This window comes from Pristiophorus japonicus, chromosome 2 (assembly GCF_044704955.1).
Source record: "Pristiophorus japonicus isolate sPriJap1 chromosome 2, sPriJap1.hap1, whole genome shotgun sequence".
NCBI lineage: Eukaryota > Metazoa > Chordata > Chondrichthyes > Pristiophoridae > Pristiophorus > Pristiophorus japonicus.
The window spans coordinates 70,821,917-71,958,955 of record NC_091978.1 but is presented as its reverse complement, the minus strand read 5'-3'; the positions used below and the strand labels follow the sequence as shown (position 1 = coordinate 71,958,955).

The 1,137,039-nt window shown below is 45.3% G+C and overlaps 3 protein-coding genes and 1 pseudogene across 3 annotated transcripts; 3 read left to right on the top strand and 1 right to left on the bottom strand.

Annotated features, from left to right (window-relative positions):
* The first annotated feature begins 34,764 nt into the window (after positions 1–34,764).
* slc45a2 (solute carrier family 45 member 2) lies at positions 34,765–123,478 on the top strand. The gene is made up of 7 exons (XM_070860117.1): positions 34,765–35,176; positions 35,585–35,761; positions 55,945–56,279; positions 56,886–57,029; positions 84,782–84,905; positions 111,164–111,369; positions 123,254–123,478. The coding sequence occupies exons 1-7, from the start codon at positions 34,765–34,767 to the stop codon at positions 123,476–123,478; spliced, it is 1,623 nt and encodes a 540-aa protein (XP_070716218.1).
* LOC139252195 (U2 spliceosomal RNA) lies at positions 87,274–87,512 on the top strand (annotated as a pseudogene).
* Positions 123,479–273,147: 149,669 nt separating the features above from the next.
* Positions 273,148–275,016, bottom strand: rxfp3 (relaxin family peptide receptor 3). The gene has a single exon (XM_070862341.1). The coding sequence runs from the start codon at positions 274,939–274,941 to the stop codon at positions 273,718–273,720; it is 1,224 nt and encodes a 407-aa protein (XP_070718442.1). The 5' UTR covers positions 274,942–275,016; the 3' UTR covers positions 273,148–273,717.
* Positions 275,017–299,092: 24,076 nt separating this feature from the next.
* Positions 299,093–1,100,811, top strand: LOC139228763 (A disintegrin and metalloproteinase with thrombospondin motifs 12-like). Its single transcript, XM_070860105.1, has 24 exons — positions 299,093–299,440; positions 299,613–299,971; positions 473,512–473,686; positions 620,640–620,836; positions 627,859–627,942; positions 633,751–633,879; positions 637,230–637,375; positions 639,219–639,362; positions 654,886–655,030; positions 720,960–721,052; positions 752,917–753,062; positions 770,834–771,003; positions 790,183–790,316; positions 871,443–871,563; positions 916,494–916,738; positions 926,121–926,262; positions 978,909–979,035; positions 983,470–983,680; positions 1,003,954–1,005,183; positions 1,012,854–1,013,006; positions 1,016,841–1,017,014; positions 1,017,150–1,017,296; positions 1,028,083–1,028,239; positions 1,100,675–1,100,811. The coding sequence occupies exons 1-24, from the start codon at positions 299,317–299,319 to the stop codon at positions 1,100,809–1,100,811; spliced, it is 4,890 nt and encodes a 1,629-aa protein (XP_070716206.1). The 5' UTR covers positions 299,093–299,316.
* Positions 1,100,812–1,137,039: the final 36,228 nt, after the last annotated feature.

Genomic DNA, 1,137,039 nt, shown 5'->3' with positions numbered 1-1,137,039 from the left:
AGTCCCGCCATCTCGGGAATTAGTCTGGTGAACCTTCGGTGCACTCACTCAATAGCAAGAATGTCCTTCCTCAGATTAGGAGACCAAAACTGAACACAATATTCCAGGTGAGGTCTCACCAAGGCCCTGTACAACTGCAGTAAGACCTCTCTGCTCCTATACTCAAATCCCCTTGCGAGAAAGGCCAACATACCATTTGCCGCCTTCACCGCCTGCAGTACCTGCATGCTAACTTTCAATGACTGATGAACCATGACACCCAGGTCTAATTGCACCTCCCCTTTTCCTAATTTGCCGCCACTCAGATAATATTCTGCCTTTGTGTTTTTGTCCCCAAAGTGGATAACCTCACATTTATCCACATTATACTGCATCTGCCATGCATTTGCCCACTCACCAAACCTGTCCAAGTCACCCTGCAGCCTCTTAGCGTCCTCTTCACAGCTCACACCGCCAGCCAGCTTAGTGTCATCTGCAAACTTGGAGATATTACACTCAATTCCTTCATCTAAATCATTAATGTATATTGTAAATTGCTGGGGTCCCAGCACTGAGCCCTGTGGTACTCCACTAGTCACTGCCTGCAATTCTGAAATTCCCCTACACTCTGCTTCCTGTCTGCCAACCAGTTCTCCACATCAGTATATTACCCCCAATACCATGTGCTTTGAATTTGCACACTAATCTCTTGTGTGGGACCTTGTCAAAAGCCTTTTGAAAGTCTAAATACACCACATCCACTGGTTCTCCCTTGTCCACTCTACTGGTTACATCCTCAAAAAATTCCAGAAGATTTGTCAAGCATGATTTCCCTTTCATAAATCCATGCTGACTTGGACCGATCCTGTCACTGCTTTGCAAATGCGCTGCTATTTCATCTTTAATGATTGATTCCAACATTTTCCCCTCTACTGATGTCAGGCTAACCGGTCTATAATTACCCATTTTCTCTCTTCCCCAGTGTTACATTAGCTACCCTCCAGTCCATAGGAACTGATCCAGATTCGATAGACTGTTGGAAAATGATCACCAATGCATCCACTATTTCTAGAGCCACTTCCTTAAGTACTCTGGATTGCAGACTATCAGGCCCTGGGGATTTATCGGCCTTCAATCCCATCAATTTCCCCAACACAATTTCCTGCTTTATAAGGATATCTTTCAGTTCCTCCTCCTCACTAGACCCTTGATCCCCTAGTATTTCCAGAAGGTTATTTGTGTCTTCCTTCATGAGAACAGAACCAAAGTATTTGTTCAACTGGTCCGCCATTTCTTTGTTCCCCATTATAAATTCACCTGAATCTGACTGCAAGAGACCGACGTTTGTTTTCATTGATCTTTTTCTCTTCACATATCTAATAGAAGCTTTTGCAGTCAGTTTTTATGCTCCCAGCAAGCTTCCTTTCATATTCTATTTCCCCCCTCCTAATTAAACCCTTTGTCCTCCTCTGCTGTATTACAAAATTCTCCCAGTCCTCAGGTTTACTGCTTTTTCTTGTCAATTTATATGCCTCTTTCTTGGATTTAACACTATTTCCCTTGTTAGCCACGGTTGAGCCACCTTCCCCGTTTTATTTTTATGTTAGACAGGGATGTACGATTGTTGAAGTTCATCCATGTGATCTTTAAATGTTTGCCATTGCCTATCCACCGTCAACCCTTTAAGTATCACTCGCCAGTCTATTCTAGCCAAGTCACCTCTCATACCATCGAAGTTACCTTTCCCCAAGTTCAGGACCCTAGTCTCTGAATTAACTGTGTCACTCTCTATCTTAATAAAGAATTCTACCATACTATGGTCACACTTCCCCAAGGGGCCTTGCACAACAAGATTGTTAATTAGTCCTTTCTCATTACACATCACCCAGTCTAAGATGGCCAGCCCTCTAGTTGGTTCCTCGACATACTGGTCTAGAAAACCATCCCTAATACACTCCAGGAAATCCTCCTCCACTGCATTGCAACCAGTTTGGTTAGCCCAGTCAATATGTAGATTAAAGTCGCCCATGATAACTGCTGTATCTTTATTGCACGCATCCCTAATTTCTTGTTTGATGCTGTCCTCATCCTCATTACTACTGTTTGGTGGTCTGTTCACAACTCCCTAGCGTTTTCTGCCCTTTGGTATTCCCTAGCTCCACCCATACAGATTGCACATCATCCAAGCTAATGTCCTTCCTTACTATTGCATTAATTTCCTCTTTAACCAGCAACGCCATCCCACCTCCTTTTCCTTTTTGTCTATCCTTCCTAAATGTTGAATACCCCTGGATGTTGAGTTCCCAGCCTTGGTCACCCTGGGGCCATGCCTCCATGATGTCAATTACATCATAGTTAACTGCTATTTGCGCAATTAATTTGTCCACCTTATTCCGAATACTCCTCGCGTTGAGGCACAGCGTCTTCAGGCTTGTCTTTTTAACACCCTTTGCCCCTTTAGGATTTTGCTGTAACGTGGCCCTTTTTGCTTTTTGCCTTGGGTTTTTCTGCCCTCCACTTTTACTTTTCTTCTTTCTATCTTTTGCTTCTGCCACCATTCTACTTCCCTCTGTCTCCCTGCATAGGTTCCCATTCCCCCTGCCATATTAGTTTAACCCCTCCCCAACATCACTAGCAAACACTCCCCCTCGGACATTGGTTCCGGTCCTGCCCAGGTGCAGACCGTCTGGTTTGTACTGGTCCCACCTCCCCCAGAACCGGTTCCAATGTCCCAGGAATTTGAATCCCTCCCTTCTGCACCACTCCTCAAGCCACATATTCATCTGAGCTAACCTGCGATCCCTACTCTGACTAGCACGTGGCACTGGTAGCAATCCTGAGATTACTACTTTTGAGGTCCTACTTTTTAATTTAACTCCTAGCTCCCTAAATTTGTCTTGTAGGACCTCATCCCGTTTTTTACTTCTATCGTTGGTACCTATATGCACCATGATAACTGGCTGTTTACCTTCCCCCTTCAAAATGTCCTGCACCCGCTCCGAGACATCCTTGACCCTTGCACCAGTGAGGCAACATGCCATTCTGGCGTCTCTGTTGCGGCCGCAGAAACGTCTTATCTATTCCCCTTACAATAGAATCCCCTATCACTATAGCTCTCCCACTCTTTTTCCTTCCTTCCTGTGCAGCAGAACCACCCATGTGCCATGGACTTGGCTGCTGCTGCCCTCCCCTGATGAGTCATCCCCCTCAATAACCAGCTGCTAAAATTGTACTCAACAAAACTGTAAAACCAAATAACACGATTAGTCTATAAAAATCCATCTGTTTGCATCTGGTAGGAATTTGTGGAAATAAATCATGTTGAACTGGCTTCCCAGATAACTCTTGCCACTAATTCCATTCTTCATCAGGAACTTGCAGTACAAAGGGTGCTATTTGTCCCATTGTGTCTGTGCTGCTTCTTGCAAGAACAATCCAAAATCAATCCCTCTACCCTGTTTGCTCTCTATCTGTTTCAGATGTTTTTAAAATCTATTTTTGGGATATGGGAGTCGCTGTCAAGGCCCATCCTTAGTTACCCTGTAAAGCTGGTGATGGCTAGCTTGTGCCACTGCATTCTGTATGGTGAAGATGTTCCCACAACGCTGTGAAGTAGGGAATTTCAGAATTTTGGCTCAGCGATGACGACGGAATAGCAATTATGTACCCAGTCATGTCTCTTGCCATTGGAGAGTTTCCCTCAATCCCTGTTGTTTTCAGTTCAGGCTCCTTGATGCCACACTCGGTAAAATGGTACCTTAATGTCAAGAGCGGTCAATCTCAACTCGCGTCTGGAATTTAACTATTATGCCATGTTTGGACCAAAGGCTGTAATGCGGTCTGAAGCCAGGTCGTCTTGGGGAATTGAATATCAGTGAGAAAGTTGTTGGTAAATGTTGCTTGATAGCATTGTCCATTACTCCTTTGCTGATGAATTGGAGTAGATTATATAATTCCGCCTACAGTTCTCCAACTCTCTCTTACTCTTTGTGATCATTATAAACTGACAAACCCTTGTCATGTATACCAGTGAGCTTTGATTTTGAGTCACGGGAAAATTGGGATTTCCCAAAGCTATGGTACATGTGCGTCCAGAGAAAGCGCAGGCATGTCTGGCCTTGCTGGATTTACCGACACCTACTCCTGTCTTGCTAGAATAAGTCCCTTGTACATGGAAAATGTGTGCAGGGAGTGTAGCCTCAGTCTGTTTGGCTGCTGGCAGAAAAATTGAGCAGCCAGCAGCTCTTACTGACAGCTCCTGGGCCTTAACGGTAAGACACTTCTTGGCTGCAGTTTAGAACTGTGTGAGAAACACTCCAGATGCATTAGAGGTGCTGATGAGGGATTTGTGCCAAAGAAGGCTATTCTCCTACAACAAGAGACACCCAGTCTTGTAAAAGATCACTTGGGAACAAATAAGTGAAAAGGTTCTATCACATTAGATGTGCCAAAGTATGAGTATTCACTTTAGCATGCATGCATACTATTGCTCTGTGCAAGTCACTCCCAAAATGTAACTGACCTTTTCCTGTGTTCCTGTCTAAGAAAGGTGCCTTATTAACATTCAATATGCAATCAGGCATTTGACAGACCTGCATTCCATGTTTTTTTACATGGAAAATGACAACGGGGATATTTTGGTATGGAATAGGAGGCCTGGTTTTCCAATCTGTGCTTTATGGTATATACTTCAATGCAAGGAGTCTAGTGAATAAGGCAGATAAGCTGAGGGCACAGATAGACAGGTGGAAGTATGATGGCATACTGAAACGTGGCTTAAATTAGTGCAGGAATGGCAGCTCAACATTCCTGGTTGCAGGGTTTTCAGACAAGATATACAGAGAGATATAAAAGGAAGAGGTTGCACAATATTGCTTAATGAAACAATTACAGTTGTGAGGAAGGAGGATATATTAGAAGGATCATCAAATGAAACCACATGGGTTGAACTGAAGAATAAAAAAGGGGCAATTGCATTGCTGGGAGTGTACTGTAGACCCCAAATAGTCAGAGAAAGATAGAAGAGCAATTATGTAAGCACATTTCTGAGAAATGCAAAAACAATAAGGCAGTAATAGTAAGGATTTCAACAACCTTATATTGACTAGGATAGAATTGGTTTGAAAGGCATCAAGGGCTAGAAGTTCAGTTTTTGTCGTTATTTGGTTTTTAATGGTATTTTTGGAAAAAAATTTAAATAAAAATATCGGCATTTTTTAAGAGGGTAAAATTAGTACAAAAATACTTCTGTCAATAAAAATCGGCGTTACACGATGATTCGCAGTGAAACTGCGATCTCGCCAACTTTAGCCTGAGGCCTATCAATACCAAAAACACAGGCTCTGGGAAGTGTGAGAACATTTTAAAAATTGTAAGAATCAAAAAATGAAAAACATTCATAATACACTTAAGTAATGAATTGCTGAGAAAAAAATTTCAACTTGTCCTTTTTGCAGGTCTTCCTACTTACCGACGTTTCTGAAGCTGTTAGGCCTGCTTTTCTCATGCGTTGTTTTTTCACCCGAGGACAGGTTCGCCGAATGGCCAAATTTAAGTGGGGCTGATTTAATGGGAGTTGCACCTTGGCAATCTGCTTTTCGGCGATATTTTGAAACCGCCATTCTTAACCTTTGGGGAACTTAACGGCAAAAAAAGCACTTTTAATGCAAAAAAAATCACCCCAGACAAGCCAAGAAGCGCTACAATGAAAGCCATATCGAAAAGACAATTGGAGTTCTGAAGCAGCGCTTCAGATGCCTGGACCACTCAGGATGCAACCTACAATACCACCCTGAGCAGGTCGCTGAGTTCATTGTGGTGTGCTGCATGTTGCATAACTTAGCTATCAGGAGAGGACAACAATTGCCAGATGGGACCGCTGGTCCACCTCAGGAGGGGAGGAGGATGAGGATCTCGGGGAGGACAATCAGCCTGGTGACTAACCCATGTCCCCACCACACCACTGGAAAAGCCCTGTGGTCGTTATGCAACTGCAAAACTCTTGGGTCAGCAGCTCATAAATGAACGCTTTGTGTGAAGTTATGTTGGTGATAGTTACAGTTGCGTTACGTTTCATCCTTGCCTGGCCTGGCCATTGTTTGCAACCTTTGTATTAATGTTTTATCTTACGTTATTAGAAGACACTTCACAACAATTGTAAAGTTAAATAAAATATTTTAATAAATTAACAGGTACTTTTACAAAACACCCCCACCCCCCCTTCCCATCCGTCAACAACATTTTTAACACAACAATATAACAAGAACACTCTCCCACCATCCCCAACAGTCAACATTCAACATTTTTTTTTAATAACAAAACAATAATGTATGCCCCTACCCCCCTCTGTCACCTCCGGCCATGCTTCCCTCCTGTAACTTGTCCCCCCTTTGTTGTAAACCCCCATTTCCCATGTAATCCCTGAGTAACTGGACTAAGACATCTTGCAGCAGAGCACCTCAAGGGCTGCCGCTATGGGGGATGGGGGCGGGTGGGGGGGGTGACATCAGCAGAATGACCTCAGTGGATGGAGGAGAAGATCTTTGCGAAGAAATGTCTTCCGAGTCAGAAGGAAGTTATTCTTCCTGCCTCGCATCTGTCGTGGTGGTTGGTGATAGGGCACCTTGGTGTGCAGTGCCATATCCCCAAACTATCGCGTGCCACAAGGCATCAACAGAGTCGGTCGTTCACCCTATTGCCGCAATTATCTGCTCCATGCCCTCCATTATTCTTACAGGCAATGTGGCAATGTTGCCGGTCAACCCACCGAGCGCCTGGAGGAGCTCTCGACCTATGTCGACGTTCGCCCATGTCAGTGATACCATGTCCTCATTGACATCTGCCCATCGCAGCATGTGGTTACCTCGCCAATTCAACTACCGCGGGGTCGGCGTAGGCACTGGACGCCTTGGAGTGGCCTGCTGCAAGCCACTTGGCCCCGCTACATCATCCGTTGAGGATGACGTGGCCGCAGGTACCACAGATGAGACATTAGGCTCTGATTCGTCCTCCTCCTCCTCACTTTGCTGTTTGTCACCCATGGTGATGAAGACCTGCAGCGGTACAGGTGTTGGTGGAGGGGCCTCGCTTTGCGCCTGGGGAGCTGCAATAAATGCAAACGAGAGACGTTACATATGATTAACATGGGAGTACAGAAGCTACATGCATAACATTACATCATTCATATATTATAATCAAATGTCATTAAATTACTTTAAATTACCATTACTGGTTTACCACTATGAAGGCCCATCAGTCTTCGGAGAGGCAGGAGTTCGGAGCAGCACGAGTTTGGGGATTTTGGAAGGCCTATAAAGGCCAGCTGGTGCTGCTGCAGGGAAAGAAGGCAAAAAGAAGTAGAAAGAAATCGAAAGGTGATGTCACAGCCAAGGGGGTAATTAATTGGCTGGTGATTGGTGAGTAGTTTTTCTTTTTCTTTTCCCTATCAGTAAGTAACCTTTAGCACTACTGTTGCCAAATTAAGTTAATTTGGGGTTAAGTCATGGCAGGAGAGGTCGGACACATGTTATGCTCATCCTGTACTATGTGGGAAGTCAGGGACGCTTCCAGTGTCCCTGACGACTACGTGTGCGGGAAGTGCATCCGCCTGCAACACCTGACAGACCACATTGTGGCACTGGAGCTGCGGGTGGATTTACTCTGGAGCATCCACGATGCTGAGAATGACGTGAACAGCACGTTTAGTGAGTTGGTCTTATCGTAGGTAAAGGGTACATAGCCAGATAGGGAATGGGTGACCAACAGGAAGAGCAGTGCAAGGAAGGTAGTGCAGGAGTCCCCTACGGTCATCCCTCTGCAAAAGAGCTACACCGCTTTGGGTACTGTTGGGTGGGATGACTCATCAGGGGGGAGCAGCAGCAGCCAAGTTCATGGCACTGTGGATGGCTCTGCTGCACAGGAGGGCAAGAAAAAGAGTGGGATGGCTATCGTGGTCAGGGATTCTATTGTAAAGGGAATAGATAGACGTTTCTGCGGCCGCAACCGAGACTCCAGGATGGTATGTTGCCTCCCTGTTGCAAGGGTCAAGGATGTCTCAGAGCGGGTGCAGAACATTTTGAAAAGGGAGGGTGAACAGCCAGTTGTCGTGATGAATATAGGTACCAACGATATCGGTAAAAAATGGGATGAGGTCCTTCGAGACGAATTTGGGGAGCTAGGAGCTAAATTAAAAAGTAGAAACTCAAAAGTAGTAATCTCAGGATTGTTACCAGTGCCACATGCTATTTAGAGTAGGAATCACAGGATAGCTGAGATGAATATGCGGCTTGAAGAGTGGTGCAGAAGGAAGGGATTCAAATTCCTGGGACATTGGAACTGGTTCTGGGGAAGGTGGGACCAGTACAAACCGGACGGTCTGCACCTGGGCAGGACCGGAACCAATGTCCGAGGGGGAGTGTTTGCTAGTGCTGTTGGGGAGGAGTTAAACTAATATGGCAGGGGGATGGGAACCTATGCAGGGAGACAGAGGGAAGTAGAATGGGGGCAGAAGCAAAAGATAGAAAGAAGAAAAGTAAAAGTGGAGAGCAGAGAAACTCAAGGCAACAAGCAAAAAGGGCCACATTACAGCAAAGTTCTAAAGGGGCAAAGTGTGTTAAAAAGACAAGCCTGAAGGCTCTGTGCCTCAATGCAAGGAGTATTTGGAATAAGGTGGATGAATTAACTGTGCAGATAGCAGTTAATGGTTATGATGTAATTGGCTTCACGGAGACATGGTTCCAGGGTGACCAAGGCTGGGAACTCAACATCCAGGGGTATTCAACATTTAGGAAGGATAGACAGAAAGGAAAAGGAGGCAGGGTGGCATTGCTGGTTAAAGAGGAAATTAATGTAATAGTAAAGAAGGACATTAGCTTGGATGATGTGGAATTGGTATGGGTAGAGCTACGGAATACCAAGGGGCAGAAAACGCTAGTGGGAGTTGTGTACAGACCACCAAACAGTAGTAGTGAGGTTGGGGACAGCATCAAACAAGAAATAAGGGATGTGTGCAATAAAGGTACAGTAGATTTCATGAGCGACTTTAATCTACATATTGATTGGGCTAACCAAACTGGTTGCAATACGGTGGAGGAGGATTTCCAGGAGTGTATTAGGGATGATTTTCTAGACCAATATGTTGAGGAACCAACTAGAGAGCTGGCCATTCTAGACTGGGTGATGTGTAATGAGAAAGGACTAATTAGCAATCTTGTTGTGTGAGGCCCCTTGGGAAAGAGTGACCATAATATGGTAGAATTCTTTATTAAGGTGGAGAGTGACACAGTTAATTCAGAAACTAGGGTCCTGAACTTAAGGAAGGGTAAGGAAAGGAAAGGTACTGAGCCCTGCAGAACCAAAGTGGAACCAGCCTTCCAGTCACAAAAACACCGATCAACCATTATCCTTTGTTTCCTGCCTCTGAGCCAATTTTGGATCCACTTTGCCCTGGATTCTGGTTATTGCCCAAAAATGGCCGATATTTCTGACGTGGGCGGTAAAAAAGGGTTTTCAGATCGGCAGATCCTCGCCCATTCTCAAATCACTTAGTCTCCATTTTTGAAAATGGGCGTAACCGCAAGCGATATAAAATGGGTGGTAGCGTTAAATTTTTCTGACCTTCTGCCGTAAACTGTGGCCGTCCTTAGCAACGACATGGCAATGCTCGACTCCTGCGATTCTGGAGGCCAAGGGTCACCATGACATGCGTAGAAGAGGTGACAGGGAGAGAGGGAGCTCAGAGGGACTGAAGGCATGGCTGGGTGTGGTGTGGCTGCTTTGGGAGGCAGGGGGGAGATTTTAGAGCTTCACAGCAAGTAGGCAAACAAAAAGTAGGTGTTACCTGTTACGTATGCAACACCTTGTAACTAGTATACTACCGCCATCAGAGGGCGCATCTGTTGGAGTCCTAATGTATCCCAGCATCCCTTGGGAGCATTGCATATAAGCAGGCCTCCCATGCTGTGCCTGCACTCTGGAGTCAGAATAAAGAGACTAAGGTCACACTTACTCAAGTCTACAGTACTCAGTCACATTGCTTTATTTGAGACATAACAACTGGCAACGAGTAACAGATAACGAACCATCACGTGAAAATTCAGTGAACTGTTGGTATCCTGGAGAAATTCTCAGAAGGTGACGATTGGGAAGCCTTCGTGGAGCCAACGAGCTGGAAGGGAACGAGAACACTGCCAAATGAAGGGCGATCCTCCTCACCATCTGCTGGGCAACAACCTACGGCCTCATGAAGTATCTCCTTGCTCCAGTGAAACCAACAACCAAGTCGTATGAAGAACTGTGTATGCTGATCTGGGAGCACCTAAATCTGAAGGAGAGCGTTCTGATGGCAAGGTATCGATTTCATATATGTCAACGGTCTGAAGGCCAGGAAGTGACCAGCTACGTCGCCGAAATAAGGCACCTTGCAGGACATTGCGAATTTGGTGCATTCCTGGAGCAAATGCTAAGAGACATTTTTGTGCTTGGCATTGCCAATGAGATTATCCTTCGCAAACTATTGACTGTTGAAACACCAAACCTGAGCAAAGCCATAATGATAGCCCAGGCATTTATGTCCACCAGCGATAACACCAAACAAATTTCGCAGCATAAAGATGCATCGGCAAGTACTGTACACAAAGTAATGTCGTTTTCAGGCAGAACATACACGACTGCAGCTGCATGACCTCAGATGACTCAGAGTCCGCCATCAATCGTTAATGCGAGGCAATTAACACCTTGTTAGCGCTGCGGAGGTGATCATCGAGCCCATCAATGCCGCTTCAAACACTAAGCATGCAAAGGCTGTGAAACAATGGGACACCTCCAGCGAATGTGCAGACGAGCTGCAAACCCTGCAAACCACCACTTTGCAGAGGAAGACCGAGCCATGGTGGACCAAACTGAACTAGAGACTCGAACCAAGGAGGCAGAAGTGTATGGGGTACACACCTTCACCATGAAATGTCCACCGATCATGTTACAAGTTCAACTGAATGGAATTCCAGTATCTATGGGCATTCGAGGAGGCAGAGCAGCAGTGTTGGTGAGGCCGACAAAAGGCCCATTGTCATCAGGGAGCAGCGGGAGTTCGAGCAGGCGGAATGGCAGCATTGGTGAGGCCTACAAAATGTTCAACATCGTCGGGGAGCAGTGGGAGTTCGAGGAGGCAGAGCGGCAGCGTTGTTGAGGCCTACAAAAGGCCAGCTGGTGCAGCTGCAGCAAGGAGAGAAGGCAAAAAAGAAGTAGCAAGAAAAAGAAGGGTGACGTCACAGCCAAGGAGGTAAGTGATTGGTGAGTAGATTTTCTTTTTCTTTTTCTTTTCTTTATCAGTAAGTAACCTTTTAGCATTGTTGTTGCCAAATTAAGTTAATCTAAGGTTTAAGTCATGGTACGTGCGCTCGGACACATGTTATGCTCCTCCTGTGCTATGTGGGAAGTCAGGGACGCTTCCAGTGTCCCTGACGACTACATTTGCAGGAAGTGCATCTGCCTGCAGCACCTGACAGACCGCATTGCGGCACTGGAGCTGCAGGTGGATTTACTCTTGAGCATCCGTGATGCTGAGGATATCGTGAATAGCACGTTTAGTTAGTTGGCCACACCGCAGGTAAAGGGTACTCAGCCAGATAGGGGATGGGTGACCAACAGGAAGAGCAGTGGAAGGAAGGTAGTGCAGGGGTCCCCTGTAGTCATCCCCCTGAAAACCAGATACACCGCTTTGGGTACTGTTGAGGGGGATGACTCATCAGGGGAGAGCAGCAGCAGCCATGTTCATGGCACCATGGGTGGCTCTGCTGCAAAGAAGGGCAGGAGAAAGAGCGGGAGAGCTATAGCGGTAGGGGATTCTATTGCAAGGGGAATAGATAGACGTTTCTGCAGCCGCAACCGAGACTCCAGGATGGTATGTTGCCTCCCTGGTGCAAGGATCAAGGATGAACAGGACCCCAAGATAGAATGCAAAAGGCAGGAGGCAACAGAGCACAGTAGCACTGGGGTAAGTGTAAACCACAAGGTGATAGGAAGGGACAATATGTATGAATATAAAGGGGCTGCAGGAGAGATCAAAACTAAAAATCATGGTTTAAAAACTAGTATTAAAACACTCTACCTAAACGCACGCAGCATTCGAAATAAAGTAAATGAGTTGACGGCACAAATCATTACAAATGGGTATGATTTGGTGGCCATTACAGAATCATGGTTGCAGCGTGGCCAAGACTGGGAATTAAACATACAGGGGTATCTGACAATTCGGAAAGATAGACAAGAAGGGAAAGGAGGTGGGGTAGCTCTGTTAATAAAGGATGATATCAGGCAGTTGTGAGAGACGATATTGGCTCTGATGAACAAAATGTTGAATCATTGTGGGTGGAGATTAGAGATAGTAAGGGGAAAAAGTTACTGGTGGGTGTAGTTTATAGGCCCCCAAATAATAACTTCACGGTGGGGCAGACAATAATCAAGGGAATAATGGAGGCATATCAAAAAGGAACGGCTGTAATCATGGGGGATTTTAACCTACATAGCGATTGGTCAAATCAAATCGCACAGGGTAGCCTTGAGGAGAAATTCATAGAATGCATAAGGGATTGTTTCTTAGAACAGTATGTTACAGAACCTACAAGGGAGCAAGCTATCTTAGATCTGGTCCTGTGTAATGAGACAGGAATAATAAACAATCTCCTAGTAAAAGATCATCTCAGAATGAGTGATCACAGTATGGTTGAATTTGTAATACAGATTGAGGGTGAGGAAGTAATGTCTCAAACGAGCGTACTGTGCTTAAACAAAGGGGACTACAGTGGTATGAGGGCAGAGTTGGCTAAAGTAGACTGGGAACACAGACTAAACGGTGGCACAATTGAGGAACAGTGGAGGACTTTTAAGGAGCTCTTTCCTAGTGCTCAACAAAAATATATTCCAGTGAAAAAGAAGGGCGATAAGAGAAGGGATAACCAGCCGTGGATAACCAAGGAAATAAAGGAGAGTATCAAATTAAAAACCAATGTGTATAAGGTGGCCAAGGTTACTGGGAAACTAGAAGATTGGGAAAATTTTAAACGACTGCAAAGAATGAAGAAGAAAGCAATAAAGAAAGGAAAGATAGATTACGCAAGTAAATTTGCGCAAAACATAAAAACAGATAGTAAAAGCTTTTACCGATATATAAAATGGAAAAGAGTGACTAAAGTAAATGTTGGTACCTTAGAAGAAGAGAAGGGGGATTTAATAATAGGAAACGTGGAAATGGCTGAGACCTTAAAACAATTATTTTGCTTCCGTCTTCACAGTGGAAGACACAAATACCATGCCAAAATTGCTGGTCACGGGAATGTAGGAAGGGAGGACCTTGAGATAATCACGATCACTAGGGGGGTAGTGCTGGACAGGCTAATGGGACTCAAGGTAGCCCTGGTCCTGATGAAATGCATCCCAGAGTATTAAAAGAGATGGTGGAAGTTATAGCAGATGCATTCGTTATAATCTACCAAAATTCTCTGGACTCTGGGGAGGTACCAGCGGATTGGAAAGCAGCTAATGTAACACCTCTGATTAAAAAAGGGGGCAGACAAAAGGCAGGTAACTATAGGTCGGTTAGTTTAACATCTGTAGTGGGGAAAATGCTTGAAGCTATCATTAAGGAAGAAATAGCGCGACATCTAGATAGGAATAGTGCAATCAAGCAGACGCAACATGGATTCATGAAGGGGAAATCATGTTTAACTAATTTACTGGAATCCTTTGAGGATATAACGAGCATGGTGGATAGAGGTGTACCGATGGATGTGGTGTATTCAGATTTCCAAAGGGCATTCGATAAGGTGCCACACAAAAGGTTACTGCAGAAGATAAAGGTACGCGGAGTCAGAGGAAATGTATTAGCATGGATCGAGAATTGGCTGGCTAACAGAAAGCAGAGAGTCGGGATAAATGGGTCCTTTTCGGGTTGGAAATCGGTGGTTAGTGGTGTGCCACAGGGATCGGTGCTGGGACCACAACTGTTTACAATATACATAGATGACCTAGAAGCGGGGACAGAGTGTAGTGTAACAAAATTTGCAGATGACATAAGGATTAGTGGGAAAGCGGGTTGTGCAGAGGACACAGAGAGGCTGCAAAGAGATTTGGATAGGTTAAGCGAATGGGCTAAGGTTTGGCAGATGGAATACAATGTCGGAAAATGTGAGGTCATCTACCTTGGAAAAAAAACACAGTGAAAGGGAATATTATTTGAATGGGGAGAAATTACAACATGCAGAGGGACCTGGGGGTCCTTGTGCATGAACCCCAAAAAGTTAGTTTGCAGGTGCAGCAGGTAATCAGGAAGGCGAATGGAATGTTGGCCTTCATTGCGAGAGGGATGGAGTACAAAAGCAGGGAGGTCCTGCTGCAACTGTATAGGGTATTGGTGAGGCCGCACCTGGAGTACTGCGTGCAGTTTTGGTCACCTTACTTAAGGAAGGATATACTAGCTTTGGAGGGGGTACAGAGACGATTCACGAGGCTGATTCCGGAGATGAGGGGATGACCTTATGATGATAGGTTGAGTAGACTGGGTCTTTACTCGTTGGAGTTCAGAAGGATGAGGGGTGATCTTATAGAAACATTTAAAATAATGAAAGGGATAGACAAGATAGAGGCAGAGAGGTTGTTTCCACTGGTCGGGGAGACTAGAACTAGGGGGCACAGCCTCAAAATACGGGGGAGCCAATTTAAAACTGAGTTGAGAAGGAATTTATTTTCCCAGAGGGTTGTAAGTCTGTGGAATTCTCTGCCCAACGAAGCAGTTGAGGCTAGCTCATTGAATGTATTCAAATCACAGATAGATAGATTTTTAACCAATAAGGGAATTAAGGGTTATGGGGAGCGGGCAGGTAAGTGGAGCTGAGTCCATGGCCAGATCAGCCATGATCTTGTTGAATGGCGGAGCAGGCTCGAGGGGCCTGATGGCCTACTCCTGTTCCTAATTCTTATGTTCTTATGTTCTTGTGTTCTTATGATCTTATGTCTCAGAGCGGGTGCAGGACATTTTGAAGAGGGAGGGTGAACAGCCAGTTGTCGTGGTGCATATAGGTACCGACGATATTGGTAAAAAATGGGATGAGGTCCTTCGAGACGAATTTAGGGAGCTAGGAGCTAAATTAAAAAGTAGGACCTGAAACGTAGTAATCTCGGGATTGCTACCAGTGCCACGTGCTCGTCAGAGTAGGAATCGCAGGATAGCTCAGCTGAATACGTGGCTTGAGGAGTGGTGCAGAAGGGAGGGATTCAAATTCCTGGGACATTGGAACCGTTTCTGGGGGAGGTGGGACCAGTACAAACTGGACGGTCTGCACCTGTGCAGGACTGGAACCAATGTTCTAGGGGGAGTGTTTGCTAGTGCTGTTGGGAAGGAGTTAAATTAATATGGCAGGGCGATGGGAACCTATGCAGGGAGACAGAGGTAAGTAGAATGGGGGCAGAAGCAAAAGATAGAAAGAAGAAAAGTAAAAGTTGAGGGCAGAGAAACCCAAGACAAAAAGCAAAAATGGCCATATTACAGCAAAATTCTAAAGGGGCAAAGTGTGTTAAAAAGACAAGCCTGAAGGCTCTGTGCCTCAAAGCGAGGAGTATTCGGAATAAGTTGGACGAATTAACTGCGCAGATAGCAGTTAACGGATATGATGTAATTGGCATCACTGAAACATGGCTCCAGGGTGACCAAGGCTGGGAACTCAACATCCAGGGGTATTCAACATTTAGGAAGGATGGACAGAAAGGAAAAGGAGGTGGGGTGGCATTGCTGGTCAAAGAGGAAAATAATGCAATAGTAAGGATGGACATTAGCTTAGATGATGTGGAATCTGTATGGGTGGAGCTACGGAATACCAAAGGGCAGTATAATGTGGATAAATGTGAGGTTATCCACTTTGGTGGTAAAAACAGAGAGACAGACTATTATCCGAATGGTGACAGATTCGGAAAAGGGGAGGTGCAACGAGACCTGGGTGTCATGGTACATCAGTCATTGAAGGTTGGCATGCAGGTACAGCACGCGGTTAAGAAAGCAAATGGCATGTTGGCCTTCATCGCGAGGGGATTTGAGTACAGGGGCAGGGAGGTGTTGCTACAGTTGTACAGGGCCTTGGTGAGGCCACACCTGGAGTATTGTGTACAGTTTTGGTCTCCTAACTTGAGGAAGGACATTCTTGCTATTGAGGGAGTGCAGGGAAGGTTCACCAGACTGATTCCCGTGGCGAGACTGACCTATCAAGAAAGACTAGATCAACTGGGCTTGTATTCACTGGAGTTCAGAAGAATGAGAGGGGACCTCATAGAAATGTTTAAAATTTTGATGGGTTCAGACAGGTTAGATGCAGGAAGAATGTTCCCAATGTTGGGGAAGTCCAGAACCAGGGGTCACAGTCTAAGGATAAGGGGTAAGCCACTCAGGACCGAGATGAGGAGCAACTTCTTCACCCAGAGAGTGGTGAACCTGTGGAATTCTCTACCACAGAAAGTTGTTGAGGCCAATTCACTAAATATATTCAAAAAGGAGTTGGATGAAGTCCTTACTACTAGGAGGATCAAGGGGTATGGTGAGAAAGCAGGAATGGGGTACTGAAGTTGCATGTTCAGCCATGAACTCATTGAATGGCAGTGCAGGCTAGAATGGCCAAATGGCCTACTCCTGCACCTATTTTCTATGTTTCTATGTTTAAAACACTAGTGGGCGTTGTGTACAGACCACCAAACAGTAGTAGTGAGGTTGGGGACAGCAGCAAACAAGAAATTAGGGATGTGTGCAACAAAGGTACAGCAGTTATCATGGGCGACTTTAATCTACATATTGATTGGGCGAACCAAACTGGTAACAATGCGGTGGAGGAGGATTTCCTGGAGTGTATTGGGGATGGTTTTCGAGACCAATATGTCGAGGAACCAACTAGAGGGCTGGCCATCCTTGACTGGGTGATGTGTAATGAGAAAGGACTAATTAACAATCTTGTTGTGCGAGGCCCCTTGGGGAAAATGACCATAATATGATAGAATTCTTTATTAAGATGTAGAGTGACACAGGTAATTCAGAGACTAGATAGCTGAACTTAAGGAAAGGTAACTTCGATGGTATGAGACGTGAATTGGCTAGAATAGACTGGCAAGTGATACTTAAAGGGTTGACAGTGGATAGGCAATGGCAAACATTTAAAAATCACAGAGATGAACTTCAACAATTGTACATCCCAGTTTGGAATAAAAATGATATGAGGAAGGTGGCTCAACCATGGCTAACAAGAGAAATTAAGGATAGTGTTAAATCCAAGGAAGAGGCTTATAAATTGGCCAGAAAAAGCAGCAAACCTGAGGACTGGGAGAATTTTGTAACACAACAGAGAAGGAAAAAGGGTTTAATTAGGAGGATAAAAATAGAGTATGAGAGGAAGCTTGCTGGGAACATAAAAACTGACTGCAAAAGCTTCTATAGATATGTGAAGAGAAAAAGATTAGTGAAAACAAACGTAGGTCTCTTGCAGTCAGATTCAGGTGAATTTATAATGGAGAACAAAGAAATGGCGGACCAGTTAAACAAATACTTTGGTTCTTTCTTCACGAAGGAAGACACAAATAACTTTCTGGAAATACTAGGGGACCGAGGGTCTAGTGAGAAGGAGAAACTGAAGGAAATCCTTATTAGGCAGGAAATTGTGTTTGGGAAATTGATGGAATTGAAGGACGATAAATCCCTGGGGCCTGACAGTCTGCATCCCAGAGTACTTAAAGAAGTAGCCCTAGAAATAGTGGATGCATTGGTGATCATTTTCCAACAGTCTATCAACTCTGGATCAGTTTCTATTGACTGGAGGGTAGCTAATGTAACACCAATTTTTAGAAAAGGAGGGAGAGTGGAAACTGGTAATTATAGACTAGTTAGCCTAACATCAGTAGTGGGGAAAATGTTGGAATCAATTATTAAAGATGCAATCGCAGCACATTTGGAAAGCAGTGACGAGATTGGTCCAAGTCAGCATGGATTTATGAAAAGGAAATCCTGCTTGACAAATCTTCTAGAATTTTTTGAGTATGTAACTGGTAGAGTGGGCAAGGGAGAACCAGTGGATGTAGTGTATTTGGACTTTCAAAAGGCTTTTGACAAGGTCCTACACAAGAGATTGGTGTGCAAAATGAAAGCATATGGTATTGGGGGTAATGTACTGACGTGCAGAGAGGATTGGTTGGCAGACAGGAAGCAGAGAGTTGGGATAAGCAGGTCCTTTTCAGAATGGCAGGCACTAACTATTAAGGTGCCACAGGGCTCAGTGCTGGGACCCCAGCTATTTACAATATACATTAATGATTTGGATGAGGGAATTGAGTACAATATCTCCAAGTTTGCTGATGACACTAAGCTGGGTGGCGGTGTGAGCTGTGAGGCGGACGCTAAAAGGCTGCAGGGTGACTTGGATAGGTTAGGTGAGTGGGCAAATACATGGCAGATGCGGTATAATGTAGATAAATGTGAGGTTATCCACTTTGGTGCTAAAAACAGGAAGGCAGATTATTATCTGGATTGTGACAGATTAGTAAAAGGGGAGGTGCAACGAGACCTGGGTGTCATGGTACATCAGTCAGTGAAGGTTGGCATGCAGGTACAGCAGTTGATGAAGAAGACAAGTGGCATGTTGGCCCTCATAGCGAAAGGATTTGAGTATCGTAGCAGGGAGGTCTTACTACAGTTGTACACAGCCTTGGTGAGGCCACACCTTGAATAGTGTGTGCAGTTTTGGTCTCTGAATCTGAGGAAGGACATTCTTGCTATTGAGGGAGTGCAGGGAAGGTTCACCAGACTGATTCCCGGGATGACAGGACTGACATATGAAGAAAGACTGCATCGACTCGGCTTATATTCAATGGAATTTAGAAGAATGAGAGGGGATCTCATAGCAACATATAAAGTTCTGACGGGATTGGACAGGTTAGATGCAGGAAGAATGTTCCCGATGTTGGGGAAGTCCAGAACTAGGGGTCACAGTCTAAGGATAAGGGACAAGCCATTTAGGACCGAGATGAGGAGAAACTTCTTCACTCAGAGTTGTGAGCATGTGGAATTCTCTACCACAGAAAGTTGTTGAGGCCAATTCGTTAGCTATATTAAAAAGGGAGTTAGATATGGCCCTTATGGCTAAAGGGATCAAGGGGTATGAAGAGAAAGTAGGAATGGAGTACTGAAGTGCATGATCAGCCATGATCTTATTGAATGGTGGTGCAGGCTCGAAGGGCCGAATGGCCTACTCCTGCACCTATTTTCTATGTTTCTATGTTTCTACCTCTGTCATCATCTCTCGCCGCTCCTCCGCCACAATCTCTCGCCGTTGATCTCTCACCACTCCTCCACCACGATCTCTCGCCGCTCCTCTGCTACAAGCATTTGCCGCACTTCCGTCACGATTTCTCACCGCACCTCCACACCAAACATTCGCCGCACCTCCGCCATGATCTCTCGCCACGCAACTCTTGTCACATCTCAGCTACGATCTCTCGCTGCTCATCCGCCCCGACCTTCTCTCTCCTCCGCTGTGCCTGGGCCCCGCCAATGTTCCTGCAAACACTCCAAATGGCGAACTGGGCCTTGATAACGTCACCCTGTCGCCAACCTTGAAATTGTTGCATACTTGGAACGGTTCACGCTGGAAGTTGTAGTAATGTAGTGTGCTTCTTAGTGATGTTGTAAGTATATTTTACACTGACAGGCTTTCTATATATATAGCTTGATTCTCAGATGTATTTGCATCTCGCGCTCCAACCACTATTCGGTTCTGAACACTGGTGAGGATGATGGTTCCTCTGGGGAGTACATCCAGGGCCAAGCTCGCAGCATCACAGGTGGCCCAGCTGTACAATGGGGAGGAAGAGAGGAAAAGCAATAGTGGTAGGGAATTCAATAGTTAGGGGAGCAGACAGGTGTTTCTGCGGTCACAGAATAACCTGAGGAGGGAGGGTGACCAGCTGGAGGTCATGATTCATATCGGTACCAAAGATATAGGTAGAAAGAGGGATTATGGTACTGCTTAATTGAACAATGATTGTTTTGATTACAGGTTGAGCGTCCGAAATCCGGAGTTCCGAAATTCAGAATGTTCCGGATTCCGGACACCGGGCTCAAAGGGCCGAATGGCCCACTACTGCAACCATTTTCTATGTTTCTATGTTTCTATGGTGAGACAGAGGGGAAATCTCAACCGTGGAGGCCTGAAAGGAATTGGACGCATAGAAAGACAGTGCTGCGGTGAACTTGACCTCAACCGACAGTGATGTCCTGATGGCAGGCTGCATATTGGCCTGATGAGCTCACATATTTCAGGCCTTATTATCATCACATTGTGGAAGCGCAGTCTCCGAAGGCAGGTGTGCTCGGAAGGCCTCTTCTCCCTGTAAGTGCGGGTTGTGTATGGTCTGGACCCCCTCCTCAGTCTGGCACATTTTAGATTGGGCACATGATGATGTGCATTAGATGTTGTGCCATTTGCACTCTGCAGCATCTGTGTATTAATCGATGCAGGCTGAGAAATGGCTGGCCCCATTCCAATGAAAGTATAATAACGATGGATCAGAAGCAATAATTTCCACACTAAAAGACACCTACAGTAAAACCCAATCGTCCAGAGTCTGAAAAGATGTGTTGAAATGGTCACTTCACCTGAGAAGAACTCCAGAGTCAATCCAAATACCCCTGAAGTTGAAGCAGCCTTTTGAATGAAGCGACCGGCGATTTGAAAAATGGCGCCCATACCGCTGTGATTAGTTCAGAACAGTTCCCCCTTTTTCAGAGCAGTGTTTTGGGCAAGCAATATTGTGGGCGAGATGTGTGCGAGATGGGCGATCTCCTGGGCGATCTCCTGGGCGTTAGTTTCACCAAATGTGATCTTCACGACAAAAAAAAGTAGGCGGCCGGTATTATTGAATCTCAGCGTTAATTACGTGCGGAAAGTAACGATGGCCGATATTATGGGCCGTTGGTTTCGCCCATTCTGATGATTCCGCCCAAAAACAGTGGGCTGGCGGTATTATTTTTTCTCGGTGTTATTTACATGGCGAAAGTAACGCTTGGCGATAAGTGTCCGAAAAATGACATCAGTTTCCATTTTGTGGCTAAATGAGCGATATCTGGGCGTTATACCTCATTTCAGCAGTAAAATGGATGTTAAGTGGGCGTTATGCATGCAAAAAAAATGGAAAATCTAGCCCCATGTTTATAGTGTGAAACAACCTTTAATGCATGCACTCATAATAGCCCCTGCTGTGACAAAAGCATCAACAACTCTCTGCGGTAGGGAATTCCACAGGTTAACAACTCTTTGAGTGAAGAAGTTTCTCCTCATCTCAGTCCTAAATGGTTTACCCCTTATCCTTAGACTGTGTCCCCTGGTTCTGGACTTCCCCAACATCGGGAACATTCTTCCTGCATCTAACCTGTCCAATCCCATCAAAATGTTATGTTTCTATGAAATCCCCTCTCATCCTTTTAAACTCCAGTGAATAAAGACCCAGTCGATCCAGTCTCTCCTCATATGTCAGTCCAGCCATCCCGGGAATCAGTCTGGTGAACCTTCGCTGCACTCCCTCAATAGCAAGAACGCCTTCCTCAGATTAGGAGACCAAAACTGAACACAATATTTCAGGTGAGGCCTCATCATCATCATAGGCAGTCCCTCGTAATCGAGGGAGACTTGCTTCCACTCTTAACATGTTCTTAGGTGGCTGCACAGTCCAATATGAGAACCACAGTTTCTGTCACAGGTGGGACAGATAGTCATTGAGGGAAGTGGTCGGTGGGACTGGTTTGCCGCACGCTCTTTCCCAGCCTACGCTTGATTTCTACAGGCTCTCGTAAAGAAGACTCGAGGTTCTCAGCGCCCTCCCGGATGCACTTCCTCCATTTAGGGCGGTCTTTGGCCAGGGTCTCCCAGGTGTCAGTGGGGATGTTGCACTTTATCAGGGAGACTTTGAGGGTGTCCTTGTAACGTTTCCGCTGCCCACCTTAGGCTCATTTGCTGTGAAGGAGTTTCGAGTAGAGCGCTTGCTTTGGGAGTCTCGTGTCTGGCATGCTAACTATGTGGCTTGCCCAGCGGAGCTGATCAAGGGTGGTCAGTGCTTCAATGCTGCGGATGTTGGCCTGTTCAAGGATGCTAACGTTGGTGCGTCTGTCCTCCCAGGGGATTTGTAGGATCTTGCGGAGACTTCGTTGGTGGTATTTCTCCAGCGACTTGAGGTGTCTACTGTACATGGTCCATGTTTCTGAGCCATACAGCAGGGTGGGTAGTAGCCACATATCGCTACATTAGACAGGTCACGGAGGCCCTGTACACGCGTAGGATGGACTTTATCAGCTTCCCCATGACCACGGAGGCTCAGATTGACAGAGCTGGAGCATTCTACCGCATTGCTAATTTCCCCAGGGTGCAGTAGACAATACAGTGCACTCACATCGCCATGCGGGCATCTTCTCAGGACCCAGAGCTTTTTCATAACAGAAAAGGATTTCACTCCCTGAAGGTCCAACTCGTTGTCGACTATAACCAGATAATAATGGCAGTGAATGCAAAATGTCTGGGCAGCTTCAATGAGGCTCACATCCTGCGTGAGCGCACTGTCTCTGATATGTTTGTCAGCCACAAGGACAATGCTGGATGCTTAATGACAACCGATATAGCCTAGCCCCCTGGCTGATGACCCCCCTGCATGACACCCACACCGAGGCCGAGAAGCGATACAACCAGAACCACAGAGACACACGCAATGTGGTCCAGAAAACAGTAACTGTGCTTAAGAGGTGTTTTTTTATGCCTGGAGCACTCAGGAGGGGAGCTACAATACAACCCTGAGCAAGTACCTAAATTTGTGGTCATGTGCTCCATGCTGCACAACCTGGCTATCAGGAGGAGACAAGAATTGCCAGAAGGGACTGATGGTCCACCTCAGGAGAGAGACGAAGATGTGGTCGAGGGGCTGGATGCTGAGCTAGGGCCAGATAATCAGGCTGGCTATGCAACCATGCCCACGACCCCCTCAAGACTGCAGGAAAGGGCCGTGGTGGCTACATAGCTGCAAGACATAAATTAATGATTTGCCGGAAAGAATGTTGCTGTGATTTACAACGCTGAAACACTGCTGCGTATGTGTAGCTCAGACATTAATGGTGGGCATCACCTTGGTGCCAGTTAAAGCTTGCATTGATTGAAGTTAAGTTTTATTTAACCCTTTCATGTTAATGAATCACCAATATGTAACAGTCAGCTATCTGAGACAATGCGCAACAGGTTATGTTGAATAAGAAACATTTTATATGACCATTGGTCTGAAATCATAAGTATCACAGGCAGAAACACCCCACCCCCACCCCACTTTTTCGACCACTGACATCAGTCAAATGGTTAACATGTCCAACAACACAGAATACAAATACAAAGCAGGAGGGTGGCCTCCTCCACCCATACATTACAACAAATTGCAAATACCGAGATGGAGGTATAACACAGCCATCACCTGCGGACATGCACCTCACTTTCCTTCCCCCCTCCTCTTTTTCTCCCCACCTCTACCCCTTCCCTTCCTCACTCCATGCCGCCTGGCTGAGGAGCTCCTTAGGTGGTGTCTCATTGGGGCGGATGAAGGCAGAGGCAGTGGTTGGACGGTATGGGGGCGGGGGGTGCCGAGGTGGGAACATTCTCGGATCCAGAAGCAGGATCTTGGTCCTGCCTCTCATGTGGCATTGGCACTAGTGGTGCGGAACCTAGGGATGGAGTGCCACGCTCCGGGACCACTGGGAGGCTTGTGCCAGCAGTGTTCCTGACTATCGCCTCCAGGGCCTCCGCCATCCGCGGAACATACTCAGTCATGGTGGCCAGCTGTCGGGATATGCCCCCCAATGCATTGAGGATCTGGTCACCAATGTCTACAGTCCTCCTGGACAACTGTACCATCTCTCCGCTCTCATGTGGCGCTTGTGGACCAGACCTGCCGCGTCCACAAAACCTCCGCGAGGTCGGCGCCGTCCTGGGGACAAATGGGGTGCCCTGTGGCGAGGTGCTTTGGCCCAGTACCTCCAGTGTGGAGGCGGGAATGGCAGGAGGAGAACTAGATGGCCTTGGGGTGGAATGGCTTCTGGAGCCTGGCAATGAAGGTTCCTCGAAGTCTGTGCTCTCATCCGTAGAGAACAGACCCAGCGGATTGATGGGTAAGAATCGGACCTCCTCTGCACCAGATGTAGGATTGTCCGGCGAGTCCGGCCCCGCGCCCCCAACTTCTGACCTCTGTGGTCTTGCCTTGGGCCGTGCTGCTGGCTGAACTGCAAAACACAAATGAGGTTATTAGAGGAGAAGGGGGTGCTAGAGTCACAAGGTGAGTCCAGCGCTAAACACAGCATATGCACGACAAAAACACCACCGCTATCAAAATCATCACAGACATCACATTTCATGACCATCAACACATTCTGCATTACAATGATTTTCATTCGGCCAGCGTTATTTATACGACAATTTTAGAAATCATCTATCATATATTATTGTTTGGATATGAGTGGGTGTGGCATCTATTGATTTTACATCACGCAATGGTGTACACTTTATGTTATGTCTTTAATACTCTTATGAATGACTCCACGAGGTCTAGTATTGTACTTGAGCTGTTATGACCTTAGTCCCATTTATTGTAACTCTTGCGGATCCGACAAGGTCATTCCATCGTTTGCGGCATTGGTTGCCCTCACGCTCCTCATTGGCCGCCCATGAGACCACCTTTGCTATCTCGGCCCATATCTTCTGATCGGCCTTTGGTCATGCTCTCCCTGGGTCAAATCACCTCAGCGTAACGCAACCTCCTGCAGGAGGGAGGCATTTGTCTCATCCGAGAACCTCCTCGCTCTTTTGTGCCCTCCAATGTACTCCTCTCCCAGCTCACTGCTCTCACCAGCGTCAGTCTCCACAGCGTGCCGTGTCGCCTCCTCCTCTCCCTCCATCATAGGCTCCAAATTCAGGCAAATATCTGGCTGGTAACAGCTAATTCTTTTTTTTCCAATTTGCTCTAAATCTCAAAACTTTCCCTCCTTCCTCCCAAAGCAGCCACACCACACCCACACACGCCTTCACTCCCTCTCAGCTCCCTCTCTCTCTGTCTCCTCTTATGTGCATGTCACGATGGACCTTGACCTCCTGAATCGTGGGAATCGAGCGTTACCAAGCCGTTGCTAACGAAGGCGACACTTTACGGCAGAAGGTCAGAGAGATTTAACGCTACCGCCCATTTCATATCGTTCGCGGTAACGCCCAATTTCAAAAATGGAGACTAGGGGTTTTGAGAATGGGCGAGAAGCCGACGATCTGAAAACCCATTTTTATCGCTCACACCAGAAATAATGCCCATTTTTGGGTGATCTGCAGAAAAGTGTAAAATCTAGCCCATGGTTTAGCAAAGGAATACCAGAAATAACAGTCTGGTGTGAAATGTCTCTCATCTCTGTTAGGATATGGACATAAGAGTTTTGAATGAACTCAAATTTGTGGAGAGTGGAAGATGGGAGGCTGGCCAGGAGGGCATTGGAATAGACGAGTCTGGAGATAGCAAAATCACAGATGAGGGTTTCAGCAGCACATAAACAGAGGCAGAGGTCATAGCTGGCAATGTTACAGAGGTGCACGTAGATGGTGTTTGTGATGGAATGAATATAGAGTCAGAAATTCAGCTCAGAATCCCAGAGGAAGCTACGGTTCAACCTGAGGTAATGGCCAGGGAGAGGGATGGAATTTGTGGCTAGGGAACAAAGATTGTGGTAGGTGCCATAGGCAATGGATTCCACCTTCCCAATATTTAATTAGAGTGAATTGCAGCTCATCCAAGATTGGATGTCGGACAAGCAGTTTGACAACAAAGAGACTGTGGAGGAATAATGATCAAGTACACCACTGGGTTTCATCAAGATGGATGAGAAACAGGAAGGGGCCAAGACTAGATCCTTGGGGAACTCCAGAATTAAGGGTGCAGAGGTAGGAAGAGAAGTGATTGCAGGAGCCATTGCAGGAGATTCACTGGCTAGGACTGGATAGGTAAGAGTGAAACCTGGTGAGATCAGTTCCACTCAGTTGGACAACGGAGGGGAGGGATTGAAGGAGGATGGTGTAGTGGATATGTCAAAGGCCACAGACAGGTTGAGAAGAATGTGAAGGGATAGTGCACCATGGTCACAGTCACAGATGTTGTCATTTGTGACTTTGATTTGAGCCGTTTCAGTGCACTGGCAGGGGTGGAAACCTGATTGGAGAGGTTCAGCATGGAGTTGCGGGAAAGATGAGCACAGATCAGTTCCAATGTAAAGAAAAACTTTTCCGTTAACAAAAGACAATGAAATCTAGTTTGACTTCCGAGGTGATCAGAGAATCTGCCAAAGAACAATTAGACCGAAAGAACCGTGAATTTGTATGCCTTTTTTCAATCTGCAATCTTAAATATCTCTTCCTTTTCTTCTTCAGGAATTTTATTTCCATGAATTGTATCACCAAAAGTATGAAGGGAGAGAAAGGCTATGAGATTTTTATTTTAATGAACAAGGTTGTTAGGACATGGAATGGCCTATCTTAAACAGCGGTGGTAGCAGAATCCATAATAGCTTTTAAAAGGGAAGTGAGCAAAATATTTAAAATAAAAATAGGGTGCAGGGAAAGGTCAGGGAGCTGGCACACGGCCCATCTGTAAAGTAAAATTTTATGGGCCCGAACTTGGTGGAAGCTAAGTTCTGCCCAAGTGCCGCCCAAAGAACCGCCGAGATGCGTGACAGTACTTTGGGCGGGAGTTTCGTAAAAAAAGTCCAATATTTATTGCCCATAGCTAATTTTCCTTCAGAAGGTTACAAAGGATATACAGCACAGAAACAGGCCATTAGCCCCAAACAGTCCATGCCGACATATATGTTCCACTCAAGCCTCCTCCCGTCTTTCCTCATCTAACCGGTTAGCCTGACATCTGTGGTGGGGAAAATGTTGGAATCAATTATTAAAGATGAAATTGCAGTGCATTTGGAAAGCAGTGATGGGATTGGTCCAAGTCAGCATGGATTTATGAAAGGGAAATCATGTTTGACAAATCTTTTAGAATTTTTTGAGGATGTAACTAGTGGAGTGGACAAGGGAGAACCAGTGGATGTGGTGTATTTGGATTTTCAAAAGGCTTTTGACAAGGTCCCACACAAGAGATTAGTGTGCAAAATTAAAGCACATGGTATTGGGGGTAATGTATTGACGTGGATAGAAAACTGGTTGGCAGACAGGAAGCAGAGAGTCGAAATAAACGGGTCCTTTTCAGAATGGCAGGCAGTGACCAGTGGGATGCCGCAGGGTTCAGTGCTGGGACCCCAGCTATTTACAATATACATTAATGATTTAGATGAAGGAATTGAATGTAATATCTCCAAGTTTGCAGATGACACTAAGCTGGGTGGCAGTGTGAGCTGTGAGGAGGATGCTAGGAGGCTTCAGGGTGACTTGGACAGGTTAGGTGAGTGGGCAAATGCATGGCAGATGCAGTATAATGTGGATAAATGTGAGGTTATCCACTTTGGTGGCAAAAACAGGAATGGTGACAGATTAGGAAAAGGGGAGATGCAACAAGACCTGGTTGTCATGGTACATCAGTCATTGAAGGTTGGCATGCAGGTGCAGCAGGTGGTGAAGAAGGCAAATGGCATGTTGGCCTTCATAGCAAGAGGATTTGAGTATAGGAGCAGGGAAGTCTTACTGCAGTTGTACAGAGCATTGGTGAAGCCACACCTAGAATATTATGTTCAGTTTTGGTCTCCTAATCTGAGGAAGGATGTTCTTGCTGTTGAGGGAGTACAGCAAAGGTTCACCAGACTGGTTCCCAGGATGGCAGGACTGACATATGAGGAGAGACTGGATCAACTGGGCTTGTATCCACTGGAGTTTAGAAGAATGAGAGGGGATCTCATAGAAACATATAAAATTCTGACAGGATTGGACAGGTTAGAGGCAGGAAGAATGTTCCCATTGCTGGGGAGTTCCAGAACCAGGGGTCACAGTCTAAGAATAAGGGGTAAGCCATTTGGGACCGAGATGAGGAGAAACTTCTTCACTCGGAGAGTGGTTAACCTGTGAAATTCTCTACCGCAGAAAGTTGTTGAGGCCAATTCTTTAGATACATTCAAAAGGGAGTTAGATATGGCCCTTACGGCCAAAGGGATCAAGGGGTATAGAGAGAAAGCAGGAAAGGGGTACTGAGGTTGAATGATCAGCCATGATCTTATTGAATAGCGGTGCAGGCTCGAAGGTCCGAATGGTCTACTCCTGCACCTAATTTCTATGTTTTTATGTTTCTATGTAACTCTATCTGCGTAACCATCTATCCCCTTCACCCTCAGATGCTAATCTAGCCACCCCTTAAATGCATCCATATTATTTTCCTCAACTACTTCCTGTGATAGCGAGTTCCACATTTTCACCATTCCCTGGGTAAAGAAGTTTCTTCTGAATTCCCTATTTGATTTCTTGGTGGCTACCTTATATTGACAGTCTCTAGTTATGTTCTTCCCCACAAAAACACTCTCTGTATCTACTCTATCAAAAGCTTTCATAATTTTAAAGACCTCTATTAGGTCACCCTTTACAAGAAAAAAGAGGCCCTCCCTTTCGTCATATGTATAACTTCGCATTTCTAGTATTATCCTTGTAAATCTTCCCTGCACCCTCTCCAGTGCCTCTATATCCTTTTTATAATATGGCAACCAGAATTGTACACAGTACTCCAAGTGTTGTCTAACCAAGTTTCGATACAAATTTAGCATTACTTCAATTCTATCCCTCCAGAAATAAACCCTGGTGTTTGGTTTGCTTTTTTATTGGCGTTGTTAACTTGTATCCTTACTTTTAGTGATTTGTGTATTTATACTCTGAGATCCCTTTGCTCCTCTACCCAACCGAGACTCGCACCTTCCAAGTAATATGACGACCCTACTCTTCCTACCAAAATGCAATACCTCACATTTATCCATGCTGAAATTCATTTGTCAATTATATGCCATTGTGCAAGTTTATTAATGTCCTCCTATAAGTTGTTTCAGTCCTCCTCAGCATTGACTGCCCCCCCCCTCCCCCACCAAATTTGGTGTCATCCGCAAATTTAGAATTTCTGTTTTTGATTCCAAAGTCCAAATCTTTAATATAAATTGTGAACAATGGTGGTCCCAGCACTGATCCTTGTGGAACACTACTACCCACCTTCTGCCACCTCTACTCTCTACTTTCTGGCTTGAAGCCAGCTAGCTATCCCTTCTACTATTTGTCCCCTGATTCTGCATTCTCTGACCTTATTCATTAGTCTGGTGGTGATGAGCCACCATCTTGAACTTTGCAGTCCGTGTGGTGAAGATATTCCCACAGTGTTTTTAGGGATGGAGTTCCAGGATTTTGACCCAGCAAATAAGAAGGAAAAGCGATATATTTCCAAGTCAGGATAGTGTGTAACTTGAAGGGGAACATGGAGGTGATGGTGTTCTCATGCGCCTTCTGCCCTTATCCTTCTTGGTGGTAGAGGTCACGGGTTTGGGAGATGTTTCCGAAGAAGCCTTAAGTGAGTTCCTGCAGTGCATCTTGTGGATAGTACACACTGTGTACATGTTGCACCGGTGGTCGAGGGAGTGAATGTTTGAGATGGTGGATGGGGTGCCAATCAAACAGACTGCTTTGTCCTGGATGGTGTCGAGCTTCGTGAGTATTGTTGCAGCTGCACTCATCCAGGCAATTTGAGAGTATTCCATCACACTCCTGATTTGTGCCGTGTAGATGGTGGAAAGGCTTTGAGGAGTCAGAAAGTGAGTCACTCACCAGAGAATACCCAGTCTCTGACCCGCTCTTATTGCCACAATATTTATGTGGCTGGTCCAGTTAAGTTTCTAGTCAATGGTGACACCAAGGCTGTTGGGGATTTGATGATGGTACTGCCATTGAATGCCAAATGCAGGTTTCTTCAGCTATCATTCGGCACAGAAAGATATCATTCAACCTATCGTGCCTATATCAGCTTTTAAGAACTATCCAATTAATCCCACTCTTCTGCTCTTTCCCCACAGCTCTGTAATCCCCCACCACCATTCAAGTATACATACAATTCCCTTTTGAAAGTGACTATTGAATCTGTTATGTTCAGAATAACTCCATAAGACTGTATATTGTAAGCTCAAACTGTTGTGACCTTGGTCTCTTTAATGTAACTCCAGAGTGAAGAAGCAGCATGGTAGACCGCCTTTTATACCTGCTTGCCCAGGGTTTGCAGGTGACCCTTGGGTCTCCCACAGGTGTGCCCCCTTGTGGCACACAGGTGTGGCAAGTCTTACACATTGGTAATGTTTACATACATAACATCATTCCCCCCTAAAGTCTTAGGTACAAGTTATTTACAAGTTGAGGCGATCCGGGGCTCTGCGTTCCCGGGTTGGTCGCCTGAGTTGAAGTCCTGGCATGGGGGAGTCATTCGGATCATTGCTGCACTGTGCTGTGGCTGGCCTGATCAGACTGTCGGGCATGGTTGGGTGTGTGTGGGTGGATCATTGATGGTAATGTCCTCTTCAAACTGTTCTCGGTTGTCAGTGAACCGCAGTTTGGTCTGATCCAAGTGCTTTCTGCACGTTTGTCCATTCAAAAGTTTGACAACAAACACTTTATTCCCCTCCTTGGCTAACACAGTGCCAGCAACCCATTTGGGACCATGACCATAATTAAGAACAAACACAGGGTCATTAACCTCAATGTCACGTGATACAGCCGCGCGATCATGGTACATGTTATGCCGGTGACGCTGGGTTTCTACATGATCATTGAGATCTGGGTGGACTAAGAAGAGCCTGGTTTTGAGTGCTCTCTTCATTAGCAATTCTACAGGGGGAACCCCAGTAAGCGAGTGGGGTCGCATGCGGTAGCCGAGCAGAATCCGAGATAACCGGGTCTGCAGGAAACCGTCCGTCACGCGTCTCAAGCTCTTGATGGTTTGGACTGCCCATTCCGCTTGAACATTGGATGCCTGACTCCAATTCCGCGTCAATGCCGGGCCAGCAAACGTGCGACCTGGTGATAGCATGACTATGCTTGGGTGGGTACTGTGAAGGTCGCGTATAAGCGTTTCCCTGCCTTTTATTGGCAAAATTACACAATTCCCCATAGGAGACAGTCCGAATGGATGGACATTTCATCCTTGCGTTGGTGGAACGGCTTAATTTCGTCTTGCATTTCCCCTGGGACCGTCGACCAGCTCCCATTGAGGACGCAGCTTTTTACTAGTGATGGCTAGTCCAGGTCCTGATCTGGCAAGGCATGACGGGTGACCCCTCACTCTCAAAAACATCCATTACAAGAAGCAAGTCTGCGGGTTGTGCCATTTCCACCCCGGTGGCGGGCAATGGTACCCGACTGAGGGCATCCGCACAGTTCTCAGTGCCTGGTCTGTGGCGGATTACATAATCATATGCAGATAACGTTAGTGCCCATCTTTGGATGTGGGATGAAGCATTGGTGTTAATACCTTTGCTTTCTGAGAACATCAAAAGGAGCGGCTTATGGTCGGATTCGAGCTAGAACCAGAGTCCAAATAGCTATTGGTGCATCTTCTTAACTCCGTGTATGCATGCTAATGCTTCTTTTTCAACCATACTTTAGGTTCTTACAGCCTTAGATAAGCTTCTGGATGCATATTCAACTGGTTGCAGTTTGCCTGACCCATTGGCTTGCTGTAACACACAACCAACCCCGTACGAAGATGCATCACAAGCTAGTATTAAACGTTTACACGGGTCATACAATACAAGTAACTTGTTAGAACATAGCAGGTTTCTGGACTTGTTAAAGGCTGTCTCTTGAGATTTACCCCAAACCCAGCCATCACCCTTGCGTAGCAATAAATGCAATGGTTCCAGCAAAGTGCTCAACCCCGGTAGAAAGTTACGAAAATAGTTGAGGATTCCCAGGAACGAACGCAGCTCTGTCACATTCTGTGGTCTAGGTGCATTCTTGATGGCCTCCGTCTTGGAGTCCATGGCTCTGATGCCATCCTCCGCAATCTTTCTCCCCAGAAATTCGACCTCTGGCGCCAGGAAAACACACTTGGAGTGTTTCAGCCTGAGTCCCACTATGTCCAGTCGTTTGAGAACCTTTGCAAGGTTGTGCAAGTGTTTGGTGGTGTTGCGGCCAGTGATCAAGATGTCGTCTTGAAACACCATGGTGCGCGGAACCGACGTCAACAGATTCTCCATGTTCCCCTGGAAGATGGTTGCAGCCGAGTGAATCCCAAAGGGGCATCTGTGGTATATGAACAGTCCTCTGTGCGTGTTGATGCACATCAATTTTTTCGAAGTTTCAGCCAGCTCCTGTGTCATGTAAGCAGAGGTTAGATCCAGCTTGGTGAACGGCTTCCCCCCCTGCTAGCATTGCAAACAGGTCATCCACTTTGGGTAGTGGGTACTGGTCCTGTAACGAGACTCGATTGATCGTTACCTTGTAGTCCCCGCAGATTCTGACTGTCCCATTGCTTTTCAACACTGGAACAATTGGACTAGCCCACTCGTTGAACTCGACTGCCGATATGATCCCCTTGTTGAAGTCGGTCCAGCTCGATCTCGACTTTCTCTCAGATCATGTATGGAACCGCTCGAGCCTTGTGATGAACTGATCGTGCATCAGGGACGAGATGGATCTGCACTTTGGCGCCTGTGATGTTGCCGATGCCTGGCTCGAATAACGACGGGAATTTGTTTAGCACTTGTGCACACGAGGCGTCATCCACCGAAGACAGTGCTTTGATGTCGACACAGTTCCTTTGGATCTTTCCTAGCCAGCTTCTGCTGAACAGCATTGGGCCATCCATAGTGATAAATCATGCACAGCTCCATCGTACGATACATTCACTGCCGCGCTGCCAATGACTGGTATGAGCTCTTTGGTGTAAGTGCACAGCTTGGTGTGGATCGGGCTTAGTTTTGGCCTTTGTGCCTTGTTGCCCCACAGTTTCTTAAAAGCCTTCTGGCTCATGATTGACTGACTCGCCCCCGTGTCCAATTCCATGGGAACTGGAATGCCGTTTAATTTGACTTTTAACATTATCGGAGGGCTTTTGGTGTGAAGGTGTGTACCCCATACACTTCCTCTTCAGCCTCGGGTTGAGTTGCCTCTCTTACTCGTTCAGCGTGATCCGTGATGGATCGGTCAACTTCTGCCAACTGCCACGTGGTGAGTTGCAGCACGTCTGCACATTCGATGGAAGTGCCCCATTGTTCCACAGCCTTTGCACATGTAGTGCTTGAATCGACATTGATGGACTCGATGATTACCCCCACAGTACTAACATGGTGCTAATGGATTTGCATTCACGCTCCACGGCGGACTCTGAGTCATTCTAGGTCTGGCCTCTACGAACGTGTAGACCCTGCCATGTACAGTTCTGCCTGCTGAAGGCGTTATTTTATGCACAGTACTTGCCGGTGTGTTTTAATGCTGCAATGATATCTGTTTACTGTGATCGTTCGTAGACATAAAAGCCTGGGCTATCATGATGGCCTTGCTCAGATCTAGGGATTCGGCAGACAGCAGTTTGCAAAGAATTACCTTGTGGCCGATTCCAAGCACGAAAATGTCCTGCAACACTTCCCCCAAAAATCTAGCAAATATGCACGGTCCCGCAAGGCGTCTTAGGTCGGCGACATAGCTCGCCACGTCCTGGCCCTCGGAGCGGTGGTTCGTAAACAATCGATACCTGGCCATCAAGATGCTCTTCTTCGGCTTGAGGTGTTCCCGAACCAGCGTGCACAACTCTTCAAATGTCTTCTCCGTTGGTTTCGTCGGTGCTAGCAAATTTTTGATGAGGCCATATATCGTGGACCCGCAAATGTTGAGGAGAATCGCCCTGCGCTTGACTGCGATTTCTTCCTTTTCCAGCTCGTTGGCCACGAAGTATTGGTCAAGACGCTCAACGAAGGCTTCCCAATCATCACTCTCTCAAAAATACCAATGGCAGCCATAACTGCGTGAAAGTTCGTGATCTGTTACTCATCGCCAATTGTTATGTTCAGAATAACTCCACAAGACTATATATTATAAGCTCAAACTGTTGTGACCTTGTTCTCTTTAATGTAATTCCAGAGTGAGGAAGCAGCATGGTAGACTGCCTTTTATACCTGCTTGCCCAGGGTGTGCAGGTGACCCTTGGGTCTCCCACAGGTGCACCACCTGGTGGCAAGTCTTACACATTGGTAATGTTTACATACATAACAGAATCTCTTTCCACCACACTATCAGGCTGTGAGCTCCAGATCATAACTTGGGTAAAAATTAGGATTTTATATTGAAAGCTGGGAATAAATGCAGTTTGTCAAAAAGACATAATGGCCAGAATAACTGCAACATCAGCTATGTTACACATGAAAAGGGGAGAGGAATAGGCGAGGGGGGGGGGAAACAAAAAAAAGAACATTTACAGTTATAATTTTAGTAGGAAGTATGGTAAGTACCACACAGTGATTGCTTACATAAGAGCTTACATAAGGCGAGCTAAGTGAGACTTCTACAAGTTACTATTAAATGTAAGTTGTGTGCTACAAATGTAAGCGCTCATTCAAGTTTCACAAACCTATGACTGCTGAGATTGTAATATTTTTTCTGGGAAGACCTGCGTCATAAGAGAGTAGGAAATCCATAAATATTTCTGCTGCTATCGTCGCCGAGTTAAACGCGTGCAGGACTCAGTGAAATGGAAAAAAAAGCCATGACCCGTCTAACAGCGGTGTTCAGTGACAACTTCAGCAAACTACCTGAATCTCAGGTGTGCAGCGACAGCAAGTCGGATGGGGAGAAAATCGACCTGCTGGAGCCACCCAGGAGGTCCTCGCTTCGGCTGATCATGCATAGCATGGTGATGTTTGGAAGGGAGTTCTGCTACGCCGCAGAAGGGGCTTTCGTGACCCCGGTGCTGCTGAGTGTCGGGCTCCCAAGTAGTCTGTACAGCGTGGTGTGGCTCATGAGCCCCATCCTGGGCTTCGTCCTCCAACCCATCGTCGGCTCCGCCAGCGACTACTGCCGCTCCAAGTGGGGCAGGAGGAGACCCTACATCTTGGCCATCGGGGTCCTGATCGTGCTGGGAATTACCCTGTTTCTGAACGGAGACGCCTTGGTAACAGGCAAGTAACATTCTTTGAAACTTTTAAATCGGAAATTGGCAGCACTGTGCTCGGGTCAGAGTTATGATGCCGCAGCCTTGTCTCAAACCAATATCTGGGCGTTTAAACATCAACATTTCACATTATTCTCATGAGCTCAAAAGTTTCGATTTTAGTAATCTAAAACAACATTAATTTCTAACTTAATGAACTAACGATATTTGCCAGCCTCGGTTGAATAGTAAATAGTTTAAAAAAATACGGAAATGATAACCGCAAGTATTGCAAGTTGCACTCGTTAATCTCCCTTCAAAATAGATCAGGAATACATGAAAATGTACTCTGTAGATCTACACATTGAATTAACTTCAAACTCAAATGTTGAAGAACTTCCATACGACTAATGATATGATTGAAACTTTATTTCAGCTACCACACACGACAAGAAGAAAAGGCAAATTTGGGGTATCGTTGTTACTGTTTTTGGCGTGGTCGTCTTTGACTTTGCAGCTGACTTCATCGAGAGCCCCATCAAGGCTTATTTGTTTGATGTCTGCTCCCATCAGGATAAAGAGAGGGGTTTACACTTCCATGCACTGTTAACTGGTGAGTACATTCCTTTTAATCCTGTAAGTTGGCCGTGTGTAATTATCACGAGTTACTCCTTGACTGCAGCAGAACTCAACTCGTGATCTTGTCAACCAGAGGCAGAAAAACAGGCACAAAAGAGTGAGCAGCTAACGTTCAGGTGTAAAAGAATCCTTTCGATATATTATTTCTCAAACTACTTTCAAATAATTGACTAAATGTGGTCTACAGGTGGAGTGAGATTCAGGAATAGTTGGGCCCACACACATAATTTAGACCCATTTTTAAAGTCACACATTCTGTCCTTATTCCCATGGTAAATTTCACTGTCCATATTTGTAATGAAAACTTGTGGAGATGTAATGCCAGTGGTGAGGCAGCTCCTTCACTGGGTTAGGGTTGGCAACTCGAGATGGATGTATTCCTGGAACTTTCATCACATGATTTTGAGCCTCCCACTGCCCCGCCTCCACACTCCCGCCATTGGACACCTAACATGTCCATCCTCATGGCACACTGCCTTCCCACACCAATTGGTAAGCACGAAGACTCTTCATTACCCAATTGGATGATTCTTGACTGTCAGTCAAGCAGCCTTTTCCCCCGTCTTCAAACTTGCGATCAAAGAAAGTTATAAACACACACAATTTTTGATTTTCTAAATTAAGTCATTTTTCTCCCTGGTTGCTCGCAGCAGTGTCCTGGAAATTTATCTGCAATTCCTGGAGATTTCAGGATTGGCAACCCTAACTGGGGAAAGGGTATAATTAAAACATGAAAAATATACAAAGACAATTTTCATTATATATAGGAATTTATAACAGGAGAAAATGACAATAAGTACAAGCAGAGGTAACGTTGCTTTTCACAAAAGAGAGGGGTGATGTAGACATTGCAATCATGGAGGAGGAGTGTGAAATTGTCAATGAAATAAACATAGTGAGAGAGGAAGTATTAAGGGGCTTAACAGCTTTGAAAGTGGATAAATCACCAGGCCTGAATGAAATGTATCGCAGGCTGTTAAGAGAAGCAAAAGAGGAAATAGCAGAGGCTCTGACCATCATTTTCTAATCCTCTCTAGCTACAAGTGTGGTGCTGGAGGACTGCTAACGTTGTATCTTTGTTTAAAATGGGAGAAAGGGCTGACTGAGTAATTATAGGCCAGTCAGCCTAAACTCGGTGGTGGGAAAATTATTGGAAACAATTCTGATGGACAGGATAAATCTTCATTTAGAATGACATGGATTAAATAAGGACAGTCAGCATTGATTTGTTCAGGAAAGGTCATGTCTGACTAACTTGATTTAATTTTTTGAGGAGCTAACAAGGAGGGTCAATGAGGGTAGTGTGTTTGATGTAGTCTATATGAATTTTAGCAAGGCTTTTGATAAGGTCCCACATGGCAGACTGGACATGAAAGTAAAAGCCCATGGGATCCAGGGCAAAGTGGCAAGTTGGATCCAAAATTGTCTCAGAGGCAGGAAGCAAAGGGTAATGGTTGGTGTTTTTGTGACTGGAAGGCTGTTTCCAGTGGCGAGAGGCCAGAGGCTCCCTCAACCTCAACCAGTTTCCTTCCTCCCCTCCTCCTTCTCTCCTCCTCTCCCGTATGTTTCCTTCAAAGTAGCTTTGCTTTCAAAGTTCAACTTTAAAAATAATACAAATCAAATTATAATCAGTAAAGAAACTGCATTTCCCTCCATTTTTGCCTTTCCCTTGTTCTGTCTCTGATTCATAGATACTACAAATTAGAATTTCTATCTCACAGCTATAAGCGATTATCATTGAACTGTTCTGTTAACTTAATTAATTTTCCCACTAAACTGCTGACCATCCAACTTCCTTTTTTGGCTCCCATGTTGGCCGACATTGTTAATGGTTCTCTCTCCTTAGATACTGTTTGTTATGTCTGTAATGCACTTATGAATGACTCCATAAGGCAATGTGTTGTACTCAAACTGTAGTGACCTTGGTCCTTTATTCGTAACTCCAGAGTGAGGCACAAGCATGGTGGGCAGCCTTTTGTACTGGGCCCTGCACACCTATGCAGGTGACCCTCAGGTCTCCCACCGCAGTGCCCTCTGGTGGATAGCCTCTGCCACAGAGGCAGGAAACCCCGGTTTCCACCAGTTGCACCCTCTAGTGGTGCTAGCATAGTATATATATAGTGCAAATCTTATTGATAGTACATCAGGTAACAAGTCTCCATCTTATGCAACTATACAGTGACTACACAGAGAGTGTATCTATAGTCTGCATATATAACATCACTCTCCCCCAAGTCCTTTATGCCGATTACCTTTGCACTATGTGCTCTGGCTTAGTGTTCCCTAGACTTAAGTGCCAATAGCCCTTGCATCTTGATTGGGCTTTGGCTTGGCTCTCTCCCTGTTTAGACCCCAAGTCCTTTTGCCACAACGTCGGGTAGTGGTTACCAATTCGGATGGTTCGATGATGCAGTGGAGGTTCCAGTGGGTTCTGGGTGTCATCCATGTGTGTGTCCATGGCTATAAACAACCATTTCCCCTCCCCCCTCCCCCCACAGTGAGATCGTGCAGCAGGCCCATTACATTAACATACAGGATCAGACACAATGCAAGTACAAAGAAAGGAAGTTACAGTTTGTATCATGACACCTTTATTCGGTGACTTACATTCGTTATGTTTTGCAGTCGTGTGCCAGGATTGGGTAGATTGCATTCATGGTTTAATCATGGTCAGTACTGAGGTAGAAGTACAGGTATGCGAGGAAGCAGGTTCCAGAGCAACCGGACGGGGTCCTAGTCATCTGATAGTGGTGCTGCACCCACTGCTAGCAGGGTGGACTTGGTTCACTCACCTAGCCAGGAATCAGGGCCTTTGCCATTGCCTAATGGTGGACAGAGCCACAGATGTGTGTGGCCTCCCTGTCCTCCTTTGAGGGCTGCAGAATCTTCTGCCTACTCTCTAATGGTGTTGGGAACCTGGCTGTTCCAGATCCCGTTTGAGGAACTCATTGATTCTGACCTTTTGCTCCCGGACATGGCCGAGGTAGTGACTGGGTCTGGGGGCTGCACCGTCTCCACCCGGGTGGTGGGCAACGGCCGCCGACTGCGCGTATTGGCACCGTTTTCGTTTCCAGGTCCGTGGCGAATAGTTTCATCGGGTGCCTGCAGCGTGCGATAGACCTAGGGCAGGGTATCAGGATCAGTGCCTTCACCCTTGTGAGGTCGCTGGTCCAAACTTGTGGGGACATTTGGGGCAGGGCATCAGGATCAGCACCTTTACCCTCCCGAATTCGCTCGCTTGCTACTTTTGGGGACACTCTATTCCTGACATCTCGCAACAACATTTTGTTCTTTACATTAGGAATAGTACCGACATCTCGCAACAACATTTTGTTCACAATCTTAATCGGTCCGTTACATTGATTGCCATGCATACAATGTCTCTTTAAGTTCAGTTGGTTGCAGGTCTCCTTTAAAAGAACCCTGCTGGCTTTACCCCAATCAAATCCTTTGTTAGACACCACGTGTTGGTCCCTCAGCGTTGCACCTCGTGATATAAGAACATAAGAATTAGGAACAGGAGTAGGCCATCTAGCCCCTCGTGCCTGCTCCGCCACTCAACAAGATCATGGCTGATCTGGCCGTGGACTCAGCTCCACTTACCCGCCTGCTCCCCATAACCCTTAATTCCCTTATTGGCTAAAAATCTATCTATCTGTGATTTGAGTACATTCAATGAGCTAGCCTCAACTGCTTCCCTGAGCAGAGAATTCCACAGATTCACAACCCTCTGGGAGAAGAAATTCCTTCTCAACTCGGTTTTAAATTGGCTCCCCCGTACTTTGAGGCTGTGCCTCCTAGTTCTAGTCTCCCTGACCAGTGGAAACAACCTCTCTGCCTCTATCTTGTCTATCCCTTTCATTATTTTAAATGTTTCAATAAGATCACCCCTCATCCTTCTGAACTCCAATGAGTAAAGACCCAGTCTATTCAATCTATCATCATAAGGTAACCCCCTCATCTCCGGAATCAGCCTAGTGAATCAGCTCTGTACCCCCTCCAAAGCTAGTATATCCTTCCTTAAGTAAGGTGACCAAAACTGCACGCAGTACTCCAGGTGCGGCCTCACCAATACCCTGTACAGTTGCAGCAACACCTCCCTGCTTTTGTACTCCATCCCTCTCACAATGAAGGCCAACATTCCATTCACCTTCCTGATTACCTGCTGCACCTGCAAAATAACTTTTTGGGATTCATGCACAAGGACCCCCAGGTCCGTCGGCACTGCAGCATGTTGTAATTTCTCCCCATTCAAATAATATTCCCTTTTACTGTTTTTTTCCAAGGTGGATGACCTCACATTTTCCAACATTGTATTCTATCTGCCAAACCTTAGCCCATTCGCTTAACCTATCTAAATCTCTTTGCAGCCTCTCTGTGTCTTCTACACAAACGCTTTCCCACTAATCTTTGTGTCATCTGCAAATTTTGTTACACTGCACTCTGTCCCCTCTTCCAGGTCATCTATGTATATTGTAAATAGTTGTGGTCTCAGCACCGATCCCTGTGGCACACCACTAACCACCGATTTCCAACCCGAAAAGGACCATTTATCCCGACTCTCTGCTTTCTGTTAGCCAGCCAATTCTCGATCCATGCTAATACATTTCCCCTGACTCTGCGTACCTTTATCTTCTGCAGTAACCTTTTGTGTGGCACCTTATCGAATGCCTTTTGGAAATCTAAATACACCACATCCATCGGTACACCTCTATCTACCATGCTCGTTATATCCTCAAAGAATTCCATAATTTCCCCTTCATGAATCCAAGTTGCGTCTGCTTGATTGCACTATTCCTATCTAGATGTCCCGCTATTTCTTCCTTAATGATAGCTTCAAGCATTTTCCCCACTACAGATGTTAAACTAACCGGCCTATAGTTTCTTGCCTTTTGGCTGCCCCCTTTTTTTAAACAGAGGCGTTCCATTAGCTGCTTTCCAATCCGATGGTACCTCCCCAGAGTCCAGAGAATTTTGGTAGATTATAACGAATGCATCTGCTATAACTTCCGCCATCTCTTTTAATACCCTGGGATGCATTTCATCAGGACCAGGGGATTTGTCTACCTTGAGATCCATTAGCCTGTCCAGCACTACCCCCCTAGTGATAGTGATTGTCTCAAGGTCCTCCCTTCCCACATTCCCGTTACCAGCAATTTTTGGCATGGTTTTTGTGTCTTCCACTGTGAAGACCGAAGCAAAATAATTGTTTAAGGTCTCAGCCATTTCCACATTTCCCAATATTAAATCCCCCTTCTCATCTTCTAAGGGACCAACATTTACTTTAGTCACTCTTTTCCATTTTATATATCGGTAAAAGCTTTTACTATCTGTTTTTATGTTTTACGCAAGTTTACTTTCGTAATCTATCTTTCCTTTGTTTATTGCTTTCTTAGTCATTCTTTGCTGTCGTTTAAAATTTTCCCAATCTTCTAGTTTCCCACTAACCTTGGCCACCTTATACGCATTGGTTTTTAATTTGATACTTTCCTTCATTTCCTTGGTTATCCACGGCTGGTTATCGCTTCTCTTACTGCCCTTTTTCACTGGAATATATTTTTGTTGAGCACTATGAAAGAGCTCCTTAGAAGTCCTCCACTGTTGCTCAATTGTGCCACCGTTTAGTCTGTGTTCCCAGTCTACTTTAGCTAACTCTGCCCTCATCCCACTGTAGTCCCCTTTGTTTAAGCATAGTACGCTCGTTTAAGACACTACTTCCTCAGCCTCAATCTGTATTACAAATTCAACATACTGTGATCACTCATTCCGAGAGGATCTTTTACTAGGAGATCGTTTATTATTCCTGTCTCATTACACAGGACCAGATCTAAGATAGCTTGCTCCCTTGTAGGTTCTGTAACATACTGTTCGAAGAAACAATCCCGCATGCATTCTATGAATTCCTCCTCAAGGCTACCCCGTGTGATTTGATTTGACTAATCGATATGTAGGTTAAAATCCCCCATGATTACTGCCGTTCCTTTTTCACATGCCTCCATTATTCCCTTGATTATTGTCTGCCCCACCGTGAAGTTATTATTTGGGGGCCTATAAACTATGCCCACCAGTGACTTTTTCCCCTTACTATCTCTAATCTCCACCCACAATGATTCAACATTTTGTTATTAGAGCCAATATCGTCTCTCACAACTGCCCTGATATCATCCTTTATTAACAGAGCTACCCCACCTCCTTTCCCTTCTTGTCTATCTTTCCGAATCGTCAGATACCCCTGTATGTTTAATTCGCAGTCTTGGCCACCCTGCAACCATGTTTCTGTAATGGCCACCAAATCATACCCATTTGTAATGATTTGTGCCGTCAACTCATTTACTTTATTTCGAATGCTGCGTGCGTTTAGATAGAGTGTTTTAATACTAGTTTTTAAACCATGATTTTTAGTTTTGACCCCTCCTGCAGCCCCATTATATTCATACATATTGTCCCTTCCTCTCACCTTGTGGTTTACACTTACCCCAGTGCTACTCTGCTCTGTTACCTCCTGCCTTTTGCATTCTTTCTTGGGTCCCTGTTCATCTGCGCTCTCACCTACTCTAACTAGCTCAGAGCCCTGTCCTGGGTTCCGAATACTCCTCGCATTGAGGCACCGAGCTTTCAGGCTTGCCTTTTTATTACACTTTGACCCTTTAGAATTTTGCTGTACAGTGGCCCTTTTTGTTTTTTGCCTTGGGTTTCTCTGCCCTCCACTTTTACTTTTCTCCTTTCTGTCTTTTGCTTCTGTCTCCATTTTGTTTCCCTCTGTCTCCCTGCATTGGTTCCCATCCCCCTGCCATATTAGTTTAACTCCTCCCCAACAGCACTGGCTAACACTCCCCCTAGGACATTGGTTCCGGTCCTGCCTAGGTGCAGACCGTCCGGTTTGTACTGGTCCCACCTCCCCCAGAACCGGTTCCAATGCCCAGGAATTTGAATCACTCCCTGCTGCACCACTGCTCAAGCCACGTATTCCATCTGTGCTATCCTGCGATTCCTACTCTGACTAGCACGTGGCACTGGTAGCAATCCAAGATTACTACTTTTGAGGTCCTACTTTTTAATTTAGCTCCTAGCTCCTTAAATTCATCCTGTAGGACCTCATCCCTTTTTTTTACCTATGTCATTGGTACCTATGTGCACCACGACAACTGGCTGTTCTCCCTCCCTTTTCAGAATGTCCTGCACCCGTTCCGAGACATCCTTGACCCTTGCACCAGGGAGGCAACATACCATCCTGGAGTCTCGGTTGCAGCCGCAGAAACGCCTATCTATTCCCCTTACAATTGAATCCCCTATCACTATCGCTCTCCCACTCTTTTTCCTGCCCTCCTGTGCAACAGAGCCAGACACGGTGCCATGAACTTGTCTGCTGCTGCCCTCCCCTGATGAGTCATCCCCCTCAACAGTACTCAAAGCAGTGTATCTGTTTTGCAGGGGGATGACCGCAGGGGACCCCTGCACTACCTTCCTTGCACTGCTCTTCCTGCTGGTCTTCCATTCCCTAGCTGGCTGTGGACCCTTCACCTGCGGTAAGACCAACTCGCTACACGTGCTACTCACGTCATTCTCAGCATCGTGGATGCTCCAGAGTGAATCCACCCTCACAGCTCTCCTGCCATGACTTAACCCTTCGATACACTTAATTTGGCGACATCAATGTTAACAGGTTACTTACTGATATAAAAAAGAAAAAGACAACAATGTTAACGGGTTACTTACTGATATAAAAAAGAAAAAGAAAAGCTACTCACCAATCACCAGCCAATCACTTACCCCTTTGGCTGTGACATCACCTTTTGATTTCTTTCTACTTTTTTGCTTTTTCTCCCGGCTGGAGCTGTACCAGCACGCCTTTTGTCGGCCTCTCCAATGCACGCTGCCCCCGCCTCTCGCCGACTGCCGCCGCCTCACTTTGTTATGGAGGTGGAAAAAGGCAATTTTAGTTATGCCACGGATATGTGGCTAGAAAATCATTTCAGGGTCAAATATGACACCTAGGTTGTGAACAATCTTGTTCACCCTCAGATTGATGCGAGGGAGAGGGATGAAGTCTGTGGTTAGGGAACGCAGTTTGTGGCGGGGACCAAAGATAATGGCTTCGGCCCCACTTTGCTTGCTATCACCCATCTCCAACCTCTCTTTCCTGTCCAAAGTACTTGTGTGTATTGTCGCTTCCCAAATCCATGACCATCTTTCCATGAATTCAATGTTTGAATCCCTTCAATCGGGTTTTCGCCCCTGCCATTGTACCGAAATGCCTCTCATGAAAGTCACAAATGACATCCTTTGTGAGTGTGACAAAGGTAAACTATCCCTCCTCGTCCTTCTGGACCTGCCTGCAGCCTTTGACACAGTTGACCACTCCATCCTCCTCCAACATCTCTCCACCAACGTCCAGCTAGGTGGGACTGCACTCGCATGGTTCCATTCTTATCTATCTAATCATAGCCAGAAAATCAACTGCAATGGCTTCTCTTCCCACTCCCACATCATTACCTCTGGTGTCCGCTAAGGATCTGTCATTGGCCCCCTCTTATTTCTCATCTATATGCTGCCCCTTGGAGATATCAGTTTCCACATGTACGCTGACGACACCCAGCTCTGCCTCTCTACCATTTCTCTCGAGGCCTGCTGGGAACCAAATTGTCAGCTGGCTTGTCCGAACTCCAGTACTGGATGAGCAGAAATTTTCTCCAATTAAATATTGGAAAGACCGAAGCCATTATCTTTGGTCCCCGCCACAAACTGCGGTCCCTAACCACAGACTTCATCCATCTCCCTCGCATCAATCTGAGGGTGAACAGATTGTTCACAACCTAGGTGTCATATTTGACCCTGAAATGATTTTCCAGCCACATATCCACGGCATAACTAAAACTGCCTTTTTCCACCTCCATAACATTGCCCATCTCCGTTCCTGCCTCAGCTGTTCTGCTGCTGAAACCCTCATTCATGCCTTTGTTACCTCTAGACTTGACTACTACAACTCACTCCTGGCCGGCCTCCCACATTCTACACTATGTAAACTTGAGGTCATCCAAAACTGAGCAGCCCGTGTACTAACTCGTACCAAGTCACAATCACTCATCACCCCTGTGCTTTCTGACCTACATTGGCTCCCGGTTAAACAACACCTCGATTTCAAAATTCTCATCCTTGTTTACAAATCACTCCATGGCCTTCCCCCTCCCTATCTCTAATCTTTTTCAGCCTCACACCCCACAAGATGTCTGCGCTCCTCAAATTCTGGGCTCTTGAACATCCCTCATTATAACTGCTCAACCATCAGTGCCTTCAGCTGTTTGGGCCCTAAGCTCTGGAACTCCCCCCCACCCCCAAACTTCTCCGCCTCTCTACCTCTCTTTCCTACTTTAAGATGCTCCTTAAAATCTACCTCTTTAAACAAGCTTTTGGTCATCTGCCTTAATTTCTTATTTTGTGGCTTGGTGTCACATTTATCTGTTTTGTCTTGTAACACTGTTGTGAAGCGCCTTGGGACATTAAGGCGCTATATAAATAAAAGTTATTATTATTATTACTATTAACAAAACACAGGTGAGATAATGTTTCTGGCTTCTAAATTCAAATGCTACTTTTTTTGAAATCTGAAGTAAAATCAAATAAAGGAAGATTGTTTCTCTCCGCTGTATCTCACTTGCTTTCACCCCAGCCTCTTTTTCTCTCCCATTGCTTAATACACTTGATAAAGTTAATAAAACAGAATAATAAAGCTAAAACAGGTGTGTGATTAGTAAACTGTCATTGTTTTCTCACTCTGTCACACACCCACATATATACACCCATACAGTTATTTAAAAAAAAACATTAAATGTATTTTTTACCTCAATAAAGCTTTTGAAATGTGTCATAGTTTTCAAAATTACTTGAGAAAAAGCTACTGAACAGAAAATGCTGGAAGCTAAGAAAATATTCCATCAGTACAACTGACTAAACAGTACTGATGCATCCTGGGAAATGAGGGACACTACACATGTTAAGACTGCACAATCCAAGTTTAGCTCCCAAAGTTGCAGCTGTGGGCAAAATTATCAAGTCCAAGACTGTGCTTTTGGAAGTAACTGAAGCCATCAGTTGAAAACTTTAATGAATGCATTGAAGACACAAAAGACAACTCAATGGAAAATGTATACATATTGTTAAGAGATATTTCAACCATTAATTTGGACATTAAACATTTCAGTTTTGGAGAAATAAAATGGCAAATTAAAAAAATTAAGAAAACATTTCAAATGATTTGTGAGAACCCAGTGGCCAGACTGTGAGATCACGGTGATAAGTGACCATTTACAAACCCTTTACAAGTGTGGACGTAGGACTGTAACGGCTTGTTTCCTGGTTGAGCAGATGAATAAACAAAGTTTCTTTTAAACCAAGCAGTAGGGGATGTGTACGAAGGGACTGTGGTGACTCAGTGAGACTTTTATCCCTCTCTCCTACCCTGGAGAGAAGCATCAGTGTAGCATCTTCACCTGACTTCATCACCAAGATTGGAAACTGGGCGGTAAAATTTGGTACCACCGTGGAAGTGGAGTGCAATGTTGCATGCTCGACTTCCTCTCGGGTGGGACTGGGGCGCTAACTGCGGGAATTTTCCAGCACTACGCAGAGAGCCGCATAGCGCTGCCGGGAACACAGGGCCCTCCCCTTCCGTTAAAGGAGAGGGCACGCTGCGGATTCTGCATCGGGGAGAAGGGGCCACTACTTCCCCGTTGGGGAACGGGGTGCCATGGCAGCAGCCCGGCACAGAAGCGGAGTGTCGGGCTGCAACATCGCAGCAAGGATCCCGCAATTTAAAGAGGGCAAGGCTGCGATGGTAAGATGGCCCTTTTTTAAATGTTGGTACCGCACCTCCTTTAATTTTCGCCCCACGAGCAGACTGAAGCCCGGTTCGTGATCCGCGTGGCTGGCGACGGCATTGGCCGTGGCAGCCTCACCGGGCGCTACCGAATTTTCGCTGCAGGGCAAAAACGGGTTTTTGCGCACAGTGATGACGTCGTCATCGCCGGCCCAGTGGCCCCGGGCGCTACTGATTAGCACCTCCGCTAATTTTGCGGGAGGTGGTAACGGCCCCGTGCCCTGGGCGAGAAGTCGTTATCGCCTCCCGGAAAGTGGAATGCTGGGCTGCAACATCATGGCGTGCTAAGGGGAGGCGCAAACGATGCAGCACAATTGCATATCCTGGCACTGTGGGCCACAGAATGTTAGAGCATCAACTTGCAAACACCCCTACATCAATCATGTAATGTAAGTTGACAATAGTTGGACAACATTATGAGACTGGAAGATGTTTGTTTTAATGTAATTTATTCACATTCCATTTTTGTTATAGAAGATAGACCTCAGGCATTGAAAGATAAGCCATTGAGTCGTACATGCTGTGGTGGCTGCAATAGGAATTTATAATTTTAATGAACCAACTGCTTCTCAGTATGTGTCCTTTGTTTATTTCTCATACAGTACACGATTTATATCGGATGGATGCTATTAAATAATGTACCACACAATATCGACACTGATAGCATGAGAAACTAATCACAAGATGAAGACTAAAAAAAATTGAGAACAAATAAAAGTAAATATGAAGGAGTAAAACTCACTCATACTTTTAAGGTTGGCACATCATTCAACTCTTACTTCAGTACAAAACAAAGATCTCAAAGGTGTTTCAATGCATGTTCAAAACAGCCATTTTAACTCTTCACAACTTGATATGGCCACATTTGTAATATAAACATAGAAACATAGAAAATAGGTGCCATTCGGCCCTTCGAGCCTGCACCACCATTCACTATGATCATGGCTGATCATGCAACTTCAGTACCCATTCCTGCTTTCTCTCCATACCCCTAGATCCCTTTAGCCATAAGGGCCACATCTAACTCCCTTTTGCATATAACGAACTGGCCTCAATAACTTTCTGTGGTAGAGAATTCCACAGGTTCACAATTCACTGAGTGAAGAAGTTTCTCCTCATCTCTTAAATGGCTTACCCCTTATTCTTAGACTGTGACCCCTGGTTCTGGACTTCCCCAACATCGGGAACACTCTTCCTACATCTAACCTGTCCAATCCCATCAGAATTTTATATGTTTCTATGAGATCCCCTCTCATTCTTCTAAATTCCAGTAAATATAAGCCTAGTCGATCCAGTCTTTCTTCATATGTCAGTCCTGCCATCCCGGGAATAAGTCTGGTGAACCTTCGCTGCACTCCCTCAATAGCAAGAATGTCCTTCCTCAGATTAGGAGACTAAAACTGTACACAATATTCAAGGTGTGGCCTCACCAAGGCCCTGTACAATTGCAGTAAGACCTCCCTGCTCCGATACCAAATCCTCCCGCTATGAAGGCCAACATGCCATTTGCCGCCTTCACTGCCTGCTGTACCTGCATGCGAACTTTCAATGACTGATGTACCATGACATCCAGGTCTCGTTGCACCTCCACTTTTCCTAATCTGTCACCATCCAGATAATATTGTCTTCCTATTTCTGCCACCAAGGTGGATAACCTCACATTTATCTAAATTATGCTGCAATTGCCATGCATTTGCCCACTCACCTAATCTGTCCAAATCACCCTGCAGCCTCTTAGCATCCTCCTGACAGCTCACACTGCCATCTAGCTTACTGGCATCTGCAAACGTGGAGATATTACATTCAATTCCTTCGTCTAAATCATTAATGTATATTGTAAATAGCTGGGGTCCCAGCACTGAACCTTGCGGTACCCCACTAGTCACCCACTCGTTTATTCCTACTCTTTGCTTCCTGTCTGCCAACCAGTTCTCTATCCATGTCAATATATTACCCCCAATACCATGTGCTTTAATTTTGCACACTAATCTCTTGTGTGGGACTTTGTCAAAAGCCTTTTGAAAGTCCAAATACACCACATCCACTGGTTCTTCCTTGTCCACTCTACTAGTTACATCCTCAAAAAATTCCAGAAGATTTGTCAAGCATGATTTCCCTTTCATAAATCCATGCTGACTTGGACTGATCCTGTCACTGCTTTCCAAATGCGCTGCTATTACAACTTTAATAATTGATTCCAGCATTTTCCCCACCACTGATGTCAGGCTAACTGGTCCATAATTCCCTGTTTTTTCTCTCCCTCCTTTTTTAAAAAGTGGGATTACAGCTATCCTCCAATCCATAGGAACTGAACCAGAGTCCATGGAATGTTGGAAAATGACCACCAATGCATCTACTATTTCTAGGGCCACTTCCTTAAGTACTCTGGGTTGAAGTTTCCCTGACTCATTGGCTTTTTGTAACACGCAACCAATTCCATATGACAATGCGTCACAGGCCAAAACTAAACGTTTACATGGGTAATAATGTACCAGCGGCTTGTTCGAGCAAAGCAGATTGGTTGCTTTCTCGAAAGCTCTGTCTTGCAATGTGCCCCACACCCAGTTGTTGCCTTTTCTCAATAGCATGTTCAAGTAAGGTGCTCAATTTAGGTAGGAAGTTACCAAAGTAGTTGAGTAGACCCAGTAACGAACGCAGCTCCATCACGTTCTGCAGCTTGGGTGCCTTCTTGATGGCTTTGGTTTTCACGTCAGTAGGACTGCTGCCATCAGCATCGATTTTCCTCCCAAAGAATTCATCCTCCGGTGCCATGAGGACGCACTTCGAGCGTTTAAGTCTGAGTCCCACTCTGTCCAAATGCAGGAGAACCTCTTCCAGGTTGTTCAGATGTTCCTTGGAGTCACAACCGGTGATCAGGATGTCATCTTGGAACACGACGGTTCTGGGAACGGACTTCAGCAGACTTTCCATATTCCTTCTGGAATATTGCTGCAGCCGAGCGAATTCCAAACAGAAATAAACAGTCCTTTGTGCGTGTTAATGCATGTAAGTCTTTTCGACATCTCGACCATCTCCTGCGTCATATAGGCCGACGTCAAGTCCAGTTTTGTGAACAACTTCCCTCCGGCTAGCGTCGCAAACAAGTCATCAGCCTTCGGTAACAGATACTGATCTTGTTTTGAAACCCTGCTGATCGTAGCCTTGCAGTCTCCACAGATTCTGATTGTGGCATCACTTTTCAGCACAGGAACAATGGGGGTGGCCCATTCATTAAATTCAATCGGTGATATGATCTCTTCACGCTGGAGTCTGTCCAGTTCAATTTCAACCTTCTGCCTCATCATATACGGCACTGCCCAAGCTTTATAATGGACGGGTCTTGCATCTGAGTCCACGTGGATCTGCACCTTACCTCCCGTGAAGTTGCCAATACACGGTTCGAACAGCGAGGGGAACTTGCTCAATACTTGGGCACATGTATCTTCCCCCGACAACAACGCCTTTATGTCATTCCAGTCGCACCTGATTTTCTCCAACGAGCTCCTGCCAAGCAGCGTTGGGCCATTGCCTGAAACAATCCGCAGCGGTAGCTCGTGAACCGCACTATTATACAACACATTAATTTGTGCACTGCCAATCACCTTTCTCAGTTCTGTGGTGTACGTGCACAACTTGGCATTAACAGGGCTCAGCCTGGTCCTCGCAGTTTTAGTGTCCCACAGCTTATTAACTGCCCTTTCGTTCATGATCGATTGACTCGCCCCTGTGTCCAGTTCCATCGATACCGGTATCCCATTAAACTTCACGTTAATCAAAATTGGTTTACTCTTGGTTATGAAAGAGTACAGTCCATACATTTCCTCCTCCGCCATCTTGGATTGCGTATCCGGATCCGCGCTAGTCTGACTCTCATCCTCCACATGGTGTGTTGCAGCTCGCTTGCTCATCTGCGGACACTTGCGCTGGAGATGCCCCACACTCAGACAGCCTTTACAACTATTTTAAATCGGCACTGCTGGTGGCGATGATTTCCCCCACAATGCCAACATGGAGAAGTCGGATACATTCCCGCTGGGGACTTTAGGCAGCCACAGGTTTCGCGAACGCAGCAGGATAGGCCCTGCCATGTTCCGTTCTGCGAAACGCCGAATCAATTGCACTTACAGTACTTGCCGAGGTTCGGTTCTTCACTGACATTTGCTTTAAACTCCAGTCCGTCGTCATACACGATTGAACAATCTGGGTGCCCCTTTTTAAATCCAACTCCTCCACAGCCAGAAGTTTGCGCAGAATCACCTTGTGGTTGATACCGATAACAAAGAAGTCCCGCAGCATGTCAGCCAACCCCGTCCCGAACTTGCACGGTCCCGCTAGACGTCTCAGGTCGGCAACGAATTCCGCCGCGCTCTGGCCCTCTGATCGAACGTGTGTATAAAACTTGTATCTGGAGATGATGATGCCATCGTCTGGCTTGAGGTGCTCCCATACCAATGTACACAACTACTTGCATGTTTTCTCTGTTGGATCATTGGCATGAGTAGATTCTTTATCAGACTGTAAATCTTTGAACCGCACACAGCGTGAAACACGGCCTGGTGCCGATCTGCATCGTCGACCCCCTTCATTTTGTTGGCCACGAAGTACTGGTTCAAATGGCTCACAAAATCTGCCCAATCTTCTCCCTCCACGAATAGCTTTAAAAATCCAATCGTGCTCATTTTGCAAACAAAGGTTCTTGTATTCTCGTCACCAAATGTTATGTATGCAATAAAGGTTCAAACTGAGTACTGTTTAACTAAGCAAGGTACGATCTTGCTTGTGCTTTATTTAGTCCCAAAGTGTCTGACTCACCAAATGGCTGGCCTTTTATGCTAGAGCAGCACCATGTGCATGCTGCTCAGTGGCCTCCAACAATGACACCATCTGGTGGCTACAAATAGCATGTACATACATGACAGTTATCTCTGTTCTTTTGCCTCCTGGAACTAGGGTTTGAATCCATCTCTGAAACAAAATGCTGTGAGGGTCCTACATGAAATAAAGTTAATTAGCTACAACCCAGTTCCTAGTGGATGTTGATTCACATTATAAAACTACCCTCAAATTTGCAATCTCACTCGTCCTCAAGAATGACCTTTGTGGGAAGTGGAAAATTCCCATTGCTGTAATTGAATTCCCACTGGTATAATCGGAATACAATCATAATATGGGGTCTTGTTAAAATCAACAAGGAAAGTGAGGGGAAAAAAGTTATTTAAAAATCTGACACTCCAGTGCTGCACTGTCAGAGCTGCCATCTTTTGGATTAGCCGTTAAACCAGGTGGACATAAAAGATCCCATGGCACTATTTCGAATAAGAACAGGTAAATATAAATTGATCACTAATAAATCCAATGGGGAATTCAGGAGAAACCTCTTTACCCACAGAGTAAAAGAGGGAACTCGCTACCACAAGGAGTAGTTGAGGCGATTAGCATAGATTCATTTAAGGGGAAGCTAGATAAACACTTGAGGGAGAAAGGAATAGAAAGACATGTTGATGAGGTTGGATGAAGAAGGATGGGAGGAGGCTCGGGTGGAACATAAACACCGGCATGGATCTGTTGGGCCTAGGCCTGTTTCTGTGCTATTAATATTATGTAATACTATGTAAAAAATCTGTTGGAATATGTGCATATAAAAGGGATTGCAGGTGCAGATAACCAAAGGCTGTATCTAATCTAGGGATGTTGTGACCATCTATATGCCAAAACCTGTCAGGGTTAGTGAGTTATTGGGAGGGATTTTCGACTTCTGCCAAAAATGTGTGAAAATGGTGGATTGGCCATGCCACCCACCTGCAGCTGGCATCGGGAGCCTGAATCATTTTCAGATTCATGCCTCATTTGAATGCAACCAATGACCTGCAGGTACCAAACGAATGCTCCACTACAGCTCGCCAGTTGTGAGAGGGTGGGAGTTCAGGCGGGACTTATACTGAGCCAGTCAGCAGGTTGGGCCAGGGAGAGGGGATATAATCTCAGACGGGTGAAGCACAGATTGGCACCAGTACAGTGGGCTCAAGTTTTGGCCTGAGTTGCTCCTATTTTTTTGGAGCAACTAGTTTAGAATGGAGCATCTTAGAAATTGCAATTCTCGGCATTTAGTTTGCTCCAGTTCTAGTGAGTTAAAATAGTTTCATTTTAGAACAGATTTTTTTTTCAAAAGGGGGCGTGTCCAGCCACTTACGCCTGTTTTACAAGTTTAGGCAGCGAAAACTTACTCCAAACTAACTTAGAATGGAGGAAGTGTAGATTTTTGTATGCTCAGAAAAACCTTGTCTACACATATAAATCAGGCGTAGGGAACGAGAGATGGTGGGGGTGGAGGGGAATTTACAGATATTAAACACTTCACTTTTACAAATAAAGAGCCATCATCAATAATAAATGATAAATAAATCAATAAATCAACCAATAAATCAATTTTAAAAAATTAAAAAATTAAAAATTAAAAATATAATAAAAAATCAATCAATAAATAAAAAATTACGTTTCTAATCACCAACTGCAGCACCGGGAGCCCTCCAACAGCATGCTGGGATGGGTCCCCCACCAGTGTCTCTCTGTTTCTGTCAGTGTCTCTCTCTCTCTCTCGGTCAGTGTCTCTCTGTGTTTCTAACAGCGAGGGGTGGGGGGCAGGAGGGGGGGAGGGAGGTAGGAGAGGGAGAAGAGAGGAGGAAGGGGGGAGAAGAGGGGGAGGGGCGGGAGGGGGAGAGGAGGGGGGAGGGGGAAAGAGGGAGGGAGAGGAGGAGGAGGGGGAGAGAGGGGAGGAGGGGGGAAAGAGGGAGGGAGAGGAGGGGGAGGGGGAGAGCGGGGAGGAGGGGGGAGAGGAAGGGGGAGGGAGGGAAACGGAGGGGGGAAGAGGAGGGAAGAGGAGAGGAGAGGGGGGTTAGAGAGGAGAGCGGGAGGAGAGGAGAGGGAGGCTGAATGGGCCCCACTGAGGATGTCAAAGCCGGGCTGCCGAACACTTCGGGGGGAGGGTCTGCCCCCAGCAAGATGCCAGGCGGGCGGGCCCCACCGAGGACGTGGAGGGGGAGAGAGGAGGGGGAACAGCTGAAATGGGAGGGAGGGAGGGGGGAAGCAGGAGCTGAACGGGAGGGAGGGGGTGGGGGGAAGCGCGACTTGAACGGGAGGGAGGGAGGGGGGTGATCAGGAGCTGAACGGGAGGGAGGGGGTGGGGGGAAGCGGGACTTGAACGGGAGCTGAATGGGTGGGAGGGAGGGAGGCCCGAGTCCGATCTTCACCCTGGGAGCCCATTCGACCAGGGCACGAGGCGGCATGCTTCGGGCCCCTCCCACGCAGCCTCGGGAGCCTGGAGCTACTGCACATGCGCGCACACTCTAGCACGCATGTGCAGAGGTCCCGGCACTGTTTTTAGCGCAGGGACCTGGCTCCTCCCCCGGCCCCTTGTGCTGCACCACGCTGAGCACGAAGACGTCCTGAGGAGACCGGAGAATCACAAGGTAAGTTTTCGGCGCCCTTTTTATTCCAGAAAATCGGCGCACTTTATGGAGGTGCGCCGCTCTTACAGAGGATGGAAACTTGGGCCCAGTGTGTCTGAGTAAAGCCAGGAGGACCACTCTGAAAGGAAATGAAAACAAGGTTTGGTGCCCTTTTGTGGCATAGGCACAAGTGGTCCCTTTAAAGGACGACTGGTCAGACCATTTACCACTTAGTAAATAAACGGAGTGTGCACAGTGCATGCTCTGCCCTTTTGTACTCACCAACAACAGCATCGGTCCTCAATTTGCATTTTCAATTTTAAAGGGGTTGCAAGAACTGAGAGACCTGAGAATGCACAAATCGTTGAAGTTGGCAGGACAGGTTAACAAAGCAGTTAATAAAGCATATGGGATCCTGAGCTTTATAAACTGAGGCATAGAGTACAAAAGCCAGGAGTTCATGCTAAACCTATATAAAAAATCTAGTTAGTCCCCAGCTGGAGTATTGTATCCAGTTCTGGGCACCACACTTTAGGAAGGGAGTGAAGACTTTGGTGAGTTTACTAAATGATTTCAGAGTTGAGGGATTACAGTTATGTTGACAGACTGCAGAAGCTGGGGTTGTTCTCCTTACAGCAAGAAGGCTAAGAGGAGATTTGATAGAGGTGTTTAAAATTATGAAGGGTTTAGATAGAGTAACTAAAGAGAGACTGTTTCCAATGGCTAAAGGGTCGATAACCAGAGGACACAGATTTAAGGTGATTGGCAAAGGAACCAGAGGGGTAACATGAGGAAAAACTGTTTTATGCAACGAGTGGTTAGGATATGGAATTCACTCCCCGATAGGGTGGTGGATACATATTCAATAGTAGCCTTCAAAAGGGAATTGGATAAATACTTAAATACGAAAAAATTGCAGGGTTATGGGGAAAGAACAGGGGAGTGGGATTAACGGAATTGCTCTTCGAAAGAGCTGGCGCAGACTCAATGGCCTCCTTCTGTGCTGTACTATTCTATGATTCTATGAATTACAGCCAGTGTTTAATCTCCACACAGGCCTCCTCCCATTCTTATTACTTCATCTCATTCTATCGACATAGAGACCAATCAGAACCAGGTGGGCATGCTGCTCACCTATTTTCAGAAAATTGCATCAGGTGGGCTTCGGGTGTTCAAGAAGAAGATTGTTTTTCCACTGCTGGTCATCTGTTTTTCAGGCATGAAATGGTCAGATAGCATTTGAAAATCGCTCATTTTATGTTAGATTCAGATCCTGGAGCTAATGTTCAATTATTTTTAGGGGACAGGGGGCAATTTCTGAGTTCTTTCTTATTTTGGAAACTTTTCCTGTGGTCATTCATCTTTTTGAGATATTGAGTAAGTTGGGTGGCGTGCATTCCAGTTCAAATACATGAGTTTGAATAAAATCTGTGAGCTGAATAAGGCTCTGCGTTTTGAAAATCAAACTTATAATTAACATTTTAATATTTTAATTATTTTTATTGAAACAACAATGTTGGTGGGGCTTTGGGGAGTTGCTGAGTACAACAGTGGGTGATGGCTGAGTTAATACATATAACTCAAATTCCATGTATTCTTGTTTTCTGTTAATTCAGGTCCCTTAGGCTGTCAGATTTAGCAATCTCCCCAAGCTAGTTTACTAATGCATCACCATCACCTACTGTTTAAAAAAAAATGAGTGAAGGAACTTATTATTGTTCTCTAACTTATTTGGAACCGGATACTGATGATGACACTGCTGGGCTAAACAGTGGCAATTACTTTGACACAAATTGCTCCCTTTCGATACATTTTAATGACTGCTTTCTCTTTCTGTAGGCCTTGGAGGTGCTGTAGGCTACCTAGCTGGTGCCATAGAATGGAAAAACACTTTTCTGGGACGTATTTTAGGATCTGAATATCAGGTTATTTACGTTTTCGCAACAACTATTTTCACTATATTTCTAATAATACACCTGTTTAGCATTCCGGAAATTCCATTTGATCAAGATGTAGATCTTCAGAAATCATGTTTGTTGGAAAATAATAATCCTGACTATGGAACCATTGAGAGTCCAGCAGATGGTCACCATGATCCAGGTTTTAAAAAGCCAAGATCTTTGTCAGTGGTGGGAGAATCGCAAATCGACTCCATTAAACCACCAGAGGAAAAGGTAATTATGATTTAGTGTGAGTTTTATTTTAAAATACAGGGAATATTTTTTTGAATAGTTTATTCAAGGATCATTGTATTCTAAATCAATTTAAAGGTTTCTTCATAATTGTTTGGTTTCCATGATGGGACCACTTGATGTATCTATAGAGAAGGCATTTTCAATAATATGTCACATACTGCATTTTCTTTAAAAAAAAACTTTTCATGTATTTAGAGAGTTAGCAAGGATACAAATAATTATTTTTAAATATCATGGAAAACTTCAAAGAAGAGAAAACTCTCTGAAAATGTATTTTTAATTCCAAAGACATTTTTATTTGACCTCACACAATTATATCAGCCCATTGAGACTATAAACTGAAGAAATAATTACTCAAACCATGGAACAGATAATCACATATGAAGATAGGAAAAGATGTGTTTTCTATTTATATCACACACATGGCTTCCATCTCCATAAAATATTTTTGTATTTCAGCAGAACTGCCCCCACAACTTGCGCAGTAGCGCTTTGTAGAGGATTTGGGAAAGTTTACACAGATTGGAGTGGTTATTGGTGAAAGTGAATTTAGCTGCACTAATATATTTTTATATTTGTTTTTAGGAACTGAAACGTATAACCCTAAAGTCCCTGGTTAAAGCTCTGTTCAATATGCCTTCTCATTATCGTTTTTTGTGTGTTAGTCACCTCATCGGATGGACAGCATTTCTCTCAACTATGCTATTTTTCACTGACTTCACAGGACAGGTAAAAATAAAATGTGTAATTGCCTAATCTTGAGTTTAAAATTACTGCTGATGTTTCTTGACAAATTTTAATAACAAGAAAATAAATTAATACAGCCAAATTGTATTTTCCATTCCCATGAATGTCTCATAACATATTTATAGGTGTGTATTATCTTTTCTGACCAATTGTTCTGCCGACATGCATTTATTTGGTGCCTTATCATGCCATTAGGATGTCCCAAAGTACTTTACAGCCAATGAATTACCAGCAGCCTATTTGTGCACAACAAGGACTCACAAACAAAATAATTCAATGATCAGATCATCTGGTTCTGATGGGGTTGGTTGAGGGTGAAATATTGACCAGGACTGAAGCACTCACTGCTCTTCTTCAAATTGTACCATGGGATTTTTGCATCAAGCTGAGTAGACAGATATGGCCGTGGTTTAATATTTCATCCAAAATACAGCATTTCTGACAATGCAGTACTCCCTGAGTATTGCACTGAAGTGGCTGCCTAGATTATGTGCTCAAGGCCTTAGTAAGGCTTTAATACATGATCTTCAACTCAGAGGAGAGCATTACCAACTCATCTAAGTTGACACGCTGGGTGAATATTATCTGTGTGTAGCAAAGTGGTAATCTGGTGTATAGTAAACATGTTTATGATTTTGCTACAAATAACGAATAGAGAAAACCTTCCCTTCAGCTGCTAAAAGGTTTTATAATTTCAGAAGATAAAATTTTAATAATTTTCACCATTTACTTCTTCCGAAATGCTGCCCTCTATACTTTGTGAATTGTTTGAAATTGACCTTTTCAGATCGTCACCCAAAACCTGCAGTCCTTTGCTCAATGCCTCCACGTTGAATTGACAGACTTGCCTGGATTTCTCATGAAGTAGGGAAAGGTTGGCAGATGCTCCTGCAGTTGCTATTTTCTTCAGCCGCAATGAGCTGAGCTCTTCTCGGATGTTTGCTCTGCCGTATTCACACGGCAGGTCTTGAGGTTTTTGTCATTGCGGTTGTGTTCTTCCCTCCCCTCAATCCTTTGCATCTTTTTTTGACATTTCCAATGTTCTTCAATTGAAATTTCTTTGTCAAACTGTTGTAAATGTACTGGAGACCTTTTTAAATGTCACCTTAATGTAATTCCATAATTGAATGCCAAATCAATGGATTTGACTCTAAGGATTTTTCAGGATCTAGTTCTGGCGAATGAAGTGGGGTAAGAAGAGCATGTTTTAGTGGGAGAGCATTTGGGAAACAGTGATCACAATATCATTAGGCTTATAGTAGTTATGGAAAGGGACAAGTAAAGATCGAAGGCGAAGATGCTCAACTGGAGGAAGGCTAATTTCAGTGTGCTGAAAAGGAATCTGGCCCAGGTGGATTGGAAGCAAAGATTGGCAGGTCAAACAGTAAATGAGCAATGGAAGGCCTTCAAAGAGGAGGTAGTTCGGGTATAGACTAGACATGTTCCCACGAGGGGGAAAGTAAGGACATTCAAAGCTAAAGCTCCTTGAATGACTAAAGATATGAGGCCGAAATTCAGTTGCTTAGCACCACCCATTAGTGCCCGAGAGGGATGCTCACAGGCCGCTAAGCTCCTATCGACCGAGCGTCGCGCTAGCAGCACCTCCCGGGATCCTTAGTAGAGGTTCACCGATGGTGCTAACAGTTAGCATTGTGCACTCTAGCGCCATCCACTTGGTGGCGTAGATGTGTGTGCAACGCCTCGTTAGCGCCGCGGTCGCAAACTTCATTGGGTTTGCCTGACGCTAATCGCGACTGGGAATGCAGGCATTCCCCAATCTCCCAGGGCGATAAGGAGATAGCTGAGCAGGTAGGTGTCCATAAGTTTCGATTTTTGAATTTCCATTTCGTTATTGTGCACTTATTTCACCTTGATTGTTATGCAACAGTCGTCAAAGGAGTTCCAGTCCATTTTTTTCCAGTCTTCAGGTAGTCCATCAGATCTCATCTTTAGGCACTGGGATGCCAGATTCCTACCGCCAAAATTTCAGTTGCGATACCGCACTACTGCCCCAGGAATCAGGGTTAGCGCCCTAAGAGGAGTGTGGAACGTTTCACTTCGCGGTCGACTCCTCTCTTGGGGTGCTAAAATTGAATTGGAGGCATTAAACATCACCCGGCACTAAAGTTAGCGACCAGGCGGTGTCACCGCCTTAAACGGGGCTATACTGAATTTCCAGCCATAAGGGTTTAAAATGAAACAGCAAAAGGAGGTTTATGATGAATGTCAGATTCATAGAGTAGAGAATCAAGCAAAATACAAAAAGTACAGAGGAGAACTGAAAGAGGACATAAGAGGGGTAAAGAGAGTTTATGAGTAACGATTAGTGTGTAACATAAAAGGAAATATTTAAGTCTTCTAAGCATAACAGGCTGGATTTTCGGTCTTTTGCTGCCCCTGTTAGTGCTCCGGAGGGGTGGCAATGGCGACGGTAAGTATTTCCGGACAGGTGGCTAGCATCCAGTGCCCCGCCGGGACTTTTGGTGCTGGTTTTGATGGGGCGTGGAGCATTACCACCCAGAAGAGGGGAGCCAGTGTACTACTTCCCTAGTTGCAGCAACGGCTTGATTTTTGCCTGTTGCCCGATCAGTAGCGCTTCGTAAAGTGCCCTGCTGGGAGCGCCTGTGAAAGCTGGTGATCCGAGCTGTAGCAGCTGCAGTGAGGTAAGTAATGTCAACCTCAGGTAAGTGTGATTGTTTTTTATTTTATATTTTTTGCGATTTATGTTGCGGTGGCATGAGTTATTTATAGCAAATGTTTTTGGTGGGGTTTTTTCAGGTTTCCCCCCCATCCTTTCAGAGGCTATCTGTTTAGCTTGGGATTTTCAGTTGCTCAGCCGGTCTTGCACCCTAAGAGAGGCGTGTAACACCTCCGTTAGCGCTCTGCCCCACAGGCACAGGGCATGGCTGAGGTACAAAGTGAATACTTTGCAACTGTCTTCACTAAAGAAGTGCATGCTGCCAATGTCATAGTAAAGGAGGAGGTACTGGAGAAATTGGATAGTATAAAAATAGATATGGGAGTAATGCTAGAGGGCTGGAGGGTTGCCAACATTACATCCATGTTCAAAAAAGAGGAGAGGGATAAACCCGGTAACTACAGGCCAGTCAGCCTAACATAGGTGGCGGGGAATCTTTTAGAGACAATTATCTTGGACAAAATTAATTATCACTTGAAAAAACATGGATTAATAAATGACAGCTAGCACAGATTTGTTAAAGGCAAACCATGTTTGACTAACTTGATTGAGCTCATTGATGAGGTAATGGAGAGGGTTGATGAGGGTAGTGTGGTTGATGTGTATATTGTCTTTCAAAAGGTGCTTGATAAAGTATAACAAAATAGACATTAACAAAGTTGAAGGCCATGGGGTTAAGAGGGCAGTGGCAACATGGGTACAAAATTGACTAAGGGACAGAAAGCAGAGAGTAGTGATGAGCGATTGTTTTTCAGATTGGAGGAAGTCTACAGTGGCGTGTGTCCTGCAAGGTTTGGTATTAGGACTACTGCTATTTTTGACATATATTAATAACCTCGACTTGCGTAAACAATTTCAAAGTTTTCAGATGAGACGAAACTTGGAAATGGTGTAAGCAGTGAGGCAAATAGCAGCAAACTTCAGGAGGACATAGACAGACTGGTGAAATAAGCAGACACGTGGCAAATGGAATTTAATGCAGAGAAATGTGAAGTGATGCTTTTTGGAGGACGAATAAAATAAATGGTACAATTTTCAATGGAGTGCAGGACCATAGAGACCTTGAGGTTTACATACACAAATCTATGAAGGGGGCAGGACAAGTTGATAAGGTTGTTAAAATGCATACGGGATACTTGGTTTTATAATACAGTACAAAAGAAAGTAAGTTATGCTAAACCTTTAGAAATCTCTGGTTAGGCCCCAGCTGGAGTATTGGCCCAGATTTTGTGTTCAGCAGCGAAGTAATCCCCAACATCCCCAGCATTGAAGCACTGACCACACTTGATCAGCTCCGCTGGGCAGGCTACATAGTTTGCATGCCAGACACGAGACTCCCAAAGCAAGCGCTCCACTCGGAACTCATCCACGGCAAACGAGCCAAAGGTGGACAGCGGAAACGTTACAAGGACAACGTTTCAAAACCTCCCTGATAAAGTGCGACATCCCCACTGACACCCGGGAGTCCCTGGCCAAAGACCGCCCTAAGTGGAGGAAGTGCATCCGGGAGGGCGCTGAGTTCCTCAAATCTCGTCGCCGAGAGCATGCAGAAATCAAGCGCAGGCAGCAGCAGGAGCGTGCGGCAAACCAGACTCCCCACCTACCCTTTCCTTCAACCACTGTCTGTCCCACCTGTGACAGAGACTGTGGTTCTTGTATTGGTCTGTACAACCACCTGAGAACTCATGCTAAGCATGGAAACAAGTCTTCCTCAATTCCAAGGGACTACCTATGATGATGAATAGTGCATGCCACTGACCTCGATGAAGGCTGCCCATAAAGATCTAGCGATCTCTGAGGCATGGATTTCACCTCTCCCGACGTGAATTTGAATCTGGTGCCAAATCTAGAGGATCTCCAATGTCCAGCAACAGTGATGTCGTCAAGCTGGCTAAACAGCCAATAATATTGAAGAGTTCTCACAGGCAGCAAACTAGGAAATAAAAATTACTGATTATCCTTAACTTTTTAAATCATTTTACAGAGACCGAAATAAATTTTGGGACGTACCCATGGGATTAAGGTAAAAGCTGAAATATCATAAACAAACTTAAAAAAAAAATCATTCTATTAAAAACCATGACATTTTTATCATTATGGAAGAAATTGATATTTGACAAATATCAAATTAGTTTTTCAGTGCCAGAACGATTGTTCAGCAGTAGTTATGATTTAGTAAGGCATTAAAAACACAGTTACACCTCTTTGGGGGCGGGGGGGGGGGCGGGAGTTTCGAGCGTAAATGCTGAAGTTCTCATCAGCTCATTGATTTCAATTGCTTGCCTGCTGCGGGGAGTTCAAAAGGGTGCCCTGTGGCAGAGCAGGGAATGACTAACTGCAGCTTCTGGATTTCTGCGTTTAACTGCGCATGTGCGGACGCCAGAGGTTGCTATCAGTTTCACAATGACGGCAAATGCTGACAGTTTCACCGTCATTACAACCTCAAATTTTGTGCCATTGTGCTCAGTTCTGGGTACCCTACTTTATGAAGGGTGTCAAGGCCTTGGAGAGGGTGAAGAGGAGGTTTACTAGAATGGTACCAGAGGTGAGGCGCTTCAGTTACGTGGAGAGATTAGAGAAACTGGGATTGTTCTCCTTAGAGCTGAGAAGGTTTAGGGGGCATTAAATAGAGGTTGTTGGGGTAAAAAGAAGACTTTTCTTCAAGGTGCAGTCCCTGAAATAAGGATTCGGCACCTGCCCATATAGCGACCATGGAATCACTCAGACAAAACCTTGGATTCACTTTTTCAATCTTTATTCAAGCATATGCAAGGGAAGCGTTCCAAATGAATCCTCTATGATTGATGGTTTTACACACAGTTATACAGTTTCCGAGGTGTGCGACCCTCCCACAAAACCTTCTATGACCACTTGTTGGTTTACAGCTGATTTACGAAGCTATATTGATTCGTTAACCCTTATCAGACTCGCTGCTGAGTGGTTTCGCAATCTCGCTATCACGTGGGCCGATCTCAGCCTTTTGGAATGTGTTGTTCCACAGTCTTAACCTTGCTCTGACGTTTCCAGCTTGGTCTGCAGTTTTTAAAGATAAACACACAAGCAAAGCTATTCCCCTTAACCTGATTCCATGCCATTCCCTTCTTTGGGTCTTGAATATATAAAGTTTTCATTTTATGTTATACGGCCATTTTCTATCATTAATTAGCGAGTTTTACATACAATCTGTCAATAGGTGATATCTTACAATCCCTACCTTGAGGTCAAGAACTTGCGACTCCTCACAACCCCTTAATACTGATAAGCCCTTTAATCTGGACCATTTTACGTATCAGATCAATTCACTACCTTCAGTACTCACTTTGGTGACAATCTGTCTGTACTTTTTACCCCCTTACAGAGGTGTTCAAAATTATGTGTGGTTTTGATTAAGTAAATAGGAAGAAACTGATGCCACTGGCAGGAGTGTCGGTATCCAGCGGACACAGATTTAAGATCATTGGCTACAGAACCAGAGGGGAGATGAGGAGAATTTTTTTAAGCAGCAAGTGATGATCTGGAATGCATTACCTGATAGGGAAGTGGAAGCAGATTAAATAATAACTTTCAAAAGGGATATACTTGAAGGTGATAAAAAAATTCTGGGCTTTGTGGAAAGAGCAGGTGAGTGGGACTAATTGGAGAGCTCTTTCAAAGAGCCAGTGCAGGTATGATGGGTCGAAGGGCTACCTTCTGTGATGTGATTCTATAATTCTGTGATCAGCCAGGGTTCGTGTTCATGCTCATGATCGCTGCCCAGTGATTCTTGTTGAAAGTTTCATGCATGTAATGAATTTTGAGCGAGAGCAGAATTGGGCTTGACTGTGATCCCATCCACGGCCTGGCAACACCCCATTTTTGCTCACAAATCCGATGCAGTCAATTGGGCAAGGTACGGGAGAGCTTCCAGCCCTTATGAAACTAGTCCAGTAAGAGCACGTTCCCTTCAGGAAACGGGAGAAGAAAAAGAAGAAAAAAAATTGTGAATAATTTACATAGAATTACATTAAATTACCACACGGAAGCATGCCTTTTGGATCAATCAGTCTGTGTTAGTATTTATCCTCCCCATGAACAGTAGACCTAATCCCATGTGCCCACCCTGTTTCCATATGCTTTTGAGAAATTAGGAATAAAATTTCCTTCGGCGGGTAGTGGAATGGCTACCTGTTATACACCCTGCCTGATTTCCCTTTCTATCAAGTCGATACGATATAGAGAAGACTTCTCTGTATAATCGGCAACCGATCCACTCCCGTCTGTCCCTTCCCCACTGCAGTTGAATTTCAACCCCCCCCCTCACCGCCATGTATAGAAATATTAATAGGATGGATTGCATTTCAGAATAGGAAAACTGTAATAGGTTCAACTAATGCCATAAATCAGCTGTGTAGCTGTGTTTACTTTTTGTATTATATACAGATATAGTTTGTGAGGGATGGTTTGATTTCACTTTTATTTTTCCTTGGCCATCAGCAGGTGTTATGCGAAATGGAAATGAGCTCCAGGCTTCCATGAACAAAACACGTAATCTGACCAGCAATGGATTATTCTGTATTTCAAAGGGATAAGTGATAGAAAAACAGCTGAGTGAGTAAAACCAAACAGATCAAAGATTCTTAGGTTGGCTTACGGCTGGCACAGTGCTGAATCAGCTGCTCTTAGACAGGGCAACAGGTGCCGCAAAGGCCTCCGCACTTTGGGCTTAGGGAATAGGAAAATTAACCAGGGCTTTGAAGCCTCATCTCTACCCAATGATTCCCATTGGAAACTTTGTGCAGACCTGGATGAGGACAGGTTTGGCTGTGGTGGTTTCCATGGAAAATAGCTTGTCGACATTCACTGCTTAGGCTCAGACAAGGAAAAATGATTACTTGAGAAGGTACTATAGGCATCTGTGGAACCATACTCAATGTAGTCATCATCTTCAGGAGTGGACAGTAAAAAATATCATGGACTTATACTTAAAATACAATTTCCAATAGAAAAAAGTCTTGGTTCATAAGAATTAGGAACAGGAGTAGGCCATTTAGCCCCTCGAGCCTGCTCCGCCATTCAACAAGATCATGGCTGATCTGGCCATGGACTCAGCTCCACTTACCTGCCCGCTCCCCGTAACCCTTAATTCCCTTATTGGTTAAAAATCTATCAATCTGTGACTTGAATACATTCAATGAGCTAGCCTCAACTGCTTCCTTAGTCACAGAATTCCACAGATTCACAACCCTCTGGGAGAAGAAATTCTTTCTCAACTCGGTTTTAAATTGGCTTCCCCGTATTTTGAGGTTGTGCCCCCTAGTTCTAGTCTCCCCGACCAGTGGAAACAACCTCTCTGCCTCTATCTTGTCTATCCCTTTCATTATTTTAAATGTTTCTATAAGATCACCCCTCATCCTTCTGAACTCCAACGAGTAAAGACCCAGCCTACTCAATCTATCATCATAAGGTAACCCCCTCATCTCCGGAATCAGCCTCGTGAATCGTCTCTGTACCCCCTCCAAAGCTAGTATATCCTTCCTTAAGTAAGGTGACCAAAACTGCACGCAGTACTCTAGGTGCGGCCTCACCAATACCCTGTACAGTTGCAGCAACACCTCCCTGCTTTTGTACTCCATCCCTCTCACAATGAAGGCCAACATTCCATTCGCCTTCCTGATTACCTGCTGCACCTGCAAACTAACTTTTTGGGATTCATGCACAAGGACCCCCAGGTCCCTTTGCATTGCAGCATGTTGTAATTTCTCCCCATTCAAATAATATTCCCTTTTACTGTTTTTTTTTCCCAAGGTGCATGACCTCACATTTTCCGACATTGTATTCCATCTGCCAAACCTTAGCCCATTCGCTTAACCTATCCAAATCTCTTTGCAGCCTCTCTGTGTCCTCTACACAACCCGCTTTCCCACTAATCTTTGTGTCATCTGCAAATTTTGTTACACTATATTCTGTCCCCTCTTCCAGGTCATCTATGCATATTGTAAATAGTTGTGGTCCCAGCACCGATCCCTGTGGCACACCACTAACCATCAATTTCCAACCTGAAAAGGACCCATTTATCCCGACTCTCTGCTTTCTGTTCGCCAGCCAATTCTCGAACCATGCTAATACATTTCCTCTGACTCCGCGTACCCTTATCTTCTGCAGTAACCTTTTGTGTGGCATCTTATCAAATGCCTTTTGGAAATCTAAATACACCACATCCATCAGTACACCTCTATCCAACATGCTCGTTATATCCTCAAAGGATTCCAGTAAATTAGTTAAACATGATTTCCCCTTCATGAATCCATGCTGCGTCTGCTTGATTGCACTATTCCTATCTAGATGTCCCACTATTTCTTCCTTAATGATAGTTTGAACCATTTTCCCCACTACAGATGTTAAACTAACCGGCCTATAGTTACCTGCCTTTTGTCTGCCCCCTTTTTTAAACAGAGGCGTTACATTAGCTGCTTTCCAATCCGCTGGTACCTCCCCAGAGTCCAGAGACTTTTGGTGGATTATAACGAATGCATCTGCTATAACTTCCGCCATCTCTTTTAATACCCTGGGATGCATTTCATCAGGACCAGGGGACTTGTCTACCTTGAGTCCCATTAGCCTGTCCAGCACTACCCCCCTAGTGATAGTGATTGTCTCAAGGTCCTCCCTTCCCACATTCCTGTGACCAGCAATTTCTGGCATGGTTTCTGTGTCTTCCACTGTGAAGACCGAAGCAAAATAATTGTTTAAGGTCTCAGCCATTTCCACATTTCCCATTATTAAATCCCCCTTCTCATCTTCTAAGGGACCAACATTTACTTTAGTCACTCTTTTCCATTTTATATATCTGTCAAAGCTTTTACTATCCGTTTTTATGTTTTGTGCAAGTTTACCTTCGTAATCCATCTTTCCTTTCTTTATTGCTTTCTTAGTCATTCTTTGCTGTCATTTAAAATTTTCCCAATCTTCTATTTTCCCACTAACCTTGGCCACCTTATACGCATTGGTTTTTAATTTGATACTCTCCTTTATTTCCTTGGTTATCCACGGCTGGTTATCCCTTCTCTTACCACCCTTCTTTTTCACTGGAATATATTTTTGTTGAGCACTATGAAAGAGCTCCTTAAAAGTCCTCCACTGTTCCTCAATTGTGCCACCGTTTAGTCTGTGTTTCCAGTCTACTTTAGCCAACTCTGCCCTCATCCCACTGTAGTCCCATTTGTTTAAGCATATTATGCTCGTTTGAGACACTACTTCCTCATCCTCAATCTGTATTACAAATTCAACCATACTGTGATCACTCATTCCGAGAGGATCTTTTACTAGGAGATCGTTTATTATTCCTGTCTCATTACACAGGACCAGATCTAAGATAGCTTGCTCCCTTGTAGGTTCTGTAACATACTGTTCTAAGAAATAATCCCGTATGCATTCTATGAATTCCTCCTCCAGGCTACCCCATGCGATTTGATTTGACCAATCGATATGTAGGTTAAAATCCCCCATGATTACTGCCATTCCTTTTTCACATGCCTCCATTATTCCCTTGATTATTGCCCTCCCCACTGTGAAGTTATTATTTGGGGGCCTATAAACTACACCCACCAGTGACTTTTTCCACTTACTATCTCTAATCTCCACCCACAATGATTCAACATTTTGTTCATTAGAGCCAATATCATCTCTCACAACTGCCCTGATATCATCCTTTATTAACAGAGCTACCCCACCTCCTTTCCCTTCTTGTCTATCTTTCCGAATCGTCAGATACCCTTGTATGTTTAATTCCCAGTCTTGGCCACCCTGCAACCACGTTTCTGTAATGGCCACCAAATCATACCCATTTGTAATGATTTGTGCCGTCAACTCATTTACTTTATTTCGAATGCTGCGTGCGTTTAGGTCGAGTGTTTTAATACTAGTTTTTAAACCATGATTTTTAGTTTTGACCCCTGCTGCAGCCCCTTTATATTCAGTGGCCCTTTTTGTTTTTTGCCTTGGGTTTCTCTGCCCTCCACTTTTACTCATCTCCTTTCTGATTTTTGCTTTTGTCTCCTTTTTGTTTCCCTCCCGTCTCCCTGCATTGGTTCCCATCCCCCTGCCATATTAGTTTAACTCCTCCCCAACAGCACTAGCAAACACTCCCCCTAGGACATTGGTTCCGGTCCTGCCCAGGTGCTGACCATCCGGTTTGTACTGGTCCCACCTCCCCCAGAACTGGTTCCAATGCCCCAGGAATTTGAATCCCTCCCTGCTGCACCACTGCTCAAGCAACGTATTCATCTGAGCTATCCTGCGATTCCTACTCTGACTAGCACGTGGCACTGGTAGCAATCCTGAGATTACTACTTTTGAGGTCCTACGTTTTAATTTAGCTCCGAGCTGCTTAAATTCGTCTTGTAGGACCTCATCCCTTTTTTTACCTATATCGTTGGTACCAATGTGCACCACGACAACTGGCTGTTCACCTTCCCTTTTCAGAATGTCCTGCACCCGCTCCAAGACATCCTTGACCCTTGCACCAGGGAGGCAACATACCATCCTGGAGTCTTGGTTGCTGCCGCAGAAATGCCTATCTATTCCCCTTACAATCGAATCCCCTCTCACTATCGCTCTCCCACTCTTTTTCCTGCCCTCCTGTGCAGCAGAGCCAGCCACGGTGCCATGAACTTGGCTGCTGCTGCCCTCCCCTGATGAGTGATCCCCCTCAACAGTACTCAAAGCAGTGTATCTGTTTTGCAGGGGGATGACCGCAGGGGACCCCTGCACTACCTTCCTTGCACTGCTCTTCCTGCTGGTCTTCCATTCCCTAGCTGGCTGTGGACCCTTGACCTGTGGTCAGACCAGTTCGCTACACGTGCTACTCACGTCATTCTCAGCATCGTGGATGCTCCAGAGTGAATCCACCCTCAGCTCCAATTCCGCAACGCGGACCGTCAGGAGCTGAAGGCGGACACACCTCCTGCACATGTAGTCGTCAGGGACACCGGAAGTGTTCCTGAGTTCCCACATGGTACAGGAGGAGCATATCACGTGACCGAGCTCACCTGCCATGACTTAACCCTTAGATACACTTAAATTGGCAACAACAATGCTAAAGTTTACTCACTGTTATAGAAGAGAAAAAAGAAAAACTACTCACCAATCACCAGCCAATCACTTACCCCCTTGGCTGTGACGTCACCTTTCTGTTTCTTTCTACTTTTTTGCCTTCTCCCTGTAGCTGCACAAGCACGCCTCTCCGACGCACCTCCTCGATGCTGGGCCCCGGACTCTCTGCTGTGCCTTTTATTGGCCTCTCCAATGAACTCCCGACTGCCTAATTGCAGCAAGTTTGTAGTTTAACTAAAACCTATTTTATTACATCTGCCATACTTCCTAACTCCATGAAGTAGAATTTCTGTTTGGTTTCTCCCAATTGTCCACCATAACTTCAGAAGTTACGGTGCTCAATCAGGAAAACCCACGTGGAAATTCCAGGCATGTATGTTAGGCTGTACACAAAAGGCAGCTCTCTCCTTGACATATTTGTTGTGAGTGACCCATACCCTATCCTAGTATATAAATAGCTGAACATCTGTAGCATGAGAACATAAGAAAAATACAAAGAAGGTAAGACTATTCGGGCTATTATGTCCACTTCATTGAGTGCCAATATATGATTGTCCTATTTTAGACTTCCCTCCCTCATGAAGGAATCAACAGGCATTACCAACTAACACTAAGAATTGTACTGTAAAATATCTGCATAATACCTAACCCTGCTGCTGAACAAATATTTATTCAACTCCTCTTTGAAGGTGTCATTGGTGTTGAATCAGTAGCTTTCCCATATGTTCATTGTCATGTGAGGGGAAAAAAGTAAACCTCTCGACTTGCTTGCGGCTTTTGAATTTTATGTTTGTCCAATGGTCCTATGCTTATCTTGCAAGATAAGTAGCTTTTTTACTGCAACCTCATCTATACATGGAATTATAGAATCATACAGCATGGAAGGATGCCATTCGGCCCATTGCGCCTGTTCTGGCTCACTAAAGGAGCCATCTAGTTAGTCCCACTCCTCTGCTCTTTCCCATAGCCCTGCAATTTTTCATTTTCTAGTATATATCCAATTTCCTTTTGAAAGTTACTATTGAATCTACTTCCATTGCCCTTTTAGGCAGTGCATTCCAAATCATAACAACTCACTGAGTAAAAATTATTTTCCTCTTCTCTGCCCTGGCATTTTTGCCAATTATCTTAAATCGTTGTCCTCTGGTTACTCACCTTCCTGCCACTGGAAACAATTTCTCTTTATTCTATCAAAACCCCATATAATTTTCTCTTAAATCTCCAACTTAAACTCTTTTGCTCTAAGGAGAACAATCCAGTTTCTCTCGTCTCTCCACATAACTGTATTCCCTCATCTCTGGTACCATTCTGGTAAATCTTTTTTGCACCCTCTCCAAGGCCTTGAAATGCTTTCTAAAGTGTGTTGTCCAGAAATGGACATAATACTCGAGCTGAGGTCTAACCAGTGACTTATAAAGGTTTACCATAGCGTCTTTGCTTTTGTACTTTATGCTTCTTATTTATAAAGCCAAGTATCCCGTATGCTTTTTTAACAGCTTTATCAAAGTTTTATGTACGTGAACCCCGATGTCTGTCTGCTCCTGCACACCTTTTTAAATTGTACCATTTAGTTTATACTGTCTCTCCTCATTTTTCCTTTCAATAGGCATCACTTCACATTTTTCTGCATTAGATTTAATCTGTCTTGTGTATGGCCATTTTAGCAGTCTGTCTATATGCTACTGAAGTTTGCTACTATTTACTAGTCTCATCACTAGTCTAGCTCCTCACTGTTTACTACATTTCCACGTTTTACTTCTTTTATTTACTATTTAATTACAAAGCGAGCATCACTCAGACTTTCCTCCAGTGAAAATAAGTTTGCTCACTTGAGACTTTCTTCATAATTTATTCTCTTAGGACTTTTAGGTATCCTGGTCATTTATCTCTGAATCTTTCCTAATGTATCTTTTGCATTTCTGAGGCAATGTGACTAAAATGGAACATAATGCTCCAGACCTAAGATATGTTGCATGGGTGTAATTAAACCAAGCAGAACATTTCAAATAGGCAAACTTGAGAGGTATAATAGCCAGATTGGCAACTTAGATGGAGGGATGTTGGGGAAGGGGGAGGGAGGGGGCTATAGAGGAGTGGGACGGTGTGGATGGGGATTATCTTGTTGATGGATAGATCTTCAAGGATTAATTGATATACTTCAAAATCATTATGTAATAAATACAGAATATGTATATGCCAAAGTAACTAAAAATGTTCCAAAAGTGGAGCAGCAGGGAAATTAAAGATAAAAAAAAAAGATTTACAAAGCTTGTATGGAGAAAGGTGATTACAAGAAGCAGGTTGAAAAGAGGTGACTGATGACAAGAGAGAACTTGAAATGCAAAACATAATGCTAAAACATTCTTCCAATAATATAACGAGAGGGTACTCAAGGAAAATCTCAAAACCGAAAGGACTCATGAGGATAAATGAGCATAAACGGGAGATTGTGAACATATTAAATAACTATTTAATCAGGATGTGCCGCAGCACGTCACGAGCAATGAATTACTGAAGTGCAGAATCTGTTGTAATGTAGCTAAACATAACAGCCAATTTGCACACAGCCAGGATCCACAAAGAGCAATGAGATAAGCAACCAATTAATCTGGTCTTAGCTAAGAGATAGATTTTGGCCAGACCACCAGAAGTGCTCCCCCGCTCTTTCTGTCAACGGAGGACTCTCAGTCCTGCACTGAAATGTCAGACTGGAGGATGTACGCAAGCTTCACAAGAATGAGGCTTGAACCCATCACCTTCTGACAAAGGTGAGAGTGCTATCACTAAGCCAAGCTGACAATTGAGACAAGCATACGAGAGATTCTTTTGAAAAAAATCAGTGGATATAAGGATAAAACATGGATATGCATTGTATTTGGCTAAAAGGGTAGAAGCAGAAGGGCATCCATTTTTGTCTGATCATGCCTCTGTGGAGAGCTTTGGGATGTTTTCCAATGTTGAATGTTTTATGTAAATGCAAGTTGTTGTAATTGTTGTAATAGCCATGAGGGGAGTTATTTTGAAATAAGGAAGATATTCAGTGGGGTGCCCCGAGGTCTGTGCTGGGAGTCCTGCTGTTCCTGGTACACATAGATGAGCTGGATTTGTCTGTAAATAACACGAAGCTTACCAAGGGAGCGTCTGTTATGCTGCAAAGATCATGTCCGTTGTGCCCTGTAGGGGACGAAATCCGCACTGTGACTACAGGAGGAGCTCCTCGGCCACAGGGAGAAGACGATTGAGGAGAACTCGAGCGACAACCTTCCCAGTGGCTGATAGCAGGGAGATACCCCTGTAGTTGCTGCAGTCGGACCTTTTTAAAAATGATCACAATCACTGCATCTCTGAGATCTCCTGGCATGCTGTCCTCCCTCCAGATGAGAGAGATGGGTCATGTATCCGTGCCAACAACGCCTTTCTGCTATACTTTAGCGCCTCAGCAGGGATTCCATCCGCACCCATAGCCTTGTTATTCTTGAGCTGTTTTATGGCTTTACCTACCTCATGCAATGTTGGAGTTTCACTGAGTTGGTGGCGGGTCGCATGCTGCCGGATGGAGTCGAGAGCACTCAAGTCAAAGGCAGAGTCTCGATTGAGGAGATCTTCAAAGTGTTCCTTCCATCGGGCCCTGACAGCCTCGGTGTCCTTGATGAGTGCTTCCCCGTTCTTGTGGGGTGAAATGCAGGGAGCAGCGCCAGCCCTTATATATGGCCTTCTTCGATCTTACAAAGGCCTTTGACACTGTCACCCGTGAGGGTCTATGGAGTGTCCTCCTCTGTTTCGGATGCCCCCAAAAGTTTGTCAACATTCTTCGCCTGCTTCATCATGACATGTCGACCTTGATCCTTACCAACGGATCCATTACAGACCCAATTCATGTCCAGACCGGTGTCTACCACCAAGCTCATGGTCTACATGGCTGTTGTAATACCCGCCCTCCTGTATGGATCTGAGGCAGGGACGATGTATAGAAGGCACCTCAAGTCGCTGGAGATATATCACCAACAATGTCTCCGCAAGATCCTGCAAATCCCCTGGGAGGACAGGCGCACCAACATCAGTGTCCTTGACCAGGCTAACATCCCCAGTATTGAAGCACTGACCACAATCAATCAGCTTCGCTGGGCAGGCCACATAGTGTGCATGCCAGACATGAGGCTCCCTAAGCAAATGCTTTATGCAGAGCTCCGTCATGGTAAATGAGCCAAAGCCGGGCAGTGGAAGCGTTACAAGGATACCCTCAAAGCCTCCCTGGTAAAGTGCGGCATCACCACTGACACCTGGGAGACCCTGGCCGAAGACCGCCCGAGGTGGAGAAAGTGCATCTGGGAGGGCATTGAGTTCGTCGAGTCTCAATGCAAAGAGGTCAAGCGCAGATAGCGGAAGGAGCACGCGGCAAATCAGCCCCACCCACCCTTTCCCTCGACGAATGTCTGACCCACCTGTGACAGGGTCTGTGGCTCTCGTATCGGACTGTTCAGCCACCAGAGAACTCACTTTGGGAGTGGAAGCAAGTCTTCCTCGATTCCGAGGGACTGCCTATGATGATGACCAAGGGAGCTTGATTTGATTTATACCTGCTTTGATCAGTGGTGGGCACGGCTGCCAACTGTCCATAATTATCCTGGATTCTCCAGGAATTAAAGATTACTCTCTTGAACACTGCCATGAGCACCCCAGAAGAAAAATTATAGGTCAATTTTTTAAATTTTCTTTGAATATTTTGGTTTATTAGTTGTAAAAATATTGGAGAAAGGAAAAACAGGCTGTTTGATTGGGTGGGACGATTGTAATGAAGCCTCCAGGAATACATTCAACCAGAGTTGGCAACCTTAATAGCAGCAGGGGGAGATAGTGAGGGGCGTGACAAGGAAGGGGTATTATAAGGAATGGGGTGACTGGGAAGGGGGTGATTGGGTTGGAAATGGGGGAAAACAGATCAGGAGGGGTGGTGGTGGCCGGAGGGGTAGTGGTACCGGCTAGATGGGTGGAGTAGCGGTAGCGATTGGGGAATGGGTCGAGTGGTAGCTAGCAGCGTTCTTTAAATGTGCAATCGGGAGGAACACTCCTGCTCCTGCTGACTCTTCATTCAGGTAAGTCTATTTTAAAATCTTATCTTTTTGGTTGCGGCAGGGCTACCTGTTAGGCCACATGTAGACCTGGCTTTCCTGAATGAAATCCCGCAAAGTGGCCTAATGCCTGCTACAGCTGCGGACACTCAATCCAATTTTTTTGCCGTTCACCAAAATTGTGGGTGGTGCACTCCAAAGTAAAATCCAAAGTAAAATTAAAGAATTGGTTTGAAAACCAACTGGGAAAAAAAATCAGATTCTGAAAAATGGGTGTTAAACAGGCACATTTCTCGACCATATACTCATATTAGCCCCGTTTTACGTCCCCAGCAGTCATGATGAAGCTATACTGGCTGTGGTTGGATGGCACCTGAGGGACTGCACACAGTTCTGACCAACATAAATAGGTGGATCATTCAGGCTCATAAAGTGCTGCAGAGGAGAGCAAGGAGGCTTAGCCCCTGTGTTAGATGGATGAGCTATGAGAAATGTTTAGATGTGCTGGGCTATTCAGCCTTAAAAAGACACATTTCAGCGGGAACATTTTCAATTTATTTGTGACACTTAATGGGATATTGAAAGTAAACGCTGGATAACTTTAGACACCAGTTAATAGAACAAGGGATTACAGGCTCAGCGTTGTGGACACCAAGTTTAGAACAGATGTTAAAATCTATTTATTTGCACAAAAGTTGATCAATAGCTGGGATAGGCTGCCAAGAATGGTGCTTGAGACCAGGGGGGCTAAATTCAGCTTTCTGATAAGGTCTGTTGCCACCGGAAAGCGGTGACCACGTGGCGGTGTCGAATGGGAGTCGATTTTTTGTCAAATGGCCATCGGTGGTTTTACCAGCGGTCCCCACTACTGCTGAACTACCCGAAGTGCGTCATCAAAGCGCACACCGCCGATCTCTCGCCTGCAAGCAAAATTCACCTGAGAAAATCTTGCGGCCGCTGGCCGGTGCCCCCGACAGTTTTTCCTGTCGGTGCCTGTGCTTGCACTGTGTGTAAAATGGCGGTGCGGCCGCCATTAAAGGGGAGGGTGCACTGCCGCAGCCGCCATCTTATTTTTTCTTGTTGGCCCACTATCAGCTCGGCCCAACAATTATGCCCCTGGGTTCGGCCGTGCCACCAACAGACAGCCTGGCACCCCCTCCCTAGTGGCCCTGTGGATCTAACCAAAATAATCGGATAGCTCACAGCGGCTCTCCCCTTTAAGTGAAGGGGAGCGACATGGTGACGCGCCAGTGTGATGATGTCATCAGTGCTACACTGGTGACTGATGGTGCTGGACGCTCCGCCCACCCCCATCTCCGACCCTCTTAAGATGAACACTCTGCTCCTGCCCCCATTTCCGCCCCCATTATGAATGACTTCCACCCCGCTCAAAAAAAAACAAAGAGCAGAATTTCATGCAAGAGGCCACCGCATCCACCGTGACAGTGAAAACACAGGAAAAACGGTAGGTGTGACCTGTTTCCAGCCGGATGAATTTCGGCCCCTGGGACACTGATTCATTTGTGAAACCGCTCAACTGCAATGGGAATTTTTCCGGTGAGCATTCTAGAAAATGATATTAACTGAGCCAACGGGTCTTCATCTAAACTGATCCTGTGATCATTTGTTGTGGAAGTTGTAGACACATTTTCCTTGCTTCTGGATTGTTTGATCGCTTGGAAAATTTATATTCTTTGTGCTCTGAATGTACAGGATACATTTTGAAACTCTGTATTAATCGGTTTTGATACCATATGACAGGAGGTGCGTCAACTGCCAGCAATAACAATGCAGCAGAATAATACATTTCTGATCTGACTGGCTACTGAACAAGTAAATGTTGATTAATGTCAGTAACGAACAGACACAGGGAGGATTGTTATCTCAACATAAGTGCCTTACAAGATACTTTACTGTGTTGAGCAAAGTGGTGGCCTTAACCGATCTATTAGCAGAAGACACTAAAAACATCACAAAAGTGGATAACCAAGAGGCTATCGGGAGGGAGAAACTTAATACAATCACTATCACGAAAGAAGTAGTATACGGTAAAATAATGGGACTAAAGGCGGACAAGTCCCCTGGACCGGATGGCTTGCATCCTGGGGTCTTAAAAGAAGTGGCTGCAGAGATAGTGGATGCATTGGTTGTAATCTACCAAAATTCCCTGGATTCTGGAGAGGTCCCAGCGGATTGGAAAACCGCAAATGTAATGCCCCTATTTAAAACAGGAGGCAGACAGAAAGCAGGAAACTATGGGGCTAGATTTTACACTTTTGTGCTTATCGCCCAAAATGGGCGTTATTTCCGGTGTGGGTGGTAAAAATGGGTTTTCAGATCGGCAGCTTCTCGCCCATTCTCAAAGCACCTAGCCTCCATTTTTGAAAGTGGGCGTTACCGCGAGCGATATGAAATGGGCGGTAGCGTTAAATCTCCCTGACCTTCTGCCGTAAAATGTCACCGTCCTTAGCAACGGCATGGCAACGCTCGATTCCTGCAATTCAGGAGGTCAAGGGTCATCATGACATGCGCAGAAGAGGAGACAGAGAGAGAGGGAGCTCAGAGGGAATGAAGGCGTGTCTGGGTGTGGTGTGGTTGGTTTTGGGAGGAAGGAGGGACACTTTAGAGCTTTATAGCAAGTAGGGAAACAAAAATTAGCTATTACCAGCCAGATATTTGCCCAAATTTATCCTATAATGGAAGGAGAGGAGGAGACATCACAGCTGGCTGTGGAGACTGATGCTGGAGAGAGCAGAGAGGTGGGAGAGGAGTACATTGGAGGGCGCAAAAGAGCGAGGAGGTTCTCAGGTGAGGCAAATGCCTCCCTCCTGCAGGAGGTCAAGTAATGCTGGGGTGATTTGACAGAGGGGGGGCATGGGAAGCCCACCCCAAAGGCTTACCAGAAGACATGGGCCAAGATAGCAGAGGTGGTCTCGTCAGCGACCAACGAGGTGCATGAGGGCAACCAATGCCGCAAACGATGGAACGACCTTGTGGGATCTGCAAGAGTAATTATTACATTTACTTACATATATTTATGTATTTATATAATTTGATTTGTAACAGTCATGAGATGTGAGGTCTTTCACTTTTACCAGGAATATTTTACTCAAAACCTGCGGTCACGGTGCACGACTTTAGGTAAAGAATGATAATTATCTTAATAATCATGATTACATCTGTTGGTTATGTGTTGTATCAGTCTCTGTGACAGTACCTAGCAATGATACCACGCGATGATCTCATGCCATGTCGTCCTGTCACCTTTTACAGAAGAAGCTATCGATGATGAGGTCCATGCAGCGGCGAACGGGTAGGGGGCCACCGGTCCCCAGCGACATCACTGAGATGGAGAAGCGGGAGCTCGCACTCGTGGGGAAGCAGACCCGGACAGCCATGGAAGCATCTGCAGACCCTGAAGCTTACACCATTACATGATGTAAAGTCAATAGATGCCACACCCACTCATATCCGAACAATCATATATGATAGATAATTTCTAAAATTGTCCTGGAAATAATGCTGGCCTAATGAAAATCATTGCAATACAAATGTGTTGATGGTCATGAAATGTGATGTCTGTGATGATTTTGAGAGTGGTGATGCTTTTGTCGTGCATATGCTGTGTGTAGCGCTGGAATGACCTTGTGACCCTAGCACCCCCTTCTCCTCTAATAACCGCATTTGTGTTTTGCAGCTCAGCCAGCAGCGCGGCCCCAGGCAAGACCACAGAGGCCAGAAGGTGGAGACGCTGAGCAGGAGTCGGCGGACGATCCTACTACATCTGGTGCTGAGGAACTCCGATTCTCGCCCGTCAATCCACTGGGTCTGTTCTCTACGGATGAGAGCGCGGACTCCGAGGAACCTGCATTGCCATGTTGCAGAAGCCATTCCACCCCAAGGCCATCTAGTGGTCCTCCGGTCATTCCTGCCTCCACTCTGGAGGTACCAGCCTCAAGCAACTCGCCACAGGGCATGCCATTTGTCCCCAGGTCGGCTCCAACCCCATGGAGGCCTCGTGGATATGGCAGGTCTGGTCCATGAGCACCACATGAGAGCGGAGAGATGGTACAGTTGTCCAGGGGGATTGTAGACATTGGTGACCAGCTCATCGAGGCACTGGGGGGCATATTCCGACAGCTGGCCACCTTGACCAAGTACATTCCGCAGATGGCTGAGGCCCTGGATGCGATAGCCAGGATCACTGCTGGCACAGGCCTCCCAGTGGTCCCAGAGCGTGGCACTCCAACCCGAGGTTTCGCACCAACACTGCGAATGACAGATGAGAGCAAGGACCAAGATCCTGCTTCTGTATCAGAGAATATTGCCCCCTCGGCACACCACGCTCCCGTACCCGTGCAACCACTGCCTCTGCCTTCATCCCCCCCAATGAAGCACCACCTGAGTAGCTCCTCGACCAGGCACCACGGAGTGAGGAGGGGAAGGGGTAGAAGTGTGGAGAAGAAGGGAAGGGAGGGAGGAAAGTGAGGTGCATGTCCGCAGGTGATGGCTGTGTTATATCTCCATCTGGGTGTATGCAATTTATTGTAATGTAATGCATTTGTATTCTGTGTTGCTGGACATGTTGAACATTTGATTGATGTCAATGGTGGAAAAAGTGGGGTGTGGGCGGAGTTTGGGTGTTTTTGCTTGTGATACTTATGATTTCAGACCAATGTTGGTATAAATTTTTTTTATTGAACATTACCTTGTTGCGCATAGTCTCAGTTAGCTGAACTGTTACACAGTGGTGATTCCCTAACATGAAAGGATTAAATAAAACTTAACTTCAATCAACGTAAACTTTAACTGGCACCAAGATGATGGGCGCCATTAATGTCTGAGCTGCACACACACAGCAGTGTGTCAGTGTTGTCACTCACAGCAACGTTCTTTCAGGCAAAGTGTTCAGATATCAGCTCCTCGAGTAAGAGTCTTGCAGCTATGTAGCCATCATGGGCCCTTTCCTGCAGTCTGGAGGGAATGTGGGCATGGTTACATAGCCTTAGGTCAGCATCCAGCCCCTCGTCATCCTCTTCCTCTCTCTCCTGAGGTGGAGCATCAGTCCCTTCTGGCAATTCTTGGCCCCTCCTTGCAGCCAGATTGTGCAGCATGGAGCACACGACCTCGAATTTACCTACTTGTTCAGGGTTGTATTATAGCTCCCCTCCTGAGTGGTCCAGATATCTGAAGTGCTGCTTCAGCACAGTTATTGTTTTCTGGACCACATTGCGTGTGTCTCTGTGGCTCTGGTTGTATCGCTTCTCGGCCTCAGTGTGGGTGTCACGAAGGGGGGTCATGAGCCAGGTGGCTAGGCCATATTGGTTATCATCAAGCATCCAGCATTGTCCTTGTGGCTGACTCTTAAACATGGCAGAGACAGCACTCTCATGCAGGATGTGAGCCTCATCGAAGGTGCCCGGACATTTGGCATTCACTACCATGATGATCTGGTTGTGGCCGCCAACTAGTTGGACCTTCAGGGAGTGAAATCCTTTTCTGTTACGAAAACGCTCCGGGTCCTGAGAAGATGGCCGCATGGTGATGTGAGTGCACTGTATAGCTCCCTGCACCATGGGGAACTTAGCAATACTGTAGAATGCTCCAGCCCTGTCAGTCTGAGCCACCATGGTCATGGGGAAGCTGATAAAATCCATCCTTCTCGCATACAGGGCCTCTATGACCTGTCTAATGCAGCGATGTGTGGCACGGTAAGACAGAGGGCAAATCTCGACTGCAGAGGCCCGAAAGGATCCGGACGCATAGAAAGTCAGTGCCACGGTGACCTTGACCTCGACCAGCACTGATATCCTGATGGCAGGCTGATTATGTGGCCTGTTGAGCTCACATATTTCATTGATTACCACCTTGTGGAAGCGCAGTCTCCGAAGGCAGGTGTGGTCGGACACGTCGAGGTAAGACCTCCTTTCCCTGTACGTGTGGGGTGTGTATGGTCTGGCCCTCCTCCTCATTCTCGCACATCTTAAACTGGGGACATAATGAAGTGCATCACACCTTGAGCCATCTGCGCTCTGCAGCATCTGCGTATTGATTCAGGCTGAGCCATTGCAATGAAAGTAAAATAGCTATTGATCAGAAGCAATAATTTCCTCTCTAAAATACACCTAGATTAAACCCCCAATAGTCCAGAGTTTGAAAATATGTCTGTTGAGATGGTCACTTCACCTGAGAAGAACTCCAGAGTCAATGCAAAGTCCCCCAAAGTTGAAGCAACCTTTTGAATGAAGCGAACTGCGATTTTAAAAATGGCAGTCACACCGCTGTGATTCGTTCAGAACAGTTCCACTTTTTCTGGGCGTTTTTTTGGGTGAGTGATATTGTGGGCGAGATGTGTGCGAGTTGGCAAAGTGACGGTGGCCGATCACCTGGGCGTTAGTTTCACCAAATGTGCTCTTTACGACAAAAAAAAAATAGGCGGTTGGCATTATTGAATCTCGGCATTAATTCCATGTGGAAAGTAACGCTGCCCGATATTATGGGCGTTGATTTCGCCCATTCTAATGATTCCGCCCAAAAAAAGTGGGTGAGCAGTATTATTTTTTCCCGGCATTACGTACATGTGGAAAGTAACGCTCAAATGTCCGTCAGTTTCCATTTTGTGGCTAAATGGGCGCTATCTGGACTTTATACATCATTTCAGCGGTAAAATCAACGTTAAGTGGGCGTTAAGCATGCAAAAAATGACGAAACTCTAGCCCTATAGACCAGTTAGCCGAACATCCGACATTGCAAAAATGCTGGTGTCCATTATTAAGGAAGCAGTAGCAGGACATTTGGAAAAGCATAATTCAATCAAGCAGAGTCAGCTTGGTTTTATGAAAGTGAAATCATGTTTGACAAATTTGCTGGAGTTCTTTGAGGATGTCACGGGCAGGGTGGATGAGGTGGAATCAGTGGATGTGGTGTATTTGGATTTCCAGAAGGCATTCGATAAGGTGCCACATAAGAGGTTACTGCACAAGATAAAAGTTGATGGTGTTGGGGGTAATATATTAGCATGGATAGAGAATTGGCTAACTAACAGAAAACAGAGAGTCGGGATGAATGGGTAATTTTCCGGTTGTAAACAGTAAATAGTGGGGTGCCGCAGCGATCGGTGCTGAGTCCTCAACTATTTACAATCTATATTATCATCATCATCATAGGCAGTCCCTCGCGATCGAGGAAGACTTGCTTCTACTCTTAGCATGAGTTCTTAGGTGGCTGTACAGTCCAATACGAGAACCACAGTCTCTGTCACAGGTCAGACAGATAGTCGTCGAGGGAAAGGGTGGGCAGGGAGCCTGATTTGCCTCACGCTCCTTCTGCTGCCTGCGCTTGATTTCTGCATGCTCTCGGCGATGAGACTCGAGGAGCTCAGCGCCCTCCTGAATGCACTTCCTCCACTTAGGGCGGTCTATGGCCAAGGACTCCCAGGTGTCAGTGGGGATATCGCACTTTATCAGGGAGGCTTTGAGGGTGTCCTTGTAACGTTTCCTCTGCACGCCTTTGGCTCGTTTGCCGTGGACAAGTTCCGAGTAGAGCGCTTGCTTTGGGAGTCTCGTGTCTGGCATGCGAACTATGTGGCCTGCCCAGCGGAGCTGATCAAGTGTGGTCAGTGCTTCAATGCTGGGGATGTTGGCCTGGATGAGGACGCTAATGTTTTTGCGTCTGTCCTCCCAGGGGATTTGCAGGATCTTGCGATGACATCGCTGGTGATATTTCTCCAGCGACTTGAGATGTCTACTGTACATGGTCCATGTCTCTGAGCCATACAGGAGGGCGGGTATTACTGTGACCCTGTCGACTATGAGCTTGGTGACAGTTTTGAGGGACTGATCTTCAAACACTCTTTTCCTCAGGCTTGGATGAAGGGACTGAGTGAAATGTAGCCAAGTTTGCTGATGATACAAAGATGGGTGGGAAAGCAAATTGTGAGGAGGACACAAACAATCTGCGAAGGGATATAGGGCCCAATTTTCCCAACCCCTTTTTTCGGCACACTTACCTTAAATGCACCGACTTTGCATGCTGGAAATGGCCCCGAAAACAAGTAGCCCTATCCTGCCCACTCTGCCGAGTCTCCAGTGTCCCAGCGTGGCGTACATAGTGCAGTGGGAGGCGGAGCAACAGCTCAGCGCAGAAAACACTGTCGGCAGCTGCACGCATGCGCAGTGAAGTCTGCGCACATGCTCCTTGCCCTCCCAGTGTGTCCTGCAGGCTGTGAGCAGGACCCAATGCTTGCAGCCCCTATCCCTGGCTGAGTGGCCTCCCGCACTGGCCAGCTGGCCCGCTAACTTCCCGGGCCGAGGTAAGACTTGTGTTTTATTTTGTATTTATTGACGATTGTGCTTTGTTTAGCGAGGAGAGTTTTGATTGGGGGGGGGGGGTGGGAGGAGAACAGTTTTGATGGTGGCGGGGGTGGTGTGGGGAGTGGGGGTAAGAGTGTTTTGATGGGGTGGGGGGGGACTTTAAAAAAAAAACTTGCTTCTGGCATAAAGGTAGGACTTCTATTTTTTATTTGTTATTGATTGATTGCTTATTACTTTTTGTGGTTTGTTTAGTGCTTTGTAAGTCTTGGTGTAAGTCCTCTCAGCTTCTTTGTATTTTTTATTTGTTATTGAATGTTTATTTTTGTGGTTTGTTTAGTGCTCTATAAGTCTCGGTGCTTTAAATGTACTAACCTGCGCCGAATTCTTAACTGCCCGCAATGTTTTTCAGCTGGTCACATACGTTGACTTAAGTCGATTTGGAATAAGTTTTAGCTGGCCAAAGTGGCGTAAATGGCCAAAACTAGCGTAAGTGGCTGGGAACGCCCCCTTTTGGAAAAAAAACTCAACTAAAAAAAAATCGTACCTAACTGAGTTACTCTGGAGCAAGTTTATTAGGGAAAATGGCGTTTTTTAACTTACGCCAGAAAAAACAACTTACTCCAAGAAAATTGGACCAAGTTATAGCCAAAATTAGGCCCATAGACAGGCTAGGTGAGTGGGCAAAATTTGGCAGATGGAGTATAATGTGGGAAAATGTGAGATGTGGCAGAAAAAATAGAAAAGCAAATTCTAATTTAAATGGTGAAAAATTGCAAAGTGCTGCAGTACATAGGGACCTGGGGGTCCTTGTGCATGAAACACAACAAGTTAGTATGCAAGTACAGCAAGTAATCAGGAAGGTAAATCGAATGTTCGCCTTTATTGCAAGAGGGATGGAGTATAAAAGCAGAGAAGTCTTGCTACAACTGTACAGGGTATTGATGAGGCCACACCTGGAGTACTGCGTGCAGTTTTGGCCTCCATGTTTAAGGAAGGATATACTTGCATTGGAGCCTGTTCAGAGAAGGTTCACTAGGTTGCTCCCAGAGATAAGGGGGTTGACTTATAGATAGGTTGAATAGTTTGGCCCTATACTCAGTGTAGTTCAGAAGAAGGCGAGGTAATCTTATTGAAACATAAGGTAATGAGGGGGCTCAACAAAGTGGATGCAGAGAGGATATTTCCACTTATAGGGGAAACTAAAACTAGGGGGCATAGACTCAGAATAAGGGGCTGCCCATTTAAAGCTGAAATGAGGAGGAATGTCTTCTCTCAGTGGGTTGTAAATCTGTGAAATTCTCTGCCCCACAGGGCTGTAGAGGCTGGGTCATGGAATATATTTAAGATGAAGATTAGGCAGATTTTTGAGCGATAAGGGAATAAATGGTTATGGAGAGTGGGCAGGGAAGTGGAGCTGAGTCCATGATCAGATCAGCCATGATCTTATTAAATGGCGGAGTGGGCTCGAGGGGCCAAATGGCCTACTCCTGCTCCTATTTCTTATGTTCTTATTGCAAAATTGGATACTCCAAAGTAAAATAGAAGAATTGGTTTGAAAACCAACAGGGAAAAAAAAAATCAGGAGAAAATCACGCTATACTAGATTTTCTAAATGGCAATTATCCCACTTGTCCCTCTTGGCATTTATTGTATTATGCAATATTCCAGCATTAAACCTGATGCGACCTAATAATCATGACTTTTCAGTGTTTAATAAAAAAAAATGCCCTCCACTTTCTTGATTTTCCATTTCGCAGATGAAGTGGATAGCATTTTTTTTCTCCAAAGGCACATTCGCCCAGAAATCACGGTCGGCTGCTTCCCGTGGATGATCGGGTAAAAAGCTCTTTAAAAATTCGCACTCATCTTATCCTGCTGCACCCGCGTGAGTTCCCGGTCCAGAGGCCTCCTCCGACTGGGCATTGCAGCGCGTGCACGTCAGGACATGCATGGGCCTGGAGCTGGAGTCACATGGCTCTGGGCAGCCAATCAGGTATAGTATGTTCTCATTTATAATAATGGCAATTCCGTAAGTTGAAGTTTCCATTATTATGAATGAGAAACAGCCCCCAAAACACACAAAACCAATGATAAAAAATAGAAAAAATACAGCACATGTTTTTATTAATTTAAATTAAAGATATTTATGTATTAAAAAAAATATATTTTTCCGATTTTTAAAAATGTTTTTTTAATTATGGTTTAAAATAAACTTACTGTAGTAAGAAAGGTTTTTAACAATAAAATGTGTTCTCATAATTTTATGCGCCTGCTTTTATCAGGTGCAAGAATTTTGAGGACATTTGCTGGGCAAGATATGGGTAAATACCACAATCTTGCCCTTGCAAATGTTCTTGCTCTCGAGATATGGAAGATCTGTCAAGCTTGACAGTTCGGAAAAGCTGGTTTTCAGCGCATGCGCATTATGCACTGAAAACCGGCTTTTGCAATGCCTTCCCGGGTCCGTACACACTCAGTACGGACCTGGGAGGCCGGTATTTCTGCCCCAATATGTTCATATTTTAATGTTATTCTTCACTTAATCTCTTTATTTAAACCTTTCAGGTAATATATAATGGTGATCCATATGCAGAACACAACTCTACCTCATACATTAGTTACGAGCAAGGTGTTGAACTAGGATGCTGGGGTTTGTGCATTAATGCCATTTTTTCAGCAATCTATTCATGTAAGTCATAGAGATTGAACCCTTCACTGTGTTTTCTGCATGCTAAGTGCCTCTTTGCTTTAATAATATTGAAATTTGACTATTGTGAGTGTATCCTGCTAAATGCAAACTCTTATTTAAATACGATGATATGTAAGTTAATAGCAATAACAGATAATCAAAGCATTATTGCGACCAAAAAATTTGATCAGCAATTTTATAAACATTTCTGTTTTCTGTCCTTTTGACTCAAGATGTTTGCACTCTTCTTTACATTAATGTTGATCAATAATTGACGATTTGCATTTTTAGTCGCTTAATTGGATTCCAACCCATTACCCTTCATTATTAATAATTTTCTGCCATTTACTAATATAAAATTAAAGCAAATCTAATGGAAATGTCTTTTATGTTTAAATGCTACTGTTTCATCGAGTGGAATTTGCAGCTACGGTGTCCTATTACATTGAATTATTTACAACATATTTTCTCTGTTTCTACAATTTCATGCCTCGGACACAATTTTTTTCATGGATGCTATCCATGCCACCCCTCCTCTGGCAGGACAAGTGCTCAAAGAGACAATGTACAGCGTTGAGTTCTTTTGCTCCATTTTCTGATGACATTTTCTGTAAGCAGACAACAGTTTACATTTCTATAGCACTCATTACATTCAAAGAGATATCTGGGAGTGATGAATAAGAAAGGGCCACCAGAAGATGGGCGGACGGACGAGTATCACCAGGAGCACAAATACAGTCAATAAAGTAGAGAGCCTTGAAGTTTTGAAGGCAAGTAGGGATGTGAAATGCAGAAGGAGGGATTCCCAGAAGATGAGGGTAAGATTGTTGGAGGTGGAGCAGAGGAAATGGTAAATGATCAGTAGGCCATTACTGATGGACTGGAGGGTGCCTGCAGGGATGTGTGGTTGGAGTAAATCACAAAGCTAGGGAGTGATAGGGCTGTGGAGCGATTTGAAGATGAGGACAAGAATCTTCTGGGGCATTTATTAGAAATGCAACAAAGAAATATTATGGAAGGTGGTCTAAGTAGTCCAAAGGTCTTCTGCTGTCCAAAACTGTCACTATCTTACTTTGGAAAGCCAGTTGAGCTAGGTGAGCACAGGGTGATATAGATGGAGGCCTTGGTGCTGGTATTTTGTCACATATTGCATGACTTATAGTTGATGACTGGCAGAAATGGGGAGAAGCTTTGGAAAAATGCAGCCACAAGGAGAATATGCTACAGTTTTTTTTTTAATTTTCTGCCTCTGTGAGGTGTATGGACTAACAATGATTCCAATTGTGGTAAGCAGCATACTGGAATTTACACATCATTCTCATTACATCTTCGGTCTTTCTGGATGAGGAAATACTGTACATAAATCAGACTTTCATCAGGCTAAAACAGCTGCTTAAATTCAGTTACGAAATTGGGTCAAGCTATAAATTACAGTGAATTGGACGAGTACTAGATTACAATTGATATTTATAACACACTGTTGATCAGAGCTCTCACCAGCTTCTCCAGCATTTAGAACAATTTCTTAGAATTAAAACAAAGATCTCAGTACTGCCACAATGATTAACAATTCAGTCTTTTCATAGTCCTTGGTAACAAAAATGTGGTCTCAAACTGTATCACCCTGTTAGAATATTTCATGTAAAATATGTGAGCCACACATTCAAAGAGCTGTTTTCCCAAGATCACAAGATAATTATGGAACAGGACAGCCATTCAGCCCAACTTAATTCATACACCCAGAGAGACCATGAACCCTGCCCATTTTACTATCCGATTGTTTCTTTAAAGATTTCTGGGTTGTTGTCTCTTCCTGAAAGTCTGTTACGCAAGTTAATCAGTCTTCATATGCAAAATTTCCTGACATCAGTCCTAAATTTACCTATTGCTAGTTTGAACCTATGTCTCCTTGTCCTCCTCTTGTAATGTAATTTATAGTAATATTCTAGATTTACCATTTCTATTTCCATAACCATATTATTAACCCCTATAAGATAATGTCTCAAACACTTCCTTTTCAGGCTGAGAAGTCTATGGTTGAGGCCCGAAAGCGGGTGCGGGTATCGCAATGTGTGACTACCCCGTGCCTTCCGATATAAGCAGCATGCAAGCTTTGTGCTGCCTGCTAATTTAAATGACAGCAGCATGCAGCCCAGTGCTAAACACACTGTTGAGTGGCTGCACGCTTGAGTAGGGAGACCATGTTTGTGCGAGGCTAGCACCAATTAAAGCTAGCCTGCACTTCTTAAAGCCAACCTGCTCCACTTAAACAGGAGGTGAATTCTGGCTGGAGCTGATGCAGGAAGTGGCTGGGGAGGAGAGTCTTACTAGGAAGCGAATGTAGTAATGGCGCAACATGGAAGAGAGCATCGCTTCTCGGCCTTTTGGCTAAGATCATGCGTAACTGACCTGACAGGGGAGTAGCCACCATGACCTCCGGGTGGTTCTCCCTGGATCAGGAAGGTATATGCTTGCTTTTTTGGAAACAGGAGGTGGGTGGGGTGGCTTGACCCATCCACCTCCACGGAGGTGTGTGGGGGACCTGACCCATCCACCTCCATGGCACGAACCTGGTATTGCAGTACTTCCAGAAACGGTGCAGTGGCTCTAGGCCTTTTGGCTAAGAGCATTGGCGCAGAGTGATCCTTGGCGTGTGCAAGGTGACCTCTGGCGTTTGTGATTTGACAAAGAATTGGAACGATTGGCTACGAATTTCAAAAAAAAAAAAACATGGAAGAGAGCATGCTACAAGATTTTCTGATGCAGCACTGGAGGCCTTGGTGCAAGAGGTGGACAGGAGGAGAGGAGTCCTCTATCCACAGGGGGCCAGGAGGCACCTCAGACATACGCTGAAAAGGGAATGGAAGCAGATAGCCATCGCTGTCAATACAAGCAGTGTAGCCCTGAGGACCTGGATGCAGTGCAGGAAGAAGTTCAATGACCTCACATGAGTGGTCAAGGTCAGTGAAGTTATCTTCAAATACCATAACCCACCACCAGCCTCACACATTGCTCAATGCACCACACTCCCATCACTCACCTGCCAACAATCTCTATCAAACACAACTCATATCTCACATTCATAGCTTCACCTCACCCTCTCACACTTACCAGTACTGCAAGACTCACACCCACATCTCACAGCTTGCAAACACTGTCAATTATTCAGCCATGACAGGCACATCACCAAACACATTGTGCCACAAGCACTGATAGACTTCCCTTTCTTTTGCAGGACAAAGTGGCTCATAACTGGAGGCATGCCTGAATGACCTAACCCCAATGGAGGAGACGGGACTGGAGATTGGAGTGGAGTGTAGAATGTTTCAGTACAGAAACATAGAAACATAGAAACATAGAAAGTAGGTGTAGGAGTAGGCCATTCGTCCCTTCGAGCCTGCACCACCATGCAATAAGATCATGGCTTTTCATTCACCTCAGTACCCCTTTCCTGCTTTCTCGCCATACCCCTTGATCCCTTTAGCCATAAGGACCATATCCAACTCCCTCTTGAATACATCCAATGAACTGGCATCAACAACTCTCTGCGGCAGGGAATTCCACAGGTTAACATCTCTCTGAGTGAAGAGGTTTCTCCTCATCTCAGTCCTAAATGGCCTACCCCTTATCCTAAGACTGTGTCCCCTGGTTCTGGACTTCCCCAATATCGGGAACATTCTTCCCGCATCTAACCTGTCCCGTCCCGTCAGAATCTTATACGTTTCTAGAAGATCCCCTCTCATCCTTCTAAACTCCAGTATATAAAGGCCCATTTGATCCAGTCTCTCTTCATATGTCAGTCCAGCCATCCCTGGAATCAGTCTGGTGAACTTTCGCTGCACTTCCTCAACAGCAAGAATTTCCTTTCTCAGACTAGGAAACCAAAACTGAACACAATATTCCAGGTGAGGCCTCACCAAGGCCCTGTACAACTGCATTAAGACCTCCCTGCTCTTATACTCAAATCCCCTAGCTATGAAGGCCAACATGCCATTTGCCTTCTTCACCGCCTGCTTTACCTGCATGCCAACTTTCAATGACTGATGAACCATGACACCCTCTCGTTGGTCTCGTTGCACCTCCCCTTTTCCTATTCTGCCGCCATTCAGATAATATTCTGCCTTCATGTTTTTGCCCCCAAAGTGGATAACCTCATATTTATCCACATTATACTGCATCTACCATGCATTTGCCCACTCACCAAACCTTTCCAATTCACCCTGCAGCCTCTTAGCATCCTCCTCACAGCTCACACCGCTACCCAGTTTAGTATCATCTGCAAACTTGGAGATGATACATCCTTACTATACAGTATAAATGCACACGAGGCCTATGCTTGAGAGAAGGTCAGTCTGTGACCTGTCCTTTATTTCACAGCACTCAAGTGCAGGAAGTGGGTGGAGCTTCCCCTTTTATATCTCAAGGTCTAGGTTAGGAGTGTCTCCCACAAGTTCACCACCTAGTGGTCATTGTTCTCACAGTGTACAACTTAGGTCAGATTATACATGACATCACCTACCCCCCCAAAGTCTTATTGGGATCACAGGTTGAGTCTCTCTGGTGGTTTACGCTCTCTTGTAGAGCGCCTGAGTTGGGGCTCCGGTTGTTGGGCGCTGGCCTGAGTGTCTGCTGTTTGCGGTGCCTCAGGCCTGTCTGGACTGCCCACAGTGACTGGGCTCTCCTCCCTTTGGTTCCTGTGTTCGGTCATCTGTGGTGGAGTGAAATCTACATCGTGTTCTTCCTCTGCTTCTTCTATGGGGTTGCTGAACCTCCTTTTTGTTTGATCCACATGTTTGCGGCAGATTTGTCCATTGGTAAGTTTAACTACCAGAATCCTATTTCCCTTTTTGGCAACCACAGTGCCTGCGAGCCATTTGAGCCCTGCAGCGTAGCTGAGGACAAAAACAGGGTCATTGACATCAATACATCGCGCCCTCGCATTCCTGTCATGGTAGTCATATTGTGACTGGCGCCTGCTCTCGACAATTTCTTTCATGGTGTGGTGTATAAGAGATAACCGGGTTTTAAACGTCCTTTTCATTAGCAGCTCTGCGGGTGGAACCCCTGTGAGCGAGTGTGGTCTGGATCTGTAGGCCAACAGGAGGCGTGATAAGCGGCATTATAGGGAACCCCCTTGGATTCTGAGCATCCCCTGTTTGATTATCTGCACTGCTCGTTCTGCCTGGCTGTTTGAGGCTGGCTTGAACGGTGTCGTTCTGACATGGTTAATTCCATTGCCTGCCATGAAGTCCTGGAATTCAGTGCTTGTGAAGCACGGGCCATTGTCGCTGACCAAGATGTCCGGTAGACCGTGGGCGGCGAACATTGCCCGTAGACTTTCTACCGTGGCAGAGGATGTGCTTGAATTTAAAATGTCACACTCGATCCATTACTACAACCATTTTCCCCATGAAAGGACCTGCGTAGTTCACATCGATGCGTGACCAAGGCTTGGCGGGCCATGGCCAGGGGCTAAGGGGGGGCTTCCCTGGGCGCATTGCCCAGCTGGGCACACGTGTTGCACCTGCGAACACAAAGTTCCAGATCTGCGTCTATCCCTGGCCACCAAACGTGTGACCTGGCAATTGCCTTCATCGTGACAATGCCTGGGTGCCCATTGTGGAGTTCTATGATGAACACCTCTCTGCCCATCTGGGGCATGACTACGCGGTTTCCCCACAGTAGGCAATCGGCCTAAATCGAGAGTTCATCCTTGCGCCTGTGAAATGGTTGAAATTTCTCAGGGCATGCCCTGTACGTGGCTGCCCAGTCCCCATTCAGGACACATTTCTTGACTAGAGACAATAGCGGGTCTCTATTTGTCCAGACTTTAATCTGACGGGCTGTCACAGGTGAGCCTTCACTTCCGAAAGCTTCAACAGCCATGACCATCTCAGCACCATGCTCGGTAGCCCCCTCAGTGGTGGTTAGTTGAAGCCAGCTGAGTGCATCGGCGCAGTTTTCGGTGCCCGGTCTGTGCCGAATTGTGTAGTCATAGGCGGCTAACGTGAGTGCCCACCTCTGTATGCGGGCCGATGCGTTTGCATTTATGGCCTTGTTGTCGGCCAAAAGGGACATTAGGGGTTTGTGATCTGTCTCCAGCTCAAATTTCCTGCCAAACAAGTACTGGTGCATTTTCTTTACTGCATATTCACATGCGAGCACCTCCTTTTCTACCATCCCGTAGCCCCTTTCTGCCTGGGACAGACTTCTGGAGGCATAAGCTACCGGCTATAACTGACCCTTGGCATTGACATGCTGCAACACACACCCGACACCATAGGACGACGCATTGCACGTTAACACAAGTTTCTTACATGGGTCATATAGCGGTAACAGATTGTTGGAACATAACAATTTGCGTGCTCTATTAAAAGCCCTTTCCTGGCTGTCCCCCCAGACCCATTCGCGACCTTTGCGTAGGAGCACGAGTAGCGGCTCTAGCAGCGTGCTCAATTTGGGAAGAAAGTTACCAAAATAGTTCAAGAGCTCCAGGAATGAACGCAGCTCCGTCGTGTTACAGGGTCTGGGTGCTCTCTGGATCGCTTCCGTCTTGGACGCAGTAGGGCTGATCCGTCTGCTGCTACCCTCATCCCCAGGAATTCTACCTCTGGAGCTAGGAAGACGCACTTCGCCTTTTTCAGTCGCAGTCCTACCCGGTCCTGTCTGCATAGCACCTCCTCCAGGTTGTGGAGATGTTCTTCAGTATCGTAACCCGTAATGAGGATGTCGTCCTGAAAAACCACCGACCCTGGAATCGACTTGAGGAGGCTTTCCATATTTCATTGGAAGATCGCGGCAGCCGAACGAATCCCGAACGGACACCTGTTGTACTCAAACAACCCCTTTTGTGTCGTGATGGTGGTCAGCTTCTTCGACTCACTCGCCAGCTCCTGGGTCATGTAAGCTGAGGTCAGGTCCAATTTTGAAAAAAGTTTGCCACCGGATAGCGTCGCAAAGAGGTCCTCCACTCTCGGTAGCGGGTACTGGTCTTGGAGTGACACCCAATTGATGGTGGCCTTGTAATCACCACATATCCTGACCGACCCATCCGCCTTGAGCACCGGCACGATCGGGCTCGCCCAGTCACTGAATTCAACTGGCGAGATGATGCCTTCCCTCAGCAGGCAGTCCAGTCCGCCTTCTATTTTTTCCCGCATCACGTACGGCACCGCTCTGGCCTTGTGGTGTACTGGACTGGCGTCCGGGTTTATGTGAATGACTACCTTGGCCCCCATGAAAGTGCCAATGCCGGGTTGAAATAATGAGTCAAATTTGTCCAGGATCTGTGAGCATGATACTCGCTCCACAGAGGAAATTGCATTGACATCGCCCCATTTCCAGTTCATGACAGCAAGCCAACTCCTCCCCAGTAGTGCGGGACCGTCCCCTGGGACAATCCAGAGTGGCAGTCTGTTCTCCGAATCTTTGTGGGTCACGACTACCGTGGCGCTGCCTAGCACCGGAATGATCTGCTTTGTGTAAGTCTGTAGCTGTGCGTCAATTGGCGATAATTTTGGCCTCCTGGCCTTGAACGCCCACAACTTCTCGAACTGTTTGATACCCATCAGGGACTGGCTGGCCCCCGTGTCTAGCTCCATTGATACTGGGATGCCATTGAGGAGCACTTTCATCATTATCGGTGGCGTCCTGCTATATGAACTGTATACGTGCTCCACATGAACTCGCTGAACTTCAGCTTCCAGTGATTTTCCCCAGCGTTCATTTCTGCAATTTCTACAGGTATTTTGCTCACCTCTGCAAACTCCGGCTGAGTGTGTGCCTCCATGCCTCCAGCATGAGCTGCTGTTTGAAACAAAAGGTCCCTTGCCAGTCGATCATCCCTGACTGCCCCTGTTATTGCGAGTGGCCATGCTCGCGTGGTTTAAATCCCAGTTTCTTGTTGCCATTGATACGTCCTTACTATACAGTATAAATGCACACGAGGCCTATGCTTGAGAGAAGGTCAGTCTGTGACCTGTCCTTTATTTCATAGCACTCAAGTGCAGGAAGTGGGTGGAGCTTCCCCTTTTATATCTCAAGGTCTAGGTTAGGAGTGTCTCCCACAAGTTCACCACCTAGTGGTCAGTGTTCTCACAGTGTATAACTTAGATCAGATTATACATGAGTTACAATGCTGGTTGAATACATGACAGGAGATATTACACTCAATTCCTTCATCCAAATCATTGATGTAAATTGTAAAGAGCTGTGGTCCCAGCACTGAGCCCTGCGGCACTCCACTAGTCACTGCCTCCCATTCCGAAAAGGACCCGTTTATCCCGACTCTCTGCTTCCTGTCTGCCAACCAATTCTCTATCCACGCCAGTACCTTACCCCCATACCATGTGCGTTGATTTTGCACACCAATCTCTTATGTGGGACATGGTCACAGGCCTTTTGAAAGTCCAAATACACCACATCCACTGGTTCTCCCTTGTCCACTCTACTAGTTTTATCCTCAAAAAATTCCAGAAGATTTGTCAAGCATGATTTCCCTTTCATAAATCCATGCTGACTTGGACCGATCCTGTCACTGCTTTCCAAATGCGCTGCTATTACATCCTTAATAATTGATTCCAATTTTCCCCACTACTGATGTCAGGCTAACCCGTATAATTACCCGTTTTCTCTCCCTCCTTTATTAAAAAGTGGTGTTACATTAGCTACCCTCCAGTCCATAGGAACTGATCCAGAGTCGATAGACTGTTGGAAAATGATCACCAATGCATCCACTATTTCTATGGCCACTTCCTGAAGTACTCTGGGATGCAGAAAATCAGGCCCCAGGGATTTATCGGCCTTCAATCCCATCAATTTCCCCAACACAGTTTCCCGCCTAATATGGATATCCTTCAGTTCCTCCTTCTCACTAGACCCTTGGTCCCCTAGTACTTCCAGAAGGTTATTTGTGTCTTCCGTAGTGAAGACAGAACCAAAGTATTTGTTCAACTGGTCTGCCATTTCTTTGTTCCCCATTATAAATTCACCTGAATCTGATTGCAGGGGACCTACGTTTGTCTTTACTAATCTTTTTCTCTTCACATATCTATAGAAGCTTTTGTCGTCAGTTTTTATGTTTCCTGCAAGCTTCCTCTCATACTCTATTTTCCCCCTCCTTATTAAACCCTTTGTCCTCCTCTGCTAAATTCTACATTTCTCCCAGTCCTCAGGTTTGCTGCTTTTTCTGGCCAATTTATATGCCTCTTCCTTGGAATTAACACTAACCTTAATTTCCCTTATTAGCCACGGTTGAGTCACCTTCCCCGTTTTAATTTTACTCCAGACAGGGGTGTACAATTGTTGAAGTTCATCCATGTGATCTTTAAATGTTTGCTATTGCCTATCCACCGTCAACCCTCTAAGTATCATTTGCTCGTCGATTCTAGCCAATTCACGTCTCATACTATCGAGGTTACCTTTATTTAAGTTCAGGACCCTAGTCTCTGACTTAACTGTGTCACTCTCCATCTTAATACGGAATTCGACCATATTATGGTCACTCTTTCCCAAGGGGCCTCGCACAACAAAATTGAGAATTAGTCCTTTCTCATTACACATCACCCAGTCTAGGATGGCCAGCCCTCTAGTTGGTTCCTCGACATATTGGTCCAGAAAACCATCCCTAATACACTCCAGGAAATCCTCCTCCATCGTATTGCTACCAGTTTGGTTAGCCCAATCTATATGTAGATTAAAGTCGCCCATGATAACTGCTGTACCTTTATTGCACGCATCCCTAATTTCTTTTTTGATGCTGTCCACAACCTCACTACTACTATTTGGTGGTCTGTACACAACTCCCACTCGCGTTTTCTGCCCTTTGGTATTCCGCTGCTCCACCCATACAGATTCCACATCATCCAAGCTAATGTCCTTCCTTACTATTGCGTTAGTTTCCTCTTTAACTAGCAACGCTACTCCAGCTTCTTTTCCTTTCTGTCTATCATTCCTGAATGTTGAATACCCCTGGATGTTGAGTTCCCAGCCTTGGTCACCCTGGAGCCATGTCTCAGGGGTATGTAACCTTTAGGGCTGCTGATCGAGGGCCGTGCGGCTCTTTGTTGGCCTGCTAGCACACGCTGGGCCGAAATGGCCTCCATCTGTGCTGTAAATTTCTATGTTTCTATTTTTCAATTATTAGAATGGCCATCGTTGAGCCCGTGGCCAGTGGCGGGGCTGAAATACAAGATGACGGTATCTTCATACCTAATCCTCTTTCTCAAATCCCACTTCCCCCTCATCCTACAATCTCTTCTGATTTATAAGCTTTATAAGATTTATAAACCCTTGCTTTACTCCCCTCCCCTCACTGCCACTCTACTATTGTGCCTTTCTCCTTTCGGATGGTCAAGAACTGCAACCTGGCAGTGCAGTGGTGGAGGAGCAGGAACTGCAAGAGGAAGAAGGATGTGATGCAGAAGGCGCACCATCATTCGATTTCACACTACCAGCTCAGATACCGACACTCGGCGTACTTTAGAGGTTAGGTTAGATGCAGCATCTGCAGGTGATGAGACACCGGGCATAAGTGGCCTTTAGCCAGGGCAGGGAGACAGATAGCACAGTTGCCAGCTCCCCACAGGGTGAGGTCGCACATGAGTTCTGCTGCACAGAACTCAGATGAGGGCTTTTGATGGGCCGGCCTACTGATGCGTATGTACAATGAAATGTTTGGTGCATTGGTGAGCTTGCCAGAAAGCCTGAGTGCAATGTCAAGAAGCATGGAGGAGTCCAGCACCAACCTCACACAGGACTTTGTGCAGAGCTAGGAGCTTGGAGCTTGGAGTCCATCCTTTCCAGCATGGAAGTGATGGGCAACTCCATTCGTGCACTTGTGGACCCATCCATGATGCAGCATCTGATGGCTGATGTCTCAGCTTCCTTGAAGCACAAGCAGAAGCCACTCAACATCTGAGTGCTGCAATCGAAGCTCAGACAGAAGTCATGCAAGCTCAGCTTGTTGTCACACAAGCTCAGACTGCTGCCCTGCAAGCTCGGTCTGCTGCCATCATGCCTGCAGTTACCAGTGCTGAGAGGGGCTTGCAGGGTGACACAGCAGTCCAGCAATCTGTCCTTCAACAGATTACTAGGATTGCTGAGGCACCGCCCCAGGGAGTGGCAGTGGCTCTGTGGAACATGAACCTGCTGTCCTCTCTCAGGATGACAGCATTCATCCTCCCACCGCTGACACTCTGCCAGTGCCCTTGCCGTTGCCTGTCAGACAGGCAGCTCAGCCTACTGCCACCCATGTCATGGTGGTGCAGTCTAAAGCTGGGACTTCTAGCCCAGAGCTGCTCGAGGTCATCCTGCAAGGCCATCTGCTGTCTCCCCCACTGAATGTCAGCAGCCTTCCACCAGCCATGCTGGCAGCACTGGGGTAACATTGCATAGGAGCACTAGGATTGGCAAAGACACTAAGAGAATGCACAAGTGTAATTAATTGAATTTGTTCTGTAATATTGGATGGATTGATGTTTAAAGTTGATATGGAATGTTTGTTTTGTGGTGGCTTTTATTTTAGCATTGTGGCTAAAAGGATGCTGTGGTGGTCCATAACAGAGAGAAGATAAGATGTGGGATGGTGGGGGAATTGGAGTTGCTTTCACTGGTTCCACAGTCGGATCAATTGATCACGGACAGCCTGGCCAGAAAGGGGCTGTGTAGATTGTCTCTTCCCTTCCTCCTCTTCCTCTTCCTCCTCCTCCTCCTCTTCCTCCTCCTTCTCTTCCTCCTCCTTCTCTTATTCCCCCTCAGTAAACTCTTCACCATATACCCGGTAGCCTGGATTGTGCCCTGCTGAGAGCACTTCTCCCCCTCCTCCCTCTTCGAACAGCTTGTCATCCTCTGCTCATTCTCCCTAACCTGCAGCAGACCAAGGGGGATACAAACTTCAGCACGTATGTCTGGGAGCAACAGGTCTGAGCAGAAGCTTTGATGTGACCTGTCACATTACTCCCTTGAGACTTCAGCAACTTCCAATAAGATATCAAACCAACAAACTCACCAAAAGCCAGTAGAAATCAATCAGCAACTAACGTGAAAGCAAATGATGATCCCTTTAAATAGAGCTGGTTGGGTGTACTTTCTGTTGTTGAACACATGTTCAGCTGTGCGTGTTTAAGCGAGGGTGTTGGCTGCAGTGTGAGGTCAAAAAAGACACCGCTGGTTTTGACTGACCTCACAATCTGCGTACTCTTCATAGTTCCAATGTATGCTTCCAGCACCCACGCTAGCGACCGCACCAAAATGGCATCCAGCGTGGCCCGAACCAGATATGCGCGGACACCATTTTAGGCACAAAATGGCACCCGTAATGCTGAAAAACCGGGCGCTATGGAGCCGAATTTCATGTCACACATCTCTAAAAATATCCTCATAACTTAGCACATTAACACTGGGGATCAGCCTTATGAATCCTTTCTGTACTACCTCTAGAGTTTGAATCTCACTCTTGCATCCTGGTAACCAGAACTCGGCACAGTAATCATAGTGTGGTCTCCCCAGAGCACTGTACAGTTTGGTGACAACTTCTCTGAATTTGATTCCACTGATTTGGCTATGTAGTTCAAAATTCTGTTGGCTTTGTTGCTGCACTGCATTGGCTGGGCATGTTCAGAATTGAGTCTAAAACTCCTAGGTCTCTCTCTGTTTTATGCTTGGCTACTTCAACAACATTCATGGATTATGTGCTACTTTACATTTGTCCGCAGTAAATTTAATCTGCCATTGCTCTTACCAATTCAATGTTTTTGACCTGCCTCTTCCAATTCCATTGCCATTCCTAGCTTGGTCTTAGCTGCAAATTTGGAATAGTCAAGTCTAGAGTCTAGAGCAGCGCCTCAATTTCAAAAATCTCATGCTTGTTTTCAAATCCCTCCATGGTCTCACCCTTCCCTGTCTCTGTAATCTCCTCCAGCCCCACAACCCCCCCGAGATGTCTGTGCTCCTCTAATTCAGCCCTCTTGAGCATCCCTGATTATAGTCGCTCAACCATTGGCGACCATGCCTTCTGTTGCCTAGATCCTAAGCACTGGAATTTCCAGCTAAACCTCTCCACCTCTCTAACTCTCTTTCCTCCTTTAAGATGCTCTTTAAAATCTACCACTTTGACCAAGTTTTTTTAGGCACTATAAAAATACAAGTTGTTGTTGTTGTTTGGTCTTAACTGCAAATTTGACACACTGCTTTGCCTTTTAAGTGGAACTTTGTCAAAAAAGTTTTGGAAGTCTAGCTACACTATATTGAAAGGCTAATAATGATTTCTTGGCTTGTCACTTAGAATAGAACATGCATTTATAAAGCACTTTCAAGTTTTCAAGATGTCCCAAAGCACTTCACAGACAGTGAACTGCTCATGAAGTGTAGTCACTGTTATGATGTATGCAAACACAGCAGGCAATTTGTGTACAGCAAAATTGCGTGGACAGCAATGAGCTAAATGAACAGGTAACCTATTTCAATGCTAGTGGTTGAAGGAGAATTGTTGACCAGAACACCAAAAGATCTCCCCTGCTCTTCTTCAAATAATGTTAATAGATCTTTTACTTCCGTCTGAGAAAGCAAATGGTTTAACATCTCATCTGAAAGACGGCACATCTGACAGCGTAGTACTCCTGTAGTACTGCATTGAAGTGTCAGCTTGGATTATTTGCTCAAGTCTCTGACTGGGACACATGACCTCTGAATCTGAAGTGAGAGGGCTACCACTGAGCCAAGACTGACCTCAAAGGATTCTAGCCAGGAAGGGTGTTCCCCTTCTGAAACCATGTTGATTGCTTTTCACTGTTATTATGTTGCAGATAAACTTCAAATTTATTTATGGTCATTGATCCCATTATTTCACATGGAGTGCAAGTAAGATTAATGTGTCTGTAGTTGCATGCATCTGTTTTGTCTCTCCTTTTGGAGAGGAAGAAAGTCAGGAAAGCAAGAGTGATAGGAGATTCAATAGTTAGGGGAACAGACTGGTTTTTCTGCGGCCACAGACATGACTCCAGGATGGTATGTTGCCTCCCTGGTGCCAGGGTCAAGGATGTCACTGAGTGGAAGGTGAACAGCCAGAGGTCATGGTCCATATCAGTACCAATGACATAGGTAGAAAGAAGAATGAGGTCCTACAGGAAGACTTTAGGGAGCTAGCAACGAGATTAATGAGCAGTACCTCAAAGGTAGTAATCTCCTCATTACTCCTGGTGCCACGCACTAGTGAGTACATCAATAGGAGGATAGAGCAAATGAATACATGGCTGGAGCAGTGGTGCACGAGGGAAGAGTTTAGATTCTTGAAGCATTGGGACCGGTTCTGGGTATGTGGGACCTGTACAAGCCGAACGGGATGCACCTCAAGAGGATCAGGACCAATATCCTCATGGGGAGGTTTGCTAGTGCTGTTGGGGAGGGTTTAAACGAACTTGGCAGGGGGATGGGTACCTGAGCTTACATTCAGAAGGGGGAGAAGCAAAGCTGGAAATCGAAGGCAGTAAATTAGTAAGTGAGTTTGGAAGGTGGAGGAAACAGTCTAGAAAATAGACAACAAAGGGGTTTTGCAGAGCTTAATGGTATATACTTCAATGCAAGGAGCTTAGTAAATAAGGCAGAGGAGCTGTGAGCACAGATAAACATGTGGAAGTATGATATCATAGCTATTACTGAAACATGACTGAAAGAAGGGCAGGAAGAATGGCAGCTCAACATTCCTGAGTACAGGGTTTTCAGACGAGCTAGAGACATCGGTGTCTGGCGTAAAAATAAAACGGGGAAGGTGCCTCAACCGTGGCTCACAAGGGAAATTAGGGATAGTGTTAAATCCAAGGAAGAGGCGTATAAATTAGCTAGAAAAAGCAGCAAATCTGAGGACTCAGAGAAATTTAGAATTCAGCAGAAGAGGACAAAGGGTTTAATTAGGAGGGGGAAAATAGAGTATGAGAGGACGCTTGCAGGGAACATAAAAACTGACTGCAAAAGCTTCTATTGATATGTGAAGAGAAAAAGATTAGTGAAGACAAATGTAGGTCCCTTGCAGTCAGAATCAGGTGAATTTATAATAGGGAACAAAGAAATGGCAGACCAATTGAACAAAAACTTTGGTTCTGTCTTCATTACGGAAGACACAAATACCCTTCCTGAAATACTAGGGGACCGAGGGTCGAGCGAGAAGGAGGAACTGAAGGAAATCCTTATTAGTCAGGAAATTCTGTTAGGGAAATTGATGGGATTGAAGGCTGATAACTCCCCAGGGCCTGATAGTCTGCATCCCAGAGTACTTAAGGAAATGGCCCTAGAAATAGTGGATGTATTGTTGGTCATTTTCCAACATTCTATAGACTTTGGATCAGTTCCTCTGTATTGGAGGGTAATGTAACACCACTTTTTAAAAAAGGAGGGAGAGAGAAAACAGGAAATTATAGACTGGTTAGCCTGACATCGGTAGTGGGGAAAATGTTGGAATCAATTATTAAAGATGTAATAGCAGCGCATTTGGAAAGCAGTGACAGGATCGGTCCAAATCAGCATGGATTTATGAAAGGGAAATCATGTTTGACAAATCTTCTAAAATTTTTTGAGGATGTAACTAGTAGAGTGGACAAAGAAGAACCAGTGGATGTGGTGTAATTAGACTTTCAAAAGGCTTTTGACACGGTCCCACACAAGAGATTAGTGTGCAAAATTAAAGCACATGGTATTGAGGGTAATGTATTGACGTGGATAGAGAATTGGTTGGCAGACATGATAGGAATAAACGGGTCCTTTTCAGAATGGCAGGCAGTGATTAGTGGGGTATTGCAAGGTTCAGTGCTGGGAGCCCAGCTATTTACACTAGGTTAATGATTTAGACGAAGGAATTGAATGTAATACCTCCAAGTTTGCAGATGACATTAAGCTGGGTGGCAGTGTGAGCTGTGAGGAGGATGCTAAGAGGCTGCAGGGTGACTTGGACAGGTTAAGTGAGTGGGCAGATGCAATATAATGTAGATAAATGTGAGGTTATCCACTTTGCTGGCAAAAACAGGAAGGCAGAATATTATCTGAATGGCGGCAGATTAGGAAAAGGGGAGGTACAATAAGACCTGGGTGTCATGGTACATCAGTCATTGAAAGTTGGCATGCAGATACAGCAGGCAGTGAAGAAGGCAAATGGCATGTTGGTCTTCATAAGCGAGATAATTTGAGTATAGGAGCAGGGGGGTTTTATTGCAGTTGTACAGGGCCTTGGTGAGGCCACACCTTGAATATTGTGTACAGTTTTGGTCTCTAATCTGAGGAAGGACATTCTTGCGATTGAGGGAGTGCAGCAAAGGTTCACCAGACTGATTGCCAGGATGGCAGGACTGACATATGAAGAAAGACTGGATTGACTAGGCTTATATTCACTGGAATTTGAAGAATGAGAGGGGATCTCATCGAAACATATAAAATTCTGACGGGATTGGACAGGTTCGATGCAGGAAGAATGTTCCCGATGTTGAGGAAGTCCATAACCAGGAGTCACAGTCTAACGATAAGGGGTAAGTCATTTCGGACCGAGATGAGGAGAAACTTCTTCACTCAGAGAATTGTGAGCCTGTGGAATTCTCTAACAGAGAAAGTTGTTGAGGCCAGTTCGTTAGATGTATTCAAAAGGGAGTTAGATGTGGCCCTTACGGCTAAAGGGATCAAGGGGTATGGAGAGAAAGCAGGAATGGGGTACTTAAGTTGCATGATCAACCATGATCATATAGAATAGTGGTGCAGGCTTGAAGCGCCGAATGGCCTACTCCTGCACCTATTTTCTATGTTTCTATGAAAAGGAGGGAGTCACAAATATGAGTAGGGATGATATGTTAGTAGCATGATCAAATGAGGCTGTATGGGCTAAACTGAAGAACAAAAAATGCCTAATTACACTGCTGGGAGTGTAGTATAGACCTCCAAATAGTCAGAGGGAGACAGAAGAGCAAATATGTAAGCAAATTTCTGAGAAGTGCAAAAACTATTTCACTACCCTAACATTAACTGGGATAGAATCAGTGTAAAACATATTGATGGCGCAGAATTTTAAAATGCATTCAGGAGAACTGTTTTAGCCAGTACATAGCAAGCCCAACAAGAGAGGGGGCAGCCTTGGATTTAATTTTAGGGAAAGAAGCTCATCAGATGGAAGAGATAACAGTTGGAAAGCATTTTGGTGGTAGTGATCATACTTCAGTTAGATTTAGCGTATTTATGGAAAAGGACAAAGATAGATCAGGAGTAAAAGTTTTTGATTGGGGAAAGGCCAATTTTAGTAAGCTGAGGTGTGATTTAGCAAATTGAACTGGAAACATTTACTTGAAGGTAGATCAGTGTCAGAGCAGTGGGAGGCATTCAAGGAGGAGATAATTTGGGTTCAGAGCAAATATGTTCCCACAAAAAAAGGGTGGGACTTTCAAATCTCGAGTCCCCTGGATGTCAAGAGGCATACAGGGTAGGATAAGGCAAAAAAGGGAAGCTTATGTCAGATACAGAGTGTTTAATACTGCAGAAAGCCTTGAGAAGTGTAGAAAGTGCAGAGCTGAAATTAAAAAGAAAAAGAAAATTAGGAAAGCAAAGAAAGGACATGAAAAAATATTGACAAATAAAATCAAGGAAAATCTAAAGGTATTTTATAAATATATAAAAAGCAAGAGGATAACGAAAGAAAGAGTAAGGCCTATTAGAGACCAAAAGGTGTGCGGAAGACATGGGTATGGTTCGTAATGAATACTTTGCGTCTATCTTCACAAAACAGAGAGGCAATGCAGATATTGTAGATATTAGATGAGATATACATAGTGAGAGAGGAAGTAATAATGAGTTTAGCATCTTTAAAAGTAGATAAATCACCAGGCCCAGATAAAATGTACCCCAGGCTGCTAAGAGAAGCAAGGGAGGAAATAGCGGAGGCTCTGACCATCATTTTTCAATCCTCTCTGGCTACAGGTGGGCTACCAGAGGACTGGAGGACAGCTAAAGTTGTATTGTTTAAAAAAGGAGAAGAAGATAGACTGTGTAATTACAGTCAGCCTAACCTCGGAAACAATTTTGAGGGACATTGTTAATCATCATTTAGAAAGCCACAGATTAATCAAGGACAGTCAGCATGGATTTCTTAAGGGAAATTTGTGTCTGACTAACTTGATTGAAGTTTTTGAGGAGGCAACAAGGAGGGTTGATGAGGGTAATGTGTTTGATGGAGTCTACATTGATTTTTTGCAAGGATTTTGACACGGTACAACATGGCAGACAGATCAGAAAAATAAAAGCCCATGGGTTCTAAGCAAAAGTGACATGTTGGATCCAAAATTGGCTCAGTTGCAGGAAGCAAAGGGTGGTCAACGGGTGTTTTTTTTACTGTTTCCAGTGTGATTCCGCAGGATACAGTGTTAGACCCCTTGTTTTTGTGGTATATATATCAATGGTTTAGACTTCAATGTAGGGGGCATGATTAAGAAGTTTTCAAATAGTACAAAAATTACCCATGTGGTTGATAATGAAGAAGAAAGCTGTAGAATGCAGGAAGATATCAATAGACTGTTCAGGTGGGCAGAAAAGTGGCAAATGGAAATCAATACGGAGAAGTGTGAGGTAATGCAATTAGAGAGGGCTAATAAGGCAAAGGAATACACAATAAATGGTACCTTGCAATGCATGTCCACAGATCCCCGAAGATAGCGGGTCAGGTAGATAAAGTGGGTAAGAAGGCATACAGGATACTTTCCTTTATTAGCTGAGGCATAGAATATAAGAGCAGGGAAGTTATGCTTGAACTGTATAAAGCACTAGGTAGGCCACAACTAGAGTACTGCCTGCAGTTCTGGTCACGACATTACAGGAATGATGCAATTGCACTAGAGAGGGTACAGAGAAGACTGACGAGGATGTTGCCAGGACTGGAGAATTTTAGCTATGAGGAATGATTGGATAGGCTGGGTTTGTTTTCTTTGGAACAGAGGAAGCTGAGGGAGACTTGATTGAGGTATATAAAATTATGAGGGGCCTAGATAGAGTGGATAGAAAGGACCTATTTCCCCAGCAGAGCGGTCAATAACCAGAGGGCATAGATTTAAAGTAATTGGTGGAAGGATTAGAGGGGAGTTGAGGAGAGTTTATTTCACTCAGAAGGTGGTGGGGGTCTGGAACTCACTGCCAAAATGGGTGGTAGAGGCAGAAACCCTCATCACATTTAAAAAGTACTTGGATATGCACTTGAAGTGCTGTAATCTACGAGGCTACGGACCAAGAGCTTGAAAGTGGGATTAGTCTGGAAAGCTCTTTTTCAGCCGGCACAGACACGATGGGTCGAATGGCCTCCTTCTGTCCCATAAATCTCCATAACACCATGAATAAGGGCATCACTTTATCCTGATTCTAGATTTTAACTCAATTATTGTCAGTGTCACACAAATCTCTCTCTTCTCTGTGCATTCTGAGATAGATAAGTACCATCTATCTCTGATGATTTATATGTTTTATGCAATTTAGCCTGCCTAGGACTTGCATCTCATTTACATTAAAGACCGTGATACTTGAAAACAACCTTCAGAATCCAGCCAATTGACAAGGTGCATGGACACAAAGCTACAGTTCCAGTAGGGTTACAACCACAGTGGAAAATCTGGACCAACCAGTTTAACATACAACCATGACAAAACCATATTTGAGTATGATGTTACACAGTAGTTGTAGTGTATGAATAAAGAGTCTGACCAGATACTGTGAGCTCAAAGTAAAGTTTATTGCAGGTCTCCAGAATGCCTCTCCAGTACAGGTGCTCCCAAGGGATTGTGGGATCCCTTGGGACACCAGGGGATGAGCCCTCTGGTGATTGAACAAGGTATTTACAGGTTTACATATATAACAGTAGTGAAATTCATCTCAGCAATTCCTGACATTGTATTCAGTGTCTGGAACTATGTGGCTAGAGTCAGTTTCTAACAAAGCTTGAAAAACATAATATAGGTTATTGTACTTACACTTGGCCCTTTAACCTAACTAAATAACTCAGGAACAAAGGCAACCAATCTTCTTTAAAGTAGTCAACTTTCCAATTCTTGCTGGGGAAGAATGGTGCTGGTGATTTATTAGACAGAAACTACACACAACTTATTGTCACTGAGGGCTTGGACAGAAACAGAAGACCCTATGGGCTGTATTTTACCAACCTTGGTGGGTCTGTGGCAGGCGAAGTCCGTGGCAGGTCCCAATCTCACTGCTGGCTCCAGCCCACTGTCCAAAATGTTTTTAACCTGATTGGGCTTGTTAAGCCCATCCAGCACGATTGCCGGTCAATTAAAGGAAGCAGGTATGATGACGTCAGGCGGTTTGCTTCAAGGGACCATGCACAAATTTATTTTGCCATTTGTGCTGTCACTGTTCTACAGCATTGAGGTGCTGCAAACACTGACGAGCACTGCACAAAGGAGCACGGCTGCACAAAGGTCTCCCATGACTCCCTCCATATGCTTATGGAGGGAGTCACAGCACGCATGGAAGTTCTATTCCTTTCCAATGGGCGGAAGAGATCTCCCCAGGCCACCAATGCAGCCTGGTTGCACATTGCACAGGAGGACACAAGCAGGGATGTCATCAGGAGGACCAGGCTGAAGTGATCTCAGTAGATCACGAAACGTTACTGCAAAGCCACACTTGACCTCGTCTTGCTGTACCACTCATCACATCCCCATCACTCTGCCTTCCCTACCCTACTCCTACACATCCTTACTCACACCAACTTACCGTGCACCTCCACCCATCCCTCTCTATCTACATTATCACATCCCCATCTCACTAGCCACCCCTCATACTCACCCTCATCATAATGCAATCATACCAACTAACAACACACAAGAGTAGGCACTTGGGTGTTTTATGCAATGTTCATATAAAGTTTCTGTTAATGTGCTGTCAAACATTCAAACCTTTATTTTGAACACTTTGCGTTCTTGGACAGATCTGTGTGCACCTTTGGAATGGGCTTATTGAGTTGCAGTGAATGGTGAGGCAAAGCGGTACACCCCACAATGGCGATGAGTGTGAAAGGAATAGCCTGGGCATGTAGGGATGCTTTATGTTGTTGGTGTGGGGTGGTGACAACCTGGTGCATCATGTGGCAGCCAGGGTGTACAGCGTCAAATTAAGTAAATCTGGCCATGGTGAGGCCATCACTGATATCCCGGGCAGTAATGTGATCGGTTGTTGATGTCTTGTGCAGCATTAGTTGATTGTGGAGAAGGTGCTGTTGTTGGTGTTGCTGGTTTGCCTGGTGCTACTGGTGTCAGAGCTGATCATGGTGGGATTCTGAGGTCCAAGATGAGATCGTCTCAAAGGTGTCGATGCTGATGTAATAGATGGCAGGTGAACTTGAGATGACAGAAGCAATCTGTCAATGGTTAGAGAAGATGTTCCAATGAAGTGACACTAGATAGCGAGTTTGCTCCACTTGAAACCTATATAAAGCTCAATCTGTCTTCCAAATGCAGTAAGCAACAGCTTCTGAGCTTGGAAAATGAACAGCCATGAGATGGGAGCTTTTATAGCACATTTTCAGCTGTCAAGTAATGAGATGATTCCATGGCCATTCACCTCCTGCCCTGCATACCTGGCGTGATCCACAGACAGTGTGGACTCCGTGGGTGACCTGGTAAACTCTGAAGGTTAGTTGAAAATAATTCTTAGTCCTCTGTGAACAAAGTCATAATGACCTGAATTGCCTCCCCCGCCGCTGCATGTTGGGTCTGCTCAGTGTTGACAGACTCGATATTTGGGAAAGGCATATGGCGGTGGGTTGACAGCGGGGTCCCAACCCACTGTCAAAAAAAAAAACATTTTCCCACCAATGGCATCCATTGACCCCCGTAAAATTCCCCCTTACAAGTCTGTACAAGACCAGTGTAGAGAAATCACTGTTCAGTGGGGAAGATGCGCTGAAGAGGATTCCTCTGTATGCATCAGCCCAGTGCACCTGTTCTGTACCTGATATCTGCAATGGATCTTTACAGAGGAGCCTACAGGTGATTTTTTTTTAAAATTACAATTTGAAAAGTTAAGCAAGGCCAAAGAGGAATTGAGCAAATGGCTGATAGTGGTGAGAAGAGAGTTTGGTTTGATTAAATGTTGATAGTGCTGCACTGTGTTGGAAAAGTGCTGGTAAAACTGAGCTGTGAGGATTGCGCCAAATAGGCTGTAGCTTAATGGTAAAATTAACTAGAATGTGTTGTGTGTGCAAATTTGATTTGAAAGAGTGGTTAAGAGAATTCCTGTGTCATTGACTGGATTCTTGTTGATATATATTAATGTTGTGCTAGCGAGAGGCTTCTTGACTTGTGAAAAGCTGTAACTGAAATTGGGGAGTCATTGCGGAGTCTTTAATACACCAGTGGTGCATACTTGATGAATGTTTGGTGTGCTACTTCAAACGGAACTTCTTCATTATGCCATGGAATGCCTATTGTGCATGAAAGCATTTAGTCATAATGCCACTAGATGGAGCCTATGCTAAATTCCTTTGCTTTGAAGGATTATTGTCATTTTGTGGCGGGAAGATGAATGTAATAGCTGTGAAATATATGTCCTGCAGTAAACCAATATATTAATAGGGTTATAGTCATACCACTTTCCGCTTGAAATTGGTGTGTCCCAACATAAGTAGGCCTATTTATAGGTGTATTTTAAGAAAGTACATTGGTCTGGATTTTTGCTGACCTCGAAGAAAACTACCTACAGATATTTAGCATGCTCTGTGGCATCGATTTCTCCTATTGCGACGTGACTTTCAATCTGGCGCCATCTATAGGGGATGTCTGGTCCCAGGAACAGTGAAGTCATCAAGCAGACTGAGCAGCCAGTTAGATTGAAGAATTCTCACAGACAGCAAATCAGGAAGTAAAAAGCACTGATTATCATTCACTTTTTAATCAGTTTACAGAAAGCAAAATAAAGATTGGAACATACACATGGGATTAAGGTAGAAGCTGAAATATTATAAACAAACTTAAAAAAAAATCATTATTTATGATTATTTTAAAAATCTATGCAGTTATTACCATGGAATGGAAGGAATGACACAACACACTTAGAAAATTAGTCCTTCAGGGTTAGCGAGATTGTTCAACAATAATTATGACTTAGTACCCCGTTAAAAACTTAATTACACCTCATTCAATAAGGCTTAACTTTTTCAATGATTTATACAGTGAGAATAGTGCATAAAAAGTTGAAGTTCATGTCAGATCACTGATTCTATGTTGATTGCATCTGCGAAAACTGTGACAACGCACCATGTGGAAGAGCAGAGTGTCACTAACAGCAACTTCCAGACTGTGCAGACGTCAGAAGTAGCTGTCAGTTTTACACAGTAATTATGGTGAGCGCTGACAGTTTCTGCGTCGTTACAACTGCAAATTTCGAGCCATTATGTGCATACAATCGAATAATTCTCTAGACTTGCAAAGTAGCCACAAGATTAAGTATCAAACAAAATTGAAAATTATAAAGGAGTGTCGGACAAAAATAGAAAAAATGTTATGGCCGAAAAAATGAGGAAGTTGCCCACTAAGTTTAAAGTATTTTCAGAAAGATGCTAATTTGAAACAAATTTTTAAAACTAGTGTCTGACTCTCTGGACCACTTCAGAGATCATTAAGAGTCAGCCACATAGTGTGGACTCAAGTCACATGTAGGTCAGACCGGTTAGGGTTGGCTAGTCCAGTAGCACAACCACCACCCAGCCATTCCCATTGATAATGAAAGATTATATGGGCAAAGAGAGAGGAGGTTACAAGAAGAGATCCTCTTAAGTAAAAATTGAAGAGAAAATGGTGCAAAAGAGCTACTAGAAATATGAGAAGGGAATAAGAAGCATAGATCTGGAGATAGAAAGGACATGCCCTCTCCAAATAAAGATTACCTAAGCAAAATCATTGACTGATATAAATGAGATAGAAGAGCTAGACAGGCTAAAAGGGCTAACAAAAAAAAGAAACCCCAAGGATAGGTGGTACTTATCCCAGAGTGCTCAGAGAGACTAGGAAGGAGATCATCTTGTAACAGGTTAATATTCAAAAAAGGACACAAACTAAGATAAGTAACTACTGGTCCATTAGTCTTACTTCCATCCCATGTAAGATAATGGAATTGATTATCAGGAGTGTACAATAATAACTTAGTAAACAGTAGTCAACATGTATTCAAAAGGGGAACATCCTGCCTGACTAACCTCTTCAATTTCCTTGAGGAAGTAACAATTCAAGTGGACTCGGGAAAGCCATTATGACACGTTGAGCACTAAATTTGATAGCGCTCGATAGCGGGTGTGACAGGGTCTTGCATGCTTAGACGATAGAGGCTTAAGGTTGAGGGCTGACCTAATCAAGGTATTTAAAAGGGAGATCCTTAGTGTCAAAGGACTGACGTAAGAGGAAAGGCTGGAGAAACCTGGGCTTTTAAGCCTGAAAAGAAGGCATCTGAGAATTGATCTTAAAGAGGTTTATATGATAGTTAAGGGTATAAGAATATAAGAAATAGGTACAGGAGTAGGTTATACGGCCCCTTGAGCCTGCTCCGCCATTCAATAAGATCATGGCTGATCTGATCATGGAGTCAGCTCCACTTCCCCGCCCGCTCCCCATAACCCCTTATCCCCTTATCGTTTAAGAAACTGTCTATTTCTGTCTTAAATTTATTCAATATCCCAGCTTTCTAAGGCAGCAAATTCCATAGATTTACAACCCTCTGAGAGAAGAAATTTCTCCTCATCTCAATTTTAAATGGAACAGGTAAATCCTTAACATTGTTTAAAGTTAAATTAGAATGAGGGGAAATAGATTCAAACTAGTAGAAGTAAATTTAGGACTGATTACACCAAGAATGATCAACACATGGAATAAACTTCCAGGAAGAGTATCGGAGGTGAAAATCCTGGAATATTTTTTAGAAACTATTGGATGTTGAAATGGATGAACTAACTTTGACCAAATGGCCTTCCTGGTATGTAACTATCTTGTGATCGGAGGAAAGAAACTTCAGCGAGACAGTCATTGATATCCTGTGCTGGCTTTGAAATGCTTCTTATGTGCCACTTTTTGCAATTCAATTCAGTGGAATAGCGCCCCTTGAGGGGCACGTAAGGGTTTGCAGCTGCCAGTGCCAGCATTTGCGCCACTCGGCAAATTCAGTGTGCCGATACCGGCGGTGCTGAGTAGAATTATCCGGGAGTGTCGCACCGGTGTGCAACGCTGCCGGTATCGACACGGCTGCAACATTTGTTTTGCGTTGCACCTGTAGCGGCCTGTAGTGACACCGCCAGAGAAAGCTAACATGCAGAGCTGTCCCGGGGCACTAAGGGAAGGAATGACTGCATGAGGTAAGTGTGATTGATTTTTTTTTTGCGATTTCACTTTATTTGGGGTGAGTAATATATAGGGAATGTTTTTTGTTCCGATTCTTTTGCAGGGTGGCCACTCTTAGGATGCTATGAAGCCGGCTCTTTAGCACGGGATATTCAGTTGCTCACCCGGCCTAGCACCCTAAGAGAGGTTTGGAACACTTCCCTTAGCATTCCACTCCACTGTCAGGGCGCATCCACTGAATTTTGCGCCTGCGGTCGCAAACCATCTGCCGCCGCTAAATTTATTGTCTGCCTGACATTACTGCCTTAAAAACCCTCCAACCAAATTTCCAGCCCAATTTGTTTTAGTAAAAATTATGCCTTGCCATTGTGTTGTCATATATATTTAAGAGAACACTTTGCCACCTAAGCTTTAGTGGCAATAGTCAACTTTTTCAATTGAATTCACATCTAGTTAAAAGTATATGTTTTCAATTGATTTGTGTGGAAAGTGCACAGATTAAGACGGACAACTTGTGACACTTAAGGTTATTGGATCCATTTTCAATTGATGGTGTATTTTCCATATAACATCATTACCCAGCATGTACAATATTATCGATATAACATTTCTGTGCAAGTTTACAAGCAGAAAGTGTGTAAATGCAAAGCATGTCAGTCGGTGTCTGAAAGAGAAAATGGGTATGATACATAATCAGATCTCAAATTTCTGATGAATTCTGATGCTGGATCATATTTAAAATATGAGCCCATGTTTCGTTTTCCAATGCTGACTGAGACTGTCAGCTGTGTATTTACAACGTATTTCTGTTTTTATTTCAGATTTCTAGCATTTGTAGTTTTACAATATTGGTTCCTGTGCTGTTCAGGAAATAATTTAAATAGTGTTTTGTTGCCACTTATTCTCTTTCAGATTTACAGAAGGTCCTTTTGCCCATAATAGGATTGAAAGGATTGTACTTTGTTGGGTATTTTCTTTTTGGCCTTGGAACAGGATTGATCGGCCTCTTTCCTAATGTCATCTCCACACTGGCCCTCTGTTCATCTTTTGGAGTGATGTCCAGTACTCTTTACACTGTGCCCTATAACTTGATAGCTGAGTATCACAGGAAAGAAAAGGTAAGTCTTTAAAACTGAAATACGAGAGGGAGTGGATGCTATATTGGATTAGAACCATCCCATTTTATTCTGGAAACTAGATTTGAAAAGAAAAAGAAAGACTTACATTCATAGAGCGCCTTTTACGACCAGTGCACGTCTCGAAGCACTTTACAGCCAAGGAAGTACTTTTTGAAGTGTAGTCACTGTTGTAATGTGGAAAATGCCACAGCCAATTTGCGCGCAGCAAGCTCTCATAAACAGCAATGTGCTAATGACCAGATAATCTGTTTTTGTTATGTTGATTGAAGGATAAATATTAGCCAGGACACCAGGAATAACTCCCTTGATCCTCTTCAAAATAATGCCATGGAATCGTTTACATCCACCTGAGAGAGCAGATGTTGCCTCGATATAATGTCTCAGCCAAAAGACGGCACCTCTGACAGTGCAACACTCTCTCAGCATTGCACTTGAATGTGAGCCTAGACTTATGTGCTCAAGTCCCTGGAGTGGGACTTGAGCACATAAATGTAGTTAGGATCCATGGGAGTAAAGTCGATTCTCTGATAGTCAAAGGTGCTAGGAATTTGATTCAGATGGTCTTAATCTAGCTTCAAGTGTGCAAGCTGTCATAAAGACAAAATATCTCATAATTTGCTGCTAATTAACCTTAACTTGCTATTACATTTAACTGAAGTGGTAAAGGAAATGTTGTTTTGGAGCATATATTCTTCTGAACTTGAGTCCAAATCAAAGTAGAAGGTCCCTTGTTCTACATCTAAAAGTACATCTGACTTAGAAATGATTGATGATGATACTGGGTGCTTAAAATGTAGAAGTGTTATACTTTCTGCAGTTAATTTACATTTTGAAAAATATATATATTTAAAATTGCTATTCAATGGGGCAATGATTTTTTTCAATTCTTCAGAGACACAGGGCTGAATTATATTCTGAATGTTGGGGTGGATTTAAGACAGTAAACAGAGTAAAATTCTGACAGTAACATCTACTGCCTCAAGTTTACCACTAAAAAATCTGCACCATAATTTTTCTGCCAAAATATCACCAGTCCCCTTTAAAACCCTTCAGGAACGTGTTGTTCCACAAATAAATGGGGTCAAAATGGGCGTGGCTAACCTCGCAAACTTTTTTTCCGACTTACGTCCCAAGTTATTACTGCCACTATATAAATATCGGTATGAGTGTCACTAACGTATTCTTGAGAGGCCAGTTGCTTGGAGCAGGCCATTTTGTTTGCTGCAACTGAAGATTGGTGTTATTTTGCATGCATATTGAACTGTTCAGTACTTTTTTAAAAATGTGTTCATGGGATGTGGGTGTCGCTGGCAAAGCCAGCATTTATTGCCCATCCCTAATTGCCCTTGAGAAGCTGGTGGTGAGCCACCTTCTTGAACTGCTGCAGCCCGTGTGGTGAAGGTTCTCCCACAATGCTGTGAGGGAGGGAGTTTCAGGATTTTGACCCAGCAATGATGAAGGAACGGTGATATATTTCCAAGTCAGGATGGTCTGTGACTTGGAGGGGAATGTGGAGGTGGTGGTGTTCCCATGCGCCTGCTGCCTTTGTCCTTCTAGGTGGTAAAGATCATGGGTTTGGGAGGTGTTGCCGAAGAAGCCTTAGATGGTACACACTGCAGCCACTGTACACCAATGGTGGAGGGAGTGAATGTTTAAGGTGGTGGTTGGGGTACCAATCAAGCGGGCTGCTTTGTCCTGGATGCTGGTGAGCTTCTTGAGTGTTGTTGGAGCTGTACTCATCCAGGCAAGTGGAGAGTATTGTGCCTTGTAGCTGGTAGAAAGGCTTTCAGGAGTCAGGAGGTGAGACACTCACCACAGTATAGCCAGCCTCTGACCTGCTCTTGTCACAGTATTTATATGACTGGTCCAGTTTGGTTTCTGTTCAATGGTGAACCCCAGGATGTTGATGGTGGGGGATTCTGTGATGGTAATGTCATTGAATATCAAGGGGCAATGGTTAGACTCTCACTTGGAGATAGTCATTGTGTGGTGCAAATGTTACTTGTCACTTATCAGCCCAAACTTGAATGTCGTCCAGTTCTTGTTGCAAGTGGGCATGGACTGCTTCATTTTGGATATAGGATTGGCTAACAGAAAACAGAGGTGTGATAAATGGTTCATTCTCTGGTTGGCAATCAGTAACTGCCGCAGGGATCAGTGCTGGGACCCCAACTATTTACAACCTATATTAATGACTTGGAAGAAGGGAATGAGTGTAACATAGCCAAATTTGCTGATGATACAAAGATGACAGGAAAAGCAATTTGTGAGGAGGACACAAAAAATCTGCAAAAGGACATAGACAGGCTAAGTGAGTGGGCAAATATTTGGCAGATGGAGTATAATGTTGGAAAGTGTGAGGTCATGCACTTTGGCAGAAAAAAAAATCACAGAGCAAGTTATTATTTAAATGGAGAAAGATTGCAAAGTGCTGCAGTACAGTGGGACCTGGGGGTACTTGTGTATGAAACACAAAAGGATAGTATGCAGGTACAGCAAGAAGTCAAGAAGGCCAATGGAATCTTGGCCTTTAATGCAAAGGGGATGGAGTATAAAAGCACGGAAGTCTTGCTACAGCTATATAGGGTATTGGTGAGGCCACACCTGGAAGACTGCATGCAGTTTTGGTTTCCATATTTACAAAAGAATATACTTGCTTTGGAGGCAGTTCAGAGAAGGTTCACTAGGTTGATTCAGGAGATGAGGGTGTTGACTTATGAAGAAAGGTTGAGTAGGTTGGGCCTCTACTCATTGGAATTCAGTAGAATGAGAGGTGATCTTATCGAAACGTACAAGATTATGAGGGGGCTTGACAAGGTGGATGCAGAGAGGATGTATCCACTGATGGGGGAGACTAGAACTAGAGGGTACAATCTTAGAAGAGGGGCCACCCATTTAAAACTGAGATTAGGAGAAATTTCTTCTCTCTGAGGGTTGTAAATCTGTGGAATTCGCTGCCTCAAAGAGCTGTGGAAGCTGGGTCATTGAATAAATTTAAGACAGAAATAGACAGTTTCTTAAACGATAAGGGGATAAGGGGTTATGGGGAGCAGGCAGGGAAATGGAGCTTAGTCCATGATCGGATCAGCCATGATCGTATTAAATGGCGGAGCAGGCTCGAGGGGCCGTATGGCCTACTCCTGCTCCTATTTCTTATATTCTTATATTCTTATTATCTGCGGAGTTGCGAATGGCACTGAACACTATGCATTCATCAGCGAACATCCCCACTTCTGACCTTATGATGGAGGGAAGATCATTGATGAAGCAGCTGAATATGGTTGGGCCTAGGATACTGCCCTGAGAACTCCTGCAGCGATGTCCTGGGGCTATGATGATTAACCTCCAATCATCACTTTGGAGATATTGTCAGGACTTTGCTATCATTTTTAGTCATCTCTGTAAACTGTATAGTTTTGGACAGGGGACATGGATTTTACAATTGGAATCCCTTTATTTCTGTGTTATGTAGAGGAGGAGGATGAGGAAATGGATGAGGCTAGATTGCTGGCACTTAGAGTGAGGCATTGACAATTGCAAAATCCCTATTGTTGTCCCAGCATCCTCATGAGGCCTGGGGAGCACCCCTCCTCCTGGCCCACAGTGAGTGCTGATCTTCAGCACTTCCCTTCGCCAGTCAACACCTCCTGCCTCAGATCTGCTGACGGAAATCCCACAGTGCAGATTTACTGTTAAATTTAAGTTGTGGCACCGATAATGTCATTGCGCTGCGACTTTAGAATGTTAATTAGCCCCCGCCTACCTTTTTCAGCAGCCTTGTCGATGATTTGATTAGTGTTTGTAAAAATTTTAAACAGGAGGGAGTGCGGTCAGGTTGCACAAACCCGATATTTTAATGCCTCCCAGACCCTCTCCTACCCATTGGTGACAGGGAGGGGGGAATTTTTAATCAAGACCATAATTTCAAAAAATTCAAGCTTTTCCTTTGAGGCGTTTGGGAAGATATAGCAATTGTTGGTTGAAGATCAGACAACCGGCTCCACCAAGAGAGCAGCATTGTCTGTACCAGTTAAGGACACACTGCTATGAATCACACTGGATCCTCCAGGCAGCACCTAGAGTTCTTTGCCACATTAGTCAGACACCAGTTCACCACTATACTGAGGGTCACTGATGCTCCCTTCAGGCACGGTGCCAAAGAAACAAAGTTAGAGAGAGCTATTCACTTCTACAGTCTGGCAGGGTTTCAAGGAGCAGCTGATAGAATGCATGTGGCCCTGAAAATTCCATATGACAACCCCCTCAGTTTCACGAATAGGAAAGTCTTTTATTCCATTAAATGTGCAGCTAACGGGTGATACCTGTCACCTTATCCTGCATGTGAACCTGCCACCCAGGAAGCTGCCACAGCTTCTCCTGCCTACCCATGATGTCTAACACTTCCTGTTCATGCAGACTCGGCTGGAATTTCGTGGGGCTTCTCCCGATCGTCCGTCATAACTTCAACGGAAGATTAGTGGAAACACCCGAGAAATTATGAAAATGGCCTTCTTCTCTGTTTCTGCTGGGTTTCTGCCAAAGTTACAGCGGGGGTTCGAGGAAATCCAGCAGAAATTTAACCCCTGGATTTTTTGTGATGGTGCCCCTCCCCGGTTGAACATCTTTGGCATTGGCTATGGGCTACTTTTTCCTTTTGTTGAAGGCATGTGAATGCCATGAACATTTCACCCATATGAGCTTCTGCTTTCCATTACAATGAGAGCTGATTGTGCATTACCCTTTAAATGAAGTAGCCTTGGAAACTCGTAGACAAAGTGAATTCATAGAGTGGTTTTGAGTAATGCTGGTGTTTGACAGCTTGCAGAGATTGCCCTTTGAATAAATGATTTTCCTCAACACTTAGACAAAGAGTATGATGGGTAAAGAAGTGAATGAAGGCTGTATCAGTGGTAAAGGATGTGGATTGGTAGCAGTTTCTTGCCTTACCCTGTCCATCCTTAAGATATCATTGAATCTCATCCTGCACTGTGTGATAATGCTAACTGCTTCTGGCATCTCTCGCCAGACACCTGGCACCACCATCAGTGGGGCTTTCTTCCCTCCGTGCCCAACAGTCTTTATCTCATGGCCCTGACTTCTGCCAAAAGGACAGCCATGGATGTATCCAAAAATCTGGGGGTTATTCCATTTTCTGACAGCCCTGTGGCAACTGCTCTTAGTGACGTGTTGGCTACTCCTGTTTCTTTCTCACCTAAAACACATGAGCTCCTATACTTGACTGCAGTATTTCAAACGTTGCAGCATTGAATTTCCTTTCCTCCTTGCTGTGGTAAACCTACGAGGAGCAATATTACTGCTCCAAACTCATCCTGCATAACTAATGAGTCTCCAGGAATAAAATGTGCTGGGTTAGCACGAAGTCATGCTCTACTGCTAACCTGCCAATCAGAGGAAAATCCAGCCACAGTTTCTCTGTCTCGAGCAAGTCAGCTATCTGGCCACATTCTTATTCCTTTTTCTTTTTCTTTTTATTGACATTTTTGGCCTCCTTGTCTCCTCTGGAATCACAGGATAGTGTAGATGAATACGTGGCTTGAGCAGTGGTACAGCAGGGAGGGATTCAAATTCCTGGGGCATTGGAACCGGTTCTGGGGGAGGTGGGACCAGTACAAACCGGACGGTCTGCACCTGGGCAGGATCGGAACCAATGTTTGCTAGTGCTGTTGAGGAGGAGTTAAACTAATATGGCAGGGGGATGGGAACCAATGCAGGGAGACAGAGGGAGACAAAAAGGAGGCAAAAGCAAAAGACAGAAAGGAGATGAGGAAAAGTGGAGGGCAGAGAAACCCAAGGCAAAGAACAAAAAGGGCCACTGTACAGCAAAATTCTAAAAGGACAAAGGGTGTTAAAAAAACAAGCCTGAAGGCTTTGTGTCTTAATGCAATGAGTATCCGCAATAAGGTGGATGATTTAACTGTGCAAATAGATGTTAACAAATATGATGTGATTGGGATTACAGAGACGTGGCTCCAGGATGATCACGGCTGGGAACTCAACATCCAGGGGTATTCAACATTCAGGAAGGATAGAATAAAAGGAAAAGGAGGTGGGGTAGCATTGTTGGTTAAATAGGAGATTAATGGCAATAGTTAGGAAAGACATTAGCTTGGATAATGTGGAATCTATATGGGTAGAGCTGCAGAACACCAAAGGGCAAAAAACGTTAGTAGTGATGTTGGGGAGGGCATCAAACAGGAAATTAGGGGTGCATGCAATAAATGTGCAGCAGTTATAATGGGTGACTTTAATATGCACATAGATTGGGCTAGCCAAACTGGAAGCAATACGGTGGAGGAGGATTTCCTGGAGTGCATAAGGGATGGTTTTCTAGACCAATATGTCGAGGAACCAACTAGGGGGGAGGTCATCTTAGACTTGGTGTTGTGTAATGAGAGAGGATTAATTAGCAATCTCATTGTGCAAGGCCCCTTGGGAAGAGTGACCATAATATGGTGGAATTCTGCATTAGGATGGAGAATGAAACAGTTAATTCAGAGACCATGGTCCAGAACTTAAAGAAGGGTAACTTTGAAGATATGAGGCGTGAATTGGCTAGGATAGATTGGCGAATGATACTTAAGGGGTTGACTGTGGATGGGCAATGGCAGACATTTAGAGACCGCATGGATGAATTACAACAATTGTACATTCCTGTCTGGCGTAAAAATAAAAAAGGGAAGGTGGCTCAACCGTGGCTATCTAGGGAAATCAGGGATAGTATTAAAGCCAAGGAAGTGGCATACAAATTGGCCAGAAATAGCAGCGAACCCGGGGACTGGGAGAAATTTAGAACTCAGCAGAGGAGGACAAAGGGTTTGATTAGGGCAGGGAAAATGGAGTACGAGAAGAAGCTTGCAGGGAACATTAAGACGGACTGCAAAAGCTTCTATAGATATGTAAAGAGAAAAAGGTTAGTAAAGACAAACGTAGGTCCCCTGCAGTCAGAATCAGGGGAAGTCATAATGGGGAACAAAGAAATGGCAGACCAATTGAACAAGTACTTTGGTTCAGTATTCACTAAGGAGGACACAAACAACCTTCCGGATATAAAAGGGGTCAGAGGGTCTAGTAAGGAGGAGGAACTGAGGGAAATCTTTATTAGTCGGGAAATTGTGTTGGGGAAATTGATGGGATTGAAGGCCGATAAATCCCCAGGGCCTGATGGACTGCATCCCAGAGTACTTAAGGAGGTGGCCTTGGAAATAGCGGATGCATTGACAGTCATTTTCCAACATTCCATTGACTCTGGATCAGTTCCTATTGAGTGGAGGGTAGCCAATGTAACCCCACTTTTTAAAAAAGGAGGGAGAGAGAAAACAGGGAATTATAGACTGGTCAGCCTGACCTCAGTAGTGGGTAAAATGATGGAATCAATTATTAAGGATGTCATAGCAGCGCATTTGGAAAATGGTGACATGATAGGTCCAAGTCAGCATGGATTTGTGAAAGGAAAATCATGCTTGACAAATCTTCTGGAATTTTTTGAGGATGTTTCCAGTAAAGTGGACAAAGGAGAACCAGTTGATGTGGTATATTTGGACTTTCAGAAGGCTTTCGACAAGGTCCCACACAAGAGATTAATGTGCAAAGTTAAAGCACATGGGATTGGGGGTAGTGTGCTGACGTGGATTGAGAACTGGTTGTCAGACAGGAAGCAAAGAGTAGGAGTAAATGGGGACTTTTCAGAATGGCAGGCAGTGACTAGTGGGATACCGCAAGGTTCTGTGCTGGGGCCCCAGCTGTTACATTGTACATTAATGATTTAGACGAGGGGATTAAATGTAGTATCTCCAAATTTGCGGATGACACTAAGTTGGGTGGCAGTGTGAGCTGCGAGGAGGATGCTATGAGGCTGCAGAGTGACTTGGATAGGTTAGGTGAGTGGGCAAATGAATGGCAGATGAAGTATAATGTGGATAAATGTGAGGTTATCCACTTTGGTGTTAAAAACAGAGAGACAGACTATTATCTGAATGGTGACAGATTAGGAAAAGGGAAGGTGCAACGAGACCTGGGTGTCATGGTACATCAGTCATTGAAGGTTGGCATGCAGGTACAGCAGGCGGTTAAGAAAGCAAATGGCATGTTGGCCTTCATAGCGAGGGGATTTGAGTACAGGGGCAGGGAGGTGTTGCTACAGTTGTACAGGGCCTTGGTGAGGCCACACCTGGAGTATTGTGTACAGTTTTGGTCTCCTAACTTGAGGAAGGACATTCTTGCTATTGAGGGAGTGCAGCGAAGATTCACCAGACTGATTCCCGGGATGGCGGGACTGACCTATCAAGAAAGACTGGATCAACTGGGCTTGTATTCACTGGAGTTCAGAAGAATGAGAGGGGACCTCATAGAAATGTTTAAAATTCTGACGGGTTTAGACAGGTTAGATGCAGGAAGAATGTTCCCAATGTTGGGTAAGTCCAGAACCAGGGGTCACAGTCTAAGGATAAGGGGTAAGCCATTTAGGACCGAGATGAGGAGAAACTTCTTCACCCAGAGAGTGGTGAACCTGTGGAATTCTCTACCACAGAAAGTAGTTGAGGCCAATTCACTAAATATATTCAAAAGGGAGTTCGATGAAGTCCTTACTACTCGGGGGATCAAGGGGTATGGCGAGAAAGCAGAAAGGGGGTACTGAAGTTTCATGTTCAGCCATGAACTCATTGAATGGCGGTGCAGGCTAGAAGGGCTGAATGGCCTGCTCCTGCACCTATTTTCTCTGTTTCTATGTTTCTATGTTTCTGCCCTCAATTGCTAAAGCTACATCCGGGAATTGTGGATAGAATTTCTATGGGGATTCTCCCAACTTCCCACCATAACTTTGGCGGAAGGTCAATAGAGCCTTGGAGAAACGACAATTATGTAGTTTCTCTGGGGTTTCTGCCGAAGTAATGGCAGGAGTTGGGGATAACCCTCTTATAGAATTATAGAATAGTTACAGCACGGAAGAAGGCCATTCGGCCCACCCGAGCCCGTGCCGACTCTCAGCTAGTCCCATTCCCCTGCCTGTTCCCCATAGCCCTGCAATTTATTTTCCTTCAGATACTTGTCCAACTCCCCTTTGAAAGATAAGATTGAGTCTGCCTCCACCATCCTTTCAGACAGTGCATTCCAGATCCCAAGCACTCGCAGCGTAAAAAAGTTTTTTCTTACATCGCCTTTAGTTCTTTTGCCAATCTGTGTCCTCTGGTTCTCGACCCTTCTGCCAATGGGAACAGTTTCTCTCTATCTACTCTGTCTGGACCTCTCATGATTTTGAACACCTCTATCAAATCTCCTCTCAATCTTCGCCGCTCCAAGGAGAACAACCCCAGCTTCTCCAATCTATCAACGTAACTGAAGTCCCTCATTCCTGGAATCATTCTCGTAAATCTTTTCTGCTCCTTCTTAACCTGGTTTGTTTCCCAGGACTTCAAAGCTGTGGGACTTCTTTCCTTCTTTAGTCTTTTACTTTTCCTATAAATTAGGCTTTTAAAACCAGATCAATTCCTGATTTACTGAATTACTTCAATGTTTACCTTATCTTCTTTCCTATTCATTTTAATTTTAGTTGTGTGCTGTACTGTGAGCATTAACTGTTCAGCTTAATTTCTATGCTTCTGTTACAGCCTTAAAATTATTCTGGCAACCTGATATTGAGGGTTTCATCTGTTTGTTTACCCCTTTCTTGGAGGTGGTGGATCATACTGGCTGACAGTTTCATGGTAGAGGTAGCTCTCTAGTGTCATGCCCAAGTGCCTATTCATCGTATGTGAACCTGGAGAGTGTGAGTGGGATGTTGTGTGTGTGGTGGTGATTAACCCCAATCCTACCTACCTTTGTGCACTTCTAGTAGGAGTCACGGAATACAGATCAGAAGCAGGAACCTGATTACTTTTACTCTCCCACCGCCCCCCCCCCCAGCCTCCCACTCAAGCTTTTAGAAACTGAGTGCAACAAGAGCATCCTGGCTACACCTATATAAATGTAGCATCCTTGGTCTCATTTTACATACCACCCAATTTACTTTTCCATTAACTCCAATGGAAAAGAAAATTAGCCGTGGTGTAAAACAGGATGCAGATTTGCTATCATCCATTTTTGCTATTGCCCAAGACGAATTTCATTCCCATAGTTTTCAAACTATGGGTTGAGTATTTGAATCCAGCCAAAGAATAGCATTCAAATTTACTCTTTCACAATGGCAGTCCTTTTTCAATTCTCAGCCTAGGTGCTTGATAAAGCACTAACCTGTCATGGACTACTGTTTCTAGAGGGAATAGGGCCATGAAGATTATTACTGGACTAGTCCTTATCCCTACATTTCTCAGAACATAACCGAGAACACAAGTGAATGTAATGACCCTAGATTGAACAGTATGCTGATTAAAGTTAGACAAAGCTCTAACCAACTGTAAGGTGCACAGAACTTAAAGGTATTGTTTTCTTACAACATTTTCTTAAAGGAGCAACATTTTCATGATAAAGTGTCAGGTAAGGGCCATAAAAAACGCAAACAAAGCACTGGGGTTCATTTCCAGAGGGATAGAATTGAAAAGCAGAGTTTATGTTAAACTTGTATAGAACCTTGGTTAGACCACACTAGGAATACCATGAGCAGTTCTGGTCTCCATATTATAAAAAGGATATAGAGGCACTGGAGAAGGTGCAAAAAAGATTTACTAGAACAAGCAGGAAAGATTGAACAGGTTGGAGCTCTTTTCTCTAGAAAAGAGAGGATTGAGGGATTACCCAATAAAAAAAGAAAAGAAAGACTTGCATTTATATAGTGCCTTTCACGACCTTAGGATGCCCCAAAGCACTTTATAGCCAATTAAGTATTTTTGAAGTGTAGTCATTGTTGTAATGTAGGAAACACGGCAGTCAATATGCACACAGCAAGCACCCACAATAAGCAATATGATAATGACAAGATAATCTGTTTTTTTTAGTGAAGTTGATTGAGAGATACATATTGGCCAGCACACTGGGTATAACTAACTCCTCTGCTCTTCGAAATAGTGCCATGGGATCTTTAACGCCCACCTGAGAGAGCAGATGGGGCCTCGGTTTAATGTCTCATCTGACAGTGCAGCACTCCCTCAGTACTGCACTGGGGTGTCAGCCCAGATTTTGGTGCTTTTTGTGTATCTGGAGTGGGACTTGAACCCGAAACCTTCTGACCCAAAGATTAAGAAAGGGTTTGAAAGGGTCCATGTAGAGAAGATATTTCCACTTGCAGGGAGACCAGAACTAGGGGCCATAAATTTAAAGTAGTCACTAATAAATCCAATAGGGACTTCAGAAGAAACTTCTTTACCCAGAGAGTGGTTAGAATGTGGAACTTGCTGCCACCAGCAGTAGTTGAGGCGAGTATCATTAATGCATTTAAGGGGAAGCCAGATAAACACATGCGGGAGAAAGGAATTAAAGGATATGTAGATGGGGTTAGATGAAGAAGGGTGGGAGCAGGCTCGTGTGGAGCATAAACACCAGCATGGACCTGCTGGGCCGAATGGCCTGTTTCTGTGCTGTAAATACTTTGTAATATTTTGTAATACTTTGTAATATGTAATATTTTGTAAACATTTATTTACTTACAAGCATCAGAAACAATTATATATGTTGCCGCAGTGTGCAACGTTGCTTCACTTGTTGTCGCTATCATGAATAAAGATTATTCATATATATTTTAGTTCTTTGTTCTCCTTGAATAAAAATTGGTTTGTCAATTCAAATATTTTTCATGAAGATCATATCCCTTTAAAATGAAATAAATGATAATAATTAGTGTTACGGTGCTCATAACGTTCCTGTAAAATTGAGCCCTTCAATTTGCACATGGTTATGGTATTTCTGTTTTTAGATTCAAAGAGGAATTGATGGAACAGCTTCGGATGAAACCAGGGGTAAAGGTATCGACTGTGCCACCCTTGCTGCTATGGTGCAGCTGGCACAAATCCTGGTCGGAGCAGGAGTTGGGACTTTGGTGAACTTGGCTGGCACAGTGAAGGTTGTTGTCATCACTTCATCTGCCATCTCCTTGTTTGGCTGTTGCTTTGTCGCGCTGTTTGTCCGATATGTTTACTGAGATCATTACAAAAAAGTGTATAGATCGAGATCATTTTCTTTTTCTAACTTCCTTAAATGTTCTGAATTGTTAACTGTGCCTTACATTCAGCTCCCCCAATGACTCCAACAGAGCCACAACTCTGATATAGGATGTAGGGGCAGAATTCCTGAGTAGCGAGTTTGAAACTGAGCTGTACAGACTAGGAATTACACCGTCCAGTGCGAAACTGGGCTGTACAGATCAGGAAGGCACCAGGTTTAATTCTCAGTCTGTGCTGAGTTAGCTTATCTCAGGTGGGACAACAGTAGGGATACTGCAATTATCAATGCTTTACTGCTTGGAGAGGGAAAAAAGTGCATGGATTCATGGTTCAGGTAGTTATCTGGGCACTTCTGTTGAAAAATGCTTGGTCAAATAGCCTGCAGTACTCACTAGGGTTTATTCCCTGATTGGGTGCTCTGGGCACTAGCAAGAAATATTGGTCAGGAAATTGTGGGCTTGGAGACCTTTATAATATATGTAATTAAAATAAGGGGCATAAAATGGGAGTCTCCGAACCCGTGACTGTCTGACTAGTCATGTGGCCCCCTGCCCACACTGCTCCAGACCAGGAATACCCGATTGGGGAATCAACGCTACGGTTTAGCTCACTCAGATAAGATACCAGAGAATGCCCGGTATAGCCCAATACCAATCAGGACCTTAGGGGGATTGGAGTGGGGAGGGGGAAAGAGTAAAAGACAATATCATATGGATATCTATAAATGCATTAAAAGCAAATGTGTGGGACTTTATTGTGGCTAAATATAATTGTGAATTTGACTTTCTTTTTAAAGAGCTTTCTTTTACTCCTATGTAACCTACAAAAAAGGCATGCATTTGTTGTTAACAGATAAGAATTAGTGAAGGATCTTGTCTCACGACAAAACTCTCATAGGGGTTGAAATTCGGTACCGCCATTCTCGAGGCGATGTCACCGCCTAAGTACTGATTTTAGCGCCGGGTGTTAGGCACATCCTCAAAGTCCTAAATTCAGTTTTTACACCCAAAGATGAGAGAGCAGCGCTAAAAGATGGCATTGCACACTCATCCCCGGGCGGGAGCTCAGAAGGCCTACTGAATTTCCCAACGGGAGGCTGCCACCATGCTAGAAAAAAAACGTGAAGAAAAGAAAACTAAAACTTCTCCAATCCACAGCACTCACTTCCCCACTCTTAAAACTAATGAAAATGTGCAGAAATAAATAAAGAGAATAACTTACCTTCCTTTCTGGACAGTTCCACCCGAAATCCACTCTTTAACGACAACCTTTTCCTGGCTGTATGGCCGCCTGTTTGTATGGCAGCCGTACGAAGCAAATGTCGCGACAGAGGCGTCAAAGAGGTGTTGTACGCTGGATGATAGCACCACATGTTAGCCGGCGCAACGTTGCCTCTTGGCACCTCTGCCAAAGAGCCGACTCTATTTAAGGCAAGACGTGATGCCTTTGCTGCCCATTTGCCGCCTAACACCGGCGGTAACAGGCGGCGTACAAAACCCAAATTTGGCCCCATAATATTTTATTTTATTTTTAAAGGGTTTATTACCTGGGAGTGAGACTGGGGGGATTCCCTTCCTGGAACGATGAAACCTTTTTTTAAAACACCATGGGGTAAATCTTGACTTCGTGCAATCGTATAAAATAGGTGATAGTGAGTCGGCAGTCCATTTTACTTCTCTCCCGATTTCTATTTCCGTTGACTTCAATGTGGGAGAGATGCAACATGTGCTGCTGACTCACTATGTCCTGCTTTGCAATCTCATTCAAAGTCAGGATCTACTCCCTGATTTTTAAAGTTGGCCTTAAAAAAAATTGTCAGTGGCATTATGCCAGTACATATTTTTCGGTTTATAAAACCCGGTAAACACTTTACAGGGTAACAGTGACTATCGCAATATCCTGAATCTAACAGCAAGACTTAAAAAGCACTAATTCCCAGTCAATCACCTAAAGTGGAACATGCTACTCTTTACTGTTTACATTTAAAACTGTGGTTAGGTCTCATCAGCAGGAACTTTTGACCAGCAAAACGACTTTTTGAGATTAGGGATTGATTTTTTTTGAGATTGTGCACTCTTTCCAACAATTGCCACTTTAAGTGAGCTTCATTCAGGAACAGAGTTAGATACAAAGCGATTTGTGATAACTCTTCACTGTAGTTTAGAAATAGGTTTTACTGTTGTAGAAATATTTTTTAAAGGGAACCAGTATCATCTAAATGTTTGACAAGCTTGTTTTCTACTGTTATTTATAAACATACAACATGATGCAAGAACTCAGTACATACATTAAATGCCGCACAGTTCTTTTCTTCTCTTCCTGCCCCCCACCCCAGAAAAAATGTATTTGCCATGCACTGTTTCATGAACAAGGTATCCCTCTCGCATTCAGGCTTTGCCTGAGCCTCTTAGCAATAGTGACCTCAGCCCTATCAAAGAACAATGCTGATAATGTGCAGAATTGTATACGACCCTCAATATATGTACCTGAAAGTATATAACTTTTATTGGACCTTGCACTCTATTGTATCATGATCTGAGAATGGGTTAAAATGTTAAGCAAGTTAATAAAGAAAGGACCTTTAAATGAAGAGGCAAGTATCTCATGAAACAGATTTCATTTCTCACTGATTTTTCTTGGGCCATTTTCTACCCTCTTCTGAAGACTGATTCCTTGCTGGAGTATGGTCCCATGACATTGGTATCTCCCTGGACTTTGCCAAAGTGGTCATTGTTTGAGTATGAGCCTTGACAGCGAGTGTCAGCAGGCTGTGCTACAATGTGGGATGTCACAGCTCAGTCCTATCCTGTTTACACCCATCCTCCACACATGAATAATTTTAACTAGAAGCTGCTACATAGAAATCAGGAGCATAGGCTCAAGTTGATCTTTCCTTCTCTAACCCAGGAAACTCAGGCCAATTGCAGTATCCCTACTGCACACTTGCCTGAGATCAGCTAACGATGAGACCAAGAATCAAATTTATATGGTTCAGTTACGTACCAGCTAAACTCACTGAGCACAGTTAAAAGATTGGTTTAAGAAGTCAACTGGAAAGATTTCTACCTACTCTGGTGTGATTTATTATACACAGAAGTTACATGTAATCAATCTTTGATTACCCTCCATGCAAGCAATAATCCTAATCAGATTTACTCCATTTTCTTTTACAGTGTAATTATTTTACTGCACTTTTTTTGACAGATGTGCATCTGTCACGCTCCACCCCTATCCCCTCTCCCAGCCCTGAATCATTCCCTCCACGTGGTGCCGAGAAGCAGGACCTGAGGCCCGAGACTCTGCTGAGACCCTGACTCTCTTCGCTCAGGACCTGGCCCGGGCTCTCTCCCTCCCTGCACCATCTCCAACTCTCTCGCACCCCCCCCCGACTCTCTTCTCTCTTCCCCCACCAACTCTTCCCCCCGCACCCCCACGACACTCCGCCCTTTCCCACCCCCTGACTCTCCCCCACTCTGACCCCGACCCATCTCAGGCATGCCGAGAGGGCCGCCATGCGGCCAACAGCGACGGCCGTGGGGCCGAGAGGGTCGGAGAGGAAGAGAGAGACTGGGGGGAAAGAAAGAGAGAGGCTGGGGGGGAGAGAGAGAGACTCGGGGGAAAGAAAGAGAGAGGCTGGGGGGGAGAGAGAGAGACTGGGGGAGAGAGAGGCTGGGAGAGTGAAAGGCTAGGGGAGAGAGAGAGACTGGGGAAGGGAGAGAGAGAGAGAGAGCGACTAGGGGAGAGAGAGAGGCTGGGAGAGAGAAAGGCTAGAGGAGAGAGAGAGAGACTGGGGAAGGGAGAGAGAGAGAGAGAGCGACTAGGGGAGAGAGAGAGGCTGGGAGAGAGAAAGGCTAGAGGAGAGAGAGAGACTCAGGAGTGAGGGGAGAGAGAGAGACGAGGGGAGAGAGAGAGGCTGGGAGAGAGAAAGGCTAGAGGAGAGAGAGAGACTGGGGAAGTGAGAGAGAGAGACTAGGGGGGAGAGAGTGGCTGGGAGAGAGAAAGGCTAGAGGAGAGAGAGAGACTGGGGAAGGGAGTGAGAGAGAGAGAGACAAGGGAAGAGAGAGAGGCTGGGAGAGAGAAAGGCTAGAGGAGAGAGAGAGACTCAGGAGTGAGGGGAGAGAGAGAGAGAGAGACTAGGGGAGGGAGAGAGAGAGGCTGGGAGCGAGAAAGGCTAGAGGAGAGAGAGAGACTGGGGAAGGGAGAGAGAGAGAGAGAGCGACTAGGGGAGAGAGAGAGGCTGGGAGAGAGAAAGGCTAGAGGAGAGAGAGAGACTCAGGAGTGAGGGGAGAGAGAGAGGCGAGGGGAGAGAGAGAGGCTGGCGGAGAGAAAGGCTAGAGGAGAGAGAGAGACTGGGGAAGGGAGAGAGAGAGAGAGACTAGGGGGAGAGAGTGGCTGGGAGAGTGAAAGGCTAGAGGAGAGAGAGAGACTGGGGAAGGGAGAGAGAGAGAGAGAGACTAGGAAAGAGAGAGAGGCTGGGAGAGAGAAAGGCTAGAGGAGAGAGAGAGACTCAGGAGTGAGGGGAGAGAGAGAGACTGGGAGAGAGAGAGACTAGGGGAGAGAGAGAGGCTGGGAGAGAGAAAGGCTAGAGGAGAGAGAGAGACTGGGGAAGGGAGAGAGAGAGAGAGACTAGGGGAGAGAGAGAGGCTGGGAGAGAGAAAGGCTAGAGGAGAGAGAGAGAGAGAGACTAGGGGAGAGAGAGAGGCTGGGAGAGAGAAAGGCTAGAGGAGAGAGAAAGACTCAGGAGTGAGGGGAGAGAGAGAGACTGGGAGAGAGAGAGACTAGGGGAGAGTGAGAGGCTGGGAGAGAGAAAGGCTAGAGGAGAGAGAGAGACTAGGGAAGAGAGAAAGGCTGGGAGAGAGAAAGGCTAGAGGAGAGAGAGAGACTGGGGAAGGGAGAGAGAGAGAGAGAGAGACTAGGGGTTAGAGAGATGCTGGGAGAGAGAAATGTTAGAGGAGAGAGAGAGACTCAGGAGTGAGGGGGGGGGGAGATAGAGGCTGGGAGAGAGAAAGGCTAGAGGAGAGAGAGAGACTGGGGAAGGGAGAGAGAGAGGCTGGGAGAGAGAAAGGCTAGAGGAGAGAGAGAGACTGGGGAAGAGAGAGAGAGAGAGAGAGAGACTAGGGGAGAGAGAGAGGCTGGGAGAGAGAAAGGCTAGAGGAGAGAGAGAGACTGGGGAAGGGAGAGAGAAAGAGAGAGACTAGGGAAGAGAGAGAGGCTGGGAGAGAGAAAGGCTAGAGAGAGAGAGACTCAAGAGTGAGGGGAGTGAGAGAGACTGGGAGAGAGAGAGACTAGGGGAGAGAGAGAGGCTGGGAGAGAGAAAGGCTAGAGGAGAGAGAGAGACTGGGGAAGGGAGAGAGAGAGAGAGACTAGGGGAGAGAGAGAGGCTGGGAGAGAGAAAGGCTAGAGGAGAGAGAGAGACTGGGAAAGGGAGAGAGAGAGAGAGAGAGAGACTAGGGGAGAGAGAAAGACTCAGGAGTGAGGGGAGAGAGAGAGACTGGGAGAGAGAGAGACTAGGGGAGAGTGAGAGGCTGGGAGAGAGAAAGGCTAGAGGAGAGAGAGAGACTAGGGAAGAGAGAAAGGCTGGGAGAGAGAAAGGCTAGAGGAGAGAGAGAGACTGGGGAAGGGAGAGAGAGAGAGAGAGAGACTAGGGGTTAGAGAGATGCTGGGAGAGAGAAATGTTAGAGGAGAGAGAGAGACTCAGGAGTGAGGGGGGGGGAGATAGAGGCTGGGAGAGAGAAAGGCTAGAGGAGAGAGAGAGACTGGGGAAGGGAGAGAGAGAGGCTGGGAGAGAGAAAGGCTAGAGGAGAGAGAGAGACTGGGGAAGAGAGAGAGAGAGAGAGAGAGACTAGGGGAGAGAGAGAGGCTGGGAGAGAGAAAGGCTAGAGGAGAGAGAGAGACTGGGGAAGGGAGAGAGAAAGAGAGAGACTAGGGAAGAGAGAGAGGCTGGGAGAGAGAAAGGCTAGAGAGAGAGAGACTCAAGAGTGAGGGGAGTGAGAGAGACTGGGAGAGAGAGAGACTAGGGGAGAGAGAGAGGCTGGGAGAGAGAAAGGCTAGAGGAGAGAGAGAGACTGGGGAAGGGAGAGAGAGAGAGAGACTAGGGGAGAGAGAGAGGCTGGGAGAGAGAAAGGCTAGAGGAGAGAGAGAGACTGGGAAAGGGAGAGAGAGAGAGAGAGAGAGACTAGGGGAGAGAGAAAGACTCAGGAGTGAGGGGAGAGAGAGAGACTGGGAGAGAGAGAGACTAGGGGAGAGTGAGAGGCTGGGAGAGAGAAAGGCTAGAGGAGAGAGAGAGACTGGGGAAGGGAGATAGAGAGACTAGGGGAGAGAGGCTGGGAGAGAGAAAGGCTAGAGGAGGGAGAAAGACTGGGGAAGGGAGAGAGAGAGAGAGAGAGACTAGGGGATAGAGAGAGGCTGGGAGAGAGAAATGCTAGAGGAGAGAGAGAGACTCAGGAGTGAGGGGGGGGAGAGAGAGGCTGGGAGAGAGAAAGGCGAGAGGAGAGAGAGAGACTGGGGAAGGGAGAGAGAGAGAGAGGCTGGGAGAGAGAAAGACTAGAGGAGAGAGAGAGACTGGGGAAGAGAGAGAGAGACTCGGGGAGAGAGAGAGGCTGGGAGAGAGAAAGGCTAGAGGAAAGAGAGAGACTCAGGAATGAGGGGAGAGAGAGAGTCTGGGAGAGAGAGAGACTAGGGGAGAGAGAGAGGCTAGGGGAGAGAGAGAGGCTGGGAGAGAGTGTCATGTATTTTACCAGCATTGTAACCCATGTATAAACTGACCTAAGTTGTACACCGTGAGAACACTGACCACTAGTTGGGAGACACTCCGAACCTAGACCTTCAGGTATAAAAGGGGAAGCTCCACCCACCTTCATCACTTGGGTGCTAAGGAATAAAGGACAGGTCACAGACTGACCTTCTCTCAAGCATGGGCCTCGTGTGCATTTATACTGTGTAGTAAGGACGTATCAATGGCGACAAGAAACTGGGATTTAAACCACGCGAGCATGGCCACTAGCAGAACAGACGAGAGGTACTGTGTTAAGGAATGGTTGGGACAGAGATTCAACATTGTTAAAGCAGCACACAGTTCTCCAGGCAGACAAGGGCAGTCAGGCATGCCCCAACATGTAGTCGAACCCAGAGGGGGAGTTCGACAGAGACAATGGCAAGCTGAACAGCGATTCACGCCATTGCAAGGGACAATGTGGCCAGTAATGGGGCCATCAACACCTGTTAATGGTGCACTCAAGGACAATAACAGGGGCAGTCAGGGACGATCGACTGGCAAGGGAACTTTTGTTTCAAACCGCAACTCATGCTGGAGGCGTGGAGACATACATTCAGCCGGAGGTTGCAGAGATGAGCAAAATACCTGCAGAAATTGCAGAAATGGACACTGGGGGAAATCGCTGGAAGCTGAAGTTCAGTGAGTTCATGTGGAGCACGTATACAGTTCATACACCAGGACGCCACCGATAATGATGGAAGTGCTCCTCAATGGCATCCCAGTATCAATGGAGTTGGACACGGGTGCCAGCCAGTCCCTGATGGGTATCAAACAGTTCGAAAAGTTGTGGGCATCCAAGGCCAGGAAGCCAAACTTATCGCCGATTGATGCACAGCTACGGACTTACACAAAGCAGATCATTCCGGTGCTAGGCAGCGCCACGGTAGTCGTGACCCACAAAGATTCGGAGAACAGACTGCCACTCTGGATTGTCCCAGGGGACAGTCCCGCACTACTGGGGAGGAGTTGGCTTGCTGTCATGAACTGGAAATGGGGCGATGTCAATGCAATTTCCTCTGTGGAGCGAGTATCATAGAAACATAGAAACATAGAAAATAGGTGCAGGAGTAGGCCATTCGGCCCTTCTAGCCTGCACCGCCATTCAATGAGTTCATGGCTGAACATGCAACTTCAGTACCCCATTCCTGCTTTCTCACCATACCCCTTGATTCCCCTAGTAGTAAGGACTTCATCATGCTCACAGGTCTTGGACAAATTTGATTCATTATTTCAACCCGGCATTGGCACTTTCATGGGGGCCAAGGTAGTGATTCACATAAACCCGGACGCCAGACCAGTACACCACATGGCCAGAGCGGTGCCGTACGTGATGCGGGAAAAGATAGAAGGCGAATTGGACCGCCTGTTGAGGGAAGGCATCATCTCGCCAGTCGAGTTCAGTGACTGGGCGAGCCCGGTTGTGCCGGTGCTCAAGGCGGATGGTCAGGATATGTGGCGATTACAAGGCCACCATCAATCGGGTGTCACTCCAAGACCAGTACCCACTACTGAGAGCGGAGGACCTCTTTGCGACGCTATCCGGTGGCAAACTTTTTTCAAAATTGGACCTGACCTCAGCTTACATGACCCAGGAGCTGGCGAGTGAGTCGAAGAAGCTGACCACCATCACGACACACAAAGGGTTGTTTGAGTACAACAGATGTCCGTTTGGGATTCGCTCGGCCGCCGCGATCTTCCAACGAAATATGGAAAGCCTCCTCAAGTCGATTCCAGGGTCGGTGGTTTTTCAGGACGACATCCTCATTACGGGTTACGATACTGAAGAACACCTCCACAACCTGGAGGAGGTGCTACGCAGACTGGACCGTGTAGGTCTGCGACTGAAAAAGGCGAAGTGCATCTTCCTAGCTCCAGAGGTAGAATTCCTTGGGATGAGGGTAGCAGCAGACAGGATCAGCCCTACTGCATCCAAGACGGAAGCGATCCAGAGAGCACCCAGACCCCGTAACACGACGGAGCTGTGTTCGTTCCTGGGGCTCCTGAAATATTTTGGTAAATTTCTTCTCAAATTGAGCACGCTGCTAGAGCCACTACACGTGCTCCTATGCAAAGGTCGTGAATGGGTCTGGGGGGACAGCCAGGAAAGGGCTTTTAATAGAGCACGCAATTTGTTATGTTCCAACAATCTGTTAACGCTGTATGACCCATGTAAGAAACTTGTGTTAACGTGCGATGCGTCGTCCTATGGTGTCGGGTGTGTGTTGCAGCATGTCAATGCCAAGGGTCAGTTACAGCCGGTAGCTTATGCCTCCAGGAGTCTGTCCCAGGCAGAAAGGGGCTACGGGATGGTAGAAAAGGAGGCGCTCGCATGTGTATATGCGGTAAAGAAAATGCACCAGTACCTGTTTGGCAGGAAATTTGAGCTGGTGACAGATCACAAACCCCTAACGTCCCTTTTGGCCGACAACAAGGCCATAAATGCAAACGCATCGGCCCGCATACAGAGGTGGGCACTCACGTTAGCTGCCTATGACTACACAATTCGGCACAGACTGGGCACCGAAAACTGCGCCGATGCACTCAGCAGGCTCCTACTAGCCACCACTGAGAGGGCTACCGAGCATGGTGCTGAGATGGTCATGGCTGTTGAAGCTTTCGGAAGCGAAGGCTCACCCGTGACAGCCCGTCAGATTAAAGTCTGGACAAATAGAGACCCGCTATTGTCTCTAGTCAAGAAATGTGTCCTGAATGGGGACTAGGCAGCCACGTACAGGGCATGCCCTGAGAAATTTAAACCATTTCACAGGCGCAAGGATGAACTCTCGATTCAGGCCGATTGCCTACTGTGGGGAAACCGTGTAGTCATGCCCCAGATGGGCAGAGAGGTGTTCATCAGAGAACTCCACAATGGGCACCCGGGCATTGTCACGATGAAGGCAATTGCCAGGTCACACGTTTGGTGGCCAGGGATAGACGCAGATCTGGAACTTTGTGTTCGCAGGTGCAACACGTGTGCCCAGCTGGGCCATGCGCCCAGAGAAGCTCCCCTTAGCCCCTGGCCATGGCCCGCCAAGCCTTGGTCACGCATCCATGTGGACTACGCTGGTCCTTTCATGGGGAAAATGTTTTTGGTTGTAGTAGACGCCTACTCCAAATGGATCGAGTGTGACATTTTAAATTCAAGCACATCCTCTGCCACGGTAGAAAGTCTACGGGCAATGTTCGCCGCCCACGGTCTACCGGACATCTTGGTCAGTGACAATGGCCCGTGCTTCACAAGCACTGAATTCCAGGACTTCATGGCAGGCAATGGAATTAACCATGTTAGAACGGCACCGTTCAAGCCAGCCTCAAACAGCCAGGCAGAACGAGCAGTGCAGATAATCAAACGGGATGCTCAGATTCCAAGAGGGTTCCCTACAAACCCGCTTATCATGCCTCCTGTTGGCCTATAGATCCCGACCACACTCGCTCACAGGGGTTCTACCCGCAGAGCTACTAATGAAAAGGACGCTCAAAACCCGATTATCCCTTATACACCCCACCATGAAAGAAATTGTCGAGAGCAGACGCCAGTCACAATATCACTACCATGACAGGAATGCGAGGGCGCATTGTATTGATGTAAATGATCCTGTTTTTGTCCTCAACTACGCTGCAGCGCCCAAACGGCTCGCAGGCACTGTGGTTGCCAAAGAGGGAAATAGGATTCTGGTAGTTAAACTTACCGCAAACTTCTGCCGCAAACATGTGGATCAAACAAAAAGGAGGTTCAGCAACCCCATAGAAGAAGCAGAGGAAGAACACGATATAGAGTTCACTCCACCACAGGTGACCGAACACCAGAACCAAAGGGAGGAGAGCCCAGTCACTGTAGGCAGTCCGGACAGGCCTGAGGCACTGCAAACAGCAGACACTCAGGCCAGCGACCAACAACCGGAGCCCCAACTCAGGCGCTCTACAAGGGAGCGTAAACCACCAGAGAGACTCAACCTGTGATCCCAATAAGACTTTGGGGGGGGGGATGATGTCATGTATTCAACCAGCATTGTAACCCATGTATAAACTGACCTAAGTTGTACACCGTGAGAACACTGACCACTAGGTGGGAGACACTCCTAACCTGGACCTTCAGGTATAAAAGGGGAAGTTCCACCCACCTTCATCACTTGACTGCTAAGGAATAAAGGACAGGTCACAGACTGACCTTCTCTCAAGCATGGGCTTCGTGTGCATTTATACTGTGTAGTAAGGACGTATCAGAGAGAAAGGCTAGAGGAGAGAGAGAGACTGGGGAAGGGAGAGAGAGAGAGAGAGAGACTAGGGGAGAGAGAGAGGCTGGGAGAGAGAAAGGCCAGGGGAGAGAGAGAGACTGGGGAAGGGAGAGAGAGAGAGAGAGAGACTAGGGGAGATAGAGAGGCTGGGAGAGAGAAAGGCTAGAGGAGAGAGAGAGACTCAGGAGAGACTGGGAGAGAGAGAGACTAGGAGAGAGAGAGAGAGGCTGGGAGAGAGAAAGGCTAGAGGAGAGAGAGAGACTGGGGGAGGGAGAGAGAGAGAGAGAGACTAGGGGAGAGAGAGAAAGGCTAGAGGATAGAGAGAGACTCAGGGGTGGGGGGAGAGAGAGAAAGGGAGAGAGAGAGAGACTAGAAGAGAGAGAGAGACTGGGGGTGGAGAGACACGGGTGGGAGGGATCGGAGGGAGAGGGAACTCAGTGAAGACGGATCACGTTTTTCCAACCCCCTAAAAGGAACATCATTGGAGTGGATGATATCCAGAAGTCACGACATTGTCACTATTCACTTCATACCCAATAAACCTGTTAACAATCCATACAGAATGCCTGCCCCATCTATGGTGGAGTGGGTGGAGGGGCTGGGAAGGGATGCACATGGACTGGGCTAAGGCACTTTGGCTGGGGGAGGCATGCATTTGTGCTGGGGTAAGGCACTTTTGCTGTCTTCTGGGGAACTCTGTCACTTCAGGAAGTCAAAGTGGATCGAGTTACAATTTGCAAAGTCAGTGAGACCTTGGGAAGGGCAGTTCATAGAAACATAGAAACAAAGAAAATAGGTGCAGGAGTAGGCCATTCGGCCCTTCAAGCCTGCACCACCATTCAATAAGATCATGGCTGATCATTCCCTCTGTACCCCTTTCCTGCTTTCTCCCCATATCCCTTGATCCCTTTAGCCGTAAGGGCCATATCTAACTCCCTTTTGAATATATCCAATGAACTGGCATCAACGACTCTCTGCTGCAGAGAATTCCACAGGTTAACAACTCTCTGAGTGAAGAAGTTTCTCCTCATCTCAGAACTAAATCGCATACCTCTTATTCTAAGACTGTGTCCCCTGGTTCTGGACTTCCCCAACATCGGGAACATTCTTCCCCCATCTAACCTGTCCAGTCCCATCAGAATCTTTTATGTTTCTATGAGATCCCCTCTCATCCTTCTAAACTCCAGTGCATAAAGGCCCAGTTGATCCAGTCTTTCCTCATATGTCAGTCCAGCCATCCCTGGAATCAGTCTGGTGAACCTTCGCTGCACTCCCTCAATAGCAAGTACGTCCTTCCTCAGATTAGGAGACCAAAACTGAACACATTATTCAAGGTGAGGTCTCACGAAGGCCCTGTACAACTGCAGTAAGACCTCCCTGCTCCTGTACTCAAATCCCCTAGCTAGGAAGGCCAACATACCATTTGCCTTCTTCACCACCTGCTGTATTTGCATGCCAACTTGCAATGACTGATGAACCATGACACCCAGGTCTCATTGCACCTCCCCTTTTCCTAATCTGTCGCCATTCAGATAATATTCTGCCTTTGTGTTTTTGTCCCCAAAGTGGATAACCTCACATTTATCCACATTATACTGCATCTGCAATGCATTTGCCCACTCACCTAACCTGTCCAAATCACCCTGCAGCCTCTTAGCGTCCTCCTCACAGCTCACACTGCCACCCAGTTTAGTGTCATCTGCAAACTTGGAGATATTAGACTCAATTCCTTCATCTAATCATTAATGTATATTGTAAAGAGCTGGGGTCCCAGCACTGAGCCCTGCGGCACCCCACTAATCACTGCCAGCCATTCTGAAAAGGACCCATTTATCCCAACTCTCTGCTTCCTGTCTGCCAACCAGTTCTCTATCCACTTCAGTACATTACCCCCAATACCATGTGCTTTTATTTTGCACACCAATCTCTTGTGTGGGACCTTGTCAAAAGCCTTTTGAAAGTCCAAATACATCACATCCACTGGTTCTCCCTTGTTCACTCAAAAAATTCTAGAAGATTTGTCAAGCTTGATTTCCCTTTCATAAAGCCATGCTGACTTGGACCGATCCTGTCATTGCTTTCCAAATGCGCTGCTATTTCATCCTTAATGATTGATTCCAACATTTTCCCCACTACTGATGTCAGGCTAATCGATCTATAATTACCCATTTTCTCTCTCCCTCTTTTTTAAAAAGTGGTTTTACATTAGCTACCCTCCAGGCCATAGGAACTGATCCAGAGTCGATAGACTGTTGGAAAATGATCACCAATGCATCCACTATTTCTAGGACCAACTCCTTAAGTATTCTGGGATGCAGACTATCAGGCCTCAAGGATTTATTGGCCTTCAATCCCATCAATTTTCCTAACACAGTTTCCTGCCTAATAAGGATAACCTTCAGTTCCAGTTACACATTCCTGTGAAACTTCAGGGTGTGGCTTATCCTCCAAGGAGACGAATCATAGACAAAGTATGGGGCATGGTGGCCATTTTTGTATTGCAAATAAGCGCATCTTTTTATCTACCTATCCAGTCTAGTCTTGAATATAGACATAAGCCCAAAATTTGTGGTCAGCAGCGAAGCGATTCCTGTGTCAAGAACTTTGTTTTTTCAGAGCTTTAATTGAAATCAACGAACTGTAGTGGGGATCCCCTTGTTCGAACTGTTGTGATGCCAACAGGCTGTCTAAGCAGCCAATCAAAACGCAGAATCCTTACAGACAGCGAACAAGCAAGTGAGTAAGCTCTTAAAATTCTAACTGCTTAAAAATGTTAGAGAGAGCTAATCAAACATTTCCCGGAGTGTATTAGGGATGGTTTTCTAGACCAATACGTCGAGGAACCAACTAGAGAGCTGGCCATCCTAGACTGGGTGATGTGGAATGAGAAGGGACTAATTGGCAATCTTGTTGTGCGAAGCCCCTTGGGGAAGAGTGACCATAATATGGTAGAATTCTTTATTAAGATGGAGAGTGACACAGTTAATTCACAAACTAGGGTCCTGAACTTAGGAAAGGTAACTTCAACGGTATGAGGCGTGAATTGGCTAGCATAGACTGGCAAATGATACTTAGAGGGTTGACGGTGGATAGGCAATGGCAAACATTTAAAGATCACATGGATGACTTCAACAATTGTACATCCCTGTCTGGAGTAAAATTAAAACGGGGAAGGTGGCTCAACCGTGGCTAACAAGGGAAATTAAGGATAGTGTTAAATCCAAGGAAGAGGCATATAAATTGGCCAGAAAAAGCAGCAAACCTGAGGACTGGAAGAAATTTAGAATTCAGCAGAGGAGGACCCAGGGTTTAATTAGGAGGGGGAAAATAGAGTACGAGAGGAAGCTTGCCAGGAACATTAAAAACTGACTGCAAAAGCTTCTATAGATATGTGAAGAGAAAAAGATTAGTGAAGACAAACATAGGTCCCTTGCAGTCGGATTCAGGTGAATTTATAATGGGGAACAAAGAAATGGCAGACCAATTGAACAAATACTTTGGTTCTGTCTTCACAAAGGAAGACACAAATAATCTTCCGGATGTACTAGGGGACCGAAGGGTCTAGTGAGAAGGAAGAACTGAAGGATATCCTTATTAGACGGTAAATTAGAAGAATGAGAGGGGATCTCATAGAAACATATAAAATTCTGACGGGATTGGATAGGTTAGATGCAGGAAGAATGTTCCCGATGTTGGGGAAGTCCAGAACCAGGGGTCACCGACTAAGGATAAGGGGTAAGCCATTTAGGACCGAGATGAGGAAAACTTCTTCACTCAGAGAATTGTGAACATGTGGAATTTTCTACCACAGAAAGTTGTTGAGGCCAGTTCGTTAGATATATTCAAAAGGGAGTTAGATGTTACCCTAACAGCTAAAGGGATCAAGAGGTATGGCGAGAAAGCAGGAATTGGGTACTGAAGTTGCATAATCAGCCATGATCATATTGAATGGCAGTGCCGGCTCAAAGGGCCTAATGGCCTACTCCTGCACCTATTTTCTCTGTTTCTATATTTTTTTAAAACATACATTTTTATTAAAAGGGACATTTTTCACACTGTGCAAAATTAAAATTAGTTTTCCATGGCCATAAAATTTGTTTAGCAGCAATAACGCTGTCAAAACCCCAGTTACACTTAATACCTTTGGCCCTAACTTTTAGTGGGAAATTTAACAGTGTACTTACTGCATGAGGCGGCCAAAGCGGAGAAATTCAGTACTTTGTGCTTTTTTTGGAGCGGGGCGGAAGTGGCCTCATCATCAGGACGGAAGTGGGGGTGAGGCGGAGTGATCGACGTTCGAAGGCATCAGCGCCTCGCTGATGAGGTCACCGCACTGACGCGTCACAACGCCTTTCCCCCTCAGTTAAAGGGGAGGGCCGCTGTGAACTCTGCAGTCAATTTAGTGGCAAACACTGAGCCACCAGGGAGGGTTTCAGCCAGGCATGAGGTCTGGCACCTAAAAGGGGGTGCCAGGTTGCCTGTTGGCAGCCAGGCCAAGCCTGCGGCCATAATTGTCGGCCCGACATGGCAGTCGACCGACAAAAGAAAATAACATGACGTCGCCAGCAGTGCCCTCTGCCCTTTAAGGGCAGCCATGCCACCAAGTCACAGAGAGCGTACCCACAGCAAAAGCTAACCAGTGGCGGGGCAATTCCGGGAAAGGAGCAATTTCTCGCGGGCAGTTTTGGGAAGGGATCACTATCGGTTGGCAAGGGGTTGGCGCGTGCACGCCACGACGGGAAAACAGGCGGAGCGGTCCCCTACACCGCTCCAAAACCGAGGAAGGGCAATTTAAAAAATGGCGGCCCCTCAGACTTAGCATCCATTCCGCACCAACCTGTGGCCGCCGCTTTCAGACGGCCAGAGGCCTTATAGAAAGGGGCAATTTCGGCCCCAAAGTTTTTGTCGATTTGGCTGATTACACAGATGTCTGGCTCTGTGGGGAGGATGGGGCACAGAACAGCCCACTGTCATTGACAGACCACAACTTCAGGATTTCTGCATGTGCCAAATCCAGAAGTAGTGGTCAGTTTCAAAGGCGAAATGACAGCGAAACCTGCCAGTTCGCCGTAATCCCGACCTCAACTTCTGGGCCATGGTTTCTGCTTCAACTATTAACCCTGGAAGTGAATTCCGCAATTCCCTGTGTTAAGAAGTGTTGGTTGTCCTCTGTTCTAAACCTCTTACACTTACGGGTGGAAATTCAGTCGTGCCTCTGTTGTGGCGCTAATCCAGGTGGAGCGATAAATGTTGCGCCGGCAAATGGTTTGCGCCTGCCGTTGCAAAATTCATCAGTTGGACCCTGAATTTGGAGCGGAGCGCTAAGGGAGGCGTTGCATATCCCTTTTAGGGTGCTGGGCTGGCTGAGCAATTGAAATCCCGAGCTAAACAGCCGGCCTCAGAATGACCTAAGAGAGGCCTTGGGGGGGGGGGGGGGGAAATCTGAAAAAAAAAAACATTCTCAATAATAATTCACACCACCACAACATAAATCACAAAAAAATAAATCAACCACACTTACCTCAGGCCAACTTTACTTATCTCAATGTGCCGCTAGAGCTTGGAACATCAGCTTCCACAGGCATTCCCACCAGGACGCTCCCAGGAGCGCTACGGTTCGGATGCGATCCAAATATCCAGCCTGTGTTGCAACGAGGGGCTTTGCACACCGGCTCGTCACTTCCAGGCAGTAATGCTCCGCGCCCCCTCGAAACAGGCACCGAATGTCCCAGTGGGGCGCCTACTCGGAAATGCTTCCGCTACGATTGCCGCCCCACCGGGGCGCTAACAGGGGTGGCTGAAGACTGAAAATCCAGCACAATATCTTTGAACTTTGGCCCGTTGTTCTGGACTCTTCCAATGCTTGAAACAATCTGCTTGTATCGACCCAGTCCCATCCTTTCATAATTTTAAACACTTCTATCAGATGTGTAACCTCTTTGCATTGAATGTCAAAGAATATTTTGTAAAATAAGCAGTTTTATGCTTATTTTGTTTTGTGCATAATACTTTTAGACCAGGAGCATTACTGGCTTCTTTGATTTAATAGCTTGAATTGCTGAATGTGCAGTTGTTCGAATAAAGTAAACTTAATTTCCTCGGGTGGAAATCAATAGTTCAGGAAAGTGTCTGAAATTGAGTTTTCTAAGCTTAGATGTCTGATTTAAAAATACATCTGTAGATGTAACAGTAGAAAAAGTCATATTAGCATTGAATCCTGCAAGCATATCATGAATAATGTGCTAATCACCAACAAGAAAATCTGCTGCTTTGGTATGCACTTTAATAATTATTAACAATTACTGGGCTGCCCATCAATGGTTACTAATGACGCCACATGTGCCAGATAGACTAATTTCTACTCGCCTACTCATTCATGGAGAGTAATTTTGACTTTGCGCAATAGTGTAGGCTGCCATCTCACTATCTCCATTTTACACTATTGCACAAAGTCAAAATGATCCCCATCATACCATGTAATATTCCTCTTTTTCAACTTTAACATAATTCTAATTTAAAATAATTTATGGACTCCTCTGCAACAATTGTTTGTGGCAGAGAATTCCACATTCTAAACACCTTTACCTCATATACTTAGCACAGTTGCAAACCTCACACCCACATCTCACAGCTTACACACACTACAAACTATTCTCCCATATAGCAACATCACCCGAACAGATTGCATGCCATTCACTGTCACAGTTCCGTCTTTCTTGCAGGAGAAACATAGAAACATAGAAAATAGGTGCAGGAGCAGGCCATTCAGCCCTTCTAGCCTGCACCGCCATTCAATGAGTTCATGGCTGAACATGAAACTTCAGTACCCCCTTCCTGCTTTCTCGCCATAACCCTTGAGCCCCCGAGTAGTAAGGACTTCATCTAACTCCCTTTTGAATATATTTAGTGAATTGGCCTCAACTACTTTCTGTGGTAGAGAATTCCACAGGTTCACCACTCTCTGGGTGAAGAAGTTTCTCCTCATCTCGGTCCTAAATGGCTTACCCTTATCCTCAGACTGTGACCCCTGGTTCTGGACTTCCCCAACATTGGGAACATTCTTTCTGCATCTAACCTGTCTAAACCCGTCAGAATTTTAAACGTTTCTATGAGGTCCCCTCTCATTCTTCTGAACTCCAGTGAATACAAGCCCAGTTGATCCAATCTTTCTTGATAGGTCAGTCCCGCCATCCCGGGAATCAGTCTGGTGAACCTTCGCTGCACTCCCTCAATAGCAAGAATGTCCTTCCTCAAGTTAGGAGACCAAAACTGTACACAATACTCCAGGTGTGGCCTCACCAAGGCCCTGTACAACTGTAGCAACACCTCCCTGCCCCTGTATTCAAATTCCCTCGCTATGAAGGCCAACATGCCATTTGCTTTCTTAACCGCCTGCTATTCCTGCATGCTAACCTTCAATGACTGATGTACCATGACACCCAGGTCTCGTTGCACTTTCCCTTTTCCTAATCTGTCACCATTCAGATAATAGTCTGTCTCTCTGTTTTTACCACCAAAGTGGATAACCTCACATTTATCCACATTATACTTCATCTGCCATGCATTTGCCCACTCACCTAACCTATCCAAGTCACTCCGCAGCCTAATAGCATCCTCCTCGCAGCTCACACTGCCACCCAACTTAGTATCATCCGCAAATTTGGAGATACTGCATTTAATCCCCTCGTCTAAATCATTAATGTACAATGTAAACAGCTGGGGCCCCAGCACAGAACCTTGCGGCACTCCACTAGTCACTGCCTGCCATTCTGAAAAGTACCCGTTTACTCCTACTCTTTGCTTCCTGTCTGACAACCAGTTCTCAATCCACGTCAGCACACTACCCCCAATCCCATGTGCTTTAACTTTGCACATTAATCTCTTGTGTGGGACCTTGTCGAAAGCCTTCTGAAAGTCCAAATATACCACATCAACTGGTTCTCCTTTGTCCACTTTACTGGAAACATCCTCACAAAATTCCAGAAGATTTGTCAAGCATGATTTCCCTTTCACAAATCCATGCTGACTTGGACCTATCATGTCACCATTTTCCAGATGCACTGCTATGACATCCTTAATAATTGATTCCATCATTTTACCCACTACTGAGGTCAGGCTGACCGGTCTATAATTCCCTGTTTTCTCTCTCCCTCCTTTTTTAAAAAGTGGGGTTACATTGGCTACCCTCCACTCCATAGGAACTGATCCAGAGTCAATGGAATGTTGGAAAATGACTGTCAATGCATCCGCTATTTCCAAGGCCACCTCCTTAAGTACTCTAGGATGCAGTCCATCAGGCCCTGGGGATTTATCGGCCTTCAATCCCATCAATTTCCCCAACACAATTTCCCGACTAATAAAGATTTTCCTCAGTTCCCCCTCCTTACTAGACCCTCTGACCCCTTTTATATCCGGAAGGTTGTTTGTATCCTCCTTAGTGAATACCGAACCAAAGTACTTGTTCAATTGGTCTGCCATTTCTTTGTTCCCTGTTATGACTTCCCCTGATTCTGACTGCAGGGGTCCTACGTTTGTCTTCACCAACCTTTTTCTCTTTACATACCTATAGAAACTTTTGCAATCCGCCTTAATCTTCCCTGCAAGCTTCTTCTCGTACTCCATTTTCCCTGCCCTAATCAAACCCTTTGTCCTCCTCTGCTGAGTTCTAAATTTCTCCCAGTCCCCGGGTTCGCTGCTATTTCTGGCCAATTTGTATGCCACTTCCTTGGCTTTAATACTATCCCTGATTTCCCTAGATAGCCACGGTTGAGCCACCTTCCCTTTTTTATTTTTACGCCAGACAGGAATGTACAATTGTTGTAATTCATCCATGCGGTCTCTAAATGTCTGCCATTGCCCATCCACAGTCAACCCCCTAAGTATCATTCGCCAATCTATCCTAGCCAATTCACGCCTCATACCTTCAAAGTTACCCTTCTTTAAGTTCTGGACCATGGTCTCTGAAATTACTGTTTCATTCTCCATCCTAATGCAGAATTCCACCATATTATGGTCACTCTTCCCCAAGGGGCCTCGCACAACGAGATTGCTAATTAATCCTCTCTCATTACACAACACCCAGTCTAAGATGGCCTCCCCCCTAGTTGGTTCCTCAACATATTGGTCTAGAAAACCATCCCTTATGCACTCCAGGAAATCCTCCTCCACCGTATTGCTTCCAGTTTGGCTAGCCCAATCTATGTGCATATTAAAGTCACCCATTATAACAGCTACACCTTTATTGCATGCACCCCTAATTTCCTGTTTGATGCCCTCCCCAACATCCCTATTACTGTTTGGAGGTCTGTACACAACTCCTACTAACGTTTTTTGCCCTTTGGTGTTCTGCAGCTCTACCCATATAGATTCCACATCATCCAAGCTAATGTCTTTCCTAACTATTGCATTAATCTCCTCTTTAACCAGCAATGCTACCCCACCTCCTTTTCCTTTTATTCTATCCTTCCTGAATGTTGAATACCCCTGAATGTTGAGTTCCCAGCCCTGATCATCCTGGAGCCACGTCTCCGTAATCCCAATCACATCATATTTGTTAACATCTATTTGCACAATTAATTCATCCACCTTATTGCGGATGGTGATGAACAGGAATTAACGGGAGGGGGAAAAATTAGACTCTGTTGCGCCCACTTTTTGGCGCCACAAGGCCTCTTAAACTACCAAAATGGTGTCCGCAGCGCACGGGCACACTTCCGATGGGAAGTGCGCCAGACGCCATATTTAGAAAGGGGTTTGCGCGTGCACACCTAACAACCACCGACAGCATGTAATACTGAGTTGATACCAGTGCTGCCATTTTGGAGCTGCAGCCTTAACCTCGTATGACTGACCATGTGTTTAACGGCATGAAGGACATACCACCAGCAATATTTAAAGGGATCAGCAACTACTTACAGGTTAGTTCCTATATTATTTTTTCTGGTTCTTGCCACAAATCTATGGGCCCGAAAATCATCGACATACCGCCCACTACCGCCCGCTTACCGCTGAAAAATACAAGTTTCGTCAAAAAACAGGTACATATTGCCGACATACCGCTCGCCGGAAGATTCATCATTGACATTCCACCGAGCGGTATGTATACCGTCCGCCATGTAGAACCACCCGCATACTGCCCAAAAAGTGAACATTTTATGACATACCACCAATACACCACTGGAGCTGCATACCGTCCTGGAGATGATTTTACTCCATCTTTAGTGGGCGGGAATGGGTGGTCGTGTTCGGTGCCACCATTTTGAAATCGGGAACAGTCAGCAAAAGCAGCACCTCAGTACTTCACAGGTGAACAGTTATTTTACAGTGCGATTTACAGTGGAAAAGGTACTTTTATTGGTACTGAGTACATTAGTAAGATAGAAGGCATTTGCGTTAATATTTATTTCATTGAAAAATCATTTGAGTTTATCTCAGGATATTTGAGGAGGTTTTGGAGATTTAAAAAGAATGAGGCCTGTACTATCTCAGCCTGTATTGCTGACTACTTGTCTAATGCAGGATCCAGATGGGAGAAGGTTTATTGAGCAGAATTATCAGGGTAATGGAGGAGGTCTGTGTCTGACCTGTTGAAGTAAGATAAATGCTGGATGCTGGGGGACAAAGGTTACGGCCTCGCCACCTGGCTCTTGACCCCCCACTGTTGAACCCTCAGACAGAAGCCGAGCAATAATATAATAAGAGCCATATAGCTACAGGTAATATTATCGAAAAGACAATTGGATTGCTGAAGCAGCACTTTCGATGCTTGGACCACTCGGGAGGCAGGCTGTAATACCACCCTGAGCAGGTTGCTCAGTTCACTGTGGTGTGCTGCCTGTTGCATAATTTAGCAATCATGCGGGGACAGGAATTGCTACAGGGGACTGCAGGATCACCTGAGGAGAGAGTGCAGGAGACGGAGGAGGAAGAAGAGGAAAATGAGGGGGAGGAGGATGAGGAGGAGCTTCCAGATGAACCCAGAACCGCTCCCCCCCCACCCCCCCTGCAACACCACAGCGGAGAGCACGTGGAGTGTATGCCATTGCAAAATTGTTGTGTCAGCAGCTCATAAATAAACGCTATGCTTGAATGTGGAGAGCTGCATTTCATCTTTTCCTGCACATAGTGTGTGGGACCCTGATGATTATTACCCCAAAAGTTTGACACTGTACAAGAGTGCTTAAGTTCATTTGAAACATTTATGTAACAATGTAAAACTTTGTAAAACTTATAACTATAACTTTGAACAACTGTAACAACTTTAATAACTTTAACAACATGAAATAAACTTTTAAAAATCAAACTTCAAACTATTTTAAATTAATAATGAACAATTGACTAAAACAAAGCACCCTTTACTGTCCTCGACTTCGACCTCGACCATGTACTCCCCATCCTTCGGACTCACCCCCCCCTCACTCCCACCCTTCCCTTTCCCACCGCCCCTGAGCCCGGACCACCCCGTGGTGGTACCAAGCCAACGTGCAGCACTGCACCCCGAGTGCTGTTGCTGTCATTGGGGGTCAGACATTGCAGGTGCAATGAATGAGACCTCAGGAGAAGCTCTTGACCCGGAAGGCACGGTTTCAGGGCTAGAAGCTGCTGTCAGCTCCCCACCCTCAGCCGCTGTCAACCCGACTGCTATGGGGGCATTCCGCGCTATATCCCGATTCCGTTGATTGCCATATAGCATCGATGGAGTCGGCGGTTCGCTCTATCGCGGTAAGCAGACGCGACATATCCTCCGACTGTCATTCTGATAGCGTCGCGATGTTTCCGGCTATCGTAGCCATGGCCTTGAGTAGCTCTCGACGTATGTTGACGCTGGTCTGCGAGAGATGCACCATGTCCTGGTACATGCCCATCTGTCGTGCAGCAACGGACCTTTTCTGCACCAACCTTGGTCGCTGCGGCAAAGGCGCTGCAACGCTGGGGGTGCATTGATGCACATCAATTGGCCCTGCAGAATCAGAGGAGCCATGGAGGAATCCCCTGAATATAGATTTGGTGGTGGGGTATGTTCCGGCTGGCCCAGATATAATTGTTATCTCCTCCACCATCTCCACCTCCACCTCCACTGGCTCCAGGATGAGCTGCTCTTCCTCTTCCTCTATCATCTCTGGCAGGGGTGAAGTCGGGAGAGGACTGGGTGATGCCAGAGGTGGAGGCAGTGGGTCTGTCATCTGGTCTCTCTGTGGTCTGGTTGAATCCTCCAAATCTGGAAGTACAACACAACATTTAAAAGTGCTTGGCACCAGGGGAGGGCTCAGGGTTATATGAGTACATAGTACAGTGACGTAGCGCAGTCTTACTTAAATGTCCACCACTGCTGCATAACTGCAAACATATCGCAGACAGACAATAAATATATACACACATATATGCATTGCGTTACATGCCCTCAACATTGCAGTACATCACATGAGCCCAACATTACAGTGCAATAAACTTACATTACATTAGGCCAACATTACAGTTACAGTTACATTACATGACATTACACGACCGCAACACAACCGGGGTTTGTATTGGACTGACCATCCTGTGTGAGTGGGTCAGCTCCAATGCCAGTGATGGCACGGCTGCTATCCCCAACCAGTGACAGGGCACGGATCTCAATCTCCGTCAAGGGTTCTTGCTTTGGGGGTCCTCCCCCTGTATGCCGCTAATCTCTGCTATTGCAAATGTCTTCTTCTGCAGAAAGTAAAGTAAATGAACGTAAAAATCTTCAATCCATTTAACATCTAGGGTTAGGTTTACGGTTAGGTTCACACACACACACACACACACACACACACACACACATCGAAACATTGGGTTGATCCTCTTGTCATTGCCTGAAAGTACAAATACATCGCTGTAACCTTGGGATAAATAACATTATCCATGTGACACTGAATCTACATTTACATGGTACATGGCACATGGGGGGTGCATAAATATAATCATTATTTACTCGTGCTACCCTCACCAGGTCCTTCCATCTCTTACGACACCTTCCTCCAATGCGTAACATTGTACTTGTGGAGGAGACAGCCTCCCTGATCTCGTCCCATATTCTGTTGTACTCCTTTGGGGGGGGCTTTCCACGATCACCCTTCTTTAAGTCGGAGTATCTCTCTGTGATGTTCTCCAGCAGGGCAGGTAGCTCCACCTCGTCAAAGGCGGACGCCCCCAACCTCCCGTCCTGCTCGATGTTCCTGTGCTTCAACTTCTTTTTCAGCATTTCCATTATATTTATAATTATTATATTTATTGTATGATTTTTTATTTATAAAATATATATGATTATTGACATTGTATTATTATTATTTGTTATTAATATTATTTGACTCTGGAATCTCTGATGAAAACAACTGACCCTCGAATACTTTGTTGCTCCTTCTCACTCTCTCTCCCTCGACTTCAACTCTCTGCGCATGCACAAGTGATACCTGACCCCCGGAATCGCGGGGGAAAAGCAACCGTGAAAAAACGGTTAAAAAAAAATCATGCATGCGAATTGCAGTGCCGCACTGTCCATTGACATAGAAACATAGAAACATAGAAAATAGGTGCAGGCGTAGGCCATTCGGCCCTTCGAGCCTGCATCGCCATTCAATAAGATCATGGCTGATCATTCCCTCAGTACCCCTTTCCTGCTTTCTCTCCATACCCCTTGATCCCTTTAGCCGTAAGGACCACATCAAACTCCCTCTTGAATATATCCAATGAACTGGCATCAACAGCTTTCTGCGGCAGGGAATTCCCATGTTAACAACTCTATGAGTGAAGAAGTTTCTCCTCATCTCAGTCCTAAATGGCCTACCCCTTATCCTAAGACTGTGTCCCCTGGTTCTGGACTTCCCCAACATCGGGAACATTCTTCCCGCATCCAACCTGTCCCGTCCCGTCAGAATCTTATATGTTTCTATGAGATCCCCTTTCATCCTTCTAAACTCCAATGTATAAAGGCCCAGTCAAGAAAGTCGACCTTGATCGACTATAATGTTGCATACCGCCTGCTGCATACTGCTCACATACCGCTGAAAACATTTTCACCAAACAAGCGGTCTTCGGTCTTGGCGGTATTCCAATGTTTTTAAACGACGCACCACCGGAATACCGCTGAAAAATGGGCAGACCTTACATCCTGATGAATTTCGGGCCCTATTTGTTTCGGGTGCTTTTTCATATTTGTCTAAATGTTCAATTGTCTACAGGGAGTGGTCTGGCTGGTGCTGAAGTAATTTTTTTGGTGACTTAAAGACTTGTGCACAACCCAGTTGTTTCCAGACATGGGTGGCCTAGTTGGGCTTCCTCTTAGCATGACTAGGAGAATGAGCAGAGGCCATGCAGAGCAGGACAAGCTGCTGAAGAGGGAGGAAGAGGAGGGAGAGAAGGGCTCTCAGCAATGACTCGTCCCATAATGGGCAGCACTTCTCCTCCATGGGGGTTAAATCATGCAGGTGTGCCTTGCCCCCTTCTGTTAATTCCTGCTGCCTCCTGTTGTGCACCGCCTTCTCCTGCAGGAAAGAGGGAAGCATGTCAGTGAATGGCGTGCAATATGTTTGGGTTTTTTGATTCAAATAATAATGTTTAGCCAAACACTTTTCATGAGGTCAATGCCTCTATAATTCTTTAATGTGTTTCTGTACCACTGAATCCTAAGAATCTGCTTCCCAGCTGGTCTTGGATTGGAGAGGGGGAGTGAGAGTGGTGGGGGTGTGGTGTATGGGGAGGAGGAGAACCATGTGTCTGATCCCAGTGAAATTCTAACAGACATACATCCAGTCTCTCAGATTTTTATGGTAGTAGAATCATCATGTAGAATCAGAGTCATTGGGCTCAAAATTGGCGACCCCTTTTTTCAGCACACTCACCAGAGTTGCGGCGACTTTGTGGGCTTAAAACGGTGCCTAAAAAATCTTCCCCAATTCTGGCCACTGTGTTGCCTCTCCTGGGGTTTGGCACGGCGTGGCCAGTCGATTGGGGGGGTGGAGCTAGGGTCTTGCGCCAGAAACAGTGCCGGCAGCTCTGCACATGCGCGTTGGAGTGTGCGTGCATACGCAGTAGCTCCTGCCCCCAGCCTCTGTGTGCGTGCTGCAGCGTAAGACCTGATGTGTCCCGCCCCTATCCCGGGCCGAGTGGCCTGCCGCACAGTAACGAGACTTTGATAGAGAAGCCGGCCTTCTTCCAAAGCACTTGGTTCTTTTGTTGGCTGCCTGCATTATTGCCACTTTATGTCAATATTCTACACACAACTTGAAGACTTGAGGACATTGCCATGCAAAGGTTCAGGTAGAATTGTCTATTTTGAAATCCATCTCAAAAGTTATATCCAGGTATTTTTGTAGAAAAACGATTATAAATGTCATTAGGTCGCCAGTTTAATTTTCCACACACTCAATTGCATTTTTCCTCGAGGTGGGGGGGGGGGGGTGGCGGCAGTGCGGGGGGGAAGAATTTTGATCCGGTGGGGGGGGGGGGGAGTTATAAAATATTTCTATGATGGTGGGTGAGCTTAGGCGGCTGGGAGAACATAAGAACATAAGAATTACGAGCAGGAGGTACTTTTTTTTTTATTTGGATATTTAGAAAAAATTATGTAAATATGTTTTGTCTCAATACTTCTTTTATTTTTGTAGTTTAAGCTTCCATGAATGCTTCTGTTGTATAGTAAATTAACTTTGCGAAGTTTGTCACATGATGTCCTGTATAGCTGTTTGATCCTATTTACATTCTTTAGTCAAGTCATTAAGTTTTGATGGCTTCCGATGTACCTACCGCCGCTGATTTCTTAACTCTCCGCAAGGGTTTTCACAAGCGGCCACAAGTGGTCACATACGTTGGCCTAAGTTAGTTTGGAGTAACTATTAACTGTCCAAAGTGGCCTAAATGGCCAAAACGGGCATAGGTGGCTGGTAATGCCCCCTTTTGAAAAAAACAAATCTAAACTAAAAAAATCCTAACTAACTCACTTAGACTGGTGCAAATTGAATATGCAAAATGGGGATTTTTGAGATACTCCAGAAAAATCAAGTTGCTCCAAAAAAAACAGAGCAATTCCTGGGCAATTTTGAATCCATTATGTGTAACAGAGCTGTCTCCAGTGGTCTTGGGTAACCCTTGCCACTGCACCAAGACCTAGATCTGTCAAGCCCGTGTGGTGGTGTGCAAGGGCCACCAAACGTTAAAAAAATCCACGCACAGGCAGCTTCCACCCTTCATGATGTAGTTTGGGATCTGGAATATTAGTTCCTTCATTGAAACACCTGTGAACTCATCTCTTTTTGGCGTGGAAGCAAGTCATCCTCGATTCGAGGGATGATGAATATGTTTGGGTGCTGTGACTACCATGGTAGAAGAGATACCAGTATGTAAGGTGTGGGTGTGAGGATTGCAATTGTATTAAATATTTAAGGTAAAGCATATAAATGTTGGGTTAAGTCCTGATTGATAGAGATTGTTGGTAGGTGAGTGATGGGGGTGTAGTGAGTTGAGCAGTGGATGAGGCTAGTGGTGCAGTTAGTAGGTTATGGCTTTTAAAGTTGCACTCACTGACCTTGCCAACTCGTGTGAGATCATTAAACTTCTTTCTGTAATATATCCAGGCTCTTGGGGGCTGCACAACTGGCATTGACCTTTGCTGCTATCTCTTGGCATTGCCTTCTGACCATGTGCTGAAGGGCCTCTGCACCGCTCCCCGCCCCCCCTCTCCCCCACCCCCACCCCACCCCTGAGGATACAGGATATCTCTTCTTCTTTCCACCTCTTTAACCAAGACCACCAGTGCAGCATCCGAAAATCTTGCTGCACGCGCTCTCCCATGGTCAGCCATTGTTGAATCTTCCACAGCACAATACTCAAAATGATCTCAGCTCTACAGTGTCAGCTATAGGTCAGTGGATAGGGCACTCGCCTCTGAATCAGAAGGTTGTGGGTTCAAGTGCTACACCAGAGACTTGAGCACATGAAGCTAGGCTGATATTGCAATGCAGGACTGAGGATGTTCTGTACTGTCAGAGGTATCATCTTTCAGATGAGATGTTAAACCGAGGCCCCATCTGCTCTCTCAGGTGGACGTAAATGATCCCATGACACTATTTCGAAGAAGATCAGGGAGCTATCCCTGGTCTCTTGGCCAATATTTATCCCTCAATCAACATAACAAAAACAGATTATCTGGTCATTATTGTTATGTATGCAACACCTTGTAACCAGCATTCTACTGCCACCAGAGGGCGCATCTGTTGGAATCCCAAGGTATCCCTGCATCCCTTGGGAGCATTGTATATAAGCAGGTCTCCCATGCTGTGCCAGCACTCTAGAGTCAGAATAAAGAGACTAAGGTCACACTTACTCAAGTCTACAGTACTCAGTCACATTGCTTTATTTGAGACATAACAACTGGCGACAAGTAATAGATAACGAACCATCATGCGAAAATGCAGAGAACTGTTGGTATCCTGGAGAAATTCTCAGAAGGTAATGATTGGGAAGCCTTCATGGAGCAAATCGACCAATACTTCGTGGCCAACGAGCTGGAAGGGAATGAGAACTCTGCCAAACGAAGGGCGATCCTCCTCACCGTCTGCGGGGCAACACCTATGGCCTCATGAAGAATCTTCTTGCTCCAGTGAAACCAACAACCAAATCGTATGAAGAACTGTGTACGCTGGTCTGGGAGCACCTAAATCTGAAGGAGAGCGTTCTGATGACAAGGTATCGAATTTATACATGTCAACAGCCTGAAGGCCAGGAAGTGGCGAGCTACTTCGCCGAACTAAGGCGCCTTGCAGGACATTGAGAATTCAGTGGATTCTTAGAGCAAATGCTAAGAGACATTTTTGTGCTTGGCATTGGCCATGAGGTTATCCTTCACAAACTACTGACTGTTGAAACACCAAACCTGAGCAAAACCATAACGATAGCCCAGGCATTTATGTCCACCAGCGATAACACCAAACAAATTTCACAGCATAAAGATGCATCGGCAAGTACCGTACACAAAATAACATCATTTTCAGGCAGGAATGCATATGGCAGAACGTACACACCTGCAGCTGCACGACCTCAGGTGACAGAGTCCACCATCAAGTGTGAATGCGAGGCAATTAACACTTTGTTGGAGATGATCATCGAGCCCATCAATGCCACTTCAAACACTATGCGTGCAAAGGCTGTGGAACAATGGGACATCTCCAGCGAATGTGCAGACAAGCTGCAAACCCTGCAAACCACCCCATTGCAGAGGAAGACCGATCCATGGCGGATCAAACTGAACTAGAGACTCGAATGGAGGAGGCAGAAGTGTATGGGGTACACACCTTCACCACGAAATGTCCACTGATCATGTTAAAAGTTGAACTGAATGGAATTCCAGTATCCATGGAATTGGACACGGGTGCGAGTCAGTCTATCATGAGCAAAAAGGCCTTCGACAAGGCACAAAGGCCCAAGTTGAGCCCTATTCATACGAAGCTGAAAACTTACACCAAAGAGCTGATCCCTGTGATTGGCAGTGCAGCTGTAAAAGTCTCCTATGATGGAGCGGTGCATGAACTACCATTATGGATTGTATCAGGAGATAGCCCCACACTGTTCAGCAGAAGCTGGCTGGGAAAAATCCGCTGGAACTGGGACGACATCCGAGCGCTTTCATCTGTCGACGACGCCTCATGTGCCCAGGTTTTGAGCAAGTTCCCATTGTTGTTTAAGCCAGGCATCGGAAATTTCTCTGGGGCGAAGGTGCAGATCCCAGTACATGACGCATCCACAACAAGGCACATGCGGTGCCATACATGATGCGAAAGAAAGTGGAGATCGAGCTGGACAGGCTGCAACGAGAGGGCATCATCACGCCTGTTGAGTTCAACAAATGGGCCAGTCTGATTGTTCCGGTTCTCAAGGGCGATGGGATGGTCAGAATTTGTGGGGACTATAAAGTAACAATTAACCATTTTTCGCTGCAGGACCAGTACTCGCTACACAAGGCAGACGACCTATTTGCGACGCTGGTACGAGGGAAGATGTTCACCAAGTTGGGACCTGACCTCGGCCTACATGATGCAGGCGCTGGCGGAATCTTCGAAAGGCCTCACCTGCATCAATACGCACAAAGGTCTATTCATCTACAATAGATGCCCGTTTGGGATTCGATCGGCCGCGGCTATTTTTCAAAGGAACATGGACAGTCTGCTAAAGTAAGTTCCGGGCACCGTGGTTTTCCAGGACGACATATTGATCACAGGTCGGGACACCATCGAACACTTGCAGAACCTGGAAAAGGTTCGAAGTCGGCTAGATCGTGTGGGACTCAGGTTGAAATGCTCGAAGTCTGTTTTCATGGCGTCAGAGATTGAATTCTTAGGAAGAAGAATTGTGGCAGATGGCATCAGACCCACCGACGCCAAGACGGAGGCCATCAAGAAGTCGCTGAGACCACAGAACATGACGGAGCTGCGGTCATTCCTGGGACTCCTCAATTATTTTGGTAATTTCCTACCCGGGTTAAGCACCTTGCTAGAACCTCTACATATGTTGCTACGCAAGGGAGATGACTGGGTATGGGGGAAATCACAAGAGACTGATTTTGAGAAAGCCAGAAATCTGTTGTGTTCCAACAAACTGCTTGTTCTGGATGACCCATGTAAACGTTTAGTGCTAGCTTGAGATGCATCTTTGTATGGGGTCGGGTGTGTGTTACAACAAGCAAACAAATCGGGAACATTGCAATCGGTCGCCTATGCATCCAGGAGTTTGTCCAAGGCCAAAAGGGCCTACAGCATGATTGAAAAAGAAGCTTTGGCATGCATTTACGGGGTGAAAAAAAATGCACCAATATCTGTTTGGGCTTAAGTTCGAGTTAGAAACTGACCATAAGCCGCTCATTTCGCTATTCTCAGAGAACAAAGGTATTAATACCAATGCCTCGCATCCAAAGATGGGTGCTCATGCTATCTGCATATAACTATGTAATTCGCCACAAGTCAGGCACAGAGAACTGCGTTGATGCTTTCAGTCAGCTACCACTGCCCACCACCGAATGGAAATGGCACAGCCTGCAGACTTGCTCTTGGTGATGGATGCATTTGAAAATGAAAAGTCACCCGTTACGGCCCGCCAGATCAGGACCTGGACCAGCCAGGATCCTTTACTGTCCCTTGTAAAAAAAAACTGTTTCCTCCATGGGAGCAGATCCAGCATCCCAGCGGAAATGCATGAAGAGATCAAGCCGCTCCAGTGGCGCAAAGGCAAAATATCCATACAGGCGGACTGTCTTTTGTGGGGTAATTGCGTGGTTTTGCCTAAGAAAGGCAGGGAAATGTTCATATGCAATGGGATCAAGCACGTCACATCTGCCCCGTTCAAGCCCGCATCTAACAGCCAGGCAGAACGGTCAGTCCAAACCATCAAGCAAAGCTTGAAATGCATGTCAGAAGCCTCCCTGCAGACTCGCCTGCATCAAGTCATGCTCAGCTACCGCACAAGACCCCACTCGCTCACCGGGGTTTCCGCTGCCAAACTGCTCATGAAAAGGGCACTCAAAACAAGGCTCTCTCTAGTCCACCCTGATCTCCATGATCATGTCAAGGGCAGGAGGCATCAACAAAGCATGTACCATGATCGCACAAATTTGTCACGTGATATTGAAGTCAATGACCCTGTATTTGTACTCAACGATGGACATGGTCCCAAATAATTTGCTGGCACTGTCGTAGCCAAAGAAGGGAGTAGGGTGTTTGAGGTCAAACTTGCAAATGGACTAACTTGCAGAAAGCATTTGGACCAAACCAAACTGCGATTCACAGACAGCCACGAGCAAACTGAAGAGAACACCACCAAATTCAACCCTCCGATACACACACAAGTGGCAACCGACATCACGGTTGACCACGAAGCTGAACTCATCATCCCCAGCAACCCAGCAAGGCCAGCTGCGCAGCAGCCCAGCGAAGGCCCAACCAACTCACCTGCCCCTGTGTTTGTACCGAGACGATCGACGAGGGAACAGAAAGCCCCAGATCGTCTCACCCCGTAAATAAGTGTACTATTGACTTTGGGGGGGAGTGATGTTATGTATGCAACATCTTGTAACCAGCATTCTACCACCACCAGAGGGCGCATCTGTTGGAGTCCCTAGGGATCCCAGCATCCCTTGGGAGCATGGCATATAAGCAGGCCTCCCATGCTGTACCGACACTCTGGAGTCAGAATAAAGAAACTAAGGTCATACTTACTCAAGTCTACAGTACTCAGTCACATTGCTTTATTTGAGACATAACAATTATCACATTGTTGTTTGTGGGAGCTTGCTGTGCGCAAATTGGCAGCCACATTACAACAGTGACTACACTCCAAAAGTACTTAATTGGCTGCAAAGCACTTTCAGATGTCATATGGTTGGGCAAGGCACTATATAAATGCAAATCTTTCTTTTCTTTCACTACAAGCAGCCACAATGCACCTCCCCTTTATAAGGTGCGGGCTAGCTTTCAGTAGTGTAGGCTAGCTTTAAATAATGTTAGGTACTCAGTCCTCATGATGTTGGGCCCCTTGCTGATGCGTGCAGCCAATAAGTAACCCAGAGAGTGCTGGCTGCATGCAACAATCCTGGAAATGAGCAGTCAGTACGATGTTGGTATCCTGCCTGCAGTGCAGTCAACTGGTGTGGGTAAACCACAGATCGCGGTCCCAGCACCCGTTTTTGGGGGTTATCCAATTTAACCAAACCCCTCTTGGTGTGATGAATTATTTTGTAACCTCACCTCAAATTATTTTTGTGGTTATTTTAAATCCATGCCCTTTTGTTACTGTCTCGCCAACCAATGGGAGCAACATATTACTATTTACCTTAACTCTTCATAAACTTGAAGACTTCTATCATGTTGCCCCTTAATTTTTAAGCTCTAGTAAAAAAAAAGCCCAAATTCTTAAAGTCCCTGTTCATAACTGTAACTCTTCAACCCTGGTTTACTTTTACAACTCCCTGCTGAATCAAATCATGGCGAAGGCATAACTTCTGGCTGGGAAATTCCTTGGAATTGTTCCTCCCCCGACAGAATTACTTACCGAAGGTATGGCCGAAACCCCGGTTGCACGGGTCGGTGCTGCCGGTAGTTAAAGATCTCCACTGGAAGTACAGACTCATCACCTCATCCCCTTTTAATCTCAGCACTAGCTAGGATATATATTCTATTTTATATTTAGACTGAAAAGAAAGCTTTTTCTAGCTGCGATATAGGTTGAATTAATTTGTAACACCCAACAGTTTCACAAAACCAGTAAATTGTTTTTTTTCAGATTTCCATCATTTTTTTAAATCTTTAATTTACAAGGCCTTACATTGTTTTATATATTTATCTCCTATGTTCTACTATTCCTACTCAGCAAAATATACCTGGTGGTCCTGAGTCCCAGAAGAGATGGTACCAAGTAAGAGATGATGACTATGAGGAACCAGGGGTATGGTCGCATCGTGGTTATATTATTGGACCAGTAATCCAGAACCAATGATCTAATAAGGACTAGGCAGCTGGGGAATTTAAATTCAGTTAATTTAATTAAATTTGGAATGAAACTACGGGAGTGTCATAACAAAAACCCATCTGGTTCACAAATATCATGAAGGAAACCTGCCATCCTTACCTGGTCTGGCCTATATGTGACTTCAGGCCCACAGCAATGTGGTTGACTCTTAACTGACCTCAGCGATTCAAGAAGGCGGCTCATCACTACCTTCTCAAGGGCAATTAATGATGGACAACAAATGCCGGTCTTGCCAGCAACGCCCACATCCCATGAACAAATATATATTTTTAAAACAATAGAAAACAGGCCATACTGATGTTGGGTGGTTTAAAACCAAGTACTGGGCTGGATTTTACTTTTATTGTTATCCACCAATTCAAATCAATGCAAAGAAACAATTGTAGATGCTATGAATATAAATTGGTTTATCTACTCGATGATTGCAGCTCTTATGATTTTCTTCTTAAATTGCTCCTGCTGGACTCCTGGAGGACTTCCATTGTCCATTAAATTGTACCACAGCAATAGTCAGTGCCATCTTGAAAGGAAGGCCAAAACATTGTTACATGAAATAATTATTATTCACCAACTGTTGTTGCTTATTGACTAATACTCAGCTTTGGACCAGCTTCGTGAGGTGTCATCATCATCATCATAGGCAGTCCCTCGGAGTTGAGAATGACTTGCTTCCACTCTAAAAGTGAGTACTCAGGTGACTGAGGAGTCCAATGTGGGACCTCCAGTCTCTGTCACAGGTGAGGCTGACAGTGGTTGAAGGAAAGGATGGTCGGAGAGCCTGGGTTGACGCACGCTCATTCCGCTGTCTACGTTTGGTTTGTTTGTTCCGGGCGATGGGACTCGAGGTGCTCAGCGCCCACTTGGATGCCCTTCCTCCACTTTGGGTGGTCGTGGGCCAGGGTTTTCCAGGAGTCAGTGAGGATGTTGCACTTAGTCAAAGAGGCTCTGAGGGTGTCATTAAAGCGTTTCCTCTGCCCACCTGGGGCTCGCTTGTCGTGTCGAAGCTCTGCGTAGAGCGCTTGCTTTGGGAGTCTCGTGTCGGGCATGCAGACAATGTGGCCCGCCCAATGGAGCTGATCAAGCGTGGTCAATGCTTCAATGCTGGGGATGTTGGCCTGAGCAAGAACACTGACATTAGTGCGTCTGTCCTGCCAATGGATTTGCTGGATCTTGCGGAGACAGCGCTGGCGGTACTTCTCCTTTGTTGTATATAGTCCACATCTCTGAGCCAAACAAGAGGGTGGGTATCGCTACTGCCCTGTAGATCATGAGTTTGGTGCCGGATTTGAGGTCCTGGTCTTCAAACACTCTCTTCCTCAGTCGATGACATGCAAGCCGTGATCCTGACCCAATCCACATCTGGACCAGGGTCAAGCAGGACTGCGCCATCGCACCAATGCTCTTTTCGATCTTCCTTGCTGCAATCTCATCCCCGCCGGAGTGGAGCTAAACTATAGAACATATGGGTTTCTGTTCAACCTCCACCTTCACCGAGTTGTACGAGAGCATGGGCCTTACACTAAACATCTGTAAGACAACGGTCTTCTAACGACCTGATCCCGCCATATAGCACTGCCCCCCCGATTATCAAAATCCACGACGAGACCTTGGACAACTTGCTTGGACCATTTTCCATACCTCGGGAGTCTGCTGTCAGCAAGAACAGACATTGACGACGAGGTTCAACACCGCCTTCAGTGTGCCGGCGCAGCCTTCGGTTGCGTGAGATATGGAGAAGTAATGACAAAGCATAACTGGTGTGTTTGAGAAGCTATTTCAAATTGATACAGTCCGCCTGTGCAAACAAAAAGCATGATTGTGCGTATGTTAAAAAAAGTACTTTAAATGTTATTTGACAGAATATTGACCTTGGTAAAGCTGGTAAACTGTAAACCATATTTGGAGTGGAACTAATGCACAAATAGAGGATACTTAATGGACAAATGTCCTTGTTACACGGTGGCAAAAAGAATAATGTTCACAGGTCTTTGGCCCCTATTTTCCACCTTCACGATTTTTGGCTCCCACGTACAATAACGTACGTTTTTTTCCCCCCGTTTGTGCCACCCCCCCCCCAAAAAATGGTAGTTTCCACAAAGCAAAAGTTATTTTTAGCGCCGCGCTACCTGAGGATAATTCTGAGGGCGGAGCTTGTAGTGTGCACCGAAAAATCTCTGCATATGCGCTGGAAAAAAAGGACACAAATACACTGGAATATAACACGCAGCGACCAGAACAATTCTCTCCCTCCAGGGAATGTGAGGAGGATTTTTTTTCAGAAGTGAATTCAGTAACTATTTGTAATCCTTCATTATGATATTGCAGCTAATAAAAAAAGCATGTAATGTGTAACAGTGTGGGAAAGAAGCGTGACCTTAGCCACACACTGACTCGCTGATAATGGCAATCAAAGCTCATAAGTGCTTTCACCGGAATAACTGTCCGTAAAATCACTAGGGAGTCAGGATTTCTTTTTCATTAACCAGGAGTGAGTGAATAAGAATGTTTTAGTTCATAGATCTAAGTCTGATGCCAGGATGTGAGGGAGCAACTTCGTAGAGTGGCCCTGCATAAACTGAACAAGGGTTCCGTGCCAAAGAATCACCCATCTCCCATTCTGCTAACACAAAATCAATGCAGCGACACATAATGGCGAGAATTATGGAAGAAACAGAGGTTTCTTCACACAGGCAGGGGAGATTTTTGTGGAACCTCCCCACACACACACGCACATGTTTTTACATCAATCCAGGTATTTGAATTGAAAGTAGAACAATTTCTCCAGGCACCATCGCCAAGCTTGTGCTGATAATATTTACCCGACCAATTTCCATTGCCCTGCGAGGAGTGAAGTTACATTTTGCAGCGGGCCGTAAGCTGGGAGCCCATTCGGCCCGGGATTGCAGTGGGACTGAACGTCAATTTCCTTAAGTTAAGGTTGGGTCTTTTAAAACGGTACCTAAGGTCACTCTGCGCCGTTTTGAAAAAAATCGTTCTTAGGGAAACTGGTATAAATGGCCAGAATCCGCGCGGAATCCCTGTTAAACGCTAAAATATCTGCCGCCCCAAAGTCTGGCGCTGACAGTTTGCGCCGGCATCAAAATTTTCTGTAAAATTTCGAAATACCGATTACTCAAAAGAAAATGCCTGCCGCCAAAAAAACAGCGCCCAATGGTGGCGAAAATTGCCCCCATAGTCCTTTGCCCTAAGGATGCCTGATATAAGTCCGATACCATATTGGCCGAGGAAAATATTCACACGTCCCTGGTGACCACCCTAAAATGGCCCCTTGAAACATAGAAACATAGAAAATAGCTGCAGGAGTCGGCCCTTCGAGCCTGCACCACCATTCAATATGATCATTGCTGATCAACTTTAGTGCCCCACTCCTGCTCTCTCTCCATACCCCATGATCCCTTTAGCCGTAAGGGCCACATCTAACTACCTTTTGAATATATCTAACGAACTGGCCTCAACAACTTTCTGTGGTAGAGAATTCCACAGCTTCGCAATTTTCTGAGTGAAGAAGTTTCTCCTCATCGCGGTCCGAAATGGCTAATCCCTTTATCCTTAGACTGTGACCCACGGTTCTGGACTTCCCCAACATCAGGAACATTCTTCCTGCAACTAACCTGTCCAATCCAGTCAGAATTTTATATGTTTCTATGAGATCCCCTCTCATTCTTCTAAATTTCAGTGAATATAAGCCTAGTCGATCCAGTCTTTCCTCATGTGTCAGTCCTGCCATCCCGGGAATCAGTCTGGTGAACCTTCGCTGTACTCCCTCAATAGAAAGAATGTCCTTCCTCAGATTAGGAGACCAAAACTGTACACAATATTCAAGGTGTGGCCTCACCAAGGCCCTGTATGAAGCCCTGCAGTAAGACCTCCCTGCTCCTATACTCAAATCCTCTCACTATGAAGGCCAACATACCATTTCCATTCTTCACCGCCTGCTGTATCTGTATGCCAACTTTCAATGACTGATTACCAAGACATCCAGGTCTCGTTGCACCTCCCCTTTTCCTAATCTGTCACCATTCAGATAATATTCTGTCTTTCTGTTTTTGCCCCCAAAGAGGATAACCTCACATTTATCTACATTATACTGCACCTGCCATGTATTTGCCCACTCACCTAACCTGTCCAAGTCAGTCTGCAGCCTCCTAACATCCTCCTCACAGCTCAAACTGCCACCCAGCTTAATGTCATCTGCAAACTTGGAGATACTACATTCAATTCCTTCATCTAAATCATTAATGTATGTTGTAAAGAGCTGGGGTCCCAGCACTGAACCTTGCTGTACCTCACGAGTCACTGCCTGCCATTCTGAAAAGGACCCGCTTATTTCTATTCTTTGCTTCCTGTCTGCCAACCAGTTCTCTATCCACGTCAATACATTACTCCCAATACCATGTGCTTTAATTTTGCACACTAATCTCTTGTGTGGGACGTTGTCAAAAGCCTTTTGAAAGTTCAAATACACCACATCCACTAGTTCTCTCTTGTCCACTCTACCAGTTACATCCTCAAAAAATTCGAGAAGGTTTGTCAAGCATGATTTCCCCTTTCATTAATCCATGCTGACTTGGGCCGATCCTGTCACTGCTTTCCAAATGTGCTGCTATTAATTCTTTAATAATTGATTCCAACATTTTCCCCACTGCCGATGTCAGGCTAACCGGTCTATAATTCCCTGTTCTCTCCCTCCTTTTTTAAAAAGTGGGGTTACTTTAGCTACCCTCCAATCCATATGAACTGAGCCAGAGTCTATAGAATGTTGGAAAATGACCAACAATGCATCCACTATTTCTAGGGCCACTTCCTTAACTACTCTGAGATGCAGACTATCAGGCCTGGGGATTTATCGGCCTTCAGTCGCATCGATTTCCCGAACACAATTTCCTGACTAATAAGGATTTCTTTCAGTTCCTCCTTCTCGCTCGACCCTCAGTCCCCTAGTATTTCCAGAAGATTATTTGTGTCTTCCGTAGTGAAGACAAAACCAAAGTATTTGTTCAATTGGTCTGCCATTTCCTTGTTCCCCATTATAAATTCGCCTGATTCTGACTGCAAGAGATCTACATTTGTCTTCGCTAATCTTTTTCTCTTCACATATCTATAGAAGCTTTTGCAGTCAGTTTTTATGTTCCCGGCAAGCTTACTCTCATACTCTATTTTCCCTCTCCTAATTAAACCCTTTGTCCTCCTCTGCTGAATTCTAAATTTCTCCCAGTCCTCAGGTTTGCTGCTTTTTCTGGCCAATTTATATGCCTCTTCCTTGGATTTAACACTATCCCTAATTTCCCTTGTTAGCCACGGTTGAGCCACCTTCCCCATTTTATTTTTACGCCAAACAGGGATGTACAATTATTGAAGTTCATTCATGTGATCTTTAAATGTCTGCCATTGCCTATCACCATCAACCCTTTAAGTATCATTCGCCAGTCTATCCTAGCCAATTCACGTCCCATATCATCGAAGTTATCTTTCTTTAAGTTCAGGACCCTAGTCTCTGAATTAACTGTGTCACTTTCCATCTTAATGAAGAATTCTACCATATTATAGTCACTCTTTCCCAAGGGGCCTCGCACAACAAGATTGCTAATTAATCCTTTCTCATTGCACAACACCCAGTCTCGGATGGCCAGCTCTCTAGTTGGTTCCTCGACGTATTGGTCTGGAAAACCATCCCTTATAACCTTCCAGGAAATCCTCCTCCACCGTATTACTACCAGTTTGGTTAACCCAATTTATATGCAGATTAAAGTCATCCATGATAACTGCTGTACCTTTATGGCATGCATCCCTAATTTCCTGTTTGATGCCATCCCCAATTTCCTGTTTGATGCCATCCCCAACCTCACTACTACTGTTTAATGGTCTGTGCACAACTCCCACTAGCGTTTTCTTCCTTTGGTGTTCTGCAGCTCTACCCATACAGATTCCACTTCATCCAAGCTAATGAGGGGCCTAGTGCCTCTTAGAGCAGCCCTTGAAGAAATTGGTCAGCACTGAATGGAGCTAGTGCCGGACCTACTTCACTCAGAATTTCAGGAGTTTGCTGTGGCATAGTTCGTGGCCATCAACAAAAAGGTTAGCTTTTCTTTGTAAACTTATCTTAAATTTGGAGGTGGGAGGAGTAATATTTCTCCTCCTGGCTCCACAGCACTAATGCAATCATCATCATAGGCAGTCCCTTGAAATCGAGGAAGACTTGCTTCTGTCTAGAAGTGAATTCTCAGGTGACTGCACAGTCCAATGTGGGAATTACAGTGTCTTTCATAGTGGGGCAAACAGTGGTTGAAGGAAAGGGTGGGTGGCGAGCCTGGTTGTGCTGCATGCTCCTTCCGCTGTCTGCACTTGATTTCCGCATGCTCTTGACGACAAGACTCGAGGTGTTCAGCGCCCTCCCGGATGTTCTTCCTCCACCTTGGGCGGTCTTGGACCAGGGATTCCCAGGTGCTGGAGGGATGTTGCACTATATCAAGGAGGCTTTGTGTCCTTGAAACATTTCCTCTTCTCACCTGGGGCTCGCTTGTCGTGTCGGATCTCTGACTTAGGGAGTCTCATGTTGGGCATGCGGACGATGTTTCCTGCCCAACAGAGCTGGTCTAACGTGGTCAATGCTTCAATGCTGGGGATGTTGGCCTGAGCGAAAACACTGATGTTGGTGCATCTATCTTCCAAGTGGATTTGCAGGATCTTGCAGAGGCAGCGCTGGTGGTACGTCTCCAGCACTTTGAGGTGCCTGCTCTATATAATCCAAGTCTCTGAGCCATGCAGGAGGGCGGGTATCACTACTGCCCTGTCGACCATAAGCATGGTGCCAGATTTGAGGTCCTGTAGGCAGTATTGGACCTCGTCATCGATGTCTGCCTTTGCTGATAGTACCCACTCCTGAGGTATGGAAAATGATCCACGTTGTCCAAGACCAAGCCGAGCTAAATGTTTGTAAGAGATCATTACCTTATAACGTGATCACAGGCTCCATGTTTGATGATTAGCCTGATAGGCCGGTTCATGTATCTTACATTATTATATATAACTGTATCCTAACATGCTATACATGACTGTAATAAGATATGACCTGTAACCACCAGCATACCTTACCACCAGGGGTGCACTTGCAAGAGACAGGTATATAAGGACAGGTCTCAGGCAAGTGCAGCATTCCAGAGCTGTGAAATAAAGGTGCAGGTCCAGAGTGACCTTAACTTCACTACATGCCTCGTGTGAATCTGTACTGAGGGGACAGGACTTTACAGCCGGATTGATTCCAGTTCCTTTTAAAATTAATCTGTTTGCTAGTTCCATCAAAAAGCTGCATATTACCACATTGATTTCATTGTTTCTTTCATGGTGACTTTGGATTTCAGTACCACAGCTATTCACACCATCTTAAACTTGCACCGTAGCGGCCACTTAGGGATTAGCCAAAGGAACTGTAAATGAGATCAGCCTAAATAGGACATCATCATCATAGGCAGTCCCTCGGAATCGAGGAAGACCTGCTTCCACTCTTAACATGAGTTCTTAGGTGGCTGAACAGTTCAATATGAGAGCCACAGACTCTGTCACAGGTGGGGCAGATAGTCATTGAGGGAAGGGTTGGGTTGGACTGGTTTGCCGCATGCTCTTTCCGCTGCCTGCACTTGTTTTCTGCATGATCTCGGCGATGAGACTCGAGGTGCTCAGCGCCCTCCCAGATGCACTTCCTCCACTTAGCGCGGTCTCTGGCCAGGGACTCCCAGGTGTCAGTGGGGATGTTGCACTTTATCAGGGAGGCTTTGAGGGTGTCCTTGTAACATTTCCTCTGCCCACCTTTAGCTCGTTTTCCGTGAAGGAGTTCGGCGTAGAGCGCTTGCTTTGGGAGTCTTGTGACAGGTATGCGAACAATGTGGCCTGCCCAGCGGAGCTCATCAAGTGTGGTCAGTGCTTCAATGCTGGGGATGTTAGCCTGGCCGAGGACACTGGTGTTGGTGCATCTATCCTCCCAGGGGATTTGTAGGATCTTGCGGAGACATCATTGGTGGTATCTCTCCAGTGACTTGAGGTGTCTGCTGTACATGGTCCATGTCTCTGAGCCATACAGGAGTGCGGGTATTACTACAATCCTGTAGTAATGAGCTTGGTGTCAGTTTTGAGGTTCTGGTCTTCAAACACTCTTTTCCTCAGGTGGCCGAAGGCTGCACTGGTGCATTGGAGGCGGTGTTGAATCTCGTCGTCAATGCCTGCTCTTGTTGATAAGAGGCTCCCGAGGTATGGGAAATGGTCCACATTGTCCAGGGCCGTGCCATGGATCTTGGTGACTGGGGGCGCAGTGCTGTGCGGCAGATTTTTAGCGTAAGGACCATGCTTTTGTATATCTCAGTAGAAATGTCGACTATGTCCTCTAGTGTGCGCAGATGCAGGCGTCGTCCGCGTACTGTAGCTCGACGACAGAGGTTGGGATGGTCTTGGACGTGGTCTGGAGACGACGAAGGTTGAACAGGTTCCCACTGGTTCTGTAGTTTTGTTCCACTCCTGTTATGTATGTTAACTGGATTTTACCTGCCACTGGAGGGTGCGACTGTTGGAGTCCTAATGGTCACTGGCAGACACGTGCAAGCCTTGTATATAATGTTGGCAGCCATGCTGAATCCTCACTTTGAGAATAAATAAACTGGAGTAAGGTCATGCCTGAACTAGCTCACCATACTTAGCCTCGTGGAGTTATTCGATACTTAACAATTGGCGACGAGTTAAAAATACAAACTTTCACACAACCATGTCTGTTGGAATTTTGGAGAGAATCATAGAAGGGGAAGACGAGGAGGATTTCACTGATCGCCTCGACCAGTACTTTGTAGCCAATGGATTGGAAGGAATCGATAACGCAATTAAGTGCAGGGCAGTTCTCCTCACCGTTTGTGGGTCAAAAATTTATGGCCTTATCAAGAATCTACTCTCACCGACTCGACTAATGGATAAGACTCACGATGAATTGTGTACGCTGGTTCAGAACTACCTTAAACCGAACAAAAGCATCATCATGGCGAGGTATCGTTTCTATACGCACAATCGCTCTGAGGGCCAGGTCGTGGCGAAATTTGTCGCCGACCTGAGATGTCTCGCTGGGCCATGCAATTTTGGAGCTGCATTGGAGGAAATGCTGCGGGACTTTTTCTTGCTTGCCATTGGCCACGAGGTCATCCTTCAAAAGCTGCTAGCTGCTGAATCTCTAGACCTGAGCTGGGCCATCACGATCGCCCAGGCATGCATGTCCACGGACAAAAACTCGAAATACATATCTTCCCAGCATCAAAACTCACCGACAAGTACTGTGCACAAAATAATATCGTCGGCAGGCAGAGCTGCACATGGCAGGGCCTACTCGTTCCAGTTTGTACGATCTGTAATTGCTCAAAGTCCGCCATCGGGGGTGAATCAAATCTCACCTTGTTAGCGTTGCAAGGGCTATCATCGGGCCCATCAATGCCGATTCAAGCAATACGCATGCGAAGGCTGTGCAACAATGGGGCACCTTCAGCGAATGCGTCCACAACCGAGCGTGGATCAAGCAGCACAAGCAACTCAACCCGAGGTACAGGATGAAGAAGTGTATGGGGTACATTTTTTACCAAAAGTCCTCCAGTAATGCTGGAAGTTAAATTAAATGGGGTTCCAGTATCCATGGAATTGGACAAGGATGCGAGTCAGTCAATAATGAGCTAGAGGGCTTTCGCAAAGTTATGGGACACTAAAGCAAAAAGACCCAAACTTAGCCGAATCAATGCGAAGCTGCGTACCTACACCAAAGAGCTCATACCAGTCATTGGCAGCGCAGCAGTAAAGTTATCGTACGATGGAGCTGTACATGATTTATCATTCCAGGCAATGGCCCGGCGCTGTTCGGCAGGAGGTGAGAAAATTAAATGGAACTGGAATGATATTAAAGTCTTATCATCAGTGGATGACACTTCGTGTGCTCAAGTTTCCCTCGTTGTTCGAACCAGGCATCGTCAACTTCATGGGAGCCAAGGTGCAGATCCACCTAGGCCCGGATGCAAGATCCGTCCATCACAAGGCTCGAGCGGTTCCGTACATGATGATGGAAAAAGTCGAGATTGAACTTGACAGATTTCAATGGGAAGGAATCATATCACCAGTCGAGTTCAGCGAATGGGCCAGTCCAATTGTCCCAGTGTTGAAAAGTGATGGCACAGTCAGGGTTTGTGACGACTACAAAGTAACGATCAACCAAGTCTCGATACAGGATCAGTGCCCGTTATGCAAGGCTGACGACCTGTTTGCAATGCTAGCGGGGGGGAAGACGTTCACCAAATTTGGCCTGACCTCCGCTTACATGACACAGGAGCTGGTCGAATCTTCGAAAAAACAGACTTGCATCAACTCGCACAAAGGACTGTTTATATACCACAGGTGCCCTTTCAGAATTCGCTCGGCGGCAGCCAAATTTCAGAGAAACATGGAGAGTTTACTGAAGTCCGTCCCGAGAACCGTCGTGTTCCAAGATGATATCCTGATCACCGATTGCGACACCACCGAATACCTGCACAACCTGGAATAGGTTCTATGTCGTCTGGACAGAGTGGGACTCAGGCTAAAATGCTCTGTGCATTTTCATGGCACCAGAAGTCGAATTCCTGGGGCAAAACATTGCAGCAGACGGCATCAGGCCTACGGACTCGAAGACAGATGCTATCAAGAATGCACCCAGACTCCAGAGTGTAACGGAGCTGCGTTCGTTCCTGGGTCTTCTCAACTATTTCGGTAACTTTCTATCTAGTTTGAGCACATTGCTAGAGCCCTTGCACATGTTGCTGAGAAAGGGTAATGACTAGGTTTGGGGCAATCTCAAGAGACGCCTTTGAGAAGGCCAGGAACTTGCTATGTTCCAATAAATTACTGGTACACTATGACCCATGTAAGCGGTTAGTGCTGGCCTGCGATGTCTCATTATATGGGGTCGGTTGTGTGCTCCAGCAAACCAATGTATCAGGCAAACTCCAACCAGTTGCATACATGTTCAGAAGTATGTCTAAGGCTGAAAGAGCTTATAGTATGGTAGAGAAAGAGACTTTAGCATGCGTATATGGGGTTAGGAAAATGCACCAATACCTGTTTGGGCTTCAGCTTGAGCTTGAAACAGACCACAAGCCGTTCATTTCATTTTTTTCAAGAGCAAAGGTACAAACACCAATGCCTCATCCCGCATCCAAAGATGGGCACTGACATTATCCACTTATGATTATGTCATCCGCCACAGACCAAGCGCTGAAAACTGTGCTGATGCGCTTAGCCGGCTAGCATTGCCCACAACCGGGGTGGAAGTGTCACAGTCCGCAGACTTACTGCTGGTCATGGATGCCTTCAAGAGTGAGGGGTCACCCATCATGGCTCGCCAAATTAGGACCTGGACCAGCCAGGATCCTGTACTGTCAAGCGTAAATGGAAATCAGTCTGCCATTCCCAGCGAAATGCAGGATGAAATTAAGCCTTACAGGCGCTGCAAAGATGAATTGTCTATTCAGTCTGACTGTCTGTTATGGGTTATGCCAAAAAAAGACAGGGAAACTTTTGTGCGAGTCTTACACAGTACCCACTTAGGCATTGTCATGATGAAGGCCATTGCCAGGTCTCATGTTTGGTGGCCCGGCATTGACTCAGACTTGGAGTCATGCGTGCATCAGTGCAACACTTGCATGCAACTGAGTAACGCACCTGTGGAGGCTCCGCTGAGTCTGTGGTCATGGCCATCCAAACCGTAGTCAAGGATCCACATAGACTTTGCCAGACCCTTTCTCGGCAAAATGTTTTTAGTGGTAGTGGACGCTTACTCCAAATAAATTGAATGCATAATTATGTCATCCAGCACATCCACAGCCAGTATTGAAAGCCTCCGGGCCATGTTTGCCACTCATGGCCTGCCTGACATCCTTGTCAGTAACAACAGACCGTGTTTCACCAGTTCAGAGTTCCACGAGCTTATGACCTGTAATGGCATCAAGCATGTCAAGTCTGCCCCTTTCAAACCCGCTTCTAATGGTCAAGCAGAGTGTGCTGTCCAAACCATAAGCAGAGCCTAAAACGCATGACTCATGGCTCCCTACAGACTCGCTTGTCTTGCATTCTGCTCAGTTACCGGACAAGACCCCCAACGTTCAAGGGGGTCCCTCCTGCCAAGCTGTTAATGAAGAGAGGTTCAAAACCAGGCTCTCCCTTGTACACCCGGATCTCAATGATCATATTGAAACCAGAAGGCAACGGCAGCAATGGTACCACAATCATGCGGCCATATCACATGACATTGCTGTTCATGACCTTGTGTTTGTCCTGAATTATGGTCATGGTCCGAAGTGGGTTGCTGGCATGGTTTTGGCCAAGAGGGGAACAGGGTGTTTGTAGTCAAACTGTTAAATGGCCAAACCTGCAAGAGGCACATCAACCAAACCAAACTGCGATTCACAAACAACCCAGAACAAATTGAAGGTGACATCATCATCGACCAACCAACACACATCCAACCATCAGTTGACCCTTGTGTCATTCACAAAGACAAACCTACCATCCCCGACAGTCCTGTCAGACCGACTGCTCCGCAATGAAGCAATGGTCCTACTAACTCACCCAAGCTTGGGTTCAAATTGAGAAGATCAACCAGGGAGCAGAAGGCCCCGGACCATCTCAACTTGAAAATACAAGTCCAAGTGGATCGGTCCAAGTCAGCATGGATTTATGAAAGGGAAATCATGCTTGACAAATCTTCTGGAATTTTTTGAGGATGTAACTAGTAGAGTGGACAAGGGAGAACCAGTGGATGTGGTGTATTTCGACTTTCAAAAGGCTTTTGCCAAGGTCCCACACAAGAGATTGGTGTGCAAAATAAAAGCACATGGTATTGGGGGTAATGTATTGACGTGAATAGAGAACTGGTTGGCAGACAGGAAGCAGAGAGTCGGGATAAACGGGTCCTTTTCAAAATGGCAGGCAGTGACTAGTGGAGTGCCGCAGGGCTCAGTGCTGGGACCCCAGCTATTTACAATATACATCAATAATTTGGATGAAGGAATTGAGTGTAATATCTCCAAGTTTGCGGATGACACTAAACTAGGTGATGGTGTGAGCTGTGAGGGGGATGCTAAGAGGCTGCAGGGTGACTTGGACAGGTTAGGTGAGCGGCCAAATGCATGGCAGATGCAGTATAATGTGGATAAATGTGAGGTTATCCACTTTGGGGGCAAAAACATGAAGACAGAATATTATCTGAATGGCGGCAGATTAGGAAAAGGGGAGGTGCAACAAGACCTGGGTGTCATGGTTCATCAGTCATTGAAAGTTGGCATACAGGTACAACAGACGGTGAAGAAGGCAAATGGTATGTTGGCCTTCATAGCTAGGGGATTTGAGTATAGGAGCAGGGAGGTCTTATTGCAGTTGTACAGGGCCTTGGTGAGGCCTCACCTGGAATATTATGTTCAGTTTTGGTCTCCTAATATGAGGAAGGATGTTCTTGCTATTGAGGGAGTGCAGCGAAGGTTCACCAGACTGATTCCAGGGATGGCTGGACTGACATATGAGGAGAGACTGGATCAATTGGGCCTTTATCTATTGGAGTTTAGAAGGATGAGAGGGGATCTCATAGAAACATATAAGATTCTGACGGGACAGGACAGATTAGATGCAGGTAGAATGTTCCCGATGTTGGGGAAGTCCAGAACCAGAGGACACAGTCTTAGGATAAGGGGTAGCCCATTTAGGACTGAGATGAGGAGAAACTTCTTCACTCAGAGAGTTGTTAACCTGTGGAATTCCCTGCCGCAGAGAGTTGTTGATGCCAGTTCATTGGATATATTCAAGAGGGAGTTAGATATAGCCCTTACGGCTAAGGGGATCAAGGGGTATGGCGAGAAAGCAGGAAAGGGGTACTGAGGAAATAATCAGCCATGATCTTATTGAATGGCAGTGCAGGCTCGAAGGGCTGAATGGCCTACTCCTGCACCTATTTTTTATGTTTCTATGTTTCTAACCTGTACCAAGGACTTTGGGGGAAAGATGTTATGTATTTTAACTGGGTTTTACTTGCCACCGGAGGGCGCGACTGTTGGAGTCCTAATGGTCACGTGCAAGCCGTGTATATAATGTTGGCAGCCATGTTGAATCCTCGCTTTGAGAATAAATAAACTGGAGTAAGGTCATGCCTGAAGTAACTCACCATACTTAGCCTCGTGGAGTTATTCGATACTTAACAACTCCAGCGGGGAGCTTGTTGACAGTGAGGTGGAGCATGGCAGCAAGAAAGATTGAGTAGAGGATTGGGCCAATGAGTCAGCCCTGTTTGACACCGGTCCGGACGTGGATTTGGAATGTAATGGACCCGTTGGTAAGGATCACGGCTGCATGTCGTCGTGGAGCAGGCAGAGGATGGTGATGAACTTTTGGGAGCATCCGAAACAAAGGAGAACGCTCCATCGACCCTCCCGGTTGACAATATCAAAGGCCTTTGTAAGGTCGAAGAAGACCATGTATAAGGGCTGGCGCTGTTTCTTGAATTTTTCCTGTAGCCGTCGCGCTGCAAAAATCATGTCCATTGTACCCCGTAGGGGACAAAATCTGCACTGCGACATCGGGTGGAACTCCTCGGTCACAGGGAGAAGACGGTTGAGGTGGACTCTAGCGACGACTTTCCCAATGACTGATAGCAGGAAGATTCCTCTGTAGTTGCCGCAGTCAGACTTGTTCCCTTTTTTAAAGATGATCACGACCACTGCTTCTCTGAGATCTCCCGGCATGCTCTCCTCCCTCCAGATATAGACAAAACAATAAGGGAATAAGGGATTATGGAGAGCGGGCAGGGAAGTAGACCTGAGTCCATGATCGGATCAACCATGATCATATTAAATGGTGGAGCTGGCTCGATGGGCCATATGTCCTATTCCTGCTCCTATTTCTTATGTTCTTATAAGAGAGATGAGGTCATGTATTCACGCCAACGGTGCCTCTCCGCCATACTTCAGTGCCCCAGCGGGGATTCCATCCGCTGCCATAGCCTTGTTATTTTTAAGCTGTCTTATGGCTTTTTCTACCTCATGCAGTGTTGGGGGTTTGCCGAGTTGGTGGTGGGTGGCATGCTGTGGGAAGGAGTCGAGAACAGTCGGGTCAAAGGCAGAGTCTCGATTGAGGAGGTCTTCGAAGTGCTCCTTCCAGCGGGTCCTGAGTGCAATAGGACAATTGAGAATCCAGCTGACCATCCTCTCTAACTATTGGTTCTGGAGGATAAATGCAAGGTTCATACAGTAATGCAAGGCAACATACAGTAAAAAACAACTCACATATCCAAAATCATTGAAAACTAATGCACCTTGCACAGGCATGTTCTGCCACGAGCTATTGCCATGGTTCAGGTGGTGAAGAGGGAAACTGCTTCAACTGGTGGCACAAGACAACCTCAGTCTGTGAGCATGCAATATAAAGGTATCTTGCTAGAAATTTGGTTGAAGGGTTATTAAGGCGCTAATGTCGGGCGGTCGCTAAATTTAGCGCCGAAAAATGGTTAGCGACGGGAACAGCAAAATTCAGTTGTTGCGCCCTGAAAGTGAGGTGGAGCTAGGCCAGGTGAACAACTGAATATTGCTAAAGAGCCAGCTTCGTAGCACCCTAAGAGAGGCCTCCCTACAAAAAAAAGAATTGGAACAAAGAACACAAAAAATATTCCTTATACATTACTACATTACACACCCCATATAAAGTTACATTGCATAAAATATATATACCAATCACACTTACCTCATGCAGTCATTCCTTCACTTAGCGCCCCGGCTCAGCCCTGCACGCCAGCTTTCTCTGGTGGTATCACTACGGGGCCCTACGGGTGCAGCGCAAACCAAATTTTGCATCCGTGTCGATACTGGGGACATTGTCCACTGGCTCTACGCTCCCGGGCTGTTAGTGTGAGTGTTTTCCCGGAAGAATCACTCGACACTCAGAATCGGTTCCAACACCAAAGCGGTCTTTATTTCACCGGTGGGGAGAGATCCTCTGGTTAACTCCAGGTATTCCACTCTCCACCGAACAAAGGGTTTCATGGATTTTTATATGTTTTACAACAATTTACTACAGTTACATCAGCCCATTTCGGCTGGATACTATCCAATCATACTGATTATAGATTCCATTAGACCAATAGATAGAGTTAGTCTCCAAATGTAAAGTGGCTCATGTGTTGCCAAGAGATGTGTTGCTAAGGGGTGTGTTGCTAGGAATTACTCATATATCTTGTAACATGGTCCAGGCCCCCTTTATCTTACTGTCCTTGGGTGCTGTCTTTGGGTAGCCTCCTTATTAGAGTTACATATTCGGTTCTTGTCAGCTCGGGCTGATTCATGCCCTCGTTATGTGATGTAGGCCCCCCTTATCTCTATTTCTCAGGCTCTGCTGTGTGGAGTTATAATGGTTTGTTATAGTTATCTTGTATCCAAGGCATTCCTGGCAGTGGGCCTCACAGGGTTATTGCTCGGTCAGCCTCAGTCAATAGTTCACAGCTTGACTACCTGATTTCCCATCATGCTTGGAGGAGCCCTCCTGGCAGCCATTTTATATTTGGCCACTTTAAACATATACGTGTATTCAGCAGGTGCCTAATGCTTAGTGTTTAGATATATTCAGCAGGTGCCTAATGCCTACAACACGGGCGATACTCCTCAGTGCCACCAGTACCGGCACACTGAATTTGCCGACCAGCGCTAATGCCGGTGCTTGTGGCTGCCAACCCTTTAGCGCCCCGTAACGTCCCTCGCGAAGTGCGCTATCCAACTGAATTTGCCTTCTCTGAATTTCTCCCATCTTGATATACAAGTAGTGGTTGCACACTATTCGGGGTAAAGATTCTTGGAGGCCTATGCGGTGGGTGCAGGTAAGGGCCTACCTTGTTCGTGTCAATGGGTGACCACCTGGGAGGGAGGTCAAATCGAGAGCTGAGCCTATAGCGGCAACTGGGATCACTTTCTCAAGTTGCACAGGGAGTTTAGGGCCGCTTCCTTGGCAGCTTCATCTGCTGCATTGTTTCCCAGGTGGGAGCAGACTGGTCTCTCTTATGGGCTCTAACCTTGTCAATGTAACTGGGCCCTTGTCATACTTTCAGGACCTGCCATAGCAGGCGTAGCCATGGCCCATGGGTCAAGGGTTTCCCAATTGATGAGCAATAGGAATTCTTCTGGTAATGGGGAAGGTGCAACACGGCAGTGATGGCGTAGGCACTGTCGGACCAAATGTTCACCGGGTTAACAGGAAGTTTCTTGAATGGCGATGAGTAGGGCCAAAATCTCCGCAAAATGACTTGAGTGTTTGTTACTTTTAAATTTGAGCATTTTTTGGGGGTAAGACTACAGCACATCCAGTACAGGGTGAGCCCTTTACATGGTAAGAGGAACCATCCATGTACACATCAGAGGCTCCCTCTATTAGCGATCGCAGAACAGGATGGGGCTCAAAGTCCATTAAGGGCAGTGTACACTGTGGGGGTGTCCATCGTACGCAAGCATCAGCGGTAGGAGAGTAGTTTGTTTCGGGGTTGTATCAATGTCACGTTGTAGCAGCTCAAGGGTCCATTTGCTGATATGTTGGGACGAGATCAGAGAATCATCCGGCTTGATAAGGAGATTCAGTGGAATGTGAGGGGAGTGCAGAATGATTCGTTGTAAGCCCGTAATGTTAGAAAAGTGTTGAGTGTCCTCGAACGTTGTCAGTAGGTTGCGCTCACATGCTGAGTATGTCAACTCCACCCGCTGTAAAACTCGAGAGGCATACAGGATCGATTGTTCTTTGTCCAGTTTTTCTTGATATATGACCACAGTCAGGCTGTGATCGGTGGAAGCAACCTCGAGATGAAAGGGTTGTGTTGGGTCTGGAGAGATCAGGCAGGTAGTTTGTGTCGTGTCCTTACACCTTACTGTAAAATCACACGAGGCATGTACTGCAGACAAGGTCACTACGTGACCTGAACCTTTATTCCCAGGACCAAGAAGTGCTGACCCTGCGTGGGACCTCCCTTTATATACCTGGATGGCCAGGTTAGGAGTGTCTCCCACAAGTTCACCCCCTGTGGTCAAGGTGTGCATTTCTCTGGTGTATACAGTGTACAGTGCTGTTACATAAAGGTTACAGTTATGTGAAGGTTACAACATGACATCTTGCATGATGGCCTTTTTTAATTTCTCAATCGCAGTAGTGTGATCTGGCCCCCACAAGGAGGAGATCCGGTCCTCCTTTCCTTTTAACAATTCATAAAGGGGTTTCACGAGCTCTGCAAATCCTGGAATGAAGGTTCGTTGACACCCCACTAGACCCAGAAATGATCTAAGTGTTGTCCTGGACACGGGATGCAAGAGCCATTGGATGACCTCTATCTTGTGTTGGTTGGGGCTGAGACCCTGTGGAGATCGTTACCCCCAAAAAGGTGACCTGTTCTTTCAATAACTGAGCTTTCCGAGGACTAATTTTCAAGCCTGCACTGCCTAACAGTGTTAAAAGTTTGTCTAGCAGCTGAAGGTGCTCTTCAATTGTGCTGGTGGCCAGTAACAGGTCGTCAACGTACTGAAGCAGGCACTGGGGTTTAGGGAAAGCCTTCAGGGTCCATGCCATTCTGGTATGAAAAATGGTCGGGGTACTGTGGAAGCCCTGAGGTAGGCATGTCCAAACGCAACTCTGGTCACCAAAAATAAAGGCAAATTTATATTGATCCTCTGTTCTAATGGGTATACTCCAGACCCGTTCGCAATAGACAGTGTGGTTTAGTATTTAGAGTCTTTCGGGAGCTTAGATAGTAAAGTTGGGGCATCCCTGACAATGGGGGCACGATAGTGAGTCTCCAGCTATCGTCCGGCTTCCGAACTGGCCAAACTGGAGAGCTGGTTGTGAAAGTACTGAGCCGCAGAACGCCTTGTTTAAAAGGGAGTCGACAACATCTCGGATATAGAGGTAACTTTCCTTGAGAATTGGACATTATTTAACAAAGGAGTGGGGTGGGCCATTAATCGTTTCCTCACCCTCCATTCGACTGCATTCGTGTTTGTTAGTGGCGAATATGGATGACTGGGTTTGAATCATTAAATTAACTCTCGTGTCGGTGATGTGGCGTCTTGTACAAGCAAGCCCTCTTAATCGCGAATACGGAATGAGCATCCGATATCTCGACCAATTCACTACCTCCCGTCCTGATCCAAATACACCTCTGATTGTAATCAATAATCATTCCGTAATCTCCCAAAATATCGCTGACCAATATGCCCCTCCCGTCAAGATTTGTCATCATGAAAGGGGTATCAACAATCAAATCAATCTCGTTCGCACACAAAGTTATCATAGAAACATAGAAACATAGAAAATAGGTGCAGGAGTAGGCCATTCGGCCCTTCGAGCCTGCACCATCATTCAATGAGTTCAAGGCTGAACATGCAACTTCGGTACCCCATTCCTGCTTTCTCGCCAGACCCCTTGATCCCCCTAGTAGTAAGGACTACATCTAACTCCTTTTTGAATATATTTAGTGAATTGGCCTCAACAACTTTCTGTGGTAGAGAATTCCACAGGTTCACCACTCTCTGGGTGAAGAAGTTTCTCCTCATCTCGGTCCTAAATGGCTTACCCCTCATCCTTAGACTGTGACCCCTGGTTCTGGACTTCCCCAACATTGGGAACATTCTTCCTGCATCTAACCTGTCTAAACCCATCAGAATTGTAAACATTTCTATGAGATCCCCTCTCATTCTTCTGAACTCCAGTGAATACAAGCCCAGTTGATCCAGTCTTTCTTGATATGTCAGTCCCGCCATCCCAGGAATCAGTCTGGTGAACCTTCCCTGAACTCCCTCAATAGCAAGAATGTCCTTCCTCAAGTTAGGAGACCAAAACTGTACACTATACTCTAGGTGTGGCCTCACCTAGGCCCTGTACAACTGTAGTAACACCTCCTTGCCCCTGCACTCAAATCCCCTCGCTATGAAGGCCAACATGCCATTTGCTTTCTTAACCGCCTGCTGTACCTGCATGCCAACCTTCAATGACTGATGTACCATGACACCCAGGTCTCGTTGCACCTCCCCTTTTCCTAATCTGTCACCATTCAGATAATAGTCTGTCTCTCTGTGTTTACCACCAAAGTGGATAACCTCACATTTATCCACATTATACTTCATCTGCCATGCATTTGCCCACTCACCTAACCTATCCAAGTCGCTCTGCAGCCTCACAGCATCCTCCTCGCAGCTCACACTGCCACCCAACTTAGTGTCATCCGCAAATTTGGAGATACTGCATTTAATCCCCTCATCGAAATCATTAATGTGCAGTGTAAACAGCTGGGGCCCCAGCACAGAACCTTGCGGTACCCCACTAGTCACTGCCTGCCATTCTGAAAAGGACCCGATTATTCGTACTCTTTGCTTCCTGTCTGCCAACCAGTTCTCAATCCATGTCAGCACACTACCCCCAATCCCATGTGCTTTAACTTTGCACATTAATCTCTTGTGTGGGACCTTGTCGAAAGCCTTCTGAAAGTCCAAATACACCACATCAACTGGTTCTCGCTTGTCCACTCTACTGGAAACATCCTCAAAAAATTCCAGAAGATTTGTCAAGCATGATTCCCTTTCACAAATCCATGCTGACTTGGACCTATCATGTCACCTATTTCCAAATGCGCTGCTATGACATCCTTAATAATTGATTCTATCATTTTACCCACTACTGAGGTCAGGCTGACCGGTCTATAATTCCCTGTTTTCTCTCTCCCTCCTTTTTTAAAAAGTGGGGTTACATTGGCTACCCTCCACTCCATAGGAACTGATCCAGAGTCTATGGAATGTTGGAAAATGACTGTCAATGCATTCCTTAAAGGCAGAGGTTGACTACCCATCAAAGCCTTGTAACTTCAAGCAACCCTTGCCTGCCGCAGCATGGCATTCAGGGTGTGGGTTATGGATGATGGTAGTGGATGCACCAGTGTCAATAAGCATAATTTGTTGTCGACCCCTCGGTAAAACAACCAATATTACTGGTCGTCCATTAGCATCACATTGGAACCCCATTTCCGTCCAAGAGGGGGCCTGTCCCCTTCATGGGGCCGTTGCTTGGGATCTCCGCGGCTGTTGTGCAGCCGGATCCGAAATGACGGCTACAGGATTAGCTCTCGTAGCAATATGGATGTTCATTATAGCGATCAATTTACTAATTTCTCCAGCCACTTGGTCTACCTTCGTCTCCAAGGGATGAAGGAGTTTTGCCATATACGGGGGGTGGGTTTCCCCAAAAGGGCCTGTTGCCGGGGCATCTTACAGTTTTTTGAGTAGTGTCCAAGCTTACCAGTTATAACAGTTCCCTTCAAATCTGGACAAAGGGGGCGCAGAGAACGTCATTTCTGGCCCTTCCACTGCACTAACAGGTTTTATTGGTCTACACTCGTCCCGAGCAAAGGTCCATGCTGATTAGTGGCTTGGAGTAAATTGGTCCAGTTAGTTATTGACAAGACAGTATGTCCCAGGGCACGCCTCAGCGAAACTTGTAAACCATTCAAGGGTTGGGCCATAAACTGTATAGAGTTGCTCATTATATACAGTAAGCGATTCTACTGATCCCTGTGGCGTTTGATGGAATTTCCTAGCCATATCCAAGCTGTTCTTCAATGGATTCCATTACTGTCATCGCGTTAGTATTATAAACCGAAAATTCTGTCGTATCTTGAGGTTGGTGGCCACGAGGAGGCGGCGTTTCAAATCAGCGTTTTCCAATTCATTGTGTCCCCGCCTCCAAGCATTCCATCAAACTATCACATCAATGGGACATTGGACAATGTTATGGGGTCCAACTCATTGTTGCAAGCTTGCAACTCGGCAGTGTTGAGGGAAACGGAGCACGTCTCTCTACAAGTTGTATCTCCCTGTGCATTATAGGATTGGATATTGACTATGACATTCACAGGGACTGAATCTTTAATGTTGTAATTGTCGAGGACCCCCTCCCACAGCGTCTCCCCAACCATCATGACTGCCGTGCTGATATGCTTTTTCTCCCAGTGCGCCCCAGTCTGTCATCTCTCCTCTGCCTGCCGCTCCTCTCGCCGAATCGTATGTCCTGGCAATAACTGCAGCTACAATAGCCTTCTGTTTCCCCAGCTGTTCTTCCAGCTCATGTATTTTCAATCTACAATGAGTGTGGTCAGTCTCTCTATGAGGGCACTGGAGGACTTCTCTCAAGGTGCCTCTGGCATCCTGTAGGTCACGTGTGAGGTTTTCCTTCTCTATCTTACAAGATTGTGGTGCCTGTTTGGTTCCCTCTAATTCACGCAAAGCGCTTCCACCCTGTAATGCACATAAACTTTGTGGTTGCAGAACTATCGCAGTTTGACAGGTCTGGCTCTCCAAATTGGCAGTTCGCCTTTTCAAGTCTTCCACTTCCTGACTTTAACTCTTCCACCTTCTAGCTATGCTTATTTGTCAACTCTTTGTGCTGTTCCTTTAATTTTTCTACCTACTTGCTTTGTTTTTTTGCAATACTCATCATCTCTCTGAGCACAATAGAAGCAATCTGATCGCCTTGTCTGTTTTAATTTTTTTCTGATTCAGGCATTCCTGAATAAATTTCTTCAAAGGGGACCCAGTCCCCTCTGGTTAAACATTCAGTCAATAGTACCTGTTCCTTTTCTGCACAAGTGGCTTTGTCTATTTTACTCTTGTACAAATTAACATTTTTGTTCGCCATTTTGTAATTTTTCTAGCAGCCCTCTAACATCAATAACTATCGGCGTGCAATCCGCGGGCACTCCCCACGAAAGGTTTATCCCTCCCCAAGTGCAGCTGCTGATCAGGCAGCTACTATGAAGATCCGATCTATTACACAATAATAGTCGCTTTGTCTTGTCCCATCTGTGGTGCCACTTGTAAGATTTTTCAGAGTTCTTGGTCAAGACATAAAAATAGGCAACAACTAAGATAGAAGTTCATGGGGTTGGAAGTAATATATTAGCATGGATAGAGGATTGGCTAACTAACAGAAAATAGAGAGTCGGGATAAATGGTTCATTCTCGGGTTGGCAATCAGTGGAGTGCCGCAGGGATCAGTGCTGGGGCCCCAACTATTTACAAACTATATTAATGATTTGGAAGAAGGGACCGAGTGTAACGTAGCCAAGTTTGCTGATGATACAAAGATGGGAGGAAAAGCAATGTGTGAGGAAGATGCAAAAAATCTGCAAAAGGACATATGCAGGCGAAGTGAGTGGGCAAAAATTTGGCAGATGGAGTACAGTGTTGGAAAGTGTGAGGTCATGCACTTTGGCAGAAAAAAATCAAAGAGCAAATTATTATTTAAATGGAGAAAAATTGCAAAGTGCTGCTGTACAGCAGGACCTGGGGGTATTTGTACATGAAACACAAAAGGTTAGTGTGCAGGTACAGCAAGTGATCAGGAAGGCCAATGGAATCTTGGCCTTTATTGCAAAGGGGATGGAGTATTAAAGCAAGGAAGTCTTGCTACAGTTGTACAGGGTATTGGTGAGGCCACACCTGGAATACTGCGTACAGTTTTGGTTTCCATATTTAAGAAAGGATGTACTTGCTTTAGAAGCAGTTCAGAGAAAGTTCACTAGGTTGATTCTGGAGATGAGGGGGTTGACTTATGAGGAAAGGTTGAGTAGGCTGGGCCTCTATTCATTGGAATTCGGAAGAATGAGAGGTGATCTTATCGAAACGTATAAGATTGTGAGGGGTCTTGACAAGGTGGATGTAGAGAGAGTGTTTCCACTGATAGGGGAGACTAGAACTAGGGGGCATAATCTTAGAATAAAGGGCCACCCATTTAAAACTGAGATGAGGAGGAATTTCTTCTCTCAGAGGGTTGTAAATCTGTGGAATTCGCTGCCTCAGAGAACTGTGGAAGCTGAGTCATTGAATAAATTTAAGACAGAGATAGACAGTTTCTTGACCGATAAAGGAATAAGGGGTAATGGGGAGCGGGCAGGGAAGTGGACCTGAGTCCATGATGGGATCAGCCATGATCGTATTGAATGGCGGAGCAGGCTCGATGGGCCGTTTGTTCTTACGTTCTTATAACTAGTGATGTTCAAATAATAGATCAGGAGTTTATTAAATTCACAGTGTGAAAAACTTAACAACAGACAATAGTTTGACAAGTTGAACGCAGCCCTTGGCTTCTGGAGCCTCTCGGACACAGATTATGTTGTCTCCAGTCTCTCCTCTCGCTCTTGAGTTTTTGCGGTAGATCTGTGTGAAGTTCTCCATGAAGTTTCAGGTTTTTATCCTTTTTCTTGCTTAACGTTTGATTAAATGAATGTCCACATTTATGGTTTTTAACAGGATCACAGCATGGGTTTTAATAAGATCTTGTCATGAGCTTTAACAAGATCACATCATTCTGGCTGTCTTTGCGATTTCATTTTAAGCGAACCTCAGCATTTCATGTACAGGTTACTACAGGTCATTCAGAATCTTAGAAGTTGGTTATAGATACTTGGTCAATGGGGAGTTTACTATTCTACGCTTGTAAAGTCCTGTCCCCTCAGTACAGATTCACACGAGGCATGTAGTGAAGTCAAGGTCACTCTGGACCTGCACCTTTATTTCACAGCTCTGGAATGCTGCACTTGCCTGCGACCCCTCCTTATATGCCTGTCTCTTGCAAGTGCACCCCTGGTGGTAAGGTATGCTGGTGGTTACAGGTCATATCTTATTACAGTCATGTATAGCCTGCTAGGATAGGTTATATATAATAATGTAAGATACATGACATCACCCTTCCCCAAGGTCTTATTGTCTTTATAGGTTCAGTCTCTCAGGTGGTCTACGCTCTCGCATGGAGCGTCTGAGTTGTGGTTCAGTTGTTTGCCTTGGTGTCTGTTTTTCTTTGGGTGTGGTTGTTGACTCGCCTGGGCTGTCTGTTGGGATTGCCCTTTCCTCAAGTTGTTCCCTCTGTCTGTCCACCAGGTGTGGTGCGAGTTCCACATTGCAGTCTGCCTCTGGTTCCGCAGTGTTGTTGGTAAATCTGCTTTTGACTTGGTCTACATGCCTCCGGCAGGTTTTGCCATTGTCCATTTATACTACCAGTAGCCTGTTTCCTTCCTTGCCCGTTACTGTCCCTGCAAGCCATTTGGGACCTCTGCCATAGTTTAGTACAAACACTTTTTCCCCTATCTCATTCTATCTCCCCCTCAAATTTCTGTCATGGTACTCAGTCAGCTTACGGCGCTTTGCCTCAACAATTTCGTGCATGTGTGGGAGGATTAATGAGAGCCTTGTTTTTAAAGTCCTTTTCATCAACAGTTGTGCGGGGAGGATCCCAGACGAGATCTGTATGCCAGCAGCAGTCGTGACAGGCGACCCTGCAGCGTGGGACCTTGGATTTTAAGCATGCCTTGTTTAATGATTTGCACTGCTCTCTCCGCCTGGCCGTTAGAGGCCAGCTTGAACGGTGCCGTCTTGACATGATTTATGCCGTGGTCAATTATAAAGTCTTGGAATTCTGTGCTGGCGAAGCATGGACCATTGTCACTGACCAATATGTCAGGGATTCCGTGCGTTGCAAACATGGATGCGAGGCTCTCCACAGTTGTGGAGGTTGTGCTCAAGTTTAAAATGTGCATTCGATCCACTTTGAAAATGCATCTACAACTACGAGGAACATTTTGCCCATGAATGGGCCCGCATAGTCTACTTGCACCCGCGACCACGGTTTGGTAGGCCAGGGCCAGGGGCTCAGTGGAGCCTTCCTGGGGGCATTGCTGAGTTGGGCACAAATGGTGCCCCTTTGGACGCAGAGCTCCAAGTTCACATCAATACCAGGCCACCAGACGTGGAATCTGGCTATGGCCTTCATGAGAACGATCCCCGGGTGCTTGCGGTGGAGCTCCCGGACAAATGCCTCTCTGCCTCGCAGAGGCATGACTACTCGGCTGCCCCACATCAGGCAGTCTGCTTGTAGTGATAGCTCATTCATGCGCTTGTAAAAGGGTTTTAATTCCTCGGGGCAGGCATCGCGAGCCTCTGCCCAGTCACCGGTTAGGACACATCTTTTTACTAAGGATAACGTGGGGTCGCTGGCCGTCCAGGCTCTGATTTGGCGAGCCGTCATGGGCGAACCTGTGGACTCAAAGGCATTGATTGCCATGACTATCTCACAGTCCTGTTCATCAGACCCTTCCGTGGTCTCTGGGGGTAGCCTGCTGAGCGCGTCGGCACAGTTGTCTGTGCCTGGTTTGTGCCTTATTGTGTAGTCGTAGGACACCAGCATGAGTGCCCACCGTTGAATTCGCGCCGAGGCGTTGGCGTTTATTGCCTTGCTCTCAGATAGGAGGGACGTGAGGGGCTTGTGGTCAGTTTCTAACGCGAACTTGGCCCTGAAAAGGTATTGGTGCATCTTTTTGACACTCACGCGAGCGCCTCCTTCTCTATCATTTTGTACCCACGCTCCGCCCGCGAAAGTGACCTGGAGGCATAAGCTATGGGTTGTAATTTGCCCACTCTGACGCATCGCATGTGAGAACTAGCTTTTTACCTGGGTCAAAGAAAGTCAAAACACTGTTGGAACACAGAAGGTTGCGTGCCTTATTGAAGGCGCGTTCTTGAGCGTCCCCCCAAAATCAATCACACCCCTTTCTGAGTAGCACGTGGAGAGGCTCCAGCAGCGTGCTTAAGTTCTGCATAAAGTTCCCAAAGTAATTGAGTAGCCCGAGAAAGGCACGCAGTTCTGAGACATTCCGCGGCCTGGGTGCCAGGCGAATTGCTTCTGTTTTGGAGTCTGTTGGGCGGATTCCATCAGCGGCAATTCTTCTGCCTAAAAATTCAACCTCGGGTGCGAGAAATAGGCACTTGGATTTCTTGACTCGTAGGCCTACCCGATCCAACCGCTTTAGTACTTCCTCCAAATTACGGAGATGGGAGTCGGTGTCCCTGCCCATGATAAGTATGTCGTCTTGAAATACAACCGTCCCCGGGATGGACTTGAGCAGACTCTCCATGTTGCGCTGGAATATGGCAGCTGCCGACCTGATGCCGAATGGTCATCTATTGTACATGAAAAGGCCTCGATGTGTGTTGATGGTGGTGAGTAGCTTGGATTCCTCGGTCAATTCTTGCGTCATATATGCAGATGTGAGGTCTAATTTTGAGAAAAGTTTACCTCCAGCCAATGTGGCAAATAAGTCCTCCACTCTGGGCAGCGGGTACTGGTCCTGTAGGGAGACTCTGTTTATGGTAGATTTGTAGGCCTCACAGATTCGTACGGATCCATCAGGCTTCATGACTGGGACGATGGGACTTGCCCAGTCGCTAAATTCCACAGGTGATATAATGCCTTCCCGCAGAAGCCTGTCTAGTTCGTGTTCAATCTTTTCGCTCATCACATAGGGTACAGCTCTGGCCTTGTGATGGACCGGTCTAGCATCCTGTGTGATGTAGATTTTGACTTTGGCCCCTTTGAAAGTGCCTACACCTGGCTGAAAGAGATGTTCAAATCACTTTATAACTGTTGAGCAGGAGGTCCGTTCCTCTAATGACATGGCATGGACATCATCCCATTTCCAGTTTAGTTTTGCCAGCCAGCTTCTCCCCAGCAGTGCTGGGGGGTCTCCGGGGACAATCCACAGGGGAAGTCGGTTCACTGTCCCTTTGTGTGTGACAGAGAGCATGGCGCTGCCGAGGACTGGTACGATTTCTTTGGTATAGGTCCTGAGTGTGGTGTTGACCCTTGTGAGTTTTGGTCCGTCTCTTTTATGCGGCCACAGTTGTTCAAATTATTGAGCGCGCATGAGAGATTGACTCGCTCCCGTATCCAGCTCCATGTTGACAGATATCCCGTTGAGTAGGACCCTCATCATTATAGGAGGCGTCCTGTTGTAGGAGCAGTGGCCATTGATCATGTTGACACGCTGTACACCGGTATCCCGGGTACTGTCCTCACCATCTTCTGGTCCGCTTTCCGACCCATCCGATTCATATACCAGCCGAGCTGTCGTTTTTTTGCACATGCGGGCCAAATGCCCTGTATATTCACAATTTCTGCAAACAGCCTGCTGAAATTGACATCCCCTTGACAAGTGCCCACCCCCACACCTCCAGCACAGACCTGTTCCATTGTTCAAAGAGTTCCCAAAGAATGAGCTGCGTCTGGCTGATCGCTCTTGAGCTTCCCTCAGTTTGTAGTTGATTGCTCGCATTGTGGGTTGATGAGGTGTGAATGGCCGTTCCTGTGGCTGCTGTCGAGAGCCTGTTCTCCCAGTTTTGTCTGTGTTTGGGGGTAGCAGCTTGTTTCGTGCTGTGAACTTCTTCTTCTGATATTTCGTTAGTTGTCGTACCTGCATTGTAAATCAACCTCGTTTCTTCTTCCCCTACCAAGAATGTCTGTGCAACCAGTGCTGCTGCCTCTAAGGTCAGGTTCTTGGTCTCTATGAGCTTTCAGAATATGCCTGCATGGCCTAATCCTTCAATGAAAAAGTCTCTCAGCATTTCTCTCCTCAGTTCATCGGAGAACTCACATAAACTAGCCAACCTCCGAAGTTCCGCCACGAAGTCGGGTATGCTCTGGCCCACACAGCGTCTGTAGTTGTAGAACCTGTGTCTGGCCATGTGTAGGCTGCTCGCTGGCTTCAGGTGGTCTCTTACCAGTGTGCTCAATTCTTCAAACGACTTGCTTGCTGGTTTCTCGGGTGCCAACAGATCCTTCATTAAAGCGTATGTTTTCGAGCCACAGCTGGTCAAGAGATGGACTCTTCTCTTGTCTGCCTTATCGTCACCTAACCAGTCTTTGGTTACAAAGTTTTGCTGGAGCCTTTCTATAAAGTCCTCCCAATTGTCTCCCGCATTGTACTTTTCATCTGATCCGTTGTTCGCCATTCTGTGGATTCTGTAATCCCGTAACTCGTCGCCACTGTAAAGTCCTGTCCCCTCAGTACAGATTCACATGAGGCATGTAGTGAAGTCAAGGTCACTCCGGACCTGCACCTTTATTTCACAGCTCTGGAATGCTGCACTTGCCTGAGACCTGTCCTTATATACCTGTCTCTTGCAAGTGCACCCCTGGTGGTAAGGTATGCTGGTGGTTACAGGTCATATCTTATTACAGTCATGTATAGCCTGTTAGGATACAGTTATATATAATAATGTAAGATACATGACAACACTCACATATTATTACAAAAACATCTAAGTACTAGCCTTTCGCACAATACTTTTGTTTCTTTCTCATTTGCTTTCAGGATCTGGTCACAAGTGAAACCGCATTCACTCTTTTTACTGCCTCCATAAAGACTGCTCTCACATTACTCTTCAGAGGAGGCACCCCCTTGACTTCAAAAATGATCATCTTTCTCTCCAACGCCTCATAACATAGGACCTGCAAAGTTGCATTCTGGAAGAGTTTAATTGGTCACACTGGTCTCCTGGCAATTATTTCTAATTCTCAGAAATACTACAGCTTTCCAAAGAAAGCAAGAAAGACTTGCATTTGAATAGCACCTTCCAAGACCTCAGGACATCCCAAAGCACTTTACAGCCAATGAAGTACTTTTGAAGTGCACTGTTCTAATGTAGGAAACCCGGCAGCCAATTTATGCACAGCAAGGTCCGACAAACAGAAATTTAAGTGATGGTGCTTGAGGAATAAATGTCTGGCAGGACATGCTCTTTTTCAGAACAGGGCCATTGAATTTTTTAAGTCCACCTGAGAGGACAAACTAGGCCTCTGTTTAACATCTCATCTGAAAGACAGCACTCCCGACAGTACAGCACTTCCTTCGGTCCTGCACTGAAGTATCAGTCTAGATTTTATGCTCAAGTCTCTGGAGAGGGATTTTGACTTAGAGGCGAGAGTGCTACCTAAAGATTATACAGAGCTAGGATAGCACTTTACAATCCACTTCAGCAATGCTTCCTTATCCACCCCTGTGCTGGTCACACCAGAATAGGAGTAGGTGAAGACATCTTAAAAAGAAGTCTTGTCTTCAAGAAAAGATGACGTGAATGATTTTTTTTGGCCATAATATGGATTTGTCAGTAAAGGCAGCTCTAATATGATATTTTCTTCCCTGTAGGTTCAGTTTAATTACTAATATTTATTATTTCACCAGTTTCTAATTTAAAAGGGACCAGCTTTCAGATGAGATGAACATTCATTATAAAACATGAGTTTGACGGTTACTTAACAAAAGGTGAGGTAACTTTACAGTCATCTAAGTTGCGGGCACAATTTTATTCATTTTTGTAGTAGGTTAAGGAATTATCGACAGATTGTATATAAAATATATGATCGGAAAATGAATCTTAGATTTTGACGGAATACATAAAACAGTTTATGTGTTTAACTCTTAAAGAATGTGGAGCAGGCTGAGAAAGCCCATAAAGTCAAACTTGTGTAGAAACTAACACATTTTGAGAGGCAGAGATAACACATTCAAAGAAGCCAAGAGGGGTGCCAAATGCTCGGGAAGATGAAGGGATCAGCTCACACAGCAGGCAGTCTGTTAAGGGTTAAACCAATGTTTAACTGAACTAAAATTCCCGTCTTTCATGTTAACAAATGTGTTAACAAATGTTTCTGTGCTTTTTGAACTAAATGTTTCCTATGTTGTAACAAATTTGTCTCTGTGCTTTTTGTGGCAGTTAAATCACTGTCACTTCAAAAGCTCCATTATAGACCGGCTTACTAGAAATCTGTGTAAAGGCCGGTGAGACCTTTGGATTTTTGAAGATTCTGTCTTGGGCGAGTAAGAACAGACCTTCCCCTGCATGCCGGAATAAAATCGTTTCGAACCTATCTCTTTGAGTCTGTCATACATCGAGAGTGTCGATCCATTATTTCAGTGGATCCGCTAGGGAGAAAGGGAGATTTCTCCTCAACATTTGGCGTAGTCGGCAAGATCCTCCGGCACCGGAGTGTGGCCAGCAAAGGCGAACCAAAAGGGGTGAATATTTTAATTTACCACCCAATAGTTAGGGTTCAAACCCAATGCTGCTCACCCGGTAAGACCGAGGTATCCGAACAAATTTGAGACAGACCCAGGAGAAGATCGGGGTCGGAACATACTTATAAAGCTGTGTAACTATAGAGTGAACCAGAGAGTCGGATCTATTAAAGAGCAGAAAAGCAAGTTGCGCAGAGCCACCCGAAAGCAGTGGTAGGGAGAAACCCACTGCGCTTACAATTTAAAATCAGGTCGGAACATACCTGTAAAGCTGCGTAACTATAGAGTGAACCAGAGAGCCGGATCTATTAAAGAGCAGAAAAGCAAGTCGCGCAAAACCACCCGAAAGCAGTGGTAGGGAGAGATATATCAAGCTTACAATTTCAAATGAATGGCCGAAACAACCATGGATTGGGGACCCGGTGGTGTCGATTACTAAGTTCTTAGCCGATGGACGAAATAACCATCGAGGATCTGGGGGTTCGATTACTAAGTTCTTAGCCGAGAGAGGTAAAAAGAGAAAGATGTGAAAGTGTGTGAGTGTTTGTTTGGAAGTTTTCCTGACTGTGGAATGTTTGGGGTGTGTTGTCAATTAATTTTTTATTTGTCTGAAAGCCTGTCTTTTAAAAAGAAAGCAGAATTGCAAGCAAATCAATTTTAAAATATTGGACATTATTAATTTAAGTTTCTTAATTGGAAGTGAATATTTTCCCATGTGCCGAAGGAAAATAAATGGTGGGAGTCGGAAAAGAAATAAAATGAGGAGAAAGCCCTCGTTTTAGTCACTCGCGCGTAGACGGACGAGACTATTGACTAGGGTAGCCATGGAGAAAAGAAGTCACAGGTCGTCTGTGCAGGGATCTCAGGGAGACCATAGTAATCTCACCGACAGTCAGGGCAGCCAGAGGAAAGACAGTCTGGGATAGGCTTGAGTAATCCCGGTTGATTGGGGTAGTTACGGAGAGAAGCCAAAAGGTAGTCGCGGGTCGTCTGCGAACGGGTCAAAAGGGTGATATATTAAGGGTGATATCAAGGGCGATCTCAAAGGCGACTAGGGGACCAAGAGAGAAACAGTCTCTGACAGACCGGAGTAGTCTCGGGTCAAATAGGGTAGCCAAAGGGAGATGCCTGAGTAACAGGAACTGCAAGTCACTGCGAGGTGGTCTCAGGGGAGACCAAGGTAGTCAGGGAGAATTTCTCAGCCAGAAGCACTGGAAATGGATTCACCACAGCAAAACATGGTAGAGCCCGCAGATAAGAGCAGTCATAGAAAGTGCATGGAGGCTAAGGTAGCTGCATATATAGGTAACAAATTGGACATTTCAAAGCTGTGGGCATGGGAAATGCTGCACTCTGGGGATCCACAAGAAAAAACGGCAGAGTGGACAGTCAGTAGCAACCACAAAGAGTCAAAAGAGAAGGTGATTTGGCTCAGGCACAACTGTTAAGAGAAAGAAAGTTGGAGGAGCAGAATAGAAGGTTAAAAGACAAGGTAGCCAGGTTACCGAGGCTAAGTTCAACGAGCAAGTCCTCCAAGGAGAAAATTCCCGACTAGCAGAGCGAGCCGGCAAGACTGAGGGTCAGTTAAAAGTTCGAGGGCTTGACTTTCCACTTCAGGTCGCCCATCTATCGCCCAAAACGGACCTCTATTGCCTATTTTGAGCAAAAACTGGAAACTAGGCCCAAAACATTACCGGAAAAACATGTGCCTATGTTTCCACTTTGATCGCCGAGAAGATCGCTCAAATGATAGCCCACACAAGGCCCATCCCAAGTTTCGGCACCGAGCATGCACTTTGCTGGGCCGATGCAAGGCCCAAAAGAGTGCTGAGAAATAATTGCTTTTAATGGGCCTAAGACAAGGAAATGGGCACTACGGACTCTATTTTGAACTTCAAAGGAAGGGTGGAGGATTAGTTGTGAGTTATTTAGAGAGTTAATTTAAAGATAATTATGCTCAGAATATTGGGACAGGGACTATAAATAGGTATTAGAAACATAGAAACATAGAAAATAGGTGCTGGAGTAGGCCATTCAGCCTTTCTAGCCTGCACCGCCATTCAATGAGTTCATGGCTGAACATGAAACTTCAGTACCCGTTTCCTGCTTTCTCGCCATACCCCTTGATCCCCCGAGTAGTAACGACTTCATCTAACTCCCTTTTGAATATATTTAGTGAATTGGCCCCAACCACTTTCTGTGGCAGAGAATTCCACAGGTTCACCACTCTCTGGGTGAAGAAGTCTCTCCTCATCTCGGTCCTAAATGGCTTACCCCTTATCCTTAGACTGTGACCCCTGGTTCTGGACTTCCCCAACATTGGGAACATTCTTCCTGCATCTAATCTGTCTAAACCCGTCAGAATTTTAAACGTTTCTATGAGGTCCCCTCTCATTCTTCTGAACTCCAGTGAATACAAGCCCAGTTGATCCAGTCTTTCTTGATAGGTCAGTCCCACCATCCCGGGAATCAGTCTGGTAAATCTTCGCTGCACTCCCTCAATAGCAAGAATGTCCTTCCTCAAGTTAGGAGACCAAAATTGTACACAATACTCCAGGTGTGGCCTCACCAAGGCCCTGTACAACTGCAGCAACACCTCCCTGCCCCTGTACTCAAATCCCCTCGCTATGAAGGCCAACATGCCATTTGCTTTCTTAACCGCCTGCTATACCTGCATGCCAACCTTCAATGACTGATGTACCATGACACCCAGGTCTCGTTGCACCTTCCCTTTTCCTAATCTGTCACCATTCAGATAATAGTCTGTCTCTCTGTTTTTACCACCAAAGTGGATAACCTCACATTTATCCACATTATACTTCATCTGCCATGCATTTGCCCACTCACCTAACCTATCCAAGTCACTCTGCAGCCTCATAGCATCCTCCTCGCAGCTCACACTGCCACCCAACTTAGTGTCATCTGCAAATTTGGAGATACTACATTTAATCCCCTCGTCTAAATCATTAATGTACAATGTAAACAGCTGGGGCCCCAGCACAGAACCTTGCGGTACCCCACTAGTCACTGCCTGCCATTCTGAAAAGTACCCATTTACTACTACTCTTTGCTTCCTGTCTGACAACCAGTTCTCAATCCACATCAGCACACTACCCCCAATCCCATGTGCTTTAACTTTGCACATTAATCTCTTGTGTGGGACCTTGTCGAAAGCCTTCTGAAAGTCCAAATACACCACATCAACTGGTTCTCCTTTGTCCACTTTACTGGAAACATCCACAAAAAATTCCAGAAGATTTGTCAAGCATGATTTCCCCTTCACAAATCCATGCTGACTTGGACCTATCATGTCACCATTTTCCAAATGCGCTACTATGACATCCCTAATAATCGATTCCATCATTTTACCCACTACTGAGGTCAGGCTGACCGGTCTATAATTCCCTGTTTTCTCTCTCCCTCCTTTTTTAAAAAGTGGGGTTACATTGGCTACCCTCCACTCGATAGGAACTGATCCAGAGTCAATGGAATGTTGGAAAATGACTGTCAATGCATCCGCTATTTCCAAGGCCACCTCCTTAAGTACTCTGGGATGCAGTCCATCAGGCCCTGGGGATTTATCGGCCTTCAATCCCATCAATTTCCCCAACACAATTTCCCGACTAATAAAGGTTTCCCTCAGTTCCTCCTCCCGACTAGACGCTCTGACCCCTTTTATATCCGGAAGGTTGTTTGTGTCCTCCTTAGTGAATACTGAACCAAAGTACTTGTTCAATTGGTCTGCCATTTCTTTGTTCCCCGTTATGACTTCCCCTGATTCTGACTGCAGGGGACCTACATTTGTCTTTACTAACCTTTTTCTCTTTACATACCTATAGAAACTTTTGCAATCCACCTTAATGTTCCCTGCAAACTTCTTCTCGTACTCCATTTTCCCTGCCCTAATCAAATCCTTTGTCCTCCTCTGCTGAGTTCTAAATTTCTCCCAGTCCCCTGGTTCGCTGCTATTTCTGGCCAATTTGTATGCCACTTCCTTGGCTTTAATACTATCCCTGATTTCTCTAGATAGCCACGGTTGAGCCACCTTCCCTTTTTTATTTTTACGCCAGACAGGAATGTACAATTGTTGTAATTCATCCATGCGGTCTCTAAATGTCTGCCATTGCCTATCCACAGTCAACCGCTTAAGTATCATTCGCCAATCTATCCTAGCCAATTCATGCCTCATACCTTCAAAGTTAGCCTTCTTTAAGTTCTGGACCATGGTCTCTGAATTAACTGTATCATTCTCCATCCTAATGCAGAATTCCACCATATTATGGTCACTCTTCCCCAAGGGGCCTCGCACAATGAGATTGCTAATTAGTCCTCTCTCATTACACAACACCCAGTCTAATATGGCCTCCCCTCTAGTTGGTTCCTCGACATATTGGTCTAAAAAACCATCCCTTATGCACTCCAGGAAATCCTCCTCCACCGTATTGCTTCCAGTTTGGCTAGCCCAATCTATGTGCATATTAAAGTCACCCATTATGACTGCTGCACCTTTATTGCATGCACCCCTAATTTCCTGTTTGATGCCCTCCCCAACATCACTACTACTGTTTGGACGTCTGTACACAACTCCCACTAACGTTTTTTGCCCTTTGGTGTTCTGCAGCTCTACCCATATAGATTCCACATCATCCAAGCTAATGTCTTTCCTAACTATTGCATTAATCTCCTCTTTAACCAGCAATGCTACCCCACCTCCTTTTCCTTTTATTCTATCCTTCCTGAATGTTGAATACCCCTGGATGTTGAGTTCCCAGCCCTGATTATCCTGGAGCCATGTCTCTGTAATCCCAATCACATCATATTTGTTAACATCTATTTGCACAGTTAATTCATCCACCTTATTGCGGATACTCCTTGCATTAAGACACAAAGCCTTCAGGCTTGTTTTTTTAACACCCTTTGTCCTTTTAGAATTCTGCCGCACAGTGGCCCTTCCTGTTCCCCGCCCCGGGCCTCTCCGGCCCCCACCCGCCCCCCCCATCTCCCCTCCGTCTCCTGCCTCTGCCTCCCTATTGTCTCCCTCTGTCTCCCTGCATTGGTTCCCATCCCCCTGCCATATTAGTTTAACTCCTCCCCAACAGCACTAGCAAACACTGCCCCTAGGACATTGGTTCCGGTCCTGCCCAGGTGCAGACCATCCGGTTTGTACTGGTCCCACCTCCCCCAGAACCGGTTCCAATGCCCCAGGAATTTGAATCCCTCCCTGCTGCACTACTGCTCAAGCCACGTATTCATCTGCACTATCCTGCGATTCCTACTCTGACTAGCACGTGGCACTGGTAGCAATCCCGAGATTACTACTTTTGAGGTCCTACTTTTTAATTTAGCTCCTAGCTCCTTAAATTCGTTTCGTAGGACCTTATCCCTTTTTTTACCTATGTCGTGGGTACCAATGTGCACCACGACAACTGACTGTTCTCCCTCCCATTTCAGAATGTCCTGCACCCGCTCCGAGACATCCTTGACCCTTGCACCAGGGAGGCAACATACCATCCTGGAGTCTCGGTTGCGGCCGCAGAAACGCCTATCTATTCCCCTCACCATTGAATCCCCTATCACTATCGCGCTCCCACTCTTTTTCCTGCCCTCTTGTGCAGCAGCGCCAGCCACGGTGCCATGAACTTGTCTGCTGCTGCCCTCCCCCGATGAGTCATCCCCCCCAACAGTACTCAAAACGGTGTAACTGTTTTGCAGGGGGATGACCACAGGGGACCCCTGCACTACCTTCCTTGCACTGCTCTTCCTGCTGGTCTTCCATTCCCTATCTGGCTGTGGACCCTTCTCCTGCAGTAAGACCAACTCACTGCACGTCATACTCACGTCATTCTCAGCATTGTGGATGCTCCAGAGTGAATCCACCCTCAGCTCCAATTTCGTAAAGCGGACCGTCAGGAGCTCGAGGCGGATACACTTCTCACACACGTAGTCGTCAGGGACACCGGAAGTGTCCCTGAGTTCCCACATGGTACAGGAGGAGCATATCACGTGACCGAGCTCTCCTGCCATGCCTTAACCCTTAGATACCCTTAACTTGGTAATAACAATGTTACAGTTCACTTACTCATATAAAAAATAAAAAGAAAAGCTACTCACCAATCACCAGCCAATCACTTACCCCATTGGCTGTGACGTCACCTTTTGATTTCTTTCTACTTCTATTTTGCTTTCTCTCCCGCTGTAGCTGCACCGATACGCCTTTTATAGGCCGCTCCCCTCTCACCAACTGCCACTGGTACTCGAGCTCCCGCTGGGCCTTTTATAGGCCGCTCCGACGCTGCTCCCACCTCTCCCCAACTGCCGCTGGTACTCGAGCTCCCGCTGGGCCTTTTATAGGCCGCTCTGACGCTGCTCCCGCCTCTCCCCAACTGCCGCTGGTACTCGAGCTCCCGCTGGGCCTTTTATAGGCCGCTCCGACGCTGCTCCCACCTCTCCCCAACTGCCGCTGGTACTCGAGCTCCCGCTGGGCCTTTTATAGGCCGCTCCGACGCTGCTCCCGCCTCTCCCCAACTGCCGCTGGTACTCGAGCTCCCGCTGGGCCTTTTATAGGCCGCTCTGACGCTGCTCCCGCCTCTCCCCAACTGTCGCTGGTACTCGAGCTCCCGCTGGGCCTTTTAAAGGCCGCTCCGACGCTGCTCCCGCCTCTCCCCAACTGCCGCTGGTACTCGAGCTCCCGCTGGGCCTTTTATAGGCCGCTCCGATGCTGCTCCCGCCTCTCCCCAACTGCCGCTGGTACTCGAGCTCCCGCTGGGCCTTTTATAGGCCGCTCCGACGCTGCTCCCGCCTCTCCCCAAGTGCCGCTCAAGTTATCAAGTTATTTTTGGTAAAATTTATATATTGATATTATTTTGTAAATAGCTTTTACATAGTGAAGTTATTTACTGATATTGTTGGTGTTGAGCCCTTAACTCTTAAACATAATCATACGAGGCACATACTGCAAACACAGTCACTCTGTGACCTTTACCTTTATTACCTGGACCAAGGAGTGCTGGCCCTGCGAGGGACCTCACCTTATATACCTGAATCTCCAGGTAAGGAGAGTCTCCCACAAGTACACCCCCTGTGGTCAAGGTGTGCATTTCTAGTAAGTATGTACAGTATGTAGTGGTTACATGAGGGTTACAATTGTATAAGGGTTACAGTAGTATGCTGGTTACATACATGACATCACCTCCCCCCTCATGTCTTTTTGTCTCAAAGGTTAAGTCTATCAGGTGGTCGATGCTCTCTTGTGGAGCGCCGCAGTTGAGGCTCTGGTGGCTGAGCCTTGGCATGCATTTCTGTCACCTGAGGTGATTCCGGCCTGTCCGGGCTGGCTGCAGGGACTGTGCATGCTGTGGACTGTCCTTGTTGCTCGTCCACTGGCAGTGGTGTGGTTGACATCTCATGCTCTTCTTCATGTTCATCGGTGTCTATGCTGAACCTTTACTTTACTTGGTCCAAGTGTTTGCGACAAAACTGCCCATTATTGAGTCTGACCACAATGACCCTGTTTCCCTCTTTACCAATTACGGTGCCATCCAGCCACTTGGGTCCCAATGCATGGTTAAGTACAAATACCAGATCATCCATTTCTATACACCTCTCCCTTGAGTTACGATCGTGGCACTCGGTTTGGGACTGGCGCTTTCCGTCAACAATGTCTGCCAGGGTTGGGTGGATGAGGGACAGCTGCGTTTTGAGCGTACGTTTCATGAGGGGTTCCGCGAACTCCCATGAGCGAGTGCGGCCGGGACCTCTCGGCCAGCAGGAGGTGCGATAGGCTGTACTGCAGAGAGGGTGCTTGGATGCAGAGCATGCCTTGCTTTATGACTTGGACCACACGTTCCACCTGGCCATTGGAAGCCGGCTTGATCGGCGCCGTCCGGACATGTTTGATGCCCTTACCTGACATAAGCTCCTGGAATTCATGGCTGGTGAAACACGGGCCATTGTCGCTGACCAGGAAGCCGTGGGTCGCGAAAACCGTGCGCAGGCTCTCCACGGTGATGGATGTCGTGCACGAGTTTAATATTGCACTTGATCCATTTCGAGTAAGCATCGACAATTATCTAGAACATTTTTCCCATGAACGGGCCCGCATAGTCCACGTGAATACATGACCAAGGCTTGGTGGACCAGAGCCACGAGCTGAGCGGGGCCTCCCTGGGGCCTCTCTGAGGGCGTTGCCCAGCTGGGCACACGTCGTGCACCTGCGAACCCAGTGTTCCAGGTCTGAGTCAATCCCCAGCCACCATACATGTGACCGGGCAATTGCCTTCATTAACACGATGCCAGGGTGCTCGTTGCGGAGTTCACTGATGAATGCTTCCCTCCCCTTCTGGGGCTTGACCACTCGGCTGCCCCATAGCAGGCAGTCGGCTTGGATGGAGAGCTCATCCATCCGTCTTTGAAACAGTCTGACCTCCTCGGGGCACGCCCCATGAGTGGGCGCCCAATCCCCCGTCAGGACACATTTCTTTATCATGGATAGGAGGGGGTCCCTGTTGATCCAGAGTTTGATCTGGCGGACTGTGATGGGGGAGCCTGCGGTGTCAAAAGCCTCAACAGCCATGACCATCTCAGCGCTTTGCTCCGCCAACCCCTCGGTGGTGGCAAGGGGAAGCCTGCTGAGCGCGTCAGCACAGTTTTCGGTGCCTGGCTGGTGCCATATGGTGGAGTCATACGCAGCCAGCGTGAGAGCCCATCGCTGTATGCGAGCTGACGCATTTGCATTGACCGCCTTGCTGCCGGACAACAGAGAAGTTAACGGCTTGTGGTCCGTTTCTAACTTGAACGGTCTGCCGAAAAGATATTGGTGCATTTTTTTCACACCATAAACGCAAGTGAGTGCTTCCTTTTTGACCATGCCGTACCCACGCTCTGCTTGAGAGAGCGACCTGGAGGCATAAGCCACCGGTTGGAGTTGTCTGTCTCCATTACCCTGCTGCAACACACACCCAACCCTGTATGATGATGCATCGCATGTTAAAACTAGTTTTTTACAGGGGTCATACAACGTTGACAGTTTGTTAGAACAAAGCAGGTTCCGTGCCCTGTTGAAAGCCCGTTCTTGACAGTACCCCCAAAACCATTCGCAACCCTTATGCAGGAGCACATGTAACGGCTCCAACAATGTGCTTAAGTTTGGCAGGAAGTTCCCGAAATAGTTCAAAAGTCCCAGGAACGATCACAACTCCGATGTGTTGCTGGGCCGGGGCGCACGGCGGATCACCTCCGTTTTGGATTCGGAGGGCCAGATCCCGTCTGCGGCAACCCTCCTGCCCAAAAACTCGACCTCTGGGGCCAAAAACACACACTTGGCCTTCTTCAGTCGCAAGCCTACCCGGTCCAGTCGGCATAGCACCTCCTCCAGGTTGTGGAGGTGTTCCTCGGTGTCTCGACCCGTTATTAGGATGTCGTGCTGGAATACGATTGTGCCGGGAATGGATTTCAGCAAGCTTTCCATGTTTCTCTGAAAGATGGCGGCCACCGAACGGATGCCAAAAAGACACCTGTTGTAGATGAATAAACTCTTGTGCGTCGTGATGGTGGTCAGAAGCTTGGATTCTTCAGCCAGTTCCTGAGTCATGTAGGCCGAAGTGAGGTCCAATTTAGTGAACAGCTTGCCACCTGCCAACGTGGCAAAAAGGTCCTCCGCCCTCGCGAGCAGGTATTGGTCCTGCAGGGACACCCGGTTGATGGTGGCTTTATAGTCACCGCAGATCCTAACCGAGCCTTTCCGCTTTAAGGACAGGAACAATGGGACTTGCCCAGTCACTGAATTCAACAGGCAAAATTATGCCCTCTCTGAGCAGCCTGTCCAGTTCACTTTCAATTTTCTCATGCATCACGTACGGCATCACTCTGGCTTTGTGACGCACTGGTCTGCCGTCCGGGGTGATGTGTATAACTACTTTTGTGCCCTTGAACGTTCTGACACCGGTTTGAAACAGTGACCTGAATTTTTGTAGTACCTGTGAGCATGAGCTTCGCTCCACAGATGAAATGGCGTGCACATCCCCCCATTTCCAGTTCATCTCAGCTAGCCAGCTCCTTCCCAAAAGCGCGGGGCCATTTCCCGGAACAATCCAGAGTGGCAGCAGGTTCTGTGGCCCATTGTGTGTTACCACCACGTTTGCACTGCCTAGCACTGGAATGATCTCTTGGGTGTATGTCCGTAGTTGCTTATTCATTCGTTCCTGTTTGAGCCTGCTAGCTCTGTGTGGCCATCGTTTCTCAAATTGTTGTGCACTCATGAGGGACTGGCTAGCTCCCATGTCCAGTTCCATGCGCACCGGGATGCCATTCAATAAAACTTTCATCATCATGGGTGGCGTTTTGGTGTATGAGCTGTGGACGTCAGCCACATGAACCCGCTGAACTTCAGCATCCATGGCTTTACCCCAGGCATTGTCCTGCACTGCAAGCCCCTCGCCTGATTCCTCTGTTTCATAGATTAGCCTCGCTACCGGCTGTTTGCAAACCCTAGCCAAATGTCCTCTGGCATTACAATTCCTACAAACGAACTGCTGAAATTTGCAGCTTTTCGCAGAATGTCTGCCCCCACATCTCCAGCATTGGCTGAGATCGTTGTTCACAAAAGGACTGTTAGCAGGCATTCCTCTCTGATTGTTCCCTTGGTTGTTTCTGAACACTCTGATGGTGGGTGTTAATGGTCCCCTTGATGGCGTGAATTGCCGCTCCCCTCTCCATTGTCCCTGTCGGGGGCCCACCTCAGAGTCGGTTTCAGCTTGGGCAGTTTCAAAATGCCTTTGTCTGACTGCTGCAGTTTCAAAATACCTTTGCCTGACTGCGAGATCTTGAGCCGCGTTTATCATGTTAATTCCTTGGTCTGTTGCCACTTTGGACCCAGGACTACTTGCATAAATTAGCTCGGTCTCTTCTTCCCCTGCTATGAAAGTTTGAGCTATCAATGCTGCCCCTTCTAGAGTTAAGTCCTTGGTCTCTATGAGCTTCCTGAAGATCCCGGCATGGCTAATGCCCTCAATGAAAAAAATCCCTTAACATCTCCCCCCTGCAGGCATCTGAGAACTTAGAGGCTGGCCAAGCGCCGCAAGTCTGCCACGAAGTCCGAGATGATTTGCCCTTCCCGACGTCAGTGTGTGCAGAACCGGTGCCGGGCCATGTGTATGCTGCTCGCCAGTTTTAAGTGTTCGCTGATCAGCTGGCTGAGCTCTTCAAAAGACTTGTCGGCCGGTTTGTGGGGTGCGAGCAGGTCCTTCATCGGCGCATATGTTTTTGTCCCGCAGCTTGTTGGTAGATGCACCCTCCGCTTGTCAGCCGCATCCTCTCCCAGCCAGTCCTTCGTGACAAAGGTCTGCTGGAGTTTCTCCACAAAATCGTACTAGTCTTCACCCACACAGTAACGTTCCTCTGAGCTACCGGTGGCCATCCTCTGGGTTCAGTAATTACCGTTTCCCGTCGCCAAGTGTTGAGTCCTTAACTCAAACATAATCACACGAGGCATGTACTGCAGTCACTCTGTGACCTTCACCTTTATTACCTGGACTAAGGAGTGCTGGCCCTGCGAGGGACCTCCCCTTATATACCTGAATCTCCAGGTAAGGAGTGTCTCCCTGCGGTCAAGGTGTGCATTTCTAGTAAGTATGTACAGTATGTAGTGGTTACATGAGGGTTACAATTGTATAAGGGTTACAGTAGTATGCTGGTTACATACATGACAGTTGGGGCCTATCAAACTGACTGGTATACAGCGTAGATAGTACAGAGAGTGCAGAGTACAGTAATTAGAGAGTAGAGAGTAGAGATTATTAAAATTAGTGAAAGCAATTATTGATAGTGATATGGTGCCTATGCTTCCCTGCCTTTAATTGCAACTGCTCACACATTGGTTACTGAAAGGATCAATCGAAGAGGTGGCACAGAAATGTAGACAGAGATGAAGAGAGAGGAGTAGACCGTATAGCCAACGAAGGTACTTGGAAAAGCAATCTTAACTGAACTTGTCTGAAAATGCTTGTCTTAGGAGGCTGCGATTCCGGAAGGAGGTCATCGATGAGATATGTCAACTCGTCAAGGATGATCTGCAGCCTTCCAGCACTATCAGAACCGCACTGTCCGTTGAGGTGAAGGTTACTGCTGCTCTAGCCTTTTACACATCTGGATCTTTTCAGCCTTCAGCTGGCGACATCTGCCATATCTCTCAGCACGCTCCACGCTGCTGCATTCGACAGGTGACTGAAGCTCTTTACACTCGCAGGATGGACTTCATAAGCTTCCCAATGACCAGGGAGGCACAGACCGAGAGGGTTTTGAGTTTCTATAGGATATCACAGTTCCCCAAGGCACAGGGAGCAATAGACTGCATGCACATTGCCCTGAAAGCACCCTTAAAGAACGCGGGGGTGTTTCGTAACAGAAAGCGGTTCCCGTCACTAAGGGCCCAAGTTTCGGGCCACGCCTAAAACGGTGCAGCCCGGATCTGGACGCCCGTTTTTCACGCCACAAAGTGCGCCTAAAAAAAACTTACCTATTCTCCGGCTCCCTGCAGGTCCTCTGGAGCTGGGCGTGGCGCAGCACGAGCTGTGGGGGGCGGAGCCAGGTCCCTGCGCTGAAAACAGTGCCGGGATCTCTGCCCATGCGCCCAAAACTGTGGGAGGGGCCCGAAGCACGCAGCCCCTAGCCCTGGCCAAATGGCCTCACTGGGGCTGCGTGGATAAGGCTGCCTCCCACCCGACTGGACCCGACCCCCGCGCATTTCCCCCCACCCGGCGACTCAACCTCTGCTTCCCCCCGCCCCCCCGGCGACCCGACCCCCACCCCCCCCGGCGACCCGACCTCTGCTCCCCCCCCCCCGGACCTCCGCGACTCTCTCTCTCCACCCTCCCCCGACCTCCGCGATTCTTCCACCCCCCCAACCTCCGCGACTCTTCCCCCCCCCAACCCCCCCGACCTCCGCGACTCCCCTCTCCCCCCCCGACCTCCGCGACTCCCCCCCTCCAACCTCCGTGACTCTTCCCCCCCGACCTCCGCGACTCCTCCCCCCACAAGCCCCCCCGACCTCCGCGACTCCCCTCTCCCCCTGCTCCCCCCCCCATACTTCCGCAACCCCCCGCTCCCGGACCTCCGCGACCCCCCCGAGACCCGACGCCACCTACCTGTAAATCCAGCCAGAAGTCTTGGGCCCAGCCGTTCAGCCTCCCTCCCTCCTCACTCCCTCCTCACTCCTTCCTCACTCCTCTCTCCTTCCCTCCTCTCTCCTTCCCTCCTCTCTCCTTCTCTCCTTCTCTCCTTCCCTCCCTCTCCCCCCTTCTCCTCCCCCCTCCTCCTCACCCCCCATGCCCCCTCCTCCTCACCCCCACCCCCTCCTCCTCCTCACCCCAACCCCCCCTCCTCTTCACCCCCAACCCCCTCCTCCTCCCCCCACCACCCCTCCTCCCCCCCACCCCCCTCCTCCTCCCCCACCACCCCTACTCCTCCTCCACCCCCCTCCTCCCCCTCCACCCCCTCCTCCTCCTCCACCCCCTCCTCCTCCTCCACCCCCTCCTCCTCCTCCTCCTCACCCCAACCCCCCCTCCTCCTCCCCCACCACCCCTACTCCTCCTCCACCCCCCTCCACCCCCTCCTCCTCCTCCACCCCCTCCTCCTCCTCCACCACACCCCCTCCACCCCCCTCCTCCTCCTCCTCCCCACCCCCTCCCCCCCACCTCCATCCTCCCCCCTCCTCCCCCTTCCCCCACCCCCCTCCCCCCATCTCCTCCTCCTCCCCCACCCCGCCCACCCCCCTCCTCCCCCTCCTCATCCCCCACCCACTCCTCCCCCCCACCCCCCTACCTTCCCCTCCTCCCTCATCCCCCTTCTCCCCCTCCCCCCCACCCCCCTTCTCTCCCTCCCCTCGCTGTCAGAAACACAGACACTGACAGATAGAGAGTGAGAGACACACACACCGACAGACAGAGAGATAGAGACACTGTCAGAGACACACTGGGGGGGCCGTCCCAGCATGTTGTTGGAGGACTCCCGGTGCTGCAGTCGGTAAGTAGAAAATGTTTTATTTGTTGATTTTTTAAATTTTTTAAATTTTTTATTAATTTTTTTTGATTGATTTATTGGTTGATTTATTGATGTATTTATCATTTATTATTGATGATGGCCCTTTATTTGTAAAACTGAAGTGTTTAATGTTTATAAACTTCCCTTTAAATGCCACCCCCCTCCCATTCCCTACGCCTGATTTTCTATGTGTAGACAAGTTTTTCTGAGCGTATAAAAATCTATACTTACTCCATTCTAAGTTAGTTTGGAGTATGTTTTCACTGCCTAAACTATTTAACAACATCCTCCCTCCAACCCCACCCCTCCCCCCGCCCCAACCCACCCTTCGCTCAAATCCCCAAAACGTTAACAATTAACAAAATAAGAAAAAACAGTTGAACATTGAAAAACACTCTCCCCTCCCTATCTATGGCCACGTTTCCCTTCAGGACCTGTCCCAGCCCGTGTTCGTACCCCACCCGCCCGTTTTGGTCCATGCAGACCGACACGAACACGTTGTGCAGTGTGGGATGGCAAGACTTCCTGCCGTGGTGGAGGTGACGGAGTGGAAGCGGAAGCCTGAGGCTCCACTTCCGAGACAGGAGGAACTGTGTCCTCCGTACTTGCTTGCGTGCTCGGGGTCTCGCTGCGAGCTGACAGAACACCTTGGGGTGCAGCGCCGTGTCCAGCCAGCAATGCATGCCATAGGTCTGCTGCCGAATGGCCTCCAATATCTCCCGTGCTGTCTGAGCTTGCACAGAAGACCAGTTGGAGAAGTTCATGCAGAACTGGCTCCAGGTTGCTAGAAACTGGCTCCAGTTCGCGGAGAACTGGCTCCAGTTTGCGGAGAAACCCGCGAAACCCTGGATAAGGTTGCGACCGATTGTGACCGTCTCCCTGCACAGGGATATCAAGCTCTCCGTTTGGCCCTCCATGGTAGACGATTGCTCAGCCCGCTGACCGGGCCTCCATGGGGTCGGTGTTTGAAACGTTACGCGCCTTGGCGTCACCACCTGCACACCGCTTGGTCCTGGGGCATCATCCATCTCAAGAGAGATGGCCGCAGATTGTTACCCCCACACCACCGCCCCCCCCCCCAGCCCCCCACCCACAAAAACAATTTTGCCGTCTTTCTCCTCCTCCTCCTCTTGCTCTTGCTCAACATGTGTCCGCAGTTCCTCCTCTTCCTCCTGCAAGGTATTGGAAGGCTCGGGAGTCGTGGATGTCTCCATTGACTCTACGGACACTTGACCTTCGAAAGACGAATGAAATTTCTAAACAACTTATAACAATACATATCATTACATATCAATATTTCAATAACCTAAAACATTAAAATACTTTTCATTATCCCATATCCACAAGGGTTCACCAGGGCTAACATGACCTCATTCGTAAATCAAGAGTACATCAAAATTATATATCACATTGCATTCTAATTGCATAACATTACATGCGTACCTAAGATATTTTTTAGTATGCATTTAGTAATGTTTGACACATTGCACAGTGCACAGTTCCCATTACTCACGAGAAGGGTGGGTTCGGCCACACCACGGGTCATGACCGAACAGCTTTCAGACCCCGCCAAGGCCACCGTAAGCTCCTTGTATTCATTCAGAATATGAACCGTAGCAGGGCCGCCGCCCGACCTCCTTTGCTCTGAATGATTGATAGATATCTTCTTCTGTAAATGATAAGATAACATTGCATGGCATAAGCTAATGGACTTGGTAATAAACATTTAAAACTGACAGATTTAAATGTTCGATTAAAAATTAGCATTGCATTGCCTATGAATAATATTTCATAATATAAGATTCAACTTAGTGTTAGGTTGCATAAATTAATTCATAATTTAATTAATTTATACTATAACAAAATGACATTGAAGATTCTAATTAAGATTTCCATACATCATTTAAATATTACATTAGGAAGATTTTAAACATAAAATGCAACTTACTCTGGCTGCATCCAACAGGCTGTTCCATCTTTTACGGCACTGGTCTGGTGTGCGCACTTCGTTGGATGCCAATGTGACCACATCGGCAATCTTACCCCATATTCTCCTATATGCATGGGTTGGAGGTTTCCCATGCTCACCCCGTGTGAAGTCCTCCCACCTTGCGCTGACAATGTTGACGAGGGCCTCATCGGCCTCATCGCTAAAAGGTTTAGCCCTTCTCCTGTCAGTTTCTCCCTCCATTTTGATTTTTGTTATATATTGCAATATTTCAAGATTAAAATATTGCTAAACAAATATAATTATACTTATAATTATTGGCAATTCAAAAAAAAAAGCCTAAGATCTTTCAGATAAGGTATTTTTAGATTCAAAATCACGATTCACATTCACCGAACACAAAAGTCTTCTTCCTCTCTCTCTCTCTCTCTGACCCTCCCTGTGCTTCTCAGCATGTGTGATGACCCCTGACCTCTCAAAACCGTGGCAAAGAAAATCAACCACAAAAAAAAAATATCCGACACATGTGCAGAATAGCGTTGCTAGGGAACCTTTTTTTTCTTCTTTGACTTTTGTTTTCGGTGGGCGATCGTGAGATCGGCGAAAAATCACATCGCCCATTTGACATCGCCAGAGTAAGGCCGAGTGGAAAATCGCAAAAAAAAAATGGGCGATTTGCCGGCGATCAGCAAGGCCGAGATGCCCCACATCGCTGGAACATGGCCCATTTTTTCGGGCCTTAGCCACCTAGTGGAAAGTCTAGCCCATAAAGGTGGCAGACAGGGTAGCTCAAAATCGGGTATGTGAAGAGACCGATCACAAGCCATGTAATGATAAAATCAGTAAGGTGACCCTAGCATTATCCGGGGCCGGGGTTATGGCTGGTCTTGTGACACCGGGGAAAGTTGGGATAGAGTGAGATGAGGAGAGAAAGGAACTTAATGATGGGACTCAGAATAGTGAGGGTCAGCCAGCTCCCGAAGCACCGCGACCACCGGGACAGATCAATAACTGTGATGAGGACGAATTGGCAACATTGAGCCGGGATATAGGCCCCATTAACTCCACTGATAGTCTGCTGGATGTTAATAGATGCTGGGCGGATTTTTGGAAGGGTAAGCTGGAATTGGGGATGTGAACTTGAAGCAGATCCTGCTCAGGAGCTGCAAAAGCAATTTTAGAAATTTGAAAGCTGACAGTAAGAATTTTCAGGAAAAGGTGAAACAAGGTAAGCAGAAGGACCCTGCGGGATCCAAAGAGAAGAACAAAGCATGACAGGGAAGCATTGTGTTTATGGTACTAAACCGTTTTGTTTAAGAGATGAAAAAAAAGAGAAAAGCATTTATATGAATCTAAGAAAATAAAAAATAGAATTTGCTACTATGGATGTTTGAAAAGTGGTGAAATGTAGTGTGAATGATAAGGTTAAAAACATGTGGATGTTTATTTGTCTGTGTGTCTGTAGTTTTTTTCCAAGTGGCATTGGTTATTTTAAGATTGGAGTTATTGAGGTTAATTAACCTATTAGAAACCAAACTTTTAAAATTCTGGTTGGTGTAATTGTGTAGAGAGCCTTTAGTTCCGGACATAAGGCAGTTCACATCAATAATTGCTATGGTTTTTAAAAAATTCTGACCAATGTGTAACTGAGGAGAAAAGCAGGAAGTGAGTGCTATTATGTGCAAAGTTACTTTTCTGAATGTTTATTTTGAGAATAAAAACACAGAGACTTAACAAAAATAAGATTTTTAACTGAAGGGTTTAAACTGAAAAAGGCTACAGGCTGAAGTCGACATTGATTGATGGTATCTGTGTTTGTCAGCTTTCGAAACAAAGGAAGTTAACTCTTTCACAGGCAGCTGTGAACTCTGTTTTAACTCAGTGGGTGATACCTTTTAAATATCGGAAATCTTCTTAATTTGAAGAGAATCACCAGAGATTCTCTGTTTCTTTTGTTTTAAGTAGGTGACTATCGGGAAGCCCATAAAGATACGAATGGGACACCAGTAAAAGCGCACAGGACCGTGGAAAAACCTATAGATAGATTTTACTGGATCCCTCCCGAAATCTAGGGGAAAAACATATTGTCTAGTGGTGAGTGATCAATTTACACGATGGGTGGAAGCGTTTGCCACAAGGAATTGCACCACTACCACCGTAGCAAGAATATTTGCAGAAGAAATAATCCCTCGCTGGGGTGTTCCCCTCCAGTTAGATTCAGATCAGGGGACACACTTCACCGGGAAGGTAATCCAACATACATGCACCTTGCTAAGCAACGATTCCACATCTCATACCACCCCCAAAGCTCAGGTATGGTGGAAAGAATGAACCAAACTCTTAAATTATCCTTAGCTAAAGCTATAGAGGAGACCAGGAAGGGATGGGTAGGTTTGCTCGCCAATATTCTAATGAGACTTAGGTCCACCCCAAATAGAACAACAGGTCTGACTCCCTTCGAATTGATGACAGATAGAGCTATGAGACTACCGGAGGGAATAATGACAGGAGGGGAGGATGTAGGACCGGCAAGAGATAGATTCAGGAGATTTATTAAACAATTATGCGAGCAATTGCATATCTTAAAGCAAGAAGCGTGGGATCAACAAATAATTAAGGATATTACATAGGATGCAGATAAGCAACAGGGAAACACCCCTGGGGTGGGTGAGAAGGTGATGGTTAAGTTAACCCCTGAAAACTAGGATTTGCATCAAAGTGGCAGGGCCCATATGAGGTGCTTATGACCAGTGACACCTGCGCATGCATAGACATGAGAGGAAAGGGTAGATGGAAGCATTGGACACAGCTAAAACTGTACAAATAATTAACCGGTGATGACCGGATTATCTTTTCTTACAGATGAATGGTAATCCTGCTAACATTCCATATGATGAAACTGAGGAGTACTATATAAGACACCAGGGCTGGGAAAATGAACTCATTGATAGAGCTATATGGTCAATAGTGGGGGCCATAACAGTAGCTGTAATAATTGTTCTGTTTTGAAAGGTCTGGATAGAAAGATGACAGTGGAGCGACATCAATCACCGGCAGGAGTTAGAGCTGGTGCGAGTATAAAATGCAGTTAATGATAACATTGGTGATCGGGATCCTCCGGGGGAGCATGGGTATCAATTTGGAGGTATACTATACCCCCGATGTTGGGAGCTGTATCAATGATACTACCATATCCGTGCCAGCTGATACAGGACTTCGGCTGACATGTAAAGGCCCAATAACCCTATATTCAAGGAAAGATCAGTCTCACGGCCTCTTCCTCCACACCAATGGGGAATCCATTGTGGTGAGGTGGAACAAGGATGGCAGCCAAGTGACCTACAGCACGATGAGTAGTAGTCACCCGCAGACAGCACAGACCAGTCAGGTCCGGGTGAAATGTGAACCTAGACCACACCAATGAGACGGCGTAAAAGGAATTTAGCTTCACGCTCCTTGTCCTGTGTTAACCCACAAGGGAAGTACACATTAATGCTGGCACAAGGGGCGAATGAGCCATGGGAAATTATATATTATGATAATACGCCCGTTAATACATATAATAGCCAAACAAAACGGCAAGAGACGACCGTAAGAAACTATACCAAGAGACATAGAGGTGTTGGGATAGAATGGTGGAGAAATAGTAAGAAAACAAAATGTGTAACATGCTCAGGGACATCTGTGCCAGTTATAATGGCATATGATACCAAACAGCAGCAAGGACCAAGCCAGGGAGAGTGTGACCCGGGAACGCCAAAGCGAGAAAGATCTGATTGCCCCGACCATGCAGATCCCCCGACTAAGACAATGACTAAGTGTAAAATTAGTGTTAGTAATATGTGAAGAGATATTATATGATAATGTACACCATGAGTTGGTACCCATTGTGTTGAATTTGACTAATCTGGAACTCCTTGAATGGTGTTCTAAAAGAATGCAGCAGTTGTACTGAAGATTGGTACAACAAATCCTCAGACAAAGTAAAAATGATGTCTGCAGTACAATCAGGACCTGTGTAGTAGAACAGACAAGGGAATATTTGGCACAAATCCATTGAGGGAAGGTTCCCCTGTGGATCAACAATGACCAATTGGTCAATTTGACCATGCATTCGAAGGAAATACAAGGATGCCAACTCAGGGGAATGATAAACATATATCCCACACAAGTGGAATGTAATATGATACAGGGCGATTAATAGGATTGGTACTGGCCATTCTAGTAATTATGGAAGGAGATAGCCCAAAGGAAGTGTATGATGTACAAAACATAAGGATTATTAGAGAAGGTGTGTATGTAGCTTATCACGAGATGTTACCATATGCTGTAACGTACGGAAACAGTTTGATAGGAACAAAATTGGAAGGATGTGTTACTCATCAGGGCATCACGATACGGCCTCACAAAATTAGGTGGCTTGCGGATTTAATATTACTAGTACGCAGGTAAATTGTACCATGGAAACTGTGGGCGCGCAATGGGGAATGACACACGTGGTGTATGTAAGTAACGGAGAATACTGTGTAACGACTAATCAGAAATCCTTTAAGTACAATCAGCAGAAATGCCAGATCCTAGATAGGGGATTTGAGTATAGGGGCAGGGAGGTCTTTTTGCAGTTGTATAGGGCTTTGGTGAGGCCTCACCTGGAATATTGTGTTCAGTTTTGATCTCCTAATCTGAGGACGGACATTCTTGCTATTGAGGGAGTGCAGCGAAGGTTCATCAGACTGATTCCCGGGATGGCAGGACTAACATATGAGGAGAGATTGGATCGACTGGGCCTGTGTTCACCGGAGTTTAGAAGAGTGAGAGGGGATCTCATAGAAACAAATAAAATTCTGATGGGACTGGACAGGTTAGATACAGAAAGAATGTTCCCGATGTTGGGGAAGTCCAGAACCAGGGGTCACAGTCTAAGCATAAGGGGGAAGCCATTTAGGAGATGAGGAGAAACTTCTTCACTCAGAGAATTGTGAACCTGTGGAATTCTCTACCGCAGAGAGCTGTTGATGCCAGTTCGTTAGATATATTCAAGAGGGAGTTAGATATGGCCCTTATGGCTAAAGGGATCAAGGAATATGAAGAGAAAGCAGAAAAGGGGTACTGAGGTGAATGATCAGCCATGATCTTATTGAATGTTGCTGCAGGCTCGAAGGATCGAATGGCCTTCTCCTGCATCTATTTTCTATGTTTCTATCCCCACTGCTACATTTTGCTTTGTTCAGGAAATACCTGCGAGAATCAGAAAGGAGGAAGTAGTGGACATACATCGATGAGAGCCAACATCGCTACAGGTGTCAGAAGACATAAAGGAGGAACTCGCCAAATACGTGAACATGTTTGGGTATGAGGTATCCCCATTACCAGAGCATCTCGTCAAACTGCGAGAAACAGTTGTCAAGAGTCAGAGAGTCTACTATACTCTCAGACAGAACAATCAGGACATTTGGAAGGATACGAGGACATTAAGGTCAACATATGGTGGGATGACCTATGGAACTGGGGACTGAACATTCAAATCCATCTTTGGATAAAGATAATGGGCTAGAACCTCCACTTTTGAGCTTATTGCTCAAAAATGGGCGTTATTTCTGGTGTGGGCGGTAAAAAAGGGTTTTCAAGTCTCCGGCTTCTCGCCCATTCTCAAAACACCAAATTTACATTTTTGAAAATGGGAGTTACCGTGAGCAATATCAAATGGGCAGTAGTGTCACATTTATTTGACCTTCTGCCATGATTCAGGAGGTCTAGGGTCATCATAACATGCGCAGAAGAGGAGACAGAGAGCGAGGGAGCTCAGAGGCACTGAAAGCATGTGTGGCTGTGGTGTGTGCTTGTCTGGCTGTTGTGGGAGGCACGACGAAGATTCACCAGTAGCAAAAGCCTATTAAGCACCAAGAACATAGTTGACACCGAGTTTTTGTCCAACAAATAAGATATAACATGGAAGGGATGGAGGAGGTCCTGGAGCTGGTAGCCAGGAACACTGGTGGCAGAGGGCTCCCAGTGGTCCCCGAGCATGGCACTCCACCCCTAGGTTCCACACCACCACTGCAAATGACAGATGAGAGCAAGGACCAAGATCCTGTATCTGCATCAGAGAATGTTGCCCCATGGCACCCCCCGCTCCCGTACCTGTGCACCCACCGCATCTGCCTTCATCCCCCTCAATAAAGGCACCGCCTGAGGAGCTCCTCAGCCAGGCACCTTGGAGCGAGGAGGGGAAGGGATAGAGGTGAGGAGAAGAAAGAGAATGGGGAAGGAAAGTGAGGTGCATGTGCACACGTGATGACTGTGTTATATCTCCATCTGGGTGTATGCAATTTGTTACAATGTATTGGGGCTGGGGACCACGCTCCTGCTTTGCCTTTGTATTCTGTGTTGCTGGACATGTTGACCATGTGATTTATGTCAATGGTGGAAAAAGTGGAATGTGGGCGTGGGTTGGATGTTATTGGCTGTGTCACTTATGATTTCAGATCAATGTTGGTATTAAACTTTTGTTATTGAACATAACCTTGTTGCGCATTGTCTCAGATAGCTGGACCATTACACACTGGTGCTTCCTTACCGTGACAGGGTTAAATACAACTTTACATCAATCAATGTAAACTTTAACTGGCACCAAGATGGTGGGCACCATTGATGTCTGAGCCGCACACACACAGCATTGTGTCAGCGTTGTCACTCACATCAGCGCTCTTTCAGGTAAATCTTTCCGATATGAGCTCCTCATGTAAGAGTGAGATTTAACAAATGCCAGCCACACCGCTGACATTCGGCCCAGTTATTTCCACTTTTATTGGGTGGTTTTTGAGCGGTTGATATTCTGGGCGATGTGTATACGAGGTGGTGAAATTGACGGTGGGCGATCTCCATGGCCGCTAGTTTGGGAATATGCTTTTACGACAAAAAACAGTCGCCGGGTGTTATTATTGAATCTCGGCGTTAAGTCCATGAGGAAAGTAACGCTGGGCAATAATATGGGCGTTGAAATCGCCCATTCTGATTATTCCGCCCCAAAAAAGTGGGCAGGCGGTAATATTTTTTGGCAGCGTTAAGCACATGGGGAAGATAACACTCGGCGATAAGCCTTCTAAACAAGCCCATCAATTTCCATTTTGTGCCAAAATGGGCGATATGTGGACATTATACGTCATTTCAGCGGTTAAATGGGCTTTAAGTGGGCATTAAGCAGACAAAAAAAGTGGAGGTTCTTGTCCCAGATCTCATGTACTTATCATGATTCAATTACTGATTGTGCTATATTTGTTGTGTTTGCAATGTGCTGCAGCAAGAAAACGGAAGGCCCGACGATTAGTAAGAGCAATTAAGGTTAGGTCAACTTCGGGGCAGGAAAATCTTTCTGAACAGTGGATGGACAAGGGGGTGTACTGTTTGAGGTTTGGAGAGACAGGTGATGGTACTTCAGGCTAAATGGCCACTAGTCAAGGAAAACCGGAAGGTGTTCTTTCACAAATATCAATGGTATGGCCTACTTGTATATAGCCAAGGGCCATAAGGGAGGATTGTAGTAGGTTAAGTAATTATCAACAGATTGTATGTAAAATATATGATAGGAAAATGAATCTTAGATTTTGAAGGAATACATAGAACAGTTTATGTGTTTAACTCTTAAAGAATGTGGAGCAGGCTGAGAAAGCCCATAAGGTCAAACCTGTAGAAACAAACACATTCCGAGAGGCAGAGATAACACATTCAAGGAAGCCAAGAGGGCTGCCAAATGCTCGGGAAGATGAAGAGATCAGCTCACACAGCAGGAAGTCTGATAAAGGTTAAACCAATGTTTAACTGAACTAAATTCCCGTCTTTCGTGTTAACAAATATGTTAACAAATGATGTTGTGCTGAGATCGAACTAAAATTCCTGTCTTTCATGTGAACAAATGTTTTTGTGCTTTGTGAACTAAATGTTACCTATGCTGTAACAAATTTGTCTCTGCCTTACATCTGTGTTATCTGTGGCAGTTAAATCACTGTCACTTCAAAAGATCAGTTATAGACTGATACAGTAGGAATCTGTACAAAGGCCGGTGAGACCTTTGGACTTTTGAAGATTCTATCTTGGGCGACTAAGAACAGACCTTCCCCTGCATGCCGGAATAAAATTGTTTTGAACCTATCTCTTTGAGTCTGTCATATATCGAAAGCGTCGATCCATTATTTCAGTGGATCTGCTATGGAGAAAGGGAGATTTCTCCTCAACAATTTTAATTACTAAAAAGGAATTAATTATTCATTGCTGTCTGATTCATTTTTAATTGAGCAATCTTGGAGGAGGGCAAATGAGTAGGAAGGAAGTACAGGCAAATCAAGAATTAATCAGGTAATGGCAAGTTTTTATTTGTAATTATAAATAAGAGAAGTAAGTTAAGACTGAAGGCGTTATGGTGAGATTCTGTTGGTTTTGCATTCATACAGAAAATAACTTTTTTACCTGGAATCGAGCTATTACCATTTACATGTATTAGCAGAAATATAAAGGGAAAACAGGCAAGAGAGTTGAAGAAATATAAGAGGGTGAGAAATTCAATTCTTATGATTTGTGATATTTAGTTGGTGTGGACAGTTATATTAATAAAACATTTTGTTACCATACATATAGATATTACTTTGCATTAATGCTCTGAAACAGGGATGTATTATAATAATTCACCTTAAATTCTATTGCAAAATGGCCATGGACAAAGGCATGGAATAGAGAAAATGAACCAATCTCTCTCATTGGAAATATTTGTCCTTTTATTTCAGCCAGATACTTAAAATAGGTTGCTTCAGAAACTTAAAAAAACCCTCACTTTTCAGGCTCCCGTGATTCATTATCACCACCAGTTTAAATTGTTATTGTACCACAAATCATCGGATTACTGAGCAGAATGTGCAAAACACTATATCACATCTGTGAGTCATGAAGAGCATTAAGATCATTGGAATCGATGTTATTTCAAAATGGAATGCAATTTTCATTAATTGAGCTTTTTTAACCCTTCTGACTGGAAGCTTGTTAAATAAGATTAATTTTAATATGCAATTAATTTTCCCACCTCGGATTCTTTACAAATGAATATCTGAATGACCTAATACCAAACCCATCAATATTTTCCTTTGATCCCATAAAGAAAAATTATAGTTTCACTGAAACTTTGACATTCCAATTAAGTATTTTAGCAAATTAAAAGGATTCTCTGTTCATATCGACAGTAATCTTGTATACTGGCTGGCTGACTGGAATAGCTAACACACTTTCAATGAGGATAATGATGGGTGTCAGATCATTTGTGCAATGAGACAGCAATGACGACTTCAGTTCATCATGTTCTCTTAAAATCAGTGAAGGAGTTACGAATGTACTCCATGTTTGAGCTAACTGGTTGTATCTGTTACTAGGCCAATCAATTTAAAACACTAAACTGCACTTATTGTTCAACCTAATTCAAAGCAATTCAGGAAATTATGGCAGTCTTCATAATCAGTTGATTACTCAAAAGGTATTGCTGCTGGAATACTGAAAGTAATGATAATCGAGGGAAAGTAATTTTCAAGATCACTGAACCTATGAAAAAAATGACATGTACTATCCTTGACTCATGATGTATTAAAGAGCGTCATTCTATGCTGCTGTCACTGCTGCAAAGAAAAGAGAGTTAGGGAGCACTATCTTCCACCTGCACTGAAGCTGGTCTGTGCCTTATTCTGAGATTAGTCATTGGGCTATCCCTGCCTCCTCGTACTGTTTCAATGCTCTTCCCTCTCGTATGAGAAATAGCAGGAAAAGAGAGCTCTTATTTTTTACTTCCTCATATTTTGTCCCTGTCACATTTCAGGATTAGTGATCATTTTTTTCAAGGAAAGTATTTAGGAATAAGTCATATTTAACTGTTGTCTTTTACACAGGTTTTAAAAGCCAAAAGCTGCCCACAGGGTTTATTTGGTAAGTGTGGGTAGAGAGCATGCTCCGCCTAATTGTACGAGAACTTGAGTAGCCTAACCAATGGTCCTTAAAGGGATTGCTAGAGGCCTCAATGAAGAGGCCCAAGAAATGTTCATTTTTTATTTTCAATCACTCTGCCAACTTCGCACTCGTTTTGGGTGTAAGACGAATTTCTTCCCCAATGAGTCAATTGTCCATCCCAGACCAAGATGATGCCTATTAATTTTGAGACTAGCAAACCTGCATCCAAAGAGGGGAGGAGTGGTAGCCGGTTTTGATAAACAGGCTTACTGATAAATCACAAAATGGCCAAAAATCCAGAAGGACAGCCCTGTCACTTGCTGGCAACATAGACAGAAGGAAAAGGACACAGGTGCAGTTAGTCAGCCAGCCAGATCTGGGGGTAAACCTAGCCTAGTAAGAAAGACTTGCAATAAGGGGGAAATTGCTCATCTTAAACCCAGACCCAGTTTGAATCAGAATCAATAAGCAACTTATTGAATTATATCTGACCTTGTTTCACTAAAGTGTTTTAGTCTGCCTTTGGAAAGAATGAAGAAAGGATTGTGAGGATATGTGTGAAAGATACAATATCCAGTTCAGATCACAGTTGCACAGTTACACCTGCAGGATAAGCTATTGTATAATTAGATACCTGTATACTCCAGAATGTAAGACGCTTGGACCACTTAAAGGATTGACCAGTACCAGTGTATGCCAGAGAATATCCAAAAAAGACCCTGATGCCTTCTTTCCTCAAGGCATCAACTCATGCTGGCATAGCATTCTTACTCATGTATGTTACTTAGCTAGAACATTGAGTGCCAGTAAGCTGATCACCATGGAACACATCACATGCTCACCTGATGTTCACATACACATGTTCGATTCCATCAAGGGTCATTGGATAATGATCAAGAGCAGTAATCCTGGATATATCTCACTTTCCAAGCCTGGGAATGTTGAGGCCAATTGTAGTAGCACTTCCACCATTGCCTTAGCTGAGACTGAGATTGATAAAATGATCAAAGCTGGACATTTTCTGGTCTGTATAAGTTAATTACCACACTATATGGTGCATTTCTTCACTGAGTGATTAGTACCTGCGAAGAGACTCTTGGTTACACTACCAGAAAACATCAAGACTGGTTCGATAAGAAAGACCTGAACATCCAGGAGCTAATAAACCGCAAACGCAAGGCATTTTTGAACTGGAAACAACACCACAACTCGAGCGAAAGAAAGCAACTCTACAGGAAACTGATGGTCGAGGTCCAACAAAAAACTCGGGACCTAAAGAACAAATGGTGGGTGGAAAAAATGTAGGAGATCCAGCAACTAGCCGACAGTCACGACGCGCGTGGATTTTTCAGCAGTCAAGACCACCTATGGCCCAAGCACTCAGGGTCCCATTCCAAAGAGAGCCAAGAGCGGAGACGTGTTCATCGAGGACAGAGAAGTAGTCAGTGCCCGCTGGAAGGAGCACTACGAGGATCTCCTCAACCAAGATTCTGGGCTAGAATTTGCAGTGGGTCATCGCCCGGTTTCTTTGCGGTATTGGCCATTCTGGGTGATAACCGGGTCAGCGAGAAATTGCCCAGCTGAGTTATGCCAGTGGTGTCGAAGTACCGCTGGGGAGCGGATCACTGGCAGGCACCATCCACAGATCGCCCTGGCGCGATATTTGGCTCAGCGGTGACCCATAGGTAAGTATAAAAAAATACGGCCATGAGAATCAGTGGAGTTGGATGGTAGTTGAGTAGCTCTGCAAGAAAAAGGTAAGTAATTGGATTTTTTACTAATTATTTTAACATTCTGTTGTGGTGATTTAAGTTAAAAGGGTCCTGAGAATGTTTTTATGATTTTTGATGTTATGTTTTTTGGAAAAAATAGTTTTAGTACTTTTCTCCTCCTAGGCCCAACCTGCAGCCTCGGGGTAAATTTTTAGTAAATTTATTAATTATTGCCCATTTTCTCTAAGAACCGCACGATCGAACCAAAATTCACCATTTTCGCCGAGAATTGCGGTGCAACCCCCAATTTTCTTCGCTGGACGGATTTTTTTCTTTTTTGGGAAAAAGTTTTTGCCGGCGATAATCTTGGGAACCTTAGCGGTCTTTTGGGTGGCAATCGGGCGCTGGCGGGTTGTGAGGAAATCCTAGCCCTCTGTCTTTGACATGAGTGTCCTTGACTTCATCCCACAGCAAGCTACCCACCACCACCTCGGCATAATCCCAGCTCAACATGGGGTTGAAAAGGCCATCTGACAATTAAAAAGCAACACGGCCTCAGAAGCTGATCGAATCCCCGCCGAAGTACTAAAGCATGGCGGAGAAGTACTCTTGGTGTGAATCCACGACTGCATCTCTCTTATCTGGAAGAGGAGAGATGGCCAGGGGATCTCAGAGACGCCATAATCGTGATCATCTTCAAGAAAGGTGACAAGTCCGATTGCAGAAATTACAGAGGAGCTTCGCTGCTGTCTGCCACAGGGAAAATTGTTATGTTCAGAATAACACCACAGGGCTGTATATTGTAAGCCCAAACTGTTGTGATCTTGGTCTCTTTAATGTAACTCGAGTGAGGAAGCAGCATGGTAGACTTCCTTTTATACATGCTTGCCCAGGGTGTGCAGGTGACCCTTGGGTCTCCCACAGGTGCGCCCCCTGGTGGCAAACCTTACACATTTGTATGTTTATATACATAACATCATTCCCCCCAAATACAAGATACAAGTTATTTACAAGTTGAGACGATCTGTGGCTCTGCGTTCCTGGGTTGATCACCTGAGTTGAAGACCTGGCATAGGTGAGTTGGTCAGATCATTGCTGCACTGCGGTGTGGCTGGTCTGATTGGACTGTCAGGCATGGTGGGTTTATCCTCGTGGTTGACCGTGAGGTTGATTGCTGGTTGGGTGTGTGTGGGTGGATCATTGATGGTAATGTCCTCTTCAAACTGTTCTTGGCTGTCAGTGAACCGCAGTTTGGTCTGATCCAAGTGCTTTCTGCACATTTATCCATTCAAAAATTTGACAACAAACACTCTATTCCTCTCCTTGGCTAACACAGTGCCAGCAACACATTTGGGACCATGACCGCAATTAGGAACAAACACCGGGTCATTAACCTCAATGTCACGCGATACAGCTGCGCGATCGTGGTACATGTTATGCCGGTGACGCCGGGTTTCTACATCATCATTGAGATCCGGATGGACCAAGGAGAGCCTAGTTTTGAGTACTCTTTTCATTAGCAATTCTACAGGGGGAACTCCGGTAAGCGAGTGGGGTCGCATGCGGTAGCTGAGCAGAATCCGAGATAACCGGGTCTGCAGGGAACCATCCGACACACATTTCAAGCTCTGCTTGATGGTTTGGACTGCCTGTTCCACTTGGCCATTGGATGCGGACTTAAACGACGCAGACCTGACATGCTTGAGGCCATTGCAGGTCATGAACTCGTTGAATTCCGAGCTGGTGAAGCATGGTCCATTGTCACGAACAAGGACGTCGGGCAAACCATGGGTTGCGAACATGGCCCGGAGGCTTTCAATGGCGGCAGTGGACGTACATAATGACATTATTATACATTCAATCCATTTAGAATAAGCGTCCACTGCTACTCGGAACATCTTTCCTAGAATGGGGCCAGCGAAATCTACATGGACCCTGGACCATGGTTTGGAGAGCCATGACCACAGACTCAGTGGGGCCTTCCTTGGTGCATTGCTCAACTGTGAGCAAGTGTTACATTGGTGTACGCATAACTCCAATTCCGAGTCAATGCCGGGCCACCAAAAGTACGACCTGGCGATAGCCTTTATCATGGCTATGCCTGGGTGGGTACTGTGAAGGTGCGTATAAACGTTTCCCTGCCTTTTTTTGGCAAAACTACACGATTCCCCCATAGGAGACAGTCCGAATGGATGGACATTTCATCCTTGCGTCGGTGGAACGGCTTAAATTCATCTTGCATTTCCCCGGGAACAGCCAACCAGCTCCCATTAAGGACGCAGCTTTTTACTAGTGATAGCACAGGGTCCTGGCTAGTCCAGGTCCTGATCTGGCAAGGCGTGACGGGTGACCCCTCGCTCTCAAAAGCATCCATTATAAGAAGCAAGTCTGCGGGTTGCACCATTTCCATCCCGGATGTGGGCAATGGTAGACAACCAAGGGCATCAGCACAGTTCTCAGTGCCTGGTCCGTGGCAGATTACATAGTTATACGCAGATAATGTTAGTGCCCATCTTTGGATGCAGGACGAACCTTTGCTTTCTGAAAACAGCAAAATGAGCGGCTTGTGGTCGGTTTCGAGCTCGAACCGGAGTCCAAATAGGTATTGGTGCATTTTCTTAAACCTGTATACGCATGCTAATGCTTCTTTCTCAACCATACAGTAGGCTCTTTCAGCCTTAGATAAGCTTCTGGACACATATGCAACCGGTTACAGTTTGCCTGACACATTGGCTTGCTGTAACACACAACTGACCCTGAACGAAGATGCATCACAAGCTAGTACTAAATGTTTACAGGGGTCATACAATACAAGTAACTTGATAGAACATGGCAGGATTCTGGCCTTGTTAAAGGCTGTCTCTTGAGATTTACCCCAAACCCAGTCGTCACCCTTGTGTAGCAATGAATGCAAAGGTTCCAGCAAAGTGCATAACCTGGGCAGAAAGTTATCAATATAGTTGAGGAGTCCCAGGAACGAACGCAGCTCCATCACATTCTGTGGTCTGGGTGCATTCTTGATGGCCTCCGTCTTGGAGTCTGTGGGTCTGATGCCGTCCGCCGCAATCTTTCTCCCCAGAAGTTTGACCTCTGGCACCAGGAAAACACACTTGGAGTGTTTCAGCCTGAGTCCCACTCTATCCAGTCACTTCAGAACCTCTTCCAGGTTGTGCTAGTGTTCTGTGGTGTTGCAGCCAGTGATCAATATGTCGTCTTGAAACACCACGGTGCACGGAACCGATTTCAGCAGACCCTCCATGTTCCTCTGGAAGATGGCTGCAGCCGAGCGAATCCCAAAGGGGCATCTGTGGTTTATGAACAGTCCTTTGTGCGTGTTGATGCACATCAATTTTTTCAAAGCTTCAGCCAGCTCCTGTGTCATGTAAATAGAGGTTAGATCCAGCTTGGTGAACGACTTCCCCCCTGCTAGTGTTGCAAACAGGTCATCTGCTTTGGGTAGTTGGTACTGGTCCTGTAATGAGACTCGATTGATTGTTACCTTGTAGTCCCCGCAGATTCTGACAGCCCCATCGCTTTTCAACACCGGAACAATTGGACTGGCCCACGCGTTGAACTTGACTGGCGATATGATCCCCTCTCATTGAAATCTGTCCAGCTCGATCTCGACTTTCTCTCGCATCATGTATGGAACCACTCGGGCCTTGTGATGAATGGTTGTGCATCAGGGACTAGATGGATCTGCACTTTGGCGCCTGTGAAGTTGCCAATGCTTGACTCGAATAACGATGGGAATTTGTTGAGCACTTGGGTGCATGAGGCATCATCCACCAAAGACAGTGCTTTGATGTCGTTCCAGAATCATCGGATCTTTTCTAGCCAGCTTCTGCCGAACGGCGTTCTGCCATCGCCTGGTACAATCCATAATGGTAAGTCATGCACAGCACCATTGTACGATACCCTCACTGCCACACTGCCAATGACTGGTATGAGATCTTTGGTGTAATTGCGCAGCTTGGTGTGAAACGGGCTTAGTTTTGGCCTTTGTCCCTTGTTGCCCCACAGTTTCTCAAAAGCCTTCTGGCTCATAATTGACTGACTCGCCCCTATGTCTAATTCCATGGAAACTGGAATTGCGCCTTATTGTGTTTCTAACACAGATGAGACTGCACACAGGGAGGTTAAAGTAACAGTGACCTCAATCGTTATTAAGACACTCCAGAGGGAGGCCTTAGGGGCCGGCTTATATATAGTGCTCCCAAGGGATGCTGGGATCCCTTGGGACTTCAGGGGATGCGCTCCCTGGTGGCGGAACATGGGAGTGCAATCTTTACAGATACACAACATCACTCGCCCCCGAAAGTCAAAGTGAAAACTATTTACAAGGTGAGGCGGTCGGGAGCCTTTCTTTCCCTGGTGGACCACCTTGGTACAAATGTCTGTTCTGGTGTGTTGGCTATGCCCTCGCTGGGCTGACGTGTTATTGGCCCTGCAGGGGTGTTGGGTGAGCCTGGCCTTGCTGGGCTGTTGGGCGTGATGGGTTTGTTGATCCTTTGGGTGTGTATTGTGGGCTCGAAAAAGTTGGTGTCTGCTGTGAGTTGTTCAGGGCAGTCTCTGAACCGCAGCCTCGTTTGGTCCAGGTGCTTTCTGAAAATTTGTCCATTGTCTAGTTTGACTACAAACACCCTACTCCCTTCTTTACCTATCACCGTGCCCATGATCCACTTGGGACCATGTCCATAGTTTAGCACATACACAGGGTCATTCAGATCAATTTTCCGTGACACAGTGGCGCGACCATCGTTTACATTTTGTTGCTGCCGCCTGCTCTCTATCTGATCATGCAGGTTGGGGTGAACCAGCGAGAGTCTGGTTTTAAGTGTCCTTTTCATGAGTAGCTCAGCCGGGGGCACCCCTGTGAGCGAGTGGGGTCTCGTGCGGTAGCTGAGCAGTACTCGGGACAGGCGGGTTTGGAGTGAGCCTTCTGTGACTCGTTTAAGGCTCTGTTTGATTGTTTGTACTGCCCGCTCTGCCTGCCCATTGGAGGCTGGCTTAACCGGAGCCGAGGTGACATGTTTGATCTCATTGCGGGTCATAAATCTTTAAATTCGGCACTGGTGAAACATGACCCGTTGTCACTGACCAGTATGTCAGGCAGGCCATGGGTGGCAAACATGGCCCTCAGGCTTTCAATGGTGGCGGTGGCGGTGCTTCCCGAAATTATTTCACATTCAATCCATTTTGAAAAAGCATCCACCACCACCAACAAATTGATGGGATTGAAGGCCGATAAATCCCCAGGGCCTGATGGACTGCATCCCAGAGTACTTAAGGAGGTGGCCTTGGAAATAGTGGATGCGTTGACAGTCATTTTCCAACATTCCATTGACTCTGGATCAGTTCCTATCGAGTGGAGGGTAGCCAATGTAACCCCACTTTTTAAAATAGGAGGGAGAGAGAAAACAGGGAATTATAGACCGGTCAGCCTGACATCGGTAGTGGGTAAAATGATGGAATCAATTATTAAGGATGTCATAGCAGTGCATTTGGAAAGAGGTGACATGATAGGTCCAAGTCAGCATGGATTTGTGAAAGGGAAATCATGCTTGACAAATCTTCTGGAATTTTTTGAGGATGTTTCCAGTAGAGTGGATAAGGGAGAACCAGTTGATGTGGTATATTTGGGCTTTCAGAAGGCGTTCGACAAGGTCCCACACAAGAGATTGATGTGCAAAGTTAGAGCACATGGGATTGGGGGTAGTGTACTGACATGGATTGAGAACTGGTTGTCAGACAGGAAGCAAAGAGTAGGAGTAAATGGGTACTTTTCAGAATGGCAGGCAGTGACTAGTGGGGTACCGCAAGGTTCTGTGCTGGGGCCCCAGCTGTTTACACTGTACATTAATGATTTAGATGAGGGGATTAAATGTAGTATCTCCAAATTTGCGGATGACACTAAGTTGGGTGGCAGTGTGAGCTGCGAGGAGGATGCTGTGAGGCTGCAGAGCGACTTGGATAGGTTAGGTGAGTGGGCAAATGCATGGCAGATGAAGTATAATGTGGATAAATGTGAGGTTATCCACTTTGGTGGTAAAAACAGAGAGACAGACTATTATCTGAATGGTGACAGATTAGGAAAAGGGGAGGTGCAAAGAGACCTGGGTGTCATGGTACATCAGTCATTGAAGGTTGGCATGCAGGTGCAGCAGGCGGTTAAGAAAGCAAATGGCATGTTGGCCTTCATAGCAAGGGGATTTGAGTACAGGGGCAGGGAGGTGTTGCTACAGTTGTACAGGGCCTTGGTGAGGCCACACCTGGAGTATTGTGTACAGTTTTGATCTCCTAACCTGAGGAAGGACATTCTTGCTATTGAGGGAGTGCAGCGAAGGTTCACCAGACTGATTCCCGGGATGGCGGGACTGACCTATCAAGAAAGACTGGATCAACTGGGCTTGTATTCACTGGAGTTCAGAAGAATGAGAGGGGACCTCATAGAAACATTTAAAATTCTGACGGGGTTAGACAGGTTAGATGCAGGAAGAATGTTCCCAATGTTGGGGAAGTCCAGAACCAGAGGTCACAGTCTAAGGATAAGGGGTAAGCCATTTAGGACCGAGATGCAGAGGAACTTCTTCACCCAGAGAGTGGTGAACCTGTGGAATTCTCTACCACAGAAAGTTGTTGAGGCCAATTCACTAAATATATCCAAAAAGGAGTTAGATGAGGTCCTCACTACTAGGGGGATCAAGGGGTATGGCGAGAAAGCAGGAATGGGGTACTGAAGTTGAATGTTCAGCCATGAACTCATTGAATGGCGGTGCAGGCTAGAAGGGCCGAATGGCCTACTCCTGCACCTATTTTCGATGTTTCTATGTTTCTATGTTTACCGAGAAACGGGCCCGCATAGTCGACATGGCTCCTCGACCATGGTCTGGAGGGCCAGGACCACAAACTTAGTGGTGCTTCTCTGGGCGCGTTGCTCAACTGAGCACACACGCTGCACTGCCATACACAGGACTCTAAGTCAGAGTCGATACCGGGCCACCACACATGGGATCTGACTATCGCTTTCATCATTACTATATGCCGGTGTGTGCTGTGGAGATCAGAGATGAACGTCTCCCTGCCCTTTTTGGGTAGCACTACGCGGTTATCCCACAACAGACAGTCTGCCTGAATGGACAGCTCGTCCTTTTGCCGCTGGAATGGCTTGATTAGCTCTTGCATGTCATCGGGGATGCTGGCCCAGCTCCCATGCAGTACACAGTTTTTTACTAGGGACAGCAGAGGATCTTGGCTGGTCCAAGTCCTAATCTGGCAGGCCGTGACAGGTGATTTATCATTTTCAAACGCTTCCATGACCATCAACAAGTCTGCGGGCTGTGCCACCATCAACAAGTTTGCAGGCTGCACAATTTCCACCCCCGTGGTGGGCAATGGTAGCCGACAGAGAGCATCCACACAGTTCTTGGTGCCTGGCCTGTGGCGGATGGTATAGTTATACGCTGATAGCGCGAGTGCCCACATTTGTAAGCAGGCTGAGGCATTAGTATTTATCCCCTTGTTTTCAACGGACAGGATTGTGAGGGGCTTGTGATCGGTTTCCAGCTCAAATTTGAAGCCAAACAGGTACTGATGCATTCTCTTTACCCCGAACACACACGCTAATGCCTCTTTCTCAATCATGCTGTAGGCCCTTTCAGCATTGGACAAGCTCCTGGAGGCATAGGCGACAGGTTGCAACTTCCCCGCAATGTTAGTTAGTTGTAATACACATCCGACTCTGTACGACGACGCATCACATGCTAGCACAAGTCATTTACACGGGTTATACAATACAAGCAGCTTGTTGGAGCATAAAATGTTTCTGGCTTTCTCAAAAGCAATTACTTGTTTTTTTCCCCATACCCTGTTCTCACCTTTACGCAATAACACATGTAGGGGCTCTAAGAGGGTGCTTAACCCCGGTAGGAAGTTACCAAAATAGTTGAGAAGTCCCAGGAACGACCGCAGCTCCGTGTCATTCTGTGGCCTGGGCGCGCTCCTGATAGCCTCTGTCTTGGCATCTGTGGGCCGAATGCTATCCGCCGTAATCTTTCTCCCCAAAAACTCCACTTCTGATGCCATGAAGACGCATTTCGACCTCTTCAGCCGCAGCCCTATGCGATCCAGTCGCTGGAGGACCTCCTCCAGGTTTTGTAGGTGCTCGACGGTGTCCCGACCCATGAACAATATGTCGTCCTGAAAGACCACCATGTGTGGTACCGTCTTGAGTAGCCTCTCCATGTTTCTCTGGAAGATCGCTGCAGCCGACCGAATTCCAAACGGGCATCTGCTGTAGATGAACAGTCCCTTGTGTGTGTTGATGCAGGTGAGGCCCTTCGAAGACTCCTCCAGCTCCTGCGTCATGTAGGCCGAATTCAGGTCGAGCTTGGTGAATGTCTTGCCTCCTGCCAGCGTCGCAAATAGGTCATCTGCCTTAGGTATTGGTTATTGGTCCTGAAGCGAGAAACGATTAATCGCTGCAAATCCTGACCGTGCCATCACTTTTGAGTACTGGAACAATCGGGCTGGCCCACTCGCTGGGGAGATGATGCTCTCACGTTGCAGTCTGTCCAGCTCGATTTCCACTCTCTCCCTCATCATGTGAGGTACCGCTCGCGTCTTGTGGTGAATGGGTCGTGCCTCTGGGACCAAGTGGATCCGCAACTTCGCCCCGGAAAAGTTTCCAATGCCTGGCTCAAAAAAGGAAGGAAATTTGTTAAGAACCTGGGTACATGAGGCCTCATCAACATGTGATAGCGCTCGGATGTTATCCCAGTTCCAGCGGATTTTGCCCAGCCAGTTCCTTCCAAGCAGTGTGGGGCCATCGCCCGGGACAATCCAGAGTGGTAGTTCATGCACTGTGCCCTTGTAGGTGACCTTGACCATGGCATTGCCCAGGACAGTGATAAGCTCTTTGGTGTATGTTCTCAGTTTCGTGTGGATGAGGCTCAGAGCTGGTCTGAGTGCCTTGTTGCACCATAGTCTCTCAAACATATTTTTACTCATGATGGATTGGCTAGCACCAGTGTCCAGTTCCATGGCTACGGGTAAGCCATTCAATTTTATATTTTGCATTATAGGTGGACATTGTCAAAAATGTGTGCACCCAGTGTACTTCAGCATCTGCCTCCTCTCTCTGAGGCTTGAAATTGCTTTGATCCACCATGGACCGATCTTCCTCTGCCACATGGTGGTTAGCAGGTTTTGCAGAGCTTGCAGCTCGTCTGCAAGCTCATTGGAGGTGCCCCATTATTCCACAGTTCTTGCAAACATGCCCTTTGAAGCAGCATGAATAGGCTGAATGGAAGCCTCCACAACGCCAACAAGGTGTGAATTGTCTTGCGTTCATCCTTTGTTGGGGACTCAGAGTCATCTGGGTCACCTGAGGCCTGCTGGCACTTGCAGACTCGTGGTTTCTGCCCTGTACATTTCTGCTCGCAAACACAGTTCCAGTTAATTTATGAACATTGCTAGCACTTGTGTGCTAAGAGATTTGTTCAGTGTTATCATTTGTGGACATAAACACCTGTGCTATCGCAATGGCCTTACTGAGGGTCGGTGTCTCTACAGTCAAAAGTTTTCGTACGATGGTCTCATGACCAATGCCCAGTAGAAAAAAGTCTCTGAGCATTTGCTCCAGGTAGCCATTAAACTCACATTGTCCTGCAAGTCACCTTAGCTCGGCGACGTAGCTCACCACTTCCTGACCTTCAGATCGCTGGCACGTGTAGAACCAATATCTCGCCATCAGCATGCTCTCCCTCAGGTTAAGATGCTCCCGAACCAGTGTACTCAGCTCCTCATACGACTTATCTGTGGGTTTCACCAGAGCCAGAAGATTCTGCATGAGGCTGTCAGTCGGTGCCCCGCAGAGCGTGAGGAGGACCGCTCTCCTTTTTGCAGCGCTTACTTCTCCGTCCAGCTCGTTGGCTACAAAGTACTGGTCTAGCCATTCGACATAGGCTTCCCAGTCCTCACCCTCCGAGAACTTCTCCAGGATGCCCAGAGTTTGCTGCATCTTTGCGTTGGATTCGTATACTCCTTGCCAGTTATTGTGTTCCTAACACAGATGAGACTGCACACAGGGAGGTTAAAGTAACAGTGACCTCAATCTTTATTAAGACACTCCAGAGTGAGGAACAGGCCTGAGGGGTTGGCTTATATACAGTGCTTCCAAGGGATGCTGGGATCCCTTGGGACTTCAGAGGATGCGCTCCCTGGTGGCGGAACATGGGAGTGCATGCTTTACAGATACACAACATGTTTAATTTGACTTTTAACATTGTCGGAGGGCTTTTGGTGGTGAAGGTGTATACCCCATACACTTCGTCTTCAGCCTCGGGTTGAGTTGCCTCGCTTACTCGTTCAGTGTGATCCGCGCTGGATCGGACATCTTCTGCTGACTCTGCCACGTGGTGAGTCACAGCACGTCTGCACATTTGCTGGAGGCGCCCCATTGTTCCACAGCCCTTGCACACATAGTGCTTGAATCGACATTGATGGGCTCGATGATTACCTCTGCAGCGCCAACATGGTGTTAATGGATTCACATTCATGCCCCACAGCGGACTCTGAGTCATCCTAGGTCTGGCCTCTGCAGGCATATAGGCCCTGCAATGTACAGTTCTGCCTGCTGAAGGCGTTATTTTATGCACTGTACTTGCCGGTGAGCTTCAATGCTGTTATGCTGCAATGATATCTGTTTAGTGTTATCGTTCGTGGACATGAAAGCCTGGGCTATCGTGATGGCCTTGCTCAGATCTAGGGATTCAGCAGACAGTAGTTTGCGAAGAATGACCTCGTGGCCAATTCCAAGCACGAAAAAGTCCCACAGCATTTCCCCCAAAAATCCAGCAAATGCTCATGGTCCCGCAAGGCGTCTTAGGTCGGCGACATAGCTCGCCATGTCCTGGTCCTTGAAGCGATGGTGCGTATAAAAGCAATACCTGACCATCAAGATGCTCTCCTTCGGCTTGAGGTGTTCCCGAACCAGCGTGCACAACTCTTCATATGTCTTCTCCATTGGTTTTGATGGTGCTAGCAGATTTTTGATGAGGCCATATATTGTGGAGCCACAAACGGTGAGGAGAATTGCTCTGCTCGTGACCACAGTTTCTTCCTTATCCAGCTCGTTGGCCATGAAATACTGGTCAAGACGCTCAACGAAGGTTTCCCCATCATCACCCTCAACAAATCTCTCAAGAATACCAATAGCAGCCATAGCTGCGTGAAAGTTCATGATCTGTTACTCGTCGCCAATTGTTATGTTCAGAATAACTCCACAAGACTGTATATTGTAAGCTCAAACTGTCATGACCTTGGTCTCTTTAATGTAGCTCCAGAGTGAGAAAGCAGCATGGTAGATTGCCTTTTATACTTGCTTGCCCAGGGTGTGTAGGTGACCATTGGGTTACCCACAGGTGCGTCCCCTGGTGGCAAGCTTTACATAGTGGTGAGGTTTACATACATAACAAAAATCATTGCAAGAATCCTCCTCAATCATCTCCTCCCAATGGCTGAAGAGCTCCTCCCAGATTCCCAATGCGGATTCCACCCACGAAGGGGCACAGCAGACATGATCGTCACTGGACGACAAATCCAAGAAAAATATAGGCAGCATCTGTGGAGAGAGAAACAGAGTTAAAGTTTCACATTGATGACCCTTCCTCAGAACTAGAAAAAGTTAAAGATGTCGAATGTTTTTAAGCAAGTGTAGGGCCAGGGAAAGGGGGAGGGGAAGAAAGAACAAAAGGGAAGATCTGTGATGGGATGGAAGGCAGAAGAGATTAAGAGACAAAAGGGATGACGGTGTAAGGCAAAAGGAGATGACAATGGGACAAGTTAGAAACAATCTAGATAGGGTGAAATGGCAGAATCATCAACAGCTGCCATGGGAAAGGGAACAAAAACAGAAAAAAAGTTAAAAATTGGGCAGAAGTTATGGTTTGAAATTGTTAGACTCGATATTGAGTCCAGAAGTCTGTAAAGTGCCTAAACGAAAGATGAGGTGCTATTCCTCGAGCTTGCATTGAGCTTTACTGGAACAGTGAAAGAGGCTGAGGACGGAGAGATCAGAGTGGGAGTGGAGCGGATAATTTAAGTGACAGGCAACCAGAAGTTCAGGGTCAAGCTTAAGAACTTCGGAAAGGCTGCGAGGGTGGGAGGAGCGGCAAAACTTTAAACAGCGTGAGAGAGCCGAGTAGCGGGACCACAAACAATTCAAGAGCGGGAGGAGTCGGAACAGGATCAACAGACCTGGGAGGGTAAGAAGTGAAAAGAAATCAAGGTGCGACATCACAGGAAAGCAGGGAAGTGATTGGTTGGTCAGTATTTCTCTTTCGTTTGGGCATTGGTTTAAATTAAGAGCCTGGATTAAAAACTAAACCTTCAAAACTTCAAAACTTAATTACATAAAATACATTAGAGATGGCAGCGGGGGCAATGTGTTACTGCTGTTGCATTTGGGAGCTGGTGGACACCATTGAGGTGCACGGCGAAAACATCTGCTGTAAGTGTTGGCTGCTCGTGGTAATGAGCTGGAGTCCAAGCATCAAACACTTCGACACATTAGGGAGGCGGAGAGTTACCTGGTCGCTGTGTTCCAGGAGGCAGTCACAACCTTTCGGTTAAATAATTCAAATTTGGTCTGTGGTCAGGGACAGGTATGGGGACCCAGGCGGTAGTGATGGAGGAGGCTCAGTGCTTGCTCTTGTCCAACAGATACAAGGTTCTTACTCCCTGTGTGTACGGGAGCAGGGACTGCAGGAAGGATGAACAAACTGACCACAGTACTGTGGTACAGCGGGCCATTCAAGTGGTGGGAGCAAAAAGAAATGTTGTAATGGTAAGGGACAGTATCATTAGGGGGATAGATACTGTTCTCTGCAGCCAAGAGCATGAACCCCAAAGGCTGTGTTGCCTGACCAGTGCCAGAGTTAAGGACATCTCCTCTGGGCTGGAGAGGAAGTTGGAGTGGGAGGGGGAAGATCCAGTCGTCGTGGTCCATGTAGGTACCAATGACATAGGTAGAACAAAGAAAGAGGTTCTGCTGAGGGAGTATGAGCAACTAGGGGCTAAATTAAAAAAACAGAACCATAAAGGTAATAATCTCTGGATTACTACCTGAGCCACGAGCAAATTGGCATGGGTAAATAATATCAGAGAGATGAATGCATGGCTCGAAGACTGGTGTGGGAGAAATGGGTTTCGATTCCTGGTGCACTGGGGTAAGAGGGAGCTGTTCCATTGGGCGGGCTTCACTTGAACCGTGCTGGTGACCTGGCGAATCAAATAACTGGGGCTGTAGAGAGGGCTTTAAACTAAATAGTGGGGTGGGGGGAGGGGGTTCAGGTGAGCAGAAATTTAAAAAGTGAAAGAGAAAGGTGTAGGCAATAGAGCAGGGTAACAATGGGGGAAATGATAACCAGAGTGTGACAAGAAGGGACAGAATGTATAAAAATAAGATTGTATGAGAAAGTGGGGTCAAAGCAGGGAAAAATGGTAAAAAGACAAAATGAAATGCTCTTTATCCAAATACACACAGCATTTGTAACAAGATAGATGAGTTGATGGCCCAAATAGATATAAATGGGAATGATCTGATAGCAGTAGTGAGAAATGATATTGGCTCAGAAGATCAAGATGTAGAATCAGTTTGGGTGGAGATAAGAAATAATAAGCGGACAAGGTCACTGGTGAGTATAGTCTATAGGCCCCCTAACAGTAACTACACTTTTGGACAGAGTATAAATCAAGAAATAATAGAGGCTTGGAAGAAAAGTACAGCTATAATCATGGGTGATTTTAATCTTCATATTGATTTAACAAATCAAATTGGCTAAGATAGCCTTGAGGAAGAGTTCATACAGTATATCTGGGATGGTTTCCTTGAATAGTACTGGAACTGTGTAATGAGACAGGATTAATAAATGTTCTCATAGTAAAGAATTCTCTAGGAAAGAGTAATCTTTGCATGGTTGAATTTCAAATTCAGTTGGAGGGTGAGGAAATTGGGTCTCAAACCAGTGGCCTGATCTTAAATAAAGGCGATTACAAAGGTATGAAGGCAGAGTTGGCTAAAGTGGACTTGGAAAATAGATTAGAGTGCAAGACGGTTGATGAGCAGTGGCAGACATTTAAGGAGATATTACATAACTCTCAACCAAGATATATTCCAGTGAGAAGGGAGAAGGAAAGATTTTCAGAGAAGAGAGAATCATCTGCGGATAACTAAGGAAGTAAAAGAATGGTATCAAATTGAAAACAATGGCATACAAAGTGGCCAAGATTAGTGGGAGGCCAGAGGCTAAAAACATAATAAAGAAACAGAAGATGGATTATGAGAGTAAACTAGCAAGAAATATAAAACAGATAGTAAGAGCTGTTACAGGTATATAAAAAGGAAGAGAGTAGCTAAGGTAAACATTGGTCCTTTGGAGGATGAGACTGTGAAATTAATAACTATCTGTACTAAGTCTCCCTTCTGCGCATGCATCTCTCGCAGAAGCAGGAGTTAGGACCAATATCACCGACTCCGCCCCTCCCCCCCTCCCCCCAGCGCAATTCCCACTAACCCTTTCTTGCACATGCGTCCAACACCATGTTGCCTCCACAGAACAGTCGAACGCATCTCCCGAGCCTCCCACAGCCCCGAGCCCCGAGTGGGCTACAGGTTCCGAGTCTCCCACAGCCCCAAGTGGGTCACAGGGCCCGAGCCTCCCATAACCCCAAGCGAGCCCCGAGCCTCTCACAGCGCCGGGGAGAGTGGGCAACATGTTAACAATCCGCACACAATGCCCCATCTATGGGGGAGAGGTAAGGTCTTGCGCTTGGGTAAGGATCTTCAGCTGGCAGAGGGATTGCTGGGGTAAGGGTCTTCAGCTGGAGGAGAGAGGCACTTACGCTGGGGTAAGGGACTTCGGGTGCAACTTGGTGGCTTTTGGGGAGATCTATCCTCTGGCTTCTGAAGTCAAAATGGATCAAATTACAAATTGGAAATTCACACAGAACTTGGGCTGGGCAATTCCAGTTACACATTCCAGAGGAACTTCAGGAAGTGGCTTATCCTCCAAAGGGACTAATCAGCAATAGGTCTGGAGAGCCAACCAGAGAAACTGTTGTATTTCAGTTAGTACAAATTAATAATGGGGAACAGGGAAATAGCAGAGACTTGGAACAAATATTTTGTAACGTTCTTCATGGTAGAATGCACTAAAAACATTCCAATAAAAGATAATCAAGGGGCTATAAGGAGGGAACAAAAGAACATATGAACATAAGAAATAGGAGCAGGAGTAGGCCCTTTGGTCCCTCGAGCCTGCTCCATCATTTAATACGATCATGGCTGATCTGATCATGGACTAAGGTCCACTTCCCTGCCCGCTCCCCATAACTCCTTATTCTCTTATCAGTTAAACGGTCCATCTCTGTCTTAAATTTATTCAATGACACAGCTTCCACAGCTCTCTGAGGCAGCGAATTCCACAGATTTACAACATTCTGAGAGAAGAAATTCCTCCTCATCTCAGTTTTAAATGGGCGGCCCCTTATTCTAAGATTATGCCCACTAGTTCTAGTGTCCCCTATAGTGGAAACATCCTCTCTGCATCCACCTTGTCAAGCCCCCTCATAATCTTATACGTTTCGGTAAGATCACCTCTCATTCTTCTGAATTCCAATGAGTAGAGGCCCAACCTACTCGAGTCATGTCAACCCCCTCATCTCTGGAATCAACCGAGTGAAGTTTCTCTGAACTGCCTGCAAAGCAAGTATATCCTTTCTTAAATATAGAAACCAGAAATGTACGCAATATTCCAGGTGTGGCCTGACCAATACCCTGTATAACTGTAGCAGCATGTCCCTGCTTTTATATTCCATCCCCTTTGCAATAAAGGCCAAAATTCCGTTGGCCTTCCTGATCACTTGCTGTACCTGCATACTAACCTTTTGTGTTTCATGCACCAGGACCCTCAGGTCTCACTGTAGTGCAGCACTTTGCAATTTTTCTCCATTTAAATAATAACTTGCTCTGATTTTTTTCTGCCAAAGTGCATGACCTCACACTTTCCAACATTATACTCCACCTGCCAAATTTTTGCCCACTCACTTAGCCTGTCTTTGTCCTTTTGCAGGTTTTTTGTGTCCTCCTCACACATTGCTTTTTCTCCCATCTTTGTATCATCAGCAAACTTGACTACGTTACACTCAGTCCCTTCATCCAAGTCGTTAACATAGATTGTAAATAGTTGGGGTCCCAGCACTGATCCCTGCGGCACCCCACTAGTTACTGTTTGCAAACCCGACAATGAACCATTTATCCCGACTCTCTGTTTTCTGTCAGTTATCCATGCTGATAGATTAACTCCAACCACGTGAACTTTTATCTTGTGCAGTAACCTTTTATGTGGCACCTTGTCAAATGCCTTCTGGAAGTCCAAGTACACCACATCCACTGGTTCCCCTGTATCCATCCAGTTTGTTACATCCTCAAAGAATTCCAGCAAATTTGCCAAACATGACATCCCCTTCATAAATCCAAGCTGACTCTGCCTGACTGAATTATGTTTTTCCAAATGTCCTGCTAATTCTTCTTTAATAATGGACTCCAACATGGCTAACTAACAGAGAACAGAGAGTCAGGATAAATGGTTCATTCTCTATATGGCAACCAGTAACTAGTGGGGTGCTGCAGGGATCATTGCTGGGACCCCAACTTTTTACAATCTATATTAACGACTTGGAAGAAGGGACTGAGTGTAACGTAGCCAAGTTTGTTGACGATACAAAGATGGGAGGAAAAGCAATGTGTGAGGAGGACACAAAAAATCTGCAAAAGGACATAGACAGGCTAAGTGAGTAGGCAAATATTTGGCAGATGGAGTACAATGTCGGAAAGTGTGAGGTCATGCACTTTGGCAGAAAAAATCAAAGAGCAAGTTATTATTTAAATGGAGAAAGATTGCAAAGTGCCGCAGTGCAGTGTGACCTAGGGATACTTGTGCATGAAACACAAAAGGATAGTATGCAGGTACAGCAAGTGATCAGGAAGACCAATGGTATTTATTGCAAAGGGGATGGAGTATAAAAGCAGGGAAGTCTTGCTACAGCTTTATAAGGTATTGGTGTGGCCACACCTGGAATACTGCATGCAGTTTTGGTTTCCTTATTTAAGAAAGATTATACTTGCTTTGGAGGCAGTTCAGAGAAGATTCACTAGGTTGATTCCGGGGACGAGGGGGTTGACTTATGAGGAAAGGTTGAGTGGGTTGGGCCTCTACTCATTGGAACTAATAAGAATGAGAGGTGATCTATTTAAAATGTATAAGATTATGAGGGGCTTGACAAGGTGGATGCAGAGAGGATGTTTCCACTGATGGGGGAGACTAGAACTAGAGGGTATGATCTTAGAATAAGGGGCCGCACATTTAAAACAGAGATGAGGAGAAATTTCTTCTCTCAGTGGGTTGTAAATCTGGAATTCGCTGCCTCAGAAAGCTGTGGAAGCTGGGACATTGAATACATTTAAGACAAAAATAGACAGTTTCTTAAACGATAAAGGAATAAGGGGTTATGGGGAGCGGGCGGGGAAGTGAAGCTGAGTCCATGATCGGATCAGCCATGATCTTATTGAATGGAGGAGCAGGCTCGAGGCCTACTCCTGTTCCTATTCCTTATGTTCTTATGTTCTTATTTCCCCAACCACAGATGTTAGGCTAACTGGTCTATAGTTTCCTGCTTTTTGTCTGCCTCCATTTTTAAATAGGGGTGCTACATTTGCAGTTTTGCAATCTGCTGGGACCTCCCCAGAATCCAGGGAATTTTGGTAAATTACAACCAATGCATCCACTATCCCTGCCATTACTTCTCTTAAGACCCTAGGATGTAAGCCATCAGGTCCAGGAGATTTATCCGCCTTTAGTCCCATTATCTTACTGAGTACTACCTCCTTCATGATTGTGATTGTGTTAAGTTCTTCCCTCCCTACAGCCCCTTGACTATCCACTGTTGGAATATTTTTAGTGTCCTCTACCGTAAAGACTGATACAAAATATTTGTTCAGAGTTTCTGCCATCTCCATGTTCCCCATTACTAATTCCCCGGTCTCGTCCTCTAAGGGACCAACATTTACTTTAGCCACTATTTTCCTTTTTATATATCTGTAGAAACGCTTGTTATCCCTTTTTATATTTTGTGCTAGTTTACTTTCATCAGCTATCTTCCCTTTCTTAATCATTTTTTTAGTCATTTTTTGCTGCCTTTTAAAAGCTTCCCAATCTTCTGTCCTCCCACTAGTTTTGGCTACTTTGTATGCCCTTGTTTTTAATTGGATACCATCCTTTATTTCTTCAGTTAGCCACGGATGGCTATCTTTACCTTTATACCCTTTCCTCCTCACTGGGAGGAACTTAAAACAATCACTATCACTAAAGAAAAAGTACTCGGTAAAATAATGGGACTAAAGGTGGACAATTCCCCTGGACCTGATGGCCTGCAGCCTGGGGTCTTAAAAGAAGTGGGTGCAGAAATGATGGATGCATAGGTTGTAATCTACCAAAATTCCCTGGAGTCTGGAGAGGACCCAGCAGATTGGAAAACCGCAAATGAAATGCCCCTATTTAAAAAAGGAGGGAAACAGAAAGCAGGAAACTATAGACCAGGTAACTTAACATCTGTCATTGAGAAAATGCTGGAGGTAATTATTAAGGAAGTAGTAGCAGGATATTTGGAAAATCACAATGCAGTTAAACAGAATCGGCATGGTTTTATGAAAGGGAAATTAAATTTGACAGATTTGCTGGAGTTCTTTGAGGATGTAATGATCAGGGTGGATAAGGAGAACCAGTGGATGTGTTGTATTTGGAATTCCAGAAGGCATTCGATAAGGTGGAGTATAAAAGCAGGAAAGTTCTGCTACAACTGTACAGGATATTTTCGAGATCAAACATAGAGTACTGCGTAGAGTTTGGGCCTCCTTATTTAGGGAGGGATATATTTGCATTGGAGGCAGTTCAAAGAAGGTTCACTAGGTTGATTCCTGATGTGAAGGGGTTGGCTTGTGAAGAAAATTGAGCAGCTTGGGCCTGTACTCTTTGGAGTTTGGAAGAATGAGAGGTGATCTTCTTGAAACGTGTAAGATGCATTTGTAACTATTTAATTCCAATATGTTTGCCCTTGAATAGCCCCTTCAGATAGTTATATGGTCTGGATTTTTGGCTTTGCTCATTTCGGGGGTGGTAAAGGCAGCATGGCAGTAAAGTTTGTGACCAGGAAGGGTTTGCACCTCAGTGAGCAAAACTCATCAGCTGGGCCCTGAGTGTGGGGCAGAGAGCTAAGGGAGCGTTGCTCACCTCTCTTAGGGCACTAGGCCAGCTGAGCATGCGAAAATCCCAAGCTAAACAGCCGACCTCGGAGCACTCGAAGAGAGGCCTGGGGAGAAAAAGAAACCTGGGAAAAAAACAGCAAAAACATTTCCAATAAATAACTAATGGCACCACAACATAAATCGCAAAAAAAAAAAATAATAAACAATCACATTTACTTGAGGTCGACATTACTTACCTCAATGCATCTGCTACAGCTCGGTCTGCCCGCTTTCACAGGCGGGCGCAGCATGGCGCTCTAAGCATCATGCCGGAGCCAAAAATCAAGCCAGTGTCACAACCAAGGGTGTTATGCTCCGGGCGGTAATGCTCCTTGTCCAGCCGAAATCGTCCCCGAAAATTTCGGCAGGTAGTTGGAAGCTGGCCGTCCGCCGGGAAGAGCTTACCGCTGCCATTGTCACCCCTCCTTGGTGAAAACAGAGGCAGCAACAAGCCGAAAATTCAGCCCATTCTCTTCTAATGTTAAGGATGATATCTCTTTATATTAACATATTTTTGGTGGCCATTAATTGATATCATGAGTTGACTGAACATCGAGTACATTTTAACCATCCTTTAAATGTAAATTTTTAAAAGTATGAAAATTTGAAAAAATAAAGATTTGCATTTATATAGTGCTTTTCATAAACTCATAACATGCCAAAGCGCTTTACAACCAATTAATATAATTAACAAGATTCTGTTAGTTGCAAACATCAATCTTTTTCTGCAACTTCCAGTACCTTGGAAAGCAACTTCTTACAACCACAGCTATAATTCAGATATTCCTCAGAGAACTGCATTTTAGTTTTTAGTTTTTCTTCTGTATCTCTTTCTCACACTTCATTAGCCATTCCATCTCTCCCCTTTTTCTCTTAATGTCATATTTATTAATTCTTCAGAACGTAGACATATCAATCTCATTGAATTTTTTTGAAGAGGTGACAGAGAGTGTAGACAATGGTAATGCAGTAAATGTAATTTATCTGCTAAGGGAAATAGATCCTCCTGTTCACTCTATCTAGGCCCCTCGTAATGTTATACAATTCAATTAAATCTCCCCTCAGCCTCCTCTGTTCCAAAGAAAACAACCCAGCCTATCGTTCTTCATAGCAAACATTTTCCAGTGCTGGCAACATCCTCTTAATTCTGCTCTACACCCTCTCTAGTGCAATCACATCTTTCCTGTAATTTGGTGACAAGGACTGTACTCAGTACTCAAGCTGTGGCCTAACTTGTGTTGTATACAGTTCTAGTATAACTTCCCTGCTCTTATATTCTATGCCTCAGCTAATAAAGGAAAGCATTCTGTATGCCTTTTTAACTCCCTTAGCGATCTGTCCTGCTAAATTTAAGGATCTGTGGACATACACTCCAAGGTCCCTTTGTTCCTTCACATCTCTTAGTATCTTCCCATTTATTGTGTATTCCCTTGCCTTGTTGTCCCTCCCCAAAAGCATTTTTCTGGATTGAATTCCATTTTCCACTTTTCTGCCCAACTGACCAGTTCATCGATATCTTCGTGCAGTCTAAAGCTTTCCTCCTCATTGTCAACTACATGGCCAATTTTTGTGTCATCTGAAAATTTATTGATCATGCCCTACTACATTTAAGTCTAAATCATTAATATATACTACTAAAAGCAAGGGACTGAGCCCTCTGGAACCACACTGGAAACAACCTTCCAGTCACATAAACACGAAGGCAGAATATTATCTGAATGGTGGCAGATTAGGAAAAGGGGAGGTGCAACGAGACCTGGGTGTCATGGTTCATCAGTCATTGAAAGTTGGCATGCAGGTACAGCAGGCGGTGAAGAAGGCAAATGGCATGTTGGCCTTCATAGCTAGGGGATTTGAGTATAGGAGCATGGAGGTCTTACTGCAGTTGTACAGGGCCTTGGTGAGGCCTCACCTCGAATATTGTGTTCAGTTTTAGTCTCCTAATCTGTGGAAGGACGTTCTTGCTATTGAGGGAGTGCAGCGAAGGTTCACCAGACTGATTCCAGGGATGGCTGGACTGACATATGAGGAGAGACTGGATCAACTGGGCTTTTATACACTGGAGTTTAGAAAGATGAGAGGGGATCTCATAGAAACGTATAAGATTCTGACGGGACGGGACAGGATAGATGCGGGAAGAATGTTCCCGATGTTGGGAAAGTCCAGAACCAGGGGACACAGTTTTAAGATAAGGGGTAAGCCATTTAGGACTGAGATGAGGAGAAACTTCTTCACTCAGAGAGTTGTTAACCTGTGGAATTCCCTGCCATAGAGAGTCGTTGATGCCAGTTCATTGGATATATTCAAGAGGGAGTTAGATATGGCCCTTATGGCTAAGGGGATCAAGGGGTATGGAGAGAAAGCGGGAAAGGGGTACTGAGGTGAATGATCAGCCATGATCATATTGAATGGTGGTGCAGGCTCGAAGGGCCGAATGGACTACTCCTGCACCTATTTTCTATGTTTCTATGTTTCCATAAACACCCGTTGACCATTGCCCCTTGCTTCCTGCCACTGAGCCACTTTTGGATCCAATTTGCTACTCTTCCTTGGATCCCATGGGCTTTTACTTTTTTGATCAGCCTGCCATGTGGGACCTTGTTAAAAGCCTTGCTAAAATCCATGTAGAATACTTCAAATGCACTGCCCTCATCGACCCTCCTTGTTACCTCCTCAAAAAATGAAATCAAATTAGTCTGACGCGATCTTTCCTTAACAAGTCCATGCTGACTGTCCTTGATTAATCTATGCCTTTCTAAATGAAGGATTATACTGTCCCTCAGAATTGATTCCAATAAATTTCACACCACCGAGGTTAAACTAATTGGTGTGTAATTACTCGGTTTATCCCTTCCTCCCTTTTTAAACAATGGTACAACGGTATTAGTTCTGGCTACAGGAGTGGTGCCAGAGAATTGTAAAATGATGGTCAGAGCCTCTGTAATTTCCTCCCTTGCATCTTTTAATAGCCTAGGATATATTTCATCGGGTCCAGGTGATTTATCTACTTTCAAAGATGCTAAACCGCTTAATACTTCCTCTCTTACTATGTTTATCCCATCCACTATTTCACTCTCTTCCTCCTTAACTTCAACGTCGGCATCATCACCCTCTATTGTGAAAACAGCTCCAAAGTATTCATTAAGTATCTTATCCATATCCTCCGCCTCCACACAGAGATCACCATTTTGGTCCCCAATACGCCCTAATCTTTCCTTAGTTATTCTCTTGCTCTTTATGTAATTGTAAAAGATCTTTGGGTTTTCTTTGATTCTGCTTGCCAGTATTTTTTCATCCCCTCTCTTTGCTTTCCTAATTTCCTTCTTAATTTCACCCTTACACTTTCTATACTCTTCTAGGATTTCTGCACTATGGAGCTCTCAATATCTGATAAAGGCTTCCTTGTTTTGCCTTATCTTACCTGTATGCACCTCGTCATCCAGGAGGCCCTAAATTTGGCAGTTCTACCCTTTTTCTTTGTGGGAACATGTTTACCCTGAACTCCATGTATCTCCCTCTTGAATGCCTCCCACTGCTCTAACACTGATTTACCTTCAAGTAGCCATTTCTAGTTCACTTTTGCTAAATCACGTCTCAAGCTAGTAAAATTGGCCTTCCCCCAATTTAGAACCTTTACTCCTGTTTTATCTTTGGCCTTATCTATAATTATGCTAAAACTAACTGAATTATGGGGCCCACGTTTTAGGCCGCGCCGGACCTGGACGCCCGTTTTTCGTGCCACAAAGTGCGCCTAAAAAAACCTCACCTATTCTCCGGCTCCCTGCAGATACTCTGGAGCTGAGCGCGGCGCAGCATGAGCTGTGGGGGGCGGAGCCAGGCCACTGCGCTGAAAACAGTGCCGGGACCTCTGCACAAGCGCGCTACAGTGGGCGCCAGGTGCAGTAGCTCCAGGCGCCCAAAACTGTGGGAGGGGCCTGAAGCACGCAGCCCCTAGCCCTGGCCAAATGGCCTCAATGGGGCTGCGTGGATAAGGCTCACCTCCCACGCCCAGCTCCCTCCCGACCGGACCCAACCCTACCCCTACTTGACTCCCGCTCCCCGGACCGGACCCGACCCCCGCTCCCCCGGACGCAACACCCCCCCCGACCCGACCTCCACTCCTCCACCCCCCGGTGACCTGACCTCCGCTTCCCCCCTCCCGGCGACCCGACCTCCGCACCCCCCCTACCTCCCGGCGACCCGACCTCCGCTACTCCCCCCCGACCCACGCTCTCCCCCCCCCCCCGACCTCCGCTCTCCCCCCGCCGGCCTCCGCTCCCCCCCGCCCCGGCAACCTGACCTCCGCTCCCCCCCCCCCCGCTCCCCCGGCGACCCGACCTCCGTGACTCTCCACACCCGCCCCGATCTCCGCGACTCCCCCACCCCCGGACCTCTGCTCCCCCCCCCAGCAACCCGATGACCCGACCTCCGCTCCCCCCCCCGACCCGACCCCTGCTCCCCCCCTGACCCGACCTCCGCTCTCCCCCCCGACCTCCGTACTCCCCCCGACCTCCGTGACTCTCCACCCCCACCCGACCTCCGCGACCCCCCCGATCTCCGCGACCCCCCCGACCTCTGCGACCCCCCCCAACCTCCGCGACTCCTCCCCCCCCCCCCCACCAACCTCCGCAACCACCCCACCTGACCCGGGATCCGACGCCACCTACCTGTAAATCCAGCCCGAAGTCTTGGGCCTGGCCCGTTCAGCCTCCTTCTCCCTTCCTGCTTCCTCACCTCTCCTTCCCTCCCTCTCCTTCCCATCCTCTCCCAGCCTCCCTCCCTCCCCTCTCCTTCCCTCCTCTCTCCTTCCCTTCCTCCCTCCTCTCTCCTTCCCTCTCTCCCGCCTCTCTCCCTCCCTCCCTCCTTCCCCTCTCCTTCCCTCCTCTCTCCTTCCCTCCCTCCCTCCTCTCTCCTTCCCTTCCTCCCTCCTCTCTCCTTCCCTCCTTCCCTCCCGCCTCTCTCCCTCCCTCCCTCCTTCCCCTCTCCTCTCCTCTCCCCCTTCTCCTCCTCCTCTCCCCCTCCTCCTCCTCCTCCCCTCTCCCCCTCCCCCTCCTCCCCCCTCTACCTCTCCCCCCCCACCCCCCTTCTCCCCCTCCCCCTCCCCACCCTCGCTGTCGGAAACACAGACACTGACAGATAGAGAGTGAGAGACACACACACAGACAGACAGAGAGATAGAGACACTGTCAGAGACACACTGGGGGGGGGGATCCCAGCACGCTGTTGGAGGACTCCCGGTGCTGCAGTCGGTAAGTACAAAATGTTTTTATTTATTGATTTTTAAATTTTTTTAAATTCATTTTTTTGATTGATTTATTGGTTGATTTATTGATGTATTTATCATTTATTATTGATGGCTCTTTATTTGTAAAACTGAAGTGTTTAATGTTTGTAAATTTCCCTTTAAACCACCACCCCCCCCCCATTCCCTACACCTGATTTGTAACTTACGCCTGATTTTCGAAGTGTAGACAAGGTTTTTCTGAGCGTACAAACATCTACACTTACTCCATTCTAAGTTAGTTTGGAATATGTTTTCACTGCCTAAACTTTCAAAACGGGCGTAAGTGGCTAGACACGCCCCCTTTTGAAAAAAAAATCTGTTCCAAACTGAAACTGTTCTAACTGACTAGAACTGGAGCAAACTAAATGCCGAGAATTGCAATTTCTAAGATACTACATTCTAAACCAGTTGCTCCAAAAAAACAGGAGCAACTCAGGCCGAAACTTGGCCCCATGATCACTACCACAAAAATACTCCTACTGATACTCCTTCCAGCTGCCCAGCTTCATTCCCTAAAACTAACTCCAGAACTATCACCACGCCACCCCCCCCTCCACTCCCTGCCCCCCACCATCTAGTTGGGCTTGCTACATGTTGGCTAAAAAAGTTCTCCAATTTAGGAATTCTGTGCACTCTATACCTTTTATTTGCTAATGCAGTTCGGGAGTGTTTAAACTAATATGGCAGGGGGATGGGAACCTATGCAGTGAGACAGGGCGAAGTAATATGGAGTCAGAAACAGATGGTAGAAAGGTAAAAAGCAATAGTGGAAGGCCGAGTAAACAAAGGCAAGAAACAAAAAGGGCCACACTACATCATAATTCTAAAAGGACAAAGGGTGTTAAAAAAACAAGCCTGAAGGCTTTGTGTCTTAATGCAAGGAGCATCTGTAATAAGGTGGATGAATTAACTGTGCAAATAGATGTTAACAAATATGATGTGATTGGGATTACAGAGACGTGGCTCCAGGATGATCAGGGCTGGCAACTCAACATCCAAGGGTATTCAATATTCAGGAAGGATAGATTAAAAGGAAAAGGTGGTGGGGTAGCATTGCTGGTTAAGGAGGAGATTAATGCAATAGTTAGGAAGGACATTAGCTTGGATGATGTGGAATCTATATGGGTAGAGCTGCAGATCACCAAAGGGCAAAAAACGTTAGTGGGAGTTGTGTACAGACCTCCAAACAGTAGTAGTGATGTTGGGGAGGGCATCAAACAGGAAATTAGGGGTGCATGCAATAAAGGTGCAGCAGTTATCATGGGTGACTTTAATATGCATATAGATTGGGTTAACCAAACTGGAAGCAATACGGTGGAGGAGGATTTCCTGGAGTGCATAAGGGATGGTTTTCTAGACCAATATGTCGAGGAACCAACTAGCGGGGAGGCCATCTTAGACTGGGTGTTGTGTAATGAGAGGATTAATTAGCAATCTCATTGTGCGAGGCTCCTTGGGGAAGTGTGACCATTATATGGTGGAATTCTATATTAGGATGGAGAATGAAACAGTTAATTCAGAGACCATGGTCCAGAACTTAAAGAAGGGTAACTTTGAAGGTATGAGGCGTGAATTGTCTAGGATAGATTGGCGAATGATACTTAAGGGGTTGATAGTGGATGGGCAATGGCAAATATTTAGAGACCGCATGGATGAACTACAACAATTGTACATCCCTGTCTGGCGTAAAAATAAAAAAGGGAAGGTGGCTCAACCGTGGCTATCAAGGGAAATCAGCGATAGTATTAAAGCCAAGGAAGTGGCATACAAATTGGCCAGAAATAGCATCGAACCCGGGGACTGGGAGAAATTTAGAACTTAGCAGAGGAGGACAAAGGGTTTGATTAGGGCAGGGAAAATGGAGTACGAGAAGAAGCTTGCAGCGAACATTAAGACGGACTGCAAAACCTTCCATAGATATGTAAAGAGAAAAAGGTTAGTAAAGACAAACATAGGTCCCCTGCAGTCAGAATCAGGGGAAGTCATAACGGGGAACAAAGAAATGGCAGACCAATTGAACAAGTACTTTGGTTCGGTATTCACTAAGGAGGACACAAACAATCTTCCGGAAATAAAAGGGATCAGAGGGTCTAGTAAGAAGGAGGAACTGAGGGAAATCCTTATTAGTCAGGAAATTGTGTTGGGGAAATTGATGGGATTGAAGGCCAATAAATCTCCAGGGCCTGATGGACTGCATCCCAGAGTACTTAAGGAGGTGGCCTTGGAAATAGCGGATGCATTGACAGTCATTTTCCAACATTCCATAGACTCTGGATCAGTTCCTATGGAGTGGAGGGTAGTCAATGTAACCCCACTTTTTAAAAAAGGAGGGAGAGAGAAAACAGGGAATTATAGACTGGTCAGCCTGACATCGGTAGTGGGTAAAATGATGGAATCAATTATTAAGGATGTCATAGCAGCGCATTTGGAAAGAGGTGACATGATAGGTCCAAGTCAGCATGGATTTGTGAAAGGGAAATCATGCTTAACAACTCTTCTGGAATTTTTTGAGGATGTTTCCAGTAGAGTGGACAAGGGAGAACCAGTTGATGTGGTATATTTGGACTTTCAGAAGGCTTTCGACAAGGTTCCACACAAGAGATTAATGTGCAAAGTTAAAGCACATGGGATTGGGGGTAGTGTGCTGACGTGGATTGAGAACTGGTTGTCAGACAGGAAGCAAAGAGTAGGAGTAAATGGGTACTTTTCAGAATGGCAGGCAGTGACTAGTGGGGTACCGCAAGGTTCTGTGCTGGGGCCCCAGCTGTTTACATTGTACATTAATGATTTAGACGAGGGGATTAAATGTATCTCCAAATTTGCAGATGACACTAAGTTGGGTGGCAGTGTGAGCTGCGAGGAGGATGCTATGAGGCTGCAGAGTGACTTGGATAGGTTAGGTGAGTGGGCAAATGCATGGCAGATGAAGTATAATGTGGATAAATGTGAGGTTATCCACTTTGGTGGTAAAAACAGAGAGACAGACTATTATCTGAATGGTGACAGATTAGGAAAATGGGAGGTGTAATGAGACCTGGGTGTCATGGTACATCAGTCATTGAAGGTTGGCATGCAGGTACAGCAGGCGGTTACGAAAGCAAATGGCATGTTGGCCTTCATAGCGAGAGGATTTGAATACAGGGGCGGGGAGGTGTTACTACAGTTGTACAGGGCCTTGGTGGCAACACCTGGAGTATAGTGTACAGTTTTGGTCTCCTAACTTAAGGAAGGACATTCTTGCTATTGAGGGAGTGCAACGAAGGTTCACCAGACTAATTCCTGGAATGGGGGGCTGACATATCAAGAAAGACTGGATCAACTGGGCTTGTATTCACTGGAGTTCAGAAGAATGAGAGGGGATCTCATAGAAATGTTTAAAATTCTGACGGGTTTCGACAGGTTAGATGCAGGAAGAATGTTTCCAATGTTGGGGAAGTCCAGAACCAGGGGTCACAGTCTAAGGATCAGGGGTAAGCCATTTAGGTCCCAGATAAGGAGAAACTTCTTCATCCAGAGAGTGGTGAACCTGTGGAATTCTCTACCACAGAAAGTTGTTGAGGCCAATTCACTAAATATATTGAAAAAGGAGTTAGATGTCGTCCTTACTACTAGGGGGATCAAGGGGTATGGTGAGAAAGCAGGAATGGGGTATTGAAGTTGCATGTTCAGCCATGAACTCATTGAATGGTGGTGCAGGCTCGAAGGGCCGAATGGCTTACTCCTGCACCTATTTTCTATGTTTCTATGTTTCTATGTTTACATTGATAACATCCCAGTTAATATTAGGGTAATTGAAATCTCCCACTATTACTGCCCTATTGTTTTTGCACTTGTCAGAAATTTGTGTACAAATTTGCTCTTCTACCTCCTCTCTATCTCGTCTGGAAACCTGTAAGCAGGAATGTTGAGCTGCCATTCCCACCCTTCTTTCAGCCATTTTTCAGTAATAGCTAGAATATCATACTCTCACGCATCTATCTGTGCCTTTAGTTCATCTGCCTTATTTTCTAGACTTCTTGCATTAAAGTATATACCATTTAACAGTGCCAAACTGCCTTGTTGTCTATTTTCTAGCTTTTGATTCCTCTGCCTTCCAAACTCACTTACTACTTTTCTGCCTTCCATTTCCAGCTTTGCTTTTCCCCCTTCTAAAACTACCTTCCGGTTTCCTCCCCCTGCCAAGTTAGTTTAAACCCTCCCTAATAGCACAGGCAAACCCCTCCGCGAGGATATTTGTCCCGGCAACCTGTTCGGCTTGTACAGGACCTACTTCTCCAGAAATGATCCCAATTCCTCAGGAATCTAAAGCCTTCCCTGCACCATCTCTCCAGCCACGCAGTTATCTGTTCTATCCTCCGATTTCTGTACTCACTAGCACGTGGCACTGCAAAAAATTACAGGAGGACATTAATAAACTTGCAGAATGGACATGTAATTGGCAAATGAAGTTCAACACAGATAAATGTGAGGTATTACATTTTGGTAGGAAGAATAGGGAGGTCACTTATTACTTGGATGGTGTGAGTCCAGGTGGGTTTGAGGAACAAAGGGATCTGCGAGTACAAATACACAAATTACTGAAAGTTGCAACACAGGTTAGCAAGGGCATAAAAAAGCAAACCACCCCTTTAAGAGCCGCCGTGCCGGGCCTGCAGTCACTCGGCAGAAGTGCACCGACAGGAAAACCTGCTAGGGGCACCGCACAGCGGGGGATCCAGGAGCGAGGTGAAAATTGCTAGGTAAGTATTGTTATTGTTGTTTTATTAATTTTACTAGCGGTAATACCACTTGGGCAGGATAGAGTCCAGGCCGAATAATCCCTGACCTGAATTTAGGTCGGGTCGGCCTGTTGACCCCAAACTAGCGGCCATTCGATTTTTCGGAATGGCCACTGCAAACGGCACCAACAGGTCTCTTTGATACCCGGAATTTCGGCCCCAAAGAATCTGCAAAGGTCGATAGATAGGTTAAGTGAGTGGGCAAAAATTTGGCAGATGGTGTAGAGGTTGGACCTCCCTTACCTGGGACTCCCTTATCCAGCACCACCCCTCGTCTGGTATGATTCCGGCGGCCGGAGGCGCATGCGCAGAATGCGGCTGACCGCCACCCCGACCTTGGGCCCACGCCAACACTCTGCCTGCTGGGGCAGCGGCAAAACTCAGCCCACCCAGGGCCTGCCGACAATTCCTTTGCAGCCCGCCAAGGGCCCGCTGACACTTTGGGCTCTGCCGGGACACAGACCTCCTCCCCCCCTCTCCGATCTTGGGCCGCCTCTACCCCCCCACTCCCCCCCGCCCCTTCCCCTCAGCTGACCACCCCTTCCCCCTCCCCCTCGGGCTGGCCTCTCCTCATCTGGCAATATTCCTTATTCGGCACAGGCCAGGTCCTGAGGATGCCAGATAAGGGAGGTTCAACCTGTATAATACAGAAAAATGTGAGGTTATGCACTTTGGTCAGAATTATAAAAAAGCAAATTATTATTTAAATGGAGAAGACTATAAAATGCTGCGGTTCAGAGAGATCTGGGGCTCCTCGTACATGAAACACAAAAGTTAGTATGCAGGTACAGCAAGTAATTAGGAAGGCAAATGGAATGTTGGCCTTTATTGCAAGGGGGATGGAATATAAAAGTAGGGTAGTCTTGCTGCAACTGTACAGGACGTTGGTGTGACCACACCTGGAGTACTGCATACAGTTTTGGTCTTGTTATTTAAGGAGGGATATACTTGCAATGGAGGCAGTTCAGAGAAGGTTCACTAGGTTGATTCCTGACATGAAGGGGTTGCCTTATGAAGAAAGGTTGAGCAGGTTGGGCCTATACTCATTGGAGTTTAGAAAAATGAGAGGTGATCTTATTGAAACATATAAGATTCTGAGGGGGCTTGACAGGGCAGATGCAAAGAAGATGTTTCCCCTTGTGGGGGAATCTAGAACTAGGGGGCATTGTTTCAGAATAAGGCGTCGCCCTTTTAAAACGATGACGAGTAGGAATTTCTTCTCTCAGAGGGTAATGAATCTTTGGAATTCTCTACCCCAGAGAGCTGTTTAGGCTGGGTCATTGAATATATTTAAGGTAGAGATAAACAGATTTCTGAACGATAAGGGAGTAAAGGGTTATGGGGAGTAGGCATGAAAGTGGAGTTGAGGTCAAGATCAGATCAGCCATGATCTTATTGAATGGCGGAGCAGGCTTGAGGGGCCAAATGGCCTATTCCTGCTCCTATTTCTTATGTTCTTACGCCAGGGTATACATATCAGGAAAGGATGAACATGCTCAGTCTCTTTCCTCTTGAAAACAGAAGGCTGAGAGGTGACCTAATAGAGGTCTTTAAAATTATGAAAGAGTTTGATAGAGTGGATACAGAATGTTTCCACTTGTGGCGAAGAGCATAACTAGAGGCCATCAATATAAGATAGTCACCAAGAAATCCAATAGGGAATTCAGAAAAAACTTCTTTATCCAAAGACAGTTGAGAATGTGGAACTCAATACCAGAGGGAGTGGTTGAAATGAACAGAACAGATGCATTTAAGGGGAGGCTAGAGAAGCATATGAGGGAGAAGGGAATAAAGGGTTACGCTGATAGATTTTGATGAGGAAAGACAGGAGGAGCCTCGAATGGAGCATAAACATCGGCATGGACTGGTTGGGCCGAATGGCCTGTTTCTGTGTCGTATATCCTATGTAATCCTATGTAATCAGAATGTTAGCACTATTCCATACAATTTAAATTATATTACACCAGGTTACATAATTAAGTTCCCATTGCAACACTATTGGAACCTTGAGCTACTAAGTTTAAATTTATATGGATCTTTGTTGTATTTGTAAGAACGATTGGGTCCTGCTCGACTCTGCCAAAACTGCTCACTGTTCCAGGATCATCTTGGAATGCAAAGATAACCTTCTGATTCTCTTCTCCACTACAAACTGTCTTATTAAAACCACTTCCCCTTCTATCCTCAACTCCAACAGCAAATACGAGGAACTCAGGGACTTCTGTGTCACTAAGATTGAGACCATCTTTCAGTTGGCTCTGCCGCTTCCCTCCATGCCCCTAATCTACCAAGCCAAACTTTTCTTACGGTTCCCCCCTGCCCTAGCCCTGAGCTCGTATCTTTCTCCAGTTTCTCTCCTATTTCCCCTAATGCCCTCTACAAGCTCATCTTGTCCATGATAAACACCTCCTGCTCCCTCAATCCTATTCTCACTAAACTGTTGACCACCCAACCTCCCTTCCTGGCCCCCATGTTAGCTGATATTGTTAACGGTTCCTTCTCATCAGGTGCTGTCTCCCTCCCGTTCAAATCTGTTGTCATCATGCCCTCCTCAAAAAACCCACACTTGACCCCTCAGTTCTTGAAATTATCACCCCATCTCCCAACACTTTTTCCTCCCCAAAGTCCTTGAGCATGTTGTTGCTTCCCAAATCCGTGCCCATCTTTCCTCCCTAACTCTATTTTGAAACCCTCCAATCAGGTTTCCATCCTTGCCACAGCACTGAAACAGCTCTTATCAATGTCAAAAATTACATCCTAACTGTGACAATGTTAAACCATCCCTCCTCATCCTTCTCAACCTGTATGCAGCTACTGACATGGTTGACTGCACCATATCCCTCCAATGTCTCTCTTCTGTTATCCAGCTGGATGGGACTGCCGTTGTCTGGTACTATTCTTCTTTATCCAATCGTAGCTAGAGAATTACCTGCAATGGCTTCTCTTCCAGCTCCCGCACCCTTACTCCTGGAGTGCCCCAAGGATCTATCTTTGGTTTCTTCCTATTTCTCATCCACATGCTGCCCCTTGGCAACATCATCCAGAAACAAAATGTCAGGTCCTACATGTACGGTGATGACACCCAGCTCTACCTCACCACCACCTCTCCTGACTTCTCTACTGCCTCTAATTTGACACACTGCTAGTCCGACATTCAGTACGGGAAGGACAGAAGCTTCCTCCAACTAAATATTGTGAAGACTGAAGCCATTGTCTTCAGTCCTCACCATAAACTTTGTTCCCTAGCCACTGACTCCATCCCTTTGCCTGGCCACTGTCTAAGGCTGAACCAGACCATTCGCAACCTTGGCATCTTATTTAACCCTGAGATGAGCTTCTGATCCCACATCTATTTCATTGCCAAGACTGCCTGTTTCCACCTGTGTAATATCACCCGTCTCTGCCCCTGCCTCAGTTCACTGCTGCTGAAACCCTCATCCATGCCTTTGTTATCTTTAGATTTGACTATTCCAATGCTCTCCTGGCTGGCCTCCCATCTTGCCCTCTCTGTAAACTTGAGCACATCCAAAACTCTACTGCCCATATCCTAACTTGCACCAAGTTCCATTCACCCATCACCCCTGTGCTTGCTGACCTACATTGGCTCCTGGTCCAGCAAGGCCACAATTTTAAAATTCTCATCCTTGTTTTCATCTCTCCATGGCCTCACCTCTCCCTATCTCTGAAACCTCCTTCAGCACTACAGCCCTACAAAATCTCTGTGCTCCTCCAATTCTGGCCTCTTGTGCATCCTCGACTTTTAGCGCTCCACCATTGGGAGCCATGCCTTTAGCTGCCTAGACCCTAAGCTCTGGAGTTCCCTCCCTAAACCTCTTTGTCTCTTTAGCTCTCTCTCCTCCTTCAAGATGCTCTTTAAAACCTACCTCTTTGACCAAGCTTTTGGTTTCCTGTCCTAATATTTCCTTATGTGGCTCGATGTCACATTTTGTTTGATAACACTCCTGCTAAGCATCTTTGAAATCTTACTATGTTAATGGCGCTATATAAATGCAAATTATTGAGACATCACTTATAATTGTACAACCGAACATTCCAATCTTACTCAGAATTTAAACATGCTGATCATACATTATGGAAATGTTGAAAATACCTATATTTACCTCTTCCTCCGTGATTGCTCGTCTCCTATGATCTCATTTGATTTTAGTCCAATTTTCTGTGATGTTTTATTGCACATATTCTCCATAAATATTAGAAGCACATTATTAGCCAATGGGACATATATTATACTGGCATTGATTCACTGAATGAGGATCAGACACCTATGGCTAATAAGGCTTTAATCATTCACTATTCGACAAGAACATCACACTGCAGATGATAAATCCATGTCCAGTATTTAAAAATACCATTTTCAAAAAAGAACCTGACATACATGTTTGAGAGTTAAATTACATCTACATTTTAGCCAAAGGTACCATTAACTTGCTATTCCACTGCGTTTTCATAAAGGATTTCCAGATTGCCACCAGCCTTAAGGTTAATCTCTTCTAGTGCCTTTAACTTACAGCAATGCTGCCAATGGTAACTTTGCCTTCAGAGAAAGTGCAGTAAAGTATGCAAGGCAATGCTGTTACTTACAAAGGCTTCACAACCAAACTAAGGGGGTGTTTTTCAGCATGCTTCTATAGCCAGCCATCTTTTCTGGTGTTTTCCTCCCACAACATTCATTAGCCAGAAAAACACCCTTCCTTGGTTTACCGCATCTGGGATGGAAGGAAATTCAGTTTTAATGTAACCTTTAAAAGGCTGAAGCCACTTCAAAGGAGATTTGCATTTACAGCTCCAGGCACTACATCTCTTCGGGAAGAGCAGGTTTGGGCATGGTAGCAGCAACAAGGGCACCTAGGTTTTCAAATGCATCTGTGGAGGTGCTGCAAGTAGAAGTCAGGGCAAGGGGGAGCTGGCTCACAGCAACTGCGGGTATGAAGCACTTTAAGATGATGGTGCATGCTGTCTAGCAGAGGCAGTCAGTGTAATCACCAGCATCTTAAGAACTACCACATAGTGCCCAAAAAGTTCAATGATTTCACAAGGATAGCCATGGTAAGTCAACACATATCCTCTACCACTAATAGAGCCTTCACTAAACTCCTGACCTCTCATACTCTTTCTACATCAGCGCCTGGTTGTCAGAGGAACTCACTGAACAACTACAACAACTTACACTTATATAGTCCCTTTAACATAATAAAACGGTTATAAAAAAAATGTTTTGACACCGAGCCATATAACGAAATGCTAGAACAGGTGACCAAAAGCTTGCTCGAAGAGATTGGTTCTAAAGAGCATCTTAAAGGAAGAAGAAAAGTGGAGAGACAGCGAGATTTAGCGAGGGAATTCCAGAGCTTAGGACCTAGGCAGCTGAAGGCACAACTCCCAATGGTGGAGCATTAAAAATCGAGGATGTTCAAAAGGCCAGAATAGGCGGAGCTCAGAGATTTAAGGGGATTATAGGGCTGGAGGAAATTACAGAAATAAGGAGGGGCAAGGTCATGGAGGGATTTGAAAACAAGGCTAAGAATTTTAAAATTGAGACATTACTTAACGGAGCCAATGTAGGTCAGCAAGCACAGGGGAGATGGATGAGCAGGACTTGGAACGAGGTAGCACACAGATAGCAGAGTTTTGGATGACCTCAAGTTTATGGAGGGTAGAACTAGGGAGCCCGGCCAGGAGTGTGTTTGAAAGGTCCAGTGATCTGGTGTCCATTGCTTGAAAGGGTGGTGGAAGCAGATTCAATAGTAACTTTCAACTAGGAATTAGATATATACTTAAAATAAAAAACTTGCAGGCCTATGCGGACTAATTGACTAGCTATTTCAAAGAGCTAGCATAGGCACGATGGGCCGTTTGACCTCCATCTGTGCTGTATCATTTTTATGATTCTATAATTATACGTAACTCTCATCATAATGAGATAATACCCAATGTGAGCTCATATGAGCAAAGTGGTCATTATTTGAGCAAATACTGCATTTACCAGACAACATTACTAACATTGCAGGACTGCAAGGTGAATAATGCAGTCCTCTTCTTCATAGTACCATGGGATCTTTTATGTCCACCTGAACGAACTTCAGTTTAATACCTCATCCAAATGTAATTACTCCTGATAATGCAGTACACCTTTAGTGCTTCACTAAAATGTCACCTGAGATAATATAATCTAGTCCTGGAGTGCAGCTTGAATGCATGATTTACTGACTCCGAGGTGAGAATGCTATCAACTGAGTTAAACTGACAAATAAAACACTACTTTCTTGTTCAAGTAGCTTAATAACAGTTTCTTCCAGTGGACTACATCTGTTTAGGTTTGAAATATGTGTCTTGTTTTTTGCCCTTTCTGCAGAGATAGTCACCCTCACCAAATGCACTGCATCCATCGAATGAACACGTGCCATTACAGTCACTCATAGACCTGTTCATTCCCCGTTGCAAGAGAACAGAGCACAGGACACGAGGGAGAGGGAAAGAACCAGATGTGGTTCTCCACAGATATCTCAGTTGACAGCTTTAGAGGAAGGAGCACTCGATGGCCCTCGGCGTCCCTGACCATTGGAGATGGGGAGATTGGGACCTCCCAGCTACCTGGTGACAGAATTATATATCAGCAACCCACATATCATGCAACACTCAGTCATGTTGACTTGATTTCAGTGGCGAGTGAAATATGGTCATCATCATAATGCTAAGTTGCAACATTCTTACTTTGCTAGTACCAATTCATACCTTTTTTCGTCACCAGGGCCTTCATGTGCACAGCAACAGTCCATGGACCTCCAGGACAATGAATCCTTAGAGGAGCTGATTCCTACTGAGGGTGCACTGTCACAGGACTTAAGTATACTATACACCAGCTCAGAAACTCGCACTTCGGTGGAGCCAGTTAGAAAGATAGTGGGGATTTCACCTGGTGACTTATAATGCACAAGTGAGCAAAAGCAAACAGTGGTGGCAGGGACAGCTATGGAGAGTGTGCGATGGAGGGCACAGCCCTCTCCAAGCTCTACTCAGCTGGATGCAGATGAGAAGGATAATCCCAGATCTTGATGCTCTCCTCTGCCTGTTAGGTATTGAATAAAGAGTCTGACCAGATACTGGGAGCTCAAAGTAAAGTGTGACCTTAGTCCTTTGTTACAGGTCTCCAGAATGGCTCTCCAGCCTGTGAGGCCTCCTTATGTAGAGGTGCTTCCAAGGGATTGTGGGATCCCTTGGGACTCCAGGGGATGAGCCCTCTGGTGGTTAAACAAGGTATTTACAGGTTTACATATATAACAACACTACCCCCCAAAGTCAACAGTGTAACTGTTTACAAGATGAGTTGATCTGGGGGCTTTCTTTCCCTGGTTGATTGTCTCGGTGCAAATTCTGGTTTTGGTGAGTCGTTTGTTGGGCCTTCGCTGGGCTGCTGTGCAGCTGGCTTTGCTGGGCTGCCTGGCATAGCTGAGTCATGTGGGCTGCTGCGGGTGATGGGTTCTGCTTTGTGGTCGGTTGCCACTGGTGTGTGTGTTGGGGAGTCAAAAAAGGTAGAGTCTATTATGGGTTGCTCTGGATAGTCCATGAATCTGAGTTTGGGTTGGTCCAAGTGTTTCCTGTAGGTGAGTCCATTTGAAAGTTTGACTAGAAACACCCTACTCCCCTCTTTGGCCACGACAGTGCCGGGAAGACACTTGGGACCTTGTCCGTAGTTCAACACAAATATAGGGTCATTAATCTCAATTTTGCGTGACACATTTGCGCGATCATGATATGTATTCTGTTGAAGCCGCATGCTCTCTACCAGTTTGTGTAGATCAGGGCGGACTAACGAGAGCCTTGTCTTAAGTGCCCTTTTCATGAGCAGTTCAGCGGGGGGAATCCCAGTGAGCGAGTGGGGTCTTGTGCGGTGACTAAGCAGGACTCGGGATAGGCGAGACTGCAGTGAGCCTTCAGTTACCCTCTTCAAGCTCTGCTTGATTGTTTGCACTGCTCTCTCTGCCTGACCATTGAATGCTGGTTCAAACGGGGCAGATGGGACATGTTTGATTCCATTACGGGTCATGAACTCTTTGAACTCGGCACTGGTGAAGCACAGCCCATTGTCATTCACAAGTACATCAAGTAGGCCATACATGGCAAACATGGCCTGCAGGCTTTCAATGGTGGCAGCAGATGTGCTTGCCGACATTATCTCACATTCAATCCATTTGGAGTACGCATCTACCACTACTAGGAACATTTTTCCCAAGAATGGGCCTGCATAGTCGACATGGACCCTAGACCACGGTTTGGAGGGCCAAGACCATAAAGTTAGTGGCGCCTCCCTGGGTGCATTGCTTAACTGTGAACATGTATTACATTTATGCATGCAGGATTCTAAGTCTGCATCGATACCGGGCCACCACACGTGGGATCTGGCTATCGCTTCCATCATTACAATGCCTGGATGGGTACTGTGGAGATCACTAATGAAAGTATCCCTGACCTTTTTTAGTACTACTATCCGATTACACCACAGAAGGCAGTCAGCCTGTATAGACATTTCATCTTTGCGCCGCTGGTACGGCTTTATTTCTTCCTGCATTTCTAATGGGACACTGGACCAACTCCCGTGGAGCACACAATTTTTTACTAAGGACAGTAAGGGGTCCTGGCTCATCCAGGTTCTAATCTGTTGGGCGGTAACAGGTGATTGCTCACTCTCGAATGCTTCCATTCCCATGACTAAATCTGCAGGCTGTGCCATCTCCACCCCTATGGTGGGCAATGGCAACCTACTGAGAGCATCGGCACAGTTTTCTATGCCTGGCCTGTGGCAGATGGCGTAGTTATTTGCAGACAACATGAGCGCCCATCTCTGGATGCGGGCCGATGCATTCGTATTTATCCCCTTACTTTCAGAAAAAAATGATATCAGTGGCTTATGGTTGGTTTCCAATTCAAATTTGATCCCAAACAGATATTGATGCATTTTCTTTACCCCATAGATACATGCTAATGCTTCTTTTTCAATCATGCTGTAGGCCCTCTCAGCCTTAGACAGACTTCTGGATGCATAAACAACCGATTGCAATTTCCCAGATTCATTAGCTTGTTGCAAAACACACCCGACACCATATGACGACACATCACATGCTAGTACCACGCGCTTACATGGATCATACAACACAAGCAATTTATTTGAGCATAACAGTTTTCTAGCTTTTACAAAGGCATTTTCTTGGCTTTTACCCCATACCCATTCGTCTCCCTTACGCAGTAAAGTGTGCAGTGGTTCTAACAGTGAGCTAAGACTCCCGTAAGAAGTTACCAAAGTAGTTCAGGAGTCCTAGAAACGACCGCAGCTCCGTCACGTTCTGTAGTCTCGGTGCATTCTCGATTGCCTCCGTCTTCGAATTGGTGTGCCTGATGCTGTCTGCCGCCATTCTTCTCCCCAGGAACTCCACTTCAGGCGCCAGAAAAATGCACTTCGAGCGTTTTAACCTGAGTCCCACACGATTAAGCCGACTAAAAACCTCCTCCAGGTTCTGCAGATGCTCGATGGTGTCCCGACCTGTGACCAAGATGTCGTCCTGGAAGACCACGGTACGTGGGACCGACTTCAGTAAGCTATCCATGTTTCTCTGGAATATCGCCGTGGCTGATTGAATCCCAAATGGGCATCTGTTGTAAATGAAGAGACCTTTGTGCATGTTGATGCAGGTGAGGCCCTTCGACGATTCCTCCTGCGTCATGTAGGCCAAGGTCAAGTCCAGCTTCGTGAATGTTTTTCCTCCCGCCAGCGTCGCAAATAAGTCATCAGCCTTTGGTAGTGGGTATTGATCCTGCAGGGAGAAACGATTGATGGTTACTTTGTAATCACCACAGATTCTGACGGTGCCGTCTCCCTTGAGGACTGGAACAATCGGACTGGCCCACTCGTTGAATTCAATTGGCAAAATGATGCCCTCTCGTTGCAGCCAGTCCAGCTCGATCTCCACCCTCTCTCTCATCATGTACGGTACCGCTCTCGCCCCCGGAATCAGGTGGATCTGCACTTTTGCTCCTTGGAACTTCTCGATGCCTGGTTCGAACATTGAAGGGAACTTGTTTTGGACCTGGGCACATGAAGTGCTGTCGGCGGACGAGAACGCTCGGACGTCATCCCAGTTCCAGCGTATCTTCCGCAGCCAGTTCCTGCCGAGCAGCGTGGTGCCATCGCCTGGTACCACCCAGAGTGGCAACGTGCATCGTTCCATTGTAGGAGACCTTTACGGTAGTAATGTCGATTACGGGAATCAGTTCCTTTGTGTACATTCTCAGTTTAGTGCCTTGAGGCCTTGCTGCACCACAATTTATCAAAGTCTTTTTGCTCATAATGGACTGGCTCGGGCCCGTGTCCAGCTCCATTGACACCGGGAATCCATTTAATTCAACCTTCAGCATTATCGGGGGACACTTTGTGGTAAATGTGTGCACCCCATATACCTCTGCCTTCTCGGTCTGAGGCTCTGGTTCGTCGTGATCCACCGTGGATCTGTCCTTCTCTGCAACATGGTGATTTGCAGGATTAGCAGGGTTTGCAGCTCGCCTACACATACGTTGGAGATGTCCCATTGTTCCACGGCCCTTGCAAATATATCCTTTGAAGCGGCATGAATGGAAACGATGATCACCTCTGCACCACCAACAAGGTGTTAATGGCCTTGCATTCACCACCCTTGATGGCGGACTCTGAGACATCTGCAGACGTGCAGCTGCAGGCATGTGAGGTCTGCCCTGTATGTTACGATTTGAAAAAAACATTACTTTGTTCACAGTACTTGCAGGAGCCCTCGTGTGCTGAGAGATTTGTTTGGTCTTGTCACTGGTGGCGATGAACGCCTGGGCTATCACTATGGCTTTACTCAAGGTTGGGGTCCCTACAGTTAAAAGTTTGCAAAGTATTACTTCATGGTCAATGCCAAGTAAAAAGAAGTCCCTGAGCATGTGCTACAAGTGTCCTTCAAATTCGCAATGTCCTGCAAGGCGTCTTAGCTCGGCGACATAGCTCGCCACTTCCTGGCCTTCAGACCTCTTGTACATCGAACCGGTACCTCGCCATCAGAATGCTTTCCTTCGGGTTTAGATGCTCCCAGACCAGTGTGCACAAATCATCGTACGACTTCTCTGCAGTTTTCGCTGGAGCAAGCAGATTTTTCATGAGGCCATGCGTTGATGCCCCACAAATGGTGAGGAGAATCACCCTTCATTTGGCAGTATTCGCTTCTCCTTCCAGCTCGTTCGCCACGAAGTATTGGTCGAGTCGCTCCTCGAAGGTTTCCCAATCATTTCCCTCCAAAAATTTCTAGGATGCCCACTGTTCTCTGCATCATTGCAGTGGGGTTTGGCATCTGTATCTCATCACCAGTTTTTAGGTATTGAATAAAGAGTCTGACCAGATACTGTAAGCTCAAAGTAAAGTGTGACCGTAGTCCTTTATTACAAGTATCCAGAGTGCCTCTCCAGCCTGTGAGGCCTCCTTATGAACAGGGATTGTGGGATCCCTTGGGACTCCAGGGGGTGAGCCCTCTGGTGGTTAAACAAGGTATTTACAGGTTTATATATGTAACACTGCCTATAAAATGACACGTGTTCTCTGCATGGGCCTGAACCATTGCACCAGTTATGTTTCCGTACCATTTCTCCAGGACATAGCATGGAGAAAGAAAGGGTCGATCGATGGTCAAGTGTAAAGCAGTTTTCGCCCGCGTGAACAATTTGGTAATCATTGAGGTGCAACAGAATATCTGCGACGTCCTAGCAGGCCTTCCACGCAAACTGTTCACGATTGCAGAGAGATTTGAGGAGTCCACCACAAGCATGAGTGGGTTGAGGTCATAGGGCATTGTGAGGATGTCTTCTTCCAAGGATAGAGCGGGCAACTCTGTGGTACATCAATCGCGGTATTCAAATGAGTCGATGCAGGCCTTAACCACAACATGTACATTCTAGACGCCAACATGTTAGACGCCTTAAATAGGATGACAGAAAACTTCAATAAAAACAGAAAATGCAGAAAATACTCAGCAGGTCAGGCAGCATCTGTGGAGAGAGAAACAGAGTTAATTTCCGGAATCTTACCAGCCCTGCGAGTGCGAGTTTGGAGGTGGGCCTGCTGTCAAAATGGCCGTGATTCACTGCTCCGACACGAGGTTTGCCAGGCACCGCCACCCGCGCCCCCACCCCACCTCTCCACCCCACAGAGCCGCAATCAGTGAAATTTCTCAAATCAGGGAAACTGATAAAAACTTCAGCTCTTCCGCAGTAATTATCTGCAGAGGAATCCCAGCGGCAGGTCGGGGCCATAAAAGGAGTGGCGAGCGGCGGCCCGGGAGCAGCGTGGAGACATGCCACTTCAGGGAGCAGTGCGAGCTAGTGCAGGTGGGCGACGGCAGCGAAGAGTGACATCATCAAGGTCCAGGTCGGTGATTGGAGCGTGGGCAGATACAACAGAAGTGGCAAGAGAGTGTAGAGGGGTGTGATCGGGGCCCAGGAGAGGAGTGAGTTCGGGGCCAGGGGCCCAGGGGCAGCACTGGCCAGCACACACTGCGATATGTGTGCGCACTAGGTCCGTGCAGCAGAGCTGGTTTCCAGTCGTCTTCGATAACCCTTGCCACTGGACCAAGACCTAGCTCTGTCTAGCCCGTGTGGTGGCCCGTGTCGTGGCACATTAAAAAAATCCACGCACAGGTATCTTCCACCCTTCAGGATGTAGTTCAGGACCTGAATATTAAGTCCCTCAGTGAAACACCTGTGAACTCATCCTTTTTTGACGCGGAAGCAAGTCATCCTCGTTTTGAGGGACTGCCTATGATGATGATGATGATTGACAGAGGAGCGGAAGTCCACTCTGAACCCACCTCCATGTGAATTTCCCAAGTGCCGGCTCTGCCTGCGGACTGCAGACCCAGCACTAAGCGGCACGTCAGGCAAATATGATAGTTAAGAAGCTGCTTAAAGCTATTGAAGCAGCATTTTACCAGGTCCAAAGGATTGTTCCAAGTTTTTACAAGGTTCATATCCCTCGGGGAACACGTCAGATAAATAGGTCAGCTTCTCAACAACTCTGTATTGGTTTGATTAGTTGACAGCTGCAGATGTGGTGCAAAAGCTACCATTTCACAGCTGTTCAATTTTCAATCAAAGAAGCTGGAGCCTTCTGGATTGCCAATACACTTTTCAGCTTTATCAAGGTTCGAAGTGCTTGCAGTGAATTCTCTATCCAGTGTCACTCCTTGGAGAAACCTCTCTCACCATTGACAGATCATTTCTGTCGTCTCAATTTCAGCTGCCATCTATTCCATCAGATCGGTGCCTTTTAAAAAATCTGAACATGGTCCTCAGAATCCCACTACGATCAGCTCCAACACCAACATCACTAAACACATCAGCATCACCAACAACAACAGCAACCTTCTCCGCAATCACCTGATGCTGAACAGGACACAGGGCATTTGCACCCAACCACATTGTCAGGCCGGGGACAACATCCTTGCTTGTGCCCTCCTGTACAATGTGCAACCAGGCTGCGTTGGTGTCCTGAAGAGTTCTCTTCCACCCATGGGAAGAGAAGAGAACCTCCCTGCGTGCTGTGACTCCCTCCATAAGCATGTGGAGGGAGTGATGGGAGAACCTGGGTGTAGCCGTGAACTTTTGTGCAGTGCTCGTCAGTGTTTGCAGCACCTCAATCACATTTTTTAAGGAAACCGGCTGATGGCGCATCATCAGACCCGCTTCCTTTTAATTGGCCGGGAACCTCGCAGGGTGGGCTTAAAAAGCCCAGTCTAGGGAAAATCACAGGAGGAGCCAACACAGAGCCAAGAGCGGGTTCACAGCCTGCCTCGGACACCACTTCTCTCCCATCTCAGTAGAAAAAAATCGAGCCCAACGTTTCAGGTCTGTGACACTTCATCAGAACTGCAAAACGTTAGAGGTAGCAAATTTTAACTAGGTGCAGAGGCAGGGAAGCTGGGGGGGGGGGGGATACGGCGAGGGTGCGGGGGAGGGAGGGAGCAAGGAAATAACAAAGTGGCGAACTGTGATAAGGTGGAATGCAGAAATGATTAAATGCTGAAAATGGGAATGGGAGGTGCTTTTCCTCGAGCTTACGTTGAGCTTCGTTGGAAGAGTGTAAGAGGCTGAAGACTGAGAGGTCAGAGTGGGAGTGGAGCGGAGAATTAAAGTGACAGGCGACCGGAAGCTCGGGGTTACCCTTACGGACTGAAAGGAGGAGTTCCGCAAAGCGATCACCCAATCTGCGTTTTGTCTCCCCAATGTAGAGGGGACTGCATCATGAGCAGCGAATACAACTTATACGAAGTTGCAAGCAGTACAAGTAAATCAAAATTTCACCTGGAAGGACTGCTTGGGGTTCTGGACAATGGGAAGGGAGGAGATAAAATGGCAAGTGTTGCATCTCCTGCTCTTGATCAGGAAGGTGAAGTGGTCTCCTCTTACACTGTTCCAACGAAGCTGAATGTAAGCTCGAGGAACAGCACCTCATCTTTCGATTAGGCACTTTAGAGCCTTCTGGACTCAACATCGAGTTCAACAATTGCAGACCATAACCTCTGCCCCTATTTTTTCAGACGGCAGCTGTTGATGATTCTGCCATTCCCATTTGCAACATTTAATCGCTCCTGCCTTCCACCCTATCACAGACCGTCCCTTTTGTTCCTTCCTCCCCGCTCCCTGCCTCTGCACCTGGTTAAAATCGGTTACATCTCAAACTTTTTCCAGTTCTGACAAAGGGTCACAGACCTGATGAGTTAACTGTGTTTCTCTCTCCACAGATGAATATTTCCAGCATTTTCAAACAGTCAATTTTAGTGTAATCTGCAAACTTCTTAATCATACTCCCTATATTCAAATCTAGATCATTTATGTATATCATTTAAATATATTCAATGACCCAGCCTCCACAGTTCTCCAAGGTAGAGAATTCCAAATATTCACAACCCTTTGAGAGAAGAAATTCCTCCTCATTTCTGTTTAAAATGGGAGATTGCCTATTCTGAAACTATGTCCCCTAGTTCTAGAGGGGAAACATCCTCTCTGCATCTACCCTGTCAAGCCCCCTCAGAATCATATACGTTTCAATAAGATCACCTCTCATTATTCTAAACTCCAATGTGTATAGGCCCAACCTTCTCAACCTTTCTTCAGAAGACAACCCCTTCATCTCAGAAATCAACTTCCTGAACTGTCTCCAATGCAAGTATATCCCTCTTTAAATAAGGAGACCAAAACTGTATGCAGTATTCCAAGTGTGGTCTCACCAACCTGTACAATTGTAGCAGGACTTCCCTACTTTTATACTCCATCCCCTTGCAATAAAGGCCAACATTCCATTTACCTTCCTAATTAGTTGCTGTACCTGCATACTAACAACATGTACAAGGACCCCCAGATCCCTCTGCACTCCTGCATTTTGTAATCTCTCCCCATTTAAATAATAATTTGCTTTTTTATTTTTCCTACCAAAGTGGATAACCTCACATTTTCCCATATTATACTCCATCTGCCAAATTTTTGCTCACTCAGGGAAAGGAAGAGTAAAGCTTTGTAGTTGCACAAGGAAATGCAGATGGGTGTGTAAGAAAATGTTATGTTGTTTATTTTCCGTTGTTTAGTAAAATCACATAAAATGTATTACTTTGTACCACTTTTCCATGTATACCATTTTTAGTTGCCGAATGGCAACTCGTCTTTTGAGATGCTTATTGATGAATGGGAAAACATGAGTTGACGGGGACCAATGGGGAAATGTGCATTGCACAATTGGTTGGTTATGGGACTGCTTTGTGTCAGTGGGATTCAAGAGGAGAGGGCGACAGTGGCCATTGGATGTGATTATTACATCGGTTTAGTGGTAGTGACTAACTGAACCTTACAGCTATAAGGGAATCCCTGGCAACCCGGGCAGCAAGTTGGGGTCGCCATCTTCCTCCTCCTGCTCGGAATTGTCCGCAGATGATGTATGCTGAGCACCTTGTTCCTCCTGCAGCTCCAGTCCATACCACTGTGCAATGTTGTGCAGAATGCAGTACACCACTATCATTCTGGAGACCCTGGTGGTGAAGGCCACTTCCAGATCTGTCCAGGCACCTGAAGCTTATCTTCAGCATACTGATCCCATGCTCAATGGCTTTTGTTGGACAGCTCTTGGGCTTCATTTAAAAAAAAAATCATTTATGGGATGTGGGTACTGCTGGCAAGGCCAGCATTTATTGGCCATCCCTAATTGCCCTTGAGAAGGTGGTGGTGAGCCGCCAACTTGAATCTCTGCAGTGTTTGTGGTGAAGGTACTCCCACAGTGCTGTTCAGGAGGACTTCCAGGATTGTGACCCAGCGACGATGAAGGAACAGTGATATATTTCCAAGTCAGAATGGTGTGTGACTTGGAGGTGAACTTGCAGGCGGTGGTGTTCCTACTGGTTGGGTTTCTCACATGTGTCATAAACCAAGTTTGATGGGGGGGTATCCTTTATCTCCTAGCAGCCACCCTTTAGTCTGCTTGCAAGTCCAAAGCGTTCAGGGAGCTTGGACTGCTGCAGGATGAAAGCTTCATGGCCGCTCCCGGGGAATCTTGAAAATACCTGCATGAACCTTTTCTTGTGGTTGTACACCAACTGAACATTGATTGAATGAAGCCCTTGTGGTTTACCAATACTCCCGGTTGATCTAGGGGTGTGTGGATTGCCATGTGTGTGCAGTTGATGACACCCTGCACCTGTGGAAAGCCAGAGATGCAAACCCGAGTGCCCGTTCATTCTGACTAGCATTATCACAGGCGGAGTTGACATAATTGCTTGGCAAACAACCCATCAGCCTTATGCATTTATGGGCAGATCATGGACATGTCTCCGGTAGTGCCCTGGAAGGACCTGGAGGCAAAAATGTTGAGGATGGTGGTCACTTTCACAGCCACTGGTAATGCATAATCATTAGGTCCAGCAGGGAGCAGGTCATCTTCTAGGAGGTTGCAGACATCTGCCACCACCTAATGTGACAATCTCAGCCTCCAGAAACACTGCTCTTCCGAGAGGTCAAGGAAGCTGAGCCTCTGCCTGTACACCCTGTTACATGGGTAGCACCTCCTGCGAACCCAACCCTTCTGCTGCTCTCCTCTGTGCTGCTCCCCTCCCTGCTGCTCCCCTCTGTGATGTCCACCTGCAGGTCTCTTCAGATCAAGCTGTTGCTTCTGCTGATGGTCACCTTGCTCCTCATCCATGGTCCAATCTAAGGCAGCCATGGTGTCACCCATCCTGACCTTGAGTCTCAATACCAGAAGTACTCTCAACAAACCCTTTCCCAGTGGCAGGTAAGAAAGCAGCTGTGAGGATTGATTACATATTGCTGTTGTATGCCTGACTTTTAATGAGCTCCAATTAATGCCATTCTCTTCTTGCATTGGTTTCAACTGCGACTTTCAGGAAGTCCAGGAAACTCATGCATATTCCATTCATTTTAAATGCCAGTTAAAATATCGCTGCAATTGAAATATACAAATCGTTAATGCACCTCTCCGGAGGGGGTTACACATACGCAGCCGAACACGCCAGAGTTAAACCAAGAGGTCGGCGTGTTGGAGCCACCTTCCTGATACACTGACATTTTTCATGACTTTAAACCTCCACCTGCACTTGCACCCACACGCTCCTCAATGTTAATTAGTGTGGCACCGCAGGGTTCAGTGCTAGGACCCCAGCTATTTACAATATACATTAATGATTTAGACGAAGGAATTGAATATAATATCTCCAAGTTTGCAGATGACACTAAGCTGGGTTGCAGTGCGAGCTACGAGGAGGATGCGAGGAGGCTGCAGGGTGACTGGACAGGTTAGGTGAATGGGCAAATGCATGGCAGATGCAGTATAATGTGGATAAGTGTGAGGTTATGCACTTTGGTGGCAAAAACAGGAAGGCAGAATATTATTTGAATGGTGACAGATTAGTAAAAGGCGAGGTGCAACGAGACCTGGGTGTCATGGTACATCATTCATTGAAGGTAGGCATGAAGGTACAGCAGGCAGTAAAGGCGGCAAATGGCAGGCTGGCCTTCATAGTGATGGGATTTGAGTATAGGAGCAGGGAGGTCTTGCTGCAGTTGTACAGGGCCTTGGTGAGACCACATCTTGAGTATTGTGTGCAGTTTTGTTCTCCTAATCTGTGGAAGGATATTCTTGCTATCGAGGGAGTGCAGCTAAGGTTCACCAGACTGATTCCCGGGGTGGCAGGACTGACATATGAAGAAAGACTGTAGCGACTAGGCTTATATTCATTGGAATTTAGAAGAATGAGTGGGGATCTCATAGAAACATAAAATTCTGACGGGATTGGACAGGTTAGATGCAGGAAGAATGTTCCCGATGTTGGGGAAGTCCAGAACCAGGAGTCACAGTCTAAGGATAAGGGGTAAGCCATTTAGGACTGAGATGAGGAGAAACTTCTTCACTCAGAGAATTGTGAACCTATGGAATTCTCTACCACAGAAAGTTGTTGAGGCCAGTTCGTTAGATATATTCAAAAGGGAGTTAGATGTGATCCTTATGGCTAAAGGGATAAAGGGGTATGGAGAGAAAACAGGAATGGGGTACTGAAGTTGCATGATCAGCCATGATCATATTGAATGGTGGTGCAGGCTTGAAGGGCCGAATGGCCTACTCCTACACCTATTTTCTATGTTTCTATGTTAAGAAATCCCCCCTTGCCCCGAGGCTGCTAATTGTCAGCAGTAGCTTAGTCAGTAGCACTCTCGCATCTGAGTCAGAAGGTTGTGAGTTCAAGTCCCACTCCAGAGACTTGAACACAAAATCTATGCTGACACTCCAGTGCATTACTGTGGGAGTGCTGTACTGTCAGAGGTGCCGTCTTTCGGATGAGACATTAAACCGGGGCCCCGTCTGCTCTCTCAGGTGGACGTAAAAGATCCCATGGCACTATTTCGAAGAAGAGCAGAGGAGTTATTCCCAGTGTCCTGGCCAGTATTTATCCCTCAATCAATATCACTAAAAAAACAGATTATCAGGCCATTGTCACATTGCTGTTTGTGAGAGCTTGCTGTGTGTAAATTGGCCTCTGCGTTTCCTACATTACAACAATGGCCACACTTCAAGAGTGCTCCAATGGCTGTAAAGTACTTTGGGATGTCCTGAGGTTGTAAAAGACGCTGTATAAATTTCAATGTCTAAAATTTCCTGGCTCCAACTGATCCAAAACTCTTGTCTCAAACCAAGCCCTAATTACAATCATCACATCCCGAAACATACTGAATTCAATATCCTCATCATTTACAAATCCCTTATGGCCTCATCTCATCTGATCTGCAACCTCCTCCATCTCTACATGCCACCCTATGCCCTTTCATCCTTTGATTGATGTCCTGTGATCTCACTCTCCACTTTACGATCACTGGCAGACTCTTCAGGTATATTGATCATATTCTCTCTCGCTCACTCTCTCTCAATTCTTTCACTTTGTTGTACCTCTCCCCAGCTTTAAAAGCCCCTCAAAATCTACCTTTTTGATCATCCTTTCAGTTATTTTTCTAACTCTACAATTGATTGATGTATGTTTTTCTTCTATGAAACATCCTGGGATATTTACAACATTAAAGACACTATAAAAATGAAAGTTGTTGTTGATAGTGGTGAGATTTACGTTGGAATTTTCATAAGGGTTCCTAATACATATTCATTCAGTATATTGGACAATGCAAATATCACACACTAAACCAAAATTGTATAGATTAAAACAACTAATCCAATTTATTTACACTTAAATAATATACAGAAGCAAACATTTTAGGCATATATTAGAAAGTCAAGCAGTATTTTAAAATATGTACACCATGAAGAATTCATTAGACATCACTGATCTCTTACTTCTTTCTTGCAGTCTTCTGGGCTGAACTAGTATCAGAATAAAAATTAAAGAATGTGAATACACAAATCAAACACTCGTGGAGCTCTTTGTCAACCCCCTGAGAAACCCAGTAAGAAGTAGTGTGCATTTATATGGTACGCTTCATGTCCTTAGAATGCCCTAAAGTGCTTCACAGCAAATGGGGCACTTTTGAAGCTAGTCACTGTTGTAAGCTAGCCATATATGCCAATTAATTTGTGTACAGCAAGGTCCCACAAACAGTAATAACATATATAACCAGTTAATCTGTTTTGGAGGTGTTGGTTAAGGAGTAAATATTGGCTAGGCCACTGGGAGCACTCACCTGCTCTTCAAGTTGTACCATGGAATCTTTTATGTCCACCTAAGATGGCAAACATGGGGGCAATGCTTATCTTCAAAGAGGGACCCATATGTAAATTAGGATGACATAGCTTAGCCCCTTTGAAGTATAAACTAGAGCTCAGATTTTGCTGAAAAAACAATGGCGTGTGAACAATGCACATCGTTATTAATGTGCAAATCAACCAGAAATTTGTGGTGAGGAAGAACGCCCCATGAACTGCAAGTCACCACAAGCTGCTGGCTGATTTGTGCCACTTTGCCATTAACTTTGCGAAAACAACCTTAACCTTCCCATGATTTTCATGAAGTTGCTGCATTTGCACATTGTCCATTAAATTCACCACCGATGTTCCCTCTAATTTTTTTTTTGAGTGCGTAGCCCCTTTAAGGAACTGCACGGCCCATTCAAACTTCCACGCATGATCAGTTTTTCCATTGAGAAACAGAGCCTACAAGGGAGCAAGCCATTTTGGATCTGGTCCTGTGTAACGAGACAGGAAAAATAAACGATCTCCTCATAAAAGATCCTCTCGGAATGAGTGATCACAATATGGTTGAATTTGTAATACAGATTGAGGATGAGGAATGTGTCAGAAACAAGAGTACTATGCTTAAACAAAAGGGACTACAGTGGGATGAGGGCAGAGTTGGCTAAAGTAGACTGGAAACAAGGACTAAACGGTGGCACAATTTAGGAACAGTGGAGGACTTTTAAGGAGCTCTTTCATAATGCGCAACAAAAATATATTCCAGTGAAAAAGAAGGGCGGCAAGAGAAGAGATAACCAGCTGTGGATAACCAAGGAAATAAAGGAAAGTATCAAAACAAAGACCAATGCGTATAAGGTGGCCAAGGTTAGTGGGAAACTAGAGGATTGGGAAGATTTTAAGCAACAGCAAAGAATGACTAAAAATGCAATAAAGAAAGGGAAGATAGATTACGAAGGTAAACTTGCACAAAACATAAAAACAGATAGTAAAAGCTTTTACAGATATATAAAACGGAAAAGAGTGACTAAAGTAAATGTTGGTCCCTTAGAAGATGAAAAGGGGGATTTAATAATGGGAAATGTGGAAATGGCTGAGACCTTAAACAATTATTTTGCTTCCGTCTTCACAGTGGAAGACACAAAAACCATGCCAAAAATTGCTGGTCATAGGAATGTGGGAAGAGAGGACCTTGAGATGATCACTATCACTAGGGAGGTAGTGCTGGACAGACTAATGGGATTGAAGGTAGACAAGTCCCCTGGTCCTGATGAAATGCATCCCAGGGTATTAAAAGAGATGGCGGAAGTTATAGCAGATGCATGTGTTATAATCGACCAAAATTCTCTGGACTCTGGGGAGGTACCAGCGGATTGGAGAGCAGCTAATGTAACGCCTCTGTTTAAAAAAGGGGGCAGGCAAAAGGCAGGTAACTATAAGCCGGTTAGTTTAACATCTGTAGTGGGGAAAATGCTTGAAACTATCATTAAGGAAGAAATAGCGGGACATCTGGATAGGAATAGTGCAATCAAGCAGATGCAGCATGGATTCATGAAAGGGAAATCATGTTTAACTAACTTACTGGAATTCTGAGGATATAACGAGCATGGTGGATAGAGGTGTACCGATGGATGTGGTGTATTTAGATTTCCAAAAGGCATTCGATAAGGTGCCACACAAAAGGTTACTGCAGAAGATAAAGGTACGCGGAGTCAGAGGAAATGTATTAGCATGGATAGAGAATTGGCTGGCGAACAGAAAGCAGAGAGTCGGGATAAATGGGTCCTTTTCCGGTTGGAAATCAGTGGTTAGTGGTGTGCCACAGGGATCAGTGCTGGGACCACAACTGTTTACAATATACATAGATGACCTAGAGGAGGGGACAGAGTGTAGCGCAACAAAATTTGCAGATGACACTAAGATTAGTGGGAAAGCGGGTTGTGTAGAGAACTCAGAGAGGCTACAAGGAGATTTGGATAGGTTAAGCGAATGGGCTAAGGTTTGGCAGATGGAATACAATGTTGGAAAGTGTGATGTCATCCACCTTGGGAAAAAAAACAGTAAAAGGGAATATTATTTGAATGGGGAGAAATTACAACATGCTGTGGTGCAGAGGGACCTGGGGGTCCTTGTGCATGAATCCCAAAAGGTTAGTTTGCAGGTGCAGCAGGTAATCAGGAAGGCAAATGGAATGTTGGCCTTCATTGCGAAAGGGATGGAGTACAAAAGCAGGGAGGTGTTGCTGCAACTGTATAAGGTACTGGTAAGGCCACACCTAGAGTACTGCGTGCAGTTTTGGTCACCTTACTTAAGGAAGGATATACTAGCTTTGGAAGGGGTACAGAGACGATTCACTAGGCTCATTCGAGAAATGAGGGGGGTAACTTATGATGATAGATTGAGTAGACTGGGTCTTTACTCCTTGGAATTCAGAAGGATGAGGGGTGATCTTATAGAAACATTTAAAATCATATAAGGGATAGACAAGATAGAGGCAGAGAGATTGTTTCCATTGGTGGGGGAGACTAGAACTAGGGGGCACAGCCTCAAAATACGGAGGAGCCAATTTAAAACCGAGTTGAGAAAGAATTTCTTCTCCCAGAAGATTGTGAATCTGTGGAACTCTTTGCCCAAGGAACTGTTGAGGCTGGCTCATTGAATGTTTTCAAGTCAAAGATAGATAGATTTTTAAGCAATAAGGGAATTAAGGGTTACGGGGAGAGGGCGGGTAAGTGGAGCTGAGTCCACGACCAGATCAGCCATGATCTTATTGAATGACGGAGCAGGCTCGAGGGGCTAGATGGCCTACTCCTGTTCCTAATTCTTATGTTCTTATGTTCGGTATTCACTAAGGAGGACACTAACAACCTTCTGGATATAAGAGGGGTCAGAGGGTCTAGTAAGGAGGAGGAACTGAGGGAAATCCTTATTAGTCGGGAAATTGTGTTGGGGAAATTAATGGGATTGAAGGCCGATAAATCCCCAGGGCCTGATAGACTGCATCCCAGAGTACTTAAGGAGGTGGCCTTGGAAATAGCGGATGCATTGACAGTCATTTTCCAACATTCCATTGACTCTGGATCAGTTCCTATCGAGTGGAGGGTAGCCAATGTAACCCCACTTTTTAAAAAAGGAGGGAGAGAGAAAACAGGGAATTATAGACTGGTCAGCCTGACATCGGTAGTGGGTAAGATGATGGAATCAATTATTAAGAATGTCATAGCAGCGCATTTGGAAAGAGGTGACATGATAGGTCCAAGTCAGCATGGATTTGTGAAAGGGAAATCATGCTTGACAAATCTTCTAGAATTTTTTGAGGATGTTTCCAGTAGAGTGGACAAGGGAGAACCAGTTGATGTGGTATATTTGGACTTTCAGAAGGCTTTCGACAAGGTCCCACACAAGAGATTAATGTGCAAAGTTAAAGCACATGGGATTGGGGGTAGTGTGCTGACATGGATTGAGAACTGGTTGTCAGACAGGGAGCAAAGAGTAGGAGTAAATGGGTACTTTTCAGAATGGCAGGCGGTGACTAGTGGGGTGCCTCAAGGTTCTGTGCTGGGGCCTCAGCTGTTTACACTGTACATTAATGATTTAGACGAGGGGATTAAATGTATTATTTCCAAATTTGCGGATGACACTAAGTTAGGTGGCAGTGTGAGCTGCGATAAGGATGCTATGAGGCTGCAGAGCGACTTGGATAGGTTAGGTGAGTGGGCAAATGCATGGCAGATGAAGTATAATGTGGATAAATGTGAGGTTATCCACTTTGGTGGTAAAAACAGAGAGACAGACTATTATCTGAATGGTGACATATTAGGAAAAGGGGAGATGCAACGAGACCTGGGTGTCATGGTACATCAGTCATTGAAGGTTGGCATGCAGGTACAGCAGGCGGTTAAGAAAGCAAATGGCATGTTGGCCTTCATAGCGAGGGGATTTGAGTACAGGGGCAGGGAGGTGTTGCTACAGTTGTACAGGGCATTGGTGAGGCCACACCTGGAGTATTGTGTACAGTTTTGGTCTCCTAACCTGAGGAAGGACATTCTTGCTATTGAGGGAGTGCAGCGAAGGTTCACCAGACTGATTCCCGGGATGGCGGGACTGACCTATCAAGAAAGACTGGATCAACTGGGTTTGTATTCACTGGAGTTCAGAAGAATGAGAGGGGACCTCATAGAAACGTTTAAAATTCTGATGGGTTCTGACAGGTTAGATGCAGGAAGAATATTCCCAATGTTGGGGAAGTCCAGAACCAGGGGTCACAGTCTAAGGATAAGGGGTAAGCCATTTAGGACCGAGATGAGGAGGAACTTTTTCACCCAGAGAGTGGTGAACCTGTGGAATTCTCTACCACAGAAAGTTGTTGAGGTCAATTCACTAAATCTATTCAAAGAAGAGTTAGATGTAGTCCTTACTACTGGGGATCAAGGGGTATGGTGAGAAAATAGAAATGGGGTACTGAAGTTGCATGTTCAGCCATGAACTCATTGAATGGTGGTGCAGGCAAGAAGGGCCAAATGGCCTACTCCTGCACCTATTTTCTATGTTTCTATATGCTTCAATTAGATCACTTATCATTCTTCTAAATTCTCGGGAATATAGGTCTAGTCTGCTCAATCTCTCCTCATCCCAGGGACCATTCTAGTGAACCTTTGTTGCACTCCCTCTAAGGCAAGTATGTTTTTCCTTAGTTAAGGAGACGAGAATTGTGCACAATACTCCAGGTATGGCCTCACCAATGCCCTGTATAATTGTATACTTTTATACTCTAATCCCTTGTAACAAAAGCTAACATACCATTTGCTTTCCTAAATGGATTATTGAAAACTGAGATCAAAGCAGCCTTCTTACGTAACCCAGACTAGCCAATACTGGTCGTTGTAAAAATACAACAGCACAAATATCATAATTGGTGTTTTTACTTTGTGGAAATACCATGAATGGTAAACGTAGAGTTCTCTTACCATCAATAATGCAACATCCCCACCGGCACCTGGGAATCCCTGGCCCAAGACCGCCCAAAGTGGAGGAGGAGCATCCAGGAGGGCGCTGAGCACCTAGAGTCTTGTCGCCGAGAGTATGCAGAAATCAAGCGCAGACAGCGGAAGAAGCATGCGGCCAACCAGACTCCCCACCCACCCTTCCCTTCAACCAATGTCTGCCGCACCTGTCAGAGACCGTAATTCCCGCATTGGACTGTACAGTCACCTGAGAACTCACTTCTTGAGTGGAAGCAAGTCTTCCACGATTTCGAGAGATTGCCTATGATGATGAGTACTCTCAAATGGAAAGAGCATGACCTCTAGTGTCTCAATGGCACCAGAGACCTATTTTTCCCTTGGGCCTCACAAACTGCTATCGGATTAGTTGCTTCTTGGGCAGTACCGCTAAATGCAGTCAATTCCATACATCAGAATGCCAGTAGCACCAGGTGGTAAATATAAATTAGGGAGAATCATGCATGGAGATCATTACAGTGCCACTCTCGAGATTGAATACCGCAAACATGCAAGGTAAAAAATGAGTTTTTATAAAACCCTCTTTTGCTGTCCTGTGACTACACATGGTTTATTCATATAAATGACAACCAATGCCACATGAAAAACAAAATGTCCTTGACTGATAATTTGACTTTCTGTCTCTTGGGATATTAATCTATTTATTATTACAAAAGGTAAAAAAGCAATGATAACCACAGCTCTCCACAAATTTTATAGGAGCATACTGAAATATATTTATATCGTAACCTAACTCGCCATCCAGGAAACCTATGGGATCAGATGCCACGCCAGTTTTACACCTGTCCTATATTATTCTCCAATGGAAAGTAAAATTGGACAGGATGTAAAACCAGCGTTGCACCCGATGCCTTGCCACCTCCATTAAAACGCTCCTTAAAACTTACCTCTTTGATCAAGCTTTTGGTCACCTATGCTAATGTCGCCTTATGTGGCTCAGTGTCAAATTTTGTCTGGTAACGCTCTTGTGAAGTGCCTTGGGAAATTTTACTCAAAGGCTCATATAAAGGCAAGTTATTGTTGTTTTAAGCACTGGTCTTGGGCCGCAGTTACACTGAACTACTGGCCTGGTTCACAGAGGGCAAGAATGGAAATACCTTGGGCTGCAAGTTAATCTCTGCACGCCAGGAGAGCTCTGTGTATTAATGTAAATATCCTCTACTTCACTAGAAAAATTTTTTTGTATGTTAGGAAAGTGCAGAAGGAATCGTCTATTTTTCTGTACCCTTAAAATGACTCAATTCTAAGTTTATAAAGTCGCTAGAAGTTTGAATGGATAGCAATATTTTTAAGTTTCACTTCACACTGGTCTGGAGTGATTATTCATCTGGTGCGAAACCTAGGTACTGTGAGACAGTTGCCTGGAGAAGGTTTCACCTTGCTTGACATACTGCATTCTGGATTCGGATTGGGTCCAGATTCTGGAGGTATACTGGCACTTTCACATCAACATGCACCCAAAAACTCTAGCTTCCAAAAAATCTCATTTTGATATATATATATATGTATAATACATAAAAGAAGTAAATTGCAGGACTATGGGGAAAGAGCAGGGGAATGGAAATTATTGGATAGGTCTTACAAAGAGCCAGCACAGACACAATGGAACGAATGGCCTCTTTCTGTGTTGTATGATTCCATGATTCTTAGTATAATGCTACTTTTGGACTGCAGTTCTACTCTAACCAGTGTGAAGCTCAAACTATGTAAGAGTATATTCTGCAGCAGCTGGTGCCTTCATAGTCAGATTGCCAACCTGACTGCTGAATTATACTGCCACTTATGTATCAATGCATATCTGAAACTGTTTTGCATCAATGTGAAATAGGTAGTATAACAATGCTAAATTAATAAAGTATTTTAGCACGATAATCCTCCACGTAGTTAATAACAGTATATTATACTCAATGTTTTCAATATGATTTTGTTTCGTAACTTTAATTTTTAAAATGTGTGCTAAAACTGGTGATATGAAAGCAATTGCATTTGTGGAATATCGCCCTGAATGTTTAGTTTTGGCACTGACACTATAAGTATGGTATTATTATGGACCGCAAAATGAATTCATATGTATGTACCAGAACCCTGAAAATAGCAAGAACTAAAACGTAAATGAGTGGAATACAGTATTATGAACAAGGGACATATATATATACACACACACAGATTCAGAGCACAAAAGTTAACTTCTACCAAATATGTTACCCACAAAAGAAAATAGCTTTCGTATATCTAAAATTCTGTGTTTTAAAATTAACGGAGTTATTGTATCTGTTCTGCAGAATATTAAGTTAAATTAAATTCCGAATTATAATCATATCACTGTGCCAGAAGTTCTACAGTTTGGGGAGGTTTAGGTAATATCTGTCATCTTATATGCGAAAGGCGAATTATTTTTTAAAGATTGAGAATATTGTAATAAATATTGTTTGATGGGTCTCGAACTGAAAAGGGAGGAAGAGCGGAATGGAAAGGCACGCCAAGGATAAACTGTAATTTGGAACACACATTGGTTGCAATTTGAATCACAGATTGAAAACGATCTGTGCATGGTTATATCAGGGCTGAGACAACCAATCACACTTGCTGTTGTTTCTCCCCATGCCCAATTAGTTGTGTAGAAAATGTACATGGTGCTGTAGAAAACAATTGAGTTATTTTCTGTTCAAGTTGTTACTCGGATAAAGTTAAATTAAACATATATAAGTTGAGTTTGTTAAATGACTTTTCCTAGTAGTGTTGCCTTTCATTGTCTGTGAATGTTAAAACCTATTTTTAAGAAAACGAAATCAATACCTCCGAGGTACAGTATTGTATAGTGAGTATTTTTTTAAACAAAAACTAGAATACCTTATTTCGTGGGTTTAGATACTAAGGGAGTTGTATTTGGCCTCACCCCATTTCTGGTAGTATTTCACAATAGTTTCACAAAATGGGATCTGTGTTTACTTTCAGTAAGTTCTGACTGGTAGTTTTGCTGTTAATTCGGTCCCAGTGCGCGGATATCTACTGCTCGGCTGAGTGCGTGTAGAATAATTGAACGGACAAGCAGATCTTTGGAAAAGGGAATCTTACCCCTAAAGTAAATTTTAGTTTTGGGAATTGGCAGTGGTGCGATTTGAACTGCGTAACGATTAACGAATACGGTAAACTCATCCCCATAAACAATTAGAGTGGCACAACGAGAACAATTGGCATTTGTGAGTTAACAGGTGTAAAATGAAACCGATGCAGACTTACACTAAATGATCCCTTTACAATGATTTTAGAAACAAAATAATATCGTCCCTCTGGAAAAAAAGAGCAATTTAAGCCGTCCCACTCAAAGACTTCTAATATCGGCGGTCCGCAGAGTTGGCGGGCAAGATGTCATATCGACCACTGTACATCACAACCCCTGGCGGGTAGTACAAGATCTCCGGCGGCACGGGGTTAATCTGAATGATGGCATGTCTCTGATCCTTTTGTTCTGGCTTGGTGGTGCCTGTGGAGGGACGCATGTTTAGAATGGTTGGGGAGGTCATCCTCCAAAACATGCCCTTCAATGCCTTCCTAAACTCCCTCCTCATCAAGCAGTACAGAACAGGGTTCAAGCAGCTGCTCGTGTGCGCCAGGCAGATGGTAATGGGGAAAATGTAGGACTGGGTGGTGTAGTACTCGTAGCTGAAGGGAACGACGTTGAGCTTGACCAGGACGCCCCAGAAGGTCAATGCCTGGTTGGGAAGCCAACAGAGAAAGAACGAAAGGACAACGATGGTGACGGATTTAGTCACCTGGGACCTCCTCTTGGTGCTGGAACTGCTGATATGTTTGGTGGTAACGTAACGCAAAAGCAGCAGGTAGCAGACCGTGATGATGACAAGGGGAATAACGAAACCCAACAAGAACTTCTGGATATGGTACAGGCCGAGCCAGAACTGGCCATAGCCGTTCTGATCTGGAAACTTCAGCAGGCACAACTCCTCGTTGGACAAGGTAGAGGTTGTGGAAAAAATGGCCTGGGGAATGCTAGCCAAGATCGCAGAGATCCAGATTACGATACTCATCCATTTGGCGGAGCAGCCGGAAAATCTCCTCCTGGGCTTTAGTGCCGACGCTACTGACCAGTACCTCGCAATGCTCATGGCAGTCAGGAAGAACACGCTGGCGTTCATGTTCATGACCGTCACCGAGGAGACAATCTTGCACATGATTTTCCCAAAGGGCCAGCTGAAGTCTAAGGCGGTTTCCACTGCCCAGAAGGGAAGGGTCAAGGCGAACTGAAAATCCGTCACTGCCAGGCTGGTCACGAACAGGTTAATCGAGGATTTCTTCCACCCTTGCCTGCTCTTCATGAGATAGAGCACCAGCACGTTGCCAACCAGCCCCAGAGCGCAGACCACCGAGTAAACGATGGAGATGGTGATGCGCACGGCGGCAGACCCGTCTCCAATGATGCCCTGCTCCTCCACCTCAAAATCCTTCAGCAACTCGTTCAGGGACTGGTTGGTTTTGTTGAGCACAAAAAGTTTCTCAGGGAAATTGGACAGCATCTCTTCGATGTCCCTGTCGACCATGGCTGCCTCTGAAGCGGCCGAGTGGTTTGCTTGGGGTTCTAATTCATTGGGCTTGGTGCGCCGGTCGCTTTCCCTTTCATCCTTTTCCTTGGCACGGCTTCCAAACGGAAAGTAGCCAGCAGAACACATCTTTATATCTCACCCTCGGCCTCCGTCAAATTACACCAGCAAGTAAGAAGCTAGTTTCGGCGCATGCGTGCACGGCGCTGGGCTTTCCAATAGGTGGGATGCCAGGATGTGTATTTACTCCCCGGTATTGTCTGAATGAAAAATCCAGCTTTATAACTTCAGTCTTCCTTTTGAAAGACACGGCGCCGCTAATTTTAAGCTGCGGCCAATGTACATCTCAATGAGCGCAGCACAGCGGCATCGAGCTAGCAATAGGGAAATTGATCAGTGTTGTTGCAGCCGCTTTGCCTTCATTCCTTTAAAACGGAACCACCACTTTGTCTTCACATTTCAGGCTAGGGTTATATATTCGATTGGCGGTATTATACTAGTTTGGAATCAATGGGTGGTCAATAACTATTTTGTGCGCTTATTTAATATATTTTAAAATCATTTAACTGCAAACATCAGAAGCAGACCTGTTCGATTTCGTAATTGAAATGTCAATTACATTTCTACAAACGACACAAAGCGTCAGTGGACTCGGTGCAGCCCCGTGTACTGTACCTGAAAGGTTTTGGAGCGTGTCCATGGAAACGGGCAGCGCTGACCACATTAAGATACGGGAAAAGATGTGTTTGGATACAGACACAGTTTAATCGTTTTCCTTGTACAATTCAACGTTGTTTCGTTTGAATGTGCATTGCTGTCCCAGAGAGTCTAAAATCTTTTAGGTTGCCCTATGTTGTTCCAACTTGTGATTGATGCTTTGCTGTATAAAAAAAAGTCTTGGATTTATATAGCACCTTTCACGACCATGGGACGTCTGAAGTACCTTTGGAGTGTAGTCAGTGTTGTAATGTAGGAATCGCGGTACCAATTTGCGCACGAGCTTACTTGTTGTTTTGATGTATGTTACGTGAATCCTGTACTGGATCGGTATAGCTTATCATCTGAACACTGATATCAGCGATTAATGTTTACATCACACTTATGTCCCTCTGTTCTTATTTTATTTGATTCCACTGAATGAAATGTTGCCCTCATTGTTATCGGAAAGGCACCAGGCAGAGGGAGAATGCACTGAGGGAACCCGGCTAACACAATCCGAACGCAAGCGAAGCAAACATTCAACAGGCCAGTCAGCACCTGGAGCGAGAACAGGCAGGTTGATGTTCAGAGCGTGTCACTGGGAACTGACAGCACTGAACCTGGGCTGACCATTTGTTACTACATTAACGGATCGCGGTAGAATGAGCGAAATATTTCGATACAATTTTAATCGCTATCCTCTTAAGTCTCTACAACCCAGAACTGCAGCAGCCGCTCTCTTTGATACGAGAATCATTGATTTACAGACTTGCTTTCGACAGGCTCTGTTATGGGTCTTTGTTTAAAACACTATCAATTTAACAGAAAATAAAAGCAAAATACTGTAGATGTTGGGACTTTTGAAATGAAAACAGAAAAAGCTGGAACCACTCAAGCAGATCAGGCAGTGTCTCTGGAGAGAAAGGGATACCCTTTCATAAGAACATAAGATATAGGAGCAGGAGTAGGTTATTTGGCCCCTCGAGCCTGCTCCGCCATTCAATAAGATCATGGCAGCTCTGATCATGGACTCAGCTCCACTTCCCTGTCCGCTCCCCATAACGCTTTACTCCCTTATCGCTCAAAAATCTGTCTATCTCCACCGCAAATATATTCAATGACCCAGCCTCCACGGCTCTCTAGGGCAGAGAATTCCATAGATTTACAATCCTCTGAGAGAAGGAATTTCTCCTCATCTCAGTTTTAAATGGGCGGCCCCTTATTCTGAGACTATGTCTCCTAGTATTAGATTCCCCTATGAGTGGAAATATCCTCTCTGCATCCAGCTTGTTGAGCCCCCTCATTATCTTATATGTTTCAATAAGATCACCTCTCATTCTTCTGAACTCCAATGTGTATAGGCCCAACCTATCTTCATAAGTCAACCCCTCATCTCCGGAATCAACCTAGTGAAACTTCTCTGAACAGCCTCCAATGCAAGTATATCCTTCCTTAAATATGGAGACCAAAACTGTATGCAATACTCCAGGTGTGGCCTCACCAATACCCTGTACACTTGTAGCAGGACTTCTCTGCTTTTATACTCTATACCCCTTGCAATAAAGGCTAACATTCCATTTGCCTTCCTGATTAATTGCTATACCTGCATACTAACTTTTTGTGTTTCATGCACAAGGACCCCTAGGTCCCTTTGTACTGCAGCACTTCGCAATTTTTCTCCATTTAATTTATAGTTTGCTTTTCTATTTTTTCTGCCAAAGTGGATAACCTCATATTTTCCCACATTATACTCCATCTGCCAAATTTTTGCCCATGCACTTAGCCTGTCTATATCCCTTTGCAGATTATTTGTGTCCTCCTCACATTATGCTTTCTCACCCATCTTTGTATCATCAGCAAACTTGGCAACATTACACTCCGTCTCTTCATCCAAGTCATTAATATAGATTCTAAATAGTTGAGGACCCAGCACCAATTCCTGTGGCACCCCACTAGTGACTGTTTGGCAACAGGAAAATGACCCATTTATCCCGACTCTCTGTTTTCTGTTCGTTAGCCAATCCTCTATCCTTTATTTAAGCTTAGGACCCCGGTTTGAGAACCAACTTTCTCACCCTCCATCTGAATTTGAAATTCAATCATGTTATGGTCCTCTTTCCTGGAGGATCCTTTACTACAAAATCATTTATTAATCCTGCCTCATTACACAGTACCAGATCTAAGATATCCCCAAACCCATGAGCTTTTATCTTGTGCAGTAACCTCTTATATTGCACCTTATTGAATTCCTTCTGGAAATCCAAATACAGCACATCCACTGGTTTCCCCTTATCCACCCTGCTCATTACATCCTCAAAGAACTCCAGCAAATTTATCAAACATGATTTTCCTTTCATAAAACCATGCTGACTCTGCTTGATTAAATCATGCTTTTCCAAATGTCCCGCTACTGCTTTCTTAATAATGGATTTCAGCATTTTTCCAACACCAGATGTTAGGCTAACTGGTCTATAGTTTCCTGATTTTTGTCTGCCTACTAAAGGCAGACATGTCCCCTGGACATGATGGCTTATATCCTAGTATCTTAAAGGAAGTGGATGCAGAGATAGCGGATGCATTGGTTGTAATCTACCAAAATTCCCTGGATTCTGGGGCGGTCCCAGCAGGTTTGAAAACCGCACGTGTAAGGCCCCTAGTTAAAAAAGGAGGCAGACAAAAATCAGGAAACTATAGACCAGTTAGCCTAACATCTGGTGTTGGAAAAATGCTGAAATCCATTATTAAGAAAGCAGTAGCGGGACATTTGGAAAAGCATGATTTAATCAAGCAGAGTCAGCATGGTTTTATGAAAGGAAAATCATGTTTGATAAATTTGCTGGAGTTCTTTGAGGATGTAATGAGCAGGGTGGATAAGGGGAAAGCAGTGGATGTGCTGCCATTTCCCTAGTCCCCATTATTAATTCCCCAGTCTCATCCTCTAGGGGACCAACATTTACTTTAGCCACTCTTTCCTTTTTTATGTACCTGTAGAAACTCTTACTCTCTGTTTTTATATTTCATGCTAGTTTACTTTCCTAACCTATCTTCCCTCTCTTTATCATTTATTTAGTCGTTCTTCACTGGCTTTTAAAAATTTCCCAATCCTCTGGCCTTCCACTAGTCTTGGCCACATTATATGCCCTTGCTTTCAATTTGATACCATCCCTTATTTCCGTAGTTAGCCACGGATGGTTACACCTTCTCTTACAGTCTTTCCTTCTCATTATGATATATTTTTGTTGCGAGTTATGAATTATCTCCTGAAATGCCTGCCATTGCTCATCAACTGTCCCATTCTTTAGTCTATTTTCTCAGTCCACTTTAGCCAACTCTGCCCTCATACTTTTGTAGTCTCCTTTATTTAAGATTAGGACCCTGGTTTGAGAACCAACTTTCTCACCTTCCAACTGAATTTGAAATTCAACCATGTTATGGTCCTCATTCCTAGAGGATCCTTTACTACAAGATCATTTATTAATCCTGCCTCATTACACAGTACCAGATCTAAGATAGCCTGCTCCCTGGTTGATTCCACAACATACTGTTCAAGGAAACTATACCGGATACACTCGATAAACTCTTCCTCAAGGCTACCCTAGCCAATTTGCTTTGTCCAATCAATATGGAGGTTAAAATCACCCATGATTATTGTTGTTCCTTTATTACAAACTTCCATTATTTCCTGATTTATACTCCGTCCAACAGTGTAGCTACTGTTAGGGGGCCTATAGACGACGCCCACCAGCGACATTTTCCCTTTATTATTCCTTAACTCCACCCAAACTCATTCAACACCCTGATCTTCTGAGCCAATATCGTTTCTCACTAATGCACTGATCTCATCCTTTATTAGCAGTGCTACCCCACCTCCTTTTCCTTTCTATCTGTCCTTCCGAATTGTTAAATACCTCCGAATATTTAGTTCCCAGTCCTGGTCACCTTGCAACCACGTCTCTGTAATGACTATCAGATCATACCCATTTGTATCAATTTGTGCCATCAACTCATCTATTTTGTTACGGATGCTACGTGCATTTAGACAGAGCTTTAAAAAAAAAATTTAACCATTTTTTCCTGCTCGTTTCCTCAGTCCTTCAAATTCATTTTCTATATTTTTGCTTTCCAATTCCAGCTTTATTTCCCTCCCTACTGACTCTATTCACAGGTTCCCATCCCCCTGCCAAACTAGTTTAAACCCTCCCTAACAGCACTAACGACCCCTCCCAGGAGGATATTGAGGTGCAACCCATCAGCTTGTACAGGTCCCAATGCCTCAGGAATCTAAAGCCCTCCCTCCTGCACCATCTCTCCAAACACGCATTTATCTGCTTTATCCTCCTATTTCATCCGAACTGTTTAAATTAATGCCCCTTAAACACGAATTCTTAATTCAGACTTCGTCTTACTGCGTTTATATTTTCTTTATTTTTGGGTCTACTTTTCATATTTTTCTGGAGGAATTTTGTTTCATATGTTCTTAACTACAGAGAGCCTGCTTTATGGAGACACGTTTCTTTAATCAAGATAAAAACAGAAAATGCGGGAAATCTCAGCAGCTGAAGAGAAACAGAGTTAACGTTTCAGGTCTGTGACCCCTGAGATTTCCAGCACTACTTGTTTTTATTTCAGATTCCAGCATCTGTAGTATTTTGCTTTTGTCTTTATTCAAGATGTTAGTTTTTTTCTATAAGTGTATTTCATTCTTTTATATGGGCATTTGCTTTCTATAGGACCAGTTTTATAAAACTTTCTGTATGGATTTCGATTTTGGAAAGTGCCTCTACTTTGTGACGGGGTTTTTCGTTTTATATAATCACGCGGGAAGGAAATGGTTTCATGTCAATTTAATAATGATGCAGTAGTTTAGCATATATCGAGTTCAATTTCCTGTACAATTCATTGCACGATTACAATTGAGCGCTGCGCTAAAATCTCGCGAATTTCAGAGGACACACTTTCACAGGAACAAAGAAAGAGAAGCAAACAAAACATGGGACAAGAAATAAAACACAAAGAGCCATCAATACAGAGAAAGGAAGCAAGGTGAGTGATTAAAAATCAAAGGAAAGAATGAAGTAAAAGGAAATTATAAAATGAAAAGAGATGGGAAGATGTGGAAGCGAGTAATTGTAGCTGTATGCCAGAGAGGGGGCAGTGTTGTCCTGCCGCATTACTGATCTCAGTCGGGATGACAGCAGCGCTGCAATTGGCCTTGGTGTCCCTGCGATCAGGTGGCGATCGTCCACACGATTGCTAACCAGGATAGTGCATGTGAACACGTCTCAGCTGTGGTGGCGTCTCATGGCGCAAGTGAAGCCCAGGCCCGAGTCATGACTTGGAGACCTAAATTTCACTTTCCTTTCAAAGAGGACTGCGGGAGCAGGTATATCCATTTCCGGGGAGGGGAAGGGTTCTCGACACCCTTACACGGGCACGTTTCCACTGCAGTTTTCAGCCTGTGGAGCAAGATGTACCCGTGGAAGATTAGGTGCAGGGGGCGGTGATGTTTAACCTTTGATGGAGGTCCTGGGCTAATGCATCCCAGCACATACATCAGGATGATGCTCCCCCCCCCCACCCCCCTGTTGTGTTTCAGTCACCAGAAATGGACATGATATTCAAGGTGTGTGACCAGAGCACTGTAGAGTTTGGATATGACTTGTTTGGACTTGCATTCTATGGTTCTGGCTATGGAGTTCAACATTTCACTCTATTGATTGCTGTTCTACATTGGTTAGTCATTTTGATTGCGAAGTCCACGAAGACTGCTTGGTCTTTTTCAGCTTTATTCTTTGCTATTTAAACATCACTCATGGAGTATTTTGTTCAGCTCACCCTATAATTTCCAAGCTCCCTCCTCTGATTGACTGACCAGTGGATCAAATCTTTTGCTGTTTACCCTCTGAAACACTTTTATAATTTTGTACAAAATGTGTTCTTGGGCTATAGATGACATGAAAAAAGTATCATTTATTGTCAATCTCTACTTGAGGGCATTAGGATAAAACCACATGGTGTGGAGCTAGTGTCACAGTTGGCAGGTTTACCTTCCCTGAAGGACCTTAGTGAACCAATTGCTTTGTTTACAATAATCCAGCAGCTCTACTGGGTATTTTCAGTGTTAGCCAGATTGCGCTGATGGATTTTGAACTCGTGATAATTAGGTTGCTAATCCAGTCCCATAACCACTAGGCTATTGTACCCTCTTTGGAGCAGGACTCTCCTCTTAGTGGCAATGTTCTACTGGGGTGGTACTTCTGCCCATTCTACCTCACCACCACAACATTGACCTTATTATTTGCACTGTAGGCTCCAAGAGGAAGTCACAGAATCTAGGCAGTGTTTCAGCACCACCAGAAGAGATGGCTTGGCATTTAAGGCAGCAGAAAAGTTCTGAAGATCAGTTGGGCATTTTGATTGCCAAGTCTACTAAGACTGCTAGGTCTTTTTCAGCTGCCTTGTCGGCTTCAACAGAGCTGAAGATCCTTATGTGTGCTACATTGGAATGAGGGGATGCCTCTATAAGGCTCTCTCCCTCCATTAAGGGACATTATGACCATTACCATTGTCCCCTGGAGCCTACTTCCATGTTCCATTTTGTGATCCTAAAAAGCAATATGGTTACCAATAAAATCTGTTGGGGACCTGGGCCCCATCTCACTCACCGCCACTTGCGTGTGGAGGGTGGAAAAGGAGCAACCAATGGCAAACCTTGCAAAAGTAGGTAACAGAATTTGAGATCATGTTGGTGAGGCCATGGTAGGCTTTAATGGATAATTAATGGATAATTAGGAAAAGGGGAGGTACAACGAGACCTGGGTGTCATGATACATCAGTCATTGAAGGTTGGCATGCAGGTACAGCAGGCGGTTAAGAAAGCAAATGGCATGTTGGTCTTCATAGCGAGGGGATTTGAGTACAGGGGCAGGGAGGTGTTACTACAGTTGTACAGGGCCTTGGTGAGGCCACACCTGGAGTATTGTGTACAGTTTTGGTCTCCTAACTTGAGGAAGGACATTCTTGCTATTGAGGGAGTGCAGCGATTCCTGGGATGGTGGGACTGACATATCAAGAAAGACTGGATCAACTGGGCTTGTATTCAATGGAGTTCAGAAGAATGAGAGGGGATCTCATAGAAACGTTTAAAATTCTGATGGGTTTGACAGGTTAGATGCAGGAAGAATGTTCCCAATGTTGGGGAAGTCCAGAGCCAGGGGTCACAGTCTAAGGATAAGGGGTAAGCCATTTAGGACCGAGATTAGGAGAAACTTCTTCACCCAGAGAGTGGTGAACCTGTGGAATTCTCTACCACAGAAAGTTGTTGAGGCCAATTCACTAAATATATTCAAAAAGGAGTTAGATGTAGTCCTTACTACTAGGGGGATCAAGGGGTATGGCGAGAAAGCAGGAATGGGGTACTGAAGTTGCATGTTCAGCCATGAACTCATTGAATGGCGGTGCAGGCTCGAAGGGCCGAATGGCCTACTCCTGCACCTATTTTCTATGTTTCTATGTTTCTATGTTTCTATGTTTTACTGTCACTTTCGCGGGCCAGATAGTGGAGGAAATTCAATCTTATGGATCTGAGTTGCATATTTTCCATAGCTCTGATATCTTTTCTGTAATCTGTAATGAGTGCATAATACATAAGTGTTGTCTCAGCGTTATGTTTAGAACGACAGCCTTATTTCAGAGTTAATGGAAAAAGCAATAGGCCATCAAATTTACCTGAGTGTTAACATGGGCTACTCTCATCTCCTAGGATTAGAACTGCAGCCTTGTGTTAGAGGTATTGGAAGGGCGGGCGCAGTACATTTTGAGGATTAAAATTACTGACTGCGTTAAATCTAACGGGGAAGAGGATCAGTATTGACTTTGAGTAAGGGCAAAAACTACATTGACGTATAATAACAGGAATGACTCTGGATGGAAGCATTGGGTTAGCTGGGAAGGAAGGGGTCAGCAGAAATGATGACTTCAGAACACAAAGTGGAGGATGGTTGCCTCAATGGCATTTACTTTTTAAAATCATCATTACTTCTATTAGTCAGGATGCTACTGGAACAATAAAACTATCTGCACTGACTGCACAACATCTATCTCTTTGAAAGAAAAACAACTACAAATGTTACAAATCTGAACTAAAATAGGAAATGCTAGAAATGCACAGCAGATCCATCAACATCTGAGAGTGAGACAAACAGGTCAACATTTCAGGGGGATACCCTTCATCAGAAACACAAGACGACAGGAGAGCTCCTTTATGGGACTGAACAAGCTAGAGAGAAAAGGGGCTGTAAAAGATCAAAGGCAAGAGCCTGATGCACTATCTCCCTGTCTGGTGTAAAAATAAAATGTGGAAGGTGGCTCAACTGTGGCTAAGGGAAATTAGGGATAGTGTTAAATCCAAGGAAGAGGCATATAAATTGGCCAGAAAAAGCAGCAAATCTGAGGACTGGGGGACATTTAGAATTCAGCAGAGGAGGACTAAGGGTTTAATTGGGAGGGGGAAAATAGAGTATGAGAGTAAGCTTGCAGGGAACATAAAAACTGATTGCAAAAGCTTCCATAGCTATGTGAAAAGAAAAAGATTAATGAAGACAAATGTAGTTCCCTTGCAGTCAGAATCAGGTGAATTTATAATGGGGAACAAAGAAATGGCAGACCAATTGAACAAATACTTTGGTTCTGTCTTCACTAAAGAAGACACAAATCACCTTCCAGAAATACTAGGGGACCGAAGGTATAGCGAGAATGAGGAACTGAAGGAAATCTTTATTAGTCAGGAAATTGTGTTAGGGAAATTGATGGGATTGAAGGCCGATAAATCCCCAGGGCCTGATAGTCTGCATCCCAGAATACTTAAGGAAGTGGCCCTAGAAATAGTGGATGCACTTGTGGTCATTTTCCAACATTCTATAGACTCTGGATCAGATCCAATGGACCTGAGGGTAGCTAATGTAACCCCTTTTTTAAAAAAAGGATGGAGAGAGAACAGGGAATTATAGACCGGTTAGCTTGACATCGGTAGTGGGGAAAATGTTGGAATCAATTATTAAGGATGTAATAGCAGTGCATTTGGAAAGCAGTGACAGGATCAGTCCAAGTCAGCATGGATTTATGAAAGGGAAATCATGCTTGACAAATCTTCTAGAATTTTTTGAGGATGTAACTAGTAGAGTGGACAAGGGAGAACCAGTGGATGTGGTATATTTGGACTTTCAAAGGGCTTTTGACAAGGTCTCACACAAGAGATTAGTGTGCAAAATTAAAGCACATGGTATTTGGCGTAATGTATTGATGTGGATAGAGAACTGGTTGGCTGACAGGAAGCAAAGAGTAGGAATAAATGGGTCCTTTTCAGAATGGCAGGCAGTGACTAGTGAGGTACCGTAAGGTTCAGTGCTGAGACCCCAGCTATTTACAATATATATTAATGATTTAGATGAAGGAATTGAATGTAATATCTCCAAGTTTGCAGATGACACTAAGCTGGGTGGCAGTGTGAGCTGTGAGGAGGATGTTAAGAGGCTGCAGGGTGACTTGGACAGGTTAGGTGAGTGGGCAAATGCATGGCAGATGCAGTATAATGTAGATAAATGTGAGGTTATCCACTTTGGTGGCAAAAACAGGAAGGCAGAATATTATCTGAAATATGACGGATCAGGAAAAGGGGTGGTTCAACGAGACCTGGGTGTCATGGTACATCAGTCATTGAAAGTTGGCATGCAGGTACAGCAGGCGGTGAAGAAGGCAAATGGTATGTTGGCCTTCATAGCTAGGGGATTTGAGTATAGGAGCAGGGAGGTCTTACTGCAGTTATACAGGGTCTTGGTGAGGCCACACCTTGAATATTGTGTATAATTTTGGTCTCCTAATCTGAGGAAGGGCATTCTTGCTATTGAGGGAATGCAGCGAAGGTTCACCAGATTGATTCCCGGGATGGCAGGACTCACATTTGAAGAAAGACTGGATCGACTAGGCTTATATTCACTGGAATTTAGAAAAATGAGAGTGGATCTCATAGAAACATATAAAATTCTGACGGGATTGGACAGGTTAGATGCAAGAAGAATGTTCTGATGTTGGGGAAGTCCAGAACCAGGGGTCACAGTCTAAGGATAAGGGGTAAGCCATTTAGGACAGAGATGAGGAGAAACTTCTTCACTCAGAGAATTGTGAATCTGTGGAATTCTCTACCACAGAAAGTTGTTGAGGCCAGTTCATTAGATATATTCAAAAGGGAGTTAGATGTGGCCCTTATGGCTAAAGGGGTCAAGGGATATGGAGAGAAAGCAGGAATGGGGTACTGAAGTTGCATGATCAGCCATGATCTTATTAAATGGTGGTGCAGGCTTGCAGGGCCGAATGGCCTATTGGCCTATTCCTGCACCTATTTTCTATGTTTCTGTGGCCCCAAGTTTTGTCCCGCGGTGAAAACGGCGCACCTCCGAGCTGGGCGCCTGTTTTTCGCACCGAAAACTGCGCCTAAAAAAAAAGTCCGATATTCTCGAGCTCCTTGGAGCCCGATGTCTGCTTGGCGCGGCATGCTCTTCGCTGCAGGGGGCGGAGCCTAACACTCGCGCCGATTTTCTAAGTAGCAGGGGGCGGGTACAATTTAAATTAGCCTTCGTGGTGCCGGCAACCCTGCGCGTTGGAGCGTGCGCGCATGCGCAGTCTCACACAAACATTGGCACTCGGCCATTTTTAAAAGGACTGCAGAAAAAGTGAAGATTTGTTTCTTGGAACCCTGCAAAGGCTTGTAATTTAATTTTTTTTTGATATTTCTGTGTGTGAGGGAGTGCTTTTAGCAGCACTGCTGAATAAATCACCTGCTGAAATCAGTGAGTTCAGCTTTTCACTGCTAAACTTGCAGAACCGGTGCTGCATTGGTGCATGCAAATTAAGGACTGTGTGTTTGGAGAAATAAGAGTGCCAATTCAACTTTGCAATGGATCAACGTCCACCAAGAACAAAGAATTTCTTGCATGAGGAAGTGGAGATATTAGTCAACGTAATTGAGCAGAGATGGCAGGAGCTAGATACCAGCAACAGAGGTCGCATAAAAGTGCCACCAAAAGAAATGAAGAAACGCTGGAACCAAGTTGCAGAAGATTACTGCGCAGTGGTGCATACCAGGAGATCTGGCAGTCAGTGTAAAAAGAAATGGCACGACCTTGGTCAAGTAGTTAGTGTAAGTAATATTTCCCATTTTTAATTTAATCGTAATTGTAACCTGGCTCTCTGTATGTCCCACCTTGCAGACTGACACACTCTGTAAAAAGTTATATTTTACTCTTTGCAGAAGAAATTGGCCCACAACAAAAGGGAGGCAACTCGGAAGGAGGAGGCACGCCCAATCTGCATCCACTGACACCCTTGGAACAAAGGGTAGCTGCTATGATGAGTCGTACATGGAGAAAAGCAATCGGTACAGCACAAGCTGGGCCCGCACGCGAGGAAGAGGGTAAGTCCTGAAAATACATCATGGCCCTTTAAATCAACCTGCTGCCTGGCCTGCTATGTGTGAGAGTACTCATGCCACCCATCCGGCCCCCTCCCTTGCTGTTAAGCATTTGACTGTTCTGATGTATTTTGCAGAACATGATGATGATGATGATGATGACGATGCTGCTGCTGCCAATCCTGAGGATCCTGCGGGTACAGAACAAGAACCAGTACAACCAGCTGCGGATGATCCAGACTGGATGATGGCAGCGATGACTGAAATGTCTGCAGGGGAGAGCTTCCAATTTAATGTTTATGAGCCCCCGTCAAGGGGCATCAGAGTTTCAACCCCTTTGGGAAGCCGGTAATCCTGAAGAAGCCCACAGCCCTCTCATGGATCACTTGTGTGGTCATTGGGAAATTGATGAAGTCATTTCTTCGCGCATAAAGTGCAGCCGTGACCTGGTAAACGCAGGCATGTATTGCACGTTGAGAGATGGCACACACATCTCCAGTTGTAGCCTGAAACGATCCCGAGGCATAGAAAGAAAGTGCAGCTGTTACCTTCACTTCAACAGACAAGGGCTGCAAATCTGCTCTCACCATATCACAGACCTCAGTGACAACTTCTCTGCGAAAACGCAGCCTTTTCATACAATCAGCCTCGCTCATGTCCAGGTACGAGCGCCTGATTCGATATTGTCGACGTGGGTAAGGTCTCCTGCCCCATCAACCTACGGGCTACGACGTTCCTGGTGCGGTGAGCTCTAATCAATTCTCTCCTATGCAGTGAATTGATGGAAAACCATTGCATAATACGTGGTGTTGACAATGCAGCACCCATTCTGCAAATTTAAACATAAAACTGTCGATGTGACTGCCTCTCCCTGTCCAAATGGCCTCAGTCCCCCTCACAGCTCGAAGACTGCTGCTGTATTTTCGGCTGCCGTCGAGCCACTAATGCCACCCCTAAAGCGTGGCCGAATGGCCTCAAGCACCATAAAGAGCTGCGTGTGTCAGGTGTTGATTCTTAGGCTGCCGGCCAGCCACTGACGCCGCTGATATCCTATGGCCGAATGGCCTCACGTCGGTCCGTTGCTGATTCTTCGGCTGCCGGCCAGCCACTGACGTCGCTGATATCTCATGGCCGAATGGCCTCGGGTCCGTCCGGTGTTGCTTCTTCGCGGCCAGCCACGAAGAGAATGAAGGCCTGCCTCAAGCACTGCAGCTCAGCTCGAAGCTTGCTGCCGCTGCCGTCGAGACACTGACGCCACACCCCTGCCTGTCTCCAACATGAAAGGCCTGCCTGAAGCACAGAAGCTCGAAGGCTGATGCTATTTCACCCAGGTAGGAACATGGTTTATTTAATCTTTTCTTTGCTTATAAATTTTTATTCAGGTTGGATTTATTTGTATAATATTTGTATAAGTATAACTAAGGATTGATTGTAGAATTTAATGACTTCCCTTCCCCCCCCCCCACCTCGTTCCCTATGCCTAATTTGTAACCTACGCCTGATTTTCTAAAGTGTAGACAAGGTTTTTTCGAGCGTACAAAAATCTTCACTTACTCCATTCTAAGTTAGTTTGGAGTAAGTTTTCACTGACGAAACTTTGAAAACAGGCGTAAGTGGCCGGACACGCCCCCTTTTGAAAACAAAATTCTGTTCCAAAGTGAAACTGTTCTAACTGACTAGAACTGGAGCAAACTAAATGTTGAGAATTCCGATTTCCAAGATACTCCGTTCTACACCAGTTGCTCCTAAAAATCAGGAGCAAATCATGTGGAAACTTGGGGCCCAAGGTTCTAATTATTATAACAAAGGGAAAACTGGCAGGATTAACAACCAGTGAAACAAAGAAAAATACACAGAACATGCTGGAAATACACAACAAGTTTGTCAATTTCGGCAAAGAAAAAACATAGGCTAATTTTTCAGGCATGTTCTTTTCTCCGATAAGAGGACAGATCTTAGTAAAGATGCTGTCCTGCCAACAAAAAGTGACTGCCATGTCAAGGAGGTTGATACATCTGAAATATGAGTGATCAGGCCAAGGTGTTCAGTTACAAGAAGAATATTGATGACCATAACGTCTGAAACTGTATCATGCCTGTATTTGCTGATAGGATGGACATGATGGCAGGTGATATAGCCAATGCTTTCTTTGAAGTAATAAATAAACTGAAGTTCAAGCAGACTTGTTGGTCCTGGTTAGCATAGCCTGTAAAATAACTGCTAAACGATAGGTATTTAAGGAAGTACTTTAAGCCACATCAGAGCAATGAAAAAGGCCTGCAAAAGTAAATGATGAGACACTGAGTTATTCGGTAGATGAAGGCCTTAGGTCTGGAATTCTGTCCATAAACCTCTCTACTTCTTTAAAATTCTCTTTATAACTTACCTCTTTGACCAAGCTTTTGGTCACCTATCCCAATATGTGGCTCAGTATCAAATTCTGTCTGATTACATTCGTGTGAAGTGTCTTGAAATGTTTTACTATGTTAAAGCTGCTATCAAAATGCAAGTTGTTGCTGGTGTTGAAGGTGTATTAGTCGGTTGGGTATTCAATTACACAAATTATCCTAAATTGTTTTCTATTGGCTCAATTGTGTCATCAATTATGGTCAATGGCTTCCTCTGGGTCAGTGCAAAAGATGAACAAGTCCAGTGCTCTGCAAACAAAGACTGTGAGGGGCTTCTTGCGGTTCAAGCAAAGCTCCCCGTACACTGAACAGTGCCTTCATAAAACTCTTTATCTCAGGTTCCTGAGTTCGAGCCCCAGCTTGCACGAATATTTGCCGGGTTTTAGTGTCCCCCTCCCCTTTTATAGGAGGCACTTGTAAATTATATGATTTTAATGCTCCCCAAAAAAAATCACAAAAGGAACAAAAAAAAGGAAAATAAAAAGAGGGCAGTTATAAGTGTCTGGAGTGTCCCCCAGATCGAGGGGCACTCGATCTAATGTTAATTTGTCTCCCCCAAAAGAGTTGTGAGGGGCTTCTTGGGAGCTGCAGCAAGCACCAAGTTTACTCTCTCTGTACTAGTACTACAGTATGGGGATGTTGACCTGATTGAGGACACTAACGTTGGTGCATCTGTCTTCCCAAGGGATTTGCAGAATCATGCGGAGGCATCGTTAGTCCTTAATCAGGCCAACAACCCCAGCATCGAAGCACTGACCACACTCGATCAGCTCCGTTGGGCGGGCCACACTGTTCGCATGCCTGACACAAGACTCCCAAAGCAAGCGCTCTACTCGGAACTCCTACACAGCAAGTGAGCCCCAGATGGGCAGAGGAAACATTATTCAAGAAGCAGTAACAGGACATTTGGAAAAGCAAAATTCAGTCAGGCAGAGTCAGCATGGATTTATGAAGGGGAAGTCATGTTTGACAAATTTGCTGGAATTATTTGAGGATGCAACGAGCAGGGTGGATATAGGGGGACCAGTGGATGTGGTGTATTTGGACTTCCAGAAGGCATTTGAAGTGAGTTCTTTGGTGGCTGAACAGACCAATACGAGAGCCACAGACTCTGACAGGTGGGACAGATATGCCGCTGTTGGGGTTGTCCATGAGGGTCCTGACGTTCCAGGTCTCAAACTTCATGTTAATGGAGTGGAAGATGCCTGTACGTGAGTTCTTTTAACATGAGGTGGTCGTTGCACACTGGCAAGGGGGTCCAAGACGACGGGAGACTAGGCACTGCTACATGAGGGCCTAGTTGCCTACGGTGAGATGTTGGCCGCAAGCTCGGCGCTGGGTAGCGCCTTTGGTGGTAGGTGGTCCGAGGCCTGGTTGGGGGCAGGTATTGGGAGGGTCAGTGGCCCACCGGGGTTCAGGGTGGGAGGGCAGGGGGGTCAGAGCCATGGAACTCACCACATGTTGGAGGTGGAGAAGAGGCCAGGTCGCCGGTGGGGAAGGAGAGCTCCGGTTGTCGATGAAGGAGGAGGGGAAGCCAGTCACCGACGTGGGAGAGGGGAACCCAGTCATCGTTGAGGAGGAGGTCGTCTGTCACCATGGGAGGTCCAGCCGGCGTCGATGAGGCCCAGACTTTGTCGTGGAGGAGAAGCCCATCTACCGCCACTGGAGGTGTTCTGATCGCCGCTGGAGGGGGAGTGGAGGCCCGATAGCCAGGTCCAGGTCGAGGGTGTCGCCTCCGGAGGTCACCGGGGGTCGTTGGAGGTCATCAGAGGTTGCCGGGGCACGTTGCTGATCGCTGGGGGATGCTGGAGGTTGCCGGGGGACGTCGCTGGTTGCCAGAGGTTATATAACAATTACTGGGATGGATTATTGCCTAACTAATGGCAAGGAGGGATGGGGGGGTGGGGTGTAAATCATCTTGGCAAAAATGGTCAGAAATTATTCCCTTGACTTGGAGCTCCCTTCTGAGGCTAGTGACTGAGACTGTGTTTGAGTTATACATACCATCAATGTTCCAGACTGCATTTAGATTTCTTTTCACATAAAGGAGGACTGTCAGTGTAATCAGAAAGAAACCGGTTGGATTTCACGCTCATTAGGAATGTATAGGGCAGGTGGTGGCTTTGAGTGAGCTTGTGGAACATTGTAAAACTGAAGGGAAGCCACTTACATTTACTTTAAGCAGTTTTCATAAGATTTTCAACCTATTGCCTCAGGCCCTCATGAAGAAGGTGGAAGCTATGGCAGTATGTGGGCAAATTTTTGATTTGTATTTTATTCAGTAGGTGCCCTTCACCCCTTAAGATTCACTTCAAAGAGGAGTGGGGCAATATTATCATTTATCATAAATAAAAACAGAAAATACTGGGAATACTCAGCAGGTCAGGCAACATCTGTGGAGAGAGAAACAGTGTTAACGTTTCAGGACGATGATTTTTCATCAAAACACTTATAATGTTTGATGTCTTTATTAATGATGTGTTGAACAGTATCTTAGGCATTTTCCATGGGACTGTGGTGCTGCTACTTGCAGATAATATTGGGGCGATTTTATCCCTATTGATTGGGTAAATTACCTGGCGATGTCCCACCTAGATCACGCCATCTTCCATTTTACCCTGCTCCTGTGAGCATCTGACCATGGCAACCGCCTGCACGTGACCATGGCAACCGCCTGCACGTGACCATGGCAACCGCCTGCAGCCGGCCTGCACCTGACCATGGCAACCGCCTGCAGCCAGCCTACACCTGACCATGGCAACCGCATGCAGCCGGCCTGCACCTGACCATGACAACAGCCGGCAGCCAGCCTGCACCTGACCATGGCAACCGCCTGCACCTGACCATGGCAACCGCCTGCAGCCGGCCTGCACCGACCATGGCAACCGCCTGCAGCCGGCCTGCACCTGACCATGGCAACCGCCTGCAGCCGGCCTGCACCTGACCATGGCAACCGCCTGCAGCCAGCCTGCACCTGACCATGGCAACCGCCTACACCTGACCATGGCAACCGCCTGCAGCCGGCCTGCACCGACCATGGCAACTGCCTGCAGCCGGCCAGCACCTGACCATGGCAACCGTCTGCAGCCAGCCTGCACCTGACCATGGCAACCGCCTGCAGCCAGCCTGCACTGACCATGGCAACTGCCTGCAGCCGGCCTGCACCTGACCATGGCAACCGCCTGCAGCCAGCCTGCACCTGACCATGGCAACCGCCTGCAGCCAGCCTGCACTGACCATGGCAACCGCCTGCAGCCAGCCTGCACCTGACCAGGACAACTGCCTGCACCGGCTGTAAAGATGCAGATGACGTCACTTTGACTGCAATTTGAACTCGGGCCTGAGCAGGGACACCACTGCGGCTTTCCCACCAATTGAAGTCAGCGAGAAGAGGAGGCGAGTCCAGTAGAGACCAATTTAAGATAAAGTTTTTTAAATAACCTTGTCGGGCCGGGGGAGCAGGAGTCCTCCTCTGGGCTCCACAAGGGATGTTTAGGCTTCTGCTGCTCGGGCTGCACCCTTCTTGGACCCCCTCTAAGCCTACCTTCTTCTGGTGAGCCTTCGCTTGGTGCCAGCTGGCGGCCATCTGCTGCCAGACTTTCCGCCCACAGGCCAGCTGTCGCTTTCCTCCCGTTTCGCATGGGGCCTGACCAGCTGCATGCAGATGAGGCTCATGAGTTAAGATGGCCTGGGTCTCATGCCGCCAACATCAACCACATTTGGCATTCACCCTGCCCCCTGTCCACCAGAATCTTGCTCCCAGTTAGAATTCCACCTATTATGTTGCTAGTGAACTCATCTGGAGTGTAGTGCATGCTCCTCACCATCTTGTACAGTAGACTAATCAGTGGGATTTGTTGGGAGATGTCCAAAGTATTGCATTAAAGCATTTGTCCCCACTATTGATTGCAGCCTTACTGAGTGCCCGAGGTGATGGCTCGCCCAACCTGTGTCTGAGCTCTCTGGACTTCAGTGGGTGTGGAGTGTCTATACGAGGAGTGGGTGGGCACTCTGTATCAGACAAATACAAACTTATCTTTGTGAAACTCTCAGTAGTTTACTTTGTTGACTCCTTAACATTATGATAGTTTTCTTTATGTGTCAGCTACCCAAATAACTAAAAGGAACTTTCATCTGAACTGAAATTAAGACATAAAGCAGTCAAGAGTCAGGTATAGAAGCAGGTAATATGCTTAATAGCACGTGAATAGTTTATTTTTAAAGCTGAAAAGAGATTTAAAAAAATGCTGGATTTATATAAATGTCAGCAAATGTGTAAATCAATTGAAAAACAAGAGTCGATGAAAACTAACTGTTGTGATATTAAGTGGGAGGTGAATTAGGAAAACAGTGAGGATGACAAAATTTGAAATTGCTACATTCATAGAACTTCCAACATAGAAACGGGCCATTCGGCCCACCTGTTGGTGTTTATGCTCCACACAAGCCTTCACCCACCCTAGTTCATCTAACCCTATCAGCATATCCTTCTATTCCTTGCTCTCTCATGTACTTATCAAATGCATCTATGCTATTTGCCTGAACCACTCCTTCAGCTAGCAAATTCCACATTCTAACCACTTTCTGGGTTTCTCCCTCTTGAATTCCTTATTGGTTTATTAGTGACTATCTTATATTTATGACCTTTGGTTTTGGACACCCCATAAATGGAAACATATTTTTGATGCCTACCCTATCAAACCAGAATTCCAAAGTGAAAGATGAAGTATTGCAGTAAGTTTGTGTTGATCATCTGTCCGAGTGGATCAGCTGCCCATTGTAAATCGGAACAGTGCACTCCAAAAAGTTGGTTTGGAAGCGAGAGAGCAAGTTGAAGTGGCAAGCTACAGGGAGCTCAAAGTCATATTTGCAGACACAAGGATGTTCAGTAGAGCAAATTTGAATACATTTTACCCTGTTTAAAAAGGACAGACCATGCCATAAAACAGCAAATGTAGTATATCAGATTGGAAAAAGTACACTTAAACTGCTATCTCACATTCTCACATAGAAGTGTTTGGAGTGCTTGACGGTAATGTGATAAGAAAAGAATGAACAGGTATATTTCAGAGCTAATTTTGCTCATCTTTTTCTCTTAATACCTTTTCACAATTTGATTCAGGTCCCCTTTCTGTATCATACAGCACTTTTTACATCTTTCTAAACTGCTAAAAATCTGTCCACAGACCACTTGCTTGCTGTTTGTAATAATATCTGCATGTTTGACCTTTACCTGTTCTTCTTTCCTAACCTCAACCTTCCAGTTAGTCCTATAGAAAGACTCTCCTGCTTTTCCTTTTCTAGTTCTGACCATCTGAAACAGGAATGGATTAACATGTGGACCTACGGCATGTGTCCGGGGCCCCAAACAAATATGGGGCCCTGAAAAAAAAAACATCATAATGCAGGAAAAGTATATACAACTGCTCGACCAGTTTTATTTCAGCAAAGTTTATTATGATATGATCTTTATTATTAATGTAGTGTGTAAACTTTCTGCGGGCCTACTTTTTTGTGTATTTTTCTAGACATTTGTGTTTTACTGGAGTGGGGGTGGGGTTCTTAGTGTACTTGGTGCCCAGAGCCCCAAGAATTCTTCAACCAGTTCTGATCCGAAATGCCTAACCTATTTGTAATAGGTGTTGACAGACCTCCTGTGTAATCACAAAGGTTGAACAGGTTCTCACTGGCTTGCGTCTGCGCACATTCAGAGGCTGAACTCCAAGTCATAGTCAACATCTTCATTGAGGCATGAAAGCATGGGCCTTACACTAAACATCCGTAAGACAAAGGTCCTCCACCAACCTGTCCCTACCGCACAGCACTACCCCCCCAGTCATCAAGATCCACGGCATGGCCCTGGACAATGTGGACCACTTCCCATACCTCAGGAGCCTTTTATCAACAAGGGCAGACATTGACGACGAGATTCAACACCGCCTCCAGTGCAGCTTTCGGCCGTCTGAGGAAAAGAGTGTTCGAAGATTAGGCCCTCAAATCCGCCACCAAGCTCACGGTCTACAGGGCTGTAGTGATACCCGCCCTCCTGTATGGCTCAGAGACATGGGCCATATACAGTAGACACTTCAAAGCGCTGGAGAAATACCATCAACGATGTCTCCGCAAGATCCTGCAAATCCACTGGGAGGAGAGTCGCACCAACATTAGCGTCCTCGACCAGGCCAACATCCTCAGCATTGAAGCACTGATCACACGCGACCAGCTCCGCTGGGCGGGCCGCATTGTTCGCATGCCTGACACAAGACTCCCAAAGCAAGCACTCTACTCGGAACTCCTTCATGGCAAACGAGCCCAAGGTGCGCAGAGGAAATATTTCAAGGAAACCCTCAAAGCCTCCCTGATAAAATACAACATTCCCATCAACATCTGGGAGTCCCTGGCCAAAGACCGCCCTAAGTGGAGGAAATGCGTCCAGGAGGGCACTGAACACCTCAAGTCTCATCACCGAGAGCATGCAGAAACCAAGCACAGGCAGCGGGAGGAGCGTGTGGCAAACCAGTCCCACCCACACGTTCCTTCAAAGACTGTCTGTCCCACCTGTGACAGAGACTGTAATTCCCGTATTGGACTGTTCAGTCCCTAAGAACTCATTTTTAGAGTGGCAGCAAGTCTTCCTCGATTCGGAGGGACTGCCTATGATGATTGGACTGCCTATGATGATGATGATGTGTAATTCAAATGTCCTGCTTTTGTTCCCTTTTTTGGCCGTGGGTTGGGAAGAACAGGGACATTGGCCTGCGTCTTTGTCACCTGTCACACGTCACTACACGGCAACCACTTCGAGACTGAAGAAATAGGAAGTCAAACACAGGAGAGGAAAGATGGGAGGGGAAATAATACGGAACAAGTCGAGATCTGATTTTTGTTTTACGGATTTCACCATATGTCCCACTTAAAACGAGTTATGTCAATTCTAGTCATTGCTGGTCTCTGCCACGAGGAACAATTACGGAAGTCACGAAGCACAATGTTTGCACTTTATGGAATATTCAGCAGAGCTGGCTCCAGTGGATAGATTGGGGTGGGGGAAGAACAAAAAACACACCATAAATCAGAAACTTTTCGACTCACGGCGCTTTGATTTAGAGGTTATCATTACTGATGGGTGGGAGATTCTCCACAACGGCTGGTAACCTCCTGGTCCTGTTTTGTTGCTCGGAAGATGCCCGCTTCCCGACTGCAATTTCTATCACGAATTCATCACATTAGCCGCTAGGTGACTCTAATGACCGATTTCTACTCTTGTATCAACTCTTGTAAGGGGAAAACTTCACAGCCAGATTATACGGTCCTCACTCACATCCGCGGACTGGACAAAAAATACACAATAAATGTTTGATTTTTGTGTTAACTGGCTTTTAAATAGGGGTTTATATTGATGCTACTTCCCTTAATGGACACTGGGCTTGTTCCAGTTACTTTAAAGACTGTTATTACATTGTGGCATCGTTCTATCCTTGATGCAGATTGTCAGAATTAATTATTTGGATAAATATCCAAATATGCGTTGTGTAAAGTCCTTCAATCACTAGTATAAATGCGCGTTGCAGCTTTATTATTTATCGTTAACCCAAAACATCCCCCTGCCCAGCGTGGTCTTATTTCCGACAAGCTGCTTTAACGTGGTGATGATTCCGGATATTGGTTACAAAAAGGATTCAAAAGGCTACAATCAACGCGGTTTGATTTTTGCCTTGAACGACTAGTAAATGGGACTTGCAGTGATTAGCTAAGAATATCTTAATGTTACTTCAGTTTTCATTTTGCAGAATTGACATTTTTTAAAAGCTGGTCATTAACCCTTTAAAGGTTTTCTGTGCGCAACGAGATATCAATAGAAAAAAAGACTTACATTCATATAGCGCCTTTCACGACCACCGGACGTCTCAAAGCGCTGTACAGCCAATGAGATATATTTGGAGTGCAGTCACTGTTGTAATATGGGATACGGGCAGCCAATTTGCGCACAGCAAGCTCCCACACATAGCAATGTGACAATGACCAGATAATCTGTTTTTGTTATGTTGATTGAAGGACAAACATTGGCCAGGACACCGGCTCTTCAAAACAGTGCCATCGGATCGTTTACATCCACCTAAGAGGGCAGACTATTTAAGATATCCTCCGAAAGACAACACCTCCAACGGTGCAGCACTGTGTGCCGAGATTTATGTGCTCAAGTCCTTGGAGTGGGTCTTGAGCCCACAACCTTCTGACCCAGAGGCCCATTGAGCCACAGCTGACACCTAACGTGTAAAAAAAAGGGCAATCATGTGTGTGTGTGTGTATTTAACTCGACTTCCCAGCAGTTTTATGGATGAGTAAGATCACCAGTTTGTCAGTTAAATACGTGTCAGGGCGATTAAAGGGTTAAAAGGGAGCATTGGTAACGCAGGTTACCCAATATTTGCCACAGTTAAGTTTCAGTGGAGTGGGTCGCGTGGATGTTGATGACATATAGGAATCAGAAAGCGCTGAAGAAGGCCATTCGGCCCATCGTGCCTGCTCACCGAAAGAGCGGCGTGACCGCGCAGAGAACAATGTTTCAAACGCCTCAAGTTACAATTCTTCGTAAAATACAAGGCGCGGGAGGATGCCGTGGAAACGGAGCCGAGTTGAAACGCCAATGTATGTTTTATAACTGCGTCCGAATGTTGCTTTCGTATTTCAGTCGTGGTTTCAGGCCGGGGAACGATAGCTGCAGTTATGTCTCCAGAGGTACCCAGCAATTACAAGTGCCGCCAGGCTGTTTTTCTCCCCTTCAAACATAAACAGGCTTTCCCGGAGGAAAAAACTGATGTGGCCATATAACTACAATTGATTTTATAATATAAACAGTATTTCTCTCCTGTCTGAGGTGGGTTTGGAGGTCCGACTCCGGTTTAATGAAACCTAAAGGGAGCGCTTATCCACGTCCGCACGCACACAAGGGAACCCTCTCCGGAGCTGTGTGAGTTGAAACTTGCACTGCTACTGATAGCGCAGGCAATCAACATCAATCACGTTTGATGGGAGGAGGTTGGAATCGACTTTTAGTCGTCGGAGAAAGAGAGAAAATGTTTAATTTAAAGACCTGTCGCTAATGTAATAGAAGCAGGACGTGCGACGATAAATATAGGTGTCTAAAGACTGAGCAGAAACTGTTAATTAAAGATGGTGCTTTTGCCCAACCTTATCGACACCACCAGGTCAAATTCGAACCCAGGAACCTGGGGGGTCATTTCAACTCCTTCAAACTTTCCCACGTGTCTCTCTTTCCCCCCCCCCCCAATATCTCTTCTACAGTTGCAACGGGTGAAAGTATCGAGTTCTAAGATACACTCCATTCACTGTCCAGCCTGTTTGTTTGTGAATGAATGAAATCAACACACACACACACGATCCAAAAATGTTTAAAAACAGAATTCCCATTAAGTGCTGTCAGCGGGGGGAGGGTCTGCAACCTATTTAGATCATCACTGCGTGCGTTAACACGCACATATCTGTATAGAATTGCACACGCGTTCATGTAAACAGGAGTTAACTCGCATTTTTTTTTAGTTGAAAACCGCCATGGGCAGTTATCGAACCCTCCCTCTTTCCTCAAGAAATAAGACGCTGAACTTTTCGATCACTCCTCCTCTAGCGATCGCCTACTTTCTTTTTTCTGTCCGATCTCAGACTCTCTCCTCTGTACTCATTTTTGTTGGTGCCGGCCCATGGACAGGGCCCGTGCATCGATCCCGCACTCTCACAGTCTGACTGCAGGACCTGCTTTAAATCGATGTAACTTTTAATTGAACCATGCTCCGTGTGGGAGTGCGCTTTATCATCGGCTTTCCTGTACTTTTTAAAGTCTTTAGTTTTCTGGCAACCAGCCACGGCGTTCGTCAGCCGGACAGTTTGCATTGTGCAGACGAAAAGCGAGGTTTGTGAATTTTCGAAAATCCATCTGCACCGTTCCCACTCATGCATTAGTGATCGTTCATTCAAATCGTTGCTTCCTGCAAAGTGCTACTAACTAAAACAATTCTTTAGTAACGTCACCGGCGCCTTTGTAAAGATCTGTGCGGTTAAGTTTTGTGTTGTTTCTCTTTCAGAGAAGTTTATTAGGAGTTTGCAAAGTTATGAAATAGTTCATCCCGTCAAAGTGGACGAAAGTGGAACGTTGCTCTCCCGGGACGTCATTCATTATGTCAATCACGTTGGAAGGCGGGACCTTGGAAAGAGAGAGGACCATGTTTATTACCAAATTGTTCACGGAGGGCGAAAACTGCTTTTCAACTTGACCATCAATGAATTCTTTCTTTCTCCGGGCTACGTCCTGGAGAAAAGGTACGGAAACGTAACTGGTGCCATGGTTCAGGCCTATGCAGAGAACACGTGTCATTTCATAGGCAGAGTAGAGCATCAAGATCTGGGGCGTGGCACTGCTGCCATCAGTACCTGCAAAGGACTGGTAAGTAGTAAAGAGAGATTTAACAGGGATAGTCTAACAATGCTGAAAATGTGCAAAGACTGAGTTGGTTTTAATTTCATTGGAGGTGAACTAATTACCTCTCCTCCCCCGCCAGAACAATCCAAAACAAAGCACACATGATTTATATGCTGTCTAGCACATGAAGTACCACATCACAACAGAAATGTCAAGGTTTTCCATTAGAGATTATAATTATTCATACCAAAAAATACTGTAAATGCTGGAGATCTGAAGCCAAACCAGAAAACGTTGCAAACGCTCAACAAGTCAGTACAGTTTGTGTGGGGAGAAATGAGCAGTTCACGTTTCAGGCACAACCTTTCATCGGGGTAACTGGCCACTTCTCTCCACAGATGCTGAGTGCTTCTAGCATTTTCTGGTTTTGTGATAATCATTCATGTTGATATATGTCACGTTTAAGCCTCAGCAGAGCTTTTTGTGCTTGCATGGGTTTCACTGCCCGTATTGCTTTCCTGCTGGTTTCCACATCACAGAAATACTAGACAAGGAAGTGAATTTTTTTTAAGAAAAGATAACTTTTTAACTTTTTTAAAAATTGGACCAGTTTATTGCTCTGTTGTCTCAAAAGAGCTACCAGTGTATCTGGTAAGTAAAGTCACACAGACCAGGAAGGCCCCAGGTTTGACTCTGGTCTGTACTGAGTTAGCTGATCTCAGCTTGGGTAGTGTTGGAACAGTACAGTTGGCATCACCAGCCCCATATAATGGAGGGAAACAGTAACCTTGGTTCCTGCTCCTGATTGGCATCTATCAACCCCTGTTGGACATTGTGCTAGATGTGACAACAAATGTGATTCAAGTGCAGTCAAATAGCCAAGCGGTACCACTTCTGAAGCTTACTGATGAATAATTGGGTGCCCTCAGAACTGTGATCTGGTAATGTGTCAACATCTTGAGGAAAGGGTGCTGATTTTTTTTTAAAGCCAACTATCTCATCAGGTCTTTTCTATATTAGAAATCTCACCAATAGTTGGAGGCCGTTGATCAGAACTCAGTGTGTGCATTTAAATACATTTGCACTTAGCTCTATTTTTTCTTAAGTGTGAGGATGACATAACTTGATGTTGCCCATTGCACTGCTCTAAAAAGGCATTTGTGTCAATCAGTGGATGCGGTATAACTATGATCATAAATCTCCCTCCTAATGTTACTTTGCCATTCATAGCTTTGACATTGCATACTGCACAAAATGCACATGTGTCTCTGCAGTTCACAGGACTGCTACATCTGTGACCAGCTTTTATTGTTTTTATTTGGGGGATAGGAGGAAATAAACATTATTTAGTCTTGTCTTTCTGCCACTTCAGCAGAATTCAGTGCAGCATTGCACTTTTGAGCCAAAATTTACTTAACTTCTGTGCTCTAATTACCCAATAACCAAATGTCGATTGGCTAATTTTCTAATAGGGTACTGGCTTAAGGATTGTTTTTAGCTTGCAAGGCAGAAATGCAAGGGCAACAGCCAATTCTGTGTATGAAAGATAGTTGTGAAAATACAAATCTTCTGCTAATCTTACAGTACATCTTGAGCAGTGTACCGAGTTTCCAGATACCACAAGAAAACTACCACTTAAAATTCTGCTGTGCAGAAGAAAATTCCTCCAACCACAAGTTTGACTCAGTCCTCTACTGGATAATGCAAGCACTCTAATTGTAATAGTATTTATGTTTTAAGCAAAATAAAATGTTTCAATACTATGTGGAGCTTTTAGTTTTTGATAGTACCTGTACACAGAAAAAGATTAAAAGCTACAATGTTTTGGCAAATGACCGATCAGGAGCTGGGAGCTCAAGATGTATGTCGTACTGTACAATCTTTGTATAAAAACTTTTCTATATTACATGATAGAAATGACCACATGTAGAATAACATAATTGCAGAATAACATGCTGTGGACTTACAAAACAGACCTTTCTATATCTTCGGTAAAATAATGGGACTAAAGGCAGAAAATGTTGGAGTCCATTATTAAGGAAGCAGTAGCGGGACATTTGGAAAAGCATAATTCAATTAAGCAGAGTCAGCATGGTTTTATGAAAGGGAAATCATGTTTGACAAATTTGCTGGAGTTCTTTGAGGATGTAACGAGCAGGGTGGATAAGGGGGGAACCAGTGGATGTGGTATATTTGGATTTCCAGAAGGCATTCGATAAGTTGCCACATAAAAGGTTACTGCACAAGATAAAAGTTGACAGGGTTGGGGGTAATATATTAGCATGGATAGAGGATTGGCTAACTAACAGTAAAGGGAGTCGGTATAAATGGGTCATTTTCCGGTTGGCAAATGGTGACTAGTGGGGTGCCGCAGGGATCGGTGCTAGGTCCTCAACTATTTACTATCTATATTAATGACTTGGGTGAAAGGACCGAGTGTAATGTAGCCAAGTTTGCTGATGATACAAAGGTGGGTGGGAAAGCAAATTGTGAAGAGGACACAAAAATTCTGCAAAGGGATATAGGCAGGCTAAGCGAGTGGGCAAAAATTTGGCAGATGAAGTATAATGTGGGAAAGTGTGAGGTTATTCACTTTGGCAGAAAAAATAGAAAAGCAAATTATAATTTAAATGGAGAAAAATTGCAAAGTGCTGCAGTACAGAGGGACCTGGGGGTCCTTGTGCATGAAACACAAAAAGTTAGTATTCAGGTATAGCAAGTAATCAGGAAGGCAAATGGAATATTGGTCTTTATTGCATGGGGGATAGAGTATAAAAGCAGAGAAGTCCTGCTACAACTGTACAGGATATTGGTGAGGCCACACCTGGAGTACTGCATACAGTTTCGGTCTCCGTATTTAAGGAAGAATATACTTGCATTGAAGGCTGTTCAGAGAAGGTTCATTAGGTTGATTCCGGAGATGAGGGCGTCGACTTATGAATAAAGTTTGAGTAGGTTGGGCCTATACACATTGGAGTTCAGAAGAATGAGAGGTGATCTTATCAAACCATGTAAGATAATGAAGGGGCTCGACAAGGTGGATGCAGAGAGGATATTTCCACTCATAGGGGAAACTAAAACTAGGGGACATAGTCTCAGAATAAGGGGCCGCCCATTTAAAACTGAGATGAGGAGGAATCTTTTCTCTCAGAGGGTTGTAAATCTATGGAATTCTCTGCTCCACAGAGCTGTGGAGGCTGGGTCATTGAATATATTTAAGGCAGAGATAGACAGATTTTTGAGCGATGGGAATAAAGGGTTATGGGGAGTGGGCAGGGAAGTGGAGCTGAGTCCATGATCAGATCAGCCATGATCTTATTAATGGCGGAGCAGGCTTGAGGGGCCAGATGGCTTACTCCTACTCCTATTTCTTATGTTCCTAATGCCACTTCTTGTTGGTGCTATTAGTGTTAAGAAAGCAGACAAGAAGAGCTGGAAACTCATCCATCTGCCATAGCTATGAGTGACGTTTTATATCACAATCAGTCGGAGACATATGTCTGCCTAAAAGGAAACACAAAAATCTCTCTGGTGAGCTAGGGGTTCACTTTGAATTTATAAGTTAGATACTTGCTCGGACTAGATATGCCATGAATTCCAGTTCAATTTTCCAATTAATGATGGCAGTGTTTTGTGATTTATTAAAATATAAATCGTTTATTTTGAAAAAATTGCTTCTAATTCGTGAATTTACAGTTGAAGAAGTTAACTGGCCATCTCAAAATACAAGCTGTCAATGAAGTGAGGTGTCGAGCTGCAATGGCATTTGGACATTTGAATGGGATAGTGAACCTAGAGGAGTGTTTTTTGTTCAAAGTGCTCCCCCCAATGTGTATCTGTAACTCTAAAAAGAAATCTATATTTTATCATCATTCTAATATGTTGGGTATCAGTCCCTCCGCAGTTGCTCCAGTAATTTTAACCATGTGGAGGAGATGTGGCTCTCTTCACTTCAGTGGAGTCAATTCGGAGTGGTTTGGGAAAATGTACTTGGATTTGGAAGCTTTGAAGCCCTTAGACGATTTCATGATATCTTAGTAGTTTTTTTGTGGTATTTCTCTTCCAGGAAGCAATTACAAAGTCTTATTCATCAATTTAAGAGTTAAATACGTGTTATGTGGATTGATAAATGTGTGTGTGTGTGGTATCTGCTCTTTAGGTTGGCGTTGATGAAGTGGTGTCGTTAGTGCTAGATACTTTATGACACTGTTACTACCAATTATTGATGCCCACAGTTGCAAGCACTGTCTTGTTTGATGATCACTCTCAGTACTGCTCCGACACACTGCACCACAGGGTGGTGCCCCATAGATCTGTCGTTTTAATATGTCCCTTTCACTTGCTTGGCAAATGCTGGGAAAGCCCTGCTTCCTAAAGCATTTCCCTGCTGGCGTGCAAGGAAAAGATGAATAGTACTACATCTCGGCTCTGACGAGACCCCTCAGCCCCACAGTTCATAAATGGAAGCAGATGGTGCAGCAAGTCTGCCAAAGGTCACAGATGGTGTTGGGGGGGGGGGGGGGGGGGGGAATGGAACCAGAAGTAGTTTATGAGCTGTACTAGGCACAGAAATTTCTTTATTGCATACTTTGTTTCACTTGTGTGAGGATTTAGTGTGCCTTAGGACTGAGTATGTGGAAAATCTATCAGTGGTGTTGATCAATGCTGCAGATGTTTAACTGTGAGCATTGTGAATTGGTGTATTTTTGCCTAGGATGTTTCATCTGTTGCTTTCTTTATTGCTTTAACAATATGTGCACAGGTTCACTCTTAGAAAATGGCCCAACTTATTGTGCTATACAAGAGACCCAGAATAGACATTGGGCCAAATCTGGCTGGAGCGGGGCATCTCACGGTAGGTGCCGTTAGTTAGACATTTCCCTGCATCATTCAGCTTGAATATAATTTGCGCTGTACCCTGCTGGAAGTGCAAACTGCTGATGGTGCAGTGAGGGCAGCAGGGCATCTGGGACTTTAGTAAATGATGGGGCCAACATTGTATCTCCTTAACCAATGAGATTTAAAACTGTACTCACTGACAACATACCTTTTTACTGTTTAAGACCACCCTTGGTGCCTGCTCTTGTCTTTCCATTGAAACTTAACCTCCTATAAATCCTACAGTGGTCGGAGGTTCTGAGGTGATTGATGATTTGGGAGATTGGGGTGGTACTTCCTTGTCTTCAGTTGTGGACCTTTTCCCCTTTTAAAAAGAGAATGTGAAGACACACAATGGAATGTAACCCAGGTTTCAGAAGGACTTCCTTTATAGGGGTGAGGTGGAACTCTGTGCCAAGGCCACCTCCTTCCACCTTTTGGGGGGCCTCCTTCCCTTAGGACCTAAAAGTTAGGTCCTCCATTTTCTGGATTATAGACAGTAGCACCTCGATTGAAGAGATTTTGGCCTAGAAATTCAGGGGTTTAGCGCCGGTTGTTAAGGCCTATTTTGAAGAAAAATGGCGGCCGACTCGCTTCCACCTGCTTCCGGTGAGTCTCGTGACAGCAACATTTTGGGCAGATCGGCAGCGCTGCTATTGCCTGCGCTCACTGCAGATATTTAGATTAGGCAGGCCGTGATGTCAAGGAGTGCGCAATGTTGATTTGAGCACGATCTGCCATTTTGGATGTCACCACTCCACTTAACGCCCTCCTCTAATCATGACCAGCTGAGCAAGCGTTCAGCACAGGAAGGTGCCCCAGCAGTGATATTTAAATGGATCATCATCAACAACTTGCAGCTGACATGGTTTTTCAGTTCTACTGGCCCTGTCTAAGTTTCTGCAACTCTTGGAGCTTTCTAAACTTATTTAAAGTTGCTGAGGTGACAGAGAGTGTTGGTGCAAGTGGAGAACGCTTTAAAGACTTCTGCTCACATCACTTGCTCTACATAGGGCCCCTCACGCTCGAGTATCAGAGGGAGATAAAGCAGATGCAGCACATAAGAGGACAAGATGCTCGCAGTGAGAGGAGGAGGGCCAGGAAGGCTCTCTCAGCAGGAGGCATTACCCACATGGGGTCTTACAAGAGTACTTCTCTTAACTCCACTTAAGCCTGGGGCAGTATATTAGGAGGTGGTCACAGAACTCTTCCACCTCCTGCAACCTGACCTGAGTCAAAGCAGGGCGATGATGACTCTGCCAGTGGCCCTCAAGGTCACCGCGGCCCTCATTTTTCTGCTAGTGGATTCTTCCAGTCTGCCACTGGAGACATAGCTAACATCTCCCAGTTCGCCATCCATTGCTGTATCCGGGAGGTCACCGAGGCACTCTACTCCAGGTGAAGCGACTTTATTGTCTTCTCTCTGAACAGAGAGAATTAGGGCAAGGGTGCATGTGGAGAACAGTCTGGAAATCATGGGCTCCAAGTTCTGCACAAAGCCTAATGCAATGTTGGCGCCGGACTCCTCCATGCTCCTTGACACTGACAAGTGGCTCTCGGGCAGGCTTGTCATTGCACCTAGCATTTCCGTGTGCATGCCCACCAGCCTTCAAAAGGTCATCATCTGAGCTCTGTGGAGCACACTGTCATCATCAGTAATGGTTTCAACTTCTCTGCTGGCCACGGACTCTGTGACTGCTCGTCCAATAATATGACAGACGGATTCCTCAAGGTAGATCAGGGTTTGAATCCTGGCATCTCGTCTGTTGCGCACTGCAGTTGTGCGCTAACTTGGCCTGCAAGAGAAAGGGAAGTGTGTCTGTGAGTGTGTTTAGGTGATGTGCCTGCCATGTTAAATAGCTTTCAGTGTGTGCAAGATGTGAGATGTGAATGTGTGTGTTGCAGCAGTGGTATGTATGTGAGTGTGAAGTGAAGCCATGTGAGATATCATGAAAGAAGGTGGAGAGAAATCAGTTAGTCTGACATCAATTGTCAGTAAAATGCTGGTATCCATTAATAAGGAAGTGGTAACAGGGCACTTAGAAAATCGTAGTATAATTAGGCCGAGTCAACATGGTTTTATGAAAGGGAAATCATGTTTGACAAATTTGTTTGAGTTTTTTGAAGCTGTAACAATCCGGGTAGATAAAGGGGAAACAGTGGATGTAGTATATTTGGATTCCCAAAAAGCATTTGACAAGATGCCAGCTAATGGCTGCGATTTTGCCGACCTAGGCGGGCTTAGTGCGGCCGAGGTAGGTAGCAGGTTGCTACCCCGGTTCCATCCCGATCAGTGAAGGAATTTTTCTGTTGATGGGGCTTGTTAAACCCACCCTGCGAGGTGCCCAGCCAATTAAAAGGAAGCGGGTCTGATGGTGTTACTTGATGACGCATCATCAGCTGGTATCCTTAAAGGGACCAGGTCCACATTAATTTTTACAGTGCTGCAAACACTAACAGGCACTGCACAGAGGTGCACGGCTGCACCCAGGCTCTTCATATGCTGCCAGGCTGTGCCGGGCTGTGGCCACGGCACCCCACTCCCACTGCAAAGCTCGGAGCATGCCGTTCCCTTTAATGGAAGGGAAGGACCCTGTGCTCGCGCCAGCACTGCACGGCGCTACATGTAGTGCTGGAAAATTCGTGCGCTGACAGCCCTGGTCCAAGTCCTGAGAGGAAGTGGAGCACCTGACATTGTGCTCCATTTCCTCTCTGAGGGTAACCCCAATTTCGCGACCGTGGCGAGACTTCTGCGCCGGGCACAGGAAGTCCCGCCTTCCCTCAGTTACCGCCCCCAAATGGGGCACTACCAAATTTTGTCCCCTTTATTTTCAGCACTTTGCGTTCTTGGACAAATTTGTGTGCACCTTTTGGAAGTGACTTAGTGAGTTGTAGTGAATGGTGAGACATAACTGTACCCCCCCCGCCCCACCCCCCACAATGATGATGATGATGAGTGTGAAAGGAATAGCTTGGACTTTGCTGGGATGCTTTATGGTGCTGATGTGGGGTGGTGCCAATCTGGTGTATAATGTGGCAGCTAGCGTGTTTGCCATCAAGTAAATTAACTTTGACCATGGTGAGGCCATCACTGACCTCCTAGGCAGCAATGTTGCCAAGTGCTGATGCCTTGTGTCCTGTGCAGCATCAGGTGATTGCGGAGCATGTTGTTGTCATTACTGGTGTGCCTGGTGCTGTTGGTGTTGGGGCTGATCATGGTGGGATTCTGCGGACTAAGTTGAGATTTTTTCAAGGGCACCGATGCTGCTGGAATAGATGGCAGCTGAAATTGAGATGACCGAAGCAATCTGTCAATGGTGAGAGAGGTTGATCCAAGGAGGTGACTGTGGAAAGAAAGTTTACTCCAAACATTTCTAACCTGCATAAAGCTGAAAAGTGTTTTCCAAATCCTGAAGGCTCCAGCTTCTAACATTGGAAAGTGAACAGCTGTGAAATGGTAGCTTTTATACTGCTTTTGCAGCTGTCACCCATTCAGAGCAATGGAGAGTTCTTAAAAACCCGACCTACTTAATTGAAGTGATCCCAGGGCACTGAAACTTATCAAAAAGCTGGTAAAATGTTAAGTAAATGGTAAAATGATGTTTAAGTACCTTTTACCAAGTTGTTAACTATGTCAATTGGCTCCCCTGCTGCTTGGTGTTGGGTCTGTAAGGTGCAGGACTGCCTGTCTCTCTTCCGCGGTTACATCCAAGCCAGGGTGTCCCTGGAGATGGAGCAAGAGGTGAGCGCCGGAGGGACTGGAGTGCATCATCACCCCCGGCAACTAAATTTTAATTTGAATTAAGTTGATGGCCAAAATTTTATTTGTTTATGTGTCGGTTTTAGTGCCCCCCCCCTTTAATAAGGGGGCACTTGTATTAAAGTTTGTCATCTAATTTACCCTTTTAGAAGGGACATTTGATTTACAGGTGTAACTAAAATAGTTGTAAGGCGCAGGCAGACCCGGCACTTGGGAAACTGACATGGAGGCGTGTTGACAGCAGGATCCTGACCCGCTGTCAAATTTTTACATTTTGACAGCGGACGCGGTTCTGAATCCACCCTCTGAGTGCCGGCAAAATTCTGGCCAAAAGGTGGCTACACAAGATAAGGGCTCATGGGGTTAGGGGTAATATATTAACATCGATAGAGGATTGGTTAACAACAGAAAACAGAGAATAGGGATAAATGGATCAGCGCTTGGGTCTCAGCTATTTACAGAAACTTAGAAAATAGGTGCAGGAGTAAGCCCTTCGAGCCTGCACCACCATTCGATAAGATCATGGCTGATCACTCCCTCAATACCCCTTTCCTGCTTTCTCTCCATACCCCTTGATCCCTTTAGCCGTAAGGGCCATAATCAATATTAATGACATAAATGAAGGGACTGAGTGCAATGTATCCAAGTTTGCTGATGATACAAAGCTAGGTGGGAAAGTAAGCTGTGAGGAGGGCACAAATAGCTTGCAAAGGGATATAGACAGGTTAAATGAGTAGCCAATAGAGTTACAGATTGAGTATAATGTGGGGAAATGTGAGGTTATTCACTTGGGTAGGAAGAATAGTAAAACACTATTTTTTAAATGGTGAGAAACTATTAAATGTTATTCAGAGAGACTTGGGTGTCCTTGTACAGGAAACACAAAGTTAGCATGCAGGTAAAGCAATCGATTAGGAAGGCCAATGGGTTACCTCAGCAGCAACTCCCCTGCTTTTTTTACTATTGAGCAGGACAAGAGCAATGATGTGGTGCGAACACTGTTATTTCCAAGTTCCTCTTTGGGTCACAAAACATCTTGAATTATATATTCCCGTTACTTCATTGTTGCTGGATCAATATCCCAAAATTGCTTGCCAACACCATCACTACAAGGACATCAGTGGTTCCAGGAGAAGGCCTACCAGCACCTTCTCAGGGCAACTAGAGATAGACAATAAACAGGATTTTGCCTGCGTGGTTCAGCAGTCAGAGCCCAGTGACATAATGGAAGCAAGATCTGCATATTCAAAGAAAGACCGGTTCTTCATCATCATCATGGGCAGTCCCTCAAAACTGAGGAAGCCTTGCTTCCACTCTAAAAATGAGTTCTTAGGTGACTGACGGGATACAGGAATTACAGTCTCTGTCACAGGTGGGACAGACTGTCATCGAACGAAAGGGTGGGTGGGACTGGTTTGCCGCATGCTCCTTCCACTGCCTGCGCTTGTTTTTTGCATGTTCTCGGCAACGGGGTGCTCAGCGCCCTCCCGGATGCACTTCCTCCACTTAGGGCGGTCTTTGGCCAGGGACTCCCAGGTGTCGGTGGGGATGTTGCATTTTATCAAGGAGACTTTGAGGGTGTCCTTGAAATGTTTCCTCTGCCCACCTGGTGCTTGCTTGCCGTGTAGTAGTTCCGAGTAGAGCGCTTGCTTTGGGATTCTTGTGTCAGGCACGCGAACAATGTGTCCCGCCCAATGGAGCTGGTCGAGTGTGGTCAGTGCTTCGATGCTGGGGATGTTGGCCTGATCGAGGACGCTAACGTTGGTGTGTCTGTCCTCCCAGGGGATTTGAAGGATCTTGTGGAAACATCGTTGGTGGTATCTCTCCAGTGATTTGCGATGTCTACTATATATGGTTCACGTCTCTGAGCCATACAGGAGAGCGGGTATCACTACAGCCCTGTCGACTATGAGCTTGGTGGCAGATTTGAGGGCCTGATCTTCAAACACTCTCTTCCTCAGGCGGCCGAAGGCTGCGCTGGCGCACTGGCCATGTCGCTGCGGCAGGATATGGGTGCTATTGTATCTCTGTCAAAAACCTTATTTTTATTTCCATTGATATCAATGGGATGAATATAGCTATAATCACAGGCTGCAGGAAGAGAGTGGTGCATTGCTGGGTGAGTACCTGGGACAATTTCAACTGCTGGCCATGCTTCCTGTGCGGGTTATCTGTCCACACCTATAGCCTATAACTTGTAATTTTATATTCTTGTCTTTCCGTTCAAACATGTTTAGTTTTCTTTACTCTGTGCCAAATACTTTGCCCTGTTTTTGTCTGACTTGCTGCTAAGTATTGAAAGCACTGTATTGCATTATCATCTGATTTGAGTTGAATGACCGCTTTCCTCCCACAGTAGATTGCTATATGGTCCAACACATTCTGAACCGCAATGTGCAATCAGTGGTATTAAATTTGTCGTGGATTGCAGTTTATGGGTGACCAATTGCCCATCATTGTTCATTTGTAACTACAGTATTTGATTTTTCAGTGACTTTTATTCCTTTTGTGACGTGTTTTCATCCCATTTTGCTGTTTTGATACCTTTGTTAAACTTATAGGATTTTATAAACTCTGGGGGGTGGAAATTCGGTCGCGCCTCTTTTGCGGCGTTAACCCAGGCGGAGCGGTAAATTTTGCGCCGGGAAATGGTATGCATCTACAGCTGCAAAATTCATCAACTGGGCCCTGAGTGTGGAGCTCAGGGAGGCGTTCCACACCTCTTTTAGGGCGCAAGGCCGGCTGAGCATCTCAAAAGCCAGAGCTAAACAGCCAACCTCGGAGCACCCTAAGAGAGGATTCCTTGTGGGGGGGAAAAAAATCGGCAAAAAAACCACCAAAAACATTCCCAATACCTTACTGACGCCACATCAACATAAATTGCAAAAATAAAAAAGAATCACACTTACCTCCGGTAGATATTCGTTCCCTCACTGCGGCTGGTACAGCTCAGACCGCCAGCTTTCCCAGGTGGTTCCACTAGGGCATGCTACGGGGCGCGCGCAAAACAAATTTCAAAATGGTGTCGCACCAGGGTCGTTACACACCGGCTAACCTCTCCTGGACGGTACTTCTTCGTGCCCCCGCAAACCCAGCACCGAATGTCCCGGTGGGGCACAGGAAGCTGGCCGCCTGCCTGGAAATGATTTCTGCTGCCATTACTGCCCCTCTGGGGCGCAAACTGAGGTGGCAACAGACTGAAAATCCAGCCCTGGGTCTATAAGCATCAATTTTAACCTCCCGTGTTAAAATAGAGGCAAGTACTTGCCACCCGTTTCGCGCTGCACCACTGCCAATTTAACTCCTTGGTTTCTGGAGGATTGTGAGGTGCTTGCTTGAGACAGGCAACGACCTCATAAATACTCAAATGTTGGTATCTGCGATTTTAACACGCAGTCGCATGAGTCTTGCTGAATGCCAGACCCGCCAAAGAAAGCTGGTGGCAAGCAGGCTGGGTTCCAGAAGAGACCCAGGTAAGTGTTAATTTTTAACAGAGAATAGAGGGACCTGAGGTGTGTTTGTGCACAAATCTTTGAAGGTGGCAGGACAGGTTAACAAAGCAGTTAATAAAACCTATGGGATCCTGGGCTTCATAGAGGCATAGAGTACCCAGCTGGAGCATTGTGTCCAATTCTGGGCACCACACTTTAGGAAGGACGTGAAGGCTTTGGAGAGGGTGCAGAAGAGATTTACTATGGTTCTCGGGATAAGGGATTACAGTTATGTGGACATACTGGAGAAGCTGGGGTTGTTCTCCTTACAGCAGAGAAGGCTAAGAGGAAATTTGATAGAAGTGTTTAAAATCAGGAAGGGTTTAGATAGAGTAAATAAGGAGAGCCTGTTTCCAATGGCTGAAGAATCGATAGCCAGAGGGCACAGATTTAAGGTGATTGGCTAAAGAACCAGAGGGGTGACGGGAGGAAAAATCTTTTTACGCAGCGAGTGGTTAGGATTTGGAATACACTGCCTGATAGGGTGGTGGATGCAAATTCAATAGTAGTCTTCAAAAAGGAATTGGATAAATACTTGAAAAGAAAAAATTGCAGGGATATGGGGAAAGAGCCGGCATGTGGGTTTAACTGGTTTCCTGGCGTAGACTCAATGGGCCAAATGGCATCCTTCTGTGCTGTACTATTCGATGATTCTATGAATCCTTCCAAAGCCTATCTTCACACAAGGTGGGAAGCAGATTCCATGCACATATTGTCACATCTCTATCCCTGCTTTTTCTTTTGGAGGAGAAGGCCACTCGCAACAGAAGAGAGTGGCTCACAACGGGAGAGATCAAGGTTCAATCATCAAACTCACCATTTGAGGAGTTCCAGAACATTAAGAGCACAAGAGCTGCCAGAGATAGTGAAATAAGAGACAATGCCACAGGGTAGGGATTGTATGCCAATGATGTTTCCTTAATTGTCCATCCTAGATCTTCCCACGAGTATGGATATGCAAGCTGACAAACATCTGGAGTACTATTGCAGCTGCTTGCTGAGGGCAGTTGCATCCCATCTTGCTTGGAGTTGCTTCTAACAGTTTGCTCTTTCTGTCTCAACAGGTATGGCACAGGAAGCTGCAGTGAAACCACCTAGGAACAGTCACCAAGCACCTCACATGACACCTAACCCTAAATTGCAGTTTGGCAAACAAGTGAACAGAGCAAGCTACCTGGGGGATTTAGACAGCTAGCTAGCGGGCATTAAAATGAATGATGCACAGAGCACAAGGCAGCAGGAGTAGTTGGAAGTGGAGGAAGAAGAAGTACTTGGTGAGGCTAGGAATCTGAACCTCTGGGGTTGAGCATTTAAAAGAAAGATGCTTTCTGAGCATGAGAGATTATTGGAGTCATGGGTGGATTTGCCTAACAGCTTCTGACACATGGTGCAATCCTCACGTGTTGGGTGCTCATGCAAGGCATTAGAAATATGCAGACAGCCTTGCCGCTTCAGGGCCATCTGTAGCACAGCTCCTCTGACCAGAAGCCACATTGCCTTCTCTTTCCTGAATGCTCAGAATGTTGCCATACAGGTTTTGGGCTATAATGGACAGATTATCAGACAAGTTTGTCTGAATTGAGAGTGTTATTGATAGGAACCTTAGCAATGTCATTGCTGCAATGCGGTCTGCTCACTCACAGATCAGCAGGCACAATGACCTGGAGACTTCAAGCAAGTTCCTGCAACTGCCAAGGGATGATGCTGTTCCCTTTCTCGATGCTTATGCTTCCGCAGGACTTCAAAGGAGCCAGAGAGCAGAAAGGGCCAGACTGACCCTATACCAGCAGAAACGTGTCAGCCTGAAGCAGGCCCGTCAGGGGTACCTGCTGACAGACATCGAGAGCCTCCTCATTCCAGCTTTCTCTCCTGAAACACACCTGATAGCAATCTGTGAGGCTTTTACTGAGAAGAAACACGAGGAGAGGCAATCACAGGATTCCCCCAATGTTAGAAAGGAGCACTAGGCACAGACACACATTCGAGATCGGGATAATAAATGATTTTCAAAGTGACAACGGTTGTTAAGTGTTGTCTACAATATTTGTTGATACAGTGGTGAAAAGGAATCTGAGAATGGAAAGGGTTTTGAGGAGAAAATGAAGGGGTTCATAGTGCTAGCTGGTATTTATTGCAGGGTTAGGGAAGTTATTATATGGGAATGGGGAGGCTAAGTTATGTTTTAACTTGAGTCAAAGTTTCTTGAATCAAACTTAACTGAATTCCATCGCAACCGTGCTTCTCCTATCTCCTGTTTGGCGTTCTCTTGTCAATCTTCCTCAGTCTTCGAGAACATAAGAACGTAAGAAATAGGAGCAGGAGTAGGCAATATGGCCCCTTGAACCTGCTCCGCTATTCAATAAGATCATGGCTGATCTGATCATGGACACAGGTCTGAATCTCCCTTGACTCCATGGAAACTTTTTATAGGTATTAGCTCAGGCATTCTGCTGCATGTGTCTAAGCCCTGCAGATTGATTAATGTCAAATATCTCCAGTACTACCCTAAAATGTTTCCAAGGCAAAGATTTTAATGCAGTGGTAGCCTGAATCGCTTCAGGGAGCACCATGCTTGCCATGGAGTTGAAGCTCTTCCTCTAGCTGCAGATGACCTTCACTCTTAACCTTACTTATTGCCATTCCCTGATGATGTTAGGATTTTATGACACTTGTATGTCTAAAAAGTATAATTGTTGGGCTGTGTGGATGTATTTCATGTGGGAAAAAAAAATCCATCATAAGAACATAAGAAATAGGAGCAGGATTAGGCCACCTGGCCTCTCAAACCTGCTCCGCCATTTAATAAGATCATGGCTGATCTGATCATGGACTCAGCTCCACTTCCCTGCCCGCTCCCCATAACCTTTTACTCCCTTATCACTCAAAAATCTGTCTATCTCTGCCTTAAATACATTCAATGACACAGCCTCTACAGCTCTCTGGGGCAGACAATTCCATAGATTTACAAGCCTCTGAGAGAAGAAATTCATCCTCATCTCAATTTTAAATGGGTGACCGCTTATTCTGAGTCTATATCCCGTAGCTTTAGTTTCCCCTATAAGTGGAAATATCCTCTCTGCATCCACCTTGTCTAGCCCCCTCATTATCTTATATGTTTCGATAAGATCGCCTCTCATTCTTCTGAACTCCAATGTGTAATGGCCCAACCTACTCAACCTATCTTCATAAGTCAACCCCCTCATCTCCGGAATCAACCTAGTGAACCTTCTCTGAACAGGTTCCAATGCAAATATATCCTTCCTTAAATATGGAACCAAAACTGTATGCAGTATTCCAGGTGTGGCCTCACCAATACCCTGTATAATTGTAGCAGGACTTGTCTGCTTTTATACTTTATGTATACTCTATCCCCTTTGCAATAAAGACCAACATTCCATTTGCCTTCCTGATTACTTGCTGTACCTGAATACTAACTTTTTGTGTATCATGCACAAGGACCACCAGGTCCCTCTGTACTCCAGCACTTTGCAATTTTTCTCCATTTAAATTATAGTTTGCTTTTCTGTTTTTTCTGCCAAAGTGGATAACCTCACATTTTCCCACATTATATTCCATCTGCCAAATGTTTGCCCATTCATTTAGTCTGTCTGTATCCCTTTGTAGATTTTTTGTGCCCTCACAATTTGCTTTCCCACTCATCTTTGCATCATTAGCAAACTTTGCAACATTACACTCGGTCCCTTCATCCAAATCATTAATATAGATTGTAAATAATTGAGGCCCCAGCACCGATCCCTGCGGCACCCAACTGGTTACTGTTTGCTAACCGGAAAATGACCCATTCATCCCGATTCTCTGTTTTTGGTTGGTTAGCCAATCCTCGATTTATGCTGATATATTACCCCCAACCCCATCAACTTTTATCTTGTGCAGTAACCTTTTATGTGGCACCTTTTCGAATGCCTTCTGGAAATCCAAATACACCACATCCACTGCTCCCCCCTTATCCACGCCGCTGGTTACATCCTCAAAGAACTCCAGCAAATTTGTCAAACATGATTTCCCTTTCATAAAACCATGCTGACTCTGCTTAATTGAATTTATGCTTTTCTAAATGTCCCGCTACTGCTTCCTTAATAATGGACTCCAGCATTTTCCCAACGACAGATGTTCGGTTAACTGGTCTATAGTTTCCTACTTTTTGTCTGCCTCCTTTTTTAAATAGGGGCATTACATTTGTGGCTTTCCAATCCGCTGGGACCTCCCCAGAATCCAGGGAATTTTAGTAGATCATGACCAATGCATCCACTATCTCCGCAGCACTTCTTTTAAGACCCTAGGATGTAAGCCATCAGGTCCAGGGGACTTGTCTGCCTTTAATCCCATTATTTTACCGAGTACTACTTCTTTAGTGATAGTGATTGTATTAAGTTCCTCCGTCCCTATAGCCTGTTGATTATCCACTATTGGGATGTTTTTAGTGTCTTATACCGTGAAGACCGATACAAAATATTTATTCAACATGTTACAGAACCTACAAGGGAGCAAGCTATCTTAGATCTGGTCCTGTGTAATGAGACAGGAATAATAAACAATCTCCCAGTAAACGATCCTCTCGGAATGAGTGATCACAGTATGGTTGAATTTGTAATACAGATTGAGGGTGAGGAAGTAGTGTCTCAAACGAGCGTGCTATGCTTAAGCAAAGGGGACTACAGTGAGATGAGGGCAGAGTTGGCTAAAATAGACTGGAAACACAGACTAAATGGTGGCACAATTGAGGAACAGTGGATAACTTTTAAGGAGCTCTTTCATAGTGCTCAACAAAAATATATTCCAGTGAAAAAGAAGGGCGGTAAGAGAAGGGATAACCAGCCGTGGATAACCAAGGAAATAAAGGAGAGTATCAAATTAAAAACCAATGCGTATAAGGTGGCCAAGGTTAGTGGGAAATTAGCAGATTGGGAAAATTTTAAACGACAGCAAAGAATGACTAGGAAAGCAATAAAGAAAGGAAAGATAGATTACGAAAGTAAACTTGCGCAAAACATAAAAACAGATAGTAAAAGCTTTTACCGACATATAAAACGGAAGAGAGTGACTAAAGTAAATGTTGGTCCCTTAGAAGATGAGAAGGGGGATTTAATAATGGGAAATGTGGAAATGGCTGAGACCTTAAACAATTATTTTGCTTCGGTCTTCACAGTGGAAGACACAAAAACCATGCCAAAAATTGCTGGTCACGGGAATGTGGGAAGGGAGGACCTTGAGATAATCACTAGGGGGGTAGTGCTGGACAAGATAATGGGACTCAAGGTAGACAAGTCCCCTGGTCCTGATGAAATGCATCCTAGGGTATTAAAAGAGATGGCGGAAGTTATAGCAGATGCATTCGTTATAATCTACCAAAATTCTCTGGACTCTGGGGAGGTACCAGCGGATTGGAAAGCAGCTAATGAAACACCTCTGTTTAAAAAAGGGGGCAGACAAAAGTCAGGTAACTGTAGGCTGGTTAGTTTAACATCTGTAGTGGGAAAAATGCTTGAAGCTATCATTAAGGAAGAAATAGCGGGACATCTAGCTAGGAATAGTGCAATCAAGCAGACGCAACATGGATTTATAAGGGGAAATCATGTTTAACTAATTTACTGGAATTCTTTGAGGATCTAACGAGCATGGTGGATAGAGGTGTACCGATGGATGTGGTGTATTTCGATTTCCAAAAGGCATTTGATAAGGTGCCACACAAAAGGTTACTGCAGAAGATAAAGGTACGCAGAGTCAGAGGAAATGTATTAGCATGGATAGAGAATTGGCTGGCTAACAGAAAGCAAAGAGTCAGGATAAATGGGTCCTTTTCGGGTTGGAAATCGGTGGTTAGTGGTGTGCCACAGGGATCGGTGCTGGGACCACAACTGTTTACAATATACATAGATGACCTGGAAGAGGGGACAGAGTGTATTGTAACAAAATTTGCAGATGACACAAAGATTAGTGGGAAAGCGGGTTGTGTAGAGGACACAGAAGAGGCTGCAAAGAGATTTGGATAGGTTAAGCGAATGGGCTAAGGTTTGGCAGATGGAATACAATGTCGGAAAATGTGAGGTCATCCACCTTGAAAAAAAAACAGTAAAAGGGAATATTATTTGAATGGGGAGAAATTACAACATGCTACGGTGCAGAGGGACCTGGGGGTCCTTGTGCATGAATCCCAAAAAGTTAGTTTGCAGATGCAGCAGGTAATCAGGAAGGCGAATGGAATGTTGGCCTTCATTGCGAGAGGGATGGAGTACAAAAGCAGGGAGGTCCTGCTGCAACTGTATAGGGTATTGGTGAGGCTGCACCTGGAGTACTGCATGCAGTTTTGGTCACCTTACTTAAGGAAGAATATACTAGCTTTGGAAGGGGTACAGAGACGATTCACTAGGCTAATTCCGGAGATGAGGGGGTCACCTTATGATGATAGATTGAGTAGACTGGGTCTTTACTCGTTGGAGTTCAGAAGGATGAGGGGTGATCTTATAGAAACATTTAAAATAATGAAAGAGATAGACAAGATAGAGGCAGAGACGTTGTTTCCACTGGTCGGGGAGACTAGAACTAGGGGGTACAGCCTCAAAATACGGGGGAGCCAATTTAAAACCGAGTTGAGAAGGAATTTCTTCTCCCAGAGGGTTGTGAATCTGTGGAATTATCTGCCCAAGGAAGCAGTTGAGGCTAGCTCATTGAATGTATTCAAATCACAGATAGATTGATTTTTAACCAATAAGGGAATTAAGGGTTATAGGGAGCGGGCGGGTAAGTGGAGCTGAGTCCACGGCCAGATCAGCCATGATCTTGTTGAATGACGGAGCAGGCTCGAGGGGCTGGATGGCCTACTCCTATTCCTAATTCTTATATTATCTCTGTCATTTCCCTGTTCTCCATTATTAATTCCCCAGTATTATCCTCTAGGGGAGCAAATATTTACTTTAGCCACTTTTTTCCTTTTTACGTACCAGTAGAAACTCATATTATCTGTTTTTTTTTATATTCCGTGCTAGTTTACTTTCATAATCTAACTTCCCTTTCCTTCTCATTTTTTTACTCGTTCTTTACTGGCTTTTAAAAGTTTCCCAATTCTCTGGCCTCCCACTAGTCTTGGCCACATTGTATGCCCTTGTTATCAATTTGACACCATTCCTTATTTCCTTAGTTAGTCACGGATGGTTATCTCTTCTCTTACAGTCTTTCCTTCTCAATGTGATATATTTTTGTTGCAAGTTATGAAATATCTCCTTAACTGTCAGCCACTGCTCATCAACCGTCCCATACTTTAATCTATTTTCCCAGTCCACTTTAGCCAACAATGCCTTCATACCTTTGTAGTCTCCTTTATTTAAGCTTAGGACACTGGTTTGAGATTCAATTTTGTCACCCTCCAACTGATTTTGAAATTCAACTATATTGTAGTCACTCATTCCTAGAGGATCCTTTACTAGGAGATCATTTATTAATCGTGTCTCATTACACAGTACCAGATCTAAGATAGCTTGCTCCCTGGTTGGTTCCGCAACGTACTGTTCAAAGAAACAATTGAAGGTTGGCATGCAGGTACAGCAGGTGGTGAAGAAGGCAAATGGCATGTTGGCCTTCATAGCGAGAGGATTTGAGTATAGGAGGAAGGAGGTCTTGCTGCAGTTGTACAGGGCCTTGGTGAGGCCACACCTTGAATATTGTGTATAGTTTTGGTCTCCTAATCTGAGGAAGGACATTCTTGCTATTGAGGGAGTGCAGCGAAGGTTCACCAGACTGATTCCCAGGATGACAGGACTGACATATGAAGAAAGACTGGATCGACTAGGCTTATATTCACTGGAATTTAGAAGAATGAGAAGGGATCTCATAGAAACATATAAAAGTCTGACGGGTTTAGACAGGTTAGATGCAAGAAGAATGTTCCCGATGTTGGGGAAGTCCAGAACCAGGGGTCACAGTCTAAGGATAAGGGGTAAGCCATTTAGGACTGAGATGAGGAGAAACTTCTTCACTCAGAGAATTGTGAACCTGTGGAATTCTCTACCTCAGAAAGTTGTTGATGCCAGTTCGTTAGATATATTCAAAAGGGAGTTAGACGTGGCCCTTACAGCTAAATGGATCAAGGGGTATGGAGAGAAATCAGAAATGGGGTACTAAAGTTGCATGATCAGCCATGATCATATTGAATGGTGGTGCAGGCTCGAAGGGCCAAATGGCCTCCTCCTGCACCTATTTTCTATGTTTCTATGCCTATCCCGGATACACTCTATGAACTCTTCCTCAAGGCTACCCTGGCCAATTTGCTTTGTCCAATCAATATGAAGGTTAAAATTGCCCATGATTATTGCCGTTCCTTTTTTACAAGCCTCTATTATTTCTTGATTTATGCTCTGTTCAACAGTGTAGCTACTGTTAGGGGGCCTATAGTCTACACCCACCAGCGACTTTTTCCCCAAATTATTCCTTAACTCCACCCAAACTGAGTCAACATCTTGCTCTTCTGAGTCAATATCGTTTCTCACTAATGCACTGATCTTATCCTTTATTAACAGTGCTACCCCGCCTCCTTTTCCTTTCTGTCTGTCCTTCTGAATTGTCAAATACCCCTGCATATTTAGTTCCCAGTCCAGGTCACCTTGCAACCACGCCTCTGTAATGGCTATCAGATCATACCCATTTGTATCTATTTATGCCGTCAACTCATCTATTTTGTTATGAATGCTATGTGCATTCAGATAAAGAGCTTTTAAATTTTTGTTACCATTTTTCCCTGCTTTGACCCCATTTTCTGATTCACCGTTATGTTTATACATTCTTTCCTTTCCTGGCACGCTCTGGTTTTCATTCCACCCTGCTCTATTGCCTTCTTATTATTCTTTGACTTTTAAAATTTTCGCTCACCTGAATCCTCCCCTTCTTGTACCTCCCCACTACCTGCTTGTACTTATACTGAAGACAGTGAAACATAATTCCAATTTTTCTAAAAGGAAGAAAAGATTACTGTGGCGTTAAGTTATTCTTTGCACAGTTCGACATTTTGAAATATTATATTTCAGTTTCAGCATTTATCTAGGTGATTAAGATCAGTTCGTCTAATCTAGTAGATTGATGTACCACCAAACTCTATGCAATGAGAAGAATGTAGGCTGATGTATGCATTTCCCTGAAGGATAAGTTCCTTACCTCCATTATCACCAGAGCTGGTGGGGGTGGGATTGGAGTGGCAGGGATTACATTTTCTGAGAATTAGGGTAAAATCATGGGGAGAATTACCCTGAGTCACCTGTCAACTCATTTCCTATTCGGCAGTTACAGAGTTTCATTGAACTTTTAACCAGAAATCAGTACATGGCCCAGAGGTTCTGTTATAACTTGGAATCTGATGTTGTGTAATCCGAGAGATTTCATCGCACTGGTTTTAACAAGCAAAACAACATTTTGCACCTTTGATGGAAAATTTACTTCATTTGCGACTTTTGGACTTTTCCTGACACCTGGGAAATTCCCATACAAGCCAGTATTGCTGAGTTCTATCAGCAGATTAAGGAGCCAGTCCATCCAAGGGCAGAATATCTGGCAGCCAGTGTAGCTGGATGTATCATTTCTATAGGGAGCAACATCATCTCAGTTACTTTGCAGCACTGTGTCAAAAGGCAGAATGAATATTAGCAGCAAACAGTGCATCACAAGAGTGATTAAATGGAAAGAGATTCGGGGAAAAAAAGGAAATACAACCTAAATAAATGACAACTTTATTGCACAGAATGTACAGCACAGAAACAGGCCATTTGGCCCAACTAATCTGTACCAACAATAAAAACAGAAAATGCTGGAAATTTCAGCGGGTCTGATGAAGGGTCATTGACCCGAAACGTTAACTCTGCTTTCTCTCCACAGATGCTGCCTGACCCGCTGAGATTTCCTGTTTTTATTACAGATTCCAGCATCCACAGTATTTTGCTTTTGTATTCGTCTGCACCAGTGTTTATGCTCCACATGAGCCTCCTTCCATCCCACTACTTTATTGGTTTTATTAGTGACTATCTTCTCTTTATGGCCCCTAGTTTTGGATTTACCCACAAGTGGAACCATCTTCTCTACGTCTACCCGATTAAACCCTTTTGTAATGTTAAAGGCCTCTATTAGGGCACCCCTCCACCTGTTCAGTCTTTTTTGATAGTTATAATCTCTCACTTCTGGTATACTCCTTAAAATCTTTTTTGCACTTTACCCAATACCTCTTTATCCTTTTTTGTAATATGGAGCTCAGAACTGTGCACAGTCCTCCTCTAAGTGCGGTCTAACCAAGGCTCTGTATAAGTTTTAACTTCTCTGTTTTTTAATTCTATTCCTCTAGATGTAAACCCATGCTTTCTTTGCCTTTTTTATGGTTTTAACTTGCGTTGCTACTTTAAATGATTTGTGAATGTCTGCCCTTAGATATCTGTGCTCCTCTGCCCCATTTGGACTCTTCTCAATTGGAGTATTTTCAATCATTTCAATTTAAGAAGTAGGAAAAAAAAGAAAGAAAATTGTTCTGGTGGTTTAAATTTATTCATTTTGAAGTTCAGCCAAGATTGGACTGAAGGATCCAGTCCCTTCTGCAGATTGATTACAAAAGTACTCATGGCTTCATCACATTGCCGAGTCTCTTGCAATGAGACTTGTACTGAGGAAATGTGTTTGGACTTGATCATTTACTTTTCATGGTTAATGTTTGGCAATGTTATCTTTAGACTTTAGACTTTAATTTAATTTAACCTCTACTTTTATGCCTTTATAAATAGTTATATTTAATTTTGTTTATCTCACACAGACACATATCCAAAATGACACCACGAGCTGGTATGATATTCTCGGGTACTTACTGTGCCTGGAACACAGATGGTTCTATGTCATAGGAGCATAGAATCCTAGAGATTTACCCCATAGAAGAAGGCCATTTCGGCCCATTGTGTTTGTGCCGGCCAACCAAGACCTATCCAGCCTAATCCCACTTTCCAGCTCTTGGTCCGTACCCCTGTAGGTTACGACATTTTTAGTGCACCTGCAGGTATTTTTTAAATGTGGTGAGGCTTTCTGCCTCTACCATCCTTTCAGGCAGTGAGTTCCAGACCCCCCACTGCCCTCTGGGTGAAGAAATGTGCCCTCATATCTCCTCTGAAACTCCCCTCAATTACTTTAAATCTATGCCCTCTGGTTGTTGACCCCTCCGCCAAGGGAAACAGGTCCTTCCTATCCACTGTATCCAGGCCCCACATAATTTTATATACCTCAATCAGGTCTCCCCTCAGTCGTCTCTGTTCCAAAGAAACCAGACCCAGCATCTCCAACCTCCCCTCATATCCAGAATTCTCCAGTCCAGGCAACATTCTTGTAAATCTTCTCTTCACCCTTTCCAGTGCAATCACATCTTTCCTGTCATGTGGTGACCAGAACTGACCAGTATGTAATATATAATCCATTAGCAGCAATTGTATACAGTTGCACTTCTGTAACTGCTGATTTTTATATCAGTGATGTAAATTTAACATTTAAAATTGACCCACCTTCAAATCTTTGGTCTGTCCTTTGGACCCCATGGACTATCTGTTCAGCAGAGGCATATTTTTGGCCCACACCTGAGTGGAAAATGGGGTGGGAGGCCCCCTCCAACCTCACTTTGCTTCGACCCCATTGGCACCTACTGCAGGCACAAGCCCTGGAAATCTTTTTTAGAGCTGTTCACATTAGAAGAGCTTTCCTATGGACTCCAGAACAGTGCATTTCAAGTAAGCAGATATGTAATCAACTGGTCGCTGACAAACTGAAAGCAACTTTAATTTTTCTGCTTTCCTTTTCTCGCCTCTCCTGCAGGTATTTGATTCTTGATAGAGTTAAAAGGTTCCAGGGAATTATCCCAATGCCCGGCCCAACATTTATTCTTTAGCCAACACGACTTAAAATATCTGGTCAATTATCTCTTGCTGTTTCTGGGATCTTGCTGTGCACAAATTGGTTGCTGTGTTTGCCTACCATATCCACTTCATCACTAAGACCGACTAGTTCCACTTCCGTAACATTGCCTGTCTCCATCCCTGCCTCAGCCCATCTGCTGCTGAAACACTCTTCCATGCTTTTGTTACCTCCATACTTGACTATTTCAATGCTCTGTGGCCGACCTCCTATCTTCCATTCTCTATAAACTGCAGCTCGTCCAAAGCTCTGCATGCCGTATCCTGACCTGCACCAAGTCCTGTTCACACATCTTGTTGACCTACATTGGCACCTGGTTCAGCAACACCTCAGATTTAAAATTTTCAGCCCTATGTTCAAATCCCTTCATGGCTTCGCCCCTCTCTATCACGGTAAATTCCTCCAGCCCTTCAACCCTCCGAGATCTCTGTGCTCCTCCCAATTCTGGCTCTTACGCATCCCCGATTTTCTTCATCCCTTCACTGGTGGCCGTGTCTTCAGCTGCTTAGGCCCTCAACTCTGGAATTCCCTCCCTAAATCTGTCTGACTCTCTACCTCTTTCTCCTCCTTTAAGACACTCTTAAAGCCTACCTCTTTGACCAAGCATTTGGCCCTGTCCTAAAATCTCTATGTGGCTCAGTGTCAAATTATGTCTGATTACACTCCTGTGAAGTGCCTTGGGAGGATTTATTACAATAAAGATGCTATATAACTGCAAGTTGTTGCTGTACATTCTGTAAAGTCCTGTCCCCTCAGTACAGACTCACACGAGGCATGTAGTGAAGTCAAGGTCACTCTGGACCTGCACCTTTATTTTACAGCTCTGGAATGCTGCACTTGCCTGAGACCTGACCTTATATACCTGTCTCTTGCAAGTGCACCCCTGGTGGTAAGATATGCTGGTGGTTACAGGTCATATCTTATTACAGTCATGTATAGCATGTTAGGATACAGTTATATATAATAATGTAAGATACATGACATCACTCTCCCCCAAGGTCTTATTGTCTTTATAGGTTCAGTCTCTCAGGTGGTCTACGCTTTGCGTGGAGCGTCTGAGTTGTGGTTCAGTTGTTTGCCTTGGTGTCTGTTTTTCTTTGGGTGTGGTTGCTGGTATCTTGCCTGGGCTGTCTGTTTCGATTGGTGTGATTGTTGTTGACTTGCCTGGGCTGTCTTTTGGGATTGCCTTTTCCTCAGGTTGTTCCCTCTGTCCACCAGGTGTGGTGCGAGTTCCACATTGTAGTCTGCCTCTGGTTCCGCAGTGTTGTTGGTAAATCTGCTTTTGACTTGGTCTACATGCCTCCGGCAGGTTTTGCCATTGTCCATTTGTACTACCAGTAGCCTGTTTCCTTCCTTGCCCGTTACTGTCCCTGCAAGCCCTTTGGGACCCCTGCCATAGTTTAGTACAAACACTTTGTCCCCTATCTCATTCCATCTCCCCCTCAAATTTCTGTCATGGTACTCAGTCAGCTTACGCCGCTTTGCCTCAACGATTTCGTGCATGACTGGGAGGATTAATGAGAGCCTTGTTTTTAAAGTCCTTTTCATCAACAGTTGCGCGGGGGTGATCCCAGTCAGTGAGTGTGGACGAGATCTGTATGCCAGCAGCAGTCGCGACAGGCAACCCTGCAGCATGGGACCTTGGATTTTAAGCATGCCTTGTTTAATGATTTGCACTGCTCTGTCCGCCTGGCTGTTGGAGGCCGACTTGAACGGTGCCGTCTTGACGTGATTTATGCCGTGGTCAATTATAAAGTCTTGGAATTCTGCGCTGGTGAAGCATGGACCATTGTCACTGACCAATATGTCAGGGATTCCTTGCATTGCAAACATGGTTGCAAGGCTCTGCACAGTGGTGGAGGTTGTGCTCGAGTTTAAAATGGTGCATTCGATCCACTTTGCAAATGCATCCATAACTACGAGGAACATTTTGCCCATGAATGGGCCCGCATAGCCTACGTGCAACCGCGACCATGTTTTGGTAGGCCAGGGCCAGGGGCTCAGTGGAGCCTCCCTGGGGGCATTGCTGAGTTGGGCACAAATGGTGCACTTTCGGACGCAGAGCTCCAAGTCCGCGTCAATACCAGGCCACCAGACGTGGCTATGGCCATCATGAGAACGATCCCTGGGTGCTCGCGGTGGAGCTCCTGGACAAATGCCTCTCTGCCTCGCAGAGGCATGACTACTCGGCTGCCCCACATCAGGCAGTCTGCTTGTAGTGATAGCTCATGTATGCGCCTGTGAAAGGGTTTTAATTCCTCGGGGCAGGCATCGTGAGCCTCTGCCCAGTCACACATCTTTTTACTAAGGATAACGTGGGGTCGCTGTCCGTCCAGGCTCTGATTTGGCGAGCCGTCATGGGCTAACCTGTGGACTCAAAGGCATTGATTGCCATGACTATCTCACAGTCCTGTTCATCACACCCTTCCATGGTCACCAGGGGTAGCCTGCTGAGCGCGTCGGCACAGTTGTCTGCCTGGTCTGTGCTTTATTGTGTAGCCGTAGGACGCCAGCACGAGTGCCCACCGTTGAATTTGCGCTGAGGCGTTGCCGTTTATTGACTTGCTCTCGGATAGGAGGGACGTGAGGGGCTTGTGGTCGGTTTTTAACGTGAACTTGGCCCCGAAAAGGTATTGGTGCATCTTTTTGACACCGTACACGCACGCGAGCGCCTCCTCTACCATTCCGTAACCGCGCTCGGCCCGCGAAAGTGACCTGGAGGCATAAACTATGGGTTGTAATTTGCCCGCACTATTGACATGTTGCAAAACACACCCGACCCCATATGCTGACGCATCGCATGTGAGAACTAGCTTTTTACCGAGGTCAAAGAAAGTCAAAACACTGTTGGAACACAGAAGTTTGCATGCCTTATTGAAGGTGCGTTCCTGGGCGTCCCCCCAAAACCAATCGCACCCCTTCCTGAGTAGCACATGGAGAGGCTCCAGCAGCGTGTTTAAGTTCTGCATAAAGTTCACAAAGTAATTGAGTAGCCCGAGAAAGGCGCGCAGTTCTGAAACTTTCCGGGGTCTGGGTGCCAGGCGAATTGCTTCTGTTTTGGACTCTGTTGGGCGGATTCCATCAGCGGCAATCCTTCAGCCCAAAAATTTAACCTCGGGTGCGAGAAACAGGCACTTGGATTTCTTGACTCGTAGGCCTACCCGATCCAACCGCTATAGTACTTCCTCCAAATTACGGAGATGGGAGTCGGTGTCCCTGCCCGTGATAAGTATGTCGTCTTGAAATACAACCGTCCCTGGGATGGACTTGAACAGACTCTCCATGTTGTGCTGGAATATGGCAGCTGCCGACCTGATGCCGAATGGGCATTGATTGTACATGAAAAGGCCTCGATGTGTGTTGATGGTGGTGAGTAGCTTGGATTCCTCGGTCAATTCTTGCGTCATATACACAGATGTGAGGTCGAATTTTGAGAAAAGTTTACCTCCAGCCAATGTGGTAAATAACTCCTCCGCTCTGGGCAGCGGGTACTGGTCCTGTAGAGAGACTCTGTTTATGGTCGATTTGTAGTCCCCACAGATTCGTACAGATCCATCAGGCTTCATGACTGGGACGATGGGACTTGCCCAGTCGCTAAATTCCACAGGTGATATAATGCCTTCCCGCAGAAACCTGTCTAGTTCGTGTTCAATCTTTTCCCTCTTCACATAGGGTACAGCTCTGGCCTTGTGATGGACCGGTCTAGCATCCTGTGTGATGTAGATTTTGACTTTGGCCCTTTTGAAAGTGCCCACACCTGGCTGAAAGAGATGTTCAAATTGCTTTATAACTGTTGAGCAGGAGGTCCGTTCCTCTAATGACATGGCATGGACATCATCCCATTTCCAGTTTAGTTTTGCCAGCCAGCTTCTCCCCAGCAGTGCTGGGGGGTCTCCGGGGACAATCCACAGGGGAAGTCGGTTCACTGTCCCTTTGTGACCGAGAGCATGGCGCTGCCGAGGACTGGTACGGTTTCTTTGGTATAGGTCCTTCGTGTGGTGTCGACCCTTGTGAGTTTTGGTCTGTCTTTTTTATGCGGCCACAGTTATTCAAATTGTTGAGCGCCCATGAGAGATTGACTCACTCCCGTATCCAGCTCCATGTTGAAAGATATCCAGTTGAGTAGGACTCTTATCATTATAGGAGGCGTCCTGTTGTAGGAGCAGCGGCCATTGATCGTGTTGACCCGCTGTACATCGGTGTCCCGGGTACTGTCCCCACCATCTTCTGGTCCGCTTTCCGACCCATCCGATTCGTATACCAGCCGAGCTGCCGTTTTTTTTGCACATGCGGGCCAAGTGCCCTGTATATTCACAATTTCTGCAAGCAGCCTGCTGAAATCGACATCCCCTTGACGAGTGCCCACCCCCACACCTCCTGCACAGACCTGTTCTATTGTTTAAAGTGTTCCCAAAGAATGAGCTGCGTCTGGCTGATCTCTCTTGAGCTTCTCTCAGTTTGTAGTTGATTGCTCGTATTGTGGGTTGATGAGGTGTGAACGGCCGTTCCTGTGGCCCTTGATGGCTTCTGCCTGCTGTCGAGAGCCTGTTCTCCCGGTTTTGTCTGTGTGTGGGGGTAGCAGCTTGTTTAGTGCTGTGAACTTCTTCTTCCGATATTTCGTTAGTTGTTGTACCTGCATTGTAAATCAACCTTGTTTCTTCTTCCCCTACCAAGAATGTCTGTGCAACCAGTGCTGCTGCCTCTAAGGTCAGGTTCTTGGTCTCTGTGAGCTTTCGGAATATGCCTGCGTGGCCCATTCCTTCAATGAAAATGTTTCTCAGCATTTCTCTCCTCAGTTCATAAACTCAGAGAACACTCATAAACTAGCTAACCTCCGAAGTTCTGCCACGAAGTCGGGTATGCTCTGGCCCACACAGCGTCTGTAGTTGTCGAACCTGTGTCTGGCCATGTGTAGGCTGCTCACTGGCTTCAGGTGGTCTCTTACCAGTGTGCTCAATTCTTCAAACGACTTGCTTGCTGGTTTCTCAGGTGCCAGCAAATCCTTCATTATAGCGTATGTTTTCAAACCACAGCTGGTCAAGAGATGGGCTCTTCTCTTGTCTGCCTTATCGTCGCCTAACCAGTCTTTGGTTACAAAGCTTTGCTGGAGCCTTTCTATAAAGTCCTCCCAATTGTCTCCCGCATTGTACTTTTCATCTGATCCGTTGTTCGCCATTCTGTGGATTCTGTAATCCCGTAACTCGTCGCCATTGTAAAGTCCTGTCCCCTCAGTACAGACTCACAGGAGGCATGTAGTGAAGTCAAGGTCACTCTGGATCTGCACCTTTATTTCACAGCTCTGGAATGCTGCACTTGCCTGAGACATGTCCTTATATACCTGTCTCTTGCAAGTGCACCCCTGGTGGTAAGGTATGCTGGTGGTTACAGGTCATATCTTATTACAGTCATGTATAGCATGTTAGGATACAGTTATATATAATAATGTAAGATACATGACACATTCCAACAGCGACTACACTTCAAAAGTATTTAATTGGCTTTGAAACGCTTTGGATGTTATGAAGACAAGAAAGGCATTGTAAAGGAAATGTTAATTATTCTTGATTAGAAAGAAAGGAGATGTGGAGAAATTAAAATTGAGCTGCCCCATTTTGCGCTCTCTACCTGCCATTCTGTAATTTTAATTCCAATGATTTTGGAGGAGGATGAGGCTCCACCTGGACTCCGGTGGTGGGTTTTTTTTTGAACCGCTGCAGTCACTGTAGTGAAGGTGTTGCAGATGAATCAGTTATCACCATGTTCATTCTGCCATTATGTAATAGGTTTTCACACTCCACAGCTGGATACTTAATTCATGTAACTGTTGAATATTTTAAGTGTTAATTTAGTTGGTTGAGAAATGTGAAATTAACTTTCTAACCGGTGGAGTTTGATTTTTGTTAGATCTAATGGATTCAGATTACGCGGTCTTCAGCAACAGAACAAAGGCTCATGTATTTATTAATTTCTTTATTGGTTATTATCTTCCCTACCCAAAGGAAATTGATCAAACGTAAGTTTGTTCTTCATTCCCAATAAATAACTCTTGAAATAAATGTTGAAATATCCTGTTTCGCTTGAGCTTTTGTCCATGAAAGAGAAGAGTATGGTGAATGTTTTTGATCAAAGCTTTCTGGTTTACAAGAAACGAGAATTTCTGATGTCAGTATTCCTTTAATCTTAATTGGTTTCTGACTATGCCTCTCACAGGTCATTAGTGCCATAGGTACAATTGCTCAGTAATGATTATGTTGTTCCGTGATGACCATTCTCCACTGACTCATCTTGTGTTAGAGTCATCCATGGCGACTTAACTATTTCATTGTCAGCTATTTTATTCTTTTGTCTCCTGAAGGTGTTTATTCAGTGTTGGAGAAGGCTTTCATGGGCACTATTCACTCTGCGGTACCTTCCCCAAGTCCCACTAAAACAGATTATCTAGGTATTATTTCATTGCTGTTTGTGAGACTTTGTTGTGCGCAAATTGTGACTACACTTCAAAAGACCTTAAAGCACTTTTAGGTCATCCCAAGGTCATGAAAGGTGCTGTATAAATATAAGTTTTTTCTTTCACTGCCCCAAATCCATGCTCTACCTCACAGTCAACAAGCTCCCCGCTGGAGTGGAACTAAACTACAGAACCAGTGGGAACCTGTTCAACCTTCGCTGTCTCCAAGACCACCCCAACCTCTGTCGTTGAGCTACAGTACTTGGATGACGCCTGTTTCTGCGCACCTACAGAGGCTGAGCTCCAGATCATAGTCGACGTATTTACTGAGGCGAACGAAAGCATAGGCCTTACGCTGAACATCCGTAAGACAAAGGTCCTCCACCAGCCTGTCATCGCCGCACAGCACTGCCCCCAGTCATCAAGATCCACGGCGCAGCCCTGGACAATGTGGACCATTTCCCATACCTCGGGAGCCTCTTATCAACAAGTGCAGACATTGTTGATGAGATTTAACACCGCCTCCAGTGCGCTAGTGCAGCCTTTGGCCGCCTGAGGAAAAGTGTGTTCGAAGATCAGGCCCTCAAATCTGCCACCAAGCTCATGGTCTACAGGGCTGTAGTGATACTCGCCCTCCTATTTAGCTCAGAGACATGGACCATGTACAGTAGACACCTCAAGTCGCTGGAGAAGTACCACCAACGATGTCTCTGCAAGATCCTACAAATCCTCTGGAAGGACAGATGCACCAACATTAGTGTCCTCGACCAGGCCAACATCCCCAGCATTGAAGCACTGACCACACTTGATCAGCTCTGCTGGGCAGGCCACATTGTCCGCATGCCAGACACGAGACTCCCAAAGCAAGCGCTCTGCTCAAAACTCCTTCATGGCAAACGAGCTAAAGATGGGCAGAGGAAATGTTACAAGGACACCCTCAAAGCCTCCCTGATAAAGTGCAACATCCCCACTGACACCTGGGAGCCCCTGGCAAAAGACCACCCTAAGCGGAGGAAGTGCATCCGGGAGGGTACTGAACACCTCGAGTCTCATCGCCGAGAGCATGCAGAAATCAAGCGCAGGCAGCGGAAAGAGCGTGCGGCAAACCAGTCCCACCCTCCCTTACCCTTGATGACTATCTGTCCACCTGTGACAGGGACTGTGGTTCTCATATTGGACTGTTCAGCCACCTAAGAACTCATTTTAAGATTGGAAGCAAGTCTTCCTTGATTCCGAGGGACTGCCTATGATGATGGTGATGTATAAATGTAAGTTCTTTTTTTGATATTAACACTGCCCCAAATCCCGCACCAGGATTCTAAAGTAAATGAAGCAGTATTCATGCCTGAGTTTGCATAGAATCTCACCTCAAATTCTCCCTTTGCAAATACCTAAAAACCATACCAGTGGTGAATGCCCTAACATTTTTTTGTCAGTGGAGTAAAAAGTAATGTGAAGATGTATCTGGTTTAACATTGTAGTGCATTACTGTTGTTTCTGCACTGATCCATTTGCAATCAGGTCCTCATGGTTTCTGAGGGGTTTCATCGAGATTTTCCTCATGTTTAATGCAGTATATTCAGGAAAGGTTCCCAAAAGTAGTATTGTGAGCAATTCCTTTGCAGCTAAATTTCCTTAAATAAGAGTATGAAGTCTAAATTTACCTACATAGCATATTTTATTTTTTATTCAGCAAATGGCCATCCAATATCATGATGTTTGCAACAATTTAAATATTTCCTGCATTCATTTTGGAATGTAAGGGATGCAGAATTTATGCAGATTGATATGGAGTGGATGTCACATTGAACATTCATGAACTTCAAGACTCAGCCAAGTGATTTCTGCAAATAATTCCTTTTTATATTGCGTGTAAATTCCTCTGCTAGTGGCCCGTCCCACTCGGATTTTTTCTTTTACAGTAGTAGGAAACAAGTCTCACAAATAACATTTGCTGAAATGTTTCTATACTGGGAACCTTGTGATTTGTTGCATGCCCTGAGTTTCTTTCCTTTATTTAAACTAAAGTTTAACTCCGGAGCAAAGTAATAATAGTAACATGCCTCAAGTCTGATGGTTGTCGGTCAAAAGTAGTTGCTAAAAGTAGTTTCTGATGGAAATTGGTATGTCTTTACTATACAGTACAAATGCACGCGAGGCCCATACTTGAGAGAAGGTCACTCTGTGATCAGTAACCTTTATTCCAGCACTGAAGTGATGAAGGTGGGTGGAGCTTCCCCTTTTATACCTGAAAGTCCAGGTTAGGAGTGTGTCCCACAAGTTCACCACCTAGTGGTCAATGTACTCACGGTGTACAACTTAGGTCAGTTTATACATGGGTTACAATGACAGTTGAATACATGACAGAAATGATGTGGGAGATGGCATTCATTGAGCCCTCCTTCCAGCTTCCTCCATGTGTACAGGTGGAGTGAAGCAGGGAATTAAAGTAAGTCCATGGGTTTCAAAAGCATCTTTACCTTTAATGTAAAAGTACCCCCTTGAAAGATTATCCTTGGAAGCACCCATCACAGAAACCATGGATCAGTAATCCAGAAAATGAGAATTATTCACTGTTTGCCCAAAATTTGCTGAAAGTTGAGACTAATTACATGATTCCAGGAATGACAGGCCTGAGGTTGCCATGTGTCCTGAAATAATAGTGCAAAGGGGAATGGGAAGCCAACTTCACTGAATTCAGTGAGGTCAGCTAAAGTAGAAAGAAAAAAAAAACTTGCATTTTTACAATGCCGTTCATGACCTCAAGCTGCCCCAAAGAGCTTCACAACCATTCAATAATAATCATGTGTTTCACATGCTATGGCTACGTAGATAGAGAATGAGGATAGCAACAGCTCCCAAAGAGCAGTAGCTCTTTCCAAGTATTTCTGTTAGCTGTATCTGACAGGTGCAGCAAAAATGGACTTTCACCATAGGGTAGAATTTCACTCTTGAATGAGGAGATTTTCTGTTGGAGGAGGTGAAACAGCTAGGTAGCTATATTTAGGGCAGAGGGAAATAGCTTGAAAGCAGGGTCATATTAAGAACATTTCTCCCCCCGCCCCACTCCCACACATCCATTAAATCACAAATGTGTAAGAAAATGCATGACTAATTAAGTCCACATACACTAATAAAAACGAATCATGTCGCAATATATGACTCTTAATTTTTTCACAAACTAAAAAAATAAATAACATGCTTTATGAAAAATGGTTACCAAATATGCCATATTCACAAACACACACACATGCAGGTTGTGTGTCTATGTGTCTGATAGAAATTGCTTCCATTTTTAATAAGTGTGTAACCAAATGTTGAAAAAATACAAATGTAAAATGCCACAAAAATTTAATTCTTACCTTTTTAAACAGTCAGTTTTTTCCGAGCTTAAAGGCAGGAAAGCTCAGGGATGAGGTAATTGAAAGTCCATCAGAGTCTGCAGTATAACTGGCTCAAGAGATGAAATAAAGTCAATAATTCACTCATTATGCTGTCAAGAATAGTCGCATGAAAGAATGAGCTGAAAATGGTATTAAACTGCGAAGCAGTTAACTTTCACAAAGGATTATTCCAATCCATTCAATAATCCCTGCTGTGCTACAGGTCATTTTGAAATTCTGATATGTACAGTATTAATATAATTGGCATCTTATCGTTTCAAATATTTTGTGGAAATAATAGCACAACAGTACAAAATACAACTGTAGGAAAAAAATAGAAACCATAAATGCAAGGGTTCCAGTATCAGTAGAAAGAAATGCTTTCACAGTACGTATTTGCAATGTTGATAGCTCGTAGGAGTGGAACTAAGCTATAGAATCAATGGGAACCTATTCAACCTTCATCGTCTCCAGGCGAGATCCAAGGTCGTCCCATCCTCTGTCATCGCACTACAGTACGCGGACGACACTTGCGTCTGCGCACATTCGGAGTCTGAACTCCAAGCCATTGTCAACATCTTCACCGAACCGTACGAAAGCATAGGCCTTACACTAAACATCCATAGACAAAGGTCCTCCACCAACCTGACCCTGCCACACAGCACTGCCCTCTGGTCATCAAAATCCATGGCGCAGCCTTGGACAATGTAGACCATTTTCCATACTTCGGGAGCCTACTATCAGCAAGGGCAGACATCGACAACAAGGTCCAACACCTCCTCCAGTGTGCTAGTGCAACCTTCGGTTGCCTGAGGAAGAGAGTGTTTGATGACCAGGAACTCAAATCTGGCACTAAGCTTATGGTCTACAGGACATTAGTGATACCCACCCTCCTATATGGCTCAGAGACGTGGCGCATCACCCGTGCCATGACAGGAGCTGATGACTGCTGGACGGACCACCGCCTAATCCAATCCATCATCAACATTAACATTGCCCCAAAGCAGAGGGGACAGCAGAAGCAGTTCCGCAAAAAAGTTAATGCCGGGGCACTTAGAGACCCAGCTAAGAGAGCCCGATACAGCCAGCGCCTCACAGCCAATCTGGCATGCCTTGATGATCTTGAAATGCTGAATGCCCATAGCACTTGGTCTGCCCTCCAGGCCTCTATAACCAATGCCTGTGAAGAGACACTTGGTCACTCAACCAGAAAACAACAGGACTGGTTTAATGAAAATGATCAGGAGATCGAAGAACTAATAGATCACAAGCGCAAAGCATTTCTGAGCCTCAAGCAACAACCCAACTTGGGAGCTGCAAAACAACATTACAGACGGCTCAAGGCTGAGGTCCAACAAAAAACTCGGGACCTAAAGAGCAGGTGGTGGATGGAGAAAGCACAGAAGATACAACAACTGGCCAACAGCCACGATATGCAAGGATTCTTCATCGCAGTCAAGGTCACCTACGGTCCAAACTCCCAAGGCCCCACCCCACTCCTAGCCAAGAACTAGGAAACACTCATCAAGGACAACGAGGCTGTCAGGGCCCGATGCAAGGAGAACTTTGAAGATCTCCTCAATCGAGACTCTGCCTTTGACTCGAGTGTTCTCAACTCCATCCCGCAGCATGCGACCCGCCACCAACTCAGTGAAACTCCAACATTGCACGAGGTAGGCAAAGCTATAAAACAGCTCAAGAATAACAAGGCTACGGGTGTGGATGGAATCCCTGCTGAGGCGCTAAAGTATGGCGGAGAGGCGCCATTGCCGCAGATACATGACCTCATCTCTCTCATCTGGAGGGAGGAGAGCATGCCAGGAGATCTCAGAGACGCAGTGATTGTGACCATTTTTAAAAAAGGGGACAAGTCCTGTGGAAGAACTTTAGTTCACGATATAGGAAGGGGTTAAATTTCTCTCTTCCTTTTAGTAAGTTTAATTCTGTGCTGAGACTGCAGAATCCTGCAAGGCCAGAAAATACTTGATGTCTCTTCTTTGTTAGAAAAGAACAGATAACATGAAAGCTGTACATCTGGTATTTGTATATGTTAAGATACCCCCATTGCCTGGACAAACTGATTTCTCTGATAAGAGGGGCTTTTAGTGATGATCTTGCTGACCCTCAAAGATTGAATAATGACGTGACAAGATACTGTTGGGCTGTGTAAACTGACCTTTGTGCCCTGTTTAGAATTGGTAATGTTCCTGAATAATGTAGGTGTCAATTGTAGAGATAAAATTCCTTTTTTTCTGTATAAAGATGGAACAAGTTTCTATAGAATTTCAGAGTATTGCCTTGGTAAGGACCAAGCAGCTCTCCGAGATATCTCGCCTGTACATATTAAAGAATCTCTTGAAGCAAGACTCTGAAATCTCCGCTTGAGTTACTTTAACTTAGAAATTTCCTCGACAAGTCCGACTGCGGCAAATACAGGGGAATCTCTCTGCGATCAGCCACTGGGAAAGTTGTCGCTAGCGTTCTCCTCAGTCGTCTTCTGCCTGTGGCCTAGGAGCTCGTCCCGGAATCGCAATGCGGATTTCATCCCCTACGGGGCACCACAGACATGATCTTTGCAGCGCGACAGTTGCAGGAAAAATGCAGGGAGCAGCGCCAGCCCTTATACATGGCATTTTTCGATCTTACAAAGGCCTTTGACACTGTCAACTGTGAGGGTCTATGGAGCGTCCTCCTCCGTTTCGGATGCACCCAAAAGTTTGTCAACATCCTTCGCCTGCTTCATGATGACATGCGGGCCGTGATCCTTACCAACGGATCCATTACAGACCCAATCCACGTCCGGACCGGGGTCAAACAGGGCTGCATCATCGCTCCAATCCTCTTCTCAATCTTCCTCACCATCATGCTCCACCTCACAATCAACAAGCTGGAGTGGAACTAAACTACAGAACAAGTGGGAAGCTGTTTAACCTACGTCACCTCCAGGCCAGGTCCAAGATCACCCTAACCTCTGTCGTTGAGCTGCAGTATGTGGACGACACCTGTGTCTGCGCACATTCAGAGGCTGAACTCCAGGATATAATCAATTTATTCACTGAGGCATATGAAAGCATAGGCCTTGCGCTTAACATCCGTAAGACAAAGGTCCTCCATCATCCTGTCACCACCGCTCAGCACTGCCCTCCAATCATCAAGATCCACGGCATGACCCTCGACAATGTGGACCATTTCCCATATCTCGGGAGCCTCTTATCAACAAAGGCAGACATTGATGCGGAGATTCAACATCACCTCCAGTGCGCCAGTGCAGCCTTCGGCCGTCTGAGGAAAAGAGTGTTTGAAGACCCGGCCCTCAAATCTATCACCAAGCTCATGGTCTACAGGGCTGTAGTAATACCCGCCCTCCAGTATGGATCTGATGCATGGACGATGTATAGAAGGCACCTCAAGTCGCTTGAGATATATCACCAACGATGTCTCCGCAATATCCTGCAAATCCCCTGAGAGGACAGGCGCACCAACATCAGTGTCCTCGACCAGGCTAACATCCAGTATTGAAGCACTAATCACACTCAATCAGCTTCGCTGGGCAGGCCACATAGTTCGCATGCCAGCTATGAAACTCCCTAAGAAAATGCTTTATGCGGAGCTCCTTCATGGTAAACGAGCCAAAGGAGGACAGCGGAAACATTATAAGGACACCCTCCAAGCCTCCCTGGTAAAGTGTGACATCACCACTGACACCTGGGAGACCCTAGCCGAAGACCGCCCGAGGTGGAGAAAGTACATCTGGGAGGGCGTTGAGCGCTTCGAGTCTCAACGCAAAGAGCATGAAGAGGCCAAGCACAGGCAGCGGAAGGAGCGTGCAACAAACCAGCCCCACCGACCCCTTCCCTCGACGAATGTCTGTCCCACCTGCAACGGTCTGTGACTCTCGTATCAGACTGTTCAGCCATCAAAGAACTGAACTTGGGAGTGGAAGCAAGTCCTCCTCCAATTCCGAGGGACTGCCTATGATGATGATGATGGACCATATAGAGTAGACCCCTCAAAGTGCTGGAGAAATACCACCTGCGCTGCCTCCGCAAATCCTGCAAATCCACTGGGAGGATAGACGCACTAATGTTAGTGTTCTCGATCAGGCCAACATCCTCAGCATCGAAGCACTGACCACACTCGACCAGCTCCATTGGGCGGGCCACATCATCCGCATGCCCGACACGAGACTCCCAAAGCAAGTGCTCTATTCAGAACTCCTACACGGCAAGCAAGCCCCAGGTAGGCAAAGGAAACGTTTCTACCACACCCTCACAGCCTCCTTGACTAAGTGCAACATCCCCACCGGCACTGGGGAATCCCTGGCACAAGACCGCCTAAAATGAAAGAAGAGCACTTCAAGTCTCGTCGCCGAGAGCATGCAGAAAACAAGCGCAGACAGCGGAAGGAGCGTGCGGCAAACCAGACTCCCCATCCACCGTCTCCTTCAACGACCGACTGCCCCAACTGTGATAGGCGGCTTTACTGTTGCAAGAGGACATCTTCAACAAATTTACAACAGAGCAATGTCACTACCAGTGTTTGGCAAGATCATAAGAACATAAGAAACATAAGAAATAGGAGCAGAAGTAGGCAATTTGGCCCTTTGAGCCTGCTCCAGCCATCAATAAGATCATGGCTCAGTGGCAGGAAACAAAGAGTAATGGTCGATGAGTGTTTTGTGACTGGAAGGCTGTTTCCACTGGGGTTCTGCAGGACTCAGTACTCGGTCCCTTGCTTTTTGAGGTATATCTCAATGATTTTGATTTCAATGTAGGGGGCATGATTAAGAAGTTTGCAGATGATACAAAAATTGACCATGTGGTTGATAGTGAGGAAGAAAATTGTTGACTTCAGGACTGGTCAGATGGGCAGAAAAGTTGCAATGGAATTCAATCCAGAGAAGTGTGAGATAATGCATTTGGGGAGGGCTAACAATGCTACCAATAAACTCTCTACCCCTACCTGTCACACTGTTTATTTTTACCCAAATCGCTACACTGCTCTATTGCATTGACCTTTCTCTTTCGATATCTAAATTTCCCCTCACCCGATCCTTCCCCTCCCCATTTTTCAGTTTCAAGCCCCATCTCCAGCCCTAGTTATTCGATTCGCCAGGAGGCTGGTCCCAGCGCGGTTTAAGTGGAGCCCATCCCGATGGAACAGCTCTCTCTTTTCCTGGTGCCAGTGCCCTAGGAATTGAAACCCCTTCCTCCCACACCACTCTTTGAGCCACGCATTTAATTCTCTGATCTGCTTCACCCTGTGGCTCAGGTAGTAATCCAGAGATTATTACCCTTGAGGTTCTGCTCATTAATTTAGACCCTAGCTCCTCAAACTCCCTCAGCAGAACCTTATTTTTAGTTCTCTAGAGGTTATCCACTTTAGTAGTGTTAAGTCCTGACTCTAATGTACTGACTTACACGAGACACATGCCGAAGTCAAGGTCACTCAGGACCTGCACCTTTAATTCCAGCTCTCCAGTGCTGCACTTGCCTGAGACCTCCCTTTATATACCACAGTGGGACAGGTATGGAGTGTCTCCTGCAAGTGCACCCCTGGTGATAAGGTATGCTTATTGTTACAGGTCATATCCAGTTACAGTCATGTATAGCATGGTAAGATACAGTTATATACAGTAATGTGAGATACATGATAAGTAGGAAAAATAAAAAAGCAAATTATTATTTAAATGGAGAGAGATTACAAAATGTTGCAGTACAGAGGGACCTGGGAGTCTTTGTGCATGACACACAAAAAGTTAGTATGCAGGTACAGTAAGTAATCAGGAAGGTAAATGGAATGTTGGCATTTATTGCAAGGGGGATAGAGTATAAAAGCAGGGAAGTCCTGCTACAACTGTACAGGGCATTGGTGAGGCCACACCTGGAGTACTGCGTACTGTTATGGTCTCCTTATTTAAGGAGGGATATACTTGCATTGGAGGCAGTTCAGAGAACGTTCATTAGGTTGATTCCGGAGATGAGGGCATTGACTTATGAAGAATGTTTGAGTAGGTTGGGCCTATACACATTGGAGTTCAGAAGAATGAGAGGTGATCTTATTGAAACAATTAAGATACTGAGGGGGCTCAACAAGGTAGATGCAGAGAGGATGTTTCCACTCATGGGGGAATCTGGAACTAGGGGGCATAGTTTAAGCATAAAGGGTCGCCTATTTAGAACTGAACTGAGGAGAAATTTGTAAATTTGTGGAATTCTCTGCTCCAGAAAGCTGTGGAGACTGGGTCATTGAATATATTTAAGGTGGAGATAGACAGATTTTGGAACGATAAGGGAATGAAGGGTTATGGAGAGTGGGCAGGGAAGTGGAGCTGAGCCCAAGATCAGATCAGCCATGATCTTATTGAATGGCGGAGCAGGCTCGAGGGGCCAATGGCCTACTCCTCCTATTTCTTAATATGCTTCCTATATATGATATAGCGCCTTTCACAACCACTGGACGTCTTAAAGTGCTTTCCATAAATGGAGTACTTTTGGAGTGTACTCAGTGTTGTAATGTAGGAAATGTGGCAGCCAATTTGCGCACAAGCAATCTCCCACAAACAGCAATGTGATTATGACCAGATAATCTGTGTTTGTTATGTTGATAGAGAGTAAAATATTGGCCAGGACACCGGGGATAACTCCCCTGCTCTTCTTCGAAATAATGTCATGGGATCTTTTACGTCCACCTGAGAGAGCAGGCTGGGCCTCAGTTTAACGTCTCCTGCCAAAGCCTTCGCGAGGTTTGTGGCGAGGGTTTCCTGCCAGTTTGTGGGAAGAGTACAGCCGGCTTCCTCTCCACAACCACAACCAGTGCCTCGAGCTGTGTCAGAAAATCTGTGGGCTCTCTCCCTTTGCTGACACTCCGCCATAGGTCACTACATTCCTCTTGCAGCTGCAGTTGTGAGAGTGGCTTGACAATGAGGTGCTGTCTCATTAATGCAACTTCCCTTTTAAGTACTGAATAAAGGCTGTGGCAAACATGACTGAGAATTAGACTGGACCTGATATTGGCCACTTGCTGAGTGTTAAGCCAATGAGCAGCAGTTTTAGCGTTGAAATCAAGACTATAATCATGTTAATGAGGACTAATCATGTTAATGAGGACTGATCATGAATTTTGTGTGCTATCTAGACCATTTTGACGTGGCGCAGCTCAACATCATTGGGCCTTAGCACTACCCGTTTCATGGCCATATCCAATTTCTAGATTCCCTCTGCCATGTTCTTGCCCACTCACATAACCTGTCTATATCCCGTTGAAGTCTCTTTGTGTCCTCCTCACTCCTTATTTTCCCACCTAGCTTCATATTGTCAGTAAACCTGGATACATTACAGTCGGTCCTCTCATCTAAGTCATTGACATGGATTGTAAATAGCTGAGACCCAAGCACTGATCCTTGCGGTACCCCACTAGTTGCAGTCTGCCAACCTGAAAATGACCAGTTTAGTCCCACTCTCTGTTTTCTGTCCATTAACCATTCCTCAATCCATGCTAATATATTACCCCTAATCCCATGAGCCCTAATTTTGTGCAATAACCTCTTGTATGACACTTTATTGAGTGCTTTTTGAAAATTCAAATAGATTACATCCACTGGTTTCCTCTTATCTATTCAGCTAGTTACAACCTCAAAAAACTCTCAACAGATTTGTCAAACATGCTTTCCCTTTCTTAAATCCATGTTGACACTGTCCAAAGTGCCCTGTTACCATGCCCCGAAGAATAGATTCGAGCATTTTCCCCACTACTGATCATTATCGCCCGTAGTTGTTATGCCTTTGGCTCATTTGTGCCCACCACAGTATCAGGTACTGAGCTGCTCCCAAATGTGTCATAAAGGTGACTGCTGTATGAGTCAGCTTTATCAGTATTTTTATCTTCTTTGCCAATGAACATCATGACACATGCCCAGTATCACCTCTTTGGTGAACTTCCCAAAGTGCAGGGGTCACTGATTGCTTCTATGTGCCAGACCTGAAGCCCTTGCAAGATGGGAAGGTAGTAAACCTTTTCATTGTTTATTGCATCGCAATTGTTTTCTGCTGAGATATGGGAATGCATGAGATGCAATGAAAGAGCTGTAAGGTTTTGTGATGGCTTGGCATGGGCGAGCAGTAAATGACGAATACATTGACGTCACTCATTGTGGCATGTGTAATCTACCTGGTACATGATTCTGTTGGTTATTCATACCTTGCCAGATTTCTTAGTGTGCTATCACCACCTGTATTTGTTTCCAGATACTGCAGGTATTGTAGATAGTGTTCAGCCTGGCCACCACCTCCTGCTATTGATACTGGATCGGTCCTTAGAGTGCTAAGCAGGCTTGCACTTAACTCATGCAGCAAAATGTCCTCCTTGCCATCTATCAAACAAGGATGGAGGCAGCATGCTCTGCTGTTTGCACTCACACTCATTTTTGTGCCTCCACGTTACGTTGTTTGTCCTTTCGATTTCAACAACCAGTTTTTCTCCCCTCCCTGCCATTCAGCCTTCATTGTGCTCCCTTTGCAATGATCATTTCAGTTACTTAAATCATTTGATTTTGCCATATCTGGCAAGGCCCACTCCTCACTTCACCATTGTGTGTGCGGCCATAATTACAGACATATTCCCCTGTGATCAGGAAATTATTCTTAATAGTTTTTTTTCCATAAGTGAGTGGGCACTCCATTCCTACAATGTCTGTTGCACTCCATTCCTGCAATGTCTGTTGACTCATACTGGTTAGGTTTCCTTTATTAAAAGTGGATCCAGATAAAAAGTATAATTCTATTGTTTGAAAGTGCTAACCATTTAAAAAAATAACAGAATTGTGCTTTGTAATGAATTTTACTCAGTCATTTTCCTTATGGAATATATTTCACAAGGAAACCCGGCTGCTATTTCACACTTCTTTGCAAGACATTGCAGGAATATAAAACATTGCTATCATTTGCTGACAAAGTATGGATTTCTAAACAGTCCAGGTGCTCACATTTTTATATGACATCGAAGCTTGTTTGTTTATTTTATACATCTGTACACAGGGAGATCATCGCCATGGCTGTTCTCCCTAGGACGATGCATACCAAATCTGTTAATGAAAGGCAGGTTGTTTCAAATGCATGTAATAATAAACTCACAATTCATGGTTAATGCTTTGAATCCATTGTACCAGACAAAGCAAAACATGCAGCTAAAATAGATGGAGGCGGACTCTCAATTATTGAAAGTAAAGGTCTCTGCCCATTCCCATGGTGAACAAATCTACATTTGAGAGATTCTTTCATTTCATAAGATGTATGGGTGGGAAATTGAGCTCCTTTGTGCCTCCCGTTAGCGCCTCTGGGCGCTATCGACTGGGCGCAGCGAAATTACCGACGTCCGTGAACCTGTATGACGGGTTTGTACTGGCGCTACATCTTATTGCCTTGATGTCCGGCGCACTGGAGAATGTGACATCATCTGGTTATTGCCCCAGATGGAAAGTTCGCTTCCGCCCCCTGCAGCATCGTCTGGTGAGCTGTTAGAGTGCTTGGGGCTGATCTTCGCGGATAGCAGATGCCATCGCCGACAAGTCGAAGCCTTACCTTGAAACAACCTCAGCATTGGCCCTTCCCTTTTAAGGGAGAGAAGGAGCCTGTGAATCTGGCAGCGCTGCACTGGACATTGTGCAGCACTCTGCCACTACCGCCTCTTGCTCCCGTTTAGCGCTCCAAGGGAAGTGGTAGTGCTTGATTTACCGCTCCACTTCCCTCCTGGAGTGACAAACCAAAAGTTCGTGTCTGCTGGAAATGTGTAGTGCCGGGCGATACCTTTGCTCTCCCGCAAAGGTTATCACCCCAAACGGTGGGGATGTCGCACTTTATCAAGGAGGCTTTGAGGGTGTCCTTGAAATGTTTCCTTTGCCCACCTGGGGCTCGCTTGCTGTGTAGGAGTTCCATGTAGAGCGCTTGCTTTGGGGATCTCATGTTGGGCATGCGGACGATGTGGCCCGCCCAATGGAGCTGGTCGAGTGTGGTCAGTGCTTCGATGCTGGGGATGATCATGAACACTGACGTTGGTGCATCTATCCTTCCAGTGGATTTGCAGGATCGTGCGGAAGCAGCACAGGTGGTATTTCTCCAACGCTTTGAGGTGTCTACTGTATATGGTCCACGTCTCTGAGCCATGTAGGAAGACGGGTATCATCATCATCACAGGCAGTCCCTCGAAATCCACTCTAAAAATAAGTTTTTAGGTGACTGAACAGTCCAATACGGGAATTACAGTCTCTAACATATGGAACAGACAGTTGTTGAAGGAAAGGGTGGGTGGGCCTGGTTTGCCGCATGCTCCTTCCGCTGCCTGCGCTTGTTTTCTGTATGCTCTCAGCGATGAGATTTGAGGTGTTCCTCGCCATCCAAGATGCTCTTCCTCCACTTAGGGCGGTCTTGGGCCAGGGATTCCCAGTTGTTGGTGGGAATGTTGCACTTTATCAAGGAGGCTTTGAGGGTGTCCTTGAAACGTTTCCTCTGCCCACCTAGGGATCGCTTGCCGTGTAGGAGTTCCGAGCAGAGCACTTGCTTTGGGAATCTCGTGTTGGACATGCGGACAATGTTGCTCTGTAGACCATAAGCTTGGTGCCAGATTTGAGGTCAAGATCTTCAAACACTCTTTTTCTCAGGTGACCGAAGGTTGCGCTGGCATACTGGAGGCGGTGTTGGACCCTGTCGTTTTGCTGATAGGCTCCCGAGGTTTGGAAAGTGGTCCACATTGTCCAAGGCCACACCATGGATTTTGATGACCCGGGGGGGTAGGGTGGAGGTGGGGTTGCTGTGTGGCGGGGTCAGGTTGATGGAGAACCTTTGTCTTAGGGAGCCTCCTTGACAAAGTGCAATATCCCCACCGGCACCTGGGAATCCCTGGCCCAAGACCGCCCTAAGTGAAGGAAGAGCATCCGGGAGGGCGCTGAGCACCTCGAGTATCGTCGCTGAGAGCATGCAGAAACCAAGCGCAGACAGCGGAAGGCGCGTGTGGGAAACCAGAGTCCCCATCCACCCTTTCCAGTGTAATTCTCTACTACAGAAAGTTGTTGAGGCCAGTTCGTTAGATATATTCAAAAGGGAGTTAGATGTGGCCCTTACGACTAAAGGGATCAAGGGGTATCGAGAGAAAGCAGGAATGGGGTACTGAAGTTGCATGATCAGCCATGATCATATTGAATGGTGGTACAGGCTCGAAGGGCCGAATGGCCTACTCCTGCACCTATTTTCTATGTTTCTCTGTTTCAACGTCTGTCTGTCCCACCTGTGACAGAGACTGTAATTCCCGTATTGGACTGTACAGTCACCTGCGAAAACACTTTGAGTGAAATGAAGTCTTCCTCAATTTCGAGGGACTGCCAATGATGACGATCACCCCAATTGGGGTGCTACGCAATTTCTAGCCCTATATATCTTTTTGGTGAGGAAGACTTGGAGGATTTTCGATATGCTGGCTTCATCCGACTATCACAATCACGTGGAATGGATCGGGAGGGATGCTCCCTTTTCAATCCTCCCTCCCCATTCGCACTTTACATAATTGCTGCGTGTGTGGGAGGCTGATGATAGAAGGGGGATGCGTGGCTACATCAAATTAATACCAGATGAGTGTCCGAGGTTTTCATATGCACGGTCTATGTGAGCCTTTCGCAGCCACCAGGGCTGGAACTGCAACTTTCATATACACACGCAGAAATTATTTACCTGTTGCCACCAGCGCCGTGGAATTCATCCCACAACGTGGGAGAAATGGCTTGGTAAGATACATTAAAATAATGATTGTGACTTGTGAAAATCATGGGGAGACGTTTACCCTCCATCCAAAGCAATTATCCCTTACACAGGTAGAACAAGTGCAAAAGCTTCCTACGTAGCATGAAAAGAGTTAAAATAGTAGCACAAAATAGACCATACATACTTTCATATAGAGAGTGAAAGAAAACTAAATCAGTTTGCGGGGAGGACTGGAGATTTTATTTCACACAATCTTTTTGCTTTTTGAAGCATTCCCATGTTATGTACTATTTCCTCGCCTAAAGAGTCTGCTTGCACCAATGCTGCTGTATAATTGGTCAATGTAACTATTTGTACTGCACTTTTTTTGACAGGTGTCTGTCCAGCCCTGCCACCCCATGCCCGTACTGCATTTTTTTGACAGACATGTGACAAGCTACACCCCTGTCAAGCTCCGGCCCCCCAGCCCCAAATCATGGCACCGACAAGCAAGCCCTGAAGTTTTGACTCTCTTGGCCGCCTTCGCCCCCCCACCCCCTGGCCGCCGTGGGGCCAAGAGAGAGGCTGTGGGGAGACAGAGAGTGAGGCTGGGGGGGGGGGGGGTAGAGGGAGAGGTTGGGGGGGGAGGTAGAGGGAGAGGCTGCGGGGGGTGGGGGAGAGAGGCTGGGGGGAGAGAGAGAGAGAGAGAGACATGTGTGGCGGGGAGAAGACGGATCACGTTCTTCCAACCCCCTACAAGGGACATCGTTGGAGTGGATGATATCCAGAAGTTACGACACTGTCACTATTCACTTCGTACCTGATAAACCTGTTAACAATCTGTACACATTGCCCGCCGGGGGAGGGGCGGAGTATGCACTTGTGCTGGGGTAAGACACTTCGGCTGGGGGGAGGGATATACTTGGACTGGATTAAGGCACTTTGGTTGGGGAGGCATGCACTTGGACTGGGGTAAAGCACTTTGGCTGGCCCTTGCTGTCTTCTGGGGAACACTGTCCTCTGTCGCTTGTGGATTGAGTTACAATTTGCAAACTCACTGAGACCTTGGGATGGGCGGTTCCAGTTACACATTCTGTGAAACTTCATGGTGTGGCTTATCCTCCAAGAAGACCAATCATAGACAAAGGATGGAGCATGGTGGCCATTTTTGCAGTACAAATAAGCACAACCATAATTGGTGGCAAGTAATGTGCAAAAGAAGCCTGAAATGACTTGCCCCTTTGATTGCTCACTCTTTCTCTGTGTGGAAATAAATACCTGGATCTCGGCTCTGCACCTCCCCCCCCGATAACGCTGCAGTAATGTTACAGACATGTACCACTGGGACATTTGTTTGATCGGACTGAAATACGGATATTAAGTGCTACCATGTAGTAAATAATAGGTGCAGACTAGCAGCCGACCATTCCACAGTATATTGTGTTGGGGCAGTTAGCATTTATTTATAGGCTCCTGCTTTTGTTTCAGAAATAATTTGTCATGAAATTAACTTGTAGGTGTTTAAAAAGAATGTGATTCTACTTCTGGCTTATATAACCACTTGCATAAAAGAGACAAAAACAACGGAATTTCAATTTCTGGTTGACTTGCATTACTATGTGACGGAAAGTAGCTGCAAGCTCAGATTTCCATTAAGTAAACCTGAATTAACATCAGGCAGCAGGTTGAGTGATATAATAATGTCTGTGGCACATATGCAAAGTACAGATTACCAGGCTGTCAATAAATAGTAAGTTGCCTGGCGATGTGCTGGTTCACCTTTCCACTTGAACATTTATGTAAAACAGGCAGATGGACCGGCTTTTGATTTTTCAGCTTCATTTAATTCAAAGGTGAGGGTTTAGTGTCCGGCCATATCTGCATATCTGATGTGTATCATTTTACTAGTAGTAGATCAGTGAAGGGCATCCATTTGCAACAGCAAAATTATGAAAATAATCACCTTTTACAGATGTGTCTCCCTATTCAGTTGCTTATTAAATGCTCATGTGGCAACATTTACGAGGCAGAATACAAAGGACACAGCTGCTGTTTGAAACCAACAAGACTGCTTGAACATGAATCCAGCGAAACTGGTGAACTGAAATATTGAGCAAGTCTTTTCAAATCCATAAAACAATAGCACTTTGTTTTGCAAAATTATTTTTCATAGATTTTGTGGGTGTTATAAAAATGGCATTCATCAAATAGGACGTTTTACCATGAGTCTGCATTTGGAAATCAGTGACAGGATCGGTCCAAGTCAGCATGGATTTATGAAAGGGAAATCATGCTTGACGAATCTTCTGGAATTTTTTGAGGATGTAACTAGCAGAGTGGACAAGGGAGAACCAGTGGATGTGGTGTATTTGGACTTTCAAAAGGCTTTTGACAAGGTCCCGCACAAGAGATTGGTGTGCAAAATCAAAGCACATGGTATTGGGGGTAATGTATTGACATGGATAGAGAACTGGTTGGCAGACAGGAAGGAGAGAGTCGGGATAAACGGGTCCTTTTCAAAATGGCAGGCAGTGACTAGTGAGGTGCCACAGGGCTCAGTGCTGGGACCCCAGCTCTTTACAATATACATCAATGATTTAGAAGAAGGAATTGAGTGTAATATCTCCAAGTTTGTCGACGTCACTAAACTGGGTGGCAGTGTGAGCTGTAAGGAGGACGCTAAGAGGCTGCAGGGTGACTTGGACAGGTTAGGTGAGTGGGCAAATGCATGGCAGATGCAGTATAATATGGATAAATGTGAGGTTATCCACTTTGGGGGCAAAAAAATGAAGGCAGAATATTAACTGAATGGCGGCAGATTAGGAAAAGGTGAGGTGCAACGAGACCTGGGTGTCATGGTTCATCAGTCATTGAAAGTTGGCATGCAAGTACAGCAGGTGGTGAAGAAGGCAAATGGTGTGTTGGCCTTCATAGCTAGGGATTTTGAGTATAGGTGCAGGGAGGTCTTACTGCAGTTGTACAGGCCCTTGGTGAGGCCTCACCTGGAATATTGTGTTCAGTTTTGGTCTCCTAATCTGAGGAAGGATGTTCTTGCTGTTGAGGGAGTGCAGCGCAGGTTCACTAGACTGATTCCAGGGATAGCTGTACTGTCATATGAGGAGAGACTGGATCAACTGGGTCTTTATTCACTGGAGTTTAGAAGGATGAGAGGGGATCTCATAGAAATGTATAAGATTCTGACAGGACTGGTCAGATGCGGGAAGAATGTTCCCGATGTTGGGGAAGTCCAGAACCAGGGGACATAGTCTTAGGATAAGGGGTAGGCCATTTAGGACTGAGATGAGGAGAAACGTCTTCATTCAGAGAGTTGTTAACCTGTGGAATTCCCTGCTGCAGAGAGTTGTTGATGCCAGTTCATTGGATATATTCAAGAGGGATTTAGATATGGCCCTTATGGCTAAGGGGATCAAGGGGTATGGCGAGAAAGCAGGGAAGAGGTACTGAGGGAATGATCAGCTGTGATCTTATTGAATGGCGGTGCAGGCTTGAAGGGCCAAATGGCCTACTCCTGCACCTATTTTCTATGTTTCTATGTTTCTCATTGAACTTCTATTAGTAAAATAATACCATCATCATAGGCAGTCCCTCAGAATCGAGGAAGACTTGCTTCCACTCTTAACATGAGTTCTTTGGTGGCTGTACAGTCCAATACGACAAGCACAGACTCTGTCACAGGTAGAACAGATAGTCATTGAGGGAAGGGGTAGGTGGGCCTGGTTTGCCACACGCTCTTTCCGCTGCCTGTGCTTGATTTCTGCATGCTGTCGGTGACGAGACTCGAGGTGCTCAGCGCCCTCCTGGATGCATTTCCTCCACTTGGGGCGGTCTTTGGCCAGGGACACCCAGGTATGATGAGGAGATGTTGCACTTTATCAGGGAGGCTTTGCAGGTGTCCTTATAACGTTTCCTCTGCCCACCTTTGGCTCGTTTGCCGTGAAGCAGTTCCGAGTTGAGCGCTTGCTTTGGGAGTTTTGTGTCAGGCATGCGAACAATGTGGTCAGTGCTTCAATGCTGGGGATGTTGGCCTGGTCGAGGACACTAATGTTGGTGCGTCTGTCCTCCCAGGGGATTTGTAGGATCTTGCAGAGACATCATTGCTGGTATTTCTGAAGCGACTTGAGGTGTCTACTGTATATGGTCCATGTCTCTGAGCCATACAGGAGGGCGGGTATTATTACAGCCCTGTAGACCATGAGCTTGGTTGCAGTTTTGAGGGCCTGTTCTTTAAACACTCTTTGCCTCAGGCGCCTGAAGGCTGCACTGGTGCACTGGAGGCAGTGTTGAATCTCAATGTCAATGCCTGCTCTTGTTGATAAGAGGCTCACGAGGTATGGGAAATAATCCATGTCGTCCAAGGCCACACCGTGGATCTTGATGACTGGGGGCAGTGCTGTGTGGCGAGGACATGCTGGTGGAGGACCTTTATCTTACAGATGTTTAGCGTGTGGCCTATGCTTTCGTACGCCTCAGTAAATACGTTGACTATGTCCTGGAGTTCAGCCTCTGTGCACAGACGCAGGCGTCATCCGCGCACTGTAGCTCGACGACAGAGGTTGGGGTGGTCTTTGGACCTGGCCTGGAGATGGCGAAGGTCGAACAGGTTCCCACTGGTTCTGTAGTTTAGTTCTTCATTGAACTTCTATTAGTAAAATAATACACCTCAGGTATGGCCATACACTTAACCCTCACCCTTGAATTAAATGAGTCTTGATTTCATCACAGTTAAGGTACAAGGAGGAGGGAGACCATTAATTCAATACAGTTGGAATTCATATGAGGAATGCTATATAAATACAAACTTTTATAAAATGGAAAGGATCACAGTAGAATGCAAATGTGAGAAACTTGCCCGAAAATGGGAGCGATGGCAGCCATAATAACAGTTCAGAATAGAGGGGCTACTTCATGCCAAGGAGCAAGATGAAATATTCGAGGAAATTATGTGATAGTGGGAAATGGGAGGGGAGGGGAGGAGAGGGGAAGATAGTAGCAGGGTTAGAATTTGCGTCTATTCAATACCTGGATTGTACAGGCTGAAGTTTTACAATACTGCTGTCACTTGAGGCTCTTCATAATGGCACAGTATGCGCTCATTGCAGGCTTGAAAATTCGGTAGCTGAAGTCTGGGCTTTCCTGCCCCTCATTTTGTGTGCTTGTGTACAATAATATAATCGCTCTAGGCAAATTAAAAGCAGGTGCCTCCCTTACTGGATTTTCTTAAAGTTGTTTTGACTTGTTTTAGGAGGGACAGTTTTTCTTTGTGTTAGGTTGTTTCTATTACACTAAGAAGAAAGAGCAAACTTACATTTATATAGTGACGGCCACATTCTTAGGGCAGCCTTAATGCTTCGCAGCCAATGAAGTACTTCCGAATTTTGGTTACTGTTATGTAGGCAAACACAGCAAGTTCCCACAAAGAGCAAATGTGATAGGTGATCAATTAATCTGTTTGGTGGTGTTGGTTGAGTGATGAAAGTTGTCCTGGCTACTAATGAAACTCCTGACACGTCTTTGAATAGTGGCATGAGATCTTTTACATTCAGCGAATTATACGGAGCCTCAGTTTAATGTCTCCTCCAAAAAATGGCACCTTTGATACTTCAGCATTTATTTAGCTGCATCATTTATCTTGTTAGTCTTGCCTTATTATTTTGTATTTTTTGATCGTTTCATTTCTTCCTTTTTTTTCACCTGAACGGGGGGGGGGGGGCGGGGGTGTGGGGGTGGCATTCTTGTAGGAAGGGGAAATCATCTTGCCCTCAGGGAAATAGAGGATGAGTAAGTGTTAAGAATCTGCAGAGTAGATGTACCTGCATCTGAGGCAGTCTGCACTGAGGCACCATTATCCAAGAATGCCATGCACAAATCCCACCAATACTTTTTGGACATGTGCCTTGACCACCTATGCTTCACCAGAGAAGGATTTCTGCAGGACAGGATTATGCCAGTGATATTTAATTTTGTTTTACAAGCAGGGAAACAGTTTTAAGATGTTGGAAATTGAAGGAGCATGAGAAACATGTGCCCAACCTAAAAGGCCAGTTTAAGTAACATTAACGCATTATATAGCTAAAGTGTGTTACAGTGACTTAGGATATAATGCCCTTTAAAAATGTGAGTGGGGCAAGACTTTCAATTGGACATTGCATCTTGAATTTGTGCCTTATTGAGATATGAGCATACATGAGATATGATGAAAAGATGGTAAGTTTGTGTGGGGGCTTGGCACAGGCGAGCAGATAATGTAGAACAGATTAACAGGCAACACGTAGCATAGAATCTCAGGCCATCCAACTGATAAATATTGGGTAGTCTTAGCTTGGCAGATTCCTTAAAGTACCCTGCCTTAGAACAAGAACATAAGAAATAGGAGCAGGAGTAAGCCATTTGGCTCCTCGAGCCTGCTCCGCCATTTAATAAGATCATGGCTAATCTGATCTTGGCCTCAACTCCACTTCCTTGCCTTCTACTCATAACCCTTGACTCCCTTATCATTCAAAATCTGTCTATATCCACCTTAAATATATTCAATGACCCAACCTCCACAGCTCTCTGGGGTAGAGAATTCCAAAGATTCATGACCCTCTGAGAGAAGAAATTCTTCCTGATTTCCGTTTTAAATGTGCGACCCGTTATTCTGAAACTATGCCCTCTAGTATTAGATTCCCCCACCAGGGAAAACATCCTCTTTGCATCTACCCTGTCAAGGCCCCTCAGAATCGTATATGCCTCAATAAGATCACCTCTCATTCTTCTAAACTCTAATGAGCATAGGCCCAACCTTTTTTCATAAGACAATCCCTTCATCTTCGGTATCAATCTCGTGAACCTTCTCTGAACAGCCTCCAATGCAAGTCTTCTGCTTGTGTCCCATCTCCTGCAACTTATGCACATAATGAGCCTGATCATCACCTGGTGTACTGCTATCATCTGGGGAAGACTCTCTGAAATGACAATGGGGCAACACCCTCTCCCTTGCACTCACCTTCTGCAACACCTCATCTAATTTGCCAGCATCAATCAAATCAAAATAATTCTTCCAATAAGCTGAACCTGCAAAACTAGCAGAAAAGCCCTAAACTGAGCACTGACCATACTCCGAGTAACCTGTGTGTGACCACCCTCCAGAACATCTGCATCAGAAAACATTCTCTCTCCAGTATGTTGCAGTGTGTGTCCGGTCGACTCTCAAGCTGTGCAAATTTCTTCTTGAGGAGTGCAATCTTTGTACACTTCATAAACGTGTATTCACCCTCCATGGTCTGTGAGTCCAGGCAAGTCCATATCATTATTGCTGCACACATCACTCCAGCCATTCCTAATTTTATGTTTAACCCAACAGGGGATAGAGATTCTGCTAGGCTGAGCTGTTTTTTCCCAGCGTAATTTGCCCCAAATCAACCAAACCACGCAGAAGAACTAGGAATTTCAAGCGCAAGTTATGTCCAGTGCAAACCGACTTTCCGTGATATTTTGCACTGGTTGAAAAAGCATTGCATTGGGACCTGGCCCTGACCATAAAACTACCCATGCCTCCAGATCAAATTAATCACTGTGGCGCGTTTCTGCTAATTGCACCCATTTGCGGCCATTAGAGGAGGCTCTTAACATTAAGCTGTTTTATTTTTAGGTGAAGGGGCACTAATAGGCACCTTTTTTAAAAGCTTTAAAATTTAAAAAATATTTAATTTAGCAAGAAACTGACTACTGTACACCAATTGAATGGTTCTGTAATGGTCAAATAAATGTTTCTGTATAGATTTTTAAAAGTCATTTTCAGTCTTTTTTTAAAATCAGGCTACTCACAGGTGGTGGACTGGACACTCTCTTATTAAAAATGCTTATTTTTGTGATTAACCCATTTTCAACTGTATTAATAAAAACGCACTAGGTTGCAACTCTTAAATATATCAAGGAATATTTTTTAAACAATGGGGCAAAAAGTAAACAATTACATTGTAAAACACTGCCCGATAGCACTGGTTCATGGACAGTTTTACGTTTGTGATTATGCAAATGAGTTTGAGCGGAAACTTGAACCATAACTTCACTTCTGAAAACCAGCGCAATTTTGAGTGCAGTTTGCGCCCGGTTTGCCGATTGCACCCAATCCTGAAACTCTACCCCCAGATATTTAACCCAGATTTTTTTTTATGTTATTGTTTTTTGAATTATATTGGTTCATTCACTCTAATTTAGTATTTTTTCTTAGTATGTTTTGAAAGTCTTTATCCTGCAGATGAATAATTAAAAAAAAAACACTTGACTCTTTCTTACCACTACTCGTACGTTTTTTGTTTAGTGGATAGAAAGGGGTTGGGTGGGGATAAAACAATCCAGTAATGGATTGCAGGGGTTGTACTATGAAAAAGAAGGTGGCTGACTCATTTGCTAATATTCCTAACTGGTGATAACATCATGTGTAATTTCACATTCCACTATTAACTGCGTCCGAACCAGCAAATGTGAATGTTGGGGAAAACTCCCAGCATATATGCTTCTCCCCTAAAGCTCTACTGCTGGCCCCTCCCCAAAGAACTGCTCCCAGATTCTGTTTCTCGCACTCCTACAAAGCCCTCCCCACCCATTTGGCTACCCATTCCCTCCTATTTTAAAGCACTGTCTTGGGTTCTTCCCTCTCTTTCCCTATCCAAAGCATGATTCTTGGCTTATCTCATTTCTTTGCCCTCTCAAGTGTTGCCTATGGCTACTGTCCTCTCTTACCCCCTCAAAACAATGCTGCTGATTTGTCCCCTCTTCACGTCTCCAGAGCAGTGATCCCTGATTCTCACCACTCTTCCGTCTGGCCCTCAAAGTTCCGATCCTAGCTTTTCCCAGCTGGCTGCATATTGGACTGATCACATAATTAGTAAGAATGGTTTGAATTCTCCACATGCTTTTAAGTGTTTTCGTTAATTAACACTTTCTTCTCCCAATAACCGATTATCTGCTGCTGTGGAGTTTTGTTGGGTTTCATTAATGGGACCAGGAGAAATGTCAGTGCTTTTTTGATGTTTTGATCTGTAATTATTCCCCAGGATATTAAAATAGATAGAGAAAGTCTTGAATTAAATATACCTTTCACAACTTTGGAATGTCGCAGACTGCTTTACAGCCACTGATCACCTCAACTGTTCCACCCCTCTTGCCTCTCCTTTAAAATCCATTTTTTGTATCGCGCCCCCCCCCCCCTCACTTCCCCTAGGTTTCTCCCTGAGTGACTCCTCATTTTAGGTGATTTCAATCTCCATCTCAACTCACCTCACCCTCCTCTAATTTCACTGCCCTCCTGTCTTCCCTTTATAAGAACATAAGAACATAATAAATAGGAGCAGGAGTAGGCCATAAGGCCCCTCGAGCCTGCTCCACCATTCAATAAGATCATGGCTGATCTGATCATGGACTCAACTCCACTTCCCTGCCCGTTCCCCATAACCCCTTATCCTCTTATCGTTTAAGAAACTGTCTACTTTATCCCCTTGTCGTTTAAGAAACTCTCTATTTCTGTCTTAAATTTATTTAATATCCCAGCTTCCACAGCTCTCTGAGGCAACCAATTCCACAGATTCACAACCCTCAAAGAAGAAATTTCTCTTCATCTCAGTTCTAAATGGGCGGCCCCTTATTCTAAGATTATACTCTCTAGTTCTAGTCTCCTCCACCAGTGGAAACATCCTCTCTGCATCCACCTTGTAATCTTAGATGTTTCTATAAGATCACCTCTCATTCTTCTGAATTCCAATTAGTATGGACTTCTTTGATGGAGTAACAGAGAGGGTTAATGTGGGTAGTGCAGTTGATGTTGTGTACTTGGACTTTCAAAAGGTGTTTGATAAATTACCACATGATAGACTTGTTCGCAAAATTATAGCCCTTAGGATTAAAGGGACAATGGCATTGAAACAAAATTGGCTAAGGGACAGAAAGCAGAGAATTGTGGTGAATGGTTGTTTTTCAGACTGGAGGGAAGTATAGGGCCCAAGTTTCCACATGATTTGCGCCTGATTTTTAGGAGCAACTGGTAGAGAACGGACTATCTTCGAAATCGCAATTCTCCTCATTTTTTTTTCTGCAGTTCTAGTCAGTTAGAACAGTTCCATTTTGGAACACAACTTTTTCTTCAAAAGGGGGCGTGTCCGGCCACTGACGCCTGATTTCAAAGTTTCCACAGTGAAAACGTACTCCAAACTAACTTAGAATTGAGCAAGTGAAGATTTTTGTAGAACTAAAAAAACCTGTTCTACACATTTAAAAAATCAGGCACAGGTTACAAATTAGGCGTCCAGAACGAGGTGGGGGGGGAAGGGAAGTCATTAAATTCTATAATAAATCCTTATTTATACTTATACAAATATTATACAAATAAATCCAACCTGAATAAACATTTATAAGCAAAGAAAAGATTAAATAAACCATCTTCCTACCTGTGTGAAAGTACTTCAGCCAGGGAGAATGCGGCGGGGCGGGGGAAAGGAGGCAGCCGTTCGTTCCCGCGGGGGGGGGGGGGGAGGAGGAAGCCGTTCGTTCCCGCGGGGGGGGGGGGGGGGGAAGGAGGGAAACTGCTGCCTCAACTTTCTGAGTTTTCCTGCAGCCTTCTCACTGCTGCAAGAAGCCTCAGTGCTGATGTGCTGATGGCAATGTGCTTTTATTAAAAAATTTTCAAAAATTAAACAGCTACAAAGAACTACAAAAATGGCCGAGTGCCAATGTTTCCTTCACACTGCGCGTGCGCGAATGCTCCAACGCGCACGCGCAGCGTTGCCGGCAGGAAAAAAAACTAATTTAAATGGTACCGGCCCCCTCCCACTTACAAAATCGGCGCGAGTGTAGGCTCCGCCCCCCTGGGCGCCGCGCCAAGCAGACATGGAGCTGCAGGGCGCTCCAGAATCGCGCGTTTTTTTTCTGGCGCGTTTTCGGAGGGGCGCACGTTTTTTATCGTGTGGAAACTTGGGGCCCATAGAGTGCAAGCACAAGGAAGTTATGCTAAACTTTTTATAAAACACTAGTTAGGCCACAGCTGAAATATTCTGGACACCGCACTTTAGAAAGGATGTCAAGTCATTAGACAGGGTGCAGAAGAGATTTACTAGAATGGTACCAGGGATGATGGACTTCAGTTATTTGGAGAGACTGGAGAGGGTTGTTCTCCTTAGAGCAGAGAAGATTAAGAGGAGATTTAATCGAGGTGCTCAAAATCATGAACGGAATAAGGAGAAACTGTTTCCAGTGGCAAAAGGATCGGTAACTACTGGACACAGATTTAAGGTGATTGGCAAACAAGCCAGAGGCAACATGAAGAAAACATTTTCTTACGCAGAGTTGTGATCTGGATTTGCACTGCCTGAAATGGTATGTAAGCAGATTCTATAGCAACTTTAAAAAGGGAATTGGATAAATACTTGAAGGGAAAAAATTAAAAGGGTTATGGGGAAAGCGCAGTGGGACTAATTGGATAGCTCTACCAAAGAGCCATCACAGACACAAAATTGGCTGAATGGCCACTTTCTGTGCTGTATCATTCTATAATTCTACGATAATGCCTGAGAATGGGGAGGTCAAATCCTCCTTGATAATTCATTGTTTCTTGCCTGCCCAAGACTCTGGGACTCTGTTAAGAGTCCTAGGCTGGGATCCTGAATGGCAGCATCTGAAAATAGATAGTGGAGTCAGGGAAGTTGTTTCATTTTAATTGTGCATGCTTGCCAGAAGAGGGAATAAGCAGATTGTTTTGCCTGTCTGGGGCAACATATATGCTGGCCATGAAGTGGTAAGGGGAAGTTTTATTTGTATAGACAAATGAGCTGGAGAGTCATTCTTACCTTGGGGTATTTGAAGCCAGCCGCTGACCATGCAAATTTGTGTAGGGATATCCTGAGTGAGAGACATACCCTCAGTTTTGGAATAGTTTAGCTTGTATCCTGAGAACTGCACAAACTCCTTGACTTTTCTCGATATGTTATCAGTTTTGATGATTCATGTTTAACGTCACCAGACTCTACTCAATGGATGTCCAATTTGACAGCTAGGATTTTTGCCGGTATTTGGTAATCAGTTCTGAGCACTGTTATAGGATGGAGAGGGAGAGGTCCTTGCCATTTTTGTGAACTAGTGCATTTAAAATTACATTAAAAGTATGTGAAAGTGTGTAAAAGAGTGCGCATCTCTTCAACAGGATCGAAGAATTACAGTAGGATGGGTGCCTGTTCAAGGAGCAGTACCTTGTAGAATTTAGAAAGGTTTGATCCTGGGCATTCCCAGACTGGGCCTTTACTTTTGCTGCTTGGATGTCCTATGCAGGTAGTGGAGAGTCCAGTGACTGTGTCTCTAAATTCACTCTTGGGCCTCATCATAATAATTCCGGCAAGCTGCAGGCACCAATTAGACACCCAGATGTAGCTTGCATGTCAAGGATTTAAAAAATTTACCCTGCGCCGAGAGCAGGCCAGCAACGTGCCACAGTTTTGTGGAACCAGGAGGAGCATGCTTACTCCTTCCCGACTCCTCAAGAAACAACATTTTGGAAGTTTTGTGGAATTTTTATAAAGCTGCTCAAGACCTGGGAGCTTGCGCAATCCATTTACTCAATCCGGCTTGAAGTGAGCACAGGAGGCTCATTACGATATTGCCTGCGGCTGTTGCAGGCAGCCTTAAAAAAGCCCCGATCAATTTAGCAGTGGTACAGATCAGGCGTTGTCTTCTGCACTTCTAAATTGGTTATCATTGCACACATTGTAGCCCATAAAATGGGTGCAACAATGTTACATGTAGACCCCATTATCTTCAATTGGTGTGTTTGAATTTTGTTTATTAGATAGTGCCCTTGGCAAAAAAAACCCTTGTGGTTCTTAAACCTTGATAATTGTAATTTTAGTGGCATATGGGACTAAGGGAATTTCACATTTACTAGTGTAATTGACTTTTCCTAATTAATCTGTGTCATAAAAAGCTTGTTTATTGATGAACATGGTGGTACAATAAATTAAATGTGCTAATGGTAGTCAATTCAAATTACAGTAGGTTTCATGAATAAAAGTCATGATGCCTTCTGAAGTGTTTTCAAAGTTTGTCAAATTGTAAAACATTTAAGAAGTGAAAAGAAAAATGTATTTGCGTAACTTACAAGGCTACTGCTTCTGATATGTTGAAATATATTGAATCAGCCATCCATGTAAATGTATTCTCTTGATATTAACATGTGTAATGGAGAAGAAAATCAAAGAGATGATGCTTGTTTAATTGCCCTTGTTCGAATATGAAGTTAGTGCAAAAGAAAATGCATGTCACCTCTGCTCTTTGTTTTTACTGACCAGAGTGAAGAAACTCAGTGAGGTGAAAGCAAAATGATTGGTGGTGCTCACCAGATATAGGAGATGTATTTTCATAGAGTGTGGTATGACCAATGGGGTGCAAATACCACTTACATACTTCATAAGATCATAGGAATGGGAAAATGTATTCGGGCTCAGATCACTGTTGAGGACCCACACAGACCATCCCTTCCTCCGCAGTGCTGTACTCTCCCTCACCTCCTCCCTTTTATATCAGGAATTATTAGTTAATGGGAAACTATCTTCCATTAGTTTGGGGTACATCAGTTGTAACGATAAATGAACTCCAATATTGTGCAGCATTTGATGATTATATCTGCAGTTATAAAAAGGTATTTTTTTAATCGTGGCATGGACTGATTGGGCTGCATGGCCTATTTCTGTGTCATATATCCTATGCAGTTGGCTTGAGCTGATATCTGGTTGCACCTACATGGTGATATCTGGTTGCACCTACATGGAGCTAGTAGACTAAAGTGATACTGCTGATCTGTCACTCTGTCGCCAGGTTACGTACAGTTCTGCTTTTACGATCAAGAATTCGCGAACAGAGTTCAGCTCATGGGTATCCAACTGCTGATTTTCCTGCCCAGAGACAAGAAACCTCATCGTACAGAATAAATTTAAACATGTACTTCTGTTCAGACTGAGGATCTTCTAATACAGAGTTCAACACTCTAACACTGTCATTGCCAGGCCTCCCTGCGCCAGGAGACTGGTCACACCTGTAAAGAATAGCAATGGCATCAGTAAATTTCCACAACTCACTGTTACTGCTAGAAATTCCATAAGAGAGATGCACGAGATGAGGATTTAAGTATATTTTGGAACAAAGCTGGATGACAAGAAACAAGATTCACTGGACCGGTATTACATACACTTTTAGAAAAGATGCTAGGGAATAGCTTCTGAAGATACCATTTGAATTATCACCTCACATCCGTATGAGTAACAGTCTGAAACTCTTGTGTTCTTCATGGTGATGGAGAATGGGACTCTCCATTTTGGACACTCGGTATCATAATTATTAGGTCAGGCACAGCACGGTTTAGCTGCAGAGAAAAATGTCTCTGCTTAGGTACAGGAATAGGCCATTCAACCCTTCGAGCCTGTTCCGCCATTCAGTGAGATCATGGTTGATCTGTGACCCAACTCCATAAACCTGCCTTTGGCCCATATCCATTAATACCTTTGGTCAACAAAACGCTATCAATCTCAATTTACAATTAACAATTGACCTAGCATTAATTGCTGTTTGCGAAAGAGAGTTGCAAACTGCTACCACCCTTTGTGTTTAGAAGTGTTTCCTAATTTCACTCCTGAAAGGTCTGGGTCTAATTTTTAGTCTGTGGCCCCTAGTCCTAGAATCCCCAACCAGCGGAAATAGTTTCTCTTAACCTATCTGTTCCCCTTCGTGCCATGAAAACTTTGATCAGATCACCCTTTAACCCTCTAAATTCTAGGGAATACAATCCTTATAAGTTAACCCTTGAAGTCCGGGTATCATTCTGGTAAACCTACGCTGCACTCCATCTAAGGCCGTATATCCTTCCTATGGTGTGGTGCACAGAACTGCTCACAGTACTGCAGGTGTGGTCTAACCAGGGTTTTGTACAGCTGCAGCATAACATCTACCCCCATGTATTCTAGTCCTCTAGATATAAAGGCCAGTATTCCATTAGCCTTTTTGATTATTTTCTGTACCTGTTCAAGACATTTTAATGATGTATGTACCTGAACCCCCCCAAGTCTCTTTGGACATCCACTGTTTTTAGCTTTTCACCATTTAGAAAGTACCCAGTTCTATCTCTTTTAAAACCAAAGTGGGTGACCTCACCATTGTTTACATTGAAATCCATTTGCCACAGTTTTGCCCATTCACTTAATATCTCAATATCCCTTTTTAATTTTATGCTTTCATCTGCACTGCCGACAATGCCACCAATGGTATGAGACGTGAATTGGCTAGAATAGACTGGCGAATGATACTTAAAGGGTTGATGGTGGATAGGCACTGGCAAACATTTAAAGATCACATGGATGAACTTCAACAATTGTACATCCCTGTTGGGAGTAAAAATAAAATGGGGAAGGTGGCTCAACCGTGGCTAACAAGGGAAATTAAGGATAGCGTTAAATCCAAGGAAGAGGCATATAAATTGGCCAGAAAAAGCAACAAACCTGAGGACTGGGAGAATTTTATAATTCAGCAGAGGAGGACAACAGGTTTAATTAGGAGGGGGAAAGTAGAATATGAGAGCAAGCTTGCTGGGAACATAAAACTGACCGCAAAAGCTTCTATAATATGTGAAGAGAAAAAGATTAGTGAAAATACACGTAGGTCCCTTGCAGTCAGATTCAGGTGAATTTATAATGGGGAACAAAGTAATGGCAGGCCAGTTGAACAAATACTTTGGTTCTGTCTTCACGAAGGAAGACACAAATAACCTTCCAGAAATACTAGGGGACCGAGGGTCTAGTGAGAAGGGGAACTGAAGGAAATAGTTATTATTAGGCAGGCAATTGTGTTAGGGAAATTGATGAGATTGAAGGCCGATAAATCCCCGGGGCCTGATAGTCTGCATCCCAGAGTACTTAAGGAAGTGGCCCTAGAAATACTGGATGCATTGGTGATCATTTTCCAACAGTCTATCAACTCTGGATCAATTCCTATGAACTGGAGGGTAGCTAATGTAACACCACTTTTTAAAAAGAAGGGAGAGAGTAAACGGGTCATTATAGACCGGTTAGCCTGACATCAGTAGTGGGGAAAATGTTGGAATCAATTATTAAAGATGAAATAGCAGCGCATTTGGAAAGCAGTGACAGGATCGGTCCAAGTCAGCATGGAATTATGAAAGGGAAATCATGCTTAACAAATCTTCTAGAATTTTTTGAGGATGTAACTGGTAGAGTGGACAAGGGAGAACCAGTGAATGTGGTGTATTTGGACTTTCAAAAGGCTTTTAACAAGGTCCCACACAAGAAATTGGTGTGCAAAATTAAAGCACATGGTATTGGGGGTAATGTACTGGCGTGGATAGAGAACTTATTGGCAGACAGGAAGCAGAGAGTCGGGATAAACGGGTCCTTTTCAGAATGGCAGGCAGTGACTAGTGGGGTGCTGCATTTCTCAGTGCTGGGACCCCAGCTATTTACAATATACATTAATGATTTAGATGAAGGATTTGAGTGTAATATCTCCAAGTTTGCAGATGACACTAAGCTGGGTGACGGTGTGAGTGGTGAGGAGAACGCTAAGAGGCTGCAGGGTGACTTGGACAGGTTAGGTGAGTGGGCAAATGCATGGCAGATGCAGTATAATGTGGATAAATGTGAGGTTATCCACTTTGGTGGCAAAAAAACGATGGCAGAATATTATCTAAATGACGGCAGATTAGAAAAAGGGGAGGTGCAACGAGACCTGGGTGTCATGGTACATCAGTCATTGAAAGTTGGCATGTTGGTACAGCAGGCGGTGACGGAGGCAAATGGTATGTTGGCCTTCAAAGCTAGGGGATTTTAGTATAGGAGCAGGGAGGTCTTACTGCAGTTGTACAGGGCCTTGGTGAAGCCTCACCTGGAATATTCTGTTCAGTTTTGGTCTCCTAATATGAGGAAGGATGTTCTTGCTATTGAGGGAGTGCAGCGAAGGTTCACCAGACTGATTCCTGGGATGGCAGGACTGACATATGAGGAGAGACTGGATCAATTGGGCCTTTATATATTGGAGTTTAGAAGGATGAGAGGGGATCTCATAGAAACATATAAGATTCTGACGGGACAGGACAGGTTCGATGCAGGTAGAATGTTCCCGATGTTGGGGAAGTCCAGAACCAGAGGACGCAGTCTAAGGATAAGGGGTAAGCCATTTAGGACTGAGATGAGAGAAACTTCTTCAGTCAGAGAGTTGTTAACCTGTGGAATTCCCTACCGCAGAGAGTTGTTGATGCCAGTTCATTGGATATATTCAAGGGGGAGTTAGATAAGGCCCTTACGGCTAAAGGAATCAAGGGGTACGGAGAGAAAGCAGGAAAGGGGTACTGAGGTGAACGATCAGCCATGATCTTATTGAATGGTGGTGCAGGCTTGCAGGGTCGAATGGCCTACTTCTGCACCTATTTTCTATGTTTCTATCTTTGTGTCATCGACAAATTTTGATATATGACTTTCTGTTTCATCATTTAAGTTGTTGTTAAATACTGTGAATAGTTGAAGCCCCAACACAGGTCCCTGCGGGACACCATTAGTCACATCCTGCCAATTTGAGTACTTACCCATTATCCCCACTCTCTGGGCTTGCTTTTTGCTATTGATGCAGGAAAGAGGTGGGCGACGTCCGAGGCGGGCTGCAACCCCGCTCCTGGCTCCGTGTCGGCTTCCCCCACGACTTGGTCTACATTGAGTTTGTTAAGCCCGCCATGCGATGTTCCCGGCCAATTAAAAGGGAAGTTGAATGACGTCATCTGTTGACCCATCATCAGCCGGTTTCCTTAACGGGACCATGCTCACATACATTTTGACAGTTATGCTGTCAGTGTTCTGCAGCATTGAGGTGCTGCAAACAGTGATAAGCACTGCACAAAAGTGCACAGCTGCACCCAGGCTCTCCCGTGACGAGGGAGTCGCAGCACGCTGGGAGGTTCTCTTCCCTTCCCTTAGGCGGAAGAGACTTCCCCAGGACCCCAACGCAGCCTGGTTGCACAATGTACAGGAGGGCACAAGCAGGAACGTTGTCAGGAGGAGCTGGCTGCTGTGGCGCAAGCCTTTCAATGATCTCAATCGATCAAGAAACGTTACTGCAAAGCCATACTCTACCTCATCCTGCTATACCTGATCAGCCATGATTTTATTGAATGGCGGAGCAGGCTCGAGGGGCCAAATAGACTACTCTTACTCCAATTTCTTATGTTCTTATTTGCCACTCATCACATCCCCATCACTCTGCCTTCCCTACCCTACCCCTGCACATCCTTACTCACACCAACTTACCTTGCACCTCCACCCATCCCTTTATCTACATTATCACATCCTCATCTCAGCCATGCCTCACTTTCACCCTCATCTTTGTCCAATCATACGAACTAACAACACACAAGGGTAGGCTCCTTAAAACCTACCTCTTTGACCAAGCGTCTGGTCACCTCTTCTATTATCTCCTTATGTGGTTCAACAGCAAATTTTGTTTGATGATGCTCCTGTGAGGCATCTTGGGATGTTTTACCACTTTAAGGCACTATATAAATGCAAGTTGTTGTTGCGGTTGAGAGTATAACTTCTGGTAGAATTACTCAAGCCAGGTAGACCAGGGTGGATAAGGGGGAACCAGTGGATGTGGTGTATTTGGATTTCCAGAAGGCATTTGATAAGGTGCCACATAAGAGGTTACTGCACAAGATAAAAGCTCACTGTGTTGGGGGTAATATATTAGCGTGGATTGAGGATTGGCTAAAGAACAGAAAACAGAGAGTCGGGATAAATGAGTCATTTTCCGGTTGGCAAACAGTGACTAGTGGGGTGTTGCAGGGATTGGTGCTGGATCCTCAACTATTTACAATCTATATTAATGACTTGGATGAAGGGACCGAGTGTAATGTAGCCACATTTGCTGATGATACCAAGATGGATGGGAAAGTAAATTGTGAGGACACAAAAAATCTGCAAAGGGATATAGACAGGCTATGTGAGTTGGCAAAAAATTGGCAGATGGTGTATAATGTGGGATAATGTGAGGTTATCCACTTTGGCAGAAATAATAGAAGAACAAATTATTATTTAAATGGAGAAAGATTGCAAAGTGCTGCAGTACAGAGAGATTTAGGGGTCCTTGTACATGAAACAAAAAATTTAGTATCAGCAAATAATCAGGAAGGCAAATGGAATATTGACCTTTATTGCAAGGGGGAAAGGGTATAAAAGCTGAGAAGTCCTGCTACAACTATACATGGTATTGGTGAGGCCACACCTGGAGTACTACGTACTTGTTTGGTCTCTGTATTTACTTGCTTTGGAGGCTGTTCAAAGAAGGTTCACTAGGTTGATTCCGGAGATGAGGGAGTTGACTTATGAGGATAGGTTGAGTAGGTTGGGTCTATACACATTGGAATTCAGAAGAATGAGAGGTGATCTTATTGAAACTTATAAGATAATGTAGGGGCTTGATAAGGTTGGTACAGAGAGGATATTTCCACTCATAGGGGAAACTAAAACTAGAGGACATAGTCTTAGAATAAGGGGCTGCCCATTTAAAATTGAGATAAGGGGAAATTTATTTTCTCACAGGGTTGTAAATCTATGGAATTCTCTGCCCCAGAGAGCTGTGGAGGCTGGATCTTTGAATATATTTAAGGTAGAGATAGACAGATTTTTGAGCGATAAGGGAGTAAAGGTTATGAGGTGTGGGCAGGGAAGTGGAACTGAGTCAATGATCAGCTCAGCCATGATCTTATTGAATGGCGGAGCAGATTCGGGGGGCCAAATGGCCTACTCCTGCTCCTATTTCTCATGTTCATTCAAAAATCTGTCTATCTCCACTTTAAATATATTCAAAGACCCAGCCACCGTTAAAATGGTGATTCTTTTGAATGAAACACATTCCCAGTGTTAGTAACAGTAAATGGGAGCTGAATTATTTTTTTTCCTAGTTTTCCTCTGTAACTTAAATATGAAACATTCTAGAATGGACAGCTTTGTGCGAGGCGAAGTGTATGTCTGGTCCCATGCCGCCACCCATCATTTTGGACACTTAGGTACACGTTTTATGGCTGTGCATCAGCGTGGTGTCAAACATTTTCAAGGCCGTAGTGTTGAAGTTATGATACCAATTATGAACTAGGACTGATGGGGTCTGATTAATACCTACCACTGCTTCTGTACTTCAATGTAATGTAAAGTGACGGATCTGCACTGTGTAAAAGTACATACCATAGCTGAGCTAGAACATTTCACAGAGTAATGTGTGCTTGTTGAGACAGAAATGTATTTGGAGGAATCGGCAGTGAAGGATTAGATTTCTCAGCATTGCATTCCTATTTGTGAATTGCCCAAATTGCATAATCTTTTATTTGAAATTACTCTAACAGATGTTCATTAAACTAAATGGAACCATGTGATCCAGTATAAAAATCACATCTTCATCATTCTTCTTATATATTCTGTAGAGAAATCAAAACTGCAGTCATAAAAATAAGGCAGCCATCCTCCCCGCTCCCTTCACCCCCCCGCCCTTGCCAAAGTAAATACACTTCCCAATGTGGAATTCAGCCATACAGACCATGAAGATCCGAGCTTTGATCCCCAGTGTTTGTACTGAATTACCTGATTTCAGCACAGGCACAAGTAGAGGCACTACCATGGGCTTTGGTGTTCCTGGCCTAGTAGAAGAAATATAACAATAGCCCACCCTTGCTGCGATCTGATGACTCCTGCTGGAAAGTTACATCAGGCGAGGGTAATGTGGGACTTGGCTGAGTTGCCTCCCATGGTGGAATAGGGGAGGAAAGAGAATAACAAAAAGAAGGACAATGCGATTTTAAAAGCCTGATTTTCAGCTAGGCATGCTGAGAAATTATTGTATCTGAGCAAACTACCAAGTTCATTATTTCAAGTTAAATTAATGTATAATTTCTGGCTCAGTGTTTTAAGTCCCTTAAGAAGGAAAAAGCTCCCCATTCTCACACTTTGGACGCATAAAGTATTGGTGCTATTTATCCCAATGATGGCCATTCGTCCTACGAAGCTGCATTATTCTGCAACATTTTTCTCTTATAGTTTAATATTAAAAATAATATAGTTTGCAATGTCAGAATGTTATTGCTATGTTAGTGTGATGACATGGAAGAAGATAACATGATGGCCGACACATTATCGGCCCCTGTGTGCTCGTATTTTAGAACAACAGTGATAAGTCACGTCTTGAAATGGAGCTTACAAGGCAAGATGTTTGTGTCATGCTGCAGCACCACAGTTTATGTGCGAATGAGTAAGGAGTTAAAGAATGCAAAACAAAAGCTGATATTAACAAAGAGCATGGCAACTGTCTGATTCTGAAACAGGAAGCTCCAAATGAAGATTCCTCCCTTTCCTTATATTGTTGTGACACCAAGAACCCCCCGGGCTCATTTTAAGGAGTCAAGAATCTATGGTTAAGTAGCCCTCATTTTGTCTGTGCGTGCTGTCCTTCAGGCCTTCTCCTGAAATCAGATAAAGGAGACAGATGCAGGAAGAAGCAATCTGAGAGACGATATGTTCCGAGGTCAGCAGCCACTTTGTGTGGATATGCAAACGTGCTGCTTAAAGGTACCTCGGGCTGGATTTTCGGTTGTCCAACGCCTTAGTTAGCGGCCAGAGGAAGTTAATGAGAACGTAAGAGATTACCGACCGGTAGCACAGCTTTTAGCGCTCCAACTGAAAATTCATTAGAGGCAAACCAGTAGCGCCTGGCTGCTGATGATCACTCCGATCATGATGTCAGTCCTGGTGCAACGCCCATACTTGCATCCCGGTCAGAAAATTAAGCGCAGTCACCTCATTTAATGGCCGCCAAGAACAACTTCTGGAAAAACAGTCGGTACAGGCTTGCAGAGTCATTAACTGGTGGCTACTCAAAGGGATGAGGAAGTGCTTCCCTCGAACAGGGAACACACAGCACGGTGGTGAGCCTCTGAGTTTGGAGCGGCAGACATACCAATTGAGCTCGAGAGAAACTTATTTCTAAAACTTGAACGGGGGAATTACTTGTTTGCCAGCGTCACATTCTACATGCTCTAGCAAGGCATTGTGAAGAAAGAAGGGCTGTTGGCCATGTCGGCGGCCGAAGGAGGCGAGCCCCTAGACATCGCGGCAAGAGGCCTTACCCCCCCCACGGCTTTACCGGTGGCAACGCTCATACCCGGACTTGTCCGAGGAGCAGTGTGTCAGAAGGCTGTGCTTCTGAAACGAAGTCATTACAGAGATATGCCATCTCCTGCAGGAAGACCTGCAGCCTCCCATCGGCACCAGGACTGCGCGGCCCATCGCAGTGAAGGTCACGATGGCACTCACATTCTATGCCTCTGGCTCCTTCCAGGCTGTATCAGGGGACAATTCGCAGCCCATCGCTGCATCCGCACTGTGACACAGGTTCTCTACACACTTAGAATGGACTTCATTGCCTTCCCAATGACCAGGGAGAAACAGGATGGGAACGTTTGTGGGTTTGCCAGGATAGCTGGCTTCCTAAGGGTGCAAGGAGCAATTGACTGCACGCATGTGGTCTTGCGAGCACCATTCCAGAATGCAGAGGTCTTCAGAAACAGAAAGGGATACCACTCCCTAAATGTGGAACTGGTGTGCGACCACACGCAGCGCATCCTCACAGTCAATGCTCGCTATCCTGGAAGCGCACATGATGCCTTTTTCGTGCGGGAGAGCACTGTACCTCGACTGTTTCAGCCCCCATGGCAAGGCCGAGGTTGGGGACAGAGATATCACCGAGCCACTTGGCTAATGACCCACCTCAGCAACCCCACCACAGAGCCGGAGGAATGCTACAATGAGAGCCATGCCACCACCCACAACATCATAGAACAGACGATAGGGGTCCTGAAGCAGCAATTCTGATGCTTGGACTGCTGTGGTGGCAGCCTTCAATACTCCCCTCAAGAGGTCTCACGATTCACTGTGGTGTGCTGCATGCTGCACATCATGAGGGCACAGGCTTTACCAATGAGGATCGCAACCTCCCCTCAGGAGGACGAGGAGGAGGAGGGGGAGAAGGAGGAACAGGAGCGTGCCGACGCCCCGAATGAACAGCAATACGATGAGGAGCAGCAGAATCCACGGAGGAGGCAGCATGCCAATGTTGGCGGCGGCAGGGCTATTTGGCGGCAGCTCATAAGGGAATGATTCGCTTAAATGTAGTGTGCTGAGGATGCAGCTAATGAGTGCGTATTGAGGCATGATAAAGCCACCTCTCTGTTACAAGTCAACAGTCATACACAAGAGGCTGAAAGAAACATTCAACGTTACATTTTATTGCAAACACATGCCTCAAATAACTCCACAAACCCCACCCCCCTCAAAGAAAACAAAATAGGGCATCTGCTCCTTCAAATAATACAACATACATATACTGAGCCTACCCCCTCAAATAATATAAAATAGGGTACCCGCCCCTTCAAATAATACAGCAGATGAATAACATTTAGACCTTTTCAACATTGGGCTCATGGCCACACCTTTCATCGTTAGGTCTTGCATACCCTTCTGTCTCACCCCCCTCCCTCGCCTACTGCTCCTCCTCAATGGGTCCTCAGTGCCTACAGCAAGATCGCTTGAGGCCTGCTGTGTGTGTGAGGGAGACAGGACAGATGGCTTAGCATGACGCTCTGGACTAACTCTGGGACTGGAAGGCCCGGCTGCTGACAGCCCCGCCTGAGAATGGGTGGCAGCAGTGTGGAATGGCTGGGGTGCAGACCGCGGCAGATGCAAAGGACAATGGCAGTGTCGGGAAACTGAATGATGTCCTTCAGAGAGAGGATATCACATTCCATCTGGACAGACGACCTGCCACTCACCCGGGCCAGAGCCTCAGCATCCGGAGCAATTTGGTGCACCGCAGATTGCTGGCCTACTTCGGTACCGTTACCTCCCCGTTGAATTGATGGGGACCCAGACATGCTGGCAGCAGTCAGTGCTTGCGTGGCATCAATTTGATCCTGCATTAGAGCATTGATGCCAGCACGCACGGACGACATGTCAGAATGCAGGGTGTTGCGTGGTCTCAGCCTGCCGCTCAATGGCTACCAACGTTAGCCATGGCCCGCACCATCATGTCTTGGACCCCCATGGTCACATGTGGCATCGAGCATCCGTTGCAATTGACCAGGGATGAGCTCAATGGTCCCCCGACCCACACATGCCATGGTTGAGGCGGCCTCCCCCACATTCAAAGCAAGTACATCCATGCTCGGCAGGTTCCTCGCCAATGCACCCACGAGCTCGTGGGGCATCTGCATTGACTCGCTGGACATAGCCTCCAAGTCCAGGTGCTCATCTGCCTGTCTGTGAGCAGGACGCATGGGCTGACTTACCCTCCGGAGAGCTGGCCCCCAGCTTCCCCTCCGGCTGCGCGTTGCTGCAGACCATTGGGGCCAGGAGCCGCGGGTTCAGCCAACCCCGGGAAGACGGCGTCTTCGACTGAGGTGCTCTTCCCCACTCGATGCAACTGTGGACGTCTCACCCTGTCCCGGCACACTGCTCTCCACCTCCTCCTTCTCACCTTCCCCGTTGTCTGAAGACGTAGGCTCACGGGCAGGCTGCCGCTCTTCTGGCTCATCATCTGTCAGCATAAAGCAACAGAATTGTGGTTATCAGTTGGGGAGGAGGCAGGAAGGCAAGACGGAGGGAGGCATCGTGATTTTGGAAGGCTAAGGGGACTCGCACACAAAACGGCCATTTCATTCACATACCGTTACTGTCGAGCAGGGGCTCTGCCTCCCCGCCCTTGAGCGCCACAACTGCAGCGCCTGTGAGGGCAGATACTTGCTGCTCCTGGTCGGTCAGGCCCTGCAGGTAGGGCTGGCCCTCTCCCCGGCGATCCTGCAGATTGTGCGCAAGTTTGTCCTGCAATGGCAAAAGCAAAATGTTGTAAGTGGCTATGTCGATGCTGGTGTGCCACATGTATCTGCAGTAGGGTACTCGTGAGTAAGATGACGAAGTGTGCATATTGGCATTTCATGCTGCATGGCATCGCACAGTGGATGTGTGAAGTGTGGGTCTGGGGCACAAGCAACGACCAGTACACATGAGGCTCAGGACTGGGAACACGTATGAGGTGCTGATAGGTGGACTCAGGCTGAGTAAGGAGCTAGAAAGTGAGAGATGCTTGGATGGGCAGGGCATGTCTGGTGAGGTGATGGAGGTCTCAGGCTGGCTTCAGCAATGAGGAGCATAGCCTGGCGCACACAAAGAAAGGGTAGGCAGTGCAAAGTCTTTACATTGTGTGGGAGAATCATCATAGGTGGTCCCTCGTATCGCGGATGACTTGCTTCCACGTGAAAAAGGGATGAGTTCACAGGTCTTTCAATGAAGGACCTAATATTCCGGGTCCCGAACTGCATGTTGAAGGATGGAAGATGCCTGTGTGTCTATTTTTTTTTAATGTGTGGTGGCTGTTGCACACCAGCCATCACACGGGCTTGACCGAGCTGGGTCTTGGTCCAGTGGCAAGGATTAACCAAGACGTTTGGAGACCAGCTCTGATGCACGCACCTGGTGCATACACATGTTGCAGTGTGGGCTGGCCTGTGCTGCCCCGGGTCCTTGCCTCTTCTGAGCCCCGAACTCAAGCCTCCCCATGGCCAGATCATGTCGCTCCACGATCTCTCGCCGCTCCTGCATCCCGACCTTGTCACTCCTGCTGTACCTGCCCACGCTCCAATCACTGACCTGGGTTATGGTGACGTCCAATCCAGTCGCCCTTTTCACAGCCGTTGCTTTCCTGCACCAGCACGCACTGTACCTTGAAGTGAACACTGACTGTCAGGGCGAACGTTGTAAGCAAACACTGTCAGAGCGAACACGGTCAGGGTGAACATTGTCGCGGCGGCGTGCGGAGGCCCAATCCGGCATTCGGTGCGGTGGCCCAACATGCAAGGACCATCAACAGGTCAGAGTCTTCAAAGAAGCGGCGTGCGGAGGCATACCACTTCAAGGTTCAAGGTGGGAGAGTGAGGTTCAAATGAAAGCATTGGATGATGAATGGAAAGGGTACTCACCCTGATGACCGTAGAAAGGCCGTTGAATGTATTGTGACATTGGGTAGCTGTTGTTAGCACCACGCTCTAGGTTGTAATGTGCTCAGCCACCTCCCTTCAGAGCTTTCTGCAATCCTGAGGCGCTGGCATTCGTCCCGCTCTAGCATCTCTCCATTGCCTCCAGCAAGGCATCAAGGGCAGTGGGTGAGAAGCAGGTAGAAAGCTGGCGGCTTCCTGGCTCCTCTATTTTCGCGGGCTGAAGACCCTGTGGAGACGGAACTGCACATGTGCGAACGTGAGTTTCCAGGCCTTTCTCGAGACTCGGCTGTTCCCAGGGTCTGACTCGGAGTTCTGTGCATGCGCAATGGGTCCGACAAATTTACCGACCAAACTTTCATTATTGCCCCCTCGCCCCCCCCCACCCCCAGTTCTCGTGTGCAACGGCTGATTTAGTGCCCCTGTCAGATTCTCGCCCGATTCTGAAAAATTTCTGGGCGGAGGGCGCAAACTTTTTCAAGGCACTAGAATTACCGCTCTGCCTGGGTTACTGCTCCAAATGAGGCGCGACCGAATTTCTCCACCCTTGTGTTGGCAGATTGTTGGGTATTTGTTCCTTGCCAAGTGTAATGAACTACAAGGCAAATATGTTACCTTGGCAGCTATATGCAAAGCTCTGGTGAATCATGAGCATGCCTGTGCATTTGAGAAGTACATGAAGTATTGTCAGAGTATTGTGTATTCTGCTCCTGTAATGCTGCTCCAAACTTAAACTGAATTGCTGTCAAGCTGCGTAAAATGAAGCACGTGAGCAGAACTTGCCTTTTTGGAGACTGGCAAATTTCTTCCTCCCTTGCTCTCGGATACAGTGCACAGATGAGAGAGCATTCACTCTTTTAGCCACCTCCATCCTGCCTATATGGCATTGCTCTTCACTGGAAGCTGGCTTTCAATCCCTCGAAGGACCGTTCTTCTTTTCAAAGTACCTTTCAGCAGCATCCCCACAATTGCTTCACTAAATGGTGTTGCAGCACATGCACTTTCTAGCTATTTCTTCCATTTGTCATTGTCACTGACGCCATCCCTCTCCGTGGCAACTGTTTGAGGCTGAACCAGACCGCTTGGTGTCGTGTTTGACTTTGCAATGAGCTTCCAAGATCACCAAGATCACCTACTTCCACCTCCGTAACATCGCCTAGCTCAGACCCTGCCTCTGCTCATCTGCTGCCATGCTGTTCTAACACTCTCCTGGCCAGCCTTCCATCTTCCACCCTACATAAACTTGAGCTCATCCGCAATTCTACTGCCTGTATCCTGACTCACACCAAGGCCTTTTCACCCATCTCCCCTGTGCTCACTGACCTACATTGTCTCCCGGTGCAGCAACACCTTGATTTTAAAATTCTCATCCTTGTTTTCACATTTCTACATGGCCTTGCCCCTCCCTACCTCTGTAACCATTTCCAGCCCTACAACCCTTCGAGATCTCTGTGCTTATCCAATATTGGTCTATTGCGTATCCCAAATTTAATTGCTCCACCATTGGTGGCCGTGCCTTCAGCTGCTTTGGCCCTAAACTTTGGAAGTCCCTCCCTAAATATCTCGCCTCTCTACCTCTCTCTCCTTTAAGACACTAATTTAAACCCACCTCTTTGACCAAGCTTTTGGCCATCTGTCCTAATATCTCCTTATGTGACTTGGTGTCAAATCTTGTTTGATAACACTCCTGTGAAGAGGGGACATTTTACTACGTTAAAGCTGCTATAATAATCCGAGTTGTTGTTGTTCAGGAGCAGGATTTCTTTAGTGGTGACCACTAGCCTTTTAAGAGCTGCTAGCATTGGATAACCTACCTCCTGTCCCTGAGGCATCATATGCTGTGCACTGGAAATGCCACAAATTTATTATAGTATGAGATCTGGCCTCTGTGCTATTAACACATGCAGTCTCAGAATCATAATCAGGGTACCTTCTAACAGCAACTCACAGAAGCTGCTTCATTAAATGGAGTTGGTCCTGCACATAGCTGATCTTCTACCTCAGTTCCACTTTCCTGCACTATCCCCATATCTATTGATCTCTGGCTTGAATATACTCAAAGACAGAGGGGCCAAAATTCAGGGTCTGGATACGGCTCATTACTGCCGTTTTGTGGCGGCCAAATGGCGGAATCGAGTAGCCGCTGCATTACAGTCCATTGGCCGCCACAACCCAAATTCAGCTTGGGGATTTTTCGGCCTGTCCCCACTTCCACCCCACTGCGTCCGACCACTGCAAGCGCATCATCAAAGCGCGCACCACCGCTCTCCCGCACCTACATCGCAATCCGCCCCAAATTTACCTCCAAAAATCTTTGCTCCGCTGCCCGGTGCCTCCAACAGCTTTTTCTGTCGGGGCACCTTGCTTTGTGTGTGACGCGGCAGCATGGCGGCCCTTCAATGGGAGGGCTCACTGCCACCGCCGCCTTATTTTCTTTTGCGAGCCGATCATCCCTTCTTGGGTGCCAGGCCAGCGGCCTGGCCGAAACCCTCCCTGGTGGCCCAGTGGCCGAACCTACAAAATTGCTGATTCTTTCCCCTTTAAATGAGGGGAGAGACGTGGTGATGCACACACGCATTGACATCAGCACCACTCCACCACTGGGTAACAGCGGTGGAGACTCGATCCCGCCCCAACTTCCAGCACATACCGCCACACTTCCGCCTCCATTATGACCAGCTTCCGGTCCGTTACGAAAACTAAAGTTCAAAGTGGAAAAAATCGATCGGAAGCCCACCTCATCGTACCTGACGGTAAAAACAGGTAAAAAATCGTAGGTGCGCCAGGTTTCTGGTGGGCCTGAATTTCAGCTCCAGAGTCTCCACAGCCCTCTGGGGTAGAGAATCCCAAAGAACCATCACCCTTTGAGTGAAGAAATTTCTCCTCATCGCAGTCCTAGATGGCCGACCCCTTATTCTGAGACTCTGACCCCTAGTTCTCGACACTCCAGTCAGGGAAACAACCTTCTTGTCAAGCCCTGTAACAATTTTTTATGTTTCAATGAGATCACCTCTTATTCTTCTAAACTCTAGAGAATTTCGGCCTAGTCTACTCAAGGATCTGAATGAAAAGAAAACGGAAAACTTACATACCTTTTATATACTACTGAATCGTTTCTGATTTTGATTGTGCCTAATCCTCCCCATTTATATATTGCATGGTGGATTTTGCAACGGCCAGAAGCTCATTATGAATGAATCTGAATGACAGCACTATGCAGCAATTTATGATTCACTGGTGGCACAGACTGCCATATGTGATTAGGCCCACATCAAGGAAAAGCAGCAATTCTTTTAGAATATTTAGCAGAATTGCTTAACTTAGGTGTTTCTTTTAATGGAGACGTGTCTGTTGCAGCTTTTGACTTTCATCTGGTTTGAAGACAGTTTTAAAACTCAACTAAAACTCAGACTTAAAGGAGATGAAACGATCAGCATCTTTGCGACTTGAACCCATCTGGAAAAGGGTCAAATCTTTGGTAGCTGAATGCACAGAATTGCCATGGAATCAATGGAGAGATTCTTTTGCTTCAACCTATTGGGAGCCATGATTTGACAAACACAAAACTAATTTCAACCACTGCTTCTTTTGGCTCTGCGTAATTTTCACAGCCTGGTGTTAGAATACGAGCAGAGATATGCTGGTTGAATGCACTGCGGTGTGAAGTGTACTGAGGCATATTACTGCAGATGCTAGTTAAATAGAATACTACATAAAATACACATAACTGCAAAGTGTGATATTTTACAGCTGTGTCTAAATATAATTGATGTGATGGTAATGAATACTAATGATAGGGATATAGAGAATTTAGGAACAATGATGGACAGTGAAGGAGGTGATTTGGATTTAAGTGTCAGGCATATTTGAGAGAAGGTGATCCTGAAGGTTTGGAAAGTTATGCAATGGACTATTCTGGTTCGACATCTTTAATGTGAAAAAGGCAAATCCAATTCAATGGGTACGTTACAGACCATCAGATCAGAACAAAGATGGAGGCAGTTTGCTCTATGAAAAGATATGAGGGAATAGCTTATTAGGGTTGGGTTATGCAATAATATGTCAGTAGAAAACAAACAGAACTCATTTAAAGGCATAATGCTGAGCATATAGGACAATAGGACCAGCAAAGAGAGACTAAACAAAAAATGGATTAATAAGTTAATCAGAGGCAAAAGAACAAACTCTGGATATGGTAGTGGGCACACAAACCTAAGAATAATTTAAGAAACAATTAATTGTCATGATAGGAGCATGCAGGGTTTTCCTGGATGTATGAATTTTCCTCCGCTGAATTCATCTTGTCGGATTTTAATCACCTCGTTGACGATGGACAATTTATATTGTGTAGAAATACTTCCGTGTGGAAGTGTCATATCTTTGAGTTCTTGAATGTGCTTCATTCACACTGGGGGACAGATTCTGCAACGTGGGCAGCAATGCATAAACAATGCAGTGTAAATTCTGAACAACTTTTCTGTATGGACAAACTGCTCATCCGGCCTGCTGGAGACTAAGAAACAAATGGCTTTATGGAGCGGTTCATTTGAGGCAGAGGCAGATATGCAGTTCCGGAGAGAGCAATGGGATTAGTTTAGGATTGCCTCTGGAGAAACGTCAGTGCAGACACAATGGGTCAAAAGGCCACTTTCTGGGCTGCAAAATTCTGTGGCTCTGTATTGCTGTCATTTATGTTTCTTGCCAATGCTAATGTGAAAATCATCTCATGAGATGGTTTTTCATGCTCCACATTTATACTACAGTGCTGATGCTGCAGTTGAGAGCAATGGCAGTGGTGTAGTATAAATGCAGTAACTGGGACAACTAAAATAATTTCTAAGTATCCTCACTAGATTAGAAGACCCGTCGAGGGCTCACAGAGGCTGCCTGCACTACTGCTCTATTGCACTGTGTCACAATGTGATGGAATGAAAATGGGCAATATAATAGTGAGTGATTGTTACCAGACCTCCAGAATTTCCAATTTACTTGTCTGGTAACAAATGCAGATGCTTTGATGCACTGGTATCTAGTGATGTCCTGAAATTCCCTTGAGTGTACCAGTATCGAAATGATGAATACAGTTCAAATCGTGTGGGAGTCCCTACGTGTTGTTAGATGATTTTTGGGGAAATTAATTATAGTGGAGTAGAAACTCTTTATAAAATGCTTCAGGAACAAATTCAATTAGAGCAGCCATTGATCAGCTGAGATTTGCTCAACGTGACTCAGCCAGTTTTTATTGCCCAGCTGATTTGGTACAGGCATAATCACTATGATTTTTTGGAATAAATAAAGAAGGAATGAGACTGTATTGCTCTGCACCTTTTGTACAGCTGCATGACAGATATGTTTCTGTTTTCAAAATATAAAGAATTAGGCTGTGAATGGCAGTATCTCTTCGGGCTTCCCTCCATGTACTTGGACTGAAAAATATATCAAATTATCTCTCCATGCACTGACAGAGATCAAATCAAACCACTGTACGCTGCAGTCTTTTACTGCATTACAAAGTGCTTTGGGATGTCCCAAGCTTATGAAAGGCGCTATATGAATGCAAGTCTTTTCTTTTTCTTTTCAACCCCGGATACACAGCATCAACTATTTTCTTCATTAGCTAGACTATGTTTTTAATGTCATTGCGCTACGCTTCCCTTTAATTACTTTTTATTGCCTTGTTACTGCTCTACTCGTCTTGTTACTCCTCTGCTAGACTAACTACAGTTGGGAGGCCACCAACTTCACATTGGCAGCAGGTCTCCAATCCGAGTAGCTTTTAAGACCTTGTCATTGGGTGGATATAGAGGTCGCAGATTGTGTGTGATCACAAGAAATAACTAGTTTAGGATTGCCTTTAGCAAAGCATCAGTGCAAACGCAATGGGCCAAAAGGCCTCTTTCTGGGCTGCAAAATTCAGTGGGCTGGATTTTTGGCTTTTAAGATTTCGGGGCGTTAATGATGGCGGGTTGGTCCTGATGCTGACTGAGCCTCAGTCAGCAAAATTGGGCAACTGGGCCCTGAGTGTGGGGCGGAGCGCTAAGGGAGGCGTTGCACATCTCTCTGAGGGTGCCAAGCGGCTTAGTATGCGAAAATCACAAGCTAAAGAGCCGGCCTCGGAGCACTCCAAGAGAGGCCTGGGGAGGGGAAAAAAACACCCAAAACATTCCCAATAAATGTGTGTGATCACAAGAAATGGATCATGCAGGTCTCTGCCCAGATCCTAGGCAGCTGTCACAATGCAATCATTTTGCAGAAATCAAGGGGCCGAAATTCAGGCCCACCAGAAAGCTGACGCACCTACCCTTTTTTAAAATGTTTTTACCATCGGGTCTGATAAGGCGGGCTCTCGATCGATTTTCTGCTCTTTGCCGTTTTTTTTGGATCGGTTTGGAAGTCGGCAATAATGGGGGCGGAACTGTGGTGGTAAGTGCTGGTGAGGGGCGGATGTGGGGGTGGGACAGAATCTCCGCCGCTGTCACACAGAGCGCGGAGCGTTGGTGACGTCTGCGCGTGTGCGTCACCACGTGTCTCCCCTCATTTAAAGGTGAGAGAAGCAGCGCTTTTTTAGTTTCGACACTTGGACACCGGGGTGTGTTTTGGCCGGACCAGCGACCTGGCACCCAAGTGGGGGTGCCAGGCCGCCCATTGTCAGCCTGGTCGAATCCAGGGCCATAATTGTCCGGCCGATTGGGAAATTGGCCAGCAAAAACAACCCCACGTTGAGCATGGCAGTGTACACCCCCCCCCCCCCCGCCGCCTTTGAAGGGCCGCAGTGCTGCCATGGCTCACAGACAAAAAACAAGGTGCACCGACAGAAAAACTGTCAGGGGTACTGCGCGGCGGACCATCGAACTTTTTCAGGTAAATTTTGCACGGAGAGCGGCGGTGTGCACTTTGATGATGCGCTTGGGGTGCTCGGCAGCAGCGAGACGGAAATGGGGACCAGCCGAAAAATCCCCGAGGTGAATTTGGATCGTGGCAGCCAATGGGCTGCAACGCAGCGGCCACACGATTCCGTCGCATGGCCGTCGGTAACAGGCCTTATCCGGACCCTGAATTTCGGCCCCCAAATATCCACCCACTTTTCCAACCTGTCAGGAATGTTTGAGGATGGCTAACTGGGGACAATGGCTAACCCCTTCCAGCATGGCTCATGCCACTCCGTTGCAACCCTACCACGCCCGAGCAGATCAGGTATAGTGAGAGTCATGACACCACAAGGAGGATCATCAAACTCACTATTGGTCTCCTAAAGCAAGGGCACAACCAGCTTGTCATTATCTTTAACAATTTCTATTTAATTAAATATTGCTGCCATTTCCTAAGTGTCTAATCTCCTGTTTAAGCTACTTGAAGGTGGATGTTGACTGCATGTTGACAAGCAACTAATTGTATAAAGTTACCCTCCCTTACATCAAAGAAGCTTTAGTGTAGTTTACTTTCAATTTACAGACAATTGCTTAAAAAGTAGTGCAAATAAACTCTGAATAGCCGACAAAAGAATTCTTGAACATCTGTTAACACTTCCAGGAAAGATCCTCCAAAGGATCTTTCATTATTTTCATATAAATATATATCATCCCCATGGTGCTAACAGAACAGCAATAATTATGTAGAGAGTAATGCAAAAGGAATGTTTCTAGTTTATAGCATTATTGTTCTCCCCTCACTGATTTAGTTTACATTTTAATGTATAAAAGGTTTCGTAGAAACATAGAAACATAGAAAATAGGTGCAGGAGTAGGCCATTCGGCCCTTCTAGCCTGCACCGCCATTCAATGAGTTCATGGCTGAACATGCATACAAAAGATGAGTACTTTTGTATTAATGGTAAATAATGTAAAGAAAGAAGTCTCAAACACAGAAAAAATGTTGTAAGTAGCCTATTTCCTGTAGTTATTGTTATTTGAGTTGATTCTCCAATTTTCTCCAATCCATCTACTGGATACAATGAGACCGAAATTGGTGGACATACCGCCACATAACGGCTGCGGACTGCCGACATACCGCCCAAAATCGCGAAATTGATCAAAAAATACCTACATACCGCCCGGCAGGAAATTCATCACCGACATACCGGCAGGCGGTATGCACACCGTCCGCCCACACGGAACACTTTACAGACCGCCCAAAAGTCCAACATTGGTAGCATACCGCCGACATACTACCGGAGCTACACACCGTCTGAAAAAAGGTGGTATTATGCCGATGGTATGTTGCCGATATTTAAACTATAATGTTCCTCCCCCCCAGCGATCTATTCCTCTCCCCAGCGATCTATTCCTCCCCCCAGCGATCTAGTCCTCCCCCCCCCGCCCCAGAGATCTAATCCCTCCCAGAGAGATCTAATCCCCTTCCCAGAGAGATCTAATCCCCCCCAGTGATCTAGTCCTCTCCCCGCAGAGAAATCTAATCTCCCCCCCCCCCCCCCAGAGAGATCTAATCCCCCCAGCGATCTAGTCCTCTCCCCCAGAGGGACCGCTAACCCGCGCCCAGAGGGACCGTTAACCCATGCCCAGAGGGACCGCTAATCCACCCCCAGAGAGACCGCTAATCTCCCCCGCGATCTAGCCCCCCCCCCCCCCCCGAAAATCGTTAAAATAAATAAATAACAATGTAAGTATTATAAATAAATCAAAAACACTGCACAAAACAATAAAAAATCTGAACGTACCTTGAGACACTTACCTGTGATCCAACGTCAGCAGACTCTGGTCTCCGGACTGTTCTTCTCAGGGGGGGAGCGGAGAGTCCCGAGTCGCAGATAACTTATCCTGCACCGCTGGAACAGACTGTCTGTCGCACTCCGCCGATGAACTGCTCAGGACCATCCGGACCAATGTTGCCCACACTCCGCCCCAGCGGTACTGGACGGTGAAGATCGACCGACCACTGCGAGACCATCGAGAATTGGGCAGTCCACCAAATTTGGGTCCATTGATTCTTGTTTGTGTGCAATTTGACAGCACTGAGATATTTCACCCGTGTCTATTCGCCATTATTCTTCACTAGTAAAGTTAGACCGTTAGCAGACTATTTGAAATGGGGGTGGATAGCATAGCCAAGCCTGATGCCGTCTTATCATTTTATCCATGCATATGCATTTTACTGTAAGGCTCACCTGCCAATTTTAGTGCCACTATTGCTAATTTCTAGCTAACTCTGTACAGGCCAGAGACAGAACCTTAGGGAATGTTGCTGAAATACGAGTACTAAAGGTTCAATGTGGGCCTATGAATTTTTATTGACTCTGTCCTAGTTTAACACTTCTCGGTCAGCTTTTTAACCAACTACTCCCTTTTAATTATCTTCTCCGAATTCTAAGGTCAATAGTAAAAGTACATTTGCTTTGGTGATCAATATAAAAATAAATTGTAGCTTTATCACATGAACTATCGGCCAGGCTATAAAACCCACTCACCCCTCAGCAATTCTATCTGAAGTAATGTTCTTCACTTTAATTCTAGCACACTTATTTCAATAATGTCTCTACCTATATCTTGTATATCAAGTAAAAGTTCATTGAAAACATTTAAAATTCTTTTTGTAATTGTAAAGTTGAATCATGGCCCAAGAAAAGTTTGATTGCAACTTAACCCAATCTGCTTATTTAAACTTGCATCTGATTAGATAATAATACTACATATTTTATATCAATTCAAAGTTGAGACCATTTTGCTTGAATTTAAAACATGGCTGGATTTTCGGTTCCGCTCATTTCGGAGCGGTAATGCTGGCGGGGCGGTAAAGTTTGCGCCCAGGGACAGTTTGCGCCTCAGTCAGCAAAATTCAGCAGCTGGACCCTGAGTGTGGGGCAGAGCGCTAAGGGAGGCGTTACACACCCCTCTTAAATGCTCGGCCAGCTGAGCAACTGAAAATCCCAAGCCAAACTGCCAGCCTTGGAGCGCTGTAAGAGAAGTCTTGGGGTTGGGGGGGAAATAAAGGGCTCAATTTTCCCCAATTATCTGTGCCATTTTAACCATATTTTTTGGAGTAATTAAAAATCTCCAAGTTTCCCCCAAATTTCTGCGCCAGCGTAATTCATTTAGGTACGAATTTTTTTTAGGTCATACGATTTTGCGTCATGGGGGCGTAACCTGATGTCTGCAGCAGTTTTTGACATTTAAGCAAGTTTGGACAAATTATATTTTTTTCTACGACTGCTTATGTGACCGCTCCCAAAAAATCTTTTGGTTACTAAATGAACATCAGTGCACATTACAAAATTGGTGCAGAAAGATGTCATTGTTTTTAGCCAAAGTTTTAGAGGGAGTGAAGAAGGCAGGGAATATGGAATATAAATCTTCATTTTTTGGAAAAAAAGGGAGAAATTGGAAGTGCAATGCAATTCTTGAATTTGTGATTCATTTCAAAGTACCACCCCACCACCTCTCCTCTCCTCACTGGGCTCGAGGGTCGGAGTGTCGACTGGCAGAATTGCTCCCTCACCCGGACACAGGACCTCTGGTCTCGGCTTCAAAAGAATTCCGGTGGGGGGTGGGGGAGGAGGGGTGGAAGCCACGCCCCTGTGTCCGGATGAGGGAACGATTCTGCCGGCCGAAGTTCCGACCCTCGAGCCCAGTGAGGAGACGAGAGGAGAGGTGCTGGGGTGCTACTTTGAAATGAATCAAAAATTCAAGAATTGCATTATACTTGATCGCCCCAAATGCCTTCATTGAATGCCTAGCTTCCTGTTGTAAGCAAGCCTATTGCACATGCACAGACCAGGGTGTGGTCCATACTAGGGCATCCACCTTGCAGAGAGAGAGGAAAGAAGAGATGTGAGTGATTTGTCCAAGTATTTTGAAGCTGCAAAGCTACAACTTAATTATGGGGGTAATATTGACAATGCCTAACCTCGTACAAGCCTTCTGCATGATGGTGTTGTGGAGGAGAAGATTGTATGGACAGCATCACCCGAGGAAGCTCAGAGCACGTAGGCTGATGAGCAGGAGGCCTTACCCACATCAGGTATATTGCGATAGGTATTCATACCTGCACCTGAGTGAAGCAGACTGTGTGAGAAGGCTGCGTTTCTGCAAAGAAGTTGCAACCGAGATCTGTGAGTTAATAAAAGCAGACCTGCACCCTAGAAGCGTCAGGAGGACTGCTTTGTCAGTTGAAGTAAAGGTTACAGCTGCACTTTTATTTGATGCATCTAGATCATGCCAGGCCACAATTGGGGATGTGTGCGCCCTTTCTCAACATGCAACACCTATCTGCATTCGGCAGGTGACTGCTGCACTATATGCCCGGAGGAATGACTACATAAAATTCCCCATGACCACCCAGGCAATGCGTGACAGGGCTGTGGGCTTCTCCAGGATTGCTGGCTTCCCAAAGGTACAGGGCTGCATTGATTGTACCCACATCGCCTTGCAACCATGTTTGGACGATTCCGAGATGTGCAGGAACAGAAAAGGCTTCCACTCGATGAACGTGCAGCTCGTCTGTGATGATATGCATCGAGTCATGGCAGTTGATGTGAGATACCCTGGGAGCACCCATGATACGCAAGAGCACTACATCTGCCACGTTTCAGCAGCAGCTAGAAGGGCAGAGCTGGCTGCTGGGGGACAAAGGATATGGCCCCGCCACCTGGCTCATGATCCCCCCTACATGTAACCCGGACGGAAGCTGAGCGGGAATACAACATATCGCACAGTAGAGAGGCCCATTGGCATCTTGAAGCAGCGTTTCTGATGCCTGGACCTTCCAGAGGCTACTTGCAATACTCCCCTGAGATTGTCGGTCAGTTCACTGTTGTCTGCTGCATGCTGCACAACTTAGCCTTCTGAAGCAACAGCAGACTCAGGTGGGTAGTAGAAGACCCACCTGAGGTGAGAGTGGCTGATGAGGAGGACGGTGAAGCCATGCAACTACCTGAACTCAGAGCATGACGGCGGAGGAGGGCGGGCCCTCGTGCCCTTTTAACGATTGCTCGAGCATTGAGCCAGCAGCTCATCCGTGAGCGCTTTGCTGCCTGAAGGCTCAGCGGCAACTATTCAAAATGGACCATGTTTACTGTTTAGACCTGTTCTGTAATGTTGTGTTAATCATGGAATAAATAATGTAAATAATTCACTTTTTAGTTTGAAAAGTTGTGTTAATAATGGAACAAATAATGTAAATGATTCTTCTTTAGTTCCAAAAGTTGTGTTAATAATGGAAAAAAATAATGTAAATGATTCAGTTATAATTTAAAATACATATTTTATTCAAAATGTTAACGCTTGTTTGTACTTAACTTTAATAAAAATATTCTTGTATCAAACTTTAAACTATTCAGTTAAGATCACTTACAAACTTTTAAATTTACATCACTTACAAAAAACTTTAAATTTGAGAACAGTTAAATAACAATAACATAAGAACAACAGTATCAACAATAATAACAACAGCAGCAGCAAACAAAGGCTGCACCATGTTTAATTATGGATCCCTTTCTCATCGTCAGCATCTCAGACCACTCCCGTAGGTGTGTCACTCTCCTATTGAGAATGCGCCTTTACCTGCCCATTATCGAAGTAATTTATAGTGAGCCATGGGATTGAACAGAAAAATCCTTGTTACCATATTTTGGCGACGGATTATTTTGTGATATTATGCGATCTTCCACAAATTCAGAAAGCAGTGCAATAAACATTTTTCCGTACCTTGGTTTCGGCAATGAATTGCCAAACAGATTTATTGAATTGTAAATGGATAGGTGAATATTAGCATTGGCACATTAGCTTTTACAGCAGTTGCAGGCTTAATTATCCCTCTTTGGAGCAGGTAATATCATCATCAGCTGAGCGGGCCTGTACAACTGATCCATGTAAATGACCGAGGCCACCAAATCTAGGCTAACTGAACTGCTGCACTTGTCCAGTGCCTGGGCATAGGGTGATGATTATCAGGACTATTTTTTTGATGCTGGAGCTACTGTATATCAAAACACACTGGATCATTTTCTGTACCCTTGCGACCTTTTGCTACATTAAAGGTCCTATATAAATACAAGTTGTTGTTGTATCTGGTATGTACCATGACAGAAAGAAAGATGCATCATATACAAAATGTGTAGTACAACAGCAACTGATGAAAAGCAAACTTTATAATATTGCCAGACAATCCAAACGCACAAATTTGTTATGAACCTTTTTGATGTTAGCATGCAACAAGATGTTCTGTTGATTATTTATTAACATTGAATGAGCACACATGAGCAGATCTCGTTACGTGTGCTTGCATGCATTTGCAGAGCTGTGTTTCAGGAATATAGGGCCCAAGTTTCCACATGATTTGCGCCTGATTTTTAGGAGCAACTGGTGGAGAACGGACTATCTTAGAAATCGCAATTCTCCACATTTTTTTTTGTGCAGTTCTAGTCAGTTAGAACAGTTCCACTTTGGAACAGAATTTTTTCTTCAAAAGGGGGCGTGTCCGGCCACTGACGCCTGATTTCAAAGTTTCCACAGTGAAAACGTACTCCAAACTAACTTAGAATGGAGCAAGTGAAGAATTTTGTAGAACTGAAAAAACCTGTTCTACACATTAAAAAATCCTGTTCTACACATTAAAAAATCAGGCGCAGGTTACAAATTAGGCGTAGGGAACGAGGGGGGGGGGGCGGGGCGGGAAGGGAAGTCATTAAATTCTACAATAAATCCTTAGTTATACTTATACAAATATTATACAAATAAATCCAACCTGAATAAAAATTTATAAGCAAAGAAAAGATTAAATAAACCATGTTTCTATCTGTGTGAAAGTTCTTCAGGCAGGCCTTTAGGAAGCGGTTTGCCGTCGGGACCGAAGGCTGAACGGGCCGGGCCCGAGATTTCGGGGCAGGGCCCGTCCCCAGCACCAGAGGCAGGTGGCGTTGGGTCGGGTCGGGGAGAGAGGTTCGGTTCGGGTCGGCGGGGGGGGGTGGGGGGGAAAGAGGGAGGGAGGTCAGGTCGGGGAGGTGGGGGGAGGTCAGGTTGGATCCAGGGCGGGGGCGGGAGTAGAGTCGGGTCGAGTCGGGTGGGAGCGGCAGCGGCAGACGTAGACTGGTCGAGTCGGGTCCGGTGCGGGGGCGGGGGGGTGGGGGAGAAGCAGGAGCGGCAGCGACAGCGGCAGACGGGTCCGGTCCGGTCCGGGGGCGGGGGGAAAGCAGGAGCGGGAGTTGGGAGGAAGCAGGAGCTGGCCGTGGGAGGAGCCTTATTCACGCAGCCCCAGTGAGGCCATTCGGCCAGGGCAAGGGGCTGCGTGCTTCGGGCCGCTCCCACACAGTTTCGGGCGCCTGGAGCTACTGCACATGCGCGCCCACTGTAGCTCGCATGTGCAGAGGTCCCGGCATTGTTTTCAGCGCAGGGACCTGGCTCCGCCCCCTACAGCTCCTGCTGCGCCGCGCCGAGGGCCAGAGGACCTGCAGGGAGTTGGAGAATACGGAGGGTTTTTTTGGGCGCACTTTGTGGCGCGAAAAACGGGCGCCCAGCTCGGAGGGGCGCCCGTTTTTTATCGTGTGGAAACTTGTGCCCATAGAAACAGGAATAGGGCATTCAGCCCCTCGACCCTGTCCACCATTCAATTAGCTCATGGCTGATTTGTATCTCAACTCCATCTACCTGCCTTGGTTCCGTAACCCTTAATACCCTTGCTTGGAAAAAATCAATCAATCTCAGTTTTAAAATTTACAAGTGACATCAACAGCTTTTTTGGGGAGAATGTTCCAGATTTCCACTAACCTTTGTGTGAAGAAACGCTTCTGAATATCATCCCTGAATGGCCTAATGTTAATTTTAAGCTTATACCCCCTTGTTCTGGACTTCCCCAACCAAAGGAAATAGTTTATCTCTATCATATTATCATTTGATCATCTTAAACACCTCAATTAGATCACCCCTTAATCTTCTATTTTCAGTGGAATAACAGCCTAATCTATGCAACCTGTCATTATAATTGAATCCTTTTAGCCCCGGTATCATTCTGCTGAATTTGAGCTGCACCCTCTCCAAGACCAGTATATCCTTCCTGAGGTTCAGTGCTCAGAATTGAATGCAGTCCTCCAAATGGAGTCTAACCAGAGCTCTGTGCAGCCGTAACATAACTTCCTCCTCTTTGTATTTCTTGACTAATGATTGACAAAGACTGCTGGCTCTGCAAATCAAAGGTACCAATCCAAAACTGGTGTCTGGTTATAAGTATTGTGTTCACCTTTACTGAGAAGTGTTTACAATTTCTTGAAGACGGATGTACCTTCTTTTGACCCAACTGTAGAATGAAGGTTTATCGAACAGTGCTGGCTACATTCTGCTTGTTGACTCATTGAATTTCCTCTGCCAATTTTTTAGCTACAGCAACTCGAACTCTTTAATTACAGTTTCCTGCCCAATCTCCAGATCGCTTATCGCTTAATACTTTTTAAATACTTCAATTGATTCTGCATCTGTGACCTTTTGAGTCAATGCATTTCTTTGCTATAGTCCTTTAGGTGGAGAATGTGTAGTGTCCTTACACACTACTATAAATTCACATGAGGCACATTCTGCAGACAAGGTCACTCTGTGACCCGAACCTTTATTCACGGGACCAAGAAGTGATAACCCTGCATGGGACCTCCCTTTATATACCTGGATGACCAGGTGAGGAGTGTCTCCCACAAGTTCACCCCCTGTGGTCAAGGTGTGCATTTCTTGGGCATATACAGTATGCAGTGTTGTTACATGAAGGTTACAGTTACATGAAGGTTACATACATGACATCACCTCACCCCCCCCCCCCCCCCCCAACGTCTTATGGGGTCAAAGATTAAGTCTTTCAGGCGGTCGACGCTCTCTCGTGGAGTGCCGCAGTTGGGGCTCTGGTTGTTGAGCCTTGGCATGCGTCTCTGTCACCTGTGGTGATTCCGGCCTGTCCGGGCTGGCTGCAGGGACTGTGCATGCTGCTGAATGTTCTAGTTGCTCGTTCACTGGCGGTGGTGTGGGCAACATCTCATGATCTTCCTCAGTGTCCATGCTGAACCATTTTTTTACTTGGTCCAGATGCTTGCGGCATATCTGTCCATTGTTAAGTCTGACCACTATGACCCTATTCCCCTCTTTGCCAATTACAGTACCCTCAAGCCACTTGGGCCCCAAAGTGTGATTAAGAACAAATACAGGGTCATCAATTTCTATACATCTCCCCTTTGAGTTACGGTCATGGCACTCATTTTGGGACTGGCGCTTGCCCTCAACAATGTCTGACAGGATTGGATGAATGAGGGACAGCCGAGTTTTAGGTGTACGTTTCATGAGTAGTTCTGCGGGCGGGACTCCATGAGCGAATGCGGTCGGGACCTATAGGTCAGCAGGAGGCGCGATAGGCGGTGTTGAACGGAGAGTCCTTGAATCTGGAGCATGCTCTGTTTTATGATTTGGACGCACGTTCCGCCTGGCCGGCTTGAACGGTGCTGTCCTGACATGTTTGATGCCATTACCCGACATGAACTCCCGGAATTCATAGCTAGTGAAACACAGGCCGTTGTCGCTAACCAGGATGTCCGGCAGGCCGTGGGTCGCAAAGACCGCACGCAGACTCTCCACAGTGGTGGATGTCGTGCACGAATTCAATATGATGCACTCGATCCATTTCGAGTATGCATTAACGACAATAAGGAACATTTTTTCCATGAACGGGCCCGCGTAGTCTACGTGAATGCATGACCGTGGCCTGGCGGGCCAGGGCCACGGGCTGAGTGGGGCCTCCCTGGGGGCATTACCCAACTGGGCACACGTCGTGCACCTGCGAACACACTGTTCCAGGTCTGAGTCAATTCCCGGCCACCATACATGTGACCGGGCAATGGCCTTCATTAGCACGATGCCTGGGTGCTCGCTGTGGAGTTCCCTGATGAATGCTTCCCTTCCCTTCTGGGGCATGACTACCCGGCTGCCCCAGAGTAGACAGTCGGCTTGGATGGAGAGCTCATCCATCCGTCTATGAAATGGTCTGACCTCCTTGGGGCATGTTCCGTGTGCGGGCGCCCAATCCCCAGTTAGGACACATTTCTTAATCAAGGATAGGAGGGGATCTCTGTTGGTCCAGATTTTGATCTGGCAGCGAGCTGTGATGGTTGTTTAGTTCTGGTTATAAGATTACGGGAGAGAAATTTGCATAGTTTGTGACTTCTGTTAGCGCCTCTGGGGGACGCTAATGGGGTGCAAATCACTTTCTCGCCTGCATTGGTGGGGGGGGGGTGGCACTACCAGCTCCCGCGAAATTGCGCGAGAGTTAGCTGAGGCGTGAAACCGGTAGTGCCATGCCCCCTGGCCTGTTCAACCTTCGCCGATGACATTATCGTCATGTGTGGTGATCCCTTTTCGCTCCGCGGCGGCCTGTTTTCACCCCACGGCGGAAATTTTTTTGGGGCAGCGCCCTGTGAGACTGCCGTGGGCGATGTCGGTATCAGTCTCGCAGGTGGCGAATCGGGCCGCACTCCACTTGTGGGGCGAAAGTTAAAGGGGAGGTGCGTGCCGCCATTTTGCGCTGTCCTCCAATTTACTGATTAGGCCTCCTTGTGTATATTTGGAGAGGCCAAATAGCACTCTGAGTTGTGGCCCCCGAGCCACCCCAGAGAGGAAGTGGAGCACCCAACATCGTGCTCCACTTTCTCTCGGGGGCAGTAACCCCAATTTCGCTTCCGGGGCGGGAATTCTGCACTGGGTCAAGGTTACCGCTCCCAAACGGGGCAGTACGCAATTTCGGCCCTTATGTCTCCAGCTTCTGGATTTCCCTATGAGAAGGTAGAATTTTTTCCTATCTACCTTGTCAATTTACGATCTATTATTTAAAAAATCTCAGTCAGATCACCTTTTAACTATCTCACCTGTATGGAATATAACCCAAATTTGACATCATAGTTAAATGTTAAATTATAGACTGCATATTAGGTGTATAGTCTACTGACCACAGGTTCTCAGAATAGTCAAAGACCTATGTAGGAATATGTACCAGTGTATGAATAGATGCCTTTGCTATAAAGTGAAGTTTAACAACATCAGTGCAAGTCTCTGATTTCCACTATTAAAACAATTTACAATTATTACCAATGGTACTTTAGATCGGGGCCCAGGAGAGGCGTGAGTTCGGGGCCCAGAAGAGGTGAGGGCCCAGGGGCAGCAGGGGCCATCCCACACTGCGATATGTGTGTGCACTAGGTCAGTGCAGCAGAGCTGGTCTCCAGTCGTCTTGGTTAATCCTTGCCACTGGACCAAGACCTAGCTCTGTCAAGCCCATGTGGTGGCTGGTGTGCAACGGCCACCACACGTTTAAAAAAAAATCCACACACAGGCATCTTCCATCCATCAAGATTTAGTTTGGGACCTGGAATTTTAGTTCCTGCATTGAAACACGTGAACTTTTTGACGTGGAAGCAAGTCATCCTCGATTCGGGGGACCACTTATGATGATTGGGCGGCGTTTAGGAGCCAACAAAGAATGACTATAAAAATGATTAAGAAAGGGGAGATAGACAATGAAAGTAAGCTAGCACGAAATATAAAAACAGATAGCAAGAGTTTCTCTAGGTATATAAAAAGGAAAAGAGTGGCTACAGTAAATGTTGGTCCCTTAGAGGACGAGACCGGGAATTAGTAATGGGGAACATGGAGATGGCAGAAACTCTGAACAAATATTTTGTATCAGTCTTTACGGTAGAGGACACTAACAATATCCTAACAGTGGATAGTTAAGGGGCTATGGGGGGCAGAAACAATCACAATCACTAAGGAGGTGGTACTCAGTAAAATAATGGGACTAAAGGCGGATAAATCTCCTGGACCTCATGGCTTGCATCCTAGGGTCTTAAGAGAAGTAGCGGCAGGGATTGTGGATGCATTGGTTGTAATTTACCAAAATTCCCTGGATTCTGGGGAGGTCCCAGCAGATTGGAAAACTGCAAATGCGACACCCCTATTTAAAAAGTCAGAGTCAGCATGGATTTATGATTTATGGATTTGCTGGAATTTTTTGAGGATGTAACGAACAGGGTAGATAAAGGGGAACCAATGGATGTGTCGTATTTGGACTTCCAGAAGGCATTTGACAAGGTGCCATATAAAAGGTTACTGCACAAGATAAAAGTTCACAGGGTTGGGGGTAATATATTAGCATGGATAGAGGATTGGCTAACGAACAAAAAACAGAGAGTAGGGATAAATGTTTCATTCTCGGATTGACAATCAGTAACTAGTGGGGTGCCGCAGGGATCAGTGCTGGTACCCCAACTATTTACAATCTATATTAACGACTTGGAGGAAGGGACTGAGTGTAACGTAGCCAAGTTTGCTGACGATACAAAGATGGGAGGAAAAGCAATGTGTGAGGAGGATACAAAAAATCTGCAAATGGACATAGTGAGTGGGCAAAAATTTGGCAGATGGAGTATAATGTTGGAAAGTGTGAGGTCATGCACTTTGGCAGAAAAAAATCAAAGAGCAAGTTATTATTTAACTGAAGAAAGATTGCAAAGTGCTGCAGTACAGCAGAACGTCGGTATACTTGTGCATGAAACACAAAAGGTTTATATTCAGGTACAGCAAATGATCAGGAAGACCAATGGAATCTTGGCTTTTATTGCAAAGGAGATGGAATATAAAAGCAGGGAAGTCGTGCTACATTTGTGCAGGGTATTGGTGAGGCCACACCTGGAATACTGTGTGCAGTTTTGGATTCCATATTTACGAAAGGAAATACTTGTTTTGGAAGCAGTTCAGAGCAGGTTCACAAGGTTGATTCAGGAGATGAGGGGGTTGACTTATGAAGAAAGGTTGAGGAGGTTGGGCTTCTACTCATTGGAATTCAGAAGAAAATGAGAGGTGATCTTATCGAAACGTATAAGATTATGAGGGGGATGCACAGAGGATATTTGCACTGATAGGCATTTTGGTCTAGAACTAGAGGGCATAATCTAAGAATAAGGGGTCGCCCATTTAAAACTGAGATGAGGAGAAATTTCTTCTCTGAGGATTGTGAATCTGTGGAATTTGCTACCTGGGCGAGCTGTGGAAGCTGGGACATTGAATAAATTTAAGACAGAAAAGACAGTTTCTTAAACGATAAGGGAATAAGGGGTTATGGTGAGTGGGCAGGGAAGTGGACCTGAGTCCATGATCGGATCAGCCATGATGGTATTAAATGGCGGAGCAAGCTCGAGGCCTACTCCTGCTCCTATTTCTTATGTTCTTATGTTATTATGATGATGAGCCTAGAGTGTATGACAAAAGGAAGGTAATGGCAGTACATTTTTATGAGTGGATAAATGCATCACCTGGTGTGGTACTGTGCTATACAAGTAAGTGACATCCCAGTTTCACTGCTTGGTCTGATCTCAGCCAGTAGAAGTGTTACAATTGATCTCAATGCAGTAGAAGTGTTACAATTGATCTCAATGCCCTAGAGCTGATGGAGAAGGGGAATTCAGCCAAAATTCATTTTTCATCACTTTACATTGACTCTACAAATAAAGTGCAGGTATATGATGAGCAAGGATAGGACCAGGCCTAGCTGTGATGCCCTCAGTAGTTGAATAGTCTGCCTACACACTGTCTGGGCTCACACATAAAGAATGGGCTATCTGGAGACATGTCCTAAAAGCAGCCTTCAGGAGAGGAAGTTAGAAAACTATGGAGGATAAAATATTAAATATCACTAAAGTTCTATAGCTCTTGGGCCACAATAGAAATCATTTCTGGGCAGCCAGGGGCTGGAATTTAGGGTTTGGAGAGTGGATGCTCCTTTGGAGCCATAACTGGCATTGGCCCATATCACATTATGCAATAATCCTAACCATGAGATCTGTGATGAGGTTGGGCTTCATCCATGGAGCAGCCAGAAATTCTGCCTCAGCCCAGATCCATCCCCAAAAGGCCTCCTGTGGAATTTCGACACCCACACACCCAGCTTTGTTGATGGACACAAACCTGTGACAACAAGCTCTTTCCCCTTCGCGAAGACTTGTAAAGTTGATGGAATGTTAATCTGTTCTGCTGCAATTTTTAACCTGAACATCTCTTAATTTGAAAGGGGAAGAAATCAGCCTTGAATGATGTTTTGCTTTGTTTGTTTATTGTTAAGCCTGTCACTGAATGTCATTGGCATGAATTTTGACCACAGCCTTTAGTTTTACACCACCTATTTATGTAAACAATTTGGACAAAAGTGACTGTATCTCAGTAATTAAAGGGAATTGGAGGCTGATTTTTTTTTCACCCTGAGTTAGTTGTTTTACAAATACTTTTACATGCATATTCCTTTTTGTGGGTTTGTCATTCTTTTTGACTATGTCTGTTGCTCTGTCACTTGCATTTTTGTACTCTCATCCTCTTTCATTCTTTAACACTTTTTACCTTTCTCAATCACCCTCAGTAACATTCCCCTTTCTTTGACTTTATAGCTTAGATTTTGAGCTTGACAAAATCCCAGGTGGAAGTAAAATGGAGCACAATTTATGTTCACCCAAGGAAAAATGGTCTAACCCAGCTGTAGGACCATAGGAACAGGAGTATGCCAGTCAGCCCCTCGAGTTGGTTATGCCATTCAATCAGATCATGACTGATCTATACCTCGACTCCATTTACCCGCCTAAGCTCCAAATCCCTCGATACCCTTACCTAATAAAATTCTATCTATCTCAGTCGTGAAAACTTCAATTGTCCCAGCATCCACAGCTTTTTGGGTGAGAGAATTACAGATTTCTACTACCCTTTGTGTGAAGAACTGCTTCCTGACTTCCCTCCTCAATGGCCTTGCTTTAATTTTTAGATTATATCCCCTCGTTCTAGATTATCCCATCAAAGGAAATCGTTTTTCTGTATCTACCCTATCGAAATCTTAACATTTTAAACACTTTGATAAGTTCACATCTCAACCTTCTATACTCAAGGGAATACAAGACAAGTTTATGCAACCTATCCTCACAATTTGACCCTCTAAGCCTCGTTATCATTCAGGTGAATCTGCGCTGCACCCTTCCAAGGCCAATATATCCTTCCTGGGGTGCGGTGCCCACAACTGAAAGCAGTACTCCAGATGTGGGCTGATCAAGGCTCTATACAACTGAAACATCACTTTCTTCCCTTTGTAATTCAGCCACTTTTAGATAAAGGCTAACAGTCCTTGGCCCTTTTGATTGCTTTTTGTCTTTGCCAACAAGCTTTAAATGATTTGTGTATTTGGATTCCAAATCTCTTTGCTCCTTTACAGTTACTAGTTTCTCGCCATTTAGAAAATATTCAGATTCATCTTTCTTAGGTCCAAAGTGGATGACCTCACACTTGCCCACTTTAAACTCCATCTGCCATCATTTGCCCACTCATTTAATCTGTCTGTTTCCATTTGCAACTTCCTGCTCCCATCTGCACTACTTACTACTTAGTATCGTCTGCAAACTTGAATATACAACTCTCTATTCCTTCATCCAAGTCATTAATAATTATGGCGAAAAGTTGAGGCCCTAGAACAGATCTCATTTTTTGCCAATAATCTTTTGCGTGGAACCTTATCAAATGCCTTTGTAAATTGTATAGATAACGAGCTGGATTTTTGGCTTTTAGGATTTCGGTCGTTAATGATGGCGGTGCGGTCCTGATACCGCCCGGAAAAAGTTTGTGCCTCAGTCAGCAAAATTGGGCAGCTGGGCCCTGAGTGTGGGATGCTCGTTACATCCTCAAAGAACTCCAGCAAATTTATCAAATATGATTTCCATTTCATAAAACCATGCTGACTCTGCTCGATTGAATTATGCTTTTCCAAATGTCCTGCCAGTGCTTCCTTAATAGTGGACTCCAGCATTTTCCCAACGACAGATGTTAGGCTAACCGGTCTATAGTTTCCTGTTTTCTGCCTGCCACCTTTTTTAAATAGGGGAGTTACATTTGCTGTTTTCCAATCCGCTGGGATGTCCCCAGAATCCAAGGAATTTTGGTAGATTACAACCAAAGCATCCACAATCTCTGCAGCCACTTCTTTTAAAACCCTAAGACCCAATCCATCAGGTCCAGGGGACTTGTCCGCCTTTAGTCCGTTATTTTACTGAGTCCTACTTCTTTAGTGATAGTGATTGCATTAAGTTCCTCCCTCCCTATAACCCCTTGGTTATCCACTATTGGGATGTTTTTAGTGTCTTCTACTGTGAAGACTGATATAAAATATTTGTTCAAAGTCTCTGCCATTTCCCTGTTCCCCATTATTAATTTCCCATTCTTATCCTCTAGGGGGCCAACATTTACTTTAGCCAGTCTTTTCCTTTTTATGTACCTGTGCAAACCCTTACGATCTGTTTTTATATATCGTGCTAGTTTGCTTTCATAATCTATCTTCGCTCTCTCTTTCTTTTAGTCGTTCTTTGCTGGCTTTTAAAAGTTTCCCCATTCTCTGGCCTCCCACTAGTCTTGGCCACATTGTATGCCCTTATTTTCAATTTGATACCAGCCCTTATTTGCTCAGTTAGCCACGGATGGTTACACCTTCTCTTACAGTCTTTCCTTCTCATTGTGATATATTTTTGTTGCAAGTTATGAAATATCTCCTTAAATATCTGCCACTGCTCATCAACTGAATTTGAAATTCACCCATGTTATGGTCACTCATTCCTAGATGATCCTTTACTAGGAGATCTTTTATTAATCCTGCCTCATAACACAGTACCAGATCTAAGATAGCCTACTCCCCGGTTGTTTCTGCAACGTACTGTTCAAGGAAACTATCCCGGATACACTCTATGAACTCTTCCTCAAGGCTACCCTGTTCAATTTGCTTTGTCCACTCAGTCTGAAGATTAAAATCGCCCATGATTATTGCTGTTCCTTTTTTACAAGTCTCCATTATTTCTTGATTTATACTGCGTCCAACAGTGTAGCTACTGTTAGGGGCCCTACAGACTACGCCCACCAGTGACTTTTTCGCCTTATTATTCCTTATTTCCACCCAAACCGATTCAACATCTTGATATTCTGAGCCAATATCGTTTCTCACTAACGCACTGATCTCATCCTTTATTAGCAGAGCTACGCCACCTTTTCCTTTCTGTCTCTCCTTCCGAATTGTCAAATATTCCTGAATATTTCGTTCCCAGCCTTGGTCACCTTGCAACCATGTCTCTGTAATGGCTATCAGATCATACCTATTTGTATCTATTTGCACCGTCAACTCATCAATTTGTTAGGAATGCTGGGTGCATTCAGATATATAACTTTAATTTAGTTTTTTTACCCTTTTTTCCTGTTTTGACCCCACTTTCTGATTCACTTTTATGTTTATACATTCTGTCCCTTCCTGTCACGCTCTGGTTTTCATTTCCTCCTGTGCTACCTTGCTCTATTGCCTTCTCCTTATACTTGGACTTCTTAAATTTTCGCTCAGCTGAACCCTCGCCCTGACTATTTAGTTAACTACAGCCCGAGTTATTTCATTCACCAGGTCCCTAGTCCCAGCACGATCTAAGTGGAGTCTGTCACAACAGAACTGCTCCTTCTTACCCCAGTATTGCTGCCATCCGTGTGACCCCAACATGCGAGAAACCATCAGCGACAGGTCGGGGCCATAAAAGGAGAGGCGTGTGGCCCCTGGGAGCAGCGTGGAGACCCCGATCTGCAAGAAACCATCAGCGGCAGGTCGGGGCCATAAAAGGAGTGGTGTGTGTGGCCCCTGGGAGCAGCTTGGAAGCCCCGATCTGCGAGAAACCATCGGAGGCAGATCGGGGCCATAAAAGGAGAGGCGTGTGGCCCCTGGGAGCAGCGTGGATGCCTCGATCTGCAAGAAACATCAGCAGCATGTCAGGGCCATAAAAGGAGCAGTTTGCGGCCTCTGGGAGCAGCGTGGAGGCATGCCACTACAAGGTACAGCGTGAGCTAGTACAGGAGGACAACGCCAGCGAAGAGTGACATCAGCAAGGTCCAGGTCGGTGATTGGAACGTGGGCAGATGCAGTAGGAGCGGCGTGATCGGGGCAAAGGAGCTGTGAGAGACTGTGGAGGGATGTGATCGGGGCCCAGGGGAGGCGTGAGTTCGGGGCCAGGGGCCCAGGGGCAGCATGGGCCAGCTCACATTGCGATATGTGTGCGCACTAGGTCCGTGCAGCAGTGCAGGTCTCCAGTTGTCTTGGGTAATCCTTGCCACTGGATCAAGACCTTGCTCTGTCAAACCCTTGTGGTGGCTGGTTTTCAATGGCCACCACTTGTTAAAAAAATCCATGCACAGGCATCTTCCACCCTTGAGGATGTAGTTCGGATTCTTCTTTCGAAACACCTGTGAATTCATCCTTTTTGGCGTGGAAGCAAGTCATCCTCGTTTGGAGGGACTGCCTATGATGATGACTGCTGACAGTGCCCCACGAACCAAAACCCATTTCTCCCACACCAGTCTTTGAGCCACATGTTTAACTCTCTGATCATATTTACCCTATGCAAATCTGCGCATGGCTCAGGTAGTAATCCAGTGATTATTACCTTTGTAGTTCTGCTTTTTAATTTGGCCCCAAGCTGCTCATAATCCCTCAGCAGAACCTCTATCTTTGTCTTACCTATGTCATTGGTACCTGCTAACTAGGACAGCCATCTTACAGGTGATTGTCAACCAGCTCCACTTTGCCTCATCACCTAAAAACATTAACAATCAGTTAAAATGTGAACCATCTGAGCCTCTTCTTTTTAATACCAAAATGATGGTGAGAAACAAAAGGACTACTGAATATTCAGAACTGTAACATATTATAGAGGAAATTGAGTACAGAGAATGACATAGGAAGGGGGGATTGGATGTAAACAGCTGGGGTGCACAGTAGGAGTGTGAGAAGTAAACCCAATCTTTGAATCATTTCTAAATACTTGAAAAGAAACAACTGGATATTCAAGGTAATAAAGTTTTAATGTGATGTTTTTTATATATTACTTTGGTGGCGTCACTAGAGTTTGGAAGCAAATGAATTCATTGCTTGATGTAGATGATAGTTGACACTTTTAATGATCCCCCATTTTAAGGGATAGTTGCCCATTGGAATATCTTACTGAATCAATTTAAAGTCAAAGAACAACTGGCTGTCACACAGTTATCGGTATTCCAGAAGTCAGTGTCACATTGTGTTATGTCCCAGTTATGTTATCAGCAGAAAGATTGTGAAACAAAGCTAATTGATTTCCTTTCACCCTCAGCTTGAGAGAAAAGAAAATCAGAAGTGAGGCATTGCAGGCTACTGTGTGTGCACCTTCGAGTAGTGAATAATTGGCAGAGCCCATGGGGCAGATTTTCTGTCCACCCTCTGGTCCGGGGAATGGTGCATGGTGGAAGGAGACTTAAAAAAGAGATATTCCAATGGGACTAGACTACAGTATCTTCACTACCTGACTGAGTGCTGGCTTTTGCCGAGGGTAACGGCTTGCTCCTGACTGTTAGTGTGGCTTATTGGCAGTACAGTTGCCTTGGAGTTATGGGTTAAACATAGAAACATAGAAAATAGGTGCAGGAGCAGGCCATTCGGCCCTTCGAGACTACACCACCATTCAATAAGATCATGGCTGATCATTCCCTCAGTACCCCTTTCCTGCTTTCTCTCCATACCCCTTGATCCCTTTAGCCATAAGGGTCATATCTAACTCCCTCTTGAATATATCCAATGAACTGGCATCAACAACTCTCCATGGCAGGGAATTCCACAGGTTAACAACTCTCTCTGAAGAATGGCCTACCCCTTATCCTAAGACTGTGTCCCCTGGTTCTTGACTTTCCCAACATCGGGAACATCCTTCCCGCATCTAACCTGTCCAATCCCGTCAGAATCTTATACATTTCTATGAGATCCCCTCTCATCCTTCTAAACTCCATTGTGTAAAGGCCCAGTTGATCCAGTCTCCTCTCATATGTCAGTCCAGCCATCCCTGGAATCAGTCTGGTGAACCTTCGCTGCCCTTCCTCAAGAGTAAGAACGTCCTTCCTCAGAGTAGGAGACCAAAACTGAACACAATATTCCAGCTGCGGTCTCACCAAGGCCCCGTACAATTGCAGTAAGACCTCCCTGCTCCTTTACTCAAATCCCCTAGCAATGAAGGCCAACATACCATTTGCCTTCTTCACCGCCTGCTGTATCTGCATGCCAACTTTCAATGACTGATGAACCATGACACCCAGGTCTCGTTGCACCTCCCCTTTTCCTAATCTGCCGCCATTCAGATAATATTCTGCCTTCGTGTTTTTGCCCCAAAGTGGATAACCTCACATTTATCCACATTATACTGCATCTGCCATGCATTTGCCCACTCACCTAACCTGTCCAAGTCACTCTGCAGCCTCTTAGCATCCTCCTCACGGCTCACACCGCCACCCAGTTTAGTGTCATCTGCAAACTTGGAGATATTACACTCAATTCCTTCATCTAAATCAATAATATATATTGTAAAGAGCTGGGGTCCCAGCACTGAAACCTGCAGCACTCCACTAGTCACTGCCTGTTATTCCGAAAATGACCTGTTTATCCCGACTCTCTGTTTCCTATCTGCCAACCAGTTCTCTATCCACGTCAGTACATTACCCCGAATACCATGTGCTTTAATTTTGCACACCAATCTCTTGTGTGGGACCTTGTCAAAAGCCTTTTGAAAGTTCAAATACATCACATCCACTGGTTCTCCATTGTCCACTCCACTAGTTACATCCTCAAAAAATTCCAGAAGATTCGTCAAGCATAATTTCCCTTTCATAAATCCATGCTGACATGGACCGTTCCTGTCACTGCTTTCCAAATGCGCTGCTATTTCATCCTTAATGATTGATTCCAACATTTTCCCCACTACTGATGTCAGGCTAACCGGTCTATAATTACCCATTTTCTCTCTCCCTCCTTTTTTAAAAAGTGGTGTTACATTAGCTACCCTCCAGTCCATTGGAACCGATCCAGAATCGATAGACTGTTGGAAAATGATCACCAATGCATCTACTATTTCTAGGGCCACTTCCTTAAGTACTCTGGGGTGCAGACTATCTGGCCCCGGGGATTTATTGGCCTTCAATCCCATCAATTTCCCTAACACAATTTCCTGACTAACAAGGATTTCCTTCAGTTCCTCCTTCTCACTAGACCTTTGGTCCCTTAGAACATCCGGAAGGTTATTTGTGTCTTCCTTTGTGAAGACAGAACCCAAAGTATTTGTTCAATTGGTCTGCCATTTCTTTGTTCCCCATTATAAATTCGCCAGAATCCGATTGCAAGGGACCTACGTTTGTCTTCATTAATCTTTTTCTCTTCACATATCTATAGAAGCTTTTGCAGTCAGTTTTTATGTTACTAGCAAGCTTCTTCTCGTACTCTATTTTCCCCCTCTTAATTAAACCCTTAGTCTCCTCTGCTGAATTCTAAATTTCTTCCAGTCCTCTGGTGTGTTGCTTTTTCTGGCCAATTTATATGCCTCTTCCTTGGATTTAACACTATCCTAAATTTCCCTTGTTAGCCACGGTTGATTCACCTTCCCCGTTTTATTTTTACTCCAGACAGGGATGTACAATTGTTAAAGTTCATCCATGTGATCTTTAAATGTTTGCCATTGCTTATCCACTGTCAACCCTTTAAGTATCATTTGCCAGTCTATGCTAGCCAATTCACGCCTCATACCGTCGAAGTTACCTTTGCTTAAGTTCAGGACCCTAGTTTCTGAATTAACTGTGTCGCTCTCCATCTTAATAAAGAATTCTACCATATTATGGTCACTCTTCCCCAAGGGGCCCCGCACAACAACATTGCCAATTAGTCCCTTCTCATTGCACATCATCCAGTCTAGGATGGCGAGCTCTCTAGTTGGTTGCTCGACATATTGGTCTAGAAAACCATCACTAATACACTCCAGGAAATCCTTCTCCACCGAATTGCTACCAGTTTGGTTAGCCCAATCAATATGTAGATTAAAGTCGCCCATGATAACTGCTGTACCTTTATTGCACGCATCCCTAATTTCTTGTTTGATGCTGTCCCCAACCTCACTACTACTGTTTGGTGGTCTGTGCATAACTCCCACTAGGGTTTTCTGCCCTTTGGTATTCCGCAGCTCCACCCATTCCGATTCCACATCATCCAAGCTATTGCATTACTTACTATTGCATTCATTTACTCTTTAACCAGCAAAGCCACCCCGCCTCCTTTTCCTTTCTGTCTATCCTTCCTAAATGTTGAATACCACTGGATGTTGAGTTCCCAGCCTTGGTCACCCTGGAGCCATGTCTCCGTGATGCCAATTACATCATATCTGCGCAGTTAATTCGTCCACCTGATTCCAAATACTCCTCGCATTGAGGCACAGAGCCTTCAGGTTTGCCTTTTTAGCACACTTTGCCCCTTTAGAATTTTGCTGTAATGTGGCCCTTTTTGTTTTTTTGCCTTGGGTTTCTCTGCCCTCCACTTTTGCTATTCTCCTTTCTATCTTTTGCTTCTGCCTCCATTTTATTTCCCTCTGTCTCCCTGCATAGGTTCCCCTCCCCCTGCCATATTAGTTTAACTCCTCCCCAAGAGCACTCGCAAACACTCCCCCGAGGAAATTGGTTCCGGTCCTGCTCAGGTGCAGACCGTCTGGTTAATACTGGTCCCACCTCCCCCAGAACCAGTTCCAATGTTCCAGGAATTTGAATCCCTCTCTTCTGCACCACTCCTCAAGCCAGTGGTTCAAGTCCCACTGCAAAACTTGGGTATAGAATCTAGACTGACACTGTAAAGTCCTTACACAATACCACAAATCCACAGGAGGCACATTCTATGGACAAGGTCACTCCATGACCTGAACCTTTATTAACAGGACCAAGAAGTGATGACCCTGCGTGGGACCTCCCTTTATATACCTGGATGACCAGGTGAGGAGTGTCTCCCACAAGTTCACCCCCTGTGGTCAAGGTGTGCATTTCTTACGTATATACAGTATTGCAGTGTTATTACATAAAGGTACATACATGACATCACTTCCCACTCAGCATCTTATTGGGATCATAGGTTAAGTCTCTCGGGTGGTCTGCGCTCTCTCGTGGAGTGCCGCAGTTGGGGCTCTGGTTGTTGAGCCTTGATATGCGTGTCTTTCACCTGTGGTGATTCCGGCCTGTCCAGCTGACCGCAGGGACTGTGCATGCTGATGAATGTTCTTGTTGCTCGTTCACTGGCGGTGGTGTGAATACCATCTCATGATCTTCCTCAGGTTCCTCAGTGTCCATGCTGAACCTTTTTTTTACTTGGTCCAGATGCTTGCGGTATATCTGCCCATTGTTAAGTTTAACCACTATGACCCTATTTCCCTCTTTGTCTATTACAGTACCCTCAAGCCATTTGGGCCCCAAAACGTGATTGAGAACAAATACGGGGTCATCAATTTCAATTCATCTCCCCCTTGAATTTCGATCATGGTACTCATTTTGGGACTGGCGCTTGCCCTCAACAATGTTGGACAGGACTGGATGAATGAGGGACAGCCAAGTTTTGAGCGTTCGTTTCATGAGTAGCTCCGTGGACGGGACCCCTGTGAGCGAGTGCGGTTGGGACCTATAGGCCAGCAGGAGGCCCGATAGGCGGCATTGAAGGGAGGGTCCTTGAATCCAGAGCATGCCTTGTTTTATGATTTGGACCGCACGTTCCGCCTGGCCATTGGAGGCCGGCTTGAACGGTGCTGCCCTGACATGGTTAATGCCATTACCCGACATGAACTCCCGGAATTCAAAGCTTGTGAAACATGGGCCATTATCGCTAACAAGGATGTCTGGCAAGCCGTGGGTCACAAAGACCATGCGCAGACTCTCCACGGTGGTGGATGTCGTGCACGAATTCAAAATGATGCACTCGATCCATTTCGAGTATGCATCAACCACAATGAGAAACATTTTTCCCATGAATGGGCCCGCATAGTCTACGTGAATACGTGACCATGGCCTGGTGGCCCAGGGCCACGGGCTGAGTGGTGCCTTCCTGGGGGCATTACCTAGCTGGGCACACATCGCGCACCTGCGAACACAGTGTTCCAGGTCTGAATTAATTCCCGGCCACCACACATGTGAACGGGTAATGGCCTTCATCAACACGATGTCTGGGGGCTCGCTGTGGAGTTCCATGATGAATGCTTCCCTGCCCCTCTGGGGCATGACTACCCGGCTGCCCCATAGTAGGCAGTCGGCTTGGATGGAGAGCTCATCCATCCGTCTGTGAAATGGTCTAACCTCCTCAGGGCATGCTCCGTGTGCGGGTGCCCAATCCCCAGTCAGGACACATTTCTTAATCAAGGATAGGAGGGGATCTCTGTTTGTCCAGATTTTGATCTGGCGGGCTGTGATGAGGGAGCCTGCGCTGTCAAAGGCATCGACGGCCATGACCATCTCAGTGCTTTGCTCCGCTGCCCCCTCGATGGTGGCCAGTGGAAGCCTGCTGAGTGTGTCAGCGCAGTTTTCGATGCCGGGCCGGTGCCGGATAGTGTAGTCATATGCAGCGAGCTTGAGAGCCCATTGTTGTATGCGAGCTGACGCATTAGCATTGACAGCCTTGTTGTCTGACAGCAGGAATGTTAGCGGCTTGTGGTCCGTTTCTAATTCGCACCTCCTGCCAAAAAGGTACTGATGCATCTTTTTCACCCCATAGACACATGCGAGTGCCTCCTTCTCAACCATCCCATATCCGCGTTCAGCTTGAGAGAGTGACTTGGAGGCATAAGCCACAGGTTGTAGTTGGCCCTCAGCGTTACCCTGTTGCAACACGCACCCAACCCCATAGGACAATGCATCACATGTCAGAACCAATGTCTTACGGGGGTCGTACAGAGTCAACAACTTATTTGAACAAAGTAGGTTCCACGCCCGATTGAAAGCCCGTTCCTGACAGTCCCCCCAAGACCAATCGTAACCCTTATGCAGAAGCACGTGTAGCGGTTCCAACAATGTGCTAACGTTCAGCAGAAAGTTCCCGAAATAGTTCAAGAGTCCCAGAAATGAACGCAACTCCAATGTGTTGCAGGGCCTGGGCGCTCGTCGAATTGCCTCCGTTTTGGATTCGGTGGGCCGAATCCCGTCTGCAGCAACCCTCCTGCCCAGAAACTCAAACTCGGGAGCCAAAAACACACACTTAGAATTCTTGAGTCGCAGGCCTACCTGGTCCAGTCGGCGTAGCATCTCCTCCAGGTTGTGGAGGTGTTCCTCGGTGTCACGACCGGTGATGAGGATGTCGTCCTGAAATACGATTGTTCCGGGAATGGATTTGAGTGGGCTTTCCATGTTTCTTTGAAAAACCGTGGCCGCTGGTTGAATGCCAAACGGACACCTGTTGTAAACAAACAGTCCCTTGTGCGTGGTGATGGTGGTCAATAGTTTAGATTCGTCAGCCAGTTCTTGGATCACGTAGGCTGAAGTGGGCTCTAACTTGGTGAACAGCTTGGCGCCTGCCAGCGTGGCAAAAAGGTCCCCCACTCTCGGGGGTGGGTATTGGTCTTGTAGGGACACCCCGTCGATCGTGGCCTTGTAGTCGCCACAGATCCTGACCGAGCCATCTGCTTTTAGGACGGGAATGATGGGGCTTGCCCAGTCGCTGAATTCAACGGGCGAGATGATGCCCTCTCTCAGCAACTGGTCCAACTCGCTCTCAATTTTCTCCCGCATCACATATGGCACAGCTCTGGCTTTGTGGTGCACTGCTCTGGCGTCCGGGGTGATGCGTATCACTACTTTGGTACCTTTGAACGTCCCGACGCCAGGTTGAAATAATGATTCAAATTGCTGTAGGACCTGTGAGCATGAACTTCGCTCCACAGATGACATGGCCTGCACATCCCCCCATTTCCAGTTCATCTCAGCTAACCAGCTCCTCCCCAACAGTGCGGGACCATTGCCCGGGACAATCCAGAGCGGCAGCCGGTTCACCGATCCATTGTGTGTGACCGCCAACATTGCACTGCCTAGCACTGGAATGATTATTTGGTGTTCGTCCATAATTGTGTCTCAATGCGTTCTTGTTTGGGTCTGCCGGCTTTGAGTGACCACAGCTTTTCGAATTGTTGAACACTCATCAGTGATTGACTGGCCCCAGTGTCCAGCTCCATGTGTACAGGGATGCCGTTTAATAGGACTTTCAGCATCATAAGTGGCGTTTTGGTATATGAGCTGTGAATGTTTGCCACATGAACCCGCTGAACTTCAGCGTCCAGTGATTTGCCCCAAGCGTCATCCTGCCTTGCAGACCCCTCATCTGGTTCATCCGCCTTGTATATTAGCCTGGTTATAGGCTTTCTGCACATTCTGGCTAAACGGCCACTGAGGTTACAATTTCTGCAGACGAACTGTTGAAACCTGCAAGTCCTGGCAGCATGTCTGTCCCCACACTTCCAGCATGAACTGAGATTCCCACACCCGCATTTGTGCTGAGATGATCGACAAGGGAGCGAAAAGCCCCAGATCATCTCACCCTGTAAATAAGTGTACTATTAACTTTTTATGAGGGAGTGATGTTATGTATTTAACCCTTGGCAACCTATATCACACCATCACCAGAGGGCCTACCTGTTGGAATCCCAAGGGATCCCAGAATCCCTTGGGAGCACTGTAAATAAGTAGGCCTCCCACAAGGTACCTGCATTCTGGACTCTTATTAAAGGAACTAAGGTCACACTTATTCATTGTTCACAGTATTCTCTTTCACCCTTTATTAAGAGCATATCAGACTGTTTCTTAAACGATAAGGGGATAAGGGGTTATGGGGAGCGGGCAGGGAAGTGGAGCTGACTCCATGATCAGATCAGCCAGGATCGTATGAAATGGCGGAGCAGGCTCGAGGGGCCGTATGGCCTACTCCTACTCTTATTTCTTATGTTTTTCTTCTATTTATTTCACATTTGCTATTATATCTGTAGAGATTAGGGAAAAACCTGTCTGTGTGTTTTTTTGTGGTCCCAGCGTTGCAGCACTGCATCATTTACTTTACAGAAGGGCTGGCAAAGTCAGAACTGCTATTGGCATCAGCTTTGTAAGGCAAGTGGGCCATAATCATTTCAGTGCAAAGGGCTCTGCTTACCTTCACATTTATGGACAAGAGAATAGACAAAGACAAGCTTCAACTTCTCACTGTAAATTATCAATATTTTGGGTATAAATCTGGTCGATAATTGTTTTACCAAGAAGGAAAGCTATCATGAAAAGGCAGGGAGTTGCCGTCGGAGTAGTACAGAGTGGTGTAGGATGGGAGCGCGGCGCGGAGGGGCAAAGTTATTTCTCTAGAGTACCAGAGAAAATTTTGTAGCTAAATTTGAGAGCACTTTTCCTTAGCTCCTTGCTAATAGTATTTCAAACCTGCTGACAGCCTGTCTGGTGCCATATTCCATCACCGATTACCTCTTGCTTCGATCTCACTGTACTGCCCCTACCAATAACCATCGATAAAATCTGGAGTAGCTTACGTTTTGTTTCAACACACAAAATTGGAACCTGCTGTTCATTATTATACATCGGGCAGTATTTTAATTAAAGGATACAGTTGTCTCACACTGCCAATAATAAGGTGTCAAAGATAATCTGTTACTTTGGTCGCAAGCAGCCTCCACCAAAAAGCAAGCACATTTTATTTTTACAATTTTAATGTGGAGCCAAGAGGAGCAGGAGTGCTTGTCCCAGCTGAACAACACTCCTGACAGTCACTGTCAACCACGGACCTTCTTGGGATTCTTCCTAACTCTCCTCTCTCGGGACTTACCTAAGGCTGCTGCCAGCAAGGCAAGCGGACCAAAATGTAATCCTCCTGAGGGACAAGCTTCCTGTGGAGGAGCGACGGGTGTTGGTAGTTTGCCCAAATATTTAGATGAAGCCCGAAGCCCAATTTCGGGCCAATCTTTGGTCCTCTCAGTTTGAGCATCTGACAACGGGATCAGACTAATTTCTGCCCCAGACACTTAGAAAGGGAACAATAATAGACACATCAGTTTCAGTGGGACAATGTGTAGATATAGTTTAGGAAAACAAATAGAATGTTGTGATACAGAGCCAGACCAATGCAGTGCAAGTCTGCAGAGGTTATGCATTTGTCAAACTACACTTGGAATACTGTATGAAATTCTGCTTGCTGAACTTCAAAAGGAACAAATATAAATTGGAAATGATACAAAGAAGTGCAGCTGGGATGGTCTCAAATGTAAAAGGGATTTTTCTTTTTTCTTCTAAGCCTATAAGGAAAGATTAGACACATTTAAATTCTACAGTATGGAGAGAAAATTAAGTGGAGAGCATTAGAATTAAATGTTTTAAAAAATGTCTTCACGGGATGTGAACGATGTTAGAAAGACTGTATTTATTGCGTATATCCAAGAAAGTGATGGTGGGTCTTCTCCTTGAACTGTCGTGTTCAAATCCCTCCACAGCCTTCTCTGTCCCCATCTCTGTGATCTCCAGCCCTACCATTGGCCTTCAGCCATCTAGGCCCTAAGCTCTGGAATTCTCTCCTCGAACCTCGCCGCTACTCCACCTCGCTCTCCATAGAAACATAGAAAATAGGTGCAGGAGTAGGCCATTCGGCCCTTCTAGCCTGCACTGCCATTCAATGAGTTCATGGCTGAACATGCAACTTCAGGACCCCATTCCTGCTTTTTCACCATACCCCTTGATCCCCCTAGTAGTAAGGTCTACATCTAACTCTTTTTTGAATATATTTAGTGAATTGGCCTCAACAACTTTCTGTGGTAGAGAATTCCACAGGTTCACCACTCTCTGGGTGAAGAAGTTCCTCCTCATCTCGGTCCTAAATGGCTTACCCCTTATCCTTAGACTGTGACTCCTGGTTCTGGACTTCCCCAACATTGGGAACATTCTTCCTGCATCTAACCTGTCTAAACCCATCAGAATTTTAAACGTTTCTATGAGGTCCCCTCTCATTCTTCTGAACTCCAGTGAATACAAGCCCAGTTGATCCAGTCTTTCTTGATAGGTCAGTCCCGCCATCCCGGGAATCAGTCTGGTGAACCTTCGCTGCACTCCCTCAATAGCAAGAATGTCCTTCCTCAGGTTAGGAGACCAAAACTGTACACAATACTCCAGGTGTGGCCTCACCAATGCCCTGTACAACTGTAGCAACACCTCCCTGCCCCTGTACTCAAATCCCCTCGCCATGAAGGCCAACATGCCATTTGCTTTCTTAACTGCCTGCTGTACCTGCATGCCAACCTTCAATGACTGATATACCATGACACCCAGGTCTCGTTGCACCTCCCCTTTTCCTAATCTGTCACCATTCAGATAATAGTCTTTCTCTCTGTTTTTACCACCAAAGTGGATAACCTCACATTTATCCACATTATACTTCATCTGCCATGCATTTGCCCACTCACCTAACCTATCCAAGTCGCTCTGCAGCCTCATAGCATCCTCCTCGCAGCTCACACTGCCACCTAACTTAGTGTCATCCGCAAATTTGGAGATACTACATTTAATCCCCTAAATCATTAATGTACAGTGTAAACAGCTGGGGCCCCAGCACAGAACCTTGCGGTACTCCACTAGTCACCGCCTGCCATTCTGAAAAGTACCCATTTACTCCTACTCTTTGCTTCCTGTCTGACAACCAGTTCACAATCCATGTCAGCACACTACCCCCAATCCCATGTGCTTTAACTTTGCACATTAATCTTTTGTGTGGGACCTTGTCGAAAGCCTTCTGAAAGTCCAAATATACCACATCAACTGGTTCTCCCTTGTCCACTCTACTGGAAACATCCTCAAAAAATTCCAGAAGATTTGTCAAGCATGATTTCCCTTTCACAAATCCATGTTGACTTGGACCTATCATGTCACCTCTTTCCAAATGCGCTGCTATGACATCCTTAATAATTGATTCCATCATTTTACCCACTACCGATGTCAGGCTTACCGGTCTATAATTCCCTGTTTTCTCTCTCCCTCCTTTTTTAAAAAGTGGGGTTACATTGGCTACCCTCCACTCGATAGGAACTGATCCAGAGTCAATGGAATGTTGGAAAATGACTGTCAATGCATCCGCTATTTCCAAGGCCACCTCCTTAAGTACTCTGGGATGCAGTCCATCAGGCCCTGGGGATTTATCGGCTTTCAATCCCATTAATTTCCCCAACACAATTTCCCGACTAATAAAGGATTTCCCTCAGTTCCTCCTCCTTACTAGACCCTCTGACCCCTGCTGCTTAAAACCTACCTCTTTAACCAAGTGTTTGATCACCTGTCCTAATGTCTCATTCTTTGGCTGACTTTTGTCTGATTATGTTCCTGTGAAGCACCTTCGGACGTTTTAGTACATTAAAGACGCTATGTAAATACAAGTTGTTGTTGCAGTCTTTGTGCTGATGTTGCTCCGATGATAATATTCGGAAGGGAATTCTATAATTTTGATGCAGTGATGATGAAGGAACTTGGGTGTATGCTCAAGTCAGAATGATATGTGACTTGGAAGTAACTTGGAGATGGTGGTATTCCCATGACATTGCTGTTCTTATTCTTAACCCATTTGGTGGTAGAGGTCATGGGGCTGGGAGAAACTATTGAAGTAACCTGGGTGAGATTATGCAGTGCATTCTGTAGTTAGTATGTAATGAACAGTGTACTGGTGATGGAGCGGGTTGACATTGAGATCAATGTTAAGGGCACAATACCAAGTACACCATTTTGTTCTTAATAATGCTTAGCTTCTTGAGTGTTGTTGTGGCTGCACCCATCAATGCAAGTGGTGAGTATTCCAAAATGCTCCTGACTTAAAGCCTTGCAGATGGTGGAGAAGGTTTCAGAGATCAAGAGCTTGTCACTTGTCGCAGAGTACCCACTCTTTGCCCTGTTCTTATAACCACGTTGTTGATTTGGCAGGTCCAGTTAAGCTTGTGGTCAATGATGACCCAAGATGTCTTCTTTTATTTATTTGTAAGATGTGGGCGTCGATGGCAAGGCCAACATTTATTACCCATCTCTAATCACACTTGAGGAGGTGGTGGTGAGCCGTCTTCTTGAACTGCTGCAGTCCTTGTGATGAAGCTAGTCCCACAGTGCTGTTAGGTAGTGAGTTCCAGGATTTTGACCCAGCGATGATGACAGAACGTCGCTATATTTCCGAATCAGGTTGGTGTGTGACTTGGAGGGGAACTTGGAGGTGGTGGTGTTCCCATGCACCTGCTGCCCTTGTCCTTCTAGTTGGTGGAGGTCATGGGTTTGAGAGGTGCAGAGGAAGAAGCTGTTGCTGCAGTGCATCTTGCAGATGGTACACATTGCAGCCACATTGCCCCGGTGGTGGAGGGAGCAGCCAACTTTGTCCTGGGTGGCGTCGAGCTTCTTGAATGATTCTATGAGTGTTTTTGGAGCTGCACTCATCCAGGAAAGTGGAGAGTATTCCATCACACTCCAGACATGTGCCTTGTAGATGGTGGAAAGGTTTTGGGGAATCAAGAGGTGAGCCATTTGCAGCAGAATACCCATCTCTGACCTGCTCTGGTAGCCACAGTATTTATGTGGTTTGTCCAGTTAATTTTCTGGTCAATGGTGATCCCCAGGATGTTGATGGTGGGGATTCGTCAATGGTAATGCCATCAAATGTCATGGGGAGGTGGATAAACTTTCTCTTGTTGGAGCTGGTTATTGCCTGGCACTTGTGTGGGGCGAATGTTAATTGTCAAGCCTGAATGTTGTCCAAGTCTTGCTGCATGTGTATACAGACTACTTCATTACCTGAGGAGTTGTGAATGGAACTGAACACTGTGCAGTCATCAGTGAGTATCCCCCCTAACGACCTTATGATGGAGGGATGGTTATAGATGAAGCAACTGAAATTGGTTAGGTCAAGGTTATTACTCCGAGGACCTCCTGCAACGATGTCCTGGAGCTGTGATGATTGGCCTCTAACAACCACAATCATCAGTGGAAAGTTTTTCCTCTGCTGTTGGTGGTGAGAGATTTGATAATGGTGCCATTGAAGCCAAGAGTAGATGACTGGACCTTTTCTTGTTGGAGAATGTCATTGCCTGATACTTATGTGGCATGAATGTTATGTGTGACTTGTCAGCTCAAGACAGATGTTGTTAAATTCCTGCTGTAGACTGGAATTGGCTGTTTCATTATTGGAGATGATGTGAATAGAAATGTAGAATCATCAGCAAACAATCTCACTTTGGATCTTGTGATGGAGGAACAGCTGAAGTTCCTTGAAAGAAGGATGCTACCCATAGGAACACTGGCAGTGATGTCCTGTGTCTGCAAAAGCTCGACTCTGACAACCAAGACCATCTTCTGTGTCAGGATTGATTTCAGCCATTATAAGCTTTTCCTATCAACTGTCATTAACCTCAGTTTTGCTAGGGCCCCTTAGCGCTATATTCATTTGCATCTGTCTTGATCTTGAGAGCAATTACTCACCTCTCCTTTCCTCTCCTCCTCTCACATTTAGCGATTGTGCCAATGTCTGGATCAGGTCTGAAGCTGAATGGCTCTGGTGGAACCCGAACTGAGTAGCACAAAGCAGATTATTGTTGAGTGGGTGTCATTTGATGACACCAGTGGTGACATCTTCCATCACTTTGCAGATGATTAGATGAAAGTTGGCTTTAGGCAAGCGGAAGATAAATTATGCAGTAGGTCCAAGGAACACAAATTGGAACTTTTGAAAAGTAAATTTAAGATTGTTGTTAGAAAAATATTCTTAACTCAAAGGGTGATAAATGTTTTGAATAATGTACTTTGTAAGGTATGTACCACCTCACATTGACTGAAGGGCGCTGGATGCTGCCACATCTGCTCGGCTGTTGCAGACACTGAGCCTCGTGGGTCATCCAGAAAGAGGGCGACCCTGGAGGTACAGGAAGAAGTGCAGGAGGCTTTGACAGGTTTTGGGACTGCGATGTCTGAAAATATGCAGAGAATGGTGGAGTCCAAATCCAACATGAGCACCACCAGAACACAAGCGAAGGCAACTGTCGGCTCTTCCATGCCTACTGCGCCACTCACAGGAACACATGGAATCTATGGAGAATAGCTGGCTATCTATGGAGAATAGATGGCAATCTAAGGAGAATAAATGGCAATCTATGGAGAATAAATGGCAGAGGCTCAAAGACCTCCTCTTTAGGAGGTATGTCAACATACACTTGTCTCCTCATGGCCCCACTGCTGTGCAGCAAGATGCACTCCATCTTCTTGCTAGCAGCCAAGTGCGGGTAGCCAAGGAGAGGAATGATGGCGAGAGGGGACATGGAAGTGGGGACTCCTCTCAAAGCACTCAGTCAGAATCCCACATGCCTCCTGAGATCATGATTGGGGAATTAATAATGGAGAACAGGGAAATGGCAGAGACATTGAACAAATATTTTGTTTCGGTCTTCACGGTAGAAGATACTAAAAACATCCCACGAGTGGATAATCAAGGGGTTATCGGTAGGAAGGAATTTAATACAATCACTATTACTAATGAAGTAGTACTAGGTAAAACAATGGTATTAAAGGCAGTCACGTTTCTTGGATCTAATGCCTTACATCCTAGGGTCTTAAAAGAAGTGGCTGCTGAGATAGTAGATGCATTGGTTGTAATCTACCAAAATTCCCTGGATTCTGGGGCAGTCCCAGCAAGTTGGAAAACCGCAAATGTAACGCACCTATTTAAAAAAGCAGGAAACTATAGACCAGTTAGCCTAACATCTGTCGTTGGGAAAATGCTGGAATTCATTATTAAGGAAGCAGTAGCGAGACATTTGGAAAAGCATGATTCAATCAAACAGAATCAGCATGGTTTTATGAAAGAGAAATCATGCTTGACAAATTTGCTGGAGTTCTTTGAGGATGTAACGAGCAGTGTGGATAAGGGAGAACCAGTGGATGTTGTGTATTTGGATTTCCAGAAGGCATTTGATAAGGTGCCACATGAAAGGTTATTGCACAAGATAAAAGTTGACGGGGTTGGGGGTAATATATTATTAGCATGGATAGAGGATTGGTAACTAACAGAAAACAGATAAACGGAATAAATGGGCCATTTTCCAGTTGGCAAACAGTGACTAGTGGGTTGCCACAGGGATCGGTGCTAGGTCCTCAACTATTTACAATCTATATTAATGACTTGGATGAAGGGACCGAGTGTAATATAGCCAGGTTTGCTGATGATACAAAGATGGATGGGAAAACAAATTGTGAGGAGGACACAAACAATCTGCAAAGGGATATAGACAGTCTAAGTGAGTGGGCACACATTTGGCAGATGTAGTATAATGTGGGAAAATGTGAGGCAATCCATTTTGACAGAAAAAATAGAAAAGCAAATTATAATTTAAATGGAGAAAAATTGCAAAGTGCTGCTGTACAGAAAGACCTGGCATGTTGGCCTTTATTGCAAGGGGGATAGAGTATAAAAGCAGAGAAGTTCTGCTACAACTGTACAAGGTATTGGTGAGGCCACACCTAAAGTACTGCGTACAGTTTTGGTCTCCGTATTTAAGGAAGGATATACTTGCATTGGAGGCTGTTCATAGAAGGTTCACGAGGTTGATTTTGGAGATGAGGGAGTTGACTTATGAAGATAGGTTGAGTAGGTTGGGCTTATTACTCATTGGAGTTCAGAAGAATGAGAGGTGAACTTATAAAAACTTATAAGATAATGAGAGGGCTCGACAAGGTGGATACAGAGAGGATATTTCCTCTCATAGGAGAAACTAAAATTAGGGGACATGATCTTAGAATAAGGGGCCGCCCATTTAAAACTGAGATAAGGAGGAATTTCTTCTCTCAGAGGGTTGTAAATCTATGGAATTCTCTGCCCCAGAGAGCTGTGGAGGCTGGGTCATTGAATATATTTAAGGCAGAGATAGACAGATCTTTGAGCAATAAGGGAGTAAAAGGTTATGGGGAGCGGGCAGGGAAGTGGAGCTGAGTCCATGATCAGATCAGCCATAATTTTATTGAATAGCGGAGCAGGTTTGAGGGGCCAAATGGCCTATTCCTGTTCCTATTTCTTATGTTCTTATGATGACTGAGTCAGAGCCCACATGCCTCCTGCGATTCTGATGGCCGAGTCTGCCGCTGCACAGTTGCAGGAGGAACATACTTTGGCGGCGCCATCACAGGCTCCAAAACCCCATTGGACGTCAGCCACATAAATAATGTGGCAACAAAAGTGCGTCAGAGGCTGGGTATTCTGTGGTGAGTGTCTCACCTCCTGACTTCCCAAAGCCTTTCCACTATCTTCAAGGCACAAATCAGGAGCGTGATGGAATACTCTCCAATTGCCTGGATGAGTGCAGCTCCAACAGCACTCAAGAAGCTCAACACAATCCAGGACAAAGCAGCCACTTGATTGCCACCACCTTCAACAGTCACTCCCTGCACAACAGGCGCACCGTGGCTGCAGTGTATACCATCTACAAGATGCACTGCAGCAACTTGCCATGGCTTCTTCAGCAGCACCTCCCAAACCCGTGACTTCTACTACCTAGGACAAGGGCAGCAGGCATAAGGTAACACCATCACCCGCAAGTACCCCCAACGTTACACACTATCCTGACTTGGAAACATATCACTGTTCCTTCATCGTCCTGAGTCACAATCCTGGAACTTCCTCCACAACAGCACTTTAGGAGTACCTTCACCATAAGGACTGTAACAGTTCAAGAAGGCGGCTCACCGCCACCTTCTCAAGGGCAGTTAGGGATGGGCAATAAATGCTGGCCTTGCCAGGAATGCCCACATCCTGGAACAAATTTTTTTAAAGTGTCAATGCAGTCACAGCAGGGAAGTGAGCAGGTTGCCTCTACCTCTGCTGAAGCCACAGGGGCTGCACCTTGTGGAAGCACACGTAAGAGAAAGATGACACACAAGTAGATGCACAAGGGTAATGACTTGGGTGTTTTAATAACTGTGTGAAGTTTCTGTTAATGTGATGTCACAGATAAAATTTCCGATTTTCATCACCCTCATCACCAATTCTGTCGACACATCAGGGAGGGGAGAGTTACCTGGGTATTGTGTTCCTGGAGGCGTCACACCCTTTAGATTAATTAAGTCAAATTTGGTCCGTGATCAGGCCCAGGAGGGTGTGACTATGAGCAATACAGGTATGGGGACTCAGGAGTTAGTGATGGAGAAGCCTCAACCCCTGCTCTTGTCCAACAAGTACTCGGCCCTCACTCCCTGTGTGGACGAAAGCAGGGACTGTAGATAGGATGAGCAAACTGACCACAGCACAGTGGTACAGGGGGCCATGCAAGTGGGGGGAGTAAAAAGAAACGTTGTATAGGTAGGGGACAATATAGTTAGTGGGATAGATACTGTTCTCTGCAGCCGAAAGCATGAGTCTCGAAGGCTGTGTTGCCTGCCATGTACCAAGGTTAAAGAATCTCCTCTGGGCTGGAGAGGAATTTGGAGTGGGTGGGGGAAGATGCAGTTGTTGTAGTCTGGTTGACAAACAGTAACTAGTTGGGTGCCACAGGGATCGGGGCTGGGGCCTCAACTATTTACAATTTATATTAATGACTTGGATGAAGGGACTGAGTGTAATGCAGTCAAGTTTGCTGATGATACAAAGATGTTGGAAAAGCAAGTTTTAAGGAGGACATAAAGAATCTGCAAGGGAATATAGACAGGCTAAGTGATTGGGCCAACATTTGGCAGATGGAGTATAATGTGGGAAAGTGTGAGGTTATCCACTTTGGCAGGAAAATTAAAAAAGTAAATTATTATTTAAATGGAAAGAGATTACAAAATGCTGCAGTACAGAAGGACCTGGGGGGGGCCTTGTGCATAAAACACAAAAACTGAGTGTTTAGGTACAGAAAGTAATCAGGAATGCAAATGAAATGTTGGCTTTTATTGCGAGGGGGATCGAGTATAAAAGCAGATAAGTCCTACTACAACTGTGCAGTGCAGCGTCCCAAATCCGGAACTCTCGGGACCGAGGCTGTTCTGGATTTTGCGTTTTTCCGAACTTTGGAACATCTTTCTGATGTCACAAATCCGGAAACACCCGAGCCCAAGTTCGGGTATTTCTGGATTTCGGAATGTCAGAAGGGGTGGGGGGCAGAGCTGGTGCTCGCCGAGGAGCTGGCACTGTGTAGGAGGTTGTCAGGCGGGGCCCAGCCTCCGTGCAGGTGTTCAGGCGGGGCCCCGATGCCAAGGAAGTGTTCGGGCGGGGCCTGCCGAGGTGGAAGTGTTCAGATGGGGCCTGCCAAGTTGGAGGCGTTCGGGCGGGCCCCACCGAGTTGGAGCTGTTCAGGCGGGCCCCACTGCCAAGGAAGTGTTCGGGCCGGTGGGCCACCTTCACAGATGAGATGTTGGGGGCGGGCCAGTGAGGTAAGGGCAGCGGCGGTGAGGTGAGCAGGGCGAGGCGAGTAAAGGCGAGGCCCGAGGTTGGGCAGCGGCGGTGAGGCGAACGGTGGCGAGGCCCGAGGTTGGCGGGTCCGGATTCCGGAACATTTATGGATCCTGGACGACACTGCCACCAATCGGTCTGGAGTCTGGATTCCGGAACGTTCTAGATTCCGGAACTCCGGATCTTGGGCGCTCAACCTGTATAAGGTATTAGTGAGGCCACACCTAGAACACTGCGTACAGTTTTGGTCTCCTTATTTAAGGAAGGATATACTTGCATTGGAGGTAGTTCAGAGAAGGTTCACTAGTTTTATTCTTGAGATGAAGGGGTTGACTTATGAAGAAAGGTTGAGCAGGTTGGGGCTATGCTCATTGGAGCTTAGAAGAATGAGAGGTGATCTTATTGAAACATATAAGGTACACGGGGCGAGAAATTAGCCAGCCGAACGCATGTTTTAATACAATTTTTTTGCATTGAAACTGCTTGTTTGTTAAAATAAAGTGCACAAAATTCCCCAACATTTAAGAATGGTGTTTTCAAAATAGCGTCATTTTCCAGATCGCCATACCTTAAAAATTGCACCACCTAAATTTGATCCATACACAGGTCAAAAAAAAAGCAGACGTTGGAGCCTAAAAAACGTCGGAAAGTAAGAAGACCTACAAAAAAGGTAAGTTGAAGTTTTAAAGACTTTTTTTCAGCGATTCATATCTTAAGGCATTTGTGAATGTTTTCTCTCATTTTTAATTTTTTTATTTGTACAAATTTTAGGGGATGTTTTCTCCCTGTATTTTTGCCGATATCGGCCTCGCTGTAAACTTAGAGAAGACGTCGGTATTAAGTACGATTCGTCCAGCAACGCTGTTTTTTAAAGACAGTGGTATTTTTTGGACAAACTAACCCCAGTAAAAAATGACAACATTTTTCTTCTTTCTTCACAAAAATGTTGTTAGTTATCAAATAACGACAGGCTGGGGAATTTCTAGCCTTGAGGGGGCTCAACAAGGTAGATGCAGAGAGGGTGTTTCTCCTCTGGAGGGAATCTAGAACTAGGGGGCCTAATTTCAGAATAAGGGGTCGCCTATTTAAAACGGAGATGGAGGAATTTCTTCTCTGAGGGTCGTAAATCTGTGGAATTCTCTGCCCCATAGAGGGATGGAGGCTGGGTCATTGAATATATTTTAGGTGGAGATACAGATTTTTGAACGATAAAGGGCTGAAGGGTTATGGGGAGCAGTGAGGGAAGTGGAGCTGAGCCCAAGATCAGATCAGCCATGATCTTATTGAATGGAGGAGCAGGCTTGAGTGGCCAAATGGCCTATGCCTGCTCCTATTTCCTATGTTCTTAGTGAGCTGGAATGAATGATGAGACATAATGTTACCTCCTGCAATGTTTGTCATTGTGAAAGGAAAGGCCTGGTTATTGGGGATAATGTACTGGCATGGATTGAAAATTGGTTAACTGACAGGAAACAGAGAGTAGGAATAAACGGGTCTTTTTCGGGGTGGCGTGCATTGACTAGTGAGGTACCACAGGGATCACTATATATATATTCACAAATATATATATATATATATATATATAAATGATTTGGATGAAGGAACCAAATGTAATATTTCCAAGTTTGCTGACGACACAAAACTGGGATTGAGAGTTGTGAGGACGATGTAAAGACGCTGCAAGGCAATTTAGATAGGTTGAGTGAGTGGGCAAACATATGGCAGATGCAGTATAATGTGGATAAATGTGAAGTTATCCACTTTGGTAGGAAAAACATAAGGACAAAGTATTATTTAAACGGTGATGGCTTGGGATGTGTCGATGTACAGAGGGACCTGTGTGTCCTTGCACACCAGTCATTGAAAGCAAACATGCAGCAAACAGTTAGGAAGGCAAATGGTATGTTGGCCTTCATTGCAAGAGGATTTGAGTACAGGGTCAATGATATCTTACTACAGTTATACAGGGCCTTGGTGAGACCGCACCTGGAGTATTGTGTGCAGTTTTTGTCTTCTTACCTAAGAAAGGATATACTTGCCATGGAGGGAAAGCAGCGAAGGTTCACCAGACTGATTCCTGGGATGGCCGGACTGTCGTATGAGGAGAGATTTGGTCGACTAGGCCTGTATTCACTAGATTTTAGCAGAATGAGAGAGATCTCATTGAAACATATAATATTCTGAAGGGGTTGGACAGACTGGATGTGGGGAAGATGTTTCCTCTGGCTGGGAAGTCTAGAACAAGGGGTCACAGTCTCAGGATACGGGGTAGGAAATTTAGGACCGAGATGAGGAGAAATGTTTTCACTTAGAGGGTGTTGAACCTGTAAAATTCTCTACCATAGAAGGCTGTGGAGCCCAAGTCACTGAATATATTTAAGAGGGAGATAGATTGATTTTTTAGACAAAAAAGACATCAAGGGATATGGGGAAAAAGCGGGATTATGGTGTTGAGATCGAGCATCAGCCATGATCATATTGAATGGGTTAAAAAGACACTTAAGGGTCTGACAAGTACCTAATGATCATCTAAATTAGCTCAGCTACCTCTGCCGTTTGGGTTGCTGCCACGCTGGCAAACTCGCTCGCGGGAAAGGCACGTGGGGGCAGGATGATGGCAGGTTCCCAACCCCCTCCAAGTTATTTCAAAGTTCCCTTCCGACCCGCCTCAAATCCCGCCCGCACGAACACCAGAAGATTACGGCCTCTCTGTCACATTTTTGTCCATTACACCATCCTATTAATATCCCGTTACAACTTTCTTTGGTGCTCAGAATGATTGACAGTGCCCCATTTTAGCATTGTCTGCAAATTTAGACACCACTCCATTTAGCTCAATATCAAAATTGTTGATGTACTGTGGACTACCTTTTTCTAACCGTTCACATCTGCTTGGCAATTTATCGCTTAAGCCAGATTCTAGTGAAGTGAAATTCCTCCAAAGATAAGGAAGATCATGTGAGGGCACATGATATAACTAGTAAGCTGAAGCAATTCCCTTTCAGACAACCTCTGTTTGAATCTAAGCTGAAGCAATAGATTGCTGAATTCCCTTTCAGACAACCTATGTTTGAGTCTAAGCTTAGATTGTCTTTCAAGTGCTGCTACCTCAATTAATAATTTGGGGTATTTATTCACCAGATTAAGTTAACTAAATACATCATTAAAGGTCATAGAAAATGCCAACAGGTCCTACTGCACCATTTAAGTGTCTCCATTACTTTCTGTTGGCCAATTATAGAGCAGTGTGGGTATTAGGGCTGCTGTCAGTGACCTACATTGAAGGAGAAACTTGGGCAGATGATAGCAATGGGACTTCAATAGTGGAAAATATCAAAGAACCATTTGAAAGTCATGAAATACATTTTTCATATGGACTCTATAAATGAATTTACAATTTGGAAAGAGATTCCCCTCTGATCTTAAAGCTGCTAAGAAATTCAACTAATCAGCTCCCCAAAGGAGCCATAGGCAACCTTCCAATAATCTTGGTGAAGAGATTTATTTTCTATATTTATTATATTTAAATGTTGTAATTGGCACTATTGTGAAGTGTAGCTTTGTTGCTGCTCATTATCTCCTAATGTATTCTGTACTGTGGCATCAGGTTATTGTGCAATTAGAATGTTACTTTCTACACATGGGGTATTAAAATATTTAGTTAAGAACTGGAAAATACTTGTCATTTGATGGGCAGTGGGACTTCAATAGTAGGGAACAAAATTCCAGCTGCAATCTACAGTTAATCTTTCATTTCTCACATACAACCACACTCTCCATTGTAAACTTAATACTTTGGTCATCCCTCCTCTGTACTTCTCTTTTATCTTCTGAAGAAAGAAGAAATAAAAGACTTAATAGAGTCATAGAATAGTACAACTCAAAAACAAGCCTGGGCTGGCTCTTTTGAAGAGCAATCCAGTTAGTCCCACTTCTCTACTCTTTCCCCATATCCCTGCAATTTATTTTCCTTCAAGTATTCATCCAATTCCCTTTTGAAGGCTATTCATGATTCTGTATCTACCACCTTATCAGGCAGTGCATTCCAAATCCTAACTACTTATTGTTTAAGAAGTTTTTCCTATGTCACCTCTGGTTCTTTTGCCAATCACCTTAAATCTGTGCCCCCTCATTATTGATTCTTCAGCAATTGGAAACAGGTGCTCTTTTTTACCATATCTAAATATTTCACGATTTTTAAATACTATCAAATCTCCTCTTAGCCTTCTCTGCTCTATGGAGAACATCCCCAGCTTCTCCACTCTATCCATGTAACTGTAATCCCTCATCTCTGGAATCATACTCGCGAATCTCTTCTATACCCTCTCCAAAACCTTCACGTCCTTCCTAAAGTGTGGTGCCTAGAATTGGACAAAATACAGCAGCTGAGGCTGAACTAGTATTTTAAATGGGTTTAGCATAACATCCTAGCTTTTGTACTCTATGGGGCCGAAATTCAGCAGCGCAAAAAAGCGGGCGCACCAATAATTTTTTCTTTGTACTTACTGCACGGATCCTTGATGTGGTCGGAAGAGCCATTTTCAGGATTATGATACATTTTCTCTGGGTCTCTTAAAAAAAATATATCATAATGGGGGCGGGCCATCGACTCAAAGCCAGGCTGAGTGGCTGAATATATGTCAGACCGGGACTCCGCCGCTGTCAATCAGCGGTTGAGAAGTGGTGATGTCACAGCGTGTGTGTGTCACTACGCTCTTTCCCCTATGTTAAAGGGGAGAGATTGTCATTTTTTAACTTTGGCCACTGGGCCACCAAGGAGGGTTTCGGCCGGGCCAACAGCCTGGCACCCAAGAGGGGGTGCTAGGCTGCCCGTTGGCGGCCCAGTTTTGACGAATGGCCGCCGCAAATGGGTATTACTGGGTCTCTCTGAGACCCTGAATTTCGGCCCCTATGCCTCTATTTATAAGGCCGAGGATCCCACATGCTTTATTAACTGCTTTATTAACCTGTCCTGCCAACTTCAAAGATTTGTGCACAAACACACCCAGGTCTCTCGTTCTTGCAGTCCCCGTTAAAATTGTAACATTTCACGTGTGTTGACTCTCCTCATTGTTCCATCCAAAATGTATCTCACTTTTCTGTATTGAATTGCCATGTGTCCAACCATTCCACCAGCCTGTCTGTCCTCTTGAAGTCTCCTCATCATCATTATTTTAGGCAGTCCCCCTTAGAATCGAGGAAGACTTGCTTCCACTCTTAAAATGAGTCCTTCGGTGGCTGAACAGTCCAATACGAGAACCACAGTCCCGTCACAGGTGGGACAGATAGTCGTTGAGGATAAGGGAGGTTGGCACAAGTTTTCCACACGCTCTTTCCACTGTCTGCGCTTGATTTCTGCATGCTGTCGGTGATGAGACTCGAGGTACTCAGTGCCCTCCCGGATGCACTTCTGCCACTTAGGGCGGTCTTTGGCCAGGGACTCCCAGGTGTCAGTGGGGATGTTGCACTTTATCAGGGAGGCTTTGAGGGTGTCCTTGTAACGTTTCCTCTGCACACGTTTGGCTCGTTTGCCATGAAGGAGTTCTGAGTAAAGCGCTTGCTTCGGGAGTCTCGTGTCTGGCATGCGGACAATGTGGCCTGCCCAGCGGAGCTGATCAAGTGTGGTCAGTGCTTCAGTGCTGGGGATGTTGGCCTGGTCGAGGACGCTAACGTTGGTGCGTTTGTCCTCCCAGGGGATTTGTAGGATCTTGCGGATCTTGGAGTTTATTACTATGTTCCTCACTGTTTACTTCCAAGTTTCGTGTCATATGCAAAGTTCAAAATTGTGCTCGGTACACCCAAGTCAAGTCATTAATGTATATCAAAAACAGCGGTGTTCCTAGTACTGAACCTTGGGCAACTCTACTGTATACCTCCGTCCAGTCTGAAAAATAGCCATTCACCACAACACTTGTTTTCTATCCCTCAGCCAATTCTGTATCCATGCTGCTACTGCCCCTTTTATCTCCTGGCCTTCAATTTTGCTAACAAGTCTAGTATGTGGTACTTTATCAAATGCCTTTTGAAAGTACATATACACAACATCAACAGCACTGAGCTCATCCACCCTCTTTGTTACCTCATCAAAAAAATAAATTAAGTTAGTTAACACAATTTGCCCTTAACAAATTCATGCTGGCTCTCCTTATGCTTGTCCAAGTGGCAGTTAATTTTCTCCTGGATTATTTTTTTCTAAAAGCTTCCACCCACTGACGTTAAACTGACTGGCCTGTAATTGCCAGGTTTATCCAAGTTTGATCCCTCAAGGGTGTAACATTTGCAGTTCCTTTGGCACCACCCCTGTATCTAAGGAGGATTAGAAGACTGTGGCCAACAACCCCACAATTTCTACCCTTCCCTCAGCAACCTAGGATGCATCCTATCCGGATCGGGTGACTTATCTTATCCACTTTAAGTATTGCCAGTTTTTTCAGTACGTCCTCTTTATCTATTTTTATCTCATCCAGTATCCCAGCAACCTCCCCATTTATCATAACTTTGGCAAAGTGCTCTTCTTCCTTGGTAAACACTGATGCAAAATATTCTTTTAGAACCTCAGTCATGCCTTATGCCTCCACCAATAGTTCTCCACTTTGGTCCCTAATCACTGTTCCTTTGAAAACTTTTTACTGTTAATATGCCTATAGAAGACCTTTGGATCTCCTTTTATGTTAGCCGCCAATCTATTCTCATATTCTCTCTTTGCCCCTCTTATTTCCTTCTTCGTTTAACCTCTCTACTTTTTATATTTAGCCTGATTCTCCATTATATTATCAAGCTGATATCTGCCATACACCTGCTTTTTCTGCTTCAACTTCTTCATCAGGACTTTGGTTGCCCTCCATTTCTCCTTTGTAGGAATGCACCTAGACTGTACCCGAACCATCTCCTCTTTAAAGGCTACCTATAAATCCATTCCATTCCTGCCTGCCAGTCTTTGACTCCAATTTACCCAGGCCAGATCCTTCCTCAAGTCGCTGAAATTAGCCCTCCTCCAAGTACGTATTTTTATTCTATAGTTCTCCTGGTTTTTCTCCATAACTAATCTAAATCCTACAATAATATATATATTTTTTTTGACTTGGATTTATATAGTGCCTTTCACAACCACCAGATGTCTCAAAATGCTTTACAGCCAATCAAGTGCTTTTGGAGTGTAGTCACTGTTGTAATGTAAGAAATGCAGCAGCTAATATGTGCACAGCAAGCTCTCCAAAACAGTAATGTGATAATGACCAGATAATCTGTTCTTTTTTAGTGATGTTGATTGAGGGATAAATATTGACCATGAAATTAAGGATAACTGAGTGTCAGCCAAGATTTTTGTGCTCAAGTCCCTGGAATGGGACTTGGACCCACAACCTTCTGACTCAGAGGCGAGAGTGCTACTCACTGAGCCACAGCTGACGCTTGATCACTATTCCTGAGATGGTCCTGACTGTGTCATTCTCCACTTGACCCACTTCATTCCCCAGGACCACATCCAGCATGCCTCCTCCTTTGTTGGGCAGGAAACATACCAATCAAGAAAATTCTCCTGAACATAGTTCAGAAATTCCTCCCCTTAACGCTTCCCACATTACACGTCAAAAAGTACTTCATTGGCTGTAAAGTGCTTTGAGATGTCCGGTGTTCGTGAAAGGCGCCATATAAGTGCAAGTCTTTCAAGTCTTTCTTTCTCTGCCCTTAACGCAATCACTGCCCCATTCAATATTGGGTTAGTTAACGTCTCCCATTATCACTAATTTATAAATCTTGCCCTCTCAGTAATTTATTTGCAAATCTACTCCTCTCTCTCCTTCCCACTATTTGCAGGCCTATAAAATACACCAAGTAGTGTAATAGCTATTTTAGGCTTAGAAATTGGCCTCCTTAGCGCCTCCTATTATCGCCTCCGGGGGGGTGTAACAGAGCACAAGGCACTTAACGACTGGGTGCGGCGAGAAGATCGAATGGGGAACAATGGGGAATTATAATGGGGAACAAAGAAATGACGGACCAGTTAAACAAATACTTTGTTTCTGTCTTCATTAAGGAAGACACAAATAATCTTCTGGAAATAGTAAGGAACCGAGAGTCTAGTGAGAAGGAGGAACTGAAGAAAATCCTTATTAGGCGGGAAATTGTGCTCGGGAAATTGATGGGATTGAATGCCGATATATGCTCGGGGCCTGATAGTCTGCATCCCAGAGGTGTTAAGGAAGTAGCCCTAGAAATAGTGGATGCATTGGTGATCATTTTCCAACAGTCTATCGATTCTGGATCAGTTCCTATGGACTGGAGGGTAGCTAATGTAACACCACTTTTTAAAAAGGGAGGGCGAGAGAAGGCGAGTAATTATAGACCAGTTAGCCTGACATCAGTAGTGGGGAAAATGTTGGAATCATTTATTTTAGATGAAATAGTAGCACATTTGGAAAGCAGTGACTAGATTGGTCCAAGTCAGCATGGATTTATGAAAGGGAAATCCTGCTTGACAAATCTTCGAGAATTTTTTGAGGATGTAACTGGTAGAGTGGACAAGGGAGAACCGGTGAATGTGGTATATTTGGACTTTCAAAAGGCTTTTGACAAGGTCCCACACAAGAGATTGGTGTGCAAAATTAAAGCACATGGTATTGGGGGTAATGTACTGACGTGGATAGAGAACTGGTTGGCAGACAGGAAGAAAAGAGTTGGGATAAACGGGTTCTTTTCAGAATGGCAGGCAGTGACTAGTGGGTCGCTGCAGGGCTCAGTACTGGGACCCCAGCTATTTACAATATACATAAATAATTTGGATGAGGGACTTGAGTGTAATATCTCCAAGTTTTCAGATGACACTAAGCTAGGTGGCAGTGTGAGCTGTGAGGAGGACGCTAAGAGGCTGCAGGGTGACTTGGACAGGTTAGGTGAGTGGGCAAACGAGTGGCAGGTGCAGTATAAAGTGGATAAATGTGAGATAATCCACTTTGGTGACAAAAACACGAAGGCAGAATATTATCTGAATGGCGGCAGATTAGGAAAAGGGGAGGTGCAATGAGACCTGGGTGTCATGGTACATCAGTCATTGAAAGTTGGCATGCAGGTACAGCAGGCGGTGAAGAAGGCAAATGGTATGTTGGCCTTCATAGCTAGGGGATTTGAGTGTAGGAGCAGGGAGGTCTTACTGCAGTTGTACAGGACCTTAGTGAGGCCTCACCTGGAATATTGTGTTCAGTTTTGGTCTCCTAATCTGAGGAAGGACGTTCTTGCTATTGAGGGAGTGCAACGAAGGTTCACCAGACTGATTCCTGGGATGGCAGGACTGACATATGAGGAGAGACTGGATCGACTGTGCCTGCATTCACTGGAGGTTAGAAGGATGAGAGGGAATCTCATAGAAACATATAAAATTCTGACCGGACTGGACAGGTTAGATACAGGAAGAATGTTCCCGATGTTGGGGAAGTCCAGAACCAGAGGACATAGTCTAAGGATAAAAGATAAGCCATTTAGGACTGAGATGAGGAGAAACTTCTTCACTGAGAGAGTTGTTAACCTGTGGAATTCCCTACCACAGAAAGTTGTTGATGCCAGTTTATTGGATATATTCAAGAGAGAGTTAAATATGGCCCTTACGGCTAAAGGGATCAAGGGGTATGGAGAGAAAGCAGGAAAGGGGTAGTGAGGTGAATGATCAGCCATGATGTTATTGAATAGTGGTGCAGGTTCGAAGGGCTGAATGGCCTACTCCTGCACCTATTTTCTATGTTTCTATGTTTCTATGAATCCCGCCATATTCGGCAGGAGGTTTGCGGTGGTAGTATGGCGTTACGACCTGATCTCCTTCGCCCTTTTTCTTTAAGGGAAAATACTTGGTCTGAACCATCACAATCTCCTCCTTGAATGTATCCCGTACTCTGACACTGATTTACCTTCAAGTAGCTGTTTTCAGTCCCACTTTGGCTAAATCACATCTCAGCTTAATAAAATTGGCTTTTCCCCCAATTGAGAACTTTAATTCCTGATCTAACTTCGTCCCTTCCCATAATTACCTAAATCTAACTGAATTATGATCACCAGCAGCACTGATACCCCTTCCACTTGCCCAGCTTCATTCCCCAAGTCCATAACTGCCCCCACCATAGTTGGGCTTACTATGTACTGGCTAAAAAAGGTCTCCTGAATGCATTTTAGGAATTCTGCACCCTCTATACCTTTCACACTACTTTTATCCTAGTTAATATTAGGGTATTTGAAATCCATTACTATTACTGTCCTATTGTTTTTGCACTTGTCTGAAATTTGCCTACATTTTTGCTCTTCCTCCTTCCTCTGACTGGTTGGGGTTCTACAGTACACGCCCAGCAGTGTGATCGCCCCTGTTCTTCAGCTCAACCTATATGATCTCACTTGATGATCCTTCTAACATATCAACCCTCCTCCCAGCTGTAATTGTTTCTTTAATCAATACTGCGACTGCCACTCCTTTTTTACACCCCCCCCCCCATCCCATCAGAAAACCCTGTAACCAGGAAAGTTGAGCTGCCATTCCTGCCCTTCTTTCAGACATGTCTCAGTAATAGATTTAATATTATACTCCCATGTGTCTATCTGTGCCCTCAGCTCATCAGCCTTATTCCCCAGATCCCTTGTATTGAAGTATATACCATTTAGCACTGCCAACTTCCCTTCTTGTCCATTTTCTAGCCTTTATTTTCTCTGCCTTCCAAATTTGCTTACTAATTTTCTGCCTTCCATTTCCAGCTTTGTTTCTCTCCCTTCTGAATCTACTCTTGGGTTCCCATTCTCCTGCCAAGCTAATTTAAACCCTCCCTAACTGCACTAGCAAACCCTGCCCTCCTTCGAGGATATTGGTCCCGACCATGTTGAGGTGCAATCCGTCCAGCTTGTACATTTCCCCCAGAAACGGTCCCAATTACTCAGGAATCTGAAGCCCTCCCTTCTGCACTATCTCTCCAGCCACACCTTCATCTGCTCTATTCACCTATTTCTGTATTCACTAGCACATGGCACCGAGAGTAATCCAGAAATTACTACCTTTGATGTCCTGCTTTTCAATCTCTTTCCTAGCTCCTTAAAATCTGCCTGCAGGACCTCATCCCTCTTTCTACCTATGGCATTGGTATCGATATGGACCACGACCTCTGGCTGTTCACCCTCCCCCCATAGAATGTCCTGCAGCTATTTAGTGATATCCTTGACCCTGGCGCCAGGGAGGCCACATACCATCCTGGAGTCACATCTGCGGCCGCAGAAACGCCTGTCTGTTTCCCTAACTATCGAATCCCCTGCCACTATTGGTCTCCCACTCTTCTTCCTCCCTGCTCCCCCCCGCCCCCCCTAACCCCCAGCCCACTGTGCAGCTAAGCCACTCGTTGTGCCATAGATTTGATTCTGGCTGGACTCCCCAGAGGAACCATCACCCTCACCAGTATTTAGAACTGAAAACCAGTTAGCGAGCAAGATGCACTCAGGGGACTCCTGCCCTACCTGCCTGGTCCTCCTTGTCTGTTTGGTGGTCACCCACTTCCCTCTCTGGCCGCACACTCTTAAGCTGTGGGGTTACCACCTCCAGAAATGTGCTAGCCACGAAGTTCTCAGCCTCGCGGATTTACCGCAGTGACCCGGAGCTCAAGCTGCTCTAACTGGCAACACTTCCCGCACATGTGCTCGTCCAGGCCATGAGAAGCATCCAGGACTTCCCACATGGCATAGGATGTGCATTCCATGGGACTGAGCTTCCCTGCCCTGCCTCTATTTATTAGATTATTCATTTTTATATACCCCTCTGCCCAAACTTAAAGACTGAAGTAGCTCGGCACTATCCAGGACAAAGCAACCCTCTCGAGTGGCACCTCATCTACCATTTTAAACATTCACACACTTCACCGCCAGCACACTGTGTCTACAGTGTGTACCATCTACAAAATGTTCTGTAGCAACTTACCAAGGCTTCTTCAACAGCAGCTCCTAAACCCATGACCTCTACCATCTAGATGGACAACAGCAGAGGCACATGGGAACACCATCAACTCGAAGTTCCCCTCCAAGTTACACCATCCTGAAATATATCAACATTCCTTAATCGTTGCTGTAACTCCCTAACTAACAGTACAATTGCAGTACCTTCAGCACACGGACTGCAGCGGTTCAAGAAGGTGGCTGCTCACCACCTTCTCGAGGATAATTAGAAATGTGTAATAAATGCTGGCCTTGCCAGCGACGCCCACATCCAGTGAATGAATTTAAAAAAATGTCATTGGAAACCAGGAAGCAACAGTAGAATGTATATATATAAAACACTACTTTGGCCCCAGCTGGTGTATTGTTGCCAATTCTGGCAATCACACTTTAGGAAAGATGTGAAGGCTTTGGAGAGGGTACAGAAGAGATTTACTAGAATGGTTCCAGTGATGTGAAAATACAATTACGTGGTTAGACTATACATGCTGGGGTTGTTCTCTTTAGAGCAGAGAAGGCTAAGAGGAGATTTGATAGGGGTGTGTAAAATCACGCAGGGTTTAGATAAAGTAAATAAAGAGAAACTGTTACCAATGGCTGAAGAGTCAATAACAAAAGAGCACAGATTTAAGGCGATTAGCAAAAGAATCATCATGGAATCATAGAAGTTTACAGCACGGAAGGAGGCCATTCCAGTCCATCGTTTCCGTGCCGGCCAACAAGAGGCTCTCCAGCTTAATCCCACTTTCCAGCTCTAGGCCCGTAACCCTGCAGGTTACGGCACTTTAAGTGCACATCCAAGTACTTTTTTAATGTGGTGAAGGATTCTGCCTCGACTACCCTTTCAGGCAGTGAGTTCCAGACCCCCACAACCCTCTGCGTGAAGAAATTTCCCCTCAAATCCCCTCTAAACCTTCCAACAAATTACTTTTATTTTATGCCGCCTGGTTGTTGACCCCTCTGCTAAGGGAAATAGGCCCTTTCTATCCACTATATCTAGGCCCCTCATAATTTTATACTCCTCAATGAGGTCTCCCCTCAGCCTCCTCTGTTCCAAGGAAAATAGATCCAGCCTATCCAATCTGTCCTCATAGCTAAGATTCTCCACTCCCAGCAACATCCTCATAAATCTCCTTTGTACCCTCTCCAATGCAATCACGTCCTTCCTATAATGTGGTGACCAGAATTGCACGCAGTACTCCAGCTGTGGCCTAACCAGTGTTTTATACAGTTCAAGCATAACCTCCCTGCTCTTGTACTCTGTGCCTCAGCTAATAAAGGCAATCATTCCATATGCCTTCTTAACCACCTTATCTACCTGGCCTGCTACTTTCAGGGAGCTGTGGAAATGCACTCCAAGGTCGTTTTATTCCTCTACACTTCTCAGTGTCCGACCACTTAATGTATATTCTCTTTCCTTGTTAGCCAGAGGCGATATGAGGAAATATCTTTTTACGCACTGAGTGGTTAGGATTTTGAATGCATTGCCTGAAAGGATAGTGGATACAGATTCAATAGTATTTCTGCTGGGTTAATTCTTAATCTATTAAATAGAGACATGGCAGGGCAGCTCAGTCCCATGGAGTGCACATCCTGTACCATGTGGGAAGTCCTGGATGCTTCACATAGCCTGGATGACTACATGTGCAGGAAATTTTACCAGCTATAGCAACTCGTGTTCTGCGTTTCGGATCTTGAGAGGCGGCTGGAGTCACTGCGGTACATCCGCGAGACTGAGAATTTCGTGGATAGCTTGTTTCTAGAGGTGGTCACCCCACAGCTTAAAAGTGTGCAGGCAGAGAGGAAATGGGTGACCACCAGACAGAAGAGGAGGACTAGGCAGGTAGTGGAGGAGTCCCCCGAGTCCATCACGCTCTCCAACCAGTATTCTGTTTTGAGTACAATTGAACTAGTACTTTGGTTCGGTATTCACTAAGGAGGACACAAACAACCTTCTGGATATAAAAGGGGTCAGAGGATCTAGTAAGAAGGGGGAACTGAGGGAAATCCTTATTAGTCGGGAAATTGTGTTGGGGAAATTGATGGGATTGAAGGCCGATAAATCCCCAGGGCCTGATGGACTGCATCCCAGAGTACTTAAGGAGGTCGCCTTGGAAATAGCGGATGCATTCACAGTCATTTTCCAACATTCCATAGACTCTGGATCAGTTCCTATGGAGTGGAAGGTAGCCAATGTAACCCCACTTTTTAAAAAAGGAGGGAGAGAGAAAACAGGGAATTATAGACCGGTCAGCCTGACATCAGTAGTGGGTAAAATGATGGAATCAATTATTAAGGATGTCATAGCAGCGCATTTGGAAAGAGGTGACATGATAGGTCCAAATCAGCATGGATTTGTGAAAGGGAAATCATGCTTGACAAATCTTCTGGAATTTTTTTGAGGATGTTTCCAGTAGAGTGGACAAGGGAGAACCAGTTGATGTGGTATATTTGGACTTTCAGAAGGCTTTCAACAAGGTCCCACACAAGAGATTAATGTGCAAAGTTGAAGCACATGGGATTGGGGGTAGTGTGCTGACATGGATTGAGAACTGGTTGTCAGACAGGAAGCAAAGAATAGGAGTAAATGGGTATTTTTCAGAATGGCAGGCAGTGACTAGTGGGGTACCACAAGGTTCTGTGCTGGGGCCCCAGCTGTTTACATTGTACATTAATGATTTAGGCGAGGGGATTAAATGTAGTATCTCCAAATTTGCAGATGACACTAAGTTGGGTAGTTGGGTGGCAGTGTGAGCTGCGAGGAAGATGCTATGAGGCTGCAGAGTGACTTGGATAGGTTAGGTGAGTGGGTAAATGCATGGCAGATGAAGTATAATGTGGATAAATGTGAGGTTATCCACTTTGGTGGTAAAAACAGAGAGACAGACTATTATCTGAATGGTGACAGATTAGGAAAAGGAGAGGTGCAACGAGACCTGGGTGTCATGGTACATCAGTCATTGAAGGTTGGCATGCAGGTACAGCAGGCGGTTAAGAAAGCAAATGGCATGTTGGCCTTCATAGCGAGGGGATTTGAGTACAGGGGCAGCGAGGTGTTACTACAGTTGTACAGGGCCTTGGTGAGGCCACACCTGGAGTATTGTGTACAGTTTTGGTCTCCTAACTTGAGGAAGAACATTCTTGCTATTGAGGGAGTGCAGCGAAGGTTCACCAGACTGATTCCCGGGATGGCGGGACTGACATATCAAGAAAGACTGGATCAACTGGGCTTGTATTCACTGGAGTTCAGAAGAATGAGAGGGGATCTCATAGAAACGTTTAAAATTCTGATGGGTTGAGACAGGTTAAATGCAGGAAGAATGTTCCCAATGTTGGGGTAGTCCAGAACCAGGGGTCACAGTCTAAGGATAAGGGATAAGCCATTTAGGACCGAGATGAGGAGAAACTTCTTCACCCAGAGAGTGGTGAACTTGTGGAATTCTCTACCACAGAAAGTTGTTGAGGCCAATTCACTAAATATATTCAAAAAGGAATTAGATGTAGTCCTCACTACTGGGGGGATCAAGGGGTATGGCGAGAAAGCAGGAATGGGGTCCTGAAGTTGCATGTTCAGCCATGAATTCATTGAATGGCGGTGCAGGCTCGAAGGGCCGAATGGCCTACTCCTGCACCGCCATTACAGCTGTGAAAAGGGATGATATGTTGGAGGGGTCATCAAACGAGGCCATATGGGTTGTATTGAAGAACAAAAAAGGGGCGTGTAATATAGACCCCCAAACAGTCAGAGGGAGATAGAAGAACAAATATGTGAGCAAATTGCTGTGAAGTGCAAAAACTATAGTGCTGTAATAGTGGGGGATTTCATCCACCCTAATATTAACTGGGAAAAGGTAGTGTGAATGGAACAGAGGGTGCGGAATTACTAAAATGCATTCAGGAGAACTTCTTTACCCAGTATGTAACAAGCCCAACAAGGACTTGGTTTTGGGGAATGAAGAGCGGCAGGTGGAAGGGATATCAACGGGAGAGCAATTATGGTGCTAGTGATCATAATTCAATAAGATTTAAGGTAGTTATGGAAAAGGACAAAGGTGGACAATGAAAAAATGTTCTAAATTAGGGTAAAGACAATTTTGCTGAGCTGAGATGGGATTTGGCCACAGTGGACTGGAAACGGCTACTTGATGATAAATAAGTATCAGAGCAGTGGGAGGCATTCAAGGAGGAGATCCTGAGGGTACAGAGCAAGTATGTTACCTTTAAAAAAAAAAGGGAGGAGCTAACAAATCTAGAGCCCCCTGGATGTCAAGGGACATACAGGGTAAGATAAAGAAAAAACGGGAAGCAAATATCAGATACTGAGAATTAAATACTGCAGAAACTCTAGAGGAATATAAAAGTGCAGCAGTGCAATTAATAAAGATATCAGGAAAGCAAAGAGAGAGCATGAAAGAATGTTGGCAAGTAAATTCAGGGAAAACACAAAATGTTTTATAAATACATTAAGAGCAAGAGGATAACTAGAGAAAGAGTGGGTCTATTAGAGACCATAAAGGAAATCTGTGTGTAGAGGCAGCAAGACGTGGGTATGATTCTTAATGAATACGTTGCATCTGTTTTCACAAAATGGAGGGGCAATTCAGACCTTACAATGAGGGAGGAGGAGTGTGAAATATTAGACGAGATAAACATTGTAAGAGAGGAAGTATTAAGGGACTAAGCAGCTTTGAAAGTGGATAAATCCCCAAGCCCGGATGAAGTGTATCCCAGGTTGTTAAGAGAATGGCAGGCAGTGACTAGTGGGGTACCGCAAGATTCAGTGCTGGGACCCCAGCTATTTACAATATACATTAATGATTTGGACGAAGGAATTGAATGTAATATCTCCAAGTTTGTAGATGACACTAAGCTGGGTGGCTGTGTGAGCTGTGAGGAGGATGCTAAGAGGCTGCAGGGTGACTTGGACAGGTTAGATGAGTGGGCAAATGCCTGGCAGTTGCAGTATAATGCAGATACATGTGAGGTTATCCACTTTGGTGGCAAAAAGAGGAAGGCAGAATATTATTTGAATAGTGACAGATTAGGAAAAGGAGAGGTGCAACGAGACCTGGGTGCCATGGTACATCAGTCATTGAAAGTTGGCATGCAGATACAGCAGGCGGTGAAGAAAGCAAATGGTATGTTGGCCTTCATAGCGAGAGAATTTAAGCATCGGAGCAGGGAGGTCTTACTGCAGTTGTACAGGGCCTTGGTGAGGCCACACCTTGAATATTGTGTACAGTTTTGGTCTCCTAATCTGAGGAAGGACATTCTTGCTATTGAGGGAGTGCAGCGAAGTTTCACTAGATTGATTCCCGGGATGGCAGGACTGACATATGAAGAAAGACTGGATCGACTAGGCTTATATGCACTGGAATTTAAAAGAACGAGAGGGGATCTCATGGAAACATAAAATTCTGCGGGATTGGACAGTTTAGATGCAGGGAGAATGTTCCCGATGGTTCTGGACTTTCCCAACAGAGGTCACAGTCTAAGGATAAGGCGTAAGCCATTTACGACTGAGATGAGGAGAAACTTCACTCAGAGAATTATGAATCTGTGGAATTCTTTACCACAGAAAGTTGTTGAGGCCAGATCGTTAGGTATATTCAAAAGGGAGTTAGATGTGGCCCTTACGGCTAAAGGGATCAAGGGATATGGAGAGAAAGCAGGAATGGGGTACTGAAGTTGCATAATCAGCCATGATCATATTGAATGGTGGTGCAGGCTCGAAGGGCCGAATAGCCTACTCCTGCACCTATTTTTCTATGTTTCTACGTTTCTATGTTTCTATGAAATAGCAGAGGTTCTGACCATCATTTTCCAGTCCTCTCTGGCTACAGGTGTGGTTCCAGAGGACTGGAGGACTGCTAATGTTGTACTTTTGTTTAAAAAGGGTGTAAGGGATAGACCGAGTAATTGCAGGCCAGTCAGCCTAACCTCAGTGGTAGGAAAATTATTGAAAAAAATCCTGAAAGACAGGATAAATCTTTATTTGGAAAGATATGGATTAATCAAGGAGAGTCAACATGGATTTGTTCAGGGAAGGTCGTGTCTGACTAACTTGATTGAATTTTTCGAGGAGGTAACCAAGAGGGTTGATGAGGACAGTGCATATGATGTAGTGTACATGGAGTTTAGCAACACTTTTGATAAGGTCTCACATGGCAGACTGGTCACGAAAGTAAAAGCCCATGGGATCCAGGGCAAAGTGGCAAGTTGGATCCAAATTTGGCTCAGAGGGAGGAAACAAAGGGTAATGGTTGATGGGTGCTTTTGTGACTGGAAGGCTGTGTCCGGTGGGGTTCTGCAGGGCTCAGTGCTGGTTCCCTTGCTTTTTGTGGGTATATATCAGTGACTTGGACTTGAATGCTGGGGATATGATTAAGAAGTTTGCAGATGAAACTAAAATAGGCTGTGTGGCTGATAATGAAGAAGAAAGCTGCGGACTGCAGGAAGATATCAATGGACAGGTTTGGTGGACAGCATAGTGGCAATTGGAATTCAATCCGGAGTACTGAAGTTGCATGATCAACCATGATCATCGGGCCTGCACCAACTTCAGTGGCCCTAGAAATAGTGGATGCATTGATGATCATTTTCCAACAGTCTATCGACTCTGGATCAGTTCCTATGGACTGGAGGGTAGCTAATGTAACACCACTTTTTAAGAAAGGAGGGAGAGAGATAGACCGGTTAGCCTGACATCAGTGGTGGGGAAAATGTTGGAATCAATTATTAAAGATGAAATAGCAGCGCATTTGGAAAGCAACGACAGGATCGGTCCAAGTCAGCATGGATTTATGAAAGGGAAATCATGCTTGACAAATCTTCTAGAATTTTTTGAGGAGGTAACTAGTAGAGTGGACAAGGGAGAACCAGTGGATGTGCTGTATTTGGACTTTCAAAAGGCTTTTGATAAGGTCCCACACAAGAGATTGGTGTGCAAAATTAAAGCACATGGTATTGAGGGTAATGTACTGACGTGGATAGAGAACTGGTTGGCAGACAGGAAGCAGAGAGTCGGGATAAACGCGTCCTTTTCAAAATGGTAGACAGTGACTAATGGGGTGCCGCAGGGCTCAGTGCTGGGACCCCAGCTCTTTACAATATACATTAATGATTTAGATGAAGGAATTGAGTGTAATATCTCCAAGTTTGCAGATGACACTAAGCTGGGTGGCGGTGTGAACTGTGAGGATAACTCTTAAGAGACTGCAGGGTGATTTGGACGGGTTAGGTGAGTGGGCAAATGCATGGCAGATGCAGTATAAAGTGGATAAATGTGAGGTAATCCACTTTGGTGACAAAAACACGAAGGCAGAATATTATCTGAATGGCGGCAGATTAGGAAAAGGGGAGGTGCAACGAGACCTGGGTGTCATGGTACATCAGTCATTGAAAGTTGGCATGCAGGTTCAGCAGGCGATGAAGAAGGCAAATGGTATGTTGGCCTTCATAGCTCGGGGATTTGAGTATAGGAGCAGGGAGGTCTTACTGCAGTTGTACAGGGCCTTGGTGAGTTCTCACCTGGAATATTGTGTTCAGTTTTGGTCTCCTAATCTGAGGAAGGTCGTTCTTGCTATTGAGGGAGAGCGAAGGTTCACCAGACTGATTCCCGGGATGGCAGGACTGATATATGAGGAGAGACGGGATCGACTGGGCGTTATTCACTGGAGTTTAGAAGGATGAGAGGGGCTCTCATAGAAACATATAAAATTCTGACGGGACTGGACAGGTTAGATGCAGGAAGAATGTTCCTGATGTTGGGGAAGTCCAGAACTAGGGAACATAGTCTAAGGATAAGGGGTAGGCCATTTAGAACTGAGATGAGGAGAAACTTCTTCACTCAGAGAGTTGTTAACCTGTGGAATTCCCTTCCACAGAAAGTTGTTGATGCCAGTTCATTGGATATATTCAAGAGAGAGTTAGATATGGGCCTTACAGCTAAAGGGATCAAGGGGTATGGAGAGAAAGCTGGAAAGGGGTACTGAGGTGAATGATCAGCCATGATCTTATTGAATGGTGGTGCAGGCTCGAAGGGCCGAATGGCCTACTCCTACACCTATTTTCTATGTTTCTATGTTAAGTGTGAGGTATTGCATTTGGGGAGATCTAACAAGGCAAGGAATTACACATTAAATGGTACGACACTGAAAAGTGTAGAAGAACAGAGGTGCCTTGGAGTGCAGGTCCACAGATCCCTGAAGGTAGAAGGCCAGGTAGATAAGGTGGTTTCGAATCCATATGGAATACTTGCCTTTATTAGTCGCGGCATGGAATACAAGAGCAAGGACGTTATGCTCGCACTGTATAAAACACTGGTTAGGCCACAGCTGGATTACTGTGTGCAGTTCTGGTCACCAAATTGGAATGAGATTTTTCGTGTTGAAACGAGATTTGCATCGAAGGATGATGTCAACAAGAAGTATCTGAAGTTGTTCGGATCCAAGGCTTCAAGACGAGTGTCAGAGTACAGAAGAGCGCTAGACCAGTTTACTGTAAGCCACGTCCTGTACCATATGCACTCGAGGAGAAAGTTGAGCAAGAACTCAAAGAACTAGAGACTGAGAACTTTATCTCTAAGTTAGACTTATGTGATTGGCCTACACCTATTGTTGTTGTACCTACGTCAGATGGTCAAGTAAGGTTGTGTGGTGATTATAAAGTAACCATAAATCAGCTTATAGAAGATAATCTCCCCAATACATTGCCAAATGTCGAAGATTTGTTCACAATGTTGACAGGTGGTCAGATCTTTTCGAAGTTAGATCTCACAAATGCCTACTTACAACTTGAACTAGATGAGGAGTCCAAGTCATGCTTGACTATAAATACTCTTTGTCATGTATTGATGCTTGGGGTCACTAGATACCCGGGAGCGCCACTGTCTGAGGTCATTGGGCTGTACGCGCGTGTATGCGGGTCCTGGTATATAAGTGCTGGTACCATGTCTTGTCATCACTTTGGGCGCGAATAAAGTGGACCAGGTTTACACCTGAGTGAGTTTAGAGTAACAAGTCTTTTGAGTCATTATATACATAACATTTGGCGATGAGATAACTTAAGAACCTTCGCATGCACAGTGGGCACTATTGGAATTCTGGAGAGATTCGTGGATGGCGAGGATTGGGTGGATTTTATTGACCGCCTGAATCAGTATTTTGTGGCCAACAGCATTGCGGGAGACGATGACTCAGTTAGGTGCCGGGCGGTTTTCCTCACTGTTTGTGGTTCAAGAATATATGGCCTCATGAAGAATCTGCTCTCGCCTGCACATCCGACGGACAAATAATACAAGGATTTGTGTGCTTTGGTATGTGACCATCTCAAGCCAAATGAGGGGATCATCATATCACTCTTTCGCTTCTATATACGTTTGTGCTGAGGGCCAGGGTGTGCCGGGATTTGTTGCCGACCTGCGACGTCTTGCTGAGCCGTGTAAGTTCAGGACCGTGTTGGAAGACATGCTGCGAGATTTCTTCGTGATAGGCATCAACCATGATGTGATTCTCCGGAAGTTATTGGCTGCAGAGACTCTGTATTTGAGCAAGGCCATCATGACAGCCCAGGCATGCATGATGACTGATGATAATTTAAGGCAAATAGCATTGAAAAGTTGGACCTCCACGGCAAGTACTGTAAACAAGATTGTGTCATCGTCTGGCAGTGCTGCTTATGGCAGGGCCTACTCGACTGCTTGTGTGAAACATGTAGCTGCTCAAAGTCTGCTAACTGGTATGAATCCTATTTCACACTGTTGGCGTTGTGGGGGCAATCATCAGCCTCATCAGTGTCAGTTTAGGCAGTACATCTGTAATGGCTGTTCCAAAGTGGGGCATCTTCAGAGAATGTGCCCACAACTGAGCAAGCGTGCTGCCGCTCATCACATTGATGATGATGACCAGTCTAGTGCTGGCCTGGATGCACAACCCAAGGAGGGAGTGTATCGTCTGCATTCGTTCTTGGGAAAGAGCCAGTCAGTAATGGTTAATGTGAAACTGAATGGCATGCCGGTATCGATGGAGCTGGACATGGGTGCGAGTCAGTTGATAATGAGCCAAAGGACATTTGACGAGCTGTGGGACACTGAGGCGGTGAAGCCTAAGCTGAGTCCAGTCAATGCCATGTTATATACTTCCACTAAGGAACTCATACCAGTGATTAGCAGTGCAGTCGTCAAGATGTCATATGATGGTGTGGTTGATGATCTTTCGTTATGGATCATCCCAGGCAATGGTCCAATGCTGTTCGGCAGGAATTGGCTCGAGAAAATCAAGTGGAATTGGAACGATATCAAAGCGTTGTCATCGGTGGTTGACACTTCGTGTGCTCAAGTGCTGAAGAAGTTTCCTTCTTTGTTTGAACCGGGCATTGGAAATTTTACGGGAGCCAAGGTGCCAATTCATCTGGATTCTGATGCAAGGCCTGTCTATCATAAAGCTCGGTCCCTATATGATGAGGGAGAAGGTTGAAATTGTGCTTGACAGACTCCGATGTGAAGGGGTCATATCACCGGTCGAGTTTAACGAGTGGGTCAGTCCTATTGTTCTTGTGTTGAAGAGTGATGGCACTGTAAAGAGTTGTGGAGATTACAAGGTTACAATGAACCGATTTTCGAAACAGGATCATTATCCGTTACCGAGAGCTGATGACCTGTTCGCCATGCTGGCTGGTGGAAAGTCATTCACTAAACTGGTCAGCCTACATGACTCGGGAGCTTGTCGACACTTCGAAGAAATTTACCTGCATCAACACCCATAAAGGACTGTTTGTCTACAACAGGTGTCCTTTTGTAATTTGTTCGGCTGCAGCCATATTTCAAAGGAATATGGAAAATCTGTTAAATTCCGTCCCTAGGACTGTCGTGTTTCAAGATGACATTCTGGTCGCAGGTCAGCCCCATTCAAACCTGCTTCTAATGGTCAAGCAGTGTGTGCTGTTCAAACGATCAAGCAGAACATGAAACATGTGACTCAGGGTTCATTGCAGACTCCTTTGTCACGCTTATTGCTTAGTTACAGGACAAGACCTCACACGCTTACCGGGGTCTCCCCTGCTGAACTACTGATGAAGAGAAGTCTCAGGACCAGGCTCTCTCTCGTTCATCCCGATTTGAAAACAGATGTCAGAGTCAGCAATTGCATCATGATCGTGCTGCTGTGTCACATGATATTTCTGTCAATGATCCGATTTATGTATTGAACTCTGGTCAAGGTCCAAACTGGATTGCCAGTACTGTCACAGCCAAGGAGGGTAACAGAGTGTTTATTGTCGTGCTCAACAATGGGCAAACATGCAGGAAACATGTTGATCAAGTGAAACTGCGGCACACGGATGAGCTGGAACTGCTTGAGGAAGTTGCCGTCAGTGACCAACCAATCAATGGTCATTCATCAGAGGACTTTGCTGTCATTACTGAACCTGGACTTTCAGACTCTGACATGGTTATTACCACTCCCATCAGATCAGCTACTCAGCCTCCAGTCATAACTGACTCAGGACGCTCCCCCAGAACTGGAGTTGAACTGAGACGATCAACTCGTGAGTGGAAGCCTCAGACCGTCTTAATTTGTAAAGAGACTGATACTAAGATCTTGAAGGGGAATGTTGTTATGTACTGATGCTTAGAAATTTATCCACTCCGAAGAATGTCACTGAACTTCGATCATTTTTGGATCTTTTGAACTATTATGGGAAATTCCTATTAAATTTGGCTACAATTTTGCATCCACTGAATGAGCTGTTGATAAAACAGGTCCATTGGAAGTGGTCAGAAGAATGCAACACAGCATTCAAGGAGTGTGAAAGCCAATTGGCAGAGAGCACCATGTTAGTTCACTATGATGTATCTAAGGAGATCAAGCTAGCATGTGACATCTTTCTGTATGGAGTTGGGGCAGTGATCTCTTATGTACTACATAGTGGGGAGGGGAGACCAATTGCTTTTGCTTCACGCACTCTTAGTGCCATTGAGCGTAATTATGCGCAAATCGAAAGGGAAGCTTTGGCATTAATTTTTGCGATCAAGAAGTTCCACAAATACTTGTATGGTCGTAAGTTTACCATCGTTATGGACCATGAGCGCCTAACAGCAGTCCTCCATCCAAAGACCCCAGTTCCAAACTTAGCTGTAGTCCAAAGGCGATTTTGTCAGCATTTACGTATAACAATGAGTACAGACAATCAGCTGATCACAGTAATGCTGATGCTATGTCCAGGTTGCCTTCCCCATCACAAGTTACATCTGATGGGGAAGAAATGTTCTATTTTTCATACATTGATGAACTGCTCGTCACAGCTGAATAGATTGGTAGAGCAACCAAACGTGATCCAGTTATGTCAAAGGTATGTGATTACATCGCAAATGGCTGGCCAAACCAGGTAACAGAGAAAGATATTCATCCATACTTTGTTCGTAGGAATGAATTATCAGTGGATAAAGATTGTATCATGTAGGGTGCAAGAGTGGTTATCCCAAATAAATTCAGGTCCAAACTATTAGGAGATCTTCATGACCAGCACCTGGGGATGTGCTTGACCAAGAGTTTTGCAACCAGTTACTTATGGTGGCCAGATCTAGATAAAGATATAGAGTACATCATTAGTCAGTGTACAGCATGTCAATCGCTATGCAAAAAACCGCCATCAGTACCATTACAGCTGTGGAAATGGCCTCCAAGGGTGTGGCAAATGTTACACATCAGTTTTGCTGAGCTAGAAGGACAGCAATTGTTCATTGTGATTGATAGCCATTCGAAGTGGGTAGAGGTGTTTCCAATGCAGAAAATAACAAGAAGTACAACACTAGACCATTTGCGAAGATTATTTTCTTCATATGGCCTCCCAGAAGAAATTGTGTCTGATAATGGACCACAATTTTGTTCAAAAGAATTTGCGCAGTTCACGGGGAAAAATGGTGTGAAACATACCAAGGTTCCACCGTACCACCCTACTTCAAATGGTGCAGCAGAGCACACAATACAAGTTGTAAAATGTGCCCTGATCAAAAAAATGTTGGATCCAAATCCAAAGAAACGGCAGTTGTTGATGGACCACAAATTGGCAAATGTTCTAATTACTTATCGTAATACTCATCATAGAACACCAGCAGAGTTCTTTCTCAAACAACAGCCATGAACTAGGTCCTCATTGTTAAAACCAACCTTGGCACAGTCTGTAGAAGAGAAACAATTAAAACAGAAAGAGAATCATAATAGAGGTAGAGTAAGAGTCAGAAGGTGAGAGTGACGAATCATTACCATAAATGGTTAAAGTGGTTACCAGGAAGAATGGTTAAGATATGTGGTCTTTGCACATATTTGATCAAGTTGTTTGATCATAGACAGGTTAGGTTTGTTCACATTGATCATATTTTACCTACAGATGTGGAAGGAGTTGAAAGTTGGAATAATTTGATTATTTCTGACTCATCAGATAGTCTTATTACAAGTACAGTACCAGTAGCAATTCCTATATCAAATGTATTAGAAACAAGTCCAAGAGAAAGTCCAAATTTAAGTCCGAGTCAGGCATATAAACAGTCTGAAGTTGTAGATAGTTCAAATGTAGATCAAGGGTATCCCTTGGAGGAAAACTTTCCTCAGGCTCAATCTAGAATGAGTCTAAGTTCGACACAATGTTTGGCAAGTGAAGTTATCCTCTTTGAAACAGAAAACAAGTGGTTAAGTTTGATTTGTAAATATGGCAAAATAAGTCCCTATCTTTTGTTATGTATAACCATGCAAGTCATGTATGATGATGGTTTGTTAGAATTACTTCTTCTTTAAGAAAGGAGTTGTGTAATTATATAGCTTCACCTAGTACTGCTCCACATAGAGGACTACTGTGGTAATGCAGCCATTGCTGTGAATTCAATAAAGGCAAAAGGTGACAGGTCACCAGTCAAGTTCCTGAATAGAACCATCTTATAGTCTGTGTGTTTGTGATGTCATAGAGAATACATCACAGGTATAGAGGAGATATGAAGGGAAATGTCTTTACCCAGAGGGTGTTGGGGGATTGGAACTCACTGCTTGAAAGGGTGGTAGAGGCAGAAAGCCTCAACACATTTAAAAAATACTTGGATGTGCACTTAAAGTGCTGTTACCTACAGGGCTATGGACCCAGAACTGGAAAGTGGGATTCGGCTCTTGGTTGGCTGGCACAGACACAATCGGCCGAAATGACCTCCTTCCATGCTGTAAATTTCTATGATTCTATGAGTAGCCTAGAAAAGGGAAATTGGATAAATATTTGGAAAAATAATTATAGGGATCTGCTGAAAAAGCCAGGTAATGGGACTAACTGGATTGCTCTTCAAAAGTGCTGGCACAGACTGGATGGCCCCCTTCTGTGTTATACTATTCTATGATTCTATAAATTTCTTACCTCTCTTTATCTTCTTTTCTTATTCTACAGTTTATCTACAGAGCAGCAGTGACTGCACTTCAACAAAATTCATTGTATGCCTTGCATTTTTGGAATTTCTAATTGATGTGATAACATGGCATATCAATGGCAGCAGTCTCTTCTGACTTACCTATTAAAACCCAAGCATGGCATAATTTCAGCTGCTACTTTTCTATTAACTTGTTTTCTCTCATACTCTTGACTGAAGGTGCTATGCTGTGCTGCCACCTGCTCATGGGTTCCTCAGTTTAAAAAGGTCACAAAATCATTATCGGAATGAGATGATGCAAATTTGCTGATCTCAGCTTATTTTTAAGTCCCCTCAGCCAAACAACATTCCATCCCTGAGCCAGATTGACTGTCAAATTAGTTGTTTTATGACACCTATGGTTTGCTCAATAAAAGCTGTGGTTGGATTGTGGCTCTCATTGCTTCAAGCGGTCCAGATTTCTTTTGTGGGCCCCTGAAGAACAATCCTGCCCCTCTGGGGCCCATAAAAATAATTGGGCATTTACCTTTGGCGAGCCTCTTCTGTTCCATCACCTGTAAAACTGATGGAAGCCTGCATGGCACAGGCGTCAACTCTTTCCAGCCAAAAATAACAATTGGGATCCTATTTGCATAATTGGATCTCAGTTTTCATATTAAAAGGAGCCTATCACCTGATTCCCCTTTTAAAATGGAGCTGGCCATATCGCCGGTGTTACTGAGGCGGTAAGGCTACAGACCTCATTCTGATGCCACTACTGCTCTGTGAACACCAGGCAAAAGCAAGACAATTGACTCTATTGTTTCCGAAAGCTGTCCCGAATATATTCCACCAATTAATTGCCTTTACTACTTGGGCTATTCTGCTTTTCCCAGTCTATGTGAAAATTAAAATCTCCCATTATAATTGCAGTTGCCGCTGCTGTTATTGCCGTCGCTGTGGCAACCTCAACGGTAATCCCAGCAATATTCTCATCTTTTCCAGTTCTCCTGCAACCAATGAAGTAAAACAGTGAAGCAGCAGCTGTCCATCAGTTTTGTTGTATCAAAAATTGCCAAAGCTCAATCAAAGCAGCCAAAAAATGGCTTCAAAAATCCTCAGCAGCCAAAAGCGACTTACCAGAGACTTGCTTGAATGGAGGTAAATCAATGCTTCAGCCTGCTTTCAGAATGTTCGTGCTGTGTTTTTCTGGGCGGGCAATTGAATGAGCAAATCAAATGCTCCCAGGCACCAATTTTCCAAAGGATCCCAATACAAGCACAGCACCCCTATTTAAATATTTTAATGGGGGGGGTTAACGTTCATTTCTGGTGGCTACCCGGGACGCCTAAGGAGTGCCATAACCAATATGGTGGCGGCTGCTTTTGGTGCACACTTTCACTGGCTAACAGAAAGCAGAGTCGGGATAAATGGGTCCTTTTCGGGTTGGAAATCGGTGGTTAGTGGTGTGCCACAGGGATCGGTGCTGGGACCACAACTGTTTACAATATACATAGATGACCTGGAAGAGAGGACAGAGTGTAGTGTAACAAAATTTGCAGATGACACAAAAATTAGTGGGAAAGCGGGTTGTGTAGAGGACACAGAGAGGCTGCAAAGAGATTTAGATAGGTTAAGCGAATGGGCTAAGGTTTGGCAGATGGAATACAATGTCGGAAAGTGTGAGGTCATCCACCTTGGGGAAAAAAAAATAGTAAAAGGAAATATTATTTGAATGGGGAGAAATTACAACATGCTGCGGTGCAGAGGGACCTGGTGGTCCTTGTGCATGAATCCCAAAAAGTTAGTTTGCAGGTGCAGCAGGTAATCAGGAAGGCGAATGGAATGTTGGCCTTCATTGCGAGAGGGATGGAGTACAAAAGCAGGGAGGTCCTGCTGCAACTGTACAGGGTATTGGTGAGACCGCACCTGGAGTACTGCGTGCAGTTTTAGTCACCTTACTTAAGGAAGGATATACTAGCTTTGGAGGGGGTACAGAAACGATTCACTCGGCTGATTCCGGAGATGAGGGGGTTACATTATGATGATAGATTGAGTAGACTGGGTCTTTACTCGTTGGAGTTCAGAAGGATGAGGGGTGATCTTATAGAAACATTTAAAATAATGAAAGGGATGGACAAGATAGAGGCAGAGAGGTTTCCACTGGTCGGGGAGACTAGAATTAGGGGGCACAGCCTCAAAATACGGGGGAGCCAATTTAAAACCGAGTTGAGAAAGAATTTCTTCTCCCAGAGGGTTGTGAATCTGTGGAATTCTCTGCCCAAGGAAGCAGTTGAGGCTGGCTCATTGAATGTATTCAAATCACAAATCGATAGATTTTTAACCAATAAGGGAATTAAGGGTTACGGAGAGTGGGTGGGTAAGTGGAGCTGAGTCCACGGCCAGATCAGCCATGATCTTGTTGAGTGGCGGAGCAGGCTCGAGGGGCTAGATGGCCTACTCCTGTTCCTAATTCTTATGTCCCACGACGAAACTGGTAAGTGGAACTTCGATTGCGCACCCAAAGACTTGGTGAAATGCAAACAAATTTCTAGCTCGAAGAATTGCAGAACAAATATTAATTGAACCACCATCAAAGCCAAGGCTGCTGCTCGAAGACACTGAAATTCCTTAAGATTTTGATACCAATTGCATTTGGCACACAGTGGAGGCTGGTAGCATTTGGAAGGAGGCTATTGCCATGGGGACAGAATGAGTAGTGAGCTCAAAGATGAAAATCAGCAGGTCTTGCGGCTGGCAACAGTTTCAATGAAGAAACGTAGTAGTGGCCTTAATGGAAGCAACTGTGGCTGAAAAGTAGGCAAGAATTTCCCTTGGACAGAGAAGATTGTGTGGCCTCAAGGAAATAAAAAGTTGTGGTAGGGGGGAGGAATTAACAAGAAAATTATCGAGAACTTTTCTGTTTATGTCATTCATCTCTTGCTGTTTTGTGCAAAAGTTGGCAGCAATATTTGCTAACAAAAGAACAATGATTACCCTTCAAAACAGCAGAGTAGAGACTGAATATAAGGGGATACATGAAAATTAATACAGTAAGCCTTGTTTCCAGTCATACTGAGACAGTTGGATGTTTTTATATGCAAGATTGTACTTGTGATATGGGCTGCCAGTAATCCAGACTGAAGAAATATTAAATGGAGGGAAGGTAAAGACTGAAGTCTGCAGATTTAAAGTGCAAATAAACAAAAGCATTAATTGCTTGCAAGCATAGAGCGGTAATTGCTCAATTTTATTTGTGCAGTGAACCTGCCTTTTCTCGTGAGTCCTTCCAGTAAATCAGAAGTTGGAAACAAATAAAGCATGGAATATGTAAAAACCAATCAACCTAAGTAGTTTCATATACTGAAAACAAAATGTGGGGAACAGTCAGCACCTCAAGCAGCAAGAGAAAAAAAAGTAACTTTTCAGATCGAACCCTTTGTTGTGACAGTATGGCCCCGATATTTATTGTGAGCATGTTTGCGGGGGGGGGCGAAGGGTGTTTGGGGAGGGGGGAAGGAGGGGCTTTGAGGGAGGGGTTGGGGGAAGGGGGAAGTGAAGGAAGGAGGGAGGGGAGACTGGTGGGAATCCCATTAAATCTCCAAAGGTGAAGGTCCTGCCAAACTTACTTTTTAAATTCCATTTCCCGCCTGGCAGCCAGCCAGATTGACAGACTGGCCAACTGCCTTGTGGCAAAGCCTGCAGTGGAAGACCGCAGACCGACTGGTGAGACAGGACATATCCAGGGATGATGATAGAGGAGTTTGGGACATTGGCTGAAAGGTAAGATTCTGAGAGTATGACGAAGTCAGGTGTTGCTTGACTAGTCTGTGGGACAAAAACAGAAAATGCTGGAAATCTCAGTGGGTCAGGCAACATCTGTGGAGAGAAAGCAGAGTTTAACGTTTCAGGTCAATGACCCTTCGTCAGAACTGGCAAATGTTCGGAAAGAACACATTCTTTACAAGCACTGAAAGGGGGAGGGGAAGGAAGAACAAAAGGGATAAGGATAAGGGGTAAGCCATTTAGGACCGAGATGCGGAGGAACTTCTTCACCCAGAGAGTGGTGAACCTGTGGAATTCTCTACCACAGAAAGTTGTTGAGGCCAATTCACTAAATATATTCAAAAAGGAGTTAGATGAGGTCCTTACTGCTAGGGGGATCAAGGGGTATGGCGAGAAAGCAGGAATGGGGTACTGAAGTTGAATGTTCAGCCATGAACTCATTGAATGGCGGTGCAGGCTAGAAGGGCCGAATGGCCTACTCCTGCACCTATTTTCTATGTTTCTATGTTTCTATGTTTCTATGGAAGGTCTGTGACAGACAGGAGAGATTAGAGAAATAAAAGGGATGATGGGCCAAATTGAAATGGTAATGCCAGGAGTTAGAAAAACATAGTCAAGATAGAATGTGAATGACGGGATAATGACGAGCTTGTCATTAGAGACAAGGATAAAAAAAGAAACGGGGTGGGTGGGTGGCGGGGGGGAGAAAGGAGCCAAAGTTTGTCAGCGGTTACGCTCTGAAATTGTTGAAGTCGATGTTGAGTCCAGAAAGCTGCAAAGTGCCTAAATGAAAGATGAGGTGCTGTTCCTCGAGCTTGTGTTGAGCTTCGTTGGAACAGTGTCGGAGACGGAGGACGGAGCAGTCAGAGTGGAGAATTAAAATGACAGGCGACCGGAAGCTCATGGTCACACTTGCAGACTGAATGGAGGTGCTCCGCAAAGCGATCACCTAATCTACGCTTGGTCGCCTCAATGTAGAGACCACCACATCATGAGAAGCGAATACAGTATACTAAATTGAAAGAAATACAAGTAAATCGCTGTTTTACCTGGAAGGTGTACTTGGGGCCTAGGATACTGGGAAGGGAGGAGCTAAAAGGGCAGGTGTTGCATCTCCTATGCTTGCATGGAAAGGTGCCGTGGGAAGGGGAGAGGGTGCTGGGGGGTGACTGCAGAATGGACGGTGTCGCGGAGGAAGCGGTCCCTTCGGAATACTGAGAGGGGAGGGGAAGATGTGATTGGTGGTGGGATCACCTTTTAGTGCTTCTTAAGAATGTGTTCTTTCCGAATAGTCTCTAGTTCTGACAAAGGGTCATCGACCCGAAATGTTAAACTCCGCTTTCTCTCCACAGATGCTGACCCGCTGAGATTTCCAGCATTTTCTGTTTTTATTCCAGATTCCAGCATCAGCAGTATTTTGCTATTGTATTAGTCTGTGGGACAATTCTCTACATTTTGGCACAAGTCCCCAGATGTTGGTGGAAGGACTTTGCCGTTATTGTGTCCGGAGCTGTGCCAAGATTGATACTGGGTGGTCCATTTGATTTACTCTTATTGTCGTTTATCGTAGCGGTTTTTTTACAATGGAATAGCTTGCTAGGCTATTTCAGAAGGCAGCTAAGAGTCAACCACATTGCTGTGATTATGGAGTCACATATAGGCCACACCAGGTAAGGACGACAGATTTCCTTCTCTCATGGACATTAGGGAAACGGGTGGGGTTTTTAACAACAATCCAATAGTTTCATGGTCACCATTACGAATACTAGTTCAAGATTTATTTAATTAATTGAATTTAAATTCCCCAGCTGTCGTGGTGGGATTTGAACCCATGTCTCTGGATCATTAGTCCAAACCTCTGGATTACTAGTCCAGTAACATAATCACTATGCTACCATTCTCATTAATTGGACACAATACCAGTGGGTGCCCAACCAGTGATTTATAAAGCTTTACCAAACTGCCTTGCTTATGTATTCTGTGCCTCCATTAATAAAGCCAAGGGTCCCGTATGCTTTATTAACAGCTTTATGAACTTGTCCTGCCACCTTCAAACATTTGTGTCAGTGAATCCCAGGTCTCTCTGTTCCTGCACCCCCTGTAAAATTGCAGCATTTAGTTTGTATTTCTTCTCCTCGTTTTCTTTCCAAAATTCATCACTTCACACATCTCTGCGTTAAATTTCCTCTAATAAGAACATAAGAACATAAGAAATAGGAACAGGAGTAGGCCATACGGCCCCTTGAGCCTACTCTGCCATTCAATAAGATCATGGCTGATCTGATCATGGACTCAGCTCCACTTCCCCACCCGCTCCTCATAACCCCTCATCCCCTTATCATTTAAGAAACTGTCTATTTTTGTGTTAAATTTATTCAATGTCCCAGCTTCCACAGCTCTATGAGGCAGCGAATTCCACAGATTTACAACCCTCTGAGAGAAAAAATTTCTCCTCATCTATGTTTTAAATGGGCATCCCCTTATTCTAAGATCATGCCTTCGAGTTCTAGTCCCTCCCATCAATGGAAACATCCTCTCTGCATCCACCTTCTTCAGCCCCCTCATAATCTTATACATTTCGATAAGATCACCTCTCATTCTTCTGAATTCCAATGAGTAGAAGTTCAATCTACTCAACCTTTCCTCATAAGTCAACCCCCTCATCGCAGAATCAAACCAGTGAACCTTCTTTGAACTGCCTCCAAAGTAACTATATGTTTTGGTAAATATGGAAACCAAAACTGCATGCAGTATTCCAGGTGTGGCCTCATCAATATCTTGTATAGCTGTAGTAAGAATTCCCTGCTTTTATACTCCATCCCCTTTGCAGTAAAGGCCAAGATTCCATTGGTCTTCCTGATCACTTGCTGTACCTTCGTACTATCCTTTTGTGTTTCATGCACAAGTACCCCCAGGTCACACTGCACTGCGGCACTTTGCAATCTTTCTCCATTTAAATAATAACTTGCTCTTTGATTATTTTTCTGCCAAAGTGCATGACCTCACACTTTCCAATATTATACTCCATCTGCCAAATTTTTGCCTACTCACTTAGCCTGCCTATGTCCTTTTGCAGATTTTTTGTGTCCTCCTCAAACATTGCTTTTCCTCCCATCTTTGTATCATCAGCAAATGTGGCTACGTTATACTCAGTCCCTTCTTCCAAGTCGTTAATATAGATTGTAAATAGTTGGGGTCCCAGCACTGATCCCTGCGGCACCCCACTAGTTACTGGTTGCCAACCAGAGAATGAACCATTTATCCCGACTTTCTGTTTTCTGTTAGTTAGCCAATCCTCTACCCATGCTAATATATTACCCCCAATCCCATGAACTTTTATCTTGTGCAGTAACCTTTTATGTGGCACCTTGTCAAATGCCTTCTGGAAGTCCAAATACACCACATCCCCTGGTTCCCCTTTATCCACCCTGTTCGTTACATCCTCAAAGAACTCCAGCAAATTTGTCAAACATGACTTCCCCTTCATAAACCCATGCTGACTCTGCCTGACCGAATTTTGCTTTTCCAAATGTCCTGCTACTGCTTCTTTAATAATGGACTCCAACATTTTCCCAACCACAGATGTTAGGCTAACTGGTCTATAGCTTCCTGCTTTTTGTCTGTCTCCTTTTTTTAAATAGAGGCATTACATTTACAGTTTTCCAATCTGCTGGGACCAGAATCCAGGGAATTTTGGTAAATTACAACCAATGCATCCACAATCCCTGCCGCTATTTCTCTTAAGACCCTAGGATGCAAGCCATCAGGTCCAGGGGATTTATCTGCCTTCAGTCCAGTTATCTTACTGAGTACCACCTCCTTAGTGATTGTGATTGTGTGAAGTTCTTCCCCCCCATAGCCCCTTGACTATCCATTGTCGGAATATTGTTAGTGTCCTCTACCGTAAAGACTGATACAAAATATTTGTTCAGAGTTTCTGCCATCTCCATGTTCCCATTACTAATTCCCTGGTCTCGTCCTCTAAGGGACCAACATTCACTTTAGCCACTCCTTTCCTTTTCATATACCTATCGAAACTCTTGCTATCTGTTTTTATATTTTGTGCAAGCTTACTTTCATAGTCTATCTTCCCTTTCTTAATCATTTTTTAGTCGTTCTTTGCTGGCTTTTAAAAGCTTCCCAGTCTTCTGTCCTCCCATTAGTTTTGGCCACTTTGTATGCCCTTGTTTTTAATCGGTTACTGTCCTTTATTTCTTTAGTTAGCCACGGATGGCTATCTTTTCTCTTACACCCTTTCCTCCTCAATGGAATATATTTTTCTTGTGAGTTATGAAAATCTCCTTAAATGTACACCGCTGTTATTCAGCTGTCCTACACTTTAATCTATTTTCCCAGTCCGCTTTACCCAACTCTGCCCTCATACCTTCATAGTCTCCTTTCTTTAAGCTTAATACGCTGGTTAGAAATCCAGCTTTCTCACCCTCTATTTGAATTTGAAATTCAATCATGCTATGATCACTCATTCCGAGGGGATCCTTTACTAGGAGATTGTTTATTAATCCTGTCTTATTACACAGGACCAGATCTAAGATAGCCTGCCCCCTGGTTGGTTCCATTACATACTGCTCAATGAACCCGTCCCTTATGCACTCTATGAACTCCTCCTCAAGGCTACCCTGAAAAAATTCAATTGGTCAATCAATATGGAGGTTAAAATCACCCATGATTATTGCTGTTTCCTTTTTACAAGCCCCAACTATTTCCTGGTTTATGCTTCGACCAACAGAGTTACTACTGTTAGGGCGCCTATAGACCACGCCCACCAGTGACTTCTTCCCCTTATTGTTCCTTATCTCCACCTAAAATCTTTCAACACCCTTATCATCTGAGCCAATATTGTTTCTTACTATTGGAGTGATTCCATCCTTTATCAATAGAGCTACCCCACCTCCTTTTCCTTTCTGTCTGTCCTTCCAGATTGTCAAGTACCCCTGAATATTTAATTCCCAGTCCTGGTCACCTTGCAACCACGTCTCTATAATGGCTATCAGATCATACCCATTTGTCTCACCCATTGTGCCGTCAACTCATCTATTTTGTTACAAATGCTACGTGCATTTAGACAAAGTGCCTTTAAATTATTTTTTTTTAACCTGTTTTTCCTGCTTGTTTCCTTTCTCCTTCAAACTCACTTTCTTTCTTTTTGCTTTCTAATTCCAGCTTTGCTCCCCTCCCGACTGAATCTATTTTCAGGTTCCCATCCCCTACCAACCTAGTTTAAACCCTCCCCAACAGCACTAGCAACCCCCCCCCCTCCCTCCACAAGGATATTGGTCCTGGCTCAGGAAACTAAAGCCATCCTGCCTGCACCATCTCTCCAGCCACGTATTCATCTGCTCTATCCTCCTATTTCTTTACTCACTAGCTCGTGGCACTGGGAATAAAGAGGAAACAGGTCACCTGACTGGAGTTCCAGAGTGTTCTGCCATCTTAAGGCTGTGTGTGTGTTTGTGAATTGTACTGAAGTTATAACAGTTATGGTCACTCATTCCTAAAGGATCCTTTACTAGGAGATCATTTATTAATGCTGATTAATTACACAGTACCAGATCTAAGATAGCCTGCTCCCTGGTTGGTTCCGCAACATACTATTCAAAGAAACTAGCCCGGATGCACTCTTATCAACTCTTCCTCAAGGCTGCCCTGGCCAATTTACTTTGTTCAATCAATATGAAGGTTAAAATCGGCCATCATTATTGCCGTTCCTTTATTACAAGCCTCCATTATTTCTTGATTTATATTCCGTCCAATAGTGTAGCTACTGTTAGGGGGTCGATAGACTACGCCCACCAGCGACTTTTTCCCCTTAGTATTCCTTATCTCCACCCAAACTGATTCAACATCTTGATCCTTTGAGCCAATATTGTTTCTCACTAACGCACTGATCCCATCTTTTATTAACAGTGCTACCCCACCTCCTTTTCCTTTTTGTCTGTCCTTCCGAAGTGTAAATACTCCTGAATATTTCGTGCCCAGTCCAGGTCATCTTGCAACCACGTCTCTGTAATGGCTATCCGATCATACCCATTTGTATCTATTTGTGCCGTCAGCTCATCTATTTTGTTACGAATGCTACGTGCATTCAGATAAAGAGCTTTTAAATTAGTTTTTTTTACCATTTTTTCCTGCTTTGACCCCACTTTCTGATTCACCTTTATGTTTATACATTCTGTCCCTTCCTGGCACACTCTGGTTTTGATTTCCCCCAGTGCTACCCTGATCTATTGCCTTATCTTTGTTATTTGTCTTTTTAAATTTATATGAGAGAGAGAGCGAATCGAAACTTAATATATCCCTTATCTGACTTACAATATCTTGTTACAAAATGAAATTATCCCTGAACACTTGAACTATCAAAGGAGAAAAACAATTTTAAATTAAACTTATCGTAAGTTTCCAGCTCCTGTCAAAAACAATGGTTGTTTTGCCTCTCTGGTTCTTTAACTCACTAGGAGAAGACAGGCTGTTTTTCTTCTCCTCATTTTCAAATCTATCTCTTGCCACGTCACCATCTTATCTCTGTAATCTCATTGAGTGCTACAAACCCAGTGCCCCCTCTAAACCTGTTCCTCCGACTGGCCTCTTGTGCATGCTCTCTGCCAACACCTCACTGTTATTGGCCATGCCACACTCCACACATTGCAATTCCTTTCCCATATCCCTCCTCCATTATGACTCACTTCTTTGGCAACAAGCTTTTGGTCATCTCTCCTAATATCGCCTTCTTTGGGTCAGCATCTTTTTTTGTGTTAGCTCATTGTGATGCATTTAAGAATGTTCTTCTACATTAGAGGTGCTATATAAAAGAAAGTCATTTTTGTTGACGTCATCAAAAAGCTAATTTAACCTCATGTAAATGTAACTGTCTGGTTGAGGATCAATTGAATTTTGAGGCCAAGAAAACCATGAGGCAACACAAAACCAGAGGGAATTGGGTGTAACGCCTCTGCAGGCATTTTTCTTTTTTTTTTACACGTGCACCCAAAAAACAGGTACGAAATGGAGGCAAATTAGAAGAATAGCATGGCCATTAATTTCAACATTAATATTAAGGTACAAAGCTTTATTTCCCTTTCCAAGTAAAAATATTGTAACCCACTGGAATCTATATCTACTTTGTATTAAAACAGCTCCCACAGTCTTGAATTTTGAATCTTGTGCTTATTTTATACAGTATTATGAATCCTTTGTAGTTGACTGCCATTTATTTGCTTTATGGAGGTAAGTGCAGAAAATTTGTATGTATTCTGGTTTGTAGTTTTGGCAGTCTCCATTATTTTGTTTGATTTGTTAAAGCTGCTGAATCCATAAATCTTGTGGCATAGGTTGAGCTGCAGATATTCCGAGAGTTGGGAGACTTTGGTGCCAATCTGCACTGTACTATTATGGAAAATGGATGCATTTTGATCCAATGGGATTTGGGGATTGGATGTAGAAACATAGAAACATAGAAAATAGGTGCAGGAGTAGGCCATTCGGCCCTTTGAGCCTGCACCACCATTCAATAAGATCATGGCTGATCATTCCCTCAGTACCCCTTTTCTGCTTTCTCTCCATACCCCTTGATCCCCTTACCGGAAGGGCCATATCTAACTCCCTCCTGAATATATCCAATGAACTGGCATCAACAACTCTCTGCAGCAGGGAATTTCACAGGTTAACAACTCTCTGAGTGAAGAAGTTTCTCCTCATCTCAGTCCTTAATAGCCTACCCCTTATCCTAAGACTGTGTCCCCTGGTTCTGGACTTCCCCAACATCGGGAACATTCTACCTGCATCTAACCTGTCCCGTCCCATCAGAATCTTGTATGTTTCTATGAGATCCCCTCTCATCCTTCTAAACTCCAATGTATAAAGGCCCAGTTGATCCAGTCTCTCCTCATATGTCAGTCCTGCCATCCCAGGAATCAGTCTGGTGAACCTTCGCTGCACTCCCTCAATAGTAAGAATGTCCTTCCTCAGATTAGGAGAACAAAACTGAACACAATATTCCAGGTGAAGCCTCACCAAGGCCCTGCACAACTGCAGTAAGACCTCCCTGGTCCTATACTTAAATCCCCTAGCTATGAAGGCCAACATACCATTTGCTGCCTTCAACGCCTGCTGTACCTGCATGCCAACTTTCAATGACTGATGAACCATGACACCCACGACTCGTTGCACCTCCCCTTTTCCTAATCTGCCGCCATTCAGATAATAATTTATCTTCGCCTCACATTTATCCACATTATACTGCAATACTGCAAGTGCCATGCATTTGCCCACTCACCTAACCTGTCCAAGTCACCCTGCAGCCTCTTAGCGTCCCCCTCACAGCTCACACCGCCACCCAGTTTAGTGTCATCTGTAAACTTGGAGATATTACACTCAATTCCTTCATCCTCATTGATGTATATTGTAAAGAGCTGGGTCCTAGCACTAAGCCCTGCGGCACTCCACTAGTCACTGCCTGCCATTCTGAAAAGGACCCATTTATCCCGACTCTCTGCTTCCTGTCTGCCAACCAGTTCTCTATCCACGTCAGTATCTTGCCCCCAATACCATGTGCTTTGATTTTGCATACCAATCTCTTGTGTGGGACTTTGTCAAAAGCCTTTTGAAAGTCCAAATACACCACATCCACTGGTTCTCCCTTGTCCACTCTACTAGTTACATCCTCAAAAAATTCCAGAAGATTTTTCAAGCATGATTTCCCTTTCATAAATCCATGCTGACTTGGACCGATCCTGTCACTGCATTCCAAATGCACTGCTATTTCATCCTTAATAACTGATTCCAACATTTTCCCCACCACTGATGTCAGGCTAACCGGTCTATAATTACCCGCTTTCCCTCTCGCTCCCTTTTTAAAAAGTGGTGTTACATTAGCTACCCTCCAGTCCGTAGGAACTGATCCAGAGTCGATAGACTCTTGGAAAATGATCACCAATGCATCCACTATTTCTAGAGCCACTTCCTTAAGTACTCTGAGATGCAGACTATCAGGCCCCGGGAATTTATCGGCCTTCAATCCTATCAATTTCCCTAACACAATTTCCCGCCTAATAAGGATATCCTGAAGTTCCTCCTTCTCACTAGACCCTCGGTCCCCTAGTACTTCCGGAAGATTATTTGTGTCTTCCTTCGTGAAGACAGAACCAAAGTATTTGTTCAATTGGTTTGCCATTTCTTTGTTCTCCATTATAAATTCACCTGAATCTGACTGCAAGGGACCTACATTTGTCTTTACTAATCTTTTTCTCTTCACATATCTATAGAAGGTTTTGCAGTCAGTTTTTATGTTCCCGGCAAGCTTCTTCTCGTACTCTATTTCCCCACTCTTAATTAAACCCTTTGTCCTCCTCTGCTGGATTCTAAATTTCTCCCAGTCCTCAGTTTTGTTGCTTTTTCTGGCCAATTTATATGCCTCTTCCTTGGATTTAACATTATCCTTAATTTCCCTTGTTAACCACGGTTGAGCCATCTTCCCCATTTTATTTTTACTCCAGACAGCGATGTACAATTGTTGAAGTTCATCCATGTGATCTTTAAATGTTTGCCATTGCCTATCCACCGTCAACCCTTTAAGTATCATTTGCCAGTCTATTCTAGCCAATTCACGCCTCAAACCATCGAAGTTACCTTTCCTGAAGTTCAGGACCCTAGTTTCTGAATTAACTGTGTCACTCTCCATCCTAATAAAGAATTCTACCATGTTATGGTCACTCTTCCCCAAGGGGTCTCTCACATCATGATTGTTAATTAGCCCTTTCTCATTACACATCACCCTGTCTCGGATGGCCAGCTCTCTGGTTGGTTCCTCGACATATTGGTCTAGAAAACCACCCCTAAAATACTCCAGGAAATCCTCCTCCACCGCATTGCTACCAGTTTGGTTAGCCCAATCAATATGTAGATTAAAGTCACCCATGATAACTGCTGTACCTTTATTGCATGCATCCCTAATTTCTTGTTGATACTGTCCCCAACCTTACTATTACTGTTTGGTGGTCTGTACACAACTCCCACTAGCGTTTTCTGTCCCTTGGTATCCCGTAGCTCCACCCATACCGAATCCACATCATCCAAGCTCATGTCCTTTCTTACTATTGCATTAATTTCCTCTTTAACCAGCAATGCCACCCCGCCTCTTTTTCCTTTCTGTCTATTCTTCCTAAATGTTGAATACCCCTGGATGTTGAGTTCCCAGCCGTGGTCACCCTGGAGCCATGTCTCCGTGATGCCAATTACATCATACCCATTAACTGCTATCTGCGCAGTTAATTCGTCCACATTATTCCGAATACTCCTTGCTTTGAGGCACAGAGCTGTTAGGCTTGTCTTTTTAACACACTTTGACCCTTTAGAATATTGCTGTAATGTGGCCCTTTTTGCTTTATGCTTTAGGTTTCTCTGCCCTCCACTTTTACTTTTCTTCTTTCTATCTTTTGCATCTGCCCCCATTCTACTTCCCCCTGTCTCCCTGCATAGGTTCCCATCCCCCTGTCTTATTAGTTGAACTCCTCCCCAACAGCACTAGCAAACACTGCCCCTAGGACATTGGTTCCAGTTTTGCCCAGGTGCAGACCGTCCGGTTTGTACTGGTCCCACATCCCCCAGAACCGGTTCCTATGTCCCAGGAATTTGAATCCCTCCCTTGTGCACCACTCCTGAAGCCACGTATTCATCTGAGCTATCCTGCGATTCCTACTCTGACTAGCACGTGGCACTGGTAGCAATCCTGAGATTACTACTTTTGAGGTCGTACTTTTTAATTTAGCTCCTAGCTCCCTAAATTCGTCTTGTAGGACCTCATCCCGTTTTTTTACCTATATCATTGGTACCTATATGCACCACGACAACTGGCTGTTCACCCTCCCTTTTCAAAATGCCCTTCACCCGCTCCGAGACATCCTTGACCCTTGCACCAGGAAGGCAACATACCATCGTGGAGTCTCGGTTGCAGCCGCAGAAACGTCGATCTATTCCCCTTACAATTGAATCCCCTATCACTATAGCTCTCCCATTCTTTTTCTTGCCCTCCTGTGCAGCAGAACCACCCACGGTGCCATGGACCTGGCTGCTGCTGCTGTCCCCTGATGAATCATCCCCCTCAACAGTACCCAAAGCGGTGTATCTGTTTTGCAGGGAGTTGACCGCAGTGGACCTCTGCTCTACCTTCCTTGCACTGCTCTTCCTGTTGGTCATCCATTCCCTATCTGACTGTGTACCCTTTACCTGCGGTATGCCCAACTCACTAAACGTGCTGTTCACGTCATTCTCAGCATCGTGGATGCTCCAGAGTGAATCCACCTGCAGCTCCAGTACCGCAATGCGGTCAGTCAGGAGCTGCAGGCAGATACACTTCCCGCAGACGTAGTTGTCAGGGACACCAGAAGCATCGCTGACTTCCCACATAGTGCAGGAGGAGCATAACACTTGTCCTAGCTGTCCTGCCATGACTTAACCCTTAGATAAACTTAAATTGGTAGCAACAGTGCTAAATGTTATTTACTGATATAGTAAAGAAAAAGAAAAACTACTTAGCAATCACTTACCCCCTTGGCTGTGATGTCACCTTTCGATTTCTTTCTACTTTTTTGCCTTCTCACTCTGCTGCAGCTGCACCGGTAGGCCTTTATAGGCCTCTCCTCCAACCTCCCGAGCCTCTCCTCGATGCACCTTGCTCCCTGACTGACTGCTGGGCCTTTATAGACCTCTCCTCCGACCTCCCGAGCCTCCTCCTCGATGCACCTCGCTCCTCGACGAACTTCTATTTTCATACCAGCAATGTCAGGGATAATGGGTGCATTCTTTTTCAGTCAACATTGGCACATAAAATCCATGGGGCCAACATCCTGTCATAAGTGTTGACCCTGCTGGAGTATGCAAAGTCAGGGGTAGATTGCTTCATAGAATATTACTGGTGTGCACCCACACCACTCGGACTGTATTTTGAGTATGTGCCAGTTGGAGGAGGTTGGCAATTCCAGTGGAGGCTGTCAACTTTTGAGATGGAGTGTTGAGACTCCTTCCAGAAAGGTCCTAAGCTTAAACAAAGGAGACTACAAAAGTATGAAGGCAGAGTTGGCTAAAGTGCACTGGGAAAATAGATTAAAGTGTGGGATGGTTGATGAGCAGTGGCGGGCATTTAAGTAGATATTTCATAACTCTCAACAAAGATATATTCCAATGAGAAGGAAAGACTATAAGAGAAGGGTTTACCATCCGTGGCTAACTGAGGAAATAAGGGTGGTGTCAAATTGAAAACAAGGGCATACAAAGTGACCAAGACTAATGGGAGGCCAGAGGATTGGAAAACTTTTAAAAGCCAGCAAAGAATGGCTAAAAAAATAACAGAGGGAAGATGAATTATGAGAATAAACTAGCATGAAATATAAAAACAGATAGCCTGAAAGGGAAATCATGTTTAACAAATTTGCTGAAGTTCTTTGAGGATGTAACGAGCAGAGTGTATAAGGGGGAACCAGTGGATCTGGTGTATTTGAGTTTCCAGAAGGCATTCAGTAAGGTGTCATGTAAAAGGTTACTGCACAAGATAAAAGTTCACGGGGTTGGGGGTAATATTTTAGCATGGATAGAGGAATAGCGAACGAACAGAAAACAGAGAGTCGAGATAAACGGGTCATTTTCTGGTTGGCAAACAGTAACTGGTGCAGTGCTGCAGGGATTGGTGCTGGGGCCTCAACTATTTACAATCTATATTAATGACCTGGATGAAGGGACCGAGTGTAATTTAGCTAAGCTTACTGATGATACAAAGATGGGTGGGAGAGCAAATTGTGAGGAGGACACAAGATATCGGCAAAGGGATATAGACAGGCATATGAGTGGGTAAAAATTTGGCAGATGGAGTATAATGTGGGAAAATGTGTGGTTATCCACTTTGGCAGAAAAAATAGAAAAGCAAATTATAATTTAAATGGAGAAAAATTGCAAAGTGCTGCAGTACATTGGGACCTGGGGGCCCTTGTGCGTAAAACACAAAAAGTTAGTATGCAGGTACAGCAAGTAATCAGGAAGGCAAATGGAATGTGGCCTTTATTGCAAAGGAATGGAGTATAAAAGCAGAGAAGTCCTGCTACAGGGTATTGGTGAGGCCACACCTAGAGTACTGTGTACAGTTTTGGTTTCCGTATTTAAGGAAGGATATACTGGTATTGGAGGCTGTTCAGAGAAGGTTCACTAGGTTGATTCTGGAAATGAGGGGATTGACTTATGAAGATAGGTTGAGTAGGTTGGGCCTATACTCATTGGAATTCAGAAGAATGAGAGATAATCTTAATCGAAATATATAAGATAATGAGGGGGCTCGACAAGGTGGATACAGAGAGGATATTTCCACTCATAGGGGAAACTAAAACTAGAGGACATAGTCTCAGAATAAGGGGCCGCCCATTTAAAACTGAGATGAGGAGGAATTTCTTCTCAGAGTGTTGTAAATCTGTGGAATTCTCTGCCGCAGAGAGCTGTGGAGGCTGGGTCATTGAATATATTTAAGGCGGAGATAGATTTTTGAGCAATAAGGGAATAAAGGGTTATGGGGAGAAGCAGGGAAGTGGAGCTGAGTCCATGATCATATCCGCCATGATCTTATTAAATGGTGGAGCAGGCTCGAAGGGCCAAATGGCCTACTCTTGCTCCGATTTCTTATGTTCTTACGTACCATCTGTGCCCCATTGGCTTTCTTTATAAGGGGACCGAAAATACTTCAAATATTTCTTAGATATTCGAGAAACTGCATTTTCACCTGCCAACTGGTCAGAAATCCTGCTTTCACTAGGTGTACCGGGTATCAGCTGGTGGATTCCCAGGTTCACCCATCACCTCTATGCTCACTGACCTATATTGGCGCTCAGTCCAACAACGCCTCAATTTAAAAATTGTCATCCTTGTTTTCAAATCCCTCCATGGCCTCACCCCTCCCTATCTCTATAACCTAATCCGGCTTTAATAAGACCAATGATTAATCAGTGCATTTCTTTTTGGTGATATTGGTTGAAGGAGGAATGTTGGCCAAGGCACCAGGAAAATTTCAATTGCTTTGAACAATGCCACGGGATCTTTAATATCCACCTGAACAGCCAGAGAGGGTCTTGGTTTAACATCTGATCTGAAGAATGGAATCTCTTGACAGTGCAACACTCCCTTTCTACTGCGCTAGAATGCCAGCCTAGATTTTGTCTTAGTCCCACTCCAGGACTTATCATTTTGATGCTCTCTGTTCTGTATATCTTAGTCACACCCTAGATTAATGCATTTGCCCACTGAGCAATCTGGGTACTCTATTACCATGTTTTTATGCAAAGGAATTTGAAGTGAAGTGGTATGCTGTGGTAGTGCCATCATATTGCTGATTATAATGGCTGTTTCAAATTATTTGTATTCCATTATAAATGAAAAAAGTAAAACTAAAATATCAGTAGCATCATCATCATCATAGGCAGTCCTTTGAAATTAAGGAAGGCTTGCTTCCACTCTAAAAGTGAGTTCTCAGGTGACTACAGTCCAATACGGGAATTACAGTCTCTGTCACAGGTGGGACAGACAGTTGTTGAAGGAAGCGGTGGGTGAGGAGTCTGGATGCCGCACGCTCCTTCCGCTGTCTGTGCTTGTTTTCTGCATGCTCTCGGCGACGAGATTCGAGGTACTCTTCCTCCACTTAGGGCGATCTTGGGCCAGGGATTCCCAGGAGCCAGTGGGGATATTGCACTTTATCAAGGAGGCTTTGAGGGTGTCCTTGAAACGTTTCCTCTGCCCATCTGGGACTCGCTTGCCGTGTAGGAGTTCCGAGTAGACTGCTTGCTTTGGGAATCTCATGTCGGGCATGCGGGCGTTGTGGCCCGCTCAACGGAACAGGTCGAGTGTTGTCAGTGCTTCGATGCTGGGGATGTTGGCCTGATCGAGACCACTGACGTTGGTGGCAGTGCTGGTGGTACTTCCCCAGCACTTTGAGATGTCTACTGTATATGGTCCACGTCTCTGAGCCATATAGGAGAGCGGGTATCACTACTGTCCTGTAAGCTTGGTAACAGATTTGAGGTCCTGGTTTTCAAACACTCTCTTGCTCAGGGGACCAAAGGCTGTGCTGGCACACTGGAAGCAGTGTTGGACCTTGTCGTCGATGTCTGCCTTTGCTGATAGTAGGCTCCCGAGGTATGGAAAATGGTCCACATTGTCTAAGACCATGCCTTGGATTTTGATGACCAGGGGGCAGTGCTGTGAGGCGGTGGAGGACCTTTGCCTTATGGATGTTTAGTGCAAGGCTCATGCTTTCGTATGCCACGGTGAAGATGTTGGCAATGGCTTGGAGTTCAGCCTCTGAATGTGCGCAGATGCAAGCATCGTCCGCGTACTGTAGTTCGATGACAGAGGATGGGGCGACCTTGGATCTAGCCTGGAAGCGATGAAGGTTGAACCAGTTCCCATTGGTTCTATAGTTTCGTTCCACTGCAGCGGGGAGCTTGTTGAGAATGAGATGGAGCATCGCAATGAGGAAGATGACGCAGCCCTGCTTGATCCCGGTGTGGACGTGGATTGGGCCTGAGGTGGATCCATTGGTCAGGATCACAGCTTGCATGTCGTCGTGGAGCACGCGGAGGATGGCGACAAACTTTTGGGGGCAGCCGAAGCGGAGGAGGATGCTCCATAGTCCCTCACTGTTGACAGTGAGGTCATAAAAGGCCATGTACAAGGGTTGGTGCTGTTCCCTGCTTTTCTCTTGTAGTTGTCGTGCGGTGAAGATCATGTCCGTTGAACTCCTTAGTGGACAGAATCCACTATCACTATATCAGTAGCATATTCAGAACAAAAGCGGTGCATTCGTTATAATGTATTCTGCAACCCAGACTTTCCCTGTTGGCCAACAAATAAAGATTTTTTTCTTCTGTGCAGACTGACTGGCTGCTATAGGAACCAGAACTAGTCAGAAAATACTGCCCCTGGGTTAGGAATGAGTAATTCAACTTGGGTTCCCACTCATGATCGCTATCAGAGGACATCTGCTGGAAAGTACACTGTGTGGATGTTGGTTGAGAACAGGGATTAGATTTTGACTATGATTATTAAATAGCCTCCCGACACACATTGTTATGACAAATGGCCACTTGCTGAGGTATTGGAAGGCAGCCAGCAACTGCACTCCAGCATGAGTCAATATCTTCGGGATATGAGGGGAGATTTGATAGGGAATAGAAAATATGTGACAAAATTGCTTTATCCACAGTCTCTGACCCCACTGTATTAACATTATGATCTCTTTGTAGTTTCTGCTATTTTCCTCTAGTGTCTAGCTATGGGAAAGTACAAAGTGCTGATAGTCAGGAGCTGTTGATAACAATGGTTAAGAGATGGAAAAGATAACAATCAACATTTTTCCACATCACTACACAAAATTTCCTTTTAGTTGTACATCCTAAATGTTATTCTGAAAGCCCATTCATCTGCCTGTAGAAGGTATGCTTTTTAAAATGAGATGGATATATCTAAATGAGTAATATTTAAAGGAATAGGCCATGATCTTACCCTGGGCTATTTATCTAAAAAGGTTCCTTCCTTATTTTAAAAAGTATAGACCAGAAATTCCAGGAACTCTGCTCAGCTGCTTGAAGTGCAGTGGGACAGGACTTATAACCAGCCATCAGCCCCGGCCTCGACCCTGTCCCAAATACCAGGGACAGCCTCATTTGCTTAATGCGGGCAGATGCCTGTGGCATTTTTGGCACTACAGGGGCACCTGTCCTGCAAGGGGAACCAGTATTTCACAGCGGCACCTCACCAATTGTTTGGTGGGCAGTGGCGTAGGTCGGTCTGGCCTAAGTTTCCTAACAGAAAAGTGCTTGCTCGTGATAGCATTATGCTGGGATACGGCATTGCGGATCCCACTTACAGCCATTGTATGGCAGGAACACTTGTTTTATGCCATGTGCTTGTCCAAAATGAGATGGACATATTACGCATCTACCCCCTTTCATGCCGATATCCCATAAAGAGGTGGGGTCACCAGAATTCCACTTCTGTTGTCGCAATTCAGCGTATGCCTGCATGATGCATGTGTAGTAACATGCCATGACCATTTGTAGCAAACGATTGCAGAGCAGCATATTTGGATATAGAGTTTTGAAATTTGTTTTTTAAGATCTTCAACTCGCACTGCAACAGTGACATCTCTTCTCTTGCTGGGGTGGATGACTCAGTTGCAATAAACATGGTGATTGGCAAAAGAACCAAAGGCGACATGGAAAAAAAAATTACACAGCGAGCGGTTAGGGTCTGGAATGTACATCCTAAAGGGTGGTGGAGACAGACTGAGTCACAGCTTTCAAAAGGAAGTTGGATAAGTTCCTGAAAGAAAAAAAATTGCAGGGCTACGGGAAAAGGGCGGAGGAGTGGGACTAGCTGAGGTGCTCTTGCAGAGAGCTGGCATGGACTCGACGGGCCGAATGGCCTCCTTCCATGCTGTAACCATTCTATGATTCTATGAAAGATGATGAGCCACTTGTTCAAAATATGATAATGTCCCTTACCCTGGGATTTGAGATGGAGTCAGGAATGCTTCCATGTAGTGGGCAGAAGTTCTAACCCACCCCAGTACATGCACTGGGAGATAGTGAACCACAGTGGGATAGTGAGGATGATGAGATGGGCCAGCAGGAATTGGTACAGGACAGGATACAAATTGGAGTTTATGGAAGGTGAGGATGGAAAGCTAACAAGGAGCACATTGGAGCAATTGGGTCTAGATATGGATAAGGGTTTCAGTGGCAGTGGGGTTGAAACAGTGATGGAGGCAGGAAAAGAATTCTTACATTGGAAAAGAAATCAGGTGAGGTGTAAAATGGGCTACTAATTTACTATCACAAATTTTTTTCTTTGGTTCATTTAATCAGAAATAAATCTCACACTTTCAGCACTCACATTCTCTTTCAGTAATATCTGTATTCACCATTGCTACAAAATGCTACTTTTGTTTTACAACTTTCCCCATTGCACCAGAATGTCATTTCCTTCCCCTGCTCCAATTCTCCCCCAGCAGTGAAGAGCAGCAAGATCAGTGACACAAGGGGCCCAAGTTTCCACAAGAAAAAAAACGGGCGCCCCTCCGAGTTGGGCGCCCGTTTTTCGCGCCTAAAACGGCGCCTAAAAAAATCCTCGGTATTCTCCACCTACTTACAGGTCCTCTGGCCATTGGCGCAGCCGGCACGAGCTGTGGGGGGGCGGAGCCAGGTCTCGGCGCTGAAAACAGTGCCGGGACCTCTGCACATGCGCGCTACAGTGGGCACGCAAGTGCAGTAGCTCCAGGCGCCGAACTGTGTGGGAGGGGCCCGAAGCACGCAGCTCCTAGCCCTGGCTGAATGGCCTCACTGGGGCTGCGTGAATGAGGCTCCTCCCATGGCCAGCTCCTGCTCCCCGCCCGACCAGACCCGGCACTCGCGCCCCCCCGCCTCGACACCCGCCTCGACACCCGCTCCCCCCCCCCCGCCGACCAGACCCGCCTCGACACCCGCTCCCCCCCCCCCTGCCGACCAGACCAGCCTCGACACCCGCTCCCCCCCCCCCGCCGACCAGACACCCGCTCCCCCCCTCCCCCCCCCCCCCCCCGCCGACCAGACCCGACCCGAAATCCGCTCCCCCCCCCCCCGCCGACCAGACCCGACCCGAAACCCGCTCCCCCCCCCCCGCCGACCAGAGCCGACCCGACATCCGCTCCCCCCCCCCCCCCCCGCCGACCAGACCCGACCCGACACCCGCTCCCCCCCCCACCCCCCCCCGCCGACCAGACACCCGCTCCCCCCCCCCCGCCGACCAGACACCCGCTCCCCCCCCCCCCGCCGACCAGACCCGACCCGAAATCCCCCCCCCCCCCCCGCCGACCAGACCTGACCCGACACCCGCTCCCCCCCCGCCGACCAGACCCGACCCGACATCCGCTCCCCCCCCCCCGCCAACCAGACACCCGCTCCCCCCCCTCCCCCCCCCGCCGACCAGACCCGACCTGACATCCGCTCCCTCCCCCGCCGACCAGACCCGACCCGACACCCGCTCCCCCCCCCCCCGCCGACCAGACCCGACCCGACACCCGCCCCCCCCCCCCCCGCCGACCAGACCCGACCCGACACCTGCTCCCCCCCAACCCGACCCGACCCGACACCCGCGTCCCCCGCCGACCAGACCCGACCCGACACCCGCTCCCCCCCCCCCCCCCCAGCCGACCAGACCCGACCCGACACCCGCCCCCCCCCCCCCCCCCCGCCGACCCGACCCGACACCCGCGTCCCCCGCCGACCAGACCCGACCCGACACCCGCCCCCCCCCTCCCCCCGCCGACCAGACCCGACCCGACACCTGCTCCCCCCCCAACCCGACCCGACCCGACACCCGCGTCCCCCGCCGACCAGACCCGACCCGACACCCGCCCCCCCCTCCCCCCGCCGACCCGACACCCTCCCACCCCCCGCCGACCAGACACGACCCGACCCGACCCCCGCTCCAGACCCGACCCGACACCCGCTCCCCCTCCCCCCCCCCCCCCCCGGACTGACCCGACCCGCGCTCCTGTTCCCCGACGCCCCCCCCCCCACGCCGCTCTCTCTCTCTCCTCCTTCCTCTCTCTCTCTCCTCTCTCCCTCTCCCTCTCTCTCCCTCTCTCTCCCTCTCTCTCCCTCTCTCTCCCTCTCTCTCCCTCTCTCCCTCCCTCTCTCTCCCTCTCTCTCCCTCTCTCTCCCTCTCTCCCTCCCTCTCCTCTCTCTCCCTCCCTCCCCTCTCTCTTCTCTCTCCCTCCCTCCCTCTCTCTCTTCTCCCTCCCTCCCTCCCCTCTCTCTCTTCTCTCTCCCTCCCTCCCTCCCCTCTCTCTCTCCCTCCCCCCCTCCCTCCCCTCTCTCTCCCCCCTCCCCTCTCTCTCCCCCTCCCTCTCTCCCCCTCCCTCCCCTCCCCTCTTCCTCCCTCCCTCTCTCTCCCTCCCCTCTCTCTCCCCCTCCCTCCCTCCCCTCTCTCTCCCCTCCCTCCCTCCCCTCTCTCTCCCCTCTCTCTCCCCCTCCCTCCCTCCCTCCCTCCCCTCTCTCCCCTCTCTCTCCCCCTCCCTCCCTCCCTCCCCTCTCTCTCCCCCTCCCTCCCTCCCTCCCCTCTCTCTCCCCCTCCCTCCCTCCCTCCCTCTCTCTCCCCCTCCCTCCCTCCCTCCCCTCTCTCTCCCTCCCTCCCTTCTCTCTTCCCACCCCCCCTCCTCTCTCTGCCCCCCCTCCTCTCTCTTCCCCCCTCCTCCTCTCTTCCCTCCCTCCTCTCTCTCTCCCCCCCTCCTCTCTCTCCCCCCCTTCCTCTCTCTCTCCCCCTCTCCTCTCTCTCCCCCCCCCCTTCCTCTCTCTCTCTCTCCCCCCCCCCCTCCTCTCTCTCTCCCCCCCCTTCCTCTCTCTCTCTCCCCCCACTTCCTCTCTCTCTCTCCCCCCCTTCCTCTCTCTCTCTCCCCCCTTCCGCTCTCTCTCTCCCCCCCCTTCCTCTCTCTCTCTCCCCCCCCTTCCTCTCTCTCTCTCTCTCCCCCCCCCCCTTCCTCTCTCTCTCTCCCTCCCTCCCTCCTTCCTCTCTCTCCCTCTCCCTCCCCTCTCTCCCTCCCTCTCTTGCTCAGCGGCACGAATAGCTGCAGAATTCTCCCTGGCTGAAGCACTTTCACACAGGTAGGAAGATGGTTTATTTAATCTTTTCTTGGCTTATAAATGTTTATTCAGGTTGGATTTATTTGTATAATATTTGTAGAAGTATAAATAAGGATTTATTGTCGAATTTAATGAGTTCCCTTCCCCCCCCCCTCCCCCCCACCTCGTTCTGGACGCCTAATTTGTAACCTGCGCCTGATTTTTTAATGTGTAGAACAGGTTTTTTCAGTTCTACAAAAATCTTCACTGGCTCCATTCTACTTTAGTTTGGAGTACATTTTCACTGTGGAAACTTTCAAATCAAGCGTCAGTGGCCGGACACGCCCCCTTTTGAAGAAAAAATTCTGTTCTAAACTAGAACTGTTTTACCTGACTAGAACTGCAGAAAAAAAAATGTGGAGAATTGCGATTTCTAAAATAGTCCGTTCTCCACCAGTTGTGCCTAAAAATCAGGCGCGAATCATGTGGAAACTTGGGCCCAAGGAGAGGAGGGAAGAAAATAAAATTCTCATGTATGATGAGTGTACAATATGCATTTTTTTTTAAGAATAAATTAAGATAAAGAACATCTCTCTATTCCAGTAAAGAAGCATTATCTTAGATAAATTACGGCACAGAAGGAAGGCATTCGGCCCATTGTGTCTGTGCCGGTAGTGACAATCTGGATGGAGCTCTCAACTATACTCGGACCTTTGTACAAGTTATGTGGAAGTTCTTGATGCGCAAAGCAAAACAACTGAGATTATGTGATGTAAAACCTATTTTATATTTCATGCGAGGGCTAATCTGATGTACCAGCAAGAGACACGTCTCAAATGAAATTTAATTACATGCAAGATTATTCATCAGGTATTCCGTTTATACCACAAATCACCTAAATCATACGTGCCTATATGTTACTTAGTATAATTGGTCACTGTGGCGCACATACAAACAAACCAATGGTCCACCTCACACATTGGCCCTGAAATTCCGATGTCCTGGATCCGTACAAAGTTTCTACGGACCCGGGAAGGCATCAGAAAAGCCGGGTTTCAGCGCGCAATGCGCATGTGCTGAAAACCGGCTTTTCTGATCTGTCAAGTTTCTGGCATATCGGGAGCGAGGACACTTGCAGGGCAAGATTTCCGATATTTACGCATATCTTGCCCAGCAAATGTCCTCAAAAATCTTGCGCCTGAAAAAGCAGGTGTATAGCCTACTTTTACAGGCGCAAGTGTTTAAAAATACACAAAAACATTTTAAAATAAAGTTATAAAAAACACATTTTATTGTTAAAAACCCTCCCCACTAAGGTAAGTTTATTTTAAGGCATCTTTTTTAAAATCTTCATGAAAATATATATTTTTTACAAGAACTTTAATTTAAATGATTTTGAAATGTGTAGTGTATTTTTCTATTTTTTGTGTGTTTGGGGGGGAGGGGGTGGTTTCATTCATAATAATGGGAACTCCAACTTACAGAGTTCACATTATTATGAATGAGACAATACTGTACCTTGATCGGCTGCCCAGAGCTATGTGACTACAGCTCCAGCCCTGCGCACGTCCTGACGTGCATGTGCTCCGATGCGTAGGAGTGAAGGCCTCAGGTTCGGAAGTTCGAACAGGCGCAGCAGGAACATGTAGGTGCGCATCTTTTTTAACTTTTTCAATCGATTGCCCGCGATCGGAATTTCAGGCCAATTGCATAATAGTAAAAACCTAAATATGGGAACCTCCGTGCTATTTGTTTAAATTAAGTAAAGCTCATTGCCATTTCTACCCCATTCTTTATTTCTAATCTCTGGCAAAATATCCACTGCTCAATAAAGCCAGTTAATGCATTGATTCCACAGAACTTTCTCCTTATCTCAGAAAAGCAGCTGCAACTAGTCTTGAAGAAATTAAACCTAAATATAGAGCAACAGTTGGGTATGTCCCGGAATGACCCTTAGAGGAAAAGCATTTGCCAGCTTATTTGTTATATGCAGCTTCTTTAAAGACAGACACTAAATAAAACACATGGCACTGTGATTCTCAGAAACCATCAACTCTTCTCAAATGTTTGCTGTTCAAGTTTCTACACAGCTAATATTGGGAAAAACATTTATTAGCAATTTAGATTTTGGTATCAAAAACACAATTTCTAAATTTGCGCATTACACCAAATAGTCAATACTGAGGAGAGCTACAACAAATTACAGGAGGACTTTAATAAACTTGCAGAATGGGCATATAATTGCCAAATGCAGTTCAACACAGATAAATGTGAGGTTATACGTTTTGGTAGGAAGAATAGGGAGATCACTTATTAGTTGACGGGTGTGAGTCTAGGTGGGGTAGAGGAACAAAGGGATCTCGGAGTACAAATACACAAACCACTAAAAGTTGCGACACAAGTTTGCAAGGGTATAAAAATGCAAACCAAGCACTAGGGTTTATTTCTAGAGGTATAGATTTGAAAAGTAGGGAAGTTATGCTAAACCTTAGTTAGACCACACTTAGAGTACTGCGTACAGTTCTGGTCGCCATATTATAAAAAGGATGCAAAGGCACTGGAGAGTGTACAGAGAAGATTTACAAGCATGATACCAGAAATGCGAGGTATTCATATCAGGAAAGAATGAACAGGCTGGATCTTTCCTCTTGAAAAAAGAAGGCTGAGGGATGACGTAATAGATGTCTTCAAAATTATGACAGGTTTTGATAGAGTGGATACTGAGAAAATGTTTCCACTTGTGGGGAAGAACATAATAAGAGGACATCAATATAAGATAGTCATCAAGAAATCCAGTCGGAATTCAGAAGAAACTTCTTTACCCAAAGAGTGGTGAGAATGGAGCTCGCTACCACAGGGAGTGGTTGAAGCGAATAGTGTCGATGCATTTAAGGGGAGGCTAGACAAGCATATGGGGGAGAAGGGAATATCTGATTGTGCTGATAGATTTAGATGAGGAAAGATGGGAGGAGGCTCGAGTGGAGCATAAATGGACTGGTTGGGCCATGTTTCTGTGCTTTATATCCTATGTAATCCTATGTAATTGGTTCTAAGCCTACAATCCTATCTTCTAATAGATCTGGTTGGTTCATTTTTGACAACCTCCAATACCAGTGAAAATGCTATTTTTTCTTGTGAAACATTGGCAAATCAAACATGGGTTAAAAGATGTCAGTTGGCATGTATGGTGCTGTTGGCAGACTATTTAACCACAGGGCATTATGCAAACCTTGCATCAGGAATGGCTGACTTTTTTCCTGCTCAGATCCATTGTCATGTTCTAATTCTGCTGATCAGCTAACTCTGCACACATCAATGATAGAACCAGTGCCCTTCAGGTATGGTACCTTATCGATTTGGCTACCAGGACCTTGGGCGTTTCTGGGTTCCACACCAACAGCATCTTTATCACCCCTCTAAATTTTCACCAGTTTGTGTTTCTATATGGTGTAGGGGGTGGTGGGTCTGTCAGCTTGCTTCCCTGACCCAGAGTGGTTGCGAGCTGCTCCCACTCCCTGATTCTCGAGCTTGGATTTATTAATCAGGGTTTATAAAGTACAGCAGACAATTGTTTTGTACAAAGAAGGTATAAGTTTTATTCAAGAAAGCAATTAACACTAATAAACTCCAATAAAACTGTTAAATCTTACAAAAAGGTTCTAAACAATGGGGAATACTTTATTACAGGTAATAAACACAACAGAAATACCTCCCACCTCCCACTTACTCTCTAACTAGGTCAAACTCTAGGGCTCCAGAGATTCATGCTCACCAGATCTTTTCCTTTGACAGCTAGGGCTACTCTGGGCTCGCTAAAGGATTTTACAGTGGGTGATGATTGGGAGGCCTTTACGGAAAGGCTCGAGTACTACTTTATAGCAAACAAACTGACGGAGGACACGAACGCACTGAGAGAGAAGCGTAAGGCGATATTGCTGTTCAGTTGTGGCGATGAGGTTTACTGTCTCGTCAGGGATTTGCTGGCACCCGCGAGCGCCAAGGACAAGTCATATGAGGAGCTGATTGAACTCATTCGTTACCAACTGAAACCGAAGGAGAGCATCCTCACGGCCAGGCACAAATTCTACCACCACTGCAGACGGAGGGCCAGGATGTCACCAAATATGCTGCAGACATCAGGAGACTCGCGGCGCCGTGTGATTTTGGCACATAACTTGACGAGGTGTTGCAAGATGTTTTTGTTATGGGGATTAGCCATGAGGGTCTCATTCACAAGCTGCTATCCACTGAACCTACAGTCACCCTGAAGCAAGCCATCACTATCAGCCGGGCATTTATGACCTTGACTTGCAGCACCAAGCAGATAATCCGCCACACTGTCTCGAACCCTGCAGGCACTGTCTACAGGATAACGCCTGTCACGGACAAAACTGCAGAACGTGGCTGTGCCCAGGGCAGAGAGCACGGACCTCAGGGTCCTGCAACTCAGAGTCCACCGAGGGGGGCTAATCGAGAAGCACCATGCTGGCCCTGCGGAGGAAGCCATGGGGCTCACCGGTGTAGGTTTGCGGAGTATACGTGCAATGCCTGCCACATGAAAGGCCACCTTCAGCGTATGTGCAAAAGAAACCTGACTCACTGTGTGGCTGAGGAGATGGTAGAGGATCCACCATCCAGCGAGGAGCAGGCAGAAGAAGATGAGGCGTTTGGACTGTATACGTGTACCGACGATTCGGCCCCAGTGGTTTTAGAAGTCAAGATTAACGGAGTCCCAGTGAATATGGAAGTGGACACTGAATCGGGTCAGTCGCTGATGAGTCAGGAAACTTTTGATAAACTGTGGATCAACCCAGCTGCACGACCCAAGCTGGTCCCGGTCACGGCGAAGCTGCGCCCTACACCAAGGAATGATACCTGTTCTTGGCAGAGCGGATGTGCAGGTCTCTCACGGGGGCGAGACGCACGGTTTACCTTTGTGGATCATTGCAGGCGATGGGCCGACACTACTTGGCAGGAGGTGGATGGGGAAGGTCCGTGGGAGCTGGGAAGACTTCATTCCTCCACAGACCGCTGTCTCCCGTGTTCCCAAAGAGCAGCGCCGACCGAGCTGGAGGAGAAAGAAGGACTTCGACGGGCTGCTCCAGCAGGTACTGTCAGCCCGCAGGCAGAGGCTGGCTCTGGAGGATGTGGCGGTGCGGGGCAGTGCGTTGTGGCTCCCGGGTGCGGTCGAAGTGTGGTGGGTCCCGAGAAAGAGTCGGGAGTGAACTGGTAGGCAGCAACAGGCTAGAGTTCAGCAGGGAAACCAACCTCGCAAAAGGATCCAGAGAAGGAAAGCTGTTCATTGGCGGTCTAAATCTCGACACAGACCGAGTAGGCCCTGGAAAAAGTGCTCTCCAGGTACAGGCAGATCTCCGAGGTGCGAGAGACACCCAAGCGTCCCGCAGTTTCGGCTTTATCACAAGTGTTCTTCTCAAACTCGCTCAGCAGTGCAGTAAAGCCACTCACATCCTCAATTGGTTCAGTAATTGCAGAAAGCTCCTCCTAAACAAAATAAACATTTAACCTACGCCTTTTCTGTACCATTTCCTCAGGCACGCTACATCTCTTTTGGCGTGGAACCTTCTTTTCTGTAATCGGCTGCAACTGTTGGCGGAGTTGTTTCAATGTAAAGGGGCACAGGGAGCTCAAGATGGTGGCGAGCCTCGTGGCAGCAGAAGTCTGCAGAGAAAGGCAAGCAGAGCAACTAAAATGGCGACACCCAGTGGAAGCCTCATGGGAACAACAAGATGGCATCTTAAAAGGGAAATGTACCCGGGAGTCATAAAAGGGCCTTACACCATTGGCGGTCCCCACAAAGAGACTTTTGTAAGGCAAGAGTGAGTCTAAATGAGTAATGTGATTTGTATGATGACGTGAGTTAATATTTTGATGCTGAAATGATTACTGTGTTTAAAATGATGGGTGATTTACGAAAATGTATCACGATGTACAAGTAAAAAGGCTACTGGATCTGTGACTAATGGACTAATGCAATTGTCGATTTTATGTGATTCATGCAATGGTTCAGCAGCGGCAGATGAGCCACAAAGGCGACTACTTTCTGAGAACAGAGGCAACGTACTAGTTGCGATACCTTGTCTCAGCGCAGCTCATTACCTTGGGCAAAAAGGGACTATATGCCGCCACCGTACCTCACCCAGTGGAGCTGGGATTAAATAACTGTCTATGTGTACCTGCTTTCTGTTGGAGATGATGTTTGTGTACTTCATCACCCATGTAAGGACTGCAAATACCACATGCTTGCACCAGATCGCAAGCATAATCTCCACATGGGGAGAAGAGGGAAGTGGATGGTCATGGACTCACACTCACAAATCAACCAGGACGAACAAGGTCGAGGTTACCGGCAATGGCCTTTGGAACTGGGGTGGTGGGGGGGGGGCGTGAGTGCAATGTTATGTATTGTCCAGGTACATTAAATGTATGGTTACAATGGGCCGCCACAGAGGGCGCTGTGGTGGGAGACCTGGAAGTACCTGCAAGACAGAGTATAAAAGGCTGCCCACTACTCTGGAGTTACACAATAAAGGATTAACGTCACAGCAGCTACTACAACACCAGACTGTGTGGAGTCAGTGATTTGAGTGCTACATACATCACATAAACTTTCTGCTTAATAGTCCCAAATTGAATTTCCTTTTCAGTGAGTCCAAACACTGGGGGGTTTCCACGAATTTTGGAATCTTACAATGGGTGGTTTTATGTTGTTAAATCAAAACCATGCACTAACTGTGAAATTGAGTTTTAATTCTATTTGTCTTTCTCTACAGCATGGTTTGTTCCGTCTACGCAGTGGAGACTATTTTATTGAACCTATTCATAGCCACCCAAGGAAAGGAGAAGAGCAACAACCGCACATTATTTATAAGAGGCATGTTACCCAGCATTCTCACAGGAAGCGCCGTGATTTCACACCTATGGGCACAGGGACATGTGGAATAGAAGGTATGGTTAACAACTAATGCACATAATTTCATGAGGAGGGTAATGCTTTGCGGAAGGAAAATAAAATACTGTAATTACAGCTGAAAGTGTGAGGATCCTGCTGAGCAGCCATATTTTCCAATTGCATGGAAAGAGGAGCTTTTATACAGCGGAGCCTATTGTGTAATTAAAGTCTAAACATTATTCTGAAAGTTTGAAATCCCTCTATTTTCTTTATGTACTGAGCCCAGCCAAGACATCATGTGGATAACCTACCGCCTGGAACTGGCCACCAGTAGATGCCTGAAAGAAGCCCAGGCATTTTCTTCCATCTCCTTCTTTTCCTCCTTTCTGTGGGAAGTGCATAGCCTCCACTTATTGCCTCTACAGGTTAGCACAACTGAAATTAGGAATTTACTGGCGAGGCTATGAAACTTGACGCACTTCACTGGGATAAAGATGTGTAGGTAGAATACTTCTTAAATTATTATAGTTATTTCTTATGTATATTTCTGCTATAGTATTTAATCATTATGTAAGGTCAGACTCAAGCATGTGTTAAAACTGTCTAATTGGATTGCATGAACGTGTCTATTTTAAAACACATCGATTTTAAAATTCTCATCCTTGTTTTCAAATTCCATCCATGGCCTTGCCCCTCCCTATCTCTCTTTAACCTCCTCCAGCCCCACAACACTCCCAGATCTCTCTGCTCCTCTAATTCCGGCTTCTCGTGCATCCTTTATTTTAATCGCTCCACCATTGGCATCTGTGCCTTCAGCAGCCGAGGCCCTAAGCTTTGGAATTCCCTCCCTACACCTCTCTGCCTCTACCTCTCTTTCCTCCTTTAAAACGCTCCTTACAACCTAACTTTTGGTCATCTGCCCCAATATCTCCTTAAGTAGCTCAGTGTCAAATTTTGTTTGATAGCACTCTTATGAAGTGCCTTGAGACATTTTGCTACATTAAAAACATAAGAACATCAGAACATAAATAGGAGCAGGAGTAGGCCATACGGCCTCCAGAGCCTGCTCCGCCAATAAATACGATCATAGCTGATCCGATCATGGACTCAGGTCTACTTCCCTGCCCGCTCCCCATAACCCTTTAATCCCTTAGCATTTAAGAAACTGTCTATTTCTGCCTTAAATTTATTCAATATCCCAGCTTCCACAGCTCTCTGAGGCAGCGAATTCCACAGATTTACAACCCTCTGAGAGAAGAAATTTCTCCCCATCTCAGTTTTATATGGGCGGCCCCTTATTCTAAGATCATGCCCTCTAGTTCTAGTCTTCCCTATCAGTGGAAACATCCTCTCTGCATCCACCTTGTCAAGCCCCCTCATAATCTTATACATTTTGATAAGATCACCTCTCATTCTTCTGAATTCCAATGAGTAGAGGCCCAACCTATTAAACCTTTCCTCATAAGTCAACCCCTCATCTCCGGAATCAATCTAGTGAACCTTCTCTGAACTGCCTCCAAAGCAAGTATATCCTTTCGTAAATATGGAAACCCAAACCAAAAAGGTGATATATAAATGCAAGTTGTTGTTGTGGACCATTCTAAAGTTAAAAGGTGTCACTGCATTGTAGTTTTATTTAGTAATAGCCTTAAAATTGATCCGCTTTCCTTCTTCAAAGAAATGAAGCAGATACAAATTGGTTATATCCTTAGAGATTTTAGAAGAATCAGAGAACAGGTTAAAGGATTCTTCTTTGTAGTGGCTGTAGGCTCCTGCTTACTGGCAGGGATCCTCTCTGCATACAAAGTGACCCCTGACCCAGGAGAATGGTTCATGGTCAGAAGCTTTGCACCAACCACCAACAAAATGCAGATAGCGCTGTTTAGTTTCGGTAAATAAATGTTATGCATTGTGTTAGCTTTTCAAATCTCAGATCCATGTGTAATATTACAGCAATATCTCTCATTGTACTCTTGTTTTAGCTTGTCTCTGCAGCCCTAACTATAGACTTTTCTGTACTGCTTGCTGCCTTATTACACATAAAAAATAAAGTCAGAAAAAAGTTCATTTAACAAAAACAGGAGTAATAAGAGTAATGGAACTGACTGCCAATATAAACAGGTAATTCTTCCTAAATCCTTTTATGTTGAGCTCAGAATAGGACAACAAAGCTGAGCATATATGAGAGTTTAGATAAGACTTGGCCTCAAATTGCTCCAGAATCAAATAGCAACAGCAGGACTATGTCTGTTTTCATAACTTATGTGTTCAGAATTAAACAATTACATTTTCCACATGTTTGTGGACCTGGCTTTAATGTGGTCATAATAAACAAGTGCTTTTCTTTGATATAATTTGCTGTGTAGAATTGAATGGTGAGTGATTAACTGAAAATAGATCCCTTTTTTTGAAGTAATAAATCGTGCAGGCATCATGGCAATGAATGAAGAATTGGAAACATTAATGACCTTTCATTTACAACTAATTTTGCACAGATTGGAGATCAACTGTTAACACTCTCCTTTGAAATGAACAATGGGGCAGAAATTCCAGCCGCCCGGATCCGTACTGAGTGTGTACGGACCCAGGAAGGCATCGCAAAAGCTGGTTTTCAGCGCACAATGCGCATGCGCTGAAAACCGGCTTTACCGATCTGTCAAATTGGAGCTTGACCGATCCACGCATCTCTACATCCAGATCTCTCTCAGAGAGAAACCATCAGCGGCAGGTCGGGGCCATAAAAGGAGCGGTGTGCGGAGGCCCAGGAGCAGCGTGGAGGCATACCACTGCAAGATGCAGCGCGAGCTGCTGCAGGAGGGCAACGGCAGCGAACAGTGACATCAGCAAGGTCCAGGTCGATTGGAGCTTGGGCAGATACAGCAAGAGCGGCGAGATCGGGGCAAAGGAGCTGTGAGAGATTGTGGAGGGATGTGATCGGGGCCTGGGGAGGTGTAAGTTCGGGGCCAGGGGCCCCAGGGGAGCACAGGCCAGCCCACACTGCGATATGTGTGCGCACTAGGTCCGTGCAGCAGAGCAGGTCTCCAGTTGTCTTGGGTAACCCTTGCCACTGGACCAAGACCTAGCTCTGTCAAGCCCGTGTGGTGGCTGGTGTGCAACGGCCACCACACGTTAAAAAAAATCATGCAGAGGCATCTTCCACCCTCGAGGATGTAATTCAGGTTGTTCATTCGAAACACCTGTGAACTCATCCTTTTTTTTGGCATGGAAGCAAGTCATCCTCGTTTCGAGGGACCGCCTATGTTGATGACATCCAGGACATTCGCATGGGCAAGATTGTGGTAATTACCCATGCCTTGCCCAGCAAATGTCCTGAAAACTCTTGCGCCTGATAAAAGAAGGCACATAGTCTACTTTTACAGGTGTAAGAATTTTAAAACACATTTACACCATAAAAAATAAAATTAAGAAAACACATTTTATTTTTAAGAACCCTGCCCACTATGTTAAATGTATTTTAAAGCATCGTTTCAAAACTTTTTTAAAAATTGGAAAAATATATATATTTAATAATACATAAATAACTTTAATTTAAATTAATGTTAAATATTTCCCTTAGCAGACGGGTCAACAACCAGGGGGCGTAAATTTAAAGTAATTAGTAGAAGGTTTAGAGGGGATTTGAGGGGAAATTTCTTCACGCAGAGGGTGGTGGGAGTCTGGAACTCACTGCCTGAAAGGGTGGTAGAGGCAGAAATCCTCACCACATTTAAAAAGTACTTGGATGTGCATTTGAAGTGCCATAACCTGCAGGGTTACGGATCTAGTGCTGGAAAGTGGGATTAGGCTAGATAGCCTCTTGTTGGCTGGCACGGATACGATGGGCCGAAATGGCCTCCTTCCGTGCTGTAAACTTCTATGATACAGAAGTCTCTGGTTGTGGACCTTCCCTGGTTTCAGATTGTGGGTAGGTGGTCATATAGCCCAAAACAAATGATGGTCCACCACATCCAGAGCTGTCATCATGAATTGTTTCAGTTCTGTTGTTGACAGTGCTTTTCCTTGCAATTGTTCAGGCAGAAACGATTCCTGGACTTTGGCCACTATGTCACTGAGGCATCAGTGTGGAACATTTATTGAAACAGAAATGCCACGAGCAGCAGCAACAGCACAGTAATAAAAATTAGGAAAGCAAAGCGGAAATCTGAATTGACAATATCAAAGAATATAAGAAGAAATGGAAGGGGTAAAAATTGGGGCGCACCTCTGTTGTGGCGTTAACCCGGGCGGAGCGGTAAATTTTGCGTCGGGAAATGGTTTGTGTCTCCAGCTGCAAAATTTACAAGCTGAGCTCTGAGTGTGGAGCGGAGCACTTAGGGAGGTGCACACCTCTTTCAGAGTGCTCAGCCGGCTGAGCAAATGAAAATCCCGGGGTAAACAGCCAGCCTCCGAGCATCCTAAGAGAGGCTTCTGTGGAAAAAAAAATCTGAAAAAAAACCCAAAAGCATTTCCAATACTTTACTGACGCCACATCCACCTGAATCGCGAAAATTAAAAAATGAATACAAATTGCACTTACCGTTGGTTCACATTCCTTCCCTCACTGCGGCTGCTATAGCTGGAACCGCCAGCTTTTACAGGCGGTCCCACTCGGACACGCTACGGGACGATACGGATCGGGCAAGTTTAAAATTTTGAGGTGTTGCACACTGGCTCGCCTCTCCCGGGCAGTACTGGTCCGCACCCCTGCAAACTCAGCTCCGAATGTCCCGGTGAGACGCTGAAAGTTGGCTGCCCACCGGGAAATGCTCTCCACCACAATTACCGCCCCTCCAGGGCAAAAACAGCGGCAACAAAGTGTTTTATAGGGATATCATAACAGTTAAGGTAGAAAGAAAAGGGATTCTAACCAAACTTAAGGAGGATAAGACTCTTGGTCCAGATGGATTGCAGTTGGCAGATGGATTGCAGAGGAGATAGCAGAAGCACTGGTACCTATATACAAAAATTAAATATAAAAGGAATAGTGCCTGAGAACTTGCAAACTGAAAATGTAATTCCAACTTCAAAACGGGAGACGGAATTAATTCAGGGAACCATAGACCAGTTAGCTTAATATCAATGATAAAAAAGATATTAAAATCTTTCCTAAAAGATCAGATAATAAAACATCTGGAGATGTAGGGCTAGAAATTTGGGTTTAACAATTTCGCCCATTTTTGGGCGATAATCGCGGCGGAATTTATTTTTTTACCGCTGGGGTACCGTTACCGCCAGACCTCACAAAATTTGCCAAATGGTGAAGAGTGATAGCAATAACGATAAATCCGGCGTTGCACAACAGAATTTGTGTGCTGGAGCAAAAATATGCGATCGAAAAAGAAAAATTGGACCTTCTGCGCATGCACAGATTTTTTTTCAGTTTTTTCTTTGTCGCGTGCTTCTGGTCAGCTGTCAGGGAGTGCCTGTGCATGCACAGTACACCCAGGGCTGAATCAGCCATTTTTAGATTGCATTCACGATGGAAGGAGATGGGAGAAGATAGCGAGCAAGGAACTTTTAGCACTGAGGCCAATGAGGCCCTAGCACTGCTGTGGAAAGGAGATGGACAGATTTAAATAGGAGGGGTGCAAGTAAACCCCTCCCAGCGGTTTTTCGTTGGATTTGGACCAGCATCGCTGAGGAGGTGTCTTGCATCGATGACATCCAAAGGACCCACACCCAGTGCAGCAAGAGGTTCAAGGACCATTGCAGGGTTGTCAGAGTAAGTAATATTTCTATTGATGCACTCTTTCATTAATTAAATTATAAATCTGACACATGTTGGTACAGGTAGGCTTAGTGTTGCACATGAATGATCTTTACACATTATTAAGATTGCTTTCTGAGATCTTTAAAAGATGTTTCTGCACTTCGATGTCTTCCTTAGATCAGCCATGATCTTATTAAATGGTGGAGTAGGCTCGAGGGGCCAAATGGCCTACTCCTGCTCCTATTTCTTATGTTCTTAAGTTCTCATGAACCACGTGCAACTTCTAGGGCCATTAAACAGAGGACTGTGTTAAATGCACACAGTATGGTATAAGTACTTTGATGGCTTTCTGTGTGTGCCACAAGAGAAGATGGGCTCCCTGGTAACCATTCCCATTATCATCTTTGCAGTAAAAGATGTCCCACAACCGCTGAAAGTAGTGACGGACAGGCGGTGGTCCACCCAGAACAATGTCTCTGACAGACCTGGAGGAGCGAGTGGCCGGACTGATCGGTGCCTCAGGGAAGGCAACTGCCCGTGGGGGTGCTGAGCCCCCGTTCGATAGTGAGGGTAAGTCCTGCAAAATTGGTCCTGCTGGTTTGGGGCAATGTGATGTTGTGTCTGTGGACTAGGGTCGAGGCAATATGGTGTAGTGTTTATGGACTAGAGTTAGGGCAATGTGATGCAGTGTCACTGGATTACATATAATCGAGTAACGGCGGTCCTTCAAATGAGCCTGTACTATGTGACCTGACTTATGTTACCCTGCCCCCTCCTCAGCTGCTCATCACTTGTCTGTTATTTTCTATTTCCAGAGGAGGGGGATGAGGGCGAGGACGAGGAACTTCCAGGAGAGGAGCAGACTGATCAGCCTATTCCAGAGGGGCTGGGGGGCCGATGCACTCGACACCTACTTTTCCTCCGGTCAGCACCTCGTCCGAGGAAGAAACATTCTCGGGCTTTGAGCCATCAAAGTACAAGTGGCATGCAGCAACGTACTCCAGAGGGTGAGTTGGCAAAGCTGGTCTGCTGACTGACAGGCAGACACACACCTGGACATGGTGGAACTGTCCAGGGAGAGCGTCCAGCTCACCCAACAGCTCCTCGAGGTATTGGGTAAGGTTCCCGCAAGCATCGCGGCACTATCTGCGAATGTGACGGAGGTTGGGTCACAGATTGTCCGTGCGAGCCGCGAAACCACCGAAGCTGTCAATGCCAGTGCGCAATTGATGGTCTCGATCTTTGACACTACAGTCCCCAGTGTCACACCCAGACTGACATCACTGTGAGTGGCGAGGCCAAGTAAGAGGCTCACCACTCAGAAGCCGGGCCTTCCATACCCCGAGATTCTCCAGTGGATCCACTCTGGTCGCCTTGCTGCACAAACTCTTGGTGCCAACTTGAATGGGACATGATGCGAGGGAGGGGGATTAGGATGAGTGGGGGCTGGAGGGAGGAGGAACTGGAGGTAAAAGACGTTTGGTGCAGGGGTTGTTGTTTCGTTGTTGATTTGTTGTTTTGTTGTCGCTATTTTATAAAAGTTTTAAAAGTTTCCCAATTCTGTTGTTATAAAAGTTCACAATAAATTATATTCCAGTTTCAAAATTACGTTCACAATGTTTAAAACATTCTTTTGTTCACCTTAACCATTCCTGAATTGAGTCTCATTTACAGAATAAGAGGGGGAATAGTCAACATGGTGGGATAGAGTTGCCAGGCAATGGTCAAATGTGTCATTCACTTTTCAAGCAAAGCGTTGAATTATGAGCTGCTGACATAAGGCTTTTGCTATGGTGAAAGCACCACGATGACTCCCCTGTGGTGGTGGTGGTGGTATGGGTTCCTCGCCAAGCTCCTCATCCTCCTCCTCGTCCTCCCCTCTCTCCTGAGGTGGTCCTGCAGTCCCCAGTGACAAATCCCGTTCCCTCATGATGGCTAAGTTGTGTAGCATGCAGTACACTACAATGAACTCACGTTAAAAAAATCCACACACAAGCATCTTCCACCCTTCAAGATGTAGTTCGGGACCTGGAATATTAGGTCCTTCATTGAAACACCTGTGAACTCATCTCTTTTTGGCGTGGAAGCAAGTCATCCTCGATACGAAGGACTGCCTATGATGATGACAATGAACTCAAATGCCTGTTGAGGGGAGTATTGCAGGCAGCCTCCAGAGTGGTCCAGACATCGGAAGTGCGGCTTGAGCACTCCAATTGTCTTTTCGATAATATTACCTGTGGCTATATGGCTCTTATTATATTATTGCTCGGCTTCTGTCTGAGGGTTCCGCAGGGGGGGTCATGAGCCAGGTGGCGAGGTCATAACCTTTGTCTCCCAGCATCCAGCTCTGGCCTTGTGGCTGATGCTCAAACAGGCATGTGACACTGCTCTCATGCAAGATGAAAGTATCATGGATGCTCCCTGGATATTGGGCATTGACTGCCATGATGTGCTGAGTATGGTTGCAGACGATCTGTTCATTCATGGAGTGGAATCTCTTTCGGTTTCGGTAAACCTCTGGATTGAGTAAAGGTGCTCGCAGAGCGATGTACGTAGTCAATGGCAGCCTGAACCTTGGGAATGCCAGCAATTTGTCTATCTACAGCCCTCTCATTCTGTGCCTCATTGGGAACTTTATGAAGTCCATCCTGCATGCGTACAGTGCAGTAATCACCTGGTGAATGCAGTAATGTGTAGCGTACTGCGAGATGGAGCATATGTCCCCTGTTGATGCCTGAAAGGAGCCTGAGGCAAAGAAGGCAAGTGCTGCAGTCCCCTTCACCTCGACGGGTGGTGCAGTCCTGTTGCTGGAGGTCTGCCTTTATGAGCTAGCATATCTCTGTCAGCATTTCTTTTCGGAAGCGCAGCCTTCTCATGCACTGTGCCTCAGAGAGTTGCAGATATGAGCAATGCGCCCTGTAAAGTCGTTGGGGGTAAGGCCTCCCCCACATAGGTCTACGACCTCTTCGATTACGCTCAAAATGCTCATCAATAAGTCTTCTGCATAGAAAAAGCAGCTTGAAATAATGGCTGACATAGTATAGCCCTCATATCCTTTAAAACAAACTACAAACTCACATAAAACTTCACTATGTAAAACGCAGCCAAATCCTTTTATGAACTGAACTTCCGCTCCGTTTTCTAGATGGCGCCATTAGCGCTGGGTGCGCCCTGGGTCCGACTGTTTTTTTCCTGGCGTGTTTCCGGGCGGACGGTAAAACGGGCAATATAGCTGAATTTTCCGCCTGGGGTGATAGCGCAGTGCTGCATGCCGATTGACGTCATCCAAACACTTAAAACATCGAGCGGGTGACAAGTTTTAGTGTCGCCGCAAAACCACTGCCGGGTGCAAAATGAAAGGCACTATATAAATGGAAGTATTTTTTTTATTTTAAAACCAGAAAGGGATTCTGCGAAATGAGCACTGCACTACTATTAGAGTTGTAGAATAAGTTACCAGGGAAGGTAAACGAAGCTGACAGGATAAATAGGTTGAAGAGACAATTAGAAGGGCTTCTGAATGGAGAGTCGGGATTAGTAATGGTGAATGTAGGTAATTGAGGTTAATTACAAAAGGGATATTTTGGGGGCTTAAAGGCTCTTTTTCTGTTTCTAAAATCACTTGCATCCTTACATTACAATTTATCCAGCATTTAGACAAATAAAAAAAGAAATAGTTTAGCACACCTCATTTTTTTGCAGCATGTTATATTTAAAAATATCAGTGGCATGCAAAGTAATTTAATTACCTTTTTATAATCATTATTCTATATAGTGCAGTGGAGCAGTACACAGTAAATATCAGCTGTAAGGGTTAAGTATGTTAGTCTGATAAATTATATTAGCTTTAGTGTCTGTGTGCACAGTAACTAAAATAGATTGCATTGAAAATGTGAAATAGTAAATTCTAGAAATAATTTTGCTGTCCCATCTAAATAAACTGGGGTATCGACTGAAGTTAAAAGCAAATGACAAGCTTCTTTGGAAAAAAAAATAATTTAAGTAATGAGTATGCAGTGTTCTGACACGTTAATGTTCATATTCTTGCTTTCAAAATGAATCATTGCATGGCTGATGCCTGACCCACCTATGGTTTAATCCCCGATAATGAGTGACGAGTATAAGTGGTGTTTAGAAAGGAAGTTTCCATCTTTCAAAATCAATGTAAGAAGGCATGAGGTACTTCTAAAGTCTGCCACTTGAAGTCGTGCAGTTAGAACCCGCTGTCCTCCGTTTATGTTGCAGAATATATTGAAGCGGTCCTGCAATGTGCTTGGATTTCAAATGCTGTGGAATTTGTAGTATTGACATTGTGTAGCAAAATCCCCAGCATTGCAGGTAGTGACGGAATTTTGACTTTTGTTTACTGGGTGCACACCTTCCCTGCTGGCTAGGAAAAGACATGCAGGCCAGCAATGCAAGGCACTGCCCTGGTGCTTTCAACGATCAGGCAAAAATGGTGGTCAGCCCCATGGTAGATGTTTATATTTCTGAATGCTGGTACAGCTGCCTCTGCATTATCTTGGGCATCTATTTCCTGAGGTGGCTTCTAGAAACACAGGAACATGAGTAGATTAGCCTGACATCGATAGTGGGTAAAATGATGGAATCAATTATTAAGGATGTCATAGCAGCGTATTTGGAAAGAGGTGACATGATAGGTCCAAGTCAGCATGGATTTGTGAAAGCGAAATCATGCTTGACAAATCTTCTGGAATTTTTTGAGGATGTTTCCAGTAGAGTGGACAAGGGAGAACCAGTTGATGTGGTATATTTGGACTTTCAGAAGGCTTTCGACAAGGTCCCACACAAGAGATGAATGTACAAAGTTAAAGCACATGGGACTGAGGGTAGTGTGCTGATGTGGATTGAGAACTGGTTGGAAGACAGGAAGCAAAGAGTAGGAGTAAATGGGTATTTTTCAGAATGGCAGGCAGTGACTAGTGGGGTACCGCAAGGTTCTGTGCTGAGGCCACAGCTGTTTACACTGTATATTAATGATTTAGACGAGGGGATTAAATGTAGTATCTCCAAATTTGCAGATGACACTAAGTTGGGTGGCAGTGTGAGCTGCGAGGAGGATGCTATGAGGCTGCAGAGTGACTTGGATAGGTTAGGTGAGTGGGCAAATCCATGGCAGATGAAGTATAATGTGGATAAATGTGAGGTTATCCACTTTGGTGGTAAAAACAGAGACAGACTATTATCTGACAGACTATTATCTGAATGGTGACAGATAGGAAAAGGGGAGGTGCAACGAGATCTGGGTGTCATGGGTACATCAGTCATTGAAGGTTGGCATGCAGGTACAGCAGGCGGTTAAGAAAGCAAACGGCATGTTGGCCTTCATAGCGAGGAGATTTGAGTACAGGGGCAGGGAGGTGTTACTACAGTTGTACAGGGCCTTGGTGAGGCCACACATGGAGTATCGTGTACAGTTTTGGTCTCCTAACTTGAGGAAGGACATTCTTGCTATTGAGGGAGTGCAGCGAAGACTGATTCCCGGGATGGCGAGACTGACATATCAAGAAAGACTGGATCAACTGGGCTTGTATTCACTGGAGTTCAGAAGAATGAGAGGGGATCTCATAGAAACGTTTAAAATTATGACGGGTTTAGACAGGTTAGATGCAGGAAGAATGTTCCCAATGTTGGGGAAGTCCAGAACCAGGGGTCGGAGTCTAAGGATAAGGGGTAAGCCATTTAGGACCGAGATGAGGAGAAACCTCTTCACCCAGAAAGTGGTGAACCTGTGGAATTCTCTACCACAGAAAGTTGTTGAGGACAATTCACTAAATATATTCAAAAAGGAGTTAGATGTAGTCCTTACTACTAGGGGGATCAAGGGGTATGGCGAGAAAGCAGGAATGGGGTACTGAAGTTGTATGTTCAGCCATGAACTCATTGAATGGCGGTGCAGGCTCGAAGGGCCGAATGGCCTACTTCTGCACCTATTTTCTATGTTTCTATTCAGCCCCTCGGCTCCATTTACCCACCTTAACTTCATATCCTCTTGATACCCTTTCTTAACAAAAATCTGTTAATCTCAGGCTTGCAAGCTCCAGTTGATATCGCATCCATACCTTTTTGGGGAGAGAATTACAGATTTCTAATACACTTGTGTGAAAAATTGCTTTCTGATTTTTCTCCTAAATGGCCTAATTCTAATTTTAAGATTATGTCTCCTCATTCTTGATTCCCCATCAGTGGGAACAGTTTCCTGCATCTACCCTGTCGAATCCTTTTAACACCTTGATCAGATCAGCCTTCCATCTTCTATAATCAAAGGGCTGACTCTTGTAATGGCAAGGTACTTAAAGTATCTTGCAGTGCTACCAGTGATTGGAGTACTGTAATGTAAAAGGGTCACAAGACATATAATTCATCATCATCATCATCATCATCATAGGCAGTCCCTCAAAATCGAGGAAGACTTGCTTCCACTCAAAGTGAGTTCTTAGGTGACTGAACAGACCAATATGCGACTTACAGTCTCTGTCACAGGTGGGACAGACAGTCGTTGAAGAAAGGATGCGTGGGGAGTCTCCTTCCACTGCCTGCGCTTGTTTTCTGCATGCTCTCGGCGATGAGCCATGAGGTGTTCTTCCGGATGCACTTCTTCCACTTAGGGCGGTCTTTGACCAGGGACTCCCAGGTGTCGGTGGGGCTGTTGCATTGCTTGCTATGTAGGAGTTCCGAGTAGAGTGCTGGCTTTGGGAGCCTTGTGTCAGGCATGTGAACAATGTGGCCCGCTTAATGGAGCTGGTCAAGTGTGGTCAGTGCTTCGATGCTGGGGACGTTGGCCTGATTGAGGACACTAATGTTTGTGCATCTATCCTCCCAGTGGATTTGCAGGATCTTGCGGAGACAACGCTGGTGGTATTTCTCCATCGATTTGAGGTATCTACTGTATATAGTCCATGTCTCTGAGCTATACAGGAGGGCGGGTATCACTACAGCCCTGTAGACCATAAGCTTGGTGCCAGATTTGAGGGCCTCATCTTCGAACACTCTTTTCCTCAGACGGCCGAAGGCTGCGCTGGCGCACTATAGACAGTGTTGAACCTCGTCGTCGATGTCTGCCCTTGCTGATAAGCTCCCGAGCTTTGGAAAGTAATCCACGTTGTTCAGGGCCAAGCCGTGGATCTTGATGACTGGGGGGCAGTGCTGTGTGGTGGGGTCAGATTGGTGGAGGACCTTTGCCTTACGGATGTTTAGTGTAAGGCCTAAGCTTTCATATGCCTCAGTGAAGATGTTGACTATGACTTGGAAATCAGCCTCTGACTGTGCGTAGATGCAAGCATCATCTGCGTCCTGTAGCTCAACGGCAGAGGATGGGACGGTCTTGGATCTGCCCTGGAGGCGACAAGGGTTGAACAGGTTCCCACTGGTTCTATAGTTTAGTTCCACTCCAGCGGGGAGCTTGTTGAGTGTGAGGTGGAGCATTGCAGCGAGGTAAATCGAGAAGAGGGTTAGCGCGATGACGCAGCCCTGCTTGACCCCGGTCGAGACGTGGGTTTAGTCTGTGGTGGATCCGTTGGTCAGGATCATGGCTTGCATGTCGTCGTGGAGCAGGCGGAGGATGGTGACAAACTTTTGGGGGCAGCCGAAACAGAGAAGGAGGCTCCATCGTCCTTTGCGGTTAACAGTGTCAAAGGCCTTTGTAAGACATATAATTAGTTAATTAGTGTCAACTGTGCTCTGTAGGTAGCACACTTGCCTCTGAGTCAGAAGGTTGTAACTTCAAATCCCACTCCAAGGACTTGAGCATTACAAATCTAGGTTAACATTCCAGTGCAGTGCTGAGGGTGTGCTGCACTGTTGGATTGCCTATTTCAAATGAGACGTTAAACCTAGGCCCAGTCTGCTCTCTCAAGTGGACGTAAAAGATCCCATTGTACTATTTCGAAGAAGAGCAGCGGAGTTATTCCTGGTGCCCTGGCCAATATTTATCCCTCAATCAATATAACGTCCAGATAATCTATTTTTTTTGTTGTCGTATTGCTGTTTGTGGAAGTTTGCTGTGAGCAAATTGGCTGTCGCGTTTCCCACATTACAACAGTGATGAAGTACTCCAAAAGTACTTCATTGGCTGTAAAGCGCTTTGAGACATCCGGTGGTTGTGAAAGGCACTATATAAATCCAAGACTTTCTTTCTTTATTAATAAAATATTTCTATCTGTAACTTTTAGCAGAGCAGAATTCTGTTTTATAAGCAATATTACGGGGCAGGCAAAGAGCTAAGGCTAAGATTTTCCACTTTTTGCGCGACATAGTCTGATTTTTTTTTGGTCAATGCATTTTATGGGCCCAAGTTTCGACTGACTCTCTGAACAGTGCACCTCCAAGAAGTCCGCCGATTTTCTAGAATGAAAAGCGCGCCTAATATTTACCTCGGTATTCTCCACCATGATCTGGCCTGCTTTGGACTCGGCGCAGCGCAGCAGAAGCAGCGGGGAGCGGAGCTTACAGCCCTGTGCCAAAAAGAGTGCCGGCAGCTGCTTGCGTGCGCAGTAGCTCCTGGCCCTCCCAGCACGTCCTGTCTCCGGGACACCCTATCCCTGGCCGAAGGGATGACACGATGTTCGCAGCCCCTATCCCGGGCCGAGTTGCCTGCCGCACAGGCCGGCCGCTGCCTTCCCGCGCTCCCTGGACAGTTCCCATGGCAACACGGCAGTATGGAGTGTGCCCACAGGGAGAATTAGGCCACTTTGTTTGGAATGCTCAGGAAATAATGTTGGCAGTCTATATAATATACTCCAGTACATAAACTTAATTACTTTGAGCATGCATATATGACATATTTAACTAGCACTCTTTTCTTGGATTAGCAGCCCTGCTAGAACTTACCCCTTTGATATCTATGTATCTCAAATAGAATCAGCATTGTACATGATGACTAAGTATGCTGCAGTAGGTGAGGTCGGAACTTTTAACTTTTTATTTATTGATTTATTTATCCTTTATTATTAATCATGGTTCTTTATTTTTAAAAGTGAAGTGCTTAATGCTTTGGAAAATCCCCTAACTGCCCTCTAACATCCCTCCCGCAGCCACCCCCCCCCCCCCCCCGCGACCCCGCTATCTCTGGCTGCCTGCGCCTAATTTCTAAAGTGTACGCAAGGTTTTTCTGAGCGTACAAAAGTCAATACTTACTCCGTTCTAAGTTAGTTTGGAGTAACTTTTCGCTGCCTAAAGTTGCAAAACAGGCATAAGTGGCTGGTAAAACCCCTTTTGGAAAAAAAACGGAACTAAAACGAAACTAAACTAACTCACTAGAACTGGAGCAAACTAAATGTCGAGAATTGCAATTTCTAAGATACTCCAAACTAAACTAGTTGCTGAAAAAAAATAGAAAGATGGAAACATAGAAAATCGATGCAGGAGTAGGCCATTCGGTGCTTCGAACCTGCACCACCATTCCATAAGATCATGGCTGATCATTCACCACAGTAGCCCTTTCCTGCTTTCTCTCCATGCCCCTTGATCTCTTTAGCCATAAGGGCCATATCTTAACCCCTCTTGAATATATCTAACGAACTGGCATCAACAACACTCTGCGGTAGATAATTCCACAGGTTAACAACTCTCTGAGTGAAGAAGTTTCTCCTTATCTCGGTCCTAAATGGCTTACCCCTTATCCTTAGACTGTGACCCCTGGTTATGGACTTCTCCAACATCGGGAACATTCTTCCTGCAACTAACCTGTTCAGTCCCGTCAGAATTTTATATGTTTCTGTGAGATCCCCTCTCATCCTTCTAAACTCCAGTGAATGCAGGCCCAGTCGATCCAGTCTCTCCTCATATGTCAGTCCTGCCATCCCGGGAATCAGTCTGGTGAACCTTTGCTGCGCTCCCTCAATAGCAAGAATGTCCTTCCTCAGATTAGGAGACCAAAACTGAACACAATATTCCAGGTGAGGCCTCACCAAGGCCCTGTACAACTGCAGGAAGACTTCCCTGCTCTTAAACTCAAATCCCCCAGCTATGAAGGCCAACATGCCATTTGCCTGCTTCACCGGCTGCTGTATCTGCATGCCAATTTTCAATGACTGATGTACCCAGGTCTCGTTGCACCTACTCTTTTCCTAATCTGCCGCCATTCAGATAATATTCTGCCTTCATATTTTTGCCACCAAAGTGAATAACCTCACATTTATCTACATTATACTGCATTTGCCATGCATTTGCCTCCTCACCTAACCTGTCCAAGTCATCGTGCAACCTCTTAGCATCCTCCTCACAGCTCACAACGCCACCCAGCAGAGTGTCATCTGCAAACTTGGAGATATTACACTCAATTCATTTGTCTAAATCATTGATGTATATTGTAAATAGGGTCCCAGCACTGAGCACTGTGGCACCCCACTAATCACTGCCTGCCATTCTGAAAAGGACCCATTTATCCCGACGCTCTGCTTCCTGTCTGCCAACCAGTTCTCTATCCACGTCAATACATTACCCCCAATACCATGTGCTTTAATTTTGCACACCAATCTCTTGTGTGGGACCTTGTCAAAAGCCTTTTGAAAGTCCAAATACACCACATCCACTGGTTCTCCCTTGTCCACTCTACTAGTTACATCCTCAATAGATTCTAGAAGATTTGTCAAGCAAGATTTCCCTTTCATAAATCCATGCTGATTTGGACCGATCCTGTCACTGCTTTCCAAATGCGCTGCTATTACATCTTTAATAATTGATTCCAACATTTTCCCCACTACTGAAGTCAGGCTAACCGGTGTATAATTCCCCGTTTTCTCTCTCCCTCCTTTTTTAAAAAGTGGTGTTACATTAGCTACCCTCCAGTCCATAGGAACTGATCCGGAGTCGATAGACTGTTGGAAAATGATCATCAATCCATCCACTATTTCTAGGGCAACTTCCTTAAGTACTCTGGGATGCAGACTATCCAGCCCTGGGGATTTATCGGCCCTCAATCCCATCAATTTCCCTAACACAATTTCCTGACTAATAAGGATTTCCTTCAGTTCCTCCTTCTCTCTAGATCCTCGGTCCCCTAGTATTTCCGGAAGGTTATTTGTGTCTTCCTTCGTGAAGACAGAAACAAAGTATTTGTTCAATTGGTCTGTCATTTCTTTGTTCCCTATTATAAATTCATCTGATTCTGACTGCAAGGTACCTACGTTTGTCTTCAATAATCTTTTTCTCTTCAAATGGCTATAGAAGCTTTTGCAGTCAGTTTTTATGTTCCCAGCAAGCTTCCTCTCATACTCTATTTTGCCCCTCCTAATGAAACCATTTGTCCTCGTCTGCTGAATTATACATTTCTCTGAGTCCTCAGGTTTGCTGCTTTTTCTGGCCAATTTATATGCCTCTTCCTTGGATTTAAAACTATCCTTAATTTCCCTTGTTAGCTGCAGTTGAGCTGCCTTCCCCGTTTTATTTTTACTCCAGACAGGGAAGTACAATTGTTGAAGTTCATCCATGTGATCTTTAAATGTTTGCCATTGCCTATCCACCGTCAACCCTTTAAGTATCATTTGCCAGTCTATTCTAGCCAATTCACGTCTCATACCATCGAAGTTACCTTTCCTTAAGTTCAGGACACTAGTCTCTGAATTAACAGTGTCACTATCCATCTTAATAAAGAATTCTACCACATTATGGTCACTCTTCCCCAAGGTGTCTCGCACAACAAGATTGCTAATTAGTCCTCTCTCATTCAACATCACCCAGTCTAGGATGGCCAGTCTTCTAGTTGGTTCCTCGGCATATTGGTCTAGAAAACCATCCCTAATACACTCCAGGAAATCCTCCTCCACCGTATTGCTACCAGTTAGGTTAAGCCCAATCTATATGTAGATTAAAGTCGCCCATGATAACTGCTGTACCTTTATTGCATGCATCCCTAATTTCTTGTTTGATGCTATCCCCAATGTCACTACTACTGTTTGGTGGTCTGTATACAACTCCCACTAATGTTTTCTGCCCTTTGGTATTCCGCAGCTCTATCCATACAGATTCCACATCCTCCAAGCTAATGTCCTTCCTTACTATTGCGTTAATTTCCTCCTTAACCAGCAATGCTACCCTACCTCCTTTTCCTTTCTGTCTATCCTTCCTGAATGTTGAATACCCCTGGATGTTGAGTTCCCAGCCTTGGTCACCCTGGAGCCATGTCTCTGTAATCCCAATTACATCATATCCGTTAATAGCTGCCTGCGCAGTTAATTCATCCACCTTATTACGAATACTCCTCGCATTGAGTCACAGAGCCTTCAGGCTTGTCTTTTTAACACACTTTGTCCCTTTAGAATTTTGCTGTAATGTGGTCCTTTTTGATTTTTGCTTTGTGTTTCTCAGCCCTCCACTTTTACTTTTCTTCTTTCTATCTTTTGCTTCTGCCCCCATTTTACTTCCCTCTGTCTCCCTGCATAGGTTTCCATCCCCCTGCCATAATAGTTTAACCCCTCCCCAACAGCACTAACAAACACTCTCCCTAGGACATTGGTTCCGGTCCTGCCCAGGTGCAGACCGTCCGGTTTGTGTTGCTCCCACCTCCCCCAGAACTGGTTCCAATGTCCCAGGAATTTGAATCCCTCCCTCCTGCACCACTCTTCAAGTCACGTATTCATCTTAGCTATCCTGCTATTTCTACTCTGACTAGCACGTGGCACTGGTAGCAATCCTGAGATTACTACCTTTGAGGTGCTGCTTTTTAAAATTTAACTCCACCTCCCTAAATTCGTTTTGTAGGACCTCATCCCGTTTTTTTACCTGTATCGTTGGTACCTATATGCACCACGACAACTGGCTGTTCAGCCTCCCGCTCTAAAATGTCCTGCAGCTGCTCCGAGACATCCTTGACCCTTGCACCAGGAAGGCAACATACCATCCTGGAGTCTCGATTGCAGCCACAGAAACGTCTGTCTTTCCCCCTTACAATAGAATCCCCTACCACTATAGCTCTCCCACTCTTTTTCCTGCCCTCCTGTGCAGCAAAGCCACCCATGGTGCCATGAACTTGGCTGCTGCTGCCCTCCCTGATGAGTCATCCCCCCCCCCCCAACAACACCCAAGGGACCCCTGCACTATCTTCCTTCCACTGCTCTGCCTGATAGTCACCCATTCCCTATCTGCCTGAGTAATGTGACCAACTCATTAAACGTACTATTCACGACATCCTCAGCATCGCAGATGCTCCAGAGTTACTCCATGCGCAGCTCCAGTGCCCAATGCGTTCTGTCAGGAGCTCAGCTGGATACACTTACCGTACACATAGTCGTCAGGGACACTGGGACTGACTTCCCACATAGCACAGGAAGAGCATTACACGGGTCTGGGCTCTCCTGCCATGACTTAACCCTTAAATTAATTTAATTTGGCAACAATATGAAAGGTTTCTTACTGATAAAGGAAAAGACAAAGAAGAAAAAAGAAGAAAATAGGTGCAACTCTAGCCGAAACGTGGGCCCTATGTGTGGAAAATTGTCGGCCAGCAAGAACAAAAGTGGAAAACCCAGACCTAAGTATGAATCAGCAATAAATAACAGCAAAACTTTGCAATGATTTGCTTCTGTCAGACTGCAGTCTGTCACTGACTGTTCAGCAACTTCAGACACATCAGTGTGTGTCATGCAAAGCCTGAGTCCAGTATTATCAGCTCACCCTAAACTGACCCCAGTATTCATAATTAAATATGTATATATTTTAAAATTTACAATTTACCTGTATATGTAACATTGAAAATGCTTATAATTATATCTATTTCCAATATATCTACTTCCAATTAAACAGCTAATTTAACTATCCCTGGTCTATGGGAGTAGGCAACGTAATAAGTGAATTAGCTTTTCCTTCATTCATGTTTTCTTATTTCCCTTATAACACAATAATAGATGTTTTTCTGGAGGCTTGAAATATTCAAGTCCTTAAGACTGTTCATGTGAATAAAACTACAGAACTATTCAACTAATTGGAATAATGCGTCCCTCTCTATCCAATTGCTATTCCTTTAATTATTGTAGGGGGTGTGGTGTGAGGTCAGGTTCACCTCTGACCTTCTGAGCGGTTCATATCGCTCCCACTCCCTGTCTTCTCGACATTGGATTTATTTGGGGGATGTGACAAAGTGCAAGAGACAACTAGTTTGGTGCAAAGAACTTCGATTTTATTAAGGACAAGAAAATACAATGTCAAACTTGTAATCATTCAAATAAAGAACACTATATAGCATATTCAAAGGGGTTATAGAAAATAATACACCTCCCACCTCCCAATGCCTAACTCTGACTAGGTTAAACTCCAGGGCAAACAGGGACTATGCTCACCAATCCTTTATTGTCAGTTGGCGGTAGTTTGCGATTTTGGGGTTTGCTGGACTCTGTAGGTTCTGCTTGCCGTACCCCGAACGTCGTAGAGGTCTTCTCACTGCGTAGTCTTCAGTTGGGTGGTGTCCGCTGATGCGGTAGGGCGCTTAGGGCTTGTATCAGTATGGTAACCACAAAACTATCAGTTTGCAGCAACCAGCATCAAATGAAGCCCGGGGGGTGGGGTGGTGTTTCCCGATCTAAGCAAGCATGCTCAGATCTGGGTATGGTCCATACTAGGGCGTTGACCTTGTGGAGAGAGACAACAAAGAAGCTTGTCCTGCCTGCCATTTTGAGCTTCTTGAAAGGTACAATTTAATCATGGGGGCAATACTGACAATGCCACACCTCGTGATCCTTCTGCATGATGGTGCTGTGGAGGAGACAATTGATTCAACGTCATCGCATGAGGAACCTCAGAGCACGTAGGATGATGGGCAGGAGGCCTTACCCACGTCGGGTATATCGAGACATACATTCATACCTGCAGCTGAATGATGCAGCCTGTGCCAGAAGGCTGCATTTTGGCAAAGAAGTTGTAACTGAGATCTGTGAGTTAGTAAAAGCAGACCTGCACCCTAGAAGTGTCAGGAGGACTGCTTTGTCAGTTGAAGTGAAGGTTACAGCTGCACTTTCATTCTATGCATCTGGATCATTCCAGGCCACAACTGGGGATGTGTGCGCCATTTCTCAACATGCAACACATATCTGCATTTGGCAGGTGACTGCTGCACTATATACCCGGAGGAATGACTACATAAAGTTCCCCATGACTGCCCAGGCAATGCGTGAAAGGGCTGTGGGCTTCTCCAGGATTGCTGGCTTCCCAAAGGTACAGGGCTGCATTGATTGTACCCACGTCGCCTTGCGAGCACTTTTGGAGGATTCCGAGATGGACAGGAACAAAAAAGGCTTCCACCCCGTGAATGTACAGCTCGTGTGTGACGAAATGCCTCGCATCATGTCAATTGATGCAAGATACCCTGGGAGCATCCTACATGAGAGCGTGATATCTGCCATTTTTCAGCAGCAGCCAGAAGGGCAAAGCTGGCTACTGGGAGACAAAAGTTACGGCCTTGCCACCTGGCTCATGATGCCCCTACGCGTAACCCGGACGGAAGCTGACCAGGACTACAACATGTCGCACCTTGCGATGCGCAGCATAATAGAGAGGACCATTGTCATCTTGAAACAGTGTTTCCGATGCCTGGAACATTCTGGAGGCTACTTGCAATACTCCCCTGAGATTGTCGGTCAGTTCACTGTTGTGTGCTGCTTGATGCACAACTTAGCCATCATGAGGCAGCAGCACATGCTAGTAGAAGACCCACCTGAGGTGAGAGTGACTGATGATGAGGAAGAAGATGCATATGACGAGGAGAACAAGGAAGACATGCAACTACCCGAACCCGGAGCACGATGGCGGAGGAAAGTGGGCCATCGTGCCCCTTTAACAATTGCTCGGGCCTTGCCCAGCAGCTCATCCGTGAACGCTTTACTGCCTGAAACCTCAGTGGCAACTATACCAAATGGACCATGTTTATTGTTTAGACCTGTTCCGTAATGTTGTTTTGTGTTAATGGAACAAATAATGGAAATGATTCAGTTCTAATTTAAAATAAATTTTATTCAAAAATTTAGCAAACATTTGTTTGTACTTAACTTTAATAAAAATATTCTTGTATCAAACTTTAAAGTTTTCAGTTTATAAACTTTAACATCACTTACAGACTCTAAGATCATTTACAGACTCTAAGATCACTTAAAAACTTTAAGGCCCAATGCCGTCTGTTGCCGAGTTTTGCTGCCGTTTTCCTCTCTCTCCCAGTTTCCACTTGGGCTGGAGTGGGCGGGAGGGGAGCACTGCCGGAAACTGTCTGCTGACGTCCTCTGGCGGCCAAGTCGCGTAATTGGCATCCCGCCCGCTAACATGGCAGATTGGTGCAGTCGGCAGTCGGCAGGAGTTGGCACTAGCAGGGGGAAGGACCGTTGTGTGGAGGCTGGTCTAACCCCGACAGTCGGTATGAAGACCTGAAAGAAAAGGTTACTGAACATTTAAAACATTTTTTTTACAGCGACTGACCTGGATGGAGTCCCCTGAAGGTGTTCTGGTGTTTTTCTTTAGTAATGTTTTTTATTTTTCAGAGTTCCCCCCTCCCTGGGTCCAACTTCATCCTTGGCAGCACTTGGGCGGCAAGAGCCTTTGCCACCGACATTGAGAGCTCCTGCCTGCTGCCGCCCAGATTGACGGTGTAAGCCATTATTTTGCTGCCGGTTGGTACCGCCACCTCTTTTAGAGGTTTCTTTCAGGCAAAGCACCAACTCTCGGCAGCCTTCGGCAGTCGTTTGGGCAGCAAATGGGCAGGCCATGCAGCTCATGAAAATCGGCGCCTAAGATCACTTACAAACTTTTAAACTTGTAAATTTACATAAAACTTATTGAAAAAAACTTTTAATTTGAGAACAGTAACAACAATAATAATAATAAGAGCAACAACAACTAGCAAAGAAAGACGGCACCCATCTCTCCTCCACCTTATTCTAAGACAGCCCGCTGCGCTTGGTCTTGTTGACTTCACCCCTGACCGCAGCGTGGTCGCAGCGTTTCTCCGGTTGGTACCAAGCTTATTCTTTTGAACATCTTGGGTAATGCGCACTTCTTGATGGGGGGGAGGCAGCCGGTAATGTGGAAGGCCCGGCTTGGGCCTCCTCAGAGGCTGGCCTGTGGATTGGAGTGGGAGTGGTAGTTGATTCTGTCAATGGCTGTAGCATCTGGGCGTGTTCCCTTATTGCAGCAGCTAACTCCGACATTCCCTCCCTCGTGCCCTGACAGTGTCTCAGCTACCTGTGACATGCCCTCCCTCATGTTGAGTAATAGTGTGTCAACTACCTGCAACATTCCCTCCCTCATGTGCCCTGACAGTGCGTCAACTACCAGCAACATTCCCTCACTCATGTGCACCGACATTGTATCTGCTGCCTGAGACATTCCCTTCTTCATGTTCCCAGACAGTGCTCCCATTTCTCGTGAGAGTGTTGTTACTTGCCCCACAGTCCCGATACCTCTTCACGGATGGTGTCCAGGAGAGATCGGGTAAAGTCAATGCTCTCCCCACTCATTGCCATCATCTGAATCACATCTGTTTGATCCTGCACCTCAGGAGAACGCTGTCGAGCTCTCCTTCCCCTCCTCACCCTGGGTGTGCCTCGCTGCATCCCGCTGCGATCCGCAGCCTCGGACGGTGAGAAACCATGCAATGTCCCAGCAACACTCGTACCACTCAGGAAAGGGGCTGGCACCTCAATGGGCGGCACCTGCATCTCCAACAAAGTGAGTATAACAGTGGGGCTTCATCCATCCCCTCCCCCTCACCCCCATGTTCTTGGTCTGGAAGATGGGATTCGAAGATGTTCTCCTCTTCAGCCTTGTTTGCTTGAATCATCTTCTGCATTGTCAGGGTTGGCCTCAAATTCTGCAAAATATAACAGAACAGACAAATGATTAGCAGCAGAGGAGGGGGCAGGGTGGGTGGCATGAGTAGGCTCACACAGCGCAGGCAGCAGGCTGATTTGAAGGACCACGATGAATGATAGCACATTGCATCAATCGAAGCGTAGCTGACGGAGACATCCCCATGAACCGAAGCATGGCTAGCCTGCGCAATACTTAATATTTAATAAAGCCAGACTGTGGAATTTGCAGGACTTGCCCTCCCTTGAATGTGGGCCCAGCTTGTGCAGTGGTGGCTGCTTTTCTCCAGGCAAAACCCAGCAAAACAGCAACCTTCTCTTCCAAGGGTGTCAATGGGTGCAGATTTGCCTGGCCTTCTCCTGTTCGAGTTCTTTCCAGTTGTGTGCCACCTTCTTCTGCAAAGATGAAAACGTAACTTTTTAGGGAGGGTGTCTTTTTCCTGGGTGGGACATATACAGCTGGTCACATTTACAATTGCAATTGCAATTCCATTGAATAAATGAAAATATTACTTACACTAACTACTTGACCAATGTCCTGCCACTTCTTTTTGCACTGGCCTCCTAACCTCAGGGTGGTTATCATTGCACAGTAATCTTCTGCAAGTTGGTTCTAGTGTTTCTTAATTTCTTTTGGTGAAACTTTTATGTGACCTCTGCTGGTGTCCAGCTCGTACCATCTGGCCTCAATTACAGTAACTAGTGCCTCCACTTCATCCTCTGAGAAATTCTTGGTCCTTGAGCGGTGTTGCATCTTGTATTGCAGCTCTAATTTTTCCAATGAGAATTAAAGTTCTTCCACACAACTGGCTCTTTAAAAATCGCCGAATGCAGACCAGAAGCTGTACTGGGCATGTGCACCCATAGCAGTCACGTCAAAAACGCCTGTGCAGAAGAGGGGTCATCGTTTTTTCGGCACAGACATTAGGCTCCACCCCCTGAAGCTACAGGACAGGCTGTGCGGCGCCAATTTCAAAAAATAGAACGGAGAAACTTGGTACTTATTGTTTTGGAGTAGTTGGAACCAGAGAAAACAGGTGTAACTCTGGCAATACGCCAAAAAATGGCCTTGGGGAAAATTGATCCCCCATATTGAATGTAGACACTGGATGAGTTTCAATTTGATATAGAAAGAATCTGAATTTCCAGGAGAATATAAGCATTTGAGGCCCAAGAAATAATAATGTTTGAGTTGAAAATAGAAAGTGAAGTAGCATATCGCATTCCAGTTAAGATCACTTGATAAATTTTATTAAGCATCTGGGGCTGAAATTTGTCATTCAATGAAACAGGAGAGAATGTTTGTTTTTCTCCATAACCTGCTTACAGAATTGCATCTTTAGAAATTGTCCATTTTAAAAATGTGTGTACTCATACCTTCCAACACAGCATGGCACACAGAATTCCACTCTATTTTGGAAATTCCAGTAAAGCATTCGCCTCTAGACAGGTGAATGTATGGAAATGATGGGATGATGCAGCCTATCAGAAATTACATCATTTTCACTAGCATTGAACCTGAGTTGACTTGTACCTGTATATAGCAGGCATGAGTGTCGGGATCAGAACAGGAAATTGCTCTTTACATTGCTTCTGGGTGTTGTAAAACTCTGTAGTTACAGTACCAATATAGTAAAGTTTTTGTGCTAACTACACAGGAGGGATTCTACAAGTTGTCTTTGGTCAGTTTATGCTCATTATTGTATTTCTGCACCTGCACATTGCTGTACCCAAGGGGTTCTCTATAGACATTCCCCTGTGTGCTGTAATGATGGAGGTAGAACAGGCGCAGATTGAAGACTTCGAGGTGCACAATGGATCAAGCTGCACTGAAGGAAGATGAGACCCACTTTTTTTGAATGATAAGGGAGTCAAAGATTATGGGGAGCGGGCAGGGAAGTGGAGTTGAGGCCAAGAACAGATCAGCCAAGATTCTATTGAACGGCGGAGGAGGCTCGAGGGGCCAAATGGCCTATTCCTACTCCTATTTCTTATGTACTAAATCACACCCTATTATCTTTCACCAGTCTACAGGCTTCGGCACTCCTTCAAAGATATTTCACAGGAGATGCGTTCAAGGAACCTAAGCTTCAATAAATAAATATTAGAGAAACGTTGTGTTCTGCTGAAGCAGAGCTTCAAAATTCCTCTCTTACGAGGACTGTACTGTCAATCCAAGTGATGGTTACCACAGTCCTCAGTTTTTATGCAAAAGTGTCATTTTGGGCAGCAACTGAGGACTTCACTAAAACAACCCAATTTCCTGCCTATTCCTGCATCCATCAGGTTACTGACACTCTTTCTAGCACCGCACTCCCATTCGTCCGTCTTGGAATTTCAGCACATGAAAGACACGAGAGAGCTATATGATTTTACCATGAGACAAGCTTCCCCATAGTGTAAGAAAAGCACCTCCTGTTTTGTTCTTTAAGAAAGCACCAAGAAACATGAAAACAAAGGTAAATTAGTTCCAGAGGGAGCGAGTAACTTTACAGTACTTTCCCTCGCAACGCTTTAGGAAATTGCTGAAAAACATTTATTTTCTTATCTTCAGCCTGCATCGGATCCTGGGGGCCATCTGTTGCAGCTGCGACTTCCATGTCCTCAGCAGGGTGGACAGCTCTGATGCACCACTCGAGGCATGCCATCTGCCCCGAATATTTAAATGACTATGGGCTAAAATTTGCCCTCCGGTTAAAACGGCGCACTTGCCTGCGGTGCGCCGATTTTGTGCTCCAAAAACAGCGCCGAAAATTTACCTCGGTATTCTCCCCGCTCCTTGGACTGTCGTAGGCCTTGGTGTAGCATGGCAAAAGCATTGGGGGGGCAGAGCTACAGCCCTGCGCCGAAAACAGTGCTGGCAGCTACGTGCATGTGCAGTGGAGTCTGCGAAAATGCTCCTCGCCCTCCCAGCGTGACCTGCAGCTTGTGAGCCTGACCCGATGCTCGCCGCCCCTATCCCTGGCTGAAGGGACCACCCGATACTTTTCAACTATGGTAAACTATGCTGCACAACACAGAGCCATGGTTGAAGTAAGTTACGGGTGCTAGTAGGAGTGGCATGTCTGTCAGACAGGTTCCCACGGAGTTCATGGAATCCTGTTGTTTGGAAGCACCAGCAGCCAGAGTGAATCGCTTAGCAGAGTGTGCACAGTTGCATACACGAGCCGTTGGGACTCACGTACAGGGAACTTTTTTTTAATCGCCGGGTGGAAGAGGTATCATTTTGTCTTTAAAGAAAAGTCCAGTTCTGATGCAGTTAAACATATTTCTGTAATATTAAATTCTGAATTTTCGTAACAGTAAGCTAGCAGCATAGAGCGAGGCTAGTGGTGATCTGAAACGTTAATATGCTATCCAGAGATGGAGGTCATAGCTAGTCCAAAGACATACTGGCATCGATGCTGCTTAATTTCAGTGAGAAACTCTCAGGTCAATCCATCGTTTAACTAGATTTTTGGTGTCAATATGTTGAAATGGACAGAGCGTTTTAGACTATAAAAGATAGTTTTCATTTAATGTTGATCGGATAGTCAATCTGTGTGAACTAATGTACGTTGTTTGGCCCAGCCTTGAGCCCTTGGTGACTTAAGTTTTAATTTTAATTTTTTATTTATTTTAAAAACTTTATTATTGATGGTTTTTATGCTTCCTTAATGTTGCTGTGAAGGTGTTCAGTGCTTTGCAAGGTCCTCTGACTTCCCCACATCTCTGACTACCTGCGCTGATTTCTTAACTTTCCGCAAGGGTTTTTTGTGCGGCCACAAGTGGCCACATACGCTGGCCTAAGATAGTTTGGAGCAACTATTAGCTGTCCAATCTGGCTTAAATGACCAAAAAAGCATAGGTGACTGGTAACGCCCCCTTTTTAAAAAAAAACGAAACTAAAAAAAATCCTAACTAACTCACTTACACTGGCGCAAATTAAATGTGCAGAATAGGGATTTTTAAGATACTCCAGAAAAATCAAGTAGCTCCAAAAAAACGGAGCAACTCCTGGGGAAATTTGGGCCCTATCTCCCTGGGATTTAGGACAGGGTCAACGGCAGGCCAATCCTGCTCCCAAACACTTCCAGCCCCTACAAAAGGTCTAGGCTCACTGTTCTACTTCCAAATGTTGATGTTATGATTTCTTGAGGCGTTTAGCAGCTACTGAGTTTGTTATTGTAAGAGGTGTATTAATGTTCACTATTGATGCTGAATGGTCTGTAGGTTTGTGATGTGTCCCTGCTAATGGGAATTCCAGTTCCTTCACATTCAAGCTCAGTATCTCCTTGAAGCTGATACTCCCAATGTCCGTGGCAATCACTGTTCAGACAAAAAAGTCTTGGAAAGTTGACAGAAATTGATGAAGCAAATCTAAAAGTAGTAGTTGATAACTACAGCTTTGTGTTACTGCTTGGTAGTGAGAGTCCTTTAGGCTCGGGGAATATAATGGAGGAGCGCAACAAGTTTGCATTGTTCAAGTTATGCTGTAATTGGCTCCACCTCATTTCTAACCAAGTAAAGCAGTCACTGAATTTAATGACTCTTGGCAGCTTCACGATTTGACATACTTGATCAAAAAACAGCATAATGAAAAATCTCATCTGACCTAATCAAAATGATTGGAAATGATGTTAGGCCCAACTCAAGAGTGTGAGAAAAATAACTAGTCCGGATTTTCTCAGCTATTCTTGGAGGCTTAGAAATCCTACATTCATTTTAATGTGAAGACAAACCTATTTTTTTTTTGTCGACCATTGCATTAATTATTATGTGGTTTCTTTTGGTTGCAGAGCCAAATTTCTGTTAATTCCCACATGACAATAACTGTTCCTCAGCAAAAAGTGTACGGGATATATTTTATTGTTGAACAAACTACCAAAAATATTTCAGAAAAGTTACCCTAAAGCATGTTAATTGGCCATTGTGTGCTTTTTTTAATGTTATCTTGGCAACAGAAACACGTTATGCTAATCCTGCATTTCCACACCCTCACATATTGTATCTTAACATTATGTGGAGCAAGGACCAACTTTATACAGCTGCTGTACATTTTGAAACATTCAAAAATGAACTCTACATGATCTCATGCTCATTGACAACTGTTAGCTTGAGTTGAATAGACTGGAATGGAAGTGCATTTCATCAAGCTTTTGACAGATGCATTACATCTGGGTTCCTTCACTCAAAAGGCTGCAGTGGGTTGTGGCTCTTGTTATATAAAATAATAGGATGTTTCACCATTTCAGAATATAAATTCACTCCTGTATAGTTAGACCTTGATAATGGGTCCATTCAAATACATTGCTATATATAAAAGCTTTGGCTTTGAGATCCTGTGGATATTTTTCAGCCTGCTGCAATCATAAAGCATATAGATTTTATTTTCTTTGCTGGGTGGAACTTCAAAGGAGTTGCAAAGAATATCGCGGGCATATTGGCCTCAATTCAGTCATCTTTCTGACACTGTGAGAAAGAGAGCGGTGCTGAGGGAATGCTGCACTGTTGGAGGTGCCGTCTTTCAGATGAGATGTTAAACTGAAGCCCTGTCTGCTCCCTCAATCAGAATAACAAAAACAGATTATCTGGTCATTATCAGATTGCTGTTTGTGGGATCTTGCTGTGCGTAAATTGGCTGCTGCATTTCCCACATTACAACAATGACTACACTCCAAAAGTACTTCATTGGCTGTAAAGCACTTTGGGATGTCCGGTGGTCGTGAAAGGTGCTATATAAATGCAAGTCTTTCTTTAGTTCTTCATTTATTAATAAATCTGTTTGGAGCTTAACGCAAGCAAAGCATCCAGTTCAAAGAATCAAAATGTAACAGTAGAAGGTTTACATAGAAATATAGAAAATAGGTGCACAAGTAGGCCATTCGGCCCTTCAAGCCTGCACCACCATTCAATAAGATCATGGCTGATCATTCATCTCAGTACCCCTTTCCTGCTTTCTCTCCATACTCCTTGATCCCTTTAGCCGTAAGGGCCGTATCTAACTCCCCCTTGAATATATGCAATGAACTGGCATCAACAACTCTCTGCAGTAGGGAATTCCACAGGTTAACAACTCTCTGAGTGAAGAAGTTTCTCCTTATCTCAGTCCTAAATGGCTTACCCCTTATCCTTAGGCTATGTCCCCTGGTTTTAGACTTCCCCAACATCGGGAACATTCTTCCTGCATCTAACCTGTCCAGTCCCGTCAGAATTTTATATGCTTCTATGAGATCCCCTCTCATCCTTCTAAACTCCAATGTATAAAGGCCCAGTCGATCCAGTCTCTCCTCATATGTCAGTCCTGCCATCCCGGGAATCAGTCTGGTGAACCTTTGCTGCACTCCCTCAATAGCAAGAACATCCTTCCTCAGATTAGGAGACCAAAACTGAACACAATATTCCAGTTGAGGCCTCACCAAGGCTCTGTACAGCTGCAGTAAGACCTCCCTGCTCCTATACTCAAATCCCCTAGCTATGAAGGCCAATATACCATCTGCCGCCTTCACCGCCTGCTGTACCTGCATGCCAACTTTCAATGACTGATGAACCATGACACCCAGGTCTCGCTGCACCTCCCCTTTTCCTAATCTGCCGCCATACAGATAATATTCTGCTTTCATGTTTTTGCCCCCAAAGTGGATAACCTCACATTTATCCACATTATACTGCATCTGCCATGCATTTGCCCACTCACCTAACCTGTCCAAGTCACCCTTTTAGCGTCCTCCTCACAACTTACACCGCCACCCAGTTTAGTGTCATCTGCAAACTTGGAGATATTACACTCAATTCCCTCATCCAAATCATTAATGTATATTGTAAATAGCTCGGGTCCAAGCACTGAGCCCTGCGGTACCCCACTAGTCACTGCCTGCCATTCTGAAAAGAACCCGTTTATCCCGACTCTCTGCTTCCTGTCTGCCAACCAGTTCTCTATCCACGCCAGTACATTACCCCCAATACCATGTGCTTTAATTTTGCATTATCTAAGGGGAGATTTGACGATAAACTGTGTTGGAAATAAAGCCCTGGCACGAGCTCCCAAACTTTGTAAAAATAACTAAACTGAAGGAGAGACTCTTCCCTGCATTATTATATTTGATGATCAGCTCAGTGCTGGGAACTTTGTTTTTTGTGGTATATATTAATGACTTGGACTTAAATGTTGGGATATGATTAAGAAGTTTGCAGATGACACACAAGTAGGCTGTGTGTTTGATAATGAAAACGAAATCTATGGGCTGCAGGAAGATATCAATGTATCAGGTGGGGAGAACAGTGGCAAATGGAATTCAATCCGGATAAGTGTGAGGTAATGCATTGGAGCGGTGTAACAAGGCAAGGGAATACACATTAACTGATACGACACTGAAAAGTGTAGTGGAACAAAGAGACCTTGGAGTGCAGGTCCATAGATCCCTGAAGATAGCAGGCTAGGTAGATAAGGTGGTTAAGAAGGCATATGGAATACTTATAAGTTGAGGCATGGAATACAAGAGCAAGGGGGTTATGCTTGAACTGTATAAAACATTGGTTACGTCGCAGCTGAAGTACTGTGTGCAGTTCTAGTCATCATATAACAGGAAAGATGTGATTGCACTGGAAAGGGTGCAGAGGATTATTTACAAGAATGTTGCCTGGACTGGAGAATTTTGGCTATGAGGAAAGATTGGAGATGTTGAGTCTGTTTTCTTTGGAACAGAAGAAGCTAAGGGGAGATCTGATTGAGGTGTATAAAATTATGAGGGTCCTGGATAGTGTTGTGTAGGCATGCCTGTTCACTGTGTGATATCTGTAACACTGTTATGCATCATTGAATGTACCCTTGCACTGTACACACCTTACCGGTACACTCGAGGGTGCTGTTGCCGGAGACCCAGGGGTTGTAGGGCTGGTCTGGTGCAGGTTGCCATTGGTGGTGGCTGGGCTGCCCATTGACCACTGTCCCTGTAGTGGATCTGCTCCTGCTGCCTGTGTGTGTGTCCTGTAAGGGGCATCACATTCGTTCCAAAGGTCCAGGCTACATGGTCAGGTAGCCTGCTGGATCTGGGGGTATCCCACAGGGGGATTCCATTAGCATAAGCATGGTCCCTGTAGGACCCAATGTTCTTTGGTAGTGTCCTACTGGTATACCTGACACCTTGGCTCTGATCACACATAGTCGAGCCTGCATTATACATTCTAGCACTTGCAACACTTTTGGGTGTCCTGGTTTCAACAGACGTGGTTACATTAGGCATTTCACAATCTCTATCATTATTGTTAAGCATAATAAACTTGTTCTTAACCTTACTGACACCTGCATTCATCTCATTAGTCATATGAGTTAAACCAGCATCACAATTCATGGTTACATTGCATACATTTTCATACTTGCACCCTTTAATTGCATCTTTAGCTTTAAAGTCCGTGTACTCAAATAGTTGGAACTTCCCCTTTAAATTTTTTTTGTTACCGGTATCCTTTAAGGGAGCCTTCAAATCCGATTGGCCGCTCGATGTCACATGATACTCCTCCATGTTGACGCGTGGTATGGAGCAGGCCATTTTGAATGCAGGTCTGCTGCAGCCATTTTGTAGTCTTGTTGCAGGCAGGCTGTGGTGCTCCTTTCTTCCACATGCTTGTGGTGCTGCAGCCAATTTGTGGTCTTGCTGCAGGCAGGCTGTGGTGCTCTTTTCTTCCATGGCATCACTTCGCCTGATGTGGACCCGGTTCATCCAGTTCCTGCCCAGCAGCATGGGACCATCGCCGGCTACAATCCACAGCGGGTGTTTGTGCAACACGCCGCCCTGGGAGATCTGGACGTCTACACTGCCAACGATTTGGATTTTACCTTTGCTATAGGTAAGCAGCTTTGCCTGGACAGGAGACAGTTTTGGTCGAGTCTTCCAAATTTTTTCAAAGGTCTTTTGGCTCATCACAGGCTGGCTTGCCCCTGTGTCGATCTCCATGGAGACTGGGACCCCGTAGATATCCACTTCCATCATCCACAGAGAACTTCCGGTGGAGCAGGTAAAGATTCCATACTCTTCTCCCAGGGTTTGAGCACCTTCATCTTCATCTGTGTCGGAGCCCCGGGGATTAGCCAACTCATCAGAGACACAGTGAGTATAGCCTTTTCTGCACATTCTCTGAAGGTGCCCTTTTTCTTTGCAGCCTTTGCATGCTTAGTCTTTGTAGCAGCACTGTGGGCCCTCTGGTTTCCTCCACAGTGCCAGCACGGGGCCATCCGGTTTGCCCCATGTGGCGGACTCAGGGTTGCAGGACTCAGGGCAGCATTTCTGCCTTTAGAAGTGTCCATGTGGTGCACTGCGCTCGCCGGTTTAGAGTCCTGGGTCAGTATTCGCCTGGAGTCGCTGGCCGAAACCATGTAGGCCTGGATCACTTGAATTGCTTTCTGCAGGGTGACCATGATGTCAGCCAAGAGCAGTTTGTGTAAAGAGGGTGCTGTTGCTGGAGACCCAGGGGTTGCCTGCACACGGCAGGTAACCCAGTATAAAAAGAAACACACAGCTTGTTGTCATCACTCAGGAGCTGCTAATAAAGGACTGCAGGTCTGCACATTTTAAGTACCATACCCTGCCTCGTGGAGTCATTGCTAAAGGTGCCTACATACTCCACAAATGGCGACGGGAATACGGGATCACAAGCTACACGCTCAACATGTCTAACCTCAGCAACTTTCAGCAATTTACAGAGGGGGAAGATTGGGATGCTTTTGTGGAAAGTTTGGAACACTTCTTTATAGCCAACGACCTGGACGGGACACACTGGCCACACTACCGAACAAATGCTGGGCTATCCTGCTTAGCAGTTGTGGGCCTACCATCTACGGTCTCGCCCGGGACTTACTAGCCCTGGAGAAGACAACCACCAAGAGCTATGAGGAACTTGTAACAATCATACAGGAGCAACTAAAACCGAAAGAAAGCATCCTCACAGCCAGGCACCGGTTCTACACTTACCGGCGATCTGAGGGCCAAGAAATTGCCAAGTATACTGCACACTTAAGAAGACTAGCTGCACCGTGTGAATTTTGCGACCACCTTAATGAAGCACTAAGGGACATATTTGTCATCGGAATCGGCCATGAAGGCCTCCTACACAACAGATAGAGTGGATAGGAAGGACCTGTTTCCCTTGGAAGAACAGTCAACAACCAGGGGGCATAGATTTAAAGTAATTGGGAGGAGATTTAGAGGAGATATGAGGGGAAACTTCTTCACCCAGAGGGTGGTGGGGGTCTGGAACTCACTGCCTGAAAGGGTGGTAGAGGCAGAAACCCTCGCCACATTTAAAAGATACTTGGATGTGCACTTAAAGTGCCGTAACCTACAGGGCTATGGACCAAGAGCTGGAAAGTGGGATTAGGCTGGATAGCTCTGAGTCGACTGGCGCGGACACGATGGGCCGAAATGCCATCTTCCCGTGCTGTAAATTTCTATGATTCTATGAATATCAGTGCTGCTTAATTACAATTTAATTTCATTGTATGTATGTATGGTAGAGAAAGGTAGAACACAGGAGCTGACATCTGTTTAGGGGGCTGTCTGCTGGTGCAGGAGTTATACTGTGTATACTGTTCAGCAACTGTAAACTGAGGAGGCTGGCTTTGGAGAAGGTCCAGCAAATGACAACGGCCAATATTTATGGGGAGGCGGAGATTGGTCGAAGAACCCGGCAAGGCTGGGGACACAGGGGCCCTGCCGATCTTAACGACAGGGCTTCATTTGCATTGTGTAGGTCTGCCTTCTGCCCGGTAACTGGCAAAATGGACAGCCTGACTGGTGGGTAGGATGGTTGGGGGATGGGGGTTGGTTGGGGCCCGCAGTTGGGAATGCTAGGCGGAGGAAGCGACCTTTCATCAGGATGGCTGGAGGAAGTAGGCTGGGGAAGGCCGAAGGCTTCCTTGAGATTGGGATTGGGGCTAGGGGAGGCTGAATGCTTCCTTGCGAGGCCTGGTGGGAGCACTGCTACTGAAACAGTTACTTACCCTGGGAGCAGGGTGCTTCCACCTCCATTTCACTGCTGAGTTTCCCGACCTCCAGGAAGCCCGTGCTACAACATTTCATTTCAAATCGGACTCCTAATTGCACTGTAAGAGCCTAATTTAAATATGTCAATAAGTGTCTTACCTCTTCACGGCAGGACACGCCGACACCCCGTTATAAGCTGCCGTATAAATGGTGACATGTGTAGCGTGTTGGAGTTGGATCTCGCAGTTTTCACATTTTAACCCATCCCAATCAACCCTCTCCCGCCTGTCATAGGGGTTTAATATTAAGGACGATCTGTTCATAGGAGATGTGGAACTGCTTCTTCCTTTGCACTGTACACATGAGAAAGGAATATTGGATGAGAGTTTGAATTGTAATGGACAGTACTTAGAATACATTTCACATTCTAAGGTCATATATTCTAGAACCATGATGATCGATTTTAGGCTCGTTTTTGATAATCCTGCACGAGCAACATCATAATTGTAATGCTTTGTGAGTTGTATCACCAAGTACAGAGAGTGACGGCAGCAACAAGGGCATTACAATTGTCTCAGAGCTCTTGGAGAGAATTTGGCCAGCTGCCTACTATCTGTTTTAGGAATCCTCTGCCAAATTGGGCTACCCTGAGTGCCGCTGGCATCGGGCTTGTTCCACTTAAGTTTTCTGCACGTGAATGCGGCCTACCCAAAGATCACCACAATATAGTTAAATATAATTTTTTTTTAAATTGATGTGACGCCAGGAGGAGCAGGAGAACATAAGAAATATGAGCTGGAGGAGGCCAATGAAACCTTCGAGCCTGTTCCGCCATTCAACAAGATTCAACTTCTACCTCAACTCCACCTTCCCGCACTATCCCCATATCCCTTAATTCCCTTAGTTCCAAAGAAATTATCGACCTCTGTCTTGAATATACCCAACGACTGGCATCCACAGCTCTTGGGGTGGAAAATTCCAAAGATTCATAACCTTCTGAGTGAAGAAATTTCTTCTCATCTCAGTCCTAAATGGCCAACCCCTTATTCTGAGACTATGGCCCTGTGTTCGAGATTCCAGAGCCAGGGGAAACACTTTGTCAGAATTAACCCTGTCAAGCCCCTTAAGAATGTTATATGTTTCAATTAGATCACCTCCCATTCTTCTAAACTCTATGCATTATAGGCCTAGTCTACACAATCTCACCTCTTGGAGCAATCCCTTCATTCCAGGAATCAATCTAGTGAACCTTTGTTGCACCTCCTCTCAGGCAAGTATGTTTTTCCTTAGGTAAGGAGACCAGAACTGTACACAGTAATCGAGGTCTGGCCTCAGCAATGCCCAGCATAATTGCAGTAAGATTTCTTTAGACTTATACTCTAATTCCTTTGTAATAAAACCTAACATACCATTTGCTTTCCTAATTGCTTGCTGCACCTGCATGTTAGCTTTCTGTGATTCATGTACAAGGACACCATATCCCTTGATTCCCTTAGACCCCAAAATCTATCTATCTCAGCCTTGAATATATTTAGAGATTCAGCATCCATAGCCCTCTGGGGCAGAGAATTCCAAAGATTCACAACACTCTGAGTAAAGAAATTCCTCTTCATCTCTGCCTTAAATGGCCTACCCCTTATCCTGAGACTGTGCCCCCTAGTTCTAGACAATCCAGCCTGGGGAAACAACCTCTCAGCATCTACCCTGTCAATCCCCTTCAGAATCTTGTATGTTTTAATGAGATCACCTCTCATTCTTCTAAACTCCAGAGAGTATAGGCCCCATCTATCTCTCATCATAAGACAGCCCTCTCATCCCAGGAATCAATCTAGTGAACCTCCATTGCACCTCATCCAAGGCAAGTATATCCTTCCTTAGAGAAGGAGACCAAAACTGTGCACAGTACTCCAGGTGTGGTCTCACCAAGGCCTTATACAATTGTAGTACGATTTCCTTACTCTTCTTCTCCAATCCCCTTGCAATAAAGAACAACATGCCATTTGCCTTCCTTATTGCTTGCTGTACCTGCATTGTGTGTTTCTTACACAAGGATACCCAACTCCTTGTGACACCCAAATACTTCTTGATTTTCCAAGCTAAGACCCTCTGGGGCCGAAATTCAGGGTCTCAAAGGTACCTGTTAATGTCCATTTGCGACGGCCATTCCTAAAAATCAAATGGCCGCCACTTTGGGGTCAACAGGCCGACCCAATCTAAATTCAGGTCAGGGATTTTTCGTCCTGGACCCCATTCCGTCCAAGTAGATGCACCGCCAATTTAAAATTAAATAAATACTCACCTGTCCATTTTCAGTTTGATCCGGTGATCCCCTGACACGCGGTGCCACCGGCAGATTTTACTGTCGGTGCACTCTCTGAAGACTGAGTGCGACCTGGCAGCATGACTACCCTTAAAGGGAAGGGCCCACTGTCACGGCCGCAATGCAAACATTTTTGCCAGCTGACTTGCCGATCGGCTGGCAAAATATTGCACCCCAGGTTTTGGCTGGGCCGCCAATGGGCAGTCTGGCACCTCCTCTTGGGTACCAGGCTACTGGCCCGGCCGAAACCCTCCCTGGTGGCCCAGTGACCAAAGTTAAAAAATGATCGAATCTCTCCCCTTTAACGACGCAGACGAGCTGTGATAGCACCACGTTGATTGACAGCAGCGGAAGGCCCAACCGACCCATTTTCAGCCAGTCAGCCTGGCTTTGAAACTAAGGCCTGCCCCATTATGATCCATTTCCTACAGAACTTTGAAAAAAATTCAAAGTCCTGAAAATTGATCGACTCACCGAACCAAGAGTTCCAGCGATGAGTACCATTTATCAACGTGACTTCTATGGCATGTAGATGTTACGCTCTGACATTCATTTCAGTTATCTTTGCGTCCCTGTAAATCTATCTCTCAACTTTTTACACCCAGTTACTGATTTCAGTTGCGGGCATTAATACCAATCATTTTGGCTTTTAATGCAATTTAAAAAATTAATTCAACTATTTTATCTTAAAATGTCAATTTTCCTCTGCTGATAGAGCCACTTTGATCATAATAAGAGCATTCTTTGATTTCTAATTGAGTTTTGTGCTTGCCAATGAATGGTACCATCTGAAAAGTTACTCTGTCATTCCTCTTTCAGATAATAATTGGTCTGCTTGACATTTCCAGCAATGCCTGTTCTTGTTACAGCCCAATTCCTATTTGCATTATTACCAATACTTTGTCTCCTAAGTTAGCAGCACAGGTCACAGGTATTAGATCGCAATATTTTGCTGCTTACCAAAATGAATTCCACAAAATTCATTTGAATTCCATAAATTTGCTGCCTCGGAGAGCTGTGGAAGCTGGGACATTGAATAAATTTAAGACAGAAATAGACAGTTTCTTGAGCGATAAGGGGTTATGGGGAGCGAGCAGGGAAGTGGAGCTGAGCCCATGATCAGATCAGCCATGATCTTATTGAATGGCAGAGCAGGCTCGAGGGGCCGTATGGCCGACTCCTGTTCCTATTTTTTATGTTCTTATAAATCTGTGCTCTATTTGAACTTGGATCCTGAAGTGAAAGAATTGCATTATTAGAAATATAGAAACATAGAAAATAGGTGCAGGAGCAGGCCATTCGGCCCTTCGAGCCTGCACCGCCATTCAATATGATCATGGATGATTATGCAACCTCAGTACCCCACCCCTGCCTTTTCTCCATACCCCCGATCTCTCCAGCCGTAAGGGCCACATCTAACTCTCTTTTGAATATGTCCAACGAACTGGACGCAACAACTTTCTGTGGTAGAGAATTCCACAGGTTCACAACTCTCTGGGTGAAGCAGTTTCTCCTCATCTCGGTCCTATATGGCTTACCCCTTAATCTTTAGACTGTGACTCCTGGGTCTGGACTTCCCAAGCATCGGGAACATTCTACCTACATCTAACCTGTCCAGTCCCGTCAGAATTTTATAAGTTTCGATAAGATCCCCTCTCATTCTTCTAAATTTCAGTGAGTATAAGCCTAGCCCATACAGTCTTTCCTCATATGTCAGTCCTGTCATCCCTGAAATCAGTCTGGTGAACCTTTGCTGCAATCCCTCAATAGCAAGCACATCCTTCCTCAGATTAGGAGACCAAAACTGCACACAGTACTCAAGGTGTGATCTCACCAAGGTCCTGTACAAGTAAGATCTCTCTGTTCCGAAACTCAAATCCCCTCGCTATGAAGGCCAGCATGCCATTTGCTTCCTTAGAAACATAGAAACATAGAAAATAGGTGCAGGAATAGGCCATTCGGCCCTTCTAGCCTGCACCGCCATTCAATGAGTTCATGGCTGAACATGCAACTTCAGTACCCCAATCCTGCTTTCTCGCCATACCCCTTGATCCCCTTAGTGGTAAGGACTACATCTAACTCTTTTTTGAATATATTTAGTGAATTGGCCTCAACAACTTTCTGTGGTAGAGAATTCCACAGGTTCACCACTCTCTGGGTGAAGAAGTTCCTTCTCATCTCGGTCCTAAATGGCTTACCCTTTATCCTTAGACTGTGACCACTGATTCTGGACTTCCCCAACATTGGAAACATTCTTCCTGCATCTAATCTGTCTAAACCCATCAGAATTTTAAACGTGTCTATGAGGTCCCCTCTCATTCTTCTGAACTCCAGTGAATACAAGCCCAGTTGATCCAGTCTTTCTTGATATGTCAGTCCCGCCATCCCGGGAATCAGTCTGGTGAACCTTCGCTGCACTCCCTCAATAGCAAGAATGTCCTTCCTCAGGTTAGGAGACCAAAACTGTACACAATACTCCAGGTGTGGCCTCACCAATGCCCTGTACAACTGTAGCAACACCTCCCTGCCCCTGTACTCAAATCCCCTCGCTATGAAGGCCAACATGCCATTTGCTTCAACCGCCTGCTGTACCTGCAAGCCAACCTTCAATGACTGATGTACCATGACACCCAGGTCTCGTTGCACCTCCCCTTTTCCTAATCTGTCACCATTCAGATAATAGTCTGTCTCTCTGTTTTTACCACCAAAGTGGATAACCTCACATTTATCCACATTATACTTCATCTGCCATGCATTTGCCCACTCACCTAACCTATCCAAGTCACTCTGCAGCCTCATAGCATCCTCCTCGCAGTGTCATCCGCAAATTTGGAGATACTACATTTAATCCCCTCATCTAAATCATTAATGTACAGTGTAAACAGCTGAGGCCCCAGCAGAGAACCTTGCGGTACCCCACTAGTCACCGCCTGCCATTCTGAAAAGTACCCATTTACTCCTACTCTTTGCTTCCTGTCTGACAACCAGTTCTCAATCCATGTCAGCACACTACCCTCAATCCCATGTGCTTTAACTTTGCACATTAATCTCTTGTGTGGGACCTTGTCGAAAGCCTTCTGAAAGTCCAAATATACCACATCAACTGGTTCTCCCTTGTCCACTCTACTGGAAACATCCTCAAAAAATTCCAGAAGATTTGTCGAGCATGATTTGCCTTTCACAAATCCATGCTGACTTAGACCTATCATGTCACCTCTTTCCAAATGCGCTGCTATGACATCCTTAATAATTGATTCCATCATCTTACCCACGACCGATGTCAGGCTTACCGGTCTATAATTCCCTGTTTTCTCTCCCTCCTTTTTTAAAAAGTGGGGTTACATTGGCTACCCTCCACTCGATAGGAACTGATCCAGAGTCAATGGAATGTTGGAAAATGACTGTCAATGCATCCGCTATTTCCAAGGCCACCTCCTTAAGTACTCTGGGATGCAGTCTATCAGGCCCTGGGGATTTATCGGCTTTCAATCCCATTAATTTCCCCAAAACAATTTCCCGACTAATAAGGATTTCACTCAGTTCCTCCTCCTTACTGGACCCTCTGACCCCTCTTATATCCGGAAGGTTGTTAGTGTCCTCCTTAGTGAATACCGAACCAAAGTACTTGTTCAATTGGTCCGCCATTTCTTTGTTCCCCGTTATGACTTCCCCTGATTCTGACTGCAGGGGACCTACGTTTGTCTTTACTAACCTTTTTCTCTTTACATATCTATAGAAACTTTTGCAATCCGTCTTAATGTTCCCTGCAAGCTTCTTCTCGTACTCCATTTTCCCTGCCCTAATCAAACCCTTTGTCCTCCTCTGCTGAGTTCTAAATTTCTCCCAGTCTCCGGGTTCACTGCTATTTCTGGCCAATTTGTATGCCACTTCCTTGGCTTTAATACTATCCCTGATTTCCCTTGATAGCCACGGTTGATCCACCTTCCCTTTTTTATTTTTACGCCAGACAGGGATGTACAATTGTTGTAGTTCATCCATGCAGTCTCTAAATGTCTGCCATTGCCCATCCACAGTCAACCCCTTAAGTATCGTTCGCCAATCAATCCTAGCTAATTCACGCCTCATACCTTCAAAGTTACCCTTCTTTAAGTTCTGGACCATGGTCTCTGAATTAACTGTTTCATTCTCCATCCTAATGCAGAATTCCACCATATTATGGTCACTCTTCCCCAAGGGGCCTCGCACAACAGTATTGCTAATTAATCCTCTCTCATTGCACAACACCCAGTCTAAGATGGCCTCCCCCCTAGTTGGTTCCTCGACATATTGGTCTAGAAAACCATCCCTTATGCACTCCAGAAAATCCTCCTCCACCGTATTGCTTCTAGTTTGGTTAGCCCAATCTATGTGCCTATTAAAGTCACCCATGATAACTGCTGCACCTTTATTGCATGCACCCCTAATTTCCTGTTTGATGCCCTCCCCAACATTACTACTACTGTTTGGAGGTCTGTACACAACTCTCACTAACGTTTTTTGCCCTTTGGTGTTCTGCAGTTCTACCCATATAGATTCCACATCATCCAAACTAATGTCCATTCTAACTATTGCATTAATCTCTTCTTTAACCAGCAATGGTACCCCACCTCCTTTTCCTTTTATTCTATCCTTCCTGAATGTTGAATACCCCTTTTCTTTACTGCCTGCTGTACCTGCATGCCTACCTTCAATTATTGATGTACCATGACACCCAGGTCTCTTTGCACCTCCCCTTTTACTAATCTGTCACCATTCAGATAATAGTCTGCCTTCCTGTTTTTGCCCCCAAAGTGGATAACCTCACATTTATCCACATTATACTGCATCTGCCATGCATTTGCCCATTCACCTAACCTGTCCACATCCCCCTGCAGCCTCTTAGCATCCTCCTCACAGCTCCCACTGCCACCCAGCTTAGTTTCATCTGCAAACTTGGGGATATTACCTTCAATTCCTTCGTCTAAATCATTAATGTATATTGTAAATAGCTGGGGTCTCAGCACTGAAACCTGCGGCACCCCACTAGTCACTGCCTGCCATCCTGAAAAGGACACGTTTATTCACGCTCTTTCCTTCCTGTCTGCCAACCAGTTCTCTATCCACGTCAATACATTACCCCCAATACCATGTGCCTTAATTTTGCACGCTAATCTTTTGTGTGGGATCTTGGCAAAAGCCTTTTGAAAATCCAAGTACACCACATCCACTGGTTCTCCCTTGTCCACTCTACTAATTACATCCTCAAAAAAGTCTAGAAGATTTGTCAAGCATGATTTCCCTTTGATAAATCCATGCTGACTTGGACCGATCCTGTCACTGCTTTCCAGATGCGCTACTATTACATCTTTAATAATTGATTCCAGCATTTTCCCCACCACCGATGTCAGGCTAATCGGTCTATAATTCTCTGTTTTCTCTCTCCCTCCTTTTTTAAAAGGAGTGGTAACATTAGTTACCCTCTAATCCATAGGAACTGAACCAGAGTCCATGGAATGTTGGAAATGACCACCAATGCATCTACTATTTCTTGGGCCACTTCCTTAAGTAATCTGGGATGCAGGCTATCAGGCCCTGGGGATTTATCGGCATTCAGTCCCTTCAATTTCTCTAACACCATTTCCTGACTGATAAGGATTTCCCTCAGTTCTCCTTCTCGCTCGACACTCGGTCCCCTCGTATTTCGGGAAGTTATTCTTGTCTTCCTTAGTGAAGACAGAACCGAAGTATTTGTTCAATTTGTCTGCCATTTCCTTGTTCCCCATTATAAATTCACCTGATTCTGAATGCAAAGATTAGACTCCACTAATTTTTTTCTCTTCACATGTCTATAGAAGCTTTTGCAATCAGTTTTTATGTTCCCTGCAAGCTTACTCTCATACTCTATTTTTCACCTCCTAATTAAACCCTTAGTCCTCCTCTGCTGAATTCTGAATTTCTCCCAGTCCTCAAGTTTGCTGCTTTTTCTGGCCAATTTCTATGCCTCTTCCTTGGATTTAACACTATCCCTAATTTCCCTTGTTAGCCACGGTTGAGCCACCTACCCTTTTTTATTCTTACGCCACACAGGGATGCACAATTGTTGTAGTTCATCCATATGATCTTTAAATGTCTGCCATTGCCTATCCACTGTCTTCACATTAATGTCCTTCCTCTCTTTAAATGTCTGCCATTGCCTATCCTTTAAGTATCATTCTCCAGTCTATCCAGCCAATTCCCATCTCATACCGTCGAAGTTTCCTTTCTTTAAGTTCAGGACCCTAGATTCTGAATTAATTGTGTCACTCTCCATGTTAATGAAGAATTCTACCATATTATGATCACTCTTCCCCAAGGGGCCCTGCATGATCAGATTGCTAATTAATCCTCTCTCGTTATACAAGACCCAGTCGAGGATGGCCTGCTCTCTAGTTGGTTCCTCGACATATTGGTCCAGAAAACCATCCAGGAAATCCTCCTCCACAGTATTGCTACCAGTTTGGTTAGCCCAATCAATATGCAGATTAAAATCACCCATGATAACTGTTGTACTCTTATTGCACGCGTCCCTAATTTTCTGTTTGATGCCATCCCCATCCTCCCTACTACTGTTTGGTGGTCTGTACACAACTCCCACTAATGTTTTCTGCTCTTTCGTGTTTTGCAGCTCTACCCATATTGATTCTACATCATCCACGCTAATGTCCTTCCTTGCTGTTGCGTTAATCTTGACTTTAACCAGTTATGCTACCCCACCTCCTTTTCCTTCCTGTCTGTCTTTCCTGAATATTGAATACCCCTGGATGTTGAGTTCCCAGCCTTGGTTACTCTGGAGCCATGTCTCCGTAATCCCAATTACATCATACCCGTTAACAGCTATCTGCGCAGTTAATTCATCCACCTTATTATGAATGCTCCTCGCATTGAGACTCAGAGCCTTCAGGCTTGTTTTTTTAACACTCTTTGTCCTTGTTGAATTATGTTGTAATGTGGCCCTTTTTGATTTTTGCCCTTGATTTCTCTGCCCTCCACTCTTGCTTTTCTCCTTCCTACCTTTTGCTTCTGCCCCCTCTTTACTTCCGTCTATCTCCCTGCATAGATTCCCATCCCCCTGCCATTTTAGTTTAAACCCTCCAAACAGCACTAGCAATCACTCCGCCAAGGACATTGGTTCCGGTCCTGCCCAGGTGCAGACCGTCCGGTTTGTACTGGTCCCACCTCCCCCAAAACCGCTTCCAATGTCCCAGGAACTTGAATCCCTCCCCCTTGCTTCATTCCTCAAGGCTCGTATTCATCTGAGCTATTCTGCAATTCCTACTCTGACTAGCACGTGGCACTGGTAGCAATCCTGAGATTACTACCTTTGAGGTCCTACTTTTTAATTTAACTCCTAGTTCCCTAAATTCAGCTTGTCGGGAGCGTCGAGAGAGGCGGGAGTCGAGAGAGGCAGCGGCCTATAAACGGCTCAGCAGTCCGGGGAGTCGAGAGAGGCGGGAGTCGAGAGAGACAGCGGCCTATAAACGGCTCAGCAGTCCGGGGAGTCGAGAGAGGCGGGAGTCGAGAGAGGCAGCGGCCTATAAACGGCTCAGCAGTCCGGGGAGTCGAGAGAGGCGGGAGTCGAGAGAGGCGTACCGGTGCAGCTCCAGCTGGGAGAGAAGGCAAAAAAGAAGTAGAAAGAAATCAAAAGGTGACGTCACAGCCAACGTGGTAAGTGATTGGCTGCTGATTGGTGAGTAGTTTTTCTTTTTCTTTATTAGTCAGTAACTTTTAACATTGTTGTCGGCAATTTAAGTGTATCTAAGGGTTAAGTCATGGCAGGACAGCTCGGTCATGTGATATGCTCCTCCTGTACCATGTGGGAACACAGGGACAACACCAGTGTCCCTGACGACTACATGTGCGGGAAGTGTGTCCACCTCCGGCTACTGACGGTCCGCGTTGCGGAGTTGGAGCTGAAGGTGGATTCACTCTGGAGCATCCACGATGCTGAGAATGACGTGAGTATCACGTGTAGCGAGTTGGTCTTACTGCAGGAGAAGGGTCCACAGCCAGCGAGGGAATGGAAGACCAACAGGAAGAGTAGTGCAAGGAAGGTAGTGCAGGGGTCCCCTGTGGTCATCCCCCTGCAAAACAGATACACCGCTTTGAGTACTGTTGAGGGGGATGACTCATCAGGGGAGGGCAGCAGCAGCCAAGTTCATGGCACCGTGGCTGGCTCTGTTGCACAGGAGGGCAGGAAAAAGAGTGGAAGAGCGATAGTGATAGGCGATTCAATTGTAAGGGGAATAGATAGGCGTTTCTGCGGCCGCAACCGAGACTCCAGGATGGTATGTTGCCTCCCTGGTGCAAGGGTCAAGGATGTCTCGGAGCGGGTGGAGGACATTCTAAAAAGGGAGGGAGAACAGCCAGTTGTCGTGGTGCACGTTGGTACCAATGACATAGGTAAAAAAAGGGATGAGTTCCTACGAAATGAATTTAAGGAGCTAGGAGCTAAATTAAAAAGTAGGACCTCAAAAGTAGTAATCTCAGGATTGCTACCAGTGCCACGTGCTAGTCAGAGTAGGAATCGCAGGATAGCTCAGATGAATACGTGGCTTGAGCAATGGTGCAGCAGGGAGGGATTCAAATTCCTGGGGCATTGGAACCGGTTCTGGGGGAGGTGGGACCAGTACAATCCGGACGGTCTGCACCTGGGCAGAATCGGTACCAATGTCCTCGGGGGAGTGTTTGCTAGTGCTGTTGGGGAGGAGTTAAACTAATATGGCAGGGGGATGGGAACCAATGCAGGGAGATAGAGGGAAACAAAAAGGAGGCAAAAACAAAAGACAGAAAGGAGATGAGGAAAAGTGGAGGGCAGAGAAACCCAAGGCAAAGAACAAAAAGGGCCATTGTACAGCAAAATTCTAAAAGGACAGAGGGTGTTAAAAAAACAAGCCTAAAGGCTTTGTGTCTTAATGCAAGGAGTATCCGCAATAAGGTGGATGAATTAACTGTGCAAATAGATGTTAACAAATATGATGTGATTGGGATTACGGAGACGTGGCTCCAGGATGAGCAGGGCTGGGAACTCAACATCCAGGGGTATTCAACATTCAGGAAGGATAGAATAAAAGGAAAAGGAGGTGGGGTAGCATTGCTGGTTAAGGAGGAGATTAAGGCAATAGTTAGGAAGGACATTAGCTTGGATGATGTGGAATCTATATGGGTAGAGCTGCAGAACACCAAAGGGCAAAAAACGTTAGTGGGAGTTGTGTACAACCTCCAAACAGTAGTAGTGATGTTGGGGAGGGCATCAAACAGGAAATTAGGGGTGCGTGCAATAAAGGTGCAGCAGTTATAATGGGTGACTTTAATATGCACATAGATTGGGCTAACCAAACTGGAAGCAATACGGTGGAGGAGGATTTTCTGGAGTGCATAAGGGATGGTTTTTTAGACCAATATGTCGAGGAACCAACTAGGGGGGAGGCCATCTTAGACTGGGTGTTATGTAATGAGAAAGGATTAATTAGCAATCTCGTTGTGCGAGGCCCCTTGGGGAAGAGTGACCATAATATGGTGGAATTCTGCATTAGGATGGAGAATGAAACAGTTAATTCAGAGACCATGGTCCAGAACTTAAAGAAGGCTAACTTTGAAGGTATGAGGCGTGAATTGGCTGAGATGGATTGGCGAATGATACTTAAGGGGTTGACTGTGGATGGGCAATGGCAGACATTTAGAGACCGCATGGATGAACTACAACAATTGTACATTCCTGTCTGGCATAGAAATAAAAAAGGGAAGGTGGCTCAACCGTGGCTATCAAGGGAAATCAGGGATAGTATTAAAGCCAAGGAAGTGGCATACAAATTGGCCAGAAATAGCAGCGAACCTGGGGACTGGGAGAAATTTAGAACTCAGCAGAGGAGGACAAAGGGTTTGATTAGGGCAGGGAAAATGGAGTATGAGAAGAAGCTTGCAGGGAACATTAAGACGGATTGCAAAAGTTTCTATAGATATGTAAAGAGAAAAAGGTTAGTAAAGACAAATGTAGGTCCCCTGCAGTCAGAATCAGGGGAAGTCATAACGGGGAACAAAGAAATGGCGGACCAATTGAACAAGTACTTTGGTTCGGTATTCACGAAGGAGGACACGAACAACCTTCCGGTTATAAAAGGGGTCGGGGGGTCTAGTAAGGAGGAGGAACTGAGGGAAATCCTTATTAGCCGGGAAATTGTGTTGGGGAAATTGATGGGATTGAAGGCCGATAAATCCCCAGGGCCTGATGGACTGCATCCCAGAGTACTTAAGGAGGTGGCCTTGGAAATAGTGGATGCGTTGACAGTCATTTTCCAACATTCCATTGACTCTGGATCAGTTCCTATGGAGTGGAGGGTAGCCAATGTAACCCCACTTTTTAAAAAAGGAGGGAGAGAGAAAACAGGGAATTATAGACCGGTCAGCCTGACATCGGTAGTGGGTAAAATGATGGAATCAATTATTAAGGATGTCATAGCAGTGCATTTGGAAAGAGGTGACATGATAGGTCCAAGTCAGCATGGATTTGTGAAAGGGAAATCATGCTTGACAAATCTTCTGGAATTTTTTGAGGATGTTTCCAGTAGAGTGGATAAGGGAGAACCAGTTGATGTGGTATATTTGGACTTTCAGAAGGCGTTCGACAAGGTCCCACACAAGAGATTGATGTGCAAAGTTAGAGCACATGGGATTGGGGGTAGTGTACTGACATGGATTGAGAACTGGTTGTCAGACAGGAAGCAAAGAGTAGGAGTAAATGGGTACTTTTCAGAATGGCAGGCAGTGACTAGTGGGGTACCGCAAGGTTCTGTGCTGGGGCCCCAGCTGTTTACACTGTACATTAATGATTTAGATGAGGGGATTAAATGTAGTATCTCCAAATTTGCGGATGACACTAAGTTGGGTGGCAGTGTGAGCTGCGAGGAGGATGCTGTGAGGCTGCAGAGCGACTTGGATAGGTTGGGTGAGTGGGCAAATGCATGGCAGATGAAGTATAATGTGGATAAATGTGAGGTTATCCACTTTGGTGGTAAAAACAGAGAGACAGACTATTATCTGAATGGTGACAGATTAGGAAAAGGGGAGGTGCAAAGAGACCTGGGTGTCATGGTACATCAGTCATTGAAGGTTGGCATGCAGGTGCAGCAGGCGGTTAAGAAAGCAAATGGCATGTTGGCCTTCATAGCAAGGGGATTTGAGTACAGGGGCAGGGAGGTGTTGCTACAGTTGTACAGGGCATTGGTGAGGCCACACCTGGAGTATTGTGTACAGTTTTGGTCTCCTAACCTGAGGAAGGACATTCTTGCTATTGAGGGAGTGCAGCGAAGGTTCACCAGACTGATTCCCGGGATGGCGGGACTGACCTATCAAGAAAGACTGGATCAACTGGGCTTGTATTCACTGGAGTTCAGAAGAATGAGAGGGGACCTCATAGAAACATATAAAATTCTGACAGGGTTAGACAGGTTAGATGCAGGAAGAATGTTCCCAATGTTGGGGAAGTCCAGAACCAGGGGTCACAGTCTAAGGATAAGGGGTAAGCCATTTAGGACCGAGATGCGGAGGAACTTCTTCACCCAGAGAGTGGTGAACCTGTGGAATTCTCTACCACAGAAAGTTGTTGAGGCCAATTCACTAAATATATTCAAAAAGGAGTTAGATGAGGTCCTTACTGCTAGGGGGATCAAGGGGTATGGCGAGAAAGCAGGAATGGGGTACTGAAGTTGAATGTTCAGCCATGAACTCATTGAATGGCGGTGCAGGCTAGAAGGGCCGAATGGCCTACTCCTGCACCTATTTTCTATGTTTCTATGTTTCTATGTTTCATCCAGTTTTTTACCTATACCGTTGGTACCTATTTGTACCACAACAACTGTTCACCCTCCCCCTCCAGAATGCGATGCTGCCGCTCTGAGTCATCCTTGACCCTTGCACCAGGGAGGCAACATACCATCCTGGAGTCTCGTTTGCAGACTCAGAAACACCTATCTATTCCCCTTACAATCGAATCCCCTGTCACTATAGATCTCCCACTCCTTTTCCTGTCCTCCTGACAGGCAGAGCCACCCCTGGTGCCATGGACTTGGCTGCTGCTGCCTTCCCCTGATGAGTCATCTCCTGCAACAGTACCCAAGGTGGTGTATCTGTTTTGGAGGGAGATGACCGCAGAGGACCCCTGCACTACCTTCCTTCCACTGCTCTGCTTGATGGTCACCCATTCCCTATCTGTCTGTGTAATCTTTACCTGCGATGTGACCAACTCACTAAACGTGCTATTCACAACATCCTCAGCATCGTGGATGCTCCAGAGTGAATCCATGCGCAGCTCCAGTGCCGCAATGCGGTCTATCAGCAGCTGCACCTGGATACACTTCCTGCACATGTAGTTGTCAGGGACACTGGTAGTGTCCCTTATTTCCCACATAGCACAGGAGGAGCATGACATGGGTCTTGGCTCTGCTGGCATGACTTAACCCTTAGATTAACTTAATTGGTAACAATGCTAAAGGCTTCTTACTGATAAGACAAGAAAAAAGATAAAGAAAAAGAAAAACTACTCACCAATCAACCAGCCAATCACTTACCCTCTTGGCTGTGACGTCACACTTCAATTACTTTTTACTTCTTTCTTACTTTTGACCCTGCACCTCGCTCCTCGCTGCTCCTCCCTGAACTGCCGCCGACCTGGGACTGCCGCTGAGCCTTTATAGGCCGCTGCTCGCTCCTCGCTGATCCTCCCCGAACTGCCGCTGACCTGGGACCACCGCTGGCCCTTATAGACCGCTGCTCACTCTTCGCTGATCCTCCCCGAACTACCCTCTACTCTTACTCATTATTGTCATGTTTGTAACCTTCACACAACTGTAACCTTTATGTAACAACACTGTACACTGTATACACCTGAGTAATGCACACCTTGACCACAGGGGGTGAACTTGTGGGAGATACTCCTCACCTGGTCATCCAGGTATATAAAGGGAGGTCCCACGGAGGGTCATCACCTCTTGGTCCTGGGAATAAAGGTTCAGGTCACATAGTGACCTTGTCTGCAGTACATGCCTCGTGTGATTCTATAGCAGGGTGTAAGGACACTACTTTTGGCGACGAAAAACGGGAATCAACGACCTACGAGGATGGCCACCGGTAGCACAGAAGAACGGTACTGTGTCGGTGAGGAATGGGACGACTTCGTTGAGAAGCTCCAGCAGAGTTTTGTCATAAAGGACTGGCTGGGAGAGGAAGCGGCTGGCAAGCGGCAAGCGCATCTACTGACCAGCTGTGGAGCCAAGACGTATGCGCTGATGAAAGACCTGCTTGCACCCGAGAAGCCGGCAGACAAGTCCTTTGAAGAGCTCAGCACTCTGATCGGTGAGCACCTCAAACCGGCGAGCAGTATACATATAGCCCGGCACCAGTTCGAGACACACCGGCGTCAGGAGGGACAAAGCATATCGCACTTCGTTGCGGACCTTCGGCGTTTGGCCAGCCTCTGTATGTTCATAGACGCCTGTAGGGGGGAGATGTTAAGGGATTTCTTCATTGAGGGCATTGGTCATGCCGGGATTTTCAGGAAGCTTATTGAGACCAAAGACTTGACTTTGGAAAGGACAACGTTGATAGCTCAGACCTTCATGGCAGCGGAAGAGGAGACCAAGATAATTTATGCGCGCAGCCCTGGTTCCAACGTGGCGATGGACCAGGGAGTTAATGTTGTTAACGAGACTCAGAACCCCGCAGGCAGGCAAGGGCAATTCGACACCGCCTAAGCAGCAACAGGCTCTAGGGTGGGCCAGCAACAGAGACAATGGCAGGGGGATCGCCAATTCACGCCATCACAAGGGACAATGCGTCCCGGGTTGGGACCATTGACAGTCTGCAACAGAGTGCTCAGGAGTAATCAAAGAGACAATCAGAGAGGAATGCCTGGTAACAGTTCCTTTGTTCACAACAATCTCAGTTCATGCTGGAGCTGCGGTGGCAGACATACTGCAAAAACCTGTAAGTTTCAACAATTTATCTGTAGAAACTGTAACTTCAAGGGACATCTGGCCAGAATGTGCAGAAAGCCCGTAGTGAGGCTAGTTTATGAGGCAGAGGAACCAGATGAGGGGTCTGCAAGGCAGGTTGATGCTTAGGGCCAAGCTATGAACGCTGAAGTCCAGAGGGTTCATGTGGCAGACGTTCACAGCTCGTATACCAAAACACCATCTATGATGATGAAAGTTCTATTAAATGGCATCCCAGTACGCATGGGGCTGGACACAGGAGCCAGCCAGTCACTTATGAGTGCCCAACAATTTGAAAAACTATGGCCACACAAAGTTAACAGGCCCAAATTGGAATGCATTGATACGCAGTTACGGACGTACACCAGAAAGATCATCCCAGTACTAGGCAGTGCAAACTTGGTGGTCACACAAAATGGATCGGAGAACCGGCTGCCACTCTGGATTGTCCCAGGGAATGGTCCCGCACTCTTGGGGAGGAGCTGGTTAGCCGAGCTGAACTGGAAATGGGGGGATGTTTACGCCATTTCATCTGTGGAGCGAAGTTCATGCTCACAGGTCCTACAGAAATTCGAGCCACTTTTTCAACCAGGTGTCGTGACTTTTAAGGGCACCAAAGTAGTGATACGCATCACCCCGGATGCTAGACCAGTGCACCACAAAGCCAGAGCCGTGCCGTATGTGATTCGTGAGAGAATTGAGAGTGAGTTGGACAGGCTGCTAAGAGAGGGCATAATTTCGCCTGTTGAATTCAGTGACTGGGCAAGCCCCATCGTTCCTGTCCTTAAAGCGGATGGCTCAGTCAGGATTTGTGGCGACTACAAGGCCACCATCAACCGAGTGTCACTACAGGACCAATACCCACTTCTGAGAGTGGAGGATCTTTTTGCCACGCTGGCAGGTGGCAAGCTGTTCACCAAGTTGGACCTCACCTCAGCCTACATGACTCAGGAACTGGCTGAAGAATCCAAGCTTCTGACCACCATCACTACGCACAAGGGACTATTTGTTTACAACAGGTGTCCGTTTGGCATTCGTTCAGCGGCCGCTATCTTCCAGAGGAACATGGAAAGCTTGCTTAAATCCATCCCTGGAACAATCCAAGATGACATCCTAATCACGGGTCGAAACACAGAGGAACACCTCCACAACCTGGAGGAGGTGCTACGCTGACTGGTCCAGGTAGGCTTGCGACTAAAGAAGTCCAAGTGTGTGTTTTTGGCCCCAGAGGTCGAGTTTTTGGGCAGGAGGGTTGCTGTAGACGGGATCTGGCCTACCGAATCCAAAACAGAGGCAATCCGTCGCGCGCCCAGGCCCGGCAACACATCGGAGTTGCGTTCATTTCTGGGACTATTGAACTATTTCGGGAACTTTCTGCCGAACTTAAGTATATTGCTGGAACCGTTCGACGTGCTCCTGCGTAAAGGTTGCAATTGGTTTTGGGGGGACTGTCAGGAACGGGCTTCCAATCGGGCGTGGAAGCTGCTTTGTTCTAATAAGTTATTGACCCTGTACAACCCCTGTAAGAAATTGGTTTTGACATGCGATGCATCATCCTATGGGGTTGGGTGCGTGTTGCAGCAGAGCAATAGTGAGGGCCAACTCCAACCTGTGGCTTATGCCTCCAGGTCGCTCTCCCAAGCAGAAAGGGGATACGGGCTGGTTGAAAAGGAAGCACTCACATGTGTCTACAGGGTGGAAAAGATGCACCAGTACCTTTTTGGCAGAAGGTTCGAGTTACAAACGGACCACAAGCCGTTAACATCCCTGTTGTCCGACAGCAAGGCTGTCAATGCCAATGCGTCAGCTCACATACAGCGGTGGGCCCTCACGCTGGCTGCGTATGACTACACCATACAGCACCGGCCAGGCACCGAAAATTGCGCTGACGCGCTCAGCAGGCTCCCACTGGTGACCACCGAAGGGTCGTCGGAGCAAAGCGCAGAGATGGTCATGGCCGTTGAGGCTTTCGACACCGCAGGCTCCCCTATCACAGCCCGCCAGATCAAAATCTGGACCAAGAGAGACCCTCTCCTATCCCTGATAAAGAAATGTGTTCTGACGAGTGATTGGGCACCGCACACGGAGCGTGCCTCGAGGAAGTTAGGCCGTTGCACAAACGGATGTACGAGCTCTCCATCCAAGCCGACTGCCTGCTATGGGGCAGCCGGGTAGTCATGCCCCAGAAGGGCAGGGAGGCATTTATCAGGGAACTCCACAGTGAGCACCCAGGCATTGTGCTAATGAAGGCCATTGCCCGGTGACATGTATGGTGGACGGGAATTGACTCAGACCTGGAACACTAGGCTCGCAGGTACACGATGTGTGCTCAGCAGGGTAATGCCCCCAGGGAGGCCCCACTCAGCCCGTGGCCTTGGTCCACCAGGCCACGGTCACGTATTCACGTAGACAACGCAGGCCCGTTCATGGGAAAAATTTTCCTGATTGTTGTCGATGCATACTCGAAATGGATCGAGTGCATCATATTGAATTCGTGCACGACATCCACCACCGTGGAGAGTCTGCGTATGGTCTTTGCCACCACGGCTTGCCGGACATCCTGGTTAGCGATAACGGCCTGTGTTTCACTAGCTATGAATTCCAGGAGTTTATGTCGAGTAATGGTATCGAACATGTCAGGACAGCACCGTTCAAGCCGGCTTCCAATGGCCAGGCGGAACGTGCGGTTCAAATCATAAAACAGGGCATGCTCCGGATTCAAGGACCCTCCCTTCAGTACCGCCTATCGCGCCTCCTGCTGGCCTATAGGTTCCGCCCGCATTCGCTCATGGGAGTCCCGCCCGTGGAACTACCCATGAAATGCATGCTTAAAACGCGGCTGCCCCTCATTCATCCAGCCCTGTCAGACATTGTTGAGGGCAAGCGCCAGTCCCAAATCGAGTGCCATGTTCGCAACTCATTGGGGAGATGCATAGAAATCGATGATCCTGCATTCGTTCTCAATCACGCTTTGGGACCCAAGTGGCTTGAGGGTACTGTAATTGGCAAAGAGGGGAATAGGGTCATAGTGGTTAGACTTAACAATGGGCAGATATGCCGCAAATATCTGGATCAAGTAAAGAAAAGGTTCAGCATGGACACTGAGGAAATTCATGAGATGCTACCCACACCACTGCCAGCGAACGAGCAACAAGGACATTCACCAGCATGCACAGTCCCTGCAGACAGGCCGGAATCACCTCAGCCGACAGAGATGCATGCCAAGGCTCAACCACCAGAGCCCCAACTGTGGCGCTCCACGAGAGAGCATCGACTGCTTGAAAGACTCAATCTTTGAACCAGGGGGATGGGAACCTATGCAGTGAGACAGGGCGAAGTAATATGGAGTCAGAAACAGATAGTAGAAAGGTAAAAAGCAATAGTGGAAGGCCGAGTAAACAAAGGCAAGAAACAAAAAGGGCCACACTACATCATAACTCTAAAAAGACAAAGGGTGTTAAAAAAACAAGCCTGAAGGCTTTGTGTCTTAATGCAAGGAGTATCCGCAATAAGGTGGATGAATTAACTGTGCAAGTAGATGTTAACAGATATGATGTGATTGGGATTACAGAAACGTGGCTCCAGGATGATCAATGCTGGGAAGTCAACATCCAAGGGTATTCAATATTCAGGAAGGATAGAATAAAAGGAAAAGGAGGTAGGGTAGCATTGCTGGTTAAAGAGGAGATTAATGCAATAGTTAGGAAGGACATTAGCTTGGATAATGTGGAATCTATATGGGTAGAGCTGCAGAACACCAAAGGGCAGAAAACGTTAGTGGGAGTTGTGTACAGACCTCCAAACAGTCGTAGTGATGTTGGGGAGGGCATCAAACAGGAAATTAGGGGTGCATGCAATAAAGGTGCAGCAGTTATCATGGATGACTTTAATATGCATATAGATTGGGCTAACCAAACTGGAAGCAATACGGTGGTGGAGAATTTCCTGGAGTGCATAAGGGATGGTTTTCTAGACCAATATGTCGAGGAACCAACTAGGGGGGAGGCCATCTTAGACTGGGTGTTGTGTAATGAGAGAGAAGTAATTAGAAATCTCGTTGTACGAGGCCCCTTGGCAAAGAGTGACCATAATATGGTGGAATTCTACATTAGGATGGAGAATGAAAGAGTTAATTCAGAGACCATGGTCCAGAACTTAAAGAAGGGTAACTTTGAAGGTATGAGGCGTGAATTGGCTAGGATAGATTGGCGAATGATACTTAAGGGGTTGACAGTGGATGGGCAATGGCAGACATTTAGAGACCGCTTGGATGAACTACAACAATTGTACATCCCTGTCTGGCGTAAAAATAAAAAAGGGAAGGTGGCTCAACCATGGCTATCAAGGGAAATCAGGGATAGTATTAAAGCCAAGGAAGTGGCATACAAATTGGCCAGAAATAGCAGCGAACCAGGGTACTGGGAGAAATTTAGAACTCAGCAGAGGAGGACAAAGGGTTTGATTAGGGCAGGGAAAATAGAGTATGAGAGGAAGCTTGCAGGGAACATTATAACGGATTGCAAAAGTTTCTATAGATAAGTAAAGAGAAAAAGGTTAGTAAAGACAAATGTAGGTCCCCTGCAGTCAGAATCAGGGGAAGTCATAACGGAGAACAAAGAAATGGCAGACCAATTGAACAAGTACTTCGGTTCGGTATTCACTAAGGAGGACACGAACAACCTTCCGGATATAAAAGAGGTCAGAGGGTCTAGTAAGAAGGAGGAACTGAGGGAAATCCTTATTAGTCAGGAAATTGTGTTGGGGAAATTGATGGGATTGAAGGCCGATAAATCCCCAGGGCCTGATGGTCTGCATCCCAGAGTACTTAAGGAGGTGGCCTTGGAAATAACGGATGCATTGACAGTCATTTTCCAACATTCCATCGACTCTGGATCAGTTCCTATGTTGGCCTTCATAGCGAGGGGATTTGAGTACAGGGGCAGGGAGGTGTTACTACAGTTGTACAGAGCCTTGGTGAGGCCACACCTGGAGTATTGTGTACTGTTTTGGTCTCCTAACTTGAAGAAGGACATTCTTGCTATTGAGGGAGTGCAGCGAAGGTTCACCAGACTGATTCCCGGGATGGCGGGACTGACATATCAAGAAAGACTGGATCAACTGGGCTTGTATTCACTGGAGTTCAGAAGAATGAGAGGGGATCTCATAGAAACATTTAAAATTCTGATGGGTTTAGACAGGTTAGATGCAGGAAGAATGTTCCCAATGTTGGGGAAGTCCAGAACCAGGGGTTACAGTCTAAGGATAAGGGGTAAGCCATTTAGGACCGAGATGAGGAGAAATTCTTCACCTAGAGAGTGGTGAACCTGTGGAATTCTCTACCACAGAAAGTTGTTGAGGCCAATTCACTAAATATATTCAAAAAAGAGTTAGATGTAGTCCTTACTACTAGGGAGATCAAGGGGTATGGCGAGATAGCAGGAATGGGGTACTGAAGTTGCATGTTCAGCCATGAACTCATTGAATGGCGATGCAGGCTCGAAGGGCCGAATGGCCGACTCCTGCACCTATTTTCTATGTTTCTATGTTTCTAAAGACATTGGGGGGAGGTGATGTCATGTTTGCAACCTTCACACAACTGTAACCTTTATGTAACAACACTGTACACTGTATACACCTGAGTAATGCACACCTTGACCACAGGGGTGAACTTGTGGGTGACACTCCTCACCTGGTCATCCAGGTATATAAAGGGAGGTCATCACCTCTTGGTCCTGGAAATAAAGGTTCAGGTCACATAGTGACCTTGTCTGCAGTACATACGTCTTGTGATTCTATAGCAGGATGTAAGGACACTACAATTATCACTGCGTGACAATCATCATTAATGAATACTCTTTAAAATATTACACCTTTAGCCATTGCATTTTATTTCCTTTGGCTATTTTATGATTGCATTTTGAAACCACATCCGAGAATTATTTTTTTGTACATAAAAATAAAAAGCCGTGTTGGTTTGGAAGATTTGCAGTGAAGGAATCTCAGACTTTCTAAGTTTTTATTATTCCTATTTCATATATTTAATTGTACTTTTATCAACATTTGCCAGAGGAGTTAACAGACAAAGATAGATGGGGAAATGCAGTGGCTGAATACATGGGCTTTGAGAAATCCTTTGATAAGGTATCACACGCGTGATTACATGAGAAGATTAAAGGGTTGAGAATTAGGGAAATGATAGCAAAATGGATTAAAATTGGTTAGAAGGGGAAAAACGGACAAGGAGTTAAGGGCAGTTTTGAAGGGTGGTGGGAAATGGGTAGTGATGTCCCTCAGGGTTCAGTTCTGGGGTTACTTCTGTTCACTGTGTATATCGATGTTTTGGATATAGCCGAGAGGGAGTGGTGTTGAAACTTGCAGGTGATACCAAAATAGGAGCAATAGTTAATTGTTCAGAGCACTAAAGGGGGTTAATCTTAACTATGGGCGATGGTGTAAAATGGCCAACATCCAATGAGGCACCCACTATAAACTATGTCCTATTTTCCTTTCTATTGAGGTCAATGGAAAAGTAATCCGGTGTAGTTTATAATGGGCAGCTAATTTGATATGGCATATTTTACAACTTCATCCAGTGTTGAATTATCCCCAAGGAAACTGCAGATGGATATTCATATGAATGGATTAAAAAGTATGGCAATAATCATGGAATTTAATGTCAGTAAGTGTGAGTTGAGGCATTTTGGTAAAAAAAAATTAACAGCAATGATTGTACTCTGAATGGAAGTAGGCTCGGTACTGAGGAAGAGCAGAGGGATTTGGTGGTATAGGTTCACAGAACATTAAGGTAGCGCCTCAGCTTGTCAGGCTATAAGAAGTGAATTCTAGGTTTTATCTCAAGGTATAGATTGTAAAAGCAAAGAGGTAATGATGACCTTCATTCAAGTACTGTGTGCAGTATTGGGTTCCAAACTATTGGAAAAATATTAAGGCGTTAGCGATAGTATAATGCCCAATTCACAAAGATGTGTCTGGTAATGTAAATATGAAGAAAGATTTGAATTCATACCAAGATAGATGAGTTGGCAGCACAAATAGAAAAACATGGGTATGATCTGCTAGCTATTACAGAGACGTGGTTGCAAAGAGACCAAGGCTGGGAACTGAGTATTCAGGGGTATTTGACAATTCGGAAGGATAGGCAGAAAGGAAAAGATTGGTTAGCTCTGTTAATAAAGGATGAGATCAGTGCAGTAGTGAGAAATTATATTGACTCAGAAGATCATGATGTAGAATCAGTTTGGTTGGAGGTAAGAAATAATAAGGGAAAGAAGTCACAGGTGGGAGTGGTCTACAGGCCTCTTAACAGAGCCACACTGTAGGACAGAGGATAAATCAGGAAATAATGGAGGCGTGTAAGAAAGATACGGCAATAATCATGGGCGATTTTAATCTTCATATTGACTGGAGAAATCAAATTGGCAAAGGTAGCCTTTAGGAAGAGTTCATAGAGTGTATGCAGGATGGTTTCTTGGAACAATACGCAACCAACAAGCGAGCAGACTATTTTAGATCTGGTAATGTGTAATGAGTCTGGATTAATTAATGATCTCATAGTGAAGGAGCCTCTTGAGAAGAGTGATCATAGCATGGTAGAATTTCAAATTCAGTTTGAGAATGAGGAAGCTCGGTCTCAAACTAGTGTCCTGAACTTAAATAAAGGCAATTACAAAGGTATGAAGGCTGAGTTGGCTAAAGTTGATGGGAAAATAGATTAATCGGAAAATAGATTAATCAGCAAAGATATGTTCTACTGAGAAAGGAAGACTCAAAGAGAAGAATGAACCATCTGTGGCTAACTAAGGAAGTAAAGGATGGTATCAAATGGAAAACAAAGGCAAACAATGTTGCGAAGAATAGTGGAAGGCCAGAGGATTGGGACGTTTTTAGAAACCAGCAAAGGACGACTAAAAAAATGATCAAGAAGATAGCTTATGAGAGTAAACTAGCAAGAAATATAAAAACAGACAGTAAGAGCTCCTCCTGGTATATAAAAAAGAAGAGAGTAGCTAAAGTAAATGTTGGTCCCTTAGAGGATGAGACTGGGGAATTAATAATGGGAATCAGGGAAAGGGCAGAGACTTTGAACAAATATTTTGTATCGATCTTCATGGTAGAAGACACTAAAAGCATTCCAATAATTGTTAATCCAGGGGCTATTGGGGGAGGGAAACTTAAAACAATCACTATCATTAGAGATAAAGTACTAGGCAAACTAATGGGACTAAAGATGGACAAGTCCCCGGATGTGATGGCCTGCACTCTCGGTTCTTAAAAGAAGTGGCTGCAGAGATAGTGGATGCATGGTTGTAATCTACCAAAATTCCCTGGATTCTGGAGATGTCCCATCGGATTGGAAAACCACAAATGTAATGCCCCTATTCAAGAAGGGAGTGAGACAGAAAGCAGGAAACTATGGACCAGTTAGCCTAACATCTGTCATTGGGAAAATGCTGGAGTCCATTATTAAGGAAGTAGTAGCAGGACATTTACAAAATAATAATACAATCAAGCAGAGTCAGCATAGTTTTATGAAAGGGAAATCATGTTTGACAAATTTGCTGGAGTTCTTTGAGGATGTAAAGAGCAGGGTGGATAAAGGGGAGCCAATAGGTGTCGTGTATTTGGATTTCCAGAAGGCATTCGATAAGGTGCCACATAAAAGGTTACTGCACAAGATAAGAGCTCACGGAGTTTGAGATAATATATTAGCATGGATAGAGGATTGGCTAACTAATAGAAAGCAGAGAGTCAGGATAAATGGATCATTTTCAGGTTGGCAAACTGTAACTAGTGGGGTGGCACAGGGATCAATGCTGGGGCCTCAACTATTTACAATTTATATTAATGACTTGAATGAAGGGACTGAGTGCAATGTAACCAAATTTTCTGATGATACAAAGATAGGTGGGAAAGCAAATTGTAAGGAGGATGCAAAGAATCTGCAAAGAGATATAGATAGGCTATTTGAGTGGGCAAAAATTTGGCAGATGCAGTATAATGTGGGAAAATGTGAGGTTATCTACTTTGGTAGAAAAAAATAAAAATGCTAATTATTATTTAAATGGGGAGAGATTACAAAATGCTGTGGTAAAAAGGGATCTGGGGGTTCTTGTGCATGAAACACAAAAGGTTGGTATGCAGGTATAGCAAGTAACCAGGAAGACAAATGGAATGTTGGCCTTTATTGCAAGGGGGATGGAGTATAAAAGTAGGGAACCGCTCCTACAACTGTACAGGGTATTGGTGAGACCACACCTGGAGTACTGCGCACAGTTTTGGTCTCCTTATTTAAGGAGGGATATACTTGCATTGGAGGCAGTTCAGAGAAGGTTCATGAGATTGATTCCTGAGATGAAGGGTGTTATGTCTTTAGATGCTCTGATAATGACTCCACGAGGCAATGTACTTGAACTGTTGTGATCTTAGTCCTTTATTGATAACTCCAGAGTGAGGATCACACATGGTGGCCAGCCTTTTATACTAGGCCAGGCACACCTGTACAGGTAACCTGCAAGTCTCCCACTGCGGTGCCCTCTGGTGGCACACATTGTAATAGTACATGCAGTAACCATGTAGGATACATGACAAAGGGGTTGTCATATGAAGAAGGTTAAGCAGGTTGGGCCTATACTCATTGGAGTTCAGCAGACTGAGAGGTGATCTTTTGGAAACGTTTAAGATTCTGAGTTGGCTTGACAGGGTCGATGCAGAGAAGATGTTTCCCCTCGTGGGGGAATTTAGAACTAGCGGGCATAGTTACAGAATAAGGGGCTGCCCATTTAAAATGGAAACGAGGAAGAATTTCTTCTCTGAGGGTCGTGAATCTACAAAATTCTCTACCCCAGAGAGTTGTGGAGGCTGGGTCATTGAATATATTTAAGGTGGAGATAGACAGATTTATGAACAATAAGGGAGTCAAGGGTTATGGGGAGAGGGCAGGGAAGTAGAGTTGAGGCCAAGATCAGATCAGCCATGATCTTATTGAATGGCAGAGCAGGCTCGAGAGGCCAGATGGCCTACTTCCTGCTCCTATTATATTCTTATTTTGAAATGTAGGGTCTTTTTTGTTAGAATAATGCAGATTATGGGATGATATAATAGAAGTGTTTAAAATCATTAAAGGATGCGACAGGGGAGATAGACGTTGACTGTTTCTTGCAGTTGAGGGGTTAAGAACGATGTTAGAGATATAATGGAGAAACTTGTTCACAGAGAATTGTGAGTCTGTGGAATGCTCTTCCAGTGTTATTGGTTGAGATTGGAAAGGTGGATGAAGAAAAAAAGGGTTGAAAGGATATGGGCACAGGGCAGGGAATTGCAATTATAACTATCAGCTCTTATGGAGGGTAAATGCTGACACAGATTGGTTGGTCCAGATGGCCAGTTTCTGGGTTTTAACCACTATGGATTTCTATGATGTATTACCAGTGATTTTGCATTAACTGAGTCTCCGATACCTCTGGTACTGCAGCACAATGATGTGCTTGTCATGAAGGGTTTGCCTACAGGTGTACACTCACACGTTGCAACCCAGATCTGTGCCTTGTCATTAAATGGAAGATACAAAGTAGAGGCCGAAGACTTCTTCAGGCAAGCAAGGAAAATTGGTGGGTAGGGTTTCCCAGCACTGCTCCAGCATATCTAAGGACTGTTAAAATGTGGTGAGGTCGTGGAGCTGCTTGTTTGCTCACCCTGTAATGATGCATGACTGTTATGGGGAAGGAGAAGAGTGTGGATAATGGTTCTGGTTGCTCAGGTTAAACAACTGTCTTTACATGGTTTTGCATTTTATAAAATAACTATGGAGAGAAAGTCCATTTTACCCATTTCCGGGGCACAGAATGTTCAGCGGGCTGAGAACGCGGGACAGAAATCAGAGGCTCGAGGCTTAACCAAAATTGGACCTTGGGCATCATCAGCATATTTCTGTCATGCTGCAGACGCTGATCAGGCATCCAATGGCTGCTCCAGCACACCAATTTGGGACAACAGTGTCGCCAACAGAGGGCCTCAGTTAAGTCCTGGGGTGGGGCCAAGCACAGGACAGCAGTGGTCTGTAGCAGTGCTGTGGAGTTGGGAGGAGCGCTCCTCTTCCTGACTCCGCAGAAGGAACCAAAAAACTGAGCAGAGCACACCCGGTAACTGCTCTGCTTAGTACTGACAAATTTTCAAGAGGTGTCCTTAAACAGTCATTAGCCCCTCATCAACATATGCAAAAGGGCCTAATACCTGTTTTATGTAGCCACCAGAGATATCTGAATATCACCGAGCCAATATGGCACTCGACGTAATTCAAATGCTCTTGGGGCATGCAAAACAGCACTGGGAAATTGGTGCTTTTTGCCCCCATTCTCCGAAAGGGATACAAATGTAGCAGGGACAATTTCTCCTCCATTGGCCGAGAAATTGGACTTTTGCCCAAAGCGGCTGCAAAGTTGGCGGATTCTCCGCCCTTCCTACTTGTGCATGAGGCCGGAACTAAATCCGGATTCGGGCCTCATTTACATTCTGTCAGTGAGCTGTGGGTGCCAAGCAGGTGAACTGCTGCAACTCATCGGTTGTAGGAAGGTGGGAAATTGGCCGGCTGCCCCCTGAGCCAGCGGACAGGTTGGATCTTGGGTGTGGAAGGAAGTAATCCCGGGGGGAAGGAAGGGGGCCTCAAACAGGCTGGCAGTGGTTCGAAGTTTATTCGTAGATACAGGAAGGAGACCACTGCTTCTCCTGGGCCTACAGAAGACCGCTGGTATAACTCGGTGGAGGGTGCACCTGAACATTTGTACCTGAAAATTGCAAGTGGGGTCTTACAATTGGTATTCGACCCCGAATTGCATATTCAAGTAGCCTTACGCTGTTTGAATATTTCAGTAGGCATTGGGTGTCAAAGAGATAGCCGAGGGCGCCCTCCCCCCGCCCACCCCCTTTTAACTCTGGTCATACACTTTTCAGATATGGGAGTTGAATTTCTCCCCTGTTGAATTTTGATAAGTATAATACCTGTGACGTTCAAGTTTCTTTATTGTCCAGCAGGTTCTGTGCTAAAATTGCGACAGGGTACCAGGTGTAATGTATGAACCTGTGAATGTGCACATATGTTTGTAGAGCTGTTGCATTGTGAGTGGCTTAGCCAGTTACGTGATGTTCACAAGACTCAATAAAACCCCAGTCAGTTGGGTCTAGGTCATCCACAATGAGGTATGAAGTTGTGAGCCCAATGGATGAACTGGTAATGTGTAATGTGATTGTTAAACCTTTGTTAATAAACCAACTAGTTCTTAATAGCAATGTGTTGCTATGAATTCTTAAGATATTAACCCATGAAGCAAATACATTACACCAGGAATAATGTTTAAATTGTGTTGTAATAAAAAGAGAAGCTGCTAGAAACCCCTAACAGGTCAATCAGCAAATGATAGAGAAAAGACAGATCAGCATTTTGGGATCAGACGCTTCATCAGACCTCTTGACTTTCAAACACCTGCGTGTGGGACTGTGTAAAACTGTGTCAAGAGCTAAGGCCCTAAGAGAACTGCTCCTATTTGAAGTGGCACTGTACTATATATATATATATATATATATATATATTAGATGTAGCGATGAAATATAGTTCTAGCAGGACTTAATTCCGAGGCTCTTCTTTACCCCATCTAAATTGAAAGAAATCCATCACAATCTATTCTGAAAGACATTGTGCTCCTGCTAATCAGAGAATATGGTGTGCAATCATGGCCATTTATAGCTTAAAACCTTCGCAGAACTTACAAATTGAATAAATATGGTGAAGAAATTTCAACCTTGGGATCCTACGTAGTTTATTTCAAACTCTTGTAAGAAATCTCTGGAGATCTATTGGAATTTGGCTTTGGAAATCCCATGGGATAGTTAGCTAATGGCATGTCAAATGAACTCAGCGACTCAGTGAAGTCTAGTGTGTTCAACGGCAGTGCACAGATTTGTAGAAATAACAACCTGTACTTGGAAACTGGCATAGATGGAAGACCAGAGGGAAGTTTGGAAGAGTGAACCGAAACAGCTATGGTAATCTTTGAATTATGAATGGTGATGTTACAAAACAGCAAATTGGTAGATTGGAACTGTAGCTCCACACTGACAGCTGAAAGAATAAATTGTAGTGAATTCTATTCTTTTTTTTAAATGTCTGAGAGTTAGTACTAATTCTATATAGGAAGATCGCAACCGAACCATGATTGTAAGCAACTCTGGCATTATAAGTGGCTGTTGTGCTTCATACGAAACATTTGAAAGGTATGAAAAGAATTAAACTCATAGGAGCTAAAGGGGCGCAAATGACTTTGCGCCCGGTTGCAGCGCCGCTAACGACTCCCGCTAAATTCGGCGGGAGTTTAGTAATGGCGGTAACCCGTAGCGCCCCACCCTGCTGCACCGTATGCAGCGCCCGATTAGCGCCCTGGACCCTAAATTGGATATCTCCCTTTGACGTTGCACCGGGCGGCTGGCCTCTCTCGGGGCGCAACTTAAAGGGGAGTTATGATGCATTTAGAAACAAAATTATGCCACTTTTTCCTGGGCCCTGTTAGCGCTTTGGACACGGGGTCCCTGCCGTGATCGGTCAGCCCGGAACTCTGCTTGAGTGCCGGGCTGTTGGCATGGCTCCCCCGCTCCCCGATGGTCCGGGTAGGTCCCTTCATTAATGCAGAGTTTGCAGCTTGGGCCTCTCTCTTTAATTAAGGGAAGAGCCCCTCCTACGCGGCAGCGCCAGGCGGCCCAGTGCGTGGAGCTGCGCCCTGCTCCCGATGCATCCGCCCCGTTACTGCCACAGAAAGGAAGTCGAGTACGTTATTTTGTGCTCCACTTCATTTCGGGGGGCCATAATTTCTTGTGAGAGGCGAGACTTCTGCGCCTGGCACAATGTCTCGCACCTCGTGAGTGTTACCACCCCTGAATGTTTCCCCCATTCTCTTTTCCAACAAAATCTAGAGCCATACAGTGCAGATGGGTTTTTCATTCAAATTATGCTGACTCCCCAGTGCAATTTGGGTGCAATGGGTCAGTACATTTTTCATGAACCACTTTGCCAGCGACCTGGTCATGTCTTGCCACTCCTGTAATTCCTGTCAGAAATGATGGGTGGCATAGGATAAATCCAATTAAATATGGATAGGCATATTCAAATTCCATGCAAATGATGAACAACAGAACATCAGTCATTTACACACTAGCAACGTTGGATATAAAGCAATTCTTACAATTAAAAATAATTCTTCTTCAGGCCGCACAAGAGCCTGCCAGCCATGTTCTGCTATTGCAAGCCTCCAAAGTCATTTTGCACGCCCGGCCAGATGTGCTCCCTGGCAGAAGGTGGTGATCCAGTCTCAGGTATGCAAAAAGGGTCTGACCCCAGAAAATTGGCTTGGGTTAGAGAAGCTTCTTTTGCAGGGGGAAATTCCATGACTGAGATGTACCAGGATTTTGCCAAAATGGCAAATCCCAGCCTTCGTGCTTAAGTGGGATCATGGTACAACATGACAACTGATATTTGTAACATTGAAAATGATGTACTTGATCCTTATCAAAAACCATCGACGTGAACCCAAGCAATGGGCGCACTGCCTCATGCATGGTTTTTATTGCACTCTGTGGTTTGTGTTTCCACTGAAACAGCAAGATATTGCCCTTTCCCACCTCCCACCCCCCCCCCAACCCCACCCCCCTTCCACCCCGGCCTTCAACTTGTTTTCATTGTGTCCTGAAGGCAATGCATCTGGTAGGAATATAATTACACAGGGGCTGGCTGCCCTCCAGTACCTTGTCATTTTTCATCTGTGCACCCAACCAAGAATGGTAGTGAGCTATTAAATAGGACAAAGTATCCGAGCCAAACCTGATGCTGTCCTTGCGTAAGATCATTAAAAAAAACAAGGTTGAGAATAGGCCATTCCCTGAACCTCCTTTTTAATAAGCTAACTGTCACATAATAGCATTCAGTTGCATTTTGTATACTCTTATGATTCAGCAATTGCTACTCCACCAGGCAGACTAATTAAACATTTGTCACCTTTTGAGTTTAAAAGTAATTCTTCTTAATAACTTTTAAATTTACTTTTCACTGAATTCAGTTTTACACCCTCGGTTCCTACTTTCCTGGCGTTCTTTGGTTTACCTTATGTATACTTTTTAATATTTTGTATACTTTAATGAAGCTCTCTTTTTGCCTTTAACTCCCTTCTTTTGAGGCAGTAGTTCATCCCCTTTGCAATTGTGATCAGTTTTGTAACTCTACACTGTATCATTTCCAAACTGTACAGAGCAGATTTTCCTCTATGGGTGACTGCTGAGAGTCAGGTACTCACATTATCCCTTCATCCCCGCCCCCCAGGTTGGTTGTTAGCTTCCAAAATTCCACTGGTTCCCGCGGATTGGAAAGTAGCCAACTATTTAAGAAAGGAGTGAGAGAGAAAAAGGGGAACTACAGACCAGTTAGCCTGACATTGGTAGTAGGGAAAATGTTAGAATCTATTATTAAGGACGTGGTATCAGGGCCCTTAGAAAATCATAATAGGATTGGGCAGAGTCAACACGGATTTATGATAAGGAAATCGTGTTTAACAAATCTGTTAGAGTTTTTTGCAGTTGTAACTAGCAGAATTAATAAAGGGGAGCCAGTGGATGTGGTGTATTTGGATTTTGAGAAGGCATTCGATAAGGTGCCACACAGGAGGTTATTAAACAAAATTATGGCTCATGGGATTGGGGGTAATATGCTAGCATGGATTGAGGGTTGGTTAACAGACATAAAACAGAGAATAGGAATAAACGAGTAATTTTCGGGTTGGCAGGCTATAACTAGCGGGGTACAGCAAGGATCAGTGCTTGGGCCCCAACTATTTACATGCTATATCAAAGATTTGGATGAGGGGATCAAATGTAATATATCCAAATTTGCCGAGTATTGTGTACCGTTTTGGTCTCCTTATTTAAGGAAGGATATACTTTCCATTGAGGCAGTGCAACAAAGGTTCACCAGATTGATTCCTGGGATGGGGGGATTGTCCTTTGAGTAGCGATTGAGTAGACTAAGACTATATTCTCTAGAGTTTAGAAGAATGCGAGGTGATCTCATTGATACATACAAAATTCTTACAGAGCTTGACAGGGTAAATGCAAGGAGGATGTTTTCCCTGGCTGGGTAGACTAGTCTCAGAATAAGGGGCCGGCCATTTAGGACTGAGATTAGAAGAAATATCTTCACTCAGTGGGTGGTGAATCTTTGGAATTCTCTACCCCAGTGGGCAGTGGAGGCTCAGTTGTTGAGTATATTCAACACCGAGATCGATAGATTTTTGGGTATCAGCTTATGAAGGGAAATAAGGGATATGGGGATAATACAGGCAAGTTGAGGTAGAAGATCAGCCATGAGCTTATCGAGGAACCAAATGACCTACTCCTGCTCCTATTTCTTATGTGCTTATGTTCTCCACCCTGCCCCCCCGCCCCCCCCACCTCCCCAGGTGGTGAAAAGGCTGAGGCACATTCCAGGGGTAGGCCTGTCTCCTTGCACATGAACAGTGGCGATGTTAGGGATGTCATTTGGAACTTTCTGCTGTTGTTGGAGAGCATTTGGTGGGGGAAACAGCGGGGGCAGGGGGGGGGAACGGTAGGACGGGTGTTGTGGGGGGAAGAGGGGAAATCACAAAAAATGTTGCAACTTGCCTGGTTAATCTTCAGTCTGCCTTGGAACCCGAGCAGACCTCCAGTCCCTTGCTCTTGCATCAGCTTCCTTCAGGTGTCCTCCGCTGGAGTGCACAATGAGCACATCCTGAGGTAACTGAGGTTGGAGGCCAGGAATGCTACCTCTTGCCTCATTAAAATACGAATGCTGAGCCTGCACCTATGATGAGCACAGGTGCACCGAGGTACATTGGGAAAGTCGCAGGAAATCTTGGAGCAGTGCAGGACACATGGAGATGTGATGTAACTGTCTCCACCTCTTTTTCCTCTTCACTGCACCTGGGGATTTTAATTTAAAATGGGAAACAGTGAGTAACATGAGAGGTATCTCAGCCTGGGTGGTAGGTATTGAGTGAAGGGCCATAGTTGGGCCCCTATTGTTTCAAATCTATGGTAATAACCTTGATAATGAAACTAAATGTAAGTTTGTCAAATTATATCAATTAAAGAGAACCGTAGAGACAGAGAATTAACAGTGAAGAAAAAATTTACCTGTACATCTTTTTGTGGCTAGGTGACCAGATTTGAAGTTAGTTGCTGATCAGTGCTTTTTAAAGCCTGAAGTAACCTCTGTAGATTTCTACTTTATTATTCTGCCTATTCCAATATTAAATTTAAAAAATGATTAACCATATTATGTAGGCATTGTTTGTCATGTTTAACTATTATTACTAGGTTGTTTACTAAGGCTATCTGGGTTCATTCAATTCTATTACTTATATATTGTTGATGCATATTTTCAACCAATGCGGAATATTTTAAATCTCGCATTGTTAAATTAATTTTTCATGTCTGCCCAATCTCAAAGCCAATCTAAATCTTTCTGTAAATATTTTGCTGCATTCTCTGGCATAGAAATTAGGCCACACTTATGGACATTAAACAGCCTCCAATATGACAGGCACTGTTCTTGTGCTCCCCACCCCCATGCACCTAATTTCTAGGCCTTTGTTTTTAACTGCTCTCTTTGACAAACTTACATTGTGGTTTTGATATTTAGATCCTACACATAGAAAAAAAAGATCTACATTTATATAGTGCCTTTCACGAACACAGGACATCTCAAAGCGCTTTACAGTCAATGAAGTACTTTTGGAGTGTAGTCACTGTTGTAATGTGGGAAACGCTGCAGCCAATTTGCACACAGCAATTCCCACAAACAGCAATGTGATAATGGCCAGATAATCTGTTTTTTTGTTATGTTGATTGAGGAATAAATATTGGCCAGGACACCAGGGATAACTCACCTACTCTTCTTCAAAATAGTGCCATGGGATCTTTTATATCTACCTGAGAGGGCAGACTGTTTAACGTTGCCATCCAAAATATGGCACCTCCGACAGTGCAGCACTCCCTCAGCAGTGCACTGGAGTAGCAAGTCGGGGCTATAAAAGGTGCGACGTGGAGGGCCTCGGGAGCAGCGTGGAGACATGCTACTTCACGGAGCAGCGCGAGCTGGTGCAGGAGGGCGACGGCAGCGAAAAGTGACATCATGAACGTCCAGGTCGGTGATTGGAGCGTGGACAGATACAACAGGAATGGCAAGAGACTGTGATGTGATCGGGGCCCAGGAGAGGCGAGAGTTTGGGGCCAGGAGCCCAGGGGTAGCACGGGCCAACCCACACTGCGATATGTGTGCGCACAAGGTCCATTCAGCAGAGCAGGTCTCCAGTCGTCTTGGATAATCCTTGCCACTGGACCAAGACCTAGCGTCAGGCCTGTGTGGTCGCAGGTGTGCAACGGCCACCACACGTGTCGAAATCTCGACTCCCGATAAATGACTCAGACACCTTCAGCTCCGGCAGAAGTTTTTTTAATTTACTTGCTAGCAAGGGAAAGGTCACACTCAGTCAATGGCTAAGTGAACACCTCCGCAATGGTACAATTTCACGAGATATTTATACAGTAAAACCCAAGTTATGGCCTCGCCCTGTGTATTGGCTCTGTCTCGCATCAGTGAATACAGATAAAGAGTTAATTACTACATCCTTGTCCTGACATGGTTTCCAGATATTTCGTTTTGTCAGGGTTATTAGTTGGTCAGCCGGCTATTACTCGATGAGAGTCTGGTAAAGAGCTATTACCTGACTTGCATTGTGTCAGGATGGTCCAGTTTCCTGGTCAGTTATCTTTTTGCATCAAATGGATGAGGTCTCTACAAGAGATAATGGCTGGTGGTTTGAGTACTTTGAAAAGGGTGGGGTGGAGTGGAACTGGTGTCGTATAGACAATAGGAGAGCATGTAACTGAGTCAAAACAGATTGTGCAAAACCCGACTTGTGATGAACAAATAAGTTGAATGTCTTAGTGTAATCTGGTACGATGGGTTTTAAAATTTGTGAATTTTATCTCAAGTTTGGCAAATTTAGTGTCCTTTAACCATGCTTTCAGTAAGATTTGACCATCTAACATACTGGGTTCGTGGCACAAGATGATCACTTTTAGTTGGTCTATGGCCTTTTCAATACTGGTTTTAGGGTCTGCCAATCCTTCCACAATTATTCTTAACTCACTTGGTGACCATGGTCGATAAATGGGGATCGGAGCCCCCCCAGGGAGTGGACTGGGGAAAAGTCTTAATGGGAATGCAGATGATGATGGCACCAGGACACTGGGCCCTGGTCCACGGGTAAGACTTCGCGTGCCACCTGCAGGGCCGTCATGGTATTGATTCCCTTGTGACGGATCTACTTCTCCTGCAGCCACACCTGCATTGTTGGGAGCGGGTGTTACCCCGTTTCCCTGTGCTCCGGCCCAAGGATCGTCTCCTCCTTGTTGGCCTGGAGCGCCCGCCGGGGCTGGAACATACGGCGGTGGTCGATGGCTGTAGGGAGTCCAATCATCGTCCCATTCCTCATCCTCATCTTTTTCCCAACCCTTAGGGGCACTTGGTGAGTGTGCCTTTGTCTCTTTAGCAACCATAACAGATGGATGTTTGCTATGTCGAGGGCGATTCCCCTGCTCTACTCGTTCATCCACCTGCTTTCTCCCTCTAGTACACTGCTTGCTAACCCTTAGGCTCTTCTCGTGTCGTTCCTCAGCTTCCCTTTTCCAATCTCTAAACGCCGACCAATTCACTTCTTTTTACCTCATCTACCTGGGTCTCTGTCTGTAAGGCATTCTTCTAGACATGTTGTTCTTTCTAAATTAAATGAACCATCGGGTGGAAATGGCTTGTTTTCACCCTTAGTCCACTTTACCCATTCTATTAGGTGGTCAGTTGAAGACTGACCACAATTCTGGAACAAGAAATGGGCTGGGGTCCCTTTTGGTGGTGGTTTACTTGCTCCAGCACCCATTCTGGATGATTAAGATTTTCCACAATTTCTGATCTCACAATCCTTTCGGCCAACCGAGTTCTCTACGCCCACTTCTCCTGGCCGTTACATGGCCTGAAAAGGCTCTTAATTCGGGCTCAGTCTGGGTGTGTGAGAGATGTTGGCACGAACCAACTGTAGTTGATCAATCAGTCACTGTTTCTTCTCTTAATCAATCCTTGTTTTTCCAAATCACAATTTTCCCTAGCGACTCTTCCCGTTTCTCTAATTGCAATGTCGCACAAAGGTATTGCACACAACAGTATAACAAGGACAACTAGGACAAACAACATTCACGCGAGTACACAAATCATAACCTTAAACTCTATCTAAACAAATAATCAATTCTCAGTCTGCGTTGTACGCCACTACAGACCGAGTCCTTAACTTGTCCTAATAAAATTTATAAAACTTATGGTCCCATTACCTTAACTCTTATCACATAAGAACCTTCGATCGATTAGCGCTTTTTTCCCCTAATCTTATCACATAAGAACATATTTTTTTTCTAATCTTATCACATAAGAACCTTCGATCGACTAGCGCTGTTTTTACCTTACCTACTGAAACCTTCCCCGGGCTGTTTCAAGATATTTCCAGAACCAGATCTCTTCTGCCTGCGAGCTGAGAAAGAAATGATCATAAAAAATAACTTTAGCTTTTAAATGTCGAGATTCGTAGATTGCAGTACCTCCCCTGTGGACAACAGATTACATATGCGATTCAACAGTGAAGAAACCTCTTGTGAGCAAAAGGCTCACCTTGTTTTGGCCACTGAAGCCTTTCACTGGAAAGGCACTATGCCTGTATCCGTTTTACTCACAGGGCAGAGTATATGCATCTCGGTGGAACCTCCAAAAAGTAACTGTCGAAATCTCGACTCCCGATAAACGACTCAGACACCTTCAGCTCCGGCAGATGTTTCTTTAATTTACTTGCTAGCAAGGGAAAGGTCACACTCAGTCAATGGCTAAGTGAACACCTCCGCAATGGTACAATTTCACGAGATATTTATACAGTAAAACCCAAATTATGGCCTCTCCCTGTGTATTGGCTCTGTCTCGCAGTCAGTGAATACAGATAAAGAGTTAATTACTACATCCTTGTCCTGACATGGTTTCCAGATAGTTCCTTTTGTCAGGGTTATTAGTTGGCCAGCCGGCCATTACTCGATGAGAGTCTGGTAATGAGCTATTACCTGCCTTGCATTGTGTCAGGATGGTCCAGTTTCCTGGTCAGTTATCTTTTTGCATCAGAGGTCTCTACAAGAGATAATGGCTGGTGGTTTGAGTACTTTGAAAAGGGTGAAGTGGAGTGGAACTGGTGTCGTATAGACAATAGGAGAGCACCACGGGTGGTACTTGTCTTCAGCAGGACTTGTCTCCTAGCTGTCTGGTGGCTATCAGCCATTTCAAGCCAGGTTTAGCTGTTTATGCAAGCCGACTGCTTTATGCAGAAATTTCTGGAAGGACTAGGACTCCATTTTGTTAGTTATTGCAAAGGGCACAAAAATACCGCGTAGTATCAGCTTATATAAAAATACATTTCCACACGTTAAAAAAAAATTCACGCACAGGCATCTTCCACCCTTCAGGATGTAGTTCGGGACCTGGAACTTTAGGTCCTTCATTGGAACACCTGTGAACTAATGCTTTTTTGGCATGGAAGCAAGTCATCCTCGTTCCGAGGGACCGCATATGATGATGATGCATCCCGAGGCAGTCGCTGTTATCATCCCATGCTGCTTCAGGAGGTGAAACCCACTTTACGGATCGGAGCGCTGACTGGGCAATGAGCATGGCAATGATGTCATGATCTTCAGGCGCAGAAGATCGGGAGGCACAAATGCAGTCAATTTCTCCCCCTAAATGTGGTCTATTCAGAGCTTTATATAACTGTAGCATAACTTCCACCCCTTACTTGAACTCCTAAATCTCTTTGCTCTTTCTAGCTTCTAGCCATTTAGAAAATACTCTGATCTATCTCTCTCAGGTTCTAAGTGTTTAAGAACATACGAACATAAGAAATAGGAACAGGAGTAGGCCACACGGCCCTTCGAGCCTGCTCCGCCATTCAATAAGATCATGGCTGATCTGATCATAGACTCAGCTTCACTTCCCCGCCCGCTCCCCATAACCCCTTATCCCCTTATCGTTTAATAAACTGTCTCTTTCTGTCTTAAATTTATTCAATGTCCCAGCTTCCACAGCTCTCTGAGGCAGCGAATTCCACAGATTTACAACCACTGAAAGAGGAAATTTCTCCTCATCTCTGCTTTAAATGGGCGGCCCCTTATTCTAAGATCGTGCCCTCTAGTTCTAGTCTCCCCCATCAGTGGGAACATCTTCTCTGCATCCACCTTGTCAAGCCCTCTCATAATCTTATACGTTTCGATAAGATCACCTCTCATTCTTCTGAATTCCAATGAGTATAGGCCCAACCTACTCAACCTTTCCTCATAAGTCAACCCCCTCATCCCCGGAATCAACCTAGTGAACCTTCTCTGAACTGCCTCCAAAGCAAGTATATCCTTTCGTATATATGGAAACCAAAAACTGCATGCAGTATTCCTGTTGTGGCCTCACCAATACCCTGTACAGCTGTAGCAAGACTACCCTGCTTTTATACTCCATCCCCTTTGCAACAAAGGCCAAGCTTCCATTGGCCCTCCTGATCACTTGCTGTACCTGCATACTATCCTTTTGTGTTGCATGCACAAGTATTTTTAGGTCTTGCTGTACTGCGACACTTTGCAATCTTTCTCCATTTAAATAATCTCAGGTCCTAAGTCCTTACTCTTCCCCACATTAAACTTCATGTGTCACAATTTTATCAACTCACATAATCTATCACTGTATCTTTGAAACGTTCTGCTCCCATCTACACTATTTATGATGCTGTCAGCAAATTTGGATATACGGCTCTCTATTCCTTCATCTAAGTTAGTTCTAAATATAGTGAAAATCTGTGGCCCCAGTACAGATCCCTAGGGGACAACACTAGCAACGTCCTGCCAATTTAAGTAAATACCCATTATCCCTTGGATATTAAGGGAATCAAGAGATCTGGGGTTAGTGCAGGAAAGTGGAATTGAGGTAGAAGATCAGCCATGATCTCGTTGAATGGCTGAGCAGGCTTGAGGGGCCAAATGGCCTACTCCTGCTCCTCGTTCTTATGTTCTTATGTCCTACTCTCTGTTGGCTACCTCCTAATCAATACCCTACCCATGCCAATACTGTTGTATCTGCTTCCACCATGCTTTCAGGCAGTGCATTCCAGATCAGAACACTCACTGCAGAAAACTTATTTCCATCTCCCCTCTTTTTTTTGCCAATTACCTTAAATCTCTTCCTTTTTTTTTCCTTATTTACTTTATCAAAACCCTTCATAATTGTGAATACCTCTTTGCAATCCCACATCTAGCAAACTCTTGCAAATAATGAACTTTAATATGATAAATTAGTAATAGTAATATGTACAGTTGACAGTTGTATATTTTGTGGTGGAAATCAAATGCATGTTTAAAAAATGAATAACTTTTTGGAAAATAAATATTAAAGGTAGCACAACTTTAGGTGAAGAGATTTAGATTGAATTTTTCTGCACTCACTGATTATATTTTTTCAAATTCTAAGTTGTGTTATCTTGGGGTAAACCAGGAAAAGTCTCCTGTTTAGAGAACTTTATGTAGGGGTGAAGTAAACGCAACCAGAGGTGATCCAGAGGATTACGTTGTTTGGCTGGTTCAGCGAAGCAGGGAGAAATGAAACAAGCTTTTGCCTTCTCACCTCAGTAACTTTCTGACATGTAAAAAAAATTCAGCACTTGTGCTTTTCAATCTGGAACTTTGCCCTTCCTACCAGAAATGTTAGTACATAAACACTGAAGCAGTGGCAGGAGGCAACATTTTCCGATCAAGCTTGCCTGACTTGCAAGTGATGTCCTAGAACCCATTTTATAATATTTCTGTCTCATCTGCACTATTCGCTGCTCCTGCCCACATAAAACCAGTGCCAAGGTTGCAAGACACTTCAGATAAGATGGTAGAATGTTTAAAAATTTAGAATCGTAGTATGTCTCTGCAGACGAGTACTTTGTCTCTGCCTTCATACCATTTGCTGGGTGGCTGCATTATTCGTCCCACTAGTTTATACAGAGCAGAGTAGCAATTTCCCTGTATCATTGCTTTTTTGAAGGAAAACCAACAGAGGAATGAATGCCAGGCAGGTCAGGCTGCACTAGTGTTGTTTTGTGCCCACCCACTGCTGCATGCACACCCACAAAAACAAACTCAGTTTGGATGACAACAGGTGCAGGCAGAGGCTACTAGTCACAGAGGAAGCAGGGATAGTAGATCCAATGCTATCACTAAAATATATGAATGTCTGACTAATCGTAATGTTCGATCCTTCCTAATTATCCATTCTAATTGTGCCATGCAATGCATGAAAGAAGGCACACCAGGGTATCACTTTGAGCATTTTAACCTGAGCCCCACGCGATTAAGCTGACTAAGAACCTCCTCCAGATTCTGCAAGATGTAACCAAGATGTCGTCATGGAAGACCACGGTGCGTGGGACCGACTTCAGTAAGCTTTCCATGTTTCTCTGGAATATCGCCGCGGCTGATCGAATCCCAAACGGACATCTGTTATAAATGAAGAGACCTTTGTGCGTGTTGATATAGGTGAGGCCCTTCGATGATTCCTCCAGCTCCTGCGTCATGTGGGCCGCGGTCAAGTCCAACTTCGTGAAAGTCTTTCCTCCCACCAGCGTCGCAAATAGGTCGTCTGCCTTTGGTAGTGTGTATTGATCCTGCATGGAGAAACGATTGATAGTTACTTTGTAATCACCACAGATTCTGACGGTGCCGTCTCCCTTGAGAACTGGAACAATCGGACCGGCCCACTCGTTGAATTCGATCGGCGAAATAATGCCCTCTCCTTGCAGCCTGTCCAGCTCGATCTCCACCCTCTCTCTCATCATGTACGATACTGCTCTCGCCTTGTGGTGGATGGGTCGTGCCCCAGGAATTAGGTGGATCTGCACTTTTGCTCCTTGGAATTTCCCAATGCCTGGTTCGAACAGCGAGGGGAACTTGTTTAGGACCTGGGCACACGAAGTGTCGTTGACGGACGAGAGCACTCGGACGTCGTCCCAGTTCCAGCGTATCTTTCCCAGCCAGCTCCTGCCGAGCAGCATGGGGCCATCGCCTGGTACCACCCAGAGTGGTAACTTGTGCACCACTCCATCGTAGTAGACCTTTACAGTAGCACTGCCGATTACAGGAATCAGTTCCTTTGTATAAGTTCTCAGTGCGAATAGGAGCCAGGACTGGCCTTTTGAGGTCTTGCTGCACCACAATTTATCGAAAGTCTTTTTGCTCATAATGAACTGGCTCGCGCCCGTGTCCAGCTCCATTGACACCGGGAATCCATTTAATTCAACCTTCAGCATTATCGGGGACATCTTGTGGTAAATGTGTGCCCATATACCTCTGCCTCTTTGGTCTGAGGCTTTGGTTCATCGTGATCTGTCCTCCTCTGCAACATGGTGGTTTGCAGGATTTGCAGCTTGCCTGCACATAGGTTGGAGATGTCCCATTGTTCCACAGCCCTTGCAAACGTATCCTTTGAAGCGGCATGAATGGAAATAATGATCCCCCACAGCGCCAACAAGGTGTTAATGGCTGAGCACTCATCACCCTTGATGGTGGACTCTGAGACATCTGCAGATGTGCAGCTTCAGGCATGTGAGGCCTGCCCTGTTTGTTACGATTCAAAAACAACATTACTTTGTTCACAGTACTTGTAGCAGCACTCGTGCGCTGAGAGATTTGTTTGGTATTGTCACTGGTGATGATGAACGCCTGGGCTATCGCCATGACTTTACTCAAGGTTGGGGTCTCTACCGTCAAAAGTTTGCGAATTATTACTTCATGGCCAAAGCGAAGTACAAAGAAGTCCCTGAGCATGTGCTCCAAATGTCCTTCAAATTCGCAATGTCCTGCAAGGCATCTTAAGTCGGCGACATAGCCCGCCACTTCGTGGCCTTCAGACCTCTTGCATGTGTAGAATCGATACCTCGCCATCCTTTCCTTCAGGTTTAGATGCTCCTGGACCAATGTGCACAAATCACCATATGATTTCTCTGGGTTTCGCTGGAGCAAGCAGATTTTTCATGAGGCCAAATGTTAGAGCCCCGCAAACGGTGAGGAGAATCGCCCTTTGTTTCGCAACGTTCGCTTTCCTTCCAGCTCGTTGGCCACAAAGTATTGGTCGAGTCGCTCCACGAAGGTTTCCCAATCATCTCCCTCTGAAAATTTTTCCAAGCTGACCACTGTTCTCTGCATCGTTGCAGTGGGGTTCGTCATCTGTATCTATAAAGAGTATGACCAGACACTGTAAGCTCAAAGTAAAGTATGAGCTTAGCCTTTTATTGCAGGTCTCCAGAGTGCCTCTCCAGCCTGTGAGGCCTCCTTAAGAACAGATGCTCCCAAGGGATTGTGGGATCTCTTGGGACTCCAAGGGATGAGCCCTCTGGTGGTTAAACAAGGTATTTACAGGTTTACAAAAGAAGTCGTCAGACCGACCGGTGAGTCGGCCAAACAGGTAAGATGGCGGCGCGGGGCACTACCGACCTCCCTTGAAACTTCCACCCCGCAAGTGGATTCCGGACCAGGTCGCGACCCGCAAGGCTGGCGTTGATACCGCTTGCGGCAGCCTCGTAGGATGCTGGGCAATATCTGGCGTGGGGCAGAAAGGGGTCGGTGCATGGAGCTAAGGGGTTGCCGCACGTGGCAATCATCATCGGTTGCTTGGCGGCCCGGTCGCTACCGGCGTAGTGTGGCACCCGGGCAAAAACTGTTTTGTGCCCTATTAGCACTTCCGGAGGCACTAAAAGGCATCGCAAAACAGGACAACATGTTTTATTACATCCGAGAAAGATCTTAAAGTGCTTCACATATAATGATTAAGATTGAGGTGAAATGATTATCATTATATTGGTAGCCACTTTGCACACAGCAAGATCTTTCGAACAATATTTAAATGAATGACCATTCAATGAAACTGATTGTCCTGACACTTTTCCGGAGCTTTTGTCACATTAACTCTGCCCAAGAATCTCAAAGCCATTCTGGGCTGTGGATCCTGGTCTGTGCCTGCGTACGATTGAGGCCACACTGAATGATTTTGGTGCGGAAGTGGCGATTTCAACCTCCCACCTCATTTCCCGAGTGTGCTAGTGTAAGGCACCCAAAGAAGATGGATCTATGGCCTGCCCCTAAAACTCTACTAACCACAGGAATCCCTGGAGTAGACTGTTCTTGTGTGTAAGCCCTAACTTTCATTTTTAAGGCTTCAAGCCCATACAGCCGCGCGCCCTCCACCCTCAGGATCTTACAACCGAATCAGGACCTTCTGGCTGCTGTTATCCCAATCACCATGGCCATACCTGTAGCTCTCTCTGATTTTCCTGCTGCTCCCATTAATACTGAGCCCTGCCAGGGGATGACCTGTTTTGGACCATTGAATTTTCCTGGAACAGGAACGGCAGTCGATCCTGGATAGGAGCTGCGCACTTTGGGTGAACTTATTCTGCCTATGTTCTGGCCGAGATGGCGGCAAGAAAGTTGGCTTTAATATGTTTTTGTTAACATTGTTGACAGTAGGAATGTTGAATGTAATTTATACAACTCTGTCATCAAAAAGCAACACAAAAAACTGCAGATGCTGGAAATTTGAAACAAAAATAAAAGATTATTGAAAACACTCAGCAGATCGATCAGCATTTAGGAGAGAACCTATGAGGTAACGATTCACGAGTCGATCTTTTCTCAAAACAGATGTAGGTTTGCACCAAAAAAGCAAACTCATCTGTTCTCCCCATTTGTTGGCAAACTATGTGTCCTGTTTGAACCTGATCCTTGATGACTAAAATATTGTATGCTGGCCTTTGCATAATGAACAGTGCACAAATTCACAAAGGTGTCGTGAGAATATCCAAAAACAGGAGTTAGAAGCTTAAGAACAATTGTTCAATAGGAACATAGAAACATAGAAATTTACAGTGCAGAAGGAGGCCATTTCGGCCCATCGTGTCCGTGCCGGCCGACAAAGAGCCGCATGGCTCTTGGTCAGCAGCTCTAAGGGTTACATATAAACCTATGAACAATGACAGAAAGGGAAAGAGCACCCAGCCCAACCAGTCCGCCTCACACAGCTGTGACACCCCTAATACTGAAAACATTTGCACAACACCCCAACTGGAGCCATGTGATCTGCTGGGAGAGGCAAAACCCAAGTAAAACCCAGGCCAATTTAGGGAGAAAAAAAATCTGAGAAAATTCCTCTCCAACCCATCCAGGCGATCGACACTAGTCTAGGAGATCACCCTGGCAATATTCTATTCGCTGCAGTACTTACCATTATATCTGCGCCGTCCAACAAAAGGTCATCCAATCTAATCCCAGTTACCAGGTCTAGGTCCGTAACCCTGCAGGATACTGCACTTTAAGTGCCTATCCAATCATCTCTTAAAAGTGGTGAGGGTTCTTGAATCCACCACTCTTCCGGGCAGCGAGTTCCAGATCCCCACAACTCTTTGCGTAAAGAAGACCCCCCCTCAAATCCTCTCTAAACTTTCCACCAACCACCTTAAAACTATGCCTCCTCGTAATAGACCCCTCCACCAATGGAAATAGACCCTTACTATCCACTGTGTCAAGATCCCTCAATATCTTGTGCACCTCGATGAGGTCTCCTCTCAACCTCCTCTATTCCAATGAGAACAAACCCAGCCTATCCAATCTGTCCTTATAACTAAGATTCTCCATTCCAGGCAGCATCCTAGTAAATCTCCACTGCACCCTCTCTAGTGCAATCACGTCCTTCCTATAATATGGCGACCAAAACTGCACGCAATACTCCAGCTGTGTGGCCTAACCAAAGTATTATACAATTTAAGCAACCTCCCTGCTCTTATATTCTATGCCTCGGCCAATAAAGGCAAGCATTCCGTATGTCTTCTTAACCACCTTATCCACCTGGCCTGCTACTTTCAGAGATCTGTGGACAAGCATTCCAAGGTCCCTTTGTTCATCTACACTATTAAGTGGCCTACTGCGTAATGTGTATACCCTTTCCTTATTAGCCCTCCCAAAGTGCATCACCTCACACTTCTCTGAATTAAATTCCATTTGTCACTGCTCTGCTCAACTGACCAATAGATTGATATCCTCTTGCAGCCCATGACTTTCCTCTTCATTATCAACCAACAGCCAATTTCGGTGTCGTCTGCAAACTTCTTAATCATACTCCCTATATTCAAATCTAAATGGTTGATATATATCACAAAAAGCAAGGAACCCAGTACTGAGCCCTGTGGATCCCTACTGGAAGCATTGTTCCAATCACAAAAACATCCATTAATCATTACCCTTTGCTTCCTACCTCCAAGCCAATTTTCGATCCAAATTGCCAATTTGCCCTGTATCCCATGGGCTTTAACCTTCATGATCAATCTACCATGTGGGACCTTATCAAAAGCCTTGCTAAAGTCCATATAAACTACATCGTATGCACTGCCCTCATCAACCCTCTTGGTTACCTCCTCAAAAAATTCAATCAGGTTAGTCAAACACGATCTTCCCTTAACAAATCCTTGCTGACTGTCCCTAATTAATCCTTGTCTTTCCAAATGCAGATTTATCCTATCTTTCAGGATTTTTTCCAATAATTTTCCCACCACTGAGGTTAGATTGGCAGGCATGTAATTTCTCGGCCTATCCCTTTTTCCCTTCTTAAACAAGGGTACTATATTAGCAGTCCTCCAATCCTCCGGCACCATGCCCATCTCCAAAGAGGACTGGAAAATGATGGTCAAGGTCTCTGCTATTTCCTCCTTTACTTCGCTCAACAGCCTGGGATGGATTTCATCCGGGCCTGGGGACTTATCTACTTTCAAAGCTACTAAACCCCTCAATACTTCTTCTCTCACTATATTTATTTCATATAGAATATCACACACCTCCTCGATAGTAGTATCTGCATTACCCCTTTCCTTTGTGAAAACAGATGAGGATTATTATGCTTAGTCCTTGTATTTATATAATCAGACCCCTGTCCTGAGGGAATTATGGCTTGTGACTTTGTGCAAAGAGCTGAGACCTGTCACTGTAAATAAACTGAAATGCTGGAGTGTGCTTTGTCACCTTGTAAGTTTGAGTGGTTGCTTATTTTTCATTTTACATAACTTGGTTTACATTAAACAAGCATTATGTTGATCTGAGCAACAGTTATATGGGATTCAGTCATTCGTTTAGTATTCGTTAAGAACACTATCAACATCTTCCGCCTCCACACAAAAATTCCCCTCATGGTCTCTAATAGGCCTTACCCTTTCTTCAGTTACCCTCTTACTCTTAATATATTTATAGAACATCTTAGGGTTTTCCTTAATTTTACTGGCCAAGAATTTCTCGTGCTCTCTCTTAGCATTCCAAATATCCTTCTTAATTTTGCCTCTTAACTTTCTATATTCATCTAAAGATTCTAAAGTATTTAGCCGTTGGTATATGTTGTGTTCCTAACACAGATGAGACTGCACACAGGGAGGTTAAAGTAACAGTGACCTCAGTCTTTATTAAGACACTCCAGTGTGAGGAACAGGCCTTAGGGGCCAGCTTATATACAGTGCTCCCAAAGGATGCTTGGATCCCTTGGAACTTCAGGGGATGCACTCTCTGGTGGCGGAACATGGGAGTGCATGCTTTACAGATACACACCATCACTTCCCCCAAAGTCAAAGTGAAAACTATTTATAAGGTGAGACGGTTGGGAGCCTTTCTTTCCCTGGTGGACCGCCTCGGTACAAATGTCTGTTCTGGTGTGTTGGCTATGCCCTTGTTGGGCTGGCGTGTTGTTGGCCCTGCAGGGCTGCTGGGTGCGCCTGGGCTGTTGGGCGTGATGGGTTCGATTTCCTGGTCCGGTGTGTTGTGGGCTGGAAAAAGGTGGTGTCTGCTGTGGGTTGTTCAGGGCAGTCTGTTAACCGCAGCCTCGTTTGGTCCAGGTGCTTTCTGTAAATTTGTCCATTGTCTAGTTTGACTACAAACACTCTACTCCCTTCTTTAGCTATCACCGTGCCCGCGATCCACTTGGGACCATGTCCATAGTTTAGCACATATACAGAGTCATTCAGATCAATTTCCCGTGACACAGTGGCGCGACCATCGTTTATATTTTGTTGCTGCCGCACGCTCTCTACCTGATCATGCAGGTTGGGGTGAACCAGCGAGAGTCTGGTTTTAAGTGTCCTTTTTATGAGTAGCTCAGCCGGGGGTACCCCTGTGTGTGAGTGGGGTCTCGTGCGGTAGCTGAGCAGTACTCGGGACAGGCGGGTTTGGAGTGAGCCTTCTGTGACTCGTTTAAGGCTCTGTTTGATGGTTTGTACTGCCCGCTCTGCCTGCCCATTGGAGGTTGGTTTAAACGGGGCCAAGGTGACATGTTTGATCCCATTGCGGGTTATGAATTCTTTAAATTCGGCACTGGTGAAACATGGCCCGTTGTCACTGACCAGTATGTCAGGCAGGCCGTGGGTGGCAAACATGGCCCTCAGGCTTTCAATGGTGGTGGTGGCGGTGCTTCCAGACATTATTTCACATTCAACCCATTTTGAAAAAGCATTCACCACCACCAGGAACATTTTACCGAGAAACGGGCCCGCATAGTCGACATGGATCCTTGACCATGGTCTGGAGGGCCAGGACCACAAACTTAGTGGTGCCTCTCTAGGCGCGTTGCTCAACTGAGCACACACGCTGCATTGCCGTACACAGGACTCTAAGTAAGAGTCGATACCGGGCCACCACACGTGGGATCTGGCTATCGCTTTCATCATTAGTTTACCCGGGTGTGCTGTGAAGATCCGAGATGAACGTCTCCCTGCCCTGTTTCGGTAACACTACCCGGTTACCCCATAACAGGCAGTCTGCCTGAATGGACAGCTCGTCCTTTCGCCGCTGGAACGGCTTGATTAGCTCTTGCATTTCTGCATTTCAACGGGGATGCTGGCCCAACTCCCATGCAGTACACAGTTTTTTACTAGGGACAGTAGAGGATCTTGGCTGGTCCAAGTCCTTATCTGGCAGACCCTGACAGGTGATTTATCATTTTCAAACGCTTCCATGACCATCAACAAGTCTGCGGGCTGTGCCACCATCAACAAGTTTGCAGGCTGCACCATTTCCACCCCCATGGTGGGCAATGGTAGCCGACTGAGAGCATCCGCACAGTTCTCGGTGCCTGGCCTGTGGTGGATGGTATAGTTATACGCTGATAGCGCGAGTGCCCACCTTTGTATGTGGGCTGAGGCATTCGTATTTATCCCCTTGTTTTCAGCGAACAGTGATATGAGGGGCTTGTGATCGGTTTCCAGCTCAAATTTGAGGCCAAGCAGGTACTGATGCATTTTCTTTACCCCGAACACACACACTAATGCCTCTCTCTCAATCATGCTGTAGGCCCTCTCGGCCTTCGACAAGCTCCTGGAAGCGTAGGCGACAGGTTGCAACTTCCCCGCAACGTTAGCTTGTTGTAATACACACCCGACTCCGTATGACGACGCATCACATGCTAGCACAAGTCTTTTACATGGGTTATACAATACAAGCAGCTTGTTGGAGCATAAAATGTTTCTCAAAAGCAATTACTTGTTTTTTTCCCCATACCCAGTTCTCACCTTTATGCAATTACACATGTAGGGGCTCTAAGAGGGTGCTTAACCCCGATAGGAAGTTACCAAAATAGTTGAGTCTCAGAAACGACCGCAGCTCCGTGACGTTCTGTGGCCTGGGTGCGTTCCTGATAGCCTCTGTCTTGGCGTCTGTGGGCCGAATGCCGTCCGCCGTGATCTTTCTCCTCAAAAACTCCCCTTCTGTTGCCATGAAGACGCATTTCGACCTCGTCAGCCGCAGCCCTACGCGATCCAGTCGCTGGAGGAACTCGTCCAGGTTTTGTAGGTGCACGACGGTGTCCCGACCCGTGACCAATATGTCGTCCTGAAAAACCACCGTGTGTGGTACCGACTTGAGTAGGCTCTCCATGCTTCTCTGGAAGATCACTGCAGCCGACCGAATTGCAAATGGGCATCTGTTGTTGATGAACAGTCCCTTGTTCGTCTTGATGCAGGTGAGGCCCTTCGAAGACTCCTCCAGCTCCTGCATCATGTAGGCCAAAGTCAGGTCGAGCTTGATGAACGTCTTGCCTCCTTCCAGCGCCGCAAATAGGTCGTCTGCCTTAGGTAGTGGGTATTGGTCCTGTAGCGAGACTTTATAATCGCCGCAAATCCTGACCGTACCATCACTTTTGAGTACTGGAACAATCAGGCTGACCCACTCACTGAATTCCACTGGGGAGATGATGCCCTCGCGTTGCAGCCTGTCCAACTCGATTTCCACTCTCTCCCTCATCATGTGAGGTACCGCTTGTGCCTTGTGGTGAATGGGTCGTGCCTCTGGGACCAAGTGGATCCGCACCTTCGCCCTGGAAATGTTTCCATTGCCTGGCTCAAAAAGGGAAGGAAATTTGTTAAGAACCTGGGTCCACAAGGCCTCATCGACATGTGATAGCGCTCAGATGTCATCCCAGTTCCAGCGGATTTTGCCCAGCCAATTCCTTCCAAGCAGTGTGGGGCCATCGCCCGGGACAATCCAGAGTGGCAGTTCGTGCACCGTGCCCTTGTAGGTGACCTTAACCATGGCGCTGCCCAGGACAGTGATAAGCTCTTTGGTGTGCGTTCTCAGTTTCGTGTCGATGGACTCAGGGCTGGTCTGAGTGCCTTGTTGCACCACAGTCTCTCAAACATCTTCTTACTCATGATGGATTGTCTAGCACCAGTGTCCAGTTCCATGGCTATGGGTAGCATTATAGGTGGACATTTCGTCGAAAATGTGTGCACCAAGTGTACTTCAGTATCTGCCTCCTCACTCTGAGGCTCGAAATTGCTTTGATCCAACATGGACCGATCTTCCTCTGCCACATGGTGGTTAGCAGGTTTTGCAGAGCCGTTCGACGTAGGCTTCCCAGTCCTCACCCTCCGAGAACTTCTCCAGGATGCCCACAGTTTGCTGCATCTTTGCGTTGGATTTGTATACTCATCACCAGTTGTTGTGTTCCTGACACAGATGAGACTGCACACAGGGAGGTTAAAGCAACAGTGATCTCAGTCTTTATTAAGACACTCCAGAGTGAGGAACAGGCCTTTGGGGCCGGCTTATATACAGTGCTCCCAAGGGATGCTGGGATCCATTGGGACTCCAGGGGATGCACTCACCGGTCGCGGAACATGGGAGTGCATGCTTTACAGATACACAACCTCCCTTATAAGTCCCTAGAAATCCGGAGGCTCTAGAATTATTTTTCCCAGCCTTTTTCTTTAAGGGCATATGTTTGGCCTGAGTCTTCCGGATCTCCTCCTTCAATGTTTCCCACTGTTTCGCCACTGATTTAATCACAAGTAGCTGTTTCCATTCCACTATGGCCAAATCATTCCTTAACTTAGCAAAATGAGCATTTCCCCAATTTGGAACTTTTATTCCAGGCCTATTCTTGTCCTTGTCCAACTTGAATCTGACTGAATTATTGTCACTGGCACCGAAGTGCTCTCCCACTAATATCCCTTCAACCTGCCCAGATTCATTCCCCAAAAATAAATCCAAACCCGCTCTCTCTCATGTTGGGCTTGCTACATACTGACTAAATGAGGTGTGTAGAAGTGCATGTCAGCAGCTGCATCAGATGTACATGACGATGAGGTGCCAAACTGATGAAGCTGGAACACAGGACAATAAGCACGTTGTTTAGTGGAAGCAGCGTACTCTCGACAACCAACTGAGCAGATAAATGCTTTGCAGTCCTGCCACATCCAGTCACAAATGGTGGTGGACAATTAAGCAATTAACAGGAAGAGGAGGCTCCAATTACATCTTCATCTTTAACGATGACGGAGCACATCACGTGAGTGCAAAAGACAAGGCTGATGTGTTTGCAACCATTTTCAATCAGATGTGCTGAGAGGATGATGCTTCCCGGTCTCCTCCTCAGGTCCCCGTCACCACAGAAGCCGGTCTTCAGCAAATTTCCTTCACTTCACATGACGTTAAGAAATGGCTGAGTGCAGTGGGTATAGCAAAGCCTACAGGGCCTGAAAACATCCCTGCTGTGGTGCTGAAAATGTGTGTTCTGAACTAACCGCCCCTCTATAAGCTGATTCAGTACAGCTACAACACTGGCATCTACCCGACAATGTAGAAAAGTGCCCAGGTTTATCCTGTCCACAAGAAGCAGCATAAATTCAACCCAGCCAATTACCGTCCTATCACCATTTTCTCAGTTACAGAGGGTCTTCTTCAAAGTCGTCAACAGTGCTATCACATGGCAATCACTCAAAAATAACCTGCTCACCAATGCTCAGTTTGGTTTCTGTCAGAACCACTCAGCTCTAGATCTCATTACAGCCTTCATACAAACATGGACTTGAGAGCTGAATTTCAGAGGTGGGATAAGAATGACTGCCCTTGAAATCAAGGCAGCAATCGACTGAGTGCAGTGCAAAGGAGCTCTAGTAAATCTGCATGTCAATGGGAATCACAGGAAAAACTATCCAATGGCTGGAATCAAACTTGGCACAAAGGAAGAAGGATGTGTTTGTTGGAGGCTAATCATTTCAGCCTCAGGATATTGTTGCAGGAATTTCTCAGTGCAATGTCCTAAGTCCAACTATCCAGCTGCTTCATCAATGACCATTCCTCCATCATAAGGTCAGAAGCATGGCTATTCACTGATGATTGCACAGTATTCAGATCCATTCACAATTCCTCAGATAATACCTCAGCAAGACCTGGACAACAGTCAAGCTTAAGCTGATAAGTAACAAGTAACATTCACGGCACCAAGTGACAGGCAATGAACATCTCCAACAAGAAAGAACCTTACCACCTCCCCTTGACATTCAATTGCATTACCATCACTGAATCTCCTATCATCAACATCCTGGGGTCACCACTGACCAGAAGTCAGGACTGTGAAAGAATACTCTCTACTTGCCTGGAGCAGTGCAGCTGTAACAACTCTAGCAGCTCCAAGTTCTCCTCCAAGTCACACACCATCCTTCTTGGACATACATCTCTATTCCTTCATTGTTGTTGGGTCAAAATGATGGAATTCCCTTCCTAACAGCATTGGAGGACTACCTTCATCACATAAACTGCAGTGGTGGTTCAAGCTTTTCAGAATGGCAGGCAGTGACTAGTGGAGTGCCGCAGGGCTCAGTGCTGGGACCCCAATTCTTTACAATATACACTAACGATTTGGATGAAGGAATAGAGTGTAATATCTCCAAGTTTGCAGATGACACTAACCTGGGTGGTGGTGTGAGCTGTGAGGAGGAAGCTAAGAGGCTGCAGGATGACTTCATATATTCAAGAGGGAGTTAGATATGGCTCTTATGGTTAAGAGGATCAAGGGGTATGGAGAGAAAGCAGGAAAGGGGTACTGAAGGAATGATCAGCCATGATCTTATTGAATGGCAGTGCAGGCTCGAAGGGCCGAATGGCCTACTCCTGCATCTATTTTTCTACGTTTCTATATTTCGAAGAAGAAGGCCCACCATTACCTTCTGAAGGACAACTAGGGATGAGCAATAAATGTCAACCTGGTCAGTGAAGCCCATATCACACGAACATACACAAATGACTAGCAGTTAAAGACCAGCTGGTCCATCAAGCCTGCACTGCACTCATGCTGTCTGGAGCATCTTCCCTCAAATGAATTAAATAAAAAAGACATTACTGATGCTTCCAGTTCTTCCAGTTCCGGTTCCAGCCGGCATGGGCTGGTTGGGCCGAATGGCCTGTTTCCGTGCCATATATCTTACGTAATCCCAGTTCTTCATGCGATGATTGACTGTGAATTGGATAATAGCAAGATTCACAAACTAGCTTAGCTACTCCAACATTGGCTGATTGTGACTGTGATGTAGAAACTTCCTTTCACAAAAAAGATTGCTATGTCCTGAGGAATTAGAATTATATACTTCAAAAGATTTAATTATATATTTTAACGATTCAATTTTAGATTGGCAGTCAGGCAGATCTATCAGGTCAAACTACTGAATGGACATGTCGGCTATTGCAGAATATTCCGTTTGACTGTAAATAAAAATTCAAGATGCTAACATTTAAGTTCAGCAATGTCCAATCTGTCAAAATATAAAGGATTGTCTTCTGGGATGTCAGTAAAATGTAACCATTTGTTAAGATTTTTTTTTGTCTTCATTTATTGCTGGGAATAAATGATTGCTTCCAGTTTTAATAGTGGCTGTCATTTCCATAATAGTGGCTGGTTTTGCAGATTCGGTTTATAATTACATGGTATTGTGCCGCATAATTTAATCTGCAGTGATATAGGCTTTTATTTTATCGCATATTAAAGGAGAATAGTTCACACAAAAATAGAGAATGCTGAAAGTATGTAACGGGCCAGACAATGTCAGAAAAGACAAGTTCATATTCTGGGTGGAGAACTTTGTTAGAAGTAATCAGAACAGAATTTCCATCTAACATGAGAACCTGTCTTTGCTCTTTTACAATGCTAACTGACCTGGACTGTGTATTTCCTGTATTTTCTATTTTGATTTTAATTTATAACGTTCACGGGGGGAGAAATTCCCTACCTTAGCCCCACCGGCATTAAGTAAAGAAAGCAGCCCCCGCAGCTCCCCTGCCAGCTAGTGGCGGGTCCCACGGTGTCCGCCATTTTCAATGGCCCAGTAGCGCTGGCATTCCGAAGTAGAGCCCTGAAAAATAAATTGCGGAGTGGTGACGTCAGTTGGTGTGAAAGGCCGACTTAAAGACACCAATGCGAACTTCAACCCTAGCGCTGAGTTCAGTGCTGGGTCCTAAGCACGCCAGGTAAACCTAACGTGCAAGCACACTGACAGAGGTGCTGTCAGCAACTTTTAAAGGACACACAGATCTTTCAAGTAAGTTTGCACCTAAGCCTTTGAACTGGGTTTTTATTAATTTTATTGACATAGTGGCTTGCTGCAATAGCTGTTAAAAGTTTTTTAAGTGTGCAGGGAGTGTTGCTGGATGCTTGCAAGGCCTCGGATGGTAAAGAAAGGCCTTTGAAAAGACAGAAAATGCTGCAAGTACTCAGCAGGTCAGGCAACATCTGTTGAGAGAGGAACAGAGTTCACATCTCAGGTCGATATGCTGCCTGACCAGCTGAGTATTTCCAGCATTTTATACTGTAATTTCAGTTTTATAGCATCCGCTCTGAGGGAAGAGAAAGCAAGAAGAGGAGAAAGCAGAAGGAAGGATGCAACCAAAACAGACCTCTTATGGACAGGATGTCCAGGATGGAATCATCTGCTTGCATTCCCAGTGACCACAACCCCAATTCCCCTTTCAACATTAGTCCCAGTCCTTACCTTCCCTCTGTTACTGACCATCATAGTGTCCTCCTGGCCACAATGATGAAATAAAAGCCACCACAAAGCAAACTTTCCAATCCAAATTTATACATTTATCCATCCATACTTGGGTGTACAGGGCACAATTTCAAAATTTGCAGATGACACAAACTTGGAACTAGAGTGAACAGTGTGGAGGATAGAGATAGACTTCAAGAGGACATTGACAGGCTGGTCGAATGGGCCTTCGGCCGCCTGAGGAAAAGACTGTTTGAAGACCAGGCCCTTCAAACTGTCACCAAGCTCATAGTCTACAGGGCCATAGTAATACCCGCCCTCCTGTATGGCTCAGAGACATGGACCATGTACAGTAGACATCTCACGTTGCTGGAGAAATACCACCAACGATATCTCCTCAAGATCCTACAAATCCCCTGGGAGGACAGACGCACCAATGTTAGCGTCCTCGTCCAGGCAAACATCCCCAGCATTGAAGCACTGACCACACTTGATCAGCTCCACTGGGCAGGCCACATAGTTCGCATGCCAGACACGAGACTCCCAAAGCAAGCGCTCTACTCGGAACTCGTCCATAGCAAACAAGCCAAAGGTCAGCAGCGTAAACATGACAAGGATACCCTCAAAGCCTCCCTGATAAAGTGCGCCCATCAGTCGGCGGGAGTTCGTCGTTGTCGGAGAGGAGGCGGAGCGGGTGTCCGGGGAGGCCTACAAGAGGCCCATCAGTCGGCGGGAGTTTGTCGTCGGAGAGGAGGGGGATCGGGTGTCCAGTGAGGCCTACAAGAGGCCAACCAGTGCAGCTGCAGCAGGGAAGCAAAAAAGAAGTAGAAAGAAATCGAAAGGTGACGTCACAGACAAGAGACTAAGTGATTGGCTGGTGATTGGTAAGTAGTTTTTATTTTTCTTTTCTTTATCAGTAAGTAAGCTTTTAGCATTGTTGTTGCCAAATTAAGGTAATTAAGTGAAGTCATGGCAGGAGAGCTGGGACACATGTTATGCTCCTTCTGTACTATGTGGGAAGTCAGGGACGCTTCCAGTGTCCTTGACGACTACGTGTGCGGGAAGTGTATCCGCCTGCAGCTCCCGACGGACCGCATTGTGGCACTGGAGCTGCGGGTGGATTTACTTTGGAGCATCCTCGATGCTGAGAATGACATGGATAGCACGTTTAGTGAGTTGGTCTTACCGCAGGTAAAGGGTGCACAGCCAGATAAGGAATGGGTGACCAACAGGAAGAGCAGTGCAAGGAAGGTAGTGCAGGGGTCTCCTGCGGTCATCCCCACACAAAACAGATACACCGCTTTGGGTACTGGTGGGGGGGATGACTCATCAGGGGAGAGCAGCAGCAGCCATGTTCATGGCACCGTGGGTGGCTCTGCTGCACAGGAGGGCAGGAAAAAGAGTAGGAGAGCTATAGTGATAGGGAATTCGATTGTAAGGGGAATAGATAGACGTTTCTGCAGCTGCAGCTGAGACTCCAGGATGGTATGTTGCCTCCCTGGTGCAAGGGTCAAGGATGTCTCGGAGCGGGTGCAGGACAATCTGAAAAGGGAGGGTGAACAGCCAGTTGTCGTGGTGCATATAGGTACCAACGTTAGAGGTAAAAAACGGGATGAGGTCCTACGAGATGAATTTAGGGAGCCAGGAGCTAAATTTAAAAAGTAGGACCTGAAACGTAGTAATCTCGGGATTGCTACCAGTGCCACGCGCTCGTCAGAGTAGGAATCGCAGGATAGCTCAGAAGAATACGTGGCTTGAGGAGTGGTGCAGAAGGGAGGGATTCAAATTCCTGGGACATTGGAACCGGTTCTGGGGGAGGTGGGACCAGTACAAACCGGATGGACTGCACCTGGATAGGACCGGAACCAATGTCCTCGGGGGGAGTGTTTGCTAGTGCTGTTGGGGAGGGGTTAAACTAATATGGCAGGGGAATGGGAACCTATGCAGGGAGACAGAGGGAAATAAAATGGAGGCAGAAGCAAAAGATAGGAAGGAGAATAGTAAAAGTGGAGGGCAGAGAAACCAAGGCAAAAAACAAAAAGGGCCACAGTACAGCAAAATTGTAAAGGGGCAAAGTGTGTTAAAAAGGCAAACCTGAAGGCTCTGTGCCTCAATGCGAGGAGTATTCAGAATAAGATGGACGAATTAACTGCGCAGATAGCAGTTGACGGATATGATGTAATTGGCATCACGGAGACATGGCTCCAGGGTGACCATTGCTGGGAACTCAACATCCAGGGGTATTCAACATTTAGGAATGGTAGACAGAAAAGAAAAGGAGGCAGGGTGGCATTGCTGGTTAAAGAGGAAATTAATGCAATAGCAAGGAGGGACATTAGCTTGGATGATGTGAATACGATATGGGTGGAGCTGCGGAATACCAAAGGGCAGAAAACGCTAGTGGGAGTTGTGTACAGACCACCAAACAGTAGTAGTGAGGTTGGGGACCACATCAAACAAGAAATAAGGGATGAGTGCAATAAAGGTACAGCAGTTATCATAGATGACTTTAATCTACATATTGATTGGACTAACCAAACTGGTAGCAATGCGGTGGAGGACGATTTCCTGGAGTGTATTAGGGATGGTTTTCGAGACCAATATGTCGAGGAGCCAACTAGAGAGCTGGCCATCCTAGAATGGGTGATGTGTAATGAGAATGGACTAATTGGCAATCTTGTTGTGCGAGGCCCGTTAGGGAAGAGTGACCATAATATGGTAGAATTCTTTATTAAGATGGAGAGTGACACAGTTAATTCAAAAACTAGGGTCCTGAACTTAAGGAAAGGTAACTTCGACGGTATGAGGTGTGAATTGGCTAGAATAGACTGGCAAATGATACTTAAAAGGTTGACGGTGGATAGGCAATGACAAACATTTAATGATCACATGGATGAACTTCAACAATTGTACATCCCTGTCTGGAGTAAAAATAAAATGGGGAAGGTGGCTCAACCGTGGCTAACAAGGGAAATTAAGGATGGTGTTAAATCCAAGGAAGAGGCATATAAATTGGCCCGAAAAAGCAGCAAACCTGAGGACTGGGAGAAATTTAGAATTCAGCAGAGGAGGACTAAGGGTTTAATTAAGAAGGGGAAAATAAAGTATGAGAGGAAGCTTGCCCGAAACATAAAAACTGACTGCAAAAGCTTCTATAGATATGTGAAGAGAAAAAGATTAGTGAAGACAAATGTAGGTCCCTTGCTGTTGGATTCAGGTGAATTTATAATGGGGAACAAAGAAATGGCAGACCAATTGAACAAAAACTTTGGTTCGGTCTTCACAAAGGTACACACAAACAACCTTCTGGATGTACTAGGGGACCGATGGCCTAGTGAGAAGGAGGAATGGCAAGCAGTGACTAGTGGAGTGCCGCAGGGCTCAGTGCTGGGACCCCAGCTCTTTACAATGTGCATTAATGATTTAGATGAAGGAATTGAGTGTAATATCTCCAAGTTTGCAGATGACACTAAACTGGGTGGCGGTGTGAGCCATGACTAGGACGCTAAGAGGCTGCAGGATGACTTGGACAGGTTAGCTGAGTGGGCAAAAGCATGGCAGATGCAGTATAATGTGGATAAATGTGAGGTTATCCATTTTGGGGACAAAAACACGAAGGCAGAATATTATCTGAGTGGCGGCAGATTAGGAAAAGGGGAGGTGCAACGAGACCTGGGTGTCATGGTTCATCAGTCATTGAAAGTTGGCATGCAGGTACAACAGGCGGTGAAGAAGGCAAATTGTATGTTGGCCTTCATAGGTAGGGGATTTGAGTATAGGAGCAGGGAGGTCTTACTGCAGTTGTACAGGGCCTTGGTGAGGCCTCACCTGGAATATTGTGTTCAGTTTTGGTCTCCTAATCTGAGGAAGGACGTTCTTGCTATTGAAGGAAAGCAGCAAAGGTTCACCAGATTGATTCCAGGGATGGCTGGACTGACATATGAGGAGAGACTGGATCAACTGGGCCTTTATACACTGGAGTTTAGAAGGATGAGAAGTGATCTCATAGAAACATATAAGATTCTGATGGGACTGGACAGGTTAGATGCGGGAAGAATGTTCCCAATGTTGGGAAAGTCCAGAACCAGGTGTCACAGTCTTAGGATAAGGGGTAGGCCATTTAGGACTGAGAGGAGGAGAAACTTCTTCACTCAGAGATTTGTTAACCCGTGGAATTCCCTGCTGCAAAGAGTTGTTGATGCCAGTTCATTGGATATATTCAAGAGGGAGTTAAATGCGGCCCTTATGGCTAAGAGGATCAAGGGGTATGGAGAGAAAGCAGGAAAGGGGTACTGAGGGTATGATCAACCATGATCTTATTGAATGGTGGTGCAGGCTCAAAGGGCCGAATAGCCTACTCCTGCACCTATTTTCTATGTTTCTATCCCCACTGACACCTGGGAGTCCCTGGCCAAAGACCGCCCTAAGTGGAGGAAGTGCATCCGGGAGGGCGCTCAACTCCTCGAGTCTCGTCGCCGAGAGCATGCAGAAATCAAGCGCAGGCAGCAGAAGGAGGAGCGTGCGGCAAACGAGACTCCCCGCCCACCCTTTCCTTCAATCACTGTTTGTCCCACCTGTGACAGAGACTGTGGTTCTCGTATTGGACTGTACAGCCACCTAAGAACTCATGCTAACAGTGGAAACAAGTCTTCCTCGATTCCGAGGGATTGCCTATGAGAGAGTGTGGGAATGGGCGTACACGTGGCAGATGAAATCTAAAGCAGAAAGTTGCGAAGTGATACATTTTGGTAGGAATAACAAGGAGTGACAATATAAACTAAAGCCTCAATCCTAAAGGGGGTGCATGAATAGAGAGATCTGGGGGTATATGCACACAAATCGTTGAAGGTGGCAGGACAGGTTGACAAAGTAGTTAAAAAAGCATACGGGACACTGGGCTTCATAAATAAAGGCATAGATTACAAAAGCAGGGAGGTTATGATGATCTTTTATAAAACATTGGTTCGACCTCAACTGGAGTATTGTGCCCAACTCTGGGTGCCGCACTTTTAGAGCAGAAAAGGTTGAGACGAGATTTGATAGAGGTATTAAAAATCACGAGGGGTCTACACAGAGTAAATAGAGAGAAACTGTTCCCATTTGTGGAAGGGTTGAGAACCAGAGGATACAGATTTAAGGTGATTGGCAAAAGAACCAAAAGCGACTTGAAAGTACTTGAAAGAAAAAAATTGGCAGGGCTACAGGGAAAGGGGAGGAGAGTGGGACTATTGACGTGCTCTTGCAGAGAGCTGGTTCGGGCTCGACGGGCCGACTGGCCTCCGACTGTGTTGTAACCATTCTATGGCCCCAAGTTTCCACACGCGGCGAAAAAGGCGCACCTCAGAGCTGGCGCCTGTTTATGGCGCCGGAAAAAAAATGCGGTATTCTGGGAGCTCGATATCTGCTTGGTGCGGAGCACAGGGGGCGGATTTTGTAAGTAGGAGGGGGCGGGTACAATTTAAATGAGGCTTCTTGGTGCCGGCAACCCTGCACGTGCGTGTTGGAGCGTTCGCGCACGCGCAGTCTGAAGTAAACATTGGCACTCGGCCATTTTTAAAAGTGCTGCAGAAAAAGTGAAGATTTGTTTCTTGGACCCCTGCAAAGGCTTGTATTTTAATTTTCTTGATATTTCTGTGTGTGTGGGAGTGCTTTTAGCAGCACTGCTGAATAAATCACCTGCTGAAATCAGTGAGTTCAGCTTTTCACTGCTAAACTTGCAGAACCGGTGCCTGCAAATTAAGGACTGTGTGTTTGGAGAAATAAAAGTGCCAATTCAACTTTGCAATGGATCAACTTCCACCGAGAACAAAGAATTTCTTGCATGAGGAAGCAAACCATTGCATAATATGTGGTGCACCCATTCTGCAAATTTAAATATAAAGATGTCGATGTGGCTGCCTCTCTCTGTCCAAATGGCCTCAGTCAGTCCCCCTCACAGCTCGAAGGCTGCTGCTGCTCCCGACCAGCCACTGACGCCGCTGCAATCCCATGGCCGAATGGCCTCAAGTCCGTCCGGGTGCTGCATCTTCGCGGGGAATGAAGGCCTGCCTCAAGCACCGCAGCTCAGCTCGAAGGCTGCTTGCTGCCTGCCCCTGCCGTCGAGAGACACTGACGCCACACCCCTGCCTGAAAGGCCTGCCTGAAGCACTTTCACACAGGTAGGAACATGGTTTATTTAATCTTTTCTTTGCTTATAAATTTTTATTCAGGTTGGATTTATTTGTATAATATTTGTATAAGTATAACTAAGGATTGATTGTAAAATTTAATGACTTCCCTTCCCCCCCCCCCCACCTCGTTCCCTATGCCTAATTTGTAACCTGCGCCTGATTTTTTAAAAGTGTAGACAAGGTTTTTTCAAGCATACAAAAATCTTCACTTGCTCCATTCTAAGTTAGTTTGGAGTACGTTTTCACTGTGGAAACTTTCAAATCAGGCGTCAGTGGCCGGACACGCCCCCTTTTGAAAAAAAATTTCTGTTCCAAAGTGAAACTGTTCTACCTGACTAGAACTGCAGAAAACTAAATGTGGAGAATTCCGATTTCTAAGATACTCCATTCTACACCAGTTGCTCCTAAAAATCAGGAGCAAATCATGTGGAAACTTGGGGCCTATGATTCTATGATTTTTTGATTAACGCCACCAGGAGGGTGTTGCATGGTAAGTTAGCGCTGGGCTCCACATTGCCAACCTCTGTGCAAATTTTTCAACTGTAGTGCTGCAGCCATTTTCAGCGGCCATTGACTCGAGTTGCCAGTGACACCAGCAATTCTCTTTTATATAATATATTATACTATTATACACTAGCAATTCTCTTGGTGCACACAAATTCCACGCCCCCCACTCCTCCCCAACACAGTTTTTCGTTCTAGCCACGTCCTCTCTACATTATATATGTAAAATAATAATTCGATTCAAATATAAGGTTGTTTTTAGATTGAGGAGTTAGATAATGTCAAACAGCATAAATACTGAAGCCAGAGCAATGTGAAAATCTTATCTGAATCTCAAGATTATGTTCCAAACAGTGAATCACTTGAATATGATCATTTTAAGAATGCAATGTGAACATTACCTTTTGTGCTTTCAAGTACTTAGGTGGCTGCTCGTACAGGGGTGCGTTAAGGGTCAAGATGCTTCGTTGACTCAATGGACCAGGCTTAATGGACCACTGGGTTTTTTTCTATCCGTCTTTTTCAAATGTTTATTGAGTACTGTAAAAATCCACTGTAGCTGTGGAATTTGCCATTATTTGCCATTACAGTCTTCTGAAGGCACTGGCAATTAGATCAGGTGATCGTGAATACCTGTAATATCACCGCGGTTATGATGATGAAAATCTAAGATACATTATACATCTAAGACCCAGTGATATATAAATATTTTTGCTTGTACTGTATATAATAAATCATTTAGCCAATATATGCTAAGTTTTGAACAGAATGACTCCTTAACAGTAGAAACCATTATATCCAAGTGTCAGCTGTGGCTCAGTGGGTAGCACACATGCCTCTGAGTCAGAAGATTTGTGGGTCCAAGCCCCTCTCCAGGGACTTGAGCACATGAATCTAGACATTCCAGTGCAGTACTAAGGGAGTGCTGCACTGTCGGAGGCGCTGTCTTTCGTTAAACTGAAGCCTGGTCTGCTCTCTCAAGTGGACGTAAAAGATCCCACGGTACTATTTCGAAGAACAGCAGGGGAGTTATCCCCGGTGTTGTGGCCAATATTTATCCCTCAATCAACATAACAAAAACAGTTTACCTGGTCATTATCACATTGCTGTTTGTGGAAGCTTTCTGTGAGCTAATTGGCTGCTGTGTTTCTCACGTTACAACAGTGACTACACTTCAAAAGTACTTCATTGGCTATAAAGTGCTTTGAGACGTCCGGTGGTCGTGAAGGATGCTATATAAATGCAAGTCTTTCTTTCTTTCAAGTGCATTTCTACTCTCTGCTTTGGTTTTTGGTAAATTTAATTTGACAGCAGTGTTGCAGCAGTGACTAATTAGTCTGAGAAACAATGGAATAAATCAATTTTAACCTTATTCTTCGAGCAAGCAAATTAATAAGGCAATGTTTCAAATTCTTTCGGTACCATTTGAGCACTGGATTCCACGTTGTGTTATTTTGGAAGACATGCTGACAATGCATTGGATTGCTTCAGATGAATAGTTGATGATTTTCAACAGTTAACATTCTGTGGTCGCCGGAAGCCAATTTATTGCAAAGTTTGAATATTTTAGAAGATGTGATTACTCTAGTTATCCAAGATATTATCAGCAAGTTGAGAATAGCCCCTGAAGCTTTCCCATTAAACTTAGTTTGCTGACTGTATTTATTCCAGAGACAGGATGTATCCAACAAACAACTTTGCCAGAAATACTTCAGCACTCACTTTAGCACAGTAAATATGAGGAAACACCTGCAGTGAGCTTTCCATGCTCCCCCTCGGAGCAATGCAAATAAGGGATAAGCAGCTGTTCTTCAACAAGATTCAGGAATGGAGGAGATCTCGTGGTTGGCTTCAGAATAAATGATTGGAATTTTTCACTGCAGAAAGCAGAATGAGAGCAGTGGATCACTGTCTGTAAAATACAGGTGTTAATGGAGGTACATTACAGTCTCCATAGTCTTTAAGTATGAGAGCATTGTATCCACACAGTACATTTATTTTGCTAGAGTATGTTCAATGATTCCATTGGAGTTTGCAGAAATGACATTTTCTTCCCGTTAATATGGGGCTGAAATTGCGGTTGGAGACTTCTCCACGAGTGGATGCTTCCAACCTGCAAAAAATCTACGAACCTACCTGATGGTCCCGGAGGTTCGGACATTTGCATTCTTGGGCCTCTACACATAGCCTGCGTAGAGGCCCACGTATCCTAGCGGTTTGCAAGCACCCCTGGGATCACGTGGACCGGCCCAACCAGTCGAAAAAGGGAGATCCCCATTCATACTTATGGAGATTCCATTTGTACGGAACACCCATAAGTATGAATGGGAATACCCTCAAGAATACGCGTACACTTAAAGTAAATTTAAAAAAGAATCATCACACATTTAAAATTAATCAAAATGGCATTTAATTAAATATTTAAAACAAAAATTTCATTTTTTGAAAAATAAATTTACATATTTTAACGGTTCTATAAATAAACTTACCTTATTTTACATGAATTGAAATGTTTAAATGAATGAAAAAAAATGTATTTTTATGTCCGCTTTTACAAGGCGTAAGAACTTAATGGGTATTCGCTGGACAGATATTGGGCATAAAGCCCAACTCTCCACCCGTGGAGGCACTTTACTGGGAATGCGTGCGACATGTCAAAAAGATTCTTGACAGATTGCAAGTTCCAGGTTTTAGTGCATGCGCTTCAGGTGCGTGTGTACCTCGTAGAGGCCACAAATTACAGCCCATTGATTTCCTAATGTTACCAATCAGTTACTTTGTGATGGAAGTACAAAATTAATCAGTTTTAGTGAACACTATTGTTCTAAAAATAAGTCACAAAATTCCTTCTGGTCACAGTAGAACATGTGAATTATTATTAAGATTTTTTTCATTCTTAGTACTTCTTCATCAATTGATGTTCTTAATATGAAGATCCAAGATCATTGTGCATGACACCACAAGTAGGAGAGAAGATGAGATCAATCAAGTAGTTATTGGATAATGGCAAGCTTGGGATTTAATGCCTATATATTGCAGGAAGAAGGGAAGGCTGAGGGATTTGAGGAGCATAATGGACAAAAAACATGGGAGTGGTTACATTTGGTACTTAAAAGGAACAAGGGAGGAAAGTTCAGAGGAGAAACAACTGTCATTGTACTGATAAAGTAGATAAAGACAAGAAAGCTTATGATGGAGAAAGGGGTTGGAAGTTAGAGAAGGTTCATCTATCAGACAATTCTTATTCTTCTCTGTACCCAAAAGGGTAAAAGAGAAATTCAGATGTGGGAGCAGTATTAAAATATTATGAGGACTTGGACTTTATAGAGAGAAAAATTATTGAGGGATTAGAAAAAGCAATTGAACTTCTTGTAGGCAGCTGGTCTTTGGTGCAATAACATCTTCCTGTAATGTGGTGACCAGAACTGCACGCAGTATTCCAGCTGTGGCCTAACCAGTGTTTTATACAGTTCAAGCATAATCCCCTGCTCTTATAGTCTAAGCCTCAGCTAATAAAGGCAAGCATTCAGAATTCCTTATTTAACCACCTTATTTATCTGGCCTGCTACCTTCAGGGATCTATGGACATGCACTCCAAGGTCTCTTTGTTCTTGAGGCGTTGCACACTCGGTGCAGCTCTTCCCAAGCGGCGCCACTAAACCTGACTGGAGGATCGTGACCGGACACAAACCACTCCATTTCTCGTCGCGGAGTGTCAAAACCCGGCGAAAATCGGAGCGCAAAGATCCAGCCCAAAATCTTTCCGTCACTTTTGAGACAATAATCTTAAGCATGAATGCAGTTATTATAAAGATAGACAACCCTAAGTACCTAGATCCCACACTGCCATTGAAACTATGATAGGGGAATCATACATTGCTAGTGGGAAGAGAGCCTGATCCTGTTGGGAGTCTGGGATCAGAGCATTTATTTAAAATAGGTGGGTTCCTGCTCCAGGATGGGCACATCTTAGATGCCTGCCAGAAGAGATGATGAGGACAAATTGTGGCATTTGGCAATCACAAAGGAATAAGATTTGGGAGGACCTCTGGAAAATTTCTGACTCCACCCATTGGAATTATACCAGGAATTTATACATCCTCCAGGCCTTCAAGATCCCTTCCCGCACAAAGCTTTTAAATAAATTGGACCTCAGGGCTCATCTTAAGAATTGCTATCGCTATGGCAACAATTTGAGCTACCTGCCTGGTCGGCAGTTATTTGTTCAGGATTGAGCTCTTCTCCCATCTGCACAACAACAACTGAGACATATCTGTCAATTCAATGGGCACCTCCACTATCAAAAAAACGTTTGGCCTGCTCCTCCACACCTCCCCTCCTCCACCAAGGCCAGTAATGAAGCCCCAAGAGAAAAGGCAAGAATAGTAATAGATAAAGTAGATTTACTCAAAAGATTAGCTTTACTGAAAGTTGGTAAGTCACCTGGTTGAGATGGAGAAAAATTGCAAAGTGTTGCAGGACAGAAGGGGATCAGTTTTGGTCTCTGTATTTAAGGAAGAATATACTTGCATTGGAGGCTGTTCAGAGAAGGTTCACTAGGTTGATTCCGGAGATGAGGGGGTTGACTTATGAAGATAGGTTGGGCCTCTACTCATTGGAGTTCAGAAGAATGAGAGGTGATCTTATCGAAATATATAAGATAACGAGGGGGCTTGACAAGATGGATGCAGAGAGGATATTTCCACTCAAAGGGGAAACTAAAACTAGGGGGCATAGTGTCAGAATAAGGGGCCGCCCATTTAAAACTCAGATTAGGAGGAATTTCTTCTCCGAGGGTTGTAAATCTGTGGAATTCTCTGCCCCAGAGAGCTGTGGAGGCTGGGCCATTGAACATATTTAAGGCCGAGATAGATAGATTTTTGAGCGATAAGGGAGTGAAGGGTTATGGGGAACGGGCAGGGAAGTGGAACTTGAGACCATGATCAGATCAGCCATGATCTTATTAAATGGCGGAGCAGGCTTGAAGGGCCAGGTGGCCTACTTCTGCTCCTATTTCTTATGTTCTTATGAATGCATCCTAGGTTGCTGAAAGAAGCAAAGATAAAAATACCAGAGACATTGGTCACAATCTTTCAATCCTCATTGGATACAGGAGTAGTGTTGGTGGACTGGAGAGTTGCTAATGTTAAACCACTATTCAAGTAAGGGGAGAGGGATAAACCAGGAAACTGCAGGCCAGTTGGCTTAACATCGGTGGTGGGGAAGTTATTGGAAACCATTATCAGGGACAAAATAAAATTTAATTTGGAAAGGCATGGTTTACTCAAGGTCAGTCAGCATGGAATTGTTAAAGGCAAATTGTGTCTGAATAACTTGATTGCATTAATTGATGAGGTAGTGGAGAAGGTTGATCAAGGTAGTGTAGTAGATATTGTATATTCGACAAAGTGTCACACAGGAAGCTTAATAATAAGATGGAAGCCCGTGGAATTAAGGGGAAAGTGTCAGTATGAATACAAAATTGGATCAGTGACAGGAAGCAAAAGGTGATGGTGGATGGATGTTTTTGAGACTGGGAGGTGGTTTGCAGTGGTGTTCCCCAAGGGTCAGTTTTGGGTCCATTACTCTTTTAAATTGTTATAAACAACTTAGACTCGGGTGCCGGGTGCAGCATTACAAAGTTTGCAGATGATAAGAAACTTGACAAAGCAGTAGATAGTGATAAGGATAGTTGTACCCTTCAGAATGACATAGACAGGGTGGTGAAATGTGCAGAAGTATTGACGATGAAGTTCAGTGTGGAGAAGTGTGAAGTGATGGGAGGATGAATATGGAAAGACAATATACTATAAATGGCATGATCTTGAAAAGTGTAGATTCCATACTCACAAATCCTTAAAGGTTGATAAGGTGGTTGAAGAGCATATGGGTTCGTTGAGTTTTATAAATAGAGGAAAAGAATATAAAAGCAAAAAGATCATGCTTGAACTTTATAAATCACTGATTCGGCTTCAGCTGGAGTATTGTGGACAATTTTGGGCATCACACTTCAGGATAAGTGCAAAGGCCATGGAAAGGGTACAGAGGGGGTTTACCAGGGTTCACCAGGGATAAGGGTCTACATTTATGATAGGTTGAAAAAGTTAGGACTGTTCTCCTTCGAACAGAGAAGCTTAAGAGGTGACCTAATAGAGGTTTCCAAGATAATGAAAGGTTTTAATACAGTGGATATAGAAAAACTATTCCCTCTGGCAAATGGGTCAATAACCAGAGATCATAGATTTAAAATCATTGGCAAAAGATCTAGAGGGAAGATGAGGATTATTTGTTCATTCAGAGAGTTGTCGATCTACCTGAAAACGTGGTGGAAGCTGATTGCATAAATAATTTCTAAACAGGGAGTCGGACAGGTACTTGAGGATGAGGAACTTATAGGATTACGAACAAAAAGCGGGGATGTGGGACAAAGCACGGCTTGTCGGGCTGAATGGCCTCTTTCTGTGCTGTAAGTTTCTAATGACCAGACATGTGTTTTAGTGATGTTGATTGGGTGATAAATATTGGTTATGACACCAGGGAGAATTCCCTGCTCTTTTTTGAATAGTGCCGTAGGGTTTTTACATCCACTTCAGCGAGCAGACTCCCGGGGCCTCAGTTTAATGTAAGTTGGGAAGAAATGTACTTCAATTTTAAGAACAGTGTTCAGCTGTTAAAATCAGGAAATTCAGTGGGCCTCCTCAGCTGCAGCCCGAGTCTGAGTGTGCAACGCCATCTTTTAGTGCTGCTCTCTCATCTTTAGGCATAAGAACTGAATTTAGGACTTTGAGGCTGTGCCTAATGGCCCCCGGCGCTACAATCATCACTCAGGCGGTGACACCGTCTCAAAAACGGCCATAACAAATTTCGACCCCTTAATGTTCATCAGATTACTTCCAATACCTATATACCTAACCCGCCCGCAGAGTATAATTGTCCGGCTGTAAAACGAACACCCGACCCAATCTAAACGCAAAATACTGCGGATGCTGGAAATCTGAATTAAAAACAGAAAATGCTGGAAATACTCAGCAGGTCAGGTAGCATCTGTGGAGAGAGAGAAACAGAGTTAGTATTTCAGGTCGATGATCCTTTGTCAGACCTGGGAAAAGTTAGAGAATTAACAGATTTTTAAACAAGTGTAGGAGCAGGGACAGGGGGAAGGGGAGGAAAGAATAAAACGGAGGTCTATGATAGGATGGAAGGCAGAAGAGATTAAGAGACAAAAGAGATGATGGTGCAAGGCAAAAGGAGATGATAATGGGACAAGTTGAGAAACAAAAGATGAGTCTAGGTAGGGTGTAAATGGAAATGGCGGAATCATCAACAGCTGCCATGGGAAAGAGAGAAAAACACAGAAAAATGAAAAAAGGAAGAAAATAAATTGGGGCAGATGTTACAGTCTGAAATTGTTGAATTAGATGTTGAGTCCAGAGTCCGACCCAATCCTGTCAGCTTCCTGCCAGATAGGTTAGGTTAAAATTACCCCCATGGACCTTGAACTATGTCATGTGAATATTAATGATATTTTAAATCAATTAATAATTTTCTTAAAACAATGGGCAAAGGACTTACACACAAGTGTGTTCATATATTTTCAAAATTTCTTCTTCCCACTGTAATAGTTAGCTTCAATAGCATGCCCACACTTCTGGTGAAACTAAGCTTGACAGGTTTAGTGTATCCAGAATAAGAACATGAGAACATAAGAAATAGGAGCAGGAGTAGGCCATACGGCCCCTCGAGCCTGCTCCGCCATTTAATACAATCATTGCTGATCCGATCATGGATTCAGGTCCACTTCCCTGCCCGCTCCCCATAACCCCTTATTCCCTTATCGGTTAAGAAACTGTCTATCTCTGTCTTAAATTTATTCAATGTCCCAGCTTCCAGAGCTTTCTGAGGCAGCGAATTCCACAGATTTACAACTCTCTGAGAGAAGAAATTCCTCCTCATCTCAGTTTTAAATGGGCGGCCCCTTATTCTAAGATTATGCCCCCTAATTCCAGTCTCCCCTATCAGTGGAAACATCCACTCTACATCCATCTTGTCAAACCCCCTCATAATCTTATACGTTTCGATAAGATCATCTCTCATTCTTCTGAAAACCAATGAGTAGAGGCTCAACCCTACTCAACCTTTCCTCATAAGTCAACTACCTCACCTCCGGAATCAACCTAGTGAACCTTCTCTGAACTGCCTCCGAAGCAAGCATATCCTATCTTAAATATGGAAAACAAAGCTGTATGAAGTATTCCAGGTGTAGCCTCACCAATACTCTGTATAACTATAGCAAGACTTCCCTGCTTTTATATTCCATCCCCTTTGTAAAAAAGGCCAAGATTGGGTCTTCCTAATCACTTGCTGTACCTGCATACTAAATATATTCAAAAAGGAGTTGGATGAAGTCCTTACTACTAGGGGGATCAAGGGGTATGGCGAGAAAGCAGGAATGGGGTACTGAAGTTGCATGTTCAGCCATGAACTCATTGAATGGCCTACTCCTGCACCTATTTTCTATGTTTCTATGTTTCTACTACCCTTTTGTATTTCATGCACAAGTACCCCCATGTCCCGCTGTACTGCAGCACTTTGCAATTTTTCTCCATTTAAATAATAACTTGCTCTTTAATTTTTTTCTGCCAAAGTGGATGACCTCACACTTTCTATTATACTCCATTTACCAAATTTTTGTCCACTCACTAATCCTGTCTATGTCTTTTTGTAGAGTTTTAGTGTCCTCCTCACACATTGCTTTTCCTCCCATCTTTGTATCGTCAGCAAACTTGGCAACGCTACACTCCAAGTCGTTAATATAGATTGTAAATAGTTGGGGTTCCAGCACTGATCCCGGCACCCCACTAGTTACTGGTTGCCAACCCGAGAATGAACCATTTATTCCGACTCTCTGTTTTCTGTTAGTTAGCCAATCCACTATCCATGCTAATATATTACCCCCAACCCCGTAAACTTTGATCTTGTGCAGTAACCTTTTATGTGGCACCTTGTCAAATGCCTACTGGAAGTCCAAATACACAACATCCACTGATTCCCCTTTATCCACCCTGTTTGTTACATCCTCAAAGAATTTCAGCAAATTTGTCAAACATGACTTCCCCTTCACAAATCCATGCTGACTCTTCCAGACCAAATTATGCTTTTCCAAATGTCCTGCTACTGCTTCTTTAATAATGGACTCCAACATTTTCCCAACCACAGATGTTAGGCTAACTGGTCTATAATTTCCTGCTTTTTGTCTGCCTTCTTTTTTTAAATAGGGGCGTTACATTTGCAGTTTTGCAATCTGCTGGGACCTTCCCAGAATTCAGGGAATTTTTGTAAATTACACCAATGCATCTACTATCCCTGCTGCTACTTCTCTTAAGACCCTAGGATGCAAGCCATCAGGTCCAGGGGATTTATCCACCTTTAGACCCATTATCTTACTGAGTACCAGCTCCTTAGTGATTGTGATTGTGTTTAGTTCCTCCCTCACTATAGCCCCCTGACTATCCACTGCTGGGATATTGTTAGTGTCCTCTACCTTAAAGACTGATACAAAATATTTGGTCAGAGTTACTGCCATCTCCATGTTCCCCATTACTAATTCCCCGGTCTCATCCTCGAAGGGACCAACATTTACTTTAGCCACTCTTTTCCTTTTTATATACCTTAGAAACTCTTGCTATCTTTTTTTATACTTCGTGCTAGTTTACTTTCATCGTCTATCTTCTCTTTGTTAATCATTATTTTAGTCATTCTTTGCAGGCTTTTAAAAGCTTCCCAATCTTCAGTCTTCCCGCTAATTTTGGCCACTTTGTATGCCCTTGTTTTTAATTTGATACTGTTAAGCTCATAATAAAGTAATGCAACTGCGTACTGTAGACAATGAGTAAGTGTGAACTTAGCTCCTTTATTCAAACTCCAGAGTGCTGGTACAGCATGGGAGGCCTGCTTATATATAGTGCTCCCAAGGGATGCTGGGATCCCTTGGGACCTCAATAGGTGAGCCCTCTGGTAGCGGTATGATACAGGTTGCTTAGGGTTGCATACATAACATCACTCCCTCCCAAAGTCAATCGTACACTTATTTACAGGGTGAGACGATCTGGAGATTTTCGCTCCCTTGTCGATCGTCTCGGTACAAATTCAGGTGGAGGTGAGTTGGTTGGCTCTTCGCTGGGCTGCTGGGTAGCTGGGCAGCTGGCCTTGCTGGGCTGCTGGGCATGGTGAGTTCAGCTTCATGGTCAACCGTGATGTTGGTTGCCACTTGTGTGTATGTTGGACGGTCGAAGTTGGTGGTGTCCTCTTCGGGTTGCTCGTGGCTGTTTGTGAATCGCAGTTTTGTTTGGTCCAAATGTTTTCTGCAAGTTAGTCCATTGGCAAGTTTGACCTGAAACATACTACTCCCTTCTTTGGCTATGACGGTGCCAGCAAGCCATTTGGGACCATGTCCATAGTTGAGTACAAATACAGGGTCATTGACTTCAATATCGTGTGACAAGTTTGCGCGATCATGGTGCATGCTTTGTTGATGCCGCCTGCCCTCGACGTGATCATGGAGATCAGGGTGGACAAGAGAAAGCCTTGTTTTGAGCATCCTTTTCATGAGCAGCTCGGCTAGACGAACCCCGGTGAGCGAGTGGGGTCTGGTGCGGTAGCTGAGCAGTACTCTGGGACAGGCAGATCTGCAGGGAGCCTTCCGACACACGTTTCAAGCTTTGCTTGATGGTTTGGACTGCCCGTTCTGCCTACCGTTGGATGCAGGCTTGAATGGGGCAGATGTGACGTACTTGATCCCATTGCAGGTCATGAATTCCTTGAATTCAGCACTGGTGAAGCTCGGCCCATTGTCGCTGACAAGGACATCAGGCAGGCCGTGCATAGCGAACATGGCTCGTAGGCTTTCGATGGTGGTAGTGGACGTGCTTACCAACATTATTACACATTCAATCCATTTTGAATAAGCATCCACAACAACCAAAAACATTTTGCCTAGACACGGGCCCGCAAAGTCAACGTGGATCCTAGACCATGGTTTGGAGGGCCATGACTACAAACTTAGCGTTGCCTCCCTGGGTGCATTGCTCAGTTGAGAGCAAGTGTTGCATTGGCGCACACATGACTCCAAATCTGAGTCGATGCCGGGCCACCACACATGGGATCTGGCTATAGCTTTCATCGTTACTATGACTGGGTGGGTGCTGTGTAGGTCACGTATGAACGTTTCCCTGCCTTTCTTAGGCAAAACCACACGATTGCCCCACAAAAGACAGTCCGCCTGAATGAACATTTCATCTTTGCGCCACTGGAATGGCTTGATCTCTTCATGCATCTCCGCTGGGACGCTGGACCAGCTCCCATGGAGGACAAAGTTTTTTTTTTTTACAAGGGACAGTAAAGGATCCTGGCTGGTCCAGGTCCTGATCTGGCGGGCCTTAACGGGTTTTCGAATACATCCATCACCAAAATCAAGTCTGCAGGCTGTGCCATTTCCACCTGGTGGTGGGCAATGGTAGCCGACTGAGAGCATCACCGCAGTTCTCTGTGCCTGGTCTGTGGTGGATTACATAGTTGTATGCAGACAGCGTGCACGCCCATCTTTGAATGCGGGCAGAGGCATTGGTATTGGTATTAATCGCTTTGCTCTCTGAGAATAGTGATATGAGCAGCTTATGGTCAGTTTCTAACTCAAACTTGAGACCAAATAGATACTGGTGCATTTTTTTCACCCCGTAAACGCATGCCAGAGCTTCTTTTTCAATCATGCTGTCGGCCCTTTCGGCTTTGGACAAACTCCTGGACGCATAGGCGACCGGTTGCAATGTTCCCGATTCGTTAGCTTGTTGTAACACACACCCGACCCCACATGAAGATGCATCGCAAGCTAGCACTAAATGTTTACATGGGTTATACAGAACGAGCAGTTTGTTGGAACATAACAGATTTCTGGCTTTCTCAAAAGCAATCTCTTGTGATTTCCCCCATACCCAGTCATCTCCCTTGCATAGCAGCATATGTAGGGGTTCTAGCAAGGTGCTTAACCCGGGTATGGAATTACCGAAATAGATGAGGAGTCCCAGGAACGACCACAGCTCCGTCATGTTCTGTGGTCTCGGCGCATTCTTGATGGCCTCCGTCTTGGCGTTGGTGGGTCTGATGCCATCTGCTGCGATTCTTCACCCTAAGAACTCGACCTTTGGCACCAGGAAAACACACATCGAGCGTTTCAACCTGAGTCCCACACGATCTAGCCGACGAAGAACCTCTTCCAGGTTCTTCAGGTATTCAATGGTGTCCCGACCTGTGACCAGTATGTCATCTTGGAAAACTACGGAGCGCGGAAGCGACTTTAGCAGGTTCTCCATGTTCCTTTGGAAAATTGTCGCGGCCGATCGAATCCCAAATAGGCATCAATTGTAGATGAACAGACCTTTGTGCGTGTTGATGCAGGTGAAGCCTTTCGAAGATTCCACCAGCTCCTGCGTCATGTAGGCCGAGGTCAGGTCCAACTTGGTGAACGTCTTTCCTCCAGCCAGGGTCGTAAATAGGTCGTCTGCCTTGGGTAGCGGGTACTGGCCCTCTAGCGAAAAACGGTTAATCGTTACTTTATAGTCCCCACAAATTCTGACCATGCCGTTGCCTTTGAGAACCAGAACAATCCACCGGCTGGATGATGCCTTCTCGCTGCAGCCTGTCCAGCTCAATTTCCACTTTCTTTCGCATCATATATGGCACCGCCCGTGCCTTGTGGTGGATGGGTCGTGTATCGGGAACCAAGTGGATCTGAACCTTCGCCCCCGAGAAACTTCCGATGCCTGGCTCAAACAACGACTGGAACTTGCTCAGAACCTGGGTACATGAGGCGTCGTCGACGGACGAGAGCGCTCGGATGTTGTCCCAGTTCCAGCGGATTTTTCTCAGCCAGCTTCTGCCGAACAGTGTGGGGCCATCTCCTGGTACAATCCATAGTGGGAGTTCGTGCACTGCTCCATCATAGGAGACTTTTACTGCTGCGCTCCCAATAGCAGGGATCAGCTCTTTAGTGTAAGTTCTTAGTTTGGTATGAATGGGGCTAAGCTTGGGCCTGTTTGCCTTGTTACACCACAGCCTGTCGAAGGCCATTTTGCTCATGATAGACTGACTCGCACCCGTATCCAGTTCCATGGATACTGGAATTCTGTCCAGTTCAACTTTTAGCATGTTCGGTGGACATTCCGTGGTGAAGGTGTGTACTCTGTACACTTCTGCCTCCTCGGTTCGGGTCTCTAGTTCAGCCTGATCCGCCATGGATCGATCCTCCTCTGCAACGTGGTGGTTTGCAGGGTTTGCAGCTCATCTGCACATTTGCTGGAGGTGTCCCATTGTTCCACAGCCTTTGTACCCATAGTGTTTGAAGCGGCATTGATAGACTCGATGATCACCTCCGCAGCGCCAACAAGATGTTAACTGCCTCATATTAACGATTGGTGGCGGATTCTGGGTTATCTGAGGTCGTACAGCTGCTAGCGTGTACGTTCTGCCATGTGCATTCCTGCCTGAAACCGACGTTACTTTGTATACAGTACTTGCCGAAACCTCTTTTATGCTGTGAAATGTTTTTGCTGTTATCGCTGGTGGACATAAATGCCTGGGCTATCGTTATGGCTTTGCTCATGTTCCGTGTTTCAACAGTCAATAGTTTGCGAAGGATAACCTCATGGCCAATGCCAAGCACAAAAAAGTCTCTTAGCATTTGCTCAAGGAATCCATCAAATTAGCAATGTCCTGCAAGGCGCCTTAGTTCGGCGACGTAGCTCGCCACTTCCTGGCCTTCAGCTGTTGACATTTGTAGAATCGATACCTTGCCATCAAAAAGCTCTCCTTCGGATTTAGGTGCTCCCGGATCAGCGTACACAGTTCTTCATACGATTTGGTTGCTGGTTTCACCGGAGCTAGAAGCTTCTTCAAGAGGCCATAGGTTGTTGCCCCACAGATGGTGAGGAGGATCGCCCTTAGTTTGGCAGCTTTCTCGTCCCCTTCCAGCTCGTTGGCCACAAAGCATTGGTCAAGTCACTCCACGAAGGCCTCCCAATCATCCCCTTTGGGAATTTCTCCAGGATACCAACAGTTCTCTGCATTTTCGCGTGGTTGTTCGTTATCTCGTCACCAGTTGTTAAGCTCATAATAAAATAATTCAACTGAGTACTGTAGACAATGAGTAAGTGTGACCTTAGTTCCTTTATTCTAACTCCAGAGTGCTGGTACAGCATGGGAGGCCTGCTTATATACAGTGCTCCCAAGGGATGCTGGGATCCCTTGGGACGCCCAACAGGTGCGCCCTCTGGTGGTGGTATGATACAGGTTGCCTAGGATTGCATACATAACAGATACCGTACTTTATTTCTTTAGTTAGCCACGGATAGCTATCTTTTCTTTTACACCCTTTCCTCATCACTGGAATATATTTTTCTTGAGAGCTGTGAAATAGCTCCTTAAGTGTACGCCACTGTTCATCAACCATCCGACACTTTAATCTATTTTACCAGACCACTTTAGCCAACTCTGCCCTCATACATAAGAACATAAGAACATAAGAAATAGGAACAGGAGTAGGCCATACGGCCCCTCGAGCCTGCTCTGCCATTCAATAAGATCATGGCTGACCTGATCATGGACTCAGCTCCACTTCCCCGCCCGCTCCCCATAACCCCTTATCCCCTTATCATTTCAGAAACTGTCTATTTCTGTCTTAAATTTATTCAATGCCCCAGCTTCCACAGCTCTCTGAGGCAGCGAATTCCACAGATTTACAACCCTCTGAGAGAAGAAATTTCTCCACATCTCTGTTTAAAATTGGCGGCCCCTTATTCTAAGATCGTGCCCTCTAGTTCTAGTCTCCCATATCAGTGGAAACATCCTCTCTGCATCCACCTCGTCAAGCCCCCTCATAATCTTATACGTTTCAATAAGATCACCTCTCATTCTACTGAATTCCAATGAGTAGAGGCCCAACCTATTCAACCTTTCTTCATAAGTCAACCCCCTCATCCCCGAATCAACCGAGTGAACCTTCTCTGAACTGCCTCCAAAGCAAGCATATCCTTTCGTAAATATGGAAACCAAAACTGCATGCAGTCTTCCAGCTGTGTCCTCACCAATACCTTATATAGCTGAAGTAAGATTTCCCTGCTTGTATACTCCATTCCCTTTGCAATAAAGGCCAAGATATCATTGGCATTCCTGATCACTTGCTGTACCTGCAAACTATCCTTTTGTGTTTCATGCACAAGTGCCCCCAGGTCCCGCTGTACTGCGGCACTTTGCAATCTTTCTCCATTTAAATAATAACTTGCTCTTTGATGTTTTCTGCCAAAGTGCATGACCTCACACTTTCTAACATTATACTCTATCTGCCAAATTTTTGGTCACTCAATTAGCATGTCTATGTCCTTTTGCAGATTTTTTGTGTCCTCCTCACACATTGCTTTTCCTCCCATTGTCAGCAAATGTGGCTACATTACACTCAGTCCCTTCTTCCAAGTCGTTACTATAGATTGTCAATAGTTGGGGTCCCAGCACTGATCCCTGCGGCACCCCACTCGTTACTGGTTGCCAACCAGAGAATGAACCATTTATCCCGATTGTTCTCTGTTCGTTAGCCAATCCTCTATCCATGCTAATATATTACCCCAACCCCATGAACTTTTATCTTGTGCAGTAACCTTCATAGTCTTCTTTATTTAAGCTTAGTATGCTGGTTTGAGATCCAACTTTCTCAACCTCCATCTGAATTTGACATTCAACCATGCTATGATTATTCCTTCTAAGAGGATCCTTTACTAGGAGATTGTTTAATTAATCCTGTCTCATTACACAGGACCAGATCTAAAATATGCTGCCCCCTAATTGGTTCCATTACATATTGCTCAAGGAACCCGTCTCTTATGCACTCTATGAACTCTTCCTCAAGGCTCCCCTGACCAATTTGATTTGTCCAATCAATATCGAGGTTAAAATCACCCATGATTATTGCTGTTCCCTTTTTACGAGCCCCCACTATTTCCTGGTTTATGCTCTGAACAACAGAATTGCTACTGTTAGGGGGCCTATAGACTACGCCCACCATTGACTTTTTCCCCTTTATTATTCCTTTTCTCACCCAAACTGTTTCAACATCCTGATCATTTGAGCCAATATCGTTTCTCACTACTACAGTGATTCCATCCTTTATCAATAGAGCTACCCCACCTTCTTTTAATTTCTGTCCCTCATTCCGGATTGTCAAATATCCCTGAATATTTAATTCCCAGTCCTGGTCACTTTGCAACCACGTCTCTGTAATGGCTGTCAGATCATACCCATTTGTATCTATTTGTGCTGTCAACTCATCTATTTTGTTACGAATGCTACATGCATTTAGACAAAGTGCCTTTAAATTTGTTTTTTTACCCCTTTTTCCTGCATGTTTCCTCTCTCCTTCAAACTCACTTTCTTTATTTTTGCTTTCTAATTCCAGTTTTACTCCCCTCCCTACTGAATCTATTTTCAGGTTCCCATCCACCTGCCAAGCTAGTTTAAACCCTCTCCAACAGTATGAGCAAACACCACCCGCGAGGATATTGATCCCGGCTCTGTTGAAGTGCAACCCATCTGGCTTGCACAGGTCCCACCTCCCCTGAATAGTGTGCAGGTCGCAGGACAAATATTTGCCAATTTACTACTGCCTAGCTCATGAGGGGCGATGGTTTTCATCATACCACTACCCGATTTTTCAGTATGAACAGGTAATGAGATGATTTTTTAAAAAACTCAAATGCTGATTTTCTGCCTAAGGCCTATTCAATGCAATTTCTAAGCAGGCCCTGATTCAGGCAGCCAATGTGACCACCCAAAAATGGGTCCTCTGATGTTTTTACAACCTTGATGCAATTTTGATCATTCCACTTCAGTGGAACTGAACGTAGAATGGGCAAACCAGTGTCTTCGAAAGAAGCACGAGATGCCGCTTAGAAAACATTCATGGTAAGTTTTTGGGTGTTATTTGTGAGGTCAGAAGGAGTGTGAATCATCGCAAAAATCATCCCGTGCACTGTCTATCCTTCGCCCTGCCCCTCCCCCTTGCTTCAGGTGTCCCTAATGGCTCAGAGGAGCCAGTGGACCCGTCTCTCCCCACCCAACCGGTGAGCTGTCTGTGCTCGCTTGGCGCTGGCAGCTCAGCGATTTTATTACAATAAAGGCCAATCACCAAAATCGATTGGGCCTCTTGCTGGCGATAGTTGGAAGACACTGTGATCAACCTGCCTAATGTCCGTCTGTGTCCAGTATGCAACGCTAAGTAACATCTTTTTGTTACTGGCTAAACTATTGAGCAGTTTATTCATGAACAGAGTTATTCACAGAATCAAGCAGTGCAGGTGAGATTAATGGAAGCATGCAATAGAGGTGAGATGTTCAACAATCCAGATAAACTGCCTGGAGACAGAACCGAAGGGTTAATCAAAGCACACTAGTCAGGCATGCACCTTTGAATTATTCTCACAGATCTTGAGTATTTCTCAGAAAATAAGTCAGGAATCTCATTCCTGATCGAAAATAGAACTCAGCCTCATGCAGATATAAAGTACAAATCACGCAAGCATAAGCTTAAAGAGCTTAATTTATCCCCATGAGCCATTGCAATACAGATTGAACTGCCAATACAGGAAATGTGTATTTTATTTTAATACTCAGATTCTCTTTCAAGAACAGGTGCTTGCTTCACAGGTCCACCTGTCAGAGTGGCCAAATAATACCAACTATCTTTACAATTTATAGGTACAAAGGCATGGGGCCCGAAATTGGTCGACATACCATTCTCGTGCTGCCTAAAAATGCAATTTTGGTCAAAAAACACCAACATACCGCCGATACACCGCTCGGCGGAATATTCATCATTGAGCGTATGCACACCATCCGTTGTGCAGGACCACCCAAATACTGCCCAAAAAGTCCGATTTTCATGGCACACCGCCGATATGCCACCGGAGCTACGCGATCTTAAGTGGGCGGGAATGGGCGGAGGGCATGGATCCGCCATTTTGGAAATCGGGAACTGTCAGCTAAAGCAGCACCTCCACTGAGGTGAACATTGATTGTACAGTGCAATTTAAGGTGGAAAAGGTATTTTTATTGTTACTGAGTAACTTACTTCAGGCATTTTAGATATATTTTTTTCATTGTTTTTAAATCTCCAAAATACTTTTCAATAGGGTCTGTACTATCGCAGCCTGTATTGCTGACAACCTGTCTAATAGAGAAACCAGCTGTGAGGAGGTTTATTGAGCAGAGTTATAAGGGTAATGGAGGAGATCACAGACTGATGATGAGGAGGTTTTACCTGCAAAGGATTTTCAGGGAGAAGCGTTCATACTTGGACCTGACCGATCATAAGTGCAATCGAAGGCTGCGCTTCCGAAACTGGGTGATCACTGAGATTTGCCAGCTCATTAAGGCAGACCTGCAGCCTAGTACCAGCAACATTACTGCACTCTCTGTCGAGATGATGCATGTGGCTCTTTTCAGGCATCAGCTGGGGACTTGTGCTCTATTTCTCAGTACGCTACTCATCGGTGCATTTGACTGGTAACTGAAGCACTGTATGCACGCCGGATGGAATTTATAAGCTTCCCAATGACCAGGGTGGCACAGAGTGACGGGGCTTTGGGATTTGCATGCATTGCTGGCTTCCCCAAGGTGCAGAGTACTGTTGACTGGACCCATATTGCCCTGCGAGCACCTTTACAGGAGGCGAAGGTGTAGCGAAACCATAGCTCGTACGCGACCATACACAGCGCATAATGGCAGTGAATGCCAACTTTCCAGAGACCATCCATGATGCGCATATCTTGCATTAGAGTACTGTGTCTGATCTGTTCAAGTCTGAGCCACAAGGTAAATGCTGGATGCTGGGGGATAAAGGGTACGGCCTCGCCACCTGGTTCTTGACCCCCCTGCGGAACCCTTACACAGAAACCGAGCAAAGATATAATAAGGGCCATATAGCTACACGTAATAGTATCGAAAAGACAATTGGAGTGCTGAAGCTGCGCTTTCGATGCTTGGACCACTCGGACGGCAGGCTGCAATATCACCAAGAGCAGGTTGCTCAGTTCAAAGTGGTGTGCTGCATGTTGTATAATTTAGCAATCATGTGGGGACAGGAATTGCCACAGGGGACTGCGGAACCACCTGAGGAGAGAATGCAGGAGATGGAGGAGGAAGAAGAGGAAAATGAGGGGCAGGAGGGTGACGAGGAGCTTGCAGATGAACCCATGACACCCCCCATCCCCGTCCCTGCACCCCCACCAACACCACAGCGGAAGGCACGCGGAGCGTATAAGACACTGCAAAATTGTTATGTCAGCCGCTCATAAATGAACGCTTTGCTTGAATGTGGAGAGCTGCGTTTTGGGACCCCGTCCTCGACCGCATGCTACACCACACGTGGGACTATCCCTGTTTTCTTACTGCTGCTATGCCCTTTCCCAGTGCCCCTGAGCTCGGACCTCCCTTTGCTGATGCCAAGTCGGCGTGCAGCACTACACTAAGAGTGCTGCTGTTGTCGTTGGGAGGTCAGACATTGTAGGCGCAATAAATGGAGCCTCCGGAGAAGCTCGCAATGTGCAAGGCGTGGCTTCGGGGCTGGAAGATGATATCAGCTCCCCACCCTCAGGTGCTGTCAACCTGACTACTATGGCAAGGGGGGGTTCCGTGCCATGTCCCGATCCCGTTGATTGCTGCATGGCTTCAACGGCGTCAGCAGTTCGCTGCATTGCGGTGATCATACGCGACATGTCCTCCAACTGCTGCTCTGATAGAGCCGCGATGTTTGCGGCTACCGTAGTCATGGCCTTGAGCAGCTCTCGCCTATGCCAATGCTGGCCTGTGATGATGCACATGCCTACAGCAATCGACCTTTCCTGTACCTCTGCCGCTGCGGCAAAGGTGCTGCAACACTGGGGGTGCCTTGCTGCGCACAGCTTGGTCCCGTAGAATAAGAGGAGTCATGGGGGAATCCCCTGAATACAGACTCCGTGGTGGACGATATTACAGCTGTCCCACATGGAGCTGGTGTATCCTCCTCCATCTCTACCCGCCCCCCCCCCCCACCCTCCACCTCCACTGGCTGCAGGATCAGCGGCTCTTCCTCTTCCTATTCCTCTTCGCCTTCCTCATCTCTCTCAGTGGTGAGATCGGGAGAGGGCTTGGTGACGTCAGAGGTGGAGGCAGTGGGTCTGTGTCGGTGTGGTCTGAATCATCGAAGTCTGGAAGTACAAAACAACATTTTTAAAAGTTTGGCACCAGGGGAGAGGTCAGGGTTACATGAGTACATAGTACAGTGACTTATCGCAGTCTTACTTAAATGTCCACCACTGCTGCAGTACTGCATTACATATCGCAGACTGATAATAAATATATGCATTGCATTACATGCCCCCAACATTGCAATACATCACATGAGGCCAACATTACTGTACAATAAAGTTACATTACATTACATCAGAACAACATTACAGTTATAGTTACATTATGTTAGATCTCTTAATTTTCAATGTAGTTTTAATGTAATTTTATTCTGGCAGCAGCAACAAGCTTCTGGCTTTAAGCCAGGCCTTTGTCCTTCTGAGACCACATGACCAAAATGGCTGTACTTATACCTGACTCAATTTACAGAAAAGAACGTGCCTTCTTTGACCTTATTGGCTCAATTGATAATCTATTAACCTTTAATTGGCTCGCTACCAAAGGTCCTAAAATGTCAAGTTGATTGATGACTTAATGCAATGTGGTCTGTGTTTCCTCAAAACTGCAGCCAGGCAGCAGACCTTGAATTCTCTATCAATCCCCCCTTTGATTCTTTCACAAACTGAATCATAAAACATCAGGTATCACTGGTTAAACATTCGACAAAATAATTTCATACATGTTAATAGAGTTTCCTTCTAAAATTTGTCGATGTGTTTCGCCACATGTCCGGACTAGTAGCTTCCACACAAATTTACACCAACCCGAATTCCATTGTGGCCACAATGGAAGTCTGGTTTTAGTAGGTTAATTAACCTTATTCCAATTTAGTCCAAATCAACATCTTAATTCAACCAGTAAACAACCTTCCCTTAAGCATAACATATCCCTGTGCCACGTACAGACGGTCTGCTGGGACCTGCAAGGTGTCTCACCTGTGGGACAGCAGCTACAGCCGCCTGGTCGCAACAACATTTAATCAACATAAACAAACAATATAAAAGTAAAATAATTACAACGAATAGAATTAAACCTTCCACCAATGAAGTTCTTATTGAACCTAGCCATTCAGTGGCTCCACTCCACAAAGTGAATGACGGGGGTTGCTTAAGTTTTTCTACCTCCTTTTGGATATGCTCCGCTAAGTGGGTAATTTCTTTGGAGCTATCTGGGATATATGTGCAACACTCAGTTCCGAGCAGGGCGCAAGTACCTCCCTTTTCAGCCAGGATATAGTCAAGGGCCAGTCTATTCTCTCGGGCTACTGTGCAGATTGCTACCATTTCTGCATTGATTTTAACTAGGGCCTTTGAGGTATCATTGGTTACCCGTTCCACAACGGATGCCATGTTAATGGATTTCCTTGCCAGTCTGGCGGTCCCATACCTGGGGATCAGAATGGCAAAGAACCTCTCTGTTTCTGTGATAGCTCTCTTAGGACGGTGTAAATGTTCTGACAGACTTTATATGATACAATGTAGGCTAAATAGCAGGATCCCGTCCAATTCTGGGGCAGCCAAGGGTAGGCCTTGTGGCAGCACACCCAATAGGTGCCATTACAGGCAATGAAGGTTAGCTGTTTCTCTGTCAGCAACACTCCGGGGCATGTCCAGGCTTTTCCAACTGTTTTATTCAGAATCCCCGTTATGTTAAGAATTCTCACATCCACCCAGTTTGGACGGTTCCGTGGCTTGATTACATTATAATTCTGGGAGCAGTTACTATACCCCATATTTTGGCCTCCTTCGATGTTTCTAATCAGACAGACCGATTCTCCCGGTCTTCCTATTCCCGTTGTATTAGTGACAACAAAAAATGGGGGCCGTTTGGAATTATTGTACCACGGTTGGTATCCCCCTTCAAAGGTAGTCAGATTGTAACCCTGCTGACTTTCATTTACGTGCCCAGTTTTCCGTATCTTGAAACGCATTGCCTGTTTTGTTTTGATTAATTATCCACTCAGCCATTTCCGAGATATTCAAGGGAACTGGCCTCAAGGGAATCCCTCCCTTTGAGTGAATAGGAATATGCGCACACACCCAACAACTGGAAATGTTACCTTGTTTGGCATAAATGTATGACATATATAAAAAGATATTTACATGTTATTCCCTTGCTGCCCTACTATTTCCCTTTGGTGCAGAGGGTCGGCTTGTAAGAAATAGGCAAATGCCTAGAATACCTACAGTCAGTAATACAGTAAATTTATACATTTTGACAAAAAGTAATTGTCCTTATTAGATTTCAGCTTCAGTTATGGGTGCTCGTTTAACGTGTGAAGCGTGGATCCAGGCTTTCTTTCCTTGGACTTTAACAGCTGCCTGGGTGGTCAATAACACTTGATAAGGTACCTCCCACTTGGCAACCAAAGGTTCTTTATGCAACTTTTACACATACACCCAGACTCCCGGGTTGATGTCGTGTCCTCCTTCGGATGGATTACCCAAAACTGCCGATACCTGTCGGGAAACAGAACTAATAGCATTGGTTAGGTTTTGACAGTATGATAACAAGTGTCACTCATTAAGTGAACATCAGCTTTCCGTAAATCGATAGTTCCTGGCAGCGACATGGGTCTTCCTGTTATAATTTCAAATGGGCTTAGACCTGTAGTTCTGTTTGGGGTTGCCCTAATACTACATAGCACTATTGGTAGTGCCAGGGGCCATGGTGTTCCTTCTTGGTGATATTTGGCAAGCCGTTGTTTCAGAGTTTGATTCATTCGCTCTACTTGTCCTGATGATTGTGGATGATAAGGACAGTGTAAATCCCACGTAATGTTCAGTAACCTACAGACTTCTTGGCAGACAGCACCTGTGAAGTGTGTTCCCTGATCTGAGTCAATGCTACTCGGGACACTCCATCGGGGAATGTAATCCTTACACAAGACCTTTGCAGTGTGATTGGCTGTGGCTCTTTTAGTTGGGACAGCTTCCACCCATCTAGAGAATCTGTCGACCATGACAAGAATGTTAGTGTATCCTTGGCATGAAGGAAGAGATATATAATCAACCTGCAGATGCTGGAATGGTCCGACAGGGGCAGGGGGCCTCAGTTGGGGCATTACCGTGATGGGTCCAGAATTATTTTTCTGGCAGACCACACAGCGGTCTACTACCAGCTGGGCATGTTTTTTAAATCCCCGACCCCACCAGCTTTTCTGGAACCGTGCTGTCATCTGTTGTGAGGCCAAGTGTCCCCACGAGTGGATCTGTTGGACTAAAAAAGACATAAGCGCTTGTGGCGCGACTGGCTTGTCGGTAACTCTTTGTCTCCAGACACCATCTTCGCATAGCTTAATTCCTGCCTCAATCTATGTCCATTTTTCCTCTCATGAGCACTTGTTTGAAGGTTTCGTGTCAGAGTCCTGAGTGCTTTCAATCTGCACATCTGTGTTGGTTCTTCTGGGGGAACACCCTGTGAGGCGGCATCTTTAGCTGCCTGGTCAGCTAGGTCATTTCCTGTGCTTCTGTGGTATTTTCCTTGGTATGGGCCTTACACTTCAGGATGGACACTTCCTGAGGTAATTGTATGGCCTCCAGTAAGTCTCGGACTTCTTTTCCATTTCGGATAGGTGTACCAGCAGCAGTGAGGAATCCTCTTTACCGCCATAACAGACCAAAGTCGTGAGCGACTCCAAAAGCATAACGCGAATCTGTGTAGACATTAGCTGTCTGTCCTTCTGCTATTCGACATGCTTCTGACAGGGCCCGTAACTTGGCCTGTGGTGCTGATGTTCCTGAGGGTAAATATCCTTTTGCCACTACCTCATATAAGGTTATAACTGCCCATCCTGCTTTTCTGGTACCATTGTCAGCAAAGGAGGAACCATCTGTAAACAGGATAAGGTCTGGGTTGTGCAGAGGCTCCTCTGCTGCTAAGGCTGCTTCTTCTGTTTCTTTTAAAATCTTCACGCAGTCATGCTCTTCTCATTCTCCCCCCTCTTGCTCCCTCGATTCTGACATCGGGAGCATAGTTGCGGGATTAACCAGGCTGGCCCGGACGATATGGAGATTAGGAGCTTCCAAAACCGCTGTCCAGCGGGTACATCTAGCTGCTGCCACCTGAGACATTCTATTCATAGACAGCAAAGCGTGTACGGTGTGGGGACACTTGACAACCAGCTTTTGGTCGAGGTCATTACCGCTCAACATGTAGCTTCCATGGCCCTTAGGCAACTTCCCCATTCAAGGGCTACCGCATCCAGTTTTGCCGAATAATAGCCATTAGGACTTTGCTGATCCCCATGTTCTTGTTCTTGTGTCAGTATAGCTGTCATGTATCCTTCTTTCTCATGGACAAACAGGGTAAATGGCTTACCACTGTCGGGGATTACCAGAGCCGGTGCCGAACACAAAGCCTTTTTGAAACTTAGTAAGGCCTCTTGCTGTTCCTTCGTGAGGGTGATGGCTTCTTTCGAGGCACGTTTCCCCTTTAAGATATCATTCAGTGGCTGAGCAAGCTGTGTGAAGGAGTCAATCCAATTTCTGTTGAAGTTACACAAGGGAGAACCAGTTGATGTGGTATATTTGGACTTTCAGAAGGCTTTCGACAAGGTCCCGCACAAGACATTAATGTGCAAAGTTAAAGCACATGTGATTGGGGGTAGTGTGCTGACATGGATTGAGAACTGGTTGTCAGACAGGAAGCAAAGAGTAGGAGTAAATGGGTACTTTTCAGAATGGCAGGCAGTGACTAGTGGGGTACCGCAAGGTTCTGTGCTGGGGGCCCAGCTGTTTACATTGTACATTAATGATTTAGACGAGGGGATTAAATGTAGTATCTCCAAATTTGCGGATGACACTAAGTTGGGTGGCAGTGTGAGCTGCGAGGAGGATGCTATGAGGCTGCAGAGTGACTTGGATAGGTTAGGTGAGTGGGCAATTGCATGGCAGATGAAGTATAATGTGGATAAATGTGAGGTTATCCACTTTGGTGGTAAAAACAGAGAGACAGACTATTATCTGAATGGTGACAGATTAGGAAAAGGGGAGGTGCAACGAGACCTGGGTATCATGGTACATCAGTCATTGAAGATTGGCATGTACGTACAGCAGGTGATTAAGAAAGCAAATGGCATGTTGGCCTTCATAGTGAGGGGATTTGAGTGCAGGGGCAGGGAGGTGTTACTACAGTTGTACAGGGCCTTGGTGAGGCCACACCTGGAGTATTGTGTACAGTTTTGGTCTCCTAACTTGAGGAAGGACATTCTTGCTGTTGAGGGAGTGCAGCGAAGATTCACCAGACTGATTCCCGGGATGGCGGGACTGACATATCAAGAAAGACTGGATCAACTGGGCTTGTATTCACTGGAGTTCAGAAGAATGAGAGGGGATCTCATAGAAACGTTTAAAATTCTGTTGGTTAGGTTGGATGCAGGAAGAATGTTCCCAATGTTGGGGAAGTCCAGAACCAGGGGTCGGAGTCTAAGGATAAGAGGTAAGCCATTTAGGACCGAGATGAGGAGGAACTTCTTCACCCAGAGAGTGGTGAACCTGTGGAATTCTCTACCACAGAAAGTTGTTGAGGCCAATTCACTAAATATATTCAAAAAGGAGTTAGATGTAGTCCTTACTACTCGGGGGATCAAGGGGTATGGCGAGAAAGCAGGAATGGGGTACTGAAGTTGCATGTTCAGCCATAAACTCATTGAATGGCGGTGCAGGCTCGAAGGACCGAATGGCCTACTCCTGCACCTATGTTCTATGTTTCTATAATCCCAAAAAAGACCTTAGTTCTTGAATAGTGGTGGGTTTTTTAGCAGCCCGAATGGCTGCAGTTCTATCCTGGGTAAGTTCTCTCTTTCCTTGTGAAATCTTTTGTCCCAGGTATACAACCTCTTCTTGGGATATTTGGGCTTTGTCGATGCTGACTTTATGTCCTTTCAGCCAAAGGTGGTCTAGCAAAGCTCGTAAATCTTGTTCATGCTGGTCTTCCGTGTTTGAAGCTAGCAGGATATCGTCTACATATTGGATGACTGTGGATGACAGGGGAGGTAATTCTCGCAAATGGCTTTGTAAAGCCATGTGGAATACCGTAGGACTGTTGTGGAAACCTTGCGGTAACCGGGTCCAAGTATACTGTTGTCCTTGGGCCGTGAAAGCAAACCACTTTCGAACCTCCGGTGCCAGAGGCAACGACCAAAATCCGTTGGCCATATCTATAACCGAGAAATATTTATGTTCCGGTTTGAGGGCATTAAAAATGGTGGAGGGATCTGCGACCAAAGCAGCTTTTTGATCAATACACTGGTTAGCTTTCCTATAATCGACAATCGAACGCCAAGTTTCATTAGATTTCTGTACCGGCCACACGGGACTATTGGAGGAGCTATGCGTTTTAATAAGCTCCCCTTGTTTCTCCAATTGCTGAATAACCGGTAAGATTCCTGCGATGGCAGTTGGACTGATGGGATACTGTTTAGTGCATGGAGGCTTGGTCCCGGTAAATGACGCAGGCTCCATCTGGAGTAGGTCACAATCGTTCTTATCTTTAGCCCATATCGGGTGTTCCTTCAGTTCTTCTTTCTTCAAAGTTCTAATTGACCATGTCACCCGACCATCCTCAAAATGCAACGATGAATCTACTTAGATTAGAACGTCCATTCCCAAAAGGGGTTGATCTACTGGGCCTATCCAGACCAGCGTGGTTAGTTCATGTGGACCCAGCCCTTTAAGTACCGGTGTTATCCTTTTAATTTCCATTTTATGGCCCCCAACTCCATAAGCTGTATGTGCCCTACCATCCAACGGCAAAAAGTCTCCATATTGTAGGGGTAAGCATGTTAATTCCGCCCCGTGTCTCAAAGACAGTCCACACCCTTATCGCCCACCCTCACAGTTATATATAGCCCATATCCCCTCTGTTGTATTAGTGCGAGGAGGGGAGCCAGGGTGGGCTCTAATCGTTTTTTGCTATCCCAAGTAACTCCTTCTGTTGTTGTATTGTCAGTCGCTTAACTGCTTCTTTGAGGTCATTATCTTGTGACAAGCCTGGTTTGTTGGCTGAATTGTATCTCTGGCTGCATCCTCTTCCCCAGCCACAACCTTGCTGTTTTGCCCTGCACGTCTTGGCCCAGTGACCTTCTTTCCCACAATAATGACATTTTCCGGGTAATTTTCCTAATAACTGTTAATCGGAATCCTGGGATTTCCATCCCATAGCCTTCACAGCTTGGACTTTAGCTCCCATATCCCGATCTAATTGGTTCCATCAATCAACCAATGCTGCAAAGATAGATCCTCTACCTTCCCAGTCCGGTAACACTACCTTGAGCATTTTGGACAGTTCTGGCTTTAGACCTGCCACGAAAGCTGCTTTCAGGGGTCCAAACACTTGTTCATCCATTTCCTCATCCGTATTATTCATACCCCAATGTTCCAGCCACTTCCTCTGTTCCTTTCTGTTGGCAGGCTGCAATTTTTCCCCAGTCTGTCTTAGCTGGACTGAAGGCTTGCAGCCAGTGTTTAATCGCCTCCCACCCTGCGTTTAATTCTTGCTCATCCTGCCCCAAAGCTGCTTCTGCCTTGTCGTGCAATTTTCTTCCCTGTGTTTTTAGCACTATTATGGTCAAAATTTGCACTCTGTCCCAGGGATGAAGTTGATATATATTTCTTAAGTGGTCCAATTGGACCCACGTTTTCACTCCCCCTTTCTTTGGATTGGGCATCTCCTTGGACCATTTATCAATTTTCTCTGGGTCTGCCGGATCATGAAATAAGTATTCTGCATACACCCTTTTCCTCGTTTTTTTGGTTCTGCCCTCATCCGCAGTCTCTTCTGATTTGACTACAACTCGTCTTTTTATAAACGGGGCAAAGCGCACCCCTAATTCTTCATCCTCCGACCCTGTATCGTCAGAGGATTCAGAATCTGTATCTATTCCTCGGTCGTGTCTTCGGGTTTGCACTTTTAATTTATCCAAACATGGGTACCCTGGGAATTGACCGATACATTTTCCTTTTCCTATTACTGTCTCTTGACCTAATGATTTTTTTTCCATTCTTTAATTTCACCTTTAAGATCTTTAACTTCCGCTTCCGACTTTTCAAGTTCAAGTCTTTTCTGTCGCAGCTGTGCACAAACAGCTTGCAATTGGTCCTTTGTACTGGTCAGGTCCTTATCATGTTGGGAACGCGTTATAATTTCATTCCACTGTCCGATCTGTCCCATAATGGTTAGGGACCATCGGATTCGCTTTTTATTTTTCATACAGGTCGTTTTTCCCCAGACCCTTTTGATCTCGTCCAAGGACCATTGTCCTTTGGAGGTTCCGTACTTTTGTTCGATCTTAATACAGGTTTTAAGATAAGTTGAATTGTTGCTCTATGTATTCTTTCAAATGTTCGAGGATTTCATCTATCGAAACCTCAGGTGGTGCCTGCCCACCTTTAACAGTTGTAGGCAATTCTTTGCTCTTATCTCCTGCTGCCATAATACTGATTTCTTTACCGGGATCTCGAGTCGTAGGCTTTCTAGCCGATCAGTGGGTCGGTGATTAATTAACACAGTGCCAAAGTTAAACGTCTATGGGACCTCGAGCCGACTACCAACCGGAGGGTTCGCAAACCGGAGGCTTTCGGAATTGCGTAGAAGGAGAATTTAGACTTTTGACCGAGGACTTTTATAAAGAGGAGTCCTTATCTCAGTATGTAGGTCCAATGTCCAAAATTCAGTTTCTTCCCTCAGCGATCCTGTTCGCGATGCCAAAATTGTTAGATCTCTTAATTTTCAATGAAATGCGAACTCCGGTTGTAGTTTTAATGTAATTTTATTCTGGCAGCAGCAATAAGCTTCTGGCTTTAAGCCAGGTCTTTGTCCTTCTGAGACCACATGGCCAAAATGGCTGTACTTATACCTGACTCAATTTACAGAAAAGAACGCACTTTCTTTGACCTTATTGGCTCAATTGATAGTCTGTTAACCTTTAATTGGCTCGCTACCAAAGGTCCTAAAATGTCAAGTTGATTGATGACTTAATGCAATGTGGTCTGTGTTTTCTCAAAACTGCAGCCAGGCTGCAGAACTTGAATTCTTTATCACATTACATGACATGAGAGGACTGCAACACAGACTGGATTGTATTCAGCTTACCATCCTGTGTGTGTGGGTCAGCTCCAATGCCGGTGGTGGCACGGTTGCCATCCCCGACCAGGGACAGGGCATGGATCGCGATCACACGCACACGTACACGCACCCACACACGTGCACACACATGCACACTTACACCTACACACACACCAACACACACACCTACACACACACACACACACCTCTTGTCATGACCTGAAAGCACAAATACATCGCCGTTACTGGTACATGGGGAGTGCATAAATAAAATCATTACTTACTCTTGCTACCCTCACCACTTCGTTCCACCTCTTACGGCACCTTTCCCCGGGAGGACACAGTCTCCCCAATCTCATCCCATATTCTGTTGTACTCATTTGGGGGGGTGGTTTCCACAACCACTCTTCATTAGCTCGGAGTACCTCTCTGTTATATGCTCGAGAAGCGCAGGTAACTTCGTCTCGTCGAAGTCGGGTGCCTCAATATCCCGTCCTTTTCAATGTTCCTGCGCTTTGATTGTTTTTTAACATTGCCAGAATATTTCTGTTGTTATGATTTGTGCTTTGTAAAATATGGTTTCTTATTCTTCAAACTGTAGAATTATTAGTTTTTTAGGAATATTTTTTAACTCTGCGATGTCTTTTTAAAGTAACTACCAGTCGACTAGTTTGCTGCTCCTACTCACTCTCTCTCCATCCTCTTCAAGTCACTGTGCATGCGCGAGTGACCCCTGACCCCCGAAATCATGGGTGTAAAATGCTTCTGTTAAACAAAACGAGAAAAAAAATATTGCACATACACAGTTCTGTACCGCACCGTCGATTGAAGAGAAAGTTGATCTGGATCAACTACTAGTTTACATACCGCCCACTGGCATACCGCCGACATACCGGCGAAAACATTTTGACCAATTTTGTCCTCTTCGGTCTTGGCGGTAAGCTGGCGATTTGAAACGATGCACCGCTGGCATACCGCCGAGAAATGGGCGGATCTTATGCATCGATCAATTTCGGGCCCATGGGGTGCAAATAAGGATGGCATGTGTACATTGGCTGGAGATTTCCTCAGTGCTGCTCCCATTCCGCTGTTGTAACTCCGCCAGAAGTGCAGCGGAAACCCCGTTCCCAGAGTTCAGGTGGCGGAGCAGGAGCAGGAGCAGCTACCGGTCATTGTCTAGTTTTGACAAATTGACACAATTTTAATTCACAATAGAAACTTTTCATTCGCACCTGACTCAAAGCACCTTTAACTAATTTGCTTGTCTGATCAAAAACAAGCAGCCTTGCTGTTGTAGCTGAGGCAACACTGACTGCTTTCTTGGAGCATAACTTCCATTTTAATAAACGGAGTTGCTATTGCTTTTATATGTATGGGTAAAAGTAATTCATTTTTATCACAGGATTTTAAGTCCATAATATTTTTATGTGCACAATTTTCAAACCCCAAGTGCAATTATCGGATTGAGTCATTTTGGCAGATTTCCCAGGATTAGGAATTTCCACAAACAATGTTTCTCAAGTCCCAATTTCACAATCCTTTGGTGCTATCTTTTCAGCTTGTTTCTGACTCAAAAAACAGCTACGTTTTAACCTAAATTCATTCTGCTTATCTGTCTGGTTTTGCAACCTCTAACAAACTTACTTTGGTCCTTGTCCTGAGGACTCTTTTTCAGATTAATACAAAAATGATCACCCACAAAAACAAGAAGGCATCTTCTACCTCAGCCTCCACTGCCTATATCACTGTCGCTATTACTGATGTTCATGGCAGTGCCAGGAATAAGCAATGATAGCCCTCACTGCCAGGCAGCAGATTTCGTGAATTGGTACTCCTCAGGTAGAGATTTACATGTTGGGAGCATTTATTGAAAATCTGAATGCAGAGATCAGTGGGCTATATGGAATTTCAAGATTTGCGAACATTAAGAAAATGTTATAAGTGAGGTGTTTTATTAAAATGGCTGATAATGATCCCCTGCCAAAATAAGACAAAGCATTACATTTATATAGTGCCTTTCATGACCTGAGGTTGTCCCAGAGCGCTTTACTGCCAAGAAGTACTGTTGTAATGTTGGAAATGCAGCAGGCAGTTGTCACATAGCTAGGTGCCACAAACAGCAATGTGATAATGACCAGATAATCTGTTTTTTAATGATGTTGGTTGACATATTGGCCAGGACACCAGGAAGAATTCTCCTGCTCTTCTTCAAATAGTGCCATGGAATCTTTTACGTTCTCCTGAGTGGGCAAATGGGGCCTTGGTTTCACGTTTCATCCAAAAGGCGGCACCTCCAACAGTACAGCATTCCCTCAGTACTGCACTGCAGTATCAGCCTAGATTTTGTGCAGAAGTCTCTGAAGTGGGACTTGAACCCACAAACTTTTAACTGGGAGGCGAGAGTGCTACCCACTGAGTCATGGCTGACACCTTGGTGAAATCTGATGACCCATGTTCCGCCCAAGTTTGTGGCCATTCCAGCAGAGTTTTGAAGCCACTATGCATTTTAAGTATGAGAAAATAGGGTTGTCAACCCTGCCAAGGTTATCCTGGAGACTCCCGGAATTAAAGATTAATATCCTGGACACTGCTGCGAGCAGCCCAGGAAAACAAAATCATTGGAGCATTTTTTTAAAAAGGTGTCATTTTTTCATTCTCTATGATTCATTAGTTATAAAAGTATTGAATATGGTAATAAAGGCTGTTTTATTGCGTGGGGTGTTGGAGGTCATGAGATTAAACTTCCAGGAATATGTCCAACCAGAATTGGCATCCCTCGTAAGATATATCAAAATAGCCAATATTTTTAAAGCAAAATAGAACCATAGGCTCATAGAAATTTACAGCACAAAAGGAGGTCATTTGTTCTATCATGTCTGCTGCTGCTCTTTGCTAAAGTGATCAAAACTAATCCCACTGCACCACCATTCCCACAGAGCCCCGTATCTTCCTCTGCTTCAAACATTTATTCAACTGAGTGAGCATTACTTAAAATGAGTGTGACTTAACAGGTCTAACTAAGTTATTAAACAAAATGGTCACCACTGAATCAGTCAATTCTGCCATTTCACAAACAGTTTTTTTACGTATCTACATTGGCTGCTGTGTGTGAACCATAAATAAGACACTAATATCATTGTTATAATGTTAGTGCAGATTTGTTGCTTTATCTTAAAATTACAAAGACACTTCACATGTCTTTGAAAACGCCTAATGTCAGAATATGGTATGATACATAACCTGATAACTAGATGAATCTAGATGATTGTGAAGCAACACACTGTTTTTTTTAATATTTGTTCCTGGGTTGTGGGCATCGCTGGTAAGGCCAGCATTTATTGCCCATCCCTAATTGCCCTTGAGAAGGTGGTGGTGAGCCGCCTTCTTAAACAGCTGCAGTCCTTGTGGTGAAGGTACTCCCACAGTGCTGTTAGGGAGGGAGTTCCATGATTTTGACCCAGCGACGATAAACGAACGGCGATATATTTCCAAGTTAGGATGGTGCGTAACTTGGATGGCAACTTGCAGGTGGTGGTGTTCCCATGCGCCTACTGCCCTTGTCCTTCTAGGTAGTAGAGGTTGAGGGTTTTGAAGGTGCTGCCAAAGATACACACTGCAGCCACAGAAAGGCTTTGGGGAGTCAAGAGGTGAGTCACTTGCCACAGAATACCTAGCTTCTGACCTGCTCTTGTAGCCACAGTATTTATGTGGCTGGTGAAATTAAATTTCTGGTCAATAATGCCCTCCCAGGAGGTTGATGGTGGGGGATTCGGCGATGGGTATACCGTTGAATATCAAGGGGATGTGGTTAGACTCTCGCTTGTGGGAGATAGTCATTGTCTAACACTTGTGTGCTGCGAATAACTTGCTACTCATCAGCCCAAGCCTAAATGTCATCCAGGCCTTGCTGCATTCGGGCACGGACTACTTCATTATCTGAGGAGTTGTGAATGGAACTGAACACTGTGGAATCATCAGCGAACATCCCCACTTCTGACCTTATGATGGAGGGAAGGTCATTGATGAAACAGCTGAAGATGGTTGGGCCTAGGACACTGCCTTGAAGAACTGGAGCGATGTCCCGAGGCTGAGATGATTGACCCCCAACAACTACAACCATCTTCTTTTGTGCTTTGTACAAGGTGTGACTCTAGCCAGTGGAGAGTTTTTCCCCTGATTCCCATTGACTTCAATTTTACTAGGGCCCCTTGATGCCACACTCGGTCAAATGCTGCCTTGCTGTCAAGGGCAGTCACTCTTGTGTCACCTCTAGAACTCAGCTCTTTTGTCTATGTGGCTGAGAATATGAGAACAAGCCACTTATAGGAAAATAATCGGGTATGGTGGTGTATTCGTTACGGTGCTGCATTAGCAGGTCAGAGATCATGGCTTTGGTTAACTCCCCTCACCCTGTGAGAATGGTGCATGGATTAGGTCGCGTTGATTTTAGGCCTGAGGCATTTCATCATCATTTGAAATCGAACACAGATGCAATTCACTTAGGTTACTTCAAGTGTAGCACCTCCCCGGTTGACTAGACCCCCAATTCCCAATTCCAACTACAGACCCCTCGATTGCATCTATAAGATATCCCCAATCCCCGACCACTGTGGAACCCACTCCCCTCGATTATCTCCAGCCCCCACGCCCATTAACTGCCATTTAGCCTAACTGGTCTATGCCAATGTTTATGCTCCACATGAACCTACTCCTTCCGTACTTCATTTAACCTGATCAATCCATACCCTTCTATTCCTTTCTCTCTCATATGATTATCTAACTTCCCTTTAAATACATCTATGCTATTTGCCTCAACGATCCCTTGTGGTAGCGAGTTCCACATTCTAACCAGCTTCTGGGTAAAGTAGTTTCTCTTGAATTCCCTATTGGATTTATTAACGACAATCTTATAATTATGGCCTCTAGTTTTGCTCTCCCCCACAAGTGGAAACATTTTCTCTATATATCCCTATCAAAACTTTTTATAAGCATAAAGACCTCTATCAGGTCATCCCTCAGCCTTCTCTTTTCTAGAGAAAAGAGCCTCAGCCTGTTCAATTTTTCCTGATAGGTATATCCTCTCAGTTCTGGTATCATCCTTGTAAATTTCCTTTGTACCTTCTCCAGTGTCCTTATATCTTTTTTACAATATGGAGACCTCTGCAGTGCACAGTACTCCAAGTGTAGTCTAACCAAGGTTCTATACAAGTTTAACATAACATCTCTGCTTTTCAATTCTATCCCTCTACAAATCAACCCCAGTACTTTGTTTATTAATCTGTATCACCATTTTAGTGATTTGTGTATCTGGAGCCCTACACCCCTTTGCTCCTCTACCCCATTTAGACTTTTATTTTCCAAGGTGTATGTGGCCCCCTTATTCTTCCTACCAAAATGCATCACCTCATATTTATCTATATTGAAATTCATTTGCCAATTACATGCCTATTATGCAAGTTTATTAATGCCACCTTGTATTTTGTCACAGTCTTCCTCGGTATTAACTATAACCCCCCAATTTGTTGTCATCCGCAAATTTTGAAATTGTACTTCCAATCCCGTGTCCAAATCGTTTATGTAAATAGTGATCTATTTCTTGTCAAACATTCCACTGCTTGGAGTGTTTGCCGGCGTTCAGCTGTGTCTTGATGTATGTACAGTTAAGGTGTCAAAAAATCATTATCATCTGCTGCATGTTGCAAACCTTTGAAAACAATGGCATACAAAGAGGCCAAGATTAGTGGGAGGCCAGAGGATTGGGAAACTTTTAAAAACCAGCAAAGGATGACTAAAAAAATAATGAAGAGAGGGAAGATAGATTATGAAAGTAAATAGCAAGAAATATAAAAATAGATAATAAGAATTTCCACAGATATATAAAAAGGAAGAGAGTGGCTAAAGTAAACGTTGGTCCCTTAGAGGATGAGACTGAGGAATTAATAATGGAAAATAGAGAAATGGCAGAGGCTCTGAACAAATATTTGTTATCAGTCTTCACGGTAGAAGACACTTAAAAACATCCCAATAATGGTTAATCAAGGGGCTATACAGAGGGAGGAACTTAAAACAATCACTATCACTAAAGAAAAAGTACTCGGTAAAATAATGGGACTAAAGGTGGACAAGTCCCCTGGACCCGATGGCTTGCTTCCTAGGGTCTTAAAAGAAGTGGCTTCAGAGATAGTTGATGCAGTGGTTGTAATCTACCTAAATTCCATGGATTCTGGTGAAGTCCCAGCGGATAGGAAAACCGTAAATGTAACGCCCTTTTTTAAAAAAGGAGGGAGACAGAAAGCAGTAATCTATAGACCAGCTAGCCTAACATCTATCGAAAATGCTGGAGTCCATTATTAAAGAAGCAATAGCAGTAATTTGGAAAAGCATAATATATTCAAGCAGAGTCAGCATGGTTTTATGAAAGGGAAATCATGTTTGACAAATTTGCTGGAGTTCTTCGAGGATGTAACGAGCAGGGTGGATAAGGGGGAAACCAGTGGATATGGTGTATTTGGATTTTCAGAAGGCATTTGATAAGCTGCCATGTAAGAGGTCACTGCACAAGATAAAAGTTCATGGGGTTGGGGGTAATATATTAGCATGGATAGAGGATTGGCTAACTAACAGAAAACAATCGGCATAAATGGGTCATTTTCCGTTTAGCAAACAGTAACTAGTGGGGTGCCACAAGGATCGGTGCTGGGGCCTCAACTATTTACAATCTATGTTAATGATTTGGATGAAGGGACCGAGTGTAATATAACCAAATTTGCTGATGATACAAAGATGGGTGAGAAGGACACACAAATTCTGCAAGGGGATATAGACAGGCTAAAATTTAGCAGATGGAGTATAATGTGGGAAAGTGTGAAGTTATCCACTTTGGCAGAAAAAATAAAAAAAGCAAATTATTATTTAAATGGAGAGAAATTACAAAATGCTGCAGTACAGAGGGACCTGGGGGTCCTTGTGCATGAAACACAAAAAGCTATTATGCAGATACAGCAATTAATCAGGAAGGCAAATGAAATATTGGCTTTTATTGCAAAGGGGATGGAGTATTAAAGCAGAAAAGTCCTGCTACAACTGGACAGAGTATTGGTGAGGCCACACCTAGAGTATTGGTAGAGTTTTGGTTTCCTTATTTAGGGCCCAATTTTCCCCAACCCCTTTTTTCGGCACACTTACTTTTAAATGCGGCGACTTTGTGTGCTGGAAATGGCGCCGAAAAAAAGTGGCCCCATCCTGCCTGCTCTGTTGAGTCTCCGGTGTCCCAGCGTGACGTAGCTAGTGAAGTGGGGGGCAGAGCAACAGGCCAGTGCAGGAAGCACTGCCGGCAGCTACACGCATGTGCAGTGAAGTCTGCGCGCCTGTTCCTGCCCTCCCAGCGTCTCCTGTGGGCTGCTCGTAGCCCCTATCCCCGGCCGAAGGGACACCCCGATCTTTGCCGTACCCTATCCTCGGCTGAGTGGCCTCTCGCATCGGCCGGCTGGCCCGCTGAGTTCCCAGACCAAGGTAGGAGAAAGAGTGTTTTGATGGGGGGGATGGGAGAAAGAGTGTTTTTTTGCGGGGGGGGGGAGCTTTAAATAAAAAACTAGATTCTGGCATAAAGGTAGGACTTCTATTTTTTATTTATTATTGATTGATTGCTTATTACTTTTTTGTGGTTTGTTTAGTGCTTTGTAAGTCTTGGTGCTGGTCCTCAGCTTCCTTGTATTTTTTATTTGTTATTGAATGCTTATTTTTGTGCTTTGTTTAGTGCTTTGTGAGTCTTGGTGCTTTAAATGTAATAACCTGCGCCGATTTCTTAACTGCCCGCAAGGTTTTTCAGAGCTGGCCACATACGCTGATTTGGAATATGTTTTGGCTGGCCAAAGTGGCATAAATGACCAAAACTGGTGTAAGTGTCTGGCAACGCCCCCTTTTGGAAAAAAAACTGAACTAAAATAAACGTACCTAACTGACTTACTCTGGAGCAAATATTTTGGGGAAAATGGCATTTTTTATCTTACACCAGAAAAAACAACTTACTCTTTTAAAAAAAAAAAATTGGGCCCTTAACGAGGGATATACTTACATTGGAGGCAGTTCAGAGAAGGTTCACTCGGTTGATTCCTGAGCTGAACGGGTTGACTTATGAAGAAAGGTTGAGTACGTTGGGCCTATACTCATTGGAGTTTAGAAGAATGAGAGGTGATCTTATTGAAACATATAAGATACTGAGGGGGCTAGACAAGGGAGATGCAAAGAGGATGGTTCCACTCGTGGGGAAATCTAGAACTAGGGGGCACTGTTTCAGAATAAGGGGCCGCCCATTTAAAACTGAGATGAGTAGGAATTTCTTCTCTGAGGGTTGTAAATCTGTGGATTTCTCTGCCCCAGAGAACTTTGGAGGCTGGGTCATTGAATGTGTTTAGGTGGAGATAGACAGATTTTTGAACGATAAATGAGTAATGCAGATTCCCGATCGTCCTGCAAGAGCGCCAAGCAGCTGAGGCATAGCAAGAGGAAGGACAGACGAGGGAGTTTTTTTCTAAAGTGGACAGCATTCGTAGAATCCAACCAGATGTCTCAAAGAATTGAAGAAATGGCACAATACATGCAGGCATAAGGAGCCACCACATTCTCGTGTGTGACTCAGCAAGAGACTATTCCATCTTTAAAGGGAAAATGAATACTTAAAAGCATTTTGAATTGCTGTAGCAGAGCGCATTGACATGATGGGGTCAGGTTTCGGGCCGCACTTAGAACGGCACAGCCCCACGATCCACACCTGATTTCCGCGCTCAAAACCGTGTCTAAAACTTACCTTGGTATACTCCCTGCTGCTGGGCACGTTCCAGGCCCTTGGCGCAGTGCAGCACAAGCTGTGGGGGGCGGAACCAGGTCCCGGCACTGAAAACAGTGTCGGGACCTCTGCACATGCGCGCTAGAGTGTATGCACATGTGCATCAGCTCCAGGTGCCCGAAGCTGTATGGGAGGGGCCCGAAGCACGCTGCACCTAGGCCTGGCCTAATGGGCTCACTCTGGGGCGGCGAAGGTTGGACTGGGCCTCCCTCCTCTTCAGCTCCTGTTGCAGCTCCCACCGCGCCCCCCCCCCGTTCAGCTCCCGCTCCCTCTGGCTCTCTCCCGCCCCCCATCCAGCGCCCGCTCCCGGTCCGGCTCCCTCCCGCCCCCGCACCCCCACCCCCACCCCTCCGTTCAGCTCCCGCTCCGCTCCAGCTCCTCCCTCCCCTTCAGGGCCGGTCCACTCTCCCCCCCCCCCCCCCCCCACCTCCACGTTATCGGCGGGGCCCACCCGCCCAGCAGCTTGCTGGGGGCGGGCCCTGCCCGAAGTCTTCGGCCCGGTTTCCTCTCTCGGCCCGTTCAGCCTCCCCCCGCTCCCCCCCTCCTCTCCCTCCCCCTCCCCCCTCCCTCCCTTTCTCCATCCCCCCATCCCTCCCTTTCTCCCCCTCCGCCCTCCCTCCCTTTCTCCCCCTCCGCCCTCCCTCCCTCTCCTCTCCCCCCCTCCCCCTCCCTCCCTTTCCTCTTCCCCCCCCTCTCCCTCTCCCCACCTCTCTCCCTCTACGCCCTCCCTCCCTCCCTTTCTCCATCTCCTTCCCCCATCCCTCCCTTTCTCCCTCTCCGCCCTCCCTCCCTCTCCTCTCCCCCCCCTCCCTCCCTCTCGCTCTCCCCTCCCCCCCCTCCCACCCTCTCTACCCCTCCCCCCTCTCTTCTCCCCCCCTCTCTCCCTCTCCTCTCTCCCCCCCTCTCTCCCTCTCCTCTCCCTCTCCTCTCTCCCACCACTCCCTCTCCTCTCCCTCTCCTCTCCCCCTCCCTCTCCCCCACCCCTCCCTCTCCCCCTCCCTCTCCCCCACCCCTCCCTCTCCCCCCTTCTCCTCTCCTCTCCCCCCACTTTCCTCTCCCCCTCCCTGCCTCCCCTTTCCCCCCTCCCTCCTTCCTCTCCCATCCCCCCTTCCTCCCTTCCTCTCCCCACCCCTTGCTGTCAGAAAAACAGAGACACCAACAGACAGAGAGAGACACCGACAGAGAGAGAGAGACACCGACAGACAGAGAGAGAGAGACATTGACAGAGAGGGAGACACACACTGGGGGGGCCCATCCCAGCATGCTATTGGAGGGCTCCCGGTGCTGTAGTCAGTGAGTAGAAACCTAATTTTTTATTTATTGATTTTTTAAATTATTTTTTTAATTTGTTTTTGGATTGATTTATTGGTTGATTTATTGATTTATTTATCATTTATTATTGATGATGGCTCTTTATTTGTAAAAGTGATGTGTTTCATGTTTGTAAATGCCTCTCCTCCCCGCACTCCCATCTCTCATTCCCTACGCCTGATTTCTAAGTGTCGGCAAAGTTTTTCTGAGCGTACAAAAATCTACACTTACTCCATTCTAAGTTAGTTTGGAGTAAGTTTTCGCTGCCTAAACTTTCAAAACAGGCGTAAGTGGCTTGACACGCCCCCTTTTGAAACAAAAAATCTGTTCTAAAATGAAACTGTTCAAACTCACTAGAACTGGAGTAAACTAAATGCCGAGAATTGCAATTTCTAAGATACTCCATTCTAAACTAGTTGCTCCAAAAAAATAGGAGCAACTCAGGCCAAAACTTGACCCCGAAATGTTGACTGGGCTTCCTTCTATATTTCTATGGGAGGCAATTGATTGCAAGGTGTGCATTGGGTCACTATGTTTTTCCACAATTGGACAGGGCTAGTGTGCGTAGTCTAACTGTACAAATGAATGGAAATAGTTTTATGTTGACTGCCTCCTCTTCTGCTGCATGCTTACTTCTTTTAGCATTGTAAAGAACATAAGAACATAAGAAATAGGAGCAGGTGTAGGCCATTTGGCCCCTCGAGTCTGCTCCGCTATTCAATAAGATCATGGCTGATCTGATCTTGGGCTCAGCTCCATTTCCCTGCCCGCTGCATGAAAAAGACCGTGCGGGACCACTGAGGAACACAAACCCATCATCAATGATCTCTCAATCCAATCCCTCAGTCTATTCAGCCCAACTCAGGGAGACTCTAAGTTTTCTATTGCCTCAGTCAACGTTCATGTAAAAAAAACTGTGTCTGGACTTGATCCGTCTATCCTTGCAAGTTCTCTGCAAGTGGCCATGGAGTTACTCTGTGCTCCAAGGTGCACTGCAGTCGTCTGAATTCATGCCCTGTGTGCCTTATATCATTTTACTATGAAAACAAAGGTGAATGTCAATCTTCATGCTGTACATAGGATCCCTCGTGCTGCAAATAGCACTATTATAAATAAGCTAATTCTTACTTTGAAATAAATCAGGTTAGTAGGATTACAGGCCATAAATTTGACGTAGTAACTACAACATTTAAACATATATGATTGCCCAAAGAATGATGATTGTTTGGGATAATGTGCAGACAAATGCAGAGATAACAGCATTTAAAGTATAATTAATGCTAGCCTGGGAGAGTTAGAGTACTGGAGGGAAGAGCTTTGATGGACTGTACGACTTTTTATCATCATCTTGTGTTCTTTGTATTAATTTCATTGTTGTTAAAATAAAAAAACCTTTTGCCATAGTCCTTTTCAATCATATCTCATGACACTACCTGCTTCCTGCGAGAAGATATGAAACTCATTAGCATACTGAAATCATAATTCTACAAATCCCTCAGCATCATTTGAAGGAAAGAATAGTCCCACAATCTATGGAAGATGATAAGTATTCAAGCAGATCTGCTTTGTGCACCATGACTAGAAAAATAGGTTAAGGGAAATGCTTTCTTTTACATATCATCAACCAACAATAGATAAAGGATCTAACCTTTAACATCTCTAGCATATGAATTCAATACCTGCTTTCTTACTGGATGGAGGAAGTGCATTATTTATACTAAAATAGAAACATCAGGGCTTCTTCCAATCTGCTGGCATAACTTCAGCGGGAGTTCAGCAGAAATCCGTTTATGCGTTTAAACAAAGTCTAGAAATTTGTTTGTGCTGTGTCTGTATTTCAGCCGCAAAATGGGTACCTAAGCATCCAAAATCATGGAAGGGGCACAAGCGCTCATTGCATGCCAGAAGTGCACCACCATATTGGTGAAGGCAGAAAATGAGGTATCCAGCGTCCCTGCCTGAAATGAGCATATGAAATAAGGGGCATAATTCCTGTCAACTCCACTTCCCCACCCGTTCCCTGTAACTTGACTCCCTTATCATTAAAATCTGTCTATCTGCACCTTAAACACATTCAATGACCCAGCCTCCACAACACTCTGGGGTAGAGAATTCCAAAGATTCCAAAGAGCAGAAATTCCTCCTCATTTCAGTTTGAAATGGATGACCCCCTTATTCTGAAACTATGCCCCCCAGTCCTAGATTCCCCCACGAGGGGAAACATCCTCTCTGCATCTACCCTGTCCAGCCCCCTCAGAATCTTATACGTTTCAATAAGATCACCTTTCAGTCTTCGAAACGCCAATGAGTAAAGGCCCAACATTTCTTCATATGACGACCCCTTCATCTCAGAAATCAACCTCGTAAACCTTCTCTGAACTGCCTCCAACGCAAGTATATCCTTCCTTAAAAAAGGAGACCAAAACTGTATGCAGTATTCCAGGTGTGCTCTTACCAACGCCCTGTACAGTTGTAGCAGGACTTCCCTACTTTTGTACTCCATCCCCCTTGCAATAAAGGTCAACATTCCATTTGCCTTCCTAATTACTTGCTGTAACTATATGCTAATTTTTTGTGTTTCGTGTACAAGGACCACCCAGATCACTCTGTACCGCAGCATTTAGTGATCTCTCCGCATTTATATAATAATTAGCTTTTTTAATTTTTCCTACCAAAGTGGATAACCTCACATTTTCCCACATTATACTCCATCTGCCAAATGTTTGCCTACTCACTTAGCCTATCTATATGCCTTTGTAGATTCTTTGTGACCTCCGCACAACTTGTTTTCCCACCTATTTTTGTATCACCAGCAAATTTGGCTACATTACACTCGATCTCTTCATCCAAGTTATTAATAGAAATTGTAAATATGTTGAAGCCACAGCACTGATCCCTGTGGCACCCCACTAGTTACAGTTTGCCAACCTGAAAATGACCCATTTACCCCGACTGTCTGTTTTCTGTCAGTTAGCCAATCTATCCACGCTAATATATTACCCCCAACCCTGTGAGCTCTTATCTTGTGCAGTAACCTTTTATGTGGCACCTTATCGAATGCTTTCTGGAAATCCAAATATACACATCTACTGGTTCCCCTTTATCTGCCCTGCTCGTTATATCCTCAAAGAATTCCAGCAAATTTGTCAGAATTATTTCCCTTTTATAAAACCATGCTGACTCTGCTTGACTGCATTATGATTTTCCAAATGTCCTGCTATTACTTTCTTAATGATGGACTCCAGCATTTTCCCAATGACAAATGTTAGGCTAACTGGTCTATAGTTTCCTGCTTTCTGTCTGCCTCCTTTCTTAAATAGGGACGTTATATTTGCGGTTTCTAGTCCGCTGGGACCTCCCCAGAATCCAGGGAATTTTGGTAGATTACAACCACTATCTCTGCAGCACTTCTTTTAAGACCTCTAGGATGCAGGCCATCAGGTCCAGGGGACTTGTCCACCTTCAGTCCCATTATTTTACCGAGTACTTTTTCTTTATTGACAGTAATTGTTTTACGTTCCCCCCTCCCTAAAGGCCTTTGATTACCTGTTATTGGGATGTTTTTAGTGTCTTCTACCGTGACGACCGATACAAAATATTTGTTCAAAGTGTCTGCCATTTCCCTGTTCCCCATTATTAACTACCCAGTCTCATCCTCTAAGGGATGAATGTTTACTTTAGCTACTCTCTTCCTTTTTATATACCTGTAGAAGCTCTTACTATCTGTTTTTATATTTCTTGCTAGGTTACTCTCATGATCAATCTTCTCTCTCTTTCTTATTTTTTTAGTCGTCCTTTGTTGGTGTTTAAAAATTTCCCAGTCTGCTGGCAACATTGTATGCCTTTGTTTTCAATTACTTCCTTAGTCAGCCACGGATGTGGCTCCCTTCTTGTAAAGTCTTTCATCCTCACTGGAATATATTTTTGTTGAGACTTTTGAAATATCTCCTTAAATATCTGCCACTGCTTATCAACCGTCTTACACTTTATTCTATTTTTGTAGTTCACTTTAGCCAACTCTGCCTTCTTACCTTTGTAATCGCCTTTATTTAGGTCAGGACACTGGCCTGCCTTAATAAGTAGAAATTGGTTGGGATCACTGAAGCTGGATTGGAATTAGATTTTTTGTGTTGAAACCAGATTTGCATAGAAGGATGATGTCGTCAAACAGTATTCAAAGGTGTTCCGTTAAACAGGCAGTCTGATCCAAGGTTTCAAGGTGAGTGTCAGAATACAGAAGGACGCTAGACCAGTTTACTACAAGCCAAGTGCAGTACCATATGCACTCAAGGAGAAACTTGAGCAAGAACTCAAAAGATTAAAGAGTGAGAACATTATGTCAATGGTAGATTTAATAATTTGGCTACACCTATTGTTGTTCTACCTAAGTCAGATGTTAATTCTGATGCTAAGTCTAGGTTGCCATCTCCATCACAAGTTACACCCAATAGGGAAGAAGTGTTCTATTTTTCATACATTGATGAACTGCCAGTCACAGCTGAAGAGATTGGTAGAGCAACCAAATGTGACTCTGTTATGTCAAAGGTGTATGATTATGCAGCATATGGCTGGCCAAACCAGGTATCAGAGAAAGATATACATCCATTCTTCGTACGTAGAAATGAATTATTGGTGGGTAAAGATTGTATCCTGTGGGATGCAAGAGTAGTTACCCCAAACAAGTTCAGGTCCAAAGTTTTAGGAGATCTTTATGACCAGCACCTGGAATATGCTTGACTAAGAGTTTTGCACGCAGTTACTTATGGTGGCTAGGTTTAGATAAAGATATAGAGTACATCGTTAGTCAGTGTACAAAATGTCAATCAGTAAGCAAGCAACCACTATCACTGCCGTTACAGCCGTGGAAATGGCCTCCCATGGTGTGGCAAAGGTTACATGTAGATTTTGCTGAGATACAAGGAAAACAATTGTTCATTGTGATTGTCAGAAGTGGGTAGATGTGTTTCCGATGCAGAAAATAACAAGTAAAATACTAGACAATTTGCGAAGATTGTTTTCTTCATATGGCCTCCCAGAAGATGTGTGTGATAATGGGCCGCATTTTTGTCCAGAAGAATTTACACTGTTCATGAGAAGAAATTGTGTGAAACATACCACGGTTCCACCGTACTACCCTCCTTCAAATGGTGCAGCAGAATGCACAGTGCAAATTGTAAAATGTGCCCTCATCAAACAAATGTTGGATCCAAATGAAAAGAAATGGCAGTTGTTGCTGAATGACAAATTGGCAAATTTTCTGATTACTTATCGTAATACTCCTCGTACAACTACTGGCAGAGTTGTTTCTCAAATGACAGCCATGAACCAGGTTCTCATTGTTAAAGCCAAACTTGGCACAGTCAGTCGAAGAAAAGTAATGAAGACAGAAAGAAAATCATGATGGAGGTTGAGTAAGAGAGAGAAGTGTAAAATTGAATCATAGAAACATAGAAAATAGGTGCAGGAGTAGTCCATTTGGCCCTTCGAGCCTGCACCACCATTCAATATGATCATGGCTGATCATGCAACTTCAGTACCCCATTCCTGCTTTCTCTTCATACCCTTTGATTCCTTTAGCCGTAAAGGCCACATCTAACTCCCTTTTGAATATATCTAATGAACTGGCCTCAACAACTTTCTGTGGTTGGGAATTCCACAGGTTCACAATTTTCTGAGTGAAGAAATTTCTCCTCATCTCGGTCCTAAATGGCTTACCCCTTATCCTTAGACTGTGACTCCTGGTTCTGACTTCCCCAACATCGGGAATCAGAAGCTTAGAGTGAAGAACCATCACCATAAATGGTTAAAGTGGTTACCAGGAAGAATGGTGAAGATATGTGGTCCTCGCACATTTATGGTCAAGATATTTGATCATTGAAAGGTTAGGTTTGTTCACATAGCACATATTTTACCTACAGATGTGGAAAAAGTTGAAAGTTGGAATGATTCACTTATTTCTGATGAGTCAGATAGTCTTGTTAGAAACATTGAAAAATAGGTGCACGAGTAAGCCATTCGGCCCTTCGAGCCTGCACCGCCATTAAATTAGATTATGGCTGATAATTCCCTCAGTACCCCTTTCCTGCTTTCTCTCCATACCCCTTGATCTCTTTAGCCGTAAGGGCCATCTCTAACTCCCTCTTGAATATATCCAATGTACTAGCATCAGCAACTCTCTGCGGCACGGAATTCCACAGGTTAACAACTCTCTGAGTGAAGAAGTTTATAGAAACATTGAAAAATAGGATAGAAACATAGAAAAATTGTTACAAGTCGAGTACCAGTAGCAAATCCTACATCAGATGTATTCGAAACAAGTCCAAGAGAAAGTCAGAATTTAAGTCTGAGTCAGGCAGACAAACAGTTTGATGTTGCAGAGAGTCAAAATGTAGATCAAGAGTTTTCCTTGAAGAAAAATTTCAGCCTAGAATGAGTCTAAGTTCGACAACCATGTTTGGAAGGTTCTGTTCACGAGGTATCCTCTTCGAAACAGAAAACCAGTGGTTAAGTTTAATTTATAAATATGGCAACGTAAGTCCATCGGCTAGAATTTCCATTTAGCCCGCCCGTTTACCGCCCATGGCCACCCGCTATAGCTGGAGAAACCTGCTGCCCATTTTTTACATATTTAACATGCCTTATCCCAGAGTTATGACTCCATTTTTGAAAATCGTTTTTTGTCAAGGAAAAGGCTGTGTCAAGTTGTCAGCAGCCTGAAATAGATTTTTGAGTGATTTCTGGAGTAGTTTATAAGGGATTTTGTTTATATTTTGGATAATAATAGCATTGACTTTCATTCAAAAAAAATTTGTGGACATCTGAACTTTTTTGAGTACGTTAAGAGAAATGGGGCCTGTACTTACATGATGCAGAATAGAGTTGGAAGATGGTTTGTTGAAGAGCACTATGTGCCCAATCAAATAGGACGCAGATTCTTGACCAGGAGGAAGCCTTACCCTCAACGAAATTACAGAGAGCATCGCTCGTATCTGCACCTGATCGATACGCAGTGCGTTAGAAGTCTGCGCTTCTCAAAAGAGGTCATCACTGAGATATGTCAACTCATTAAGGCAGACGTGCAGCCTATCAGCACCGCACTGCCTGTCGAGGTGAACGCGACTACAGCACTTTCTTTCCATGCATCCGGCTCATTTCAGGCATCAGCTGGTGACATATGCGGAATCTCTCAGCACGCCGCATATCGCTGCATTCGCAAAGTAACTGATGCGCTTTACGCACACAGGATGGATTTTATTCACTTTCCAATGACCAGGGAGCCAGAGAGTGAGAGGGATTTGGGTTTTTCGAGAATAGCAAACTTCCCTAAAGTCCAGGGTGCAATAGACTGTACGCACATCGCCTTGCGAGCACCTTTAGAGGAAGCGGAGGTGTACCGAAACCAAAAGGGATTCTATTTCCTGAACGTGCAGCTCGCTATCGACTACAAGCAAATAATCATGGCAGTAAATGCAAATTTTCCAGGGAGCATCCATGACACATACATCTTGCATGAGAGCACTGTCTCTGACCTGTTTAAGAGTTAGCCACAAGGTCACTGATGGATGCTGGGGGATAAAGGATACGACCTTGCCAGCTGGCTCATGGCCCCTCTGCGAAAGACTCAAACAGAAGCCGAGAAGAGCGATAACGAAAGCCATAGAGCCACACATAATATCGTCGAAAAGACAATTGGAGTGCTGAAGCAACGCTTCCGATGTCTGGACCACTGCAAAACTGTTACGTCAGCAGCTCATAAATGAACGCATTGCTTGAACGTGAGCGTTAGATTTCACCCTTGCATGGTCATGTATGTAACTCTTAATGATTGTTACTCCTCATTTTCCAGAAGTGAGTGAGACACTGCACAAGAATTTGAAATTGTAACTTTAACTAGTTTAAAAAAAAATAATTGTTTTCAGTGAAAATTTTACAAACCAAAACATTATAATCAACAACATCCAACAGCACCCATCAACAACAACAAGTAAAAACAACACCTCCCCCCACCCCCCAGCCTCCAAAGATTCTACCTGCGGCCACCTTTCCCCACGCCTTTCCTCCCCAATCCACCCCTGACCCTTGGCCCTGTCCGCCTCCTCCTCCTGCTATTAATACCCATGGCCCTGCCCACGTCGGGACCAGGACATCGTGCAGCAGAGCAGCTCAAGCGTGGCTGCTGAGGGGCGGGGGCAACAATGGCAGTGGTTTGTGTGGGGGGTCTGCAGAAGCTGGAGGTGTTGAGGTCCCAGCTTCAAAGTTGGGAGAAAGTACTTCCGACGATCAGATGCTGTCACCATTGGTGATTTGGCACCTTGGGGTGCGGTGCCATATCCCAGGACCATCGATTGCCGCATAGCATTGGCATTGACGGACTGGTTATTCTCCCTCACCGCCGCAATCAGGTCCGCCGTGTCCTCCGATTGGTGGGCTGCTAATGCAATGTTGGCGGACAACCCAGCAATGCCTAGAGGAGCTCTCAACTCACGTTGATGCTTGTCCTAGACAATCCCTCCATGTCCAGGTTCGCATCTGCCTGTCTTGCAACTTTCACACCTTGTCGGATCAGCCGCCGTGGATTCAGCATGGAGGTTGGTGTGTGCTGCTGCATGCCGCTTGGTCCCGCTTCCTCGGACTGGAATCCAAGAAAGTTGGATTCCGATGAGGAATCAGTGGCCACAGATAGAAAGGACCCTTCAAGTCCCGCCACCCCTCCCTCCTCCTCCACCATCACCGTCACAATGTTTTGAGGAGTGTCCTCCTCCTCAACCATCTCTTCCACTGTCTCTTTTACCACCGTCACTTCCTCTCATAACTCCTCTCTGGGAGGGACAGACGGTTCCTCCTGTGCAACTGTAAAATATAATATTAAAGGTTAGCAGCAGTGGAGGGGCGAGAGGGGAGGGGTCAGAGGTGACATGAGTACACTTCACTTGGCGCAGGCTTATGTAAAGGAGCAAACAGCTGCATCATATATTACCGGGAATCATGACATGAAACTGTCATAAGCAGAGGAGACAGAAACTGCATGACATAACAAAAACTTGAGTCCCAAACAGTAGGCTGCTTTCCAAGTGGCAGAGTATGATCAGCCAAAAATTCATGTCAGAACTAACAACATTTAGTGCTCCCAGCATTACATTACATTCTACATTGCATTGACATAACATTGAATTAGATGACTGCAGTGCAGCCCAGGGATTATGCAGGACTTACCCTCCGCAAGAACCGGTTCAGCACCAACATGTGTGGCGGTGCGATCATGTGTGCCCATCAGAGCTGCAGCGCATTCCTCCAGGTCAGACAGTTCGACCCTCTTCGGCGGACCTCCGCCCTAATGCTGCCTAACTTTTTCTGCAAAGGTGACAAAAGCTATATGCAAACAAATTTCACAGCTACTATTACGGAACAAATAGATAGATAAATAGATAGATAGATAGACATTCCTAATTAACCATCCCCAGTCCGTTCCTCAATGACTGCACTACTTAAGTACCATTAGGACGCAAGTGTTGCATGATGAACACATCAAAATACAGAAAACTAGCGCAATGAGATCGATGATGGGAATAATGCGTGACACCTAGCTTTATAATGTAATTAAATGTGGCACTACATTAAGAGTAATTAGTCAGTGCATGATAAAAGTAATTACTTACTCTCGCCGACCCAACGATATCAATCCAACGTTTGCGCCCCTGGTTTGACCCCCGCATCACGGGCGTGGCAGACGACACTGCCTCTGTGATCTCTCGCCAGATTCTTTGGTAGACGATTGGTGTGGGTTTTCCGCTTCCACCTCAGGTCAATTGCTCCCAACGAGCCTCCACCTCATGCACCAACGATTCCTGCGGCCCCTCCGAAAACCGTATGGCCCTCCTCTTTCCACCTAGCTCTCTCTCCACCCCCATATCTTCCCTTTGCATATTAAACTGTATAAATGATTTATATTTATATTTATTAATTGATCTGTACTATATATAATTTATACGTTACTATTTATTTATGTAGCATTATGTAGTATTAGTATTCGTATGTTTTAAATACAATGCAAACTTCTCTCAACTGTTCTCAACGAGCCTCTCTCTCTCCTCTCCCCACGCAACAAGCCTCTCTCTCTTCTCTGCGCATGCGCAGTATCATCCTTGACCCTCAAAATCGTGGGAGAATGTCTGCACATGCACAGAGAAGAGAAAGAGGCTCGTTGCTAAGGGTGTACTTGCCTTTACACAGGCAAGCAGATCGCCGATGCCGGGGGAGCAATGCCACCGCCTGCTCTGGCCCAGTACCGCCACTGCCGACATCGGACTTACGAAAATTGCGGGAATGGACCTTAGTGGTATTCCGGCGGTTCTAAAGAGGCAACCGCCCGAAAACCACTAAGGTTTTGAGCAGTTGCGCTGAAGATGGAAGTTCTAGCCCTATATCTTTTGTTGTGTATAACCATGCAAGTTATGTATGATGATTATTTTGTTATAATTACTTTTTCATTAAAGAGGGAGAAGTGTAATCTAGAGCTCCCCCAGTAGACTACTGCTCCACCTAGTGGACTACTGTGGTAATGCAACATATAATAAAAGGATCATGTGACAAGGTCACTTGATAAGTTCCTGCAGAGCCATCTTGTGTGTCATGTCTTTAGGGATGTCGTAAAGAATGTATCATATCATATCATATCATCATCATCAATCTAGGCAGTCCCTTGGAATCAAGGAAGGCTTGACTCCACTCTTAGAATGAGTTCTTAGGTGGCTGAACAGTCCAATACGAGAGCCACAGTCCCTGACACAGGTGGGACAGACAGTTGTTGAGGGTAAGGGAGGGTGGGACAGGTTTGCTGCGCGTTCCTTCCACTGCCTGCGCTTGTTTTCTGCATGCACTCGGCGTGAGACTCGCGCTCAGCGCCCTCCCGGATGCACTTCCTCCACTCAGGGCGGTCTTTGGCCAGGGACTCCCAGGTATCGGTGGGGATGCCACACTTTATCAGTGAGGCTTTGAGGGTGTTCTTGTAACGTTTCCTCTGTCTACCTTTGGCTCGTTTGCCATGAAGGAGTTCCGAGTAGAGCGCTTGCTTTGGGTGTCTCGTGTCTGGCATGCGGACTATGTGGCCTGCCCAGCGGAGCTGATCAAGTGTGGTCAGTGCTTCGATGCTGGGGATGTTGGCCTGGTCGAGGACACTAATGTTGATGCGTCTGTCCTTGTTGCCAGCAGCCTTTTCCTCCTTATTGTAAATTGCTCTGATATGTCTTCCTACATGTAAGGAGCAGGTTGAAAATGCAAGTACTTGTTAAACAGTCTTTCACAGGGAAAGATGAAGCTTTTTCCTTCTTTGCTTTCTGTTGAGAGTGAGTTAAAATAAGAAAGGAAGAATAAAAATGACTTGTATCTATATAGTGCCTATCGTAACTTCAGAGTGTCCCAAAGTGCTTTACACACAATGAAGTAATATTGAAGTGTACTGATTGTTATAAATGTGTCAAAGAAGCAGCATATAGCTAACATGCATGTTGCTTTTTTTTGTACAGATTCTGTTAATAATATCCTGGAGCCAGAGAGACAAAGAGAGAGATGGGAAGAAATTCATAGAAAAGGCCGCAGAATCTCCCAGCGATCGATCAGCAAAGAACGATGGGTTGAAACTTTAGTAGTTGCTGATACCAAAATGATAGAATATCATGGAAGTGAAAATGTGCAGTCGTACATCTTTACCATAATAAATATGGTAAGATTAATTACATTTAAATCTTTTTTCTGAAAAAAAAAACCCCAAGTATGATGACATACTGATCTCAACACACACAACACTCCACCAGGCCAAAAATCTTTGAGAACCAACTTTCTCACCCTCCAGCTGAATTTGAAATTCAACCATGTTATGGTCACTTGTTCCTCGAGGATCCTTTATTACGAGATCATTTATTAATCCTGCCTCATTACACAGTGCTAGATCTAAGATAGCCTTCGCCCTGGTTGGTTCTGCAACGTACTGTTCAAGGAAACTATCCCGGATACACTCTGTGAATTCTTTCTCAAGGCTACCCTGGCCAATTTGCTTTGTCCAAAAAATATGAGGGTTATAATTATTATTGTCGTTCCTTTATTACAAGCTGCCATTATTTCTTGATTTATACTCCGTCCAACAGTGTAGCTATTGTTAGGGGGCCTATAGACTACGCCCACCAGTGACTTTTTCCCTTTATTATTCCTTATCTCCACCCAAACTGATTCAACATCCTGATCCTCTGAGCCAATATAATTTCTCACTAATGCACTGGTCGTATCCTTTATTAACAGTGCTACCCCACCTCCTTTTCCTTTCTGTCTGTCCTTCCGAATTGTTCAATACCCCTGAATATTTACTTCACAGCTCTGGTCACCTTGCAACCACGTCTCTGTAATGGCTGTCAAATCATACCCATTTCTATCTATTTGTGACGGCTACTCATCTATTTTGTTACGAATGCTACATACATTTAGACAAAGAGCTTTTAACTTTGGTTTTTTTTATCAACTTTTCCTTATTGTTTCCTCTGTCCTTCAAATTCACTTTCTACATTTTTGTTTTCCAATTCCAGCTTTACTCCCCTCCGTAATGACTCTATTCTCAGGTTCCCATCCCCCAGTAAACTTGTTTAAATTCTCCTCTTTTTTTCCTTTAACGTAGTAAAACACCCCAAAGCCCTTCACAGGAGCAGTATGAAACAAAACCTGACACCAACCACATAAGTAGACATTAGGGCAGGTGATCAAAGCTTGATCAAAGACGCAGGTTTTAAGGAGCGCCTTAAAGGAGGAGCAGGGAAGAGAGGTGGAGAAGTGTAGGGAGGGAATTCTAGAGCTTAGGACCTTGGCAGCTGAAGGCACGGCCACCAATCCGTGGCTAAGGAAATAAGGGATGGTATCAAATTGAAAACAAGCATACAATGTGGCCAAGTCTAGTGGGAGGCTAGAGGATTGGGAAACTTTTAAAAGCCAGCAAAGAACAACTTAAAAAATAATAAAGAGAGGGAAGCTGGATTATGAAAGTAAACTCGCACAAAATATAAAAACAGATAGTAAGAGTTTCTGCAGGTACATAAAAAGTAAAAGAGTGGCTAAAGCAAATGTTGGTCCCCTAGAGGATGAGTCTGGGGAATTAAAAATGTGATACACGGAAATGGCAGAGACGTTGAACAAATATTTTGTATTGGTCTTCACGGTAGAAGACACTAAAAACATCCCAATAGTGGATAATCAAGGGGCTATAGGGAGGGAGGAACTAAAAATATCACTATCACTAAAGACGTAGTACTAAAGATCTGTGAGGGAACATCAACGGCAGGTCGGGGCCATAAAAGGAGCAGCGAGCAGCGGCCATGGGCAGTGTAGAGGCATGCCACTACTAGGTAGAGCCCGAGCTGGTGCAGGAGGCCTAGGGCTGTGAAGAGTGACGTCATGAAGATCCAGGTCAGTGATTGGAGCGTGGGCAGATACAGCAGGAGCAGCGAGGTTTTGGTGAAGGAGCGGCGAGACACTGTGGAGGGATGTGATCGAGGCGCGAGTTCGGGACCAGGGGACCAGGGGCAGCATGGACCAGTCCACACTGCGATATGTGTGCGCACTAGGTCCGTGCAGCAGAGCTGGTCTCCAGTTGTCTTGGGTAATCCTTGCCACTGGACCAAGACCTAGCTCTGTCAACCCCATGTAGTGGCTGGTGTGCAACGGCCACCACACGTGAAAAAAATGCATGCACAGGCATCTGCCACCTTTCAGGATGTAGTTCGGGTCCTTCATTGAAACACCTGTGAACACGTCCTTTTTTGTGGCGTGGAAGCAAGGGCGTTTCAAGGGACCACCTATGATGACGATGATGGTGACATGGTAAAATAATTGGACTAAAGACGGACATCCTAGGGTCTGAAAAGAAGTGGTTGCAGAGATAATGGCTGCATTGGTTGTAATCTACCAAAATTCCCTGGATTCTGGGGAGATCACAGTGGATTGGAAAACTGCAAAAGTAATGCCCCTATTTAAAGAAGAAGGCAGACTGAAAGCAGGAAACTATAGACCAGTTAGCCGAACAGCTGTCGTTGAGAAAATGTTGAATTCCATTATTAAGGAAGCAGTAGCAGGATATTTGGAAAAGCATAATTCAATCAAGCAGAGTCAGCATGGTTTTATGAAAGGGAAATCATGTTTGACAAATTTGCTGGAGTTCTTTGAGGATGTAACGAGCAGGGTGGATATGGGGGACTCAGTGGATGTGCGGTATTTGGATTTCCAGAAGGCGTTTGATAAGGTGCCACATAAAAGGTCATTGCACAAGATAAAAGTTCATGGAGTTGTGGGTAATATTTTAGCATGGATAGAGGATTGGCTAACTAACAGAAAACAGAGAGTAGGAATAAAAGGGTCATTTTCTGGTTGGCAAACAGTAACTAGTGGGGTGCCGCAAGGATCAGTGCTGAGGCCACAACTATTTACAATCTATATTAATGATTTGGATGAAGTGACTGAGAGTAATGTAGCCAAATTTGCTGATGATACAAAGATGGACGGGAAAGAAAATTGTGAGGACACAAAAAATCTGCAAAGGGATATAGACAGGCTAAGTGAATGAGCAAACATTTGGCGGATGCAGTACAACGTGGGAAAATGTGGGGTTATCCACTTTGGCAGTAATGATAGAAAAGCAAATTATAATTTAAATGGAGAAAAATTGCAAAGTGTCGCAGTACAGAGGGACCTGGGGGTCCTTGTGCATGAAATACAAAAAGTGAGTGTGCAGGTACAGCAAGTAATCAGGAAGGCAAATGGAATGTTGGCCTTTATTGCAAGGGGGATAGAGTATAAAAGCAGAGAAGTCCTGCTACAACTGTACAGGGTATTGGTGAGGTCACACCTGGAATACTGCGTACAGTTTTGGTCCCGTATTTAAGGAAGGATATACTTGCATTGGAGGCTGTTCAGAGAAGGTTTACTAGGTTGATTTCGGAGATGAGGGGGTTGACTCACGAAGATAGGTTGAGTAGGTTGGGCGCTATATAAATGCAAGTTGGGAGCTATATAAATGCAACTCATTGGAGTTCAGAAGAATGAGAGGCGATCTTATTGAAACATATAACATAATGAGGGGGCTCCTCAAGATGGATGCAGGAAGGATATTTCCACTCATAGGGGAAACTAAAACTAGGGGACATAGTCTCAGAATAAGGGGCCGCCCATTTAAAACTAAGATGAGGAGGAATTTCTTCTCTCAGCGGGTAGTAAATCAATGGAATTCTCTGCCCCACAGAGCTGTGAAGGCTGGGTGATTGAATATATTTAAGGCGGAGATTATAGAAACATAGAAAATAGGTGCAGGAGTAGGCCATTCGGCCCTTCGAGCCTGCACCACTGTTCGATAAGATCATGGCTGATCATTCCCTCAGTACCCCTTTCCTGCTTTCTCTCCATACCCCTTGATCCCTTTAGCAGTAAGGGCCATATCTAACTCCCTCTTGAATATATCCAATGAACTGGCCTCGACAACTCTCTGCGGTAGGGAATTCCACAGGTTAACAACTCTCTGAGTGAAGAAGTTTCTTCTCATCTCAGTCCTAAATGGCCTACCCCTTATCCTAAGACTGTGTCCCCTGGTTCTGGACTTCCCCAACATCGGGAACATTCTTCCCGCACCTAACCTGCCCAGTCCCGTCAGAATCTTATATGTTTCTATGAGATTCCTTCTCATCCTTCTAAACTCCAGTGTATAAAGGTCCAGTTGATCCAGTCTCTCCTCATATGTCAGTCCAACCATCCCGGGAATCAGTCTGATGAACCTTCGCTGCACTCCCTCAATAGCAAGAACGTTCTTCGTCAGATTAGGAGATCACAACTGAACACAATATTCCAGGTGAGGAGCCCCCTCATTATGTTATATGTTTGTTTCAATAAGATCGCCTCTCATTCTTCTGAACTCCAATGAGTTGCATTTATATAGCTCCCAACTTGCATAACCTCACATTTATCCACATTATACTGCATCTGCCATGCATTTTCCCATTCACCTAACCTGTCCAAGTCACCCTGCAGCCTCTTAGCATCCCCCTCACAGCTCACACCGCCACCCAATTTAGTGTCATCTGCATTTAATTACATTTAATTCCCTCATCTAAATCCTTGATGTATATTGTAAATAACTGGGGTCCCAGCACTGAGCCCTGCGGCACCCCACTAGTCACCGCCTGCCATTCTGAAAAGGATCCGTTTATCCCGACTCTTTGCTTCCTGTCTGCCAACCAGTTCTCTATCCGTGTCAGTACATTACCCCCAATACTATGTGCTTTGATTTTGTACACCAATCACTCGTGTGGGAGTTTATCAAAAGCCTTTTGAAAGTCCAAATACACCACATCCACTGGTTCTCCCTTGTCCACTCTACTAGTTACATCCTCAAAAAATTCCAGAAGATTTGTCCAGCATGATTTCCCTTTCATAAATCCATACTGACTTAGACCGATCCTGTCACTGCTTATCAAATGCGCTGCTATTTCATCTTTAATAATTGATTCCAACATTTTCTCCACCACTGATGTCAGGCTAACCGGTCTATAATTACCTGTTTTCTCTCTCCCTCCTTTTTTAAAAAGTGGTGTTACATTAGCTACCCTCCATTCCATAGGAACTGATCTCGAGTTGATAGACTAATTTCTATGGCCACTTCTTTAAGTACTCTGGGATGCAGACTATCAGGCCCTGGGGATTTATCGACCTTCAATCCCATCAATTTCCCTAACACAATTTCCCGCTCAATAAGCATATCCTTCAGTTCCTACTTCTCACTAGACCCTCAGTCCCCTAGTATTGTTATTTGTGTCTTCCTTCGTGAATACAGAACCAAAGTATTTGTTCAACTGGTCTGCCATTTCTTTGTTTCCCATTATAAATTCATCTGAATTTGACTGCAAGGGACCTACGTTTGTCTTCATTAATCTTTTTCTCTTCACATATCTATAGAAGCTTTTGCAGTCAGTTTTTATGTTCTCTGCAAGTTTCCTCTCAGACTCTATTTTCCCCCTCCTAATTAAACCCTTTGTCCTCCTCTGCTGAATTCTAAATTTCTCCCAGTCCTCAGGTTTGCTGCTTTTTCTGGTCAATTTATGTGCCTCTTCCTTGGATTTAACACTATCATTAATTTCCCTTGTTAGCCACGGTTGAGCCACCTTCCCCGTTTTATTTTTACTCCAGACAGGGATGTACAATTGTTGAAGTTCATCCATGTGATCTTTAAATGTTTGCCATTGCCTATCCACCGTCAACCCTTTAAGTATCATTTGCCAGTCTATTCTGGCCAATTCATGTCTCATACCATCAAAGTTACCTTTCCTTAAGTTCAGGACCCTAGTGTCTGAATTAACTGTGTCACTCTCCATCTTAATAAAGAATTCTACCATATTATGGTCACTCTTCCCCAAGGGGCCTCGCACAACACGATTGCTAATTAATCCTTTCTCATTACACATCACCCAGTCTAGGATGGCCAGCCCTCTAGTTGGTTCCTCGACATATTGGTCAAGAAAACCATTCCTAATACACTCCAGGAAATCCTTCCCCACCGTATTGCTACCAGTTTGGTTAGCCCGATCTATATTAGATTAAAGTCGCCCATGATAACTGCTGTACCTTTATTCACGCATCCCTAATTTTTTTAGAGAAAGGGAATACATGGTTTTAGGGAGCGGGTAGGGAATTGGAGCTGAGTCCATGATCAGATCAGCCATGATCTTATTAAATGGCAGAGCAGGCTCGAGGGACCTAATGGCCTACATCTGCTCCTATTTCTTATGCTCTGAATGGTTGAGTGATTAAAATTGAAGATGTTCAAGAGACCAGAATTAGAGGAGCGCAAATGTCTCGGGGCGGGGAAAGTGTGGTGGGGCTGGAGGAGATTACAGAGTAAGGGAGGGACGATGACATGGTGTATTTGAAAGCAAGGATGATATTTTTTAAATTGAGCTCTGGTTTAATCGGGAACCAATGTAGGTCAGCGAGCACAGGGGTGATGGATGAATGGGACTTGGTGCAAGTTACGATACCGGGAGCTTGGTTTTGGATGACCTCAAGTTTAGAGAGGGTAGCAAATGGTAGGCCAATCAGGAGCACATTGGAATAGTCAAGTCGAGAAAGGCATAGATAAGGGTTTCAGTAGCAGACGAGCTGAGGCAGGGGTGGAGTCGAGCGATGTGATGGAGATGGAAATGTACGGTCTTAATGATGGTGCGGATATGTGAACAGAAGCTCATTAGAATTGGGATGCTCCCATATAATCTCTTGTGTTCTGCTATGTTATATTATAAATATGCAATGTATCAGTACAAGCCGAAAAGATATCATCTGACATGGTCCAAAAGGAATGATAAGCAATTCAGTACTGCGACTTGCATTTCAATTTGCATGATATTTGTGAAATAAAATTAAAAATTTTAATTTGCCTGTTGTCATACCGTGCATGAGTAAAGTGCTGTGCAGATAGCTCTGCTTTTGTTCCTCCAGTATACTGCACCTTTTGTAGAATTTTACAGATCTTGCAGTGTGTATCATTCTGTAAACCAATGCCTTTGAATGCATTGCAGGAGATACAATGTGTCAATCATTCATTCACTGAGGTTAATGTGAGGAGACAGTGATTGAATAACAATCCTCCGCTGCCGAATTTGTTTCAATTTGTGTTGGTAGTTTTCTGGATTGATTTCGATTAATTGCTTTGTTTTGACATTGGCACAGGTTACAAGCTTGTTCCATGAACCTAGTATTGGTAACGCAATCCACATCGTATTGGTGCGTCTCATTTTACTAGAGGAAGAGGAGGTACTATTACTGTTTATTCATATTTTTCATTTTTAACTATTTATATAAGGAGTCAAATTGTATATTAAAATAAAGGTATGCAATTTCTAATTACAAGTGTGAATTTCAATACATTACAGCGCATTTCCTTGTCAAAGTTACCAAATTTCTCAACATAATCAGTATTTATGTAGGGTATAAGAAGCCAACTATTAAACTCAAAAACCCGAATATTAATTAATCTTTAATTTTAAGTAATGTTGTTTGATGCAGTGTTACTAACATTTTATTGGGGGACACAATCACAGTTAATGTCTTGACGAGATGCTGCTCTCAGTAATGTGGCAGCATGTTACACCATGGAGTCTCTATGTAGTGAGCTCCTGATTTTAATTATGAACCAAGTGAAACCAAGGAAAAAATATTGGATCAATAATCCTCTTAAATAATTCAATTTTAATATGACCTTTTTCCTTTACTTTGTACTCTTTGCCTTCAACAGCATTACCTTGATTTATTTTTCTGGCGAGCAAGTGAAGGAGATGAAATAGCACTGAATTCTAGCTGAAGCAACATTGCATAGCCTGGCAGGGCTTGAGTGACGCCCCAGAACCATGTGAAATAGACAGTCGGCCAAGAAATGCATGATAATTCGCCCTGTATCATATTATGATAAGATGTGATAGCATAGCCCACAATTAACTGGAATACTTTTCAGCAGAATACAGTTAATAAAAATAGGATCCAAAGATGGCAAAGCAAAGTTAAGAAACTCAAAAACATTTCCCATTGCTTTGCTTGTCTCCGATGGCAATGATCAAAAAGTACATTAAAGAACTGACAGTGCAAATATTAATACATCATGTTGAAAACAGGGAGCAAATCCAGGGTTTGAAGAATGCAGAATAGGTAGCCAAGCACAACTTAAATGAGTTTTTTAATAATAAGAGATGGTTTTCTAGACCAATATGTCGAGGAACCAACTAGGGGGGAGGCCATCTTAGACTGGGTGTTGTGTAATGAGAGAGGATTAATTAGCAATCTCATTGTGCGAGGCCCCTTGGGGAAGAGTGACCATAATATGGTGGAATTCTGCATTAGGATGGAGAATGAAACAGTTAATTCAGAGACCATGGTCCAGAACTTAAAGAAGGGTAACTTTGAAGGTATGAGGCGTGAATTGGCTAGGATAGATTGGCGAATGATACTTAAGGGGTTGACTGTGGATGGGCAATGGCAGACATTTAGAGACCGCATAGATGAATTACAACAATTGTACATTCCTGTCTGGCGTAAAAATAAAAAAGGGAAGGTGGCTCAACCGTGGCTATCTAGGGAAATCAGGGATAGTATTAAAGCCAAGGAAGTGGCATACAAATTGGCCAGAAATAGCAGCGAACCTGGGGACTGGGAGAAATTTAGAACTCAGCAGAGGAGGACAAAGGGTTTGATTAGGGCAGGGAAAATGGAGTACGAGAAGAAGCTTGCAGGGAACATTAAGACGGATTGCAAAAGTTTCTATAGGTATGTAAAGAGAAAAAGGTTAGTAAAGACAAACGTAGGTCCCCTGCAGTCAGAATCAGGAGAAGTCATAACGGGGAACAAAGAAATGGCAGACCAATTGAACAAGTACTTTGGTTCGGTATTCACTAAGGAGGACACAAACAACCTTCCGGATATAAAAGGGGTCAGAGGGTCTAGTAAGGAGGAGGAACTGAGGGAAATCTTTATTAGTCGGGAAATTGTGTTGGGGAAATTGATGGGATTGAAGGCCGATAAATCCCCAGGGCCTGATGGACTGCATCCCAGAGTACTTAAGGAGGTGGCCTTGGAAATAGCGGATGCATTGACAGTCATTTTCCAACATTCCATTGACTCTGGATCAGTTCCTATGGAGTGGAGGGTAGCCAATGTAACCCCACTTTTTAAAAAAGGAGGGAGAGAGAAAACAGGGAATTATAGACCGGTCAGCCTGACCTCAGTAGTGGGTAAAATGATGGAATCAATTTTTAAGGATGTCATAGCAGCGCATTTGGAAAATGGTGACATGATAGGTCCAAGTCAGCATGGATTTGTGAAAGGGAAATCATGCTTGACAAATCTTCTGGAATTTTTTGAGGATGTTTCCAGTAAAGTGGACAAAGGAGAACCAGTTGATGTGGTATATTTGGACTTTCATAAGGCTTTCAACAAGATCCCACACAAGAGATTAATGTGCAAAGTTAAAGCACATGGGATTGGGGGTAGTGTGCTGACGTGGATTGAGAACTGGTTGTCAGACAGGAAGCAAAGAGTAGGAGTAAATGGGTACTTTTCAGAATGGCAGGCAGTGACTAGTGGGGTACCGCAAGGTTCTGTGCTGGGGCCCCAGCTGTTTACATTGTACATTAATGATTTAGATGAGGGGATTAAATGTAGTATCTCCAAATTTGCGGATGACACTAAGTTGGGCGGCAGTGTGAGCTGCGAGGAGGATGCTATGAGGCTGCAGAATGACTTGGATAGGTTAGGTGAGTGGGCAAATAAATGGCAGATGAAGTATAATGTGGATAAATGTGAGGTTATCCACTTTGGTGGTAAAAACAGAGAGACAGACTATTATCTGAATGGTGACAGATTAGGAAAAGGGAAGGCGCAACGAGACCTGGGTGTCATGGTACATCAGTCATTGAAGGTTGGCATGCAGGTACAGCAGGCGGTTAAGAAAGCAAATGGCATGTTGGCCTTCATAGCGAGGGGATTTGAGTACAGGGGCAGGGAGATGTTGCTACAGTTGTACAGGGCCTTGGTGAGGCCACACCTGGAGTATTGTGTACAGTTTTGGTCTCCTAACTTGAGGAAGGACATTCTTGCTATTGAGGGAGTGCAGCGAAGATTCACCAGACTGATTCCCGGGATGGTGGGACTGACCTATCAAGAAAGACTGGATCAACTGGGCTTGTATTCACTGGAGTTCAGAAGAGTGAGAGGGGACCTCATAGAAACGTTTAAAATTCTGACAGGTTTAGACAGGTTAGATGCAGGAAGAATGTTCCCAATGTTGGGGAAGTCCAGATCCAGGGGTCACAGTCTAAGGATAAGGGGTAAGCCATTTAGGACCGAGATGAGGAGAAACTTCTTCACCCAGAGAGTGGTGAACCTGTGGAATTCTCTACCACAGGAAGTAGTTGAGGCCAATTCACTAAATATATTCAAAAGGGAGTTCGATGAAGTCCTTACTACTCGGGGGATCAAGGGGTATGGCGCGAAAGCAGGAATGGGGTACTGAAGTTTCATGTTCAGCCATGAACTCATTGAATGACGGTGCAGGCTAGAAGGGCTGAATGGCCTGCTCCTGCACCTATTTTCTATGTTTCTATGTTTCTAAATAACTAAATTTAACCACCAATGCATTGAAAATCTACATTTAGCAAGTTTCTTCACTTCCTCCAACAAAAATAATGCCACAATCAGTTTAATAACAGTTAAGTCAACTCACTTTTTTCTAGTTCCGCTCAGCTCTCTATCATACGTACAGAAACCCATCACCATATTGTCGATTCTCCAAACTAAGCTACTGAGAAATCCACATGTAAAATATTTGTTTGCCCAATACATTGCCCTCAATGTAAGAACACATCCCACTTACCCAAGTCCAGAAAACATAGCTGTAGGTTGGCACAACCAATACATTTATACCCCGTGGTGTGCCCATGGTGTACAGCTGGAGTTAAATCAGCACAGACAACTAGTAAGCTTCCAGCTGCTTGTCCAGCTAAAATCATGTTGGGGCAATGATATGTGATGTGATCTGATGCCGAGTGGGAAGAATCCCAACCCTTAATGGAAAAGCAGGGGTAATATGAATGCAATGATGACAAATCATTTTTAAAGCTCAGATCACTGCTTAGACTGATGTATTCTTTAATATGTTCATGATTGCTATGCTTTTGATTTGCTTAGTCATTAAGCAGTTTGAATGAAAACTAAATGTCTATATATCGTGTAAATCTAGCCCAGGGAGTTAGATTAAAGATTTAAAATTGCTGTCGAAAGAGCAATTCAGGCTGAAAATGAATTGTTTATTAGTAAATTCTATTGTTTCCAAAAATACCAAATGAATGAACTCAGTCCAAATTTGCTACTCTTAATCAATTATTAAGGAATTATGCAACAAATATGAAGTTAGAAACAGGTTTTTGTATTGGATATGGTTCAGGGGTCAGGGCTTTTAAATATTTCAGCCTTGAAGCAAATTGACAGACTGTGGAAACCTTAGAAGCCCAAGTGCACACATCTTTATTGTATTTAAAAAATATTTCTTCCTTATCTTCCGCCCCTGTCCTGAAGGCAGTGACTCATGCTTTGACATGGTTGCATGGCTGCCAACAGGCCTTTGGTATCTCACCCAAGTATTAGAAATTGCTATTAATATAGATGATAATACCATTACTAGTGGAAAAAATAACTCTATGAAACTGAATTAAGGGTTTCAGAGATAGAACAGAAAATACATCGGCCCAGGAACTGAAAAGAGAAGAGATGGGTTCACTTTTTGGATCGATGACCTTTGTCGGAAATCTGCCAATCCCTATGTCACATCCCAGTTCTGGCGAAGAATTCTTATCAGAATTGTTAAGCTATATGTTTTCTCTTTTTAGATGCAGATAAGCCTTCTGTGTTTGTTGGCATTATCCAATATATTTCCAGATTGCCAGCATTTGCAGTTTTTTCTTTTCATCCCTATTTATAAGGGGCTAGTACATTCTAATATTCAATCTGAAGAAAAGCTCCCGGGTAAGACCCTACCCCGGTCCTGCCCTTGTGTACCTATGTGGAAAATATCCACCTATCATCTTCTCACAATATAAGTATGACCTGCAGGGACACAAGATTGAGCATGAAACATTGTCCCTGATTTTGCTTCTCAGCATATATTGAGCAGAACGATTGCAACGACCACCCGATGTCGTTAGCGAGAGGGCAAACAATTTAATGGCCAGCCTCAGTTAAATTCAATTGGTGAGCTCTTGAGTGTTTTGAGCACCAACAGGCAGCTCACCATTTTGGGTGGGTACAAAATCCAGGAGGGCAGCCACCGAGCATAGGCTTGCAAGAAAGGGTTAAAGGGGAGGGCTGAATTGATCGGGGAAGTTGATGTAGAACATTAATGAAGGGGCAGAGGATTATCAACATGAGCAGGGAGAGCAATGAAGGTCATCCTGAAGCTGCCAAATAAATTCATTTTTATTCTCAGCAGACCTGCTTCCAGTGATCGCTTTAAGTGACGCTGGTTCTGGCCATTTCCAGCTCTAAGCACTAGTTGGGTTTACCCCCAACGGGCATCGTGCGAAAGACTTACCAAAAAGGCATCGAGGTACAAACTATGTCATAGTACTCTGATTATCATAGCTTAGTGAGGCTCCTGCCTGTTTCTGCTGGGAGCACTAGCCGCCTAAATCGAGGCCCACTCAAATCACAGTAGGCGGGCCTCGGACAGAAGGTCAGCAGTAAGTTACACTTTGCAAATACAGTCTTGCTGACCCATTCACACTGAAAAACAGGGCTTTAGAGTGACCAAAATCAAGGCCATTATATTTCAGCACCCAGCCTTGGAAATCATGCATTGCGGCAGCCTTGATTGGATGTCCAGCTGCTGTGTGTTTTTTGATCTTTATACATTTCTATAAAAATATATTTTCTCCCTCTGGGCATTGCCAGTTAATTTTTGGACAACTACTGCAAGATAAGGGCATGGTCCATCCTGCTGTGTTCATTTAAGCGTCTTATAATATTCAACTGTTCCTAACAGTTTTTTGCTTAAGTTAACATTCTTCCAATCCTTTACAGAAAGACCTAAAAATCATTCATCACGCTGACCAAACTCTTGCCAGTTTCTGCAAGTGGCAAAAGAATGCGAATCCTAAAAGTGACTCCAGTCCGAATCATCATGATGTAGCTGTATTGTTGACTAGGTTTGTTTTTTTTAAAACTGACCATGATAAGCAATTGAACTCATTATTAGAAGATGCTGGATAGCACAGCAGGTTGATTTTCAAGTGAAAGATTGCTTAATATTTTGGTGGCATCAGAACTGGCATGATCTACCAGTTAGATGATGGCTGCAGATATTAGGGCAGGCTTTCCGATGCATACTTGTGGCTTACATGGTTCCTTAGTACATGTAAGGACTTGGAAAATCTATTCTATTATGTTAGCAACCTTTGCACTGAGACAGTAAATCTCTGTAGTCCAGGATCCTAGCATAACAGCGATATTCCACCTGCCAGTTCCCTCCATCACTGATTACACCAGAGGTTGCAGGGTCAACGGGAGGGTGCTGAATTTGCATTGGGTCATAAGGCGAACCTGACGTCTCCAGCATTTGACTGCAGTTGGGTGGATGGGGCTACCTAGGGCCCTCCCTCTCAAACCCACCCATGTCCCTTTGGCCCTCTGCCGTAAGGGAACTGATGAAGTTATATATTTTTAAAAATTAGTCCATTCTTTGGAGTCCAAGGCTTGCATCGGAACTAAACTTCTCTGCTGGGGTCAACTTGTACCCATCTGCAGGCTTGTGCACCTCCTCTCACTGGGCATAATGGCCTCCAGTGCTATGCTGGGTTTTGAATAAACTCGGGTAGGGAGTTCCAACCCCTGGCTCTGCCCCCTTCCCCCCATGACAAGGGGTGGGCAGCGGTTCGACCTCCTATAAGCGAGCCCTTAAAATCCCTGTTGTTTTCCGGTAAGTTTCACAATCTCCCAGCAGAGTTACAGCGAGAGTCTGGTGGAACTCCCAAGGCAATTCAGGGCCAGTATGTTTAATAGTCTACAAAAATATATTTTAAAAAGCTGCAAAGAGGTGCAAATTGGTGCATAACACACAAAGGTCAGGATGTGAAAAGTGCAGCACTATAAATACAGTACTGAAAATACAGTAGGAATGTAGAAGGGGGAATCCAACAAGAAAAATCAGGAAGAAAGAAGTCTGAAGTTGTTAAAATCAATGCTTAAACCAGAGGGGTTAAGGATTTCTATTGTTATATGAAGCACATTTGACAATACACTTAATACCTGAAGAGCTGTCATCTTTACTGTTATTTTTTTATTTCCATGCATGTGGTATAAATCATTCATACAGTACAAATCACTGTGTTTTACTTAAATGTGAATAACTGTTTTGGAAAGAAATTTATACAATTGAGGTACAGCAGGAACTAAAGTCACTCTTTATAGAGTTTTACAGTAATTTGTGGCATGTGTTTTATTTTACTGAGATTGGCATTATATTTTGTATATCTTTGAATGCTTGTTATGGCATCAGAAAGTGTTACATTAAAATTGAAAAGCTTTCATGATTGTCTTGAACATACTGTGCCTAATGCCCGGTGTGATAGCTTCAGACTTTAATTTTCATTGACAAAGTAGGATTTAAAGATAGCATATAATGTAAGTTCTGCACTTTCCTTGGACCCCTATTGTTTACACTGATTTCTGGTAGTTTACATTAGTTTTTACGTTCCGGCTTACGCTAATGGCATTGGCAGGAAATTTTGGTGTAAGATTGCTGTAGAAACCGGCATAAATATCAGTGTTCATGGTTCATCAGTCACTGAAAGTTGGCATACAGGTACAGCAGGCGGTGAAGAAGGCAAATGATATGTTAGAAACATAGAAAATAGGTGCAGCAGTAGGCCATTTGGCCCTTCGAGCCTGCACCACCATTCAATAAAATCATGGCTGATCATTCCCTCAGTACCCCTTTCCTGCTTTCTCTCCATACCCCTTGATCCCTTTAGCCGTAAGGGCCATATCTAACTCCCTCTTGAATATATCCAATGAACTGGCATCAACAACTCTCTACGGTAGGGAATTCCACAGGTTAACAACTCTCTGAGTGAAGAAGTTTCTCCTCATCTCTGTCCTAAATGGCCTCTACCCCTTATCCTAAGACTATGTCCCCTGGTTCTGGACTTCCCCAACATCGGGAACATTCTTCCCGCATCTAACCTGTTCAGTCCCATCAGAATCTTATATGTTTCTATGAGATCCCCTCTCATCCTTCTAAACTCCAGTGAATAAAGGCCCAGTTGATCCAGTCTCTCCTCATATGACAGTCCAGCCATCCCAGGAATCATTCTGGTGAACCTTCGCTGCACTCCCTCAATAGCAAGAACATCCTTCCTCAGATTAGGAGACCAAAACTGAACACAATATTCCAGGTGAGGCCTCACCAAGGCCCTGCACAACTGCAGTAAGACCTCCCTGCTCCTAAACTCAAATCTCCTAGCTATGAAGGCCAACATACCATTTGCCTTCTTCACCGCCTGCTGTACCTGCATGTCAACTTTCAATGACTGATGAACCATGACACCCAGGTCTCGTTGTACCTCCCCTTTTCCTAATCTGCCGCCATTCAGATAATATTCTGCCTTTGTGTTTTTGCCCCCAAAATGGATAACCTCACATTTATCCACATTATACTGAATCTGCCATGCATTTGTCCACTCACCTAACCTGTCCAAGTCACCCTGCAGCCTCTTAGCATCCTCCTCACAGCTCACACCGCCACCCAGTTTAGTGGCCTTCATAGCTATGTTAGCCTTCATAACTAGGGGATTTGAGTATAGGAACAGGGAGGTCTTACTGCAGTTGTACAGGGCCTTGGTGAGGCCTCACCTGGAATATTGTGTTCAGTTTTGGTCTCCCAATCTGAGGAAGGACGTTCTTTCTATTGAGGGAGTGCAGCAAAGGCTCACCAGACTGATTCCCGGGATGGCTGGACTGACATATGAGGAGAGACTGGATCAACTGGACCTTTATACATTGGAGTTTAGAAGGATGAGAGGGGATTTCATAGAAACGTATAAGATTCTGACGGGACGGGACAGGTTAGATGCGGGTAGAATGTTCCCAATGTTGTGGAAGTCCAGAACCAGGGGACACAGTCTTAGGATAAGGGGTAGGCCATTTAGGACTGAGATGAGAAGCAACTTCTTCACTCAGAGAGTTGTTAACCTGTGGAATTCCTTGCCGCAGATAGTTGTTGATGCCTGTTCATTGGATATATTCAAGAGGGAGTTAGATATGACCCTTACGGCTAAGGGGATCAAGGGGTATGGAGCGAAAGCAGGAAAGGGACACTGAGGGAATGATCAGCCATGATCTTATTGAATGGTGATGCAGGCTCGAAGGGCCGAATGGCCTACTCCTGTGCCTATTTTCTATGTTTCTATGTACCTTTTGATATAATTCCAATCCAGGAAATTCATGGGCCATTATCTAAAGTAATTTTTATGTGATCTAAATGCATTTTTAATTGTAGGAAGGATCTCTGTGCTGGGATGAACCGCCCCTGTGAGACATTAGGTCTGTCCCATGTCTCAGGAATGTGTCAGCCACATCGAAGCTGCAATGTTAATGAGGATTCCGGCTTGCCAGTAGCATTTACCGTCGCACACGAGATTGGTCACAGGTATCTCATCCTTCATAAAGAGAGAGAATAATTCTGTATGAGATTCATTTCAAATGCACAGATCAGGGGCTGGATTTTCATTTGGATTGTGCCTCTGTTAGTGCCTGGGTGGCCGGCCAGCTTCCAGGGCCCCGCCGGGAAATTTGGTGCTGGTTTTGTGCTGGTGCTGAGCAGTACCGCCCGGGAGCGTCGTGCCAGTGTGCAACACCCCCGGTTTCGACAGCAATGTGATATTTGCTTGGAGCTGTACTTGTAGCGCCCTGTAGTGAGACTGCCCGAGAAAGCTGGCAGTCAGAGCTGTCCCAGGGCGCTAAGGGAAAGAATCATTGAAAAAGGTACATGAAATTGATATTTTTTTCGGGTTTTTTTGTGATTCACCTTTATTTGGAGGGGGTGGGGTGCAGGGAGTACTTTTTTGGGAATGTTTTTTGTTCTGATTTATGTTTTGTTGCAGGGAGGCCTCTCTTAGAGCGCTCTGAAGCCGGCGATTTAGCAACGGATTTTCAGTTGCTCACCCGACCTAGTGATCTAAGAGAGGTGTGGAACGCCTCCCTTAGCGCTCCACTCTACTCTCAGGGTGCATCAATTGAATTATTTGGCTGCCGTCGCAAATCATTTTCCTGCGCAAAATTTACCAACCCACCGCTATTTGCGCCCTTAGAACCTCCGACCAAAAATCCAGCCCAAAGTCCTACAGATTAGGGAAGACCTGTCTTTAATTAGCTGTTCTCTGTTGGGGCAGTGGTTGGTCTCAGTGGTCCTAGGTTAGGAAAGATTAAAATCAGCTAAGGTTTTCACTCCTGATTGTTAGCTAGTAAACTCCCTGTTGAAAAGTGAGGACAGGAACATGCTAGACTGAAATGCCTTTTGATGCATAAATAGTTTGCCAACAATCAAATATGAACTGGAGATCAACCAGTACCTGTGTGACTGTGCCCCAGTAAGAGTTAGTACTTACAAGAGAGGAGAAAAATGTATCAAAAATAAAGAAACAGCTATTCTGGTGTTGTGAGATAATGTTACTTGGTTTGTTGTTTGTGCTTATTTGGTGTTTTATGGGAAAGCTGATATTAATTAATTAAGTAAGTTGTCTCTTTGAGGCCTGAAGTAAATTAAAAGTTCATGAAATCAGACTACTTGTTTGACAGTACCTGGTGTTTGGGTGGACTCCAAGTCCATTGCTACATTTTCCAAACCTTTAAATGATGTGACCTTCACATGCGTTCCTGTGTGAAGATTACGTTGTATGAACTGTTCTACGGTAAATAGTATTGAAATGATTGTAGAGTATTCACAGTTCGTTATGATGCTGTCATCTTGGGCTGTTCTAAACTGTACATTACTGTCATCTGCTCCTTTCCCCAAGAAAAAAACAACGCTGTTTGGAAGTATTTATTTCTTCTCTTTCCTTAGTTTATTTTGTAAAATGTTCTATTTCCTTCTTGGGTGCTACCAGGTCTTTGCACTTTTCCCTGAGATGGGATGGGCAAGTGACCTGTTCTTAGGTCTCTCACTGTCCCTCTCTTGATCTGAGCTAATATAAGCAAAAATTTCACTTTTGCACTTAGTATAGTGGAATCATAAATCCATTCTTTAGACACAGATTCCCCAATAGCATTTTAGTTAGGACTTTAAAACTTTGCCTGAGGTCCAGTGATCACTGCTTTGATAATACTGCAACCAGTGAATATGTGTTCTCTGAAGTACTCACAGAAATTAAAATGCATTTTATTTGCTCTAAAAAAAAGATGGCTATAATTTGAAATCTTCCAGAAAAGAAGTACATTACTTCACTGTTTACATGGCTGATGAAATACCATTACATGTACTGTTATTATTGCAGTTTTGGCATTCAACATGATGGACAGGGTAATGACTGTGAACCCATGGATAAGCACCACTTCATCATGTCTCGACAGTTGCAGTATGATCACTCTCCTCTCATATGGTCCCACTGCAGCAAAGATTACATTACACGATTTCTGGAGTGAGTAATTTATTTAACATATGCCATTTTATAGTTTGAATTCGATTCTCAATTTTCAGTTTTATTTTGCTTGCAAATTGCCTCATTTTTCATGGAGAAAACTGTTCTATTGTGGTATGACATGTGAAGACTTTATGGAGCCGAAATGAAAGAAAGAAGTAATTGCTGATGAAAAATTACAAAGTTGTCAAGTTTCTTGAAATTCTATAAGGCTATAAATTCCAGTTCTGGTTATAAAATAGTAGGACCAGAGCATGGAGAAGTTAATGTCTGCTGACTTAACCAGAAATTTACCAGTCAGGCCTTTTGAATCATTCATAGCCAGCTCAGTTCCATATAGGTTCTGGCCCTAGAAAGTCACCAAAGGGAAAACTGGGAATAGCAGTTCTTACTATTGGGAATACATCAACAGGTTTCAAAGTGCTGCTCCTAAATTCTAAAGGTAAGTGGCCATCTATGGACGGCAAAAATTGTTGCGCCTTTACAAAGTGTGTAAATATTTTAAAGGTATATTTCATCTTTTAAAAATAGTAGCTTGGGCAAACCAAATAAAAGTAAATAAGGAGGTAAGAAATGGAGTTGAGCAAGTAATGGCGTGGGCCAACATCTGAGAACCCATTGGTGGCTGGCAAAGTGGAATTGGTGCAGTGTGAAATGGCGAGAGCAGGGTTGCCTTATTTAGCACTCCATGGCACTCTTCCCCCAAAAATGGCAGGACAAGATGCCTTGCAGGAGGTGGTGGGAAACATGAATACTGTCTGCTGCCTGCATAACCTGGGAACAGATATAAAAGATGGCATGCTTGAAGGAAGATGCAAGGTAAGACAAACCAGCATTGCCATTTACTAGGCAAATGTCTCAAATATCCACAAAGTATTGACTCGCTAGATGTTTCGTATTTATTGCTAGCCTTTATGAACTTCTTGCAGGACTTTACAATTCTTTCTTTACTTATCGTGCATGCCTATACTACAGCGGGCCACACATTGACGCTGCAGCTTACAATTGATATCCTTGGTACACTAACATTTGCAAAGGGCTCTACTCATAAAAGCACTGTAACAAATTGACTTGCGTAGATCCACAGTCACTTATTGACGCAAGGATGACCACATGACTTGCCATCACTAACCCTTCTACTTTGGGAAAGTGGAGTGACATTGGGCAGACATTGGATGGCTGTTGATTCTCAGTGGAAATAAAAATGCTGGCCAAGTTAACCTATGCAATAAGTCACCTGTTTGATACATATTGGGATGGCACATTAGCGAATGCTGCAGATGATTTCTATGTTACCATGGCATGAAGACGGAGACGAAAACGTTGAGGAAGGAAGTAATTTTGTTGTCCTGAAAGGTTGCAGATTGGTTGCAATTGATCTTACAACAAATGGACAGATTGGCAACTGGGTTTGTGTAAATCTAAGAGCTATGGAACCAGTTCCCCAGAATCATTGTTGAGTAGGTGTGCCAGGGCCTTCAGACTGTAGATGTGGTCAGTCCAGGTATAATGCCTACTGATCTCTGTGCCATGACTTGTTTCAACAACGATATACTGTATGTATACTGCTTGAAAACCAATCCCAGTATTAATTTTAAATGGACTTCATGGTTGCCATGGAACTTTTCACTTGGATTCATTGTTGCTCCCTGGGATCCAGTGAAAGTTTATATTTAAGAGCATCCTTTTCACATTCTCCCCTTTATCAGTTTTTGCCTGGTTCTGCTGAAGTCTTGGAAATGCTTCAGTTCAGCCAGCTCTCCAGTAAATTGGCAAATTGTTTTGGACACGTAAACGTTGCATATTGTCAGGAGAAATAAAAATAGATGGAGCCATAATTTGCTTTAGGAGCGAATCTAACATCGTCTGCCATTAGTTATACTTGCCTTTAGGTTTTTACATATTTTGCGGTGCATATTGCTTAAAGTGCAAGCTGATAACGTCGCAGCGAGGAAAACCGGGCATTTGGGATCTGAGTGAACAGGGAAAACAACTGTACCTCCTTAACCAATCAGATTGAAGGATTGTGAAATTAACAGCACAAGGACTGAGAAGGAAGTGTAAATTAGAGTGGGTGAATTCAAGGTCAAATCACGTACATAAAGAGAAATAGAGAGGGAAAGAAAGATTAGATTAAGAGAGAGAAAAGAGAGAGGAAAAGTTTTTTAAAAAATTTAACGTTTTAATTTTGTAAATCTGTAACAATTAAAACCTGAAGGAATGAGACTCCACATTTGTAATAATACATTTTCATTGCCAGAGAGGTTATCTGGCAGTCATCATCATCATAGGCAGTCCCTCGGAATCGTAGAAGACTTGCTTTCACTCCTGAAGTGAGTTCTTTGGTGGCTGAACAGTCCAATACGAGAGCCACAGACTGTCACAGGTGGGACAGATATTCGCCGAGGGAAGGGTTGGGTGAGACTGGTTTGCCGCGTGCTCCTTCCGCAGCCTGCGCTTGGCCTCTTCACGCTCTCTGCATTGAGATTCGAAGAGCTCAACGCCCTCCCAGATGCACTTTCTCCACCTAAGGTAGTCTTCGGCCAGGGATTCCCAGGTGCCAGTGGTGATGTCGCATTTTTTTACCAGGGAGGCTTTGAAGGTGTCCTTGTAATGTTTCCGCTGCCCACCTTTGGCTCATATGCCATGAAGGAACTCCGCATAGAGCATTTGCTTAGGGAGTCTCGTGTCTGCGAACCATGTGGCCTGCCCAGCGAAGCTGATCGAGTGTGGTCAGTGCTTCAATGTTGGTGGGGATGTTAGCCTGGATGAGGACCCGAATGGTGGTGCACCTGTCCGCCCAGGGGATTTGCAGGATCTTGCGGAGACATCGATGTTGATATATCTCCAGCGACTTGAGGTGTCTTCTGTACATTGTCCATGCCTCTGATCCATACAGGAGGGCGGGTGTTGCTACCGGCCCGGTAGACCATGAGCTTGGTGGTAGATTTGAGGGCCTGATCTTCATACACTCTTTTCCTCAGGCGCACTGGAGGCGGTGTTGAATCTCCGCATCAATGTCTGCTTTTGATGATGAGAGGCTCCCGAGGTATAGGAAATGGTCCACGTTGTCGAGGGCCGCATGTGCATCTTGGTGACTGGGGGGCAGTGCTGTGCGGTGAGGACAGGCTGATGGAGGACCTTTGTCTTACGGATGTTTAGCATAAGGCCCATCCTTTCATATGCCTCAGTGAATACATCGACTGTATCCTGGAGTTCAGCCTCAGAATGTGCGCAGACGCAGGCATCGTCTGCGTACTGTAGCTCAATGAAGATCTCCTCAATCGAGACTCTGTCTTTGACTCGAGTGTTCTTGACTCCATCCCACAGCATGCGACCCGCCACCACCTCAGTGAAACTCCAATGAGGCATGAGGTAGGTAAAGCCATAAAACAGCTCAAGAATAACAAGGCTATGGGAGCGGATGGAATCCCTGCTGAGGCGCTAAGGTGTGGCGGAGAGGTGCTGTTGGCCCGGATACATGACCCCATCTCTCTCATCTGGAGGGAGGAGAGCATGCCGGGAGATCTCAGAGATGCAGTGATCATGACCATCTTTAAAAAAGGGGACAAGTCTGACTGCGGCAACTACAGGGGAATTTCCCTGCTATCAGCCACTGGGAAAGTTGTTGCTGAAGTTCTCCTTAATCATTTTCTCCCTATGGCCGAGGAGCTCCTCCCGGATTCACAGTGTGGATTTCGTCCCCTACGGGGCACAACGGACATGATCTTTGCAGCGCGACAGCTGCAGTAAAAATGCAGAGAGCACTATCAGCCCTTACACATGGCCTTTTTCAATCTTACAAAGGCCTTTGACACTGTCAACCGTGAGGGCTTATGGAGCGTCCTCCTCCGTTTTGGATTCCCTCAAATGTTTGTCAACATCCTTCGCCTGCTCCACGATGACATGCAGGCCGTGATCCTTACCAGCGGATCCATTACAGACCCAATCCACATCTGGACCGGAGTCAAACAGGGCTGTGTCATCGCTCTACCCCTCTTCTCAATCTTCCTCACTGCTATGCTCCACCTCACAGTCAACAAGCTCCCTGCTAGTGGAACTAAACTACAGAACCAGTGGGAAGCTGTTTAATCTATGTCACCTCCAGGCCAGGTCCAAGATCACTCCAAACTCTGTCGTTATCTGGCAGTAAGTACCACTTATCACATCATTAAAAGGGTACTTGGACAGAAATGGATAAGACTTAACTTTGTGATGTGCAAATACAGCAATTTCATACCATTCAATGCATTTCAATGGTGAAGCAGATAGCAAGATGCTGTTTCTGAAAAGCTATTGGCAAATACAACAGCAACTTTTGGATTTCTGCATTTAACCGTGCATCTGCCCTTGCATTTCTGCATAAATAAGTGCTATTACCCACGCCTTTATTTTGACAGCATATTATGGCCTATGATTTTTTTTCATAAAAATTTCAACCAAATCAAAAATAGAAACCAGTCCTATAAACATGGTATGGAATGGGTAACTAAAATAATGCTAAATGTCATAGGCCATTTAAGAACTCCATCGCTTTTGAATTTTTCTCAGGCTCATTCCAGAAAGGCAAAATGAGTGCCCAGCCCAATGCCATCTGAAGCGAAAGAAAATCAAACTAGGCTTCAGTTAAGCACGTTGCAACATTTAAATTAAGTTATGGCTACTTTTTGGCAAGACAACTTAAAGCTGATATTATTATGTTCAGAATAACTCCACAAGACTGTTGTAAGCTTAAACCATTGTGACCTTGGTCTCTTTAATGTAACTCCAAAGTGAGGAAGCAGCATGGTGGATTGCCTTTTATACCTGCTTGCCCAGGGTACACAGGTGACCCTTAGATCTCCCACAGGTGTTCCCCCTGGTGGCAAGTCTTACACATTGGTGAGGTTTGCATACATAACGTCACTTCCACCTCCTCCACACCCCCCCCCCCTCCATCACCAAAAGTCTATGTACAAGTTATTTACAGGTTGAGGCGATCTGGTGCTCTGCATTCCCGGGTTGATCGCCTGAATTGAAATCCTGACATAGGTGAGTTGGTCGGATCATTTTTTTTAAATTTCAAAATATACTTTATTCATAAAAAAACCTGTACAGTACATTCAAAGGCATTTCAATACCTTTAGCTGCGGTCAGCAATCCCATACACTATTATTTGGGTGCTGACGGCAGTTCCGCTCGTTACATTTCCTTGTATTCCAGTTCAAGCGCAATTCGGTCCAATACGGGATACCTTGTAGTACATGCAAACAAATTACATTTCATGTGTCACTATACAGTACACGAGTTGGTCGGATCATTGCTGCACTGCAGCGTGGCTGGTCTGATCGGACTGTCGGGCATGGTGGGTTGATCCTCGTGGTTGATAGCGAGGTCGATTGCTGGTTGGGTGTGTGTGGGTGGATCATAGACCATTGGATGCGGGCTTAAATGGGGCAGACCTGACATGATTAATGCCATTGCGGGTCATGAACTCGTTGAATTCCGAGTTGGTGGAACACAGTCCATTGTCACTAACAAGGACGTCGGGCAAACCATGGGTGGCGAACATGGCCCAGAGGCTTTCAATGATGGCAGTGGATGTACATGATGACATTATTATACATTCAATCCATTTGGAGCAAGCATCCACTGCTACTAGAAACATCTTTCCTCGAAAAGGGCCAGCAAAATCTACGTGGACCCTGGACCACGGTTTGGAGGGCCATGACCGTAGGCTCAGTGGGGCCTCCCTGGGTACATTACTCAACTGTGAGCCAGTGTTGCATTGGTGTACGCATGACTCCAATTCAGAGTTAATGCCGGTCCACCAAATGTGTGACCTGGTGATAGCCTTCATCATGACTATGCTTGGGTGGGTACTGTGTAGGTCGCGAATAAATGCTTCCCTGCCTTTTTTTGGCAAAACCACGCGATTTTCCCCATAGGAGACAATCCGATTTGATGGACAATTCATCCTTACGTCGGTGGAACGGCTTAATTTCATATTGCATTTCCCCCGGAACCACTGAACAGCTCCCCTTAAGGATGCAGCTTTTTACTAGGGTCTTGGCTAGTCCAGGTCCTGATCTGGCAAGCCATGACGGGTGACCCCTCGCTCTCAAAACCATTACAAGAAGCAAGTCTGCGGGGTTTCGCCATTTCCGGTAGTGGGCAATGGTAGCCGACTGAGGGCTTCAGCGCAGTTCTTAGTCCCTGGTCTGTGACGGATTACATAGTCATACGCAGACAATGTTAGTGCCCATCTTTGGATGCGGGACGAAGCATTGGTGTTGATACCTTTGCTTTCTGAGAGCAGTGAAGTAAGCGGTTTGTGGTCGGTTTCGAGACCAAATAGGTATTGGTGCATTTTCTTAACCCCGTATACACATGCTAATGCTTCTTTCTCAACCATACTATAGGCTCTTTCAGCCTTGGATAAGCTTCTGGACGCATATGCAACCGCTTGCAGTTTGCCTGACACATTTGCTTGCTGTAACACACAACCGAACCCGTACGACGACGCAGCGCAAGCTAGTACTAAACGTTTACAGCGGTCATACAATACAAGTAACTTGTTAGAGCATAGCAGGTTTCTGGCCTTATTAAAGGCTGTCTCTTGAGATTTACCCCAAACCGAGTCGTCACCGTTGCGAAGCAATAAAAGCAAGAGTTCCAGCAAAGTGCTCAACCCCGGTAGAAAGTTACCAAAATAATTGAGGAATCCCAGGAACGAACGCAGCTCCATCACATGCTGTGATCTGGGTACATTCTTGATGGTCTCCGTCTTGGAATCCGTGGTTTTGATGCTGTCTGCCGCAATCTTTCTCCCCAGAAATTTGATCTCTGGCACCAGGAAAACACACTTGGAGCGTTTCAGCCTGAGTCCCACTCTGTCCAGTCGCTTTAGAACCTCTTCCAGGCTGTGCAAGTATTCGGTGGTGTTGCGACCAGTGATCAAGATGCCGTTTTGGAACACCATGGTGCATGGAACCGATTTCAGCAGACTCTCCATGTTCCTCTGGAAGATGGCCGCAGCTGAGTGAATCCCAAAGGGGCATCTGTTGTACATGAACAGTCCTTTGTGCGTGTTGATACACGTCAATTTCTTTGACGGTTCAGCCAGCTCCTGTGTCATGTAAGTAGAGGTTAGATCTAGCTTGGTGAATGACTTTCCCCCTGCTAGCATTGCGAATAGGTCCTCCGCTTTAGGTAGTGGGTACTGGTCCTGTAACGAGACTCGGTTGGTCGTTATTTTGTAGTCCCCGCAGATAAGAACATAAGAATTAGGAACAGGAGTAGGCCATCTAGCCCCTCGAGCCTGCTCCGCCATTCAACAAGATCATGGCTGATGTGGCCGTGGACTCAGCTCCACTTACCTGCCCGCTCCCCGTAACCCTTAACTCCCTTATTGGTCAAAAATCTATCTATCTGTGACTTGAATACATTCAATGAGCTAGCTTCAACTGCTTCCTTGGGCAGAGAATTCCATAGATTCACAACCCTCTGGGAGAAGAAATTCCTTCTCAACTCGGTTTTAAATTGGCTCCCCCGTATTTTCAGGCTGTGCCCCCTAGTTCTAGTCTCCCCGACCAGTGGAAACAACCTCTCTGCCTCTATCTTGTCTATCCCTTTCATTATTTTAAATGTTTCTATAAGATCACCCCTCATCCTTCTGAACTCCAATGAGTAAAGACCCAGTCTACTCAATCTATCATCATAAGGTAACCCCCTCATCTCCGGAATCAGCCTAGTGAATCGTCTCTGTACCCCCTCCAAAGCTAGAATATCCTTCCTTAAGTAAGGTGACCAAAACTGCACGCAGTACTCCAGGTGCGGCCTCACCAATACCCTATACAGTTGCAGAAGGACCTCCCTGCTTTTGTACTCCATCCCTCTCGCAATGAAGGCTAACATTCCATTTGCCTTCCTGATTACCTGTTGCACCTGCAAACTAACTTTTTGGGTTTCATGCACAAGGACCCCCAGGTCCCTCTGCACCGCAGCATGTAATTTCTCCCCATTAAAATAATATTCCCTTTTACTGATTTTTTTTCCCAAGGTGGATGACCTCACACTTTCCGACATTGTATTCCATCTGCCAAACCTTAGCCCATTCGCTTAACCTATCTAAATCTCTTTGCAGCCTCTCTGTGTCCTTTACACAACCCGCTTTCCCTCTAATCTTTGTGTCATCTGCAAATTTTGTTACACTACACTCTGTCCCCTCTTCCAGGTCATCTATGTATATTGTAAACAGTTGTGGTCCCAGCAACGATCCCTGTGGCACACCACTAACCACTGATTTCCAATCCGAAAAGGACCCATTTATCCCGACTCTCTGCTTTCTGTTAGCCAGCCAATTCTCTATCCATGCTAATACATTTCCACTGACTCCGCGTACCTTTATCTTCTGCAGTAATCTTTTGTGTGGCACCTTATCGAATGCCTTTTGAAAATCTAAATACACCACATCCATTGGTACACCTCTATCCACCATGCTCGTTATATCCTCAAAGACCGTCCCATTGCTCTTTAGCACCGGCACGATTGGACTGGCCCACTCGTTGAACTCGACTGGCGATATGATTCCCTCTCGTTGAAGTCTGTCCAGCTCGATCTCGACGTTCTCTCGCGTCATATATGGGATTGCTCGGGCCTTGTGATGAACGGGCTGTGCCCCAGGAACAAGATGGATCTGCACCTTGCCGCCTGTGAAGTTGCCGATGCCTGGCTCAAATAACGTCAGGAATTTGTTTAGCACCTGGGCGCACGAGGCATCATCCACCGAAGGCAGTGCTTTGATGTCGTTCCAGTTCCGTCGGATCTTTCCTAGCCAGCTTCTGCCGATTAGCATTGGGCCATCGCCTGGTACAATCCATAGTGGTAAATCATGCACCATTCCGTCGTATGATACTTTCACTGCTGCACTGCCGATAACAGGTATGAGTTCTTTGGTGTACGTGCGCAGTGTTATGTGAATCGGGCTCAGTTTTGGCCTCTGTGCCTTGTTGCCCCAGTTTCTCAAAAGCCTTCTGGCTCATGATTGATTGACTCGTCCCCTTGTCCAATTCCATGGAGACTGGAATGCCGTTAAGTTTAACTTTTAACATTATCGGAGGGCTTTTGGTGGTGAAGGTGTGTACCCCATACACTTCCTCTTCATCCTCAGGTTGAGTTGCCTCTCCTGCTCGTTCAATGTGATCCGCGCTGGATCGGTCGTCCTCTGCTGTCTCTGCGATGTGGTGAGTCAGAGGTCATTTGCACATTCGCTGGAGGTGCCCCATTGTTCCACAGCCCTTGCACACGTAGTGCTTGAATCGACATTGATGGAATAAAAACAGAAAATGCTGGAAATCTCAGCAGGTGAGGCAGCGTCTGTGGAGAGGAAGCAGAGTTAATGTTTCAGGTCAGAACGAAGGGTCATCAACCCGAAACGTTAACTCTGCTTCCTCTCCACAGATGCTGCCTGACCTGCTGAGATTTCTAGCATTTTCTGTATTTATTCCAAATTCAGCACTAATTGGCTATAGAAACAGTCTCACCACCCCATGAGTAAAGAAGTTTCTCTGAATTCCTTACTTGATTTTTTTTGTGACTATCTTATATTGATGGGCTCCAGTTATGCTCTTCTCCACAAGTGGAAAATCTCTCTCTGTATCTACTCTGTCAAAAACTTTCAGAATTTTAAAGACCTCTCAGCCTTTTTTTCAAGAGAAAAGAGACCTAGCCTGTTCATCCTTTCCTGATATGTATACCCTCGCATTTCTGGTATCATCTTCTCTGCATCCTCTCCAGTGCCTCTTATATTCTTTTTATAATATGGTGATCAGAACTTACGAAGTACTCTAAGTGTGATCTAACCAAGGTTTGATACAGGTTTAGCATAGCTCCCTACTTTTCAATTCTATACCTCTAGAAATAAACCTTACTGCTTGGTTTGCTCTTTTATGGACCTAGTTAACCTGTGGCGCAACTTTTAGTAATTTGTGTATTTGTACTCCGATATCTGGTCGTTACCACTTTGCTATTTGTGGGACACTGCTCTGTGCAAATTGGCTGCCGTGTTTCCTACATTACAACAGTAATGACACTTCAAAAATACTGTAAAGTGCTTTGTGACATCCTGAAGTTGTAAAAGGCACAACATAAATGTAAGTTCTTTCTTTTTCTTTCAATTCTGCTGAATGTTCCAAAATTTATTAAACATCATGACCTGCTCATTCCATTAACGTTAAGCTTCTTTAAACTCACTCGTGTGTGGTGAAAATCTCAAATTGCAATGAAAATGTTGAAAATAAACACAGATGATCTTATACTACTGTGTTAAAAAACAACAAAGGCTAGGATTTGTCCAAAAATCAGCTAAGGATAAGTAAGCTGAGTATCAGAAGAGAGAAATGTTGGATAGCCTCAAGAGGGATTAACTTTTAGGAAGCAGATAGTGTTAAAGATTGGCTCAGACTTTCAGGAATAATTGGATACAAACATTGTGGTAAATTGAGAAATTAGGAAATTGCAGATAAGACTAATTGCATTTTTGCACCAGTCTTCATGAGTTGTTAAGCTTGTTTGTAATCTACAGCACACCTAGAAGATTAGTAAACATGCTATAGAGAAATTCAAGAGATTAAATTATTTATAGAAAGCCAGGATTGTGTGAGATACACTGTCAAATCCTGACAGAAGTGAATGAATAAATAGGTGACACTCAGTATTTCCAAGAGCTCAATGATTGCAGTGGCAACATTCACAAACCGTGAGATACTAATCAGGCAATGATAGGTCAATTGGTTTAACCTTGGTGTACTTGCTCTTCTGAAAATCAGAGACACCATAAGGTGAAGGGAGAATGGTTTTAGAAATAGCTCATGTGTTAAATATCTGGAATCTTTGAAGTGGTAGCTGAATTAGTGGGCTAGTGATATATTCTTAATGGGTTTTCAGAGGGCATTTGATTGAATTCCACATCGAAGGGTTTTAAAGAAGTACAGGGACTGAATATCAAATTAGTTAGCTGGATTGAAAATTACATGAACAATAAAAACAGATGTAGAATGCAATGGGTTATACACTGACCTTTTACTTCATAAACTATCCCAAATTCAGCACGAATACAAAAGCAAAATATTGCCGATGCTGGAATCTGGAATAAAAACAGAAAATGCTGGAAATCTCAGCAGGTGAGGCAGCATCTGTGGAGAGGAAGCAGAGTTAATGTTTCAGGTCAGAGTTGTATTGGACCATTCAGCCACCTAAGAACTCATTTTAAGAATGGAAGCAAGTCTTTCTCGATTCCGATGGACTGCCTATGATGATGATGAGTAATAGGTGCTTCTCTGAGGTTTCCGCTGAGGAACATTGTTAGGGCAGAGTAAAGGAGGTCATTCCTCCATGTGGATTACCATATATATACACATATTTATGCTATACTGACCTGGGAATGCTTGATTCTAACACTGGGTTCCTGAAATAGAAAGTTCCATTCCTTGGTCTCCATCACCTTGATGTACATAATTTATTTTTAATTTTAAGATGAAAACAGTAGATGATGAGCAATGAAGAAAACCATGGTGGCGATTAGGTGTATTCTCAAGGGGCTATGCTCCAGATCCATTGCTGCTTTTAATAAAATTGTATGGACAAGAGCACTTCCAGTAATATTACATTTGTTTTACATATCAAGCTATTAAATCAGGTATCCAATATGGGGAAAATTGAAACCATTCAAATAATCAATGCAAATTAAGTATCTGTCCTTGCAAATACTGGGTGGAATCCATTGTGGAAAAATATAAGGGTATAAAACATGTGAAACGCCTGTACACAATAAATCAATGAAATCATTGCCTAAACGGATTTGGATGTGATTATCGATCAAAAAGTTGTATGGTAAATGAGAAACTTTTAGTAAAAACTATTTTTAACAATCAAACCATTTAGTAGACAGGATCCTAATGCTCTTGAGGTCACAAATTGCAGCTTATTCTGTTGAGCCTCGAGTTTGCGCTGATATTCCTACTCATCAGCACTGACAGTTCTCATCTGCTTAATGTATGTGTTGCTCCTTTAGCTCCTCTATTTTAAGCATCTCTAGCTAATATGCATGATCTTTGTCTCTTTGTTCTGCAGCCAATCAGGCTACTTAATGCTTTTCATTTTTATCATCTTTCTGAACCCTTGTCAACTTTAAATAATACTACTTCCTTCTTTTGTACTGTTTAATTTGATTTCATCCAGTTGGACTGTGTGTGATATTAGTATCCTACCACTCACGCCAATTGCTATGATTCCAGCTCTCACCAGCTGCTTTCTTTGCACCTGAGACAAAAGTAAAAATGATTGTCAGTCCTTCCAGACACTTTCAGACCAGACAGACTTAACAGATAGGTTATTTATAGATAAGGACTGATTCCTGGTGCTGAGCACCACTCACAGGGAGCACTGGTCATGAAATTGTGGGCCCACTGGTCTGACTTTTCATCCATTTAAATTAACTCACAGTGGACTTTTCTCCATAGCTTAGCAGCCCTTCGGTCCTTACCAGCTTGGAATTGTGTAGGCATTCTTACCTGTGCAGTTCATGTTTTGCTTCAATATCTGTTGTGACTCATTCAAAATAATAAATAGTAAGATGTTAGTAATGTCATTTTATCAGAAACTTATGCTTCTCTCACTCTTTGATCTACATTGTTCCATAGAGAAGGCACTCAGGGGCTGAAATTGCCCCTTTTTATAGCCCCGTTAGCACATCTGGGGGGCGGTAACGAGGCACAAGACAGTTTTCGCCCGGGGGAGGTTGGCGCTACCGCCTCCCGGAAAATTGCCCGGGAGTTTGCGGAGGCGCTGCCGCGCATCCCGCAGTTAGCACCCCGGACCGCTGCATAACCGGTGACCCCTCACCGCCCTGCATCAACAACGTTACACCCCATGGCAACAAGAGGAAGTCAGCGGCTGGGTATTCTGCGGCGAGTTACTTACCTCCTGACTCCCCAAAGCCTTTCTACCATCTACAAGGCACAAGTCAGAAGTGTGATGGAATACTCTACACTTGCTTGGATAATTGCAGTTCCAACAACACTCAAGAAGCTCAACACCATCCAGGACAAAGCAGCCTGCTTGATTGATACCCCATCCACCACCTTCGACATTCACTCCCTCCACCATTGGCGCACCATGTCTGCAGTATGTATGTACCATCTACAAGATGCACTGCAGCAACTCACCAAGACTTCTTCGACAACACCTCCCAAACGCGCGACCTCTATCAGCTAGAAGGACAAGGGCAGTAGGCGCATGGGAACACCACCACCTCCAAGTCACACACTATCCTGATTTGGAAATATTTTGGCGTTCCTTCATCGTTGCTGGATGAAATTCCGGGAACACCCTCCCTAACAGCGCTGTACGAGTACCTTCACCACACGGACTGTAGTGGTTCAAGAAGGGAGCTCACCACCACCTTCTCCAAGGCAATAAATGCTGGACTTGCCCACATCCCGTGAAATGAATAAAAAAGCTTGTAAAATGTTTCTAGTATGAGTCATTGGGGGTGAAATTCGTCTTGTGCGATTTCATCAAACGAGCGATAACAAATCAGCAGCCCGTTTTACCCTTCGCATGATTTTCTTTTCAAAAAAAATTTGACGGCGTGCAATACGTCTTTCGATTTGCTATCGCCTGTTTTGCGAAATCGCCCATGACTCATGGCGCCCCATTGTCTCTCATTACTTGACTAGCTTATCTCTGATGTTCTTCTGGCAAGCCTTAAAAGAAGACTGTGTCAGCTTTGAATGAACTAATGTTTTTTACCGAAGAGGCCAGTAGCACACCTGCTACTCTCCTCACTATTTCTTTTCTCACTTTCCCACAACTCTCACCTTTCATATAGCCTCTGCACTATTCATTCATGACATTCACATCCTCAAAACATTCCACTAGGCTACCACTAACGCATGCCCTTTTTGGATAGTACAATGGAGCAGGCACGCAGATGAGCTGACATTCAAGTCCTGTCCCCACTCGAGAAGGAGGCCTGCAGCCACTGGCAAGGCTGCAGAACATGTCCCACAGAGTTTTTGTGAATCTTGCCCTCTTTTTCCCTTCCAACTCCAGCATCACCTTACACACACTGCATGACCAAGTGCAGCTGCTTTCAGCAGCTATTCTTCTCTCTCTGTTTACACCTTGATACTAACTGTCCCCCTCTTGCATTTCAGGTCCAGAAGCTACACGGGCAAGAAGAGGAACAGGAGGGCAGCACAATGCAAAACTAAATGTCACTCGATCATACACTTGCAGGCACCAGCTCCATTACTGGGACCCGACATAGTGCAGAGGGTTGGATAGACAGGCCTGTACGGAGAGATACTCCTCGCACGAGTACACTGGATGGGGATCTCATTGCCCTGTGTAATGTATTTGCTTCATGGGTTCTTTGCTTAAGAATTCATAGCAACACATTGCTATTAAGAACTAGTTGGTTTATTAGCAAAGGTTTAACAATCATACTACACATTACCAGTTCATCCACCAGGCTCACAACCACCTGCCTCATCGTGGATCCCATGAACCCAACTGGCTGGGCTTTTATTGAGTCTTGTGAACATCATGTGACTGGCTAAGTCACTCCCAATTCAACAGCTCCAGAAACCTGTGAGCATACTCCCAGGTGCATACATTACAGCCCAGGAAGTAGCTTGCCGGAGGTACAGCTCGCTTCTCAGGCCTGCTGTGGAGAGCACAGATGGTAATATTGATAGCCCAGATTACACACCGATTGCTGCACAGCAGGGAACTTCTAGGTGCAGTGGGTTGCCTGCCACAAGCCTCTGCATACTAGCACAGAGTGTGGAGGAATCCAGCTCCAACCTTTGTGGGTCCTCGCACGGGACATTGCAATATTGCAGTCAACCACGGAGAAAGTGGTCAGATCGGTGACTACAGCAGGGGGGTCCATAGTCATGGAGCCTCCAGTGCTCTGACAGCCTTGTTGGATGCTCACACCGCTGCCATTTCCTCTGACTTTCAAGCCATGAGGAACACAGTAAAAGGTGTTTTTGAATGGCCTCGCTTCACTCTTGCACTCAGGCAGAGCAGTGGGAGTGCTGAGGCTCAGCCCCATGAGAGTGCCAGAGCACCATGGGAGAGGCACATGTTTTCTCTTAGGATGGCTGCCTGCCTGCTATCCCACCAGCCTCTCAGCCAATGCCCTTGTTGGCGTCAAGCAGCCAGTTGTGTCAGACTTCCATGGTCTACACTGAGGGATGCAACAATCTGCTGTTGGGCCTTCTGCATCCAAAAACTGCTTGAGGTTGACCATCACTGTCATCTCAAGTGCTCTCAGTGGCAGTCAAGCAACCTTCCATCTCCCAGGCTCTATGATATTATAGGGAAAATTCTGTTAATTTGCACTCCCGGCTCAGAGCCTTGCTCGCTGGGAGCACATATTGGGAATTCGGACACGTGCCTGCATGGTTGTCCATCCATGAAGATTACCCCTTATATATTGTACCAATAAGCTTTTCTGTTTTTCTATCTACAGTCGAGGCTGGGGTTTCTGTCTCAATGATCCACCGACTAAACAGAAATTAGTGGTTCCCACCATCGCTCCAGGAGTACTGTACGATGTCCATCATCAATGTCAGCTCCAATATGGACCCAACTCTACCTTCTGTGAAGAAATGGATGTAAGTTACGGTCTAGTTTATTTGTAAATTAACATGGTAGTGGGAGGTTTAAGTGGACATGTTTATGGCATCATATCGAAATTCATCATCAATGTGCAACTTATGAATACAGGCACGAAGATATTTTAATTTTCTTGACAACTACTCACAATGGTGCAGTTTGGAGAAATAAGAATTCTGCCCCCTCCTATCATGAACTGAGATAAATATTTAATTGAAGCATTGAGAAGTCTCACACCATAACAACATCTTTACATACATTGATTTGTAGAAATTTGAATTGCTCTTGTTGGTTTGAGGGAAACCAATACCAATTGACATAAAGGTGGAGACATGTTGGCTCATCCTTGCTAAGTGTCAGTTGTGTTAACCATAAAATAGTCTACAGCAGTAAACTAACCAGCTATTAAAATGTTTTTCTAGAACCAGTTAGCTCCAGATCAACTCCTAGTGTGCTCCAAACTTCTATGTCCCATTGAAATGAATGGAACCTCTCTGGTACACAGGCTATACTTCCCTGTTGCAAATATCATCAAGCTGGTTCTGGAGAGAAGGAGTCCCAAAATAGCTCAATGAAACCAAGTATTCGATATCATTTCACTAACGTACAAAACAGAAAGGCTGGGAAAGACCAATTGCTCCATCAAGCCAGTCCCATGATGCAACCTAATTTGAGATCAGGAATTAATTGTGTAGCATACCACAAGTGCAGACACAGATGTATCATACCATGCTGTCATGCAGTAATTATAGCTTCATTGTGCTCCACCACTGACTTCTAAGGGTCTAATGGTTTTGCGTGAATGTGATTTAATTCACATCAGTCTAGTACTGATTATCTGTTCATTTTCACGAGTGATCGAGCACTGGGGGCCCAAGTTTGCCCCCACGCTTCGAACGGCGCACCTCCATGAAGTGCGCGACTTTTTGGAACAAAAACTGTGCCTAAAAGTTACCTTGCTATTCTCTCCGCAGTCTGAACGATGCAGGCTCTTGGCATAGCGCAGCAGAAACCAATGGGGCAGGCGGAGCTATCGCCTTGCTGGGTCAGCACAGCTGGCAGATGGGCGGGGCTAGGGCCCAGCGTGTTTCTGAGTACCGGCAGCGTTGCGCATGCGCGTTGGAGCATGCGCACATGTGCAATGGCTCACTAGCACTGTGGATTATTTGTCCCGGAATGTAACCACTGTGGTCCCATTCCCTTATTCTGCTCCATTTGTCCATGTGAGCGGGGAACGTAGATATAAGTCGGAAGCAAGAGAACCTGACCAGAGGAAAATGTACCCGAGAGAGAAGTAAGTATTTGCTATTCCATTAATAATGATTTTAAACTGAATTTAAAAAGATAGCATCTGCCCTGGGCATTCAGTGAGCTAACACCTCTGCAATACAGTATCATTCATGGAGCTCAGTAAAGGACAATTTGGGTTTAGCAGCAAGAAAGGAATATTTGCTTTAAGATTGATTTGTGAGCAGGCAGTAGATTTGTGGAGAGAGTTGGATCGATGCCTCATAGTGGAGCATTTATCGAGGAGACGTGTGAGTGATTAGTAAATGCACTGCACAGGGCTGAGATTGATGCGAAAGATTCAGAGATGTGAGGGCAGCTGAAAATGAGTTAACAAAAGGGAGCAAGGTGGGAAGGGGCGGGAGGCAAGGAGATGTTATCTTAATCGATCATTTGGTATGTGCCCAAAGTCAAACAGTCGGGTTGACTGAGCAGCCCGGGTGCTCCACATTGATGCCGAGCTGCTCCCAGCTACGTTGCCATCACTCAGTCAGGAGTGATGGCAAAGATCTGGCATGGGAACAGGAGCAGCTCTCCCGGTGCTTCTTCTGTGGATCCTGCCCCTCACCCTTGCCGAACGGCTTTGCCGGTGCGTGCTCCAGTCGGCAAAGTAGGACTTTTTATTTCTTATTACTTGATTTATTTTTCATTTCTTACTATTTATTAATTATGATGGTTTCTATGCTTCTTTATTGTTAAAAGTGAAGTGTTTAATGCTTTGGAAAATCCTCTACCTTCCCCTCCCCCACCATCCCCCCCCCCCGCCCACCACCATCTCTGGCTACCTGTGCTGATTTCTTAAGTCTCCGCAATGTTTTTATGAGCGTATAAAAGTGGACACATACGCTGGCCTAAGTTAGTTTGGAGTAACTTTTCGCTGGCTAAACTTGCTTAAATGGCCAAAACAGGCATAAGTGGCTGGTAATGCCCCCTTCTGAGAAAAAAAACTGAATTAACTTACTTAAACTGGAGCAAACTAAAAGGGGAGAATTGCGATTTTTAGGATACTCCAAAAAAAACTAGTTGCTCCAAAAAAATAGGAGCAACTCCTGTGGAAAGTTGGGCCAGGGTGGGTTTCCACTGGGTCTCTTAGTGGGAAAGCAGGAGAGTATGGAGTTGAACAAATATAAAAACAGATGCAAAATATAAAACCATAGCAAGAGTTTCTATATGTATATAAAAAGGAAACGGGTGGCTAAAGGAAATGTTGGTCCCTTAGAGGATGAGACCAGGGAATTAGTAATGGGGAACATGGAGATGGCAGAAACTCTGAATAAATATTTTGCAGCAGTCTTTATGGTAGAGGACACTGATAATATTCCGACAATGGATAGTCTAGGGGCTATAGCGGGGGAGGAACGTAACACAATCACAATCACTAAGGAGGTGGTATTCAGTAAGATAATGGGACTAAAGGCAGATAAATTCCCTGGGCCTGATGGCTTGCATCCTACTGTCTAAAGAGAAGTAGCAGCAGGGATTGTGGATGCATTGGTTGTAATTTACCAAAATTCCCTGGATTCTGGGGAGGTCCCAGCAGATTGCAAAACTGCAAATGTAACGCCCCTATTTAAAAAAGGAGGCAGACAAAAAGCAGGAAACTATAGACCAGTAAGCCTAACATCTGTGGTTGGGAAAATGTTGGAGTCCATTATTAAAGAAGCAGTAACAGGACATTTGGAAAAGCAAAATTCGGTCAGGCAGAGTCAGCATGGATTTATGAAGGTGAAGTCATGTTTGACAAATTTGCTGGAATTATTTGAGGATGTAACGAACAAGGTGGATTAAGGGGACCCAGTGGATGTGGTGTATTTGTACTTCCAGAAGGCATTTGACAAGGTGCCACATAAAAGGTTCACGGAGTTGGGGGTAATATATTAGCATGGATAGAGGATTGGCTAACGAACAGAGAACAGAGACTCGGGATAAATGGTTCATTCTCTGGTTGGCAACCAGTAATGAGTAGGGTACCGCAGGGATCAGTGCTGAGACCCCAACTATTTATAATCTATATTAACGACTTGGAAGAAGGGACTGAGTGTAACGTAGCCAAGTATGCTGATGATACAAAATGGGAGGAAAAGCAATGTGTGAGGAGGACACAAAAAATCTGCAAAAGGACATAGACAGGCTAAGTGAGAGGGCAAAAATTTGGCAGATGGAGTATAATGTCGGAAAGTGTGAGGTCATGCACTTTGGCAGAAAAAAAATCAAAGAGCATGTTATTATTTAAATGGAGAAAGATTGCAAAGTGCCGCAGTACAGCGGGACCTGGGGGTACTTGTGCGTGAAACACAAAAGGATAGTATGCAGGTACAGCAAGTGATCAGGAAGGCCAATGGTATCTTGGCCTATATTGCAAAGGGGATGGAGTATAAAAGCAGGAAAGTCTTGCTACAGCTATATAAGGTATTGGTGAGGCCACAGCTGGAATACTGCATGCAGTTTTGGTTTCCATATTTACGAAAGGATATACTTGCTTTGGAGGCAGTTCAGAGAAGGTTCACTAGGTTGATTCCGGGGATGAGGGGGTTGACATGAGGAAAAGTTGAGTAGGTTGGGCCTCTACTCATTGGAATTCAGACGAATGAGAGGTGATCTTATCGAAACGTGTCAGCTAATGAGGGGATTTGACAAGGTGGATGCAGAGAGGATGTTTCCACTGATGGGGGAAACTAGAACCAGAGGGCATGATCTTAGAATAAGGGGCCACCCATTTAAAACAGAGATGAGGAGAAATTTGTTCACTCAGAGGGTTGTAAATCTGTGGAATTCGCTGACTCAGAGAGCTGTGGAAGCTGGGACATTGAAAAAATGTAAGACAGAAATAGACAGTTTCTTAAATGATAAGGGGATAAGGGTTTATGAGGAGCGGGTGGGGAAGTGGAGCTGAGTCCATGATCAGATCAGCCTTTATCTTATTGAATGGCGGAGCAGGCTCGAGGGGCCGTATGGCCTACTCCTGTTCCTATTTCTTATGTTCTTATGTAAATGTGTCTGTAATCTGTAGTACTTTAAGTAGGCTTGTCTGCTGGCTTATGTTTTGGCATTGCATTTTGACTGAAGAACACAAAAGTCTCAAAGTTGATGAGCTGAAACCCAAAGAAGGGAAATAGCAAAGAATAGGTAAATGTAATCAGTAAAAGTGACCATGAAGCTTTGGATTGTCGTAAAGACCCAAGTAGTTCAGTAATGTGCTTTAGAGAAGTAAACCAGTCTGGCCTATATGTATCTCCAGTCTCACACCAACGTGGTTGACTCTTAGCTGTCCTCTGAAGTGACCTAGCAATTCATTGAGTTGTGTCAAGAAGAAAGCGCACCACTATCTTCTCAGGGCAACTAGGGATGGGCATTAAATGCTGTCTTTGTCAGCAACGTCCACATCCTGAAATAAATGAAAAAAATAAATCTTTTGAGTATCCCTGAGAATGCCCCCCCTCCCCCCCCGCCCCCGACCTTCCCCCTCCAATCCTCCAATGCCCTCTGCAATCTTAAGAACAAAAGAAACCATGGGGGGAGGAATAGACATTTAACCCACCATCCCATTCCATCAATAAACCATGTATGATCCATCCTATCATGGACTGTACCATATCCATTTAATCTAATGAGGGAAAGTTCTGCCACAATACTTACTAATCCCCAAAGGTTGAAACAGAGATCCCCTTCTCTTCTCCATCATTCATTATTCTTGTGATGACTCTCTACTCCAAGCATGTAAAAATACACTTGCCAATAACGGTAACATGAATGTTGATTTGATAATAGAAGGTGGTGTTCATTCCTTACCAGATGGTCTAGTGACCCCAATGTGTCACATCTGACTGGCTCATTGCCTATTCCCACAAAGGTAGCATCACTTACTCTCCTGCAAAACTCTATTTAAAAAATAATTGAGGGGACCGTGAAAACGGTTTCCATCATTATAGAGAAGGTTAGCCTTGATTTTACTTACATGGATGTTCTTCCAAAACTAACTTGTATATGTGGGATATTTGATTTTTTTTTGCACATGGGGCCAAAGTGAAGAGTAATCTGCGGAAAGAAGGGTTGAGAAGAGGAGTGAGAAGCGAAAATGGGAACATAAAGAATGTATACTCGGACTTTCTATTGGGGAATTAAAGCTTCAAACCGATGAGTTTATTGGGTATTTAAATAAAATACCTCTGACTCAAGTAGAAAATGCCTATTGGTAACATCTCGAAAAAGACCAAACTAACTTCCTTCAGAACAGAAAGCAGAGAGTCGGGATAAATGGTTCATTCTCTGGTTGGCAACCGGTAACTAGTGGGGTGCCGCAGGGATCAGTGCTGGGACCCCAACTATTTACAATCTATATTAACGACTTGGAAAAAGGGACTGAGTGTAACATAGCCAAGTTTGCTGAAGATAAAAAACAAGGGAGGAAAATCAATGTGTGAGGAGGACACAAAAAATCTGCAAAAGGACATAGACAGGCTAAGTGAGTGGGCAAAAATTTGGCAGATGGAGTATAATGTTGGAAAGTGTGAGGTCATGCACTTTCGCAGAAAAAATCAAAGAGCAAGTTATTACTTAAATGGAAAAAGATTGCGAAGTGCTGCAGTACAGCAGGACTTGGGGGTATTTGTGCATGAAACGCAAAAGGATAGTGTGCAGGTACAGCAAGTGATCAGGAATGCCAATGGAATCTTGGCCTTTATTGCAAAGGGCATGGAGTATAAAAGTAGGGAAGTCTTGCTACAGCTATACAGGGTATTGGTGAGGCCACACCTGGAATACTTGCATGTAGTTCTGGTTTCCATATTTACGAAAATATATACTTGCTTTGGTGGTAGTTCAGAGAAGGTTCACTAGGTTGATTCCGGAGATGAGGGGGTTGACTTATGAGGAAAGGTTGAGTAGGTTGGGCTTCTACTCATTGGAATTCAGAAGAATGAGAGGTGATCTTATCGAAACATATAAGATTATGAGGAGGCTTGACAAGGCGGATGTAGAGAGGATGTTTTCACTGATGGGGGAGACTAGAATTAGAGGGCATGATCTTAGACTAAGGGGCCGCCCATTTAAAACAGAGATGAGGAGAAATTTCTTCTCTCAGAAGGTTGTAAATCTGTGGAATTCACTGCCTCAGAGAGCTGTGGAAGCTGGGACATTGAATAACTTTAAGACAGAAATAGACAGTTTCTTAAACGATTAGGGGTTATGGGGAGCGGACAGGGAGGTGGAGCTGAGTCCATGATCAGATCAGCCATGATCTTATTAAATGGTGGAGCAGGCTCGAGGGGCCGTATGGCCTACTCCTGTTCCTATTTCTTATGTTCTTTTTCTTGTTTTCAAAGTGGTCTATCACACTTGAATGACACATGAATACTTGAAAGACAAACAGATTTATGCCGAAGTGGAAAAGAGCAAATGCATAAATCTTGTTGTATATCTACACGAGTATGGTTTTCTCTTAATTAAATATCTTACAAAGGTCTTCAATCTGAATTTTTTTTAAATTGCTATGAAAGAAAGAAAGAAGAAGGAACTTGCATTTATAGAGTGCCTTTCTTGACCTCAGGACATCCCAAAGTGCATTACAGTGAATTAAGTATTTTTGAAGTGTAGTCACTGTTGTACTCGGCACCAGTCTACTGTCTGCAATCTTCAGGCTTTTAAAACCAAAGCTTGATCTCACTAACGTCTTGATCAATTTTGTCTCCTGTCCTATTTTTTTCAGTACTTGTGCTGCCTTGAGTTATTAATCATAGCTATTCACTGCAGTTTATTAAGAAAAAACATAAATTAATGTAATTTACTTTCACAGGCATTCTGTTGTCTGTTACGAACTTTTAGGGGCCGAAATTGCCCATTCTGATAAGGCCTCTGGCCGCAAGATTAACAGCGTCCACAGGGCGGTGCAGAATTGCCACTGACTTGCGGTGGATTGGCCGACGTTCACGGTATTGCCCGCAGGGGTTTTTGTTGCGGTCTAAAGATACGCCCCGCTCCCCCCACTTCCGCTCCACTCCTGCAGATGCGTCGTTAACATAGAAACAGAGAAGCATAGAAAATAGGTGCAGGAGTAGGCCATTTGGCCCTTCGGGATTGCACCACCATTCAACAAGATCATGGCTGATCATTCACCTCAGTACCCCTTTCCTGCTTTCTCTCCATACCGCTTGATCACTTTAGCCGCAAGGGCCATATCGAACTCCCTCTTGACTATATCCAATGAACTGGCATCAACAACTCTCTGTGGTAGGGAATTCCACAGGTTACCAACTCTCTGAGTGAAGATGTTTCTCCTCAGCTCAGTCCTAAATGGCTTACCCCTTATCCTTAGAATATGTCCCCTGGTTCTGGACTTCCCCAGCATCGGGAACATTCTTCCTGCATCTAACCTGTCTAGTCCCGTCAAAATTTTATATGTTTCCATGAGATCCCCTCTCATCCTTCTAAACTCCAGTGAATACAGGCGCAGTCGATCCAGTCTCTCCTCATATGTCAGTCCAGCCATCCCGGGAATCAGTCTGGTGAACCTTCACTGCACTCCCTCAATAGCAAGAACATCCTTCCTCAGATTAGGAGACCAAAACTGAACACAATATTCCAGGTGAGGCCTCACCAAGGCTCTGTACAGTAAGACCTCCCTGCTCCTATACTCGAATCCCCTAGCTATGAAGGCCAAAATACCATTTGTCTTCTTCACTGCCTGCGTACCTGTATGCCAACTTTCAATGACTGATGTACCATGACACCCAGGTCTCGTTGCACCTCCCTTTTTCCTAATCTACCGCCATTCAGATAATATTCTGCCTTCGTGTTTTTGCCACCAAAATGGATAACCTCACATTTATCCACATTATACTGCATCTGCTATGCGTTTGCCCACTCACCTAACTTGTCCAAGTCCCACTGCAGTCTTTTAGCATCCTCCTCACAGCTCACACCACCACCCAGCTTAGTGTCATCTGCAAACTTGGAGATATTATACTCAATTCCCTCATCCAAATCATTAATGTATATTGTAAACAGCTGGGGTCCCAGCACTGAGCCCTGCGGCACCCCACTAGTCACTGCCTGCCATTCTGAAAAAGACCCATTTATCTCGAATCTCTGCTTCCTGTCTGCCAACCAGTTCTCTATCCATGTCAGTACATTACCCCCAATACCATGTGCTTTAATTTTGCACACCGATCTCTTGTGTGGGACCTTGTCAGAAGCCTTTTGAAAGTTCAAATACACCACATCCACTGGTTCTCCCTTGTCCACTCTACCAGTTACATGCTAAAAAAATTCTAGAAGATTTGTCAAGCAGGATTTCCCTTTCATAAATCCATGCTGACTTGGACCGATCCCATCACTGCTTTCCAAATGTGCTGCTATTTCATTTTTAATAATTGATTCCAACATTTTCCCCACTACTGACATCAGGCTAACCGGACTCTAATTACCTGTTTTTTCTCTCCCTCCATTCTTAAAAAGTGGTGTTACTTTAGCTACCCTCCAGTCCATAGGAACTGATCCAGAGTCGACTGTCAGAAAATGATCACCAATGCATCCACAATTTCTAGGGCTATTTCCTTAAGTACTCTGGGATGCAGACTATTGGGCCCCAGGGATTTATCGGCCTTCAATCCCATCAAGTTCCCTAACACAATTTCCTGCCTAATAAGGGTTTCCTTCAGTTCCTCCTTCTCATTAGACCCTCGGTCCCCTAGTATTTCCGGAAGGTTATTTGTGTCTTCCTTCGTGAAGACAGAACCAAAGTATTTGTTTAACTGGTCCGCTATTTCTTTGTTCCCCATTATAAATTCACCTGAATCTGACTGCAAGGGACCTACGTTTGTTTTCACTAATCTTTTTCTTTTTCATATCTATAGAAGCTTTTGCAGTCAGTTTTTATGTTCCCAGCAAGCTTCCTCATACTCTATTTTCCCCCTCCTAATTAAACCCTTTGTCCTCCTCTGCTGTATTATAAAATTCTCCCAGTCCTCAGGTTTGCTGCTTTTTCTGGCCAATTTATAAGCTTCTTCCTTGGATTCAACACTATCCTTAATTTCCCTTGTTAGCCACGGATGAGCCACCATCCCCATTTTCTTTTTACTCCAGACAGGGATGTACAATTGTTGAAGTTCATCCATGTGATCTTTAAATGTTTGCCATTGCCTATCCACCGTCAACCCTTCAACTATCACTCGCCAGTCTATTCTAGCCAGTTCACGTCTCATACTGTCGAAATTACCTTTCCTTAAGTTCAGGACCCTAGTCTCTGAATTAACTGTGTCACTCTCCATCTTAATAAAGAAATCTACCATATTATGGTCACTCTTCCCCAAGGGGCCTCGCACAACAAGATTGCTAATTAGACCTTTCTCATTACACAGCACCAAGTCTAGGATGGCCAGCCCTCTAGTTGGTTCCTCGACATATTGGTGCAGAAAACCATCCCTAATACACTCCAGGAAATCCTCCTCCTCCGCATTGCTACCAGCTTGGTTAGCCCAATCTATATGTAGATTAAAGTCGCCCATGATAACTGCTGCACCTTTATTGCACGCATCCCTAATTTCTTGTTTGATGCTGTCCCCAACCTCACTACTACTGTTTGGTGGTCTGTACACAAGTCCCACTGGCGTTTTCTGCCCTTTTGGTATTCCGTAGCTCCATCCATACCGATTCCACATCATCCAGGCTAATGTCCTTTCTTACTATTGCATTAATTTCCTCTTTAACCAGCAACGCCACCCCACCTCCTTTTCCTTTCTGTCTATCCTTCCTAAATGTTGAATACCCCTGGATGTTGAGTTCCCAGCCTTGGTCACCCTGGAGCCATGTCTCCGTGATGCCAATTACATCATACCCGTTAACTGCTATCTGCGCAGTTAATTCGTCCACCTTATTCCAAATACTCCTCGCATTGAGGCACAGCCTTCAGGCTTGTCTTTCTAACACACTTTGCCCCTTTAGAATTTTACTGTAACGTGGCTCTTTTTGCTTTTTTTCCTTTGGTTTCTCTGCCCTCCACTTTACTTTCCTTCTTTCTTTCTTTTGCTTCTGCCCCCATTCTACTTCCCTCTGTCTCCCTGCATAGGCTCCCATCTCCCTGCCATATTAGTTTAACTCCTCCCCAACAGCACTAGCAAACACTCTGCCTAGGACATTAGTTCCGGTCCTGCCCAGGTGCAGACTGTCTAGTGGTCCCACCTCCCCCAGAACCGGTTCCAATGTCCCAGGAATTTGAATCCCTCCCTGCTGCACCACTCCTCAAGCCACGTATTCATCTGAGCTATCCTGCAATTCCTCCTCTGATTAGCACATGGCACTGGTTGCAATCCTGAGATTACTAATTTTGAGGTTCTACTTTTGAAATTTAGCTCCTAGCCCTCTAAATTGGTCTTATAGGACCTCATCCCTTTTTTTGCCTATATCGTTGGTACCTATATGCACCACGACAACTGGCTGTTCACCCTCCCTTTTCAGAATGCCCTGCACCCGCTCTGAGACATCCTTGACCCTTGCACCAGGGAGGCAACATACCATCCTGGAGTATCGGTTGCGGTCGCAGAAACGTCTATCTATTCCCCTTACAATTGAATCCCCTATCACTATAGCTCTCAAGCTCTGTTTCCTGCCCTCCTGTGCAGCAGAGCCACCCACAGTGCCATGAACTTGGCTGATGCTTAATGACATCATCAGAGCGCGCACCGCAGCGGCTTTGTCCCAGCAGGTAAATTCACTTCAAAAAGTCTTCTGGCCAACTGTCGGTGCCAACGACAGTTTTCTGGGTCAGTACACAGTGCTAGCTTAAGACCGCCAGCGGCCTTTGAAGGCGTGTTGCGTGTAGCACCATTCTTGTCGCCGAGATTTTTTTGGACATTTCACAACTTTCCCAGTTGCCTTGTTCAGAGCAGGATTGAGTGATAGTGGGCTGGATCTTCAATCTCGACAACAGAGAGCCGTCATTGTGGAGGCTCTGCTTGCGGAGGCAATGGGCTCAGTGCTGGCAACGGAACACCTGCGCATTGTGCGTGGCATTGAGGCACGCAGGAGAAGGCCGTGCCATTTCCAACGGCTCCAGAGACAGAGGGCAGGGGACGCAGCACACATGGCTGCCGAACATGCAGAAGACCATGGAGATGGCGACAGACCACAACCCAGAGAGGTGGCCCAGGAAAGACCTGCCATCAGGAGGAGGGTCAGGTACGCTGACCCCCCGGCTCCAGATAGTGGGTGAAATCGAGAGAAGGCAGGATGCACAGGAGGCAAATGCTTGCTAGCAGCAGGCTGCAGGAGGTAGAGGGCAATGAGGCAGCTGCCATTGGAAGACGCGGACATAGACGTGGGGGGAGAAGGCCCTATCGTGCAAGGGTCTACAGGCAGCAGTTTTCATACATGACCAATGCCTCCAGAAACTTCGATTCCGGAAGCACATCGTGACAATGCTGTGTGATCTCCTGCAGTCAGATCTCCAGCCTCAAACAAGTTTGAGGCCAGCTCTGACCATCGCAACCAAAGTGACCATAGCACTCGATTACTATGCGACTGGATCTTTCCAAGCTGCTCCAGCAGACAGCTCAAACATTTTGCAGTTTGCTGCGCATAGCTCCATCCGTCAAGTGACAGATGCTCTCTATAAGAGAAGGAGGGACTACGTATCCTTCCTAATGAGCAAGAAGAAGCAGTTGGAGCAGCAGACCGCATTCATGTGAATTGCGGGCTTCCCCAGGATTCAGGGCATCATAGACTCCACCCATGTCGCACTGAGGGTGCCACAGAACAATAACGAGATCTTCAGATTCCACTCCCTCAACGTCCACCTGGTGTGCGACTAGAATTGCAAAATCATGGTAGTTGATGCCCAGTATCCTGGCTGCAGCCATAATGCTTTCATCCTGCGCCAGACTGTGTCTTTGCTGGGCCAAACCAAGATTGCGGCTGACTCCTTGGTGACAAGGCTACTTAGCTGCTGACTCCCCTTCGCAACCCCAGGACTGCTGCGCAGCATGCCGATAATGACTCTCATTTATCTACCAGGTACTTAATTGAACAGTGCATCGGAATCCTTAAACAGAGGTTCCGTTGTCTGGATCGCTCTGGTGGAGTGTTGCAATACTCGCCTGAGCGGGTCTCCCTATTCATGGTCATCTGCTGCATGCTTCACAACCTGGCAATCATGAGTGCACAACCACTGGAGGATGAGGCAGTAGTGTCACTTGAGGAGGAGGACCAGGAGGATGACACGTAGGAGGAGGACCAGGATGCCGGTTGCCAGCCATGCAGGAGGCAGCGTCGCCATCCAATCCCTGCAAGGGAAATGCAGAACCGTCTCATTGCTGATGACTTCATGCACACTTCACCCTTTATCTTTGAATCTCCATGGCCAACCCAACGAGTCCTTTCACACATCATTGCCCACAGTGAAATGAGCGACCTGCACAGATATTGAAACATAAAGTAAAGATTTGTTGCACAAGAAATAATGGTGCAAAAAACAAACACATAATTATTCATCACCCTTGTGCATTTCCTTATAACCCCTCACGCAAACCTATTTTTGAACTCCGTCGCAGTGTCTCCCCTGTGGCTGTATCATGGTTCTGGGAAGGCTGCTGTGTTTCAGGTGTAGGAAGCTACAGATGTCCTCGGACACCCTCAACCAGCTCTGGCCTTGGAAGAGTGGGCTGCAGACTGGGTCGCACCCTCCTCGGTGCGTTCAGTTGGGATTGGCTGAGGCGATTCCATGCTTGGCAACACTGGCGGAGTGACAGGTCGGGGTTCAGGACTGCTGACATCCTGAGAGAGGACATCATCATCCTGGTCCATGGACCCTGCACCACTCCCCTGGGGCAGCACCTCACCATCACACCAATCTGCTGGAACACAGGTCAATGGGGTGGCGCGACACCGGAACGTCCCCTGTGGACTGTGGTTGAACCTGCCGCGATGGCAACAGTCAGATCTCACCTGGCATCCAGCTGAGACTGCATGAGAGAAGAGACAGTCTCGATGACACAAGAGACGACAGCAGTAAGACACTCCGTGGCATATTGCCCAGAGTGCATGAAAGCATTCTGAGCTTCCAGGGCAGTGGCCATCCTCTCCAGAGCAGCACTCAGACATTCGTTCCCTTGGACCTGTGCTCCACTAATAGCTGCCACATCGCTCACGACACACGGCATCACAGCTGGATCCGCACGGTCACTCTAGGAGTCCACCAGCATTTGCACAATGACAATGATGGGCTTCATGGTGTGCGTAGAGCTGTCCACGATGTGGGAGGTGGACTCCTCCATGCTCCTGACCACTTGCTACAGGCTCTCAGGCACCCCTTGCATTGCCGCCAAGAGCTCGAAATACATGGCCTCCACCCTTTGTTCATAAGCCCCAACATTGATGGGCTCGTCCGAGTCCTCTATAGCAGAACTGGTGTGCGGACGCATCCTCATGGAGAGATGGCACCCGAGGTTGTCTTTGCTCTTGACCATGCTGCAGCCCACTAGGCCCCGGTGCATCACCCAGTGCAGACCTCTCAGCTAATTCTAACAGTCCCAACCACATATCTAAGCTGGCGTGTGTGAGTGTAGGAAGCAATGACGTGGTATCCCTCTCTTCCTCGTCCTCATTGTACATAGATGGAATGGGCTCTTGGGTGTCGTCCTGAATTTAGATCCCAGTAGCCTCAAGGGAGTCGTCCTGGCTTTAAGAACATAAAAAATAGGAGCAGGAGTAGGCCATTTGGCCCCTCGAGCCTGCTCCGCCATTTAATAATATCATGGCTGATCTGATCATGAACTCCGCTCCACTCCCCTGCCCGCTCCCCATAACCCTTATCGCTCAAAAATCTGTCTATCTCCGCCTTAAATATATTCAATGACCCAGCCTCCACAGCTCTCTGGGGCAGAGAATTCCACAGATTTACAACCCTCTGAGAGAAAAAATTCCTCCTCATCTCAGATTTAAATGGGCGGTCCCTTATTCTGAGACTATGCCCCCTAGTTTTAGTTTCTCCTATGAGTGGAAATATCCTGTCTGCATCCACCTTGTCGAGCTCCCTCATTATCTTATATGTTTCAATAAGATCACCTCTCATTCTTCTGAATTCCAATGAGTATAGGCCCAACTTACGCAACCTATCTTCATAAGTCAACCCCCTCATCTCCGGAGTCAACCTGGTGTACCTTCTCTGAACAGCCTCCAATGCAAATATATCCTTCCTTAAATATGGAGACCAAAACTGTACACAGTACTCTAGGTGTGGCCTCACCAATACCCTGTACAGTTGTAGCAGGACTTCTTTGTTTTTATACTCTATCCACCTTGCAATAAAGGTCAACATTCCATTTGCCTTCTTGATTACTTGCTGTACCTGCTTACTAACTTTTTGTGTTTCATGCACACGGAGCCCCCAGGTCCCAATGTACTGCAGAACTTCGCAATTTTTCTCCATTTAAATTATAATTTGCTTTTCTATTATTTCTGCCAAAGTGGAAAACCTCACATTTTCCCACATTATATTCCATCTGCCAAATTTTTGCCCACTTACTTAGCCTGTCTCTAGCGCTTTGCAGATTTCTTGTGTCCTCACAATTTGCTCTCCCACGCATCTTTGTATCATCAGCAAACTTGGCTACATTACACTCAGTCCCTTCATCCAAGTCATTACTATAGATTGTAAATAGTTGAGGCCCCAGCACCGATCTCTGCGGCAACCTACTAGTTACTGTTTGCCAACCGGATAGTGATCCATTTATCCCGTTTTCTGTTTTCTGTTAGTTAGCCAATCCTCTCTCCATGCTAATATATTACCCCCAACCCTGTGAACTTTTATCTTGTGCAGTAACCTTTTATGTGGCACCTTATTGACTGCCTTCTAGGAATCCAAATATACCACATCCACTGGTTCCCCCTTATCCACCCTGCTCATTACATCCTCAAAGAACTCCAGCAAATTTGTCAAACATGATTTCCCTTTCATAAAACCATGCTGACTCTGCTTGATTGAATCATGCTTTTCCAAATGTCCTGCTACTGCTTCCTTAATAATGGACTCCAGCATTTTCCCAATGACAGATGTTCGGCTAACTGCTGGGACCTCCCCAGAATCCAGGGAATTTTGGTAGATTACAACCAATGCATCCACTATCTCTGCAGCCAATTCTTTTAAGACCCTAGGATGCAAGCCATCAGGTTCAGAGTACTTGTCCACCTTTAGTCCCATTATTTTACCGAGTGCTGCTATTATTTTTTATGATAGTGATTGTATTAAGTTCATCCTTCCCTATAGTTCCTTGATTATCCACTATTGGGATGTTTTTAGTGTCTTCTACCATGAAGAACGATACAAAATATTTGTTCAACGTCGCTGCCATTTCCCTGTTACCCATTATTACTTCCCCAGTCTCATCCTCCGGGGAGCAACATTTACTTTAGCCATTCTTTTCCTTTTTATGTACCTATAGAAACTCTTACTATCTTTTTATAATTTTCGTGTTAGTTTGCTTTCATAATTTATCTTCCCTCTCTTTATTACTTTGTTGTCTTTCTTTGCTGGCTTTTAAAAGTTTCACAATCCTCTGGCCTCCCACTAGTCTTGGCCACTTTGTATGCCCTTGTTTTCAATTTGATACCATCCCTTATTTCCTTCCTTAGCCACGGATGGTTATCACTTCTCTTGCAGTCTTGCTTTCTCATTGGAATATATTTTTGTTGAGAGTTATGAAATTTCTCCTTAAATTTCTGCCACTGCTCATCAACTGTCCCACACTTTAATCTATTTTCCCAGTCCACTTTAGTCAACTCTGCCTTTCATACCTTTGTAGTCTCCTTTGTTTCAGCTTAGGACACTGGCTTGAGATCCAACTTTCTCACTCTCCAACTGAAACTCACACTCATCTGCAAACATAAATGGCACAAGGGATTCTGTGAGGGTGAAGTAGGGCATTGCACCATGCAGCCTGCAACTTGCATACAATCATAAGCGAATGCACGCTAGGCGCTTGGTCTTTCAGGGAGAGATGACATTAAAGGAAGGCCTTTACTTACTGATGCTGCCCCCAGCAGGATCGAAACGACCGACTGTCACAGGGAAGGCAACATGTGGGCCCACTAACTTCTGCACCCTTTTTTCAAGATGAGTGAGCTGCTGGATATCTGACTCGCCTACACCAGTCCTTTGTTGCTCTATATGGTTGTGAGATACCTTCAACTGCAAAGCAAATAAGGTTTGCTGAGTAGCAGTGTCATGAGGTCTCAGCAAGGACTGCAAGTGGGTGTCATGTATTAACCTTTATGTAACAACACTGCAATCCTGTGAATAAAGGTTCAGGTCATGACACCCACTTGTCCATAAAAAGTGCCTCGTGTGGATTTGTGGTATTGTGTAAGGACTTTACAGTGGGGGTCCATTATATGGAGCTGTAACTCTGACATGAAAGGGAGCCTCCATTGCGAGAGCCTTAGCAATTAAATGGTGCTTCAGTGATTATATAGTGAAGGTGGGAAATAAGAGATGGTGAAGGAGAGACTCGCAGATGGAAGGTGAGGAGTTGCGAGAATATGTACTCACATTCATCAGACGCATTTTTTTTGCATACATTGAGACAACTTGCCAAAATTGTGACATGCTATTTTGTGTACTGGGTTGTGACGGTGCGGTCGTGAATCGAGGTCCCCGAGACCTCCACAGTGATCTCCAGGCATTAACAAACAGCGCGAGTCGGTTTGCCTGTGTCGGGCTACAGAACACGCATCTATCTCTCCACAGCTTCGATCAGAGTCTCAAGTTCCACATCAGAGAATCTGCTGGCCCTCCTTGCACTTCCTAGATTCGCCATATTTTCGCAAGCAATTCAGTGCTCAGGGCCAAGCTGCTAAACCTTCACTTTAAGAAGGCCAGGGAGCAGCTGGCTTGCTGGGAGTAAATTGGCACCAGCTGAATTTCGCGGCTCTATCGGCCACTCTGCCCCCACACCGCACCGCTCGTCATTTCCATCAAAAATGATGAATTTCCCTCTAATGGCCGTCGCATCCATTGCGGTGGTAATGAATGGCAAAAAGCGGTAGGTGTACATCGTTTTGGGTGGTGGGCAATTTCGGCCCTTACTGAGCTGCCGACTCCACTGGGTCAGATATCACTGAGGATGCCCAGTCGGCTCCCAGCAGGGTTTCATGCCACCAAGCAGCAGCCCGCTAGTGCCCAGGAAAGGAGGCTGCTACAAGCATCTCTTCCTCTTCATTCTTCATGAAATGAAGCAAGCCAAGTCGATCACTTTGGGCTGGATTCTCCTCTGCAATCCTACCCAGAAAGGGGGGTGGTATAACAGCCAACAATTAAGCATAATGGTGAGACCTACTACTATTGGATTTAACACCCTTGCTCCAGCTGGGACTGCTGCTGGCTGCCACTTCCTTGCTCGCTGCATGCCAATGGAGGCAGGGGCATGTGGGTGCAGCACCTGGTGTCCAGGGTTGGGATCCTTGGTGAATTTTCCTGGGATCCTTGGTGAATTTTCCTGGCATCCGCCTCAGTTACAGCTACTTCTCAGGACTTACATGTGGAAAGTTGTGGTAGGTCCGGAGAAGCAATGGCCTCGAGGTCCGCCACTAGAGGGAGAGGTCCTTGTAGCAGCCTCCTTTCCTGGGAGCCCATTGGACATCTTCAGTGACCTCTGAACCAGTGCAGTCGGCACGACAGATGCCCTGCTGGAATTCTGGCTGAAATTCACAGATGGCATTTAACCCCTTCACCAGGTCAGTGTTTATGGAGAAAAGTTCTTCCTGAACCAAGTTCAGTAACTTTTTTACAATTCATGATATTGACTGAAAATCTTATGAAATTGACGGCACTCACTCGGCTAAATTTGAAACTTCTCAAACAATGAGATATTGATGGTAATAATTGAAATAATGTTTGTGCCATTTAAGGGCCAGATAATTTTAATCCAACCCTTTGTATCCAATTACTGTAACTTTCAGGAAAACAGAAGAGATATCATCACCAGTGCTCCAGTAACACAATTAATAGACCTTGAGATTGAGATACAATTGGCCCAGTGAGAAGTGCAAAGCGTACTAAATTATGATGCATGATTCCACTAATGGAGTTGATGCTCTATAGATTTCGTTTAACTCTCTAACAATAAATTTAAAGGAATAGGAATGATAGAATTGGCCAAGCATTGGAGGAAGTGCCCTGAAGGTCCAAATATTCCTGTCAAGAATAATCTCATGCACAGAAAACAATTTTGAATTTTCAGTGCTATTGATTAAATGATAAGCTGTTTTTTTTTATCTTTGCTTAAATTGAAATGTGCTTAAATGGAAATGACTTAGGGATCAATTTTTCCGGATCATTTGCGGCGTTTTTTTGGTGCTCACCGTTCTTTTCTGGCATAATTATTTAATTCAAAGGTTCCCCCTGGAATCTGCACCGGCGTAACTGCTTTGGTTATGATTTTTCTACGTTAGGTTTTTTTGACAACATTTTTTCCCTCATTGTAAAGCCCTGTCCCCTCAGCACAGATTCACACGAGGCATGCAGTGAAGTCAAGGTCACTCTGGACCTGCACCTTTATTTCACAGCTCTAGAATGCTGCACTTGCCTGAGACCTGCCCTTATATACCTGTCTCTTGCAAGTGCACCCCTGGTGGTAAGGTATGCTGGTGGTTACGGGTCATATCTTATTACAGTCATGTAAAGCATGTTAGGATACAGTTATATATAATGTAAGATGCATGACATCACGCTCCCCCAAGGTCTTATTGTCTTTATAGATTCAGTCTCTCAGGTGGTCTATGCTCTCGTGTGGAGCTTCTGAGTTGTGGTTCAGTTGTTTGTCTTGGTGTCTGTTTTTCTTTGTGAGTGGTTGCTGGTATCTTGCCTGGGCTGTCTGTTTCGATTGGTGTGATTGTTGTTGACTCGCCTGGGCTGTCTGTTGGGATTGCCCTTTCCTCAGGTTGTTCCCTCTGTCTGTCCACTAGGTGTGGTGCGAGTTCCACATTGTAGTCTGCCTCTGGTTCTGCAGTGTTGTTGGTAAATCTGCTTTTGACTTGATCTACATGCCTCCAGCAGGTTTTGCCGTTGTCCATTTGTACTACCAGTAGCCAGTTTCCTTCCTTGCCCGTTACTGTCCCTGCAAGCCATTTGGGACCCCTGCCATAGTTTAGTACAAACACTTTGTCCCCTATCTCATTCCATCTCCGCCTTGAATTTCTGTCATGGTACTCAGTCAGCTTACGGCGCTTTGCCTCAACGATTTCGTGCATGTCTGGAAGGATTAATGAGAGCCTTGTTTTTAAAGTCCTTTTCATCAACAGTTGCGCGGGGGGGGGATCCCAGTCAATGAGTGCGGGCGAAATCTGTATGCCAGCAGCAGTCGTGACAGGCGACCCTGTAGCGTGGGACCTTGGATTTTAAGCATGCCTTGTTTAATGATTTGCACTGCTCTCTCCGCCTGGCTGTTGGAGGCCGGCTTGAACGGTGCCGTCTTGACATGATTTATGCCGTGGTCAATTATAAAATCTTGGAATTCTGCGCTGGTGAAGCACGGATCATTGTCACTGACCAATATGTCAGGGATTCCGTGCATTGCAAACATGGTTGCGAGGCTCTCCACAGTGGTGGAGGTTGTGCTCGAGTTTAAAATGGTGCATTCGATCCACTTTGAAAATGCATCTACAACTACGAGGAACATTTTACCCATGAATGGGCCCGCATAGTCTACGTGCACCCGCGGCCACGGTTTGGTAGGCCAGGGCCAGGGGCTCAGTGGAGCCTCCCTGGAGGCATTGCTGAGTTGGGCACAAATGGTGCACCTTCGGACGCAGAGCTTCAGGTCCACGTCAATACTAGGCCACCAGACGTGGGATCTGGCTATGGCCTTCATGAGAACGATCCCCGGGTGTTCGCGGTGGAGCTCCCGGACAAATGCCTCTCTGCCTCGCAGAGGCATGATTACTCGGCTGTCCCACATCAGGCAGTCTGCTTGTAGTGATAGCTCATGCGTGCACCTGCGAAAGGGTTGTAATTCCTCGGGGCAGGCATTGCGAGCCTCTGCCCGGTCACCGGTTAGGACACATCTTTTTACTAAGGATAACGTTGGGTTGCTGGCTGTCCAGGCTCTGATTTGGCGAGCCGTCATGAGCGAACCTGTGGACTCAAAGGCATTGATTGCCATGACTATCTCACAGTTCTGTTCGTCAGACCCTTCCGTGGTTGCCAGGGGTAGCCTGCTGAGCGCGTCGGCACAGTTGTCTGTGCCTGGTCTGTGCCTTGTGGTATAGTCGTAGGACGCCAGCATGAATGCCCACCGTTGAATTTGCGCCGAGGCGTTGGCGTTTATTGCCTTGCTCTCGGATAGGAGGGATGTGAGGGGCTTGTGTTCGGTTTCTAACACGAACTTGGCCCCGAAAAGGTATTGGTGCATCTTTTTGACACCGTACACGCACGTGAGCGCCTCCTTCTCTAACATTCCGTACCCGTGCTCCGCCCGCGAAAGTGACCTGGAGGCATAAGCTATGGGTTGTAATTTGCCCGCACTATTGATATGTTGCAAAACGCACCCAACCCTATACGCTGACGCATCGCATGTGAGAACTAGCTTTTTACCTGCGTCAAAGAAAGTCAAAACACTGCTGGAACTCAGAATGAGTAAGAAAGCAAAAGAATGACGAAGAAAGCAATAAAGAAAGGAAAGATAGATTACGAAGGTAAACTTGCGCAAAACATAAAAACGGATCGTAAAAGCTTTTACAGATATATAAAACGGAAAAGAATGACTAAAGTAAATGTTGGTCCCTTCGAAGATGAGAAGGGGGATTTAATAATGGGAAATGTGGAAATGGCTGAGACTTTAAACAATTATTTTACTTCAATTTTCACAGTGGAATACTCAAAAACCATGCCAAAAATTGCTGCTCACAGGAATGTGGGAAGGGAGGACCTTGAGACAATCACTATCACAAGGGAGGTAGTGCTGGACAGGCTAATGGGACTCAAAGTAGACAAGTCCCCTGGTCCTGATGGAATGCATCCCAGGGTATTAAAAGAGATGGCGGAAGTTATAGCAGATGCATTCGTTATAATCTACCAAAATTCTCTGGACTCTGGGGAGGTACCAGCAGATTGGAAAGCAGCTAATGTAACGCCTCTGTTTTAAAAAGGAGGCAGACAAAAGGCAGATAACTATAGGCCGGTTAGTTTAACATCTGTAGTGGGGAAAATGCTTGAAACTATCTAAGGAAGAAATAGCGGGACATCTCGATAGGAATAGTGCAATCAAGCAGACGCAGCATGGATTCATGAAGGGGAAATCATGTTTAACTAATTTACTGGAATTCTTTGAGGATAGAACGAGCATGGTGGATAGAGGTGTACTGATGGATGTGGTGTATTTAGATTTTCAAAAGGCATTCGATAAGGTGCCACACAAAAGGTTACTGCAGAAGATAAAGGTACGCAGAATCAGAAGAAATGTATTAGCAGGGATAGAGAATTGGCTGGCGAACAGAAAGCAGAGAGTTGGGATAAATGGGTCCTTTTCAGGTTGGAAATCGGGGGTTAGTGGTGTGCCTCAGGGATCGGTGCTGGGACCACAACTGTTTACAATATACATAGATGACCTGGAAGAGGGGACAGAGTGTAGTGTAACAAAATTTGCAGATGACACGAAGATTAGTGGGAAAGCGGGTTGTGTAGAGGACACAAAAAGGCTGCAAAGAGATTTAGATAGGTTAAGCGAATGGGCTAAGATTTGGCAGATGGAATACAATGTCGGAAAGTGTGAGGTCATCCACCTTGGGAAAAAAAACAGCAAAAGGGAATATTATTTTAATGGGGAGAAATTACAACATGCTGCGGTGCAGAGGGACCTGGGGGTCCTTGTGCATGAATCCCAAAAAGTTAGTTTGCAGATGCAGCAGGTAATCAGGAATGCGAATGGAATGTTGGCCTTCATTGCAAGAGGGATGGAGTACAAAAGCAGGGAGGTCCTTCTGCAACTGTATAGGGTATTGGTGAGGCCGCACCTGGAGTACTGCGTGCAGTTTTGGTCACCTTACTTAAGGAAGGATATACTAGCTTTGGAGGGGGGACAGAGATGATTCACATGGCTGATTCCGGAGATGAGGGGGTTACCTTATGATGATAGATTGAGTAGACTGGGTCTTTACTCATTGGAGTTCAGAAGGATGAGGGGTGATCTTATAGAAACATTTAAAATAATGAAAGGGATAGACAAGATAGAGGCAGAGAGGTTGTTTCCACTGGTCGGGGAGACTAGAACTAGGGGGCACAGCCTCAAAATACGGGGGAGCCAATTTAAAACCGAGTTGAGAAGGAATTTCTTCTCCCAGACCGTTGTGAATCTGTGGAATTCTCTGCCCAAGGAAGCAGTTGAGGCTAGCTCATTGAATGTATTCAAATCACAGATAGATAGATTTTTAACCAATAAGTTAATTAAGGGTTCCGGGGAGCGGGCGGGTAAGTGGAGCTGAGTCCATGGCCAGATCAGCCATGATCTTGTTAAATGGCGGAGCAGGCTCGAGGGGCTAGATGGCCTACTCCTGTTCCTAATTCTTATGTTCTTATGTTGCGGGCCTTATTGAAGGCGTGTTCCTGGGCATCCCCCCAAAACCAATCGCACCCCTTCCTGAGTAGCACGTGGAGAGGCTCCAGCAGCGTGCTTAAGTTCTGCATAAAGTTCCCAAAGTAATTGAGTAGCCCGAGAAAGGCGCGCAGTTCTGAGACATTCCCGGGCCTGGGTGCCAGGCGAATTGCTTCTGTTTTGGACTCTGTTGGGCGGATTCCATCAGCGGAAATCCTTCTGCCCAAAAATTCAACCTCGGGTGCGAGAAACAGTCACTTGGACTTCTTGACTCGTAGGCCTACCCGATCCAACCGCTTTCGTACTTCCTCCAAATTATGGAGATGGGAGTCGGTGTCCCTGCCCGTGATAAGTATGTCGTCTTGAAATACAACCGTCCCCGGAATGGACTTGAGCAGACTTTCCATGTTGCGCTGGAATATGGCAGCTGCCGACCTGATGCCGAATGGGCATCGATTGTACATGAAAAGGCCTCGATGTGTGTTGATGGTGGTGAGTAGCTTGGATTCCTCGGTCAATTCTTGCATCATATACGCAGATGTGAGGTCTAATTTTGAGAAAAGTTTACCTCCAGCCAATATGGCAAATAAGTCCTCCGCTCTGGGCAGCGGGTACTGGTCCTGTAGGGAGACTCTGTTTATGGTAGATTTGTAGTCCCTACAGATTCGTACCGATCCATCAGGCTTCATGACTGGGATGATGGGACTTGCCCAGTCGCTAAATTCCACAGGTGATATAATGCCTTCCCGCAGAAGCCTGTCTAGTTTGTGTTCAATCTTTTCCCTCATCACATAGGGTACAGCTCTGGCCTTGTGATGGACCGGTCTAGCATCCTGTGTGATGTAGATTTTGACTTTGGCCCCTTTGAAAGTGCCCACACCTGGCTGAAAGAGATGTTCAAATCGCTTTAATAACTGTTGAGCAGGAGGTCCGTTCCTCTAATGACATGGCATGGCATGGACATCATCCCATTCCCAGTTTAGTTTTGCCAGCCAGCTTCTCCCCAGCATTGCTGAGGGGTCTCCGGGGACAATCCATAGGGGAAGTCAGTTCACTGTCCCTTTGTGTGAGACAGAGAGCATGGCGCTGCCGAGGACTGGTACGATTTCTTTGGTATAGGTCCTTAGTGTGGTGTCGACCCTTGTGAGTTTTGGTCCGTCTCTTTTATGCGGCCACAGTTGTTCAAATTGTTGAGCGCGCATGAGAGATTGACTCGCTCCCGTATCCAGCTCCATGTTGACAGATATCCCGTTGAGTAGGACCCTCATCATTATAGAAGACGTCCTGTTGTAGGAGCAGCGGCCATTGACCGTGTTGACATGCTGTACACCGGTGTCCCGGGTACTGTCCCCACCATCTTCTGGTCCGCTTTCCAACCCATCCGATTCGTATACCAGACGAGCTGCTGTTTTTTTGCACATGCGGGCCAAATGCCCTGTATATTCACAATTTCTGCAAACAGCCTGCTGAAATCGACATCCCCTTGCCGAGTGCCCACCCCCACACCTCCAGCACAGACCTGTTCCATTGTTCAAAGAGTTTCCAAATAATGAGCTGCAGCTGGCTGATCTCTCTTGAGCTTCTCTCAGTTTGTAGTTGATTGCTCGCATTGTGGGTTGATGAGGTGTGAACGGCTGTTCCTGTGGCCCTTGATGGCTTCTGCCTGCTGTCGAGAACCTGTTCTCCCAGTTTTGTCTGTTTGTGGGGGTAGCAGCTTGTTTAGTGCTGTGAACTTCTTGTTTCAATATTTCGTTAGTTGTTGTACCTGCATTGTAAATCAACCTCGTTTCTTCTTTCCCTACCAAGAATGTCTGTGCAACCAGTGCTGCTGCCTCTAAGGTCAGGTTCTTGGTCTCTATGAGCTTTCGGAATATGTTTGCGTGGCCTATTCCTTCAATGAAAAAGTCTCTCAGCATTTCTCTCCTCAGTTCATCGGAGAACTCACATAAACTAGCCAACCTCCGAAGTTCCGCCACGAAGTCGGATATGCTCTGGCCCACACAGCGTCTGTAGTTGTAGAACCTGTGTCTGGCCATGTGTAGGCTGCTCGCTGGCTTCAGGTGGTCTCTTACCAGTGTGCTCAATTCTTCAAACGACTTGCTTGCTGGTTTCTCGGGTGCCAACAGATCCTTCATTGAAGCGTATGTTTTCGAGCCACTGCTGGTCAAGAGATGGGCTCTTCTCTTGTCTGCCTTATCGTCGCCTAACCAGTCTTTGGTTACAAAGCTTTGCTGGAGCCTTTCTATAAAGTCCTCCCAATTGTCTCCCGCATTGTACTTTTCATCTGATCCGTTGTTTGCCATTCTGTGGATTCTGTAATCCCATCCTCGTCGCCACTGTAAAGTCCTGTCCCCTCAGTACAGATTCACATGAGGCATGTAATGAAGTCAAGGTCACTCTGAACCTGCACCTTTATTTCACAGCTCTGGAATGCTGCACTTGCCTGAGACCTGTCCTTATATACCTGCCTCTTGCAAATGCACCTCTGGTGGTAAGGTATGCTGGTGGTTACAGGTCATATCTTATTACAGTCATGTATAGCATGTTAGGATACAGTTCTCTATAATAATGTAAGATACATGACACTCTTGTCTGTGCCAATTTTCAGCATTTTTCGCAGTTTGCCCCAGCTTTTTTTATCCCAGGTCGGCTTATCTGTCCACTCCCGAAAAACCTTCTGGTGAGTTAACAGGAAGCAGCGCACACTGAACAATCGGCGCTGAAAGCCAACATTGTTTTCATCGAAGTTTTTGGAGGGAGTCTCTAACATTTGAAATACCCATAATAAAGTTTAACTTTTTATACCTTTCAACGGAGTACATGGAAGTTTCTTGGATTTCTGAAGTTGTCATTTATTTTTACTGACACGCCAGCACCGAATGTCTTCGAGCAGGGCTGGAGGGTCATAGCATCGGCCGTCAGAATCGGCCCTGCTCCCGGACATGGGCTCGGGGCTCTGCTGTAAAACAAGCCCGGAGGGGTGGGAGGGGGGGGGGGGCTGCGGGGCAGCGGGGGGAGAGAGAGATGGCGATTGGAAGGTTTCTGCACTGAGCCCGGGGAGGGAGGTGGCAATCAGAAGGCTGCTGCACTAGGCACAAGACTTGTGTTTGGTGGAGGGGCGGGGGGGAGAAGGGGAGAATTCAGAAGACTGCAATGAGTTGGCGGGGGGGTGGTGAGAGAAGTCACAAGACTTGGGTGTGGTCCATCCATACAGACCTTGGGGAAAGAGAACAAAGAACCTGTCCTGCCTGCTGTATTAATAATGGAACAAATAATGAAAATGATGCAGATTTAATGTAAAATATATTTTATTCAAAAGTTTAACAAACAGTTCTTTGTACTTAACTTTAATAAAATTATTCTTGCATCAAAGTTTCAGTTACAATCACTTACAAACTCTAAGATCACTTGCAAACTGTAAGATCATTTAAAAACTTTAAGATCACTTACTAACTTTTAAACTTGTAAATTTACATAACTTACAAAAAAATTTTAATTTGATAACAAAAGTTACAACAGTCACAATAATAATAACAACAGCAGCAGCAAAGAAGGGCTGCACCCATCTCTCCTCCACCTTATTCTAAGACCGCCCGCCAACTTGTTTTTGGTTACTCCACTGTCCCTGTACGCAGGCGGTGGCACAGTGTTTCTGGGGTTGGTACCAAGCTTATTCTTTCTAAGATCTCGGGTAGTGTGCACCTCTTGGGGCGGTGGGGGGGGGGGGGGCGGGCGGCGGCGACAAGCGGCAACGTGTGGAGGGCCCGGTTTGCTGGTCTCGGGATTGGAGTGGGAGTGGTAGTTGATTCTGTCAATGGGCGCGGGGTCTGGGCGTGTTCCCTTATTGCAGCAGCTAACTCTAATATGCCATCCCTCGTGCCCTGACAGTGTCTCAACAATATGCAACATTCTCTCCTTCATGTTGAGCAAAACTGTCTCAACTACCTGTGACATTCCCTCCCTCATGTTCAGACATAGTGTTTGCACCATCTCTGACATTCCCTCCCTGATGTTCACTGACAGCACATCACCTACCTGTGACCTTCCCTCCCTCATGGTCACTGACATCATTCCCATTTCTCGTGAGATTGCTGTTACTTCTCCCAGCAGACCCACTACCCCATCACCCACCCCACTGATGGTGTCCAGGAGTGAACAAATAAGGTCAGTGATCTCCCCACTCATTTCCATCATCTGAACCACATCCGTTAGATCCTGCACCTCAGGAGAGCACAGTCGAGCTCTCCTTCCCCTTCTCACTTTGGGTGTGGCTCGCACCCCACCACTGGGACCCGCAGCCTCGGATGTTAGAAAACCATGGAATGTCCCACCAATACTCAAACCACTAGTCATGAAAGAGGCTGGCACCTCAATGGGCAGCATCTGCATCTTCACCAAAGTCAGTAAAACAGTGGGGACTTCATCCATCTCCTCCCGCTCTCCCCACGTTCTTGGTCTGGAGGGTTGAATTGTAAGACGGTCTCCTCTTCATGCTCGTCCTCATCTGAATCTTCTGTATCGTCAGGGCTGGCCTCAAGTTCTGCAAAATATAACAGAACACAGACAAATGGTTAGCAGCAGAGGAGGGGGCAGGGTGGGTGGCATGAGTAGGCTCACAAACGCAGGCAGCAGGCTGATTTGAAGGACCACGACGAATGATAGCACTTTGCATCAGCCGAAGTGCAGCTGGCGGAGACATCCCCAGGAACCAAAGCATGGCTCGCCCGTGCAGTACTTAACATTTAGCAAAGCCAGACTGTGGAATTTGCAGGACTTACCCTCTCCCTAGAATGTGGGGCCAGCTTGTGCAGTGGTGGTTGTTTTTCTCCATGCAAGACCCATCAAAGCAGTGTCAGTGGCTGCAGATTTGCCCAGCCTCCTCCTGTTCGAGGTCTTTCCCTTTTATTATGTGCCACCTTCCTCTGCAAAGATGAAAATGCTACTTTTTAAGAGAGGGTGTAGAACATAAGAAATAGGAGCAGGAGTAGGCCATACGGCCCCTCGAGCCTGCTCCGCCATTAATACGATCATGGCTGATCCGATTATGGACTCAGGTCCACTTCCCTGCCCACTCTCCATAACCCCTTATCCCCTTATCGTTGAAGAAACTGTCTATTTCTGTCTTAAATTTATTCAATGTCCCAGCTTCCACAGCTCTCTGAGGCAGCAAATTCCACAGATCCACAACCCTCTGAAAGAAGAAATTTCTCCTCATCTCAGTTTTAAATGGGCGGCCCTTATTCTAAGATTATGCCCTCTAGTTCTAGTTCTAGTCTCCCCTATCAGTGGATCCTCTCTGCATCCATCTTGTCAAGGCCCCTCATAATCTTATACGTTTCGATAAGATCACCTCTCATTCTTCTGAACTCCAATGAGTAGAAGCCCAAACTACTCAACCTTTCTTCATAAGTCAACCCCCTCAGCTCTGGAATTAATCTTGTGAACCTTCTCTGAACTGCCTCCAAAGCAAGTATATCCTTTCGTAAATATGGAAATCAAAACTGCACGCAGTATTCCAGGTGTGGCCTCCCCAATACTCTGTACAACTAGCAGGACTTCCTTGCTTTAATTCTCCATGCCCTTTGCAATCAAGGCCAAGATTCCATTGGCCTTCCTGATCACTTGCTGTACCTGCATACTAACCTTTTGTGTTTCATGCACAAGTATCCCCAGGTCCCGCTGTACTGCAGCACTTTGCAATCTTTCTCCATTTAAATAATAACTTGCTCTTTGATTTTTCCTGCCAAACTGCATGATCTCTCACTTTCTGCTGGGTAGGACATATACAGCTGGTCACATTTACAATTGCAATTCCATTGAATAAATGAAAATATTACTTGCACTAACTACTTGACCAAGATACTGCCACTTCTTTTTACACTGGCCTCCAGATCTCGTGGTGGTCACCTTTGCGCAGTAATCTTGTGCAAGTTGGTTCCAGCATTTCTTCATTTCTTTTGGTGGAACTTTTATGTGACCTCTGCTGATGTCCAGCTCCTGCCATTGGTCCTCAATCACAGCAACTAGTGCCTCCACTTCATCCTGTAAGAAACTCTTGGTCCTTGCACCGCATTGCATCTTGTATTGCTGCAGATCTGATTTTTCCAATGCTCTCACACAGCACTCCTTCTCACACAACTGGCTCTTTTAAAATGGCTGATTGCCATCCTGAAGTTGTACTGCGCATGCGCGTCCATTAAAATAACATCAAAAATGTCACTTTTTTTGTCGCGCATGTGCAGAGGTTGCAGCATCATTTTCTGGGCGCAGACACCAGGTTCCACCCACCGAGGTAACTGGACACGCTGCGTGGCACCAAATTTGAATAATACATTGGGGGAACTTTGGCAAAATATTTCTGCCGTATTTCTGGCCAAGAAAAAAGGCCGTAACTCTGGCAATATGCCAGAAAATGGGCTTGGGGATAATTGAACCCTTACAGTTAGTCTTATGAGCTAATCACCATTAACTTTCTCAATAGTTATTCAGTGCTGCATCTACAGTCGATTGGAGGACTGAAGAGAGGCTGATAGGTTGAGCTCTTCAATCAAACATCATGATTCAAGTAAATTTCAATCCTTAAGTCCTGCATACCGTCAAAATGTTTCAGCAGAAAATGTTGCAATTCAATTGGAGTATTGTACCAGGTGATTTTCATAGCCTAGTCAGAAAACTGTCCTGGGAAAATGACACAATAAAGCCCAGGAGCCATACCAGGATACACTGCATTGTAGTCAGCAGAGGCCAGTCAAGCATCAAATCAGGGAAAGGACACAGTGGAATCCGAGCATAATCTAAGGAATAGAACAGGGCAATCACAGCACCATTTTACACTACTGCCCAAGACTAATGTCACCGCCATAATTCTTTAACGGGTGGATTCACTCTGGAGCATGCACGATGCTGCGAATGACGTGAATAGCACGTTTAGTGAGTTTGTCTTACCGCAGGAAAAGGGTATACAGCCAGATCGGGAATGGATGACCAACAGGAAGAGCAGTGCAAGGAAGGTAGTGCAGGGGTCCCCTGCGGTCATCCCCCTGCAAAACAGATACACCGCTTTGGGTACTGATGACTCACCAGGGGAGGGCAGCAGCAGCCAAGTTCATGGCACTGTGGGTGGCTCTGCTGTACAGGAGGGCAGGAAAAAGAGTGGGAGAGCTATAGTGATAGGGGATTCAATTGTAAGGGGAATAGATAGACGTTTCTGCGGCTGCAACCGAGACTCCAGGATGGTATGTTGCCTCCCTGGTGCAAGGGTCATGGATGTCTCGGAGCCGGTGCAGGGCATTCTGAAAAGGGAGGGTGAACAGCCAGTTGTCGTGGTGCACATAGGTACCAACGATAGAGGTAAAAAAAAGGGATGAGGTCCTACAAGGTCAATGAGCTAAATTTCAAAAGAAGAACCTCAAAAGTAGTAATTTCAGGATTGCTACCAGTGCCACGTGCTAGTCAGAGTAGGAATCGCAGGATAGCTCAGATGAATATGTGGCTTGAAGAGTGGTGCACCAGGGAGGGAATCAAATTACTGGGACATTGGAACCGGTTCTGGGGGAGGTGGAACCAGTACAAACCGGACGGTCTGCGCCTGGGTAGGACCGCAAACAATGTCCTTGGGGGAATGTTTGCTAGTGTTGTTGGGGAGGTGTTGTGAAACTAATATGGCAGGGGGATGGGAACCTATGTAGGGAGACAGAGGGAAGTAGAATGGGGGCAGAAGCAAAAGATAGAAAGAAGAAAAGTAAAAGTGGAGGGCAGAGAAACCCAAGGCAAAAAGGGCCACATCACAGCAAAATTCTAAAGTGGCAAAGTGTGTTAGAAAGACAAGCCTGCAGGCTCTGTGCCTCAATGCGAGGAGTATTCGGAATAAGGTGGACGAATTAACTGTGCAGATAGCAGTTAACGGGTATGATGTAATTAGCTCCAGGGTGACCAAGGCTGGGAACTCAACATCCAGGGGTATTCAACATTTATGAAGGATAGACAGAAAGGAAAAGGAGGCGGAGTGGCATTGCTGGTTAAAGAGGAAATTAATGCAATAGTAAGAAAGGACATTAGCTTGGATGATGTGGAATCGGTATGGGTGGAGCTGCGGAATACCAAGGAGCAGAAAACGCTAGTGGGAGTTGTGTACAGACCACCAAACAGTAGTAGTAAGGTTGGGGACAGCATCAAACAAGAAATTAGGGATGCATGCAATAAAGGTACAGCAGTTATCATGGGGACTTTAATCTACATATTGATTGGACTAACCAAACTGGTAGCAATACGGTGGAGGAGGATTTCCTAGAGTGTATTAGGGATGGTTTTCTAGACCAATATGTCGAGGAACCAACCAGGGAGCTGGCCATCCTAGACTGGGTGATGTGTAATGAAAAAGGACTAATTAGCAATCTTGTTGTGCGAGACCCCTTGGGGAGAGTGAGCATAACATGGTAGAATTCTTTATTCGGATGGAGAGTGACACAGTTAATTCAGAAACTAGGGTCCTGAACTTAAGGAAAGGTAACTTCGATGGTTTGAGGCGTGAATTGGCTAGAATAGACTGGCAAATGATACTTAAAGGGTTGATGGTGGATAGGCAATGGCAAACATTTAAAGATCACATGTATGAACTTTAGCAATTGTACATCCCTGTCTGGAGTAAAAATAAAACGGGGAAGGTAGCTCAACTGTGGCTAACAAGGGAAATTAAGGATAGTGTTAAATCCAAGGAAGAGGCATATAAATTGGCCAGAAAAAAGAGCAAACCTGAGGACTGGGAGAAATTTAGAATTTAGCAGAGGAGGACAAAGGAGGGGGAAAATAGAGTACGAGAAGAAGCTTGCCTGGAACATAAAAACTGACTGCAAAAGCTTCTGTAGATAGATACCGTATATACTCGCGTATCCTACGATCTCACGTATCATGCGACCCCTAAATTTTCGTCCCCAAAACATGATTTTATCATATATCTCATGTATCATGCGAGTCACTTTTTTGAGATACCAGATGCCACTAGGCTAGGCTTTCAAACAAGTTTAACAAGTACCCAACACGTAACAAGTACCCTAACACATAACAACGATCGAATACAGACCTTCACAACCGAATCATGAAACATCGAGTGGATTCTGTTGTGAAAGCTGTTCGCGAATCGAACACCGATATAGCAATCATTCCAGCTGGCTTGACTAGCGTCGTTCAGCCACTTGACGTATCCATTAATAAGCCATTTAAAGACAATATAAGAAAGAAATGGAATGACTGGATGATGGAAGGAGAGAAATCATTTACGAAGGGAGGGAATATGAAGGCTCCGGATTTGCCTCTACTGTGTTTGTGGGTAAAAGAAGCATGGACTGAGATAGATGGAGATTTGATTGTTAAAGCCTCTAATAATGCAGCAAACTTCAGAGGGAGTTGTGGGTGGCGATCTCTAGACCACAGCAAAGATACAGTACAAGTGACAATAGAGGCTGCAATCCAGCCCAGGAGATACCTGCCGAGATTCAGCGTGGATATGGTCTGCTTAACAGCCTAACAGGCTAATCTTGGCCAGCACTTCACACCCGCAAATTTTGTATCTCGCGTATCATGCTACCCCCCAAATTTAGGTTACAATTTAGGTCTTCAAAAGTCGCATGATACGCAAGTATATACGGTATGTGAAAAGAGAAAGATTAGTGGAGACAAACATAGGTTCCTTGCAGTCAGATTCAGGTGAATTTATAATGGGGAACAAAGAAATGGCAGACCAATTGAACAAATACTTTGGTTCTGTCTTCACGAAGATAGACACAAATAACCTTCCGGAAGTATTGGGGACCGATGGTCTAGTGAGAAGGAGGAACTGAAGGATATCCTTATTAGACGGGAAATTGTTTTAGGGAAATTGATGGGATTGAAGGCCGATAAATCCCCTGATCGTCTGCATCCCAGAGTACTTACAGAAGTGGCTCTCGAAATAGTGGATGCATTGGTGATCATTTTCCAACAGTCCATCGATTCGGGATCAGTTCCTATGGACTGGAGGGTAGCTAATGTAACACCACTTTTTAAAAAGGGAGGGAGGGAGAAAGCAGGTAATTATAGACCGGTTACCCTGACATCAGTGGTGTGGAAAATGTTGGAATCAATTATTAAGGATGAAATAGCAGCGCATTTGGAAAGCAGTGACAGGATCGTCCCAAGTCAGCATGGAATTATGAAGCAGAAATCATGCTTGACACATCTTCTGGAATTTTTTGAGGATGTAACTAGCAGAGTGGACAAGGGAGAACCAGTGGATGTAGAAACATAGAAACATAGAAAATAGGTGCAGGAGTAGGCCATTCGGCCCTTCGAGCCTGTACCGCCATTCAATGAGTTCATGGCTGAACATGCAACTTCAGTACCCCATTCCTGCTTTCTCGCCATACCCCTTGATCCCCCGAGTAGTAAGGACTACATCTAACTTCTTTTTGAATATATTTACTGAATTGGCCTCAACAACTTTCTGTGGTAGAGAATTCCACAGGTTCACCACTCTCTGGGTGAAGAAGTTTCTCCTCATCTCGGTCCTAAATGGCTTAACCCTTATCCTTAGACTGTGACCCCTGGTTCTGGACTTCCCCAACATTGGGAACATTCTTCCTACATCTAACCTGTCTAAACCCGTCAGAATTTTAAATGTATCTATGAGATCCCCTCTCATTCTTCTGAACTCCAGTGAATACAAGCCCAGTTGATCCAGTCTTTCTTGATATGTCAGTCCAAACATCCCTGGAATCAGTCTGGTGAACCTTCGCTGCACTCCCTCAATAGCAAGAATGTCCTTCCTCAAGTTAGGAGACCAAAACTGTACACAATACTCCAGGTGTGGCCTCACCAAGGCCCTGTACAATTGTAGTAGCACCTCCCTGCCCCTGTACTCAAATCCAATTGCTATGAAGGCCAACATGCCATTTGCTTTCTTAACCGCCTGCTGTACCTGCATGCCAACCTTCAATGACTGATGTACCATGACACCCAGGTCTCGTTGCACCTCCCCTTTTCCTAATCTGTCACCATTCAGATAATAGTCCGTCTCTTTGTTTTTACCACCAAAGTGGATAACCTCACACTTATCCACATTATATTTCATCTGCCATGCATTTGCCCACTCACCTAACCTATCCAAGTCACTCTGCAGCCTCATAGCATCCTCCTCGCAGCTCACACTGCCAGCCAACTTAGTGTCATCCGCAAATTTGGAGATACTACATTTAATCTCCTCGACTAAATCATTAATGTATAATGTAAACAGCTGGGGCCCCAGCACAGAACCTTGCGGTACCCCACTAGTCACTGCCTGCCATTCTGAAAAGTACCATTTACTCCTACTCTTTGCTTCCTGTCTGCCAACCAGTTCTCAATCCACGTCAGCACACTACCCCCAATCCCATGTGCTTTAACTTTGCACATTAATCTCTTGTGTGGGACCTTGTCGAAAGCCTTCTGAAAGTCCAAATACACCATATCAACTGGTTCTCCCTTGTCCACTCTCCTGGAAAGATCCTCAAAAAATTCCAGAAGATTTGTCAAGCATGATTTCCCTTTCACAAATCCATGCTGACTTGGACCTATCATGTCACCTCTTTCCAAATGCGCTGCTATGACATCCTTAATAATTGATTCCATCATTTTACCCACTACCGATGTCAGACTGACCCATCTATAATTCCCTGTTTTCTCTCTCCCTCCTTTTTTAAAAAGTGGGGTTACATTGGCTACCCTCCACTCCATAGGAACTGATCCAGAGTCTATGGAATGTTGGAAAATGACTGTCAATGCATCCGCTATTTCCAAGGCCACCTCCTTAAGTACTCTGGGATGCAGACCATCAGGCCCTGGGGATTTATCGGCCTTCAATCTCATCAATTTCCTCAACACAATTTCCCGACTAATAAGGATTTCCCTCAGTTCCTCCTTCTTACTAGACCCTCTGACCCCTTTTATATCCGGAAGATTGTTTGTGTCCTCCTTAGTGAATACCGAACCAAAGTACTTGTTCAATTGGTCTGCCATTTCTTTGTTCCCCGTTATGACTTCCCCTGATTCTGACTGCAGAGGACCTACATTTGTCTTTACTAACCTTTTGGACTTTCAAAAGGCTTTTGACAAGGTCCCACATAAGGGATTGGTGTGCAAAATTAAAGCACATGGTATTGGGGCTAATATAGTGACGTGGATAGAGAACTGGTTGGCAGACAGGAAGCAGAGAGTCGGGATAGACGGGTCCTTTTCAGAATGGCAGGCAGTGACTAGTGGAGTGCCGCAGGGCTCAGTGCCGGGACCCCAGCTCTTTACAATATACATTAATGATTTGCATGAAGGAATTGAGTGTAATATCTCTAAGTTTGCAGATGACACTAAACTGGGTGGCAGTGTGAGCTGTGAGGAGGACGCTAAAAGGCTGCAGGGTGACTTAGACAGGATACATGAGTGGGCAAATGCATGGCAGATGCAGTATAATGTGGATAAATGTGAGGTTATCTACTTTTGGGGCAAAAACGCGAAGGCAGAATATTATCTGAATGGTGGCAGATTAGGAAAAGGGGAGGTGCAACGAGACCTGGGTGTCATGGCTCATCAGTCATTGAAAGTTGACATACAGATTCAGCAGGCAGTGATGAAGGCAAATGGTATGCTGGCCTTCATAGCTAGGGGATTTGAGTATAGGAGCAGGGAGGCCTTACTGCAGTTGTAGAGGGTCTTGGTGAGGCCTCACCTGGAATATTGTGTTCAGTTTTGTTCTCCTAATTTGAGGAAGGACGTTCTTGCTATTGACAGAGTGCAGCGAAGGTTCACCAGACTGATTCCCGGGATGGCTGGACTGACATATGTGGAGAGACCGGATCAACTGGGCCTTTATACATTGGAGTTTAGAAGGATGAGAGAGGATCTCATAGAAACATACAAGATTCTGACGGGGCGGGTCAGGTTAGATGCGTAGATTGTTGCCGATGTTGGGGAAGTCCAGAACCAGGGGACACAGCCTTAGGATAAGGGGTAGGCCATATAGGACTGAGATGAGGAGAAACTTCTTCACTAAGAGAGTTGTTAACCTGCGGAATTCCCTGCTGCAGAGAGTTGTTGATGCCAGTTCATTGGATATATTCAAGAGGGAGTTAGATATGGCCCTTACGGCTTAGGGGATCAAGGGGTATGGAGAGAAAGCAGGAAAAGGGTACTGAGGGAATGATCAGCCATGATCTTATCGAATGATGGCGCAGGCTCGAAGGGCCGAATGTCCTACTCCTGCACCTATCTTCTATGCTTCTGTGTTAACTCAGTGTAAATGGTGGGCATGATGCCAATTCATTTTCAAGATGAATGGTCATCTGTAAGTGTGCATGTCTCTGAGATGTATCACAACTGCACAATGTAGAAACACAAATTCTTCTCTGTTTGATTCCTTAATGTGTCAATTTATTTAAGGAACGGAAGCTGCAATGTACTGGGGAAATCATCGAGTGCGGTCAGAGCATTATATTATGGGAGCAACACACTGCAGTTAGACCCCCATAGTAGGAACAGCATAGTGTATTCCGAACACCATATACAGAAGTGCAGGTTTATTCAAGAGAGCGTGGGTTTAAATCTCATCATGGAAGTTTGAGTTTTTGCAGTCTAACCAGAGTCTGTACAAGGATAAGATGATATATGTTATGTATGTAAACTTTATAATATGTAAGACTTGCCATCAGGGGGTGCACCTGTTGGAGACCCAAGGGTCACCTGCACACCCCGTGCAAGCAAGTATAAAAGGTTGTCTGCTTCAGCACTCTGGAGTTTGATTAAAGAGACTAAGGTCACATCAGTTTGAGCTTACAGCATACAGTCTTGTTGAGCTATTCTGAACATAACAGTATACTTTGTTTTATTTTGAATACTTCTATTTCTATAACCTGTTTATATTACCCTGTTTACTTTGGCTGCAGCTTCTCGCCAATGGGCATGAACCTGGAGAATGTTACGAACAATGGCGTCAAAATTCCTTTCTCTCGCAACTGATTTTAATTCGGTACCATGTAGTGTGTAAGGACACTAGGTATTGGCCCTGCCCAAATACATTACACTGTACTTATCTAAGTTAAAGGAAATCTGCCTAATTTTGGCTCATTCCCCAGGCACATTCCGATCCACTTGCAGAAGTTCCTTTTCCTGTGCAGTGCTGACACTCTCATTAATGTTAGTGTCATCGGCAAACCTGTCCACCAATCCCCCAACACCTACATCTAGTTCATTTATAAAATTAGTGAAAAGAAACAGCCCCAAGACTAATCCCTGTGGGACACCACTCGTCGCCGACCTCCAAGCAGATGCAAACCAAACAGCCACAACTTTCTGCCTGAAATGCATTCATCAGGTGGCTGAGACGCTCTGCAGGAGAGGTGGGGAACTCACCTTGGCATCGCAGCAAGGCAGCAGCAAGATAGGACCATGCAGTCTTACAGGGTTGATGATTTGAGTGATGTCAGATTTGATCTGCGTTTGTTGAGGATTTGAAAAATGCCACAGCCCAAGAGTGAAACACAAATGGTTTATAATGTCATATAAATTCAAGATGATAGGTGTAGAGGGTGTTATTCTTTTTAGAGGCATCCTAAACTTTCATCGTTTGCTGTTTCTATTTCTGACTTTAGTCCCCAATTTTCTCTTCAGAAGATGTTGTCCTGGCTGGGGTATATTGTTTCTAGGTTGCTCTTATCTTCTCTGATCTCCCTTTTAATTAGTTTCTTCACAATCTTATATTCATCTCATAAGCCCCTTCTCCTTCATCCCTGCAAGATTTCTACAAGTCCTTTTAACTCTTTCCTTCCCTTTTAACTTGTTAATCCATTTAAGGCCACGCTTGTAGATTTTGTACTTGTTGATCTTGCGCATGTACATGTCCAGCAGTATTCTTTTAAAGCAGTTCCATTTGTCTTCTGCTGAAAAATTACATAAACCTGGCTCCTGGTCTTTGTCAATAATTAGATCGCATTTCTTGTTAAACTTGCTCATTCTGTGGTCACTGTCCCACGGGCACATATTGCTTCCAGACAACTGTGCCATTTCTGAATAAAGATCAAGATAAGCACTACCTCTCGTGTTTCCCATGTACCCTGAAGCTGTCATGCATTACATTTACCATAAACAACTGGAGTTTCTCAAATTATGACTGGGCTGATTGAAGTCTCTCATTAAAACAACTTTCTTGTTCTCAGACAATAGGAAACTGTTCTCCAATTGTGTTGACCTGATGGTGACAAACCCCTAGGCAGAGAATTTTTTGGAGGTGCTTCCCTCTTCCGTCAGGCATGCGGTGAAAACAGTTTACGATTGTAAACAGACTTCCGCAGGAGAAATAACAGCGACAAAGTGGACAGAGAGAAGATTTCAGGCCCCAGTGTTAGCTTGGATTTCTAACCAGATTAGTTCTTTCTTTGGTTTACATAGAAACATAGAAAATAGATGCAGGAGCAGGCCATTCGGCCCTTCGAGCCTGCACCACCATTCAATAAGATCATGGCTGAGCATTCACTTCAGTACCCCTTTCTTGCTTTCTCTCCATGCCCCTTGATCCCTTTAGCCATAAGGGCCGTATCTAACTCCCTCTTGAATATATCCAATGAACTGGCATCAACAACTCTCTGCAGCAGGGAATTCCACAGGTTAACAACTCTCTGAGTGAAGAAGTTTCTCCTCATCTCAGTCCTAAATGGCTTACCCTTTATTCTTAAATTATGTCCCCTGGTTCTGGACTTCCCCAACATTGGGAGCATTCTTCCTGCATCTAACCTGTTCAGTTCCGTCAGAATTTTATATGTTTCGATGAGATCCCCTCTCATCCTTCTAAACTCCAGTGAATAAAGACCCAGCCGATCCAGTCTCTCCATCCATCCAGTCCAGCCATCTCGCGAATCAGTCTGGTGAACCTTCGCTGCACTCCCTCAATAACAAGAACGTTGTTCCTCAGATTAGGTGACCAAAACGGAACACAATATTCCAGGTGAGGCCTCACCAAGGCCCTGTACAGCTGCAGTAAGACCTCCCTGCTCCTATACTCCAATCCCCTTGCTATGAAGGCCAACATACCATTTGCCTTCTTCACCGCCTGCTGTATCTGCATGCCAGCTTTCAATGACTGATGTACCATGACACCCAGGTAAAAGTTTGCAGTAGCATCGCCGCCACTGGATCAATCTCATTTACCTCCCAGTTATTACTGACATATTCCACTGCCTTTTCTGTCTATTTTGTCCTCTCTCAATATATGTCCCTGAATATTAAATTCACTTCAAACCCATGGACTGGATTTTCGTCTTGTTGCCGCCTATGTTTTCATCCCGGAGGGGTGGCAATGGCATCGGTTATCTCTTTCGGGCAGGCGGCCAGCCCCCAGCGCCACGCCTGAATTTCTGGTGCCGGTTTTGGCGGGGTGCGGAGCATTACTGCTTAGAAGAGGTAAGCCGGTGTACAACGCCCTTGGTTGTAACACCAGCTTGAGTTTTGGCTGCCGCCTGATCCGTAGCACTCTGTAGCGCACCGTGCTGGAGACAGCCTGTGAAAGCAGGGGGTCCGAGCTGTAGCGGCTGCAGTGAGTTAAGTAATGTAATGCGATTCATGTTGTGATGACATACGTTATTTATTAGGATTATTTTTTGTGGTTTTTTTTTCAGGTTTTTGTTTCTCCCCAGGCCTGTCTTAGAGCGCTCCGAGGCTGGCTGTTTAGCTCGGGATTTTCGCTTGCTCAGCCTACCTCGCGCCCTAAGAGAGGTGTGTAACGCCTCCCTTAGCGCTCCGCCCCACTTTCAGGGCCCAGCTGCCGAATTTTGCTGACTGAGGCACAAACTGTTCCCAGATGCAAACTTTACCGTCCCACCGCCATTACCGCCCTGAGATGACCAGAGCCGGAAATCCAGCCCCTGGGGTTATCCACATTTCTGATATTCCCATCACATCATAGTTTCCAACTGTCACAAGTGTCTCCAGTTCTGTTATTTTGACCACTTTTGGAGTTCATATATAAGCCAATAAGCCTTGTAGGTATATTTGCCCTCTTATCCCTGCATCAACATTTTTTTCTGAGCTATGTGGCCTGCCCAGCGAAGCTGATTGCGTGTGGTCAGTGCTTCAATCCTGGGGATGTTGGCCTGGTCGAGGACACTGATGTTGGTGCGCCTGTCCTCCCAGGGGATTTGCAGGATCTTGCGGAGACATCGTTGGTGATATATCTCCAGCGACTTGAGGTGCCTTCTATACATCGTCCATGCCTCAGATCCATACAGGAGGGCGGGTATTACGACAGCCCTGCAGACCATGAGCTTGGTGGTAGATTTGAGGGCCTGGTCTTCAAACACTTTTCCTCAGATGGCCGAAGGCTGCACTAGCACACTGGAGGCGATGTTGAATCTCTGCATCAATGTCTGCCTTTGTTGATAAGAGGCTCCCGAGATATGGGAAATGGTCCACGTTGTCGAAGGCCGCGCCGTGAATCTTAATGATTGGAGGGCAGTGCTGAGCGGCGGCGACAGGCTGGTGGAGGACCTTTGTCTTACGGATGTTAAGCGTAAGGCCTCAATGAATACATTAACTAGCATAAGTGGGCACTTTTGTATGTTCAGAAAAACCTTGCGGTGACTTAAGAAATCAGCGCAGGCAGCCAGAGATGGGGCGGCGGGTGGCGGGGGAGGGGACCTTGCAAAGCACTAAACACCTTCACAACAACATTAAAGAAGCATAAATACACTTAAAGCACCAAGCACTAAACAATGCAGTACATTTGCACCAAGCACTAAACAAAAAGTAATAAGCAATTAATTAACAAATAAAAAAATAGAAGGAACTCTGCACCTTAAGCACCAAGACCAAAGTAATAAGCAACCAATCAATCAGTAAATAACAAATAAAAAAAATAAGTCCTACCTTAGGGAACGCAGCGGGCTGCTGATGAGGGAGCCCATTCGGCCAGGGCTAGGGACAGCATGCTTTGGGCCCCTCCCACACAGCCTGCAGCATGTACTCACTGATTCGGCCTGCCAGGAGCTACTGCACATGCGCGCAGAGGTCCCGGCACTGTTTTCAGCACCGGGACCTGGCTCCGCCCCCAATCCGCTGAGCCACGCTACGCCACCACTGAGGAGAGGCTGGGGAGCAGCCAGAATCGGGTGGAAGATTTTCGGCGCACATGGAGGCGGACAAAAGCAGCGCACCTCGGGTGAGCGCGCCAGAAAAAGGGGTTGGGGAAACTTGAGCCCATTGTTCCTAGTTGATTAAGGTGCAGCTCACCTCTCTGAATACTTGTCCTATTTGTTCTGGTAATGTTCCCAGTTATTTATAAAGATAGCATTTTGTTTTAACCTTAAAGGGGGAGTTTTAACCCTACACAACAGGCATTGGACGTGGGGAGAATGGGGGGACGGGCGATGGGTAGGTTAACATAGAAACAGGAGTATTCCATTTCACCCCTCAAGCTTGTTTTACCATTGAGTGAGATCTCGGCTGATCTATGACCTAACTCCATATATCCACCTTTGCCCCATATCCCTTAATACCTTTGGCTAACAAAAATCTATCAATCACAGATTTAACATTAACAAGTGATCCAGCATCAGCTGCCATTTGCAGAAGAGAATTCCAAACTTCTACCATCCTTTGCGTGTAGAAGTATTTCCTAATTTCACTCCTGAAAGATCTGTCTCTAATATTTAGGTTATGTCTCCTAGTCCTAAACTCCCCAACCAACGGAAATCATTTCTCTCTATCTACCCTATCAGCTCACCTTAATACCTTGAAAACTTTGATCAAATCACCCCTTAACCTTCTAAATTCCAGTGAATACAACCCTAGTTTGTGTAATCTCTCCTCGTAAATTAACCCTTGGAGTCCAGGTTTCGTTCTGGTAAATCTATGCTGCACTCCATCCAAGGCCAATACATCCTTCCTAAAGTGTGGTGCCCAGAATTGAACACAGTACTCCAGGTGTGGTCTAACTAGGGATTTGCTTAACTGTAGCATAACTTATACCCCTTTGTATTCTAGTCCTCTAGATATAAAGCCCAGTATTCTATTAGTCTGTTTGATGACATCTTAATAATCTATGTACATTGTCCCCTCAGTCTCTTTGGACCGCCACTGCTTGTAGTTTTTCACCATTTAGAAAGTACCCTGTTCTATCCTTTTTAGGTCCAGAGTGGAAGACCTCACGCTTGCCAGCATTGAAATCCATTTGTCACAGTTTTACCCTTTCACATAATCTATGATATCTCTTTGTAATTTTATGCTTCCAACTACATTGCTTACAGTGCCACCTAACTTTGTGTCAGCGGCAAACTTGATATGTGTTTTTCTATCCAATCATCTCAGTCATTAATAAATATGGTGAATAAATGAGGCTTTGTGGGATTCCATTAGTCACATCCTGCCAATTAGAGTAGCTGTCCATTATCCTTATTCTCTGTCTCCTGCCACTCAGCCAATTTCCTAATCAGGTAAATAATTTGTCTTCAATTCCATGAGCTTCAACTTTAGCTAGCCGTCTCTTATGAAGGATTTTATCGAATGCCTTCTGGAAGTTCATACAAATAACAAGCATTTACATTCCCCTGTGCACTAGTTTAGTCACTGCTTTAAAAAATTCAATCTGATTCGTCAGGCATGTCCTAACCTTTATAAATCCCCCTGATCAGATGAAAATTTTGTAATTTTCCAACAACAGATGTCAGGTTAGCTGGTTTATAATTCCTTGGTTCCCTTCTCTCACCTTTCTTAAATAGCGGTTAAAATCTCAAAAACTTGAAAACCGATCCCAAACCCCTTAATGGGGCCAGGATGGGGGGGCGGGCAACTCATCTGCTCTCGAGAAGTGAGTCAGTTATTTAATATGCGAATGAGGCAACATGCCTCAAATTTTAACAGACTTTTATACTGAACAATATAAGATAGTCATCGATATAAGATAAACATCAAGAAATCAAATAGAAAGTTCAGTACAAATTACTTCACCCAGAGAATGGTGAGAATGCGGAACTCGCTACCACAGGGAATGGTTGAAGTGAATAGTATAGATGCATTTACGGGGAGGCTAGATATGAGAGAGAATGGAATAAAGGGTTATACTGATAGAGTTAGATGAGGAAAGACTGGAGGAGGCTCGCTTGGGGCATAAAGGCCGGCATGGACTGATTAGGCCAAATGGCCTGTTTCTATGCTACATATACTATGTCATCCTAGCTCTGCGGGCCAGGTTTCCCAGTAGGTGGGAAAAGCCGGGTCCAGCAGGTAAATACCTTGCCAGCACTGCTTGTGGGCCAGGAGGAGCAGGAGTGCTTCCCCCCCATTCCCTCAAGAAAAACCTGTTTCACACCCAGAATTGGTTTCCCTCCCCATGATCCGAAGCCCTCCCCCACCCACCCCCCCTCCCCCCGTCGACCCCCAATCCGGTCCCTCTCCCGACCCGAAGCCCCCCTACGATCCGAAGATCTGAAGTTCCCCTGACCCCAAATCCAAAGTGTCCCCCCTCCCGACCCGCAATCCGAAGTTCCCCCCCGACCCCCGATCCGAGGCCCCCGCCGACCTGCGATCCGAAGTGTCCCTCCCCCCCGATCACCGATCCGAAGTCCACCTCCGACCCACAATCTGAAGTCCCCCCCCCCGACAACCCCTGATCCGAATTCCACCGGCCCCCTGCAATCTTCCAAACTTACGATCTCCCAGCGACCTACAATCTCTTCAACTTCCCCTCGTGATCTCGATCCGACCCATGATTTCTCTCCCCTATCCCGCCACTTGAGCTCTCCATTACTCCTCTCCACTCTTTGGCTGCTGCCTTACAGCATGGGTCTTCCTGCCCAACAGCCGGCCAGCCTCTCAAACTACCTGGCTACCAGTCGAGAAACGAGGAAAAAAAATTCAAATGATGTCTTGCAGTTAAATTTGTCAGGATCGCTGCGTTACCTGCGTGATTTCTGGCCACTACGACAGCCCCCCTTTCCTCCGCACCCTTCCCACCTCCCCATAATTATCGGGGCCTTATTTACTTCTTTCATTCAATTATTGAACTCCTCTCCCAAATACTGGAAGTATACCCGAGAACACCACTTTGTTTCCTTTATTTTAAGATTTTGAAAGTATTTCCTGATTACATTAGAAAACCTTATACTGACATTTGAACAGCAGTATTTTCAGCTCCATATTCTGACGACTAAAAATGAGTAATTGAGGGAAATGGCAAGAAGAATTGCCGTTAATACTCTCATCTGTGGCATACAACTCTGACACAGTGAGCTGCTAGCTGGGATATCAGCCATATGTCGAGCTTTGAGCTTCCATAGAGAAACTGTTTCAGATCAGATCACAGGCATTGTGTTTAGACAGGTTACATCATGTTATTTATACAGGTCTCCTTGCTGTGATTTACAAAGCCATCATTCACTCTGTAATGGAAACCAAGTTTGCAGAATGAGGGTGTGGGCTGATGACTGTGTCTGTGCATTTGATTTAATGTGGAATTATATCATTTTCATTATTGACCTCAGTGAAACTAGAATGTGCTGCATGAAGTTTCATGGACTTCGTTCTCAGTTTAATACGCATCTTATTTCATCATTTAGAACCTGCCTGGTTTACTCGTAGAACTGATTATACATTGCAAATCTTTCTCTTTCTGTGAAGTGAAATGCATTTATATTGAATTTTGTTTGATATTTTTTTATTATTCATTCATGGGATGTGGGCGTCGCTGGCAAGGCCAGCATTTATTGGCCACCCCTAATTGCCCTTGAGAAGGTGATGGTGGGCCACCTTCTTGAACCCCTCCCTGAAAGCATGGAGAGCTTTTCATTTTTACTTAATTGTAATAATTGAATAGTTGTATCGGGTTGTTTAAATATTTCATGCAGGTAATACTGACATCAGAAAGGCAATGTTTAGTGGTGTTTAAAGAACGAATGATACATGTCTAGTAACCACTAGGGACAGTCGCATTTAGCACGGAGTATAGCATACAGTGGACAGATTCATACTGGCCCAATTCATCTAGATTACTAAATAGTGTCCTTTCTGGGGAGGCATCCATCAGTCATCACTATTAGGAATTTTTAAATGCCTTTAAAATACAACCCTTAAAATACACCTTTGCCGTTGGTGGCCCAAGATTTGCGATCTTGATGATGGCGAATTGGTAGCGTTCGCCGTCATTTTGCCTTTGAAACTGAAGCTGCGATCTGCCATTTATTGCTCCTCCACAACTGCACTGTGTTTCCCCCACTCACCCCCCCTCCGCTCCCAACACAGCCGGCAATTAGTGAAATATTGCTCGGAGCGGTTTGTGATCGGTTATCAGGGTAAACTTTCTGCCGATCAGGAATTGTAGGAATTTCTTGATTCCAAACTCTATGGCGAGTTCTTCCTTTTCAATTTGCACGTAGTTTCTTTCGCTCTTTGTAAGGGTTCATGATGTGAACGTAATTGGTTTCTCTTGACCGTCATCCATCTTGGCTTATGACAGCTCTCACACTGTAGCTGGAAGCATCGCACACCAACTTAAGCTCACTCTCTGTGCTGTAATGCACAATTAGAGCACTGCTAACAAGCGTCGCAAGCTTCCTGTTTCCTGTTTGCTTTTGTCCAATTCCACTGGACATCCTTCTTGAGGACCTCATGCAATTGAGCTAACTTGGTTGCTAACTCAGGTAAGAAACGTGCGTAGTACTGGACCATTACAAGGAAAGATCTTAACTCAGACACGTTCTATGGCTTTGGAGCATTGATGACAGCATCAACCTTTTTCTTAACTAGTTGCAAGCCATTTGCATCAACTTTCAGACAAGGTACACAACCTCAGGCTGCACAAAAGCACTTTTCAATTTGACATTGTGGGCATTCAACCTTTGAAACACTATATCGAACACTTCTAGGGCCCGAAATTGAAGAACTTACTGGCCACTGCCGCTGACATTCCTCTGGTCAAACCGCCCAGTGTCACTTTCGACGTGGACTGGAGCGGGCGGGAGGAGAGAGCCACTGGGAAGCGCCCACCGATGTCAGCGGATGGCCGAGTCGCGCAACAGACCTACCGCCGAGTTGCAATATTGATGCGGGCGGGAGTCGGCGGCAGAATGGGGGTGGACCGCTGGCTGGAGGCTGGTATATCCCCAATGGTAGGTAGGAAGATTGTGAAAAAAAGATTAGTACACTGTTTGTAATTTTTTTCTATACGGGGACTTACCTAGATGGGGTCCCCTGAAGGTCTTCAGATGTTTTTTTTATTTTCTTTTTATTCTTTTATGTTTCAGCTCTTCGACCCTCCGTGGGCCCGACTCCATCCTCGGCGGCACTTGGGCGGCAAGCACCTTTGCTGTCGAGATTGGTAGCTCCCGCCGGCTGCCACCCAGATTGGCAACATAAGTCGCTCATTTGCTGCCCACCGACCTTCGAGGGACCTCTCCAATGAAAATCCCGCTCAAAGTACCATCAGGTACCTCGGTGGCCATCGGCAGTCCTTTGGGCAGCACTTGGGCAGGCAAAGGCCTTCATCAATTTCGGGCCCCTAAGTTTTCTTCCTCACTGCTTGTTGCGATCACCACATCATCTTGATTGCATAAGCAATTTGGAACTCCTTGCAAAATCTTATCCATCTTGGCCTTGAAGATTTTGGGGACGACTTTACGCCATGCGGCAGCTTGGTATATGAGTACAGTCCCTTGTGTGTATTGATGGTGAGATATTGTTGACTCTCCTGGTCAACGCTGAGCATAAGCGTACGACAGGTCAAGCTTGGAGAAGATCTTTGACCCCAAGAGTGCTGCATACAAATCTTGCGATGTAGGTAATGGGTACTGTTCATCGTCGCTTGGTTGATAGTAATTTTGTAGTCACCTCACAAGCATACGATTTTGTCTGCTTTGGGCACTACCACAATAGGGGTAGCCGATTCACTTTTGTCAGTTTTTACTTGCACATGATTCTATCTGAGCTTTGCTAGCTCTTCCTCCACCTGACTTTTCAACGCCTTGCCTTACAATAGACAGGCTTCGCCTTGGACTTCATGCGGATATGTACGTAATATCCAGTGATGTCCTCATAACTGTCTGTGGACATGCTTTCGTGCTTGTTCAGCATTGTGTTTAGTTGCTTCTTTGAAGCATCTACACTGAAGATGTTTTTCCAATCTAGTTTTAACTTTCTCAACCAGTCTTTGCCCATGAGGGTTGTCCTGTTGTTGCAGTTCGCTACAATAATAGGCAGCTTTATTGACTGGCCATTGTGTTGAACTGTACATTCCATTTGTCCACATGTCTCTAGGATTTCTCTGGAGTAAGTTTTTAACTCTGACTCTTCTGTATGTCCTTACTCATGATAGAGCAGTCTGCCGCTGTATCGACACACATATTGCTTGTTGATGAAAAGTTTTGCACGGAAGTCTTTCTCATGACTGATAGCCTTGCCACTAGTGGCATAGATGCTGTAGATGCCGAGTTGTGAATTCTTCCCTTTTGTTGTCACTGCTTTGCAAGGTTGTTGCTTCCTGCTTTAGAAACATAGAAACATAGAAAATAGGTGCAGGAGCAGGCCATTCAGCCCTTCTAGCCTGCACCGCCATTCAATGAGTTCATGGCTGAACATGAAACTTCAGTACCCCCTTCCTGCTTTCTCGCCATACCCCTTGATCCCCCGAGTAGTAAGGACTTCATCTAACTCCCTTTTGAATATATTTAGTGAATTGGCCTCAACTACTTTCTGTGGTAGAGAATTCCACAGGTTCACCACTCTCTGGGTGAAGAGGTTTCTCCACATCTCGGTCCTAAATGGCTTACCCCTTATCCTTAGACTGTGACCCCTGGTTCTGGACTTCCCCAACATTGGGAACATTCTTCCTGCATCCAACCTGTCCAAACCCGTCAGAATTTTAAACGTTTCTATGAGGTCCCCTCTCACTCTTCTGAACTCCAGTGAATACAAGCCCAGTTGATCCAGTCTTTCTTGATAGGTCAGTCCCACCATCCCGGGAATTAGTCTGGTAAATCTTCGCTGCACTCCCTCAATAGCAAGAATGTCCTTCCTCAAGTTAGGAGACCAAAACTGTACACAATACTCCAGGTGTGGCCTCACCAAGGCCCTGTACAACTGTAGCAACACCTCCCTGCCCCTGTACTCAAATCCCCTCGCTATGAAGGCCAACATGCCATTTGCTTTCTTAACCGTCTGCTGTACCTGCATGCCAACCTTCAGTGACTGATGTACCATGACACCCAGGTCTCGTTGCACCTCCCCTTTTCCTAATCTGTCACCATTCAGATAATAGTCTGTCTCTCTGTTTTTACCACCAAAGTGGATAACCTCACATTTATCCATATTATACTTCATCTGCCACGCATTTGCCCACTCACCTAACCTATCCAAGTCACTCTGCAACCTCATAGCATCCTCCTCGCAGCTCACACTGCCACCCAACTTAGTGTCATCCGCAAATTTGGAGATACTACATTTAATCCCCTCGTCTAAATCATTAATGTACAATGTAAACAGCTGAGGCCCCAGCACAGAACCCTACGGTACCCCACTAGTCACTGCCTGCCATTCTGAAAAGTACCCATTTACTCCTACTCTTTGCTTCCTGTCTGACAACCAGTTCTCAATCCACGTCAGCACACTACCCCCAATCCCATGTGCTCTAACTTTGCACATTAATCGCCTGTGTGGGACCTTGTCGAAAGCCTTCTGAATGTCCAAATATACCACATCAACTGGTTCTCCTTTGTCCACTTTACTGGAAACATCCTCAAAAAATTCCAGAAGATTTGTCAAGCATGATTTCCCTTTCACAAATCCATGCTGACTTGGACCTATCATGTCACCATTTTCCAAATGCGCTGCTATGACATTCTTAATAATTGATTCCATCATTTTACCCACTACTGAGGTCAGGCTGACCGGTCTATAATTCCCTGCTTTCTCTCTCCCTCCTTTTTTTAAAAAGTGGGGTTACATTGGCTACCCTCCACTCAATAGGAACTCATCCAGAGTCAATGGAATGTTGGAAAATGACTGTCAATGCATCCGCTATTTCCAAGGCCACCTCCTTAAGTACTCTGGGATGCAGTCCATCAGGCCCTGGGGATTTATCGGCCTTCAATCCCATCAATTTCCCCAACACAATTTCCCGACTAATAAAGATTTCCCTCAGTTCCTCCTCCTTACTAGACCCTCTGACCCCTTTTATATCCGGAAGGTCGTTTGTGTCCTCCTTCGTGAATACTGAACCAAAGTACTTGTTCAATTGGTCTGCCATTTCTTTGTTCCCCGTTATGACTTCCCCTGATTCTGACTGCAGGGGACCTACGTTTGTCTTTACTAACCTTTTTCTCTTTACATACCTATAGAAACTTTTGCAATCCGCCTTAATGTTCCCTGCAAGCTTCTTCTCGTACTCCATTTTCCCTGCCCTAATCAAACCCTTTGTCCTCCTCTGCTGAGTTCTAAATTTCTCCCAGTCCCCAGGTTTGCTGCTATTTCTGGCCAATTTGTATGCCACTTCCTTGGCTTTAATACTATCCCTGATTTCCCTAGATAACCACGGTTGAGCCACCTTCTCTTTTTTATTTTTACGCCAGACAGGAATGTACAATTGTTGTAATTCATTCATGCGGTCTCTAAATGTCTGCCATTGCCCATCCACAGTCAACCCCTTCAGTATCATTCGCCAATCTATCTTAGCCAAGTCACGCCTCATACCTTCAAAGTTACCATTCTTTAAGTTCTGGACCATGGTCTCTGAATTAACTGTTTCATTCTCCATTCTAATGCAGAATTCCACCATATTATGGTCACTCTTCCCCAAGGGGCCTCGCACAATGAGATTGCTAATTAATCCTCTCTCATTACACAACACCCAGTCTAAGATGGCCTCCCCTCTAGTTGGTTCCTTGACATATTGGTCTAGAAAACCATCCCTTATGCACTCCAGGAAATCCTCCTCCACCGTATTGTTTCCAGTTTGGCTAGATCTAGCTCTAGATCTAGATCTAGCTCTGCAAGCTGTTGAAATATGGTCTTGATTCTGGCAGTGAAAACACTTTGTATGTCTGTATTGGCATGAGTGGTGAGTGATTTCCATTGCAGTGTTAACAATTCATTGAACTGCTCTCATCGACATACTTTAGGTTTGGCAGTAGCTTTGTGACTGTCGACCTCAGCTGCACAAGTCACTTGAGTTGGACGGAATTCCATAGCCTTCTTAGATGCCATCTACATAGATAGGGCAATTTTGCATATTATGTCAAATGTTAAGTTTGGAGTATTCAGTAACTGTGTGCACTCATCCACCAGTCCACACACAAACTTATCACACAAAGCACGATCCAGAAGTGTGCCGAAATTACAATGCAAAGACAGGTTTTTAAGAGCTACAATATATTCACTGATGGTTTCACTTTGTTTTTGATTTCTTGTACCAAACTTACAGCTCTCTGCTATTTTTAAAGCTTAATCAATTTATAAATTTGGATTGGAATGTGCATTTTTGGTGGATTTTATTTTGATGTTGTTGGAATTTGATGGTTAGCGAAAGAGGAAAGGTAAGGAGTATGGGACTGTTGGTGAATGGGGAGTTGTGGTTGAGGTTACTGGTATTGCTCATGAATTATTTTATCAATTAGAGCCCGGCAGAAAAGGGCTATGTTGTAGCCTCCTTTCCTCTTCCTGTCCCTCCACTTCTTGTTGCACTTGCTCCTCCCTCTTCCTCCTCTTCCTTGTGTTCCTGCTCCTCAGCTTCTTACCTGATAGGTGTTGGCAAGGGCTGTACCCTCATAATGGCCAGGTTGTGCAGCATGCAGCATACTACCACAAATATTGATACCCAGTCAGCTGAATAGGTCAGGGCTTCTCCAAAGTGGTCCAGGCAGCAGAAACATTATTTGGGGATGACAATGGTGTGTTTATAATGTTCTTTGTGGCAGCATGGCTCTTAATGTATGCCTGCTGTGCACGTGTGTGGGGGTTCTGGATCGCAGTCATGAGCTATGTCATGAGTGGATAACCCTTGTTCCCGAGTAGCCAGCCTTTGACTTGCCATGGTGGGTCAAATGCAGCTGGCAAAGAGGACTGCCGCAGAATGAAGGAATCATGGCTACTGCCAGGATAACGGGCATTCACCTCCATGATGTGCTGTGTGTGATCACACACCACCTGCACATTGAGGGAATGGAATCCTTTTCGATTCAGAAAAACGGCACAGTTCACATGAGGTGCAGTCAATGTGCATGCAGTCAATGCCACCATGCATGATGGGAAAGCCTGCAATCCGAGCCAACCCTTGTGCTCACTCCACCAGCTTGTCTCTGGCAAGAGAGAATGAGATTAAGCTGTCTCTCTTTGTATAGAGAGACTCAGGGTCCTCCCAGATGCAGCAGTGTACTACAAACTATGAGCTATTGCTTATATCTTCAGCAGCAATCTGGAAGGAGGCAAATGCATAAAAGTTAAGAGCCATAGTCACCTTGACAGCCATAAGCAATGCAGTCCTTGCCCTGCTTTGAGGATGCATTTGCAGTTGCAGCAGTTGACAGATTTCAGTTACAACATCTTTAATGAAGCAAAGGTGTCTCGTGCATTGGTAAAAGCAACCTTTTTCAGCACAATCCTTTAAACCACCCCAAAATATTCCCTGTAGACTATTGAAACTTTAGAAAAGTATAGCAAAACTCCGAAAACATGTAGAATTGCACCAGCAGCCAGAAGAAATAGTTTAACAACTAACCTGTAAGTAGTTCATGACCCTTTTAAGTAGCGCTGGTGGAGTGTTCCTTCATGCCATTGAAAGCATGTTTAGCTGTGGAGGGTTAAGAGGCTGGAGCGTGGCATTCAAAAATGGCATCGCTGGCGTTAAATCAGCGTTGCACACTGATTGATGTCATAATCTACCTGTACTGCATGCTGGCAGCAGTCGTTAGGTGTGTGCATGCAAACTACTATACCAAGATGGCATCTGGCGTACTTACTGTTAGAATGTGCATGTGTATCGAAGACCTAATTTACGATCTTTTGGAGGCCGATTAGTGCCTAAATAACGGGTGCTACAGAGCCCAATTTCTGCCCGTGGGTATTTTGGGTACTGAGTGGGGGCAGGGGTGGTGGGTGGGGGTTCACGTGTGTAATGATTAAGTTCTAGAAGTCATTCTGTACTGAAACAATACCGATCCTAAGCAATTCTGTTCTCTTGAACAACAACAACTTGTACTTATATAGTGCATTAATGTAGCAAACGCGCCAAGGTGCTTCGCTGGAGTATTGTGAGATAAAAATTTGACACCGAGCCGCATAAGTAGAAATTAATGCAGGTAACCAAAAACTTGGTCAAAGAGGTATATTTTAACGAATGTCTTGAAGGAGGAAAGAGATGTAGAGAGGGCGGAGAAGTTTAGGCAGGGAGTTCCAGAGCTTGGGGCCTAGGCAACAGAATGGTTGAGCAATTATAATCAGGGATGCTCAAGAGGGCAGAATTGGATGAGCGCAGACATCTCGGGGTGGGGGCTGTGGGGCTGGAGGAGATTTCAGAGATAGGGAGGGGTGAGGCCATGGAAGGATTTGAAAATAAGGTTGAGAATTTTTAAATTGAGATGTTGCTTAACCAGAAGCCAATGTAGGTCAGCGAACACAGGGGTGATGAGTGAGCGGGACTTGGTGCAAGTTAGGACACGGACAGCCGAGTTTTGGATCACCTCCAGTTTGCGTGGAATAGAATGTGGGAGACCAGCCAGAAGTGCATTGGAATAGTCAAGTTTAGAGGTAACAAAGGCATGAATGAGGGCTTCAGCAGCAGATGAGCTGAGGCAAGGGTGGAGATAGGCGATGTTACCGAGGTGGAAGGAGGCAGTCTTAGTTATGCTGTGGATATATGGTCGAAAGCTCATTTCAGGGTCAAATATGACACTAAGGTTGCGAATAGTCTGGTTCAGCCTCAGACAGAAGTTAGGGAGAGGGATGGAGTCAGTGGCGAGGGAACGGAGTTTGTGGCGGGGACCGAAAACAATGGCTTAGGTCTTCCCAATATTTAATTGGAGAAAATTTCTGCTCATCCAGAACTGGATGTCTGACAATTTAGAGACTGTAGCAGGTTTGAGAGAAGTGGTAGTGAGGTAGAGCTGGGTGTCATCAGCGTACATGTGGAAACTGATGCTGTGTTTCCGGATAATGTTGCCAAGGGGCAACATGTAGATGAGAAACAGGACCGGAGCAAGGTTCGATCCTTGGGGGACACCAGAGGTAATGATGCACGGGCGGGAAGAGAAGCCATTGCAGATGATTCTCTGGCAAAGATTAGATAGCTAAGAATGGAATCTGGTCATTATCACATTGCTATTTGTGGGAGTTTGCTGTGTGCAAGTGGGCTGCCGGGTTTTCCACATTACAACAGTGACTACACTCCAAAAGTACTTCATTGGCTATAAAGCATTTTGAGACATCCAGTATTTGTGAAATGCGCTATATAAATCCAAGTCTTTCTTTTAAGGATGAGGGTTTCAGGAGCAGATGAGCTTGAGGCAAGGGTGAAGTTGGGCAATGTTACAAAGGTGGAAATAGGTGGTCTTAATGATGGCACGGATATGTGGTCTGAAGCTCATCTCGGGGTAAAATATGGCACCAAGCTTGTGAAGGAAATTTCTGTCTTTGATAGGTTACAGGGATGTGCAATGAATATCATTTTGGGTATCAAGACTTTATATTAAGAGGAAAGCTCAAGAATGTTTGGCTTATGAAAATAGAATTTTACATGAAGTGTTCCTGATTCTGAAAGAATTTGATAAAATGATAGAAACAAATTGTTCACTATGTTGAAGGCTCAAATACCAAGGGATATAAATTTAAAATTAGCAAGTTAGGAATCTGACGGGCAGTCAGGTGGAATATTTTTCTCCAAATATAGAGTTGTGTAATAAGTAATTAGGAAAGTCCATTGAAGCAGACAGTACACATTATTAGTACAGATTCTTAAGAAGCACTGAAAGGGGGAGGGGAAGAAAGAACAAAAGGGAAGGTCTGTGATAGGGTGGAAGGCAGGAGAGATTAGAGAGACAAAAGGGATGATGGGCCGAATTGAAATGATAATGGCAGGTGTTAAAAAAAGGTCAGTCTAGATAGGGTGTGAATGGTGGACTAATGACCAGCTGCCGTTGGAGACGAAGAGGAAAAAAACATAAGCTTGCATTTCGGGGGAGGGGGGGGAGGGAGCCAAAGATGAGTAATGGGTAGAGGTTATGCTCTGAAATTGATGACCTCGATGTTGAGTTCATAGGGCTGTAAAGTGCTGAAACAAAAGATGAGGTGCTTGTTCCTCAAGCTTGTGTTGAGCGTTATAACTCAATGGCCTTTTCCTGTTCCTTAAAATTTCTGAGGGTGATCAGAGTTGTCCAGAGCTCAGTGCCCAAGCGCCTTCTTGGACCTAATTAATTGTGAGGAAGTTACAACACGCACACTCATGATGCAGACGCGCACACTGCTGACGGCAGCCACGAAGAGAAGGCGGCATTTGGGCGCATCCTGGGCCTTAAAGGCATCTTTCACTTTTAAAGAGGCATGCACATGGAAGCCCCATAAACGAAAGAGCATTTTTTCTGGATCTCCTGGTACATGAGTTACGAGGAGAGATTACACAAATTAAGGTTGTATTCTCTAGAATTTAGACGGTTAATGGGTGATCTGATCAAAGCTTTCAAGATATTAAGGGAAACAGATAGGGTAGAGAGAAACTATTTCCACTGGTTGGGGAGTCTAGGACTGACTAGGGGGCATAGTCTCAAAATTAAAGCCAGACCTTTCAAGAGTAAAATTAGGAAATATGTCCACACAAAAACTTTGGAATTCTCTTCTGCAAATGGCAATCAATGCTAGATCAATTGTTCATTTTAAATCTGGGATTGATAGCTTTTTGTTAATGACAGGTATTAAGGGATATGGGCCAAAGGCGGATGGATATATGGCGTTAGATCGCAGATCACCCATGATCTCATTGAATGGCAAAACAGGTTCACAAGGCTGAATGGCCTACTGCTGTTCCTATGTATGGAACACCAAAAATAAAAAGCGGCAGAAGTATTAGTAATTGCTGAAATTAATTATAGCCAACAAAAGTTGTGATTTTCATTGTTGTGATCATCTTCTTTAGTGAAATGGGACACTCCCTGTCCATATCTTCAAGTTGCTACGCCATGGCTGAAATGGTAGCAGCACCCCAAGCAGCAATCTGGATGGCCCTGCAGTCTGTTGTGGAGGGAAATGGTAATAAGCTGGCACTGTGCTGCAAAGCATTGTGATGTATTTGGACTTCCATAAGGCATTTGACAAGGTGCCACATAAAAGGTTACTGCATGATATAAAAATTAACGGGGTTGGGGATAATATATTAGCATGGATAGAGGATTGGCTAACTAACAGAAAATAGAGAGTGGGGATAAATGGTTCATTCATTGGCAATCAGTAACTAGTGGGGTGCCACAGGGATCAGTGCTGGGACCCCAACTATTTACAATATATATTAACATAGAACATCGAAACATAGAAGATAGGTGCAGGAGTAGGCCATTCGGCCATTCGAGCCTGCACTGCCATTCAATGAGTTCATGGCTGAACATGCAACTTCAGTACCCCATTCCTGCTTTCTCGCCATACCCCTTGATCCCCCGAGTAGTAAGGACGACATCGAACTCCTTTTTGAATATATTTTGAATTGGCCTCAACAACTTTCTGTGGTAGAGAATTCCACAGGCTCACCACTCTCTGGGTGAAGAAGTTTCTCCTCATCTCAGTCCTAAATGGCTTACCCCTTGTCCTTAGACTGTGACCCCTGGTTCTGGACTTCCCCAACATTGGGAACATTCTTCCTGCATCTAACCTGTCCAAACCCATCAGAATTTTAAACGTTTCTATGAGATCCCCTCTCATTCTTCTGAACTCCAGTGAATACAAGCCCAGTTGATCCAGTCTTTCTTGATATGTCAGTCCCGCCACCCCAGGAATCAGTCTGGTGAACCTTCGCTGCACTCCCTCAATAGCAAGAATGTCCTTCCTCAAGTTAGGAGACCAAAACTGTACACAATACTCCAGGTGTGGCCTCACCAAGGCCCTGTACAACTGTAGTAACACCTCCCTGTCCCTGTACTCAAATCCCCTCGCTATGAAGGCCAACATGCCATTTGATTTCTTAACCGCTTGCTGTACCTGCATGCCAAACTTCAATGACTGATGTACCTCCCCTTTTCCTAATCTGTCACCGTTCAGATAATAGTCTGTCACTCTGTTTTTACCATCAAAGTGGATAACCTCACATTTATCCACATTATACTTCATCTGCCATGCATTTGCCCACTCACCTAACCTATCCAAGTCACTCTGCAGCCTCATAGCATCCTCCTCACAGCTCACACTGCCAGCCAACTTAGTGTCATCCGCAAATTTGGAGATACTACATTTAATTCCCTCGTCTAAATCATTAATGTACAATGTAAACAGCTGAGGCCCCAACACAGAACCTTGCGGTACCCCACTAGTAACTCCTTGCCATTCTGAAAAGTACCCATTTACTCCTACTCTTTGCTTCCTGTCTGACAACCAGTTCTCAATCCACATCAGCACACTACCCCCAATTCCATGTGCTTTAACTTTGCACATTAATCTCTTGTGTGGGACCTTGTCGAAAGCCTTCAGAAAGTCCAAATACACCACATCAACTGGTTCTCCCTTGTCCACTCTACTGGAAACATCCTCAAAAAATTCCAGAAGATTTGTCAAGCATGATTTCCCTTTCACAAATCCATGCTGACTTGGACCTATCATGTCACTTCTTTCCAAATGCGCTGCTATGACATCCTTAATAATTGATTCCATCATTTTACCCACTACTGATGTCAGGCTGACCGGTCTATAATTCCCTGTTTTCTCTCTCCCTCTTTTTTTAAAAAGTGGGGTTACATTGGCTAGCCTTAATGACTTAGAAGAAAGGACCGACATAGACAGGATTAGTGAGAGGGTAAAAATTTGGTAGATGAAGTATAATGTTGGAAAATGTGAGGTCATACACTTTGGCAGAAAAAAATCAAAGAGCAAGTTATTATTTAAATGGAGAAAGATTGCAGAGTGCTGCAGTACAGTGGGACCTGGGGGTACTTGTACATGAAACACAAAAGGTTAGTATGCAGGTACAGCAAGTGATCAGGAAGGCCAATGGAATCTTGGCCTTGATTGCAAAGGACATGGAGTATAAAAGCAGGGAAGTCTTGCTACAGCTATACAGGATATTGGTAAGGCTACACCTGGAATACTGCATGTAGTTTTGGTTTCAATATTTAAGAAAGGATATACTTGCTTTGGAGTCAGTTCAGCGAAGGTTCACTAGGTTGATTCCAGAGATGAGGGGGTTGACTTATGAGGAAAGGTTGAGTAAGTTGGGCCTCTCCTCATTGGAATTCAGAAGAATGAGAGATGATCTTATCGAAACGTATAAGATTATGAGGGGGTTTGATAAGGTGAATGTAGAGAGGATGTTTCCACTGATGGCAGAGACTAGAACTAGGGGGCATAATCTTAGAATAAGGGGCCGTCCATTTAAAACTGAGATGAGGAGGAATTTCTTCTCTCAGAAGCTTGCAAATCTGTGAAATTTGCTGCCTCAGCGAGCTGTGGAAGCTGGGACATTGAATAAATTTAAGACAGAGATAGACTGTTTCTTAACCGATAAGGAAATAAGGGGTTATTGGGAGCGGGCAGGGAAGTAACATAGAAACATAGAAAATAGGTGCAGGAGTAGGCCATTCGGCCCTTCGGGCCTGCACCACCATTCAATCAGATCATGGCTGATCATTCCCTCAGTACCCCTTTCCTGCTTTCTCTCCATACACCTTGATACCTTTAGCCGTAAGGGCTATATCTAACTCCCTCTTAAGTATATCCAATAAACTGACATCAACAGCTCTCTGCAGTAGGGAATTCCACAGGTTAACAACTCTCTGAGTGAAGAAGTTTCTCCTCATCTCAGTTCTAAATGACCTACCCCTTATCCTAAGACTGAATCCCCTGGTTCTGGACTTCCCCAACATCGGGAACATTCTTCATGCATCTAACCTGTCCAGTCCCGTCAAAATCTTATATGTTTCTATGAGATCCCCTCTCATCCTTCTAAACTCCAGTATATAAAGGCCCAGTTGATCCGGTCTCTCCTCATATGTCAGTCCAGTCATCCCGGGAATCAGTCTGGTGAACCTTCGCTGCACTCCCTTAATAGCAAAAACACCTTTCCTCAGATTAGGAGACCAAAACTGAACACAATATTCCAGGTGAGGCCTCGCCAAGGTCCTGTAGAACTGCAGTAAGACTTCCCTGCTCCTATACTCAAATCCCCTAGCTTTGAAGGCCAACATACCATTTGCCTTCTTCACTGCCTGCTGTACCTGCATACCAACTTTCAATGACTGATGTACCATGACACTCAGGTCTCGTTGCACCTCCCCTTTTCCTAATCTGCCACCATTCAGATAATATTCTGCTTTCGTGTTTTTGCTCCCCCCCAAAGTGGATAACCTCACATTTATCCACATTATACTGCATCTGCCATACATTTGCCCACTCACTTAACCTGCCCAAGTCACCCTGCAGCCTCTTCGCGCCCTCCTCACAGCTCACACCGCCACCCAGTTTAGTGTCATCTGCAAACTTGGAGAAATTACACTCAATTCCTTCATCTAAATCATTAATGTATCGTGTAAATAGCTCTGGTCCCAGCACTGAGCCCTGCGGCACCCCCACTAGTCACTGCCTGCCATTCTGAAAAGGACTCATTTATCCTGACTCTCTGCTTCCTGTCTGACAACCAGCTCTCTATCCACGTCAGTACATCACCCCCAATACCATGTGCTTTGATTTTGCACACCAATCTCTTTTGTGGGACCTTGTCAAAAGCCTTTTGAAAGTCCAAATGCACAACATCCAATGGTTCTCCCTTGTCCACTCAAAAAATTCTGGAAGATTTGTCAAGCATGATTTCCCTTTCATAAATCCATGCAGACTTGGACTGATCCTGTCACTGCTTTCCAAATGCGCTGCTATTTCATCTTTACAAATTGATTCCAACATTTTCCCCACTATTGATGTCAGGCTAACCGGTCTATAATTACCCGTTTTCTCTCTCCCTCCTTTTTAAAAAAAGTGGTGTTACATTTGCTACCCTCCAGTCCATAGGAACTGATCCAGAGTTGATAGACTATTGGGAAATAATCACCAATGCATCCACTATTTCTAGGGCCACTTCCTTAAGTACTCTGGGATGCAGACTATCAGGCTCCGGAGATTTATCAGCCTTCAATCTGCTCAATTTCCCGAACACAATTTCCCGCTTAATAAGGATATCCTTCAGTTCCACCTTCTCACTAGACCCTCGGTCCCCTAGTACTTCCGGAAGGTTATTTGTGTCTTCCTTCGTGAAGACAGAACCAAAGTATTTGTTCAACTGCTCTGCCATTTGTTTGATCCCCATTATAAATTCATCTGAATCTGACTGCAAGGGACCTACGTTTATCTTCACTAATCTTTTTCTCTTCACATATCTATAGAAGCTTCTGCAGTCAATTTTTATGTTCCCGGCAAGCTTCCTCTCATACTCTATTTCCCCCCTCCTAATTAAATTCTTTGAAAACATGATCGGATCAGCCATGATCGTATTAAATGGCGGAGCAGGCTCGAGAGGCCGTATGGCCTACTCCTGCTCCTATTTCTTATGTTGTTATGGGTAGGAGAGATGGTTTGTTTGTTTATTTGTTTCTTCATTAAAAAGTTTGATATAAAATTTATTAAAGTTATTCAAGTTAAAAGTTAAGTCAAGTACAACTGTACTGTACAAATGCTTAATAAACATATTTATTTTTTACATTTAACCATAATCATGTACATTATTTTTTGAATCCAGCACTAGAAAGTCTTTCTAGATTATGTCACGGATTCGATAGGCCCAATGGCCTCCTTCTGTGTTGTAACCAAACTGGGTAAAGTTCAGGGTATATTTCATTAACTTGATCAGCTTGAGTCATCTTTACAAGAAACTTTTTAAGCATCAAACATATAAAAAGGGTAATTATGAAGCAATGTAGTCTTAGGGCGAGAAATAAGAACAAAAGGGAACACATATCGTTCACATTTAAACTTTATGTTTTGTGCAGCATGTTTTTAAAAACTGAGAATTAACATTTTGTTCAGAGCCAAATTTGCAGCATAAAACCACACATACACTTAGCAATAATCACGCTTCTTTCCAATGCTGACCTGAACGCCCATTCTGTGATTGTGTGCTGGAGATGAAAGGGAAACTACAAGCTCTAATGTTATGCCCTGGATTGGCAGAAGAACTCTGATGATATTTCCTAACAGAAAGGCAGGTGCCACTCCCATGCCTCTTTACCTAGAATTACATAATCTCAAAGTTCACATCTGAAGCCAATCAACCGTCCCCAGCCATTGGGAATGCAACGCCCTGCTAAATTAACTCATAAAACAGCACAAAGTCCAGCAACCAATGGCAACCCAAAACACCCACTCCCCACCCCCACCACTTGAGTAGAGAGTCAAATGAAATAACATCAATTCACAGGCAACTGGCCCATCTCCCACTGCTAACAAGGACACAACTCAATCCTAAATCCCAAACCACCTTCCACCCACTGCACAGAATTTCCAGGAGAAAATATACCCACTGTTTAACAAGCATGTCAATGGCATCCAGCGTGCAGAAGGTCATTACAAGTTTAAAAAGTCCCTTTCATGAATGGAATCAATGGCAGGCTTTGGGGAGAGGTGGAGGCTTTCATCTAAAAACTTTAATAAAGGCATTAAAGGATATAAAAGTGAATCTAGTGAATATATTTGTTAACTTTATTATAAAATATGTAGTTTAAAAAAAAAAGTTTAAATCTTGCACAGACAAGATTTTTTTAAATCGTATGCCTCTTCAGCTGCTCTGCTGTTATAGCGGTCCAAGGATTGCATTTTCCTCTCTTCTTCCATCCCCACCTACACCCGACGCAAGTAAGAAACCTGCCAAAAATATTTAAATTAGCACGACCCCAGGAGCGGGGAGACCATTCGGCCCGGGACTGCTGCGGGCCAGCGCCGATTTCCTTAACTTAAGGTTGGCTTTATTACAATGGTGTCTAAGGTCTCTCTGCGCCGTTTAAAAAAAAGTTGTTGCTGGGAAAACAGGCAGAAATGGTGCGGAATCCCTTTTCAACGTAGACCAGCGCCAAAAAATCTGGCGCTGACAGCCGGTGCCGGCGTCAAAACTTTGGGGAAAATTTCAAATTACCGATTACGCCCCCAAAAAATCGCCGGGCGCCAAAAAAAACAGAGCCCAATGATGGCGAAAATTGCCCCCATGGTGTCTCAGTGTGTCATATTCCAGCTCCATTACCTTTTTATTGCAATGCTTTACTCTGATGCATTCCTTTGGATAACAACCAACTCACTTTCAGGTAGATAGAATCATAGAATAAAAGCATAGAAGGACGCCATTCATCCCAACACGCCTGAGCCTGCTCTTTGAAACAGCTATCCAATGAATCCCACTCCCTGACTCTGTCCCCACAGCCTTGTAATCCTTGTAATTCTTTTCTCTTCAAGTATTTATCCAATTCCTTTTTGAAAGTTACTTTTAAATCTGCTTCCACAGCCTTTTCAGACAGTGCATTTCAGCTCACAACAACTCACTCAGGGAAAAATCCAGTCTCGCCCCGTTTGGGGGGTCGGCAACAATCGGGAGACACGAGACTTCATGCCAGGTGCTGAATTCTCACCCCTCTCCCGAAATTCAGGTTACCGCCCCCGAAAGGAAGTGGAGCACTAAATAAAGCGCTCCACTTCCTTCCTGGGGCAGTAACGGGGTGGAAGCCTGAGCAGCGCTACGCACTGGGCTACGCAGCACTGCCGCGTCCAGGCGGCCCTGCCCTCACTTAAAGGGAAGAGCCTATGCTGCAGATGCTGCATAAGAAAAAGGGTCCAACCTGGACCACCATGGAGCAGGGGTGCCACACACAGTGCCTGGTTCAGCGATCGCAGCCAGGGACCCGCAAAGAAACGTTTTTAAAATTTCTGACTCGACCACCTCGCCTTCGATTTTTACCCCAGGAGCAGCCGTCTGCCTGAGACGCACCTCCTGCCGCTGTCGGTGCAATCGGCCAGCACCGCTGCAGGGGACGAAAGTGCATTTCCGGGCTGGGGCGCCAACGGGACGATGCACTTGGCCATGACGTCACGATCTCCGGATGCAGGAGATTGAGGCGCCCGATCGCAAACTAAAGGGAGGCGCAAATGAGTTGAATTCTAGCCCAAAGTGGATTAAAAATAATCTTATGTCACCTCTGGTTCTAAAAGGACAAAAAAACAAGCTTGAAGGCTCTGTGTTTCAATGCAAGGAGCATTTGTTATAAGGTGGATGAATTAACTGCGCAGGCAGCTATTAATGGATATGATGTAATTGAGATTACAGAGACATGGCTCCAGGGTGACCAAGGCTAGGAACTCAACATCCAGGGGTATTCAATATTCAGGAAGGATAGACAGAAAGGAAAAGGAGGTGAGGTAGCATTGCTGGTTAAAGAGAAGTTTAATGCAATAGTAAGGATTAGCTTGGATGATGTGGAATCTGTATGGGTAGAGCTGTGGAACAGCAAAAGGCAGAAAACGCTAGTGGGCTTTTTGTACAGGCCACCAAACAGTGATAGTGAGGTTGGGGATGGCATCAAAAAGGAAATTAGGGATGCGTGCAGTAAAGGTACAGCAGTTATCATGCATGACTTTAATCTACATATAGATTGGGCTAATCAAACTGGTAGCAATATGGTGGAGGAGGATTTCCTGGAGCGCATAAGGCATGGTTTTCTAGACCAATATATCGAGGAACCAATTGAGAGCTGGCCATCCGAGACTGGGTGTTGTGTAATGAGAGAGAATTAATTAGGAATCTTGTTGTGCGAGGCCCCTTGGGGAAGAGTGACCATAATATGGTAGAATTCTTCATTAAGATGGAGAGTGACATAGTTAACTCAGAGACTAGGGTCCTGAACTTAAAGAAAGGTAACTTTGAAGGTACGAGACGTGAATTGGCTAGGATTGACTGGCGAATGTTACTTAAAGGGTTGACAGTGGATAGGCAATGGCAGACATTTAAAGATCACATGGATGAATTTCAACAATTATACATCCCTGTCTGGCGTAAAAATAAAACGGGGAAGGTGGCTCAACCGTGGCTAACAAGGGAAATTAGGGATAGTTTTAAATCCAAGGAAGAGACATATACATTGGCCAGAAAAAGCAGCAAAACTGAGAATTGGGAGAAATTTAGAATTCAGCAGAGGAGGACAAAGGGTTAAATTAGGAGGGGAAAAATAGAGTATGAGAGGAAGCTTGCAGGGAACATAAAAACTGACTGCAAAAGCTTCCATAGATATGTGAAGAGATAAAGATTAATGAAGACAAATGTAGGTCCCTTGCAGTCAGAATCAAGTGAATTTATAATGGAGAACAAAAAAATGGCAGACCAATTGAACAAATACTTTGGTTCTGTCTTCACGAAGGAAGACACAAATAACCTTCCAGAACTACTAGGGGACTGAGGGTCTAGCAAGAAGGAGGAACTGAAGGATATCCTTATTAGTCAGGAAATTGTGTTAGGGAAATTGATGGGATTGTAGGCCGTAAAATCCCCGGGGCCTGGTAGTCTGCATCCCAGAGTACTTAAGGAAGTGGCCCTAGAAATAGTGGATGCCTTGGTGATCATTTTCCAACATTCTATCAACTCTGGATCAGTTCCGATGAATTGGAGGATAGCTAATGTAATCCCACTTTTTAAAAAAGGAGGGAGAGAGAAAATAGGGAATGATAGACCGGTTAGCCTGACATCGGTGGTGGGGAAAATGTTGGAATCAATTGTTAAAGATGTATTAACATTGCATTTGGAAAGCAGTGACAGGATCGGTCCAAGTCAGCATGGATTTATGAAAGGGAAATCATGTTTGACAAATCTAGAATTTTTCGAGGATGTAACTAGTAGAGTGGACAAGGGAGAACCAGTGGATGTGATGTATTTGGAATTTCAGAAGGCTTTTGACAAGGTCTCACACAAGAGATTAGCGTGCAAAATTAAATCACATGGATTTGGGGGTAATATATTGATGTGGATAGAGAACTGGTTGGCAGACAGGAAGCTAAGAGTAGGAATAAATGGGTCCTTTTCAAAATGGCAGGCAGTGACTAGTGGGGTTACCGCAAGGTTCAGTGCTGGGACCCCGGCTATTTACACCATACATTAATGATTTGGATGAAGGAATTGAATGTAATATCTCCAAGTTTGCAGATGACACTAAGCTAGGTGGCAGTGTGAGCTGTGAGGAGGACGCTAAGAGGCTGCAGGGTGACTGGGATAGGTTAGGTGAGTGGGCAAATGCATGGCAGATGCAGTATAATGTTGATAAATGTGAGGTTATCCACTTTGGGGGCAAAAACAGGAAGGCAGAATATTATCTGAATGGTGACAGATTAGGAAAAGGGGAGGTGCAATGAGACCTGGGTGTCATGGTACATCAGTCATTGAAAGTTGGCATGCAGGTATAGAAGGCGGTGAAGAAGGCAAATAAGAACATAAGAACACAAGAACATAAGAATTAGGAACAGGAGTAGGCCATCTAGCCCCTCGAGCCTGCTCCGCCATTCAACAAGATCATGGCTGTTCTGGCCGTGGACTCAGCTCCACTTAGCCGCCCGCTCCCCATAACCCTTAATTCCCTTATTGGTTAAAAATCTATCTATCTGTGACTTGAATACATTCAATGAGCTAGCCTCAACTGCTTCCTTGGGCAGAGAATTCCACAAATTCACAATCCTCTGGGAGAAGAAATTCCTTCTCAACTCGGTTTTAAATTGGCTCCCCCATATTTTGAGGCTGTGCCCCCTAGTTCTAGTTTCCCCGACCCGTGGAAACAACCATTCCGCCTCTATCTTGTCTATCCCTTTCATTATTTTAAATGTTTCTATAAGATCACCCCTCATCCTTCTGAAAATGGAATGTTGGCCTTCATAGCGAGAGGATTTGAGTATAGGAGCAGGGAGGTCTTACTGCAGTTGTACAGGGCCTTAGTGAGGCCTCACCTTGAATATTGTGTGCAATTTTGGTCTCCTAATCTGAGGAAGGACATTCTTGCTATTGAGGGAGTGCAGCGGAGGTTCACGAGACTAATTCCGGGATGGCAGGACTGACATATGCAGAAAGACTGAATCGACTAGGCTTATATTCACTGGAATTTAGAAGAATGAAAGGGGATCTCATAGAAACATATAAAATTCTGTCAGGATTGGACAGGTTAGATGCAGGAAGAATGTTGGGGAAGTCCAGAACCAAGGGTCACAGTCTAAGGATAAGGGGTAAGCCATTTAGGACCGAGATGAAGAGAAACTTCTTCACTCAGAGAATTGTGAACCTGTGGAATTCTCTACCACAGAAAGTTGTTGAGGCCAGTTCGTTAGATATATTCAAAAGGGAGTTAGATGTGGCCCTTATGGCTAAAGGGATCAAGAGGTATGGAGAGAAAGCAGGAATGGGGTATTGAATTTGTTTGATCAGCCATGATCATATTGAATGGTGATGCAGGCTCAAAGGGCCGAATGGCCTACTCCTGCACCTATTTTCTATGTTTCTATGCCTATCACCTTACATCTGTGCACTCTGGTTACGAACCCTTCTGCCACTGGAAACAGTTTATCCTTATTTACTGTACCCAAACCATTCATGATTTTTAATACCTCTATCAAATCTTTTCTTAAACTTCTTCTCCAGTCTCTCTACAGTACTGAAGTCCTTCATACCTGGTACCATTCTAGTAAATCCATTCTGCATCTTCTCTGAGGTCTAAGTTCCTTCCTAAAGTGTGGTGCCCAGAATTGAACACAATACTCCAGCTGAGGCCTAACCAATGTTTAATGCATGGTCAACATAAGGTGTAACATTTATTAAATGCAGTTCAATGATTAATTCCTTTGTCCTCTTGTTTATTGACAGAACATTTGCCAGACTCTCTGGTGCTCACTGAATGGCTCATGCCGCTCTAAACTGGACGCTGCGGCAGACGGGACCAGATGTGGAGAAAAGAAGGTGTGTAAAGGGTCTTAATTCTAATAAGCTATAAAAATAAACCCCAGTGTCCTTGCGCTATTCACAATAGATTCAGAATAAAATTCAAACATTGCTTTAATCCAAGAGGTGCCCTTTATTTTTATAATTGTCATCAAATTTTGAAATACTTGAAATGCATTTTTCCAATTTTCTCCTCCTTCTGTTTTGAAGGCACTAGCTTGGGCTGGTTTTGAGTTGCAAGGGTGCTAAGCACCCACTGGTTCCTCACCCAAATGGCCACTCACCATTTGTCTTGACAATGAATCAGTAGGCTTTTAGGTTGTAAGGGAATTATTCTGAGACTGATGGCCACATGCACAGTTTATAGCACAGATCATTGGACAGCAAGCAAGAGCAAGAACCTAGGTGCGAACAGCTAATTTCCGGATCTGGATTGGCAATGAAATCATTAGCAAATTTGGTTTTGGGCGATAGTGCAGCAACAGCCAGTTTTACATTCTACCCGATTTTCTTTTCCAGTGGAGTGCAAAAGGGCTGTCAATACACTTTCACCCATATTGTATTACCGCTGAGGACCAATTTCACCGCTATAATATAAAAATGACTATCAATTCTCAGTAAAAAACAAATGTTATATTGATGAAAGTAGTTGGTGTACTACATTCGAATTTGTAATGCACCTAAGTCTTTCTTAATTAACATTTATTGTCACAAGGGAGGTACAAGGGCAATTTTATTATTGTGGTCCATTTAATACACAGTATAATTGCAATGGGAGTTCCAGTCCTCATTTGCATTGGGACACTGGACTACAGCCGCAGCTGGAGTGTCCCAGAGAACCCCGCTGGCTCCAAGCACATGGCAATATCCGGCAGCCCAGCTAGCCTCTGGGCCAAAGAAGGCAGGTCCATTACCAGGCCAATGTCTGGAAAGGGGACGGGTGGGGTGCTGAAGGGAGCTGGAAGGGCAGCGGCCCAAGCTGGATTCGCTCCTACCAGCCTCACTTAAACAGAAAGAGTGACTTGCCTTTACTGGCTGGATTGGGCACGATGCATGCTCCGCCCAGTTCAATCCAAAAATGGAGGTCAGGGTCATAGGACGCCTGACGGTAGGCCACGCTGAACAATGCTGCGGCCACAGTGACACTGGCAGTGGGGTGCTAGGACATTGCCCACCATTTTCCGAGTGCTTGTACCATGTTTCCATTGGGCAGCTTTAGCCCATATCCTCTAGTTATGAGCACATAGTCCAAGTTTAAGAGCTTGCCTCATTTTCATTACCTGTAGACATGCTTCGCCTTACCCTCAACATTTGAAAGACCCGTGCTCTTTGAAGTGACACTTGGGGTATTTACATGCTCCCAGGATAAGAACATAAGAATTAGGAACAGGAGTAGACCATCTACCACTCGAGCCTGCTCCGCCATTCAACACGATCATGGCTGATCTGGCCGTGGACTCAGCTCCACTTACCCGCCCGCTCCCCATAACCCTTAATTCCCTTATTGGTTAAAAATCTATCTATCTGTGACTTGAATATATTCAATGAGCTAGATAGCTGCCAGACTTATAACGCTCAATTTTGGCCTGGAGTTGCTCTGGTTTTTTTGAAGTAACTTGGTTTTTCTGGCGTAACTTAAAATCCCCATTTTCCCCAATCAATTTGCACCGGCGTAACTGAGTTAGTTACGATTTTTTTTAGGTTAGTTTTTTTTTCTCAAAAGTGGGTATTACCAGTCACCTATGCCAGTTCTGCCCATTTAGGCAACTTTGGCCAGCTATTAGTTACTCCATTGCTACTTAGGCCAGCGTATATGGCCACTTCAGAAAACCCTTGCGGAGAGTTAAAGAAATCGGCGCAGGTAGGTACATCGGAGGCCATTCAGCCTGGGATGGGGCGGGAAGCGGAGAGGACCTGCACCTAAACCACCAAGCCTTACAAACCACCAAACCTTGTAAACAAAAAGAACCAAGAATTCAATAAGAAATAAAAAATTGAAGTAAGTCCTACCATCATCTTCAAACTCAGCCCGGGAAGGTAGCAGGCCGGTCGGTGTCGGAGGCCACTCGGCCAGGGCTAGGGGCGGGATAACGGCCACTCGGCCAGGGTTAGGGGTGGACAGGAAAACTGATAGAAATCACCAGTAGTTAGGAACACTATCAGTTTTCCTGCCCACCTCTAGCCCTGGCTGAGTGGCCGCCCGGTGCGATTAATCTCTTCGTATTTCTAAGAGATCGATCGCACCGGGAGGCCACTTGGCCAGGGCTAGAGGCGGGCAGGAGAACTAATAGTGTTCTATCAGTTCTCCTGCCCGACCCTAGCCCAACAAAGGAGGCAGAATAAATGCAGAGAACTTTACCTGAAGGAGCCCAGCAATACAGGGAGGAAGAACATCGCCACGCTCTGAAACTGAGAGAGACCTACTGTTGTTGCAGACTTGCAGCGCTACTGCTCATGCGCGGACATCACCAGCGGACTCCACTGCGCGTGTGCAGATGTCCCGGTACATTTTCCAGTGCCGAACGCTGGCTCCACCCCCAACTTGACTGGCCATGCTGTGCGAGTGCAGTGAAGAGGCCGGACAGCGGCCAAAGTGGCAACAAAATTTCTCGGCGCACCTCAGAATGTAGATAAGCGGCGCAACTCCGGTAAGTGCGCTGAAAAATGGGCTCAACCAAAATTGAGGCCATAACCATAGTAAGCACAGATCAGATAGGGCTGCAACGTTGTAGCTGTGATCGTCTGATCTACACTCCTGCCATTCCAAATGTGACCTCACTAGTCATCTATGTAGCAGAATAACTTATTTTGAATTGCAGTCAAATTTTCTTAAGATGCATTTAGTACATGAGTGCCCCTGTTGATAACAGCTTTGCGCTGACTAGATACTTTCAATGAATAGTCAATTATAATAGCCAAATATTTTTCTTTTCTACTTTTACACTTTTAAATAACCATTTCTAATACTTTTGGAATTAGGGATAGAGATTATCACTGAGTTCATTGTATCCATTGGCATACAACCCACTACAAGTGAAATGAGGTTAGTTAACAGACAGCTCGCTGTGCACATTAGAATCCACTTGTAATGATCTCCACTGGAAAAGATACAATATGGTGTATTTAACAATTAAGTTTGCTAAAACTAATTTAAAATAAAGGTACATATTTCTATTGGTTATACTGACTAGTATAGATTTCTTGTACTAATCAGTTTGTCCAGGAAATATGGATCAGAATTTGCCAATTCTATGAAATATAATATCCGTCTGTTAATGTTCAAAAATACAGCAGGCATATATTGAAGTAAAGGTAACAAAAGACTTGCATAGATATAGCACATTTCATAAACTCAGGATGTCCAAAAGCACTTTACAGCCAATACTTTTGAAATGTAGTCACTGTTGTATTGTAGGAAATGTGGCAGCCGATTTGCACACAGCAAGGTCACACGAACAGCAATGATATAATGACCAGATAATCTGTAAGAGATTATATATTTTACAGGACACTGTCTTGCTCTGCTTCGAAATAGTGCCACGGGATCTCTTACGTCCACCTGAGAGGACAGATGGTACCTCGGTTTTACATCTCATCTGAAACACAGCACCTCTGACAGTGCAGCACTCCCTCAATACTACATTGAAGTGTTGGCCTAGATTTTGTGCTCAAGTCTTTGGAACAGGACATTGAACCCACAACCTTCTGCCTTCAGAGGAGAGAGTGCTACCTCTGAGCCACAGCTGACATCCATGATGGGAAGGAAAAGTTAACCAGATTTTTAAAATGCTTGAGCAAATAGGGCAAGCATGTGTGTCAGCTCTGACTCAGTGGATAGCACTCTCTCCTCTGAGTCAGAAAGTTGTGGGTTCAAGTCCCAGTTCAGGTACTTGAGCACAAAGAAATCTAGGCTGACACTCCAGTACAGTGCTGAGGGAGTGAGAGGTGAGACGTTAAACCGAGGCCCGGTCTGCTCTCTCAAATGGACGTAAAGGATCCCATGGCACTATCTCGAAGAAGAGCAGGGGGGTTATCCCCGGTATCCTGGCCAATATTTAACCCTCAATCAAAATAACGAACAAAAAACTGATTATCTGTTCATTATCACATTGCTGTTTGTGGGATCTTGCTGAGCGCAAATTGGCTGCTGCGTTTCCTAGATTACAACAGTGACTACACATTAAAAGTAATTCATTTGCTGTAAAGAGCTTTGAGACCAGCCATGCTCTTATTGAATGGTGGAGCAGGCTCGAGAGGCCAAATGACCTACTCCTGCTCCTATTTCTTATGTTCTTATGAGACATCCGGTGGTTGTGAAAGGCGCTATATAAATCTAAGTCTTTTTATATGAACTTTATTTTCTTCTAGGTTCTGATGGCAATGTGAAGGCTATAAAAATTTATTTGCATTTTAACAGGAGCACCTCCTCTCAATGCTGTTTATCACTAGCAAATAAAGCATCTGAATGGCTTTCAGTTTTGATTTGTTAGCTGGCCCCATAGGGCATCATGAGATTGCCACCTTTTGATTTTGTTATAGTCAGGGTGAAGTGATCATTTGAGAATTTCTTCAAATTGAATACTATAACTGGATTCCCTTTACCACAATTATTCTATTAATTCCTGGTGTTTTTAAGAAATAATAAGGCTTTCAGAAAAATAACTTGTTTTGTACACACCTTTGGTTACAGTTCTCTTGCTATGTCAATGATTCTGACACTAATGATTCTATATTCCTGAATTTTCTCTTGTTTTCCCATAAGCAACCCATGCTAGGGTACAGTGCAGTGATCTGGAGTGCCCACGCCTATATTTTTCCTCCCCTCTCTAGCCCGAAAACACGCCAGCCAATTGTAGCATGCCTGCAGCTGCCCTGCTGTGATCAGTAAACCCACTGCAGACAGGACCCTCCATATCTATCTGGCTGGGGCCCACTGACCTATCAGGGGAACTCCATGTCCAAATGGTTTCAATGTTTTCTGTGGCAGGTGGGGGAGCCCCTGAAAACAGTCCTGGGGAACTTCCTGTGCTAACTTCTGAAAGACAAGACCAGCAACCTAAAGCCTCCTACCACAAATTCAGGCCCAGTGTGATAGTTGAAGAAAATATTTTTATTAGTATCTAATATTACAAAGAACATAATGGTAACTCAACGGACACTGTGAATAAGTGTACAGTATGCCCAGTCTCAGATGAGTAGAAATTTGATAGCCTCATAAAGGGCTTGAGGTCCCCTCACAGACTTTCTATGCGATGCAAGCAACAGAGTTAATTCAATAAATCTGGAGTAAAAAACTAGTATCAGTAATGGTGACCATGAAACTACCGGATTGTCATAAAAACCCATCTGGTTCACTAATGTCCTTTAGGGAAGGAAATCTGCAGTCCTTACATGGTCTGGCCTATTTGTGACTCCAGACCCACAGCAATGTAGTTGACTCTTAATTGCCCTCTGAAATGGCCGAGAAAGCCACTCAGTTGCTATGCAACAAACTGCTATGAAAAGCAATAATACCTTCACCATATGGACTGCAGCAGTTCAAGAAGGCAGCTCACCACTACTTCTCAAGCGCAATTAGGGACGGGCAATAAATTCTGGCCTTGCCAATGACGCCCTCATTCTATGAATGAATTTAAAAAATGCAAGCAATAGAGAATAAAAGACGCAGAAAAGTCAGGGGAAGAAAGGGCAATAACACAGGTACAAAACAATTTTTTTTTGTGCATTGCAACAAAGCAGTAATGATGAGAAAAATGGTCAGATTAATTTGCACTTAACTACTATTGTCTGAAAAGTGGAGCACATTTTATTTATAGAGCATTAGTATTGTTCTATTCCCTTAACTCTCATTTCTCTTGCAACAAACACATTACAACTGGGATTTAAAATTGGTACGAAAATTAAGTACTATATATTCGGTTTAGGCCAGAGAGAATCGTAATTTGTTAGTGTAATGTTGCTCAAATGATCCTTACAATAAACTCTGTCTTATTAGCAAACATTATCAATTTATTTGTTTGTTTTATTTTTGAGATAGTTCAGTTAAATTTTGCTGAATGATATTGCTAGTTGGAAGCCAAAAATGTTAAGTCCTAATTGAGTAAACACAGGGAGATACACTGATCTTATTTAAAGGCAAGAAACCCCGTTTTGTGCATGGTTGCAGCATTAATACATGAGCGAGAGACAGAGAGCGACCTTGGAGGAGAAATTCGGCTGCATTGTGTCTCCCGTTAGCGCCTGGTGGGGGCGATAACGGGGCACTAAGTGGTTAGTGACCGGTTACAATGAATTCGACGATGCCTGTGAATTCATTACCGGCTTAGCGCTGGCGACAACACTTCCCGCTTGGGCCTCTCGCGCCTCGCAGATCATGGCGTCATAAAGTGCGCAGCTTCCCGTTACCACCCTGGTTGTGAAATTGCCTCCTGCCCCCTGCTGTATCGTTGGGCAACAACGGCAGGAAGAGGAAGCATTGTCACCTCGGCTGGCTGCTTGGGGCATGCTAATTAAAGGGAATGGTTTTCTGGTAGGCCAAACTTTATTCTTTGCACCAGTCTGGTGCCAGCTGAAAGTTTTCAATGTTTCATTGCTGCAAGATGTCCAAGCCCTTCACTTTCTGAGAGTGTTTGAGGCTGTAATGGCGGTCGCCCAGGTCACCTTGCAACACAGAACTGCCAGGAAGTAGCTTGTGCACCATTTATTGGCCCTTCCCTTTAAGCGAGGGAAGCAGCCTCTGATGCCGGAAGCATTGCACTCCTCATCGTTCAGTGCTCTGTCGCTAACGCCCCGCTCTCGCACTTTAATGCCCTAAGATAAGTAGTTAGTGTTTGATTTAGCACTCCACTTCCCTCTTGGAGCGCTGAAGCTGAATTTCCCAGGAGCAGAAAATAATTTTCTCCTGCCGCTACTTTTTCGAGATTTCAAAAGTTATCTACCCCAAAAGGGGCGCTATGGAAATTCTAGCCCCTTGTATTCACCTAGAACTTGCTGGAGTGAGGCATCTCATGGTGTGCCCTGTTAGTAAGACTTGTTGCTGCATCCTTCAGCTCATCTGAGACATTGGTGAACAATAGGACAAACAATGCTTCTGGAAATACAGCCAAAGAGGCCCAGAAAGGTAAGTTTTCAATTATTTTTGTGGGGCCAGGAGTAAGGTGGTCGTCTGGGTCTCATAATAATAATCCAAATCGCTGCTCCCCTGAGCATCCACATCCATGATCCTTAACTAATGAGATTAAAGGATTGAGAAATAAACTGAGGAAGGACTAAGAAGGAGGGTGAATTAAAGTGGGTGAATTCAATGTCAAATCAGGTACAGAAAGAAAAATGAAGAGAGGGACAGAAAGATTGGATTAAGAGAGACAAAAGAGACAGAAAAGTAAGATTTTTTAAAAAAGCATAATTTAACATTTTAAAAATCTCCAACAACACTTCACAACTTGAAGGAATGAGAGTCCACACTTTTAATTGTTCACTTTCTGGGCAGTAATTAACAATTATTATGTCATTAAAAGGGTACTAATGCTGTTATTTACCAGACTTATCTTGCTGTGACAAGTTTAATGGGCAATTAATGTGCAAATGCAACAACGTCATGAAACTCATGAAGAGGTTAAGGGCAAGATGCCATTTTCATGAAGCTAACATGAAGCAAATCGACCAGAAACTTGTGGCACTTAGCAATTCATGAAGTATCTCTTTCTCACCACAAGTTGCTGGCCGATTTGCACACTTCATATCTTCACTACCTCATCTATGGTATCCCTAGCTTGTAGGGATCCTGGAGTGTTTGATGCGCTGGATCATGAGGTTACATATTCTGGTGGTATAGTGCTGCTCATGGACCACTGTATCTCATACTTTTGGGTTGTCAGATTTATCCTTAGGCTATCGCACTGAGTCTGGTTGTAGTGTGACACTACACAATGGAAGCCCAGTCCATTTTGAGGGCCAGCACGCATTGATATGCCCCGTTAACGCCAACGCTTGTTCTGCTGCCATTTTACATGTACCGACCGCTGCATGGCTGAAGCGTCTGCCTGTTTCAAGCCGTAGACCATTTTTAAGAAGCAAATCGGGGTCCTATGATGGGCATAGGTGCATCGGCATTTTAAAACAGGAACTGGCTGGAGTGGCACCATGTACGCTTTGATCAGGTTTACTGGAATTACAGCCAAAGAACCCCAAAAAGGTATGGTTTTAATTATTTTTGTTGGGACCATGTGGAGTTGAATGCTCATCCTGGTTTCGCAATAATTTCTGGGCCGCTGTCCCGCATCCCGCCCCCCGAATTTACCATGCTGCCAGCTTGATGGCCTCCTATCATTAGAACTGACTTAAATATTAAAAATATTATACAACTTATATGGAAACATATAGGCCTCTGAAATATAATATTTCTAATATGATTTACTTGCTAGTTTACAATCCAAGCTAATGAAACTTAAGACACAAACTACTTTGTTCCTTCTTCTCTATAATCTCTTACTCCAAATTATTTCTGTTATATTTTTCAATCATGGTAGATTTACATAATTTGCTGATAATGGAAGTTCGATATATGTTTATTGTTCCCTCCTCTCTCCCCAAAACTTTCCTCCTTCTTCTCATTAATGTACATGATTATAAAATATATTTTTCCTCTTATTACTTCCTAATCTGTCATTGAAGTAGAGCTGCACCAAGGAGGTTTATCCCACCATTGAGTCTGCAGTGATCAACAACTTTGAACAGGTTCTCATTCACCATGGTCTGGAAAAAACATGTCTGAGCTCAGCATTAAATTATCTTAGGAAAATCCCCCTCTTGCAAAGGCACACACTGTTCATTAAAACAAATTTCTTCTCAAACTATACAATAGCTTAATTAGCTCATTGTAATTATGTAAGAGGGTTCAGCAGCTGTTTAGAACCCTTCTGCAAAGTGCGTGGAAATCGAGGTGGAGCATGCGTCGTGGAAGCTGCAACTAGTTTTTTCAGTTCTATCGTGGCCTAAACGTCAAACTCTTGAAATACGCAAAAAAACGGCATTGGGAAAAATTGAGCCCATCGGCACTCGAGAGGCTCTTTAAATGCCTATTATTGACCTTCTACATAAGTGCTCTGATCTTCATTCTCTGATTCCCTTTACTCTGCTTTACGACCTCTTTCAGCAATTTTATAACCCGCTTCCCTGCTCCAGATTGTAGACTCCTCTTTCTCCATTCAACATGCCTTTTCCTTATTAATAAGGCAAGCGATTTAACAAAGCACAACATCCCATGACAAGTCTCACAAACTTATCGCGTGTTGCAGTTTGTTGCTCGAATGCATCATTTTTGTGTACAAGGTCCCAAAGGCAATGAAAATGCTAGTTTCTGAGTGGATCAGGCCAGTAAAAAATAATCTGCCACAACAATTTACTCACCCTGCTCAGCAGCAAATCTCAAATGAGCCTAGAGATTAGAAGAATTTTTCTCCTGCTCAAAAACACGCATAGTAGTTGATTCCCAGCAGCTAATGATGTGTAGATTAACTGTCTCAGAAGGACATAAATATCTGAAAAGCAAAATACAATAGTTGCTGGACATCTGAATTAAAAACAGAAAATGCTGGAAATACTCAGCAACATCTGCAGAGAAACAGAGTTAACATTTCAGGTCGATGCTCAATCATCAGAACTGAAAGGTGTTAGAGATGTGATAAATATGTGATAAAAATGAGTTGCATAAGTATGTGATTTGGAATGGTTTTGAAACGATTTGAACTGCATTCAGTTCGGGGCACCGCACCTCAAGGAGGATATAATGTGGAGAGGGTGCAGTGCAGATTCACCAGAATGATACCGGGGCTAAACGGTAAATTATGAGGACCGGCTGTATCGCTGGAGGGCAGGGTAAGCAGTGGAGATGTAGAGATGGATATATGTATATATACATACGCACACATGTTATGTACTCAACAACAAGCATCAAAATGTGCTGGCGGGGTGGTCTGCACCCTTAGTATTGGCCTGACTTTATTCTTATACAAATTCCTGGGCCACTGGATGACAATTTTTCATGCTTCCCTTTCCATCATCTTACTGCCCACCTCTTTAGCTATACATACACTCTCTGTGTGTCGTATTTATTTCTTTGGTTTCTCTTATTATAGAAACATAGAAACATGGAAAATAGGTGCAGGAGTAGGCCATTCAGCCCTTCGAGCCTGCACCGCCATTTGATAAGATCATGGCTGATCATTCCTTCAGTACCCCTTTCCTGCTTTCTCTCCATACCCCTTGATCCCCTTAACCGTAAGGGCCATATCTAACTCCCCCTTGAATATATGCAATGAACTGGCATCAACAACTCTCTGCGGCAGGGAATTCCACAGGTTAACAACTCTCTGAGTGAAGAAGTTTCTCCTCAAATGGCCTGCCCCTTATCCTACGACTGTGTCCACTGGTTCTGGACATCCCCAACATCGGGAACATTCTTCCCGCATCTAGCCTGTCTACTCCCGTCAGAATCTTATATGTTTCTATGAGATCCCCTCTCATCCTTCTAAACTCCAGTGAATAAAGGCCCAGTTGATCCAGTCTCTTCTCATATGTCATTCCAGCCATCCCTGGAATCAGTCTGGTGAACCTTCGTTACACTCCCTCAATAGCCAGAACGTCCTTCCTCAGATTAGGAGACCAAAACTGAACACAATATTCCAGATGGGGCCTCACCAAGGCCCTGTACAACTGCAGCAAGACTTCCCTGCTCCTATACTCAAATCCCCTTGCAATGAAGGCCAACATACCATTTGCCTTCTTCACCGCCTGCTGTACCTGCATGCCAACTTTCAATGACTGATGAACCATGACACCCAGTTCTCGCTGCACCTCCGCTTTTCCTAATTTTCCACCATTCAGATAATATTCTGCCTTCGTGTTTTTGCCCCCAAAATGAATAATCTCACATTTATCCACATTATACTGCATCTGCCATGTATTTGCCCACTCGCCTAACCTGTCCAAGTCACCCTGCAGCCTCTTAGTGTCCTCCTCACAGATCACACCGCCACCAAGTTTAGTGTCATCTGCAAACTTGGAGATAGTACACTCAATTCCATCATCTAAATCATTAATATATGTTGTAAAGAGCTGGGGTCCCAGCACTGAGCCCTGCAGCACTCCACTAGTCACTGCCTGCCATTCTGAAAAGGACTCGTTAATCCCGACTCTCTGCTTCCTGTCTGCCAACAAGTTCTCTATCCACGTCAGTACATTACCCCCAATACCATGTACTTTGATTTTGCACACCAATCTCTTGTGTGGGACCTTGTCAAAAGCCTTTTGAAAGTCCAAATACACCACATCCACTGGTTCTCCCTTGTCCACCCTATTAGTTACATCCTCAAAAATATGCCCCTTTATTGTCTCATGCTTATAATCACTTATGCCATTCGATCATCTCCTGCAAAGCATTTCACAGGTCATTCGATGTCTTTACCTATGTAAGCTTGTGTTTTATTCTTGTCTCCCCTCCCCTTTGTTCTATTCCTTTCTAAATACTGTTCATCTGTAAGATATTCTGGTTCTGACGGAGTCCATGCCACCTGACCTGCTGGGTGTTTGCAGCATTTTTTGTTGCTGTTTCTAGTTCTGATTGGTTTTGGTATGAATGTATAGCAGTGACTGTGCTCGCTTATGAATGGAAATGAATGTTGCGTGGGAAAAGATCAGGAAATGATGTATAATTAGATGATAATAAATACATTATTATGGAAAATGTTATGATAAATAATTTATAGTTTAACTGGAAATTATTTTTATTCAAATTTATCCGACTCTTGTTTGTGTGCAATTCCACTATCACCATCTGCTTTCCGTCATCTCATTTAATTATTCATATTTTATGTGTGATCAAGCTATTCCAACATGGGCAGCATCACAGTTGAGCTCAATCCCATCCTCATCCAACGTCCAGATTCCAGGATGGTCACTAAATACCACAGGAGGAGGAACCCTGGTTCATTTTTATTTTCCCCATCTTTAATCTGGAGGTGATGAGATTAATTATAATATCCTTTGCTGCCACCTTGGGTGAGATCAGTTAACACATTGGGGTCTGAAACTAGGGTCTTGGAGGATTCTAAGTGCTCAGTTAATGAAAGCATTTTGGAACTGTAGCACCCAAACTAGAAGGACCCAGGTTCATCCCTAGTTTGTGTTAAGTGGCAGTACAGGTGCTACAGTTCACCTCAATAACTCCTTCTGGTAAATATGTAGCTCAGAATTACATGATCAGGTTGAGTTGTTCAATAACCTATGGATATTTAGCCCTGAAATTTCTTCTGCTATCCTTGCCCAAATTTATTTTTGAATAGTTTTACATAGAAACATAGAAAATAGGTGCAGGAGTAGGCCATTCGGCCCTTCGAGCCTGCACCACCATTCAATAAGATTATGGCTGATCATTCCGTCAGTACCCCTTTCCTGCTTTCTCTCCATACCCCTTGACCCCCTTAGCTGTAAAGGCCATATCTAACTCCCTCTTGAATATATCCAATGATTTGATTTATTATTTTAATCATTTCATGCAAGGAGACGGGGCCCATGTTCTTGGGCCATTTCCCTCTTGTCCACCCATCTTACTGCCACTTCTAGAAGTATGGCAGTCCCTGGAGTCATAGCAGGAAGTCCCCAAAGTCTTCTGATGGAGGGAGACAGCCTAGCCAGCTCGGTCTCATCCAAGGCATTCAGTAAAAGATCTGCTGCAGTCTTGAGCTCTTCTGCCCTGTTAGTTGGCCTCCCACCAGTGGTCCCACTGTAACACCATCTCAGTTCTGCTGGAGTGTATTGGTGGGTTCACGTTTGCTGGCTGAAAGCCTGCTGATAACTCCCATAAATATGTAAGCCCCACCATAGGAAAGTGGGCCAAGGACATGGTGGTGGACAGAGATCCTGCCTCATGTCTGTAGGGGTGGGGAAAGAAATACCCAGCCCTTTCTTGATTCATTCATGAAGAATTGCAACTTGGGAAAGTACTGGAAGGCACCAGCAATCGTGAAGCTCTGCCTGAGCATGGGTCTGGGCTGTCAGGATAGGAGAGGAGAAGCAAGTAGGAAAAAAATAATAACATTATTCAAATAAAAAAGACCTGATCCATTCTGTCCTGTGTGAATCAGTATAATAACAAACTCCCCATTTATTAACTTAGGACCTCTATCATAAGAACATAAGAAATAGGAGCAGGAGAAGGACATATGGCCCCTCGAGCCTGCTCTGCAATTTAACACGATCTTGGCTGATCCAATCATGGACTCAGGTCCACTTCCCTGCCCACTCCGCCTAACCCCTTATTTCCTTACCGGTTAAGAAACTGTCTATCTCTGTCTTAAATTTATTCAATGACCCAGTTTCCACAGCTCTCTGAGGCAGCAAATTCCACAGATTTCCAACCCTCTGAGAGAAGAAATTCCTCCTCATCTCAGTTTTAAATGGGCGGCCCCTATCGTTCTGTTTATGTTGCAATTTAGAGGTTGCATCAGATCTGAAATTTGCAAATTCCTGTTTCTGACTTTAACTTTTGAGGCCTGATTTGAGCTAGAGTAATCACTGGGGTATGTTTCATTCCAGGAGCAATTCAGAGATGCTCTAAACACTTCCCGTCGTATCCTCCCCTATTTTACCCATTCCATCTGCTTGCAAGAAATATGCCCCATCTGTCCTGCGCCATCTGCTGCTCATTCTAAATAAAGAGAAAATATATCGAACGGCAAACAAAGAGGCAGGAAAACACTGACAGCTGATAGAAAAGGAAAGATGGGAATAGAAATGGAGAATGAGATTACAGACTGACATGGGAAATAATGGATTGAGAAAAAGAACAAGAAAAGAAAGAAATACAGTCTACTCTTAATAATACTATTTTTGCTCTGAGAAATTTGCATAAAATTATCTAATTATTTGCATTAAATCTGGTAATGGACACAAAGTGAGAATTTAACGCTTAAAAAAACAAATTATCAGATCATTTTAGTTAAGCAATTTAGAATTGAGCAGTAGACTGTGCCTGCATTTATATAGAACTTTATCAAAATGTTCAAAGAGATTCAGATATCCATTCTTTAAGATCATTGTCCCACTAACAGCGATGCAATAAATGGTCTGTTAATTTCTTTTTAGTTGTGTTGTTTGAGGAAGAAATGTTAGTGGGAGAATTATCTGTTTATTGACTGGTGCTATTGAATCTTTACTGTTCACCTACGCAAGCATATGGAACCACCTACTGGTCAGATGGGCAGAACTGTGGCAAACGGAATTCAACCCGGATAAGTGTGAGGTAATGCATTTCGGGAGGTCTAACAAGGCAAGGGAATATACATTAAATGGTACGACAGTGAAAAGTGTAGCGGAACAAAGGGACCTTGGAGTGCAAGTCCACAGATCCCTGAAGGTAGCAGGCCAGGTAGATAAGGTTGTTAAGAAGGTAAATGAAATACTTGCCTTTATTAGTCGAGGCATAAGAACATAAGATATAGGAGCAGGAGTAAGCCACTTGGCCCCTCAAGCCGCTCCGCCATTCTATAAGATCATGGCTGATCTGATCATGGACTCAGCGACTTCCCTGCCCACTCCCCATAACCCTTTACTCCCTTATTGCTCAAAAATCTGTCTTTCTCCGCCTTAAATATATTCAATGACCCAGCCTCCACAGCTCTCTCGGGCAGAGAATTCCATAGATTTACAACTCTCTGAGAGAAGAAATTTCTCTTCATCTCAGTTTTAAATGGGCGGCCCCTTATTCTAAGAATATGTCCCCTAGTTTTAGTTTCCCCTATGAGTAGAAATATCCTTTCTGCATCCACCTTGTCGAGCCCCTTCATTATCTTACAAGTTTCAATAAGATCACCTCTTATTCTTCTGAACTCCAATGTGTATAGGCCTAACCAATCAACCTATCCTCATAAGTCAACCCCCTCATCTACCTAGTGAATCTTCTCTGAACAGTCTCCAATGCAAGTATATCCTTCCTTAAATACAGAGACTAAAACCAATACGCAGTACTCCAGGTGTGGCCTCACCAATACCCTGTACAGTTGTAGCTGGACATCTCTGCTTTTATACTCTATCCCCCTTGCAATAAAGGCCAACATTCCATTTGCCTTCCTGATTACTTGCTGTACCTGCTTACTAACTTTTTGTGTTTCATGCACAAGGACCCCCAGATCTCTCTGTACTGCAGCATTTTGCAATTTTTCTCCATTTAAATTATAATTTGCTTTTCTATTATTTCTGCCAAAGTGGTTAACCTCATATAATACTCCATCTGCCAAATTTTTGCACACTCACTTAGCCTGTCTATGTCCTTTGCAGATTATTTGTATCCTCCTCACAATTTGCTTTCCCACCCACAAATTATTTTCATTAAATGTGATAATTGACACAAAGTGAGAATTAATGCTTAAAAAACAAATTATCAGATCATTTTAATTAAGCAATTTAGAATTAAGGAGTGGACTGTGCCTGCATTTATATAGAACTTCATCAAAATGTTAAAAGAGATTCAGATATCCATTCTTTAAGAGCATTGTCCCACTAACAGCGATGCAATAAATGGTCTGCTAATTTATTTTTATTGGTGTTGGTTGTGGAAGAAATGTTACCCGGACAGTGGGAGAATTCTTTGTTTATTGAATAGTCTTATTGAATCTTTAATGTTCACCGACACAAGCATATGAGACCACCTACTGGTCAGGTGGGTAGAACAGTGGAAAATGGAATTCAATCCGGATAAGTGTGAGGTAATGTACTTTGAGAGGTCTAACAAGGCAAGGGAATATACATTAAATGGTATGACACTGAAAAGTGTAGAGGAACAAAGGAACCTGGTAGTGCAGGTCCACAGATCACGAAGGTAGCTTGCCAGGTGGATAAGGTTGTTAAGAAGGCATATGGAATATTTGCCTTTATTAGTTGAGGAATGGAATACAAGAGTAAGGATGTTATGCCTTCCTGATTACTTGGTGACAGCATCAAACAAGAAAATAGGGATGCGTGCAATAAAGGTACAGCAGTTATCATGTGCGACTTTAACCTACATATTGATTGGACGAACCAAACTGGTAGCAATGCGGTGGAGGAGGATTTCCTGGAGTGTATTAGGGATGGTTTTCTAGACCAGTATGTCGAGGAACCAACTAGAGGGCTGGCCATCCTCGACTGGATGATGAGTAATGAGAAAGGACTAATTAGTAATCTTGTTGTGCGAGGCCCCTTGGGGAAGAGTGACCATAATATGGTAGAATTCTTTATTAAGATGGAGAGCGACGCAGTTAATTCAGAGACTAGGGTCCTGAACTTAAGGAAAGGTAACTTCGATGGTATGAGGCATGAATTGGCTAGAATAGACTGGCGAGTGATACTTAAAGGATTGACAGTGGATAGGCAATGGCAAACATTTGAAGATCACATGGATGAACTTCAACAATTGTACATTCCTGTCTGGAGTAAAAATAAAACGGGGAAGGTGGCTCAACCGTGGCTAAAAAGGGAAATTAAGGATAGTGTTAAATCCAAGGAAGAGGCATATAAGTTGGCCAGAAAAAGCAGCAAACGTGAGGACTGGGAGAATTTTATAATACAGCAGAGGAGGACAAAGGGTTTAATTAGGAGGGGGAAAATAGAGTATGAGAGGAAGCTTGCTGGGAACATAAAAACTTGACTGCAAAAGTTTCTATAGATATGTGAAAAGAAAAAGATTAATGAAGACAAACATAGGTCCCGTGAAGTCAGATTCAGATGAATTTATAATGGGGAACAAAGAAGTGGTAGACCAGTTAAACAAATACTTTGGTTGTGTCTTCACGAAGGAAGACACAAATAACCTTCCGGAAATACTAGGGGACCGAGGGGCGAGTGAGAAGGAAGAACTGAAGGAAATCCTTATTAGGCAGGAAATAGTGTTCGGGAAATTGATGGGATTGAAGGCCGATAAATCCCCGGGGCCTGATGGTCTGCATCCCAGAGTACTTAAGGAAGTAGCCCTAGAAATAGTGGATGCATTGGTGATCATTTTCCAACAGTCTATCGACTCTGTATCAGTTCCTATGGACTGCAGGGTAGCTAATGTAACACCACTTTTTAAAAAGGGAGGGAGAGAGAAAACGGGTAATTATAGAGTGGTTAGCCTGACATCGGTAGTGGGGAAAATGTTGGAATCAATTATTAAAGATGAAATAGCAGCACATTTGGAAAGCAGTGACGGGATCGGTCCAAATCAGCATGGATTTATGAAAGGGAAATCCTGCTTAACAAATCTTCTAGAATTTTTTGAGGATGTAACTGGTAGAGTGGACAAGGGAAAACCAGTGGATGTTGTGTATTTGGACTTTCAAAAGGCTTTTGACAAGGTCCCACACAAGAGATTGGTGTGCAAAATTAAAGCACATGGTATTGGGGGTAGTGTACTGACGTGGATAGAGAACTGGTTGGCAGGCAGGAAGCAGAGAATCGGGATAAACGGATCTTTTTCGGATTGGCAGGCAGTGACTAGTGGGATGTCGCAGGGCTCAGTGCTAGGACCCCAGCTATTTACAATATACATTAATGATTTGGATGAGGGAATTGAGTGTAATATCTCCAAGTTTGCAGATGACACTAAGCTGGGTGGCGGTGTGAGCTGTGAGGAGGACGCTAAAATGCTGCAGGATGACTTGGACAGGTTAGGTGAGTGGGCAAATGCATGGCAGATGCAGTATAATGTGGATAAATGTGAGGTTATCCACTTTGGGGGCAAAAACGCGAAGACAGAATATTATCTGAATGGCGGCAGATTAGGAAAAGGGGAGGTGTCATGGTACATCAGTCATTGAAAGTTGGCATGCAGGTACAGCATGCGGTGAAGAAGGCAAATGGTATGTTGGCCTTCATAGCTAAGGGATTTGAGTATAGGAGCAGGGAGGTCTTACTGCAGTTGTACAGGGCCTTAGTGAGGCCTCACCTGGAATATTGTGTTCAGTTTTGGTCCCCTAATCTGAGGAAGGACGTTCTTGCTATTGAGGGAGTGCAGCGAAGGTTCACCAGACTGATTCCAGGGATGGCAGGACTGACATATGAGGAGAGACTGGATCAACTCGACCTGTATTCACTGGAGTTTAGAAGGATGAGAGGGGATCTCATAGAAACATATCAAATTCTGACGGGAGTGGACAGGTTAGATGCAGGAAGAATGTTCCCAATGTTGGGGAAGTCCAAAACCAGGGGACATAATCTAAGGATAAGGGATAAGCTATTTAGGACTGGGATGAGGAGAAATTTCTTCAATCAGAGAGTTGTTAACCAGTGGAATTCCCTACCGCAGAGAGTTGTTGATGCCAGTTCATTGCATATATTCAAGGGGAGTTAGATAAGGCCCTTACGACTAAAGGGATCAAGGGGTATGGAGAGAAAGCGGGAAAGAGGTACTGAGGTGAATGATCAGCCATGATCTTATTGAATTATGATGCAGGCTCGAAGGGCCGAATGGCCTACTCCTGCACTTATTTTCGATGTTTCTATGAATAATAAACACTGGTTAGGCCACAGCTGAAGCACTGTGTGCAGTTCTGGTCACCACATTACAGGAAAGATGCGATTGCACTGGAAAGGGTGCAGAGGAGTTTTACAAGAATGTTGCCTGGACTGGAGAATGTTGGCTATGAGGAAAGATTGGGGATGCTGAGTCTGTTTTCCTTGGAACAGAGGCAGCTGAGCGGAGACCTTTTCTACCACCCTAGCTGAGATCAGATAACAAATCAGGGATCAAACGCATGCTTTTCTCGGTAAATTTTGTGCCGTATGGCTGAGTTGCTTAGTGAATATACTCACTGAGCTTCAGAGGTGAATTTTTGAAGTTACCCCTGGGAAACACTACACCTTTTCTTTAAAAACAATGCTTAATCCTCTCTATTACCGTCCTACATTACAACAGTGACTGCACTTCAAAAATATCCAATTGGCTGTAAAGCACCTTGGAACACCCTCTGATTGTGAAAGGCGCTATATAAATGCAAGTCTTCCTTTTTTCCTTTCTTCCAATTTTAGGATCTATTTTGAAGTTCTCTGATAAGTGCCAATTTCTATTGCCAGTTCCATGGGTCTGTGATAAAAGTCCATGCAACCTAGTCACATTCTTACCATCATCGGCTCATAAAATGAATCACTTCCATGTTCTGAATTTTACCAGGCCCATGGCTCCTCAATGAAAATACTCTCATGTGCTTTACAACCATAATAAGAAGCTCTGTAGCTCCATATAATAATCACTTACAAATCTCGTTGCAGCCTACAACTATTATTATGGGACTTTGGAGCACAATGAAAAACATAACAAGAATCCTTCATCTCATCAAGCCAACTATAATTACACTAGACTCACATTTGTAGCATTCTTAAACAAAACTATTCCTCTCCCACTGTACATTTGTCCTCTCAAGATGCAGCCTCGTGCTGGCGTATGGTTCCATAGGGACCGACCGTCATGACATAGATAGTTCTTCTTCCTCCAAAGCTCAAAAGTTTTCCCCCTCTTATTGTTAATCCCTCCTCTTTTGAAGGCACTGACCCATGCTGGGGTGTCGTTCCACAGGTACCAACCACGCTCTGGTTCTTCATTCAGTAGCCATTTTTCATATGTGAATCTATGCTACTTGACTGGGGGGAGCATCAGACCTAAGCTATCTTCACCCACCAACCACACATCAACAAACATGTACATTATAAGCAGAGTTACCGAGGCTATTTGACTGGAGAACGTGGGTATGAGAACTAAGCTATCCTCACCTATCATCCACAAACATGCACATTATAACAGAGTCACCTAGGCTATTTGACTGGTGTGGGGAGCATCACAGCTGAGCTGTCCTCACCCAACTTCAGTCCATGAACATGCAAATTCTAGTAGGAGGTACAGGGGGGTGATCAAGACTTGGAATCTCAGGGTGCTGTGATGCTCTGTTCTTGCTGACCCCCTCCCTCCCTTCCAGCATCAACTTGCAGTTCTCAACTTGCATTCGCAAGGCAGCCACAGTCCAGAACACATGAGAGTGGGGAATCAGACTAATGTTCCTTCTTGCTCTGCAGTGCACCATATTGTCCCCACAGAGATGATCACAGTCTGCACTATGGGAGTCATTTTCTGTTCACACTACCAGTCATGCATTACGGGAAATTGTGGGTGCACCTCCCATGATTTCTCATCCATTAAAATTAAAGAGCGGCTGGAGGAAGCGAGGCTCCCCGCTGGTAGCATGAGCTTCGAAAACCAGCTCTTATATGTCTACAGTGTGGTTTGAATTAATTTGGCTGCACCTCAAATTGTAAAACTCTGCGGATATTTCAATTACTTTTTGGAAAGGTGCCATTTCAGAAAACATTTAGAACAAGTTCTGTCACATCATTTATACCAGCTCCTAAATTAAAGTCTGACAGCTCTTTACTGCGGTCTTAAATACTTCAAGATGTTGGATGCACAGAAAAATAATGCTCAGGTTTGGTTGCTGACTGCTTTAAAACATCACCAATTGCTACATGGCTCCAGCAATATTTCTGCAAAAAAATCAATAGTAAAGTGATTACCTTTTACTTTATTTCTTAAAAAAACAATATTTACACATCTCTACTCATGTCTTATAAATTAAATCACTAAACATTTCTAGATGAACATAACTTCAGATGAGTTGTGAAAGAATCAATGTGGAGGTCGAAGTCCCAAGACAGTTGTCAGTACGAAAACAGGTTGAGCACAAGTCATTAGTTGTTGGTAAGGACAGTTAGGAGTCTTTAAACAATGTACAAGAACAAAATGCAAAATACATCATTAACATTTCTGCCCCACCCGCCCCCGCCCCCCTTATTGTTATTCCAGCCTCTCTTGAAGGCACTGCTGGGAAAATGCCGGGGTGTAGTTCCACAACTTCCAACCATTCTCTGGTTCTTCACTCATATGGCCATTGTTTCATGTGCGGCGAATGTTTGTGGCGGAGGAGCGGCGAGAGATCGTGGCAGGAGTGCAGCCTGACATCGGTAGTGGGTAAAATGATGGAATCAATTATTAAGGATGTCATAGCAGCGCATTTGGAAAGAGGTGACATGATAGGTCCAAGTCGGCATGGATTTGTGAAAGGGAAATCATGCTTGACAAACCTTCTGGAATTTTTTGAGGATGTTTCCAGTAGAGTGGACAAGCGAGAAACAGTTGATGTGGTATATTTGAACTTTCAGAAGGCTTTCGACAAGGTCCCACACAAGAGATTAATGTGCAAAGTTAAAGCACATGGGATTGGGGGTAGTGTGCTGACATGGATTGAGAACTGGTTGTCAGACAGGAAGCAAAGAGTAGGAGTAAATGGGTACTTTTCAGAATGGCAGGCAGTGACTAGTGGGGTACCGCAAGGTTCTGTGCTGGGGCCCCAGCTGTTTACATTGTACATTAATGATTTAGACGAGGGGATTAAATGTAGTATCTCCAAATTTGCGGATGACACTAAGTTGGGTGGCAGTGTGAGCTGCGAGGAGGATGCTATGAGGCTGCAGAGTGACTTGGATAGGTTAGGTGAGTGGGCAAATGCATGGCAGATGAAGTATAATGTGGATAAATGTGAGGTTATCCACTTTGGTGGTAAAAACAGAGAGACAGACTATTATCTGAATGGTGACAGATTAGGAAAAGGGGAGGTGCAACGAGACCTGGGTGTCATGGTACATCAGTCATTGAAGGTTGGCATGCAGGTACAGCAGGCGGTTATGAAAGTCAATGGCATGTTGGCCTTCATAGCGAGGGGATTTGAGTACAGGGGCAGGGAGTTGTTACTACAGTTGTATAGGGCCTTGGTGAGGCCGCACCTGGAGTATTGTATACAGTTTTGGTCTCCTAACTTGAGGAAGGACATTCTTGCTATTGAGGGAGTGCAGCGAAGGTTCACCAGACTGATTCCCGGGATGGCGGGACTGACATATCAAGAAAGACTGGATCAACTGGGCTTGTATTCACTGGAGTTCAGAAGAATGAGAGGGGATCTCATAGAAACGTTTAAAATTCTGACGGGTTAGATGCAAGAAGAATGTTCCCAATGTTGGGGAAGTCCAGAACCAGGGGTCACAGTCTAAGGATAAGGGGTAAGCCATTTAGGACCGAGATGAGGAGAAACTTCTTCACCCAGAGAGTGGTGAACCTGTGGAATTCTCTACCACAGAAAGTTGTTGAGGCCAATTCACTAAATATATTCAAAAAGGAGTTAGATGTAGTCCTTACTACTAGGGGGATCAAGTGGTATGGCGAGAAAGCAGGAATGGGGTACTGAAGTTGCATGTTCAGCCATGAACTCATTGAATGGCGGTGCAGGCTCGAAGGGCCGGAATGGCCTACTTCTGCACCTATTTTCTATGTTTCTAAATGAGGGTACGGGGCCCAGAAGAGCCGAAGGACCAGGGGCAGCACGGGCCAGCCCATACTGCATATGTGTGCGTACGAGGTCCGTGCAGAACCAGTCATCTTGGTTAACTCTTGCCACTGGATAAAGGCCTAGCTCTGTCAAGCCCGTGTGGTGGCTGATGTGCAACGGTCACCACACGTTAAAAAAAATCCATGCACAGGCATCTTCCACCCCTTCAATTGGAGTTCAGGACTGGAACATCGGGTCCTTCATTGAAACATCCGTGAACTCATGTGGAAGCAAGTCATCCTCGTTCGAGGGACTGCCTATGATGATGATCTTTCATGTGTGAGCATAGGCTATTTGACTGGGGGAGTGGGTATCAGAACTAAGCTATACTCATCTGTCAGCCACAAATATACACATTATAGCAGTCGCCTTGGCTGTTTGACTGGATGAGGAGAGCATTGCAGCTGAGCTGTCTTCGCCCATTTCAGTCAGAAAAAAAATCTTCATAATAACTGTCAAGAATTCTGAGATGACTTAATTATTAATCTTAATTATTGATGCTTAAGGAGTTCCCCCTCTCCGGACAGTTATGACGACCTATTGTTCCTTTATCCGAAAAAAGTAGAATCTTGCAGTTTTAAAATAAATGATGGCCCTGAAATCCCGGCCTCCGCGGGTCTGTACGGAGTGTGTACGGACCCGGGAAGGCATCGCAAAAGCCGGTTTTCTGATCTGTCAAATTTCTGGTTTGACAGATCGCATGCATCTCAGGGAGAAGGACATTCCCACGGCAGACATTGGGCTATTTGCCCATCTCCAGCCCAGCGAATGTCCTTAAAACTCTTGCGCCTGGTAAAAGCAGGCGCATAGCCTACTTTTACCAGCGCAAGAGTTTAAAAACATATCAAAAACATATAAAAGTAAAATTTTAAAATACATATTTATGTTGAAAATCCTGCCCACTCAGGTAATTTTATTTTAAACCATAATTAATACTTTTTTAAAAAATCAGCAAATATTTTTTTTTTCATAAACATTTCTATCAACTTTAATTTCTATAATGTATTTATGTGAGGTGTTTTAAAAAATATATTTTATGTAATGTTTGGGGGTGTTTCTCATTCATAGTAATAGGAGTTTCGGACCTATGAAACTCCTGTTACTATGAATGAGAAAATGTGTCACCGTGATTGGGTGTCCAGGTCCACGTGACTCCTACGGATGTTCCAATGTGAACACCCTCCGTTGCGCAAGAAGAGGAGGTCTCGAGTCTGGGATCCCTGGTGAGTGTTCGACCAAAAGATAAGTGCATATCTTTTCTTCTATTTTTAGTCGAACGCCCGCGTGAAGAAGAAACCGGGATTTCAGGGACGATGTTTAGGGAGAACAAGTCTAGGTTTACTGTCCTCATTATTTTTGTTTGTTCTCAGCTCTTTCTCAGAAAGAAACTTGCTACGTTTTGGTCTGTGTGAAGAACATAGGATTACATAGGATATACAGTACAGAACCAGTCCATGCCGACATTTATGCTCCTCTCGAGCCTCCATCCATCTTTCCTCATCTAAATCTATCAGCATAACCCTCTGTTCCACGTGGAAGATGCCTAGGCGTGCGTTCTTTTAACGTGGGGTGGTCGTTGCACACCAGCTACCACGCTGGCTTACTTGAGCAAGGCCTTGGTCCAGTGACAAGGGGGTCCAAGACGACTGCAGACTAGGCATTGCTGTATGGGCCTAGTTGCCTATGGCAAGATGTTGGTCGCAAGCTAGGCGCTGCGTAGTGCCCTTGGTGGTAGATGGGCCAAGGCTAGGTGGCCTACTGGAGTTCAGAGTGGAAGGTCAGGGTGCTCACAGCCATGGTACTCACCACATGCTGGAGGAGGAGAGGAGGCCAGGTCACCAGTGGGAAGGAGAGGTCCAGTCATTGCTGAAGGAGGAGGGGAGGCCAACTGCCGTCATAGAAGAGGAGACCCGGTCGCCATTGAGGAAGAGGTCACCTGTGGGGATGGAGAGGTCCAGCTGTCATCGAGGAAGAGAGGCTCATCTGTCGCCGCTGGAGGTGTGGAGGCCCGATCGCCTGGTCGCAGGCTCACCTGGCTCGCCGGGCATTGTTGGGGATCGAGGATCGGGTGAGGTAGGTGAGTCAATGCCGAGGAGGAGGCCGCCGAAGATCCAGGTGCAGGTCACCGCTGCAGGAGGCCCGGTCGTCGCTGGTATTCCGGTCGTCATCGCCGACGGGTGGTGTGGTGGGAAGCCTGAGGTAGGCCCAAACTTATGGGAATTGCAGGATTGGGTTTAAAGTAATGATTTTAGTGAATGCACCCCCTATTAGGAACAATTATGGCTAGGGGAAGTTTAGACAGTGGGAGAGGGGAGGTTGAGGGTGGAATGTTGCCGGATGGCAGAAGATGGGTGTTGTTTGGCAGGGGAGCTCCCTAGGGTGCTGCCACCGGTGGCCAACAGGCAATCATCTGGCTGAGGAGCTCCTCTCGGAGTCACAGTGCGGATTTCGTCCCCTACGGGCCACAATGGACATGATTTTTGCAGCGTGACAGCTGCAGGAATAATGCATTGACCACCACCAGCCCTTATACATGGCCTTCTTTGACCTTATAAAAGCCTTTGACACTGACAACTGCGAGGACCTATGGAGCGTACTCCTCCATTTCGGATGCCCCCAAAAGTTTGTCACCATCCTCCACCTGCTCCACGACGACATGCAGGCCATGATCCTTACCAATGGATCCATAACAGACACAATCCACGTCCGGACCGGGGTCAAACAGGGCTGCGTCATCGCCCCAACCCTCTTCTCAATCTTCATCGTGCCATGCTCCACCTCACAGTCAACAAGCTCCCCGCTGGAGTGGAACTAAACTACAGAACCAGTAGGAACCTGTTCAACCTTCGTCATCTCCAGGCCAGGTCGAAGACCACCCTAATCTCTGTCGTCGAGCTACAGTACGCGAATGATGCCTGCGTCTGCGTCTGAACTCCAAGTCATAGTCAACATATTTACAGAGGCGTATGAAAGCATGGGCCTTACGCTATACATCCGTCAGACAAAGATCCTCCACCAGTACTGCCTCCCAGTCATCAAGATCCACGGCATGACCCTGGACAACGTGGACCATTTCCCATACCTCGGGAGCCTCTTATCAACAAGAGCAGACATTGACGACGAGATTCAACACTGCCTCCAGTGCGCCTTCGGCCGCCTGAGGAAAAGAGTGTTTGAAGACCAGGCCCTCAAATCTGCCACCAAGTTCATGGTCTACAGGGCTGTAATACCCACCCTCCTGTATGGCTCAGAGACATGGACCATGTACAATAGACACCTCAAGTCCCTGGACCAACGATGTCTCCACAAGATCCTATAAAGAGTATACGACAAACCTGTCCCACCCACCCTTTCCCTCAACGACTGTCCCACCTGTGACAGGGACTGTGGTTCTTGTATGGGCTGTTCAGCCACCTAAGGCCTAATTTTTAGAGTGGATGCAAGTTTTCCTCGATTCCGAGGGACTGCATATGATGCTGATGATGACGACTATTCCCTTCTCCCTCATTTGCATGTCTAGCCTCCCCTTAAATGCATCTATATACTATGTTTTGTTTTGTTCTTGTCTCCTTTGCTAAGTCAGAAATTCATTACAATGTAATGAAAAGTCACAAACCAGATACTCACTTGGAGAAACTTTCACTCAATGTAGTTTATTTGGATTTCCAAAAGGCATTCAATAAGGTGCCACATAAAAGTTTGTTATGCAAGGTAAGGTCTGTTGGCGTTGGCAGTAATATAGTAGTATGAATAGAGGATTGGTTAACGGACAGAAAACAGAGAGTAGGGATAAACATGGCGGGCTATAACTAGTGGGGTGCCGCAAGGATCAGGGCTTGGATCTCAGCTATTCACAATCGATGGGGCCAAGTTTCGGCCTGAGTTGCTCCTGTTTTTTTGGAGCAACTGGTTTAGAATGGAGTAATTTAGAAATTGCAATTCTCGGCATTTAGTTTGCTCCAGTTCTAGTCAGTTAGAACAGTTTCAGTTTGGAACAGATTTTTTTTTCAAAAGGGGGCGTGTCCGGCCACTTCCACCCGTTTTGAAACTTTAGGCAGTGAAAACTTACTCCAAACTAACTTAGAATGGAGTAAGTGTAGATTTTTGTACGCTCAGAAAAACCTTGTCTACACTTAGAAAATCAGGCGTAGGTGACAAATTAGGCATAGGGAATGGCGGGGGGGGGGTTTAAAGGGAAGTTTACAAACATTAAACACTTCAGTTTTACAAATAAAGAGCCATCATCAATAATAAATGATAAAAACATCAATAAATCAACCAATAAATCAATCCAAAAACATTAATAAGAAATAAAACATTTTTTAAATCAACATTTTCTACTTACCGACTGCAGCACCGGGAGCCCTCCAACAGCATGCTGGGATGCCCCCCCACCCCCCCCCCCCCCCCCCCCCAGTGTGTCTCTGTCAGTGTCTCTATCTCTCTGTCTGTCTGTGTTTCTGACAGCGAGAGGGGGGGGGAAGCGGGAGGAGGGTCGGTGTCGGGGTGGGGTCCGGTCCGGGGGCGGGGCGGGGGGGGAAGCGGGAGTCGAGTCGGGTCGGGAGGAAGCAGGAGCTGGGCGAGGGAGGCAGCCTTATCCACGCAGCCCCAGTGAGGCCATTCGGCCAGGGCTAGGGGCTGCATGTTTCGAGCCCCTCCCACACAGTTTTGGGCACCTGGAGCTACTGCACATACGCGCCCACTGTAGCCCATGTGCAGAGGTCCCGGCACTGTTTTCAGCGCAGGGACCTAGCTCCCCCCCCCCCCCCCCCACAGCTCATACTGCGCCGCGCCCAGCTCCAGAGGACCTGCAGGGAGCCGGAGAATAGGTAAGTTTTTTTTCGGCGCACTTTGTGGCGCGAAAAACGGGCGTCCAGGTCGGCGGCGCGGCCCGAAACTTGGGCCCTATATTACTAACTTTAATGAAGGAATCAAGTGTAAAGCTTTTTAACAATATAAAGCTAGGTGGGAAAGTAAGCTATGAGGAGGACACAAAGAGCCTGCAAAGGGATATAGAAATGTTAAGTGATTGAGCGATAAGGTGGCAGATGGAATATAATGGGAAATATGGGGGTGGAAATTTGGTTGTCTAGTGCCTCAGTTAGTGGCCAGAAGGGGCATTGAAGCATGCGTAATAGCTTGACGATCGGGCGCCCAGCTTTTAGCGCCCTCCAGAAAATTCAGTTGATGGGTAACTGGGGCGCGACACTCAAGCGCCTGGCTGCTGACTATCAGTCCGATCATGACATGAGTCCTAGTGCAAAGACCGCGCTAGCACCTCACTCCCTTTATTCGATCTGTCTGCCTCATTTAGCGACCACCCCTAATCACATCTGAAAAAACAGTCGGTACAGACTTCCACAGTCATTAACTGGTGGCTACTTAAAGGGATGAGGAATCGCTTCCCTCGGAGGTTGCGGTCAGTGCAACTTTTGCACAGAGCACGTTGCATGAGCCTCCATGTTTGCAGCGGCAGACAGACATAACAATACTGTAAAGTCCTGTCCCCTCAATACAGATTCACACGAGGCATGTAGTGAAGTCAAGGTCACTCTGGACCTGCACCTTTATTTCACAGCTCTGGAATGCTGCACTTGCCTGAGACCTGTCCTTGTATACCTGTCTCTTGCAAGTGCACCCCTGGTGGTAAGGTATGCTGGTGGTTACAGGTCATATCTTATTACAGTCATGTATAGCATGTTAGGATACAGTTATATATAATAATGTAAGATACATGACAAATACAGCTTGAAAACACGTGATTTTGCAAACTTTAATGGGTGCATTACTCTGCCGCACCTTCAAGACTCCGCTTTTCCCGGGATTTAAAATCGGACTTCGGAGCATGCGTAATGGATTACAGATTTTAATGCGAGCATTTTCATTCCCGCCTCCCCCCCCCCCCCCGCACCACCTCCCCAGGTCAAATGTAACGGTTGATTTAGCGCCCCTGTCAGCTCTTGGCCCGATTGCAACAAATTTCTTGGTGGGAGGCGCAAACATTTTCAAGGCTCTATACTTACCGCTCCGCCTGGATTAACGCCTCAAAATGGGTGGTAACAAATTTCCACCCCATGAGGTTATTTGCTTTGTTAGGAAGAATAGAAAAACAGAATAATTTTTAAATGGTGTAAAACTATTAAATGTTGGTGTTAAGAGCGATATTTGTGTCTTCGTACAGGAAACACAGAGAGTAAGCATGCAGACCCAGCAAGCAATTAGGAAGGCAAATTACATGTTGGCCTTTATTGCAAGGGAGTTGGAGTACAAGAGTAAGGAAGTCTTGCTACAATTGCACAGGGCTTTGGTGAGACACACACCTCGAGTACTGGGCACAGTCTTGGTCTCCTTATTTGAGGAAGGATATACTTGCCTTAAAGGCAGTGCGACAAAAGTTCACTAAATTGATTCCTAGTATGAGAGGATTGTCCTATGAAGAGAGATTGAGTAGATTGGGCTTATACTCTCTGGAGGTTAGAAGAATTAGCTATGATCTCATTGAATCATATAAGATTGACAGGGTAGATGCTGAGAGGTTGTTTCCCCTGGTTGGAGAGTCCAGAACTAGGGGCATAGTCTCAGGATAAGTGTTGGTCATTTAAGACTGAGATGTGGAGAAATTTCTTCACTCAGGTGATTGTGAATCTTTGGAATTCTTTACCCCAAAGGGCTGTAGATGCTGAATCATTGATTATATTCAAGGCTGAGATAGATAGATTTTTGGACTCTTAGGGAATCAATGGATATGGGGATCGGGTGGGAAAGTGCAGTTGAGGTGGAAGATCAGCCATGATCTTACTGAATGGTGGAGCAAGCCCGAGGGGCCATATGGCCTACTCCTGCTCCTTAATTGTTAAGTTCTTATGTTCAATTTGATTTAAAATAAAATAAATTTCTAACCCTGAAATTGTGGGTAGGTCCAGGGCATCGCCTGATTCCCTCAACCTACTACTCTGTATGTTTTCAGCTCACAGACTGTGACAATGGAAATACCATTCAAATACCTGAAACAGGTAATAGGGCACTATTAACCCTAAATTACTCAAATAAATGAAATGTACTGAAATCATAATTTTACTTTAAAAACAATTAAAATGCCTACCTCTGATCACTTTTTCATTTATTTTTCCCTTCCAATGCTCTCTTCTGTCGTATTCTCTCATGTTTTAATGTATCTCACATATTTATATCTTACATTTAAGACATCTACCTAGATATTATACCTGCTTTCTTCTTGCTTCTGGCTCCCACTTTCCATTTGGAGTTTATTTTTTTAAATTTCTTCAAATTTTCACTCCATATAAACTCCAGCTCATCCAAAACTTCACTTCTCACACCTATCTCGCATTAAGTACCCCTTCCCTCTCACTCCTCTCCTTGCTAATCTCTTTTGGCTTCCTGTCTCCCAATGTTTTGAATTCAGGATCTTCATCTTTATTTACAAATCATCTCCCTACGGTGTAACACCTTCCGCAGTCCTCCGTGCTTCCAAGTCTGACCTATCCTTCGGCTACTTTGGTTCCACACTCTGGAACCATCTCCCTAAATATCTGCATCTCTGTCACCCATGAAGAACCTGCTAAAATCGTTCTCTAACCATGCCTCTGGCTATCTGCCCTAACTCTTCACTTACTACTGTGTGGTATTCTTTTTTTGCCCTGGGATATTTTGCTGGTGAAAATTGACCTTGAGGGCTAGTTTTCCAGAAACCAACTTGCAATGTCAATCTGGTTACATAGTAGTTATGACAATATGAATTACTTCAGTCAAAACCCAGAAGAATATCTTGATAGCTAGTGACGTGGCTCTGCTGCTGCTTGAGGTGGGTGCAAGGAATGGGTTGAGTTTGGCAGAAGGTGGTTGACTGGCTCAACACTCTGTACAAGACCAGCAAGACCCAGGAATCGATGCACTGGTGTTTACAGAGCGTGGAGGATGGGAGAGCAGCCAGGAGAATATTAGAATTGTTGGATCTGGAGCTAACAAAGGCATGGATAAGGGTTTCAGCAGCAGATGGGCTCTGACAGGGGCAGATGGCTGGCATAGTTAATGGCACACTTAGAGTTCTTGACTCATTCGGAGGAGACCACCCTGGCTACACTCACTCTCACATAAAAACTTGGAGGGAATAGGGAAACTTGAAACCACAGACCTCCCCCAAGCACAGGACTAGTATCATCTGTGTTTATGTCTTGCATCCCTTCACAATCACTATCACACAGGCATACAGACAACCACAAAAACATCACACACAATATATTGCAAGGCAGGCTCTAAAGATTCTCTAGCAGTCAACATTCCAACAGCTGTTGCTTTTCTATCATGAGAATGTAAGAACAACCTGCCAATACTGCCAGTGTCCCAGCACAAGGCAATACTACATTACCCTGCTTTTCTCTCTCATCAACGTTTCCAAGCACCAGCACAGCTGCACACACTCTGGAGGATACAGTTAGCTTGAGGAGATAGAGCTGGTTGAGTCACAATGCACAGCGGAGGAGAAGCAAATGGTGGTGGCAGAGGAGGAGCAAGAACCTACTATCTGAAGGAAAAACTGGCTGCCGTTAATAATCCCTGTACTTTCACAACTATAGTCGTGGGGTGCAATTGGACAACTATGTCATGCTCCTGTTGCTCTTCAATGGGAAAGGAGATTGTAATGTATCTGCTTCATGGCTTCTTTGCTTAAGAATTCATAGCAACACATTGCTATTAAGAACTAGTTGTTTTATTATCAAAGGGTTAACAATCACATTACACATTATCAGTTCATCCACTAGGATCACAACTGCATGCCTCATCGTGGATGACCAAGACCCAACTGACTAGGGTTTTATTGAGCTTTGTGAATATCACTTGACTGGCTAAGCCAGTCACAATGCTCTACAAACCTGTGAGCATCCTCACAGGTGCATACATGACAGAGATGAAAGTGCAAACCACACTGAATGATACTATGTGGCCAACACTTTGGCAGCCACTAGCAGTGCCTTGCCTGTGATTGGCAGTAGATGCTATTGCAGCGCCATGCAATGGGCTCCCTGTTGATATGAAACCAGTGGAGGTGGTTGCCTTTGTTCATTAGTAAGTTACGTGTGCACACATTCATTTCATGTCGCAAACTTTCACTCCTGGGGGTAGATCCTGACTTTTTGCGATAGTGTGAAATGGGTGATAGCAAGTCGACAGCCTGTTTTACACCTCTCCAATTTTTATTTCCATTGAAATCTGCTCACTTACTATCACCCGTTTTACACAAAGTCAAAATCTACTCCCTGATGTCTAGGCTGGATTTACACACATTTTTTAGAATTAAACGGTCAATATCTACCTCAGTGCACTATCCAGTTCTGTGAGGTAATATAGCACAAACATTGTGCAATTTACTTTCTTCATCAGCTGCCTGTTTTTGTTGTAATAAGGCACACCATTTTATGTTTCAGTGGTGTTTTAGTGGCGAGTGTGTAGCTGTCGGAAATCGTCCAGATCCTGTTAATGGGGGATGGAACACCTGGAGTTCTTGGTCACATTGCACATGCACATGTGGAGCAGGAGTTCAAGCAGCGGAGAGACACTGCAGCAATCCAGTGTGAGTATGTGGGGTAATTGGAGGCTCAAAGAATAACGTTGAATATTATCTGAAACATTTTAGTTGAACAATTTCATAAGAATAAAAATGAAGTTGAGATACAAAATAGAACAAAGAAAGCGAAAAAAACAACGGTCTATAAATTTGTTTTAACTCATTTCTGGTGCACATTGGGATGTTTTACTACATTAAAGGCAGTATACAAGTACAAGTTGTTGTTGCTGTTGAAGTATGTGGCCCGCTGGGATCACGCCCCAGAAGCCGGGCCCTGAGGCTCACCTGAAATTGGGCCAAAGGCTTCAACAGCATGTTGCTGGTGCGCTGCGGATGTCAGTCGGGCGTCCAGAGGCAGTTCGCCGGTTCGACAGGGATGAAGTTGTGCTGAATGCCTCTCTGGCAGTGCTGTCAGATAGGTCCTCAGAGGGGTGGAGGAGAGAGAGGTCAATCGTGGACTGGCAATGGCCTTCAGCAGTGCTGTGAAACTCCTCTCCCCTCAGCTCCACATAAGGTAAGTTTAATACAATGTACATGCTTTAAGGCTGGTTTAAGGAACCAGTAAACTGAGCTCAGCACTGACCAAATTCACTGATTGGTCCTTAAACAGGGATTAGGCGCCTCATTAACACATTCAATGGGCCTATCTCCAGCTTAAGGCAACTACTGAGGACACCTGAGGGTAATATGGCATTGGACATATTTCACGGGGCGCTGGATATAGCTCTGTGTAATTAGTCAATATTGATTTTATTTACCACTTGGACACAATGAGAACCAATTTCTACCTCAACATAGTTACAATCCCCAAATGGTCACCATATTGAATATTAGAGAGATGTCAAATCACTTATTGGCTGTTTGCTATAATTAAAAGCTTAAAGTTAGTCCAAAGACAGTTTGGATGCACTTATATTGTACAATTGGTTTTGTTGCAAAACAGTGACCAGAATATAACTAGTCCTTCTGCATTATATCTAAAAAGGCAGCAGCAGTACATCTGGTGTGACTTCTCAAATCGTATCGCTATGCTGCAGTTGGCTGCATTACCTGGAGAGTGTTTTCAACATCCAATACCCCACCCCACCCTCAAAGCCAAGTAATTAAACATAATGACAGCGAACCGAACTATCAAGGGTGCTCTCATAACTGAAATAGCTGAAACAGTCGGAGGCGAAGTTTGGAACACGAGGCTGGAGCTGTGGGCAAATCAAAAAAAGCTAGCCATCGCAGCAGCAGAATTAACAACGGTCTCGAGAGAGCGAGAAAACGTAAGTGGGCAACAAAATTAGACGTCATCAGAATGCAGGTAGATGATTGGTGGCATCTCTTGGAGAGTGGTGGAGCCTAGTGGAGGGGTCAGGACCCAGGAGCAGGAGAAGCAGAGGATGGAAGCGGCGTGGAGCGGAGGTCGGAATCTGCATGGAGCGGAGGTTGGAAGTAGCGAGGAGTGGAGGCCGGAATCGGCGAGGAGCAGAGGTCAGAAGTGGCGAGGAGCGGTGGTCGGGGTCGGTGTTGTGTACGTAAATAAACAGAATAACTGAAACAGGGGTAGTGTAACTAACTGTGTCCTTTTATAGCAACTCTCAAAAATGACATCCACAACCAGCATGTTTACAGCAGGGTCTTAATGCCTGTCTCATGAGGGTTAGTGTAACAAACGAAGAGAGTATGAACACAACATATTTCCCCCCTTCTGAAAAACACAGTATATGACCAGTCAAAGTCATTGAGATAGCCAGGCCATGTTGTGATACGCTGAGACCAGCGTGGAGCTTGCAGTGTTTGATCGAGATTTTTGGTTGGGAAACAGAGCGGTGCCTCTGTTCCATCTTGCTGGTCTGTGAGTTGGGATCAGTCTACGAGCTTTTCATCTCATCATCTGTGAACAAGTCAGCACCAGAGTCTGAAGCAGGTGTTGAACACCTGAGCATTTTAGCTACATGGTTGCGACCGCCAGTGATATACAATACATCAAAGTTATACTGATGAAGGCGATCTGACCATCGGCTGATTCGTAGTAGTCTGTGCCCTGATCCAGTTGCAGCGAGTAGCGTAGTTAGTGCTTGATCTGTACGGAGGGTAAATTTCCTGGCATAGAGGTAAATGTGCCACTGTTCACATGCGTAGATGCAAATGAGTGCTTCGCGTTCCCCTGTAGAGTATTTACGTTCTGCAGGTGAGAGCGTGCGAGAGGCGAAGGCTACTAGGCATTCCAGGATGTCAATCCATTGCAACTGCACAGCACCCATGGCGGTGCCTGATGCATCCGTGGTGACGCACATAATGGCGTTCAGATCAAAGTGCGCGAGGATAGGAGGGGATGTGATTTTCTCCTTAAGCGTGGTGAATGCCTGAGCCCTGGAATCTGTCCATTCCCAAGGGACATCCTTGTGCAGCAACTTGCGAAGCGGTTTGACAATGTGCGCGTAGTGCGGAACAAACTTCAGTGCTGAGGAATGATGAAAGTTCTTTGACGTTGGTAGCCTCCTGTATTCGCTGAATCACATCAATGACACCTTATGCTGTGACTCTGTGGCCCAGAAAGTTTATTTCTCCAGCAGCAAATGTACACTTATCGGCATTAAGTGTAAGGTTACGTGTAGCAAGTCTAGCCATAACTGCATGAAGCCGCTGATCATGTTCTTCCATTGTCCGTCCATGGACGACGCTATTGTCAAGCAGATTGAGGGCTCCCTCTATGCCTGCTAGCAGAGTAGCACTTGGTGCAGAATATAATCCATACGGCATGCATCGATATTGATTCAGACCATCATGCGTTGTGAATGCCGTGAGCGGTTTGCTGTCCTCTGCTAGGGGTATTTGCAGGTAACAGTGGCGCATGTCCAGTTTCGTTAAAACTATTGAACTATGGAATTCTGAAGACCGTTTGTCGACGGTAGGAAGAGGGTACTTGTTGGGAATGATGGTCTTGTTGACCTCTTTCAGGTCGATGCATAAGCGGATCTCCCCATTTTTATGCCAAGCGATGACTAAGTTCAAGATCTACGGTGAGGAGTCGATGCTCTCAATGATTTCCTGAGATTCGAGTTGCGTTAATTCTGTGGATACTTGGTCACGAACTGCGAATGGGTGACGGCGAAGTGGCTGTCTAACTGGTTTGATGGAAGGGTCAAAGCGGGGACGATGGCAGAATTTTGTTGTCATTCCAAACCCTGTGAAGATTGAGGGATACTGCTTGTCACAGTCCACCGTGTACACAGGTGTGCCAGTTGGGTCATAAACTTTGAACCCAAGCTTGTCAAAAAGGTCAACACCCATGAGGCTTCGTCCCTTTGCGACATGAAAGGAAAAGTTCTCCAATGTTTTGTCCTTGTAGTATATCGGGACAGATATGACCCCAAGTACCTCAATTTTGGAGTACGCATGTAGTGTGAAAATTGCGGGCTGCAGTTGACGGTGCGTGAAGTGGGTTTTGTACCATCATCATTATCATAGGCAGTCCCTCGGAATCGAAGAAGATTTGCTTCCACTCCTAAAGTGAGTCCTTTGGTGGCTGAACAGTCCAATACGAGAGCCACAGACCCTGTCACAGGTGAGATAGACATTTGTCGGCAGAAGGGGGGTGGGAGTGATTTGTCGCATGCTCCTTCGGCTGCCTGCGACTGACCTCTTCACGCTCGCGGCGTTGAGATTCGAAGAGCCCAGCGCCCTCCCGGATGCACTTTCTCCACCTGGGGCGATCCTCGGCCAGGGACGCCGAGGTGTCAGTGGTGATGTCGTACTTTACCAGGGAGGCTTTGAGGGTGTCCTTGTAACGTTTCCGCTGCCCACCTTTGGCTCATTTGCCGTGAAGGAGCTCCGCATAGAGCAATTGCTTAGAGAGTCTCGTGTCTGGCATGCGAACTATGTGGCCTGCCCAGCGAAGTTGATCGAGTGTGGTCAATGCTTCAATGCTGGGGATGTTAGCCTGGGCAAGGACACTGATGTTGGTGCATCTGTCCTCCCAGGGGATTTGCAGGATCTTGCGGAGACATTGTTGCTGATATATTTCCAGCGACTTGAGGTGTCTTCTGTACATCGTCCATGCCCCTGATCCATACAGGAGGGTGGGTATTACTACAACCCTGTAGACCATGAGCTTGGTGGTAGATTTGAACATTCTTTTCCTCAGGCGGCCAAAGGCTGCACTGGCGCTTTGGAGGCAATGTGAATCTCCGCATCAATGTCTGCCTTTGTTGATAAGAGCCTCCCGAGATATGGGAAGTGGTCCACATTGTCGCGAGCTGGACCGTGAATCTTGATGACTGGGGGGCAGTGCTGTGCGGCAAGAACAGGCTGGTGGAGGACCTTTGTCTTACTGATGTTAAGCGTAAGGCCCATGCTTTCATATGCTTCGGTGAATACATCGACTATATCCTGGAGTTCAGCCTTAGAATGTGCTCAGACGCAGGCGTCGTCTGCGTACTACAGCTCAACGACAGAGGTTGGTGTGATCTTGGACCTGGCCTGGAAGCGGCGTAGGTTAAACAGCTTCCCAGTGGTTCTGTAGTTTAGTTCCACTCCAGCGGGGAGCTTGTTGACTGTGAGGTGGAGCATGGCAGCGAGGAAGATTGAGAAGAGAGTTGGAGCAATGACGCAGCCCTGTTTGACCCCGGTCCGGACATGGATTGGGTCTGTAATGGAACCGCTGGTAAGGATCACGGTCTGCATGTCGTTGTGGAGCAGGCGAAGGATGTTGACAAACTTTTGGGGGCATCGAAAACGGAGGAGGATGCTCCATAAGCCCTCACAGTTGACAGTGTCAAAGGCCTTTGTAAGATCTAAAAAGGCCATGTATAAGGGCTGGCACTGCTCCCTGCATTTTTCCTGCAGCTGTCGCGCTGCAAAGATCTGTTGTGCCCCGTAGGGGGCAAAATCCACACTGTGATTCCGGGGGGAGCTCCTCGGCCACAGGGAAAAGACAGAGGGAAATAAAATGGAGGCAGAAGCAAAAGATAGAAAGGAGAATAGTAAAAGTGGAGGGCAGAGAAACCCAAGGCAAAAAACAAAACGGGCCACATTACAGCAAAATTCTAAACCAGCAAAGTATGTTAAAAAGACAAGCCTGAAGGCTCTGTGCTTCAATGCGAGGAGTATTCGGAATAAGGTGGACGAATTAACTGCGCAGATAACAGTTAACGGATATGAAGTAATTGGCATCACGGAGATATGGCTCCAGGGTGACCAAGGCTGGGAACTCAACACCCAGGGGTATTCAACATTTAGGAAGGATAGACAGAAAGGAAAAGGAGGTGGGGTGGCGTTGCTGGTTAAAGAGGAAATTAATGCAATAGTAAGGAGGGACATTAGCCTGGATGATGTGGAATCGGTATTGGTGGGGCTGCAGAATACCAAAGGCCAGAAAACACTAGTGGAAGTTGTGTACAGACCACCAAACAGTAGTAGTGAGGTTGGGGACAGCATCAAACAAGAAATAAGGGAGGTGTGCAAGAAAGGTAGAGCAGTTATCATGGGCGACTTTAATCTACATCTTGATTGGGCTAACCAAACTGATAGCAATGCAGTGGAGGAGGATTTCCTGATTTTCTGGAGTGTATTAGGGTTGGTTTTCTGGACCAATATGTCGAGGAACCAACTAGAGAGCTGGCCATCCTAGACTTGGGTGATGTGTAATGAGAAGGGCCTAATTAGCAATCTTGTTGTGCGAGGCCCCTTGGGGAAGGGTGACCCTAATATGGTAGAATTCTTTATTAAGGTGGAGAGTGACACAGTTAATTCGGAAACTAGGGTCCTGAACTTAAGGAAAGGTAACTTCGACGGTATGAGGCGTGAATTGGCTAGAATATACTGGCAAAGGTTACTCAAAGGGTTGACGGTGGATAAGCAATGGCAAACATTTAAAGATCACATGGATGAACTTCAGCAATTATACATCCCTTTCTGGAGTAAAAATAAAACAGGGAAGGTGGCTTAACCAAGGCTAATAAGGGAAATTAAGGATAGTGTTCAATCAAGGAAGAGGCATATAAATTGGCCAGAAAAAGCAACAAACCTGAGGACTGGGAGAAATTTAGAATTCAACAGAGGAGGAGTAAGGGTTTACTTAAGAGGGGGAAAGTAGTGTATGTGAGGAAGCTTGCAGGGAACATAAAAACTGACTGCAAAATCTTCTATAAATATGTGAAGAGAAAAAGATTAGTGAAGACAAACATAGGTCCCTGGCAGTCGGATTCAGGTGAATTTATAATGGGGAACAAAGAAATGGCAGACCAATTGAACAAATACTTTGTTTCTGTCTTCCCGAAGGAAAACACAAACAACCTTCCGGGTGTACTCCGGGACAGTGGGTCTAGTGAGAAGGAGGAACTGAAGGATATCCTTATTAGGTGGGAAATTGTGTTCGGGAAATTGATGGGATTGAAGGCTGATAAATCCCCGGGCCTGATAGTCTGCATCCCAGAGTACTTAAGGAAGTGACTCTAGAAATAGTGGATTCATTGGTGATCATTTTCCAACAGCCTATCGACTCTGGATCAGTGCCTATGGACTGGAGGGTAGCTAATGTAACACCACTTTTTAAAAAAGGAGGGAGAGCGAAAACGGGTAATTATCGAGCGGTTAGCCTGACATCAGTAGTGGGGAAAATGTTGGAATCAATCATTAAGGATGAAATAGCAGCGCAGTTGGAAAGCAGTGACAGGCTCGGTCCAAGTCAGCATGGATTTATGAAAAAGGGAAATCATGCTTGACGAATCTTCTGGAGTTTTTTGAGGATGTAACTGGCAGAGTGGACAAGGGAGAACCAGTGGATGTGGTGTATTTGGACTTTCAAAAGGCTTTTGACAAGGTCCCGCACAAGAGATTGGTGTGCAAAATCAAAGCACATGGTATCTGCCATGCATTTGCCCACTCACCTAATCTGTCCAAGTCACCCTGCAGCCTCTTAGCGCCTCACAGCTCACACCGCTACCCAGATTAATGTCATCTGCAAACTTGGAGATAATACACTTAATTTCTTCATCTAAATCGTACTGACGTGGATAGAGAACTGGTTGGCAGACAGGAAGCAGAGAGTCGGGATAAATGAGTCCTTTTCAGAATGGCAGGCAGTGACTAGTGGAGTGCCACAGGGCTCAGTGCTGGGACCCAGATCTTTACAATATACATTCACGATTTAGATGAAGGAATTAAGTGTATTATCTCCAAGTTTGCAGATGACATTAATCTGGGTAGCGGTGTGAGCTGTGAGGCGCTAAGAGGCTGCAGGGTGACTTGGACAGATTAGGTGAGTGGGCAAATGCATGGCAGATGCAGTATAATGTGGATAAATGTGAGGTTATCCATGTTGGGGGCAAAAACTCGAAGGCAGAATATTATCTGAATGGCGGCAGATTAGGAAAAGGGGAGGTGCAACGAGGCCTGGGTGTCATGGTTCATCAGTCATTGAAAGTTGGCATGCAGGTACAGCAGACGGTGAAGAAGGCAAATGGTATATTGGCCTTCATAGCTAGGGGATTTGAATATAGGAGCAGGGAGGTCTTACTGCAGTTGTATAGGGCCTTGCTGAGGCCTCACCTGAAATATTGTGTTCAGTTTTGGTCTCCTAATCTGAGGAAGGATGTTCTTGCTATTGAGGGAGTGCAGCGAAGGTTCACCAGACTGATTCTCGGGATGGCTGGACTGACATATGAGGAGAGACTGGATCAACTGGGCCTTTATTCACTGGAGTTTAGAAGGATGAGAGGGGATCTCATAGAAACATATAAGATTCTGACGGGAGTGGACAGGTTAGATGCAGGAAGAATGTTCCCGATGTTGGGGAAGTCCTGAACCAGGGGACACAGTCTAAGGATAAGAGGTAGGCCATTTAGGACTGAGATGGGTAGAAACTTCTTCACTCAGCGAGTTGTTAACCTGTGGAATTCTCTACCACAGAAAGTTGTTGATGCCAGTTCATTGCATATATTCAAGAGGGAGTTTGGTATGGCCCTTACGGCTAAAGGGATCAAGTAGTATGGAGAGAAAGCAGGAAAGGGGTACTGAGGGAATGATCAGCCATGATCTTATTGAATGGTGGTGCAGGCTCGAAGGGCTGAATAGCCTCCTCCTGCACCTATTTTCTCTGTTTCTATGTTATGTTTCACAGGGAGAAGATGGTTGAGGATGACTGCAGCAGCAACTTTCCCAGTTGCTGATTGCAGGGAGATTCCTCTGTAGTTGCCGTCGTCAGACTTTTCCCCTTTTTTACAGATAGTCATGATCACTGCATCTCTGAGATGTCCCGGCATGCTCTCCTTCCTCGAAATGAGAGAGATGAGGTCATGTATTCGCGCTAACAGTGCATCTCCGCCATAATAAAAAGCTATACTGTTTGATTGGTTCACCGTTCCCTTGCCCCCTTTGATGAATTTTGTATCTCTCCATCATAATACGTTTCTTTGAGCCAAAATATTTCTCTATTTTCCTTCCGATACTTATCAAACTCCCTTTTGAAAGATAAGATTGAGCCTGCCTCCAGCATTCCAGATCTTAACCAGTCGCTCCATAAAATAGTTTTTTCTTACGTCGCCTTTGGTTCTTTTTGCCAATCACCTTCAATCTGTGTCCTTTGGTTCTCAACCGTTCTGCCAATGGGAACAGTTTATCACCATCTACTCTGTCCAGACCCCTCCTGATTTTGAACACCTCTATCAAATCTCCTCTCAATCTTCTCTGCTCCAAGGAGAACAACACCAGCTTCTCCAATCTATCTAAAGTTCCTCATTCCTGGAATCATTCTCGTAAATCTTTTCTCTACCTCTCTAAGACCTTCACATCCTTCCTAAAGTTGTCTTCTTCTTCTTTTCCCTCTTCTTCTCCCTCTTCTTGGCCAATCACTGGTTGGGCTGGCTGCATTTCTTGGGTGTATGAAATGAAGAAGACACAAGAGTGGAGTTATAATCAGGGGAGGGCTGGAAAGCAAGAGGTGCATGCGTGAATTACATAGGATATACAACACAGAAACAGGCCGTTTGGACCAACCAGTGCATGCCGAAGTTTATGCTCCACTCGAGCCTCCTCCCATCTTTCCTCATCTAATTCTATCAGCATAACCCTCAATTCCCTTCTGCCACATATGTTTATCCAACCTCCCCTTATCTGCATCTATGATATTCACTTCAACCACTCCCTGTGGTAGCGAGTTCTACATTGTCACCATTTTCTGGGTAAGGAAGTTTCTTCTGAATTTCCTACTTAATTTCTTGATGACTATCTTATATCTGTGGAATTTGTTGCCTCAGAGTGCTGTGGAAGCTGGGTCATTGAATAAATTTAATACACAGATCGACAGTTTCTTAACCGATAAGGGAATAAGGGATTATGGGGACCGGGCAGGGAAGTGGACCTGAATCTATGATCGGATCAGCCATGATCGTATTAAATGGCAGAGCAGGCTCGAGGAGCCATATGGTCTAATCCTGCTCCTATTTCTTATGTTCTTATGTTGATGGCGTCTAGTTTTGCTCTTCCCTACAAGTGGAAATGCTCGCTCTGTGTCTACTCTATCATAACCTTTCAGAATTTTAAAGACCTCTATTAGGTCATCCTTCAGCCTTCTCTTTTCAAGAGAAAAGAGACCTATCCTGTTCATCCTTTCCTGATAGGTATAACCTCCCATTTCTGGTATCTTCCTTGATCCCTCTCTCATGTTGAGCAACAGTGTGTCAACTACCTGTCTGGAGTAAAAAATAAAAAGGGGAAGGTAGCTCAACCGTGGCTAACAAGGGAAATTAGGGATAGTGTTAAATCCAAGGAAGAGGCATATAAATTGGCCAGAAAAAGCAGCAAACCTAAGGACTGGGAGAAATTTAGAATTCAGTAGAGGAGGACAAAGGGTCTAATTAGGAGGGGGAAAGTAAAGTACGAGAGGAAGCTTGCAGGGAACATAAAAACTGACTGCAAAAGCTTCTATAGATATGTGAAGAGAAAAAGATTCGTGAAGACAAATGTAGGTCCCTTACAGTCAGAATCAGGTGAATTTATAATGGGGAACAAAGAAATAGCAGACCAGTTGAACAAATACTTTGGATCTGTCTTCACTAAGGAAGACACAAATAACCTTCCGGAAATACTCGGGCTTCGAGGGTGTAGCGAAAAGGAGGAACTGAAGGAAATCCTTATTTGTCAGGGAATTGTGTAAGGAAAATTGATGGGATTGAAGGTCGATAAATCCCCAGGGCCTGATAGGCTGCATCCCAGAGTACTTAAGGAAGTGGCCCTAGGAATAGTGGATGCATTGATGATCATTTTCCAACATTCTATTGACTCTGGATCAGTTCCTATGGACTGGAAGATAGCTAATGTAACACCACTTTTTAAAAAAGGAGGGAGAGAGCAAATGGAGAATTAAAGACCGGTTAGCCTGACATCGATGGCGGGGAAAATGTTGGAATCAATTATTAAAGATGAAATAGCAGCGCATTTGGAAAGTAGTGACAGGATCGCTCCAAGTCAGCATGGATTTATGAAAGGGAAATCCTGCTTGACAAATCTTCGAGAATTTTTTGAGGATGTAACTAGTAGAGTGAACAAGGGAGAACCAGTGGATGTGGCGTATTTGGACTTTCAAAAATCTTTTGACAAGGTCCCACACAGGAGATTAGTGTGCAAAATTAAAGCACATGGTGTTGGGGGTAATGTATTGACGTGCATAGAGAACTGGTTGGCAGACAGGAAGCAAAGAGTCGGAATAAACGGGTCCTTTTCAGAAAAGCAGGCAGTGACTAGTGGAGTGCCACAGGGCTCAGTGCTAGGAACCCAGCTATTTACAATATACATTAATAAGAACATAAGAACATAAGAATTAGGAACAGGACTAGGCCATCTAGCCCCTCGAGTTTGTTCCGCCATTCAACAAGATCATGGTTGATCTGGCCATGGACTCAGCTCCACTTACCCGCCCGCTCCCCATAACCCTTAATTCCCTTAATGATTTAGATGAAGGAATTGAATGTAATATCTCCAAGTTTGCAGATGACACTAAGCTGGGTGGCGGTGTGAGCTGTGAGGAGGATGCTAAGAGACTGCAGGGTGACTTGGACAGGTTAGGTGAGTGGGCAAATGCATGGCAGATGCAGTATAATATGGATAAATGTGAGGTTATCCACTTTGGTGGTAAAAACAGAGAGACAGACTATTATCTGAATGGTGACAGATTAGGAAAAGGGGAGGTGCAACGAGACCTGGGTGTCATGGTACATCAGTCATTGAAGTTTGGCATGCAGGTACAGTGGGCGGTGAAGAAGGCAAGTGGCATGTTGGCCTTCATAGCTAGAGGATTTGAGTATAGGAGCAGGGAGGTCTTACTGCAGTTGTACAGAACCTTGGTGAGGCCTCACCTGGAATATTGTGTTCAATTTTGGTCCCCTAATCTGAGGAAGGACATTCTTGCTATTGAGGGAGTACAGCAAAGGTTCACCAGATTGATTCCCGGGATGGCAGGACTGACATATGAGGAGAGACTGGATCAACTGGGCTTCTATCCACTGGAGTTTAGAAGAATGAGAGGGGATCTCATAGAAACATATAAAATTCTGACGGGATTGGACAGGTTCGAGGCAGGAAGAATGTTCCCGTTGCTGGGGAGTTCCAAAACCAGGGGTCCCAGTCTAAGAATAAGGAGTAAGCCATTTAGGACCGAGATGAGGAGAAACTTCTTCACTTAGAGAGTGGTTAACCTGTGGAGTTCTCTACTGCAGAAAGTTGTTGAGGCCAGTTCGTTAGATATATTCAAAAGGGAGTTAGATATGTCCCTTACGCCAAAGGGATCAAGGGTTATGGAGAAAAAGCAGGAAAGGGGTACTGAGGTTGAATGATCAGCCATGATCTTATTGAATGGCGGTGCAAGCTCGAATGGCCTGCTCCTGCACCTAATTTCTATGTTTCTATGTTTCTATTCCTTCCCTCATGTTCACTGACAGCGCATAAGCTACCTGTGACATTTCCTCCCTCATGTGCACAGACTTTGTTTCAATTGACTGAGACATTCCCTCTCTCACGTTCACGAACAGTGTTCCTATTTCTCTTGAGAGTGGTGTTATTTCTCCCGACTGTCCCGATACCTCATCACCCAGGAGTGATCGGGTAAGTCAATGCTCTCTGCACTCATTGCCATCATCTGAACCACATTTGTTAGATCCTGCACCTCAGGAGAGTGCTGTCGATCTCCCCTTCCCCTCCTCACCCTGGGTGTGGCTTGCTGCATCCCACTGCTACCCGCAGCCTCGGACGGTGTGAAACCATGGAATGTCCCACCAACACTCATTTCACTCAGGAAAGGGGCTGGCACCTCAATGGGTGGCACCTGCATCTCCTCCAGAGTGAGTACAACAGTTTGGGCTTCATCCATCACCTCCCCATCCCACTCATCCCCATTTTCTTGGTCTGGAAGGTGAGATTGGAAGATGTTCTCCTCTTCAGGCTCATCCGCGTCTGAATCTTATTCTGCATCGGCTTCTGCCTCGTCAGGGTTGGCCTCAAGTTCTGCAAAATATAACAGAAGTGACAAATGGTTAGCAGCAGATGAAGGGGAAGGGTAACATGAGTAGGCACACACAGCGCAGGCAGCAGGCTCATTTGAAGGACCATGATGAATTATATCACATTCTATCAACCAAAGCAGTAGCTGACAGAGATATCCCCATGAACCGAAGCAAGGCTAGCCCACGTAATACTTAACATTTAGCAAAGCCAGACTGGAATTTGCAGGACTTACCCTCTCCTTCGAGTGTGGGTGCAGCTTGTGGAGTGGTGGTTGCTTTTCTCCAGGCAGGACCCATCAAAGCAGCGACCCTCTCTTCCAAGGTTGTCAGTAGGTGCACATTTGCTGGGCCTTCTCCGGTTCGAGTTGTTTCACATTTGTTGTGTGCCACCTTCCTCTACAAAGATGAAAATATACCTTTTTAGACAGGGTTTCTTTCTAGTGGGTAAGACATATACAGCTGCAATTCCATTGAATAAATGAAAATATTACACGAACTACTTGACCAAGGTCCTGCCACTTCTTTTTGCACTGGCCTCCAGACCTTGGGGTGGTCATCATTGCACAGTAATCTTGTGCAAGTTGGTTCCGGCATCTCTTCATTTCTTTTGGTGGAACTTTTATGTGACCTCTGCTGATGTCCAGCTCCTGCCATCTGCCCTCAATCACAGCAACTAGTGCCTCCACTTCATCCTGAAAGAAATTCTTGGTCCTTCTGCCACGTTGCATCTTGTATTGCAGCTCCGCTTTTTCCAATGAGAATTAAAGTTCTCGCACACAACTTGCTCTTTAAAAATGGCCGAATGCAAACTGGGAGTTGTACTGTGCATGCGGGCCCATAGGAATCACAGCAAAAACTTCCTTTTTTTTGTGCATGTGCAGAAGGCGGGGGGACATCCTTTTTTCAGTGCAGACATTAGGCTCCATCCCCCGAGGTTACAGGACAGGCTGCACGGCACCAATTTCAAAAAATAGAACATGGAAACTGTAAAGTCCTGACACTGCAGTATAGACTTACACGAGGCACATGTTGAAGTCAAGGTCACGCTGGATCTGCACCTTTATTTCACAGCTCTCGAGTGCCACACTTGCCTGAGACCTGCCTTTATATACCTGTGTGGAACAGGTGTGCAGTGTCTCCTGCAAGTGCACCCCTGGTGGTAAAGTATGCTTGTGGTTACAGGTCATATCTAGTTACAGTCATGTATAGCATGGTAAGATACAGTTATATACAATAGTGTGAGATACATGACATCACCATCCCCCAAGGTCTTATTGTCTTTATACATTCAGTCTCTCAGATGGTCTGCGCTCTCACTTGGAGCGTCTTAGTTGTGGTTCTGTTGTTTGCCTTGGTGCCTATTTTTCTTTCGGTGTGATTGCTGGTATCTCGCCTGGGCTGTCTGTTGAGACTGCCCTTTTCTTGGGTTGTTCCCTCTGTCTGTCCAACAGGTGTGGTGTGAGTTCCACATTGTAGTCTGCCTCTGGTTCTGCAGTGTTGTTGGTGAATCTACTTTTTACTTGGTCTACATGCCTCCAGCAGGTTTGGCCATTGTCCATTTGTACAACCGGTAGCCTGTTTCCTTCCTTGCCTGTTACTGTCCCTGCAAGCCATTTGGGACCCCTGCCATAGTTTAGCACAAACACTTTGTCCCCTATCTCATTCCACCTCCCCCTCGAATTTCGGTCATGGTACTCAGTTAGCTTCCGGCGCTTTGCCTCAATAATTTCATGCATGTCTGGAAGGATTAACGAGAGCCTAGTCTTTAAGGTCCGTTTCATCAATAGTTGCGCGGGGGGATCCCCAGTCAACGAATGCGGACAAGATCTGTATGCCAGCAGCAGTCGCGACAGGCGGCTCTGCAGCGTGGGACCTTGGATTCTGAGCATGCCTTGTTTAACGATTTGCACTGCTCGCTCCGCCTGGCCATTGGAGGCCAGCTTGAATGGTGCCGTCTTAACGTGATTTATGCTGTGGTCAACTATAAAATCTTGAAATTCTGCGCTGGTGAAGCACGGACCATTATCACTGATCAATATGTCAGGAATTCCGTGCGTTGCAAACATGGTTCTAAGGCTCTCTACAGTGGTGGAGGTGGTGCTCGAGTTTAAAATGTGCACTCGATCCACTTTGAAAATGCATTGACGCCTACGAGGAACATTTTGCCCATGAATGGGCCCACATAGTCTACATGCACCCGCGACCACGGTTTGGTGGGCCAGGGCCAGGGGCTTAGGGGGGCCTCCCTGGGGGCATTACTGAGTTGGGCACAAATGGTGCACCGCCGGAGGCAGAGCTCCAAGTCCGCGTCAATGCCAGGCCACCAGAAGTGGGATCTGGCTATGGCCTTCATAAGGACGATCCCCGGGTGCTCGCAGTGGAGCTCCCGGACAAACGCCTCTCTGCCTCGCAAGGGCATAACTACTCGGCTGCCCCACATTAGGCAGTCTGCCTGTAGTGATAGTTCATGCATGCGCCTATGGAAAGGTTTGATCTCCTCGGGGCAGGCATCGTGGGCTTCTGCTCAGTCACCAGTTAAAACACATCTTTTGATTAAGGATAACGTGGGGTCGCTGGTCGTCCAGGCTCTGATTTGGCGAGCCGTCATGGGCGAACCTGTGGATTCAAAGGCATTGATTGCCATGACCATCTCACATTCCTGTTGGTCGGACACTTCTGTGGTCGCCAGGGGTAGCCTGCTAAGCGCGTCGGCACAGTTGTCTGTGCCTGGTCTGTGCCTTATTGTGTAGTCGTAAGATGCCAGCATGAGTGCCCACAACGCTGAATGCGCGCCGAGGCGTAGGTGTTTCTTGCCTTGCACTTGGATAGCAGGGACGTGAGGGGTTTGTGGTAGGTTTCTAACGCGAACTTGGCCCCGAAAAGGTATTGGTGCATCTTTTTGACACCGTTCACGCACGCAAGCGCCTCCTTCTCAACCATACCGTACCCGCGCTCCGCCCGCGAAAGTGACCTGGAGGCATAAGCAATGGATTGTAATTTACCCGCATCATTGACATGCTGTAAAACGCACCCGATCCCGTACGCTGACGCATCACATGTAAGAACTAGCTTTTTACCTGGGTCAAAAAAGGCTAAAACACTGTTGGAACATAGAAGGTTGCGTGCCTTATTGAAGGTGCGTTCTTGGGCGTCTCCCCAAAACCAATCGTACCCCTTTCTGAGTAGTACATGGAGAGGCTCCAGCAGCGTGCTCAAGTTCTGCATAAAGTTCCCAAAGTAATTGAGTAGGCCGAGAAAGGCGCGCAGTTCCGAGACATTCCGGGGCCTGGGTGCCAGACGAATTGCTTCGATTTTGGATTCTGTTGGGCGGATTCCATCAGCGGCAATCTTTCTGCCCAAAAATTCAACCTCGGGCGCGAGAAACAGACACTTGGATTTCTTAACTCTTAGGCCTACCCGATCCAATCGACTTAGTACTTCCTCCAAATTGAGGAGATGTGAGTCGGTGTCCCTGCCCGTGATGAGTATGTCATCTTGAAACTCAACCGTCCCCGGGATGGACTTGAGCAGACTGGGAGCTGTACTGGGAATGCAGGCCCATAGGAATCACAGCAAAAACATCCTTTTTTTTTGTGCATGTGCAGAAGGTGGAGGGGCATCCTTTTTTCAGTGCAGACATTAGGCTCCATCCCCCGAGGTTACAGGACAGGCTGCACGGCACCAATTTCAAAAAATAGAACATGGAAACTGTCAAGTCCTGACCCTGCAGTACAGACTTACACGAGGCACATGTTGAAGTCAAGGTCACGCTGGACCTGCACCTTTATTTCACAGCTCTCGAGTGCCACACTTGCCTGAGACCTGCCTTTATATACCTGTGTGGAACAGGTATGCAGTGTCTCCTGCAAGTGCACCCCTGGTGGTAAAGTATGCTTGTGGTTACAGGTCATATCGAGTTACAGTCATGTATAGCATAGTAAGATACAATTATATACAGTATTGTGAGATACATGACAGAAACTTGCTACTTTTGTTTGGAGTACAGGCAACTCTCGATTATCCGGATCCCTCGGGGATTGGGCTATGCCGGTTAAACGATTTCTTCATTAGAACGAGTTGACATTATAAAGTTAAAATTTCAATGAATAAATACTGTGCAATCAGTTACAAACAGTAACAAGCCAGGTAAGCATGGACATTACCAGCATGCATGCAGGTGGCCTCGAGGAGGGGATTGTCTAGCTCCGAGGCACACTTCCTTCCCGGGCCGAAAGGACTCCGACGTCAGCAGCGGCCGCGAGGAACAGCGGCTACAGCAGTGCGCACACACATGGAATTTTAAATGCCATTACAACGGTTTCCCGTTGCATCTGTGTGCGGATAATGGAGAGTTGCCTATAGTTGGAGCAAAGAAAAACGGGCATAACGCTGGCAATATGCTAAAAAACGGCATTAGGAAAAATTGAGCCCCATATCTTTTGTTGTGTATAACCATATAAGTTATGTATGATGATTATTTTGTTATGATTATTTCTTCATTAAAGAGGGAGAAGAGTAATACAGCTCCCCCTAATGGACTACTGCTACAGCTAGTGGACCACTGTGGTAATGCAACTGCTGATGTATACAATAAAAGGATTACATGACAAGGTCACATGACAAGGTCCTGTGGAGCTATCTTGTGTATGTGCATTTTTGTGATGTCGCAAAGAAGATATCACACTAGGGAGTCTTTTGAATGAGATTTTCAATTGATTTCCATTCTGTCTTTCAGGTGAATATAAAAGATCCTATGGCACTATTTGAATAATAGGAGGGAGTTTTCCCACTTATCCCTCAATCAGCACCAGCTAAACAGATCATGTGGTCATTCATGTAAATGCTTTTTGTAAGACCTTGCTGTATTGCAAATTGGCTGCTGCAGTTGCTTACATGACAACAGAGACGGCACTTTAAAAAAAGTAATTAATTGGTTGTGAAACGCTTTGGGACATCATGAGCATGTGAAAGGTGCTATATAAAAGCAAATTCATTCTCCATTAAAATCATTGGAAAATATAGCCCGCAATGCAGTCTGGCTCCGTAATGAGTACAAAGGCGGCATGAGTTCTTCAACTGTGGCTTGGTAAAAGCTAAAAGGTAGACAAGTGTGTGTTCAAATTTATTGTTGGCCACTCCAATTAATGATATCATTTTCAATCCAGAGAACTTTCTGCAGTGACAGTAGGATAATGTTAACAGTCAAAGTATAGAATTGTGGAATGTAACTTCACATTTAAGTGTCCATAGAAGCGGTATTGGAAACTCTAAGGTGATTTTTCTTTTGACCAGACCAAAATTTGGCGGGAAGTACTGTACTGGAAAACGCAAGCGGTATCGTATTTGCAATGTCAAACCATGTCTGCAGGAGACACCTACTTTCCGTCAGATGCAGTGCAGCGAGTTCGACACAGTTCTTTACAAAAATGAACTCTACTCTTGGATTCCAGTCCATCATATTGGTATGTAGTTCATTTCGATCGAATGTTTCACCTTGTATTGCAAACGTATACACGTGGTTGAGACGAAAGGATAGATTTTCCAAACTCTCGCTCTCGTTCTCGTCACAGAGCTTTGAATGCTGGAGAACATACTCAGAATTTAGATAGGAAGATCGGAGTGTCAGCGTGCTTGTGTATCCATTAAAATTGATAACTGTAAATTCCTGCAGGGTGCACTTTCATAATATTCACTCTTGAGGCAAAGGAACCATATATAATTTTTTTTCTTTTACACTGTAGACAGTAGTTTAATTGTCCTCTCAGAAATTACTTCCCATACAGTTCTGCCTCTCCACCTCCTCTACTCCATTAAGGCCTTCCCTAAAACCCATCTCTTTGACCAAGCTCTCAGTCACCTCTCCTACAGCCTTTTTAGTATGGCATTAATTATTTTCGTGCCTCTGTGAGGTGCCATGTGTCATTTTTCTGTATTAAAGGAGTTATATAATGGCAGTTGTTGTCTTAAAATTGAAATAATTGGTACAGTTTTGCCCTGTAACATCAATTCACTCGCTAACATTAAAATTACCCCCTTCAGTAAATGTTATTAAAGCTAAAATAACTTAGCCTATATAAAGAGGCACGGTAATATTTGAGGTTGGGAAAGACTTGATCAGACTTGGTTGCTCAACTGGCTAAAAGTATTCTACTCTGAAAACTGTCTAAGTGCAACCATTTTGTAATGACTTTGTAAAATAGTATTTTACATAACAAATATATGTTATAATTTAAATATAAAGAAAAGCATTTTAGTAGCAGACATGATCAGTGCTGTGATTATGTCATTGCATCCTTCCATTTTTCTTCATTTACAAACATTACCAGACAACAATGCACCTTTAAATCTTAAAGTCATACTTGTTCCAATAAAATCTTGCATTTCTGTAGTGCTCCTTGTGCATTTGTGAAGCAGAACACGAAGGAGGAAAATAAACAGTGGATGGGAAGTTAAAAGAAAAAATATATAATGGAGAAGGTAGTCTAATTTGCCCCAAGCACCTTCCAATGCTAGATAGATGTTAGAGTACAGATATTGCACAATGATTCTTCTGTACGCTGCTTATATTTCAGCACTCCCTGTGGAAGTAATGCAGGTACTTCCAGAGACAGTGAGGTCTGCCTCAAGAGGTGGGTTTCAAAGTTTTCCACTGGATTCCTCTGCTTCTATTTTGTTCTGATAGCTGGTAGGCGGTTCCCTCAGCAGTGCAGACTTTGTTGGCCTATAGGGACCTTCCTGTACACTGGGGAAGGAAGGTCCACAGTCTGCTAAGGAATCTGTCGAGCCACTGCGCATGTGTGATTTTGAAATGCAGTTGCTTCAGCATTGCTCCCCTTGGTCTGAATCGGTCCCTCATTTAAACAGAGAATTTGAAACACCACAAACCTGTCATGCATCAAAGAATCAATGAAAGCAATTCTTCAATATAAATGTGTTTAGTATTTTCAGTTTATAAAGCCAATCACACGTGGCGTTGGTAGCTATCACTGTTAGCTCTCTCAGATGACACTCTATTTCAGTTTTAGTGACAGGCGTATGAAAGCAAGTGCATGGAGTGCATTGCTACTGGGATTTAAAACTTGTCTTAAATTTGTCAAAATTCACCACATGGGCAGAGATTGACAGTGAATGTCACCAGCATGCAGTGAAGACCTTGGAAGGTTTTCCTGTCTTTAACTTGCAATCTGATTTCTCATTATCAACAAAAGAGTTTCTGCAAGCTTCCTTGATCGTATAACTGATCGCGCAACGCCAATCAGCTGAGCTGTGAAGTGAAAAGTTATGAACCTGCTAACACCTTGTCAAATTAAAATTAACTTTCGGATTTTGAGGATAACGATTTAGATACCAGTGTATTGCACGGATTTGGATTTGGTGTACTGCACGGATCCTTAAAACTTATCAAAGTTTTGTTTGAAGAATAAAAAATTTTTTTGCATCCAACTTTCTTCCCATTACTCCTCTTCTGGATGATGATCAGGAGCAGGAGTCATGGCTTATTTATCCAATAAGAACATAACATGAGAACATAAAAAATAGGACCAGGAGTGGAGATAAGGAATAATAAGGGGAAAAAGTCACTGGTGGGCCCCCTAACAGTAGCAACTCTGTTGGTCGGAGCATAAAGCAGGGGATCAGTTCCTATGGAGTGGAGGGTAGCCAATGTAACCCCACTTTTTAAAAAAGGAGGGAGAGAGATAACAGGGAATTATAGACCGGTCAGCCTGACATCGGTAGTGGGTAAAATGATGGAATCAATTATTAAGGATGTCATAGCAGTGCATTTGGAAAGAGGTGACATGATAGGTCCAAGTCAGCATGGATTTGTGAAAGGGAAATCATGCTTGACAAATCTTCTGGAATTTTTTGAGGCTGTTTCCAGTAGAGTGGACAAGGGAGAACCAGTTGATGTGGTATATTTGGACTTTCAGAAGGCTTTCGACAAGGTCCCACACAAGAGAATAATGTGCAAAGTTAAAGCACATGGGATTGGGGGTAGTGTGCTGACATGGATTGAGAACTGGTTGTCAGACAGGAAGCAAAGAGTAGGAGTAAATGGGTACTTTTCAGAATGGCAGGCAGTGACTAGTGGGGTACCGCAAGGTTCTGTGCTGGGGCCCCAGCTGTTTACACTGTACATTAATGATTTAGACGAGGGGATTAAATGTAGTATCTCCAAATTTGTGGATGACACTAAGTTGGGTGGCAATGTGAGCTGCGAGGAGGATGCTATGAGGCTGCAGAGCGACTTGGATAGGTTAGGTGAGTGGGCAAATGCATGGCGGATGAAGTATAATGTGGATAAATGTGAGGTTATCCACTTTGGTGGTAAAAACAGAGACAGACTATTATCTGAATGGTGACAGATTAGGAAAAGGGGAGGTGCAACGAGACCTGGGTGTCATGGTACATCAGTCATTGAAGGTTGGCATGCAGGTACAGCAGGCGGTTAAGAAAGCAAATGGCATGTTGGCCTTCATAGCGAAGGGATTTGAGTACAGGGGCAGGGAGGTGTTGCTACAGTTGTACAGGGCCTAGGTGAGGCCACACCTGGAGTATTGTGTACAGTTTTGGTCTCCTAACCTGAGGAAGGACATTCTTGCTATTGAGGGAGTACAGCGAAGGTTCACCAGACTGATTCCCGGGATGGCGGGACTGACCTATCAAGAAAGACTGGATCAACTGGGCTTGTATTCACTGGAGTTCAGAAGAATGAGAGGGGACCTCATAGAAACGTTTAAAATTCTGACGGGGTTAGACAGGTTAGATGCAGAAAGAATGTTCCCAATGTTGGGGAAGTCCAGAACCAGGGGACACAGTCTAAGGATAAGGGGTAAGCCATTTAGGACCGAGATGAGGAGGAATTTCTTCACCCAGAGAGTGGTGAACCTGTGGAATTCTCTACCACAGAAAGTTGTTGGGGCCAATTCACAAAATATATTCAAAAAGGAGTTAGATGAAGTCCTTACTACTAGGGGGATCAAGGGGTATGGCGAGAAAGCAGGAATGGGGTACTGAAGTTGCATGTTCAGCCATGAACTCATTGAGTGGCGGTGCAGGCTAGAAGGGCCGAATGGCCTACTCCTGCACCTATTTTCTATGTTTCTATGTTTCTATAGTGGGGGCTTGTAAAAAGGAAACCGCAATAATCATGGGAGATTTTAACTTCCATATTGATTGGACAAATCAAATTGGTCAGGGTAGCCTTGAGGAAGAGTTCATAGAGTGCAGAAGGGTTCCTTGAACAGAATATAACGGAACCAACCAGGGAGCAGGCTATCTTAGATCTGGTCCTGTGTATTAGTACAGGATTAATAAACAATCTCCTAGTAAAGGATCCCCTTGGAATGAGTGATTATAGCATGATAGAATTTCAAATTCAGATGGAGGGTAAGAAAGTTAGGTCCTGGGATTCTGGCGAAGTCCCAGCAGATTGGAAAACTGCAAATGTAACGCCCCAATTTAAAAAAGAAGACAGACAAAAAACAGGAAACTATAAACCAGTTAGCCTACCATATGTGGTTGGGAAAATGTTGGAATCCATTATTCAAGAAGCGGTAGCAGGACATTTGGAAAAGCAAAATTTGGTCAGGCATTGTCAGCATGGATTTATCAAGGGAAATCATGTTTGACAAATTTGCTAGAATTCTTTGAGGATGTAATGAACAGGGTGGATAAAGGGAAACCAGTGGGTGTGTATTTGAACTTCCATAAGGTATTTGACAAGATGCCACATAAAAGGTTGCTGCACAAGATAAAGGTTCACGGGGTTGGGGGTAATATATTAGTATGGATAGAGGATTGACTAACTAACAGAAAACAGAGTGTCGGAATAAATGGTTCATTCTCTGGTTGGCAATCAGCAACTAGTGGGGTGCTGCAGGGATCAGTGCTGGGACCCCAAATATTTACAATCTATATTAGCTACTTGGAAGAAGGGACAGAGTGTAACGTAGCCAAGTTTGCTGACGATAAAAAGATGAGAGGAAAAGCAATGTGTGAGGAGGACACAAAAAAATCTGCAAAAAGTCTAGGTGAGTGGGCAAACATTTGGCAGATGGAGTACAATGTTGGAAAGTGTGAGGTCATGCACTTTGGCAGAAAAAAATCAAAGAGCAAGTTATTATTTAAATAGAGAAAGATTGCAAAGTGCTACAGTACAGCGGGACCTGGGAATCCTTGTGCATGAAACACAAAAGGATAGTATGCAGGTACAGCAAATGATCAGGAAGGCCAATGGAATCTTAGTCTTTATTGCAAAGGGGATGGAATACAAAAGCAGGGAAGTCTTGCTACAACTATACAGGGTATTGGTGAGGCCACACCTGGAATACTGCGTGCAGTTTTGGTTTCCATTTTAAAGAAAGGAAATATTTGCTTTGGAGGTAGTTCAGAGAAGGTTCACCAGGTTGATTCCGGGGATGCGGGGGTTGACTTATGAGGAAACGTTGAGTAGGTTGGGTCTCTACTCATTGGAATTCAGAAGAATGAGAGGTGATCTTATCGAAACGAATAAGATTATGAGGGGGCTTGACAAGGTGGATGCAGAGAGGATGTTTCCACTGATAGGGGAGACTAGAACTAGAGGGCATGATCTTAGAATAAGGGGACGCCCATTTAAAACTGAGATGAGGAGAAATTTATTTTCTCAGCGGGTTGTAAATCTGAGGAATTCGCTGCCTCAAAGAGCTGTGGAAGCTGGGACATTGAATAAATTTAAGACAGAAATAAACAGTTTCTTAAACGATAAGGGGTTATGAGGAGCGGGCGGGGAAGTGGAGCTGATTCCAAGATCAGATCAGCCATGATCTTATTGAATGGCGGAGCAGGTTCAAGGGGCCCGTATGGCCTACTCCTGTTCCTATTTCTTATGTTTTTATGTTCTTATACGGCCACTCGAGCCTGCTCTGCCATTCAATAAGTTTATGGCTGATTATTGATCTCAACTGCACTTTCCCGTCCGATATCCATATCACTTGATTCCCCTAGACTGCAAAAGTCTATCGATCTCAGCTTTGAATATATTCAGAGACTCAGCATCCAGAGCCTTCTGGGGCAGAGAATTCCAAAGGTTCACAACCCTCTGAGTGAAGAAATTCCTCCTCATCTCTGTCTTACGTGGCCTACCCATTATCCTGAGAATGTGCCCCTAGTTCTAGACACTCCAGCCAGTGGAAACAACCTCTCAGCATCTACCCTGTCAATCCCCTTCAGAATCTTGTATGTTTCAATGAGATCACCTCTCATTCTTCTAAACTCCTGAGAGAATAGGCCCGTTCAACATAATCTCTCATCCCAGGAAATGATCGAGTGAATCTTCGTTGCACCACCTCCAAGGTAAGTATATCCTTCCTACATAAGAAATAGGAGCAGAAGTAGGCCATGCGGCCCCTCGAGCCTGCTCCGCTATTTAATTCAATCATGGCTGATCCGATCATGGACTCAGGTCCACTTCCCTGCCTGCTCCCCATAACCCCTTACTCCGTTATCGGTTAAGAAATTGTCTATCTCTGTCTTAAATTTATTCAGTGACCCAGCTTTCACAGCTCTCTGAGGCAGCGAATTCCACAGATTTACAACCCTCTGAGAGGAGAAATTCCTCCCCATCTCAGTTTTAAATGGGCGGCTCCTTATTCTAAGATTAGGCCCCCTAGTTATAGTCTCCCCTATCAGTGGAAACATCCTCTCTGTATCCACCTTGTCAAGCCCCCTCATAATCTTATACTTTTCGATAAGATCACCTCTTATTCTTCTGAATTCCAATGAGTAGAGGCACAACATACACAACCTTTCCTCACAAGTCAACCCCCTCATCTCTGGAATCAACCTAGTGAACTTTTTCTGAACTGCCTCCAAAGCAAGTATATCCTTTCATAAATATGGGAACCAAAACTGCACGCAGTATTCCAGGTGTGGCCTCACCCACACATTATATAGCTGTAGCAAGACTTCCCTGCTTTTATACTCCATCCCCTTTGCAATAAAGGCTAAGATTCCATTGGCCTTCCTGATCACGTGCTGTACATACACACTAATCTTTTGTGTTTCATGCACAAATACCCCCAGGTCCCGCTGTACTGCAGCACTTCGCAATCTTTCTCCATTTAAATAATAACTTGCTCTTCGATTTTTTTTCTGCCAAAGTGCATAACCTCTCACTTTGCAACATTATACTCCATCTGCCAAATTTTTGCCCACTCACTTAGCCTGGCTATGTCCTTTTGCAGGTTTTTTGTGTTCTCCTCACACATTGCTTCTCCTCCCACCTTTGTATCATCAGCAAACTTGGCTACGTTACACTCGGTCCCTTCACCAAGCTATTAATATAGATTGTAAATAGTTGGGATCCCAACCTTGGTCCCTGCTGCACCCCACTAGTTAGAAACATAGAAAAATAGGTGCAGGAGCAGGCCATTCGGCCCTTCGAGCCTGCATCAGCATTCAATAAGATCATGGCTGATCATTCACCTCAGTACCCCTTTCCTGCTTTCTCTTCATACCCCTTGATCCCTTTAGCCATAAGGGCCATATCCAACTCCCCCTTGAATATATGTAACGAACTGGCATCAACAGCTCTCTGCGGAAGAGATTTCCACAGGTTAACAACTCTCTGTGAAGAAGTTTCTCCTCATCTCGGTCCTAAATGGCTTACCCCTTCTCCTTAAACTGTGACCCCTGGTTCTGGACTCCCCCAGCATTGGGAACATTCTTCCTGCATCTAACCTGTCCATTCCCGTCAGAATTTTATATGTTTCTATGAGATCCCCTCTCATTCTTCTAAACACCAGTGAATACAGGTCCAATCGATCCAGTCTCTCCTCATATGTCAGTCCTGCCATCCCGGGAATCAGTCTGGTGAACCTTCGCTGCACTCCCTCAATAGCAAGAACGATCTTCCTCAGATTAGGGGACCAAAACTGAACACAATATTCCAGTTGAGGCCTCACCAAGGCCCTGTACAGCTGCAGCAAGACCTCCCTGCTCCTATACTCAAAACCCCTATCTATGAAGGCCAACATGCCATTTGCCGCCTTCACTGCCTGCTGCACCTGCATGCCAACCTTCAATGACAGGTGTACCATGACAACCAGGTCTCGTTGCACCTCCCCTTTTCCTATTTGCCGCCATTCAGATGGTATTCTGCCTTCGTGTTTTTGCCCCCAAAGTGGATAACCTCACATTTATCCACATTATACTGCATCTGCCATGCATTTGCCCACTCACCTATCATGTCCAAGCCACCCTACAACCTCTTAGCGTCCTCCTCACAGCTCACACCGCCACCCAGCTTAGTGTCATCCGCAAACTTGGAGATATTACTCTCAATTCCTTCATCTAAATCATTGATGAAATTTGTAAATAGCTGTGGTCCCAGCACTGAGCCCTGCGGCAGCCCACGAGTCACTGCCTGCCATTCTGAAAAGGACCCATTTATCCCGACTCTCTGCTTCCTGTCTGCCAACCAGTTCTCTATCCACGTCAGTACATTACCCCCAATACCATGTGCTTTAATTTTGCACACCAATCTCTTATGTGGGACCTTGCCAAAAGCCTTTTGAAAGTCCAAATACACCACATCCACTGTTTCTCCCTTGTCCACTCTATTAGTTACATCCTCAACAAATTCTAGAAGATTTGTCAAGCATGATTTCCCTTTTAGAAATCCATGCTGACTTGGACCGATCCTGTCACCGCTTTCCAAATGTGCTGCTATTTCATCTTTAATAATTCTAACATTTTCCCCACTACTGATGTCAGGCTAACCGGTCTGTAATTACCCGTTTTCTCTCTCCCTCCTTTTTTTAAAAAGTGTGGTTACATTAGCTATCCTCCAGTCCATAGGAACTGATCCAGATTCGATAGACTGTTGGAAAATGATCACCAATGTTAAGTCCTGACTCTAATGTACTGACTTACACGAGATACATGCTGAAGTCAAGGTCACTCAGGACCTATACCTTTAATTCCAGCTCTCCAGTGCTGCACTTGCACTGTGGGCCAGGTATCGAGTGTCTCCTGCAAGTGCACCCCTGGTGGTAAGGTATGCTTATTGTTACAGGTCATATCCAGTTACAGTCATGGAGAGCATGGTAAGATACAGTTAATGTGAGACACATGACATCACCCTCCCCCAAGGTCTTATTGCCTTTATAGATTCAGTTTCTCAGGTGGTCTGCGCTCTCGCATGGAACGTCTTAGTTGTGGTTCAGTTGTTTGCCTTGGTGCCTGTTTTTCGTTCGGTGTGATTGTTGGTATCTCGCCTGGGCTGTCTGTTGAGACTGCCCCTTCCTCAGGTTGTTCCACCTGTCTGTCCACCAGGTGTGGTGTGAGTTCCACATTGTAGTCTGCCTCTGGTTCTTCAGTGTTATCAGTGAATCTACTTTTTACTTGGTCTACATGCCTCCGGCAGGTTTGGCCATTGTCCATTTGTACAACCAGTAGCCTGTTTCCCTCTTTGTCTGTTACTGTCCCTGCAAGCCATTTGGGACCCCGGCCATAGTTTAGCACAAACACTTTGTCCCCGATCTCATTCCACCTCCTCCTCGAATTTCGGTCATGGTACTCAGTTAGCTTTTGATGCTCAGCCTCAACAATTTCATGCATGTCTGGGAGGATTAACGAGAGCCTGGTCTTTAAGGTTTGTTTCATCAAGAGTTGCGCGGGGGGAACCCCAGTCAACGAATGCGGACGAGATTTGTATGCCAGCAGCAGTCGCGACAGGCGGCTCTGCAGCGTGGGACCTTGGATTCTGAGCGTGCTTTATTTAATGATCTGCACTGCTCACTCCGCCTGGCCATTGGAGGCCGGCTTGAAAGGTGCCATCTTAACGTGATTTATACCGTGTTCAACTATAAAATCGTGAAATTCTGCTCTGGCGAAGCACGGGCCATTATCGCTGACCAATATGTCAGGAATGCCGTGCGTTGCAAACATGGTTCTAAGGCTCTCCACAGTGGTGGAGGTGGTGCTCGAGTTTAAAATGGTGCACTCGATCCATTTTGAAAATGCATCAATGGCTACGAGGAACATTTTGCCCATGATTGGGCCCGCATAGTCTACATGCACCCACGACCACGGTTTGGTGGGCCAGGGCCAGGGGTTTAGGGGGGCCTCCCTGAGGGCTTTCCTGACTTGGGCACAAATGGTGCACCGACGGACGCAGAGCTCCAAGTCCGCGTCAATGCCAGGCCACCAGACATGAGATCGTCATTAGGACGATCCCCGGGTGCTCGCAACGGAGCTCGCAATGGAGCTCCCGGACAAACGCCTCCCTGCCTCGTAAGGGCATAACTACTCGGCTGCCCCACATCAGGCAGTCTGCCTGTAGTGAGAGTTCATGCATGCGCCTATGGAAGGGTTTGACCTCCTCGGGGCAGGCATCGCGAGCCTCTGCCCAGTCACCGGTTAAAACGCATCTTTTAACTAGAGATAATGTGGGGTCGCTGGTCGTCCAGGCTCTGATTTGGTGAGCCGTCATGGGCGAACCTGTGGATTCAAAGGCATTGATTGCCATGACCATCTCACAGTCCAGTCCTTCTGTGGTCGCCAGGGGTAGCCTGCTAAGCGCGTCGGCACAGTTATCTGTGCCTGGTCTGTGCCTTATCGTGTAGTCGTAAGACGCCAGCATGAGTGCCCACCGCCAAATTCGCGCCGAGGCGTTGGCATTGATTGCCTTGCACTCGGATAGTAGGGACATGTGGGGTTTATGGTCGTTCTCTAATGCAAACTTGGCCCCGAAAAGGTATTGGTGCATCTTTTGGACACTGTACACGCACATGAGCGCCTCCTTCTCAACCATACAGTACCCACGCTCCGCCCGTGAAAGTGACCTGGAGGCATAAACAACGGGCTGCAATTTACCCACATTATTGACATGATGTAAAACGCACCTGACCCCGTATGCTGACACACCACACGTAAGAACTAACTTTTTACCTGGGTCAAAAAAGGCTAAAACACTCTTGGAACATAGAAGGTTGCGTGCCTTATTGAAAGCGCATTCTTGGGCGTCCCCCCAAAACCAATCGCACCCCTTTCTGAGTAGCACGTGGAGAGGCTCCAGCAGTGTGCTCAAGTTCTGCACAAAGTTCCCAAAGTAATTGAGTAGCCCGAGAAAGATGCGCAGTTCCGAGACATTCCGGGGCCTGGGTGCCAGGCGAATCGCTTCGGTTTTGGATTCGGTTGGGCGGATTCCATCAGCGGCAATCTCTCTGCCCAAAAATTCAACCTCGGGTGCGAGAAACAGACACTTGGATTTCTTAACTCTTAGGTCTACCCGATCCAATCGCTTTAGTACTTCCTCCAAATTGCGGAGATGGGAGTTGTTGTTCCTGCCCGTGATGAGTATGTCGTCTTGAAACACAACCGTCCCCGGGATGGAGTTGAGCAGACTTTCCATGTTGCGCTGGAATATAGCAGCTGCCGACCTAATGCCAAATGGGCATCGATTGTACACAAAAAGGCCTCGATGTGTGTTGATGGTGGTGAGTAGCTTAGATTCTTCGGTCAATTCTTGCATCATATACGCAGATGTGAGGTCAAGTTTCAAGAAAAGTTTTCCCCCAGCCAACGTGGCAAATAGGTCCTCCGCTCTGGGCAGCGGGTATTGGTCCTGTAGGGTGTCTCTGTTTATGGTAGACTTGTAATCCCCACAGATTCGCACGGATCCATCAGGCTTCATGACAGGGACGATGGGGCTTGCCCAGTCGCTGAATTCCACGGGAGAAATTATGCCTTCCCGCGGAAGCCGGTCCAGTTCATTTTCAATCTTTTTCCTTATCACATAAGGCACAGCTCTAGCCTTGTGATGGACCGGTCTGGCATTCTGTGTGATGTAGATTCTAACTTTAGCCCCTTTGAAGGTGCCCACACCTGACTGAAAGAGATGTTCAAAACGACTTAGAACTGTTGAGCAGGAGGTCCGGTCCTCTGATGACATGGCATGAACATCATCGCATTTCCAATTAAATACTGCGAGCCAGCTTCTCCCCAACAGGGCTGGGAGATTCCCGAGGACAATCCACAGGGAAAGTCGGTGCACCATCCCTTTGTGTATGACTGAGAGCATGGCGCTGCCAAGGACTGGGACGATTTCTTTAGTATAGGTCCTTAGTTTGGTGTCGATCTTTGTGAGTTTTGGTCTGTTGCTTTTGTGCGGCCACAGCTGTTCAAATTGTTGAACACTCATGAGGGATTGACTGGCCCCCGTGTCCAGTTCCATGTTGAGGGTATCCCATTAGTAGGACCCTCATCATAATTGGAGGCGTCTTGGTGTAAGAACAGTGGACATTGATCGTGTTAGCCCATTGTACCTCGGCGTCCCATGCACTGTTCCAACCGTCTTCTGGTCCGCTTTCTGACACTTCCGATTCGTATACCAGCCAAGCTACTGTTTTTCTGCACATGCGAGCCAGATGACCTGTGTAGTTGCAGTTTCTGCAAATGGCATGCTGAAATCGACACACCCTGGTTGAGTGCCTTCCCCCACATCTCCAACACAGACCGTTTCCATTGTTTCCAAAGGATGAGCTGCGACTGGCTGATCTCCCTTGAGCTTCTCTCAATCTGTTGTTGATTGCTCGCATTGTGGGTTGATGAGGTATGATCGGCCGTTCATGTTACCCTTGATTTTGATGGCTTTTGGCGCCACTGTCTGCTGTTGAAGGCCTGCTCTCCTGTCTTTGTCTGTGTGTGGGGGTAGCGGTTTGTTTCACAATGTGAACCCTTTGTTCCGATGCCTCGTTGGTTGTCGTACCCGAAGTATAGATCAGCCTCGTTTCTTCTTCACCTACCAAGAACGTCTGTGCGACCAGTGCTGCTGCCTCTAGAGTCAAGTTCTTAGTCTCTATAAGCTTTCAGAATATGCCTGCGTGGCCTATTCCTTCAATAAAAAAGTCTCTCAGTACTTCTCTCCTTCGTTCATCGGGAACTCACATGAACTAGCCAGCCACGAAGTCAGGTATGCTTTGGCCCACACAGTGTCTCTAGTTGTAGAACCTGTGTCTGGCCATGTGTAGGCTGCTCGCTGGCTTCAGGTGGTCTCTCACCAGTGTGCTCAACTCCTCAAACAACGTGCTTGCTGGTTTCTCGGGTGCCAGCAGGTCTTTCATTAAAGCATATGTTTTCGAGCCACAGCTGGTCAAGAGACGGGCTCTTCTCTTGTCTGCCTTATTGTCGCCCAGCCAGTCTTTGGTTACAAAGCTTTGCTGGAGCCTTTCTATAAAGTCATTCCAATTGTCTCCAGCATTGTATTTCTCATCTGAGCTGTTGGTAGCCATTCTGTGGATTCTGGGATCCTGTAACTTGTCGCCACTGTTAAGTCCTGACTCTAATGTACTGACTTACACGAGACACATGCTGAAGTCAAGGTCACTCAGGACCTGCACCTTTAATTCCAGCTCTCCAGTGCTGCACTTGCCTGAGACCTCCCTTTATATACCACAGTGGGACAGGTATGGAGTGTCTCCTGCAAGTGCACCCCTGGTGGTAAGGTATGCTTATTGTTATAGGTCATATCCAGTTACAGTCATGTATAGCATGGTAAGATACAGTTATATACAGTAATATGAGATACATGACAACCAATGCATCCACTATTTCGAGGGCCACTTCCTTAAGTACTCTGCCATGCAGATTATCAGGCCTCGGGGATTTATCGGCCTTCAATCCCATCAATTTCCCTAACACAATTTCCTGACTAACTAGGATTTCCTTCAGTTCCTCCTTCTCACTAGACCCTCGGACCCCTAGTATTTCCGGAAGGTTATTTGTGTCTTCCTTCGTGAAGACAGAACCAAAGTATTTGGTCAACTGGTCTGCCATTTCTTTGTTCCCCATTATAAATTCACCTGAATCTGATTGCTAGGGACCTACGTTTGTCTTCACTAATCATTTCTTCTTCACATATCTATAGAAGCTTTTGCAGTCCGTTTTTTATGTTCCCAGCAAGCTTCTTCTCATACTTTATTTTCCCCTTCCTAATTAAACCCTTTGTCCTTCTCTGCTGAATTCTAAATTTCTCCCAGTCCTCAGGTTTGCTGCTTTTTCTGGCCAATTTATATGCCTCTTCCTTGGATTTAACACTATCCTTAATTTCCCTTGTTAGCCACGGTTGAGCCACCTTCCCCGTTTTATTTTTACTCCAGGCAGGGATGTACAATTGTTGAAGTTCATCCATGTGATCTTTAAATGTTTGCCATTGCCTATCCACCGTCAACCCTTTAAGTATATTTGCCAGTCTATTCTAGCCAATTCACGTCTCATACCATCGAAGTTACCTTTCCTTAAGTTCAGGACCCGAGTCTCTGAATTAACTGTATCACTCTCCATCTTAATAAAGAATTCTGCCATATTATGGTCACTCTTCCCCAAGAGGCCTCGCACAACAAGATTGCTAATTAGTCCTTTCTTATTACACATCACCCAGTCTTGGATGGCCAGCCCTCTAGTTGGTTCCTCGACATATTGGTCTAAAAAACCATCCCTAATATGGGGAGTCGGAAGAGCCAGCTGGTGAGGAGCTAGCGGAGGAGGAAGAGGAGGAGCAGGAGGAAGAGGAGGCTGGTGAGGATCTCAGGTAGGACCAGCCTGGCGATGCAGCCATGGTCCTACCACGACCCCCTCCCCCAGAAGAACAGTACCCCGTGGGAGTTACGTGGCCGCAAAGTTGTTGCGTCAGCAGCTGATAAAGGAATGTTTTGCATGAACTTACATTGGGGATCGTCACATTTACATTTAGATTAACAATTACATTTATACAAAAGTTGCATTTGCGTTGAGTTACATTGAGTTACATTTTAGCCTTTCCTGCACTGGCCTGTCCTTTGTCGTGCAGCATTTGCATTAGTGCTTAACTTAAGTAATGTTATTACAAGAGAATAAAGATGTTAAGTTATTCAAAATGCCTAAGTTAACTAACCTTATCAGAGAATGCACAATAATTGTTAAAATCTTTAACAAAATTTATTGCAAACAGAATTCTTTTCAAATACCTTCCTACCCACCCAACCAACCACTCTCCCCCTGAGCTATTAATCGAACATTTTAAACAATCTAACATACAATGATGTATCCTCTCTCCTCTCTGTGTCTGCTTTCCTCCATTCTCTCTATCTTCTCTCTCTCTCTCTCTTTCTATGCCCCTCCCTGTGCCTTCTGCACATGTGTGGATGACCCCTGACCTCCCCATGACCTTCCACACATGCCCAGAATCCCATTGCTAGGGAAGCTTTTGACTTCCTCGTTCGGTGGGCGAACGTGACATCGCCGAAAAATCAGATCGCCCATTCCACATCGCCGGCCGAAGGCCGAGTGGAAAATCGCCCCCAAAAAAAAGGGGCCATGTTCCAGCGACATCGTACATCGTTGGAACAAGGCCCATTTTTGGAGGCGATAGCCACCTAGTGGAAAGTCTAACCCTCTGTCCCTTCCTGTCACACTGTGCTTATTTTTACCCAAATCGCTACACTCTCTATTGTATTGACCTTTCTCTTTAGATATATACATTTTCCCTCGCGTAACCCCTACCCCTCCCATTTTTTAGTCTAAAGCCCTATCTACAGCTCTAGTTATTCGATTCGCCAGGATGCTGGTCCCAGCCTGGTTTAAGTGGAACCCATCTTGTTGGAACAGCTCCCTCTTTCCCCATTACTGGTGCCAGTGTCCCATAAATTGAAACCCCTTCCTCCCAAACCACTCTTTGAGCTATGCATTTAACTATCTTATCTGCTTGACCCTTTGCCAATTTGCACGTGGCTCAGGTAGTAATCCAGAGATTATTACTCTTGAGGTTCTGATTATTAATTTATACCCTAGCTCCTCAAACTCCCTCAGTAGGACATCATTCTTAGTTCTATCAATGTCATTGGTTCCTACATGGACCCATGCACTACAACTGGATCCTCCCCCTCCCAATCCAAGTTCTTCTCCAGCCGTGGGGAGATATCCTTAACCCTGGCACCGGGAAGGCAACACGACCTCAGGAACTCCCTGTCTTGACTGCAGAGAACAGTATTTATCCCGCTGACAATACTGTCCCCTACCACTACCATGTTCCTTCCTTCCCCCCCCTCCACTAGGATGGCCCACTGTACCACATAGCCGTGGTCAGTTTTCCCATCCTCCAGTCCTTTTCCTCATCCATACAGGGAGCAAGTGCCTCGTACCTGTTGAACAGTGTCAAGGGCTGAGGCTCCTCCATCACAACATCCTGAGTCTCCATACCTTCCTGATTCAAAGTCACACCCTCCTGTCCCTGACCATTGATTAACTCTAAAGTACTATTGAGCCTTAAGGGTGTGACTGCTTCCTGGAGCCAAGTATAACTCTGGGTGTTGAGGCCAATTATCGTGCCCCTGTCACCTTCCCTGGCTGGGATCATCTGGCTTGGCACATGCAGGGGATGGAATCTGGTCCTTTCTGCTCTATATGGCACAGTGTCATACCGGGTGAGATCAATGAACAAAATTGTTTACTATGTCTCCTATTTTAGTATTGTCTGCAAATTTGAACAGCACATCCTCTAGCTCCATATCCACATCATTGATGTATGCAGTGAATGTAAGAATTTGGAGCAGGAATAGGTCATTTGGCCCCTCGAGCCTACTCCACCATTTGATAAGATCATGGCTGATCTGATCATGGACTCAATTCCAGTTCCCTGCCCACTCCCCATAACCCTTCACTCCCTTATCGCTCACAAATCTGTCTATTTCCACCTTAAATATATTCAATGATCGTGCCTCCAAAGCTTTCAGGGGCAGAGAATTCCACAGATTTACGACTCTCTGAGAGAAGAAGTTCCTCCTCATATCAGTTCTAAATGGACAGATATAGTACCAGAACAAAACCCTAAGGAACACTGCTCGCCACTTCAACTATTCTGAGAAATTGTCTTTAACTACTCTCTCTTTCCTTCATTTTTAATCCAATTTGCTACTCCTGCCCTCATTCTATATCCCTTACTATTCTCTAATTTTTCCTGTGTGCTATCTTGTCAACGCTTTCTCAAAGTACATGTACATCACATAAACTGCATGCACTGTATTTTTTCAATTCACCATATCTGTCACTTCTTCAGATAACTTCTCAACCAATGCTCCGTCCACTTATTCAGTAGTTTCTGAACTTCCTCTTTATTTTTTCCACTGCCATTCCAAATTTGGTATTGTGTATAAAGTTGGAGAATGTGTATTGAATGCAAGTCATTGGGGTAATTCAGAAACAATAGTGTCCTCAACACTGAGCCCTAGATGACCCCAGTACTTCCCCCTCCCCCCGACATTATCGTTCTAACCTGTCAATTGTTTTCTATCCATCAGCTAATTCCTTATCTATAATAATAATACAAACAACTCTCAATTATCCGGGTCCCTCGGGGATTGGGCTATTCCAGGTAAACGATTTTTCCGTTAGGGTAGTCTACATTTCAAAGTTAAAACTTTAATGAATAAATAGGGCGAGTTCACATTTATAAGTTAAAACTTTAATGAATCAATACAATCAACTGCAAACAGTGACAAAAGATGGACATTACAGGTACATGCATGTGCAGGTTCTGTGGCTGGAACCTGGTGCCAGCACAGCCCCCGTTCCCAACGTCAGCTACGTGAGAGACAGCGGCTGCAGCAGCGTGCACACACACCAGCAAAGCAAGGGCAGAGGAGGGTGATTTTTACGGTGACAGAGAAAGAAAGTGTGTGAGAGAGAGAGAGAGTGTGTGTGAGAGAGAGAATGATCAAATATAAATGAGCACAGTGTTTGGAAGGTGATTTTTCCAAATTATTTGGAGCTATCTTTTCACTTGTTAGCAACAGAATTTTAAATCCCTTTACAACAGTTTCCTGTTAATCCGTGTATGGATAATTGAGAGTTGCCTGTAGTCAGTTTTTGTCTGTCCTGGAGATTTTGTCTGTCATGATGTGGGAGTGGGACCGGGGACTGGGAACACATGATCCAAACTGAGTGACAGTTGCACCAATCAGAGGGCAATCAGGGCCTGCCCGGCCTCGCAACCAATCAGGGCGGGAAGCGATGGCGCAAATTTTTGAAGTTTGATTGACACCGGGCCTGCTCCAATGAGGAGGCGGCTGTTACGTATGTAAACTGGTAAATACCATGTCTAACCACCAGAGGGCTTATCCCCTAGAGTCCCAAGGGATCCCACAATCCCTTGGGAGCACCTGTATATAAGGAGGCCTCGCAGGCTGGAGAGGCACTCTGAGATGTGTAATGAAGGACTACGGTCACACCTTACTTTGAGCTTGCAGTATCTAGTCTGACTCTTTATTCAAGACATAACAGCGGCAGTGGATGCAGAAGGGCCAATGGAAGCTGGCAGTGTGGGGGGGCTGGGCCTCCATGGGTGTTCCTGCAGAACCGAGAGGAGCACGTAGCGGGAGGAGATGGCGAGAGCGGAGGAGAGAGGGAGGAGGGAGAGAGAGGGAGGGAGAGGGTGTCTTTTTTGAAGACAGCGCAAAGTATTCATTAAGAACCATACCCACATCTTCTGCCTCAACAAACAGGTTACCTTTCCTTAATAATTATCTTGCTCTTTATGTATTTATAAAACATTTTTGGGTTTTCCTTGATTTTGCTTACCAATATTTTTTCATGCCCTCTTTGCTTTTGAAATGTCCTTTTTAATTTCACTCCTCTAGGCTTTCTGCAGTACTTAGCTCTTGGTATCTGGCTTCAGTGGATGTTATAGAATAATAGAAATGACAACACAACGGAGGCCATTCAACCAATTGTATCTACGCTGATACTGTCCGTTTAGCTGGAGCCAGCTATCCTAATGCAATTTGTTTGAAACTGCAGTGTGTAGTGTGATTTTTAAAAATTGGTTTGAACACTTTTACATCATCTTGTGCTTGCTGACCTACATTGGCTCCCGGTTAAGCAATGCCTTGATTTCAAAATTCTCATCCTTGTTTTCAAATCTCTCCATGGCCTCACCCTATCTCTGTAATCTCTTCCAGCCGCACAATCTCCCACCATATTAGCACATTATCCTGGTTCTTGCTAGACAGACATGCATTTCTGCTATTGGAGGACACACTTGATAAATACATGCAGGTAGATTTTGTTGTCAGTAATGGTCTTGGGGAATCTCACAATCTCCCGCTGTAACTTTGGTGGAAGATTGATGAATACTCCAGAGAAACGCGTAAATGGCCACCTGCGCCATTCCTCCAGAGTTACCATAATAGTTACAGTGGGAGATCGGGGACATGCAACGAAAATTCGACCTCCATAAGTTAATGCTTACACTTGGAGCCTCACCATCAGAAGTGCAAATCAGGAATTCAGGCGCAGATGTCAGCAGCAGGTCCAAAAACATTTATTTCCAACATTATTAATTTTAAGTGGTTTCTTATACAGTTGTACTGCCAAAGGATTGGAAGCAAATCAATTAACTGTCCTGTTGGCCAGGGAGTGATATGTAATGGTCTAAAGTGGTAAAACTACAAAGAAAAGGAAGTGAATAATATCGGCAGTCAAGAGAGGTGACAAGAGACGGAAACAAATGCTGTCAGTATTTTACCAGCTACCTGTCAGTTGTTGTTTGTTAAAGTTAATTTAAATGCACACTTTCAGTTGATTTATAAACAAAGCGTTCTAACATGCTGTCACTCTTTAAGCTAATCCTTGTGAACTGCATTGCCGGCCCGTTGATGGACAGTTCTCTGAGAAGATGCTCGACGCAGCGATTGATGGAACATCTTGCACTGAGGCTGCAAACAGCAGGGATATCTGCATCAATGGCATATGTAAGGTAGAGTTGGGTATGTTACCTTTGTATAAAGTCAAGTTTTTTGTCGACCTCCACAGCAGTGTGAAGTGACAAGCGTAGGGTGACATGTGTTATTAACTCTTTCTCTGTCACCTGCAAATTTTAAAGAACGATCTATGACTTGTTTTCTGCCAAAAATGAAATGGATGTCATGGGAATAGCAGGCATATGGGAAAAAGGTTGCACTCGTGAGATTGTTTTCTGTGGGTTATATCACCTCAGCAGCACTTTGGGTTAATTTCAAGTACGTGCATTGTTCTCTTTGCAGTCATCCTATTCATTTGTAACTTACATCCTGTCTGAAATGATATAAATTTACACAAAGAACGGACACAAAAGCCTGATCCTGAGGTTTAAAGTTGGAAATCAGTTCAATACTGATCCTAAAACAAGCACTTGCTTTCTAACGTGCTCTCACTTTGAGCTTGGTCATTGAATTATGTGTTATTGAAGCTCGTGGATGATCCTCTTTGACACAAAGTCCTGGTGTAGGAAAAATGATTATATAATCCAAATTAATTTCTCACTTGCACGAGCAGCTTTGGTATACAGTACCACATCTTTTGTATGCTGGACTTGGAATATGTTGTCAGTAATAGGATCTTACTGTAAATTTATAACATTGAATATCATTTCTTCATAGTATTTATGCATACTTTCAAAAGGCAATTGGATCTATACTTAAAAGGAAGAATACGTAGGGCTGTGGGGCAAAAGCAGGCGAGTTGAACTGATTGGTAGCTCTTCAGAGAGCCAACACAGGCACGATGGGCCAAATGGCTCCTTTCTGTGCTGTATGATTGTAATATTCACTATTCTGTGGAACAAAATGGCATTTTGTATCCTAATTTGACTTTATGCTTAGAAGTCGTAACCAAGAGAAAGGCCTCAATTTTAGGTCAGGGTGGGATCGGTGCATGTGGGGTACTAGGCGAGCGACAAACTTGCACACTGAGGCCCGGAGAGATTATGATCTCAATATTACTCACTCCCGCACAACGGGCTGGAGAGGGTTGGCGGGGATGGAGGGCTGGTGTTTAAAGACTGAAATATGGGGATCGCGTCCCCAACCTGCCATACACATGCCCACCACCTTTTTTTACGGTGGTGGATATTGTGGCGTCCTAGTGTCTCACTGTGGAGAGGTGTGACAGTGCCATTGGGAGCCCGATTTAAAATTCCCAGGGGTCAGGAAACCCGGCAGTGAAAGGGAGGAAGGAGCTGCGGGCTCCCTAAGGTAAGTGCCTTTTCCAGCACTCCTTGTGGGCCAGGGAGAAGAGGAGTGTTCCCCAGGCCCTTTAAGGAAGCTTTCTGTAAAGTCCTTACTCTACAGCATGAAACCACACGCGGCACAATCCAGGGACAAGGCCACTCTGTGACTTTAACTCTTTATTACAGGACTCCAGAAGTGATGACCCTGTGTGAGACCTCCCTTTATATACCTGTGTGATCAGGTAAGGAGTGTCTCCCACAAGTTCACCCCCTGTGGTCAAGGTGTGCATCTGAGTTGAGTGTATACATAATACAGTGGTGTTACATTGTAGTTACAAACATGACATCACCTTCCTGCCCCCCCCCCCCCCCCCCAGCAAAGCCTTACTGGGATCATAGGTTTAGTCTTTCAGGTGGTCTACGCACCCTTGTGGAGCGCCGCAGTTGGGGCTCTGGTTGTTGGACACTGATGTGAGTGTCTGTCACCTGTGGTGATTCCGGCCTGTCTGGCTGAACTCAGGGACTGTGCATTCTTCTGATTGCTCTTGTTGCATGTTCGCTGGCGGTAGTGTGAGCTCCATCTCATGGTCTTCTTCAGGTTCCTCCGTGTCCATGCTGAACCTTTTTTTTGACTTGGTCCAGATGCTTACGGCATATCTGGCCATTGTTGAGTTTTACCACGATGACCCTATTCCCTTCTTTGCCAATTACAGTACCCTCAAGCCATTTGGGCCCCATGGCGTGATTGAGGATGAATACAGGATCATTTATTTCTATACATCTCCCCCTTGAATTACGGTCATGGTACTCGTTTTGTGACTTGCGCTTGCCCTCAACTATGTCGATCAGGACTGGGTGGATGAGGGACAACTGAGTTTTGAGTGTCCGTTTCATGAGTAGCTCTGCGGGCGGGGCGCCCGTGAGCGAGTGCGGGCGGGATCCAAAGGCCAGCAGGAGGCGCGATAGGCGGCATTGTAGGGAGGGTCCTTGAATCCTGAGCATACCTTGCTTAATGATTTGGACTGCCCGTTCCGCCTGGCCATTGAAGGCTGGCTTGAACGGCGCAGTCCTGACATGGTTGATGCCATTGCCCGACATAAACTCCCGGAATTCATAGCTCGTGAAACACGGGCCATTATCACTAACCAGGATGTCCGGCAAGCCATGGGTTGCAAAGATCGCACGTAGGCTTTCCACGGTGGTGGATGTCGGGCATGAATTCTATATGATGCACTCGATCCATTTCGAGTATGCATCTACTACAATGAAGAACATCTTCCCCATGAACGGGCCCACGTAGTCAACGTGAACGCGTGACCATGGCCTGGTGGGCCAGGGCCACGGGCTGAGTGGGGTCTCCCCGGGGGCATTTCCCAGCTGAGCACACGTCGTGCACCTGTGAACCCAGTGTTCCAGGTCTGAGTCAATTCCCCGCCACCAAACGTGTGACCAGGCAATGGCCTTCATTAACACGATGCCAGGCTGCTCGCTGTGGAGTTCCCTGATGAATGCCTCCCTGCCCTTCTGGGGCATGACTACCTGGCTGCCCCATAGTAGGCAGTCAGCGTGGATGGAGAGCTCATCCATCCGCCTGTGAAACGGTCTGACCTCCTCAGGCATGCTCCGTGTGCGGGCGCCCAATCCCCAGTCAGGACACATTTCTTTAACAGGGATAGGAGGGGATCTCTGTTGGTCCAGATTTTGATCTGGCGGGCTGTGATGGGGGAGCCTGCGATGTCGAAAGCCTCAATGGCCATGACCATCTCCGCGCTTTGCTCCGAAGCCCCCTCAGTGGTGGCCAGTGGGAGCCTGCTGAGCGCATCAGCACAATTTTCGGTGCCTGCCCGGTGCCATATGGTGTAGTAATACGCAGCCAGCGTGAGGGCCCACCACTGTATGCGAGCTGATGCATTGACATTGACAGCCTTGCTGTCGGCAACAGGGATGTTAACGGCTTGTGGTCCATTTCTACCCGGTCCAGTCGGCGTAGCACCCCCTCCAGGTTGTGGAGGTGTTGCTCGGTGTCTCGAAACGTGATTAGGATTTCATCTTAGAATACGATTGTTCCAGGAATGGATTTAAGCAAGCTTTCCATGTTCCTCTGGAACATAGCAGCCATTGAACGAATGCCAAACGGACACCTGTTGTAAACAAATAGCCCCTTGTGCGTAGTGATGGTGGTCAGAAGCTTGGATTCTTCAGCCAGTTCCTGAGTCAAGTAGGCTGAAGTGAGGTCCAACTTGGTGAACAGCTTGCCACCTGCCAGCATGGCAAAAAGATCCTCCGCTCTCGGAAGTGGGTATTGGTCCTGTAGTGACACTTGGTTGATGGTGGCCTTGTAGTCACCACAAATCCTGACCGAGCCATCCGCTTTAAGGACAGGAACGATGGGGCTTGCCCAGTCACTGAACTCAACAGGCGAAATTATGCCCTCTCTTAGCAGCCTGTCCAACTAACTCTCAATTCTCTCACGCATCACATACGACACGGCTCTGGCTTTGTGGTGCACTGGTCTGGCGTCCGGGGTGATGTGTATCACTACTTTGGTGCCCTTAAAAGTCTCATCACCTGGTTGAAAAAGTGACTTTAATTTCTGTAGGACCTGTGAGCATGAACTTCGCTCCACAAATGAAATGGCGTGCACATCCCCCCATTTCTAGTTCATCTCGGCTAACCAGCTCCTCTCCAAGAGCGCAGGACCATTCCCCGGGACAATCCAGAGTGGCAGCCGGCTCTCCGATCCATTGTGTGTGATCACCAAGTTTGCACTGGGATGATCTCTCTGGTGTACATCCATAACTGTGTGTCAATGCGTTCCAGTTTGGGCCTGTTAGCTTTGAGTGGCCATAGTTTTTCAAATTGTTGGGCACTCATAAGTGACTGGCTGGCTCCTGTGTCCAGCTCGATGCATACCTGGATGCCATTTAATAGGACTTTCATCATCATAGGTGGCGTTTTGGTATACGAACTGTGAATGACTGCCACATGAACCCTCTGGTTCAGCATCCATAGCTTTGCCCCAAGCATCAACCTGCCTTGCAGACCCCTCGTCTGGTTCCTCTGCCTCGTAAACTAGCCTCGCTATGGGCTTTCTGCACATTCTGGCCAAATGTCCACTGAAGTTACAGTTTCTACAGATAAATTGTTGAAATCTATAGGTTTTCGCAGCATGTCTGCCACCGCACCTCCAGCATGAGCTGAGATTGTTGTGAACAAAGGAACTGTTACCAGGCATTCCTCTCTGATTGTCTCTTTGATTACTCCTGAGCACTCTGTTGCTGAGTGTCAATGGTCCCATCCCGGGACGCATTGTCTCTTGTGATGGCGTGAATTGCCGATCCCCCTGCCATTGTCTCTGTTGCTGGCCCGCCCTAGAGTCTGTTGTTGCCTGGGCGGTGTCGAATTGCCCTTGCCTGCCTGCGGGGTTCTGAGTCACGTTTACAATGTTAACTCCCTGGTCCATCGCCACATTGGAACCAGGGCTGCGCGCGTAAATTATCTTGGTATCCTCTTCCCCTACCATGAAGGTCTGAGCTATCAACGCTGCTCTTTCCAAAGTCAAGTCCTTGGTCTCAATAAGCTTCCTGAAAATCCCAGCATGACTAATGCCCTCAATGAAGGAAACCCTTAACATCTCCACGGTGCAGGCGTCTGTGAACTTACAGAGGCTGGCCAAACACCGAAGGTCCGCAATGAAGTCCGATATGCTTTGTCCTTCCCGATGCCGGTGTGTATAGAACCGGTGCCGGGCCAAGTGTATACTGCTCGCCAGTTTGAGGTGCTCACCGATCAGTTTGCTGAGCTCCTCGAAGGTTTTGTCCACCGGCTCCTCAGGTGCGAGCAGGTCTTTCATCAGCACGTACGTCTTAGATCCACAGCTGGTCAGTAGATGCGCCCTTCGCTTGTCAGCCTCTGCCTCTCCCTCTCCCAGCCAGTTCTTCGTGACAAAGCTCTGCTGAAGCCTCTCAACGAAATCGTCCCAGTCCTCACCAACACAGTACCGTTCCTCTGTGCTACCGGTGGCCATCCTCGTGGGTCGTTGATTCCTGTTTCTCGTCGCCAAATGTGGTGTCCTTACACCTTACCATAGAATCACACGAGGCATGTACTGCATCAAGGTCACGTGACCTGAACCTTTATTCCCAGGACCAAGAACTGCTGTGGAACCTCCCTTTATATACCTGGATGACCAGGTGAGGAGTGTCTCCCACAAGTTCACCCCCTGTGGTCAAGGTGTGCATTTCTCAGGTGTATACAGTGTACAGTGTTGTTACATAAAGGTTACAGTTATGTGAAGGTTACAAACATGACAGGGCCGGTGCCAGATGGAATAGTCATAAGCAGCTAGCATAAGAGCCCACCCCTGTATGCGAGCTGATGCGTTGGCATTGACAGCCTTGCTGTTTGACAACAGGAATGTGAGTGGCTTGTTGTCCATTACTAATTCAAACTTCCTACCGAAGAGGTACTGATGCATTTTTTCTACACCATAGACACATGCAAGCGCTTCCTTCTCGACCATCCCATATTCCCGTTCTGCTTGAGAGAGCAACCTGGAGGCATAAGCCACAGGTTATAGCTGACCCTCAGCATTACCCTGCTGCAACACGCACCCAACCCCATAGGACAATACATCACATGTCAAAACTAAACGTTTACGGGGTCATACAGGTTCAACAACTTGTTTGAAGAAAGTAGGTTTCGCGCGCGATCAAAAGCCCTTTCCTGACACACCCCCAAAACCAATCGCAACCCTTACGCAGGAGCACGTGTAGCGGCTCCAACAACGTGCTCAAGTTCGTCAGAAATTTCCTGAAATAGTTCAACAGTCCCAGGAATGAACGCAGCTCTGATATGTTGCAGGGCCTGGGTGCTCGTCGAATCGCCTCTGTTTTGGATTCGGTGGGCCGAATCCCATATGCAGCAACCCTCCTGCCCAGAAACTCAACCTCGGGAGCTAAGACTTCTTGACTTAGACTTCTTGAGTCGCAGTCCTACCCGGTCCAGTCGGCGTAGCACCTTCTCCAGGTTGTGAAGGTGTTCCTCGGTGTCTCGACCCATGAAGAGGATGTCGTCCTGCAATACGATCGTTCCCGGAATGGATTTAAGCAGGCTTTCCATGTTACGTTGAAAAATCGCGGCCACTGATCGAATGCCAAATGGGCACCTGTTATACGCAAACAGTCCCTTGTGCGTGGTGATGGTGGTCAGTGGTTTCGATTCGTCGGCCAGTTCCTGGGTCATATAGGCTGAAGTGAGGTCCAACTTGGTGAACAGCTTGCCGCCTGCCAGCATGGCGAAGAGGTCCTCCGTTCTTGGGAGCGGGTATTGGTCTTGTAAGGGCATTTGATTGATGGTGGCCTTGTAGTGGCCACAGATCCTGACAGAGCCATCCGCTTTTAGAACGGGAACGATGGGGCTCGCCCAGTCGCTGAATTCAACAGGTGAGATGATGCCCTCTCGCAACAGCCGGTCCAATTTGCTCTTGATTTTTTTTCGCATTACATACTGCACCGCTCTGGCTTTGTGGTGCACTGGCCTGGCATCCGGGGTGATGTGTATCACTATTTTAGTGCCTTTGAAAGTCCCGACATCCGGTTGGAATAGTGACTCGAATTGTTGTTGGTCTTGTGAGCACGAACTTCGTTCCACCGAGGACATTGCGTGAACATCCCCCCATTTCCAATTCATCTCAGCTAACCAGCTCCTCCCCAACAGTGCGGGATCGTTGCCCGGGACAATCCAGAGTGGCAGCCGGTTCACTGACCCATTGTGTGTGACAGCCATCATTGCACTGCCTAGCACCGGAATGAATTCTTTGGTGTAAGTCTGTAATTGTGTCTCAATACATTCTAACTTGGGTCTACTGGCTTTGAGTGGCCATAGCTTCTCAAATTGCTGAACGCCCATGAGTGACTGGCTGGCCCCAGTGTCCAGCGCCATGCGCACTGGGATATCATTTAACAAAACCCTCATCATCATTGGTGGCGTTTTGGTGTATGAACTGTGAATATTTGCCGCATGGACCCACTGAACCTCGGCGTCCATTGATTTGCCCCAAAAGTCATCCTGCCTCACAGCATCCTCTTCTGGTCCATCTGCCTCATATATTAGTCTGGTTGCGGGTTTTCTGCACATTCAAGCTAAATGGCCACTGAGATTGCAGATTCTGCAGACAAACTGTTGGAATCTGCAAGATCTGGCTGAATGTTTTCCCCCACACCTCCAGCATGAGTTAAAGTTTCCATTGTTGGGGACAAAGGGACTATGGCCAGGAATTCCACGCTGACTGTCCCTTTGACTGCTCTTAAGTACCCTATTAGTGGGTGTCAATGGCCCCATCCCGGGCCGCATTGTCCACTGTGCTGGCGTGAACGTCCGTTCAGCCTACCATTGTCTCTGTTGAGGTCCTGCTCTGGATCTATTGCTGCCTGGTAAATGTCGGACTGCCCCTGCCTGCCTGCGGGGCTCTGAGTAGCATTGATGGTGTTGACTCCCAGATCCATTCTCGTCTCTTCCTCCCCCGCCATGAAAGTTTGAGCAAACAACGCTGCCGCCTCCAAGGTCAAGTCCTTAGTCTCAATTAACTTGTGAAAAATTCCCATATGACTGATACCCTCGATAAAGAAGTCCCTTAGCATCTCCCCCCTGCAGGCGTCTGTGAACTTACAGAGGCTGTCCAAATGCCGGAGGTCCGCTACAAAGTCCGGTATGCTCTGTCCTTCATGACGTTGGTGGGTGTAGAATCTGTGCCGAGCCATGTGTATGCTGCTTGCCGGTTTGAGGTGCTCCCCGATCAATTTGCTAAGCTCGTCAAAGGTTTTGTCCGACGGCTTTTCGGGTGCCAGTAAGTCCTTCATGAGCGCGTAAGTCTTTGGCCCGCAGCTGGTCAGGAGATGAGCCCTTCGCTTGTCAGCCGCTGCAGCCCCCAACCAGCCTTTTGTAATGAAGCTTTGCTGAAGCCTCTCGACAAAATCATCCCAATCTTCCCCAACACAGTACCGTTCCTCTGTGTTACCAGTGGCCATTTTCGTGGGCCGTGAATTCCCGTTTCTCGTCGCCAATGTAAAGTCCTTACTCTACAGCATGAAATCACATGAGGCACATTCCAGGGACAAGGCCACTCTGTGACCTTAACTCTTTATTACCGGATTCCAGAAGTGATGACCCTGCTTGGGACCTCCCTTTATATACCTGTGTGATCAGGTAAAGAGTGTCTCCCACAAGTTCACCCCCTGTGGTCAAGGTGTGCATTTGAGTTGAGTGTTTATAATAATACAGTGGTGTTACATTGTAGTTACAAACATGCCACCTTCGGCCTGCTCCCTGCCAATTGCAGCTTCTCTCTACCTCCTACCGTGAATGGCGATCTGCAGCTCCAGTCCCATTTGCCTCTCTCTGCCTTTAGCCCAGATGTATGATCTCCTCGCTGCTGCGATGGCCTCTCTCTCCCTCCAGACCCGATAGCCAATCTGTCCCTCCAAAAAAAGACTTACATTTATATAGCACCTTTTCTGACCTCAGGATATCCCAAAGCACTTTACAGGCAATGAAGTACTTTTGAAGTGTAATCACTGTTGCAATGTAGGAAACGCAGCAGGCAATTTGCACACAGCAAGCTCCCGCAAATAACAATGTGATAATGACCAGATAATCTGTTTGTTTTAATGATGTTGATTGAGGGATAAATATTGGCCAGGGCACCAGGGATAACTCCCCGGCTTTTCTTTGAAATAGTGCAATGGGATCTTTTATGTCCACCTGAGAGAGCAGACTAGGTTTAACGTCTCGTCTGAAAGATGTCATCTCCGACAGTATAGTGTTCCCTCAGCACTGCACTGGAGTGTTAACCTAGCTTTATTTGCTCAAGTCTCTGGAGTGGGACTTGAACCCACAACCTTCTGACTCAGAGGCGAGAGAGCTACCCACTGAGCCATGGCTAGTCCCGATGGCCGAACTCTCCCCGTCTCAAGCTGCATTAGCCAACCTTCCCCCATCCTGAATGCTGGGACCATCCCCAAAGGTCCTTTGGAGCAGCCACCTGCCGCTGTTTTTTCCTCCCGGCTGTAAATTTGGCTAACTGCCAGGTGGGAAATGGTTTAGGTTGACACTTCCTCGCGTTCTTTTCCATCTCAAAACCATGTAATGTCTTACTTCCCTCGGTGTTGCCATTTCCTTTTGTCTTCAAAATCTTAAGTTTTGCAGAAATCTATATGCCATGGTGTACCTTATCTTGTTTCCTCTTTACAACTTTAGGAAATCTCAACCCGTAAAGCTATCTGGCTCTTCACAAAACCTATAATTAAGGACATGAACGACAGAGAATTTCAGAGGAGCATACTTATGATTTTATTTGATTACAGAAAGTAATAACATACCCAGCAAGACACAATGAGCAAAATGGGAAAATACAGTTCAATAGTCCCCAAGAGACCAATTATTGTATTTGACTGAAGAATGGCTTGGAGAAACTTGTGATTAACTTCTCTGCATGAATTATCAACAGTGGCAGGCTGATAGAGTTTCCAGTAAAATCTACCATATAAATATTTGAACATCAATCTTCACAAAAATAAAATCAATCATCAGGGCAAGATTCTTGAAGGCTTGACAACATTCTTATTCATTTGAGGTTTCTTGGATTGGTCTGCATTTAAATTCAAATCAAAAGACGTTACTTTGCTGACCTTCAAACATTTGATTAGAGTGGTTTGGCTGATAGCTTAGTCAGCAACTAAAGTAGCTATTTTGGTACTGAAGCATACGCACCAGAAATGGCTCAGATTCTATCTCCCAGGTGTGCTTTAGTTAACTTCAGCTGGCGCAGCCATAGGGATGCTACAGTTGGCTATAGCAGCCTTAGACTAGGTATGGAAATTGCAGACAGGGCTCCCACTTCTAAGAAACATAAGAAATAGAATGGCGGAGCAAGCAGAAGTAGGCCTTACGGCCTCTCGAGCCTGCTCCACTGATCAATAAAATCATGGTTGAACTTCCACATCAACTCCATGTCCCTGCCCTATCCTCATACCCCTTGATTCCCTTAGTGGCCAAAAATATATCGATCTCAGTCTTGAATATGATCAATGATTGAGCATCCACAGCCCTCTGGGGTAGAGAATTCCGAATAATCTCAATTCTCTGAGTGAAGAAATTTCTCCTTATCTCAGTCCTAAATGGACGACCCCTTATGCTGAGGCTATGACCCCCTAGTTCTGGACTCTCCATCCAGGAGAAACAGCATCTCAGCATCCACCCTGTCAAGCCCTCTAAGAATTTTTATGTTTCAATGAGTTCACCCCTCATTCTTCTAAACTGCAGAGAATATAGGCCCATTCTACTCAATCTCTCCTCATCGGTCAGTCCTCTCATCCCAGGAATCAATCTAGTGAACCTTTATTGCCCCCTTTCGAAGGCAAGTATATCCTTCCTTACGTAAGGAGACCAAAACTGTGCACAGTACTCCAGATGTGGTTTCCCAAAGTCCTATATAATTGCAGCAAGCCTTCCTTACTCTTATACTGCAAACCCCGTGCAATAAAGGCTAACATGCCATTTGCCTTCCTAATTGCTTTCTGTCCCTGTCCAGTGAACCCTGCTTGAGTGAAGATAGTATCTGTTTCGGAAGCCTTTTGCAGTTGTACAATTAGCCAGTACTCACAGTCTAGGCGCATACATGAGGAATTGGCAAGGTGAATGAGGCATCAGGCCAACCGACTCCTATGGAAATGTATTGCAGCATAAATCATCAGCAGAAGAGGAGTGGTGAAAAAAGAAGTAAATTGAATGAATTTGTCTTTTGCTCTCTATGACTACATTTATCTATATATAGAACTTGTTTTCCAAATTTAGCATAGAAATAGTAGCAACCTTTGCAGTGCAGACATTGAGCTTGCTTGTGTCATGTACCTCTGGCCCCGAGGAGTCTTCCAGGGTCAAACCTTATTCATAGTGAGCTCCTATTAACATAATTAAAAGTTCTCTATTTTGGATGTGGGATATTCATGCACTGCTCGGCACTATCCTCACAGAAGAGAAGTCATGAGAGCTTGAGCAGAGGTGACACAAAGTGTAATGCTGTGTTCACAACCAAGGCTGCAAAAATGGAAAAAGTTTGTAAATCTGACAAGATTGGTCAAAGGAAGACTACACACACTTACCTTATACCGAGCAGTTGGCAATGTATGCGTACACAAAAGTATTTCTTCCCATTCAGATTACTTTACAGCCTGCCTTTTGAAAGCTTACCATGTATGCCCCAGGGCACAAATTGCACCTACAACATTACCTGAAACTCTTGGAAATCTGACATCTTAAAGGGCCTCACTTAAATGTTGTAAGGGTGGGGGGGCTGTTTGTGTGTGGTCTCTATGAGGGGGACAGGTTCCCTTCTGACCAACTTGAGCGGTTTCGAATCGCTTGGGTTCTGTACTCTGGATTTATTTGGGGAGTGTGACAAAAGTGCAGAGGACACTGGTTTGATGCAAAGAACTTTGTTTTTATTACATTCAAAGTAATACAGGCTTATTACTCTAGTAAGAAAATACACGGCCAAACTTACAATCACTCTAATAAAGGACAGTACAAGGAAAGGTACAAGGTCAAACTTATAATCACTCTAATAAAGTACCATACACTACACATTCAAAGGGGGTTGCAGTAAAATTATACCTCCCACCTCCCAATACCTAATTCTAGCTAGGTTACACTCCAGGCCAGGCAGGGACTTATGCTTCCCAAACCTTTTGATAGTTAATGGTAGATGGTGATGTTCTTCCTTCCTTCCTTCAGGACTTCAAGGCTTCGAGGCTGGAGAAGTTAGTTTACAATTGTCATGTTGGTTTCTCTCCTTGTCTTGATGAGGTAGTAGCAACCACCTCTCTCCCCTCTCTTTCTCTCTCCTTTCTCTCTCTCTCTCTCTCTCCCTCTCTCTCTCTTTCTCTCTCTGTTGAAAACAGTGGCCAGTTATACGATTTCAGTGTTCTAATCTTGCCGCCCAATTTGTTCACAATCCTTTGTATAATTTTGGCGTGCTTGGTTCTTCTTTGTAATATTTTGTCGGGCTCGTTAAAGTTGATATGTCTTGGGTGGGTTAATGTTCGAAAACTGTTTCCTGATGGAAATATTAGTTTGGTAATTGCAATGTCTTTTTGTGCTTTGTCTTTCGCATACAGGCTGAATTGGGCCTCTTTGTGATGTATATGCTGAAATGGTTTGTCCAGACCCATGTTGATGGGGAGCTATCTCTGGGTGATACTGTGATGGTATTGTCTCTTCTGGAGGAAGATTTTCAAATACTCATTCTTCCAAACAGGCTAACTCAGTCCTCACACCCAGACAGTTCCAACAATCAAGTGGGCTTCTTTTGTTCCCTAGGTCCTCCCACAGGCTTGAATTTGTCTTGTAAAAGTTCATAATTCTATTAAAGTTCGTAGTTTCTTCCATAAGCACTTTAGAGTTCCAAACTTTTTGGTAGATAGTCCCAAATAAAATTTCCTTTCGAATGAGCCCAAACACAGGTGGGGGGGGGGGGGGGTTCTGGTGAATTTTGCTCTCTGCAATGTTTCAAAGAAAATCTAACTCTATGAAGTAAACACTTGTCCCTTTATGCAATACTGACACTTCTAATTAATGTTGTTTCTTTGCTCATAGAATAGGGCAGCATGTAACTGAGGGGAGAAAATATATCTGGCAGGAAGGCTCCACAGCATTAAATGCATTCAAGAAAACATTGGCACAGAGTGCATAGGGGAATTAAGAGAGAATAAATTCAGAGGCCTATCCTCAGTTCACAGTTAGTACTATCCTTTTCATATTCTTTCTTCTTTCCCTACCCATTCATTCTGTAAGAACATTGGGGTGAATAACCCGACAAGAATATTCAAGGGCACCAAACAAATCCTTAGGGGGCAAAAATGCCCTGCGCATCGATCGGGGTGGTAACCTTCCAGGGACGGGACTTTTATCACCTGGCCCTGAAGTCCCGTCCCCAGCGTGGAATTGGGCCTACCATCCCTCAAAGGAAGCCGAGCGCTGTCTCCGGCACTCCGCTTCATTTGGGGGCGTTTCCGGGGCGGTAATGCAACGCTGAGTCCAGCGCTATATACATGCTCCGTGTGCGCTACACTGCCCCTCCCCTTCCATTAAAGAGCCATCACTGGACCACCAGGGCAGTGTGAGACCAGGCCAGCAGCCTGACACCCAAAACAGACTGCTGGGCTGCACGATCGCAGCCCGGACCTCGCTAGGGCCACCATCGTCTAGCCGACTGGAGAGTCGGCCGATGAAAAAAGATGGCGGCCCGGGGTGCTGCAGGCCTCCCCTTTAAACAGCGCCCTGAGAGTGGATGTCTGCGTTGATATCCGTCCTCGCCAGCCTCGCGTCCTACAGGATAATTTCCCCCACGGGGCATTAAGGGGTCGGCACAGGGCGCTTTGCACGGCGAGACATCATTGTCGGTTGCGCTGCGGCCTGGGGCAGCACCTCCTAAATATCTGGGGAAATTTCCCAGGGGCCTAACTTTATTTGTAGGTTTTCCAGGGGCTTCCTTGCTTCCAGCTAGGCCATGAATACTCCACATAGCTCCAAACTGAATTATACCTGCTTTCACTCTTTTTACAATGACTTGGTATTACCTCTGTTAACCTTTATTTACAATTTATAAATAATATTTATCCCTTTAACAGCCACCTCACTACTCCTGCAGTGTACCTAGAAAGAGCACAAGATTAGAACATTAATCACACAAAATATCAGAAAGGTGAAAGATAAAATGCATTTTTTTAATGGTTCCCACTTTGCCCAAAGGCCTTTTATTTTGCTGGTGCAAAAAATGTGCAACCAAGTATCTAATTTAATCTTGTATCACTTAAAGTATGAAATACTGCCATTGGAGCATTTCAATCCAACCCCAGAGCAACCATTTCACGTTAATTTTCTAAACAGCACAGATTTAAGGTGATTGGCAAATGAACCAGAGGCGACATGTCCCACTGTCAAGCTTTACTTGAAGTAAAAACAGAACATGCTGGAAATACTTAGCAGGTCAGGCAGCATCTGTGGCGAGAGAAACAGAGTTAATATTTCATGTCGATGACTCTTTGTCAGAACTTGAAGTAGTGCCCTACATTTCTATTTTCTATACAGTTTGCTATCATATATATTTATGAAACCTCACATTTGCCTCCTTTCAAAACTGAAGTTTCACAAAATATAGTTTTGGCCCAATCTAGCTCATTCATCCAGAAAGAAATACATAGTACCCCCAGTAGTTTCTTGAAATGATTGCAGAGCTTGAAAACTTTTCTTGGAAGTTTATTCCATGTGTTAATCGCTGTTTTCATGAAGAACATCCTGGCATCAATCCTAAATTTGCCTTTTGCTAATTTGAGCTTTTCTCCCCTTGTCCTGCTGCCATGTTCTAACTTGAAGTAATGTTGTAAATTTTCCTTTTCAATATAATTTACTATCTTATGAGGTCCCCTCTCAGTCAAAAAATAATGAATTGTATGCGAAGCACTTTGAGTTGTCCTGGGAGATGTGATGAGATAAATACAAGTCGCTTCTTATATAGTATGCAGACAGATTGATAAATGGTGAGTGAAAAGTGCTAGATAATATACAGCAATCGGCAGTAAAAACGCATTAGAAAAACAAAAGTGGTCATAAAATAACTATGTGAAGTGCCAAAATAGCAGGGAATTAAATAAATGTTGGATGAAAGAAACAGGAAAGAAAATGGACAATGGACAAGAAAGTTAAGGGCTAAAATTGTTAAAGCCAGGGATGTTGCAACATGCCAAGGGAAAGATACTGGGGTTAACTCCCAAAAATGTGCTACACCACTTTTATCCAGTATGTATTGGCAGTTTTCCCAATACCAGATGTATTCAGAAAATTGTCCACTGCTTCTGAAGTTTGGGACTCAGACGATCTTTGTTTATCAACCGTCCATCTATCCATCTATCCAGCTATCTTCTATTCATGGCTTATTTTCTTGTACTTGAAAGAAAGAAAAACGTACATTTATATAGCGCCTTTCACGACTACTAGATATCTCAAAGTGCTTTACAGGCAATGAAATACTTTTGAAGTGTACTGACTGTTGTAATGTGGGAAACATGGCAGCTAATTTACGCACAGCAAGCTCCCACAAACAGCACTGTGATAATGACCAGATAAAATGTTTTTGTTATGTTGATTGAGGGATAAATATTGGCCAGGACACCAGAGATAACCCCCCTGCTCTTCTTCAAAATAGTGCCATGGGATCTTTTACTCCACCTGAGAGAGCAAATGGGGCCTCGGTTTAACGTCTCACCCGAAAGACGGCACTTCCGACAGTGCAGCATTCTCTCAGCTCGACACTGGTGTGTCAGTCTAGATTTTTGTGCTCAAGTCTCTGGAGTGTGACTTGAACCCACACCCTCTGACTCAGAGGCGAGTGTCTACCCATTGAGGCACAGCTGACACTTGAAGTCCTATTACAACATTACAACAGTGGCAAAACTCCAAAATACTTCATTGTCTTTAAAGTGCTTTGAGACATCCGGTGGTCGTGAAAGGAGCTATATAAATCCAAGTCTTTCTTTCTATATAAAGCTTAGCAACATAGCAATCAGTAAAAATTGTAGATCTTTCACCACCTCCTTCCTTTGGGTCAGTAGGATATAGTGAAGACCAAATGTGATCACTATAGCTAATTTCAGCTTACTTTCAATTATCACTGCCACATAAACTGAATCTTTTTTATATGAGGAGATGATGGAGTAACATACCATTCGAATACACCTGGTACTTGTAATCCTCTATCACTGCTTTTTATTACCAATCTGCTTAGTAGACCTCTTCTTTCAGAACATTCAGCACTCATATTTTATAAATCTCATCACATCTTTCTGGTGGGTCAAGAAAGAGTTGTGTCTGTTTTGGCAATCTCCAGAGAACAAATAATTCTGCATTCTCACAAAACCTTATAAATTGATATACTTTTTTATTGCTCTTTTTCTTTTTATTTCACCATGATGTAGTTAAGATTGTTGATTTGCATTTTAATCAAACTTTTTGAATAGTTCAGACATTTTAATAAGTATTTCTGCTTTGGAAACTCCAGCTGGTCACGGCTGGAATCTTCTGCTGGCTTGGGATTCAAAATCCTGGAAAAAGTGCAAAAAAAGCTTGCTTGCAGTTGTTATGCTCTGAGCCATATGGAAAACATATTCCAGAATTTCACATGATGCATATCTGTTTGTTAAATAAATAATTGAGCATACCAAGTGAAATAAAAACAAAGGTAAAGCTGCTTATTGTTACATGTCAAAACTCTTAAATAAATGAGGCTCTGTTGTAGCAGTAGCTCAAACAGAGAGCAGCCAAAGCCAGCCATTAATCAGTTTAATACAAAATACAGACTCTCACCAATGTCAGTTAGTCAGTTTCTGAACAATAATTTACAGAAGGTGAAGAAATACCAAAATCTATTTGTGGTTTTAGTATATATTGAAAGTATTTTCTTCACCAACACAATGTCAGCCAAATACTAATAATTTATTATGATATTAAATATTTTAATAATTTAATGCTACTTGGAGGGCCAATTGTTACTGAGATTCAAATACATTCCTTTCCCATATAAGAATATTTTGTCAAACTGATTAATGTTTAGGCTTGTTTTGTACTGCAGTGAACTGTACAGGCGGCCAGATGTCAGTTTGAATTTTAGTTTAGTGTTGGAAGAAGATAGATTTTACAGCCTGATAACACAGCTTGACCCAACCCAAAAAACTTTCAATTCGCTCCAAATATTAACCAACATTTATATTTTCAAAAATTCAGGTCTCATTGCAGTAATGAAGTCACTTTTTGCTTCATATCTAACAACGCAGACAATTTTAAGACATCATCAGACAGCTATATAAACTATTCTGTTTCAGGTTTTTTTCTTCAAATGTTCTCATTCTTTCTCCTGAAGACATGCACTGGCATGTGGTTCCAAAGGTTCAATCCATTCTCTAGTTATGCACCCATGTGAATCTATATAATGAATATTATTACACTGTTTGGCATTGGGAGACATCACAGCTGAGCTCAACTGGGCAATTTCCAGCTGGAGGCACTGGGTGGTAATCAGAAACATCAGCCCTATCGATTTTTTTCCCTTTTCATATCGGAAAATTGTATGTCAAAATCTTTTTACTTTCAATGTAGGTATCTGTGTAAGGGTTTATCAAAATGGAAATATTTAAACTTGGATATGGTGCTTGCACAGGGAAGACATTGATTAAACTTAGAATGCTCACTCTGCAGGGGATAGCATTCGACAAGACTATTATCTAACTCCATCAAAGTTCACTGCATGTCAGTTAGTTTACTGGCCATGTATTTTTTACAATTTAATAAGGTTAAGAGGTGATTTGATAAAAGGTGTTCAAAATTATGAAAGGCTTTGTTAGAGTAGATAGGGAAACTCTGTTTCCACTGCCAGGAGGACACTGATATAATATAATTAGCAAAAAAGCCTGAGGGAGAATTCTTTTTATGTAGAGAGTTGTTATGATCTGGAATGCACTATCTGAAAGGGTGATGGAAGTTGATTCAAAACTAAAGGGAATTGGATATACTAAAAAGGAAACATTTGCAGGGTTATGGGGAAAGAGCAGGAGTTTGGGACTAATTGGATAGCTCATTCAAAGAGCCGGCACAGACACGATGGGCCAAAAGGCCTCCTTTTGTGCTGCATGATTCTGTGAAATTAGCAAGTTCACGCTTCTGAATTTTTCTTGTTATGTTAATACAGTGCTAAGCATCTCTATGCCAGGCAGATGTCTGGTATTGCAATGTACATATAATTCTTTTAGCAATACGTGGCAGCCAGTAGTTGGAGTTACCTAGACAATGGCTTAGGATTTTTAGTTCATTTGTCATCCAGTAAATCTGTTGCTGTTTAAGCTGTTTTATCACCCCTATATTTTTTGTTATTTAACAGTTCGCAGCAGTATTTTCTATCACTTCTAAAGATGTTATCTTTGGGAGTGGTGAAATAGTCTATCCATTTTTTCTTTTATCTTTTTATATTTTTGTTCTTTTATTTTCCCTTTGTAATAACACTGTAACCAGCATTATATAATTTCTGATGTCTCCTGCAAATGGTCACTAAGTGATTTAAATGTACACAAATAAATAAGTAATGATTTATCTCAAATGAGGTCATGTTTTTTGGATGTTATCCTGGCAACACTAATTTGTGATCCAGCTTTTACCTTATTCACTTATAAGTGAATTACTAAATTGGGAAAAAAATAACGTCAAATAAAAATAAAAATCCCAAAGCATTTAGATTATCTCCCATATTACTGAAGAAACCTTCAGTGTAATACTACAAGAATATAAGAAATCTTTTACACGAGTGAGGCTATCTCAAGATGAATTATAGAGCAGTAATCCAATAAAAGTTAGAGTTAATATTTTAAACCCAGTATTAGGTTCATGTTTTAAATTTAATTAGAGCAATAAGTTATTATTTATAATATGTTAAATAGTGAATTTCTGTTTCTCACATAGGATGTCTCATTAATGCTGTCTTTCTGCTTGATAGAGACATTTTCTGAATGTAAAAACAAAAAGGTGGTTAAAAAGAAAAGACTGTGTAGACAGTGAAGTCTGCTTGTACTATATACCAGGTATAGTTTACTTCCTAATTGATTTACCCTCCTGAGGAAAGTGAATAGAGGCACAACATCCAAAAGAAAGAGAAATTTAGTAATTAATCAGATTATTAGGATATTAATCTAACTTTACAATCTACTTTACCTAAAATACATGCATCGGCCTTGCTAGCCATCTGTGTGCACACAGACAAATTGCAAACACAAAGATAAATATGACCTCCCAGTTTTATCACTTTCTTCATCAAAACCAACATACACCCATATTCTGCGCCCAGAATACCAACAGGGAAAAACCTGCATTGCAGCCTTGCCAGCAGCAGTAAGTAAGAAGACCTGCAAAAAAGGTAAGTTAAAGTTTTTGGGCCCGAGTTTGGTGAAACCTAAGTTTCGCCCAAGTACCATCCAAAGGACCACTAAGATCCTGACGGTACTTTGGGCGGAAGTTTCATGAAAAAATGTGGGAAAGACCGCTCAGCGGCAAAAATGGGCCTTGCACGCCAATTCTGGGCGTCAGCGGGCGGTAGGCCCCATTCTGGGCAGCAAATGCGATCCTCGGCAAAGTACCGCTGAGTATTGAGTCGGGCCCAGGGAGGGGGGAAATGGATAAAATAAAATTTTTTCGAAACAATAAAAAAAACACCAGAAATGCTTCAGAGGACCCCATCGAGCTAAATCCCTACAAAAGAAATGAAGAAAAGAAGTGCACTAACCTTTTTTTGCAGGTCTTCATACTTACCGTTCAGGTAAGACCTGCTTCCACGCAGCAGTCTCTTCTGCTGGAGCGGAGAACCGCCTGGACCAATCTGGCAATTCAGCAGGCGGGGGTGTCTTGTGGGCGTTGCATGCTGGCGGACGCCAGCAGATGGTCCCCAGCGGTCTTATCTCCCCACCGGCGTGAGGACCTGACGAAACTCGCTCGGAGGGGAGAGCGTCCAAAAACCATCGACACCGCCGAGAAAACGCGGCAGTCGACCAAACTCGGGCCCTTTATTTTTTAATTCTTTTTCAGCAATTTAGTACGTAAGGGTTTTGTGAATGTTTTGTGAAATTTTTTTTCCAATTTTTTTTTTCAGCCCTCCCAAGGCTTCTCTCGCCCTCCCATTGGCCTCGGATTAAAGTTGCCTAAATTTGCAGTTTGCGGCGCAAGTCTTTGTGCAATACCAATTTTTACTGCTGTGCAAATTAAAGGCTGAAAATCGGGCCTACTAACAGTAGCGAAGCAAAAACAGTAATTTGACATAAAAATACCGTTTTCGCTGAAAACCGAATTTCTAGCCCGATAACGTTATTATTCCTGTCTATTTGCATTTTACAGATAATTTTCCCATTGCCCTACCAGAATTAGAGCTAATGTATTCCACGGACTATTTCATTCTTTGTACCTAGCTACTTTCGTAATGTGCTAATATGAGAGTTGCAAGCACTGGCAAGTGGAACATGTAGCCATTAAAGATAATCCATGTCAGCAACCAACACAATGGGGCCAGTAACAGAGCAGAATAGATGCAGGGTAAAGGTCCTCCTACTTCATCCCAACAAAGTGACTAAATCCTAACCTCAGAACAGCACCTAATACTCTCTGGGGCCAAAATTGCCCTTCGCTCGAAATGGGTCGCACCTATTGCTTTTCAAGTGTTCTGTCCGCCCTAATGCATGGGGTGGGCAATCCGGAAATTTTCAGTTCTTTGGCTTAGGGAGAGGGGCGGAAGGGCATTCGGGTCGGAGTAGCCACCACTAGAGGGGCAGGTTGGAGTGGCCAATGCTCCAAGTCATTGCTCTGGCGTGTCACAACATCTCTCCCCTTCAGTTAAAGGGGAGGACCACTGTGAACTCTGTATCATCAACATAGGCAGTCGAATTCCAGGAAGACTTGCTTCCACTCTAAAAGTGAGTTTAGAACTTTAGTGGCCAACACTGGGCCACCAGGGAGGGTTTCGGCCAGGCCAACGGCCTGGTACTCAAGAGGGGGGGGTGCCAGGCTGAACCCACGGGCGTAATTATCAGCCCGACCTGACAGTCGACCGTCAGCGCCACCTGCTCTTTAAGGGCGGCTGCGTTGCCCAGCCAAAGAAAGGGTACCAACAGAAAAAGCTGTCAGTGGCATCGATTGACGGCAGCGCTGCTCCCATGGGGCAATTTCCGAAAGGAGCAATTTCCCGTGGGGCAATTTCGGAACGGGGTCGCGCCGGTCGGTAAGGGATCGGTGCGTTCCCTGCACCGCTAACATTGAAATTCTCTACACCTGCGAGTTGCTTGGGGACATGTAAATGGGGTCTTAGGCCCAATATCAGGTATGCCTTGGGCCTACCAGTTCCAGCGTGGGAATTGAACCTTGTTTGCGAGAAACAATTTCGAGGCCAATATTACGCTAGCTAGTTTTTTTTTTACAGTAAGTTATGTAGAGTCTAAATGAAGCTTAGCAAAATTACATAGACTTGTTGCAAAGGACAATGACTTTGACACTAAAAGTGATAGCCTAAATCCAATAAAGCAAACAGAAAAGTCGAACACAGCACTAATAAAAAAGCTGACTGCCTTCCTTGTACAGCTAATAATTTAAATTGGTGACACTTTTAATTGATAATTTTGACATGGACAGTAAATAATTTGAAAGCTGGTGGGACAATTGAATAGAGTATTCATGTACTTTGGCACACCACAGTGTAATTTTAAATACCGTATGACTACACAGGGCTAGTCTCTGGAAAAGACATCTGTCTTTGAAAAAAAATTGCCGATTCAAACTTCATTTGAATTTTTAACCTTTATATAATGATTTGCAAAAATTCCAATAGCCTTGTGTGAAAACTTTCTAACATAATATGCATGCTATGTCCCAACTTAATTGGGTCAGATTAGTTTTCATTCCTCATTACTTGCATCTTTATTAATGACAGTTGCTACTGATTGTTATTTAGGATAGAAGAATTTGATTGTTGTTACAGTAGTATGGTTTTAACGGTACAGGAAATATATTGCCTGATGTTCTTCCTGGGATATAACATCAGTGACTGGTACGAGCGTTTTCAATCTGCCTTCACGTAAGCAGCACATTTTTATACATTTCCTTAATGCTTGAGCACCATATGGAACACAACTGAATCATAAATATCAGAAGGCCCCAGATTTGATCCCTTGCCTTTGTTGTGCTAACTGCTCTCAGCTGGAGCAGCAGTTGAGGTGCTACAGATTGCCATCAGTATTTCTGGTCTAGGAATGGAAAGAGTCAGTGACAGTTTCTACCCCTGGTTATTCTCTATTAACTCCTGCTGGATCGTGTGACGATGTGGGCACTGAGTAAGAACTGAAATGTCTTCCATGTTAAATAACCTGCTCACACTCGCTGCACCGGATTACACATGAAAATGGTCACTTAAATGATGCTCCTCCAAGTCTCCATCTTCCACTTAGGTTTCTGTGCCATCTGTGGAATCATGCTCCAGAAAGAGATATGACCTTCTCCTGAGAAGGTTGAAAAAAACATAGGGTTGTGCACAAAGGAGATCTCGGCCCAGCAACAAGTTTGGCCAGTGCCCATTGATCAGGCGAAAGCGGGAGCTAGGGAATCCATTATGGCATGTGGTGTGCACGCACTGATTCAACGCTGGAAGTGTGCCGCTTGCCATATTGGTTAAGACACCTGCAGTCATCCAAGGCGGTGCCTAAATTGGCGTCAGGCCCACTGGTTATGTAAGTCAGGGGCTGAACGCCTGTTTCAGGGCCCTTTCTGAAATGGGTTTGTGACTGACCCGAGCATATGTCGTGTATGTGGTGGTTAATTTTCGCAGGCACACAGCAGCCAAACCAACAGTCTTCAAAGGGATCACTGGAGGCTGTCACCAAACGAGGTGAGGAAAAAATGTTTTACTTACCTGAATGTAGAGCCAAGATGAGCAGGAATGCTCCTCTTGGTTCCACATTATAACTTCAAACTGCTGCCGGCCACCGCTTGCACGCCCCCTCTACCCTCCCGCCGCGCCCCCCCCCCCCCCCTCGATTGATCCACCTACTCCAAGACATACCTGCTGCCCTTATGGACACCATCCAAATTGGCCAATGCCACTTCCCCCAGGATCGGTGAGCTGGCCACATCTCTGCACCAGGAACACACCCCCCCAATTCATGGGCAATCCAATTTCTAGGCCCTCTTGTTCACTGAGGCAGATCGCCTGTTGATTTGTTTCACTCCTGCTATTTCAGCAGTAGTGGCAATAGCAATGCATTGTACACTCATGAAATATGTTATCACGCATGTTCATTGCTGGTAAGTGGCTTTAGTGCTAGTGGCATTACATGAGGATAATCCATCGTAAGACTACCTTTCAAAAACAGGAAGAATGAGGAGAGACAATACATACTAAATGATACAATTTTAAAGAGGCACAAAAAGAGAGACCTGCGAGTGCTTGTACACAAACCTTTGACGGTGGCAGGAGAGATTAACAAAGCAGTTCATAAAGCATATGGGATCCTGGACTTTATCAATAAAGGCAAAGAATATAAAAACCAGGAAGTTATGCTACATACAAACATACGAAATAGAGCAGGAGTAGGCTATTTGGCCATTCGATTCTGCTCCGCCATTCAATAATACCATGTCTGATCTGATCCTGGCCTCAACTCCACTTTCCTGCCCACTCCCCATAACCCTTGACTCCCTTATCATTCACAAATCTGTCTATCTCTACCTTAAATATATTCAATGACCAAGCCTCCACAGCTCTCTGCGGTAGATACTTCCAGATATTCTCGACCCTCTAAGAGAAGAAATTCCTCCTCATTTCCACTTTAAATGAGCGACCCCTTATTCTGAAACTATGCCCCCTAGTTCTAGATTCCCCACAAGGGGAAACATCCTCTCTGCATCCACCCTGTTAAGCTCCCTCAGGATCTTATATGTTTCAGTAAGATCACCTCTCATTTTTCTAAATTCCAATTAGTATAGGCCAAATCTGCTCAACCTTTCTTCATATGACAACCTCTTCAGCTCAGGAATCAACCTTATGCACATTCTCTGAACTGCCTCCAATGCACATATATCCCTCCTTCAATAAGGAAACCAAAATTGTATGCAGTACTCCAGGTGTGGCCTCACCAACACCCTGTAGAGTTGTAGCAAGACTTTCCTACTTTTATACTCCATCCCCCTTGCAATAAATGCCAACATTCTATTAGCCTTCCTAATTATTTGCTGTACCTGCATGCTAACTTTTTGTGTTTCATTTACAAGGACCCCCACATCCTTCTGTATCGCAGCATTTTGTAATCTCTCTCCATTTAAATAATAATTAGCTGTTTTATTTTTCCTACCAAAGTGGATAACCTCACATTTTCCCACATTATACTCCATCCGCCAAATTTTTGCTCACTCGCTTAGTCTGTCTATATCCCTTTGTAGATTCGTTGCATCCTCCTTAAAACTTGCTTTCATAGAAACATAGAAACATAGAAAATAGGTGCAGGAGTAGGCCATTCGGCCCTTCTAGCCTGCACCGCCATTCAATGAGTTCATGGCTGAACATGCAACCTCAGTACCCCATTCCTGCTTTCTCACCATACCCCTTGATCCCCCTATCTTTGTATCATCAGCAAATTTGGCTACATTATACTCAGTCCCTTCATCCAAGTCATTAATATAGAATGCTCGACCCGTATGAAACACTATTTTGGCCCCATCATGAGTATTGAGTCCGCTTCTGGGCATCATATTTTAGGAAGGCTTTGGAGAGGGTACAGAAGAGATTTACTAGAATGGTTCCAGGAATGAGGGATTACAGTTACATGCATAGACTGGAGAAGCTGGGGTTGTTTACCTTAGTGCAGAGAAAGCTAACAGGAGATTTGATAGGGCTGTTTAAAATCATGAAGGGTTCAGATAGCGTAAATAAAGAAAAACTGTTTCCAATGGCTGAAGGGTCAATAACCAGAGGGCACAGATTTAAGGTGACTGGCAAAGAAACGGAGACGCTATGAGGAAAATGTTTTTAAACATCGAGTGTTTAGGATTTGGAATGCACTGTTTGATAAGGTGGTGCATACAAATTCAATAGTAGCCTTCAAAGGGGAATTGGATAAATATTTGAAGGAGAAAAAAATTCAGGGATATGGGAAAAGAGCCGGGGAGTGGAACTAACTGGATTACTCTTCGAAAGAGTCACCACAGACTTGATGGGCCGAATGGCCGCCTCCTGTACACTATTCTATGATTCCACGGAATAGCGTGCTGAGAGATTTAGATTATGCGAAAGCTTTGAAAATAAAGCAGGAATCATTTATGATTTACTGTTGTTTGAACTCATCAATCTGTTGCTGCATCAAAACACATACCAGCCTATTTATTGTTCACAGTATGTACGGCTACAGTTTATGGAAATAATTCTGTTCCATTTTGATTGAAATATTTGCCACCACAGTTGGGTGTTCAGATGTATAGTGATGTACAACAGCTTCTGCAACCAATTCACATAATTACATCTGAAATGTTATTGTGAAATGTGTTTGGAGTTACAGCGATAGTGGGTTTTATTTTGTTGTATGCGACGGGAGACTAGCACAATCTGTAAATTTTAAAATGGGAGATAAATAGGTGAAATATTGCTCATTTGTGTCAGTGATGTACTGGCAGATAGCAATCAATAAAGGGATGAATAGATAAGAGAAAATCAATCCATTTCAGCACAATTTGAACAGGTAAGCAATAAATGTTGATAATAAAACAATGGCGTACTCTAAAGGTGATTCATGTAATATTTTATGTCATATTTATCATAAAGTCATAAATTAAGATTCCTTCCACACTCTCTAGTAGCCTTCCAGTTGTTTCATGATATAATGAAGAGGCTGCTTCCGATGAATGGTACGAGTGTTTCCAATCTCTCTTCACACGAGCAGCCCCCTTTTTTAAGCTGGAAGTATTTTGACCCAGCGACGATGAAGGAACAGCTATATACTTCCAAGTCAGGCTGGTGTGTGACTTGGAGGGGAACTTGGAGGTGATGATGTTCCCATGCGCCTGCTGCCCTTGTCCTTCTAGGTGGTAGAGGTCACGGGTTTGGGAGGTGCTGCTGAAGAAGCCTTGGTGAGTTGCTGCAGTGCATCTTGTAGATGGTACACACTGCAGCCACGATGGTGGAGGGAATGAATGTTTAAGATGGTCGATGGGCTGCCAATCAAGCGGGTTGTTTTGTCCTGGATGGTGTTGAGCTTCTTGAGTGTTGTTGGAGCTGCACTCAACCAGGCAAGTGGAAAGTATTCCATCACACTCCTGACATATGCCTTGTAGATGGTGGAAAGGATTTGGGAGTCAGTAGGTAAGACACTCGCTGCAGAATACCCAGCCTCTGACCCGCTGTTGTTGCCACAGTATTTATGTGGCTGGCCCAGTTAAGTTTCTGGTCAATGTTGACCCCTCCAGGATGTTGATGGTGGGGGATTCGGTGATGATAATGCCGTTGAATGTCAAAGGGCAGTGGTTAGACTCTCACTTGTTGAAGATAGTCATTGCCTGCCACTTGTGGGGCACAAATGTTACTTGCCACTTAACAGCCCAAGCCTGAATGTTGTCCAGGACTTGCTGCATGTGAGCATGTACTGCTTCATTATCTGAGGAGTTGCAAATGGCACTGAATGCTGCAATCATCAGTGAACATTCCCATTTCTGACCTTATGATGGAGGGAAGGTCATTAATGAAGCAGCTGAATATGGTTGGGCCTGGGACACTGCCCTGAGAAACTCCTGTAGCGATGTCCTGGGGCTATGATGATTGGTCTCCAATCACCACAATCATCTTCCTTTGTGCTAGGTATGACTCCAGCCAGTGGAGGGTTTTCCCCCTGATTTCGATTGACTTCAGTTTTACTAGGGCTCCTTGATGCCACACTCGGTCAAATGCTGCCTGATGTCGAGGGCAATCACTCTTGACTCACCTCTGGAATTCAGCTCTTTTGTCCATGTTTGGAGCAAAACTGTAATGAGGTCTGGAGCTGAGTAGTCCTGGCGGAACCCAAACTGGGCATCGGTGAGCAGGTTATTGGTGAGTAAGTGCCGCTTGATAGCACTGTCGATGATTGAGAATAGTGTGGTGATTGGCTGGATTGGATTTGTCCTGCTTTTGTGGACAGGACATACTGGGCAGTTTTCCACATTGTTGGATAGCTGCCAGTGTTGTAGCTGTACTGGAACAGTTTGGCTAGAAGCATGGCTAGTTCTAGAGCACAAATCTTCAGCATGACAGCCAGGATGTTGTTGGGGCACATAGCCTTTGCTGTATCCAATGCGCCCAGCCATTTCTTGAAGCGAATTAAATTGGCTTCTCTAATGCTGGGGACCTCAAGAGGATGCTGATATGGATCATCCACTCGGCACTTCTGGCTGAACATGCAAATGCTTTAGCCTTGACTTTTGCACTCGTACTGGGCTCTGCCATTATTGAGGATGAGGATATTCATGGAGCCTCCTCCTCCCGTTTGTTGTTTAATGGTCCACCGCCATTCATGACTGGATGTGGCAGGGCTACAGAGCTTTGAGCTGATCCATTGATTGTGGGATCACGTAGCCCTGTTTATAGCATGCTGCTTCCACTTTTTAGCATGTATGTAGTCCTGTGTTGCACCTTCCCCAGTTTGGCATCTCATTTTTAGGTACGCCTGGTGCTGCTCCTGGCATGCTCCTCTACACTTCTTATTGGATCAAGGTTGGCCCACTGGCTTGATGGTAATGATAGTGTTATGTATGTAAACATTGCAACTGTGTAAGACTTGCCACCAGTGGGCGCAACTGTTGGAGGCCTAAGGGTCACCTGCATACCTCGTGCAAGGAAGTATAAAAGGTTGTCTGCCATGCTGCTTAGGCACTCTGGAATTGCATTAAAGAGACTAAGGTCACATCAGTTTTAGTTCACAGTACTCAGTCTTGTGGAGTTCTTCCATACTTAACAATTGGCGACGAGTAACTGATTACGAACTTTCACACAGTCATGGCTGCCGTTGGTATTTTAGAGGGATTTGTTGAGGGTGATGATTGGGAAGCCTTCATTGAGCATCTTGACCAGTATTTCGTGGCCAACGAGCTGGATGAGGATGATAAAGCGATCAAGTGCGGGGCGATTGTCCTCACCGTGTGTGGTTCCACAATATACGGCCTCATCAAGAATCTGCTAGCAGAGAAACCAGCGGAGAAGACATATACAGAGTTGTGCACGCTGGTTCAGAACCACCTCAAGTCGACGGAGAGCGTCTTAATGACCAAGTATCGCTTCTACACGCACCACAGCTCCGAGGGCCAGGATGTGGCGAGTTATGGCGCCAACCTGAGATGCCTTGCGGGAACTTGCGAATTTGCTGGATTTTTGGGGAAAATGCTGCAGGACTTTTTTGTGCTTGGCATCGGCCACGAGGTCATTCTTCGCAAGCTGCTGCCCGCCGAATCCCTAGACCTGAGCAAGGCCATCACGATAGCCCAGGCATTCATTTCCACGAGCGATCATGCCAGACAGATATCTTCCCAGCATCGAAGCTCACCAGCAAGTACTGTGCATAAAATAACGTCGCTAGAAGGCAGAACTGCATATGGCAGGGCCTACACGTCTGCAGCTGCAAGACCAAGGATGACTCAGAGTCCGCCATCGGGCGTGAATGCAAATCTATGAGCACCATGTTGGCGCTGTGGGGGTAATCATCGAGCCCATCAATGTCGATTCAAGCACTACGTGTGCAAAGGCTACGAACAATGGGGCACCTCCAGCGAATGTGCAAGAGTGCTGCGACTCACCACGTGGCAGAGTGGGCAGAGGATGATCGATCCGGAGCGGATCACACAGAAAAAACAAGAGAGGCAACTTAACCCGAGGAAGAAGTGTATGGGGTACACACCTTCACCACCAAGAGCCCTCCTATCATGCTGAAAGTCAAATTGAACGGTATTCCGGTATCAATGGAGTTGGACACGGGGGCGAGTCAGTCAATTATGAGCCAGAAGGCTTTTGAGAAACTGTGGGGCAACAAGGCACAAAGGCCCGATTCAGACAAAGCTGCGCACCTACACCAAAGAGCTCATACCAGTCATTGGCAGTGTGGCAGTTAAGGTATCGTACGATGGAGTTGTGCATGATTTATCACTGTAGATTGTACCAGGCGATGGCCCAACGCTATTCAGCAGAAGCTGGCTGAAAAAGATTCCATGGAACTGGGACAACATTAAAGCACTATCTTCAGTGGATGATGCCTCGTGCGCCCAAGTGCTGAGCAAGTTTCCATCGCTATTTGAACCAGGCATCGGCAACTTCACAGGTGCCAAGGTGCAGATCCAGCTAGTCCCCGATGCAAGGGCCATTCATCACAAGGCTCGAGCGGTTTCATATATGATGAGGGAGAAAGTTGAGATTGAACAAGAGGGAATCATATCGCCAGTCGAGTTCAACGAATGGGCCAGTCCGATTGTTCTGTTGTTGAAAAGCGATGGCACGGTCAGAATCTGCGGAGACTACAAGGTAATGATCAACCGAGTCTCGTTACAAGACCAGTACCTGCTACCCAAGATGGATGACCTGTTCGCAACGTTAGCGGGAGGGGGCGATGTCCTTCACCAAGTTGGACCGAACCTCCGCCTACATGACACAGGAGCTGGCTGAATCTTCGAAAAGATTGACGTGCATCAACATGCAAAAGGGCTGTTTATATACCACAGGTGCCCTTTTGGGATTCGCTCGGCTCCTGCCATCTTCCAGAGGAACATGGAGAGTCTGCTGAAATCGGTTTCGCGCACCGCTGTGTTTCAAGACGACATCCTGATCACTGGGTGTGACACCACCGAACAACTGCACAACCTAGAAGAGCTTCTAAGTTGACTCGACAAAGTGGGACTCGGGCTGAAATGCTCCAAGTGTGTTTTCCTGGCACCAGAGGTCGAATTTTTGGGGAGAAAGATTGCGGCAGATGGCTTCAGACCCACGGACTCAAAGACAGAGGCCATCAAGAATGCATCCAGACCACAGAATGTGTCGGAGCTGCGTTCGTTCCTGGGACTGCTCAACTATTTTTGTAACTTTCTACCTGGGTTAAGCATTTTGCTGGAACCGTTGCACATGTTGCTACATAAGGGTGACGACTAGGTTTGGGGTAAATCGCAAGAGACAACCTTTGAGAAGGCTAGAAACCTACTTTGTTCTCATAAGTTACTTGTACTGTATGACCCATGTAAACGATTAGTGCTAACTTGTGATGCATCTTCATACGGGGTCGGCTGTGTGTTACAGCAAACCGATGTATCGGGCAAACTTCAACCGGTTGCATAGGCTTCTAGAAGTCTGTCTAAGGCTGAAAGAGCCTACAGTATGGTTGAGAAAGAGGCGTTAGCATGTGTATATGGGAAAATGCACCAATACCTATTTGGACTTCAGTTTGAGCTTGAAACCGACCACAAACCGCTCATTTCACTGTTTTCAGAAAGCAAAGGTATAACCATCAATACTTCGTCCCGCATCCAAAGATAGGCACTAACATTGTCTGCCTATGATTATGTTATCCGCCACAGACCAGGCATGGAGAAATGTGCTGATGCGCTCAGTCGGCTACCATTGCCCACTACCGGGGTGGAAATGGCGCAGCCTGCAGACTTACTTCTGGTCATGGATGCTTTTGAGAATGAGGGGTCATCCATCACTGCTCGCCAGATCAGGACCTGGACCAGCCAGGATCCTGTGCTATCACTTGTAACAAGTTGTGTCCTCAATGGGAGCTGGTCGGCTGTTCCCAGGAAAATGCAAGATGAAATTAAGTCGTTTCACGGACGCAAAGATGAAATGTCCATCCAGTCGGATTGTCTCTTATGGGTAATCGCATGGTTTTGCCAAAAAAAGACAGGGAAACGTTTATATGCGACCAGTGCAATACCTACTCAGGCAGTTATTATGAACGCTATGGCCAGGTCGCATGACTTAGAGTCATGCGTACACCAGTGCAAAACGTGCTCACAATTGAGCAGTGCACCAAGGAAGGCTCCATTGAGTCTGTGGTCATGGCCCTCCAAACCGTGGTCCAGGATCCACGTAGATTTTGCTGGCCCCTTTCTCGGAAAGATGTTTTTAGTTGTAGTGGACGCTTACTCTAAATGGATTGAATGCATAATCATGTCATCCAGCACATCCACCGCCACCTTTGAAAGCCTCCGGGCTATGTTCGCCACCCAAGTCTTGCCCAATGTCCTTGTCAGTGACAATGGACCTTGTTTCACCAGCTTGGAATTCAATGAGTTTATGACTCGCAATGGCATCAAGCATGTCAGGTCTGCCCTGTTTAAGCCCGCATCCAACGGTCAAGTGGAACGGGCAGTCCAAACTATCAAGCAGAGCTTGAAACGCGTGACAAAAGGCTCCTTGCAGACCCACTTATCTCGGGTTCTGCTCAGCTACTGGACGTGACCCCACTCGCTCACTGGGGTTCCCTCTGCAGAATTGTTAATGAAGAGAGCACTCAAAACCAGGCTCTCCCGAGTCCACACGGATCTAAATGATCATGTGGAAACCCGGCGTCACCGGCAAAACATGTACCATGATCGCGCGGCTGTATCGCGTGACATTGATGTTAACCACCCTGTGTTTGTCCTTCATTACGGTAATGGTCCTAAATGGGTCGCTGAGACAGACTTTGCCAAGAACCGGAACAGAGTGTTCATAGTCAAACTATTGAATGGACAAACGTGCAGAAAGCATTTGGATCAGACCAAACTGCGGTTCACCGACAACCAGGAACAATCTGAAGAGGACATCACCATCACCAATCGACCAACACACACTCAACCAGCAATTGACCTCGCTGTCAACCAGAAGGATTAACCCACCATTCCCAACAGTCCTGTCAGACCAGCGCACCGCAGTGCAGCAATGGTCCAACCAACTCACCCATGCCAGAGTTTGAACTCAGACAATCAACCAAGGAGCGTAGGGCCCCGGATCGTCTCAACTTGTAAATAATTTGTATCAAAGATTTTGAGGGGGGAGTAATGTTATGTATGTAAACATTGTAACTGTGTAAGACTTGCCACCAGAGGGCGCAACTGTTGGAGGCCCAAGGGTCACCTGCACATCTCGTGCAAGGGAGTATAAAAGGTTGTCTGCCATGCTGCTTAGGCACTCTGGAGTAAACATAGAAAATAGGTGCAGGAGTAGGCCATTTGGCCCTTCAAGCCTGCACCACCATTCAATAAGATCATGGCTGATCATTCACCTCAGTACCCCTTTCCTGCTTTCTCTCCATACTCCTTGATCCCTTTAGCTGTAAGGGCCATATCTAACTCCCTCTTGAATATATCCAATGAACTGGTATCAACAACTCTCTGCGGTAGGGAATTCAACAGGTTAACAACTCTCTGAGTGAAGAAGTTTCTCCTCATTTCAGTCCTAAATGGCTTACCCCTTATCCTTAGACTGTGTCCTCTGGTTCTGGACTTCCCCAATATCGGGAATATTCCTCCTGCATCTAACCTGTCCAGTCCCGTCAGAATTTTATATGTTTCTATGAGATCCCCTCTCATCCTTCAAAACTATAGTGAATACAGGCCCAGTTGATCAGTCTCTCCTCATATGTCAGTCCTGCCATCCCGGAAATCAGTCTGGTGATCCCTCAATAGCAAGAACGTCCTTCCTCAGATTAGGAGACCAAAACTGAACACAATATTCCAGGTGAGGCCTCACCAAGGCCCTGTACATCTGCAGTAAGACCTCCCTGCTTCTATACTCAAATCCCCTAGCTATGAAGGCCAACATACCATTTGCCTTCTTCACTGCCTGCTGTACCTGCATACCAACTTTCAATGACTGATGAACCATAACACCCAGGTCTCATTACACCTCCCCTTTTCCTAATCTGCCACCATTCTGATAGTATTCTGCCTTCATCTTTTTGCCCCCAAAGTGGATAACCTCACATTTAACCACATTATAATGCATCTGCCATGCATTTGCCCACTCACCTCACCTGTCCAAGGCACCCTGCAGCCTCTTAGTGTCCTCCTCACAGCTCACACCGCCACCCAGCTTTGTGTCATCTTCAAACTTGGAGATATTACACTCAATTCCTTCATCTAAATCATTAATGTATATTATAAATAGCTGGGGTCCCAGCACTGAGCCCTGCGGCACCCCACTAGTCACTGCCTGCCATTCTGAAAAGGACCCGTTTATCCCGACTCTCTGCTTCCTGTCTGCCAACCAGTTCTCTATCCACGTCAGTACATAACCCCCAATACCATGTGCTTTAATTTTGCACACCAATCTCTTGTGTGGGACCTTGTCAAAAGCCTTTTGAAAGTCCAAATACACCACATCCACTGGTTCTCCCTTGTCCACTCTACTAGTTACATCCTCAAAAAAATTACAGAAGATTTGTCAAGCACGATTTCCCTTTCATAAATCCATGCTGATTTGGAACGATCCTGTCTCTGCTTTCCAAATGCGCTGCTATTGCATCTTTAAAATTTTATTCCAACATTTTCCCCACTACTGATGCCAAGCTAACCAGTCTACAATTACCCGTTTTCTCTCTTCCTCCCTTTTTAAAAAGTGGTGTTAAATTAACTACCCTCCAGTCCGTAGGAACTGATCCAGAGTTGATAGACTGTTGGAAAATGATCACCAATGCATTCATTATTTCTAGGCCACTTCCTTAAGTACTCTGGGATGCAGACTATCAAGCCGCAGCAATTTATCGGCCTTCAATCCCATCAATTTCCCGAACACAATTTCCCGCCTAATAAGGATTTCCTTCAGCTCCTCCTTCTCACGAGACCCTCGGTCCCCTAGTATTTCCGGAAGGTTCATTGCGTCTTCCTTCGTGAAGACAGAACCAAAGTATTTGTTCAACTGGACTGCCATTTCTTTGTTCCCCATTATAAATCCACCTGAATCTGACCGCAAGGGACCTACATTTGTCTTCACTACTCTATTTCTCTTCACATATCTATAGAAGCTTCTGCAGTCAGTTTTTATGTTCCCGGCAAGCTTCCTCTCATACTCTATTTTCTCCCTCCTAATTAAACCATTTGTCCTCCTCTGTTGAATTCTAAATTTCTCCCAGTCTTCAGGTTTGCTGCTTTTTCTGGCCAATTTATATGCCTCTTCTTTGGATTTAACACTATCCTTAATTTCCTTTGTTAGCCACGGTTGAGCCAACTTCCCTGTTTTATTTTTATTCCAGACAGGGATGTACAATTGTTGAAATGCATCCATGTGATCTTTAAATGTTTGCCATTGCCTGTCCACCGTCAACCCTTTAAGTATCATTTGCTAGTCTATCCTAGCCAATTCACATCTCATACCATCGAAGTTACCTTTCCTTATGTTCAGGACTCTAGTCTCTGAATTAACTGTGTCACTCTCCACCTTAATAAAGAATTCTACCATATTATGGTCACTCTTCCCCAAGGGGCCTCGCACAACAAGATTGATAATTAGTCCTTTCTCATTACACATCACCCAGTCTAGGATGGCCAGCAGTCTAGTTGGTTCCTCGAAAACCATCCCTAATACACTGCAGGAAATCCTCCTCCATCATATTGCTAACAGTTTGGTTAGCCCAATCTATATGTAGATTAAAGTCACCCATGATAACTGCTGTACCTTTATTGCACGCATCCCTAATTTCTTGTTTGATGCTGTCCCCAACCTCACTACTACTGTTTGGTGGTCTGTACACAACTCCAACTAGTGATTTCTGCCCTTTGGTATTTCACAGCTCCACTCATACAGATTCCACATCATCCAAGCTAATGTCTTTCCTTACTATTGCATTAATTTCCTCTTTAACCAGCAACACTACCCAGCCTCCATTTCCTCTCTGTCTATCCTTCCTAAATGTTGAATACCCCTGGATGCTGAGTTCCCAGCCTTAGTCACCCTGGAGCCATGTCTCCGTGATGCCAATTATATCATATTCATTAATTGCTGCCTGTGCAGTTAATTCGTCCACCATATTATGAATACTCCTCGCATTGAGGCACAGAGCCTTCAGGTTTGTCTTTTTAACACACTTTGCCCCTTTAGGATTTTGCTGTAATGTAGCCCTTTTTGCTTTTTGCATTGGGTTTCTCTGCCCTCCACTTTTACTTTTCTTCTTTCTATCTTTTGCTTCTGCCCCCATTCTACCTCCCTTTGTCTCCCTGCATAGGTTCCCATCCCCCTGCCATATTAGTTTAACCCCTCCCCAACAGCACTGGCAAACACTCCCACTCAGACATTGGTTACGGTCCTGCCCAGGTGCAGACCGTCCGGTTTGTACTGGTTCCACCTCCCCCAGATCCAGTTCCGATGTCCCAGGAATTTGAATACCTCCCTTCTGCACCACTCCTCAAGCCACGTATTCATCTGAGCTATCCTGCGATTCCTATTATGACTAGCACGTGGCACTGGTAGCAATCCTGAGATTACTACCTTTTGAGGTCCTACTTTTTAATTTAACTCCTAGCTCCCTTAATTCACCTTGTAGGACCTCATCCCGTTTTTTACCGATATCGTTGATACCTCTATTCACCATGACAACTGGCTGTTCACCCTGCCCCTCCAAAATGTCCTGCAACCGCTCCGAGGCATCCTTGACCCTAGCACCAGGGAGGCAACATACCATCCTGGAGTCTTCAATTCAGCCGCAGAAACATCTATCTATTCCCCTTAAAATAGAATCCCCCTAACACTATAGCTCTCCCACTCTTTTTCCTGCCCTGTTGTGCAGCAGAACCACCCATGGTGCAATGGACTTGGCTGCTGCTGACCTTCCCTAATGAATCATCCCCCCCAGCAGTACCCAAAGCAGTGTATTGGTTTTGGAGGGGGATGATCCCAGGGGCCCCTGCACAACCTTCCTTCCACTGCTCTTCCTGTTGGTCTCCCATTCCCTATCTGTCTGTGTAACCTTTACCTGCAGTAAGACCAACTCATTAAACGTGCTATTCATGGCATCCTCAGCATCACGGATGCTCCAGAGTGAATCCACCCACAGCTCCAGTGCCGCAATGCGGTCTGTCAGGAGTTGCAGCAGGATACACTTCCCTCCCATGTAGTCGTCAGGGAGACCGGAAACGTCCCTGAGTTCCCACACAGCACAGGAGGAGCATGACACATGTCCGAGCTCTCCTTTCACGACTTAACCCCTAGATTAACTTAATTTGGCAAGAACAATGATAAAGGTTACCTACTGATAAAGAAAAGAAAAGGAAAAACTACTCACCAATCACCAGCCAATCACTTACCCCCTTGGCTGTGACGTCACCCTTCGATTTCTTTCTACTTCTTTTTTGCCTTCTCACCCTGCTGCAGCTGCACAAGCTGGCTCCTCCTCGACTCACCGCGCTGCTCCCTCCAACTGATGGGCTTTTGTACACCTCCCCGACTCACCGTGCCGCCTCCTCGACTCACCGCGCTGCTCCCTCCGACTGATGGGCCTTTATAGGCCTCGCCAACTCACCGTGCTGCCTCCTCGACTCACCACGCTGCTCCCTCCAACTGGTGGGCTTGTATACGCCTCCCTGACTCACCATGTTGCCTCCTCGACTCACCACGCTGCTCCCTCCGACTGATGGGCCTTTATAGGCCTCGCCAACTCACCGTGCTTCCCCCTCGACTCACCGCGCTGCTCCCTCCAACTGATGGGCTTGTATACGCCTCCCTGACTCACCGTGCTGCCTCCTCGACTCACCGCGCTGCTCCCTCCGACTGATGGGCTTGTATACGCCTCCCTGACTCACCGTGCTGTCTCCTCGACTCACCGCGCTGCTCCCTCCGACTGATGTTCCACATGGAGGAGTACTGATTTGTCAGCAAGAGGTTTCCTTGTCCATGCTTGACCTGAAGTCATGAGACTTCATGGGATCCGAGTCCATGCTGAGGACGTCCAGGGCCACTCGGAGTTGTATTAAAGAAACTAAAGTTACATCAGTTTTAGCTCACAGTACTTAGTCTTGTGGAGTTCTTCCATACTTAACAGTTAGAGTGTGGGATATGCCAGGCCATGAGGTTACAGATTGTGGTGGAATACAATTGTTCCGCTTCTGATGACCCACAGCTCCTCATGGATGCCCAGTTTTGAGCTGCTGGACCTGTTCTGAGTCCATCCCATTTAGCACGGTGGTAGTGCCACACAACACGATGGAGGGTGTCCTCAATGTGAAAACGATACTTCATCCCCACAATGCCTGTGTGGTGGTCATGGACAGATGCATCTGCGACAGGTACAGGTAGATTGGTGAGGATGAGGTCAAGTCGGTTTTTCCCTCATGTCGGTTCTCTCACCTCCTGCCGCAGGCCCAGTCTGGCAGCTATGTCCTTCAGGACTCGGCCAGCTCGGTTTGTAGTTAGAGTACCAAGCCACTCTTGGTGAAGAAATTGTAGGCCCCCACCCAGACTACATTTTGTAACCTTGCTACTCTCAGTAGTTCTTCCAGATGGTGTTCCACATGCAGGAGTACTGATTTGTCAGAAGAGGTTTCCTTGTCCATGCTTGACCTGAAGCCATGAGTCAATGTTGAGGACGCCCAAGGCCACTCGAAACCGACTTTAAACCACTGTGCCACCACTCCTGGTAGATCTGTCCTGCCGGTGGGACAGGGCATACCCAGGGATGGTGATGGAGGAGCCTGGGATATTGGCTGGAAGCTATGATTCTGTGAGTATGAGTATGTCAGGCTGTTGCTTGATTAGTCTGTGGGACAGCTATCCCAAATTTGGCACAAGTCTCCAGATGTTGGTGAGGAGGAATTTGCAGGGTCGACTGGACTGGGTGTGCCATTGTCGTGTCCGTAGCTGGTGCCGAGTTCAGTACCGGATGGTCCTTCCAGTTTTATTCCCACTAATTTTTCTTGTACAGTGCAATGCCCTCCTGGTAGAGTTAGTGGGGACATCCGACCCAAAGTTCCTGTCCTGAAGTGATGATGTAGTTTCATATAGCCTCTGGGAGCGAGTCTATGGAGTTTAAAATGAATTGTGGGCAATTAAAAGGGCTATGAATTAAAGGGTCAATGCATTCAGAACCAATAAAAATTAAAATTAAGTGAAAGGCCTTTCAAAAAAAACATTAACATCCAAAAGAAGTAGCAAATAAGAGTCTTCTGCGCTTAATGCTGAATTCCATTCGAACCTCAAAATGGGAAAAATGCTTCAACACTAACACAAATGGCTCTGTAAGTCAGGGAAGGGGCACCCAGGGTCTCGCACGCAGCACTCCAGCTTTGCGCAGAGGGTCAACTCTGCAAGAGAGATCCTCTATCCAGAAGGGCCCAGGAGCCCTCCAGAAAGAATAATGTGGGACCACGTCACCAAGGCCACAACGGCCAGCAGTGTTGCCCTCACCATCTGGTTCCAATGCCCAAAGCAGCTTCATGACCTCAGACCAGTGGCCAAGGTCAGTGAATGCATCTTCAAAAGCTGTTACCTGCCAAGTGCACCACTAGCCTCAGACACTATTCAATGCACGACTCCACCACACCCCCGCCTACCCTCACCTACCAACAATCTGTATCAATCATGAGGCACATCTCCCATTCCTATCCTCACCTCACTCCCCAAGAGAAGACAGTTGAAGACCATTCTTGGCAGGGACATGGCCGATCCCTTGGTCAGCGGCGGGGCAGAATAGATACAATATATTGGTATCCTCATATGTTATCCTCTTTCTGGCATGCACACCCAGTGGTTGGCCAAGAAGTGGGAGAGAGGCGCTAACGGGGCAGAAGAGACTTTTCGCCTGGGGGGTGGCTTCCGGAAAATTGCTCATGGTTAGCGCCCTGGGCCGCTGCGTAACCGGCCATGACATCATCAGCGTGCGACCCCTCACCGCTCCGTGCCGATCCTTTACCGCTCCGCAAGTCGCGAAACTGGCTGATATCCGCTTGCGGGGCGGGACTTAAAGGGGAGGGGCCAGCGCCCTGCGCCGCCACCTTTAGTGGTTTGCCGACTCTCGGGTCGGCTCCACTGATGGCTTGCTAGCGTGGTCCGGGCTGCCATCGTGCAGCCCGACACTCCATATTGCATGCCAGGCTGCAGGCCTGGTCGCATGCTGCCCAGGTGGCCTAGTGGAGGCCGTCAGAGGCCTTGCAGAGCGCATAGTGGCCCTCCGCTTTAAGCGGATTATCCGTGTATCACTGCAGTGCTCATTGCCGTAGCACCTCGGGACCTGCGCCTAAAGGAAGTGGGGCGCACAAGATTGCGCTCCATGTCCTTTGCGTGACGGTAAGCGCAAATCAGCCCCAGCTGGTTACCGTCCCCAATCAGGGTGCAGGGCAATTTCACCCCCTGTTTTTTTTTTCTCCATGGATGTTGCCTGACCTGCCGAGTATTTTCAGCATTTTCTGTCCTCTCAGAGGCCTTCCTTAACATCTGAGGCCTTGCAAGCATCCAGCAGCACTCCCCACACACTTAAAACTTGTTAACTTATTAACTTGTATTGCAGCAAGCCCCACTACTTTAATAAAATTTTTAAAAAACAGTCCAAAAGCTTAAATGTAAACTTACCTGAAAAATGTGTGTGTCCCTTTAAGACCTGCTGACAGCGCCTCTGTCAGTCTGCTTGCTCTCTGGGTTTACCTGGCAGCATAGGACCCAGCGCTAGGGTCGAAGTTCGCCCCGGTGATGTAAGTCGACATTACACACCGACCGATGTCACCACAGCGCCAGTTTTCTTTTCAGAATGATGCTGCTTACCGGCAACATTACCAGGACAACAAAAATGGAGGACGGCGCAGGAACCGCCACCAGCTGGCTGAAGAGGGGCCGCCCCCACTTCCTCCACATTGCGTAGTGCTAATGGGTGGTGATAAGGTAGGGAATTTCTCCCCCAGAAATTCTGGAAGCACCATTGTTTCACTGGAGGTGAGATGAGGTGGAACTTCTGTTTGCTACATTTAAATGGAGAAAAGTTGCAAAGTGCTGCAGTACAGAGGGACCTGGGGGTCCATGTGCATGAAACATAAAAATTTACTATGCAAGTACAGCAAGTAATCAGGAAGGCAAATGGAATGTTGGCCTTTATTGCAAGGGAGATAGAGTATAAAAGCAGAGAAGTCCTGCTACAACTGTACAGGGTATTAGTAAGGCCACACCTGGAGTACTGCGTACAGTTTTGGTCTCCGTATTTAAGGAAGGATATACTTGCATTGGAGGCTGTTCAGAGAAGGTTCACTAGGTTAATTCCAGAGATGAGGATAGGTTGAGTAGGTTGAGCCTAAACACATTGGAGTTCAGAAGAATGAGAGATGATCTTATTGAAACTTACAAGATAATGAGGGGGCTCGACAAGGTGGATGCAGAGAGGATATTTCCACTCAGGGGAAACTAAAACTAGGGGACATAGTCTTAGAATAAGCGGCCGCCCATTTAGCACTGAGATGAGGAGAAATTTCTTCTCTCAGAGGGTTGTAAATCTATGGAATTCTCTGCCCCAGAGAGCTGTGGAGGCTGGGTCATTGAATATATTTAAGGCGGAGATAGACAGATTTTTGAGCGATAAGAGAGTAAAGGGTTATGGGGAGCGGACAGGGAAGTAGAGCTGAGTCCATGATCAGATCAGCCATGATCTTATTAAATGTGGAGCAGGCTTGAGGGCCAAATGGCCTGCTCCTGCTTCTATTTCTTATGTTCTTACATTGCTCCTGCTGCGGCCCCATCACAAATCGTGGGGACGTCTGGCTGCTTTCAGGGAACGTATGTATCGCTGGCCCTATTGGAGGCATATCCTGAATTAGCCTGAGAACACCTCCAGATATATCCATCCTCAAGCTGCTGTCAAGCCAGAGAGGTGCGGGCAGAAGAAGAGTTCCTCCCCCGCCCAGTTGCAATTTCCCGCTACTAAACTGAATGGTCAGAAACTGAGCAGAAATGGATTTCTATCCAAATTTTGGTGCCTTCACTAACCCAAATTTCACCCCTAGAAGGAGTGGAATATCTGGGCTTTGAAATCTGTGGCACAGATTCAAGTCCCAATGTTCTGTAATGCAACAATTTGCAGAGTTACTTAGAATGGCCCTTGAGAAGACGTTGATTGGAATGTGGCCTTTAACAAAAAGATATTGATGAAAACCTTCATAAAATTGCCACTTAATAAACAGAGTAAAATTGGATCATGAGAAGTAAATAAAACTCTTGTTAACCCTGGTTTGTCACTTGTGGCATTCTTCTATTAATGAATGCTGGGGAAGGCACTGAGCAGTGAGCTGAAATGTGCGGTAAGGATTTTCTCACAGCACGAGAAAGGGGAATGCAACCTGCCACATGTAATCCTCACTATTCCTTTTCACCTGTGAGATTTGTTCAATCGCTCAACTGATTACTGCAGAAGAGTAAGCTGCCTTCAAGTCTTAAATACTGATTCACATTTTCATGTTATAACCTATCATTTGAAAGTACAAATAACAAAAGGCTGTTCTCTAATTTCAACTGCAAATAAGCCTGTGGTTTAAATCACTGCAGGCATGTTTGCAATTTTTTGACATACCAAGTAACAGAACTGAAGTGATGCAATCTATAAAACAGCAGGATTGCGCATTTACATGTATACTTAAACACATATATTGTGGTATCCCTGTAGGGCTTTGTATGGTTAAGTGCTCGGCCCTTACATGCTTATTTAATTTTTACCCAGAAAACTAACAAACCTTGTACTAATGAAGATGAGATTATTTTTTGTCTTTTGCCTGAAGCAGAAGTGCTAATAGATAAAAAATGAACCCGATGACTTGCTCTTCCAGTCGTTCAGTGGGTAAATACACTCTGTAAAAATGAGCCATAAATTATAACAGTGACTGCACCAAAAACTCCGTAGTTTGCTGTAAAGCTCTTTGGGATGTCCTGAGGCCATGAAAGGCACTATATAAATGCAAGTTATGTTTTATTCTTTTGCAGACTAGAAAGATCCCAAGTTCAATCTTCAGTCTGTGCTGTGTTAGCTGATTGCAGCTGGGGTAGCTGTAGCTACAGTACAATTTGGCTCAATAATCTTGGCCTTAGCAATTATATCAGCCAGGGTTCCTAATGCTGACGGCTCTCTGGTAACCCACGCATGTGTGCAGACATTGTAGTCAATATTCTGAGTCTGCACTGGTATACATCCTCAGAAATCTTACGCTATTGAGCGAGGACAGGACTAGGCTTCACTACGGGAGTTTGTGAGTCGGTGGAGGCGGAGCGGGGAGATCGAGGTGGCCTACACAAGGCCCAGCATCGAGGAGAGGCTCGGGAGTTCGTGAGTCGGTGGAGGCGGAGCGGGGAGCTCGAGGTGGCCTACACAAGGCCCAGCATCGAGGAGAGGCTCGGGAGTTCGTGAGTCGGTGGAGGCGGAGCGGGGAGCTCGAGGTGGCCTACACAAGGCCCAGCATCGAGGAGAGGCTCGGGAGTTCGTGAGTCGGTGGAGGCGGAGCGGGGAGCTCGAGGTGGCCTACACAAGGCCCAGCATCGAGGAGAGGCTTGGGAGTTCGTGAGTCGGCGGAGGCGGAACGGGGAGCTCGAGGTGGCCTACACAAGGCCCAGCATCGAGGAGAGGCTCGGGAGTTCGTGAGTCGGCGGAGGCCCAGCCGGTGCAGCTGCAGCAGGGAGGCAAAAAAGAAGTAGAAAGAAATTGAAAGGTGTCGTCACAGCCAAGGGGGTAAGTAATTGGCTGGTGATTGGTGAGTAGCTTTTCTTTTTTCTTTTCTATATCAGCAAGTAACATTTAGAATTCTTGTTGCCAAATTAAGTTTATCTAAGGGTTAAGTCATGGCAGGAGAGCTCGGACACGTGTTATGCTCCTCCTGTACTATGTGGGAAGTCAGGGACGCCTCTGGTGTCCCTGACGACTACGTGTGCGGGAAGTGTATCCATCGCCAGCTCCTGGCGGACCGCATTGTGGCACTGGAGCTGCGGGTGGATTCATTCTGGAACATCCACGATGCTGAGAATGACGTGAATAGCACGTTTAACGAGTTGGTCTTACCGCAGGTAAAGGGTACACAGCCAGATAGAGGATGGGTAACCAACAGGAAGAGCAGTGGAAGGAAGGTAGTGCAGGGGTCCCCTGAAAAACAGATACACCGCTTTGGGGACTGTTGAGGGGGATGACGCATCAGGGGAGAGCAGCAGCAGCCAAATTCATGGCACCGTGGGTGGCTCTGCTGCACAAGAGGGCAGGAAAAAGAGTGGGAGAGCTATAGTGATAGGGGATTCGATTGTAAGGGGAATAGATAGGCATTTCTGCACCTGCAACCGAGACTCCAGGATGGTATGTTGCCTCCCTGTTGCAAGGGTCAAGGATGTCTCGGAGCGGGTGCAGGACATTCTGAAAATAGAGGGTGAACAGCCAGTTGTCGTGGTGCATATAGGTACCAACGATATAGGTAAAAAACGGGATGAGGTCCTACGAGACAAATTTAGGGAACTAGGAGCTAAATTAAAAAGTAGGACCTCAAAAGTAGTAATCTCAGGATTGCTACCAGTGCCACGTGCTAGTCAGAGTAGGAATCGCAGGATAGCTCAGATGAATACGTGGCTTGAGGAGTGGTGCAGAAGGGAGGGATTCAAATTCCTGGAACATTGGAACCGGTTCTGGGGGAGGTGGGACCAGTACAAACCAGACGGTCTGCACCTGAGCCGGACCGGAACCAATGTCCGAGGGGGAGTGTTTGCTCGTGCTGTTGGGGAGGAATTAAACTAACATGGCAGGGGGATGGGAACCTATGCAGCGAGAAAGAGGGAGACAAAAATGGAGGCAGAAGCAAAAGATAGAAAGGAGAATAGTAAAAGTGGACGGCAGAGAAACCCAAGGCAAAAAACAAAAAGGGACACATTACAGCAAAATTCTAAAGGGTCAAAGTGTGTTAAAAAGACAAACCTGAAGGCTCTGTGCCTAAATGCGAGGAGTATTTGGAATAAGGTGGACGAATTAACTGCGCAGATAGCAGTTAACGGGTATGATGTAATTGGCATCTCGGAGACATGGCTCCAGGGTGACCAAGGCTGGGAACTCAACATCCAGGGGTATTCAACATTTAGGAAGGATAGACAGAGGGGAAATGGAGGCAGGGTAGTGTTGCTGGTTAAACAGGAAATTAATGCAACAGTAAAGAGCCTGGATGATGTAGAATCGGTATGGGTGGAGCTGCGGAATACCAAAGGGCAGAAAACGCTAGTGGGAATTGTGTACAGACCACGAAACAGTAGTAGTGAGGTTGGTGACAGCATCAAACAAGAAATAAGGGATGTGTGCAATAAAGGTAAAGCAGTTATCATGGGTGACTTTAATCTACATATTGATTGGGCTAACCAAACCGGTAGCAATGCGGTGGAGGAGGATTTCCTGAAGTATATTAGGGATGGTTTTCTCGACCAATATGTCGAGGAACCAACTAGAGGGCTGGCCATCCTAGACTGGTTGATGTGTAATGAGCAGGGACTAATTAGCAATCTTGTTGTGCAAGGCCCCTTGGGGAAGAGTGACCATAATATGGTAGAATTCTTTATTAAGATGGAGAGTGACATAGTTAATTCGGAAACTAGGGTCCTGAACTTAAGGAAAGGTAACTTCGATGGTATGAGGCGTGAATTGGCTAGAATAGATTGGCAAAGGATTCTTAAAGGGTTAACAGTGTATAAGCAATGGCAAACATTTAAAGATCACATGGATGAACTTCAGCAATTGTACATCCCTGCCTGGAGTAAAAATAAAACGGGGAAGGCGGCTCAACTGTGGCTAACAAGGGAAATTAAGGATAGTGTTAAAACCAAGGAAGAGGCATATAAATTAGCTAGAAAAAGCAACAAACCTGAGGACTGGGAGAAATTTAGAATTCAACAGAGGAGGAGTAAGTGTTTAATTAGGAGGGGGAAAATAGAGAACGAGAGGAAGCTTGCAGGGAACATAAAAAGTGACTGCAAAATCTTCTATAAATATGTGACGAGAAAAAGATTAGTGAAGACAAACGTAGGTCCCTTGTAGTCGGATTCAGGTGAATTTATAATGGGGAACAAAGAAATGGCAGACCAATTGAACAAATACTTCAGTTCTGTTTTCACGAAGGAAGACACAAATAACCTTCCGAATGTACTAGGGGACAGTGGGTCTAGTGAGAAGGAGGAACTGAAGGATATCCTTATTAGGCGGGAAATTGTGTTTGGGAAATTGATGGGATTGAAGGTCGATAAATCCCCAGGGCCTGATGGTCTGCATCCCAGAGTACTTAAGGAAGTGGCCCTAGAAATAGTGGATGCATTGATGATCATTTTCCAACAGTCTATCGACTCTGGATCAGTTCCTATGGACTGGAGAGTAGCTAATGTAACACCACTTTTTAAAAAAGGAGGGAGAGAGAAAACGGGTAATTATAGACCGGTTAGCCTGACATCAGTAGTGGGGAAAATGTTGGAATCAATCATTAAGGATGAAATAGCAGCGCATTTGGAAAGCAGTGACTGGATCGGTCCAAGTCAGCATGGATTTATGAAAGGGAAATCATGCTTGACGAATCTTCTGGAATTTTTTGAGGATGTAACGAGCAGAGTGGACAAGGGAAAACCAGTGGATGTGGTGTTTTTGAACTTTCAAAAGGCTTTTGACAAGGTCCCGCACAAGAGATTGGTGTGCAAAATCAAAGCACATGGTATTGGGGGTAATGTACTGAAGTGGATAGAGAGCTGGTTGGCAGACAAGAAGTAGAGAGTCGGGATAAACGGTCCTTTTCAGAATGGCAGGCATTGACTAGTGGAGTGCCGCAGGGCTCAGTGCTGGGACCCCAGCTCTTTACAATATACATTAACGATTTAGATGAAGGAATTGAGTGTTTTATCTCCAAGTTTGCAGATGACACTAAACTGGGTGGCGGTGTGAGCTGTGATGAGGACACTAAGAGGCGGCAGGGTGACTTGGACAGGTTAGGTGTGTGGGCAAATGCATGGCTGATGCAGATGCAGTGGGTAAATGTGAGGTTATCCATTTTGGCGGCAAAAACACGAAGGCAGAATATTATCTGAATGGCGGCAGATTAGGAAAAGGGGAGGTGCAACGAGGCCTGGGTGTCATGGTTCATCAGTCATTGAAAATTGGCATGCAGGTACAGCAGGCGGTGAAGAAGGCAAATGGTATGTTGGCCTTCATAGCTAGGGGATTTGAGTATAGGAGCAGAGAGGTCTTACTGCAGTTGTACAGGGCCTTGATGAGGGCTCACCTGGAATATTGTTTTCAGTTTTGATCTCCTAATTTGAGGAAGGACGTTCTTGCTATTGAGGGAGTGCAGCGAAGGTTCACCAGACTGATTCCCGGGATGGCTGGACTGACATATGAGGAGAGACTGGATCAACTGGGCCTTTATTCACTGGAGTTTAGAAGGATGAGAGTGGATCTCATTGAAACGTATAAGATTCTGACGGGACTGGACAGGTTAGATGCAGGAAGAATGTTCCCGATGTTGGGGAAGTCCAGAACCAGGGGACATAGTCATAGGATAAGGGGTAGGCCATTTAAGACTGAGATGAGGAGAAACTTCTTCACTCAGAGAGTTGTTAACCTGTGGAATTCCCTGCCACAGAGAGTTGTTGATGCCAGTTCATTGGATATATTCAAGAGGGAGTTAGATATGGCCCTTACGGCTAAAGAGATCAAGGGGTATGGAGAGAAAGCAGGAAAGTGGTACTGAGAGAATGATCAGCCGTGATCTTATTGAATGGCGGTGAAGGCTCAAAGGGCCGAATGGCCTACTCCTGCACCTACTTTCTATGTTTCTATAATGCCCTTTAATGTTTGAAAGGCTTGTATGTAAGGAATGGCCATTTAGATGAAGTATTTGGGAGTGGAATGTACATGTGGAATTGCACCCCAGAATAAGCATGGAGTCATTTTACAAAATTGCTCTCAGAATGGGGCGACACAACCTGTAGGAACATTATTTTGAAGTAATTGATCTTCGTGTCTTCGAGACCATCACATAGCAAGGACTCCTCAATAGATCGCCTGCCTGTCATCTCTGACTGATCACGCTAAACATAGCAAGACTGGGCTAAAAGTCCTTGAGGAGTTCCAGTGTGTAGTATTTTTTTTATGTGTTTAATTATGTATCCTCCTAATATAGTAGCATTACGTTGACGTGTTCTCCCTGCATCTGGTTAATCTCCCTTCAAAGATTCTGCGTAATAACATCTGTTTCTTGTTCATTATACCTGTACTCACGAATGAAAAACCGTCGGTATCAGTCATGCCCTTCTTTTCTGATCTCTTCCCAGTACATCCATAACTCGCTCTTATTCATACTATTGCCTCCCCTCTATATTCTTGACAGATTTACGGTATACGTACTGAAGTTATTACTTCTTCTCATGGACAGTTAATGAGGTAATGAGGCTAATATCCAGATCTGTCCTTGTATAAACATTACAACCACTGCAGAATAAATATTTAATATGTGGATATATATTTTAAAAATTTATTATAGCTATTCTACCTGGTATACCCAAGTTTACAATGCCTATAACAGAGACCCGAATGACAGCCTATATTTCTCCCATGGATACTCAGAATGCCGCCTTTGAGACCTGTAAATTCTGCCCTCAAAAAGGTTGAGACTGAACTACAGGAAAGCATTATACAGGATTTCACAGATCTCATTATAACCATTAGCTCTGCCTACCCATAGATAGTTCCCATGTTGAGCTGGTACAAGTAGCATAGCAGGAATAGTCAGAGTGTTGTATCTCATTATGACAACACATGTAAGCTCTTCTACCAACCCCATTTGATGCCTCGACATGTAGCAGAAAGAACTCTGGGCTGCCTATGTAGTTACACTAGAGGTGCAGCCTACAGGAGATCTATCTCAGTCACAGAAGGCTCCGATTGCAAAATATCAGTCAACTTGAGTGGGGGAGCGATCTAATTGGTCCTGACTGCAATTTTTACTGGGTGACCTGAGCGAGGAAACTGTTGTGGCTTTCCCACCAGCTGGAGCCAGTGGGAAGAGGAGCTGGGACCAAAAGAGGCACAAATATGCAAGTTTCCTTTCAACTTATTTTTACTTTCCTTATGTGCTCCTCTGCAACCCCACTTTTTAAAAAAGGCGGGAGAGAGAAAACAGGGAATTATAGACTGGTCAGCCTGACATCGGTCGTGGGTAAAATGATGGAATCAATTATTAAGGATGTCATAGGACCGCATTTGGAAAGAGGTGACATGATAGGTCCAAGTCAGCATGGATTTGTAAAAGGGAAATCATGCTTGACAAATCTTCTGGAATTTTTTGAGGATGTTTCCAGTAGAGTGGACAAGGGAGAACCAGTTGATGTGTATTTGGACTTTCAGAAGGCTTTCGACAAGGTCCCACACAAGAGATTAATGTGCAAAGTTAAAGCACATGGGTTTGGGGGTAGTGTGCTGACGTGGATTGAGAACTGGTTGGCAGACAGGAAGCAAAGAGTAGGAGTAAATGGATACTTTTCAGAATGGCAGGCAGTGACTAGTGGGGTACCGCAAGGTTCTGTGCTGGGGCCCCAGCTGTTTACATTGTACATTAATGATTTAGACAAGGGAATTAAATGTAGTATCTCCAAATTTGCAGATGACATTAAGTTGGGTGGCAGTGTGAGCTGCGAGGAGGATGCTATGAGGCTGCAGAGCGACTTGGATAGGTTAGGTGAGTGGGCAAATGCATGGCAGATGAAGTATAATGTGGATAAATGTGAGGTTATCCACTTTGGTGGTAAAAACAGAGTGCCAGACTATTATCTGAATGGTGACAGATTAGGAAAAGGGGAGGTGCAACGAGACCTGGGTGTCATGGTACATCAGTCATTGAAGGTTGGCATGTAGGTACAGCAGGCGGTTCGGAAAGCAAATGGCATATTGGCCTTCATAGCGAGGGGATTTGAGTACAGGGGCAGGGAGGTGTTACTACAGTTGTACAGGGCCTTGATGAAGCCACACCTGGAGTATTGTGTACAGTTTTGGTCTCCTAACTTGAGGAAGGACATTCTTGCTATTGAGGGAGTGCAGCGAAGGTTCACCAGACTGATTCCCGGGATGGCGGGACTGACATATCAAGAAAGACTGGATCAACTGGGCTTGTATTTACTGGAGTTCAGAAGAATGAGAGGGGATCTCATAGAAACGTTTAAAATTCTGACGGGTTTAGACAGGTTAGATGCAGGAAGAATGTTCCCAATGTTGGGGAAGTTCAGAACCAGGGGTCACAGTCTAAGGATCAGGGGTTAGCCATTTAGGACCGAGATGAGGAGAAACTTCTTCACCCAGAAAGTGGTGAACCTGTGGAATTCTCTACCACAGAAAGTTGTTGAGGCCAATTCACTAAATATATTCAAAAAGGAGTTCGATGTAGTCCTTACTATTGGGGTGATCAAGGGGTATGGCGAGAAAGCAGGAATGAGGTACTGAAGTTGCATGTTCAGCCATGAACTCATTGAATGGCGGTGCAGGCTCGAAGGACCGAATGGCCTACTCCTGCACCTATTTTCCATGTTTCTATGTTTCTATGAAAGTTTAGGCCTCGCACGCTCCCGGCCCCCCCACTTTCTCTGATTGTAAGACCCACCCGCCTCCTGACTTACCTGAATACCAAGGACATTCATTTGGTTCCAGGTGATGGCCTCCTGCAGTCTGACATTGCGCTTTGGCCCGCCGGTCAGCTTCCGCTTCCTGCCAATTTCAAACATCTAACTGGCCGATAATTTACAGATGAGTCTGGGGGATTAAAACATCTCGGGTCTGGCCAGATGGTTAGTTGTCATCCTCAGCCCCCGCCCACCCCATTCCTGCCCCAAGTTAAAATCCGAACTATAACATATCAGCATTGCTTTGACACTGCAAATCACTGCAGCTACATTTATCATAGGTATATTAATGTAGCACAAGATTTTCCTTTTGTGAACATTGTGCTCCTGCCCTCATTACCAACTTCAATCCTTGACCAGGCCGTTGTCTGAGACTGAATCAAGCTGTTTGCAACCTCAGTGTCCTCTTTGATCACATATCCTCTTCACCAAAAAAGATAAGATTCAACCCTACCTCAGTCCATGTTCTGCTGAAATGCTCATCCATACCTTTGCAGCCTTCAGTGTTTATTATTCCAATGCTCTTCTTTCTTATGTGTCAGCTGTGGCTCAGTAAGTAGCACCCTTGCCTTTGAATCAGAAGGTTATGGGTTCAAATCCCACCTGAGGGATTAGAGTGAAAATAATCTTGGCTGACAGTGCTTGGCTGCACTGTCAGAGGTGTTGTCTTTTGGATGAGATGTTAAACCGAGGCCCCGTCTACTCCCTCAGGTGGACGTAAAAAAATTGTATGACACTATTTCAAAGAAGAGCAGGGAAGTTATCTCCAGTGTCTTAGACAATATTTATTCCTCAATCAACATCACTGAAACAGATTATCTGGTCATTATTACATTGCTGTTTGTGGGAGCTTGCAGCGAGCAAATTGGCTGCCGCGTTTCCTACATTACAAAAGTGACTGTACTTCATTTATGTGCTCCTGTAAAGTGCTTTGGAACATCTGGTGGTTGTGAAAGGCGCTATATAAATGCAAGTCACTTCTTTCTTTCTCTCTTCCTCCACCCTGAATAAACCAGCTCAGCCAAAGCACTGGAGGGCTAAACACTCCACTGACTGCGTGACACATAAAATTAGCCCGAGTAAGTTATGCTGTACAAGTGTACTTATGTGTCATTTATTTATTCAAAACTTTGGCCACTACTTATTATACAAAAAAAATCTTGTATATTAAGGAATAAAAAGTGATACAATTGCCAAAATTGGCAACTCAGAAATCCACCAAAGAATACAATTGGAAAAGTCTCCACTCCCACACAACAAACTATTTTTTCTCAAGGATTTAATCAACAAAATCTTAAATGCTTTTGCCAAGTCAATTCCACTACTCTGTGGGGAGGCATGCATTTTGCTAGCCTTGCCTGAACATTGTTGATTTTGTTCTTGATGTGTTCGCAGGTTGGAGACAGTAAGCTATGTTATATCTTCTGTTATGTTCAGAATAAATCCACAAGACTGTATTGCAAGCTCAAACTGTTGCGACCTTGGTCTCTTTATTCAGACTCCAGAGTGGAGAAGCAGCATGGTGAATCACCTTTTATACCTGCTTGCCCCAGGGTGCACAGGTGACCCTTCGGTCTCTCACAGGTGTGCCCTCTAGTGGCAAGTCTTAATTTTGGTGAGGTTTACATACATACATAACATCACTCTCCCTCAAAGTCTTCTTTGCAAGTTGAGGCGATCTGGCACCCTGCATCCCCGGGTCGATTGCCTGGGTTGAAGTCCTGACGTGGTGGGTTCATCCTCTTGGTTGACAGCGAGGTCAATCGTGTTAGTGGGTCGCTGGGGGACAGGTTCTTTCACAGTGCCTCTTGGTTATCTGTAATTCGAGGTTTGGTCTTGTCCAAATGCTTTACGCGTTAGCCCAGTACATGGTTTCACAATCAACCGCTTCGTTTTCATCACATACACTCCATTCCCCCCTTGACTAATGCGGTGCTAGCAGCCCAACTGGGGCCCTGAACATGTCTACATCATTTATTCTGGAGGGGCCGTGTGATCATGGTGCATTCTCTGCTGATGGCCTACGGAAGGCTCGGTTCTGAGTGATTTTGTCTGGTGACTGCATAGCACACGGAGAGCCGGGTCTGTAGGCAGTCTCCCATGACACGCGTAGTGTTTGGCTTTGTGATTTGGGCGGCCTGCTCCAGACTATTGTCGCTAACCCTGAGGTCTAGCAAGCCCAGGATGGCCACAATGGCCTTGAAACTTTCGATAGTGGCGGGAGGCCTAGTGGTCCCCGTGGATCCTGGGCCAAAGTATGGGGGCCCCGGACCACCGACTGTGTGTAGCCGCCCTGCCTTACTTTGCAACGTTGGGATGGGCCTTTCGTCTTTGCGACGGATAGGTCGCAATATCCCGTCTGGCAGTTCACCTTTGGCAGGCAGTAACGTGGGATCCTGGCTGGTCCAGGTCCTAAACTGGGGGGCCATTATGGTTGACCCCTCCCTTCCACAACCGCGAGTGGGTCTGCAGGCTGCGCTGTTTCCACCCCGGTGATGGGCAACGGTAGCCAACTGAGGGCATTAGTGCCGTTCTCAGTGCCTAGCCTGTGGTGGATCATGTTACAATGCACAGACAGTGTTAGACATTCTCGAAACAACGCATCGATAATGGTGCCTCTGCTCTCCCAAACTTGTGGGATGGGCAGCTTGTCTGACTCGAGCCCATATTGGGACACTCTTTGGTACGTCTCTTTAGTCCTGTGAATACTGGCTGCTGCCTTGGTTAACTTATTGGATACATGTTCAATCGTTTGGGGCTCGCCCACTACTTTTGCTTGCTGCGTAACACTCCCGACCTCGTGCGGTAACACAATACTTGCGACGAATACTTTGTTAGATACATATACAACTGGTTGGGGTTCGCCTGCTACTTTGTCTTGCAACACACCTGACCCCGCGTGATAACATTTCACTTGTTACTAGTCCTTTGTCAGATACATATATGACCGGTTGGTGTTCACCCGCTACTTTGGCTTGTTGTGAGGTCCCCCCGACCCCATATAATGGTACATCATTGGGCCGGAAAGACTGCTCACATGGGTTACATAGTGCAAACAACATATGGGAACATGGGGGGTTCCTGGCCTTCTCAGCGGCCGCCCCTTTACCTTTGCCCCAAACCCAGTCATCTTCCTTACTGGGCAACACATTCCTCCATTCCGTTGCGGTGACCTCCCGTGGTCTGGACGCTCTCTTGTCCCATGGTCTGTCCGTTCTCTCATCCCGTGGTCTGGACGCACTCTCGTTCTGTGGTCTGGATGTCCTCTCGTCCGTGTCCGTGATGCTGCCTGACGCGATATTCCTCCCCAGGGATTTGGCCTCTGGCGTCGGGGAGACGCATTCGGATCGTTTCGGCCGGAGTCCCACTCTGCATGGTCGACCTAGAAACATAGAAACATAGAAAATAGGTGCAGGAGCAGGCCATTCAGCCCTTCTAGCCTGCACTGCCATTCAATGAGTTCATGGCTGAACATGAAACTTGAGTACCCACTTCCTGCTTTCTCGCCATATCCCTTGATCCCCCGAGTAGTAAGGACTTCATCTAACTCCCTTTTGAATATATTTAGTGAATTGGCCTCAACTACTTTCTGTGGTAGAGAATTCCACAGGTTCACCACTCTCTGGGTGAAGAAGTTTCTCCTCATCTCGGTCCTAAATGGCTTACCCCTTATCCTTAGATTGTGACCCCTGGTTCTGGACTTCCCCAACATTGGGAACATTCTTCCTGCATCCAACCTGTCCAAACCCGTCAGAATTTTAAACGTTTCTATGAGGTCCCCTCTCACTCGTCTGAACTCCAGTGAATACAAGCTCAGTTGATCCAGTCTTTCTTGATAGGTCAGTCCCACCATCCCGGGAATCAGTCTGGTGAATCTTCGCTGCACTCCCTCAATAGCAAGAATGTCCTTCCTCAAGTTAGGAGACCAAAACTGTACACAATACTCCAGGTGTGGCCTCACCAAGGCCCTGTACAACTGTAGCAACACCTCCCTGCCCCTGTACTCAAATCCCCTCGCTATGAAGGCCAAAATGCCATTTTCTTTCTTAACCGCCTGCATGCCAACCTTCAATGACTGATGTACCATGACACCCAGGTCTCGTTACACGTTCCCTTTTCCTAATCTGTCACCATTCAGATAATAGTCTGTCTCTCTGTTTTTACCACCAAAGTGGATAACCTCACATTTATCCACATTATACTTCATCTGCCACGCATTTGCCCACTCACCTAACCTATCCAAGTCACTCCTGCAGCCTGATAGCATCCTCCTCGGAGCTCACACTGCCACCCAACTTAGTGTCATCTGCAAATTTGGAGATACTACATTTAATCCCCTCGTCTAAATCATTAATGTACAATGTAAACAGCTGGGGCCCCAGCACAGAACCTTGCGGTACCCCACTAGTCACTGCCTGCCATTCTGAAAAGTACCCATTTACTCCTACTCTTTGCTTCCTGTCTGACAACCAGTTCTCAATCCATGTCAGCACACTACCCCCAATCCCATGTGCTTTAACTTTGCACATTAATCTCTTGTGTGGGACCTTGTCGAAAGCCTTCTGAAATCCAAATATACCACATCAACTGGTTCTCCCTTGTCCACTCTACTGGAAACATCCTCAAAAAATTCCAGAAGATTTGTCAAGCATGATTTCCCTTTCACAAATCCATGCTGACTTGGACCTATCATGTCACCTGTTTCCAAATGCGCTGCAATGACATCCTTAATAATTGATTCCATCATTTTACCCACTACTGAGGTCAGGCTGACCGGTCTATAATTCCCTGCTTTCTCTCCCTCCTTTTTTAAAAAGTGGGGTTACATTGACTACCCTCCACTCGATAGGAACTGATCCAGAATCAATGGAATGTTGGAAAATGACTGTCAATGCATCCGCTATTTCCAAGGCCACCTCCTTAAGTACTCTGGGATGCAGTCCATCAGGCCCTGGGGATTTATCGGCCTTCAATCCCATCAATTTCCCCAACACAATTTCCCAACTAATAAAGATTTCCCTCAGTTCCTCCTCCTTACGAGACCCTCTGACCCCTTTTATATCCGGAAGGTTGTTTGTGTCCTCCTTCGAGAATACTGAACCAAAGTACTTGTTCAATTGGTCTGCCATTTCTTTGTTCCCCGTTATGACTTCCCCTGATTCTGACTGCAGGGGACCTACGTTTGTCTTTACTAACCTTTTTCTCTTTACATACCTATAGAAACTTTTGCAATCCGCCTTAATGTTCCCTGCAAGCTTCTTCTCGTACTCCATTTCCCCTGCCCTAATCAAATGGTTAAGGAGGAGATTAAGGCAATAGTTAGGAAGGAGTTAGTGGGAGTTGTGTACAGACCTCCAAACAGTAGTAGTGATGTTCGGGAGGGCATCAAACAGGAAATTAGGGGTGCATGCAATAAAGGTGCAGCAGTTATAATGGGTGACTTTAATATACACATAGATTGGGCTAGCCAAACTGGAAGCAATACGGTGGAGGAGGATTTCCTGGAGTGCATAAGGGATGGTTTTTTAGACCAATATGTCGAGGAACCAACTAGGGGGGAGGCCATCTTAGACTGGGTGTTATGTAATGAGAGAGGATTAATTAGCAATCTCGTTGTGCGAGGCCCCTTGGGGAAGAGTGACCATAATATGGTGGAATTCTGCATTAGGATGGAGAATGAAACAATTAATTCAGAGACCATGGTCCAGAACTTAAAGAAGGCTAACTTTGAAGGTATGAGGCGTGAATTGGCTGGGATGGATTGGCGAATGATACTTAAGGGGTTGACTGTGGATGGGCAATGGCAGACATTTAGAGACCGCATGGATGAACTACAACAATTGTACATTCCTGTCTGGCATAAAAATAAAAAAGGGAAGGTGGCTCAACCGTGGCTATCAAGGGAAATCAGGGATAGTATTAAAGCCAAGGAAGTGGCATACAAATTGGCCAGAAATAGCAGCGAACCTGGGGACTGGGAGAAATTTAGAACTCAGCAGAGGAGGACAAAGGGTTTGATTAGGGCAGGGAAAATGGAGTATGAGAAGAAGCTTGCAGGGAACATTAAGACGGATTGCAAAACTTTCTATAGATATGTAAAGAGAAAAAGGTTAGTAAAGACAAACGTAGGTCCCCTGCAGTCAGAATCAGGGGAAGTCATAACGGGGAACAAAGAAATGGCGGACCAATTGAACAAGTACTTTGGTTCGGTATTCACGAAGGAGGACACAAACAACCTTCCGGTTATAAAAGGGGTCGGGGGGTCTAGTAAGGAGGAGGAACTGAGGGAAATCCTTATTCGCCGGGAAATTGTGTTGGGGAAATAGGTGCAGGAGTACGCCATTCGGCCCTTCTAGCCTGCACCGCCATTCAATGAGTTCATGGCTGAACATTCAACTTCGGTACCCCATTCCTGCTTTCTCGCCATACCCCTTGATCCCCCTAGTAGTAATGACCTCATCTAACTCCTTTTTGAATATATTTAGTGAATTGGCCTCAACAACTTTCTGTGGTAGAGAATTCCACAGGTTCACCACTCTCTGGGTGAAGAAGTTCCTCCGCATCTCGGTCCTAAATGGCTTACCCCTTATCCTTAGACTGTGACCTCTGGTTCTGGACTTCCTCAACATTGGGAACATTCTTCCTGCATCTAACCTGTCTAACCCCGTCAGAATTTTAAATGTTTCTATGAGGTCCCCTCTCATTCTTCTGAACTCCAGTGAATACAAGCCCAGTTGATCCAGTCTTTCTTGATAGGTCAGTCCCGCCATCCCGGGAATCAGTCTGGTGAACCTTCGCTGCACTCCCTCAATAGCAAGAATGTCCTTCCTCAGGTTAGGAGACCAAAACTGTACACAATACTCCAGGTGTGGCCTCACCAATGCCCTGTACAACTGTAGCAACATCTCCCTGCCCCTGTACTCAAATCCCCTTGCTATGAAGGCCAACATGCCATTTGCTTTCTTAACCGCCTGCTGCACCTGCATGCCAACCTTCAATGACTGATGTACCATGACACCCAGGTCTCTTTGCACCTCTCCTTTTCCTAATCTGTCACCATTCAGATAATAGTCTGTCTCTCTGTTATTACCACCAAAGTGGATAACCTCACATTTATCCACATTATACTTCATCTGCCATGCATTTGCCCACTCACCTAACCTATCCAAGTCACTCTGCAGCCTCACAGCATCCTCCTCGCAGCTCACACTGCCACCCAACTTAGTGTCATCCGCAAATTTGGAGATACTACATTTAATCCCCTCATCTAAATCATTAATGTACAATGTAAACAGCTGGGGCCCCAGCACAGAACCTTGCGGTACCCCACTAGTCACTGCCTGCCATTCTGAAAAGTACCCATTTACTCCTACTCTTTGCTTCCTGTCTGACAACCAGTTCTCAATCCATGTCAGCACACTACCCCCAATCCCATGTGCTCTAACTTTGCACATCAATCTCTTGTGTGGGACCTTGTCGAACGCCTTCTGAAAGTCCAAATATACCACATCAACTGGTTCTCCCTTATCCACTCTACTGGAAACATCCTCAAAAAATTCCAGAAGATTTGTCAAGCATGATTTCCCTTTCACAAATCCATGCTGACTTGGACCTATCATGTCACCTCTTTCCAAATGCACTGCTATGACATCCTTAATAATTGATTCCATCATTTTACCCACTACCGATGTCAGGCTGACCGGTCTATAATTCCCTGTTTTCTCTCTCCCTCCTTTTTTAAAAAGTGGGGTTACATTGGCTACCATCAACTCCATAGGAACTGATCCAGAGTCAATGGAATGTTGGAAAATGACTGTCAACGCATCCACTATTTCCAAGGCCACCTCCTTAAGTACTCTGGGATGCAGTCCATCAGGCCCTGGGGATTTATCGGCCTTCAATCCCATCAATTTCCCCAACACAATTTCCCGGCTAATAAGGATTTCCCTCAGTTCCTCCTCCTTACTAGACCCCCCGACCCCTTTTATAACCGGAAGGTTGTTCGTGTCCTCCTTCGTGAATACCGAACCAAAGTACTTGTTCAATTGGTCCGCCATTTCTTTGTTCCCCGTTATGACTTCCCCTGATTCTGACTGCAGGGGACCTACGTTTGTCTTTGCTAACCTTTTTCTCTTTACATATCTATAGAAAGTTTTGCAATCCGTCTTAATGTTCCCTGCAAGCTTCTTCTCATACTCCATTTTCCCTGCCCTAATCAAACCCTTTGTCCTCCTCTGCTGAGTTCTAAATTTCTCCCAGTCCCCAGGTTCGCTACTATTTCTGGCCAATTTGTATGCCACTTCCTTGGCTTTAATACTATCCCTGATTTCCCTTGATAGCCACGGTAGAGCCACCTTCCCTTTTTTATTTTTATGCCAGACAGGAATGTACAATTGTTGTCGTTCATCCATGCAGTCTCTAAATGTCTGCCATTGCCCATCCACAGTCAACCCCTTAAGTATCATTCGCCAATCCATCCCAGCCAATTCACGACTCATACCTTCAAAGTTAGCCTTCTTTAAGTTCTGGACCATGGTCTCTGAATTAACTGTTTCATTCTCCATCATAATGCAGAATTCCACCATATTATGGTCACTCTTCCCCAAGGGGCCTCGCACAACGAGATTGCTAATTAATCCTCTCTCATTACATAACACCCATTGATGCCCTCCCCAACATCACTACTACTGTTTGGAGGTCTGTACACAACTCCCACTAACGTTTTTTGCCCTTTGGTGTTCTGCAGCTCTACCCATATAGATTCCACATCATCCAAGCTAATGTCTTTCCTAACTATTGCATTAATCTCCTCTTTAACCAGCAATGCTACCCCACCTCCTTTTCCTTTTATTCTATCCTACCTGGAGCCTCTTCCATCGTTACGAAGAGGTCGTCGGCTTTGGGTGGTGGGTACCGCGCCTGTGCCGCTGCTCGGTTGATCTTCACCTCTTCGTGGTCGTGGTGAGCGGCCTGTGCCTCGGGGATCAGCAAATCGATCTGCACTTCGATGCCTGGTTCAGCTGAAGGTGGGGCTTTGATCAGCCTTTGAGCAGGGGAGATGTCGTTCGCCAGAGAGGGCAAGCAGAGGTCTTCCCAGTTCCATCGAATCTTCCCCATCCACCTCCTACCAAGCAACGTTGGCCTATCACCTGAAACAATCTACAGTGATAAATCGTGCACTGGTCCCTCATGTGTTATTGTTACGTCCATAATACCAAAACTGGTATCAGTTCCTTGATGTAGGTGCGCAGCTTTGCCTGAATGGGGATCAGCTTGGGTCGCTGTGCTTCGTCGCAATACAGCCTCTTGAATGCCTTCTGGCTCATAACTGATTGACTCGCCCCCGTGTCTAGTTCCATGGAGACTGGAGTGCCGTTAAGTTCAACTTTTAACATTATCGAAGGGCTTTTGGTGGTGAAGGTGTGTATCCCATCTACTTCCTCTTCATCCTCAGGTTGAGTTGCCTCTCCTGTTCGTTCAGCGTGATCCTCGCTGGATCGGTTGTCCTCTCCTGCCTCTGCCACTTGGTGAGTCAGAGGTCGTTTGCACATTCGCTGGAGGTGCCCCATTGGTCCACAGCCCTTGCACACATAGGGCTTGAATCAACATTGATGAGCTTTATGGTTGCCCCCGTAGCGCCAACATGGTGCTAATGGATATGCATTCACGCCCCACGGCGGACTCTGAGTCACTCTAGGCCTAGGTCTGGCCTCTGCAGTCGTGTGGGCCCTGCCCTGCACCATTCTGCCTGCTGAAAACATTATTTTATGCACAATACTTGCCGGGGAGCTTCGATTCTGTGAAAATATCTGTTTCGTGTTATCGCTCGTGGATATGAAGGCTTGGGCTGTCGTGATGGCCTTGCTCAGATCTAGGGATTCGGCAGACAGCAATTTGCAACGAATGACTTCGTGGCCAATTCCAAGCACAAAAAAGTCCCGCAACATTTCCCCCAAGGATCTGGCAAATTCACACTGTCCCGCAAGACGTCTTAGGTCGGAGACAAAACTCACCACGTTCTGGCCCTCAGAGCGATGGTGCATGTAAAAACGATACCTGGCCATCAAGATGCTCTCCTTTGGCTTGAGGTGTTCCCTAACCAGCATACATAGCTCTGTGTAAGACTTGTCCGTTGGTTTGACCGGTGCCAGCAAATCTTTGAGGAGGCCATATATTGAAGACCCACATCTGGTGAGGAGAATCGCCCTGCGCTTGGTCGCCGTCTCAGCCTTGTCCAATTCGTTGGCCACAAAGTACTGGTCGAGGTGCTCAATGAAAGCTTCCCAATTGTCACCCTCAACAAATCTCTCGAGAATACCAACGGCAGCCATTACCGCGTGAAAGTTTGTGATCTTTACTCGTCGCCAATTTGTTATGTTCAGAATAAATCCACAGGACTGTATTGTAAGCTCAAACTGTTGTGACCTTGGTCTCTTTATTCAGACTCCAGAGTGGTGAATGCCTGCTTGCCCCAGGGTGCACAGGTGACCCTTAGGTCTCCCACAGGTGTGCCCCCTAGTGGCAAGTCTTACATTTTGGTGAGGTTTACATACGTACATAACATCTCCAGTCTCTAAAGTTCAAGTCACTGCCTGTTTGATTGAACTACGATCACCTCCGGACCACTCAACTTATCTGACTGTCGGGGACCATTCTCCTGGACCGACCAACCTCCGCTTTCACCCGCCAACCAGGGAATGTTTCCTGTTGGGATGGGGCAGGAAAACCAACCTGTGAGATGCATAATGAGGTTAAAATGAAGAAAGGTTTCAATAGAGTAAGTAAAGAGAAACTGTTTCCAATGGCTGAAGAGTCGATAACCAGAGCGCACAGATTTAAGGTGATTGACAAAAGAACCAGAACCAGATGAGAAAAAACGTTTTTACGCTATGAGTGATTCGGATTTGAAATGCATTGCCTGAAAGGGTGGTGCATACAGATTCAATAGTAGCCTTAAAACAGTAATTGGATAAATACTTGAAGGAGAAAAAATTGCACAGATATGGGAATAATCGGGCAAGTGGGACCAACTGAATTGTTGTTCGTAAGCATCGGCATAGACTCAATAGGCTAATGGGCTCCTTCTGTGCTGTACTATTCTATGACTCCATGATTCTAAGAGTTTAAATGGTCGTGAATTCACTCCAGCATGGCAATGGCAGTTCGGTGCTTGTCCCAGCATCCCCACTCTGAGTTAAAATCAGGTCTATGAAAGAAAAAAGAAACTTGCATGTATATAGCGCCTTTCACGACCACCGGACGTACCATAACGCTTTACAGCCAATAAAGTACTTCTGCAATGTAGTCACTGTTGTAACATGGCAGTTAATTTGCGCACAGCAAGCTCCCACAAACAGCAATGTGATAATGACCAGATAATCTGTTTTTGTGATGTTGATTGAGGGATCTTTTTGGCCAGGACACCAGGGATAACTCTGCTGCACTTCTTCGAAATAATGTCATGGGATCATTTATGTCCACCTGAGAGAGCACATTTAACATCTCATCCGAAAGATGGTACCTCCGACAGTGGAGCACTCCCTCTGCACTTCACTGGAGTCTAAACCTCGATTTATGTGCTCAAGTCCCGCAGGGTGGGACACAGCTGACACTTTACCTTTACACTGAATGGGAAATGCTTTCACTGTTCATTTTATACCAATTCAATATTTGTTCTGATTGCTGGTGCTGCCAACAAAATGTCACCAGCTTGGATTACCCACCCGCTCAATTTAACTACCCTATTTAAGCCATTTTTGAATCTAGCCTAGACTCAGTGTCATGCCAATAATTTATATCTGAAAATAACAGCTTGATTATGGATTTTAAAAATATATCTTAATGACCTCTGAAACTGGGCCTTGATGCTGGCTAGTTTTTGAGGTTTCAACTCATGCAACATGATACTGAAGCAAACTCTAATTTCACAACAATAATATCACCCAGATTCTTGCCGTAGATTTATTTCTCTATCATTAACATACGGCTTCGAAAATAAATACCACCAAACTGCTCATTCATCTCATTGCTGTTGTGAAATCTTGCTGCATGTAAAATTGACGCCATGCTTGCTTACATAATATTAGTGGTGGAACTTCAATGTCATTAGTTGTATTTCGGTTAAAGGCTGCTGGCTGCAGGGCATTCTGGCTGCTGGCTAAAAATTGCAAAAAGAACAAAATCAACAAGCTTCAAGCTAGAAAAGAACTGAGAAAAAAACTTCACCCCTCCAGCCTCCAATTTCTACTTGCTACATCTGCTAATGGAAGTGCTTACTTTATGCATGGCACACATTCAAATCTCCAATATAAGCAGGGCTAGATGTGAAGCCTGCGGTCCAGTTCTTCTGTCTGATCTTCCAAGTAGGCATCTACCTTGTAATGTATGTACATAAGGTTTGCCCACCACCAGAGGGCACTACCGTCGGAGGTCCTAGGGTCATAGGTACACTCGTGCTGGGCCCAGTATATAAGTTGAACTTCACCTTTGTATCTTCACTTCTGGAAGCCATTAAAGACTGACCAGGTTACACCTGGTCATTGGCTCACAGTACGGAGTTCATTTCATACACTATAACTGGCGACGAGGCAAATACGATCCCACGCAAAAGTATGGCGAGCAAAGCATGATCGAGTACTGTTGGAATTTGCGAGAGATTCAATGAGGGAGAGGATTGGGGAGATTTCACAGATAGTCTTGACCAGTATTTCATGGCAAACGACCCAAACAAAGACAAGGATGCAGAGAAGCGTAGAGAAGTTCCTTTCACCATCTGTGGCCCCACGACCTATGCACTCATCAAGAATCTGCTCTCACCTGCTCGTCCTACAGAAAAGGATTATAAAGAACTGTGTGCTCTAGTTCACCTTAAACCCACAGAAGGAATCTTCATATCCAGATATCGCTTCTATACACACGTTCGTCCAGAAGACCATGACGTAGCGGCATTTGTTGCCGACCTGAGATGTCTTGCAGGGCCTTGCAAATTTGGGCCTGCATTGGAAGACATACTGTGTGACTTTTTCATGATCGGGGTCAAACACGTGGCGATCTTAAGTAAGCTGCTGGCTGCGGAGATGCCGGACCTCAGCAAGGTCATCACCATCGCCCAGGCTTGCATGTCCACGCAGAAAAGCACAAAGCAGATATCGCGACAAACAGGAACACCTCGGCAAGTACTGTGTACAAAATTGTGTCGATGGCCGGCAGAGTTGTACAGGGCAGGGCCTACTCGACTGTGTCTGCAAGGCCAGGAACCGCTCAAAGTTCACCATCGAGGGCTTACTCGACTGTGTATGGTAGAACGGGAGCCGCTCAAAGCCAGCCATCAGACGCAAATCCGAGCTCAATGTGTTGGCGTTGCGGGGGCAATCACCGACCCCATCAGTGCCGCTTCAGGCAGTATGTATGCAGAGGGTGTGCGAAGACGGGGCATCTTCAGCTGATGTGTTCACAGCTGAGCAAGTGAGCTGCGACACACCACGTGGATGATGATCAAACCAGCGTAGATCTGGCGATGCAGCCTGAGGCATTTGAGAGCTCCGAGGAGGAAGTTTATAGCGTACGTGCATACCTACACCAAAGAACTCATACTAGTGATCGGTAGTGCAGCAGTAAGAGTGTCGTTCGAGGGAGCGGTTCATGATCTACCGTTATGGATTATCCTGGGCAACGGCCAATCGTTATTCAGCAGGAGTTGGCTCGAGAAAATAAAATGGAAATGGTACGATATCATACTTTGTCATCAGCAGATGATTATTTGTGTGCTCAAGTGCTGAGCAAATTTCCCTCACTGTTTGAAGCAGGAATTGGCAGCTTCAAGGGAGCCAAGGTGCAGATTCGCCTAGACCCAGACGCAAGGCCCATCCTTCACAAAGCTAGGGCGGTCCCGCACATGATGAGGGAAAAGGTCGAACTCGAATTGGACAGGCTGCACTGCGAGGAGGTCATCTCACCGGTCGAATTTAATGAATGGGCCAGTCCCATTGTTCCGGTGTTAAAGAGCGACGGCACGGTCAAGATTTGTGGAGACTACAAGGTCACGATCAACCAAGTTTCGAAATAAGATCAGTACCCACTACCAAAAGCTGATGACCTGTTTGCAACACTAGCCGGGGGAAAATAATTCACCAAATTGGTTCTAATGTCGGCCTACATGACATTGGTTGAATCACCAAAGAAACTTACGTGCATTAACATGCACAAAAGACTGTTTATTTACAACAGGTGCACTTTTGGCATTTGTTTGGCAGCAGCCATATTTCAGAGAAACATGGAGAACCTATTGCAATCCGTCCCCAGGACCCTGGTATTCCAAGACGACATCCTAGTCACAGGTCGTGACACCACTGAGCACCTGCATAATCTGGAAGAGGTTCTGTGTCGTCTGGAAAAAGTGGGACTCGGGCTGAAACGTTCGCAGTGTGTTTTCATGGCAACAGAGGTCGAATTCCTTGGACGAAAGATTGCTGCAGATGGAATCAAGCCTACAGACGCAAAAACAGAGGCCATCAAAAATGCACCTAGGCCCCAGAATGTGACGGAGCTGCGTTCGTTCCTGGCTCTTCTCAACTACTTCGGTAACTTCTTACCCAAATTGAACACAGTATTAGAGCCTTTGCACAAGCTGCTCAGGAAAAGAGGCGACTGAGTGTGGGGTGAACTTTAAGACAGAGCCTTTGAGAAGGCTAGAAATCTGATGTGTTCCCACAAGCTACTGGTACTGTATGACCCGTGCAGGCGTCTAGTTTTGACCTGTGATGCGTCGTCCTGTGGGGTCGGCTGCGAACACCAGCAAGCCAATGAGTCAGGCAAACTGCAACCAGTTGCATATACGTCTCGAAGCCTGTCCAAGGCGGAAAGAGCCTACGGCATGGCAGAGAAAGAGGCTTAAGCATGTGTTTATGGGGTAAAAAAAATGCACCAGTACTTGTTTGGGCTTCGCTTCGAGTTGGAAACCAATCACAAGCCGCTTATATCGTTGTTCTCGAAACACAAAGGTATCAATACCAACGCATCGTCCCGCATGCAGAGGTGGGCGCTGACATTATCTGCCTATGATTATGTCATTAATCATAGACCAGGCACCGATAACTGCGCTGATGCATTGAGCTGGTTACCGTTGCCCACACCGGAGGTGGAAACGCTAATGACCGCAGAGCCACTTCGTGGTCATAGATGCCTTTGAGAGTGAAGGGTCGCCTGTCACTGCTCAACAAGTTAAAACCTGGAACAACCAGGATCCGACCCTATCGGTTGTAAAACGTTGTGTTCTTAATGGGGACTGGTCAACCATCCCCAAGGAAATGGGTGATGAAACCAAACCATACAGCCGTCGCAAAGATGAGCTTTCCATCCAGTCTGACTGTTTACTGTGGGGTAATCGTGTTGTAATGCCCAAAAAAGGCAGGGTGAGGTTTGTACGGGAGTTGCATAGTACGCATCCCGGTATTGTCATGATGAAGGCCATCGCCAGGTCCCATGTTTGGTGGCGTGGCATTGACTCGGATTTAGAGTCATGCGTGCATCAGTGCAGCACTTGCATGCAGTTAAGCAATGCCCCAAAGGAAGCTCCGCTCAGTCTGTGGTCATGGCCATCCAAACCGTGGTCTAGAATCCACATCGACTTTGCGGGTCCCTTCCTCAATAAAATGTTTTTTATGGTGGTGGAGGATGCATACTCCAAATGGATAGAATGTGTGATCATGTCATCCAGCACTTCCACTGACACCATTGAGAACCTGAGAGCCATGTTTGCCACACGTGGTTTGCCAGACATCATTGTCAGCGACAATGGGCCATGTTTCACAAGCCTGGAGTTTCAAGAGCTCATGAGACGCAATGGCATAAAACGCGTAAGGTCAGGCCCGTTCAAACCCGCATCCAATGGTCAAGCGGAGCGGGCAGTTCAAACCATCAAGCAGAGCCTGAAACGCGTAACTCACGGTTCCTTGCAGACACGCTTGTCATGCATACTGCTCAGTTATAGGACAAGGCCACACACCCTCACTGGGGTCCCGCCTGCGGAACTATTGATGAAGAAAGGCCTCAAAATCAGGCTCTCTCTAGTCCATCCTGACCTTAACGATCATGTCGAAACCCAACGTCAACGCCAGAAGGGTATCACGACTGCGCCGCAGTGTCACATGGCATATCTGTAAATAACCCAGTGTATGTACTTAACCATGGTCAAAGGCCCAAGTGGCTCCCGGGCAATGTTACGGATAAGGAGGGTAACCGAGTGTATATGGTTAAGCTCAAGAATGGGCAGATGTGCAGGAAATACATTGATCAAATCAAGCTAAGACATACTGACGAACCGGAACAGTTGGAAGAAGACACTGCGAGCTTAGACGACCAACCAATTCACGTCCAGCCATCAGAAGAACACACTGTGGTCAACGCCCAGCCCCAAGTCATGAGAGACTTGGAAAGCACTGGGATTGTACTGAGATGGTCAACCAGGGAGCGAAGGGCTCCGGACCGTCTGAACTTGTAATATGGATTTGTACCAAGAACTGGGGAGCGGGTGGGGGAATGATGTAAGATCTGCCCACCACCAGAGGGCACTATCGTCGGAGGACCTTGGGTCATAGCTACCTTCGTGCTGGGCCCAGTATATAAGCTGAACTTCGCCTTTGTATTTTCACTTCTGGAAGCCATTAAAGACTGACCAGGTTACTGGTTCACAGTACGGAGTTCATTTTATCATTTCATACATTATATACCTATCATTTTGAAAGGAAAAAGAAGTGGGTGGACTAGTCATGCTTGCTTATTCTAGGTGTGGGCATAAGCGTATTACATTCCCCGCCACACAGCTCTGCCCCCCCCCACCCCCGGTCATCAGAATCCACGGCGTGGCCTTGGACAACGTGGATCATTTTCTATACCTCGGGAGCCTACTATCAGCAAGGGCAGACATCAATGACGAGATCCAACACTGTCAACAGTGCGCCAGCGCAGCCTTCGGTTGCCTGAGGAAAAGAGTGTTTGAAGACCAGGACCTCAAATCTGGCACCAAGCTTATGGTCTACAGGGCTGTAGTGATATCCTCCCTCCTATATGGCTCAGAGACGTGGACCATATACAGTAGACATTTCAAAGCGCTGGAGAAATATCACCAATGCTGCCTCCGCAAGATCCTGGAAATCCACTGGCAGGGTAGATGCACCAACGTCAGTGTTCTCAATCAGGCCAACATCCCCAGCGTCGAAGCACTGAACACAGTCGACCAGCTCCGTTGGGCAGGCCACATCGTCCGCATGCCCAATACAAGACTCCCAAAGCAAGCGCTCTATTTGGAACTCCTACATGGCAAGCGAGAGGTGGGCAGATGAAACGTTTCAAGGACACCCTCAAAGCCTCCTTGATAAAGTGCAACATCCCCACCGGCACCTGGGAATCCCTGGCCCAAGACCGCCCTAAGTGGAGGAAGAGCATCCGGGAGGGCGCTGAGCACCTCGAGTCTCGTCGCCGAGAGCATGCAGAAAACAAGCACAGACAGCGGAAGGAGCGTGCGGCAAACCAGACTCCCCATCCATCCTTTCGTTCAACCATTGTCTGTCCCACTTGTGACAGAGACTGTAGGTCCCGTATTGGACTGTACAGTCACATGAGGACTCACTTTTAGAGTGGAAGCAAGTCTTCCTCAATTTCGAGGGACTTCCTATGATGATGATGACATTCCCTCAGGGAACCTAAGGAAATCCCTGGATGCACACCCAGCATCTCTACTTCTGCCCTCTTTTCCCCTGTTTTGCATCTAGGAATTGATGGTTCTCTGGGTATGTAGCAGTGCGAAAACAAACTGGGGTATTTCTAATACAGGTGCAGCGTCCTCGGGAAGCCTCGGGATTGAGGCAGTTCCGGATTTTGTGTTTTGCCGGATTTTGGAATGTCTTTCTGACGTCATGAATCTGGAAACACCAGGTTCGGGTTTTTCCGGATTTCCGAACGTCGGGGGCGGGGGGGGGATGCGTGTCGGGTCGCCGGGTGGGGCCCCGGAGAAGTTCGGGCAGGACCCCACCACCGTGGAGTAGTTCGAGCGGGGCCCCGTTGGCATGGAGAAGTTTGGGCGGGGCCCCACCATCGAGGACCTGATCGGTGGGGCCCCACCATCGAGGACCTGATCGGGTAGGGCCCCGCCGCCGTGGAAGAGTTCCTTGTCTGGCCCGAGATAGGTGGGGCCGGGCAGCCGGGGCGAAGTTGGGCCGGGGCGAGGTCGGGCCCCATGAATTTGAGGCGGGAGAAGTGGTGGCGAAGTCAGAGCGGGCGAAGTCGGGCCAGGACGAAGTAGATTCGCCGAGGCGGGGGGAGTCCGGATATTGGAACATTTTCTGGTTTCCGGATGACCCTGCCACGGATTGGCCCGATATCTGGATTCTGGGACATTCTGGATTCCGGAACTCCAGATTTTGGAGGTCGAATCTGTACATTTTGATTCATAGATCTAAGTAAACTTTTCAAAAAATAAGATTAGGCAAAGTCAACATGGATTTTTATGAAAGGGAAATCATCTTTAACAAATTTATTCGAGTTTTTTGAGAATGTAACTGGCAGGGTAGTTAAAGGGAAACCAGTAATTGTAATATATTTGGATTTCCAAAAGCCATTCGATAAGGTGCCACATAAAAAGTTGTTATACAAGATAAGGGCTCATGAGGTTGGGGGTAATATATTAGCATTGATAGAGGATTGGTTTACGGACAGAAAACAGAGAGTAGGGATAAATGAATCATCTTCAGGTTGGCAGGCTGCAACTAGCCTGCAAGGATCAGTGCTTGGGCCTCAGCTATTTACAATCTATATAAATGAATTAGATCAAGGGATCAAGTGTAATGTATCCAAATTTTCTGACGAAAGAAAGCTAGGTGGGAAAGTAAGCTGTGAGGAGGACACAAAGAGCCTGCCAAGGGATATAGACAGGTTAAGTGAGTAGCCAGTAAGGTGGCAGATGGAATATAATGTGAGGTTATTCACTTTGGTAGGAAGAATAGAAAAACAGGATGTTTTTAAATGGTGAGAAACTATTAAATGTTGGGGTTCAGAGAGATTTACATGTCCTTGTACAGAAAGGTACAGCAAGCAATTAGGAAGGCAACTGGCATGTTGGCCTTTATTGTAAAAGGGTTGGAGTAAGAAAGTTTTACTACAATTGTACAGGGCATTGGTGAGAAACACACCTGGAGTACAGTGCCCAGTTTTGGTTTCCATATCTGAGAAAGGATATACTTGCCTTAGAGGCGGTGCAACAAAAGTTTACTAGATTGATTCCTGGGATGAGAGGGTTGTCTTATGAGGAGAGATTAAGTAGATTGGGCCTATACTCTCTGGAGTTTAGCAGAATGAGAGGTGATCTTATTAAAACATACAAGATTCTGAAGGGATTGACAGGGTAGATGCTGAGAAGTTGTTTCACCTGGCTGGAGTGTCTAGAACTAGGTGATATAGTCTCAGGATAAGGAGTTAGCCATTTAAGATTGAGATGTGGAGAAATTTCTTCACTCAGATGATTGTGAATCTTTGGAATTCTCTACCCCAAAGGGCTGTGGATGCTGAATCATTGAATATATTCAAGGTTGAGATAGATAGATTTTTAGACTCTCGGGGAATCAAGCGATATGGGGGTCAGGTGGGAAAGTGGAGTTGAGGTCAAAGATCAGCCATGATCTCATTGAATGGTGAGGCAGGCTCGAGGGGCCGTATGGCACACTCCTGCTCCTAATTCTTATGTTCTTATTTTATCTTCTTAACTGTTTTTCAAACAGCAGCTAATGGGGAACGTGTTCATTTATTCAGGATTAACTTAATTCGCTTACTGCATTAAGTGATCCAACAGAGTTTTTGTGATGAGCACAGCAGGAGATAGTTTATTGTTGCTCAATAATGAGTGTTTTAGTGAACACCCCAGAATGTCTGTGGCATCAAGTCTCTACAGTGGATAGTTTGGAGGATGAGGAGCAGGAACAGCAGGAAAAAATTAGCCCAAGAGATTTGAAGGGAAAAGAGGTGAGCTTTCAGGAACCACCAGTATATCACTGATCTGGACCTTAGTGTATAAGGGGTAGGAATTCAATCTCAGACATGGAATCAGTCCTGCAGCTCTAGAGCAACATGCATGGAAGTGAAAATGATCAGGGACCAAATATTGCTCATATCAGCCATTACACAGTTCACTGCACCACCTAGATGGCAGGTATCCTCTTTCACCACTTGTCTGCATACATTAAATTCAACAGCAGCCTGCAGCACCAGCTGAAGTGCCACACCCAATTTTACCAGTTATATGTTAATGCCCGAGTACACCGTTCACTGCACTTATGTCACAGTTTGTGCATCAGTAGGCAGTACATTCTATTTCATCAACAGAAAGGATTATTACCGTCTTAATATTCAGATAGTGCGCGACCTCGGCAAAAAATTGTAAATTAGTGCTCATTTTCTATGATGTACTATGGAGACACACATCAATATACAAACATACGGAAATGATGGACAGGTAAAGACCAGCAGGTCTATCGAGACTGTTTCATATCTTCATACTGAAACTGGTTATCAGGACTCCCATCGATCCCCATCCACCAGTAGCAACCCAACCCACCTGGGAGAAGCAAAAAAACAGAGAAAAAAAACAGACCAATTCAAGGGGAAAAAAATCTGGGCAATTCATCTCTGACCTCCAAAGGAGTTTAAAAGAGGTTCTAGGAGACAGAGAGGAGAACACTCAGAAGAGCACATAGTCTCTATGGAGAACAGATGGCTATGTATGGAGAATAAATGGCTATCGATGGAGGATAGATGGCTATGTATAGAGAATTGATGGCAGAGGCTCTTACACCTCCTGTCTAGGAGGAATGTCAGTGTAGACATGGGTCCTCATGGCCCAGTGATGTGCAGCAAGGTGCTCTCCAGCTCCTTGGCAGCAGGGAAGTGAGCAGGCTGTCACGACCTCTGCTGAAGCCACAGGGCTAGCACCTCATAGAAGAACACGGAAGAGAAAGATGGCACACAGTTGATTCACACTTGCGTGTTTTAATCAGTGTTAATGGCAAGATTCTGTTGATGTATTGTCAACCATTACAATCTTTATTTTCACCATGTTGCCGTCTTGGACACATTTGTGTGCATCTTTGGAAGTGGCTTAGTGAGTTGTAGTGATTGGTGAGACATAACAGAACCTCCTGCAATGGTGGTCAGTGTGAAAGGAATGGCTTGGTTATTGTAGGGATCCTTTATGGTGTTGCTGGGGGGTGGTGCCAACTTGGTGCAGCATGTGGCAGCCATATGGGTGTACAGTGTAGAGTGAAGTAAATCTGGACATGAAGAAGCCATCCCTGGCCTCCATTGTGCTCGGGTGTTGATGCCTTCTGTCCTTTGCAGCATCAGGTGGTTGCGGAAAAGGTGTGTGGTGTTGTTGGTGCTGCTGATGTGCCTGGTGCTGCTGGTGTTGCTATTCATCGTGGTCTGATTCTGAGGACCCAGGTGAGACAGTATAAATGGCACCCATGTTGATGAAATAGATGACAGGTAAAGCAGAGATGTCAAAAGCAATCTGTCACTGGTGAGAGAGGTTCTTCCAATGAGGGGGCACAGGATGGAAACTTTGCAGGAAACACTTGAGACTGCCGTAAGTTAAATCTATGTTGACAATGCAGTCAGCAACAGCTTCTGCCTGAGGAAAGTGATCAGCTGTGAGATGGAAGCTTTTATAGTACATTTGATGTTGTCAACTAATCAGCTGGAGCAATGGCCACTCAACTCCCACCTACGTTTGACGGACGTGGTTCCCGAGCTGCGTGAATCCCGTGGCCATGCAAGGAAATTTGAAATGTAGGGAGGGAAAAGGTTCTTAAGTGTCTGACAACAAGCTTATAATGATTTCAATTAGGTTACCAGCCGCTGCCAGTCAGGTTGCTGCCGGGCTGGCAAATGGCCCGTGCGCAAGGCGTGTGGGGGCGGGATGACGGCAGGTTCCCGACCCGCTCCAACTTTTTTCAAATTTCTCACCCAACCTGCCTCCAATTGCACCCGCACGGACCCCAGAAAATTCTGGCCTATGAATCTAGTGACACTCTATTAAACCATTTCTAGGGTCTCTTTATCACCCAGCATTTGAGGGGACCTAAATTGTAAAGACTGTAAAGAGCAACAGCCCTGACACCAATTCCTGCAGGACTTCACCAGTATCTGGTCCCCAAACCACTGTCATTAATATCAACCTTCTGTCTATGAGAATGTAAGCAATGAATTATCCAAACCAAGATCTGCCTGTCAATCCCACAAGACTCCATCATATTTAATAGCCTATTTGTGAAATCTTGATAATGGTCTTTGAAAATCCAGATATGCAATGTCAATTGGGCTTCCAACATTCACCAACCTAGTAACTTATTTCAATAATTGAACAATGTTAGTAAGACAGAAGTTACTTTCCGAGAAGTCCTATTCAGAGCCTCTATTAACCCTTTCTCTGTCTAGGTAGTCATACAGAGTATCTCTAATGATCCTTTCTAACAACTTTCCTACAGTTGAAGTCAAGTTAGGATTTGTTTTGATACCCTGTATTCTATCTGTAATGTATGCACCTGTGAGTTTGCACAAAGGTTTGTAGAGCTGTTACATTGTGAGTGGCTGAGCCAGTCACATGATGTTCACAAGACTCAATAAACCTCAGTCAGTTGGATTGAGGTCATCCATGATGAGGTATGCAGTTGTGAGCCTAATGGATGAACTGGTAAGTTGTAGTTTGATTGTGAAACCTTTGTTAATAAACCAACTAGTTGTTAATAGCAATGTGTTGCTATGAATTTTTAAGCAAGAAACCATGAAGCAAATACATTACTCTATCCAGCACAATATCTGCATCTCATCATCATCATAGGCGGTCCCTCGAACGAGGATGACTTGCTTCCACATGGGTTCACAGATGTTTCAATGAAGGACCCGATATTCCAGTCCTGAACTCCAATTGAAGGGGTGGAAGATGCCTGTGCGTGGATTTTTTTAACTGTTACACAGCAGCCACCACACAGGCATGACAGAGCTAGGCCTTTATCCAGTGGCAAGGGTAACCAGGATAACTGAAGACCCGCTCTGCTGCACGGATCGAGTGCGCACACAATCGCAGTGTGGGCTGGCCCGTGCTGCCCCTGCGCCATCGGCTTTTCTGGGCCCCGTACCTTCATTTGCCGCACCTCCACCACGATCTCTCGCCGCTCCTCCGCCACAAACATTCGCTGCACCTTCGCAACGATCTCTCACTGTACCTCCACCATGATCCCCCGCTGCTCCTCCGCCACAAACATTCGGCGCACCTCCGTCACGATCTCTCACCATTCCTCCGCCATGATCTCTCGCCGCTCCTCCGCCACAAAAACATTTGCCTCACCTCAGCCACGATCTCTCATGCTCATCCGCCCAGACCTTCCCACTACTAGGCTGTGCCTGGGTCCCGCCGATGTTCCTACCCATGCTCCAAACGGCGACCTGGGTTTTGATGACATCATCCAGTCGCCCACTTGGAAGCTGATGCACACTTGTAGCAACTCACGCTGGAAGCTGCAGTGTTATGCTCTTTTATTCTCCCGACCTGCAGTGGTGTCCTCTCGCAGGTCAGGGTGGCCCATGATGTTCCAGGGCCCATGCTGCTCTTTTATCCTCCCGACCTGCGGTGGTGTCCTCTACCTTGATACTTTCAACTTTAGAGATAGCTGTATAATTCATCAATAGTAACTGAGCATCATCTACTGGAGTAAAGACTGATCCAAAGTAGTATCTAAAACCACTGCCATATTCTGGGAGCCCACCTTAATCTAATCTGAGGAATCCTTCAACAACTCTTAATGGCCTTCTGATTCCTAACATTGCTGAAAAAGATTTTACTATTGCTACAACAATTATCTACTATATTTTTCCCCAATGACCTTTTGGATGCTCTGATATTAGCTTTTGTTAACTTTAGCTGCGATGAATCCCTGCTCTCCTGAAAACTATTTCCTTTTAGCCTATAAAAGTAGTTTTGTTTCAGTCTGATTTGCCTTTGGACATGACCAGTTAGCCACTTGGGTTTTGTTTTTTTATCATTTGCCTTTCTTTTGCCTCTTGGAACAGACATGGATTTTGTTTGCATTAGGATGGTTTTGAAGGTAGTCCATGTTCTTCTGTGTCAGCAATTCCCACCTAATAAATTTTCCCAATTAACCCAGTTCAAGTTCACTGCCGTCTTTGTTAATCTAACCATCTTGAAATCTTGGAACGAACAGCAAATTCTTGACAACACTGGTTTAGCTGATCAAATTGAAACTGTTTCCATTGGTGGAAGGATCAAGAACCAGAGGACACAGATTTACGGTGATTGACAGAAGAACCAAAGGTGACAGGCTATCTTAGATCTGGTCCTGTGTAATGAGACAGGATTAGTAAACAATCTGCTAGTAAAGGATCCCTTCGGAATGAGTGATCATAACATGATTGAATTTGAAATTCAGATGGAGGGTGAGAAAGTTGAATCTCTAACCAGCGTACTAAGCTTAAATAAAGGAGACTATGAAGGTATAAGGGTAGAGTTGGGTAAAGTGGACTGGGACAATAGATTAAAGTATAGGACGGTTGGTGAATAGTTGTGTACATTTAAGGAGATATTTCACAACTCTCAAGAAAAATATATTCCAGTGAGGAGAAAAGAGTGTAAGAGAAAAGATAGCCATCTGTGGCTAACTAAAGAAATAAAGGACGGTATCCAATTAAAAACAAGGGCATACAAAGTAGCCAAAATTAGTGGGAGGACAGAAGACTGGGAAGCTTTTAAAAGCCAGCAAAGAATGACTAAAAAACTGATTAAGAAAGGAAAGATAGACTATAAAATTAACTAGCATAAAATATAAAAACAGATAGCAAGAGTTTCTAAAGGTATATAAAAAGGAAAAGAGTGGCTAAAGTAAATGTTGGTCCCTTAGAGGACAAGACCGGGGAATTAATAATGGGGAACATGGAGTTAGCAGAAACTCTGAACAAATATTTTGTATCATTCTTTACGGTAGAAGACACTAACAATATTCTGACAGTGGATCGTCAAGGGGCTATAAGGGGGAGCAACTTAACACAATCACAATCACTAAGGAGGTAGTACTCAGTAAGATAATGGGACTAAAGGCAGATAAATCCCCTGGACCTGATGGCATTCATCCTAGAGTCTTAAGAGAAGTAGCGGTAGGGATTGTGGATGCATTGGTTGTAATTTACCAAAATTCCCTGGATTCTGTGGAGGTCCCAGCAGATTGGAAAACTGCAAATGTAACACCCCTATTTAAAAAAGGAGGCAGACAAAAAGCAGGAAACTATAGACCATTTAGCCTAACATCTGTGGATGGGAAAATGTTGGAGTCCATTATTAAAGAAGCAGTAGCAGGACATTTGGAAAAGCAAACTTCGGTCAGGCAGAGTCAGCATGGATTTATGAAGGGAAGTCATGTTTGATAAATTTGCTGGAGTTCTTTGAGGATGTAACGAACAGGGTGGATAAAGGGGAACCAGTGGATTTGGTGTATTTGAACTTCCAGAAGGCATTTGACAAGGTACCACATCAAAGGTTACTGCACAAGATAAAAGTTCACGGGGTTGGGGGTAATACATTAGCATGGATAGAGGATTGGCTAACTAATAGAGAACAGAGGGTCAGGATAAATGGTTCATTCTCTGGTTGGCAACCAGTAACTAGTGGGGTGCCGCAGGGATCAGTGCTGGGACCCCAACTATTTACAAACTATATTAACGACTTGGAAGAAGGGACTGAGTGTAACATAGCCAAGTTTGCTGACGATACAAAGCTGGGAGGAAAAACAATGTGTGAGGAGGACACAAAAAATCTGCAAAATGACATAGACAGGCTAAGTGAATGGGGCAAAAATTTGGCAGATAGAGTATAATGTTGGAAAGTGTGAGGTCATGCACTTTGGCAGAAAAAAAAATCAAAGAGCAAGTTATTATTTAAATGGAGAAAGATTGCAAAGTGTCGCAGTACAGCAGGACCTGGAGGTACTTGTGCATGAAACACAAAAGGATAGTATGCAGGTAAAGCAAGTGATCAGGAAGGCCAATGGTATCTTGGCCTATATTGCAAAAGGGATGGAGTATAAAAGTAGGGAAGTCTTGCTACAGCTATATCAGGTATTGGTGAGGCCACACCTGGAATACTGCGTGCAGTTTTGGTTTCCATATTTACGAAAGGATATCCTTGCTTTGGAAGCTGTTCAGAGAAGGTTCACTAGGTTGATTCCGGGGATGAGAGGGTTGACTTATGAGGAAAGGTTGAGTGGGTTGGGCCTCTACTCATTGAAATTTAGAAGAAGGAGGTGACCTTATCGCAATGTATAAGATTATGAGGGGGCTTGACAAGGTAGATGCAGAGAGGATGTTTCCACTGATGGGGGATACTAGATCTTAGAATAAGGGGCCGCCCACTTAAAACAGATGAGGAGAAATTTCTTCTCTCAGAGGGTTGTTAATCTGTGGAATTCGCTGCCTCAGAGAGCTGTGGTAAACATAGAAACATAGGAAATAGGTGCAGGAGTAGGCCATTAGGCCCTTCGAGCCTGCACCACCATTCAATATGATCATGGCTGATCATACACTTCAGTACAACATTCCTGCTTTCTCTCCATACCCCTTGATCCCTTTAGCCATAAGGCACATCTAGCTCCCTTTTGAATATACCTAACGAACTGCCCTCAACAACTTTCTGCGGTAGAGAATTCCACATGCTCACAACTCTCTGAGTGAAGAAGTTTCTCCTCATCTCAGTCCAAAATGGCTTACACCTGATCATTAGACTGTGACCCCTGTTTGTGGACTTTCCCAACATCGGGAACATTCTTCCTGCATCTAACCTTTCCAATCCCATCAGAATTTTATATGTTTCTATGAGATCCCCTCTCATTCTTCTAAATTCCATTGAATATAAGCCTCGTCGACCCAGTCTTTCTTCATATGTCATTCCTGTCATCCCGGGAATCAGCCTGGTGAACCTTCATTGCACTCCCTCAATAGCAAGAATGTCCTTCCTCAGATTAGGAGACCAAAACTGTACACAATATTCAAGGTGTGGCCTCACCAAGGCCCTGTACAACTGTCGTGAGATCTCCCTGCTCCTATACTCAAATCCTCTCGCAATGAAGGCCAACATGCCATTTGCCTTCTTCACCACCTGCTGTACCTATATGCCAGCTTTCAATGACTGTTGTACTGTGACACCCAGGTCTCGTTGCACCTCCCCTTTTACTAATCTGTCACCATTCAGATGATAATCTGCCTTCCTGTTTTTACCACCAAAGTGGATAACCTCATGTTTATCTACATTATACCGCATCTGCCATTTGCCCACTAATTTAACCTGTCCAAATCACCCTGCAGCCTCTTAGCATCCTCCTCACAGCTCACACTGCCACCCAGCTTAGTGTCATCTGCAAACTTGGAGATATTAGATTCAATTCCTTTGTCTAAGTCATTAGTGTATATTGTAAATAGCTAGGATCCCAGCACTAAACCTTGCGGTACCCCACTTGTCACTGCCTGCCAAGGACCCATTTGAAAAGGACCCATTTATTCTTCCTCTTTGCTGCCAACCAGTTCTCTATCCACATCAGTACATTGGCATATTGGTCTAGAAAACCATCCCTTATACACTCCAAGAAATCCTCCTCCACCGTATTGCTCCCAGTTTGTTTAGCTCAATCTATATGCAGGTTAAAGTCGCCCATGATAACTGCTGTACCTTTATTACACGCATCCCTACTTTCCTGTTTGATGCCATCCCCAACCTCACTATGACTGTAGCTGGGACATTGAATAAACTTAAAACAGAAATAGACAGTTTCTTAAACGATGAGGGGAGAAGTGGTTATGCGGAGCGGGCGCGAAAGTGGAGCTGAGTCCATGATCAGATCAGCCGTGTTCTTATTAAATGGCGCAGCAAGCTCGAGGGGCCGTATGGCGTACTCCTGCTCCTATTTCTTATGCTCTTATGACAGAAATAGACAGTTTCTTAAATGATCAGGGGATAAGGGGTTATGGGGAGCGGGCGGGGAAGTGGCGCTGAGTCCATGATCAGGTCTGCCATGATCCTATTGAATGGCGGAGCAAGCTTGAGGGGCCGTATGACCTCTCCTGTTCCTATTTCTTATGTTCTTATGACATGAGGATCTGGAATGCCTGAGAGGGTGGTGGAAGCGGATTCAATCGTGGTTTTCAAAAAGGAGTTGGATAAGTACCTGAAGGAAAAAATATTTCAGGACTACGGGGAAAGGGCGGGGTAGTGGGACCAGCTGAATTGCTTTTGCAGAGAGCCAGTACGGGCTCGACTGGCTGAATGGCCTCCTTCTGTGCTGTAACCATTCTATGATTCTATTAATATTGTGGTCACTGTTACCCAATGTTCCCCCAAATGGCGGTCTGATACTGCATGAAGGTCACTACTAATTCACTAATGTGTTGTATTAGTAAACAATTATTTATATCTACAAATGTATCAGCTGCCTGGCCCTCAGTAATAGATCACCCACCACTGGACTAATGAATCCATGGGAAAATAAAGTCCCCCATTGTACAGGCATTTCCTGATTCAAAAGACAAAATGATAGGTTGCTTCCGCTCACAAATGTTTGAAACAGAAATTTCAGTTTGATTCTGAGGTTGTTTGTTTGAATAACTTCAGAAGAGCTGTACCTTGATTAGGACCACACATTGGGCCCAAGTTTCCACACGATAAAAAACGGGCGCTCCTCTGAGCTGGGCGCCCATTTTTCGCGCCTAAAACGGCGACTAAAAAATAAATCGCGATTCTGGAGCGTTTTGCAGCTCCTTGTCTGCCTGGCGCGGCGCCCAGGGGGGCGGAGCCTACACTCGCGCTGATTTTGTAAGTGGGAGGGGGCGGGTACTATTTAAATTAGTTTTTTTCCTGCCGGCAACGCTGCACGTGCACGTTGGAGCGTTCGCGCACGCGCAGTGTGAAGGAAACATTGGCACTCGGCCATTTTTGTAGTTCTTTGTAGCTGTTTAATTTTTGAAATTTTTTTTAATAAAAGCACATTGCCATCAGCACTGAGGCTTCTCACTGTCTCCTTCCCCCCCCCCCTCCCACGGGAAGAACGGGCGCCTCCTCCTCCCCCCCCCGTGGGAAAGAACGGGCGCCTCCTCTTCCCCCCTCCCCCCGCGGGAAGAACTGGCGCCTCCTCCCCCCGCCCCCCCCCCCCGCGGGAAAGAACGGGCGCCTCCTCTCCTACCCCCCCACCCCCCCAGCGGGAAGAACGGGCGCCTCCCCCTCCCCCGCGGGAAGAACGGGCGTCTCCCCCCCCCCCCGCGGGAAGAACAGGCACCTCCTCCCCCCCCCCCCGCGGGAAACAACGGGCGCCTCCTCTTCCCCCCCCCCCCCCCCCGCGGGAAGAACGGGCACCCCCCCCGCGGGAAGAACAGGCGCCTTTCCCCCCCCCCCCCCGCTGGAAGAACGGGCGCCTCCTCCTCCCGCGGGAAAGAACGAGCGCCTCCTAACCCCCCACGGGAAGAACGGGCGCCTCCTCCTCCCCCCCCCCCGTGGGAAAGAACGGGCGCCTCCTCTTTCCCCCCTCCCCCCGCGGGAAGAACTGGCGCCTCCTCCCCCCGCGGGAAAGAACGGGCGTCTCCCCCCCCCGCGGGAAGAACAGGCACCTCCTCCCCCCCCCCGCGGGAAACAACGGGCGCCTCCTCTTCCCCCCCCCCGCGGGAAGAACGGCACTCCCCCCGCGGGAAGAACGGGCGCCCCCCCCCCCCCCCCCCCCCCGCTGGAAAGAAAGGGAGCCTCAGGCTGACTGCAGCATTCTCCAGAAGCACTTTCACACAGGTAGGAAGATGGTTTATTTAATCTTTTCTTTGCTTATAAATGTTTATTCAGGTTGGATTTATTTGTATAATATTTGTATAAGTATAAATAAGGATTTATTGTAGAATTTAATGAGTTCCCTTCCCCCCCCTCCCCCCCACCTCGTTTTGGACGCCTGATTTGTAACCTGCGCCTGATTTTTTAATGTGTAGAACAGGTTTTTTCAGTTCTACAAAAATCTTCACTTTCTCCATTCCAACTTAGTTTGGATTACGTTTTCACTGTGGAAACTTTCAAATCAGGAGTCAGTGGCCGAACACGCCCCCTTTTGAAGAAAAAATTCTGTTCCAAAGTAGAACTGTTCTACCTGACTAGAACTGCAGAAAAAAAAATGTGGAGAATTGCGATTTCTAAGATAGTCCGCTCTCCAGCAGTTGCTCCTAAAAATCAGGCGCAAATCATGCGGAAACTTGGGCCCATTGTGTCTGCCAGCTCACCGCCCAATCCTACCGGCGGGAGTCTGTGTGTTTTGTTGAGGGCCTGCTGCCAGCAAATTGACGGCACCAAACAGGCATCTCACTGCAACTTGCCAGCTCCGGGCTAGCCCAATATGGGACGGTCATGAGGCCAACCCAGCTGACCTCCCCCAGAAGTATGTCTGCGGGAGGGGATAATTGTGGGGGGAGGGGAGCTGGGGGGAGGGCTCAGGGAGGCAACAGTCCAGATTATTCTCTCTCCTGCTCCTCCTGGTGCCAAAAAAATAATTTTAACCATAAGTTTTGGTGCCTCCTGGTGTATCTCCCAGTTGTCCGTCAGAATTACAATTGGGGTTTTATGTACGTCAGAGGACCTTGGTTTGAATATTATAATGGCCTACGGCCTGAAACAGATGATCGCTCCCACTAATGACTCCCGCTAAATTCCATGGGAGTTTAGCGGCGGCGGTAACCCATAGCGCCCCCTTGAGGATAAACGAGGTGTAAGACATTTTTGAGCCGTTCGTGTCCCATGTATGCCAGACGGACCAAGTTTAAGTCCATCCCATTACCTGATCTGATAGCACTTGATGCTTTCAAAATTGGAAATGTTTCATTATCCAGTGCTAACATTGCTTTCTACTGAGCCCAAGATTCACAAAATATGGCAGCAAGGGCTACAGTATGGAACATTTTTTAAAACGTTATTATTTTTACAATAGTTATTTTTGACCTCTTTATAATGAAGGGATATTGGTGTTGAAGAATGAAACAATCTTCAATTCTGGGCATCCAGTTTCTGCATGACAAGCTCCCAGTTCAGGTACAAAGCATTAATCTCTTTACGAAGCCTCAACAGAAGGGTTTAAACTGAGGAGCTCATTCCATCACATCTCAGTGACACATTGAATTTTCACTAAGGTCACCCTTGTGACCTCTCCGACTAATTTAATGGTAACTCTTCTGAATTGTCAGCGGTTTTGTGCTTGCCCCCATTAGGAATTAGGTTGAGACTGCCTCAAACTAATTTCATGTCAGATGCTTACAGATGGCAAACAGGGAAACAGAAATTCAACCCATTTAGGATTTGAACCCGGGTCCCAAGATTAAAGAGTAGTGTTCATATTTTTTAATTCATGTTAAGCTTTTATTGTGTAATATATAGAATAAAGAAAGAACTTGCATTTATAAAGTGCCTTTCATGACATTAGGACATCCCAAATCCTTCTCAGCCAATGAAGTCATTTTGAAGAGTAGTCACTTTTGTAATGTTGGGAAATATAAGGTAGTTTGATAAATGATTTGGTATAGAGACAGAACAACAAATGTTAAATTGTTTGTATTTTTTCCAGTCTGTAGGGTGTGACTATGAAATAGAATCCAATGCAGTTGAAGATCGATGTGGGGTGTGCCACGGGAATGGCTCTGCCTGTCAGACGGTAAAGAAGACTTTTGAAGAGAGTGAAGGATTAGGTAAGAATTTTATTTCTTGGCTTATTAGCAGATAACATTAATGAGAACGTTGACAGGGTCCTGAGTCACCAGTGCCATGATAACCTCCCACCCCTACACCCCGTGACAGACCTTCTCACATTAGCTTAGATGATGCTTTTCCTGCCAGCACTTGTCGCTGGTGAACAAAATGCTATATGCATGATATTATTTCCTACATTACAACAGTGACTCCACTTCAAAAGTAATTCTGCCTGACACATTCATACTCATGGAGCCTCCTTCTCCCAATGTCCACCACCATTCACGATTGGATGTGGCAGGACTGCAGAGTTTTGATCTGACCTGATGGCTGTGGGATCGCTTAGCTCTGTGTATAGCATGCTACTTCCATTGTTTGGTATGCATGTAGTCCTGCGATGTAGCTTCACCAGCTTGGCACATCATTTTTAGGTATATCTGGTGTTGCTCCTGGCATGCTCTTCGACACTCCTCATTGAACCAGGGATGGTCCACTGGCTTGATGGCAAAGGTGGAATGAGAGATATGCCGAGCCATGAGGTTACAGATTGTGATGGTATGAAATTCTGCTGCTGCTGATGGCACCTCATGGATGCCTAATTTTGAGCTGTTAGATCTGTTCTGAATCTATCCTATTTAGCACAAAACAGGTTGTCCTCAGTGTGAAGACGGGACTTTGTCTCCACAAGGACTGGGCGGAGGTCATTCCTACCAATACTGTCATGGACAGATGCATCTGCGACAGGTGAAGACGAGGTCAAATAGGTTTTTCCCACGTGTTGGTTCTCTCACCACCTGCTGCAGGCCCAGTCTGACAGCTATGTCCTTCTGGACTCGGCCAGCTCAGTCAGTAGTGGTGCTACCAAGCCACTCTTAATGATGGACATTGAAGTCTCCCACCCAGATTAAATTCTGTCCTCTTGCTACGCTCAGTGTTTCTTCCAAGTGGTGTTCAACATGGAGGAGTACTAATTCATCAGCTTAGAGAGGGCGGTCGGTGGTTATCAGCAGGACGTTGCCTTGCCCATGTTTGACCTGATGCCAAGAGACTTCATGGGGCTTAGAGTCAATGTTGAGGACTCCCAAGGCCATTCCCTCTCGACTGTGCCACAACCTCTTAACTCTGCCCTGCTAGTGGGACGGGACATACCCAGGGATGGTGATGGAGGAGTCTGGGACATTGGCTGAAAGATATGATTCTGTGAGTATGACTATGTCAGGCTGTTGCTTGACTACTCTGTGGAACAGCTCTCCTAATTTTGGCACAAGTCCCCAGATGTTGGTGAGGAGGGCTTTGCAGGTTCGACTGGGCTGGGGGTGACTTTGTCATGCCTATGTCGATGTCGGGTAGTCCGTCCAGTTTTATTCTTAGTATACTTCTTTGTAGTGGTTTGGTACAACTGAGTGGTTTGCTAGGCCATTTCAGAGGGAAGTTAAGATTCAACCACATTGCTGTGGGTCTGGAGTCACATATCGGTCAGACCGGGTTAGGACGGCCAATTTCCTTCGCTAAAGGAAATTGGTGAACCAGATGAGTTTTTACGACAATCCAGTAGTTTCAAGGTAACCAATACTGATATTAGTATAACATAGAAACATAGAAATTTACAGTGCAGAAAGAGGCCATTTTGGCCCATCGTGTCCACGCCGGCCGACAAAGAGCTGCATGGCCCTCGGTCAGCAGCCCTGAAGGTTATATATTAACCTGCGACCCATGTACAATGGCGGAAAGGCAAAGAACACCCAGCCCAACCAGTCCGCCTTACACAACTGCGACACCCCTTATACTGAAACCTTCTACACTCCACCCCAACCAGAACCATGTGATCCAGATTTTTATTCCAGGTTTATTTATTTAACTGTGGCCAGTAATTTGCTGGCGCTCAGCGGATGGGATGGGTGGCGGGTGGGCTGTTAAATTTTATATGAGTGACAGCAGGTTGGGAAACCCGCTGTCAAAACGCACACACCTGCATTTCCCAATGTCGGATCTGCCAGTGCTGAGCAGATCCAATAGGCAGTGGCGGGGGCACAACTAAAATTATTAGTGGCTTGTTTACAGCCACTTAACATTGCTTTTTTCCCCAGCTTTTTCAATTTGACAGCTCACTCACCAGTTTCCCGCTGTGCCTAGACCTCACCTGGAAGCTGGGGCATTGTTTCAGCTGATGAGTTGACAGCTTCAAATGTCAAGTAAAAGCTCCCAGCTGATTGTGATATGTTCCCTTAAACACTAGCTTCTCGAAACTGCATTTCCACCACAGATTCATCATGCTGCAAATCTTTACGTAAGTCTCCATCTAGTCTGACCTCATTATCTGTCTCACCATTGACAGATCACTTTTGTCATCTCTACTTCACCTGCCATCTATTCCATCAGCATCGGTGCACTTTATACTCTCTCACAGTCTTCAGAATCCTACCACGATCAGCCCGAAAACCAGCAGCACCAGGCACACCAGCAGCACTAAGCACACCAGGAGCACCAACAACAACACCAACCATCTCCGCAAACTCAGTAGCCGAATCAAATTGGGGGGAGGGGTGGGTCCCAGAGGGCATCAGCACCCGACCACATTGCTGCCTGGATGCCAGGGATGGCCTCATCACAGCCAGATTTACTTCACTAGATGCTGTACAGTTTGGCTGCCACATGATGTGCCATGTTAGCACCACCCCACACCAACACCATAAAGCATCACTACAATGCCCAAGCCATTCATTTCACACTCATCAGCATGTCTCATCATTTTCTGCAACTCACTAAGCCACTTCAAAACAAAAGCATAATTCTGTTGGATGCTGGAATCTGAAATAAAAACAGAAAATGCTGGAAATCTCAGCGGGTCAGACAGTTTCTATGGCGAGAAAAAGAGAGTTAACGTTTCAGGTGGGTGACCCTTCGTCAGAACTGGTGAATGTTCGAAAAGAACAGATTCTTAAGGAGCACTGAAAGGGGGAGGGAAGAAAGAACAAAAGGGAAGGTCTGTGATAGGGTGGAAGACAGGAAAGATTAGAGAGGCAAAAGCGATGGGCCGACTTGAAATGGTAATTGCAGGTTAGAAAAAGGTTCGTCTAGATAGGGTGTGAATGACAGAATAATTACCAGCTGCCATTGGAGACAAAGAGAAAAAAATTACATAAGATCGCCGAGTTAAGCCACTTCATAAGCCACTTCCAAAGGTGCACACAAATCTGTTCAAGAATGCAAAGTGTTGAAAATAAAGATTTCAATGTTTGACAGCACATTAACTTCACATGAACATTGGCTAAGGCACATATTGCCTAACCTTGTGTGTTGCTAGTTGGTATGATTGGACTAGGATGAGGGTGAGTGTGAGGGATGGCTAGTGAGATGGGGAAGTGATAATGTAGATAGAGTTATGGGTGGAGGTGCAAGGTAAGTTGGTGTGATTAAGGATGTGCAGGAGTAGGGTAGGGAAGGCAGAGTGATGAAGATGTGATGAGTGGCACAGCAGGATGAGGGTGAGTATGGATTTGCCATAACATTTCGATATCTACTGAGATCATTGAAAGGTTTGCGCCACTGCAGCCTGGTCCTCCTGATGACATCCCTGCTTGTGCCCTCCTGTGCAGTGTGCAAATAGGCTGCATTGGTCTCCTGGGGAGGTCTTTTCCACCCATTGGAAGGGAAGAGAATCTCCCTGCGTGCTGTCATGGGAGCGCCTGGCTGTATTGCCGGTGTTTGCAACACCTCAATGATGTAGAACACTGACAGCAGAAATGTCAAAATAGATTTGCGCATGGTCTCTTTAAGAAAACTGGCTGATGACGTGTCATGAAATGACATTAACAGACCCGCTTCCTTCAATTGGCTGGGAAACTCGCTGGGAGGCTTAAGAAGCCCAATCAGGGAAAAGTCATGTCGGAGGCAGGGATGGAGACAGGAGCAGGGCCGGGGCCCACCACTGATGTCGCCTGCCAAGGTAGGGGAGATCGTGGCCTGTATTTAAATTCCCCAGCTGCCGTGGTGGGATTTGAACTCATGTCACTACCCCCCCCTCCCCCCCCTCCCCCCCCCACTCCACCCACTCCACCCATTCACGATCGATAGCCCCCAACAGCACTAACCGTAACTGCTGCTGAACTGTAGCATTCTCTGCCCATCAGGGAGCCAAGCTGGCATCAGAGCGGCGAACCTGTTTAAAAAAAACATGCACCCGATGGAGTTAAATCTCCATGGTGTTCGGGGAAACCTGCACTTCTGTGTTCCCCAACCATAACGCCTCCCACGCCCCACCCGGAAATTCCGCCCCAATAAATATCGGGCACATAGAGTACAAAAACACAGAAGTTATTTTAAATCTTTATAAATCACTGGTTAGATCTCAGATGGAGAATTCAATCCGATTCTGGGCACCACATTTTAGAAAGAATGTTAAGGCCTTGGAGAGGATGCAGAGGAAATTTACTCGAATGGTACCCGGGATGAGGGATTTCAGTTATCTGGAGAGACTAGAGATGCTGGAATTTTTCTCCTTAGAGCAGAGAAGATTTGATAGAGGTGTTCAAAATGATGAGGGATTTTGCTAGAGTAAATAAGGAGATACGTTATCCAAAGTAGGAGGGTCAGTAACCAATGACCATAGATTTAAGATAATTGGCAAAAGGAGCAGAAGTGAGGAGAATTTTTTTCACATGGCAAGTTGTTTTCATCTGGAATGCACTGCCTGAAGGAATGGTGGAAGAAGATTCAAGAGTAACTTTCAAAAGGGAATTGGTTGTAGACTTCGAAAGGAAAATTTTTGCAGGGCCATGTGGAAAGACCAGAGAAGTAGGACTAATTGGCTAGCTCTTTCAAAGAGGCAACACAGACACAATTAGCCAAATGGCCTCCTTCTGTACTGTCAGATTCTATGATTCTATGGGGGGTTAATTTTAACCTGGAGAGTGCGTGGGTTAAGTGGAGGTGGGTGATTACAGTCAGCAAAACTGTGACTGTGTCCAGAAGCCGGCTCCGAGCGGGCCTGAGAGTTATTATTGAGGCCATATGTGTCACTAGGTCTAAAATCAGTATTGTTTTGGAGCCGTCAGCTGTTTTGGGGCTCAGTCAATGTTTTTGACATTTTTGGTCAGCTTTTGTTAATTTTCTTGGTTGGTATGCAAAGGGGCCTTGCGATCAGGCAGGCAGGAGAACATGGACAATGAAAACCAGTGTCAAAAAATGACTGCTGCTAAGGGGCACTATTTACAGAAAAAACCAGTCGCTCAACAAAGCACTATAACTGTCTATAATGGAGGGCACTCAAGTGCAGGATACATCCAATGCACACCACTAATCTATAATTGTGTACCATACCCTTGGTGAATAGCCCATCATGGCTATTGGCCACAGCCTAGATCTCCCAAAATATCTTAATCTTTAACTGAGTGTGATCTCCAGACTCAAATGGGGCCACTTTCCTTTGGTGCACCTCCTGCAACTAGACCTCCATGCTTCAGCATTAAAGGAAGCAGTATTGCTCACATGTCTGTGCTGTGCCACCGTGAACAATAATGCGACCACTACAACTTCCTCTTTAATGGTGAGCTGCATCCCTTTAAGTACTGCTGCCTTGCTTAATTTTCACCTCCCAACCAAGTGTGCTACACACCAAGCTTTCTGGGTGTGCCAGTAGCCGAATCAAATTGGGGGAGGGGTGGGTCCCATGATAAAACACAGCTTACCCCGATCTCTGAACTCTTGGCGAGCCTGCTTCATTGGCTAACTCAGCTCCATTATTGTCATTTTCATAAAATCAAAGCGAACAAGTTCAGCAGTATAACAGTTATGCTGAAAACCAGACAAGTAATTATGGATCATGGAGAGAACTTTTAAGTTGACAGCTTATTTTAGAATTAACAGAAGTTCCATAACTTTAGAAAATGATGTAAGGACAATATTTTGGCAGTTTGTAATGTAAGCGGGATTATCTATGTTAGTGTAAGTGCAAAGGCAAGCACATTTTCAACTGTATAGAACAGGGGCTCACTGAAAAGATAATGCTATGAACACCAGCATCCAGGATTTTTCGAACAGCTTCTCCTGAATGCCTGACATAACTTCAGTGCAAAATTAGTGGAAACCTTGGAGAATGGTTCTCACCAATCTTTCACCGAGGCTATGGTGGTTATAAGAACATTAGAACATAAGAAATAGGAACAGGAGTAGGCCATACGGCCCCTCAAGCCTGCTCGGCAATTCATAAGATCATGGCTGATCTGATCATGGACTCAGCTCCACTTCCCCGCCCGCTCCCCATAACCCCTTATCCCCTTATCGTTTAAGAAAATGTCTATTTCTGTCTTAAATTTATTCAATGTCCCAGCTTCCACAGCTCTCTGAGGCAACGAATTCCACAGATTTACAACCTTCTGAGAGAAGAAATTTCTCCTCATCTCTGTTTTAAATGACGGCCCTTTATTCTAAGATTATGCCCTCTAGTTCTAGTCTCCCCCATTAGTGGAAACATCCTCTCTACATCCACTTTGTCAAGCCCCCTCATAATGTTATACGTTTCGATAAGATCACCTCTCATTCTTCTGAACTCCAATGAGTAGAAGCCCAACCTACTCAACCTTTCCTCATAAGTCAACTCCCTCATCCCCAGAATCAACCAAGTGAACTCAGGAGGACCCAGTGGAAATTCTCCTCTGAGAGCCCAGTGTAAATGTGTTTACACTGGTTTGCCAGGGTTTCCACTGATCTTTCTTCCAAGTTATGGTTGATAGTTGAGTGAACCCCTGTTGAAATGGTATTCCTGGAATTTTACCAACTTGATTGGAATGAATATTGGAGGATGAAAGTGAGCGGAAAGCCAGCTTTTTCTTTAGGAAAACCTATTACTACAGACGCGTGGTATCAAAGAGGATTCACAGAAATGACAAGAGACAGTTTTGGCAAGAGACCAGAAGAGCTAGCAACTGTACCATCGGATCAGAGGAGGGTGGAATGAAAGATTATCTAAATTACAAGCGACAACTTTGATAAAGAATTACAAAGCAGCTGCTTGAAAGACAGGATGGCAGCAGCTGGTGTTCCTTTTCAATGTGTTTTATTTAGCAAGTCCAGTTTGGATTTACAGAAGTTATGCACAGAGATAAACTTGGCTCAGAATGATCAAGGAGCCATAAGTGAGAGGCAGATTTTTTTAATGAGACTCATCGGGCTGAACTTTAGCACAAAAGGACAGATGGGTTGGATTCAGGTCAGCCGTTAACATTTTAATAATCTCAAACTCGACCGTAATCCATCTCCAACCTGCCCACTTCCAGGCTGTACGGAGGCGGGATAGAAACATAGAAAATAGGTGCAGGAGTAGGCCATTCGGCCCTTCGAGCCTGCACCGCCATTCAATGAGTTCATGGCTGAACATGCAACCTCAGTACCCCATTCCTGCTTTCTCGCCATACCCCTTGATTCCCCTAGTAGTAAGGACGATATCTAACTCCTTTTTGAATATATTTAGTGAATTGGCCTCAACAACTATCTGTGGTAGAGAATTCCACAGGTTCACCACTCTCTGGGTGCAGAAGTTTCTCCTCATCTCAGTCCTAAATGGCTTACCCCTTATCCTTAGACTGTGACCCCTGGTTCTGGACTTTCCCAACATTGGGAACATTCTTCCTGCATCTAACCTGTCTAAACCCGTCAGAATTTTAAACGTTTCTATGAGATCCCCTCTCATTCTTCTGAACTCCAGTGAATACAAGCCCAGTTGATCCAGTCTTTCTTGATATGTCAGTCCCGCCATCCTGGGAATCAGTCTGGTGAACCTTCGCTGCACTCCCTCAATAGCAAGAATGTCTTTCCTCAAGTTAGGAGACCAAAACTGTACACAATACTCCAGGTGTGGCCTCACCAAGGCCCTATACAACTGTAGCAATACCTCCCTGCCCCTGTACTCAAATCCCCTCGCTATGAAGGCCAACATGCTATTTGCTTTCTTAACCGCCTGCTGTACTTGCATGCCAACCTTCAATGACTGATGTACCATGACACCCAGGTTTTGTTGCACCTCCCCTTTTCCTAATCTGTCACCATTCAGATAATAGTCTGTCTCTCTGTTTTTACCACCAAAGTGGATAACCTCACATTTATCCACATTATACTTCATCTGCCATGCATTTGCCCACTCACATAACCTATCCAAGTCGCTCTGCAGCCTCATAGCATCCTCCTCGCAGCTGACACTGCCACCCAACTTAGTGTCATCCGCAAATTTGGAGATACTATATTTAATCCCCTCGTCCAAATCATTAATGTACAATGTAAACAGCTGGGGCTCCAACACAGAACCTTGCGGTACCCCACTAGTCACTGCCTGCCATTCTGAAAAGTACCCATTTACTCCTACTCTTTGCTTCCTGTCTGACAACCAGTTCTCAATCCATGTCAGCACACTACCCCCAATCCCATGTGCTTTAACTTTGCACATTAATCTCTTGTGTGGGACCTTGTCGAAAGCCTTCTGAAAGTCCAAATACACCACATCAACTGGTTCTCCCTTGTCCACTCTACTGGAAACATCCTCAAAAAATTCCAGAAGATTTGTCAAGCATGATTTCTCTTTCACAAATCCATGCTGACTTGGACCTATCATGTCACCTCTTTCCAAATGTGCTGCTATGACATCCTTAATAATTGATTCCATCATTTTATCCACTACTGATGTCAGGCTGACCAGTCTATAATTCCCTGTTTTCTCTCTCCCTCCTTTTTTAAAAAGTGGGGTTACATTGGCTACCCTCCACTCTATAGGAACTGATCCAGAGTCAGTGGAATGTTGGAAAATAACTGTCAATGCATCAGCTATTTCCAAGGCTACCTCCTTAAGTACTCTGGGATGCAGTCCATCAGGCTCTGGGGATTTATCGGCCTTCAATCCCATCAATTTCCCCAACACAATTTCCCGACTAATAAGGATTTCCCTCAGTTCATCCTTCTTACTAGACCCTCTGACCCCTTTTATATCCGGAAGGTTGTTTGTGTCCTCCTTAGTGAATAAGTGGCTGACAGCCATCCTGCTTCCAGGAGGAGGGTTGGCATTTTAAATAGTGAATGATGATGGCAGCCTCTGATTAAACCTGCTTTGCAGGTTTTACAGGGGGTGACCGCGTTTCCCAGGCCTCGGGAAACCCGGCAACTGAAGTGAGTCAAGGACAGCTTCTGGGAGGAATGCTTCCCCTTGGCCCCACATAATCCCCACTCCCTCCTCCCCCCCCCCTCATCAGACCACAGTCCCCATATAAAGGCCCCAGAGTCGGTGATTAGTACCCCTTAGGATCAGACACCCTATCCCTCGAAGTCGGAGATTGAACGACCCCCTTGGGATCCAGGATCGGACCCCCAGGATTGGGGATCAGATCCACCCTCCCCACCCCGAATCAGACACTTCAGTCCCTCCATGGTCATTGGTCAGACCCCCCCTCCCGAGGTTGTGGATTGGACCTACGTGGTCCTGCTGCCTGTTCCAGAGTCCTCCCTGCCTGAGTGGAAGCCATGCCTGTCACTCTGGCTCCACAGCATGTGGAGAAAGCTAGACTTCTGTGTTTTCTATCTGAAACTCTACCCACCCACCTCCCTAACCCAAACCTGTTAATATCCATGCCAACATGACTGAACCAAGAGGTAACATCAGTTCTGATAATAAAGAAAAAAAGAGGCAGGAACCCTCCCCTTTCAATTGGGAAAATATAACTGAAGCAGATAGAATAGGTTAAGAAAATGAAAGTGGTAGTTGGATAGTAGAGAAATGCAGCAAAGACTTCTTCAAGATCATCCGAGTAGGCTAACTTTTATTGCCAAACAAGATCTGACTGGTTTACAGACTGTTTTCTAAAGAGTATTCTGCATGAATCAGACACGAGATCATGTTCAAAAGATTTGGAAAGGAGATATAATGGGATCAGTGGAGACATGATGAGCGGTATGCGGTGGTACCAACAGTAGGCAGTTCAATTCATGCTTCTGCTGGCCTCACATAGCATTATTCAAAATCATTCAAAAATACTTCACTTTTCCATTTTCAGTATGGCCTCCAGCAGTCCCTTTAAGGATCTCTGTTTAGGCCACTCTGTGTACAGAGTGGGGCCTCTGCAGAATTCACTCCACCCAATGAAAGCCAAAAATTGCACTTGAGGACCTATGTATGTAGTAAGACTATGATTACGTGTATTTCTATCTGTTTTTGGTGGGCATCTGGGCTGCCCATATGAAGAACACCGCCAAAATGACGGCACCCCAGATGTCAACTGGAATGGGGCAGTAAGTGCATTTTCAGTCTGCTACTGCTCCATTTCCGCACGGCTGAGGGGATGAACTCATTCAATGTAAGATTTCACACTGGAGGCCAGGAAAAGGTTTGAGATTAATTGAATTACTAGGATGACCAGAGATATGGGCAATCTGATTGAAGAATTGTACAATATCATTCAGGATAGCAAAGGCTTTGAAATTAGTACTAGGTTGATGAGTAGAAAAGAAGTGAATTGCTGGGAATTAACACTGAAGTTACCAAGATTTCAGCAGAAGGAAGATTGATTCTGCTCGACCAAAACTTGAAATGTTCTAGAATTATACATAAATATGCTTGCATTTATATAGCACTATATAACCTTGAAACATCCTAAAACATTTTATGTAATGAAATACTTTTCAAGTGCTGGAGCTATTATATAGAGTAGCAGTTCATCTGCTGCCATCGAACACTCCTCTAACCTTGGCTGTTATCAAGGTTAGGAGAGCAGATTAATTTAGTGAGATGAGGGAGAGATATTTTCAGTCACAGAAGACCGAAGTCGGATAAGAAGTAATTTGAGTGATAACGATTTCAGAATGAATATAAGCAAAGGCATGTCCATTTAACTGGAAGGTGGAGTAAAAGTCCAAGAGGGATAAGCCAGAAAGTAGTGAAATGGGCATTTCAGTGAGAAACAAAAGCTGAGTAATGATGGAAATGGATAGAATGAAAATTTGATGCCATAAATGTTGTAGAAGTGTAGGTTAAAACAAAAAGGGAAGCAACGATGTAGTTAAACGGGTACATTAGTGTAGTGATTATGTTAGTGGAGGAGTAATCCAGAGGCCTGCCATAATAATCCAGAAAACATGAGTTATAATCTGAATTTGAATTCAGTTTAAAAAATGCAGACACCAAAGTATCTTTGACAATTAGACGAGTTGTGAATAGATGCTGTGGCCGTGACTATATTTGTATGTGAATAATCTAATGTAAACATTTTAAGTTTGCTTCCTGTGGTTTCTGATCCTCAATTCGTGGTTTTCCACCCATTTTAATACATTGGCCCAGATTTTGCAATCAGCGGCAAAGGGACGATGCTCACCGCTGACCTTGAAGAAAGCTGCCCACAAACATTTAGCGGGCTCTGTGGCGTTCATTTCCCCTATTCTGTCATCAGTTTCAATCTGGCACCAGCTATAGGAAATCTGTGGCGTCCAGGAAGAGTGAAGTCATCAAGCAGGCTGAGCAGCCAATCAAATTGAAGATTTCTCACAGACATGAAACCAGAAAGTAAAAAGCACTGATTATCATTCATTTTTTAATAATTTTTACAGCAAGCAAAATAAAGATTGGGACTTACACATCATCATAGGCAGTCCCTCAGAATCGAGGAAGACCAGGGAGGTGTTGCTACAGTTGTACAGGGCCTTGGTGAGGCCACGCCTGGAGTACTGTGTACAGTTTTGGTCTCCTAACTTGAGGAAGGACATTCTTGCTATTGAGGGAGTGCAGCGAAGGTTCACCAGACTGATTCCCGGGATGGCGGGACTGACATATCAAGAAAGACTGGATCAACTGGGCTTGAAGTCACTGGAATTGAGAAGAATGAGAAGGGATCTCATAGAAACGTTTAAAATTTTGACGGGTTTAGACAAGTTAGATGCAGGAAGAATATTCCCAATGTTGGGGAAGTCCAGAACCAGAGGTCACAATATAAGGATAAGGGGTAAGCCATTTAGGACCAAGATGAGGAGAAATTTCTTCACCCAGAGAGTGATTAACCTGTGAAATTCTCTACCACAGAAAGTTGTTGAGGCCAATTCACTAAATATATTCAAAAAGGAGTTAGATGTTTTCCTTACTACTAGGGGGATCAAGGGGTATGGTGAGAAAGCAGGAATGGGGTACTGAAGTTGCATGTTCAGCCATGAACTCATTGAATGGCGGTGCAGGCTAGAAGGGTCAAATGGCCTACTCCTACACGTATTTTCTATGTTTCTATTCCAAAAATGAGTTCTTAGGTGACTGAACAGTCCAATACGAGAGCTACAATTCCTGTCACAGGTGGGACAGACAGTCGTTGAGGGAAAGGGTGGGTCGGACTGGTTTGCCGCACGCTCTTTCTGCTGCATGCACTTGATTTCTGCATGCTCTCGGTGATGAGACTCGAGGTGCTCAGCGCCCTCCCAGTTGCACTTCCTCCACTTAGGGCGGTCTTTGACCAGGGACTCCCAGGTGTCAGTGAGGATGTTGCACTTTATCAGGGAGGCTTTGAGGGTGTCCTTGTAACGTTTCCTCTGCCCACCTTTGGCTTGTTTGCTGTGAAGGAGTTCCGAGTAGAGCGCTTGCTTTGGGAGTCTCGTGTCTGGCATGCGGATGATGTGGCCCGCCCAGCGGAGCTGATGAAGTGTGGTCAGTGCTTCAATGCTAGAGATGTTGGCCTGGTCGAGGACGCTAATGTTGGTGTGTCTGTCCTCCCAGGGGATTTGCAGAATCTTGCGGATACATCGTTGGTGGTATTTCTCCTTAATTTACTGAGATGAGGGAGAGATATTTTCAGTCACAGAAGACTGAAGTCAGATAAGAAGTAATGTGAGTATGACTATTTCAGAATGAAAGTAAGCAAAGGCATGTCCATTTAACTGGAAGGTGGAGTAAAAGCCCAAGAAGGATAAGCCAGAATGTAGTGAAATGGGCATTTCAGTGAGAAACAAGAGATGAGCAACCAAAAAATCGATAGAATGAAAATTTGATGCCATAAACGTTGCAGAAGTGTAGGTTAAAACAAGAAGGGAAGCAATGATTTAGTGACATGGGTATGTTACTGTAGTGGTTATGTTAGTGGAGGAGTAATCCAGAGGCCTGCCCTAATAATCCAGAAAACATGAGTTATAATCTGACTTTGAATTCAGTTTATAAAATGCAAAGTATTTTTGACACTTAGACGAGATGTGAAGAGATGCTGTGGATGTGACTATATTTGTATGTGAACATAAGAACAAAAGAAAATAAGAATTAGGAACAGGAGTCGGCCATCAAGCCCCTCGAGCCTGATCCGCCATTCAACAAGGTCATGGCTGATCTGGCCGTGCACTCAGCTCCACTTACCGGCCCACTCCCCAAAACCCTTAATTCCCTTTTGGTCAAAAATCTATCTATCTGTGATTTGAATACAATCAATGAGCTAGCCTCAACTGCTTCCTTGGGCAGAGAATTCCACAGATTCACAACCCTCTGAGAGAAGAAATTCCCTCTCAACTCGGTTTTAAATTGGCTCCCCCGTATTTTGAGGCTGTGCCCCCTAGTTCTAGTCTCCCCGACCAGTGGAAACAACCTTTCTGCCTCTATCTTGTCTATCCCTTTCATTATCTTAAATGTTTCTATAAGATCACCCCTCATCTTTCTGAACTCCAATGAGTAAAGACCCAGTCTACTCAATCTATCATCATAAGGTAACCCCCTCATCTCCGGAATCAGCCTAGTGAATTGTCTCTGTACCCCATCCAAAGCTAGTATATCCTTCAAGTAAGGTGACCAAAACTGCACGCAGCATTCCAGGTGCAGCCTCACCAATAACCTGTACAGTTGCAGCAGAACCTCCCTGCTTTTGTACTCCATCCCTCTCACAATGAAGGGCAACATTCCATTCACCTTCCTGATTACCTGCTGCACCTGCAAACTAACTTTTTGGGATTCATGCACAAACACCCCCAGGTCCCTCTGTACCGCAGCATGTTGTAATTTCTCCCCATTCAAATAATATTCCCTTTTACTGTTTTTTTTTTCCAAGGTTGATGACCTCACACTTTCCGACATTGTATTCCATCTGCCAAACGTTAGCCCATTCGCTTAACCTATCTAAATCTCTTTGCAGCCTCTCTGTGTCCTTTACACAACCCGCTTTCCCACTAATCTTTGTGTCATCTGCAAATTTTGTTACACTACACTCTGTCCCCTCTTCCAGGTCATCTATGTATATTATAAACAGTTGTGGTCCCAGCACCGATCCCTGTGGCACACCACTAACCACCGATTTCCAACCCGAAAAGGACCCATTTATCCCGACTCTCTGCTTTCTGTTAGCCAGCCAATTCTCGATCCATGCTAATACATTTCCTCTGACTCCGGGTACCTTTATCTTCTGCAGTAACCTTTTGTGTGGCACCTTATCAAATGACTTTTGGAAATCTAAATACACCACATCCATCGGTACACCTCTATCCACCATACTCGTTATATCCTCAAAGAATTCCAGTAAATTAGTTAAATATGATTTCCCCTTCATGAATCCATGTTGCGTCTGCTTGATTGCACTATTCCTATCTAGATGTCCCGCTATTTCTTCCTTAATGATAGCTTCAAGCATTTTCCCCACTACAGATGTTAAACTAACTGGCCTATAGTTACCTGCCTTTTGTCTGCCACCGTTTTTAAACAGAGGCATTACATTAGCTGCTTTCCAATCCGCTGGTACATCCCCAGAGTCCAGAGAATTTTGGTAGATTATAACGAATGCATCTGCTATAACTTCCGTCATCTCTTTTAATATCCTGGGATGAATTTCATCAGGACCAGGGGATTTGTCTACCTTGAGTCCCATTAGCCTGTCCAACACTACCCCCCTAGTGATCGTGATTGTCTTGAGGTCCTCCCTTTCCACATTCCTGTGACCAGCAATTTTTGACATGGTTTTTAGTCTTCCACTGTGAAGACCGAAGCAAAATAATCGTTTAAGGTCTCAGCCATTTCCACATTTCCCATTATTAAATCCCCCTTCTCATCTTCTAAGGGACCAACATTTACTTTAGTCACTCTTTTTCGTTTTACCTCTCATGTGAATAATCTAATGTAAACATTTTACATTTGCTTAAGTGGGCAGAAAACAAGCGCAGGCAGTGGAAAGAGAGTGCGGCAAATGTGTCCCACCCTCCCTTATCCTCAACGACAATCTGTCCCACCTGTGACAGCGACTGTGGCTCTCATATTGGACAGTTCAGCCACCTGAGGACTCATTTTAAGAATGGAAGCAAGTCTTCCTTGATTCCGAGGGACTGTCTATAAAGGGAAAAAGTCAATGGTGGGCGTAGTCTATAGGCCCCCTAACAGTAGCAACTCTGTTGGTCGGAGCATAAACCAGGAAATAATGGGGGCTTGTAAAAAGGGAACAGCAATAATCATGGGTGATTTTAACCTCCATATTGATTGAGAAAATCAAATTGGTCAGGGTAGCTTTGAGGAAGAGTTCATAGCGTGCATAAGGGACAGATTCCTTGAGCAGTATGTAATGGAACCAACGAGGGGGCAGGCTATCTTAGATCTGGTCCTGTGTAATGAGACAGGATTAATAAACAATCTCCTAGTAAAGGATCCCCTTGGAATGAGTGATCATAGCATGATTAAATTTCAAATTCAGATGGAGGGTGAGAAAGTTAGATCTCTAACCAGCTTACTAAGCTTAAATAAAGGAGACTATGAAGGTGTGAGGGCTGAGTTGGCTAAAATGGACCGGGAAAATAGATTAAAGTGTTGGACGGTTGATGAATAGTGGTGTACATTTAAGGAGATATTTCACAACTCTCAAGAAAAATATATACCAGTGAGGAGGAAAGTGGCTAACTAAGGAAATGAAGGACATTATCCAATTAAAAACAAGGGCATAGAAAGTGGCCAAAACTAGTTGGAGGACAGAAGATTGGGAAGCATTTAAATGCCAACAAAGAATGACTAAAAAAATGATTAAGAAAGGGAAGATAGACTATAAAAGTAAACTAGCACAAAATATAAAAACAGATAGCAAGAGTTTCTATAGGTATATAAAATGGAAAAGAGTGGCTAGAGTAAATGTTGGTCCTTTAGAGGACGAGACTGGGGAATTAGTGATGGGGAACATGGAGATGGCAGAAACTCTGAACAAACATTTTGTATCAGTCTTTACTAACAATATTCCAACAGTGGATAATCAAGGGGTTATGGGGGGGAGGAACTTAACACAATCACAATCACGAAGGAGATGGTACTCAGTAAGATAATGGGACTAAAGGCGGATAAATCTCCTGGACCTGATGGCTTGCATCCTAGGGTCTTAAGAGAAGTAGCAGCAGGGATCGTGGATGCATTGGTTTTAATTTACCAAAATTCCTTGGATTCTGGGGAGGTCCCAGCAGATTGGAAAACTGCAAATGTAACGCCCCTATTTAAAAAAGGAGGCAGACAAAAAGCAGGAAACTATAGACCAGTTAGCCTAATATCTGTGGTTGGGAAAATGTTGGATTCCATTGTTAAAGACGCAGTAGCAGGACATTTGGAAAAGCAAAATTCGGTCAGGCAGAGTCAGCATGGATTAATGAAAGGGAAGTCATATTTGACAAATTTGCTGGAATTCTTTGAGGATGTAACGAACAGGGTGGATAAAGGGGAACCAGTGGATGTGGTGTATTTGGACTTCCAGAAGGCATTTGAAAAGGTGCCACATAAAAGGTTACTGCACAAGATAAAAGTTCACGGGTTTGGGGGTAATATATTAGCATGGATAGAGGATTGGCTAATGAACAGAAAACAGAGAGTCGGGATAAATAGTTCATTCTCGGGTTGGCAATCAGTAACCATGGGGTGCTGCAGGGATCAGTGCTGGGACCCTAACTATTTACAATCTATGTTAACAACTTGGAGGAAGGGACTGAATGTAACGTCGCCAAGTTTGCTGACGATACAAAGATGGGAGGAAAAGCAATGCATGAGGAGGACACAAAAAATCTGCAGAAGGACATAGACAGGCTAAGTGAGTGGGCAAAAAATTGGCAGATGGAGTATAATGTTGGAAAGTGTGAGGTTGTGCACTTTGTCAGAAAAAAAATCAAAGAGCAAGTTATTATTTAAATGGACAAAAATTGCAAAGTACAGCAGTACAGCGAAACCTGGGGGTACTTGTGCATGAAACACAAAACGTTAGTGTGCAGGTACAGCAAGTGATCAGGAATGCCAATGGAATCTTGGCCTTTATTGCAAAGGGGATGGAGTATAAAAGCAGGGAAGTCTTGCTGCAGTTGTACAGGGTATTGGTGAGGCCACAGCTGGAATACAGCATGCAGTTTTGGTTTCCATATTTAAGAAAGGATATTCTTGCTTTGGAGGCAGTTCAGAGAAGGTTCACGAGGTTGATTCCGGAGATGACGGGGTTGACATATGAGGAAAGGTTGAGTAGGTTGGGCCTCTACTCACTGGAATTCAGAAGAATGAGAGGTGATCTTATCGAAACGTGTAAGATTATGTGGGGGCTTGGTGGGGTGGATGCAGAGAGGATGTTTCCACTTATGTGGGAGACTAGAATTAGAGGGCATAATCTTAGAATAAGGGGCCGCCCATTTAAAACTGAGATGAGGAGAAATTTCTTCTCTGAGGGTTGTAAATCTGTGGAATTCGCCGCCTCAGAGAGCTGTGGAAGCTGGGACATTGAATACATTTCAAGACAGAAATAGACATTTTCTTAAACGATAAGGGGTTAGGGAGAGCGGACAGGGAAGTGGACCTGAGTCCATGATCGGATCAGCCATGATCATATTAAATGACGGAGCAGGCTCGAAGAGCCATATGGCCTACTCCTGCTCCTATTTCTTATGTTCTTATGATGCTTCTTGTGGTTATAATTCCTCAATTCATGGCTTTCCTCCCATTTTAATACATTTTGCAATCAGCGACAAAGGGACGATGCTCACCGCTGACCTTGAAGAAGGTTACCCACAAAGATTTAGCGGGCTCTGTGGCGTTGATTTCCCCTATTCTGTCATCAGTTTCAATCTGGCACCAGCTATAGGAAATCTGTGGTGTCCAGTCCAGGAACAGTGAAGTCATCAAGCAGGCTGATCAGCCAATCAGATTGAAGATTTCTCACAGACATGAAACCAGAAAGTAAAAAGCACTGATTATCATTCATTTTTTAATAATTTTTACAGAGATCAAAATAAAGATTGTGATTTACACATAGGATTAAGGTAGAAGCTGAAATACTATAAATAAACTTGAAAAAAAATAATTGTTATTGTTTAAAAATGACACTCCACATTTAAAATTTAGTTTTTCTTGGCTAGAGAGGTTGTTCAGCAATAATTATGACTTAGTACCCCATTAAAAACTTAGCCACAAGGCTTAACTTTTTCAATATTTTTTACAGCAAGAATAGTGCTTAAAAAGCTGATGTTCACATCAAATCAACTGATTCTATGTTGATTCCATCTGTGAAGACTGCAACAGTGCACTTTATGGAGGAGCAGGGCATCACTGACAGCAACTTCCAGATTTCTGCGTTTTACTGCGCATGCGTGGATGTCAGAAGTTGCAGTCAGTTTTACACCGTAATGATGGTGAATGCTGACAGTTTCGCCATCTTATAACTGCAAATTCAGGACCAATATTATTGGATACAGCAAAGGCTATGGGCCCCGACAACATCACATCTGTGGTGCTGAAGACTTGTGCTCCAGAACTAGCCGTGCCTCTAACCAAGCTGTTCCAGTACAGCTACAACACTGGCATCTATCCAACAATGTGGAAAACTGCCCAAGTATGTCCTGTCCACAAAAAGCAGGACAAATTCAATCCAGCCAATTACTGCCCCATCAGTCTACTCTCAATCATCAGCAAAGTGATGGGACGTATTGTCGAAAGTTCTATCAAGCGGCACTTACTCGCCAATAACATGCTCACCGATGCCCAGTTTGGTTTCCACCAGGACCACTTGGCTCCAGATCTCATTACAGCCTTGAGGTGAGAATGAGTGCCCTTGACATCAAGGCAGCATTTGACCGAGAGTGGCATCAAGGAGCCCTAATAACACTTAAGTCACTGGAAATCAAGGGGGAACTCTCCACTGGTTGGAATCATACCAAGCACAAAGGAAGATGGATGTGGTGGTTGGAGGCCAATTGTCACAGCCCCAGGACATCGTTGCAGGAGTTTCTCAGGGCAGTGTCCTAGGCCCAACCATTTTCAGCTGCTTCATCAATGACCTTGCCTCCTTCATAAGGTCAGAAGTGGGGATGTTCGCTGATGACTGTACAGTGTTCAGTTCCATTCGCAACTCCTCAGATAATGGAACAGTCCATGCCCGCATGCAGCAAAACCTAGCTGACATTCAGGCTCAGGCTGATAAGCGGCAAGTAACATTCATGCCACACAAGTGCTAGGCAATGACTAACTCCAACAAGCAAGAGTCTAGCCTCCACCACTCGACATTCAACGGCATTACCATCGCCGAATCCCCTACCATCAACATCCTGGGGGGTCACCATTCACCAGAAACTTAACTGGACCAGCCACATAAATAATGTGGCAACAAGAGCAGGTCAGAGGCTGGGTATTCTGTGGCGAGTGTCTCACCTCCTGACACCCCAAAGCTTTTTCACCATCTACAAGGTGCAAGTCAGGAGTGTGATGGAATATTCTCCATTTGCCTGAATGAGTGCAGCTCCAACAATACTCAAGAGGTTCAACACCATCCAGGGCAAAGCAGTCCGATTGATTGACATCCCATCCATCACATAAAACACTCACTCCCTCCATCACCGGCGTACTGTGGCTGCAGTGTATACCATCTACAAGATGCACTGCAGCAACTCACCAAGGCTTCTTCGGCAGCATCTCCCAATTCTGCGACCTCCACCACTTACAAGGACAAGGGCAGTAGGCGCAAGAGGGCACCACCACCTGCAAGTTCCCCTCACCACACGGATAGCAGTGGTCAAGAAGGCCGCTCACCATTATCTTCTCAAGGGCAATTAGGGAGGGACAATAAATGCTGGCCTTGCTAATGACGCCCACATCTCATGAATTAATTAAAAAATCTCTACTTTCCCGCCCAATTTTCACATACCTTGATTCCCTTAGAATCTAAAAATCTATCAATTTCAGCCTTGAACTTACTCAACAATTCAACATCCACAGCCCTTTGGGGTAGAGAATTCCAAAAATTTACAACCTCTGAGTGAAGCAGTTCCTCCGCAACTCAGTCTTAAATGGCCGACCCTTTTCCTGTGACTATGCCCCCTAGTCCTGGACTCTTCAACCAGGGGAACAACCTCTCAGCATCTACCCTGTCAATCCTCCTCAGAATCTTACATGTATCAATGAGATCACTTCTCATTCTTCTGAACTCGAGAGATTTTCAGCCCAATCTACTCAATCTCTCCTCATAGGACAACACTCTCATCCCAGGAATCAGTCTCGTGAGCCTTTGTTGCACCGCTGCTAAGGCAAGTATGTCATTCCTCAGGTAAGAGGACCAAAACTGTCCACAGTACTCCAGGTGTAGTCCCAACAAAGTGCTATACAATTGTTGCAAGACTTCCTACCTCAGTACTCCAACCCCCTTGCAATAAAGGCCAACAAGAATGAAACATAGAAAATAGGTGCAGGAGTAGGCCATTTGGCCCTGAGCCTGCACCATCATTCAGTAAGATCATGGCTGATCATTCACTTCAGTACACCTTTCCTGCTTTCTCTCCATAACCCTTGATCCCTTGAGCCGTAAGGGCCATATCTAACTCCCTTATGAATATATCCAATGAACTGGCATCAACAACTCTCTGCGGTAGAGAATTCCACAGGTTAAAAACTCTCTGAATGAAGAAGTTTCTCCTCATCTCAGTCCTAAATGGCTTACCCATTATCCTTAGACTGTGTCCCCTGGTTCTAGACTTTCACAACATCAGAAACATTCTTCCTGTATCTAACCTGTCCAGTCCTGTCAGAATTTTATATGTTTCTATGAGATCCCCTCTCATCTTTCTAAACGCCAGTGAATACAGGCCCAGTCGATCCAGTCTCTCCTCATATGTCAGTCCAGCCATCCCAGGAATCAGTCTGGTGAACCTTCGCCGCACTCCCTCAATAGCAACGACGTCCTTCCTCAGATTAGGAGATCAAAATTGAACACAATATTCCAGGTGAGGCCTCACCAAGGCCCTGTACAACTGCAGTAAGACCTCCCTGCTCCTATACACAAATCCCCTAACTATGAAGGCCAACATACCATTTGCCTTCTTCACCGCCTGCTGCACCTGCATGCTAACTTTCAATGACTGATGTACCATGACACCCAGGTCTTACTACCCCTCTTTTCCTAATCTGCCGCCATTCAGATATACTGCCTTAGTGTTTTTGCTATCAAAGTGGATAACCTCACATTTATCCACATTATACTGCCTCTGCCATGCATTTGCCCACTCACCTAACCTGTCCAAGTCACCCTACAACCTCTTTGCATCCTCCTCACAGCTCACACCACCATCCAGCTTTGTGTCATCTGCAAACTTGGAGATATTACACTCAATTCCTTCATCTAAGTCATTGATATATATTGTAAATAGCTGGAGTCCCAGCACTGAGCCCTGCGACACCCCACTAATCCCTGCCTGCCATCTGAAAAGGACCCATTTATCCCGACTTTCTGCTTCCTGTCTGCCAGCCAGTTCTCTATCCACGTCAGTACATTATCCCCAATATCATGTGCTTTAATTTTGCACACTAACCTCTTGTCTGGGACCTTGTCAAAAGCCTTTTGAAAGTCCAAATACACCACATCCACTGGTTCTCCCTTGTCCCCACTCTACTAGTTACATCCTGAAAAAATTCTCGAAGATTTCCCTTTTAATAAATCCATGCTGACTTGGACCGATCCTGTCACTGCTTTCCAAATGCGCTGCTATTTCATCTTTAATAATTGATTCCAACATTTTCCCTACTACTGGAGTCAGGCTAACCGGTCTATAATTACCCATTTTCTCTCTCCCTCCTTTTTTAAAAAGTGGTGTTACATTAGCTACCCTCCAGTCCATAGGAACTGATCCAGAGTCGATAGACTGTTGGAAACTGACCACCGATGCATCCACTATTTCTAGGGCTACTTCCTTAAGTACTCTTGGATGCAGACTATCAGGCTCTGAGGATTTATTGGCCTTCAATCCCATCAATTTCCTTGAAACAATTTCCCGCCTAATAAGGATTTCCTTCAGTTCCTTCTTTTCTCTAGACCCTTGGTCACCTAGTACTTCCGAAAGTTTATTTGTGTCTTCCTTCGTGAAGACAGAACCAAAGTATTTGCTCAACTGGTCTACCATTTCTTTGTTCCCCGTTATAAATTCACCTGAATCTGACTGCAAGGGACGTTTGTCTTCACTAATCCTAATCTTTTTCTCTTCACATATCTATAGAAGCTTTTTCAGTCAGTTTTTATGTTCCCAGCAAGCTTCCTCTCATACTCTATTTTCCCCCTCCTAATTAAACCCTTTCTCCTCCTCTGCTGTATTATAAAAATCTCCAGGTTTGCTGCTTTTTCTGGCCAATTTATATGCCTCTTCCTTGGATTTAACACTATCCTTAATTTCCCTTGTTAGCCACGGTTGAGCCACCTTCCCTGTTTTATTTTTACTCCAGAGAGATATGCAATTGTTGAAGTTCACCCATGTGATCTTTAAATGTTTGCCATTGCCAATCCACAATCACCCCTTTAAGTATCATTCACCAGTCTATTCTAGCCAATTCACGTCTCATACCATCGAAGTTACCTTTCCTTAAGTTCAGGACCCTAGTCTTTGAATTAACTGTGTCACTCTCCATCTTAATAAATAATTCTACTATATTATGGTCGCTCTTCCGCAAGGGGCCTCGTAAACAAGATTGCTAATTAATCCTTTCTCATTACACATCACCCAGTCTAGGATGGCCAGCCCTCTAGTTGGTTCCTCGACATATTGGTCTAGAAAAACATCCCTAATACACTCCAGGAAATCTTCCTTCACTGTATTGCCAACGTTAGCCCAGTCTATATGTAGATTAAAGTCGCCCATGATAACTGCTATAACTTTATTGCACACATCCCTAATTTCTTGTTTGATGCTGTCCCCAACCTCAATACTACTATTTGGTGGTCTGTACACAACTCCCACTGATTACCCTTGGATGTTGAGTTCACAACCTTGGTCACCCTGGAGCCATGTCTCCGTGATGCCAATTATGTCATATTCGTTAATTGCTGCCTGGCAGTTAATTCGTCCATCTTATTACAAATACTCATTGCATTGAGGCACAGAGCTTTCAGGTTTGCCTTTTTAACACACTTTGCCCCTTTAGAATTTTGCTGTAATGTGGATAAATGAGTTGATGGCAAATTGAGAGAAATGGGTATGATCTGATAGCCATTACAGAGACGTGGTTGCAAGGTGACCAGGACTGGGAATTAAATATTCAGGGGTACTTGACAACCCGGAAGGACAGACAGAAAGGAAAAGGAGGTGGGGTAGCTCTATTGATAAAGAATGGAAACACTGCAATAGTAAGAAACGATATTGGCTCAAATGATAAGGGTGTTGAAACAGTTTGGGTGGAAATAAGGAACAATAAAAGGAAACAGTCACTGGTGGGCATAGTCTATAGGCTCCCTAACAATAGTAACTCTGTCAGAGCATAAACCAGGAAATAGTGGAGGCTTGTAAAAAGGGAACAGCAATAATCATGGGTGACTTTAAACTCCATATTAATCGGACAAATCAAATTGGTCGGGGTAGCCTTGAGGAGGAGTTCATAGAGTGCGTAAGGGACGGTTTCCTTGAGCAGTACATAATGGAACCAACCAGGGGGCAGGCTATCTTAGATCTGGTCCTGTGTAATGAGACAGGATTAATAAAAAATCTCCTAGTAAAGGATCCCCTCGGAATGCGTGATCATAGCATGATTGAATTTCAAATTCAGATGGAGGGTGAGAAAGTTGGATCTCTAACCAACATACTAAGCTTAAATAAAGGAGACTACGAAGGTATGAAGGCAGAGTTGGGTAAAATGGACTGGGAAAATAGATTAAAGTGTAGGACAGTTGATGAACAGTGGCGTACATTTAAGGAGATATTTCACAACTCTCAAGAAAAATATATTCCATTGAGGAGGAAAGGGTGTAAGAGAAAAGATAGCCAACCGTGGCTAACTGAAGAAATAAAGGATGGTATCCAATTAAAAACAAGGGCATACAAAGTGGCCAAAACTAATGGGAGGACGGAAGACTGGGAAGCTTTTAAAAGCCAGCAAAGAACGACTGAAAAAATGATTAAGAAAGGAAAGATAGACTATAAAAGTAAACTAGCACAAAATATAAAAACAGATAGCAAGAGTTTCTAAAGGTATATAAAAAGGAAAAGGCTGGCTAAAGTAAATGTTGGTCCCTTAGAGGACGAGACCGGGGAATTAGTAATGGGGAACATGGAGATGGCAGAAACTCTGAACAAATATTTACGGTAGAGGACACTAACAATATTCCGACAGTGGATAGTCTAGGGGCTATAGAGGGGAACACAATCACAATCACTAAGGCGTTGGTACTCAGTAAGATAATGGGACTAAAGGCAGAAAAATCTCCTGGACCTGATGGCTTGCATCCGAGGGTCTTAAGAGAAGTAGTGGCAGGGATTGTGGATGCATTGATTGTAGTTTACCAAAATTCCCTGGATTCTGGAGAAGTCCCAGCAGAAATTGCAAATTTGTATACTCGTCTCCGGTTATTGTGTTCCTAACACAGATGAGACTGCACACGGAGGTTAAAGTAACAGTGACCTCAGTCTTTAATAAGACACTCCAGAGTAAGGAACAGGCCTTAGGTGCCGGCTTATATAAAGTGCTCCCAAGGGATGCTGGGACCACTTGGAACTTCAGGGGATGCACTCCCTGGTGGTTGAACATGGGAGTGCATGCTTTACAGATACACAACAACAGACATCACATTTCATGACCATCAACACATTGTGTACTGCAATGATTTTCATTAGGCCAGCATTATTTCTATGCCAATTTTAGAAATCATCTATCATATATGATCGTTTCGATATGAGTGGGTGTGGCATCTATTGACTTTACATGGCGCAATGGTATAAGCTTTACTCACGTGGCATCACTTCAGGGTCTGCAGATGCATCCGTAGCTGTCCGGGGGTGCTTCCCCACGAGTGCTAGCACACGCTCCTCCATGTCAATGATGTTGCTGCGGACTGGTGGCTCCCCCACCCGTTCGCCTCTGCACAGACCTCATCGTCGATAGCTTCTTCTGTAAAAAGTGACAGGATGACATGGCATGAGATCATTGCGTGATATCATTGCTAGGTACTGTCACAGACACTGAGACAACACATAACCGACAGATGTAATGATGATTATTATGATAATTATCATTCTTTACATAAAGACGTATCTGTGACCGCAGGATTTGAGTAAAACATTCCCGGTATAAGTGCAAGACCTCACATCTGCTGATAGCCACTCATGACTGTTACAAATCAAATTATATAAATACATAAGTACATGTAGATCAATGTAATACTTACTCTTGCGGATCCCACAAGGTCGTTCCATCATTTGCGGCATTGGTTGCCCTCACCGTTGGTCGCCGACAAGACCACTTCTGCTATCTCGGCCCATATCTTCTGGTAGGCCTTTGGGGTGGGCTTCCCACGCTCTCCCTGTGTCAAATCACACTAGTGTAACTCGACCTCCTGCAGGAGGGAGGCATTTTCCTTGTCCGAGAATCTCCTGGCTCTTTTACGCCCTCCAATGTGCTCCTCTCCCAGCTCACTGCTCTCTCCAGCATCAATCTCTACAGCGTGTTGTGATGCCTCCTACTCTGTCTCCATTATAGGCCAAATTTGGTCAAATATGTGGCTGGTAACACCTACTTTTTGTTTGCCTACTTGCTGTGAAGTTCTAAACTCTCCTTCCTCCCAAAGCAGCCACACCACATCCAGCCACGCCTTCAGTCCCTCTGCACTCCCTCTCTCTTCTCTTCTGCGCATGTTATCGTGACCCTTGACCTCCAGAATCGCGGGAATCGAGCGTTACCATGCGTTGCTAAGGACGGCCACACTTTACGGCAGAAGGTCAGAAAAATTTAACACTCCTGCCCATTTTATATCACTCGCGGTAACGCCCATTTTCAAAAGTGGAGACTAGGTGGTTTGGGAATGGGCAAGAACCGGCGATCTGAAAACCCTTTTTTACCGCCCACGCTGGAAATATTGCCCAAAACCACAAAAGTAGAGGTTCTAGCCCAAAGTCTTTTATGTCACTGTTCAGTCCTGGCCAGTAAACGGATTCTCTGGCACGTCGAAGAGTGCTCTCGATGCCAATGTGAGCAGCATGAAGTCGCTGACGAATGTCATATCTCATGCTTTTTGGTATGACACAGACATAGCCTTATGAAGACTATGCCATCCTGTGCTGTGAGTTCATCACGAACTTTGAAGTATGCATGCGTTTCAGGCGGGCATTCATGCGTCGTTTCTGGCCATCCTGTTGTGATTTGTTGTATGATCAGTTGTCGTGTGGGGTTCCTTGCAGTTGCACATTGTATGTTGGTCAATGCTTTTTTGGAGAGTGGGAGAAAGTCTACCATGTGGATGCATTTCACTGCAATTTCAGTTGGTGATATCTCCACGTTTTCGAGGTATGCGTGTGAGAGGGTGTCTGCTAGGTACATTTATTTTCCTGGTTGATAATTTATTTCGATGTCATATTAGTTGAGCCGAATGAGCAGACGTTGTAGCCGCTTGGGTGCTGCAGATAATGGCTTGCGTGGTATGGCAACCAAAGGCTTATGGTCTGTCCATAGCGTGACCTTGTGACCATATACATATTAATGGTTTTGTTCCATTCTGAAGACTTGAGCGAGCAGCTCCTTTTCGATTCAAGAGTATCGCGTTTATGCTGGAGTGAGTGCTCGGCTCGCGTATGTGATTGGTTGTCCCTGATGCAGAAGAACGAACCCAAGACCCTTGCTCAAAGCATCTCCTTGACCTTCGGTTGCAAGTTTGGGTTCAAAATACCTGAGCACAGGAGAGTCTGTCACGCGTTGTTTGATAGCTTCAAACGCTTTGTCTTGTTCTTCAGTCCATTTCCAGACTGTGTCTTTATGAGTAAGTCGTCGCAGAGACTTGCTGAGGTCTGAAAGATCTAGCAAGAATTTTGAGAGGTACTTTGTCATGCCAACAAATCATTGTACACCTGCGACATCCTGCGGTTTCTGCATTTCATTGATTGCGCCCACTTTGCTTCGGTCGTCTTTGAGTCCATCACTAGACAGTATGTGTCCCATGTATTTCACTTCGGAGCTATTGTATTCGAACTTATCGAAGTTTAGTTTGATGTTTCTCTGCAGCTCTGCATGAATTTGCGCAAGTTTGCGGCATGATCGTGATTTGCCTCTTTAAGTGTCTCACCGCGTCTAGTGATCAAGATATTATCTGCAATCTTGTAGACTCCATTTAGTCCCTCGAGGTTCTGGTCTAGCTTCTGCTGGAAGATTTCTGTAGCAGGACTGATGCCAAATGGCATTCTATTATATCAATATCATCCCCATGGAGCCTGGAAGATCTTGAGGAAGGAAGACTCTGTGTCTAGTTCACATTGCAAAAAACCTTCCTTGCAGTCTGCTCTAGTGAAGACCTTTGCATTTGACATCTGTGGCAAGGTGTCATCGATCACAGGAAGTGGATAGTGCCTGCTTTTCAGGCCATTATGTTGAGGGTCAATACGTACTCATATCTTTCCATTTGGCTTTTGTACAGTCACTAGACTGGATACCCAGTCCATCGGTTCAACAACTTTCGTGATGATTTGTCGTTCTTCCAAATGATCGAGTTCCTCTTTCAGCATTTGTTTGATTGCTATTGGCACCCGTTTGGGTGGCATTACAGCTGGTGTTGCTGATTCTTTAAGTTCAAGGTGAACTGTCCCTGGCATGAGTCCAAGTCCCTGAAACACATCCAGGTATGCATTGTTGACATAAATTTTTGACGCTAGAGAGATGTTTGCAATTCGCGTGGTTCATTTATCACCACAATATTCTGATGCTGCACTTATATCAGTTGTAGCTGTTGAGCAATGCGTGAGCCAATCAGTGGTGCACTTTGGCCCTCAATGATCGCAAAGGGCACAACAAACTTTTGCTTATACTTTGTATTTTCCACTTGCACATTACAAGTTCCTACCACAGGATTGGTTGCATGGTTGTCGTATAGTGACAGTGTTATCTTAGATTATTTTACCTTTAAGCTTTTAGGTAAGTAGAAACAAAGAAAAAATGTGCAGCAGTAGGCCATTCGGCCCTTCGAGCCTGCACCACCATTCAATAAGATCATGGCTGATCATTCACCTCAGTACCCCTTTCTTGCTTTCTCTCCATACCCCTTGATCCCGTTAGCCGTAAGGGCCATATCTAACTCCCTCTTGAATATATCCAATGAACTGGCATCAACAACTCTCTGCGGTAGGGAATTCCACAGGTTAACAACTCTGAGTGAAGAAGTTTCTCCTTATCTCAGTCCTAAATAGCTGACCCCTTATCCTTAGACTGTGTCCCCTGGTTCTGGACTTTCCCAACATCGGAAACATTCTTTCTGCATCTAACCTGTCCAGTCCCGTCAGAATTTTATGTTTATATGAGATCCTCTCTTATCCTTCTAAACTCCAGTGAATACAGGCCCAGTCGATCCAGTCTCCTCATATGTCAGTCCAGTCATCCCGGGAATCAGTCTGATGAACCTTTGCTGCACTCCCTCAATAGCAAGAACATCCTTCCTCAGATTAGGAGACCAAAACTGAACAGAATATTCCAGGTGAGGCCTCACCAAGGCCCTGTACAACTGCAGTAAGATCTCCCTGCTCCTATACTCAAATCCCCTAGCTATGAAGGCCAACATACCAGTTGCCTTCTTTACCACCTGCTGTACCTGCATGCCAACTTTCAATGACTGATGTACCATGACACCCAGGTCACGTTGCACCTCCCCTTTTCCTAATCTGCCGCCATTCAGATAATATTCTGCCTTCGTGTTTTTGCCTCCAAAGTGGATAACCGCACATTTATCCACATTATACTGCATCTGCCATGCATTTGCCCACTCACCTAACCTGTCCAAGTCACCCTGCAACTGCTTAACATCCTCCTCACAGCTCACACCGCCACCCAGTTTAGTGTCATCTGCAAACTTGGAGATATTACACTCAATTCCTTCATCTAAATCATTAATGTATATTGTAAATAGCTGGGGTCCCAGCACTGAGCCCTGAGGCACTCCACTAGTCACTGCCTGCCATTCTGAAAAGGACCCGTTTATCCCAACTCTCTGCTTCCTGTCTACCAACCAGTTCTCTATCCACGTCAGTACATTACCCTCAATACCATGTGCTTTAATTTTGCACAACAAACTCTTGTGTGGGACCTTGTCAAAAGCCTTTTAAAAGTCCAAATATATCACATTCACTGGTTATCCCTTGTCAACTCTACTAGTTACATCCTCAAAAAATTCCAGAAGATTTGTCAAGCATGATTTTCCTTTCATAAATCCTTGCTGACTTGGACCGATCCAGTCACTGCTTTCCAAATGCACTGCTATTTCATCCTTAATAATTGATTCCAATATTTTCCCGGACACTGATGTCAAGTTAACCGGTCTATAATTACCTGTTTCCGCTCTCCCTCCTTTTATAAAAAGTGGTGTTACATTAGCTACCCTCCAATCCACGGGGACTGATCCAGAGTCGATAGACTGTTGGAAAATGATCACCAATGCATCCACTATTTCTAGGGCTACTTCCTTAAGTACTCTTGGAGCCGACTATCAGGCCCCGGGGATTTATTGGCCTTCAATCCCATCAATTTCCCTAACACAATTTCCCGCCTTATAAGGATGTCCTTCAGTTCTTCCTTCTCACTCGACCTTCGGTCCCCTAGTACTTCCGAAAGGCTATTTGTGTCTTCCTTCGTGAATACAGAACCAAAGTATTCGTTCAACTGGTCTGCCATTTCTTTGTTCCCCATTATAAATTCACCTGAATCTGACTGCAAGGGACCTACGTTTGTCTTCACTAATCTTTTTCTCTTCACATATCTATAGAAGCTTTTGGAGTCAGTTTTTATGTTCCCTGCAAGCTTCCTCTCATACTCTTTTCTCCCCTCCTAATTAAACCCTTTGTCCTCCTCTACTGAATTCTAAATTGTTTTCAGTCCTCAGGTTTGCTGCTTTTTCTGGCCAATTTATATGCCTCTTCCTCGGATTTAACACTATCCTTAGTTTCCCTTGTTAGCCATGGTTGAGCCACCTTCCTCGTTTTATTTTTACTCCAAACAAGGATGTACAATTGTTGAAGCTCATCCATGTGATTCTTAAATGTTTGCCATTGCCTATCCACCGTCAACCCTTTAAGTATCATTTGCCAGTCTATTCTAGCCAATTCAGGTCTCATACCATCGAAGTTACCTTTCCTTAAGTATCTACGAGGTAGCTCATTACATGTGGCGCCACAATCTATTTGCATTTTTGCCATTTCATCTTTAATGGAGAAGGTAGCCATAATCTTGTTAGGATACTTTCTGTCAGCTATTTCCTTGATTGTGCAATCAACTTTACCAAGCATCTCTACAGTCATGACTTGAAAATCAGAATCTTCACTGTCTTCATATAGTGCACAAACTTTTGACATGCCCTTATATTTAGACTTATGTGTAGACTTCTGCCTTGATCCATTCTGCCTGCACTTTAGAGAAACATGATTGTGTTTGCTGCAACTTGTGCAGGTCTTCCCATATGCTGAGCATTTAGTTTTTGACAGCTCTTGTCTTTTGCCACAATATCTACAATTGTTTGTGAACTCTCTGTCTGTGTATTCTTTCTTTGTGGGTCGGGGTTTCTGTCTGATAGCTTTTACATCTTCAGAGTCTAAATCTGTTTTAGTGAGCTTCATCGATTTCATTTGCGCAACTGTGGCCTCTGTAGCTTTACAGAGCATCACATATTTATCTAGTGTTCGGCTTGATTCTTGCAACAATCTCTTATGCAAAGTGTTATCAGATATTCCGTAGAATATGCTATCTCTGATAAAATCATCCCTCAAATTACCAAAATCATGATGATGCTAGCTCTCTCACTTTCACAAGATATCTGTCAAAATGCTCATCTCCTTGTACACAGTTGTTAAACTGGTACAGTTCATAAATGATGTTGGTTTTACCTTTACAGTGTTCTTCCCAGAGCTTTAAAATAATCTCAATTTGCTGCTTGTCTTCCTCTGATTTGTAGGGAAGATTATTGTCGATATAAGAACATAAGAAATAGGAGCAGGAATAGGCTCTACGGCCCCTCGAGCCTGCTCCGCCATTTAATACGATCATGGCTGATGCGATCATGGACTCAGGTGCACTTCCCTGCCCGCTCTCCATAACCCCTTATTCCCTTATCACTTAAGAAATTGTCTATTTCTGTCTTAAATCTCAGAGAGGATATGTAGCTGTCAGAGATAAAAGTACTGTTGAAGAAGAAGCAAGAGAGATCAAAAACATAAATGAAAATGTTAAACTGGTATCGTTCATAGATGACGTTGGTTTTCCTTTACAGTGCTCTTTCCAAAGCTTCAAAATAATCTCAATTTACTGTTTGTCTCCCTCTGATTTGTAGGGAAGATTATTGTGGATATCTAGGGCATCTCTGCCAATGGCAGTGATAAACATTGCAACCGAAATTCTATCTGTTTTTCCCACAATATTCGTGATAATTTCATAGCTGTCCCACAGCTGTTTTAATTTGTTCCAGTTGGCTTTTAAATCGCCAGGCATCTGCAATGAAGATGGGAGGAGGATGTGTGTGGGAGTTGGCACCATGGTGGTCATGATAGCTCACTACAGTTTAGGACTTTTAGTATGTCACATACAAGTACACAGTTCAAATAACCAGAGGACGAGAACAAGTCTAATCGTAAAATGTTGTGTTCATTTATTTATAGAAATATTTTTTCAATAAAGGCTCTTCAATAGCTTATGCTACCTTAAGTTTACTTTACTAATACCTCTTGATAAGCTTATGACTATTTATCGCCCTTCACGAATCCACGCGCGATGTGTATGAAGCACGCTCTGTACTGCTTAACGTCGATTTCGATCGGCTCAAAAAAGTCTTACAGTTCCAATATTTTGATCATAGATATATTCGACGAAAGATCGGAAGTCTCCGCTTCTGACACCAAGTATTTTATAGTATCTTGAACACTTAGTTCAAATTAACTCTATTTATTTGGGAAATCTCAGGCAGCCATGTGCAGATTAAAATGGCGTTCCTCCTGCAGCCAGCTTTTCTAACTTACATATCCAGGGCACAATAGCTCCTAGCTAGAGGATGCTATACATTTTATCATTACAACTGGAAGGTGCAATGAGTACGATATCCTAGAAACCTCATGATTGTGAATTCTAATCACAGCATGGTAAATTATGACATTGAATTCAATGAATCTGGTCATTTGTGGGCTGGCCCAAGAAAATGACCATAAATGCAACTAGATTGTCATTAAAAAAAAAACTTATATCCTTATATCCTTCAGATACGGCTTACATGTGAATCCAGTCCCACACCACGTGCCCTCAGGGCAACTGGGTATAGCTAATAGATGCAGCTTTGGTAGTGCTTTCCACATCCCAAGAACAGAAAAGAAAGGGAGAACCAAAGGTTGTGATCCACACCAGAACCAATGACATAGATAGAAGTATATTTGAGAAATTGTAGAGAGTTTAAGGATTTGGGCACTCGATTAAAAAAGACGACCTCAAGAGAGGTAAGTTCTGGGTTGCTTCCTGTGCTTTGCACTGGACAGGTAAAGGAGAGGAAGACTGGAAAGATGAATACATCGCTGCAGGGATAGTTTGAGGCTACAGAGGGAGCGCTGGATTAATAAAGCTATTGGAATAGAAGCAGAAGACTTAGGTTAAATAAAGATTGAGATAACACTTAGAGGATATGTAGCTGTCAGAGATAAAAACATTGTTGTAGAAGCAGCAAGGGATATTAAAAAAATAAATGAGAAAATCTGCCAAAAGAATAAGAGTCGATGTTTCAAAAAAGTCAAAATTGAATAGTATGTATGTGACTGCACAAAAAATAAAAAGCATTAAAAGCTATTGAGGAATATGACACGATATATATATATTCTGGAGATGTGGCTTCATTTGGACAAGACTGAGAACTTATTATTTCTGGTTATAAAATAGATAAAGAGGGGAAAAGGGGGTGTGGTAGCAGTGTGAGTGAAGGATTCTATCATGGAGCTAGAACATAAAGATTTCTCAGCGGTTTACATTAACTCAGAATCCATGAGGATTTGGTTAAGGAATACGAAGAGCGATGGTACAATTCTTGTTGTGCAGCACAAGCCACCAAACAGTGAAGCTCATACAAAGGGGTAGGAATTCATCTGAGCCCATCTGTTTATCCCCAAAATCCTCCGAGTTGCTGATCTGGAAAGTATGGAGACCAGGAGCTAGTGATCTCCTTATATGGCCTGGAAGTCTTACTATTAATGCTTCCATTTATAATACATTGACTGGCCTCATTGTTAAGGGGAATGCGTGCAAATATTCCTGAAGATTGCACTCTCGCCAGTAGGTACTGCATGGAGGAAAATGGCTCTCAGACTGCATAACAGGAGCTAGCTTGGATATCAACATAGAAAATAGGTGCAGGAGTAGGCCATTCGGCCCTTCGAGCCTGCACCGCCATTCAATAAGATCATGGCTGATCACTCCCTCAGTACCCCTTTCCTGCTTTCTCTCCATAACCCTTGATCCCCTTAGCTGTAAGGGCCATATCTAATTCCCTCTTGAATATATCCAATGAACTGGCATCAACAACTCTCTGCGGCAGGGAATTCCACAGGTTAACAACTCTCTGAGTGAAGAAGTTTCTCCTCATCTCAGTCCTAAATGGCCTACCCCTTATCCTAAGACTATGTCCCCTGGTTCTGAACTTCCTCAACATTGGGAACCTTCTTCCTGCATCTAACCTGTCCAGTCCCATCAGAATCTTATGTTTCTATGAGATCCCCTCTCATCCTTCTAAACTCCAGTGAATAAAGGCCCAGTTGATCCAGTCTCTCCTCATATGACAGTCCAGCCATCCCTGAAATCAGTCTGGTGAACCTTCGCTGCACTCCCTCAATAGCAAGAACGTCCTTCCTCAGATTAGGAGACCAAAACTAAACACAGTATTCCAGGTGAGGCCTCACTAAGGCCCTGTACAACTGCAGTAAGACTTCCCTGCTCCTATACTCAAATCCCCTAGCTATGAAAGCCAACATACCATTTGCCTTCTTCACCGCCTCCTGTACCTGCATGCCAACTTTCAATGACTGATGAACTATGACACCCAGTTCTCGTTGCACCTCCCCTTTTCCTAATCTGCCACCATTCAGATAATATTCTGCCTTTGTGTTTTTGCCCCAAAAATGGATAACCTCACATTTATCCACATTATACTGCATCTGCCATGCATTTGCCCACTCACCTAACCTGCCCAAGTCACCTTGCAGCCTCTTAGTGTCCTCCTCACAGCTCACACCGCCACCCAGTTTAGTGTCATCTGCAAACTTGGAGATATTACACTCAATTCCTTCATCTAAATTGTTAATGTATCTTGTAAAGAGATGGGGTCCCAGCACTGAGCCCTGCGGCACTCCACTAGTCACTGCCTGCCATTCTGAAAAGGTGCTACCAGTAACCTCCTGCAAACCTGCTAAGAGACTGTGTATCATGCTCGGCAGGCATCCTTCATTTCATGGTCCATGAGATCATCGTCCACATGCTCTGTAACTGGGAATGATATTTCCAAAGGCTCCTTTCAGCGTCATCACCTTCCACACACCCATCCTTCGGCTTCATAGTATTCGGTGACTCACCTAATGACAGTTTCTCATCTACACTTTGTTAGTCATCCACAGTGACTAGGCTGGTGAGAGTGAGAGTGATGGGGTGAGCAAGTAGCTGCAACCAGTGTTAAGGAGTCCTACATCTGTTCTCTAATATCGTGTGCTGACTTTTCCTGAGAGAACAATATATACATCTGGTATGAAAGCAGACTATTTTCTTCGTTGAGTGCTAGCTTTCAAAGGGTGGCGTAAAATGGAAGGAGCTTATACTGACACTTGACATGGCAAATAAGCTGCAAAAGGCTAAAATGCATGGCAGGGAGCGGCATTGATGTAATGGGGGCATCCACCTGAGAAACATACTGCGGCCTGGAGCAACATACGCTCTGTGCATAGTGCAGCTCCGAATCTTGAGGGTTTTACCAGGCACTTAGTTGAGATATCATTTATCCTTGCCGACCATGTCAGGTCATTACATGTCTTCCATTACAAGCATGTCTTTGGGGTGAAAGAGAAGCCACTGACTGCCACTGTGACCTCCTTCTGCATCATATGGGCAGCACAAATGGCAAGGTTAATTGCCTCAAGAACGAATGAGTAACTGTAATCTGCCTTATTTCATCCATCATTACATTCACATAGCACTCTGAGCTTTGAGGCCCTCTTGTTTGCTCTTTTGCAAATATCATCTCCGAGTCTCCTCCAGTTTACCAGGTGTACCCCGTTACAATGTGACCTTGAACTCCATCCTCCTCTGCTCACCCCCGAGCTTTCTGGGCATTCTCTGGGGGTAACTGTCTGATTGCTAGTGGGACTTTCATCTGTTCGACAGTCTGCGCCTATAGCCACGGAAGCCCTGCACTTCTGTTGGCGGAGCGGGAGTGGAGAATTTCAGGTTTCTGGTTTCCTCAGTCATAGAATCATATCAAATATAATAATGAAAAATACAGTTGAACCTTTAGCACACACACAATGCAATATTCATGTAGCTCCAGAGGGTTTGCTTTAAAGGGGACAATTTTTAAAAAATAATGGTAGAGACTTTTTACATTGTTTTCTGCAGGTGCATACAAGCAATAACCAAGATCTATCTAAATGTAACTAATTTCTAATTCTAGCTCCTATTATGAATACCATACATCATCTATAAACTCATTTATTAAGCAGAAGTTTATCACATGTATACAACTGAAGAGGGCTGCACTCTTTCCCTGATATGTAATTTTATGCTTTAGTCAATATTTAGCACATTTGAAAATGATTAATGAATACTTTGATACGAAAGAGTAAATATGTGAGGCCCCTTGCTGGCAGGGCCTGACATACAAGTAGCGTATATTGGAAAAATACAGCCAATGCATGTACAATTTTCTGATATGTGCTGGCTTTGTGCAAGGTCCAACCAGTGGTGTGAAACCTCACAAAATGTGTCTTTTCATGTTTATGTGAAGCACAATGTATTAGGGAGTAATTTTAACCCCCAAAAATGGATGGGTTTGGTTAGAGGTTAAAATGTTTGGTGGGAGGTTAAAATGTTAAAACTCAAACAGGAACCCAACCCACTTCGAACCCGGCCACTGCCAGATGAATGGAGGCGGGACGAGGCACTGGCAACCAATCTGCCCTCAGGAGGCATGTCGGTCGTTGAAATCTTTTAAGGAGGCTGCGTGCCTTCAGTTTAACAAGATTTCTATTTTTAATCATAATCGGGCAGGTAAAAGGAAATGAGAAGGGCTTCATCATTGCTTGTGGGACAGGAGAAGCAGGAATTTTTCCTCCAGACCCAACAAGCTAACCTGTAAACAACCCCCTCACCTCCTGGCACCACCCCATCACTGAAACCCCCTGGAATCATTGCTTCTGCCCCCCCCCCCCCCCCATGATCAGAAACACCTCCACCCCGTGATCACTGATCCCCCCCATCTCCGACTTTCCCTCATCTCTGTCCCCGATCTCTGACCCTTGTCCGATCTCTCCCCAATTCCCCCAACTCTGACTCCCTCCATGAACTTCTATTTCTGCCCCCGATCACTGACCGCTCCCCCCCCCACTCTGTCCCCAAATCCCCAATCTCTGATTTTCCCCTCAAACCCACCCTTCTCTGTCCCCGATCTCCGACCCCTCTTCGATCTGTCCCCAAGCCTCCTTGCCTGCGATCTCACTCAGCCCTTCCAACCACGCTCTACCCACCCCAGCAATCTCTACTCCCAAGATGCACTAAACTTGTGTGCTCCTGGGCTGCAGCCTTTTCTGCAGCGTTTCCCGCCCTGTCAATCAGGTTGGCTGCGGGCAGGGATAGGTTTAAAAAAAACCACATGCACACCATGGAGTTAAAACTTCACAGCGTCCGGGGAAACCCGGACATCCAGGTTTACTACCCATAAACTCACCCCTCCCCCCCCCCCGCCCCGCCTCACTTCAAAACCTGGCCTCAATAAATATCGGGACGTTAATCTCTATCCAGCCATCTGGTCAGACCATGTAAAAATGAGATATTTACTATATTTATAAAAACTTCAAAGCTACCGCTGTGTATTGAGTAAGAATAATTAGCAACAAATCTTCACTGCTCACTGTGCTGACTTTGAAGTCTGTCAAGTACAGCTCCAGGCAACTAAATACCTTTCAGGACCAGCTCCAAAAAGCTAAGTTATGTGTGCAGATGTAGGGAGTAATGAAGTGGACGAGGAACCATGAGAGACACACGTTAAATGAAGCAATATATGTTCTGTTAAAATCTATTGTGCAGCTCTTAGTGATGAAAAAGTATGTGATATCGCAACTAAATACCAGAAATTAACAGATAGTCCATTAACCTCTGGAACCTGGTTCAAATGCAGCCAAAACGAATGGAGTTGAGCACTCTCCTCTCGACTGAGTATAAGGAATTATTTTAGACAATCTGAATCCAGTAACTAGTGGGAGCAGATTCAGAACAGAAAACTGTCCACAACCTGGCAGTAAACTGACAATTCTGCCTCCGTGTGGGATGTAAATGGCTGCTTTAGGAAATGGAGACAATACCCGCTGGTGCGGGGGGAGTGTCTTCTGAAGTTGAAGTTAAAGTGCATTATTAGTGCAGTTTAGAGGGTGTATTTGGTGATTCTGTATCCCATCGGAGAATATTCAATACTGACATAAGATAAAAAAAATAAAAGAGTTCTAATCCCCAGCTGTGACACTCCTCACTTTGCTAATTCTGCAAAAGATATGGGGGGAGAAATTGGAAGCATTAGCGTCGGCCGCTTTCGACATAAAATGGCGAAAAGATGGCGGCCGGCACTATTCCGCCATTAGACGTTGGATCCATCGGCGCAGGCCATTTTCCAGCTGTCGCAAACACTGCTGGTAAACACCAACGCTAGGGTCATTTAAATGAAAGCGATCGTGATGTCAGCGAATATGTAACTGGACATCCAATCTCCAACATTGGATTTAGTCACTTACGTTAACCGCAGTGCAGAACCATGACAGGGAGAGCTGTCGTCTACCAAGCAGGAAGCAGGCTGAAGCAGCGATATTTAAAGGCACCATCCTCAATCAACTGCACCTGACAGGGTTCTGCAGTTTCAGTGGCTGTTTGCTACTCCCTGTTCTCTTTAGTTAATTGAAGTTTTTGGTGACAGGGAGTGTTGATTCAAGTGCAGAAGTCACTCATTATTTGGTAAAGGCTTCTGCTCACAATACTTCCTCACAGTCATGGGGGCTGTACTGGCAGTCGACCTCGCCCGCCTGGATCTACGGTGGAGGGAGCTGAGGCAGCGAGAAAGATGGTAACATGTGCACAGAGGGAGGAGTATGGCCATCAAGGCTCTCAACAGGAGGCCTTACCCACCTGGGGTCTTCCGACATTACTTCTCCTACCTTCAATAAAGCAAGGAGCAGTGTATTAGGAGGCTTCGCTTCACCAAATTGGTCAAAAATTAGGCAGAGCCTGTAACCTGCAAGCTCCAACTATTTCTTCCAATTCTACAGTGTCTTAACCAGCAATCCTAAAAGGAATTGCTGATCGTCGCCAAAGATCATAGAAACATAGAAACATAGAAAATAGGTGCAGGAGTAGGCCATTCAGCCCTTCTAGCCTGCACCGCCATTCAATGAGTTCATGGCTGAACATTCAACTTCAGTACCCCATTCCTGCTTTCTCGCCATACCCCTTGATCCCCCTAGTAGTAAGGACCTCATCTAACTCCTTTTTGAATATATTTAGTGAATTGGCCTCAACAACTTTCTGTGGTAGAGAATTCCACAGGTTCACCACTCTCTGGGTGAAGAAGTTCCTCCGCATCTCGGTCCTAAATGGCTTACCCCTTATCCTTAGACTGTGACCTCTGGTTCTGGACTTCCCCAACATTGGGAACATTCTTCCTGCATCTAACCTGTCTAACCCCGTCAGAATTTTAAATGTTTCTATGAGGTCCCCTCTCATTCTTCTGAACTCCAGTGAATACAAGCCCAGTTGATCCAGTCTTTCTTGATAGGTCAGTCCCGCCATCCCGGGAATCAGTCTGGTGAATCTTCGCTGCACTCCCTCAATAGCAAGAATGTCCTTCCTCAGGTTAGGAGACCAAAACTGTACACAATACTCCAGGTGTGGCCTCACCAATGCCCTGTACAACTGTAGCAACACCTCCCTGCCCCTGTACTCAAATCCCCTTGCTATGAAGGCCAACATGCCATTTGCTTTCTTAACCGCCTGCTGCACCTGCATGCCAACCTTCAATGACTGATGTACCATGACACCCAGGTCTCTTTGCACCTCCCCTTTTCCTAATCTGTCACCATTCAGATAATAGTCTGTCTCTCTGTTTTTACCACCAAAGTGGATAACCTCACATTTATCCACATTATACTTCATCTGCCATGCATTTGCCCACTCACCTAACCTATCCAAGTCGCTCTGCAGCCTCACAGCATCCTCCTCGCAGCTCACACTGCCACCCAACTTAGAGTCATCCGCAAATTTGGAGATACTACATTTAATCCCCTCATCTAAATCATTAATGTACAGTGTAAACAGCTGGGGCCCCAGCACAGAACCTTGCGGTACCCCACTAGTCACTGCCTGCCATTCTGAAAAGTACCCATTTACTCCTACTCTTTGCTTCCTGTCTGACAACCAGTTCTCAATCCATGTCAGTACACTACCCCCAATCCCATGTGCTCTAACTTTGCACATCAATCTCTTGTGTGGGACCTTGTCGAACGCCTTCTGAAAGTCCAAATATACCACATCAACTGGTTCTCCCTTATCCACTCTACTGGAAACATCCTCAAAAAATTCCAGAAGATTTGTCAAGCATGATTTCCCTTTCACAAATCCATGCTGACTTGGACCTATCATGTCACCTCTTTCCAAATGCACTGCTATGACATCCTTAATAATTGATTCCATCATTTTACCCACTACCGATGTCAGGCTGACCGGTCTATAATTCCCTGTTTTCTCTCCCTCCTTTTTTAAAAAGTGGGGTTACATTGGCTACCCTCCACTCCATAGGAACTGATCCAGAGTCAATGGAATGTTGGAAAATGACTGTCAACGCATCCACTATTTCCAAGGCCACCTCCTTAAGTACTCTGGGATGCAGTCCATCAGGCCCTGGGGATTTATCGGCCTTCAATCCCATCAATTTCCCCAACACAATTTCCCGGCTAATAAGGATTTCCCTCAGTTCCTCCTCCTTACTAGACCCCCCGACCCCTTTTATAACCGGAAGGTTGTTCGTGTCCTCCTTCGTGAATACCGAACCAAAGTACTTGTTCAATTGGTCCGCCATTTCTTTGTTCCCCGTTATGACTTCCCCTGATTCTGACTGCAGGGGACCTACGTTTGTCTTTACTAACCTTTTTCTCTTTACATATCTATAGAAACTTTTGCAATCCGTCTTAATGTTCCCTGCAAGCTTCTTCTCATACTCCATTTTCCCTGCCCTAATCAAACCCTTTGTCCTCCTCTGCTGAGTTCTAAATTTCTCCCAGTCCCCGGGTTCGCTGCTATTTCTGGCCAATTTGTATGCCACTTCCTTGGCTTTAATACTATCCCTGATTTCCCTTGATAGCCACGGTTGAGCCACCTTCCCTTTTTTATTTTTATGCCAGACAGGAATGTACAATTGTTGTAGTTCATCCATGCGGTCTCTAAATGTCTGCCACTGCCCATCCACAGTCAACCCCTTAAGTATCATTCGCCAATCCATCCCAGCCAATTCACGCCTCATACCTTCAAAGTTAGCCTTCTTTAAGTTCTGGACCATGGTCTCTGAATTAACTGTTTCATTCTCCATCCCAATGCAGAATTCCACCATATTATGGTCACTCTTCCCCAAGGGGCCTCGCACAACGAGATTGCTAATTAATCCTCATGCAACTTAAAAAAAAATTTACCTCAATGTAGAGTCAGGATAAGAAGGAGGGCTTCTCCCGCCTCCACAGCAATTCCGTGGGCCGCTGGCTGTGCTCAGCATCCCCCCACCCGACCCCCTTCCCCAGACCTACCTGAAGGTTACTGCCAGTGTTGTACCTTGCCTAAATGCACCTCCGCTTTACCAGCAAGCTGCCTGGGGACGTGCGGTAGGCATCCGCAGCTCGCTGGACAAGAAATATTGGGCCCCAATTTAACAAGTTAATCATTTTTTTTTAACCTTTTAAAGGTAAAGAAGTGATCATCTTGGTCCTGTAAGAATACCTTGGGGCTCCACTGCCCCGGGCTCCCCCTTATCCTCAGTCCCTATGTTTCCGATTTTTGCCGAACCCCAACCTTCCTCACCTAGCTTGCTGGGGACCGTTTCCATAGGTCCCTGGTCCACCGTGACTTTCCACTCCCACCCACCGGTGTTGATATAATTCGTTCCAGCTTTCAGTGGGAATCGTTGTTGAGGCATGCAAATCAGGTCCAAGAGTTAAAAAGCTCCAGGGGACTGGAAGGATCACCATACCTCCAATTCCTGTCTTGATATAAAGTCAACCGTAATATGTCTGGAAAACTATTAACAGAAACTCCCAAGCCCCAAACAGCTAAAATCAATGGGCAAACCCAGCACAATAGCAACAGTGCACCTGTGGTGCCCATCCAAGGTCTTACTTTCCTATTTTACCATATGAAGTACCCCAAAACTGCCAAAAGGCTGGCTATATAGCTCAATGAAATTCCAGCCTGTGATGTGTGAACTCAGGTTAAACTTTAACAGGAGGGAAATTTCAACACAGATTTAATTCACTGGCTATTCCCTTGAATATTTTTCCTCTACTTGGCTCATGCTTCCCTCCCCTACTCTGTCTTGTCTTTGATCTCCTGCTTGTACTCCAAGCCTCTGATGTTGCTTTATGCAGTTGACTGTGCATCTGAGTCCCGCCTGAGTGCACAGTGTGCTGTCCAGCTTCCCCTCTCGCTGTCCAATGTACTTCTAATTGTAAGGGGAGCTTGGGGTGTGGGTTCGAATCCACACTCCCCTTGGGTTCTGTACGTGCGATTTATGAGGGTGGGTGAGTAATGAGGCACCAGACACAGTGGGTAAGAGTACAAAATGGCTAATGTTGTTTATCTCGAATAGCAAACACAAAGATAGAGGGCATAGGAAGAGGTCATAAAATGGCAGTGATGGCAAAATTTCATTCAACAACCCGAAAAATCTCGCAACAGGGAGGGGGAAAACAAGAGGTTAAAACATCCCACTCACACACAACCACACCTCCCACTCCCACTCTTCCTACCAATTCCTATCCTAAATTGAGTCTGTGAGGGGGTTTGGGCTATACTCACAATCCTATCAACTCCGGGGTTCTGTAACACTTATTTCAGCTCAGGGTCCCTCTGGGGTGGGTTTTATGTTATTGTTCGGGTTAACTCTTCGATGTTGCGTCAGTTTCTTCTATCTGCCTCTCGGTTATCGTCAGACTACAGCTGTGAATCCAGGTTATTGAACCAGGTGTCCAGGTCTGCACAGCTCTGCGTGCCCCAGCCTGATGCTTCGGCTATTCTCACCCTGTCCAGTGTGTTCAGGGCTAACAGCAGCACCTGCTGCCACTTACCAACCAGGAGGTTGGCTTGTGGGTTTTTAGTCTCGACCAAAATCAAAGTTTGGAAAACTCAGCTCCTTTTTGGTCCACAACTCTATCCACGCTAATATATTACCCAACCCCATGAGCTCTTATCTTGTGCGCTAACGCTTTGTGTGGCACCTTATCAAACTGTGACCTCTTGCTGATCCCCCAGTGTACTCCCACCTGTCTACCTACCTCACCACTATTCTCCACCTCTCATTGGACAAATGGATCATAATATGTGTGCTTTTAAACACCCAGAAGTCCTTACACTAAGTTTCCACCTTTACATTTTTTGAACTTCAATGATGTCCTTGTGTTTTGCAGCTCTCTTTACTGATTTTTAACAATGATTTGAAAGTAATAAAACTAAAGGAAACAAAGCCTAACCATTCAACTATTAACAGATAACCAGAAACTATAGATAGGCAGACCATGAAGAGGGTATGGCGGGTGGGAAGTTTTTACGGGCTTGACAAGGTAGATGCAGGGAGGATGTTTCCTCTGGCTGAGGAGTCTAGAACCAGGGATCACAGTCTCAGAATAAGGGTCGGCCATTTAGGATTGAGATGAGGAGAAACTTCTTCACTCAGAGAGTGGTGAATCTTTAGAATTCTCTACCCCAGAGGGCTGTGGAGCCTCAGTTTTTGGGTATATTCAAGACAGAGATCGATGGATTTTTGGATATTAAGAGAATCAAGGGATATGGGGACAGTGCAGGAAAGTGGAGTGGAGGTAGAAGATCAGCCATGATCTTATTGAATGGCGGAGCAGGCTCAAGGGGCCGAATGGCCTACTCCTGCTCCTTGTTCTTATGTTATTTTACTGATAGATAAAATGTAAATAAAGTAAAAACAAACACATTTACATGAATAATATTTAAGCTTAAACCTAAAGCAGATATTATAAGAAACAAAGAAATAGAAACAACTGAACAACCTCTCCATTCAAACAAGGGGCCATGATTGAAGGCGGGCATTTCCAGGCCAGGAGTTTCCTCATGCCTGACCTGATAATCTGCTGGTGGGACAGTATCCCTGTGAAAACAAGCGTTAGTGGCCTGGACTCTCGAAGATTTTTTTTTACTATATGTATTTTTCAGCTCGCTTATTAAGATACAGCTCTACTGCACAGGCACCTGTAAAAATATTTTACTGGGGAACCTGCAGACTCAGCCCTGGAGGTTTCTGGTGCTCACATCCTAGCACTTAAACAAAAACCTTTTACCATTAGGATATTCACTGGAAAAAGGATAGGATACTGCTGTATACTCTTGGGGCTGGATTTTCGGTTCTGATCATTTCGGGACGGTAATGTCCGGGGGCGGTAAAGTTTGCACCTAGGAACAGTTTGTGCCTCTGTCAACAATATTCATCAGCTGGGCCCTGAGTATGGGGCAGAGTGCTAAGGGAGGCATCATACACCTCGCTAGGCCGGCTGAGTAAGCGATAACCTCGAGCTAAACAGCCGGCCTCAGAGCGTTGCAATAGAGGCCTGGGGGGATAAAAAGGCCTGGGGGGATAAAAAAACCTGGGGGAAAAAAAACATCAAAAACATTCCCAATAAAATCTCATGGCACCAAAATATAAATCGCAAAAACAAACAAAGAAACAATCACGCTTACTTGAGATCAGCATGACTTACCTCACTGCGGCAGCTACAACTCGGACTGCCTGCTTTCACAGGCGGTCCCAGCACGGCGCTCTATGGAGAGTTCTGACGAGGGTCATCGACCTGAAACGTTAATTGTTTTTCTCTCCACAGGTGCTGCCTGGCCTGCTGAGCATTTCCAGCATTTTCTGTTTATAGTTCAGATTCCAGCATCCACAATATTTTGCTTTTGTGTGACATTGATGGAGTCAGTTTACAAACAATCGTATAATGTACTATTGATTTATCTGTCTAAACTTTCATTCTGTTATGTTTACAGGTTATGTAGATGTGGGTCTGATTCCTGAAGGAGCACGAGATATCCGAGTGGAAGAGATAGCTGAAGCAGGGAATTTTTTGGCCTTAAGAAGTGAAGACCCAGAGAAATATTTCCTCAATGGAGGGTTTATTATCCAGTGGAATGGAGATTATAATGCAGCAGGAACAACATTTAAGTATGAAAGAAATGGGAACCTGGAAAACCTGACAGCTCCAGGACCTACAAAAGAACCTGTTTGGATTCAGGTAATTCATGCTTCAGAAATCTAGAAAATGTTCAGTTTTTGTCATTATTCAAAAAAGTAAAAGCAGTTTTTTTCAGGAGAGAATAAAATTGCTTTAAGGTCCTGGAAAGATTCCTGGGACAATCTAAGGGAATGGAATGTTTCCTGATGCAGACTAGCACTAGATTTAAGGTCTGGCAGGTACAATGGCTCCATCTGTAATGTCCTGAATGTACCTCACCTTCAGAAGATCAGCACTCAATATTTATATTCCTTTCATTTTGTACTTAACGTGCTGGACTATGTTTATCAATTGGATTTTAATTATACAAAATAATTTTATTGAAGGGACCATTTAAGTCGTTCATTGAAACACATCTGTAATCAGTGGTTTATACCCATGGGTACTGTTTCAAAATTCCACCCACATCTGCAAACAATTTTTTGCATTGAGCTATGTACAAAGAAAAAATATGGGTTTATGTAGTATCTTTCAGATCCTCGTGATATCACAAAGCATTTCACAGGTAATGAATTACTTTTGAAGCATAATCACTGTTGTGTCGGCATGAGGGAATTTCTTTTTGAAAAACCTAGGTGAAGGGTCCACCTTTTGGAGCTGGGGGTTCAAATGCATGTGTCAAAATCATTGATTGTGCCATATCAGATTACTTAGAAATCTGAGCTCCCATATACATTGTAGAAGCTGGGTCTATTTTCTTTGGAACAGAGAAGGCTGAGGGGAGACCTTATTGAGGTGTATAAAATTATGAGGGGCCTGAATAGAGTGGATAGGAAGGACCTGTTTCCCTTGGCAGAGTGGCAACAACCAGGGGACATAGATTTAAAATAATTGGAGGGAGGTTTAGTGGAGCTATGAGGGGAAATGTCTTTAACCAGAGAGCGGTGGGAGTCTGGAACTCACTGCCTGAAAGGGTGGTAGAAGCAGAAACCCTCACCACATTTAAAAAATATTTGGATGTGCACTTAAAGTACCGTAACCTACAGGGCTACGGACCAAGAGCTGGAAATTGGCATTAGGCTAGCTAGCGCGAACACGATGGGCCAAAATGGCCTCCTTCCATGCTGTAAATTTCTATGATTCTATGATACACAAAGTGAGATTTCCATACATAAAAAGCAAAACCCTGCTTCACATTATAGCAGTACACAAAAGTTACAAGCCCCACCGACAAAAAAATTGAAGCCTTCCCCCTCCTCGGTCCTCCCTCCTCAACCCTTTCTCCCTGCTTTCCCCTTCCTCCCTCCCCTGTGTCTTCTCCCTGCTCACTCTCCCAGATCCTTCCCACTATGTGGATCTGAAACAAAGCTGGTCACGTTGGGTATCTGATAGCACTCAGTGGCATTGCTGAGGTCAGGGTCCGGAGAGCAGTTCCTCAGCCGGTTTATTCTCCTGACAGAGATTCCCCTCTCCCCTCACCCTTCAGTGCCTGTTTCTTTCTTTTTTCTCCTTGTCTCTAATGGCAGCTGGTCATTACCCCGATCACACCCTATTTTGACGAATGTTTTTCTAACTCCTGGCATTACCATTTAAATTTGGGCCATCATCCCTTTTGTTTCTCTAATCTCTCCTGACTTCCAACCTATCACAGACCTTCCCTTTTGTTCTTTCTTCCTCCCTCCTTTTCAGTGCTGGTTAAGAATCTGTTCTTTCTAAACACTCACCTGTCTGATGAAGGTTAACTCTGCTTTCTCTCCAGAGATGCTGCCTGACCCGTTGAGATTTTTAATATTGACCAGCTGGACTTTTCCTGCCCATCAATTTCATATGTTCTATACTATTGATGAAACAAAAATACATGTAAATATTTGAGTATAGTGTGCACTTTACTCCCCAAAGTTTCTAAACATTGTGTGTATTATATGTGGCGAGTAAAATTCATCTAAACCATTACAATTTTTACTAAAATTTACAGCACAAGTTGGGCGATGTAAGATTTCTAAATCGCTGGCATTAAATTGACAGTAAAACCAATTATTTTAAAACAATTTGGAATAAGTTTATTGAAGGACACGTTTATTTGTGCTGCCAAAGTGCTCCACCCTTTGTTTGTGATTGGTCCCCTTGGAGGATAAGCCACACTCTGAAGTTTCACAGGAATGTGTAACCGGAACCGCCCATCCCAAGGTTTCACTGACTTTGCAAATTGTAACTCGATCCACTTTGATTTCCTGAAAAGACAGAGGACAGAGCTCCCCAGAATACAGCAAGGGCCAGCCAAAGTCCTGTACCCTAGTCTAAGTACATCCCTCCCCCAGTCAAAGTCCCATACCCCAGTCCAAGTACATCCCAGGACCGCCACTATCAGGCCTCTCACACCAGCCGCACTCGGCCCCTCACACCAGCCCCTCACACCAGCCGCACTCGGCCCCTCACACCAGCCACTATCCGGCCCTCACACCGGCCGCTATCAGGCCCCTCACACCGGCCACTATCAGGCTCTCACACCGGCCGCACTCGGCCCCTCACACCAGCCGCACTCGGCCCCTCACACCGGCCGCACTCGGCCCCTCACACCGGCCGCTATCAGGCCCCTCACACCGGCCGCTATCAGGCCCCTCACACCGGCCGCTATCAGGCCCCTCACACCTGCCACTATCCAGCCCTCACACCGGCCACTATCCGGCCCCTCACACCAGCCGCACTCGGCCCCTCACACCGGCCGCACTCGGCCCCTCACACCAGCCGCTATCAGGCCCCTCACACCAGCCACTCTCCGGCCCTCACACCGGCCACTATCCGGCCCTCACACCTGCCGCTATCGGGCCCTCACACCTGCCGCTATCGGGCCCTCACACCAGCCGCACTCGGCCCCTCACACTGGCCACTATCCGGCCCTCACACCGGCCACTATCCTGCCCTCACACCTGCCGCTATCAGGCCCCTCACACTGGCCGCACTCGGCCCCTCACACCAGCCGCTATCAGGCCCCTCACACCGGCCACTATCCGGCCCTCACACCGGCCACTATCCGGCCCTCACACCTGCCGCTATCGGGCCCTCACACCAGCCGCACTCGGCCCCTCACACCGGCCACTATCCGGCCCTCACACCGGCCACTATCCGGCCCTCACACCTGCCGCTATCAGGCCCCTCACACTGGCCGCACTCAGCCCCTCACACCGGCCGCTATCAGGCCCCTCACACCGGCCACTATCCGGCCCTCACACCGGCCACTATCCGGCCCTCACACCGACCACTATCAGGCCCCTCACACCGGCCACTATTCGGCCCTCACGCCGGCCACTATCGGGCCCTCACACCGGCCGCTATCAGGCCCTCACACCGGCCACTATCGGGCCCTCACACCGGCTGGGGTGGGGAAAGAGAGACCCGGGGCCTCAGGTCCTGCTTCTCGGCAAGACGTACATGGAATGATTCGTCTGGGAAGCGGGGTGGAGCTTCACAGGAGGCGGGGCTTGTCGCTTGTCAGTCAAAAAAGTGCAGTACGGGCAGGGGAATGCGGGGCTTGACGGATGGCTGTCTGTCAAAGAAAAGTGCAGTACAAATAGTTATTTTGTTTATTAAACACACACACATGCATATAGCGTATTGAGCACAACAGTAGTCTCTAAGTATCCCACAGGTAAGGTAATGAGTTACAGATTTATACAGACAGATACTTCCCTCTGAGTCAAGCAAAGCACGTGGCCTTCTTCCTAGAGAGAGGCTTCCTGCTTTGCCGCGTGGTCATCAAAGTGAGAGAACAGGTTTCGTGCTTGCCCTTTTATATCTCTTACGGTTCATTGTCTCTCAACATAAGTTGGTGAAACCCCAGGATTGGACCTTAGTTCCAGGGCAGTTCTTTATTGGCTTTCCTCACACATGTGACTGTGCAGGAATTGTAGCCATTCCTTGATTAGGTTAATCAGTTTCCAATTAGCACCTTTTAGTTTCGATGGGTTTCATAGTCATGCTCCTTTTGTTCCTTAAGCTCCGTCCAGAAGAGGAGACTTGAACTTGGGTGTATCCATTTCGTCTCCTGAGTCCAAACTGCACTTTCGACATTTATACATACACGTTAAATTCACCTTTTATTATATACATTCCATATCAATTTTAATATTAACATACACTTTTATTCTTGCAGCGATATGTACAGTATATATATTTGCTGGACCTTTTTAATTTAGCAGTGGCATAAAAAAGGCGAGATTGGCAGCCATCCATTACACACTCCACTCGATGTTCCTTTCCATTGACTTCAACTTGGAAAATCGGGCTGAGTGTGTAACGGGCGGCTGATCCGATTTCACTGGTTTCACTCCTCCGCTAAAGTTCCACCCATTATAGTTGAAGATTTTCAGTAACCCATGCGTTTTGAAGCTTTTGTGACATGCAAAGTGAATTCATCTCTGGAAATGCCTACATTTAAATAAGAAAATATTTTTGTTTCATGTACCTTTTCTATTTTGTGAATTTTGTTGTGTTTACACACATATAAACTTGTTGTAAAGATGTCAGAATGACTGGTATAAGGTAACATTATAGTCTAAAACTAGTCCTAAACATTTGGAACAAATGCATATGTTTTGCATTTTGAAGCCTCCCTTCACTCACTTGTTCTTGACAATAAGCATAGCTGAAAACTGATTAACTGTTACCTGCTTCTGCTAATTATCATGACTTAGTATTGCACCACGATGAGACATTTTACTGATCTTGTATCTCTTTTAAATGTTTAACTTTAAGTAATTTGTCAAACAATGCTTAAATATTTGACTCTTTATCATCATAAGTGGTGTGACACTGCTGTATTAACAGCTCCCATTCTGCCACTTCCCCAGGATAACATGGCTGAGGTCAAAAATCCATCCTCCAGAGAATAATGAGTGTGAATGAATGTCTTGCCAACAGCATCTGGTAACTCAATTACACTGTAACATCTTTGCCTTTGTTCTTTATGAACAGATGGTGGTATGTGAATAATTTTTTTAATGAATTAATACAATAATCCATTCCTTGGCAAGGTAATTCAAAGTGGTTCTGCATTTCAGTCTGAAATAACATACAGATTCTAAACATTTGTTATGTCACATTTTACCAGAGAATGTGTGTGCCCACCGCCCATTTGTTCTTGCCAGTGTGAGGTCCGAGCCATTTAGAGCCCCGAGCCTCATTCCCATTCTGATGCTCAGGTCCCAGACCAGGAGTGAACCTCAGTATTTTTATGGAGCGAGGAGGAGCAGGGCTGGTGCCCCTGATTGCACAAAAACATAATCCTCAGTACAACTTCTGGGTCATTTTTGTAGCAGCCACCTTTAGGAACCAATGCTTAGGCCACTCACTACCCAGTACAACTGGGTACACACTCCACCCATTTTTACCTTAAAATCGCAACGGGGTCCTATGTACATTATAGAGTGGCAGCCTTGGTAAAGTTGTAGTCGTCTCTGTTCATAAGGTCAGGAGTAGGGCTTCACTGATGATTACATGGTGTTTAGCTCAATGTCATCTAGGTCAGAACATTTTGCCTGATTGGTGCCCCTGCCAATGAACTCAATATCCACACCCTCCATCACAGGCACACTGTGGCTGCAATATGCACCTAACGCCAGCATAGGGGAGTAATTCTTCGGACAACTTGGGATGGGCAAAAGATGCTGCCCTGCCAACATCACCTGCATTCCAAGAGCAAATAAAAGACAGGTATATAAGGTAGTTATTGAAATGGAAAAGGTAAATGTGGAATATTACTTTCAATTAAATTGCAGGAGTAGGAATAGGGAACACAGGTTCAAACTAGTAAAAGGCAAATTTAGGACTGATATCGGGATTTTCTTCTTTACAGAGTGAGCAACATCTGGAATAGACTTCCAGGAATTGTAGAGGAGAAAAATATAAGATTTATATTCATTTAAAACAGTTAAATAAAAAATATACTTTGAGCACAATTATAACATAATGGCCCAGAACTTGCTGTCAGCAGCGAAGCGACAGTGCTTGCCGTTGACCCGAAGAAAGCTGCCCACAAAGATCTTGCGATCTCTGTGGCATCAAATTCACCTTTCCTGACCTTTGTTTGAATCTGGCACCAAATCATGCGAATCACCAGTTTCAAGCTGGATAAGCAGCCAATCACACTGAAGAATTCTCACAGACAGCAAACCAGGAAGTAAAATGTACAGATTATAATTTACTTGCAATAGATTTTACAGAGAGTGAAATAAAAATTGGAACGTACACATAGGATTAAGGAACACGCTGAAATATCATAAACAAACTTAAATAAATTATTATATGAAAAACTTTTATCATATTAATGAAAAATCTGACATTCCACAAATAAAAAATTAGCTTTTAAGGGCCAGAACAGTTGTTCAGCAGTCAGTACACCCCTAAAAACCCAGTTATATTTCTTTCAACACGGATTCATGTTTTAGGAGATTTTTAACAGCAATATTCCATCGTAAAAGAGGCTGTTTTTGTCAGTTCAAGGGATTTGAATTGATTGCTGGCTCTGTGAAGTTCCACAGTGCAACCTGTGGCGGAGCATGGAATAGCTGACCACAACTTCAAGATTTCCATGTTTATCTGTGCATGCTCTAAATTGCTGTCAGTTTCAGAGAGGTAATGATGGTGAACACTGAAGATTTTGCTGTCATTACCACCGCAAAATCCGGGCCATTATCACAGTTAGAATATTAAAAGTGAGCTGATGAGTGTATAAATTAAAGAATGGGGTTTGGAAAAGTAGGGTCTTTAAGATCATACAAACCTAAGAAAGAGGAGCAGGAGTAGTATGGCCCCTCGCATCTGCTCCGCCAGTCAATAAGATCATAGCTGATCATCGATCTCAACTCCACTTTCCCACCTGATCTCCAAATCCCTTGATTCCCTTGGACTCCAAAAATCTATCTATCTCAGCATCCACAGCCCTCTGGGGCAGAGAATTCCAAAGATTCACAAACTTCGGTGAAGAAATTCCTCATGCCTGGCTAAAATGGCCTACCCCTTATCCTGAGACTGTGCCCCCTAGTTCTAGACACTCCAGCCAGGGGAAATAACCTCTCAGCATCTACCTGTCAATCCCTTTCAGAATATTGTAAGTTTCAATAAGGTCACGTCTCATTTTTCTAAACTCCAGAGTGTATAGGCCCATTCTAAACAATCTCTCATCATAAGACAGCCCTCTCATCCCAGGGATCAATCTAGTGAACTGCCATTGCACCACCTCCAAGGCAAGTATATCCTTTCTTAGATAAAGAGACCAAAACTGTGCACAGTACTCCAGATGTGGTCTCACCAAGGCCCTGTACAATTGTAACAAGACTTCTTCGGGCCGAAATTGCCCCTTCCGTTAAGATCTGTTATCACCGGAAATCAGCAGCCATTTTGCGGATTGCAATGGCCGGCGACTTTTCGTGTAATGGTCGCTATTATCAAAATTCCGCTCCTGCGGTATCCCAGCAGTGACCCTCTCCACTACCCCCCATTGCTCCACTGTTGCCGATCCATCGTAAGTGCGTTATCATAGTGCACACCGCCGATGTTCCACCCTGACGGCGAAATTCCACCGAGAAAATCTTCCTCCCGCCGGGCGGGGCCAAAACTTGCTTTTTTGAGCCGGTGCAGTGAGGCTGTGGCCTTCTAAAATGGCGGTGCGGCTCCCATTAAAGGGTAGGAAGCACTGCCGCCACGTTTTTTTTCTCGGCCGACTGCCATGTCGGGCCGATAATTATGCCCCCGGGTTCAGCCGGGCCGCAGCCGGAAGCTTGGCACCCCCTCTTGGGTGCCAGGCTACTGGCCCTGCCGAAATCCTCCCTGGTGGATCTAACTTTAAAAATCGCACCAATCTCCCCTTTAAATGCAGGGGAGAGACGATGTGACGCGGCGCTGTGATGACATTATCAGCGCTACACTGATGACTGACAGCGGTGGACACTCCACACCCCCCCCAATTTCTGCCCCTCAAGTGTGCTCACTGCCACACTACCACCCCCATTATGAGCGACTTTGGGACCGCCGAAAAATCAAAGCCAACATGCGGAATTTCGCTCAAGAGGCCACCTCATCCACCACGGTGCTGAAAACAACAGAAACACGGTGCGTGTGCCCCGTTTCCAGTGGGGGGCAATTTCGACCCCCTTTACTCATACTCCAACCCCTTGCAGTAAAGGACAACATGCCATTTGCCTTCCTTATTGCTTGCTGTACCTGCTTGCTAGCTTTCTGTGTTTCTTTCACAAGGACACCCAAATCTCTCTGAACACCAACATTTTAAAGTTTCTCACAATTAAAAAAATCTTCTGCTTTTCTATTTTTCCTACCAAAGTGAAAAGCCTCACATTTCCCTACATTATCATCTATCTGCCCACTCACTTGGTCTGTCTATATCCCTTTGTCGACGCTTTGTGTTCTCCTCACAGTTTACTGGGATACATTACACTCGATCCCTTCAGCTAGGTCATCAATATAGATTGAAAATAGCTGAGGCCCCAGCACTGATCCTTGTGGCACCCCCACTAGTTACAGCCTGCCAACCTGAAAAAGACCCGTTTAATCCCTATTCTGTTTTCAGTCTGTTAACCAATCCTCTATTCATGCTCATACATTACCTCCAACATCTCATGAGCCCTTACCTTCTGTAATAACCTTTCATGTGGCACCCTATCGAATGCCTTTTGGTAATCCAAATATACTACATCCACTAGTTCCACTTTAGCTACTCTGCTATTTACTCATAAATTATGTTGTCCTATTTTCAGTTCAAGGAAATGTGATAGAATAGTGATTAAAAGGATCCTCTGGTAACAGCTTAGTGATAGTGACAGCACAATCCCATGTCGAAGTAGACAGGAAGCACATTAGTCTGTACTGGGTTAGCTGTTCTTAGCATATGGTGGCAGTCGGATAACCTCAAATGACTTCTGTGCCTGTAAACTCAGGTGCAGGACAATTGACCAAGGCTCCCGTTGCTGGTTACTGGAAGTTAATGTCTGTGAATGTGATAATGCCAGGCTTGGCTGCGCTGACAACAAAGCTGATTAACTCACACTGCAAGCCCCCACATAAAGGACAGCAACAAATGCAAGGTACTACAGAGCAGTTGCCATCTATGGATGTGTACCGCAGTATGCATCACTGTCTTCAGACGAGAAGAAGCAAATGACGAAAATCAGAGGAGAAATTAGAGGGGTGAGAAAAATGGAATCAGTATTTAGGTTTGAATTTGTATTATGTTTGGTTGAAATCTGAATCCAAAGGAGGAGGAGTTCTGAATTTTGCTAATTCAGGTAAACCTGAATAGATCTGAGTCAGTCCAGTTCATGTTCAGAAATGATCCTGGAGCATATCCATGCACCACTAGATATTGCAAAGTGGATGGTTGGTCTCTCTCTGGCTTACAATCCTTTTAACAATAAAACTCTGAAAATTACAGTTATTGTTCCAAGAAACAAACCCTGGAATCCGATATGAGTACACTATCAAGAAAGACACAGAGGAAGAGAACACAATTGGACAGCCAGAGTTCTTCTGGAAATACGGAGCTTGGACAGATTGTAGTGCCCCATGCGGAACAGGTAAAGTATAAATAAATGATTTCCTGATAGGAACTAGAACTGTTCCAAGATTCATAACACAACCGAACACTCCTTAGTTCCTTTTTTTCTCTCAAGGGTATATTTCCCTTATGAAACTTGTTATTACAATTATACCTTCCCCCTCTCATTTTTACTTGTATCGCCACACCGCACAGTATCATAGCAGTCAACTGCAATGGGATAGGGGTCATATATAGACCAGTTGGTTTTTACAATGATCCATGGTCACTTTTACAGCTTAATTTTTTTTCTAAACTTCAATCAAATTCTCAAATCACCATGGTAGGATTTGAACTCGCATCTTTAAGTCCCAGATTACTGTAATCACTGTGATACTAATAATAATCTGGGATTTGAACCTGGGACCTCTCACATTTCAGCTCTGAAAATCTAAATCGAGAATCACACCTCGAGACCAACGAGCCACCTACTGAGTGAGTGATTTAATCTCAGGCGTTTGTCACTCTGTAGCCGAGTCACAAGGAGTCACACAAGAACAGCTGGGGTAACTTTTACTGCTTTCCCCAGACTACTTGTGCTCAGATGTTCCTTACAATTACACAATCAGTAATTCAATATATAGCGAATTGTGGATGTGAACACTAGCTCCATCACTTCATGATGCAGTATGTCAGTGCTACAGTGCACTGACCCACCACATTGATCACACACTCTGCAATACATTATATAGGTGAAATTATTGGCCCAGAAATTCCGCTTTCTCCTTTCCGCAGGCATTCGACTAAATTTTAGAGAAAAAATACGCACCTACCTGAAGGTGCTGCGCCCACTCGACTTTCCGATACACAGGCCTCTTCTTGCTGTGCATTGCAGTGCGTGCACGTTGGGACGTGCGCAGGCCTGGAGCTGGAGTCACATGGCTCTGGGCAGCCAATCAGGTATAGTATATTCTCATTCAGAGTAATAGGAGTTTCGTAAGTCCGAAACTCCGATTATTATAGAAACTAGGTGCAGGAGTAGGCCATTCGGCCCTTCGGGCCTGCACCACCATTCAATAAGATCATGGCTGATCATTCCATCAGTACCACTTTCCTGCTTTCTCTCCATACCCCTTGATCCCCTTAGCCGTAAGGGCCATATCTAACTCCCTCTTGAATATATCCAATGAACTGGCATCAACAACTCTCTACGGTAGGGAATTCCATAGGTTAACAACTCTCTGAGTGAAGAAGTTTCTCCTCATCTCAGTCCTAAATGGTCTACCCCTTATCCTAAGACTATGTCCCCTGGTTCTGGACTTCACCAACATCGGGAACATTCTTCCCACGTCTAACCTGTTCAGTCCCGTCAGAATCTTATACGTTTCTATGAGATCCCCTCTCATCCTTCTAAACTCCAGTGAATAAAGGCCCAGTTGACCCAGTCTCTCCTCAATAGCAAGAACGTCCTTCCTCAGATTAGGAGACCAAAACTGAACACAATATTCCAGATGAGGCCACACCAAGGCCCTGTACAACTGCAGTAAGACCTCCCTGCTCCTATACTCAATTCCCCTAGTTACGAAGGCCAACATACCATTTGCCTTCTTTACCGCCTGCTGTACCTGCATGCCAACTTTCAGTGACTGATGAACCATGACACCCAGGTCTCGTTTAACCGCCCCTTTTCCTAATCTGCCACCATTCAGATAATATTCTGCCTTCCTGTTTTTGCCCCCAAAATGTATAACCTCACATGTATCCACATTATACTGCATCTGCCATGCATTTGCCCACTCACCTAACCTGTCCAAGTCACCCTGCAGCCTATTAGCATGCTCCTCACAGCTCTCACCGCCACCCAGTTTAGTGTCATCTGCAAACTTGGAGATATTACACTCAATTCCTTCATCTAAATCGTTAATGTATATCGTAAATAGCTGGGGTCCCAGCACTGAGCCCTGCGGCACTCCACTAGTCACTGCCTGCCATTCTGAAAAGGACCCGTTTACCACGGCTCTCTGCTTCCTGTCTGCCAACCAGTTCTCTATCCACGTCAGTCCATTACCCCCAATACCATGCACTTTGATTTTGCACACCAATCTCTTGTCCGAGACCTTGTCAAAAGCCTTTTGAAAGTCCAAATACACCACATCCACTGGTTCTCCCTTGTTCACTCTGCTAGTTACATCCTCAAAATATTCCAGAAGATTCGTCAAGCATGATTTCCCTTTCATAAATCCATGCTGACTTGGTCCTATCCTGTCACTGCTTTCTAAATGCGCTGCTATTTCATCCTTAATGATTGATTCCAACATTTTCCCCACTACTGATGTCAGGATAACCAGTCTATAATTACTCGTTTTCTCTCTCCCTCCTTTTTTGAAAAGTGGTGTTACATTTGCCACACTCCAGTCCATAGGAACTGATCCAGATTCGATAGACAGTTCGAAAATGACCACCAATGCATCCACTATTTCTAGGGCCACTTCCTTAAGTACTCTGGGATGCAGACTATCAGGCCCCGGGGATTTATCGGCCTTCAATCTCATCAATTTCCCTAACAAATTTCCCGCCTAATAAGGATATCCTTCAGTTCCTCCTTCTCACTGGACCCACTGTCCCCTAGTACATTCAGAAGGATATTTGTGTCTTCCTTCGTGAACTCAGAACCAAAGTATTTGTTCAATTGGTCTGCCATTTCTTTGTTCCCCATTATAAATTCACCTGAATCCGACTGCAAGGGACCTACGTTTGTCTTCACTAATCTTTTTCTCTTCACATATTTATAGAAGCTTTTGCAGTCAGTTATTATGTTCCCTGCAAGCTTCCTCTCGTACTCTATTTTCCCCCTCTGAATTAAACCTTAGCCCCCGTCTGTTGAATTCTAAATTTCTCCCAGTCCTCAGGTTTGTTGCTTTTTCTAGCCAATTTATATGCCTCTTCCTTGGCTTTAACACTATCCTTAATTTCCCTTGTTAGCCATGGTTAAGCCACCTTCCCCGTTTTATTTTTACTCCAGACAGGGATGTACAATTGCTGAAGTTCATCCATGTGATCTTTAAATGTTTGCCATTGCTTATCCACCGTCAACCCTTTAAGTATCCTTTGCCAGTCTATTCTAGCCAATTCACGCCTCATACCGTCGAAGTTCCCTTTCCTTAAGTTCAGGACCCTAGTTTCCGAATTAACTGTGTCATTCGCCATCTTAATAAAGAATTCTACCATATTATGGTCCCCAAGAGGCCTTGCACAACAAGATTGCTAATTACTCCCTTCTCATTACACATCACCCAGTCTGGGATGGCCAGCTCTCTAGTTGGTTCCTCGACATATTGGTCTAGAAAACTATCCCTAATACACTCCAGGAAATCCTCCTCCACCGCATTGCTACCAGTTTGGTTAGCCCAATCAACATGAATGAGAAACCCCCCACAAACACCCAAAACACTAATAAAAAATAGAAAATATAACTCCATATTTAAGATTCATTTAAATTAAAGTTATTAATGTGTTATAAAAAAAATATTTTCCCAATTTTTTTAATTACACCTTAAAATAAACTTACCATTGTGGGGATGGTTTTTAAGAATAAAATATGTTTTCATAACTTTATTTTTATATGTTTTTGTGTGTTTTAAAACACTTGCACCTGTAAAAGTAGGTTATGCGCCTGCTTTTTCAGGTGCAAGATTTTTGAGGACATTTGTATGCGTAAATATCGCAAATGTGCACTTAATAACGTCCTCGCTCCCGATCTGGCTACGATCTGTCAAGCTCCAGCTTGACAGATCGGAAAAGCTGGTTTTCAGCGCATGCGCATTGCGTGCTGAAAACTGGCTTTTCCGTTGCCTTCCCGGGTCCGTAGAAACTTCGTACGGACCCGGAACATCGGAATTTCAGGGTCATTAGTTTCTCACATTAGATTTCCAATGCTGGGAGAATTTGAACACCGTAACTGGGAATTCAGGTCTTTGGCCACTTGAGCTATGAGCCTTCCTGATGTTCAGTAGCTGTATCATTTGTATTCAATAATATATTTTGAAATAATGATTATTATAAGACAGAGGAACCAAATAATTGCATCAAATACTTTACTCGTATGATTCTACATTGACTCGTGCATTAGTGTGTAATTACAATTGTAAGTAAAACACTTGTGCATGAACTGGGGTTATGTCATCACCAAAGTTCGGAGGGTTAATAAAATATTTTGCTCATAATTGCTTGATCTGTATACCTTGGATACACAGTCTCATCTGTGTTCTACATGTAAATGAAGATTCACTTTGGTCCTGCTGAAAACATAAAAATCCATCTTGATACATGGTGGAATTTGCTGAAAAGCAGTGTACGGGCTGAATGCCAAACGGTGATTGGATTGGGCAATTGGAGTGAAAACTTCCTGTGTGGGTAAGCATTGATACTAAACCCAGTAGAGCCTGATAACATATTAGTGATTTATTTTGCTTCTGAATATAAGGATAAAATCAGCTCGCTCATACTCTTGGCATTGACCCATGTTCAAAGGATTGCAGGTCAGTGAATAAGGAGAATTCCAGCCCTTTGATCAAGGTTTAGTGCTGGAAGGGCTGAATTTATCTGATATATTTGTAGTATTAGTAGATCTCCCATGGTGTTGCTCAAGGTGAATGCTTCATAATCCTCACAGCATCCTTTAACTTTCTGAACTCAAAAGGAATACAAATCAAGTTTCTGTACACTGTCTTCATAATTTAATCCTTTCAGCCCTGATTATAATTCTGGTGAATTTGCACTGTAAACCTTCCAAGACTAATGTATCTTTTCTGAGGTTTGGTGTGCGATATTTAACACAGTGCTCCAGATGGGCTCGGAATAAGGCTCTGTAAAACTGAAATATCACTCCTTTACTTTTGAACTACACCACACCACCCCCTGAAATGAAGGCTAAAATTCCATTCGCATTTTTTTGTGGGGCGGAGTTGAACAAGATGGCGGCGGCCCAAATACCGGGCGTCTCCAATCTAGCAACATTGGGAGGTGAGAGACGAGGATACCGGAAAAAAAAACAGTAAAAAATGTGGGGCTGGCCCATGCTGTAACTTTCCTGGGTCCCGACCTCGCTGTTAGTCCATGCTGTACCTTTCCTGGGTCCTGACCTCGCTGTTAGCCAGTGCTATATCTTTCCTGGGTCCTGACCTCGCTGTTAGTCCATGCTGTATCTTTCCTGGGTCCCGATGTCACTGTTAGCCCGTACTGTACCTTTCCTGGGTCCTGACCTCGCTGTTAGCCCGTGCTGTAACTTTCCTGGGTCCTGACCTCGCTGTTAGTCCATGCTGTACCTTTCCTGGGTCCCGATGTCGCTGTTAGCTCATGCTGTACCTTTTCTGGGTCCTGACCTCGCTGATAGCCCGTGCTGTAACTTTCCTGGGTCCTGACCTCGCTGTTAGCCTATGCTGTATCTTTCCTGGGTCCTGACCTTGCTGTTAGTCCATGCTGTACCTTTCCTGGGTCCCGACCTCGCTGTTAGCCCGTGCTGTATCTTTCCTGAGTCCCGATGTCACTGTTGGCCCGTGCTGTATCTTTCCTGGGTCCTGACCTCGCTGTTAGCCCGTGCTGTACCTTTCCTGGGCCCTGACCTCGCTGTTAGCCCGTGCTGTACCTTTCCTGGGCCCTGACCTCGCTGTTAGCCCATGCTGTACCTTTCCTGGGTCCCGACCTCGCTGTTAGCCCGTGCTGTATCTTTCCTGGGTCCTGACCTCGCTGTTGGCATTTTTGAACTGGAAACAACACCACACCTCGAGCAAAAAAAAGCAGATGTACAGGCAACAGAATGCCGAGGTCCAACAAAAAACTCGGGACCTAAAGAACAGATGGTGGGTGTAAAAAACGCAGGAGATCCAGTAACTAGCCGACAATCACGATGAGTGTGGATTTTTTAGTGTAGTCAAGACCACCTATGGCCCAAGCACCCAATGTCCTATTCCACTGAGAGCCAAGAGCGGAGAGGTACTCATCAAGGACAGAGAGGCAGTCAGTGTCCACTGGAGGAAGCACTTCGAGGATCACCTCAATCAAGACTCTGTCTTTGACGTGAGTGTCCTTCACTCCATCCCACAGCATGCCACCCACCACCATCTCAGTACAACCCCAGCCCGGCATGAGGTTCAAAAAGGCCATCCAACAACTAAAAAACGACAAGGCCTCAGGAGCAGATGGAATCCCCACCGAAGTACTAAAGCATGGCGGAGACATACTCTGGGCACAAATCCAAACCTCATCTCTCTTATCTGGAAGAAGGCGAGCATGACAGGGGATCTCAGAGACACAGTAATCATGACCATCTTTAAGAAAGGTGACAAGTCTGACTGCGGTACGTACAGAGGAGTTTCCCTGCTGTCTGCCGCAGGGAATATCATTGCAAGAATCCTCCTCAATCGTCTCCTCCCAGTGGCTGAAAAGCTCCTCCCAGAGTCACAATGCGGATTCCGCCCACTAAAGGGCACAACGGACATGATCTTCACCGCACGACAAATACAAGAAAAATATCAGGAACAGCATCAACCTCTGTACATGGCTTTCTTTGACCTCAGAAAGGCCTTCGACTCTGTCAACCGTGAGGGATTATGGAGTGTCCTTCTCAAATTCGACTGGACTCAAAAATTTGTCACCATCCTCCGTCTGCTTCACGACGACATGCAAACCGTGATTCTTGCCAATGGATCCACCACAGATCCAACACAAGTGCAGACGGGGGTTAAGCAAGGCTGTGTCATTGCACCAACACCCTTTTCAATCTTCCTTGCTGCAATGCTTCATCTCACCTTTAACAAACTCCCCGCTGCAGTGGAGACAATCAACAGGACAAGCAGGAAATTGTTCAACCTCAGACACCACCAGTCCAGATCCATGGTTGTTCCATCCTCTGTCATTGAATTACAATATGCAGATGATGCTTGTGTTTGTGCACAGTTGGAGACCGAACTTCAAACCATTGTTCATGTTATATATGTGGACTTGTATTTACTCTGTACAGCCACCAGAGGGCTCATTCCCTGGAGTCCCAAGGGATCCCATAATCCCTTGGGAGCACAGGTATTTAAGGAGGCATCACAGGTTGGAGAGTCACTCTGGAGACCTGCAATAAAAGACTAAGTTCACACTTTACTTTGAGCTCACAGTGTTCAGTCTGACTCTTTCTCCATCCACGACAACTGGTGACGAGATACAGATAGGGAACCCAAAGATGCAGAGCACAGTGGGCATCCTGGAGAAATTCTCAGAGGGAGATGATTGGGAAACTTTTGTGGAGAGACTCGACCAATATTTCATGGCCAATGAGCTAGATGGGGAAGAGAATGCTGCCAAACGAAGGGCGATCTTCCTCACCATCTGTGGGGCACCAACGTATGGCCTCATGAAGAATCTGCTCTCTCCATCGAAACCCATGGAGAAATCGTACGATGATTTGTGCACACTGGTCCGAGAGCATTTGATCCCAAAGGAAAGCGTTCTGATGGCGAGGTATCGGTTCTAAACCTACAAAAGGTCTGAAGGCCAGGAAGTGGCGAGTTGTGTCGCTGAGCTAAGACGCCTTGCAGGACATTGCGAATTTGAAGGACATTTGGAGCACATGCTCAGAGACTTTTTCATACTTGGCATTGGCCACGAAACCATACTTTGTGAACATTTGACTGTAGAGACCCCAACCTTGAGTAAGGCCATAGCGATAGCCCAGGCGTTCATTACCACCAGTGACAATACGAAGCAAATCTCTTAGCACACAAGTGCTGCTACAAGTACTGTGAGCAAAGTGATGTTTTCGAATCGTAACGTATCAGGGCAGGTCTTACATACCTGCAGCTGCACGTCCGCAGATGACTCAGAGTCCACTATCAAGGGAGATGAATGCAAGGCCATTAACACCTTGTTGGCGCTGCGGGGGTGATCATCGTTTCCATTCATGCCGATTCAAAGAGTATGTTTGCAAGGGCTGTGGAACAATGGGACACCTCCAACGTGCGTGCAGGCAAGCTGCAAAGCCTGTTGAACCTGCAAACCACTATGTTGCAGAGGAGGACAGATCCATGGAGGATCACGATGAACCAGAACCTCAGACCGAGGAGGCAGAGGTACATGGGGTGCATACATTCACCACGAATTTCCCCTGATAATGTTGAATGTTGAACTAAATGGACTCCCGGTGTCAGTGGAGCTGGACACAGGCACGAGCCAGTCCATCATGGGCAAAAAGACTTTCAAAAGGTTGTGGTGCAACAAGACATCAAAGCCAGTCTTAACTCCAGTTCGCACAAAACTAAGAACTTACACGAAAGAACTGATTCCTGTAATCGGTAGTGCTACGTAAAGGTCTCCTCCGATGGAGTGGTACATAATGGATGGTACCAGGCGATGGTCCCACGCTGCTCAGCAGGAGCTAGCTGCGAAAGATACGCTGGAACTGGGACGACGTCCGAGCACTATCACCCGCTGACGACACTTGGTGTGCTCAAGTCTTAAACAAATTTTTTTCGCTGTTCGAACCAGGCATTTGCAAATTCCAAGGAGCAAAATTGCAGATCCACCTAATTCCGGGGGCACGACCCATCCATCACAAGGCGAGAGCAGTACCATACATGATGAGAGAAAGGATAGAGATCGAGCTAGACCGGCTGCAACGAGAGAGCATCATTTCACCGACCGAGTTCAGCGAGTAGGCCAGTCCTATTGTCCCAGTCCTCAAGGGAGACGGCACCATCAGAATTTGTGGCAATTACAAAGTAACTATCAATCGTTTCTCCCTGCAGGACCAATACACACTACCAAAAGCCGCCGACCTCTTTGCAATGCTGGCAGGAAGATAGACGTTCACGAAGCTGGATCTGACTTCAGCCTACATGACTCAGGAACTGGAGGAATCATCGAAGGCCCTCACCTGCATCAACATGCACAAAGGTCTCTTTGTTTATAACAGATGCTCATTTGGAATCCGATCAGCAGCGGCGATATTCCAGAGAAACATGGAAAGTTTACTGAAGTCGGTCGCGCACACCGTGATTTTTCAGGATGACATCTTGGTCATAGGTCGGAACACAGTCAAGCACCTACAGAACCTGGAGGAGGTTCTTAGTCGACTCAACCGCGTGGGGCTCAGGTTAAAACGCTCGAAGTGCATTTTCCTGGTGCCTGAAGTGGAGTTTTTGGGAAGGAGGATTGCAGCGGATGGCATCAGGCCCACTAACGTGAAGCCGGAGGCAATCGAGAACGCACCGAGGCCACAGAACGTGACGGAGCTGCGGTCGTTTCTGGGACTCCTGAACTACTTTGGTAACTTCTTACCGGGTCTCAGCACACTGCTAGAACCACTGCATGTCTTACGACGAAAAGGGGACGAATGGGTTTGGGGCAAAAGCCAAGAAAATGCCTTTGTAAAAGCGAGAATATTGTTATGCTCAAACATGATCCATGTAAGCGTTTGGTACTAGCATGTGATGCGTCGTCATATGGCGTCGGGTGTGTATTGCAACAAGCTAATGATTTGGGGAAACTGCAACCGGTTGCTTATGCATCCAGGAGTCTGTCTAAGACTGAGAGAGCCTACAGCATGATTGAAAAAGAAGCGTTAGCGTGTGTCTATGGGGTAAAGAGAGTGCTGTTTGGGCTAAAATTCGAATTGGAAACTGACCATAAGCCACTTATATCCCTGTTTTCCGAGAGTAAAGGGATAAATACCAACACCTCGGCCCGCATCCAGAGATGGGTGCTCACGTTGTTCGCATACAACTATGCCATCCGCCACAGGCCAGGCACAGAAAACTGCGCCGATGCTCTCAGTGGGCTGCCCTTGCCCACCACGGGAGTGGAAATAGTGCAGCCCACAGGTCTAGCCATGGTTATGGAAGCATTTGAGAGTGAGCAATTGCCCGGCAGATCAAAACCTGGACAAGCCAGGACCCCTTATTATCTCCAGTCAAAAGCTGTGTGCTTCACGGGAGCTGGTCCAGTGTCCCAGTGGAAATGCAGGAAGAGATAAAGTCGTTCCAGTGGCGCAAAGATGAAATGTCAATCCAGTCAGACTGCCTTCTGTGGGGCAATCGAGTAGTGGTCCCCAAGAAGGGCAGAGACACCTTCATCAATGACCTCCACAGTACCCACCCAGGCATCGTAATGATGAAAGCAATAGCCATATCCCACGTGTGGTGGCCCGGTATCGATGCGGACTTAGAGTCCTGCGTTCACAGATGTAATACATGCTCGCAGTTAAGCAATGTAACCAGGAAGGCGCCGCTAAGTTTATGGTCTTGGCCCTCCAAACCGTGGTCTAGGGCACACGTCGACTATACAGGCCCGTTCTTGGGTAAAATGTTCCTTGTGGTTGTAGAGGCGTACTCCAAGTGGATTGAATGTGACATAATGTCAGCTAGCACATCCGCTGCCACCACTGAAAGCCTGCGGGCCATGTTTGCCACATACGGCTTACCCGATGTCCTGGTGAGCGACAACGGGCTATGTTTTACCAGTGCTGAGTTCAAAGAATTCATGACCTGTAACGGGATCAAACATGTCACATCTGCCCCATTTAAACCAGCGTACAATGGTCAGGCAGAGAGAGCAGTACAAACCATCAAGCAAGGCTTGAAGAGGGTAACTGAAGGCTCATTGCAGACTCGCCTATTCCGAGTCTTGCTTAGCTACCGCACAAGACCCCACTTACTCACTGGGATCCCACCTGCTGAACTGCTCATGAAAAGAGCACTTAAGACAAGGCTCTCGTTAGTTCACCCTGATCTACATAAACAGGTAGAGAACAGGCGGCTTCAACAAAGTGCATACCATGATAGCGCAAATGTGTCACGCAAGATTGAAATCAATGATCCTGTATTTGTATTAACTTATGGACAAGGTTCCAAGTGGCTTCCTGGCACTGTCGTGCCTAAGAGGGGAGCAGGCTGTTTCGGGTCAAACTTTCAAATGGACTCATTCACTGGAAACACTTGGACCAAATCAAACTCAGATTCACGGACTATCCTGAGCAACCCACCTTGGACCCTACCTTTTTTGATCCCCCAACACACACACCAGTGGCAACCGGCACCACAGTTGACCACAAAGCAGAACCCATCAACCACAGCAGCCCTGCAGGGCCGAACACACCAGGCAGCCCAGCAAGGCCAGCTGCACAGCAGCCCAGCGAGGGCCCAACAAATGATTCACCAACACCAGCTTTCACACCGAGACAATCAACCAGGGCAAGAAAGGCCCCAGATCGACTCACATTGTAAATAGTTACACAATTGACTTTTGGAGGCGGGGGCGGGGGGAGTGTTGTTATATATGTGGACTTGTATTTACTCTGTACAGCCACCAAAGGGCTCATTCCCTGGAGTCCCAAGGGATCCCATAATCCCTTGCGAGCACAGGTATTTAAGGAGGCTTCACAAGTTGGAGAGGCACTGTGGAGACCTGCAATAAAAGACTGCGGTCGCACTTTACTTTGAGCTCACAATATTCAGTCTAACTTTCTCCATACATAACAGTTGACACCTTCACTGAAGCATACGAGAGTCTCGGCCTTACATGAAACATCATGAAACATTAAACATAAGACAAAGGTTCTGTACCAACCTGCCCCCGCCATAATGTATTGTTCCCCATTTATCAAGATCCATGACGAGACCTTGGACAATGTGGACCACTTCCCATATTTTGGGAGCATACTATCAGCAAGGACAGACATCGAAGACAAAGTCCAACACCGCCTTCAGTGTGCCAGTGTAGCCTTCGGCTGCCTGAGGAAAAGAGTGTTCGAAGACCAGGATCTCAAAGCCGGCATTAAGCTCATGGTCTACAGAACAGTTGTGATACCCGTTCTCCTGTATGATTCAGATACATGGAATATGTACAGTAGGCACCTCAAAGCACTGAAGGCATACCACCAATGCTGCCTCCGCAAAATCCTACAAATTCATTGGCAGGATAAGTGCACAAACATCAGCGTTCTCTCTCAGGCCAACATCCTCAGCATCAAGACATTGACCATGCTCGATCAGCTTCGATGGGCGGGCCACATTGACAGCATGCTCGATACTAGACTCCTGAAACAAGCATTCTACTCCAAGCTACGTCATGGCAGGAGAGCCCCAGGAGGGCAGAGAAAACGCTTCACAGACACCTTCAAAGCCTCCTTGAGAAAATGTAACATCCCTACCGACTCTTGGGAATCCCTGGCCCAAGACCGCTCAAAGTGGAGGAGAAGCATCCGAGAAGGCGCCGAACACTTCGAGTCTCTTCGCCGGGAGCGCACGGAAGCCAAGTACAAGCAGCGGAAGGAGCATACGACAAATGAAGCACCCCACCCACCTGTCCCTCCAACCACCATTTTCCCCACCTGTGACAGAGACTGTAGATCCCGCATTGGTCTCATCAGTCACCTTAGTGTGGAAGCAAGTCATCCTCGACTTCGAGGGACTGCCAAAGAGAAGAGACTTTTTGATTACTTTTTGTACCTGTGCACAAGCTTTTAGTGATGTGTACCTGGACACCTAAATTCCTTTTCACCTCAGCAGTTCCTAGTCTTCTACCATTAAGAAAATATTCAGATTTTCTGTCTCAGATCCAAAGTAGATGACCTCACATTTTCCACATTGAACTGCATCTGCCATAGTTTTCCCTACTCAGATATTCACTTCTGAGTATCGGTAAGGACGATGGTGCCTCTGGGGAGTGCCACCAGAGCCAATTCCAAGGCACCACGGGTGGCTCAGCTGCACAGGGGGGAGGGACGAAGAACAAAAGAGCCCTAGTGATAGGGGATTCTATAGTTAGGGGAACAGACAGGTGTTTCTGCGGCTGTAGACGTGACTCCCGAATGGTTTTGTGCCCCCCTGGTGCCAGGGTCAAGGATGTCACAGAGCGGACACAGGGCATCCTGAGAGGGGAGGGTAAACAGCTAGAGGTCAAGGTCCATATCGGGACCAACGACATAGGTAAAATGAGGATGAGGTCCTACAGGAAGAATTTAAGGAGCTAGGAAGAAAATTAAAGGGTAGGACCTCAAAGGTAGTAATCTCCGGGTTACTACTGGTGCCATGTGCTAATGAGTATAAGAATAGAAGGATAGAGAGGATGAACACGTGTCTGGAAAATTGGTGTAGGAGGCAGGGCTTTAAATTCTTGAGGCATTGGGACCGCTTCTGGGGGAGATGGCACCTGTACGAACCAGATGGGTTGCACCTCAACAGCGCCGGGACCAATATCCTCGCGGGGAGTATTGCTCGTGCTGTTGGCGAGAGTTTAAACTAGCTTGGCAGGGGGATGGCAACCCGAGAACGAATTCAAAAGGGAGAGAAGTAAAGCAGAAGTTGGATAGCAAGAATCTAGAAAGCGAATCTGTAAGACAGAGGAAACAAGGTTTAGTATGTGGTAAGCAAGGAGGTCTTCCTGTGCTGAATGGTATATACTTTAATGCAAGGAGTATAGTAAATAAGGCGGATGAGCTAAGAGCACAGGTAGACACTTGGGAGTATGACATTATAGCCATTACAGAAATGTGGCTGAAAAAGAGGCAGGTTTGGCAGATCAATATTCCTGGCTACAGGATCTTTAGACAAGATAGAGAGGGGGGAGTAAAAAGGGGGAATGGGGTTGCGGTACTGATTAAAGAAACTATTACAGCGGTGAGGAGGGATGATATGTTCGAGGGATCATCAAATGAGGCCATATGGGTCGAATTGAAAAATAAATAAGGGCCGATCACACTGCTGGGCATGTATTATAGACCCCCAAACAGTGGGAGGGAGAAAGAGGAGCAAATATGTAGTCAAATTGCTGTGAAGTCTAAAAACCATAGGGTAGTAATAGTAGGGGATTTTAACTATCCAAATATTGATTGGGACAAATTTAGTGTGAAGGGTATAGAAGGTGCGGAATTCTTGAAATGCATTCAAGAGAACTTTTTTAGTTAGTATGTAGTACGTCCAACATGAGAGGCGACGGTCTTGGATTTAGTTCTAGGGAATGAGGCTGGGCAGGTTGAAGAGGTATTAGTGGGGGAGCCCTTGGGCGTCAGTGACCATAATTCAGTCAGATTCAAGTTGGTTATGGATAAGGACAAGAATAGGCCTGGAATAAAAGTTCCGAATTGGGGAAAAGCTAATTTTGCTAAGTTAAGGACTGGAAGCAGCTACTTGTGAGTAAATCAGTGTCGAAACAGTGGGAGGCATTCAAGGAGGAGATCCGGAATGCCCAGGCCAAACATGTGCCCTTAAAGAAAAAGGCTCGGAAAAATAATTCTGGAGCCCCCCTGGATGTCCAGGTACTTACAGGGGAGGATTAAGAAAAAAAGGGATGCTTATGTCATATATCAATGGCTAAATACTTTAGAATCTTCAGAGGAATATAGAAAGTTAAGAGGCAAAATTAAAAAGAATATTAGGAATGCTAAGAGAGAGCATGAGAAATTCTTGGCCAGTAAAATTAAGGAAAACCCAAAGATGTTCCATAAATATATTAAGAGTAAGAAGGTAACTGAAGAAAAGGTAGGGCCTATTAGAGACCATAAGGCTAATCTTTGTGTGGAGGCGGAAGATGTTGGTAGGGTTCTTAACGAATACTTTGCATCTGTTTTCAAAAAGGAAAGATGTAATGCAGATACTGCTATAGAGGAGGTGTGTGATATTCTGGATGAAATAAATATAGTGAGAGAGGAAGTATTAAAGGGTTTAGCAGCTTTGAAAGTAGATAAGTCCCTAGGCCCGGATGAAATGCATCCCAGGCTGTTGAGCGAAGTAAAAGAGGAAATAGCAGAGGCCTTGACCATCATTTTCCAGTCCCCTTTGGAGATGGGCATGGTACCGGAGGACTGCTAATATAGTACCCTTGTTTAAGAAGGGAAAAAGGGATAGGCCGAGTAATTACAGGCCTGTCAGCCTAACCTCAGTGGTAGGAAAAAATTCTGAAAGACAGGATAAATCTGCATTTCGATAGGCAAGCATTTATTAGGGACAGTCAGCACAGATTTGTTGAGGGAAGATCATGTTTGACTAACCTGATTGAATTTTTTGAGGAGGTAATCAAGAGGGTCGATGAGGGTAGTGTGTACGATGTAGTATATATGGACATTAGCAAAGCTTTTAATAAGGTCCCACATGGTAGACTGGTCATGAAGGTTAAAGCCCATGGAGTCCAGGGAAAAGTGGCAAGTTGGATCCAAAATTGGCTCGGAGGTAGGAAGCAAAGGGTAATGATTGATGGATGTTTCTGTGACTGAAAGGATGTTTCCATTGGGGTTCCGCAGGGCTCAATACTGAGTCCTTTGCTTTTTGTGGTATGTATCACTGACTTAGATTTGAATATAGGGAGTATGATTAAGAAACATAGAAACATAGAAAATAGGTGCAGGAGTAGGCCATTCGGCCCTTCTAGCCTGCACCGCCATTCAATGAGTTTGTGGCTGAACATGCAAATTCAGTACCCCCTTCCTGCTTTCTCGCCATACCCCTTGATCCCCCTAGTAGTAAGGACCTCATCTAACTCCCTTTTGAATATATTTAGTGAATTGGCCTCAACTACTTTCTGTGGTAGAGAATTCCACAGGTTCACCACTCTCTGGGTGAAGAAGTTTCTCCTCATCTCAGTCCTAAATGGCTTACCCCTTATCCTTAGACTGTGACCCCTGGTTCTGGACTTCCCCAACATTGGGAACATTCCTCCTGTCTAAACCCGTCAGAATTTTAAACGTTTCTATGAGGTCCCCTCTCATTCTTCTGAACTCCAGTGAATACAAGCCCAGTTGATCCAGTCTTTCTTGATAGGTCAGTCCCGCCATCCCGGGAATCAGTCTGGTGAACCTTCGCTGCACTCCCTCAATAGCAAGAATGTCCTTCCTCAAGTTAGGAGACCAAAACTGTACACAATACTCCAGGTGTGGCCTCACCAAGGCCCTGTACAACTGTAGCAACACTTCCCTGCCCCTGTACTCAAATCCCCTCGCTATGAATGCCAACATGCCATTTGCTTTCTTAACCGCCTGCTGTACCTGCATGCCAACCTTCAATGACTGATGTACCATGACACCCAGGTCTCGTTGCACCTCTCCTTTTCCTAATCTGTCACCATTCAGATAATAGTCTGTCTCTCTGTTTTTACCACCAAAGTGGATAACCTCACATTTATCCACATTATACTTCATCTGCCATGTATTTGCCCACTCACCTAACCTATCCAAGTCACTCTGCAGCCTCATAGCATCCTCCTCACAGCTCACACTGCCACCCAACTTAGTGTCATCCGCAAATTTGGAGATACTATATTTAATCCCCTCGTCTAAATCATTAATGTACAGTGTAAACAGCTGAGGCCCCAGCAGAGAACCTTGCGGTACCCCACTAGTCACTGCCTGCCATTCTGAAAAGTACCCATTTACTCCTACTCTTTGCTTCCTGTCTGACAACCAGTTCTCAATCCATGTCAGCACACTATCCCCAATCCCATGTGCTTTCACTTTGCACATTAATCTCTTGTGTGGGATCTTGTCGAAAGCCTTCTGAAAGTCCAAATATACCACATCAACTGGTTCTCCCTTGTCCACTCTACTGGAAACATCCTCAAAAAATTCCAAAAGATTTGTCAAGCATGATTTCCCTTTCACAAATCCATGCTGACTTGGACCTATCATGTCACCTCTTTCCAAATGCGCTGCTGTGACATCCTTAATCATTGATTCCATCTTTTTACCCACTACTGAGGTCAGGCTGACCAGTCTATAATTCCCTGTTTTCTCTCTCCCTCCTTTTTTAAAAAGTGGGGTTACATTGGCTACCCTCCACTCCATAGGAACTGATCCAGAGTCAATGGAAGTTTGCAGACGACACTAAAATTGGCTGTGTGGTTGATAATCAAGAGGAAAGTAATGGACTGCAGGAGGATATCAATCTACTGGTCAGGTGGGCAGAGCAGTGGCAAATGGAATTTAATTCAGAGAAGTGTGAGGTGTTGCACTTTGGGAGGGCTAATAAGGAAAGGGTATACACATTAAGCGGTAAATCACTTAATAGTGTAGATGAACAAAGGGACCTTGGAGTGCTTGTCCACAAATCTCTGAAAGTAGCAGGCCAGGTGGATAAGGTGGTTGAGAAGGCATATGGAATGCTTGCCTTTATTGGCCAAGACATAGAATGTCAGAGCAGGGAGGTTATGCTTAAATTGTATAATACTTTGGTTTGGCCACAGCAGGAGTACTGCATGCAGTTCTGGTCGGCGTATTATAGGAAGGACATGATTGTACTAGAGAGAATGCAGAGGAGATTTACTAGGATGCTGCCTGGAATGGAGAATCTTAGTTATGAGGACAGATTGAATAGGCTGGCTTTGTTCTCATTGGAACAGAGGAGGTTGAGAGAAGACCTCATTGAGGTGTACAAAATATTGAGAGGCCTGGACACAGTGGATAGTAAGGGCCTATTTCCATTGGTGGAGGGGACTATTACAAGAGGGCATAGTTTTAAGGTGGTTGGTGGAAGGTTTAGAGGGGATTTGAGGGGAAGCTTCTTTACGCAGATGGTTGTGGGGATCTGAAATTCGCTGCCAGGAAAAAAGGTGGATGCAGAAACCCTCAGCACTTTTAAGAGATGGTTGGATGGGCCGAGAACTGGTAATTGGGATTAGACTGGATGACCTTTTGTTGGACGGCGCAGATATAATGGTAAGTACTGTAGGGAATAGAATACGGTCAGGATGATCTCCTGGATTAGTTTCGATGGCCTGGATGGGTCGGAGAAGAATTTTCCCAGATTTTTTTTCTCCCTAACTTGGCCTGGGTTTTTATCTGGTTTTTGCCTCTCCCAGGAGACCACATGGCTCCAGTTGAGGGTGGAGTGTAGATGTTTTCAGTATAAGGGGTGGCGCAGTTGTGTGAGGCGGACTGTTTGGGCTGGGTGCTCTTTGCCTTTCCGTCATTGTTCATAGGTTTATATGTAACCTTTAGGGCTGCTGATTAAGGGCTGTGCGGCTCTTTGTCGGCCGGCGCGGACACGATGGGTCGAAATGGCCTCCTTCTGCACTGTAAATTTCTATGTTTCAGTCTGTCAGTGTCCTTTTATAACTTTCTGCTCACATCTACACAAATTCTTCTTCTTAGCTTAGTATTATTTGTAAACTTGGATATAAAAATATATTCCCACATACAAGTCTGGTGAAAAATTGAGGCCTCAGAACTGATTCCTGGGGAACATTACTTGTCGACGCCTGGCAATCAGAGAACAAACCCTTTATGCATAATCTCTGTCTCTTACCTCCCAGCCAATTGTGATATTATGGGCCCAAGTTTCCACATGATTCGCGCCTGATTTTTAGGAGCAACTGGTGGAGAACGGACTATTTTAGAAATCGCAATTCTACACATTTTTTTTTCTGCAGCTCTTGTCAGGTAGAACAGTTCTAGTTTAGAACAGAATTTTTTCTTCAAAAGGGGGCGTGTCCGGCCACTGACGCCTGATTTGAAAGTTTCCACAGTGAAAACGTACTCCAAATTAAAGTAGAATGGAGCCAGTGAAGATTTTTGTAGAACTGAAAAAACCTGTTCTACACATTAAAAAATCAGGCGCAGGTTACAAATTAGGCGTCCAGAACGAGGTGGGGGAGAGTGGGGGGGAAGGGAACTCATTAAATTCGACATTAAATCCTTATTTATACTTCTACAAATATTATACAAATAAATCCAACCTGAATAAACATTTATAAGCCAAGAAAAGATTAAATAAACCATCGTCCTACCTGTGTGAAAGTGCTTCAGCCAGGGAGAATTCTGCAGCCGTTCGTGTCGCTGAGCGGGAGGGGGAGAGAGAGAGAGAGAGAGAGAGAGAGAGAGAGGGGGGGGAGGGGGAGAGAGAGAGAGAGAGAGAGAGGGGAGGGAGGGGGAGAGAGGGGGAGGGGGAGGGAGAGAGAGAGAGAGGGGGAGGGAGAGAGAGAGAGAGAGGAGGGAGGGGGAGAGAGAGAGGGGGAGGGAGAGAGAGAGAGAGAGGGGGAGAGAGAGAGAGAGCGGGGGGGAAGAGGGGGAGAGAGAGAGAGAGCGGGGGGAAGAGGGGGAGAGCGAGGGAGAGAGAGAGCGGGGGGGGAGAGAGAGAGAGTTGGGGGGGGGAGAGAGAGAGAGTTGGGGGGGAGGGAGAGAGAGAGCGGAGGGGGGGGAGGGAGAGAGCGGGGGGGGGTGCGGGGAAGCGAGAGAGCGGGGGGGGGGAAGAGAGAGTGGGGGGGTGGGGAAGGGAGAGGTCAGGTCGGATCGGATCCAGTCATGGGGGGGGTCGGGTCGGGGAACAGGAGCGCGGGTTGGGTCGGGTCAGTCGGGGGGGGGGGCGGCGGGTCGGGTCGGGGAACAGGAGCGCGGGTCGGGTCAGTCGGGGGGGGGTGCGGGTCGGGGAACAGGAGCTCGGGTCGGGTCAGTCTGGGGGGAGGGGGAGAGCGGGTGTCGGGTCTCGGGTCGGGGCGGGGGGGGGGGAGCGGGTGTCTGGTCGGCGGGGGGAGCGGGGGTCGGGTCAGGTCTGGTCGGCGGGGGGGGGCGGGAGCGGGTGTCGGGTCTTGTCGGGGGCGGGGAGCAGGAGTTGGCTGTGGGAGGAGCCCCAGTGAGGCCATTCAGCCAGGGCTAGGAACTGCGTGCTTCGGGCCCCTCCCACACAGTTCGGCGCCTGGAGCTACTGCACTTGCGTGCCCACTGTAGCGCGCATGTGCAGAGGTCCCGGCACTGTTTTCAGCGCCGGGACCTGGCTCCGCCCCCCCCCCACAGCTCGTGCTGGCTACGCCGAGGGCCAGAGGACCTGTAAGTCGGTGGAGAATACCGAGGATTTTTTTAGGCGCCGTTTTAGGCGCGAAAAACGAGCGCCCAGCTCGGAGGGGCACCCGTTCTTTTTCTTGTGGAAACTTGGGCCCTATGTCTCTTGAACTGTTCATTTGATGTTTTCCCATCCATGATATTGTTTGTTGTTTATGTCTATGACCTCTCTGTTTCTTTGTTTTGATCTGTGTATCTTTTATCTTTTTGTCTCTGTACCTCAATCTACAATATTTTCTGACTATTTGTCTCTCCTCTGATCTGTCATGGATATCTGTGCTCTTTGATCATTTCCCCCTCTTTTGCATAACTGTGATATCATGCATTCTGCCTTATATATTTTTCATTGACTTGATCTTTTTACGTTGTCATTATTTCTCTAATTGTGGTGCTTTGTGCTGATTTTTGCCTATTTTAAATTGCATGCCTTGGCTTATCTGTCTCTCCTCAGTGTCTCTCTGTGCCTCATACTTTACTCTTGCCTGTTTTTGGAATCATGGGCCCTCCTCTGTCTTTTACCAACATATCCCTGCTCTCTCTCCCCCCGACCATACAGTTTTTGCTCTGTTGGATTATTTTGGTAATCTGAACAATTCAAATCCCTTCAGTCCATTTTGTACCCTGTTCAAAATATCATAACCACCCTGGACAAAGACACCAATTGTGACCCTTGTCCTCCTCAAACAGATTAAATGAGCAACGACACTAAAGGCTGGATATTTCTCTGCTAGCTGCCCAAAATTATGCAGAATTGCATCAGAAATAGTAAAAAAATGGGGCAGTGAGGCTTATCACTACCTCTACCTTTCCCTCTGCTGGGACTAATGGCAGCTGACCCTTGCCCTGCCCGGCACATGTAAATTTTGGCAGAACATAAGAATTAGGAACATAAGTAGACCAAATAGTCATTTAATAAGATAAAGGCTGATCTTCGACCTCAACTCCACTTCCCACTCTATCCGCATAATCCTTGATTCCCCTAGAATCCAAAAACCTATCTATCTAAACCTTGAATATATTCAGTGATTCAAAATCCACAGCAGTTTGGGGAAGAGAATTCCAAAGATCACAACCCACTGAGTGAATAAATTCCTCCTCAACTCAGTGTTAAATGGCTGACCCCTTACCCTGAGACTATGCCCCCTAGTTCTAGACTCTCCAGCCAGGGGAAACAATCTCTCAGCATCTACCATATCAATCTCAGTCAAAGTCTCATGTTTCAATAAGCTCACCTCTCCTTCTTCAGAGAATACAGGCCCAATCTACTCAATCTCTCCTCATAGGACAATCATCCCATCCCAGGGATCAATCTAGCGAACCTTTGTTGCATCAGCTCAAGACAAATATATCCTTCCTCAGAAGAGTTGACCCCGATTTGCAATCCAGCCTATAGAAAGCAGGGTCTGTCCTCCTGTCTCATTCCCCTCCAATCCTCCCCTCTTACTGCTTCTCCCCTGCACCGCCAAGTGGAAGCTGGTGCTAGGCCTCGGGGTAATAGCAGTTAATGCCTTCAAGTCCACAATGGTGGCAGTGGACCTAGCAATGGCCTACTCTCCCTTCTATGTGGCCCCTATTTTGCTTTGTAGGCGTTGGTCTGCCAACGTCTGCAAAGCTGCATTTCCCTCCAGCTTCGCAGCTCTTCTTTTACTTCCAAGGTCTGGCTCCCACACTGAGCATTGTGGAGGTCGGGCCTGAGAGGGGAAGCCAATTCTGGAGGGGGTAGTACTAGCTGGCAGCTGGTCACAGTATTTTTACTGCTCATGACCCGACAAAAATTCTCCCCAAAAAGCTGCTGGACCTCTTCTTGAGTGGCCACCATCGGTCCCTGGTTAGGCCGCTCACTGCCTGGCACAATGAGTGGAGCGTGTACGACACAGGCTGTTCCCACGTACTCGAAAATTGTAAGACCCCGATATGTTTATATTTAGCAGCCCCCTACCCGATACATGCAGATGTGTTGCTTGTCAATTGAGGGAACCATTGGGCGTTAATTGGGCAGCCAAGCTGTCCTGCAACATCCCCCCCCCCCCCCCCCCCACCTACCCCTGGTTTTTAACTGTTGGCTACCTGTTTACCAGGTAAAAAATGTGCAGCCGGCAGTGGAGAATAACTCCACTGTCTCCCTGAGCTTAATGCACTTTCTGAAATTCATAGAACACAAAACAAAAGATACAACAGATATATAATTGTTAGTCTATGTTTTCTCACTGGCACCCAAACACACACACACACAGGCCAGAATTTTCCTTACCTTCGTGGGTCCGGTGCGGCCAGTGTTCATGGAAGACTCCGACCCCGCTGCTGGCTTCATCCCGCTGTACAAAATTAACTTATCTTAATGGGGCCTATTAAGCCTGTCCAGCGCTTTACCCAGCCCAATTAGATAGAGCGGGCCTGGTGATGTCATTCATGACGCGTTTTAAATTCAATCTAACATAGCGGGTGTTGAATCTTTACTGTAAATTCATATAATTTTAAGTTATATATGAGTGACAACAAAATAATAAAATAAAATTATCATTTAAGTAATATGACTCCATCTACAAATATGATCATGAACATAATTTTTAAAAGTATATTTTCTTATTTCGGCCAGCGGCAAGGAGTGGAGGATCGGTGGGTGGCGAGGTCCGAAATCTGCCAAAATACGAGATTTGGCACGGATTCGGTATGCAGCGATGTCTGAAATCTGGCAAAACCCGAAATCCGGGACGGATTCAGTCCGCGGCGATGTCTGAAATCTGGCAAAAACCGGCACGGACTCGTCCCGAGGATTCCGGATTTCAGACGTTGTACCTTTATCAGTAACTGGTAGAAATAAAAGATGTGTGTGTAAAGGTAATGTATGGAATTACGCAGATTTTAAATGTAATTGTGAAGGGGCGAATTTACAATCTGATGCAAATTCAGCAGAAACGTTGTGGGAGACCCTGACAAACAGTGTAAGTGGTGCTCACACTGTGTTTCTGGGTTTTCTGCAGCCCATCCGTTGAAGTTAACAATGGACAAGTGAGAGAACCTCCACAGAAATTCATTCAAGTCTTAGATTGAAAAATTAAATTAGTCATATTCAGGGATTAAAAGCAAATTGAACCAGTGGACTGAGTGATGAGAATGAAATTGTTACGGTTAATGACTTGATTTAATGTGTAACTGGACAATCACAGTATACTGTGAGAAAAACCTGACTAGAAACAACACAAAAAATTAATTGAAATGGTTTGGGCTAAAAAGTCAGTACAGGCCAGTTTGAGGCGGTGAGACCGCCTGGTCGCTAACGTTAGCACCGGGCGATGTTTACCGCCTCCAACTTAGATATTCACTTTTAGCGCCCCAAGAGGGGAGGGGAGTGGAGTGCTAATGGAAGCTAATGATACATAAGATAATTTAATGGATAAAATTAATCATATTATGATGATTTTTAAAACATTTTTATAATAGTTTTAAATACTTTACACATTTGAAATGTATGTTACTGAACAAAATGGCAATTGAAAAAAAAAGTTTGAGAAAGCATTTTGAGTGATTTATAGTAAAATGCCCTATTATACACCAGCAGCTATTGTGTTATACAAAGTATGGCACCGTTCACATTGAAAATACCTATCACAGCATTGCCTAAAGAAGTAACAGTTATTGCAGGTATGCACAATGAAATATAGCACCCCCACTGAATTTAATATATAACTAGATGATCTCCCATGGTGTTGCATATAGTTAGTTGTAGAATATTGTCACTCTTTTACCTGTCTCTGATGTCTTTGTTTTGCTATTTATTTTTACCTCACCTCTTCAGCTTTTGCTGCCTATCTACTTTTCTTCTGGGTGGGAGGTGCTGTGTGCACATTGTGGTGGGGAGAGAAGCCACCAACAGCTGCAGGCTGCATTTGAAGTGGAAGTTGCAGGGAAAAATGGCCCTGAAGGGCTGACGTGGCCTTGGTTTAACATTTCATCTAAAAGATTTCACCTCTCACAGCACACCATTCCCTTCGTACTGCACTGAAGTGTTTAAATGTCAACATCATCATCATCATCATAGGCAGTCCCTCGAAATCAAGGAAGACTTGATTCCACTCTAAAAGTGAGTTCTCAGGTGACTGTACAATCCAGTAAGGGAATTAAAGTCTCTGTCACAGGTGGGACAGACAGTGGTTGAAGGAAAGGTTGGGTGGGTGGTCTGGTTTTCCACACGCTCCTTCCGCTGCCTGTGTTTAGTTTCTGCATGCTATCGGCAACGAGACTCGAGATGCTCTTCCTCCATTTAAGGCAGTTGTGGGCCAGGGATTCCCAGGTGCCGGTGAGGATGTTGCACTTTATCAAGGAGGCTTTGAGGATGTCCTTGTAATGCTTCCTCTGCCCACCTGGGGCTCGCTTGCCGTGTAGGAGTTCTGAGTATAGCGCTTGCTTTGGGAGTCTCGTGTTGGGCATGCGGACGACGTGGGCTGCCCAACGGAGCTGGTCGAGTATGGTCAGTGCTTCGATGCTGGGGATGTTGGCCTGATCGAGAACACTGATGTTGGTGCATCTATTCTCCCAGGGGATTTGCAGGATCTTGCGGAGGCAGCGCTGGTGGTACTTCTCCAGCGTTTTGAGGTGCCTACTGTATATGGTCCACGTCTCTGAGCCATATAGGAGGGCAGGTATCATTACTGCCCTGTAGACTATAAACTTAGTGTCAGATTTGAGGTCCTGGTCTGCAAACACTCTCTTCCTCAGGCGACCGAAGGCACACTGGAGGCGGTGTTGGACCTTGTTGCCGATCTGCTCTTGCTGATAGTAGGCTCCCGAGGAATGGAAAATGGTCCACGTTGTCGAAGACTGTGCAATGGATTTTGATGACCGGGGGCAGTGCTGTGAAGCGGGGTCAGGTTGGTGAAGGACCTCGGTGAAGATGTTGAACAATGGCTTGGATTTGGCCTCCGAATGTGCGCAGATGCAAGCGTTGTCCGCGTACTGTAGTTCGATGACAGAGGATGGGACGACCTTGGATCTAGCATGGAAGTGACGAAAGTTGAACAGGTTCCCATTGTTCTATAGTTTAGTTCCACTCCAGTGAGATGGAGTATTACAGCGAGGAAGATCGAGAAGAGCATTGGCATGATGACGCAGCCATGGGGCTTAAACGCATGACAATCTGGCTCAGAGGTATGAGTGCTACAACTGAGCCAAAGCTGGTGTGATACATTTAACATCATAAATTATGGGATTAACAGGTACTGCAGGTATTTATAATAAGAAACACACAGGCCATATACCAAATGTAATATATAAAAGAAAAATAGATAGACAGACAGATAGATTGATAGGTGTGCCAGATGTAATTATCCTCAGGGTTTAACTACATAAAAAAAATCTTGAGCACTATAATTGTAACTTATGCATTATCAGAATCAAATTGATTATATAGGTGCAGCGTCGAAAATCCGGAATGTTTTGGAATCCGGACCCCGGACCGATTAGTGGCAGGGTTGTCCGGAATCCGTAAAATGTTCCGGAATCCGGACCCTCCGAACCTGCCGTCCTCGGGGCCTCTCCACTGCCCGACCTCTGGCCTCATCTCGCTGCGGCTCGCCTCGCATCGCCCCGCTCGCCGCCGCTGCCCTTACCTCGGAGCCTCCTCGCCAGCCCGCCCGAACACCTCCTCTATTACGGGGCCCGCCTGAACAGCTCCACCACGGCGGAGCCCGCCCGACCAGTTCCTCCTCGGCTGGGCTCTACACGAACAGCTCCTCCAGGGCAGGGCCCGCCCGAACAGCTCCTCTAGGGCAGGGCCCGCCCGAACAGCTCCTCCAGGGTGGGGTCTGCCTGAACAGCTCCTCCAGGGTGGGGTCCGCCTGAACAGCTCCTCCATGGCGGGGCCCACCCAAACACCTCCTCCACGGCAGGGCCCGCCCGAACAGCTCCTCCTTGGCGGGGCTCCGCCCGAACAACTCCTACATGGTAGGGCCCACCGGCCCGAACAGCTCCTCAGTGGGGCCCTGTCCGATGACTTATTTGATGGGCCGGCCGGCCTGACTAGCTCCTCAGCAGGGACACATCCCCACCCCCCCACCCTTTCTGACATTCCGAAATCCGGAAATACCCGAACCTCCTGGGCTCGGGTTTTTCCGGATTCGTGACGTCAGAAAGACGATCGAAAGTCCGGAAAAGCCTAGATTCCGGAACAGCCTTGGTCCCGAGGGTTCCGGATTCTCAACGCTGCACCTCTATCACCATAACCATAAGACCTAGTTTATTATATCTATCGCCTATCCTACATGTAAGAGCTATAGCCTTGCAAAAACTCATAAATGATTCATAAGCTATTTCAGATTTGCTTTTTATGTTCAGTCACTCTATCAGATTGTAAACCACTTAGGCCAGGAAAGGTAATCTGCTTCATGGGATTTTATGGATGCCTGTGATCCTTCATAATATTTATGGGAGGATAAATGTACTAAGATTTCAGAATATGCATGTTGGCTTCAATTCCTTTCCCATGGCCCTGGCTTAATCTATTCCCTTATTTAGCGTGATATAATATAATTATTGGCAGTAGTAAGTAGTTTCCAGAGTAACTTTGAACTTGGTGTTTAGTTACCTTATTAAACATATTATTGGGACTTGCCGTTCTTTATTTATTTATAAATGGATTTAAAGAGCGCACACGTTATACAATTTGAATTACTGCATTTATAAATCAAATAAATTTATGCTTTTATAATGAGCAATGTAGAACACTGTGACAGCTAATTTTTTGACCGGCTTTTAAACATGAAAAATTGAACTCGTACGAAGAGAAAGATCTTTCTGAGAACCATCCTCAGAAGGCTTGTCTGGAGAATCACAAAGCAAGTCAACGATCCATATCAAACATCTCTTTTCATTACACACAGCCTAATGATCACAACATCTGGTCTCAAAAGACATATCAAAGAGTGTCAGAGAAGTCATACCAATGTGTCTCAGCTCATAACGCAACAAACAATACAAGTATTCATTATAATATCTGACAGAAATGCAATGCTTGGATGCTACCTTCCCAAAACCTCTGAATGGATAACACGAGCAGAGTGAGCCTTGTGTTTTCCAAGCCCAGTTCTAATAACAACTTAACTCGCTCATGCCAGTCTATGGCCGGAATCTTACCAGCCCTGTGAGTGTTTGAAGTGTTTGGAGTATACTCTCTATCCAGTGTCACCTCCTTGGAGTAACCTATTCACCATTGACTGCCATCTCAACTTCAGCTGCCATCTATTCCATCTAATCGGTGCCCTTAAAAAGTCTCACCTTGGTCCTCAGAATCCCTCCACGATCAGCCTCAACATCAACATCAACATCACTAGGCACACCAGTCTCACCAACAACAACACCAATCTTCTCCGCAATCACCTGATGCCGCACAGTACACAGGGCATCAGTCAACATAGGTCAGCGAGCACAGGGTTGATGGGTGAACAGGACTTGATGCGAGTTGGGACATGGACAGCCGAGTTTTGGATGATCTAAAGTTTATAAGGAACATAAGAAATAGGAAGAGGAGTAGGCCATACAGCCCCTCGAGCCTGCTCCGCCATTCAATAAGATCGTGGCTGATCTGATCATGGACTCAGTTCCACTTCCCCGCCCGCTCCCCATAACCCCTTATCCCCTTATCGTTTAAGAAACTGTCTATTTCTGTCTTAAATTTATTCAATGTCCCAACTTCCACAGCTCTCTGAGGCAGTGAATTCCATAGATTTACAATCCTCTGAGAGAAGAAATTTCTCCTCATCTCTGTTTTAAATGGGCGGCCCCTTATTCTAAGATCATGCCCTCTAATTCTAGACTCCCCCATAAGTGGAAACATCCTCTCTGCATCCTTCTTGTCAAGCCCCCTCATAATCTTATATGTTTCAATAATATCACCTCTCATTCTTCTGAATTCCAAATGAATAGAGGCCCAATGAGTAGAGGCCCAACCTACTTAACCTTTCCTCATAAGTCAACCCTCTCATCCCCAGAATCAACCTAGTGAACCTTCTCCAAAGCAAGCATACCCTGTTGTAAATATGGAAACCAAAACTGCACGCAGTATTCCAGGTGTGGCCTCACCAATACCTTATATAGCTGTAGCAAGACTTCCCCGTTTTTATATTCCATCCCCTTTGCAGTAAAGGCCAAGATACCATTGGCCTTCCAGATCACTTGCTGTACTTGCATACTATCAAAGAGTAGAATGCGGGAGACCAGCCAGGAGTGCGTTGGAATAGAAACATAGAAAATAGGTCCTTCGAGTCTACACCGCCATTCAATATGATCATGGTTGATCCTCTATCTCAACACCATATTCGCGCTTATTCCCCATACCCCTTGATGCCTTTTGTTTCTAGAAATCTATCTATCTCCCTCTTAAATATATTCAGTGACTTGGCCTCCACAGCCTTCTGAGGTAGAGAATTCCACAGGTTCACCATCCTCTGAGTGAAAACATTTCTCCTCATCTCGTTCCTATATTTCCCACCCCGTATCCTGAGACTGTGACCCCTTGTTCTAGACTTCCCAGCCAGGGGAAACATCCTCCCGGCATCAGTAGACAAGTCTCGAGGTAACATAGGCAGCAGATGAGCTGAGGCAAGGGTAGGGATGGGAAATGTTGGGAGATGGGAAGTGGAAATAGGCGGTCTTAGTTATGCCGCAGATATGTGGTCGGAAGCTCATTTCGAGCTCAAATATGACACCAAGGTTGTGAACAGTGTGGTTCAGCCGAAGATGGATGTTAGGAAGAAGGATGGAGTCAGTGGCTAGGGAACAGAGTTTGTTGTTGGAACGGAAAACAATGGCTTCAGTCTTCCCATAATTTAATTGGAGAAAATTCCTGCTCATCCAGAACTAGATGTCGGAGAAACAGTCTGACAATTTAGAGACCGTGGAGGGGTCGAGAGAAGTGGTAGTGAAGTAGAGCTGGATGTCATCAGCATATCTGTGGAAATTGGTGCTGTGTTTTCGGATGATATCACCAATGAGCAGCATGTAGATGAGAAAGAGGATGGATACAAGGATAGATCCTTGGGAGACACCAGAGGTAATGATGCAGGAATGGGAAGAGAAGCCATTGCAGGTGATTTTCTGGCTATGATTATATAGCTAAGAATGGAACCAGCCGAGTGTAGTCTTACCCAGCTAGATGATGGTGGAGAAGCATTGGAGGAGGATGGAATTGTCAAACCTGTCAAAGGTTGCAGACAAGTCAAGGAGGGATAGTATCCTTTGATCACAGTTACATAGGATGTCATTTGTGACTTTGATGAGAGCTGTTTCGGTACCGTAGCAGGGGCAGAAACCTGACGGGAGGGATTCAAACATGGAGCTCATTTCAGGGACAAATATGACACCAACATTGTGAACAGTATGGTTCAGCCTCAGACAGATGTTAGGGAGAGGGATGGAGGCAGAGGCTAGGGAATGGAGTTTGTGGCGGGGACTGAAAACAATGGCTTCGGTCTTCCGAATATTTAATTGGAGAAAATTTCTGCTCATCCAGAACTGGATGTCGGACAAGCAGTCTGATAAATTAAAGACTGTGGAGGGGTCGAGAGAAGCCATGTTGAGGTAGAGCTGGGTGTCATCAGTGTACAAATGGAAACTGGTGCTGTGTTTATGGATGATGTCACCAAGGGGCATATAGATGAGAAATAGGAGGGGGCCAATGATAGACCCTTGGGGGACACCAGAGGTAACGATGCAGGAGTGGGAAGAGAAGCCATTGCAGGTGATTCTCTGGCGACGATGAGATAGATAAGAATGGAACCAGGCGAGTGCAGTCCCACCCAACTGGAGGATGGTGGAGAGGCGTTGGAGGAGGATGGAGACTTCAACTGTGTCAAAGGTCCAAGTCAGCATGGATTTATGAAAGGGAAATCATGCTTGACAAATCTTCGAGAATTTTTTGAGGATATAACTAGTAGAGTCGATAAGGGAGAACCAGTGAATGTGGTGTATTTGGTCTTTCAAAAGGCTTTTGACAAGGTCCCACACAAGAGATTAGTGTGAAAAATTAAAGCATATGGGATTGGGGGTAATGTATTGACGTGGATAGAGAACTGGTTGGCATACAGGAAGCAAAGAGTGGGAATAAACGGGTCCTTTTCAGAATGGCAGGCAGTGACTAGTGGGGTACCGCAAGGTTCAGTGCTGGGACCCCAGCTATTTACAATATATCTAAATGATTTAGACGAAGGAATTGAATGTAATATCTCCAAGTTTGCAGATGATACTAAGCTGGGTGGCTTAGTGTGAGCTGTGAGGAGGATGCTAAGAGGCTGCAGGGTGACTTGGACAGGTTAGGTAAGTGAGCAAATACATGGCTGATGTAATATAATGTGGATAAGTGTGAGGTTATCCACTTTGGTGGCAAAAACACGAAGGCAGATTATTATCTGAATGGTGATAGATTAGTAAAAGGGGAGGTGCAACGAGACCTGGGTGTCATGGTACATGGTGTCATTGAAAGTAGGCATGCAGGTACAGCAGGCGGTTAAGAAAGCAAATCGTATGTTGGCCTTCATAGCAAGAGGATTTGAGTATAGAAGCAGGGAGGTCTTGCTGCAGTTGTACAGGGCCTTGGTGAGACCACACCTTGAGTATTGTGTGCAGTTTTGGTCTCCGAATCTGAGGAAGGACATTCTTGCTATTGAGGGAGTGCAACGAAGGTTCACCAGACTGATTCCCGGGATAACAGGACTGAAATATGAAGAAAGACTGGATTGACTAGGCTTATATTCACTGGAATTTAGAAGAATGAGAGGGGATCTCATAGAAACATATACAATTCTGACGGGATTGGGCAGGTTATATGCAGGAAGAATGTTCCCAATGTTGGGGAAGTCCAGAACCAGAGGTCACAGTCTAAGGATAAGGGATAAGCCATTTAGGACCGAGATGAGGAGCAACCTTTACACCCAGAGAATTGTGAACCTATGGAATTCTCTACCACAGAAAGTTGTTGAGTCCAGTTCATTGGATATATTCAAAAAGGAGTTAGATGTGACCCTTTCAGCTAAAGGGATCAGGGAGTATGGCGAGAAGGCAGGAGTGGGGTACTGAAGTTTCATGATCAGCCATGATCATATTGAATGGTGGTGCAGGCTCAAAGGACCGAATGGCCTGCTCCTGCACCTATTTTCTATGTTTCTATGTTTCTAAGGTTGCAGTCAAGTCAAGAAGTATGAGGAGGGATAGTTTACCTTTATAACAGTCATAAAGGATGTCATTTGTGAGTTTGATGAGAGCCATTTCAGTACTGTGGCAGGGGCGGAAACCTGATTGGACGGATTCAAACATGGAGTTGTGAGAAAGATGGTCATGGTTTTGGGAGATGACAACAGGTTCAAGGACTTTGAAGAGAAAAGGAAGATTGGAGATGAGGTGGTAGTTTGCAAGGATGGAAGGGTCAGGGGTTGTTTTTTTGAGGATCGGATGATGACAGCAGATTTGTGGGAGAGCGGCAACAGTACCTGAGGAGAGAGAACCGTTAACAATGCCAGCTAACATGGGATCCACCAAAGGAAGTTGGGTGGTCAGCATATTGGTGGGAATAGGATCGATGGAGCAGGAAGTGTGTCTCATGGACAAGATAAGCATGGAGAGGTCATGAGGAGAGATCGGAGACTAACTTGGAGTAGGGAGGCCACAAGAGATGACAAGGTCGAGGGGGTGGCCATGAATATGTGTTGGGGAGTTTACATGGAGGGAGAGATTAAGGAGGATAGGAGGCTAGTGAACTCAGAAGAGAGAGAGCATGATAAATTGAGATGGTGAAGTCACCAAGGATGAGAATTCACTCGGTGCAGAGGCTGAGGGAGGAAAGCAGTGAAGATATCTCGGTAATAACATTTTTATGGTACTTGGGTGGGTGTTAGAGAATGAGAATTTTAAATGAGAGGTGAGAGAAGTGGAATAAGACGAGATGTTCAAAGGAGGACAAAATGCTGCTGGAGTAGGGGGACAGACCAAGGTGTGATTTGGTGATGAGAGCCTCACTGCCACCATGCGGCTCTGCTTGGGGGAAGTGGTGGAAGGTATAGCCAGGCGGGGAGGCTCCACTTACAGGTAAGGTGTCATCGCTCCTCACCCAAGTATCCGTCAGGGCCATAATATCGATGCTATCATCCACAATAAGCTTGTGGGTGGCAAGGGCCTTGTTCGCAAGTGAATGGACATTCTGGAGGGAGAAGCGGAGAGGGCCAGTGATGTCTAATTAGGTGTAACTGGGGTTTTAACAGCGTATTGAATGCTAAATGAAGGTCATAGCCCTGAAAAGTGTAAAATTTGTCCATTTCAAAAACATTTTAAATATTATTGGGCTAGACTCTCGGCACATCATCGCCCATTTATCACCTATCGATGCAGGCTGTCGCCCATATTTGCTGAATTATAGCCCATTTATCCCATTTATCGCTCGCCCAACTTTCGGCACTGCTGAATGAGCTGCATCGCCCGGCCTACTTTTAACAAAAATATGACATCATCCCTGTGCAAGGCTAAGAATAGTGCTTATAATGGAAACTTGCGCCCGATTATGGCCCAGATTATTGCAAAGCACTACTTTCGGCATTTCGCCCAAATGATCGCTGGCCTAAACATACGCTGAAGAAATGCTGCACTACTCGGCACTACAGAGAGGATCTGTAGTAAAAGGCTGACAGGAGAATCAATTTGTGAGTGATTTTAAGGGCCATTTTGAATCTTGCCAATCATCAAATCACATTTGTATTTGTTCAGGACAAATTAAGGGCATTTATAGCGATGTATGCTGATGGGGCCTATAATTTCTCAATCAGTATTGATCATAGAAACATAGAAACAAAGAAAATAGGTGCAAGAGTAGGCCATTCGGCCCTTCGAGCACCACCATTCAATATGATCATGGCTGATCATGCACTTCAGTACCCCATTCCTGCTTTCTCTCCATACCCCTTCATCCCTTTAGCCGTAAGGGCCACATCTAACTCCCTTTTTGAATATATTTAGTGAATTGGCCTCAACAACTTTCTGTGGTAGAGAATTCCACATACTCACAACTCTCTGAGTGAAGAAGTTTCTCCACATCTTGGTCCTAAATAGCTTACCCCTTATCCTTAGACTGTGACCCCTGGTTCTGGACTTCCCCAACATCGAGAACATTCTTCCTGCATCTAACCTGTCCAATCCCGTCAGAATTTTATATGTTTCTATGAGATCCCCTCTCAGTCTTCTAAATTACATTGAATATAAGCCTAGTCGATCTAGTCTTTCTTCATATGTCAGTCCTGTCATCCCGGGAATCAGACTGTTGAACCTTCACTGACCTTCCTCAAATTAGGAGACCAAAACTGAACGCAATATTCAAGGTGTGGCCTCACCAAGACCCTGTACAACTGTAATAAGACCTTCCTGCTCCTATACTCAAATCCTTTCGTTATGAAGGCCAACATGCCGTTTGCCTTCTTCACCGCCTGCTGGAAATGTATGCCAACTTTCAATGACTGATGTATCATGACAGCCAGGTCTTGTTGCACCTCCCCTTTTACTAATCTCACCATTCAGGTAATATTCTGCCTTTCTGGGGCTAGAATAAAAGAAAGTTTTTATAATGTTATTGATGGGAACCAGGTCTCCTGTTCTCTCTGTCAACCCCTGTGGGAAAAGTTATTTGCCTGAAAAAAAACGCACATGCGCAGAACGGCCGTTGCTATGGACGCCAGCCTTCCATGACTGGATACATCGCTAAGGCTCATTTGACATTGCTAATGCTATCGCCAAATTAAAAAGGCGAAAGAAGTGGTTTTTAAAATTTGCGATTTTCCAGCGATCCTGAAAAATAAAAAAAGCACTAAGGCCTGAAATATCGCCCATTTTTGAGCGATAGCGACCATAGTGGAAAGAAACTTAAAAACATATATATCATATTTTTTTTAAAGATTGTTTATCCTTATTTCAGGTTTGTCTTTTTCCCAATGTTAGATTTCCCATTCTTTGTTTTGGTCTCTAACATTTTTCAAAAGTTGGAATTTTAAGAGCTTACTCACTTCATTTTTCGCGGTCTGAGAATTCTGCATTTTGATTGGCTGCTTAGACAGCCTGTTGACACCGCAGCAACTCATATGAGGAGATCTGAACCATACTCTGTTGATTTGAACTACACGTCGGAAAAATGAAAATTCTCGACACAGAGATCACCAGATCTTTGAACTAAGCAGTTCAAATAGGCAGTCCCTTGAAATCGAGGAAGACTTGCTTCCACTCTAAAAGTGAGTTCTTAGGTGACTGAACAGTCCAATACGAGAATTACAGTCTCTGTCATAGGTGGGACAGATAGTCGTTAAAGGAAAGGGTGGGTGGGACTGGTTTGCCGGACGCTCCTTCTGCTGTGCTTGCTTTCTGCATGCTCTCAGCGACAAGACTCGAGGTGCTCAGCGCCCTCCCGGATGCACTTCCTCCACTTAGGGTGGTCTTTGGTCAGGGACCCCCAGGTGTCAGTGGGGATGTTGCATTTTATCAAGGAGGCTTTGAAGATGTCCTTGAAACATTTCCTCTGCCCATCTTGGGCTCGCTTGCCGTGTAGGAGTTTCAAGTAGAGCGCTTGCTTTAGGAGTCTTGTGCCAGGCATGCAAAAATTGTGGCCTGCCCAACAGAGCTGGTCGAGTGTGGTCAGTGCTTCGATACTGGGATGTTGGCCTGATCGAGGACGCTAACGTTAGTGCATCCAGCCTCCCAGAGGATTTGCAGGATGTTGCGGTAACATCGTTGGTGGTATTTCTCCAGCGATTTGAGGTATCTAATGTATATGGTCCACGTCTCTGAACCATGCAGGAGGGCGGGTATCACTACAGCCCTGTAGACCATGAGCTTGGTGATAGATTTGAGGGCCTGATCTTCGAACACTCTTTTCCTCAAGCAGCTGGAGGCGGTGTTGAACCTTGTCGTCAATGTCTGCCCTTTGCTGATAATAGGCTCCCGAGGTATGGAAAGTGGTCCATGTTGTCCAGGGCCGCGCCGTGGATCTTAATGACTCGGGGGCAGTGCTGTGTGGTGGGGTCAGGTTGATGTTTAGTGTAAGGCCCATTCTTTTGTACGCCTCAGTAAAGATGTTGATTATGACTTGGAGATCAGTCTCTGAATGTGCGCAGATGCAAGCATCATCCTCATACTATAGTTCGACGACAGAGGTTGGGACGGTCTTGGATCTGGCCTGGAGACGGCGAAGATTGAACAGTTTCCCACTGGTTGTGTAGTTTAGTTCCACTCCAGTGGGGAGCTTGTTGTGTGTGAAGTGGAGCATTGCAGTGAGGAAGATCGAGAAGAGGGTTGGCGCGATGACGCAGCCCTGCTTGACCCTGGTCCTGACATTGATTGAGTCTGTGGTGGATCCGTTGGTCAGGATCACGGCTTGCATGTCGTCGTGGAGCAGGCGGAGGATAGCGATGAACTTTTGGGGGCAGCCGAAATGGAGGAGGACGCTCCATAGTCCCTCGCAGTTGACAGTGCCAAAGGCCTTTGTAAGGTCAAAGAAGGCCATGTACAAGGGTTGGTGCTGTTCCCCGCATTTTCCTTGCAGCTGTCGCACTGTAAAAATCATGTCCGCTGAACCGCGCAGAGGATGAAAGTGCGGATAAGCTTATCTCGGGGCCAGCGGCAAATGCCTTTGCTTTGCCGCTGACCGCAAATTCCAGGTCAATATTTCATCAGCTGGTGTATAAACCTAATAGCATTAATTAGATGCTATAGACTTGCGGTGAGTGAAGGCTCTGCTACTGGAAACACACACTTAAGCTCGGGACCTGACGTATTTGGGTTCTGTCAGAGTTTCCAGCCGTTCTGATAGACACTTACTGGAGTTATAACAGTTATCGAGTGGAACTTCTGAGCAAATTCAGGACTAGATAGTATAGTACTAACTTTTGGGCAGATTTGGTCCTTCCTATTATACAGCTGTCTTCGACCCAGAAACACAAAGAAACTTTAATTTCATTAGTCTGCAATGTAACAACAACAAAAACTTGTATTTATATAGCATCTTTAACATAGTTAAAGGAGCGTTATCAAATAATATTTGACACCAAGCCACATAAAGAAATTTCAGGGCAGATGACCCAAAGCTCGGTCAAAGAGATAGGTTTTAAGGAGCGTCTTAAATGAGGAATGAGAGGCTTCCTGAGCTTAGGGGCCTTGGCAGCTGAAGGCACCAATGGTGGAGCAATTAAAATCAGGGATGCTCAAGAGGCCAGAATTGGAGGAGCGCAGATATCTTGGAGGGTTGTGGGACTAGTGGAGATTACAGAGAAAGGGAGAGGCAAGGCCATGGAGTGAATTGAAAACAAGGATGAGAACTTTAAAATTGAGCTGTTGCTTAACCTGTGTCAGCAAGCACAGGGGTAATGGGTGAACGGGATTTGGTGCGAGTTAGGACTCAGGCAGTAGGTGAATTTAGCTCTCTAATGGGCAGAACAATATACTGTGCCTCCTATTCGTCAAATGCATTCAAAAAAAGAGAATGATTTGCATATTTATTCTTCCTTATCACTCAGAAACACTTTACATGGAGTGAATAACTTTGCAGTGTAATCACTGCAGTTATGCAGATAAATGGGAAAACCTTCCCACAAACAGTACTGACAAGCTTGACCAATGATTCTGCTTTTGGTGGTGTTGGTTAAGGGAACAACAATTGAGAGAACTTCCTGTTCTTCTTCAAATAGTTCAATTGAGTCTTTTAACATCCATTTGAACCGCCAGAACAGAAGATGGGGCTTTAGTTTAATGATTTATCTGCCCAATGAAGTACTTCTCGGTACTGCACTGAAGTATCAACTTAGATTAGAACAAACATGCATGAAGAAAAGAGCTTGGTTCTTCTCAAGGTTTTCAGTCAATCTTTATCTTTGTCTGCTTGATCAACACCCCACCCGCAACAATATAATGTATAGCGCCCTCTAGATAGGAAGTCTAGAGCCCTGCAGCTGTATTTTAAGAAAACTGTTTGGCTGATGAGCAATGCCATTTTAATCTGCACATGGCTGTATGAGATCTCCCAAATAAATAGAGTTAATTTGAACTAAGAGTGTTCAAGAGACTTTAAAATATATGGGGCTAGAACCTCCACTTTTGTGCTTATCGCCCAAAAATGGGCGTTATTTCCGGCGTGGGCGGTAAAAAAGGGTTTTAAGATTGCCGGATTCTCGCCCATTCTACAAACACCTAATCTCCATGATCAAGTGTGGTCAGTGCTTCAATGCTGGGGATGTTGGCCTGGACGAGGACGCTAATGTTGGTGCGTCTGTCCTCGGGTATTACTACGGCCCTGTAGATCATGAACTTGGTGACAGTTTTGAGGCCCTGGTCTTCAAACACACTTTTCCTCAGGCGGCTGAAGGCTGCACTGGCGCACTGGAGGCGTTATTGGATCTTATCGTCAATGCCTGCTCTTGTTGATAGGAGGCTCCTGAGACAAGGGAAGTGGTCCACGTTGTCCAGGGCCACGCTGTGGATCTTGATGTCTGGGGGGACAGTGCTGTGCGGCGAGGACAGGCTGGTGGAGGACCTTTGTCTCACTAATGTTTAGCGTAAGGCCCATGCTTTCGTACGCCTGAGTAAATATATCGACTATGTCCTGGAGTTCAGCCTCTGTGTGTGCACAGATGCAGGCATCGTCCGCGTACTGTAGCTTGACGACAGAGGTTGGGGTGGTCTTGGAGTTGGCCTGGAGACAGCGAAGGTTGAACAGCTTCCCATTGGTTCTATAGTTTAGTTCCACTCCAGCGGGGAGCTTGTCAACTGTGAGCTGGAGCATGGCAGCGAGGAAGATTGAGAAGAGGGTTGGGGCGATGACGCAACCCTGCTTGACCCCGGTCCGGATGTGGATTGGGTCTGTGATGGATCCATTGGTAAGGATCATGGCCTGCATGTCATCGTGGAGCAGGCGGAGGATGGTGACGTTATTTGAGGGCATCCGAAACGGAGGAGGACACTCCATAGACCTTCGTGGTGGACAGTGTCAAAGGCCTTTGTATAGGCCATGAATAAGGGCTGGCGCTGTTCCCTGCATTTTTCCTGCAGCTGTCACGCTGCAAAAATCATGTCCGTTGTGCCCCGGAGGGGACGAAATCCGCACTGCAACTCCGGGAGGAGCTTCTCGGCCATGGGGAGAAGACAGTTGAGGAGGACTCTAGTGACGACTTTCCCAGTGGCTGATAGGGAGATTCCTCTGTAGTTGCCGCAGTCAGACTTGTCCCCTTTTTTAAAGATGGTCACAATCACTGCATCTCTAAGATCTCCCGGCATGCTCTCCTCCTTCCAGATGAGAGAGATGAGGTCATGTATTCACGCCAACAGTGCCTCTCCACCATACTTTAGTGCCTCAGCAGGGATTCCATCCGCTCCCATAGCCTTGTTGTTTTTGAGCTGTCTTATGGCTTTTTCTACCTCGTGCAGTGTTGGGGTCTCACTGAGGTGGCGGCGGGTAGCATGCTGCGGAATGGAGTTGAGAATACTCGAGTCAAAGGCAGAGTCTCGATTGAGGAGATCTTCGAAGTGCTCCTTCCAGCGGGCCCAGACTGCCTCGGTGTCCTTGATGAGTGTTTCCCCATTCTTGGCCAGCAACGGGGTGGGGCCTTGGGTGTTTGGACCGTAGGTGGCCTTGACTGTGATGAAGAATCCTCGCACATCATGGTTGTCAGCCAGCTGCTGTATCTCCTGTGCTTTCTCCACCCACCACCTGTTCATTAGGTCCCAGGTTTTTTGTTGAACTTTAGCCTTGGGCCTTCTGTAATGCTGCTTTGCTGCTCCCGAGTTGGGTTGTTATTTAAGGCTCAGAAATATCCTGTGCTTGCGATCTATTAGCTCTTGAATCTCCTGATCATTTTCATCAATCCAGTCCTGGTGTTTCCTGGTTGAGTGACTGAGTGTCTCTTTGCAGGCACTGGTTATGGAGGCCTGGAGGCCAAACCAAGTGCTGTGGGCATTCTGCGTCTCGGGATCATCAAGGCACGCCAGGTTAGCTGTGAGGCACTGACTGTAAAGGGCTCTCTTAGCTGGGTCCTTAAGTGCCCTGACATTGACTTTTTTGCAACACTGCTTCTGCTGCCCCCTTCGCTTTGGGGCTATGTTGATGTCAATGATGGATCGGATTAGGCGGTGGTCTGTCCAGCAGTCGTCAGCTCCTGTCATTGCATGGGTGATGCGCACATCCTTGCGATCCCTGGCTAGGACGATGACATAGTCGAGCAGGTGCCAGTGTTTGGAGTGAGGGTGTTGCCACGATGCCTTGTATTTATCCCTCTGTCAGAACAAGGTGTTGGTGATGACAAGTTCATGCTCTGGACATTTTGTCAGGAGTAGGGTACCGCTGGAGTTAGCTTTCCCTACCCCCTCTCTGCCAATCACACCTCCCCAGAGGTCTGTGTCCTTGCCGGCCCTGGCGTTGAAGTTGCCAAGGAGGATCAGTTTGTCGCCCGCGGGGACACAGGCCTGGGTTTTTTCGAGGTTGGAGTAAAAGCATCGAGTGTTGGGGCATACGCACTGATGGCTGTGGTGCACTGGTTCCGGGATAGGGTGAGCCGAAGTGTCATGAGGTGTTCGTTAGCCCTGCAGGGTGAGTCTTTGAGGCAGTCGACCCACGGTGCCAACTCTTGCGCACATTCCTCTCCTATCTCCATTGCAGATGACTGGTGATTTGAAAGCCAACTAGAAAAAATTCAAACAGCTGAGGGATAAAATGATCATGAATATTGTGGAAAAGCCAGATAGAATTAAGGTTGCAACTTTTATCACTGCCATTGGCAAAGATGCCCTAGGTATCCACAATAATCTTCCTTACGAATCAGAGGAAGACAAACAGGAAATTGAGATTATTTTGAAGCTTTGGGAAGAGCACTGTAAAGGTAAAACTATCATCTATGAACAATACCAGTTTAACAACTGCGTACAAGGGAACGAGCAGTTTGACAACTAGCTCGTGAAAGTGAAGGAGCTAGCGTCGTCATGTGATTTCGGCAATTTGAGGGATGATTTCATCAGAGACCGCATCGTCTGCAGAATATCTGATAACACTCTGCATAAGTGGCTGTTGCAAGAAGCAAGCCTAACACTAGATAAATGTGGGATGCTCTTTAAAGCTACAGAGGCCACAGTTGTGCAAATGAAATCGATGAAGCTCAATAAAACTGATTTAGACTTTGAAGATGTCAAAGCTATCAGACAGAAACCCCGACCCACGAAGAAAGAATTCACAGCTAAAAAGTTCACGAACAACTGTAGATATTGTGGCACAAGACATGAGCTGTCAAAAACTGAATTCCCAGCATATGGGAAGACCTGCACAAGTTGCGGTAAACAAAATCACTTTTCTCAAAAGTGTAGACAGAGTGGATCAAGGCAGAAATTTACATAAACAAAAGTCAAAAATTCATGCACTGTATGAAGTCGGTGATGATTCTGATTTTGAAGTCATGACTATAAAGATGCTTGGTAAAGTTAATCACACATTAAGGACAAAGCTGACAGAAAGTTTCCGAACAAGATTATGGCTACCTTCTCCATTAAAGATCAAACGACAAAAATGCAAATAGATTATGGGGCCACATGCAATGTGCTACTTCTTAGATACTTACCTAAAGGCTTAAAGGTAAAAGAATCTTCCAGCAAAAACTAGACCAGAACCTCGAGGGTCTAGATGGAGTCTACAAGATTGCAGATATCATCTTGATCACTGGACGCAGTGAGACACTTAAAGAGGACAGTCACGATCATAACGCAAACTTACACAAATTCATGCAGAGATGCATTGAGCGAAACATCAAACTAAACTTTGCTAAGTTCAAATACAAGAGCTCCCAAGTGAAATACATCGGACACATACTGTCTAGTGATGGACCCAAGCAAAGTGGTCGCAATCAACGAAATGCAGAAACCACAGGATGTTGCAGGTGTACAATGGATTGTCGGCATGACAAAGTACCTCGCAATATTCTTGCCAGATCTTTCAGACCTCAGCGAGCCTCTGTGATGGCTTACTCATAAAGACACAGTCTAGAAATGGACTGAAGAACAAGACAAAGCATTTGAAGATATCAAACACCATGTGACAGATTCTCCGGTGCTCAGGTACTTTGACTACAAACTTGTAACCAAAGATCAAGGAGATGCTGTGAGCAAGGGTTTTGGGTTTGTCCTTCTGCAACAGGGACAACCAATCGCATACGCGAGCCGAGCACTCACTCCAGCAGAAACGCGATACTCTCAAATCAAAAAGGAGCTGCTCAATCAAGTGTTCGGAATGGAACAAAATCATCAATATATATATGGTCGCAAGATCACGCTATGGACAGACCATAAGCCTTTGGTTGCCATACGCCTTTGGCATGCCATTATCTGCAGCACCCAAGCGGCTTTCACGTCTGGTCATTTGGCTCAACCAATATGATGTCAAAATAGAGTATCAACCAGGAAAATAAATGTACCTAGCAGACACCCTCTTGCGCGCATACCTCGAAAATGTGGAGAGATCACCAATGAAATTGCAGTTGAATACATCCACATGTTAGTCTTTCTCCCACTCTCCAAATAAGGACTGATTAACATACAATGTGCAACTGCAAGCAACTCCACACTACAACTGGTCATACAACAAATCACACCGAATGACCAGAAACAACATATGAATGCCCGCCTGAAACGCATGCATACGTCAAAGTTCGTGACAAACTCACAACACAGGATGGCATAGTCTTCAAAGGCTATCTCTGTGTCATACCAAAAACCATGAGATTTGACATTCTTCAGCAACTTCATGCTGCTCACTTTGGCATCGAGAGCACTCTTCAACGTGCCAGAGAATCTGTTTACTGGCCAGGGCTGAACATTGACACAAAAGACTATGGGCCGAAACTTGGTAGCCTTACCGCCCAAGGCCGCCAGCTGCCGCCGTGTTTTTTGGGTGGTCTCCTTTGGTGCCAGTTTCATGGAGGCCTCCCGCCGGCGGGAGGGGAGTACTGCTGGGAACCACCCGCTGGCACACAAGGCGCGTAAGTGTCCTACCGCCCGCCAAGCTGCCAGATTGTTGCAGGCGGGAGTCGGCAGCAGCACGGGGAAGGACCATTGCGTGAAGACAGGTCTAACCCCAACGGTAAGTAAGAAGACCTGCAAAAAAAGGTTAGTGAACTTGTTTTATTATTTTTTTTTCCATCGATTTATGTGCATGGGGCCGGCTGAAGGTCTGCCAGTGTGTTTTTTTTGGTAAAAATTTTTATTACTAAGTGCTCTCCCCTCCCTGGGCCTGACTCAATCCTCGGTGGTACTTTGGCGAGGATCGCATTTGCTGCCGAGATTGGGAGCTCCCGCCCGCTGCCGCCCAGATTCACGGCGTTAGTCAGTTTTTTACCGCCGGGCGGTCTTTCAAGGACTTTTTCATGAAACACCCGGCCAAAGTACCATCAGGTATCTTGGCGGTCCTTTGGGTGGCACTTGGGCAGAACTTGGCTTCCACCAAGTTCGGGCCCAATGTTTCAAAGTGTGAAACATGCAACACCTAGCAATCGAACCATTGATAAGTCACGACCTCCCTCAGAGACCATGGGAAAAGATTGGTTGTGACATATTCACACTCAATGGCAAAGACTACTTATGCACAGTGGATTACTACTCGGACTATTTCGAGATAAACAATCTGCACAGAAAGAAAGATGCCACTGCCATCATCAAACATCTCAAGAAACACTTCTCTAACCACGGTGTTCCAGACAAGGTACAATCTGACAATGGACCTCCCATCAACTCACAACAGTTCACAAACTTTGCCACAAAATATGTATGTGATCACACAACAAGTTCACCAGAATATCCGTAAAGCAACAGAAAGGTTGAGAATGTGGTTAAGCTCGCAAAGTGTTTAATCAAGAAGACAAAGAAAGACGGTGGTGACTTCTACATGAACCTTCTCATCTGGCGAATCACAACAATTGATGGCCTTGATAATTCGCCAGCACAATGCTTACTCGGTCACCGCACAAAGACAAACATGCCAATCACAAATGAACTACTCAAACAAAGAATCATACAGGACATCAACATCAACAATGAAAAGAACCATACCAAACAAGCACACTACTACAACAGAGGTGCTACAGCACTTATTACACTGCAGGAAGGAGAAACAGTGAGACTCAAACAAACGAGGGACAGCAAAGTGTGGCAAAATGCTCAGGTTCAGAAACAAGTCGGCATTCGGACATATCAGGTCATTGCAGAAGATGGCTGTGAGTATCGCCAAAATAGGAAACATCTGAGAAAGAATGCTGAGACATTCATCGAAACTCCAGAGATCTCAATGACACCCACACACAATCCGCTGCCAACATAGCCAACTAACACATAAAACAGCACTTCAATGACAACATGCGAAAATAGGGTTATGTTGCCTGATATTTCCCCTCAGAGCACTGATAAAGGGACTAAAGCGATCAGTGCACAGAACACCACTGAAACAACCAGTTTGAGGTGAAGCAACAGAATCTGCACAACACCAAAATACCTGGAACACTATGTACAGAAATAAGAATTCATGGGGCTAGATTTTACACTTTTGTGCAGATCGCCCAAAAATGGGCGGTATTTATGGTGTGGGCAGTAAAAATGGATTTTCAGATCGACGGCTTGTCGCCCATTCTCAAAGCCCCTAATCTCCATTTAAAAAATTCGGTGTTACCACGAGTGATCTGAAATGGGCGTTAGTGTTAAATCACTCTGACCTTCAGCCGTAAAGTGCCGCTGTCCTTAGCAACGGCATGGCAGCGCTCGTTTCCCACTTTTCAAGAGGTCAGGGGTCATCATTACATGCGCAGAAGAGGAGACGGAGAGAGAGGGAGCAGAGAGGAACTGAAAGCGTGTGTTGTGTGGTGTGTGCTTATTTGGCTGTTGTGGGAGGCACGAGGGAGATTCACCAGCAGCAAAAAGCCTAGAACAAAGTTGGCACCGAGTTTTTGTCCAACAAATAATATATAACATGGAAGGGATGGAGGAGGCCCTGGAGCTGTTAGCCAGGAACACTGGTGGCAGAGGGTTCCCAGTGATCCCGGAGCGTGGCACTGCACCCCAAGGTGCCGCAGCACCCCCATTGCCAACGACATATGAGAGCCAGGAGCAACATCTTGCTTCTGGCTCGGAGCACGTTCCCACCTCGGGACTGTCCTCTCCCGTATCCGTCCAAGTAGCGATTCGGCAGTCATCCTCCCCCCAATGAAGCAGCGCCTGAGGAACTCATCGGCCAGGAGACTTGGAGTCAGGAGGGGAAGAGGTAGAGGTGGGGATGAGAACCGGGAGGGGGAAGGGTTGGTTTTAACAGATATACTTATGATTTCAGACAAATGTTCAGTTTAAATGTTTTTTATTTGACATAACCTTGTTGTGCGTCGGCTCAGATAGCTGCACCGCTACCCACTGGTGATTCCTTAACATCAAAGGGTATAATTATACTTAACTTCAATCAACTTAAACTTTAACTGTCACCAAAGTGATGCCCACCATTAATGTATGACCTCACACCCAGCAGTGTGTCAACCTTGTAAATACCACCAACGTTCTTTCAGGCAAAGCGCTCATTTATGAGCTCCTGATATAAAAGAGTCTTGCAGCTATGATGCCACCATGGGCCCTTTCATGCAGTCTACAGGGGAGCGAGGGCATGGCTTCAGCACCAGCCTGATTGTCTGGCCCGAGGTCAGCGTCCGCCTCCTCATCCTCCTCTTCCTCTCTCTCCTGAGGTGGACCATCTGGCAATTCTTGTCCCCTCCTGATAGCCAAGTTGTGCAGCATGGAGCACACCATCACGAATTGAGCTACCTGCTCAGGGTGGTATTGGAGCTCGCCTCCTGAGTGGTCCAGGCATCTAAAGCACTGCTTAAGCACTCCAATGGTTTTCTCCACGATATTGCGAGTGGCTCTGTGGCTCTCGTTGTATTGCCTCTCGGCCTCGGTGTGGGTATCATGCAGGAGGGTTCATCAGCCAGGTGGTGAGGCCATATCCTTTGTCACCAAGCATCCAGCATTGACCTTGTGGCTGATTGTTAAACAAGTCAGATACAGTGCTCTCATGCAGTATGTGAGCATCATGGATGCTGCCTGGAAATTTAGCATTCACTGCCATAATAATTTGCTGGTGGTCAACAACGAGTTGCACATTCAGGGAGTGGAATCCCTTGCGGTTCCTGAAAACCTCTGCATTCTGAAAAGGTGCCCGCATCGCGATGTGCTTAGTCTATTGCTCCCTGCACCTTGGGGATGTTAGCAATTCGGTCGAATCCTAAAGCCCTCTCAATCTGAGCCTCCTTGTCATAGGGAAGCTGATAAAGTCCATCCTGCGTGTGTACAGGGCTTCAGTGACCTGTCTAATGCAGCAATGTGGGACATGCTGAGACATACCGCAAATGTCGCCAGCTGAGGCCTGAAAAGAACCTACGTGTAGGACGACAGTGCCATGGCGACTTTGACCTCGACAGGCAGTGCGGTCCTGATGGTGCTGCCAGGCTGCAGTTCTACCCTTATGAGCTGGCATATCTCACTGATAACCTCTTTGTGGAAGCGCAGTCTCCGAAGGCAGATGGTGTCGGGCAAGTTGAAGTAAAACTGCTTCTCCCTTTACTTGCGGGGATGTAACGTCGGGTAGTCCTCGTCAGTCTGTCACGTCTTACGTTGGGCACTTGATGCTGTTGAGCGTACTTTCTGCCATCTCAAGTCTGCAGCATGTAAGTGGTCATCAAGAGAGGGTGAGAAAGGAGAGGCCCCATTCCAATAGCTATCTGTTTTCCACCGATTGGTCACAAAGAATGAATGTCCACACAAAGACACCTATTAAATTCCAATCGTCCACAATATGATAAAGATGTTTGTTCAGATGATCACATCACGTCCAAAGACCTCCAGAGTACACCCGAACTCCCCCTCGGTTCAAGCAGAGCAGCCTTTTAAATGATGCGACATGTGATTTAGAACATGGCGTCCAAACCGCTGTGAGTAGTTCCTGCAAGACCATCAGCAGGCCAGGGCCATTGGAGGGAGCAGCGTGTGGCAGCATACCACTGCAGGGAGCAGCGCGTACAGCTGCAGGAGGGCATCGGCTACGAAGCCAGGTCACTGATTGCGGTGCGGGCAGGCACAGCAGGAGGGGCTAAGGAGCGGCACGAGTTCGTAGAGGGAAGTGACTAGGGTTCACGAGAGGCGTGAATCTGGGACCCAGAAGAGGCGAGAGCCCAGGGGCAGCATGGGCCAGCCCACACTGCGATATGTGTGCGCGCTCGGTCTGTGCAGCACAGCTGGTCTCCAATTAGTCTTGGTTAATCCTTGCCACTGGACCAAGACCTAGCTCTGTCAAGCCCGTGTGGTGGCTGGTGTTCAACGGCTACCACACGTTAAAAAAATCCACGCACCGGCATCTTCCACCCTTCACGATGTAGTTCGGGATCTGGAATATTAGGTCCTTCATTGAAACACTTGTAAACTCATCCCTTTTTGGCGTGGAAGCAAGTCATCCTCGCTTCGAGAGACTGCCTATGATGATGACAGGTTAGATGCAGGAAGAATGTTCCCAATGTTGGGGAAGTCCAGAACCAGGGGTCACAGTCTGAGGATAAAGGGGTAAGCCATTTAGGACCGAGATGAGGAGAAACTTCTTCACCCAGAGAGTGGTGAACCTGTGGAATTCTCTACCACAGAAAGTAGTTGAGGCCAATTCACTAAATATATTCAAAAGGGAGTTAGATGAAGTCCTTACTAATCGGGGGATCAAGGGGTATGGCGAGAAAGCAGGAAGGGGGTACTGAAGTTTCATGTTCAGACATGAACTCATTGAATGGCGGTGCAGGCTAAAAGGGCTGAATGGCCTGCTCCTGCACCTATTTTCTATGTTTCTATGTTTCTATGTTTCTATGATGAGAGTAGTTCTGGTTAGTTCCACTTTTTTCTGGCGAGCGATATTGTGGGTGAGATGTGTGCAAGGTGATAAAAGTGACGCTGGGCGATCTCTTGGGCACTGGTTTCAGCAAATGTGATCTTTACGATAAAATAAAGTGGGCGGTCAGTATTATTGAATCTCGGCATTAATTATGTGCGGAAAGTAACGCTGGGCGATATTATGGGCGTTGCTTTCGGCCATTCTGATGATTCCGCCCCAAAAAAGTGGGTGGGCGGTATTATTTTTTCCCGGCGTTGGAAAGTAACATGGGGAAAGTAACGCTCGGCGACAAGTGTCCGAAAAATGGGCGTCAGTTTCCATTTTGTGGCTAAATGGGCGCTATCTGGGTGTTATATGTGATTTCAGCGGTAAAATGGACATTATGCATGCAAAAAAATGTGTAAAATCTAGACCATGGACACTGGACACTTGGATAAAGAATCAATGAGACAAATTTGTTGTTGTTTTGTTAAACTTGTAGTTGTTTACTATGTGTATTCATAAGAAGTTAATTATTAGTTTATAGTGAAGCTCACTGTAATCCAATTTGTATCTTATGAAAAGAAAGGTGTAACGATATAATGTATTGCACCCTCTAGCAAGGAGGTCTAGAGCCTTCGAGCTGTATTTTAAGAATGCTGTTTGTCTGATGGGGAATGCCATTTTAAGCTGCACATGGCTGTATGAGATCTCCCAACTAAATAGAGTTAATTTGAACTAACAGTGTTCAAGAGACTAATAAATACACCATCCAGTCGACTAAATATCCACCCCTCCATCACTGGCATAGTGTGGCTGCAGTGTGTACTGTCTACAGGATGTACTGCAGCAACTCGCCAAAGCTTCTTTGGCAGCACCTCCTAAACCCACAACCTCCACCACCTGGAAGGACAAGGGCAACAGGCGCATGGGAACACCATCATCACCAAGTTTCCCTCCAAGTTACACACCATCCTGAATTGGACATGTATTCCTTCATTGTGACTGGGTCAAAATTCTGAAACTGAAACTCCTTTCCTAATCGCATTCTGAGAGAAATTTCACCACACAGACTGCAGCATTCAAGAAGTAGGCCCACCACTCCCTTCCCAAGAGAAACTAGGGATGGGAATAAATGCAAGCGATGCCCATGTCCAGAGAACGAATAAAAATATTTTCACGTTTCTCACCCAAACATGTGCAGTATGATTACAGTGCAAAGCTAAATATTGATTCGGCAACCTTCTACCCCTATGATTTTTGTAATAAGTACGAAGAACCATTTTCATATTCTGCTATCACACTGCAATTTTGACAGGATAAGCTGCAAGATGCAGTCATGATCAATCACTGGAGATGCACCTTAGAGCATTGCCTCTAGGATCCCTTACTCAATTCAAAAGTGTTTTGATCTTCACAGCAGCAACACAGTGCTTGTTAAAAGACACTGCTGTTAGAACACACTGTACCTTCAGCGTTTGCAAAGTATAGGAGGCTGAAATCCTGCTCCTGTGCGTCAGTGTTGCAGGTGCGCTCCAGGCATACCCTGATCAGAAAACAGGGTTCAGAATCAGTGCATCTGATTCACACGTGCCCCATTGTTTTTTAAATCTGAGGCTTGTGCTGCTCGAGGCAAAAGCTTCATTTTCAGCATTCATTTCGGGCATGTTGGTAGCGTGTCCTTGCTGGCGTGGGAATTCTAATATGTTACAAAGTATTAAAAAGTATTTACAGCCGGAAACAGGCTATTCAGCTCAACAAGTTGATGCTCCACATGAGCCTCTCACACCCTTCTTCATCTAACCCCATCAACATTGTTATGTCTTTACATGCTCTGATAATGACTCCACAAGGCTATGTGTTATACTTGAACTGTAGTGACCTTAGTCCTTTATTGATAACTCCAGAGTGTGGATCATACCTGGTGGCCTGCCTTTTATACTAGGCCAGGCACACCTGTACAGGTAACCTACAAGTCTCCCACTGCGGTGCCCTCTGGTGGCACACCTTGTAATAGTACAAACAGTAACCATGTAGGATACATGACATCACTCTCCCCCAAGCCATTAGTGCAAATCGCCTCTGCATTGACTGTGCTCTGGGCTTAGCTCTATCTGGTTGACCCTTGGCGGGTCGTTTCCATCTTGGGTGAGTGGGTGGTGTTTCGTTGACAGTAGAGTGCTGGTGGTTTCTGTTTATGTGTCCATGACCACTCCATTCTCCCCCCACCTCATATAGATTATGCCGGTGGCTCATTGCATTCATATACATTCAAGTCCAGAAAAAAAAATTTGCATTTACATCATTACATTCGACTGGTGAAATACATTCTTGATAAATACTTCGAATCAGTACAGGTGTCAGAATCGGTGCGTGAGGACAAACTAGTTCCAGAACTGCTGGATGGTGTCCAGGTAGTCTGATGGCAGCGCGGTGCCCAGTGCTGGCAGTGGGAACCCGGTTGGCTCAAGTTGCCTGCTCTCGGGGCCTTTGCCGTTGTTCCTAGCGCGGGCAGGTTCACAGATGCCTGTGACCTCCCTGTCCTCTCCTTGCGCCCCGGGTCGCTGCTGCTCCCTGAGGAGCAGTCATCTAGCAGTGCACAGGGAACTGTTGACTTGCTTGCCTGGGCGTTACTTAGTTTGGGATCCTGGCTGCTCCAAGTCCCATTTGGGAGAACTGTTGCAGGTGACCCTTCGTATCCGGGTATGGCCTTGGTGGCGATAGGGTCAGGGGGCTGCGCCTTAGCACAGTTTGCTCTTTCAGGCTTGTGGCTGTTGGTGCCATCGGGTGCCTGAGAGGTGGAGCCGATCAGGGGCAGGGTATCGATACCGGTGCCGGTGCCATTGCCCTCCAGAGATCGCTTGCTCTGCAGCCTGTATGTATTGCCTACTTGTGGCCACACTCCATGGTGCATAACTCTGGTCCCAGGGACGCAGGCTACTACATTGGGTAGCTCACTGGACCTGTGTGCTCCCGATGGGTGTCTGCCCGCTGCATTGACTGACTGCAGTTGAAATCCTACATCACACAATGTTTCATTACTCATTGTAAATAACCTGTAGCTCCGATCACGCAATTTCTCTTTGCTTATTGCATGTACACAACTCTGATCATCAAATGCACAATTTACATCTAACTCACAGTTGCTCTTACATTGATTGAGAATGTGGACTTGTCCCTTTAAGTGTGGTGGGTTGCAGGCCTCCTTTAAAAGAGCCTTGCTATCTTTACCCCAATCCTCTTCTCCGTTTGGTACCACGTGTTGCTCCATCAGCGCTGCACCTCGTGGTCTGGCCGCCGCCATCTTTTTCTGTAATGCATCACCTCGTGATTTGGGCGCCATCTTTCCTCTATCCACAATGTCGACTGCGGTGATCCTCTTCTCCCCGGGTTCTGCCATCGAAGCTGGGAAGTCGCCTTTGGATCCAATTTTCTTCCTCCGGAGCCTGGAAGGTGCGTTCGAGTCATCCCAGCTGGATCACCTCCACGCAGTCATGCTGGGCGGTCTGTGCCTTGGGTGCCGTGCTGGTCTGCTCTCTGGTGCCAGGTCCACCCTCAGGTGAGGGCTTGCTTTGCCTCTGAGCGCGGAGGACGTCGATCGCTGGAGGGATGAAATCTTCCCAGCTCCAATGGATCTTCTCCATCCACCTTCTTCCAAGTAGCATTGGTCCATCACCTGCAACAATCCACAGAGGTAACTTGTGCACCGCGCCATCATGGAGTACCTTTACATCTGCACTACCAATGACTGGGATAAGTTCATTGATGTAGGTGCGCAGCTTTGCCTGAACCGGGAGCAACTTGGGTCGTTCAGTTTGATTGTCCCAAAGCCTCTCAAAGGCTTCTTGATTCATTACTGACTGGCTCGCCCCCGTATCCACTTCCATGAAAACTAGAACACTATTTATCTTGACTTCCATCATCAACGGGGAACACTCGGTGGTGCAGGTAAACATGCTGTATACCTCATCGTGGGGCTGAGCTGCCTCTCTGACTATCGTTTCATAATCCGCGCTGGATTCATGGCCATCTGCAGACTCTTCATCAACACAGTGAGTCATATTTCTTTTACACATTTTCTGGAGGTGGCCCTTTGTGCTGCAGCCTTTACACACATAGTCTTTAAAGCGGCACTGGTGAGCCCTGTGATTCCCTCCGCAACGCCAGCATGGAACTACTCGGTTAGCCCCCCTCGGCGGACTCTGAGTTAAGGGACTTGGGGGCTTGTTCTCTCTTCACTGAGAAGGTTCACGCTCTACAGTCCAGCCTCTAAAAGGCGCCACTCTGTGCACAGTACTTGCCGGGTTTGAGTCCTGAGGATGAGTCATTTGCCTAGAGCCACAGGTCGAGGTCATGAATGCCTAGCTCACGGAGATGGCCATCTGCAGTTTGACTGTGGTATCCGCAGATAGTAGCTTATGAAGAAGGCTCTCATGTCTGTTTCCAATGACAAAGATATCCCGCAGCGCTTCAGTGAGGTGGTCGCCAAAATCACACGGTGCCGCCAGCCTCCTGAGGTCTGCAGCATATTTCGCGATTTCCTGGCCTTCGGGCCGTCAATGGGTGTAAAACCGGTGTCTGGCTGTGAGGATGCTCTCTTTGGACTTTGAATTGTTCTTAGATCAGCATTACAAGCTCCTCATATGTCTTAGTCGTTGTCTTTGCTGGTGCCAGCAAGTCCCTGACGAGGTCATAGACAGTCGGCCCACAACTGGTTAGCAGGATAGCTCTGTGCTTATCAGCCAAATGTGGCCGGATTGTCGCTTGCCAGGTCATTTTCTGTGAAGAAATGGTCGAGCTCTCCACAAAGGCATCCCAATCATCACTATCGGCGAACTGCTGCAACGTACTAAGGGTCGCCATTTTCGCGTGAAGGTCCATAATCTCGTCGCCAATTGTTATGTCTTTAGATGCTCTGATAATGACTCCATGAGGCAAAGTGTTATACTTGAACTGTGGTGACCTTAGTCCTTTATTGATAACTCCAGAGTGAGGATCACACCTGGTGGCCTGCCTTTTATACTAGGCCAGGCACACCTGTACAGGTAACCTACAAGTCTCCCACTGCGGTGTCCTCCGTGGCACACCTTGTAATAGTACAAGCAGTAACCATGTAGGATACATGACAAACATATCCTTCTATTCCTTTCTCCCTCATGTGTTTATCCAGCTTAATTTGTTTTGAATGTTTATTCACTCTGTGTTTAACTTTACTGCTGGACTCTATAGTTCAAAACACTTTGCATGGGCACATGTTGTATGCTTGATGTGAAGTCAGAGCTGTGTACCTTCAAAATCTGGAGCAAAGTACATGCCTGCAGCCACACAGCAACTGCACGTTAATTTAAAACTGTCAGGACTGATCTCTTGGTGAGATTGGACCTGATCATTTTTGCCATTTAGGGTTTCCTGACATTGCACCATTGCTTATTTGTTTTGGATGTTTATTCATTCCTTTTGTTTGGGTTCAACTTTACTGCTGGACTCTTATCATTCGAAACACTTTGCCTAACATAGGTTGCCATCCCTGCCACACAGGCAGAAGCAGACTCTTGTCTCAGCTTATCAAAATACACAGTAGAAAATGGGCGATTTTCAAAATTTACCCACAATGGGAAATACACTCACCATTTTGGGAGCTACGCAGCAATTTTCTGCTGCTGCCTGGAAAATCCCGGCCTCTACGCTCGCAGCACATGATGCAAATAGCCCAATAAGGGGGATGGTGATAAAACCCTGGGTAAGCTGCTCTGTGCGCTGGGCAAAATTTGCCTGTGACAAAACCTTTACGAAAGAATGATAGCTTAAATCAGTAAGCTGCAAAATTGCAAAATGTCTGGCTCACTCGTACTTTAACTCCAGTAGGAGTACAGCGGAAGTCCCTGGATTTGGGCCAGGACCTCGATATTTTTAAAGGTTTTTAATTTTAACGGTGTTTTAATGTATATTATCTTTATTGCTACCTCAGGAGTTCAGCGGCAGATTGTTCGATGTGTGGAAAAGACACCTAGAGTAGTGGAAGACAGGTTCTGTGATGCAAGGACTCGCCCCGATGACAGACAACAGAAATGTAACGAACTAGATTGCCCTGCCAGGTAATTTCTCATTTGTTGCAAATGGACCATGCAGTGCACTGAGCTGCTTACCCTATATACTCAGTATAATGTGAGCCATCTATTAAGCCCCAAATTGTACATCCAAAACTGTACATTCACTGGTGGATCTGGGGCACAGTATTCATCGGGGATCTATTCTATCGTGTAACGGTTCTTTTTTATGTTCATTCCCATCTTTCGGCGTCACTTCCATCGAATGCCAGAAGTGTCTCCCCAAAATATGGACATGCATTGTATAATGAGTTTTTAATAACAGAATGTCATCCGTCATATTAATATCATTACCACCATGTTACGCTGCTATGTCTACAGACAGCGCAATGATTGCAGGGTAATCGATGCTCTCTCTCACACAAGCAGAATTTGCAGGGTTTTAAAAAGTGGTCCTTTAAGCTGGTGCAGGCAACCATGTCCCGCAGCAACTAACAATTTCCAGCCCTCCCAATCCACCATGGTGGTTTCACCGATGTAGGCAGCAACATCACCGACTAAAATGTTCAGATTAGGCTGGCCCAGAGTAATTCAACGGCATTAATGGCTAGGAAGTTCAGTTGGCCAAAATCCCACCCCTCCACCACAGTTACACAGTGGAATAGCCCATGGGGGGGAATATCCTGACTAAAGAAAACAAGTTGAGGATCAATATTACAAAGCTTCTGTTGACCAAAATTCTTCCTTCATGTCAGCAGGCATAAACAAATACATTTTCTCTGTTCTTTCTTAGTTCAATCAGAAAATTCCTATCAGCTGTCGTTGCTGTTGGGGAGTGGGGGGTGGGGCGCGATTTTAACCCCCAAAAAACGGGCGGGTTTGGGTCTGGTGGGAGGTTTAGTGTTAGAAATCTGAATCCCTACCCTAACGTGCCTCCACTCCACCCACTTCCGATTTTAACAGAAGCGGGACAGGTGGCTATGCTTGCAGGAGGTGGGCATGCCTCATTTTGAAGCAGCATTTTAAATCTAATTCCAGGTATCCCGGGACTTAGGCAACCCGATAGCTAAAGGAAGACAAGGACTGCTGGATGCAGGAGTTAAGTGCCTTTCCACTTACCTACTGGATCCAGCATTTCTGCCTCGTCAACCTCCAGTGGTCAGACACCCACCCGTCCCTTCCGGTCTCCCTCTAACCTCCCTCAGGAGGCCTCCGACCTCCCCCCCCAAAATTTCCGATCTCACCTCTAAGGCCTCCCATCTCCACGCCACCCCCTGAGACTTTCCTAGAAATAGTGGATGCAATGGTGATCATTTTCCAACAGTCTATCGACTCCGGATCAGTTCCTATGGACTGGACGGTAGCTAATGCAACACCACTTTTTAAAAACAGGAGGGAAAGAGAAAACGGGTAATTATAGACCGGTTAGCCTGACATCAGTAGTGGGGAAAATGTTGGAATCAATCATGAAGGATGAAATAGCAGCACATTTGGAAAGCAGTGATAGGATTGGACCGAGTCAGCATGGATTTATGAAAGGGAAATCATGCTTGACGAATCTTCTGGAATTTTTTGATGATGTAACTAGCAGAGTGGACAAGGGAGAACCAGTGGATGTGGTGTATTTGGACTTTCAAAAGACTTTTGACAAGGTCCCGCACAAGAGATTGGTGTGCAAAATCAAAGCACATGATATTGGGGGTAATGTACTGACGTGGATAGAGAACTGGTTGGCAGACAAGAAGCAGAGAGTCGGGATAAACGGGTCCTTTTCAGAATGGCAGGCAGTGACTAGTGGAGTGCTGCAGGGCTCAGTGCTGGGACCCCAGCTCTTTACAATATACATTAATGATTTAGATGAAGAAATTGAGTGTAATATCTCGAAGTTTGCAGATGACACTAAACTGGGTGGCGGTGTGAGCTGTGAGGAGGACGCTAAGAGGCTGCAAGGTGACTTGGGCAGGTTAGGTGAGTGGGCAAATGCATGGCAGATGCAGTATAATATGGATAAATGTGAGGTTATCCATTTTGGGGACAAAAACACGAAGGAAGAATATTATCTGAATAGCGGCAGATTAGGAAAAGCGGAGATTTAATGAGACCTGGGTGTCATGGTTCATCAGTCATTGAAAGTTGGCATGCAGATACAGCAGGCGATGAAGCAAACAAATGGTATGTTGGCCTTCATAGCTAGGGTATTTGAGTATAGGAGCAGGGAGGTCTTACTGCAAATGTACAGGGCCTTGGTGAGGCCTCACCTGGAATATTGTGTTCAGTTTTAGTCTCCTAATCTGAGGAAGGACATTCTTGCTATTGAGGGAGTGCAGCGAAGGTTCACCAGACTGATTCCAGGGATGGCTGGACTGATATATGAGGAGAAACTGGATCAACTGGGCCTTTATTCACTGGAATTTAGAAGGATGAGAGGGGATCACATAGAAACTTATAAGATTCTGACAGGACTGGACAGGTTAGATGCGGGAAAAATGTTCCCGATGTTAGGGAAGTCCAGAACCAGGGGACATAGACTTAGGATAAAGGATAGGCCATTAGGACTGAGATGAGGAGAAACTTCTTCACTCAGAGAGTTGTTAACCTGTGGAATTTCCTGCTGCAGAGAGTTGTTGATGCCAGTTCATTGGATATATTCAAGAGGGAGTTAGATATGGCCCTTACGGCTAAAGAGATCCAAGGGTATGGAGAGAAAGCAGGAAAAGGGTACTGAGGGAATGATTAGCCATGATCTTATTGAATGGCGGTGCAGGCTCGAAAGGCAGAATGGCCTACTCCTGCACCTATTTTCTATGTTTCTATGTTTCTCCCCCGAGGACTCACACCTCATTCCCTAGGCCACCGACACCACCCCCAATGAGCCCACCGATCCCCGCCTTCAGCCTACGACACCCGGCCCCCACCTCCCACTCTCTGACCCCCCCCCCCCCCCACTCTGGCCTGCCGAGACCACTCACTCCGATCCTGGTCCTCCCTCCACCCCCCCCCCCCCCATCTGTTCCCGGCTTCCCGAACCCCTCCGATCCCACAAACAGCAACGTGATAATGACCAGATAATCTGTTTTTGTTATGTTGATTGAGGGATAAATATTGGCCAGGACACTGAGGATAACTCCCCTGCTGTTCTTCAAAATAGTGCCATGGGATTTTTTACGTCCACTTGACAGAGCAGATGCGGCCTCGGCTTAACATCTCATCTGAAAGACGACACTTCTGACAGTGCAGTGCTCCCTCAGTACTGCACTGGAGTGTCAGCCTAGATTTTTTGTACTCAAGTCCCTGGAGTAGGACTTGGACTCACAACCTTCTGACTCAGAGGCGAGTGTGCTACCCAGTGAGCCACAGCTGAGACTGAAAGCTGAAGGAACAGCCACCAATGGAAGGTGAAGGAAGTGGGGGATGTACAAGAGATTGTTAGATTGGAGAAACTTACAGAGAAAAGGAAGGGTGAGACTATGAAGAGAGTTAAACACAAGGATGAGATTTTAAATTTGAGGTGTTGAGGACTGGGAGTGACAATTCATAAAATATACCCCTATGTTTGGACTGTTCTGTAGAGTTCTCTTACCATATCTACATAACTTGCAAAACACATTTATGCTATTCAGTCAGCTTCAGAAATTAAATGATGAGTAGAAACCACAGAGGATGAAATGGGGAAATGAGAAAAGAGAGTGGAAGGAGATTAAACAAAAAAGTGAGCTGCAAGCATTTATAAAACGGTCACAGATTGAATTTGAAAGGATTGAAGCATTGCATCAAAAGTTAGGACTAATCACATGCAAAAGCATTCATGAGGCATTTCACTTGGATCTGGTCGTGATCCATTTTTGTACTGAATGCAAGTATCCTGTTATCTATTGAGAACTTTTACTGAGCAAATATACAGCATAAAGAGATTACTTGTTACGTGAAACAGATTATGTTGCATAGAATTGAATAGGGACTCTCTCATTGTGCAACACTATCACGGTATCAAGATCATGATATAAACTTATGGAATATTAATGGCATTTAACTATTATAGCCTTAAGTTGCCTAAACCTGTAGTATTAGTCAATGTAAGATAGTCCAATTGAAATGAAATATCTTCCCTCGCGTATTGTATACCATGGGGTTGAATTGCGCTGACTCCAAGAATTCCACCGATAGTCTGCCGCATTTGCAGCAGATAATTGGGGAAACCAATGTGGATATTCCAAACATGTAAATATATATTATGCTAAAATAGTCACAGAAACTTTAAATAAATACATTTCAAACTATCTTATCTGGTTGAAAGGTTCTGAAATGGTTTTATAACGAAAGAACAGACAATGAGCGAAAAGTGAGGTTACACGTTCTTGTCAATTTTACAAATTCAGAATCAATAAAAAGCAAACTTTCTTTTCACACTGATTAAATGAATATATTAACATTTGAAAAAGGTCTCTTCCCTCAAGATCCTCACGTTGATGACATTCCTTACAGATGGTGGACTGGTGAATGGCAAAAATGCTCAACAACATGTGGTGACTCAGGTATCAAGAAACGCACAGTTCTCTGTATTCGAAATGTGGGAACAGATGAGCAGGCACTTCCCAGTTCAGAGTGTAACCAACTTCTCAAGTCAAGGACTCAAATTCCATGCAACAGAAATATTCCTTGCCCCTCAAACTGGACTGTGGGTAATTGGAGTGAAGTAAGGCACAACTTTACTGAAATATACTATAAACGTATAAGTATATGCATTCTTTTTAAATTAAGAGTGAAATGAGTTCTGATGAAATTGGCTTTTTCTTGTATATAAGGAGACTTACACTTGTCTAAAACATTATCACACCAAATATCACAAAGTGCTTCACTCAATGAGTTACTTTTGGCATGGAGTCGTTATATCGGGAAAGGTTGTAGTCATTGATGCATCAAGAACATACTACAAATGGTGGTATTGGTTGAGGAAAAATTTATGAACAAGACATTGGGAGAACTGCAAGTTGTTCGCCAATGGGATTTTAATGTCCATCTAAACCAGTCAAACAGGCAGATGAAACTTTGGTTTAACATCTCATCATAATGGCAGGGCCTCCAGCAATGCAGAAATCTGAGATGTTTTGATGTGATAAGGTGTTACATAAAGCTACTACACTGGAGTGTCAGTATAGCATATGAACTGCATGGGTCTTGAATCTAAGTGTGTTACCTCATATTAAGGGGTATTGTATCGATATATCATCATCATCATCATCATAGGCAGTGCCTCGAAATCAAGGATGACTTGCTTCCACTCTAAAAGTGAGTTCTCAGGTACAGTCAAATGCGGGAATTACAGTCACTGTCACAGGTGGGACAGACAGTTGTTGAAGGAAAGGGGGGATGAGGAGCCTGGTTTGCCGCATGCTCCTTCCGCTGCCTGTGCTTGTTTTCTGCATGCTCTCGGCAACAAGACGCGAGGTGCTCAGCGCCCTCCCAGATGCTCTTCCTCCACTTAGGGTGGTCTTTGGCCAGGGACTGATACATGTAAGTATGCAGTTTATACATCATGGATATATAGGTATACAAAATTATTAACTCAATTGTGAGTCAGGAAACAAGGTTGGCTTGAATACTGCAGGCTACTTTGAATTTAAAATTTGAGTTGCTGACTTTTGTGGGAACATTTCTCTTTTTATTGCAAGCAAAAAAATATCCAAAACATGTGAATCGTTTAGAGATTACTTAAAGAGGGGGGTTAATTTACAGGGAATATTTGTAATGCTGGGCTGATTTTACAGAAAATAATGGGCAGAGTACAGTGTTGTGTGACTCCAAAGCCATGCTCAGGCTAAGTTGAAGGCATCTTTAATTTAGGTTGTCCTTTATTCCTCAGAAGATAATAAGACCAGGGGTCGGGGAGGGGGCGTCTGTGGTGGCAGGAGGCAGGATGATTAATTTTTATGCCTCAAAGATGGGAGATCTGTTTAAGTCTCCCTGCCCCTCAAGCTGCCTGTTCTCCTGTGCTGAGTTTATTCAAAGGTGATTGAAAATTTTGACTCGGCACTTTTAGGGGACTGCTGCTTCCTTTAAATCTGACCCTGCCCAGGTCAGGTGCCACAGCGTGCCTTTTTTTATTGGTTCCTGGGATATGGGCGTCGCTGGCAAGGCCAGTATTTATTGCTCATCCCTAATTGCCCTTGGGAAGGTGGCGCTGAGCCACCTTCTTGAAATGTTGCAGTCCTCATGGAAAAGGTACTCCCACAGTGCTGTTCGGGAGGGAGTTCCAGGATTTGATCCAGCGATGTTGAAGGAATGATGATATAATTCCAAATCAGGGCGGCGTGTGACTTGGAGGGGAACTTGGAGGTGATAGTGTTCCCATGTGCCTGATGCCCTTGTCCTTCTAGTTGGTAAAGGTCGTGGGTTTGGAAGGTGCTGTTAAAGAGCTCCTGCCACAGTATGACTGTTCTCTTCTCAGCAGTGCAGTTCTGTCTTTTGGATGAGACATTAAACCAAGGCCCCATCTGCTCTCTCAGGTGGATGTAATAGCTCCCACAAACAGCAATGTGATAATGACCAGTTAATCTGTTTTTTTTTAATGTTGATTGAGGGATAAGTATTGGCCAGGACACTGGGGATAACTGCTCTGTTCTTCTTTAAAATAGTGTCATGGGATCTTTTACATCCACTTGAAAGAGCAGACGAGGCCTTGGTTTAACATCTCATCTGAAAGACGGCATCTCTGACAGTGCAGCACTCCCTCAGCATTGCACTGGAGTGCCAGCCTAGATATCTGTGCTCAAGTCCCTGGAGTGGGACCTGAACCCACAACAGGCAAGAGTGCTACCCTCTGAGGCACAGCTGACACTCAGCTGTTGTATTGTGGGCAATTCTGGGCACCACACTTCAGGAAAGATATAAATGCTTTAGAAAGGGTATAGAGGAGGTTTAGCAGGATGTTACCAGGCATGAGGGACTTCAGTTATGACGGGAGGTTTGAAAAGTTAGGACTGTTCTCCTTGGAACAGAGAAGATTAAAAGGTGACCTAATAGAATTCAGAACCTTGAACTTCCAAAACCATGTTGCGAACATATTGAAATAAATGAATTATGTTGACGATCAAGTAGTTAAAGTTATTCAGCTTCAAGCTTGCAACTGAAAACTTCCTTTTTCCAACAGTAAGTTGTGGCTTCTGTCAATATTATTTCTCTTGAGATGAAAAGAATGCATTTACAGCAGAATCATTGTACTGTGCTATTCAAGACTGGTTAACCACCAGTCCAATAAGTCTTCTCAGCACAGAACAACATAAGTGGCCTATAAAATGACAACTTAGGTTTACTTACCCCGAAGAAGCCAGACCTGACCTTGAGAGGAAATCAGAATTGGTTTCCGGATAGACATCTTTTGATTATGGAACTGCATGGCTTTGTATTTTTTTTTAAAGTTGCCGGTGTATCATTTACCAAAAGGATGTTATTTTTCCTAGTTGTGTGTGAGGAATGCTGAAATATTTCAGCAGCTCTGGAATATAAAAACAGAAATTTCATATGTTTCCATGTAAATGCAATTGATTGGTAGTGAAAGCTTCAAAATGTTGTAGAATAAATGTACTTAAATGTATTTTCCGTTCAATTTATTCCTCAGTGTCTGTTTACAAAATTATGCTTTTATGAAAAAATAATCGTTGACTTTAGTAAGAAAATGTAAACATCTTCCTCCAGTGGAGAGCTACTCTGGTGGTGTCACTGATGGATAAGAGTTACTGCATCCCAAAACTCCATTCATTTTCACCAATACTGTGACTTTAACCAGCTGAGGAACCAAACCAAGAGTAGGCCATTCAGCCCCTTGAGTCTGTTCCACCCTTAAATTAGACTATGGTTGATCTGTACCTCAACTCCATTTACCCTCCTTTGTTCCATAACTTGATACCCCTACCTAATAAAAATCTATCAAAAGCACTCTTGAAAATTTCAGTTGATCCAGAAACCACAGATTTTTGTGGAGGGAGTCACAGATGTCCACCAGCCATTGTGTGAAAAAGTGTATCCTGATTTCACTTTTTAAATGGCCTATCTCTAATTTTAAGATTATACTCCCTTGTTCTGCATTGCCACAGAAGGACAAATAGTTTCTCTGGGCTCAAATTTGGCCCACCTCTTTTTTCGGCACACTTACCAGAGACGTGCCGACATTGTGAGCTGAAAACGGCAGCGAAAAAATCTTGCCCGATTCTGGCTGCTGTGTTGCCTCTCCTGGGGCTTGGCGTGGCGTGGCCAGTCGATTGGGGGGCGGAGCTAGGGCCCTGCGTCAGAAACAGTGCCGGCAGCTCTGCACATGCGTGTTGGAGTGTGCGCACATGCGCAGTAGCTCCTGCCCCCAGCCTCAGTATGCGTGCTGCAGCGTGGGACCCAATGCGTCCCGCCCCTATCCCAGGCCGAGTGGCCTCCCGCACAGGTCGACCCGTGGCCTTCCCGGGCAAGAAGGCCACAACAAGCAGGTTGTGATCGGTGGGGGGGGGGGGAAAGAGTTTTGATCTGGGGAGGGGAGTTTTGATCTGGGGAGGGGCCAGGGTGGGGGTGGTGTGTGTGGGGAGTTTTGATCCTGGGGGGGAGGGGGGAAGTTTTAATCAGGGAGGGTGGTGGTTTTTGATCCGGGGTGGGGTGGGGAAGGAGTTTTGATCCCGGGGGGTGGAGTTTTGATCCCGAGAGGAGGGGGGGAGTTTTGATCCCGTGGGGAGTTTTGATCCCGGGAGGGTGGGGGGGAGTTTTGATCCCGGGGGGTGGGGGTGAGTTTTGATCCCCGGGTGGGGGGGGGGAGTTTTGATCCCGGGTAGGGTGGGGGAGGGTGGATTCCGAACCACAGGGTGGGTTCGATCACCGACCCTATGGGGGTAGGGTTGTTTGTAAGAGGTGGGCTGATGGTGGGTGGGCTTAGGTGGCTGAGAGAACATAAGAATTACGAGGAGATACTTTTATTTTTTATTTGGATATTTTGAAAAAATTATATAAATATATTTTGTCTCTTTACTTCTTTTATTTTTGTAGTTTAAGCTTCCATGAATGCTTCTGTTGTATATTAAATTAACTTTACGAAGTTTGTCATATGATGTCCTGTATAGCTGTTTGATCTTATTCACATTCTTTAGTCAAGACATTAAGTTCTGCTGGCCTCCGATGTACCTACCTGCGCTGATTTCTTAACTAAGGGTTTTCTGTGCGGCCATAAGTGGCTACATACGCTGGCCTGTTAGTTTGGAGTAACTATTAGCTGTCCAAAGTGGCCTAAATGGCCAAAATGGGCGTAGGTGGCTGGTAATGCCCCCTTTTGAAAAAAACTAAATTAAACTAAACAAATCCTAACTAACTCACTTACACTGGTGCAAATTGAATGTGCAAAATGGAGATTTTTAAGGCACTCCAGAAAAATCAAGTTGCTCCAAAAAAAAACGGAGCAACTCCTGGGCAATTTTGAGCCCATTGTATCTACCCTAACGAAAAACTTCATAGCCTAGAAATTCGATAAAGCCTGGTAACGGATGATGCCACCATGGGCAAGGTTAACTCCTGCCCATAAAAAGAGCTCAGGCAGCACCGTTATTTTGGTGCTGCCTGCTGATTTAAATGAGCACACGCAGAATCAACCGTGCAACACTCTCTTTCAGGAGGCTGCAGGTTGGATCTATCTGTGCACTGTTATCGCAATTCATGAAAGTGAAGTGCAATGAATCATAGAAATTTATGGCACAGAAGGAGGCTGTTCAGCCCATTTTGTCCCTGCCAACCGACAAAGAGCTTTCCAACCTAATCTCACTTTCCAGCTCTTGGTCCGTAGCCTTGTAGGTTACGGCACTTTAAGTACATATCCAAGTACTTTTTAAATGCTATGAGGGTTTCTGCCTCTACCTTTTAGGCAGTGAGTTCCAGACCCCCACCCCACCTCTGGATGAAAAAAATTCTCCTTAATGTTTCCGGTATGTTTCTTGTGTTTTGTAGGTTGACAGAGAGGGTGAATCAAAGCCTAAAAATACACTAAGCTGTCAGATTTTAAAGAATGCAACCTGCAGTTTAGCTGAAATCTATGTTTAATTCTACTGCTGCTAATCTCAAATATGTAGCCGGCTAATTTGTCAAGTACAATTATTAATCAAAAAAAGACATCATTAAATGGTTAAACGACTGCAATTTGGGTGGAATCAATTTGGCGGTTTGAGATTCCAAATAATTGAAATTATAAAAACTCATGCGACATGTGTCATAATATTTCTGATTACACCATTTAGTCCAAACAATGTCAAGATTGTTTGAAACAGTGATCAGTGAAGAATGCAAATTTGTCAGAGAACCAGTGTTCGGTGGGGCTACACATGCTCTGCATAGTTATTGAAGACACATCAGAGATCTATAGATCTCCTCGGCTTTCTCCCGGATCTGCTCATTGGCAATGGCTGCATGCATGGGAGTGCTTTGGAGAGGGCGGTAAAAGGAGCGGCGACGTATAAAATTGGCCAGCATGCGAAAATTCGACATTGCACGTTGATTGATGATGTGGTCTTGATCATTAAAATATTTGACGCAAGCACAGGCAATGGCAGTGCTGCCGAGTTGCCCAATATGGCAGCCATCGCGATCCACACCAGAAGTGGCCGAAAGCGAGGCGGATACTATTTTTTATTCAAAACTGGCCTGCAAGGCCGACACTAAAGGTTCCAATTTCTGGACCTTTGAATTCAAAGACCTCAATTCGATCACCCCTCAACCTTCTAAACATAAAGGATTACAAACCATGTTTATGTAGCATGTCCTCGCAATTTAATTTTATAAGCCTTGGTATCATTCTGGTGAATCTGTACTGTACTCCCTCCAATACCAATATATCTTTCCTGACGTTTGGTGCCCACAATTTAATGCAGTTCTCCAGATGGGGTCTGACCAAGGCTCTGTACAACTGAAGCATTACTTCCTCACTTTGGTATTCCAAGCCACTTGAGAAGGCGGCCAACATTCCATTAGCCTTTTTTTAATGTCTTTTTGTACATGCACACTAGCTTTTAGTGATCTGTGCACATGGACAAAATCCCATTGCTCCTCGACAGCTGCTAATCTCAACAATTGAGCAGATATTCTAATTTATCTTCCCCATATCCAAAAGGGACCTCACACTCCCCCAAATTGAAATCCATCTGCCACAGTTTTGCCCAATCACTTAATCTGCCTCTGTCCCTTTATAACTTCCTGCTCCCATCTATACAATTTACTTGTGCCTCCTAACACAGGACCCAAGTTTACCCAGGAGTTGCTCCATTTTCTTTGGAGCAACTAGATTTTTTTGGAGTATCTTAAAAATCACAATTCTGTCCATTTAATTTGCTCCAGTGTAAGTGAGTTACATAGGTTTTTTTTTAGTTTCGTTTTTTTTTCAAAAGGGGCATTACCAGCCACTTACGCCTGTTTTGGCCATTTAAGCAAGTTTAGACAGCTAAAAGTTACTGCAAACTAACTTAAGCCAGCGTATGTGGCCACTTATGTTCGCACAGAAAAACCTTGCGGTGAACTAAGAAGTCAGCACAGGTAGCCAGAGATGAGGGGGGTGGGGGGGGGGAGGGAAGTGAGAGGACCTTGCAAAGCACTAAACACCTTCACAACAACATTAAAGAAGCATAAGTACATGCACTGAACAAAGCAGTACACTTAAAGCACCAAGCACTAAACAAAGCACAAAAATAAGCATTCAATAACAAATAAAAAATACAAGAAAGCTGAGAGGACCTGCACCTAGCACCAAGACTTACAAAGCACTAAACAACTACATTAAAAATGGATTGGTAAACTAGCAAATACATTATAGCAAGTCCTGTAAATAAGAGTTTAAGCCAAACTATTTTACAGAATTCCTTTTGAAAGCAGATGAACAGTAAACTTGAATGTAAATCAAAGAAGAATTTAGGACTACATAATCAATCAATAAATAAATAAACAAATAAAAAATAGAAGTCCTATCTTCAGCAAAGCTTTACTGCAGAAAAACACTAACAGCTGGCTGCCGATGAGGGAGCCCATTCGGCCAGGGCTAGGAGCGGTAAGACGCACACCAGGAGTCTAGGCTCAACGCGACATCGGTAAAAGTCGGGGAGGAGGCTGAACGTGGCATAAGGGAAATGATGACAAAGGCCCAGTTCAGGTGGGCTGGTCACCTGGTCCCAATGCCTGGTACGAGACAACCCAAAAAGGTATTCTACAATGATTCGAAGATCGGGAACTGGTCTCATTGTGGTCAGTTCAAAAGATATATGGTTTGCCAAAAGACCAATCTTAAAAAAGTGGCATCCCAGCTGACACATGGGAGTATGCTGCTTATGACCGGAACATTGATAAAAGATGATTCACAAAGACACAACAAAGCTTTAAGCAAGTTGTATCTAGCTAGCTGAAGAAAACAGAAATCAAATCAAGAGAGTAAGATTGGCCGTCAGGGGAGCGGAGGGGAGGCTGATGAGGGAGCCCATTCGGCCAGGGCTAGGGGCGGCATGCTTCGGGCCCCTCCTGTTATATATGCAGACTTAGATATACTCTCTGTGTAGTCACTGTGTAGTTGCATAAGATGGAGACTTGTTTATCTGATGTACTATCAATATACACTATGTATATACTATGCTAGCACCACTAGAGGGTGCAACTGGTGGAGACCGGGGTTTCCTGCCCTGGTGGCAGGGGCTGTATAAAAGGTAGCCACCATGCGGCTGCCTCACTCTGGAGTTACGAATAAAGGACCAAGGTCACTATAGTTTGAGCACAACACATTGCCTCGTGGAGTCATTCATAAGTACATTACAGACATAACATCTCCCACACAGCCTGCAGAGATTGCGGGGGTGAGGAGCTACTGTACATGCGCGCACACTCTAGCACACACGTGCTGAGGTCCCGGCACTGTTTTCAGCGTCGGGACCTGGCGTCCCCCCCCCCCCACTGCTTGTGCTGCATGACGCCAAGGGCCTGCGATGTTCCAGCAGCGGGAAGAATACTGAGGTAAGTTTTCGGCGCGGTTTTTCTTCTACAAAGTCGGCGCACCTCTTGGATCCTTAGTGTCATCTGAAAATTTGAAAATACAACTCTCTATTTCTTCACCTAATCATTAATGTATATTATGAAAATATGAAGCCCCAGTCCAACTAGCTGGGAAACAAGACTCGTCACATGCTGCCAATCAGTGAATGTTTTTTGCTAATCTCTGTCTCCTACCTCCTAACCAGTTACCAACCCATATCACAAGGTTTCCTACAATTCTCTGTGATTCATTTTTGATGATGATCTCCTGTGCGGAACCTTATCAAATGTCTTCTGGAACTACAAAGAAACTTCACTATCCACCATTCTCGTGGTCTCCTCAAACTCCATGATGACTATCTTTGATTAGTTCATACCTATCCAAGTGTTCAGTGTCTCTAAGATTCCAGTAACTTCCCACAATTGATGTTAAACTGGCAAGTCTGTAGTTATCTGGGGAGGGGGGTTTAAATTGATTGACACGAAAATGGGGTGGGGATCGTGGTACGCGATTAACAGGCGACCGTACATTGCGATGCAGGCAGCACATTAAATTTGTGCTGCTTGCTGTTTTAAATAATTATTACATGCAGCCAGCGCTACCCGCGATGTTCATTGGCTACATACATCAACAGGGGGCCCAATTTCACGAGTGGCTGGTGAGAGAACCTTGCAAAGCACTAAACACCTTCACAACAACATTAAAGAAGCATATATACATTTAAAGCACCAAACACTAAACAAAGCACAAAAATAAGCATTCAGTAACAAATAAAAAATGCAAGGAAGCTGAGAGGATGTAACTAGTAGAGTGGACAAGGGAGAACCAGTGGATGTGTATTTGGACTTGCAAAAGGCTTTTGACAAGGTCGCGCACAAGAGATTGGTGTGCAAAATTAAAGCACATGGTATTGGGGGTAATTTACTGACGTGGATAGAGAACTGGTTGGCAGACAGGAAACAGAGCGTTGGGATAAAAGGGTCCTTTTCAGAATGGCAGGCAGTGACTAGTGGAGTGCCGCAGGGCTCAGTGCTGGGACCCCAGCTCTTTTGTAATATCACCACGTTTGCAGATGACACTAAACTGGGTGGTGGTGTGAGCTGTGAGGGGGACGCGAAGAGGCTGCAGGGTGACTTGGACAGGTTAGGTGAGTGGGCAAATGCATGGCAGATGCAGTATAATGTGGATAAATGTGAGGTTATCCATTTTGGGGGCAAAAACGCGAAGACAGAATATTATCTGAATGGCGGCAGATTAGGAAAAGGGGAGGTGCAACGAGACCTGAGTGTCATGGTTCATCAGTCATTGAAAGTTGGCATACAGGTACAGTAGGCGGTGAAGAAGGCAAATGGTATGTTGGCCTTCATAGCTAGGGGATTTGAGTACAGGAGCAGGGAGGTCTTACTGCAGTTGTACAGGGCCTTGGTGAGGCCTCACCTGGAATATTGTGTTCAGTTTTGGTCTCCTAATCTGAGGAAGGACATTCTTGCTATTGAGGGAGCGCAGCGAAGGTTCACCAGACTGATTCCCAGGATGGCAGGACTGACATATGAGGAGAGACTGGATCAACTGGGCCTTTATACATTGGAGTTTAGAAGGATGAGAGGGGATCTCATAGAAACATACAAGATTCTGACGGGACGGGACAGGTTAAATGAGGGTGGAATGTTCCCGATGTTGGGGAAGTCCAGAACCAGGGGACACGGTCTTAGGATAAGGGGTAGGCCATTTAGGATTGAGATGAGGAGAAACTTCTTCACTCAGAGAGTTGTTAACCTGTGGAATTCCCTGCCGCAGAGAGTTGTTGATGCCAGTTCATTGGATATATTCAAGAAGGAGTTAGATGTGGCCCTTACTGCTAAGGGGATCAAGGGGTATGGAGAGAAAGCAGGAAAGGGGTACTGAGGGAATGATCAGCCATGATCTTATTGAATGGTGGTGCAGGTTCTAAGAGCCAAATGGCCTACTCCTGCACCTATTTTCTATGTTTCTATGAGAGGACCTGCACCTAGCACCAAGACTTACAAAGCACTAAACAAAACACAAAAAGTAATAAGCAATTAATTAAAAAATTAAAAATAGAAGGAACCTTGCACCTAAAGCACCAAGACCAAAGTAATAAGCAATCAATCAATCCATAAATAACAAATAGAAGTCCTACCTTAGGGAACGCAGTGGGCCGTCGATGATGGAGCCCATTCGGCCAGGGCTAGGGGCAGCGTGCTTCAGGCCCCTCCCACACAGCCTGCAGAGCGTCGCAGAGATTCAGGCTGCCAGATTCTAGCGCTCATGTGCAGAGGTCCCGGCACTGTTTTCAGCGCCGGGACCAAGCTCCCCCCTTCCCCCCCCCCCCATTGGATGTGGTGCGCAACGCCGAGGCCGAATACGTCCTGAGGAGCGGGGAGAATGCCTTGGTAAGATTTAGGCGCAATTTTTCTTCCACAAAGTCGGCGCACCTCCGTGGGGGGGCAAACTTTGGGCCCATTGTTTCTTATTTGACAAACCCCTCCACTTTCAATTTGTTGGAAAACCTATGCAGAGCAACATTTAACGTACCAGTCTCGATGTTATAGATATTCATAGAATTATAGAAGATACATCACAGAAGGAGGCCATTCGGCACATTGTGCCTGTGCCACTCTGGATAGGGCTATCCAATTAATCCCAATTCCCTGCTCTTTCCTCCTAGCCCTGTAGTTTTTTTCCCTTCAAGTAATTATCCAATTGTTTTTTGAATGTTACTATTGAATCTGCTGCGACCACCCTTTCAGGCAGTGCCAGACCTGGCCATAACAACCCGCTGTGTAAGAAAATGTTTCCTCATGTCCCCTCTGATTCTTTTGCCACTTGCCTCGTCACCTAGCCTTCTGCCACTGGAAACAGTTTCTCCTTATTTACTATATCAAAACCATTCCTGATTTTAAACACCTCCATCAAATCTTCTCTTAACCTTCTCTGCTCTGAGGAGAACAATCCCAGCTTCTCCAGTCTCTCCACATAACTGAAGTCCTCCATCCTGATACCATTGTAGTAAATTTCTTATCAAATTTCAAACAACAAGGCCTCAAGAGCAGATGGAATCCCGCCGAGGCACTAAAGCATGACGGAGAAACACTGTTGACACGGATACATGAACTCATTTCTCTTATTTAGAAGGAGGAGAGCATGCCAGGGGATCTCAGAGACACCTTAATCGTGACCATCTTCAAGAAATCATCATAGGCAATCCCTCGAAATCGAGCACGACCTGCCTCCACTCCAAAAGTGAGTTCTCAGGTGGCTGTACAGTACAATACGGAAATTACAGTCTCTGTCACAGGTAGGACAGACAGTCGTTGAAGGAAAGGATGGGTGGGGAGTGTGGTTTGCCGCATGCTCCTTTCGCAGTCTGTGTTTGATTTCTGCATGCTCTCGATGACAAGCCTCGAGGAGCTCAGCGCCCTCCCGGATGCTCTTCCTCCACTTAGGGCGGTCTTTGGCCAGGGACTCCCAGGTGTCGGTGGGGATGTTGTACTTTATCAAGGAGGTCTTGAGGGTGTTCTCTGCCCACCTGAGACTTGCTTGCCATGTAGGAGTTCCGAGTAGAGTTTTTGCTTTGGGAGTCTCGTGTCGAGCAGGTGGACGATGTGGCCCACCCAATGGAGCTGGTCGAGTATGGTCAGTGCTTCGATACTGGGGATGTTGGCCTGAGCGAGAACATTGACATTGATGCATCTGTCCTCTTAGTGGATTTTCAGGATCTTGCGGAGGCATCGCTGGTGGTACTTCTCCAATACTTTGCGGTGTCTACTGAATATGGTCCACATCTCTGAGCCATATAGGAGGGCAGGTATCACTACTGCCCTGTAGACCATAAGCTTGGTGCCAGACTTGAGGTCCTGGTCTTCAAACACTCTCTTTCTCACCTTCAAGATTGCAGTAATTACAGAGGTGTTTCCCTGCTGTCTGTCACTGGGAAAGTCATCGCAAGAATCCTCCTCAGTCGCCTTCTCTCAGTGGCTGAAGAGCTCCTTCCAAAGTCATAATGTGGATTCCGCTCACTAAGGGGCACAATGGACTTGACCTTCACCGAGCATCAAATCCGAGAGAAATGCAGGGTACATGGCCTTCTTTGACCTCACAAAGGCCTTCGACGCTGTCAACCGTGAGGGATTATGGAGTGTCCTCCTCAAATTCGCTGCCTCAAAATTTGTCACCATCCTCCACCTGCTTCACAATGACAAGCAAGCCGTGATCCTGACCAACGGATCTACCACAGATCCAATTCACATACGGACCGGGGTCAAGCAAGGTTGGGTCATCGCACCAATGCGCTTTTCGATCTTCCTCGCTGCAATGCTCCATTTCACTCTCAACAAGCTCCCCGCTGGAGTGGAGCTAATCTACAGAACAAACGGGAGACTGTTCAACGTCCACCGCCTCCAATCCAGATCCAAGGTCGTCCCATCCTCTGTCATTGAATTACAGTATGCAGACAACGCTTGCGTCTGCGCACACTCGGAGGGTTGAACATCTTCATCGAAGCAGACGAGAGCATGGGTCTTACACGAAACATCCGTTAGACAAAAGTCCTCTACCAACCTTCCCCCGCCACACAGAACTGCCCCCCAATTATCAAAATCCACGACGAGGCCTTGGACAATCTGGAACATTTCCCATACCTCGGGAGCCTACTGTCAACAAGGGCACACGTCGATGCAGGGGGATGGGAATCTATGCAGGGACCCCCGCACGACCAACAATTGTACATCCCCGGGAAGAGAAGGTGGCTCAACCGTGGCTAACCAGGGAAATTAGGGAAAGTGTTAAATCCAAGGAAGAGACATATAAATTGGCCAGAAAAAGCAGCAAACCTGAGAACTGGGAGAAATTTAGAATTCAGCAGAGGAGGACTAAGGGTTTAATTAGGAGGGGGAAAATAGAGTATGAGAGTAAGCTTGCAGGGAACATAAAATCTGACTGCAAAAGTTTCAATAGATATGTGAAGAGAAAAAGATTAGTGAAGACAAATGTAGGTCCCTTGCAGTCAGAATCAGGTGAATTCATAATGGGGAACAAGGAACTGGCAGACAAATTGAACAAATACTTTGGTTCTGTCTTCACTAAGGAAGACACGAATAACCTCCCAAAAATACTAGGGGACCAAGAGTCTAGCATGAAGGGGGAACTGAGGGAAATCCTTATTAGTCAGGAAATGGTGTTAGGGGAATTGATGGGACTGAAGGTCGCTAAATCCCCAGGGCCTGATAGTCTGCATCCCAGGGTACTTAAGGAAGTGGCCCTAGAAATAGTAGATGTATTGTTGGTCATTTTCCAACATTCTATAGACTCTGGATCAGTTCCTATGGATTGGAGGGTAGCTAATGTAACCCCACTTTTTAAAAAAGGAGGGAGAGGGAAAACAGGAAATTATAGAACGGTTAGCCTGACATCAGTGGTGGGGAAAATGCTGGAATCAATTATTAAAGATGTAATAGCAACGCATCTGGAAAGCAGTGATAGGATCGGTCCAAGTCAGCATGGATTTATGAAAGGGAAATCATGCTTGACAAATCTTCTGGAGTTTTTTGAGGATGTAACTAGTAGAGTGGATAAGGGAGAACCAGTGGATGTGGTGTATTTGGACTTTCAAAAGGCTTTTGACAAGGCCCCACACAAGAGATTAATGTGCAAAATTAAGGCACATGATATTGGGGGTAATGTATTGACGTGGATAGCGAACTGGTTGGCAGACAGGAAGCCAAGAGTGGGAATAAACAGGTCCTTTTCAGAATGGCAGGCAGTAACTAGTGGGGTGCCGCAAAGTTCAGTGCTGGGACCCCAGCTATTTACAATATATATTAATGATTTAGACGAAGGAATTGAAGGTAATATCTCCAAGTTTGCAGATGATACTAAGCTGGGTGGCAGTGTGAGCTGTGAGGAGGATGCTAAGTGGCTGCAGGGGGACTTGGACAGGTTAAGTGAGTGGGCAAATGCATGGCAGACACAGTATAATGTGGATAAATGTGAGATTATCCACTTTGGTGGCAAAAACACAAAGGCAGATTATTATCTGAATGGTGACAGATTAGTAAAAGGGGAGGTGCAAAGAGACCTAGGTGTCATGGTACATCAGTCATTGAAGGTAGGCATGCAGGGACAGCAGACAGTAAAGAAAGCAAATGGCATGCTGGCCTTCATAACTAGGGGATTTGAATATAGGAACAGGGAGGTCTTACTGCAGTTGTACAGGGCCTTGGTGAGACCACACCTTGAGGATTGTGTGCAGTTTTGGTCTCCTAATCTGAGGAAGGACGTGCTTGCTATTGAGGGAGTGCAGCGAAGTTTCACCACACTGTTCCCGGGATGGCAGGACTGACATGAGAAGAGACTGGATCAACTGGGCCTTTATTCATTGGAGTTTAGAAGGATGAGAGGGGATCTCATAGAAACATATAAAATTCTGATGGGACTGGACAGGTTAGATGCAGGTAGAATGTTCCCGATGTTGGGGAAGTCCAGAACCAGGGGTCACAATCTAAAGATAAGGCGTAAGCCATATAGGACCGAGATGTGGAGAAACTTTTTCACCCAGAGAGTTGTGAACCTGTGGAATTCTCTGCCACAGAAAGTTGTTGAGTCCAATTCATTGGACATATTCAAAAGGGATTTAGATGTGGCCCTTACGGCTAAAGAGATCAGGGGTATGGAGAGAAGGCAGGAGTAGGGTACTGAGATTGCATGATCAGCCATGATCATATTGAATGGTGGTGCAGGCTCGAAGGGCCGAATGGCCTGCTCCTGCACCTATTTTCTATGTTTCTATGATGAAGTCCAACATCACCTTCATTGTGCCAGTGCAACCGTATTACTCTCATCAATCCTCTCCGTTACTTCATCACAAATCTTGATCAAGTTTGTCAAACACGATTTGCCTTTTACAAATCTAAGCTGATTTTCATTTATTAGTTCATACTTTTCCAATGCCAATTAATTTTGTCAACAATTATTGTTTCTAATTTTGTCATGAATTATTGGACTATAGTTGCTGGGTTTATCACTCTCCCATTTTTTAAACAGGGATGTGACATTTACAATCATCTTGCCCTCTGGCACCACCTCAATATTCAAATCAAAGCCCAGAACTGTGTAGCAGGCTTACTCATCACCAACTGCTTAAACGTTACATAAAATGTTTTGGCAATGAGGTATGGCCATGCTGTGGTTGACGTGCTGTTCAGATACATAATGACGGTCAACGTAGGCCAAAGCCATCTGCCCTCCAATCAATAAGGCTCCTGTATAAAATACGTGTTAGATAGTATTAGCCCAAAGCCCCTAATTTGGCACTAATTGTCAAAAAATCAGCAATCTCACTTAGAGAGGTCACAGCAAATGGGAATATTTCAATTTGGTGCAGTTGATGTTATCTTCTGAGATTGGGGTTGCAACATGTTGTTGGAGCAGAGGAGGTGAAATGTTACTCTGCAGCTAAGCTGTGCTTCACTTAATCTGAGAGAAGAAAATCAAGCAAAATGCCACACACATTTTGCCTTCTGAAATGATAATCCAACTATGGAAAGACAGAAGGGCTAAAACAAAACGGGTGACAAAATAAATTAAATAATGAGATTTTTTCCACTAGCAAGAGGGCATAAAATTAAGATTAATCCTCGAAGCATGAGGGGGTGGTTAGAAACAAATCCCTGCAAAGTTATTAGAATTTGGAGTATGATTTTGCCAGGAATTGAACAAACACCTGAGAAAAATATTGCAGGGTATTGGGGAAGCTTGGTAATGGGATTAGAATAGATCTTTCTGATCTAATGCCAGCACTGGCACAGGAAATTCTGTTGTACAATTTCCATGATTCTAAAGAAAAACATGCTAATGAAAATGTAATACCCAAGATACAGTAGTACATTACAGATCTGATTTGCTGTTGTTGTGGTGTCATATCAGGCAACAACAATAAAAACTTGTATTTATATAGCGCCTTTAACGTAGTGAAACATCCCAAGGCACTTCACAGGCGTATTACGCGCTAAAAATTTGACACCGAGCCACATGAGTAGAAATTAGCGCAGGTGACCAAAAGCTTGGTCAAAGAGGTATGTTTTAAGGAACGTCTTGAAGGAGGAAAGAGAGGTGGAGAGGTTCAGGCAGGGAGTTACAGAGCTTGGGGCCTAGGCAACAGAAGGCACGGTCACCAATGGTTGAGTGATTACAATCAGGGATGCTCAGGAGGGCAGAATTAGGGGAGCGCAGACATCACAGGAGGTAGTGGGGCTGAAGGAGATTACAAAGATAGGGAGGGGCGAGGCCATGGAAGGATTTGAAAATAAGGATTAGAATTTTGAAATCGAGGCGTTGCTTAACCAGAAGCCAACGTAGGTCAGCGAGCACAGGAATGATGGGTGAACGGGATTTGGTGCGAGTTAGGACACAGGCAGCCGAGTTTTGGATCAACCCTAGTTTATGTAGGCAAGAATGAGGGAGGCCAGCCAGGAGTGCGTTTGAATAGTCAAGTCTAGAAATAACAAAGGCAGGCACCCATTCATGCTAAGATGGTGTCCCAAACCTTATTTTTGGGGTGGAGGAATGGTGGGATTATTGGTCACTTCTTTTCAACATTCATTTGTGAACGGCCTGCCCTGCACACCATTTCCTGGTGTGCAGGATATCAGATCTAAATCACATGTGAAATGGACATCTGGGGTTGCTAGGCAATGGTGAGTATAGAGGGGGTCATGAAAAGGACATAATAATGTTATAGTATGTGTTTGTGGTTCATCTTATTCTTAATCATTTTTTCCCTGATCACTATTTTCTTGAGCTGTTGTGCCAATTGTTGCAAAGCATTTTTTTTTAAATGTCCAGGACACCATTACTACCAGCAATGGGATTCCCCAAGGAGATTCTGCAATCTGAACTTTTTAACTGTTTGGAAGAAGAAATGCCAGGTAGTTCAGACTGCATTAGAAGTATCTGTATCTACCTGCTGTTACCCATACAGCCAGCATCTGCAGATGGAGGTGAATGTAGCAGATGATTAGTGCAAGCAAAGATTCCTGTGCCCAAAAGAAGCTAGGACAGCAGAGCTGGTGGCCCCATAAGATATGTGAATTCCAGACTAACCATGATTTTAAATGTTATCTCAGAAGTATGTCATACTTTCAGTGGCACTGCATGAAAGAAGACATGTCGGGGTGATCAACAGCCAGGGTACCTGCAGATGGCAAGATGCCACAAACCATAACTACAGGCCCTGGCAAACCTACTTGGCATTGATGTGGGGAATTACCTACACAGGTCAACAGTCTGAGATGGCAGGCATGCCAATAAGTTGACCTACTAGGATAATGCCATGGAATGGAATAGAGGACCACTGTTCTTGCAATCACAATCATGTAGCTTCACCTTTATTTCGGGAGCCATCAACCAGGGGGCTGGATTCCATCTCTTGCCTGCAGACTCATATCTACAACTTAGATTGCTTTCCAATCATTTTACATGTCTTTTCATAGTCTGCTGCTCCTTCAGCCTTGGGAAAGTCTGATGAGGCACTCTCCAAAGACATTCAGATTTATTTTCCAGCTTTTGCAAAGCTCTCCTTTAATTGTCCCAAATTCTTTAAATTTCATACGTGCAATTTTATGCTTCCATCACTACTGTGTTTCCTGCTCCCATCCTAGACTTTACCTGAAGCAATGCTAATGAGCTCAACTTGAAAAATGTGCATTAGGCACAATTCTTTATGTCTATCCAAAGCACACTAGTAAGGACTGATTTCTACCCCCAACCCAGCGGGCGCGGTGCAAGCATGGCGGGGGGGTGGGCGGGGGTGGTGGGAGAGGATGGGGTAAGATGGTTGGAGAGGATAGCATCTTCTTCCCGATGCGTTTACGTCCCTTCCAGTCATACTTGTTTGAATTGAGGCACGGGAAAGCCAACTGCCCCAGGGGAGTGAAGGCCTCATTTTAAGTGTGAATGTTGCATCCCGATGCCGTCATTGAGATGCACTGTCCATTTTAACTACAAACCTGACTGGGACCTTCAGAATCTCCAACTCTTCAGTAAAAGCTAGGACTGTTCCGCAAGGATACCTTAGGAACATAGGAACAGGAGCAGGCCACATTAGCCCCTCGAGCCTGTTCCACCATTCAATGAGATAATGGCTGATCTGTGACCTAACTCCATAACCTTGGGCCTCCCCTGTCCGAGACGTCTCCCCTTCCTAGATCGCAGACTTTCTGCCCGACGCCCCCTCCCGAATCCATACTTACCTTGCTAGGCACCATTTCCTTGGGTACTCAGTGGCAGCCTGAGCATACATCAATTTTTGATTCCTGGCTGCCGGCGGTAGTGACATATCCACCAGCATAGGATTGGAATCAGCGTTGGGATATGCAAATAAAGTCCCAGGATTCCTGCTCTGGGGAACCGAACAGTTTTCTGCCAGCGTCCGTCTCCGCACCTGCGATTCCCGCCCCAAATTAAATTCGACCCTATAGTCATTCAGGTCTAAGCTACGTGAATCGCAGAAATTGTAGGTTACTAGTGTTAATTCAGTGGTGTCAACCCTGAAATCCCAGTCCTCTGCTTCCCCTGGGCACTCGACAGAAAATGGTAAAAAAGATGCGCACCTACCTGCTCTTGCCGCGCTCACCAGCGATCCCGGTCCTGAAGCTTCCTCTCCCTGCGCATCGGAGTGCATGCACACCTGGACATCTGTATGCTGGAGCTGGAATCACATGGCACTGGGCAACCAATCCAGGTACAGTATTTTCTCATTCATAATAATGGGAACTCCATAAGTAGGAGTTCTCATTATTATGATTAAGAAACACCCTGCCAAACACCCAATAAAAAAATTTAAAAAATACACTTATATTAAATTTAATTAATAAATGTCTGAAAAAAAATATTTTCCCGATTTTTTAAAAAGTTTTTAATTATGATTTAAAATAAACTTACTTTAGTGGGCAGGGTTTTTAACATAAGAATGTGTTGTTTAAATTTTATTTTACTATGTTTTTGTATATTTTAAAACTCTTAACACTGGTAAAAGTAGGCTATGCGCCTGCTTTTACCAGGCACAAGAGTTTCAGGATATTTGCTGGGCAAGAGATGGGTAAATACTGCAGTCTTGCCCATGCGAATGTTCTGGCTATGGGGATATGGAGGATGTGTCAAGTCAGAGCTTGACAGATCGGAAAAGCCGTTTTTTGGCGCATGCACATTGCGCGCCGAAAACCGGCTTTTGCGATGCCTTCCCGGGACCATACACACTCCGTACAGACCCGGAGACACTGGGATTTCTTCCCCAATATATTAGTAGTATTAATTCAATAGTGTGAACATATTCAGTAGTACATTACCAGTGTTAGTTCACTAGTTTGAAAATATTGCGTACTGCATTGCCAATATTAATTCACGAGTTTGAAGGCTCTCAGCACTACTCAGTGGTGTTCATTCATTGGTATGTATATAATCAGTAGTATTCAGTGATATCTTACTGGTGTTACTTCACTCGTGAGAAAGTGAAACCTGACTTCTAAGGACTGCTGCACTGTATATTGAGAAATATAAGCTGTTTTAGCTTTAAAATTGCAATGTGATGAACGAAGTGCTTACTTTATATTCTGTTATTTAGGAATGATATCGTTTTATCAGTTTAAGAATTCTTAGAAATGTTGGTAGACTCACCTGACCAAAGAAAACAATCCGGAGTCGAGAACTGGGTGAAGGAATAAAGAAGAGGGTCTAAAATAGTAAAAGCAGAATAGATGTTTTTCCAAATTGTCTTTTAATTATTAATACCAATCTGCATGATAACAATGTGCATAAAAGGTCTATTTATTTCCTTTGGAAGTGAATTCATTGTGTTCTGCTTTGCATGTGGAGGCATATTTAAACTGCACAGTGTGATTGATCCCTTTTGATCTTTGCTATTTATTTTTCAGTGCTCAGTTACATGTGGAGGCGGCTTCCGCACACGGGCAGTGACGTGCACCAGGAATAATAAAGAGCTCTGCAATATTTCCAAAAGGCCAAACACTAAAGGCTTATGTGGCTTACGGAACTGCCCCACCAATAAGAAAATACTATTCCCTCTGCGGAAGCCCAAAGGTGGCAAGATTTTTACCAAAGACCTCCCTAGTAAGCTGGGGCCCAAGTTTGGCCCGAACCACTCAGGTGCAAAAGTTCAACCGAAATCCAGACAAATGCTCGTCACAACTGAGCAGCCACTTCCCGTCAACATCACTGTGCAGTCAGCTGGTAGCACAAGCCCTGTAACTACTACGTGTACCACTAAAAAACAACAAATGCATTTGCAAAATAAGCCTGTCCCTAATCAGAAAAATAACAATGTGTCGCATGATGGACATGATGATTACAACTTTATTGCTATTCACCAAGACCTGACCGACGAGGATGATACCACTAATGAAAAGAGGGTCCCTGAAGCTGGAAACATTACACCTACAATTCAAACTATGAATGGGATACACAGTACTACTGGTGAAAATGACAGTACCTCAGAAGATGATCACATTACCACAGAAGAAGTTGATGATCATCTTCCATTTACAGAAAAACCTCAGGTTAATCTCATAACAGATGAATATGGTGATGAAGTTGCAAAGACGACTGCAGCCCCTATCAATGCTGAGGAATCAACTTTGTATAATAGTCTACAGACAACACTTGTGACTACAGTAAAGCCTGGTAATATGCAAGTAGTCAAGCCAAATGTAAGAGCACCTTCTCCAAATTTTGTACATAGAAAGCCAGGTTTTCCAAGGTTAAAAATTGATCCAAAAGTCAAAGCAACTATCGAGCGGCTAAAAATGAAACTTCTAAAGATGCTGAATCCAGAGCGCTTTTCCAATATTAGTGATATCTTAGCTCCTGGACTAGATTTAAATGATGAAAACAGACTGCAGGACAATCCTGAGCTTAATACCTCTAATGTAAATGGTATCACACATTTGCCATTGGTAAAACTCTCAAAACCACTTGGAAGTAAATCGCCAACCTCCAGAATACAATCGACCACTGAAGTATCTTTGAAGAAAACTACAACTACAAATAGACCAAATAATTTAATCAACGTTACAATAGACTATGATGATTTTGAGACGGAAGTTAGTGTCGACAGTGTTTACTGGAAGGTTGGAAACTGGAGTGAGGTAGGTCGTCACACAAGTAACAAACAGTAATTCCAGTTAATGTATACATCAAAGTTTATTACTGTCAGAAGCTTTAACTTGTAGAATACACTGTGTAGAAACTCTGATACCAATCCGATTGTAGCGAGAGCATCTCCACCATGCACCGTTGGCGGTGAAGTCCTCCAAATATTTGATCATAGAAACATAGAAAATAGGAAGAGTAGTAGGCCATTCACCCCTTCGAGTCTGCACCGCCATTCAATATGATCATGGCTGATCCTCTATCTCAACACCATATTCCTGCTTTCTCCCCATATGCCTTTTGTTTCTTGAAACCTATCCAATCTCCCTCTTAAATATATTCAGTGTCTTGGCCTCCACAGCCTTCTGTGGTAGAGAATTCCACAGGTTCACCACCCTCTGAGTGAAAAAATTTCTCCTCATCTCGGTCTTAAATTTCTCCTCATCTCGGTCTTAAATTTCTTACCCCGTATCCTGAGACTTGGTCCCCGCCTCTTTCTCATCTACATGCATCCTCTTGGTGACATCTTCCGAAGACATGAGGTCAGCTTTCACATGGACGCGGACAACACACTAACTCTCCACCATCTCTCTCAAAACCTCCGCTGCCTTTGTGTTGTCAGACTAAAGAATCCTGAGTGAGACACAAATTCCACCAATTAAACATTGGGAAGATCAAAGCCTTAGCGCAAGAGAGGGATACTAAGGGGCCGCTAAACACATTCCGCCCAAGCGCAGCCCTGTCATCACCTGCCGCGAATTTCAGTGAAGGTTTAGCGGCGGCACTGACAGATTGCGCTACACTCGCTAGCGCCGCCACTCGGTGATGTCACCGAGTGTGCAAGGCCGCCGTAATCCCGTGTTTGCTAACATCACTCTTTCGCCTGCTGTAGCGCTTGGCGCTGACACCAGCAGTGGGGAAGTGTGGGTGCAGTTCATTGAAATTTTCATCAAGATTTTTTTTTTCATCTTCAGGCGCTAGGATGCCAGCATCCTACAAGTTGAGTGAGTAGGCTTCCTGTGCGACCACTCCGTTAGCGCCCTCAGAGTAATGTGGAACACTTCTCTTAGCGCTCCACTCTCCTCTTGGGGTGAAACAACTGAATACCGCACTTTGAGGCGACCAGTGCTAAAAGTAATGCCCCGGCAATGTCACCGCCTCAATGCGGTGGTACCGAATTTCAGCCCCATAGTCTTTGGCCCTCACCACAAACAGATTCCATGGATAGAGGATTGGCTAACTAGAAGAAAACAGAGAATCAGGATAAATGGGTCATTTTTCGGTTGGCAAACAGTGACTAGTGGGGTGCCGCAGGGATCGGTGCTGAGTACTCAACTATTTACAATCTATATGAATGACTTGGATGAAGGGACCAAGTGTAATGTAGCCAAGTTTGCTGATGATAAAAGATGGGTGGGAAAGCAAATTGCGAGAAGGACACAAAAAATCTGCAAAGGGATATAGACAGGCTAAGTGAGTGGGCAAAAATTTGGCAGATGGAATATAATGTAGGAAAATGTGAGATTATCCACTTTGGCAGAAATAACAGAAAAGCAAATTTTCATTTAAATGGAGAAACATTGCAAAGTACTGCAGTACAGAGGGACCTGGGGGTCCTTGTGTATGAAACACAAAAAGTTAGTATGCAGGTACAGCAAGTAATCAGGAAGGCAAATGGAATGTTGGCCTTTATTGCAAGGGGGATGGAGTATAAAAGCAGAGAAGTCTTGCTACAACTGCACAGGGTATTGGTGAGGCCACATCTGGAGTACTGCGTGCAGCTTTGGTCTCCGTATTTAAGGAAGGATATACTTGCTTTGGAGGCAGTTCAGAGAAGGTTCACTAGGTTGATTCTGGAGATGAGGGGGTTGACTTATGAGGAAAGGTTGAGTAGGTTGGGCCTCTACTCATTGGAATTCAGAAGAATGAGAGGTGATCTTATCGAAATGTATAAGATTATGAGGGGACTTGACAAGGTGGATGCAGAGTGGATGTTTCCACTGATAGGGGAGACTAGAACTAGGGGACATAGTCTCAGAATAAGGGGCCGTCCATTTAAAACTGAGATGAGGAGGAATTTCTTCTTTCAGAGGTTGTAAATCTGTGAAATTCGCTGCCCCAGAGAGCTGTGGAAGCTGGGTCATTGAATAAATTTAAGACAGAGATAGACAGTTTCTTAACCGATAAGGGAATAAGGGGTTGTGGGGAGCAGGCAGGGAAGTGGACTTGAGTTCATGATCGGATCAGCGATGATCGTGTTAAATGCCGGATCGGGCTCGAGAGGCTGTGTGGCCTACTCCTACTCCTATTACTTATGCTCTTATAATGAGGGGGCTCGACAAGGTGGACGCAGAGCGGATATTTCCACTCAAGGGAACCTAAAACTAGGGAACATAGTCTTAGAATAAGGGGCCGCCCATTTAAAACTGAGATGAGGAGGAATTTCTTCTCTCAGAGGGTTGTAAATCTATGGAATTCTCTGGTCCATAGAACTGTGGAGGCTGGGTCATTGAATATATTTAAGGTGGAGATAGACAGATTTTGAGTGATAAAGGGATAAAGGGTTATGGAGAGTGGGCAGGGAAGTGGAGTTGAGCCTATTCTGCTCCTATTTCTTATGTTCTTATGTTTATCCCTCTCCTGGGCCATTGTCTCAGGTTGAACCAGACCATTTAAAATCTTGGCGTTCTATTTGAACCCAAACTGAATTTCTGGCCCCACATCCTCAACATCACAAAGTTTTTCCTCTGTAACATTGCTTGCCTCCCCTCTACCTCAACCCATTTGCTGCTGAAACTCTCAACCTTGCTGTTGCATTCCTGGCTGGCCTCCCATCCTCAACCCTCCATAAGCTTCAGTGCCTCTAAAACTCTGTTGCCCATATCCTATCATACACCAAGTCATGCTCAGCTATAACACCTGTCCCGACTGACCCATATTGACTCCTAGTCGCCAAATGCCTCCAATTTAAAATTTCACCCTCAAACGTAGTTTGTGGCCAATTAGCCCTCATTATAAGGGACTGACATAAATCATGAGGCAGAATTTTCATGGAGCGGTTCAGACCAGGAGACAGGCCTGGATCCCCATTGCTCAGCCAAGCTATATGCAGGGTTCATTCTTGTGTCTAGGTCACTTGGCAGCAGGGAGACCAGAGCAGAGAAAATTCCCATATCAAGGATTGCTTCAACTGACCCCATCCCTTCAGCGTGCATTTTTGGGCTGGAAAGAAGTTCCGCCTGCCTCAAACCCCTACACAAATTGGGATATGGTGGGATTCTGAGCGGAGACTCTGCATCCTCAGATGCAGTTAGAAACTCTCTGTCTCCATTTGGCCTCCTTTGGCTGATGGGTCGATGGTCGGAGCGGAGGAATTTCAACCCCAAGGTGGACTATTTCTCTGTACAGTGCAGTGAACCTAAGCTCAAATTATGTGGCACGATAAATTAAAATGTATTATCAAATTAACATCAAGATCAAAAGATTATGTGGCTGTCAAGACAGATAAAGTAACTCTGAGCAGTCTTCTTAGATATAAAAATAAGTGAGATCAACCTTAGATCTCGTATGCATCAGCTTTAAGTTATTTTGGCAGATTAGGACAGGCATCAGAATCGCTGTTGTGATTTTAGAGATATTGAAATGGAAGTGGGCTATTTAAACTTAATTTTATGAGATCTTTTTGTACCCTTTCCCAATGTTCAATATGACTCCAATATGGTATAGCGGTGTTTTATTAGTATTACACAAGGGTCAGCACCTTAACAGTAGTTTACAGTACAGAATGAGAATTATATCACTCGTGCAGTCCTGGGTGGAGTTTGTGCCCACTTGATAGAATTCTTGAAGGAACCTTCCATCCTGCCAAGAGTCTCTGCCATCCAATCCCACCTGGGGTATCCTCTGTTTGTTGGCTCTTGCCTTGGCCTTCCCCCACCTGGGGTGTCCTCTGTACAGATCCAGATTCTTTTCTCGTAGGCCACTGTTTCCTGTTTTCTTTCCAGGGTCAGCCTTTGCTCCTGGTACACTACAGCCTAACTCTCGCAAAGGTCTCCCTTTTATGCCACTTTTGTGTACGGTTACAGGGGTCGATATTGACTCAGCTATCTACCCTATCGGGGTCTTTCCAAAGGGCGTGGTGGCCAATAGGATGTTGAGCATCTTCCAGACAAAGGGAAGGATAGTGAGCCCACTCCTTGGGCCCAAGTTTCCACACGCGCCTAGAATGGCGCAGTCCCGACCTGGATGCCCGTTTCTCGCGCCACAAAGTGCGCCTAAAAAATCCTCGGTATTCTCCACCTACTTGCAGGTCCTCTGGCTCTCGGCGCAGCCAGCTCGAGCTGTGGGGGGGCGGAGCCAGGTCCCTGCGCTGTAAACAGTGCCGGGACCTCTGCACATGCGCGCTACAGTGGGCACGCAAGTGCAGTAGCTCCAGGCGCCGAACTGTGTGGGAGGGGCCCGAAGCACGCAGCCCCTAGCCCTGGCTGAATGGCCTCACTGGGGCTGCATGAATAAGGCTCCTCCCCCGGCCAGCTCCTGCTCCCCCCCCAACCAGACCCGACACTCGCTCCCCGCCCCCGCCCTGCCTCCGGACCAGACCCGACACTCGCTCCCCGCCCCCCCCCCCCCCTGCCTCCGGACCAGACTCGACACCCGCTCCCGGACTGGATCCGACCTGACCTCCCTCTCTCCCTCTCTCTCTCCCCCCCCTCTCTCTCTCTCCCCCCCTCTCTCTCTTTCCCCCCCTCTCTCTCTCTCACCCCCCCCTCTCTCTCACCCCCCTCTCCCTCTCTCTCTCTCTCTCTCTCTCTCTCTCTCCCCTCTCCCTCTCCCTCTCTCTCTCTCTCTCTCTCCCTTCTCCCCCCCCCGACCCGACCCAACCCAACCCAACGCCACCTACCTGTAAATCTGGTGCTGGGGACGGGCCGGCAGCCTTCGGTCCCGAAAGGCCTGCCTGAAGCACTTTCACACAGGTAGGAAGATGGTTTATTTAATCTTTTCTTTGCTTATAAATGTTTATTCAGGTTGGATTTATTTGTATAATATTTGTATAAGTATAAATAAGGATTTATTATAGAATTTAATGACTTCCCCCCCCCCCCACCTCGTTCTGGACGCCTAATTTGTAACCTGCGCCTGATTTTTTAATGTGTAGAACAGGTTTTTTCAGTTCTACAAAAATCTTCACTTGCTCCATTCTACTTTAGTTTGGAGTACGTTTTCACTGTGGAAACTTTGAAATCAGGCGTCAGTGGCCGGACACGCCCCCTTTTGAAGAAAAAATTCTGTTCCAAAGTAGAACTGTTCTACCTGACTAGAACTGCAGAAAAAAAAATTTGGAGAATTGCGATTTCTAAGATAGTCCGTTCTCCACCAGTTGCTCCTAAAAATCAGGCGCAAATCATGTGGAAACTTGGGCCCATTATCACTACCTTTGATGGACTAGGAATGATTGAGTGCTCTTCAAGATGCCATACCCCATTGGTTGACCAATTATCAACCTACAATACTGAAAAGGGTTGTTACCCATCTTATCGTCTGAACATAACATAAGAAATAGGAGCAGGAGTAGGCAATTTTGGCCCTTGAGCCTGTTCCGCCATTCAATACAATCATGGCTGATCTGATCCTGGCCTCAACTCCACTTCCCCGCCCACTCCCTATAACCCTTGACTCCCTTATCATTCAAAAACCTGCCTATCGCCACCTTAAATATATTTAATGACCCTCTCTCGGGTAAAGAATTCAAAAGATTCACAACCCTCTGAGAGAACCCTCCTCATTTCTGTTTTAAATGTGCGACCCCTTATTCTGAAACTATGCCCTCTAGTTCTAGATTCCCCCATGAGGGGAAACATCCTCTCTGCATCTACCCTGTCAAGCCATCTCAGAATCTTATGTTTCAATAAGATCACCTCTCATTCTTCTAAACTCCAATGAGTTTAGGCCCAACCTACTCAAACTTTCTTCATATGACATCCCCTTCATATCAGGAATCAACCTCGTGAACCTTTTCTGAACTGACTCCAATGCAAGTATATCCTTTCTTAAATAAGGAGACCAAAACTGTACGCAGTACTCCAGGTGTGGCCTCACCTTTGTTGGAGCAGGACTTCCCTATTTTTATACTCCATCTCCCTTGCAATAAAGACCAATATTCCATTTGCCTTCCTGATTACTTGCTGTACCTGCATGCTAACTTTTTGCTTTTCATGTACAAGAAACCCCAAATCCCTCTGTATTGTAGCATTTTGTAATTGCTCCCCGTTTAAATAATAATTTTCTTTTTTGTTTTTCCTACCAAAGTGGATAACCTCACATTTTCCCACATTATAGTCCATTTGCCAATGTTTTGCCCACTCACTGAGCCTATCTATATCCCTTTGTAGATTCTTTGCGTCCTCCTCACAACTTGCTTTCCCACCTATCTTTGTATCATCAGCAAATTTGGCTACATTACACTCGGTCCCTTCATCCAAGACATAAATATAAATTGTAAATAGTTGAGGCCCCAGCACTGATCCCTGTGTCACCCCATTAGTTACAGTTTGCCAACCTGAAAATGACCCATTTATCGCGACTCTCTGTTTTCTGTTAGTTTGCCAATCCTCTATCCACGCTAATATATTACCCCCAACCGCGTGAGCTCTTATCTTGTGCAGTAACCTTTTATGTGGCACCTTATCGAATGCTTTCTGGAAATCCAAATATACGACATCTACTGGTCCCCTTTATCCACTCTGCTCGTTACATCCTCAAAGAACTCCAGCAAATTTGTCAAACATGATATCCCTTTCCTAAATCATGCTGACTCTGCTTGATTGCATTATGATTTTCTAAATGTCCTGCTACTACTTCCTTCATGATGGTCTGCAGCATTTTCCCAATGACAGATGTTAGGCTAACTGGTCTGTAGTTTCCTGCTTTCTGTCTTCCTCCTTTCTTAAATAGGCGTGTTAAATTTGCGGTTTTCCAGTCTGCTGGGACCTCTTCAGGATTCAGGGAATTTTGGTAGATTACTACCAATGAATCCACTATCTCTACAGTCACTTCTTTTAAGACCCTAGGATACAAGCCATCAGGTCCAGGGGACTTGGCCACCTTTAGTCCCAGTAGTTTGCCTCATACTTTATCTCTAGTGACAGTGATTGTTTTAAGTTCTAAGATCCCCCCCCCCCCCACCACAGTAGGTCCTTGATTATCAATTATTGGGATGTTTTTAGTATCTTCTACCGGGAAGACTGATACAAAATATTTGTTCAAAGTCTCTGTCATTTCCCTGTTTCCCATTATTAATCCTCCAGTCTCATCCTCTTGGAGACCAACATTTACTTTAGCTACTCACTTCCTTTTTATATACCTGTAGAAGCTTTTATTGTCTGTTTTCATATTTCTTGCTAGTCTGGTCTCAGGCTAATAATTCTGAGGCTCTATTGTAATTAGAGGCAGCCTCTTATCTCGTGCCAGGACTGTTAGTGTGATTATAACTACTGCTTATGTTAGCAATCTCACGCTTTTTTGATTGCATGAAAGCAGAATGCTTTCCTTCCTTCCTTCCTTCTACTCTTGCTTTCTTCCCTCTTCCCTTCCTTTCTTCCGTCTTCCCTTCCTTCCTTCCCTTTGGCTTTGCGTGCTTCAGTTTTTCCCTTAACTTTGTTCTCTTCAGTGCTCTACCACGTGCGGAGTTGGTGCTGTGTGGAGACAAGTTGAGTGTAGCACCAAGGAAGACTCAGATTGTGAAAAGATGAAAAAACCAGTCCCTGCTCGGAGATGTTTTGTACGGCCATGTGCAATCTGGAAAATAGGTAACTGGAGCAAGGTAAGCAAAAAGTGCAAACTATAAAGGGGACAACAGATTTCTAAATTCTTCTATTCCACTTCCCCCATCCAATGTGTTCCCATCTCTCCTAAGGGTGGTGATAATTAATTTGACAGATGCTCATCATCTTATGACCAAACTGGACAGTCTTCATGGGCGAGCTTACACAATGATGGACCATTTTATATGGCTCTTGTATCTGTGGAACTGAGCGGACCCCAGGTGCAAGGGTCGGGAAAAAGGGCTGGAGACCCAGATTGCCATGTTTGAGCCACTTTAATGCTGTCCTAGATTCCTGGGGCTTTCCTGCAGGGGCAGAGTGTGGCCTATGCTTGCAGAAGATGCAGGCTAGGTGGACCAATGTTAATAAAGTGATATGGGCCATTTTTGCTCTTCCACCTCATTTGGCAGTGGAAATGTTTTCTGGGCACTCAAGCGCATGATCTGTGGGGGGCCTGTGGGCAGGCTGATGATCTGAAAGTAAGATGGAGTCTTTATTTTTTTTGTCCCTCTTCCAGAGGTTTAAACCACAATTGGGACCTCCTAGTTGCCAATCTCCCGAGTCTGAAAGTCCCCACCACTGAAGGCAGACAGGCAGCTCAAGCCTGAAACACCTTCTGAATTTTCCATTCCACTGCTGGAGCTGTCCTTAGGACCATTGAAATGGCTTGGGACATGGAATAAGGATAATCTTGAGGACGGACATAATTTTGCATGGAAAATGCAATATATTTGAATGACAACACCATGAAAAGATTTTCGTATCTTAATTTCCAAAATCGAATAAATAGGACATCCAACAAACACCTGATCATATTTTCATTTCCATTTGTTAGTTATTAATTGTCAATTAAAGAGGCACTTATTTTGAAAAACGTTTTATTTCTTTGGTAAACAATTACAATTTTCATTAAAATGTCAACATGATTTTTTTTGTTGAAGGTGGTATATGATTACACTACATCTTCCCCCTCCCTGAGATAAACATTGCATCTTTCTCTAGGTCACTGGCTTCCCCAGTGACTCTGAGGAAATATATTGGGGTAGAAATTGTGGTCGGAGGCTTCCCACGGGCGAATGCCTCAGATCTTCAAAAAATCGACAAATTTACCTGGAGGTTCGTAGATTCACACTCCTGGGCCTCTATGCATAGGCCTGCACAGAGGCCCGGGTATCCTAGGGGCGCATGTATGGAATCAGCATTAAATATGAATGGGGATCACTTAAAAAAAATACACAAACACATGAAATAAAAACATTTTAACTTACATTTTAAAATTAATTTAAATGCCATTTAATTAAATATTTTAAACAAATTGGAAAGGGTTTTTAATGTAATGTAGTGATAGAAAAATTAAATTTTATTTTAAACTCTTATGCTGGTAAAAGCAGGCCTGCTTTTAACAGGCATAAGAATTTCAAGAGCATTTGCTGGGCACCTCGGATGAACTCTTAGGTGCTGCAAAGTCAGCCCCATTATGTGGTGTAGTCTGCCAGAAAGGTTCATAGTTCTATCAGTGCTGAATTAGCTGATCTGGCAATGGGGGAACCACAATTGATCAGTGTCGCTGTGCTAAGGTGGATATAAATTGCTCTGGTTTCTTACCATTAATCTGTATCCAACAACCCTTTCTGGAAGTGCATAGATGGCATCTGAAGAAAGAATGGGACTTGGTGGTGATGGGCCCCAGAATCAATTAGCCTGATAGTATCTGCACTCATCCATTTAAAAATAGCCACTGACAACTGTTGAACTCTGGAAACAGCTTGATAAATTCAAGAGTTTGATAATTTAATCTTGCATATTTAAAATTAGGCAGATGGTTGTAGCTACTTCAGAATGCAGTGGGATTTCAGAGTCCAAAAAGTGGGTTCTTGTGTTTTTTTCTATGGCCTGTAGTCCTCTGATGGACCTTCTCTTCCAATATGGGTGAAGTTACTCTCTGCAATCAAGGTAAATCATGCACTAAAAGTATGTTAATGTATAGCCATTTGATGCATTCCCATCAATTCTCTAGTTTAGTTCCACTCCAGTGGGGAGCTTGTTGAGAATGAGATGGAGCATTGCAGCAAGGCAGATCGAAAAGAGTGTTGGCACTGACGCAGCCCTGCTTGACCTCGTTCCGAACGTGGATTGGGTCTACGGTGGATCCATTGGTCAGGATCACAGCTACCTGTTTATCCTTCGTCGCCTCCAGACTAGATCCAAAGTCGTTCCATCCTCTGTTATCGAACTACAGTATGCAGACGATGCTTGCGTCTGCACACATTCAGAGGTCGAGCTCCAAGCCATCATCAACATCTTCACTGAGGCGGATGAAAGCATGGGCCTTACTACTAAACATCGTAAGATAAAGATCCTCCACCAACCTGACCCTGCCACACAGCACTGCCCCCCCGGTCATCAAAATCCACGGCTTGGCCTTGGACAATGTGGACCATTTTCCATACCTCGGGAGCCTACGATCAGCAAGGGCAGACATCGATGACAAGGTCCAACACCGCCTCCAGTGTGCCAGAGCAGCCTTCGGTCACCTGAAGAAAAGAGAGTTTGAAGACTAGGACCTTAAATCTAGCACCAAGCTTATGGGTCTACAGGGCAGTAGTAATACCCGTCCTCCTATATCACTCAGAGACGTGGACCATATCCAGTAGACACCTCAAAACCCTGGAGAAGTACCACCAACGCTACCTCCGCAAGATCCTGCAATCCACTGGGAGGATAGACGCGCCAACATCAGTGTTCTCGTTGAGGCCAACATCCCCACAACCAAAGATTGACCACACTCGACCAGCTCCATTGAGCAGGCCACATCGTCCACATGCCCAACATGAGATTCCCAAAGCAAACGCTGTATTCGGAACTCCTACACCGCAAGCGAGCCCCAGGTGGGCAGAAGAAACGTTTCAAGGACCCCCCCCCCCCCCAAAGCTTTCTTAATAAAATGCAGCATCCCCACCGGCACCTGGGAATCCCTGGCCCAATACCGCCCTAAGTGGAGGAAGAGCATCCGGGAGGGCACTGAGCACCTCGAGTCTCGTCACTGAGAGCATGCAGAAATCAAGCGCAGACAGCGGAAGGAGCGTGCGGCAAACCGAACTCCCCACCCACCCCTTCCTTCAACCACTGTCTGTCCCACCTGTAACAGAGACTGTAATTCCCATATTGGCCTGTACAGTCACCTGAGCACTCACTTTTAGAGTGGAAACAAGTATTCCTCGATTCCAAGGGATTGGCTGTGATGATGATTTGATGCATGAGTATTAAAGGAACAGATTTTTATCCACACTCCCAAAATTCCTTCTGGGATAGAAAGAGTTGATTGCACATTAACACACAAACCTTGTGTTAAGAATTTGTGGCTTGTTAAAGGCTTCTAATGTACCAATTTGAAATTATTATGCAAATTTGCACAAGACTTAGCATGTTAATGATGTCTTCTGTAAAGGTGGCATTAAGGTAGAGGCATTGAAAGGAGTAACTTTCACAGTAGCAATCAGTCAATCAGATAAATGCTAATTATACCATTTATACAATCGATAATTGACCTCTTACATTTCAAACAGCACAGAGGTAAGGCACCAAATAAAGAAATGTATAAATGGCCTTGGTATTCAATATCTAGAATGACATAAATTTAAATACATTCAAGCGAAAAGACAAAAAAAATCTGTATTCATGTCCCAATCACTCCCACTGAATTTAAATTCTGTATCATCTAGCCTTTTGCATTTCACTGGCTTCTTGCTGCTCAAATAAGAACAAATGAAACCATCTTTGTACTCATGACTGTTGAACTATTCTACTTATTATTCTTTCCTTTGTATTTGCAGTGCTCACAGAACTGTGGAGATAGTGCTAAAATACGTGACATTCAGTGTATAGACAGTCGTGATAAAAGACCACTGCGACCTTTCCACTGCCAGTTCCTAGGAACCAAACCAATCACAAGTCTTCGTTGCAATCTAAAGGCCTGCATCGAGTGGCATTTTTCTGCTTGGAGTGAGGTGATTAAAGGGGATGAGGGAGATGTTCATTTCTGATCAAATTATTACAATTTAAAAGAAGCTTTGTGTTTAATAAAATGACATAATTTGATTAAAAAAAGGTCTTGAATCTCTCATAATTGCATTTGCCTCCAGTGTTCAAGGACATGCGGTGGTGGGATTCAAGAACGACTAGTACACTGTGTGGAATACAGGCAGTGCAACATGAAGGCTCAGCCTCAAACCACCATACCCTGCAATGCTCAGCCGTGTACTAAATGGGTAGCTGGGAACTGGAATGAGGTAAATTCAACCTTTCGGAGCTGAATTTCTGTTGTAAATTAGGACAAAAGAGTTAATTCTACATCAAAATTGAAGGAGGGATCTCTGTAATTGAGTAGTTCAACATAATGATTATTTCATACACTTTAATTCACTTTTCTGTTGGTATTTAAAAAATATTTTGGTATCAACAGATATATGCTAGTGATTTCACTGTGGGAACTTGCAGTGCCAGAATGCAGTTTCTAAATTCTTTCCTGGGATGTGGGCATCGCTGCCAAGGCCAGCATTTATTGACCATCCCTAATTGCCCTTGAGAAAGTGGTGGTGAGTCGCCTTCTTGAACCTCCTTGTGAAGGTATTCCTACGTGCTGTTCGGAAGGGAGTTCCAGGATTCTGACCTAGGAACGGTGATATATTTCAAAGTCAGGATGGTATGTACCATGTAGGGGAAGTTGCAGGTGATGGTGTACCCAAGCACCTGCTGCCCTTGTCCTTCTAGGTGGTAGAGATCGTGGGTTTGGGAGGTGCTGCCGAACAAACCTTGGCGAGTTGCTGCAGTGCATCTTGTGAATGGTACACACTGCAGCCACGATGCACCGGTGGTGGAGGGAATGAATGTACTAGGTGCTGGCCAATCTAGCAGGCTGCTTTGTCCTGGATGGTGTCGATCTTCTTGAGTGTTGTTCAAGCTGCACTCATCTAAGCAAGTAGAGAGTATTCCATCACACTACTTGTAAATGGTGGAAAGACTTTGGGGAGTCAGGAGGTGAGCCACTCACCACGGAATACCCAGCCTCTGGCCTGCTCTTTTTCCTACAGTATTTATGTGGCTGTTTCAGTTACATTTCTGGCCAATGTTGACCCCTAAGATGTTGATAGTGGCAGTTTTGGCGATGGTAATGTCATTTAATGTCAAGGGGTGGTGGGTCAACTCTCGCTTGTTGAAGACAATCATTACCTGACACCTGTGTGATGTGAATGTTACCTGCCACCTATCAGCCCAAGCCTAAAGGTCGCCCAGGTCTTGCTGCATGTGGGCATGGACTGCTCCAATACCTGAGGAGTTGCGAATGGAACTGAACACTGCGCAATCATCCCCACTTCTGACCTTATGATGGAGGGAAGGTCATTGATGAAGCAGCTGAAGATGGTTGGGCTTAAGACACTGCCATGAGGAACTCCTGCAATGTGTCAGCATGGATTTGTGAAGGGAAGGTTGTGTCTGACTAACTTGATAGAATTTTTTGAGGAGGTAACAAGGAGAGTAAATGAGTGTAGTGTGTTTGATGTAGTGTATATGGATTTTAGCAAGGCTTTTGATAAGGTCGCACATGGCAGACTGGTCATGAAAGTAAAAGCCCATGGGATCCAAGGTAAAGTGGCAAGTTAAATCCAAAATTGGCTCAGAGACAGGATGCAATGTGGAATGATTGATGGGTATTTTTGATGGGAAGGCTGTTTCCAGTGGAGTTCTGCAGGGCTCAGTACTACGTCCCTTGCTTTTTGTGATATATATCAATGATTTAGACTTGAATGTAGAGGGTATCATTAAGAAGTTTGCAGATGATATAAAAATTGGTGGTGTGATTGATAATGAAGAAACATAGAAACATAAAGACATAGAAATTTACAGCACAGAAGGAGGCCATTTCGGCCCATCGTGTCCGCGCCGGCCAACAAAGGTCAGCAGCCCCAAAGGTTACATATAAACCTATGAACAATGACGGAAAGGCAAAGAGCACCCAAAAAGCCCAACCAGTCCGCCTCACACAACTGCGACACCCCTTATGCTGAAATATTCTACACTCCACCCCAACCGAAGCCATGTGATCTCCTGGGAGAGGCAAAAACCAGATAAAAACCCAGGCTAATTTAGGGAGAAAAAATCTGGGAAAATTCCTTTCCGACCCATCCAGGTGATCGAAACTAGTCCAGGAGATCACCCTGGCTGTATTCTATTCCCTGCAGTACTTACCATTATATCTGCGCTGTCCAACAAAAGGTCATTAAGTCTAATCCCAATTACCCTGCAGGTTACTGCACTTTAAGTGCCCATCCAACCAGCTCTTAAAAGTGGTGAGGGTTTCTGCATCCACCACTCTTCTAGGCAGTGAGTTCCAGATCCCCACAACCTTCTGCGTAAAGAAGCCCCCCCCCCCCCCCCCCGCAAATCCCCTCTTAACCTTCCACCAACCACCTTAAAACTATGCCCCCTCATAATAGACCCCTTCACCAATGGAAATAGACCCTTACTTTCCACTATGTCCAGGCCCCTCAATATTTTGTACACCTCAATGAGGTCTCCTCTCAATCTCCTCTGTTCCAATGAGAACAAATCCAGCCTATCCAATCTGTCCTCATAACTAAGATCCTCCATTCTAAGCAGCATCCTAGTAAATCTCCTCTGCACCCTCTCTAGTGCAATCCCGTCCTTCCTATAATACGGTGACCAGAACTGCACACAGTACTCCAGCTGTGGCCTAAGCAAATTATTATACAATTTAAGCATAACCTCCCTGCTCTTATATTCTGTGCCTCGGCCAATAAAGGCAAGCATTCCGTATGCCTTCTTAACCACCTTATCCACCTGGCCTGCTACTTTCAGGAATCTGTGGACAAGCACTCCAAGGTCCCTTTGTTCATCTACATTATTAAGTGGCCTACCGCTTAATGTGTATACCCTTTCCTTATTAGCTCTCCCATACTTCTCTGAATTAAATTCCATTTGCCACTGCTCTGCCCACTTGATCAGTAGATTGATATCCTCCTACAGCCCATGACTTTCCTCTTCATTATGAACCACACAGCCAATTTTAGTTTCGTCTGCAAACTTCTTAATCATACTCCCTATATTCAAATCTAAATCGTTGATATATACCACAAAAAGCAAGGGACTCAGTACGGAGTCCTGCGGAACCCCACTGGAAACATCCTTTTAGTCACAAAAACATCGATCAATCATTACCCTTTGCTTCCTACCTCCAAGCCAATTTTGGATCCAACTTGCCACTTTGCCCTATATCCTGTAAGAAGAAAGCTGTAGACTGCAGTAAGATATCAATGTACTGGTCTGGTGGGCATAACAGTGGCAAATGGAATTCAATCCAGAGAGGTAATACGTTTGGGGAGGGCTAACAAGCCACATTAAATGATAGGACACCGAGAAGTGTAGAGGAACTTGGAATAGAGAAGGCTGAGGGGAGACCTTATTGAGGGGCAAAAAATTATGAAGGGCCTAGATAGAGTGGAAAGGAAGGACCTATTTCCCTTAGCAGAGGGGTCAACAACCAGGGGTCATAGATTTAATGTAATGAGTAGGAGGTTTAGAGGGGATTTGAGGGGCCATTCTTTCACCCAGAGGGTGGTGGGGATCTGGAACTCACTGCCTGAAAAGGTGGTAGAGACAGAACCCTCACCACATTAAAAAAAATTCTTGGATGTGCACTTGAAGTGCCATAACCTACAAGTCTATGAACCAAAATCTGGAAAATGGGATTAGGCTGGATAGCTCTTCGTCGGCCGGCATGGACATGATAGCCCAAAATGGCTTCCTTCCGTGCTGTAAATTTCTATGATTCTATGATATCCTGGGGCTGAGATGATTGACCTCCAACAACTGCAACTATCTTCCTTTGTGCTAGGTGGGTATTTTTCCCCTGATACCCATTGACTTCAATTTTACTAGTGCTCCTTGATGTCATACTCGGTCAAATGCTGCCTTGATGACAAGAGCAGACATTCTCACCTCACCTCTGGAATTCAGCTTTTTTGTCCATATTTGGACAAAGACTGTAATGAGGTCTTGAGCCAAGTGGTCCTGGCGGAACCTAAATTGATCATCGGTGAGCAGGTTATTGGTGAGTAAGTGCCACTTGATAGCAGCGTTGACGATACCTTCCTTCACTTTGCTGATGATTGAGAGGGGTGGTAATTGGCCGGATTGGATGTGTCCTGCTTTTTGTGGACAGGACGTACCTGGGCAGTTTTTCACATTGTTGCCAATGTTGCAGCTGTACTGGAACAGCTTGGCTAGAGGTGCGGCTAGTACTGGAGCGCAAGTCTTCAGCATAACAGCCAGGATGTTGTCGGGGCCCATAGCCTTTGCTGTATCGAATGCACTCAGCTGTTTCTTGGTATCACTTGGAGTGAATCAAATTGGCTGAAGCCAGTTTATGATGGTGGGGACCTCAGGAGGCCGAGATGGATCATCCACTTGGCACTTCTGGCTAAAGACTGTTGCAAATACTTAAGCCTTGTCTCTTTCACTCGCATGCTGGGCTCCGCAATCATTGAGGATGGTGATATTCATGGAGCCTCCTCTTCGTTAGTTAGTTAATTGTCCACTACCATTACGACTGGATGTGGCATGACTGCAGAACCTTGATCTGCTCCATTGGTTGTGGGATTGCTTAGCTCTGTCTATAGCATACTGCTTCTGCTATGTAGCATGCATGTAGTCCAGTGTTGCAGCTTCCCCAGGTTGGCACCTCATTTTTAGGTACGCCTGGTGCTGCTCCTGGAATGCTCTTCTGCACTCCTCATTGAACCAGGGTTGGTCCCCTGGTGACGGTAATGGTAGGGTGAGGGATATGCCGGGCTATGAGGTTTCAGATTGTGGTGGAATACAATTCTGCTGCTGCTGATGGCCCACAGCATTTCATGGATGCACAATTTTGAGCTGCTCGATCTGTTCTGAATCTATCCCATTTAGCACGGTGGTAATGCCACTTAACACGATGAAGGTGTCCTCAGTGTGAAGATGGAACTTCATCTCCACAAGGACTATGCGGTGGTCACAACTACCAATGCTGTCATGGACTGATACATCTGCGACTGGTAGATTGGTGAGGACAAGGTCAAGTAGGTTTTTCGCTCATGTTGGTTCTCTCACCATCTGCCGCAGGCCCAGTCTGACGGCTATGCCTGTCAGTCCATTGCTTCTGTGCATTTCTAACAACTTTTTGCACAAAGTGTAATCTAAATTTTAGTGCTAATCCTAAATTTACATGTCTATGTAGCTAACTCACAGATTTATGGAAATAGTCTCACTATTTAACATAGAAATCTTTTCAAAACTTGGAACACTATCAATTAGATCCCCCTAACCTTCTCTGCTCTAGTAAATACCATTCTAGTTACTTAAGTCCCTTCTCTGGTAATATCCTAATGAATCTACATTGCACCTTTTCTACATCCTTTCTATGAAGGCTTGCCTAAAACTGCACACAATAGTGCAGTGAGACCAACATATTATACAGGTTCACCATCACCTCCTTGCTTTGATATCAGATGCCCCCATGTATAAAACCCAGAATGCCTTTTCACCTTTTTCCATCCGCAGTCCTGTTTTCAAAGATCTGTGTATATACACCCCAAGAACTCTGTAATACTCCACTCAAATGAGAGTTTTAACATTTCATTTTTTTTTTAAAATTCATTCTCGTGATGTGGATCACTAGCAAGGCCTGCATTTATTGTTCATCCCTGGTTAGAACGGAGTGGTTTTCTAGGCTGCTTCAGAGGGCAGTTGCTGTGACACTGGGCTCCTGTATAGGCCTAGACCAGATAAGGACAGAGTGTGGTTGGCGGAGGGGGGGGGGCGGGGTGCGGAGTTGCCTTCACAGAAAGACATTATTGAACCAGGTGGGTCGGGGTCACTTTTAGTGGTAGATGTACGTTCTCTTATTTTAAACTGAATTCAAATTCTCAAACTGCAATGGTGGGATTTGAACTCACAGGGCTGAATTTTAATGGGGAAGGTGGGTTCGGGGCTGGGGGAAGTGATCTGAGGCGGTCGGGAAGCCTGGGAGAATGGGTTTCCCACAGGCCCGGCCGACTTTTAACGGCAGAGGCTAATTTGAATGCAAAGCCTCTGCTTCCCACCCACAGCCAGCCAGATTGAGAGGCTGCCTGGCTCCGGGTGGAAAGGCCTGCGCACTAGGCTGCACAGTGGAGGTAGGAATTGTGTGGAAACCAGGAGTGGCAAGAAGATTGAGGGGGGCCAGAGCTGGGAAGAAGATCAAAGGCAGAATCGTCAAGAAGATTGGGGGGTGGGGGTGGGAGTGAGCCAGGTAACAGATCGGGGGTGGGGGGGTGGACTGGGAGCGGTAAGTAAGAAGATCGGGAAGGGGGTGGCAGGGAAGAAGGTCGGTGGGGGGGGGGGGGGGTGATGGCAAGAGGATCGGGGACGGGCAGGTGGGTAGAAGATAGACTGAAGTAGTATGAGTCGTGGGGCAGGGTTGTCCAAAGAGGATCTGATGCCGGAGAAGGCGGAGGGAGTCGCTGGTGGGTGGTCCGAAGAGGATCGGGGCCCAGAGGAGCATTGGAGCGGGGGGGAGGCACGGATATCCAAAGAGGAACGTGGGATGGTGTTCAAAGAGGATTGGGGGTCCGAGGAACAGCATGAGGAGGGCTGGAGCAGCAGGAGGGGTGGGGAGGCCTAGGATGTGGGGGGGTGGGTTGCGGTTGGTGGCCTGGGGGAGAGATTGGAGGCCTCGTGGGAGATCTCTGATAGCGGGGGGGTGGGTCAGGCAAAGATCCTGGATTCTGCAGTTAAGTCTAAAGGAACTTAACTCCAAGATCCAACATTAGCTGGTGAGTTTTACATGGTGTGCAAAGCCCACCAACTAAATTTAAAGATAAAATGGAGGTTAAAGATGAGACTTCCAGCCGCATTATAATGGGGGAAAATTGTGGTCGGAGTCTTCCTTCATACGATCGTCTCCGACCCGGAAAAATTCTATGAAAATACCTGGTGGTCCTGGAGGAACGTAGGATTCTGGTCGAAGGGTGCAGTGCATGGAAAAATGCCTTATCATATACGTACAAGCTGGAGTCATGTGGATCTGGACCTCCAATCAGTGTGAGCTGTGAGGAGGATGCTAAGAGACTGTAGGGTGACTTGGATAGGTTAGGTGAGTGGGCAAATGCATGGCAGATTAGTATAATGTGGATAAATGTGAGGTTATCCACTTTGGTGGCAAAAACAGGAAGGCAGAATATTATCTGAATGGCAGCAGATTAGGAAAAGGGGAGGTGCAATGAGACTTGGATGTCATGGTACATCAGTCATTGAAGGTTGGCATGCAGGTGCAGCAGGCGGTGAAGAAAGCAAATGGCATGTTGGCCTTCATAGCGAGGGGATTTGAGTACAGGGGCAGGGAGGTGTTGCTACAGTTGTACAGGGCCTTGGTGAGGCCACAGCTGGAATATTGTGTACAGTTTTGGTTTCCTAATCTGATGAAAGACATTCTTGCTATTGAGGGAGTGCAGTGAAGGTTCACCAGACTGATGCCCGGGATGGCAGGGCTGACATATGAGGAGAGACTAGATCGACTGGGCCTGTATTCACTGGAGTTTAGAAGAATGAGAGGGGATCTCATTGAAACATATAAAATTCTGATGGGGCTGGACAGGTTAGATGCAGGAAGAATGTTCCCGATGTTGGGGGAATCCAGAACCAGGGGTCACAGTCTAAGGATAAGGGGTAAGCCATTTAGGACCGAGATGAGGAGAAACTTCTTCACTCAGAGTTGTTAACCTGTGGAATTCTCTTCCGCAGAGAGTTGTTGATGCCAGTTCGTTAGATATATTCAAGAGTGAGTTGGATATGGCCCTTATGGCTAAAGGGCTCAAGGGGTATGGAGAAACATAGAAACATAGAAAATAGGTGCAGGAGCAGGCCATTCAGCCCTTCTAGCCTGCACCGCCATTCAATGAGTTCATGGCAGGAAAGGGGTACTGAGGTGAATGATCAGCCATGATCTTATTGAATGGTGGTGCAGGCTTGAAGGGCCGAATGGCCTGCTCCTGCAACTATTTTCTATGTTTCTATGTTACTATGCAGTATTCTCATGATAAAATGGGAGCTATGTTTGTACGAGTTCCCATTACCTTCAATGAGAAAACTACCTAAAACACAAAAACACAGCATAATATATAAATAAAACACATATTTAAAATTAATTGAAAGTAAATGTAATTAAATGTTTTAGAAAAAATAAATCTTTTTTGGAATTTTTTTAATGTGTTTTAATAGTGTTAAAAATAAACTTACCTTAATGGACAGGGTTTTTAATATGAAAATGAGTGTATAAACTTAATTTTTATATGTTTTAAAAGTGTTACGCTGGTAAAAGTAAGCTATGCGCCTGCTTTTACCAGGCGTAAAACTTTGAAGGACATTCACTGGGCATGAGTTGGGTAAATAGCCCAATCTCTCCCTCGCGGATGTCCTCCCAGGGATGTGGAGGATCTGTCAAGAGAAACCTTGACAAATCGTAAAGGCCGATTTTCGGCGCATGCACATTGCGCCCCGAAAACCGGCTTTTGCGAGGCCTTGCCGGGTCCGTACTCACTTCGCGCAGACATGACGAGGCCGGAATTTTTGGCTCATTATTTAAATAAATGACCCGCCTCCTGGCAGCAGATTGGCTACCGAATTCCCGCCATACCACCTTTGTTAAAGGGGTTGGAGTTGGGTCCGGGTCGGGATTCCGATTTTAAACATTTTAACTACGCCCACGCCCCCAACCCACACATTTTTGTAAGTTAAAATCCCCCACACATTCTCTCGACTATTAGTCCAGGCATATGGATTACTTGACAAGTAACACAACTACAATGCTATCCTGCTCTTACTTCTATTCCCTGTTCTTTATTTCAAAACATACTACTTTCATATTTATTTAGGGCCCTGGTGAGACAACACCCGGAGTATTGTGTACAGTTTTGGTCTCCTTACCTAAGGAAGGATTTACTTGGCATAGAGTGAGTGCAATGAAGGTTCACCAGACTGATTCCTGGGATGGGGGTATTGTCCTATGAGGAGAGATTGAGTAGACTAGACCTATATTCTCTAGAGTTTAGAAGAAAGAAAGGTGATCTCATTGAATCATACAAAATTCTTACAGTGCAACCTAGTTCTGCCCAGATTCCGACCCATTTGACCCATCTGCGTGAAATTCCATTCAGGAAGGAGCAGGCAAGACTTCTGCCCATGCTCTCTTTGTCACGGTGACATGTCTGGGGAGTTCCCAAACCACCTCGAGAATTTCACCCATTATGGGTAGGCTTGTAAGGCCCAGTGGAACTCTTGCCACCTGAGAGATGATGTGAGACCCACAAAGTACTGCCAGCAAAGATAATCAATTGCTTTGCTGGACTTGGGCATTTTCTCCCTGAGTAACATGTCACAAATGACCAACCTTACCTTTTGAATCCTTCCTGGACCTTTGTTTCGCCATCCAAGTGGCACGGCACCAGTCCGATTTTCCAGCCTTCTCTTAGGTCAGGTGCCTTTGATGTGCTGTTACCATCACAGGCAGGTCACACCAATTATGTTAATGACTTGGTCATTAAATTTGGCCCAGAGCTTGCAGCCATGATCGCGGGTGGCCGAGAGTTCTACTCTGTCACACTTCCACTGATGGAGTAACACTCCTGGAAATCAAGGGTTAAAATGTGTGGTATTCATTAGCCCATTTATTAACTTACTCAGCAGTTTGTTCAATCATATAATTTAACTGTGCATACTATTTAAATGTCATAACTCTTCTAGGCTATGCAACTTGCCTGGGAAAAATCAATATAAGTCATTGGCAAACAAAAAAAAAATCAAAAGAAAAGAATGGATATTAACGCAATAATCAAATCAAATCAAATCCACCAGCTGAGTGCAAATCTAATCCAATCTAATCCAATCAAATCAAATCTAATCAAACCTAATCAAATCAAATCCAATCAACCAATTTAGTCCAAATCAAATCCAATCAGTCTCATTCCATTTTTTTTACAAACTAAGCTTTAGTAAAAAGCTGCCTGGTAATACTAATACATATACACTTTTCATAAACTACCTTAAAAATATGCAAAGTAGTTTCATTAAACAGGCACCATCAATGGTAAAACATTGTTGGGCAATATATTTGTGCTGCTTTATAAACAAATATCACAATTAATTTGTGTTGAGACTTTAGACTTTCTATATTTGCAGGTCCTCGGTTTTAAAAATGAAGTCTGAGCCCACAGTCTGAATTTACTTTATGTTTATTTCAATCTTTTTAGTTATCAAACCATAGGCTTATGCTCAAGGCCACCGATTTGCAGAAAAATAAAATTAGGGAAAATGATCCCCAGCAACACTGGGGAAAATCCCAGGTCGTAAAAATGTGGCTTAACAGTCCCAATAAAACAATGGAATTAATTTTCAATGGGCAGACTTTGAAAACGCTGAATAAAAGTCTTGGAGTCCTTAGCAATAAAACAAAATCTAATTTATTGGCCATAATAATTTGGCATAATTTGACATTGCCAGAATTTTTGTTTCAGGTCATTAGCATTGGTCTGCATCCAGAATCATGGGTGGAAATCCAGTGCTGTCATAATGGCTATTGACTGTGGAGTCAAAAACAAGAGCCAAAGGGCTTCTGGCACTGAGATATGTGAGAAAGAGGACACCTACTGCCTTTTAGACTTAATTGGTCCTATTGCCTTCATTTGAGTACTTGCATGGTGGATGTGGAAGAAATTGGAAGGACAAAATCCAAAACGTAAAGACTCAAATACATGAAAGTGTTTTTTTAAGGTTTGCTAGTTTGCCATTGCTTGATGCTATCTTTTTCACTTTATAATTGATCTAGCAAGTACTTATATATCAATATTTTTATTATTAATATGTTCCTGTCAGTGAGGCAACAGGAATGTTTCCACAAGTATTAAAGATTTGCCTCTATTATATTAATGAGGACAGAAGATCAATTTATATTACACTTAAATAAAAACAATACTTGTTCTAATAATGTAGTGCTCTGCATCCTGCGGAGGAGGCTTACAGCTCCGGACGGTGAAATGCATAAACATGGCAACTAATAAGACGGAGGAAGACAGCAGCATTTGTGAGTTTGAGCCATCTCCAGATGTGGTCCAGAAGTGCAACTTCCAGAAGTGCATGAATAACAACGGTAAGAAAATGCTTCAATCAGTGGCACAAATGTTTTCTGGTAAGCCAGCTAACTTGCATTTAGTGATCAACAAACCTCAAACCATAAGAAAGCTTGGCACTTTTCCTTATTAAATAACTGTGGAACTGTGCAGTGTTCAGTATAATGCCAAACAGAAATGAAGCATCGTGCTCTTAAAAACTTTAACCATTTGGATGGAGTCTTGATCTGTTTATTACGACAAGCATTAGACTGACCAAAGGGCATGGGGCTGCAACCAGCAGAGTTCCAGTGTTTGATACATCTGTGACAAACAGAATTTCCTCAGAGTTATACAACTGAAATGAATCAAGAAATCGGTCCCTTCCACCCATTCCTTGTGTTCAACAGACTTTATTTAATCTTAATCAGCTAAATGTAAAAACATTATCGCCTGTCATATTTTTGCTTTTTTGACTTAATCAATTTTTTCCCTAACTTTCTTTGCTCTGCTCCTAAAGGCTTTGATTCCTTGCTGGGTTAAAATGCCTTGGGGATTGGTCTCCCTCTAGTACCCTCAGTCCCATCTCTCTCAGTCTCTCTCTCTCCCCCCTCTAACCGTCAGTCCCATCTCTCTCTCTCCCAACCCCCCCTAACCCTCAGTCCCTTCTCTCTCTGTCTGTCCCCCTTCTAACCCTTATCTTCTTCCTAGTCTTTCTCTCTCTATTTGGCTCTGCTTTTGTCTCTGCCTAAGTAGCCTACAACAGTGATGTCACAGCAGGAGGTCAAGTGCCAACACAGCTCCCATGAAACGATATAAATGTTGTCATTTCAAATCTGCCGTTAATGAAAAAAGAAATTAAAAGGCATAACAATCCTTGAAATGAAAATCTCCTATTCTTGTTCCTATGTGCCTCAGTTTATCAAAGGATAGGGATCAATGGCGAGTAAACAGAGTTGAGATACTGATCAATCATCATCTAATTTATTGGTGGAATGGGCTCAAGAGGTTGGATGGCCTACTCCTGTTGCTTTAAATGTATACAACTACTTAACATCATTGGTAGAAGGCAGACCATCTTATCACTGCCCATCGGTCGCACACCCTGTTGTCCGGGTCACAATCATCAGAAAACCAATTATTGCAATCTAGCACTTCAAGTCATTGTTACCTGAATGAAGCCCAAGGGTTTGCCTAACACTGTTTCATCAAAGTGAGGCCCCTTTAACCGGATGGGTCAAACCATGACATCACAGGGAAAGCCTTACTCTCACAGTGTGCATCACAGTGCCAAAAACATCACAAGAGGTTTGTAAACGGGGTAAATTTTGGGCAGTAGCTTACACAACCAGTTTAATTGAAGGAAAGGGAGAGGCACTAATTGTGACTAACAAGCTGCTCTATCTAGGAATGAGTGTGTTTGGGTAGTAGATCTGAACAGGTTTATTTTGTGAAGGAAACACAAACAATGAAAAATTCAGCCAACTGATTACATGAAGTGTTGCGGACATTGAAAGGTTTTTCTCAGCATGTTAATCCAGTATCATAATTTGTGAAAGTATAACGAGCAATATCAACAGTTTAACAGACCTAATAATATTGATGCATCGTGAACCGGAATAGTTGCATTTCTTGACAGTAGAAAACTTTCAATGGCATTGCTCGTATCTAGTCTGGGGCCCGGAGCCAGGTTACTGATGTTTACTGAGCTCCACTGTCGGGTCCCTCACTGCTATCCTTCACTGGTCAGCTGCTGCCAGTCCTTGAGTTTGGTGTTCTCTCCCTGTTCTGTAAATGTACACACATACTTATCATTGGTAGATCTCCCATGGCATTGCTCATAGGTAGTCAAAGAAAGTCAGCATAGATTTTCAAAATGTAGCTCCTGTCTGACTAATCCACTAAACATTTTAGAGGATGGCACTGACATGGTGGACAGGGAGTGTCTATGGATGTTGCCTGTATGGACTTCCAGAAGTCTTTTGATAAGGTTCCACACAGGAGATCATTAGCAAAAATGAGATTGGATGGAATTGCAGGTAACCTTGTGACAAGGGTTGCAACTTGAGCCGCCTCGGGGAAATCCCCTCCGTGCCTTTCAGTTCTGCGCTGAGGGGTTTCCTGTACACTCTCAACCTTGCCATCCTCGTCTGCCGTCCGGACACGCCATGGTGCACCATCTTGCCGTCCGGAGGAGGCGGAAGTCCCCGATGGAGTGGAGTGCACTCTACGCGAGAGTCCTCCCACATTTTATTGGGGACTTGGCCTGGAGGGTGGTGCACGGAGCAGTCCCGTGCAATAAATTTTTAAGCCGGTTCACGGGCTCCCAGGCCGCCTGCAATTTCTGCGGTCTGGAGGAGTCCGTGTTCCATGTTTTTATGGAGTGTGCAAGGTTGCAGCCCCTATTCTACTATTTAAAAGGGCTTCTCCTCAAATTCTGGTTGCACTTCAGTCCCACGCTCCTGATCTTTGGGCACCCTATGTCGAGGGGAGTGGGTAGGTCCAAAGGCCTCCTCGTAGCTCTGCTCCTGGGCACGGCCAAGGGTGCCATCAGCCAGTCCAGGCAGCAGGCGATCGAGGGGGTCGTTCAGCCTGACTGTCTGCCTCTCTTCCGTGTATGCATCCGAGCCAGGGTGTCCTTGGAGATGGAGCACGCGGTGTCCACCGGTACGCTCCCGGCCTTCCGTGAGAGGTGAGCACCGGAGGGACTGGAGTGCATCATTACCCCCAGCAACCAAATTTTTATTTGATTTTATATGTTTTAAAATTTTATTTGTTTTATTGCCGGTTTTAGTGTCCCTCTCCCCATTTATAGGGGGCAATTGTATAATTTATGATTTCAGTGCCCCACAAAAAAACACAAAATAACACAAAATAAAAGGACCTTGATAAGTGTTTGGAGTGTCCCCCAGATCAGGGGGCACTTGATCTAATTGTTCAATTTTGTTTTGCTACAAAAGAGTTGTGACAAGGATTGCTAATTGATTGAGAGAAAAGAGACACAAATTAGCAGAAAAGGGGATGGTCTCTGATTAGCAGGATATGATGAATGGTGTTCCCTAGGGATCTCTACTGGGGACTCAGCTTTTCACTATTTTTCAATGACTTAGATGAAGGAACAGAGAGCCGTATATCCAAGATTACTAACAACACTAAGTAAAGTGGCACAGTAAGTAGTGTAGATGTGAGAGAAAAGTTGCAAAGTGATTAAATGAGTGGATAAAACTCTAGTAGTTGCAGTTCAATTTGGAAATGCGAAGTGACCCACTTTAGACCTAAGAAAGTTAGATCAGAGTATTTTCCAAATGGTGAGAAACTTAGAAATAATTTAAATAGCGAATTGAAAATCAGTCTTTATTTCAAGGGTGCTGGAATACAAATGGTTGGAGGTTATGCTCCATTTGTATGGAGTTCTGGTTAAGACTGCATCTGGAGTATTACATACAGTTCTGAGCACCACACCGCAGGAAGGATATATTGGTCTTGGGGAGAGGGGTTGCAGCTCAGATTTGCCAGACTGATACCGGAGCTTAGAAAATTAAATGATTGAGGACATGTTGCATAGAATAGGCTTGTATACCCTTGAGTATACAAGATTATGGGGTGATCTTATTGAGCTGTTTACGATTACCAAAGGATACAATAGAGTATATGGAAACTATTTCCTTTAGTGAGAGTTTCCATAACAAGAGGCATAATCTTATTCAAGCTAGTCTGTTCAGGAGTGTTGTCAGGAAGCACTTCTTTACACAAATGTTAGTGGCATTTAAGAACTCTCTACTCCCAAAATCTGTTGAGACTGGTTCAATTGAAAATGTCAAAACCTGGAGTGATAGATACAGATCAGCCATCATCTAATTGAATAGCGGAACAGGCTTGGGGATGAATGGACTAATCTTGTTCGTATGTTCCTCAGTTTATCAATGGATAGGGATCAAAGACGAGCAAATGGAGTTGTGATACTGATCAGCCATCATCTAATTAAATGGTGGAATGGGCTCGAGAGGCTGGATGACCTACTCCTGTTGCTGTAAATGAATAAAACTACAGTAACATCAGTGGTAGAAGGCAAACTATCTTATCTGCCCATCGATCACACACCCCGTTGTCTGGGTCGCAACCACCTGGAAACCAGTTATTGCAATCTAGTGCATCAAGTCATTGTTACCTGAATGAAGTCCAAGGATATGCCAAACACTGTTTCATCAAAGTGAGAGGCCCCTTTAACTGGACAATTCAAATCATGACACCACAGGGCAAGCCTCACAGTGTGCATCACAGTGACAAAAAACATCACAAAAGGTTTGTAAACGGGGTAAATTATGAGGCAGGAAGCTGAACAACCAGTTTATGTGAAGGAAAGGGAGCTACACTGACTGACTAACAGGCTGCTCTATCTAGGAATGAATGTGGTTGGGTAGAAGATCAGAACAGGTTTACTTTGTGAAGGGAACACAAACAATGAAAACATCAACCAACATTAGATGAATGGTTGCGAGCATTGAAAGGTTTGAGTCAGCATATTTAACTGATTTCATTATTTATGTAAGTCAGACTGAGCAATATGAACAGCTTGGCAGATCCAGTAATACTGATGCACTGTTGGGTGGAATAGTTGAATTTTTTGTCACGAATCGATCTTCCATGGCATTGCTCATTGGTAGTGTGGGACCTGGAGCCTGGTTTCTGATGGTTACTGAGCTTCTCTCTCCGCTACCTCACTGTTGATCCTCACTGATCGGTTACTGCCAGTCCTTGAGTTTGGTGCTCACTCCCTGTTCTGTAAATGTACACAACTACTTAACATCATTGGTAGATCTACCATGCATTGCTCATAGGTAGTCAAAGAAAGTCAGCATTGTTTGTGAAGTGTAGCTCTTGTCTGAATAATCTTGTAAAAAAACTTGTGAAATAAATTTTGTAAGGTTCCACACAGGAGATCATTAGCAACAATTAGTGTATGGAATTGGAGGTAACCTTATGACAACGGAGATTGGCGACAGAAATTAGAGATACATGGAATGTTCTCTTATTAGTGGGATGTGTCAATTGGGGTTCCCCAGAAATCTCTACTGGGTCCTCAGCCTTTCATTATATATTTCAGTGACTTAGATGAAGGCATAGAGAACTGTATATCCAAGTTTGCTGACAACACAAATACATTGATGGTGTAGATGAGAGTGGAAATTTGCAAAGAGATATTGATAGATTAAGGTAGTGGGGAAAACTATGGCAGGAGGTCAATTTGGGGAACTGCAAAGTCATCCACTTTGGACCTAAGAACGGTAGATCAGGATATTTTCTAAATGGTGAGAAATTCCACTCTTGTGTCCCTCACTGTTGGCCCTCACTGACCAGCTGCCACCAACCCTAAAGTTTGGTGCTCACTCCCTATTTTGTAAATGTACACAACTACAGTGTATGAGTAAGCTAGTAAAAAATTTAGAGGACGACACTAACATATTGGACAGAGAATGTCTAAGGATGTTGTCTTCCAGAAGTCATTTGATAAGGTTCCACACAGGAAATCATTAGCAAAAATAAGATTGCATGGAATTGCATGTAACCTTTTGTGGTGTGTTGTTTTTGGTTGGCTGAAAGAAGACCGAGAAAGAAAAAAGAAGAAAGGGAATACTCTCTGATTAGCGGGATGTGATGAGTTGTGTTCCCCAGGGATCTGCACTGGGGCCTCAGATTTTTTGCTATATTTTTCGATGACTTAGATGAAGGAATAGAGAGCTTGCTGACGACACAATAGGTGGCACAATAAGTAGTGTAGATGGGAATTTAATGTTAAAGCTTTAAGTGAGTGGGTAAAATTCTGGTAGGTGGAGTTCAATTTGGAGAAGTGTGAAGTCATCTACTGCAGGCCGAAGAAAATTAGATCAGAATATTTTCTAAATCGTGAGAAACTAGGAACTGGTGGACAGATCCAAAATATACTTTAAATACTGAATGGAAAATCAGCCCTTAATCTCAAGGGGGCTGGAAAACAAATGGTTGGAAGTTATGCTACACATGTATGGAGCTCTGGTTAGACTATATCTGGACCGTAAATAGTGCGTGTGCATTGCAGTTCTAGGCACTGCACTGCAGGAAGGATACATGAGGGCCAAAATTCAGGCATGCCAGAAAGCTGGTGCACCTATGATTTTTTACCTCATTTTTCCGTCGGGAGTGATGAGCCGGCTGTTCAATCCATTTTTTAGGACTTAGAAGATTTTTTAATGTTGGAACGGCAATCGGTCGTAGTGGGGGAGGAAGTCTGGTGGAAGTCCTGCTGAGGTGCAGAAGTTGGTGTGGATTGAGTCTCCGCCGCAAATCACTCAGCGGTGGAGACGTCACAGCACGTGTGCATTACCACGCACTCTTCTCTCCGTTAAAGGGGAGAGAATCGGGCATTTTTTAGCTTCGGCCACTGGGCCATCAGGGAGGGTTTCATCCGGGCCAGCGGTCTCACACCCAAGAGGAGTCCAGGCTGCCTGTTGGTGGCCCGGCTGAACCCGTGGTCAATATTTTGCCGGACGCTCGGGAAGTTGGCCGTCAAAAATAAAGACACGGCAGTGCTCCCTCCCCTTGAAGGCCATATTTGCGCGGCCCGGCAGCACATCAGGAAAAGATGCACCATCACGGAAAGCTGTCGGGGACACCGCGCGGCGGGGCAATGATTTTGTTATCTAAATTTCGGTCGGAGTATTCTGGAGGTGCGGGAGAGCGGTGGTATGCGTTTTGAGAATGCGCTTGCGGCAGTTGGCAGCAACGGGGCGAAGGTGGGGACATGCCGAAAAATCCCCGACCTGAATTTAGGTCGGGCGGCCTTTGGACTGCAATGCGGCGGCCACTCGATTCCGCTGCATGGTCGCCGCAAAACGGCGGAAACAGGCCTTATGCGGACCCTGAATTTCGGCTCCATAGTCTTGGAGGGTCTGCAGCCCAAATTTGTCAGCCTGATACTGGACCTTAGAAAATTAAATTACTGTGGACATGTTGCATAGACTAGGTTAGTATACATTTGAGTATGCAACATTACCGGGTGATCTTATTGTTTACGATGATTAAAGGGTACAATAGAGCATATAGAAAATATTTCCTTTAGTTGAGAGAGTCCAGAAAAAGAGGCACAGGGGCCGAAATAGCCCCTTGATTTAAGAGGCGCTGAGGTGCGGAAAGCACTCACCACTCAGTCGGCACAGAGTCACCGACAATCGCAATATTGCCCTAATTTGTTGGGGGGCAGTGGACTTTCCCGCTCCGCCGGTGTTCCCACCCCGCCATCCCCTTACTGATCGGCAGTGACCTCCTTTCCACCCCAAGTGGGAAATTGCTCCTCGGTGCCCCCAACAGCTTTCCCCTGCGGGAAACTGCCAGTGGCTGAGCGGCGCGTCTGCCCTTACATCTGCTGGCTGGTTTCCTGAAAGCATAAATGGCATGAGACACGTGTTAAGGTGGGAACAGGGGGGCACGAATGGAGCAAGAAAGGCAGACATTATCAGGAGCTGGAAAGTGATAAAGCCTTCTGGTTTGATGGAGAAGTAGGATGAGAAAAGGAGAGGGGATAAAGATACTGTTGTTGCCCCCAGCAGGTGTCGACGTCTCCGCCTGCCATGGCGCCAACCATCTGAGCGCCAGCTTGGCCTGCAAAAGAAAGGAGCTTGTATGAGTAAATGTCCAGCTATTTATGTAGAAGATATGCCTGCCGGGTTGAATAACTGTGAATGTAGGGAGGCAAGGCATGAGAATAAGAATGTGAGTAGCTGCAGTCCCCTTTTATAGGGGGCACTTGTAAAAATTATGATTTTAGTGCCCCAAAAAATACAAAAAAAAAAGGGCCTTGAAAAATGTTTGGAGTGTCCCCCAGATTGGGGGGCACTTGATTTAACTGGTTAATTTTGTCTCCTATCAAAAGAGTTGTGAGTAGCTGCAGATGCTTAGTGGTTGAATGGTGAGGAAGTGGTGGTTTGCACAGTGTGCACAGACAGAGGTTCAGAGGTTGGTATGCAGGAGGTGTGGAAGCATGTACACACCTTGACTACCCAACTGAGGTCGTTGAATTTCTTACAGCACTGTGTCAGTGTTCTGTCTACCACAGTGCTAGCTGACACCTTCTTAGTCACTTCTCGCCACATGGCCCTGAATACCTGTGGCGATGGCCTCCTTCCTTGCAGGGAACAGTGATTCCTACCTTCTCAACATTCAATGTTTAGGAAGGATAGACAGAAAGGAAAAGGAGGTGGGGTGGCATTGCTAGTTAAAGAGGAAATTAATGCAATAGTAAGGAAGGACATTAGCTTGGATGATGTGGAATCGGTATGGGTAGAGCTACGGAATACCAAAGAGCAGAAAATGCTAGTGGGAGTTGTGTACAGACCAGCAAACAGTGGTAATGAGATGGGGACAGCATCAAACAAGAAATTAGGGTTGCATGCAATAAACGTACAGCAGTTATCATGGGCGACTTCAATCTACATATTGACTGGGTTAACCAAACTGGTAGCTATTCGATGGAAGAGGATTTCCTGGAGTGTATTACGGATGGTTTTCTAGACCAATATGTTGAGGAACCAACTAAAGGGCTTGCCATCCTAGACTGGCTGATGCGTAATGAGAAAGGACTAATTAACAATCTTGTTGTGCGAGGCCTCTTGGGGAAGAGTGACCATAATATGGTAGAATTCTTTATTAAGATGGAGAGTGACAAAGTTAATTCAGAGACTAGGGTTCTGAACTTGAAGAAAAGTAACTTTGATGGTACGAGACGTGAATTGGCTAGAATAGACTGGTGAGTGATACTTAGAGTTGATGGTGGATAGGCAATGGCCAACAATTGTACATACCTGTCTGGAGTAAAAATAAAACTGGGAAGGTGGCTTAACCGTGGCTAACAAGGGAAATTAAGGATAGTGTTAAATCCAAGGAAGAGGCATATAAATTGGCCAGAAAAAGCAGCAAACCTAAGGACTGGGAGAATTTTGTAATACAGCAGAGGAGGACAAAGGGTTTAATTAGAAGGGAGGAAATAGAGTATGAGAGAAAGCTTGCTGGGAACATAAAAACTGACTGCAAACGCTTCTATAGATATGTGAAGAGAAAAAGATTAGTGAAGACAAATTTAGGTCACTTGCAGTCAGATTCAGGTGAATTTATAATGGGGAGCAAAGAAATGGCGGACCAGTTAAACAAATACTTTGGTTCTGTTTTCATGAAGAAAGACACAAATAACCTTCCAGAAATACTAGGGGACCGAGGGTCTAATGAGAAAGATATCCTTATAAAGCGGGAAATTGTGTTAGGGAAATTGATGGGATTGAAGCCGAATAAATCCCCGGGGCCCGATAATCTGCATCCCAGAGTACTTAAGGAAGTGGCCATAGAAATAGTGGATGCATTGGTGATCATTTTCCAACAGTCTATCGACTCTGGATCAGTTCCTGTGGACTGGAGGGTAGCTAATGTAATACCACTGTTTAAAAAAGGAGGGAGAGAAAAAACGGGCAATTATAGACTGGTTAGCCTGACATCAGTGGTGGGGAAAATGTTGGAATCAATTATTAAAGGTGAAATAGCAACGCATTTGAAAAGTAGTGACAGGATCGATCCAAGTCAGCATGGATTTATGAAAGGGAAATCATGCTTGACAAACCTCCTGGAATTTTGTGAGGATGTAACTAGCAGAGTGGACAAGAGAGAACCAGTGGATGTGGTGTATTTGGACTTTGAAAAGGCTTTTGACAAGGTCCCAAACAAGAGATTGGTGTGCAAAATCAAAGCACGTGGTATTGGGGGTAATATACTGACATGGATAGAGAACTGGTTGGCAGACAGGAAGCAGAGAGTCGGGATAAACGGGTCCTTTTCAGAATGGCAGGCAGTGTCTAGTGGGGTGCCGCAGGGCTCAGTGCTGGTACCCCAGATCTTTACAATATACATTAATGATTTAGATGAAGAAATTGAATGTAATATCTCCAAGTTTGCAGATGACACTAAACTGGGTGGCGGTGTGAGCTGTGAAGAGGACGCTAAAAGGCTGCAGGATGACTTGGACAGGTTAGGTGAGTGGGCAAATGCATGGCAGATGCAGTATAATGTGGATAAATGTGAGGTTATCAACTTTGGGGACAAAAACATGAAGGCAGATTATTATCTGAATGACGGCAGATTAGGAAGGGGGGAGGTGCAATGAGACCTGGGTGTCATGGCTCATCAGTCATTGAAAGTTGGCATGCAGGTACAGCAGGCAGTGAAGAAAGCAAATGGTATGTTGGCCTTCATAGCTAGGGGATTTGAGTATAGGAGCAGGGAGGTCTTACTGCTGTTGTACAGGGCCTTGATATATTGTGTTCAGTTTTGGTCTCCTAATCTGAGGAAGGACATTCTTGCTATTGAGGGAGTGCAGCGAAGGTTCACCAGACTCATTCCCAGGATGGCGGGACTGACATATGAGGAGAGAATGGATCAACTGGGTCTTTATACACTCGAGTTTAGAAGGATGAGAGGGGATTTCATAGAAACATATAAGATTCTGATGGGAGTGGACAGGTTAGATGTGGGAAGAATGTTCTCGATGATGGGGAAGTCCAGAACCAGGGGACACGGGATAAGGGGTAGGCCATTTAGGACTGAGATGAGAAACTGCTTCACTCAGAAAGTTGTTAACCTGTGGAATTCCCTACCGCAGAGAGTTGTTGATGCCAGTTCATTGGATATATTCAAGAGGGAGTTAGATTATGGCTCTTACGGCTAAGGGGATCAAGGGGTATGGAGAGAAAGCAGGAAAGGGGTACTGAAGGAATGATCAGCCATGATCTTATTGAATGGTGGTGCAGGCTCGAGGGGCCGTATGGCCTACTCCTGCACCTATTTTGTGTGTTTCTATGTTTCTCTCCACTTCCCCGACCAATGTCTCCAATGCCTCATTATTAAAGCACCTGGCCGTCTCCCATGCAGCAGGATTCGTACCAGCCATCGCACGAAGGTGTCTCCATTGCTAAGGTGTCTGTTTCAAGTGAAGCAATGATGAAAATTAGCAGAAGTTTGAAATTACCTACCCTTTAAGAGCTGGAATGAGCTAGAGGCAAAGATTGAAGGCTGATTACTGAATGCAAGTCAGCTGAAATTTGGTAAATCTCTGGCAGAAGCACCCCTGCTGCGCCCAGAGGCCATTAGCGCTTCTTTTACCACCTCCCCACCCCCTTCAGTCCTGGGGTGAAAACATCCAATTTCCTGCAATTTTGCAAACCATTTCACTGGGCTCGAACTTTTTTTAAAAAAAGTTAAAAGTTAACGTCCCGAATGGGGCGCGAGCGAATTTTGCCCAAAATCTTAAGTAAAATGTAATTTATTTGAACTCTGTATAAAATGCCTACTATATTCTTGTTATTTTTGTATGTCTCTCGCTCTGCAAAGCTCAATGCAAAAGTTTTCATTTTCAAGAGAAATGTTGTCGGTCGATGGTACCTCACACTTTAATCTCGTGCTAGTTTGAATTAATTTGATATCATTTTTCAAACTTCTTGGAGAGATTACTCAACTACAGCATGCTCTTAAGTTAAATTGAGTTTTGCTTTCTGTTATGTATGTAAACCTGTAATTACCATGTCTAACCACAAGAGGCCCTATCCCCTGGAGTCCCAAGGGATCCCACAGTCTTTTGGGAGCACCTGTATATAAGGAGGCCTCACAGGCTGGAGAGGCACTCTGAGATCTGTAATAAAGGACTACGATCACACTTATTTTGAGCTTGCAGTATCTAGTCTGACTCTTTATCCAAGACATAACACTTTCAGAGATGTTTTGCTTGACATCATGATAGCTACTGCATAACTAGGAATTGAACTTCAAAAGACACCTAACAATCTTAATTAAGGAAAGGAAAATACAGATACTGAATCAAAAAGATTAAAGGTTGTGCTTCAATGGGGATTTTATGCCAGCCGTGATCCTGACCTACGGATCCACCACAGACCCAATCCACGTCCGGACTGGGGTCAAGCAGCGCTGTGTCATTGCGCCAACCCTCTTCTCAATCTTCCTCGCTGCAATACTCACATTCAACAAGCTCCTCACTGGAGTGGAAATAAACGGTTCACCTTTCATCGCCTCCAGGCCTGATCCAAGACCATCCCATCCTCTGTCGTTGAGATGCAGTATGCGGACGATTCTTGCATCTGTTCACATTCAGAGGCTGAACTCCAAGTCATAATCAACATCTTCACTGGGGCGTACGAAAGCATAGGCCTTACACTAAACAAAGGTTCTTCATCAACCTGACCCCGTCACACCGCACTGCCATCCAGTCATCAAGATCCACGGCGCAGCCCTGGACAACGTGGACCACTTTCCATACCTTGGGAGCCTATTATCAGCAAGGGCAGACATCGACGACGAGGTTCAACACCACCTCCAGTGCGCCAGCGCAGCCTTTGGCTGCCTGAGGAAGAGACTGTTCGAAGATCAAGCCCTCAAATCTGGCACCAAGCTTATGGTCTACAAGGCTGTAGTGATACCCACCCTCCTATATGGCTCAGAGACGTGGACCATATACAGTAGACATCTCAAATCGCTGGAGAAATACCACCATCATTGTCTCTGCAAGATCCTGCTAATCCCCTGGGAGGACAGACGCACCAACATTAGTGTCCTCAATCATCGAAGCACTGATCACACTCAACCAGCTCCATTGGGCGGCCCACATTGTTCGCATGCCTGACACAAGACTCCCAAGCGAGCCCCAGGTGGGCAGAGGAAACATTTCAAGGACACCCTCAAAATCTCCTTGATAAAATGCACAATCCCCACCGACACCTGGGTGTCCCTGAGTGGAGGAAGAGCATCCGGGAGGGCGCTGAGCATCGCGAGCCCTCTTAATTAAAAACAAACATACGGGAGACGATTATAACTCACTTTCCATAATCCCAGAGTCAACTTTAAAAAATACTTGGATGTGCTCTTAAAGAGCCGTAATCTACAGGGCTATGCACCTAGTGCGTGAAGGTGAGATTAGGCTGGGTAGCTCTTTTTCGACCGGCACGGACACAATGGGCCAAATGGCCTTATTCTGTGTAGTAATTTTTCTATAATTTTACGATCATTCTTCATGTGTTTTGATGAACTGTTTGAAGTTGCTGATTAAATCTGTGTTAAAGCTCCATTCCCTTCAAGTTTGCAGATGACACTAAACTGAGTGGCGGTGTGAGCTGTGAGGGGGACGCTAAGAGGCTGCAGGGTGACTTGGACAGGTTAGGTGAGTGGGCAAATGCATGGCAGATGCAGTATAATGTGGATAAATGTAAGGTTATCCACTTTGGGGGCAAAAACGCGAAGACAGAATATTATCTGAATGGCAGCAGATTAGGAAAAGGGGAAGTGCAACGAGACCTGGGTGTCATGGCTCATCAGTCATTGAAAGTTGGCATACAGGTACAGCAGGTGGTAAAGGTGGTAAATGGTATGTTGGCCTTCATAGCTCGGGGATTTGAGTAGAGGAGCAGGGAGGTCTTACTGTAGTTGTACAGGGCCTTGGTGAGGCCTCACCTGAAATATTGTGTTCAGTTTTGGTCTCCTAATCTGAGGAAGAACGTTCTTGCTATTGAGGGAGTGCAGCGAATGTTCACCAGACTGATTCCTGGGATGGCAGGACTGACATATGAGGAGAGACTGGATCAACTGGGCCTTTATACATTGGAGTTTAGAAGAATGAGGGGGGATCTCGTAGAAACATACAAGATTCTGACGGGACTGGACAGGTTAGATGCGGGAAGATTGTACCCGATGTTGGGGAAGTCCAGAACCAGGGGACACAGTCTTAGGATAAGGGGTCGGCTATTTAGGACTGAGATGAGGAGAAACTTCTTCACTCAGAGAATAGTTAGCCTGTGGAATTCCCTGCCGCAGAGAGTTGTTGATGCCAGTTCATTGGATATATTCAAGAGGGAGTTAGATATGGCCCTTATGGCTAAGGGGATCAAGGGGTATGGAGAGAAAGCAGTTTAGGGGTACTGAGGGAATGATCAGCCATGATCTTATTGAATGTTGGTGCAGGCTCGAAGGGCCGAATGGCCTATTCCTGCACCTATTTTCTATGTTTGTATGTTTCAGTGCATTCTGTGCTTTCCAGTAAAATGCAAAGCATCTCTTTCCGGGTATATTATGTATTGCAACACTCGATGACACCGCAGAACTTTGAGTAATTGGACTCGGTACTATCCAAAATGGTGTTCGTGGCACATGCGCACACTTCTGATGCGAAGTGCGCTGGACACCAGCTTGGTAAAGGGATTAGCGAGCGTGCACTTACCGTCCGCAGGAAGTACGCAGAGCTGGCAGAGCATTACGTCACTCGGTGCAACACTGATTTGACACCTGTGCTGCCATTTTCATGCCCCAGCCAAGCCCTCTCTTAATCTCGCACAGCTGAACATGTGTTAAGCAGCATGAAGGACTCCCCTCCAGTGCTATTTAAAAAGATCATCAACTACTTACAGGTTAGTTGTCGGTTGATTTCCTCTGGCTGTTGCTGTAATTCGACACATTTTTATGCTTTCCAAAGTTGTTTCCAGTTACAAAAGTTTACAGGGAGTGGTGTGGCAGGTGCTGAAGTACTTTTTGCTGATTTCAAGGTTTCTGCACAAACCAGTTGCTCCCAGACAAGAGTGCATTGGCCTTCCTCTTTGATTTGGGCATGACTGGGAGAATGAGCTGGGGTCACGCAGAGCAGGGTAAGCTGCTCGAGGAGAAGGAAGAGGAAGGGAGGCTGCAGCCGAGACAGTCACGTTCTGCCCAGGTTACATAAGATATACAACACAGAAAGAGGCCATTCGACCCAACCAAGTTGTAAGTGAAGAATTAATTCAAGTGCGATACCAGTAACCTCAACCCCAATTTCCCATTCACTAACAGTCCCACACTCTTAACCTTTCCTCACTCACTTGCCATCACATCGTCATCTTGGCCAGAATACAAAAATAAAAGCCAACACAAAGTACATATTCCAAACCAAATTTATAAATTAAATCATGCCATATTGCATAAAAACTTAAACTAATCACCCTTGTGTATTTCCTTAGTGTCTGTCTTCCAAGTGACTTTGCCTGTCCTAGTGCTTCTACGAAGTGTTACCCCAGTGGCTGAAGCATGGCTTGTGGAAGGCTGCTGACTTTCAGTAGAGGAGACTGAATGTGGTTTTTGAGGACGACCTCGAGTAGGTCTGCGCCTAGAAGGGCGGCACCTCAGCAATCTTAGTAATCTGATGCAGGATAGACTGCTGATCTGCTGTGGCACCTTGCAAGCCACTTTGAACACTGGTATCCATAGCCATGACGGAGGTAGTCTGACCTTGCGTGGTAGCATGCTGACTTGACATGACATCAGTCTGAGCTGCCACTGCAGCACTCAGACCTTAGGTGGAAGCTGCTTGGGCTGCAATGGAAGCTGAGACATTGGCCATCAGACGCTGCATCAAGATTGGATCCACAAGTGCGTTGATGGAGCTGGTGGCCAACTCCATGCTGGAAATGATGGACTCCAAGCTCTGCGCAAAGCCCTGTGTTAAGTCGTAGCCGGACTCCTCCATGCTCCTTGACATTGAACGCAGGCTTCCTGGCAGGTCTGCTAATGCATCAAGCATTTTGTTATGCACACCCATCAGCCTTCTTCTGTAGCCTGTCCCATCGAATACCTCGTCTGAGTCCCCTGCAGCAGAACCCTTGTGTGACCTCGCCCTCTGGTGTGTTGGCACCTGTGATATCCTTGCCCCCTGTCCTTGCTGCAAAGCACTTGTGCCCGGTGTCGCTCCATCTGCCGATCCTGTCTCGATGCTATCCTCTAATATACGCGCAGTTTCATTATCTGAGCTGGTGGTTGCGACTGTGAACTTGAGTGATGGTGTGTCTTCATCATCACTGTTTTCTTGGTCTTCCTCCACTGCCTGGCTAGGTTGCACTTCTTGGATATCTGAAAGGAAAAAGGTACAAGGTTGTGGGGAGGGCGGAAAGTAAGAAGTCCATGCTTACATCTTCTGTAGCTTCTCAGTCAGAAGAGATTGTGAGATGAGGAGGAAGTGAAAAGTGAGGAGGAGGATTAGGTATGAGGATACTGTCATTCTCAGTGGATTCAACCACGACTCGGAAAACGGCCTTGGCAATTGCCCTTCCCATAATGGCTAATACTGTCTCCTCCATAGGGATTAGGAAATGCAGGCGAACCTCTCTCCCTCCGGTTAGTTCCTGCTACCACCGGTTGTACGCATCTAATTATCTAATTAAATGGTGGAATGGGCTCGAGAGGCTGGATGGCCTACTCCTGTTGCTTTAAATGAATACAATTACTTATCATTGGTAGAAGGCAAACCATCTCATCACTGCCCAGTGATCGCACACCCTGTTGTCTGGGTCGCAATCATCTGAAAACCAATTATTGCAATCTAGCACTTCAAGTCATTATTACCTGAATGAAGCCCAAGGGTTTGCCAAACACTGTTTCATCAAAGTGAGGCCCCTTTAACAGGATGGGTCAAACCATGACATCACAGGGAAAGCCTTACCCTGACAGTGTGCATCACAGTGCCAAAAACATCACAAGAGGTTTGTAAACGGGGTAAATTTTGGGCAGTAGGTTGCGCAACCAATTCAATTGAAGGAAAGGGAGATGCACTAACTGTGACTAACAAGCTGCTCTATCTAGGAATGAGAGTGTTTTGAGTAGTAGATCTGTGCAAGTTTACTTTGTGAAGGGAACACAAACAATGAAAAATTCAGCCAACTGATTACATGAAATGTTGCAGACATTGAAAGGTTTGTCTCAGCATATTAACCCTGTATCATAATTTGTAAAGTATAACAAGCAATATGAATAGTTTAACAGATCGAATAATATTGATGCATATAATATTGAAGTGTAGCTCCTGTCTGACTAATCCACTAAAAACTTAGAGCATAAGAACATAAGAAATAGGAGCAGGAATAGACTATACGGCCCCTCGAGCCTGCTGTGTCATTTAATACGATCATGGCTGATCCGATCATGGACTCAGGTCCACTTCCCTGCCCGCTCTCCATAACCCCTTAAAGACAAGTGTAGGTCCCCTGCAGTCAGAATCAGGGGAAGTCATAACTGGGAACAAAGAAATGGCTGACCAATTGAACAAGTACTTTGGTTCGGTATTCACTAAGGAGGACACAAACAACCTCCGGATATAAAAGGGGTCAGAGGGTCTAGTAAGAAGGAGGAACTGAGGGAAATCCTCATTAGTCGGGAAATTGTGTTGGGGAAATTGATGGGATTGAAAGCCGATAAATCCCCAGGGCCTGATGGTCTGCATCCCAGAGTACTTAAGGAGGTGGCCTTGGAAATAGCAGATGCATTGACAGTCATTTTCCAACATTCCATAGACTCTGGATCAGTTCCTATGGAGTGGAGGGTAGCCAATGTAACCCCACTTTTTAAAAAAGGAGGGAGAGAAAACAGGGAATTATAGACCAGTCAGCCTGACATCGGTAGTGGGTAAAATAATGGAATCAATTATTAAGGATGTCATAGCAGCACATTTGGAAAGAGCTGACATGATAGGTTCAAGTCAGCATGGATTTGTGAAAGGGAAACCATGCTTGACAAATCTTCTATAATTTTTTGAGGATGTTTCCAGTAGAGTGGACAAGGGAGAACCAGTTGATGTGGTGTATTTGGACTTTCAGAAGGCTTTCGACAAGGTACCACACAAGAGATTAATGTGCAAAGTTAAAGCGCATGGGATTGGGGGTAGTGTTTTGACGTGGATTGAGAACTGGTTGGCAGACAGGAAGCAAAGAGTAGAAGTAAATGGGTACTTTTCAGAATGGCAGGCGGTGACTCGTGGGGTACCGCAAGGTTCTGTGGTGGGCCTCAGCTGTTTACATTGTACGTTAATGATTTAGACGAGGGGATTAAATATAGTATCTCCAAATTTGCGGATGACACTAAGTTGGGTGGCAGTGTGAGCTGCGAGGAGGATGCTATGAGGCTGCAGAGTGACTTGGATAGGTTAGGTGAGTGGGCAAATGCATGGCAGATGAAGTATAATGTGGATAAATGTGAGGTTATCCACTTTGGTGGTAAAAACAGAGAGACAGACTATTATCTGAATGGTGACAGATTTGGAAAAGGGGAGTTGCAACGAGATCTGGGTGTCATGGTACATCAGTCATTGAAGGTTGGCATGCAAGTACAGCAGGCGGTTAAGAAAGCAAATGGCATGTTGGCCTTCATAGCGAGGGGATTTGAGTACAGGGGCAGGGAGGTGTTACTACAGTTGTACAGGGCCTTGGTGAGGCCACACCTGGAGTATTGTGTACAGTTTTGGTCTCCTAACTTGAGGAAGGACATTCTTGCTATTGAGGGAGTGTAGCGAAGGTTCACCAGACTGATTCCCGGGATGGCGGGACTGACATCTCAAGAAAGCCTGGATCAACTGGGCTTGTATTCACTGGAGTTCAGAAGCATGAGAGTGGATCTCATAGAAACGTTTAAAATTCTGATGGGTTTAGACAGGTTAGATGCAAGAAGAATGTTCCCAATGTTGGGGAAGTCCAGAACCAGAGGTCACAGTCTAAGGATAAGAGGTAAGCAATTTAGGACCGAGATGAGGAGAAACTTCTTCACCCAGAAAGTGGTGAACCTGTGGAATTCTCTACCACAGAAAGTTGTTGAGGCCAATTCACTAAATAGATTCAAAAAGGAGTTAGATTTAGTCCTTACTACTAGGGGGATCAAGGCATATGGTGAGAAAGCAGGAATGGGGTACTGAAGTTGCATGTTCAGCCATGAACTCATTGAATGGCGGTGCAGGCTCGAAGGGCCGAATGGCCGACTCCTGCACCTATTTTCTATGTTTCTATTCCCTTAACGGTTAAGAAACGGTCTATCTCTGTCTTAAATTTATTCAATGTCCCAGCTTCCACAGCTCTCTGAGGCAGCGAGTTCCACAGATTTACAACCCTTTGAGAGAAGAAATTCCTCCTCATCTCAGTTTTAAATAGGCGGCCCCTTATCTAAGATTATGCCCTCTAGTTCTCGTCTCCCATCTCCCCTATCAGTGGAAACATCCTCTCTGCATCCACCTCATCAAGGCCCCTCATAACCTTCTACATTTCGATAAGATCACCTCTCATTCTTCTGAATTCCAATGATTAGAGGCCCAACCTACTCAACCTTTTCTCATAAGTCAACCCCCTCATCTCCAGAAACAACCTAGTGAACCTTCTCTGAACTGCCTCCAAAGCAAGTATAATCTTTCGTAAATATGGAAACCAAAACTGCACGCAGTATTCCAGGTGTGGCCTCACCAATACCCTGTATAATTGTAGCAAGACTTCTCTGCTTTTATACTCTATCCGCTTTGCAATAAATTGATCTTTAGCTAACTTGGTTGCATATATCACAAATCTTTTTCTGCCACTTGTCAAGAACGTCCAACACAGAAGCAGCTGGTACAGGCAGCCAAGCAAGGGCCTAGAGCAAGGCATAGAGGCAGAGAAGAAGATGCCATATTTTCACACAATCTAATCTGCTAACCCTCTTCAAGGAAATTGACATTAGGAGACACATGTATTGGGTGTCTGTGGCAGCAAACCTGTCAGAAATGTTACTTGTGCCTCTCTTGCACCTCCCAGGACTGCAGACTAATGCCACAGGAAGTTCAATGACCTCACCAGGTCAGTCAAGTTAACACAGCGGCTACTCTCTCTTTTTTTTCCTTGACTATCCTGGGCACTAGCACGCTCTCCGCCTTCTCAAAGGAATAGCTCAACAACTGATCCTTCGTAATGCACTATGGTTAAAGTGGGTGGGTAGGAGGCTTTAACTCCGGCTCTTACACTATGGCTACCCATCTCTCCTAACAACAATACATACACAACCCTAAAACCCCTTTCTCCACTTTAAAAGGTTGAAACCACCACATATCTTACTTCAGCTCTCACATGCCACTTGGCACTCGCTCCATTGCTAGCCTTCCCCTCATATACTCAATTTTATTGCAGAGAAATTGGCACACAATGCCTGTGAGAGGCCAGACACTTCATCCCCAACCTTAACTTACGCGCTATGAAGAGAAGGCCATGCAGTTTACGGGGTAGCACTCTGTTCTTTCAATCGAAGGTGATGAGGTTGGAGGATATTGTTCGCACCAGGTTAGTGTGACTGAACCCCCAACACTGTCACCTTGACATTCTGTGAAGCATCTCTCAGACACAAAGTTCCACCACCTTCTATATCCCCCTGATCCCAAGAGAGTAATGCTCACTCATTCTTAGCTTGAAAGCTGCTTCTCTGCAGATCCACTACAAAGGTACAGGAGGGGAAAGATGATAATGAAGAATCATAGCAAGTACTTAGACACAACTACTTCCTTGGGAACTATGATGATCAGGAGGAAGATGAAGAGAGCAATAAAGTTACACACAAATCGGCCATGAGTTACTGCAGAGTCCTGACAGTGATGCCACAACCCCTGCTATCTTACCCTCTCCATCACTTGCTTCTTCACTCAATGTACCAGCTCAGAATCTTTCATCCGGGAGGAATTGAATAGCATTACCGAAGATGTGGCACTGGGTGACTCACAGAGCATAAGTGAGCTGGAAGAGTGTGGCGTGGGTGAGATTGCTGGCTGACTCAACCATTTCAAACTTTACACACAAAATAAATCATGAAAATTGTTTTTATTCTGACCTGACTGTTACCGATTAAATGCCGAATTTACAGCCTGGTATCACAAATTCAAAGGAAAGACTTTCTGTCAATCAGAAAATTATTTTAAGTAGGGTGAACTTTGGAACACAGCAATGTTTTTTTTTAATCCAAGCAAACTTTATAAGAACATAAGAAATAAGAGCAGGAGTAGACCATTTGGCCTCTCGAGCCTGCTCTGCCATTCAATGAGATCATGGCTGATCTTCTACCTCAACTCCAATTGCCTGCATTATCCCCATATCCCTTGATTCCCTTAATATCCAAAAAGGAAGGCAACAGTTAGAAACCACATTGAAAAAAATACGTAGCTGTAATTGAATATGATATTGGAGTGAAATAGCACTTCAGCCTACTGTCACATTTTATACAAAGGCTATTAACACATCTCACATTCCAAGCCATTAATGGCTGATTTGAACCACAAAGTAGAAAAGAGAAAAAAATCCCAGGAAGCCCTGATGTGTAAATGCACTACTGAATATGCTGGCCTAGATTTTCTGCTAGCGCATTTCATTTGAAATTGATCAAATTGACAAGCTTTTTTTTTTATTCTGGAATTTAAAAAAAAAGCTAGTATCAGAAATGATGACTATGAAACTACCGGATCATTGTAAAAACCCAGGTTACATAATGTCCTTTAGGGAAGGAAATCTGCCGTTCTTACCCGGTCTGGCCTATGTGTGACTCCAGGCCTACAGCAATGCGTTTGACTCTTAACTGCCCTCTTAAATGGCCTAGCAAGCCACTCAGTTGTATAAGATGGCTGAGCACCACTAGATACTCTTACTAAAAAACCTTGGGGCCGAAATTTCCTGTGGGGCCGAAATTGCCCTGTTTTGCTCCTCCCATTAGCACCTTCGGGGGCGCTAATAGGCGTGAATCGATTTCTGCCCCGGTTGGCGGGGGGGGGGGCGCTACCGGCTCCCGCGAAATTGTGCGGGAGTTTGCAGAGGCACTGCCACAGTAGTGACGCGGCCCAAAGGTAGCGCCCTGGGCTGCTGCTCAACCGGCGATGACATCATTGCCGTGTGCGCTGACCATTTAGTGCTGCGTGACAGAAATTGTTCAGCGCCCTGCGAGGCTGCCACGAGTGGTGTCAGCCCCAGCCTCGCGGTTGGCGAACCAGGCTGACATACGTTCATGGGGCGGAAGTTAAAGGGGATGTGGTGAGCGTGCACGCCACCATTTTCTACTTTTGGCGGACTCACCGGTCGGCTCCTTCTGTGTATCTTTCACCTGGTCCAGGCTGCCATTTTTCAGCCTGGCACTCTGGGTCACAGGCTGCAGCCTGGGCACCACGCCACCCTGATGGCCCAGTGGAGGCCATCATAGGCCCAGCAGAGTGCGCAGCGGCCTTCCCCTTTAACAAAAGGGGAGATTCATTGAAATGCATTAGCGCTGCGCAGAGCAGCCATGTAGTGCTGAGGAACGCACCCGAGTAGTGTCTCTGAACCTGCCCCAACAGGAAGTAGAGCACGCGACATCGCACTCCATTTCCTTTGAGGGGCAGTAACTGCAATTTGGCGGCTGGGGTGGGACTTCCCAGGTGCAGGAAGTCCCGTCCTGAGTCAGTTAACGCCCCCAATCAGGGGGCTGTGGAATTTCGCCCCCCCCTTATTTTTGTGATGAACACATTTGCATTTGTATTAATAAAACTGCACCAGGTTACCATTCTTAAATATATAATTGAATACTTTGCAAGGGAAACAAATAATTATGTTCTAATACATTGCCTGATTCACTGGGCCGTAGAAGAGTTTGCGTTTGTGATCATGCAAATGAGTTTGAGCGGAAACCCGAGCCATAACTTCAGTTTGGAAAACCAGCGCAATTTCAAGTGCAATTTACACCCAGATTGCCGATTGTGCCCAAAAGGGGGCAATCTACCCCGCTATGTATCTGTTCGTAGCATTGGACGGAAACGATTCCATGGCACCTTTGAAAAAGTGTACAATATTATCCTCGGGAGGAAATTCGCGTCCTCATTTCCAACATTTCCTTTTGACATTTGAACATAAGAACATAAGAATTAGGAACAGGAATAGGCCATCTAGCCCCTCGAGCCTGCTCCGCCATTCAAAAAGATCATGGCTGATCTGGCCGTGGACTCAGCTCCACTTACCCGCCCGCTCCCCATAACCCTTAATTCCCTTATTGGTTAAAAATCTATCTATCTGTGACATTTGTAACATAGCTTATTCTTGCCGCACTGGCAGTTAGTAATGCTCTGCACATTCTAGAACTGAGCCATACATCTCACGGCTCCAAGCTTTAATTCTCAGTGGGTGCTGAGATAGCTAATGTAAGTTAGGGTGTTGATATGAAAACGACGATTTATGTCAGAACCACTGAGGTACGGTTGGGAAATTTGACCAGGATTCTCATCATGATTGTCATTCATTGCCACATGGTAAAGTATGCATGTGGGGATCTCAGTGAGAATGGGATAAAGCTCAGCTGCAACGCTTCCAATAATTACATCCAGGTACACACAAAGAATTAGCACTTGGGCCAGGTGCCAGCTGGCACCAATGGTAGACCAACATAAATCACTTTGGGAAATAATAACAGCTCAGTTCAGTACCTTTTCATGTAAACGGGCATCAGCAAGATCATAGCCATACTGCTTGGCGCCTATGAAAACCACCACCCTGTAGCCCCCTGTTTCACCCCCCTCCATGACTGCGCACTCAGGGTCAACCCAATGGCATCTATCCTCATTAACTTTGAGGAGAGCTACACTACACTTTTCTAAGTTAAACTTTAGTTTTTTGAACATGGGCTCATTCTTCTGACACTTATAATAAATCTGCTCGAAGCAGTCGAGCATCCTCTTCAGACTTCACATTCGCAGGTATCATGGTATTGTCCGAAAACCTGTGGATCATTCCCCAACATCTATATCTAAATGTTTAATGAAAATAGTAAATAGCGTGGGTCCGAACACCAATCCCTGCAGGACACCAATGACAACCGGTCTCCAAGTAGACCCCAATCCATTGACAATAACCTTCTGCCTATGGGCATTCAGCTAAAGCTAATTCTCAATTCACTGTAGCTCTTATAGAGAAGCTTCTTGTAAGGTACTTTATTAAAAGCTTTCTGAAAGTCCAGCTACACAATTTCTACCCTCATCCACTTATCTGGTGATTTCTTTACAACCTCTCTCCACTTTTAACAGCTTCCTCTTCAACCATGCCTTCATCACCTCTCCTAAATGCTTTCCAATGATTTTTTGGCATCCATTTTCCACTCTGTGAAGCACCTTGTAATATTGAATTATATTAAAGGCACTATAGGGTATTTTTTCATCCCTCATGTGTCAGCAGCACAAGAACACACTAGGCATGAGGAAATGGAAGGTGAGGGCAGGGGCAAGTGACCAAAATGCACCCAGTGCTTGAAGAGCAAGAGTTTTGTACTGGGCCAGTGCGTAAGGCTCATTGATCATCAACAAATCATGCTAATGGAGAGAGTGAAGTGAAGGGCAGGACTATCCGCAGAGGATTTTATATCTGGGAAAACCTATAGCACAATGCTATGATATATATCTATAAAAACTGATGTGCAGAACGGCATAACAGCAACTATCCTGATCATCTTGAAGCTGTGTGTCCAGTGACTTGGTGAATGCCTTTTGTTGATTTTTGATTTGTCTTTTAATTTTCTTCTTCTAATTGTTTATGTGCTGTTTTCTATTTCAACTTAATTTACATTTTTTTAAACTTTTTCTCTTATTGCTATATGTCAATTGGGAATTTTGCTGTGATTTGTAACAGACCCACCACTGCTACAATAGTCTTTCCATTTGTAATTCATCTTGCCCTCTGAACAAGGATGATTTCAAAAGGATTCATCAGGGGCAGGTCTGAATCTATCAATGGCAGGTCATCATCATAGGCGGTCCCTCGAACGAGGATGACTTGCTTCCACGAATTCACAGGTGTTTCAATGAAGGGCTCAATGTTCCAGTCCTGAACTTCAATTGAGGGGGTGTAAGATGCCTGTGCGCAAATTTTTTTTTTAAAAACATGTGGTGACCGTTGCACATCAGCCACCACATGGACTTGACAGAGCTAGGCCTTTTACAGTGGCAAGAGTTAATTAATCAGGACGACTGGAGACCTGCTCTGCTGCAGGGACCTAATGCGCACACATATCGCAGTGTGGGCTGGCCTATGCTACCCCTGGGCCCTCGGCTCTTCTGGGCCCCGCACCCTCATCTGTCGCACCTCCGCCACGATCTCTCAACGCTCCTCTGCCATAAACATTCACCACATCTCGCCACAAACACTTGCCACTCATCCGCCCCGACCTTACCACTCTTCTGTACCTGGGCCCTGCCGATGTTCCTGCCCACACGCCAAAATGGCGACCAGGGTTTTGATGACATCACCCAGTCGCCCATCTCAAAATCATCGCATACTTGGAGCAGCTCGCGCTGGAGGTTGGAGTGGTATGCCGCTCCAGGTCTTTTATAGCCTGACCTGCAGAGCTGTTCTCTCGCAGGTCAGGGGGCCACGATGACGGGTGGTCCTGCTATGAAATGGCAGGTGGCCCCACTATGACCCCCATTTAGACAGATTCAAAGAGCACACCATTTGGCTTGCTCCTTGAATAAGGCCAAAGCTGCATTGTTAGCTCTGAATAAGTTTCCAAAAGAGCTGAAGCAGAAAATTGAGCCAGTCAGTTCACTGCATGCTGGTACTTTTGCTCCAGTGATGCAACTTAAGAGCCTCAATTGCATTGGCAACGGAAAATATGCCCTGAAACAAATATAAGTTATTGTTGTAAAGAGGGTTGTGATTTATCGAGTACAAAACCAGAACCTTAGCCTGTGAGAAAAAGAGTGATAAATCACTGGGCAGCTTTTTGAAAATGAAGGCTTTCAACTTAAATATGACTAATTTAAAGATTTGAAGAATTGGCAGCAATTTGTTAGAGTAATTTCTTAACAGATTAATTTAACAGTTGAATGAAATTTCAGTGTACATCTGAGAGATTTTATGCAACCTATTAAAACCGTTCTCCAAAATAAACAACGACATCCAATTTGCAAAGAATCACTTTATGTATTCCTGCCAACTAATATTGTTATGCCATCTGTGAGCCAGAATGAGAGAGGTTAGATCGCATCTGCTTCAAGTTGACATAAGCGAGAATCACTTAGTTGAAATGAACGCTTGCCTCTGAATTTTCATGCGCTTGTTCTATTTGAAAATAAAATGGAAAAGTTTGGAACGTGCCACATGAGATTATGTTCAGAAGTGATTGTGTGGAGATGTTGCCCCCGCTAGGAGCGCAAGTCAGAGATGGCACTGCTGCATGTAGCCCCAAATCTCTGACCTGTATGCCCTGCAAATATGAGTGCAGGATCACAGAATCAACCCTTTTTAATGGCATCATAACACACCATCACAATCCTGCCAGAAAATAACACTGGCCAAAGATTAGGAAGCATGTTTAGATGCATTGATAAGGCACACTTCCTACTTTGGCACTGAAGCTGTTGATGTGACATTAGGGATATTGTAATGATGTCACTTAAACGTAGCTTGGTCATACTTTGTGGAAGGATAGAAATTATCTATAGCTACATCACCCTATATTTAATTATCCAACTACACTTCAAAGCTAAACCCTCAGTTGGAACACACTACTTACTAATAGTGAGAATTTTAACTCCAGTTTCCTTTATAGCAAATACATTTGGAAAGAAAAAAGTTGGATGGTAAGTTATGGAGAACAAAACAAAATAAACTGAATGGGCATTTGTGATCTCACCATGTTGGGTACAGCAATTTTAGATGCGGTATCAAATCTGCCAAGTAACTAGAATGTCTAATTTTGCATAAAGGATGAAAATTGCTTACCCTATTTAATAACTTTTAAATTCAAATATACTTTTCAAAATGAAGATTTTCTATACGTAGTGAATGCAATGTAGTTTGAAATCTATCCTTTTGTTGCTGTGTTAACTCTGCACATCATAAATTCGGATGTATAAATGATGATTCTGTATACACAGTTCATATCACTGGGCACGTAGAACGCACCATCAAAAACGAATTGGTGGCTTCAAAATACATTTAATTCTTTCTAGTTCACAACAAAGATCCAAGATGTATCATTAGACAATTGATTGCACTTTTTCCAGAAAATAATGAATTCCCAAGGCTACTTGTCTGATGCGTAAATTATGTATTTTAATCAGCATTAGTACTTGCTCTCCCTAATTACGTTAATCAAAATATACGCACAAAAAATTGAGATTTCTGTGCGTTTTATTTAAAAGAATTACGACAACTATATGTTGGGCTGTACGCATTTCAAGCTGTGCAGCTAACATTTGTAAGATCAGGTAAAGTTTGAGAAATAGTAGGATACAATGGATTAGCACAAGGTACTGGAACTCTGTTACTCACCGCAAGTCTGGAGCTAGTTTACTGAGTGCCTTTATGTGGAAGTTGTATAAACAAATAGATTTATAAAATTAGACCTCATAGACTAATGCGTACATTTAAAAACCAATCAGCCTTAAACTGGCTTTTTAGAGAATTTAAACTCTAGCCTAGAAATTAGCACTGATGACACTAGCAGACTTGTTTCCACTGATTGGCGACCATAAATTTAAGATAATCACAAAAAAAGAATAAACGTGGATATTAGGAAAAATGGCTATGTGACTATTACCAAGTCAGATTCCATCAATTAATTTAGGAGGGAATTAGAAGCTTGCAAAAAGAAACACTAAAGGGTTATCGAGAGCAAGCAGAAGGTTATTTTTAATGGATTAATGTCTCAACTGAAATATCGGACAAAGGAATTGTTACAATTTGGGCCATCTCTCTACACTCTGAGCACAAGCTCACCAAAAGGCAGCTTCTTGAACAAAAACAAAACATTATGCATTTAGCGAATGCAATGTAACTTACTTTTTTGCTGCCAGAAATACTATGAGAGGTTAACTTTATACATCCTAAGTTTAGAATATTTTATGTGTACAGTAAATAAGAGTGAGCATTGTGAAACACCTCTCCTCTTACCCCTACCCTTGCTTTCTGCTCTGCAAACGTCTCTCTAGCCATTTGGTCACAATCCTCTTAATTCTGTGAGCCCATAGTCTTCAGCATGAATCTCTTCTGTGATTCCTTATCAAATGCTCTTTGAAAATCTATATAAATCCCATCCACTCTATTTCCTTAATGTATCCTCTGTTATAGAAACATAGAAACATAGAAAATAGGTGAAGGAGTAGGCCATTCGGCCCTTCGAGTCTGCACCGCCATTCAATGAGTTCATGGCTGAACATGTAACTTCAGTACCCCATTCCTGCTTTCTCGCCATACCCCTTGATCTCTTCAAAGAATCCTATGAGGTTGGTCAAGGACGACCTGCCTTTCAGAAACCTGTGCTGACTGGTCCATATTAATTCATGTTTCTGCAAGTGATTAGTAATTTCATCTGTTGGTGAATGTTAGTAGTGTACCAGTAATTTTAATTGGCCTGATTCTTTAACGGCGTGATTGAAGTATTGGAAAGCTGTCTGTGTCCCTGAAGCCATCGTCCTGCTTGATTCATTACCTTCTCGAGAGGAAGGGAGAGAAAGAGTGAGAATTTAAAAAAATTATTCTCAAAAATAAAGTGAAATGAAAGTTAAATTTGTGAAACAAACACTGATAGTACCCACAAAGCCTTGAATAAGAGTCAAAGATAAAATGAATGCAAAACATAAATAATTATATTTAAAAGACTGCAGTTACCAACCTATCTTATTAGTGCACTGATTTCATTTTTGACTCCTCATTCAGGAAGGTAAGGTACTTAGGGGAAGAAATTCCCCAGCACCCCGTTTGGGGGGTGGTAACCCAGTCGGGGAGGGACTTCCTGTGCTCGGCTTGGAAGTCCCGCCCCTGCCACAAAATTGGGGTTACCGTCCCTCACAGGAAGTGGAGTGCAATGTTGTATGCTCCACTTCCTGTTGGGGCAGTATTTCGGGCGGGATCGGCAGTGCTACATAGCGTAAACATGTTTCAACACCCCTCCCCTTCCGTTAAAGGGAAGGGACTCTGATTGCCTCCACTGGGCCACAAGAGTGGCGTGGTGCCGTGGCCGTAGCCCGGCACCAAGACGGAGTGCTGGGCTGTACAAAACCAGCCAGTACCACGCCACGAGCACCAAGACAGGCCGACCGGTGAGTCGGCCAAAATGATAACATGGCGGCGCGCGTCGCAGCGCACCTCCCCTTAGCAGCAGGGGAGTTATCTCCAGTGTCCTGGCCAATATTTATCCCTTAATCAACATAGCATAAAAATATTATCAGATCATTATCACATTGCTGTTTGTGGGAGCATGCTTGTGCACAAATTGGCTGCTGCATTTCCTACATTACAATAGTGACTACACTCCAAAAGTACTTAATTGGCTGTATAGTGCTTTGAGATGTCCGGTGGTTGTGAAAGGCGCTATATAAATCCAAGTCTTTCTTTAAATTCCGCCCTGTGACCAGAGGTCAGCCCGGTTCGCGACCTGCGAGGCTGGCACTGACACTGCGCGCGGCAACCTCGCAGGGCACTGGCCAATTTCCACCATGGAGCAGAAAGGAGTCATTACGCATGGCATTGATTCCCAGTTGCGCGGCGGTCCGGGGTGCTACCGGCGGGCGTGGCACGGTGCGATGCTACCGTGCTCGTGGTTCTACTAATTCCCGGGCAATTTCGCAGGAGCCGGTCGCTCTCCCCCCGCACCCCAGGTGAAAACAGGCTCACGTCTCGTTAGCACCCCCAGAGGCGCTAACAGGAGGTGCACAACAAGGAAATTTTGCTCCCTTATGGTTCAGAACAAAATCACGTCTTATAATATAAAATCATGAGAAATTATGCATAAGGTTCTGTCCAAAATGAATTACATTATTGTGCTAGGATGCATTATAAGTTCCACGTAATTATGTTGCTGTTTAGTATTATAATAGAACATTTCCCAAAGTCAATTACAATGGTAATTCCATTTATTTCATTTCTTTAGACAACTATTTAAGCAGAATGTTTTTCATGTCATTTTGCAAATTAATTATTGCAGTTTCTAACACACTTCACACTAATTATAAAAGTTATGTAACTAGCTAAATTAATAAAGCAGTACGGAAATTCACTTGTAAAGTGAGCAACGGTGTTGAAGAGTTTGTTTGTATAGAATTCTGGCACGCTGTTATATACTCTGGGTTAATTATGTAACCTTATTCCAAAACTTCAAGTAAAAAAAATCCACTTGAATTCCCTCCTTACCTGTAGTGTAGTGGGGACTTAAGAAATGTTGTACATGATGTACAGTGCATGATGGGAGAATTCCTCTACTCACCCACGAGAACATTGGGGTAGATTTTGACTTATGGGTGGCCGAGCGATGGGGCAATCTGGTTGGTCTCCCATTCAGTGGTGAAGAGGCACTCAACATGCCTCTGGAGAGCAGGTTAGTCGCCTGCCCCCCGCCCAACCTATCACCATTAAAACTGAAAGTGGGCGGGTTGAGGTCAGGTTTCCCATTTTTAAAATTTTAATTCTACCCGCCTCCCGCCCTTGGTTCAATGGTAGCATTCTTGCCTCTGAGTCAGAAGGTTGTGGGTTCATGCTCCGCTTTAGAGACTTGAGCACATCATAGAATCATAGATATTAACAGCACGGAAGGAGACCATTTCGGCCCATCGTGTCCGTGCCAGCCGACCAAAAGCTAGCCAGCCTAATCCCACTTTCCAGCTCTTGACCCAATACGTTACAACACTTTAAGTGCACATCCAAGTATTTTTTAAATGTGGTGAGGGTTTCTGCCTCTACCAGCCTTTCAGGCTGGGAGATCCAGACCCTGACTACCTTCTGGGTGAAGAAATTTCCCTCATATCGCTTCTAAACCTCCCCTCAATTACTTTAAATCTATGTCCCCTGGTTATTGACCCCTCCTATCCACTCTATCCCCTCATAATTTTATACACCTCAATCAAGTCTCCTCTTAGCCTCCTCTGTTCCAAAGAAAACAGACTCAGCATCTCCAATCTTTCCTCATAGCCAAATTTCTCCAGTCCAGTCAACATTCTTGTAAATCTCCTCTGCACCTGTTCCAGTACAATCACATCTTTCCTGGTGCGGCCTAACTAGTGTTTTATACAGTTCAAGCATAACCTCCTTGCATTTAAAAGAAAGCTAGATAAACACATGGGCGAGAAAGGAATAGAAGGATCTGCTAATAGAGTTATGTAAAGAGGGGTGGGAGGAGGCTCATGTGGAGCATAAATGGCAGCATAGACTTGTTGGGCCAAATAGCTTGGTTCTGTGCTGTACTCTATGTAACGATGTAATCAACATGTAGAACACATCAGTTTATAATTTATTTAATTGCTATTTGTGCACAAATTAGCTGATGTGTCACCTACATCAGGGGTTCTCAGCCTTTTTGCTGCTGAGGCCCCCTTCCCATGTTATAAAAATTCCACGGACCCTCTGTAACACAACCCACGTATTTTTTCTGTATAAAAATTATACAAATAAAATTATATATATTTATTATTATTTTTGTTTTACTTACTTAATGTGAAACTTGTTGCTGGTGCTTGTTTTCAAATCTCTCCATGGCCCCGCCCATTCCTGTATTATAACCTCCTCCAGCACTACGTCTAACCGAGATCTCTGCATTCCTCCAATTCTGTCCGCTTGCGCATTCCGCATTTTCATCACTCCACCATTGGTGTCCGTGTCTTTAGCTGGCTAGTCCCAAAGCTCTGAAATTCCCTCCCTGAACCTCTCCATCTCTCCACCTCTCCTCCTTTAAATTGCTCCTTAAAACCTACCTCTTCAATTAATCTTTTGGTTACCTGAACCTGTACTAATATTTCCTTATGAGGCTCGATGTCAAATTTTGTTTGATAATGCTTATATGAAGTGCATTTGGACAGTTTACTATGTTAAAGGCGCTATATAAATGTAATTAGCTGTTGTTGAGACGGCCGGCACTCCCGAGATTCTGCATACAGTGTGGGAGAAGGTTGGTTTGGTGACTAGCAGTCTCCCTGGAATAGACAAAACAATCAATTTAAATCAGTTGTGAATTATTCAGCAAATGCTGCAATTTATTTCAAAGATTTTATGGGTATTTTTTGACTGCCCAATGTTTCACTGAACTTTCCTGCAAATATAATCCCTCACCTTCAGAAATGTCAGCCTTCGCTCCATCTGTTTCTGCAACTGTGAAACTTTCTCCTCAATAGAATTTAAATCCTCTCGAATTTCTGGAAGATTTTTCTCCATTGTTTCCCTGAGGTCTCTGATTAAATGCTGTTCTTTCTCAGTGAGGATCTGGTGACTGAGTCACAGGCAATCTGACCACTCTGATTCCCCAGGAGCACCTAAATGGAAACCTCGCCTCCGCCACTCTGAATGACAGACGGTCCAGCCAATCCACTTCCCCAAGTGTTTTTCAACAGAAACCAGCCTCAATCACTCTGAGTGACAGACGCTCTGGCCAATTCACTTCCCCAGGAGCTCCTCAGTGGGCCAATCAACGCCACTGGAGATTATTCCAATTAAAAGAGGCTCGCGCTTGGAACTTGCTCGTTTAGTTTAAAGGTATATTTTTTAATTGGCCGTAATGTTTGTCCTTCTGACAAGGCGACGTGTTTTGGGGGCCGCGGACCCCTGTTGAGAATGTCTGTCCTAATTTACATGTGACTACACTTCAAAAGTACTTAATGGGCTGTAACGCGCTTTGAAATGTCCTGAGGTCATGAATGCAAGTTCTTTCTTTATTGTAAAATATATCTTCAAAGTTGGCATGTCAGTATGGATAATAATGGTGCTGTGGGATTCTCAGCAGGGGTAAATTACCACATCACTATACCTTACGAAATTACTATTCGTTTCATCATCTCCTATGATGATGGGATAAACGGGTCCTTTTCAGAATGGCAGGCAGTGACTAGTGGGGTGCCGCAGGGCTCAGTCCTGGGAAACCAGCTATTTACAATATATATTGATGATTTGGATGAAGGAATTGAGTGTAATATCTCCAAGTTTGCAGATGACACTAAACTGGGTGATGGTGTGAGCTGTGAAGAGGACGCCAAGAGGCTGCAGGGTGACTTGGACAGGTTAGTTGAGCGGGCAAATGCATGGCAGATGCAGTAAATTGTGGATAAATGTGAGGTTATCCACCTTGGTGCCATAAACACGAAGGCAGAATATTATCTGAATGGCGGCAGATTAGGAAAAGGGGGAGGTGCAACGAGACCTGGATGTCATGGTACATCAGTCATTGAAAGTTGGCATGCAGGTACAGCTACGGTGAAGAAAGCAAATGGTATATTGGCCTTCATAGCTAGGGGTTTTAAGTATAGGAGCAGGGAGGTTTTACTGCAGTTGTACAGGGCCTTGGTGAGGCCTCACCTGGAATATTGTGTTCAGTTTTGGTCTCCTAATCTGAGGAAGGACGTTCTTGCTATTGAGGGAGTGCAGCGAAGGTTCACCAGACTGATTCCCGGGATGGCTGCACTGACATATGAGGAGTGACTGGATCAACTGGGCCTTTATACACTGGAGTTTAGAAGGATGAGAAGGGATCTCATAGAAACATATAAAATTCTGACGGGACTGGACAGGTTAGATGCAGGAAGAATGTTCTCGATGTTGGGGAAGTCCAGAACCAGGGGACACAGTCTAAGGATAATTGGTAAGCCATTTAGGACTGAGATGAGGAGAAACTTCTTCACTCAGAGTTGTTAATTTGTGGAATTCCCTACCGCAGAGAGTTGTTGATGCCAGTTCATTGAATATATTCAAGAGGGAGTTAGATATGGCCCTTACGGCTAAATGGATCAAGGGATATGGAGAGAAAGCAGGAAAGAGGTACTGAGGTGAATGATCAGCCATGATCTTACTGAATGGTGGTGCAGGCTCGAAGGGACGAATGGCCTACTCCTGCACCTGTTTTCTATGTTTCTATGATTATACATTTCTTATTCCCTTGGTTGACTATATTTGACTATAGTTGACTTGTGTTTTCCTTCGTGAAGACAGAACCAAAGCATTTGTTCAACTGGTCTGCCATTTCTTTGTTCCCTATTATAAATTCATCTGAATCTGACTGCAAGGGACCTACAATTGTTTTCACTAATCTTTTTTTCTTCACATATCTATAGAAGCTTTTGCAGTCAGTTTTTATGTTCCCAGCAAGCTTCCTCTCATACTCTATTTTCCCCCTCTTAATTAAACCCTTTGTCCTCCTCTGCTGAATTATCAAATTCTCCCAGTCCTCAGGTTTGCTGCTTTTCCTGGCCAATTTATATGCCTCTTCCTTGGATTTAACACTATTCTTAATTTCCCTTGTTAACCCACGGTTAGGCCACCTTCCCTGTTTTATTTTAAATCCAGGCAGGGATGTATAATTCTTGAAGTTCATTCATGTGATCTTTAAATATTTGCCATTGCCTATATACCATCAACCCTTTAAGTATCACTCGACAGTCTATTCTAGCCAATTCACGTCTCATACCATCGAAGTTACCTTTCCTGAAGTTCAGGACCCTAGTCTCTGAATTAACTGTGTCACTCTCCATCTTAATAAAGAATTCTACCATATTATGGTCGCTCATCCCCAAGGGGCCTCACACAACAAGATTGCAAATTAGTCCTTTCTCATTACACATCACCCAGGCTAGGTTGGCCAGCCCTCTAATGGGTTCCTCGACTTATTGGTCTAGAAAATCATTCCTACTACACTCCAGGAAATCCTCCTCCACCGTATTGCTACCAGTTTGGTTAGCCCAATCTATATGTAAATTAAAGTCGCCCATGATAACTGCTCTACCTTTATTGCATGTATCCCTAATTTCTTGTTTGATGCTGTCCCCAACCTCACTACTGCTGTTTGGTGGTCTGTACACAACTCCCACTTGCGTTTTCTGCCCTTTGGTATTCTGCAGCTCTACCCATACAGATTCCACATCATCCAAGCTAATGTCCTTCCTTACTATTGCGTTAATTTCCTCTTTAACCAACAACGCTACCCCACCTCCTTTTCCTTTCTGTCTATCCTTCCTGAATGTTGAATACCCCTGGATGTTGAGTTTCCAGCTTTGGTCAATCTGGAGCCATGTCTCCGTGATGCCAACCATATCATATTCGTTAAACATGGAAACATAGAAACATAGAAAATAGGTGCAGGAGTAGGCCATTCGGCCCTTCGAGCCTGCACCACCATTCAATATGATCATGGCTGATCATTCCTTCAGTACTCCTTTCCTGCTTTCTCTCCATACCCCTTGATCCATTTAGCCGTAAAGGCCATATCTAACTCCCTCTTGAATATTTCTAATGAACTGGCATCAATAACTCTCTGCGGCAGGGAATTCCACAGGTTAACAACTCTCTGAGTGAAGAAGTTTCTCCTTATCTCAGACGTAAATGGCCTGCCCCTTATCCTAAGACTGTGTCCCCTGGTTCTGGACTTCCCCAACATCGGGAAAATTCTTCACGCATCTAACCTGTCCAGTCCCGTCAGAATCTTCTATGTTTCTATGAGATCCCCTCTCATCCTTCTAAACTCCATTGTATAAAGGCCCAGTTGATCCAGTCTCTCCTCATATGTCAGTCCAGCCATCTCTGGAATCAGTCTGGTGAACCTTCGCTGTACTCCCTCAATAGCAAGAACGTCCTTCCTCAGATTGAGAAACCAAAACTGAAAACAATATTCCAGGTGGGGCCTCAGCAAGGTCCTGTACAATTGTAGTAAGACCACCCTGCTCCTATACTCAAATCCCCGAGCTATGAAAGCCAACATACCATTTGCCTTCTTCACCGCCTGCTGTACCTGCATGCCAACTTTCAATGACTGATGTACCATGACACCCAGGTCTCGCTGCACTTCCCCTTTTCCTAATCTGACGCCATTCAGATAATATTCTGCCTTCGTGTTTTTGCCACCAAAGTGGATAACCTCACATTTATCCACATTATACTGCACCTGCCATTTATTTGCCCATTCGCCTACCCTGTCCAAGTCACCCTGCAGCCTCTTAGCATCCTCCTCACAGCTCACACTGCCACCCAGTTTAGTGTCATCTGCAAACTTGGAGATTTTACACTCAATTCCATCATCTAAATCATTAATATATATTGTAAAGAGCTGGGGTCCCAGCACCGATCCCTGCGGCACTCCACTAGTCACTGCCTGCCATTCTGAAAAGGACCAGTTTATCCCGACTCTGCTTCCTGTCTGCCAGCCAGTTCTCTATCCACGTCAGTAAATTACCCCCAATACCATGTGCTTTGATTTTGCACACTAATCTCTGGTGTGGGACCTTGTCAAAAGCCTTTTGAAAGTCCAAATACACCACATCCATTGGTTCTCCCTTGTCCACTCTACTAGTTACATTCTCAAAAAATTCCAGAAGATTCGTCAAGCATGATTTCCCTTTCATAAATCCATGCTGACTTGGACTAATCCTATCACTGCTTTCCAAATGCGCTGCTATTTCATCCTTAATGATTGATTCCAACATTTTCCCCACTACTGATGTCAGGCTAACCGGTCTATAATTACCTAGTCTATAATTGCTGCCTGTGTAGTTAATTCGTCCACCTTATTATGAATACTCCTCGCATTGAGGCACAGAGCCTTCAGGCTTGCCTTTTTAAACACACTTTGCCCCATAGAATTTTGCTGTAATGTGGCCCTTTTTGATTTTTGCCTTGGTTTTCTCTGCCCTCCACTTTTACTTTTCTTCTTTCTATCTTTTGCTTCTGCCTCCATTCTACTTCACTCTGTCTCCCTGCATAGGTTCCCAGCCCCCTGCCATATTAGTTTAATCCCTCCCCAACAGCACTGGCAAACACTCCCCCTATCGTTTTGGACAGTGAATCAAAACTGGTGGGAGAACTTTAAAAATGTTCAGAACTTCAAAACGAGCACCAAAGTAAGCCAATGCCATAACAGTAATCCACAGGTGTGGAAAGGATCATCGGCACCAATGTGGAAAGCAGTGTCCCAGCACTGTCTCTCCATAAGGTTCAGGTAGCTGATTCTAAACTTGAACATTTGTTCCCCTTGGTACTTGGCTGTATGAGTAGGCAGCAAAGTTCTTAGACAAATTCTGTGAGGCTGAAGGAATGTTTCTGTCACGGCTGTGCTTATATTTCAAAATCAGCCTATTCCAGGTTTACAATGACTCCAGCAGTGCATGTAAATTCAAAGCTCCTTGGTTATAATTCTGCAGTGGGCAATTGCAGCATTTTCTGACATTAGATAATTAACAATGCTTATCATGCCCTAACCAGCAAATGTTGCCTTTATCCATTCATGGCAGCACCTTTTTTTTGAAGGTACAGACAGTTCTGTGTGGCAACAGCAGAAATCGGTGTTGCCACACAGTTTGCCTCTTCTTTCACCAGACTTGTCTGTAAAAGTTATATTTTAAATTCAGTCGAAAATTTACTGCTCAGTAATTCAACATAAAATGTGTGCAAACTGGTAACCAGCCTCCAGGTGATAACTAAGAATTTGCCAATATAACTGATAGCCAGACAAATTGGGACCTAAATGCTCAGGTTCTTCATCAGAATTAACTGCCACATGCAATTTGCATTATTACCTCTGTAAACATATTTCACAGTGCTTCTGCCAGGCTCCATCGATATTTGTCTGTCAACCAACATCACTAAAACAGATTATCTGCTCATTTATCTCTTTGCTGTTTGTGGAACCTTGCTGTGTGCAATTTGTTGCATTTCCCAACACCATAACATCAGCTATATTTTAAAATACTTTGGGACATCCTGCAGCTGGAAAAGGTATTGTATAAATGAAAGTTAATTCTTTCTTTACTATGCAATCCTGAACATCTTTTAACGACATTAATCACGCTGCCATGCTTTCCTCTTATATCTCCTTTCGATTTCTTCTTCTATCCAAACAGCTGACCTAGTGGGGCACTCTAGAGGAGATTGTCCATTATGTGTCCTCACTACTCTGTCTTTCCTGTGACTGGCAATCAACCTGAATGGCTTGTTGAAGACTAACTACTCGGAAGTCCAAGTGGGTTTAACAGATTAACTGGTCATTCACTTTGTTACCGTTTATGGGATCTTGCTGTGTGAAAAATAGTTGTCATCTTTGCCAACATAACAACAGTCACTGCACTATAAAGATAATTCTCTGTGAGATACTTTGAGACATTTCTGAGGGATATATTAAGACATAAAATTGAGGAGCAGGAATAGGCCATATGGCCCATCGAGCCTGCTCCACTATTCAATAAGATCATGGCTGTACTTCCACATCAACTCCACTTTCCCGCCCTATCCCCATATTTCTTGATTCCCTTAGTGCCCAAAACTCCACCAATTTCAGTCTTGAATGTACTCAGGGAGAAATTGTGGTCGCTTGCACCTCCCTTTAGTGCCCCCTATCTGGGCGCAAATGAATTTCGGCCCGGACGCGGCACCATTGCCAACTCCTGTGAAATTCCGCAGGAGTTTAGCGGCGGCGCTAACTGGTAGCGCCCTGGGCCGCTGCGCCAGCGATGGCGACATCATCACCGTGCGCAGCGATCCGTTTTCTCCCTGGAACCAAAATTCGGTAACTCCCCGTGAGGCTGCCGCGCAATGCCCGCAACAGCTTCACGAGGCCTGTACCAGGCTTTAGGCCGCATATGGGGCGAAATTTAAAGGGGAGGTGCAGCACTGAAAATGTTAAAAATGGCTGACTTATCCACATATCACGGGGTCCGTGACGCGATGTTGCAGCCCGGAACACCATTTGTTACTTTCTTAATAATTGATTTACCATTCAAAACCGTCATTCTGTTTCTAATTAGGTTTTATTAATCACTTAAGTTGAACCTTGCAATACTGACATTCTTGTTCCAGACAAATAATTAACAGGACTCCTTACCTCCCTCAATCTTTCTTTCCTTCGGCAATCTGCAGACTTTTAACAAACAGCTTCATATCAACAATCCAATGCTTCGTGATTTTCTCAACGTCTTGTCTGACTTTTGCAAACTGATGGTGTCCTGTACTGCAGGCTTCTGGCCTGCATCTAGGTTTCTCAATATCTCAAAGTCCAGCTAGATATCGGAAATTACATTCCAAGTTAAAACATTTGCATTTTCACTCTTATTTTAGCTGCCTTCCATTCACTCCCATGACATTGTTTAGAATTTTTAAATGAAAAATGGTGCAATCTAGTTAATTTCAGAACATTTTTTAAAATTCAAATTGATAGAATTTAATCTTTAAATTATCTATGCCAGTTTATGTGAGTTTGGTCAGTACAGTACCAAGAACCAGACATTCAGGTTTTTAAAGACAGAGAAGATTTTTATCAATTGGCTGACAAAGGGAGCAGAAATAACACAAAAAATGACAATTAATTCAAGTACTGTGTATGCTATACACATATATATAATAAAATACATAGAAATAAAAACAAATCACCATATTGGGTGAGGAGGGCAAGGGGTGATCTGACTGAAGAGGTTAAAATAATGAAAGGAATCGATGTGGTAGGTAGAACATAAGAACATAAGAAATAGGAAGAGGAGTAGGCCATACGTCCCCTCGAGCCTGCTCCGCCATTCAATGAGATCATGGCTGATCTGATCATGGACTCAGCTCCACTTTCCCACCCGCTCCCCATAACTCCTTATCCCCTTATCGTTTAAGAAACTGTCTATTTCTGTCTTTAATTTATTCAATGTCCCAGCTTCCACAGCTCTCTGAGGCAGCAAATTCCACAGATTTACAACCCTCTAAGAGAAGAAATTTCTCCTCATCTCTGTTTTAAATGGGCGGCCCCTTATTCTAAGATCATGCCCTCTAATTCTAGTCTCCCCCATCAGTGGAAACATCCTCTCTGCATCCACCTTGTCAAGCCCCCTCATAATCTTATACGTTTCGATAAGATCACCGCTCATTCTTCTGAACTCCAATGAGTAGAGGTCCAACCTACTCAACCTTTCCTCATAAGTCAACCCCCTCATCCCCGGAATCAACCTGGTGAACCTTTTCTGAACTGCCTCCAAAGCAAGTATATCCTTTCGTAAATATGGAAACCAAAACTGCACGCAATATTCCAGGTGTGGCCTCACCAAAACCTTGTATAGCTGTAGCAAGACTACCCTGCTTTTATACTCCATCCCCTTTGCAATGAAGGCCAAGATACCATTGGCCTTCCTGATCACTTGCTGTACCTGCATACTATCCTATTGTGTTTCATGCACAAGTACCCCCAGGTCCTGCTGTACTGTGGCACTTTGCAATCTTTCCCCATTTTTTTCTGCTAAAGTGCATGACCTTACACTATACGCGTTCTGCCAAGATAGGGAATGACTCTTCCCTATAGTAAAGAGATTGAATATAAGGGAGCATAATTGTTAAATATTAGTTGAGATCAGTGCCTCCAACCAGTCCTGTTGATAAGCCACCATTCCTTAGGCTATGGAGTATGCCTTTAGCTATTAATCTTCACATGGAAGGACTTACTGATCATTTTTCTCTGATCTATCTCTCTTTGATAGCTCCAGATTTACAAAATTTATCGAAAAATGCTTTGAAAAAAATCACAGAGAAAATAAATTTAAATACTCGAGCTCATCCCAAAATCTGCTGCCCGTATTCTAACTTGCACACAGTCCCATTCACCCATCAACCTGAGCTCACTGACCTACATTGGTTCTCAGTCCAGCAACACCTCGATTTTAAAATTCTCATCCTTGTTTTCAAACCCCTCCATGGCCTCATCCCTCCCTGCCTCTGTAACCTCCTTCAGCTTTACAACTCTCTGATATCGCTGTGCTCCTGTACTTCTGGCCTCTTGGCCATCCCCGATTTTAATCGCTCTACCATTGGCGGCCGTGCTTTCTGCTGCCTCGGCCCTAAGCTTTGGAATTCCCGCTCTAAACATCTGCGCTTCTCTCTCGCTCTCTCCTTTAAGAAGCTTATTAAAAACAATCTCTCACCTGTCCTAATGTGTGGCTCGGTGTCAAGTTTTGTTTGATAACTCTCCTGTGAAGCACCTTGGGATGTTTTGCCACATTAAAGGCGCCATATAAATGCATGTTGATGTTGTTGCTGTTAAATATAACTTCAGTGAAAAGGAAAATCATCCATTGTCCACCAGCACCAAAAGTTAAAATCAGCCCGATGGATGGATGGATGGAAGGAAGGAAGGAATCAATCAATTAATCAATCAAGGCTTGCATGTAAAGCAAGACATGCTGTGATTAAAGTGCTTCTGATGAAACCTAAGTCAGGCATTCATATGCGATACTGCCAGCAATTGCTGACACAGCCATCTGTGGTAAGAGAAGGCTCCACCAACAGTCTCTGCTAAATGAGGCATGTAGATGTGGGTGTGCAGGTGCTGGTGGAAAGTCATGTAGTGCCTTTCAGATCGCCCAACTTGCCTAACCTCCCTCCGCAGCTCTTCCTCTACCTCCAAAACTTTTGGTGACAATAAAGGGAGCTTGGGGCATTTCTCACCCTTTTATGCATATAAATTAAGCTCCCGCCTGCTTTGGATGGGAGCTTCAGAATCCCACCCCAGGCTCAACCAGAATATTTAATGGGGCCCAAAATTAGTAAGGCTCTGCTGGAACTGAAATTTCTGCTGTATTTTATTACCTCTACCATCCCACTAGTGGCCAAATGTTTTGGGTTAACAACTCAAAATTTGTTCCCAATGTGATGATGCGGAACAAATGTTGAAAGGGGAATTCGGGTTATGGTCACTGGTATCACAGGCTGGATGATTCCATCCCGGATATACTGACTGAAAGGGGCTGTCTGGGTTGCATTCTTCCTTTTGCTTCCTCCTCTTCTGCGTCTTTGTCTTCCCTCTGCGATCAGATGCTGAAAATCTGAAATAAAAGCAGAAAATACTGGAAATACTCAGCAGGTCAGGCAGCATCTCGACCTGAGATATTAACTTTTTTTTTCCTCCATGGATGCTGCCTGACCTGCTGAATTTGTCCCGCATTTTCTATCTTCTCAGAGATCTTCCTTTACCATCCAAAGTCTTGCAAGCATCCAGCAGCGCTCCCTGCACACTTTAAAAACTTTTAACATCTATTGCACCAAGCCTCTACTTCAATAAAATATTAAAAAATATGTCCCACAGCTTAAATCCTGACTTACCTGAAAGATGTGTGTATACCTTTAAAAAACACTGACAGCATCTCTGCAGGCTGCTTCACCTGCGCTTTTCTGTGCATACTTCGGACCCAGTGTTAAAGAGAGTGAGAACATTCAAGTTTGCACACATGGTGAGAAGTCAGGCGTTGTACGCCGATTGACATCACAATCTGCTCATTTACATTTCAGGAGCCACTGCTGCCAACAGGAGTGCTATGACACTTACCAAAATGACAGCTGCCATGTCCCACACTAGAAGCAAGGCAGTTGCAATTTTTTCCAGCAAACCAGCATTAACGGCACCGACGTGAGCAATTTCTCAGCCTGCTTGTCCAATTAATGAAAGCTCCAGACACAACCATTTGTTGTAGTTAGCTAACTATTCACACAAACTATTTTCTCTGGGCTCCATTATATAATATATTAACAGTTGCCACAGTATTACAGCTGTTTTGTGTTACCTCCCTCTATTTGGCTGCATTTCTGCACAAACCTTTAAATCTACATTGTTTTGATTCTATCTGGCCATATATTTGTTCAGCCCAGGCTTTAACCGACAAAGTTCCATTAACCAATAATAAATTTAACCATGAACCAAAAGATTTATCTCATCCAGTTCAACTGGTGACGTTAATAAACTTGAAAAATGGGTGTGTAATGGCAAATTCATTTTAATATAGATAAGTGTAAGGTGGTATTTTGGCAGGAAGAATAAATTGGTGATATACTCCTTGGAAAAAGAGTGTGTAAGTGGGGTAGAGGAACAAGGGGATCTAGGGGTATCGATTAACAAATTATTAAAAGTAGCAACAGAAGTTAGCTAGGTCATAGAAATGCAAAGAAAGCACAAAGGTTTATTTCTAGGTCTATAGAATTGAAAAGCAGGGAAGTTATGTTAAGCAAAAGCAAAATACTGCAGATACTGGAAATGTGAAAATGAAAAAAAGAAAATGCTGAAAATACTCAGCATGTCAGGCAGCATCTATGGTGAGATAAACAGAGTTAATGTTTCAGATCGATAACTTCCTGTCAGAACTGCAAGTTATGTTAAACTTTTTAGAACCTTGGTTAGACCACACTTAGAGTATTGTGTACAGTTCTGGTTTCCACATTACAAAAAGGATATAGAGGCACTGAAAAAGGTGCAAAAAAGATTTACAACTATGATACCGGAACTGAGAGGTTGGCCCCGATTTTATGAACTTTCAAGGGTCTGTGACGGGCAATGTAGGTGGTGGGTCCCGACACTGCTGCGAGCTCCATCCCGCTCTGAAATGAATTTCCCTAGATTGGGCTTATTAAGCCCGCCCAGCACGATTCTCAGCCAATTAGAGGAAGCAAGCATGGTGACATCATTTGATGACATGTCATCAGCAGGTTTCCTTAAAGGGACCATGGCCAACTTTCTTTTGACATTTATGCTGTCAGTGTTTTACAGCTTGGAGATGCTGAAAACACTGATAAGCACTGAACATGAGGTGCAAGGCTGCACACAGGTACTCCCTTGACTCCCTCCATATGCTTCTCTGAGGTTCTCTTCCATTTCAATGGGCAGAAGAGACCACCCCAGGAGACCAACGCAGCCTGGTTGCACATTGCAGTGGAGGGCACAAGCAATGATGTTGTCAGGAGGACCTGGCTGCAGTGGAGCAAACCTTTCAATGATCTCAGTAGATCACAAAACATTAGTAAAAAGCCACACTTAACCTCATCCTGCTGTGCCTCTCATCACCTCCCCATCACTCTGCATTCCCTACCCTACTCCTGCACATACTTACTCACACAAACTTACCTTGCACCTCCACCCATCCCTCTTTATCTATTTTATCACATCCCCATCTCACTAGCCAGTCCTTATACTCACCCTTATCATAGTGCAATCATACCAACTAACAACACACAAGGGTAGGCACTTGGATGTTTTATGCAATGTTCATGTACAGTTTCTAGTAATGTGGTGTCAAACATTGAAACCTTTATTTTCAACACTTTGCGTTCTTGGACAGATTTGAATGCAACTTTGGAAATGGCATAGTGAGTTTCAGTGAAAGGTGAGACATAACGGTATCCCCCCTCCCCCCCCCCCAAATGTGATGAGTGTGAAAAGAATGGCTTGGACATTGTAGGGATGGTGTTGGTGTGGAGTGGTGCCAACCTGACGCATCATGTGGCAGGCAGGGTTTACAGCATCAGGTGAAGTCAATCTGGCCATAGTGAGGCCATCCCTGGCCTCCTGGGCAGTAATGTGGTTGGGTTCTGATGCCCTGTGTCCTGAGCAGCATAAGTTTATGGCAAAGAAGGTTGGTGTTGTTGTTGGTGCTGCTGGTGTGCCTATTGTTGCTGGTGTGCCTGGTGCTGCTGGTGTTGGGGCTGACCATGGTGGGATTCTGGGAATGAAGGTGAGAGAGTTTCAAGGGCACCCCATGCTGATGGAATATATGGCAGGTGAAGTAGAGATGACCGGAGTGATCTGTCAATGGTGGGAGAGGTAATGAGGTCAGACTGGATGGAGATTTGAGAAAAGACTTGCAGCATCCTGAATCTGTAGTGAAAATGTAGTTTAGAGAAGATAGTGGTTAAGGGAACATGTCTCAATCATCTGAGAGCTTTGGCTTGACATTTGAAGCTGCCAACGCATCAGCTGATTCAATGGCCACTGACAACCCGCCTCAGCTTCACTGATGAGGTCCAGGCACAGCGGGAAACTGGTGGGCGACCTGTCAAATCCAAAAAGCTGGGGAAAAAAATCATTGATGAGTGGCTGTAAACAAACCACTAATGATTTTAATTGCCTCCTCGTCACTGCATGTCGAGACTGCTCACCACTGACAGACCCGACATTTGTTAAAGTTGCATGGCGGCAGGTTCACAGCGGGGTCCCGACTCGCTAGGGAAAACCGATCGCGCCTGCTGTTGAGTGAATCTGCTATAAATGTCCATGTGTGAATGTCAGCCAAGACAGAATTGAGCTCTATTGTGATCTTCCCTGCAGTCTAACAGCCTGCTGGCACTCAATGGCAAGTTTAACACATCAATAACCAGTATTTGAGCAAGGTACAAAGGCGTGCAGTGCCTCTAGAACAGTATCCAGCATAGAGCCAACACTTCAGGAGAGGAGGGAAAAAATTACTTAAGGATGTTGGCAAAAGAATACAATAAAACTAATGCTCAGTGTCTTGGAATAGAGGACATTGCTTTGATTCCCCCTCTACACCAAAATATAGGGAGGCACTTGCAGAGATTGTGGCATATCTCTGCAATGAGAGAGAAATAAAACGGGGCTACTCTGGCTAGTCTGTACCGCATGTCTCACAGTGAAAAAGAAAGACTTGCATTTATATAGCATCTTTTCCGACCTCAGGACATCCCAAAGTGAAGTACTTTTTGAAGTGTTGTTGTAATGTAGGAAACGCGGCAGCCAATTTGCACACAGCAAGCTCCCACAAACAGCAATATGATAATGACCACATAATCTGTGATTTTGTTACGCTGATTTGAGGGATAAATATTAGCCAGGACACTGGGGCTAACTCCCCTGCTGTACTTCAAAACAGTACCATGGAATCTTTTACGTCTACCTGAGAGAGCAGTCGGTTTAATGTCTCTTACTCTGCAAAGAAAAATTGATAATGGTCTGGAAGTATGCCATACGCCGTCCAGGTGTGATACCTGACAGATAATGTCCAGATAATATAAATTGGAGAAAGAGCTCACACTTTTTTATGGACTCCATGGACTGGAGCTACTGATGTAGATATGCTTTCTTATATCATCAGGCAAAGTAATGACTCTTCCAAACATTTCTCAAAATAGGACCATTAAAATAAAAACACAGTGCAACCTCCATTATCTGTGCTCTGATTATCCACCTTCCTGATAATCTACCAGAATTTTTGTAGGTCAAAACCTTGTGTGAGTTATCACCTCACTAACACCAGCCTCCTGCTGTCTGAGGTGTATCAAGCAATGGCCCAATCAAGATTAAATTCAATTTATGCTATGTTCATTTCTGTGCCAATACTGTTATGCTATATGTGTAACCCCAAAATCTGGGCACTCTCAACTACCTACAAATTTCTGTCTCTACACTGATAGGAGGTGTTGCTTCATAATGGCAGAGAAAGAAGGTTCTAATTGTACTAATTAATATTACTTATAGTATGTAGTAACATTACTGTCTATATCCACATTGACCACGGGCAGTAAGCTGTCCATTGAATACCTTTAAAAAGGCTTTATTTAAAATGAAATGTTAAAAAGTTGGCACTGGTTACAGTTATACTGCTGCTGGTGTGAAGGACAAGTGCTGCAAGAGTGCCTCCTGGAGGTGATTTTACACCCGACACCCAAAACTAACCCTAACGGAGACAAATTTGATTTCAATTTACTACATATTTTGCTCCAAAACAATACATTTGTCTATTAGATTTTACAGCCTTTATTTATTCCTTTTGTTTTAAATCAATGTTCTTTTTTCTCATGCCTGCTTCTAAATACATTATTATGCTCTTATAATTACTTTTTGAGGTACTGTTGAAGAAGGCTTGGCGAGTTGCTGTAGTGCATCTTGTAGATGGTACACACTGCAGCCACAGTACACCGGTGGTGGAGGGAGTGAATGTTTAAGGTGGTGGATGGGGTGCAGTTCAAGCGGGCTGCTTTGTCCTGGATGGTATCGAACTTCTTGAGTGTTGTTGGAGCTGCACTTATCCAGGCAAGTGGAGAGTATTCCATCACATTCCTGATTTGTTTCTTGTAGATGGTGGAAAGGCTTTGGAGAGTCAGGAGGTGAGACACTCACTGCAGAATACCCAGCCTCTGACCTGCTCTTGTAGCCACAGTATTTATATGGCTGGTCCAGTTAAATTTCTGGTCAATGGTGACCCCCAGGATGTTGATGGTGGGGGATTCGGTGATGGCAATGCCGTTGAATGTCAAGGAGATATGGTTAGACTCTGTTGTTGCAGATGGTCATTGCCTGGCACTTGTGTGGTGCAAATGTTACTTGCCATTTATCAGCCCAAGCTTGAATGTTGTCCAGGTCTTGCTGCATGCAGCCATGGACTGCTTCATTATCTGAGGAGTAGCGAATGGAACTGATAAAGCCACTCACCCTGGAGGAAAGTACAACAAATTCTGTCTCCCAGCTGTACCATCAAGTAGCCCTTTCATGGCAATATAATGGGGAGGATTTTTAACTCCCAGCAGGAAAGCGGCCTAGTGAGCGGCCAGCTGGTCCAGGGGTGGCAGTGGGCAGTCCAACCAATAGTAACGCCCAGACCTCATTAACTTCCCGACCAAAGTGGCCGAGAAGTGTACAGCAAGCGGCAGAAAGTCGAATGAGTAGAGGGAACAGAACATAAAAAGAGAAGGCTGATAGCATGCTGAGATTGGGGGAACCTCTGGCTTCATCTTCCCCCACTGCACAGAATTGGCTTGTCCCCCCAAATATATTGCTTAGAATGAAGCCACACTAAAGGAGTGCTGGGAATGAAGGGACACTCTGCGGCTGGTGTTTAGCACTGAAAGCTATAATGTAGCTTTAACAGTCTCCCTTAGCTTAGTTATCTCCCTTCAAGTATCCAGGTGCATTGGGCTATGCAGGCAGAAGTTACTTTTTCTGCAATCTGCTGTCATACTCACTACTCTGGACACTTTTCAAGAAGGTGATTCTAGTCTTTCGTACAGGACAGCCTTTCCCATACAAACCTCATCGCTTCAGCATCAAAGTGAGCAATTCTTGCTCAGGAAGCCTTCATTTATCAACAGTTTTGAAGCGTTAAGTTCTGCCCGTTCTTCTGTGCACACATACAAAGGTTGAAATGGCTACTTGAGCCACGTAAGTGTTGCTTAGCTGTATTTGTGATGCCAACACTCCATTATAGAGAGAGAGCTCGCATCACTTGTATATGGTAATCAAAACAATAATATCGAGTGTTAGTGGCCAAGGGAACACTCTCTCTCAAAACCTGCAGTAGTATCGTTATCCTTCCACCTTGAATAGTGCACCGACAGCTATTTCAGTGCTTTATTTAATAAATTAAGTTATGTGTAATTGAAGTCCGGGTGTTGGCCCTTGGTACTTGTGATTCTGATGTGTCACCTAATTTACTACCTTTAAGTGATTCCTTGCAGAAGGACTGTTGGTTGGCTTCAGGGTTCACATATAATCTGCTGGTGCTAAGTCTCCCTGGGATGTGCAGTGCAAGGTCACTGTGTGTGTGATTCAGCCATATCCAAGATTCTGTTGGTTGATTGATGCTGTCTTCTCTAAACTGTCTTCCCAAGCCTGGCAACCAGTCCATAAATTGTATTGTTTTTCTCTCTGCGAACTGGCTTTCTTCACTTCGTAATGCCCAGTTGCACTGATGTCTTTCTCTTCCTAGTCTTACTTCAGGTGTTTAACTGTCTCTCAGCTAGGCTAAGGGATTAATGCTACATAGTTTTTCATTGGCTGGTTCAAGGTGTAGAAGAGAAAGCCACAGATTAAAAACAACAATATGAGTAACGGAACAAATTCTACCATTGAACAGCACACCCTCAGCTATTATAGAATCATAGAAATTTACAGCACATATACATGAATAACAAGGTCACAGTGTGTTAGGTTTTTTTAATTGTAAATAAGAAAATGGGCAACACTGTACCATAAATGTTTCCAGCTGCAGTGTGGAATGAACCAACTGTTGATGACAAGGGAAAAGACATCAAGCAGAAACGTTTACTTTGCATCTCATGAAGATAGACAATCTCAAAATTAATTGACTCTTCGTAGAGGGTGGAAGATGCCTGTGTGTGAATTTTTTTATCGTGGGGTGGCTGTTGCACATCAGCTACCACATAGGCTTGACAGAGCAAGGTCTTGGTCCAATGGCAAGAGAATCCAAGACGATTGGTGACCAGGCTCCGCTGCATACACCTAGAACACGCACACACACACACACACATATACTTCTACTGTCCTCATCCCTCCTTCCCACAGGTCCTCTCTCCCTGGGTTTCATAGGATGCAGTGTAGGCTTCCCGACCTCACTACTGGATCGTGCTGCACCTTCCCTGGGCCGCGACCCCATTGTTGGTCCACGCTATGCCGCTCCTGGGCCTGGACCTCACTGCTGGGCTCAACCTCGCTCCTGGGTCCCGACCTCGCTGCACCTGCCCCGGGCTCAGCTCCTTCCGACCTTGCTCCTGGACCCCGACCTCACACAACAGTCCCTCTACAACTTAATATTATTTATCTAAAAAATACTTTGTTTCCTATATTTTAACCAGTTTGCTGTCCAGTGCTTTACATCTATCCTATTATTAATTAATTGATATGTAAGTAATGCCACAGCTTGCCCTTTAGAATAGAGTTCACTGTTTTGCTTGTATTAGGCTCTGCTGGGCAGGCCACATAGTTCGCATGCCAGACATGAGACTCCAAAAGCAAGTGCTCTACTCGGAGCTCCTTCATGGAAAACGAGCCAAAGGTGGGCAGCGGAAACAAGGATACCCTCAAAGCCTCCCTGATAAAGTGCGACATCCCACTGATACCTGGGAGTCCCTGGCCCAAGACTGCCCTAAGTGGAGGAAGTGCATCCGAGAGGGCGCTGAGCACCTCAAGTCTCAACGCTGAGAGCATGCAGGAATCAAACGGTGGCAGCGGAAAGAGCATGCGGCAAACCAGCCCCACCCACCCCTTCCCTCAACTACTATCTGTCTCACCTGTGACAGAGTCTGTGGCTCTCGTATTGGACTGTTCAGCCACCAAAGAACTCACTTCAGGAGTGAAAGCAAGTCTTCCTCGATTCCGAGGGACTGCCTATGATGATGAATAGTGGAATGGCTTGAAGTGTCCTTGAGTTGAATGATAAAGAATGGTCTAACAGAATCATTCAGATTCTGATTTTTTGAACGCTTACAGAAGTATTGCATGTTTGCCATTGTATCATGCAAGTTTTATAAATAATCGACTGTCTGAATGATTTTGTCAAGCCACAAAGTAAATATTTTCTCTTACCAGGTGCTGACCTAGATTTATTGTGAAATTCAAATATTTGCTGTTGTTATAACGTACTAGAGACAGAACACACAAAGATAAAATGTCAAGTTGCCCTATTAAAACAATTGGTTGGATAGAGCACTTGTTAGAGTTGTTACCCATCCAATTTGGAACTGGACAGTCTATTTTTTGAGTGGCTGTCAGTTAGATCTTAAATCTAAATTGGAGTTGTTTGTTTAAAGAGGAAGTTCACTTTTGCACTTTGCTTCTATGTGTTATTGTGTAAAGGACTTTCTTCTTATTACTGTCTTTAAGGAATCCTATTAGCAACAAAGCATACATCAGAATTTAAGGCATGATTGTTGGAACCTGCCATGTTCGTGTCATTCCCACTGTTTTGGTATTGGGAAAAGGTGATAATCCTAGTGTCTGTGGTAAACTAGGGGCTGAACTTGGTGGACTCACTGCCCGCTGCCTGGGCCCAACTCAATCCTTGACGGTACTTTGCCGAGGATTGCATTTGCTGGTGAGATTGGGAGCTCCCGCCCGCGGCGTAAGTCGCTTTTTTGCCGCTGGGTGGTCTTTCCAGGACTTTTTCGATAAATTTTCACCCTCAAGAGCTGTCAGGATCTCAGTGGTCCTTTGGGCGGCACTTGGACGGAACCACCAGGTTCGGGGCCTAGGTTTGGTTTTCCACCATAGTTTATTGGGGATAGTGGCAGACACAATGGCAAAATGAAGTGGTGAAGTCTACTACCAGCACCAACCTGGGTGGTAATAAGAACACTCTAATTGACACAGTGGAGTAGAATCTCCACAGGTGTTCTCCTGCTGAAACGTTGAAAGAAATCCCAGAGAAATTACAAGCGGCCATTTATGCTATTTTTTCCGGGTTTTCCATTGAAGTTACGGTGGGAGATCAGGAAATCAAATGCAGAAGTTCTACCCCAGATTCATCAGCACTCTTTGTATAGGAAGAGAAAAAAGTGAGGCAGGACTTCAGGTCCTGACTGCTATCCAGTGACCCTTGATAGAAGATCCGTGTGTGTGTGATTGTCAGGTAGGGGCAGGATGATTTTTTTCTATGCTGGCCTTCAGTCAAATAGACTACTGGCACTCACTATAGACTTGCATGTGAAGATTAGCCATTTGAGTTAGGCACTGGAAGACTGCTGTTACCCAGCAGTCCACCAGCGTGACTCACTGGGGCCGAAATTCACTTCCATAAGAAATCTGGCACACCTACCCTTTTTAGAATGTTTTTCCACTGGGCTTGTTGAGGTAGCCTCTCCGTTGATTTTAGGGTTTTTTTGACATTGGACCAGAAGTCAGTCATAGTGGGGGTGTGAAATCGACTGAAAGGCAGACTAAGGGGCTGAATTTGGGTCGAGACCAGGACTCTGCCGTTGTCAATCAGTCATTTTAAATCTTCGGCCACTCGGCCACCAGGGAGGGTTTCGGCTGGGCCAGCAGCCTGGCACCCAAGAGGGGGTGTCAGGCTGCCCATTGGCGGCTCGCCTAAACCCATGGGCACTATCTTGCTGGCCAATCATGAAGTCGGCGAGAAAAAAGAAATACATGGCAGCCGCGGCAGTGGGCCCTCCCCTTGAAGGGCCGCCACGCTGCTGGGCCACACACACTCCAGACAAGGTGTACTGACAGAAAAAGCTGTCGGGTGCACTGCACGGCGGGCATTGATTTTTTGAGCTAAATTGCGCACGGTGTCTTTTTCAGTGCGCATTCTGATGACGCGCTTGCGGCGATCATCAGCATTGAGGTGGAATCGGGTCCAGGCTGAAAGACCCCCAACCTGAACCTGAACCTGGATTGGGTCGGCCAGTTGGCCACAAAGCAGCAACCATGGGATTCCACAGCATGGTCGCCGCAAATGGGCAGTAACGGGTCTTTCTGTGACCCTGAATTTCGGCCCTACTATCTCTAGGACAAGCAAGGCAAATTAAATTATCAAAAGAACTATTCAAAAATACACTAAAGTAATTATATCTCCTTCAGCCTTATGGGGTCAGTATTTGATGTGCATATGCACTTGTAATCAGGAAATGTCATTATACTGACCTAACCCTTACTATTGTGTTTTCTTTATATTCACTCGTGGTATGTGGGTGCGCTGGCAAGACCAGCATTTATTGCCCATCCCTATGCAACTGAATTGCTTGCTAGGCCATTTCAGTGGGCAGTTAAGAGTTAACCACATTGCTGTGGGTCTGGAATCACATATAGGCCAGATCGGGTAAGACTGGCAGATTTCCATCCCTAAAAGACATTAGTGAACCAGATGGATTTTTACAACATGGACACCATTACTGATACGAGCTTTTTAAAAACAAATTCCAGATATATTTAATTAGCTGTTGTTGCTTCTGTGACATTCGCAATGTGAACTATCTCTATTGGTGCTTCAAAAATGTTTTTAACCAGGACTGGAATATTTCTGGCACAGACACGATTGGTCGAATGGCCTCCTTCTGTGCTATAAATTTCTATGATTCTATGGAACTTATCAGCGAGCCTAGAGTGAGCTACTTTGTAGGTTTAGTGAAACGAAAGAACTAAATGAACTTGCAAACACTATCAGTGGTTTTATCCTTTATTTCCTAATCTTTTGTTATGTCTTGCTGCACCTGTTCTTTTCCAAGCTTTTGCAGCTTCCCAGTTGACCACGTGATGGTTTTTTAGCCCATAGGTCCACAGCAATTAAGAAATGGAACTGGTCAAGAAGATAATGTAACAAGGTAGAAAGGTAGAGAACAGGGACAGGCTTTAGAAGCAGATAACTCTTTGGTTGAGTAAGAAGAAGCAAAGTTGCAGAGGGTGGAACATAAATATAGAAACTGGTGATTAGCAAGTGCCCCGGGGCTGGAATTTTCGATGAACGTTAATTATTTAGAGGAAGAATGATTACGACACTTCCAAGTTTGCTAATGATACAAAATTGGAGGAGTTGTAAATAGTAGGGAATAAAAGGACCAGTTGTAGAAGAATCTGTACCGCTCGGGAGATATTTGCCACAAATTTCCTTGGAACTCTTCCTGCTCTACCACCATTGTTGATTTACATGAATAAACAGGATTTCTGCCACACTCTGACAAAGTTATGACAGCAGAGTAGAAATAGCTGTGAGGATATTCCCGGCTATTGTTTAATGTTATTTAAATGAGAGGGATCTAAGGGTTTAAATTGAAATTAGTCTCAAAACTTCAGCACAATGTGCTGCGGTGATGAAAAAGACAAACAGGATCTTGGGTTCCTGTGCTAAGATGAGATATAACCCAAGAGATAGAGCAAAATGCCCAGGCAGTGATTAGTTTGTGTAAAGCCAAAATTTAAGGACTGTTTACTGTCCTAATCATTGTAACTTAGGGGGGATGTTACAAATTTCAGGTCTGCCCTTGATATTCTCTTGGGTTCATTGTCACAGATTTCTTCTGAAAGCAGATCCCACTATTTATTACAATCAGGGCCTAGAGTTTCCGCTAGGTGGCACTATTGGCAAAATGAGCTGGACACTGTTGGTTTTGCCGAGGTGAAGTTACACTGAGGTTACCATGCAAGCTCATTAGCATAAGACCGAACATAAAATTTCCCATGAAACAGCACAATCAAGCAGTGTAAACAAACGTAATCAATTTTTGACCATAACAGTGGCCTCAAGTTGGAGTAGTTTAAAAGGCAAAGGGAAGGGCACCAGAAACGCCAGAGAAATGCTTCAGTTATTCACTGAATATATTAGCTTAGCCACTTGAGAAATCTGTTCAAAGGAACTGTATGGGTAATTACCTATCAGTGATCGTGCAGTGGGTCCTCCATGTATAATTTACCTGTTGCTGATGGTACTATTCCATGGAGTTACTTCCTTGTTAAAGAAAAACTGATTTAGGTATCATCCCACACATTGAATTTAAACGCTGCTTATCTGAGCAGCCTTTACTAGGACTGCAATGTTTGCGCACATTATTTATTGCTGCCGTGTTTTGAATAACAGCACACTGTAATGGTTACTGGAGGGTATACTTGATTGATTATTCTTTCAACCTAATGTGGGTGGCATTTTGGAAATGTGTTCATTTTGATAACACAGTGAGTGAGTCCCCCAGCTGCACATTACTGGTGTCACCTAACTACATGTAAATGACAGGAGAGTTTGCACCATTTTCCTTCCTGCTCATCTGAAAGGGATAAGGACTGATTACTCTGAGCGAAAGTGGCCCAAGAGATGTTGACTTAAATTTCAATTTAGATACATATTAGTTTCAGCAAAATTGTTTTTTTCCCCTGCAAATTTCAAATAATGAATAAAAGCAGCAGCAGGAAAATATAAGGGGCTAGAGATCATTTCTTCTTCAATAATATTTTAGAGCAGAAATTCATTTGGAAATTTCATGTAACAGAACTCTTGGGGGGAGGGGGGCAGGGGAAGATGAATGAATTTCCGGGGGTTCTTCTGCTTGGCTGCCGTACCTTTAGCGGAAGAATCACAGAAACCTCGGACAAACAACGCAATCGTAAATTAGTTTATACCATACCATATTGCCCCAAAGTCTCAAAATCAACCTGAGAGGGGTGTTGAGAGCAGTTCTGTTTAACAACACAATGTTCTATTTTTATTCATCTTTGGGTTGCCTCTAGGTCCCTGGCAGACCCCCTGGTGTGTGTGCGCTACAACCGCACCCCCTCTGCCACATCTTTTAGGGGACCCTTATGGACACCTCATGGGCCAGGTCAGAAAGAAAGTGAGATGATAGGCTGGCTACGCTGCCCGCAGTCTCATCTACATTGTCACGCTGAGTCTACGCCTTCTGCTAGGGTAGACCCAGTTACCTTGAATTGGGAATGACCAAGAAATTCAAGGCAGCATTGCGGGGTTGGAAACATGATCCAACAGGCCTCTGCCCCCATTCCCCCTTGGCCGTCCTGGAGTGGTTGGCAGGCAAATCAAGAGGAATATCTGCTCTCCAATCTGGTGATGTACCTTGACTAAAACCAGAAAATAATGGAAATACTCATTATGTCAGGCAGCACTTGTGGAGAGAGAAACAAAGTTAATGTTGCAGGTCGACAACATTTCGTCAGAACACAAAGGTCAGAAGCTTCAACTGCCACCATCTTGGGAGGGGCCTTTAGATGGGTAGACAGAGTCCCTGTCTGCGCCAGATGGGAGGCCACTTCCAATATACAGATCAAATGTAAGTGATGCAGGAGTGACATCAAAACAATTCCCAGTGGCTGCAGCATAGCTGGTGGAAGGCTGCTGACTTTCAGTGGGGGAGACTGCAGATGGCCCAAAAAGTCCAGCTTTAGACTGCACCATCTTGGCATGGGCGGCAGTATTCTGAGCTGGCTTGCTGACAGGCAACAGCAAGGCTACTGGCGGAGTGGCAGTGGTGGGAGGATGAATGCTGTCATCCTGAGAGAGGACAGCAGGGTCGGCCTCCACGGATCCATTACCACTCCCCAGGGACAGCGGCTCAGCAATCCTAGTAATCTACTGGAGTACAGACTGCTGGACTGCTATAATGCCCTGCAAGCCCCTTTCTATTCTGGTAAAACGAGCCATGATGGCAGCAGTCTGTGTTTGCATGACGTCAGTTTGAGCTTCCAATGGAGCATTCAGACGGTGGTACTTGTACTTGTGTTGCAATGGAAGCTGCGAATTCGGCTGCATGATGGTTGGGTCTACAAGTGCGTTAGTGGATCTGCCCAGCTCTTCCACGCTGGAAAGGATGGGCCCCAAGCACTGGCTAAAGCCCTGTGTCAGGCTGGAACTGGCATGCTCCTTGACATTGCATTCAGGCTTTCTGGGAAGCCTGCAAATGTACCAAGCATTTCATTTTAGATACCCATCAGTGTTCTTCTGTAACCTGCCCCATCAAGATCTTCATCTGAGTCATATGTAGCAGAACTCATGTGAAACTTTGTCCTCCGGGGAGCTAGCACCCGAACTATGCTTTCCCCCTGTCCTGGCTGCAGGTCACTCGTGCCTGGTATCTGACCATGTGCAGAGCCTGTGTCTAACCAATCCTCAAAAGTAGATAGGGTGGCAGTATCTGAGTTGGTGGCTGGGAGTGTGAAATCAAGTGATGGTGTTTCTTCTTCTGCTTCTGGACTCTCCTCTCACTCTTGTTCTTTGACCACTGACTGGGCAGGCTGCAATTCTTGGGTACCTGAAATGAGAAAGGCACAAGGGTAGGGTTGTGATGAGGGAAGGGGGAAAGCAAGAAGTGCGTGCTCATACCATTTGCAGATTGTAAACCAGAAGAGATTGTGGGATAAGGGGCAAGTGGATATGAGAAGGAGGATAATGTATGAGGATACCAGCATCTTCAATTTTTTATGCCCTGCCAGTGGTCACAGGCTCAGCTATGCCTCTACAAGAATGGCCAGGATTGTCTCTTCCAAAGGGGTGAGTTGATGCAGGCGAGCCTGTCCCCTGCCAGTTAGGTTCTGCTGCTTGCGGTCATGCACCACCTTTTCCTTCAAGAAAAAGGGATGTGTGTCAGTGAGTATGGTGTAATGTGTTTGGGTGATGTGCATGTCATAGAAACATAGAAAATAGGTGCAGGAGTAGGCCATTCGGTCCTTCGAGCCTACACCACCATTCAATAAGATCATGACTGATCATTCACCTCAGTACCCCTTTTCTGTTTCTCTCCATATCCCTTGATCCCTTTAGCCGTAAGGGCCACATCTAATTCCCTCTTGAATATATCCAACGAACTGGCATCAACAACTCTCTGCGGTAGGGAATTCCACAGGTTAACAACTCTCTGAGTGAAGAAGTTTCTTCTCATCTCAGTCCTAAATGGCTTACCCCTTATCCTTAGACTGTGTCCCCTGATTCTGGACTTCCCCAACATCGGGAACATTCTTCCTGCATCTAACCTATGCAGTCCCATCAGAATTTGATATGTTTCTATGAGATCCCCTCTCATCCTTCTAAATGCCAGTGAATAAAGGCCCAGTCGATCCAGTCTCTCCTCATATGTCAATGCAGCTATCCCGGGAATCAGTCTGGTGAACCTTCGCTGCACTCCCTCAATAGCAAGAATGTCCTTCCTCAGGTTAGGAGACCAAAACTGAACACAATATTCCAGGTGAGACCTCACCAAGGCCCTGTACAACTGCAGTCAGACCTCCCTGCTCCTGTACTCAAAATCCCTAGCTATGAAGGCCAACATACCATTTGCCTTCTTCACCGCCTGCTATACCTGCATGCCAACTTTCAATGACTGATGTACCATAACATCCAGGTCTCATTGCACCTCCCCTTTTCCTAATCTGCCGCCATTCAGATAATATTCTGCCTTCGTGTTTTTGCCCCCAAAGTGGATAACCTCACATTACATTGCATCTGTCATGTATTTGCCCACTCACCTAACCTGTCCAAGTCACCCTGCAGCCTCTTAGCGTCCTCCTCACAGCTCACACTGCCACCCAGTTTAGTGTCATCTGCAAACTTGGAGATATTTCACTCAATTCCTTCATCTAAATCATTAATGTAGATTGTAAATAGTTGGGGTCCCAGCACTGAGTCCTGAACCCCACTAGTCACTGCCTGCCATTCTGAAAAGGACCCGTTTATCCCGACTCTCTGCTTCCTGTCTGACAACCAGTTCTCTATCCACGTCAGTACATTACCCCCAATACCATGTGCTTTGATTTTGACAACCAATCTCTAGTGTGGGACCTTGTCAAAAGCCTTCTGAAAGTCCAAATACACCACATCCACTGGTTCTTCCTTGTCCACCCTACTAGTTACATCCTCAAAAAATTCCAGAAGATTTGTCAAGCATGATTTCCCTTTCATAAATCCATGCTAACTTGGACCGATCTCACTGCTTTCCAAATGCGCTGCTATTTCATCTTTAATCATTGATTCCAACATTTTCCCCACTACTGATGTCAGGCTAACCAGTCTATAATTACCCGTTTTCTCTCTCCTTCCTTGTTAAAAAAGTGGTGTTACATTAGCTACCCTCCAGTCCATAGGAACTGATCCAGAGTAGATAGACTGTTGGAAAATGATCACCGATGCATCCACTATTTCTAGGGTCCCTTTCTAAATTACTCTGGGATGCAGACTCTCATAGTTGAATAGAGGACAGTGTGCTCAAGCTGTGAGATGTAGGTGTGAGTCTTGCAGCAGTGGTAAGTGTGTGAGCGTGAGGTGAAGCTGTGAATGTGAGCTGTGAGTTGTGTTTGTTCGAGATTGCTGGTAGGTGAGTGATGGGGGTGTGGTGCATTGAGCAGTGTATGAGGCTAATGGTGCAGATGGTGGGATATGGCATTTGAAGATGAATTCACTGAGCTTGACTACCTGTGTGAGTTAATTAAATGTCTTTCTGCAGTAGTCCGGGTCCTTGGGGCTACACAGCTGGCATTGACCATATTGGATTTCTGCTCCCTCTGCACTCTCGTCTGTTGCCTGGAGGGCCTTCTGGTCCCCGATGGGAAGAGGATCTCTCTCCTGGAGTTGACCTCCTGGATCGATGCCCCCAGTGCTGCATCGGAGAAACTCAGAACCTTTTCTCTGGGCTGTTGAGCTATTATTCAATCTTGTTTTTCTGATAGCAGCCTTCAACATCACTGCCACCACCTGTTGCAAGCAAAAGGCACCTTCCCTTTAAGATGTACAGTCTGCCATTGAGTTGTGCAGGATAGCTTTAATTGGCACTTCACAGCCTTCTGGACTCAACATCGAGTTTAACAATTTCAGAGCATAGCCTTTGCCCATCTTTGGCTCCCTTTCCCTCCCCCCACTCCACTCTCAAGTTTTTTACTCTTTGTCTCCAATGGCAGCTGGTCATTATTCCGCCATTCACACCCTGTCTAGACTAACCTTTTTCTAACTCCAGCCATTACCATTTCAATTCGACCCATCATCCTTTTTGTGTCTCTAATCTCTCCAGCCTTCCACCCTATCACAGCCCTTCCCTTTTGTTCTTTCTTCCCCTCCCCTTTCAGTGCTTCTTAAGAATTTGTTCTTTTCGAACATTCGCCAGTTCCGACGAAGGGTCGTCGACCCGAAACGTTAACTCTGTTTTTCTCTCCACAGATGCTGCCTGACCCACTGAGATTTCCAGCATTTCTGTTTGTATTTCAGATTCCAGCATCCACAGTATTTTGTTTTTGTATTAGTATTAACTTTAATTGGAGCTAGCCTCGCACAAACTTGGGCCCAGTGCTGAGTGTTCAGCCACTCAGCAGTACGTTCAGTGCTCGGCTGAATGCTACACTTATGCAAGGTAGCAGGCAGCATGAATTTTACATGCTGCCTGCAGTCCTTCAAACGCTATCCCTGTGCCAGTTTTCGGGGCTACCGAATTTCTAGGCCATAAGGTTTCAGTTTTCAGGATCAGCGGGGCAGGAGGCCATGAGACTACAGTTTTTGCACTGTAGTGAGAAGCCCCGGCAGCTGGCTACCATGAGTGATATTGTAGGCTTCAGAGACACAGGGTTCCATCTACAGTTTGGGATGCATGGCCATTTATCAGAATGTTCTAGCACCTAGGAAAAGACAGAGCATGCTAACGAAGTAAACCCAGATATTTATTCAGGTGTAACGTTCAGTAAAGCCAACCCCACCGCCTCAGGAGATAAACTCTTAAAAATCATGAGGTTTGGTAAGAAGTCATGAAATGCTATTTTATCCTACCCCGCATCCTCACTGATCTTTGCTGCTGGACAGGGAGTGCATTCCGCGACCTTTGCTGCTAGACACGAAGCGCATTCGGCCATCACTGACCGATTACTGGTGTAAGAACGTAGAAATAGGAGCAGGAGTAGGTGGATCGGTGGCCCCGCTGTTTCATACAATCATCATAGAGAGAATGATAGAAGTTTACAACACGGATGGAGGCCATTTCGGCCCATCATGTCCGCGCCAGCCAACAAGAGGTTATCCAGCCTAATCCCACTTTCCAGCTCTAGGTCTGTGGCCCTGCAGGTTACGGCACTTCAAGTGCACATCCAAGTACTTTTTAAATGTGGTGAGGGTTTCTGCATCTACCAGCCTTTCAGGCAGTGAGTTCCAGACCCCACCAACCCTCTGGGTGAAGAAATTTCCCCTCAAATCCTCTCTAAACCTTCTACCAATTACTTTAAATTTATGCCCCCTGGTTGTTGACCTCTCTGCTAAGGGAAATAGGCCCTTTCTGTCCACTATATCTAGGCCCCTCATAATTTTATACACCTCAATGCGGCCTCACCTCAGCCTCCTCTGTTCCAAGAAAAACAAACCCAGCCTATCTAATCTGTCCTCATAGCTAAGATTCTCCAGTCCAGGCAACATCCTTGTAAATCTCCTCTGTATTCTCCAATGTAATCACGTCCTTCCTGTAATGCGGTGACCAGAACTGCACGCAGTACTCCAGCTGTGACCTAACAGTGTTTTATACAATTCAAGCATCACCCACCTACCCTTATAGTCTATGCCTCAGCAAATAAAGGCAAGCATTCAGTATGCCTTCTTAACCACCTTATCAATCTGGCCTGTTACCTTCAGGGATCTGTGGACATGCACTCCCAGTCCCTTTGTTCCTTTACACTTCCCAGTGTCCTGCCATTTAATGTGTATTCCCTTTCCTTGTTAACCCTCCCCAAATGCATTACCTCACACTTCTCTGGATTAAATTCCATTTGCCACTGTTCTGCCCACCTGACCAGTTCATTTATATCTTCCTGCAGTCCGCAGCTTTCTTCTTCATTATCAACCACACAGCCGATTTTAGTGTCATCTGCAAACTTCTTATATTCAAGTCTAGATCATTGATGTATATATCAAAAAGCAAGGGACCGAGTACTGAACCCTGCGAAACCCCACTAGAAACATCCTTCCAGTTGCAAAACCACCCATCAACCTTTGCTTCCTGCCTCTGAGCTAATTTTGGATCTAACTTGCCACTTTGCCCTGGATCCCATGGGCTTTTACTTACGTGACCAATCTGCCATGTGGGACCTTATTTAAAGCTTTGCTAAATTCCATATACACTACATCATATGCTTTGCCTTCATCAACCCTCCTGGTTACCTCCTCGAAAAATTCAATCAAGTTAGTCAGACACGACCTTCCCTTAACAAATCCGTTCTGACTGTCCTTGATTAATCCATGTCTTTCTAAGTGAAGATTTATCCTGTCCTTCAGGACTTTTTCCAATAATTTTCCCACCACTGAGGTTAGGCTGACTGGCCTGTAATTACTCAGTCTATCCTTTTCTCCCTTTTTAAACAAAGGTACCACATCAGCAGTCCTCCAGTACTCTGGCACCAAACATGAAGCCAGGATTGGAAAATAATCGTCAAAGCCTCTGCTCTTTCCTCATTTGCTTTGCTTAAAAGCCTGGGATACATTTCACCTGGGTCTGGGAATTTATCCACTTTCAAAGCTACTAAACACCTTAATCCATCGTCTCTCACTATGTTTATTTCATCTAATATTTCACATTTCTTCTACTCGATAGTAGTGTCTGCATCGCCCCTCTCTTTTGTGAAAACAGACGCAAAGTATTCATTAAGAACTGTACCCACGTTTTCTGCCTCCACACACATTACACTCGTGGTCTCGAATAGGCCCTACACTTTCTTTAATTATCCTCTTGCTCTTAATATATTTATAAAACATCTTTGGGTTTTCCTTGACTTTACTTGCCAAAAATTTTTCATGTTCTCTCTTTGCTTTCCTAATATCCTTTTTAATTTCACCCCTGGACTTTCTATACTCCTCTAGCAATTCTGCAGTATTTAGCCCTTGGTATCTGTCATAAGCCTCCCTTTTTTTCTTTATCCTACTATGTATGTCCCTCGACATCCAGGGAACTCTAAATGTGTTAGTCCCATCCTTTTTTTTTTTAAGAGCACATATTTGGCTTGAACCCTATGGATCTTCTCCTTGAATGCCTCGCACTGCTCTGACACTGATTTATCTTCAAGTAGCTGTTTCCAGTCCACTATGGACAAATCACCTCTCAGCTTCGCAAAGTTGGCTTTTCCCCAATTTAGAACTTTTATTCCTGGTTTATCCTTGTCCTTTTCCATAACTACCTTAAATCTGACTGAATTATGGACACTAGCACCTAAATGCTCTCCAACTGATACCCCTTCCACCTGCCCAGCTTAATTCCCTAAACTAAATCCAGAACCACTCCCTCTCATGTTGGGCTTGCTACATACTGGCTAAAAAAAAGTTCTCTTGAATGCATTTTAAGAATTCCACACTCTCTATACCCTTCACACTAATTTTGAACCAGTTAATATTGCGATAGTTGAAATCCCCGACTTGGATAGGTTAGGTGAGTGGGCAAATGCATGGCAGATGAAGTATAATGTGGATAAATGTGAGGTTATCCACTTTGGTGGTAAAAACAGAGAGACAGACTATTATCTGAATGGTTACAGATTAGGAAAAGGGGAGGTGCAAAGAGACCTGGGTGTTATGGTACATCAGTCATTGAAGGTTGGCATGCAGGTACAGCAGGCGGTTAAGAAAGCAAATGGCATGTTGGCCTTCATAGCGAGGGGATTTGAGTACAGGGGCAGGGAGGTGTTGCTACAGTTGTACAGGGCCTTGGTGAGGCCACACCTGGAGTATTGTGTACAGTTTTGGTCTCCTAACCTGAGGAAGGACATTCTTGCTATTGAGGGAGTGCAGCGAAGGTTCACCAGACTGATTCCCGGGATGGCGGGACTGACCTATCAAGAAAGACTGGATCAACTGGGCTTGTATTCACTGGAGTTCAGAAGAATGAGAGGGGACCTCATAGAAACGTTTAAAATTCTGACGGGGTTAGACAGGTTAGATGCAGGAAGAATGTTCCCAATGTTGGGGAAGTCCAGGACCAGGGGACACAGTCTAAGGATAAGGGGTAAGCCATTTAGGACCGAGATGAGGAGGAATTTCTTCACCCAGAGAGTGGTGAACCTGTGGAATTCTCTACCACAGAAAGTTATTGAGGCCAATTCACTAAATATATTCAAAAAGGAGTTAGATGAAGTCCTTACTACTAGGGGGATCAAGGGGTATGGTGAGAAAGCAGGAATGGGGTACTGAAGTTGCATGTTCAGCCATGAACTCATTGAATGGCGGTGCAGGCTAGAAGGGCCGAATGGCCTACTCCTGCACCTATTTTCTATGTTTCTATGTTTCTATTACTGCCCTACAGTTTTTGCACTTCTCAGAAATGTGCCTACATATTTGCTCTTCTATCTCCCTCTCACTGTTTGGGGGTCTAAAGTCCACTCCCAGCAGTGTGATCGCTCCTTTTTTGAGTTTCAATTTGACCCATATGGCCTCGTTTGATGATCCCTCTAACATATCATTCCTTCTCACAGCTGTAATAGTTTCTTTACTCAATACCGCAACCCCCCGCCCCCCCCCCCAGCGACTTTTTACCTCCAACTCTATCCTGTCTGAAGATCCTGTAACCAGGAGTGTTGAGCTGCCACATCTGCCCCTCTTTTAGCCATGTCTCTGTAAAAGCTATAATATCATACTCCCAAGTGTCTACCTGTGCTCTCACCTCATCTGCCTTAGTCCCAGCAGATTGGAAAAATGCAAATGTAATGCACCTATTTAAAAAAGGAGGCAGACAAAAAGCAACAAACTATAGACCAGTTAGCCTAACATCTGTCGTTGGGAAAATGTTGGAGTCCATTATTAAAGAAGCAGTAGCAGGACATTTGGAAAAGCATAATTCAGGCAGGCAGAGTCAGCATGGATTTATGAAGGGGAAGTCATGTTTGACAAATTTGCTGGAATTCTTTGAAGATGTAACAAACAGGATGGATAAAGGGGAATCCGTGGATGTGATGTATTTGGACTTCCAGAAGGCTTTTGACAAGGTGCCACATAAAAGGTTACTGCACAAGATAAAAGTTCATGGGCTTGGGGGTAGTATATTAGCATGGATAGCGGATTGGCGCACTAACAGAGAACAGAGAGTCGGGATGAATGGTTCATTCTCTGGTTGGCAATCAGTAACTAGTGGGGTGCCTCAGGGATCACTGCTGGGACCCCAACTATTTATAAACTATATTAACGACTTGGATAAAGGGACCGAGTGTAACGTAGCCAAATTTGCTGATGATACAAAGATGGGAGGAAAAGTAATGTGTGAGGAGGACACAACAAACCTTCAAAAGGACATAGACAGGCTATGTGAGTGGGCAAAAATTTGGCAGATGGAGTATAATGTTGGAAAGTGTGAGGTTATGCACTTTGGAAGAAAAAATCAAAGAGCAAGTTATTATTTAAATGGAGAAAAATTGCAAAGTGCAGCAGTACATCAGGACCTGGGGGTCCTGGTGCATGAAACACAAAAGGTTGGTATACAGGTACAGCAAGTGATCAGGAAGGCCAATGGAATCTTGGCCTTTATTGCAAAGTGGATGGAGTATAAAAGCAGGGAAGTCTTGCTATAGTTATACAGGGTATTGGTGAGGCCACACCTGGAATACAGCATGCAGTTTTGATTTCCATATTTAAGAAAGGATATACTTGCTTTGGAGGCAGTTCAGAGAAGGTTCACTAGGTTGATTCTGGAGCTGAGGGGATTGACTTTTGAGGAAATGTTGAGTAGGTTGGACCTCTACTCATTGGAATTCAGAAGAATGAGGGGTGATCTTATCGAAATGTATAAGATTATAAGGGGACTTGCCAAGGTGGATGCAGAGGATATTTCCACTGATACGGAAGACTAGAACTAGGGAACATAATCTTAGAATAAGGGACCGCCCATTTAAAACTGAGATGAGGAGGAATTTCTTCTCTCAGAGGGTTGTAAATTTGCAGAATTCACTGCTTCAGAGAGCTGGGGAAGCTTGGTCATTGAATAAATTTAAGACAGAGAGAGACAATTTCTTAATCGATAAGGGAATAAGGGGCTATGGGGAGCGGGCAGGGAAGTGGACTTGTGTCTATGATCGGATCAGCCATGCTCATATTAAATGGTGGAGCATGCTCGAGGGGCCCCATGGCCTACTCCTGCTCCTATTTCTTATGTTCTTATTCGTTATACTTCTTGCATTGAAGTATATACCATTTAGTATAGCCAGACCTCCTTGTTGAATAACTTTCTAGCCCTTGTTTCCTCTGTCCTTCAAATTCACTTTCTACATTTTTGCCTTCCAATTCCAGTTTTTCTCCCCTTCCTACTGAATCTATTCTCACGTTCCCATCCCCCTGCCAAGCTAGTTTAAACCCTCCCCAACAGCACTAGACTAGCAAATATCCCGTTAGGGTATTGGTCCCGGCTCTGTAGAGGTGTACATGTCCCACCTCCGCTAAAAGCAGTCCAAAACTGGTACAGTGGAGGAGGATTTCCTGGAGTGTATATGGGATGGTTTTCTAGACCAATACGTCGAGGAACCAACTAGAGAGCTGGCCATCCTAGACTGGGTGTTGTGTAACGAGAGAGGATTAATTAGAAATCTTTTTGTGCGAGGCCCCTTGGGGAAGAGTGACCATAATATGGTAGAATTCTTCATTAAGATGGAGAGTGACACAGTTAATTCACAGATGAGAGTCCTGAACTTAAAGAAAGCTAACTTCGATGGTATGAGATGTGAATTGGCTAGGATAGACTGGTGATTGATACTTAAAGGGTTGACGGTGGATAGGCAATGGCAGACATTTAAAGATCACATGGATGAACTTCAATAATGGTACATCCCTGTCTGGAGTAAAAATAAAACGGGGAAGGTGGCTCAACGGTGGCTAACAAAGGAAATTAGAGAGAATGTTCAATCAATGGAAGAGGCATATAATGAGGCAGAAAAAGTAGCAAACCTGAGGACTGGGAGAAATTTAGAATTCAGTAAAGAAGGACAAAGGGTTTAATTAGGAGGGGGAAAATAGAGAATAAGATTAGTGCAGACAAATGTAGGTCTCTTGCAGTCAGAATCAGGTGAATTTATAATGGGGAACAAAGAAATGGCAGACTAATTGAACAAATACTTTGGTTCTGTCTTCACTAAGGAAGGCACAAATAACCTTCCGGAAATACTAGGGGACCGAGGGTCTAGTGAGAAGGAGGAACTGAAGGAAATCCTTATTACTCAAGAAATTGTGTTAGGGAAATTGATGGGATTGAAGGCCAATAAATCCCCAGGGCCTTATAGTCTGCATCCCAGAGTACTTAAGGAAATAGCCCTAGAAATAGTGGATGCATTGGTGGTCATTTTCCAATATTCAATCGACTCTAGATCAGTTCCTATGGATTGGAGGGTGGGTAACGTAACCCCACTTTTTAAAAAAGGAGGGAGAGAGAACACAAGGAATTATAGACCGGTTAGCCTGACATCGGTAGTGGGGAAAATGTTGGAATCAATTATTAAAATTTAATAGCAGTGCATTTGGAAAGCAGTGACAGGATCAGTCCAAGTCAGCATGGATTTATGAAAGGGAAATCATGCTTGACAAATCTTCTAGAATTTTTTGAGGATGTAACGAGTAGAGTGGACAAGGGAGAACCAGTAGATGTGTTGTATTTGGACTTTCAAAAGGCTTTTGACTAGGTCCCACACAAGAGATTGGCGTGCAAAATTAAAGCACATGATATTGGGGATAATATTTTGACGTGGATAGAGAACTGGTTGGCAGACAGGAAGCAAAGAGTGAGAATAAACAGGTCCTTTTCAGAATGGCAGGCAGTGAATAGTGGGGTACCGCAACGCTCAGTGCTGGGACCCCAGCTATTTACAATATACATTAATGATTTAGACAAAGGAATTGAATGTAATATCTCCAAGTTTGCAGATGACACTAAGCTGGATGGTAGTGTGAGCTGTGAGGAGGATGCTAAGAGGCTGCAGGGTGACTTGGACAGGTTAGGTGAGTGGACAAATGCCTGGCAGTTGCAGTATAATGTAGATAAATGTGAGGTTATCCACTTTGGTGGCAAAAACAGGAAGGCAGAATATTATCTGAATGGTGACAGCTTAGGAAAAGGGGAGGTGCAACAAGACCTGGGTGCCATGGTACATCAGTTATTGAAAGTTGGCATGCAGGTACAGCAGGTGGTGAAGAAGGCAAATAGCATGTTGGCCTTCATAGCGAAAGGATTTGAATATAGGAGCAGGGTGGTCTTACTAAGTTGTAGAGGGCCTTGGTGAGACCACATCTTGAATATTGTGTACAGTTTTGGTCCCCTGATCTGAGGAAGGACATTCTTGCTATTGAGGGAGTGCCGCGAAGGTTCACCAAACTGATTCCCGGGATGGCAAGACTGACATATGAAGAAAGACTGGATCGACTAGGCTTATATTCACTGGAATTTAGAAGAATGAGAGGAGATCTCATAGAAACATATAAAATTCTGACGGGATTAGACAGGTTAGATGCAGGAAGAATGTTCCCGATGTTTGGGAAGTCCAGAACCAGAGGTCACAGTCTAAGGGTAAGGGGTAAGCCATTTAGGACCGAGATGAGGAGAAACTTCTTCATTCAGAGAGTTGTTAACCTGTGGAATTCTCTACCACAGAAAGTTGTTGAGGCCAGTTCGTTAGATATATTCAAGAGGGAGTTAGCTATGGCCCTTACGGCTAAAGGGATCAAAATGTATGGAGAGAAAGCAGGAAAGAGTACTAAAGTTGCAAAAATGATCAGCCATGATCATAATGAATGGTGGTGCAGGCTCGAAGGACCAAATGGCCTATTCGTGCACCCATTTTCTATGTTTCTATTTCTGTAATCGCTAGCTCGTGGCACCGGGTGTAATCCAGAGATTACAACCTTTGAGGTCCTGCTTTTTAATCTTTCTCCTTGCTCCTTAAACTCTGCCTGCAGGACCTCATCCCTCTTTCTCCCTATACCATTGGTACCAATATGGACCACGAGCTCTGGCTGTTCACCCTCTCCCCCCAGAATGCCCTGCAGCCACTCGGTGACATCCTTGACCCTGGCAACAGGGAGGCAACATACCATCCTGGAGTCACGTCTGCGGCCGCAGAAACGCCTGTCTGCTCCCTTTACTTTTGAATCCCCTACCAATATAGCTCTTCCATTTGTCTTCCTCCCCCCCCCCTGTGCAGCTGATCCATCCGTGGTGCCATGGACTTGGCTCTGGCTGCACTCCCCAGAGGCGCCGTCGCCCCCACGAGTACTCCGAAGAGAATACCGGTTGGAGAGTGAGATGGACTCAGGGGACTCCTGCACTACCTGCCTAGTCCTCCTCTTCTGTCTGCTGGTCACCCACTCTCCTCTCTCTCTGCACACTCTTAAGTTGCGGGGTGACCACCTCTAGAAACATATTATCCACGTGGCTTTCAGTCTTGCGGATGCACCGCAGTAACTCCAGGCACCGCTCAATTTCCAAAATGCGGAGTTCGAGTTGAGGTTTATGAACAGTCATGATCTTATTAAATGGCAGAGCAGGCTTGAGGGGCCGTATGGCCTACTCTTGCTCCTATTTCTTCTGTTCTTTTTCAATAAGTTGCTACACATGTTGTTATTAAACAAAATTAGGGCTCATAGGATTTGGGGTAATATACCAGTATGGATTGTGGATTCGTTAATAGACAAAAAATAGATAGTAGGAATACACAGGTCATTTTCAGGTTGGCAGGCTGTAACTAGTGGGGTGTCGCAAGAATCAATGCTTGACCCCAGATATTCACAATCTAAATCACTGAGTTGGATGATGGGATCAAATGTAATATATCCAAGTTTGTTGATGAACAGAGCTAGGTGGGAATGTAAATTGTGAGGAGGATGCAAAGAGGCTTCAAGAGAATATAGAGATATGAAGTGAGTAGGCAAGAACATGGCAAATAGAATATAATGTGGAGAAATGTAAAGTTATCCACTTGGTAGGAAAAATAGAAAAGCAGAGTATATTTTAAATGGTGAGAGATTGGTAAATGTTGGTGTTCAGAGGGACCTGGGTGTTCTTGTACACAAATCACTGAAGGTTAACATGCAGGTACAGCAAGCAATTAACAAAGCAAATGATATGTGGCCTTTACTATTTGACTATAAGAGTAAATATAACTTAATGCAATTATATAGGGCCCTGTTGAGACCACACCTGGAGTATTGTGTACAGTTTTGGTCACCTTACCGAAGGAAGGATTTACTTGCCTTTGAGCGAGTGCGATGAAGGTTCACCAGACTGATTCCTGGGATGGAGGGATTGTCCTATGGGGAGAGATTGAATAGACTAGATCTATATTCTCCAGAGTTTAGAAGGATGAGAGATGATCTCATTGAAGCCTACAGAATTCTTACAGGGCTTGACAGGGTAGGTGCAGGGAGGACGTTTTCCCTGGCTGGGGAGTCTCGAACCAGGTGTCACAGTCTCAGAATAAGGGATCGGCCATTTAGGACTGAACTGAGGAGAAATTTCTTCACTCAGAGGGTGGTGAATCTTTGGAATTCTCTGCCCCAGAGGGCTGTGGATGCTCAGTCTTTCAATAGATTCAAGACAGAGATCAATATATTTTTGGATATTAAGGGAATCAAGGGATATGGGGATAGTGCAGGAAAGTAGAGTTGAGGTAGAAGATCAGCCATGATCTTATTGAATGGCGGAGCATTCAAGGGGGGCCAAATGGCCTACTCCTGCTCCTAATTCTTATGTTTTTAAATGTTAAAAGGGGAATTGGTGTTGTGATCACTGGGACCGCAGGCGGATGATTCCATCCAGATATCCCGGCCAGAAAGTGGCTGTCTCGGTTCCATCCTTCCTTCTGCTTCCTGCTCTTCTGCGTCTTCCTCTTCCCTCTGCGAGCGGATTCTATAAATCTGAAATAATAGCATAAAATGCTGGAAATACTCAGCTGGTCAAGCATGAACTCTGTTACTCTCTCCACACATGTTGCCTGAATTGCTGAGTATTTGCAGCATTTTCTGCCTTCTCAGAGGCCTTCCTTTACCATCCAAAGCTTTGAAAGCATGCAGCAACATTTCTACACACTTGAAAAGCTTTTAACATCTATTGCAGCATACCGTTACTTCAATAAAATCAAAAATAAACAGTCCAAAAGCTTAAATCCAAAATTAGCTGAAAGCCAGGTTTAACTTGCGTGCTTAGATCCCAGCACTGCATTCAGTGCCAGGGTTGAATTTCGGAGTGGTGATGTTAAGTTTGTAGATCAATTTCTAGCCCTATATGCTTTATTAGCTGCTTTGTTCTCCTGTCTTGCCACCTTCAAAGATTTGTGTACAAGCATATCAATCTACTGGTCAGGTGAGCAGAGTAGTAGCAAATGGAATTTAATTCGGAGAAGTGTGAGATAACGCACTTTGCAAGGGTTAATTAGGAATGCTAAGCGGTAGGCCACTTGATAGTGTAGATGAACAAAAGGACCTTAGAGTGCTTGTTCACAGATCCCTGAAAGTAATAGGCCAGGTGGATAAGGTGGCTAAGAAGGCTTAGGGAATGCTTGCCTTTATTGGCCGAGGCATAGAATATAAGAGCAGGGAGGTTATGCTTAAATTGAATAATACTCTGGTTAGGCTTCAGCTGGAGTACTGTGTGGGGTTCTGGTCATCGTATTATAGGAAGGGCATGATTGCACTAGAGAGGGTGCAAAGGATATTTACTAGGATGCTGCCTGGAATGGAGAATCTTAGCTATGAGGACAGATTTGATAGGCTGGGTTTGTTTTCATTTGAACAGAGGAGGTTGAGAGGAGACCTCATTGAGGTGTACAAAATTTTGAGGGGCCTGGATATAGTGGACAGCAAGGGTCTATTTCCATTGGTGGAGTGGTCTATTATGAGGGGGCATTGTTTTAAGGTGGTTGGTGGAAGGTTCAGAAGTGATTTGAGGGGGGACTTCTTTACGCAGAGAAGGGGATCTGGAACTCGCTGCCTGGAAGGATGGTGGATGCAGAAACCCTCACCAAATTTAAAAGGTGCTTGGATGGGCACTTAAAGTACCGTAACCTGCAGGACCTAGAGCTGATAAATGGGATTAGACTGGATAACCTCTTGTTGGCTGGCGCAGATACGATGATACGATGGTAAGTACTGCATGGAATCGAATACGGCCAGTGTGATCTCCTGGACTAGTTTCGATCGCCTGGATGAGTTGGAGAGGAATTTTCCCAGATTTTTTTTTCACCAATTGGCCTGTGTTTCTATCTGGTTTTTGCCTCTCCCAGGAGATCACATGGCACCGGTTGGGGTGGAATGTAGAATGTTTCAGTGTAAAGGGTGTCGCAGTAGTGTGGGGCAGACTGGTTGGACTGGGTGCTCTTTACCTTTCCACCATTGTTCATTGTTCATAGGTTTATATGTAACCTCAGGGCTGCTGACCGAGAGCCGTGCGGCTCTTTTTCGGCCGGTGCGGACACGATGGGCCGAAATGGCCTCTTGCGCTGTAAATTTCTCTGTTTCTATGGGCCCAAGTTTCGGCCTCAGTTGCTCCTGATTTTTTGGAGAACTGGTGTAGAACGGAGTATCTTAGAAATTCAAATTCTCGGCATTTAGTTTGCTCCAGTTCTAGTCAGTTAGAACAGTTTCACTTTGGAACAGAATTTTTTTTTCAAAAGGGGGCATGTCTGGCCACTTACGCCTGTTTTCAAAGTTTCGTCAGTGAAAACTTACTCCAGTCCGGGGGCGGGGGGGGGGGCGGTGGGAGCGGGAGTCAAGTCGGGTCGGGAGGAAACAGGAGCTGGGCGTGGGAGGAGCCTTATGCACGCAGCCCCAGTGAGGCCATTCGGCCAGGGCTAGGGGCTGCGTGCTTCGGGCCCCTCCCACACAGTTTTGGGCGCCTGGAGCTACTGCACATGCGCGCCCACTGTAGCGCGCATGTGCAGAGGTCCCGGCACTATTTTCAGCACAGGGACCTAGCTCCGCCCCCTACAGCTTGTGCTGCGCCGCGCCCGACTCAAAGGACCTGCAGGGAGTCGGAGAATCTGTAAGTTTTTTTTAGGCGCACTTTATGGCGCGAAAAACAGACGTCCAGGTCGGGGCTGCGCCGTTCTAGGCGCGGCCCGAAACTTGGGCCCTATGTTTCTAAGCACCCCAGGTCTCCCTCTTCTTGCACCCCTATTATTCTGTATATGGTTACAAAATTATTATCTGTTTGCTGTAGTTATTCTAACAACAGAATGTCAAGCCCAGGGTATTTTTTTTTTTACAAAATTTTAAATGATTGTAGACATTGTACACCAAAAAAAAGTGCATGTTTTTTTTAAGGCCCATGTGACTTGCGTTAAGTGCTTCATTTCGGGGTATTGTTTTTAATAGTTTCAAATATTGCACACTATTTATTTTGTAAATGTGCCAGAACAGAACTAATAGAACTATTGATCCTATGGGATTTTTTTTCTCTTCCAGTGGCAAGTGCCTGGTCTCCAGTGCTGCAAATGCTCATGGCATGAATCATAAAATTTAAATCAGGCGCTCACTATATATCCACATTCCATCACTGGTTTAGCATTTTACAGTAAGTCTAAGGACATACCTGGAGCAAGTTATTGGTTGCGATTGTGCTTGTCAACAAAAGAGATAGTGGGACTGATTTTGGACTGCCAGTGTAAAACCAGCATTGGGGAGAGTGCTTGGGTTGGGGGTGAGTAGTTGGCATGATGTTTTTATAACACTGTAGTTTTATAACATTGCTAACATTTTTTTTCAGATAACATCTGTATTAAGAACAGAATGTCAGAAAAATTTTGCCTCACCTTGAAGAAATTGGGTCGATGCTCAATGGCAACAATAAGGATCCAATGTTGTCACACTTGCCGGAAATTTAACGACATGATGATGAGATGAGGAACCCAATGGAATTCTAGCCGAGGAGCTGCTTCGGATTCATGAAAGAGATTGGATTTTGCATTTACACTTCGAATAGCTGGAACTCTACTCCTTTAAGCAAGGTTTAGAATTCTCCCTCCTCTCTTCCCACTGACCAGGGCCCTAAACACTCCTTCCAGGTGAAACAGTGTTTTACTTGTACTTCTCTCAAAATAGTATACTGTATTCGCTGCTCACGATGCGGTCTCCTCTACATTGGGGAGACCAAACGCAGATTGGGTGATCGCTTTGCAAAACACCTCCATTCAGTCCGTAAGTGTGACCCCGAGATTCAGGTCACCTGTCACTTTAATTCTGCGCTCCACTCCCACTCTGATATCTCCATCCTCGGCCTCTTACACTGTTCCAATGAAGCTCAACACAAGCTCGATAAACAACACCTCATCTTTCGTTTAGGCACTTTACAGCCTTCTGGATTCAACATCGAGCTCAACAATTTTAAACCATAATCTCTGCCCTTATTTTTTTTCTTTTTTTCAGTGTTTTTTTTTCTCTTTCCCACGACAGCTGTTGATGATTCTTCCATCTTCATTTACACCCTTTCTAGACACATATGTTGTTTCTTAACTTGTCCCATTACCATCTCCTTTTGCCTTGCACCATCATCCCTTTTGTCTCTTAATCTCTTCTGCCTTCCATCCTGTCACATGCTTTGTTCTTTCCTCCCTCCTCCCTTTCCCTGCCCTTACACATGCTTAAAAACCTGTTATATCTTTAACTTTTTCCAGTTCTGACAAAGTGTCATCGAGCTGAAACGTTAACTCTCTTTCTCTCCCCACTGCCTGCCTGCTGAGTATTTCCAACATTTTCTGTTTTTATTTCAGATTCCAGCACTCACAGTATTTTGCTTTTGTATTAGAATTATTCTGATACCATCAGTGAGGTGCTGTTTAAACCTGAAATAAAAACAGAAAATGCTGGATTAACTCAGCAGGGCAGGCAACATCGGTGGAGAGAGAAACAGAGTTAACGTTTCAGCTCGATGACCCTTTGTATTTTCCCTTTGTATTGCTGTTTAAACCTGTCTTGATCAATGCAAGAGTCATTGCTTGGTTGGCAAAGGAAATAATTACATATGCAGATATAGCTGCCAGGTACAATTTTGTCTCATCGGATAAGCAGTCTGAGTGCGCATTTGTTTTCCGATTTAGTCAGTTCTTAATTGTTGCCAGCTCTATTAGTTTGCATCACAGGAAACGACACTCTAGGCCTAAACACCTAGAGGGGACTATTGTCTTAATTACAGAAATGCCAGAATAAAGGAGAGGTTTTGCTCTTTAACCGTAAAAACCAGGACACTGGAAAATAAGTATTGATACTATTGCATTTGATATGAATACATCTTCCCAGGTCTCCTTCATTTTACCTAATATAACCTTCGTGCAGTAACTCACAGCTATCTGGTGCTTTGCTGCACTTCAATCTGGAAGTAACCTTTTCCCCACAGTAAACATCCATTATGCAGCCCTTTAAAGTGACCATATCGACACCTAGACATTTGACAGTCACAGCATTTTCTCTGTAACCACTTCTCCTGCAGTTGCGCTAAATTAGAATACGATTTAAATTGTGGTGTCTGCCCCTTTGTCGAGACCAAACCTGTAGGGTCAGGGGTGGGTGACCAGGATCATTGCCTGATTGCTTCGCCGATTAAGGAAATCAATTGTTAACCTTAATCATCACAAAAATGAATGCCTCCACCTCACAAGACAGAGGTAAGTGGAAAAATATCACTTTTATTTAAAATAAAGATTTTTTTTTCTCCAATGAAGGTTGGGAATGGGTAACAAAGAGGCATTGTAGAATGCATTATTAATTCCCTTATAAATCATACAAAGCACCTCATCTACACTGAACTGCTTTGAGGTGCAGTGACTGTTGTTATCCAGGCATGTGTGGCAAGAAGAATAGGTTTACCAGTGTACTCGAAATGAATTGGAGGAGCTCTAGAAGGATAATGTGTACATTTAAAGGTACATCTCTCTTCGTAAGAAAATGTTTGTCACGCCATATTTTCTTTAGGTAGGGAGATGTGCTACACATTCTTTTCTTTGTCTTATAAAGATTTGCGTCTTTCCATCATGCATGTGTAAACAGAAGAAAGATTTACTTTTATGTGTCGAGGGTACAGAGTTATTAGGGCAGCTTCTCCCTCCCTGCGGTTTTCGAGTGGCCGGCTGGTAATGTCAATGGGAGGCCTGGTCCATTATGATGGCCGGGCCTCATTAACAGCACTAGCAGCAAGTCAGATCGCATAATCAGGATAACAGTCTTGCAACTCGATCTCCATCACACGCTTACATCTATCGAGGCTCCATGCTAGGAGCAGAACCTCACAACTTCTGCCCTTTACAGTCACTTTTCTCAGCTATGGAATTGAGAATACAATCCCAATTTCAAAAAGGCTATTTAGAATTACAACAACAGAGCTTCACCTAAACCACTGGCCACTGATATTGTATTGTCTATGGAAAGCAGCAGATCACAGTTGAATAGTGGGGATGTATAAATATATGAATTTTGCTTGACTACCATTGGAAATCAGGAGCACTTACTCACTTACTCCCCTGAAACCTTTCCCCTGAAGTCCATGATTACAAATGTAAGTAGAGAGGGGCAAACCCTTCCTTAGATACTGTGCTTATAATACCTCTCATTACAGCATCCAACTGCACCCTACTCACGTCTGCTAACTCACACACCACTTAAAGCACTTACTGCTCTAAAATGGACTATGCATTTTAACAGCAAAGAAAAATGGATGGGCAATATATGATTCAGTGTAGTATTTATAAATTCAGCGATGCCTAGTGGCACAATATCAATACTGCAACAGTATTTATATTTTTTATATTGAGAGAATGTCTCTTCAATGGTGTCCAATGAAATGCCGACTAGCTGTATTGAGACTACTATGCATCATTATATTATAATTGAAAATTCTGTCATTATTCATTTTGCTAAAAAAAAGGCCAATTATGTTTTCTGTGTTTATTGCCTGTGGTTCTCTGAACAGTTTTACACAGCTGCTCCTACTTCCTTAGTTTTGCATATTTTTTTTGTGTTGGGAATCAAGGGAATTAAAATGAGCATATAGCTGAGGCAGCAGTTGGAATGCTCCAATTAGTCTCTGCAGCCCAAGGCTCGAGAGGAAGTAAAATCAGCCTTCCTGCCCCCGATTGCTACCTGAAAACAATGTTTATGCATAAGGACTCACTGCATACCTACTTGGGTGAGGAGTTACTAGGGCGCTGAAGATGCCTTGGGAACCATATTCCAGCATGAGTTTTCAAAAGAGGGGTGGAGAAAATTGGAGAAGGAAAGAGCATATTAAGAAATAATTAGCATGTAGAATAGTTCTTAACTGCTCCGTAAAGTGCACACAATTTTAACAAACATTAGTGTGTAATTTTGAGAGACTTTGCTCTTGGACAGTGCCCCTCTATCAGCAGAGCATACTAAGAGCCTCGCCTTGATATATTACCCCATTAATAGCCTTCACTACAGAATGACTGTCACTGGTTGTCAGTACTTGTCTCCAGGAAAAGCAGTTCCTGTTACCTAGGTGCAACATGGTGCTATTGAATAATGGTGCTCCGTTAGTAAACAACCCGCTTTATCTTACTTATGAGTGTGTTGCTGGTCAGCACATTAGATTTCCGTGTATTTTGTCTGCTGGTGAAAATAAATGCTGAACCTTATTAGTTTTATTACTTTAAAAATAAATTTAAAAAGGACTTTTAAAGGCTATTTTATCTTGCATTGCTGTAACACACTGCTGTTACCACGATACCAGCTTATCAAGGATTTCCATAAGCCTGCTGTGCAATATTCATACTGTGCATGAAAATCCATGCAGAAAAGGTATATAATGTGTACTGAGCAGTGTTGTCAATAGGATTTTAGTAAAACGTATTAGTCCATGTGTCAAATGTTCATTGCAGCAGAGATTTTACAAAATCGCATTCTTAACAAAGAACCTCACCTGCTGGGAGCACTTTAGAGAGTATCTCCACGATTTTCCATCCATTATGGAATGTCATCAAATTGGTCCAATTCACTTGAATTGAAAAAGTAAAATATCCTTCAATACAATAACAGATTTTGTCCTTCCAAACTGGGGTTCTGACTGAAGAACGTTTTAACCTACACAGCACTAGTCTGAAATATGGTGGTTACAAGTGTCACTTGTGTCACCAGTGGTGGTGGAAGCAAGTTGAGGGAATGAATTAATAGTTGCACAAAAGAACTGCATTGACACAACATCAAAGCATGTTCACTTAAGTGCCATTTTTCTATTGAGTATTGGTAAAGTGTATTCCCACTGCAATGATTACCTTGAAACAGGATTATGCAAAACTGTTATGATTTATAGCTTGTTCTTTCGTCAGAAGAGCAAACAATGGAATTAAATGTTTTGTGGAAAAATGTGTTTACATTATGTCTCACTGAAATATCATCAATACTGTACTAATCTCAAGCAATACATATTGTACTTTTGTTAATTGATTTTGTATTATGTAAAGCGAACATTTATGCACCGTGCAATAATCGTTAGTAAATCCATTGTTATACTGACAATGTGTTCATTTAAAAAAAATGCAAAACGGTTAAATAAATAATGAGTTTGCCGAGTAATTTTATTCACTTAACCATTCTATTTTTGTATCTGTTTTAACTGCTGTATCAAGTTTGATAAGAAGCGAACAATGGAATGCAAATTGTAATTACAAGGATAAAAATGACGGTAATGACAGAATGATAGTAATTACAGTTGTTATGGAAAACTGATAGTGTGTTTAGCTCCTCTGCTTCAGTACAATATACACATTGCAGTGCTGAACAAAAAATCTTTTAAAAAGGACTTCTTCTTTAGCAATAGCGTCTACCACAGTTTGTTACCAAACGGTTTGTGTGCCATTAAAACATCATCATAGGCAGTCCCTCGAAATCGAGGAAGACTTGCTTCCACTCTTAAAAATGAGTCCTTAGGTGGCTGAACAGTCCAATATGAGAACCACAGTCCCTGTCACAGGTGGGACAGATAGTCATTGAGGGAAAGGTGGAAGGGACTGGTTTGCCGCACGCTCTTTCTGCATGCTCTCGGCGAAGAGACTCGAGGTGCTCGGCGCCCTCCTGGATGTAGGGCGGTCTTTAGCCAGGGACTCCCAGGTGTCAGTGAAAATGTTGTACTTTTTCAGGGAGGTTTTCAGGGTGTCCCTGTAACGTTTCCTCTGCCCACCTTTGGCTCGTTTGCTGTGAAGGTGTTCTGAGTAAAGCGCTTGCTTTGGGGGTCTCATGTCTGGCATGCAAACGATGTGGCCTGCCCAGCAGAGCTGATCAAGTGTGGTCAGTACTTCAATGCTGGGTACGTTAGCCTAGTCAACAACGCTAATGTTGGTGCGTCTGTCCTCCCAGGGGATTTGTAGGATCTTGCGGAGGCATCGTTGGTGGTATTTTTCCAGCGACTTGAGGTATCTACTATATATGATCCATGTCTCTGAGTCATACAGGAGGGCGGGAACCAGGCAAACAAGCGGCGGGCTATCACCCCTCCAATGGGGGCCTTCACCACTCCAGCGGCGGGCCTTCGCCCTTCCAGTGACGATCGGGCCTCTCCTCCACGATGGCGTCTGGATCTCCTCGACAACAGCTGGACCTCTCCTTCCCCACAGGTGACCTCTTCGTTCATCTATGACTGGAGCTCTCCTTCTCCTCCTCCAGCATGTGGTGAGCATCATGGCCATTAAAACATGGGTAAATTGGGAACCATCACAAAACCTGAGTATTAGCATGTGCTTCACATCTAAACAAAGCGCATGTCACATTGATTGCTTGAGCCCTAGCACCTAATGAGATGAAAAAAACACTGAAATATCACCATCACACCTAGACATTTGTCTCGCTGCCATTCTTTGATCCAAATACTTGTATATCCATTCATTAGCTTTGTTTGTATTTCTCATGGTGAAGATGATTGATTTGAACTAATTAATGGGGGGGAGAATTCAGCTGAACAAAAATGTAAAAAATCAAAGAATAAGGAGAAGGCAATAGAGCAGGGTAGCACTGGGGGAATTGAAAACCAGAGCGTGACAGGAAGGGACAGAATTTATAAACATAAAAGTGAATCAGAAAGTGGGGTCAAAGCTTAAATACAGGTGATTACAAAGGTATGAAGGCAGAGTTGGCTAAAGTGGACTGGGAAAATAGATTAAAGAGTGGGATGGTTGATGAGCAGTGGCAGATATTAAGGAGATATTTTGTAACTCTCAACAAAAATATATTCCAATGAGAAGGAAAGGCTGTAAGAGAAGGGATAACCATCTGTGTCTAACTAAGGAAATAAGGGATGGTATCAAATTGAAGACAAGGGCATACAATGTGGTGAAGACTAGTGGGAGGCCAGAGGATTGGGAAACTTTTAAAAGCCAGCAAAGAACGATGAAAAAAATAATAAAGAGAGGTAAGATAGATTATGAAAGTAAACTAGCATGTAACATAAAAACAAGTTCATAATAAGAAAAGAGTGGCTAAAGTAAATGTTGGTCCCCTAGAGGGTGAGACCGGGGAATTAATAATGGGGAACAGGGAAATGGCAGAGACGTTGAACAAATATTTTGTATCGGTCTTCACAGTAGAAGCCACTAAAAACTTCCCAATAGGGCATAATCAAAGTGCTATAGGGAGGGAGGAACGTAATACAATTACTATCACTAAAGAAGTAGTACTCGGTAAAATAATGGGACTAAAGGCAGAAAAGTCCCCTGGACTTGATGGCTTGCATCCTAGGGTCCTAAAAGAACTGGGTGCAGAAATAGTGGATGCATTGGTTGTAATCTACCAAAATTCCCTGTATTCTGGGGAGGTCTCAGTGGATTGGAAAACCGTAAATGTAACACCCCTATTTAAAAAAGCAGGCAGACAGAAAGCAGGAATGATAGACCAGTTAGCCTAACATCTGTCGTTGGTAAAATGCAGGAGTCCATTATTAAGAAAGCAGTAGCAGGACATTTGGAAAAGTATGATTCAATCAAGCAGAGTCAGCATGGTTTTATGAAAGGGAAATCATGTTTGACAAATTTGCTGGAGTTCTTTGAGGGTGTAATGAGCAGGGTGGATAAGGGGGAACCAATGGATGTATTTCATTTCCAGAACGCAATCGATAAGGTGCCACATAAAAGTTACTGCACAAGATGAAAGTTCATGGGGTTGGGGGTAATATATTGGCATGGATTGAGAATTGGCTAACTAACAGAAAATAGAGAATTGGGATAAACGGATCATTTTCTAGTTGGCAAACAGTAACTAGTGGAGTGCCGCAGGGTGTTGTGTCCTCAACTATTTACAATCTATAATAATGACTTAAATGAAGGAACCAAGTGTAATGTAGCCACGTTTGATGATGATACAAAGATGAATGAGAAAGCAAATTGTGATGAGGACACAAAATATCTGCAAAATGATATAGATAGGCTAAATGAGTGGACAAAAATTTGGCAGATGGAGTATAATGTAGGACAATGTGAGGTTATCTACTTTGACAGAAAAAAATAGAAAAGCAAATTATAATTTAAATGGAGAAAAATTGCAAAGTGCTTCAGTACAAAGAGAGTCTTTGTGCAATAAATACAAAAAGTTAGTATTTACGTACAGCAAGTAATCAGGAGGCGAATGGAATGTTGACCTTTATTGCAAGGGAGATAGAGTATAAAAACAGAGAAGTCCTGTTACAACTGTACAGGGTATTGGTCAGGCCATACCTGGAGTACTGCATGCAGTTTTGGTCTGAGTATTTAAGGAAGGATATACTTGCATTGGAGTCTGTTCAGAGAAGGTTCACTAGGTTGATTCCGGAGATGAGGGGTTTGACTTATGAAGATAGGTTGAGTAGGTTGGGACTATACTCATTGGAGTTCAGAATAATGAGAGGTGATCTTATTGATACATATAACATAATGAGAGGGCACGAGAAGATATTTCCACTCATAGAGGAAACTAAAACTAGGGGGCATAGTCTCAGAATAAGGGGCCCCCATTTAAAACTGAGATGAGGAGGAATTTCTTCTCTGAGGATTGTAAACCCGTGGAATTCTCTGCCCCAGAGAGCCATGGAGACTGGGTCATTGAATATATTTAAGGTGGAGATAAACAGATTTTTGAGCGATAACGGAAGAAAGGGTTATGGGGAGTGGGCAGGGAAGTGGAACTGAGTCCATGATCAGATCAGCCATGATCTTATTAAATGGCGGAGCAGGCTTGAGGGGTCAAATGGTCTACTCTTGCTCCTATTTCTTGTGTTCTTGATGAGTGATTGGGATTTCTTCAATTTCAAGGGGTGAATTTATATTGCCTCTTTACAAATGAACTTGCTTGCTGCCAGAACAGCCAATAACACCTGCACATTTAATGCACATTGTCTCACTCTGGGTACAGTAGCCTAACGGTTATGTTACTGGCCGAGTAGTATGATCCAGAGACATGAGTTCAAATCCCACCATAGCATCTGGGGAATTTAAATTCAGTTAATTAAATAAATGTGAAATAAAATATCAGTATAAGTATATGTAATGGTGACCATGGGCTAGATTTTACACTTTTGTGCAGACCGCCCAAAAATGGGCGTTATTTCCAGCATGGGCGGTAAAAATGGGTTTTCAGATTGCCGGTTTGTCGCTCATTCTCAAAGCCCCTAGTCTCCATTTTTGAAATTGGACGTTACCGCGAGCTATATGAAATGGGCGGAAGCATTAAATCTCTCTGACTGTCGCCGTCCTTAGCAACGGCATGGTAACGCTCGATTTCAGCGATTCAAGAGGTCAAGGGTCATCATGACATGCGCAGAAGAGGAGACCGAGAGAGAGGGAGCTGAGAGGGACTGAAGGCGTGTGTGAGTGTGGCTGCTTTGGGAGGAGGAAGGGAGAGTTTAGAGCAAATAGGGAAACAAAAATTAGTTATTACCAGCCATATATTTGCCCGAATTTGGTCTGTAATGGAGGGAGAGGAGGAGGCATCACAGCACGCTGTGGAGACTGATGCTAGCGAGAGCAGTAAGCTGGGAGAGTTTACACCATTGCGTCATGTAAAGTCAATAGATGCCACACCCACTCATATCCGAACAATCATATATATAGATGATTTCTAAAATTGTCCTAGAAATAATGCTGGCATCATGAAAATCATTGCAATGCACCTTGTGTTGATGGTCATGAAATGTGATGTCTGCAACGATCTAGATAGTGGTGGTGCTTTTGTCGTGCATATGCTGTGTGTAGTGCTGGAATCGCCTTGTGACCCTAACACGCCCTTCTCCTCTAATAATCTCATTTATGTTTTGCAGCTCAGCCAGCAGTGCGGCCCCAGGCAAGACCACAGAGGCCAGAAGGTGGGGGCGCTGGGCTGGACTCACCGGATGATCCTACATCTGCTGAGGAGCTCCAATTCTCACCCATCAATCTGCTGGGTCTGTTCTCAATGGAAGCCATTCCAGCCTAAGGCCATCTAGTGCTCTTCCAGTCATTCCCGCCTCCACTCTGGAGGTACCGGTCCCAAGCACCTCGCCACAGGGCACCCCATTTGTCCCCAGAACGGCGCCAACCACGTGGAGGTTTTGAGGACGCGGCAGGTCTGGTCCACGAGCACGACATGAGAGTGGAGAGATGGTACAGTTGTCCAGGAGGACTGTAGACATTGGTGACCAATTCCTTGAAGCATTGGGGGCATATCCCGACTGCTGGCCACCATGACTGAGTATGTTCCACGGATGGCGGAGGCCCTGGAAGCGATTGCCTCCCAGTGGTCCCAGAGTGCGGCACTCCACCCCCAAGTTCCACACCACCACTGCGAACAACAGTTGAGAGGCAGGACCAAGATCCTGCTTCTGGATCAGATAATGTTCCCCCCTCAGCTCCCCTGCTCCCGTATCCGTGCAACCACAGCCTCTGCCTTCACCCCCCCCCCCCCAAAGAGGCACCGCCTGAGGAGCTCTTCGGTCAGGCGGCATGTAGCGAGGAGTGGAAGGGGTAGAGGTGTGGAGAAGAAGAGGAGGGGGGAAGGAAAGTGAGGTGCATGTCCGCAGGTGATGGCTGTGTTATATCTCCATCTGGGTGTATGCAATTTGTTGTAATGTGTGGGGGGAGGGGACCACCCTCCTGCTTTGCCTTTGTATTCTGTGTTGCTGGACATGTTGAACATTTGATTGATGTCAATGGTGGAAAAAGTGGGGTGTGGGAGGGGGTTGGGTGTTTTTGCCCATGATACTTATGATTTCAGACCAATGTTGGTGTAAACATTTTTTTACTGAACATAACCTTGTTGCACGTTGTCTCAGATAACTGGACCGTTACACACCTGGTGATTCCTTAACATGAAAGGGTTAAATAAAACTTAACTTCAATCAATGCAAGCTTTGACTGGCACCAAGGTGATGGGCACCATTGATGTTTGAGCTGCACACACACAGCAGTGTGTCAGCGTTGTCACTCACAGCAACGTTTCTATAGATATGTAAAGAGAAAAAGGTTAGTAACGTAGGTCCCCTGCAGTCAGAATCAGGGGAAGTCATAATGGGGAACAAAGAAATGGCGGACCAATTGAACAAGTACTTTGGTTCGGTATTCACTGAGGAGGACACAAACAACCTTCCGGATATAAAAGGGGTCGGAGGGTCTAGTAAGGAGGAGGAACTGAGGGAAATCCTTATTAGTCAGGAAATTGTGTTGGGGAAATTGATGGGATTGAAGGCCGATAAATCCCCAGGGCCTGATGGACTGCATCCCAGAGTACTTAAGGAGGTGGCCTTGGAAATAGTGGATGCATTGACAGTCATTTTCCAACATTCCATTGACTCTGGGTCAGTTCCTATGGAGTGGAGGGTAGCCAATGTAACCCCACTTTTTAAAAAAGGAGGGAGAGAGAAAACAGGGAATTACAGACCGGTCAGCCTGACATCGGTAGTGGGTAAAATGATGGAATCAATTATTAAGGATGTCATAGCAGTGCATTTGGAAAGAGGTAATATGATAGGTCCAAGTCAGCATGGATTTGTGAAAGGGAAATCATGCTTGACAAATCTTCTGGAATTTTTTGAGGATGTTTCCAGTAGACTGGACAAGGGAGAACCAGTTGATGTGGTATATTTGGACTTTCAGAAGGCTTTCGACAAGGTCCCACACAAGAGATTAATGTGCAAAGTTAAAGCACATGGGATTGGGGGTAGTGTGCTGACATGGATTGAGAACTGGTTGTCAGACAGGAAGCAAAGAGTAGGAGTAAATGGGGACTTTTCAGAATGGCAGGCAGTGACTAGTGGGGTACCGCAAGGTTCTGTGCTGGGACCCCAGCTGTTTACACTGTACATTAATGATTTAGAGGAGGGGATTAAATGTAGTATCTCCAAATTTGCGGATGACACTAAGTTGGGTGGCAGTGTGAGCTGCAAGGAGGATTCTATGAGGCTGCAGAGCGACTTGGATAGGTTAGGTGAGTGGGCAAATGCATGGCCGATGAAGTATAATGTGGATAAATGTGAGGTTATCCACTTTGGTGGTAAAAACAGAGAGACAGACTATTATCTGAATGGGTGTCATGGTACATCAGTCATTGAAGGTTGGCATGCAGGTACAGCAGGCAGTTAAGAAAGCAAATGGCATATTGGCCTTCATAGCGAGGGGATTTGAGTACAAGGGCAGGGAGGTATTGCTACAATTGTACAGGGCCTTGGTGAGGCCACACCTGGAGTATTGTGTACAGTTTTGGTCTCCTAACCTGAGGAAGGACATTCTTGCTATTGAGGGAGTGCAGCGAAGGTTCACCAGACTGATTCCTGGGATGGCGGTACTGACCTATCAAGAAAGACTGGATCAACTGGGCTTGTATTCACTGGAGTTCAGAAGAATGAGAGGGGACCTCATAGAAACGTTTAAAATTCTGACGGGTTTAGACAGGTTAGATGCAGGAAGAATGTTCCCAATGTTGGGGAAGTCCAGAACCAGGGGACACAGTCTAAGGATGAGGGGGAAGCCATTTAGGACCGAGATGAGGAGGAATTTCTTCACCCAGAGAGTGGTGAACCTGTGGAATTCTCTACCACAGAAAGTTGTTGAGGCCAATTCACTAAATATATTCAAAAAGGAGTTAGATGAAGTCCTTACTACTAGGGGAATCAAGGGGTATGGTGAGAAAGCAGGAATGGGATACTGAAGTTGCATGTTCAGCCATGAACTCATTGAATGGCGGTGCAGGCTAGAAGGGCCGAATGGCCTACTACTGCACCTATTTTCTATGTTTCTATGTTTCTATGTTCTTTCAGCAAATCATTCAGATATCAGCTCCGTACATAAGAGTCTAAAAGCTATGTAGGCACCACAGGTACTTTCCTGTGGTCTGGAAGGGGTCATGGGCATGGTTGCATAGCCAGCCTGATTGTCTGGCCCTAGGTCAGCATCCAACCCCTCGTCGTCCTCTTCCTCACTCTACTGAGGTGGAGAATCAGTCCCTTCTGGCAATTCTTGTTCCCTCCTGATAGCCAGGTTGTGCAGCATGGAGCACACGACCACGAATTTAGCTACTTGCTCAGGGTTGTTTTGTAGCTCCCCTCCTAAGTGGTCCAGGCATCTGAAGCACTGCTTAAACACAGTTATTGTTTTCTGGACCGCATTACGTCTATCTCTGTAGCTCTGGTTGTATCACTTCTCGGCCTCAGTGTGGGTATCACGCAGGGGGGGTCATCAGCCAGGTGGCTAGGCCATATCGGTTGTCACCAAGCATCCAGCATTGACCTTGTGGCTGACTCTTAAACATATCAGAGACAGCGTTCTCACACAGGATGTGAGTCCCATCAAAGTTGCCTGGACATTTGGCATTCACTGCCATTATGATCTGGTTGTGGTTAATAACTAGTTGGACCTTCAGGGAGTAAAATCCTTTTCTGTTACGAAAAAGCTCTGGGTCCTGAGAAGGTGCCCACATGGCGATGTGAGTGCACTGTATTGCTCCGTGCACCTTGGGGAACTTAGCAATAGAAACATAGAAACATAGAAATTCACAGCGCAGAAGGAGGTAATTTCGGACCATCGTATCCGCGCCGGCCGATAAAGAGCTGCACGGCCTTTGTTCAACAGCCCCAAAGGTTACACATAAACCCATGAACAATGACGGAAAGTCAAAGTGCACCCAACCCAACCAGTCCGCCTCACATAACTGCAACACCCCCTATACTGAAAACATCTGCACTCCACCCCAACCGGAGCCATGTGATCTCCTGGGAGAGGCAAAAACCAGATAAAAACCCGAGCCAATTTAGGGAGAAAAAATCTGGGAAAATTCCTCTCCCATCCATCCAGGCAATCGACACTAATCCAGGACATCACCCTGGCCGTATTCTATTCCCATCAGTACTTACCATTATATCTGCACCGTCCAACAAACGGTCATCCAGTCTAATCCCAAATACCAGCTCAAGGTCTGTAACCCTGCAGGTTATGGCACTTTAAGTACCCATCCAACCATCTCTTAAAAGTGGTGAGGGTTTCTGCATCCACCACTCTTCCAGGCAGCGAGTTCCAGATCCCCACAATCCTCTGCGTAAAGAAGCCCCCCCTCAAATCCCCTCTAAACCTTCCACCAACCACCTTAAAACTATGCCCCCTTGTAATAGACCCCTCCACCAATGGAAATAGACCCTTGCTAGCCACTATGTCCAGGCCCCTCAATATTTTGTTCACCTCGATGAGGTCTCCTCTCAACCTCCTCTGTTCGAAAGATAACAAACCCAGCCGCTCCAATCTGTTCTCATAACTAAGATTCTCCATTCCAGGCAGCATTCTAGTAAATCTCCTCTGCACCCTTTCAAGTGCAATCACGTCCTTCTAATAAATCGGCGACCAGAACTGCATGCAGTACTTCAGCTGTGGCGTAACCAAAGTAATATATAATTTAAGCATAACCTCCCTGCTCTTATATTCTATGCCTCGGCCAATAAAGGCAAGCATTCCGTATGCCTTCTTAACCACCTTATCCACCTAGCCTGCTACTTTCAGGGATCTGTGGACAAGCACTCCAAGGTTCCTTTGTTCATCTACACTATTAAGAGGCCTACCGCTTAATGTGGTAGAATGCTGCAGCCCTGTCAGTCTGAGCCTCCGTGGTCATGGAGAAGCTGATAACATCCATCCTTTACACGTACAGAGCCTCCGTGACCTTTCTAATGCAGCAATGAGTGGCCTGGTGAGACAGAGGGGAAATCTCGACTGCAGAGTCCTGAAAGGAACCGGACGCGTAGAAAGACAGTGCCGCGGTGACCTTGACCTTGACCGAAACTGATGTCCTGATGGCAGGCTGCATATGTGGCCTGATGAGCTCGCATATTTCATTGATCACCACCTTGTGGAAGCACAGTCTCTGAAGGCAGATGTGCTCGGACACGTCGAGGTAAGACCTCTTTTCCCTGTACATGCAGGGTCTGTATGGTCAAGACCTCCTCCTCATTCTTGCACGTCTTAAATTGGGCACATAATGATGTGCATCACACATTGAGCCATTTGCACTCTGCAGCATCTGTGTATTAATTGATGCATGCTGAGAAATGGCTGGCCTCATTGCAATGAAAGTATAGTAGCGATTGATCAGAAGCAATAATTTCCTCGCTAAAATACACCTACAGTAAACCCCCAATAGTCCAGAGTCTGAAAATATGTCTGTTGAGATGGTCACTTCACCTGAGAAGAACGGCAGAGTCAATCCAAACTCCCCCGAAGTTGAAGCAGCCTTTTGAATGAAGCGACCTGCGATTTTTAAAATGGCGCCCACACCGCTGTGATTCATTCAGAACAGTTCCACTTTTTCTGAGCGGTGTTTTGGGTGAGTGATATTGTGGTCGATATGTGTCCGAGGTGGTGAAAGTGACGGTGGGCGATCTCCTGGGCATTAGTTATGGCAAATGTGATCTTTACTGTTATGTATGTGAACCTCACCTATGTGTAAGACTTGCCACCAGGGGGCACACTTGTGGGAGACCTATGGGTCACCTGTGTACCCTGGAGCAGGCAGGTATAAAAGGTAGTCCATCATGCTGCTGCCTCACTTTGGGGTTATATTAAAGAGACCAAGGTCACAATAGTTTGAGCTACCAACACAGTCTCGTGGAGTTATTCTGAACTTAACAACTGGCGACGAGTTTCAGATCATGAACTTTCACGCGGAAGTGGCTGCCGTTGGTATTCTTGAGAGATTTGTTGAGGGTGATGATTGGGAAGTCTTTGTTGAGCGTCGCAACCAGTACTTCGTGGTGAATGAGCTGGACACGGCTGAGACGGAGACCAAGTGCAAGACGATTCTCTTCACCACATGCGAGTCGTCGGTATCTGGCCTCCTCAAAGATCTACGGGTTCCAGACAAACCAAAGGACAAGACTTACACAGAGCTGTGTGTGCTGGCTCGGGAACACTTCCAGCTGAAGGAGAACATCTTAATGGCCAGGTATCGCTTTTATATGCACCATCGCTCCGAGGGCCAGAACGTGGCAAACTTTGTCGCCGACCTAAGGCGCCTTGCGGGGCCGTGCGAATTTGGGGGAAATGTTGCGGGACTTTGTCATGCTTGGAATTGGCCACGAGGCCATCCTCCGCAAACTACTGTCTGCCGAATCCTTAGATCTGAGAAAGGTCATCACGATAGCCCAGGCCTTCACATCCACGAGCGACATCACGAAACAGATATCTTCACAGAATCGAAGCTTGCCGGCAAATACTGTGCATAAAATAATGCCCTCAGCAGGTAGAACTGTACATAGTAGGGCCCACACGACCGCAGAAGCCAGGCCTGGGGTGACTCGGAGGGCGCTGGGGAGGGCTAATGTGAATCCATTAATGCCATGTTGGCGTTGCGGGGGCAGTCACAGAGCCCATCAATGTCGATCAAGCACTACGTGTGCAAGGGCTGTGGAACAATGGGGCACCTCCAGCCGAATGTGCAAGTGACCTGTGACTCACCATGTGGCAGAGTCAGCAGAGAGCGACTGATTCAGCGTGGATCACGCTGAACGAGCAGGAGAGGCAACTCAACCGGAGAATGAGGAGGAAGTGTATGGGGTACACACCTTCAGCACCAAAAGCCCTCCTGTAATGTTAAAAATTAAACTTAATGGCATTCCAGTCTCCATGGAATTGGACACGGGGGTGAGTCAATCAATTATGAACCAGAAGGCTTTTGAGAAACTGTGGAGTAAAAAGGCACAGAGGCCAAAACTGAGCCCGATTCACTCTACGTTGCGCACTTATACCAAAGAACTCATACCTGTTATCGGCAGTGCGGCAGTGAAAGTATCGTATGATGGAATGGTGCATGATTTACCACTATGGATTGTACCAGGCGATGGCACAATGTTGTTCGGCAGGAGCTGGCTAGGCTCGGTGGATGACGCTCCATGCGTCCAGCTGCTAAGCAAATTCCCGCCGTTATTTGAGCCAGGCATCGGCAACTTCACTGGCGCCAAAGTACAGATCCATCTTGTTCCGGGGGCACGGCCCGTTCATCACAGGCCTGAGCAGTTCCATACATGATGCGAGAGAAAGTCGAAATCGAGTTGGACAGAATTCAATGAGAGGGAATCATATCGCCAGTCAACGACTGGGCCAGTCCAATCGTGCTGGTACTAAAGAGCGATGGAATGATCAGAATCTGCGGGGACTACAAGGTGACGATCAACTGAGTCTCGTTACAGGACCAGTACCCACTACCCAAAGCGGAGAACTTATTCGCAACGCTAGCAGGGGTAAAGTCATTCACCAAGCTAGACCAAACCTCCGCTTACATGACACAGGAGCTGGCTGAACCATCAAAGAAGTTGACGTGCATCAACACGCACAAAGGACTGTTCTTGTACCACAGATGCTCAGCGGTGGCCATCTTCCAGAGGAACATGGAGAGTCTGCTGAAATCAGTTCCATGTACAGTGGTGTTCCAAGATGACATTTTGATCACTGGTCGCAACACCACTGAACACTTGCATAACCTGGAAGAGGTTCTAAAGCGACAGAACAGAGTGAGACTCAGGCTGAAACGCTCCAAGTGTGTTTTCCTGGTGCCAGAGGTCGAATTTCTGGGGAGAAAGATTGTGGCGGACGGCATCAGACCCACGGACTCCAAGACGGAGGCCATCAAGAATGCATCCAGACCACAGAATGTGATGGAGCTGCATTCGTTCTTTGGACTCCTCAACTACTTTGGTAACTTTCTACCGGGGTTGAGCACTTTGCTGGAACCCTTGCATTTGTTGTTACGCAAGGGTGATGACTGGGTTTGGGGTAAATCTCAAGAGACAGCCTTTAATAAGGCCTGAACTCTGCTATGCTCTAACAAGTTACTTGTATTGTATGACCCATGTAAACGTTTGGTACTAGCGTGTGTTGCATCGTTGTACGGGGTCGGTTGTGTGTTTTACAGCAAGTAAATGTGTCAGGCAAACTGCAACCGGTTGCATATGAATCCAGAAGTTTATCCAAGGCTGAAAGAGTCTACAGTATGTTTGAGAAAGAAGCGTTGGCTTGTGTATATGGGGTTAAGAAAATGCACCAATATCTATTTGGTCTGCGGTTCGAGCTCGAAACCAACCACAAACCGCTTACTTCACTGCTCTCAGAAAGCAAAGGTATCAACCCAAAGCTTCATCCCACATCCAAAGATGGGCACTGACATTGTCTGCATATGACTATGTAATCTGCCACAGACCAGGCACAGAGAACTGCGCTGACGCCCTCAGTTGGCTGCCATTGCCCACCACCGGGTAGAAATGGCGCAACCCGCAGACTTGCTTTTGGTAATGGATGCTTTTGAGAATGAGGGGTCATCCATCACGGCTCGCCAGATCAGGACCTGGACCAGCCAAGACCCCCTGTTATCACTAGTAAAGAGTTGGTCGGGGGTTCCCGGGGAAATGCAAGATGAAATTAAGCCTTTTCACCGACGCAAGGATGAATTGTCAGTCCAGTTGGATTGTCTCCTATGGGGGAATCACGTGATTTTGCCAAAAAAGGGCAGGGAAACGTTTATACCCGACCTACACAGTATCCACCCAGGCATAGTTATGATGAAGGCTATCGCCAGGTTGCACGTCTGGTGACCCGGCATTGACTCCGAATTAGAGTCATGTGTACACCAATGCAACACTTGCTCACAGCTGAGCAATGCACCCAGGGAGGCCCCCCTGAGCCTGTGGTCATGGCCTTCCAAACCTTGGTCCAGGGTCCACATAGATTTTGCTTTCCCTTTTCTAGGGAAGGTGTTTCTAGTGGCAGTGGACGCTTACTCAAAATGGATTGAATGCATAATAATGTCATCATGTACATCCACTGCCACCTTTGAAAGCCTCAGGGCCATGTTCGCCACCCATGGTTTGCCAGACGTCCTTGTCAGTGACAATGGACCATATTTCACCAGCTCGGAATTCAACAAGTTCATGATCCGCAATGGCATCAAGCATGTCAGATCTGCCCCATTTAAGCCCGCATCCAACGGCCAAGCATAACGGGCAGTCCAAACAATGATGCAAAGCTTGAGATGTGTAACGGATGGCTCCTTGCAGACCCAGTTATTTAGGGTCCTGCTCAGCTACCAGACACGCCCCCACTCACTCAGCGGGGTTCCCCCTGCAGAATTGTTAATGAAGAGAGCACTCAAAACCAGGCTCTCCATAGTCCACCCGGATCTCAATGATCACATAGAAACCCAGCGGCACTGGCATATTGTGTACCATGATCATGCAGCAGCCTCGTGTGACATTGAGGTCAATGATCCGGTATTTTTTCTAAATTACGGTCACGCTCCCAAGTGGATTGCTGCACTGTCTTCGCCAAGGAGGGGAATAGAGTATTTGTTGTGAAATTGTTGAATGTGCAAATGTGCAGAAAGCACCTGGATCAGACCAAAGTGCGATTCACGGACTACCAAGAGCAGTTTGAAGACGACCCTTCCATCTATGATCCACCAACACACACGTAACCAGCAAGGGACCTCGCTGTCAACCACAAGGATAAACCCACCTTGCCCGACAGTCCGATCAGACCAGCCGAGCTGCCGTGCAGTGATGATCCGACCAACTCACCCATGCCAGGATTTCAACTCAGGCGATCGACCAGGGAACACAGAGCGCCAGATCGCCTCAACTTGTAAATCATTTATACTCAAGACTTTGGGGGAAGTGATGTTATGTACGTGAACTTCACCTGTGTGTAAGACGTGCCACTAGGGGGCACACCTGTGGGGGACCTATGGATCACCTGTGTATCCTGGAGCAAGCAGGTATAAAAGGCAGTCCATCACGCTGCTGCCTCACTTTAGAGTTATATTAAAGAGACCAAGGTCATAATGGTTTGAGCTTACAACACAGTCTCGTGGAGTTATTCTGAACTTAACATTTGCAACAAAAAAAAGTGGGCGGTCAGTATTATTGAATCTCGGTGTTAATTCCGTGCGGAAACTAACGCTGGCCGATATTAGCAGCGTTGATTTCACCCATTCTGATGATTCCGCCCCCCAAAAATGGGCGGGCGGTATTATTTTTTTCCCGGAATTTCGCACATGTGGAAAGTAATGCTCGGCGATAAATGTCCAAAAAACGCGTGTCAGTTTCCATTTTGTGGCTAAATGGACAATATCTGAGCGTTATACGTCATTTCAGTGGTAAAATGGACATTAGTTAAGTGGCCGTTAAGCAAGCAAAAAAAGTGGAAAATCTAGCTCCATGAAACAATTCGCTTCACTAATGTCCTTTCACCCGGTCTGGCCTAAATGTGACGCCAGACCCACAACAATGTGGTATTGATCTAAACTACCCTCTGAAATGGCCCAGCAAACCACTCAGTTATACCAAACTGCTACGAAAACTGCTAGAATAAAACCGGATAGACCACCCAGCATCGGCCTAAGCACCAGCTTCGGACACGACAAAGGCACACCCAGCCTAGTCGACCCTGCAAAATCCTTCTCCCTAACATCTAGGGACTGGAATCACGCACAGAATTATACCTTTCAGCCAATGTCCCAAACTCCTACATCACCATCCCTGGTTATGCCCTGTCTCACCGACAGGGCAGACACACCAGAGATGGCGGCACAGTGGTATACAGTCGGGAAGGAGTGGCCCTGGGTGTACTCAACATTGACTCTGGACCCCATGTAGTCTCATGGCTTCAGATCAAGCATGGGAAAGTAATCCTGCTAATTACCAACAACCACACTCCCTCAGTTGATGAATCAATACTCCCCCATGTCGAATAGCACTGAGGCAAGGGCACAGAGTGTACTCTGGGTGGGAGACCACATTGTCCATCACCAAGAGCGGCTCGGTAGCACCACTACTAACCGAGCTGGGCGAATCCTGAAAGACAGAGCTACCAGACTGGGCCTGTGGCAGGTGGCGAGAAAATCAACACAAGAGAAAAAAGGACTTGATTTTGTCGCAGATGTATTTGTCCAGGACAGTATTGATAGCAGTGACCACCGCACAGTCCTTGTGGAGAAGAATTCCCGTCTTCACACTGAGGATACCTTCCATCATGTGTGATACTACCCCTGTGCAAAATGGTATAGATTCAGAACAGATCTAGCAGTTCAAAGCTGAGTATCCATATGCTGCTGTGTCCATCAGCAGCAACAGAATTGTATTCCACCACATTCTGTAACCTCATAGCTCGGCATAACCGTCACTCTGCCATTACTGTCAAGCCAGGGACCACCCTGGTTCAATGAGGAGTGTAGAGAGCATGCCAGGAGCTGCACCAGAGGCACTTAAAAATGAGGTGCAAATCTGGGGAAGCTACAAGACAGGACAAAGTGCATGCTAAACAGCATAAGCAGCATGTTATAGACTAAGCTAAGCAATCACACAACCAATGGATCCGATCAAAGCTCTTCAGTCCTGCGACATCCAGTCATGAATGGTAGTGCACAATTAAATATCTAACGTGAGGAGGAGGCTGCATGAACATCTCCCCCTCCATATTGCCAGCTGGGAATGAAAAAGACAAGGCTTAAGAGTTTGCAAACATCTTCAGCTAAAAGTACCGAGTGGTTGATTTATCTCGGCCTCCTCCTGAAGTCTCCACCATCATATGAAGCCAGTCTTCAGCCAATTCAATCCACTCCATGTGATAATAAGAAACGAGCTGAGCTTCACGTCGAGTTGTTCGAGTACAGCTACAACACTGGCATACGAACATAAGACCATAAGAAATAAGAGCAGGATAGGCCATTTGGCCCCTCGAGCCTGCTCCGTTATTCAATACGATCAAGGCTGATCTGATCATGGGCTCAGTTCCACTTCACTGCCCGCTCCCTATAACCCTTAACTCCCTTATCGCTCAAAAATCTACCTCCGCCTTAAATATATTCAATGACCCAACCTCTACAGCTCTTTGGGGCAGAGAATTCCGTGGATTTACAACCCTCTGAGAAAAGAAGTTCCTCCTCATCTCAATTTTAAATGGGCAACCCCTTATTCCAAAACTATGCCCCCTAGTTCTAGATTCCCCCATGAGTGGAAACATCCTCCTGCATCTACCTTGTCGATCTCTGTCATTATCTTCTATGTCTCAATAAGATCAGTTCACATTTTTCTGAACTCCAATGAGTACAGGCCCAATCTGCTCTCTATAAGTCAACCCCTTCATTTCAGGAATCAACTGAGTGAACCTTCTCTGAACTGCCTCCAATGCAAGTATATCCCTCCTTACATAAGGAGACCAAAACTGTTAGCAGTACTCCAGGTGTGGCCTCACCAATACCCTGTACAATTGTAGAAGGACTTATATGCTTTTACACTCCATCCCCCTTGCAGTAAAGGCCAACATTCCATTTGCCTTCCTGAGTACTTGCTGCACCTGCATACTAACTTTTTGTGCTTCATGCACAAGAACCCCCAGGTCCCTCTGCACTGCAACATTTTGTAATTTTTCTCTATTTAAATAATAATTTGCTTTTTTATTTTTCCTGCCAAAATGGATAACCTCATACTTTCCCACATTATACTCCATCTGCCAAATTTTTGCCCACTCACTTAGCCTGTCTATATCCCTTTGCAGATTTTTTTGTGTCCTCCTCACAACTTGCTTTCCCACCAATCTTTTTATCATCAGCAAATTTGGGCTACAGTGCACTCGGTCCCTTCATCCAAATCATTAAATAGATCGTAAATAGTTGAGGCCCCAGCACCGATCCCTGAGGCATTCCACTATTTACTGTTTGCCAACCAGAAAATTACCCATTTATCCCAACTCTCTGTTTTCTGTTAGTTAGCCAATCATCTATCCATGCTAAGATATTACCCACAACCCCGTGAACTTGCATCTTGTGCAGTAACCTTTTATGTGGCACCTTATCGAATGCCTTCTGGAAATCCAAAGACACCACATCCACTGGTTCCCCTTTATCCACCCTACTCTTTTCATCCTCAAAGAACTCCAGCAAATTTGTCAAACATGTGGAACACCCAACAAACTGCCAAACTGCCCAGATATATCCCATCCACATAAATCAGAACAAATCCAATCTAACCAATTACTGCCCCATCAGTCTACTCTCAATTATCAACAATGTGATGGAAGGTATCATTGCCTGTGCTATCAAGAGGCACTTACTCACCAATATCCTGCTCACCGATGCTCAGTTTGAGTTCCACCAGGACCACTCGGCTCCAGACCTCATTACAGCCTTGGTCCAAATGTGGACAAAAGAACTGAATTCCAAAAGTGAGGTGACTGTGACTGCCCTTCACATCAAGGTAGCATTTGAGCAAGTGTGGCATCAAGGAGCCCTAGTAAAATTTAAGTCAATGGGAATCAGGGGGAAAACTCTCCACTAGCTGGAATCAAAGGAAGATTGTTGTGGTTGCTGGAGGCCAATCATCTCGGCATTCAGGACATCACTGCAGGAGTTCCTCAGAACAGTGTCCTCGACCCAACCATCTTCAGCTGCTTTATCAATGACCTTCTGAGCATCATATAAGGTCAGAAGTGGGGATGTTCACTGATGATTGCACTGTTGAGTTCCATTCGCAACTCTTCAGATAATGAAGCAGTCCATTCCCGCATTCAACAAAGCCTGGACGACATTCAGGTTTGGGCTCATAAGTGGCAAGTAACATTCGCATCACTCAAGTGCCAGGCAATGACTATCTCCAACAACAGTGATTCAAACCATCGCCCCTTGACAGTCAATGGCATTACTATTGCCGAATCCCCCGCCATCAACATCCTGGTGTCAACATTGACCAGAATCTTAACTGGACCAGCCGCATAAATACTGTGGCTACAAGCACAGGCCAGAGGCTAGGTATTCTGTGGAAAGTGACTCACCTCCTGACTCCCCAAATACTTTCCACCATCTACAAGACACAAGTCAGGAGTGTGATGGAATACTCTCCACTTGCCTAGAGTGCAGCTCCAACAACATTCAAGAAGCTCGACACAATCCAGGACAAAACAGCCCGCTTGTTTGGCACCTCATCTACCATCTTAAACATTCCCTCCCTCCACCACCAGCGCACCATGTCTGCAGTGACACAATCTCTACCAACAACAAAAACAACTTGTATTTATATAGCGCCTTTAACATAGTAAAACATAAGAACACAAGAAATAGGAGCAGGAGTAGGCCATTTGGCCACTCAAACCTGCTCTGCCATTCAATAAGATCATGGCTGATCTGATCTGATCTTGGCCTCAATTTTCACTTCCCTGCCCGCTCCCCATAACCCTTGATTCCCTTGTCATTCAAAAATCTGTCTTTCTCCACCTTAAACATATTCAATGACTCAGCCTCCACAGCTTTCTGGGGTAGAGAATTCCAAAGAAATAACGACCCTCTCAGAGAAGAAATTCCTTCTCATTTCCATTTTAAATGGGTGACCCCTTATTCTGAAACTATGCCCCCCATAATTTCAACATCCCAAGGCACACCTCAAGAGTATTATGAGATAAAAATATTTGACATCGAGCCTCATAAGTAGAGATTAGCGCAGGTGACTAAAAGCTTTGTCAAAGAGGTAGGTTTTAAGGAGCGTCTTGAAGGAGCAAAGAGACGTAGAAAGGAAGAGAGGTTCAGATAGCGAGTTCCAGAGCTTAGGGTGTAGACAACAGAAGGACAGCCACCAAAGTTTGAGCAAATATAATCAGGGATGGTCATGAGGGCAGAATTAGAGGAGCGCAGACATTTTAGGGGGTTGTGGGGCTGGAGGGGATTACCGAGCTAGGGTGGGGTGAGGCCATGGAGGGATTTGAAAATAAGGATGAGAACTTTGAAATCGAGATGATGTTTAACGGAAGCTAATGTAGGTCAGTGAGCACAGGGGTGATGGGTGAATGGGACTTGGTGCGAGTTAGGACACAGGCAGCCGAGTTTTGGATCACCTCTAGTTCACTCCATCAGTATTAACTAATTTTAAGGATAAATTACCACAAGGAGCTGGATCTTAAAAGTAATACACAGGCAGGTGTGGTTGCTATATTTGCAAATCAAAGAATTATACAGCTTGAATGCTTTTGCATTCAATGGGTGACTTTTCATTGGAGATTAATTACAATGGAAATATTTTCCAGACATCCTATCATAGTTGTATTTGACAGGTGGAGATAGGGGGATTAAACTTAATTTCTGTAGGGACAGTAGCGGATTGGCTGCTCGTTATATACCGCAGCTGATTTTCCTTTCTATTGACTTTCATGGAAAGTAAAATCGTGCAGAGTGTATACAGGCTATTTATTTTACTATTTATTTTATTATGTTGAATTTCCCTCTCATGGTCTATCCTTAGAGGGATCTTAAATGACAGGTTGCACTATAGTATCTTCCTTACCCACAGCAAATAATGAATGATTAAGAAAGGGAAGATAGACTATGAAAGTAAACTAGCACAAAATATAAAAACAGATAGCAAAAGGTATATAAAAAGAAAAAGAGTGGCTAAAGTAAATGTTGGTCCCTTAGAGGACGAGACCGGGGAATTAGTGATGGGGAACATGGAGATGGCAGAAACTCTGAACAAATATTTTGTAACTGTCTTTACGGTAGAGGACACTAAAAAAATCCCAACAGGGCTATAGTGGGGAGGAACTTAACACAATCACAATCATGAAGGAGGTGGTACTCAGTAAGATAATGGGACTAAAGGCAGATAAATCCCCTGGACCTGATGGCTTGCATCCTAGGGTCTTAAGAGAAGTAATGGCAGGGATAGTGGATGCATTGGTTGTAATTTACCAAAATTCCCTGGATTCTGGCGAGGTCCCAGCAGATTGGAAAACTGAAAATGTAAAGCCCCTATTTAAAAAAGGAGGCAGACAAAAAGCAGGAAACTATAGACCAGTTAGCCTAATATCTGTGGTTGGGAAAATGTTGGAGTCCATTATTAAAGAAGCAGTAGCAGGACATTTGGAAAAGCATTATACAGTCAGGCAGAGTCAGCATGGATTTATGAAGGGGAAGTCATGTTTGACAAATTTGCTGGAATTCTTTGAGGATGTAACGAACAGGGTGGATAAAGGGGAACCAGTGGATGTGATGTATTTTGATTTCCAGAAGGCATTTAACAAGGTACCACTTAAATGGTTACTGCACAAGATAAAAGTTCACGGGGTTGTGGGTAATATATTAACATGGATAGAGAATTGACTAACTAACAGAAAACAGAGAGTCGTTCTCGGGTTGGCAATCAATAACTAGTGGGGTGCCACTGGGATCAGTGCTGGGACCTCAAGCATTTACAATCTATATTAACGACTTGGATGAAGGGACCGAGTGTAATGTAGCCAAATTTGCTGATGATACAAAGATGGGAGGAAAAACAATGTGTGAGGAGGACACAAAAAACCTTCAAAAGGACATAGGCTAAGTGAGTGGGCAAAAGTTTGGCAGATGGAGTATACTGTTGGAAAATGTGAGGTTATGCACTTTGGAAGAAGAAATTTAAGAGCAAGTTATTATTTAAATGGAGAAAAATTGCAAAGTGCTGCAGTATAGCGGGACCTGGGGGTCCTGGTGCATGAAACATAAAAGCTTGATACGCAGGTACAGCAAGTGATCAGGAAGGCCAAGGGAATCTTGGCATTTATTGAAAAGGGGATGGAGTATAAAAGCAGGAAAGTCTTGCTACAGTTATACAGGGTATTGGTGAGACCATGCCTGGAATACTGCTTACAGTTTTGGTTTACATATTTAAGAAAGGATAGACTTGCTTTGAAGGCAGTTCAGAGAAGGTTCACTCAGTTGATTCTGGAGATGAGGGGGGTTGACTTATGAGGAAAAGTTGTCTACTCATTGGACTTCAGAAGAATCAGAGGTGATCTTATCGAAATGTATAAGATTATAAGGGGGCTTGACAAGGTGGATGCAGCGAGGATGCTTCCATTGATATGGGAGACTAGAGCTAGGGGACATAACCTTAGAATAAGGGGCCGCACATTTAAAACTGAGATGAGGAGGCATTTTTTATCTCAGAGGGTTGTAAATCTGTGGAATTCACTGCCTCAGAAAGCTGTGGAAACTTAGTCATTGAATAAATTTAAGACAAAAATTGACAGTTTCTTATCGATAAGAACATAAGAACATAAGAATTAGGAACAGGAGTAGGTCATCTAGCCCCTCGAGCCTGCTCCGCCATTCAACAAGATCATGGCTGATCTGGCCGTGGTCTCAGCTCCACTTACCTGCCCGCTGCCCATAACCCTTAATTCCCTTATTGGTTAAAAATCGAAGGGAATAAGGAGTTATGGTGAGTGGGCAGGGAAGTGGACCTGAGTCCATGATCGGATCAGCCATGATCGTATTAAATGGCGGAGCAGGCTCGAGGGGCCATATAGCCTACTCCTACTCCTATTTCTTATGTTCTTATGTAAATAGATACATACATAAATGTGTTCACCTAAGATACCAGTTATATAAAAAATGTCCATTATTGCCCATCCCCAGCTGCTTTGAAATGCTGGAACATGTGTAACATGTGGAAGTACTATTGGCAAAATCCAGATGTTTGGCCTCGGTAATTTTACGTGCAGAAAACATCCAGCTCAAAGACAGCCTTGCGTGTTGCAGTTAAATTCATGACTGCATTAAACATTTACCAGCTCCTTTCAAGCCATTACTTCCTGATAAGTCAGTCATCCGTGTGCTTCTGAGTCAATCAAGTCACTTCAGATTTATTTACTTGTCACTTTCCCAAAAATGAACAACTAGAGAGGGCCTTGCACTTATACCAAGTGGCTGGGTTCCCAAGAGTACAGGAGTGATTTAAGGACACTCAGGTTTCAAGACGCCAAATACCAACCCCAATGTGTTGTGTATCTGTAAAGCATGCACTCCTATGTTCCGCCACCAGGGCGTGCATCCCCTGAAGTCCCAAGGAATCCCAGCATCTCTTGGGAGCACTGTATCTAAGCCGACCCCTAAGGCCTGTTCATCATTCTGGAGTGTCTTAATAAAGGCTGAGGACACTGTTACTTTAACCTCCCTGTGTGCAGTCTCATCTGTGTTGGAAACACAATAACTGGCGACGAGTATACAAATACAAATCAAAGATGCAACAAACTGTGGGCATCCTGGAGAAGTTCTCGGAGGGTAAGGACTGGGAAGCCAATGTTGAATGGCTAGACCAGTACTTTGTAGCCAACGAGCTGGACGGAGAAGGAAGCGTTGCAAAAAGGAGAGCGGTCCTCCTCACGGTCTGCGGGGCACTGACTTACAGCCTCATGAAGAATCTTCTGGCTCCGGTGAAACCCACAGATAAGTCATATGAGGAGCTGTGTACACTGGTTCGGGAGCATCTTGACCTGAGGGAGAGCGTGCTGATGGCGAGGTATCGGTGCTACACGTGCCAGCGATCTGAAGGTCAGGAAGTGGCGAGCTACGTCGCTGAGCTAAGGTGACTTGCAGGACAATGAGAGTTTGATGGCTACCTGGAGCAAATGCTCAGAGACTTTTTTGTACTGGGCATTAGCCACGAGACTATCCCACAAAAACCTTTGACTGTAGAGACACTGACCCTCAGTAAGGCCATTGCGATAGCACAGGTGTTTATGTCCACCAGTGATAACACCAAACAAATCTCTCAGCACACAAGTGCTAGCAATGTTCATAAATTAACTGGAACTGTGTTTGCGAGCAGAAATGTACAGGGCAGAAACCACGAGTCTGCAACTGCTAGCAGGCCTCAGGTGACCCAGATGACTCAGAGTCCACACCAAAGGATGAATGCAAGGCAATTCACACCTTGTTGGCGTTGTGGAGGCATCCATTCAGCCTATTCATGCCGCTTCAAAGGGTATGTTTGCAAGAGCTGTGGAACAATGGGGCACCTCCAATGAGCTTGCAAATGAGCTGCAAGCTCTGCAAAACCTGCTGACCACCACGTGGCAGAGGAAGATCGGTCCATGGTGGATCAAAGCAATTTCGAGCCTCAGAGAGAGGAGGCAGATGCTGAAGTACACGGGGTGCACACATTTTTGACGAAATGTCCACCTATAATGCTAAATGTAAAACTGAATGATTTACCCATAGCCATGGAACTGTACACTGGCGCTATCCAAACCATCATGAGTAAAACGATGTTTGAGAGACTGTGGTGCAGCAAGGCACTCAGACCAGCCCTGAGCCCCATCCACATGAAACTGAGAACGTACACCAAAGAGTTTATCACTGACCTGGGCAGCGCCATGGTCAAGGTCACCTCTGAGGGCACGATGCATGAACTGCCACTCTGGATTGTCCCGGGCAATGGCCCCACACTGCTTGGAAGGAGCTGGCTGGGCAAAATCCGCTGGAACTGGGATGACATCCGAGTGCTATCACATGTCGATGAGGCCTCATGTACCCAGGTTCTGAACAAATTTCCTTCCCTTTTTGAGCCAGGCATTGGAAACTTTTCCAGGGTGAAGGTACGGATCCATTTGGTCCCAGAAGCACGACCCATTCACCACAAAGCGCGAGTGGTACCTCACATGATGAGGGAGAGAGTGGAAATTGAGCTGGCCAGGCTGCAACGCGAGGGCATCATCTCCCCAGTGGAATTCAGCGAGTGGGCCAGCCCGATTGTTGCAGTACTCAAAAGTGATGGCACGGTCAGGATTTGCGGCGATTATAAAGTAACTATTAATCGTTTCTCGCTACAGGACCAATACTCGCTACCTAAGGCAGACGACCTATTTGCGACGCTGGCAGGAGGCAAGATGTTCACCAAGCTCGACTTAACATCGGTCTACATGATGCAAGAACTGGAGGAGTCTTCGAAGGGCCTCACCTGCATCAACACGCTCAAGGGACTGTTCATCTACAACAGATGCCCGTTTGGAATTCGGTCAGCTGCAGCGATCTTCCAGAGAAACATGGAGAGCTTATTCTAGTCACTATCATGCATGGTGGTTTTTAAAGATGACATATTGGTCACCGGTCGGGACACCTTCGAGCACCTACAAAACCTGGAGGAGGTCCTCCAGCGACAGGATCGCATAGGGCTGCGGTTGAAGAGGTCGAAATGCGTCTTCATGGCAACAGAAGTGGAGTTTTTGGGGAGAAAGATCGCGGCGGATGGCATTCGGCCCACAGACGCCAAGACAGAGGCTATCAGGAACGCACCCAGGCCACAGAATGTCACGGAGCTGCAGTCATTCCTGGGACTCCTCAACTATTTTGGAAACTTCCTACCAGGGTTAAGCACCCTCTTAGAGCCCTTACATGTGTTATTGCGTAAAGATGAGAACTGGGTATGGGGAAAAAAAACAAGTAATTGCTTTTGAGAAAGCCAGGAACATTTTATGCTCCAATAAGCTGCTTGTATTGTATAACCCGTGTAAAAGACTTGTGCTAGCATGTGATGTGTCGTCGTACGGAGTCAGGTGTGTATTACAACAAGCTAACATTGCGGGGAAGTTTCAACCTGTAGCCTATGCCTCCAGGAGCTTGTCTAAGGCCGAAAGGGCCTACAGCATGATTGAGAAAGAGGCATTAGCATGTGTGTTTGGGGTAAAGAAAATGCATCCGCACCTGTTTGGCCTCAAATTTGAGCTGGAAACCGATCACAAGCCCCTCATTTCCCTGTTCGCTGAATACAAGGGGATAAATACTAATGCCTCAGCCCGCATACAAAGGTGGGCACTCATGCTATTAGCGTATAACTATACCATCCGCCACAGGCCAGGCACCGAGAACTGCACGGATGCTCTCAGTCGGCTACCATTGCCCACCACGGGGGTGGAAAAGGCGCAGCCCGCAGACTGGTTGATGGTCATGGAAGCGTTTGAAAATGACAAATCACCCGTCACGGCCTGCCAGATTAGGCCTTGGACCAGACAAGATCCTCTGCTGTCCCTAGTAAAAAACTGTGTACTGCATGGGAGCTGGGCCAGCATCCCCATTGAAATGCAAGAGCTAATCAAGCCTTTCCAGCGGCGAAAGTACGAACTGTCCATTCAAGCAGACTGCCTGTTGTGGGGTAACCGCATAGTGCTACCCAAAAAGGTCAGGGAGACGTTCATCTCGGATCTCCACAGCACACACCCGGGTATAGTAATGATAAAAGTGATAGCCAGATCCCACGTGTGGTGGCCTGGTATCAACTCTGACTTAGAGTCCTGTATACGGCAATGCAGCGTGTGTGCTCAGTTGAGCAACGCGCCTAGAGAGGCACCACTAAGTTTGTGGTCCTGGCCCTCCAGACCATGGTCAAGGATCCATGTCGACTATGCGGGCCCGTTTCTCGGTAAAATGTTCCTGGTGGTGGTGGATGCTTTTTCAAAATGGATTGAATGTGAAATAATGTCGGGAAGCACCGCCACCGCCACCATTGAAAGCTTGAGGGCCATGTTTGCCACCCACGGCCTGCCTGACATACTGGTCAGTGACAACGGGCCATGTTTCACCAGTGCCGAATTTAAAGAATTCATGACGCGCAATGGGATCAAACATGTCACCTCGGCCCCGTTTAAACCAGCCTTCAATGGGCAGGCAGAGCAGGCAGTACAAACAATCAAACAGAGCCTTAAACAAGTCATAGAAGGCTCACTCCAAACCCGCCTACCCTGAGTACTGCTCAGCTACCGCACGAGACCCCACTCACTCACAGGGGTGCCCCCGGCTGAGCTACTCAAGAAAAGGACACTTAAAACCAGACTCTCGCTGATTCACCTCAACCTGCTTGATCAGGTAGAGAGCAGGTGGCAACAACAAAATGTAAACGATAGTCGTGCCACTGTGTCACGGGAAATTGATCTGAATGACCCTGTGTATGTGCTAAACTATGGACATGGTCGCAAGTGGATCGCGGGCACGGTGTTAGCTAAACAAGGGAGTAGGGTGTTTGTAGTCAAACTAGATAATGGACAAATTTGCAGAAAGCACCTGGACCAAACGAGGCTGCGGTTCACAGACTGCCCTGAACAACCCACAGCAGACACCACCTTTTCCGAGCCCACAATACACACCCAAAGGATCAACGACACCACGCTGGACCAGGAAATCGAACCCATCACGCCCAACAGCCCAGCAAGGCCAGGCTCATCCAGCAGCCCTGTAGGGCCAACAACATGCCAGCCTAGCGAGGGCACAGCCAACACACCAGAACAGACATTTGTACCGAGGCGGTCCACCAGGGAAAGAAAGGCTCCCGACCGCCTCACCTTATAAACAGTTTTCACTTTGACTTTGGAGGGGGAGTGATGTTGTGTATCTGTAAAGTATGCACTCCCATGTTCCGCCACCAGGGTGTGCATCCCCTGAAGTCCCAAGGGATCCCAGCATCCCATGGGAGCACTGTATATAAGCCGGCCCCTAAGGCCCGTTCCTCACTCTGGAGTGTCTTAATAAAGACTGAGGTCACTGTTACTTTAACCTCCCTGTGTGCAGACTCATCTGTGTGAGAAACACAATACAATGTATACATGAATTTAATTGATTTCATTCCATCAGTGTCCAGGTGGTCTCAAACCACCAGAACTGAATAGCAGGTGAGTGCAAAATACCTTGGAATCAGTCATGATGTTTTCACCTTGTGACAGTCGATACTGTTACAATGTTTTATATCAGCAGGATGAATGGGCAGCTGGCTGATGAGCACCAGGGCTTTTATTTTAATTAATTCAATCATGAGATTTGGCCATCGCTGGCAAGGCAAGCATTTATTGCAAATCCCTAGTTACTCTTGAAAAGTTACCCTTCTTGAACCGCTGCAGTCCATGTGGTGAACGTACTCTCACAGTACTGTTCGGTTGTGTGTTCCAGGATTTTGGCCGAGCAATGATGAAGGAACAGCGATATACTTCCAAGTCAGAATAGAGTGCAACTTCCAGTAGAACTTCCAGGTGATGGTGTACTATGCGCCTGCTGCCCTTGTCCTTCTAGGTGGTAGAGGTCGCAGGTTTGAGAGGTGCTGTCAAAGAAGCCTTGGTGAGTTGCTGCAGAGTATCTTGTAGATGGTACACACTGCAGCCACCGTGGAGGGAGTAAATGTGTAAGGTGGTGAATGGGGTGCCGATCAAATGGACTATAATGTCCTGAATGGTTCAAGCTTCCTGAGTGTTGATGGAGCAGAACTCTTCCAGACATGGGGAGAGTATTCCATCACACTCCTGACTTGTGCCTTGTAGTTTGGAGAAAGGCTTTGGGGAGAACATAATACATAAGAACACAAGAAATAAGAGCAGGAGTAGGCCATTTGGCCCTTCGAGCCTGCCCTGCCATTTAATGAGATCATGGCTGATCTGATTTTGGCCTCAACTCTATTTCCCTACCCACTCTCCATAACCCTTGACTCCCTTATCATTTAGAAACTGTCTATCACAACCTAAGGGGATCGAGGGTCTAGCGAGAATGGGGAACTGAGGGAAATCCTTATTAGTCAGGAAATGGTGTTAGGAAAATTGAAGGGACTGAAGGCCGATAAATCCTCAGAGCCTGATAGTCTGCATCCCAGAGTAGTTAAGGAAGTGTTCCGAGAAATAGTAGATGCATTGGTGGTCATTTTCCAACATTCCATGGACTCTGGATCAGTTCCAATGGATTGGAGGGTAGCTAATGTAACACCACTTTTTAAAAAAGGAGGGAGAGAGAAAACAGGGAATTATAGTTAGCCTGACATCGGTGGTGAGGAAAATGCTGGAGTCAATTATTAAAGATGTAATAGCAGTGCATTTGGAAAGCAGTGACAGGATCAATCCAAGTTAGCATGGATTTATGAAAGGGAAATCATGCTTGACAAATCCTAGAGTTTTTTGAGGATGTAACTGGTAGAGTGGATAAGGGAGAACCAGTGGATGTGGTATATTTGGACATTCAAAAGGCTTTTTGACAAGGTCCTACTCAAGAGATTAGTGTGCAAAATTAAGGCACATGGTATTGGGGGTAATGTATAGACGTGGATAGAGAACTGGTTGGCAGACAGGAAGCAAAGAGTGGGAATAAATGGGTACTTTTCAGAATGGCAGGCAGTGACTAGTGGGGTGCTGCAGGGTTCATAAGAATTAGGAACAGGAGTAGGCCATCTAGCCCCTCGAGCCTGCTCCGCCATTCAATAAGATCATGGCTGATCTGGCCTTGGACTCAGCTCCCCTTAATTCCCTTATTGGTTCGGTGCTGGGACCACAGCTATTTACAATATACATTAATGATTTGGATGAAGGAATTGAATGTAATATCTCCAAGTTTGCAGATGACACTAAGCTGGGTAGCAGTATGAGCTGCGAGGAGGATGCTAAGAGGCTGCAGGGGGACTTGGACAGGTTAGGTGAGTGAGCAAATGCATAGCAGATGCAGTATAATGTGAATAAATGTGAGTTTATCCACTTTGGTGGCAAAAACAGGAAGGCAGATTGTTATGTGAATGGTGACAGAATAGTAAAAGGGGAGATGCAAAGAGACCTGGATGTCATGGTACATCAGTCTTGAATGTAGGCATGCAGGTACAGCAGGTAGTAAAGAAAGCAAATGGCATTCTGGCCTTCATAGCGAGGGGATTTGAGTATAGCAGCAGGGAGGTCTTGCTACAGTTGTAGAGGGCCTTGGTGAGGCCCCACCTGGAATATTGTGTTCAGTTTTGGTCTCCTAATCTGAGGAAGGACGTGCTTGCTATTGAGGGAGCGCAGCGAAGGTTCACGAGACTGATTCCCGGGATGACAGGACTGACATATGAGGAAAGACTGGATCGGCTAGGCATATAGTCACTGGAATTTAGAAGAATGAGAGGGGATCTCATAAAAACGTATAAAATTCTGACGGGACGGGACAGGTTAGATGTAGGAAGAATGTTCCCGATGATGGGGAAGTCCAAAACCAGGTAACACAGTCTAAGGATAAGGGATAAGCCATATAGGACCGAGATGAGGAGAAACTTTTTCAGCCAGAGAGTTTGAACCTGTGGAATTCTCTGCCACAGAAAGTTGTTGAGTCCAGTTCATTGGACATATTCAAAAGGGAGTTAGATATGGCCCTTACAGCTAAAGGGATCAGGGGATATGGAGAGAAGGGTCGGGTGGGGTACTGAGGTTGAATGATCAGCCTTGATCATATTGAATGGTGGTGCAGGCTCGAAGGGCCGAATGGCCTGCTCCTGCACCTATTTTCTATGTTTCTATGTTTAAATACATTTAAAGACCCAGCCTCCACAGATCTCTGGGGTAGAGAATTCCAAAGATTCATGTCACTCTGAGAGAAGAAATTCTCATCATTTCTGTTCTAAATGGGCAACCCCTTATTCTGAATCTATGCCCCCTAGTTCTAATTTCCCCTCGAGGGGAAACATCCTCTCTGCATCTACCCTGTCAAGCCCCCTTAGAATCTTATACGTTTCAATAAGATCACCTCTCAGTCTTCTAAACTCCAATGAGTATAGGCCAACCTGCTCAAACTTTCTTCATATGACAACCCCTTCATCTCAGGAATCAACCTCATGAACCAACTCTGAACTGTTTCCAATGTAAGTGTATCCTTCTTTAAATAAGGAGACTAAAACTGTATGCAGTACTCCAGGTGTGGTCTTACCAATGCCCTGTAGAGTTGTAGAAGATCTTCCATACGTTTTTCTCCATCCCCCTTGCAATAAATGCCAACATTCCATTTGCCTTCCTAACTACTTGCTGTACCTGCAAGCAAACTTTTTGTATTTCATGTACACGGATCCCAGATTCCTCTGTACTACTGCATTTTGTAATCTCTCCCCAGTTAAATAATAATTTGCTTTTTTATTTTTCCTACCAAAGTGGATAATCTCACATTTTCCAACACTATCCTCCGTCTGCCAAATTTTTGCCCACTCACTTAGCCTGTCTATAACCCTTTGTAGATTATTTGTGTCCTTCTCATAGTTTGCCTTCCCACCTATCTTTGTATCGTCAACAACTTTGGGTACATTACACTGGGTCCTTTCATCCAAGTCATTAATATAAATTGTGAATAGTTGAGGCCCCAGCACTGATCCCTGTGGCACCCCACTAGTTACAGTTTGCGAACCTGAAAATGACCCATTTATCCCGACCCTCTGTTTTCTGTTAGTTAGCCAATCCTCTATCCACGCTAATATATTACCCCCAAGTCCATGAGCTTTTATCTTGTGCAGTAATCTTTGGCACCTTATTGAATGCTTTTTGGAAATCCAAACGTACGACATCAACTATATCCACTCTGCTCGTTACATTCAATGTTACTTAGTGTAAGATGATATATTTTGGTAAAAAAAATAACTGCAGCATTTATACTCTCATTGGAAGTGGGCCTGCTGCTGTGGATGTCCAGAGGGACTTGAAAGTATAGGTTCACAGGACATTAAATGGTATTCTAGGTTTTATTTCTAGGTACAAGCCTCCAAATTCTCTTCTAATATCGACCCAAACTGGTCTATAGTTTGCTGCTTTCTGTCTCCCTCCTTTCTTAAATAGGGGCTTTACATTTGCGGTTTTCCAATCCGCTGTGACTTGTCAGAATCCAGGGCATTTTGGTAGATTATAACCAATGTGTCCACTATATCTGCAGCCACCTCTTTTAAGACCCTAGGATGCAGACCATCACGTCCAGGGGACTTGTACACCTTTCGTCCCATTAGTTTGCCTAGTACTTTTTCTCTAGTGATAGTGATTGTTTTAAGTTCCCCCACGCTCCAATAGCCCCTTGATTATCAGTTATTGGAATGCTTTTAGTGTCTTCTACCATGAAGATTGATGC

What these genes read in the sequence shown, in the direction of transcription:
- slc45a2 (XM_070860117.1), top strand. Translation starts at nt 34,765, where the DNA reads ATGACCCGTCTAACAGCGGTGTTCAGTGACAACTTCAGCAAACTACCT. An exon ending in CGGAGACGCCTTGGTAACAG is followed by an intron (nt 35,177 to 35,584) that starts GCAAGTAACATT and finishes ACTTTATTTCAG; the next exon opens with CTACCACACACGACAAGAAG. An exon ending in TTTTTCAGCAATCTATTCAT is followed by an intron (nt 84,906 to 111,163) that starts GTAAGTCATAGA and finishes ATTCTCTTTCAG; the next exon opens with ATTTACAGAAGGTCCTTTTG.
- rxfp3 (XM_070862341.1), bottom strand. Translation starts at nt 274,941, where the DNA reads ATGGTCGACAGGGACATCGAAGAGATGCTGTCCAATTTCCCTGAGAAA.
- LOC139228763 (XM_070860105.1), top strand. Translation starts at nt 299,317, where the DNA reads ATGCTCCGTGTGGGAGTGCGCTTTATCATCGGCTTTCCTGTACTTTTT. An exon ending in CTGTATTGTTGACTAGGTTT is followed by an intron (nt 633,880 to 637,229) that starts GTTTTTTTTAAA and finishes AATTGTAGGAAG; the next exon opens with GATCTCTGTGCTGGGATGAA. An exon ending in GCACACGAGATTGGTCACAG is followed by an intron (nt 637,376 to 639,218) that starts GTATCTCATCCT and finishes TTATTATTGCAG; the next exon opens with TTTTGGCATTCAACATGATG.